At 41.8% G+C, this 1,153,433-nt stretch overlaps 7 protein-coding genes and 1 pseudogene across 66 annotated transcripts; 3 read left to right on the top strand and 5 right to left on the bottom strand.

Annotated features, from left to right (window-relative positions):
• Window positions 1-201,878: 201,878 nt before the first annotated feature.
• On the bottom strand, window positions 201,879-214,713 carry LOC134470369 (NADH-ubiquinone oxidoreductase chain 5-like; annotated as a pseudogene).
• Window positions 214,714-220,099: 5,386 nt separating this feature from the next.
• Ank2 (ankyrin 2) lies at window positions 220,100-725,159 on the bottom strand. Of its 50 annotated transcripts, XM_063260668.1 has the most exons (53): window positions 692,757-692,939; window positions 638,424-638,484; window positions 403,353-403,454; window positions 379,738-379,836; window positions 377,416-377,514; window positions 348,095-348,193; window positions 344,747-344,932; window positions 344,298-344,321; window positions 340,790-340,888; window positions 339,525-339,623; window positions 333,333-333,431; window positions 328,944-329,141; window positions 326,793-326,891; window positions 326,532-326,630; window positions 322,419-322,517; window positions 316,952-317,149; window positions 314,152-314,250; window positions 313,543-313,641; window positions 310,400-310,597; window positions 307,914-308,012; window positions 307,171-307,269; window positions 303,631-303,729; window positions 302,659-302,757; window positions 292,179-292,251; window positions 290,308-290,361; window positions 285,335-285,479; window positions 283,407-283,421; window positions 279,442-279,544; window positions 278,505-278,608; window positions 273,761-273,796; window positions 267,622-267,846; window positions 265,944-266,042; window positions 264,825-264,979; window positions 262,180-262,391; window positions 261,571-261,775; window positions 259,338-259,434; window positions 257,492-257,720; window positions 256,539-256,664; window positions 253,495-253,617; window positions 251,430-251,462; window positions 249,591-249,612; window positions 240,813-246,938; window positions 239,203-239,277; window positions 236,383-236,514; window positions 235,161-235,304; window positions 232,832-233,102; window positions 232,199-232,466; window positions 229,286-229,378; window positions 228,621-228,704; window positions 228,334-228,498; window positions 227,271-227,453; window positions 225,816-225,907; window positions 220,100-222,077 (listed from the first exon to the last, which is right to left on the bottom strand). In XM_063260668.1, the coding sequence occupies exons 2-53, from the start codon at window positions 638,442-638,444 to the stop codon at window positions 221,894-221,896; spliced, it is 12,285 nt and encodes a 4,094-aa protein (XP_063116738.1). In that variant the 5' UTR covers window positions 638,445-638,484; window positions 692,757-692,939; the 3' UTR covers window positions 220,100-221,893. The 50 variants fall into 50 exon arrangements, with proteins under 50 accessions (XP_063116738.1, XP_063116733.1, XP_063116711.1 ...); XM_063260663.1 differs by lacking the exons at window positions 638,424-638,484; window positions 692,757-692,939 and adding an exon at window positions 725,056-725,159; XM_063260641.1 differs by lacking the exons at window positions 638,424-638,484; window positions 692,757-692,939 and adding an exon at window positions 520,969-521,141.
• An 8,505-nt stretch (window positions 725,160-733,664) lies between these two features.
• On the bottom strand, window positions 733,665-751,989 carry Larp7 (La ribonucleoprotein 7, transcriptional regulator). The gene is made up of 13 exons (XM_003468003.5): window positions 751,811-751,989; window positions 744,840-745,031; window positions 744,398-744,498; window positions 744,230-744,313; window positions 743,914-744,078; window positions 743,752-743,845; window positions 743,324-743,671; window positions 743,096-743,237; window positions 741,345-741,496; window positions 740,368-740,486; window positions 736,785-736,944; window positions 736,503-736,594; window positions 733,665-733,796 (listed from the first exon to the last, which is right to left on the bottom strand). The coding sequence occupies exons 2-13, from the start codon at window positions 745,027-745,029 to the stop codon at window positions 733,716-733,718; spliced, it is 1,728 nt and encodes a 575-aa protein (XP_003468051.3). The 5' UTR covers window positions 745,030-745,031; window positions 751,811-751,989; the 3' UTR covers window positions 733,665-733,715.
• A 99-nt stretch (window positions 751,990-752,088) lies between these two features.
• Zgrf1 (zinc finger GRF-type containing 1) lies at window positions 752,089-824,696 on the top strand. 4 transcript variants are annotated; one of them, XM_063260638.1, is made up of 27 exons: window positions 752,092-752,309; window positions 756,527-756,606; window positions 758,048-758,128; window positions 768,896-768,955; window positions 771,094-771,273; window positions 771,794-773,927; window positions 777,604-777,662; window positions 778,462-778,512; window positions 781,766-781,951; window positions 787,498-787,621; window positions 789,730-790,199; window positions 790,538-790,676; window positions 791,159-791,343; window positions 801,674-801,870; window positions 803,195-803,334; window positions 805,545-805,688; window positions 807,390-807,504; window positions 808,865-809,112; window positions 811,084-811,243; window positions 813,179-813,256; window positions 813,642-813,789; window positions 814,353-814,480; window positions 815,485-815,608; window positions 821,080-821,256; window positions 821,390-821,524; window positions 822,206-822,467; window positions 822,630-824,696. In XM_063260638.1, exons 2-27 carry the CDS (start codon window positions 756,586-756,588, stop codon window positions 822,785-822,787), a joined length of 5,904 nt encoding a protein of 1,967 aa, XP_063116708.1. In that variant the 5' UTR covers window positions 752,092-752,309; window positions 756,527-756,585; the 3' UTR covers window positions 822,788-824,696. The 4 variants fall into 4 exon arrangements, with proteins under 4 accessions (XP_063116710.1, XP_063116708.1, XP_023420114.2 ...); XM_023564346.2 differs by having other exon boundaries at window positions 752,093-752,195; XM_063260639.1 differs by lacking the exon at window positions 752,092-752,309 and adding an exon at window positions 752,333-752,860.
• Window positions 824,697-846,943: 22,247 nt separating this feature from the next.
• Neurog2 (neurogenin 2) lies at window positions 846,944-848,964 on the top strand. Its single transcript, XM_063224410.1, has 2 exons — window positions 846,944-847,148; window positions 847,401-848,964. The coding sequence occupies exon 2, from the start codon at window positions 847,402-847,404 to the stop codon at window positions 848,164-848,166; it is 765 nt and encodes a 254-aa protein (XP_063080480.1). The 5' UTR covers window positions 846,944-847,148; window position 847,401; the 3' UTR covers window positions 848,167-848,964.
• Window positions 848,965-874,921: 25,957 nt separating this feature from the next.
• Window positions 874,922-1,006,753, bottom strand: Alpk1 (alpha kinase 1). Of its 4 annotated transcripts, none has more exons than XM_063260632.1 (17): window positions 1,006,615-1,006,753; window positions 1,005,386-1,005,442; window positions 997,959-998,384; window positions 990,617-990,743; window positions 928,105-928,336; window positions 924,674-924,828; window positions 900,771-900,969; window positions 899,570-899,629; window positions 894,452-894,538; window positions 893,336-893,412; window positions 892,339-892,434; window positions 890,322-890,426; window positions 887,798-889,643; window positions 883,139-883,292; window positions 879,341-879,503; window positions 877,993-878,179; window positions 874,922-875,541 (listed from the first exon to the last, which is right to left on the bottom strand). In XM_063260632.1, exons 5-17 carry the CDS (start codon window positions 928,223-928,225, stop codon window positions 875,342-875,344), a joined length of 3,450 nt encoding a protein of 1,149 aa, XP_063116702.1. In that variant the 5' UTR covers window positions 928,226-928,336; window positions 990,617-990,743; window positions 997,959-998,384; window positions 1,005,386-1,005,442; window positions 1,006,615-1,006,753; the 3' UTR covers window positions 874,922-875,341. The 4 variants fall into 4 exon arrangements, with proteins under 4 accessions (XP_063116702.1, XP_023420113.2, XP_063116703.1 ...); XM_023564345.2 differs by having other exon boundaries at window positions 928,105-928,284; XM_063260633.1 differs by having other exon boundaries at window positions 928,105-928,284; window positions 1,006,466-1,006,746.
• A 136-nt stretch (window positions 1,006,754-1,006,889) lies between these two features.
• Tifa (TRAF interacting protein with forkhead associated domain) lies at window positions 1,006,890-1,014,490 on the top strand. Of its 3 annotated transcripts, none has more exons than XM_013150618.3 (2): window positions 1,006,890-1,007,053; window positions 1,011,739-1,014,490. In XM_013150618.3, the coding sequence occupies exon 2, from the start codon at window positions 1,011,759-1,011,761 to the stop codon at window positions 1,012,314-1,012,316; it is 558 nt and encodes a 185-aa protein (XP_013006072.1). In that variant the 5' UTR covers window positions 1,006,890-1,007,053; window positions 1,011,739-1,011,758; the 3' UTR covers window positions 1,012,317-1,014,490. The 3 variants fall into 3 exon arrangements, with proteins under 3 accessions (XP_013006072.1, XP_013006070.1, XP_063116707.1); XM_013150616.3 differs by having other exon boundaries at window positions 1,011,643-1,014,490; XM_063260637.1 differs by lacking the exon at window positions 1,006,890-1,007,053 and adding an exon at window positions 1,007,106-1,010,679 and having other exon boundaries at window positions 1,011,643-1,014,490.
• Window positions 1,014,491-1,018,732: 4,242 nt separating this feature from the next.
• Window positions 1,018,733-1,051,628, bottom strand: Ap1ar (adaptor related protein complex 1 associated regulatory protein). Of its 3 annotated transcripts, none has more exons than XM_063260635.1 (10): window positions 1,051,301-1,051,628; window positions 1,031,518-1,031,566; window positions 1,030,134-1,030,160; window positions 1,028,206-1,028,231; window positions 1,026,912-1,027,008; window positions 1,025,719-1,025,817; window positions 1,023,964-1,024,106; window positions 1,023,083-1,023,156; window positions 1,022,235-1,022,363; window positions 1,018,733-1,020,507 (listed from the first exon to the last, which is right to left on the bottom strand). In XM_063260635.1, exons 1-10 carry the CDS (start codon window positions 1,051,378-1,051,380, stop codon window positions 1,020,242-1,020,244), a joined length of 990 nt encoding a protein of 329 aa, XP_063116705.1. In that variant the 5' UTR covers window positions 1,051,381-1,051,628; the 3' UTR covers window positions 1,018,733-1,020,241. The 3 variants fall into 3 exon arrangements, with proteins under 3 accessions (XP_063116705.1, XP_003468050.1, XP_005002959.1); XM_003468002.5 differs by having other exon boundaries at window positions 1,023,964-1,024,022; window positions 1,051,301-1,051,624; XM_005002902.4 differs by lacking the exon at window positions 1,025,719-1,025,817 and having other exon boundaries at window positions 1,023,964-1,024,022; window positions 1,051,301-1,051,624.
• Between the last annotated feature and the right edge of the window lie 101,805 nt (window positions 1,051,629-1,153,433).

The following is a 1,153,433-nucleotide window of genomic DNA, read 5'->3' as shown; positions in this document are numbered from 1 at the left end:
ACCTACAGGAAGAGAGCCCAAGACATGGAAGAGGAACGGGAGAGGATGCTTCATTTCTTCCAAAGGCAGATGACCTCCAGGCAGAGAGAAGGCTGTGAGAACCGGGCTGCAGCTGCCATCCCTGAAAGACACCTCCAGGATTTAAGGAGGGAAAATGCTCACACCAGACACATCCTGCATGCAGTGCAGCTGAAAGCTCCCCTGTTATGCCAAGATCCTGCCAATCTCAGTGTCAGGAAGAGCACAGGTGGCAGAGAGCATTCCCAGTGTGGTCCTTGCCCTCGGCTGGCCTGCCTCTAAAGGAGATCTGCTCACCCTCTTCCAGGCTGTGGGAGGAGCCTCTGGGATCCTCAGTTTCCTCTCCAGCAGGACCAGGAAGCACAGCCTGAGGTTCTCAGAAGGGCCTTGTTCAGCGCTGCCTGCCCCAAGCCAAGCCCGGGGACAGGGCTTGGTTCCTCCAGCCCTCCTTCCACCATTTCTAAACCCTCCAATGGGCCATGTTCTGAGAAGTCCCCTCCTCCTCTTCCACCTCCTCTAAGAGGGTCTTCACGTCATCGGCCACCAAGATGTCTCCCCAACCCACAGCTAGCATTCTCCGTAAGAAAAGTCTCTTTCCGTGGCCTATTCCTCAGGCTCTTTTCCCACAGCTGGGGTTTTCTGGATTGCCAAACGCTGAATGGAGGGCCCCCTTTGGGACACACTCCAGCTTCCAAAGAGCCTGCTACACCACACACAGCCCCACACCAACAGGCTGCCTCGCCCCAGCTCTGCTCTCCTTTGAGGAGTCACCTTCTGCTCTTTCTCAGGATTAGTGTTCAGTTAACAAAGGGAATTTCAATTAAAAAAAACTGCAGAGGCTTAGTTCCTAACTCTATATTAAATACAAGTTAACAAACAGGAATACAGCGTACATTTTACTGTGTATACACAGACAACCCCACGGGGAACTCCCCTCCTGCCCCACGTCAGGCAAGCAGAATTGCGTGAAGCACACACCTGATTTCAGTTTGCAGGTCTCCATTGGACATGCCCGTTATTGACTGGGCTTAGGGCAACAGGAAGTGGAATGAATGAATTCAAACAGCCCTCTGCCTTGGCACGCTGGGCTTTACTCCAGTCGGTTTTCTTGCCTCCACAAAACATCCAAGCTGAAGTTGCCGGGCTGACTGCAGTAAGACATGCAGGGCACTGGCTGAGGCTGCTGCTTCGCGGTCCTCGAGGACCAGGTGAATCAGAAAGAGAAAGTGGGCAAAGCAGATTGTAACAGACATGAGACGGAAGAATTACCATCAGTAGGTAAGGGCTATTTTTGCTTGTTTGGGTATATATATATATATATATATATATATATGAATGTCGACAGCTTTCCTCAAGAATGATGAAGAATACCTAACCTCAGAAAAAGAACCTATCCATTATTTAAAATGCATTTAGGGCCATTTTGGACACTGCAGTAATAAAAAGGATTGCTTTAAAATGTCAATATGACAAAATAGATACCATTTATTTACTTTATTCACACTGTCACTGTGTTTTTACTTGACACTCTCCAAAAGTAATAAATGATTCCTAAGGCTTACTAAGACACACTAAGAACTAGCACATTTTGAATATGTATCCCAATTTAAAACTTTGAGAAGGGTCTCCATTTACAAACAACAATTACAATAACATAGAACACATAGTAGACAACGTGGCAATTTGACAGTAGGTTAGTAAATAAAATGCACTTCGCCTTTAATAGCTATGTCTCTCTCCTCAGTAGCTAAGATAGAATATGACTGAAATTTGAAAATACTGATTTGGAAACAAGTATTTGAAAATTTACTACACTTGTGTAACTTTTTATAAAAGCAGGGAATCTGTAATCTTCAACTGTAAAATCTGGTAAATGACAAGAAGAAAGCACAAGGAAGTGAAAAGGTAAACACACAGCCAAGATAATATCTAAAATTGATTAGTTCAGGAAAGCAAAGGTTGTGCTTCAGGAACAGGCATTTCCAGGGACAGGAAGTGACATCAGGTGCTCTGAGCTACGAAGTCAGCTGGGAACTGCCAGAAACTCACAGGGAGAAGCAGTGTCTGGACCATATCAGCCAGGCCTCAAAGCTGGGAACATCTCTGACTTCCCAGTGTTCTCTTCCTTCATAGAGAAGGGAGGAAGTGGCAGCCAGGCCTGGGGGATGCACCCTGTCCCCCTGCACTCCAGGAGACTGGACAGCTCATATGAGCACCCACCCTACAGACACCAACCAGTAAAAACAGTAATATGGTAATAACATTAAAATGGTAATGCCGCCTAGAGAACACCATGACCTGGTCACTGGGGAGCAGCAATACTTCCACGGGGCTGCCTCTAGGGAGACGCCAGGGGAGAGGGAACTGGGCAGGAGACTTCCAAACCCTTCCAAAAGCAGATCTTTTTCTAAAAGCTACCCCGTGATACAAATCACTAATCATGAATTTTTGAAACCACATGATTTTACCAGCACAAGGGATGACTTTTTGATAATGATTCCCTGGCACCATTTGTAAATATTTAAATCATCACTACCTACAAGAAGTTTACACTAATAACTGCAGCTATAATTAAGGCCACGGTACTCTTGATTCATCAGTCCTGCTGGAGTAGGTGGCGCTACTGACAAAAAGCACTCCAGTGGCAAAAGTTTTCACTGTTAAAGGTGAAAGTCCCAACCACCATTCAGTACAAGGGTGATAACTGACCTCAGAAATGCAGTTCTTAGCCAGGTAGGGTGGCACAGACCTATGATCGCAGCATTCAAGACGCTGAGGCAGAAGAATCTCCACAATTTCAGTCCAGCCTGGACTGCAACATGATTTCAAAGCCAGAGTGAACTACATAGAAGGAATCTGTCTCAAAACAAAACAAAGCACCAAGATAAAATAAAATAAAGAGAAGTAATCCTATATATTGGGTGTTTCAGTTGGGTGAGAATACCATCTAATTCTCAAAAATCCAATTCTAGTTCTCTCTACACTCAAAACCCTAAGGTCAATGAAAGGGAAACAAAGTACTCTAAATCATATAACTGTATGTATGTTTAAGTGAGCAAGGTAGATAACCATACTATAAAGTTTTTGTTAATTTATCAAGCAGAATAGTTTGCACTGCCATTGTTTTGATTGTCCACTATTTATGCTTTGATTGTGTAATTTGAACAACTACTTCTAACATAACAATATGTAATTTAGCAGCTAGTGATTTCTTACTGTTATTTTTTTTTAATTCTATATTATTTCCACCCTTTTATCTACTTTGCTTTTTTCCCCTAAAAAAAACAAAAACAAAAATAAACAAACAAAAAAACCTAAGGCCACATTCCATGAGCAATGTTCGGCTCTAGGAGGGATTTGTCAAAGGCCACAGAGCTGGTGACCAAGTCAGACACCAGGCCTCCCCTGACCCGTCACAGCTTCCCACAGCCATGACAATGAAGCCCCTGCTTCCACTGGATTCCTCCTAACATGGAGTCACAGTACTGCATTCAGGGCTTTGGTAATCACTAGCATGGGCTCAGCAAATCAGTAACACGCGATGACTCCTGTGCCTCCCACATGATGGCATTCTCCTGTACTGGGTTCCAAAGCCAGGATGAAAGTGAAATTCCAGACCCACTGCCTCCTAGACAGGAGGGCACTGAGTGCTCTCTCCTGTGGTAGGAGAATAGTTGCCCAGGGCCACTTGAAGAGCAGACAGCAACGCAGCGGGGTTCTGGGTGAGAGGCTCTGGTGATCATTCTGGTTGTCCTGGTTGCAGAAGCACGGGGAACCTACAGAGCATGTGGTTGCAAGAAGACAGGGCACAGGGAGTGACAGGGAGGTTACAGCCAGGAGGCCCTGACAGTTCACCCGCTCATGAGGAAGTGACACAAAGTCACTTCCACCACAAGGTGACTTTGGGGCCGGGGTGGAAATAGCCACCCTCAATCTCTAAGGGAAGCACAGTTTTCAGGTCCCCCTGCAGCCCAGAAACACAATGACCAGGTGCTCATTTGTTCTTCCACGTTTCTTACTATCCTGAAATTAATGATATACAGTTTCAATAACAGACAACCTGACCAAGGTGGGTAAACTCTTAAACTGATGTCAGGTAAAGATTAAACAGATGACAGATCCTAAAGCATGCAGCCAGCTTGGTACACTGTACCGATTATCACAGGAAACAGTCAACTTCAGTCACCCACCACCACATGTGTTGCTGTCTAAGGGCAGAGGCAGGAGAGGAGGAGCTGCCCTCCCTTCCCTGGCCAGCCTGTCCCTCTATGTTCCCCTCTGCACTGCTGCCTGTCTTTGCCGTCCCCTCCTTACCTGACATACACACATGCCAGTCCCTCAGTCACTGCCTGCCCCTCCCCTCCTCCATCCTCTTTCTAGGACAGGTCCCCTGCTCCACGGCTTCCAATCTTCTCACTGAGCTGGCCCTCCCAATCTGTCCCTGTCTCGCTCCTGAACTCAGAACACTGTGGGGACTGACTTGACAGAAAGCAGCAATTGCAGTGTTGTATGAGGAATATAAACCCCCGAATCCCTTCTCCACTCCCCACAGCCTACTGGAAACTCCACGATTAGAGAATCACTGCTTTCGTTTAAATTACTTCTCATTATGTTCAATTCAATTCCATGACATTTATTCAGCATCAGGGTCCATAACAAAGACACTAAGAGGAAAGATCTGCCCTTCTATGCAATGCTGGTCTGCCTTATGAGTGACCCTGGCTCCTCATGGAGGAAAAGCAATCTAGCCAAGGGACCAGAGACAAACTCTCAAGACTTTTCCATATCAACATCATGTGGTGGCTCACACCTGTAATCCCAGCACTAGGAGGCTGAGGCTGGAGGCTCAGAGCTGGGCTGCACAGGGAGTTGCTACCTCAGAAAAACAAAAAAACAAAGGAAGAGTCTGTATCAGAGAAGTGAGCACCCATGTTTGATCAGAAACAACAGACAGCCATATGAATCCTGTTTTAAGAGATGGTCAGAAAATAAATTCCCCAGGGCCCAAATAACTTTCAGGAATATGGGAAAACACCTCAAAAAACCTCCTCCAGTTAGACACACTTACCTCTTGAAAGACACCTCTCCCTTGTTCTTTGGTTCCATGGCAATTGACCAACCAGAAAGTCTGTTGGAATTTACAGGAACGTCTTTCACACAGTCAGATTTCAGAACAGTTCTCTGCATAAGTAAAATACACAAATGTCAGAAACTGAGACAAAAAATAAATGTTCAACTAAAAACAGCACACGTCTGTCTGTGCATACATGGACATCACCAAGACCAGAACCACGAGGTCTCCTCCTTTTCTAAAGATTGAAGGTGACAACAGTCTCTCTTCCTTCTCTGTGCTCACGGGTGGACCAGGACCCACTACCCTCCCACAGGTCCACAGGGTAGAAAGGGGTCACTGGTCGCTGCACCTGCCTGAGCTGGCACTAGGCGCACTACCCTGGGAGTCCTGCCCACCTCCTTCTGTCACTCACTCTCCTGGACAGAGGGTCCTACTGGAACAAAGGCACCCAGACTTCTGGGGGATGATCTCAGCTTTGCCATGCCCTGGTCCCCCAGGACTCCCCTTTCCCACCCCAGATGACGGGCAGATTGAAATACCTAAGAATGACCCACACATTTCCTGGAAAGGGTCTCTCCTTCCAGCTTTCATAACATAAAAAACAATAGTGATGAAAGTCATTGGCACTACCATAGTGAGAACAATGCAACTTACACTGTTGCAGGAAAACCAGTATCAAACCAAATGGAAGACTCTTTGCACCAAGGAATCTACAAGGCAACTTGTTTGTTAGGCTAACGGGCTGGCAGGACCAACCCAATCACCAGGCCACAAGTCAGCTTTGCATTTAGTTTCAATATAGTTTGCAAGCAGGAAGTATGAGGCAGAGCACAGATTATTACATGATTAGTTACATGCATTGGATTGTCACACATTGTCAGACAAACTAGATCTAAATAGATTTACTTAATGTAGGAACATCTAGAGGATGAGGGGAGGGGGCTTTCGCGGAGCAAGCAAAGTAAGGGTGTCCTTGACGAGGCTACTTTGTCACAAAGACCATGAAGTAAGCTGGAAACGATGCATACTCTTAACTACAAGCTGAACACAGTCCAACGGATCCAGCACATTATCAGAAGCAGTTGGACTCAGTCTAGGCTGATTGAATTTAGCAGGGTGCTTACAAAACAAACAGCCAGGAGCATAGTAGAGGCCACTATTTGATTTTTAACTTGCTGTCACCTGTCTGTAAGTTTGTATTTTATAACTGCACCTTTACTATTTGTATAACTGTTCCCTTATAACACAAACTCCAAAAAAACTCATCTATGTAAGAGGAACTTGTGTCTCCAGAAAGCAGGCACTGTAGATGGAAGGATAGGCCTTGGGGGAGAGGAATAATTATTCAGTCAATGGTCCTGGGGTGATTCTAACCATCCTTAGTGGAAAACACTTCTACGTGGATTAAAAACCTCACTGAAAAGGGCAACACTAAAAATATTTTAGAAATCACAAGAGATGAAAATATTCTGTGAATGAGGGAATGACGAATCAAGGTAACATAAAATACGTGATAAATTTAACGAATCATAATTAATAACATCTATTGTACAGTAACAGATCTGAGGGGGAATTTCTTCCAATCCTTGAACAAGACACTAAGCCAGTTCATTTGTGCGTGCCAGAGCACAGAGCAGGGTTGTCAGGTCAGAACCCGGGTCCCTTCCTCCAAGTCCATGCTCCTGCCCTTGCCCTCACTTCCCACGTGGACCCGCACGTGCATGGTCTGTCAGGGGGAGGAAGTCATGCAAACACGGGCCTACACCCCCCACTGCTGCTGGCCGGCCTTACCTGCTGCTCACTGGGTCCACCACACCCTGGGTCCCTTGGCGGGGCCAGGCCAGGTTTCCTCGGGTCCCCAGATGAAGGCTTCTTCGTTGGGCTTGTCCATTCCCGCTCCTTTTCCTGCGTGGCCCTGGCTCCTTCCCTGGTCACTAGGCATCATGGAGGCTAGCGACCCCTCAGGAGGCCTCAGGTCTGGGGAGACCCCCACAGCCGGACCGGCCCCCAGAGCCGCTCAGGGCGCACCTCAACCCCGCTTGTGCGCCTACCTGGGTCGAGTGCCAGACCCCTTGCACCTCTAGGTAAACCAAAGTTGTTTTAGGTTGGAGCTGGCAGGAAATAACCGTCAGAAAAAATATGGAAAAAGTAAACGGAGTTCTAGAAAAACTAAAAAGCCACTGCTCCTCGGAAAAGCACCACAAAGAACCTGAACAGGCACAGCACAGAGAGCTGAAGACACAGAATGCCATCAACTCTTGGCAACTGGAACTTTGATTCTAAGTTTTGGTATCAAAAGAAGGTAAAATGGTGCAGTGACTTTGGAAAGTTTTGGCACAGTTAATAGTCACCAGGCTTGGACACTGCAGTCCCACACTGACATCACCCACCCAAGGTGTTTACCATGGGATGTTTTTCCAGTGCGAGGGAACAAACCCAGAAGAGCCTCGTGCATGCTGGGCCAGTGCTCCTCCACCGAGCTGCAACTCTACACCCGCACCCCAATCTTAGAATGCTGCCTTGAGATCTCAAAACCATGGGAGATGTCCCAGAACCTTAACCTTATGCCAGTCCGTATTTTTATACAGTTTTAAAGCATCTGTCGTTCGTGGCATTTCAAAATGGAATACACCAACTTGAAATGTGAAGGACTTTGCTTTAAAGTGTTTGTTTGAATGGAAAGACACTAGGACTAATGCATGACTGCTTATTACTCTGCTCTTACAAGAAATCAAGGGAAGATGGGTTATTCTTGCTTTTTGAAGAAAAATGACTGAGGTAGGTTCCTCAAATACTTCCAGGTTGAAACTCTTGCTGACCATTCAGCTGATTTCCACCATTCACTAATTCCCACAAAGCAAAGAAAAACATCAGTTATGGAAGAACTTCTGGCTGATTCTGTATTGAGAAGGTAGAGCCAAAGGATGTACACAAGTCATGTCTGAAACAGTATGATCCACTATGGTCCCCTTGGCATCTGCCACCACTTCTAGGCTACTTTGACATTCTGCTCTGTGTAACTAAGATTTTCGCTCACAGTTTACCAGGTAATTCTTTTTACTATTGTTTTACTTCTTTTAGAAACACATTCCAGACTCTATAATTAAAATGGATGGATGTCCAACAAATACAAATTACAAGGTCTACTTAGTTAAATTATATACAATAGACCTCACAAATTATGGTTCACTGTGGTCTCCCAGAGGCTCTCTGGAGCTTTGAGGAGTGATGGGGCTGGACCTTGGCTACAGTCCCTGCACTAACAGTCCTCAGCACAGCTGAGGATCAAGGGTGTGGCCCTGGATGGGCTCGGGGAACATATGGAAAGGAGGCACGTAGAGAGGAGGCTGGACTCTAAAGACTGGGCTACACAGCACCTTCCAATGCCTATGCCAGTGTGAGCCTGGATGCAGAGACACACGCTCTGGCTCCTGGGTCTGTGGAGCTTGACTGCCTGGCAAGCATCAAAGTGGCAGCAGGCTTTGTGCTAGGCAGGCACAGGTTATGGGTGAGCACTTGTCACTTACGTTTGTCCTGACTGGTGACTCTGACTACTCTTGTAGGCTCACCTTGCAGCAGGGCTGGGCTCACAGGGAGATCAGCTCTAATAACGCCTGTGTGGCCTGAAGACTGGGCACCCAAAGCCAGACAACATGGGAGAGTGCAGTTGGCCCCAGCATAGGCCAGGGTCACCTTTAAGTATTTCTAGGCTCCTAACATGTCCTGTTATGAAGAGAGGCTTGACTTGGCTTCTGCCTGGACCACTTACTGTGCAGCCACCTTGTGTAGTAACATCTTGCAGATCTTCCTAGCTTCAGGCTGCTAAAGATGAAGAGCGGGGAGCTCTTAGGATAGTAAAAATTACAGTACTGCCTCAGGTATCTTCCCAGAACACCTAGCAAGAGTAAGTTAGGAAGCACCACTGAGACAGGGGTCTGAGAGTCCCTGCCTGCTAGACATCCAAAATGTCAAGTTCACATTCTCTAAAGTTGAGGAATGAATTCTAGGAACAACTCATGTAAAGAGTAGGAAAAATGTATTGAAAGAAAGCAAGCTTCTCTCTGAGAGGTAAAGAAGGGTGATTGGAGAGCAGTTTGCCCACCAACCCTGCTTCTCAAGGCTGTTTTATTGAGTAAAGCCACTAGGTATGGCAGGTTCAAGGTGAGACAGAACTATAATCAACCAATGAAATTACAAGTATAGTTGCTTAAGTAGTATTGATCCAACAGAAATTATAAGATGGGTGAGAGGTGGAACAAAACTATGATCAACCAATAAGTATACAACAAGTACAGTTGCTGAAGCTCTTCCTTAAAAAAATCACTTGAAATTGTTCCCTCACACTCTCTTTCTAGACGACAGTCCTCCATAAAGTGGGTCTTCCACACCCAGAACCATGCTGACTTAATTCAGCTTGGCATTCCCCATTCAAGTAGACAATCAATTAGTTAACTCCCATGATCCAAATCATTAAAGTCTGTTAGTGTTACCATAGGGGACAAAAAACAATTTACAGATGTAATTATGTTAAAGACTTTGAGATGGAAAGATTTTCATGATTTACCAGGAAAACGTAATGTGCTCACAAGGATCATTAAAGGCAGGAGAGGAAGTGTGCTGTGATAACAAAGACATACTTGGCCTGCTGTTTCAGGCTTCAGAAATGTAGGAAAGAGGCCACAAGCCAACGACCTAGTGGCCTCTCAAAGAGCTGGAAAAAGACAAGCAGATTCGTGCAATGATTATACGTACTTACTACGTTTCTTATCCCATATGTGTTTAAAAGTGTATTTCACAAGATTTTATTAAATGAATGTGTGAATTAGCATCTAATATATAAATTAAAATGTTTCCTCTTATATAAACTGATTGTGGTTGTCATTTTTAGTACACAAAAGATAAAAATGATCAGGTCAATAATATGTTTTTACAAAACCCTTTATTACACAATTACTTTGTGCCAAACCTGTTGAGAAATAGGGTAGATCACACAGTGGTGTGATTGTGTGAATAAATAATTATAGCATGTCATGCACTGCTGACTCTTAGGCATTAAAAAAAAAGCAAAACTTGTGTGCACCTTCCATAGTGCTGCGTTCCTACCTCTTTCCATCAGCCTCTGCTTCTTTTTTTTTTTTTTGTCTTTTTCCTTTTTATCAGTACCGGGGATCAAACTCATGACTGCCTGCTTGCAAGGCAGGCGCTTATGCCGCTGAGCTAAATCTCCAGCCCCAGCCTCTGCTTCTTATCTAACTTCTGTCCTCTGACAGTGGCTTTGTTGAAGCCAGACGTGATGGCACAGGCCTATAATCCAAACATCCTGAGAAGCTTAGGCAGGTGGATCATCACAAATTTGAGCCCAGCCTTGACCATGTTTTAACACAAAACTGAAAAACAAAACAAAACTTCATTAAGAACCAAACTTCATTAAGTGCAAAAGTCTCTACTCTGCGGGTACTTTTCTTTCTACAGCTCTCATCTTCCTTACTGTATCCTGCTGCTTCTCCTGACCTATGTAACTAGCACCCAGATTCCTCTGCTGACTCCCTAATCCTTAGCTGTAGCCCAGAAAGTTTCATTCACCTTCTTGGCATGAGCAGAAGCTCTCCATCTGGCCTTGGGTCTGCTTATGTCCTGTTGTCATTTTAAGTAAATTCAGCTCATTCTCCTAACTCCCATGCTTAGGATCACTACTGTTTCCAAACCATGATACCTCAATCATTTTCTGTTTAAATTGAGTTATAATTTACCTATCAAAATGTTCATACCTTCAAAGCATACATTTCATTAGTATTAGCATATTCACAATGTTGTGCAATCTGATTCACCTTTATATAATTTGAGAGTATTCATGTCACTCTACAAAGAAACCCTCTCTCTGTTGATGATCTTTCTCCATTCTCTCCTTGCAGTAGCTGCTGTCTGTATATATATTTGATTATTTTGCATGGTTCATATTGATGGAATCATACATTATATGGCCTTTGTGTCTGACTTAGCATAATATTTTAAGATTAATTCTTATTTTAGCATGTATCAGCCTTCTATTTCTCTTTATAGCTAAATAATATTCAATTTTATAGATACAGTTTATCCATTCTCCAAATTCATGTTTGTCAGATTCTGCAAAAGCAGCACCAAGATTTTGATAAGGAGTGTGCTGAATCCGTACGTCAGGTCCAGGTATTTTACCATCTTAAAAACATCACCTTGTCACAGTCGTGATCACAGGGCATTTTTTACTCATTTGGATCTTGAGTAGCTTCTTTCAACAATATTGTATATTTTTCAGTGGACACGTATTTTTTAAAAACAAATATACTCCACAGTATTTTATTTGTTCCAATTGCTTTGATGCTATCTAGTGACATTATTTCCTTAATTTCATTTTCTGATGGCTTGGCTGGTTTTCATATATTGATCTTATGTCCTGTGACTTTGCTGAATTTGTTTATTTAGGTCTAATTGTTGCCTTCAGATTTTGTCAAATTGTCATCTGTAAATAGCTGCAGTTTACTTTTTCCTTTCCAATGTGCATGTCTTTCATTTCACATTCTTATATATTGTTCTGCTAAGAACTTCCAATTCCGTATTGGATAGAGGTAGCAAGAAAGGGTACTGCTGTTATAACGCTGATGTTCAGTATAGTGGTATTGCTGTGGATCATTTGTGTGGGCGTGCGTGTGTATGTGTGTTTATGATGCTGAGAATCTGAGGGCTTTACACATGCTAATGAAGCACTTTTTAATGAGCTGTTTCCCCACCCCAGAACCGTGGGATTTTTAAAAATAAGTTTTGAGTACTTTCAAAATTGTCTCTTAAAAGAGCCCCTCAAAATTTCTCAGAAACAATTTTTGTAAAAAAAAAAAAAAAATGAGTTCATTTGAGATTTACGTCCTGGAATTATAGTCCTATTTGGTCTGCCTGCTTTATTTTCTTCAGTGTCGGAGTCTTTGGAAACAATATTTTACTGTTACCACTCAAGTTTCATTGTCATTTTACATGTATTCAAACTTTGTTGACTTGGGGCCTGGAAGAAGCAACAATAGCAAGAAACCAATTTGCCCTTCTCACAATCTGACACAAGCCAGGCAAGTCCCAGGAGGAGAAGGACCAAATTGCCCTTCCCATCAGTGGATAGAAGCCATGCTGGGCCTAGGAGCAGTAACAAAAGAACAAGAAGCCAATTCGCCCTTCCTGTGAGCCAGCCAGTGAGTGGGCTGAGAGACAAGGACACTGCCCCAACCCACCCCACCCCCTCAAAGCAACTGGCTAATTTGGAGGACAGGCTGAGTTGATAGCATCTGAGGTACCAAAACCACTTAATGCTTCTATTGTTTGATTGACTTCGCAGACCTAATGCCAGTAGTCTGAGCATCCATTAAAAGGCTAACAACATGAAATATAATAAATAAGGGGGATTTTATTCTGACTTGTTTTTGAAATCCAACATTGTTCTGTTTTGTTTTGTTCTGTTTAATGTTTTGTTTTATTCAATGATCCATTCTGATTGGATTCATTCTGTTTTGTTTGATTGTATTATGTCTGATGGTATGGGCATCAATTTTGAAGATAAGAGGCATTATTGTACCCACTGTTGATTTCCTATTACTGTTTTGAAATCTTATATCACTTTCATTGTTTTGTTTTGATTAGATTTATTTGTTTTATTTTGTTTGGTTTTATTCTCTTTAAGATATGTTTTCATTCTTTGGTTTTAATTGGTTTTATTCTGTTTAGTTTTGTTTGATTTTATTATGTCTGATGATATGGACAACCATTTTTGCATAAAACAAGAGACATTATGGTAGTAATTGTTCATTTCCTATTATCTTGTTTTGAAGTCCTGCATCACTTTCTTTGTTCTGTTTATGATTAGTTTTATTCTGTTGTGTTTTGTTTGATTTTATTCTCTTTAAAATAAAAAATTTTTAACAAATTGTTGACTTGTCAGCAACTAGAAAATCTTATACCTTCATGTTTTATAAATTGTACATATTTACCATAAGCTTTTTTAAAAAAAGAGAATAAGATATACAGAATGCTAGTCCAATTAATGATAATACATATTTATGTGCATATATACACACATATACACATATCAACTTGGTTAATTTTATTTGTATATAAACATACATTAAATCAACCAATTTTGTAATTTTGCTGGTTTCAAAGCTGGTTTATTTTACAAATTTATAATGATGTTTTTTATAACATATAGTTAAATAGAATTATTTCACTCACTTATTTTTGGGTCCAGTTTTTCCCACTTGGCATTTTTTATTTTAACATAATACAAGGTGATTTTAATACAGAAAATACAAAAAGCACCCTTATTTCTATAAAAAATAAAACAAAAATTCTTAACACAATAATTAGAGAACAATAGTTAACACACCATGTATCATAATCTTAAAAAGAATGGCAAAATATCACTCAGACTACAAGTCATAGACAAGAAAGACTTTCTTACAAAGAAAAAAGCAGATAAAAACACAAAACTTTCTCTTCAGTGAACTAAGAGAAGCTAACAGTATAAATGTCTTTTGATTTATGAGTTGAGTTCATTTACACCGTAGTTATATTTGGTAGATAATGACTTATTATTCCAATCGTATTAGCTTCCTGTTAAGGGTATTTTGGTTTCTTTCTTTCTGCTTAATTGCTAGCACTACCTGATATATTCATTTCACTGGACTTCTTGGCATTGTAGCATTCACTGTCTCTTTCTAAGGTATCTTGGAGAATTTCTTGGTTTGTTGGTTTAGCGGTCATGAATTTCTCTAAATTTTCTTTATCATGGAAGTATCTTATTTCCCCATCAACTTGAAAGATAAATTTACTGAATATAACAGGTTGGGTTGGAAGTTATTTTCTTTAAGAGCTTGAAACACTTCATTCTGTATTCTCTTTGCCTTTATGGTTTTTTAATTAAGAAATCTATTCTAATTCTGGTAGGTTTTCCTTCCTAAGTGATTGTTTTGTTATGTTTTTTAGCGGCCTTAAAGATTTTTTTATGTTATATTTCTGGTATTTTAATTAATATGGCATGAAGTGTTGTTTTTTTTTTTTTTCTGATCTTGACTATTCAGCTTGTGTATGCTTCACTTATCTTTTGTGTCTGGAAAGTTTTTTGCTAATTGTTTATCGTTGTCTTCTGTAGATTTCAATTTCATTTTGATCATTACATGATTAGTTATATCTTTTTAAAAATTACTTCCATTGACGTATGTCTGGCCTATCTGCTTTGTAGATTATGAACTCCTTTTCTGCGGTATCTCTGTACTGCTTTTGTGGGAGTCATTTTTTTGCCTTGCCTTCTCATGTTTCATGATTTACAAGAAAGAAGAGTTGCTCAAAGAGAATAGTTGCTCAGAGTTCAACTTGCTCTAGCAATGTACCTTTTATTGTAATGATTATTTTTATTTGAGCATTCACCATATATTGTAATCATCTTATACATATTCTAACATATTAAGTCCAGTGATAGAGATAACCAAAATATGACAACACTGACAGGTACCTAGTTTAATTTAGGTTGGAACAGGGGGCTTGTAGAAAACTTCAGCTAGTTCTAAAAAGATGAATAGGAATAAGCTACGCGAAAGAAAGGTAAGGACAAGAGAAAGGTAGAGCATGCCAAACAGCATGATAACTAATGGTAGTACTGTTCAGTCTACAAGGAAATCAATAAACTAGAATCATCTTTGATGAAAAACTACCCATATGTGTTTATCTGTCTTGGTATCAATATGAAGTCATTTCCAGCTGATAAATGTAATACGTTTGGAGGAAGAGAGTAAACATATGAGATGTTATATGTGGCCTACACTTGCGGGTAATAAATATGGTTGATTTAGAAGATGGAAAGAATGATTTGATACAATTACTGTAATGATTCAATATTAAAAATGTGATTTTATATATTGTTACCCCTCAAATGCTATTTTTGATTAGGTAATAAGTATTTAGAGCTAACAGCAGTTATATTTTGAGCTTGTGTTTGAAAATCTATCCAAATTCAGAAAAATCTGCAAAATTCAGGAAAATATTCTATGGGATAAGATATTGATTATAGTGATGTTTATCATTTTGAAAAATGAAAGCAATTTCAAGTTTAAAAACATTTAATGTAATTTACATTGCATCTACTTGATCAGATATTAAATGAGTATTTAAAATCATAGTTATAAAAACTACATAACTGGGGCTGGGGATTTAGCTCAGTAGCATAAGCACCTTCCTTGCAAGTGTGCAGTTGTGAGTTCGATCCCTGATACCGATAAAAACGAAAAAGACAAAAAAAAAACTACATAACTATGGAAAAATTATGACCAGAATAGTAAATAAATTAAAGGTAAACTAAATTTTATATGAACTAGTTATAACAAGTTAAAAAGACATGGATTTAAAAAAATTAAAAGAAAATAAACTCATCAAATTCCAGTTGTAGGAGTTGGTTGCATTTTGTTCAGTCTGATAAACATCCTGTTCTATGATTGTCTTTTAGTGTTAAAAATCATATAGATGCATATGTTTATCTGAGTGTACTGTTTCTTAAATACTTAGATATGAATTTCTTAAATGATATAATGGGGCGTAAAATGGAGGTTTCATCTGATTTTTCCCCATAATTGCATTATGATCATAGGCTGTGACATTTATTAATGAGTCCTGCTTGAAATCTCACGGTTCTGTTACATATTAGTTGAGTTTGGTGCATGTATCAATGTATTACTGCTTAATTATTGAATGACTTTGGAAGTGTTGAGTTCCTTTTTTTCTTAGTTTCTTTATGATTTGTTTGAGACAAGATCTAACTATATAGTTCACATTGGTCTTAAACTCATTTTTATGCAGCCATGGCTGGCCTCAAACTCATAAATCTTCCTTTCTGAGCCTCCGAAGTGTTGGGATTACAGTGTGCACCATCACTTCCAGTCGTGTTGAGTACTTTCACACATTGACTCTTAATAACTTCTACATTTTTATCTGTTTATCTACTTAACGCTAATTAATATGTACTTAAAGTACCTAAGAGTGTTTTGTTTTACAGGTTCTACAAATAGAAGAATTAAAACACCAGATTTCTACATTACAATGTCAAAATGAACAGCTAGAGACAGCAGTCATACAGGAAGTACCTTAGCTTCTGCTGCACAAGAATTAGTACAATCTTCTGAAATCACAGCCAGATAGGTCTAGCTCATCATTAGCACTGTCAAGTCCAAGTCATGCTCTCCTGTGACAGGCCACACAGATTCTTGTTGTGGATTGATTATTCTTTCTCTAAGCTTAATCATTGTGACAAACATGTAAATAGGAGTTTAAAGCAGAGTCATTTGGTAATTAAGACTGATCTTTAAATTTGAAGTCCAAGTACCTTGCATCTGATCCACTGATTATTGTCTCAGACTGAGACCCCACTGGAGCTTCTGATTTATTTAGTGTAGGTTTGGTATAGATATCAGTAATTAGTATAAGTTTCTCTTTGATTCTAATATGTTGACAGTTGAGAATTATCTAATCTTTCAATTTCTTCATCTGCAAAATGGAGATAATACCACTCATATCATGAGAATTAAATGAATATATATTAAAAAATCTATTTCCATCCCTGGCAAATTATAAGAGATCACATGTTTGTAAATAGTATCATCATATAGTGTTACTGTTTGGAATACAAGTTACTTAAAAGTACAAAGTTTGCTGTATTTATATAAGGGTGACAAAAATTTTCAGAAAATATTCTGTTTGTCCGCCTTGATTTATGACAATAATTGTTCAGCATATATACAAAGTTATTCCTTTGTAAAAATAATTTTACTTACTCTTGAGATAATTGATGATTGGAATGGAAACTACTGTAATTCTTAATTGTAGAATATCAACTATCCAATTTAGTCAAGAGTATGCTGTTATTGCTTCCAGACATCCTGAAAATAGCATCAATGTGCTGTTTTTATCAATACACTTTTCTGTAAAGATGAAACATGATTGCAAAGTGCTGCCACACTAATTGAATCGGGGAAATTAAATATTTGAGATTTATATTTAGATTAATATTATATCTCAGTTTTCTATCTTAAAAATTAAAAACTTAAGTTTTATGCCAGCTTTTCAAATTTTATACTTGTTTGATAGGAAAAGACAATCAGCATCAAGGTTCTTGCAGTGAAGGGACTCAGATGAATGATATTCACACAGAAGGAGTTAGTAAGTTGCAAGAAGAGATGAAGAATTTAAAAAGTAAGTAGGAACTTTTACAAAGCCCACTGAATGAAAAGGACTCTTTGATTAAAAAGTTGATATGTAAATGCTAAGGAAATTTAAATAAAGATCACGAGTAATTCTCACTGCTTGGCTATTCTCTTATGTTTTTATTTTTGTGGTACTGCAGATTGAACCCAAATAAAAACAAAGGGAATGAATAGCTTTTAAAACTAAAATTATTGAATCAAAATTTTTGTTTTTTCTCCATAAAGCATTCTGCTTCTGACCATGAGCGCCTAATGCCCTTGTTATTCAATGTAAGTAGCAGAGTAAGATGGTAGTATGTATCTGAAACCAACCTGCTCTATTAGCTTACCTAGCTACATTCCTAAGTGACGAATGGTTTGTGTTTGACCTTGACATCTTTTTTCCCAGTCAGTAAAGTTAAGAGTTTCACCGGGAGGATCAGTGACATCACTCAGCTCCCACGTTCTGAGAGGCTCTGCTCTCATGGTGCTGTGGTCCTCTTACTCCTCACCACCGAAGAATCACTGTGCAGCTCTCAGTCCTGTCTTGAACCCACTCAGACACAGTGTGAAGATGCTTGGCAAGGTCTTCGGAGGGAAAGGAAACACTCTAGCAGCTGCAGACCTCTGTGGGGGACTCATTTTGAAGATGGGCTGCTTTCCCCAGGAGAACACTTTGAAAGCTGGTGATGCTCTCAGATGAAGTTTAAAAATGGGTGTCAAGGGCCACACACCAAAGGGGAACCTTCTGAAATTTGGAGGTCTCAGGAACATGTGGAGGGCCATCATGACCAAGTTGGTGGCAGAGAGGAGGAACAAGCTTTATGCTCTAAAATTCCAAAATTTAAATATCTGGCTTAGGGCAATTGAGACAGAAAAGGCAGAAATGGATAGGTTTTTGGCAAAGCTTTATAAGATAACTGGTTATTTTCCTGTTGAAAGATTCTGGTGGCACTGATGTCACCACAAGTAAATAGTTCGTCTAAAAACTTCAAGTCAGAAAACATCTACTACTCTCTTGTTATCAAGTATGCTATAGTTTTAGCAGCCTTTATGAGATGTCTTGAAAGCAAATGCTACCCATTTCTTAAAATGTCTGGCTTGCAATTAAAATGTCTGGCTTTATTACTTGTTTATATTCTGCAGACAAATAGACATGGATTCCAAATGAAATAGTGCTATTACTGTTGACACCAGACAAATTATACATATAACATTTATATACAGTTGCTTAGATTTCTGAATTGTAAAATGAGAATAATATTTACCCCAGAAAATTATGTCATATCTTTGTCTGCTGTTGGGAGCCGCGGCCGAGCCCGGTCGCCTTACTTGGCGGACGTGAGGCCTGTAGGAAAGAGCAAAGCCTGAGCTAGATTACCCCTCCCATCGAGTGTGCTAAGATGGCGCTTATTTCCTGCTTGGTAAACAACCCGCCCTGTAAGATCTCCTGCTTCCTGCTTGGTAAACAACCCGCCCTGTAAGATCTCCTGCTTCCTGCTTGGTAAACAACCCGTCCTGTAAGATCTCCTGCTTCCTGCTTGGTAAACAACCCGCCCTGTAAGATCTCCTGCTTCCTGCTTGGTAAACAACCCGCCCTGTAAGATCTCCTGCTTCACAACCCGCCCTGTAAGATAGTCTGCCTAGCAACAACTGATGTTAGCCAATCAGCCCGCATCGCGCGCTTTGAACTGATTGGCCACTGTAACCCTATAAAAGTGAGTGCCTCTCCTGCCACAAAAAGAAGAAGCAGAAGAAGCACGCAAGGAGCCGCGGAGAGCGGACCGGTAGAGGCTTCAGGACAGACTGTAGGGAGAAGCACGCAAGGAGCCGCGGAGAGCAGACCGGTAGAGGCTTCGGGACAGACCGTAGGGAGAAGCACGCAAGGAGCCGCGGAGAGCGGACCGGTAGAGGCTTCGGGACAGACCGTAGGGAGAAGCACGCAAAGAGCCGCGGAGAGCGGACCGGTAGAGGCTTCGGGACAGACCGTAGGGAGAAGCACGCAAGGAGCCGCGGAGAGCGGACCGGTAGAGGCTTCGGGACAGACTGTAGGGAGAAGCACGCAAGGAGCCGCGGGGAGCGGACCAACAGAGGCTTCGGCCGGGAGGATTCCCGGGGCAGGCTGTACGGAGAAGGAAAATAAAAGAAAAGGTTGTCCACTGCCAGACTTTGTTGTGTGTCCTTCCTGCCGGCCGGGAGTGACACCGACATCTGGTGGCCCGTACGGGGAGATGATCACCCCCGAGACGTGGCAGTGGACAACGCTCCAACGCAGAGCTGCAAGACAGGTGAGTAGAGGATAAACCTGGGCCCCGGGTGGCGCGCACCTACAGGGTTTGTAGACTCCTCTCAGGCTCACGCGTAAGTGGCGGATTCCTTGGGCCTCACGCGGTGAGTAACATATTAAAAAATGGGAAACATGCTAGGTAGCGGCACTAAGAGTGAGGGTGGTTGCGGGGAAAGCTCTCAAGAGCTTACAAAAGTACGCAGGGTATTTGAGCAGGCCCAGTCAGGGAGCTCCCGAGAGGGGTCCGTCAAGGGGAACAAAGATGCTAAGGAGGAGGACGGGGCTCAAGCCTCGGAGTCGTCTGACTCCGAGGACGAGGGAAGGTTGAATGGTGAGGAGGCCAAAGAGACCAGCTGTCAGGGGCCTAAGTCGCTTGATGGGGAGACGCAAGGCTCTTTCGCTGCATTGCGCCGCGAATTGCGCTCCGCTCAGCTAGGCTTACGAAAAAGCAGAGAGCTTCTGAGCGCCCCCTGGCAGGGGAGGGAGACAGAACCTTCTGCTCCGCCCTGGAACTCGTTCCCGGAAGCGGTCCCTCGCCGCGATGCCGCCGCATGGGAACTCCCCCCTCTTCCGTCAGTACAGGAAATAACGCACAGGCCGCCATTTTCTGTTCAGCCACGGCCGCCATCTTACGATGCTCCGCCACCGGCGGAACGTTATTTCCACAGACAGCTGTGGCATGGGGGTCGTGTGTCTAATGAAGACCACCCGTTCCCAGGGATAGATAGCGGCCCCTATGGGATATATCCTGTACAGATGGCCATGGGTCAGGAACGTAATGTGTGGGAACCCTTTGAAATAAAGCAGATTAGAGAACTTAAAAATGCAGTTACAACCTTTGGGCCGACTGCGCCTTACACCATTGCCATGCTGGAGAACCTGTCTTCTGGGCCCCTCACCCCCGCGGACTGGACTCAGCTGGCAAAGGCGTGTCTGCCCTCGGGTAGTTACCTGGATTGGCGAGCCTGGTACGCTGAGTTCGCTGCCGAACAGGCGGAAAGAAACGCTAACCGAGGGAACCGGGGGTGGAATAGAGACATGCTTATGGGGGAAGGCCAACACGCTGATAATCAGACTCAGTTCCCTGGTGCAGTTTATGAGCAGATCAATACCATTGGGCTTCGCGCCTGGAAGCAGGTGAGTGGTGCCGGAACGGCATCCTTGTGCCTTTCTAAAATAGTCCAGGGCACAACAGAGCCATTCGTTGATTTTGTGGCTCGGATGCAAGATGCCGCCGATAAGATCTTTTCCGATAGGGAAGTGGCTCAACCGAACAATGCACAAAGGAATGTAAGGCAGCAATAGCCCCACATAAGAATAAGGATCTTAACGCCTGGATCAGAATATGCAGAGAAATAGGGGGGCCGCTTTCTAATTCGGGAGTTGCAGCTCTTCTGGCTGCGGCAGTGCAACAAAGGGGACCTCGCGGGCCTAGAGAGGAATTTTTCCAAAGGTTACTGCCTCTGAGCCATTAGTTCCAGCAACTACAATATATACAGATGGCTCCAAGACGGGGATAGGCACCTATGTGATCCTAGGCAAGCCCCCGGTTACCATACAATTTGAACCAGATCAGCCTCAGGTGGTGGAACTGCAGATCGTTAAAATGATTCTTGAAAGGTTCTCAGGACCCATTAACATTGTCTCCGATTCTAGGTATGTGGTCAATGCTATGCAAGTGCTTGAGACTGCCAGTTTAATTAGATCCACTTCCACAGTGGCTGGGCTGTTCCTGTCTATCCAGACATTGCTTCAGAACAGACATCATAAGGTCTTCACCACCCACATAAGAGCACATACATCCCTGCCAGGGCCTATGGCACAGGGGAATGCGGCTGCTGACACTGCCACTCGCCCGTTATGGATTTTTACCTTACTAACACCAATCGAGCGAGCCCGTGCCTTCCATGATAAGTTTCATGTCAATGCCAGGACACTAGCAAATCATTTCCATGTTCCCAGAGCAGATGCATGAGATATCGTGCGACTATGTGACTCCTGTGCCACATACAAACCTGCCATACCGATGGGAGTAAACCCTCGAGGTTTGATCCCTGGTGATGTTTGGCAGATGGACATCACACATATACAGGAATTTGGGACTCTTAAATATGTTCATGTTTCCACAGACACCTGTTCTCACGTCATATTTGCAACAGCAGAAACAGGTGAAAAAGTGTCTAATGTGATCAATCATTGCCTGGCGGCTTGGGCCGCATGGGGCAAACCAAAAATATTAAAAACTGATAATGGACCAGCCTATATAGGCAAAGCCTTCAATGAGTTCTGCAAAATGATGGAGGTTCAATTAAAACATGGTATCCCATACAATCCCCAAGGTCAAGGAATCATTGAGAGGGCTCATAGAAGCCTCAAAGAAATTTTACAAAAACAAAAAGGGGGAGTAGGCCAAGGCCTGGCCCCAAAGGCACGATTATCCATGGCACTATTCACACACAATTTTTTAAATTTAAATAATGATAATTGCTCCCCAGCTATGGAGCACTGCAACCCTTCCCCCAACCATAAAGGGTGGGTTAAATGGAAAGATGTCCTAACAGGACAATGGATGGGCCCGGATCCGGTGGTTAGCTGGAACCGAGGCGCGGTTTGTGTTTTCCCACAGGAACCGGGACGAGAACCACTGTGGGTACTGGAGAGACTGACACGGGCAACAAAGCCCTCGACTGAAGATCAGACCTGCCCTACCAGAGATCCATCACAGACCAACCAACAAGATGAATAGAAATAGCGGTAGCCCAAAATGGACAAAAAGATCCTCAGGCATATGCATGGCTCGCTCGCCTAGCCTACGACCGAGTCTAGGGGCGGTGAGCTTCCCACATTCCTCCTCTAAAAAATTATGACATAGCTGGGTAGGAGAGTCAATGACGGGTAAGAGCGTACTCCCCCGGTGCGACTCAACCTAAGCCAGGCCCTACCCCATCCTGCACGTAAGCCGCTGGACTGTTAGATGCTGCCCAGGTCTAAATTTCTCTCCGAGGGGATTTCTTTACGGAGAGGAAATGAGTGCAAGCTTGTGTGCATCCAGGTTCCGTCCAGTTTGTGCCTGGCCCTAGAAAAAGGACGAGGGCCTCAGGGCCTTGGCAAACCATGGGACGGCCGACCAGGGTCTAAGCCAAGGACCTACGGTGGGCCTACGCATAGGGCATAAGCCTCTGCACCCAGTCCAGGAAGGGCTACGATGCGCACATTCATAAAAAATAAAAAAGGGGGAGATGTTGGGAGCCGCGGCCGAGCCCGGTCGCCTTACTTGGCGGACGTGAGGCCTGTAGGAAAGAGCAAAGCCTGAGCTAGATTACCCCTCCCATCGAGTGTGCTAAGATGGCGCTTATTTCCTGCTTGGTAAACAACCCGCCCTGTAAGATCTCCTGCTTCCTGCTTGGTAAACAACCCGCCCTGTAAGATCTCCTGCTTCCTGCTTGGTAAACAACCCGTCCTGTAAGATCTCCTGCTTCCTGCTTGGTAAACAACCCGCCCTGTAAGATCTCCTGCTTCCTGCTTGGTAAACAACCCGCCCTGTAAGATCTCCTGCTTCACAACCCGCCCTGTAAGATAGTCTGCCTAGCAACAACTGATGTTAGCCAATCAGCCCGCATCGCGCGCTTTGAACTGATTGGCCACTGTAACCCTATAAAAGTGAGTGCCTCTCCTGCCACAAAAAGAAGAAGCAGAAGAAGCACGCAAGGAGCCGCGGAGAGCGGACCGGTAGAGGCTTCGGGACAGACTGTAGGGAGAAGCACGCAAGGAGCCGCGGAGAGCGGACCGGTAGAGGCTTCGGGACAGACTGTAGGGAGAAGCACGCAAGGAGCCGCGGGGAGCGGACCAACAGAGGCTTCGGCCGGGAGGATTCCCGGGGCAGGCTGTACGGAGAAGGAAAATAAAAGAAAAGGTTGTCCACTGCCAGACTTTGTTGTGTGTCCTTCCTGCCGGCCGGGAGTGACACCGACAGTCTGCTGTTACATATAAATGTGTCTGCACAACATACAACACACCATAGACACTCATTATGTGCAGTCACTATGATTGTTCTTTCCGGGAATGGACAGCAATAAAACTTCTAGATTAACAAATAGCTTTGTGGGAAATCTCAATCATAAAAGGAATCATTACTTTTGGATCTGAGATATGATAATCTGATTCATGAGTTCTCAACTATCAGCAACAAAAATCTATCTTTCCAAAAGTGATTTAATAATTCAGATCAATATAGATGTACATAAACACAACTAGTGTATTAGTCACTTTGTCATTGTTGAGACAAAAAGTACCTACCAACTGAAACTTAAGGGAGAGGTTTATTTTGGCCCATGTCTCAGAGGATTCCACACAGAAGGTCACAGCAGAGGACAAGTGCTCAAACCATGTCAGCCAACAAGCAGGAAGAGAAAGAAGCCAGGGAACAGAAAATATCCTTCCAGGTCATGTCTAGTGACCTACTTCTGTTATGGCTTAGAAATAAATGTCCCCAAGTGTCTCACATTCAAGCTGGGGGACTGAAATAACTCTCTTTTGCATTTGAGAGTTGCAGCTATTGCATTTTGTGGGCAAGTACTTGCAAGGAGTTGGGGTTTGTCTGCTGCTGAATAAAATTCTAGTGGGGTTTCAGGCCAAATTCAAGGGCAGGGAATATTGTCCAGGGACAAACTGCACAAATCTTATGAAGACTTTTTGATTCTCTTTCAATCCTATTTAATCACCTTGCTAACTATATTCTGTGTTCCTGTGCAAGTAGATTTGTGTGTCTTAGAGTTGTTCCAAGTGGTGTGGACAGGAGAATATAATGAGCCAAAAAACCTCGTGATTTATCAGCCTTGCAGTCGACACCTGAGTCAGTTCAACTAGCTATGGACTTGGCTTACCACTGCCAATGTATTTTTGATATGTCAATAGTAAGTTGTTTTTGATGTTAATATTAAGCACATTCTACAACTGAAGGCTGGTGCAGCTGGTAGCAGAGACTGATACTCAAGTCTTGATTTTACACCATTAATCATGAGTGACATTCTATCCTTAGGACAATTGACACCACTCTGCATACTGGGCTGCCATCACTGCCAGCGATTTTGCCAGTACCTTTGCCCAAAGAACTTGTAGAATGCCTTGCTCATCAATATGTTCCACACCATCCAGCCTCAGAAGAAAACACATTTTACACTACAAAAGAGATATGACAATGAGCTCGTGGCTATGGAACCATCCCCAAATAGCTGGCCTAATACAATGGTAGAATGACCTGTTAAAAGCTCAACTAACTGGCTGGAAGCACATGCCTATAATCCCAGCTGCTTGGGAGGCTGAGGCCAGAGGACCAAAATCTTATTTCAAAATTTAAAAAAAAAATGGAGAGGTACCTGGGGGTATAACTCACTGATCCTTGGATTCAGTAGCCAGTGTCACACAATGAATGAGCAATAAATAGAAGCACAGATGTGCTGCTGGCTGGAACTACACTGATGTACAGACTCTATCTGTAATCTAGGACATGGCATGAGCTCTGGGCCAGTGACTCAAAATGCCATCTCTCCTCAGAATATATGGTGCTGACTTGTTTTAAACTTGTTATCATAAATCCATCAGAAAGATAAACTAACCCAAGAGCACTGTTGTAGGTGTAGCACAAGCAATGCCGTGTATTCTATCAGTTCATATTCTATTTTTCATTGTTGTTTATTTCAGAATTATATTTCTTAGTTTTCAAATGTATAGGAATTTGTTATACTCTTACTTGATTCTAGCTTACCTACATTAAGATAAAGATGTACCTCATATTATTTTGACCTTTTGAAGTTTGTGACTCCTATAATGGCCAGTATAGGTCACTGTATTGTCTTGTATAGCCAAGAAGAATATGTACTCCTTCGTATCTGTTCTGTATTGCATACCTGTTGGATATCTCTTACCATCTCTGGTTGCTGTTGGGGAAAACGATCTGACTGATCATCTTTGAGCTCTTTGAGGAGGAAGGGCAGGCACCCTCGAATCTTGGCCCTGTCCCTTGACATTTTCTTATAGGCTGCCTCCCAACGCTGCGCTTCCCTGGCCTCCTCTTTCAGGTGGGCCACCTTGAGAGCTGTCTCTAAGATTTCATTTTCTTTTTGAAGCTGGCTGACTTTGTCCAAGACCTGGCATTTTTCCTTAACGTGTCCTGCAAGCTGTTTGTCTCTCCTCACTGCAAACCGATTGCTATTAGAGTGAAGAAGTTCTCCACGAAAGTAAGAGAAGGGTCAAAAGGCCCACAGTGGCTGGCCACTCCACGGCACAAGGCTGTATGAGCAGTTGCCTGAGCCAAAGTATTGGCCTAGAATGTTCAGTGTTTGGTCCAGAACCTGGAAACAAGAGAGGCCCGCTGCTGAGCTGGTTAGGGGGTGAACTGAGGGTGACATGGGGGAACAGGATCTATCAGGCATCATGGGCTCAGTTTCTCTTTGCTGAGAGATCATCAGGGGCTCTTATTTTGCTGTCTGTCCTGGAACAGCCCAGTGCCACACATCCCCATGAGCCTGCAATGTGCCCACCCTTTCCACCCCATCCCTTCCCATTGGGTACATCTGGGTGGTATTGTTACATAGGTGGGGAAGGAAAACCAGTTTTCAGATAACTGTGCATGGTGTCTGTCAGTGTCTAAGAAGTGCATCTTTCAAAGACACGCAGCATAAAATACCTCCAGACCACATATCTCATAAGTAACTGAAATTATCTTGACAAGCGAGAAACGTCCTTTGTGACTTGGTTGTGATATGGTTGGTTTCTCCTGCCATCCTTAGATGTTTTAGTCTCCCATTTATCCACAGAAGCACACCTTGATTTCAGTGCTCTGTCTTGATTTTCCATGCCACATGTCCTTGTGTGCTCTAGACCTCTCTATTTATTCTCTTTCCTTCTTGGGTTGATTTTCCTTTGTCCATCCCTTCATTTTTTTCTTTGATGTCCTTATTTGAAATGTCATTCTCATTCTATAAACCCTGCCTGGCTGGTTTAATCAAATTGCACATTATTAAGCTGTCACTTCCTGTCTCTCACATCTGTACTGCCATCCCAGGTCATCCCTAAATTCCAGCCCCATATGTCTGGCTTTGTGCTAAATACCCTCTCTCAGGGCCTCAGACTCTGTATCCCAAATGGAATCCATCTTCCCCTCACCTCTACACTCTCTCTCTCTTTCTCTTCTTTTTTTTTTCCTTTTTCAGGTCTTTGCCATGACCCTTATGTTTTTGTTCTTATTTGAAATGTTCTTTCAATTCCATTTGTCCTCACCTGCACAACTTTTCTCACTCATTTAGGCATCTTTTTGGAGAAGCCTGTGTGACCTGCTTCTTCTCTAACCTCCTGAATACCCTGCTTGTTTCCCATCACCAAACAGCATGGTATTGTCCACGGCATTGTTTAATGTCTTGTCTTCCTGCCATTGGACAGTGCGTTCATGCAGAGCAAGGCTTCATGCAAGCAAATTCATCAGGCTATGCACAGGATATTGGAGCACAAGTGACAAAGACCTGATTGCCGTGCAAAGGGCAAAAGGCTAATTAAGTCTGTGTACAAGAAGCCTGGCAAGCAGCAGCAGCTTCACTCCTGCTTTTTACACACCCATCTGCTCCTTTTATGCACAAAAATCTCCATGTAAACCCTGGATTCAGGCACCTCTATGCCATCCTTACTTTTGAGCTCCCCTCCTAAACTGAGGGGCTTTCTTTGTTCTCTCCAATGAACCACACCTGTTCTGTTTTCCAACTGCTGTTCTGTTGACTTCATTCTTCTGTCACCCTTCGGACTAGCAGAGAAAACTGGTTGCATCTTTGGTGCCCACCAGGAAGCTTGAGTTCTTTGTGGTGACACAAGCATGGCAAAACAGCTGTCCTTTTTACATTCTAAGAAATGGGGCACTCTTTTGGGCAGTTGGAAGTTACCAGGTTACCCTGCAGAGGCCAGGCTCATCACACCCAGCCTGCAATCCACCATGAGGTGAACTTTCTTGGTGCTCTCCAGCTATCCCTTTCCCAGGGTGACTTAAGAACACTCTATCAGAGTCCTCTCAGAAGCCTCCATGGAGAGTTGAGCCACAGCCTTGGGCTTTTTTTCTCTGTTAATATGACAGATCTAACTCTTTTGTTCAAATGGGTCTTGACAGATTTATGGGCCCAGAAGCTGGTTAGGTTCCTAGCGCATATTCTGGGCTCCTCTGACCCCTAATGTGACTGTTGCCTGGGATCCTATCCTAACATTCATAGAGCCGATGTCTACCCAGAAATCTCCTTGGCTCTGCAAGAAAATTTTGTTAGGAAAAAGGTCAGAGTTAAAGGAGTGTTCCTCAGGCCATGTTATCATCCAACCTACTGGCAGCAGGCCTTGATCTTCTCTGGCATCTCTTCCAGTGCTCAAGGTTTAGGGGAGCTAACTCCCTAACTGATTGAAACTCTCTCAATCACTTCCTTCACACTTGGGTACAGATACTGCCACTTTTCCAAACAAAAGCCACTTTGCACCATAACTGTTACATTAAACTATTGCTTGGATCATGGGGCCTGCCAGCCAATTCAGCATGAGGAATCCAGAAGGCTGACTCCTCCTCCCTGCAATGATGGGACCAGACAACCAGGGGAACACCAGCCACACAGCAGGACCCCAGCTAGGGTCACATGATGGACAGGCAGATCTAGAGGGGTAGAAAAGTTCAAAACAATATTAATAAAAGGAGCCAACAGATGGTAAGTTAGATGAACCAGCATTCTGTCTGGGAACAGACACACAGAATAGAAACAGGCAGGTGGGGCCACCCGTTTTTTTATTATTTATTTTTATCTTTCTTTTTCTTTTCTTTTTGATTCTTTCTTTTCTTTATTCTTATCTTTTTTTTCTCTTTTCCAAATGGCTGGGAAGAACTCCAGCCATAGAAAACTAATCCCATCCTCCAAACTCAGAGACCAAATTCAGATAATCCCTTGCTTACTACTTCATTGTATCTCTTCTGCCCTCTTCCCTAAATCTCCAAACTTGCACATCATCCTTTGTTTTCCAGCCTTTTACTTCCTTTTCAGTTATCTTTGTTTTATCCACTATCCATAAATCTCCCCATGACAGGGTAAAATCCCACGCTACCAAGGGGAAACACTTTGCATACAAGCTCCTAACTTATGATCAGATTTTTTATGTAACTGTAGATTTTGATCTTATGATTTAAGGTACAAAATTAATAGTTATCACAGTTTGCCAGTTTCTAAACTGTTTAATACTATTGATATGGCTAATTTTACTACCTTAGCTAGGATGTCATATCTGTTGCAATCAGTTGTACTTCCTTGGGCAACAATACTGGGAATCTCTGGAGTAAAAACCTCACCACAGCCCAACAGGAAACCTTAAATGAACAATGTAGGAAAGAAATGAAAGCTGGAAAAACCACTTGAATGAAACATTCAGACATTCAGACCTTAAAGGCAGGATTGCAGCTAGTGATCATGAAAGGAAAGACCTCTTACAAATAACAAAAGATTTGGCTGGGGATTTAACTCAGTGGCATATGCATATGCCTGGCAAGCACAAAGTCATAAGTTTAATCCCTAGTACAAAAAACAAAAACAAAACAAAACAAAAACCAACAAATAACAAGGATCAGGAAATAGCAATTCACCCTTCCTATGGGTAACCAACATAGGCAGAGAGAACCAGGAGATCTGCCTCCGCCTGCCAGGTGCCACCCTGGAAGACCCCTTCCTGCAGGCAGCCATCAAGGGCAGGCAGAACTAGCAGATCTGCCTCTGCCTGCAGGGCTCTGCCACCAGAGAGCCCCTTTCTGTGGGCAGAGAGAAGCAGCAGGTGCCTCCACCTGCTGGATGCCTTCACCTGCCAGATACCACCACCAGAAGGCCCCCTCCTGCAGGCAGCCAGCATGGGTGGAGAGAACCAGCAGATTGCCTCCACTTGCTGGGTGCTGTCCCAGAAGGCCGCTTCCTGTGAGCAGCAGCATGGGCAGAGAGAACCAGCAGATCCACCTCTGCCTGCCAGGTGCCACCACCAAAAGGCTCCTTCCTATGGGAAGCCAGCAGGAGCAGGGACAGGCAGCCAGTTAAGCCCCATGTACCTGTAAGGAGGGCCTTTGTTCCTTTGGGCAGCCATCATCCACCAGAAGATGCAGAGAAACACACCCCTGCATGCCTACCACCATCATGGGAGTCCCAAGTCATCCCTATAGACACAGAGGCAGAGAGAAGCAGCCCCACCTCCATGCACCCCTTACCATCAGGGAAGCCCCACTGCAGCTGCACAGAGCTAGAGAAGCCCACCCCCATACCCTGCCGCCTCCTTGCAAATCTGGGGCCAGAAAAATGCAAGTGCTTGTCCCATTCCCTTACACCATGGAGGGGCAGGCAACATGGAAAGTGCCTGAGACCCCAAAATCAGCTTGTTGGGAGGAACATAAGAGAATGTCATGATAAAGGAACAAAAGGCAATCTCAGATCTCACACAGAACAAGTCTGGGAGATACAGCCATGGAAGAAAACGGAAGTCAGACACCTGAAACCTCTGAGAGGAAAGCAACTGAAGTGGAGAAACAACTTCATGAGGCTGTAAAAGCAATCAAATCAGAAAGAAGTTTAAGGTAAAAGAAGAAATCACAAACATAATGAAAGAATTGCTCAGCATACCTAAAGACATAGATTAGAAAGGCAAGCGTAGAAAAATGATGTAAACCTTGAATGAATATAGAAAGGAATTAAAACACATGAAACAGATTCAAAGAGAGATCTAGGAAATGAAAAACTCAATTCAAAGCTGGGAAAACTGCTTGAAAGAGACTGAAGATAGACATTCAAACCTTGAAGATAGGATTTTAGCTAGCAATTGTGAAAGGAAATAACTCTTAAAAATAAAAAGGAACCAGGAAATATTTCAATAGCTGCAAGATGATGCAAAGAAGCATAATTTAAGATGATAGGTGCCAGTGAAGAAGCAGAGGTCAACACAAATGAAATTAAAAGGCTATTTTCAGAATTAATAGCAGAAAACTTCCCAAACACAGGAAAAGGATCCAGCATACAGATAAGTGAGGCATATAGAACTCCAGCTAGTTATCCAGATGTATAATAATCAAGATCCCAGAAATTCAGCATAATAACAGAATATTAAAAGCTATTAGAGAAAGAAACAGATCACCTATAAAGGAAACCCAATCAATATCAGGGCAGATTTGTCAGCACAAACTATCAAGTCAAGAAGAGTTTGGAGGGAAGTGTTTCAAGCCCTGAAAGAAAATAACTTCCAACCCAGATTGATGTACCCTGAAAAAGTATCTTTCAAAATTGATGGAAAAGTAAGACAATTCCATGATAAAGAACAACTGAAGGAGTTCATGTCTACCAATCCAACCTTACAGAGAGATAAAGATGACCATTGTTCCAGGAACAGCAGCAGAAGAGGATCACCAAACAAGACAAGCAATTGAATGAAGGGGAAAAGCGGAGGGCCTACAACAGCAGGATAGCAGGGCAGAGACAAACCGATGTATCCTGGTTGTAAACATTAATGCAGATGGCCTCAATTCAGCAATTAAAAGAAACACAGTGGAGAATCAAGAAAAAGATCCATCATTATACTGTACATAAGAAACATTTAACTGGAAAGGAAATTCATATATTCAAAATCAACGGAGAGAGAAAATTGTTCCATGTGATAGGAGACCAGATAAAAAAGCAACAGTATCTTGCCCATCAACTACAGATTGGCTAAGAAAGATATGGTATCTTCATACAACGGAAAGTTACCCAGCTATAAAGTAGAATGATCTCAAGGCTCTTGAAGGTAAATGGATGCAACTGGAGATGATGTTCATGGGTGAAACAGTTTAAATACTTATGCATGAACCCTAGCATAAGAAACAGAAGATATTAATGGCATCCAAAAGCAAAGTAGTTATTGTAAGAGTATTAGGGAAGGAAACACCTGAGAGAGAAAGGTGGCAACTACTGCTAATTTCTTATTGTTTTGTCTTGAATTGTTTTGTCTTGAACTCTTGTATTTTTTTCACAATTTTTTTAGGTTTGGTTTTATTCTGTCTTGTTTTGTTAGATTTTGTTGTGTTTGATGGTATGAGCAGCTATTTTGAACATAATGGGATGTATTATGGTAATCAGAGTTGGTTTCCTATTATCTTGTTTTGGAGTCCTATAATGCTTTCATTTGTTTGTATAATTGGTTTTATTCTGTTTTGTTTTGTTTGATTTTATTATGTGTGATGGTATGAACAGCTATTTGGAAGAAAATGAGACTTTATGGTAGCCATTGCTGATTTCCTATCATCTTGTTTTGAAGTCCTATTATGCTTTTATTCTTTTGTTTTGGTCGGTCTTATCCTTTTTTATTTTATTTCATTCTATTATGTGTGACACTATGGACAACTGTTTCAAAGAAAACACATTATAGTAACCACTTTTCATTTCCTGTTAAATGGTTTTGAAGTCCTGTAATGCTCTTTTTCTTTTGATAGGTTTTATACTATTTTGTTACGTTTGATATCATTGTGCGTGAAAGTATGGACAACTGTTTTGACGAAAACAGGAGACACTGTTGATTTCCTGTTGTTTTGTTTTGAAGTCCTGTGTTGCTTGCATTGTTCTATTCTGATTTGCTTTGTTCTGTGTTATTCTCTTTAAAATAAAAAACTTCCTTTCTGAAGTTTATCCTCATTTATTGCTGAGTAGTATTCCTTTGTGTAAATACTACATATTTTTATCCTTTCCTCAGTCAGTGGGCACTTAGGTTGTTTCCTAGATCTAGCTACTATAGATTGTGCCACTATAAACATGGATGCACATGTATTGCTATAGAATGAGATTTTTAATTCTTCTCATAAGATATCCAGAAAGATAACAGCTGAGTTGAATGGAACCTCTAGCTTTTGGAGGAATATCCACACTGACTTCCGTAGGGGTTTCACCAGTCTATACTCTTACCAATAGTGCAGAAGGACCTTTCTCCTGACAGCCCCTTCTGCATTTATTATTGATTGATTTCTTGGTAGTAACCATTCTTTCTGAAGTGTGTGGAATCTCAGTATTTTTTTATTTAGAGAAAAAAATCAAAACAGAAAAAAGAGTAGAAATAATACAGAATTTCAAGAAAGTAAGAAATCATTAGTTGATAAACTACATATTGTTATCTTAGAGGTAGCTGCTCAAGTCACAAGATCAAAGCATAAAAAGTGGACAATCAAACAATAACAGTACAAACCATTCTGTTTGTTGAAGTAACAAAAACAGTAATATGGTTATCTATCTTGCACAGTTAAACATACATATAGTTGTATGCTTTAAAGCACTTTCCCTTTCATTATCAAAATATCTATTATGTATTTTGGATCTTATTCAGTTTTTTATTACTATTTTTATGCTAGAGAGACAATACAATATTTACAAATGTAAGTCTGATTTATTTTATTTATTAGGATAGTCTCAAGTTGCCTCTATTTACCTATAAAAGCCTCAAGATCATCCTTATCATAGCTGAGAAATATTCCATTGTATAAAACTATCACATCTTTTCATCCATTCTGTGTGTGATGGAAATTTGTGTTGTTTCCAAGATTTAGCTAATACAAGTAGTGCTGCTATAAACATCAGTGCTAATATATCACTGAGACATGACCTTTTCAATTTTTCTGGGAAATACCCATGAGGGGAATAGCTGGATTGAATAGAACTTCTAATCCTAGTTTTTTGAAGAATCTCCATACTGATTTCCACAGTGGCTGCATCAGTCAACACTCCCACCAACAGTGGAGCAGTGTTTTTCTTCACAGCCTTGCCAACATTTGTTACTGGTTGATTTCTTGATGGCAGTTATTCTTTTGGGAGGGAGATGAAATCTCAGTGCTGTTTTAATTTGCATTTCCTGAATGACCAGTGATGGTGAACACTTCTTCATGTATTTATTTGCCATTTATATATCTTCATCTGAAAAGCGTGTGTTCATCTCAGATGCCTGTTTTTGGAAAGGGTCTTTAAATTTGGGAGGCTTGATGTTTTTCATTTCTTTGTTTTGTCCTTTGTCCAAGGGTATTCTGGTTAAAATTCTTTCCCATTCTGTGGGATTTTGCTTTACTTGTTGATTTATTTTGAAGTGCAAAAACTTTTTAATGAGATCTCAGTTCTTGATTCTTTAAAGTATTTCTCATATGGTTTGTGTTTTGTTCATGAATTCTTTGCCTACCTCTATGTCTCCAATTTTTCTACCTATCTTGTCTTCCTGTAGATTTAGTGTTTATATTTTAATATTTATATCTTTGACCCATTTTGACTTTAGTTTAGTGCACGGTGATAGACATGGGTCTAGTTTCAGTCTTCAGCATATGGAAAGCCAGTTATTCCAACACCATTTATTAAAAAGAATATCCTTCTTCCAGTGGATATGTTTAGCCCCTTCATCAAATACAAGGTGGCTGAGTGTTTTTGTAGTTGTGTTTGCTTCCTCTAATCTATTCCACTGATCCTCAAGACTATCTCTCTGCCAGTACCATGCTGACTTTAACTCTGTACTTTGTAGTATAGTTTCAAGTCAGGAATTGAGATGCCTCTTACCTTGCCTTTGTTACCAGAATTGCCTTTGCAATTCTAGGTTTCTTCTGTTTTCCAATTAATTTTAGTAATATTTTCTCTATATCTGTAAGGTATGTTAAGTGTCTTTTTGATTGGGATTGCATCAAATCTGTATAGCAGTTTTGAGTATGGCCATTTTCACAATGTTAGTTCTTCTTAACCAAGAGCAAGAAATATCCTTCCATTTTCTAATATCCTCATCAATCTCCTTTTTAAGAGTAGTATAATTTTCAGCATATAGGTTTTTAAATTCTTGGTTAGGTTGATTCCTAAGTATTTCGTTTTTTTCGATGCTATTGTTAAAAGGACTCTTCGCATAATTTCTCTCTCAGTGAAGTATTTTGTTTGTGTACAGGAATGTTATTGATTTTTGAGTGTTGACTTTGTATCCAGCTACACTTACTAATTCTAGTAGTCTTTTGATGGAGTTTTTGGGGTCTTCTATGTAGGATATACATTTACTGCAAATAGTGATAATTTAACTTCTTTCTTTCTTATCCTTATTTCTTTTATTTCTCTCTCTTGTCTGATTGCTCTGGCTAATATTTCCAGAACTATATTGAATAGGAGTGGTGATAGTAGACATCCTCATCTTGTTCCGGATTTTAGAGTGAAATCTTTCAGTTTTTATCCGTTTAATATAATGTTGGATGTTCATTTGTCATATATGGCCTTTATCAGATTGAGGTATTTACCATCTGTTCCGAGTTTTTGTAGGGTTTTATCATAATTAAGTTTTGAACTTTTTCAAAAGCTTTTCCTGCATCTATTGAAATGATCATGTGATTTGTGTTTTTCACTCTGTTGATATGGTATTTTACATTTATTGATTTGCATATATTAAACCATCCTTGCATTCCTGAGTAAATCCCACTTGGTCTTGATGTATAATCTTCTTGATGACTTGCTTCATTCTACTTGCCAGTATTTTATTGAGAATCTTTGCATCAATGTTCATTAGTGAGATTGGCCTATAGATATCCTTTTCAGTTGGGTCTTTCTCTGGTTTTGGTATCAGAGTATTACTTGCCTCCAGGAATGAGTAAGGGAAGATTGCTTCCCTTTCAATTTCATTGAAGAGTTTAAGGAGTATTGGCATTAAATGTTCTCTAAATTTCTTGTAGAATTCACCCATGAATCCATCAAGACCTGGGCTTTGTTTTGTTGCTAAGTTTTTAATCACGTCTTCAATTTCAATAGCTGATATTGGGTTATTCAAAATTGTTATATTGGGGCTGGGGATTTAGCTCAGCGGCATAAGTACCCGCCTTGCAAGCAGGCAGTCGTGAGTTCGATCCCGGGTACCGATAAAAATGAAAAAGACAAAAAAAAATTATTATATCTTCCCAATTGAGCTTTGATAGTTCATACATTTCTAGAAATCTGTCCAATTCCTCTGTGTTTTCCATACTATGTGAGTAAAGATTTTCAAAGGAGGTATTCATGATCTTTTGAATTTCCATGGCTTCTATAGTAATTGCTCTCTTTTCAGTCCTTATTGTGTGAATTTCAGTATTTTCTTTTTCTTGATAAGACTCTTTAGAGTTTTATCAATTTGGTTTACGCTCTCAAAAAACCAGATCTTTGATTCATTAATTCTTTGTATTTTTTAGTTTAATCAATTGCATTAATTTCTGCTCTGATCTTTATAATTCCTTGTCTTCTACGAGTTTTGGGATTGACTCACTCTTCTTTTCTTGGAAGCTTGAGATGGAGTATTAGGTTTTTGATTTGTGCTCATACTGTTTTCTTGATATGACAATTTATTGCTATATATTTCCCTGTTGGGACCTCCTTCATTGTGTCTCATGGATTTTGATATGTTTTGTGTGCATTTTCATTGAATTGTAGATATTGCTTAATTTCTTCTTTAACTTCACCTGTATCCTATTGATTGATTGTTCAGGAGGTTGTTATTTAATTTCCATGTATTTATGCAGGTTTTGAAATTTCTTTTGCCATTAATTTCCAATTTCACTGCACTATGGTCTGATCATTTCAACCCCTTTACATTTACTTAAGAATGTTTTATGGGCTAATATATAATCTATTTTGGAGAATGTCCCATGCGCAGCTGAGAAGAACATATAGTCTGGTGTGGTTAGGTGTAACACTCTGTAAACATTTACTAAGTCCACTTGCTCACAGGTTTGATTCAGTTCTGTTATTTCTTTGCTGAATTTTTGTCTAGTTCATCTATCTCTTTGTGACAATGGGATATTAAAGTCCCATATTACAATTGTGTGGTTGCTTATTTGGTTTTTCATATTTATTAGTAATTGTCTTATATATTGGGTGCTCCTGTATTTGGTACATATAATTTTATGATTGTTAGCTCTTATTCTTGAATTATTCCTTTGACAAGTATGTGATGGCCTTCTTTATCTCTTTTGATAATTTTTGGCTTGAAGTTCACATTCTCTGCAAATAGAATAGCTACTCCTGCTTTTATCTGGGTTCCTGTCACATGGAATATTGTTTTCCAATTTTTGACTTTCAATTTCCTTTCAGTTAGATGTGTTTCTTGTATACAGCATATTGTTGGATCCTGTTTCTTCATCCATTCTGTCAGTGTATTTCTTTTAAATAGGTGAATGAGGTCATTTACATTGATGGGTATAACTGATATGTATTGGCTCAACTTTGTCATGTTATTTCCCTGCTGTTAAATTTCTGCTTTTTTCCCTTGTTTAATAACTTGCCCTGTCTGGTGGTTGTTGGTCTGGAAATTATGCTCATTTTCATCTCTATCTATGTCTTTCAATACTCTTTCTAGGGTTGGTTTGGTGGACATGAATGTCTTCAGTTGTTCTTTGTCATGGAAATATCTTATTTCTCTATTAATTTTCAAAAAAGTTTTGCAATGTATATCAATCTGGGTTGAAAGCTGTTTTCTTTCAGGGCTTGACTTGAGGGTTTGGCTGAGAAGTCTGCCATGATTCTAATAAGCTTTCCTTCATAGGTGAATTGTGTCTTTTCTCCAATGGCTTTTAGTGTTCTGTTTTATGATGGATTTCTGGAATCTTGATTATTATATGTCTGGGTGTAGTGTTTTTGGTTATGACTATTTGGCATTCTATATGCCTCACTTATCTATATATCTGATTCTTTTCCCATGTTTGGAAATTTTTCTGCTATTACTTCTGAGAATATTTTACTGATGTCATTTGTGTTGACTCCTGCAACTTCCTTGATGCCTATTAGTCTTATATTGTTTCACTTTGCATTTCCTTGATGCTGTTGAATTATCATTTCATGCTGTCTTGTTATTTGTAGAAGTTCTTTCTTTTCATGATCACTAACTGCAATTCTGTCCTCAAGGTCCAAAATTCTATTTTTAGGTTCTTTCATACATTTTCAATACATACATTTTCCTACATTTTTTATTTCCTGGATCTTTGAATTTGTTTCAGGCATTGCACTTCTTTTCTTTATAGTTCATTCAAGGTTTCCATCATTTTCCCATGCTCCCATACTTTTTAATCTATGTGTTCTCTAGCTATGCTGAGCAGTTCTCTTTAATGGTGTCATTTCTTTACATGAAAGATTATTTATAATATGATTTCCTCTATGGCCTCATGGATTTGTTACTTGCTATCTTTCCAGAAATTTCAGGTGTATGACTTCTAATGTCCTCTATTTTGATGTCTCCTGTACTTGTTCCTGATGGACTGGACATTTGAGATTGCATTTTGCTTTTTTGTTTTGTCATTTTCACCTCTTGGGTTAATGTTTTGTGTGTGTGTGTTTTTTTTTTCAATCCCATTAGTCTCAACTGTCTGTCTTGTGTATCCTATGGTCTTACTGTGTGGTTGATGTTTGCCCAATTGCTGGATCCCACAATGAAGGGAAGGAGCCAGTCACCTAAATTCCTCCTGCAAGGCCTGTTGGATGAGTCCTGTGTTCTTCCTAGGTGGACGAGCCTAGGAGTATTGATGTAAGTCAACCCTTAGTTCCCACTGTTACTATGGCTTCAGGCTGTTCCAGGCTGCCAGATCTACCTGGATATAGTGTGCACCTCAGCTGGAACCCGACCATGTCATTGGGTGTCTCATTCAGGTTGGGGGAAGCTTTATTGGCACTCTCCTTAACCCACTTGGTGTTCTCTGTATGGAAGAAGGACTCACCCGCACTCTCGCCAGACTCACCAAGATTCTACAGAGGGGCATTCACCACTGCTGCTGTTTACCTACCGAGGTCCTCTACTTGAGGGAGAAACTTACCATACTGTCACAAGCCTGCTGGTTTCCTCTGTGTTGGTGAGTGGTTGATGAGGCTCTCATTAACCCACCAAAGTTCTGCAGGTTTTGGAAGAGGTTGCTAATTGTCCGTAAGCTGCTGTGGTCTTTTGGGTAGGGAGGGAGGTGACTGAAGATCCTTCCAGTCTCTGAGGTCATGGGGCAAGGAGGAAGGGAGGGAAGTGATTCTACTGGCCTCTAGGTTAGTGGGGCAAGGAGATGAGACTGATAATCCCTAAGAGTTTTAAAATGTGTTGCAGTTGAACATGAAATATAAAGCAGAAGTGGATGGATAGACAGAGGGAGTGGATCCGGACTGGCTGATGTCTTCTTGTTCTTGTGTAATTTTATACCACTTTTCCCCAAAATTTCCTGTCATCTTTAGGATTCTATTCTGTACCCTTAATCCACCTCGGCATCTTTGCTTAAACTGTAGTTTAGGAAACTTAAAACTTCAGTTTAGGAAACTCTTCTCTTTAGATGATTTTGAAACCATTGTGTTATACAATGAAACTGCCTTTATAGTGACTTGCTATAATTTGCTTTGAGAATATTGTAGTTAAAAGGGAGACCTCACCTGAGCCACAAGAAGCTGAGCCTCCAAAGCTAGAGCCATACATAGTCTTGTGGATGTCCTGCTGCCTGGCTCAAGAGGAAGCTAGGAGTCCTGGAACAATCATTCCGTAGCACAGAGTTCTGTCTGCTCAATGTTCCATGCTGGGTAACGTGGGACTTCTTTGGACAAAAGAATTTGGCATGGTGAGAAGACTGGCTAAGTGTCATGATCTAGTTACATACATGTTTGTATCAGACTAAAAGACCAGATGAGGACGTAGTAGGATGGAGTATGTCTGCCATGACTTTGCAAAGGAAACTCTTTTGTTTTTCCTAGCTCACGGCTTCATCCTTCCTACTGGCTCCTTGGGCTGTCTTTAATAAGAGAACCAGTGAAGGGCTGCTACGTGTCCTATGTGACATGCTTGATGTGAAATTTCTTCCCTATTTAATAGGAAAATCTGCCTGACTGTTGAGGGCATCAGTATATGTCATCTTATAAACTACAGCTGATAATAAAACCTTGCAGAGGTGTTACCACACTCAGTGTCTACTTGAGCTCATTTATCTGCAGGTTTTTACCTGCCTGATTCCCACTGCCAGGGGTATGTGGTTACTTAGTCCTGGGTACATCTGTAGGTGACAGTGCTGAAGCTAACCTGATTTCACCCATAAGTCCAGTTCCAAGGCCACGTATCACTATACTGCAGAAAGAGGAACTGGAATCACTGTGCAAACACCTCTTCCACCCGTCAGCTGTTTCTGTACTTCCTCATGAGGTAGTTAACAGCTTGCACTTTGTCCTTTAAATAACCCAACTGTCTTACCATCTCTTTCTTTCCAGCTTGCTATGCAGCTCTTTGCATTTCTGCTCTGCAGTTATTCCCTATTCTCATGCAGGCGTCCAATCTGTTGAACACTTCCTACATTTGCTGTTTCCATTAGTTTGTTTTAAATGATTTTTTCCAGGGAGCAGCCTTGTAGCTGTTGTTGTGCCTCTTTGGTAAAACCCATCCTGCATGAATCCACCTATATTCTTCTGCACTGGAAGGTACAGCTTAGCTGAATTGAGGAATAGGTTAGACTTACACCTCTAAACTCTACTTCAGTATACTCCCCTGCCAAATAGTAGACTGGGGAAAGAAAAACTGGCATAAACACACAGGGTTCTTGGTACGTCTTTTAAATGTAGCTTTCTTATGTGGGTAATTTCTGTCTTTTCCTTGAAGTAAAGGTTTATTTTTATTTTCAGATTATCAGTCAGTCTAAACCATGTTTTAATAACTCAGTGTTTTTTTGTTTTGGTCTTGTATGTTCTTACCTGTCCCTCTATATTAACTCACCAAAAATAGCTGTTCTAAGATGAGGCCCACCCCTTGAACTTCTAAATAAGTCCTTCTGGTGCATCTGATGGTTTACAGTCCATAATCCAGGACTGTGTCCCTCACTGCAGGGATGGTGGAAGGATGCGTGGGGGCAACAAGACTTACAATGCCACTCTTTAAACTGGTTCAAGACATTAGGCCTCTTTAACTGTGATCATGCTCCCCAGCTGGAAAATTTGGCTATGAAACTAGAGTTTGGATAACTGTATTTTATTTCTAAACAGCTCAGCAGCCATCCCTGGCTCACTGCTCTTGAAGACCTTCTGACATTGAGAACAATTATCTCACCCTCTTGAGCTCTGACTGGTACAATTTTCAAGTAGCACTTCTGCTGTGGTGAAGCATCCACTCTTAAAAGTGAAACACGGCCACACTGGGCTCAAATTTTTCAAGCAAGTTTTGCATAAAATCACTGTTTGGCAATCAATCAAATTTTTTTCTGTTGTTACCAAGCACCTCATATTGGTATGTATTTAAAGTCCTATTTATGCCCTTTGAACAGAGGCCAAGGCTCCAGGAATGTGAGGCCTGAGGATTAGACAGCATCAGGTTGCCTCCTTGTGTACGCTTGGCCTTTATCTCCTTGCTTGAGCCTTTCCTAATCTCTTCTAGGGTCATACTTTTACTGCTGGCCTGATATTTTACCAATACCATCCCTCTGTTCCCTACTACCCCAGGCTAATTACTTGGTTCTCACTTGTTCAAAATATTTGCGAGAGAAGAGCTGAAAACAGCCTCAAGGAAAAAACTTCCCTCATGCTTCCCCACCCTGAGATGTAAGGTTTAGGACCCACCTCTAAACCTGGAATAAAAAGGGTAAAATGGGTGACTTTCCTTAATAAAAACTTCAGTGAGTTACAAGCCTGAAATTATTTCTCACATTCTAAACTGGTGAAGTACTAGCTTGCTTCTGATTTGTTGGTTCATTTTACAAAAGTATCAGGTTAAATTCCTTGACCTGAAACTTGTTTAATCAAAAAATATAAACTGTATTGATTCACTGAAAGTGGCAATTAATAGTTAAGTGAAATACAATTCCATGTTATAATTTTTAATGTGACAATTGAGTGTCTTACTGAAAATTGATAGTTAGGCTCTCACTGCAAATCCAAACAGACTAAATTAACAATTTACTAGTCCATGTCATATCTGAGACTCATTGACCAGACTTGGTGAGTGCTTTCATGTTATAACATTTGCCGTAGACTATTTAACTCATCCAAAGTGAGTTAAAAACATGGCATTGTTTATAAGTCTTACTTGCCTATCCAGTTGTGATGTTTTAGCCTGTAAAGCTATTCTTCCAGATGAATGGATCCCAAATATGTGAATCTCCTGTATGTGGGTCTTCTGATACGAAAAAAGATTTTTAATTTAAGAGATCTGGTGATATTTTTGAAGGAGCTACAATCTTAAAGTCTTGCCACATTGACAACTTGTCAAATCATGTAATATACCATTTTATTAGATTGCAAACTTTGTTTTGCTCTTTACCTGCAAGTGTGTATTAATGTCATATGGGAGTATTTGGAGTCTATTTTCATGACTGGGCTTTGAGTCCCACCCTTTGTGTGAAACCCACTAGGATCATGCTATTTTTTTAGTATGTTTGTGATGCATAATTACACTTCTGAGAATCAATACAAACATAAATTGCTCCTTGATCATGATTTTACCATATTCTTTCAAAATAATTGTCAGAAAAAAGTTGTAAGTGACCTAAAGTACTGAAAATGTTATAGATTTAGAGTTTTATGTTGCTGAGAAAGGAGATGGACTTAAAATTGTTAACGTTTCCAAGTTTTCACTAGGAAGCAATTCAAGGGACTGAATTCCAGAAATATAGCTATCTTCTAGAGTATTGTTACCTCAGGTGTCCTTAAGTGACTGTGCTGTACCGGGGTTTGAGTGTCAGCTGCCTCCTCTTCCTTCTATGATACCCCTGACTTGCTCCCTTCTTGTATAGTACACTTGGTTCATGCTCAGCTGTCATAGCTGGATATACAAATATGTTCTCAAGCCATGACTGCACTTTCCTAAAAACCAGGATGTTGCTCCCTAAACTACTCCTATGAAAGAATTCTGGAGTTAGATTGTTTTGAAGGAAATTAGTGAGTTTTGCAGCCAAGTTGCATCATCTAATTAGAATATGGGTTCAGCAGCCAGGCCTGAGCTGGGTTCCAGATCATTCATATTCTGTAGGGCCCACTGACAAATGTTACTCTCTTCAAGAGCTATCTTATCAGAAACAGATGCCAGGATTTTGGGGCTTAAAATATGTGGAGGATATTTTGTACAGAAGTAATAGTCAATTTTCTCAGAGACAGAGGTACTCATTGATTGGGCCATCACAGGATCTCTATTTTGCAACTATCTTTGTGTCTAACATGAATTTCTTTTAATAGAGAGGATAGACTTCAGAATGACTCAAATCCATAAGGAAATTGGTTGATACAAATGAAACTGAAATACTGAGCATTCCAAGTATCGGGATATTTTAGAACAGTGCTTTCTAACTTTGTCATGAACTGCATAGAAAACACCTGTATGATGCACAAGCTAGCATGGATCTAGAAAATTAGATTCAGTAGTTCATGGGTGGGGACCCTAGTCCCTTTGAAAGATAAGAGACCTATGTTCCTCAGGTAGAAAGCTCTGATGTGGATAACTGTTCTGCTTGTCTATAGTAGAAAACAGACTATGTTCTTGAATGTGGCAAGAATTTGCTAGAAGTGACTAGAAAATACTTCAATTTTTATACACTAGAGAAATTTGGAGGCCAAAGTGATTCTGCATGAACATGAATAATTGCTGGAGGGGTACCTGAGAGAAGATGACCTTGCTTGGCTTTCACTATCTAGTCTCACATCTTCATGGGTAAAGGCTCTAAACACTTACCCGGATAGAAGATCAGTTCCAATTCTTAATGGTAAAATCTGGGCTGTAACACACCAATAAAGATCACTTAGAATTGTGTAAGATCTGTTGTTGGCCCTATACTGATTTAAACTTTAATGAATAAGTCCTTGTTCTTCTGCCAGTGTTCAAAGCTCTTCTTCAGCGCCAATCCTTAGAAGTGGACTTCTCACTTAGATTTCTGGGTGCTATGAAGGAGTATCAGGCAGTCTATCTAGGATTTGTGCCTTGTCCCTGCAGCCTACCTTCCCTATGCAGTGGCCACATCCTCACCAACTCTTGATCAGTTTGTTTCGCCACCAAACTTAAAGTGAATCAGTTCTGACTTATGTTGGCTGTCTTTTCTGAGGTTCATTCCAATCATCTGTAGGAGGGGATATGAAGTGAGCAGATCCAAATTCTCAGCTAGTGTTTGAAATTTGGTTGAGCTTGGGGTATTTTTTGGTGTGGTTAATAGTAACGGAAAGAAGGTAAATTAAACAGATCATGTAGGAACTGTCTTGATCTGGTATTTCAGTATCTTAGTGTAGTTAGAAATTGCACATGAGTAATATTGCCTTTTCAATGGTCTGATTATTCAGTGGGTATGAGTTTTAACTGGGAACATATCTCTAGGGGCCTACCCTGTCTCTGTCTCAGTAAAACATCATGACTGGTCTCTTCCTAAATTGTTTAAATGGATGTTTTCAGCACAAATATGGTCAAGATCAGCAGATATTAGATTAAGTTAGCCAAAATTCTCTTGGTTCATGCCTCATGTCTAGCTCTTGTCTTGGACGTAAGCCATGAAACTGAAGTGCCCTCAAACACTTTTCCGAATCTAGCTGGTGCTCCAGGTTGGCTTCCAAAAAGCAAGAGGCTGAGGGATGCCTGAGTAAATTCTAATTTTGTGGGGAAAGGTCAGGGCTCCTAGCCTACCTGGAAAAAGTAACAGTGAAGCATACAGTGGCTGGGGATGGGAAGGAGGGAGGCCACCAGCACTGGATTCAATGGTGCCAGAACACCCAGCAGTGAGTAGTCAGTGTAATGGAGGGCAGAGTCACAGTTGGGTTAGTTATCACTTGCGGGTCTGGCTGACATCACATTTTTGGATGCCTTAAGTCCTAAGGTTTAAGTGTGTTGTAATGTATGAAGATCTCAGCACTGGTTTAGGCTTATACTCAGAGAAAGGAATTAGAACGGGGTCTATGATATGCTGATATTTGTTAACATTTGACTACCATACTAGTAATTGTTTACATGAAAGAGATATATAAGTCTTCTGTCTCCCACTGTTCAAGAGTCCTGCCAGCTGGGGATTTAGCTCAGCGGTATAAGCACCTCTATGGCAAGCACGAGGTTATGAGTTCAATCCCCATATAAAAAAAAAGTCCTGCCTTCTCTTTCCTGAAATGCAAAGCAAAACTCAACCAAATCAAACAGTTCATAATTCATTCAAAATAGAAAAGTGTATATAACACACTATGATTGTTATTATCCCTCCATTATCTGCCTCCCCTTCCCCAGCTTTGCCTTTGAGAGGCAGGTTCAATCTACAGAACATACCTTACACATCTCTATCCCCCAGCTATCTGCCTTTATATCCCACTCTTCCTTCTTTATTTCCTTCCACCTGTTGAATCTCCCTTCATCTTTTTTAGATCTCACAAATTAGTGAAAATACATGTTTGAATCTGGCTTATTTTGCCCCACATGACAGTCTACAGTTCTTCCATTTTTTCCCTGCAAATGATGAGATTTCGTTATCGCCGAATGATAATAATAATAAGCCATAATTTTTTTAACTGTTCATCTGTTGGGTACCTAAGATGGATCCATCTCTTGGCTATTATGAATTACACTACAAAGAGAGGAGTAGCTACGTCAAATGACAGCTCTGTAAGCTTCTGAAGATCTTCCATGCTGATTTCCATAGTGACCGTCTAACTTATATTTCAACAGTGAAGCAGACCAACTGCCCTGGCCTCACCAGAATTCTTCTTATTCAAGATACTCACTCTAACTGAGGTGAGAAGAATCTCAGTGCAGTTTTTATTTGCATTTTCCTAGTGGCTAAAATGTTAAACATTGTTTTCATATAGTTATTGGCCTTTTATACTTCTGAGAAGCATCTGTCCAATTTATTTGTCAATTTACGGATTTGTCTGTTTAATTTTTAAAGTGTTAGAGTTCTTTTTATTCTAGATGTTGATACTCTTTAAAAGTGGCTGGTAGAGATTTTTTTTTTCCTATTCTATAGGCTATCTTCACTGTTTCCCTTGCTGTGCAGAAACATTAACTTCATGTAGCCCATTTATAGGTTCTTGGTGTCCCCGTGGCACTGATTGGCAATCTCTTCAGAAAGCTTTTGCCTATGCCCTTGGCTTCAAGTCTCTCCCTTGTGGTTTTTTAAAAACACTTTTAGGCAGCCTTGGTTGTCCATACCTATAATCCCAGCACTTAAGAGACTGAAGTAGGATTGCCATGAATTTGAGCCCAGCCTGGGTTCCATAGTGAGTTTGAGAGCAGCCTGGATTATACAGCAAAATCCTGTCTCAAAAAGACTTTCAAAAGTTTCGGGTGGGCTGGGGATTTAACTCAGTGGCATAAGCACCTGCCTTGCAGGCAGGCAGTCGTGAGTTCGATCCCCGGTACCAATAAAAAGGAAAAAGACAAAAAAAAAAAAAAAAAGCTTCAGGTGCTAGATCCACATGGATTGGGGGGGAGGAGTACAGGGTGACATTGGGGTCCACAAGTGGACACCCAGTTTTCCCAGTACCATCTGTTTAAAGAGGCTGTTTTTTCAATGTATGTCTTTAGCTTTGTCTAGAATAGGATGTCTGTAGTTGCATCGGTTTATTTCCTCTACAGTTCCATTGGTCCATGTATCTATGTACCAGTACCATGCTGCCTTTGTTACTGTGATTTTGCAGAATAATCTGAAATCAGGTATTTTGATACCTCCAATCTTACTCTTTTGGTTAGGATCATTCTGGCTATTCTGTGTCTTTCTATTTATTTCTGAATTTTCAGATCATTTTTTTTCTGTTTATGTGAAGAATGTCACTGGTATTTTGATGGGAATTGCAGTGAACTGCATATCATTTTGGTAACTGGCCCATTCTGACAATATTTTAATTTGTGAACATGAGTTATTTTCACCTTCTAGTGTAGAGGTGTACACTTCTCATTGTAGAGGTCCTTTTCCTTTTTAGGTAGATCAATCCCTAGGTCTAGTATTTTACTTGAATCTCTTATATAAGGAATTGGTTTTCATGGTTTCTCCCCAGCTAGTCCATTATCATTGTGTAACAGAACTATTAATTTTTGACGCCTAGCACCAGGCTGAACCACTGGTGTTATGTGCATGATTTCCCCCATCAGGCGGCTTGAAGCACCCAAAGGGACTGTCACACTTGTACCACCAGAGGTGCCCATGATGAGAGGTACAAATGATAGCTCCACTGTGAGTGTGTTAATGTTTGTTCTTTTCTTTGCTTTTTAAACTTTCTTTTACAGGGCATATTTGTTACACACATTGATCACATTCATCATAGGGAATTTGTACCTCCCTTGCATATCTTAATTTTTTCCTCATTTCTTCCCCTCCATTTACGAGCTTTCTCTTTCCATTTTTCCTTTGATCTTTTCCTTTTCTTCTCTTCCTCTTATGTTCCCCTCTCCTTTATTCTCCTTCACACTTGAATGAGTTCTTCCTACTTTCCAGTTTCTATTCTTCACTATGCTATTCACACAAAAGAAGCAACTCAATAACCTTGCGTGTCTTATGATCTCAAGGTGCATCTGTTTTCCTAAAAAGTGATTCAAGTTTATCTTTATAGCAGGAAGGCATTCCATTGTATATAAACAGCACACTTTGTTTATCCTTTGCTTTTTTAGATAGTCTCGGTGTGCAGTTCTCCAAGCTGTCCTCAAACTCACAGTGATCCCCTGGCCTCAGCCTCCCAAGGGCTGGGATACACCACCATACTCAGCTATCTTTGCATCTTTTGATGGCTAATCTCGAAATTTAGCTATTATAAATTGTACTACTATAAGCAAGTTATATATATATATATATATATATATATATATATATATATATATATATCACAAGCTCGTGATACCCTGTGGTACGATGCTGTTAATGCTTTTGGGAAAATAGCAAGAAAAGGAACAGCTGGGTCAGATCAAACTCTAGTTATAGTTTTTTGAGGAATCCTCATACTGATTTCCACAGTGGTTGTACCAGTTTACAATCCCGTCAGCAATAGAGAAGTGCTTCTTTTCTCCATAGTCCTGCCAGCATTTGTTATTGGGTGTTTTATTGATGATAGTTATTCTTCCTGGAGTGAGGTGGAATGTCAGCATTTTAATTTGCATTTCTTAAATAACCAGTGATACTGACCATTTTTTCATGTATTTATTTGCTATTTGTATGTTATCTGAGAAATGGTTATTCCTTTCAGATGCCCATTTTTGGACTGGGTCTTTAAATTTGGGGAGAGGAGCTGGGTGTGGTTACATACACCTGTAATCCCAGCACTCTGGAGCCTGAGGTAGGAGGATCATTGCAAGTTCAAGACCAGCCAGGGCTACCGAGCGAGTTCGACATCAGTTTGAACTGCATAGCAAGACCTTGTCTCAAAAAAAAAAAAAAAATCAGACATCCCCCCAAATTTATTTATTTATTTTCTGAGCTCTTTATATACTCTAGATGTTGTTCCTTTTGTTGGAGTAGCTGGTGAAAATTTTTCCCCATTCTGTAGGTTCTTGTCCCTCTATTGATTTCTTTTGCTATGCAAAAGCTTCTTAATTTGATATCATCTGAGCTGTTGGTTGTCTGTAAGACTTCATTAGTGATCAGGATTTTGGTGAATATGTTATACTTATGATGCTGAATTCATTTATCAACTCTTTCTTTTTTTTTTTTCATTTTTTTCATTTATCAACTCTTAATTCTTTTGGTACAGTCTAGAGGACCTCCTAAGGGTCATATAGCAAATGGATAAATTCACTTCTTCCTTTCCTGTTTGTGTCCTTTTTTACCTCTTGCCTGATTGATCTAGCTAAAATTTGAAAAGCTATATTGAGAGCAAACATTCTTGCCTTGTTCCTGATGTCTACATATCTTAAAGTAAATAATAAAGTTAAATTATGGAAAGAGACTTGGAATGCACACTTTTTGAAGATTGTGGTGGCAATGGTTGGCTAGTTCAAATTTTCTACATCTTTGGACCAGATGATGTCAGTTTGGCTTCTCAGTACCCATGGAATGTGCACACTGAGTGCCTTACCACTCCAAGAGGTCCTTTTTAGGATTGTTTCTGATGGAGCTGGTGCAGGCTTCAGTTCTTCCCAGATCTCAGCTTTATGAAAAATATAATGCAAGTAGAACAGGAGCCCATAATATTATTTAAAAAAGAAACAGCCACATTAAATAACTAGTCTAGTATAAGTTTTGAAAAAGCCAATATTTTCTTCTTCCTAGAATGCTTGGGCCATTGCAACAGAATACCAGGATTGAACAAGAATAAATCTCAATAAAGTTGATAAGCCAGTAGCAGTCTCGCACTGTTTACACTGTGAAGAGAATTATGGGGAATTATGGGAATTCTGGGAATGATAGCCCTCAAGGACAGCCTTGATATCTATTGGGAGATGGCCATTATATTTTCCATTGATGTCCATCATGTCTCTCATTAAAGTCATTATTCTAAAACTTTTTAAGATATCTCTTTTGAAACAGAGTTTTGCTATCCGTTTCAGGCTGGCCTTGAATTTGCTCTGTAGCCAAGACTGGCCTTGTACTAGCAGTGATCTTCCTGCCTCAGCCTCCTGAGTGCTGGGATTACAAGTGTGCCTACCATGCCTGGCTAATAATGTTGTACACCTCTTTGGCTTTATGGATTGTTTCTTTGGTCACAACTTTACCTTTTAAGTAGAGTAATTAAGTATATACTGCCCCATTGGTTAAGTGATTGCTGGATTGAACAGGGAAGAAGAGGGTAATGGCCCAGGCAATGCTGTAGTCTGAGACTACAGTATTGTCCACCTGGGCAGAGTGCGGTCTGGGCAATGTGCCCCATTTGATCTTTCTTGGGCTCCTCCTTAACTGAAACCAATGTAAACGCACAGTTAATTCGTCGGGATGTTTAAGCTGCTATCCTGACTGAGCCTGACATTCTGGAACACTAAGGGGAAGGCACAGCCAACACTGTTCAGAACCAGCTTTCAATGAAATGCAATCGATATGCAAATGAAGGAGAGCTGGGCAGAAGCATGGCTGAAAACAACCCTGCGTCAGATTGGCGGGGCAGAGTTGCCTGGGTCTCGGTTGGTTTGAATCCCATTGATACAGGGGAATGAAACTGCAGGCAGGTGTGGCGTCCACCTTCGCATCCTCGGTCCAGGCGGGCACGCGCGCCCCCTCGTGGCATTGCAGGCTCGACGCCTGCTGTCCCCGTCAGCACCTGGGGAGCCCAACTCAGGTTCAACCCATAGAGGACCAGGGAGGCGACCCACTCTGCGACAAGCTGCTTTCCAGACCAGGACTAGGCAACACTGCCACACAGGGGACGCTGTGGAAGCGAGGACAGTTCAGACTGCGGGTGACCACGGGGTAGGAAACCAGGACTAGCATCGCCCAGCAGGTCACCTGTCACCTGTCACCTGTCACCACATCCAGGATCGCACCTGGGGCTTCTAGCACAAAACGGCAACTCTGCCCCAGGACCCAGAAGGGTTTGAGCAGGGGTCTGCTGCCCGAGGGTGGCCTCTCCGTCACTGCGTGCCCTGCCTGCCCCAGCCCTAGGCTGGCTGAGCTCCTGGGCTGTGGGCCCCTCCCCCTGCCTCCAGGTCGCCCTCAGGTCCTTCAGTGATGGCTTATAAGTATCTGTTCCCAAAGATGAGGGACCCCAAGACGGGCTCTGGGAGGTGATTGGTTGTGGGCGTGGTACTCTTGGGGGATTGGTCCACTGAAGAGTTCAACAACTGCCGTTAGGAGGTGGGAACTGGGAAGAAACCAATCACCAGGTGTAGGGCCGAGACTTCACCTCCCTTCTTTCCCTCCCTTGACCCTCTGCTTCCTGTGTGCCGGGCCTCTCTATCATGCTGCCCTGCCTTGGAGCCTCCCATTGTGAACTGGAATCTTTGTGAACTCTGAGCCCAGACTGCTCCTCTGTTAACTTGTGTGTGTTCAGTATTGTATCTCAGCGACTGTGTCCCCCTCCTCATGGCCTTGACCCTGACATCTGAACAGATGCCTTCTCTGCTCTTTTGAAAGCTCTGGAGAAACACCAGGGGTGGGCCTCAGCTGAGTCCTGGATAGGCCCAGGCAGCTGCCTAGGTGTGTGTTCAAAAATTAGGTGTGCAGGCATTTGAGTGGGGCTCCCTGTGTACAATATCCTCAACAAGGTCCCAGGAGCTTTCTTGCCAGAGCTGTGCCTCCTCAGCATAAGGGCGAGTGCCCACCTGAGCCACAGGGAGCTGCTGACTTGGGAAGACCCCGAGGCCCTGGGCCTTTCACAAGGTCTGGAGAGGCTTGATCAGCCTGGGACACGAAACCTTCTGCAGGTCGCGTGTGGGCCTCATCCAAACAGTGAATGAAAATCCTCACCAAAGATACTCCACAGGAAGGCTGGATTCCTCTGGGGCTCATGAATAACACAGCACTGAGTTCTGCTCTGTCCTGGTGGGGTTTTATCCATGGCTATCAGGTGGAACCCATGGTGATCTTGCTTGTTTGTGGGGTGTCTTAGTGTTCATGCTGCCATTCTGTCCTTCTGCACCAGCACCTGCATTGCTTTGCTGATCCCAAGCTGATAATGCTGCACATTGTCTGCTCAGGGCCTGGTCATCTCCACCAGCAAAAGGCTTTAGCTATCCCTACCTGTGTCCAGGTCTCTCCCTGCAGCTATAGGAACTTTCCTAGCAGAGCTTAGAAGCCCTTACTTAGTTTGCTTCTTTTCTTTCTTGTAAGCCTGAGGAAGGGATGCAAGGCACAATGGGTATTAGTCTCTCCCATGCAAACAGCACCATATGCACCTCTTTCCATTGCAATAAACTGTAAAGAGATTTTCACTGTGTCACCCAACCACGTGTTATGACTGAATAGGGGCCCACATCATTTAATAATATTTTAAATTAAAAATAATAAATAGGAGAACTTGAAGGAACAACAAGCTTGTTTATGTGTTCATTTCTGACGTCTGACTGCAGGAGCCAATTTGAACTCAGATTTTTAAAAATTCCTGAATTCACCACTTTATTCTCCTTCCTCAGACCTCACTCTACCTCTGGGTTCTTGGGCGTGGCCTTCTCTTAGCCATTCAAGCTCCACTTTGTCTGTAGCAGTTCTAAGATTGTCTTCCCAAGCTGAGAAGAAGCTAACTTCCATCATTTCAAATAAAATTCTTCACATTTGTTCTGAAGGAATTTTTTAAAAATGATTTATTCAGAGCAAACCTGTGTAACTGTGCAATGACTGTGCTTATTTTGTTTGAACCAAACAGAATCCACTCCTGAAAGGACAAATTTGAGATCTTGGGTTGAAAGTGGTCATATTCTCCCAAAATGTCCTGACACATTGCTACAAATATGTGTAAGAAAAAGAAGTGGCAGACAACGAAGTGTCTCTTACTGAGTTCCAACCTACATACCTTGCTTAGTGACATCCAGTTTGAGATCAGCTAATCTTTAATAGCCCTGATATCAATACTGTTTTACCCTAATATGATCAACACTGTTTTCGACTATCGTTAATTAGTACTTAAATGAAATTCATATCTACTGGTGATGAGATAGCTTTCTATTCTGTAATCAATGCAGGTAAAACTGACCAAGAAAGAATGGAGGAAAGAAGCAAAGTCCAAAAACTAATTTGCTTATTCCTTTTGTGCTCAGCAATGCTTCAAAGACCAAAGCAACACTGCCAGCACAACAGGGTACTGGAGCAGTACATTAAAACAAAGACTCCTAACAAGTGCTCCCAGTGTGTTTTTCTGTCCATCACAGAGTACATCCCTGAAAACTATTCTAAGTAAATTGTAAGGTTGTGCTCTAAATAGTTCATCAATTTCTTATGAAAATTCTAGATCTGTTTTCAAGAATTACATCTTTTTATGGCAACTGCAAGTTATGGAAAGGATTAGAATCTCCCCCAAATCTCTTGCACCCAGATGTGGGGCTTTGCAGAAGCTAATAGAATTAAGAGGATATAACCGCTGGCTTGGTGTTAGGATGTAGGGCCTGAAGTGGGTCAACGGGGCATGACCTGCAAGGGTGTATCTCAATCCCTGGTTCCACCCTTTTCCATCTGCTCCCTGGCCATCAGGAGGTCAGTAGTTTTCTATCAATATGCCCTTTTGTAATGCCATTCTGCCTGCCAACTCTCCACTGAAACATGAGCCCAATCCCTCCTTCCTGAATTTGCAGTAGTGAGTACTGTGTCTCAGGAACAAGAATGTGAGATTTTGGTTCCAGAAATCCAGTAATTGCTCTGGCTATACCTTACTGTGTGATTCAGAAGCCTTTGGAAATGGTTCACAGCAGTTTGAAAAGGTTGAGAGATGCTAGCTGGCCAAGCAGCCCTATAATGCTATCATGTACCATATATAAATATAAATATATATATTATATATATAATCTCCACCATATTATTACCATATTATCCCCCTAGTGTTAGAAACTGAAAAAATAAATAAGATACAAAATCTTCAATAAATATTGTGAAAGGGTAGGAAACTGCTTAAAAGAGAGAAAATAACTGAGCAAGAAAAGGAGAAAAGAAGAGAAAAAAATTATAAATTGGTACATACACAAGATAGCTAAGAAGATTGTGCTACTAAGTCTATTAGTTCTTGGGACAAAACAGTTAACATTTATAGGATTAGATAAATTTTTCCTATTTATATCTGGTAATCTGAGTAACTCCTTTGAAGATAACTATGCAAAATAACAACCTTAGTTGTGTTCCTACCACCTTGTTTGAAAACCTATATCGTCATTGTTTGGGACCCTTTGTTATTGTTATTTGTTCCTTTTTGTTTTTGTTTTTCTCATAATTTTTTTGTTTTGTTTTGCTTTTCCCTCTAATACAAAGGGATAGATATACATATATAGGCTTATACATGACTAGAACTTGTCCTACAGACTTTATAAGAATTTATTTTATTATGTGTGATGGTATGAACAGCTACTTTGAAGAAAATGAGACACTATGGTAGCCATTGCTCATTTCCTATCATCTTGTGAAGTCCAGCAATGCTTTTATTCCTTGTTTTGACTGGTTTCAGTTTGTTTTCTATCATTTAATTTCAATATATGTGAAGATATAGGCAGCTATTATGAAGAGAACAAACGACATTATGGTAACCATTGTTAATTTTCTTATTGTATGATTTTGAAGACCTGTAAAGCTTTCATTCTTTTGTTTTGAATGGTTTTATATTATTTTTGTCTTGTTTGAATACATGTGTGTGAAGATATGGACAACTATTTTAAAGAAAACAAGAGACATTATGGTAACCACTGTTGATTTTCTGCTGTCTTGTTTTGAAATCTTGTATTGCTTGCATTATTTTGTTCTGATCTGCTTTGTTCTATTTTATTTGATTCTCTTTAAAATAAGGAAGTTAAAAAATTAAATGCTGCTGGAAAACTAGCTTTCTAAAGGCAAAAGATTGCAATTAGAAGCCCATCTCACTGTGCAGTAAACCAAAATAAAAATGGACCAAAGATCTAAATATTAAAGCAGATACACTTATTCTACTGGAAAATAAGGTAGGTCAAATTCTTGAAGTCATTGATGTAAGCAAAAACTTTCTAAACAGAACCCCATCTACATAAGAAATAACATAATAACATTAATATTTGACAGATAGGATCATATAGAATTAAGAAGCACTACACAGGAAAGCAAACAACCAACAGAGTGCAGAAACAGCCTCCAAAATGGGAAAAAATTGCCACTTACACCTCAGAAAGAGGATGAATACCTAGAACACATATAGAACTCAAAAAATTTGACATCCTCAAAATAAAAATCCATTGAAAAAAATGGTCATCTGAAATGAATAGGTAATTTGCAGAAGAAGAAAAATAAATGGCTCATAAATACATGAAAATGTTCAATGTTAAGGCTATTTAAGGAATTTAAATTAAAAAAACCCACAGAGCCCATCTTACCCCAGAAGGAATAGCTATCAGTAAGAAATCAATAACAATTTGAGGCTGCAGTGAAAATGTTTACATTCTCACCACAGTGTAGGTATTCGTGGGAATGTAAGCTAACACAATCATTATGGAATTCAGTATAAAGATTCTTCAAGAAATTTAAAAATAGAAATGTTATTTCATGCAGCTGTTCCCCTTCTAAGTATCATGAGAGAGTTAAAGGCATCATATAGAGTGATACAGGCATAGCAGTGTTATACAAGCACAATTCATAATACCCAAATCTTGGAAGCAGAATATATGTCCATTAAGAGATGAGTGAATAAAAAAATGTGGTATTTATGTATAATTGAGTACTCTGTGTATAAAGGATGAATTTGAACCATTTAAAGTAAAATTGATACATCTTGAGAGCATAATGCTAAGTGAAATAAATCTGACATACTAGTTTAAATCCCACATGTACCTCTCATAAGAGGAAATCCAAAGTATAAAAAGCAAAATAAAGGAAATAAAAAATGGTACTTGTGTACAATGGAACATTAGACAAGTGTGATTGATCTGTAGGAAAATGAGCTCACCTTAAAACCAGAAACTTAAGTAAAATACATCATTATTTCTTTTACAGGACAAATCCAAAATATAAATTAAAGAATAAAATAAATGATAGGTCATGGGAAGCAGGAGGATAGAACTTTTACAAAATGAAAGAGGACCTAAGGATGGAGGGAGGGAGAGAAAGGAAGAAAGGGAGGAGAAAAGCAGAGAAGATGGAGAAAACCACTCAAAATGTTAGGTCTGCACACCATCTCCCCCACATGCATGTAGTCACTGTGTATTGCAAACATGTACTAATATAAAAAGGTTCACAAAAAAATGAAGTCAGCTTCCCTGCTTAAAAATGACAAATTTAGATTTCAAAGTCTGATTTGGGGAACTTTTAATGGTACATTTTATTCCATTTTAACAAAACTTTAAATTTAAAGATTTATGAAAACATGAAATTATGTGAGATGTCTGTTGTCTTGGTTACTTTTCTCTCGTTACTGAGACAAAATACCTGACATCCAACATGAATGAAGGAAGGGTTTATTTGTTACAGTTTTGGAGGTTTCAGGCCATATTCAGCTGGCTCCAAGGCCAGTCACAAATGCTAGATCCAGCTGCCTCCATGACTACATGAGTCTTGGGGGTGGCCACCTAGATACAGACCATAACATCTGTATCACTGATTTTATGTGGAAAATATAAAATTTAATTCTTTAAAAAATATATATAAGGCTGAGGGTGGTGACACGTGCTTGTAATCCCACCACTCAGGAGGTAGAAGCAGGAGAATTGCAGCAAATTTGAGGCCAGCCTGGGCTACAACATGAATTCAAGACCAGCCTGAACTTCATAGTGAAACCCTGTCTCAAAAAAAAAAACAAAAAGATAGACATGTGTAAATACAGTATTGTATGTGAATGTGAATTCAGTGAAAGGATAAGAATCTGCTCAAAAGGGGGAAAATAATATCTCAGGGAAAAGGAGGAAAAAGAAAAAGGAAAAGAAAAAAATCTAAAATTATGTAAACACCTTAGGAGAGCTAAGATGATTTGCTACAAATTCTATAAGTTCTTGGAACAAAACAGGTAACATTCATAGGATTGGAACAATTTTGCATGTTAGTGTCTGGTGATCTAAGGAACTGTTGAAGATCACTGTGTAAAGTAATAACCCTAGTTATGCTCCTACCACCTTGTTTTGAAGGCCTATATAGTAGTTGTTTGCTACTGTTACTTATTTGTCTTTTTTTGTTTCATTTTTTTTAGTAATTTGTTTTGTTTTGTTTTTCCCTCTAATACAGAAAGGATAGGTATACATATTGAGGCTTATACATGCATAGAACTTCCCCTAAACAGTTTATGAGAATCAATTATATTATGCGTAATGAAATGAACAGCTACTTTGAAGAAAAAGAAACATTATGGTATCCATTGCTGATACTGTATCATCATGCTGTGAAATCCAGTAATGCTGTTATTCTTTGTTCAGAGTCGTTTCAGTCTGTTTTGTATTGTTTAATTTCAACATACATGAAGCTATAGACAGCTAATTTGAATAAGAACAAGAGACATTCTGGCAGCCATTGTTGATTTTCCTATTGTCTGATTTTGAAGACCTATAATGCCTTCATCACTCTGTTCTGATCACCTTGATACTATTTTGCTTTGTATGAATTCACTGTGTGTAAAGATATGGACAATTATTTGGAAGAAAACATAAGACATTATGGTAGCCATGGTAGAGATCCTGTTATCTTGCTTGGAAATCTGTGTCACTTACATTTTTTTCTTCTGATCTACTTTGTTCTGCTTTGTTATGCTTAGTTTTATCTTCTTTAAAATAAAAAAAATTTAATTTTTTAAAAAGAAAGATAAAGGGATTCATTAAGCCAAAATTTAACATACCCAAAGAACTAGAATATGATCCCTCAAGGGTAAGAGGTGTGGTACGCTTAGGAGCTGAAAATATTTACATGTTTTTGGCAGTGGAAATCTGTGGATTATGTTAATATTAATGAAATTATTTTTAAAAAGAAATTATAGAATCTCAATGTCCAATGTAGATATTCATATAACTATGCACTCGTCCGCCTGCTGTAAAATCAGAATCAGTTATTTCAGTCTAATTTTTTAAGAGCAGAAAAGCTTCTGTCTCAAACAGATATGGTCCTGAGTTGGTTGCTGAGGACCCTGTCTTTTCTAGGGAATTTTATAGAGCAAAACCATGAGGCAAGGTGGGAAAAAAAAATGATAACTCACAAGGTAGGCATGAGGTGGGGCAAAACTATGATCAACCAATAAGATTTTCAACATAATTGCTCAGATAATATTCATCAAATTGGGATCCAATGGGGCAGCAAGCCATATAGCAAGTGGGCATTAAACAGAACATGGGCTCTTCCTGGCTTTCTTAAGGTGATAGAGCCCTATTTAGAATATCAATCCCTGTTGTTTATCCTTAGGAAGTATATGGGGGAATTCATTTCATCTTTTGTCTTGAAGTCTGGCCCTCAGTGGAGGTGCCTATCTCCCCCACAGTTGCAAGGTAGCTTGTCTTCTGCACTGGCTCCTTCAAGGGCCTAGCCCTTACTGACTGCCACACTATTTCTAATTTAACTGTCTGTAACATTCCTCCTTATGAAGAAGTATCTTGAACTGCCATGAGGGAGCAATGGTGATAGCTGAACTGGCTTCTTCACCTGAAAAAGGGTGTCATAGTTGTTGATTGGCAGTCTGAGATACTCTACAGAAGGTCTATCTAAAGGCCATCGATAGACACCAGGCATTCTCATCTTGGGTAGATATATAGCTTTAAGTCTGTGCATTCTGTTTTGGCTCTAGAGGGTAGAGAGGCCATGCACATGTGCAGAAAAATATCAAATGGCTCTTTGTCAACACATAAGGGGCGAACACTTTCCAGTGCTTATGAATGCATTTCAAAGCAGTAACAGATTTTGACCCTAAGACCTCCATATCTCCAAATGATACAGGGAAATTCCCAACTTGTCAGATATCCAGTGTGATTTCATATTCTCTAAAATCAAAAAATAAATTTTAGGAACAACAGAGGTTAAGAACAGAACATATTTATTAGAGAAAGGAAGCTTCTGTCTGAGGGAGACAAACAGAAGGGGTCCCATGTGAGTTGCAAAGTTTCTGTAACTAAAATGACAGAAGGATATATTGCTCTCTGATTCTTTCTAATAATTCACCAAAGACCTTACGCATTGTGATATTGATAAATACGCTACCTTCACTCTACATTGATTTTACCTTAGAGATTACCCCTTTCTGACTTACACGTCTTGTCAAACAAAATTAGGATCTGAAACTGTGGACTGAATTATTTCATGAAGGTTTTCCTATTATAAGAGGCTGATGATCAAGAAGATATTTACTAAAACAGAAAATCTGTTTATCATTGTATATACATGAACATTTAAGAATACAGAAAAAATACTTTCCTGCAAAAATAAGAGCACCTGACTTCCGGGAGAACATGGCAGACAAATAACAGCAGCCACGGAGGCTCTCTGAGATTACCAACTTAGAATCCAGGAGCGGTGCCGTGTGAGGAGTCCTAAGTGAGGGGTGAGGGGAGATATACCCTGCCAACCCAGGAATGAACTAAGCTGAGAGAAACCAACTGGAAATGCAATCCTGATGCTATAACAGTAACAGATAAAATCTCAGCTCGGAAGCTGGAGCCCACGCCACTGGAAGACGCGATTTGAATTTCCTGCTGCCGCTGCTGCCTCCCAATCGGCACAGCAGGGAGAGAGACGCGCAAAAGCTCTGAGAGTGGGAATCAGCGAACGAAATGGCATTGAGAACAGGACTAGCAGGGAAGTCTGCATCAACCTGCGGTGAGTGAGAGAAATGGGGACCCTTTCATAGACTAGGAGGCTTCAACAGAGGACATTCTGGGACTGGGCAGACTAGATGGAACAGGATGCTGCAGTGACTTTAGTCGCATATTCCCCTCTCAAGTGGGATTGGTGGAGAGCGCTTGGCCTGGTGATGCTGTGGACTAAGATCCAGTAGGCTAGTCCAAATCAGGTCCCTGCGCCTGGTGGTGCACCCTAGTAGTGAAGCCTTCACTAGGTTGATCTGGAGGGATGGGCCCAGCAGAGGCTGCCCAGGTCTGTGTCTCCCTAGTACACTGCAGTGGGCAGGAACACCTAGCCAGCAGATTCAAAGAAACTGTAACAGACAAAGAGAAAAAAAAAAAAAACTGGGCCTCCTACATACACTTGTATGGAAGGAACAAAAAGTATGGGAAAAGCGAGCAACAAGAAAGTGTCCTCAGTCCCCAATCCTGAGAACACTGATCCAGGAAAGGTAAATCCAAAGGAGAATGAAAACAGAAAACATGCAATATCAGACACAGCACCAATAGATATAAAGCAATATCTCCAGAGCCTCATAGACAAGTTCAGGAATGAAGTATTTAATGAAATAAAGCAAGAAATAAGTAGAATGGTTAGAGAAATGCTAAGCACCGCCAAGGAAAAAACAGATGGTGGAATGGAAGAACAGGAAAAAAAGGGGAGAATTGCTTGATGGAGAAAATAGAGAAAACATAAAATATGTGAAGCAGGTTCAAAGAGATTACCAGGAAACTAAAAAGTCTATTGAAAACTGGCATAACAGTTTGAAAGAAACTAAGGACAGATTATCTGAACTGGAGGACAGATTTGTAAGGTGGAAGCATGAAATGAAAAACTTCTTAAAAATAACAAGAAAACAAACAGCAACAATACAAAGGCTAGAAGATGATAAGAGGATCTATAACTTAAGAATTAAGAACATACAAGAAGTAGGGACACAAACACATGAACTACAAAAGCTATTCACAGAAATAATCCAGGAGAATTTTCCTAATTTAGCAAAAGGTAAAGATACTCAGATGTATGACACATACAGGACCCCAACCACCTACAACCCAAACAGAGCTACACCCAGGCATATAATAATCAAAATCCCAGAAATCCAATATAAGAACATAATATTAAAAGCCATCAGAGACAAGAAACAGATCACTTACAAGGGAACACCCATCAGAATTACAGCAGATTTCTCGGCACAAACCATCAAATCACGAAGAGCGTGGGGAGAAATAATTCAAGCTTTGAAAGATAATAACCTCCAGCCAAGATTGATATATCCTGCACAACTGTCCCTAGAAATTGATGGAAAAACAAGGTGCTTCCAGGATAAAGAGGAACTAGGGGAATTTGCAACCACCAATTCAACTCTACAGAGAATACTGCAGGATATTCTAAAAATAAAAAATACCAAGATTCCAGAAACAGTGCAGAGCAACCACAATGAATGGAGTGGAAAGCGAAATGAAGAGGACAAACTGACAACAAATGACAGAAAAAGAGCTCAACAGAAATGAGGCAGAGAAGGTTGGATGGTAGGAACAGCCATTTTGGAGAAAACAAGACATCATAATAGGTAGTGCTTATTTAATATCATCTTGTTTTGAAGTCCCATCAAGCTTTTGTTCTTCTGTCTCCATAGGTTTTAACCTGTTGTATCTTATTGGACTTTATTATATGTGATAATATAAACAAAAACTTTTATAGACAAGGAGATTATACAGAAACCATTGTTCACTTTCTGTTAGTTGATTCTAAATACTTTGTAATGCTGTCATTCTCTTGAACAGTTTTACATTGTCTTGATATGTTTGACGCTACAGTATACGAAATTATACCCAAAAATTTTAAGGAAAGAGACACTATGGTAACTACTCTTATGTCGAGATTATCTTGTGGTGAAACACTATTTTGTTTAAATGGCTGTTTTGACCTGTGCTGTTTTGTTGTTATGCCCTGTTTTTTATCTCAATCTCCTTTTTATTATCTACTTTTTCATTTTTATCCTTTTAATTAAGGGAAAAATAAATAAAAATAGCAGGATATATTATAGTAACCCATTTTGATTTCCTATTAATTTGATTTGAAACCCTGTATTGCTCTCACCATCTTGTTTTGACTGATTTTCCTCTATTCTGTTTTGCTTGATAGTACCAACTTCGAAAGTATAGGCAAGAACTGTGAAGGCAATAAGATTCATTATGACACTCATTCTGGTAGACTATTATCTTCTTTTGAAGTCCTCTACTGTCTCCAATGTTTTGGTTTTATTGGTCTTGTTCTTTACTGTTTTGTTCAATTTTATTATAACTGATGATATAGGCAATTCTTTTTAAGATAGCAAGAGGCATTAATGGTAGCCATTGTTGATCACCTTGTATTTTGTTTTTACACTATGTTATTATGTCCATCCTTTTGATCTGACTGACTCTGTCCTATTATGTCACATTTGGTTTTACTTTCTTCAAAAAAAGTAATAAGAACTGTGGGAGTAATAAAACCCAAAATGTGTAATTGTCATTGTACAAAAGAGAGGAAAAGAAAGTGCTCTAAAGGACACAACTGCATGTATATTTAAGTGTATAAGATAGATAACCATATTACTGAGTTTTATTGGATCATTGAACAGAACTCTTTGCAGTCTCACTGTTTGAATGTCCACTCTATATGCTTTAATTTTGTAACTTGAACAATTATTTCTAAGATGACAATATGTAGTCTATTAACTACTGATTTCCTACTGTTTATTTTTTCTGAAATTCTGTATAAATTGTACCCTTTTCTGTTTTTTTTTCTTTTTTTGCCTTAAATAAAATTTTAAAAAAATAAAAATAAAAAAATAAGAACACCTAAATCGAGTTCAAGACACTTTAGTGGGGCAGCCTCTCATCTCCAGCCCTCTAGCACCAACATTCTTTCACATCAGAACTGTAAGTTTTATGTACAGCAAGGTACACAAAACGTGCTTAGTGAATACTGAGATGTGTCAGCTTATTCATCTCTAAGGAGAACTCTAAGGAAAACTCATGAAAAGTAGACATACAGTCTATCCTAGACATTCATTCATTAAATTCTGAGCACTGTTTTAATCTCTATGTATATTATTCACTTTATTCTTATTAAATACCCAGTGAAGTAGAGATACAATGTTTCTCATTTTGCCAATAAAACACAGGAACACAGAAGTTTAGTAACTCACCTAATGCCACTTCATAAAAAGCAAGTCTGCCAATCTGTCAATTCAGTTAATAAACTTATCCTCAAAAAGTTAATGCTTTTCAATAATAATTATATTTATTCCATAATAATTTTATAATATATAACATGGTTTCATTGATATCTTTATTCACGTATATGTTTTCCAAAAGCAATCACTAATTTTCATAACAATCTGTGAAGTAGGTATCATCGTCTGTTTTACAAATAGAGAAACAGGTTAGTGCAATTAAGTAGCTCACAAGCAAAACACAGGGATTAGCAAAGATGAGACCAAACAACACAGACCCAGATGTCATGCTTTGTCTACCATGGGGACCTTGTTTATCCCCGAAGACTCCTCTTGAGCATGACAAGGTTATTCATCACAAGCCACCTTCTGCGTCTCTCTAGCTCCTCCACTGCATCTCTTCACACTAGCTCCAGCTCAGCCTCACAAATAAATTTGCTCTTCTCCTAGACCTTGTTGTCATTTGTGACGCCTTCTATTTATCTCCATAGTTAACTTCTCACTTTGTCAGCTTAAATGTCCACAGTGAAGTGTAATCTGACCATATTCCTGAGTTTTATGTATCTGTAGAAATGTCTAGCTGACATTTTCCCTTGTGGCTTCACACAGCTGGAAAACTTAAAGAGATGATCACCTTCAGGTTGAAAATGCCAGCTGAACTGACAGCCTGGCATGAGTTTCCTTTCCATATAACCCTTCCAGCTTCCAGGTTCGACCTGATGTGGCTTGGACATAGAACCTACACACCCAATCCCCAGGAAAGAAAGGGTTGGAGAAGTACCATCAGGGTGGAGTAGTGGCCAAGAATTTTCTGAGGTAGCTTCTGAATTCACTCCCTGCTGCAATATTAGACACTCGAGCCTAACTATGGCCCAAGATAAATGAAATTCTAAACATGCCAAGTGATTTGAAGATGCAAACGTGTAAGGAGAAGAGCACAGAAATGAGTTTGAGGGGCCTCAGTCTGAGTTTTTACCTCATGGTCTATACATTTTCAAACATAGAAAGTTAGTTAAAATGCAAGAACTTGTTATCATACGGACCAAATAAAGCATGAATATGGTTTAAACAGTTGAATACATAATAACTTACTGAGTCATAAATTCCTTGAAAATGGAGACTGTACCTTAATTTTCTGACTCTCTGTAAATGTCTTGCAGACCTTCCCCTAGCACATGACAGATGCAGCACCTCAGCATTTCTCTGTCAGTCAGAACACAGCACCACCTTCTCTGGGAGTCAGACCTTTCCTTATGGATATTGGGGTTGAAAACTGGTTTTCAGAATTGCTGCTGTCACCTTTTAACCAATTCTTTTTTAAGGCCAATATATCCCCCAATGCTACTGTACCCAATTAAGGCTTCCTAAGAGAGAGTTGAGATATCTTTGGGGGTTATATAACCAAAAGAGTAATCCAACTGCAAGTGATGAAATCCGTCAGAGTAGTCTGAGTTTCAAACAACTTATGATTCTCTAATTCATGTATTTCATAGCATATATGATAGTTGCCATTATAGTACCCAATAAACTGGTTTTCATTTCTTCCTTGTCCACCTCATGTTTCACTTAAAGAAAACAATATCCAAAATCTGCGCACTTTCTCACAGATAATTGTTGTGAGGAGAAAAAGCACATGGGACAATGTATGCAATTTTGCATTGAATAATCTTGTAGCGTCTGTATGCTATGCCACCCAGAAATGTTATATGAAACTAACTACCCCATGGAAAACATTAAGTGCTAACTTTGAAAATAATGTTAAAGTCATAACATAATAATTTAACATAATGATGTTAAATTCATCAGGCATGAGAAAAACACATAGAAGATATTTCCAGGGCTAGGGGTGTAGCTCAGTGTTAGGGCACTTGCCTAGTATGCACGTACATTTAGACCTGAGCTCCAGAACTGCAACAAGGATCACATTTGTTTACCATAAATTAGACTGAAGTGATTATAGGCCTTAGTCAATGTAATACAAAGCAGAGGTAGGGGGACAAGTACGTTCCACCTAAGTCTCATTTGCATCACTATGTAGAACAATGAAAGAAGCATGATGAGAATATCTGTTTCTAAAATCTAACAGAAAATTCAGAATTAGTCAATGCTCCAATAATCTGCTCTCACTATCCACAGACATTGCTATCTGTCCACTAAGATAATGATGAACATAAATCACTTCTGAGACAATGATGCAATCTGTTGTCATCAAATAAAAGAATAGAAGATTGCCAGGGATATGTAATTTAGCATATCAGAATACATTTTTCAAGCCTCTTTGGTACTAATAAACAGTTCAGAGGAGGAATATTTATGGCCCTTTGGTCATCCTCATTTGTCCAAAAAGAAATTGAATTTCAACCAAATCCATTTACAACAAAAGAGTATTCATTATAATAGTGACACAGTAAACGCATTAAATGAGTTGCAAATGTCTTTTGATGAATAGAAATATTTTATCCACAGGAGTGGCAATACCTCAGGAGAAGCTGGTTGCTTTTGGTCTCACTTGAAATTTTCTCAGCTGGTAAGGCAGGACAAGGTTACAAAACACTTACTTTAGAGCTGCACATGTTTAGTTACCCAAGGGACACAATTTCGTCTTTGATATTCTTGGGCTATGGATTAATACAAAAAGAAGAAAAGTTACATGATGCTTTAAAAACTCAATTTCCAATTCATGTATGCACAGTCCTAGCACCAGAATTAACAGAGAGAGAACACCAAAAGCCATATGCAACATGATATTTACCTGTAAGATTATCTATTTGGATACAAAGATCACCATGTGTAATGTATATCATTAGAACACAAATACACTGGGAGTTGAAAACACACTGCCAATTGGCCAAATTTAGATGAGCTTCCCAATGGTATGTTAGTGGGGTTTGTGAGAAAAATGCAAATTCAGTTTGTTTGGAGGAAAAACAGAAAAACTTTAAAATTAAGACTATATCTTTGGAAGTTCATAGTTATATCCTGGTTTCAGACATAAAAGAGTTAATGAATGGCTATGATAGATAAGTGGAACTCAGAATAAAAATTGGGAGAAAATGCAATGGGTTTATCTGAAAGTACTGAAGAGCACAGTCCAGTATAAATATGGGCTCCTCCACTGAGGACATAGTGACTGGCCTCACTCCCAGCTGGTACAGAGTCAGCATTAGCCCCAAGGTCTTAACTCTCTTCTCCCTTCTGGATTGCATCCACTAACAGTCCCTATGAATGTGCCAAACTCTAACCTTGCTTTTAAGGAAAGATGTGTTATATTTTATAATGCATAGAATTAATGTAGAAATTATTAAAATAGGTGATTGCTTTAGGAAAGGCTGCCTTAATATATACCTAATTTTTAAGTCAGTTGAAAATTGCTTCTCAGACTCATTTTTGTTACCTCGAATCAAACTTCTACAATGCACACCCTGAAAAGGATTAAAACTGGCTTTCTGTAGGTCAGGTAACATAAGCCTTAGTTCTACAACCTAGTAAAGCTGAAAAAGAAAGTCCGAAAGATTCAGTTTATTGTGCCTGTTCAACTGGGAACTGTCATGCTCTGCCCCTTGGGTCATCCATTCAAAATCTAGTTGCTGGTAGTAATATTTGTGCTGTTTGGGCCATGGACAACATTAAAAATGGGAAAACATAATATGTTAGCTGAGAAATGAAGAGAAAATACTATACATAAAGAGACAAGCAGTACACACAGAGGCATACATGATTGCAGCCTTCAGTGACATGATATAAGTCCCAACTAAGCTTGGATAAGTCAGAGAGAGATGCTTATATGTCAGGTAGCAGACGGCCTATGAGAGTACTGACACAATGACATGCTTCTTTTTCCTACAGTCTCTTGTTTCCCTTGATACTAGAAACCAAAACAATATTTCTTTGCTTATCCATGAACAAAAAGTAAAGTCTGTATGTATTTTGATGAGAATTCGAAAGAAATTTCCAGCTTTACCACAACAAGCATAAACAGTTGACAGACTAACCAACTAAAATGAGAAGGGGACAAAACTAAGCACCCTGAGAACCCCTTGACCATAAGAAATGAATAGACAAGAAGATGCCTGCAATAATATTCCACACAAAGATAAGAGAACTTAGAACGATAAACTGTTGGAAAATAATAAGCCTTTGGGGCACAAGTTTAACCATAACATAAAAGTGTCGTGTGACTAAACGATTATTCGTATATAATTAATGCAATGAAACTGTGGCTCGAGTGTGTGTAACAGAAAGTGTTGAGCTTGGAGGATTGAGTGTACAGAGCAAAACACAAAGACAAGATGAATCTCTCTGGGGTCAACAGAAAAAATGTTGTAAGAAAGAAAAGAAATAGTTCTATGTCTGAGGATCTCAGAAGAAATTGCTTTTCATTTAGGAATTTATGTGTAAAGTAAGGCAAGCAATACTCATGATAATGTAGATTTTGACAGCTAATAAGTAGGTTTTTAGCCCAGCAAATCTGGAAGATCGTCTGTAGCCATGAAAGTGAGAGCTAAAAGAAAACATTAACAAAAAACAAAGTGAGAGCTGTTGTTGCTTCTTTGGTAGAACTGAGACAAAATACTTGATCACAGTTAAGAATTTTAAGGTCAGATATAAGCTATGCTAGAATTAAAGATGGAACTTTATTCCTCTCTAAACGGAGAAATGAGGAAACAAAATGTTTAAATGGCTTAATGTGTCTTCTCGTGAGATATTTACAACTATACTGAGCAACACAATCCTGTGTCCTGGGAAAGAGGGTAAAGTCAATTAAACTTGGATAGTGAGTAATATCATGTAGAGTAGAATATCAGTCAGTAATATCATGTAGAGTAGAAAAATAAGGAGAAAGAAAAAGTCAGTTTCAAACAAGGATGATATTCAAAACATTCAAGGCCAGTAAGTCAGGAACGCCAGTCAATTAGAAGAAACAAGAATATGCATAAATCATAAATAATGCTTCTATCCATATCAGTGGGGACTAGCAGAATTTCCATTCTGCCTGTGAATTTGACTTGCTCCTCAAGGTCATCATACCTGGATCAGACTATCAAAAAGCTTCTAGAGAACTTTAAAGGGACTTTAGTTTCTGAACTTTCCAAATAAACTGCCACCGTATTATGTTCTCTGTCAGTTTCCTTTGTTTAACTCACATTGATAATATGATGCAACAGTAAAGTCCTTTCCAGCCCAATGACAACAAATCTGTATCCAAGTCTTGTCAAATATAGTTCTGATTTTAATTATCTTCATTTTCCATTTACATTGATTTTATAAATAGCATTACTTTCCTGAACTTTTCTGCCCATATTCAGATAGGTTTTCTAACCATATTTTGTATTTATTCCATCCATACTTCAAATTGCCACCAGAAAATGATGCTAAAATTATTAGTGACCTGCATAAAACTAAACACTTGTCCTCTATAAATAAGATACGCATGTAAGATATAAAATATTGATCCTAATTTCTTCTTCTGCATAGTTCATCGTTATTCTACTCTCTATTACTCCTTCCATTCCATCATGTTTCCTGATTTGAGAGCCAGATAAGTTTTAGCTCTCCATAGACTGCATTGTTTAGACATTCATTTGATCTTGATATGTCTTCCTGCCCTTCAGGATTGGGGAAGCTTGATTCTAATTTTCAATTCTTTGCTGCTCCATCTGGGGAGTGGCACCAAGCTTTTTTGTTCAATGAAAACATGAACAGAAATAACAATTCTTTGCATGAGTTTTAAGAATTCAAACACTATTCTTTTTCTTTTGGCATAAGAACAGCAAGCACCAGCCAAGGGCTTCTCTCTCACCTTAGACAACAGACTGAATCTGTGTGGTATACAACTGCAATAAGCACTCAGCAAAAAGCATCAGCTAAGCTATTTCTAAAGATTTCTTGCCAGAGCTGACTGATCTGAGATCTGGTTAAGTAAGTCCTAAAGTCCAGTTCCAGTGCTGTGTCAATACCAAGTCAGCCTCTAGTTATCACACTTTACCTCTTGTCTTCACTCTAATGAGTGACATCTATGTTTTATCCATAAGAAAATCTGGCTTAAAGCAGCTTTGGAGTTCTTTGTAAGAAATCTAATGGATGGTGGGTACTCAAACAATATTTATAGGTGAATAAATGAATGTAATTATTAATCAGTATCACAAAGATCATACAATTAAGAAGTAGAACCAGGATTTCAACTAACATCAAAGACCCAATTCCCATAGTCTCACTGCTTTTCTAACCATCCTGTATCCCATTCGTTTATACCACAAGGTGTGTAGTGGTTGGTTGACTGTGTCACCTTGAGACATTTAGGAGCTTAACTAAACAGATTTAGGAACTCTACACCTTAGGGTGTAGAAGACCCCCCTAGGGTGGCTCATCATCTGGAGGTATAAAAGGGAAGGAGCAAAAATGAATGCACTCCATGCTTTGGAGAAGCTCCAGTCTTCGCTTTTGGTTTGGAGATCATCTCCTGGGTTCCAGTGTAGACTCCAGTCTTCCAGCATAGAGTCTTCAGCCTTCTGTCACAGACTCATCAGCCTGCTGGTGTGGACTTGCATGAGACACTAAGGAGAACTCTAGATCATGGATTGAATCTTCGGCCTCCAGCATGTAGACACCCTCTGCAAGCTTCCTCATCTGACTCTGTGGCTGACCGTCATAAGCCAATCTAGTCACTTCTTATACATTTGTATATCTCATGCTATATCTGTTTTCTCTAGTAAAACCCTAATACAAGGTTTAAATAGAGACAGAGTGAATATGGACCAATAATCCTAAAAAGAGGGTTAAAGTCTTCAGCCATGAATTGGATTAAAAATACTTTTAAGTTTTTTTAAATCTGAAACTTTAACTATAAAGATAAGTGTACCATAAGACTTGATATAGTTATCTGCAAATTTAATATAGTAAATATATATATATTTATCCATATATATAAATACATATACATATATATGCAGAAAAATCTGCATGTTTCAAGGGACCATCTAGATTGATAAATCACAGTCATGAATTATTTCAACAAATGCTGTCTCCCTCACTCCAGATGAGAGACAAGTTGTTTCTGTCTGCTAAATGATTCATGCTTTTTAGTGTTTACAAGTTTACAAAAACAAAAGGAATTATATCTCCATAACCACACCAAGTGCTCCATTTTAAAAGCCTGAGATCGATTTTTTATACATGGTCTAGTAGATTATTCTGTAGTTGCAGATGTCACAGAGTGAAGAGAAACCTTAGTCTTCCTTATAAATAGACCCATGTAGAAGTTCTGGCTCAATGATCACTTGATTGTGTTATCTGGGCTATGGCAAGGCATACAGCTTTCACGGTTGAGGTCTCCAAAGCAGGATTAATAATAGATGCTATTGAGCATCAAGGAACAAATGAGAGAAGATGGTAGCCTCTGAACTATCTTTTTATGGAGTCTCTGGAGTGGAAAGAGGTCAAGAATGAGAAGCCATAGCTTCCTCCTCTATCTCAAATACAGAAGTTCAGCCTTTAAATCTGCAGACCACTCTCAGGATACAGCAGATGCCTCATGACACAAAGACAACTAATCTAAGATGAATTGGAATTACTGAAAAATCAGGATACAAGAACTATTACATGGAGAACTGTGTGCAGGCTAAGTATACCACAACCCCCGCCACCAAATTAACAGAAATGACTTCATCTTGGGAAAGAAACAAAGACCTAAGCTTAGCCACCTCCTGACTAAGCCATGGAAAAGCACATACTAACTAGAGATCTCCATTCTAGTAACAAAGTCCACTATAATCCATCTGCAAAGTGCAGCACAAGAAACAAACAGAAACATGACAACACAAGTCAACAAAATGCTTCTAAAACCTTTCAAGTTTCCCACAGCTGATCAATGAGACATCATTTTAAAAAATCCAAAGAGCTGAATTAAATGAAATGATAAAGAGGGAGAAAAAAAGAGATCAAAAAAGTGCTGAGATGTCTCAAAGATGAGATAACTAAACAAATGATGGACATGATCAAGAAAACGAGCTTTAAAAAGAAATACAAATCTATGTGAGATAAATACAATGATACAACATATGCAGGACCAGTTTAGCAAAGAAACATACTCAGAAATACCTTTTTAAAAAAAGTGGAAAAAGGATACAACAGTTGCTACATGACACAAAGACAACTAAGCTAAGATTAATTGGAATTAGTGAAAAATCAAAAGACACCATAAATGACATTAAGAAGCCTTTTTACAATACATAGGTCCCTGGACTGGGAGCAGACAGACCCACACCTCTCTCTATGAGTCAGTGCCATTTGTGGACTATGGGGAGAGAAAACAAGGCCACACCAGCAAACAACTCCAGTCTGGGAAACCAGTGCCATGCATGGGCTGCCACCCAATTGGGAACAGCCAGACCCCAACCCCTTCTGGTGTTCCAGCTGGCAAACAAGAAGTACCAATCATCCCCACTCCCCACTCCTCAGGTAAGTGACCAGCTTATCTGGAGAAACACAGGCTGCGAAGAGACTACTGAGGTGAAATGTGATTGGATGCCTGTAGTGCTTTGGTGTTACACTAACATTGCAGTCAAGGACCAGTGATCTGATCATAGGTTCAGAGGATAGCAGTCACAGTGTGGCATCCAAGGTGAATCTCCTTCTGAGGGTTATAGCCATTATTGATTCCTTATGGTCTTGTTTTGGAAGTCCTATGTTGTTTCCATTGTTTTGTTTGTTGGGTTTTATTCTCTTTTGTTTTCTTTATGTCAAATCTGACAGCAGGAGCAAAGATAGCAAGATATATTATTGTAGCAATTTTGGATTTATTATAGGCTTGTTTTGAAGACCTTTATTGCATTCATTGTTTTGTTTTTATTATTTCTATTTTATTCTGTTACATTTGATTTTCACTATACCTGAAGTTATCTGCAGCTATTTTGAAGACATCAAGAGGCATTATGATAACTATTGTTGATTTCATAATGTTTTGAAGTCCTGAAATTTTACACTGGTTTGTTTTGATTGGTTTTATTCTGTTTTATCCCTTTTAAAATAATTTTTAAAAGCCTTTTTACAAAAGTAATAGGAGAAAACTTTCCAAATATGAAGGAAATGCTTAATATACAGATGACTAAGGCATACAGGAAAATAAATAGACAACAGCAGAAAAGAATTTTTTGTTACACCTCACAGTCAAAATCCCAAATCTCCAACACATGGATGGAATCTTAAAAGATATAACAGATCCAACAACATAATGTTCCACCTAACAATCGATATAGATTTTTCTTACCAGTATGTGAAACTTTCTCCAAAATTGATCATGCACTAAGCCCTGGAATCTAAGTAATTAAATGTGAAATAATAAAGATAAATTCTCTAGTGAATGCTATCAGATCATAGCCTAATGAAATGCAAATTCAATTTCAAAAGAAACCACAGAAATTATGCAAACACCCAGAGATTAAGCATTCTATTTTTGGATAACAATGAGTCACCAAAAAAAAAAATCAAGAAATAAAGCATTTGGCATCCAGAATCAAATGATAGTGCCAGTAGAATGTACCTGACCCTATGGTTCACAATAAAAGCAGTCCTAAGACAGAAGTTCATGGCTGTGAAGGCCCACATAAAAAAACTCAGCAAACTCAAATAAATAGCCTAGTGGTATACCTCAAGATCCTAGAAAAATAAGAACAAACAAATCCAAAACTAATACAAGGAAGAAAATTATGAAGATTAGAATAGAAAATAATGAAATTGAGACTAACAGGAATTTAAAAATCATTGAAGTGAAGAACTGATTATTCAAAATAATAAACAAAATAGATGAGCTGTTAGCCAATATCACCAAAAAAGAAAGGAAAGCCTTATATCAATACAATTAGATAGAAAAAAGCCCTCAAAATTAGAGTGGACACTGTCAAAATACACAACATTATTGTGGTAACTATGTTAAAAATTTGTCCTCCAATAAACTGGAGGATCCAAAAAAATGCATACATTCCTAGATAGATGTGAATTAGCAAAAACAGAACTAAAAAGATAGAAAATCCATAAAAATCCAAAAACTGGCAATAAAATTGAAACAGTACTTAAAAATTTATCAATGAGGAGCTGCCCAAGACCCAGTGGATTTTGCCACTGAATTCTGAAAAAACTTTATGGGAAATCTAATGCTAATACTTCTCTAATTAATTAAGTAATATCACAGAGAATGAGCAAAGCAAAACTAATTCTGGAAACTAGCATCACTTATGTAATATCTATCTTTCTTCAAAGTAGCTGCTCATTTCATCATGCATAATACAATTGATTCTTGTAAACTGTTTAGAACAATTTCTAGGCATTTATAAGCCTCTACCTGTATAGCAATCATTTCTACATTAGAGAAAAAAGCAAAACAAAACAAAATACTACAAAAACAAGAAACAAAAAAGACAAGTAAATAACAATAGCAAAGAGCACAAAACATCATAGGCCTTCAAAACAAGGTGGTAGGAACATAACTAAGGTGGTTATTTTACATAGTGATCTTCAAAAGAGTTCTTCAAATCACCAGACGCAAACATAAAAAATTATTCCAATCCTATGAATGTTAACTGGTTTGTTCCAACAACTAAAAGAATTTGTAGCACAATCATCTTAGCAATCTTGTGTGTTTATACAAATTTAGATATTTTTTTCTTTTCCCTTCCCTTTTCTTTTTCCTCCTTTTCTCTAGATATTATTTTTCTCCCTTTGAGCATATACTTACCCTTTCACTGTATTTATTAAGGATTTTGTATCTTGTGTACTGTTACCATTTCCTACACTAGGAAGACAATATGGTATTTACGTTTGATTTATTTCACTTATGAGTATGGTCTCAAGTTGCATCTATTTGCTTATAAGTATCCCGATGTGATCATTCTTTATAGCTGAGTAGTACTCCATTATATACAAGTATCAAATTTTTTTATTCATTCCTCAGTTGATGGGCTAAACATTGTTTCCAAAATCTGGCTATACAAATTGTGCTGCTATAAACATGGGTGCACATATATCACTGTGGTAAGATGTTTTCAGTTATTCTGGGAATATGCCCAGAAGTGGGATAGCTGAGTCAAATGGGACTTCAAATCTCAGCTTTTTGAAGAATCTCCAGACTGACCTCCACAGTGGTTGCACCAGTCTATACTCCCACCAACAGTGCAAGACAGTTCCTTTTTCCCCACAACCTCTCCAGCATTTGTTGTTGGTATTTTTTTTATCCTGGCCATTCTTTCTGAAGTGAGATGGAATCTCAGTGTGGTCTTAATTTTCATTTTTCTAATGACCAATGATGCTGAATGCTTTTATAGATATTTATTTGCCATTTGTATTTTTCCATCTGAGAACTGTGTATTCATCTCAGATGCCCATTTTTGGATTGGGTCTTTGAATTTCAGGGACTTGATCTTTTAAAATTCTTTATATGTTCTAGACAGAAGTCCTTTGTCTGAGGGAGAGTTGACTAAGATTTTTTCAAAATTCAGGAGTTTCCTTTTTACTCTGTTGGAGATATCTTTTGATATGCAAAAAACTTCTTAATAAAATGCAATTCCAGTTGTTGATTCTGGGAAGTATTTCCTGTGTAGTTTGATTTTTTTTTTCATGAATTCTCTGCCTACACCTATGCCATAAAGATTTCTACCTACTTTGTCTTCCAGAAGATTTAGTGTTTCTGTTTTAACATTTAGATCTTTGATCCATTTTGACTTTAGTTTCGTACATGGTGATAGGCAAGGGTTGAGTTTTAGTTTTTGGGATATGGAGAGCCAGTTTTTTCCAGCACTAATTATTAAAGAAACTTTCTTCCAGTGAACATGTTTGGCCCCTTTATCAAAGATAAGGTGGCTGAATGTGTTTGTAGTAGTTGTTGTATCTTCTAATCTATTCCACTCATCTTCAGATCTGTTTTTATCCCATTACCATGCTGATTTTATAATAGTAGCCTTGTAATATAACTTCAAGGCAGGGATTGTGATGACTCCTGCCTTGCCTTTGTTGCTCAGAATTGCCTTTGCTATTCTAGTTCTCTTCTGATTCCACATGAATTGTAGGAATGATTTCTCTACATCTGTGAGATATGTTAACAGTATTTTGATTGGGATTGCATTGAATCTGTATAGCAATTTTGAGAGAAGGGCCATTTTCAAAATACTTATTCTTCCTATCCACGAACAAGGAATGTCTTTCCATTTTTTGAGATCCTTTTCAATTTCTTATTTCAGGGTATTATAATTTTCCCTGAATAGATCTTTTATTACTTTTATTAGATTGCTTTCTAAGTATGTCATTTCTTTGGATGAAGGGTGTGGCTTCTCTTATTTCTCTCAGTGATTTTGTTGTTAGTGTAGAGGAAAGCTATTGACTTTTGAGTTTTGACTTTGTATCCAGCTACATAACTGAATTTATTTATTATATACCTAGGAGAATTTCAATGGAATTTTGGGAGTCTTCTATATAGAGTACCATGTCATGCAAATAATGATAATTTAACTTCTTTTCCTATCATTATTTCTTTCATTTCTCTCTTGTCTAATTGCTCTGGCTAGTATTTTTAGCACTATATTGAATAGGAGTGGTGATAATGGACATCTTTGGCTTGTTCCTGATTTTAGAGTAAAAGTTTTAAGTTTTTGGCTGTTTAATATGATGCTGGCTGTTGGTTTCTCATAGGTAGCTTTTATCATATGGAGATAAAGACCATCTATTCCTATTTTCTGTAGGGTTCTTATCATGAATAGGTGTTGGACCTTATCAAAAGCTTTTCCTGCATCTATAGAAATAATAATGGGATTATTTTTGGCTCTATTGATACAGTGGATTACACTCATTGATTTGCATGGATTGAACCATCTCTGCATACCTGGGATGAGTCCCACTTGGTCATGGTGTATAATTTCTTGATGATTAGCTGAATTCTGCTTGCCAGTATTGTATTGTGTTGAGAATTTTTGTACCTATATTCATTAGGAAGATTGGCCTGTAATTCTCTTTTTTGGTTGGGTCTTTCTCTGGTTTTGGTATTAGAGTAATTCTTGCTTCCAGGAATGAGTTAAAGAGAATTGCTTTCCTTTCAATTTCTTTGAAGAGTTTGAGGCGTGTCAACATAAAGTCTTCTTTGAATTTCTTGTAGAATTCTTCAGTGAATCCATCTGGACCTGGACTTTTTTTATGTTGGAAAAGTTTTAATTATATTTTTAATTTCATTAATTGAAATTGGGTTATTCAGCAGTTTTACAACATCTTGATCCAGCTTTGGTAGTTCATATGTTTCTAGGAATCTGTGATTTCTTCTGTGTTATCAAACCTATGAGAGTAGAGGTTTTTGAAGTAGTTATTGATGATCTTCTGTATTTCCACAGGGTCTGTAGTGATTTTGCCTTTCTCATTCCTTATTGCATGAATTTGAGATTTGTGTTTCGTTTTTTAAATAAAGTTGGCTGGAGGCTTATCAATTTTATTTATTCTTACAAAGAGCCAGCTCTTTGATTCATTTATCCTTTGTATTGTTTTCTTAGCCTCTATTACATTGATTTCTGCTCTGATCTTTATAATTTCCTCCCTTCTTTTAGCGTTAGTATTGACTTACTCTCTTTTTTCTAGATGTTTGAGGTGTAGCATCAAGTTGTTTGTGTTCATTCTGTTTTTCTGATGGGGAATTCACTGTAATAAATATTCCTCTGAGGACTGCTTTCGTTGCATCCCACAGGTTCTGGTAAGTTATTTTTGTATTTTCATTTGCTTGTAGACATTGTTTATTCCCCTGTGACCCACTGATTGCTTGGGAGTGTATTATTTAATTTGCATGTGTTTGTGGAATTTTAGCAATTTCTTTTGTCATTAATTTCTAGTTTCATGGTGCTATGATCCAATAACATGCATGGGATAATTTCAATTCTTTTGTATTAACTTAAGCATGTTCTGTGGGCTAGTATGTGGTCTATTTTAGAGAATATCCCATATGCTGCTGAGAAGAATGTATATTCTGATGTTGTTGCCTGGAACACTCTGTACACATGCACTAAGTCCGTTTGTTCATAAGTGTGATTCAGTTCTGTTATTTCTTTGCTGATTTTTTTGCCTAGTTGATCTGTTTCTTTGGGTCAATTGGGTGTTAAAATCTCCTGTTATAATTCTGTTATTGCTTATTTGATTTTTCATTTCTGTTAATATTTGTTTTATATAACTGAGTGCTCTGGAATTTGGTGCATATATATATTTAAGAGTGTCATCTCCTCCTGTTGAAGTTTTCCACTAACTAGTAAGTAGTGACCTTCTTTGTCTCTTTTGTTCATTCTTGGCTTGAAGTTCACATTATCTGCAAACAGAATAGCTACTCCTGCTTTTTGTGGGGGCTGCGGGGTTACCTGTTGCATGAGTATTGTTTTCCATCCTTTGATTTTTCAGTCTATGAATTACCTTTAAGGTTAGATGTGTTTCTTGCATGCAGCATATGGTTGGATGTTGTTTCTTGATTCTTCTGCCAGTCTGTTTCTTTTAATTGGTGCATTGAGGCCATTTACATTAATGGTTATAATTGATAGATATTGGTTTATTTTTGACATGTTATCATTTTGCCTATCTTTAATTGCTTGCCTTGCTTAGCGGTTTTTTTTCCTGTGTCTATCTAGAATGTCTGTCAGCATTCTTTGCAGTGTTGGCTTGGTGGTCATGAAGTTCTTCAGCTGTTCTTTGTCATGGATGCATCTTATTTCTCCATCCATTTTGAAGGACTATTTTGCAGAGTGCATCAATCTGGGTTGGAAATTGTTTTCCTTTAGGGTTTGAAATACTTCACTCCATGATTTTCTTTTTTTTTTTTTTTTGATTCTTTCTATTTAAAGAAAAAAAAAACCAAAACAGTAAAAGGGTACAAGTAATATAGAAAAAAATAAACAGTAAGAAATCATTAGTTAATAGATTATATATTGTCATCTTAGAAATACTTGATCAAGTTACAAAATTAAGCATACAAAATGAACATTCAAACAGTGAGACTGCAAACAGTTGTGTTCAATGATCCAACAAAAACTTAGTAATATGGTCATCTATCTTACACACCTAAACACACTTGCAGTTGTGTCCTTTAGAGCACTTTATTTTCCTCTCTTTTTTACAATAACATTTACACATTTTGGGTTTTATTACTCCTACAGTTCTTATTACTTTACTCCATGCTTTTCTTAAGTTCACTGTTTGTATTGAGAAGTCTGCTGTAATTCTGATTAGCTTTCCTTTATAGGTGATCTGGCTCTTCTAACAGCTTTTAATATTCTGTTCTTTATGTTGAGTTTCTGGGGTGCTGATTATTATATGCCTGGGTATAGTTTTATTTTGGCCATGACTATTCGGAGTTCTGTGTGCTTCACTTATCTGTATCTCAGTTTCCATTCTCATATTTGGGAAATTTTCATCAATAACTTCTGTAAATAGCTTCTTGATATCATTCATGTTATCACCCTTTTTCACTTACATCTATCAATCTTATGATGTTTTCCATTGCATCATCTTGCAGCTGTTGAATTGTTATTTCCTGATTCCTCATTATTTTTAAAAGAGCTTTCCTTTCCTGTTCCCTAGCTGCAATCTTGTCTTCGAGGTCTGAAAACCTATTTTTACTTCAATTGAGGTGGTTTTGCCAACATTCAATGAAATTTTCCATTTCCTGGATATTTCATTGAATCTGTTTCATGCATTGTTTATTTCTTATATTGGACATTCAAGGTTTCCATCTTTTTGCGGTGCTCCTCTAATTTTTTAACTGTGTCTTCTTTAGATGTGTTCAGCATTTCTTTCATTACACTTATAATTTCTTATTTTACCTTATTTTCTGACCCGAGTTCTTTTATAGCTTCCTGGAGTTGTTTTGTTACTTCTGTCACTATCATTTCAGGAGTTTCGGTGTATGGCTTACATTTTCTTCTATGTCCATGTCTCCTGGGCTTCTTTGGGGTGGACTGGATGTTTGAGACTCAACTTGCTTCTTTGTTTTGTTATTTTCCTATATTCCTTTAGGGACGCTGAAGAAAAGGTCTCAGTTGTTTCTCAGGTTGAGAAACAACTACTGCATCCATACTGCAGGGAGTATCTCCAGTTGAGTGGGGGCCATTAAACGGGCATTAACAGGTGGCTCCCAGCCACTGAGGGGTCACTGGGTGAAGCCCAACTAGGCCCAGATGGACCATCCCGTAGGTCCTTTGGTGATGGGGTATTCTGGGTGGGGCCCTATTAGGCTCCAAGTGATATTCCAAGGCTTCCCCATAGCTTTTAGATTGCTGTGTGTACTTTAAGCTCACAAAGCAGAGTGCTAGCAGCTCTAGGCCACTTGGGAGTTACTGGGCAGGGCCCAAATAGGCACAGAGGGACTCTCTAGTGGGTCCTCCTGTGATGAGAGACATTGGGCAGGGTCCTACCAGGCTCTGACTGATGTGCTGAGGTTGCACCATGGGATGGAAATTGCTGTATGCTTTGTGACTATTTTGATTAATGGAATTTAGTAATGCAATGCCAGTTTCATGACTTTAAGAAAAATGCAGTCTTCTGCATTCTCCTGATAATACATTCAATTGGGGAAGCCGCTTGGAATATAAGAATTGTGACTATGCTTATAATACCATGTTGTGAGGGAACATGAAATAGCCATATGGAGAGAGAGAGTTGAGTCTTTCCAATATCCACTTGTTCTGGTCTTTATAGCTGAGATACTAGACATGTGTAAAGAAGCTGTCATGACTCCACCTTACTGCAACCCCTGGAGAAATCCAAGCAAGAATGACCCAGCTGATTCTACTCAGCCCACACTGCAGTTAGCAATAAAAAAAGTTTTTGCAATAAAGCACTAAGTGTTGGAATAACTTGTTATGCCGAATTGATAGTAAAAGCAATATACAAAACCACTGAATATATAAAATTATAAAAACAATACAAATATCACTGATTGCCTCTAGGAGGATGAGATATGTGGATGGAGTATTGATGAATTTTCAGGCAGTGAGACTTCTTTGTATGACTCTATCATGGTGGATATATGTCAGTAAACCCTTCTTAAAACTTGTAGAATACACAATACCAAGAAGGAATCCAAATGTAAACTCTGATCTTTGGGTGGCAGTGATATGTGGGTGGATGGTCATTAAGTGAGATTAGAGCAAACAAGGGAAGAATGAGCCTAAGTAGGAAAAACTGGAGAAGTACAACCAAGAGTACTGAGAAGAGGGCTGAGGATTAAGCTCAGCAGCATAAATTCCTGCCTGGCAAGCATGAGGTCATGAGTTCAATCCTTGGTACCAAAAAAAAGGTACTGAAAAGATGAATGTCCCACACTTGGTTACACACTGAGAAGGAATCACATATAACAGGACATTGGTGTGGCAGATTTGGTGGCATGCACATTTTTCAAAATGTTTAATCTCAACCATTTGAACCTCTTTTCAGAGTCTTCTATGACATGGTTTGACAGTGTTCTTAAATGAGTCCAGGTTAAAGAGTTGGCAATGAGGCATTTAGCCCTGGTCTCTCAAATCTTATTCCTTTTGCTGAAGAAGCAGCCTTTATTATTAATCAACAGATATATATGCATTGGTATTTTATTAAACCAGTATTAAATAAGAGAAAATGTATGCACTGTATTTTATTATGACAGTAGAACAGACTTAGTACTACTATATTTACTGTTAGTCTGTCAATGTTTCCTTGATAGGACATTTTAAATTTCTATTTATGCTTCTTTGGAACACAGAGGATACCAGTCAAGTTGAACAAAAGGAAGAGCTACTCTTTTATTCTTCAGAATTAGATATTTCTTGAGAATTTAAATGTTTTTTAAGTCAGCTGGTAATTATTTCCTCCATACATACTCACAAGACAGGAGAACAATGTGCACCAGGTCCCCAAGAATGGGAAAATCTGGCATTACCTGTATCCTTACCTACAAAAAGACTTGGGAGAAGCCATTAACCTCTATTCTTTAGCCTCTTTATCTGACAAAGAAAGAAATACAGCTTTCAGACATATTAATCAGAGTTCAAATGAAATGATTTGCTGAAGAGCACCACTACATTCAGGATTGTGTTTCCAAACACAGACTTAACAAGGCACACTGAAAAGGGATATCACAGCACATGCTTTCTAAGCATCTTACAACTTGTTTGCATCAGGTATTTTCATTTTGAAAACGAAAGAAACAACATTTGATGCTTATTAGTTTATTCATATAGAAACAGCTGATAAAAGATAATCTAGATAATCTTTAAATTTACTGCCTTGGTCAGACCTGCCCCTGCATGCCCCCTGCCATCAGGTCACTTATTCCCCTCAGGGAATCAGCACAGAAAGTGAGAAACAGCCAGATATACCCAGAAGAACATGACTCTGTGCATCTGTCACCATTGGGGGAGTTCCAATGTAGCCATGTAGGCTGAGAGAAGCAGCAGCCCACCACCACGCACCCATGGCCACTGGGGAAACCTCAGTGTAGAACACTGGCCCATGTTCCACTGCATCCCTGGGGAACTGAGTTAGAGAAACCCCAGGTGCCTGTCCCATTCCCCTGCACTGTGGAGGGGCAGACAATGTGAAAAGTCCCTGGGATCCCGCAAAAAGCTTGTCCAGAGGAACCCAGAAAAAGTCAAGATGAAGGGACAAAAGGCAACCTCAGACTTCCAGCCCACACATAACAAGCCTGAGAGATACAGACATGAAAGAAAATGGAAATCACACACCTGAAATCTCTAAAAGATAGCGACTGAATTAAAGAACCAACCTAATGTGACTGTAAAAGTAACCAGATCAGAAATGATATCTCAGGTAAAGGAAAAAATCACAAACATAATGGAAGAATTGCTGAGCATATCTAAAGATGACATAGATTTTTTTAAAAAGAGCATAGGAAAAGGAGGTAAACCTTGAATTAATGATACAGGAAGCAATTACAATGCATGAAATAGATACTAAGAGATATCTAGAAAACTTTAAACTCCATCAAAAGCTGGCAAAACCACTTGAAAGAGACTGAAGATGGACTGTCAGATTTTGAAAAGAAAGATCTCTTAAAAATAGAAAGGAACTAGGAAATAACAATTCAATGGCTGCAAGACAATACAAAGAAAAATAATTTAAGAAGTGTAAGTGTCAGCAAAAAGCAGAGGTCAACACAAATGACATAAAAAGACTATTTACAGAAGTAATAGTAGAAAACTTCCCAAATATGGGGAAAATATCTGGCATGCAGATGAGTGAAGCATATAGAATTACAACTACCCATAACCAAAATAAATCTACACCCAGACATATGATAATCAAGATTCAAGAAATTCAGCACAAGAAAATAAATATTAAAGATTGTTAGAGAAAAGAGACAAATCACCTTTACGAGAAAACCACCAAAATCAAGACAGACTTCTCCACACAAATCATCAAGTCAAGAAGAGCTTGGAGTGAAGTGTTTCAAATACTGAAAGAAAACAAATCCCAACCCAAATTGATGTACCCTGAAAAACTATCTTTCAAAATTGATGGAAAAATAAGATACTTTCATGATAAAAAAAACAACTTAAGGAATTCATGACCACAAAACAAATCCTGCAAAGAGCACTGAAGGATATTCTAGAGAGAGATAAAAATGATCATGGTTCCAGGAATAGCAGCAGAGGAGGATCCCTGAGCAGGACAGGCAATTAAATGGAGGAGAACAGTGGGGGACCAATGGCAAGAGGATTTCCAGGAGAGACAATCCAGTGCATGTAGATCATAACCATTAAAGCAGGCTTCAATTCACCAATGAAAAAAAATACAGTGAGAAAACAATGTTCCATGCAACAGAAAACCAGAAAAAAAGCAGGGGTATCTTGCTCATCAACTGCAGAATAGATAAGAAAAATATGATATTTTTATACAATAAAAAGCTACATAGCTACAAAGAAGGACAATACCAAGGCTCTTACAGGTAAATCAATGCAACTTGAGATTATGCTGATGAGTGAAATGGTTAAGGCTCATATGAGAGCACACAGTGTTATCTCCTTAGCATAAAAACCTGAAGGAGTCACTGGGATCCAAAATGCACCACAGGTGTTGGGAAAGTGATAAGGGAGGAAACATCTGAAAAGGGAAGGTGATAACCGCTGGTAAGTTCCTATTATCTTGTTTTGAATTCCTATAGCATTTCCATCACTTGGGATTTCATATTTCCATTCAGTTTGGATGCAATTAATTTAAAATTAATTGTACTAAATAACACTTTATTTTCTTCTGTTTTATTATGTCTGAAGTCTTTATACATATGTATACATATATATGTGTATATATATAAAATAAGAATTTTAATTTTTTATATTGTTGATATATGCTTGGTAAAATTTTGAATAGGATCTGAATCACAAATAATGGTTTCTACAACTGATAAATAATTTAAAACAAAATTTATTACATATAATACAACCTATAATGTTTCAATTACAGAAAATTATGGAAATAAAATTATGATTCTGCAAACAATGAAAATATTTATCCACCAAAGACTCTGTACAAAAATATACATGTTAGCTTTGTTAATCAGAGCTATTTTCTGGTGCACTTTTAAACAAACTGTGGTATATACACAAAATTGAAAACTATTTGAAAATAGAAAGCAACTGATGATTAATACATACAATGACATGGGTACATCTCCAAAACAATATGCTTAGTAAAATAATTAAGACACAGAAAGTAGGTAACAGTTCTGCTTACCCTCAGAAGATATATTGTAAGAGCTCCAGTGAATCCTAAAGTCTTATCTATGTATTTTTCCTTGTATTCAAACATCTTGATAAATTTTAATTTATATATTGGGCCTTGGAAGATATTAAAAGCCATTCACTAATAATATAGGACAATGTATTAAGTAAAACAAGAATTTACTTGAACGCAAGCCCTGTGAGTCCATAAGTCTATCCAGTGGCTAATGGATGGGTAGCATAAAAGTTATAAAGAAAAGGGTAACTCATATCCCAAGTTAACATGAATCCAGACGGCAGGAGATTTAATCATGATTTTATAGGCCACTTAAATTCATATGTACAGGTTCTTTTGCACATCACTAACCAAATCAAGGGAGGCCTTTTAGTTTGCTAAAAAGGAAAATAATTTTCCAAACCTAACTCCAAGGAGATAGAGAGGCTCATTTACCCTAAATCACCATCTCATTGTACACAGGGGTGCTAGTGATACAACACGCTGGATCTGACAGATCGATTCCAGGCTGTTGTGTACAGTGAGCCAAGAATTGCAGGTATGCATCCAGTGGTAAAAAAAAGAAGCAGTTACTTTCATTGAAGATCACAGGAAAATGTGCTCAGATGGCACAAACTAAAAAGTGGTTTTAGGGTCAGGAAAATAAAAAACACAGCACAGTGCACAGATAAATTGAACATCTTACTATGACAGGTCAAAAGCAAGAGTCAAAGTTTGAACTCTACCTGCAAACTCACTTGTTTTGAGAGTGCTATATCTTTTCCATTGTTTTGTTGAGTTGGGTTTTCTTCTGTTTGGTTATGTCAAATCAGATGGCAGGAGAGCTATTTCAAAGATAACAAGATGTATTATGGTTGGGCTGGAGATTTAGCTAAGTGGCATAAACACCTACCTGGCAAGCATGGGGTCGTGAGTTTGAGCCCTCATACAAAAAAATAAAAGATATATAATGGTAGCAATTTTAGATTTACTATTGGCTTGTTTTGAAGTTTATTACTGTGTTCATTGTTCTATTGTTTCTGTTCTATTCAGTTCTGTTTGATCTTTACTATGTCTGAAGTTATCTGCACCTATTTTGAAGACATCAAAAGGTATTATGGTAACTATTGTTGATTTTGTAATATTTTGAAGTCCTATGTCTCGTACACTGGTTTGTTTTGGTTGGTTTTATTCTGTTTTATCCTCTTTAAAATAAAATGAAAAAATAAGATAAATGAACTTAAAGAAGAATCTAAGGAAAAACTAGACATGAATTACCAGTTTTGTAGGTTCATGAAAAAAGAAAGCACGGCAATAGACGTGACCAATGTGAGAAAAGACTGTCAGAAGATAGGGTTGATACTTGTGACCATTTATCCAGAGATACTTTAAAAACAGCAAGAGATCATGGAAAAATAGGTTAACAGCTTTTAGATAATACAAAGTGACTCACCTATGATTAGTTAAGAATTAGTAAGAAATCAGATGACACAAATGACAGAAAAATGTTTACAAAAAATAGTAGAAGAAAACTTTCCACATATGGGGAAGAAATTTAACATACAGATGAGCTAGTGGAATTAATATATCATGTTAGACTGAGAAATTAGAAAGGGAAAATAAGCAAAAGGAAAATAATGCAGTGAGAGGAATATATCAGTACCTTCAATAATAACTCTCAATGTGAATGCTTTCCATCCACCAATCAAAAGACAGATTGGTAATTAGATCAAAATACAAATCCTAAACATGCTATATAGAAAGAACACACTCAGGGAGAGGGAGGAATAGAATGGCAGAGCAGAGTGCCAGCAGCTCAGCTTTTGCAGGACAAAGTGCCTTGAGTCTGAAAAACAGTGGCTTGGAGGGGAAACGAAGTGAGTGGAGGGGACACAGGCATCACGGGAAATGGACAGAGGGGAAGAAGAAGGATTAAGTGATTCCGAAAAAATAGCTCCCCACCACAGACCCAACACTGTGTGGTGCCTTGGACACTGGTGATGTAGCTGCTGGTTTGGAGGCAGTGAAAAACAACAGCCGCTTTGCTCACAGAGGAGCAGAGACCTGGCTGACCTGGGAGAATCTTACACAGTCAGCAACCTCAGTGAGAATGTGAGCCACTGTGAGTCTGAGCAGCCCCTAGAGTCAATGCTTGTGAATGACCGTGGAGCAACACCCAGATCACAGTCATGCAGGGCAGAAGCTGGAGGAGTCACCCCTAGAGGAGAGGCTGGGTGTTTGAATCTTGGTCACAGGACAGTCCCAATATCATTTCACTGCCAACCTCCCAGAATGTAACGAGGAATGGACAGTCATGGAAGAATGCTGGCAACTGGACAGCAGACTGGGGATGGAAGGACCCCCACTTAGAGGTAGGGGCTAGGTGACCTTGGACCTAGTACCAACAGCCAGAAAAGTCAGTTAACCTGAGCCACGGAGGACTGGAAGTTCACACTGCTGGTTATTCTCACTGGTAGCAGACCTGTACACCCTGTACTGTTCTGGGCACAGGCTGCCACCTCAGGCTTCCAGCATGGAAAAAGGTGTGCCCTGCCTACAGTCCTGTGGCTTAGCAGGAGCCCGAGGAAAGGAGTTGTGTGCCCAAAACAACTGAGAGTTTTCTTTCACTATTCTTTATTTGATTGTATTGTTTTCTCATTTTTATTCTTATTGTACTTTGCTATTTTCCTCCTTATGTACATTTTCCCAACATGTTTATGCCATTATTGCACATTATTCTCTTTTATGAGTGTCTGTGTGTCTGTGCTTTGCATATGTGTAGGGCACTGTTGAAGCTGGAGATTGATCACATGTGTGGGGTTAAAGCAAGGCCAGCCCTAAAAACACAGAGAGTCCAAAACAAGTCGCATAAACAAGCTGTTTCAGCTCCAAGAAGGCAAGGGGCCCAGGCCAGCCAGGCAAACAAGTTGCTAAGCAGCAGGGTTGAAACTGACATCATCCTCTTGAGTGTTTAAGTAAATGTGCTACATGATTGAGTGGTTCCTTCTCTCCCATCAGGAGAATAAGAGCTCCACCTGATCCTAGCTTTTGTCCCTTCTTAATTTTCTCATTTTCTAACAGTCCTTCACTCCAAGAACCTCGAGAGCCACATGGGTCATGACCACATGGAACAGGACCTCAATAGGAACAGGTTAAGACACTGAGGGCAGAAGGCCACTTCTCATTTAGACACAGCTTAAGGGGAGAAGTGCATTGACATAGATCAACAGTCATCACCAGAGTGCATAAATATCGGCTCCTCAGATGTAAATATTGGGGCATTGAAACAATCCCTTATTCTCTAGCACCATTTACAAATGGACTTGTGAGAAATCCTTTCCCCAGAAAAAAAAAAAGAAAGAAAAAAGGAAGTATATTGATTTAATTAGTGGTATAATTATGAGACAAACAAATTCTAAACAATTGCAAGTGGATATAAAACTGTTTGTTATATGCTTGATTCCAATATTTATATTCCTTTTTGTGGATGTTGATTAGACAAGGTCATAAAAATAGTAAGCTTCTTGAGACAACCACAGTGGAATTGGCTCAAGACACTATTTTAAAATCAAGTCCTAAGCAGAAAAAGATGGTGAAATGGCAGCCACCTAATCGTCTTAACTGAGCCACAAACAGCTATTTCCATCTTTTCAGCTCAGAGAAACTTTGCTGCATCACAGGTAATTTTCTCCTCCTCTCATAGTCCTTCACCCCAAGAACATCAAGTGCTGCATGGGTCATGTCACAGATGCTTATCCTTGTTTTTCTCCTCCCAATATAGTTTTTAGAAGGTAAGTGAATTCTACCCTGTTCATTTATCCTCCTCTGCACTTTTATCCATATCTCTTTGCCTGACCTCTTTCTTTTGTGTTCTTTTTTCTTTCTCAATTTTATTTTCCTCTCTTTTTCACCTTTTCAATCAACTCCCTTTAACTTTTTCTCTAACATTTACAGAATCATAGAATGCTTCCCCATCCCCATTTATCCTTATCAAGATTTTACAGATTTTCCTATTGACCCTTTCTAAATATATAACAACATACCCTTAACTTCAGTAGGAACCATTGTACCTGTCCTATTTCCTCCTTCCCATACCACAAAGGAGAGGACTTAGAGAGAAAAATGTCATTTCTTTTTTGTTTGCTTCTCTTCTCTTCTCCCTACTGGCATTGCCTCATTCCCCAACCTGCTGCATTTTAGGTAATTGATTCTATAAAATTACTGTTGGGTGCTGATTTTTACAAGTATGGGAGACACAGTCAATGCATTTAGTGCACATTAACTGTCAGTCAAGACTTGGGTTATTATAATGCTTACACTATAGTTGTGGATTTCTTCTCTAGACTAAAGGGAGACCCAAAACAAGGTCTTGCACGTATTATTTCTCAGTGAAACCCTCATAGATTCCACTGCAATGCATTAGTCCATTGCTGCTGTAGTTGAACTGATTCCATAGGAATAATCCTGACTCGGTGGACAACAGAGCGCCACTGCACTTGTCTGCCGAACCCACCATCACACACAGGGAGAGGGACAGCAAGAGTTCCTAACCCAAGAACTCAGATTCACTCACTGCAAGAATACCTGCAACCTAGCAGAAAGAGGTCCTCAGGCTGACTTAACTTTTGTATTGCAGTGGAGAGATCAGAGGGACACAGACAAAATCACTTAAAGAATATAAAAAGTGAATAGTAGCACTTGTCATACAAGCCTGAAAATTATTCACAGGGCAGAAATATCCTGTTAAAAATCTCAGTATAAACCACAAACTCTCTTCAAGTCTCTAGTCTTGCCCCTCAAAAACAAGAAAGAGAAAAAAAAACGATATAGATAGATAGAGATAGAGATAGAGATATATATATACAAAAGAAGATGAAAGATAGATAGATAATAGATGATGGATACATAGACAGTCAAACAAATAAAAACAGATACAAGTAGGAGAATGGGGAAACAAGAAAATAGAAGATCCCTGACCCTACCTTAACTCTCCCAAGACAGAGCAAGGTGCTGGAAAGAGAAAAGAAAACAAATACCAAGTAACAAAAAGTTAAGAAAAATTCTTAAGGGGAGGAAGAAAACAAATGAACGCAAAGAGGAAATGAACCAAAAGTTCACAGCAATTACACTTAATTATGCCCATGATGAATTTTGGGGAAATAGGTAAAAAATTAAGATGAGGTAACCAAAACAGTTCAAAATTTAAATGACAGATTCAACAAGGACATGGAATCTTTGATAAGATTAAAATACCTGAAATAAAAAAAAAACAGGGTAGAATTCATACTTTGCAAAGATGAACAATGTGAAGACAGAGTGCCTGATACTGAGGAATACTGAATTACAACAAAGAGCTCCAAGAAGCCACTAGAGGGAAAAAGAGAGAGGGATGGAGACAGACAGACAGACAGACAGAACAAGAGAAGACTATTCAACAGCTAGTAGGTGACAGCAAGAAAACTAATTGAATGCTAATCAGAGTTAGAGAAAAACTAGATCATAAATAGATTTACCCACATGCTTATAGAAATTATGAAAGAAAATTTCAGAAACATAATAAAAGAATTTAAAATATAAGTAAACAACATTAACGGAACACCAAACCCTTATGATGAAAGGAGAAGCTCACTAGGGCACAGCTCATTACAGGCACAGCTATTCAACAGAAGAAACAAAAACTCAGAATCTTAAAAGCAATCAGAGAGAAACCAAAAAAAAAAAAATCACATATAAAGTTGAACCAATTAGAATCACAGCAGGCTTCTCAGCACAAACCCTGAGGATCAAAAGAGCATGAAGTTAAGTACTTCAAGCCCTAAGAGCCAATAATGTCCACCCAGATTAACTTATCCAGCAGTTATTCTTCAAAATAGGTGGGGGAAATAAGGTATTTACATGAAAATAGTCACATTTAAATCAAAAAACAATTCATAGTCAAAATATCAAAGGATGGAAAACAATATTCCATGCAATGAAAACTGCAAAACAAGTGTCTACTGTATATTTTGAGAAAGCAGAAAATCCAAAGAAGGTCATTTCATTACATACTGATAAAGGCAACAACTTAAAAAGAAGAGATACCAGTTAAAACCATGTGTGTACAACACACACATCCAACTTCATAAAGCAACATTCGGAACATAAAAGGTGAGATAAACATCAACACAGTTACAGTGAGGGACCTCTGTACAATACTAATACAAATAGACCAAGTAGGGTTTTAAAAAATCAACAAAACATATCATAATTGAATCACACTTTCAAAGAAATAGATTTAATGAATGTCTATATAGGGTACCCTCCCAAAAAAACATTTTTCTCAGCAGCACATGAAGCTTTCTGCAAAACAAGTCATATATTCTCCCATAAAGTATGCTTAATTAAATACAAGACAGCCAAAATTATGCCATGCATATTATCAGATCACAGTATAAAGGAACTAGAAAACAGTGGAAAAAGAAATCACAGAAGTTATGCAAATCCAAGGAGATTAAACAGTATGGTCTTGAATGATCAATTGGTGACAGACGAAATCAAAGCAGAAATTAGAAAGTTAGGCTAATTAAATGATAATGCTTGAACAACATACCAGAACCTATGGACACAGTGAAAGCAGTTCTTTAGGGGAAATTTATACCTGTGAATGCTCACATTAGAAAAGCAGCATGAGCCCAAAATATAACCTAACATTCCACGTCAAGATCCTAAGAAAATGAGAAAAATCCACATCAAAGCTGTGATAAGGTAGGAAATTACAGACATCAGAGAAGAAATTAATAAAATTGAAACAAAAACCCACAATCAATGGATCAAAGTGATAATTATTCAAAAATATAAAAAAGATAAATCTTTAACTAATCTTGCCAAAAGACCCTTAGCTGTTCCACTAGAAATGAAACAGGCAAAATAACAAGGGACACCAGTGAAAATTCCAGTGGAAAGTCTAGCAAAATTCTGAGTAGCTACTTTAAAAACATAAACTCTAATAATGGGAGAATCTAGAAGAAATAGATTCATAGATGCATACAAATTACCAAAATTGAGCCAAGAAAACATAAAACCCTCAATAATCCTATAATAGGCAATGAAATTGAGGTAGTACTAAAAATCCCAAAAGAAGATCCCTAGAGCTCAAAATTTACCACAGAATTTTACAAGAAAGTCAGGGAAGATGTAATGACAACATGGCTCAAATTCTTTAATAAAATTGAAAGAGAAGTGCTGTCAAACTCATTCTTGAATAAAAACCATACAAGAACTCAAGTAAAAATGAAAAGTACAAGCCAATCTCACTAATAAACACAAACGCAAAAATCTTCAACAAGATACTGGTAATCATAATGCAACAAATCATTAGAAAGATCATATTTAAAGATCATACTTCAAATCTACCAAGTAGATTTCATTACAAGGATGTTAGAATGGTTCAGATACAAAAATGAATAAATATAATGTGTCAATAAATAGAACCAAGGACAAAAATTACAAGATGATCTCAATATACACCAAAAAAAAGCCTTTGATAAGATGCACAATCTGTTTACAATAAAACCTTGAAAAAATTGGTAAAGGACATTGTCTTAATCTGGTAAAATCCATTCATAACAAACTTCCTTCCAACAAGGTATTAAATGAAGAAAAGCTGAAATCTTTTCCTCTAAAATCATGAAAAAGACAAAGATGTCTACTATCATAACTCCTGTTTAATACAGTACTTGAAATACTATCCATAGCAATAATGCAAGGGAAATTTTAAAAAGAGAGATGTATAGGGAAGGAAAAATCAAACTATTCTTATTTGCAGATGCCATTGTTCTTAACAATGAATACTCACAAATTCTGTTCAAAGATGTAGATTTAACGATGAAATTTAGCAAGGTAATGGTATACAAAATCAACACAAAGACTCAACAGTGTTTTGGCACATGAACAATAAACCCACAGCAAAAGAAATTAAGAAAACAATAGCATCAAGAAAAATTAAATACAGTAGTACCCTCAGTTCATTAATGCTTTTGTTTGTGAACAATTTGGTTCACAAGCAGAAGTATTGGGCAAAAGATTTTTGTTTTCAAACTCTGCATCAGATGATGAACACAACTGCAACCATCTTTTCCATATGAACTCAAATGTGGGCATCATTTCCATAATTGTAGAATGAATTACTTTTATAAAATGAGGTACCATTGTACTTGAAAATTAACCATTTTAACAAAGGAAGTGAAAGACCTGTATAATGGGTCTATAGTACTCCAAAACAGAAGAGAACATCAAAAATGGAAAGATCTCCCTAATCCTGGGCAGGCAGAATGCATTGTCAAAATGTCCACACAACAAAAACTGATATATAAATTTAATGTAATCCCAATCAAAATACAACAGCCATTCCTTTCTCAACTATTAAAACATTCTAAAATATATATGGAATAAGAAGAGACCCGAATAGCAAAAATCAGTCCTGGGCAACAAAAACAAACCAAGAGGTATTAAAACCATGTGTTTCAAGTTGTATTGCAAAAATACAGTTAAAAAAAAAGAGTGTGGTGCTCTCAGAAAAATAGACACGGATCAATGGAACAGATGGAGAATACAGAAATAACCTCAGGCATGTTTAGCCATCTGTTCTTTGACAATGAAGCCCATGGTGGATTAACGATGGTCAATGGGTATCACCTAGCTGAACTGAGTCAATGTGATGCGGGTGTGGAAGCCCCACCTGAGGACTGCTTCCAGCAGCATAAATGGAGAACCAGAGAGGAGGATGAGGCACTCTTGATTCTCCTGGACAAGCTTAGCAGGCTGGTTTTCCTGATATGAACTCCGCTGTTCTCATTGTTGGAGGAGCTCTAGTTGTCACTGTCACTGTGGTTCTTCTCACGGGAGCCCTAGTCCATACCTTGTGCGTATCACTTCCTAGCTCCCGTGCAGGTCCCTCAGCCTGCTAGCACTGATCCTTCATTACACTGGCACAGACTTTCTGGCTTCTATCACTGATCTTTGGGACTGCCCACCTCAGACCCTTGATTTTTCCTTCCCTGTACATACCTCTTAGCACTGAGGAGAAGCAGCAGGTGGGCAGGGCCACTATTTTCATTCAAAGGGCTGAGGGCTCAAACTTCAGCAGTAAAAGAGTCCCGGGGTCACTTCCCTGCCAACATCCTGCACTACACGGAGGGAGGGGTCATCCAGTCCCAGGTGACCACTGGAAGTTGGGCAGCAGACTGGGAGTGGAATTCGGGTGAGACTTAGAACCTGGCACCACCCACACGTGGCTCTGGCTGCCAAAAGTCAGTCCTAGTCCTGGCTACAAAGTACTGGAAGTGTCCCCCTGCTCTGTGACCAGTGGCACAAGCACACAAGTGGCTTGGACAAAGGCAGGACAAGGGCACCACCATCCCCGTTCTGTAACCAGCACTGACACAGCCACTTATTATAAGAAAAATACAAGCAACAACACAGAAAGCAAATTAAAATTTAATAGAAAATGGCAAGATGCACAACCCCAGACCCTTAGCCTGTACAGGACAAATCCAGGGGACAACGAGATGGAAGAAATCAGAAGCCACCCAACTGAGTGTTCTGGAATGACAGAAGTGGAAGTAAAAAAAAGTGTAAGATGTTAGAGGAAATCAGATCGGAAATAATCTCAACAAAATAAAAATGTAAATAAAAACTTAACAACAAAGAAACTTCACAGTTCTGATGGATCCATGCCTGAATATTACAAGAAATTCAGAGAGCTAATGCCATTATTCCTCAAACTCTTTTGTGAAATTGAAAGCAGTATTACCAAAGTCATTCCTAAAAGCAAATATTACCCTGATGACAAAACTAGAAAAGGATTCAACTGACAAAGAATGAGACAGAGAGACAGAGAGACAGAGAGACAGAGAGAAGATAGATAGATAGATAGATAGAGAGAGAGAGAGAGAGAGAGAGAGGACTCAAGGCCAGTCTCCCTAATGAACATCAGATGCAAAAATCCCCAATAAAATATTGCAAAATAGAATGCAGCAAATCATCAACCAGATTATACACAAGATAAAGTAGGCTTATTCCAGGGCTGCAGTGATAGTTCAACATCCACAAATCAATAAATGTAATACACCATATTAACAGAGCTAAAGACAAAAATCACATGATCAACTCAATAAAGTGGAAAAAGCTTTTCATAAAATACAATAGTCCTTCATAGTAAATCCTTAGAGAAAATCAGAATAGATGGTCTGTACCTCAATCTGATAAGAGCCAGCTATTACAAAGCAACAGCCAACATTATACTAAACAAACAAAAAATAAAAAGCATTCACTCCAACTCACTGATCGCTCCTGCCTCCCTCCCCCAGACTCTCGCCCTGACCATCCTGACTGCCCTGACTGCCCTGACCGTCACCCTGACCCTGATCCATTGACCTTCCTACCAACCTTCTTGCCAGCTGACCTCGGATCCCTTCCAGATCCTCATTCCTGTCCTCCCTACTGGGCTTCCACCTCCCTCCTTGGAAATCCCATGATGTGTTGAGGCCTCTGGTTTGGGGATAGAGCTGGGTTTACTGTTAAGCTAAGGAGTTAGATTTTGAATGAATTTTATTTTCTCAGGTTAACAGCAGTATGAGGTTTTACATTTGGGTCCCTGGGTGAACCAACAATCTGACCTGCTCCAAACTTACCTCCGACCCCAAACCCAAGTCCTAACCTGACACCCTCACCCTAACTCCTGTCCCTAAATCCTGACTGTGCCCCTGTCCCTAACTCTGATTCTGTCTTTCCCCAACTCATACCCTTATTTTAACCCCTAATCCGTTTTGTAATAATGTCTACCACAGTGTCATGGTAACTTCTATCCTTCTCACTCATACCTTACACTACCCAAAACTTTGCACTAACCGGTAACCCCAGCAGTGCTTCAGTCCTACTCTAACCTTTATACTTACCTTAATCCTACTTTGCACTCTCACCTGGACTTTACCTCGTACTCTAATCCTGTCCTTAACTTCTACTCTCACCCTTGGTTTTCAGCAAGCTGTACCAAATCAGACACTTAACCCATATCCATACCAGACACACAAATCTATTTATAAGCCCACACAAAAATCCAGATGCCAACTCACATACATACCACCACCTCCAGGCAAAACCCTAAACTTGAACAGAAACTCAAGAACAGCACCATCCCTGAGCCCAAGCGTACCTCAACACAAACCACATTCCTCGACCCAACGTGAACACCAACACACACCAGAGCATGAACCACAGAGCTAACCTGAACACTAACACAAACACGGATCCAGACACACACCCAAGCAAATACCCGAACATGAACCTCTACACATGCCAGAACGCAAACCCTATTCCTCACAGAACCTGAGCACAAACTCAAACCCATACACAGGTGTGAATACAAATCCAGAACCAAACACAAATACAAACTGGAACAGGATCCAGATTTTGAAATCAAATGTGAATACAAAGAAGAATCTGAACAGTAACCCAAACATAAATGCCAAACCCAGTAGTAGGTAATTAACAAACTATCAATTATCTTGATATATCAGTCATACATGAATTTCATATATATTATGTCAGTGGTAGTTTTTGGTTGTTTTGTTTTGTTTTGTTCTGTTCTGTGAAACAGGGTTCTCCCTTTGCAGTTCAAGCTGGCATTGAATATAAAGACATCCTGTTGCCTCCCTAATTCTGGGATTACAGGCAGGTACCATCACACCCAGCAATGATGTATTTATTATACATCAGTTATACATATATATATATATATATATATATATATATATATATATATTAGATACTATAAATCACCAGTATTCCTCATTTAATGACCTAATTCTGTTCCTGCAACTAGGTCATGAAATGTATTGGTCAACAGATTGTTATATATAAAATAGGTACATTAAATATTCAGAATAAATAAATGTTCAAAGAAGACTTCAGTTGGATGACTTTTATTTCCACGACTCTTACGTGTAACAGAATGTAAAACTATAAGCCTGTACCCTACAGAACAATCAGTGAATATTACAATACTGCATAAACCAGACGAACTGCACAAAGGATAAAACAGGCCATAAATCTGAAGGGTGTACCTCAATTATAAGCCCAAATAGTCATTAATCAAGTAGGTTATTAAATGAGAAATATTTACATATATCAATTGCATATATATTCTTGATATCTATTATGTATTAATTACATTTCATTGATACATATATATGTGTAAATTGTTGTATGCCAATAACTTAAGTATATTAATTTATCAGTTACTTTGGTAACCTAATAAAAGCAACATTTACAGTCTGCGAATGTTTTTTGTTTTTTTGAGACAGGGCTGGCCTTGAACTCACTTTTTTTTTTTCTGAGTTCAGGGCTGGCCTTGAACTTGCTCAATCTTGGCAGTCCTCCTGCCTCAGCCTCCCAGGTTCTGGGATCACATCTTGTACCACTACATGTGGCTCATATGACCTGTTTTAACATCAATAAAACAAACCAAATACTGGATGTTTCATCTGACAACACATCTTGGAAAAAAATTATCAAAATATGAAAATAACTCTCAATGCAGTCAACTCATAATTCAACAAAAACCAGAAAACATCTAACCAGACTACAGAAAACAAAATCATGGCAAATAATTCAAGGAACAAAATCAATATAGCTTCTGTGCACAGGGCATGAACTCACTGGAAAAAGAAATCTGTGAACAATCCCATAAAGGACAGATTGAAAAATATCAAATGCCTGAGACAAACATAACAAAGTAAGTAAACATCCCCTACAACAAAAATCATGGTAGTCAAAATAAAAGGAGAGATTGAAGAAAACACCAGAAAATGGAAACAAAATCTGTTCCTGGATAGGCACAACCATCCGACAGTGTCAGATTGCCCATATTTCCACAAATGTTAAGTATGTTTAATGTGATTGTCATCCAACTACTTTCAGTGTTCCTTACAGAACTAGAAAGCACAATTCTACAATTCATAAGAAGTCAGAAAAGGCCCAGAGTAGCCAAAAAACCCTGAGCATAAGAACAAAGGGAGAATCATTATTCCAAATTTAAAGTTACACATCAAAACTACACTGATAAATACATGATGGTACCAGCAAAAACAAGATACATGTGAATCACAATAGAATTCAGAATGGAAAAAGAAAACAGAAATCTTTGGCCGCTTGCTTTTGGACAAAGGGACACAGAACACACACTGGAAAAAAACAGCCTCTCTGAAAATGGTGCTGGAAGCCCCAGTGATCTCAGGGCACGAGATAAAGTCTAGACCCATTTCTGACACACTCTCTTTAAAAACCAAGTCATAATGGAAAAAGAACCAGATATTAAACCAGAAAAACTGAATCTGCTGGAAGATAAAACAGAGAGAGCTCTTGAAAACACAGGCAGGAGCAAGAGCTTTCTGAATACTTCAACCACACAAAAAATAGTACCAAGAAGTAACAGATGGATTGTGAAGTTAAGATTTTTACAGCCAAAGAAATAAGAAGCAGCCTGGAGAAAGAATCTCCAAGGTGGGAAACCATTACCAACTGCTCCTTGAACAAAAGATTAGTATCTACAATATATTAAAAACTCTAAAACATGACATCCCAAAATAAAAGACCAAATTTTTAATTTAATTTAATTTTTAAAAATTTTTTTTCATACTGGAGATCAAACTCAAGACCTCGTGCTTGCCACTGAGCTAAATCCTCGGACAAGATCAAATGAATAGATACTTCTCAAAGAAAAAGTATTAATGGCCAAAAAATACAGAAAAACTATTTCCAACATCTTTGTCTATTACAGAAATACAAATCAAAATCCATTTAAATTTGAACTTATTTCAGTAAGAATGATGATGATCAAGAGCTCGAAAAGAAAATAAAAGAATTTGGGCAAAGGGGAGGCATCTGCAAAGCTAACTGGAATAAATCTAGTACAACCACGCAGGAAATTCCTCCAAAAACCTAAAACCAGAAATCTCATTTGACTCAGATATAACCCTTCTGGGTATCTTCAAAAAAGATGTAGGCACAGGTTTAAAAGATACATGTATCCATTCTCTGTTTATAGATGCACAATTCACAATACCTAAATTTTGGAAACAACCTACATATCCATCAAGAGATAAATAGATAAAGAAAACCCAGTGTGTATACAGGAGACAGAGTACCGCCCACCACAAAGAGATAAATTTCACTTAAGAGGCTGAGACAGGAAGATCCCCATGAGATGGAGGTCAGTCTGGTCTTCAAAGTCAGTTCAAGACAACCAGAGCGACGTCCTGTCTCAAAAAGCAGATAAATTTGATTCATTTGTGGGGAAATACAAGTATCCCAAGACCATGATGCTGAGTGAAATGGACCAGACAAAAAGGGTGAAGTACTGAATAGTTTCCTTTATAGGAAAAACTAAGCCTCTCTGTAATTTAAAGAGCAACATAAAACAGAGATTATGTAGAAAAGGGAAGGAGAGTCTGTGGTGATGGACGAGAAATGAGACCGTGCTGGAAACGGACAGTAAAGATGATTAAGGTCCAATCTGCACATGCACCAGCTGCCCAAGATAACTGCAGTCATCATGAATCAAAGTGTGTGACAATGAAAGCAACAACGAAGAAGAGTTTGGTCAAGATTATAATGCAGGGTTACCTCTGCCTGTCTCTCCTGGAAAAGGTTACGCACCTTCCTTATCTCTTCCATCTTTTCTGCCCCATCTTTCCAACAGTCTGGAGGGTGAGTTGGCCATGATCACACAGCAGTCCATGTGTCACAAAGGAGGAAACATCCCTTGGCCACGGGAAGGAGGATGGTAAATACAGACGTGAGTGAGCTTAAGGCCAAGAGAGAAGGCTCCGGTCTCCAGAGTGGGGGACAGTTGAGGAAAGAGTTTGAGGAGGCTGAGAATACCCCACCCACCGAAGCACTCTTGAATACTACTGAGGGACTGGGGCCAGGGCTTTGCCTGCCGGAAAAGGAAGACAGGAAACCGGAGCACAGAATTGGGGGCTTAGAGAAGGTCTCTGTGAAGCTCACGCCCCACATTGGACCATCATGGTCAGACATGCCCATATGGTCAGGTGTGAAGGCTGCGTAAGAGACGTCAGGAGCACAATGCTCATGCAAGCCTCACAGATCCTCCCTCAGTGCCCAGCTGCAGTCGGGTGGGCACTACCAGGAGGACTTTCGCCCGCCCCCCAGATCTGGCCACACTACCTAGCTCTGTCCTATGTCTTGACCAGTAGCGTTGGCTCAGACTTCATTCTGCAATCACACAGATTCCTGACCCAACTGGAGGACCTGGACACTGGTACAGCTCGGCCTGAGGGTGAGGAGGCCTGGGGTTTGTGCCTGAGCCCATGGGTGCAGTGGTCCTGGCTGGATTCTCATCCACTGAGAGAGAACAACCTCCTCACAAGGCAGCAGAGGTTCCACCTAAGGTGTACCCACAAAGATTGGATTGAAAAGAGGCCAAAACTCACCCCATTCTGCTCCTATCATCACGTCTCCTGCTGCTGCAGATCTCCAGCCACTGATTATCCCTCCACTGAGACACTGCCAGCATGGTACCAGACCCTGTTTCTGAACTCACCAGGAGCCATTTGATTCAGAAGTGCTAGAGCCTGATGTCTTTTCACCTCTGGTGGCACGTCTCCTGGGGTGACCTCCAGCCAGCTGAGTCTCCACCCACTGAGGCAGAACCGCCTCCCAGAGGGGCAGCAGTGCCATTCCATCAAAGGTAAAACAGGAGCTGACCGATGGAAGGGAGGGTAAGCCTGATCCCATCCACCTCCAGAGGCACAGCTTGCAGTGAAGCTGATGTCCAGCTACCAGATTTTCAGCCCCCCAAGCTAAATCCCCTTTCCCCTGTGGTTGCTTACCTTCTTTGCAAGGAAGAAGAGGGGCCAGATGGTACAATAAATGCCAAGTCACATGCCAGTCCACCTCTGGGACCACATCCTCTGACTGATGGGTCTCATTTCTACTCTCACAGTCAGAAGATCCAATCCGGTTACATATCTTCCATCATCCTCCACTCTCCTGCTTTCTCTCCTGGTCCCCCTTCCCCCTTCCCCCTCCTCTCCTCTTTCCTCCTCCCCCTCCTCTTCCCCCTCCTCCTCCTCCTCCTCTCTCCCTACCTCCAGGTATACAAGGATGGAGTACAGATGCCCCTGCCAGAAGAGCTCACTTCCCAGCTGAGCACCAGGGACAAACACTCTGACAGTTATAGCCAGTGAGGCAGGATTTGGAGCACATGAACACATGTCTCAGGTCACTTCCCCAAGGGACTCAGCAGCCTCCTAAGGTAGGGATGGGCAGGGTAAGTGGGTGAAGAAGATAACAGGCCATGACTGTGCTCTACAGGAAGGTGAGTGAGGAAGGGTGAGAATCCACGTGGCCAGAGACACTGAGGAATCGCCTGCCGAGACCCAAGGCAAGGGGGGCCTAGATGGGGAGCCATCAGATGCTTTTAACTGGAACGAACAAATCCAGAAATCAACCAGGAGCTGTGCAGGGCCATGGATCCCACAAGTACAGGATGCAGGCAGACATGGGATTGGGCCACATAAAGTAGCACACACTCACCTGAGTGGCCTTGGCTCAGAGGCTGCATGTCCAGGTCCAGGGAAAGATGAGGCAGTTGGAGGACAGTTCGAAATGGTGTCCAGGGCCTGCACTGCCCTTTGCTGCAGAACATGCTGAGCTTGCCTTGTGATGATAGAACTCTCAACAGATAGCTGGAAAAGATGAGATTTGTTGGCCCATAGTGGCCGCTCAGGACAAGGGACTATTAAAGTCTGTAAGGCATGAGTGATGAGGAGGAATGCTATAACCAGACCCAGCTGCCACAGACGGAAATGAGAGAGCTCTCGGGCTGGATGTGATGTTTGGTTTCTCATCTCAATGACGGTGGTCCTGTGAGCCATCATCTTGTTACTGGCCACTTAGGTTCACAAGCTCAGGTTCACTTGTTCACCAATGAACAGATCTAAAAAAAGAGGTCATTTATTTTGGTAAAAATAAATTACCCAAAGGTAACTTCAAGGAGTTAGGGTAGGGCATTTTCCTAAAATTCTTCTCTTTCCTGCAAATGTGTTGGATACTTTAATATCAGGAATCAGTAAGGACTGCAATACAATGGAATGATGGACAAATTCAGGCTTCTTGCAGCCTTCCCAGGAGCCAGCTGCTCCCTCCCTTGCCCAGGGGAATAAAACTGGGCTTGACCGTGGATGCCAAGATCTGCATATTCCATCCATCCATCAGGGCTGAGAAGGGGCAGGAGTAGGTGTTTTGCCCTAAAACGGAGAAAGTTTGTGGGAGACCTAATTTAAATTCCCTTTGCAGTGTCAGTTACTGTCTCACTGGATGTTGACACTGAGAACTTGCAGCTGAGATGCAATGCTGGAATGGGGCAAGCCTGCCTCACGCAAACTGAGAATGAGATGCTTAATATCTTGGCCACTCAGGAAATACAAACCACAAACACAGGGGTGTTTCCCTTCACTCCTCCTACAGCCCCTGTCATCAATATAATTTAAGGAAATGAGTACTGGTAAGGTTCAGAGAGACTGCAGTCAATACTGGTGGTACAGGCACTGTGTGAAATACTTTGGCACTTCTGCAAAGAATTGAATATAGAATTGTAATTGTCACTGAAATTTTTTTTTTCTTTTGAAGACAACTGGCTTTGAAGCCTGGGGTATAAACAGCTTCTTTCACTACCCCTCAGCCTAAGAAAAACGAGCAAATATACAAAAGACCTGACTCTGACCCTGACCCTGACCCTGACCCTGACCCTGACTCTAATCAATTCTATGGTAAGAAAAGCATTGCTTACACTCAAATGCATTCTTCAATTTAACCACAAGAGAGCAGACAAAGCACATAAAAACAGTGATAAGCAATCGTCCGTTTAAATTGAAATGCATTCTTCAATTTTGCCGCAAGATGGCAACAAATCAGTAACAAGGGAGAATAATTTTTAAAAAACTGATTATAACTTTAGATCTTTTTCTTATTATGTAGGCATAAATGTATATATTGCTATACCTATGTGTATATGTGTCTTTATATATTGTTGAGATAGTACCAGATTACTTTTTTTTTAAGATAGTGCTCAGTAATTAAAGAAACATACACCTAAATATCATTTTGGTCACATAACTTTTTAAAAATGCTTTAAATGATATAATGAAGATGTCCTCAACTGCTAAAATAGATTTTCTCTGCATTAGCCAATCAGACTTATATCGGAAATGTTTTGTTTTGTTTTGTTTTGTTACCGTCGCATCCCTGAGAGCTCTCTAAGTTCAGAACAAAGAGGATAAGAAAACAAAGACTGAGATAGAACTCAGAGGTCGGGCTGAGCCTTTCCTCCAGATGGGAAGATGAGACTGCTCCACCGCCACAGTGCATCTATGCACTCGTCACACCATGCCCCTTGCTTAACCAGCCTGCTTCTTAAGAACGCCCCAGTGTTCCCCTCCAGCACCCCGTCCCTCAGGGCATTCCTCCCTGCTATGTGCTTTTGGCTCCACAGGTGTCGACCATCACCAGCTCAGGAGCTCCCAAGGAGCAGGAATGATAATTCAACCCAACAGACTGAGAACTGAGATAGCAGACATTATTTGTTATCTTTAAGTAGAGTCATCCTTTTAGCCTGAAAATTTTGACTTTTTCTGTTAAATCTCCTTAGAACTTTCTCTCCAATTTTGCTAGACTGGGTTCCATGGAAAAGTGTGAGAACTATATTTTGTTGTATTATACACACTTTGGCTAGCTATATAGATGAAAAAATTTGCTAAATAAATGGCACTGAAGAAATTCTTGATCCAAATGGCAGAAAATCCTTTTGAGCTTAGTACAAATGTTTCTAATCAAAGACAATTATACAACAATATTTATAGGCTAACAAGAGATGGTTGATATGAAATTGTACATTTTACAGGCCAAATACATGGTTTAGGAGTATATAAAACAAGCTAGTGCATTATTAACTCTAAAAATATTGTGTACAAGTAAATTCCCCTTAAGTACTTCTTTCAGCATTTAGGGTGGAAGCATCTTTATATAGAAAAGCAATCAAAAGTAACTGGTCTATAAAGTGAGCTCAAGGCCAGCCTGAAATGCAGAGCGAAATGCTGTCTCAAAAGATAAATTTAGCCTCAGCCCAGCCCGCCTGCCACGTGCACATCATCAACACCCAGACCCAAGCTGCCAGCCCACCCATCAGGGAGCCCTCCACCTGCTGGACCTAGTTCTGCTGTTGATCTTCAGCTCCCACCCCTTTCCCCAGAACCATGAACTACAGCAGATTACCTGCTGGCTCCATGGGACACTCAGGAACTCCTCACCCAAACAGAAGACCTCAGCAGGCTCCAGTCAGTGTGGTGAGTTTGCCCCTAAAATAGAGGTCTACAGTGCATAAATAGCAGTAGTGAAGCTCCCTCCAACTGTAGACCTTGGTGAACCTCGCAAGAGGTGGGTGATCCCCTCCTCCACACACAGAACATCAGACAGGTTGAAGTGTGTGCCCATAAGTCCTCTCCCAACTTGGAGAAAATTAAAAGGGCTTATGAAACACCCAGTGACACAGCAGAACCTCAGCCAACACAAACACTGTACACAGGGAATCTGGTGACCTGCAATAACCAGAAGCAACAGCAGGAACTAAGAGGAATCCAGGTGACTGGCTCTACTTTTCATTGTGGCACCCAGCAATTGGACAAACATCAGCCACACAGCAGAATCCTAAGATTTACACTACCAACAGTTTAGCCTATTGGAACTGAAAGACCAAATAGTTGCCCAAAAGGTGAAAATGACAAAATCAAAAGGCATAGTACAGTCTCAATCTAATCCATTAGGAGCAAGTACAGGTGACATTTAAAACAGAAGACTTTAAAAGTCATACCCCAGAAATCTCCGGAGACATACCAAATGAAAGAAAGAAGTAAATTCATGAGGCTATAGAGGTAACAAATTGGAAGTATTGCCTACATAAAGACAGAAATAACAACCCTAGTAAAGGAATTACTCAACATAGCCAGAGAAGAAACAGATAAAAAAAATTCAGGAACATGGGAAATTGATTGAAACCTTTAATGAACAATATAGAAAACAAATAGAATCTATGAAACAAATTCAAAGAGATATCCAAGAAACAAAAAATTCTAGTAAAAGCTGGCAAAGCCATTTAAATGAAGCTGAGGATAGAATTTCGGACTTTGAGGACAGCATCACAGTTAGTGATAATCAAAGAGTAGAATTTTTAAAAACAACAAAACAGCATGAAATAACAATGTAGCAGCTTCAGGATGATGACAAGAGAAACAATATAAGACTGGTAGGCATCAGTGAAGATGCAGGAATCAACCCAAAAGATATGACTAAGCTATTCCTAGAAGTAATAGCAGAAAATTTCCTGAACATAGGGAAAAATCTGATATACAGATAAATAAAGCATATAGAATGCCAAACAGTCACAACCAGCATAAATCTACACCCAGATATATAATAATTAGAATCCCACACATACAATATAAAAACAGAATACTAAAAGCTGTTAGAGAAAAGACACAACTCACCTATCAATGAAAGCCCATCAGAACCACAGCAGACTTTTCAGCACAAACCCTCAAGTTAAGATGAGCTTGGAGTACAGTATTCTAAGCCCTGAAAGAAAACAACTTTCAACCCAGACTGATGTACCCAGAAAAACTATCTTTCAAATTTAATGGAGAAACAAGATACTTCCATGACAAAGAACAACTAAAGGAATTCATGTCCACCAAACCAACCCTAGAAACAGTATTGAAATACACATTAGGTAGAGACAAAAATGACCACAATCTCCAGAACAACAACAGAAAGACACCAGCAGGGTGGGCAAGAAATTAAATAAGGGGGAAAAGCAGAAAACAAACAACAGGAACATAATATGACAAAAGTGAGCAAATATGTATCATTGATATCCATAAATGTAAATGGCCTCAATTCACCTATCAAAAGAAATAGGTTGACAGAATGGATCGAGAAACAGGATCCCACAATATGCTGTCCACAAGAAAAACGTCTGACTCTAAAGGAAACACATAGATTAAGTCAAAGGATTCAAAACAAGATTCCATGCAATGGGAACCCAGAAAAAGCTGGGGTAGGTATTCTGCTTGCAGACAAGGTTAATAATGTCAAACCTAAAATGATTAAAAGAGATAAAGAAGGTCACTACATACTTGTTAGTGGAAAACTTCAAGAAGAAGAACAATTATAAATATATATGCACCAAATATAGGAGCATAAGACAAAAAATAATGGACATGAAAAACTAAACACACAAGAAAACAATTGTAACAGGAGACTTTAACACCCCACTGTCAGGAAGAGATAGATCAACCAGACAAAAAGTCAACAAAGAAATAATAAAACTGAATCATGCCTGTGAGCAACTGGACTGAGTAGATGTTAACAGGGTGTTCCACCCAACCCACATCAGAATATACGTTCTTCTCAGCTGCGCATGCATGGGACATTCTCCAAAATAGACCATATATTAACCCATAAAACATTCTTAAGTAAATGCAAAGGGATTGAAATTATCCCATGCATAATATCTGATCATAGTGCAGTGAAATTGGAAATTAATGGTAAAAAAAATTGCAAACCCTTCATATACATGGAAATTAAATAACAACCTTCTGAACAACCAAGGGGCTACAGGTAAAATTAAAGAAGAAATAAAGCAATACTTGCAATTCAATGAAAGTGTGGATATAACGTACCATAATCTGTGGAATGCAACAAAAGCGATCTTAAGAGGGAAATATATAGCAATAAACTGTCATATCAAGAAGACAGAACAAACACAAACAACTGATGCTACATCTCAAGCTTCTAGAAAAGGAAGAGCAAGTCAAACCTAAAGCTCACAGAAGAAAGGAAATTGTAAAGATCAGAGCAGAAATTAATGCAATTGAAACTAAAAAAAAAATACAAAGAATTAAAGAATCAAAGAATGGGTTTTTTGAGAGAGTAAACAAAATTGATAAACCTCAGGTCAATTTTATCAAGAAAAAGAAAGAAAGAAACTGAAATCCACACAATAAGGACTAAAAAGAGAGAAATCACTACAAGTCCCATGGAAATTCAAAAGATCATGAACACCTACTTTGAAAATCTCCACTCACATATGGTAGAAAACACAGAGGAAATGGACAGATTTCTGGAAACATATGAACTACCAAAGCTCAGCCAAGAAGATATAACAATTCAGACCCAATAGCAATTAAACCCAATATCAGCCACTGAAATTGAAAACGTGATTAAAGACTTACCAAAAAAAGGGGGCTGGGGATTTAGCTCAGTGGCTTAAGTGCCTGCCTGGCAAGCATGAGGTTTCAAGTTCAATCCCCAGTACCACAAAAAAAAAAAAAAAAAAAAAAAAAAAAATTACCAAAAAAGAAAAGAGCCCAGGTCTTGATGGATTCATGGCTGAATTCTGAAGATTTGATGACAATAGTCCTTAAACTCTTCAATGAAATTGAAAGAGAAGCAGTTTTCCCTAAATCATTCCTGGAGGGAGGTATCACTCTGATACCACAACCAGAGAAAGACCCCACCAAAAAGGAGAACCATAGACCAGTCTCTGATGCAAACATTCTCAATAAAATATTGGCAAATAGAAGATTATACCCCAAGTGGGATTTATTCTAGGAATGCAGGGATGGTTTAACATACGCAAATCAATAAATGTAAATACACCACATCAACAGATCCAAAACCAAAAATCATATGATCATTTCAATAGATGCAGAAAAAGCTTTTGATAAAGTCCAACACTTGTTCATGATAAAAACCATACAGACACTTTAAATAGGTTGTATGTACCTCAATTTCATAAAGGCCATCTATGACAAACCAACAGCCAACATTATACTAAATGGACAAAAACTGAAAGCCTTCACTCTAAAATCAGGAACAAGACAAGGATGTCCACTATCACCACTCCTATTCAAAATAGTTCTGGAAATATTAGCCAGAGCAATCAGACAAGAGACAGAAATAAAAGGAATAAAGATAGGAAAGTAAGAACTAAAATTATTATTATTTGCAAATGACATGATACATTATTTAGAAGACCAAAAAAAACTCCATTAAAAGACTAATAGAGGTAATAAACAAATTCAGCAGTGTAGCCAGATCCAAAGTCAACACTCAAAAATCAACAGCATTCCTGTACACAAACAAAAAACTCACTGAGAAGGAAATTATGGAAATATCGCCTTTCACAATAGCATCTTAAAAAATGAAATACCTAGGAATCAATCTATACAAGAAGGTAAAAGACCTATATGCTGAAAATTATACTACTCTAAAAAAAGGAGATTAAAGAGGATATTAGAAAGTGGAAGAATATTCCTTGCTCTTGGCTAGGAAAAACCAATATTGTGAAAATGGCCATGCTCCCAAAACTGTTATACAGGTTTAATGCAATCCCAATAAAAATACCATTAACATACATCACAGATCTAGAGAAAACATTCTTAAGATTCATTTGGAAATGGAAGAGACCTAGAATAGCAAAGGCAATTCTGGGCAACAAAGGCAAAGCAGGAAACATCTCAATTCCTGCCTTGAAATTATACTACAAAGCCACAGTGATAAAATCAGCATGTTACTGGAAATGAAATAGACCTGAGGATCAATGGAACAGATTAGAAGATAAAAACACAGCTACAAAGATACTCAGCCACCTTATATCTGACAAAGGGACTAAACATGTTCACTGAAAGAAAGATAGCCTCTTTAACAAATGGTTAAACTAGACCCATGCCTATCACCATGCACAAAACTAAAGTCAAAATGGATCAAAGATCCAAATATTACAACAGAAACACTAAATCTATTGGAAAACAAGATAGGTAGAAAACTGGGAGACAGGGGTAGGCAGAGAATTCATGAGCAAAACACAAACCGCATGGGAAACACTTCAAAGAATCAACAACTTGGATCACTTCTTATTGAAAAGTTTTTTACACTTCAAAAGAAATCACCAACAAAATAAAACCCACAGAATGGGAAAGAATTTTAGCCAATAATCCCTCAGACAAAGGACTTATATCCAGAGTACACAAAGAATTGAAAACCATGAAGCCCCCCCCCAAATTCAAAGACCCTTTTCAAAAATGGGCACCTGAGATGAACATGCAGTTCTCAGATGAAGATATACAAATGGCAAATAAATACATGAAGAAATGCTCACCATCACTGGTCATTCAGGAAATGCAAACTAAAACAGCACTGAGATTTCATCTCACTCTGGAAAGAATGGCTCCCATCAAGAAATCAACTGATAAAAAATGTTGGCAAGGCTGGGGAAAGAAGGAACGCTTCTCCACTGTTGGGGAAATGTAGACTGCTGAGCCATATGGAAATCGGAGATTCCTCAACAAACTAGGATTAGAAGTTCCATTCAACCCAGCTATTCCCCTCGTGGGTATTTTCCCAGAAAAACTGAAAAGGTCACATCACAGTGACATATGTGCACCCATGTTCATGGCAGCACAATTTGTAATAGCTAAATCTTGGAAACAACCAAAATTCCCATCAACCACAGAGTGGATGAAAAAGATGTGGTATTTTTTATACATGGAATACTACTCAGCTATAAAAAAGGATGATCTTGAGGCCTTTTTAGGTAAATGGAGGCAACTTGAGACTATCCTCATAAGTAAAATAAATCCCACATTTGTAAATATTACATTGTCTCTCTAGTGTAAAAAGTAATAAAAACGGAGGGGTAATAAGATCCAAAATACATAATAGATATTGTAAAAATGAAAGGGAAGGAAAGTACTCTAAAGGATATAACTATATGGATATTTAAGTGTGTAAGATAGATGCTCATATTACTAAGTTTCCATTAGATCATTGAACAGAATGCTTTGCACTGTCAGTGTTTGTCTGCTTTTTATACCTTTATTTTGTACTTGAGCAACTACTTCAAAGACAATATGTGACTTATCAACTAGTAATTTCTTAGTGTTAATGTTTTTCTTTGAAATTCTGTATTACATCTACTCTTTTTTCTGTCTTGTCTTTTCCTTTCTTTTTTCTTTAAATAAATGAAAAAAATTTTAAATGATACTGTGTCACTTGGTGTTGATTTGCCTAATTTTGGCAAAATTAAACTAAAAATAGGACATTTCATCACGTAAAAACTCAAGAAACCCCAACTGTATTCCTCATTAGCAACATACAAACCCCTGTAATCCCAACCTTCGGGAGGCTGAGGTAGGAGGACGGCAGGTTGGAGACCCCTACGCCTAGACCCAAAACAAAACAACGAAGCAAACAAACAAAAGCCAAAAGGCAAGATGCTACTGTGAGTGCAGAAAACAGAAAGTAACTGACCAGACCAGCTAAGGATGCCCACAGAAGCGGGCAGCAGCAGATGGAACTCCCAGCCTCTCTCCAACGTGCCCAGGAAAGCTGACAGCCTTACTACAGTGGTCAGGCAGAGAAGAAATGTGAACTCGGTGCTTAGGATCAGAAGACAGTCCGGACTCTTCCTAACTCTCTCACACCTGCCCTAACACCTCGGCTTTAATTTAGTTCACTCTAGAGGGCTGACTCTAAGTGGATCTTACAAAGGTAATGTTGTTAGACGGGGTCTGAAAAGACAATATCAGTAACATCTAACCACACAGTCACAAAATATGCCTTACAAATGTTAGCCTACCTTCGCGCGAGGAGTCTGCACAACCCCAGGGGCAATATCCTCACTGTGTCCCTATCCCCTTCCCCTCTCTTCCCTTCGTGTGAATCTTCTACCTGTGCAATCTGCAAGGCATGAAAAGTACTGACCACTGTCAGTTCCCCTTTGCAAGCCCTGCAAACGCGGACGCGTGAGTGCCGAGCCCATCACCTCATCTGTGAATCAGGAGAAGGTCACGACCCACTTCGGTTCTATGATGCTCAAGGTGAAGCGAGCTCTGTGACTTTGTACTGTCCCGACTGTACTTCGGTGCGATTCCTTACTCGGTGAGCTGCCGATGTGGAGTAAGAATCGCAGCCAAACACTTTCCGGTCCTCCCTCATGAGCCATAAGCACCTAAAAACACTTGTGTGCTGAATCTTTGCTAAACCCAGTCCTGCTACACCGTGCGGATGTAGAAGGCTGACTCCACCCACGTCGCAAATCCAGGAGGAGGAGCGCTTGGAGCGTGAAACCTACCATCTTAGCATTGGTAGGACGCTGCAGCCGCTAGGCCCGCCCTGCAAGCGCAGCGCAGACTCCGCCCCCGGCACCCATTGGCCCACCCAATCCACGCCCGTACCAATCAGTGGCGCCGATTCTAAAACCCAGAGCTTGAATTTTGTACATCACTTGCAAGGGTGATCATTTTATACCAATTTGATGATTCGGTGTACAAACATTGCATTAGGAGATTCCATTTTTCCATTTTCTCCAATTATGGCATATTTTTGCACATTAGACTAATGTTCATAAAATTACTGCTTGCAAAATGTCCTGCTTTTATCTTCATTGTAAATATCCTAGAAGTTGCCAAGACAGACAACTATTGCCTGCTAAATCCTAGAGAAATAGTTGTGAGGTTAATAGTACACAGGGGATCTTGAAGCATGGAAAGCTATCCTTCACGAGCTATTCCTCTAATGAAACATATTTGCAAGAGAAAAACGACCACCAGAGGGCTGTGGCTTTAATACTGACCTATAAGGTGAGCTAGCTTAGAACTATTACCATTTCTTGAAGAGACTGTCTTTCTTCCAGTGCATATGTTTGTTCCCTTTGTCAAAGTTAAGGTGGCTGAGTGTGTTTATAGTTGTGTCTGCATTTTTTATTCTGCTCCATTGATCTTTAGATCTATTTTTTGCCAGTACCATATTGATTTTATGACACTAGTTTTGTAGTATAATTTAAAGTCAGGGATTGTGGTGCCTCCTGCCTTGCCTTTGTTGCCTAGGACTGCCTTTGCTATTCTAGATCTCTTCTGGTTCCAGATGAATTTTAGGAATTTTTTTGTAGGTCTATGAGGTATGCAAATGGTATTTTGGTTGGGATTGTATTAAATCTGTATATATTGTTGTTATTTTAAATGTTGACACTGAGTCTCATTATTTTCCACAGGCTGACTTGAACTTGTGATCCTCTTGCCTTGGCCTCCCGGAGTAGTGTGATCACAGATGTGGATCACTAAGTCACGGTAAGGTGAGAGTTTTATATGCACTTCTATATCCCAAGATCACAAGTGCTTGGTTAAATTAAACATCACTGACTTTTTCATATCAAGAAATTTGCAAGTTTGTGTTAACTGAAAATGCATGAAGGCCAGTCTTAGACACCCTTGAATTCTCTGCTCTAGGTAAGTGTTTGTAAATTTGAGATTAATTGTATGTGTTGTATTTTTTTTGAGAAGTAGTCCTCCCTGCCACATTCTAAGTAGGGAATCTCAGGCTATCTTAATTTCCTGAGCAGGAGGAAAGTCTATTCCTTCCCATCATAAGCCACTCTAAGTAAGCTCATTCACTTTTACTAATAGGGTGGCTTGGTGTGCCACCTCTTGATAACATCAGGATGGTGACTCACAGTGAAACCTAAGAACACATAATGTGAACAGTGTACACTGCACTGCAGCGTACAGTGCAAGGACTAGACTCTGATACTATCGGCAGGATTGCGGTAACTGGGGGTTGTATTAAAAATTGAGCCCACAATTTTCTATTGGAGAAATGCTTCGTGTTCAGCAAACAACACACTTCAGAGTTTGAAAGAGAAATTGTAAAAAGCTGAAGGTCAGCTGTGTACTGGCTGGGCAGGTATAGATCTCTGCTCAGATCCGAGCCTGTAGGTAAGAGAGCAGTTTCACCCTGGGAAGCTGTGTGTGGTCAGGACCCAAACTGAAGTTCCCTGGCATCTCTTGTTGCCCTGCATCACCCCCGGCAGTGCAGTGCCTGGGGTGTCACAGGCAGCGTGAGTGGTTTGGCAGCTCTGCAGTGTGTTCAGCCAGCAGTGTGTGAGATCCCAGGTGAACTGTGGGGAAGCAGGCATCTTCCCTAACCTGCTCCCTTCTCTTTCTTTGCAGCAAGTTGCTTGTAAAAAACAGAACTTGCCTCACGAATTTTACAGCTCATTTTCATAATTTTAAAGTTGATTTTCATAATTTAAACATGAGATTGGAATTTTTTTGTTGAAAACTGAGTAAAGAACTGATTACTTCAGAAGAAATAAAGAAAAATTAGAAGTTTAAATGATTTATTTTTCATTTAGGATAAATGTGTGTAAGAGCCACAGAACTGTGTAGCAAGCAGGTAAACTAATCACTTGTGATTACTGCTCACACATCTCTGATTTCATTTAAATTCCCCCAAAGGGCCACAGAATACATTTGTTGGAAGCTCTTTGTACCTTGACAGTCTTCAAGCAGAGTGTTACATGACTTCAACTCTGGAATTTTGTGTCAGTTAATAACTGAGATTATTATAATTCAGCATATTTGGTTAGGCATTATGGGGCACAGCTATAATCCTGGCAATCAGGAGGGTGAGGCAGGAGGATTACCATGAGTTTGAGTCCAGCCTGGGCTACATAGTGATTTCCAGACCAGTTTGAACTACATAGCAAGACCCTATGTAAAAAGAATGTAGCAACGTTATATGCTGAAAAGATTATTTCTGGTTTCTTTGTCTCAATATACTGGTCATAGAATCATATGGAAGTTTATATGTCAGTCACTTCATTTCTGTGTCCCACTGCTTCTGCTTTAGGTTATTTCTATTTTTAAAAATTTTGATATGATAAAGATGTAAATGTTGCTGGGTGTGGTGGCACACTCCTGCAATCCCAGCACTCAAGAGGCTGAAGCAGGAGGATTGTTGCAAATTCGAGACCAGCCTGGGCTACAAAGTGAGCCCAAGGCCAGCCTGAACTGCATAATTAGACCTTATCTCAAAAGACAAACAAGCAAAAAAAGGTAAATGTTGCCTTTTGTGTGATAATAAATTAAAAATTTCAGAGAATCAGAAAAAAATGCTGTTGTGCAAATTATGAAAGAATTATAGAAAATTTTGATACACAAATTTTCCTCTGGTGTCTTACAGATATATGCTTCTATGTTATATAATTTGCGAATCTGTAGAATAATCTAATTTCCATACATTTGTCTAAGTTTAACCACTATGCATGCTTTTTTCTTGTGTTTATTATAGCTAGTGCAGAAACGCATATGTAGAGTTTGAACTTTTGTGAACTTTTTGTATCAGTGTGTTGCATTTTGTGTAATGTTTATAATTTGCAGTGCAGTGCTAATTGTTGATGCATAACTATATGAGAGATTTTTGTAAGTCACACTAGGGATATATACTTTGATACAATAGATAGTTAATTCCATTAGGTTTTTTCTGTTGGTACTTTAATGTTTTCCAACATATACAATGATCTTGTATGCAAGAAACTATTTTGATGTGTTCTCTCTTAATCTCAATGTGTTTTGCTTTTTTTTGTTTGTTTGTTTGTTTCACTGTGTTTTCTCTATATCCCTTAATATGATTTCAGGCTTTTTTCTGTATATTTTTAATGTAATGGGTGACAATTAATTATTCAATATGCTTTTACATAGTACTAATCATTTCTTCTTTGTTGTAGCCCATCATCTGAATGAAAATTGAGCAATGAAAAGAATTTGTGCAGTGATTTTTATTTCTATGTTGCTGTTATTTCTTTTTCTGAAGTCTATATCTTTTGCTCTTTTCTAATACATTTGTAGTTTTTAAATTCTTTTGAAGCACTCCCATTTCAAGGTTCCTAAAAATGATACTAAGATGTTCATCCCTTCTTTTGCATTACAAAATACTTATTACTTAATTGGGCCTTTTATTTGCTACAGATTTCATGTGAAACTTTGTGATTTAATCTCCAATTCTTAGGCATGCCCTAAGTATTTTGTGTTCTTGATTTCTAGCTTTGTTTCAATATTATGTGACATATCCTTTGGATACAGTAAATTCTTTATTATGAACATGTAGGGAAATATTCCATGAGATTATGAGAAGAGTATATATTCTATATGTGTTGGATAATTGTACAATATTCAGCGAATCCATTTGAGACATGATACTGAGTTTGAAAGTTTCATTACACAAGTTTCTGCCTTCACTTGAAGGAGATGTTTAAAAATCTTGAGAAATATTGTGGATCTATGATTTTCTCTAAAGTTTTTTTATGGTTTTATTTAAGTGTCTTTCTGCTTTTTTAGAGAATATTAGAGAGTGGTTTTTTTATGGTTTTATTTAAGTGTCTTTCTGCTTTTTTAGAGAATATTAGAGAGTGGTTTTTTTATGGTTTTTATTTAAGTGTCTTTCTGCTTTTTTAGAGAATAGTAAAGATTGTTATTTGTATAGAATTTTAGTTTGTATAGTTATTTGATAACTGTAATCCCTATTTACTTTGAGATCCAAAGTAAATAGTGTTAAATTAATGTTTTCTCAACAAGTTTTGTTGGGTCAGTGCTAGACTAGTGTATGTTTTATGTACTTTCACTTAAATTTAAATTTCATGTTTACCATCATATTTTTAAAAAATTTGTGTGCATTTTAGTTGACAAAAATTGAATACCTTTGTAATTTAATGCTTGATTTTTTTTTTTTTTTTTTTTGTCTTTTTTGAGACAGGTCTCGCTATGCAGTTCAGGCTGGCCTTGAGCTCACTTTGTAGCCCAGGCTGGTCTCGAACTGGCATCGATCCTCCCACCTCAGCCTCCCGAGTGCTGGGATTACAGGCATGAGCCACCACGTCTGGCTTAATGCTTGATTCTTTGAAACGTATGTATTTTCAGATGGCAAAGCTACACAAATGGACATATCCTTCACAAACTACAGTTTTTGGAAGTGGAAATACTTCATATTGAATCTTGTGATAAATTAATAGAATAAATGATAACATTTTAACCAACTTAATGCAGTGCATGAGAAAGATTAGAAAGGAGTTTTTAAAAGGGGGGTTGACTGATATTCAGGGTAATGAGACATCTGCCTCTATTTTATTCCTCAGTGCTGGGAACGCCATTCTGTCTTTGTAAATATTAGTTTCATATCCAGCAAAATAATGTCATGAAAGAAAACCTAATTCATAGATGTGCTCATCAATCACATTGGTGAGAAGAGGTAAATTTTACTTCCTTTTATCATTCAAATGTGTAATTTACCAACATTAAGGTTTACAACATCTGCCAAAATCCTAGTGAGTTAAGGTTTACAACATCTGCCAAAATTAAGATTTACAACATCTGCCAAAATCCTAGTGAGTTAAGGTCACTGGACCTTGAGGGCAGTACACTTGTCAGTGGACTCATCCGCGGATGACCTCTGTGGCTAAACATGCTGTGAGGAGGTGGGGTATACTCACAGCTAGATCTCTGTGTACATGACATGCAAGGACGCGTTCTTGTCCCCAGCTCCTCCTATTCTGCCCCTCTACGTCCTGGTTGCCACGAGGTGAGCAACTGTCTTCCACCAAGCCCTTTTGCTATGCTGTCTCTGCATTGAAGTAGCAGAGTGGTTTGTGTCAGTGACAGAAATGCTGAACACTGTGTTACTTTTAAAGATAAATGTATAGAATGTCATTTTTGTTGTAATCTGGAAGACCTTTCTCTGACTATTGAGATGGGTCTCTCACTGAGCAAGTGAGATTTGGGCTAGCAGTGAGAGTGAGGCCAGTTGTGGTTTTCTGACCCTGTTTTTGCATGTTTTACTGTTCAAACACTGAAACATTTTCCACAAGGCATTGGACATTGTTCTTCATAAGTACAAATGATGCTGAATTTTTCATTTTGGTTGCATTCCAATGAATTCATAGTGAAAACAAAAAAAAAAAGCAAGGAATAGTAAATATCCTTAATTTTGTGACCATTATGGTTTAGGTCCACCTCACTGAAATTATGCTCAGAACTCCTACATAACCACCACATATATGGCTACTAACATCATCAAAAGCAATGTCCATTTTATTATAAGATGTTGAATATCTCATGTAAGTCATAGAACATACTATAGTGCACAGAACAGCACAGCTTTTTATATCCTTGACAGTTTGGCTGACTCTAGCTCATTCCTGCTTCTTATCATCAATTTTCATAGTGCATTTTGTAATGCAGGCCAGAGATCACAAGTTGAAAATGACAGACATTTTCTCTGAACACACTGGCCTGTCCACAATGTTAATATCAAGGATTCTCCTGACATAATGATGCACATCTGCAATCTCAGCCACATGGAAGACAGGAAGCAATGTTACAATTTCGAGTTTAATTGGGAGGACTGAGTGAGACCCTATAGAAAAATACAATGAAAAAGGCTGGGATGTAGCTCATTCATAAAGCACACATTGGTTCAATCCCCAGGGCTAAAACTAAATTCAGACCTTCAGATTTCATCATGGTCCTCTTCTCATTTAAGATGTAAAAATTCAAACCTGGTGCATTTCCTTAATCCCTGCATGCGGGGGGGAGGTCTGAGGCAGGATTATCATGCCTCAGAGGTCTCCCCACAAACTGAGAATGGTATACAGGCAAGGTTCACAATAATTCTATTTATATACTTTTGATTTTTTACTGAAAAGAGAAGTATGATTGTATAAATCATCATAGTATAAACCTAGGCAGGGACACAGACAGCAAACATAGTCACACTTCTGTTGTTCAGAAAATATTTTTCTATGGAAAAAATTAAACAACACCGATATGAGTTCCTTATGGATTAGAAACATAAAAAATATGAATAATTGAGGAATTCTGTGTTCTGACCATTCCTGCAGGACGAAGTCTCCTTTTGTGGGGCACCATGAGCTACAAAGCACAACAAGCTCCCCTTATGGACTCTTCATCAGGTGTAGAACCACACCTGAGATAATGTCAGCGCAGTGCCCTTGACTGAGGAATGGTTTTCATTATGTGTGCTGTTTATGCATCATTCTCCTAAAAGCTGGGTCCTTCTCAGAAGAATCTGACCTTGAGAAATAAGCATATGTGGATGTACATATAGAACAGTTTATTTGTTGAAATAAAATATGCTGTGAAATTCAGTCCTCAACCCTGACTTTTGATAGAGTTCCTGGTGTTTACTAATACAGTGGAAAGTCCCTGAACCTATCTTCCAAGTTTTGGGAAGATAAAGAAACCTACAGCATAATTTCTGTCATGTTCATGCCACTAGTTACATTTCACTGAATATCTGCTTATTAAAATGATTTCTTTCTTGCGTGTTCTCATCACTACAGCTTTTGTTCTGATTTTCTTTTTTTTGCTTTCCCAGTGATCATTGTGATGATTTAAAATATGGTTTTCATTTATCAGTGATTGAACCTTTCTTCAAATATGGAATTCCTTCATTTCCTTTCTAAGTCCTGTTTTGTTGAACTTTACAGACCATTTTCTATTTTAGAATCTGTTCTGCTTAGGATATGCCAAAAGTCTCTTTTTAAACTTTCTTGTGTTTCTTTTGCTTTCCTGAAATGAATGAACATCCTCAGATAATGTTTTGAAGTCCTGATCACAACACATTATTTGGATCTGAGTCCTATAGGATATAAATATGTTCTGCATGTTCATAAAGGTATTAGTATCTCCCAGGAAGAGAAGACAGCTAAACATGTCTCCACCCAATGAAGACAGAGTGTGAAAGCATTCACTTGCAAGTCAAGATAGTCTTTGCCAGAAAGATAATTAGCTAATATGTATATTTGTACCCCTGAAGCCCCTAAAGGGGGGGAAAGATGCTTTCCTTAAGCCACGCAGTCCATGCTAGTATCCTCTATCATCCTGAGAGTTTGAAGTCACCTTTCCACAAATCCTATTTAGTATGATAGTTTCATGTGACCCCAATTGATATAATCCCCATGACTTTGCTTTTGCTCACCTCTACAGCTCTAGCTTAAATAATAAATATTCTTTCAGCTTCTGGGAGTTCTATGTAGGAATGAACAGTGCACTCAAACAATACTGAGAGATGGTGACAATGTTTTTGCAAAAATTACTCAGTATTATAGAAACTCATGTGTCACGTGAGACAGGACAAGGCTAGTAATAGCTAGCTGTTTAACGTATGTGCCTCTTGCCCTAGATTGAGAATTAAACAACTGACTCTTAATGTGACCCAGGCATTCGGAGGAGGAATGTGTTTCCTTTTTACTTTTTTTAAGATTTGTATAATACTTCATCTCAACCTTTTGGCTAAGATCAAGTGAAGATTTCTGTTACATAGAACTATCCTCAGTTTTTCAAAAGCAATTTAGAGGATTTTTTGGTGAAATTATCCATTAGTTCACTGGTATTGTAAATATTATATTGAAGATATAATTTTAAGAATTCATATTATGTTGCATCTTCACATACAACAAGGATAATTATTCTCTATGTATTTAGATTACTTTCATTAGCATTGTATTTGCCTGCATTATTTTACTTTGAGAATGTTTCAAATTTTTCTTCTATACCTGGATATTACAAAGTAGATACAGAGATGCCTGGTGGTGTGTGAGCACTTTTCCAGCTGTCAATGAATCCTTTCCTCTGCTGTGCTGTGTGAGGAGGTATTTTCTTGAGTAAAATAACATTATTTTCCGGCCGGGGATATAGCTCAGTGGCATGCCTGCCTGGCAAGCATAAGGTCATGAGTTTGATTCCCATAATGAAAAAAATAAAATAAAATAAAACATATAGACTGGAAGCTGGGAACTTCTCTTTCCCAACTTACAAGATGCAGGTGAAAAACCTGAGAAGTCAGATACTAAAGAAAAACAACCCAAAGCCCAGAAGATTGGTGCCACTGGCACTGGTAAAAAGGGCAACTCGAAGGTTAAAATACCCAAGAGGGAGTGGCCTACTGCAGCCTGTCCTGGTCAGAGGTCCCGCAGATGGCCCAGGAGGAAGTTGCGGGCCAGCGTTACTCCAGGACGGCATGGCCATCCCTACTGGCTTGGTCACCCTCACAGCCTTGCTCACCCCCCTGGTTTGGTCACCTCGTGGGCCTGGTCATCCTCAAGGGCTTGGTCACCTTCACAGGCTTGGTCACCCTTGCAGGCACCACAGAGGTGCAGGACGGGTTCCTAACCAGTGGCCCAGGCCTTGGTGCTCAGGCCGGGGCTTTTAACCTCAATCGTGCTCCTCTTCATAGAACACTTAAGAACTCTGGCATTGCCACCTCCACAGAGACTGAAATCGGCAACGTGAAGATGCCCAAGCATCTCGCTGGTGCCTGCTACAAGAGGAAGGAGCTGAGGAAGCCCAGATGCCAGGAGAGCCAGGTGCAACCGAGGGAGAGAAGGAGGAGAGGAGGGACAGAGGGACAGGGGGACAGGGGGACAGAGGGACAGGGGGACAGGGGGACAGAGGGGCGGGGCAGGACTCAGCGCCGCCCAGGGTCACCCAGAGAGCGAGGCTCCTGGAGGCATGGAAACCCCTCCATCCTCAGCCCCTGGGCTGCGTGACCCCGTGTGCTCTCTGACAATCTTAGTTTACCCTGCACGTTGCGTTCTCAGTTTCTTACCAAGAATCTAAGTAGATAGCTGATACGTTTGAAAAATCTACACAGACTGAATAAAAATAGTTTGGTCCATTTAACCATTCGTTAGGTGTATTTGCAAATATTAAAGGTCATATTTTCACTGAAAATACTTTCTAAATGTAGTTCTGTATTAAAATGTTGCAATAGTTACATCGTAAGTATTGTTTTACTAAGTCCGTTAGTGACTACACTTTTGTTTTTCATTTTTACTTCTAATATGGTAGGCGGCAGTGTTTAAATCAACTTAAAAGACATTTAGATTCCTTTTTAGGTATCTCGTGTAAGCTGATCCCGAGAGCAAAATGCAGGTGTGTTGTTTCATTATAATTTGTATTGTGATAGTGAATCATTTAGCTTTATTCAACCAATATGGTTTCAATGAGTATTAAAGGTATGAGAAACATTAGTTTTTCCAGATGATCTTCTCCTTGGCAACATTAGGTATATCATTGTTTCAGAATACTGTGTTTGGAGTTTTTTTAATCATTGAACAGTAATTGCTTGCGTCTCTTCCATTCCAATCCTCCTATTAATTGTCTCTCTTTCTCTCTTTCCTTCTGTCTTTTACCTTATAGCGCCACAGCATGAATTTTGGTTTCATGAAAAGAACAGGGACTGTGTGTCTCCTTGTTTTAGCAAACTGATGGACATTTCATGTATGTTTGCTGCATGATGTATGTGCTTTATCAAGGTATTATACTTTTGGAAACTATATTGATTGATAAGATTTAAATATCCAGAAGAGGCTTTCCATTGTTGATTTTTGAGTTGAGTTCTCTGATAAGTTTTTGATACTGAACCACTTCATCTTTGATGAAATATACCAATAACATAAATTTATGATATAATTGTTTTAGTTCTGTACTTTGAACTTTTGGGCTTTCACACTACAGGGAATCCTGCTGCTATGTAGCCAAATCTTCAGATTGAAAACAATTGCCTAGTACACCCTTGTTTTTTCCCTATGAGGTACTTTACCTTGGATTTTAAAATGTGTGGGCATATGTGCAGTGGGCCTTTAATTGCCTAATCTTGTAAACATGATATGTAACTTACATACAAAAGTTGCATTAACCTTGAAATGTGCATAACAGATATTTTTAAATTTATATTCCACTTTTTAAAAACACATTAGATACTAATTTTAAAACAGGGCTTAGTGAATGACATAAAATTATTCTAGTACTGAGTGAACTACATACCCTGAACTTTGCAATTTCATTTTTCATTGTTGTTGAAAAAAGATCTCTTGCATCTTCCCAGGCTGCACCCTTAACTTCCAAACTTTGTTCCTAAGCCTCCTACAGACATGTGAGACCGCCTCAGTAAACACTGCTTAAAGGTTTCAATAGTGCACATAATGGGAATGAATGCATTGAGGGACTTCTATGAATGAATGCCACTTTCCTTCTAATGAATTTAAAGTTTCGTACTTTTCGTTTCTTCTAAAATGTCCTTGATCATCCTGGTATAATGGTGTGCATCAGAAATCAGCCAGAAGCAGTTCCAATAGATATTCAGCTCATGGCCCGCTCAGGTAAAATATAAAGACCTTCAATCTAAAGATGAGTGGTCATAATCTTTAGTTACTGTATGTGTTTTATTTTGTGTTTTACCATCTTCCTTTTCTAGCTGTTGTAGCCATTTGTTTATCTTTTTCAAGAGTGTGATTCCTGTTATATTAATTATCGACTTTTTTCCTTGATGGATTTAATTAAAACCAAATATGTAACTCTATGTTTATATTTTAAAAATTGACACTGCTGATAGTGTCATTAATTGTATGCATTTGGACACTGATTTTGTGATGTGTTTTTCATACACGTTTCTTTAATAATATATTTGGCATGTAAATCCCATGGAGGAGGCCAGGGAATGTTCCTCACTGGTAGAGAGCATGCTTCATGGGAAAAAGCAGCTGGAATCCATCCCCTGCGTTGGCAATAGAAAAACATTACCACATTTGTTTAATTATCCCTTCTCAATGGTTTCCATATCTTCTCTACTATGCTCACGTAATATTTATATTTCACAATTGAAAGAAGGTCCCATGATGAAGTAGTTTATCTTATAAAAGTTATCTCTGTATTGTAGTAACCACGTAGTCTATTTTACAAGCATTCTAAGTATCTGAATACTAAGTACATGAGAGCAAATAATTTATAAGTTGTTTCTGATCCCCATGTTATTATTTGCAACTATACTCAATGACCTGTTCGTCACTTTTTCAGACTCACTCTCTCCTGCCTATATTCCTTGGCTTATTATACCTAGATGTGCTAGTAATGGCTTTCCAAGTGTTTTGAGTATTCTCACCGCTTAGCTATTGTCTTGCTGTCCATTTTAGCAGGGTATAACTCACTTATTAGTTATTTAGAACATACATAATCTCTTTACTCAATTTAGAACACTTTCTAAACACTTGTATTTTCTCCTAAAGAATTGTTTTCTTTAAAGTTCCACTTTTTTGAAGATTCAGCACCAATAACCTGTCCGTCATGCTAGAAACTGTTCACCACTATGTATGTTTCTGTTACTGCCATTTTGTATGTGACAAACAATTCAACCTTTGCCTTTGTGTCTGTCTTTTAAGTATATTCCAAAAATTCTTACTTTAATTAGAATATAATTCCTTTGATGGTTGAATCCTGTCCCACAATTACCTTACATAATCAACCATTCAGCAATTGATGGACTCTGTTGAGTCACCTTATATTTGTGGCTGTTCAGCCCTGATGGACATTTGTATGGATGCTACTTGTTTGCTTTGATGAACAATATATTTGATGAACAATATATTATAATATTCATGTGCAAAATTTGTATTGAATTATGTGTCCCTCTCATATAGATAGATAGATAGATAGATAGATAGATTGATTGATTGATGAGTACCATGTGAATTTTTATGGTTTGTACATGGAATGTACCATTTGAAGCACATGTTGAAATCTAGCCCCCAGGAAGATACTAAAGGGATGTAAACTATCTGTGCACAGTTGGAGCATTTGGGAGCCAAGTAGAAGTAGATATGTTACATTGGCATGCTTCCATGCTGCTGCATACTAAAAAATAAAAAGTAAGTCCACAATATGTACACACATGCACACACACATTCAGTCTGTTAATATGTTAATATGCCATGCATAATCTCAGAATTGTGTCTGCAAGAAAGCTATTACCATGTAAAATGTTCTTCCTTTCCATAAAAATGAGCCAAACTACTCATCTTTTCTTTATACATTATAGAATATGAAGTATTACATTTTGATTCAGGGATGTATTGACAGTAACTGTGTCTTTTATTGCAGAAACTGACAGACATTTCTGACATGACTTGCTTTTTATATTTGCAATAAGAGTTTGTAGGTGTTCTCCATATTCTCACCAAAACTTATTACTGATCTTGTGTTCTTGAATGTAGTCTTACAGATTTCTTATTCTTGCCTTATGCCTACTAATAGATGTGGCCTAAGAACTTCAAACACATGAGTTCTTCTCAAGGCTGTCAGAATTATTGGTTTTATTTGAAAGACGAGGAAAGAGCAAACAGACATGTGAAATGTATGCTGTCCTTCCTTCAAAGGGAAAGTATACATATTAATGTATAATTAATTTGGAGCTGAGGGGATTAGAACTTGTGTTTCTATCTCTGATAGGTTTGGGATACCAGGAAAGACTATTCCAGAAACAAGGAATATGTATCACATTTGAACCAACATCAGTACTATGAATTCAGAGCTAGAAATGCTCTATTTTTTGATCAAGAAGAAAAAAGACCAGTGAGAAAGAAATGAGGGTTTGCTTGCCATGATTCTAGGTCAGGCTTTGTAATCAGCATGAACATAAACAGTGTAGCATTTCAGTATTCAGGTTTTTTTACCTTAAAAAAATAGAGAACTAGCAGTGTAATTTAGCTGCACAAATCTTTCGCTACCTATGCAAGCCCTGGATTCAATGCCATAATCAGAAAAGGAAGAAAGACAGACAGACTGAAAGGAAGAAAGAAGAAAGACAGCCAGGTCTGTACACCTTTAAACCCAGCCCAAGGAGGCTGAAGAGGGAGGATCACTTGAGTTCAGGGACACCCCAGGCTATCTAGAGAGTTCTTGAAAGGCAAGACGACATTATACCTTAAAAGCCAAAACAAAACAAGAAAGACAAAAAGAGAATAAAAACAGAAAGGAAAAAGTGAAGAATGAATGAGTGTAAGAAAAAAAATTTTTTAAATGGCTGATCTGGAGAAACACAGGCTGTGATGAGGTGAAATGCAATTTGATGCCTTTGGTGTTTGGCGGTTCACTGACTGCAGGTCTATGGCTGGCGGTCTGATCATCTATTCAGAGGATAACGGTAAGCAGTGTGGCACCTATGAAGGCCTCCTTCTGAAGGCGGTGGCCATTTTTAATTCCCTATCATCTTGTTTTAAAGTCTGTATCATGTTCGTTGTTTTATTGGGTTAGGTTTCATTCTGTTTTGTTTTGCTTGATTTTATTATATCCAGTGACATGGGAAGCTATTTCAAAGATAGCAAGATATAGTATGATAGCCATTTTGGATTTACTTTTGTCTTTTTTTGAAGTCCTTTATTGAATTCATTGTTTTGTTTTCATTGGTTCTATTCTGTGATGTTTTGTTTGATTTTTACTATGCTTAAGGTATCTGCAGCTATTTAGAAGACAACAAGAGGCATTACGGTAGCCATTGTTGATTTCCTATTGTTTTGAAGCCCTGTGTCACTTACACTGCCTTGTTTTGATTGGCTTTATTCTGTTTTATTTTGGTTGGTTTTATTCTCTTTAAAAATAAAAAAGAAAATTAAAAAATATAACAAAAAAACTGAGCTGGATTAAAATTAAAATTACAGAATGGTGTGGCCAAGAAAAATCTGGTCACCACGACAACCCAGAAGCAGTAACTTAAGTGGTAGGTTAGGACTGGTACCTACTATATTAGAGTATGCCCCTCGTGACCTTCTTTCTCCTGCATATCCATGAATCATTAGACTGAGGATGTCAGAAAGTACATGGTAACATTAAATTCAGAACAATCAAGCAACTCACAACCAACCCTTTAATACATGGCCTTTACAAGACATTTTATATGCAAACTGATACAGGAGAAATATAAGTCCTGACCTGTTAGATGTCAAATGTGCCAACTTTGTGGACTTAAGGCATCAAGAAATGAAGTTACAAAGTAAGGGAAGAAGTTAGGAGAATTTTATTGAAAATAGAGAAGAATAGCTCCTAGCATTTCAGGATGAGTCCTAGGAGGACTGATCTAGGATGTGGCTACAGAAGCCCTTTTACAGGGGAAATTTAAACATAGGTACAATTTACATTAAGCTATAGTCTACCTATAGGATTGCAAGTACAGCTGCTTAGCTGATATTGCTCCAATGGGGAATGAATCTCGTAGCAAAGGTACGTGGAAAACCCTTGACATCTTGGGAAGAAGTGGATCCAGATGCACTGGTCACCCACTTAGGTGACCGATGCCTGCCTGGACTTACTGGCTTAGGTGGTGCTAATTACAGCGTAATTTTAAGTTACTGTTTGTCACTTGGGAGGCACATAAGCTTAACCAATGCATCTTCACCTTGAGGCCTGGGCTTTAGATGTGCCTCCAGGCACAATTCTGATGTCTTTAGTTTTCTTGTGTTGGTCTCTTTGAGGACACAGTAACTCTCAGAGTGCAAATTAATTTATATCTAACTTAACTGCTTATAATAAAATCAACAATATTTGAATGAATAAAGTGAAATCTATTCATTCAATCATATTATTTAGACTATAAATAGAGGAAATCCATCCATTTTTGAAAATAAAAACTAACTAGATCTTTAAAATATGTCAGAGATGAACTGCCCTTTGATCAGATTTATAGACTCTGAAGTTCTCAGTCTCACAAGAGTATGGATCACAGTGATGGCTGTTGCCATCACTAGGAACTTGAGAGATGGCAATTAAAATACTCAGTATTTCTTTTGTGCTCAGCAAAACACCTGCAGCCCTCCTGGTGACTACAGCGATTCATGTGGTGGCCCCTAGAGAGTTACTGTTTGCTATGAGAGTTGTTTTCAATTTTTTCTCTACATACTTTGAAAGGTAAATGTTTTTACTGATAAATAAATATAACTATCAGTGACCTGGCCTAGATCCCCAATCTCCCAAATACGTATATGGTGAAGGCTTAAATAAATGAAATAAGTGATACGATTTTAGGGCTCCAGGAGGATCAAAACTACATAGTTGGAGGACTCTAGTAGCTAAGACAGAGAATGCCTCTGAGAAGCCTGTATTTATTTTTTTTTCCCAACAACACAGGAAACTGAACAGACCGTAGGAGTGGTTCAAGGACTTCGCAAGTAACCAATTATGTTAACAAGGAGAAGTATTTTAGAAGATCTCCATGTTGCATTTCACTACAGGAGTGAAATGCCTGTGGCTACAGTCTTTATTTAGTTAACTGGAGTTGGAGCCAGGTGTCCTCAGCCATTATCTTGCCCCAGCTATGCAGCAGCCCAGCGCGTATGTTCAATTTCCAGTTTTAACTAAAGGTATTGTAATCATTTTACAATATAAGCATATATCAAACCATTCATCTTATACATTAAATGCATTTTATATTACAATTATGCTAAATGAAAATGAGTATGCTTTTTATGGGGTTTTTTGTTTGTTTTTGAGATAGGGTCTCACTGCGTGGTTCAGTCTGGCCTTGATTCACCAGGCCGGGCTTGAACTCGCAGTGATCCTCCTGCCTCAGTCTCCTGAGTGCTGGGGTTACCTGTGTGCATCACCATGCCTGGCATAAACGATTTTTAATTTGAGAAAATTATCATGATTATGGCTCTATGATGGTTCCTAAAGATTTTCACTTTTGCTGCATGTTTACTAGAATAATACAATTTACAGTGGTTGTATTTCTGAAAGTACGTAGTTTTTCTATCAAGTTTATACTTCAGTCATTAGATGTGTAAAAAAATTGGCTTGAGGGTATAATTTGGTGAAAAATAGAAATTAATGTGATGTATCATCAGGTGATAGAATAATTTCTACATTTTTGGGTTCTTAAATACCTTTTCCTTCCCCCCACTCTCCCTCCATCAAACTCACAACTTTGCGCTCAGACGCTTATGCCACTGAGCTAAATCCTCAGCCCCAGTGCTGCGTTTTTTTTTTTCTTGCTAAGTCCCAAAAATTTTTTAGTAGGAGCTTTACCGTATTCTGTGAAGATGCTTGCAGGTTTCTGGGCTTTAACTAACTGCACCTCTGCTGATGGAGTGAAGCAGCAGCCCAGCATGTCAGCTTCTGCCAGGTACTCGCAGCAGTGACTAAGGGAGACAGGAACATGCACACCGGTGTCAGGATGAGTGCGTCATTGAGATTGAACGAAGAAGTGAAAATATAATTATTTTGCTATCTGACTGCTACCATGAGTGGTAGTAAACTCTTTACCAAAAAAAATGTATAACCATTGCCTTAGTGCATTGTAGATTCCCTAACCAAAATTGGAGATTGGTTCATTGTATGAAGCAATTGTTTACATCACAGCTGTGAAAGCAAGGAAATCCATGATCAGTGTATTTGCTAATGAGATCTTTACTGAGACACGTTAAAGATGACGACTTCCAGCTGAGTTTTTCTGTGGGAAGAGGTGTGGACAAGTTGATTTTGGTCAATTTTATAAGTGACTATATATTACTATTGAGATTTCTCATTGCATGATCACAATATTTTATGAAGGCCTAACCTAACTTCATATCATCACATTGGAAAATATGTTCCATGAATTTTGTGGAAACTCAGACATTCATTATAGGAAACATTGTGTGAAACTATACCAAGTGTTAAGCCATGTAATGGGTTCCTACAACTATTTATATGTGATATATAATCCAAACCTAGTAGTTTTTGAAAGATAAAACTTCAGCAAAATGTTGCATTTATGTTTTAGAAAGATAATGAAGAAAAGACAGTTAAAATTAATATATATTTATTAATACATATTAATTTTTATATATTTATATATTATAATATATATAGTATATTTAATATAATATACATTATATATATATGGAAGGGTACTGGGGATTGAACTCACGACCTCATGCTTGCCAGGCAATGCTTGTGCTACTGAGCTAAATCCCACAAATTTAAATAGATTTGTAAAAGCAAATTTTAAAAAGTAAATGACATAGTAAACAATCTTTCTACATTCAGGAAATTATTTGTTATAATATCAGTTCTTACTGTCCCTTGAGAAGGTGTAGCCCAAAACCATAGACAAGAATTACCGTACAGGATAGACAAAGAATAAGTGTGAGACTGTTCAGGAGGTCACCAGAGGAAGTGTGTGGAGCCTACAGGTCGTGATGGCAAGTTTCAGCCTCACATAGCCCAGTGCAGTACGCTTCCAAACGCAATTCATTCTCCCTCCTCCCATTTCTTTCCCTAAAGAAATTACATCATGCCATGTCCCTTTGTTTAACTCTATTGCCTTCCATCGAGCAAGGCAGTTTGGGATTAAGTGTGATGAGGTAAGCCGGGCATCCTCTGGTTCTTGGCAATGTTCAAAGACCTTCTAAAATGGCAGTGTTTAAATGAGATCTGAAGCAGGTGCACTTGTGATTCTTGTAAAGTAATGACATAGAGAGTTTATTTCTAGATAGCTGAGACAGCACACAACTTTTGAGTACCTGCAGAGGGAAGTGTGTATTACCTTACATCAGTATATTCAGAGACATTAGGGTGTTTCCAGGAAAAAAACCTGTCACACAAATCTTCACATGATTGTGGATCTTCTTCATGGGTTCTTTTGAATCAACACCTACAGGGGAAATTGGTAGGTAATAAAAGAGGCCAACAGCAGCTTGCAGCAAACTGTGCAGCATGCGTGCAGGAGTCTGCGGCAGTGCGTTTGTTTGAAGTGTGAGCTGATGGCCAGATACCTGTTTGCACTGAGTGAGTTTTGCCTGCATAGAGCAGAATGGCTTGCACAGGAAATAATGTAATTTTGTTATGCAAAGAGGTGCTAGAGTCAGACTGAAATATGCACACATAAAGAAAATCTGTGAAGAGCAGTCAGACTCATATAATATTTTTGAAGAATGAACTGATGAATTCATGCATTTGGAAGTTCATTTAGAACAACTGAATGAAGTATATCTTTTTAGTGTGGATATAATACAGAATTTAAGAAAAAAACATATTTCGTCTTATGGCTTCAGAGATTACAGTCTGGGTTTGAACATTTCCAATGCTGAAAAATCATGATAAATAAAAATGATGAAAAAAAGTAACCACTTTATGAGAACCAGGAGTCCAGAAGGAAGCTCAGAGGAAGGAACCAGGGACCAGAGTTGGTCCATCAGGTCACACTCGTGTGACTCCACCAGACACGTGGAGAAGTGTGCTTTCCTAATATCCTATGCATCTCTAAAGCCAAATAAGTCATTAGTGAGAGTATCACATGAATCCAGGTAATAATTTCTTCCTGCGAGTATTACAGTGCTGAGGCAGGCAGAGCTCCATCTGTGTGGAGGGAACTACAGGGCACGGGGGCTTATAGCATGCAGTCCTTAGCTGTCCCCACCTCTTCACCGGGAAATGGTTCAGAGTAAGCTCCATCTGAACAATCATTCTGAAACTCATGTTTAGCAATATGCTTACTTTCATAATTCAAAGTGGTTTTTTATGATCCTGCATGAATAGGTAGCTTATCTGCAAGAGTTGAAATGCTTGATTTTTTTCATCTTTACTCTTCTGTAGAATATTGTTCTCATTTAACTCTGATATCTTCATTGCTAATAATTGTGTTCCTTTTCAGGGCCACATATTCAATGCCTTGTTGAAAGTGAGTAAATTGGAGAGACAATGAAGCATGGTGATTCATTCCAAGATGTTGGCATCTCAAACAGTCTGCCTTCCCTCTATTCCACTGTGACATGGATGGACCTAGACACAGTTCATTTTCTAACATTAGGGGACTGATTCTTCCCTTGGACGTTAACCATTAACCGTGGAACCTTCTGAACACATTTGTGACCCTTTTCGAGGAAGAGTCTGCTGAGTCCTTTAAGAAAACTGGGGCAGCTCTAAAAAGCCAGGAGTAAAGCCCTTAAATGAAAATATGTCTCAGGCAAGATGAGGTCACTCAGTGACAGAGAGCATGTTCCAAAGTCTCTAGATTACAATCTTTCATTTGGGTTTCATCTTGCAGGTAGGAATTTGTTTCTCTTGTCACTCTTGGCTCAGAGGTAGGGCAATGAGCTGGACCAACCAATGATCAATGGTATGAACTGTTCAATCAGGGGGAGGGCTAGGGGTTTAGCTCAGTGGAACAAGCGCCAGGTTGCCCAGTGTAAGGTCATGAGTTCGAACCCAGGTTAAAAAAGAAAATCAGGGGGATCAAGGTAGGAGATTTCTTCTGGTTCCATGGTGCAAGAGTTCATGTCTCAGCATATTGCTAAGAGACCCCCAGCTCAACAGGCCATATTTTGTGACTTCTATTGACTGTAGGCTGCATGAGAAAGACTCTGGGAGATGCTCAAGCTACACAAGGGTGATGAGAAGGGTGCTCTGAGGGGGTGGAATCAGGATAAGGTCTGGTTAGAAATAGAACAGGCTAAAATCTCACTGCTTTGCTCCAGACCCTGAGGTCCTCCTTTACTAACAATGAGTCATTCTCTGTCCTTTTTGCCACTTACAGGACCAAGGCCAGTTCTGGATCCCTAGAACCCTGTCCCCACAATGACACCACCAGCCTAGATGCCATCTTGGGAAATGCCCTGCTGCAGCTTCATCTCCTTCACTCTGGGGAGAGCAAGGGCCTTGAGGATCCCCTGACTCAGTTGTAGGTTGGAGCTCGGTGTGGCTGGGTTGAGCCAGGTCTCTGGTCTCAGTCCTGTTATTTGCTGATCTGGAGGATCTGAAGTTTATGAATGTCTGTGATGCAGGGTCTCATATCCACAACTTTTCCCTGCTGGCTTTTGTTTTCTTGTATTTTTAGTGACCTTCCAAATTTCCAACATGTCCTCACATTTCCAAACTCATAATAGATGTTGATAAAGGTTATGAGAATTCAAAAGAGTGTGGTGATGTGCCTCAGTGGTGGAACACTTTCCAAGCATGCAGTGGGTTCTACATAGAGCAGTGCAGAAAAAAGTTTTTAAAAAATCTTATTTAGGTGAGAACTCTATGTACAATGAGACTGTGTCGTGAGGCCTGACATAGAGTTTAGAAGGCAAAGAAAAATGGTAGGGGTATGTCTTTCCTACTTTTTCCTTGTTGTTAAGACAAAATACCTGATGCCCAAAATTAGGGTAGGGAAGGTTTGTTTCTTACACTTTTGGAGGTTTCAGTCCATGCTCAGCTGGCTCTAAGGCAGGGTGGCGTGATAGGGCCACCATTTATGGCCCCCACAAAACAGCAAGAGTAAACTGGGCAGAAAGAAAAAGGCACACCTTTTTCCTGCCCTTACCCTGTATGTTGGCTCTGCCCTTGGGCTTGTGTAGCACTCACACCACCAATCCCAGTGGTAGGTAATGACCCAGTCACAAACACTGGATTCAGCCATGTCCACGGTTGCATGAAGCTTGGGGGGCCATCCAAGCACAAACCATATCACAGTATTAAAGTACTGGCAAGGACAGGGAAAGGATGCCTGCTAATTATGCTGCCTATGAAATTCCCTCTTAGAAATGCCTAAAATTGCATATTTGCACAAATTTTTTTAAATTTATAAATGTTTAAATACTGAAATGCTGTTTGAGGCAGACTTTATATAAAAGAGAACTGGAGTATGGGAAAATCCGACGCTGGAGTAAAGGAAGTCCTAAGTGGAAATTGTGCAGGCAGAGCAATGGTTAGGCTAAAGGATTTTCTATTTAGAGTGGACCCAAGGGCACCTACAGGAAAGTAGGTGCAAAAGAAGGAGATGATGAGGGGCACCAGTAATAGTGCCAACAACAGATATTCTCTGAAGGTCAGATTGTCCTAGGGAGACCAGGAAGGGAGAACTGTGTGCTTCGTTGGTCTGTTAGTGGGACAAAGGCCACAGGCTGGAAGAGAGGGGCAAGTTAGTGATAGATTAATATGTTTTCTGTTGCCACTGATCAGTACACCTACTCGTTTTTGAGGCAAAATTGGAAGTTAAGAAACTGGCTTGCCATGACATGGGTTTAAAAATGGTGTGGACACCATCATTAAATTAGAATGGAGAAGAGTTTCCCTTGGATACAAAAGTACAGAGTACAGAGTAGCAAAAGTTGCAGAGCTATAATTAGGGCTGATTTTGGAAGCACTTCTAACTGCTTTAACCTTGGGCAAAATCTGCCTTTCTATAACAGAGTACCCGATCATGTAATCCACTTCCATTTCCATGACATTAATGGGCTGAAGGAAATGTGTATGCAGCACAGCTACTTCCAAGTGTTTCCTCTTCACAATGATTTATATCTCTCTGGGGGAAAGTCTCTATGAGCCTTTGTCAGACGTCCCATAAATTACAATTGACTACAATCCCTGAAATTCAAGTATTGCTTGAGTTGCCCACATCCTGAAGACAGTTTCCAAGCTGGTATCCTGGAGAAGACCATGCAAATGGCCTACAGGAAAGGCACGACTGAGCTAAAGCACAGAGCCCTGGTTCAAAGTATCTTTTATTCTGTCTATGTCTCTCTGTGGGTGTCATCATACACCACAAAGCAGTGGAATTTGTTCTCTTTTCACACTAATGATGCCTGAGATGTAGGGCAGGCTGTGAGGACAAGGAGTGTGTACAAGGCGAGAGTGCATTTGGGCGAGTCACTGAGATTGGGTCTGGGGTTCAGAGCTAGAGACCTGGCAGCTCTTTGCTCTTTGGCCATTCCAATGCCTTGTAATTCAAGAACTTTTGTGTCCACTGTACCTGCGCGTGTACTCTACAGCCGAGCCACACCCCAACACATGCACAGATATTTTCAGTGCCCACATGGAGTATGCTAGAGAGTTCGTGCTGTATTTTACTAAATTCATTCAATAGCATTTTTCAGAGTTATTTTTAACTGCTGTATGTATGTAGCTGTAATTCCTGACAGGGTCTCAGTGTTTGTATCTATAACATTTTACCTGCCTTTCCACAGTTACAGGACAGGAGAGCAGGTTCTGTCATGGATATAATACCGCCAGGAACATTTTCCTGCTTGTTACCTTGGGAGCAAATTGGAGAAAATGCATTCATGTTCAGAAGCTTTCTGCTGGTGCACGGAGAGTATGTCACTTAAAATTTTATTATACATCATTCACACTGCTTCCACCACAGTGGGCCATGCTTTCTGCTTCTCATAATTAATACTGGACGTTTTGACAAATTTCATGAATCCATAGAAAAATGTATTTGCTTCTCTTTATTTTTTGTCTTATATACCTCCATTTCTGGGCATTTTTTTCTTCCATTTCTTATGGGAGTCCTTCTGTAAATTATTTGCTTATATCATGTTCTCAAATTTCTGATAAGCATTGTAATTTTTTCATTTTAATCTCTTTGCAAATTTTTCTTTGCTGAACAGAAATCCTTTATTTTTTCTATCTTTTCAAAGTCACTTTAAAATTCGTAGCTTTATCATTTTATTTCTGAAGATTTGTTCATTCCTAGGTCAGAAAGTCACCTCCTCATACTTTCTCTCATATTTTAGGTTCATATTTCATATTTTTTCTTGGATCTGTAGAGAGTTTACCTCTGACAGTTTTGTGATAAAAATATAATAAACAGCATATGTAACATGCGATTTATCACCATAAAGAACTGATGGATTGAGTCACATTTTAATCTTAATTTGTATTGCCAGCCCTATTAAATCTCAATTTGTACTTCTTAATCTTTCTTTTAAATTTAATGTATATACCTGTTGCCTGATTTACAGGCATAAATGACTGCAACTGTATAGCATCTTCAAACAAAAATAATATCTCTATTTTTTAATTTGGAATTTAAACAATATATGTGTCCTTGTTTTTCAGTAGAAAGTCTCATACATATTTTTTAAGTTTATATTATTACAATGATATTATAGATATAGTTGTATTAAGCACATAATTTAAAGAATTCATTGCATTTTAAAATCTAAGACTATATTTTCTTCCCAATATTTATATCATCTTCTTTAATTTTATTTGTATTTGTTATCCAGAAAAACAGAGAGCCGGCAAGGTATGCCAAACTCAATCCACACAGAATAGGTCTAAAATGAGTCCCCTTCCCTCTTTTGATTTCCTGCAAACAGGGGACACTGCAGCCTGGCAAGAAATTTTACTGGCACACAGAAGTATGAGTGACTGCTCCCTTCCCAATGGGCCACCAGCTTTTTTCCTTATTCTTTTCTTGCTCTGTTGAACACCATGACCTCTAACTGGAACCTCTAGCAACAAGAAAGTTAAGGACCAGCCATGGTACCGAGGGTTGCTGGTGAAACAACATAACTCCTACTCTGCCACTCGCCCAAGAGAGGGACAAGGAGTGGGAAGTTAGCACTTTGCTGCCCTGCGACTAGCCACCAGCATCCAGGCACCTTCAAGCAGGGGAGTCGGCACTCCCTCTGACCTGCAAAGGCTAGCATGGGCCAAGGAGGCCAGAGTGTGAGGAGAGCCAGCAGGGTGGACTGAAGCAGGCTGTGCAAGGCCCAGGCGGGGCCAACTGTTCATGGGTCCAGAGAAGCCTTGGGGTGTCTTTGTCTGAGGGAGCCGCGGCAACCAGGAGAGCAATGCAGAGACAAACAGGACAAGGAGACGTGAGTGGTCATCCAGAAAGTCGCAAGCTAAAGACAGGCCACAGCTCCCACGTCTGGAGGCCAAGATCAACCCCATATTCAATCCAGCATTAATCCTGCTGCAGGACTAGTGGGGTGCTGATTTGGACACTACCCCGGAACAGTGGACACCCAAGGAATTTACTTAGTTTTTTCTTTGTGTGTATTGTTTCCCTTTTACAGTCCAGTTGATTTTTTTGGTTTGTTCTTCTTTATTTCTTTTTTAGGTTATACATATATTTTTGTTCTATTCTAGTTAACGTCTTTCTATATTTTATTTATCTCTTTTGATCTTATGATATCTTCATGTGAGTGAACATTTTGTCCCAAACCTTTCCAATTTGCTTCAATAATTTTTGATCTATCCTTCATTCTTTTTCGCTTCCCCTCTTCTCCAGTTTCCCAAAGCTTGCATGATCACCCCTTATCCTCCAGACTTGCTTTGACTATATTTCTCTTAATCTATCTCTGTTTTTCACCCTATATCTCTTAAACTTCCCCACCACAGAATAAAATCCCTCTGCTAGGGGGAAGCTCATGGCATGAAGTTCCTGATTTGTGTTGGGTGTCTCTATATAACTTTGGATCTTGCCTTTATGGTTAAAGGTACCAAGTCAAGATTTATCACAGTTTGTCAGTTTCTAGGCTGTGCTTGATGCTACTGTTACCCTTAATTGAAATACTTTAGCCAAGATATCATACTTGTAGTCAGTTATTCTGCCTTCTATAACAACACTGTCTGGAGTCATCACCATAGTCCAGTACCATAGTCATGGTCATAGTCATCACCATAGTCCAGTACCAAAGGACTGGCCTCTGAGCCAAAAAGACAGAAACCTTTTATCCTTAATAAATTTGGGAGGTAAGATCTTGGGACAGATACAAAAACCAAGAACTCTTACACATGGAAGACACACCTCTGGGGACTTCCAGGAAGATGGTGAGTGGTAATCATCAGAGAAAGAACCTCTCTGAGATTTACTGTCCAGTCAATGGGATACTGCAATGCAAGGAGGAGAAGGAAGGAAGTGGGTACCCTTACTCCAGGAACTGTCTGAAAGGATCATTCTCTCATGAGGAGAATGAAGAAACAAACTTGAGCAAAGAAGAAGAAGGAGGCAGGTGGTGCCTTCTCCTTGACTCGGGACTCACTGTATGGAGAGCATTGAAACCTGTGGACACACAGTGACTGAGCATCCAATAGGTCACAGATAAAGTTAAAGAAGAAATTACAGTTGCTACAGTGAAGCAATAATGCCAATATAATGTACCAGAATTTATGGACACAGTGAAAGCAGTCATACAAGGAAAATTTATAGCCATGAATACTAGTATCAGTAAAACAGAGAAAGTTCAAATTAGCAACTTAATGTTGAACCTCAAGCTTCTAGAAGAAGAGCAGGCCAAGTAAAAAGCATGTACAAAGGAGAAAATCATAAAATCAAGCAGATATTAATGCAATGAAGAGTAAGAAAACAATACAAAGAATCAATAAACTGAAATAGTTGTTTGGAACATTAAATAAAATCAACAAACCCTTAACCAACATCCAAAAAAAGGAAAGAAAAAGTTCAAATCCACATAATTTGGAATGAAAATGGTGAAATCACACTGGATCCTATAGAAATCCACATTATCTTTATCTGCTCAAGAACTCGTATTCTAATCAGATGGAAAATGCAAAGGAAATGGACATATTCCTGATACATATGAATTACCAAACCTGAATCAAGAAGATATAAAAATTCCAAATAGCCAATATCAATCAATGCAATTGGAAATTGCTACTTTGCAAACTCTTTAATGAAATTGAAGAGGAAGAAATTCTCCCTAACTCATTCCTGGAAACAAGCATTCCCTGATATGAAAACCAGAGAAAAATCTATCCAAGAAAGAAAACTATTCCCTGATGAATATAGATTCAAAAAACCTCAGTAAGATGCTGGCAAACAGACTGCAACAAATCATCAAGAAGACTATATACATGGTCAATAGGATCCATCCCGGATATGCAGCAATGGTTCAACTTATATAAATCAATAAATGTAATACAACATATAAGCAGAGTCAAGGACAAAAGCCATATGATCATCTCAATAGATAGATGCAAAAAAGCTTTTGATAAAATCCAAAACCTGTTTATGATAAAAATGCTACAGAAAACTGGAAGATATTATCTTTATCTCAATCTGATAAAAGCAATCTATGACAAACCAATATCCAACATCATACTCAATGGACAAAAACTAAAGATTTCACTCTAGAACCAGGAACAAGACAATGGTGTCCACTGTCACCACTCTTATTTAATATAGTTCTGAAAATTTAGAGCAATTACACAGAAAGAAATTTTTTTAAATGGTAGGAAAAAATAGTTAAATCATCATTATTCACAGATGATATGATACTCTGAATACCTTAAAAACTCCACCGAAAGACTTCTAGATTTAATGATCAAATTTAGTAGTAGCTGGGTACAAACTCAGCCCTCAAAAATCAATAGCCTTTCTGTATACAAGTAACAAACTCACTGAGAGAAAAATTGGCGGAACAGCACCTTTCACAGTACTATGCAAAGAAATGAAACACCTAGGAATCAATCTTAACGAAGATTAAAAAAAATCTCTATATTGAAAACTCCATATTCTTAAAAAGGAGATTGAAAAGATATCAGAAAATGGAAAAGTATCCCTGGCTCTTGGCTAGGAAGAAGCAATATATTGAAAATGGCAATTCTTCCAAAATTATTGTACAGATGTAATGCAATTCTGATCAAAATTCCAAAAGCATATCTCTCAGAATTAGAGAAAACAATCCTAAAATTCATTTGGAACCAAAAGAGACCTAGATTAGCAAAGGCAATCCTGGGCAACAAAGACAGGACAGGGAACATCACAATCCCTGGTTTGAGATTACACTATAAAGCTACTGTGACAAAAATAGTGTGGTACTGGGAAAAAAAAAAAAAAAAACTCCTGAAGATCAATGGAACAAATTAGAAGATGCAGAAACAACTCCAGACACACTAAGCCACCTTATTTTTGACAAAGGTATCAAACACATCCACTTGAAGAAAGACAGCTTCTTTAATAATGGTGGGAAAAGTGGCCTTTCACTTGCAAAAGAATAAAACTAAACCCATGTCTATCACCATGCCCTAAACTAAAGCTGAAGTGGGTCAGATGTCTGAAGATTAAAACAGAAACACTAAATGTTCTGTAAAATACATAGAATCCTGTAAGACGTAGATGTATGCAAAGACTTTATGAACAAAATTCCAATCACACCGAAATTATCACAAAGAATCAACAACTGAGATCTTTTGCACAGAAAAAGAAATCACCAACAGAGTGAAAAGACAACCCTCAGACTGGGAAAAAACTTATGTCAGCTGTTCTTAGACAAAGGACTAATATCTAGAACATATAAAGAACTGATAAAAACCAGACCCTTCAAATTCAAACCAGACCCAATTCAAAAATGGATGTATTAGATTAATAGACACTTCTCAGAAATGCAAATGACAGGTAAATAAACAAAAAAAATGTGCAAACTCACTGGTCATTTTAGAAATGCAAATGAAAACAATGCTGAGATTCTATCTCACCCCAGAAAGAATGGCTATTAGCAAGAAAACAAATAATAATGAATGCTAGCGGGACTGTGCGGAAAAAGGAACCCTTGTCCACTATTGGTGGTAGTGTAGGCTGGTGCCACCACTGTACGGATCAGGGTGGAAATGCCTCAAAGCTAGAGCTGAAGCTAGAGCTAGAGCTGAATACTCAGGTATTCCCCTTCTGAGTATCTTCCTAGAAGTATTAAAAGCATCATACTACAGCAATATATGTGCACTAAAGTTTAAAGCAGCACAGTTTGTAATAGTTAAATCTTGGAAGCAGCCAAATGCCTAACAACCAACAAATGGATAAGATGTGTTTTTTTAATATAATAGTGTATTAGCCATAAATAAAGATAAATTGAGGCTTTTATGCTAAGTTGACGGACCTTGAGACCATAATCAAAAGTGAAATAAATCAGACACGTGTAAATATCACATTATCACTCTAGTGTGGGAAACTGAATATGTAAATAAGAACAGAAATGTTTACTGTGAAATAGGAAGAAACTGTTCAAAAGGAACAAGGGAGAGTGGAAGGGGAATGGGAGAAAATGAGAAAACAGATAAAATGAAGGCTGAGCTTTGTGAATGGAGAGAGGAAGGAGATTTGAAAAGGGGGGATGAGAATGGGACAGAAAAAGAGGAATCAAAATATATCACATACAGATACAAATTCCCTGTAACGAATGTGGTCATCATGTGTAACTAAATTGTACCAATAAACTTAAACTCAAAAACAATAATAATTTCCAAAGTTGATTATATAAACATTCAGTAATATGTGAAATTGTTTCTAGGTATCAACAATACTCTGGCTTTACGCTGATATGGGAAAAGGCATTGTCTTCAACCAAAATACAGAGTGGCATGGGCCGCATGAGGAAGCAGAGTGCGACACCAAGTTGACTCCTTTCAAGGAAAGTTTAGAAATATTTGGAAAATTATAAAGTTCGATGTTCTAATTAAATATACGTGAAAATGTAGCTTCTTCACTACAGTGTTCATTATGTTCACATAAGATAGGGACATTCTTGCACAGTTGAGTGTTAATAATCTCATTTTTAAAATTTTCAGTGATAGGTAAAAATTGCTTCTAAACGAACACTTAAATTTTTCTGTAGTTTTTGTGTGTGCTGATTTTGAGATCAATATTCATTGAAAGCTACTTATAATTTATGTTCTGATTGGTATCATGTAGACATATACATATGTATAATGGGCCTATATTTGCCTTTTTTGTAAACATGTCTGGATTTAGGTAAAGATTGTGTTGATCTGATGATATAATTTGCAGAGATTTCTTACCTTTTTTTGACTGGAAGTGCTGTATTTCAGACCATACCTAGATGAGTACATAATTTTTATTTTAATATCTGTATTTGTACTGGGTACAAACATGTATATTCATCCTGGGGAATTGGCATATTGATTGATGACTGAAATGTTTCAGAGGATCACTTGAAACCCCACTGGGCAATGCAACTGTAAAAGAATGTTTTCTGATTGCTACTTGAGTTGTTTGCCAACTTACGTAATTCTCCATTATTTGCTTCCTCTATTGCTGTCTTTGTAATTTTACATATTCCTCAGAATTTGTCCACTAAAGTTCATTAAATGATAATTCTGTTAAAATTTTATTTCTCTTAAAATATTTTGTTTACCAAATATGATTACCAAAATGCTGTATGCATCTATAATCCTGGGATTCAAGCAGCTCATACAAAAGGATCAAATGTTGATGGCCAACATGTGTCATACAGTGAGACTCTTTCTCAAAGTTTATATGTCTATATCTTTATAATTTTCATTTTGCTTTCTTGTTAACTCTTTCTAGTTTTTATTCTATCTTATTTATCTTTTCTGATATATTGACTCATGTTTTATTAATTATTAATTGGAGTTTTTGATAAAATGTTTTGCTAAAGATATTTCTTAAAGGCTATATATTTAACTGCAAGTGGTTTTTCAAACCTCAGTACCATATCCTAAAATTATCACCTAATTCTATAAATTTTTAGATTCATTTCATGATTTACTATTGAAAGTATTTAATAAAGTATTTTGCAGCTAGCTGTATGGTGCACACCTGAAATCCTAGCACTTGGGACTCAGATGCAGGGGGATTAGTACAGGTTTGAGCCCATCCTAGGCTACATAATGAGCTCAAGGCCAGCCTGAACTTCAAAATAAGACCCTGTCTAATAAAAATGAAAAAATATGTTCTGCATCAGACCACATGAGGTAACTGAGAGTATATTTCCATGTTAGAGCATGCAATCAATGTGACTGAGACCTAGTATTCCAACTCTGCAGTGGGGGAAAAATACAGAAATTTATGTTGATTACTTTTCCCATTGTTGGGACAAAACACCCAACACTCAGAGTAAAAGGGAGAAAGGTTTATTTAGCTCACAGTTTGTAGAGGTTTCAGTCCATAATCGGCTGGCTCCAAGATAAGGTGGCTTGTGGCAGAGGAGCAACAGTTCACAGTGGCAGAGGACAGCAAAAGCAACCAGAGTGTGAGACAAGAGACAAGCCGCCTCCTGTCCTTCATATTCTGTGCAGGCAGCACTCACACCCTGAATCCCAGCTCCCACTTGCAATCAATCACACACTGTAGAGTCAGCCACCTCTGAAAAATCCTATAACCATAGAAGGCGTGGGGGGGGCATCTTGAGACAAAACATAACAGAATTGTAACGCTGTTACTTACAATGCTAGTTTATTAGAATCTGCATAAATCTGCATAGCATTTATTGCTTATTTTTGAAGACAGATTCCTTATGTCCAACAGAAGTTTTGTAAAGGTTGTCTATATTCTGGAAAAACATTTTTATTACTTATTTTATAAAGTATATATACGTAATACCTATTATCTATTTCTAATAGATACCATTTCTAAATGCATCAGAATTAACAATTTCAATCCAGTTCTGATATATGTTAAAATTTCCACAAAAAATCATTTATATATTTTTTTGATTGCGATAGGTCTATTTCTGAGTAGATGTGCTGTTTACTTCTTGAATTTCAGGGAAAATTTGAGATATTTGCAATTCCATGCTCATTGGACACTAATACAGACTGCTGCTAAATCGCCACTCTGACCTATAAATTGTGATTCCCTTGCTTTAGTCTTCCAAGAAGCTGGGCTTCCAAGTATGTTCCAATGTTCCTATATCCTATTTTTTATGCAATAGAAAATAAGATGTTCATATTGAGTGCTGATAATAGAGATTAGAAATAAATCTAAATAATAATTACAAGACACTTTTAGAGAATACATTTTATGAAACACCCGGCTCAAATATTTATTACATAAGATCTGCTCTCTATGTGAAATATTATACCTGATCATTCATGCATGCGTGCAGTGATCCAAATCCATGCCCTTTCTTGCCATTAGTGTCAATGAAACCCAGCTAGTTGCTAAACTCTGACTTAAGAACTTAATATGTAGGTCTCATTTATAACTTTCACTACAGTGAATGTTATGGCCATTACAATTGAATTGGGAAGAAATGCAGTGTAATGCCCAGTAAGTTGTTCAATGCCATAGATATTAAGTTACTTTTTGATTTGTCTTCATAACCTATGTTTTCACCATTGTATCTGCATTCTGTTTTGTATCTCAGCAAGTACAACATGTATGCATTTTAAGAAATGTCCAATCTTGTCTCAGTTTATCCTCTTTGACTTCTTGTCTTCTTCCTGGCAGCTGCAGCCAGCACCTTTCCTGCTGTGCTGATGGATGGGCTCACACTACTGGAGAATCTGCTCATCAGGATACTGTCTGGAGTGAATGCAGAATACTGACATACCTGAACTGCTATTTGTCAGCTTTTCCAATTCTTAAAATTGTAGTCAGTGTCATCATAAATTCTTGACACCCTGCTGTGCCTCTGCTTGTGTACCACTTGTGTGTCCTGGGCTCACCAAATATTGTTCAATTTTTGCTTCATGCAGTCGTTGCTCATAGTTATGAGCTATGACAATTGATTGCGTTATTTCCCAGAAAATGTGTTACATTATCCATGTTGGTCTCAAAATGGTGTCTATCTCATAGCTTTTCCCTACAATCAATCAATCGATCGATCGATCAGTCAATAATCCCCATACATTATATGATGGCAGTCGCTATGGAAGGCAAATTACGAATTTAAGATGAGAAAATTTAAGTATTTCTCCATAGGATAACTTCCAGAAATGGTTGTATGTTAAACCAACACAAACCTACTCTCTGAAGTAGAACATTGACACACATATTTTTGGATGTGAGGGGGAAAGATAAAATCACCATCTCCCATGTAATTGCTGCAGTTGTTAGACACTTTGTAGACTTGTTTTTAAAAATAAAATGAAGCCTGAAGCAGTAATACATATAAAAGCAGTACCAGAGTAGGAATGATGCCCAAAATAAAGGTGTGGGAGCCTGTAAGACATTAAGCAAAAAAAGGATTTTCCATGTAGGGAGGAGAAAATGGGAGTAGAATGCAGAAAAATTGGATAATGGAGAGCAGCAAAATTAGATATTTATAGAAAAAGCTTTCTCTTAATGTCAAAATGTAATAAGACAGTAAATTAAGGGTTATATTCAGGCTTGAGTCAAAACCACAAGCCTAAAGAAATGTTGAAACTGATTCTTGAGATAGGCATAAAGACCAAGAACCACCTACACCAAGAAGACATATTTGAGGAATAAACATTTCCTAGAGAAACAAATACTAGTAATAAAGCTGTCTATCATTTAAAAAATCTTTAAGCACAACACAGAAAATTTTAAAAAATGACAAGATGCAGAAGCAAAATTCAATCCCAAACCTCCAGCCCACCAAGGACAAGTTCAGAACCCAGTGAGATAAAAGAAATCAGAAGCCACACATTGGAACTTTCTGAAATGATAGCAACAGAATGAAAAATAAATGGATGAGGCTGTAGAAAAGATAATCAATCTCTCCAGTAAAAAAGAAATGATGATTCAAATGAAAACATGCCCAACAAATCTAGAGTAGACACAGATTTTAAAAACAGAGGGGCTTAGGAAAACAATGGAAACCACTGAATGCTCAACTTAGGAAAGAAATGGAAGCCATGAAAGAGATCCAAGCAGATATGCAGGAGATTAAAAATTCAACTGAAAATTTGTGCATTAGATTGAGTGAATGCAAAGATACAATATCAGATCTAGAAGATGGAACTTCAGTTAGGAAGGAACCATGAAAAGTCAGTTCAGCAACTGCAAGATGATCAACATAAGACTGATCAGAGCTGATGAGAAAGCCAGAGGTAGCCTAACAGCATAAAAATACCTCTTTAGGGAAGAAATAGAAAACTTTCCAAATGTGGATAAAGAAATTGACATACAGTTAAGTGAGGCATATAGAACTCTAATAGTCATCACCAAAATAAATATACAGTAAGGTATAAAATAACCAGGATTCCAGAAATTCAGCACAAGAACAATATTAAAAGCTGTTAAAGAAGCATCACTTATAAAGGAAAACCCATTGGAATCACAGCAGACTTCTCAACAGAAACTCATGTCAATGAAAGCTTGGAGGAAAGTATTTTCATCCCTAAAAGAAAGCAACCTCCAACCCAGATTCATGTACCCTGCAAAATTATTTTTCAAAATTGATGAAGAACTAAGGTACTTCCATGACAGAAAAAAATGAAGAAATTCATTACCACCAAACCAGCTCTCCAAAAATGTTCTGAAAAATATTTTAGAAAAAGACAATAAGAGCATAATTCCAAGAAGACCAGTAGAAAGAAGCCACCAGACAGAGTAAGCAATTAAACAAAAGAGAAAAACCAGATACCAATGACAGGACATAATATAAGAAGGATAACCCAGTACATATCAGTTATAGCCATGTATGTAAATGGTTTCAGTTCACCATTGAAAACAGCCTGGCTGAATAGATCAAAAAGCAGGTTCTAACAATGTGCCACATACAAGAAACACATTTAACTCAAAAAGAAACTCATGGATTGAAAGTCAAAGGATGGAAAACTATACTACATATGATAAAAACCTAGAAGAAATCAGGGGTAGGTATTGTTTTTGCAAAAACTGTAAACTTCATGCCAAGTCTGATGAAAAGAGATAAAGAATGTCACTATATAATACTTAAGGGGAGACTTCAAGAAGAAGAAATAACAATTATAAACATATATGTATCAAATACCAGTGCACACAACTACATGGAACAAATGTTAATGCACATGAAAAATCAAGTAAGCACCAAGACTATTGTAATGGGGGACCTTAATAGTCCACTATCCTAGAGAGAGATCAACTAGACAAAAAATCAACAGAAAAATATATGAACTAAACCAAACCTGTGAACAAATGGACTTAACAGATACCTACAGAGTGTTTAACCCCACACTATCCAAATACACACTCTTGTCAGCTGTTCATGGTTTGTAGAGTTTTCAATCAAGTCAGGGTAGCATGGCAGAGAAGGATCACAGAAGAGAAACACTTCATGGGAGGCAAAGGCAGCAAAACCTCCAAGTAGCTAACAGAAGGGGCAAGTATAGTAGCAGCTTTTTTTTTGTCTTTTATATTTTATCCAAGAGTCACACACTTAATCCAAGCTATCTTTGAAAAGCCCCTCTTATGACCCATGAGGCTTTGTGAGGACATATAAAAATAGTCATTTGAAGTGAGATGGGATCTCAGTGTTGTTTTAATTTACATTTCTCAAATATTGATGATTTTTCATGTGTTTACCAGTCACTTGTACTTCCTTATCTGAGACTGTGTGTTCATTTCAGATGCCCATTTTTTAATTGAGTCTTTCAACTTTGGTGATACAATTTTTTTGAGATCTTTGTATATCCCAGATTTTATCCCTCTGTGTGAGTAGTAGCTGGAAAATTTTTCCCCATTGTGTAGGCTATCTCCTCACTTTCCTGGTGATGTATCCAGGTGATGTATCCAGGTGATGTATCCATAGTAGTGTGCTACACTGCTATGTTGACACTTTCAGTGTTATTCTAGGGTAGCACTCCATAGTATTGTTGATTCTTTGAAACATTTCCTGTGCAATGAGGCTTTGTTCATAAAGTTTTTGCCTATACCCGAGTTCTACCTACTTTATCTTTCAGAAAATTTAGTATTTCTGTATTGACATTTAGATCTTTGATCTATTTTAATTTTAGTTTAGTGCATGGTGATAGACATGCATTTAATTTTGCTCTTGCACAAGTGAATAGCCCACTTTTCCCACCATTTACTAAAGAGACTGTCTTTCTTCCAATGATTGTGTTTAGCACCTTTGTCAAACTTGCTGAGTGTGCTTAGAGTTGTTTATGCAACTTTTATTCTGCGTTATTGATCCTTAAGTCTACTATTTGACCAATAAGTGTTTTTTGTATCATTAGCTTTACAGTATAATTTCAAATGCAGGATTATGATGTCCCTTGCCTGGTCCTTGTCATCCAGTATTTGCTCTCACGACTCTTAAGTCTCTTCTGTTTCTATTTGAATTTTAGAATTCTTTTCTCTAGGTCTGTGTGGAATATTATTTAATTGTAGTTGCATTACATGTGTATAAGAGTTTTGGAAGTAAGGCCATTTTCACTATATTGTTTCTGCCCATCCAAGAGCAGGTGAGGTCTTCCCATTTTCTAATTATCCTCTTTAATCTCCTTTGTAAGAATACTATAATTTTCAATGTAGAAGTCTTTTACTTCCTCAGGTAGGTTTCTTCCTAACCACTCATTGTTCTTGAAGCTAAAGATACTGCTTTTTAATGGCTGAGTTCTGTTCCGGTGTCTAAGTCATTAACAGAATTGATCATGAAATGAAGAATTGCATATAGTGCAATACAGAAGTCCAGAATCTTGGGAAAGTAGTCATTTCTGTCTCTGTTTTAATAGTCATGTACTGAGCATTGTGCATTGCTTTGAATATTGGAAAGAAAAGCAAAGATTCAGTATGTTCTTTTCTTTAAAGTGAAATTTTCTTTTGAATTTGAGCCTTTATTGTTTACCAACTTGAAGAAAATGATTGCCTTTGCAATCCTGCTGTGAGTACAGCGTCTACAATGCAGTACTGAGATACACCACAGTGGATTTCTACATTCCCGTGCCAGGCTCAGTGCCTTCAGTGTATATAATATCAAGCCATTTAAATGCTACCTCCACCAGACTCACCACAAATGGGCTTGGAAGCCAGGTGACTCAGTGTGTTACAAAGGTTGTGAACTTCTCTCCACCCTTTCCTCTATCATCTTCCGTGTCTTCCTAATGATAAGATTTGTACTGGAAATTATAGGATTCATTGAAGGCAGTCAATTTTAAAGCTTTCCTACATTTATACTCAGATGGAGAAATATGTAGCCCTCCTGATACAAGCCAAGTTTTATTGCTCTAACTATATCATCTATCTATTTATCCATCATCTACTTATCATTCTTCTAGTTATCATCTGTCTTAATAGTTGGCTGAACAAGTCTTTTCTCATCATATGTCTTGATTTTCACCAGACTATTCATGGGAATACTATTTCTGTAAGGCAATCGAATTTAAATGTTCCCATATTCATACTCTATAACCAAAGTTTTAATAACTGTCTGAAATATAACAATTCTTTCTTAGTATGTAAGTTAGTATTGGCCAGAATAACCCTTTCCTCTTCTTACATTTTTGATTTTCTGTTACCTTGTCAATTTTTTCCTTATAAATATTCTAAAAATTGAATTGAGAACACTTGCATTTTAAATGAAAGTTAGTTGCATTATTACTTTTTGATGTAATTTCTATTTCAATTCTGTTAATTTAGAATAGTGTTTACTCTTAAAATATAAACTTAAAACTATTATTTAATTTTTTCTGTAAAACAAGATATCACTATCATCTTGAGGTTTACATATATTCTGGTTCCTGCTGTGACATTTCACTTCTGTTCTTATAATTTGAAAACAACCATGGGCCAAAGGTATAATAAATGGTCATTTCTGCATTTAATTTAAAATTTATTGATAGAAATTGTGAGTAACTTTATTACTCTCCTTTATTAGGGATTGAATTCAGTGATTCACAGTGAATTACATTCCCACTTTTCTTATTTTTTGTTTTTATACCCATCCTTGCTAACTTGGTCAGGCTGGGCTCAAACTACAATTCTTTTGTCTCTGCCTCCCAGTAGCTAGAATTATGGGACTGCACCATCACGCCTATCTCTTATTTAGTGTTTTTTTTTAAATAATATACCAAAAGATATCAAACAGAATAAAGCCAATCAGAATAGAACAATGAAAGCATTACGGGACTTCAAAACAAGATAACAGGAGATCAATAATGGCTACCCTAATGTCTCTTGTTTTCTTCAAAATAACTGTCCATACCATCAAATATAATAAAGTCAAACTAAAAATAGAATAAATTAAATGATGAAAATGTTATAGGACTTCAAAACAAGGTAGCAGGAAATCAGCAATGGCTACCATAATACGTCTTGTTACCTTCAAAATAGCTGCCCATACCATCAGATGTAATAAAATCAAACAAAACAAGACAGAATAAAATCAAACCTCACAAAACAATGAAAATGGTACAGGAACTCAAAACAAGATAACAGGAGATTAGCAATGGTTATCACCTTTTCTTTTTAGACATTTCTTCCCCTATCACTTTCACAATACCTATTGTACATTTTTGGATCCCACTAACTCATTCAGTTTTTTATGCTAAGGAGATAATACGATATAACACATGAGTCCAAACTAGTTCACCCATGAGCATGATCTCAAGTTGCATCCATTTACCTACAAAAGCCTCGAAACTCTCCTTCTTTCTAGCCGAGTAGTTTTCTGTTGTACAAAAACACCATACCTTTCTTACTCATTCTGTGGTTGATGAGCAAGCAGCCCTTGCATTGTTCTGGTTTCCTGTCACATGAACATTGTTTTCTCTCATTTGACTTTCAATCTATGAATTTCCTTTAGAGTTAAATGGGTTTTTTTGCATACAGCATATTGATAGATCTTGTTTCTTGACCCACTCTCCGTGTGTTCTTTTTATTGATGAAGTGAGGCCATCTACAGTAATTGTTACAGCCAGCATGCACTAGCTCATCTCTGCCATGCTGTTCGCCTACTGTTGGCCCCCAGCCTTTCCCCTCCATTCAGCGCCTGTCTTGCTTGGTGATTCTCTTCTGCTGCTGTCCCTGGAATTGTGGTCATTTTTATCTCTCTGTAGAATGTCCTTCAGTATTCCTTGAGGTTTGGTTTGATGGTCATAAATTCCTTCAGTTATTCTTTATCATGGAAACATATTATTTTTGCAGAGTATATCAATCTGGGTTGGAAGTTGTTTTCTTTCAGGACTTGAAACACTTCACGCCAACCTCTTTTTGATTTGATGGTTTGTATTGAGAAGTCAGTCATAATTCCAATGGGTTTTCCTTTACAGATGATCTTTTCTCTAACAGCCTTTAATATTCTGTTCTTGTGCTGAATTTCTGGGATCTTGATTATTATATGTCTGGGTATAGATTTATTTTGATTATGGCTAGCTGGAGTTCTATATCTGTATCTCGCTTATCTATATGCCAGATCCTTTTCCCATGTCTGAAAGTTTTCTGCTATTACTTCTGTAAACAGTCTTTTTATGGCATTTGTGTTGACTCCTGCTTTTTTACTGACATCTATCATTATTAAGTTATTTTTCTTTGCATCATCTTGGAACCATTGAATTATTTCCTGGTTCCTTGCTATTTTTTTAAGAGATCTTTCCTTTCATAATTGCTATCTGCATTACTGTCTTCAAGGTCTGAAAGTCTATCTTCAGGTTCTTTCAAATGGTTTTGCCAGGTTTTAATGAAGTTTTTAATTTCTTGGATATCTCTTTGAATCTGTTTTATGCAGTGTAATTTCTTCCTATATTGTTCGTTCAAAATTTCCATCATTTTCCTATGCTCCTGTTTTTTTTATCTATGTCTTCTTTAGATATGTTCAGCAAATACTTGTTTATGTTTGTGATTTCTTCTTTTACCTGAGATCACTTTACAACCTCATGAAGTTGTTTCTTTACTTCAGTTGCTAATCTCCCAGAGATTCAGGTGTATGACTTCCATCTTCCTCCATGACTATATTTCCCAGACTTAATTTATGTGTGGGCTGGAGGTCTTACATTGCCTGTTGCTCCTTCATCTTGACATTTTCCTTGGTTCCTCCTGATAAGCCAGTTGTGAGGTCCCACGTGCTTCCCATGCTGGCTTTCCCTTTGTAGTGTAGAGGAATGGGCCAGGCACCTGGGGAGGCAGCAGGGAATAGGGTGGGCATCTCCAGAACTGTGTGGCTACGCCACGGCTTCCTAGATGGCTCTGGGTGCATAGTAGGGGGCTGCTTCTTTTCTTGTGTGGCTATACAGCTATTTCTCCCTGCCCATGCTGGCTGTGGACAGGAAGCAAATATCCTGATGGCAGCCTCTTGTTTAGTTTTTATATGTAACTCTGCTGCAAGCACACAAGATTACATAGTGGTTCACAGAGATTATCCTTTAGATTTCATCTGCTGAGATACTCAGAAAGTATTCTTGCCTTTTACCCATAGAGATACTGAGCACACACAATTAGATATACATCACATTAAAGGTCCCAAATACTGTATTCTTTTATTTCTTTTTCGTATTTCATGCACTTATTTTGGTGTCACAAAACTGTCAAAACAAAGGATATCATTTTATTAGTTTATTTTTTCATGAAGGAACGTAGTCTGCCAACTGAATGAAATGAAATAATTTTAAGCTTCTAAAATAATTGTAATTACATAGCAAGTCAAGTAGTAAAATTCTTGTAATGTTTATTCTTTAAATATTAAGAATTGGAATTATTTTGAAATTATTTCTCATATTTTTTTATTTTATAAAGTAGACCTTGTTTTAATATGTTATTCCAAAGGTTTATAGGTTGTTTCAGTTATTTTCAAGATACCAGATAATTTTCTCTCATTAGAATATTGTATCTTCATGTTTCAATTTAATTTTCACTTGTACTCTAATGTGTAAATTCACATAATTGATATTTTCACATAAACCCTGTATGCTTAATACTGTGCACAGGGTTTATGACATGGCAAAAAAATGTAAAGGAATATTTCCAAAGAATTTTTGTACTTTAACCATTCAAATGTGTACCAATTTCACAAAAATGAATGTTATTTTTATGTATTGAAAACACATACCAACAAAAAGCAACATTTTATGTATCTATAATTTGTTTTAAAAAGTATTGGTTTCAAGACTTTGAAGGATCTAGAAGAATCTTTGAAACTTATACATCTCTTGTTTCATGGGTAGCTTTACCCTGTTGCACTGTGAGGTTTCAGATTGACTCTGTCTCATTCAGCACTGGATGTTAAACAAAGATAACTACTGGAATCAGTTGAGCATAATAGAATTAGCACAAAACTATGTGTACATGGTAACTGTGATTATAAAATATATATATTGAAAGAAGGAATCAGTAGATGAACAGGAAACAGTGGTCTACTCTGAGCCTGTTGGCAATATCCTTGGCTTTCTTTAGCTGAGAATTTGTTAGATGGAACAGTTTTCATAGTATAGTTCTTTATTTTCCACCTGTCTGATTGTAAATCTGTCTCACTAGACAAAAAAATATAAGAAAATCACCACATGAGACTTACTTCCTGTGGATTTTTTCCAAATCCTGGCCCACAGTTTTGACTACACACTGAATGAGGCATCAAAGAGGGAAAGGAAAGCTCTGGTCATGATTTTGCACATTAGTAGCAGCTGAAATATGATTTTTTAAAATCTTTTTGAGACAGAGTCTCACTATGCAGTTCGGGATGGCCTGAAGCTAACTTTGTAGCCCAGGCTGGTCTCGAACTCACAACAAACCTCCTCCTGCCTCAGCCTGCTGAGTGCTGGGACTACAGTCACTCACCACCATACCCAGAAGTATGATTTAAATATTTCCCAATGTATAATAAAGATATTTGACTTTAATTAGAAAATCACTACTAATTTTCCCACCCCCACCATGTTGAGATTACCTACATATCTAATTCAGAATTACAATGGATTGCTTTCCATTGCTTTTAAAACTATTCAACAAATGTTACCATTGTCTGCAGTCATTTTATTATTACAGTGTCTGCTATTACTTTATTAGCAACATCTCCTTGCTGTTTGCTCTTCTTATTTATACACTTCTTCCATTATCTTTAAAGGCAAGTTCCTATGCAGTAATAGTTCAGAGACCTTGTGCTCTTGAGGTTATTTTTATCATGCCATCATCTTTGGTTGGGTATAGAACTTGTGTTCTAGATAACAGAAAGTAATAATATGATAATTTGCCCACATGGAAAGCAACTACTGAGAAAAATCAAATGCAATACCAACACAAAAATTATGAGAGTAAAAAGGGAATGATCACTTGAATTTATTGCATTTCTGGCTTCATAATCAACATGGACAGTACAATCTACAAATTAACAACATACATAAGGTACAAAGCATGATTATTATATAAATCTCTTGAAAATTTGCTCAGGGTAATCCCACTGTAAAAAGCTGATATGAAATATTGTCAATGCTTTTGAGTGCTAAGTATAATAAAGAGTGGAGACTGAAAGTTATAAAAAATAACAAAGGAAAATGTAGAAGTATGTAGAAAACATGAATATTATGTTGATTTATAATATACTTATAGTAAGTTAAACAATGAAAAGACCTCTCACTATGTATAATTAAAAGGTTTTAGAATACAAGGAAGGATATGTTTGATATTTATCTAACTATATTTTTATTGTTATCTTTCAACTGCTCCATGAATAAATATAACTGAGCTAAAACATAATGGCTTCTACAAATTTGATCTTTCTCCATACATTAACTCAGAAGATGTGGTACAAAGACAACATGTTAAAGGCAGTTTTGGTGCTGATCAGAAGGGATCACAGTCTGATTCCAGGACTATATTCAGATATCTCTGTACACATCCACTGTTGAAATGGAGTCAGACCTCTGTGAATCTGATAGGCCATTGTGTCCTCTCTTCATTGATGACCAAATCTTGATTATGTGCTCTTAAAGACAACGTCTCCTACCTTAACCAGCAGCCCAAGACCAACTGGAGGTTCGCTGTGCCCTGTGTGTCATTCTGCGACACTTAGTGTCTGTTTTCTTCTAAAGATGTGTGGACCCTTGCATGGTTTGTAAATTCACTTTTCTTCAGTGGGCATGAAGTTGGTGGAGAGGCATCAGGTTGGGAATGAGGATACAAATTAAAGGTGTATAAAGCATTCTGTTTTTCAACACCCTATCCTTAGGTGTCACGGTTCATATACCGTTGTATTTGAGTGGTTACCTCACCGTAGGCTTTCTTCCCATGCATTGGTGGAGGCATAATAGAAAACCAACTGAAACAATTCCAGGATACTGGCTCTCGAGTGGCAGTGTGCATGATCCCTTTTCCAATTCTGACCCATAATATCATTTTAGACTTATTAGATGCTAATCTTCATGCAATGATAAAAGTTAGACATGGATACATGCATTTAGTGCCTTGTAGTGATGTCAGCATGCAACAATTTTCTTTCCTTAGAACTATTTCAGGTACTAATATTTGTATTAGCTATTACTAGTGAAACAAATTTAATGCAAGATATTCAAATATATGAGCATTTACAAGATGGGCTTACAGTGGCCATACACAGAGTCAGACGTGGTAGGGTGCAGAAGAGGACTGTCTGTGTGCTGGAGACCTGAAGGGTCCAGTTGAACGTCTGAAGCTCGTGGTAGTGCCCTGTGTGAGTCCGTATCAGGATGCCAAGGGGACTGCTTTGGAAAAATGAAGGATCTATGCTGGAGCCTGAAGAGTCTGCACTGGGAGGATGATGACCATGTCCAAGATGAAGAAGGATGAAGCATCTCCAGAGAAACAGAAGCAAGCCTTCCTTCTTCATTTCCTTTTTTAATCTTTCTTTTCTTTTGAGACAGGGTCTCATTATACAGTTCAGGCTGCCATTGAACTCACTACCTAGTCCAGGCTGGTCTCGAACTTGCAGTGATCCTCCTTCCTCAGCCTCCTGAGTGCAGTATACCTTTCTTAAAACAATCTACCCTAGGCTGGGCTTCCCATACCCAGAGCAATGCTGAGCCAATTTAGTTTGGCATTTTTTACTCAAGTGGACTATCACTCAGTTAACTATCACCACATACTTCTAAGAATAATTTGTTTCCAGCCAGTCTCTTGTGTGATAATAAACCTAATTCATTTGGAGTTAAATAAGTTCTCGGATATAAACAAACTACTTAGAAGTGATGTTACCCTTGAGACCTCTCAGTATGTAGAAATGTCTCATATGGGTGCATATATTTTCTCAAGGAATAAATGTATACTTCTGAACCACAGGAAACCACTGACAATTATTTGTCTCTGTTATTTTTGTCTCTGTGATAGATAGCTAAGATATTTAGAAATATTGCATGCAGTCAGACAGGGTTGGGCCCTCGAAAGGTCAATGCAGAAGACAACTGTGGCTGGCAGTGCAGTCACTGAAGACCAGGCTTCACGACTAACAGGAACTGAGATGAACAGTGATGACTGATATTCTAAATAGACACCAATTACCTTGGGCAGAGGACCAAAGCCTCCTTAACCCACCCCTTCCAGAAAAGTCCTTGTCCATCCATGTGCACTCGCCGCATGACTTATTCCCCTATGTGATCCCCAGTTAGTAAATATTACTAAGCAACTATACTCATTGTGATGTTGGTTCACCATAGTTTTGCTCCACCTCCACTGGGTTAGCATCACCTAAGCGACTTTCCTTGTAATCTTATGAATTGATTTTAGTTCTTTCCCATTGCACACCTGTCCCACCTCATGATTTTGCTCTGTAAAACACCCTTGAGAAGCAGGTTTCCTGGCAACCCACTTTCCAGGCCCACTTCTGTCCCTCTTAGCAGCTTCCTTTCTATCAATAAATTCTTCCTACTCTTTATTTCAATTGTTCCTAAAATCCATTCTTTGATTTTACTGAACACAAGCTTGACATATCAGACATCTAACAGTTGGGAGTTATGCTTCCCACGTGTTATTTGGAGGCCCTATGTTATAAGCCCTGTGTCATTTGTCAGTCTTCCACTGAGACAATCTCCATCTGGAGGTTAGAATTTGCTTCAGTTTAATAGACTCTGGATTGTGACTTAATAAGAAAATAAAAATGTTATGCTTCAGATTTTATATTTTGTCTCTCTCAATTGTCTAGTTGTTTTAAAAATGATGCTAAATTTAAACAGAGAAGATGGAAAGACTACAAGATTATAATGCTTCTTTTTATTTTAAAGGCAAAATACAAAAAAGACAAAATATGATAAAATGATGCATAATATCAGAATAAGATAATATGAAATTAATAATGGTTAATACTTGTGTATTGTTAACTTCAAAGTAGTTGCTCAAATTATAAGCTATGGGCATGCATAATTGGTCTAACAACATAAACAGAAACCATTTTTAATGAACTAAAAGAAAATAGTAGTATAACTATCTTAACTTTTTCTTTTCTCTTCCTTCTTTTCTTCTTTCACCTAGTTCTTCCCTTTTGAGCAATTTCTTTCCCTTTCACAGTATGTATTATAGCTTTTGGATCTCATTTACTTTTTTAATTTCCTACATTAGGGAGACAATACAATGTTTGACTTATTTCACTTACAAATGTCATCTTTGGTTACATTCATTTACCTATAAAAGCCTCAAATGTATCCTTCTTTATAGCTGAGTAGTACTCCATTGTATAAAAATACCATATCTTTTTTTATCTATTCAGCAATTGACAGGTATTTGGGTTGTTTCCAAGATTTAGCTACTACAAATTGTGCTTCTATAAACATAGGTGCACATATATCACTGTGGTATGATGTTTACAATTTTTCCAGGAAAATTCACAGAAGGGGGGAATAGGACCTCCAGTCCTAGTTTGTTTTTTTGTTTTGAGGAAACTCCACACTGATTTGCACAATGGTTGTCCCAGTCTACACTCCTACCAACTGTGGAGAAGGGTATGTTTTACCCCTCAGCCCGTCCAACATTATTATTGGTTGATTCCTATCCTTACTTCTTTTATTTTCTCTCTCTTCCCTGATTGCTTTGGCTAATATTCCCAGAGCTATATTGAATAGGAATGGTGACTGTGACATTCTTGTCTTGTTCCCCATTTCAGATTGAAGGTTTTCAGTTTTTGTCATTTTAGTATGATGTTAGCTGTTAGTTTGTCATTAATAGCTTGAATGAGATTGAGACAAAGCCTATATGCCCAAATTTTCTGTTGGGTTTTTACCATGAATGAGTGTGGGACTTATCAAAGGCCCTTTCTGCATCTATTGGGTTGATCATGTGGTTTTTGGTCTTGACTCTTTTGATACAGTGTTTTATGTCTGTTGATTTGTATAACTTTAACCATCCCTGTATTCCTGGGGTGAATTTCACTTGGTCATGGTGTATGATTTTCTTGATGATTTGCTGCATTCTCATTACTAGAATTTTATCAAGGATTTTTGCACTTATGTTAATTAAGGACATTAGCCTATGGCTCTCTTTTTAGACTGGGTCTTCTCTGGTTTTGGTATCAGAGTAATACTTGCTTCCAGGAATGACTTAGGAAGAATTGTTTCCCTTTCTGTTTCATTAAAGGGGTCGAGGAGTAGTGGCATTAAATCTTCTTTAAATTTCTTGTAGAATGGGCATTCATTTATTGGTAAGTTTTTTTTATTATGTTTTCAATTTCATTAATATTGGGATATTTAGAATTTTTATATCTTCTTGATTTAGCTTTGGTAGTTCATACATTTACAGGAATCTATCCATTTCTTTGATGCTTGTTATTCTATGTGAGTAAAGATTTTCAAAGTAGATATTGATGGTCTTCTGAATTTCAGTGTTGGGAGCTCTTTCATTGAAAGAGTAAATACAGCAAAAAGTTCCACATACATTTGTGATTCTTTAGAATGTATTTGTGCCATGCCTACCAATGGGTAGGAATACATTTTTCCCTTTTGTGTCTTGTAAGCCAATTTTCCCTTTGAACTCTCTTAAACCTGTGTGTCTCTTTGGCGTCCCTCCCTCTCTGTCTCCCTTCCTAGTCACTTCTCTCCCATACTGCACACAAATGACAAGCGTCCCCTCACCCATTGTTTCTTCTTACCCTGGTCAGTGTCTGACTCAGAAGTTACTGACTGTGAGCTCTGTAAGGGGTCAAAACTGAAGGAATCAGATTCCAAGTCCCCATCTCAGGGGAAACGATTTTTTTCCACACTATGTGCCTTTTTCAGAGTTTTTCCAACTCATTCCCAGTTATCAATATCTATAGTGCCTATCTGAGGAAACTATGGATTATATTTGATTGCCTCTTTTAACATTTTTTCTAGGTCTTTCTTTGGCACATAAACCCTTGAGCATTTCAGCAAGCCTTGGAACAGCCGTAAGTATCTTTGCTCCTTGGCTGAAGTCCTTCGCCCCATTTTACTCCTGGATAAAATGGCTTGTGCACAGTGAGAAGACTCACCCTGTTCTTCCCTCTCCTCTCCCAGAATTCCTGGTGAGGTTTTTCATTCTGTGAAGACCTCCTTCATATGCAGACTTTTTGTATCCAGACTTTCCACTATAGGTGGACTTACTCATTTTGGCTAAAATTCCTAGTCCAAGGATTTCAGATCCCTGTTCCATGTGCCCTGAATACTATCAGGGTCCTGATGTAGATTTCCAATCTCCCAAACAAGTGTATGGTGAAGGCTTAAAATAAATGAGACAAGTGGCATAATTTTAGGGCTCCAGGAAGATCAAAACCTTCTGCAGAGTTTGGAGACTCTGGTGGCTAAGACGGGGATATCTCTGGATAGCCCATGTTTATTTAGGGGTTAGAGTGGAAAAATGCAGGAAATTAAACAGACTGTGGGAGTGGTTCAAGGACTTCTTAAGTAAAAAATTATGTTAACAAGGAGAAATATCTTAGAAGAAAATCTCCATGCTGTATTTTATTACAGGGGTGAAATGCCTGAGACTATAGTCTTTATTTAGTTCATTGGAATTAGAGCCGGGTGTCCACAGCTGTTATCTTACCTTGCCCTGGCCATGCAGCTTCTTTTGTGGATTTTGATTAAGAAGTGTCTTGATGATTGTGGGCTTGTTGGGATGGCCACAAGGGAAACTGGCCTCATATCAAGGAGCTGTGTAGTACACCCCATTGCTGAACTAGCTCGCTTCTTACACCCCGTGTTTTGGGGATTGGAACACTTGTTCACCTCCAGCATTCCATGTCCTCAGGGCATTTCTCAAGCATCCCATGCCACTTGGGTACTCTTCTATGGGCACTTGTGTTTTCAGGCCCATGCTTGTGAATAATCACTAGCTCATTTGACTCCCAACAACTGCTTACACACTGGAAAAACAGACAACAGATACACAGACTGACAAACATGTTACAAATCAGAGTGCACTCAAATATATTTTTAGCAAAATTGAAGTCAAACAATTTTTACAAATTTAGAATTTATAACTATAAATTGACTAGTCAGATTTGTCATAGGTCAATTAGCAGAGGTCTTGTATAAAAGGATTAAGTAAAGACAAAATCTTATCTATAATTAACATATTTTTTATATTTTATTTTAAGAATACTAATAACTTGTGTGTCTCTTTCTTTCATTAAACTTTTAGTTTGATTGTCTATATACTCATCATCTATTGTGACCTTTGGTTTTGCTTTTGGTTACCGTCTCCTGGGCATCCTGGGTCAATTAAAGTTGGTTTTAATTTCATCTTTTTCCAGCAGTTGTGTAGTTTCTGAATAGTTTCAGTTGTCGTAGGACTGAGTATCAGCTTCTGGAGAGATGGAACCAACTTCTCTGGGTTCAGGACCATGGTACAGCCAGACAGCATACTCTGGCACCCAGGTAGGCCATTCAGCATTCTCTGTGCAAACACAAGCATACTCTTTACCCCACATTAGCATGAGACTGGGTGCCTTTATTGTACAGTATGAAGGTCTTTCCAACAGACCATTTTTCGGTTTCATTTGCTTGCATTATCTTTCTGCTGTGGTAGTTTTATCTTTATTAGAATTTTAAAATGTTAAATGGTATATATTGCCAAATGAAATCTCTTATGAGGTGAACTCTCGGCTTTGTTTTTTGAAATTTAAATTGTGAGCACATTTAACTATTTTTAGATCTAAAAGTTATCAGGGACTTTTGTGGTAAGGTATAGAGAAAAAAACAAAACTGATTTTGTATTTAGGCCCTTGGGCCCTCTCTTGCTGTTGTAATACATAGGTTGTGCTCCTGCTCTGGCCTGGAGTCCCCACTGCTGTTGGGGATCCAAGCACCAGTGCAGTGTAAACTTTTGATGCCTAAAGCACATGCATAGGCAATGTGAAAAATCGGGGTGCCTCTGGCGGGCCAGAGCTGTGTCCTATCTTCCAGGCCCGGGCCCAGTGCTATAGTGCCTCCTGCGGCAGGCCAGCCTTTGAAAAGCTTGGCAGACCCTGGAGTTCATCCCTCACTATACGGGAAGCAGAACTGCAAACCTCAACTCCACAGCGAGGTCCCACCTCAACAGGCCAGGCCAGGCCAGGCCAGGCCCAAAGAAAGCTCTCTGTGCCTTACATCATTTATACGGACTGTGAAAGGCAAAATTCTGGAATGGTTTTAGATGCTGAAGGCTAGAAAGCAAATCTACCGATAGTCCTCTCACCAACTGAAGGAATTTTCTTCCACACCCTTGTGGCTACTATTTTAAATTGATTGTAATTTGGTTACCCAAAAGCAAGTCACTTGCATGTGGCAGCAAAGGCCCGCTTTGTATCCCTCCAGGTTAAATCAACTCAGCACTTCTACCAGGGTGAGAAACATTGCTCACACTGTAGAGCTGTCGTCACATCGAGAGGTCACGGCGTGGGCTGATGGCATTGGACAATAACTGAAGCACTTGTTCCTGTGACTAAAAGCCCTTTAAGTGCTTTTTCTTTAATCATCAATTTTATGTCGGGGTTGTCCTGCTTAATCTGTTAAACTCAGTAAGTATCAGAAGATCCAAAATCCTTAGTTACCCTTTCTTTATTTATAGATTTTCCAATTTTTGTCAAGGATGAATAACAAATTGAGCAATGCAAGAATCTGGGGGAGATTTGAACACGGTTTTGAGTAGACGGAATTGTAACCTTGATTTCCCCTTGCAGCTAAAACAAGCAACATTGTTTTTTACCTTCCTTGTCTGGGCCAACTTCTAGACTCAGAGGTGCTCTTTGGTGCCCTCCCCTGCTTGGGACTTGATTTTAAAATATTGCCCCAAGTCAGTTTCCTTGTGGCCATCCCAACAAGCCCACAATCATCAAGACACTTCTTAATCAAAAGCCACAAAAGAAGAGTAAATACTGGATCATGGCTTTCACTGTTTATTTATAGAAAATATAGAATAGTTCAAAGAACAAGAAACATACGTCAAGCACTAGAAAACACAACAGAAATTAGTACACATCTTTCAAAAATAACTCAATGTACATGGCTTTGACCTCTGAATCAAAATATAAAGAAAGAATATTATATATAAAAACCAAGATCTGTCTGTTAGACATCCCCAGCTTCTGAACGAATTCTATTCTGGGAAAGTATTCCTAAGTTGGACACCTTCCTATATCTGATTCCGGGACACACGTGCTGACATCCTGCGGTCTGACAGCACCCCCTTACTCCACAGTGCCCACAGCAGCACAGCTGTGATGAGGTCTGGCAGACGCATGAGCTACTTCGGCAATTTCTTGCCATTTACAAAAGTCCTTAACGTGATGTCTGTTCATATCTGTGAAAGTTCACAACCCAAATGTTGCTGGTTATTTAATAGCTTCTGTTACAATGATGGAAGACATCTATTCTTTTACTAGATATTTTAGTGCTAATTAAAAGAAAGATACTGTGTTTTTCTATATTACCTTTAACATTATTCTATTTGTTCCAATAGCTTTTCAATTGGGTTTTTGGTGTTCCCTACATTAATCATACTACTGAAAATAAATGCTGAAAGATTCTCTTCTTTGCCATTATTTCCACATCATTTCATTTCATTATTAATCTATATATCCCTTGTTAAATGGTAGGAAGAATAGTCTTTAAACTTTTATTAAAATTGTTTGATTCAAAATGACATTAGTGCATGGCTCCTAAAAATGCTATTTATGCTCCTTAAAATTGCTATAGTGAGAAAGAAATTATACCAGGTGGAAGGACAGCTTTTCTTTCTTTTTTTTTACTTAAGGTGAAAAAGAAAAAAACAGTAAAAGGGTACAAGTAATACAAAATTTTAAAAATAAACAGTAAGAAAACACTAGTTAATAGATTACATATTCTCATCTTAGAAACAGTTGTTCAGGTTACAAAATTGAAGCTTATAAAGTGGACTTTCAAACAGTAAGACTGCAAACAGTTTTGTTCAGTGATCCAAAAAAACTCAGTAATATGGTTATATATCTTATACACTTAAACATATATACAGTTATAACCTTTAGAGCACTTTCTTTTCTTTTCTTTGACACATTTTGGGTTTTATTACTCCCACAGTTCTTTTTTTGAAGAGAGTAAAACCAAATGCAATATATCAGAACAGAGTCAGTCAAAACAAAAGGATGGACATAATAGATAATGTAAAAACAAAATACAGGTGATCAACAATGGTTACCATACTGCCTCTTGCTATTTTAAGAAGCATTGCCAGTTATAATAAAATTGAACAAAACAGTAAAGAATAAAACCAAAGCATTGGAGACATTACAGGACTTCAAAAGAAGATAATAGTCAACCGGAATGGGCGTCATAATGAATCTTATTGTCTTCACAGTTTTGCCTATACTTTCAAACTTGGTACTATCAAGCAAAGCAGAACAGGGGAAAATCAGTCAAAACAAGATGGTGAGGGCAATACAGGATTTCAAATCAAGTTAATAGGAGATCAAAGTAGGTTACTATAATGTATCTTGCTATTTTTTATTTATTTTTCCCTTAATTAAAAAGATAAAAAGAAAAAAGTAAATAATTTTTTAAAAAGGGATTGAGATAAAAGAGGGCATAACAAAAGAACAGCGCAGGTCAAAACATAACCATTTAAGCAAAATAGTGTTTCACCACAAGATATCCTGACATAAAAATAGTTACCATAGTGTCTCTTTCCTTGAAATCTTTGAGTATAACTTCATATACTGTAGCACCAAACATATCAAGACACTATAAAATCATTCAAGAGAATGACATTATTACAGGGTATTTAGAACCAATTAACAGAAAATGAACAATGGTTTCTGTATAATCTCCTTGTCTATAAAAGTTTTCTCTTATATTATCATATATAATAAAATCCAATAAGATACAACCTTTTAAGACCGATGGAGACAGAAGAATACAAGTTTGATGGAACTTCAAAACAAGATGATATTAAATCAGCACTAGCTATTATGATGTCTTGTTTTCTCCAAAATAGCTGTTCCTACCATCCGATCCTCTCTGCCTAATTTCTGTTGAGCTCTTTTTCTGTCATTTGTTGTCAGTTTGTCTTCTTCATTTTGCTTTTTGCTCTATTCATTGTGGCCTCTTTGCCACTGTTTCTGGAATCTTGGTATTTTCCTCTTTTTTTAGAATATCCTGCAGTATTCTCTGTAGAGTTGAATTGGTGGTTGCAAATTCCCCTAGTTCCTATTTATCCTGGAAGCACCTTGTTTTTCCATCAATTTCTAGGGACAGTTGTGCAGGATATATCAATCTTGGTTGGAGGTTATTATCTTTCAAAGCTTGAATTATTTCCCCCCACGCTCTTCGTGATTTGATGGTTTGTGCCAAGAAGTCTGCTGTAATTCTGATGGGTGTTCCCTTGTAAGTGATCTGTTTTTTGTCTCTGATGGCTTTTAATATTCTGTTCTTATATTGGATTTCTGGAATTTTGATTATTAAATGCCTGGTGTAGCTCTGTTTGGGTTGTAGGTGGCTGGGGTCCTGTATGCCTCATACATTTGAGTATCTTTACCATTTGCTAAATTAGGGAAATTCTCTTGGATTAGCTTTTGTAGTCCATTTGTTTGTGTCCCTACTTCTTCTTTTATGTTCTTAATTCTTAAGTTATAAATCCTCTTATCATCTTCTAGCCTTTGTATTGTTGCTGGTTTTTTTGTTATTTTTAAGAAGTTTTTCATTTCATGCTCCCATATTACTAATCTGCCCTCCAGTTCAGATAATCTATCCTTAGTTTCTTTCAAGCTGTTATGCCAGTTTTCAATAGAGCTTTTAGTTTCCTGGTAATCTCTTTGAACCTGCTTCACATATTCCGTTTTCTCTATTTTCTCCATCAAACAATTCTCCCCTTCTTTTCTGTTCTTCCATTCCACTATCTGTTTTTTCTTGGGCGGTGCTTAGCATTTCTCTAACTATTCTACTTATATCTTGCTTCAGGTCATTAATAACTTCATTCCTGAACTCGTCTATGAGGCTCTGGAGATAGCGCTTTATGTCTATTGGTGCCATGTCTGATATTGCATGTTTTCTGTCCTCATTCTCCTTTGCATTTACCTTTCCTGGATCAGTGTTCTCAGGATTGGGGGCGGAGGACCCTTTCTTGTTGCTCCCTCTTCCCATATTTTTTGTTCCTTCCATACAAGCATATATAGGAGGCCTAGTTTCTTTCTTTGTTTGTTACAGTTTGTTTGAATTGCACCAGCTAGGTGTTCCCACCCACTGCAGTGTACTAGGGAAACACAGACCTGGGCAGCCTCTTCTGGGTCTGCCCCTTCAGGTCAGTCAACCTATCAAGGCTTCACTGCTAGGGTGCACCTCCAGGCACTGGGATCTGGTTTGGGCTAGCCTACTGGGTCTTAGTCAGTGGCATCATGCAGGCCAAGCACTCCCCACCAATCCCACTTGAGAGGGGAATATGTGACTGAAGTCACTGCAGCATCCTGTCCTGGCCAGCCCACCCGGTCCCAGTATGTCCTTTGCTGAAGCCTCCTACTCTATGGAAGGGTCCCCGATTTGCTCACCACAGGTCAATGCAGGGCTCCCGGCCAGTCCTGCCTCAACTCCATTCATTGCTTCCCACTCTCAGAGCTTTCGCGCCTCTCTCCTTGCTGTGCCGATTGGGATGCAGCAGTGGCTGCAGGAAACTCAAATTGCAGCTTCCAGTGGCTCGGGGTCCAGCTTCTGCGCTGAGACCTTATCTGTTCCTGTTATATCACTGGGATTGCATTTCCAGTTGGTTTCTCTTAGTTTAGTTGGTTCCTGGGTTGGCAAAGTATATCTCCCCTTGCTTAGGATTTCTCACCCAGCACCATTCCTGGATTTTAAGTGCAGTTTCTCAGAGAGCCTCCGAAGCTGCTGCTATCTATCCGCCATGTTCTCCTGGAAGTCCGATTGTAGTCAGGAAAGCTTTTCTAATTCTTCGGTTTTTATGAATGAGGTGGGTCCATGCTGGGAAGAAACTCAGTGAAAATAGTACAGATATGCCCAGTAAACCAGAAGATTTAACTAGCACAGCACAAACTTTTTTAGCCTACTTGTGCCACCATAAAGAGACACCTGATATTGTACAAAAGCAAACACTTATTCCTTACACTTCTGGAGATGAGAAGCCCAAGCTCAAGATGCTGATACTGGGTCCTGGCAGGCACTGCTCCCTGCTCCTGAGACAGCTCTTGTGCCTGTGTGATCTCACACAGGGAAGCACGGGGCACCACCGTCCACCCGCATCCTCTCTCCATTCTACTCCCGTTCTTGTGAGCTAGCCTACCTGGTTCACTCATCTCCAGACACCTCATTCATGCACTGGGGATGAAGTTTCGATGTGAGTTTTGGAGAGGGTCATGCAGGCCCTAGCCCCACAGCATCTGAACCCTGATGAAGCCGCCACAGTGTTGATTCATTTTTTTCTCTTGGGAAAGGGTGAGTACTCACCAGCAAATCCTGGGTCATATTGTTTCTGCAAAATTAAACTCTATCATAATGCCAAAGCTTTACATTTTAATGAGAAAACCTGTTAAACTTTATTATATTTTACTTTAATAATGCATTGAAATGTGCAGAATCTTTTGCATGTTTATACCATGTAATCTGAGCAAGTACTTTAAAGAAAACAACACAAAACATATCAACCACTGTTGATATATTAACCACTGTCAATTTCCTATTATCTTGTTCTGAAACACTGTATCATTGTTTTTACTATATTTTTCATCTTTAAAATAATTAAAAATTAAATTTGTAAATATGAAATATTACATTAACATATTTGAATATTGAACAAAGCTGTGACTTAAGATGCAGTTGGTCAGGGCAATAAACTGCAACTCCCAGGGTGTATGTATAAGGTTCTTACACCAAATGCAGTCAGGCTGTGCTCACCGGAGTGTCACCACATCAGCAGAACTGATTTTATTTCTTTTTTAAAAATGTGGGCTGGGGGTTTAGCTCAATGGCATAAGCACCTGCCTGGCAAGTGCAAATCATGAAGTTCAATCCCCAGTACAAAAACAAATTTATTTTCAATTCAAGATTATTAGTACAATTTAAGTACCCAGAATGACCACATTCATTATAGGGAGTTTGTATCTGTTCATAATATATCTTATTCTCTTTTTTCCCCAGTTCCCATCCCCTCTTTTCAAAGCCCCTTTCTCTCACTGTTCGCAAAGCTCAGTTTCATTCTATCTTTCTTTTCTCATTTTTTTCCTTTCTCTTACTTCCTTTGTCTTTCCCTCTGTTTCCCTTTTCCTTTTAAATGGTTTCTTTCTATTTCCAATATCTGTCATTTATGTTGTTGTTAACATTTTCAGTTCCTCACACCAGAGAGACAATGCAATATTAACATGCATTTATTTCAATTGTGATTATGGTCTTGAGGTCCATCCACTTAGTTATAAATGTCTTAATTGTATCTTTTTTTGTGGTTGAGTAATAATCTATTATACAAAAAAACAACATCCTTTTGACCCATTCATTGATTGATGGGTATTAGGATTGTTTCCAAGACTTAGCTATTACAAACTGTGCCACTACAAACATGGATGTGCATATATCACTGTGATATGGTGCTTTTAATTATTCTGTGAAGATGCTCAGGAGAGAATGGCTGGGTAAATGAGACCTGTAATCCTCATTTTTTGAGGAAATCTCCACACTGATTCCATAGTGTTTCCACAAGTCTACATTCCCATCAACAGTGGAGAAGAGTTCTTTTTCCCCCACAGCCCACCAGCAGTTATTATTGGTTGATGTGTTGATAACAGCCATTGTTTCTGGAGTGAGGTGGAATCTCAGTGCAGTTTTAGTTTGCATTTCTAGAGTTACCAATGATGTTGAACCATTTTGTCATTTATTTATTTGCCATTTGTACTTCTTCTGAGAAATGTCTATGAATTTCCAATGCCCATTTTTGGATTTCATGTTTGAATTGGGGGGGGGTCTGGTTATTTTCAGTCCTTTATATTTTGATATTAGTCCTTTGTCTAAAGAACACCTGGCATAAATTTTTTCCAACTCTGTGGGTTGTCTTTTCACTCTGTTTGGCTATTCAAGAGTTTTTTAATGGGATGAGATTTCAACTGTTGATTTTGTGATAGTTCTTGTGTGACTGGGTTTTGTTCATAATGTCTTTGTTTATACCGATGTCTTCCAGAGTTTTATCTATTCTATCTTCCACCAGATTTGCTGTTTCTGTTTTAATATTTAAATCTTTAGATCTTTGATCCATTTTGACTTTAGTACTTGGTGATAGACATGTGTCTAGTTTTAGTCTTTGGCTTGTAGAAAGCTGGTTTTCCAGCACCATTTATTTTAAAAGGCTATCTTTCCATTGCATGTGTTTGGTCATTAAAGATCAGTGGCTGAGTGATTTGATGTTGTTTCTGCATCTTTTAATCTGTCCCATTGATTGTTCAGTCTGTTTTTTCTCCAGCACCATGCTGCTTTTATCACAGAAGTCTGTAGCAAAATTTCAAGTCAGGGATTGTGATGCCTTGTGTCTTGTGTGTGTTACCCAGAATTACCTTTGCTATTCTAGGTCTCTTTTGACTCTAAATGAATTTTAGGATTTTTTGTCTAGTTCTGTGAGATATGTTACTGGTATTTTTATTGAATTGCATTAAAATCTGTATAACAGTTTTGGGAGCATGACCATTTTCATTATGTTGTTTCTTCCTACCCAAAAGCAACGGACATCTTTCCTTTTTCAAATATTCTTTGATCTCTTTTCTCAGAATCCTGTAGTTTTCAATGTACTTTTACTTTCTTTGTTAGGTTGTTTCCTAAGTATTTCAGTTTTTGGTGTTACTTTGAAGAATATTGTTTCCCTAATTTCTCTTTTAGGGAGTTTATTTGTGTAGAGAAATGCCATTAATTTTTGATTGCTAGCTTTTTATCCAGCTACTCTACTGAATTTGGTTATTAAATCTAGAATTCTTTGGTTGGAATTTTTGGGCTCTTCTGTAAAGAGTGTTGTAGCATCTCCAAATAATGATAATGTAACTTCTTCTTTTCCTATCATTATTTTTTTTATTTCTTTCTCTTGTGAAATTGTTCTGGATAATGTTTCTAGAACTATATTAAATAGGAGTGGCAGCAGTGGACATGATTGACTTGTTCCTGATTTTAGAGTTAAAGTTTTAGTGTTTGACTATTTAGTATCATGTTGAGTGTTGGTTTGTCATAGATGCCATTTACCAGATTGAGACAAAATAATCTATTCCAATTTTCTGTAGGGTTTTTTTTTAATTATGTATGAGTGTTGTACTTTGTCTTTTGTCATTTCTGTGTCTATTGAGATGATCATGTCATCTTTGTCCTTTGCTCCATTGATTTGGTTTATTACATTTATTGATTTGCATATGTTGAACCATCCCAGAATAGAAAGAATGAATCTTGCCTGGTCATTGTGTAAAAATTTCTGGAGTCAGGGCAAGCAGTTGAAGCTCCCAGTATCTGTGTATAAAGTACAAATGCTGAATATGATCAGTGTCTACCTATCTGAAACAGTGATTTTCCAAGAGCACCTTTCCTAGTCTTCTTTTGACATCCACTCATTTTCCTGGAATGCACTATGCAGTTCTGTTGCATAGAATGGGCCTGAAAACTCCCAAATGTTTCTCTAGGATTATGTCTTTGTTAGGCTCTAAACTGACTATCCCCCAGAATAGTTCTTCGGTCTTACCAGACTAAGATCTTATCCATCTTCATGCCCCATATAAGTGATGGTGGAGCACCATCTTCATGCCCCATAATGTTGTAATCTATTTGAGGTCAGGTAGTGTGATGTCTCCATCTTTGTTCCTTTGAAGATGGCTTTGGCTATTTTGGATCTTTTGTGGTTTCATACAAATATTAGGGGTATTTTAGAATTTCTGTGGCAATTGGTATTTTGAGAGATTATGCATTGAATTTATATATAATTTTAGGTAATATGTGACACGTGAAGTTTTTCAGTATAATAGTAAATAGTTTTCAAGGGATTTATAGTGCTATTTGCAATTATGAATTTAAAATTTTTGTTAAAAAAATAGTGCTAAATGTATTTTCAATTATGGAGCTCCATTGAAGTCATATTACCTTAAAAACTGTCCTGGTTGAATCACTTTAGAAAGAGAACATTCCTCTTCCATGTGTTAAAAGTGCAATTTATTTAAACCTTTGTACATCTCTGAAAAGACTTAATTTTAGCCAGCACAATAAAAGAAACAGAACTGTCCACTATATCTTCTCATTAGAGAAGTATTTAGGTATTTCTTAAAGAGAATGAATTTGTGGAAATCAAGTTAAGTAATAACCTTTTTGCCTCTCTGAATCAAAAACACTGTAAGTGAGTGTGAGCCGAATAGATTGGAGCTGATGCAGAAAGAGAACAGAAGAGAGACTGGACTGTGTGTCCCCAGGCGGGCAGTCCCCGCTGCTCAGCCCTCTCCCTGTCTGTTTCCGAGCTTCTGAGACTTTGCTGTTCTTTTCCCAGAATGGCGCTTTATGTCTATTGGTGCGGTGTCCGCTATTGCCTGTTTCTCAGGATTGGGGGCCAAAGGGCCTTTCTTGTTGCTCCCTCTTCCCATATTCTTTGTTCCTTATATATGCAAGTGTATATAGGAGGCTCAGCTTCCTTTCCTGTCAGCCACAGTCTGATTGAATTGCGCCGGCTAGGTGTTCCCGCCCACTGCAGCACAGCAGGAAGTTGCAGACCAGGCAGCCTGGGGCCCACCCCTCCAGACCACCCTCAGGCTCTGGGATCTGGGTTGTGCTAGCCTACTGGGTCTCCGCCAGCAGCGTCACATAGGCTAGGCACTTCTCACCAATCCCGCTTGAGAGGGGGATATGTGGCTGAAGTCGCCGCAGCGCCCCGCTCCCGCAAGTCTGCCCGCTCCCAGAATGTCCTCTGTTGGAGTCTCCCAAACTGTGGGAAGAGTGTCAGTTTCTCTCACTCACCTCACCACAAGTCAATACACAGCTCCCCGCCCGTCCTGTTTTCAACTCCGTTCGCCGATTCCCATTCTCAGAGCTTCCACGCATCTCTCTCCCTGCCGAGCTGATGTAGACGCAGCCGCCGCACGCTGGGAAACCCAAATCGCGGCTTCCAATGGCGCGGGCTCCAGCTTCCACACTGAGGCTTTTCTCTTCCTGTTATAGCACCAGGATTGCACTCCAAGTTGGTTTCTCTCAGCCCAGTTCGTTCTTGGGTCAGCAGGGCATATCTCCACTTGCTTATGGTTCCTTACTCCGCACCATTCTTGAATTCCAAGCTGGTTCTTTCAGAGAGCCTCCATAGCTGCTGCTATCTGTCCACCATGTTCTCCCGGAAGTCTGGAATCCTAATTATTATACACCTTGGTGTAGATTTTTTTATGGATATTCAGAGTTCTATATGCTTCATTTAATTATATGTCAAATTCTTCTTTTTTGGGATGTTTTCTGGCATTATTTCTATGAAGGGGTTTTTATGTCTTTTGCACTGTCCCCAGCTTTTTCATTGACTCCAGTCAATTTATGTTGTCCTTCTTTGCTTCATATAGCTGTGGGAGTGATTTTTTTCATGGTCTCTTGCTATTTTTAAGATATCTATTTTTCATGGTTGTTAGCTACAACCCTAAGAGATCTACATATTCCATCCTCACTTTTATTCAATCTGTTGAGTATATTTTAGTGGAATTTTTAATCTCCTGAGTTTCTGTTTGAATCCGTTTTATGAGTTGGATTTCTTTCCTATGTTAGGCATTCATAGTTTCTATTTTCCTGAGCACCTTAAAAAGAATCTTCACGTGCTTTGATGTCATTCATTTTGAATATCATTTCTTTTTGCACCTTAGAGATCATTTTTCTGTAGCCTCTTCTATTTGTTTTTCCACTTCTATTGCTATCATTTCAGAAAGTTCCAGTGGTCACCTTCTGATTTCCTCTAACTCATTAGCTCTGGACTTTTCCTGGGTGATCTAGGGGTCTTGGGTTGCAATTTTCCTCAGCAACTTGTCGTTTTTTGGTTTTCTATTTTTCATTTTATTTTGTTTTTTGTGTGTGGATGTTTGTAGCTTTGTTGCCATGGATAGCTTTATCTCTAATATCAAGGATTCCCTAGGAAACATCTGCCCCTCAGAGGTGTCTTCTAGATATAGGTAGATCTTGATCTTTGTGTCTCTCCCAAGAACCTACCTTCCCAATATATTGAGGATGAGAAGCTGCTATCTATTTGGCTTAGCACCCAGTCCTTTGGTACTGTACCTCAGTGATTGTAATGACCTTACACAATCACTGTGTTGTCATACAGAGCAGTAAAATTGATTATAACAGGGATGACATCCTGGCTAAAATAGTACAGTTAAAAAATAACAATAGTCTCAAGTACCGCCTGGCTACTGAAAAACTGTGGTAGCTATTAACTTAATGCCTTTAACCACAGGAGCAAATTCTACAAATATATGACAGAAGCCAGCACATACCATGAACTTGTATGCAATGATTTTTCCTTCAGTGGAGTGATTTTACCCTGTTGTGAAGGGGGATGGGATAAAGGAAATAGGGGGAAAGACAGAGAGATGAATGATATCCAATATAGTAAGCAGCCAGGCTGGAGGACAAAAGATAATCACCCAAATTATGAGAAACTCAAGGACACAAGAGGGAAAGAATAGAGGCAAAAGCCGAGGAGTATTAAAGTGAACCAGAAAGAGAACAGACAATGTTTACTCACATGAAAGTATCATAAAATTAAGTGAGATAATTGATGAAAGGGACTAAAAAGACAAGTTAAAGAAAGCAAAAATAAAGGTAATAAATCTAAATTATGAAAGAAAAAGAGGAAAGATGTAAAACAAAAATAGCCATAGAAAGCAAAATAAGACAAAACAAAACTAATCTAAACAAAAAAAGCCCACAACTGGACAAAAAGAGGAAAACCAATCTGTCAAACATAGAAAAATAAAAATAACAAAATTCTTATGATGTCCACAGTTCTGCAGTAAGTCCAAGACAGATCGGAAATGTCTTGTGTACGCCAGTCAAGTTTGCAGTGGGATCTGTGCGTGGTAGAGAGCTGACCTCAGCTCTGGATGTGGGGACTGGAATTGATGTTCTGTTGCTGGAATTCTCCCTGAGCCCTTTGTTAAAATAAATAAGTGAATAAACAATGGTGGCTTCTACTCTGCCAGTCTGCGTGCAGAAGCACCACCCTTTACATGTAGCTTACCAACGGATGCCTCTAGGCCACTGCAGGGGCCTTGGTAGGTCGCTGGGGGGCCCGCCTGGACTCGTCTGGCTGAGTGTGTGTTCCTGACACTGAGGCCTTGGTTTAATACCCTACTTTACAAAGACGTAGACCAGTAGTATGTAGCTGGAGGGTCTCTCCAGGTGCTTCCCCCCAACTCACGGCCAGAGAAATCCTAAAGTAAGGCAGTCTGGCCACAGCACTTGGCCATGACTTACATTTTAAGCCCAACATTTCTTATCACTTTTACTTATACATGATTTGATAAGGAATGAAAGAGTTTTGGGCTCTTTACAAATGAAATGTACATTTCACAAAGGATTTCAGGTAAAAAGAAGTCCTTGGTTTTTTTGGTTTTCTGTTTTTTTGTTTTTAACCATTAAAGCTGCCTTCCTGGTCCTTCCTTGATATTTCAAGTCTCAACCCCAGCACCTTACCTTACATACGTAATCTGCAACTTTTGGTAAAACTTTGTCCTTACTAATACTTATCATAATTTTTTAGTGTCTTGAAAAAAATGACCAAAGTAGTGTAAATCCCCATAAACCATTTAGCAGTTCATCATCACCTGCTGACTTTGTAGTTGGTCTGTTAGAGGCCAATCTTCAGAATCTCAGCAGTAATCCATAGCAGAAATAAAAGCTTCCTCAAGCCTATGCACACTGCAGCATATGTCAGGGGTGCTGTGCAGCTGATTTCTCTGATCTAAGCCTCCTCCTTTTAAATGTCTGCATCTAAACACCCAGCTTCTGAACTTAGAGGAGCAAATCAGTGTGCTTCTGCCACTGATGTGTCAGCCAATGGACATGGCAGCACCTTATGAACAGGGTGACAGGTTCTGACATCATTGCTTTAAGGTGTAATAATAATAGTAATCACCATCTGAGACCGGGACATTATCCTGTAGGACAGATATGCTCCAGATTAACACACAGAATCCATCAGTCTAGCCAGCTTTTCTGGGGATGCTGGTGCAAAGTAATACACTTAGACAACCAGAGTATTTCTTTGTTAAAAATCTGACTTTGAACAGAACCGTGGCTGGTGGGTTAAGCGTGTTTATGTCCTTCCATGTATGCCATTTCAAGGTTAAACCTATCCTGAAATTTATTTGGGTCCAAACTGTAGATGTTATGCTTTGAGACAAAGAACTCTATGCATCCAGGTTTTTTGTTTATTGAGGCAGGATCTCACTGTGTAGCTCATGTTGGTCTTGATCTCTCTCTGTAGCCAGCCCAGCCTCAAACTTGCAGTGATCCTCCTGCCTCAGATTCCCAAGTGCTGGGGTTACACTCATGGAACCCAATGGCACTTGGTTTTTTAATGGCACCACTTTAAGCAGTTTTATCTAAGATGTAACATTTTCCACTTGTAAAGTGCAATGCTGTTTCTTTCCTGTGCACATGTAAATATTCAAGTATTCAATGCCCAACAATTCAGCTTTAAAATTGCCACTGACCTTGTTGCAAAGCTGGGTCCTTCAGTCTTTTTTAAGCAGATCAAACACACTTAGAGGGAAAGGAGGCCTTGGTAATCTCTCCGCTGGAGCGGACCCACTTGTCGCCATAGCTAGGTGCAGTCTGCCCTGCGGCTCTCTGAGCAGGATGCACAAGCCCTGCGGCCTCTGCCGCCCAGATTGGAGCTCTCCTTCCTTCCACACCTGTGCACCTGTGCGCAGCCTCCATGGAGCACCTGGGGCACAAAGAGGCGGCCTCCTTCAGGGCTTTCAACCCTGCAGACAGCAGACCAGAGGCCGGGACCCTTTCTCCGAAGTGAGAACCCATAGGCCTCACTGACCTGCTTCCCGCCTCTTCATGGCTGCATGGGCAGCTGCTTGGTGTGGCCTCTGCTCCGCCCTGCTGGAGGTGATGATTGGCTTGTCCGGGTTGGTCCTCAAGGCCTCACACTGACACCCTGGCAGCTCCATATATGTGTGTGCTCAGGTGCCACATGCGTACAGAGGGTACGTTATCCAGTCTTCAGTATTTTGCAGGCATAAATGTATGTGATGTAAACTTAAATGCTGGGAAGGACTGTAAATCTGCGTGTGTGCGTGAAAAGATCCTTGTACTAGCTATGCAAGGTTTTGGATTACTACACAAAATATTCATTCTTTGAGGCTGCATCTTTGGCAAGTTGTGCACTGGAGCGTATTAAGCAATTATTAAATACCCTGCCCTTTTCAAGAGCAAGGGGAAGGGGAAACTGTCTCAGACAAACCCACTCCTAGACAGGGCCCAGTTTCCCACAGAGACTTTTATTGTCCTTAAACTCCAGTGCCAATCAAAGGCTACTGAACCAGTTTCTATCCCAAGGTGCTGTTCTAGTATTCCAGCCTCTGTTGTGTTGTACAATACATATAAAATGATTCAAAATGATATTAACACTGTGCCAGATACTGGCATTGTAATTTCTGTAATGTAACATGATGTGCGGCTTAAACCGTGTGCTGATCTGCATGGACCTAGATGAGCAGAATGGATCAGCTGCGTGAATTACCAAACAGGTACATTTTTGTTGGTTTGCTGTAAAGTGCATCCCAGAGCGCTAAAAGGAGTCCTGATTTTAGTGACTACAATTAGTACTCATGTCCCCCCCCCCATCCTTTGCAGCTGTGCTCTCACTACACATTTAGGGAAATAACTTGAGTCGCCCTGGCCTGGTGATAATTGGTGATGATTTCCGGGGGCTTCCTGACCGTGTCTGTCATACGCTAACTCAGGAAGAAGTGGCGAGCAGTATCCCCGTGGTAACTAGAGTAGTGCCTGCCAGCCGTGCTGGGACTCCAGGAAGGCTGTGGTCAGCTGGATAAGTAATTCTGCTCTGAGGGAGAAAAGAAAAAGCTAGATCTTGATGCTGAACTGTGTGTAGAGAGACTTCCTCAGCTGGGGAAGTTGACTTTTATTAATTTCAAATCCCAAACTACCTCTGTTCATTCCCGTTTTCCATAGTTGGAGATGGTCATATGTTTTGTTTATGTGTTTTTTGGTAGGTATAAAGAGTAGATATAGTTGTGTGAAAAATCTGTCCAATAACACTTGGAATCATTTAAAGCTGTAGTTTTGCAAACTGACTAGACTACTTGTTGCTTTATCTAGACAAATATACAGAATCTCCTCCTCTTTTCATTCCTTCTTATCAAGTCAGAAACCTGATCTTTTCTGATTGTAAAGCACTGGGAAGTCAGGTAAGACACGGAGATGGTGCTTTGTCATAGTGTGAACTCTCACAATCCAACATTCCACACTTAGGAACACTGAGACGTCTCCTTTGTATACAACAACGTCCAAAAAACATAGTCCTGGTCCTTTGGGGATGGGGAAGAGACTGCTGAACAATCAACTCATTGAACTTCAAACAGAGCAAGCATGTTGAATCTTTCCTTTTTAGAGTTTCCAAGTTAGACAGCATGTAAGACTCAAGACTATGGAACTTTGAGGGGAGCAATCTAGCTGTGAATGTCTTTCCTCTAAAGAACGAGGCAGCATGGGGTGAGAGCAGTTAGAGATGGAATTGGCAACTACACAGGACCCTCATCTAGCAGGACCTTGTGGGATATTATGTTAGATATTGCCATGTAATGAGTTTCCCACACTTAGTATTTTAAAGCAACAATGAACGTTCATTATCATCATCATACGGTCTGTCAATTAAGAATTCTGAGATATATTAGGATGTACAATTATGGTTCAGAGTCACTCTTAAAGTTGTAGCGAAGATGTTGACCTGAGATGAAGTCAACTGGAGGTTTTTCTGGAAGCAGTGAATCCCCTAGAGTTATTACCAGCAGTCTTTGCACATGGTTAGCAAGATCTTGCTAGTTAGTAGCGATCTGGGATCCTTTTCCTGTGAGTGTCTTCAGAAGTTGTTTGAAGGTAATCTTGTCTTGACAGCTTCTTTCTTCTGCAGAAGGTTGATCCAAAAGAGAGAGCAAGGCTGAACGGTAATGCTTTTAAGCCTCCTCCCCTTAGAAATCACACTGTCCATCGTACCATTGCAGTGCCTTAGACACAAACTACTAAGCTGTTCCGCTTTAAAAGCAGTGGATTAGACTGTACTTTTTTTTTTAGCCATCTAAATGTTTTTCTTTTTAAAAAAGATTAAGATAAAAGAGGACATAACAAAACAGGTCAGAACAGAACAATTTAAGCAACATAGTGTTTCACCACAAGACAATCTGACATAACAGAAGTTACCAGAGTGTCTCTTTCCTTGAAATATTTGAGTATACCTTCATATACTATAGTATTAAACATAAAAAGACAGTGTAAAACCATTCAAGAGAATGAAAGTATTACAGGGTATTCAGAACCAACTAACAGAAAACAAACAAAGGTTACTATATTATCTCCTTGTCTATAAAATTTTTTATACTATCACATATATTAAATCCAATAATATACAACATGATAAAATCAATGGAGACAGAAGAACAAAATCTTGGTGGGACTTCAGAACAAGATATTAAATCATCACTAGTTATTATAATATCTTTTTTATTCTAAATAGCTCTTCGTACCATCACAGACAATAAAATTAAACAACACAGAATAAAACTATTCCAATTAATGAATGAAAACATTATAAGGCTCTAAAGCAATATAATGGGGAATCATAATTACCACATACTTTTATGTAGTCTTGCCATTTCTTACACTAAGGAAACTATTTGGTATTTATGCATGTGAGTTTGATTTATTTTGCTTATGAGTATGATCTCAAGCTGCATCTATTTATTTATAAATATCTCAATGTGATCATTCTTTATAGCTGAATAGTACTCCATTGTATAAAAATACCACAACTTTTTTATCCATTCCTCAATTGATGGACACTTAGGTTGTTTCCAAATCTGGCTATTACAAATTGTGCTGCTATAAACATGGGTACACATATATCACCGTGGTATGATGATTTCAGTTCTTCTGGGAATATGCCTAAAGTGGAATAACTGGAATAAATGGGACTTCCAACCCCAGCTTTCTGAGGAATCTCCAAACTGATTTCCACAATGGTTGCAACACTCTACACTCCCACCAAGAGTACAGGGCAGTTCCTTTTTCCCTACAGCCTCTCCAACATTTGTTGTGGAAGTTTTCTTGATCCTGGCCATTCTTTCAGGAGTGAGATGGAATCTCAGTGTGGTTTTAATTTACATTTCTCTAATGAGTAATGATGATGAACATTTTTTATGTATTTATTTGCCATTTGTATTTCTTCATCTGAGAATTGTGTATTCATCTCAGATGCCCATTTTGGATTGGATCCTTGAATTTTGGGGGTCTGATTTTTAAAAATTCTTTGTATGTTTTAGACAGAAGTCCTTAGTCTGAGGGACAGTTCACTAAGATTGTTTCACAGTTTGTAGGTTTTCTTTTCACTGTGCTGGAGATTTCTTTTGACGTGCAGAGACTTTTTAATAAGAGGCAATCCCAGTTATTGATTCTGGGAGGTATTTCCCGTGCAGTTTGATTCCTGTTCATGAATTCTCTGCCTGCCCCTATATCTTCAAGGTTTTTACCCAATTTGTTTTCCAATAGATTTAGTGTTTCTGTTTTAATATTCAGATCTTTGATCCATTTAGATTTTAATTTAGTACATGGTGATAGGCATGGATCTAGTTTTGGTTTTCAGCATATGGAGAGCCAGTTTTTCCAGCGCCATTTATTATAGAGACTGTCGTTCTTCCAGTGAACATTTTTAGCCCCTTTATCAAAGATAAGGTAGTTGAGTGTGTTTGTAGTTGTGGCTGTATCTTCTAATCTATTCCATTGATCTTTGGCTCTGTTTTTATTACAGTACCATGTTGATTTGACTACAGTTGCTTTGTAGTATAACTTCAAATCAGAGATTGTGATGCCTCCTGCCTTGCCTTTGCTGCTTAGAAATGTCTTTGCTATTCTAGGACGCCTCTCGTTCAAGATGAATTTTAGGAGTGTTTTCTCTAGATCTATGAGGTATGTTGATGGTATTTTGATTGGGATTGCATTGAATCTGTATAATAGTTTTGGGAAAATGGCCATTTTCACAATATTTATTCTTCCTATCCATCAGCAACAGATGTCTTTCCATTTTCTGAGATCCTCTTCAATTTCTTTTTTCAGTGTATTATAATTTTCCCTATTTAGATATTTCACTTCTTTCATGAGAATAATTCCTAAATATTTCATTGTTTTGGTTGCTATTGTGAATGGTGTGGTTTCTCTTATTTCTCTCTCTGTGATCTTGTTGTTAGTATATAGAAATACTATTGATTTTTGAGTATTGATTTTGTATCCAGCTACATTGCTGAATTTATTATATCTAGGAGTCTTCCATGGAGTTTAGGGGGTCTTCTATGTATCATGTCATCTGCAAATAATCATAATTTAACTTCTTCTTTTCCTATCTTTTATTTCTCTCTCTTATCTAATTGCTCTGGCTAGCATATCCAGTACTGTATTAAATAGGAGTGGTGATAAGGGACATCCTTGTGTTGTGCTTGATTTCAAGGTAAAGGCCTTCAGTTTGGGGCCATTTAGTTTGACACTGGCTGTTGGTTTGTCATAGATGGACTTTATCAGATTGAGGTAAAGACCATCTATTCTAATTTTCTGTAAGGTTCTTATCATGAATGAATGTTAGACCTTATCAAAAGCCTTTTCTGCATCTATAGAAATGATCATGTGATTCTTACTTTTGGCTTTATCCATATGGTGGATTACATTTATTGATTTATGTATGTTGAACCATCCCTGCATGCTGCGTTGAACCCCACTTGGTTGTGGTGTATAACCTTCTTGATGATTTGCTGCATCCTGTTTGCCAATATTTTACTGAGAATTTTTGCATCTGTGTTTATTAGGGAGACTGGCCTGTGGTTCTCTTTTTTAGTTGGGTCTTTCTCAAGTTTTGGTACTATAGTAATATTTGCTTCCAGTAATGACTTAGGAAGGATTGCTTCCCTTTCAATCTCATTGAAGAGTTTGAGGAGTGTCGGCATTAAGTCTTTGTATTTTTGTGTAGAATTCCACAATGAATCCGTCAGGGCCTGGGCTCTTCTCTGTAGGTAGGGACTTAATTACATTTTCAATTTCATTAATAGAAATTGGGTTATTTAACAGTTTTACATTTCATATGTTTCTAGGAATCTGTGTATTTCTTCTTATCACACCTATGAGAGTAGAGGTTTTCAAAATAGTTGTTGATGATCTTCTGTATTTCTACAGATTCTAGAGATTTCACCTTTTTCATTCCTTATTGCATGAATTTGAGCTTTTTCTTCCATTTTTTAATAAGGTTGGCTAGGGGCTTATCAATTTTGTTTATTCTTTCAAAGAACCAACTCTTTGATTCATTGATTCTTTGGATTGTTTCCTTAGTCTCTATTGCATTAGTTTCTGCTCTGATTTTTATAATTCCCTCTCTTCTTTTGGCTTTGGGCTTGACTTGCTCTTCTTTTTCTACCTGTTTGAGGTGTAGCATCATGTTATTTATTTGTATTCATTCTGTTTTTCTGATGTGGGAATTCAGTGCAATAAATTTTCCTCTGAGGACAGCTTTCATTGCATCCCACAGATTCTGGTAAATTGTATTTGTATTTTCATTTGCTTGTAGGTATTGTTTAATTTCTTCTTTAATTTCCCCTGTGACCCACTGTTTATTCAAGAGTTTGTTATTCAGTTTCCATGTGTTCGTGGGAATTCTGCAGTACCTTTTTTCATTAATTTCTAGTTTCATGGCGCTATGATCTGATAACATGCATGGGATAATTTCAACTTTTTTGCACATATTTAAATATGTTCTGTGGGCTAGTATGTGGTCTATTTTACAAAATGTCCCACGTACTACTGAGAAGAATGTGTATTCTGATTTTATTGGATGGGAAACTCTGTATATGTCTATCAAGTCCATTTGTTCACAGGTGTGATTCAGTTCTGTTATTTCTTTGCTGATTTTTTGTCTGATTGATCTGTCCCTTGGTGTCAATGGTGTGTTAAAGTCTCCTGTCACAATTGTGTTATTGCTAATTTGGTTTTTTATGTGTATTAATACTTGCTTTATATAACTGGGTGCTCTGGAATTTGGTGCATACATATTTAAGGTTATTATCTCTTCCTCTTGAAGTTTTCCTCTAATCAGTATGTAATGACCTTCTTTATCTCTTCTGATCATTCTTGGTTTGAAGTTCACATTGCCTGCAAACAAAATAGCTACGCCCACTTTTTTGAGGGTTCCTGTTGCATAAAGTATTGTTTCCCATCCTTTGACTTTCAGTCTGTGAGTATCCTTTTAGTTAGATGGGTTTCCTGTAAATAGCATATGGTTGGATGTTGTTTCTTAATCCATTCTGCCAGTCTGTTTCTTTTAATTGGTGCATTGAAACCATTTACATTAATTTTTATTACTGTTATACATTGGTTTATTGTTGTCATGTTATCTTTCTGCTGTTGCATCTTTATCTTTCTGTTCTGTTTAATTGTCTGCTTTGCTTAGTGGTTTTTTCCTAAGTTATCTAAATTGTCTTTCAGTATTCTTTGCAGGGTTGGCGTGGTGATCATGAAGTTCTTCAGCTGTTCTTTGTCATAGAAGTATCTTATTTATCCATTGATTTTGAAGGACAGTTTTTCAGGGTACATCAGTCTAGGTTGGAAATCGTTTTCCTTTAGGATCTGAAATACTGAGTTTAGGGTGCAGGCAGGCAAGCCCAATTCCCCGGAGCTGGCCAAGCAGGGCAGGAAACCAGAAAGTTGGTGCAGGCAGGGCCAAGCCCTGCTGAGCTGGTTCAGTGTAGCAGGAAGCCATATAATTCCCTTGCTGGCGTGAGCTAAGATCTTAAACTCCTTCCTGGGGCTGGGATGGTATGGGAACATTCACCCCAGGCCACCCAGTCTCCAGAGTTCAGGGCGCAGGCCAACTGTACTTTTTTAATTTGAGAGAAAAAATGACACAGAAAAAAAAAAAGTAAAAGAGATGAACAAACAACAACAAAACCAATACAATAACAGTATAGGTTTACAAAACAAGATGATAGGAATTTGACAATGGTTGTATATAACATATTGTTACCTTCAACAGGTTGCTTAAATTAACAAATATAACATATAATCATATGAGTAGTAACTGTTTCTGTTAGTCAGGGTTTTACTAGAGAGAACATATATAACACAAGATATATAGATATAAAGGAAACAAGATTGGCTTACGATGGTCAGCCACAGATTTCTATGGGACACAATCAATCAAACACTACACTATTCTTTTCCAATAACTAATACAATTTAGTAGTATAATCATTTTAGCTATCATATATATACACAAATCTATGTCTTTTCCTTTTCCCCTTCCTTTTTTTCCTTTCCCTTATCCCAATTAATTTTTCTCTTTGAGCAGTTTCTTTTTCTTAACACAGTATTTATGGTAAACTTTGGATTGTATATACTTTTTCAGTTTCTTACGCTAGAGAGGCAATATGGTATTTACACCTGTGAGTTGGATTTATTTCACTGATGAGTATATAGACTGTACTTTTTGAAGGAAAATGTGCCAAAGCATGTACAGTCATATAGTGAAACCACTGAACCATAGAAGGAACTTAGATTCTGGTCTACTTTGCTCATTTATACTGATGAGATGAAGTGATGGGTATACAATGTTTACTATAGTCCAACACCTGTGAAAGAAAGGAAAGGAAGCAAAACCAATCATGGCAGAAGTTGAACAGCAATGAGAAGTGTTATGGTTTGGGTGTAAATGTCCCCCCAAAGCCTCATGGGGTCATGAGCAACAGGCCTTTCCAAGGCAGCTGAATCTAGCCTTTGTGACTGGTTTGTTGTGTAGTGCTAGGATTGGCAGCAGGTGCTGCAACCCCCTTGGGGTGGGAGCTGGCACACTATATAAGGGAGGGAAGGCAGGGTGTGATTTTTCTCTTTTTTTGACCTTTTGCTCTTGTTGCTTGCAGCCACCAGGAATAATTGCTCCAGTACCACACTGCCTTGGAACCAAAACCTTTAATCTAAATAAACCTTTCATTCCTCCATTTTGGGCATCAGGTATTTTGTCCCAGAAATGAGAGAAAAGTAACCAAGGCAAAGGGGTAACAAACTGTGGCCAATCCAACCAGAAGCTCTCCACAGAGCGTGGCCCATCACATATCAAATTGTGCTCCTCTGGTCAGTTGTCCATGTATGCTGTCCCAGGGAAGTGTTGACCTTGAGCAAGGTCAGTCTATACAGTGGAGGCAGGCTTTACAGAGTGACAGCTAGAGATTTTCTGAAGATCCCACCACCCCACAGGTTGAGCCTGTAGAAGGGATCTAGGCAGTGCCTCTTCACATTTATCAAAGGATCTTTAAAACTATTATTTGAAAAAATGTTTCTTGGTCATGTGTCCATGCAAAAACATTTGTGAATATTCAAAACATTATTCCTAATAGCTAATTAAATAGGAACAACTCAGATGTCCTCTGACTGATGACGGGATCAATAGAATATAGTGTCTCTACACACTGACATAATATTTGGTATTAAAAAGGAATGCAGTGTGGATGAATGCTACAGCATGGATGAATGTTGATGCTAAGGAAGTGGTCATGATGACCACATACTGTCTGATTCATTTATATAAATGTCAAGTCTCCAGAGACAGAAAACAAATTTCCTAGGACTGGGATTGAGGTGGAATGAAACATAACTGGCAGCGGGTATGGAGTTTCTTTGGGGGATACAAAAATACTCTATCTTTAGATAATGATATCTAATTATGTAAATATACTAACATCTATGAGTGGTTGGCTTTATAAAGTGGGTGAGTTTTGCAGTATGTGAAATAAATCTCATAAAAAGACTATATATTTTAAGTTAAAACTAAAATAGGTTCAGAAAATATACTCCCTGCCCTCCTCTGTGTCAGCTAATCATCATCATTGTCAACATCACTATCATCATCATTAACGTTTAAGCACACTTTTTAAGTGCCCTTTATCTATTATCTCGTGCTATACCTGTCAACCATTGTTATTGTCATTCTATATATGATAGAATTGGATTGTAGAGAAAACTCAATAATTCAGCTAAGACTGTGGAATTCGGGATATCAGAGTTATGATTCAATCTTCTGATTCCAAAATTGCTTAATGATCTTATCTGTATTTCAGAAATATATAAAAATACCTGTGTTGATTTCATGGAATGTCCATGAAAGTTACCTTGTGAGATTCTTTGATGATTTTCTATTTCCAATATCCTATCCTTGAGGTTTAAGAGAATTTAAATCACATGTCTTAATTATTTGTTTTGCTTTGATTTTGATGATAACATTTTAGTTTCTTGTTTCAACTCTGGGAGCAGATAAACAGTCCCCATTAGTAAAATCATTATTTACTGGTTTCTAGAGAAATCTGAGGGTGATCAGATAACCAGTGAAAAAAATAAAATTACAAAACAAAATAATAAGATCTTAACAATACATTGTCTATTATTATCTTTAAATTAGTTATTCAAAGTACTCGGAGTATAAGCACTTAATTGTCTAAACAATATTAGCACAAACATTTCTTTTCAATTAACTAAGAGAAATTAGTAGTCTTGCTATTTTAACTAACTTGCATGTGTGTATAAATAAATATATATATATTTGATTTTCCATCATTTTTTTCTCCTTTCCCCCATCCCAATTTCCTTTTCCTTTTTAACAGTTTCTCCCCATTTCACAATATCTATTTTAGATTTGGGATCTTATTTACTCTTTCAGCTACTAACACAGGGAGACAACATGATGTTTACACATCTGCGTCTGACTTATTTCACTTATGAGTATCATCTCAAATTGCATCCGTTTACCTATAAAAGTCTTCAGTTTATCCTTCTCTGTGGCTGAGTAGTACTCCATACTATAAAAAGAATCCCATTTTTTAAAGAATAAAACCAAACAAAATAAAACAGAATAAAACAAATCAAAACAAAACAATGAAAAGTTTTGTTTTACAGGTCTTCAAAACAAAATAATAGGAAATCAACATAATGCTGCCATAATCAGTTCAAGGCCAGCCTGGCTTACAAAGTGAATTCAAGATCATCCTGAACTGCATAGTGAAAACCTGTCTCAAAAATAAAAATAAAAATCAATAAACTTCCGAAAAAGAAAGAAAGCACCAGGCTGAGATACTTCACTGGTGAACTCTACTAAACATTCAAAGAAGAAATAATGAAATTTATTTATTCTTTCATCTAGAACAGACTAGTATATGCATTCTTACACAGGTTATAAAGCCAACACTACCCTCACGCCAAAACCAGATTAGGATTCTACAAAAGATACTGTATATAAATATCTGTCATGAACATAAATGTAAAATTCCTCAAAGAAAATTGGAAAATTAAACCCAACAAATATCTAAGAATTATATTCAATGACCAAACTGGATTTGCAAGGCTACTTCAACTCTTAAAACACAATTCATGACATCAGCATGCAAAAACCTTAAGAATTATATAATCATGTCATACAGGAAAAGCATATGATGAAATTTGATATGATAGTAACTCTGAGAAAAATAAGAATGGAGTGTCATTTCTCAACTTACTAAAAACAATCCACCAAATACTCACAGCCAAAGGGGAAGAGTGGAGCTTCTCCAAAGAGTAGAATGCATTCATTGGTCTTTGCCTCTTCCCTTTTATACTTCCAAGTGATGAGCCACCCTAGGGTGGGTCTTCTACACCCTTGGGCGTACAATTGCTGAACCCTTTTAGTTAAGCTTCTAAATGTCTCAAGTTGACACAATCAATCAACCACTACAATTACCAACTCAAAAATGAAGAGCTAAGTTGGAGGACTTAGGCTACAATTTTAAGTGGAACTTAATTATAAAGTTCCATTAACCAAGTAGTCAGTATCAGCACTGCGTTGGTGATGGCACAGGCACATGGATCACTGGAACAGATGAGAAAGCCAAGAAATAAAATCAAATGAATGTAGTCAACCAATCTTTGACAAAAGAGCAAAGGCAATTTAGTGGAAAATAAATGAGTATGATGTTGGCTGTGGTGAAACAATTGGATATCCATATGAAAAACAAGCCTAGACAAAGACCTTTCACAAAAATTAACTTGAAAAGTGTTACAAATTTATATGTTAAAAAATGGAAAGTAGAGCACTTTCAGAAAAAAACAGTAACTCTTGTAGGAGAAGAACAATCTGTATGTCCTTAGGTTTGTTTTGTTTTCGTCTATTTTACCTATTTGTGTGTATGTGTGTGTGTTGCTGGATACTGAGCCTAGGAATTGAAGCATACTGAGCAAAATATCTCTGAGCTACAACTCCAACCCTAAGGATGAAATTTTAGATACAATACCAAAAACAATCCAAAAACTCCAAAAACAAAAACAAAATGTTAAATTGAACTTTTTTTTGTAATTACCTTGTTAATGCAGTGGTAAGACAAATTAGATTGGGCAGAAATATTTCCAAAACACAATTTTGTGTTGCAAAACACAAATATTTGCTAAAGGACTTCTATCTAAAATATCCAAAGGATTCTTAAAAGTCAATAAAATTTAAAAAAGTTTTAATTGGCAAAAAAAATCTGGACAGACAACTCATCAAAGAATATGTGCAGGTAGTAAAAAAAGGTTATAAAAGATGCTTCATATTAGATGTCAGTAGGGAATCATAAATTAAAACAACAGTCTTGTCAGGCTTGGTGGTGCACATTGTCATCCCAGCACTCAGGAGCCACAGCACGGGAATCACTGCAAGTCTAAAATCAGCCTGGGCTGTGAGTGAGCTCAAGGCCAGTCTGAACTGCACAGAGAACATTTCAAAAATACAAGAGCAGCTTCCGGGAGAACATGGCAGACAGATAGCAGCAGCTATGGAGGCTCTCTGAGAGACCCAGCTTAGAATCCAGGAATGGTGCGGAGTGAGGAATCCTAAGCAAGAGGAGATATACCCTGCTGACCCAAGAATGAACTGGGCTGAGAGAAACCAACTGGGAATGCAATCCTGGTGATATAACAGGAACAGATAAAGCCTCAGTGTGGAAGCTGGAGCCTGCGCCATTGGAAGCCGCGATTTGGGTTTCCTGCTGCTGCTGCTGTGTCTGAATCGGCTTGGCAGGGAGAGAGACGCATGAAAGCTCTGAGAACGGGAATCAGTGAATGGAGTTGAGAGCGGGATGGGCCAGGAGCTGTGCATCAACGTGCGGTGAGTGAAGGAAACTGGGACTCTTCCACGGTCTAGGAGGCTCCAACAGAGGACATTCTGGGACCAGGCAGACTTGCCGGAACAGGGCGCTGTAGTGACTTCAGTCACATATCCCCCTATCAAGCGGAATTGGTGAGCAGTGCCTAGTCTATGTGACGCTGCTGGCTGAGATCCAGTAGGCTAGCACAACCCAGGTCCCAGCACCTGGAGGTGCACTCTAGCGGTGAAGCCTTCAGTAGGTTGACCTGGAAGGGTGGGCCCCGCATAGGCTGCTCCGTCCGTAACTCCCTGGTGCACTGTGGTGGGGGGGAACACCTAGCCAGCACAATTCAAACAGACTGTGGCTGACAGGGAAGGAAGCTGGGCCTTCTATATATGCTTGTATATAAAGAACAAAGAATATGGGAAGAGGGAGCAATAAGAAAGGCTCCTCGGCCCCCAATCTGAGAAACAGGCAATAGCAGACACGGCACCAATAGACATAAAGCACTATCTCCAGAGCCTCATAGACAAGTTCAGGAATGAAGTTATTAATGACTTGAAACAAGATATAAGCAGAATAGGTAGTGAAATGCTAAGCACCACCCAAGAAAAAGCAGATGGTGGAATGGAAGAACAGAAAAAAGGGGGAGAATTGTTTGATGGAGAAAATAGAGAAAACAGAATATGTGAAGCAGGTTCAAAGAGATTACCAGGAAACTAAAAACTCTATCGAAAACTGGCATAACAGCTTGAAAGAAACTAAGGATAGATTATCTGAAAACTGGAGGGCAGATTTGTAATATGGGAGCATGAAATGAAAAACTTCTTAAAAATAACAAAAGAACAAACAGAGGGGCTGGGGATTTAGCTCAGTGGCATAAGCACCTGCCTTGCAAGCAGGCGGTCCTGAGTTCGATCCCCAGTACCAATAAAAATGAAAAAGACAAAAAAAAATTTTAAAAAGAACAAACAACAATAATACAAAGACTAGAAGATGATAAGAGGATCCATAACTTAAGAATTAAGAACATAAAAGAAGAGGTAGGGACACAAACAAATGAACTACAAAAGCTATTCACAGAAATAATCCAGGAGAATTTTCCTAATTTAGCAAAAGGTAAAGATACTCAGATGTATGAAGCATATAGGACCCCAGCCACCTACAACCCAAACAGAGCTACACCCAGGCATATAATAATCAAAATACCAGAAATGCAATATAAGAACAGAATATTAAAAGCCGTCAGAGACAAAAAACAGATCACTTACAAGGGAACACCCATCAGAATTATAACAGACTTCTCGGCACAAACCATCAAATCACAAAGAGCATGGGGGGAAATAATTCAAGCTTTGAAAGACAATAACCTCCAGCCAAGACTGATACATCCTGCACAACTATCCCTGGAAATTGATGGAAAAACAAGGTGCTTCCAGGATAAAGAAGAACTAGGGAAATATGCAACCACCAATTCAATTCTACAGAGAATACTGCAGGATATTCTAAAAAAGAAAAATACGAAGATTCCAGAAATAGTGGCAGAGAGGCCACAATGAATGGAGCAGAAAACAAAATGAAGAAGACAAACTGACAACTAATGACAGAAAAAGAGCTCAACAGAAATGAGGCAGAGAAGATTGGATGATAGGAACAGCTATTTTGGAGAAAACGATGTCATAATAGGTAATGCTGATTTAATATCATCTTAAAGTATCATCAAGCTTTTGTTCTTCTGTCGCCATAGGTCTTAACATGTTGTGTCTTATTGGATTTTATTATATGTGATAGTATAAACAAAAACTTTTATAGACAAGGAGATTATACAGAAACTATTGTTCATTTTCTGTTAGTTGATTCTAAATACCCTGTAATGCTGTCATTCTCTTAAATGGTTTTACATTGTTTTGATATATTTGATGCTACAGTATACGAAGTTATACTCAAAGATTTCAAGGAAAGAGACAATATGGTAACTACTTTTATGTCGGGATTATCTTGTGGTGAAACACTACTCTGCTTAAATGGTTATGTTTTGATCTATGCTGTTTTGTTGTTATGCCCTCTTTTATCTCAATCTCCATTTTATTATTTACTTTTTTATTTTTATCCTTTTAATTAAGAGAAAAATAAAAAATAGCAGGATGTATTATAGTAACCCATTTGATTTTCTATTAACTTGATTTGAAGCCCTGTATTGCTCTCACCATCTTGTTTTTGACTCATTTTCCTCTATTCTGTTTTGCTTAATAGTACCAAGTTCGAAAGTTTAGGCAACAGTTGTGAAGATAGTGGGATTCATTATGATGCCCATTCTGGTTGACTATTATCTACTTTTGAAGACCTGTAATGTCTCCAATGTTTTGGTTTTGTTGGTTTTGTTATCTACTGTTTTGTTCAGTTTTATTATAACTGATGATATAGGCAATTCTATTTGAGATAGCAGGAGGCATTATGGTAACCATTGTTGATCACCTTGTATTATGTTTTTACATTATCTATTATGTCCACCCTTTTGATTTGACTGACTCTGTTCGGTTATGTCACATTTGGTTTTACTCTCTTCCAAAAAAGTAATAAGAACTGTGAGAGTAATAAAACGCAAAATGTGTAACATTCATTGTACAAAAGAGAGGGAAAGAAAGTGCTCTAAATGATATAACTGCATATATATTTAAGTGTATAAGATAGACAATGATATTACTGAGTTTTGTTGGATCATTGAACAGAACTGTTTGCATCTCACTGTTTGAATGTCCACTTTATATGCTTTAATTTTGTAACTTGAACAAATATTTCTAAGATGACAATATGTAATCCATTAACTAGTGATTGCCTACTGTTTATTTTTTTTTTCTGAAATTCTGTATAACTTGTATCGTTTTTCTGCTTTTTTTTTTCTTTTTCTCCTTAAATAAAATTTTAAAAAATACAAGAGCAGAGACTCTTCCTACAGAGGGTTGGGGTGATGAAATCTGGCTTCCTAGGGATAATAGAGACCTATTTAGAATATCAATTCCTCATGTTTATCCTTAGGAAGTACGTGGGTACATTTGATTTATCTTTTGTTTTGAGGTCTGACCCACAGCAGAGGGGCCTGTTTTCCTTACAACTGCAAGGCGCCTGGCCTCCTGCGCTGGCTCCTTCGAGGGCCCAGCCCTGTCTGACTGCCTATAATATTTCTAAACCAGCTGCCTGTTTCAGTCCATGTCCAGCTCCTTTCAAGGCACAGACATCGTGGTGAAAGGGTGTGGCAGAAGAAAGATGGTCAACTTAATGAGATCTGGGAAGCAGAGATGGGGCAGAGCGCAGATGTGGAGGTGGTCAGTGACCAGATAGATGTAGTCTCTGAAGCTGCACCTCCACGATCCACCCTGAGATGCCCAGAAGTGTGCTTTACTGACCTCCAAGACATCTCTCAGTCCAGTCAAGTTCATGGTCAGCATTAACCATTATAACTGTGATGTGGATGACAAAGTTCTGCTGTGCGTGAACCCCTGGAGTGGTGGGCATCCCCTAACACATCATCTTCACGGTATGCTTTCAGAAATGTCATTAGATTGTGGCTTTCCCACCTTTGTTTACTCTTCCCAGAAAGTCAAAGATATCTAGGTTATACATATTATAGATTCTTAGTAATTTGTCCTTAGACAGTTTTCTCAGAGATTTACTGAAAATATCATGGTGTAGATGCAGCAGGAAACAGATGAAGGATACAAGGAGGAATCTGTGAAAAGAGACTAGAATGACCAGGCCTGTGGAAGCTTCCGTGAAGCTGCTCCCACCCCCCTGTCAAGGTTGAGAAGACCACAGCCATCGTCTCTGTGTTTTAGATGTGGATTTACTGGCTTCTCCCTCCACCCACCTGGGGAAACAGTGCCCAGGGGATTTTGCTGCTCCTCAGGGGAGTTAAACAGCGTTTGCGATGGAACAGGCACCCACCAGGTGTCATCAAAACCATGTGCTGTCCTTTCCCTTCCAGGGCTCAGCAGATGTCCAGGGCCTGTGACAGGCTTCCCAGGAGGGAAGTTGGCATGTGCCTGGTCCTCGAATTCAAGGCCACTGTGTCTGGAGCATCCTGCCAGATGAAGCAACGCCTGATACTTTTTTTTTGAAGCTTTGACAAATTCAATTGTGTTGTTTATGCTGATGTTATGTGATTTCTTTCCCAGACCCAAACAGTTTTTTTAAAGTACTTTAATTTAGCACAGCAGTATTTGTTAAGTGTCTGGTGTATACTGGGCAATAAATATTCCTGAATGGATAGACACCACTCTTTTTCCCTTTAGGATAAAGAATTTGACCTCCCTGTTCACATCCAGATTGCGTGTATTCTAGCATCTGGCTTTGGAGGACTGATTCAGCCTTCATTACTGTAGGAGTACGGAGGAAGGAGAATGTGAGGCCCTGTGGAGTGGCAGAATAGAGGAGCCTTCCCATCCCGTCCTCCCATCACCGAAGGCCACTGACCTCACCACAGCTCTTGGCTATTCTCTCAGATTGGCTTCTAACACCAACCCTGGAATTGATACCAAATCTTAGTTCTCGGCACACTATCTTGGACCATTATTGAGGAACTGAGGCTGGGGACGAGGCCTGTGTCATCAGTTTCCATTTGTGCAGGGCTCAGGTCATTTCAAGGAGAGTCCAGGTACCAGGTCCTTCTCTGACAGAGAAGGGGGCAAATAGGAAGGCCAAGGAGTACTTCTGTGCTGTTTTCTCGAAGCCAAGCTCTCACTTTAAAAATCCTCAGGATCAGCTGTCTTCACGGCCATAAATTCCATCCATTCTGTGGAAAAGAAGAAAACCAGGCAGGATGGTTCCTCCTGAAAGAGGACAGTTTGTCACCATTGTGGTTAATTCTTGTCTATTTCCATGTATTGATACATTCAAAGCTGGCTAGGAAAATGCCCTCAACTGGCTTTAAGCAATGCAAACGGCTGAGGCGGTGATGCACAGCCTTTGAAGCAACACCTTGCCTATAGCTCCCTACTATAGTGTGAGCTAGACCAAGGGATGCATGGTCAAGTGGGACTGGGTCTTGAGAAAGAGGCTGGGATGTCCCAGGGCAGAAAAGCTGGACATCAGTGCCAAACCAACCAACCCAAAACCTGAGAGACTTCCTCACACTGTGGTTTGCAGCTTCCTCCAGACTTGGAAGCTACCCGATGCCAGAATCGGGGACTCTTTCTGCATGCCTCTCTCTGCATATTGCAGAGGTGCCAGGGTGCCTCCTACCTGGCCCAGCTACCAACACTCATGTACTTCACGCTACCCTCACGGTCACCCAAGCCCAAGCCACTTCACACTTGATCAATTAATACAATTCCAGGTCAGCCCTGGTTTGAGGCCTTTGTTCCAATTAGTTGCCTGGACTTAGAACCCCTTGGCTACCCACAACTGCAGATATGTCTTTGTCTCTTTATGCTCAATGAAGATTGCACTGCAAATGGCAGATTGAAATTTAATGATGAGATTTCCAATAACTTTTCCTGGGATTACAGATATAAACTTCCTGGACCGGGACAAGGTCTGGACAGGCTCCCTGTCATACTGATAATGAAAGGGTAGCTGTTGTGTGCTGAGAAAAGTGATCCACCCGACTGGGAGGAGAAAATGGCGGCTAACTAGAGGATCGGGCGGAGAGTCTCTCCGGAGAAATCATATTAAAAGCTAGAATATCACAACATGGAGAGGGCCAGACAAATGGATAATGATTCTTATTAACCAAGACAGTGCAGCTGGAGGATTTAAAGTCGTGCTGAGACTGTGAAGGCTGAAAACGGGAAGATGCAAATCCTGCGCCTTTAAATCAACAAGTTAACCCATGGACCCAACAGGAAAAGCTGTGTTGGCTTTTGACTGCCCCGCTACACCAGAGGAGATTGTGAAAGACTCTCGAGCTCCAAAGCCAAACACTGCTCCGCACTGTGCCGGGAGTGCACGCAGCGCGGATTTCTGACTGCTCCGCGCCGTGCCGCGAGTGCACGCCGCGCAGGTTTCCGACGGTTCCGCACTGAGCCGGGAGTGCACGCAGCGCGGATTCCTGACCATTCCACCCTGTATCGGGAATGCACGCAGCGCGGATTTCTGACCACTCCGCACTGTACCAGGCGCTGCGCAGATTTCTGACCGTTCTGTGCTGTACTGGGAGTGCACGCTGCGCGGATCTCTGACCGATCCGCGCTGTGCCAGGAACGTGGGAAAGGTGGGCGGCGTGGACCTTGGTGAGTACTGGAGACCCTGAGACTGCCGGGGTTGGCCAGAGAACATCTTGGAATGGGACAGTGCCCGCCACCATGGGGACATCAATAACACAGAGTCTGGTGGCAGCCATTTTACAGTTGGGCAGAACCTACAGCTCAGTGGCGTCACTGAGCCCCCTGTAGGGAGGGCTAGTGGAAGGCATCTTGGAATTGGGCAGAGCCTGAGTACGTGTTGGCTTCAGCCTCATACAGAGAACTGGTGGGAGACATCTTGAGTTTGGGCAGTTCTGCTATGCTGGTGCTCCTGACACAGAGAGGTCTGGAAGAGAACAGCTGGGATTTGGGCAGAACCCTGTGCCATAGTGACATTAGTCAGCTGCTTCTGGTACAAAGAGAACTGGCAGGAGATACTGGGGCTAACCCAAGCCTCTGCTTGGGGCCCAATGAGCGGATACAAAATAGTCACAACTCAGTGACAACCAGAAAGTACAGCCTAATTTAGTAACTAACTGGCACAGAGGCTAGAGACTAGCCTGTACCACCCCTGCATCCCAGTCTACCCCAGATAACAGTAAATTGGGGAGGACAGCCAAAACTCAAGCCAGCACGCTTCTGAAAGGCCCTAAGCAATTCGGAGAGGGCCAGAGAACTCCAGGACAGTCTGAAAGAAACCAGAAACATGACAAGAGATAAAAATAAAAAAAAATCTCCAGCTGCCCAACAGGAGAAAATAAGCCCAGGAGAACTAAACACTGAAGAGAACAAGCACAGTAACCATCCACTACTCGACACAGCATCAGCCGAAATTAAAAAGTACCTACATGATCTCATAGAGGAATTTAAAGCTGTACTCCTGATCCAAGTGAGGCAAGATATAAAGAGATTAATTAAAGAAATGACAAGCCCTGCCCAAGAGAACACATATGGAAGAACTGAGGAAATCAGAAAAGAAAGAGAAGCATCTGAAGAAGAATTTAAGCGTAACTTAGAATACATGAAACAGATCCAAAGAGAATATCAGGAAACTAAAAACTCCATTGAACATTGGCAAAATGCCTTGACAGAAACTAAAGACAGCCTTCTGAAACTTGAAGAGAGATTTAGGACATATGAACATGAAAGAAAAAGCCTCTTAAAAATAACAAGGAACCAGAAAGAAGCAATTCTAAAACTGGAAGATGACAAAAAGATACATAACCTAAGAATAAAGAATGTGAGTGAGGAAGCAGGAACATCCAAAAATGAAATACAAAAAATATTCACAGAGATATTAAAGCAAAATTTCCCATGTATAGCAAAAAGAAATGATATCCAGATAAAAGAAGCATACAGAACACCAGCTACCTACAACCAAAACAGATCTACGCCTAGACATATAATAATCGAGATCCCAGAAATCCACCAAAAAAACAGAATATTAAAAGCAGCCAGAGAAAAGATGCAGGTTACCTATAACGGGAAATCTATCAAAATAACAGCAGACTTATCAACACAAACTCTTAAGTCAAGAAGGGAGTGGGGAGAAATATTCCAAGTCCTGAAAGAAAAAAATATGCAACCAAAGTTCATATATCCATCAAAACTCTCTCTAAAAATTAATGAAGAAATAAGATACTTTCAAGACAAGGAGGAACTGTGGGAGTTCGTGGCCACCAATCCAACCCTACAGAGAGCGCTGAAGGACATTACAGAGAAAGAGAGGAAGAGATACCAGGATTCCAGCAACAGTGGCAGAGAGGCCTCAGTGAACGGGGCAGACAGTGGAATGAGGGAATAAGGTGGACAAATTATAGCAGAAAAGTGGAGTAGCAGACATGAGGCAGAGACGGTAAGCTAGTCTTTAGTAGAGACAGCTCTGAAACTATATTTTTAAAAAAAAAAGCAGAGGTCATTGCTAATGGTGTATAACGATTTAAAAGACACAGTAGCCCTAGTACCATATTTAGATTGAATTTAATTTGTTCTGGTCTGTCCGCTCATGTCAGATTTGAGGACACAGACATCTTGACCCAAAAATAGCAGGCTATACCATGGTAACTATCCTTACTTTCCTATTAACTTAAACTGAAATCCTATAATACTTACATTGTCTTACTATGACTGATCTTAATTGAATCTGACTCGTAAGACTATGGGTTGGCCATGGCTGATTTTATTTGAAATTGGTATGCTTGTCAGTATCAACCCTAAAAGTAGAGGCAACTACTCTGAGGATGACAAGTTGTAAAGAATATCCATACTGGTATTAATTAGTAACAGCTTCCAAACCCTACAATGCTGCCAAAGTTAAGTTTTTATAAAAATAGGTGATACTATATTTAACTATAATAAGCCAGTGTGGTGGTCAAATCTATTGAAAATAACAAGAGGAAACATAGTAACTATGGAAGATCATCTATATTGTGGTCTTACATGTTTTATCCATTGCATGTTTTTCTAGGAAATTGTTTTGCTGTCTTGCTATGACTTGGTATTCCCTATAACACAGAGAGGATAGATATATATGTAGAAATTCACACATGGGTTCTTTTTTTCTTTTTAATTATTTATGGGAACAGATTATATAATGTAAGATGTAATGAACAGATACTCTGAGGAAGAGACACTAAGAAACCCGAGGCTAATTTAGTAGCATTATGATAGAAATTCTAGCAATACTAATGTTTGCTGATTAGAATGACATTGGACTGGTTTCTTGAGTTCAATTTCAGCATATGTAGAGATGGGGACAGCTATCACAAAGAGAAGGAGAGATGAGTTGGTAGTTACTATTGTCTTCCCTAATTTGGTACTTGAGGACCTAAAAAGTCTTCAATGATTTGATTAGTTCTATAATATACACTAAGTATATAAGGTGGATGAAGATGGGGACAACTATTTGTAAAAAACTAGAGACAGTTAGATAGACAATCAAGATCTCCAGTGGGCTTCCTACGAAATCTGTATTTCTTTAAATTGTTTTTTTTAACTGCTATGTTCTGTTTTGATACGTTTAATCTTACCCTCTTTGAGAAGTAAAACAAATGTGTAGGACTGATAACCATGTTACTGAGCTCTTATTCGATCATAGAGCAGAAGGGTTTGTAGTGTCACTTTATGAATGTCATTCTAAATGCTTTAATTCCATAACATGAACAGCTACTTCTAAGATGACAATGTGTAACTTATCAACCAGCAATTTCTTACCGTTTGTTTTTCTGTAAGTTTGTATCATTTCTACCCTTTTTTAAAATCTCCATGTATTCTTTTGTTTCCTTTTCTTTAAATAAAAAATTAAAAAAAAAAAAAGAAAAGTGATCCACCCATCAGTTCCTTTCAGCTGTGCTGAACAGTAAACACCATGATATTTGTCACCTTGTTCTTCACTTTGCAAAAGAAGGAGCTCTTGGCTTGGGTGATAAATCAACAGTAAGAAATAACAAGGGAGGATGGCGTTGAGTATAAGCTCCAAATCTGTGCCTAAGCCCACCTGTGTCTTTATTTACCAAAATAAATCTGACATGTACTCCTAAGGCTTTGTCCCATTTATTTCAGTGTGAGAATCCCAGGACGCTTTCAGGTGTGGCTCCTGTTGTTGGGGACAGGAGAGCAGTGCCACTTCAGGGGTAAAGCTGAGCCAATCCAGAGCCTGAGCTCACCTGAGAAGGGAGCCCCTTTGATGTGTGAGTTGCATATTTTGTTGATCTGTGTAGGATTCAGGGATAATTTTGTGATTACCTAGAGGAAATGTACATTCATGCATTAATCAGATTTCTCAATAAATGTTGATGAGACAAATAAATCTCTAATGCAATATAATGCTCCAAACTGAGCATCAAGCAAATGCAAATCAGTGCTCTTTATGAGGCCTACCTTTAAAGACACATTTTAAATATATATAAATATTTTACTGATTTTAATATGTAAATTAGTAGTACTATGAGGCAAAGAGCAAAACTATAGAGTTAAATATAAATGAATCACATGGGCCACTTAGAAAATATTCTTTCTGAAGTTTTATTAAATTAGAGCATGAGATGTGCTACAAAAAAATATATCTTGCTTATGTTTTATTTCGATTATTGTATTTTCCTTGTAAAATTAGTACATTTTCGAGGGAGGAAACTTGTCAAACACAAAAATACAAAAGACAAAACTAAGAACAAATTCTTGTGTTCAGGAATGACTCCTAACCACTTAGTCCTTGCCTTGGGGATGCACATGTGTGAGTGTGTGGAAGTGTGCATGCCTGGGGCACAGTGACTGACACTTTTCCTGCTGACTCCGAGCTTGGAGTTTCTGCCGTACAGAAACTTATCTATCCTTCCATGCAGGACAGGTGAAGAGCTTGAGAAACCGCGGACAACCTTAGACCCTCATTGCTTTGGAAGAACATCAGGCAGGGAGGGCTGACCTGCTTTACAGAGACCGCTGCTCGAGAGGTCTTGTGAATTCCCCTCACTCGCACAGTTGAATACCACTTGAAAATCTAGGCCCCTGTCTTGTGGAAAGTGGAGCTTGGGGTCACAGTGGTGGGTGGAACAAAGACAGGAACTGGTTCTGCTTTGGCACAGCCTGAAGTGCCAGCCTCGATTGCCCAGAGGAGGACTGGATATGAGGACATGGCAGGGGCTGCAGGTGGCCCCGGGTAGAGCGATAGCCCTGGAGAGGGGTAAGGGGTAGGAGCAGCAAGCAGATAGGGATCCAGAGGGGCACTGGAGTCAGGAGGAGGAGAAACACACACGTGCACACACTCGCACACGCGCACGCGCACACGCATGTACACGTGCACACAAGGTGGAGAACAGGAGCCCCTGTTTCATTTTCCCGAAAGCATTAGAGACACGTCCCTCTTTTGCAAAATAACATTTCACCTGTCACCCTACAAACTCTCATTTAAAATTTTTGACAGTGTGACCCCACAGAGAAATACATTTTTAAATAAAACTAGTTGCAGTTTGTTTAGTAAACCCATGCTTCTGCCCTTGTTCCCTCCCTGCCTTCATAAATTGCTTTCTATTTTCCAATAATCTTATTCTCAAGAAGTTTGATCTGCATGGCACTGTCAGGCTTTGTGCATTTTCCTTTCAGTGTTCATTAGTGACTTATTCCTAGAGGACACCACAGCTTCTGTCGCTGGCTAGAGCCCTGCATCCAAAATTCTAATAATAATTTAGGGACAGGGTCAATATAAATGAGATTACCTGGTTTTTAGAATAGAAAGTGGTTCATTGGCCTGAGTATGTTATGGTTAGGATGACTGAGAATAATAGGATTATTGATGCTGCTGCTTGGGTTAGGAAGTATTTGGTTTTGGCTTCCGTGGATAGAGGGTTGGAACTGGTTATTATAATTGGAATTATAGCTAATATACTTATTTCTAGGCCGATTCATGTATGTAGCCAGTGTGAGCTGGGTAGAGTAATTAATGTTCCTAGGATAAGAGTGATGTAAATTACAGTGATTGTAATAAGGTTAATTAGTGCAGGAAGGATGTAAGCCTACATTTTCAGGGAAAAGAAGCTGATTATCACCATAAGTGTTAAGGAGAGGAGTTGAACCTCTGAATGTAAAGTTGTAAGTTTTATGGAATTTCCGGGCTCTGCCACCTTAACAAACCCTTTTCTTGGGTTGTGGTTGAAATAACTATAAGATTTATATGATATCATCTTTTAGTTATTGAGGTGTAATTGGCCAATTGACCTCATTTCTCTTGTCCTTTCGTACTGGGAGAAATTTTTAATGGATAGAAACTGACCTGATTGCTCCGGTCTGAGCTCAGATCACGTAGGACTTTAATTGTTGAGCAAACAAACCCTGAATAGTGGCTGCACCATCAGGATGTCCCGATCCAACATCAAGGTCATAAACCCTATTGTCGATATGATCTCTAAAATAGGATAGTGCTGTTACCCCTAGGCTAACTTGGTCTGTTGATCAAAAGGTTTTGGGTCAATTAATGATGATGAGCTTTGACTTGTTGTGTCTAGGTTAGTATCATTCAGAGGATTTGTTGTTCGCTGAGGTCACCTCAAGCATAATTATTATTAATTTAATTCTTTTATTTTATGTCCTTAAGATGATACACAGTAAATTAATAAATTAAAGCTCTGTAGAGTCTTCTCGTCTTATTAGTCTATCCCCACCTTTTCACGGAGAGGTCAATTTCATTGAATGAAAGCAAGAGACAGTTAAATCCTCATCTGGCCATTCATAGGAGTCATTTAAAGAACGAGTGATTGTGCTACCTTTGCACAGCCAGGATTCCGAGGCCATTAAACTGACCTGCCACTGAGCAGGCAGTGCCTCTAATACTTGGCATGCTAGAGGTGATGTTTTTGGTAAACAGGCGAGATTTATGTTTGCCCAGTTCCTTTTTTTTAGTCTTTCCTGAATAGCACTCTGGTGTGAGCTAACCATACTTTTAATAAGATAATTAATAGGGAGTCTTGTCTTAAGTTGTTAAGAATCAAATGTAAGTTTGATTTAAGCTTTGTAGGGAGAAATAGTTCTTGTTACTAATAGTAACATTATCTCTTCTATATAAGTATAGATTAATCCAGTTGTTAAACAGGGATTTATTTGGGTTTATTGAAATTAGGATTTAAAGGGGTTGAATGCTTTCTTCACTGGCAGTTGCTTTTAGGCAAACTATGATAAAATTGTTTGTTTTCCCACTGTTGAAGGTTGTTTCCTTGTTTTAAAGAGCTGTTCCTCTTTAAATTAAGTTTTAAGTTTTCATTTGAACTAAGATATTTTTGGAAAACTTAAAGCTGAACTAAAACTCTTGTTTGGACAACCAGCTATCACCAAGCTCGGTTGGCTTTTCACCTCTCTACTTCTAAATCTCAGTATTTTGCCATATAGACAAATTTGCTCTGGTAGCTGCTTAGAAGTAGCTCGTGTGGTTTTGGGGTGATTGACTTCAGTTTGCTTTGCCAAGTTAATTCATTACACAAAAGGTCGTAGGGATAATCTATGCATTTTTTTTACAGTTTATTAATATCTTTCATCTTTCCCTTGCGGTACTGTTTCTACAGTGCTGGAAAAAAATTTTCTGCCTCCAATACTTTTCCAGATAAATGTCCTATTCTGTGATTCTAAAGTAGTTGTGTTTGGTCGTTGGGGGCTAGAATGAGTTCACAGTGGTCACTGATGATTAAAACCTTCCAGGTGCAGGCTAGATGCTTTGATTTAAGCTGCTTTTTTTCCAATCACAATTCCCAGTATGCTTACTGGTTATGACTCATCTCCTCTCATATTGCATTGATTTTAGGCTTTAAAATTTTGAATATTTGAGGAGGGTTACGAGCAGTGTGTTCATGCTTCATAGCCTGGTTCAATTTAGCTCTGTATTCTTAATTTACTACCAAATCTTCCTTGGGTCTTTAACTTTCATAAAGACTTACATTGATTGTTCTTTTAATAAGAAAATGTAGTTCATTTCTTTCCACTTCATGGGCTACATCTTGACCTAACATTTTTATGTGACATACTTGTGCTTACTTTAATTCCATAATTGAGTTTGCTAAAGATGGTGGTATATAGGCTGAATTAGCAAGCAGTGGTGAGGTAGATTGGGGAATATTGATTATAGAAGTGGGTATAAAGCACTGTCCAGTTCTTTGAGTTTTAAGCTGTTGCCAGTAGTTCTGCAGTGAAAATTCTTGTTGTATGAATTTTCATGTTTATGGCTAAGCATGGCGGGGTATCCAATCCCAGTCTGGGTCTTAGCTTTTGTGTGCTCAGATGTATTAAGATTACTTTCATTTTTGATTCATGTTTTATCTGGAATTTTTTATAACTTAGATAAAATTTAATCTTAATTTTTTATTTTTCTAAAACACTTTTTATGCTGGGAATTTATTAATTCGGGTTAATTGTATGACGGCGGTGGCTGGCACGAAATTTACCAACCCTGTCTGTTGCATGATTATCAAACTTTCCTTTATTGTCAAATTTTTATTACTGCTGTTTCCCAGGGGGCTGGGCAAAGCAAGGTGTTATGAGCTACTTTGTAGTGTGCCTGATACCTACTCCTTTTAACCCTTTTGGTTTAGAGGACGTTCTCACCAGTGTGATGACTCTTGCATGTATACTTCTAACAGCTAATAAAAAGCCAAGACCAAGCCTATTGTTTATGGAGTTATAAAACTCCTCTAGGCATTTTCAGTGTCTTGCTTTACGTATAAGCTACATTAACTTTAGGTATATGGGAGGCTCGTAGGGTGGGCGTGATCTAAGAATGTAAGAGAATAGGAGAAGGTAGAATATTTTATACATCCTAGGAATGTGATAAGTTTTGTGTGATTGTGTTGATATACTATTTTGAGTATAAGCATAATTCTTGTTTTGGGGGTTTGGCAGGAATGGGGATATACATCATACAGGCACTTAGGTTTATATGGTAAATAATATTTTAATGAAAGGTGGGGGGTTGTAAATAGATACTTGCTGAAAATCACGTGTACACATGCATATGTATGCATGTGTACGTATGTGTTTGTGTATGTAAGGTTATGTCCTTTGAGCATTATAAAGAATTCCCCCTGAACTCTCTTTGCATGGAGTAAGGGTACTTCATTTTTAAGTCCATCTATAATTGACTAAGACCATGCCTTGACAGCAAAGGTGAGTCACAGTATCCCCAAAAATAAACAGATATCAAATGCATGAAACCTCAGTTATGTTGGGCATGGGCTGATTAGACATTAGTCCATGGAGATGTCTCATTTAAGGGGAATGAGTGGGTGATCTCAATTTTATGGCCCTAGTGATATCTGTCTTTTAAAGCCCACTGGTAGAAACCCACACATGTTACAAGCCCTGAGTCAGCAGAGGGATCCCTGTCTAGAGGGTTGATGGTTTCACAGAGGATGGTCGATTGACAGTTTGAGTGGGGGAGAAGGGACAGTCACATTGATGAGGATGTATTTGACTTAACAGGGTCCTAATGATGGAGTGAGTGTATTATGTAAGGTAGAATCGCGGGACTTGGGGGATGGATAGATGTGTTGTTACGGGTTAGAGTGGAGTGAGGAACTGATGGTTTATGTACGGTTTGGATTTATTACACTTGCTTGATATTCCTGGGACAGGAGTTTAATGTTGATTAAACATGTAATGATCTATGTCCTATGATACATATATATGTACTAGTACATTTATTAATGGGGGCATGCATTAATGTATGACGTACATAAGTTATAAATGTGGGGTTACACTGCATGAATGTGTATCAAGGAATAATGTAATGAGAATTTCAGTGTTGGGTACCGATGGTGTAGCTTTTTGTTTCTTCCTTGAGTTGGTAGGTCCTAGAGAAAATTATTTCCATTTTTGGTTTATAAGACCAGAGAAATTAGTTATACCATAAGACTCTTCACTTCAGGATTCTGTTTTCTGCTATGTTTACTGGTAGGAAGAGAAAAAGAACAATAGAGAAATAGATGATCAATGCCAATAGAAATGTAAAGTAAGGATGTTCAGCTGGTTGACCTCTGATTCATGTAAGGATGAATAGGTTTACTACCAACACTCATAGAAGACACTGGCTGAGGGGATGAAAGGACATGCTGCATTGTTTTGATAGGTGTAAGACTGGCTATAAGGCTAAAATTAAGATTGAGAACGCGAGGGCTAAGACTCCTCCAAGTTTGCAGGGGATGGAGCTGAGGATTGCATATGCGAAAAGAAATTATCATTCTGGCTTAGTATGTGGGGTATGTTTAGAGGTTTGGCTGGGGGGGAGTTGTCTGGTCAGGTGAGAAGGGAACTAAGATAGGAGGGCCAACACTGTGAATGTGAATCCTATGACATCGTCAGTCGTGTAGTAGGAAAGGAATGGAATTTTGTCGGATTCAGAGTTGAGTCTGATGGGTTGTCTGGCCCAGTTTCGTGGAGAAATAAAAGATGTCCTGTAACTAGGGTTGCAATGATAAAGGGTAGGAAAAAGTGGAAAGCACAGAATCGTGTTAGGGTGGCTTTGCCAACTGAGAAGCCACCTCAGATTCATTCAGCAAGAGTTGTGCCAATATAAGCGATTGCTGATAGAAGGTTTGTAATTACGGTAGCGCCTCAGAATGTTATTTCTCCTCAAGGCAGTATCTATCCTACGAAAGCAGTGGCTACAACTGTGAAAAGTAGTAGAATTCCAATGTTTCAAGTTTCTTAAAAGGTATATGATCCAAAGTAAATGCTGTAGGATATAATATAGTAACCCACTTTGACTTTCTATTATCTCGATTTGAAGCCCTGTATTACTCTCACCATCTTGTTTTTGACTGAGGTTCCTCTATTCTGTTTTGCTGGATAGTATCAGGTTCGAAAGTTTAGGCATCAGCTGAGAAGATAATGAGATTCATTATAACGCCCATTCTCGTTGACTTTTATCTACTTTTGAAGACCTACAATGTCTCCAATGTTTTGGTTTTGTCGGTTTCGTTCTTTACTGTTTTGTTCAATTGTATTACAACTAATGATATAGGCAATTCTATTAGAGATAGCGGGAGGCATTATGGTAACCATTGTTGATCACCTTGTATTATGTTTTTATATTATCTATTATGTCCACCCTTTTGACTTGACCGATTCTGTTCTGTTATGTCACATTTGGTTTTACTCTCTTCCAAAAAAGCAATAAGAACCGTGGGAGCAATGAAACCCAAAATGTGTAATAGTCATTGTACAAAAGAGAGGAAAAGAAAGTGCTCTAAACTATATAACTGCATGTATATTTAAGTGTATACGATAGAAAATGATATCACAGAGTTTTATTGGATCATTGAACAGAACTGTTTGCAGTATCATTGTTGGAATGTCCACTCTACAAGCTTTAATTTTGTGACTTGAACAATTATTTCTAAGATGGCAATATGTAATCCATTAACTAGTGATTTCCTACTGCGCATTTTTTTCTTCTGTAAATCTGTATAACTTGTACCCCTTCACTGTTTTTTTTTCTTTTCTCCTTAAATTTAAAAAAAAAAACCAACAAAGTAAATGCTGTGTCCAATGTGGAGGTAAAGGAAGATGAAAAATGTGGATGCTCCATTGGTGTGTAGCTGTCAAATTAGTCAACCATGGTTTGCGTCTTGGCAGATGTGGGTAACAGATGAGAATGCTGTGGCTGTGGCCGCGGCCGTGGCCGTGGCTATGGCCGTGGCTGTGGCTGTGGCTGTGGCTAGAGTACCATGTATTGACAGAAATAACCTTGTAATAATTTGTAATCCCAGGCAGATTCCTAGCAGGAAACTGAAATTTCACCATGCAGAGACACTGAATGGAGCTGGGAGGTGAATAAATGAGTGACTGATAATTGTAATTAGTGGGTGTGACTTTTGTATGTGAGTCATTAGTTTTTGTTCTGATAGTTGAATTACAACAGTGCTTTTTCATATCACTAGTCATGATTAAATTCCATGTAGGAAATATGATTTTAAATACTATACACATTCTTAGCATTTTGTTTGTTGTAGTCTTTATGTGCCTGTCAGCAAAACCTTCTACCATTTATGGTGGGCTAACATTAATTGTTAGTGGCAGAATTGAGTATATAATCATTTTAAGTCAGGATGGATCATCTTTAGGACTTACAGTATTTTTAATTTACTTAGGAGGAATAATAGTGGGGTTTGGTTACACAACTGCTTTACCTACAGAACAGTACCCTGAGACGTGAGTGTGCAGCATAATTATTAGAAGTTCTTTATTATTAGGATTAATTGCAGAGTTTTTGTTATTATAGTGATGAGCAAGTTATGAGCAAGTTGAAATTTTAATTGATTGTTATAAGGCAATGAATTATTTATGATGATGAAAATTGTTTTTTTTAGTGAGGATCCTGCAGGTGTTGCTGCTATTTATAGTTATAATTGCTGATTAATATTTGTAGCTGGTTGATGGATGGTTATAGGTATTTTTATTGCTGTTGAGATTACTCAAGGAAATTACATGACTAGAACAGTTGCTAGAATTATAGAGATGAGAAAAAAGAGAAAGAATTTAATTAAACTTCTCTGATTTGATGTATTAACAGATGCTGAAATTTGTAAATTAGAGATGCTCTTTGGAGCTGTTTTTTCAAGTCAAATTGTCAATTATTGATGATGATAAGTTTGGACTTACTAGTAAATTTTTATAAGGAGGTAGTCAATGAATGAGTGTTGGGAAATAGCCTAGTATGTTTTAGAAGTGAAACAACTTTGTCAGATAGCTTAATTTTAGACTATACGTTATTGAGTTGAGTTCTATTGCAATTGTAAAACCAATAATTGTTACCATAAGAGCTGGAAGTTTCAGGTAGTTTGATATCATTATTTGATAGACAGTAGTAGAAGGGATAGTATTTGAAATAAGAAATCCTGCAAAGATGCTTCTAATTGCTAAGCATTTGATAGAGTTAACTAGCATAGGTATATTCTCATTGATGAATGGTAAAAAAGTAAATTGTGGATTTCTTGCAGGACAAAGAGGAGGCTGTGGGTACTACAGATGGCTGTTAGAGATGCAGCAATGATGGTAAGGAGCGGGGCTCAGGTGCTGGTGTAGGATGTGGTGGCAGCTTCAGTGATCAGGTGTTTTGAATTAAAGCCTGTGAGAAATGGTATGCCTGTGAGAGCTAAGCTTCCAGTAATAAGGGAGGAAGAGGTAACGGGCAGAGTCTTGAATAGTCCTCCTATCTTTGGAATGTCTTGTTCATCATTTAAGTTACGGATGGTTGAGCCTGAGCATGTTAAGAGTATAGCCTTGAAAAAGGCATGGGCACAAACATGGAAGAAAGCTACATACACCTGATTAATTCCAATGGCCACCATCATTAGGCCTAGTTGGCTAGAGATGGGAAATGCCACAGTCTTTTTCATATCATTTGTGTGATGACACAGACAGACAGCAGTAAATAGCGTTCTGATAGCTCCTAAGCATCAGGAACTCATTTGAATGAGGTGATTATTTTGTAATAGTGGGGAGAATCAAATGACTAAGAAGATCCCTGCAACTACTGTTGTACAGGAGTGAAGTAATGCTGACGTTGGGTTGTCACCTTCTAATGCTGAGGGAGGTACAAATGAAGCCCATATTGGGCAGATTTTCCAGTTGCCACTAGTAATAGTCCTATTCATGATAGGAAAGAAGTTTTATCTTGTATCATGAGTAATTGCTGCAATTCTCATGAATTGAAATGTAGAATAAACCACGCCATGAATATTACAAATTCAGTATCTCCAATTTGATTATATAAAACTGTTTGGAGTGTTGTAGTGTTTGCATCTGTTTGACCGTACCATCATCTGATTAGTAAGAAAGATATAATTCCTGTTCTGTCTCAACCAATGAAAAGTTGGTGCAGATTTTTTTGCTGTGACCAAAATTATTATAGTAATCAGAAATAATAACAAATATTTAAAGAATTTGTCAGTGTGCAGATCCAAGTGTATGTACCATAGAGAGAACTCTATGACTGACCATGTTACAAACAGGGCTACTGATATGAACAATATGGTGAAGTAGTCTAATTTAAAGTTTCTATTTAAATGCAAAGTTTGAATTGTTAGTTTCAAGTTGATACCATTGCCTCATGATATGAATTCAGAAATTTGGGATTGGAATCAAACTCAACAGGAAAGATAATGAAGTGAGTGATTTGACATATATAGGATATGAGAGTTTGTTGTGTAATTAGTTATGAAGTTCATAATTGGCAGTGTAAGGGTAATTCGTATTATAATAAAGGAGTAGATAGATTAATTTTTTATTTGGAGTTGCACCAATTTTTGGTCCCTAACACCAAAATACTTCTATAAAAGTTAAGAAAGCCATAGTTTTAAGTATGGGATACAGATTAGCAGCTCCAATTTATTTTCTTTTTAGGTAAATAGGAAGGTTTTATCTTCTAATGTTAGACTCACAATCTAATATTTTTGTTAAACTGTAATTACAGTATAGGTTTCCTAAAATGATTTCAGGGTTTAAGCTGAGGAGGGCTAGGGGAAAGATGTGAAGGGCTATTAGGGAGTTTTCTCAGGGGAATGATGGGGTAATATTAGTAATGTGGTATGGTGGTTTTCCACGTTGTGTTGAAATTAATATGACCACTGTGATTAGTATGTTAAGTCTGATGGGGATGATTGTGAAGTTGGATCAGGAGAAAGTAGAAAGGATAATATACAGTTCCCCAATTAGGTTATTTGTTGGGGGAAGTTCGAGATTAGTTAGACTTGATAGGAGTCATCAGACTATTATTAGTGGATGAATGGTTTGTAAACCTCAAGCTAAGATTGTAGTTCGGCTGTGAATACATTCCTGATTGGAGTTTGAAGACAAAATAATAGAGAAGGTATAAGGCCGTGGGCAATTATTAGGGTCGTTGGATTAGGAAGCTATGATAACTAGTGCTGTGTGACTTATGGAGGAGTAAGCAATGAGGGATTTCAGGGTAAGAGAATAAAGGGGCATGCTATGGAATTTTTCAGGGAGTCTAGAAGTTCTAAGAGCCGAATTATTCCGTCACCTCCTGCTTTTAGTAAGATAGCTCCAGGAAGCTTTAAAGGAATTCAAACTAGAAATAAATTCCCAGGTAAAAGAAGAAATGATAACAGAGATGAAAGAGATGCTGAACGTATCTAAAGAAGACACAGTTTAAGAATTAGAGGAACAAAACAAAAAGATAGAATCCCTGGATAAACAATATAAGAAAAAAAAAACAGAATACATGAAGCAGATTCAAAGAGATATATAGGAAATCAAAAATTCCATTGAAAGTTGTCAAAAACACCTCAACAAAAGTGAAGACAGAATTTCAGACCTCAAAGACAAGATTGCAGCTCGTGAACAGGAAAGGAAAGATCTTTTAAAAATAACAAGGAATCAGAAAATAACAGTTCAACAGCTGCAAGATGATGCAAAGAAAAACAACATAAGATTGATAGAGATAAATGAAAAAGGGGACAACACAAATGCTATCAAGAGGATATTTAGAGAGGTAATAGCTGAAAATTTCCCGAACATGAGAATGGAAACTGACATCAGGATCAGTGAAGCATATAGAACTCCAAATAGCCATAACAAAAATAAAACTACACCCAGACATATAATAATCACCATCCCAGAAAAAAACATAAGAATAGAATATTAAAAGCTGTCAGAGAGAAAAGACAGATCACCTACAAAGGAAAACCTATCAGAATCACAGCAAACTTCTCAGCACCAACAATAAAATCAAGAAGAGCATGGAGTGAAGTATTTCAGATTTCCAACCTAGACTAATGTAACCTGAATAACTGTCCTTCAAAATGGATGGAGAAATAAGATACTTCCATGAGAAAGAAAAGCTGAAGAACTTTATAATCACCAAGCCAACTTTGCAAAGAATGCTGAAAACAGTTTAGATACACTTAGGAAAAACCCACTAAGCAAAGCAGACAATTAAACAGAACAGGAAGACAAAGATGCAACAGCAGAAAGATAACATGTCAACAATAAACCAATATATAACAGTTATAACTAATAATGTAAATGGTTTCAATTCAACAATTAAAAGAAACAGACTGGCAGAATGGATCAAGAAACAACATCCAACCATATTCTGTCTGCAAGAAATCCATCTAACCCAAAAGGATACGTACAGACTGAAGTCAAAGGATGGAAAACAATACTTCGTGCAAAAGGAACCCAAAAAAAGCTGGGGTAGCTATTCTGTTTGTAGACAATGTGAACTTCAGACCAAGAATGATCAGAAGAGATAAAGGTCATTACATACTGGCTAGGGGAAAATTTCAAGAGGAAGAGATGACAATCTTAAATATATATGCACCAAATTCCAGAGCACCCAGTTATACAAAGCAAGTATTAAATGAAAAATCAAATAAGCAATAACACAATTATGACAGGAAACCTTAACACACCATTGACAACAAGGTTCAGGTCAACCAGACAGAAAATCAGCAAAGAAATAACAGAACTGAATCACACCTGTGAACAAATGGACTTGATAGACATATACAGAACGTTCCATCCAACAATATCAGAATACACATTCTTCTCTGCAGTACATGGGACATTCTCTAAAATAGACCATATATTTGCCCACAGAACATGTTTAAATAAATGCTAAAGAGTTGAAAGTATCCCATGCATGTTATCAGATCATAGCGCCATGAAACTAGAAATTAATGAAAAAGAAACTTCAAAAATCGCACAAATACATGGAAATTGAATAACACACTCTTGAGCAATCAGTGAGTCACAGAGGAAATTAAAGAAGAAATTACCTACAAGCCAACAAAAATACAATTACAATTTACTGGAATCTGTAGGATGCAATGAAAGCTGTCCTCAGAGGAAAATTTATTGCACTGAGTTCTTACATCAGGAAAACAGAATGAATACAAATAAATAACCTGATGCTACACCTCAAACATGTAGAAAAAGAAGAGAGAAGTCAAGCCCAAAGCCAAAAGAAGAGAGGAAACTATAAAAATCAGCAGAAATTAATGCAATAGAGACTAAGTAAACAATCCAAGGAATCAATGAATCAATGAGTTGGTTCTTTGAAAGAATAAACAAAATTGACAAGCCCCTAGCCAACTATATTTTAAAAAGGGGAGAAACAGCTCAAATTCATGCAATAAGGAGTGAAAAAGGTGAAAACACTACAGACTGTAGAAATACAGAAGATCATCAACACCTATTTCGAAAACCTCTACTCTCATAGGTTTGATAACACAGAAGAAATAGACAGATTCCTAGGAACATATGAAGTACCAAAGCTAGATCAAGAAGATGTAAAACTGCTGAATAACCCAATTTCTATTAATAAAACTGACAATGTAATTAAGTCCTTACCTACAAAGAAGAGCCCAGGCTCAGATGGGCCCACTGTGGAATTCTAAAAGAAATACAAAGAAGACTTAATGTCAACACTCCTCAAACTCTTCAATGAAACTGAAAGGGAAGCAATCCTTCCTAAGTCATTCCTGGAAGCAAATATTACTCTAGTACCAAAACTTGAAAAAGACCCAAATAAAAAGAGAACTACAGGCCAATCTCCCTAATGAACACAGATGCAAAAATTCTCAATAAAATATTGGCAAACAGGATGCAGCAAATCATCAAGAAGAGTATACACCATAACCAAGGGATTTATTGCAGGCATGCAGGGATGGTTCAACATACATAAATCAATAAATGTAATCCACCATATCAATAAAACCAAAAGTAAGGATCACATGATCATTTCTATAGATGCAGAAAAAGCTTTTGATAAAGTCCAACGTTCATTCATGATAAGAACCTCACAGAAAATTGGAATAGATGGTCTTTACCACAATATGATAAAGGCCACCTATGACAAACCAACATCCAGTATCATGCTAAATGGCCAAAAACTGAAGGCCTTACCTTGAAATCAGGCTCAAGACAAGTATGTCCCTTATCACCACTCCTATTTAATACAGTACTGGAAATACTAGCCAGAGTAATTAGACAAGAGAGAGAAATAAAAGGGGTAAAGATAGGAAAAGAGGAAGTTAAATTATCATTATTTGCAGATGACATGATACTCTACATAAAAGACCCCCCAAAGCTCCATTGGAAGACTCCTATATATAATAAATTCAGCAATGTAGCTGGCTGGATACAAAATCAGTACTCAAAAATCTATAGCATACACTAACAACAAAATCACAGAGAGAGAGAAATAAGAGAAGCCACAACCTTCACACTAGCAACCAAAAAAATGAAATATTTAGGAATTATTCTCATGAAAGAAGTGAAAGATCTATACAGTGAAAATTATAATACACTGAAAAAAGAAATTGAAGAGGATCTCAGAAAATGCTCATGGATAGGAAGAATAAATATTGTGAAAATGGTCATTCTTCCAAAACTGTTATACAGATTCAATGCAATTCCAATCAAAATACCATCAACATACCTCATAGGTCTAGAGAAATCACTCCTAAAATTAATCTGGAACCAGAAGAGACCTAGAATAGCAAAGACAGTTCTAAGTAGCAAAGGCAAGGCAGGAGACATCACAATCTCTGACTTGAAATTATACTGCAAAGCAACTATAGTAAAATCAACGTGATACTGGAATAAAAACAGAGCCAAAGATCAATGGAACAGATTAGAAGATACAGCCACAACTACAAACACACTCAACTACCTTATCTCTGATAAAGGGGCCAAACATGTTAACTAGAAGAATGACAGTCTCTTTAATAAATGGTGTTGGAAAAATTGGCTCCCCATATGCTAAAAACTAACACTAGACCCATGCCTATCATCATGTACTAAATTAAAATCTAAATGGTCAAAGATCTGAATATTAAAACAGAAACACTAAATCTATTGGAAAACAAATTGGGTAAAAACCTTGAAGACATAGGAGTAGGTAAAGAATTCATGAACAGGACTCAAACTGCACGGGAAATACTTCCCAGAGTCAGTAACTGGGATCACCTCTTATTAAAAAGTTTCTGCACGTCAAAAGAAATCTCCAGCATAGTGAAAAGAAAACCCACAAACTGGTAAAAAATCTTAGTGAACTGCCCCTCAGACAAAGGACTTCTGTCTAAAACATATAAAGAATTTTAAAAAATCAGACCCTCAAAATTCAAAGATCCAATCCAAAAATGGGCATCTGAGATGAATACACAGTTCTCAGATGAAGAAATACAAATGGCAAATAAATACATGAAAAAATGTTCATCAGCATGACTCATTAAAGGAATGCAAATTAAAACCACACTGAGATTCCATCTCACCCCTGAAAGAATGGCCAGGATCACGAAAACTACCAACAACAAATGCTGGAGAGGCTGTGGGGGAAAAAGGAACTCTCCTGCACTATTGGTGGGAGTATAGACTGGTGCAACCATTGTGGAGGTCAGTCTGGATATTTCTCAAAAAGCTGGCATTGGAAATCCCATTTGTTTCAGCTAAACATATTTGTTCCACTTCTCAGAATATTTCCAGAACTAAAAACATCATATCACAGTGATATATGTGATATATGTTTATAGCAGCACAATTTGTAATAGCCAGATTTGGAAACAACCTAAGTGTCCATCAACTGATGAATGGATAAAAAAGATGTGGTATTTTTATACAATGGAGTACTACTCAGTATAAAGAATGATCACATTGAGATATTTATAAATAAATGGGCGCAGCTTGAGACCGTATTCATAAGCAAAATAAATCAAACTCACATGTATAAATACCGAATAGTTTCCCTAATGTAAGAAATGGTAAGAATACATAAAAGTATGTGGTAATCATGATTCCCCATTATATTGCTTTGAAGCCTTATAATGTTTTCATTTATTAAGTGGAATGGTTTTATTCTGGGTTTTTAAATTTTATTGTCTGTGATGGCATGAACAGCTATTTTGAAGAAAACAAGACATTATAATAGCTAGTGCTGATTTAATATCATCTTATTTTGAAGTCCCACCAAGTTTTTGTTCTTCTGTCTCCATCAGTTTTATCATGTTGTATCTTATTAGATTTTATTATATATGATAGTATAAAACATTTTTATGGACATGGAGATAATATAGTAACCATTGCTCATTTTCTGTTAGTTGGTTCTGTATACCCTATAATACTTTCCTTCTCTTGAATGATTTTACATTGTCTTGTTATGTTTGATACTACAGTGTATGAAGGTATACTCGAATATTTCAAGGAAAGAGACGCTCTGGTGGCTACTGTTATGTCGGGATGTCTTGTGGTTAAACAATATGTTTCTTAAATTGTTCTGTTCTCACCTGTTTTGTTATGTCCTCTTTTATCTTAATCTTTTTTAAAATAATAAAATAAAATAAAATATTATTTCTGTGGCTGAAAATGTTATGATTAGAAAGGTTTGGAGAATTATAAGAAGTGTAATGTGATTTTTTTTTCATATTTGTGTCTCATTGTTTAAGTGGTGTTGCTAGTGATAATTATTAAAGGAAGAAGGCATGTTGTTAAGATTATTAGGGGGAAGAGAGTAAGTCAGAGAAGTTTAATGAGTCATTTTGTCCAATGATATCGTGTTTGTTTATGATTGTTAGGCTGATTAATGGATGTAGGCTGTGCAGTGTGGTGTTGATACATACTATTGAGTTATTAGATAACCAATAGTTGGGATGAGTATAACTGTAGGGATAATAATGTTTAGCATTGTAGTAAGTTCAAGTTTTGTACATAATCTATCCCATAAGCATTTGAGAGCGTAACTAGAAGTACTAGCCCTACAGCTGCTTCAGAGGCGGTAACATGAGCACAATAATGAGGACAACAAAAGATATAAGATAGTGTGAGTTGAGTATAATTAGGGCACCAAAGATGATGTTGACAGTATTATACCTTCCAGACCTAGGAGGGAGAATATTATGTGGGATCAATACATGATTGTACCTAGAAATGGTATGGCATAGGCTATAGTTAGGTTAAAGTGAATTAAGGACATTTTGGTAATTATGGATTGAAACATAATCTAATGAGTGGAAATCATTCATTTTGGTTATTAAATTAATTACCATATTCTATTCATTCTACTCCTTTTTGGACTCACTCATATGCCAGGCCTAAAATTAGGATTAGAATTAGTGTTAGTGAGATTAGTAACATCAGTTCTAGGTTATTAATTTGGGATGCTCCTGGTAGTGGAAGAGCAACTTCTAGGTCAAACAAAAGGAAAGTTGAGCACGATTAGGAAGAATTGTATGGAAAATGGTAGTCATGCAGATTCTGTTGGGTCAAATCCCCGTTCATAGGGACTAGTTTTTTCTGCATAGGCATTTGTTTGAGGAAGTCAAAATGCAATTGTAATTAGTAAAAAGGTCAGGAGTTAGTTGGTTAGGAGTCAGATTATAATGTTTGCTACTTTCTCCCTGTTATGTTCTGAGGCCTATGGATTAGAAGTCAGTAGCACTGGATTATATTAAGAAAATGTCAGCTCATCAGTAGATAAAGACATAAAGAAACAATCAGACTACATCTACAAAGTGTCAGTATCAAGCAGCTGCTTCAAAGCCAAAGTGGTGTTTTGATGTACAATGATAGAATAGTTGACGAAAGAGGCAAACACCTAGAAATGTGGATCCAGTAATGACATGTGAGCCAGGAAATCCTGTGGCTGCAAAAAGGTACACCCATCTGAAATGGAGGACCATGTTTCGAAGTATTCTGAGTCTTGAAGTAGGGTGAAATAAATGCCTAAAATAATTGTAATGACTAGGGCTTGAATTACCTATTTTCAGTTTCCTTCTATCAGGCTATGGTGTGATCGAGTGACTCATACACCTCAAGCTAGGAGGGTTGAGGTGTTGAGAAGTGGGACTTCGGGGTTAAGGAGTTTGATCCCTGCACATGGTCAGAATCCACCTAGTTCTGGAGTTGGACCTAGGCTAGAATGATAAAGGGCTCCAAAGAATCCTGAGGGGGAAAAAATACTTTGGAGACAATAAATAAGATTATCCCATATCGTAGGCCTTTTTGTATGATCGTTATGTGGTGCCCCTGGTATGTCCTTTCTCCTACAAGGTCTTGTCATCATAGATATATGCTATGCTAGTTAAAAGGCTTAATATTAGGGGTGTTTGAGAGTTGAAGTGGAATCACATAACTAAGCCTGATGTAAGTAAAACAGCGGATCATGCCCCCGTCAGTAGTCAGGGGCTTGGGTTTACTATATGGTAGGCATGTGTTTGGTGGGTCATTAGGTATTGTTATGTAAATACAGGCTTACTAACAAGATGAATACATAGGCTTGAATTATTGCTGCAGCAAATTCTAGGATTGTTAGTAAGATTAAAATAATGAATGTGATTGGAGCTGTTGAGCTGATGGAAGTTAATACCAGTGTGGCTCCTCTGATTAGGTATATAAGTAGGTGTCCGGTGGTAATGTTAGAGGTTATGGGTTGGATGAAGAGGCTAATTGTTTTAAGAATTAAAAGTACTGGAATAAGTGGGATTGGTGTTCCTTGTGGGAGGAAAGGTGGTAAGGATGACTTTGTTTTATGTCAGAACCCTAAGATGACTGTCTATGCTCATAGTGGAATAGCCATGCCTAAGTTTATTGATAGTTGTGTTGTTGGGGTAAAGGAGCGGGGTAGGAGACCTAGAAGATTGGTGGATTTCCTCATCATCCATTCAACATCCATGCTTCACAGCTTGACTTCCAACAATGCCTGCATTTTAATTTAAAAAATCTTTTTGCATTTATTTCTCATCATTGTTAACCTCCTCCATCAGGGATATTAGTCAGTTTCAATTTCCTGGACACAAGCTTTGTGTGGTGATCTAGAAGTCAGTTAAAGATTCTGGTGTGTGAGAGGGAGAGAGGGAGAGAATGGAGATGGAGATGATGGAGATGGGATGGGGATGGAGTGGAAGGTGGTGTCACAGGTGCACATAGAGATGAGGATGATGGAGACCAGATGAGTGGAAATGGGGCTGATGGAGATGGAGAAGGGGGAAGACGTTGGGAGTCGTTGAAACTGCAAATCAACCACACATGCAAGGTTGTGCAAGGTTGCAAGGAACATGACCATCTCAAGAACAAAGAGTGCTCAGAGGAAGCCACATGAAGAAGCTGCTTCAGCCCACAGAACATCCATCCCCAAGACAATCCAAACAGTTTGTTACTAGTACAACAGGGTATCATGTGACATTAAGTTGCTAAAAAGTGTTGTACTCTAAGAAAATACCTTCATTATTTTGTGTATTATAGCAAACCTGCCATGTGGCTTACTAAATGTGCTTTTTTATCCTTTTTCCCTAACTGATATGTTAAGTGACCTAATTGGTATGTTGAGCAATACTCTCCTCTGTAAAGAATTGCAAGAATCTCACCTAATTGATATGTTAACCATTGTTGCCCTCTACAAACTACAGAAGTTGTGCTAAAACAAGCTAACAAGGGTTGTTAATCACTGTTAGGCACCTCTGTTCTCTGCTAAAGAGCTAAAGAAAACTAGGATGGCCCACTAATTTACACTTGTTTGAAGTAACTTGTTTATGTGCAGGGAGATTTGCGTATGAATTTAACCTTTGTACCTAACCTTGATTCCCTTTCCAGCAAGATAGATACCCGCCGTTTTCCTGTTCTGTAGCGCGCCTTATTGCTTCCCTCTCCCCTCACCTATCTATCTAGGCCATAATGAATTTGGGTTTCTGGTGACCTCTTCCCGACCTGGGGATGATCTGTCATAAAATGAGCCTGCCCCAATTTTAAGAACTGTTTAGCTTCAAAGAAATTACTGGGAAATACTATGGCCCAAACCCCAATCGGTGCTTTCCTTTTGTTCTGTATGCATCAAATGAGTTAGATATCAGATCTTTGTAAAACTTAAGTTTCAGCTTCTTGTAACTCTTGACCCCCTCGCACCCACTAGTGAAAACGAGCTGTCCTGGGATAATTAACTCTCCACTTTCTTCTCCAAATATTGCTGCAGATGTGCCACTCTGAGATAATGTCAGTCTGTAGGATGGGAGTAATTTGAGAAACACCAGAAACTCCCGAGATTGTCAGAGCTAAATGGACAGCAATACAGTTTCCAGACTCAGGTCAACAAGTTTGATGGCTCTGCAGGTTTCTTTGTTTCTCCCCCCCCTCCCCCGCTTTTCCTCCAGCCTCTTTTTAAAGTCCTCCCTTCAGTCTCTGGGGGACAGTCTCCAAATTGGCTCCCGGAGACTGGTTGCCAGGCCTGGAAATAAAGCCTTTGCCACCTAAATTTTCGGTCTCTTGCTTCCTTGGATTTTATACCGGGGCCTGAGTTATAACAAAAAGTATATATAAATGCCCCTGCATTGAGGAGCCTTGCCTCCCATCAGGAAAGTAAGAGCTCCACGTGACCCAGCTTTGTGTCTATTTTCTCATTCTCTTGTGGTCCTACACCCCAAGAACTTCAAGAGCCACATAGGTCACATCATACAGTGCCAGAACATATATGGGCTAAGAGATTGAGGGCAAGGGATACTTCTCATTTGTCTGCAATTAGGGGGAGAAGTGCATTGGTATATGTCAATAGTCAATTTATACTGGAATATATTTATAGTGGCTTCATCAGGTGAAAATTGTGGGCATTGAAGCAATCCCTTATTCTCTAGGGCCAGTTATAAACGGGCCTATAAGAAGCACCTTCTCCTGAAAAAGAAGAAAAAATAATATATTGATTTCATTAGTGGTATAATTATGGAACAAATAACTTTTTAAAAATCACAAATGTATATGAAAATTTTTGTTGTATGCTTGATTCCGGTCTTTTCTTTTGTGGATTTTGATTAGGAAATGTCTTGATGACTGGGGGCTTGTTGGGATGGCCATAAAGAAACTGGCTCAAAGTAATATTGTAAAATCTAGGCCAGAGCAGGGAAAACATGGCCATGGTGGCATGACCATCACCCCGATAACCTTAACTGAGCCACAAGTGGCAACTCGGGCCTTTTCAGCTCAGATTTTGCTGCATCACAGGTTGGAATTTCTGCCTCTCAGGGAATAGAGCCATTTTCTCTTTCTTCCTTGCAATTAGCACTAAAGGAAGCCAGATGGCTAGGGGAGTACACGGAGGGTTTTCAACATACCTACCCAGTTGCAGAACTTTGAGTCCCCAATAATCCAGAACAAGTTATATGCCATCATGAAGCCATACCCTTTAAGTCATTAAAAGAATTAAAAATTGTTACTACCACCTATGGCCCTACAATGCCATTTACCTTGGGTTTCATAGAGCTCCGAGGTCAGCAAGTTACGGCCCCCAAATGATTGGGAAGGCATAGCTAAAATATGTTTAAGCCTGGGGAATTATTTGTTGTGGAAAGAAAAAAAATTTTTTTGAATTGTATATAGATCAGGCCATGTGCAGTGCTGCTCAGAACATAACTATTACAAAAGGTATGTTGATTGGAGATGGTGTCTTGGGTGATACAGGCAGTCAGCTTGCCTTTGATGTGCAAGTGTATGACCAAGTTGGAATAGCAGGCATGAGAGCCTGGAGGGAGCTCCCTTCAAGGGGTGAGACCTCCCCGGATTTGACTTCTATTCATCAGAGTCCCCACGAACCACTTCAGGATTTTGCAGCATGTTTATTGCAAGCTAGTGAGAAAGTTATAAATGACAAAGAAGTAAGTAAATTAATAGTTCAATAACTGGCTTTTGAAAATGCAAATAAAAGGTATAAAGAAGTTTTGAGAGCCCACAAAAAGCTAGCGGCACTGTCAAATGATTCAGGTTTGTGCAGATATTGGCCCCTCACAGGTTTAGGGAGCTACCTTGGTAGCAACTTTCACTCAGATCATAAACCCACAGCTTACAGGAAAGGGAAAAAACAAGGCTACTTATTTTCATTGTTGGGGGAAGAACATCATGCTTGAAATGTTTCTGTTGCTGCACCTCTGGAGGCAGCACAGCTGCTGTCTGTCTTCCACAAAACCTCCTCGTATCTGTGCAAAGTGTCGATGAGCATATCATTGGGAAAGTGATTGTAGATCAAACATAGATGCAGAAGGTTGGTTCATTTTTGGGAAACTTCCAAACAACAGGGGCACTTTCCTCAATTACTCCCCAGCCTCACTCCCTGCTGCCAAGCATCTTTCGTCCTCTGATGAGCAACAAAAGACAGCGAAGGCCTGGACCTCAGTTCCTCCTCCGGATTCATAGCTCCTGAAATAGGACCTCAAGTTATTCCTACTGGAGTCTACGGGCCTCTGCCTCCAGGAACAGTGGGTCTACTACTAGGTCAGAGCAGTCTCATGTTAAAAGGTCTCCAGGTTTTGTCAGTTGTCATTGAGACTACGTAGGAGGAAATCAAGGTTATGGCTCAATCTACTCTAAACACAGTTCAAATCACTCCAGATTCTTGTATTGCTTGATTGGTTATTCTTCCCTTGACACAAATTGGAAAATCTATAAACAAGGAAAGAGGGTCCAAGGGCTTTGGGTCTTCCAATACTTAGATTCAACAGATTAAGCAGGATTATCCTGGGATGGAATTGATCATTGAAGGAAACACATTTAAAGGGCTTTTAGACACAGGAGCAGATGTTTCTGTTATTGCCCAACAGCATTAGCTGAGGCTAAAGTTGCCTTGGACAAAGTTAATCTGGCTCTCTCTACTGTCCAGCTTTCTACAGTTGACCCAGCTTTGGTCATATTTTTAATTATCCTCCCTACTCAATGCATGCCTACTGGAGCCCTTTGGCAATCTTCTATATCGCATTCTTCACACAAAACCATTATTCCCTCTTATGAGGCTGTGGCAGAACTGAGCACATGTGGGCAGAGATGTGCTGTTAAGCTTTTTGGTCATGAGGTGCAAACTGTCAATGTTCCCTTTTCTTCTGTCCAACAACAGAGGCTATGGCAATTTTCATCCCCGTGGCAATCTGCACTGGCTAACTTCCCTGGTATTGTTGACTGCCATTATCCTCCAGATAAATTAATTCAGTTTGGTTCCCTCACGCCCTTTGTCTTTCCTTTGAAAATAAATTCGGTCCCCATAATTGAGGCTCTGTTTTCAGACAGGTCATCATCAGGCAAAGGAGATTATGAAATGCCCACCTCTTCCTGAATACAGGATACAGGTTTCTCTTCTGCACAAAAGACTGAATTATAAATTGTCATGTGGGCCTTGCAAGATCATCTATTCACTCCAATTAACCTCTTTTCAGAATTCCCTGTTTGTGGTGTGATGCGCCCCACTGAAATTGCTACAATACACACTAGTCAAGGTCTCTTTCACTTGTTCACACGCTCCAGCTCACCACATGATCACATGTTCCCTGTTCCCTGTTTTACCAACCATTCAAGTTCCCCTTTCCAATTACCCGGTCTCTCACTGAGGGAAGCAATGCATTAGACAGATGGCTACTGTCACTGTTGCTCCTCAGATGCCATTCAACAGGCTTCTGCCTCCCATGCCACATTCCATCAAAATGCTTCTGCCTTGCACAAAAAGTTTCATTTAAGCCTAGAACAGGCCCGGCAGATTGTTAAACAATGTTGTCATGTGTGGTACATTGTCCCTGTCTCTTCACAGGGGCTAATTGTTGAGGTTTACATGTTAATCATCTCAATGGATGGATGTCACTCACATTCCTGAGTTTGGCTCTCTGTGCTGAGTCCATGTTTCAGAGGACACTTTGTCAGGATTTATTTTTGCTTCTGCTCACACTGGTGAAGCAGCCAAACATGTCGTGGCTCACTGCCATGGCCCGTGCTGGGCACCTAAGACTAATAATGGCCCAGCTGCCTTCCCAATGTTTTGTAAAACCTTTCATGTTTCCCTTACCACAAGAATTCTTTACAACCCTCAAGGTCAAGAAATTGTTGAGTGCCCTTATGCTCAAGATTTAATTACAAAAACAGACAATTGACACTTCATAATTTATACGTGGAGATGGGGGGAAGATGGAGATGAGACTGGTGGAGATGGATGATGGTGATGGATATAGAGATGCTGGATTATCCCAAACAAGCCCTACACCACCAGAGCTCAGGGCCTGATATTTTGGGAGTGATCCTGACCATCACCCATCAATATAAATAAATGTTCCTCCAAATCCTGTGTGTCATTTTGTTTTTGTTTGCTGTTATAATAGGTTGAAAAAACACCTTAGTATTTTATGTTTATTTAATTATAGGTGAGAATGGGATGTTTTCCTGTGGCTCAGAGTGGGCTGGACTCACTTGCAGCAGTCCTCCTGCCTCAGCCTCCCGAGAGCTGGCATTACAGATGTGCATCATCATGCCGGGCCTCTTGTGATCTTTTTAGGTGGCCTGTAAATTCATCTTTTTCTAAAGAGTATGTGTAAAAAAATGTACACATACTTCAGCAGTGTACTGTATTAATAAATGTCTGGAAGTTAATGACTACCATTTTGAGCACCTCAAGTAATTGTAGAGGCCAAAGGTAATGGTATTAATTCCATAATCTCAATAAACTTAGTATTAACATATTAGGCAAGTTTTTCTTCACTTGAAATATGTATTTTTGTGCAGACTCTGTATTTACCTTTTAATCTGGCTTATAGTACTTTTCAGTATCCTTAGAGGCCTTGCACATGCCTTGATAAATTTCTAAGTAGGCATTTAGTCTCTGTTGTAAAGTGTATTGTTTCTTCCATTTGTATTTTTAATTTGGAGGTTGGTACGTGTTCATGTGTTAGACTTATACATTTTCTAGGTTGACAGTGACCACACTGTCAACAGCATAGGTTTTCAGATGATTCCTCTGGTTTTTCTGGTTCATAAATGTATTGTTTACACATTAATTATGTTTGTTCTTTTTCTCACATATATGCTTTCTTTGTTTTTTCCAACTCTTCCTCATCAGTCCTAGATAAGTATGGAAATAATCATCTTTCTTAGAGTTTTAAATCAGGGATGTCCCCATGTTTGTCATTAAGCAAGATGAATTTTGGCAGGAGGGGCAGTATCTATCTTAAGTCACTGAAAAAAATCTAGGTTATAAGAGTCATTATAAAACACAAGTTTTGGTTAAAACAAAAATCATTTGTGAACTGTATCCTAAAAGTAAATTGTTTCTTATTGTATATGTGTGACAAACAGATGGATCCTCTATTTGTTGCATATACACTGGTCTGGTTATGCTTTCTAAATCAAGACAAAACACTTATCTAATGAGTACACTGTTTGACTCTTCTTGTGTGTGTGATTCTGGATAGAACCCAGGACTTTCCGACTGAGCTGCCTATCTCCAGCCCTTTTAAACCTATTTTAAATTTTGAGACAGAGTCTTGCTAAATTGCCTATTTGCTCAGACTGAACTAAAACTTGTGATTCTCTTGCTTCAGACTCCCAGGCTGCTGTCAGGGCCTCTATGCCTGGTTTAACTTTAACCCTTTTCTGAGACAGGATTCCTAAGATTTCATAGTTGATATTCTCTTTCAAAATTGCTAACCAACAACTTAAGCCACAAACATGGAAGTCCTGGTCTCTCTGGTGATGCCCAGGACTAGTTTGGGGCAGGGAGGGCAGAAGCAGTTGTGGGAGGGTGAGGCAAAAGATAAAGTTTTCTCTACTGTTGAAGATTAATGCAAAGGCTATGCTAACATGAAATTGACTACGAGCTCTTAAATTTATTTGAAAATTTGTTAAAGAGCAGCAGTTCTTACAAACACACAAGCATATGTAACTTGACATCTCCTATTAAAAGGATGTAAAAATCAATGTATCTTGTTAAATGCCTCCTGACCATCTATGGAAAGAGTGCATTTTTTTTCTATTAACTTTCCAATGTCAAAAATTTTAATTATAAACCTCTTTTATCTTGAAGTAATAACTGCGATGTAATCACAGTTTATTATTTCTTGAAATATGTTGTTTTTGCAGAATTTTTTTGCAAAGAGATTGCTTAATAAAATTGATCTTTGTTATTGTTATTTTGAAGACCTTTATTTGTGCATTGTATCTAGCTTTGGTACTAATGAGGTATTAAAAGCCACCCAGGGCTCTGTGGTGGTTTTGGTATTATTAGACTTCTCTGTGTATTCAGACAGTCATAGAATTCATCTGTGACAGTACCAAGAGCTTGTAATTTGTTGTGACTTTCAATCTTGTGTTACTTTCTCAATTTCCTCTGGGATTATTGGATTTCACTATTCTGACAAAGTTTACTAATTCCCAGTTTAAAAAGTCTTCTCCTTTATTTCAGTTTTTACATCTATTTACCTAAAATTAGGTCATATTTTCTTAGTTATTTCCTCTCCCCTGCTTTGTTTTTATCCTTGAATATTTCTACTTTCACTTTTACTCATGACAGTTAGTAGGGACTATGTTATTATTTCTAAAGACAGGCTTTTACAATTTGCAATTTTGTTTTTCTTAAGTAATGAATTAATTCATGAAGGACTATTACACAACATGTGCCCCTAAATCCTGAAATTCCATTTTTCATTTATTAGTAATCGTAAGACTTAAAATACATCCTTGATTTCCTCCACTGCATAATCATAATGACAAAAGAGGGCAGGGGCAGACCTTATAATCTCCTTAATACAGTGCTGGGATATTTAGTTACTAAGTGAAAACAAAAAGAAAGGGAACGAGTGTCCTGCTGGCTCCAGATATCTCACTTTTTTAATAATCCCTTGTTCCCCCGAGAGCACAAATTTGTGATAAAGAAAAAACCACTCTTGCCACATTTAACACTTGTACATTTTATTGAATTAATCAGCCATTGTACAACATTGCAGCTATGTATTGTTAGTGTTGTATTTTTTCCATTAACTAATACATGCCCTCATAGATATATTCAATTAGTGTTATCACCATGGGAACAAGATGCTGATTCATCAACTGAAAATTCACTTCTTCTCACAGTATTCAAGTTTTTGATAACACAGCAAAAATCAAAAATCAAAGGAAGGTGAATAACCATTATGTTGTTACACAGACATCATCTGCACTGCAAATTACACAACAGAAATGCTTGTCTCCGGCTCCAAGTGGAGGGTGTGACAGAGGACCTCGGTGTGCATCACAAAGGTCCATATGGGTCTCTCTCCTTGTGGCTGCCAACGAACATTCTATTTCCTACCCAACCGCCGAAAAGTGCTAGCATTTGAGGGTCAGGAGGCTTGGCTTATGTGAAACCCGCTCCTGGAACATTGTTTTTTCTTGGCAATGTTATTTTAAATTGTTTGTCGCATTGGTTTTCGACACTGAGCAAGGAGTCATTTTCCGCACAACAGGAAAATACCAGATAGAATTGGGAAAAGTCCGATCCCCAGAGGACAGACTCTTTTTTTCTTTTAAATTTCATCCTCACTGAATATACTTTTCTTTAACAAATAACTGGTTCAAAATGTATACTGTTTATATGAATATATTTGTGAATATATATAATATATGTTAAAATGCTACACAGCTTCAACCACTAGAGGAGTAAGAAACAGGACACGGAAATCACTCGGATTGTAGTCCCTCCCCTGAAACAAACCCACAGGAAAGTGCACAAATGCACTCAAGAGTTTCCAAGGGGGTCGGATTTCAAATAAATAAACCAAACATTTTAACCAAAACCAAACTTCCAAAGGGCTTCCCAACCTTGTCTGCACGCTGAAGCACAGACCCGCGGTCTTCACTCAGGGCGGAAAGGTCGGCACCGCTGCTGTGCTGGGCCGGTGGGCTGTGGTTTCCCGCTTTAAACGCCACATGCAGGTACTGGAGAAGAGAGCTGAGGAGGGAAGAGAAAGAAACCACGCTGACAGGGCGCGGGAATGTAACCTTTTTTCCTTTTCCGTGTTTGGAGTGGGTAAACCTTGGGTCCAGTGACGTTATCTACAGTGCAGTGGCCGCAGGGACCACCAGTAAGACAGCGTGGTTTGCTAGAGCAGCCAGGGAGCTGGGGAGCTACAGTAGTTAGGACTTGGAAATACCCTGCCAACACGCCCAACGTGGAAGGGCTGCGGGTGCCCAAGGCCGCGGGGCAGCGTCCCGCGTGGGCACAGCGCGCGGTCTCCGACACGGCCTCCCACTCCCGGGTGGGGCGAGCGCTCCGCGGGCCTCCTCCGCAGCGGAACTGTGTCGTGCAATGGTTCGATTGCCTTAGCAATGTCCCTGTCACCCTCCGTTGGGCAGTCTCTAGAGACTTCATCTGTGGCGCGCAGGGCGGGCAGTGGCTCTGACTTCCACGCGCTGCGCCTCTGCAGACGCACTGCGGATGGGGCCTGGGGGTCCTGGGGTCACCGGCACGGTCTGCGGGGCAAGCGCTGCCCATCACGCCTTCCCAGGAGCTCCGCAGGAGCAGAGGCGCCAGGTGGCAGGACCCCAGGGACGACCAAGGTGCAGCTACAGCACCCGCAGTGCGCGGTGCTATCTTTGGTCACAAATCGGCTTGACGTTAGAGAGAAGGGGAAGAACGGAAACAAAACGCTGTGTATTCGCAATGGTGGAAACGTCAGGTCCCATCCATCGGCCGGCGGCGGGCGGCCCCTCACGTGGCCTCTCTCTGCAAGTCCTCTGGGTAGAAATGGCGAAGGAGCTGCTGGAGGTCGCGCTGGAGGTCGTCCTGGCCCAGGGCTTCCGGCACATCCTCCAGGTGCCCCAGCTCCACGCGCTTCCCGTGCCGGTCCTTCACCACAGTCCTCCGCTGGGTCCTGGCTTTACTCATTGTTGTCCTGGAGGAGAGGCGACAGAGGACGGTTAATTAATGGTTTTCTGACTGCTATCGGGCAGCCTCGCAGGGCCCTTCTGGTCCTGCTTTTCGAGACAGCTCCACACCAGCTAACAGGGGGCCACTCTGGGAGTGTGGCAGCACCTGCTTGTATTGCCCGCACTTTAGGAGGCTGAGGCAGGAGGATTGCAAGTGTCACAGTCTGCACAATTTAGTGAATGAGGACGGTCTCAAAATTTGAAAAGCCCGAGGGTGCAGCTTAGTGCAAAGGTCCCTGGTTCAATCTCTAATACTCCCCCAAAAATACATGTTGGAACAAGGAATATTTTTTGAAAACCTTTAAGAAATGTTTCAAATAAATGAAGCCACATGTTAATATAATTCTCTCACAAAGAACCTGTATAACAACTATTCATGTTTTGGTTAAGCTGTACTCATCTCAAAGACTCCGATTCATGCTGGAAGCGTGAGTGCAGACCCCTTTTCAACGGCAAAGAGAAACAGTGTTCAATTTACTTTCCCCAAAGTCATCCTAACTGCCCACTCAACACCTAGTTCTCTCCTGAGCCAACCTGCCCAGCAACTTTCCCAGGGACACCTTCTCCAGCAAGTTAAACTCTATCCTACCACACACAAGAAGGCCAGGATGCCCAAAGGCCCCGAAAGCTTCATCTGGAGGGCGAGGAGGAAGAGGAATCAGAAGAAAGCCCTGAGAGACAGGCACACCCTTTGGATTCTAGGTGATCCTCACAGCCCATCCAGGGCATCTTGCTGCCTTTTAAAGCCGGCTGTCTGCTTGCCTCTCTAATCTAACTGCTGGTGCCTTGAGAAAAGATGCTACAACTTTATTTACTGATTTTTTTTATTTTGTTTTTTTGAGACAGTTCAGGTCACACTTGAACTCACTATGTGATCCAGGCTGGCCTTGAACTCACAGTGATCCTCCTGCCTCAGCCTCTTAAGTGCTGGGATTACAGATGTGCACTCCCATCCCTGGCAAGATGCTCTCATTCACTACTATATTTCACACTATTAATTTCCTGTATCCCTACTTAACAATGGTCATATCCTAGTTTGTTTACTCGTAGTTCTTGTATCTACTTGTAAATACAATTATTCGTTCCACAAACATCTGATGAATGTGTTGTAATTGCCAGACATGATTATTATAACAAATAAGGAAACTCAATCTTATGAGAATTTAAGCAATACAACCCACATAAAAACAGCCATTAGCATGCTGTGGTGCCAAGACTCTGAGAGGCCACAAGTACAGTGCCCTACATTTTCCCCAGATCTGGGGGGGGGGGGAGGCAGGACCGGTGTCCAGAGCATGGACCAGCATTTTCCTTACAGATTCCTAATGTCCAGAAGCCAAAAGTCCTGCCCGCCTTCCAACACCTCATGGCATTCTGTGACATCACCCCCAGGTTTTAAAAAAGGCCTCACTTCAGTGAATACTCTCAGATTTCTTTCTTTCCCCTTTTCTCCTACTGTTTTTTGATATAACATGTGTAACTTTGCATTTGAAGGCAAATTAAATTTGTTCCTCTCAATGAAATGGTCAGATGTGATCGGGCTGCATTTTTCTACCTATGTAGCACCCATCACTTTTCCTCCTTATGGCACTGGTGTCAGGATTGGCCCCATCATAAGGCATTTCTTGTACTTTCTGCAGTGGATAAAAAGTGACTGGAAAACACAATGCACATTTAAATCTTAAAAACGTATCTCACACACCGCTCCCTGCTGTATCTCACACCCTCCCCGCAGCGGCTCGGGGCCCTCCTGTGTGAGTGCAGTCTGGGCTGCCTTGATGTCCTGAATGGGCACTGAACATTTTTCTCTGCTGGGCGTTTGGCTTCAGAGCACAGCTAGTGAATACGGTGAGTGCATGCACAGCGCCACACTTTCTCAAGCCAGAGTCCCTACTGGACGGCGTCAGCAGCCACATTCACAGGGTTTCTGACCACACCTCAGAGAAACACTCCTGAAAGGGAACTTCCAGAGAGGCTTGTAAAGGTGGTATGAACAATGGAGTAAGTACCTCTGAAGTGAGAAGGAGTATATGGAGGGGAAATGATGGTGACGTGTCTTTAAAATTTGAAAATCCATCATATGTTTTGATCAGCCCTTGGGTGCAGACGAATGCCTGTGAATGTGAAGGTGTGCAGGATAAAATGCCTCTGGCAGTGTACAGACCTCACAGCGGCACATCACAGAGTTCCAAGACAGACAAGCTGTGGGAACTCGGAGTGTCTCTGTTCCCAACTTCAAACTCAACAGCTGGAACAGAGAGCTTCGCATTAATTGTTCCCTAAATCCACTCCACTCCAGACTGGCCTTGTGACGGTCAGGTGCACAGGGGCTGTGTAGTTTCATCCCAATAATTACAAACAAGACTTAAGAGTTTAGAATATAAAAAGCACTTTATGCTCAGTTTGTGCCATGTGTTTAAAGTTCTAAGACAGCAACTGTACTCTTTTAAATCCCTAGCGGCTGCTTTTCATGTTTGACTGGAGGGCGAAATGCAACAGAACCTTTAATTTTGCTGTTCTAATTATTATGTCCCAGAGGCTTACCATAGCCTGGAGAATACTATAAATGATAATCTTTCTCTTCTTTTCAATGAGGAGAAAAGCACAGTAGTAACCTGGATTCCCACTCTCTTTTCACTGCAGAGCTAAGAACATTTTCATAGTGCGGGTTCACACAGGACTGCTTGAGGACCAGAGGGAAGCAGATCTTGGGAAGGTCAAGGCAGAACAGAGGCAGAGCCAGCTCAGAGCACCTCACTGCCTGCTCCCTTCTCTACGGAGAGAGAGAGCTGCCTGCGGCTCTACCTGCTTTCTCACTTCACCAAAGCCCGGCTTCCAAGTCCCTAGGTACGTTCAGGTTGCTGGGTATCTTGGTTACTTTTTTCTCGGTGTTTAGACAAAATGTCTGATGCCCAAAATTAGGGAAGGAAAGGTTTATTTCTCACAGTTTTGGAGGTTTCAGTCCATACTCTGCTGTTCCAAGGCAGGGTGGCATGATGGGGCCACCATTCGTGGCCCCCACAAAACAAGAGCAAACCAAGCAAAAAAGCAAAGATACACCTTCTTCCTGCCCTTACGCTGTATGTCAGCTCTGCCCCTGGGCAGGTACAGCACTCACACTGCCAACCCCAGTGCTAGACGACGAGCTAATCATGAACACTGGATTCAGCTGTGTCCAAGATTGCATGAGGCTTGAGGGGGCCATCCGAACACAAACTGTAACACTGGACATCAAAACCACGCTCATGCCACTCGCCACTTGCATGCAGAGTCATGAAAGAGTTTGTGAAACACAAAAAGCATATGCCACAAAGGGGTGATATTTAAGGGGGAGCTGAACATAGCTGGTCACAAAATTAAGTCATGAACAATAGAGTAGATTCCCCTCCCTGCTCTTCTCACCTTCCAACACAGTGGGTCCCAGCTGGTGAACTTCCCTACAAGGGTGAATGTGGGGCCCAGGGATTGTGATAGTGTGAGCTGTCACTTCACTGCTGCTGTGCCTCAGCATTCATCTTACAGCCCCACAGAACACCGCAGTGTGACATGCCAACAGGGCCACCGTGGGATGAAGGCCTTATCACACAAGAAAGCCAGCAGTTTTTGAGAAATGTACCCATGTCAGGGCTCTGTGCGTCCCTTCTTAGAACAGGAAGTCTTTTATGGTGTTAGTTGGCAACACATCACCCCATGCTACCTCAAACCTTTTAATGATGGAGCCATCCTCTTTCACGATTTCCTTCTCTACTAAACTTGGGGGGTGGACTTTCATGTGGCTACCTGTGTAACTTAAAGCCTAAGGTAAGAAAAATAGAAAACAACAGTCATGATCCACAGACTGCAAAGCAATCCACCACTCTGCTAATTCACAGCCAATCTGAAAAAGTATTTGAAGAAAGGACAAATAAAAAGAACTCCCAGGAGCGGACGTGAGGATTGAGTTTTATTAAGTCCTTTGAGATTTCTCATTTGCAAGGGAGCTCTGTTATATTACTTTACAAAGCTGCTAACTGACATCCACACCAACTGACTTTTAATTTCCTCGACTGCAGTGCAGGCTTTCTACACTGAATTTTCTCATGGTAAATACACTGACTGGGAATGAGAACACTGAACAGTGTACAGTGTACAGTGTACAGTGTCGAGTCCAGTGTACAACTCTGAGACTTCACCTTTGAAACGTCCAAGGCTGCTGGCTGTCAAGAGTGAAGGACTGAAAGCATTCAAGTAAGATTTGCTGCTAATATCCAAGTATAGTCAAACGCAATCTCCATATATGTTGTGAGTCTAGCAGAGGATTCACCTAAAGCATTTGACTTGGAAATGTTTCACCGGCAAAAACTGTTTTGCAGAGGGTCACATGTGTCTGTTCCCAAACTCTGGGGACCAGATGTGGTTCAGAATTTAGATATTACGATATTCGTAATATAGGCTTGCTATCCTAACATCCCAGAGAAGGTGGAAAGCACATCTTATCATCAAACTCAATTCAGATCAGATAGAAAAACATATGTAATTTCACTCTAAGTAAGCCAAGAAGACCTCATATCAGTTCATATAAAATTTTGTCAAGTTCCATGCCAGTTTATATTACGTCAAATTACCTTAGAAAATTTGTTTTGGTTTTTTGAATTTTAGGATTTTGGAGCCATGGAAAGGGTCTATAAATCTGCTATTACAAATACATTTCTGAATTACTGGGAACTAGAACTTAATAACTACAGATCACTTTAAAAGATACAAACATAGAAAACCTGGAAATTTTTAAATTGTGTATCACAGCAATATTCATAGAATCAGCTAGGCAAGATAATTTGTACCATCTTTACTTTTTTTCATAATAATTGGGAGTACAGAATACTTCTGGGACTTTTAAATAAGATGTAGGATCATGTCCTGATTGATGCTGATCTCACCAGAAGTGAATCCGGATTGCATGGATATTTAAAGGCATTTAGGGTGACACAAACAAACACCATAGGTTGAGGAAACATTATTTCACTATGTACCTGATTCAAACAAGAAATCTGTTCTATTCAATTATTAAACACACCTCTACGGGTCTGCATATGAAATGACACAATGATGACTTTTAAACTCAAAAAGCAAACATAAAATACAAATCAAAAAGCAGAAAAGACAAAATGATGCTTCTCTACCTCTTCAAAGTCATCTTTGGCTGAAGGAAGGTCCGTGGCTAAGTCAGAGTCCCCCAGGTGTTTCTCCATCCGCTCTCCCCGGACCACAGTGGTTTTAACCACCTTGCTGACTCTACGGCCTTCCACTGGTTCAGCCTGAAACTGGGAGGTGCTGGACAGAATGCTGGGTTCGGACAAAGTTACCTGACAGATGAAGGACATACAATGTAGTTTCTGATGGCCAAAGTGTAACAAATGCTGAATCATTACAGTACTACCCAGGAGACTTCTAAAAAGTAGTATTTTGGTGCGGTGAAGCAGAGTTACAACAAAACCCCTTTCACCAGTTAGTGGAGTCACCTAGGGACTGTCAGACACAGAGATGAAATCTGTCAGTCGATTGGTAAGGACTCCAATCCTGTGAGGTGGAGGCAGTGAAATCTGTGGCTACACTTGTTATCCACGTGTGACTGGTTTCACTTGCAGTGTAAAGGTAAAGTTAACTCCAAGGGAAGGACTCAAGAAGCTATGAGAAATTTGCATTTCTGGAGGATCTCATGTCTTTAAAAATGAGATTTTGAGGCGATAAGTGAATACAACATGATGAGAATTTCACAAATTATATTTTTTTAAAAAGCAAGCATGTTTCTGTGGGAACTGGGAAATAAAGCAGAAAGAAATACAAAGTATGAACTGAAGCATTCCTTGGTGCTGATTTGGGTACCCCAAGGCTGTGGGCTGGGTATCCAGGGCTGCTCCCCTGACTTCAGGGGTCTCCCTGACCAGGCCTCTACCTCATGCATGCCCATCTTGCAATGGGGTTTTATTCTTTAGAAATTTGCCTTTTGGATGTTTGCTGTGGTTAACCATGAATTAAACAAAAAACGGTAATGAGAATGAACAAACAAGGAGAATAACTGGTGGCTGTGATGCTTCCTAGTGCTTCTTTTCAAATTACACAAAATTATGAAAATACAGACACATGGGTAACCATGAGCAGACACAAGGCCTGGTGAGCAGACTCCCCTCCCACTGCCAGGCTCTCTCCTGCTCTCTGTGAAGTAAGACTCGGGTCGGGCCTCACCTCCGACTGGCTGCTGTCACTCTCCAACACCACGCGCTTCAGCACCCTGGAGTAGCCATCGCCCTGCTCAATGCTCACAGGCTCTGGTGGTGCCCCTTGCATGGTAACCTCTTCCTTCTCTGTGCCGTCGGAGGACATGTAGCGTCTGATGATTTTCCTGGTAACCTGAAACGCATGTCATTTATGGATGTGTACATTTACTACGTTATGGAGTCACAGTGGGATGACACTGATTCATCGGAAACAGGAAGTTTGAAAGCAGCACAAAAGGAGACACCAGATAGTACCTTCCTCGTCACGGTGTGCCCATGCTCATCCACGTATTCTTCCTCAGTGACACTTTCTGGGGGTATCTCAGGCATGTCGTCTCCCTAAACAGTTGGGAGCAAAGGGTCACATAGGACTCGGCACCAGTTCTAGGAACCATATCCAAGTGCTTATCACGTGTGGAGTGTTAGAAAAACCAAAGGTGACGTGGAGAAGCACTGTGGAGATGCAAAATCCTGTCAAGTGGGTACAAGTGGGTGTGAGCATGCTTAGAAGAAGGTGGCCAAAGTTAGGTAAAATTGACAAACTAACAAACAAGGAAAACAGATAAGCAAAGGTGAGTTAGGAGCCGGGGATGTAGCTCAGCAGAACAGCGCCTGCCTGGCAAGCACAAGGTCGTGAGTTTGATTCCTGGTATCAGAATATAAGAAAAACAAAACAAACAAACAAAAAAATAAAACAGAAAGTCAGGTGGAATTGATTAAGGCAGTGGTGTCAGCTGCAGGCTGTAACTGCCATCCCACCACGTCTCTCCACAAACAAAAGAGGAAAGAAAGAGCAGAGGCCTGCTTTCCAGTGGCCATGCGCTGCTCGGGAGCATGCCATGCCCTTACTGCCCAGGTCAGTCACTCTACATGGGGAGGGCAGGGCTGGCCCCGGCGTGCAGCAGTTCAGCAGCTGGTACCTGGATGATCACACGCCGGCGGACAACCCTGGTGGTAACCATCGCCTCCTCATCGGAGCTGACCTCCAGCTCCCCTAATTCGTCTCTCAGCTCCTGGGAAGTGTGGAAGCACGGTTCTGTTTAACATGCTAAGGAAGAACTTTGCTACTGTTTCTGGCTCTCGCCAGAAGGCTAGAGGATACACTGTGTCCTCAAAGTGCTATTCATGGGGGTTTCAGTGGAAAAACCGATGGGGCTGAAAATAAGGGTGTGGTGGTCTCAAGCTTCAACAAGAATTCCATTGTTTGGTTTAATGAATTAAAAAATGTGTAATTCCAAAAGATAGCAGAGAACCTGTCAAACTTCACCTAAAGAAATGCCTTGAAATCCTGGTACTCAAACGCCTAATAAATAGATCCACAGCAAAAGGTGCAGCTGCGAGCTGTTAACATTAGCGTTTAGGCTTGGAGTTTCAGCACATTTGCGTAGGAACATCTCACTGTGCCACAGAACTGTATACAGGAAATCCAGTTTCCTGTAGATATTGCATGGTCAGTGGTACATCTCTCTACCATCAAAAAGGGCAGGCTATGATTCGTATTAGCCTCATTTTGCAGGAAAATTGAGATGTGAAAACAATGAGACTTAATAGGTCTGGCCCAACTCCAGAGAAGAGGTTAAGAACAGTTTTGGATTAAAATGTGTCTCAGAAGTCATACATATAGAATCACTTTCTCCTTATGGAGTGGTATTTTTTAAAAAGAAAAAGGACAAGTCAATTTGCCTAACATTTTAAAATACCCAATTTATACGTCATTCTATATTTTTCTGTTGAAAAATATCTAAATTTAAATGAAATTACATTTTAAATCAGCAACTTACTGCCTAGAAATAGGGTCAGAAAAAAGAGTAACTGAAATTGGACACCTCAGTCAGAGTCATGAGAGCTAAGAGTTGAAACGTGGAGCTAAGCTCAGATAACTGAAGTCCATCGAGAATACGTGGAACAGGCCCGTGGTAAATACACAGGATGGAGAGGACTTACCAAAACTTATTTATAGGGAAAGAACAGATTAAATATATAAATTACCCAGATAATAACTTTAGACTACACTTTACTTAGCCTGTGGAGTCTTGGGCTACATTTGGCAACTGTTAAGCCTAGATAGCAAGTATGAATCATCTTTACTAGTACTCATTTAAGCCAAAAACTTGAGTAATTCTATGGAATAAGAATTCATCCATGGGATGAATTCACTTTTTATGGTAACTGCCCAAATCCTGGACACGGTTCTCATTTGCCTGAATCTTTCTCAATTTGGTTGTGATTTTAGATAAATCCTGGTAACAGCTGTTACCCACATAGTAAATACAAACAAATGCATAGCGTAACCCTCAAGATATGCTGTATTACTTCTGTCACCCAAAAAATTCTTATTCTTTCACATAACAAATCTATTATTACTAAGCCCTGGATTAATCTTTTTATAAACACCTTTAAATATAAAATGCTTTTGAACCCTATTACTTTTTTAAAAAGGAAAACAATATCTACTTTAATTTACAGCAAGTCTAATTCAAACAAATTTTTACCCATCTTTGCAGATGAGAATAATCTGGGGAGGTGTAAAGCACTGAGTCTTCTTGTACCTTCCCTACTCTTTGGGGTTCCCCCTGACTTTGGAGCTCTGCAGAAGGATCGAGCTCCCCAATTCATCATCTGACTCTGTGAACTCCACAGACCAAGTGTCAGTTTACATGCATCTTTTAGGATGGCCCAGCCTCTCTTCCACGGCCACAGTGCTCTTCACAATGGGCTCTCACACAGTCTCTGTCTCCGTCAGGCATATGGCCATGGCAGAAGAGCAGTCAGTTTAGGCATACTCTTCCCGTTACAATTCATTGCTAAAATATATATGAAGAAAAATAATTTGGAAATAAGTCTTCCTTTAGGAGGGAAGTCTATAGGGGGGCAAACCCATCAGAGAGCCAGGGCATGAGCTCCTCAGCAGACAGCTCAGAGAGCTGAGGTGGGACTCAAAAATGCAATGAGAGTTTAAATTTAAAGACTTTTTTTTATAACAAAAGACATGTCATCTTCGATCCAATTAAAGTCCTCCCCGTCACTCTGAACACACTTAGCCCATTCTTGCCACTGTCTGCGAGTCCTGGCAGTCCCTTTCCATGAGTATCTTTAGTCGCACTGTCGCGGCTGCCTTGATGTCCTGAAGTGACTCAGAATGGTGACCTTGCATGGTCATCCAAACGTTGGGGGGAGTCACAGTCACAGTGCTGCATCCAATGAATAGAGTCGATGAAGATACACGGTAATTTGTTTTTAACAAGCCTGCCTTTCCACTGAATGGCACTCAGCAAAGGCATTCTCCATAGCTTTGATCATGTATAGACACACGAAACAGCACTTCTGGGACTGCTTCAGGAAGTGACAAGAACAGCTAAGCGGCAAAGTCATGGGGAATATTTTTGAGGCGACTAATACAATGTGTCCTCTGTTGCAATAAATGTTTCAAAATTCAAAAATTCACTATATATTTTTATCACACCATATACTGAGACCCATGCAGCAGCAGACCCACCTGAGCCTGCTCATCCATATCATTAGCCTTCAAGCTCCAGGTTAGCAGTTTACAAAGATTATTGTTTGACCACCAAGTGTACATTTTTCTTAACAGAAAGAATCTCAGTGGTAAAAGCAGGGCTTCTGGTTTAATAGTTAGGATAGGGATTGTAGGGTATTCCTTCTAGATTCGTTAGCTCTCTGATTTCGAAAGAACTGAACGTTTCTTATTGATCAGGTTCATGAATCTGGCAACTTTTTGTTTTAAAAGAAAAAAAAAAATTAGAAAAATGGAAACTAAAGGTTTGTAGCTTTGCTGCATGTGGGTAGGAGCAAGAGAAACAGGGAAATCTCACCTTTTCCAAAGCCGTGTCCCCGTCAGGTCCCAGAAAGGTGTGTGGCTGGGCCTCACCAGACTCCACAATCACAAGGCTGGTTTTCCAGGGGGAGCTCTCTTCCCTCATTTCAGGGGGCTCTTCGGGTTCCTGCACAATGGGGGAGCCTCCCCGCTCGCTGGACAATGGGGTCCTAAGGTCTAGCCTATCCTCCTCGGAAGGGGTCCCGATCTCCTCGGGGGTCCTGCTGGGAGAGCCCGGGGTCCTTTCTGTACCCGGGCTCGTCACACTGGAAAAGAAAAGCCAAAGGACACCTTATGGCCATTTGCTCACTTGATGGCAGAGAAGACGCTGAAGCATGATCTTGTTCCCACTGTTCTCAGATTTCAGAGTCGGGGACACCTTCACCTTTCTCGTGGTCTGCTTTTCCTCTGGACAATCAGTGTGACTGAAGCGACTCTTTCTCCTTTGCTTCTAGAGAGCTCAGAGCTTAAATTCTCAGCTAAACTGCACCTGCAGCTTCTTCTAGTCAGAAGCTCCTTAGAAAGTGTCTCTTCACTCCCCGTCTAACCCCACCCACTCCGTATTAATGCCTCTTTATTCTGCAGGTATAATTTTGCAGGGTTTATATTTGGACCCACATTTAGGACTCACAAGTATGCCTGCTGCTCATCAGACGCGTCCTGCGTTTTCCCTGAGAAATCTTGTTGAATTTGCTCCTGGTGCATCTGGGGAGAAAGTGCTGCTGCGGAGTTGTCCCCCTCAGTTTTGGGGACACAGTCTTGGAAGGTGGAGTAGCCCACAGAAACGTCTTCCTCTGAGACAATGGGGGGGTGATCGCCAGCCTCGCCCTCGCTGGAAGCTGCCTGCTCCTCCTGAAGCTTGTGTTGTGTGGTGCAGAGCTCCTCCTGGAGCACCGAGAAGCCTGCAGGGGAAGCACGCTGAGTGAGATCTTAAGGGAAGGTCTCCTATGCTGCAAGCATGTTTAGTAAGCAAGTGTCGCAAGCCACGTCCTGAGAGGGGCCCATGAGTTTGAAAGGTGAAGACAGCACACCGTCTTCAGGATGCTGGTCCCTAGGCAGGAGCTAGCTGTCAGTTCAATGGCAAGGTGATGGGGCCACAGGCACCTGGTAGCGAACATGGGATACCATCCTCATCAGGAGAGCATTTGGAAGGAACTGCAGAGGGGCACCTCCTGTGATGGCCACGGTATTGCATACAAGGGAAGTCTATAAAAACAGTAAATACGTAACAAATCCTGAATAGTTACGGTGTGCCTTGTGGGTACTAGTTTGTTCAATCCTCACCACGAAACCTTGTGGTCAGTGATCTTTCTATGTAGAGTTCCTTCTGCCAGGCTAAGAAATCTCACTGCCTCCAGGGCAACTGAAAGATCTCAGCAGAGGGGTGAGCAACATTCATTTTTTTACTTATTTCCTCAACAGATGCGGTAGGTGCTGTTTAGATGCTGGATACACAGCAATGAACAAGGCAGAAAACCTTTTCTTTTCATCGATCTTCTATTTCCACAGACATATGTTTATGGTCGTTGCTGGGAGAAAAGACAACCAGGCTAGTGCTTCAGACAGAGCAGCCAGAAAGGCTTCCCTTGACAGGTTCTATCTGAGTAGTGAGTGACACATAGAAATTGGGAGAAAAATGTGGATGGATCTAAGGGAAGAACCCTCCAGAGCAGAAGGAACAGAGGCGCTGGGGCCTTGAGGCCATGATGTGCAGGGAAGGGCAAGGAGCTGGCTTCTGCGCCTGGAGGGAGGTAGGCACACAGGGGAGATGGGAGTGAGCATCCCTGCTTCTGCTGTGCACAGGCCACCCGGGCCTGGGAGAAGGAAGAGGCCACTGGAAAGGGACTGAAGAACACAGAGAAGCAGAAGGAAAAGAAGTGAGAGCACGTCTGGGAGTGAAGAAAGAAACTAAGAAGGGGTTATTCCTTCAAGTGTTTTGAGAAATCTGAACGTTTAAAATCGCCCTTTGAATCTGTTAAGAAGGAAGCGGTTGGTGAACTGTCCAGCACAGACTGGAGTGACTCAGCGCCAGCTCTGGCATGGACAGGAAGGCAGCAAGCACCGACAGGAAACCCAAGCTACTCTGCTGAAGAGGCTTCCTGTAAAATGGATGGCGCGGCAGAGCAGAAACCCGGGGATCAGAGGACCCAAGGAGCTATTCTGCCATACTGTGTCTCCAAGTTGGAACCCACTGAAGCACTCCTGGGCGGCTCCAGTTTTAAGATATTTGAGTAGATACTTGCAGGATTGGGTAAAAGAGTATGAAATCCAAGACAAAAGAAATGATGGTTCTGGGAAAGCAAAGATATTTAATCCACTGTAACCGGAGGGAAGGCAGAGTTAGGCCCTGAGACGCACTCACCTCAGTAGGTTTTATGGCAGAAAAAGATGAGCATCTACTTAGAATGGCGAAATTCTACAAAACGGAAGTATGGCTGTAAGCTGGGATGAGTATCAAAGAAGAAATGCTGCAAGCTGGAAGGAAGGAGCAAAGGTGTAAAATGGAGATGACAGAGTGAGCCTGTGATGGGAATCTATGAAAAGAACTTTAACACTGAGAAAGGACAAGCACGCTACTCCGATTAGTGAGCTGCTGGGAAGCAGTGCGATGATACAGTCTTGGTTGTGAGTGCCAAAGTCAGCGACTGACACAGAATACACATTCTAAGTGTCATAGGCACCATCAAGGAATCGAGTAACAAGAACTGGATGGGTCCCTCACTCACTGGATGGTGACATAACAGAGAAGAACAGTAGGGACGTCTACAGAGCAGGCGGGAAAGTCGGCAGCAAGCAAACAAATGATGACCACACCAAAGGCCACCATGTACCTTCTGAAAACAGATGACTGGGCCAGTGCCTGAATGAACTTCAAGCTTAGCTGCGCACGCACACACGTGTGTGCGCACACACACTCACACCACACACACACACACACACACACACACACAGGGTTCGACCTTCACTATGGTCCAGCGTGATGGTTTGCTCGATTTCTGCGTAGCTGTGGCTGATGAGCCCCTGGAGCGGCTCTGCGCTGGTCCCCATGAGGTGGACAATGTCCATTCGGTTGATCTTGGTGAGACATTCAATGAGGCTGGCATCTGAGGCACGAGAGACAGAGCACTGGCTGGCTAAGCAATGCCATTTTGCAAAACCTTTCACTCAGCTACTGAACTACATTTGTGACAACTGTGTAGGAAGCGGCCAAAGCCTTACTAAGAGTGTTTATTAAAAAAAAAAGTCAAAACTACAGAGAGAAGCATAAAAGGATGGTACCAAGTGGCACAAAACCTAAAAGCAGAGGTGTCAGATGACATTCAGGGCATTCAGTCAAATCTCAGTTTCAGACCAAAAAACCAATATTTTCTATAAGTATATCCCAAATATTGCATGGGACATATGTATGCTAACAAAGTATAGGTGGATTATCTGGAATTTAAATTTAACTATGTGCCCATCTGCTTTTATTTGCTAAATGTGACTCTGTTACTAAATACAACATAGAGACAAGGAGTGATAAATATGAGGTCTCAAAGCGGCTCTTTGAGGTGGGGAATTTAGACCTGCTGAGGTCAAGCCACAGCTGTGGTCATCTCGATTCCTGTTATATTCCATACGGCCAGAATATCACACACATTGAAAATCTACTTGGTGTTTTCCTGCCACTTAAGGTAGGACTAAATAAAACAGGAACCAAGGGTAAGATACAACCAATGAAACAATGATAGAACCGGCCATGTAGTACATGCTTGAAATCCCAGTTGGCTGGGGCAGGAGGATCACAAATTTGAGCCCAGCCTAACAAGTTAGCAAAATCCTGCTTCAAAATAAAAAGGGCTGGGATTCAGCTCAGTATTCACCTCCTGATAATGCAAAAGAGAGGAAAAAACATAAGGTACTTCTGCCCAGGAATCAATATGTAAATCACTTCCAGACTTGCATAACATTTGTGCCCATAACCAGTGCTGGCTCCCCGGGGTCACCACTGCCCACAGGCAGACAGTACAGGACCTCACACACAGTCTTATTCTAGAAACCACAGCAGCTTGTTCCCGCTCCACAGTGGGGTGCTTCCAAGTGATGGCATCTTTCAGTTTACTGTCTCACCGAGTTTGCAAGAATGGGGTGGACAACACTTTCTCCCTTTAGCTTGACACCTGCCCAGAGCCCCACACCTACCTGTAGCGTGTTGCCCATCCCTCTCCAGCCAGTACTTCAGCAGCGCGTGACTCTGGTCCTGAAGGGAGTTGGGGTTCTCAATTCGAATCTGATGAATTTGCTCCTCAGTGAAGTCCAGTTCTCTAGCTAACTCTGAAAGAGAAAATACTGCTATGTAGACACTTTGCCTCCAAAGATTTGCATCCTCACACCTTGTCTGTGATTTCACAAGTGAAGTGTCCTTGCACTGCTGTGTTTATGGAGGTCTTTTATTTACACACAGCAGAAGTCACTCACAGACGCCTTTATTCTTCTAGTGCTGAGCATGGATCTTTCACCTATATTAGGTCTAGGATTGATTACTGCCATGGTAGAAATAGCCAATATAAAGCTGTGTTGGTAAAATAGGTATAATTTAGGTCCACCTGATTCCAAAATACTGTAAGTACTTGCTTAAACTCTTATCAAGACAGTGGAAAATAAATGACAACACATATACTACCTCCCTTTTTTGATCACCATGGGTGATATTTTAAATACTATAAACTCGGTTTCTGGGTACTTGGATAAATACTGATTGTAGGTATTCTGGAGGCAGGAAAAACTCATTTCTTCAATTTGATGTCACATGAATAAGACATGTGGGAACCATTAGTTGACCCAGGGAAGAAGTCACATTTTCTTTTAAATTCTACCATTAACATTCTATGTGGATACTTGTACATTACTCTGTGTGTGTGTGTGTGTGTGTGTGTGTGTGTGCATATGTGTATAAAAGAGTTAACTTGTACTGTCAATTTGACAATACCTTTTTGTTTGTTTTTTAAGATAGGGTCTCACTTTGTAGTGCAGACTGGCCTTGAACTCACTGTGTAGCTGTTACGATTTGTGTCTAGATGTCACCCAAAGCCTTATGTAGTCACGGGTGGAAGAAGGACTTTTCAGAGGCAGCTGAATCTAAAGAGGGTGATGCTGGGACTAAAGGTGCAATCAGTTCACTGACTGGTTTGGCACCACCCTAACTCCCAGCAATCTGGGGTATAAACAGGGCAGAAAGATGCTGCTAAGGTTCGATTGTTGATTTTGCTGTCTTCTGCCACCATGAACTGTTTCTCCTCTGTGATGCCCCTCTGCCAAGCCACTCTGCTGGGAGCTAGCCAATTATGGACTAAAACCTCTATAAACTGAGAGCTAAACCTTCCCCCTTTAACTCTGGGTGCCAGGTGTTTTGTCTCAGCAGTGAGAGAAAAGTAACTAAGACACTAGCTCCCAATGGCATCAAACTGAGGCAGTCTTCCTGCCTCAACCTCTGAGTGCTGGGATTACAGTATGTGCCACCATATCTGGGTTGACAATATCTTTTAAAATTAAAAATATTTGGGCCTAACAGTTCTGCTTCTAAGAATATATCCTATAGGTGTATTCATAAATGTATAACAAAGCACAAAGATATTTCATTGCCATTAACAGAAAATAGTCTAAAATCTGCTTATGAAGACTTCTGTAAAATTTAGGAACTTTCAAAGTAGAATTAAATAACTATTTAAAAGAATACAATTGATATGTCTGTGCTGATAGGACACTTATAAGGAATATTAGTAAGCACATTTTGCTTACTTTTAAATAGTAGGCATGTATATGTGGGCATTGTATATTTTTCCAAATAATTGAGAAAATAGCTTTGAAGCATGAGACTAGAAAACCAGAAATAGATGAGAGATTCTTTTTACTTTATATTATTCTGTATTGTTACAGAGTTTGAACAATATAACAAGGTATATTTTAATAACATATCTTCCTGTTAATCCTCAAAATAAATCTGACCACCATTTCAAAATTGCTTTAGAATTATTATGCAGAAAAATGATTCTGCTTCTCTTTCCAGGCATATTTTTAACATATCAGTTATCTTTAAAGGTAACATGTATTACTGTTCAAATTTTTAAGAAATTGTAAGAATATTAACTTTATACTGTCTCAATATAGTAGTCACAAGTGATATAAAAAGAAACCAGGTTCCAGACTTATAATGAAGAAAAGAAAGAAATAAGAAGAACAAAATAAAGCAGGCTATACTTCATTCTTGCTGTAATATGGTAATTACAAGCAGATGAAAAGATATAGGTTTTTAAATCTACAAGTCATAATTTGTAAATAAACCATATTGATTTTATAATTTACTTTCTCTTTGTAAATTATTTAACATATACTTTCTGTCCTTAAAAGTCTCAATTTTCAAAAAGTTAGTGAAACATCTTTGATATTCAATAGTCACCCAAAATAAATTTTATGAAGAAATCTGATTTAAAGAATTTTTAAAAAGCAGCCCTGGAGAAACCTCAATTTACACATTATGAAAATCATGTCTAACGATGGTTGTAACACAATAATGTCCCCCACGCTTAGATATCAACAGCTGCCAAAGAGGCATGATGAAGAGTGGTATATTCTTTTTTTTTTTTTTTGTCTTTTTCGTTTTTTTATCGGTACCGGGGGGTCGAGCTCACGACTGCCTGCCTGCAAGGCAGGCGCTTATTCCGCTGAGCTAAATCCCCAGCCCCGGGTGGTATATTCTTAACCACTTCTAATTTAAGTCACCCTAAACTTCGGAGATGATGACAGTTTCTCTCTCTTATACTCTGAGTTTCCCTGGGCTCCATCAGTAAAGCAGAGCCTGTGCTTTCTAGTTTATAATTTGTCATTCTTTTACTATTCCATGTAGTCTTCCTCAAACAGAAGGAGCAGGAAAACCTTTTTCATTGCTAACGACCCACGGCTGATGCATCTGTATCATTTAAGCCAAGTAGATCCTGTTGAACAACTGGTTTGCACTCATCTCACCTGTCCAGCTGAAGCCCAGGTGATCAGCGGCATAAGCCAGCCTCTCCTCGATCCGCTCCTGCTCATCCTGTGGATCTACAGAAGGTCAAAAACAGAATGGCCAAAGGTTGTCTCTGATGGGAGGAACCACAGTACTGATCATTCAAAGATCTGAGTCACTAGTCCAAATATTTGATAGGAGCACATATTAGCTATTATAGATTAGATAATATTAAATTGTGTGTTTGCCTGAGTTCTGGGATAGAATGAATAATAATCTAGTATGACTCGTGAAAACCATCTCCTTCCATATCTCTCTAATCAAGACTACTTAGTGATCACAATTATATAAATCACAGACTTCTAGTCATCTTAGGATTTAAAATGATCTGAGAGGATACCGCCCACCAGAAGAAACTCATCTTGCTCATTAAATACTACAGTAACCATAAATGGTACGAAGAAGTGGAGTAATTGGCTAGTAATTGTCCTATTCCTGCCTGTGCAGGTACAGATCATTTCTAGGTCATGCCAGAAAAAAAATCTTATCAGAAATTCACAAGAGATCTTGATCACTGGTGAAGAGACCATCCTAAATTTATTCTAATGTGTCCAGAAATAGTATATGCCTTGCTCCTGATGACCTTGGAAGAAGAAACAGAGCACACGTTTGTACATGTATGTTGTTATGGGTATGCATATACTGTATGTCTCTTGGGCAAAGAGTCTCCTATTTATTATTAAATGGTGTAGTTCTCTCACAAAACTATAATTTTTCCATTCATTTTTAAGTCATGGATTGATGAGCATTTTAGAGCATGGAATCATAAAGTTATTTGTAACCCAAATTTAAGACTAATAGTCTTCATTGCAGAGATATTGGAAGCCTGGAGGCTATGTCTCACAGCCATCTATGGTTTTCTTCTTTACAATGTAAAGAGCCATCATTCCCTCATGGTCAACTTAAGTTGTGCAAAGTTTGAGTTTTTGTTGTCTGCTGTGTCTAATCACAGCACATTCATAATGCAGCTACCATGTAAACAAAAAGCGTATTTTTACCTTATGTTTGTTTGCTTAAAGTGTTTACCAATGGAATCTGAAATCCAAACTTTCTGAATGAAAAACAGAGCCACAACAATTGGAATTTCAGGATATGAGAAATCTTGAGCAAATGGCTTCCTAATAATTACAAAATTGTTAAGTACAATTATTTCCAAGTGTGCAAAGATAAGAAAAAGCAACGAGTTCTCATAATAGGAAACAAAATCCCATAACAATAAAGCCAAAGGCTTAATTTGAGACTCAGCCTAGGACTTCAAAACAACAAAACTCAAAGCTTGCAGGGCCTTACGTGCAGCAGCTAGAGAAAGGCAAGGTCATCATTGCCTGGGTATGTTATGTTTCCATAAGCATTCTCATTACTCAATCTTGAGATTGTTTTCATAGACAGAGTATACACAGAAAGCACAAAACACAAAGGGCTTACACAAACACATTAACCACTACAGAAAGCTTAAAGGAAATGAGACACAAATCACCAAAAAAACCAAAACAAAGAAGGACGTACAAAAAAAAACTGTATCAAATTTATGACATGCGGAGCACAGGGAGCCCCAGTGGCTGGCAAATACCTTCAGCACGGTCATGGCCATTTTCATCAGGGATGCGTTCAATCAGAGTCTCAATGGACTCATCCCAAATGGGCCTTGTGTCAAAGATGTCCTCAGGAACTGAGTGCTCAGTCTCAACAGGTGGCAGGTTTTCAATAACTGAAACTTCCAGGGCACTACTGCTTTCATCATCTGAAGCTAATTCCTGCTCCCTCTCCGACTGTGTCAGTCTATCCACTAGCTTAGAGGCCTCATCACTAATTTCCTCAAAGAATTCAATGGAGTTTCTGTAAAGGTCAAAGAAATGCTCCTTCCTGTCTTTTGTGGGGCTTGTGACCCCCTTGGCAGAAGATGTGGTGCTTCTGCTCTTAACTGGCAGTCGGGATGCAAACATCTTTGGCCTTGTGGCCCCTTCCTCTGATTCTGACTCAGACTCCTCTGCCCTCTCTCTGCTCTCTGCCTCTGTCTCAATGTAACTTCTGGCTTTCCCTGGGCATTTGGCCTTGGAGTCCGAAGGACTAGCATCAGATTCGGATTTGCTTCTATGGTCTGCAGCTCTGCCTGTCACATCCTGTCCCTGAGGTGCCTCTGCCTTATGGAGAGATGAGTCTAGAAATGAGGGCTGCTCTTCGACTCTTTGGGTGGGTGCTTTGATGGGGATTTTTGACTTTGGTTTTGCATCCTCTTCCTTACTTTCTTCATCCAGACTGGATGGAAAATCTTCAGAAAATGCACACTCATCCTCTACGGATGGATGGGCTACAGATGAAGTGGGGATAGTCCTTACAAGGATTTTGGATTCACTGTCGATAGAAGGCACATTCTCCATGGGTGCAGTGGGGATTTCAATCACTGACTTCTCTTCCTCGGGAGAAGAATCAGGAGACTCCTCATCCCGCTCTGAATATACAGACCTGGTGACTGTGGAAAAGTCTAACTGAACTGGGACAACTGGTTCAGGGGCATCAGGGCAAGATACCTGCTTCCTCCTGGATGGAGGTATACAAGCCATTTGCATAGGGAGGTCCTCAACCCCTGGAGCAGCAGCCTCCTGTGCGGACATTTCAGGGGCAGCCGAAATCTCCATTTGGGCATCAAGGTGAGCGTCTGAAGTGAGCATTTCCTCTGCGTCCTCACTTAGGTCATCTGGAAGTAACTCTGCTTCATCACCTACCATTTCTTTTGATTCTGAAAGTGTGAGTGACTCAGCCGTTGTCTCCAGCTGTGGCTCTGCCCCTGTGGTCCCTTCTTTCATGTCCTCAGAGAAAGTCTCTTCCCTAGATTCTTGACCAACTTGGAAAAAGTGGAAGCTTTCATCTGCATAGGACCTTTTGGTCATATCAATCGCACCACTTCGCGTCATCTCGAACAGTTTTCCTTCCTGGAAGAGAAATGGATTTTGCTCACTAGTTGGGGTGCCCTCTTCTGTTGGGGTCCTAGCAGGAGTGGTGTCCGGGGTAGTGCCTTGTGATTGTCTGTCTACCATCAAGCCAAATATCTTCTGTTCTTCCTCTTTCACTCGAGCCTCAAAGGCTTCATCATCTTCACGAATTTCACTCCAGGAATCTGAATCCACATCTGTTTTTGTGATGATGACTTTGTTTATTTGTTCCCCAATGACGGCTGGTGTGTTTGCTATAGTAGGCTGGGGAGAGGAGGAGGAGCTCTCTGATTGCATTTCCCACACTGCACTTTCTGGTTTGGATTCTGTTTGAAGGTGCTCACTCTCAGAATTGGATTCTTTGCTTGAAACAGTTCTACTACAGGAGCTTGTCACTACCGCCTCTGCTACGGAGGATGTAATGGTAACAGAATGCACTTCAGAAGACTGGAAACTTGAGACATGACTGGCATCTATTTGGGTTTTGCTTTCTTCACTAGAGAAAAATGGTTGAGAAGGAACGTTTTCATAAGGGCTTGTGATATGAGGCTCAGAGATTTCATCAGTTTCCACTAGGTCTGATTCTGGAATGTCCATGGACAACCTATCTGTTTGAGTTGGAATATATGAGTCTTGAGTGGCACAGTCCTTCCGTAAGCTCTCCAAAGTTGGATCACTGTTGGTTTCCTCCATTTCTGTAGTGGGAGATACAGAAGACATTCTGTCATCTAATTCCTTTTCTTCAAATACTGGACAATGTGGGAAAGAGGACAAAGAAGGGCTTCCACTGAGGCAATCTACTTGTGGGGATTCCACTCCAGAAACACCCTGCTCTTCTCCTTCTGTGTCACTTTCACGCACATCTTGCAAAGCTGATGATTCCTTATAGCTGATGAGCTGCTCATCGACATCATCACCAGCAGACTTCTGAAGACCTGAAGTGGTAGGAGTGGCCAGGCTGCTAGGACCCATAGCCTCACACCCATGGCCATCACAGAATTTCTGTTGAGTAGTGTCTTTGTTCAGATCATGGTAAGACCTATCTGCTTCTGCAGGGGAAAGAGGGTGACCGTCTTCCACAGAATAGGACTCCCGGGCTTCTCCTTCTGCTGAATTACCTGGCTCTTCCTGAGTATCTTCACTCATCTTGAAAGTATACTGTTTAGAAACGATGGGCTGAAAGAGTGCTTCTTCGGGGCTAGAACTGGAGTCTATGCTGGATGGAAGTGGGGAAGGAGGCTGCACTCGGATAACTGGTTCTGGTAAAAGGCCCGAGTCAGCACCTTTCTTTAGCTGAGTCAATTCGGGTTCACTTTCTGAGGAGGAAGAAGCCTTTCGGCTCTCAGAAGTCACCACCACAGGGACATCGCTTTCACCCTCCACACTCTCCACCTGCTCCGGTTCACCCACACCCACTGTGTAGTCAGCGTCTGGCTCAGAGGATGAAGAAGACTCCTCCTGCTTGGGCTCTTTCTTATAGTCCCTTTTCTGCTTTGCTTCTTGTTCAAGTTCATCAAACGTTTTAATTTTAGTTACCATTTTGAACATTTCCTCTTCTGGTGTGAACCTCTTTTTCTCCCCATTTTCAGAGTCATCCTCCTCGGAGCATTCATGAATCACAGCTGGTTTGGGGGTACATGCATCTGTAGCTTTGGGTGTGACCTCATAGCTGACTTCTTCAGAACTGGGGGTATCGGGGGACAGGGGGCTCTTCCCTGAACTCTCCATCAATGACGTCTGCTCCAGGCTATCATCCTCAGCGCTGCCATCGGGATCTCGGAGGAGCCGGGACCGCATGGAGGCCACTTCCGTAATGAGTTCTGTTTTGGTGACAGCAGTAGGAAGAGGGAAGTGACTTGGGAGAATCCCTGCCTTCATCTTTGGTTCAACAGGGCTGCTTTCGAGAGAGTCCCGGCAAGGAGACTCTTTCAGGGGACTTGGCTCCAGGGAGTCGGGAGTTTTGTGTGAGGAGTTATCCTCCAGCACAGGGCTGGCTTCCAGAGAGTCTTTGTGGCTCACTGCTAATGACTCATCAGCCATGGGGCTGAGGACTTCACTATCTCGGCTAGGGAGTGCAAGCTCTAACCCTTGGGGACTTCTAACGGTTCCTGGGGGCCTGGATTCAGTGTCGGGGTCTGGCTTTACAGAAGCAGCAGATGGGCCTGGGGACTTTGCCTCATCTGAGGTGGCCGTGGATTCCTGAGTTTTACTGTCAGCCTGTGTCCTGTGAGCTGAACCTCTGTCAGAGGACACTTCCTCAGCCTGTGTCCTAGGGGGTTCTTCTGCTAGTGGCACACTGGGGCTGACAGAGATGTCCTCTATTTGCTTGGGGCATATGTCTCTGGGAGGGTCTGGGGTGGCCTCAACAGAGGGCTCTGAGCCCTCAGGGACTGTAGCACCTTGAGCGTCAGAACCATTGATGGTGTCTTTGGTTGTGGGATATTCTTTTTCTGAATGAATTTCTGGTGGTGTTTCTAACTTGGTGGTTTCCTTTACTTCCCCAATTTGGTCCTCACTTTTCTTTGGTGAGAAAGAAAGGCTTTCCTGGCTGGTCTCAGGGGTCTCTGCCAGACCCTCATGCTTGTAGCTTTCTTCTGAGCTGATCTGTGGGGTCCCCTCCATCAGGCTTCCACATGGCGAACCTGCCATCCCCTCCTGTTTCAGGCTCTCAGAACTGCCGGCCAGAGCATCGCTCTGTAGAGGAAGTGTGGGGAGGAACTCATCCTTCATGTAATCCAGAGGGAAGGCTGTGTTGAAAGGGCTGGTGAGGACTTGGTCTAGGTGAACTTGTGCCTTCTCAGTTTCTTCGCTCAGGCAGAACTGCTGGTATTTGTCATTGTCTTCCAACTCTTGCTTAATGACATCAGAAAAGTCCGTGGAGGTTTTCCTGTCCGGGCTGATCTGCAGGTCCAAGTCTCCCTGTTCGTCAGTCACCTTTTCCTTGGGGATCTCACTCTCTCCATGGCTTTCTTCCTCATGTACTGGCCGAGCAGGCTCTGGGGTTTTGTGACTGGGGGTCTTCTCCTTTTCTCCAACTGTCTCTTCTCTCCGAAGTCCTATGGAGGAGGCTCGGACACTTCTTCTGGATTCTGAAAGCCCTGTCACTATGAATCTCTGGCCTCGTTTGATGGTCTGACTCTCCGTTCTCTGCACTTCTCTCTGGCTCGCTATCTGCCCCTTTTCTTTTTCTACCCGAGCTTTACCTTTTTCTTGTGTCTGCTTTTGTTTTACTGCTTTGTGCTCAAAGAGTCCAGTTTTATGTTTTGATGGGTCCTGACCTGATTGGAAAGCTTTCATCAACTCCCGGACAGACATAGTTTCCTCAATTCTCTCTGTTTTGGAAGTAGGGGACACAGGTGGTTGCTTCTCTGTTCTCCCAGAGGGTGACACAGGCAGGTGCTTGTCATTTTTTCCAGAGGGTGGATGCTTCTCTGTTCTTCCAGACGGTGAAACAGGTGAGCGCTTTTCTGTCCTCCCAGGTGACACTAGAGGATGTTTCTCAGTTTTCCCAGAGGGTGACACAGGTGGCCGTTTGTCAGTTTTGCCCGAAGGCGAGACAGGCAGGTGTCTTTCTGACTTCGTAGAGGACACAGGGGAGTGTCTTTCAGCTTTGGTTGAGGGTGACAGGGGTGAATGTCGCTCAGGTTTACCTGCTGCCAACACAGGTGAATGTCTTTCGGCTTTCGCTGAGGGGGACACAGGTGAGTGTCTCTCTTTACTTGACGGTGACACTGGAGCATGCCTTTCTGGCTTTGCAGAGGACAGGGATGAGTGTCTCTCTGTTTTGGGGGATGGTGACACTGCGGTGTGCCTGTCCGACTTCAGGGAAGGTGACACCACTGGATGCGTCCTGGGAGTGGCCTTTTTGGGCACCTCCTCTTTGCCTTTGACCCTGATGGGCAGCTTGCTTCGGCCTTTCTGCTCATCTTCCACTCGCTTCTGAAGGGCCTTCACTTTGTCCTTTATGGAGCCAATGGGCGTCTCTTCTATGAGAGGAGACGTGGCCTTTGCAGTGGGGAGGGGAGCAGGGGCCAGACCCGGGTCTTCTTCCAGGGACTCTTCAGAACTACCTTGTTTAAGTTCTGCTTTGGCCTCACTCCCTGGTAAGCCGTCCTCTTTCTGTTTCTGCTTTTCTTTTAGCTTTCTCCTCACTGGCTTCTTTATCCCCAGCCCTGGCCTGTGCTGCTTCTGGGCACCAAGCTTCCCCTCCTCGCCCGCAGCCTCACTGGCCTTCTCCTCATGAGGAGACACGCAGGCACCGAGGTCCTCAGCCAGGAAGTTCACAAGTCCAGTGGGGTCCTTCTCTGCTTTGACCCTGCTCCCTTTCTCTAATCTAACTTCCACACAGGGGTACTCAGAGACTTCTAAAGGTGCTTTCCGCTTTGCTTCCTCTATTTCCTCCTCACTCACAAGCACCCACTCCTCCTCTTCCATCTCCCTCTCCTCCTGAGGGCGCAGCGGGCCACCTTCCTCCCTGGAGCACGTTCCACTTCTCAGGATCTCGTTCACTTTCTCTAACTCCTCTTTAACTCTCTCCACGATCTCAAAGGGCTCGCCCGGCTCCTCCTCTGCAGCCTTCGCCAGCTCCTTCGCTTTCAGAGAGGCTGCCTGCTCAGACACAGCCGTGGTCAAGATGGCAGTCACCTTGATCAGGTCTTGTTTCATCTCAGAAACTTCAGAGAGCAAGTCCGGACTTGCCAGGACAGGAACTTCATTAACCAGGTGACTTTTCAGGACAGATGTTTCTGTAGATTCTGTCTCATCATCTTTGATATGAATGAAAAACATTGAAAGTAAAATGGAAATCAAAAAAGATATTGGCAAATGTAATCAGGACTGCAAGGACACAGCGTCTTTTCCTGCCGTGGTGGGAGGGGCAACAGAATGGGCTGGGGATGGTGGATCCACAAGGCCTCGGGGCACAAGAGCAAAGCAAGGCGAACAAAAAAACTGAAAAGGAAAATGAGCAGGAAATAACTTGCTTAATTTTTCTCACTTGTAGCACATCCACACATACAACAAAGCTATCACAAATAATCAAGACACACATGAAAAACCATCACAAATCACAACAGAGAAGTACGCAGTGAAATTACATACAATATCTCAAGATTGTTCAGATGTTACAGATCGATGGTGGAAAAAAACCAAAAAACTATGGGGAAAAAATAAGGAAAAAGCACTAGAGATCGCAGAAAGTTGATTTCCTCTGGGAGAAAGCCAGTAATAGCAAACTCAGAATAATGTTGAACAATGTACACGCATTTTTAAACACATAAATCTGGAATTGAGCACGTTTTGTTCTGCTGACATGCAATGATGCTGGAAAACGTATCTAAATCAACTGCAAACTGGCATTTCATCCAAGGGAAATCACACCTAACGATGGGACATACAATCTTGTGCTATGGACAGGCAAGGTCCTTTCCCTGGAGCAACCTCCTTGTTTGGACATGGAACAGATGGATCAAGGAGGGAAAGAGAGGAAAGGAAAGGAACACAACAGAAACAAAACTCGTGATCAAACACGTATGTGAACCTAGAGTTAAATGTGAGGCATGGCAATCCAAGTCTGAGACAGTCACACGGACACACGCACAGTTTATGTAAGCCAAGTTATTTCCATGCAAAGCAAAGGTGGAGTAAAACTGTTGGGAGAGGTAGCCTTGCGGAAAAGCGTGGGCAGGAGGGCGGTGAGAAATTAGAACGAATATGCAAAACATTACTGTGGTGAAGCGTGTTTACTTCCCTGTGCATCTCTGCAGTGTATTGGAGGCACAGGTTGTAGGAACCTGCAACCATATTTGGTCAGAGGAAAACTCAGCCAGACCTTTAAGATTTACTCAAAAAATGTGTAGGAAAGAATGCCTTTACAGAGGCTTCTTTGGAGATTATTTATTATAAACATAAACATTAATGATCCTCTTGAAAATAAAGCCAAACATGAGTCTGGATTTGAAATGTATAAAATATTCACAACGTCTAGGAGCGATTCGGGAAAGCCCCTGGCATTGTAGCAACATTTTTTGCTTTTTTTTTTTCAAAAACTGAGTCAGGAATACAAATAAATTTTTATTTCCTATTAGCCCACATGATAGGAACAAGCAAGGGGCCACTTAAGAAGCCAGTCCTAAAGATGAAGAAAAAAAGATAAAATCATTTTTAAAAAGAGGAACCAAGAAAGGCTATGATACGTCATTAAAAGAGCTTTCTCTCAACAAAACTTGAATTTGCTTATTATAATACTATGCATTTATGAAATATATTAAAATAATTTAGAATTAATATTAATATAGATTTGTTCAGGTATATAAGCCAGTGAACATTTGCTCAGCCTCTCATAGACCTTAGTTCTGAATAATGATTTCCCATGAGGGTAAGCTTCAGTTAAAATCATTCCAATAATGTAGCAGATGATCACACTGTATTGAGATTTTTTTTTAAAGCCTACAGATCATTATACAGGGCCAAACAGCCATATTAAACATGGCCCTGAATTTTCTTCTTTTGGGAATATCAGCCCAAAATACTGTACATCCCATAACACTAAAAATTAAAATTTCTTCTTCTAAACCCCTTGGGGCATAAGAGGCAGAAAGTTTTTAAAGTTCAACCTGAGTTTCTGTACAAGAATCCAGAGACAATAGAAATAGGCCAATGAACGTTAATCAAATATTACAAACCTGAAAATAATTCTAAGATAGGTCTTTCAAGATAGGTCTGTAAAAACCAATTCTCTCTGTTTTTCATCAGGTTTGAGATTTTTGCCTCATTATTTAAAATCAGTAACTTCATCCAGGAGGATTTAAATTTTGCATTTCTTGGCTCCTAGGTTTTTTTCTCTTTTCAGAACGTTCTCACAGAAGGCTATTAGATTTCAGCCCAAAGACTTTGGTTATGCTTCACCGCAGTAAGAAAGAAGTGCAAGGGACAGGTGAGGGGAGTCAGCTTTGGCTAAGAACTGTCAAAGACAGTATCACTTTTGCAGGCAAATCCTTCAAAAAGAAAAAGAAAAAAAAGAGATCTCTACAGATGTCACTATTGCTTTATATAAAAAGTGATACTGTCAAGTAAGTGCTTAAAAAATAATGAGATGACAATGTTATGCTAACAGTTGGACAAAACGGTAGGGCGGCTTTCTAAACAAGCGCAACGGCAATACCAGGGTTAACAGGGATGTCAAAAGAAAGTGAATGCTTAGATGAATAATCATTGCGTTTTACAGCTAATTAGCTCACAAATTAAGTATACTTGTAATTTAACTGGCCAAGCTGCTTTTATAAATATATATTAATGATTAATAAGGACAATATAAAAATATTATGATGGTTAATAGTGGCAACTAGCTTGCATCTTAAGTCATGCTTCTTTTCTTATAGCCAGCTTTCAAACAAACTCAATTTCATTTAAAATCTTACTTTTTTCTGATGTCATATCGATCTGAAAGAAAACATACATAAATCCAATGGTTACAAATAGTGTCTAAGCTCATGGACCCAGCTGTGCACAACAAGTTCCTATTCATAATAACACACACGGGGCGGTACCGCTCACTAGAGAAAGGTCACAGTAATTAGCTACAGTTCTTCCCCACCCTGGGAGTCTCAGCGATTCTCATCCTGACTTTGGGGGGAAAAAAATCTCTTTTCTAGATATCACAAGTGGAAAATTCTTTTTAATATGTTATTGCTGGGGGATAGGATACAGTTTGTATTTGACCTGAGAAACACATAATTATTAGGGAAAAAGTCAGAAAAAGGGTGAAGTCAGTATTAATGAGTGTCAATGTATCAGAGAAGAGAATAACAAACAACATGCAGGGGAATGCATTCTACAAAATTAATTTCATTACCATTAATAACAAACCAGCACCCCGAATCCTAAAGAGGATATTGGTTAGCATCTATTGCCCTGAACAGTTCTGCTATTCAGCAGTGAAGCGCTGAAGAGAAAACTCATTTGTGAATGTATTACAAGCCTTTCCAGAAGGTGGCAGAGGCCTCATTGTTGAACAGCTGTGCTGAGGGGCAGCACAGCACAGGAGGGGACTGTGCACGTGTAACTGCCGCGCCAGGAGAGGCGACACCAGCCTCAATATCAGCAGTGCAGTGTGCAACTACACACAGCCGCACAGGGTGCCTCTCATCACCCCTCCTCCTGTTCCACGGCTGCACGGCAGACAGAAATGAGAGCGTTTTACAGAGGGGTCTCCCAACTCGGGCCTTTTAAATTGTGGGTACGAGATCTTATTATCATTTTGTTTTTAAATATGTCAAAATAATATTATAGAAACCAGTAAGTTCAAAATATATACATGTGTTTCAAATTCTCAGTAGTTTTTGAAATAAAAGGAAACAGATGCATAAGCAAATATGGTATGTTTCCTACTGGGTCATTTCATTTCTGTTGTAATATTTAGACACTTGTAGAACTTTTTAAGGAAGAAGATCACATTTCTGTTTCAAATACTGAAACAATTCAGATGGCTACTGACTCAAGGAAACCTCTCTAAAACCTGTGTTCTCGACTGTGGGAAGCCACATGCACCTGTATGGTGGGTGACAGATCTGTGCTGATGCAGCCCGTGGGCCTCTTCCTAGGACCACAGCTTACAGGAAATGCTCAGGATGGCTGCAGTGTCCCATTATCATTATCCTAATCTATGGGATGCACAGTATGCTCCTAAAAACCTTTTGTCTCGGTGATTCTCAAACTGTTTGAGCTTAGCACCACTTTATTTACCTAAAACTTACTGGAAAGCCCAAGGAATATTTGTTTATGTGTGATATGGGTAAAGTGTGTATCCATATTACAAATTAAAGCTGAGCAATGCTAGCACTCAAGGCTTCATAAGCACACACTGCACTGATGATCAGCAATGTCGGCACAGATTACAAACCCTCTAGCAAAGTCCTCTGGAGCTTGACAGAATAGGAGAGCAAAAAAGGCAATGTCTAAGTATTATAAAACTTCAGGTGTCCTTAGCCTGACCTTTGAAAACAGCTAGTTTAGCCTTTAACAAGTGGCAGAAGATGTGTATTGTGACATAAAGGGCTAAAATTTGTGGAGAAACTTTCCTATTCTCTGAGATGATTTTACAAGATGAGAAAACAGAGCCTCAAAGCACTAAGTACAGTTCCACTCCTTGAAGTACTCAGAACAACAGTCTGCCCCCTAAGAACAGACTTACTATGTTCTCTTATGAGTAGTTACACCAACAACACAGCCACAAACAAGTGACACTGTCACAGAATTACCTCTTCTTCTTGCTCTTGATCTGACTCTGATTCCTGGATGCCCCAAGATGCCATGCAAGATGGGGAAAAAAAGAGAGATGGAAGAATAGAGAGTATTTAGAAGAAAAGAGCAAAAATACCCCGTGACAAACATTAGCTGTCACACAATCAGCATGTTCTTATTTTTTTTCTTACTAACAGTTTACAGAAGGCAGGCAGAAAGATTAAAGAACACTGAGTAAAGTCTACAGATTCAAGGGACAGAAAGAAGCAACATTATAAATATATTAATTTCATATACTATGTCACCAGCAGCCTCAAAGTTTGACATTGAATGGATCCAGTTGCATTTGTCTACAGAAATATTGATGTGATATCCCAGTCATTATGGACATTAGTTGACAAGATTGAAAGCTACAAGGAAACATGTGGAAAAAACATTTTCAATATATTGGCAATATGTAAGGGTTTCATTATAATAAAGAGCTACTAAATTCTAAAGTATCTTAAATTGGCATGTTTGACATTTTCTTCTTTTGGTTTTAATGACTAAATAGAAAGCTGTCCTGACCATCACAGCACTGTGTCTGGTATGTCTGGATTTAGAAAGCAAATGTAAAATAAAGTAAATGCTTTCGTTTATAGCCAACTGCCGCCAGTCAAAACACATTCATCTTTGCATCAGATACAATGATCTACAGATACTGTTCTTCTGTCTGCTGCTCTGCCTGGGGAATCACCAGAAATCAGTCTACAGAGCTCAGGGCGCATTTGCTAGTGCTGGAGTCCAGTTCGACCATGCCCATTTGGACTGATTTAGCTATTGCTGTATTGAATTTCTGAAATAGCATATGTGGACATTTCATTTCCCTTTTAACCATTTAATAGGTACTGGCAGTGTCTTACACGATGCTATGCACTGTATTCTATATAGGAATAATTAAGCACAATACAAAATTTGACAAGCATGGTGGGGTACAAATGGTCTATAAAATTCTTTGTTTTGTGGAATGATTTATCATCCTACTTCTTATTATGCATCTTTTTTTTCCCCTTTATTTATCCTCTGGGTTTCCCATATAACCTACTTCTCCAGATACTGGCAAACACACTCATCTCCTTTCCCATTATGCAGGATACACACCAGTAACCTCTGGAGCCACCAACCGAGTGCTCTCTGTGGCTTCCAGTAAAAAAAGACATCGGTCAGAGGAAAAAATATTAAAATAATAAGAAGGAAGTTAATAATTCAGTGGTCTTCTTTGATGTTATCAGTATACATGAGGAACTATGTAAGTGGAGAAAAGTTTGAAAAGAAGTAATGTTTATAGATAGGTCAGGAATTAATACATTTTTTTCTTTCAACAATGTTTCAAATCCATTATTTATAAAAATGAGAATTTTAGCTGAGCATGGTAGCACATGCCTGTAATCCCAGCACTTGGGAGGCCGAGGCAGGAGAATCACTGCAAGTTTGAGACCAGCTTGGGCTACAAAGTGAGCTCAAGACCAGCCTGACCTGCATAGTGAGACCCTGACTCAAAAAGATAAAAATACTGATTATGTTTTATAAAATTGAAAAATTAATTTAATATTCCTAAAACAGGGTAGCTTATAAGGTAAACAAAAATTAGCAAAAAAATAAAATATCATGAGTTTGCTCTATATTTAATAGGACATGATCCTCCAGTGGACTGGTGGTGACCTGAAGCTAGTGGACCCTAAAATCTTGGGAGGGCCAAAAGCACTAGAATGGTCTCAGGATAGCGTGTCAAAATATTAATGAAAACAAAGCCAATTATTGTACTTTTAAAATTAATCCAAAGTATTCAAATCTAAACTGATTTTTCTCTATGTCCTGAATGTATATTAACAGAGTTTTTTTTCATTAAGTACCTTTAATGCACAATAAAGTGGAATTACTTTTCTCTTGACTTGATTGGAAAACTGTAAATTTAACAAGGTACCAAAAATTCTTGTTATACACGCCTGCATTCAGTGTGTCTTTGTTTACACTTACTTCAAATGCTTTAAAAATGTTTCTATATTGCCTACTTTCACAATTCCACAGCAGATTCTACAATACCTTTGTGTAAATTGGCAGGGTGATGTTTAAATTGCAAATAGCCTGATGCACCAGGCCTCTTGTGGATTTTGGCTCCTTCATAAACGACAGCCGACCGCAAGGTTCCTGAGTTGTATCGCGGACCTTGAACAAGAGAGACATTCACGCTTCACTCATGTTTGACATGCACTAGTTAGTTGATCAGATGATCTTTAAAGTGGGAAAATGAAATTTATCTGTCAATACTTAGTAACATTCAAAGGCCTTTCTTTTTCTCTTTTCCTATTATAATTTAGGATGACTTTTTAAAAAATCATTCTGCTATTGAACTATGACTGATGAAATGGTATCGATTTAGGCACATGATGTGAAATGATCACTACAGTCAAGCTAATTAACACACTCACCACCTCACATAACTGCATGCCCACTTTTCTAAGACATCTTTTAGTAAATTTCAAATATACATTATTTTTATCTATAGTATCTGTATCGCACATTACATTTCTAGAACTGATTCCACTTTTAAAAAACTATAAAATGTATATATAACACAAAATCTATCATTTTAAATATTTTAAGTGTATAATTTAGTAGTAGGAAGCACATTCATAAAATTGTGCAGTCATCACCATTACTCAGCACTGTTAATCGTCCCAAACTGAAACTGTCCCCCTTCACCGGTAACTCCGTGTCTCAGCCTCTGATAACTCCTGCTCTTTCTTTCCTCTCTGCATGCCTCTCTACATTCTACTATCTCACTTATGTGGAGTCACATATTTACTGTTTTATTTTATGTAGTATAATGTTTGCAGGTTTCATTCATATTACAAGTATCAGAATTTCATTTTGCTTTCTTATTTAGTAAAACATTAACATACAGTATCACTTTAACCATCTTTAGACACACAATTCAGTGGCGTTAAGTACATTCGCCATGATCCATCTTTATTCCAAAATTGTTCATCTTCTCATACTGAACTCCCTATGCAGTAAGTAATAACTCCTTGCCCTCTTTCTTCTGTCCCTGGAAGCCACTCTTCTATTTTCTCTTTGTGAATTTCACTGTCCTAGGTGTATCCTATAAATGAACCATACAGTATTTGTCCTTTTATGTTTGGCTTATTTCATTTAGTATACATTAGGGTTCATATCTAGATGTCCCCCCCAGCCTCCTCCTAGGCAGGTTTTTGGGAGGTGACCAGTCCATGGGGCTGTGACTGGTAATCAGAGGATTACCCACTCATAAGTCTGCAGCTACTTACTGTAGCTGGTGTGATGCTGGGAGGTAAAGCCGGGTAGGAGGAGGTGGTCACTGGGGCGTGGCCTGGAAGGGTCCACTGCTCTCCTTCCTTAATGTCTTTCCCTCTCCCTCCTTTCCCCATCCCCTTTCCAGCTGCTATGCACAAGCTATTCTCTACACTGCTGCTCTGCCATGATACCCTGCTTTGGAGCCAGCCGACTATGAACTGAACCCTCTGCACACTGTGAATCAAAATAAAGCTCTTCTTCTGGTAAGCTGTGAGTGCCAGAGATAAGACAGTAACAATGACACTGTATGTCTGTAAGAGTCATCTACATTATAGCACCTGTGAGAGTTTCATTCTTTTAAAAGGTCAGATAATATTTCACTGTAAATTTAAGTCACAACTTGCTTATCCATTCATCTGCTAGACATGTGGGTTGTTTCAACTCATTGGCTGTTGTGGACAAGCTAGAAGAACATGAAGTATCTGTTGCCAAGTCTCTGCTTTCAGTTCTTCAGAGTGTATACCTACAAGTAAGTTGCTGGGTTATACGCTAAGCCTGCATTTAGTGTTTTGAGGAAATATTATACGGTTTTCCACAGTGGCTGAATTCCTTTATATTTTTATCAGCCTTGCAAAAGTGTCCCAATTTATTTATTTTAATAATAGCTATTCTAATAGTTATGAAGTCATTTGTCAGTGTGGGCTTTACTTGCATTTTCCTAAGCAAGTACAGTCATTGGGTATTTGTATATCTTCTTTGGAGAAATGTCTATTTAAACCCTTTGTCCACTGTTGTACTGGGTTGTTTGTATGATGATTTTTGCATAAAAACAATGTCAAATACTAGCTTCATTTTGCAGCTGTCTGTGTTAAATGGATCCAGTAGCCCTCAGCAATTACCGCTTAATGTGGTGATTTATAGAAGTCTTTATCAATAATTAGGCAAAAAATGAGCCACAAGTATAGCACAATCAAGTATTTTTTAGAGCTCTCAAGAAAACAGGGGTTTACAGACCTGTGGTTGAAAAAAATCACGAGGGCTTAAAATAATAAAGGAATCACTGCTGATGAACAGTTGGGAATTCACAGCTTGAAGTAGGTCTGGGGAAAAAATGATGGATACTGGCCTTAACTTGTGAGGGCTGAATGTCTGGTCCTCTGAATTAGTGAAATAAATTGTGAAACACAGGATAGAAAGCAAGTAGCTAGAAAATAGCTGCATTAACACTCTTGTGGTCCTTTTTTGAATATGAATCTTAAAATAAAACTTGTATATGTAACTGCCATGTCCTTAACTTAGGTTAATACTACCAAACAGAGGCTCCAAATTCATGGTGCATTGATGCATATGTCTCCCATAATCTTTGATGAGTTTAGGAAAGTACATAATGTCTATAGATTTAACTGGGGGAAATCCTTACTCAAAGTGCTATTCTCATTTGAGAGATTTTATTACAAAAAATTGTGAGAAGTTTTGGGCCCCATACTTGTGCAATTCACATATTTTTAAAAATATAAACATAAATATTTAAAGTAATAATAGAATAATGCACTTCCTTTCCAATTAGTGGCCAGAGTTTCCAATGAATGAATTGAGCATAATCTGACCTTGTTTCCTCCTTGCTCACAGCCTATTACTAAAAATTAAGACTGACTCTAAACTTCAAAAATAAACATTTTTGAAATACAATTTTATAGATGTGGTTTAAATATCCTTAGAAATAACTGAAAAGCAAATATTCTCTACTACAAGAGGAAGTCAAATTCTTCCTGGATTGTCAATAAAAGCAGGACTAAGTTATAAGCATACATTACCTTAACAAAGAGAGGAAGTCTGTTTTCTTTAAAAGCAAAAAAACTGAAGATATGATGTTGGCCACTCTTAGTTAAGGGAACCAGATTGCCGAAACAATCAACATAGATGGGTTTTCCTTCTAATACCTGAATAAAACCAGAGAAAAACACTACAATAAAATAGCTGCAAACATAACATTACTTATGCAAACAGGAACTAGTAATACTAGTTGGAACGTTCCATTCTTAAAACATATGCACAATTATCTTTATGCTGCCAACTGCCGTTCTATTTTATCCATGGCAAAGCATGTACCCCCCCTTCTAAGTAATGCGGATCCTCGAATTCATGGTAGTATTTAATGCTCTCATTTCTAACCTTTAATCAGGTTACTCACAATGACAAATATATATTTAATTCCTAAATGTAAAATTTTGATATCACAGTAGGTCAGATTACTGGACTTCCGTATCTAAAAACCTATGCTGTTGGGAAATTCTAAAAGAAGAAAAAGTAAAATAATAACAATGAGGAGGGGGAGGAGGAAGAAGAGGAAGACGAGAAGGAGGAAAGGAAAATAAGAAAAAGTAATGTAGGAAAGTAATAGAGCTCTTCAGCATTTCTGTAAAAGTACATTCTAGAATGTTTTCCTTATAATTAAAAAATAAGAAGAACTAGAAAACCTAAAAAACTCTTCAACTGCTGTAGTCACAAATTTTAAGTGTACTAATAGCTCTGGGTTTTTTCCCCAAATAATCTTTCAAGAAATCCTATTACCTCCTCATATATAATAAGATTATCCCTACAGGACAAGTCCAAATTGGCTGAAAAAAGGCTAATTTTGGTTCTTGATTTATCAAATGATCACGATGTGCATGGGTCTTTTTTATGGCTCTTTTGTGACCTTCTAGTCGAAGTACACTCTAATGGTCATGGCGCAGTGACACAGCACATGCACACCCTCGGACAGTACCTCCACGTCCCTGCTCCTGGCCACCTCGGCGAAGTTCTCTTGCTGCTCCAGGGTTTTGTCCACCTTGTCGTCAGTCATGCAGAAACACCTCAGCCTGGCTTCGATGGGGTCGTGAGACTTGGCAAACACTACAAATTTGGCCATGTAAGGTACACAGATAATTTCTCTATACACTTGTGATGCAAAGGTGACAGATTCCTGAATCTGCCGGCAATCTATCAGCCAGAACCTATAAAAAAAACAAAGCCAGTTATCTAAAGGTTAAGGGATACCACTTGAAGGAAACCAGTTCTATCATTTGTAAGTAAAAATCAACATAACCATCAAGTTCTTCCTGGAAAGGAGAGGGATAATAAGAGGAAGAGGAAAGGAAAGATGAGGAAAGAGGGATGGGGAGAAGGGAGCCAGGGACGGCCACCGAGCACCATCTTTGTGCCTTTCCTCCTCAGACTGCGTGCTGGATTCACATGCACTGTCAGACCCCTCAGCACTTTCCGCCGTCAGTACTGGACCTTAGGACAGGACCTTGCTGAAGGACACCTGGTTTTCCTTGATTCTCCTCCCTTATTTTATTTCCTGAAGCTTTTTAACAAAATGTATTCTCCTCTTCTTCCTTCTTTTCCAAGGAACTCTCCAGTTACCAAGATTGGCCCCATCACCTCAACCATTTACAAACCCTGCAGAGTTTGCGCCTTCAGTGCCAGCACTTTGGGAGGCAGAATCACCAGTCTAGCCTAGCATGGGCAAAATAAAAAATACAAAGACCTGGGGCTGTAGCTCAGTGTGGCGGCCTCTGGTTCTTACCACATTCTTGTGAAGCAAACCACGCTGAGGCAGTGCTGAATAGGCACTGGCCTCTGGATTAACTTATGCGTCTTCCCCTGGCCTACTCGACTGCCTGATGAGCCAGAGGTTGGCTTGCAAACAGAGCTCTGCTACACCCCTCACACCCCTGCCACACTCGGCCTTGGCACCCCGCTCACATTCCTCTCTGTCCCATCCAATCTGCCTATCTGGCTCCCCATGTATCACAAGAGTTCCTGCTTCCCAGACACCCTAACTATACAACACCCTGCCTGAGGCACTTCCAGCGCTCTGGTCTGTCCTCTTCTCAGGACGCAGCTCCTGCTGGCATCAGATGCAGGCGGCCCTGAGCCACAGAAATACAGTCAAGCCTGAGTGAGGAACTCCAGAGGGGGCCACTGCGGGGAGCCCTATCTTCCCATTCCTGTGCTTCTGCCTTTTCTCCTACCTCCGCAGGAACTTAGGGTTTACCTAATCTTAGTGTCAGTTTGTCAGTGTAAAATGCACCCAATGACTCTTCTCTACTTCAGTCACCAGCCATGTAATAGCCAATTAAAGAAGATGACGATGCTCAGATGAAGATGCGATCTTAAAGACCTGCAAAGGGGAACTAACATTAAAACACTGAGCTAATGTGTCCATTAAAAAAAGTAGATATTGTCAGCTTTTTAAGAGATGTGTGGTAAATGATTGGGTAATATTTGTAAATGTGTTAGGGTGTATAAACGCCCCTGAAATCACTAAGTCATTTAAGCGAATCCCGGTTTTACCAGCAATGGGAATTTCTCCTCCTCACTGAGAACATCAACACTGGCTGCTAAACCCGAGTCCGGATCGGGTTTAGCAGATCAAGCAGTCAGATGTCCTTAGATTTTCACAACTGGAAGGATTTGGTGCACTGCTAGCATTTGCTGACAGGTCCAGACCTTACTTAAAATGGAACAAAACAAGATCATTTTAAAGAATTAAGAGTCAGAATAACTGAAGAATGAAGCCACGGTTGGGGCAGGGAAGTGGGGTGGGCTGCCCTGCTTCTGCATACCTGGCAGACACGTTGGTTGTGAAGGAAACACACTCATTGACGAAGGTGAGTGGTGTGGTTCCTGTGATGTCTTCCCACTGCGCGGGGGTGGTGCCACCTGGAATAACAGAGTGCGAGAGTGGGCAGAGCTCCCCAGCTGACCCTGCTCCAGTCCCCAAAGTGAGGCACGCAGAACAGAATGGAAAGTCTACCTGTGAGGAATGACACACTGAAAACAAACATCACCTTTCAAGAGACTAACTTAAGGGAAGTTATTTGAATAATTCTACTCAGAATGTCTCTGTCTGACATTCCGAAGCACCTGGTGTGACTGCTAGGCTTTGAAGATAATTTTGAATTGTATCTAGTTGATGATTTCAGAAGATTCCTTGACCAACTAAGAAGCTGAGTACTCCATTAAAATGAGGAGCCATTAAAACATTCTCAGGTTTCTGGACTTCATATTTTGTGCAACTATTTTCAAAACATGAAATTTCTTCTCAATTTACAATGAAGATTGCACAAGTGAAGTGTTTGAAAAGTACTAAAAGTTCAGGGTGAATGAACAAATAAATGATTAGTAAAGAATTCCTTTGTACATAGAAAAATCGCCATAAAGGCTGAGGGCGACATTTCTACTTTCAAAGAATTTTCAAGAATCACTTTTAAAGAATTAAGAGTCAAAATAACAGAAGAACAAAATGACAGTTTTGTCATTTTGACAAAGGTACAGACAAAATAATGAAGTGCTGTGAGAGAAATGTATGCCAAGATGAGGGCAAGTCTTGACTCGAAAGTGTCTTGAAGAAGGGAATGGCTTAGCAAAGGAAGCTTACAGAAGGCATTCAAGTTTAAAATGTGTATTACAGTAGACCTGTCTACAGCAAAATACAAAAACTTAAGCCCTTGGCTATTAAAATTAACACATAAATATATTTAATTTTTTAAAAGTAATTTTAATTAATTTTTAAATAAGGAATTGTGAGGGAAAAGCCCATGTGAGACGCAACCCTGGAGGAAAGGGACTGAAAGGCAGCCGGGCACGCACAGCATCCTGAGTGGGCCTGGCATGGACGGGCGTCACGTCCGACTCATCCTGGGAGCCTCCGCCACACACCATGGAGCAAAGCCACGGGAAAGCCCCAGAACGTCAGCCAGAAAGATGACGACAGCGACGGAGGCAGGAGGGAAGCGGCGAGGCCCCCACATTCATCACAGAACGGGTATCCCACAATTTTGCTACATTACTAAACTTATGGGATAATTTTGATGGCTTTCTATCATAAATATGAAAAGCACATTAATAAGAAGGAAGGATTAAAGAAAAAGAATAAGGGTGAACATTTCTGCCAATCTGAACTGAAAAAAAGGTCAAGTAATATTACAATTAAGCAGGAATGGTTACTGTTCCTATTATTGATAGAGTTAATGTTTACTGAATGTCAGTACCACACAATCATTGTTAAAATGGGGAAATTATCAAACTAGCAGCCCTAAATGAGGTTATTGGTATGAATGTTTTTACCTTTGCCAGTTTGTAGTGGCATTGTTATGACGAGACAGTCAATGTTTTGGGAATGTATTTTGAGAGGTTAGCAGTTGTCTGAAAGCTACTACAAAGATCAATTGAAATGACCAAAATCAGTTAGAGTGTGTGTGTGTGTGTGTGTGTGTGTGTGTGTGTGTGTGTGTGTACCAGGGATCAAACTCAGGACCTTGCACTTGGCAGACAATCATTAAAATTTTTTGCTTTCTGTTTCCAGTACATCAGTGAGCCTAGATGGAACAGTTTGATTAAACTATTGAGTAGAATAATTCGAGGTGATATAATGTGAGGTTTTCAATGAAAATTTTAAGGCCTAGTCTTTGACATTGTTGAGTGTCATTTTGAAATACTAGTTCAACCAAATATTTTTAGTGTAACTCAGGCAAATTATAGAAATTCTCTCAAGCTTAGTTTCCTTTTTACCACTAGTGCTGAAGTTTCCTCGTAAGAGTTTCTATGAAGATTTAAATGACGTTATGCATGTGTGACTATATATAGAGAGAGAGGAAAAGAAAGAATTTTGATATCCATAGTTTATTTCTGAAATAGTTCTCTTTATCTTTCATCTCCCTAGTAAGTTAAAAATACTTTTCCTAAATAAATTTATAGAATTCAGCAAGCATCTTATAAACAAGAGAATTTAATTTTTGCAGTTGTCTACATTTCTTCTTCCAAAAGTCTCCACTAACATAGTCACACACAACTCACCTGTTATGCTGCACAGCAGTCTTAAGGTCGGTGCATCGCCCCCAAAGCCATTCAACATGACATCACTTGATGCTTTGGGGACAGGAATGGTCATAGTAATTGGCTTGTGGAATTTTCTTCTTCTAGGTTCCAAAGTGACTATAGGACTGAAGGTAGCTTTGTTGCCTAAGATCTTCTTAACCAGCTCACTGTGCATAGGTTGAGCCTTGACAAACAAGAGAAAAACGTTAAACTCTATTCTTATATTTAGGGCTAGGGATTTAGCTCAGCGGTATAAGCACCTGCCTGGCAAGCAAGTCGTGAGTTCAATCCCTGGTACCAAAACAAAAAACAAAAACATTGATATTCTTATATTTAATGTCAAATGTCTTACCCAGAGATTTACATTTTGTCTCACACATCATTCTGGAGGGGGTCAAATATGACAATCACAAGTTTAGTACCATTAGACCTGTGCTCACCAATGCAATGGTAACTTTTGCTTACCAGGAAAATCATTAACACTTTGGTTTTCAGTCTCTTTAACACTTTGGTTTTCAATTACAAAACTAATTTTTCACCTCAAGAATGCAAACCATGTAGGGGTTTGGGCAGCTAACATGGGCATACCTGCAGGCCTACACGGATCCGCTTGGTCAGCGCACCCTCTGGGAAGACGGCTTGCACCTGGGGGACCACAGTGCTGCTCAGCACACCTCCCTCTGGGCCAATCAGGTTGCTGTCCTGTTTGATGCGTGACACTACTGCAAAGTACTGTGGGAAGTCACGGGTGATGATACGGCAGATTCGTTTCTTTTCCAAATCTTCTGGGCTGTCCAGCACTAAAAAAAGAAAGGCCCATCTATATATACCAAGGACTTCCTTCAGGAAAGAGGAAGGAGCCTAGCCAACTCTTTGGTACAGTTCATGGTGAAGAGATGCAGCTCCTTTATTTTTTTTTTTTTAAGCAATGGGAAAATATAAAAAGTAAGGCTACATAATACCAGACAAATCTAAACCCTGCAATCTTTCAAGAACCACCAATATCCAGCTTACACTTTCTTTCTTTGTGAAAACTAGGACTTTCTTGGGCATTGCAAAAGAAAGGCGTCTCCTGCCAGATGTGAGGTTTTAGGGCAGCCTGGTTAATCAGGGCGTATGAGCACAAATGCGCAAGAGAAATGGGCCTGTTATACTCTTGGTTATGGAGGAAGTTGGAAATGAAATAGGCGTTTTTGGTTTTTTTTTTTTTTTTTTTTTTTTTTTTTTTTTTTTCAAATTTCAAAGTTAGCATAAGACCAGTGGTTGTGGTTTTGAGAAATACAATGGCCTTCTGTGTTCTCTGGAGAGTGGTGAAGAGTGAAGTCTGTCTTCAAAGGGTAAGTAAGGTTTGTGTTTATTCCAGTGAGATAGTGGGCTCTGTGATAATCACTGTGGATATAACAAAGATTGGTGACTATGGTTTCCAGGCCCCAACATTCCCGAAATGCCAGGGACTCACTAAGTCCACCACCTACTATCAGGAGGGCAGGCTTATACCTTGTGCTGGTGCAGCTACTTAGTACAATACAAAAAAAAAAACAACAACAAAAAAAAACTCATATTGTTTTACAATGTGGAAAATGTGAACTAAGTCATTCATTGAATTTTAAGGGATCATGGAAAGTTTTTCATTTTTAGAAATCATTTACTAATCATCACAGACGTAGAAATGCTAACTCTATTCTTATTGACTACTGAGTATAACAGTATAGTAGAAGGCAGAAGCCCCGAGATTTGAATGTACACAATTAAAGACTAATACACTGATCCTTCTAACGTATACCCTCTTTCCCCCAAAATAAGGCCTAAATGGCAAATACTGTAATCAGCCTTGAAAACAAGAGATAAAAATGCCAGCCCAGGCAACCTGTGCTTGCCTGTCACTAATTTCTTGTCACTAATTTCTTGCTTGTCACTAATTTCTTGCTCAGTAGCTCCTCTGTAAGGAAGGGAAGGGAAGGAAGTTTTCAAGGCTGGTTATTTTCCAACTAAGTCTTATTTTGGAGGAAACACAGTACTTATAAAAAGTACATTTCCCACTGCACAAACATAAACGAACCTGATGTTTTGGCTTCAGAGTGAACTTCTCACATATAAAACTTAAAAGAGTGTGTCCCCACCCAAAGGCAGGAGGTGGTCCTTGCATCATGTGGAGGGCAGGCCACACCTCTGAGGGAAATACCCTACCCTACCCTGAATGCTTTCAGAGCAACATGCTGCAAGGAACAAGCTTTGTCCCTGATGTAAGACTTCTGGTATTCCTGTCTTGCTTGAGAGATACTGACCCTCGTGTTCAGAGGGTATAACTTTTTCCTCTTCTACCTTGGACCTAGATACAGCCTGTCCTTTCTCTATTCTTAGAATAGTAAGAGATATTAAAGAAGCTGTGGACAATTTATTCTCCACTATCCTTGAGCCATCCCTGAAATTAAGCTATCTCGACTTTAGGGAGATGAATAAATTTGCTAAGGAGCTATACTTATCACCAGGTGCCCAGCTTCTCACAAAATGAGGAATCCTGGCGCTTAGACGAACAACTTTCCCTAGGTGCCGTGGCTCCTGGAAGTGGGATGTGCCCTGCAGTGGGATGAAGACTTCCCCTGTGCACCCTCTGGGGATCCAAGAACATCCCGCTTCCCTTGTCAGGGATCTTCCCATCTGTGGTTTCCTGGCCCAAGATATGCTGGGGATTTATCCACATTAAGGTTCTAATAAAAAACTTGGCTTGTACCTATGTGTATGTACACAACTCAGTGCTGGCTAACTCCCTGTCTGAATTACCAATGGAAGACTGAATGAAGAATATTTCTACCTCCGTAATAACAGATAAAATATCCTTGCATCAAGTTAGACTTTTCTAAAATCTCAGTTTGCTTTTCAGTATCAGTTTATCTTGTCACACAGCAACAATATCAATTCCACCACTGGTTTTAGATTTAAAAAGTTTAAACAGTGAATGGAAGCATGTTCTGCCTTCTTATTACAATGGGATGCTGACTGTCTTAAAGGATTTTATTTCCCTGAATGAACAGGAGCAAGATCAAGTAAATGTATTGTGCATTCCAACTCATTGCTGCTGAGACATAGCTGGTGACCTGGTGTGGCCTAATACCACAAGGGACACACACACACACATGCATGCATGCACACATTCTATGTTATAAGAAAGAAATGCAGTTTTCATTTTTCATGCTTACACCCTAGGCTTCTCCTAAAACTCTTAATCAGATTACCTTCGTCCATGCCATTCAGGATTTCATTCAGCTCATCTTCCGTGTATTCACAGAAATGCTCCTTCCAGCTGTCCCCGTTCTCGCTGCGCAGGACCACCAGTTCCCTCTCCTTCCCTCGGAGGGCCGCGAAGTGAGGGATCTCCACGATCACAGGCCTGACACAGCAACACAGAACACTTAGTGTGCGAGGGCTAAGCGACAGCAAGACAAGCACCTCCACCCTGTCTGTTGCAAAGTGACCTGGAATTCCACTCTTTCTGGGATGGGGACTTAACGGGACATCCTCTAGGGCCCACAGGCTAGCAGATGGTTGCATAGTAGCACCCCGCCTCAGGGGCACTGGTCCTCTGGGACATGCTGCTACCTTAAGCCAAATGATGCTTCCCTGTGAGTGCATGTGGCATTCTGGAACATCTCCTTTGATAAACTTAACACAAAAGAAATGTGCATGCACATCTGGAGTATGCCAGTCTCCTACAGACATCTTCTACAAGGTGCAGAATGACAAATGGCTTGGGAGGGAGAATGGCTCACAGGTGGCAGGTGGCAGTGTGTCGTGAATGAGGAGATGGGAGGAAGGGAGACCACTCGTGCTCATGAGCCATGCACTCGTGGGTTTTGCTTGTATTTTCTCCATCCAAGGAAACAATAGGCATGTAGACACAGTGTGGCCCTTCACGAGCCCTCTGGTGGACAGACCAGCTGTGCCCAATGCCTGTTAACACTCAGCACCCAGAACATGCACCTTTCTACAACGTTTAGGTCACATTCACCCTCAGAATATAGAGAGGCTTTTGATTTTTTGAGTCCAGGTTGCTTTGATACAGACTCCAAACATCATAACAACATTGTAACTAGCACATAGTACAACTAGGCAGATCTCATGCTTTAAACAAAAATGAAGGTCACAGCACTTTAAGGGAAAAGATATAAGAACATCACTCCAAAATAAAAGTCACATACCACAGGGTCAGAAACGGTCCACTAAAGATAGGTCATACAGAGTTTAAATCATAGAGAGGGACATGTCATGGCAACAATGACAGAGAGAAATCATATTGCAGAAGGAGGAGGAGAATGGGGGCCAGCAGCCATCAATTTGTTTTAAGTCACTCCTACCCAAGGAATTTGGTTCCAGGAGGCCCCAGCTGCAGGATGCGGCTGACCAAACTTTCTCCCTCATTAAGTGGGGGAGGAGCCGTTGGCAGGTGAAGTTTACTGAGTATATCCAAAGCAGCAGTGAAAGAAAGAACATAAGTAAGCTTCAGGTGTTGTTCGCCACAGAACCCCAGCATCACCAGCTGATCCACGGGGTGAACTCTGGGTTCACACTGCGTGTGGTTCTGTCCCCTCCATTGGTCACAAAGAGTAAGGAGCTGACACCAGAGTGGACAATGGAGGCGCCTGTGCAAGGAGGGCCGGTGGAGGGGGTGGCCCTAGTTAGGTTCACTGCCAGGGCATGAGCCAAAAAGATGAAAGGAAACGCTCCACAGGAAAGACAGGCTGTCGGGAATATGATAAAAACCCTGCTCTGTCCAGAGGCCAGTGGTTTTCATGGATATTCCCGACGGATCGGAAGATCATTACAAGCCTAGAACTACCTCAGCTGGAGGGCAAAGGGCCTGGCATGGGGCAGGACAGGACTGATCCAACCATAACGGCATCTTCTGAGGAACCCAGAGCTTCACAGGCTCCTCCTGAAGCTCTGCTCTGCCTGAGGAAGGACGCTACAAGGTGGTTTCTATAATTGGGAAATACCAGCGCACCCCTTCATGGGTGTGAGAGTAATTTGGAGCAACCTGTTCATGTTTGCTCTAAATTACAGGCTTCAGAACGTTTCTTGAGTTCTAAAGCAAGAAATCATCTCCCCAGTATGATGTGGACAACACAGAGGAGTTCACAAGTAATAAGGTTTTCTCCCAGATTTTCAAGCACTGGAACTTCTTATGACAAGACTTAAATACAATTGATTTGTTTCAAAATGTTTTGAAACTGGTCCCCCTCCAAAGCTTCAACCTTTTGTCAGCTTTAGTGGCAGCTACTCACTTCCTGACAGTGAGATGCTACTTCATAGAACAGCAGCCCCTTAAACAAAAGGAAGAAGAATGCTAACTGCTGCTCAAAATTGCCAAAATGAGCCCAGGAGGAGTCAGTCTTGATGTTTTTGTCTTTAAAATGAATTGTGACTAAATGGCCAGCCATGTAATTTTAAGGCTCAAGGTAGCAATTTTGATAACAGAAAAAACAAATCACACAGACTAAAAAAAAAGGTTTTTTTGGGTACCGGGGATCAAACTCATGACCTCGCACTTGCCAGGCAGGCACTTGTGCTGCTGAGCCAAACTCCCAGCCCAGACTAAATTTTTAAATACCCTAGAAGGCAACACTGCCTCCAGAACAAAGAGAATGATTCTGCTTCCTAGTTACATGAGACTTAAAACTTATGTTCTGAATAGAGCAGGAATATTTTTCTTTGTAGTTTGCCACTTAACTCTCAGAAGAGAAAAAAAAAAAATACCTACCATGACCTCATACTTGGTAATTCACACTGGAAATCTTGTAGCTAATACCACATTCAAGGGAAATAATAATAACCTGAATGTTTAACTCCTTCATGCCTTAATGCAAGAGGCATGAAAGTGGGCCAAGCATTGAGGTGCTACTTGCAAATTTTAAATATTTCATAGGCACCATAGGTAAGCGTTTCACTTACCTTTTTCTACTCCGCTCTAGAGATTTCGTGTAGAGGACACAAGCTCATCGGTAACTAAGTGTGAGGCTTATCAGAAACCCTTACCCAAGGAACTGAGCACCAGAAGGTCCGACTTCGATCAGGCGGCTGGCCAAGCCTTCTCCTTCCACCATGGGGGGCATGGTCGCCAGGCGATGGCGTTTGACCAGGCGGCAGGTGACTCGCGTGGGCGCCGTGCATTTCCGAGGTGGGATAATGATCCGAAGTCCATTGTGTCTGCATCCTCGCATCGCACCCCCTCGGGCATCCACCATGAAACTAACCAGGAAACTAAAAATGAAGAGAAGCTTAGACACCTGTCAAAATATTCCAGCACACAAACATGCTCTGCAAGTTAATGTTTCCTGAGTGTTTTGTTCTCACAATATCTCCTTTCTGTTTAAGCATGGTGGTAAGACATTTGTTTTCAAAAGTTACTTTATGACAATGTCATTATTTCTGCTTGTTATGTTGTTTTAATTTTTGCACAATTTTCATCTGTTACTAAAGACATAATTTTTCTTGACAATGTTGATTTTAAATATGAACTGTAAATGTACTGAACCAGACTTTGAAAGAAATTGGAAAATTACTTAAAAATATGGATGTCTCCTTTTGTTATAAATACAAAAACATTCTTGTATATGTGTCTTGAGTAATTCACAAGTTGAAAGAAAGCAAGGATATATTAGAAAGACCAAATTATGGTTTTTCTAAATTAATTCAAAAAATTGCAAAGACTGCTCCCAAAGTCAAATTCATGCCAAAGCATCCTAATCTTATCTGGCATGCAAATTTATGAACTGATTCCATTTTAAAAGAAAAGCAAAACAACTTAATTTTTGGAGGTAGCATAAATTTGGTTGTTAAAATTCATGTTTTCATCTTTTAAATAGAAATCTCTCTGCCATCTTCTCACTGATTCAAAGAGGGGAGGTTCCGGAATTAGAAACAACCAGAGCACCCTCGACCTCTTCCTGAAGTGTGATTTCCGGGGTTGGGAACCTTGGGCTCCTGCTAGCGACAAATTTCTGCTCAGTGTGAGTTTTTCTCAAATTGTAACACACAGATTATGGAGAATCATAATTTAGAAATGCAGAAATCATCTCCATTACTTTTGCTCCTTGTCTGCTAATAGTTCATGCCAGAGAGAACTACAATCTAAAGTGCCTCAGTTTAGCTAAGTGTAGCAAGAGAAAGTGCTTGTCTCAACTCACTCTGCGAGCGTCACGTGTCCTGAGCCAACCGAATGTGAATGACTATCACTGTGTTACTTCTAACACTCATAGAATTCCTCAGACACTTTCTCAAGGAACAAAAATTAAACAACACGACAGTCTCCGTGTCGTGCACACACACAAGGATACACACAGTGTGCAGACTTACAGGTGACGCCCCTGCCCCGTTTTTACTGCATTTGCAAGATCGTTACACCAAAACATAAAAAGGAAAGCAACATATAGGTGTTTCCTGGGGTTCACTTAGAGCTTTGAAACACCTAGATATTGCCTCCAAAAAGACACAGAAAACATTTGAAAGACGTTTCATCAATGTAAGTTATGGGATAGGAACACAACACATTTATGTTATTTTTAGACGAGTGAAGAAAAATATCTTAGTATCCTCTCCACGGCAGAACACAGATCTCATTAAGCATGCTATTAAACAGAAACCCTGTGGCTAGTGACACACGCAGGCGCGAAGGAGCCCAGGACGCCCGGCCGAAGCACGTCATGCAGCAGGAGGCCATGGAGGAGCCCCCGCACCCGCATGCAGGAGCCAGGCAGGCCTGCCGCTCAGCCCCTGCCCAGGGGCATGGAGTGTTCAGGAGGCCGAGAACCAGGAGTGCAATCAACAGTTCAGGACCGAAGTGTTGATGCTTCTGGTCGTTACCAAAACACCATGAGGAAATGCTGGCTCTTTTCTTATGACTGGTTTTCAATTTGAATTCTTTTAAAAAATTATTTTTTATTTGACTTTTAAATGGATGGCTGCTCAAAAGAATAAAACAATTCTGGCAACAATTCTAGATGAATATAGAAGTTTCCTTTTCATTTTATTATTCTTGAGTATGGTATTTATATTTATTTTCATTAAAAGTAAAAAGTTTCAACTAATTATTTCCCAATTCCTCACACTATTTTTGATACATTGATAATTAAGGTTAATAATTCCTTTGTTTTTAAAAAACTTTTGATTACTATCACCATGGGAAAATAGAAAAGGGACTGAAATAAGTGAGGAATTACTACAATTATCTGTTTAAACCTGAATTGCTAGCATCTGTACGTGTTGGAGGCATTTAAGAAATTTCCTCCCTGGTGTGCGATCACACTTCCACTATGTTGTCACTAGGTGAGTGACAGCTCATAGCCTGCAGAATATCAGTTTTCTACCTAGAAGCAGACATAAGGTAAGATCTAGTGGTCTAGTTTCTAAAGAGTGAGCTGAGTGTCCATGCTCTTGACAGTAGCAATGTTTAAGTAACTCCATGTTAGATCTTTCCCTCTGATTTTGGAACCCTCTTTCTATTCTATCTCACTGGAGATTTCTATTTCTACGTTCCTTTTCGTGTGACTTTTGCTGCTCTCCTACTCTGGCTATACCCCACTGGTACCTGAGGACACAGAGAGTAAAATAGCGGCTGCTGCCAGAAAGTTCACGGTCTCATCACTTCCTGTCCACGAGACGTCATCTGTAAGGGCCACTCGGAGCCCCACTGGCAGTGACTTAGCTCTCGCATTTCTTCCCGTGTACTCTAGTGCCTAGCGCAGTGTGCACAGAGGATGTAGAAGACAGTCAACAAATAATTTTGAATAAATGAGTGAATGGAAGAGCAAAAAGGCAAGTCATGAGAAACTGCACATACTTGTGCACAACACAGAAGGCTAATGTGGGAGGCAACTGAATTCCTGGGTCTCTGGGCGATTATATCACTGAGAACACTTTCAAATTGTGAATCTCGGGGCTGGGGATTTAGCTCAGCGGCATAAGCTCCTGCCTTGCAAGCAGGTAGTCGTGAGTTCGATCCCCAGTACCGATAAAAAGGAAAAAGACCAAAAAAAAAAAAAAAAAAAAAAGAAAAGAAAATGTGACTCTCAGAAGCAGCCAAGCAGGTGGAAATCACGATCTTTCATTTAAATTGCCTGCTCCAAAATGAGAGACCTTATATTTCTCTTGGTAGAGGATTAATAGAAAATGGGAGTAACTAAACACCAAGAGCTCAAATCTGATAAAACAAATAATTTAATTAGGAGTATAAATTGTATGAAGAAAGACCAAAGATGGGGAAATCAAAGTAAAAGAACTCATAGATGGAAGCTGCTAGTAGATAATTTATCTGTAAGTATTTCCTTGTCACTATGGGCCAAGAAAATAATATTTCAGTATTGTGCCAGTTTCCAATATGTAACTCATATTAGAAAAATCAAGTGTCAATATGCACAATTCAGGGCAAAATTAAATTTCTAAAAAAATAAGCATTCATGTTATTATTGAGTAACTAACATGATGCAGACTAACAGAAAACAAGTTCTAGTGAGAAAATTTTCTTTAGAAAAAGAAAAAAGAGAAATAGAAAGAAGTTATAAAAAAAAAACTGGCAGTATCAGAAGCCATGAAAGAACTAAGTATTGATAGTCAAAGTAAATGAAAATGTTATAAGCAGGAAAATATCCTAAACAAATCAGACTAAAATAATATAGCTGCCACCAAAAAAAAGCGCTAAACTTATGAAACTGCATGCTAAAAAATCTTTTCTTTAACTAAGAAGAGACAGGAAAAACAATGACACGCTTATATCAAGGGGCTAATCTTAAAAAAGTCTGCTGGTAAAAGTCAATATGCTAATCAATCTCAACAGCGCATAGAAAACTGGGTAAACATTTGAGAACTTTCATAAAAACAGTCACTGCTTGGATAGGTAGTAGTTTTAGGTGACAGTGGTTCTGGAATGCATAAAACCACTAGGAAAAGCAAACGGAAAGAGGTGATTGACCTCTATGCATCATAGGAAAAAGAGGAAGGTTAGAAGGCATGACTCACAAGACAGGTCAGTTCCCATATTGGAACTGACCAAACAAAAATGATTTTCTCATGTTTTGGAGAGATTAAAATTGAGACATGATAGCACCTGCATACATTTAAAAAGGAAAAGAATGAAAGTAAAGATGTGTAATGAAATCCTGTACAGGGGATGTTTCAGCCCTGTAGGATGTGAGGTTTACCCAGAGCCTCTGCCTGGCAGTGAGGGGCAGTCCTGGACCACCCGGCAGAGGTGAGAATGAAGCCACACGTGAATGAAGCATGCACAATTCAATCACTTCTTGTTTCCATTGTCTTTCTGCCCCTTGGCCACAAGGTTCTGTATATTTTGGATTTCTTAAAACTTATAATCTAAAACTAGGAAAACTAATAGTTTTTTAAGAACCTACAATAAACCTGGATCTGGATTAGGCAGTCTTAATGGTGTGATAGTTTTTAAAAGTTTAGGAAATACGCTATTATGTAAGATATGAAAATACTGCTATCACAGAGCATAGGATAAGGTACCATACTCTTTCCTGGTATAGTTTTATCCTGACATACATTATTTCTGTAGTCACAGGCAAGTCATTTGACATTTTTAAGATTCAGTTTTCTCATCTATAAAATAAAAGACTTTGTTGAAAGTTACCTCCCAAAGTTCAAGTGCTATGTGCAGTTTACTGTCAACTAGGTTAAAAAGCCTGCTGAGATACTCCATTTCAAATATTTTGAAAGTATTCCTGACTGGAGATAAACCATTGTTACTCCCAGATACCTATGTTATTTTTGCTCTAAGATTGTAACACCTGTTTTGCTGAAAATGTGTAGCATACTGTACTATATGTTGATTTAGGATAGTCACAGGTCACTTGCAACTTTATTGCATTACCTTACTCTCCAAATGAAATTCAGCAGTCATGCAAAGTAGAAACTCTTATTGAAGGTTTCTAAATTGTGAGATATAACATTATCACAATTTAAAAAGAACTGATGCAAAAGCAACCATTATTATGCAGATCACTTGCCTATGAATACACAATTTGATTAGCTAAATAGGTACATGCTTCAGAAGAGCAGCAAAAATCAATGATTTTGGTTTTTTGAGGACTACATCCTCCACCCCAAAGTTACTGGCACTTAATTTACTTTAAATGCACCCAGCACTGTGGGATGAGGACAGGGAAGAGACTGCAGCATTCAGTTAGTTACTGGGTGAGAGAACAGGGGATAAAGTCTTCAGGGTGCTTCAGTGGTCTGCATATACATAGCAAGAGGGCCTCCGATTCAATCTCCTTTCTAAGGAAATGTAGAAAACCATACTAGGAGCTCTCTGTCCTTCAGAAGTCCCTTGGTCTTTCCCTAATTCTCCAACTGCCATATACTGAAAAGCTGATGAAAAATGGCCTTGTAAAAAGGTGGTTCAAATTTGTAAAAATCACCTCAAAATTATTTATTAATCTCTATATCAATCCATAAAAACATAATGTTTAGGGGACATTTGAGAAAAACCAAAGAAATAAATAAAATTATTTTATTTGTAGACTGATGTATCATTGACTACAGAATTAAAGCACTTTAATCAGCAGTCTGAAAATTCTCTAGAAATACGATTAAGTAACATAGAATAACCACTATTTTCAGAATGCTGATTAAAGTCATTCTATAGCATGGTTATCAAAATATCAAAAGGTTGCACATGGAGGTGTGCTAGTGAGGAAAGAGATTATTAATAACTTCAGCCTTTCACTCGCCTAGAATACGGAATGATAAAACAAAACAAAGGAAAAAATTCCCTACTAAATGCCACTTAAAATCATAACCCTTAACAAAACTTTAAAACAGCTCAACCAATTTGCCTAATTGTTGTGAATGTTTTTTAGTTCTGTGCAGCACTTTTGTTCACAAAAGAAGCTGTGACGTGGAGACCTGTGCCCAAGACAGGCAATCCAGTCACGCTGTCATAGCCCCACCTAATCTCCACCAGCCTTAACCACACCCGCTGCTTCCCAGTGAGGGAGACTGAGTGATGCCCACGGTTTGGAGACTGTAACCCTCGGTATCTCTTTAGCTAGGTATCTTCCACACTAAAGCATCCTGAGGCGGGCGCATCCCGAAGGAGGTGGCACAGGGGAGGGAGGAATAGGCGACATGTTCAGGGAAGGAAAATGCGGAAGTTCACCTGCTGTTGTCACGATCAAGACATGGAGAGGAGCGGCTGCAACAGAATAGATACTTTAGCACAGAGAAGGAATGGGTAAAGTGAAATATAAAGAATGAAACCAGAGTGACTTTCAACTGAAATATGTAATTCATACACCCATATAATATTCACTGGAAAAGAGGCTGGGGATACAAACGGAACACAGCTCTTTGCAAATGCTGAGAGAAGAACAAAATATGGGGCTTTGTAGGTTTCCCAGCTTGGGAAATGGGATGTTAGCAAACCCCTGGGTTTGTAGCATGTGGAGATATTTTTAAAAGTATCCAAAAACCTGTAGATATCAAGCGGTGTAATAACCAAAAACACGAAGTTTTTTAGGTGATGGACATCGTTTTGACTCAAAAGCTTTTCATTTATATTTCCACTACTTTTTAAATGATGAGATGTGACCACTTAAAGGGTACTTCAATGACAAACAGTAGCAAAAGCTGTAAGGCGGAGTAAGTAACATTAATTACGCACTAGTGGGTAACAGAAAGCTATGAAAATGCAGTCACAGCATTTTCCTTCCAGACCTCGTTTCTTGCTTTGCGGACTGTGGTCTCGCTCGCTGGACCTACTGCTCATGCCCTCCGCAGTGCTGCCCAGCACCTCCCCTTCCTGGGACTGCTCTTCCTTAAAGCCCTCGGACACTCTCCTGTACTCCCTGCGTCTCCAGCACTGGATGACATAGGAAGCACATGTTTAATAGATTGGAAATCCAATCTTGCAAAATAGTTGTTTTGCTACTTATAAAATCATTTTCTTCATCCAAACAACTTGACCTACTTAACCTCACGTACTTAACCGTACTTAACCTCACGATGTTAGGAAATACATGAAGATTAAATGCTGAAAGACTTAAACACTACTGCTGTCAAGTGAGCGACAGACTTGACCTCTTTGCTACTCAAACAGTCCACTGTTTGAAGAAACATGTTCAATACATTTTAACAGAATTTATTTTTAGAGTAGTGGAGGGCTCACAGCAAAATTGTCTTCAACATATTTTTTTTTTAAAGCAGAAGTTCTTTACATATTATCTTGTTAGGGACCTGGGTTACCGCAGGATCTTATAGTGCAGTATCATGAGTTAACGTTCAGTGATAGAACTTGGCTATCAAAACTTCAAAAATAAAGACTTTTGGAACAACAATATTAAATTCAGTTATAAAGCTAGCTCTTGGGAGGAATTTGCTTTATACCTGCTACATCATAAAATTAAGGAGAATCATAAAATTAAAATTCTTGTTCTAGCTTATGTTGATTTGTTCATGATTGAAGGTGCTAGAAATAACTGTTGGTTAGATTCATTGGGAACCAGTAAAGGACCTCTTTAAAGAATAAAGGAACAAACAGTCTTTCCTCTGCCAGCAGTGAAGTTTTCAATATTTAGACCCATTCTCCTTTACTTACGAGCATTAGTGCTTGAAAACACAGGAGTGGTGGTGAAATAATCCATGAACACTGATTACTGGTAAAGACCACACCTTTTGTTAATCTAAAATAACTTTACTAAGTTTAGTTCAACAAAATGCACACATACTAGAGGCATATGCATAAAAGATAACTTTACTATTCCCTTTAACAAAAAGTCATTTTTCCTTACATTTTGAACAGATTGTGAAGTTACTTAAGAATCATCCAATTAATTAAAAACAAAAATTAGCTTCTTGAAAAAGCTACTACTCAGGAACCTGATATACAGTGAATAAAGTACATGAAATTATCATTATATGATATAATATGATATCACAAAAGTTATTCAAACACATTAGCATCAGAGCATCTTTCAAATATCACAATACTTCGAATCATCAAGTTTTCATGGAAAATTAACCATCACTTTGAGCCAACTGTGGCACTGTATTTGTCCAAATATTATTGTAAAGATATTAAAAGATAGTAAATTGCCTGATAAAAATAACAAGTCAAATAGTAGGAGGCCACATTAGTGTTATCATTTAGAGGATTCAAAATACACTGTGCTGAACTCGTTTGCCAATTTGTAAAAAAAAAATGGAAGATGTATATTAAATACTAATGTCTATAATCTAATGACTAGTTATATTTTTTGAGGCCAGTGCTAATTATTTTAAAAGCATCAAATATTTAGAATTCTCCTACAGAATCAGTGACATGTCTCTCATCACACTGAAACTCAAGAGATTCTACATAACTCGTCCCTCACTGTTACACAGTGAGAGTCAGAGTTGGGAGCTGGACTTGGGGTCTCCTGGTACCAAGCACACTCTTAACCACCACACTTCTCTCTAGTCCACAGGTCACCTTCCAATGTCAAGAACAAGGTGACAGGACATTTCTTTCAGGTAGGAGCTGCTATCCCTTAGCTACTTTCTTTAGAGCTAGCTTAACATCTGGAACTGTACACAAATATGTCCACAAATGTGTGAGGAATAACCAGGCAAGGGAACGAAGAGACAAAGAATATGTCAGAGAATTCAGTATACATTAATTATTGTCTCTGCATTAATTAAGGCTTTATTGAATCAAGCTTTTCTTTTTTAATAATTTATATAAGTAGGATGTACAAAATACTAATGCCAGGGACCTGACAACTAAGGTCCAGGTGTAACTGGTCTGGGATGAAGCACAGGCATCAGAATACTTTATAGCTCCCAGGCAATTCTAGCATACAACCAGCGCTGAGAATTCCTCAGTCAGTGATAAGTGACTGAAACTGATAGAAAAATGAGTTTATTGGAGATTATGGTTTTTATAATTCCTTATCTTAAAAGTGATTAGTCTTTAACCACTGGATGCTCTTGGTTCATTACAAGCAATCCACCATTATTATATAATTATGTACAGATGGCACACAGTTTGTACAATAACTATGGATATTGATGTACTTAAACTGAGTAGTTATTATCCTTAATGATGGAAGAAGTTCTTTTAGAATTCGCTTTAGTTAATTATATTAAAGTTTTAGTTAATTATATTAAATCTAAAGTAATTTCTTCAATAGGGTGTATAGAGACTTTAAATATTTCCTTATAACTACTAGATTCTCATCTATTTCCCTCCAATCTTCTAGGCCCAGGACTCTTTTCCTTCCTATTTCTCACTGTTGAAAAACTGAGTAGCAGACTGCAATGTTTTGGTTCTGAATGATATATAACTGTGAGATTTAATTATCTCATTTTATACTTAAAATATGTAAGTACATTCGGATAAGGCTTCTAAATTTTAATTTCCCTGAAAAATTCTTGAATCAGAACCTAACTTTATTTAATAAGGGAAATATTATGGCTATTTTCAATGTCTATATAACTAAGTTATAAATTCTATGGCAGTGGTGGCAAACCTATGGCACACACATTATTTAATTTTCTTTTAAGACAAAAGATGTTAATGTATACGTTGTTTTTTCTAAATTAAAACTTCAGTATTAAAGAAAGATCTGTGCTGGTGTTGTTCAGACCACTGAATGCAGATGTCCTGTGCTCTGAGTGAGTGATTTGGGGATGATAATGTGCAGTGTAGATATCATTGCTGCCCCGATTGATGCGTTTTGAAATTTAGTTTTAGTTTTAGTTTCTTCTTTTTCTCTTTGAAATAAAATGGATTTGCACAAAAAATTAATAAAACCGCAGCATTCAGGTTTAACTACAGTGGTGGCACTTTGTAATAGATAAAGTTAAGTTTTTGACTCCAGTTTGGGTACACGTGTCAAAAAGTTCACCATCACTGTTCTGTGTGGTATTTATTTAGTAGAAGATTAGACTAAGCAATCCAAAATGTTTAACTAAATTATCTAGAAAACTTTCACAAAAGGAGACTATTTTATAAAAACAAAGGTAAGAAAGAGTCAACTACTCAAAATATTTCCCGGGTTATAAATAAAAAGTTTGTAATAATAATTTAAACCTAAGTATTTTATTTTGTTGGATAAATTGTGGTAGAGCTTTAAAAAAGTAATTAAATGAAAAACATGGGGACTTTATATATAATTAGAGTGTTACTATATTGTTGAAACTGCTAAAATGTAAGGAAAAAACTAATCGGAGTAATGTTCCAATTTAAAACTCCTTAAGGAATTTATATTATATGCCATCGAAACGCACACATTAAGGAAGACTTTGTGTCTGGAGATGCGGTCCAGGCCCTGCAGTCTCGTAAGGCAATAACCAGGCAGTGCTGATCACACAGTGTGGTCCGTGCTCTCTGGACGGCCCAGGGAGGCAGGGACAGCAGAGGAGGGCTCGCCACATGCATTTCACCTCCCCATAGTTACATCCCTACGTCAAAAAGGCTGTGAACTCCTCTGCACAACTGTTTCACTCCAACTTCTGCAAAAATTACTTTTCATGCATTAAAATGTGAATAAACCTGTTAATCTCAACAAATAGAAATTTTCTAGAAAGCAGCTGATTCAGTCCCTTTTTTTAAGACGTCTTAAGGACAGCATCTAGATAGTTAAGGAGGTCACCAGGAGATTCTAGTTAGTTAGCAAGCTCTTCGATGCAATTCTGACAATTATTTAAACATAACAGTCAAATTTCTGTGCTGAATTCACCCCTTTTGGCTCTTTTACTTTGGTAGATAGCGCCTGTCAGACAGAACAGTGTTATTCACCAGTTTGATCCAAGGTCACCTCCACTCTAAGCTAGCCGCCAGCTGAAGCTCCTGGACAAAGCTGTTACTTTTACTCCCTTCACTGTGCGTGCTAGATCTGGATACATGACACGGACTCACTCACCCTGAATGAATAGGGCTAGAAGAAAGAGCCACGTTGTCCAAGTTCTCAGTGCCCCAGCTGAGACGATAAGAATTCCTTTCTGCCTCCTTGGCTAGAGTTGACACCTAAACACAAAGAATACTGGATGTAAGTTTAAAAACAAACTTTGCTTCAAATAAAGTAAACTATAATGAAATCTATAAAGTACCATCCCAAGAAAGTGGTATTTCCTGGAAAGACTTTTGCTTAAAAAGTGTAAGACCAAAGCATTTCAAACTAATTTTTTATAAGTAATTCCTTTTATAATTCCTGTACTGGGGATTGAATCTGAGACTTTCACTCAAAGCTACATCTCCAGCCCTTTTGAACTTTTTATTTTGAGGCAGGGTCTCATTGGTTACTAAGTGGCCCAGGCTGTACCTGAACTTGCCAGGATGCCCGGAGTGCTGGGATTAGAGACACACACCGGTAACCAGCTTGCATTCCCTCTGAAATTACATCCCTACTGTAAGGTCATATTAGCCAAACTGCCTTTAAAGAGAGTAGGTGTCCACCTAGTTCCCTATATCCAATCCATCAAGTCATATGAAAAATCAGACCTAAAATAAAAACATTCCAGAGTATCTTCCAAGCTTTTGTTAATAACAATTTTAAATATTGAAGGTTACATGTTAAGTTGTACCACTTATTTTATATATAAATACAACCTTTTTTTCTTTTAGAAATTTACTTTAAAATATAAGTACTTATATAAAATCTCCACAGAAGAATTTAGTACCACTGAATAAAAAGTATACTACAGAAAAAGTTCTCCCTGAAAAATCTTGTGAACATTTTTCATATTTCAAAACCCTCAAATCATATCTTAACTTGTCCAGTGGATCAGGAAGGATTCATTTTTAGATTAAAAGCTTCCTCAGGACATTCCCCTCATTGGGAAATGCAAGCGGCTCGGTACCTGGTGACTGGGGATGACCACGGCGTCGTCCATCATGGCGCTGTCCCTCAGGTAGGATGCGTGGCTCAGGGTGTGAGACCTGTCGGAACTGAAGGACCGGAGGCTGCAGGGTGGCGGGAGGCCAGGGCCGTACGCCGACCACAGGAGGAGGGAGGAAGGTGAGTGAAGCAGGCAGGGGGTGAGAAAAGCGTGCGGTTAGCGAACCGTGCAGCTCCCGGGCACCACGTCTCCTGCTGCCCTCCTTTCTGTCCAGCAGCTAAGCTCACACCTCTTTCGCCTGGTTCTTACTACTCAATGGCCAGGGCACAAAGGAATTCAGAAGTTCAAATTTGATACTCCTAATCTGATTCCTTCTCTTCCCATAAAAGTCTGCAAGCAGCAAGTGCCGTTTACTTACTCCAGGACAAGTTCACATGAGAAACAATTCCAGGACTGGTGGCTTAAGTCTGGGTTCTGTGTTAATCTCTGTGTTTCTAAGAAAAAATATCAGTGGGAAAGTCGGCAGCTCTCAGAGAGAAGGACAAAATGAAAGTGCAGGTTTCCTCTTTGCTCATTATTTCCCGTCCTCTCTCTTGCCTCTTTCCCTTCCTCTCTGGATGGCAAAAGGCCAAGTCGGGGAGCTCCCCCAAAAGGTGCAGCCTGAGATGGATGTGGGCCAGAGGCGTGCTTCCTGCGGAAGGGAAGTTCCTCTTGTTTTTCTCTGATGACTGTGACAATGCTATTATTTCACAGGAGGACACTGTCCCCTTTGCATGTCCTGTGTGTGCTGAGTGAAGCATCAGAAAGTGCTGGTTGCCGTGGGGATGAGATACGACAGCACAAGAAATGGTTTCTAAGCAGCAGCCTGCACACAGCCATGCTCGCCAGCACAAAGCCAACCTCCCCGGACACTGACCACCGTGGAGGTCTGTCTTCCAGACGGCACCCAGGCCTCCTAACCAGCATTGTACATGTTTCAGAAATCTAAATTTCCAAAGTTCTGAGTTGCATACTCTTGCACAGCAGATAAAACTTGATCTGCATAATGCAATTTCATTCCTTCTCATTTTGTACAAATGACAAACAGATTGATAATACATATTTTATAAATATTTATCCAAGATTTAAAGATCTGCATTTGTATTACAGGGAAAAAGGAAGTATGCATCTTCCATAATATTGCTGGAAGCAAACTTTCATTTGCTTTTAGCTAGTAGATATTTGGCCAGTGAAGCACTACAGAATTATGGACTAAATAGCAAGTTTATTAGGAAGTACTATTTTAATGTTGCACTATAGGTAATTTTGGAAGCCTTATATTATAACCCCTATGAGGCATCACACTCAATTTCAACTGTCCTGAGGAAATTAGTTCGGTGATTATTCCTGGTAACCCAAGGCCTTCTCTCTCCTATTTTGCAGGTAGATCTAGGAACCTTGATCTTAGAGAGTATAAGACATGAATCAAGGGAACTGATTATATGACCTATGTACTCGCACCTTCACAGGTCTGTGCTTACAATAAAAAGAAACCTGAATGTAATTTGGGAGTTAGGTCCTAAGATAGCCTGGGCAGAGTGGACATTCTAGTGCAGTTGTAGTAAACCTAGAACATGTGTGTTATTGTGTTTTTCTTTTAACACGAAATGTCAAGGTATGAGGTGTTTTTTCTAAACTAAAACCTCAGTATTCAGGTTTCTTTTGAAACTTTGAAGTATATGAGTGGATTATGAGCTGCACTTTGGTGCTCGGTCTCCATGAGCCTTGCCATCACCACCTCCGTGAGTTCCCCAACACAGGCAAAAGCCCCAGCCACCACGGGCAGCCTGTGTGACAGCTGGTTTTAGAGTCGTGCACCTGACTTTAACAATGTCCTTCTTCAACAGGCTAGAGCCTACAGCGATCAATCTTGACTTGATCTTGAACTGGAGGCTCTGGACAGAGGTTCAGTTACTGGGAAAAGGTTATTTAATCTCAGCAAAAACTTGTCTCAATTGGTAGAATGTATCTTTTTCCTTCTTTAGATAGCAAAATTTCGCTTGGATGTGTTTTCCACCAGGCAGCACAAAGATCAAAAGCTCCTATGCTTTTTATTCCTTTCTTTTGTTTTGAATTTGGCCAAGGAAGGGAAAATAGTCAAGGGGTCAACCTCATGCAGTGGTGTGGCTCGTCTGCAGGCTCAGCCATCTTCCCCGATCCAGTGGTGACTGTGGAGTTTGGGATTTTAATTATATATTCCCTATCCACCGCTTTAGGATTCAAAGATGCAGATTATGGCTTTCCATATTTAAAGGTATGTGATGTATATGAATTAACCATCTCCAAAAAGCAAGAAGCTGTTACTCGATAAAATTGACTCTTATATGCAGCACTACATTAGCAGAAACACTGGTCTCAAAGAATAAATGAAAACTTAGCTTGAAAGGGAACAAACCGAACAGTAAATAAAAATACTCCAACAAACCTACTGATGAGGCTGCTAGCACTCTGTCAAAACCTTGAGAGAAGGCACTAGGTCTTACCTGCCACTCTCGAGGAGTGACAGTGACCAGGTGGACAGGTCCATCAGTCCAGGGGAATGTGGCAGGAAGGAGCCCAAGGGGCTGTGCGTGTACAGCTGCACCCCACAGCTGGTGTCAGCAGCACAGCACGGTTTTTGAGGTCTGTCTACCTGATATAGCACCTGCATCTATCTCTCAGTTGGTTTAGAACTAGGAGGGGTAGAGAGATGTTGGTGTGACATTTTTATCTTCCTAAAACCCCAACAGGAAGAAATACAGAGGGAGGACGAAGTCAAAAAAGACAAAATAATGTACAACCACAGAAAGGTGACTGGGGTGGAAAAAGAAAAACAATAAGATAGCTAGACAGACAGTAATAGAAACTGGACAGAGAGGGAGGGAAAATGAGTCCGTGTACTGTTCTGAAACGCTATCTCAACATTCAAAATGTTTAATATAGTTTAAATAAGGGAGGCCAGTTTCTGACCCAGGGACTTGAATTATTCCAGGCCTTTGTACTGGTGATTATTTTCTCAGGAAAAATAATGTCTCTGTTGTCAGTTTATTTTAATCATATTATTTCATTCAAGTAGATTTTGTAGCACCATAGAAAAAAGAGCAGTTAGAAAATATAAACCACTTGTGCCAGCACGGCTGTTTCCCAGTAAGCCGGGGCCAGGTGTCCATTCAGAACACTTGTAACATCACGAAGCATCAAGGTTCACTTCTTCAGCTAGGGGGCTCTGTGCTCTGCGTGCCAACTGCTTTGTTACGGACTCAATTTATACTTGCTGTGTTATGGAACGATTGCTTTATGGACAATATTGCATGGTATGAAAGTGTATGTTCATTGAAAAGCCTGATAATTATCACTTTAGTCACCTGTAGCATTTATATATATGGAGTTACAAACTCTCTTGGACAAATGAATTTCCAAAAATTTCAATGTGTTAGTGTCAATATACATAGATGATTCTCTAATATATGATTTGTTATTTGATGTTTTATATTGAATTTCGATAGCACTTTTAATTTGTAAGTAACAACAAAATGGACATAAAATCCAACTGCTCAGAAGCTGGTTGTGCTTTTGCGAAGCAGACATTAAATCGTATGATTCTTACTCTTCTGCGTCTGCATGCATCTTAGGTACCAGAACCTCCCTCCTGTCTTCTATGGCTCCACGGCTGATCTGGGTGCGGGAAGCCAGGCTCCTGTTTGCCAACCATAAGGTTGCAAATTGGGCCTGCGCACGTGTTGATTTCATCCAGTAACTGATTCATCTCTCTCCTCTCAAACGGTTATTCAGCTCAGTGCAAAGAAGCTCTAATTTGAGAATAAGTCTAGGATTCTAGCCTAGCCACAGCCCCGCGTGCGTGCAAACACACACACACACACACACACACACACACACACACACACGCTGAGCAGTGAGCAGGGGAGGGCACCCGGGCGGGCCGCATTTCTATGCCTTGAGTTACCTACCTGGGCATGGTGCTACTGAGAGCATACGGCACAGAGAAACAATGAAAAGAAAGCTGTTACCAAAAGGGCAGGCCCCAAATCGTCTGTGCCAAACTACACACAAAACCAAACAAAGAAAACCTAAAGAACAAGAAGCAGCCCGAGGCCTGCAGCTTCCCTGTTCTAGGAATGCAGGCATAGGCAGAGGACTAGCTGCCTTGCCTTTACCTGCTGGTGGGGTGCAGTTTAATTAGAGGTACATCAAACATCTAGCCTGCTTTACAGAAAGCACACTGTAAGTCTCTCAATCGAGTTACTTTGAAAAAAGCCAAAAGGATTGAATCAGGTATTTTTTTCCTCAGTAAGAGATCACACCAAAAGGGGTTTTGACCTGCAGTAAGATGCCTATTTACAGATTATTGGGAATGCATGGAAAGCTATAAACCTTTCCTTTTACGGAAACTTGAGGTCTTCAGGTTACAGGTCCACGTCCTTGGTGAATCGGTACTCTACCCTGGCCTGCCATGTCTGCGCAGGCTCCTCCGCCTTCTGTGTTCTGATCCCAGGGACACCTTTATACATCACTGAGACCAAGGAGCCCACTTAACTGTCTTCCTCTTCAAACACCCATAACATCCATCTCCACGTCTGGTTCATCTCCTACACAAGCCTTAAGGTTTTCACTGTGGAATTTCTCCCCAGGACAGCTACCACCGAGGCTCTGGTTCCAGCCCGACAGCATCGCAGCTGAGAGCACTGCAGGAGCTTTCAGTGGTCAGCGGCCTCGGTCAGCACTCCTCTGAGACTCACCCTTGGCTCACAGGCAGCGGGAGCTGTCCCCCTCTTGTGTAGACGCCAGAGTGCCACCTCCCCTGTTTCTCACAGCTACCACCAGCCTCTGCTCACGTCCTCCCACCTTTCCCCGCTTTCCCCGGCTCCTTCCTCATCTTTCAGGCTGGGTCTGGCCTCCTCTCCTCCTGGAAGCTCAAGTCCCAGGGTCCAGTGGCCCCTCCACGGTCACCTTGCTGGACCGTGAAGTCAGCAAGTAAATCTGTGTCCTGTTGGTGGATCTTACACTGCCTGCAAAGCCTGCACGACATGCAGTTACACATCCACACTGGATGTTCAAAATGAGAACACAATTGGTGCTCAAGGGAAAAGCCCGAGAAAAGCTTGTTTTTAAACTCAATTATCCATTGAAAATTTGATGACTAAAGGTATTTAGTTCTTAAGTCTATAAATTTGCAGGATATTCACATAGTAGTTTACAATAGAGCCAACTTTAAAACTATAAATATGAGAGTCCTGCACAGCAATAGACATTTCACTACCTGGACAGGCACACACTTTACCTTAAATTGATCCTTTGGAACAGTATATAAACCACTCCAGATTTACTGTAAAACAGAGCTCATCCAGATTTTCCACATTACTTCTTGTATCAAAGTTTTTTGGTCTTTTATTTTTAATGACAAGCCAATTCCAAGTACAGTTTTCTTTTAAATTTGTTTGATTTTGATTACTCTTCATAACACAACTTCATACTTAGAAATTATGTCACTAATGAAAAAAAGATTAAGTGTCATAGATACCACGTGGTAAGAGCATGACAAGGCAAAACAGCCCTATGAATTCGTTTAGAGAAAAAAGGGGCAGATAATCATACACATCATATTCAGAGGCAGAGAGTTCTTATTTATCACCCATCTATTTCTGAGAGGTTGTCTGATTTTACTAAGCTGTTTAACCTCTCCAGGCATCAGCTTCCTGTTCTAGAAAGTGAGCATTTCTGAAAGTTATTGGACAACTAAATAAGAGAACATGCTAACTGCCAAGAATGGTGAGGTGTTCATTAAGTGCCCAATAATTGTACCTACTTTTTTTAACAATCATAAAACTGTATACCATATATTTCTGGCAGACATTGAGTATAAGCTCTCTGTGAGTACCTGTCAGATCGTCCTCCCTCCAAGCTATACCGCAGGTAATTCATTCCATCCAGGAACTGACTGCTAGGTAGTGAGTCATCACCCAGCTCTTTGAGATCCTCAGGTCTAAGGTATTCTCCCCCGTCGCCTGTCATTGTGTCATCCCCTTGAAACAATCAGAAGACAGAACAAGTTACTTGTTGAATGTAGCATCAATTATAGAGTCTGTTTAAACTATGAAATGCATTAGCAAACAGCCTTGTTGCCAACAGACACGGCACACCAGAAGACGCAGGACACACACAGATGTTTGCAAGTGCTGGAACTTGGACCAAACTAATCCATCTTCTACACACATAAAGAAAAAATAACTACCTGTTTTTAAGAATTGTTAATTTGCTTTATTCATTGTATTTTTATTCTGAAGGTTGGTTAACAGTTTATACTGTTTAATTTACTAATTAGTCCAACATGTAGGCTACTTGACTTTTTTGTTGACTACTTGTTTCAACAGTTTTATATATTAATAATCTTCATGCAAGTGGCAATATGCTAAAAAATCTACTTCTATGAGATATTTTAAATGAAATACAATGTTTTGTAAGATTAGCCAAATGTACACATTAGGAAAGTAGCATTAGGATGAAGTGAAAAAAATTCTAAGATGAGTTCCAAGAGTAGCTATACCAACACGCAGGTGTATCCTGGCTTGGGAATGATCCTGTATTATTTTCAGAGAGTTTTAGCATTATTTGGGAAGAGCAAGCTTATGCCTACTTGTAAAAAAGTAATGGGAATGGTTGAATACAGAATTTTTCACTTAACACAGGTTCTATGTTGTGGATCTCCTGATTAAGAAGCTAAAAAGATTATTTAAAAACCAAAAGAAGCACCCTATTCTGCTTATCCTTTTTCTTCTTTCCCAGAGCTACTACCCCAATCCAGAAATCCGACAGTTCAGTTTTGATTTCAGACACCAATTTCCATCGCTGCCCGGGTGAGAGTGTCCAGCCCTCCCTCCGTGTCAGTTTGCTTCCACATCTCGACCGCCTGCACTTCCTCCGCAGTGCTTACGGAATCTCTCCGTGAGCTTTCCTTTCTCAGTTCTTCAAAACCCCTCAATACAACAGGGCTGCGTCTCCAGTTCTCTTACTCCATCCGTCTTTCCCTTTGGTCATCTCTTCTTGGTGGGAAGCGTGTTGTGTAAGCGTTGAAAAAAGAAAAGGAAGAGAACAGAACAAAGCCTACGAGAAGGGCTCCAGTCTGGGACAGAGTACCCTGTAGCTGTGTCTTGCAGAGTATGTGAGCAAACCACCTGGTCCTGGACTTCTGTCTTATGTATATAGAATCTTGATAGAATACAGGAAGGAAGTCATTTGCAAGATATATTTTTAACCAACTAGATCAATTTTTGCCATTCTGGCAATAAGTCAAGGCATGATTTAAAAATCTCTGGTTATACTGAGTTCACAAGACAGTGGATGACCTTAGCATCCGCTCTCATTCCTTGTATCTTGATGGTTTTGTTAGGATGCTTTGTAACAGAGTCATAACATTCAGTATTATTAGAAATAAGGCTGCAGAGTTTAGAGACAATTATAATATCTTTAGGTGTATACATCATGATAGCTTTATTAAGTCTCAGAGAGAAATGGTTCCCCCAAAATAAAACCCCTAGTGCTGCTTATCAGCATCCAAATCTAATCTAATATTATCATGAGCTGCAGAGGAATCTGCCTCATGTCTGATGTTGCTGGTGTTCTATGAAATTTCTCTCCTATATGTTTATGTATAAGGCATATTATTCAATATTAAAAATCAGCAATGAGAAATGGAGAATAGAATACAGAAATGAGTACAAAAAAATTGTTTGGGAAGACATTTACCCAAGTTGGTCTACAACTAGGAAATTCTTCATACAACTCAAAGCTTTACAAGTTTTTAATGTGTCCTCCAAATGAGATATTCTTGATTTTTTTTTTTGAGACAAGCTCTTAGTATATAGTTCAGCTGGCCTTGAACTCACAGTGGTCCTCAGCCTCCTGAGTGCTGGGATTACAGGGGTGCGCCACCGCACCTGGCCAACATTCTCCATCTTACCTCCTTCAGAAGGTAAAGAAATTCCGCCAGTCCATCCCTGCCACTAGACCCTCCGTCTTCATCTTCTCTCAGATACGTGTGTGCCCGGCCTTAGTCTGCACCCTCTCCTCTCCTCTCAAAGTTTCTGTGGACTCTTCCCCTTTCCACAGATAAAAGAGGTCACCCTCACTGCTGTCTTTGAAAGACAGTCATTTCTTCCCCAAATGATTAGACCTTATACTGATGCCTCTTTCATAGTTGAGTCTATTAAAGATGATTGCTAATTTTAATAATTAATTGGGGGCCAAAAGGTGCTATTTCTTCTAAAAACAAATCTCCTTAATTCCTCCGACATAACCAAGCTCTCTGTGCTTTCCTTCTCAGCCTCCACTCCCTTGAGCGCTGGTATTCCATCAAGCTTCTCCCACTGTCCACATTATCACGCACACCTAAGACTTTGGGTCTCCCAGACACTATGTATACATAATCTGCAGCCAGGCAGACCTGACTCCAAACTCCACATCTATATCTGCACCCGAACTTGCCTTTCCTCACTTGAAAACCAATGGTGGGGGGGGGTCCACAGCAGGTGTCACAGGGACACTTTGGGCATTAAAGGAGGCCATGCACCTGGCATTGCAGACATGCAGTCCACGCTCTCTTCCCTTAGATACCTGCTTCCTTCCACTGTCTTCCCCATATAGTCCTTCTGTATACCACTGCTGCATTACTCTTTGTAAAAGCAGAGTTAAGTGTTTCCATCGTTAATCGTAATCTTTAAGGTACCTAAATTTCCCCAGATTTCAGCTAAGAATTCAAATACTGCTGACTGCCATGTGGTTTTACGCATCAAACCAAACAACTGGACTATTTTGCCACTGTGTCTCTCTCATATTTTCTTGTCTTGGGACTTTACTCTGTTCCTTCTCCGCTTCCTAAAACCTGGGCCACCCTCTTCCTAGGGTCTCATCTCTCAGCAAGTCCATGAGACACCACTAGGTTCTTATCTCCTGATCTCACCAAGTAATTGCAAAGATGCCATGATGCCCAAGAATAAATATTTTATACAGTATCACCCCATCTATGTTTCTCAAAGGCATCCTTCATATTTATGTGTGATTCCCCCACAGCATCAGTTACAGAGCTTTCTACATAATGTCTCACCAATGAATTCTTGATGGCTTCACGGCAGGGCAATACTGACTGCTTTAATGTTCACCTGAGAAGACCTCTGTATTTGACTGGAATACTCCTGCGTTTCAATACATTAGCACCACTGTTAACACAGTAGGAGGCACAGTGAAAGAGACACTGGGTCAGGCCTTCCAAACCCATGGCCACCTGGGATCCACACATGACAGTGGAGCCAGGGAAACACTTTAACTAGGCCAAACATTAATGGGCTGGCAACATGCTAACTCTTTGCATGAAAAAGTTACTTTGTGTTATAAGCTCAAAATCCCAAAATATGCTGTTCTTATTGTAACTTGTTTTCTTCCTCTAAAACTGGTGTAATTGCCAGTTAAGTTGCAACCTTGTAACAGGCCCACCAGTAACCCCTTCCCTGCCTTCCTGGTTCCTGTAACTGCTTGTTCCGCTCCCTGGTTCCCTTTATGGGGACAAACTGATCCTAAAACCCTGACACCTCCTTTTGTGGCTTGCTACTTTATAACTCCCTGCAGCCCCTGGCTCTGGCACACACTCTGGCACACACTTCCCTGGCTGCTTTACTGGGACAGTGCTGCTGCTGAGCTCAGCTAATAAAGCATATTTTTAAAAATTTTTTGGAGTCTGTCATTTTTCTGCCTGTATCACTTTGCACAACTCAAAATATCCTTTACATAAAAACTACTCAACTTCAGTTGACTGCTAGGAATAAAATGTTAAGTTTTGGCTATTTCTAGAAATGTCAATTTTCTCTTACCAGAAGAGACATTCTTGATCATTAGCCAGTATTCCTCCTGAATCAACTGTCTCATCACTAGTATTTTTTGAACATGTAACAATTTTAATTTAAAAGATTACATAATGTTTTAATCAGATCTCATTTTATGCCATAGGAAGGTCTTAAAGGATATTTATATGAATGGAATTTCTATAAATCCAGTAATAAATGCTCTAAATGCTATAACTCATTAAATTATTGGTAAACAAAGAGCAACTTTTAAGTCACATAATCACTAATTTATCTGATTTATAAATTTAGATTTTAATGTAATATATTTACATTAAAGTGGTACCATATGTACTTTGAAAGCTTCTGCTATATAGAAATCTTTATAATACTTTCACCTAAATGTCAAATTTACTCTAATTTTAAAGGTTAATTTATGTTCTTCCAACTATCTTTAAAAATCACATTATAATATATATGTTATATATCTATCTATCATATAAGAGACAAGACCTACAAAGACATGTGTCATCATGCCTGATTCTAATTTAATATATATTTATACCATTTAAGCTGTGTCTTCACACAGAAGGACGATATGAATTGAAGCAGTCTTAGTTGGTAGCTTAGTAACTAACAACTTAGTTATTAACATGCCCATGCTAGTTCAATATTAACTTAAAAAGAATTATTTTTTCTCTAAATTTGTATTCAACAGAAAGATACTAGTTTAGGGAAAATCTTAATATAATGTTCATCAGATAAATTAATTATGTTAGTGTCTTAATTACAGTTGCAAAATCATTAACATAAACAAGTTATGGTTTTAATGTTCCAGATTAATACATTCACAAATTCAAATGTATACATATACAATCCCACTCATATTACACATGCTATTTCAAAGGACACATTAGTATCAGGCATACAGATTTAAATATTAAGCAAGCTGTTCCTATGCAGGCAAAAAAATTTAAAAGCAAAGAAAAGCTTTCACTCCAACAAGTTCCTCTAATGGTACCTGAATCGCTAAGTACTTCCCCATCAATAAAGTGGTCACCAAAATGTTTAAAAGCTGTTCAATATACAAGTGAAGGTGAGAAAGGTGATCCCATAAAATAAAATACGGTGTGCATCAAAGCATGCTGAACATTAATTACTTGGCAAGAATTAGGACAGAACTCGAAATTATAACACATACTGGGAACTGCTGGCTTGAGCAATACTTTTTCATTTACTCATGATAATACATGGTTTCAATATTTTCACTCATATCATAAACTCTTACACAAGCTAAATAACCGACTCCTGTTACCAGTAGATGAGATAACAATTGGTTCCATATAAGAACATATCAGTGTAAAATTTTATCTTAGGATTCTATGGTAAAGAACCTAAAATGACTACTTTTACTATTTCTCCATAAAAAAACAATTAGTATTAGGGCTAGTGCCATCCTCTATGGCAACAATTTTTCAAACATATATTTTCCATATGTATGACAATAAATTTTAATTGTGTATGCTTAAATAATAGCTACACAGTAGAAATTTAAACACGGCTTTCATGGTTTTTTAGTAACAATTTTTTTTACCCAAATGGAATATTAAATGGAAATTTAAAATATAAAAAGAAAGAAAAGTCAACTACTTCAGTTGAAATCGAGGCCTGATCTCCAGCTCCTGCATGATGCTTCATGCCTGGGCCCAGGCAGCTCAGTTTGAAAAGCAGTGTTCTCTAAACTTTGAAAAGCACTGCATTGGATAATTTTTTTATCCACTCTTAAACTACAGGCTGCATCTTTCTAACTTAAATAATTGCTTATCTATAAGGGCAAATCAAAATACGTGGTGAATATTTAAGTTGTAAAAATTGTTACAGGAAAGGACACGCTCCTCCATGCTGAACACAATTACCGCGTCATTCTCTCCACTTTCCGAAGCAGTCCTGGAAGTCCTCTTTCCTGAGTGTCTTTATGTAAAATGCTATCAAAAGCTCAGACAGAGGCTGCTGCCGTCACGTGTCATGCAAGGGAAACACAAGTACATAAAATGTGCTCTGGTTCCACCTGTTTGCCAAGTCTGGCACCATGCAACTCTGGCTCCTCCTAAATCAAAATGGACATGAAAGTAAACAATCTGAGCCTACTCAGGATACTGAGACACCACAACAGTGCAACTAAAGACAGTCGCCAGAGGACCCTGGAACTGCTGCCCACAGTGGCTAGAAGACGCAATGAGTGTACTCAACATGGCGAGGAATACTTGGAGAGGGAATCATGGCAACATGTGTTCTGCTGTAACAAGTTTTAAAAATTAAACATTCTCTCTATTTTTCAATCACATCACATCCATTGAATTCGTACCATTTACTACTCTGTGGTTTTTAAAACTTTCCCTAAGGCTCCTTTCCGCTGAATTTAATACATATTCTATACATTAGAACAAATCAGGAAACAGAGATTTCTCACTACATCACTTATGAAGAAAAGTTTAAGGTCTTTAAGGCATCTGAATAAAAAATATTTTGAGAGCTAGAGATGTAGCTCTGGGATAAAGCATTTGTTCAATGTGTTCTGAACTTTGGTTTTGACCCCAGCACGCAAACCAAACTTTGCGGGACATAATCAAACCACAGATTAGAACATAATTTTATTACCAAGCCAATCTTTTAGCATATGACCAGTTTCTGGTTTCTTTCCTTTCTTAGTCCTGTTACTTCAGAAGATAACAGGAGAAAGCAGACTGATCAGATGCTACCCCAAACAATGGCAAAAGTACATGTATTGAAACAGGGTGACAGGGACTTTAAATGTTGAGGTGCTGTCATGCACATAAGCAGCTTGGTCCTGAGCATGAGGGGAGTTTGCTCTCGCGCAAGGTCTGACCTTACCCTCTTCATCAGAAACGTCGAGAACTTCTGTCATAGTCTCAGGAACATTGAGCTTGTGTTTTTCCGTGATAGTCTGCAAAGAAGAATCCATTAACACTCAATTAAAACCAAAATCAAACAAAAGTTTAAAAGGATCACAGTCGTGGTCAGACCCTGGCTAGCCCATCTTACTCTCCTGTATATTTTGGAAACTTTCCCTCTGATGAAAACTCATTTGTTCTTCCTGGAGATAAATGAACCTTGACTCAAGTGAAGCCATACAGAAGAGGATCATTAACTTAACTGAGTTCCCATTTGAAAAATATTTTCTTTAGTAATGGCATTGATCATTAGTCACATTGAGCAAGTAGATTAATGTTTTCAAGCCCTCCCTAAGATGAAATAAGTGATTTTTCTTTTTTAAAAAGAAGCAATGAACATATGCAATTTATTAAAAGCAAAGCCATTGGAAAAGAAGTTGTTATCAGCATGAGCCACATGAATTACATGGACAGAAAACGGAATATCTCTGCTAGTATTAGAGGATCAACAGGAGGAAATCGATTGCCTTTATAGATCGCACTGGGCTAACACTCTGGTGTGTTGTTTATTTGCCTTCCACAGTAGCAACCCAGAGTACCCCAGGCCACCGCCTTCATCCCTGATGTGCAGTAGAAGGTTACAAGCCCAGGTCTGCAGTGTCTGCTCGGGTGCCTGGTTCAGATTCTAGCTTCACTGCATATCAGCTCTGAGGAGTTACCAAGCTCCCAGCACTGTTTGTCTCAATTTCCTTACTTATAAAAGAAGGGTAAGAAATACTTCACAGTTGGGCATGTTGCTGCATACCCGACTCCCAGAACCCTGGGAGGCTGAGGCAGAAAGCTTGCAAATTCAAACCCAGCCTGGGCAACTTAGAAAGATCCTATCTCAAAAAAAAAAAAAAAAAAATTTAAAAGGAGGACAGGGATGTAGCTCAGTCCCCAGTATCATAGGAAATAAAGCATAATATGTCATAAAACAGTGTTGAAGATCAATGAAACAGTACACTTGAGAGCTTTAATAGTAGTGCTGGCGATGTTAGTGCTCACTAAGCATAAACAGGCACCGCTCATTTTACTGTAATCCAGAGTTAAATTCATTGTCAACACGAAGGCCCTGCACTTTCATTCACTTGCTCACTCATGAAACACTCGAGGGCCCACTTCATGCCAGTCATGCTGAGTTCCGATGCAACAGCGAGCTTTTAAAAAGAAGAAATCAGGCACAGGAAGACAAACACACAGGATGTCACTGATATACAGAAGCCAAAGAGGAGGTGGACCCCAGGGCCAAGTGGGCCAGTGCACTGGGAAGCTGTGTTCAGAGGCTATGGATGTTGGCCTTGGCAGGAGGATTCAGTGCGAGACACTCACCAACCAAATGGTGATCCCAACGATAATAACAAGGTACTGAGCACTTGAAAGCTGTGCAAAGTAGACTTCGGTGGATACACACACGAGTGCATACACACAGGAGCATGTGAGGGGCAGACACCCACAGTGAACCTGCGTATCAGAGCGCTATGCAGTCCATAATGCACGTGGACTCTTTCTGCCAATTTCAATTAAAAAAAAATGTTCAAAATAAAGGAACAAGACATGGATGTCCACTGTCACCCCTCAATACAGTTTTGGAAACATTAGCCAGAGCAATTAGACAAGAAAGAGAAATGAAAGGAATCAGGATAGGAAAAGAAGTTAAACTATCATTATTCACAAAAGACATGATAGTCTACATAGAAACCCCAAGAAAGACTCCTATAGTTAATAACCAATTTCAGTAGCATAGCTGAATACAAAGTCAACTTCAAAAATCAATAGCATTCTGTACATAATCAACAAACTCACAGAGAGAAATTAGGGAAACCACACCCTTCACCATGGCCTTCAAAAAACTAGAATAGTTGGGAATCAATCTAAAAAAGGAAGTAAAGATTTTATATGCTGCAAATTATAATACTTTGAAAAAGAAGATCAAAGAGGGTAGCAGAAAATAGAAAGATATTCCTTGCTCCTGGATAGGAAAAACCAACATAATGAAAATGGCCATACTTCCAAAACTGACTTAATGCAATCCCAATGAAAATACCATAACACACCTCACAGAACTAGAGAAAACATTCTTAAAATTCATCTGGAAACAGAAGAGAACTAGAGTATCAAGCAATCCTGGGCAACAAAGGAGGCAGGGTAGGAGGCACTATAATCCCTGACCTGAAATTGTACTACAAGGCCACAGTATAAAATCAGCATGGCACTGGCAAAAACAACAACAAAAACACCTGAGGACCAGTGGAACAGATTAAAAGATGCAGATACAAGTACAAACACACTCAGCCATCTTATCTTTGACAAAGGAGCCAAACATGTTCACTGGAAGAAAGAGAGACTCTTCAATAAATGGTGCTGGAAAAACTGGCTCTCTATATGCTGCAGAGTAAAACTACACCCATGTCTCTATGCACTAAACTAATGTCAAAGTGGATCAAAGATATAAATGTTAAAAGAGAAACACTAAATCTACTGGAAGACAAAGTAGGTAAAAATCTTAACGATACTGGGATAGGCAGAAACTTCATGAACAAAACCCAAACAGCACAGGAAACTCGTCAAAGATTCAACAACTGGGATCTCATTTAATTAAAAAGCTTTGCATAACAAAAGAAATCACCAACAGAGTGAAAATAAAACCCACAGGTTGAAAAAATTTTAGCCAACTGTCTCTATCAGACAAAGGACTGCTATCTATAACATATAAAGAATTGAAGAAACATCAGACTCTCTCCAAATTCAAAGACCCAATCCCAAAATGGGCAGCTGATATGAATACTCACTATTCAGATGAAGAAATATGAATGGCAAATAAAAATTTAAAAAATGTTCCACATCAATGGTCATTCAAGAGATGCAAATTAAAGTAACAACCCAGTAAGAATGGCCATCATCCAGAAGTTAACCAATAACAAATGCTGGGGTGGGGGACCGGTTGGTGGGAATGTAGACTGGTACAACTACTGTGGAAATCAGTGTGGAGATTTCCCAAAAACCAGGATTAGAGGTCCAATTCACCAGCTATTCCCTTTCTGGGTATCTTCCCAGAAGAAATAGAAACATCACACCACGGCAATATTTATATACCCATGTTTATAGCAGCACAATTTCTCATAGCTAAGTCTTGGAAACAACCCAAATGCCCATTAACTGAGAAACAGATGAAAAAGATGTATTTTTATACACTAGAGTACTACTCAGCTATAAAGAAGGATAAATTTGAGACATTTATAGGGAAAAGGATGCAACTTGAGACCGTACTCATAACTGAAATAAATCAGACTCACATCATATTATCTCCGTAGTAAATAGGATCCAGAATGTACAACAGATAATGTGAAATGGAAGGAAGCTGATCAATAGGAAAGAGAAACTGGGAAGGGGGAAAGGAGAAAAGAAGAAAGGGAAAAGGGGAAGAAACACATATATGTGCACACGAAACAGACAGACAGCTACACTACTAACTGATAAAGAAAGGCATGTGGCTGTACTGTTTGACCAATTTTTCATGCCTATAGCTTGTCCTAGGAGCAACTACTTTGACAATAATAATACACAATGTATTAACCATTGTGACTGTTCTACAACCTTATTTTGAAATTTTATATCATCGTTTTTTCTTTAAAATAAAAAGGGTAAACATGAAAATCTTGAGTTTAGATATGTATCACTGAAAGAGTAGAGTCTCAAACTCGTGTTTCTATGGTTTCTACATTGAAAATGTATTAGACACATCGTTTGGCAGTTACAGGAACTTTAAAAGACTAATTCCTTGCCGTAAGATTAAAATTCTCGACTGAAGAGCCGAAGTGCAATAAAGAAGTTACAAGCATTCACACGTGTAACACGCGAGTGCTGAGAAGTAGGTGGTAATGGGATGTTGCATGTGTCTTTCGTGGCTTTCCATTCTCTTCAGCACAAAAGAAGTAAAGGGGACATCTGTGCCACAGCGCAGAGGGACAGGCAGGGGTCCCCTCTCGTTCCCGACCACGCCCATGCTGCTCACACTCTGAAATGCTTCTGTGTCTGTCTTCACATATTATTTCTCTAACTTCCTTTCCCGTCTCATCTCTATTAGCTGCGTGGCCCCTGGAGAACACCGACCACTCCCTCCACCATGAGCCCCCACGGCCGCTGTGTGCACCCCTGCAGCACACAGGCCCCAGCGCACCCTGCCTGTCTGTCTGCCTCGCACAGACGCAAGAGCCACTTGAGACAGAGAACTGAAGCTCAATACATGCCCCTCAAACACAGATTGAAACACTGGCAATATAAAATTAAGCAAAAAATGCGTTGAAATCCACAAAATGACTAAACAGATTTCCTTTGGATGGAGTCTTAGTTAAAAAAAAATCACGAGGAAGTAAAGACAGTCTTTTGGTATCCATCTAAAGTTAAAATGAAAGCCCAGGGTAACACATTTAGCTCGCCTTCATGTTTCTTGTGAGGGTTGATTTCAGAGTGTTGTGTTCACAGAAAGCAAATTAAATGCTGGACAATCTGGAGAAAACCAAGTGATAGATATTTACTGAATGTCAAATTTAAAAAGACCATTATAAACTTGGTGTGATGGCCAATATCTGTAATCCCAGGATGCCAGGAGGCTGAAGCAGGAGGACTGCCAGTTCAAGCCAAGCTGGTAATTTAGTGACTTAGTGAGAACTTGTCTCAAAATAAAAAATGAAAAAGAGGGAATGGGCCGGAAATGTAGTTAACTGTAAAGGTCTGGTTCAATTCCCAGTACTAAAAAAAAATTATTGTATTTTAATATTATAAACTCACAGATCAATTATAATTTATGTTCTATATTAATGGCACTCCACTCTAATTGCATACTAAAATTATGAAAGGAATTTAAAAAATACTGTTGGGGTCCTATCACAGACCAGCTGAATCATGAGCTCCAGTGACACAGTCCAGCTGTGGATATTTTTGTTTCTTACATCAGGGTCTCACTATGTAGCCCAGACTAGCCTCAAACTCATGGCAATCCTCTTGCCTCAGCCTCCAAGTGCTGGGATTACAGGTATGTATCATCAACTTGGCATGAATTTTACTTTTAAATTTCTCAGGGGGCTCTCTTATACAACTCAAGTTGAAACTCATTTTCCTGTACAAGTGATAGAAAATGGTTTTAACTTAAAATATAAGATGGAGACAGTCCTACTAAGACATCTTGTTAAAACTTTTTGGAAACTTTATAAATGATTATCTAAAGACACATAAAATAACTCAGAAATGTGCACACATGTCTAGGATTACACAAGGAAGTCCACTTTCCTGCATAAATTTTCCAGTGTTTGCCCTTCGCAGTAAATATCTCCCCATGGGGAAGCCGCCGCGCTAAAACATCACTGTGGAGACCCTTCCTAGGCAGCGCTGCAGCCTCGGTGCTCCTCCCCAGAGGCTGCCAATGGGAGACTGTGCACACACACACAGAGCCTTGAATTTGCAAGACAGGAAATAACTAGTTTACTTTATTGTGGTCATTGAAGGCTATCAACATTATTATATGCAAGATGAAAAGTGGCTCAGAGAGGCCACTTGGTCATGGGTATGCTAATACTTGGTACCTTAGATAGCAGCCCAGCAGCCAACGGGCATTTGCACAAATATTGTAGTTGACCTTCAGATGCCATCAGTAAATTATTTGTTTAATGGGTGACAAATAAATCTTCCAACTCATGCATCATATAATGAGACAAATATACATATTTTCTTTTTAAACGAAGTATCCTTGGAAAATTTGATTACTGAAACATAAACATGGTTCTATGCATTTGCATGTGAACAACACATGGAAAACACAGCTATAATTAAACAATCACCTGCATCTCCTCCTGCTATGGCATCTGAGATGTTATGGTCAAGATCAGAAACGACCTTCAGAGTTTAAATGAATATTATACTACGCACAAGTTTTACAGGATTCAGCTAAATCACATAATGAGCTTTTGCAATTTATCACAATAGAGGGGAAATGTAAAAACTAAACCATGAGTCCACAACATAATATTTATAAACAGTATCTGGGATGAAAAAGTGTGCTTAATCAACCTGTACTTAAGAGCCCCTCTAAAGGGGGCTGGGGATTTAGCTCAGCGGCATAAGTGCCTGCCTTGCAAGCAGACAGTCGTGAGTTCGATCCCCGGTACCAGTAAAAACGAAAAAGACAAAAAAAAAAAAAAAAAAGAGCCCCTCTAAAGCACCACTTCCTTCCTGTCATGTGTCTGCCACACAACACATCGGTCGATGGCCTTGGCCCAGGTGTCATCCATTCCAAATGCCCACACTGTGGGCTCCTGTCTCAGGGGTTACAGTATGAGCTGGTGTGTGTTTGCAAACATATTCACACCAATCGGACATGTTAATGTAAGTTTCGTAATTAAGTTAAATACTATGTGAATAATATGTTTTTCTATAAAAACTGAAGTATGTACTTTACAAAGTCTGTCTGCAGAAGAGTCACCAAAACTAACTGCTACCCCACATTAGGTACGACTGAGACAAGTGTGACAGGTTGGACAAAGATACATCAAAAGTTTAGCAAGGTTCTGAACTCAGGATAATGTCTCTTTAAGGAAGCACACAGGCTGTATAAATACTATATAGATTTGGATATGATCCACATACATGCACACTGTAGTACTGTATGTAGTCTTCATGGGGTGTGTGTAAGAATAACAATATAGCTGGCTCATTGGGAACTATACTATATCTACAGAAATGATGGTTCAATAAGTGTCAGATGACATTCATTTATTGCATTGCCATTTTTATGATTCCCTTTGTAACAGACACACTATCAGGAAAGATTTAGTACTTCCTTAATTTATACTTTCTTAATTGCTTGTAATAAATTTCCCCATTTTAGAGCCAGGCATGGTGGTGCATTTCTGTAATCCCAGCACTCAGGAGGCTGAGGTAGGAGGATTGTTGAGAGTTCAAGACCAGCCTGGGCTATAAAGTGAGCCCAAAGCCAGCCTGAACTGCATAGTGAGACCTTTTCTCAAAAAGACTTTTGAATAAATAAATAAATAAAAATAAAAACAAATTTCCTGATGTTTAAACAGTATCATTATATCTAATGATTTTATTTTAGTAATTTATTAGGGTCATTTATGTTGCACTTACTGATTATATGCAACATAAAACATAATAACTATATACAAATAATGAAAATAATAGACAAGGGCTAATCCCTAAGTGGAGGACATCACTGCTGGTAGCTTTGCATACTGCCTGAGCAGACTGGCCAGAATGTGTTGCTATCATCCAATGTCCGTCCTGGCAAACACAGCATGCGTGGTCCTCAGCAGAAAGGCAAACTGTCTCACCCTCCCTGCTGCACCCCTTGGAGCACAGGTACAAAGCACAGAACAAACCCCATTCTACGGAGTCTCAGAGACACCTGAGCAATGATGGTTCCCTCACAAGCTGCTGCCTGGCTCTCTGCTGGCTGCACAGTGGCTGATTCGTGCTTTGGGGTAAAGAACTCTGGAAAGGAGAAAAGCAAAGGGAACTTTCTTTGATCTGCGCTCACAGGGCTGCCCCAAGAGGACACCACATAAACCCCATGGATGTAAAAAATGCACATCACACGTGCGGGTCTAACTCAACCACTCCACTTCATCATAATAACATCAGCTTTAACTTCACTCATTTTAAACAATTTCAAGTTGTCTCATGCTATTTGCAATCATGAGTCAATAGTTCTGAACTATTTTTAGTGAATGTGTAGATTTCAGAAATTGTATTGAATATTATGCTCCCCCAAGAGCCAATAAAAAGCACTGGAGATTTTTGTTGAAAACTAAGTGAAAACAGTTCCTTCACAGAACTCCTATGAAGATACTTTTCAACACAACCAAGATCAGCTGTGTAACAACAGTTAGGAATCTGTGCTTTGGAACCCAGCAACCTAAATTTCAATCTTACATCAGCCCTCCAAGGCTAGAATATTCTTAATACTAAATGGTATTATTTTCATATCATTGACAACACATTATGTATGAAAGAATTTATGTGGGGAAAATTATGGAAAATTTCTTCCCAAAGAAAGTATGATACAAAAAGATCCCCATAACAGACAAAACCAAATTCTTATTTCCAGTCCTTATCTTCAATTTTCATTTCAGAAAACAATTAAGCTTACACTTCTATGCCAATCTAACTCAGAAACACTAAAGGTAAAACGAAAAAACAAAACAATCCCATCAAACCACTAAATGTACCCACCTGGATAAAGGAGAGACTGGTCCAAAAATGACTCCTTATTTATATTTATATTTGTTTGCTTACCTTTAAACTTAATGGATGTATAGAGAATAACAGTTACCAAGAAAATAAAATAAATCTCACAGAGTGCAAAAAGTCACTGTGATGCCTCCCTAGAGCTAACTGTGGTGGAGATGACCCCTTTACACGTATCTGAGAGCTTGCTTAGAGACAGTAATCAGAATATTTAGAAACAAGCTCCAGAATGCTAATTGCACCTCTTAAAGTACAGATCTTTATGCTTAAAGCTTTTTGCTCCAAGTAATAGTTGTAAACCTGGGCTCTCTTTGAATATGTTAGTTCTATAGTATTGATGCAAAGGAAGAATTATATTCTTGCAAAGTATAAATTTCACTCTCCTCTCTGGCTACATTGCAAGTCATGTTTTAACCTCTGATAACCTTTTAGCACATAGCATAGAGCCCAGCACATGTTTTATATCCAATTAATAAAGAAGGAATAAATAAAAAACAGCAAAGCAAGTCTAAGACAGCAAAAGAGACACATGCTTGCCATCTAGTGGTACACTGTCAAAAATATACATACATGATTCCCAGAGTGTGACAAAAGTAATAAAGATGACAAAAACATTCTAACAACAGATATCTTGTCACAGATTTCATTTATCTGTGAGGAACACACTGTCCTAAAGGTGCCAAATAAAGTGATGTATGTGCATAGAGCCTGAAAACGAGCATCTTCCTCCTGTAATAAATCATACTGCAAGATAGCAATGAAGACTCAATCATACAGGAAGCATCTGGATGCCTTCACCACATACAAATACTAGATGTTTGAGTGGCAAGACATATGTACCCTGCACTGAACACCGCACAGTGGATATGGGTATCAAAACATCACAAGGTGCCCTAATAAATATGGACAACTTTATGTGTCAATTTACAAAATTAAATAAAATAGAACTTTAACATAAAAGATTTAGCTATATATAACGACCCACAAATGTGGTGCTAGGCAGTGAATGACTTTTTCTTCAGTATAACTTATTAAAGCTATGCTTTCAATCATTAAAAATATGCTGGTGTACTGGCTACAAACATTAAGGTACCGCTTGAGAAAGCAAACAGTGCTCTTCTCTCCCATCTCAATTCTGCCTGTATCTTGAGTTCATTAATAAATCATAGTCCACTCTAAAGCTGGTGTCACACCAACTCTATTCCATCTACCTCGGTGAATGTCAACGGGAACTTGCGGTCAGCAGAGAGATCACAGTTCTCTTCTCCCATTCCATCCATCAAAAGAACCAAATGTTCCCAAACTCTGTGTGCACCATCTGTGGCCTGGGGCATTTACTAGAAGCCTCTTCAGAACTCTTATTTATGTTTTTCTTGTCTCTAAAGAATCCTTGTTTTCCTGAGTCCTAGTTTTTCCATTTCACAGAGAGTCGCCCTTAAGAGTCCTTGTTTAAAGAGTGAATACACAAACAAATGCAAATGCCACAGCATATTCAGCTTCCACTAGGAGCCTCCACGAGGCTTTGTTCTGGCCACATGGGGAAGAGCATCAGAGCCCACAGCTCCTATAGCTCTTAGTTCCTCTGGCAAAGGCCAATGGGCACCATGTTCTATCCTGAGGACTCAGTCATTGTATTTAGACAGTGAAAACAAACAGGGAAATTTAAACATACAGTTTCTTATGATGCAGGCAGTTTACTGAGTAAGCAGGGGCAACTTTCTTTGTAAATAAAAAATAATCAGAACAAAAAAGGCAGTGAGGCTGGATGAGTTAATCTCTCTGGCACTGGCTGGACCCAGAATCTGCGGGATGGGCCAGCAGCTGCAGGTCGCTGCAGAGAGCTTTGGTGTGGGATGGAAGGGCACTTCCATCAGCCAGGGTGTCCTATACTAGAGGGAGAGGGCAGAAGAGCCAAGAAACAGGCACAGAAAAAGGTGCTGAGTCTTGTAATACTGTATTCACACATTTTATAAAAACACATCGACTGAAAGAAGCCCCGGCTCAGTTTTCCGTGGGTAAAGCGCTTAGCTCTGCATACTTCTGTATACATTCTGCAACGCATTTAGCAAAAGAAGTGCCACGCAAAGTGCTCTAAACACTGAGTGTGACCAAGTTTGTGGCTGGAAAACCACAGAAGCTGATGTGTCCCTTGTACTCACCGTGGTGGTGGTGGTGACCTCTTCGGTCACGACTTTCAGCGTGTCGACCACGGAGATGTAGCCCAGCCGCTTCGCGATGGCCAAGGCAGTGTTACCATTCTGAAGGGAGAGTGAAAGAGAGGAGAGTGAGGGGGGAGAGGGAGGACGGCAATGTGGGCCAATGAGATCACCCACAGCTCTGCATGAGCCAGCATTTCCTTCCAAAACAGGATCAGCTTAGGAAAATCACTAGTTTTTACCATTACATCTAAATCTGTCTTTGTAACTTCTTTAGACTATAGCCCAGGTCACCATGGTAACACAACAAGCTGGAGTCTGCTTGCTCTTTTTAATAAGAAGCACTTGACGCTTTAACCCTAAGGTTGTCAAACATCTAAGAAGCCCTGAGATTAGGAAAGCATGTGCTGAATTGAAGATGATGCCTCCGAAGACTCTCGGGAGCATCAGGTACACTTAGCCCTACCCGAGGTCGGGCATCTGCCGCGGGTTACCCCTGGGAACATAGGGACATATGTAGCTCCAGCTGTGTGGGAGCACAGGCTGCAGCAAATTAACACAAGCCGGAGATTCAGGCCGCCTGCCTGGGATCCCAGTTTGTTTAACTGCTCCGCTTAGTTTACATTTCAATTGCTCCACATCCCCAGGAGCCTCTGAGCCAGCAGCTCTGAAAAGCTGCTCCCTCCAGAAAGCAGGGAGGGAGGGCTCTACCCCTGCTCACATCTGAGCGCCAGCTGCAGGCAGAGGAGTTTCAGCAGTCTGAGCGCAGGGCTCTGCTCTCCAGAGAACCAACAGGCGCATGGCCAACTGGTGTCCCTCCCTAGGGCGGGCACTCTCGGGAAGTCACACTGACTTCTGGGAAGGTTTTTCTAGAAGTCAGGGGCTTTCCAGAGTGTGGAAGCTCATTTAAGTTGCACATGGGAGCTCAGACATGAGACCACTTGGGCCAGAGAGGAGGAAGTTCAGAGTGCTTACCGCGGTGGTGGCGTTGGGCTTGGCTCCATGTTGCAGCAGGACATTGATGATGTGTGTGTGGCCCTGCTGGGCAGCCTGGTGCAGAGGTGTGTAGCCATTCTGGGGTTGGAGGTGGCAGCAATTTGCAGGGGGACAGGAAAGTGAGATTAGCCTTCATTTTCACTTCCTAGTCTTATTTACAACAAAACCATTGAGGATGCTTTTGTTTATTTGGAGCCCAGTTTTCCCAGCAACCCATTTCTCAGCAGCAAACCCTCCCTCACACCTTCTGCTGCTAAACAAAGAGACCAGCTTATGAAACAAGGAGATAAAAAGCCTCTCTGAAAAAACTATTCATATCTGGTGAGCAAATTAGCAGTAAAAAATGGGTATGCACAGAAGAGATTTAAAATGGGAAAGGACATTATCGCTGGTTTCCCCCCTACTTCGGAGGTAAGGAAGATTAAACTTATTTTTGAAAGAAGGCTGCAGAGGGTCACAAAAACTCTTTTATGCTTGTCCTGCCTTTCCTAGAAGTTAACCTTTGGGTTTGCTTTACAGTTTCTGAATCAATGAAAATAAATCTAAACCTATACTCATTTCCAGGAACAGCTTTGGGTATAGAACATATCCATACACTTGGAGAATAAAAGATGTTATCAGACTTAAGTGGCCCATCCTCAGTAACAACAGAAACGGTCTTAAAAAACTAGTTTTTAACATTCTGGTCTGAATGTTCACAGGATTGAAAGCCCTGTAGTCTATGATTTCTGAGGAGTCATTGGCAAGGTTAGTGAGGCCAGTCCTGGCTGAGAACTGCAGTGGGCAGTGAGGTGTGATACAGGATTTGTGTACTAACATTAATTTAAAAGTCAGGCCCGAATGCTTGGAGGTACAACCAGTAACAAAAGCCATCACGGTGCCAAGTGCTGGACCCTGAAGTATTTTTTCCTTACTCTTTAAAGCACCTTGAAATGAGGATGTTTGGTGCATCCAAGGTATTTCATAAAGAATGGCTGGTGAAAGGAGTAATGAGAAATAATTTGATAAATGGTTGTATTTCTCCCGATTTGCAGAGATGATGAAATTGAACACAGCAACTAAGCAACTTCTCCACAGTCAGTCTTAGGTTCAGGTGCTGTGTACACTATGACAACACAGTGGTTTTGTGACTCAGAACTACTTTCCTAATCTACTTGCCCCACTTCTGACAAGTTACGGTTTTCAGACACAGCTGCGGTAAACTTTAAGGTCTGAGTGGCCCATTTGCATCCCACGTGAATCTACACCCAGACCTACACGTGTATACTGCCTTCTACCCAGTGTCCTTGTGGCCCATGATCGTGTGGATATTGCTCGTCCTACAGGAACCCACTGTCTACCTGCAGGACAAGCACATCGTTTGCTTCTTCTGTGTGTACCCATGGCCTCTGTCCCCTTGCACAAGGGTCATTCTGTCCAAGAGACCCTGAGTCTGGTGTACCCGCCACTAACCACGGAAGAAGCCTAATGCCTGCCATACCTCCCTACAACCAAGTGAGCCCAGGGAAGTTGGAAACATGGCGCATGGACCATGGAGCTCTGAGAAGCCTTCAGTTATTTCACTGATGCACAGACACTTGAGCAACATAAAGTGATACTTTTCCCCCAAACTTCTTCCTTTCCATTGTGATACCAACCAACTTTTGTTCATGTCTTCAGTATCATCCAAGTTGATTCATTTAAGAAGTGTTTACTAACCATATGCTATGTGCTAAACAACTTAGCACATAAGTTAGTAACATGACGTATGATAAACTAATCCATATAAGTATAAATAACTATTGGTCACCTACACGTGCCATAAATTGTAACAATGGCATGTGACAAACTACCAGGAGATGATGCTGAGGAGAAAATCAGATTGTGTTCCTCTACCTACAGGCAGGCTGACATCAGAGTGATATCAGCAAACATCTAAAAGGGGGCAGGGTACAGATTTGAAGTTTGGGGGCACGGCTTGAAAGAAGCTTAAAGAACTGGATGAAACGTTTGAGTTCAAAGCTGTACGGGCAATCAGTGAGGCTGGTACTCAGAGCTGGCATCAGGGGACTGCAGGTCAACCTCAGCCTCCCATTAACCTGTTTACTGCCCTGGCTTCCTGTTCCCAGGGATAAGATGCGCCAGGCATGGAGAGCCCATTGTTGGTACCGGACAGCTTGAAGTCTTTTAGGTCACTCTCAGGCAGGTCCTGACCCAGATAATCTAGATATAAATTAACAGCCTCACTCCCAGGACATCACGGTCCAGGGGGCCCCAGTGGACTCCGAGGTCAGGAGACTGTCCTTGTGTTCTGCCAGGGAAGCTGGAACAACTAGAAAACCTTTACAGGAGCATTTGACTGAGGTGCAATCTACTTTTGCAGGTCCTACTGGACAGGAGTTCTAGACCCCACTTGTCCACAACAGTCAGCAGATCCCAAAGCCCCTGGTCCCTTATTTTCACAGTTGTAAAATCACCAGGATATCAAGTCTGACCAAGGATCAAACAAATTGTCCATGAAAATAGTTTTTAACTTTTAAAATTATATAAAAATGTCACCAAACATTGGCTTTTCCTCTCATTAAAGAGCTCCACAATCTGTGCAGTATATTTTATGAAGAAAATTTCCTTTCATACGCAGTAGTTCAATCTTCCTCAGAAGGTAATTCACAAAGTCTGTTTTACCTTAAGCCACTGGGACACAGTTTCATTTTCATTTTAAGCAATTAATAATTCCATACATTTCCAAATCTTTTATATCAAGTTGTGAGTCATTCTGGAGTAAAAGCAGTATGCCCATCTGTATTTGCTTTTTTTTTTATTGTGATACTGGGTTTTGAGCTAAAGGCCTTCAAAACTGACTTCCATTCCCAGCTCTTTTCTATATTTTACTTTGAGACAAGATCTAAATGGTGAATATGTTGCATTTTCAAAGCAATGACACAATCCTTTAGTAACTACTACACATGAAATGTCAGGAACAAAATGTAACTCCTTCCCCAGAGATATCATGCTATATGAAAAAGTTCTGAAGGGTTTATTAAATGTTCTCCCTGGCAGTCTGATCTATCAACTACCCTAAGTATAAATTTCCAAATACCACAGTTCACCACAAAACAAACAGTGACAGGTTTGTCACAAATGAAAGGTATGCAGGTCAGGCTGTCTGTCTGTACTTCCTCAAGGGGGACAGGGCCATGGATAGGAGTGGAGTCAAGGGCTCAGGGAGAGGTAAAGGAAATCTGCCAACACAGCCATTGTTCTAGCAGGTGTCTATTTTAGCCTGCAGCTCCTTACTAAACTAATCTCATTACCTTTTGGTAAAAGCCATTCTGAAGCTAACTTACATGGCTATCACAGGTCATTAGAATAAAAAGTCTCAAAAAATTACAAAATTTTGTAATTTTGTTCTAAATCATGATTTGTTCTAAATCACTTTAAAAGAACTTAAAAATAATTATAGCTGTGGTAGCTGGCAAAGTGTTCAAATGGCTGAACCTATCTGCTTACAGAAAAGACAGATAAATCCAAGTATTTTACCTTGGTTTTTGCATTGACATTCGCCCCCTGCTTCAGCAGAAAGTTGACCATTTTCACATTTCCATAGTGACAGGCCACAATTAAAGGAGTGTAACCGAGCTGTAAATAACAAATAAATCAGAAACTCATAAAGAAGAAGCATTATTATTTTAATGGGCAATAACCAAAGGGAGAGAGGAATTAGGTGGAATTTCAGTTATTATAGGGTAGATGGAAAATCAGTTTAGTTTACTTACATAATATTTAGTGGATTATATAACGTATCTTGTGAATACAAAGATGGACCCCTGGCCATGTAAGAGTTTACATCAGCACCAGGGATCAGAAATGTATGTGATTTAACTAAGAAAGAGTTACACATACAACATAATTTGAGACAGAGAAAGTGACAGACTCAGAAGAGGATGAAGAAATACAGGAAAGTTTAGCTAATTGGGGACTTAAAGCCTAATCAAAATTTAGTGACCTAGAAAGGGAAAAAAGCCATGGTGAAACCAAAAAAGCATGGAGCTGAGCAAGCCCAGAAGGACACCAGCAGATCACTGGCACAAAAAAAAGCAAGCAGGAAACAGTGGTCCCAGCATGGGAAACCGGAGTCTTCCTGCGGAGGACCTTGACAGCACACTGTCCATTTGGAGCCTCTGGAGGTCTTTTGGGGAGGGGACCTGACATGGGTTGACCTGAATGAGCCCCGACTGGGATTTCCCCAGAGCTCTCATGACCCGGTCAATGACTGGCCTTACTTTCGTATGTGCATCCTGGTCAGCCCCGCGCTTGGTCAGAATCTCAGCAACGTTGACTTTATCCTCTTGGGCCGCAAGGTGTAAGGATGTGAGTCCACTCTGGAGAGGGAAAGATACACAAGAGTTTGCTTGAGGAGGAAACACACTGCACTGGGCAGCACCCAACACCAAGTCTCGGAAACTGCTGGAAAACTCAGAGCCTCTCTCCCCAGGAACCGCGCCTACAATATCCGAGAAAAACTTTCAAAGTTAATGCAACTTTTCATCAAGACTTACTCTCTAAGTCTTGGCAAACTGCATTTTCTATGTTGGGTATTTTTGATATGAGACTTAAACAACCCAGCTAATAAGCTTCCAGATGACATTCACTTCCAAGCCAGCTAGCTGAGCCTTCTGTGGCATTTATTTACTTGCCTAAATAAATGATCAACCACATACTATTGTTACTTCATAATCACAGCAATAATCTATATCTTATCAATAAAACTTGGTATCAATGTCAAAAATGCACAGAATTATAAGAAATTAGTTCAGAATAATTTCTTCCAGCATCCAAACAGCGGATTCTCTTGTTTTTTATTTTAATTGCTCCTCTAGATACTTAATTATAAAAAGTAACCCTATCATTTATAAAGCACCATAAAGTACTCGGGCGTTTTGTTGTTGTTTTTGGTTTGTTTATGCAAAAACTTTGGCATATACACATAGGTAATTATTTTGTTCATTAGACTATGCAAATAAAATACAGTTGTGAATAATTAAAAGTGAAGGGATGAAGGCAGATTGTGCCCCAGACACAAAGTAGATTTCACTGTAAAGACTCTGTCCTGGTTTCTTCTTTTTAAAATGCAAATATTTTGAGGAAACGAACTCTTAAATAGTTCTTATCATATGCTATGATTTGAATATGTCCCTAAATTTTCATGGGTTAGAAATTAAACCTTAATTTCATCTGTTGATGATATTCAAGGATGGGGTGGGGAGGTAACTGGCATTCCATGAGGTCATGAAGGTAGTGCCCGACCCCACCAGGGTGGCACTGTGGCCTATAACATGGATGGCGAACCTTTTAGAGCTTTCAGTGATAACACGCAGCTGGCTGCGGCCCACGTGCCCACAGGTTCACCACAGCTGCCCTGTGAGAAGAGGAAGCGGACCTGAGCTCAGGGCTCACACAGCCCAACCTTGGGCAGCCCTGCGCTCACCCACAGGGCCCTGGCAAGGGTCAAACAGGTGCCGATGCCATGGGCTTGGGCTTCCCGGCCTCCAGCCAAATTCATTTCTATTGCTTACAGATTTCTTTCTATCTGTTGCAAGTATTTTGTTACAGGAACAGAAAGTGGTACTTTTTAAAAGGATCTGAGGAGTTGTGACACAGCCCTTGTGGGAAGGCAAACAGTGCACAGTGATGAAGACCCAGCCCACAACCAAGCCCTTGGCACCATCCACCCGTGCTCTTCCCGGGAAGGACACAGCACACACTCTGCTCTTAGGATCTATTTTCACTCAGTGCTTCAAACCTGCAACTTGCTAGGGACAGAGCTCTGGCCTGGCACAGCACCAGCCTGGCAAGCCTAAGGTCTTGAGCTTGATTCCCCATACAAAAAACAAAACAAAGCAAAGCAGAACAAGACAGTTTACTCAACAGATGTAAAAAATAAAAAGTATTTTGCATGCTTTTAGAAAACTCTAGGAAGCTTAATTTTTCACTTAACCCAAACCATGTATTACAAAACACATCAAAAGATTCAAACAAAGAATTAACTTCTAAACCCAGACTCTTAAGTATTAGTTTTTCAGCATCTACCTCCAGAGGAATAGCAGCTAGATGGACTCAAACGTATATATGTAAGTAGAAAATGGACTACAGATAGATGAACAGACAGCTATGCACTTGCAAAAATTCTAAATATTTTTAGATTTGAATAAATTCTCCCTTAAAACCTTGATGATCTTCTGCTGGGTGACCCCATCACCGATCATGACTCTGTCATTCAGCTGGGCTGGAGGATGATTCGGTGGATCTGCCTGCTTCTTCTTTGAACAAAATCCCAGAACGAACCATCATCTCTCACCTTCCCTCCCATACTACCATCTCTCAAATTTGGAATGAGGGACACCAGAAACTAGGGACGTCTGGGCCGGGCATTTGAACTACAGTGACTGTTAACTCTTAGGAGTCACTGGGTAGCTCTTTGGAGGTTTGCACCAAGACCTTGAGTATCTGCAGAAAGAGGTCAGTGAAACTGACTAATGGAGAAACCATGTAAAAACACGGCTGTCAATTTAAGAGAACCTGTGAGAGTGACTCTCCTGCTTCTTGTGGCTTCCCGGCTATTCTCTAGGCTTGCTCCCCTGCCTGTCTTGTGCTCTATGCTACACCTCTGTTTCTCTGTTTTCATCTGTACTCCAAATTATCATAGATTGGTTTCTGTTTGCATTCATCCAAAAGTTTCTGGTGGGAGCAAGGAGGAAGATGGGAATACCTTGGTCGACATGTGGATATTGGCTCCCTTGTCCAGCAGCAAGGTGACCATGTCCGTGTGGCCCTCCTGCGAGGCCAGGTGGAGTGGTGTTACGCCTTGCTTTGTCACAATGTTGGTCTCGGCTCCATAGCTGAGGAGCGTGGAAGCGATCTGCATCTGGTTCTTCTTGGCAGCAATGTGTAAAGGAGTGTAACCATTCTAAAACAAAGCAGAGACTCGTGTATAAGCAAAAAGAAGTTTAACAAGTTCCTAAATGTTTCTCTACAGGAAATAACACTGTGCAATTAAGAAAAGTAGAAGCGAGTTGACAACTGATCCGTACTCTTACCCATCCCGAGCCTGCATCTGACCACACCTAATCCTTCCAGCCTGACCTCCTGCTCTACTATAAGGACTCTCAGGCACAAAATCTCCGTGTACTATTGGATTTTTCCTAAGATAACAGGCAGGTTCCCTGTTTACATAACTAACTTTACGTACTGGAGGCAGGTTTCATCTCTCTCTCTTTAGTTTTCTCTTTTGCAAGCTACACTCCCATTCCTTGCACTATTCCCTTTAGAAGCAGTATCTCAGACCCTTTTCTACCAGGGGTGACCTGGTCTGACTGGACTAGAGTTTGTCAATATTGCTCTTGAATTACCCAGAACTGAATCCTAAACTTCAGAAGTGGTTTTAGACACACACAGAGTAAAATGCTATTACTTCTACAATCTCTTTGAATCAGACTGTACTTTTCCTTCAGTGAGCAAATGTTACTGCCAGGCAGTGGATCAGGTGAACAAAAACAAAAGTGAGCTTAATCCAGCCTTTAAAGGGCTGGATACATGAAAAAGATATTACAGGACAAAACAGCTTTATATGAACCCTGCAGTCAGTTTAAATCTGGACTCTCCCCTCAGCAAAAGTGGAAAAGCGTGGCTTCTAGCTTTACGTGGGAGTCTGTCCAGTGGACCAAAATATCTCATCCTTGGCAAACTGTAAATCTCATATTGTGAAAAACAACCAAACAGGGCTGAGGATTTAACTCAGCAGCTACAGCGCTTGCCTAGTAAGCATGAGGTCATGAGCTCAATCCCTGGTATCCAAAAAAAATGAACACACACACACATTGGGACAAGTATCAGGCTTGAATACACATTGTCTTCTTCTCGTTTATCAAACCTGGTAGAATACTGCATGAAAAAAACTGTATGAAAGAAATTAAAAATGGTGGGTTTACCATTGACATGACACATAGAAAGCAGAGGCGAGAGAATGATCGAGGGTGAGTGTGAGTGTGAGCCTGTGTGCGTGTGAGTGTGAGCCTGTGTGTGTGTGTGACTGAGATAAGAGGTATTTTGAGGACATATTTCCCTAAGTCTAACTAAAAAGCATGCCAGAATTAAAAAAAAAAAAAAAAAACAATTTTAAGAATTTAAATGTGTTTCTATGCTATCATCAAACTGTGATCTTCAAACAGCCTTCCCTCCGGTGCCCACCCTACTTCCGTTTCTCTCAGCCAAAATGACCAGCTCTCATCTTTCCCGGCTAACATCTCCCTTTAAGCTGATGAGGCGCACCCAGCAGCTTCCCAGGAAGCCTGTTCAGAGGCTAACGCAGGTCCCAGGCGCCCCAGCTGTAATTCCACACTCAGACTCCTGGGCTCTTAAATAGGGCACAGATTTTGTGGATTTTCTAATTTTGGGCCTCTTTAGTTCCAATGCGGTTCTTTAGCCCCAAGTTCCCCATTCTCCAATGCAGGATGTACCAAGGCAGATAGAGGGCCAGGCATTTGTGAAGGAGGTTTCTGTGGAGAATGATGTCGATGTTTTACCAATCCAAGAGACCATCGAAGAGGGGTTGATTTTGGCAGCGGAAGAGGTTTGGGCGGGGTAATCAACCTGCAAGATCCGAAGAGCCCTGTACTCCAAACCATAAACAGTTTTGGAACTAAATAAAGTCCCCATACACACCCAAGCAAGACCAAGAAAAGGCTCTAGACTTCGGCAGAAAGAAGAAAAGAGTCAAAGGACTGCTTGTTAGGAGATAAGGAAATTGTAACGACAGGAAAGGGTTATATGTGGAGGTATACATGTATCTATGTGGGCAAAGTTTGACACATTTATAATGTTTTGTTATATGGAACATGTTTCTATATTAAAATAAGTGTTTTTCAGAATTTGCTTTTACATAGTACCTCACTTGATTACTGTGATAATATGTATAATTTATATAAGTGAGATTATATGTTTCTGTAATAGAAGTAGGATAAATCTACTGGTTAAGAGTGTTGGCTCTCACGTCACTTTGCTGGAGATTGAATTCTAGCTCTAATAATGGGTATACCTGTAACTTTGAGCAAGCTGCCTCATTTAAATCTCACTTCCTTATCTGAAAAACAGAGACCATCATAATACAAATATCACAGAATTATTATAAGATTCGATGGGCACCTACATGGAAAAGGCTAGGTACCAGGTGTGACACATAAATGCTAGTTGTGTTATTTCACCTTATGCAGCATAAATAGTTTTCCATGGCAAAAAAAATTAAGTATATTATCAAAATATGTTTACAAAATGAAGAGACAAGATGTAATGATGACATTATGCATTAGATGAATTTGGGTACTTTTCCAAACAAAGGGGCAAATCCAAATGACAGGAAATGTCTGGCCCATAAACATGAGACTTTAGCTGGAGCCAGTTCAGAGTTGGTGCTCGGTAAATCCCAAAATCGCGTGCTAGTGCAGAGAGGTAAAAGGATCCCTGCTATAACAAATGCAGGGACACAGGTTAAAAGACAAAGAAACAGAGTCTTTCACTTAGAGCTAGATGGAGTGGGCGTGGCAAGGTGCGTCGCGTCCTCGTCCCTGACGCATGGGAAGGAAGACCCCGCAGCACCACTGTCCCAGTCCTTTCTCCACACACCAAGTGGGCATCTAGGGGCTACTGGCCTCGCGTTCCTCTCCAGGACACAGGGGCACCTCCCCGCAATGTCTGCCAGCTCTAGAATTGTAAGTGGTGTGCAAGATGTTAACACCAAAACCACTACGGCAAAGGGCCGCCGGGCCCAGCTACCCTACCGCGTGCTGGAGGCCCCATCCCGCGGCCAGCTGACCGCGCTACACTGCGCCTGCGCCTGCGCACCCTCCTAGGCCTCACCTTGGCGATGGCGTGCGGGGACGCGCCCTTCTCCAGTAACAGCAGCGCCACCTTCTGGTTGTCATAGTGAGCAGCAACGTGGAGCGGGGTAAGGCCGTTCTGTAAAGGGTGTGTTTCAGTTTCAGCGTTAATAAATTAGCTTTAGCTGCTCTGAAGCTACCAGGATGCAAGGAAACTGTGCCGATTTAGTTTGTGTTAATTAATTAATGTAGTCAATAGAAAAGAAAGAGTCAAAACAAATGCACAATAGTTTTCATGATAGGAACGTAACTAAAATCAAAAATGATTGAGTTTACAATAGGCAAAGTGCATCTCGATGGTCACAACAAAGAAAGGCATAGGGTGCTAGTGTACATGGACATCACAGAGATTCTTTATGCAAAGAAGCTGTGGTCCCTGCCATGACAAGAACATACATTTGGGGCGCAGCTCAACATTCTTTCTGAATGCACTCATATGTGGAAAACCATAAAGTTATTGCCACCATGTCTATTTGGCACCATTTCATCGATTTCACTCATATGAGAAAAATATTCCTACAGATCTCTAGAACTAACTATTCCACTAGCAACATAACTAAAACGAAAACATGACACTGAAAACTTTTACCTTCCCAGCAGAGTCTGCAGCAGCACGGCGTTGCAAGAGAAGTTTTGCCACATCCAGGCTTCCATACTTGGCTGCTACATGAAGAGGGGTAAAACCCTTCTGAAAAAGCAAATAAAGGAAATATTTAGTATTTTGCTAACTCCTAACAAATTCTTTGTTGATTTTCTATTTTGGAAATGTACTGGTAACGTGAAATGTTTTAGCCATAAACAAAACAAGGATAAACAATGAAACTTAACATTCAAAAGTTTGGCTTGATAGACTGGACAATAGAAATTTTATTTTAAGATCTTAGAGACTGAAATTTGGAATTTACAATAACTACTAGTGTCAGAAGACTGGCTCTGATTTGAGTAAGATTTTTAAAAAGTCTGCCTTTTTTTCCTCATCTCAAAAATTAATAAGATTGAGACAACAGCTGCTTTTTATTTCTTATGCTTTTTATAACACCTTAGTTCCCAATTTATTTAAATTTTATGATATTTTGGGAGTCACAGTAAAAAAAAGAGTGACCCAGTTTACATATTTTTTTTGCAGATACAGCAAGATAAATGGTCTACAAAACAAAAATATTCACAATTTTAAAAGCTCTTTGCATCCTGACTTCTGATCCCTTTCTTGAAGAGCAACACTGTTTTAAAAACCAACTCCTCTTGTGAAATACAGTATACTTCTGGCATGGTGTTGAGCTGATTAACAACAGACTTTTAAACATGCTAAAGCTCTAAAGCTCTTTTACAGCTCAGCTGTCCTCTGCATGCTCAGAGACCATGCAGTCAGCAGTGTGCTGTGAAATCCTGGGTGAGATCCTGGTGTAGTCAGGCTCCCACACTAGGATCTAAAGGGTCCTCACAGCCAGACAGTTTAGCCACATGCTCTTCTGGCACTAGGGTGGGACAGCAAGGACTGTGGGCTGAGCAGGATCTATAAAACAGCAAATGTGCCTGTGTTGAGTTCTCCAAGGCGCAGCTTCTCCTTGCCCCCTTCTCAACCACTGAACATCCCCAAGAACCAATGGAGCCCTTCCATCGTGTTGTCAGACCACCAGATCAATTATTGTGAATTAAGATGACACTTTTCTGCTTTTTTCTTTTAAACATTCTGTACTAATTAATTTTTGGAAGAGAGTGAATCTCTTGGCATTTGCCTCATGTGGGCCAAACACAGGAAGGATTTCTTCCTCTGGCTTGGGTCCACATAATCCTCAGCTGCTGTTAAAACTCTGCTCCCCACCCTCAGTGCACAGCATGATTGGATGACGCTAACTTGAGTTGGAGCAGGGTTCACACGGGAGGAAGGAGAGATCATCTCCTGATGAACTGATCGACCTCTTTATCAGTCTGGAATCTCTTATCAGGCAAAGCTACACACTGGAGAATCCCAGAGGCAGGGTTATAAAGAGTGTTTTACATCACACGGCTTTTCCCCATGTTAATCACCTAAGGATGTCATCTCCCTCTGATATTTATAAATAGCTTTTAGTTAAGTGATTCACCTATCGTTCAGCCCTGGTTGGTTATACTGTTAAAACTGTTTCATAGTGTCTTCTATTTCACTGCCCTAATTTACTATATTTTTAAACCAAAAGCTATTTGAAAGACAGCAACTAACTACTCCCTATGTCCATATCTTTATATCTTAACTTTGTCTGTTTACACTTTCATCTGTTAGGTTCTTACTACTATTGTTATATCTTCATTGCTTAGTTATTGGATTTGTTTTTTCTTTTAAAGAATTATAGAAAATTCTTTCAACTTTTCAGATGTCAGAATTTGAATAATTATCAACTTCTTATATCAATAGGAAGATGTTTTTCAGCCATGGGCAACCAATTGAGCCCTAAGAGCAGTGAGAGGGTGGCTTCTGCTTGCAGATTTATACTTGTGAACTTTCCCCGGTTTGGATGCAATTCTTATACCCATGTATTATGGACAAATTTAAAGGGTCTTTTTAATTAATTAATCTGGATCACCATTGATTTTGTGGAATTATTTTGCTCAGTGACAGAGTTCCGCATTCCAGAATTTCATTCGCCTCCTTTTCCTGTTCGTCTGCCTAGTTCTATTTGTTTTGCTCCAGTGAGCTGAGTGTGGTCACATTTTTATCCTAAGTCACTTCCAAATACTCAGTTTTGAATAGAATTTGTCAAGAGGATGAAGCATTGACCTGGCCTGCAACAAAACTGAACGTAAGTAAAATTCAGGTTGCAATATACTCCTTGTTCCCCATCAGTAACAACTCTGAGTCCAGCTTGATGTAGGCAAGCACACTTGGAAAGACTGGAGGTCAGAAAGGGAGCAGGATACCGAGTCGGAGATGGCTGAAACCAGGACTGGAAAACAGAAGGTTAAGTTAAGCGAGTTCCTGCGTAGTACTACAACCCAACGTGGCTCTGCCAATGTAAGGTGGTATTTTCTTCCTCATTAGTGATACCAGTTCATTGTACTTGAGAATCTTTTTTTTCTCTTGAGAACGAATGCATTATAGATTTTATGGCAGAAATGGGAGAACATGGAGAACTTGCTTATGAGAATCATATTAGTTAAAATCTTAGGTACTGGCACTAAAACAAAACAAAACACCCCACACTGTCATTTACTAGAAGAATGGAATCCAGAATCTTTTTTTAATGATATTACATAAAATTTCAGTCCCCTTCTGATCATTTAGGAAATGATTCTAAAATATTTATAGAGAAAAGTAAACCAAAGTTTGCCCCTCTTCATACTCTGTGTGGCAGAGCAGAGGCCCTGCTGGGGGATCCTCCTGGTCCACACCATCGCGAGGTCACTCTCCTCACCTTGGTAGCTAAGGAGTGTGCTGCTCCGGCTTCCAGGAGCACTGACGCCACATCCACCTGGCCTTCCCGGGCTGAGATGTGCAGTGGCGTGTACCCGTTGGTAGTGGCCGCATCTGGATGAGCCATGTGCTGCAGAAGCAGCTGGACGATTTCTGTCTTACCCAGGCGGGAGGCAATATGCAAAGGTGTCTGTTCCTCCTACAACTCAAGTCAAGTCAAGAGTTAGCGCCAGACAGACCAAACTTCACCAACAGTACAAGCTCCTGTGATTGACCACCATCTTCTCGGCTGCCTTCCTTGGAATCTAAGACTCTCCACTCAAAAGAAAATTACTGTTCTTTCACTATGGCTTAATCTATGGTTTCCTATATAGGTGACTTATTTAAACACAAGATTTCCCTAACATTTTTAAATAGTAGTACTTTCATGAACTTGATCATCATCTTCCTGGAAACCCAAAGCACAGCTCAACTTATTAACACCTCAGCTTTCACTTGTGTTTAAATATAAACTAACTCATGACTTTCAGGAAGAAAGAAATTGAGTCCAGAAACCTAAAACATAAATTATCCCTCAAAAGCCTTCACTGAAATGCAAGCTTTATTCTGGGAACTGTGTCAAGAGAAAAAGACCCAGGAAAGCTGGAAAATTTTGTTCTTAACTCTGCTGGGCCAGCCAAGGATACAAACGCTGATCATATTCTTTGAGGAGAAACCATGGATAAAGGAGAATATCATAAAGTAGTTTTAAAAACTGCTGTTCCAGGAAGTGTCGCAAATGAGCCTGGGACTGGCATCCTAGACTTCAAAGATGAGAAGAAATTCTGGCAAGAAGCAAATGGAGTGAACTGTTTGCCAAGAGTTCTGAGTTTAAAAACAGAATATAGCTGGGTAGAAGGGACAGGAAGGACACATTCAAGGAGGCTCAAGGAATCACTTGATTCTAATACGCTGTCAGGAATAGTGCTTTCAGGGTTAAGAGAACCAGGCCAACCACTGCCTCTGGTAAAAAGTAACCCGAGTATAATCCTAGTGATGAAAGCAGGTGTAAGTTACGATCTGCCAATGGGTATGGCATAATAACAGCGAGGAAGGAAAAGCAGGGCTAAGAATGAATGGGGGGGGAGATAAAATGGATCAGTCTAAATAAATGTACTGCCTTAAAGTTATCAGAAAAGAAAAAGCAGCTACAGAAAGAGAAAAATAGCACTTGATGAAATTCAAGGTAGTGAAAAGTAATAGTAATATAATTATTTTCGTAACAGAATTAGTTTTATAAAAAGTTGCAATTTACAAATTTCCTTCATTTCTGACATATATGTGATCCTCAGTAGATCTGAAAGGAGTCATGAAATGTATGATTATTTTTCAAATAAAGCGATCAAGAGTAATTTACTAAGTTTTCAAGAATTTTCCAAGGCCATTCAGCATCAAAACAGGGCTTGAATTTGAAGACTGGGTTCCAAAGACAGTGTTTCTTTGCCTATATAGTCTACAGAAGTAACGTGGTAAGACAGCTATGAGGCCAGTTAACAGGGCAGATGACTCTCGACAAGGATGGAGGGAATGAACAAGTGTACAAGTGGCTAGCAAAAAGTCATGTGCATCAAAAATCAGGGAATTTGACAGAAGCTGCAGTGAACATCAGACTTCAGTCCTGGAGAACTTGATACAGGTGGATGCAAATACAACAAGCCTCACACTGTGTTTTGCAGTGGATCCTGGGGCAGGCGATGATGGTGCTGTCACAGATAGATGAGAAGAGACAGTCCTCGATCGGTGGGAGCTACTGGAGCTGGTTAAAGATGGACCAGGCATTCTTTGGTTCTCAGACTCCACAGCATTACTTTCCTCCTCTAAGTTAAGAAATAAGCTATCTAACCTCCTTTTTACAACTTTTGATATAGTCTTACCTAAAAGTACAAAAGAACATACAGATTTTGTTAAGAAAATCTTTAATCCATAACCAGAGATATAAGAACTTTTCATATTTGGGCTTTTCTTTCTCTACTGAATTGCAAACACTGAATTTGCTACTCTGAGCTAAAATTAACAGGACACAAGTCACAGTGCAGAAGACTCATGGGGAGAGGGAAAGCCAGGACATGTGCGTGGGTGAGTCTGATTCCCCAGACCCCCTCCAAACATGAGAGGCAAAAATTCCTTCCCCGTTGAAAAGTGTTGCTGACCGGAAGTAGGTGAGCTCTGCTTTACCCTCGCCCCCCAGTCTGCCGTGTCCCTCTACTGCAAGGTGACCAAAGTCAGACGACAGGCTGAGCCCCAAGACCTTTCGCAAACGGACAGAAGTAACAGTGGCTGGCGAAGGCTCAAATTTCTGTGGAACTTCTGCTAGTAGGTACCAGTGTTCAGGGTTCTAAAGAACAAAGCCTTAACAAGTTCAGTTTGAAGGAGCTTAAGTGCAGGGACAGGGTGGCTAGGTTCCTGCTGCGCAGCGCAGGCTCCCTCAACTGTGCACCCGCGGGACCTCGGGAACAAGGGGGACACCGTCGGGGAGGCCCTGGCAGCCCCACCGGTTACACCCACTGGGGACGTGGCCAAGGAGGCCCTTCCTCCGCCCACGGCCTGCTCAGCCAGGAACTTGCGCTATTGCAGCTCTGGCTCTCCAGGCTGTGCGCCTGGGAAAGCAAACCCCACACCCTTGGCTGAGCAGAGCCGTGTGCTTTTAAAATTAGAAATAATATTGTGTCTATCAGGTTGATTTTTACTGTATATTAGAAGTAGGCAAAATGTATGATACAGCCCTTGGTTAGAATAATCATGGTATATTATTTCAAAATTCATTTGAGAAGAACTGAAGCGTACTGAGATCTTGGCCATGAGCTCAATGTAGTAACGGGACATGAATTTCCAACAGTTCCACTTCAAAGGGGAGAATTCTAGGCCATGATACCAGGTTTAAAAAGGAAGTTTTCAGAAGTGCATGGATGTGTGTAGTGCATTGGGGAACCAAGACATGAGACAGAGTGGTATGTGTTCATTTTTCTGCTCATGTCATCTGAAACCCACTTCTTGTGAGAACAACTGTCCCTCCTTGGCAGCAGTGGACCCGGCGGGCCAGTCAGTCATCCCACTTACCTCACAAATGGACCACACCAAGGGCACCGCGCTCAGCCTGGTCCCAGTCCCAGTCAGTCAGCTGTTCAGGGATGGACTACGACTGATTAGAAACCAGCCAACTGCATGGCTGAGAGGCAAAGGGCTCTCTTTACATGTGAAATGGTCTTGAAAAGTGGATCAAAGCTCTTCTGCTGCCTTGTCCAGTGCTGCTTTAGCATGAAAGAGCACCATTTCTGAGCAGAGAGTGCTGAGAAGGATATGGGACTGTGAGAGAAACCTTTCTTATTTTAACTCTCTGACCACAATCAGGTCAGTGCAGTCTTGAATATGGGGACTTAAACACACCGCACTGCCACACTGCATTGCTCTGGGTATCAGATACAGCAGTCTATGCTAGATGTTCTGTAACTATAGCTATAGCTCTGCACAGTGCCAAAGTCAGAGGCTCCAAGGGGACATTCACAGATGAAATGAAAGTCAACAGCTCTGGCTCAGGTGCACCTTAGATGGAACATGGGAAAGAAAAGCCTTGCCCTGGCTGCTCGGTCTCAGCCAGAACAGGGACACGAGTGCCACCTGCAATGCTGCCAGAGACGCAGAGCTGAGCTCCAAGAGCTGGATGCCTGGGGGGTCACACACTGAATCTGGGGGCTCCATTCTGTAAGGTGTCATGTTCTTCCTGTTTGGAACAGGATGCTATACAGAAGGGGTCTCTTTGGTTAGGTGGTAGAACTAAAATATTTATAGGACAATATATAACACTTAATATTTAAATGGGAAAGAATTAAGAGAATTATGTTTGTACATGTAGACTATAAGACTAAATGGAGTTGTCAAAGAGAAGTCAGAAAATAGACTTGAAGGAACACAAACATTGAATAAACACATGAATGATTGACTGTTACAGCATCTTAAAGGAGAGAGTCTAGATAGTGTTTTTAAGGAAAGTTTTGGATGTATCTACAAAGAACAACAGCCAACATGGGTTAAATCAGTGTAGAAAAACTGGCATAAATACATGTAAATGAGTAAATTTTTACTGAAAGAAAAATTTTCAAATTACATTTGAAAATTGGAAAAATATTAAGAATAAAAGAAGAGAAATGGTACTTCTTTTACTATTAAATATAGCTTACAAAAAATTACCAGAAACATTACTGCAATTTCTAGTAAAAATAACACTGTTCATGATGCTCAGAGTGTGTTGGTTGATCATAAAAGTATTTTTTAAATGGCAGAATGCCAAGTAACCTTAAAAGAAAGTAAGAAAAATGCCATGTCAGGGGAAAATGTAGCTAAATAACAAAAGATCTAAATATATATAAAAGTATAATGCATCTATGATGACCACCAAAGAATACAAATGATACTACAAGACACAGTGGGAAGCCAGGTGAGATCTAAAACCACCAAAGTCCTGGCAAGACTGCAGCGTGATGATCCATGGGATTCACTAGGATAAAAGTCCTAGCAAATCACGGAGTGAGAAAACACAAACGCTTTTGAGAAAGGAATTTTGAGGTGTCTATATCCAACTCCAGATTTCCATGATGAAGTCACAGAAACGCAATGACGACTCCAGATAGACTCCAGATAACCCTGATCCTCTAGTGAGGCCGCAATGGAGTGGCAAGCTGAAGACAGTCCCCAAGTGTTGGAGGAGAAGGAACATGTAAATAACCCACGAGGGTCCCAGCAGTTGTAGTACAAATAGAACAGGACAGGAAACAAAAGATACAGGACCTCAAGAGAAATCACTGCTATATTCAGCATGTAGCAAGAGAGAGAGAAGAGAATGAGAAATGAAATTCAGAAAAAATAAGCAAGAAAAAAGAAGTGATTATAAAAAACAGAAGTGATTATAAAAGAAGACAAATGTGATCAAGTAATCTACAATGCCAAAATTCTATTGTAGAATAGTAGCAAGACAAGATATCTGCTATGTAAAACTGACAATAAAAAGAAAAGTTGGCTTCTTACAGAAAAAAGTAAAACTGATAAAGTGAAAACACTCAAACTTTGGAGGTAATTTATTGTTAAGTAACTTGTAAGGAACAACTGTGGAAATGTAGCTAAGAAATGTATTTCAATACGTACAGCATTTTACAATGCAGATAAGTTTACAATAGATATGTGGAAGTGTTTTTGAGGTTGAAAATTATTAAAATCTAAGTCAATGCTATATTCTTAGCTGCTAAAATGCACATATTTTTGATGCTTCTGGAATTGGGGCATCACTGTCATTGTATAACTCACATAGTTTCTTTTTTGTCGGAACAACTGTCATCAAATTGGTGTCTTTGCTTATGCCCCAAACACCCTGAAGAATAATCCTGCTCAGAGTGGGGACTACGCACCATACAGTACAGAAGACAGCACACACCACCTACCCTGGCTCTGGCATCAACGAGGGCGCCGTTTCTCAAGAGGCACCGGACCACTTCGACCTGGCCGGCCCGGGCTGCCATGTGCAGGGCCGTCTCCCCACGCTGCGGGAAAGAGATCGCCCAGTCATCAACAAACCCAGTGCTCTGGATGGTACAGAATCAAGGTGTCCTTTTGTGAAATTCAGTAATATAGCCAAGGATTTAACAAATCTACAGGAAGGCATAATTATTTAGTTTGGGGAAAAAATAGTTTTTGTATCTTCTGTATCTTTATAAAAATAAAAGTAATTTTTAAAATTTGTCTCAGTCCATAACAAACCTAGTATACTTAACCAGGCATCAAGATACCCTCTGGTTCAACTTCTCTAGCAAAACTGACACCGGCTTTGAGGATAACGCTAGCTTTTATCCTACAAACTCTTACCTATCATTGATCCCATTCAATGAGAAATTTCAGTTGCTGAAGATCAAGTCAACACATTGCAAAAAATCATTATCACCTAAACCATACATCAATGATTTTTTTTTCCAAAACTTATATTTCAAAAATAAAATACTCTTTTGTATATGACTTGCCTTTGTGTTGTAGAACTAGATAATATATGTTCACATAAGAAGTCTGATTTGCCTAGGAAGTACCCTATGAACGCCAGTGAGCGTCTGTGATTACAGCTAGGGATCTGGGAGCATTACCGAGACAGTGAGGGAGGTGTTAGCAGCGGCAGCTGTTGAGGGCAGCAGCCCTGAGCCACACCCGAGTCCTTCAGCATCTCACATGGTACATACTCATCAGGAGCAGGCAGAATGAGGCTCCGACATACGGACCCTGCTCTCAGGAAGCTGGTTATGATGGCCACAGGCAGGATTCCATTTATTCAATAATTTTACTGTTAAACCAACACGTGGCAATAGAAGTCATTACAGATTGACTTGATGCAACTAATCTAGAACCTAAGCCTTATGTAGGCCACTGCAAATCAATAAATGTCATTTTAAACTTGGTTGTAGGCACTGACTGTCCTGGACAAACCCCTGTGAGAAGTGAGTAGCCATGCAGAGACTCGGCCTGGGATGAGGGACATCCTGCCAAGTGATCAGACCATGGAAGCATTAAATGCAGTATTGGGCCGTGTTTCCTCTTTCTTGTTGATGACTCCTCCTCTAGCACCTTTATTGGCAATGTGTGATCTTTGTGGAGTAAAAGTATCTGGACTACACTGTTGTATAAAATGATACAGCATTGGAGTAGGCACATTGTCTTCAGATTTTAGATATATGCCGAGATTTTTCTTTGGATCATGGCTACTAACTTGTTTTCTATGTCACTTAAAACTTATCTCTAGTGGATAAGCCTAACATTGTTGAACTATTTTAAGGAAAAATAATTCAAACATTCCTTTCTGGGTCTGATGAAATGTAACAGTCTTACTAATTCTGGTAGAAATAAAGGTAGGAATAAATTCGCCTATGAGAACAGGTCCCAGGAGTTCCCACTGAATGGTCAATTCACTCATTCAGTAGCCCCATTTTATCAAATAGGGAATTTTCAAAATCTAAAGTTTCAAAAATCTTTACATTAAAGTAAGTTATTTATGATTTTTACACATTTGAAATTAATGAATTATATATAAATATCTAAAATATTAAACTTTATATTCAAAGAAAAGTTGCATATGCGTGCATATAGTCTCTCCACTACTAAAATGCTCTGAGTTAATTCTTATTTAATGACTATGGGATAATGACATTTATTGTAAATAAATGTCTTTTTCCATATTTATATTACCATTGTTTATACCTGAGTGTCATAAGACAATGAAAGGCAGAGAACATTATCTTTCTGACTATTTCCATTTCTTGACAGCCTTGTTTTCTTCATCTTAGGCTAATTAAATGTTGGGGGAGGTTTTTTAACATAATGTAGTGTGAGCTTGATCGGGAATCCACGGACTGTGAGCGCACTAACAGGAAAATGCACAGCATTTCCATCCCATGCTGGCCTTCCCACAGTACTGCAGGCACTTGCTTCCCTACACCAGTGCTTCTCAGTGAATCCTCTGGACTGGGTGGACTGTAAGCTGTAGTCAGCTCTCTGAATTTCTGTGTACTTTTTGAAAAGGGAACATGATTGAGTGACTGGTCCACTTCACGTGTGGAGTAACTTTTCAGACAAAAGCAAGACTGGCCAGAGAACAGGTATGCTCATGTCCAAAGCAGGGACTCAGTGTCATGCTCCGGCTTTCCAGGGTGAAAACTGACTCTGCAGACAGCTGCACAGACTTCCACATGGCCGCATCAAGTTGGAAAGCATCAAAGCACAACAGACAGCATCGCATTCAAAAATGCAACATGAGTTCAGGCAACACACAAAGGCTCCAAGGGTAGGGTGACATGGGGTCAGGAAATGATCAACTCTGCCACAGCAAGCAGTCAGGAGGGTTCACACAGCTTCCTGATCACCTCCCAAGATGTGGGTCCAGAGGCTACATCCTCCTGTTTTAAGAATGCACACGCTCACAAGGCTGCCCCTCCCAGAAAAAGCTCAATTCCCTTCCATGTACAACTAGCAGATTAGCAAGTAATTATTACCTTAGGGCTAATAAGCTACAGCCAGGAACATGTAAACACAGACTTTAAGTTCTTTAATAAGCTGATGTCCCACTGCTGAACAAGAGTATTAAATAATATTTAGAATCAAATAAATTTAGTTCTATAATGAATTTTGGGTTATTAGAATTTCTGGGTTATCAGAAATTCAGCAGTGTATAAAATGCAGAGAAATGAGAGCATGAGGGGAAATACAAATAAAAAGTGAACTAGTACAATTTAAATAGAATGAGATACCAGAAATTAGCAACAATGTTTAATCCACTGCCTCTGTAACTGGGATTCAATTCATAATATGCACTAACATTTATTTAGAGTTATTTCTGTTTCCTGTTTTTAAACATATCAGTTTCGCAGTGGACCCTGATCTAATTCCTGCCCGCATGTGTATAAGGAAGTGCTCTTGACCAGGAGAAAACTGGCACTAGCCGGTTTGCCGCGATACAATGACCGAATAAAATGAAGGCAGTATGAATGAGAAGTTAAAAAAAAATCCCAATATATATTAAATAGAACTCTGGGATATCCAGCATGTAGTGGCAGCAGGAAAATGTCCAGAATCCAGTGTTCACTGTGGGATGCATGGCATGACTATTTCAGCCAACACACCTCCACAGCAGCCAACAAAACCAAACCAAAACTAAAAATCAAAGTGAGAGTAGATGTGGAAAATGTATGTAAAAGAGAGGAAGAACTTACAGCAAGTAAAAATCCTAATACTGACCTATCTCTGGTTCATCACTATTTTTTCTTTCCTTTGAACTTCTGAGGCAGGGTCTCAACTCACCTTTGTGGTCCTGGGTATTGAACTCAAGACCATTACACTGAACTCTATCCCCCATTTTTATATTTTATTTTGAACCAAGGTCTTCTTAAATCACTAAGTGGCCCAGGCTGGGCTAGAATTTGTGACCCTCCACCCTCAGTATCCCAGAGTGCAAGGATTACAGGCATGCGCCACCACACCTGGTTCAAGTTGCTTTAAACTTGCTATGTAGCCTGGGCTGCCCTCAAACTCACGATCCTCCTGCCTCAGCCTCCCACTGCTGGAATTATGGGTGTGCTCCACTAGACCCTGCTTCCGTTTTATCTTTGGTAAGATAGGTCATGGAACTGATTCGATATTTTAATGAAATTTACCTGGAGCCCTGAAGAGGTTCTTTTACAGTCATCCATGCATGTTCAGAGGAATCTTTAAAAATGTATTCATTTCAGTAAGTGCATTAGAGATGCATGTGTAAACCATCTATACCAGGAGGATTAAGCTGTGTCACTGTGCAGCTCCCATTCTTATCCTAACACATTTCTTGTCCTACTGAGCTCTTCTGGGTAACGTTCTAGCCAGTACTTCATAGTATATTATCATGAGGGTCCTTCTCAAAGCCGGGAAGCTGGCTTTGGTGACACACACACACACACACACACACACACACACCGACACACTGCACACCCACTCTCAGCTCCACAGCACTCTCTCCCTGCGGTTATTCTGACCCCAGCCATACTCACAATGTTAGTGACATCTGGAGAGGCTCCGTTCTGCAGCAGAAGGAGGACAATGTTCAAATGGCCCATGAAGGCAGCCACATGTATTGGTGTGAGGCCAGACTGCGAAACAAAGCGACAGCAGTTTTACTCCTCTGCACCCGCGAAGCTTTGGGGCTTCTTGAGATAAACAGAACTTGCGTGAAGAGGACAGAAGGTAGGTGAGAGGAAGGAAGGAAGGAGTAAGAGAGGGAACGCTTTGTGATGAGCTGAACAGTGTTCTACCTCTGTGATAGCTTGGATTGAGGCCCCATATTTCACCAGCAGTTCCATGACTTTGATGCGGTTTTTCTTGCAGGCAATGTGCAGTGGAGTAAAACCATTCTGTGCAAAAGACAATCGAGTTAGTTGAAAACATGCAGAAACGATTCTCACACAACTCCATGCTGGCACATTGCAGGCAATCACGTTACATTGTCACATTGTGTCACCACTTCTTCAAACTCTACTGCTGGTGCTGTTGGGACTTGGAAGGAAATGTAACTGATGTGTTCTAGGGGAACTGACGTTTGCTTCTGTGTGTAATTCTGTGTGCTTAGAGAGGAAGAGAATACCAGGATGACTCTTTAGAGAATAAAAGCAGAGAAACAACTGGATTCCAGAAGCTCTGAGACACTGGAAGGTCTACTGATTGGTCAGATGATCCAAAGATGCACTGACAAGATGCTTGTGGCTGTAAGATGAAGGCCACATCCAGAGCAAGGAAGTGGTCAGCTACCTCCAAAATCTAAGAATGTGGCCACCCCATACCAAAGATTTCAGCTTTGCTACCGTTTTCTTTAGGCAAAAGTGTTTCGAATTAGGAGAAATCATCATTTATAATGATTATGTTTATATCACAAAAGTGTAATTTTATATGCAAAATTTTTATAACATATTTTTATAAAGAAGTAAAATAATTTTCTCAAGTATTTTTGAGAAATACATGGAGAATTTCTGGGATAACACCAAAGGATGGTGGAGAAGTCTATAAGGTACTTTATAACTTTTTGACTGAGACTAACGTCCAGGAATTGTGGAAATTACATCAACGTTGAGCTCCATGCCTGACTGTTATGTATTATATTTATTACATTTTTGTTTAAATAATGATCCTTTACTGAGCTGTATCTGTTCTGCCAGTTAACAATTTTGCAAGTCTCAAAGGGGACTGATAATTAGGAAATATTTTTATATGTTAACAGTTCTAAGAAAAGCATAGTCTTGCATAAACTAATGACTATTTCTCCGAGTGAAATGATATCACAGTTTGCTCCACTTACAGTATTTATAAGCCATATAATAAGACAGAGATAAATAGGCACATGGGCAAACAGCATTTAAAATATCTGTAATTATTAAATTGTGCTTTTTAAAGCTTATTATTAACCACTATCCAATTAAGATTAATATATTCAACTCCCCATGAAAAAGTGAATATCATCACATATTTGTCTATAACCCTGAAAGTATACTCACATCTAAGATAATTATTTAAATGAATTATAGTGGAAAATTTCACATAAAAATATTTGATGATTTTAGTGATATTTTTGCACATACTGATTGAAGAAGAATTTTAACTGACATAAAGCATATAAACATACAAGAAAGGAGACTGGCTTTTAGTCTGAGAATTAGGAAACATGTGGCGTAAGTTAGTATTAAGCCCATACTTCTAATGATTACTGTTAGAATATAAGTGAAATAAGAAAGATTGATTTGCTATTGGACCTCAGGAGACTCAAAAGCTGCTCTGGGACTGAGCCTGGCAGTTTTCTTTTGAGCAATTCCTGCAATAATTTCTAGAAAATGCTTCCCAAAACAATAATATAGCAGGGGTCACTTTTCTATTAGCCATGACTGGGAACTCAGGTCAGTTAGGAGAGTCTCCAAGTGAACTCTTCACAAGTTTCTACTTCACACTAACCTCCCTACTCAAATGGAGTCATCATCTTAAAGTCTCCTTTTTCCTCAAAGATAATACAACCTTCTTATATTTACATTCTCACTGTATCTTGTATCTACAGGCATACTGAAGTGATTTTATAGCTTCCTGTTTTTCAGGTTTTACTTTCTATATAAATTGCTCATCTGTCCACAGTTTTATATCGGCCTGTCCACAGCTCTCTGATTTGATGCTCCCCTGCATGCCCTGGCTCACCGTCATTTAGTAGGTGATAGTGTTACCTATTCCAAAGCTATATAACAATGGAGGTGTGAGGTAGGCAGGCGCCTGCCCCGGGAAGTGCATGGGAAGCATGGGAGTGACACACAGGGCCCGACGAACCACATGTCTGTCACTGTGACCGCTGCCGTGGGAGCCAGCAGCAGCCAGTCCCTGCGGGTGTGCTCGTGTGGGGCTGCACTCAGTTACACGGGCTGGGCCAGGTTTACCAATGCTCTGGCGTTCGGATTGGCTCTCTTGTCCAGAAGGAGTTTGGTGACGCGGTAGTGGCCGCAGTGTGCAGCGACGTGCAGGGCTGTCAGGTAGTCCAGGGTGACGTCGTCGACAGGCGCCTTGTGCTGCAGCAGGTGTTTCACACACTCCACGTGGTCCCCCTGAGCGGCCATGTGGAGCGGGGACAGCCCATTCTGCAAAAACACAACATCGCTTTTTATCATTCCTTCCACAGCAAAGTCACAGCAAAGCCAGTCAGTGCTTCGTCTCTAACACAGTGAGCAGCAGGGAAAAATATGTTTCATCTAATGTCTGGATTCAAAGCAGACTGAGGCAAAAGGAAGCAAAGAGAAAACTTATATTTATAATTATGTATCTCTTAGGTAAACCATTAGTTAATGTTTTTCATAATAATATGCATGGCAAGTCAGGCTGATCTCATGATTATTAGGGCAATATTAGATAGAAAGACATAAGTGATAGCTCAATTGTCTCCGATTCCACACACAGCAGTCTACAGTCACTTAGTCTCTCTACTGACATTTCTTTGCTTAGGAAAAGAGGAAAGTTGAGTGGAGGAGGAGCAAATAGGTAGCTCAAAGTGGAGAGCACTATTGGTCACCTCTGATCAATGAACTAATGCTATGGACTTAGAGAGAGGGACCGAAGAGCTGGAAGAGAGTGAAGCTACAGTGCACCACTGGTCAGCAACCTGGCCTGTGCCCGTGAGGGTGACCTACACTGGTCATCACCGATGCTGCCCCAGTCAGCCTCGGCCTTCATTCTAGAAGGCACTCAACAGCAGAAATGCTGCTGAGTGTCTTCTAGAATGAAATATATGTAAGAAAGAAATATATGTAAAATTAGGAAGTCAACTGAGTTAGAAAAATATCTGTTCAAGAGATTGAATTATTGATTTTTTCTTAATAACCAGTCCAAGTATAGTCTCTATAAAAATGATTACTAACAAACAGTTTGGTAATTATTACATTCAAAGAAATAGAAATTACACTGAATAAAATGCCAGAAAAAAGCCCTCAGCTCAACATCCTCAAAAGGGAAGGTGTGTTCAATGGTAAGAAACAACTAAAAATAAATACATTGAAACACTTTATTAGTGCATGTTCACAGCACAGAAAGCTTCCCTCCCGTGTGCACTGTGGTGTGTGGGCAGCACACACCTTCACTTCTCACCCCCTTTCCTATCGCCCTTTCTCTCCCCCGCCTCTATCCCTGCTCCCCTTCACCGCTGAGAAAGATCCATCTCCCCACTTCCTATTATCTGTCTTTTATTTTGCTCTTTGGGGTTCGTGTATTTTGGGGTTCGTGTGTAAGAGAAATCATGTAACATTTAGTCTGTGTGTCTGATTTATCTCACTTAACATTATGGTCAAAGGGACATCCTTTTCCCACAGATGACTCAAATTTCTCTTTCTGTGGCAGTTTGTGGGTAAGCTTCAATGACTTAAGTAATACTTTTAGTTATTTCTGAAATAATTTTCATTCACAATTATTGCATTCATGCTTAGAAATCCATAAAATAAACCTTGAAGAGAGAAGCAGGCTGTACCTATGCACTGGGCGGGGTGGGGTGGGGTGTAACTTTATGGCGGGACAGGAACAGGTCTTGAGACCATAATGCTAAGTGAAATAGATCAGACACAGCGAGCTAAGTAGCATGTGGTTTCTCTTACCTAAAAAGAACAAAAGAAAATTAGACAGAGATGGTAGGAGACAAGGAAGCAAACTTTTAAAGGTGGGGAAGGGATCTAAAATTATTAAGATATGTTTTATAATGCACCAGTTCCCTAAAATGAATGGAAACAGTGTACACTCCACTGATTGTGCTTTCACACAGAACAAGTTCAGGGCTTGACGACATCTGGACTGAGAATTACAACACATATTCTCATAGGAAGTCACCAACGCGGAGGAGAAGGTGAAAGCCCTTGTCTCCAGGGTCGTGCTGAGAAGGTGGGCACCCACACGAAGGAAGGTCATGCAGGGGGGGGGGGGACAGGAGGAGCACCATGCAGGGCTGTGATACGCGCAGCAACAGAGACACCACAGGCTGGACGATGAGGAGCAGGGCGCAGCAGAGGAAGTGGGACTCAGAATCAGAGCCGGGCTCAGAATGTTCTCAGGGAGAGAGGAGGTGGTGGCCAAGAGGCCAAGACAGCCAGATTACCCTGCTGCTGTGTTACATCACACTCGGCTGGGGGGCCAAGGAGGCAGGCCGCAGAGACTGCAGTAGGGGCTGGGAGCTTGCTGGGAAGCTGCTGATTTCCTGACGCATTTTGGAGGAAGAGGCAGCAGGGTTTGGTGACAGGATATGGAGGGTGACAATGGGATATGAAGTATCTGCTCTGGGAAACCAGGCAACTGATGTAAGAAAGACTACGGGCAAATTAGGTTTTGGAAAGGGGCTGCCAGACACTTAATTTTGGACTTAGGGGATTTAAGGCACCCATTAGATCTCCAAACTGTAGGAATGAGTTGACACCAACCCACAGAAAGCTGGAAATACGCCCTGTGTGCCACCACCAGGATGTGTGTGTATTTAAAAATGAAATTGCACAAGGGTTTCATAGAGTATAAAGGGCAGGGAGAGACAAAGACACAGACTGAGCTTGAAAGTTCTCTCATTCAGAGATCTTGAGGATTAGGAGGAACTCATGAAGCAGATGGAAAAGTGGGAGCAGAAATACAGAAGGAACACCAGAAGAATGCAGTACCTCGAAATCCTATAAGGAGAGTGCTGGGGGGGGGGGGACAAGAATCTGCACCAGATGAAGGAGCAGGACAGCTTAGCCCCTGGGCACAGGAAAGCGGGCATCTGCGCCAGATGACAGAGCAGGACAGCCTAGCTCCTGGGCACAGGAAAGCGGGCATCTGTGCAGACTCCTTTCTGGCTGCTTTGGTTTTCCCAGTATGTGGAAAGTGAAGAAAAGAAAGAAGGCTACAAAGTTTAAAGGTAAAGTTCAGGCAGCCGAGGAGCAAGAGCAAACAGACTTAGAAATCGCAAACTGACTGGCAGGTGGCCTTGCGCAGCTGACTTGAAGTTAGTGATCATGAATTTAAAGTGAGCAGTGTCTGTCACCGTAGCCGCATTCAGGCACACGCATGTAAACCGGGTTCGCCAAAGTGAAACGTAGCGGGTGAGTATGAATACGCGAAAACGGCAGTGAGGGTGAAGAGTTTATGCTAGGCAGAGGTGAGGGCACGAGGTGAGTGACAGACACGATCCTGTGACTCAAAGTCCCAGCACACAGAAGAATTTCCGGGACTGGGGCTCTGGAGGGGGTGAGCTGAAATACAGAAACAGAAGTCACAGAGGGTTCGAGGCCAGCAGGCACAGCCAGCTGTTCACGCCTCCAGATCAGCCAGGTCACTGGGATGTCCCGGGGCAGTGGTGAAGACTCAGTTTGCCGAGAGCTGAACTTCCAAGGAATGAGTGAGAGTTGCTCCCAGGAGAAAATAACAGGTGATTCAGGAGTTTTTATGGAAGAAGAGTGCGAACTGTCAGGTATTAAGCGCCGCCTCCACCGCCTGGCTGGCAGACTTATCTCACTCCATCCCGAAAAGTTCACCTTCCGGCCGCAGCTCCACGCCTGCTCACCACCTGCGGTGTGTGATACGTAAGGATCCACGAGTTGTTGCCTATCCTATTAAGTAGCTCTAGGTGGTCAATGCCAACTTATGTTTCATGATATTTTCTGATAACACAAACACTACAGAACTACTCTTGATAAATGATAACTTCCCACAAGCCAGCAGACCATGTGGGTGGTTACCTGTATGGAAAAGGGTTTTCCTTATGCTTGAGCACATTAACTAAAGGAAGTAAAATGCTAGCTATATTAGACCAGGAAGAACACTATGCTTGTTTAATGGTACATGCAGGTGGTCAATCTTAATTTATGCCTTCCATATCAACTCTAGTAATACCGAACATAATTAACCAACACCACTGTCAAGTCATTAACCAACACTAGGGTTAAGTATTTTGACAAGTATTGCTGAAGACACAGACTGAACAAACTAAAAGATTCCTATTTTATCATGCTACTTTAAAAGAAAATTTTACATTCATACTTACAAAAATCTCGACTCACAGACTCTAAGAAATATTCATATGCATGTACTATTTTTTTTCAAGTTTTCATCTGCAGTGAAAATAGCAGGAAAAAAATACTGGAAGAACCTGTAGGTTTACATTCAACACATCTTAATTCATATAATTATTCATTTTAATAATTTTTAAAATAGTTTGATGTCTATTTCTTATTCCTAGCACATAGATACTGAAAGGTAGAAAGTGCTCGACTGGCGTCCCCGTGAGCACCGGAAGTGGCCCCAGGAGTCCCTGGCTCCGCGGTACCCACCTTCGTCCTCGCCAGCAGCGGAGCTCCCCGCTCCAGCAGAAGCTCCACGGCCTGGTCGTGCCCACTCCGTGCTGCGCAGTGCAGCGGCGTCAGCCCGTCCTGCCGAGAGAATGACAGCGCTGGCCTTCAGTGCGTGTTGAATTTTGTTTTAAAACCAAGACTGCAAATATTGGGACTGTAAAGAGGGGGTTTGGGGACAGCAGAAGGCAGGAGAGGAAGGAGAAGTCAAAACGGTTAAGACGTAACGTGTTTGTGCACCTGTTCCTTAAGGTGAACCTATCATATATCGAAAACATACGCCACTTTTTTTTAAAAAACAGTGAATTTCCTAAGTTTCACTCTGATGACCCTATTGATCAGAAACAGACTTGCAACCACATAAGTGACAAGTGAACGTGAAAACAAACAGAAAGAGACCCCTGACAGAGAAAAACTGAAAGCAAGCTGGCAGCAGAAGAGATTGGGGGTGGGTGGGGGGGTCTATCAGCTGAAACTGGCTTTTGCTAGTTTGCATTGCCAAAAAGATGAAAAAGCGCGAGTGTTGCATTTGTTGAAAGTTAAAGCCCTACTCACTTGGAACCCAGCCAAGAATTATGTTACATTCTACTGCTTACAGGCTGGTTGCCCTAATACAACCTTCACCTCAAATTCTTTGTACTCTAACTTATTCACATATATTCTCTCTTGAACTCTCACTACTTTAATAAATTCTCCCAAAATGCACAAAGATGGTTATAAAACAGAATAGTTGTTTTTCAGATTCTGTAAGGATTTCCAATATATGTTTCCTTCTTTGTTGTTTTGGAGTTTTTTGAGATGGGCTCTTCTTGCTATGTAGTTCAGGCTGGCCTTGAACTCACTGTGTAGCCCAGGCTAGAGTAATTCCAGCCTACGTTTCAATGTTAGAAGTCATGGAATTATTTTCCAAAAATGAAGTTTATCAGTGATCCATAAATTCAAACACTGTTCAGCAGTCCTCCTATGTTACGTTATCCAGGGACGGTCCGACATCAGCGTGACCCCCAGATGCTCTCCATCTCCCCTACTTTAGTTCCTTTTAGGTCGGCACAGCTGAAAAGCAGAGTGGGGGGAAATATGAAGCAAAATTACAGTAACAAACAATGAGCACGAACAAAGAAATGGGGGCCTGCAAATGTAAGTGAAGCTAGTGATTGCAGTCAAGCCCACGTCACTGAGAGAGGTGGAGAGCACAGGTAGCAATCAGAGAAAAAGAACTACAGTGAGCAGCGAAGATTTTGGAATCTCCTGACTTACAGAACTCAAGCCTATCTTTTGTGTCTCTACTTCCAAGATGATCTTTCCAGATTACACGCTTCACCTGTCAAAAAGTGCTCTGGGATGCACCCTCTTTCTGGTACAACATTCAGGGCTCTCCGTGCTAGATGTCCTGCAGACGCTCCAGATCCCAGCACCAGGCTCCTCCCCTAAGCTCTGTGTCCTAACAGGTCGTATCACTGGGCTTCCCTGCTCTGGCTTCTGGTTTGGTTTGGCCAGCAGGAAAAGCAGCTCAGAAGGGAGCCTCGGAGGGCTCTCCCAACCTGCGGCGCCAAAGCAGCCTTCGTATGTGATTCTGCTGCTTCTCTCCCTCCCTGCCTAGGGGCGGTACCGAGCCCTGCAGTTACTGGCCCCACAATGTTATAATTTAACAAATCCTAATCAAATTATCAAATTTGAGTGTGTCATCTGTTTTTGCCTAGGACTTTGTCTGATAATGGTTCCTTACTTCGTTAAATCTATTTAGCAAATGTGAAATTATTGAATAATTTAAATAGATGTTGTAGTTTAAGGTATCTGAGAATTAATGTTAAGATTGGATTTCTAGTAAAAAGTATTTAGCTACTATGGTTGAGATGCTACAGTAAGTTTTAAAAGTTTACTAAGAAATCTTTTTTTTTTTTCTTTTTCTTTTTCGTTTTTACAGGTACCAGGGATCGAACTCACAACTGCCTGCTTGCAAGGCAGGCACTTATGCTGCTGAGCTAAATCCCCAGCCCCCAAGAAATCTTAAAAGGAAAGTGTGTTGGAAAAATGGTTAAAATAATTCTGCTTTCATATCTTTGATAATAGCACCCAGGGGGTCGGACAGAGCAGTTGTTGCTGTGTAAGTTATAGAATAACTCAATATAGTTTTGTTTCTCAAATACTCTTAATGGGGCTTTGTCGAGATTAAGAGTTGGGGAAACCCCAGGGAGGAAAGGGCAGTGTTCCAGACAGTGGTTCACAGTGTGGCCTCCAGAGTCACAGGGCTCTGGGGACATTTAAGATCAGGACGAAGGGCCAATCTCTTCGAGGCCCAGCTCCATGGAGATCAAGCTGGGGGTGAGTTTTCTTGCTCTGGTTAATTTACAGCCTTCTATGAAAGGTAAGGGAGGGGACGCTGCCCTAGGTCAGTTTCAGAAAAGGTAGGCCATGGTTTCTGTGGATTACACGAAACCTCTACTGTGTGATCACACTGAAACCTTCAGAGTACTTTTCTGGAGAATATTTACTATACATAAAGGAATTATAAGAATTAGATTAATTCTAAATCTTATATTTAATGATGTGATTGAACCTGCTCTTTTGAAAGATGTGAATGATGATATCAAAAACTCAAGTGGCTCAATCTGACAGAATTGGAATCTTTTCTACTCAGTACAGTATCAAGTTAATGCTAAGAGAAATTTCCTGCTCAGGGTTGGACTGCAGGAGCCTTTAAAATTCGCAAGCCTGTGTCTGAAGATTCTGCCTTCCTCCCTCCACAGTCCATTCCTTCAGTTGTCTTTTCTTTATTTCTAGAATCAGTTCAGTCACACTGATGTGCCAACACGATATTCTGAGTAATTCTAAAAAGGTGCAGTCAAGCGACTAGAGGAACATCATTTATCCAGCTGGTAACCTATGACTACTTCTTTCCTTATGCTTTCCTTTCCTTTTTCTCTGTTCGGGCATTATCCTAAGAAATGTGTCCTGAAATTCTGTTATCAGCATAAAATGCTAATAACTAGGCTGTGTGTCCAAGGTCACGTTATATGACTATGGGGAATTCATCTTTCCCTTTTGGTAGTCTCAGCTCTCAAATTAAGACATACATATTTCTCAATGAGAAAATAACACATACTTTATCGTCATTAAGAAGATTAAGTGATATACTTGTAGAATACTCAGCAGTGTGCACAGAACAGCATATGCATTTGTCAACTGGCCACTGTTTATTGTTATTACTTTAATTATTACATGTAATACCAAGTAGCAAGGATGATGTCTCTTTCTGGAATATTGTTTTTGTTCATCATCCTTTAATGTTTTTGTGCATTTTTATTGTTCATATTGAATACGCATTTCAGTATTTTAAGCATAATCCTCCTATGGGATGTCTGCACATTTAAATAATAAGTTTAAAAGCAATAAAAAATAATGCCCTTAATAAAGCCCGAGTTAATAATTTCATTTTAACTAGCTATACAATTTTTGCTTTAACATTAAAATGAGGTTTATGATAACAGCAAAGGGTTCTGGGTAAAAACCTCAAGAATTTTAGGTTAGAATCTCATCAGTGAGGAGAATGCCAGGGAGAGACACACTGCCTCAGTGATGATCAGAAAAGAGATGAGAGCTAGGGAGAAGCCCTGGGTCAGGTTTGTTTTTTAATTACCCTAAAGCCTCTACAGACCACATCTTTCTCTAGGTAATATTCTTATACAGGAGAAAAATAATGAGAGCTCAAGTCAAAATTCTTGATCAGATATTTTAAACTCAGAGCACTCTATTTGTGGTTCACGTGACTGCTAGAGGAAACTGAAAAATCTGCGGCAAAATGAAGGAATAGTAACACTTATTTTTAAAATTCTATTATAGGTCTACCATATTATCCAAAAAACACATTAAACATCTTCCTGTTTTTAAATATATTTTCAAGAGACAAGAGAAAAAGTGAATTATATCTCGTTATTTTAGTAATCACTTACTTTTATCCCAGAATTAGTGTCCTAGTGCCAACTGTGGTTGATTTCACTATTTACCTCTGACTTGATTTTGTCTTGGGTATTAGCTACCTCCAGAATGGAACGAATACGACAACTCTTTTAAAATCCTATTGCTCCGAGACAAAGAATCCTTTCACTGGGGCGGGGGGAATGCTCAGCACCATTCAATACTGTACCTTGCCCTGGTATGTGCTGTACGGTTTGCTCATAGAGACTACTGAGAGCTGGTTTCATGCCTCTCTTCCCAAGCCTGCATTGAATGACACTCTGATGGTAGCTCTAAACTAACCATTCTGGGGAAAAAATATCCATAGTGGAAATATTTATACCATGGAAACTGACAAAAGGCTGTAAGTCATGGCATTTGGTTTTGTCCTGTTTTTTAGAAAATCCATTAAGAAACTTTTACCAGCATACTGACCACCTAATCTCTTGCACACTAGTGATTTAAATTTCTGTGAAAGCAGAAGCTACCCTGCCTTGTTAACTACTGGATGCTGGGGTTCATGTTCCAAATAGGGACTGACTAACTACCTGCTAAAACAGCAAAAGAACAGAATGTTCCCACAATGTGCACAACTAGAAAATGTATTTTTTCTTTTTAAATCCTTGAGTGAAATTCCGTTTATTTGCTGTATATGGGCTTCACTGGAGGTGGTACCCTTTCAACCCTCTTAAAATGTTATTCTGAGTTTTAGATACTCCCAGTAAATAACATGATAGGCAGTAGAGTACAGCTGTTAAAAGTGACCATTATAAAGGCAAAGCTGCCTGATTTCAAATCCTACTTCTATCATTTTCTAAGCTACATAGTATTGGCTGAACTTAAGCTAGTACAGTTCTATGAAAATTAACACTTAGCTATATTACTTGCCTTTAAAAATGGGGCAGGTGAGTTATGGTCCAAATACTCACTTTCCAGTGCTTATAGCTCCTTGCTAACTGCATAAGGACAATTTAGTAATGGTAGAACTAGCATAAGAATCTAATTCTTTTCATTTCTTAGGACTCTTTTGGTAAAAACACACTGCCTATTTAGATTTTTTAATTGAATATGCAATGCATATAAACTAGGGCATCATCTAAAGAACCAATGAAATAGTGTGATGATCAGTAACAACATGCTTGTTTTTTCCAAAAAACAAGTAATGAATGAATACTCCAGATAAACATAACACAAAACATAATATGAATTCATAAGACACTGGTGAAGATAAAAATAAAAACCTTTGGATGTCTTTCCACTGGCAATTTCAATTAGTAGAGACTCTTCATAAAAACCAAAGATCTGGTTAAAGGACTGTGTTAGTAATATAAGATTATATTATAAGAATGCTTAAAATCTTGCTGGAGTCTGTGATTAATAAATCTTCTCCAGAGACCTGATATTAGAATACTAGCTATATGTTAAAGAAAGTAATTGCTTATAATGTCAGAAGTATTCAAAATCTATGAGTAGCAAAATAACTCACCTGCCCCATTTTTAAAGGCAAGTAATGTAGCTAAGTGTTAATTTTCATAGAACTGTACTAGCTTAAATTCAGTCAATACTATGTAGCTTAGAAAATGATAGAAGTAGGATTTGAAATCAGGCAGCTTTGCCTTTATAATCGTCACTTTTAACAACTGTACTCTACTGCCTATCATGTTATTTACTGGGAGTATCTAAAACTCAGAATAACATTTTATTTAAGAGGGTTGAAAGGGTACCACCTCCACCAAGATGACACAAGTGAAGGGAAGCTTTCTTCTATAAGCATAACAGCAAATCTCAGGTCAGTACAAATATAACCTGTATGAAAAATAAATTAGGAATCAAATAAAAGGGAAATATTTGCCAGATATTTTAAATAAAATTCACATTTTAACATAACTAACATAAACTGATAAACTTGGCTTTTTGGTATTTACATCAAACCAAAAGACAGATGTTTAAGTCCAATCTTTTCTTTTTGTCCCTGGAAAACCAATAAGCTAAAATTTGAAAGACTGTCATGGTGCAGGGCCTACGTTATGTTTCTCTGGATGTTTATGAGCAATCACTAATTTTATTTTATGATATGAAACTTTTATGTGTTGTACAGGATTTAATCAAAGATGAGAAAGCTACATCCTTAAAAACATAGTGGCCTGTGCGTACTGACGAGGGTTTGTTTCACAGTGCTTGCTAAGAGGATACAAGCGATCATGGGGTAGAGACACTCACCCGGGTCTTGGCGTCGATCTGACCACCCCGGTCCAGCAAGAGCTTCACCATGTTTGTGTTGCCCCTTTTTGAAGCCACATGCAGAGGAGTGATTCCATTCTACACAGGAGGAAAAACCAAAAAGAGCAAGCTCAGTGCAACAGTGCAGGGCAACAAGACTTTGGTTTAAATGGCACAAAAGTGGCTGCGACCCACATTGTAATCTGACCCACAATTTCCAAGTTTTTGATTTTTAAGAGTCAAAGAAGCACAGAAACTATAATGCACTACTGTTACAGAATAAAAGATGGAATGATACTTCCTAAGTGAGTCAGTGTCTACTGTGCGTGTACTGGATGTACACTTGCAGTCAGACAAAGGGAGGACCCTGTAACAGAAAACGAAGCCCACGTTCTGCTGCCACAGACCCCCAGCACAGCCTTTCTTTTTATAATACTCATGCACTTAAAGACCTTGGGGTTCAATGTTTTCCATGCGTAAAAACATATTATAAATAGACATATCAATACCAAGTGGAACAATGGTTCTTAAAAATCTGCAGAATAATTCAGTAAGGAAAACAACTTGAAAATAGACCAACAACATAGTTTCAGGGTAGAAGACATTCGAGGACAAAAACACTATACATAGGAAAGAAATTTATCTATTTTATTGGCTGTCCTGTGTTGTTATTACAACAAGGACATGATCTGAATTTTTGTGTTATAATTTCTGAATATTCACATACTGCATTAACTGACTCAAATGCTGTTAGGCATATGAATTTTATAACCACTATGAAACGAATTCTTTCCAATGAAAGTAAATCACTAATATATCACTCCATGTGATATGTTTCTATGTATCATTCTTTAAATGAATGAATTCTCAAGTCATTAAAAAACATTTCCTGCCAAATTATGTGCCCTCTTACCACTGCAAATTACAATACCTATCTATTTGGTGCTCAATGTTTTAACATGGTTTTCGTTGTTTACTGACTTGAAACTGATCTCATGATTTATGGCACTTAACTGCTCGAACTGATGCCAAAATTAACGGCCTCTGAACCTATTGCAAAAGATAGGTGTGCCTGGGAACTTAGGACATTCTTACTTTTTTATACTTGCGTCATGAAAACTTCCTACAATCTGCAGAAAAATACACAGAAAAATCTAACATCTTTAGGAAGATCCAAGAAGCGGGGAAAATAGAACCTTTAAGGAAGCTGTTGGCTTTTATCTACACCTCCCTAAAGCCCCGTTGCCATCACGTCGTGGGCGTACCCTGGCCGTGAAGTCCACCGCGGCGCCACGGTTGAGGAGCAGAGTGGCCACGTTGACATTCCCATAGTGTGCGGCGATGTGCAGCGGGGTGAAGCCGCTCTGCGGAGCAAGGAGACACGGTTACAGAGGTGCTGCACCGTGCAGCCACTGAGTTGATGAGGGCAGTCACATGGGCCCTGTCTATCTGCTGTGACAACAACGCAACTCCCATCAACCCTAAATACTGCTTCTCAGTGTTATAAGGAGGTAAGTAGTTACACCAAGCCATGAGAAAAAATTATATATTGGCAACATTGCCTTTACATCTTCATCTATTTGGGACTTATTTGAACAGAATCATGTTTCTTGAGTTGGTTTAATGTACTGGAGAAAAAGAAAATATAACTGAAGAACATAAAGCTTCAGCTACAGTATTAACATAATTATGAATAAAGATTTTTTCAGAGAAAAATTCAAAACTAGTGCTCATGATTTCTTTTAAAGAGCACTGGTTGATATTTTATCTTAGGTCCTGAAAATGCTGTGAAAAAGTCACAAAGGATGCAAAGTTAATTTCACATCCTACACTGTTGAGATGTTCCTATTCCCTTCCACAGCTGGTTAATCAGACTGCTTTATAATAAAAAAGAATTAAAAATCAAAATTAATGCATTTGGTGTCAATATGAAAATACAATAAAAAGTTAAGATTAATTCTGAGTGATACTTAAAAGTTTTTTCAATGAAATTAAATGTGATTAAATCAAGCCATTTAAATCTATAATATGGGCATTAAAGAAATGGTTACTCTCAAAATTTAAAAAAGAAGCCTAAAAATCTTTAACGAAGAAAAATGTCTTTTTTTTCTCTTAAAGCCAAAGAAATTTTTGGTATTTTCACAATAGCTGTGACATGCCCATTAATCTTTATTTTATTAAAATGTACAAAGAGTGACAATTTTCCTCTATAATTTACAGTGTTTAATAAGAGTATGGAAAAAGTAGAGGGGCTTAACTGGCTATCAAGTCCTGCAGTTTCCAAATTATTTTCTAGAGCATCAATGTGTAGCATATTGTTTTAAAGAAATATTTTCTAAACTATAATCACTGTTCTTCTGTTAGGTGGATACACAGCTAAATAAACATTCAGAGAACTTAGGTGATGTAAATTTTTTTTCTGTGCTATTGGCAATATTAGCTGTAAATAATTTCTGACTGCAGGAAAGCAAGACACAAATTAAGAATAGTAACTATCAACCAAATCACACAACTATGGTCAAGATATTTTTAATTTGCATCTAAAAGATGTCAAATATTCATATTAGACAAATCAGTCTACAGCCCGCTGTTATCTTACAAAATGTCAAATGTGTATACTTTAGGACACAATGGACTGAAGTTTTTTATTTTTCTGTTTTCTGTCATCCAGATATATCCTGAATGTATATCTGTTACACAGCTACAGCTTAATTTCAGAAAAAAAAAATTTGACTGTTGGTGGATCATCTCCAAATTATTTAAATATAATAATGCAATTGTTTTTCTCATTTTCAAAAATAAACTAACTGGTTAGCTGACCTGTCCTAATTGACGTTGCACTGTCGTGCATCAGGCTATGTACTGGGTCAACACTGGCTGGCATAAGTCTACTCTGAGGACACTTCTGTTTTTCTTTGCAAAAATATAATAATGTATCACTGACACACCTTCACGGACCACCCATGGTCATGCCTGAGGCCGACTCTAAGGTCAGCAGTAGGCTGATCAAACGCTGTCTGAGGACTTGCCTGATTAAGGCAAAGCACACCTTTCCCCGGATTTTAGATGAGGGCTTCCCACTGATACTCCACTGAACTTAGACAGACACTTGTACCTCCATCTGAATCCATCCAAATCATAGCCTTCAGCACAAACCCTATAGCCAATACTGCTTTCAAAAATGTACCATAAACAGTAATCCAAGAGCACCCCAGAAACTAAAGGTATTAAAACCTGTAACAAAGATCACTCTGTATGATCCCAGGGTTCCCTGGATAATTTTACCAAATCATTAGGCTTCAACTTTCTAGGTTACAAGCATGGGTATGAAATTAGTGATACTGATATTTCTAATATATTGTAGACATGTTCAAGACATAATAATTGCAGAAATACATCCTTCTCAGTGAATACCAAGTGAACATGCCATAGCCTTCACAAGTCCACATGGCAGTGATCAAGTAGGAAACCTCTTCGTGCCCAGGGTGGTAATGCACTCCTGGAATCCCAGCACCCTGGGAGGCTGAGGCAGGAGGACAGCAAGCTCCAGCCCAACCTGAGCATCTTAGGGACTTACAGTGACCCTCTCTCAAAATGAATACAATAAAATGGCTGGGATATAGGTTAGTGTAAAGGCTCTTGATTCAGTTCACACAGTACAGGGCTGGGAGTTTAGCTCTCTTAGTTCAATTCACAGTACAAGGCTGGGAGTTTAGCTCAGCGGTGTAAGTGCCTGCTTGGCAAACACGAAGTCATGAGTTTGATCCCAGCAGCCCTCCAAAAAAAAAAGCTTCACTGAAGCAAGAGTCACTTTCCTTGGCACACAGATTAATTTTTGTAACACACTTCTGATACCATTTGTATGGTGGTGTGGTGCAGTAGCAGCCAAGGAGAGACCACACATACAAGGAGGCGACCTCATTCAGTGTGAGAAGAAAGAGTTAATGTAAGTATTTCAAGACTACAAGAAAAACCAACTGCTGTGTGTACCATATGCTCTATGTTATTACAACAGTGTGGTAAAGCCAAAAGCACACAGGAAAAAAAAAGGAGCAACTATATTAGATAAAGAGATAAAACACAGTAGCAGAGAAACCTCCTAATTTTCATTTCCCTAATCTCGTTAGCTCTAAATTTTTTTATTTTGGGGTTTTTTGAGACAAGGTTTTGCTTCACAGTGTAGGCTGGCTTTGATCTCACTATGTAGCCCAGGTAAGCCTCCTGCCTCAGCCTCCTTAATGCTGGGATTACAGGTGTGCCCCACCATGCTTGGCCATCTCCCTAATCTCCAACCTGAGAATTCTCACTAGGAAAATAGGACTATATCCATGCTTTTCAAAAGTTAAGAATACAGGCCACCTCTTTAGTGTATATGTTAAGGGGCCGAAGATTTAACTCAATGCGCAGTGCCTGTCAGTCCAGGGTGAGATCATGAGTTCAATTCCCGGTACAAAACAACAACAACAAAAAAAAAAAAAAAAAAAAAAAAAACAGAACAGAACAAAACAAAGCATGTTAAGGAAGTGTTTTATTTCATGCTCTATTTTTTTTACAAACTAAAAAGTTGCAGGAATTTAATAAGACTTCAAATATAGATTGCATTGAAATATATATGAATTACCAGTTTCTTTAATTATGAGAAATGTTTTCAAGTAATTCCCAATTAATGAAACTTTTAATCATTAGTATGAATTAGTGCATGTTTATTCTAACTGGGAAAAAACTAAAATAAATAAAAACAAGGTAAATGTTGGTATAGTCACAATACTGTACCTCGGTCGTCCTATTCACCATCATCTGAAGCAGTGTTGGTGGGAAGAAGAGGAAGACATTACACAGCGAAAACCGAAAGAGCCATCCATCTATCGCTGCCACTGGGCGCCCTACCCAGCCTGCCAAACACAGTGACTGAGAAGGGAGCCTGCAACGCCGGCAGGAGCAAGCCTGTGTGTCTAGCCCTTTTACTATCTTATATGAACACAAGCAGTAAAGAGGCAGACCATTCAATAGCTGAGTCTCACCCATTCAAGAAATCATCCTGTATTTAACTGTTTTGTTACTGCACCCAATAGCCAGTCCCCTTCTTTCTGAAATACCTTGGAAGGAATGGATCTCTTTCTGTGCATGGACGTGATTCTGCATCATCACCGTGGCCCACTTCCTGGTCTCCCTGAGGAGCCCTGCAGCCGGGAGCTCCTCCCCTAAATGCATTCAGCTCTCACCTTGGATTGGACGTCAGCGTTGTGATCATTCTGGAGCAGGAGTGCGGCTGACTTGGTGTCATCTTTCCGAGCTGCAATGTGCAGAGCTGGCAGCCTTACTTTGCCTTTGGTGTCGTTCTCCAGGAGGATGGCCACCGCCTGGTTGTGCCCTTGCTGGAGCGCCACAGCGAGAGGCGTGAAGCCATCCTGGTGGGTGGAAGGCAGAAGACTTCCATTTCACTCATGCATGCTTGGGATTCAACTCCACGTAACGTGGCCTCTACAGTTTCTACTTGTGACTCTTTTTTTATTTTTAGTATATGCTAATTTTCAGTAGATGGTGAATTAGTACGATGCAGATTGGCTCTTGAGCCTTTTTGCTTCCTCTTTCCCTCTCCGATGTTCACCTCTTGCCTCAGCCTCAGATCCCCTTCCCATCTCTGTAATGTAATCCCTGTTCCCTATCACTGCCCTGTCATTTTCCCCTTCACACACTTTTAGTTTCTCTTATAAGAGAAATCACACAGTACTGAACCTTCTAACCTTATTATTATTTATTTCACTTGGCATTATGGTCTCCAGATCCAACCATTTTCCTAAAAAGGTTCAAATCACAAATTTATCCTTCTTTATGACTGTGTAATATGGATCATATTCCTTTATCCATTCATCTGTTTGAGACAGTGCCTCTAAATTTTAAAGCAGCGATCAAGACTGATAGGCAAGAGGAACAAATGTAACTGTGAAATCAGAAGCAATTATAATCAATCATTTGTCGATCTATAGGCCAGTTTAATGGGGTTGCTTTACTGATTTCTACTCTACACATTTAAAATTTTTATTCTATACATTCAATACATCATAAAAAAGCACTACATTACTTAACAGAATAAAAGAGTAAAGCATGTGTTCAGAAGAAAAATGGAAACTTACATTTAGAATCTTGCTTGCTACAAACTAAATCCTCTCTGAATGAGGAAAACATGCATTATCCTTTACATATATAATTCTATCCCTAAAACACTGCAGTACTTTATATTAAAAGTATGAAATTTATTTTTTTCTCACAGAAATGTTCACTCACAGAATAGGATCTCATGAAAAAGACTTTAGCCCTCAATTTTGCTAAAATTCAGGAAGAAGAAAGAGAGTAGAGATCCATAAAAATAGTACCAGGGAACAGAGCATCCTTTTGAGAGGCTTGAACCTAGGTCTCCACTACACATTTCATTTGAAACTATTTTATGGGAGAAAGCAAAATATTTGGAATTTCTTCAAGTCCTTCAACTAAGCCTAGGAAAAGGAAATCCATGTTAAAGGTCAATGCATAATTATTTGCTTTTTTAATTGGCTATGGTGTCTTGATAAGTCATTTTTTTCACATTAGAGCTATTTAGACATACAGCATATAATACGAATTCCAACCAACCACATACCTTTATAATAAAAGTATGTATATTTTGTAGAATGATACACTTAAAAATGTGCAAAGGTTCATGCATATGTGTGGGTCTTGATAACAATCAGGATCAATGGTGTGGCTTTAATGAATTAAAATTTATATACATCCAAGCATGAAAAATCAATTTTAGTTACTTAAGCAATTATTTAAATGAAACAAGGTATACACACATGTAGAAGCTAGAATTTAAAACTTCAGATAATTTATCAGCAAAAGCAGGATTTGGGTGTAGAAATCAAAGAGGGCTTTAAGCTTCTGCATATCTCAGTGTAACTTGGCCTCTATCTGTGCCACGCAAATACAGGGTTATTTTGGGAACCACACCAAATGCTACAAAGGTCTAGGCCAAAGGAGCCATGCGCCAGCTGAGAATGTCAGGGAGCCGAGTTTACTCCAGCCACACACTAGAGACATTAAGTCAACTTGCTGAAGGAAGAACTCAGGTGTAAAAGTCTCTGAATAGGATCTCATGAAAACGACTTTAGCCCTCAAATTTGGTAAAATTCAGGAAGAAGAAAGAGAAATTAAACAGCAATGATTTTGCTTTCAAGGAAAGAGAATATCATAGATTTTCTCATTCTGGTTCATGTCTAGGAGATGCGGTCTCTTTGTTGCCCGAGCACTACTGGATGTATTTATATGCTACTCGTGGGCAGCATCAGAGACTCCAGAAAAGGAAAAAGGTCCCAAATCATAAAAATCACATTGCGCTCATGTGGCAAGACTGTAAAATCTATGTATACTGAATAGGTAAGATGAAATCATTTCATACCAGGCAAATGTGTTTTACACGTAGCAGGAAATGTGTTCTCATGAGCTCTTCACTAATGAGAATTAGTTGTCAGAAACGGATTGCTACTAGTTCAACCAAGAGTTTTCTCACCAAAAGCCTGGAAATAGAATTTAAAAACCCTCCCTTCAATGCAGTGTAGAAGCCTGTTCACGTTCATTTTGTTAACCACGTCATTGTCTGGGAAGAAAGCCATATTCACCATTAAACATCAAGATGCTTTTTAGGTTACGACCATCTATTGGCCGTGTTTCACTCCTGCCTGGAGTTCTAAAATTTTATCAACGGGAACACAATATGGAGTAGAAAAAAAGCAATCAATGTGTGCACGCTCTGTTGCCAGAGTTGAGAAACTCCACAGAGCTCCTCTCTCTTTTCTGCCCGCTCACTCATTCCCTGCCTTCAGGTGGACCCAAAAGCTTTCTCCAAGCCTAAGTGGCTTCTGGAATATCACTTGCAAATCGCTGCCCCAGACAATCTTTGGATTTGCTCTTGAATCTGCTTACGCAAAAATGAGACAGAAAACACAAAGCAAGTTCCGCTTATGAGGTGGACACGTGTAGCAAAGGAAAGTGGTGTTGTGAGAGTCGCTGCCATCTCCAACCCTTATGTCTAGACATCTCGATGACTATGAAACCGGACCAAAGTTCAACGTTTCATTCACTTGTCGTAATTACAGTTATACACAAGGGCATTTTTAGTGACCTGTAACACAGGGCATGGTGTCAATACAAATACAAATGCATTATTTCTAATGGCTAGAAATTGTTCCTTCCAAGGAATTTTATTGGATTATAGCAATATAAAATATTGAAGAAAAGAGGTAGACAGGAATTATTGTCATCTAATTTTAGGATAGTATAAAAACACCAAGAGGTATAGAGTGTGCCAAATTGACAGAAGCACAATTTCCTATAAGAATACACAGTGAAGGCATAAGCTCCTCCTGACAGCGTATACACAGCCTGGGTTATGCATTCATGGGCACTACTGTAGACTGTAACAGTGATGTAAACATTGCTAACATATCTGAGACACAATAATAGTGATCCTTAGCAACTGGTATAAAACACATGGGCATTAAGATCAAATTAGTCAAGACCAAGGACAGTCTTACCTCAGTAGCAGTGCTCTGATTAGCGCCGTTTTCCAACAGGTATTTTACAACATCAATGTGGTTCTCTTGGGCAGCCATGTACAAAGGAGTGAAGCCATTCTGAAGAGAAACAATACAAAAGATGATATTGCCATCATCTGTGAAGCTTAAACCAGGGAAGCACACCAAACAAGGAAGGAAAAGTATGCGAAGTGAACCTGTGAAACAGTGAAGCTGTGCAACATACTCCTGCATACGTACAGTTACATTCTAACTCACACACGGCTCCTAAGGGAACAAGGAGACAAGGATAGCACAGGAACACCTCCATGAGATGGTGTTTCTACTGCAGTACCAGAGCCACACTCCCCATCGCTTAACACCATTAAACTAAGATACGTAGTATCTTAATATCTGTACAGAGTCCTAACTATATATATATATATATATATATATATATATATATATACACATATATATATGTATGTATGTATGTATGTATGTATATATAACCCATATAAAATGATATGCATGTAACATCTTCTGTACTTATAAATGCATAAATTAAACAGAACAATTATCTCAGTATACCCAACTTAGCACTGTTCATGGTATAAATTACCACTGTACTAAAACAGACTAGGAGAGATTGCAAATTGGATTGAAAATGAAAAAAATCTGCATTTCAGTGCTCTGACTGTAGTATCACAGTACTGGACATTTTTATATTCTTTTCAAAGCCATTGTGAAATTTGATAATTCATTCTCACATTCACTCAATTATTTACTAAAATTCAGCCACCCACAGCTGTGGTCTCACCAGGCTATAATGACAACACAAACACACATATCGTCATAGACTACATACTACAGCAATCCTTACAAACATATAAACTCGGGGCTGGGGATTTAGCTCAGCGGCATAAGCACCTGCCTTGCAAGCAGGCAGTCGTTAGTTCGATTCCTGGTACCAATAAAAAAAAATCACAAATATATAAACTCCATAAGAAAAACACCACAAAAATGTATCTTTAATGTGTAATAATTCAAACTCTCAAGAGACTAACAATTTTCTCAAAACTATGCCAGTCTTAAATATAGATAATTCCCTTAAACTTCCCATACATTAATGAGAAAAAGTAAAAAGCTAGGAAAATGTTCAGAGATTTTCAAAAACTTAAAAGAGGAGGAAAAAATCATTTTTGAAATACTTCATTGAAATAAATAACCTGATGAATAAGTATGGAAAAATTATACAAAATTTCAAAGATTCAGCAAGATATAAACAAGATACACAAGTCAATTAAAGAAAACAATTTGAAATTTGATTATAAAAGAAAACCTGCAGGCGTCAAATGGTGGAAGAAATTTGAAACCTGAAAAGAAATGTTATTTTAAGAGCAGGATATTAAGAATGTTGTAGGATTCAGGAATCACGTGCTAGCTGGATAGCATATTTTTAAAAAACACAGCAAGCAGGTGAAATCTTGTGTATTTTAGGAACACTGAAGAGGTGGCGGAAGGAGGGAATTAGAGATTCAAAGCAAAGGGAAGCCAGGGGACAGTGGTTAACAACAACGAGTGGGCGTGCCATGGGGATCTCTCGTGACAAGTAAAAAGGGACACAATAAAGGAAAAAGAACTTGTGCTGGAGTACCACAGTTTGCTACTGTGCTTCCTCTGGGAGATGCTGGAGACAGATCAGGAAGAGAGGAAATAGGGCGTGGCTGCCGGATTGGCAGAGGAAAGAGTTCAGTCCTCAAGGCTCTGTCTACAAATGCCCCATCCCTGAGTTTTCAGCTGCAAAGGGCGGTCCCCTGATTGACAGGAAGGAGACACACCGGCCATGGCTCCACAGCTCCCTGACTTCCAGACCGCACCCCAGGCATCAGGCTGTCCAGCACCCCTGTTCTATGTGAGGTCCCAGGGTTTACTTAGATGTCTGCCTATCAACTCCCCAAATGTCTTTTGGTCAAGTGAATAATGGCTCTCATCCATGTCTTAATCTCTGGGACCTATAAATTCAACCTTATATGACCAAAGGGACTTTGCAGATGTGATGTAGTTAAAAAGTCCTCAGACGGGAGATTATCCTGGGCTGTCTGAGGGGGCTCAATGCAATCACAAGAGTCACTGGATGAAGAAGCCAGGGAGAAGAGGAGATGGTCCTGCTGTGAGATGGCATGGAGGTTCCAGGCTCTTGTCTCATTCTAAGAACTTTTCAGCACAATTGATGGACTTGAAAGTTTGACATTTATTTAAAGGTGCAAAAAGAAGGTACAAGAAGAAACAAGAGTGAAGAGACACCCAGAGAATAGCCACTTAGGAACAACAGGGCAGTGGCAGCAAAGTCAGCACCATTCTCTTTCACGTCTTCTGTTCACATCACATGCAGGCCATCCCATGCAGGGCTTCACAGCCGCCCTGTGCATGCATCCTGGCCATGATCTGTGAGCTCTGCATGGCTGACCAGTCACACTGCTGTCCAGCTGGTTGGCCATGCTCTGATCTCCTGCCTCACTGCCTCACCAATGGCCTTAAAGATGGAGGAAGGGGCCGTGGTCTGAGAAAATGCAGCTCCACAAGCTCTTCCAGCAAGGAAATGGGTTCTCACCTAAGCCCACAAAGGTAAAAGTAGTGGCAGCAACTTCATCTTAAAACTAAAAGAAACTTCCAAAACTATGAGAGAATAATCTGCTTATTCTGTAAATTCGGCCCTGAATCTGTAGCGTTTATTACAGCAGCACCTGGAATCTCACACACAGGCTACGAGGAGCTTCCCAGGAAGGCTGGAGGTGGAGGTGAAGAGAGCTTGGACAGGTGTGGGCCACATGTCCTCATCGCCACAGCCAACACTCGTGAGGAAGAGAAGATAGGCCGGCCGTGGGCTGGGGTCCCCAGGTGCAGCTCCTCCCACGCCACTGGCCAGGCTGGGGCCGCAGGGACCTAGATGTCCAAACATGGACCTGTCGTGTTGCTGCAAAGACACACTCATCAGTGTAGGACAGGCTTATCTAGCAGTCTGCCAGCTGCATCTGTAGCTTCCAGTTTTAAGAACAGGTCTGCCCTCTTCTCCTGGGACTTGCAAGTGTCTGAGGTGATTAAAAGTGGCATACAGAAGGAAGATAAGTGCTGGAGAAAATTTTCAAGATTTACAACACACATGTCAGAAGAGGACAGGACAGTGAGAGCAGACACTCAGGATCCTGGCCACAGTGCGTCATAAGCATCATTTGTGTGCCCTGGGGCACAGCCTCCTGTGCCAGCACTGCCAGCAGAGAACAGAGCAAACATGAGGAATAATAAAAACAGAAGTATTGAGCCAGGCGTGGTGGCTCACGCCTGTAATCCCAGCACTCAGGAGCCTGAGGCAGGAGGACCATGGCATATTGGAGACCAGCCTGGGCTACAAAGTGAGCTCAAGGCCGGCCTGAACTGCACAGCGAGACCCTGTCTCAAAAAAAATAAATAAATAAATAAAAATAAAAAACCAGAAGTACTCTGAGTGCACTGCTCAAATGAAAGTAACTGCAAGCCTGGCTTGCATAGGATGGCCCGCGCTTACACACACCATCCCAGCATCGCCATCAGCAGCCTCTGGCCCCTCTAGTCCTCCCTCTCATGCCTAGAACAGCACAGCCACACTGGTGTCATCAGTCCCCCTCTAATGAGGCAGCAGAGGCTCCAGTATTGAGGTGATTTCACCCCAGTCCTGCAGCGAGTAAGTTAACTGGAGGTGGCACACAGGTGCCAGTTCATGAATAACACCTTGGGATGGAAGTGAGACTTTCTCCTATGGCTGAGAGGACCTCAGCCTGGCTGGAAGGTAGAAACTCTCTCAGAAAGTATTAGTAATGACAGAGCCCCTCCTTACCCTGCCCACAGTAAACCACAGTCACCATGACCCATGCACATTTTAGAAAAGTTCATGCAGGTAAAAATGCCTTGGGCTGGGGTGGTAGGAGACAAGAATGGAAGCAAGTTTCAACTTCTGCAGCATGTTTAACAGAGTACATAGAAGAAAAAAACACAAAGGAAATAAGCCAAGGAAACATTTTGATTAAGAGATGGAGAAGCTATTTACTACTGTAAACATGAGAAATAGTCCTCAGTATGTTCCTAAAAGAGTACAGTAAGACTACTACAGAACAGCAGCACACCCACGCTCCCCTCAGCTCAGGTCACAACCACTAAGCCCCAGGAACAGTGCAGACGCCTGTCAACCAGTAAATGGATAAAGAAAATGTGGTACACAACCATGATGGAAAATTATTCAGCCATAAAGAAGATCAAAATCACGTCAGTAGCAGCAAAATGTGGAACTATGTAACATCGTGTTAAATGAAATAAAGCAGTGCAGCGTCAAGATCTAACTTTTTCTTTTTCTCCTCAGAGCAGAATTACTTATCCGGCTGACCACAGCCTTCCTGGAGTCCCAGCATGGCTGGCAGGCACTACTCGAGTTACCATGGGGATACTGCTCGCCACTTCTTCCTGAGTTAGCGTTATGACAGACACGGTCAGGAAGCCCCCGGAAATCGTCACCAATTCTCACCAGGCCAGGGCGACTCAAATTATTTCCCTAAATGTGTAGTGAGAGCACAGCTGCAAAGGATGGGGAAAAAACCATGAGTACTAATTGTAGTCACTAAAATCAGGACTCCTTTTAGCGTTTTGGAGCGCACTTATTGCAAACCAACAGAATCTTACTTGTTTGGTAATTCACGAAGCTGACCCGTACTGCTCATGTAGGTCCGTGCAGATCAGTACATAGTTTAAGGCACACATCATGCTACATTGTCTTGGACACAGTGACAGGCCCAAGTCTGCATGAGGAATTAAGCAGCTCCAATTAATTAAATTCAGGATTCTCCTTTGGAAAGCTGAACAGATATGCTCTCTTCCTTGGACTGGGAACAAGAAAAAGCATGGTTCCAATCTCAGGTCCACAATGGAGCCAGACTAAGAAAAATCTCATGCAGCGGAAAGGGAAAGGAGTGTGAGTCCTGACTATGAACGGGCCTGGGAGGAAGTCTGTCCCCACGCTCACCCCACCTGACTTTCGGTTCATCAAAGCCAAAGATCATGTTTGTATTTTCCCAAGTATGAGGGGAGCTTTCTCTTCTCTGCAACTAACTTTATCCTAGTTAATATAACAAATATAATCAAAAATAGTTTACACTACCATTTACAATAAAATGCTTTCTTGAAAATGTAAAGAATATCTATCACAAAAGGGATAGAAATGACATAAAGAGCATAATTTATTATTACTATTAACATCATCATTATCATTACTACCTTGGTTAACAGGTATTATTTAGCAATCCTAAGAAAATCTAAAGAGAAAATCTAAAATAGAATTTCAAGAATGAGATTAACCTACAAAAAACTATTATAGATCATTTCAGTAAGGAAGTACACTTGCCTTTGCAAGTTAAAAACTTTAAAATATTTTTTCTGAATAAGTGAAAACTATACAGTGGTAGTTTTTCTTCCACTATTATTTTTGCATATGGAAAATTGACTTTTTATTACAATTGTCAATAAAAATGCCAAGTTTATCTTGGAATCAATGTTTCTCATCTCACATAAAACATTGTAATACCATACAGAAATCTCTTTGCAATCTACATGTACTATACATTATCTAAGTTGTTAATGATAAAAACTAAAAGTTTGTATGTTATACCTTGACATGCTTATAAAAATAATGAATATGTTTGAATATTAAAGAGGAAACTTTATTACAAAGTTAACAAATATTTAAGTACTGAAATGAAATGTAAATTAATTCTATGATATATTTTCTAGAAATTGCTGAACATAGACTACAAAGTTCAGATCTTCAGTAAGTAGTATGATTTGCTTAACAAACAGCAAGTACTTTACAAATGTATGTATGCGAGCAATTTCATATGTGACTTAGGAACTTAGAAGCACCACCAAAAGCAAAAACATTAATCAATCTGTACAGTTCTGTGACACTGAGGAAATGAAGACAATAATCCTTATGGGGTGCTTTTATTTTCCCCTAACAGAGCAAAATCCATAAATGTAATATAACTTTCTTGAATTAAGTCACAGATCTAATTTAATTGGTTAATATTTTATTATTTTGAAGTTGATTAAATACAGTATGGATCAAAGAATTCTGATTCCCACATTAAAATGTGCAGAAGAAACTTTTATTTCTTTCATACATTACACTGAAAAATATTTTTAATGTACAATTACCAAATAAGCTTCTTATTTCTATCCAACTGTCTTAGAGAAAATGAATTGCTGCTCTAAGTCTCACAAAACACATCTAATATCAAAATCTCTATAATTCACTTAAAGAGCCACGTTTTTAATGCTGTGAACCACACCCACTAACCTTGGCTTTGTAACTAAACACAGGCTATAGTCAATCGTCCAGTGCTTTGTATTACCTAAGGCATTCACTCAGAAACTCTAAGTGAAATGAAATTTTTGCTTCCTTTAGCAATGTCTATCATTTTTGTCATTTAATGATGAATCTGAAGTTGACAGAGTACTTTGCACATCGAATTAAAAATTAAGGCATATATTCTGATAGCTTGTCGATACACAAACTCACTGACATATTTCATGGGGATGCAAAAATTTTTTTGAAGTTTCCAAAGTAAAAGTTTCATTTTTGAAACTTTGATTCCACATTCATTTTCAGATTTCTTTTTGTTTCCAGTTCTTGGATTCCATAACAAAATTTTCTCAGTTGCTCAACTGTGGGTAGAAATTACAATGCTACACATAGCCCTTTTCTGATATGGTACTGGTATCATTTTGAATCATTTTATATGTATTGTACAACAGGGGCTGGAATGTTAGAACAGGACCTTGGGATAGAAACTGGTTCAGGAGCTTTGAGTGGCACTGGAGTTTAAGGACAATAAAAGTCTCTGTGGGAAACTGGGCCCTGTCTGGGAGTGGGTTTGTCTGAGACAGCTTCCCCTTCCCCTTGCTCTTTAAAAGGGCAGGGTATTTAACAGCTGCTTAACATGCTCTAGTTCACAACTTGCCGAAGATGCAGCCTCAAAGAATGACTATTTCCATGTAATAATCCAAAACCTTGCGTAGCTAGCACAAGGATCTCTTTACTCTCACACACAGATTTACTGTCCTTCCCAGCATTTAAATTTGCATCACATACATGTATGCCCACAAAATACTGAAGACTGGATAACGCACTCTCTGTACGCATGTGGCACCTGAGCACACACATATGTGGAGCTGCCAGGGTGTCAGTGTTAGGCCTTAAGGACCAACCCGGACAAGCCAATCATCACCTCTCGTGGGGCCGAGCAGAGGCCACACTAAGCAGCTGCTCACGCAGCCAAGGAGAGGCGGGAAGCAGGTCAGTGAGGTGCATGAGTTCTCACTTCGGAGAAAGGATCCCGGCCTCTGCTCTGCTGTCTACAGGGTTGAAAGCCTGGAGAACACCCAGAAAGGGGCTGCCTTGTTGTGCCCTGGGCACTCCATGAAGGCTGCGCTCGTTCAGGTGCACAGGTGTGGAGGGAAGATGAGCTCAGATCCCAGGCTGAGGGCGGTTGGCCAGCATGGAGGCCGAAGGGCTCATGCACATTGCTCAGAGAGCTACAGGGCAGGCCGCACCTCGCTACTGGGATGCCTAGGGCTCTCCAGCCGAGAGTAACTATAGCCACCTTTCCCTCTAAGTGTGTTTGATCTGCCTAAAATATATCAAAGCACCCAGCTTTGCAGCAAGGTCAGTGGCAATTTTAAAGTTGAATTGTTGGGCACTGAATACTTACATATTTACATGTGCACAGGAAAGAAACAGTATTGCACTTTACAAGTGGAAAATGTTACAGCCTAGATAGAACTATTTAAAGTGGTGCCATTAAAAAAACCAAGTGCCATTGGGGTCCATGAGTGTAACCCCAGCACTTGGGAATCTGAGGCATGAGGATCACTGCAAGTTTGAGGCTGGCCTGGGCTACAGAGAGAGATCAAGGCCAACCTGAGCTAAACAGTGAGATCCTGGCGCAATAAACAAAACAAAAAAAATCTGGATGCATAGAGTTCTTCATCTCAAAGCATAACATCTACAGTTTGGACCGCAATAAATTTCAGCGAAGATTTAACCTTAAAATGGCACACAGGGAAGGACATAAGCACACTTTACCCACCAGCCATGGTTCTGTTCAAAGTCAGATTTTTAACAAAGAAATACTCTGGTTGCCTAAGTGTATTAGTTTGCATCAGCATCCCCAGAAAATCTGACTAGACTGATAGATTCTGTGTATTAATCTGGAACATATCTGTCCTATAGGATAATAACATCCTGGTCTCAGATGGTTATTATTATTATTATTATTATTACTTAAAGCAATGATGTCAGAACCTGCCATCCTGTTCATTAGGCGCTGCCATGGCCATCAGCTGACACATCAGTGACAGGTACACCCTGATTCACTCCTCTAAGTTCAGAAGCTGGGTGTTTAGATGCAGACATTTAAAAGGAGGAGGCTTAGATCAGAGGTATCAGCTGCGAGGCTCCCCTGACATGCACTGCGGTGTGCAAGGACTTGAGGAAGCTTTTGTTTTCTGCCACGGATCACTGCTGAGATTCGGAAGATTGGCCTCTAACAGACCAACTACAATGTCAGCAGGTGATGATGAACTGCTAAATGGTTTATGCGGATTTACACTGCTTTGGTCATTTTCTCAGGAAGTTAAAAGATTATGGTAAATATTAGTAAAAAAAAAGCTTTACCAAAAGTTGCTGATTACTTATGTAAGATAAGGTGCTGGGGTTGAGACTTGAAATAGAAAGGACCAGGCAGGCAGCTTTAATGGTTGAAAGAAAAAACCAAGGCGTTTGCTACAGGAGAGCCTCACTTTCAGGCTTCAAATATGCATTTCATTTGTAAAGCAATAAAGAACACTTTTATTCTTTTTTAATCATGTACAAGTAAATGTGTTAAGTAAATAACGGGCTTAAAATGTAAGTTGTCACACAACGATAGAAATAGAAAATCATTAGATTAAAAATGACATGCAAAAAGTGATGCTTTTTAGATGCTTGTTTTAATTATGAAAAATTAATAAGGCAGAGACTGCTTGTGGCAGTCTCAGTGCTAAAAGAGTGTTTTCTGGTGTCCATTCAATGAATGCACTCATTTGGCTTTGCTTCTCTGCTGGTATATCAAGTGCTCTCTAACCATCCAACTTCATGCCTTGCATTCCAAACCCTAAAGTTTTATGTTATTGATTACAAAAAATAAAACTTTTGCATAGTTTTTTTTCTACCTCACCCCTAAGCAATAATGGTCTCTCAATGCCAAGGAACAATTAGCCAAAGTAACACACAAGACTGTCCTCAGCTTCAAACCACATATTACCTCTTCTTCAATAGTTTAAATAGATACAAGTATATCTAATAACTAGAAGAGTAGTTAACATTTATATTGTGTTCATTACATGTACTTTTCTAAGAACTTCACATCTAGTACCTCATACTCTATGTAGTAAATATTACTATCCTACTAAATACTACAGGTAGGAAATAGTGTCACTTAGAGGTTAAGTGATAAGCTGAAGGTCACATAAATGGTGGCAGAGTAGCTCTTAACAACTGTACCCTAACGTCGCACATGAAGTCCATGTCGCTGTACGTAGTATTCCCAGATCAAACATCATTTCATTGTCTTTTCTCTCTTACTGAGAAGCAGAGTGGACTTTGCCTGTTCCTGTGTTCACATCTGCTTTGGATTGTCTTTCTTTTGCCCTGTACTGAACAGATACACCTTTCTCATTTTGCATGTCAGTGCCAAGCTTTTATTATATCACCTGTGCTTCCTACAATTTACTTCTTCTATTTCGTAAGTTATTTAATCTGCAAAGCTTTACAACGCAAATATTGTGCCACCTTATAGCCAGACTGCATGGGGACTGTCCTGTCTATTTAGATGGCTCATGGATGCAAAATTTGACTGTTAACATTTTAGAGGATCATTCATTCCTGTCTTTATACTAAAGAGAATCTTAGCCATCATGAGTAGACAGCTCTGTGACATGTGGTACACATGATTCAGGCAACAGGCTCTACTAAATTAATGAACCTAAAAATACTGCAATAATTAATTTCTCGAGTTTTGTGATTGTGTATATATAAATAATTATATCTTCCATGTATAATAATATTTTTGTCTTTTTCTTCTGCATTCACATTTCTATTTCTCTTTTTATTGCACTGACTGGGACTTCAATGCAGTGCTAAGCAGTGTCACAAGAATTCTCTCCTTAATTTTGGCTCTAATGAGAATTCTCATGTTTGCAGTACATTTTGATATATTTCCTGTGTTAGTAGTATAACACCCTATTTGTATAATTTTAAAAATATTATTAAAATTTCCATATATTAAATATGTAATTTAATATACTAAATTATTAGATAAAATTTTGCATTATGATGGACAGCTACTATAAACCATAAAAGGACCACCAATTAATTCTTCTCAGGTCTTAGTTTTAAGACAGTTGGCTATATATGAAGCATCTATCCAAACAGTGGTATTATACAGAACTTTAAAGAAAACTAATTCATACAGATTAAATATACAAGGCATTTCGAAAATAGCAATTTTGGACTTCCGGGAGAACATGGCGGACAGATAACAGCAACTACCGGAGGCTCTCTGAAAAACTAGGCTCAGAAGCCAGGTATGGTGCGGACTAAAGAGACATAAGCAGGTGGAGTTATGCTCTGCTGACTCAGGAACGAACTCGGCTGAGATAAACCAACTTGGAATGCAGTCCTGGTGCTAAAACAGGAACAGAAAAGTCTCGCTGCTGAGGCTGGACCCTGCGCCATTGGAAGCCGCGATTTGGGTTTCCCGCCGTGTGGTGGCTGGCTGCCTCTACATCAGCTTGGCAAGGAGAGAGACGCGCGGAAGCTCTGAGAACCTGAGTCTGCGAACGGAGTCGAAAACAGGATGGGCAGGGAGGCATGTTCTGACTTGTGGCGAGGTGAGTGAGAGAAACTAACACTCCACCACAGTTTGACTCCAGCGGACTTTCTGGGCCCGAGCAGTCCTGCGGGAGCAGGGCGTGCTGGCGACTCCAGCCACACATTCCCCTCTCGGGCGGGATTGGTGAAAAGTGCCTGGCCTGCGTGACGCTGCCGGCGGACCCCGTAGGCTGGCCCAACCCAGATCGTAGAGCCTGACGGAGGCCGGGAGGGGCGGGCCCCCGTGTAGGCTGCCTGGTGCACAGCGGTGATTGGGAACACCTAACCGGCGCAATTCCATCAGGCTGTGGCTGACAGGGAGAGAAGCTGGGCCTCTCATATAAGCTTGCATATATAAGGAACAGAGAATATGGGAAGAGGCAGCAACAAGAAAGGCTCCTCGGCCCCCAATTCTGAGAAACAGGCAATAGCGGACACCACACCAATACACATAAAGCACCATATAGGGAGCCTCATAGACCAATTCAGGAACGAAGTTATCAATGACCTGAAGCTAGAAGTATGCAAAATTGTTAGAGAAATGCTAAGACCCACCCAAGAAAAAACAGATGGTGGAATGGAAGAACAGAAAAAGAGGGGAGAATTGTTTGATGGAGAAAACAGGGAAAGCATAGAATACGTGAAGCAGGTTCAAAGGGACTACCAAGAAACTAAGAAGTCTATCGAAGACTGGCATAACAGCTTGAAAGAAACTAAGGACAGACTATCTGAACTGGAGGGCAGAATTGTAATATGGGAGAATGAAATGAAAAACTTCTTAAAAATAACAAAGAAACAAACAGCAATAATACAAAGACAAGAAGATGATAAGAGGATCCATAACTTAAGGATTAAGAACATAAAAGAAGAAGTAGGGACACAAACAAATGAACTACAAAAGCTACTCACAGAAATAATCCAGGAGAATTTTCCTAATTTAGCAAAAGGTAAAGATACTCAGATGTATGAGGCATACAGGACCCCAGCTACCTACAACCCAAACAGAGCAACACCCAGGCATATAATAATAAAAATTCCAGAAATTCAATACAAGAACAGAATATTAAAAGCTGTCAGAGACAAGAAACAGACCACTTACAAGGGAGCACGCATCAGAATTACAGCAGATTTCTCTGCACAAACCATCAAATCACGAAGAGCGTGGGGGGAAATAATTCAAGCTTTGAAAGATAATAATCTCCAGCCAAGATTGAGATATCCTGCACAACTGTCCCTGGAAATTGATGGGAAAACAAGGTGCTTCCAGGATAAAGAGGAACTGGGGGAATTTGCAACCACCAATTCAACTCTACAGAGAGTATTGCAGGATATTCTAAAAAAAGAAAAATACAAAGAATCCAGAAATAGTGGAGGCCACGACTAATGGAGCAGAGAACAAAGTGAAGAAGACAAACTGACAGCTACTGACAGAATAAGAGCTCAACAGAAATGAGGCAGAGAAGATTGGATGATAGGAACAGCTATTTTGGAGAAAATGACATCTTAATAGGTAATACTGATTTAGTATCATCTTGTTTTGAAGTTTCATCTAGCTTTTGTCCTTCTGTCTCCAATGGTCTAAATAGGTTGTATCTTACTGGATTTTATTATGTACAATAGTATAAGCAAAAAATTTTAAAGACTAGGAGATTATACAGAAACCATTATTCATTTTCTGTTAGTCGATTCTAAAAACTCAGTAATACTGTCATTCTCTTAAATGGTTTTACATTGTTTTGATATACTTAATGCTACAGTATACGATGTTGTACTCAAGGATTTCAAGGAAAGAGACAATATGGTAACTACTTTTAGGTCAGGATTATCTGGTGGTGAAACACTATTCTGCTTAAATGGTTATGTTTTGATCTCTGCTGTTTCGTTGTTATGCCCTCTTTTATCTCAATCTCCACTCCATTATTTACTTTTTTAATACTTTTTTTAAAATTTTTATCCTTTTAATTAAAGGAAAAAAATAGCAGGATATATTATAGTAACCCACTTTGAATGTCCATTACCTCGATTTAAAGCCCTGTATTACTCTCACCATCTGGTTTTTAACTGATGTTCCCCTATTCTGTTTTGCTGGATAGTATCAGGTTCGAAAATTTAGGCATCAGCTGTGAAGATAATGAGATTCATTATAACGCCCATTCTCGTTGACTTTTATCTACTTTTGAAGACCTACAATGTCTCCAATGGTTTGGCTTTGTCGGTTTTGTTCTTTACTGTTTTGTTCAATTGTATTATAACTAATGGTATAGGCAATTCTATTAGAGATAGCAGGAGGCATTATGGTAACCATTGTTGATCACCTTGTATTATGTTTTCACATTATCTATTATGTCCACCCTTTTGACTTGACCGATTCTGTTCTGTTATGTCACATTTGGTTTTACTCTCTTCCAAAAAAGTAATAAGAACCGTGAGAGCAATGAAACCCAAAATGTGTAATAGTCATTGTACAAAAGAGAGGAAAAGAAAGTGCTCTAAACTATATAACTGAATGTATATTTAAGTGTATAAGATAGAATATGATATCACTGAGTGTTATTGGATCATTGAACAGAACTGTTTGCAGTATCATTCATGGAATGTCCACTTTACAAGCTTTAATTTTGTGACTTGAACAATTATTTCTAAGATGACAGTATGTGATCCATTAACTAGTGATTTCCTACTGTTCATTTTTTTCTGCAAATCTGTATAACTTGTACCCTTTCTCTGCTTTTTTCTTTCTTTTCTCCTTAAATAAAATTTAAAAAAAAAAAAAAAAAAGAAAATAGCAATTTTAATTTATTTCTTCGCACCTTCAAATTGTGGCTTTAGTATCACCAAGCCACAATGTATACTAGCTAAAATATACAAGTAACTACATACTAGAGACTCTTCAAAACATTATTTTATTATCAGATCATAGCAAACATAAACTCAATATACTTTAGGTTTTAGATGCTCTGTTTAGAATTTTCCCATTTGAAATTATCCTCTGAGAGTGATTTTCAAAAATAATAGTCGGTTAAACAATTTTTGTAAGTTACTTCTTTTTTCAGTGCCAAAATGAAAACCCTCATCTGTCCATTAGATGAAGATGTTAGTATCACTATATTCTAGATTTGCCAGCTGTTAAATTGAAGGAGATGCTATTATCATAGCCCCTCACAGATGAAGCCATAAGGCACAATTACATGAGTGTCAAATACAGGAATTCAGATTTGAACTCTGGATTTTGACAGCCTGGCTTCAGATCCTGTGTTCTCATCCATTTCACTATTCTGTTTACAACATCAAAAGTGAACACGATCTATTATTTCCACAATTTTCTATTAAAACACAAAGCACAAGCAAATTTCAAACCTCAGAAAATAGAAAAAACATTAAAATATCCATCTCAGATCATAGAGCACATGGAAACTTGCTCCAAAACCAAGACATTTAATTATTAAACAATGGATGACGTATCAGTAGAAAGGAAAGCAAGGCTACTCCTTTGATTCAACTACCAAATATTACTATGTTAAGAAGAAAAGCAATGAACAAATCCACAATTGCTGGAATGTTTATTACTAGGTTCATACATCACATGTGCACTGATGCACACATGCTTTTCTGGTTAGCCAATTAAAACTGTCCTTATGGAAAAGTTGCAAATCTGTGTTCAGAAGGTCTTGATACAGTTGGTAAGTTTTGGTTTCTCCTTCACCTCTGCTTATTTATGATACTCTCTGTTTGCAAATGCACACTTACATGTTCTCTTCCACTCATTCCTAAGAGTCAACAGGTCTAATAAGAAGAGAGGAATTCAGAAACTAAGCAAACGCTAGCAAGTAACCCAGTGCCTCCCACAAAGATAGTAGAATACTCGAGTTAGACAATTAAAAATAAAGTAGCAAGAGGCACTCACAGTACTGGTAGGTGCTAAAGACGTGGTAAGGACAGCACTCTTTCAATCTTTACAATTATAAGGATTGAGACAATTATATTACTATTTTTTTCATTCCTCAGAACTCTAATCTTAACTCTAAATTAAGGAAACTGTAATTACTCCTTTCCTGCTTTACAGACAAGTAAGCACAGGGACAGAAATGATGAGTCACTCGCCCAAGGCCACAGGCTGGCAGGTGGCTCAGGATTCAGACACAGGCTGTCCACAGGATCCTCACTCCCAACCACAGCAAAACTGAGGCCAGGCAAGGTGTAAATCAAATATTACCTCACAGGACTTGAATAGCTCTTGTGTTAATTTTTCCAATCCTGCTCCTTTTTATTTATCAGCTATTAAGCATCCAGGGTCCTCTGGACAATCATTGTGATTGTTCTCCAGTGTGACCCTCTGCCACCTCTCACTGGCCTCACAGGTCACTGCTCTGATGAACATTGACCCTAGAGGGCCTACAAATATCTTGACTTGCTTCCTTTAAATATGCGGTCTTGACAGACGGAAGAGCCCTTGGCATGCAGTTGCCAGTGTCTGTTCTCTTTCCTAAACCTCAGAACCAAGCCTGCGAGGAGGCAGGGGGGAACCCATCTCCGCACTCCTTGTCCCTGTCCCTGTCCCCCCTCCCTGTGCCACCACCTTGCTTGCAACAGCTCCTGGGCCTCGCCCGCAGCTCCTTCCCTTCTCCACCCTCCAAATCACTGCTTTCACTCCCTGCACAGACCTTCATGCAGCCCTACAGAATCCGCTTCCACCACCATGCAGCTCCGGAGCTGTGCCACGAGGCCCCTGTTGGTACACAGATCTTAGCTGAGTGAGGAGTGTGAGTTTCCAGTTGTGTGTTATCGAACGTTTCATTTTGCTTTGCACCTCTACACTTTTGTCTGTTTGTGGTCTTTGCCCAGGGCCTCATCGCACTCAGGGAAGTCAGGCGCCTCTAGCTGTTCAACCACTCATTGATCTTCTGGTCAAATGCAAGTCCTTGCTTTCATCAGGACCTTAAGGCATTTATACTACAATAGTAATGCACCTACTTAAAAACATCTGGGCCACACTGAGAAAGAACTATCTGTGTAAGTCTGTATTTTAGAGAAAAATACTTGATGATAAAACCTTTTTCTGGAATCTGTAACAATGGATCCATTTCACAGTGTGTGAAAAGGAGACAAAGACATAAAACAGAATGTTTCGTTACCAGTTTATGCTTCAAGAATCAAGGACGCCACATCTTAGGTTTTCTCGCTGCTGAGACAAAATACACTGACACCCAAATTAAAAGGGGAAAAAGGTTTATTTAGCTCACAGTCTGTAGAGGTTTCAGTCTAGAGTCGGCTGGCTCCAGGGGCAGTGTAGCACTGCAGAGGAGCACTACAGAGGAGAAACAGTCCATAGCAAGCAGGCAGGTGAGAGCATATTAGCTCCCTTTCTGTCCCTTATATTTTATGCAGGCTACCAGCCCTAGAGTGAGAGAAGCACTCATACCCTTAATCTTACGCAGAACTATGCCAAGCCAGTCAGTTCACTGATTTAGTAACTACACACCCTTGATCCAAGACCTACACACTCTAGATCCCACCACCTTGGGAAAGCCTCCCCTATGACCACATGAGGCTCTGAGGGGGCATGTAGACATAAGCCACAACACCACACCATCATCGGGAAACACTGAGGGTCGTAAGTCTGCTGGCCAATCAGCTCAGGCTTTCTGCTCCTTCACAGTCCACTTCAAATTGTTACGATGGATTAGGAGTAATGAAGATAAAAACATTGAAAGGTACAGTTGAAAAGAAAGAAGACATTTACCACTGCATATGGTGGGTACCTCCCCCCAAAATTCTGAGAGTATAACCAATGGAGACAGAATTGTGCAGCTGGGATTAGGGTCATGGTCTAGAAAATCTGAAGCTAACAGAACAGTAATTGTGTTTGAGTTCCAAGTGGAAAAGCCTTTCAACATCAAGCCTCTAGCACTAAAATAAAAAGTGCTGACCATAAACAGGTAAATAAAAGCAAGAAAAACAAATACATTTTCACTCAATTAGGATCTCAAGAATACCAAATGAGAACGTCTTATTTGAACTCACTTTCCATTAAGATAAAAGAGAAAAAAAGCTCAAAGTCCTTATGAAGTTCCAAGAAGCAGAAAAATGTAGCAGTAAAAGAGAAAATAAATTGAAAGAGGAAATAAAAATGCATCTCAGAAGCTGTATGCTAAGTCTTACACACATGTTAAAAATTGTTTGGCTAAAGAAGAGTGAAAGGCACAGATCTGTGAAAAGCACAGATCACGTATTAAACGTCACACGGCTACTTTGCTAGTTGCCAAGCTTTTATGGGACGCTTTCAAGATCCCAGTATCTGCGCCTTATAATAACAGATAATTTATAGTGTCCACCGTGGGAAGCTGGTTCTTGTGGAAAGCAAGTGGGGTTTGGGAATTTCCTTGTGGAAGCAGAAGGTATAAGAAAGTTTAATGAGAAAGTGAACTATGCTGAGGTTATTTGGGACAAAAGTGTCCATACCAAATAATCAAGGCTCCACCGTGACATGACTGATTTTCTTGCTCATGCTTTAAATGTGTCTTAATTACTTTCCACTTGTTGTTGAGACAAAATACCTGACACCCAAAGTTAGGGAAGGAAAGGTTTATTTCTCACAGTTCTTGGAGGTTTTAGTCCATACTTAGTTGGATCCAAGGCAGGGTGGTGTGGCAGGGCAGCCATTCATGGCTGCTTCCGAACAGCAAAAGCGAAAGGAAAGACCTGCCTTCTTCCCTGCCATTACAATGGTTCCACCCCTGGGTGCGTGAAACACTCACACCACCAATCCCAGTGCGAGGCAATGAACCAATCACAAATGCTGGATTCAGTAGCCTCCATAACTGAATGAGGCTTTTGGGGGGACATTTAAATAAATCACAACAAATGTCTGTATCGCCGAAGATCCACGCCATGCTGGGACTTGGGCGCCGGAAACAAAGCAACCCACTCGCCTCCCTGGTAAGCAGCAGTGAGCCTTCCAGCACAAGACTGCGGATCAAACATCCCACCCCTCCCCCAATTAGCAAATGCGAGCCAGAGGTCTGAGCATCTCTTGGGAGGTTGCCATGTGCAATACAGCAAATATGGGGGATTTCCTTCCATCACTTTGAAGGCAAATATTGTTATCACTGTTTTGCTTTGATTCAGTTAATTGTATTGCTCTATTCAATATTGTTTTTATAAGTTCTATTATGTTCTGTATTTGGTTTGATTTTGCTATAACTGATTGAAAGGACAACTATTGTGAAGATAATGAGATATACTATGGTACCTTATTACTGTTATCCGGGTACCCTGCTGTGATGTTCTGTACTAATTTCACTGCATTGTCTCAATTGGCTTTGTTCTGTCTTGTTCTGTTGTATTTTACTATCTTCAAAGTAATTTAAAACAAGTCTCTGTATCTAAGCTGAGAATAATTATCACTGGTCCATGTATTGTACAGATAGAATAAGATTGAATAACAAATAAAAATACGTTGAAAGAGAAACAGTATCATCATTGGCAGCAGCAGCGGGCTGTTTTACAGCACTTAGAGCTGCCCCAACACGAGTTCTCTGGAAACGGCCTTCCTAAGAAGACTTGTGGGCGGTTTCCCTTCTTCCCAGAGGATGACATTTCTTCAAATGACAGGAAGCTACCCTGGCCTCCTTGAGTCCTGCTGTCTGAAGATAGGGCACACATAACTTTTGAAAGTTATTCACTCATTTATTTATTAGTGGTGCTGGAAATGGAGCAGTCGTGTGCACACTAGACAATCACTCTACCACTGACCTACACTTCTAGCCCTATATCTTACTTTTTAATCATAGAAAAATGTAAGTAACATACACCAACTTCCTATGAAAAAACAAAAGTATAAATAGATGTGTTCAGGGCAACTCTCAAATAGATCGATGATCATGATTTCGTTGATGCCTATTTAGAGCCTATAATATAGAACCAACGGAAAAAACACTCTCATATGAGAACTAAAAATCACATTTTCGGTAGAGAAAACTAAAAAGGGAAAATGCTAAAGCCAGATTTGTGTAACAGCTGCAAAATCTCTTGTGTTTGAGCCTTTTGCAGAGCTATAGCATTCACAGTTCCTAAAAAATACTACATGAAAATTTTCTACCTTAAACTTTCGTGCAACTTCTACTTCAGGACATTTGGCTTTTTTGGATCTGAATCAGGTTTGGGTCAGAAGAAAAGAGAAGCTTTAAGTTGCTCTTTTGAGGGAAGACGGACTAGTCTTAGGAAACAGGAGAAGGAATGTTGTCTGGGAGGAAGGGCCAGGGAAAGGAAAAGAACTGTCTGGTTTATCATTGTAGGGACAGTAACAAGGCACAGGAGAGATGGCACACGCTGGCACCTGGCTGGCCAAGATGTTGCTTGTATTAATCACTACACTAATGCCCAAGGTCAGGAGCGCTGGGATATGCAGTGAAGCCAACCCCTACACAGGAGCATCCACATCCACATGGTCAGCTTCTAATCTTATATATCTGCAAGATAGTGTGCAAAATTCTGATACTATAAAGAAGTGTAAGAAAAGAAAAATCTGCTCCCAAGAAGTTTGTCATCTTGGAGCAATTGTAGATATATATTTTTAAAACAATAAGCCAGAGATAGGCAAATAGCAACAGGCAAATTTCAAAAAAAAATTGCCTTAAGTATTTAAAGGAACTCATGACTGAGAATATTTTAAAATTTTTTTCAGAATAGAATTTCTTTGATAACAATACAGAATAAGGAAATTTTTAATGGTACTGGAGATTAAACAAAAGGCATTTACACTGAGCTGCATCCTCACTCCATCTTTAACTTTTTTTTATTTTAAGAATGGGTCTTGCTACATTGCTAGACTGGCCTAGAATCATCCTGCCTCAGCCTCCCGCAATACGGTATCACAGGCATGCATCACCATGCCCAGTTTTTTAAATCATATCTCCAAGTCTAACAGTTTTACAGTTATATAATAACCAAAGAAATGTCCTTTGGAGACAGGAAGTATTCCAGTTTCACTTATGTGGGCCTGTATAAAGGATGTTGTCTAGCAAAAGTTTTCTGAAAGCACCTGTATTGTTAAGAAGCAAGCAACCATTTTCAAAGAAAATAAAAAATAATCCCTCGATGCACTTCCCTTTGTCTCTCAGTCCTGACAGAAACAGATTGATTTCTTTGAGGTCTTAATTGAAACATCCATAGTCTGTGACTCCAAGAGACCAAAGAACCAAGCCAGAGAGCTACACAGTCACTAATTCTTGAAATCACACAACTAGCTCACTAGTTGCTAGTTGCTAAACACTGCTAACACTGCAGAACACAGAAACTTAAAGCAAACATAATTTCAATATGTAAATCAATTCTGACAGTGACACTGGCACTGGGTCACATGACAAAGGATTCCAATTCTCTTCCTGGCCAAACTTTAGTCAAGGTTCTGCACCCACTGGTACACTTCCTAATAAACCTAGTTTTAGGAGAAGCCTCCTCAGTGTCTGAGCAGGTCCTGTTGCATCACCCTGGTCTGTCTTCAGTGCCAGAAGTTAGTTTTAGCAGAATCTGCTTAGCCCTCTTAGTGATTTTCTTCCCACCAAACCTGCACTGCTCTGGGCCACAAATTCTCACTTATTCAGTCTCCATTCGGAGTCAAGTCCAGCCTCTTTCTCTCCCAATGCAGGGCCCTGCTGCAGCAACCCCCCTGCCTACCACAGTACTTCCCCATTAGCCTTCCTCACTGTGTTTAAACAACTTGCACTGAATAATACCTTCCTTTAACACATATGGAGGTCTCTCCTAATCTGTGCAGAGAATGCAGAGACATCCATAAATACGTGTTTTCCATAACTCAGGAACTCCAAGACGTTTCTTGAATATCTGCTCCTTTGAACTTCTCAGTGTCATTTGCTTTCTTACTACAAAACTAACTTTAGCTATTCATTTACCAGAAACTCAGATGTTTGTTCAAGGCAAAGTATTATGCAGCCACCGAGGTTACTATACATTTCGGTGCCTAAATTTTGTTCTTAGAAAGATGCAAAGGAAGGAATAAGTTGAATACAAAATTCAGAATTTATGTGGTACATCTGAGATTGTCACATTCTTTCTGTCCTCAAAAGACAGTGACTGTCTACCCTCCCATCTCCTGGGTGATTGTTCATCACACAAAGAAATCCATACCTAAATAAGACAGGATCAAGGGGAATTAAATGTGTGGAAAGATCTGTATGGCCATAAAAGCACACATACTGTGATTAACTCACACACAAAAGCAAAGTAATACAACCCACTTATATAACTATTTCAATTGTAATTGCTGAATTTTAGAACATTTCATATAATAACAAATTTTTGTCAATATGATAATTACCTAAATATAGTAGTACTTATAGGCCTTTTTAAATGACCTGGGCATTTACAAAAATATTTAAAAATCTGATTAGTTTTTGTTGCTCAAAAACTTTCTCACAATATAAAAATCAACCTGAAGCAATTTGCCTACAACATATATCTTAAATTGAGCTAACAGTAGCACACCTAAGGATTAGTTTAATCTCAGTGATGGTCTAAACCTTCTAACATCTGTTGTAATCTGGCATGATTATGACCATGAAGAAAAGGCCCATTGACTCCAAGAGCAAATTACAGACAAGGTGGTTTTAACTTATTCTCTTTCAACAATCTCCAAAGCTGATACATTTTCAATAACCGCTGTGTAATAACTGATATCATAGCTTTCAACAAGTATTTCCTTTGCAGCTTTTGCCACCTGTCCATTTTTATGACATCACTATTACCATGAAGTGAGAACTGCGACCTTGCTTTTTACAGGTATTAATGGCACCAATGTGCACATGACTTTCCTGTCAAAGGAGAGGAACCACCCATGAACAACTGAGCTGAACAACCTTCTGGAAGTGCACCTCTGATTCAGCAACACCACAGTTCCCTCTCACCTTCACTACGGCAGTCATTCTCCAAGTATGGTCTCCCATTTGCAGGCTCAGTGTTATCTGAGACCCTGTGCAAAATGAAATCCTCAGGTTCCACCTCAGAAGCTCAGGGGTGAGGCCTGCAAAAGTGCTTTGTGCAGCCCTGCAGGTGACTATAATGCCAGCGACAGTTTGTGAATCTGCACTAACACAAAAAGGTGGGCCTTGCTCCCTCAGAACCCCAGACTTCCAGCAGCATGCAGGGTGGGCTGGACCACTTCTGCTTCCATGCCCCACCATCCCACCACCCTCAGAAACCTCCCCATCTCCTGGACATAGTATTGCTGTTGATTTTCACCGCCCACTCCTCCTTGCAGAACCTTGGGCTGCAGTGGATTAACCATGCTGAGTTGATGGGAGATTCAGTAACCCCTCATCCAAACCGAAGAACTCGGCAGGGTTCCATCAGTATGGTGAGTTTTCCCCCTAAAACAGAGGTCTGCAGTGGGTAAACAGGAGCAGTAGCAAAGATCCCTCCTACTGTAGGACCTTGGCGAGCTTGGAAAGCTCCACACAGAGAATATCAGGTAGGTTTAGGGGGGTGCCAATAAGACCCCTTAACCTGGAATAAATGAAAAGACCTTATGAGACACCCAGTGACACAGTATGGTCCCAGATGAGACAAACACTATAAACAGGGAGATGTGGTGATCTAGAACAACCTGAAAACACAGTAACAGCAGGAACTAAGGGCTGACTTGTATCAATACTCCTAGGCTACTCAGCCTAGTAAGAATACAGGACTCACCCAACAGGCCCTGCAGGATTCAGATGACTGGCCCACCTCTTTATTGTGGCACCCAGCAATTGGACAAACATCAACCACACAGTAGGATCCTAAGATACACTACCAACAGTTGAGACTAGTGGGACTGAAAGACCAAATATTAGCCCAAAAGGTGAAAATGACAAAACAAAAATGCAATCTCAAACATCCAGTTCATGAGGATCAAGTACAGGAGAAACTGAAATAGAGGACTTTAGTAGCCATACACCTAAAAATCTCTGAAAAGATAGCAAGTGAAATAAAGAAACAAATCCATGAAGTTATAGAGAAAATCAAATTAGAAATAGTTTCTCACATAAAGACAGAAATAACAACCTTAGCAAAGGAGTTGCTCAGCTTAGCTAGAGAAGACATAGATTAAAAAAAAAAGTACAGGAGCATGGGAAACTGATTGAAATCTTGAATGAACAATATATAAAACAAGCAGAATCCTTGAAACAAATTCAAGAGATATCCAAGATATAAAAAATTCTATTGAAAGCTGGCAAAACCATTTAAATGAAGCTGAGGATAGAATTTCAGATTCTGAGAACAGGATCACAATTAACAATCATGAAAGGATAGAACTTTTTAAAATAACAAAGCAGCATATTAAGACAGTTCAGCAGCTTCAAAGAAAGCTGATGTAAAGAAAAACAACATAGACTAATAGGCATCAGTGAAGATGCAGAACTCAATGCGAATGACATCAGTAAACCATTCACAGAACAGCAGAAAATTTCACAAACATATGGAAAAAATGTGATACACAGATAAGTGAGGCATACAAAAGGCCAAATAGTCACAATCAACATAAATCTACACCCACACATATAATAATTAAAATCCCGACATACAGCATAAAAGCAGAATACTAAAACCTGTTAGAGAAAGGACACAACTCACCTATCAAGGAAAGCCCATTAGAATCTCAGCAGAATTTTCAGAACAAACTCTCAAGTTAAGACAAGCTTGGAGTGAAGTGTTTCAAGCTCTGAAAGTAAACAACTTTCAACCGAGACTGATGTACCCAGAAAAACTTTCTTTCAAATTCAATGGAAAAACAAGATACTTTCATGAAAAAGAACTGAAGAAATTCATGTCCATCAAACCAATCCTAGAAAGAATACTGAAAGACATACTAGATAGAGATAAAAAAAAAAAATGGTCACAATTTCCAGAAGAACGACAGAAAGAACCCACCAGGCAGGGCAAGAAACTGAACAAGGGGACAGAACAGAAAACCAACAACAGAAACATAACATGACAAAGCTGAGCCAGTACATATCAGTAGGCCTCCATTCACCTATTAAAAGAAACAGATTGACAGAATGGATCAAGAAACAGGATCCCACAATTTGCTGTATACAAGAAACACATCTGACTCAAAAGGAAATTTGTAGATTAAAAGTCAAAGGATGGAAAACGGTATTCCATGCAACAGGAACCCAGAAAAAAAGCAGGGGTAACTACTCTGTCTGCAGACAATGTGAACTTCAAACCTAAAATGATCATTACATACTTACTAGTGGAAAAATTCAAGAGGAAGAACTAACAATTATAAATATATATGCACCAAATATAGGAGCACCCAACTATATGAGACGAATACTAATGGACATAAAAACCAAATATACAAGAACACAATTATAATAGGGGACCTTAATACCTCATTGTCACAAAAAGATATAACAACTAGACAAAAAGTCAACAAAGAGATAACAGAACTGAATCATACTTGTGAGCAAATGGGCTTAGCAGACGTTTATAGAGTATGGTACCCAACAACATCAGAACACACATACCTCTCAGCTATGCAAGCGACAGTCTCCAAAATAGACCATATATTAACCCATAAAACATTCCTAAGTAAATGAAAAGGGATTTAAATTATCCCATGCATATTATCTGACCATAGTGCACTGAAACTGGATTAATGGCAAAAGAAATTGCAAAACCTGCATTAATACATGGAAATTAAATAACAACCTTCTGAACAACCAGAGGGTTACAGATGAAATTAAAGAAGAAACAAAGCAATACCTACAATTCAATGAAAATGCAGATACAACATACCATAATCTGTTGGATGCAATGAAAGCAGTCTTAAGAGAGAAATATATATAGCAATAAATTGTCATATCAAGAAAACAGAACATGCACAAAAAATAACCTAATTCTCATCTCAAGCATCTAGAAAAAGAAAAGTAAGTAAAACCCAGAGCTCATAGAAGAGAGGAAATTGTAAAGATTAGAGCAGAAATTAAGACAATTGAAACTAAAATAAATACAAAGAATTAATGCATAAAAGAGATGATTTTCTGAGAAAATAAACAAAATTGATAAACCTCTAGTCACTTTATCAAGAAAAAGAAAGAAAAAATTCAAATTCACACAACAAGGACTGAAAGGAGAGAAATTATTACAGATTCCATAGAAATTCAAAAGATCATTAATACCTATTTTGAAAATCTCTACTCACATAGAGTGGAAAACACAGAGGAAATGGACAGATTTCTAGAAATACATGAACTACCAAAGCTTAATCCTGAAGATATAACAATTCTGAAAAGCCCAGTATCAGCTACTGAAATTGAAAATGTGATTTTAAAAACTTACCAACAAAGAAAAGCTCAGATCCTGATGGATTCCTGGCTGAATTCTACAAGAAATTTAGAGAGGACTTGATGCCAATACTCCTTAAACTCTTCAATGAAATTGAAAGAGAAACAATCTTCCCTAACTCATTACTGGAGCTAAGTATTACTCTGATACCAAAACCAGAGAAAGACACAACTGAAATGGAGAACTATAGGCCAATCTCACTAATGAACATTCATGCAAAGATTCTCAATAAAATATTGGCAAATAGAATGCAGCAAATCATCAAGAAGATTTATTCATGACCAAGTGGGATTTATTCCAGGAATGTAGTGATGGTTTAACATATACAAATCAATAACATAATACACCACCATCAACAGAGCCAAAAACAAAAATCACCTGGTCATCTCAATAGATGCAGAAAAAGCTTTTGATCAAGTCCAACACATGTTCATGGTAAAAAGCCATACAGAATCTGGGAATAGATGGTATCTATCTCAATCTTACAAAAGCCATCTATGACAAGCCAATAGTCAACACTATACCAAATGAACAAAAACTGAAAGCCTTCACTCTAAAATCAGGAACAAGAGAAGGATGTCCACTATCACCATTCCTATTCAAATTAGTTCTGGAAATATTAGCCAGAGCAATCAGACAAGAGAGAGAAATAAAAGGAATAAAGATAGGAAAGGAAGAAGTTAAATTATCACTATTTGCAGATGACATGACACTCTATATAGAAGACCCCAAAAACTCCATTAAACGACTACTAGAATTAATAAACAAATTCAGCAATGTAGCTGGATACCAAGTTTACACTCAAAAATCAATAGCATCCCTGTACACAAGCAAAAAACTTACTAGGAGAAATTATGGAAATATCGCCTTTCACAGTAGCATCTAAAAAAAATGAGATACTTATGAATCAACCTAACCAAGAATATAAAAGACCTATATGCTGAAAATTATACTAATCTTAAAAAGGAGGTTGAAGAAGATAATAGAAATTGGAAGAATATTCCTTGCTATTGATTAGTAAGAACCAACATTGTGAAAATGGCCATACTCCCAAAACTATTATACAGATTTAATGCAATCCCAATCAAAATACTATTAACATACCTTACAGATCTAGATAAAATACTCCTAAAATTCATCTGCAAACAGAAGAAACCTAGAATGGCAAAGGCAACTCTGGGCAACAAAGGCAAGGCAGGAGGCATCTCAATTCCTGACTTGAAACTATACTACAAAGCTACAGTGATAAAATCAACAAAGTACTGGCAAAGAAATAGACCTGAGGATCAGTGGAATTGGTTAGAAGATGCAAACACAACTACAAAGACACTCAACCACCTTATATTTGACACTGGAAGACTGATAGCCCCTTTAATAAGTGGTGTTAGAAAAATTGGTTTTCCACATGCTGAAGACTAAACCTAGACCCATGCCTATCACCATGCACTAAACTAAAGTCTAAATAGATCGAAGATCTAAATATTGAAACAGAAACACTAAATCTACTGGAAGATAAGGTAGGTAGAAATCTTAGAGCCATAGGGGTAGGCAGAGAATTCATGAACAAAATGCAAATCACTCAAGAACTGCTTCAAAGAATCAACAACTAGGATCTCATATTATTAAAAAGTTTTTTCACTTCAAAAGAAATCACCAACAAAGTGAAAAGAAAACCCACAAAATGGGAAATAATTTTAGCCAGCTGTCCTTTGAACAAAGGATTTATATCCAGAACATTTAAAGAATTGAAAAACATCAAGACCCTCAAATTCAAAGACCCTCTCCAAAAATGGGCATCAGAGATAAACACACATTTCTCAGATGAAGATATAAAAATGGCAAATAAATACATAAATAAATGTTCCATACCACTGGTCATTCGAGAAATACAAATTAAAACAGCATTAAGATTCCATCTCACTCCAGAAAGAATGGCTGTCATCAAGAAATCAACTCATAACAAATGTTGGCAAGGCTTTGGGGAAAAAGGAACACTTCTCCACTGTTGGTGGGAGTGTAGACTGCTGCAGCCACTATGGAAATCACCAGGGAGATTTGTCAAAAAACTAGGATTGGAAGTTCCATTCAATCCAGCTACTCCAATCCTGTGTATTTTCCCAGAAAAAATGAAAATGTCATGTCACAAAGATATATGTGCACCAATGTTTACAGCAGCACAATTTGTAATAGCTAAATCTTAGAAACAACCAAGATGCCCATCAACTGCAGAATGGATGAAAAAGATGTGGTATTTTTATACAATGGAATATTACTCAGCTATAAAAAGGATAATCTTAAGGCTTTTATAGGTAAATGGAGGCAACGTGAGAGTATCCTAAGTGAAATAAATCAGTCTCATATTTGTAATTATCACATTGATACACTCCCTGATGTAAAAAGTAATAAAAACTGAAGGAATAATAAGATCCAAACTGTATAATAGACACTGTAAAACTGAAAGTGCTCTAAAGGATATAATTGTATGTATGGTTAAGTGTGTAAGATAGATAACCATGCTACCAAGTTTTTGTTAAATCATTGAACAGAATGGTTTGCACTGTCACTGTCTGACTGTCCACGTTTTATGCTTTGACTTTATAACTTGAACAACTATTTCTAAGATGATAATATGTAATCTATCAATTAGTGATTTCTTGTTATTATTTTTTTAATTCTGTATTGTCTCTACTCTTTTTTCTGTTTTTCTTTTTTTCTCTAAATAAAAAGAGAAGAAAAGGTGAACCTTGTTCTAAAGTTTCTGTTCCTTACTTTGGAGCAATAAATTTTGTGGAGTCCTTTATCACCAAATATAGTAAAGAACATACAAGTGTTCTTTACAGACTGTACAACTTTTAAAATTTTAGTTAATAAAGGTTTTAGACTAAAGCATATTTGCAATTCATATTACCATAATCCTGTGTATTTCACTGAAGGTTTGGGTAGCAAAGAAAAGGAAAGCAGCACAGTGAAAACAGGTAACGTCTTACTCCTCACAGCTTCATTAGATTTTACCCCACAACCAATGAAAGGAATCAGGGTGACTCCGCCGCAGCCTTCAGTAATTCTGGGTCTGGAACTTTTGGCCGCTGCACCACCATGGCCACAATCATGTGTGCGGTGAAGGCATGAAAGGACAGTGACGGATCTTTCACCACACCCAGGTGAACAGATCAGATCCTGAATCACGCACGGGAGGAGACGCGGGTGGGTTCGGCCAGCATCCGCCCGTGACAGCCTGTGCCACAAACAAGGCTGCAGAGAGCCCCCAGGAATCGGAGGTTGTTTCGGTGCTGGAAATTGAAACCAGGTCTCACACATCTAAAAGAACAGATTTTACTAGAAACATGTGGACTCTAATTCTTATATACATCATTGACATTAAGAGAAAATATTTAAGCAAAATATTTTTTTCTCTAGTAGGGAAAAAACGACAGTCAAGTTGATAGTATAATTTTCATTAAATAACTGCTTTTTAAATTTTTTCTTACTTTCATTAAGACTATGTCTTTCCATTTCCTGTTTATTATTATGTGTGTCACAGGGGAAGGGGGGCAAGCTGCCTGTTTGCTTTGGTGTTTTAGTAAAGCCCACATTTGGGATGCAAAATGATGTGATTACTGCTTTACAACAGCCTTCCTCCATCTGTAAAGTTAATTTGGGGGAATTTTTCAAATTTAAGAAGAAAAATACTTTCATAGAGCAATAGGGAACTTGCATGAATAATTCATATTTCACAGATGTCACTGATATTAGAAAAAAAATCACTTGATCTTTTTTTAAATACTTACATTTGGGAAGTGCTCAAGTATATTAAAAAGAAGATTATGGTTTATCAAAAAATAAGAAATTTAATTGCATGAGTTAATAAAATAATTTTGTCAAAATAAGTAAGAAAATCATTTGTATTAAGTTTATCTTCTAAGCAGCTCACTACACCCACAAAGTCAATTTCAGGAAACCATTCTGATTTAAATGCATGGAGAAAATCTGAATTTCCTACCTGAGACTGTGCGTTAATATTGGCTCCCTCCTTAACAAGGACTTTGACGACTTCTGCTTGTCCAGCCAAAGATGCAATGTGAAGGGCAGTATTTCCCTTCTGCTTTGGAGAAACGAAACAGAAAGTGTTAGAGGTTTTCAAATTTTGTACAAATCAAACTATGCAGGCATTTTTAAACTTTGCTGATATCTCAACTTATTCAATTACATCATTTTATGAAGGTAGCAATCAACCACATGAGAGATTTTTTTTAAACTATCAACAAAATGGTCACCTCATTTAATGTCTTTCTTTGTATTATCTTTGAGTGTCTTTCATAATTCTGGCCTAGTGTTAAAAACATAGGAAGACTGAGTTTTGAATCAAAAAATCTGGGATATGTATGCATGGATGTGTGTAAGTGACAACATCTCATGGAATTCATAGGAACCAAAAGGCCTACTGCAAAAGAATACTAACTTTACAAAAGTTTACTGGAACATCAAGTTTAATTCAACTTTCAAATAAACCTAGAAAGACATAACCTAGGAAAAAATAAACCAGTGACAGAGAAGCTGTCTTTGCTCAGAGTTGTCTTCCATCTACAAAGCCACGTAGTTGTTGTTCAAAGTATTTTGGGAATAAAGAAATAAATTTTGTATCAGTAATAATCTTGCCAATGATTTTTACCATTTGCAACATCAAATTTACCATTCACAACCAACTACCAACGAAAAATGACTTAAACCTTTTGTGGAAATAAAATGTAGGCCAACATTAAAAACTATTCATGATGTGATTAAAATAATATGTAAATTCTGTGGCATAATCCTCATATTCTAGTTCTAGAGTTTAAAGGAAATGAAAAACACAAGAATAATAATAAACATTTAAGTGACCAGAAAGTGATTGACTTAATGAATATATTAATGCTAATGGGGCAACTCAGAGGAAACAAAAATTTGATCTATATACCAATCATAATTTTATAAATACTCGTTCAACATTTAGTGGATGTGCCCAAGAGAAACATTACTTAAAACATTTCTTCTCTCTTTGTGAAATCCAGGTTAATAGGCCATATTTCTAATGCATTCACAAACTCTTTTTGGCCACCCTAGATGAGACTAACTCCCCAACCACAGGCTTGAGTATCTAACTTCCCTGTGCTTCTCCTACGTACTCTGCCACTCCAGCCCTGATCAAACATGTGTTACTGGCTGGCCCCTTTATGACAGCCAATGTACTGTGATTTTTCTAGAAAGTCTGGTGTTTATTAAATGAATCTCAAATAATTTAAAATATATCAAAAGCAACATCAACAAGGGAGCAATATTTTATAGTTACAGCAAGCATGTTGTATATTCCTTTACAAATGAGCCTTAGAGAGGAAAAGAAAGTGCTCTAAAGGATATAACCGCATGTATATGTAAGTGTGTAAGATAGATAACCATATGACTAAGTTTTTGTTGGATCATTGAACGGAACTGTTTGCAGTCTCACTGTTTGAATGTCCACTTTGAATGCTTTAATTTTGTAACTCGAACAACTATTTCTAAGATGACAATATGTAATCTATTAACTAGTGATTTCTTACTGTTTATTTTTTGAAATTCTGTATTACTTGTACCCTTTTTCTGTTTTGTCTTTTTTTCTTTTTAAATAAAATTTTTTTAAAAAATGAGCCTAAGTTCCTTACATACAACAATATTAGCGTTTAATCTTAGCATTATAATTCAATTACCAAAAAGCTCTTTTCCATTACAGTATAAAATATTCCAAATTCTCACACAAGTAGAATGAATACATTAAAAGATTCATCAGTTTAACTGAAGCATGAAAATTACTTATTCATTTCCATTGAAAAGTTACCATATCAATTTGTTAATTAGGAAATTAGCTGCTACTATCTACAAGGGAATATGTTAATCCTGTCCTCTTTGTCAATCAGAAGAAGGAAGACAATATTAAAAACTAGGTTTACAGATTTCTTCCAACTCATGTCTGATGAGTTCTTAAAACTCCCTGAAGTAGGGGCTGGGGATTTAGCTCAGCGGCATAAGTGCCTGCCTTATAAGCAGGCAGTCATGAGTTCATTCCCCAGTACTGATAAAAAGGAAAAAGACAGAAAAAAATACTGATAAAAAGGAAAAAGACAGGAAAAAAAAAAAAAAAGAAAAGAAAAGAAACTCCACGAAGTTTAGTGGAGGAGTTCAAGTTTTGGCCCTCTGTGGTTAAAAATTTTGGTGTGCAACAGCACCTCAGAATACCCGACTGAAAAAAAGAAGCTTTCAGTCAGTTCCTCTTTTCCATGGAAAAGCACCTGGGGCAGGAGAACATTACCTTGGTGGCGGAATCCACGGCGGAGCCTCTTCCCAGCAGCTCCTGCACCAGGCCCACGTGGCCTTCCTTGGCAGCCAGGTGCAAGGCATTGAGTCCATTCTGGGAAAAGAACAGCAAGGTCTCAGAAGCTCGGAAACGGACAGGGAGAGGGCTGAGCAGCGGGGACTGCCCGCCCGGGACACACACTCCAGTCTCTCTTCTGTTCTCTTTCTTTCTGCATCAGCTCCAATCTATCCGGCTCACACTCAGTTACAGTGTTTTTGATTCAGAGAGGCAAAAAGGTTAAGTGTTTACTAGAAACATTAATTTGACAACTTCATTTCCACAAATTCTTTCTCTAATACCCTAAATACTTTTCTAATGATAACAATTGTGTATCTTTTATCATGTTGGCTAAAAGTAAAATTCTGTCCCGCTTCTGAAATGTACAGAGCTTTAAACAAATTACACTTTTAACAAATGGAAAAGGAATATCCGTCTAAAGTAATTCAAACAGGACAACTTTTAAGGTAATGTACTCTTCAATGACAATACCATAATTAAACATACATTTAATGCTATGTCCCTGAGTGATCTATTTAAACAAAAATTTTTAATTTTTAATCTCAGACGATACTATAATTCCCTTGAAAACTAGTCCCCACAGTCCTGAAAAGCCTTATTTAGCACACATTACCTAAAAAGATCTACAAATTAAATGTAGATCTTATTAAAATACAAACTTTCTCTACAGACATACAAAAACATTCCTAAAATTCATATGAAACCACAAAAAATCCAAAATAGCCAAAGCAATCTGAGAAAAACACAGCTGAAGATACCACACTACCTGACTTCAAATAGATTACAAAGTTATAGTAACCAAAAGAATTTAAAAACAGACACACAGAGATATGAAACACACTAAGGAGACCAGAAATAATGACACGTATAGCTAATTGATTGTAAACAAAAGTGACAAGAATACACAATAGGAAAGGGCAGCCTTTTTAATAAGCAGGACCAAGAGAACGAGATAGGTACACGCAGAAAAATGAAACTAGACTCCTATCTTTCATTGCTTGCAAAATTCAACTAAAATAAAAACAAAAAGTATAAAACCATTAAAAGAAAACATAGAAAAATGCTTCATGACAATGGTCTGGGCACAAATATTTTAGATAAGTCCTCAAAAACATAGACATCAAAAGCAAAAGTAGACAGACATGGTAAAACCATATTAAAAAGTTTCTGCATAGCAAAGGAAACAATCAACAGAGTGAAATGACAACCTGTGGAATGGGAGAAAACATTTCCAAACTATACATCTGACAGGAAGTTAACACACAAAATACAAAAAGAACTAAATACAGAAAAACACAAAATAGTGAATAGACATTTCTCCAAAAAAAGCACACAAGTGAATAGTAGATATATGGAAAATACTCAATATCATTCTTAGGGAAATAGAAATCAAAATCACAACAAAATATAGCCTCACTCTAAGTCAAATGACTATTATCAAGAGAACAAAAAATTAACAAGTTTTGATGAAGATGTAGGGAAAAGGAAACCTTTACGCACTGTTGGTGGGGATGGAAGTTAGTACGACCAGTACAGAAAACAGTACAGAGTGTCCTCAAAAACCATAAACTAGAACAGCCATAAACGCTCCTAACCCACATAGAGTGTGTATCTAAAGGAAATAAGATCAGTATGTGGAAGAGATACCTGCATTTATTATGGCAGCACCCACAATGGCTAAGAAACAGAAACAACCTCAGGGCTCATCAGTGGATGAATATACACACTATTCTCCCATAAAAAGGGATGAAATCGTGCCATTCATTTGTGCTATCAGTGGTGAATCTGCAGGACACTATGTTAAGGGAAGTAAGATAGGCACAGAAATACGAGTATCACATGTTCTCACTCATATGTGGAATCTAAAAAAGCTGACTAGATATAGGCAAGTAGCAGAAAACTGATTACCAGAGTTTTGGAAGGGTAAGCAAGGGAGGCGGAGAGGCAGGTTATCTGGTGAGATGTCACAGGAGACATGAGCTCCAACCGCTCTTTTACATGGGATGGGGGATCACATTAAACAACACGCACTGTATATTATAAAGTTACAAGACAAGATTTTGAGTATTCTCACAATGAAGAAACAATAAATACAAGCTGAAGCTATGAATATGGTAGTTATCCCAGTTAAACATTACATAATTGTACACATGTATTAAAACACATCCCATCCCATAAATATATGCACATAAATAAATGCACATCCCATAAATATCATAAATATATGCTCCAGGACAATGTAATGGTTGATTCACTGTATTAGCTCCAGAAGTTTAGAAGTATGTGACTCAGCAGGGAGCCAGGGTTGTCACTTGGTAAACAGCCTGAGGCTGAGCAAGAGGAGGACAGGGAGAGAGTGCACATTAGACCTCCCCGAGGGCGGTAGCCTGTATACAATGAAAGGGACGAAAAGAGGCTCGCTTCCCCTTTGTGCTCTTGTTGCCTTTGCTCTTTTGTGCCCCCTTGAACTGCTGCTCCTCTGCCATGCAACCCTGCTTTGGAGCCAGCTGGTCATGGCTTGAAACCTCTACAAACTGTGAGCTAAATAAACCTTTCCTTCTTTAATTTTGGGCATTGGGTACTTCATCTCAGCAACAATGCAAAAGTAACCAAGACAGTATTAATACTTGAGCTTTTTACTTCCCTAAAATCTTTATTCTACATAATCTCCTGAATAGTGTCTCACTGATTTGCCTATGTGTTTAAAGGAGAAGTCTTAGTATTTGTATGTATAATATACTATGTAAATGTTGTGGAATATAGATTAGCTATTTCAGTAAGAATCAAATGTCCTAGTCATTGGAAATTGTCTAGATGATCTAGCAAATTAGTATTTAAATAGTTTTACATTTCAAGACATCTGTGATCAGAAGTTCCTTCTTTCCTTCTGCTCAACTCTGACCTCTGTCTCCATCTAAGATTCCAGCATGTGAGAGTTTGAAAGGACTTTCAAAATTAAATAGTCTAGTAATTTACCTCACACTTACCCTAAGATCTGCAATAAAGGATCTATTTGACAAATACTGTTGGAAGACTTAGTGAATCTAAGAAGAGATTAAAGGGAATATTTCGGTAAAGATTGTCATTTTGAGACAGGTCTGCTATGCAGTTCAGGCTGGCCTTGAGCTTACCTTGTAGCCCAGGCTGGTTTCGAATTCATAATGATGCTCTGCCTCAGCCTCCTGGGTGCTGGGATTACAGTACTTAGCATGTTTGAAATGTAAAGATAGTAGTCTCTAGAGGATATGAGCTTTTGTAATCATGGTTTTAGCCCGAATGGGATTGGAGATACTTAGAGGTATTTTTTCAGATGTTTGAGGCCTCTCGGAACTACCAGGCTCCCTTTCTCAGCGCTAAGACCATAGAAACCAGTAAGCCTCCAGCTTGGGAGGCCAACAGTTGACACGTTCAAGTGACCAGAATCTCTTTGTCTCTGACTTTCAGGGTTGATCCACTTTACAAACTTTTTTCTACAGTTAGGGGTGTAAGTGATCATTTTTATTTTATTTGCTGTTCTGAAATTCTCCAGTTCAATGGCAAGGCCTTGTTGGTGGTCACATGTACCTTACTATAAGAGTTTTCCAATGAGGTCACTTTAACATTTTAAAAATAGTATTAGCAGATGCCAATGTTTCTTAAGTATTAAAAAAAAAAAGAGTTGACCATGTCCATTGACATCACTAGCCAGGCAAAGATGGAGAAGCACCCCACAGTGTGTTCCCCTAAGCCCTTTGACCACACAAACAGATTCAGCTTTCGAATGCCTTTGGTCTCTGTGCTATCACCAGTCAGAGGAAGAAGAGGAAACCTTTCCTCAATATTTGCTAGTAATTTCTTCCCAGTTCCTTAATTTTAATATTTACCAATATCATGTGTTTCTATCTTGTCACAGCGAAAATGTTTTGCTATGAAAATCAGCAATAATTAGAGCAGAGCTTTACTGCCTAGAGGCAGTATTAAACACCTACCTGCAACATCACTGTTTGAACCCAAGGTTTGAGAAGGTGTGACAACAGTTGTTTTTAAAAACTGCAACCTGGAAAAACAATGGCTCCTCAGTCAGCAACTTCTCTAGGGTAAAGTAGTGTCTGATTTTCACTTAGCTTTAAAATTCTATGCGGCATAAGCCCATGGGGAATCTTGTTCAGAGCTGAGCTGAGTTGACTTGAGTGTGCAGTACTAATGATTGAACCCACGATCTTCATACTCAGTTAGATTCCTAGCTTTTTATTTTTATTTATTTATAACCTTTGAGACAGGGTATCATTGTTACTAAATTGGCTTGGCTGATGTCTAACTTGCGATCCTCCTGCCTCAGCCTTCTAAGTAGCTAAGATTACAGGTATGTACCACCACAACCAACTTGTTTCCATTTTTAATAAAGAGCCAAGCATTAATAATTCACCATCAGTTTTTATTGCTTAAAATAATTGTTGGGGACTTGAGAATGGTCTCCTCCACAGTGCTACGCTGAATGCCGCTTTCCACAGACTCAGAATATAAAGATGTAGGGAATAAAATGTCTAAAAGGTTTCAAAATATCTCTTTGATTCCATGAATGACCACCTCTCTGTGATTTAGAGAATTTACAACACATCTCAATTTCCTTGTACTGAAACTTTAGCTCACCTGAAAAGTTTGTTAACTCACTGCACCCCAGGATATCAGACTACCACATTCCCTAGTTTCATGTTTCAATAAATGTATACACAATTCTTTTTAAATTAACATAACAAAGAAGACTGTAACTTCAAATAGAGCTGAGCAGATACAATCGTTAGACTTATGAAGTCCAAATATATTATAAATTAATCAGGTTTGGATGTTATTCTCAGGTGGATCCCACTAGTAAATTACTCAGCTAACTCTACAGATTTCTCTTCATGAATTTAAAATGTAGCCTTTGTCATTTTAATAAAAGGAAACCCTTCCCATTAGTAGGAGGCAATCAAGTACTTTCCCCAATGTTTTTCTAGCTTTCCAATAATCAAGGCTGGGCCTTTAAATTAAAAAAGAAATTTTTAAGAAAAAAAAGAAGCATTCTTTCTGGATATAAAACAGCCCACTATAAAGCACTCTAATATAGTCGTATTTGATAAAAAAAATCATAAACAAAATAAAATTTTCTGTATGAGAGAATGATCCAAAATCCAAACTATGTAAACTGAATCTAGGAGATACAAGTCTTGGAGACTTCTGTAATGTTCCTGAACTGCAGAAGCTAGAGCAATTCTGAAGACACAGATGGGTGAAATTCTGGTTGTAATTGCTATAAATTTTCATGCTGACTTCCTTTAAAATGTACACAAAAAGGAACTGTTATCCCTATTTCTAAATACATGTTCTTTTAGCTGTAAGAAATAGAAGACCAACAGTTTTCCCCAGACTGCTGTCTTGCTTTTGAACTGTTTTCTTTTTTTCAAAAAATAGTGCTGCTGAAACTGGGGCCTCAGGCATGCGAGGTGCTGCCAAAAAGTCCCTTCCCAGCCTTGGTTTTGTTTTTGTTTTATCAGTACTGGGATCGAACTCTCATGACCGCCTGCTCGCAAGGCAGGTGCTTATGCCACTGAGCTAAATCCTCAGCCCCCCCAGCCTTGGTTTTATAGTTTCTTCAACCACGAACAGATTTAATTAGAAATGGCGTTTGTTGGGTAATTGTTATGAGACAGAGCAACTCAGTATTATCCAGATTTGAACAGTTTTTGCTTATGAACCTGAGTAAATTATGAAAACGGATGGTGAAAGGGCCAGGGGCTGTATCTCAGTGGTAGACTTCTATCCTTGCTTAACTGTGCAAGGCCTGGGTTCTGTCCTGAGCACTGCCCAAAAGAAAAAGACTAAAGAGGAGGAGGAGGAAGAGGCAGACAGAGAGAGAAAAGACAAAATTTTAAAGCCCATTTAACAGTATAATACAACCAATTTCTTGAAAATACATTTTTATTAATTCATCCTAATGAATTCCAAGGGTCACATTTCTAAAAACCAAACTTCCCACAGGAGGCACACTAACTCTCTTTAGTCTAACTTAATCACTTGATAAGTCCAATCCACATTTAGAGAGATATTTTGTTACTGCTGTCAGATTTTTTTCCTTTAGTGATGGAGTGAGAAGACAGACATGCAGAAGTGGAGATGTGGAAATCAGGAGAGCTCCCGATACTTTCATAGCAATGCCTTCTGCAATGAGGTTTTGAGGGGCAGAGCCTTTTCCACATCAAAACATAAAATACTATGATTCTACATTCATTAGAGCATTCGACACAAGCTTACTTAGTTCTGGACAGTCTTCTGAGACAATCTATATTTAACAAACAGTAACTATTCCCTAAATTATGTTCAGGAGAGATCCAGTTAGATCACCAGACAGCAATGTATCTGGAACAAGTTATCTTGATTCCCTACAGAAATTACTTTCCTGAATTATGAAGTACTACTACACATTTGGTTTTTATATTAGGTTGATATGAGATGTGCATTTCAGAAGTATTTATGGCTCTGTGTCTATGTTACATTGGTTCTCTGCAATAACTATTACTGAATGCAGTAAGAGGAAAAAGTTTAGTAATAAGAAAAGACTATGTTTCTTTTTTCTAAACTTTAATTTAGAAAACTACATAACTCATTGTGTTTATCTTTTTTTGTTGGTTTCCAAGAAACAAAGAATGAATTCAATTTCCATCTGAATTAAGCAACTCTTTTATTTCTATGTTATCACTTAATTTTGCTTCTATCTCAGTATCATTTTTAATAATGTCAGAATCATAATATATCTAAAGACGTATAATATCTGTGCCACCAATGACTTATGGTAAAAACCTTTCAATCCTTTTGTATCGCACTTAGTTTGGCTCAGTCTCCTATCTCCTAGGATTTATAGACACTAATCACTCTTTGATTACTATTATATTTTATTTTAATCAGCTACTCAATGACTCAAAATATCAATCAACAATTTGGAATGTGCTTAGATGAATATTTAATTTCATTAAAAATGAGAAACTAATTTTTAAGAGAAAATATCTAATCATTAATTAAACCTAAGAAATAGCCAAGCAATAAATTAATATTATTTTATATGCTGGAAAAACAATTTTTGTGTTTTAACTCTGTAAGTTATAACTCCATAAGTTATTTAATTTCATTAAAAAATGAGAAACCATTTTAAGAGAAAAAAATCTAAGCATTAATTAAACCTGACAAACAGCTAAGCAATGAATTAGTATATTTTATACGCTGGAAAAACAAGTTATAACACAAAAGCAAGTGTGAAAGCAAATAGGCGAATATGCAGTAAAAAAATTTTCCAAAAAACACGGAATGCACATGTTTTCATAGAGTTTATTAGACAGGATTAGAAATCTTTCCTGTAGGATGTTAAAAGTGTAATTTACTGCAATAGATGTGCTTTTTTTGGCCTTTCTTTCTTTCCTTCTGTTTTTAAGAAAGCATGCAGGAATAGTAATGTAGTGTTGAGAACGAAAAGAAATGTGATCACTCTCAGCTCTGCTGCTGAGCAGCAGTGTGGCTCTGGACAAAGGATAGAGACTCTCCACCCTGAACAAGAGCGCCTACCATCAACAATGGTAACAACGACAATGGGAAATTATGCAAATAGAAGGAAAATAATAAAAATTTATAAGCACCGGTTATGTGCTAAACATGGCTTTAACTGCTTTATATCTGTGAATCACATCTGTATGAGATTTCAGAACCAGAAGGTATCTGAGATGTCTGGTACTCTAACACATATGAAAACCAGAGGTCAAAGAGATTAGTAAGTGATTACAGTCAGCATGGAGACTATCGCCTGCTTTCATAATTATCCTTACCCTAAAAATGTAAGATGATTCATAAGTCCCAAAACTGAAATAAAATGCACTCAAGACAATATTACTAGGAGGCAGAATGATGAAATGGAAAGAATATAGTTTTAGAAGCATTAGAATTCCATATTAATCTAAACCATGCTTCACCTCACACTGTACTAAAGTTTAGACAAAGCAGACAAAAGCAAGATCACAGTTCAGCAGGTGGCACATGGCGCCAGTTATTAGCCTCCATATCCCATTAGACTCACGGACAGTATTCCAGCAGTGACAGTGGAAAGTGAACCATTTTCTACATGGAAATTCAAATGCTCCTTTGTGCATATCATATAAAAACAAGTCACTTTGTAAAATGTTAGTCATAATTATTTTTGAAATTAAAATAAAATATAGAAGTGACTTGCACAATATCATTGCTGACGTTGAAGTATTTATTTTACATACCTTACTACAGAAAACTACTTATCCAGAAAAGAGTTAAATTCCAACAGCAAAAAAAAAAGTTATACTAAATACTAAGATTTAGAAATATTCTTTTCTTACACTGCATATGAAATCCATCAATGAGTCAGAAAACCAGAATTCTTGATAAGACCTCCAAGTTTACAGGTAAAAGACAGGACATCGATGTGTACTATGATCAGATTTGTGGTGTCTAGCAAAGATACCTAACCAATTCCTACTGAAATGTAAACTAATGAGAGGAGAAAATATGATGACTTGGCAAAGCTGAGTCAGGCTGCAGATTCCCTTCCAGCAACGATCTACATACTTCTCAGTATCACTACATCAAGATATAGACTCATTGCTAGCAACAGTTTAATACCTATCAATTTCACATCTTCATTCCAAACAAGAGCCATTCTGAACAAGGACAAATCTTTGATACTGATTTATGACGTTAATATTGATAAAATAATGTGAACTTGAGGATAAAGAAACAACTAAATATTCACTGAACTCTTACTGTAAGATATTGGGCTTTGTAGATCTTTCAGTTCCTGGCAAGGTTTCAATTTTGATACTACAATATTACAATAACACTATCATATCATAAAATAACTCCATACATCATTACAATGGCTAAATTTATGAGGCAGTTCAAAAATAAACTCATAACGCTGCTTTGAAATAACTACTGTGATACTAATCAATCCTTTTTTAAAAAAAGTAATCTCTTTTGTTTAGTACAAAGCACTATTGTAGGTTTGTTTACTATCATACATCATAGTAACTATTTCCCTTTGCTGATTTTAGAAGATATTTTGCCTACTGACTGCCTCTCTGTCAGCAGGTGAACCCCAGGCAGAATAGTCGATAAAACTGTTTATAAAGTCATCTGAGCATTAGTGACACTTCTAAAATATACAGAAGACCATGGAGTAGCTCGTTTTGAAGAACAGGTTCAAAAAGATACAACTAACCTTACACAGAGATTAAACACTTGTACCATAATCCATGAAACTCATTTGCACCTTAGTACAAATTCAGAATCAATGCAAGTTATTAGTTAATCAGTAAATACCTGCCAAGGGTTCATCTCTGGGTGCTAGCTCTATGGGAGAGACAATAGACACATGGCATAATTTTTATTCCTGAATAGACTATGAAGATTTATTATTCAACAATTTAAAATCAACTAGATATTAGCACGTACTTGTTAGTGGCTTTATTCTCACTTTGGAACCTTGCTTTGCAAATTCTGTATGTTGAATTAAGAGTTTCCTAGTCAAAGTCTTAGACAATAACAGGAAAGTTCAATAGCACATAACCTTTTACATGGTACCAATGTAAATATTTGCAAGCAAGCAGTTAAAACATATGAGTTCTTGAGAATATAAAAGAAAGAGATAGAGGCCTGGGGACTTAGCTCCTGCCTGGCAAGTGCAAGGTTGTGAGTTCTATCCCTGGTATCAAAAAATATACAAATAAAATAAAAGATAGAAAAGGAGGGAAAATGAGCACACTAAAAGGTGGTGATAGAGAAACTTGTTATCCCAACTTCCATGACTGTCGGAAACGAGGTTATTACGTCAGAAAGTCCTCTAAACTAGGAGCTCCTCTCAATAGAAACTACATATCCATATATAAAAATAATTATGAAATATTACATCTATCCCCACTTCTCCACCAGAATAAATGATATTGGCAAGAGGAATCATCTATATAATGGAGAAACAAAATAAAATTAATGAGAAAAATCGTCCATTTACACATTTTCCTCACTCCTTATACCCCTCCACAAGTTCCGTGAATCATTCCTACTCTTTCATGGTGGCTTTTTTTAAAAAGTCTAAGAGGATTTACATCTCACGAGAGAATTAAGGATGTATTCAATTTTTATGAAGATCAAGAAGAGTAAAGCAAATAATGTGCCACCTTTTAAAAACAGTTTAACTGACGTAATTGTCATTGATTGATCTCCAGAGGCATCTGAAATAATAAAGGAAATCAAACTGTGATTCGAGAGAAAACTTGTTTTATTATTCTTAAATTTTCAAAGCTTTCTTTTTAATTCTCAAATGTCAAATTTTTCGCAAAATATTTGCTAAGTTTGCAACTGAAAGAATATTTGCTACAAGATTTGAAATTTGGTATGAGAAAGGCACAGAGTACGAATGCCTTGAAAACACCACTTTGTATATTCCACTTCTAGATCAGTTCATCTGCCACGGAGTCTCACTAGTGCCTGTGGCTAAGGGCTCCCTTTTTGTTACTGATCTTGTTCCCTGTCCAGTCCTGTTAGGGTTAACACAGTGCGTCAACTTCAGGAGTTTAGAAGTTTAACTAAGAGACTCAGCACAGAGCCAGGATCCTTACCATGTAAACATCCTGAGCCTGTGAAAGAGGAGGGCACCGAGATTTTGTGAGTGCTACACCCACCCTGAGGTGTGGGTGGCCTATGCACAACATAAGAGAGGAAAAGAGGCTTATTTCCCTCTTTTGTTCTGGCCGCTGCCTTGAAGTGTTGCCCCAGTGCCATGCCACCCTGCCTTGCAGCCAGCTGAAAAGAACTAAACTCTCCAAAAACTGTAAGCTAAATAAACCTTTCCTTCCTTCATTTTGGGCATCAGGTATTTTGTCTCAGCAATGTGAAAAAAGTAACCAAGACAAGCCTCATAAAACATTTCTATCATATAATCTTCACAATATAGAAAATGATGTTAAATATGATGGTGAAACAACCTGGCAGAAGAAACTAATCTTCAAAACCTTACTAAGATTCAGAGCTTATAAGGTGCTGAAAAATAAATATTGATGAATGGAAACTAAGAAATTTAATCCTATGAATATCATTATAGTATTTTATGTTTTCCATACGTCTAAGACATATAGTGATTTACATTTTATGCATATCTAGGTGTTGTATTTACATCAAATTTTCTTTTACTTATTTTTGTGCATATACATAACACACTTTAATCATTTCCTCATTCTCCTCTCCATCCCACCTCCCCCCTAGTTTATAGATGATGACACTAAAATCCTCAGAAATGAAGTTATTTGCCTCAAAAATGCCTACCAGGAATAGGAAGAAGAGCAAAAATGCATATTCAGGTATATCTGATTCCAAACTCTGTGCTTTTTAAGCTAAAATGAATTTTCAGCCAGTTTTTAACTACAGATCATTATACCTAAGTGGATCAGAAAATCACCTTTGCCAAGTGGTGTCTTTCAAATCATGGAAGAGTGACAGCAAAGCTGAAGGTGCAGCGGAGACCCCAGGAAGCTGGAGATGCAGGGAACACAGAGTGTCTCTGAGGAAGTGAGTAGGGCCATCCCAAGTGGGGCCGTGGGGTGGCACCCACAGTGCCTACGCACTTGGGCGCTCACCCCTCACCATGACCTGGCCCTGTGCTGGACATGGAGCCTTGGGATTGGGAGCCTGGTCTTGGTCCTGCTTTCCTTTCTATGCTCACTCACTTCTCTTTTTAGGAGTGGCAGTGTTTATTGTGCCATCGTGTCCTGTAATTAACTTTCTTTTTGATTTTTACAGAGGCTTCCAGCTAAGGTCTCAAAGGAGACTTTGGACATGGGTTTTTCAACAATGCTGGAACTTTTAAGAATTTGGCAAGTCTTAGAGATATCCCAAGCACATTTTTCCTACTGACATGGACAACAGCACTCTGAGAGCCAGGGGTGGACTGTTAAGGTGTGGATCTAAGTGTCCCCCCCCCCCAGGGCCAGGGATATAGTTCAGTGGCACAGTACCTGAACTGGCAAGCACAAGGTCTTGAATTTAATTCCTGGTACCAAAATAAATAAAATAAAATGCTCCCACAGAAGGCCAGGGATATAGCTCAGTGATTCAGCACCTGCCTGGCAAGTGTGAGGTCCTGAGTTCAATTCCCAGTATCCCCCTCCACCAAAAAAAAAAGCCAGTTTCCACTGAGGAAACTTAGGGTATCCTCCAGAGGGTAGCCCTGGCCATGGCCCCTCAGTTGTTATCAGTTTCCACTGGCCCACACAACCAGAGATCAGTCTGCTGAAAGGAATACAGCTGTCTGGTCAACATTTTATTGGCCATTGGCTTCAATGGGGATTCACCAAAGAGATGCAGGGGAAACCTGTCCTCTGCTTTATGGCAGCTGATCTAAAATGTCCCCCCAAAGTCTCATGTTCTGAAAAAAACATGTCTGGTTGAAAAAAAAACAGGTCTCTGAGGCCATGTGCTAAAAGGTGCACTCTTGTCACTGGCTCTTCCTTTCTCTCTCTGCTTCCAGCCGCCATGGGCTGAGCGCTTTCCACTGCTGTGCTCTTCCACACCATGAAGACTCTGCTCTGCACCTGCCAGCCACAGGGCCGAGCCACTGGAAAGGTGAGCCAAATCACCACCCTCCTTTAATTGTGTGTGCTGAGTTCTGTGTATCAGCAATGAGAAAGTGACTGATACAATCCTGTAAAAGGATTCTGTGGCTCTAAGATCAGATGAAAACCAAGGAGTGTATAATACTCTCCGTAAAGATGTTGTCCACAAGACAAGTGCTTGGCTCTTACTAAAGGTTTCAAACTAACCACTTTCAAAGAGGGCATGAACAACTCAGATTTCCCAGCTCTAACACAGTTTATCAAGGTTGGCAATCAGGGGAAGGGGTGCATATTAGAATGACCAGTAACTTTTAAAAAAGTAATCCCTTCCAGGGCCGGCCTGATGGGCCTGAGGGAGGAGCCCCAGGAATCCCAAGTGGGGGAAGCAAGAGAGCCAACAAGACTTGACGGAGCCCCAAGGCTCTCTCCCACTTGTGCCCTAGAAACTGTTTTGGACAAGATATTAAGCTTAAAGTAAGGCATGCTACAAAGCTGTCAAATGAATATAGGAGGATATCTTAAATCAAATCAATAACAACTGAGGATTAAGAGTGTACATTAAAATACTTATTGCGTATTTATTGTATGGTAAATATTGTATTAGGACCCAAGTCTGTATTTCAAGCTATCTACACAAATATCGGATAACATCATTAGAGAATTACAACAACTTCTAATCTCCTTCATGCATTTTACAATGTGAATTAAAAACAAGCCAAATTTGGCATGCAGAATTCTAAAAGGAAATGGGAAGAGAAGAGGGATCCACTATACAATGAAATCTAACTTTTGATGGTCATCCACATCGTATCATAACACTTTTCCATCATTTAAAGTGATTCCTGTAAGTTATATTGAGAATCAGTTTCAAGTTTGCCTGAGATATACAAGCTGGCAAAAAAAAAAAAAAAAAAAAAAAAAAAAAAAATCACGGAATTTTGCCAACTTACTGTATTTGTAGTTTCCTGCTTATCTTCCCAACGAGGCTTCCCTTAGACAGGCAATAAATCATATTTATGTTGGTAGCTCCTGTACTTTACATAGCACTTGACACAAGAGAGGGACCTTCAGGAATGTCTGTATCATGGATGAGCAAAGCAATAGCATAAACAGTGTGCAGGTAACCAGGAAGTGGCCTTTCTTTCTTTTTTTTTTTCTACTGGGAATTAAACTCATGAGCTCACGCTTGCCAGGCAGGCCCTGTGCTGCTGAGTTATATCCCCGGGCCCCATGGCTTAATTCCTCTAGTTACTCATTATCTTGTCAAGTGAATATAGCCAGCACATGGACAGACACTGACTTGTCCATCCCTAGCCTTAGGAAACACAACCAGAAGTTTGTTCTCTGTGGTCATTAACATAGATGGCAGGAAATTAAACAGAAAGAAGCACTGGTCTTTGTTAGCCTGAGGTCCTTGGACATGTACTTAATGATCTCAGAGTTCCATGTGAATCATTTAATTTTTATATTTTCACTTCAGTACCAATCTAAAAAAAATTAATAGAAGTATATTCTGGATTATCTGAGTAACCACATCCAATTAGATAACAGATAGTAATTTCTTGTTCTTAGTCATATTTAGATTGTCCTGATTTCAAGGAGTCTCCCAAAAACCACATTCAGATTTTAACACAGATTTCTCAAGCTGAGGCACAGTGATGTATTCTCAGAGTCCAAAACAAGTATCTCTAAGTAAAAACAACTCTGCCATAAGAGATGGCCTGAAAAAAGAAACTGAAAAAATACTAGTCTTTCTACTAGGAAAAAGAGTGGATGCTTATGGAGGTATGACTTGAATTTCTATGTATGAGAGGCTTACTGTGTCCCACAGGGTTACAAATTTTCTGAAAGAAACAGTGATTACCTTGATGAACAAATTTTTATGAACAATAAAAACCAACCAACTTGTTATATTTGTCTACTATTTGTCCATCCAGTTCCTCTGGCCTGTGCAAAATCATCATTTGCAGCTAGCCTAACATTTTGTCAATGATATCCTATCTAGCTACAAGCACTAGAACTGTACTGGGTCTCCTATGTAGGAAGGTCTACTGTACAGCAGTGGAGGCTGCTGTGTGGATCATGTGAAACTCCCGAACTCGGCCTTCCTTTAAGGTTGAGAAGTATGTTATAAAGATTTTTTCATTATGTGTGTGTTGTGTAGCACAGTGGTATTTATTAGGTTTGCAATAAAGGTAATTTTTACTTGCTATCACAGGTATTATTATTTACCTCATAAATATATAATGAAACTCAGAATTATGTAAGTGATTGGCCCAGTATTCACTCAATCATTCATTTACAAACTATTAATTGAGTACCTGCAATGTGTCAGTTATGGGTCTTATCCCTGCCAATAGTGCGCTTTTTCTACTGTACAAACCATCCTGTGACTTGGTTCTCATTAATCAGTGCCAGCCTCTCTCCTGTGATGTTTAAATTGAACTGCGCGCATGCTGGTACATTCTGAAATCTTTTGAAGCCCGTATCTTCCTGCGCTGCTACCGATCCAAGTTCCCAGTGTGTGGAACTTACATTCCTTTCTGCATATTGCTAAATTTTTAGCTGTGAATGCAATTTGTTGCTAAGAATGTGCCTTCTTCACAAACTCAGAAACCTCACTAAAAGTAGTGTTGCTAAAAAGGGCTGTCGTAGCCACCCTTGGTTTGGTATCCAAACTAGTAACTCTGAGAGAACATGAAAACCAAATTCTTTTTCTCTCGGTCTCTCTCATTCGCTCTCTCTCTTTACCAGGAATCAAACTCGGGGCTTTGTGCTTGCCAGGCAGGAGCTGGAAAAAATAAATCTCTTGAAAAATGTCTGGGCTGTTGCACGGGATGACTCCCTGATAATCTGCTTCTTTCTCTTTCTGTCTCTGATGGGCACTGCTTCTGGCCTTTCCTTATTCTTTAAAGGAAACAGCATAGGCACATTGCCCAGCAAACTGCTTCCCAAGGTAGGAGTGCCCTCTGCACACCGCAGCAGTGATTTTGCACATCCACTAAGATGCGGGGGTTCATTCCAAACTCTGCACTGCAAGAAACAGCTTCCTTATTTGAGTGATGACAGCCACGTGCACATGACAAGCTCTCTGCAACACACTGACTTCTTTAATTTCTAGGAATGGGATCCTTCAGTGTGAGAAGTTACCACTGGAAACAAGACTGCTCTTTTCTTTTCTGTTCCTAACTCCAGGTCTTGAAAGACCAGAGATCACAGAATTTTGGTTTTCCTTTATAATCATCGAAATACATACACATAAACACACAGAACATAAGTGAGAGCGAATGAGCAAGAGAGAAAGAGACGGAGAGAGGGATCTAGGGATACTCAGGAGGTATAGACAGTGAAAGCTATTAAACACCTACAGAGGGAAGAAAGAGACTATGTAGAATAACTTGTCAGCAAAAGAAACAGTGTTAAAATATGAGAGGGCAAAATCTCAACTATTGCAAATGGGCTGAGTGATTTCTATTCACACAAGGAAAATAACCAAGGACAGGACTATAAGCAGGAAAGACAGCCACCTGTGTTTGGTTGGAGTCAGCCCCAAAGTGCTGTACCAAGATCCCTCTGCTGCTGGCCCCCAACAGAAATCAAGGTGGGAATCCAGAGCTCTGCAGCTCCTGGCAAGACCCCCACCCACTGCCTCCAGACAATGCCTACGACTGCTCCATCGCTATCCACTTGGGACCATCTGAACTAGATTTTTTTGAGCCCTTTATCCCTACTGAAGCCAACCCCCAGGTCAACTCCTGCACTTCCTCCTGTATGTCTCTATGTACCCCTCCTCCAACTGTCTCTTCTGGCTTCCCGTTTCCTGACACTCGCTGAGGCCCTCAGAACACGAGTATAGTCACATCTCTTCTCTCAACTTTCCTCCTGCCTCTTGCTGCAACAGAAAGGAAGGATGCTGCTTTCCGAAAGGCTCTGCAGGTGATGGCTACTCACCCTCCCACATGCCCACTGTTCACTGAGCTGCCCAAAGCTGTGTTTATGTGCTTTTCTCCTCACTGCCCTTTCCAGCTGCTCCTCTGCCTCCAGGTGTCCTTAAGCTGCGTTCTCTCACTCTGTCCCTTACCTCTTGAAGATCTTTAGCTTCTAGCTCACTGGAAACCCCAGTATTTCATGAGTTTTCTGTGAGTGCTTCATGAGTTTGCCTTTTTTACCTCATCCACTCATTTCTACACTCATAGTCTACACTTCACCCTTTCCGATCATTTTAACCTTCCTCCAAGACCTGTCTCAGACCTACAACCCTCTGACCACCACCTACTCTACTACCAACTTACTCATCAGTGCCAACGTTCCTCCCACCTCCAAACCTACAGTCCACTCACTTATTCAGTGTCTACCTGTCTCCACTCTTAGAAGTCTGAGAAAGCTATTTATAATATGTCATACATTTCCTTGCATGTATTCCTGGGTCATTTTGCTAACTTTGCTCCCACACCTCATCCACACTACGTGCTATTTCTCTGATCGCATGACACTCCCCCTGAACTACCGTGCTCCTGCAATGGCCAAGCCCCCTCAACACCTGCTCAATACCACCATCCAGGAAATCTCTCTTCTCTCATAAATCATTGATTTTTTTCCTTCCTTGTTGATTTTTTTTCCATCAGTGAAGTAAACATGTTATCATTTCTTTCATATAAAAAAAGCCTCTATTAATCCCACTTTCTTATCCTGCTACCTCCTTCATTCTCTGCCTTCTATATAGTAAGAGTCCTTGAAGGAGTAGTCAGTCTGGCCACTGTTGAATGAGCTCTCATTCAGTGGGTTTCACTGTGCTGAATTTGCTTTGATCAAATCATTAGTTACCAGCACATGCTAAAGTTATTCTTCAGCTCCTCAGTTTGTCTGATCAACACCATCTTACAGAGTTGATTGCTTTATTCTCTGAAAATAATTTTTTTTCATTTGCCTTCCAAGACAAGACACACTTTTTCCCCAATATCTATGGACACATCCCAATTTTCCTTAAAGCATCTTCCTCGTCTTCCTGATTTTTAAAAGTTAGAGTACCATATAGGTCAGTTTTTGGACCTCTTCTGTGCTTCATAGACACTCATTCTCCTGGTAACCTCACCCACTTTCAGGTTTTGAGTATTATGTGTGTACTGAATGCCCTGAAATGTCTATCTTCAGCCCTCTGTTCTGGACATCAAACTCAAACAACCAACTGTCTGCTCTTGCCTGGGATACCACATAGACAAGTCAAACCTAACATGCTTAAACTCACCCCCCGGTTACTTCTTAGAACCGGCTCAGTGCAGTCTTCCCCATCACAGCTCATAAACACTCATTTCTCCCACACAACTCCAACCTTCGTCCCCACATCCCCTCTTCTGCTGTCACCCAACACTGCGTTATCTGTAGACATGATCACTTTTCATCCCCTTACCCTCCTCTCTGACCCCCTCCCCATCTCCAAAAACTCTGCCTCTCGGTTTCTCCCTTTATTTCCCTGTAATTTACACACTGGCACTGTTTAACATGCGTGCAGGACTCAAGCACTCCTCACCACTGCTCCTCTCATGTGCCGGTGTGAACACCTCACCTCTCCCCTAAAGGGTCACAGAGTGTCCCCTCCTCGCTGCCCTTGCTCCTTTTCCAGCCAAGAGTTACTATTAAAACTTAGGTCAGCTTATGTCACTTCTCTGCTAAAACTCTCTAATGACTTCCCATTCAGATTTAGTGCCAAAGCTCTTAAAACAGCCCACAGGACTTACAAATGCTCCTGCTTCTCTCCCTCATTTTCCTGCTGTCCTTGGGCAGCCACCGCTCTCCTGCGAAGGAGCCTTCACTGTCACTGTGCAGTCTTGGCGAGCACCTGCCCCCCATAGGGCACGGCGACTGCTCAGCTCTGTGGGTCTCTGAACACCAACCCTCAGTGATACACAGCTTTCTCCTCTCTCCCCATCCGCTGCATTTTGCCCGTATCACGCATGGCCTTTCATCTCCATGTTGGTCATTCCCCCACCCCAAGTGTATTTCTCCTCTTAGACCACGCTCTATAAGCTACACAAGAGAAGGGATTTTTGCCTGCCTTTGCACAACTCCATCCCCTGCACCTAAGACACTACTTTGAACCCAGGAAGCACCTAAGACATGTTTGATTAAGTAAATGACAGATGTGACACCTGAGATCAGAGGGAGGGAAAGAAAGCTGTTGGACAACAGCAGAAATGAGCTGGGAGAGATGAGAGGCTGCCTCACAGGGAGGCGGAGCAATCTGTGACTTTAGATCACAGGAAGAGAGTACTCAAGGTAAGTCCCGGAATACAAAGTGTTCTGTTCCGACCCAAACCACTGTGACAGAGGACAGGAGACAGCCACAGGAATCATTTGTAGGAAGCTAGCCCTGGCATTCTCACAAGGAAGGAAATCACCTTTCAAACAGCTGCAGAAAACTTCAGATACAACCAAAGCTTTTTAGAGCTCTGTACAATGGAAAGTCTCTTCTGAAATTACTTTGCATTGCATAAATATTAATGTTGAAGCTCAAAATTCTTAGTACTTAGAATCTGAGGTATAACTGAAAAGTATGATCAATGTTCAAAACTATGTTTTAATTTATTACAGTAAAAGACGTATCACCTTTAATCCCTCTCAAAAGTCTCCCCCTCACTTCAACCCCCCTTCTGCTTCTGATCCCCTCATTCTTGCTGCTTTCTGAAGTGGCTCTGGAAGTCTTCTCTCTTGAATGTCTTTAGTTATGCTGTCCTGGCTGCCTTGATGTCCTAAATCAAATGTTTGTGTTTCACAGTCATTTTAATTCTGGAGAAGAGGCAGATGTCACGTAGTACCGTATCTGGTGAATGAGAACGTACCGGAATGTTTTTGTGAGCCCGTCTTTCCTTTGTATGAAACTTGCCAGTCATGGTCACCAAGTTTTCACACCTTCTAAAGATAATTTTTGTTTCTTGTAAATGAGGGACCAATAATAATATATAGCAGTATTATTTATGCATTATTTGTGCCTAATTTAACTCTCTAGAAAGCTATATATAGTTAATTCCGTGCTCCAGTAAATCCATGTTCCAGTAATTTCATGAGTTAATTATTTTATTCATTTTTGTTGCCTTTATAAAATCCAAGCCTAATAAAATTGTTTTTGTAATTTTTTAAGAAGAGGTTCGAACCAGATGGATCCAAATGCCCTTTGTGAAAAAAGATTTTAGTTTCAGAGAAACATTTTAGCTTAATGCAACATAGATAAATAGTAACTGTTACCCCAATTACTATTAAACCCAATCTTTTCTATTTGATAACACAGGCTATGGTAATACTATTTTATATTTTGTCCTGCCTATGAGGATCAGTACTAGTTTTGTTAAAGCTTAGGTCAAAAATCAATAGCATTAGATTCATTATTACAATATGGACTGCCATTCACTAATTTCACTGAATGCTTATTCTACTAGGTGTTTTGCAAATATTTCATTTAATCATCATAATACAACACCCTATGACTTCAGTGTGCTTAGGATCAGTGCTGTGAAGAAGCTGTTCGTCCCAAGCCTCTAAGCTGCTGGGTGGAGAAACAGAGTTTGACTGCAGTACCCACTGCTGAACATGACTCCCAACGCCACTTGAAGGTCTGAGCACACACTAAAGTCACTATGGAGGGTACCTGCTTGTCACTAATATCCTGGCATTTTAGGGACATAGAGACTGTTTTATAAGTGGTGCTTTGACTTCACCTTCTCTTTCTGAGAAAGGAAGCACAGGGTTAGACTGATAATTCTGTGTATTTACAACTTAGCAGGACATTTCAAGACCTATTAATCACTGGTGTCATATCTAGGATTACATCCAATAAACTCTCAGCAATAGCTCTGCATGTTGAGGTTGTCACACTGAGACCAGTGAAGTTTATACATAGTAGAAATATCTGAACTTTCTGGGGCTCTGACTTTTAAACTGGCTGTAAGTTTTTATGAAAATGTTACACAGTATTTTGAATGTCCAGATGCTCACTCTGTGTGTAGTAATCAGGCATAATTACTATATAGAAATGATAGCATTTATGAGCTTCAGAAACAGTCAATGATAAGATGTATTTTGTTTTCTGAACAAAGAAGAACTAATAAAGAGGTGACTGGTCTAATCTTTTAAAGAAAATAAAAGTTAACAAAAGTTATGATCTTTGACAAAAGAAAAATGAAAAGTTAAATAATTTTTTTAGGATATGGTCTTGTGCCAGATTTATGAATTTTTCCCACATCCATTAAATTATTACAGGCCAAATGGAATTTTTGGATTAAATTTCAAAATTTTCATGGTAGCTGTATGACCAGTTTTATAAAGGAAATCTGATTAAAATTTCAGCTTAAGGAATCTTAGCACACCAACACATGGTATTTTTGGAACATGGCGCAGTCCAGATTGTCTTTCATTGAGGAATACAACAGGGTACAGAAAGTCCTGGTTTCCACGCTGTGTGTCACAATGCTCCTTAGAAACTGGGCTTAGAGGCAAAATAAAATAGAGGATATGTTCTCTTCTGTCGTTTAATGTGCCATATTAACTTCAAATATCATGTATTTAGAAATAACAATCCTTCTGGAGAATGGCTGCCTCTTTGGCTTTCTGGGGCACCTGGAAATTATTTTCTGCTATATTTTATTTGAGGCTTAGCAGAAATTTGATGCTGACTTAGAAGTTATTTTACCTATTATGTTACTGTAGGGATGAATAATGATATATTAACTATAATAACAATAATACATTATCAATGAGGTTTGAGCTTCAAGATAAAGGACACCACCATTGTGCATTTTGAAGGATACCTCCAAACATCTACTTAAGAAGGTGCCCTGCAGTGCCAGGCATGGTGGCGCATGCATGTAAGCTCAACATTCAGGAGGCCAAGGCAGGACAGTCTGAAGCCAGCCTGCACTACATAATGAGTTCAAGGCCAGACTGAACTACATAGCAAGACCCTATCTCAAAAAACAAGAAGCAAATTACAAACAATGAAAAAGGTGCTCTGATAAAACCATGGTAAAACTATGGTATCTACTATGATCTTGGTAAAATAGGACACAGGCCTTGATGACCCTGGGAATATGTGTAACCAACTGTGGGCTCATTTTCTGCACTCATGTCCCTACTTTCTAACACCTTATCTCAGCTAAGTGATAAAATATCTGATATCAGGCCTCAGCACAAAGCCTAATACACCATAACTAACTCATTACTATCGGTCAACATATTTCCCCAATCTCTAATTATTAGGTGATTGAGGAAATGTACTGTCATAGTTTGTGTAGAGTTCAATTTTAATTTTTCTGATTCTTGATGAATTAGATACGCCACTGCGGTCAGAACGCACACACTGTAAAAAGTCCTTTCATATTCCCTAACTTAACTCACACTGCAACTCAAGCATATGGTTATTAGCCTGTCTTGGAGATTAGAAAAACACTACTTTCTAAATTGAAAAAACTTGCCATAAATGATAGAATTTGAACTTGAGCACATGAGCTCTAAATTTTGCAGAACTTTCATGACGTTGCCTTTTTAGAAAAACAAAGAAACTTCTCTTTATAATGATATGTTCATGTTAAGCTACTAAAATCTTCTTGAACTAATACAAGATGTTACATTAGTCTATAAATCTCATAAGGATGGAGAATGCATGGTTTCTAGACTGTTCTTTCTTAAAATATCCCTAAGATCTTTCATCTAATTATAACATTTGTTATAATTTAAGGTGAAGAGAACTTGATCTGAAATGATGCTAGTTTTATTTTTCTTAGGTTCTCTCTTTTATTGTTTTGGTATTTTTAGCAGAATGTTTGCCTAAAAGTAATGCTTTCATTGCTTATTTGCTACAATATTGCAATTTTAGAAAGCGAATGGACTGAACGAAGAGTGAGGACAGGCTGGGTTGGAACTGACATACTGGAGGAAACGAAAGGGCAGGATTTGGGAGGAAGGTAAGTTTGGGGATGAGAAGACACTTGGGTCAGTTTCTGAAAAGTTACATTTGAGAGATTTATTAATTTAGGTGCTGTACAAATTTTTAAGATAAATGGCCTGAATGTACGGCAGGTTGTAGTAAAAGCATTCAAGCATTCTACAGATCATGTGGAGTCAAATAATGATTGCTGCTAACACAAAATTAGCCAGGATTATTTATCCCAGACAGGTCTCTATTGCACACACACACACACCACACCACCACTAACACCACCACCATCACCAACAACAACAACATTTAACAAACTAGCAAATATGGAGGTTCTCTAACATTTTAACTCATGGTATAAAATCTTAGTAAAAGAATCATGAAATATCAATATTCTAGAAAGCAAATGCATAGCATTCAAAATATTCAAAAACTCATAATATTCAATTTAAATATTCAGAATTCTCAAAATATTTTAAAGTGCATTCTGTTCTTTTGAAGTCCTTATTGAATGGATATAATGAATGAATAAACCAAACTTTATTTAAACTAATATAGTAGTTTCAAATCCTTCTCATCATAAACTACACTTTAAACTAATTAGAAGAAAAATGGAAGATACATTTAATTTTTTCTTATTTGTCTATCTCAAATTTTAATAGTCAGTTGTCCCTCAGTAAAATGCACATAGCAGAAAAAGAAAAAACAAGGTCTAGATTCAATAGCTGATGATAAATGAGAAGTAAAACATTCTTGGCCAATATTTAACCTAATGGTAGTCTATATCATTCCACAGACAAAACATGCTCAATTGTTAAATTCTTATCTACCTACTTTGCTTCATATTAGCCCGAAACACAAACATCCGATGCTTGAAAGGTGAGTAAGCAGCCAAATGAAGCTGCCCAGGCCAGGTCACTTCTATCTTTCTAAATCCAGCATAAGTGGAAAGTAACCTTGGGCTCTGGGACTGCATCTTCGCTCTCACATCTTACCTGGTTGCAGGTATTGATGTCGATGCCCCCTTTCAGGTATTCCACGACTTTGTCCAGGTTGCCTGCCCTGGCAGCTCGCAGAAAGCTTGCATTGCTATCAGACTGTGAGAAAAAGAAAAGACCACGGGTGGATTACTGATCAAATAAAAACATGTCTAATACAAAAGACAAGAATGTTTACAGTGCATAGAAGAAAAGCTTCAGTTGGAAAATTCCACATATTGACTTTAAAACATTGAATATTAGTCATAGAATAAAGGCAGCAACCTCACAATATGCCTAGAGTTAAGGAAAGCCAATGGGAAATGTGTTTCCCTACATGAAAAGGTGTAAAATAATCATCAAAGTTAAAAAAATCATTATTACATTATTTCAATTCTTCAGCCACACTAAAAGATGAGTTTAGATGATGCCAATAGCACTGTTACTTGTTTTATTAGCATCCAGATTTTAGTGACTTTATACTGAGCCTCACGTCAAGTCAAAAGGAGCAAGAAGGCTAAAGGAAATGAAAGGTACTGGGTTTCTTCTTTATTTACTGTTGGTTTGCAGATGGACCTATGGGAGAGTGCCAAGCACGGTCACAGAACAGCCATGTGACCTCACTGTCAGAGAGTGAAGATGTTTTGAAGAAAAAGGACAGCGCTGGTCGGCAGGGATGCTGGGGCTGAAGCAAATCTTGTTACGGCAGTGATTTTGCAAAAACACAGATAGATGTGAACCAGGCGACAGGACACCATACTAAAACCTCTTGATGGACAATCACTGCCAAGAGACACTGGTTGGGGGAGTTTGTTTGTTTACTTCTCATCTCCTGTACTCTCCAAAGAAACACCTGATCACGGGAGCACAGCTGAAATACCCTTATGCAAAGTCCTGAGCACAGCTTTCCAGAGATTCAGCTAGAATCAGTCTGTCCCTCTGCTTGGTTAAAAAAATGTCTGAGTTTTCAACCTTCACATAATAGGGATGAAAAATTTTTGTCAGTGTCCAAGATACTTGCATAATAGTTGTAATTTTTCTGGTGGATTAATATCTGACTCAAGAGGCAGCAGTAACATGCAGAGGGCCATCACAAGGTCAGGTTTGATAACTCCTACACAATTCCTCAGACCTCGGGTCCTTCTCCAAGGGCAGCACCTGACAGGGCCTCTGGGCATGACCTGTCCATCTGTGATGATTTAAGGCAAGGTACAGACAGGGAAATGGAAGCATTTTCATTGGGAGTTTCAGATATATGATTGAGTACACATGGTTAAAACGGCTTCCACAGGGGCAGACTGAACACCCCAGGACTCAATTTACCCCCTACTAAATCCAAGCACCATATTAGCTGATAGGTGTACAAATCAGATAGATAATGTATTAAGAAGTGAAAGGTGACTGAAAGGCCTACACCCAGACTGTGCGATCTGAGTCTTCACCCATGCATCATGCTATGACTAATCTGGAATTGTTCATTCCCTCCCCTTCCTCCACGACACCTCACGCCTCATCCTTCCTGAAATCTGCACCCTGGCACGATGCCCCAGGAAGATCTGCAGTGCCACAGTGACTTCATGGTGAATCACTTTAACAGGCCTGCTCTGTAAAATTATTTTGCTGTTCAAAGCAAATGCTAAATTCCAGAAGGATTTTCCAAATTTGCTGCAGCACTTATAAGTCAACTGTCATACTCTGAATTGTTATGCTGACATCTTATTCTTATAATACATTAAAAATGAAATATTTTAGGCCACAGGTATAAAATATGAAAATGTTATTTCTTCATAAACAGGATTTTCCAAAATAGATTGAGGTGCCCTAAATTATATTTTAGGTTATCCTAGAAAGCACTTCCAATTTGTACATGAAGCAAATAATTGCAGGTAATGTTTATTGAGTGTTTACTGTGAACAAAGAATAGAGATAGAGGACTCACATGCATTATATCAGTAATACAACAATATCATACTGGAGGACCTATTGCAGCACCCATTTAATAACTAACGCAAGAGGCTCAGGAAGTTTCCAAGGCCACATTATTTCCTTAATGAGCAAGTCAGGTTTAATTCATGCCTATCAGGCTCAGAGCTGGAAGTCTTTCCTATGATTCTCTCCAACTCTCCTGAAGCATCGCGGCAGATTTACCATGGACACTAACTCAGGAGCTATTGGTCCATCGTGCTTGGAAGAACCACCCCGGTCTCCGTACTGGCTCTGGAAATCACAGCATTTGGCATAGCTCGACTGGACAGGGAATTTTTAGCTGCCTTCTCCACCTTCCCATTCATTACCCATGTAGCTGCAACTAGACCATTAGCTGACGGACACAAACTATCCAGAAACACACACATTCCGGAACAAGGACAGCAATGGGTAAGGAACACCTAATATTAAGAAGCCAACTGACTGTCTCTCTATAAACTCGGCAAAAGACAGAGGTCTTCCTCACTGCTATTTAAAACACCAGTACACAAGTAGAGTCCTACGGAGAGTCCCAACCCCACAGAGATGAAAGACACCATTGCGGAGGTCTACAGGGCACGGGACGGTCTGCAGGGGCTGGGGGCATCACTGAGGAGCAGCCACACCCACTAGAATGTTTTCTGGTACAGGGGACTGAAACAGGGGCCTTTGCACTGAGCCATATTCCCTCCTCACCCCATCCCTTTCTGTTTTGAGACAGGGTCTTACCAATTCACTAAGTGCCTAGCCTTCGAACTTGTGATCCTCCTGCCTCAGCCTTCCAGAGTGCTGAGGCTTGCATAACCAAAAACTTTGAATCTTGTTTAGAGATTAGACCAGACTTGCAGATTGCTTTTGCTATTCAACAGCACCAAGAAATTTTCATAACTAGTTTTCTCTTTTTTAAACCAAACTTTAAAGAAGAGGATACAAATCCAAGAGTTACAGCTAATCACTGGAGTTTTAGTAATGTTCTCAAGAAAAATGTATTATCTCAGTCATCCTGCCAGCGAACTCTTAGGCATTTGACTCAAAGCAGAGTCATGGTGTATCCCCATAAGGGATTTTGTTTTCCCAAAATGAGAAAATGTATTAAATGGAAGTGATACTGTAAAATGCTTACACAATGTGGATTCCGTGGTCAGAATTAAAAAGAGGTTCTCAAATTGTATCCAGATAAAATTGATACTAGTAAGGATGGTATGCTTGTTCATTCCTGCATGGAAATCTGTTTTCTTCTCCCCCTTGCACATAAACACACGAACAGACTGCCCTACAATGAGGTCAATCTCTGATTAAAGCCCTCTACAGAAGAGCTTTGGATAAACAGCAGTTAGTCTGGTTAACTTTAATCAATAAAGAGATGAAAGAGGGTTCAGACTCCTGCAGAGTAACGCATCACTTTTATCACTGTTTCCCTCTGACTAATGCAAGAGTTTTCAAACCAAGTATGACTGAGGCAAGAGTATGCTTTCAAAATAGACTGTTCACTCAATGAGATTTCACACACACTGGTGTGATAAAGAAGAAATGAAGCAAAGGCAACACCTTTGGGAGAAAGTCTCAGACCGACAAGACTCATCTCTCCCTCCGCTCGGCTGCTTTGCAGCCAACAGTTCATCTGCCTGGAAAGTCTGACTCTGGACGAGGAATTGAAAGCCAAGTCCCACCTATTTCAATCCACAGCAGATGAATTTCATTAAAACTTGCCCCCTTTCCAACCCGAATGTGGCATCTCAAGCTGAGGAAGAAATGTTCCTCTCCAAATTGTTTTGACACTGCTCTGGACCCTTTCCTTCACACACAAATGTTAGAAAAGCAGAACAACTGTCTTAGCACCCCGCAGTGTGGATGTGAAAGGCAAAGAGAAACACACAACTGGGGAGCCACTCCATCTCCTGAAGGCTTCGGGGACAGAGGCAGGGGAATCCGCTCCTCGCTGTGACATGCACGGACGCATTCATCTTTCTTATTAGGGTCTTACTGAAACGTATTAAGATGTTCTTACACTTGGGTAACAAAAGCATCCTCCAGGTCATCCACACGGCCACCCTCAAACTGAGTGCAACCAGGCCATTTGGTATGTGCCTTCGTATTTCTAACAAAGTGCCCGGCAAGTGATGCCCAGGTGACATTTGCATTCGTGACACACACAGTGCTTTGCTGTGGCACAGAGGAAAAAGGATGCCCAGCCAGTCTGGTTACCATGCACGGCAGGATGGAATACACACAGTGAGCCCAAGGAGTAGGGCAACAATCAGGAGCTGACGGCAGCACAGCAGGGCTGCGAGTCACCGATGTGGGGCCACTATGCGTGGGGCACATGTTGCACAATCACACAGTCTGCAGCAAACCCCGCATTTGAGACAGGGTTTTGCTAACTTGTTAAATTTCCCAGGCTGGGTTGGAACTTGGGATCCTCTCCCATGAGCCTCTGAGTGCTAGGACCTCAGGTGTGTGGCCCACATGCTGCTCCGGGCTTTCTGCACCTTGGAGACCAGCTCAACATTCAGGCCAACGGGGCACAGGCTAAAGCAAACATTGCTGCGAGTTTAGCTCCGTGGGTCAAGTGCTTGCCTGGTAAGTGTGAGGCTGTGAGTTCAATCCTCAGTAATATAAATAAAATAAAAGTGCTCATTGTGACTCTGTGAGCCAGATAAGGGAATTCTTCTCCCCTCTCAGATGCCTGGTGGACCTGCTGCCAGCACTTCTTGAGTGTGTGAACTTTAAGTAAAATCCATGTTCTCTGTGGACTCTGAGGAAAATGCTTTTTTTCTTAGGAAGCAGTTATTCCTTGGAAAGAAGCAAGCCTTTTACCTGCCCACTCTAACGTCTACATTTTTATAACCATACCAAATAAGTAAAACAGTAAAATAACTTGAGAAGAAAACCCAGAAAGATAAGGAATATTTTTACAGCTGGTTCTCTTCCCATAGGACTCGGAGTGTCTTCTTAGGAATGTTAGATAAGTCCAAGTCCACATCCTACAAATCATGAGTCATATGATCACGAGTCTTTATACATCTCCATTTTCTCATCAAAAAATAAATAAGCTTTTTAGAATTGGTTATTGAATGGTGCTTAGCCTGACTGTGAGCCCAGAGGACATTTACTGAGTTTGTGTGGGCTTCCGTGGAAGGGATAAACACAAGACTACACAGTGACCCAAATCATAGATGCACACATGAGCTCTTCTTTCAGTGCAAGCCTCGCTGGCAGCATGAGGCTGCCAGCACTCTTGACCCGAACTGCAGACCTGACGGTGCCAAGTTACACATTGCAGAGGGACAAAAGGGGCACAGGTGGGCTGGGTTTTCTCCTCTGATGAGGACTCCACAGCACCCTCTTTCCAAGATCTGAATGCATATGCTGAAATAATCCAACTTTTCATAGGGAATACTGCACTGCCCAATTAACTCCACTCTTTCAGTAGCTTAAAAGGCTACGCTTATTTTGTCAAAACCATAAATTTCAGAGGGATCAAGAAATGTTCAGGGGATTTAGCAGATTTTTTAAAGAACAAATTCTACAAATTGCTTTCCTTCAGTGATGAGCAACAGACTATTTCACATCACAAAATTCACTGGACTATTTCTATTCCGCTGCTATGAATAAAAATTCTATCAGCCAAAAATGTATGTACTTCAGCACAAGCACACAGATCAATCTGTATTTCTAGTATCCTTCAACAGGTCTGTGGATTGCAATCAATGCAAATTACTGACAGGTGCCCTAAGATTCACAGAGAACTGATGAAAATTTCCCCCAAAGTGTTCTTAATCTGTGACATATGTGCTAAAAAGTGAACCTTATCTTTAAAAAAAAAAAAAAAGGTTTATGGTGCATGTCTGTCTATAATCCTAGCACTCAGCAGACTGAGACATCACCACAAGTTCAAGGCCAGCCTGGGCTGCACAGTAAGTTCGGAGCAGGCCTGAACTGCACAGCAAGACCTGTCTCCAAAAAAAAAACAAAACAAAACAAAACAAAACAAAGAAAGAAAAAAGAGGAAAGAAAGAGAGAGGGCTGGGGATTAGCTTAGCCATTCAAGCAATTGCTTGGAAAACTCAAGGTCATGAGTTCTATACCTGGTACCAAAAGAGAGACAGACAGAGAATAAATAAATTTAGGTGTTTATATTTTTACTTTTAAAATGCTAGTTAAGATAGATATGAAGACAGAAAATTGAGTACTGGAATCAGAACAACACCTAAATTTAACTAGATAGATTGTGCCTGAATAGTTTAAATAAATACCCTTTTGTCATATGAGATCAATATGGATTGAAATTCCATTTTTATATAACGACCGGTTTTTCCTTTAACTTAGAGTCACATGTTAGCATGATCTCTAGCACACTAGATAAGGGACTCTACCCACCCCAAGATACCAGCTGTGACATAATCATCTACTGCACACTGATTCCATCCCTTCCAAAACATTAGGAATATTTTCCAATGTTATGTTTAAGTTCACTTGCAAGTCTCTTCTGTACTTCTTTATATTTTAAAAGACAGCAAAACCAGGCTATTACACAGCAGTGGAAAGAGGAATAAATTAAGCATATCTACATACAGATATATGGAACAGTCTCACGAATACAAAAGAAGTCAGGCAAAAAAAAAAAAGGACTTTTTTGGCATAAAAAGTCTTTTTATCTTTTTATTTTGAGACAAAGTTGCCCAGTGGCCCATACTAGGCTCCGGACTTAAAAATCCTCCTGCCTTGGCCTCCCAGAGTGTTGAACCTACAGGCGTGTACTACTGCATCCAGCTACATCATATTCCTTTCATTAAAGCTGGAAAAATAGCAAAACTAATCTATACAGCTAGAAATCACAATATTAATTTCTAGAAAGAGGCGGAAAAGTCTTCCGGTCACTACTCTTCCTTTTGAGCTGTGACGCATTCAACAGCTGTGCACTGTGAGTCAAGGTGAAGATCACAAGGAACATTGAGATTGAAAGCCACAACCTGCCCGTTTCCTGGAATGTACCGGCAGGTAAATGAAAAAGTTCTTTAAAAACCTAGTGACTTTGAAAAGTAAGATATCCCTAATTTATACAATGACAAAAGCACCAATGAATAAGTAGATTTTAAAAATCAGTATTTAAATCCAGTACCTTTTTCTCACACTGGAAGAAATTTTCTAATGTGCCCTACCTATAGTGTGCAAGACTTTTACTGAAAAGTGTATTTGCATGTAGTAAAGGTACCACACAGTTTAAGAATCCATGTAAGTTGCTAAGTACACAATTTGATTCTTTACTCAAAAGAATGTTTACTAAGGCAAATTCTGGGGCATTTTTAGGTAGTTTCTCTGACACCCACTGAGGATTTGTAATTATAAAAAATACACAATTCCAGGACAAGGTTATAGCTCAGTGGCATGGCACCTGCCTGGCAAGCATGTGGTTGTGAGTACCAAAAAAAAACCCACAATAATAATAATAAAATAAACACAGTTCTATTTGATTATACATGAATTGTATTCTTTGCTTAGCACTAGTAAAGATTATTTCATACACATATTATACAAACAGAACTTTCCTGATCTTCAAAACAGTTACTACAAATTCAAGAAGACCAGATCTGGTTCCAAGGTCAACATTATCAAATCTTCTTAATACACATAAACAGAGTTGTCAAAGACAATTACGTACCTTAACAATTTTCTGGACACTTATTCCTCTGTAAATTGAATAAAGATATGAATAATACAACAATGTCCTTCCTCAGTGAATTAGAATTACTGCCACAAGAACACATACAAAAGGGAAAAACAGCTCCGATGTACATCTGATAATTTTAAACTTCATATACTCTCCACGATTTTAAAATTTTAGAAAGTGTTTGTATATGGAAACATACAAGCATATTTTAAATAATTATTAAACAGAAGGAATATGAATTCTCCAGTTGACATTCACAGAACAGCAGAATTTTGACTTGACACATGAATTGGTTTCACTGACATTAGTTTCATAAAGCGTATCTATAATCAGGCTTTGTACTAAAATGTGTGTTACAGGAGACATAGCCAAGCTTTTGCCAAAATGGGCACTTTTACAAAGATAAATGAGTATGTTCATTGGTGCTTATAATTCTATGCACTTCCTACTGAACTTTATAGGTGAGTTTAAAATTTAAGCAACTTCTCATAAGGTAGATCCGCAGATTTTAATTTTTTTGTTCTAGGAATTACAACACTAAAATACCTTCAAAACTCAAAATTCCATCACTAACTCCATGTCAATATTTTCCAAATTTAAATGGGAAAATATGGGTGTAAATACATGTCATTCGTTTCACAATTTCTAAGACAATCAGAGAAACAAATGGAACAGTTTTCTGTAGCTATAGGTCAGACATCTGAGTAGATAAAAACTTGGAAGTTCATCTTTAAACTTAAAGAACTCAGCAATTAACATTTCAGACTTTGTCAAGAAATACGATTTCTTTGAAAGTCCCCATTACATGACTGATTATTAGGAAACTATCTTAATACTTGTATTACTATTTAGTAAGAGTTAATGCTCCTTCCCAAAGAGCATGTAATTCCAGAGAATGACATCTTATTTAGGAGAACATTATTTCTCCACCCTTGCTACTGGTTTCAGGTGCTACAAGGTATATGGTAGCATTGGTAAAGTTTCATATGCAACCCCTAATGGCACTGCTTGAACCGACACATCTTTAAAGTTCTACTTCCGTTTATGCTCGAAGTACAGACTACGTAATGGCAAGTAAAATAGTATACAAGCCCTATGCTACCTATTATGGTTTACCCATGATATTCCCTAATGTTTTCAGTAGCCAAAGTAACATGGAAATCTGCAACTTATATAACAAGTATAAAAATAATGAAACTCGCAGCTCCACAATGGAAGTTTAATAATATACATCACATCCATGTTCAAGGAAATTCTAAACTGTTCTCAATTATTGCTTCAGGGTATCCAACTGGCATGGATTATGAGACAAAGATTATTTAAATTCAATATGTGTCTCGGATCTAATCTCACTTCTAATTTCCAACTAACCAGACATCTTGGAAGACTGTTCCACCCACATCTTAACTCTGCACACCCCAAATGAAATACAGGTCAAATGGAACAGCTTATCAGCTGGCCACACAGCACACACTAATTTCCAAAGAAACCTCGTTCTAAATCATTACTAATCATAAAAGAGTTGCTTTGGGAAATTAACAATAATAAACTGTAACATCATTTGGGTCATAAGGAAAAGGAAAAAGAGCTCTTGAAGTCACTGAGTAAAAGTTACTCATTTCGTTATTTCTTTAAAATCAATGTAAAATTATTTTCATTCATGAGGTACTTATATTCTACAAAACACTTAAGGAAAATGATATACTAAAGTTCACCCTTTGCACATCTAAGAGTTGGGATGAAATGAACTAAATTCAGGAATTCAGGTTCCCCTTAAGGCTTTTCGAACTATCAGGGGAAGAAAAACTAAACCCAGCCAAGTGCACACATCTTTCATCATTTCTCTTCTCCCAAGGCATCCTATAGCCTTAGTTCACTATTGCCCCCTTGAGGCAGAAAAGCAGCGCTTTTATTCCCATGGCCTGAATGTCCTTGGGTCTCAGGGACCATCTGCTCAGAAACAGACAGCACTGCATGACTCAGCTTCGTGACACGGCAGAGATGAGGTGGTGCCCGGAGCCTGCAGGCTACATACGCTGAAAGGGAGCTCGCTTCTTTACACTGAGTTATTCAGGATTGAACCAGGAAACCAATTCTTGACATGAAAGCTTCCCTGTGGCTTATCCAATAATAATACCATCCTTAAAACAAACGAGGCACATAATTTCTATTGTGATACATTCCTTAACTGCTGATTTTATGTGACCCCTTAAAATGCATGTAGAAATAAGGACCTTTTGTTTATAACAGTCTAGTTCATACCTATAACCATTCAGATTGATTTTTCTAGGAGTTCTAGGGGTACCATTTCATTATACCTTAATAACAACACTTCGAAACAACCTGACTTTATTTGTGTAAATATACTTCTGAATTTATCCTGCTTTTTAAAAAAGCTAAGTAAAGGTATTAGTCAACTCAAATTTTTATTTCTTCTCTTGAATATGTACATTCTGCAATATTTATAAGTACTCCACAATAACAAATGAATTAAAATTCATTATTTTCTACCATTCGTTGGCTCAAAGCAATATTCTAATTTCCTGGTGACAACGACTTTAAGAACTCTATTTATGTCCCACTTAGGGTTTCTACTTTTTTGAAGAAGGGCTTCCTACTTATTGGGTACCAGGAACTTCAGCATAATTATAGGTATTAGAAATCATTAATGTGTCTCTAAAATCTCTCATTAAACTGTTAAGTTCACTGTCACCTGAAAAGTGCTGTGATCTCCAGTGTGCAAGTCATCTTTGGAATGCATTTATTCTATGCTCTGAAGTATGTAGGTATCAAAGGGCCATGCACAATTCTCAGATACCTTGCACATTTGTGACAATCTATAAAGACACTGGTAAACTTTAGAAGGTGGATTCCAATTCTAGTAAGTATGCACTGTGCTAAAGTTATTCATGTATGAAATTATATTGCATCTACTTCCTGGGCCCCTTCATGCCAGCCAAGTGGTACACAGTAGGGTCAACCAATATAATGCTTGTTTAAAATAAAAAAGAATATGTATTATGTATACTATACGAGAAGAAAATTACTTCACAATTTGGCACTCTGAGTAACTTGATTAAATTCCTGAAAGGATCAGAAATTATATCTATATCATACATACATTTTGGAAAGATCATAACTTTCAATATGGCACAAGAGGAAATAAGTTAGTAAAACAAGATATTTTGATAACAAATAGTTCAAATAATTTAACTAGTCCTTAATATAAGTTGCTTTTTAGACTCAATCAATTGTTTTTGAAGCACCTACTGTGTATCAAATGTGTTAGATGCTAGGGAGTGTAGAAAAAAATAAGATGATCTATTCATTCTACATTTTATTTTACTTTTACTTTTACCTATAGAACAGAGATAGTAGTATAGTGTTTGCTGAAGATCTGATCATGGTAGGGACCGGCAGGTACAATGTCCTATGATTGAAAGAGCATAACTGAAAAACTCTAAGTACTTTAGGATGTGAGTTATATAGATCATCTTGCAATCAGAAAAGAAAGAAAATCCCAAAAGTCAAATAGGACCCAGACTATAAATGTTCTGCATACTATAATAACGTTGATACCCTGTAGATGAGGGGATAGGAAAAGACAAGATAAGCATGTTATTTTAAAAATCATCATTCTAGTAAAATTTGGAGTTGGAGGGGGAAATGGAGTTTTAAGTCATTTTGAAACCACTTCAGTAGTCTTAAGAAGCAGTCAGAAGGAGTAACATGAAAAACAAAGAGATTGTGCCATATGACATAAGAAAAGAAGGCTGTAAGACTGAGAAATCTGTAACTTACAATGTGTGACACGTTAATCAAGATCAGAAACATTGAGGAATAGACTATACCAACACTGGAAAGCAAAACACAATAGTTTGATTTTAGAACTTAAACTTGTGGCTAGAGATTTAGCTCAGTGGCATAAGCGCCTGCCTTGCAAGCAGGCAGAAGTGAGTTCAATCCCTGGTACCAATAAAAAGAAAAAAGACAAAAAAAAAAACACTTAAACTTAAGAGAGCTATCACTCAGAGTATGGGGTTGAGTATGTAAGACTCACAGACTAAAGCTACAGATGATCACAGATGACATCGGGGAGTGACCCAGATCTTATTTAATTTTGTTTGTTAGATACTGGATTTTGCTTTGGTCCGTACCATTTCTTTGTCCATGAAAAGCCGAGCAGCAAGGAGGGCCTTCTGTAACACCTCTGGAAGGAAATGCTGTCAGTCTAGCAACAGCTCTCAGGAACTGCAGGAACTTCTGATAAAATGAAAACTGCTCTGATCTGAGTGCTTGTGTGTGTGTGCATGGGTAAATGTGTGAGTGCATGGGTGTGTGTGTGCGTGTGTGAGTGCAGGGGTGTGTGTGTGCATGTGCCAATGAATAGGCGCTCAGAACACTGATAAAGTGCAGCTGTCATTTCCCAGTACAATCAGAGCACCGCTGAAACGCTGCTTTATTCTCATGGATGTGACTTGCTACACTGTCTATATTACTCTGTTCTATGAACCCAAGGGTCCCTAACAGTTTCAGTAATTTAGTTTAGCTCTGTGCAAGGTATAGGGTTTTGTGCAATTTTACACTGAAATGTAAAAGGCAGGATAGAAATCTGGCTTAAGAAAAGAATGTGTTGAATTATAGTACACAGCACACGGCAATGGAAAAAAGATTAGCAAATCATGTACGTGTCAGTTGCACTGCATCTTCTCCCTGTTCCATTCCTCCAAACTACAAAACCCTGCGGTGATTACTAAATGTCAACGAACATCTGAACTTCTGAGGCAGCTTTCAGGCAAATGCTTGATTTGTTGGGATAAAAGAGCAGGGAGAGACTTCAGGACACACACCCCCCCCAAACTGCCCTCAAGTTTGACCAAGTTCCTGTTCTCAGGGTCCACCAACGCCAGGCACATTCCACCGTTCATAAAGACCTGTGAAGTTCTGGTCATGGTTCCAGGAGTCCCCAGCCCATCTGCATGTGTCCATTCTGCACCTGGCCTGGCTGTGAAGGCACAAACAGCCCACCTGTAATGTGCTGGTCAGCTTGCAGGTTCCACTGCCACGCACAGGGCATTATCATATAAATCACCCAAGCAGGACCAGGCAGGAACTTTTAGTGCAAAATACAGCATCATGTTTCAGTAGTTACAATAAGCTGAACTAATCTTCCAAATAAGAGAAACCACAGATATGTTTAAGTTATTCTAAGATACAGAAGAAGGAGGCTTCTTTCTTTCAGACTTACTATGTATGTAGTAAAATATACCTTGTTTTAGTCATAGGGATCTCATAAATTGAATTATATTTCTACATTTATATACATATCAATGTGTGATATGACTGCGTATGCTGTGAGAGAGACTATATATCCCACTTTCAAAACAAAATTTTAACTAACTTTGAAGTAGAAATCATGTTTCATAATCCTCAGAATTGTCAAAAAGCCTAACTCAGTGCCTAAAATATATCATTCAGTCAAGACAAATAAAACGATAACCAAACCTTGGGAAGAAGCTTACCATCTACTTTACTGTTAGGTAAATCTGACAACTAATAATATAATTACAAGTGACAACAGCTTTAATTACTCTAAAATTAAACTTAGAAAACTGCTAAAGCAAGAGTTTGACTACTTTTATACATAGAAAAAAGATAACATGATAATTTTTTGCAAGACTGTGGATCAGAAGCGAGAATATCTCTTTTTAATTTTCTTTTAGTAATTTGTATAAATTTTATTTTACTTTTTTATTTTAAAAATATTAAGATAAAAGAGGACATAACAAAACAGATCAGAACAATTTAAGCAAGATAGTGTTTCACCACAAGACAACCTGACATAACAGTAGCTACCATAGTGTCTCTTTCCTTGAAATATCTGAGTATACCTTCATATTCTAGAGTATCAAACATAACAAGATAGTATAAAACCATTCAAGAGAATGAAAGTATTACAGGGTATTCAAAACCAACTAATAGAAAATAAACATTGGTTACTATATTATCTCTTTGTCCATAAAAAATTTTGTTTATATTATCACATATAATAAAACCAATAAGATACAATATGATAAAACTGATGGAGACAGAAGAACAAAAGCTTGGTAGGACTTCAAAACAAGATGGTATTAAATCAGCACTAGCTATTATAATGTCTTGTTTTCTTCAAAATAGCTGTTCATACCATCACAGATAATAAAATCAAACAACCCAGAATAAAACCATTCCAACTAATGCATGAAAACATTATAAGGTTTCAAAGCAATACAATGAGGAATCATGATTATCACATACGTTTATATATTCTTACCATTTCTTATATTAGGGAGACTATATGGTATTTATACATGTGAGTTTGATTTATTTTGCTTATGAGTATGGTCTCAAGCTGTGTCCATTTATTTATAAAAATATCAATGTGATCATTTTTTAAAGCTGAGTAAAAATACCACAACTTTTTTATCCATTCCTCAGCTGATGGACACTTAGGTTGTTTCCAAGATCTGGCTATTACAAATTGTGCTGCTATAAACATGGGTGCACATATATCACTGTGGTATGTTTTCAGTTCTTCTGGGAATATGCCTAGAAGTGGAATAGCTGGGACAAATGGGACTTCCAATCCCAGCTCTTTGAGGAATCTACAGACGAAACTCCACAATGCTTGGACCAGTTTACAGTCCCACCAACAGTGCATGAAAGTTCCTTTTTCCCCATAGCCTCTCCAGCATTTGTTGTTGGTAGTTTTCTTGATCCTGGCCATTTTTTGAGGAGTGAGATGGAATCTCAATGTGGTTTTAATTTGCATTTCTCTAATGACTAATGACTATGAACATTTTTTCATGTATTTATTTGCCATTTGAATTTATTCATCTGAGAACTGTGTATTCATCTCAGATGCCCATTTTTGGATAAGCCAGAATATCTTATTCATGAATCAAATTTAACTTATTTGAGGTATCAAAATTTGTCTTTGATACTGAACCCAGAGATGCTTCTTTATTGTTCCTGAAGAACAACATGTCAAGTTCTTTTGTCCCAGTAGTAATTAAAGGCAACATTTATGTGAGATGTTGAGAATTCCACAGGAACCATATTTAGATCATGCGGTTGTGGGGAAGCAATGTGAGGCATGGAAACCCAGCAGGTAATGCGTGGCGCAGGGGGACACAGGTGCACATTACGCCCTGTGGCGCCTCAGCAGCTGTGTCCTCTGCATTGCAGAGCTCCCACCTTTATTTGGCTTATTTGCCCCACTTATGAAAATCACAGGGTTGTTAGTAAACTGAGTTTCTCTACTGATAGTATACTTCATAGATATAACTATTTAATTTAGCACTAATTTTGTAAAGTGGTCACTACAAAGATTTAGCTTGACCAAAACCTTCTTTGGTGGTTATTTCAAGAAACAGCATGAAATACGGCATTTTTATTAGGTTTATTATATCTCCCCACTTTTGATTGTTTTAATATAATATGTCAGAACACATATTGAGCAAGTGTGTGCATTCATTGTCCTTACATGACTCACTGACGTAGCTTTAGTGCTTCCATATTAAAAGTGTTACATATTTTCTTACAGCAAGTGGACTGGCGTTTGGATTCTGCAGCCATCTAGACTCTCTTTGAAGTCGTCTACTCATCAAACTCCAGACGCTGTTTGCCTTTGTGTGAGTACGTGGGGCTCTCCAGCCAGACTCTGGGCGCCTTGTGGGAAAGGATTCTTTTACTCCTGGTATTTCTTTCTCCTTCCTTTTACTACAATGTGAAGTTCTCTATGTCAAATACTTCACAATCTAAGCCTCCTAAATGAGGAAACCTCTCAGTGAGGTGCAGTCACTTATCCATGCCTTCTGTGATGATAAACAGCAGAGCAGAGGCTGCTATCCAGGCCTAAGTGGAGAGACTACCATTCATCACCCCCTTCCTCCCCAATCGCCCCAAAAGCTCAAAAAACTACCTCACTGCTAACTAACCTGGGAGTGTGGCTGCCGCTTCCGGCCCCAGGGTAAAGGTCCCGAGTGGCATGCCTGGCTCAAGCTTCATGTTCCACTCACCCTGTCTACAGAACTCCCTTTCCTGTGCTAGGGGCAGGGACAGAAGTCTGAGCCCTGTGCCACCCACACCAAAACAGTGCAGGGACTTCTTGTCTGTAATGCTGTTATCACAAGAGTTGGGACTCTGAAAGACACAGCTATATAATTTCAAAACACTACTCCATGTGGTATACAATAGTGAAACAATCCCAATTAACATGCAAAGAAAAGATATTTTCAAGCTTCACAGCAGTGGCAGGCTTCAAAGACAACATTTGTCCCCCTGTTTCTACAATAGCACACAGACGCTTCCTCATGCATGCCGGCAGATTTCCCCAAGTGGGGGTAAACCTGGAAAGCTGCCATGGCGCACCCCGAGCCTCGCTCAGCTGTTCCTAGTTAATCACCACACCTGCTGTCTGAATGCTGAAATAAGAATAGTAAATCTGCTTTTCTCTGTAAAATTAAGTAGTAAAAATGTACCCAGAATGTTTTCCAAGTTGATTTAAAAATTTAAATACACATGACATATTAAATGAAATCAATTGTTATGAAACTAAAAATTATAGAAACACATTCCCTAATAGTTGTCTAAACTGCATAAATTTATATGTCCGCTCACTCATTTTTTGATCATACAAGCTCCCTTCTATTATAAAGGATAAAAGCATCATTATAAATGTGTGTTTGTCAGTCCATGACTTGAAGTTATACTATAAATCTACTGTGATAAAACCAGCATGGTACTGGAAAAAAAAAATAGACCCAAAGACCAATGAAATATGTTAGAAGATGCAAAAACAACTCCAAATACACGCAGCCACCATTTCTTCAATGAAGGGACCAAACATGATCACTAGAAGAAAGACAGCCTCTTTAACAAATGTTGGAAAAACTGGCTTTCCACATGCTGGACTAAAACCAGATCCATGTCTCTCACCCTATACTAAACTAAAATCAAAGCAGATCAAAGATCTAATTATTAAAACAGAAACACTGTATCTTCTGGAAGAGACAACAGGTAGAATTCTTGAAGACATGGGCACAAGCAAAGATTTTATGAACAAACTCAATCACACGCGAAATACTATAAAGAATCAGCAAATGGGATCTCATTAAAAAGCTTTTGTACAGCAAAAGAAATCACCAACAGAGTGAAGAGAAACCCCACAGTGTGGGAAAAATATTTTGTCAGCTGTTCCTTACACAGAAGACTAATATCTAGAATATATATAAAGAACTAAAAAAAAAAAAAAATCAGGTCCTCCCCACATTTAAAGACCCAATCCAAAAATGGGCATCTGAGATAAAGATGAAGAAGTATATTTCTCAGATGAAGAAGTACAAAAACAGCAAATAAGTATATGAAAAAAATATTCAACATCACTGATCATTCAAGAAATGTAAATTAAAACAACACTGACATTGCATCTCACCATCTAGAGAATGGCTATCATCAAAAAATAAACCAATAACAAATACTGGTGGGGCTGTAGGGAAAAAGGAATCTTTCTCCACTATTGATGGGAGTGTAGACTGGTTCAACCACTGTGGAAATCAGTGTGCAGATCCCTCAAAAAACTAAAGGTTCTATTTGACCCAGCAATTCCACTTTTCAGTATCTTCCTGAAAGAACTGAAAGAATCATACCACAGTGACATATGCACACTCATGTTTATAGCAGCATGGCTTGTAACAGCTAAATCCTGGAAATAGCCCAAATGCCCATCAACCAATGAATGGATAAAGAAGGTGTAGCTTTTCACATATATACATATATATATGAAAATATGTATTTCATATATATATATATATATATATATATACTACTCTCCATAAAGAAGGATGAACAAGGCATTTCTACATCAATAGATGAACCTTGAGACCATACTCTTAAGTGAAATAAATTGGAAACATGTAAATGTCACATTGTTTCTCTGGTCTGAAAAATCTACAGTGTAAATAAGGACCAAGATGCAGATATTGTCAAATAGGAATGTTCAAATGCCAAGGGGAACGAGGAAGGAGGGAGGGAGGAGGGGCAAAGGAAGGAAGGGAAAAGAGAAAAAACAGGAAAAGAAGGATAAAATGGAAACAGCTTTTGTAAATAAAGAGGTTGAAGGGAGAGGAAAACAACGGGAAAAAAAGAATTCAAGATGTATCATGCACAGGTACAGATTCCTTATGATGAATGTGATTATTATGGATATCTAAAATGTATCAACAAACTTACTTTAAAAAATAAAATACTGACAATAAATAAATTGTGTCTATGAAATGGATATATATGAGTGCCTGCATATATATATAAACACATACACTCACACACACATCCATAGTCTTATAATAGAACATTTGAAAAATGAACTAACTTTGTACCTGGTAACTCCATTACCCAAATTCAACACTGCATATTTTCACGTTTTCTTCTAAATATTCTGCACACACATTATTATATAGACAATGCTTTTAAAAAGTCAGGATAATAAATATTGTCTCTTACTTTTAAAAAATAACATTACAAAACTATTGCCTTCACCATTAAAATTTTTGAAAGGCATTCAAAATGCCATGTGGTCTATGTATGTTTATCATTGTTTTTGGTTCGCCCCAAACATTTTCATTACTTTAAACAATGCTATGGCTTTGCCTCTGTCTTGATGATGTCCACTGTCTAAATCCCTACAGGCAGAGTACGTTTCCCTGGACACTGTACCCTTCTAAATGGCCCTTAATCTCACTGCGGAAGGGCCTGTTTCAACACTTTGCTCATTTGGTTAATGAATTTTCATGGCTTTGATTTGCCTCCTTCAGTTTTTGACTCTTAAAACTTAAGCTGTATGTTTATTGTTCACAACATTTCTTTCCTCCTGTGACTTGTCTGTTTACATTTTTCTTGACTTTAAGAGTTTCAAATGTGTTTAGTTTTAAAACCCTTGTATAAACAGGATAGTATTTTGTCATATTTTTTGCAAATTTTCCAAATGTATTCTATAAAGAAAAAGTTTAAATTTCTACTTTTAGATTTTTATTCTCATAACACTACTGCCAGGAATAAATGAAATTTATATTCTGCAGTCAAATGCTCTACCCCTGAGCTATACTCCCTATATTCTGAAAATATTATATGGAGCACATTATAGAAACCAGCAGGCAGCAGGGGCTCAGTGTGATGGCTATAATTAAAATGAGTAATTTCATATAATGCATTCCTCCTTTTCATTTATTTATCCATTTGCTTACTTGTGATTCCCATTTTCCACCTCGAAGTCACCTGGCAATCTGAAGTAAAACAGTGGGGTGCCACTCAGTACTAGACCACGTGGTCCAGGCCAGGGTGGGCTTGCAAGCAGCCCCACATCAATAAGGGGCTGACAATGCCTGCAGTGGGGCCCTGGCGTGACTGTGCAGTCACATGTCACACAAGAGAGGCAGCTGGCATGTCCACCGGGATCACTGTCTGTTTCATTGAAGACTTAACTATTGGGTGTGAACAAATCATATTGGTTCTTTAATCTGTGTATCCAATAAATATATATATTATTCAACAAGAAAAGAGAGAGAAAGGGAGGGGGAGGAAGGAAAGAAAAAAGGAAGAGGACACGTGGGCTGTATACAGTAATTTACTTTCATGAAAGATATTGATTTAATACTTTGTAGATATTTTTGTGTAATTTTAAAATAGAGTACTAAATATGTGATATTTTACATTAATTGTATTAGGTAATTAGTTTGGCTTGATGCTGTCTCAGGTACTTTGTACTTCAAACTGCAATTTAATTTACTATCTATATAACCTACAATTTAACTTGAGTATGTTCTTATGAGCAGTTGGTAGGCCAATCACAGTATTGCAACTGTGCTTCAGCCAACCACAAGCTGCCAGACTTTGGATATGCAAATGCGTCACCACACTCTGCTAGGATTCCTGCTTGCTCATGTTGCTGAGGGGGTGCAAGTGCTGAGTGCTGCTGGATTCATGAACTGTTCTTTGCTTAAGTAATTTCTGATTAATTTAATTAACCTCGAGGTCTTATTTTAACAGTTGACGTACTAAGAACTTTTAATATGACCAGAAGAATTTTGCTAATCATCTTTCATGTGCCACATGTCAGCCAGGATGCTGTACTGGACTCCAATTCCAAAAAAGTAATAGATCACTCTGAACAGTCCTGCTGTTCAAGCTGGCTGATGAACAGTGGAGTGAAATTCTAATTTTTAAAATCTGAGGACATGTTTTCATATCAACCTCCTATAGTACCTCAGTGCCCAGATCTGACAGAAGTTGATAAGGTCAAGCAATGAAAAAACAAATTCTATATAACGTATACAGTTATTGTTAGGTTTTCAATGTGGAATTTAAGTTTATTCTAAGTGTTGCATTTAAAACTTCACCGTGATAGAGCCCTGATACTTTGTGACTCACAGTGATGGTAAGAACTGCAGGACAGCCTATTGCTGGAGGAACACCCCCTGCTCCCACATCTCTGGAGTGGTCCTGGTTTCTTTCATTGCTGCCAAAGCAAGGGTTGGCAATGAGTAGAACCAATCTGGTCAGAAAACCCTTAATAAAATGTGAGGAATTGTTCTTTACTTCTGTGCCTTCATACGCTGAGTTACACATCCAGCCCTGTTCCTTCAGTAATGTCAACCTCTATAGAATAAAGCAGTGGTTCCCACACTTTAGTATACTAGGGGACCCACAGACACCATGCTTCAATATTGCTAAATACTCTCATCTCCCACTCTAAGATTCTGCCTCAGAAGTCTGTGGTAGGGTCCTGAAAGCCACATGATCTAACACATCCCTCGTGATTCTTCCAATGCGGTGATTAACAGAACATTCTTGGGCGGATGCCAACACCAAAAATTAACTGGACCCTTCATCCCATGTATTATCCCATCCCAAATATATCAGCAACCACATAGTTCATCAAAGTGTATGATTAATAATGCAAAGGAATTTGACTATCATCAACCATTTTTAAAATAATAATTATGTATTATAGATCTGTTGGCAAATCTGTGGACTGTACATCTTCTAAGCAGAAAATCATTTAGTATCTTTTATTCCTAGAAAATGTTCTTCTCCTTTGGTAACTAGGAGAAAAATCCATACACAACAATTGGAATTTTAAAAAAGGTTTCACAAATTTTGCTATGTACCTGCTACCTTGCTAGCTGTCTCAGTAGATGTGTTTCAATTTCCTTCAGAAAGAATCCAGAAAGAGTAAAATAACAAATTTAGACTTAAAATAAACTACATGTCAGCAATATGAACAACTTACCAAAAATAATTTCAATATATAACATCTATTATTAAACACCAGATTTTCACACAGCTCTTAGACACACTTGACTAGCTCAAATGAGTACACTTCAGATAATGACTACAAGATTTTTATCTTTTTTAAACTGTTATGCTTTGGAACTAAAATGTCCTCCAAGGCCACCCAATGGGTTATTGTGAAATGATTAGATCACGAGGACTCTTGAATTCATCAGTGGAATCGATCCACTGATGAGACCCTAATTTGATGGTATTACTGGGAGATAGTGCTTAATTAAAGGCAATGGATCATGAGGCTGGGACCTTAGGGACTATCTCTGGTCCCTGCCTCTTTCCTTTTTGGCTCTTTTTCTCACTCTCTGCCTCATCACCAGGAGCTGACTGCTGTCCTCTGGCACCCTCCCAGCCATGATGTGCCTATTTCACCCCAGAGTTAAAAGTCATAGAGCCAGCCAGCCATGGGCTGAACCCCCTGAAACCATGAACCAAAATAAACCTTTTTTTCCTTAGGTACTTTTGTCATGATGATAAAAAGCAGACTAACAAGCAAATATTAAAGAAGGACATTGGAACCTTTTACTACAGTCACATAAGGCCAAATATAATATTAATATAGGACTTGAAAAAGCAAACAACTAGAATATATAGACAATCAAACGTGATTTAATATGGTCAGAATTTAAAAGACAAACCCTTAAATGAAAATGAAAGAATCAGAAAACAAGTGGATATTTCATATGGCACAATAAATTAAAGACACATTAAATCCAAAACAGCAACTGAAAATGAGTAAGTAACAGCAGATGTCTGTGTGGGAAGCAAGCAAAATATGGGTGAAGAGAGAGAGCTCTCTCTACAGTGAATTCTCAGCTGCATCGCCATCCACGTGACCGTGAGGAAGACACTGTGTACACAGGGACCAGTCTCATCCAATGCAGCAGAAGTATTATTTTAAAATCATTACACAGGTCAAACAAATATGGTTTGTAAGAAAAATATAATAGAAATATTTTATATATCAATTGTTTATAGTTATCCTTCTTACTATAACCCTTCACAAATTTTTTAAAATGCAACTATTTCACTCTTCAACAACTTGATAGTGAATCACAACTCAAAAGGATTATTGTCTACAAAAAATATGATCTATACCACGAATATTTTCTAACATCAGTGTGTGCAATTGCACTAAGAGCCCATCCCTTTCTGAGCAGAAGGCTGTAACAAACACTTCTGAGTTGTAAAGTTCTTTAAACGACTTTACAGATTGTTTTTGTACTTCCCACAGCTTTTCACTTTTTACACCTCGACACATCTGGAGACATCCACAGCTGGAAAATGGCCATGATTATATTTGTTTCCTTGAGTTTCCCTAGGCATGAATTAATTCATGCTTTTGATAAACATTTACCAAGTATCTATTAGGTATGAGGCATGTCATAAAAATGGATCTTATAATATGAAAAACCACAATCTAATGGAGTCTCCTGACCTAGCCTTTGATCAACAGTCTTTCACTAGAATAGAGTACCAGTTCTAAATCATGGACTATGAAGTTTTTGATAATTTAATTCCATGCTTTTCACCCAAATTTCATGGGTTAAAGTCCCATCCAACAGAACCTTGGTATTATAGACATGGGAGTTCAGAGAATGCCCCTTGGTCATTCCAAGGTCACTACTGGCTCCACCCCTGAGAGTGATCTGCCCACAATACACCAAGACTCTCTCTCTCTCTAATTTTTTTAGACTGAGCTGTCATGCTCACTTGCTCCACACACCTTGTGTTTTGCCACATAACTGCAACATGACATTAGTGTTCCTGCTTAGCCCATCTTTAGGGTATGCTCCTGCAAAACAAGGTTGTATGTCTTACGCCCCTTTGTTATGCCCAGGTCCTGGCTTGTTTTTACTGAGTGCATGAGTGTGCTTTCTTCTAAATGGGAACTCAGGTTGTAGTCTGTTTCCCAGATCTACACCCAGAAGTTCTACCTCCACAGTTAGCAGCTAGGATATTGAAAATATTTAACATCTAGCTCAGCTCTGGCACCATCAGTTCTGAGGGGTGCTGGCTGTAGCACTGGGGGATGAGGTTGGTGCTGGAAGTGGGTGCATTATATTACTGTTTGCTTATCTGAGGGATAAGGGCTGGCAGGGGGAGCCTGGGGAGAGGGTCTGGATGGCATCAGTAGAAGGGATAGCTTGATGAACTCCCTGCAGGAACTATCTTCTCAGTTAACCTGCATGGGAACACTGCAAACTGCAAGCAGTACAGTTTTTCACATATCGGCTGAACAGCTCTGTCCAAGAGTTATTTTCAGAACACTGACGCCTACACTGGTCGTCCCTGTCTTGGGCATCCTACAGGGACCCATTTCATCCTTCCTGCTACTGCTTGGCTCCACTACGGTGCATTCATCACTCGCAGATAAGCCTTGCTTCTAAAACTAGGCTGTAAGCTCCCAGGAAACAGAAAGCTTATCTCAACTTCTTTCCATCTTTACCTTTAAATAAATCATGCAAAAGTTACATAACCATGTTTTGTATCATTTCATAGTCTTTAAAATGCTTTAGAAAATGATTTACATTCCAGTCTTAGTTTTTATTAGAGTTTAATATCAAAAGTGACTATATGGAGACATTTTCTCCTATGTAGCTGCTTCACAAGATAATGCTTATTATGTCATTTGAAGACATATTTCTATACATTAGCATTCAAAACTGAAGAAAAGTCTAACTCTTGACATGTTGCTATGCTTGGTAGAGAAGGAATCTTTCACACACATATATATCTCTCCATTTTTGCAAATAGTACTATGCATTTTCCTGTTTTTACCCAGTTGTACAAGCCAAAACCTTCATTATTTTCTTTCATAACCCCTGCAATTTCCTTCAATAGAAATAAAAATAGATTCTGGACCTGATCACCTCATATTTCATTGTTCACACCAATCCAAGCCTCTATCATTCCTCACCTCAGGAATTTCTACAACTAGTTAATTGATCTGTTTTCCTTTTTTCTCCAGTCATAATCCATCCTCCACCGAGAAGACAGAGCAGGGGAAACAGACAGTGAGAGTGAAAGAGAAAGGTTTTTTTAGTCTGGGCAGGGACCTTAGAAACCTAAGTAAGTTCACTGTATTTTGAGTTCTTTCACAAGATAAATGGCATTTAGAAAATAAATCCAGTCTTCTATAAAGTTGGTGCATGGCTGCCAGTCATACCTGGCTGTCATACTTCTCTCCTCAAACACGCTGACATCTGTCTGCCTCTACCACAGCTTTGCCTCACTGTCACTTATGGCCAGCACTAGAACAATACCCAGCTAAATAATTAGTTGCTGACTGACTTACCAACTGCTAAGTCAGCCTAGCAGAAAAGCATAACAACACCAGGATTCACTGTTCATAGTCTAAAGTACTAAAGTTTAGTCCAAAGGTTTAAAGATCAAAAAGCTGATGTAAAGAACAGGAAATTCTCTAGTACAAATGAGAAAAGTTACTAGAATAAGCAAAGCAAGAAAATAAAAATTTCTGTGAGTAAACTGATAAGAAGTAAATTAGCAAAACTCAGCCAGAATAACTAATGTAAATAAATGTTTGCGATGAGGCCTCTCATTTATGGTTTACTTTGACACAAAGCAGATTAGTTTAACACGATGAAGAAAGAGTGATGCCTGTCATCACTCTGGAAGGCTGACAAGTTGAAGCTCAGCCTGGGCAATGTAGCAACTTTGGAGACCCTGGCTCAAAAAAAGAGCTCAGGGTAAAGGCCCCAAGTTCGGCTGTCATTAGGCACACACATGCGCTCATACAATTAAAGATAATGACCACAATACAGGAAAGTGACAGAGTGTGCTTATTTTAAAACAATACCAGAACCCCCAAAAAGAAAATGAAATAAAATCCCTTTCCAATGCTGCTCTAGATTGTACCCTAGCACAGGGTGGTCCCTCTTTCTGGACCTTATGAGCAAAATATACAGTGCTCATCTCTCAAAATTCATTATAATAAAAGACATATTGCTATCAATTTCCCTTGCTCTGAACACACATCACAAGGTCCCTGATACCTTCTGGATCAGGGCTAGAAGTCCACATTCACTTCTTTACCAGGCAGGATCAAAAACCCAGAGTGCTGGAGAGGAAGTTCCACTCCAGAGCCAAAACCCCAGAGATAAAATGACCCTGAAGGGAAAGTGTGGAATCGTACCCAAGGACACTCAGGCAGCCAGGACTGCACAGCCAAAGCCATTCAGGAAAGAGGACTCCAGAACTGCCCCGAAAATGGCAAGAACCATGGGATGAGTACTGAAGAGGGAGCCACGGAAATGCAATTTTACTTTAATAAAATTTTTTATTGAAACATTTTCGACCACACTGCATACTTGGAGCCCACAAGGCCACATGGACACACATACCACACAGAACTCCCCTAGAAGGAGCCACACCGTAATCCCAGCACTGCAGAGGTTGAGGAGGGAGGACTGTTGCAAGTTAGAGGCCAGCCTGGGCTACAAAATAAGCTTAAGGCCAGCCTGAACTACATAGCAAGACCTAACACAAAAAAAGGAAAAAGAACTAGAAAAAGAAAAAAGAATTAACTCCCCTAGAGACCAGGCCACAACTTCTTTCACAAGTAGAATTACAATCCACACAGCAGTCAGCTGCACATATGAGAATGGAAATGGGTCTTGGATATGCTACTGTTTCCCTGTGATTAACACAAAATTAGAAGCATTACCAGGATATACAATAAATAAAAAATTAAAACAGCAAAATTTTACTCTTGATTCTCCCACCCTGAATATTTCTTCGTTCTTGAGCTGCCACACCAGCCGCGGTGAGAGGCAGGTCTTTGAAAGCTTCAAGGATTAATGCGAAGGGGTGACCACGTGGGAGAGGCAGCCCCTTCCACTTAGGAGACACTTCTAGGTGGGCTTGGAGCGTGACTTCTGGGCCAAGAGCCCTCGTGCGGCCAGCCGGCCCTTTGGAGTCAGGGCTGGGGAGGCTGCCCAGGACACTCACCATTCTCGCCCTTTGCTTTTCTCTAGGCAAACACCTCCCTGGTAGTCTTCGCTGCACTAACAACATGAAAAACAGAGAGTATATTTCCAAGTTGTTTTCCAAATAATTAGAACAATTTACAGCTGACCATAAATGTTTATCAGTCTCAGATGCCAGAATAAAACATCTTGGAGTGGTCAGATCAGAGGGAGATGGATCCTCTCAACCCAGGAAGAAACTAAAGTGAAAAGAGCTGGTCAGACACGCAGTCCTGGGGCTACCATTGGAGCAGCTAGGATTAGCCATGGCACTCTCCTCAGAGGGGCCAGAACACACACTGCCTCGACTCACCAGAGCCGCCTGAACTAGCATTGCCGTGCCTCACCGGAGCCACGGTCCCGCTGAAGTCAGAGGTCCAAAACAGGTGTATAGTGGAGGTCCCAACCCCTTTCCTTGTTGCTTATGGTTCTTCTGAAGTGTGCTGGCTAGGGATTTCTGCCCTCTCCAGTTTGCTGTTGGTCACCGAGGTGCAAGCAGGGGTGGTGTATGATGGACCCTCCTCTCTGGGCCAGTCAACCTGTGGGGCTTCACTGCTTTAGTGTGTGCTGCCCATTTGGAATCAGTTTGGGATGACTTATTGGGTCCCAGCCAGGGGCTTGACCCAGGCCAAGCAGATCCCACCAATCTGCTCTGAGAAGGGAGTAACTGACTGAAGTAACTACCATTCCTAGTTCAGGCCTGTTCTGCCCGGCTCCAACATGTCATCCAGTTGGTTGCTCTTTCCCGTGGGAGGGCCTTGTTTCCAGCACTCACTGCAGGTTAATGCAGGCCTCTCACTGGCTCGTTCTCCGTTGGGCTCTTGGACCTCCCAAGCATAGGAAAAGGAAATGATATTCAGATGTATGAGGCATACAGAACTCCAGCCACCTACAACCAAAACAGAGCTACACCCAGACATATAATAATCAAGATTTCAGAAATTCAATATAAGAACAGAAAATTAAAAGCCATCAGAAAAAAGAAACAGATAACCTATAAAGGAGAAAACCCATCAAAATCACAGCAGACTTCTCAACACAGAACATCAAATCAAGAAGAGCTTGGAACAAAGAATTTCAAGTCCTGAAAGAAAATAACCTCCACCCCCAGATTGTTGTATCCTGAAAAACTGTCTCTAGAAATTAATAGAGAAACAAGATGCTTCCATAATAAGACCCGGGGGAATTTGTGACCACCAATCCAATCCTAAAGAGAATACTGAAGGACATTCTAGAGAGAGAAAAAAAAATACCAGGATTTCAGGAACAGTAGCAGAGAAGCCTCAATAAACGGGGCAGGCAGTGGAATGAAGGAGAAAAGCAGACAATCAATGGCAGAAAAATAGCATAGCAGAAATGAGGCAGAGAAGGTTGGCTATAATCACTAACATAGATGGCCTTGATATACTATAAAAAGAAATACAGGCAGAGTAGATCAGGAGGTAAGGTCTATTGAGATGCTCTGAATAGGAAACATAATCAACCTGAAAGAGGGTTAATGAACCAAAAGTCAAAGATGAGAAAACAATGCTCTATGTGACAGAGAACCACAGAGAAATAGGGACAGCTCATCCAGCAGCTGCAGATAGGTTGGAAAGTCATGACACTTTTGTGCAGTGAAGAACTACCCAGCTATAATGAAAGAAAACCTTGAGGCTTTTGTAGATAAAGGAATACAACTTGAGATCAAGTCCAGGAGTGAGAAGGTTCAGAACCACTTAGGTAAATAGCAGGTTGCCCCCCGCAATCTAAAAACTGAAGGAGTTGGTGGGACCCAACTTCTGTGGAAGTGAAAGGGGAGGCAGAGTCTTAAAAAAGAAAGCACAGGATATTGTTAATAGTGTATCACGATTTAAAACCCACATTGCTCACACCACTGTTTAGATGGATTAAATTCTGTTCCAGATGGTCTAGTATACTAGATTTGAGGGCACGGACTGCTATCCCAAAAATAGCAGGATATTGTATGGTAATCATCCTTAATTTCCTGTTAACTTAATCTGAAGCCCTGTATAACTTACACTGTTTTATCATGACTGATATTAGGTGAATCTGGTTTGTTAGATTGCTATTTTGTATTGACAGATTTTATTCAAATCTGTTATGAATGATAGTATCAAGTCTGAGAGTATAGGCAACTGTACTGAAGATGACAAGATTCACTAGGATGCCTACTCTGGTTTGATTATTACCTGCTTTTGAAGTTTTTCACTGTCTACAATGTTTTGTTTTTATTAATACTGTTATGTACTGTTATATTCCATTATACTATGCCTGATGATATGGACAATTCTATTGAAGATACCAAGAGACAACACAGTAACCAGATCACCTTGTACTGTGGTTTTATATAACTTTTTCATTTCATGTTTTTATAGGAATTTGTTTTGTTTTGTCTTGCTATGCTTTGTTTTTCCCTCTAATACAGAAAGGATAGAAAGACATGTAGAGACTAATGCATGCATAGAACCTATAAACAGTTTATGAGAACTGATTATATAACACATGATGAAATGAACTGCTTTGAAGAAAAAGAGACACTACACTACTCAGTGCTGATTCTGTAGCATTGTGATATGAAATCCAGCAATATTATTATTCTTTGTTCAGAATGATTTTAGTCTGTTTTGTTTTGTATAATTTCAACATACATGAAGATATGGACAGCTATTTTGAAGAGAATGAGAGAGACACTATGACAGCCACTGTTGACTTCCCCATTGTCTGATCTTGAAGACCTAACACACCTTCCTCATTCTGTTCAGGTAAGTTCTATACTATGTTGTTTCGTGTGAATTCTCTGTACGTGAATATATGGGCAACTATTCGGAAGAAAACAAGAGACAATACACTAGATAGTGAAGATCTCTGATTGTCTCGCTTTGAAATTTGTGTGTCTTACATTGGTTTCTTATATTCTGTTTTGTTGTGTTTAATTTTACCCTCTTTAAAATAAAAAGTTAAAAAAAGAAAATGTTTATCAGTCTCAACACTTTATCATCTAAGATTGAATGTTTTATCTTTATTAAATTAATAGACACAATGGTAACTATTTTCATTTCCTTCTTTACAAACTAGAAAAGAGTAACTGAAATCATTTATTAGCTTAAATAATTGAAAAATTTAGCAACTGAAAATTCAGTAATAGAAAGATTTAGTAATTACAGACATAATGCCAGACCCATTTGTTTGCATATTGTTTACAGCTATTTTGTTCACTACAACACATCTTCTGGAACATTCTTTCTCTGTCCCTTTACTAATACGCTTGATAAACACTACTCTGGATTTAAACATGTCTGTGTAAAATACATACCTGAAAAATATAGCATACTATTTTTCCAGTCACAGAATTTTAAAGTGTTTGTTCCTTTTCTTATTTATCTTTATCATTAGAAATTTAAGAAAATAAATCCTTTGAAATTTAAAATTTACCATTCTGTCAAACTTATAGCCAGTTTCATTTCTGTAATTATTTTTGCATAATTCCTGAGTTTGTTATAATACATATGCAAATTATTCTGGTCTGATTTGGTTTAACTTTCTTAAAGTCCACATGTAACATCTGATAGAGGCAATTCAGTAACATTGTTTAAGGAGAAATTATATTTATTTAGTTATTTCTAACACAATTTATGATATATCTATCACTGCTATAATCTGTACAATTAAAGTCAGAATATTCAAAACTCTAAAACTTACAGAAAGGAAGTACCGATTTGTATAAAATACCATAGCTTTAGCATGTTAAATTTATATTTTTATTAGTTTATTGAATGAAATTTTATTTACTTGAAACTTTTGGTCCGACAATATAACAAGCTCTATAAACCAATTCTACATTTATTACCAGAAGGAAAATGGAGTGTCTGTTTGTTTTTTCTCTCTAAAAAATAATTAAAAGCTATGGAGTTCTTGACAATTATTTATTATTAACTGTGACTACTATGAATGCTTAAAAGTATCTGAGTGACTCCACATCTGACAGTGCTGATGTAAAGGTAAAGAAAAATGATCGATATTCTTAAGTTTGGGAAATGCAAGCTATACAAAAACACTCGTTTTGCTTAAGTCATCTTCAATACTAAGTTACATGTTAACCTCCGCACCACATCCAAAATGGAGCAACTCAGCACAACATCGCCTTTTGCAAGGTGCAAACAGGTCTGTTCCCGCACCTGCCAGGCATGAGCCACACAATCACTCCACCTGCCAGTCTGTAGAATCTGTTAACGACAGTCTGTATATTTGTTAACGAACTCAGAGAAGTCAGATTATATATTTTTAAAAATCAACTCCTTTCTTTTATGGCAAGTTTCTAAATTACTATAGATAGAAAAATTTAACAAAGCAGTGGCGTTGCCATTGGACATTCAAGTTCTTAGTTATCCAAACTTGAAACTTGAATGAATTTCTTGTACTATCCCTTGAGCCTTAAGATCGTATGTCACGGGCTCCTCTTAAAGGAACCAGGTAACTCAGAGATCTCACCACTTCCATTCGCTACTTGTAAAGACAGACTTTAAACTTCCTTTTAAGCAAGGAAATCAGCTGTTAGAGAATATATTTATGCACTGCAACAGGTGGGAATCCATACACTGTAACAAGACTGTATGAGTACCCTACTCTTTCCACTCATCGCCCTCTCAGTTCAGGGGCATCAGAGAAATTCTCCAATGAGAAATTCTCTGAGGACCTCCTGATAGGTGAGGGTAACTTAAACTATGATCCAGAAAGAGACACACACAGTCCCTAAGGCAGGATGCTTCTCTTCCCAGAGAACACTTCCCTTCCACCTTTCTGCTTCCCCTTTTGGTCCCAGAAGTCCCGGCCCCTTGTTCACTCCCAGGCCTTCTCCTCCCCTCTGCCATGTGCACAGTCCTCTGCATGGAGTCCGTACCGCCTGAGTGGGTTTCAGTCTCACTATGATCTGACAATTTTAGGGTTGAAATTCACCCCAATCAAAGCCCAAGAGAGCAGCAGGCCACCTTCCAAGTTTCACAAAGTCCTGTCACCCCTGGAAACCCCAGGCAAGCACGGAGCAGGTGCTTACCCCTTGGCTTTTTTTTCTCTGGAATCCCACCTGTCCTAGCACCACTGTCTCAATCCGACATAAATAACTTGCAACAAGGTCAAGTTCCTGGATCTGCGCAATGAAAGATAAACTTTATCCTTCAGCAAGTACGACAATTAAGCTCTATCTGAATGACAGTTCTGGTCAGAATGTTTTTAAAAATATAATAAGCCTTTGCAATCATTTTAAGGAACACAGCATGCCCATGAATTATTAAAATCTGAAAGTCAACTTAAATACTTGATTGCTCAACTTTTAAGGCTTTTCACAAACTGCTATTATCATAATCAGAGTGGTATTTAAAAGCCTCAGTGCAGTCAGGCAGATATTAGGGTGAAATGAAATGCCTCTGCAAAGAGCAGGAACTGGGACTTGAAGGTGCTCAGTGGTCTGATGTAAAGCAGATTCTCCATGAATACAATAATAAGCAGAGAACTTCACAACCTTGATGTAAACCTACTAACACTACAGAAAGTTACTCTATAAAATGACGATATGTATGCTCAGCTTTGGACAAAACATCCAATTAAAGAGCCAGTGGCATGACTCATCTCAAAGGTCACTCCACAGCTAGACGAGTGAGCTGCTGCCGGCACATGGTAGCACACGAGCTGCAGGTAGGCACAGCCTGGGCCAGGACAGTCAGGTGGCCCTGGTCTTTTGGTTCTGTCTGTGATCTGACCAATGAGCTCCACACCAACTCTCAGGCCAACACCCTCCCTTCCTCCATGTGTGGCCTGCAACTCACCAGGGGCCCAGGTCCTCTGGCATCCTCGCTGTCCTCGCCACAGCAGTCTGGAGTTTTGTCCAGCTCCTGCATGTGTTCCCGGGCTCTGACACTCTTATCTGCGTGGCAGGAGGTGCACAGAGCTGTGTTTCCCATCACAGCTCGCCGGTCTCTGCAGCCTGTGGGCCCAGCCTTGCCCTCGGTGCTCTGTACAGGGGTCCTGGAGGGGGACGCTAATGTGGACAACTCATCCAGATGCACCTGAGCTCCGGGGCTCTACTCCCCTCACACACCCCCCAGGCCTCCCCATCTGCTGGCTGGCGGGTGTCAGAGAGAGCCCAAAACCCCAGCAACTGCAGGCCGCATTCGCATTCAGTGACCATTTCCAGCTCAGGCCCTGCCAGGCTATTTTTACACCTACCAGGCCAGCTATGCATGTCAATGGGGGGGCCTAGGGGAGGGGCGGCTGTTTGGTTTTTCACTATGCAAACAGCCCACTCACACACAGGCTCCAGTGCCTGCTGGGCACAATGTCTGCACATATGAGAGCTGTGCGTTATTCAATGCATTCCTTGCAATCCTTTGATTCCCCCTCTACACACAGAGAATACCAAGTCTTTAATAACTTTACTTGATTAGCACACCAGCTAAAAGTTATCACACAATTGAGGAAACCAACCAGAAACCACTTGGCTTGCATATCTATCTTTTTCATTATCATTTATAAAAAACGCCATCCTCCTACCATTTCACGTGGCAGAAACACACCAATCAGAGTGGCTCACTTGAACCGGGTGTGCAGGTTTCACTCTTTATAAGGTAAGTATGATTTGCCGTGGCTTGTGAAGCATGCCATACGCAAGCAAACATTTCAATTCATTTATAATTTTTTCAAATTTTTAACACTTGCAAATATTCTTCAACTCTACAAAAAATAATTCAGATGGTTTCCAGTATCATAGGATACTTGAAATTGTATAACTTTTGTTCCGATGAAAGGAATACTAGAAACATACAGTAGGCTGAGGGAGCAAATCACACTAAAAATCAAGGCTTCGTTGTGGACTACTTTGAACTACACTTTACCTCCCCACGAGGGTACCTTATAAATGTTTATATGTGTAGATGATTATTTGAATACTAGTCTATCATTTTTATTTGTTTTGGGTTTATATCTTCTCTTCCAAATAGTTTTTAAGCCATTCAATAGAGTCCATACTTGGACTTTTGTATTGTCCATTTCATGTAATATATTAGAAATTAATCACTATATTTTCAATAAACTAACATTCACCTTTCCTATTTGATAGTAGTAGCAGCAGCAGTAATAGTAGTAATATTTTTTGGTGCTGTAATCCATGCCAGAAAGGTGCTCTGTCACCAGATCATGCCCCTAGAACTGTCATTATTTTTTAAAAAAACTAAAACCTCTTTGTCCCTTTTTAAGATAATAGCATTCCCACAATGGCATTCTCAGATTTGAGTTCATATAGCATACCAACTTCAGACTAAGAATGGCATTTTCAGATTTTTTTCCCCAAAGGGCAGTAAGCTGATTTTTTACCAATTTGGTTTTGAATCACTCCTCGGTACAAAATTGATGCATGTAAGCATGTCACTTACTACACAAGTCCTATACTACACTCAGTTTCCAAGAGGGATCACAGCACTCAGTGAAATTATTTTTACTTGTCAGCTTTTTTTTTTTTTTTTTTTTTTTTTGGTCTTTTTTCATTTTTTATCGGTACCAGGGATCGAACTCACGACCGCCTGCTTGCAAGGCAGGTGCTTATGCCGCTGAGCTAAACCCCCAGCCCCTACTTGTCAGCTTTGAGCAACATGTTTAAAAAACATTTTGTTTTATGAACTGAGGTTCCATTTTACTTCAAGGGAAAAAAAGGCTATTTTTAAGAAATCAAATAATAACAAATCCTGGAGAGGCTGCAGGAAAAAAGGAACTCCTCTTCATTGTGGTTAGAGTGTGAACTGGTACAACCACTATGGAAATTACTATGGAGATTTGTCAAAAAACTAAAACTGGGGCTGGTGATTTAGCTCAGCAGCATAAGCACCTGCCTTGCAAGCAGGCAGTCGTGAGTTCGATCCCTGGTACCGATAAAAACGAAAAAGACAAAAAACAAAACAAAACAAAGCAAAAACTAAAACTAACTATTCCCCCCCTTTTAGGTGTTAAAGACATCATGTTATAGTCACACACACACATACACACACACACATTTATAGCAGCACAACTCATCACAGCTAAATCCTCGAAGTAGCCTACATGTCCATCAACGGATGAATGGATAAAGAAAATGTGGTATTTACACACATGAAGCACTACTCTGATATAAAGAACAAATCTGAGTTATTTTCAGGAAAATGTCTGCACCTTTAGACCATAATGTTAAGAGAAGTGAATCAGACACACTAGCTTAAAAATATCATATGCTGTATATGAAACATACATACATACAAAGTACAAATTAAAAGACAGACGATAGGAAAAAAAGAAAAAACAGTTAAAGTAATCAAGCACAGCGAAAAGTGTAACCTGATTTAATGTAATTGTCTTATGAGTTTCATACATTTTTGGTCTGTTAATTGGGCTGCTAATCTGTATTCCTTGATAATTAACTTGATAACGACTTTAAAAATAAATGAATCTAACATTGGTAAACTTTTTAATTTAAAAATGTGTTTTAAATTACTGAAGGTATCTTTAAAACCCCTGTGTTTTAAATTACAGGCAACAATATGATAACAGTGGAGGGACACATTCTCCAATCACATTACACACTCTGCATTCTTATGAAACAGGAACGGGGCTAAGCATCTTACACAGCAAAGCCTTAAGAAAAGGATGAGCAAAGACAACACTTCCTTCTCAGTAACAAGATTAGGCTGTTGACTAAGATGTATTTAACAAAGTCTTTTATGTTGCATGGTAATTTCATCCTGATAAAACAGGCAATTCATCACATGCTGATATCTCTTGGAGAGCACCACAAACCTGAACCAACCGTGTTCTACAAAATGAGGTATGCTCTGATGTTTAACGATGTGCTTACAGTTCTTTCAGAAGGATGTGCCTCTATCTTTCCTGTCTTATCCATGGCTCTTGGAGCCCAGAGAAGGTCGTGGTCCATAATGTCTTGCACGATAGGTGCTTCTTGTTACCATACATTAACTATTTCACTCAGAATATAAATCAGTATTTTTCCAGCTGCTGAAAGTTACCCTCACAACCCCCCTTTTAGAATCAGTTTAATCAGTTTACTGTTTTTATAACAAAAATTCAACATTTGACAGAATCTTTAATATGGAGTTATGCAACTTCAAGCACTAGAAGCGGATGCTAAAAATTCTCTAGCCTCACTTCTCCATTCTAGAGATCTGAAACTCTGCTCTTATACACAGAAAAGGGCTATTTAAGCATGCTACACTGGAGAAATGTCCCGAGGTGCTAGATGAGTGGTTTTGCTGCGCATTAACAGCATGAATTATTTGCTGGCATCTCTATCTCGTTAATACATTACCCACTCCGCAGCCATGACTTGGATTTTCTTGACCTTTCATCCAACCATACATCACCCTCTGCTATCTGTCCATGTCCATGTGGCCCCCTTCCAAGCTTACCTTAAATTTCGTTTTCCCCTGAAAGTGTCACACCTGTATCAGCCCATTCCTCTGTTCTAGTAACTTCCTGATTAAGGTGGGGACCAGTGTCAGCTCCTCCTTGTTGGGAGCCGTTGAAGCTGGAAATTGAACCCATGCTCAAGGCTGCAGCATGGTCAAGGGATGGCCAACCCAAGAACAAAGAGACACCTCAAAGGGCTAGTTAAGGCCACTGCTGAGGACACCTGGCTCCAACTCCAATTAACAAGAGAGAAACTATAGCTGTAGGCATTTTACTCTTATAGTGAAAGTCAACCTGAAGACTTTCTCCTAAAATACTTCTAAATTGATATAATCTGTTATTTGGAAAAGTCCTTAAACCACGCCCAAGGTTCTGCTCAGTTTCTTTCGTTTCCCACTCCAACCCCTTCTCTGTTTGAAAAACTAAATAAATACGAGATGCCCAGAGACGTTCCTTGTCTCAGCCCCCAGAGTCTCAAACTCTGCTAGAGGGTTTTGATCCTCCTGGAGCCCTAAAATCATATCACTTGTCTCATTTATTTAGGCCTTCGCCATACTCTCACTTTGGAGATTGGGGATCTTGGCCAGGTCCCCAATACCTCCTCCTCTCATGTTATGACTGGTCTCCCTCATTGGCCTTGTCCTCATAGACCTCCCTATGCACAGCAGCAGTAAATGTCTGAAATACATGAAGAAAATGCAGTACCAGGTAGGCATACAATTCATACCAATATTCACTGGATTACACTGACCTAAACTTCTCCTTTTTGACACATCAGAAATAAAAGATTTTTAAAAATGAAACAGCTCTGAGCATGACAAGTTTTTAATTTCATTCACTGATATGCAATAAACACCCATTTTAGAGTTTGAAAAAATATTAATGTTTTGGATGTGTTATGATTGATACATTGTGTCAATTTGAGCAGTTTAGAAGTCTGAGAGACTCAGTCAGGACACACGGATCTTAATATCCTCATCCTGTGCAAAGGAGGACAAGGAGATTTTGTGAGGGCTACATCTGCCTTGGGGGTGGGAGGGGGTGGCCTGCATACAACACAAGGGAGAAGAGGCTTATTTTCCCCTTTTTGCTCTGGCTGCAGCCTTGAAGTGTTGCCCCAGTGCCATCCCACCCTACCTTGGAGCCAGCTGATTATGGACTGAAACCTCCAAAAACTGTAAGGTAAATAAACCTTCCCTTCCCTAATTTGGGGCATCAGGTATTTTGTCTCAGCAATTAAAGAAAAGTAACCAAGACAGGATGAGTTTTCCTGGAAAAGAAACCGAAGAAATGAGGTGGGGAGAAGATGAAAGAAACGAAGGAAAGGGAAACACAAAAGGAACTGGAAAGGGAAAGCAAAAGTGAAATGGAAGGAAAATAAAGGAGAAAGTACTCATCATGCACCAAAAAAGTAATCTGCTGAGAACTGTCAGAAGATACCTTTTACAAATAGTTAGCCATTCATCTGCTTATCTGCTTTTTGGAGAACTTCCCATTCTTTCTGCTATACAGAAGCAGCCTGTTTGTTAAATACAGTATCTACACACCTATTATCAGGGCTCCCTAAATACAGTCCATGGTGGTCCCCAAACCTCACTGCTGAAGCTCTCTGCTGAACAAGAATAAGCAAGGGAGAGACAAATATAAACCCATCCTCCTTGGATGCTAAAATTTCCCTTTTCCTTTTTTTAGGGGTGGGGTCGGGGGAGTACCAGGAATCAGACGCAGGACCTCACGTTTGCCAGGCAGGTGCTGTAACACTAAGCTACATCCCTAGTCCCTCTCCCATTTGCTGACTGAACAAATTTAAATGCTCAAGACAAAAGTTATCAATAGCTATGGAAACAATTGCCAGTGAAAGGCTTCCTATTTGTGATCTCTCCAAACACTGCCAAAGATCCAGGGCTTTCCAGTCAAAACCAGAAGCATGAGTGGTCAGCAAAAGGAGGCCTTATTTCAGAAGTTAACACAGCTTTAGTACACAGGTGAATCACAAACGCTTGGGTGCCCTGATAAACCACATCCATCACAGGCCATCAACCTGAAGCCATGATTAGCAAATTGTATGCAGTACTCATGTCTTAAAAATATGCCCACAGACAGCGGGATCTCAGTGGACACTGACAAGGGATTTGCTTTCTGCCAGCCCAAAACAATACCACCACTGTTACTCAAAAATGCCTCAAAGTCATTAGGGCAAATGACTCAGAAAGCAAATATTTGCATGTTTGACTACACTTACAGCAAGACACGTGAATGTGGTAAATCACTTACAAAGTCAAATCAAAGCGTCCACAAGGTGACATATTTGCAATGTCGGCTTAAATTTCCAGGCATTTAACTATTATGATATCACCCCGATTGCTGTTTCCAATCCATCACAAGAGAAGGTGACAAAGGACTGGGAACAGAAGCCAGCTTCTCAGCTGTAATCTCCAAAAGTCACGTCTCAGGCCCCTACAACAGTGAATCTGAAAACCACCCACTACTGTTTTAAATTTCACTTTCTGAGTAAGAAACAGTGGTTACAAAATCAGTCAGAGGAGAAATAACAGTTTGGGTATAGAATGTAACCTCAAGAGTTAGACTACAGTTCTTGAAGTGAAATTTTGAAATGATCTCTTGGCAAGGTGACTGTCCTCCTAGGATTTGGTTCTGCCATTAATTTGGCTGTGTGGATTTGTGTAACCTTTTATCAAATCTGAAGCCCAATTTTCCATTTTTTAAAATTCAAGGATTCTAAAAGATGATTGCTGGATCCCTTCCTGCTCTAGAGGTTTTGTGTCTGGGACACTGAACTTGTTAACACTGGAACATACACTTCAAACGAGATGGCAGTTGAAAATGACCATCATGCAAATCTTTGAATAGGAAAAAAAATATAAATTACTTAACATATGGCATCATGCTCTCTGACTGGGTCTTTCTTTGGTCTTGTGTCTCTAGGAATCTCATGGAGAATGTGAAAGGACCACTGTAAAATATGGCAGGCTCTCTGCTGGTATCCAGGAGCGCTGGTCCAAGGTAAGGGCCCTTTTGCTTTTGACCTTTCCCAGACATTAGCCTCAGACAAACCACACCTTGCCACTGTGTTCTCTACCCACACTGTAGGAGAACTTTCTCCTGGAATAATCTTACCCTCCACACCTGACGGCAGGACAGATTTATAGGATTTGGTAAGACACATCTGTTAAGGCTTGTGTCTAGATGTCCCCCCAAAACTTCACGCGGTCACAGGTAGTGCTTTTTCAGAGCTAGCCGGATCTAGGGGTGTGCTACTGGGATCAAGGTGTGTGATTACAGAATCAGTCCACTGCTTGGTTTGGCGCACTTCTGAGTAGGATAAAGGTGCCACTCTCAGTGTGAACACTGTCCACCCAAGGTCAGGCAGCCGAGATACAACATAAAGGGATGAAACGACTCTGTCACTGGCCACCTTGTCTCTTGCTTGCTGCTTGCTGTCTTCTGCTGCCTGTGCTGTGATGCCTCCCACGCCACCCTCCCTTGGAGCAAACTAAGAACTGAAACCCCCACCAACTCTGAACTACAATAAACCTTTCCTCCTTTAACTTTAGATGGCAGGTGTTTTGTTTCAGCAATGAGAAAAATGACTAAGACAATGCCTTTGCAAATCTACCACATAAGGCTAGTAAGGGGTCTTGTTCTCCCTAGATTTTAATATGTTTGTGAAGGGCACGTACAATCATATTAAAAATCCTAAAAACAGTATTTTGCCCCAAGTCTTTGAAATAGCAAATTAGAAAGACAGTTTCATTCAGAATCATGGTTTTTAATTCTCTCTCCTCCAGGTTGCAAGAGTTATTCAAAAGAATATCTATCATGCAAATGAAGAAAGCAGTGTAGCATTTCTCCATCTAAATTATGTGCAAAATAACTGGCATAGCTTGATATTTAGATAACACTTTGCATTTCATAGGTCCTAGTTAATATGGAAGTTCCATGTTAGCTTTGTTGAATTTAAAAAAAGTCCTTGGATTGAAATCTGCCCCATTACCACTTTTTTTACCATGACAGTCGTAATTCAAGACTGGTTCACTCACATTCATCTGACTGAACTGTTTGGTTATCCTGCTGTGCACAGAATTCTCCATGCCAACACAATCACATGAAAGCAAGGACACGTTGTAACTTTGGGAATCACTGACCTATGGAAATAAAATGGAACATTCTAGGCAAAATCCAGGCAGCTTGCTATGTTTTCCACTTTTGGGCAAGTTCAATAAAATGTATTTGGCTAAAAGTTAAACTTGAAATGATTTTTCCCAATTGCATCTGTTATATAATTGATCGATCAGGAAAGCTGTGTAATTTATGGACCTACAATGGATTGCCTATTTTAACACGACACATGACTTTTCTAATTGAGGTCAGCACAAATGACTTTTACTGTTTATGCTTCATACAAATTAACCAAAATGAATACTGCTAAGTTATTCACGGGCCCCCTAACATCAATTAAGCAAACTTAATTTTACATTACTTCCAGCAATTATTTTCATTTCTGAATGCTGCCTCTTGACTCTTGGCACATCAAGGACAACATTCTCTAACACACAGGGCCTACAACTCGTGATGTTTCCCAAAGGCTGCTCCCCACAAGGCCTGGCACGAAGCGGGCACCCCGTAAATGTCACTGATTTCAGCAGAGGATAAAGTGGTAGTGCAGGGAACCCAAAACCAAAAAGGCCATTTGACCAATTCTACAGACTGTCACATGGGGCGGGAGTTTAAAACAATTTAGCCATTGTACACTCCCACACGTTCTGAGGGAAAATGTGTAGCACAATCCCCAGAGAGATGGTAAGCTATGACAGCAAGACTCCCAACGAGTTTTATTTGAAGAGGGGCAAGTGATTAACACTAAAAGTTAAGACTTTCAAAGTTATCTTCTGAGCCTTAGCCAGTATTGTAGGATGTCTTCTAAGTTTTACCTCAGAGCTAAGGGAGGCCGCTCACAGGGATAATCTGAAAAGTACTCAGTTAATTTTAAATTACTTGGAATTTAAAATGCACAGTGACTGGAACAACTGTTGGCCAGTCAGTAAGGGAAGTCTGGCCTCCAACGGGAGCAACCCTCATGGATGAAGCTTCTGCTGGGAGGAGGTGGAAGAAAGCCCATCTCCCCCGAAGTGCCGCTCGCTGCCCTGGCCGAAGAGCACCACACTTCCATACAGTACGCTGCCGTCAGGAAGGACACCTCTGTGTCCTGCAGGAAAAGGATGCACCTGGAGACCACAATTTTAAGTGAAGTCAGGCACATTAGCTTAAAAGTTGCATAACTTCTCGCATGTGAAAAACCCAAAGTGTAAATAATTTCAAAAGCTAAAGAAGAGACTAGAGGAAAGAGAGAGATTGATTTTTGGTAAATTGAAAGGTAATCTTGTGATGGAGGGGTGGGATGGCAAATGAGGGAAAGAGAACAAAAGCAACTGAGATGTGTTATACAAACGTATCCACTCCTCACAATGAATGAGCTCGGTACATCCCACACACACGTATGCAACATATACTACAAAATGTACAAATAAAAATATTTTAAACTTCAAACTGTAAACAAAAGGCAAAATAAAAGATAGATGATAGGAAACAGAGAGAACGTCTGCAAAAGGGAAGGTGACTAAGAGATTGGAGGAGGGGTGAGAAAACACTAAGATATTATGTACATGCATCAACTCCCCACAATGAATGTATCATTATGTGCTGAAAACATGTATAGTACTAATAAAAATATTCCTAAAACATACAGTACTTGAGTATCTAGTTAAGATAAATGAGAAGACTGTTCCAGAATATACAATCAACCTCCCCAGTTAATATCTCACAATGAGGGGTATCTAATGAGCTCAAATGAATTATCCATTAGTAAGAGCAGCAGATATAAAATTTATTATTTCTATGTTTTTCATTTCTCAATGCATTTAGTACTTGGCCAATATTTTCCTTTAAAAGTTCATAAGCTCAGTTTGTGTGTTTACCCTAGAGGTTTAGAGAGAATTTTTCATAAACATTTAGGCCTATGACTCAAAGTATGGGGGTGGGGTTAATGCTTTCACATATTTGTCACTACCAAAAGGATTTTTAACTGTAAAACAAATCTCAGTTCCTTGTAAACATGCACTCAATATATTTTAATATATGATACTTTAATCACTCTTAAAGTATCTTAAAATACTAATTTACCAGTGAAATATATACAGACATTTAAAATTCCATTACCATGCAGCAGCAAGGCATTGATCTGTCAAAAACAAATTCAAACTACATATCTAATGGTTCAAACTGGAGAAAATAGGACTAGTTGCCTTAAAAATGCCCATTATACCTGATTTACTAGGAAAGTAGCAACACATTTCTTTGTACTAGGTTAAAATAGTAAATTAAGTTAGGCTTATTGAGTGCCTGCCCTTACTTGAGTGTAAAATATGATTTTTCTAATGGCATGCTGAGTGTGCACTTAATGAAGAACAGTTGCACTGACATTACAGAATGACAGACAGACGAAATTCAATTTACTTCACAGACTGCAAAAACTTAAGAGTGCCAAAAAGGATCTGTCAACTGATAATTCATTTGGACCCTATTTTAAGATCTCCTTGGAGCAAATTTACATCTTGAAGTATAAAGAATGGTTTATAATACTTCATTTATTATTCATAATGGAATGAATGTCCTGGTTATATATCATTTGTACTCCCTGGACAATAGAAGAATTATTTTTAACCTTCAATTATGCCCTACTTTTCTTTTGGAAACAGAATTACTTTAAAGGCAATCAAAAACTCTGGGAATATAATAATAAAAACACTATAAAATCAGTATTATTAATTCATTTTTCTAAAAATATTAGTATGGTCTGATGTTCTCACAGATAAAATGCCATTGGCTGTCCATTCTAATTGACTCCATTTTGAACTTTAGAATTTCCATCTGCACAATAACAAAATACAGCAGAGTCTCATATGCTAATGTTTGCATGTGTCTGATCTTTCAAGTCAAAAGTTTATAAAGCCCGTTGAGATGTCCGCATATAATTTATCTTCTCTGGGGATCAGAGAAAGGAAGAAGGGAAGGGGAGGAGGGAAGAAGGAAAGGAGGAAAGGTAATGTGATCAGAAGCTGCAGATCTCCCAAACTGAAAGGATTTCTCTTCTAAAAACATGAAAGAATATTTTCCAGAAAAATATTTCTCCTTTCTACTAGTCCCTTAGAGTTACTTGGAACCTGCTTGATGCTTTCATGTCAATAAAGAATGTCCCCTCTAAGCAGTGACTCTTCACCCCTGTTCCTGGCCCAGTCTTTTCTGATGTGGAGACCAGCAGCCTCAACTGCCTGGCTGCCTAATCTGGCCATCTCACCAGGTTACCCTACTGTTTCTTTTGCCACTGGGGATTGAGCCCAGGGTGCTCCCACTGAACTACATCCCCTGTTATTTTTAGACAGTCATGCTAAGTTGTTAAATTGCCCAGGTTGAACTTGAACTTGAGATTCTCCTGCCTCAGCCTCCTGTAAGGCTGAAAGTCTAGATGTGTGCCACCATGTCCAGCCTTTTGTAGTTTTTAATGTTCTCCTTCCCAGATATCCAGTCCCACAGAGTTTTTGATTTCCATTCCTCTGCCATTGTTTTAGGTCAGTAATTTATCGATGGAATTACTCTGTCACCTCAATAGTTTCCTGTTTCTATCCTTGCTCCACTCCCTCTCCACACCACTGCCAGAGAGACCTTTCCATAGCTCAGAAACACAGAAAGCCCTCTCTAAAATTTTGATCATAAAAGCCAAGTTCTGTAATGTGCTATAGAGCTGAGCCCCCCTCATTCTAGTCTCTAGAATCTCATCTATGCCTTTCGTCTTGCAATTTCTTCTAGATTTTGATTAATAACAAATCCTCTCCCAATATTTACGTTACTGTCCCGAGCCCCACCGACAGTGTTAAGGGATGCTATGGGCCCAAGACCACCACCACTCAGTTCTTACCCCACCACTGAAGTTGTCTTTTTAGTTTGGCTTCCCTCACCACATTATGGGCTCTCCATGGACACACATTATATTTCATCTGCTTGTCCCTCACACTCCTGACAGTGCCTCTATATAGTAGGCACTCATAATTACTGAATAAATGAACAATAAACACCTTCCTTCACACATATAAAATGTTATTGGTGTCTATAAACATTTATTTCATTTATCCCATAAATATTTACTCAGCACTACATGCCAGCCCCAAACACATCATCTAAATAAAAACGTGTAATATTATAGAGTACACACAGGAATGGTCCAGTGCATCTCCACAAATGGCAATCTGCAGTAATTTATCAATTACCATTAAATGTTGCTTTGTTTTGCTCTCAATATTCCACTGGTTCTTGTATGGTTATTTTTTCACATGCTTGGTTTTGTTATGAAATGGTCCAGGCTATTGGTAATGACCTGATGGTGAGGATGAATGAAAAGAACAGACACAAATGGCCATAGGAGTAATAGTAGTCACAAACCAGAAGATGGTTTAATAGGCAAGGATAAGACCATGTCCACACTACGGATATTCCAAGAGATCCACGGATATGGACACAGACAAATGGAGAAGAATCACTGCTAATGGCACAAATGCATAGTAGTTGCTCTATGGAGTACAAATGGATTAGTCTTACAGTGAAGGTGTACATGTGCGTACATGCGTACACACACACACACACACACACACACACTGCTCTGTGGCTCGGCCGTCTTGGCTCCCTAGGCTATTATGTGATGCAGTGGAAACTTACTGTCATTCCATGTTGTCCATTGACAAGAGCTGGTCTCTTCCATCATTGGCTGTCTTGCTCCCACTGCTAGGTCATCCGTAGATCTCGGCCCTGACAGTACATCTAGTCTCCTCCCAGCCATTCCCTCTGGATAGCCACCACGTCCACACGAATAACCTCTAACTATGCCACTCATTTCCTTATTCTGTCCACAGTTTTTTTATTTTTCTGTAGGTACCTTTACTCCTACCTTGTCTGCCTTTTAATGCAAACATATACTTTTATAGACCATAGACATCAAAAATACAGCAAATGTATAAATGCAAAAATACCTCACAGTTATAACCTGCAGTTAGTACTCAAAGAAGTTTTTATCCCATGGTCAACAACCTAGTAAAATACTCAGTAGAATGCTTTCCTTGTCACTTAGACAACAATAATTTATATATATATATATATATATATATATATATATATATATATAAAACTCTGCATTAACTGTATATCTTGAAGCAATAAAAACCTGAATAATCCAGTCTTGCCTTTTTATATAATGCTTCCAATGCTTCAAATTAGAATTTCTAAGTTCCTATTCCTGTAACACATTTCTGACTTTATATTCTGATAGCTCAGACTATATAGCAAAATTCTAATCAGTTTTGTCGAATTTTACTAGACACATAGGTCATATTCTATCTAGTGGGCCAGAAAGGATATCGTAAGAATTTAATTTTATCTTAAATTCTTCCTTAAAAAGAATCATCAATAAGAGTGTGTATGGCCTCCATCGACCACTGACATTTTAAAATGTCAATCGCACTGAAAGATGTTCTATTTTAATAGCATTCAATTTTAGTTGATCAGGGAATCAAATGTTAAAAGCCATCCTTGATAAGGTGTTTCTTTCTCCTTGAACAGGAAGCCAATATAGTTCAGCTTGTTTATCATACAATATAATAACATCAATCTTTCTACGATATGAAGGTGTTACATAGATCCTTGACTTCACTAGGCAGAGTATCTGTTGTGGCACTTTTTTGTCTTTTTCCTTTTTTGGTTAACTAATGACCTCATGCTTGCCAGGCAGGTGCCAATGCCACTGTGCTAAATCCCCAGCCCATGAAAGACCTCTATATGTTGTCCAATTTTTAGAATTTGGATTCAATAACATCTCAGTAGCTTTCCTTTTCCAGTTCAGTTTGTCCTTAGGTTCTCTCTGTGGTTGCAGAAAAAAATATCCTCAACTTTTAGGAAATTTAATTTTAGACACCATCCATCTGCAGTTTGATAAACTGTTCCTAGAGTAACCAACCATTTGGGGGACCTACCTTACCTCTCCTCGAATGAGATCACAAGAGATTACTTCTGAAGACACCTCAGACTGAGACAGCTGTTAGGCGCTGCTTTAGTGATCTGAGGTGCTAGTAGTGTAGATCTTTCTGCCCATTCTATGTGCCTGCTCCCATGATCATGTCACTGGAGACCGTGCTGTATTATAACCACATCATAACGTGTAAGAGTAACTCCTGTATTCTGCTTGCTCTGATCCTTAAAATGATAAAAACATTTAGTGTACATATTCTCTATCACAGCTGCTTTCCTTTACAGCACTTCGAGGTCAGCTGGAGACACACAGATGTTTAGTATCAGAGCTTTCCTTCTTCCTAATTCTCACTCATTCCCCTGGACGAAAAGAGTTCTTGCTGTTGCCGCACTGTGCTGTCGCTAAGTTACCTCTACCATGCCTGGTACAGCACTGCTCTGGAAGTTAGCTATGAGTACTTATACTTGACTTTACTCTTCCTTTTCCTTTGAATCAGATGACTCCAAATTTTACTATTTGTTCAAAAGTTCATTTAAACACACTACAAATCAGATATGGGGTCAGCAGACAGAAGGCTGCAACTCAGAGAAAAGGCGTAAGTTTTTTGCAATGTAACATCTGGGGCCTGATTGTCACTTAATGCATTTATTTGCTGTAAGATTTGGGGGGAAATGAATCATTCTAACGCTCATTTTTCTCCCTAATAAAAAATGAGGTTATAAATATCTGCCCCATTGGGAGAATTACGTGACATAATAAACAACTGCAAAAAGCCAAGTATAAAGTGTGCGTGTTCTTATTTCTCAGTTCCTGCTGCCTGGGTCCTGATGCAATCCATCTGCCACCTCCATTCCCCCAGTGTCAGGAGAGGGCCCTGCTCTCTGCCTTGGCTTCCACCAAGTATGACTCGCAGTGAGGTCATCTTCCGGAAATGCTTCTGCCAGCTGCCCCGTCTCAAGAGCCACTTAAGACAAGCCTCGCGCCCTCACCCTGAGCTGCAGACACCCAGTAATCAGGCTGCTCCAAGCAACAGTTTTCCTTTCCCTCTGCCACTGAGTGGGCTGATCTTACTCCAAGTGCCCACACTCCAGTCCCCTGGCTGTTGGGGGAGGCCAGGAAGCAGCTGGGGGTGCAGCCGCTCCAGAGATGCTTCTCTTCTCCAGGCCTGAAGCCCGGCCCCACGGCCCATATCAGCAGCCAATGCTAAGCCCCTCCTTGCTGGGCTCCCCAGACACTAAGGACTGCTGGAAACTCCCACTGCTGTATGTCTGGTGCCAAAACGGAGCTCCAATGCCAACTCTTTCCTACAGGGAGGAAGAGGCAATGATGTGACAGTCATGTCACGGTGATGTCCACTCTCTGCTCTGGATCCTTTCTTCACCCCATTCATAGACCCAGCGCATCCCAAATGTCCTCATGTACCTAATGCTAATATTCCAGACAGGAAGTCCCAGCTATCTGTGAAGGCACAAATTCTTTGAACAATCCCCTAATTTACATTTTAATACTTTTTAACTTACAAAGTTTTCTTTCAATTTCAGGTAGTTATCAAAAGGATCTGTGCCATAGCTAAATCTCACTAAAATGCTCATTCCCACCAGGCATGGTGGCACATGTCTGTAATCCTAGCCCTGGGGAAGCTGAGGCAGGATGTTGCAAATTCAAGGCCAGACTAAACTACATTGGGAGACCCTGTCTCAAAAAACAAGAATATTTCCATTAGTGCACTCTGTATTAAAACTGCAATACTGTAATTTAAATACTGCAATATTGTAATTTTAAATGGTATATTGAAAATTTAGGGAAAAATAACAGGAGAGACATTATTATAATACATAAAAAATGAAGTGAACTTTTGGAAAAAACAGAACATAAATATGTATTTACATATACATCAAACCATAAGAAAAGAACTCCAAGCATAGGTTTTTCTTAAAGGAAAAACCTGCTCCAAAATGAGCCAATTAAAAATAAATACATAGGCAAACCTCTAATGATGTTAGAGGGGCTCATAGTCTGATAGCTGTGACATCAGGAGCTAACATTCTTATTTTTCCTGTTATATGAAAAAGAAATGTTTGAGTCCATTTTATTGCTCTGGTCAAATTCCTGACCTCCACTCTATGGCAATAACTGAGTCAAGAGGAAAGGACAGAGAAAGGCCCTCACACCCTTAAGCCTTTTGTTTATACATTTTACTCTCGTATCTTGCCAGATGTGGTTCTGGCTCTGAATTTTCTATGAAAATGCATGCACTCTCATGTGGAGGAAAACTGCTTCCTAGGATGTGTAAAGTCACAAAGATCCCATTTAAAGCCCTGTGCTTTAGCGTGCGGAAATGTCAGAGCTGAATTTGGTCACAGTGTGCTGCCTGTTGGCACAGAAGTGTGCCTGGGTCTGTTCGGCAAACTGTCCTCACATAGGAGTGAAGCGCACACAGCCAAGCCACAGTCACCGACGGCCACCTGAGCCTCACACTCCAGTCCTGCCCCTCCTGCCTCCCAACATGGGCATGCTTTAAGCAGTCTTCAAATGAGGAAAACCACTGCAAGACCGGTGTGTGTGCTAAGGAAGAAGGAGCAATTTCTGTAGCTGGACTTACACCCAGACAGCACACACACCGAGTCACAGCCAGACATGCTGTGTGACACTCATCACAGCAGGTCAGAAGCAAACGGAGGGAAGCTGCAGCGTGTCCATGCTTTAGGGCGCTGAAACACCGCATGAACAGTGGAGTAAGAATGAGGTTAACAGTAAAAGGAAAGGCAAGGCAAGTAGGAGTTATGAGACAGGGCCGTCGGACTAACGAAACAGACTCAATGGAGCCCAGAAGAATGCTTCATGTCGTGCCAACTAAGGAATGTGTACAGGATACAGAAGAATTAATAGTTTAAAAAATCATTAATTGAAAATGTTTATAGTGTTCAAGCACTTGTGTAAATTTAAGATTCAAATAGGATACGTTACCATTTAAATATTAATGGCACAAAGGAACACAAAAAGTATTTTGTTCCATCCTTTATAGCATTTTCAATGTACTTGTTGAATTTATAAAATTGAGACTAGCTGTATAAAGCTCTGGTCCTGTTTATGTTTGCTACAATCTATGGGCTGCCTCAGAAAACTTCACTTTCTGAATCCAATTAAGAAGACGAAGCTATGATAAATCTGGAACACAAAACAGCAACTGGATGTTCAGAATCAGTAAGGCAGGCATCGTCTCTTAGGTGATGTAGAAAAGAAATCTGTGGTCAGCAGGTGCATGACTAGCCGGGGAAATCTTATGATTTCAGGGCACTGGGCCTTCCAAGCAGGACGTAGTTTGCAAACATCTTGCACATTAAAACTTAGAAGTACACAAGCTATGGGAACATATGTGAAACCTCTAAGAGGAATCCATTCAGCTACCTTCATACCACTGAGCTATTTATGTAGAGAACACAAAGACAACTTCAATATAGGCACTGCCATGGTTCTGGGTGGGTGTTAGGGTGTAAGTTGTTAGAAAGAGAGGATCCTTAAACATTTAATTATGACTGAGCATTTAAATATTACAAATCTAAATATTTTATGAAGAAAAACTGAGGTAGGTAAGTAAAATATTAAAGACAAAGGCAAGAGAAAGAAAAATTGTACTGTTTAGCCATGCTGTAGCAAAGTTAATTAAAAAGAGAAATGGAGTACAAATTTTGGTAGTGATTCGTTAGCAGTGAGGTTCATGTAGAACATATGTAATGTGTGGAAAACACTCTGCTCCAGGGATGATTACAGGAGTGAGCAGGGCAAATCAAAGAGAAAGCTGATTTTAATGGTCCAAGTTCAAAGCAGCCAAAGGAGATCCTTGCTACACAGAAACAGCCTCTACTCAGATGCTAGGCAGAGTCAGGGCTTGCGTTAAAAATACAAAAGATGCGGAGGATGTAACCACACATCTCTATGCAGTCCGCTTCACTTACCTACGTTTATCCATCAACAAGGAGTTTACACTGATATTTTCACAGGCGTTGCTAATCCTTCATGCAATAAAAAGATTTCCCCTTCTCTTTTTCTTACATGAAAAGGGGGAAACTTGTTGATATAACTAATATTACAGTATACATTGAGCTTTCAAAACCAGTGCTGCATGTTAGCCTTCATACTTTTTCATGTATATTTTATTGATATGTATATATATCCATTCATATATTTTTACTCATATATGTGAATAAATATCATTATTAACTCAGGTATACAGAAAGCTGAGGCCAAGGATTAGACATTCAGTCTTTGGTGGAGCTGAGACCCAAGTTACAGACTTACAAGTTTCACATTCTTTCTACTCTACCAGAACAGAAAGATAGGATGTTTTGCCTTGTTGTCTTTCATATAAAGGTCTTTGAGTCTGATTCATTTCACTTATGAGTGTGGTCTCAAGTTTGCACCCACTGCAATATACAGACTACTGCTATTCTATTATTTTGTTTTGAATTTTTTGTTTCACTTTTTTTCCCATAAAATAAAGTCTTTGAATTCATAAGATAAACATCAGCCTGCACTGTTTCAAACCTCTGTATATAGAGCAACGTATTTTTCTTTTTCCCCTGCCAAGCACATGCAGTCTGCGGTGACTACACCTTAACACCACTGGAGCGTACACCTTTGAAGCCACTCCCAGCCGCCCACCTCGGTCTGTTCTTAGCTGAGTGCCCAGCTCCGTTCAGCTTCGTCGGATTGCTGTATCTCCCACTGACTTTCCTGGCTTTCTTCACCCCAAAATCTTCCATAGTTGTCTGTTTATTGACCTAAATTACACCTTCCTTGCTTTGACAGCCCTTCAACTTTATTCTCAACCCCCATGTCCCCCCTTCCACCAACTTTGATGCCAAATTGAGATATTCTCTACAGCAAAGCTAACAAACAACCCTCCACAAGCCTACCTCTATTTAAACATAAAAAGCTACCATAGTATGCCTAATCCAATACTGACCCCTAATTTTTCCAACTGCTTTTAATCTTTGTTTTATATTAAACTTAATATGTATCTAAAAGAGAAACTTTTTGAGAAAAAATAATTTTAACTCAATTATCTTTACCACACTCAGTTTAAAATTTCAGGGACCAGAGATTTGGCTCAGTGGCATAAGCACCTGTCGGGCAAGTGCTAGATCATGAGTTCAATGCCTGGCACCAAAAAAAAAAAAAAAAAAAAAAAAAAGAAAGAAACACAAAACAAAACGAAAAAACTAATGTATTAAAACTTTTTACATGGTGGTTTATTCATCCAATATTGGCAGTTATTAACCCAATATTGAATCGATAAATATCAACTGAATAACCACCATGTAAGAAATTTATATGTAATAGTCTTACATTTATATGTAATAGTCTGTGTTACAAGCAATATACATGTATATATTTATATATATATATATATATGAAGATATTTTATCCAACATAAGAAAAATAAAACAATTACAATTTTAAAAGCCTCTGCGTAAGTAAAAAATATGAGTAAAGTTAAAAAGCTAATTATTTGAGCTCCGATTGAAACTCCAGTTCTGCTGAGAGATCAGTGGAATGACTAAATTGTTCATAAGCTCTTATGCAACCTAGTCTAGAAACAACCTCCCAGAAGGTTGTACAAAGTCCAATCATGTTCACAAAAAAGGCCCACATCTCAATTATTAACTTCTTTCAGTGGCAAACAATTCTTTTCTTGCCTGGCTACAAAACCTCTTCTATCACTAGCGCTGCTTTCCTGTATAAATGTTGAAAGTTCTGAAACACTGCACATGGTAGATGACCGGGGATGGACGTGTTCTTCACTTGACACAGGAAGCCCCTCCTGGGAGTCAATGAAGCTCTGCAGTCAGGGACGGCGTCTGCTCCCTGGGCCTCTGTCATTAGCCTACTGCCCCTTCATGGTGACTGTTTCCACAGAAGGCTTCCTTCTGTCCAGCCACACCCAGGCTTGGATTCCTGCCCCCCAGAGCCCACCAGTGACACCTCCCCACTTCCCTAAAGCCATCTTTTCCCAAAGGTTTCGCTGCCTCCAGGTACCTGGTCCACTTGCACTTCATTACTGTCAGTCATTTCAGGGGTGACTCGGTTTCATGATGCATTTTGGCCCAGTTTGAGCAGAAGCTGTGAGGAAGGAAGGAGCTGATACTCCTAGAACTCCAGAGCTTTTAATTTCCACCAAGCTGGAAGGTTGAATTGGGAATTGTTAAGTTTTCTTCAAGTGTTTACTGAGGTGCTTGACATTGCAGCACCCTGAATGTCAAAGTCAGCGGCTATTACTGCCACTGGATTTCTGTGAAACGATGAATACCACTCTGGTGATATTTCTTTGTGGGTTTCTAAGCCCTAATATTAATACCTAGGAGGAAATAAGGGAACCACAAGAACCTTCCGGCTTCAAGTAACTTAAATCATTGTGTGAAATACAAAACAACCACACAGCTTCATATAATTACTTCATCTTCTATATATACACTGCCTTACTAACTTCCAGAAAATTTCAAGTACCACAACAGGAACTATTTCCTTCCATTATTTATCTGCCAGGCAAGCCCTATTAAAGCACATTTATATCATATATACAAAAAGAGACAATCTTGGGTCAAACTTAATGGAGCAAATGATATTCTATTCTTGTTATGTGAAAGTTCCTATCACTTCATGGGATCTAAGAGTTTCTTAACGGAGGGCACTGTGTCTCAGACAATAGCTAAAATAATTCATGTTGAAATAAGAAAAACTTGGAAATTTCACCAAACTATCTCATACATAGTTAAAAGAAGCAAAGATACACCTAAAAATAACATAGCATCTTATAGCAACAGATATAATTCAAACAAATCTCAACTCCTCTCCCCCCTTTTTTGAGACAGTGTCTCAATGTGTAGTCCACACTGGTCTTGAACTCACTTCTGAGGCTAGCCCCGAACTCCAAGTGATCCTCCCGCCTGAGCTCTCAAGTGCTGGGATTATAGTTAGGCATCACCACAGTCATAAGTCCTCACCGTTTTATAGCTCTGAAGCCTGCAGTCATGTCAATTTTTACCCAAGGTCACAGAAGGAATCTTAAGCACAGATCTCTTGGATTTGTTTTTATAGAGATTTGGTGACTTCTGCGGGATTTATGTGTAATTACTATTTACAACATTAGTAAACAGTTTTCCATTATGTTGTCTCTTCTTTATCATTTACACCCACCTCAACTCCTTGCCAATATCTTGAAAGTGTTAGAAGTTAAGCTTGGATTAAAATGCAGTAGGAACAGGTGATCTTTATATTAATAAGAAAAATAGCTTCTTAGAATTCATGTTGCAGTATTCATATAATTTACTTCTGAAAAAATCAGAATAGAGACTAAATAGTGCCCCTGAAAAAATCTGGGAAACCCATGATTAATCACATGTGAATAGATAAAGAAAATTTACTTTAATTTTAATTTTTAATCAACAAATTATAAACAAGTGAATTAAAACTGGCAATTAACAGAACTCTGTGTAAAATAAAAATGAATTTAAAATCTGTGTAATATAATGCCGTTACGACCAAATAAATTGATTAGATCAATATCTTTGTAATAACTGTCTTACCCTGGGACTGGTTAGCACTGCTAGCACAAAATATACAACACACACTATTTAAAGGTGGAAGGTTTTATGCTGGCTCACAGTTTCAGAGGTTTCAGTCCATGGTAGGCTGGCTTCAGGCAAAGGCATCATTGTGAAAGGGCTTGGTGGAGAAAAACTGCTAACCTTGTGGCAGACAGGAAGCAAAGTAAAGGGGAAGAGGCAGACAGAAGGGGTCAGGAACCATATACAGTCCCCAAGGTCATGTGTCCATGAACTACCCACCCACTCAGAATTGTTCGTATTAATCTCCTAGGTGTCTCCAAGTCAATCAACTGACAACCAAGGTTAACTGCTACACCATGGCATCTCTTTTCTTTATTTCTGCGGCAGTTGTCTTCTACTGAGATGATCCCTGTGGTATGAGCGAGATAGTGATGATGTACAGTAGAAAGACACATTTAGAATAAAAGTTAGGTCAGATACACATGAAGCCTTAAGAGGTAAGGTAGAAGACTTGTATCCTCTCTAACAGACCTGCTGTTTGAAAGCATGAGTCTAATTTAGCTGAACGCCAAAAAGACCATTCCAGAATTCTGTACAAATAAAGACTCTCATTCTGGCTACCATAGATGCTGTAGTTAGCCAGAAAAAGCATGACAGAGGAGTTGGCAAAAATATTCATGAAAAAAAATAGGCTATAGGAATACCTCGGACCAGTAACCAACTCAGGTCCAGGAGGCAGTGGCCAGCCCTTCCCCGACACACTAACACCAGCACCATCAGGGACACCTCCCGCCACCAGCAGCAAGCACAGGCTGGGAAAAGCAGCAGCCAGCCCTGCACCAGCATAGCCAATGGCCACCATCAGGTGCCTGCCACCAGCACCGGTCAGGAGACCAAACAGTCACACTTTAGAGAAAGTGTAGCCAGCATGGAAGTGCCTGGGAACTCACTAACCGCTTGTCTGGAAGAACTCAGGAAAATATCCAGATGAAAAAGCAAAAGGCAATCGCTGGCCTCCAAACCATGCAGAGCAATCACAGGAAATGTAAACACGGTGGTGAGTGGGAGTCGCACACCTGCAGCTTCTGAAGTGATGGCAACTGAAGTAAAGAAACAATTTCATGAAGCTATAAAATAAATTAGAACAGTAATATTATCTCAGGTTAAAAAAAATGAAAAGTGTAATAAAAGAATTGCTAAGCATCTCTAAAGAAGACATTAAAAAATAGAGGAGGAAAGGAAAATGAGGAAAACCTTTAATGAACAATGTAAGAAGAATTTAGAATGCAAGAAATAGACTCAAAGAGACATCCACACAATTAAAAACTCCACTGAAAGCTGGCAAAACCAGTTCTAAGAAACTGAAGATATATTTTTAGACCTTGAAGACAGATTTGCAGTTAGCGATCATGAAAGGAAAGATCTCTTAAAAACAACAAGGAATCGAGAAATAACAATTCAATGGCTACAAGATGACTCAAAAATAATTTAAGAATAATAGGTGTTAGTGAAAAAGCAAGGGTCAACACAAATGACATAAAAAGTCTATTTACAGAAGTGAGAGCAGAAAACTTCCCACACACGGGAAAAGGACACAATATACAGATTAAGTGAGGCATAAAGGACTCCAGCTAGCCATAACCAAAACAAATCTACACCCAGACATATAATCAAGATTCCAGAAATTCAGCACAAGAACAGAATATTAAAAGCTGTTAGAGAAAAGAAACAGATCACCTATAAAGGAAAACCCATCAGAATCATTACAGACTTCTCAACATAAACCATCGAGTCAAGAAGAGGTTGTTGAAGTATTTCAACTCCTGAAAGAAAACAATTTCCAATCAGTTTGATGTATGATGTAAAACTATCTTTCAAAATTAATGGAGAAACATACTTCCAAGACAAACAACAACCAAAGGAATTCATGACCACCAAACCAACCTTATAAACAATACTGAAAGATATTCTAGAGAGAGATAAAAATGACCATAGTTCCAGGAACAGTGGCAGAGGGGGATCTCCAAGCAGGGCAGACAACCGAATGGAGGGGAAAAGTAGGCAGCCAATGGCAGAGACAAGCCAGTGCATGTTGGCTATAATCACTAATATAGATGGCCTCAATTCGTCAATAAAAAAGAAACACAGAGTGGATCTGGAGACAATATCCATCAATATACTTTATAAAAGAAACACATATAACTCAAAAGAAAATCCACAAACTGAAAGTCAAAGGAGAGAACAATGCTGTATGTGATGGGGAACCAGAAAAAAATAGGGGTAGCTTGCCCATCAACTGCAGAATGGAGAAAAATTAATTTTCATACTACGGAAAGCTACTCAGCTATAAAGAAGGATAATCATGAGGACTGATAAATGGATACAACTTGAGATCATGCTTATGGGTAAATTGGTTCAGAGTCACATGGGTGAACATTGTGTTGTCTTCCCAGTATAAAAAAACTAAAGGAGTTAATGGCATCCCAAGTGCACAACAGATATTGTGAACCTGAAAGGGAAGGAAATGTCAAAATAGGGAAGGCAGTGGCCATTGTTAATCTATTACTGCGTTTTCAAATGCTGTTATTATTTTTATTGTTCTGTTTAGTTTGGTTTTATTCTGTTTTCTTTTGTTTGATTGTATTATATTTGATGGCATGGACAACTATTTCAAAGATAACAGATTATGGTAGCCATTGTTAATTTCCTATTATCTTGTTTCAAAATCCTGTATTGCTTTCATTGTTGTTTTAATTTCATTCTGTTTTGTTTTGTTTGACTTTATTATGTCTGATGATTTGGGCAGCTACTGTGACAATAACAAGAGGCATTATGGTAGCTTTGTTGTTTTCTTATTATCTTGGTTTGAAGTCCTATTACTTTCATTGTTTTGTTTTGATTGATTTGTTATATTTTGTTTGATTTTATTATGTCTGATGGTATGGGCAATTATTCTGAAGTCAACAAGAGCATTACAGTAGTCATTATTGATGTCCTTTTATCTTGAAGTCCAGTATCTCATTCATTGCTTTGTTTTGATTGGCTCTATTCTGTTTTATTTCACTTGGTTTTATACTCTTCAAAATAAAAAAATAACAAAACAATCAACTCAACAAAAGACTCTGACACTATAAAAAGTTGATGTAAAAATTTCACAAGGGAATATTTGAAGGTATTTTATAAGTAGCTCATTCCTTCCTCGTTGCTATACTCAAGTCATTTCACATAGTTTTGAAAAGATTGACCAAAGTCAGGTACAAGAAGCAAAAGGTGTTTGTTGGCTCTTGTTAGGAGAGGTGCTGACATCTCTAAAGATTTGTGCCCTCCAAGGCTTCGGAGTTACCAATTAAATCCCTAGGATACTTGGTTGAGTTTGTTCAAAACAGTAGAACCAACGGAAGACAACTTTACACTGTAATTTAGTGCTTTCCTTCAAAAACCCAGTCCAGGTAACTGCCAAACTCTTTCAGTTTAGTTATATAAAATTCAGGAGCACACAAATGTTCCTCCTTAAGGTTGTCTCATTGTGATAGTCAATCCACAGTTCATGAAGTCTTGCAACTTATGTCTCAAATGCTAGCTTTCTCTCTCCATGTTCAGAATGAACTGGCTAGGATTATACTATAGACTATAGGCTAATTAGTCTTATTAAAATTTCAGAACATTGACAGAGTGTCTCCTACCTACTCATGAAACATTTTTCTCACTGGTAATTTAGAGTCATACTAGTTACTAGAAATAAAAGTTTCACTGTCCAAGACTTAGTAGAATACAGATTGGTGGAAGAATGGAAATATTTATTCTAGTTGTTTCTAGTCTTGGCTGAAGTCACAAGGGAACATTAAAAATACATAGATTTTTGTCCGCTTTCTGTCCCCATCTATCCCAGGATTTTGCTTACTACAAATAAGAGAGAGAGCCAGATGATTTGGAAGAGAGTTTCATGACAAGCACTTGAAATAATAACGCACCTCCAGAGCAAAAGTATCACACTCAAGTAGGTGATGATTCCCAAAACAGAGCCGAAGACCAATGGAATAGATTAGAAGACACGACCACAACTACAAACACACTCAACAAGCTTTTGTTCTTTTGTCCCATCAAGCTTTTGTTCTTCTGTCTCCATCGGTTTATCATGTTGTATCTTAGTGGATATTATTATATGTGATAGTATAAACAAAAATTTTTATAGACAAGGAGATAATACAGAAACCATTATTCGTTTTCTGTTAGTTGGTTCTAAATACCCTGTAATACTTTCATTCTCTTGAATGGTTTTACACTGTTTTGTTATGTTTCACACTATAGTATACGAAGATATACTCAAATATTTCAAGGAAAGAGACACTATGGTAACTACCGTTATATCGGGTTATCCTGTGGTGAAACACTATGTTGCTTAAATTGTTCTATTCTGACATGTGTTGTTATGTCCTCTTTCATCTTAATCTCCCCCTTTTTATATATATTTTTAAAGAAAAAAAGTAGGTGATAATTCCACTAGCAATTTATGCAGATCTCCAAAATATAGAGGCACCTCCCCTGTACTACTCTTAATTTTTCAATACTATTGGCCTGTCACTGAGATTAAAACTAATCATAATTTGTGGGAAAATAATTTTATAAATTCAGATTTTTAAAAGAATGGCATAATAGAAAATTAAAAATATGATCTGTAATGTATGACAGAATTCTTAACACTGTGTTTTCACAGACTTCTGCAATATTTCTCAAAATCATAAGGGTTCTTTCTGGTGTCAAGATATGCTGTACATATTATTAATCTCACCCAATTGATGAATAAGATGTCTAATAAAATTGAAAGTTTGATAATAAAGGTCACAAGTAAATTAATTCTGATTTTTAAAGAACTAAAACATTTAGATGAACTCAGACCAGTAGAACAGGAGAAAAAACATTTTAATTGGGTTGTGAATCAAACTTTAGATTATAAAATAAACTCATAATCTTAATTTTATAAATTAAGATTCTCCTTTTCTTTCAAAGACTTCTTTAAAACTTATCTCAACCCATATATTTGGGACTATTTTTACCATAATCACACATATTTGACAGCTATAACCCTAAACTAGTAGTTAGTCTCCCACTCAGTGACTGAAAGAGGTGCTTTATAATTAAAAACTAATAATAAAAACTCAGATTTACTGTGCTTGAAAAGAGTGCCATTAATAGTGTAAGTCAAGAAAAGGATTGTGAACTGAGCTATGAAAAGGGGTTAGGAGGACTGTTAAAAAGGAAAGAAACAGTTTTTAAACGCGATGGTGGCTTTTTAAAAAGGTAAGCCTAAACATTATTAGGACTCAAATGCAAAAAGCAAATCAACAGAACGTTTAAATTTTTCACTGACAGTTGGCAATGGAACAGGAAAAATGAACGTGTCCAGATAAATGTCAAGAATTCACCAGTCTACCTTGTGCTACTGTGGTTGCTGGAAATACCAACATGGATAAAGAGAGCCCCAAAAGTTACATAGTCTGATGTAGATCCTAAAAAAAGAGGATGAGGATTTTGCATGTTTGTAGAATTCTGGAATGTACTACATTATCCCATGTCATGTTACCCTGCTGTAATTTGTATTTTTAATCACACTGACTTGGATTGCTGCCCAGAAATCTCAGTGTGGCTCTTGACTAAGTGTGGCTGGTTTGTGTGTTTGGCTGCTCGAGACGGCTGAAGAACAGGAGTGATGGAGAGCCTACTCCACTCCCAAACACGCAGGATTTACACAGACATAGACACAGACACAGACCGCAGAAGTAAAAGTTATGTGAAGATGATCTTTCAAAATGTCTTGGTGCATTTTTACCTTTGCAAAGGAAGCATGGCATATCTGAACTGTTATCATCACTACGCTTGCATTTTGGGGCCATTAATAAATAGGCACTGGGATTAAGGGTGGGGGTGTTGCTCACCCCAAGTAACCTGGTTAAGATATCAGAGATAGAACTGTGGTCAGCCCTTGTTGCTTCACTATCTTGTGCTAGCCATGAACCGTTTATCCTCCACGATGCCCACCCTGCCTTGGAGCCAGCCAATTATGGGTAAAAGCCTCTACAAACTGACAGCTAAATAAACCTTTCTTCCTTTAACTTTTTGTGTCAGGTATTTTGTCTCAGTAACAAGAAAAATAACTAAGACACTCAGATACAATGGACAGTAAGTGTGCAATATATTTAAACATTACATACCCAGATTATAGCCTAAAAAAGGCTAACCATATTATTTTAAGATAAATACTGGTTATAATGAGGTTGAAATTAGATCCCCTAATACATAACGTTGTTTTTTAAAACCACACCACTGACAATACCGCATAAAGAATTACAGTCAAGCACAAAACACTATCGTAGTTTACAAGTCATTAAAATTCATTTTACATATTTTATGGAGTATAAAATAACACAAATGCTTTAATAGGTTTATAAAAGAATAATAAAAAGTACAAGTATAAACCTGCCTAGTTCAATCATTTTAATAATCAGTGTCTGTAGTCTGACACAAAAAAAAAACCTTTCAAAATCAGCATATGTATTTTTTCATCCTTCCTTAGCTTTTATCTTCATTGGAGTGGGTCTCGTCTCAATGATTTAAGTAAACAGGTTCACTGACATAAAGCTTTACAGATAGATGGGAAAACGATGCACCATGGTGCACTCTATCATCCTCACAAGTGATGCTGTCCCTTCTGGTTATAAAATAGCACCAATGGAAAGAAAAAGATGGTAAAATTTTAAATTATGTTTTGTGTTGGAGAGCGTTGAAGCTGAGTACACGTGCATACAGTGTTGCCTGTTTATTGTTAATAGACGCTTAAACTGGGATATTTTGGAGACCGCTAAGACTGAACACACGTGCAGGGCTGTGGCGTGGCCTGGGCATGATTGAACTGAGAACAAGGAGACACCTCAGGGGGGCAAGATTGAGCCACAGCCACAGCTGAGGCCACCTAGAGACTTTCTGGATAGTTTTCCTTAATGACCACTGTCTGTTGCCCTGAGGGATCCTTGCCCTTCCAAGACCCTGTTCAGGTTTCCTTCCCTGACCACTCAACTCCTTGCTTGTTCTGATTAAATATGGGCTGCCTAGCATTAGTCGGCTGGCCAGCTAACAGTTACAAGCTCTGCCGAGAGGATTTCGGTCCTTCTGCAGCCCTAAAGATCATGCCGTGTGTCTCATTTCTTTGAGTCTTCGCCATGTACCCATTTGAGAGATTGGGGGTCTAGGCACAGATCCCAAGTTTTGGAGATAGTGTTGCAGAATGCCATCAATAAGCAATAGTCCCTTTAGAGTTCTTCATGAACTATCATTCTATGCACTTTAAGGAATAATAATGATAGAGCTTTTTCTTCTCCCAAGTTAAATTTGGAAATGGGTCAGTTGGGTATATGTATGTGGGAGATGATGGGATGGTTGTCTATCTGTAAAATAAATTTGCTACAGCTCAAAAACACAACCACTCTTCAAGCATTTGCCCCGCTGTGCAAATGTCTATGTACCACCACCTGCAGTCACAATAAGGGAGGAGGAGAAACGGGTGTGTGTAAAAGAAGAAGCACCCCAAGGACAAATACTAGCTATGCCTTCAGTCCCACAGTTTCTGCTGGTTCTAGCTTTATGGCACCTAGCTCCGAAGCCAGGATGTTCCTGTCCTAAGCCTGCAGGACTGACAGATGATCTTGCCTATGCTGCAGCTAAAACAATGTAGCAGCAACAATTTAACAACTTCTGTCACTTTTCCATTTCAATGATATAATTTTTCGCTTTTAACAAAAAATAGAAAAGGATTATCTTCAGATGAAACACAGAAACATACCAGAGTAAGACCACATTTTTCAAATGCACACAGAGGACTCCAGCTAAGCAGAGTTGCTAGGTCACAACTGGGTGCTGAACTCTTGGCTAAGAAATATCATACTGTGTTTTGAAGAGCAAAAGATAAAAAAGATACAAATGCTAGAAATTGCTTTATGCAGTAATCCCCACTTAGGGGATTAGAAACAGAACTGCCGAAGTGTTAAAGAAGCTGACACTCATAAAAATGGTCAATAAGACTTCTGATATTATAAAGGAGAATTAGTGTACCCCTGAAACCAGGCATTTCAGAGGTCAAACAACATTCAAGTTTTTCCCAGGAAGGATATTCTGATTTTATTTGCATAGTAACAATCATTTTTTCTCACAAGTAGTGAATTAAACAGTGAAACTGAAATCCCTATGCAGTAGCAGCTGAACTCAGGGTGAGTCTGAGCATCTTTCCAAAACCCAGGCAAAGACAGTACCTCCAAAGCCAAAGGTAAACACATCTATTCTGGAGAGAGGGAGACAGAGACAGCGAGACAGAGACAGACAGAGAAGCAGAGACTATTTTGAGCAGATGAATTACTAAGCATATGGATCCCCAGTGCTTTCCTAATCCCAGAGCTATGTTTAACAACTTGTGTACAAACCACTATTTTTATGTTCTGCTAGTATAATATGCCATTTATCATCTTCTGAAATTATTCAGTGACCTACTTTCTTAATTAAACCATTTATGGAGAACTTTTCCTTTAAAGATCCAGACCACTGGCTTAATGAGCGTCTCTGGGCTATCAGCACACAAAATTATTTATATTTGAAAGGAGAATGTTTTTAAGGGGGAGAAAGAGATGACAATTTTATAGTTTAATGGAAAGGCAAACATTTTCTTTCTTGGTTTAACGTGTTCTGATTTAACTGCCATATTCAGAAATGTACAGGGTTGATGTTAGAAAATAAAAATGACAGAATTTTACAAACACAGAAACGGAACTCAATGCACCAATATTCTTACTGCTTTTTCACATACAACAATGTCATCTTCAGGAAGGAAGAGAATCCAGAAAACCCGTGGGTTTACTCTCAACCAGACGTCTCTATCAAATACAGTCAGCCAGGAGGCCACTGATGTAGTAGTCCAGAGAGAGGGAAAACACCCTGACCTCTCGCCTTTAACCAAGCCCTTCCCGCTTCCTAGAAGTCTCAGAGCGGCCCGAGGGGACAGGGCACCTGCTTCCCAGACGAGGAGGGCAAAGGAAGAGAAACGCGGGGAGAGGGCATCTGGGGCTTGGTCCGCCCAGGGACTCCCCGCGCTTGGGCATGTCCTCCCAATGCAGCAAACGTGGGCGCACTCCGGGCTGCAGCTGCGCCGGGCCCCGCTGCAGGAGGATGCGCGGAGGAGGCCAACTCGCCAGCTCCGAGCCCCAGAGACCGGGACGGAGAAGGGGAAGCCGCGCGGCCCTACCTTTCTCTTCCTCTCCATGCGGTCTCTGGGGATTTTCCGTTGTTTTTTTCTCTCCCTCTCCAGATTTTTTTCCTTTTCATCCAGGTCAGCCTCTCGAACTTTTTTAATAGAAGCAGCGGCGTGAGCCATTTTGCAGAAGAAATCAGCGAGGAAGAGGCAGCGGGCCGGACGGTGTCCGCCGGCCAGCAGTGCAGGTGGCTCGGGAGCTCGTCCTCACCGGAGCAGGCAGGCAGCCAGAGCCTCGCAGGGCGATCCAGCGCGCCCCCGAGCCGGGCGGGACCGCGGCGCAGCCTCCGCAACGCGCAGACTCCCGCGGGCGGGCGCCGCTCTCCGCCCGCACACCTGCACGGGGCGCCGGCCAGCGGGCACCGGGCCGCGGGCGTGGACGGGCGTCCTGCTGGTGCGCGCGAAAGAGCCTGCCACAGACACACGCCTCCGGGGAGCTCCGGACTCGGGGACTCCTCCAGACGGCCCGTCTGCCCACGAAGCCAGAAGAAGGCCACCTCCGGGAACTTGCGGGGAGGTGGGCGGTTGCTCCAGTTCGAGACCACACCTCTCCGCAGGGCGCGGGTAAAATGCTGCAGTCCTGCCGCGGCCCTGCCGCCGCCACGCGCGGCTCCGCTGTCGCGCAGGATGCGCGTGCCTGCCCTTGCCACGCGCAGCCCTCTCCTCCCCAGAGGGGCATCTGGAGAACAGAATCAGAGCTGCTGATTTCAGGGAGACCAGCAAGGTTCGGAGTGATCTGCGAAGCAGGGGCTAGCGCCTGCACGACCCCACACGACGCTGCGTGGGCGGCGGGGGCGGAGGGTGTCGGGGCGCACGGCGGCGGCTGTACCTCGGACCGGGAGGCGGGGCGCACAGCAGGCCCAGCCCACAGCCCGGGCGCGCGGGGCTGGCGCGCAGGTACGCGGTACGTTCAGCAGAAGCAAAGTGGTGAAGTCAAACCGGACCACTTTTTCTGGCTGTTCCTGTTTACTACCGGGAGGGAGGAGATGGAGGATGCGACTGGTTAACCCGACAAAATGAAACGCTGTGTGCTCCTGTGCACGCGCTGCTGCTCCTGCGGAACTGGGCCTCACTTTTAGCCAGGAGGCCAAGAACTGCGTGCCCTTCTCAACGCTGGACACGGAGGATGGTGACCTGATACCCCTCCTCACCCACATACACACAGTCTTCATATTTTAGGAGAAAAATTTTTACTATTATCATTGAATGTAAAATAATCAGATTTTATGTATATCCTATTGGATTAAAAAATTACGAATACAGAAAGTGTCCTCTTAGAAAGTACAGTCCTATAGATGGGTGAAGAACATAGTCTCATTTCAACATCATATGCAGATAACAAGACAGTAGCTGTTCTCACGGGGAAAATACTGCATCTGTAGTACAGGTGGAACCTCCATGTCTATCTCATGCAACATCATTAGCACTGTAAACTAAAACTGCACGAAAAGCAGTGGATGAATATCTCACGATAAGGTAACGCACACCGTGCGGTGACAGAGAACCCAGCAGTCACCGGATTCGAAGCTTGGCTACAGGCGGGCCCACGCTGCGCCGCTGGCTGAGAAAGTAGGGAAAACAGTTTTACCGGCTGGGCCCCAAACACTGAGAATTCTGCCTCCAAAAAGACAACAATATCCAATCGGCTTCATTACCACCGAAAGCCTCCTAACTCTCTCCCTTACAGTCTTCCTTTCTGCGGAAACACCCAAGCCCTCCGCGCAGGCTTTTGGGCGCGCACTGCGCGCTTCTGGTAGCTCCTCGCCCGCTGCTTCCTGCTCTGACTCTGCCCCAAGGTTCGTCCCCGCAGCCAAACCCTTGCAAGCAGGCAGTCGTGACCTTGCAAGCAGGCAGTCGTGAGTTCGATTCCTGGTACCGATAAAAATGAAAAAGACAAAAAAAAAAAAAAAGAAAAGAAAATCGAAGCCGTCCCCAGCCAAAGTGGTTCCCAGGAGGCAGCAAGACTGCGGCGCAGGTGCGCCTGGTCTCATCTCCTTTCCCTCCCCTGAATGCCTTGGAGCGGAACTTGTAACCGCAGGTCCCTGGATTAGTGGACGTCCTGCAGGCCCAGCCTTCTCCGGGGGTTCTCTGGTTGGTGTGGGTGGTTGTGGGTTCTTCCAGGGTGCACCCTGCCCTCTGCTCCGGTAGACTCGGTTTCTGAGCCAGCACACTTCTCAGTGGGGAAGACAAAGTCCCAGGTACAGCCGGGGACCAGAGTGAGCAGCTCTTGTCAAAAAACACTCTCGGTTCATTAGCCCTTAGGTAGCCCCATGTAGACCCATTTACAAAATGGGATAGTATATCAACTTTGTTATTTTGTTCTCTAATGCCAGCAAATTTTTATATTTTTAAACTTCAACTGAATAAGTAAAGAAAATTCCTCAGATATGGGTCTTAGTTCCAGGACTCTGTCCACTTTTGTACAAACAAGACTGCTCATCTCATGAAGACAGGTAATGAATTAGATGTTAGAAGTGGGCTTGACAGACATAAGTACTGCACAAAGCAATGAGTTTGCCAAATCTTTAAGAACAATAATGGTACTGTTTTTGTTTCTATTTCTTGGTAAGATCTTTAGATGAGACACAAAAATGCAAACACACTGTGCTTTAATAGCCAAGAGCACTAGACAGCAAACGAGCTGCTCCAGATAGCGTTCCTGGGGACAGATAAACGGACTGAGGCTCAGGACTCTGAAATCACCCACCCTGGGAAAATGCAGAGACACTTCCCCCACCAGGCCTCTACTATTCAAACCACGGAACAGGAAGTCTTAGACAACTAGTATGGATATTTTTAAATCAACTGATCACAAGTCCTTTCTAGTGTGCTATTTTCATTTATCATTTCCCCAACCAGGGAACACACTGCTCCCAGAGAAGATGGTTAGCAGCACATCATCACCCTTTTATGAAACTGGGAAGATTAGACATTCCAACAGTGAAAATTTTGTCTCTCCACAACGAACTGATTCAATACTGAACTACTGATACATGGATCTTTAAAGACCTTCTTTCACATACGCCTGTGTTGCTCCAACTTTCCTGTGATTTCTGTCTGAATTTAAAAGCAATCAGTTTCCATTTTCCCAGGACAGAACAGTGCGGACTCACCAGTTGACCTCTGCACAGACAGGGCACGAGGTTCCAGTCCCAGGAGCTCAGAGCCATCTAAGCAACACACACACTGCAGTACAGGGTCTTCCCATCAGGCCTGCAGCAGGGCTTTCATCTCCCACAGGCTGAGAGCTGAATCCGGAACAGACACAGGTTCCTCTCGCATCTTACCATCAGCAGGAAAGCGTGTGTCTGCTGTCAAAGGTAGGAGCTCATCATGGCTCACACTAAAAGTTGACAGAGACTGCCTTTTGACGAGAGCAGGCCTCACTTTAAAGCCAGAAAAAAGATGACCATTTGCTGTCCTCACTGTCCAGCACCCCATTGATCACAATCCAACCCTCGGCAGAAGCTAGCATCAGGCCAGGGCAGCGGTCGATCCCAACTGAGCAAGCCATGTGCAACCTAATCCCGCATCTGGCCCCTCCCAGGAGACGCAAGGTGCAAGTGCCAGCACAATCAGAGTGCAGGCAGCAAGCCGGAGAAGATGCAGGTACACTAAAGAAGCAGTGACAACATCACCTAATCGTAACAAGGAAAAATATGTATGTTCATTTGAGCTGTAGCCAAAGGTTCATTTACTCTAATCAGGGTCTCAGTGTTAAGCCATATTTGAGATTTTGTGAGTTTTTTGAGACCAAGACTGATGGTTAGAGCAAGAAAAAACAAGTGCAATCCCCGAGTCCAGCAGTAAACCACCCTCAACCTACATCACTTGAAACCAAACACCAAACCCACGCTGATGCTGCAAAAACACTAAGGTATAGCTTGCTAATAATATAAAAGGTCCACTTCCTTTTGATAATAGTGTTTCTGTGAAGAGATGATTTAAAATCACAATGCCCAAAGGATGTCATCCTTTCGCTTTTTTAATTTTATCGGTACACTTCGGATACACATAACGATCACGTTCATCATAGAGTTGTCTCTCCTTCTACTTCTGCCTGAGGAAAGAAAGCAGGGATGCTCCAACTCCACAAGCAGACAAGCTCCTTCCAGAGTGAGGGCGCAGGAGCAGGAGCAGGGTCCAGGCCCTGCCCTTCCCACCTCAGAATCGGGCTCAGAAGGTGCCTAAAGTCTCAGAGAATCTCTACTAGTGACAGTGGGAAGCTGGCAAGGACCGAAAAGCTCCTGCAGGAGGCCTCACAAAGTGTAGGCCATAAATAGTTCCTGTTCTGTCCCACGGACCTCCTGGTGTTGTGACACAGAGGAGGGGCTGCCCTGGGCTGCGAGGAGGGGACACCACAGAGAAAGGAAAGCTGGAAAAGTCACAGCTCAAAAGGTGAAGAGAGGAGGGAAATATGCCCAGCTGTGTCTCCTGCCTCCCCCCCAGCCCCAGTCTCACTCCCTCACTTCAAAGCGTGAGCCGGGAGGGACAGAGATGAGGGAGGGACAGACTGGCTGTGCGAACCGGCTCTGCCCATGGAGATGGCTGGGCCTGACACTGGCAAACTCTTCTCACAGAGAATCCTGTCACCACAGTTGTGTTCCTCCTCTTCCTCTTCTATTTCTCTCTTCCTCCTCCTCATTTTCTTCTCCTTTTCCTACTTATCTTGCATTGCTGGGGATTTAATCCAGGGGCCTCTGCCACTGAACTGCATCCTCAGCCCTTCATGTATTTTATTTTGGGACAGAGTCTTGCTGAGTTGCTGTGCTAATCTCGAACTTGTGATCCTCCAGCCTCAGCCTCCCTGATGACTGGAATTACATGTGTGTGCCACTGTGGCCAACTACAGCTTCTAAATTAAATTAACTTTCTACACTGACATCAACAGGAATTAAAGAAATAAATTCATTCAAGAATGAGGACGGTCCCCACAAGGCTAAAATCGCTTTCTTTTTAAATTTCAGGTTGCAAATTTAAGGAGTAGTCTTCAGTTTTGCCTTTTGAAACATCCTTTGCTTAAAAATTTCCTCACCATCCTCATCCCATCGCTGTACAGCTTGGCTTCTACCTCTGGTGCTATGGTTTAATCAAATACAGAAAGGCCTGAGATGAACCAGTTTTTAAAATGTAGAGTTGCAATAGTAAAATCACCCAAGCCCTTGCCCCCATGAGAAGAAAATCTAACCCTAAGTGATTATTTTCAGAATTTCTTTGACATCTCAGCTACTTTGTCCAATCCACAGTAACTGTAGCTACCAATATTCAAGTCGTGAATGCAAAACTACTTTGAGATCTTCAAATGGTTAGTCTTAAGTTTCAAATCACTTATATATGTCTTCAAAGATCTTGAGATTTCTCTTTCCATAAATTATGTTTAATTCTGTGGTTCACAGACACTGTATTCCAAAACAATTACTGATTTCAATAAGAAAGTCACATAGGCTATTAAAATATTGCAACACTGAAGTTGACCTCACTGTTGAAGATTTACTCATGTTTTAAAACACATATGATACTTTCTTTTGGTTTTCTTTTCCTAATGGCTCTGGATATATATATTGTAGCTTTTTAACTTAGGATCAAATAAAAAGCCCTGAATTTGTAGTAAAATGTAGTCAACCTCAAGCCTGTTATTCCTGAAGGTTGCTAAGGGTGTTTTTGTCACATCAATTAGAAGTGTTATTTGGATAAATAGTTTGAGAAAGCATGTTTTAGTTAGACTATTTATGAAAGTAAAAAATAGCCTTTTGCTTTATTGGGTGAAACTCTCTTGGTGTTAGGTTTTTTACTGAGTACAACTGACAAATAAAATTATATGTATTTAGGGTGCACAATATCACACCTTGAAATATGTTGTGAAATTACTACAACTAAGCAATTAACATAGCTATTATCTGGCATACTCATAATAATTTCTAATTCTTCTATTTCCATGGAATAAATTTAAAACATTTATAAATTTATAACATTTTATAATAGCACAAGTCAAAACATACTCTTACACAAAAAGATGTATTCAGCATCTCACTCTCACCAAGAGATTATAATAGTTAAGTGCCATTCTACATAATTTCTTGATTTTTCTGTGTATTAATACATTTTATGAAAATAAAAAATTGACACTATATACTAGGAAAACCTACTTTAATCATTATTTTTATGTGACTCTAAGATAAACAACTTAAATTTTCTTGAAACACTCTGTCCTTGCACATAAATTAGCAATGCTTAAAACCTAGTAAATCTATATTAGCATGACTAGACAATTATTCAATATTTTTACATCATATGAATTATAGCCCTCTAATGGAATATTCTTGACCAGTAAATAACTAATGAAAACATTTCATTATTTTTCAAAATCAAAATAGGAAGAAAATAAAATGTAATCTTGGAGTAAAATGTGATGCAAAACTGCCAGAGATCAAACATCAAATGCATGATAACTGTGTAAGGTCTCTAGTTATCTAACCCAAAGTTCTTATCATTGAAACATGGACATAAACACTTTGGGAAGTTCCAATAATCATTTCTATATCCAGTATAATTTCTGGGAGGTGGATGCCTCAACAAACACAAAATACTTATGAAACAGGTTGTTTCAATCACAGAATAATTCAAAAACAATCACCTCCTGGCTGTATGGCTCCTAGGAGGGAAACTAAAGTTTTACAATTTGGTCATTTTTCACTTGGTGCAAAAGCCTGTGTGTCCATGGGGACCTGGTAACTTTTATGAAGATGTAAACATCTGGATTGTTACTTCTGCATGATAGCACATTAAACAGTCCTTCCCCACCCCCCAGATACAGACAGAGCTTCCATGATCTGTTTTCATTTCTTTGCCACATTCATTAACCTACAAATAACGTCTGCTGTTAGCTGTTCCTTTTTTCATTTTAGGCAGAAGCAACATTTTTATTCCTATTCTTGCCACTTCATAGTCGATAAATATAGAAACCAACATATAAACTTTTAAAAGCCTTCTTTGGAAACTATATTTTTAGAGAAAGGAATATTTGAATCTTTTCTGTGACATGGTCTTTGTATTGCTACTAAATCAGATCAATAATCAAAACACTAAGTACATATATGCACAATGAATGTTTATAGCTATTTGAAGCCATGACATCACTGGCTAATGAAAAAAATAAACATACTGGGTAAAATGCAAATAACTTATTAAAAGCCACAAGTAGCTAATATCACAATAATGAATTACTAAGAAAAATGGAAGGAGATGGAACCGCTACAAAGTAAGTGAAAAAACTACTTGTCTCCGTGTATTTTCCAAGCAAATTTGAACTCTCGAAAACTTCCTGGATAAGAAGCCAGAAATTAAAGACCAATGTTCATTCAAGGTACACAATTCAATGGCAAGACCTCTCCACAAACTCCTGAGACCTCGGAAAGAAATATTCATGACTGTCTCTTCAACAGATGAACAGCCTGGGTGTTCGTGCTCAGATGTCAGACAAAACTCCAGCCTTGAACTTGGTTTAGGATAATTCCCAAGTCACCTGTGACCATGCAGTCGGTGCGGCTGACATCGATATGTCTATCTGAAGGAATCACTTCCATCTGTGGTCTGAAATTATCTGCTTAAATAATTTTTCAAGGACGAGGATCAGCTCGCAAAGTCTCCCAGGCATACAGAAGCAACACAGCAGAGAACTAGAGCTATAAAGATTTCAGATCCTGGAACTATGAACAGGGACAGAGCAGAACACATAATTCTGGTTCCCCAGAGGTGGCATCGTACGGCCAGGTTAAGCAACCTGAACTCTTCCAACTCAGACTCTCAAGACCCAAGCCACACCACTTTGCATAAGGACAGAGGAGTAGAAATGATAACAAGCAACACAACCATCAAACAGTAGCACATCTATGCTCAATCATATACATACATCCCCCCAGCACAGAGCATTAAAGCCAGGCCCTTCACACTGAGCCACGCCCCCAGCCCTTTTATTTTCATTTTGAGACAGAGTCTCACATTCCGTCACTAAGTGGCCCCAGCAGAATGCAAGTAACCTCAGCCTCCCTCAGTGCTGGGATAACAGGCAAGTGCCACCCTCCCAGGCTAAGACAGCGTATAATACTGAACCTTAATTTTAGGCTTTACACTATGATAGTTAGCACCAAATTCCCAGGCTGGTGGGCAGCTTCCTTTCACGTAGTGATTCAGGAATTCAGATTCCTTCTGCTTGGTCCCATTGCAGAAGTGCTCAGAGGTGGGCTTTGGAGGTAATGACCATGACAGCCCGAGCTCATAAAGGAATTTATCCACGAATGTGTTCACAGTTCTCTAGAATCTTGCATCATGTACCTCCAGTCAGCATCAGACAGCACAGAAAAGCCATCTACTCTTCTCTCAAAATCAGACAGAAAGTTATTTCCCTCTCGTAGGACAGTCAGGCTTTGGTATAATGATTTCTGGAGGGTGAACACCTGAATAGGGTCTTTGCCGCGCCAACAGGAGTCACTTCTTGATCAGGGAACATGAACAATTAACTAGCTGTCTCTTGTTTTTGTTTATCTATCTCCCTATGAGTTGATCTATCCATCATCTAACTGCCTCACTATATTTTAAAGCAAATTGTAAGGTAGCTCCCCAACCGTGTTATGGAGTTCAGGATTTATCCAAAAAAATATGAAATCACTAGAAACAGGGACTTGAGCTTCAGTCTAGAAATATGAATTTGAATTTTTTAAAATTTTTAACATTTTCAATCAACACATAATAATTGTTCACATACATAGTCTACAAACATACATGCTTCAAAACATGTATATGATGTAACATCTTAAGAGAGAACTACAACATTAAACTTTCAAGAATTAAAAAAGCCACCAAAATCTAATAAATAGGTAAGTATAATGGAAAAATATTTAAAAATTTTTCATAAATTGTAAATCTTATATGAAAAATTAACTTGATGGCTTTAGCAGAGAGCTGGGGTTATATTTAACCCAATTATCCTTTGCAAGTAAAATATGATCTTTTTGTTTTATCAGTGATCTTCATTAGATTTGGTTATTAGGAAGCAGAACCTCTTGGCACAGTGGAGGTTGTTCAGCCCAAGTTTTGAATCCCACCTTGGACCCTATGTTGTGTGTGTGACAGTCTTTCCAGGGTCGAATCTCCTTTTACATTAATAGGGGTGATGTTTGTCTCTCTAGTAGAACCAAGTAAATAACACATGCAAACATCTTATAGGAACTTAATAAGCGGCAAGTCCTATGATTATTTTGAAAATAAAATAAAAGGAAAAACAACAGACGTGCAAGAAGCACAAGGGAAAGACACAATAAGACAGAATTGCTCCCCTCACCCCAAAGAAGACAGTGCACTGGAAGCGGCTGCGGGTTGCCTTGGGCAGTCAGCACCATTAATAAGCTCACACCTCTTCAAATCCTCTGTAACAATAAAATCTAAGCCAAACTTATAACCCTGTGGAATGAAAATTAGTGAACATGAAATTCACTGGAAATTGGTGAACATGGGTACACGAGAAAGTGAACTGATTAGTCCCAATAACAGTATAGCTCGAAAATGGCTTCAGTATCAAAGGTTAGGATTGGCCTCAAGCAAAATAAAGGATCATACCACAAAGCCTTTGTTTTAAATAGAAAAGCAAAACAAAGAACAATCACTATTTGATTACCAGACTACATTCCAAATAGGAGATCTGCAACAAGTTCTTTTAGAAATAGATTTATTACCAAGGCAAAGAAATAAGTGGACAGGAGATGGAACACCTTTTCATTTCTATAACTGATCCCTAAAATCTGGTTTAGTAAAAGAAGAAACTGGCCCAGTTACAGAAATAAATATAGACATTCAGTCCACTAGCCTGTTAGTTTGGCATGCCTAAGATATATTGTGGAGAAAATTGGTCCAAAAAAATGTTTTTCACTCATATGTTAGAAATAAAACATCACTTTTCCCCCACCAAAACAAAATCAAACACCACTTACAATCCTACGACGGTCAGAACTATGAATACAGTGAAGACGGTAACAGGAGCATCTGTATCTCAAGCATCCTTCTGCTTAGATATTTTCTCTGCAGTGTCAGCATCAGAACTTTTACAGATGGAAAAATATTTATGGCTCTACTGAAGAAGAGCTGACTGTAAATTTGGAAGAGTGCTCTTGGACAAATCAGGGCAGAGAACTTGATTATCCTCCAAACCTCAGGAACTTCTGGATAAGGGGCCCATTTCCATCCAGAACTTCATGCTAGAAAAGTATCTGCTGCAACAAAAATTCCACAAGCCACTGAAATAAGCAGCATAAATGTATTGTGATGTGTGTTCATAGAAGATAGTGGAGAGCGGTAGCCCTCTGCTGGACGAGATCCTGATGTCAGCAGCTCTGAATCTCTGAGGAACTTGGTGTTTCTATCAGTTCAGAGAGACTACTTTAAAGCTTGCTGCACGAATTTCTTAGTTGAGAGACTACTTTTCTGCTTTGCAGAACAGAGATAGCAAGTGTGTTCTCTATCAAGCCATACTATAGTGCACTGAGCTATAAGAATCTAACACAAATTATAAATCAAAGGACTAGGGTTTTTCCTGACTAAAAATAGAAATTGAAACAAAGCAAACCCTATCTGCGCATAAGCAAGATATTTATAGGTTCTCAGTCGCAAATCCCTACCTTGCATTCTCTTCACCTTATCGTAGGTTAGATTAAAATACTTCTAGCCCATTTAAAAAGACATTTGTTTATACAGTCCCAGGCAGTGCATTAATATGCACCAAGTTAGGAGTAAGATAAACTATAATGTACAGTGCACTATGACCAGGATAGTTTGTTTATGAGTACTGCACAAATTTCTAACCATGATGGAGAGTTACCCTGGCATATGTATCTCCTAATTTATACATACAAACACAGCTTTCTGAAGCATGTGAGATCCTAGAATTACATGCTATGCAGAAATGATTCTTCGTGCTTGTTGTAAACATAATGAAAAATTATTTGGTGTGTGTGTGTGAAAACAACAATAAGGCTTAACCGGAATTTCTTGAAATAGTTTCTTGTGATCTGGGATCAATTTCTGGTTAATCTTATTCCACATAGCTAATGTTTTCAAAATTCAAAATCTTCCTAAATGGTGGTACTTGGAAATCTCTTGCATTAAACTTTCTCTTCTCTTTACTGTGTCTGTCACAGCTGCTTCCTAAATCAATGGATAAGACTTGCCTGGTTCAGTCTCTCCAACTTTTCCATTCTCACTTGATAGTCACCTTTCAGTTCAGCTAAAGGACTAAGGAACTCGTTTCCAACTCTCCAAAATTCAAGAATGCCTAGGCAAGACGCTTATTCCTGTAATCCCAGCACTTTGGAAGCTGAGGCAGGAGGATCTCCCTGAGTTCAAGGCCAACCTGGGCTACACAGTGAGTTCAAGGCCAGCCTGAGCTGCATAACAAAACCCTGTCTCAACAAACAAACAAACAAACAAACAAACAAAAACAACAAAAATGCAGTAGAGCATGCTTTTGTATCTCAGTTCAGAAACTGGGCTTCTGCTTTGATATCAAAATTTCATTCCACCTGGGCTGATAACGTCCCTAGGACTTCAGCAGCACGACCCACAGGCAAGATCTTCCAGAGAACAGAACTGCCAAGAACTCCACTGAACACCAGCCCCGCTCCTGAATGTCCTTCTCCACACTGTGCCCCTGCGTTGCGACACCCAAGAGTGCTTCAGAGCCACTGGTTCCGGGGGTAACGGCCACTGCTGGAGCCCTTTCCACCCCACTTCCGCATGTACGAGCTGCAGTCCTTGCTGCTGCCCTGGTCTGTAACTAGGTACTGCCAGGAGGAGCCCCGAGATAGCCCACATGGTAGCAACATTGTTCTTTGTTCTTCTCCTATTATTTTTTATTCCACTAATTTTAAATCACATTTCCCTTGCTTTTCTTTTTATGGTCCCACATTTTCCTTCAGTTCTTTTTCCCTAATCCATGTGTCTCCACAATTCTTTTTTCTTCATCAGAATTGAGAGCATCAGATCTCTTTGTGATAATGAGGTTTTTAAAAACTTGTGTAAGCCAGGACTTCCGGGAAAACATGGCGGACAGATAACAGCAACTACCGGAGGCTCTCTGAAAGACTCGGCTCAGAAGCCAGGAATGGTGCGGACTAAGGAGACATAAGCAGGTGGAGATATGCTCCGCTGACTCAGGAACGAACTGGGCTGAGAGAAACCAACTTGGCATGCATTCCTGGTGCTAAAACAGGAACAGAAAAGCCTCGGTGTGGAGGCTGGACCCCGCGCCATTGTAAGCCACGATTTGGGTTTCCCGCCGCACGGCGGCTGGCTGCCTCTACAGTGGCTCGGCAAGGAGAGAGACGCGCAGAAGCTCTGAGAACAGAAATCTGCGAACGGCAGGGAGGCGTGCACTGACTTGTGGTGAGGTGAGTGAGAGAAGCTGACACTCTACCACAGTTTGACTCCAGCGGAGGACTTTCTGGGTCCGAGCAGTCCTGCGGGAGCGGGGCGCGGTGGCGACTCCAGCCACACATCCCCCTCTCGGGCGGGATTGGTGAAAAGTGCCTGGCCTGCGTGACGCTGCCGGCGGACCTGGTAGGCTGTCCCAACCCAGATCCCAGAGCCTGACGGTGGCCGGGAGGGGAGACGCGTAGGCTGCCTGGTCCGTAACTCCCTGGTGCGCAGCGGTGAGCGGGAACACCTAACTGGCACAATTCGATCAGGCTGTGGCTGACTGGGAGAGAAGCTGGGCTTCTTATATAAGCTTGCATATATAAGGAACAGAGAAGAAGAGGCAGCATGGGAAGAGGCAGCAACAAGAAAGGCTCCTCGGCCCCCAATTCTGAGAAACAGGCAATAGCAGACACCGCACCAATATACATAAGGCACCATATAGAGAGCCTCATAGACCAATTCAGGAATGAAGTTATCAACGACCTGAAGCTAGAAGTATGCAGAATAGTTAGAGAAATGCTAAGTACCACCCAAGAAAAAACAGGCGGTGGAATGGAAGAACAGAAAAAAAGGGGAGAATTGTTTGATGGAGAAAACAGAGAAAGCATAGAATTCGTGAAGCAGGTTCAAAGGGACTACCAAGATACTAAGAAGTCTATAGAAGACTGGCATAACAGCTTGAAAGAAACTAAGGACAGACTATCTGAACTGGAGGGCAGACTTGTAATATGGGAGAATGAAATGAAAAACTTCTTAAAAATAACAAAAAAACAAACAGCAATAATACAAAGACAAGAAGATGATAAGAGGATCCATAACTTAAGGATTAAGAACATAAAAGAAGAAGTAGGGACACAAACGAGTGAACTACAAAAGCTACTCACAGAAATAATCCAGAAGAATTTTCCTAATTTAGCAAAAGGTAAAGATACTCAGATGTATGAGGCATACAGGACCCCAGCTACCTACAACCCAAACAGAGCAACACCCAGACATATAATAATAAAAATTCCAGAAATTCAATACAAGAACAGAATATTAAAAGCTGTAAGAGACAAGAAACAGACCACTTACAAGGGAACACCCATCAGAATTACAGCAGATTTCTCGGCACAAACCATCAAATCACGAAGAGCGTGGGGGGAAATAATTCAAGCTTTGAAAGATAATAATCTCCAGCCAAGATTGAGATATCCTGCACAACTGTCCCTGGAAATTGATGGAAAAACAAGGTGCTTCCAGGATAAAGAGGAACTGGGGGAATTTGCAACCACCAATTCAACTCTACAGAGAGTATTGCAGGATATTCTAAGAAAAGAAAAATACAAAGAATCCAGAAATAATGGCAGAGAGGCCACAACGAATGGAGCAGAGAACAAAATGAAGAAGACAAACTGACAGCTACTGACAGAAAAAGAGCTCAACAGAAATGAGGCAGAGAAGATTGGATGATAGGAACAGCTATTTTGGAGAAAATGACATCTTAATAGGTAATACTGATTTAGTATCATCTTGTTTTGAAGTCTCATCTAGCTTTTGTCCTTCTGTCTCTAATGGTCTAAATAGGTTGTATCTTACTGGATTTTATTATGTACGATAGTATAAGCAAAAACCTTGTAAAGACAAGGAGATTATACAGAAACCATTATTCATTTTCTGTTAGTCGATTCTAAATACTCTGTAATGCTGTCATTCTCTTGAATGGTTTTACATTGTTTTGATATACTTAATGCTACAGTATATGAAGTTGTACTCAAGGATTTCAAAGAAAGAGACAATATGGTAACTACTTTTAGGTTAGGATTATCTGATGGTGAAACACTATTCTGCTTAAATGGTTATGTTTTGATCTGCACTGTTTCGTTGTTATGCCCTCTTTTATCTCAATCTCCACTCCATTATTTACTTTTTTATCTTTATCCTTTTAATTAAAGGAAAAAAATAGCAGGATATATTATAGTAACCCACTTTGACTTTTCATTACCTTGATTTAAAGCCCTGTATTACTCTCACCATCTGGTTTTTAACTGATGTTCCCCTATTCTGTTTTGCTGGATAGTATCAGGTTCGAAAGTTTAGGCATCAGCTGTGAAGATAATGAGATTCATTATGACGCCCATTCTTGTTGACTTTTATCTACTTTTGAAGACCTACAATGTCTCCAATGTTTTGGTTTTGTCGGTTTTATTCTTTACTGTTTTGTTCAATTGTATTATAACTAACGATATAGGCAATTCTATTAGAGATAGCGGGAGGCATTATAGTAACCATAGTTGATCACCTTGTATTATGTTTTTACATTATCTATTATGTCCACCCTTTTGACTTGACCAATTCTGTTCTGTTATGTCACATTTGGTTTTACTCTCTTCCAAAAAAGTAATAAGAACAGTGGGAGCAATGAAACCCAAAATGTGTAATAGTCATGGTACAAAAGAGAGGAAAAGAAAGTGCTCCAAACTATATAACTGCATGTATATTTAAGTGTATAAGATAGAAAATGATATCACAGAGTTTTATTGGATCAATGAACAGAACTGTTTGCAGTATCATTGATGGAATGTCCACTTTACAAGCTTTAATTTTGTGACTTGAACAATTATTTCTAAGATGACAATATGTAATCCATTAACTAGTGATTTCCTACTGTTCATTTTTTTTTCTGTAAATCTGTATAACTTGTACCCTTTCCCTGCTTTTTTTTTCTTTTCTCCTTAAATAAAAAAAAAAAAAAGAAAAACAACCAGCAACGTTCTTAATGCTATTCCAAAAAAAAAAAAAAAAAAAAAAACTTGTGTAAGCCAAATAACTGCTTTTCTTTGTCTCCATATTTTCCAGCCCAGAATTCCCATCATGACTATGTCAAAATCAAAAACAAACCTCCAGCTGAGTGTGGTGGTATGTCCCCGTAACCACAATACTCTGGGAGGCTGAGGCAGGGGGGTCCCAAGTTTGAGGACTAAAAGGTAGATGTAGTTCAGCACGAAGGCCCTGAGTTCTGGCTCCAGCACTGCAATCAATCAGCTGATCAATCAATGTTTTAAAAGACTGCAGCATTTTACCCATGGAACAGAATCCTTAAATAAGAGTTATACTCCGCTGTAGCCTGGTGCTGTTGAGAAGCAGCCTGGCAGGAAGGATGCCCTCAGAGCAGAAACTGGGACTCTACCCCCTGTGACTCTGGGTTTTTTTACGTCCAGCCACAAGGTGAGCAGGTTTCCTTTGCCATGTCCCCCACCACTATGTGGCTTCCCCACCACAAGCCCAAAGCAACAAGACCAACCAATCATGGCCTGAAGCCTCCTGGGCCATGAGCCCAAATAAACCTTTCCTCTTCATACACTGATTCTCTCGGGCATTTTGTTACTGTGACAGAAAGCTGTTTAACACATATTCTCAGCTCGCATGTGAAAAAAGGTACAGACTAGAGAAGGATAATGTAGAAAAAGGAGGTCTAGCATCCAACCTGTTTCCAGTGTTGCCTAATACCTGTTAAATCCTAGGTTCCCAATGCCTTCTGAATTCAAAAACACTGCCTAATGTGGGATTTTCTTCTGAGGGAGAGAAGCAGAGGCACGAGGGAGGAAGTCAAAAACTGTAATACTTTCAAGCCAAATATCATACTTTTATTATTAATATAGGCTCACACATCTCACTTCTATTTTATATTTAAATAAACACTTAGATGTGCACTGACATTTCATTTCCTGAAAAATGACTGATGGACACATCTAATGTGTATATGGTATCAATTTTATATAGCTGCCTTTTAAAATACTGACAATGAAAGCTTGGTACTCCTAAATTTTGATGAATCATTAAAGGCACGAGTATTTCAGTAAAGCTCTGCAAAAGTACTACAGTAATATTTCAAGTGGGTTTTGCTTAGTGCTAAGCAGGATTCTAAATTATTTCAGTCATTTAAAGTAAATGCGTACTGACAGACGCCAGAGTGACTTTTGAGTACTTTCAAAATTGCTATTAAAACATCACTAACATTCTTTTCCTTTACTTCAGAATATAGTTTCCACTTAAAAGAAGTTTTAAGTTTTGGAAAATATTATTTTTAAAACAGTGGATGTTTTTGTACCATGAACTTTATCAAACTCTCTCAATTCCTGACAACCTAAGCATTTATTTCTTAGCATTTAATATCATCTTTTCTTAAAGGAAAATGTTTTAAGAGAATAAGTGAAAGAGGATGAAAAGCTTTCAGTCATCTTGATATAAGCCATATCACAATATTTGCATTCCACAGTGAGGCCTATTTCATTTTACACTGTGCTTTATACCAAATTAAGTTGTAAAAATTCTATTTGTGCTTAATCATATCAGGATTAGACCAAAACTGGATGGCATTTATGTGGGTTTGATGAAACCCACATAAATTTATTAAATTTATTTTATTAAAATTAAATTTATTTTATTAAAAAGTATAACGGTTTTTCTGAGTAGGGGAAGGTAAGCACATCAGTTAAGTACAAAGAGGAAAACCCATTCTGTAAAGAAGCTACCAAACTAAATACCGTGATGCACTGGCTTCCTCTTTTGTCCTGCTTCCTCTCACTGTCTGTGCTTCCCACCTCGTTTTTTTTTTTTTTTTTTTTACTAGAGGGGAAAAGTTCCACAGATAGAAAAAAAACAATAACTTGGAAGAGCAGAGAAAAACAGAAATGAACTCAGTCCCAGTAACAATACAAAGGTGCAACGCATAAAGAGAACATGCCCTAGAAAGTGAGTTCAGTCTATTTATGTGTGAAGAACTCCAGGAAATAATCCTGTCAAGGTACGAGTGACCTCCGGGCTGCCAAATCAGATAGGAAGCTTGTTGGTCCCCTCATCAGCTGGCCTTTTAACACCACACAGGTAAGCATCAGTCCTCTTTTGGAACTCTACTAAGTTCCAGCACTCAGGACGCTCTTCTCTTCCTCTATCTTTTTAGCTGTACCTCCATTGTCTTCTTACTGAAAATCAAATATCCAGAACTCTCCTGGGACCTCCTCGCCTCACTCCATACCACACACACACACACACACACACACACACATGCACACGCACGCGCACGCGCACACACACACACACACACACAGGTCTTCGTATGTCTCTCCCCACCACAGCATCTGTTTCCATAGGTTTAAATATCATATCTGTTCCAAATGTAAAGTTTCTATCACCTATTTGTATAATCATAAGATTTTTCCTCTTCAGTTTATTGCTGCAATGGATTACATTAATAGAGTTTCAAATACTGAGACAAAGAAATAATTCTAAGTCCAGACTAAATCTCAGCGATAATACATAAATATTAATTTATTTGCTAATTATTTGCTGAAGAGGTTTATATTTATTTTCATGAAAACATTGGCCTATAGTTTTCTTTTCTTGTTATTTTTATCTGGACAGGGTATTAAGGAAACAGTGACGTACAGAACTAACTAGAGAGCGATCTCTCTTTTTCTGTCTTTTCTTTGTGGTGAGATTGTACAGAAATGGTGTTGCTTCTTCCTGAAAGGTTTATTATAATTTGTCAGGGAAATTATTCAGGCCCTGACTTTATTAGAAGGTACTCAGTGATCCGGGTTTTTTTCATAACGGTCTTGACAAATTGTATTTTTCTTGCTCTGTTTCACCTAAATTGTGATATGCTTATTTATTGTCCTTTTTTGCCCATGAGATCAGTAATAATGGTGGTTCTTTAATTTGTGTCTTCTTGTCTTGGTATTCCAATAGAGATGTATCAACTTTATTGATCTTTTCAAACAACCAGCTTTTGTTTTCATTCATTGTTTTCATTTACATTGGTTATCTCTTCTAATTGCATTTATTATTTTTTTCTACTTGCTTTAGATTTATATTGATCTTTTTTCTCTAGTTTCCTAAAGTATAAACTTAGATATTTGGATTTTGCATCTTTCTTCTTTTCTATGTAGTCAACGCTATAAATTTCCCTCTGTAAGGAAACAAGAACTCTGAAACATGGTTTCATGGTTTGCCCAATATTATATAAATAATTTTTTGCTTGTTTTATTGGGGTTTTTTGTTTGGTTGGTTGAAGTTTTTTGTTTGCTTGTTTGTTTTTGAGACAGGATCTCACTACGTAGTTCAGGCTGGGCTTGAACTCACTATGGCTACCTTAGGTTGCCTTGAATTTTTAGTGATTCTTTTGCCTCAGCCCCGTGAGCACTGGGATTACAGGTGAGTGTCACTACACCCAGTATGAATAGCATTTATTGACTACTAAGATTCTTTAAAATTTACTCACCATTTTATTTTACCCAAACTGCACATGTGTATGTAAAAGACAAAACATCTATAGCTATTTCTTTCCTCTGAGCGAATAACTAACGCAAACTTTGAAGTTAGCTTTGGAAAACCAAAAATAATTGATAGTGCTCCCATGTCTGCAGGGTTCTGACCCTCAAAACATGTTTCTACACTTCCTCTAGTTAAAGCTCGAGTTAATCCCCTTTGAAACATGGTCATCCTCGGGCAAAGTTTGGAAAGATTTTCATCCACACAGTGCTTCCTGAAATAAATATGTACCAAAACAGGTAATCTGAAGACAATCTAACATTAATTCTGATTTACTTTCCCTTTTACTTAGAAAACGAGTAAACTTTAATTATGCAACACATTTTTAGGCTGTAGTAGTTGGACATTATTTACATACTAAAATCAGTTACTCTTGCTAAAATAACTACGAAGCAGTCAGAGCTACCACACACAGCCTAAGCCAGGTCCCTCTCAGTAAACAGACATCATCAATCTGCGCGGATTCTGTGAACTCTAGCAATGAGATCCATCAGAAAGCAATGCACATGCACACTTTTCCACGGGCTGACTTTGGGGGAGTAAATACTCATCATCAAAACACACTATGTGGCCACCATGAATGGAGGGTCACCATGTGGACTGGCAGAGGCCTGCACACAGAGTCTGAGTGCTCACTTGAAGACAATCCAGTGAGACAGCAAGAAAGGGTGGCATTGGACAACTCCACAAATGACAAACAATCTTAGCCAGGCGACGGAATTGAAGGAGTGACATTTTTGCATAGAAAGGGCCAAACGAAAGAGCTCTTGATAACCCTGGAGAGAGCTGGCATTGATCTCGCCCAAGGAAAATGTGACTGTGCAAAGAAGTTCAATTTACTGAGATGCTACAAGGAGATCCGAGGTTGATTTTCACCCTAGCTTTACTCTAGTTCAGTGAACCAGAACAGTGTAGTAAAGTGGGCCTGTTAGTCTTGAATCGGTGGTGTCCTTTCTTGCTTTGGAAAAAAGTAATAATACAATAATAGGGACGGGTATGGCTGCATTTTGGTCGCCAAAGGCTTCTTTACCTAACCTCACTGGAAGATAAATGTGGGCGTGCAATGATGTGATGGTCAGCAGAATCTTTTTTAGAAAGACTACTTATAAATCTTGTAAGTGTTCTTACAGAGCATGAATTCCCCTCCCATCCTCTGTACATTTTGCTGGACATGAGACAGCTTGAGTCTCCAGCTCAGGCTGCGAGGTGGAAGCCTCGTGGTGATAATCTAGAGCATTGAGGCAGGAGGACCCTGGGCTCCTGACCCCACGCGGGGCCTGGCCAGCCCCAGGTTGCCTCTGCCTGGGTTTACACATTTCATGCATGAGAGAGGGACCCTAGGTCTCACTTAAACACTGGTACTTTCAGGTTTCATTGGTTCCAGTGATCAGTCAAGTATTTACTTAATCAGCTATCCTAACTGATAAAGACACCTGGATCCTTTTTTGTAAAGAACTTGTTCAAATAGGTGAAGAAGCATGTCATAAGGAGATCTATACAGTGACAAGGCCTTCATGAAACAGAAAACGCTGGCTTCCATCACAGGCATTGAACGCCTGGTCAGCTCCTAAGAGCTCCTGCTTAAATTTTATAGGAATCGGGGTGAACATGGCAAGACAATGGGACACGAGGTATATTGCCTTGGCTGATTGATTTTATGCACCTTTTGAAATATTTGCCAATGCAGCACCCTAGAGAGGAGGATTTCTAATTAGATAACATAGATCTTTGTGCTCCCCCCGCCCCAACACACACAGTCTCATGCTAGAACAGTGGGTGTGGCGGGAACAGAAAGGTGCTCAGACACCAGCAGGCAGCCCATGAGATGGCCCCACCCCTGCTCATGGACACTTAGGAGACCTGCCTGGTGATCCCTCAGAACACAAGGAAGCTGCGTGTGGATGGGAAACCGGCAGGGGAGGAAGCTGACTTTACATTCACTTGCATGGAAGGCCCGAGAAAACTTGAACTTCTGTTGCTGTGAACCCAATATGAACTGTTCCCACCAAAGCTCGAGTTGAAATGTAGCACTGCTGCTTCTACAAGGTGCTTAGGGCAAGAGAAAGACCCCTTTCTCCTGCGAAGGGTTCCAGCTCTCAAGGAACTGCACCAGTTCCTCCAGCACAGGTTGTTATGAAGGGGCTGGGCTTCAGAGGCTGCTCTCTTGCTCCTTCCCTTACCATGTGACCCCTTCCCATGCCCCCGCTTCCCTGCCCACCTCTGTGCTATGTGTGAAGGAGCACAGGGCCCTCACCAAAAGCAAGCAGATTGCAGTGCCTTATTTTCCGGCCTCCAGAAGTGTGAGCTGGGGAAACCTCTTTTCTCTGAATAGTATCCATCCTCAGATATTTTGTTGTAGCAACAGAAAATATACTAAGACACATGTGGTCACCAGCCCTGCCTGAGTCACAATAAGCTACTATTAGTCTACACGCATAAAAACTATCATTAAAGATAAATATGAGCATGCATGGACAGAGAGATATATAGAATAAACATTCAGACAAGACACTAAGTCAAGGAAAAAGATTTCAAAGTTTATGGCACTGGTTGTAAAGCAAAAGATAAAACAAATGGACAGAAAAATCTGAGAAATAATTTAGTAATGCAGATTTTTTTTTTTTTGGTCTTTTTTCCTTTTTATCGGTACCAGGGATCGAACTTACGACTTCCTGCTTGCAAGGCAGGCGCTTATGCCGCTGAGCTAAATCCCCAGCCCCAGTAATGCAGATTTTCATGTCTAACTCCAAACTATTCTTGATCAATCCAAGTGTTTGAGGTTTTCCTTTTCATATAGTAAAAAATTTGATTTTCTATAATAGAGAGAGTTATTAATAGAAACAGAAATACATGATATTTGCTTCATTCATTCTAACTTAAGACTCTTTCCTTGGTTATCTTCACTCTACTGAAGACAATAGAATAATAGGAAGAAATAACATAAGGGTATCCCCAAACAAGAGTTCAAGATCTGGGCATCTTCTGTCTTTGTGCCTGAAGCCAATCACAGACAAACCTCTTCTCTTGGTCCTGCAAAATCCTTATAAAAATGACTTCAAATAGAAAGTGCCATTTCATGTACATCCTTAATTTTCACATACAAGTATAAATTTAGAGTTCTAGGAATATATACTCCAAAAGCTAGATGAAAAAAGCACAAAAGGAGAAAAAGCAATACAATAAAAAAAAAAAAAAAGTTCTGATTATCAGCACAGTCACAGAGAAGCCAGTGTCTTCTAGAAGATAAAATCCAGCAGTGAAGAGTCACACTACCTGCTCCGCACTGGGAACCCCGCCTCCCATTACAGAGCCCGCGCTACGTGCTCCAGTCCTGGCCAATGAGAGTGTGGCCGCTGACTTGGGCTGCTCACTGTTCTGATTCCCCACCGCCATTGGAATCTCATGGTGATGCTATTCTTTCCAAACACCACTGGAGGCCAGTCATGCTCCAGCCTGCCTTCCAGCCACACCCAAAACCCGAAACTCGGCCAAACAAAACCAAACTAGGGTTACAAAAACGGTACTCTCTCACACAACACAAAGAAATGAACACAAATGTAATTGTACTTTCAAAACTTCAACATAAGAGTAAACTTTTGCTAGAAAAGAAATGGAATCTGGTTGACATTAAACACCTTCATCAACCCCAAGGTAACCAATACATTTCTTATCTTGATGGTTGTGACAGCTTTCTGGTTTTCACAGATATCAAAACTTAGCAAATTGTACACTACCTTAAATACCTATTGTCAGTTACATTTGCTAAAAGCTGCAAATAAAACAAAAATAGCTAAATCCACTGTTAATAAAACACAAATTATTGCATCCACTGTGAATACACACACACACACACATACATATATATATATACATTCCTCTTTACTGCAGTAAATGTAAATTTCATCTGAGCCTCTTAGTGCTAGCAGTAACAGTTTAGAATCCATAACCAAAGATTTCCCTTTAAACCTTTGTTATATAAACGTGTTTCCTTTGAGACTGCTTTTTCTAATGAAGTCTTTGTCTCAGATAAGACTGATAAAAAAAAGGTCTTTATTTATTTATGAATCTAGGCTTTAGCAAAACAGCACAGGCCCGTTTTTTAAAAGTGATTTCCTCCTTGCTTGCTGTCTTCCTCTTTTCCTCCTCCTGCTCCTTTTACTCTATCACAAACCTCCTTTAAGGGGTTGTGTTTGCAGCCATGCTAAAATGAATAGAAAAAAAAGGCCTACTGAAATTTACATGTGCTTCAACATCCAACTTGATTTAAATGTTTATTCAACGTGCTGGCTGCACATTCGCTGGGAAAATGGATCATCACCAACTGAGAAAGAGAAACAAAGGCAGCAGCTTAGAAAGGTGCATGAAGATTTATTCATTTCTAAGTGACTCATAGGGCACCTTCATCCATGAAAACACCAGCCAAGTTCATCACAACTTTGGGGCAGGTTTTCAAGCAAAGGGGAATTACAATGAGCACCAAACATCAAGTTCTTGGTTAACACAGACTCGATACTTTGCTTTAAACTCTACTTCTGAAAAACAGAGAAAACCAACCTCAGTGAACTTTTAAGGGATGGTGGTTGTTGTCTCTAGTGATGCCTACAGTGGTCCTGGCAGCGTGCCCAACTAACCCCAGACCGAAAGGTGACTTCAGGCAGAGGACAGCAGACTCATCTGATGATTTGCTAAACATGCTGGCACTAGAGCACAATAAACAGATTTTCAAACAGGAAACTGCTTCTCATAGAAAAGATGACTTTGGGATTAGAAATGGGCAACTAGGGCCTATGCTTGTAGTTAAAACAGTAATTGAATGATCTGAAAGATTTTCCAAAGCTCCTAAAATACCCAATGTAGAGCCACAAAACAGCAAGCCACCTGAACACCCTGTCATAAATTCTGATAGATTAAGATAATATGTGCATAATCATTGGTCATTGCCAGCTCTCCAAATCTGCATAACAATACTATGAGCCATTTAAAGCATCTCATATTCTCATGTAATAGTCATGAATCCAAAGAAGTGAAATGACAGGCTCAAAGCCAAAAGAACTGAAACTAACGTATAGTTTTCCCAGTCTCCACTCCAACACTTTTTCTACGGGGTTCTTTAACTCTTAGAAATTTTATCTTTTTTTAAAATTTTATTTAAAGAAAGACTAAACAAAACAGAAAATGGGTAGAAATAATACATTCAGAGAAAAACAGTAAGAAATCACTAGTTAACGTTTACATACTATGCTTTTGTTCAAAATACAAAAGTGGAACATATAAAGTGGACATTCAAACAGCAAGACTGCAAACAGTTCTGTTCAACTATCCAACAAAATCTTAGTAATATGGTTGTCAATCCTATACAAAAATCTTGTATTCTTTTTAATTATTTAATTTTTAGAAGCATGTTTGTCTATATAAAAAATGTGGAAGAAATTTTTATGCCACTTGTTGTGTAATTAAATAACATAGTACATGCAAGAAATAATAACTAAAATAATCAGTGCAAACATTTACTAACCATACAAAAGATACAGTATGACAATACTCTATATACTTTGTTTGCGTTGCTTACTTAATCCTTACAATAATATGTAGTGGCAACTAAATGAAGATTACAGAATTCAGTCGCCCAGAATCAACACGAAGTAGATGGCAAGGACTAAGGGAAATCAAACCACAGAGCACAGCAAGAAACTTATTCCGGGGTACACAGCCAACTTCTGGCTGAACACAGTCTCTCACCCAGCTCCTCTCAACCTCCAGAGTGCCTGTGAATTAGCTGTCCCTGTAAATATGCTTTCTACAGCCCCTGGGATTCTGTGCCTCATATAGGCCTTCAGCATCCCCGGACGTTTCCTTTAGCTGGCCTCCTCCTGCCACTCCTGCCTGGCATCTGTAAGGTTACTGCTTTCTACTCCACTGGGCTTAACTTTACTGTATTTTACCCTTGAAGTCAGGGCTCCACCACAATGAGGGGGGCACTGTCATGTCCCTTTGCTATTTTCTATGGAGTATGGGTTGCAATTTATGGGCCAGACATCATTCTAAATAAACCAAATATTCTCACCCTAATTTTTACCTTTGCACATTATCACATTTTAAAAATTATTTTGACAGCATACATTGGCTTGATTCAAGCAATCTAACAAGAGGAACAATATACAGAGTGGATCCACATGATTTTGTCTTATAAGGAAAATTCCCAGTATCCACCAAGTTCCATTCTGATTTTAGTTTTCCTGTCACTGTAATGTCTATGATTACAAATCCTTAACTTGCATACTGAATGTCCCAAAAGCACCCTAAACCGTAACCCCGTACATGCATGGAGAGTCTGACTTGGACCTTGGTGAACTCACTCTCAGCAGGGCCATGCATCCGGGTGGAGGGGATGCCAGGGAATGGAGAGCAGAGTGGGACACACAGCCCCCAGCACTCAGACCCCACTCTGCGGCCAGACCACGTCCACCTGCTCCCTGTACCTTAATGCCCTCATATGAATGCTGGGACATCAACCATCAGGTTGACACAGAATAAGGACACAGTAAGACTAGCCATCATTGCTGAGACCTGAGTTTGATCATTTCTGCACTGTTGCTTCAATTTTCTGTTTAAAAAGCACAGACACAGTCATTTGAGTAGTTTTGCTTTTTAATCAACACTCAAATGCTAATTAGAATGAGAATAATAACTATACTTGGTCAAATGTATTGGGGACAAACAAAATTCACAATTTTAACCAAAAAATGCAGAACAAAAAATCACATCTCAAAAAGGTTGTGCCAACTTGAAATGTGATCAAAAGACTTCCTATTTAGCTTGCCTAAAATTCTGAATTCAGAATTCAAGGTAAGCTGGGATTGATATTGTTTTTCTCCTTTTTTTGTCACACTAAATAGAGTCAAAATCTTGAGCTGTTCGGATGCAAGGTCAGCACAACACTCACAGCGGCCGAGAAGCAGCACGTGAAAAGCAGCAGGCACGGCTTGTGCAGCAGTTTTCTGGAACTCGGATATCATCATCCCTTTCTGTGCCATCCTCCAAGTCTCGTCCTACTCTGACACTGATGGACTACAGACGGCCAACACATGCCAGGGGGTGGGCGTACACCTTCAGCCACCATCCTGCCTTGGCCGGAATTCACGTCTGACACAGCCTAGCAGTTAACGAAAGCACAGGACATGTGGGTGACGGTGACCCGAGTCCCCGCCCAAAGAGGCCAACATCTATTCTGCTTCAAGCAGCTATGGTCAAGTGGAAATGCTAGATGGCCTGCATCACGTCTAGAGAGAAGCCGGAATTTCAGGCTTTTCTGCAACCCTTCTGATAAGTTGGCAGCTAACTCAATTTTTAAAACATAACATGAGCAAAGTAGACCAGACTGGGGCCCCAGCAGTGGGGCAGGATGAGGCAGGAAGATCTCCACTTCAGGGCTCACTTGGGCAATGTACAAGACCCTGTCTGAAAATTTTACCAATACAAAATAAACAGGACAAAGGGTGTAATTCGAAGCTAAAGCACTCCTGAGTTTGAATTTCAGAAATCCAGCAATTTTTTCTTTTTTTTTCTTTCTTTTTTTTTTTTTTTAAGACAGGGTCTCACTATCAAGAATATCTTCTTAAGCATCAAGATGAGACTCTAGAGATGTTATAGTATCTATTCTATTTCTAAGGCAATACTTCTAGATTTATTCAGTGATAGATTTAATAGTGTTTGGTTTTCATTTTTAAAAATAAACATATTCATAATACCACAACTCTAAGGATAATTTCCTTCTTGCTGGAATACACCAATCACAAGCACTCTCTTACTACAGCAGGGCAAGAGAGCTGCCCCCCAGAACTTCCTTCATAGAGCAGCATTTTTGGGAAATGAACATCCCATGGGCAACTTCATTCCTGAGCAGTTTGCATTTGGCCTGACAATACAAAAGGTCACAAAAACAAGGAGATGAAATGCACACCCCTTTCAGGTTGATCTGTAAAAATCACCTGCATTAGCAGAGTGTGTGGCATAACCCTATAATCCCAGAGCTGCTCTGGGAGCCTGAGGCAGGGAGGCTGCCAGTTCAAGCCCAACCTGAGCAATTTAGTGAGATCCTATCTCGGAACTGAATAACAATAATGAAAAAGACTGGAGATATAGCTCAGAGTGAAGGCCTGGAGTTCGATCCCCAGTACAGAAAAAAGGGGGGAGACAGAGGGAAGAAAGGAAGAAAGGTGGAGAGGAGGAGGAAAGGGAAGAGGAAAAGGAGAAGAGCAGGAGGAGGGCAGGGGAGGGAGGGAGGCAGGAGTCTCCTGGGTACTGTTGTCGCCATTCTTCTTCCCCAGTTGGTCAGCTGGATCACCACTACTAGTCCAGCAAGACCTCTAAAGCCACGCATTAGAGAAAGCAGTCTCAAATCTATGTAAGCAGGGTCCCAGGAGGAATGGTGCATTGCAGACAGACAGACGAGCTCCAACCTCACCCTGCCATCACCAGAGTGAAATTAACCAGGCAAAATTAACACTTTCCCTGCCAAGCCATGCATAACACGTCCAATTTCCTTGCAACTGCTGCTCCCAGGAGTAGTTACAGCATCTACACTCCACAAACAAACTCAATGCGCGCTAGCAGCATTCTCAGAAAAAAATAAGCCCAGGTGAACTGATTCCAAATACCAAACATCAAATAAAAATATTGTAAATACCTGCAGTTGGCTAACTGCTCTAATAGGAAGTTGACATTTTTTAATTTGGCATAAGCAGCAATGGCACTATGAATCAACCCACTGACGCCAAGTTTTGGGTTTTGTTCTTGTCTGTCTGCTTTTGACACAGGAGCCTGTGTGTTACTTAAATGCCTATCCTCCTGCAGAGCTGGCTGTGTTAGGAGATTTTGAACTTTGGCACCCACATGAGTTTGATCTGCCCGAGGGCTGCTGAGACAAATATGTAGTGACCCTCCTCTCCTACACCTTGCGCCCCTCAATGGAAGGTCTGATGTTTGTACCTAAAAGAGCATGTCATTAAAAGCCAGAAGCAAAGCCTAAGAAGGAATTAAGAATCAGACACAATGCGCTCCAGAAAGGGCCAGATGGACTGTGGGGGCCCAAGCTACCAGGTACATCCCACGCTTACAAATGACTTACAGACAGATGAGCTAACAGGACCACTTTCATCAAGATGGGAGGATTTTTAGGTCAAAATTTACACATTATTTTCTTTAGGGAAACATAATAGTGAACATAAATATACACAGTATAAGAGGAAAGTAAAAATAAATTATAAAGGCATTCTGCTCTGTAATATCCAAAAGATGCAAAGTATCTGGCCAGGATATTTGAAGCATGCTTTCTCTTCTCATTTACATAATATTCTCAACAGACAATTATTCACAATAGAGGCATATTTTCATGTGTGGTTTGAATACTGAAGCTGAATTGATTTTTCCAAAAGCCAATGGATAAAATGGAAGGGAAAGTTGTGCATTAAAACAAAATATGCTTCAAATGGGGCCTGGTGGTGCACACTTGTAATTCTAGTACTTGGGAGGTTGAGGTAGGATAATCACTTTGAGTTCAAGGCCAGCCTAGACTACATAGCGAGTTCAAGGCCATTCTGAATGACATAGCAAAACTATGTTACAAAAAGAAAGAAAGAAAGAAAGAAAGAAAGAAAGAAAGAAAGAAAGAAAGAAAGATTAAATGAATTTCATTACTTTTTAACTATTATGAATTTTATGATTAGCTACATAAAACTATTCATTAAATAAATAATACATTAAACACAAAATCTGAAAATAAATACAATTCTAAAGAAGCAAAGCATTTTTTTTTACCAAATGAAACCAAGTTATTGTATACACTTACTGCAAAATATATAGATCATGCAAACCCAGGTTCAAGATAATATGAAATTTAAAAATTTTGTATGTCACATGTTTTTGTGTATTATGTGTTTAGTAAATATTTATTTGAGCAGTTAGGATGCACTGCCTCTATGCTAATTATTGGACATATAAGCAGTCAAGTAAAACTAAGTAAAACACAGGTATTTATTTTCCAAGGAGCAAGACAAGAAAAAGTATAGAATACAATCATTGAACTTTGATAATTATAAGTTGAAAAATTTCCCTAAAGAAGTAACATCTAAGCTGAATCTTGACATAAGTGGTTAGTTTTGCACTTTACTGATAAGTGCAGTTTTACCACCCTAAATAAAGCACATGTCAGGTCCAGTGACATAGCTCAGCAGCACAGTGACTATCTGGCAAGTGCAAAGCCCTAAGTTCAATTCCCAGTACCAAAAAAAAAAAAAAAAAAAAAAAAAAAAAAAGCATACGTCACTTACCATGTAAAATTCTTTGAAGCTAAATCGCCAACTCTGATGTATCTGCCTTGTATAACAGAAGCAATCTCTTGGCAGGAAGGTGGTTCCTATCTGACATGGTTTGAATGTGCTCACCCTAAGCTCATCTCTTATAAACTCAGTCCTCAGTGCAGGGTAGGGGCCGGCCTGGTCAGAAGAGGTTAGGTCGCTGTTCCCCTTCCTGCGCAGATTACCGTCCTTCCTGCGGGAGTGGAGGGTGGTCGCCACAGCAGGCTCGCTGTGATGTGAGCTGGACACACCACCTGGTTTGCCCTCTTGCCCTTTCCCCTCCACCAAAAGACTAGGGAGCAAGAAGACCCTCGCCCCCCTGGACTCCCGGCCTCCAGAGCCACAAGAAATCAACTTCGTCCTTTTTACCAGCCTGTGGAGTTCTGGTATATAGCAAGGGGAAACAAGGCAAGGCACAATCTATAATCACATCATCTAAATATCTTGATTCCAAAGCAAGAGAACAGCACAAACAAAAATTTCCCCAGGGATTGTCTTTGATAATAAATTTCTCTCATTAAAAAACAAATTTTTCTTTTTATTGAATATGCAGCTTTCATGACTTTAGATCGAGATAGTTGAATTAGTGATTAGTTCATCTAAACAGAGCCAATTTTATTAACTGGAAGGAAACGCCCAGTCATTCTAGCTGGCATGGAGACCACACCGCTGGATGGCGGCGCTATCGGCATGAACTAACAACCAAGCAGAGGGGAGACCTTTCAGGCTGGAGGCCGAGAATGTGAACTGGAGTGCCCTTCCGCAGTTAGAAAGATGCAGTAAGCTCCCATTAGTGGGACTAATGAAAAGTGAGATAGTTGGGCATGGTGACACACACCTGTGATCCCAGCACTCTGAGAGACTGAGACAGGAAAATTGCAAGTTTAAGTCTTGCCTGAGCAACTTAGCCAGACCTTGTCTCAAAAATAGGTGATACAGATACATAGATAGATCAGGGGAGAGAGAGGGAGGGAGGAGGAGAGGGAGAGGATAATCTGAGTTGATGAAACAATTATAATTTTTTAAAAGAAGTACAAATTCTGTAAAATAGATTTTTAAAAGATAAGACTTCCAAAGGCTAACAGTAATACATTCTGGAAGCAAAGCCTATCGGGAGCGTGGACTGCTGGCTCGCTGCAGGCCAAATGCCCTCGCAGCTGCCATCACCTCCCTGAGGCCTCCCCTGTCTGAGTCTTCTCCTTCGCCCGGCCTCATCCTCCCACTCTGCCTGCCTTCTCCAGAACATTCACGGTTTCTCTTCTTTCCAACTCCCTTTGCCTTTCCTCCCTGGGAAGCCTGTCTCCAAAAGCATTTCCACAGACACAGAGGAAAGGATGGAGGAGAAAACAAACTCAGGTTTCGTATCAACCAACTGCAGGTAACAAAGCGGGTTTGGAAGACGGGTGAGAAGGCGAGCCCCACAACCAGGACAACCCTTCAAAGCAGAGGGTCCCTGAGCTTCCCTGGTAGGGCTAGGGTGGCCTGCAGGATGCCCGGGTGTAGGCATTCCATGACATGGGAAGTGTGGAGCTGTGACACTGATTTGCCTATATAACTTGGTCACTCATGATTCACAGTAGTGTAAAACCAGACACAGCTCCCGTTAGAACAGGCCTCTGCGCTGTGACACAAAGCCTGACCTCTTGCAGAGAGAAGCCTGGGCCCCTATACTCATGCACATTCTTGAAACTATGGACAGGAGGCCTCCCAGACTGCATGGGACAAACCCCAGCCCATCTATAAGATTCCAGGGCTGTGCTATTCATTCCTGCATTCCCGGTTTCTTCTAGTGACACCACACTGACATGACCCTGCCTGTGAAAGGACAAACCACTCTCAGAAACAAAGCCAATTCCAGATCTCCTCCTCCTGAGGACAGTACAGACTAATCTGCCACAAAGCCCAAGCAGCCAGGGGCCCTGATTCCCGAGCTTCCTCAGAGGGTCCTGATCTGGTCAGTCAGCGCGGCGCCCACAGGCACGGCATTAACAGTGTCATAGCGGCAGCTGGCTCTCCTCCTCTAAGTTAATGAGCTGCAGTATGTTTTCCTCATTTACTAAATTTGATTATTTTTCCTCTGTTTGGATTGCAGTATTTGTGACATACAAAGGGCAAAGAATGGCCCTAGGAAAAGCCAGGTCCAAGGTGAGCGTTTATATGCTCTGAGCAGCTGGCTTTCAGTAAGCATGCAAGGAGCCAGATACATGAGAGGTCAGCACAAATGCTGGATGTCTAAAAGAAGAAATAATCACCTTGACCTTCACTAGTGTAAAAATCACTGACTTAAATGGAACCAGTCCTCTGCTGAACAGAAACAAATCTGAGACACATAAGTTAACATTCCCGTCTTCAAGTAACTTAAAATCTAGAAAAGAAAACTAAGCTTTAGAAAACAGTGAATTACAGTGGTGCATGCCTGTAATCCCAGCCTGCTGAGGTAGATGGATCCCAAGTTCAAGCCCAACCAAAGTGATTTACTGATTTAACAAGACCCTATCTGAAAATAAAAAATAGAAAAGTGTCGGGGATATGGCTCAGTGCGAAGGCCCTGGGTTCAAAGAACAATGGGGAAGCAATTTTGAGAGTGGCTCCAGGGAGGGACACACAGAAATGGGGAGGCACCAAAGGACACCCACAGCCATGTAGAGCCTGAGTGTGTCAGAGGCAGCGGGCGGCACCAGCCATCCCGTATCCAGGAAACGGCGCGGGGCCTCTCCAGTGGGAGCACACGGGGCTTGGTAATTCCTGTGAGATCAGCCGTGAGCTGTGCTCCTCCTCCTGAGGACGGCCCTGGACCAACAGTGTTTTTCAGTGTCTTCACAAAGGCTTGGGAACAAGGCAACTTCTTTACGGTTCCATTAGCCATGCCCTAATTTCGTTCTTTAAAGTTAAATAGATTGTATGACAGAACCTGCAACTTTCCATCTTCGAAACAAAACTGCAAAGTCCTCATTTAAAAATTAAAAACCTTCTTTGTGTATAAAGTATGAATTTAAAAAGAGAAGATCTCAGCTCGCCTGTATTATTCCTATGCTTCAGGCCCTCACCCTAAGTCACTGGGAGCTCACAGCTGCTTCTCCTGACCCTATGTCCTCAGGCCCCACTAGGAGGGAGCCTGCAGCACCCCTTCTGCTGAGAGTACTGTGTCACCCAGAGTCCTCGGCAACCTTGCCTTTTGGAAGCACTACTCCTGCCAATGACATCAAGCTCGTTAGCTCAATATGCCCCTGGCACACAAGGTCCCTTTCAGTGGTGATAATAAACAGCAGCCGCCAGCTAGTGACAGCCCATTTTGAGGTCATTTTACACAGTCACACAAAGCCCAAGGCACACTGTGGCAGGGGAGAACTCCTGGTGTTCCCCTGTCTCCCTAACTTCACTATGCCCTTGAAAAGAATAAGGCACTGCAGGACACATGTGGCTATCATCCCCCAACAGCTAATATTTTACAGTCGCCCTTTCCCACTCTTGTTCCTCCAGCCTTTACCGGAGCTCATCTGAAAAAGCCATTGTGATTCCCACTCCACAGACAAATACCTCTACAGATTGAAAACTCACCTGGCATCCAGGTGAGCGCACCAAGGGCACCCAGGGCGGGGTGGCCTCCATAATGGTCTTTCTACTTTGTGTACTTGTCACGTCCAGAAACAGGAGCGGCTAGAACTGCACAGGGCTGCTCCCGAGAAGGTCAGGCTCGGGCGACTGTCCCGGGGAACAGCTGGACAGTCAGCTGCTGGCTGTGATTCAGTAGCCAGCTGTAGAAGTGAACAACATTTTCACACAAGCAGAGTAGAGCACGGCCATCCTTGGGGACAGCTTGATCTCAGGAAACAGCTCCATTAGTTGGCGGTAGCAGCTGTGCACCGAGACACAGCTTATTCAGGCCCCATTTCCCTCCGCCCTCCGGATCGGGTTAGTGGTTACTGGTTACTCTGGCCAGGCAGCTGGTCCTCAGAACAGACAGGACGCAAAAGGCTCATTTGGTCCATCTACTTGTTCATAAGCAAAATGAACCTTTAAATTAGCTCAGATATTTAAAGTTACACTCTTTGAATGCTTTTATCTAATTATAAAAACACAAGCTTACTGAAAATATCTTGGGCTATACAGAAAATTAGGAAAAAATTAGAATCACCTACAATTTGACTTTTCAGACATGAGCACTGTTAATTTTGATGATTTCAACTAATGTTCAAATTGGTTTATGTGCAAATTTTCACCACTATCCAAATTGACTCTATAGTATTCTATTTTTTGTGTTAACAGGATATGGTGAAAATATCTTTATGCTAAATATTTTTTCAAAATACTAATCTAGCAGGCTGAATTTTCCTGCATAAGGATTCACTAAAATATATTTACTTGCGTCCTTCAGCTTAAGAGTTAGGTTTGTTTTACCAGTGATAAATAAGGAGATAATAAGTTTTTTACATAAATCGTTGTTCACATTTCTAATTACTTCTATAAGACAAATGGCTACACCGGGAATTAGTGGGCAAGAGTATATTACAATTATATGACTTTTACTACAGTCAGTACTAAATGTTTCCAAGAAAGCCTCAGTAAAGTGTGAGATGAACCATTTTTATTCTTAGAATTTTAAATATTATGTTGTATATTTAAATTTTAGTTATTTAAAAATATCTAAATCTTTCTGAGTTATATGTAACTTTAAAAAACAAGGAATGAGATTGAATTATCATTAATCCTTAAAAAAAAACTCTGCATGATTGATTATATAAGATTGACTTGGAATACAACAAAAGCTAAAATGTTACAAAACATTTGTTGTTTGATGAAAAATTAGGGAAAAAGATAAAGTGATACAAACATAAAGGTTATTCAATTACCTTTTGATCATATAATAAATCCTCAAATAGAAAATTAACAAATCATGTATTTTCTCCTTTATTTGTCAAAAGGTATTTCAAATTTGTCAAACTGAATATTAAATTTTATACATAAATATAATTCTCCATTTTATATGAGAATGTAATGAAGCCCCTAATGAGTCTACTTGCAAAATTTCATTAAATTGAACATTATAAAAACTCTGAACTAAGATAAAATAGTTCCTAATACCGCTGTAGAAGCTTTATAACAGGACAATTTTTATGCAATACTCCCCAGCCAAGTAATCACCTCATAGTACTTAGACTGTCACTAAGTTTTGCCCTTTTTCTCCGCTCCCTCCTTCCCTCCCATTTTTCCCTTTCCATCTCCCTCATCTTTCCTCTCCCTAACAGTAAGTAGCTACAAAAAAAGTTTTGAGTTGGGCTTGATGTCACAGGTGTGTCATCCTGGCACCCAGGAGACGAGGCAGCAGGATCAGGAGCCTGAGGCCAGCCTGGGCCACATGGCAAGACACTGTCTCAAACAAAGCGTAAATGAGCCCCAGGAGTGGGGGCACGTGCCTATAACACTAGCACTCTGGGAGGCTGAAGCAGGAGGATGACAACCTGGGCAACTCAGCAACTCAGCAAGACTGGATCTCCAAACCATAAAAGGGCTGGGGATGGAGCTCAGTGTGAGGACCTGGATTCAATTGCCAGTACCAGGAAAAGAAAAGGAAGAAAAATAGAGGAAGGAAGAAAAAAATGGAACAGAATGGAAGACTTCCAACGCCAGTAGTCAAATAATAAATTACAGTTTTCTTATAAAAACTGTACGATTAGTACTGCACACCTTACAAACACGGAACATGATCAATAATCAAATCTAACGGGTATCACATGTTAATATTTAAACTATGAATCTGCAGGGCACACAAGATATTTCTAACATCGTCTCCTTTAGACGGTTTCTTTCTTTCTTTTTTTTTTTTTCTTTCTTTCTTTCTTTTTCTTTCTTTCTTTCTTAATGGTACCAGGGATCAAACTCACCACTGTGCACTTGCAAGGCAGGCGCTAATACCGCTGAGCTAAATCCCCGGCTGTTAAGATGGTTTAAGTTTAGATAGTAAATAGATTATTGGGTTTTAGGTAATGTTGACATGAGAAGAAAATTATAAAAGCATAATGCCAAAGAGCAATGTTATTTTTCCAAAGTAAAATATTCTTAACACCACCAACACAATACTCTGGGATAGTTTCGTGAGTCAGGGTTTGGGGCGCCTCTGGGGCGGGGTCTGGGGTGTCTGCGCTGATTGGCAGCCGCAGGGATTCTAAGTACCACGAAGACGGATGAGTTTTATCGAAACCATTTTACCTTTTGTTGCTAAGGATCAGCCTAAGGTGTTTAACCGTGGGCTAACCTAGTACCTTTTAGGACCAGGAGTGTTCTGAGTTACTCCTGGACACCGTGTGTCCGCGGCAGGAGGCACTGCCAGCGCTGGGGGGCATGCAGCGCGCTGCCCGTGAGCCCGACTGTGTCCTCGCCGCCACTCGCTCCATCCGCACGCCGAGGTGGACACCGCTTAAGAGCTGAGTCCTGCCCGCCGCCTGGGCCCCTGGGGTACCTCTGACAGCTGCACCCCGGTCCTGCGCCTCCCCCCACCCACCGCAAGCCTCCCTGCTCCGGGTGGAAGGGCAGGTGCACAGGGCACGGACGCAGGGCTTTCAGGGTGTGGGGAGGCACCCATTTAAAAGGCACCGGAAACACTGCCAGGATCGATGTGAAAGGCTGTCACGGATTTAGAACTGGACAGGAGATGGAGCAAAGCCACATGAATTCAAATGTACCCATCATGCTTCAGTGCATTATTATACAAGGGTCTATCAAGTGACAGGAATAAGTGTTTGATTCAAAGACTATTGCCTAGCGACGCTATTCAAAATTCACAATCACAGACAAGTAGAGATTTAATTTATTGCAAAGGTACGACTATCTGCTTCCCTCGACTGAAATAAATAACACTACCTTAGTCCAGATGCTAAAGTAATGCCTCTCAGACGTCAGTGTGCACACGGAGACCTTGTTAAAATGCAGATCCTGATTCCTGGGCCTGGGCTGGGACACAGAGGCTGCACCCATGGCCTCTCCAATGACCACCGACATCACCAGTGCTTCGGATCTGGGAATCATCGCAAGCCACGGCTAGCAAAGTACTAAGCTTTACGGTTCAACCTATGTCAACTCTATCATGTTGTCTTGGCAGTAGTGATAAGGGGGAAACTGCTGAACTATACCACCCTTCACTGTGGCATCGTGGCATCATGGCATCATGGCATCATGGCAGAGCGGGCTGAGACTACCAATCCTGACAATGCTCCAACAGTGGCATCAGCCCCACGCAAGCTTCTTTCGTCCCCAAGGTGCAGCAGCTGGCCTGGGGGTCCATGCCCGTTCCATCCGGCCTATCCTTTCGTGCTCCTCCCGCAGGCCCACTCCCACCAGTCAAGAGATGCACAGTTAATGTCTACTGAAACAGTACTTCTTTCATTAAGTTTTTCTTTCAGCCTTAGTAAAATGTTCGCTCCTTTTAAGTCCTCATACTTTCCAAAGAGACACATAATTTTAAAGCACTGTTCCGTGCATATTTGCTAGGAATTGACCCCTATTACTATCATTTCACTCCCTTTTATATCAATTCCTCATTCTCAAATCTAGTTGGCACTGCACATATGAGAGCACACATATCAAATATTGAGATCATGGGTCTAACCTCAGACCAATTAGTTCAGAATTCTGGGGCTCACAGGGAGGGCCAGAGGTTGCTTAAAGTCCCCCTGAGTATTTTAACAGCTGGGAACCACCCAGAACTTGCACTGATCCAGTTCAGAAGTATTCATAATGGTGCACTCGATGCAATTCAATAAATATTTACTGAGGGATGAAACACAGTACCTTCTTACTACTCACACACATTAAACTTCCAAGCCTCCCATATGTGTACTCTGGGAAGAAAAGGAAAGCACATCAAATGTTTTATTCTTTACCGCACATTCTCTAGTGCCACACTGTCACCACAGACTAAATCCTATTTGTACAAAAATTTTGAATTTGCTGATAATTTCCTCAAAGCTCTGCCATCAAATATTCTCCCTGTAGATTGGGATTTTCCATAAGACTGGGTCCAATTTACTTGTGCTTTTTCAGTGAAGCACTTTTCCCCTCTCAAATTGAAGAGATATTACCCATCATTAATGGATTTTTCAGCAGCAAGAAAACTGGAAGCAACCACCTGGCATCCAAGGTAGAGCATCCTTTTTGCTGCTGTCAAACAGCATTAATCAGCAGCTTCCAGCATGCTGCGCCCAGGCGGCCTGGGCACCATGGGAAGAGGGGTTTCGTGGCATGGCAACAGTTGGTGAGCAGCAGGAAAGCCAAGCTATTTGCAGAAAACACAGCTAAAGCTTGCTTCATTCTCTTCTTTTCTTCTTTCTGTGCAATTGCTAAGGGAGAAACTCCTGGCAATGCACTCAGGAGACTTTCTTATCACAGAAACAAGAAAGTAAAGTGTTTAAAACCTGACTGTAGGAAACAACATCATTCTTCTTGCTTTGTAGACCTCTGGGCTGTAACCTTCAGCTGAGAAGTCAGGCAATCATTCATACAATTCGGGTTGAAATCCAAGTCTCACCTGAACTCCACAGATGGCTCCAGGTATTCCAGATTCCCCTGGCTGCACTATGCAGAAATATCTACTCTTTTTCTTCAGCATTATTTAGTAGAACTCTAAAGTATGTAGGTATTCAATGGATAAGAAGAGTTCCTTTATTCATTAATTTAAAAATAAGTCAACTAAGTTACTGATATGGCAAGCATTTTGCAAGATGCCAGTTTGAGAATATTTACAATAACAGCAACAATAACCAGTCTAAACATGGACTCTGCGTGGTGGAAAAGAAGACAGCAATGAAAGTTGAAGTAGCTACTTTAAGGAAAATAGAGAAGAGACGGGGGACTCAGAGTGATCACTGTCCTACACTGATCTTGGGCTGAGCACGGTGCAGGCCTCGTCCTTGCTAATAACTCCACAGCCTCCCTCGACAGCTGAGTTGAGGGGCTCTGACATCCTGGTCCCCATCCTTTCTTATAAGAAAATGCTCTCAGATACCTTCTACCTCTGAGAATATCTCATATTCACCTTCCCTGGCTATCACAAAAACTATCCTAGCCGGAAAACAATGGATTGGGGCCTGAACTCTGGTGCAACATGCAAAAAATAATTTTCCCTGAGAATCCCGCTGTAGATGCTGCTTGAGTTTGTTGTCTCTGCGGCTCCTTATGTTCAAATCGCTCATTCATCACCCCATACTGGAGATGCCCTGGAAAGGGGATCTGGCTTGTACACCCCAAGACTGCTACAAAAGCCACATTCTGTCTGTCCCGCTTCCCACTGCAGCTCGCCTTTGAGTTCTCCACAGGCTTGAGAGTTACAGGGTGACGGCATAGGTGCAGGTGTGCTCAGTTCCTGAACAGGTGCTCAGGGGCCCTGCCCTTCTTGCCAGCCCCACAGTGTGACCTCACTAGAATTGGGAGGGAAGAGGTGCCTATCTACACTTGGGCGAGATTAAAGTTGCTTCGATGACCACTCAAAGATGGCAAGGAACCCCTCCAGGATGGAGGGAGCAGGGAAAGGGAACATGCCAGTTGATCAAGGAAAGAGGAAAGCTGGCTTCAGATTGAGCTGGATCTGGGGGGAGAAATGGGAGCTCTCTAGTTAGCCTGAGCAGGTTAGTCACACTGTGCGATCTGCACCAAGGAGGGGACCCGCGTGCATTTCTGTATCATCCCCTAACAAGAGGCACGGCCTTCATCTCAGTGGGTCCCAATCACTGTTTACCATGTGACCTCCTCTGCCTTTGGCTGCCGGGGGTTGGAAACCGCCCCATTCTGGCTGAAAGGCATAGCCTTACACTTCTCTCAGCACCGCTGCACTGAGACTCCACCTCTGCATCCATGTGAGGTGATTAAGCCACAACCAGAATACACTAAAATAGTCATTATTTCAGGACTGTAAGACAAGATGGCTCTCATTTCAACTAAAAATGAACCCAGTCTTATTTGTAGGACTCTATGCTGCCTGTTACTCCATTCTAAATAAATCTAACTTGACATTCTTAGCTCAGAACTTCTCTGGGGTATGACAGTCTCCTGGTTCCTCACCATTACTGTGATTAAATGTGATGTTATCACGCCAACTAAGGATTCACTAAGCAACTAAACATAAGCATTTCAAATGTCTCAGAGGCTAATTGTCTTGGGCAGAAAGGACCGAGATAGAAAGGGATGTCAATGACATAAACCATAAAATTAATGTTAAAGAGTTTTCAAAAGACTCAGTGCATTCAGTGGCAGCATCGAGCAAAGTCAAGGAAGCCACACAAGAAACAGGGTTGCTGAGCCCTAGCAGGGGCAGATGTGCCACAGTCTGTCCGGCAGACATGGTGCTGTGTGTTGCTTGATTTCAGAATTGCACTGATAAAACTCACAGGATAAACCAATGGTCTATGGTTCAGTTACTGCTACCCTCATGGAAACAAGACAGGAAATTAAAGTATACGTTTATATGGAGTGAAACCCCAATCCACATCTTCCATCAGAGTTAGAAACATTCAGATACTGCAGAGCATCTCTACTGAATGAATAACCTCAGAGTAAACGATGCCAAGGGGGAGAGATGCTAAGTTGTGCAGGGTATCCCGCAGTTCTTGGGGTGGGATGGGGAACTGTTCTCACCAAATGTTGACACAGGAAATGAAGTCAATTTGCAGCAAGACATAAAGCTATGTTTGGAAAGAAGATGCAAGAAAAGAGGAGGCAATAGAGACAAAGAAGGGAGAACTCCACAGTAGGCAACAGGCTGCACAGCCACTCAGCCCCAGGGAAGCCAGGAAGCGGGAGGGCTGTGGATCTGGAGTAAGGTGCAAGTGGTGTCTTAGAAATATCACTGGATACTCAAAGTCAGAAAAAGTAATGAGTCACATGTGCTACCAAGGTTGAAGAGAAACATGGCCCTTTCACAGGAAAGCTTAGCGTAAGGGATGGAGCAGCAAAGACACGAGCAGCTCTTTTCTATCCTACCCAAATTCTCTTGGCAGCAAAATATTCAGGTGGTGATGACACATACCTAAGCCAAAGACCAAGGCCAAATGCCTTCTTTTACTCATTCGTATGTGTGTGCACGTGCATGTATGTGCCCACACATGCATTCCCAGGGATCAAACCCAGGTCTTGCTCACACTAGGCAAGCCTCTACCCCTGATGACCTCTCCAGCCCTGAATGCACTCCTTGCCTTTTCCCAGGATGGTGCACCACATGATGCTCTTGGTACCTGCACTGGTCCCTCTGAAGATGTGACCCATCTGTCCTGGAGCACACGTCCTCCTTGCCCAGCCTGCACACACAAGGCTGATCCACTGCCGCCTGCCCCGGAGACCTGGAACACAGCTTGCACTAATTTGGCTAACTGGGTGGCTCATGTCAACAAATTTTTAAATTCTGCTCTCCAGGCGGCAGGGCTATGCTATAACAAACTGCTGGCTAATTAGGGCTTAAATGTCTTTTCTTCACCTCTCCTGACCTTGCTGGCACTGTCCTCAGGCTTCCCTCCACAGCTTCCTCTCTCACTCCTTGCTGCACAGCATGTTCTGCGATCCACTCACACCACGTGGGCTGCCAGAACTTTCTTCCTGGTTCTTCTCTTGCCTGCTCATTGAGATACCTCCCACCTGGCCTGTACCTCTCCCGTTTCCTTAACCCTAAGGTGATAGCTTCTTATCTTTACTGTAACCGACTATTTACTCTTAGCCATGGCTTGATTCTCACTGTAACACAAATCTACATTTGTATGAGTGATTTCTCTTCACTTTTTTTATCCTTACAAACTCTGTATCTGAAATCTAGAAAATACACTGAAGTGTTCCACAACGCAGTTAGCTAATCAGCTACTAAAATGGTGTTACATATTTTTATTTGTTTTTCATCATATAAGGTTGGAGTGTTCTAAAATGTTTTCGGGACATGAATTTATGTGACATTCACTGCATTTTGAATAGTAGAAGAGAACCAGGCTAACATATACTTAAAGGTTCTCCAGGGGCCTTTGGTATGCAGACTGTTTAAAAATAACAAGCCAATTTTTTCATCATAATTTTTATGACCAATAATAAACAACACACCCAGTTAAGATATAACTCATGACTTCAGTTTCTGTGTATCTTTATAGTTCTTCCATCCTGCAGAAGCTCATACACAGGAGCACAGAGTTTAGGCTGGCATCTGGTAGCCACAACAAGAAGGATCTGTCCCAGGGGCACACTATCAGCCTCACATCTTCCAACACATGGGGAAAGACTCAAAGAGAAAGAACTAAAATGCTCAGGAGCGAGGATGTGTTTTAGGTTGCTCAGGGACATGACAGATGTCTCTGGTGTGCTTGGGAAGGACATGACAGATGTCTCTGGTGTGCTTGGGAAGGACATGATGCTGCATAGTGAGTGTGAGGCCACGTAGACTGGACAGCAAGCGTGGGGCTCAGAGCCCAAGAGGAGCACGCGGCAGTCAGCTCCTCTGGGCTCTGCAACGGGGCGCTGTCCTGGGAGCCTGGGTCCTCTGGGCACTTGCCTGCCACAGCCGGTCCCCAGAACTCACATGTGAAGAAACCAACCTGGGGAGCTCCCTGTCCCCAGGGCCTTTGTACTGAGCTGCATCCTCAGTACCTGCCACCCAACACCTTGTTTTTTTGGAAACAAAATCTCAATAAGTTGCCCCAGTGAGACTTGAATTTGTGATCTTCCTGCATCAGCCTCTCCGAGTGCTGGGGTAACAAGTTTACTCCCTTCACCTGGCTTCTCTCTATCTTACATACTCTTGGCTTAGATTCCCCTATAACTCTAGGGTCATTCCGATATTTTGTCCCCCACATGTGTCACCATGGCAAACAATCCTAGAATGCGACCTGCCCTGAGCTTGGTTCCGAGGTCACCTGAACCTGTCCGGACCCCCGGCCTCCATGTCATCTTCCCTGTGCACCTCCCTTCTTCCATTCTCATCAGCCATCACCCCTGGGGCTGGACACGCTTGGCCCTGGCCCTGGCCCTGCAACTCCATGGCCCACGGCATCTACTCAGCACCCTCAGACAAGGCTCCTCACCACTCCTCCCGCATCTGCACTCACCCCCATGGCATCCCCCAACCAACCCTGCATCTGACTACAGACTGCATTCTCTGCAGTCCCGGAAGACAGAAAACGGAAGTCTGGCCCTGTGGCTTCACTTCTTAAAGCTTTTCCAAGCACTCTCTTCAGCTATAGCCACAAGTGCTTAATCAGAGACACAGCAGGCCGGCTCCACCTGCCTCTGCAGCCCTTTTCCTCCTCACCCTGCTGACTCCTCACCTCCTCGCCCTAGCTCACCACTGCCAGAACCTCCCGGGAACATTCTCCACACATCGCGGTTCACTGATTTCACAGCAACCCAACAGGGCAGATCCTCCAATGCACTGGACCTTCCGTCAGAAATGGCCCTGCCACACATACCCTTCAAAGCACAGGTCATTCGGGTATCATGGCTCGAGGAACTCCTGCCCTGCCTCTGCCGCTGCTCTGGGGCCTCCTCTGTGCCATTAAGTGGAGCGTTGCTGGCATCACTGTGGCTTCTGTCTGTACAGTGACTATTTAGGGACATGTGTGTCTTCCTCCGGGAACTGGGAATATGTTTCTCCCGTTTCTATATTTTGTACTGCACAGTATCCAGACATTCAGTAAAGGTACTGTAGGTGTAGAGCTAAGGGATATGTGGGTGAATAAGGGGACCCTCCCTAGGATTAGCAACAGTCACTAAACTTGAAACTCACAGGCCACAGGCCGAGCACAGCAGCCCTGCAGTCAGGCTACAAAACCTGCAGGAAGCCTAGGGGAGCGGGGTGCATGTGTGTGCAATCTAAATCAAGCTAGGAAGGGACTGAGAACACAGCCACACACACACTGCTAAATAAAACCAAGCAGCTCTGTGAGATTTACGGATGTTAACAGCTCAACTGAGCCATAGGAGACCTCACAATATTTCTCTTTCAAAAGCTGTTGCAATTTGCTTTCCAGTTCTGATGAAAGAACACCCTAAGGTGTCACAAACACACACCAGAGCCCAGGTAACACCGCTTAATTACCTGGGGACACCAGTAGGGTGACAAATCCCAGCCCAGCAGGAGCCCTGGCTCGGGAGCCCTCCTCAGTTTGAGGAGGTGCTGAGCAGTAAACACTGGTTGTAGGCGTTGCTCCAAGGCGGCCAGTGTGAGAAGCGGGCAGTCCTCACTGTTGCTGTCCCCAGTGACCTCTCTTGGAATCCGCACTCAGGTCCTCCCGCTCACGGGCAGGCTTCCACTCTGCTTTACCAGGATCCCCACACTCTGGGAGCCCAGGGACATGAGCGCCACCAATGCTCCCCGGATTTGGGCAGTGTTTGACTTCCTGGAGCCCTCGGATAAAATAAATCTGTTGGACCCCCAAATTTCAAGCCATGTTCAACCCTAAAAGTTTGTACTCTCAGAGAAAACCAGTAGGAGTCACATGTTACAGTCATGTGCATACGCAATGTGTTCACATACGCAACCATACGCAATGTGTTCACATACGCATTTATCAATTTGCAAAACAAAGCATCGTTACCTTTACTCGGGGATACTGATGTGTTTCCTCCAAACTCTGAAGGCCCTCAACTTGTTTAAATTTCAACTCCACAAATTTTTATTTGTTAGTTAAAGGCTCTACCAACGCACAAGAAAACTATCATCCTATGACTGAGGCCTTCAATTTGAAATTAAAATTTATGTCTTACAGAGCCACACTATGGGGGCTGGGGATTTAGCTCAGTGGCATAAGCGCCTGCCTTGCAAGCAGGCAGTCGTGAGTTCGATCCCTGGTACCGATAAAAAGGAAAAAGACAAAAAAAAAAAAAAAAAAAAAAAAGAGCCACACTATGCCTCAATGCACAAGATCATCTGGGTCTTCTCAAATGCGGGGAGAGGGTGCTCCCTGGCAGCAACTGAGCCCCATCATGACCAGTGTAGGGGCTACGCGGGGCTGGCGGGTGGGGAAAGCAAGGGATTCGCGTCGCTAGAGAACAAAGCTGGCGCGGCCCTGGGGTGCGCAGAGCCCTTCGCCTTCGCATGTGCACCCCGCCCGGCACGCAGTCTCGCGTGCTCGAAGTGCATGTGACAGACCCACTCCAGGCCACATGAGCCCCAGCGCCCTGGCACAGTCACCTGTATGCACGGGGAGCCGGATCTATGCAGGGAGAGGACAAGGAGACCGTGGTGAAGTGTTCTTGCACTATGGAGGAGTCTAAAAAGGCTTCCAATTCCTGAAGAAGGAGAAGCACAGTGAGGCAAAACATCTCTAAAATAAGCGGTACAGGCCTTTAACCTACAGGCAATTGAGCAACTAAACTGGACCGCATCGCTGCGGCGTGCAACAGTGGCTGCTAGCAGCAGGAAAGCTGGTGTGCACACCTGCTAGAAAAACTCAGTTAGGGAACAATTTTAAAAGTCAGGCCCCAGATAAGAAGACATCACTGTAAAATCCACTGAGTGGTGAATTTTCCACATGCCTGGTGGCCTTTGAGCCATGAGATGGACTAAATAGCCAAAGAAGGATTTTCCCATCGCAATCTAAACAAATCCAAAGGTGTTTAACTAAAAATTTGCAAGAATTTAGTACAAAATCTACTAAAAACACCTTTCTGTTTTGATTTTAGAATTTTAGATTATATTTGTATGACACAAAGTTTCAATGTCCATAATTAAAATACTTTAGCTCATTGAATTCTATATTACTTACTTTCAAGTATTTCAGAAATTAGATATAAAAACATACCTACAACTCCCAGCATATGAAATAATCTGTTACATTTATCATGAAAATATATTTATATTACTTTTTACAAGTTTATTTGGCCCTTTGTCTTCTGCTACCTGAGAAAACAGCCACATGAAATATACTAAATGTTTCTTGATTAAGACAAAAAGCAGTTCTTTAAAATGGAAAGGCACACGCTCAGAAAGTACCACATGCTTTGTGAGAAAGCACTGCTGAAATCCACCCTTCTGAGAATTTAATGCTATTATCAAACAGTATTTCAACTGCCACATGGGCTGCAAATAGAATCCGAGAGTCTTCACTAAATGATGTCTGAAGTATATCATTTAGGGCACATGACAAATTTTGTGGTATCTTTCGTTGTTGTTTGTCAATAGAGTATTCAAACACAAAGTATGAAATTTTAGATTCTAAGTGGATAGTTCCCTCTAGAACTAGAATTATTGGTCAGACACTTTCATCTATCACCCAAATGGGTATTGGTACCTCTCTTTTCCTCAAGGTCATTTAAGGGTCAGTACACATAATTGCTTGTTAGTACAGTAGGCCTAGGGAAAATTATCAAATTAATACTCTAAAGAGAAAAGGCAAAATATTAATCCCATTGTTAAATGTCAGAGCCATAAAGCCATATAATTGGTGGACAAATAGTAACTGAATGTTTATTAGTCAGTTACCATCAAACAGATATGCACTATCATGCTTACATTCAATAAACATCCAATATCATCAAAGATGCTAGCCAATCTAAGTATTAATCACACTCATAATTACTTGTATCAAAAAGATTCTAATTATCTAGGACACAGTTCCCTGGGATCAATCTCTGGTATAGCCAAGTAAAAGAAAAAGGAAGAAAAAAAGAAAAAACATTCTTTTTTTTAGATGACCCATGTTGGGCCACATATTCTAATTTTTTTAATTATTTAAAACTGTTTTCACTTGTGCAATTCATAAAAGCTACAATAACTTCTACCTAAAATATGGTTCTTCTGAATGTTACAGAAAATATAAAAATATTATGAAAGAGTAAGAAGTGACCTTATAATATACAAAGAGCTGTATAGTTAGAAAATATAAAGAATATAATGAGATCCAAATCTTATTGGTCCTTGTAATCACCTTGTAATCAATTTTAAATACTGCTTCACATAGTAAGAATTCTAAAATGCACACTAGGATACCTTTGTCCTAAAGTATTAAACTGAAATGTGTATTATGGGTATCTGAAGTATATATTAGACCATATTGTGGGACTCTCCTTATAATCCAGATGCAGGCTTGAAGTAATGAGACCACTTTCATAGACCCTGATATACACCAATGGAAACTGTTAAATTTTCCTAGGAAGAAAAGAAGCTTGTTTGAATACTTGAAAATTCCATTTCTGGTTTCCAAATTAATGATCCTGCTTTAGACAAAAATCTAAAAGCTATATAAGACATAGCACTATTCTCAGAATGAGGATAATTAATTATGTAAACTTTCTGTGTGACCAACATAGAATATGATTAAAGCAATTTAGTTTTTAAAACATTCAAATATTTATAAACCACTGCCAATAGTATTATATCTGAAACTCAGACTAATATGTGTATGTGTACATGTATGTGTGTGTAATTTTTCCCAAATTCTTGTCTTTTTTTCTATAGACAGCCTACCCAAAGTATCTTTTAGTAGTGTTTTTGAAGAGAAGAAATTAATTAATCTGCAGGAGAAACAATACTTTCTTTCAGCTGATTATCTTCACAGGTGGACAAGTTATTTTAAAAAAGCTTTGAATTATGACTAGAAAAAAGCAGTAAAGGGAAGGAAATTCACTTCTCCACTGATGACAGCCAGTGACTCAGAAAATTATTCCAACAGTAAATCTTTATCTCACCAAGGGATTCTGTCAAAATACATGGACACCTGTTGCTGGGGACCAAGGACTTACCTTTGCAGATTAAGCATAGAAGCCTTGAAGGTTATACATGCCTTCAATCCACTCTAAAACAGCTTCAGGTGCAGCCCCCTACATAGTCAGTAGACAAATACCTGGCTGCCACATGTGAGGGGCCTGGTTGCCCCAACTGACTTTTTAATAACTGGAAAGAGGGTCCTGTTGTGTCATATGATTAGACAGCAATGCTAGATTAGTGACCTTTTGAATTAGGATGATATTGGGAGGAAACCACACCATGAGGGTGCAGTCATCCCCAGAAGGATTAATGGTCATTAGGCCCTTATAAAAGAGGCCCCAGAGAGTTGCCCCCCACCTCCACCAGGTAAGAACACAGCAAGAAGCTGGCATCTGTGAGCCTGGAAATGGGCCTTCACCAGGTCTGTCCCACCACAAAGCTCTGATAAGTGTTGCAGGAGAGAGATACATTTACCTGAGCTGAACACTGCAATGTGTATACAGGTACTTAACTATGATGTGGTACACAAATATGGACAATTTTTATATATCATTTTAAAATATATTTAATTAAAAAATAAAATCTAGAACATCGCCATCTAACTTGGTTCAACTTGCCACACAGAAATATTGTTTAAAATGTGGGTGAACATTAGCTTTACAATAAATTATTACACTACTGCATGAAAATGCTTATTTTAAAAAGTCTGCTTATGAACGCTTAGAAAAGCATTCTAGGACAGTCCACAACTAACTTAGCATTTCTTCACAGTCTCAGGACCAACACAGACCCTAACGCTTAGCTCTGGTTCTACAGTCCCCTCCCACAATGCCTCTTCTTTCTGCTTAAGCCTGAATGCGCTCTGAGGAGGCGAGGCTAGCTTCTCCTTAAATCCTGGGTAAAAATAAAGGCAGCCAGGGGTAAACTGAATAGCCCCAGCAGCTGCCTTCCTGTGAACAGCTACAAACAGCACTACACAAACCTGCGGCCAGACAAGGAGGAGAAAGAAGGGAGAATGAGCACTTACCCCGCTCATTTAGGAATTTGAAAATCTAAGAAGAAACCCAGATTAAATTCCTTAAAGCGCTAATTTAACAATGTCTAAATAATATAATCTTACGATAGCACATATGATAACCAAAAAACCTGCTTATTCAGCTAATACTCAAAATCTTATGTCCTCTTGTATATATGTTGTAGATTATTTCCATCCTGTATTACTCATACCAGCATTGCATAAGGTAAAAGAAGCATCCTGATTACTTAGAAGATAGTAATAATGATAAAGTCCCTACTATTTTGTAGGTTTATTCACTACAATTTACAATTAACTTACAATTAATTATTTTAGAAATAATTTACAAGCATAAGATTATATGAGACAGAGCTTCATCGATAAGCTAAGGATTAAGAAGACACGTGCTGTGGGAGGTCACAGACATCCCTAAACAAGTTGGGATCAAATAAGCCTGGCACTGACCCAGGTCAGAGAGAGCAAGGGCTCACAGCATTCACACTGTCCTGACTGCTCCGTAGCTGTTTGCGAACCTCAAATGTGACCTAGAGTTCCATGGCCAGGACTGCTCTATTAAAATTACCTTCTTTCTTCAAGCTCAAGGAGTGGCCATAATTCAGGGCTCAGCGCTGCTGCTCACTATTAATGGAGTTTCCATTTTAACAAAGTCACACTGAGCACTTAGCCTGCTGCAGACTACTGGAGAATTTATTTTTGCAAAACACAGTGCTTATATTATTTCGTATAATATTTACCAGTATTGTACAGCACTTACACTATTTTTCTGAAGCTTATTAATTTTTCTTGGATAGAAATGTCTATTCAGATTATAAATTCCATTATCAAATACTGCCTTTCAGCCCAGTGATGCCCTAGAATCTAACTCAACATAACACACCCATGAAACCAACACCAAATTGAGGGAACTTCCCATGTGTTAGGAGGAGCCAGTTAATTTAAACTCAACAAACCAGAGGCCCTTGATTCTTAGAAACTCAAGTTCACTGAGTAAATGTTAGAAGTCAAAGTCTTTGTTTTAAGGAGTACAAACACAAATCAGGTCATGCAAGATGATAGCTGTCTATAGGCTAACAGAAAAACATCTATAAAAACCAAGTCCAATGATTTAAGATCTTGCTCTCTAAATTTAGTTATATTATTAGCTAAATCATATTTTGCCATCTCTTTTAAGTTTTTGAAAATTGGCTGTCTTTCTCAAAGGTTGGGAAGTTTTAATGATTTCAAAGAAAAAGAAATACTCTGTAATATTTATTTGTCTCAAGTATATTAAAAAGTTAAAATTTTTCCAGTCAAAAGACTGTCTTACTTGGTAGCAATCCAAGTTCCTCCCTATCAAGTAAAAGGAAATTGAAATAGAAATTTTATTTGATGTAGTAAGTCCTGCCAATGTCCAATGAGATGAAAATAAGCAGTGGTTTTGTTTCTGCTATTAACAGGAGTTAGAACAGAATATGAGCAGTAAAGAAATAAAGCTGTAAGCATATTTATAATTTAGCATGCTCTGAATCATGGCAAGACAGAAACAAATATGGAAGAAAATGTTAAACCTATTTCAATATATAATCGCATGTCTCTTTAGAAAATTTATCAAGAAGGAAAAACAAACTTCCACACTCAGAAAAAAAAGCTGATGAAAAAGAACTATTGATAGAACAATTACTGGAAGTATCCCCAGTTTTCAAAAAAAGTTTCTCAAGAGACTAGAGATAAAACTGTGACAGTAGGATCAATTTCTTATGCTGATTTAACTGAGTTTACTTAAACCATACAAAGGTGCCTGTTTGGTTTTGTTGTTGTTGTTTGTTGTTGTTCCTTCTTTTTTGTGGATTTTCAAAGTCAAATACATTGTCTATAAAGACTAATAGGAACATCTACAGCAACATGTCACAAACTATGGTAGCAAAAAGAGGCAAACCAGGATTGCTTCCTGGGAAAATATTGTAGATAAACAAGAGAGAACCTGCCTTCACATATTATTCCCACAGACAGAGGTAGCATTTTGGAGAATCTCAACAAATAGTAGAAGATGGGACACAGCACTGAGAAGAAGAATAGGACAACAGTTTAAAAGATAACCTTGCACCCACCTGCTCTCTTTAAAATTGGTTGAACAATAGCAGAGGCATCACTATCCCTCTCTCGCACTATCCCTACAGAGTCTTGTGGTCTCCAGTTCCTCCTCTATGAAACTGGGACAATACCCAGTGAGAGTTATTTTTGAAGATAAAATGAGAAAGAATATGCAATGCAATTCCAGCGTTCTAACCTAAGAATAACAGGAAAAAATGCTTTTCTTAGATTGCCACCTTCTGGACTTAAACAGACATCAACTATGGGAGCCAAGGAATAATGTAACACATCTAATCACAATGAGATTCATCTTTCCAGGAGACCTCAGCTTCATGCCCGCTGACTACATTCTCAGGCAGTGGCTCCAGACTTGAGTGTGCATGGGAAAGACTTGAGCCTGTTAAAAACCCCCAGTGTTCTGAACCAGCGGGTCCAAGGTAGATCCAAAGAACTGAATTCCTTTACCCAGGAGTCTAGGTAATTCTAGTACTTTTAACCACCAGAACACTGCTCTGATCAGGAAATAGCAGGATTAACTAGCTATTACTAATATACAAAGCTATGAAAGGGAAAATCCACATAATAATGATGAGTCAATAGAAACAGAAAGACATTGAAAGAAAATCACAGAATATAGGTTAGAGATTTTTCCACCCAATAAAATGACAGATGGTGATTTTAAATACCTTTAGCAGTGGTGTATTGCTCTCTTCAGGCAAAATATACTATTTTGGGTAACAGATGGATTCTTTTTAAAAGGATAAATTGTAAGTTATTTGGAAGACTGGAGAAATGGGGACGGACATTATTCAAACTGAGTTATTCATATAGACCTTTCTGGACTTGATTGAACTACACAAGATATCAATTCAAATTCAAAACTGATTTGATTACAAGACTATTCAGACATCCAAATTTTGGACTTGTTACTTGATTTCATGAAAAAGGCCACACTGTCGGAAGCTGATGAAAAAAATCAAACTTTTCATATGTTTCTTATACACATTCCTATGGTACAACATTTCAGTCACACATCTGGTAATGTCTCTCATCTGTCTACTTAGGAAGTGGAAAGTTACACAGCAATAAAATATATATAAAACTAAAAACTAAAATATTTTGCAGTAGTCACAAATATTTTAATGGTCCAGATGCAAGTATCTTGAACACAAGATATGCTATAAAGCCATTTTATTTACTATTCTGTTAAAAATAATAGTGCTTCCATTTTGGCTTTATCTTTATGGAGTTATTTTACCAAATGAAAAAAACAGTTATTAAGCTATACTATTTGTCTCTGTGTTTTAGAAGCACATACAAACCTACAGGTTTCAGCTGACTGTCCTGTGTGATTAACGCTCAGCCTTTTCCATTTTCATGTATGTAAATTACCAGAGACTCCTACAGCCTTGTCTACTGGTGCAGCATTGGTGCAAAATTGGAAAATGTGTAAAGCTACACAACAGTGTGGTCCTGGGAGCTGGACATGGTGGCCCACAGTTGTAATCGCAGCACTCTGGGATGCTGAGGCAGAAGGATCCCAAGCTTGAGCTCAGCCTGGGCAACTTAGGGACTTAAGTAAGGCCCTGTCTCAAAAGCAAAATTAAAACTAAACAGTTTTGGGAATGCAGCTCAGTGGGAAGGCCCTAGATTCAAACCACAGTACCACTTATATACAAATATAAATAAGTACATATGTATATATATTCTTTAATCTAATCTGCCAAAATATTGTGTGGAGTAAGAATCATTTACAAAGCTGTCTAGAATTTAGAACAAGCTCAAAACTCTCTTACACTGTTACATTTCCATAGTGGCCAAGCTTCCTGTTAGTTAAGACCCTAGCTGGCATGTGGAGAAACCCCCCTCCCCTGATCACTACACCATCAATGCCAACCTGCATCATGGGGAATACTTGCTTGTATGAAATAACTGAGTTTTAAAGCCACTGATTCTTGAAATATTAGCAACTTTGCCACCCACAATTTCATTTCCTTGGACACTATAAGAGTGTTTGATGCTAGTCTGCGAGAGTATCCTTGCTTCAAGCTGGAGAAAGAAGACAGCAGAACGCTCTGGTGGGACCAGCGGAGCACTGGGGTGTCCTCCTACTAAATACGAATCCCTCAGAGAGCAGCAGTGTCACAGGAGACCCTCTGTGACCCTCGCGGGGCAGGGCAGGAACAGCATCACACCCTCCATCCCAAGCACAGACACAGATCAAGCCATGAGACCCCAGTGTCCTCCTGCTAAACGAGAGCGTGCCACTTCTTCCAAAGCCACAGCTCCGTGCTGCCCCACCCACCCTTGCTGTGAGGATTCACAGACACAGCCAGAGCACTTGAGCCAACAGTGCCCCTCCAGCACTGGCCTCCTTTCTTGGTCATCTCAGATCCCTGAATAGAAGCCCACAGTCAGTTGGTTATTGTGGCACCTCTCACTGAGATGTCCCTCGCTCCCGCGATAACGCCTTGTCCAAAGAGCCTGAGTTCCCCGCATGTGGCTCCCTGGCAATCTCAACAGAGGGCTCAGTGGAGCCCACAAAGACTTCCCAAGAAATCCAGGAGGAACGTCTATCCCAGGTGCTTACCCTAGCCTCCGTAACAAGCTGCTCATCTGTTCATCTGCCCATGGTGGTTCACATGGCGGAGGACCCTCAGTTCTGTCCCTACAAGCAGCCGTCTGGTGAGGTATAGAACAAGACAGCCACTGCAGCCCACCTGCCATGCACTTACTAGAGGCAGGAGTGGGTTTCTGGGACTATGACTGAACATGGCCGCAGTAAGCCTGCTGGCCCCTAAACATGGGTGACCCAGAAACCCAGAGACTCACCTGAAACATCCAGAGTACACACAGACACCTGAGTGGAGGCGCAGCCTGGCTGCACTCCAGTGCTGGCTTTTCTCAGGCCTGCGGCTTATTAGGGCGGCTTAGCTCCTGGTTATTATTTCCTCATCACAGAACACTGATTGGCCTACTTTTTAAATGCAAAATTTTAAATTGTCTGCTGTGTAAAATGATATAGAACCATAATCTAAAGTCCTAAGATATATGTATGTAAATCTCAAAAATCTTTGTGCAATAAAAAGTTTCTGATTATAGCATATGACTTCTGATATTCTGAAAAATAACTACTAGCTTTTAAGTATGAACACTGTATTCTGCCATTTCTGCTTCCCTCAAAGGTATAAACATTTTCTTACTAAATGCCTTAATACAATAAACAACATCCACTTAAGAAAACAGTAATAACATCAAAAAGTGATTGCCATCAACTACTTATTAAACAATGTATAAGAACTCTTATACCAGTTACTTTTAATCCTCACAAAGTACCAAAACGTATCTATGATTATCCCCTTCATACAGAAGAGTCCCTGAACAGGACACTCTCCAAACACACACTGTGAAAAAGCAGAACTGAGAACCGACCCACTTAGGTCTGACTTACCAAGCCCAGATGTTGTATTTGTGTCTTATTATGCAACTCGTTCCTTTTGAAAAGCAACTCCTCTAGGTGAAATAGCTTCTAACGCTCAGTATCTCACAGTGCTCTGACTGCTCATCCAGGATGACTCCGAATGTGTGCACAGGAACAGGGGCACACACCCAAGCCCTGCTATCAACCGTTTTCACTTTGGCTGTGTATTTAACAAAGGAATACTCCTAAAACACCATCGTCTCAGCAAGCAAAGCTTAAAAATACTGTAGCTATTACCTTGGCTAATTTGGTAGTCTCTATGCTAATACTTTGAGATGGCTTTGGTCATATGAGTTCAACATCACCAGTCAAAGCTCCAAATCTCCTGGAGACACATTCTCACCTCCTTTAGCATCCCTGAGTAGGTTGCTTCTAAGGTAGCACAGGGACCTCAGAGAAACTGAGAGGACACTGAAATGATAATGTGGGTTAAAGCACAATTCCTTTTTTTCCACCTTTCCCTCTTTTTTTCTTTTTCTTTCTTTCTTTCTTTCTTTCTTTCTTTCTTTCTTTCTTTCTTTTTAAATGCTGTACAATTAAGTAATACTCAAGGAAAATATATTCCAGTACTGGGCAATCCAGAATGCTTAGGCATGTACAAAAGAGCATTCCACCAACAGGCCCTGTCCACTCGACTATCCATTTTATCAAACGGCATCACTATCTTCATGTAAGTATTAAAAAAACTGTCATCCATGAGCATGCTTCCCCCCAATTACACAGCACCATAAAAACACACTACTGTCCTGTTTACAGACACAGGGATCTTTTAAATATCAGAGATTTCAAATCATTTAGATTATTTTTAAGTTTGGAGACATTCTGCACACCAGCAATCTATAATTTTGAAACACAATGCAAACTCGACATGAGCAAAATGAAAACCAGTTATTTGTCAGTGAATATTTTTTTTGCAATCAGCTCATTCAATATTTAAACCATTGAAGTAGGAAGCATTTACATTACAATCACATCTAACACCCTGCCCATGTACCATGTCGGGGTCCAAATGGATTTTAGGAGAATTCTTTACAAAGCATCTCCTTCAAAGGTGGGGCTCAGGCAGGAAAGGCAACAACAGTTCAGGAGTCAGGCCGTGAAGAAAGGAAAGTGGCGCTGGGTGGGGCCGATAGTTTGCATGTGTGCCTGCCGTTCCTCCTCGGTGTCATTTCCATGAAAATCAAGGGTGTGGGAACGTGTGCCTGAGTAAAAGATCCCATAGAATGCTTTGTGTGCCGGCCCTGCCCACCGTATAATCCTTAGCCGTTTATCTTAATTACTGCAAGCCATCCCCCTGACATCTGGGAGAACTGCAAAGGATCTAAGCGAACCACAGAACTATCACGCTGGGGATCGTATTTCTCCTGTCACAACAGTCTTTTCTCCTTAGGAAGAACGCACGTAGCGTGGAACCAAGCAGCGCTGCGCAGCCACCTCAGGACCATCACTCAGCACAAGCATCTGGCCAAAAATCCATGTTTGGCCTCACCATCCACCTCGCCCACGCTCTTGCTTTCAAACTCACTGTCCAAACGAAATGACTCTGTACCCAGGCACTGCCAGGAGCATCCGTCAGCAGCCACGAGGCGCGGTAATGTGCCGCTGAACACACCTTATCTTTCCACGCACCAGACACTGGCTCCATCGAGAACCAGGGCGTCCTGCAGGGTCTCAGAGCTGCGGCTTGCACCTGTTTCACAGAGCAAGACTTGGCGCCGCAGGCTCTCCTTACTCCCAATGCTTGGTGTTTCCATAGCTTTGCCGGTCACACACGCGCGCGCGCACACACACACACACACACACACACACACACACATACGCGCGCGCACGCACGCAGACATTCCCAGGTCCTGCAATGTACCTTCCTGGGCCTTTTTCGTCTCTGGCTGCTGCCGTTGAACTTCTCGCCACTGTCGCTTTTCTGAGCTGCATCCTCACTCATCATTGTGCAGTTTGGGAAGGAGAGGGCTTGAGCCATCCGCCCCGCCGCCTGGCCAGAGCCCTGGTGACTCTGCGAGCGCTGGAGGAAAACGCGGGAGGAGGAGGGATGGGGAAGGGGCGCGCGCCAGGAGGGGGAGGACGGTGCTGTTGCCATGGCAGCAGCTGCCACAACTGTTTATCTGACTGCATTGTTAAATCTGATTCAACCAATTACCAGCAGGGACCGCTACAGTGAAGAATGCCTTTAAAAAAAGAATGCCAGAGACCAGGAATGATACGGGGCTCTTCTAGGCTGCTGTCGGACACGCCCTTGATGCCATCAGCTCTCGACCCACGCACAAAGCTGCACTGGGTTCCCTTCCCACAGGTGATCCACAGAGCAGCACAGTGGTTAAGGAGGGGGAGGGGACTCCAAGCACTGGGCTCTGGTCCTGTTTGCCCATCTGAATGCCCTCGGGTGAATATGAGAAAGTGACCTTTTTAAGAGGATAGTCCTTTGATTAAAACTCATTCCCAGATGACTTCAGCCTGAAGCCAGGAGCACAGCTTCCTCAGCAGGAAGCTACCCAACCTACCCCTCCTCCTCACCGCCTCTACGTGGGCTGCTCACACAGCACCTGATCGCAGCACCACGCCACAGACACAGCCAGCATGTGCGTGCACAAATGCGTGCGTGTGCGCGAATGCATAGGTGTGCATTTGGGCAGGGGGAGATCCCCAGGAAATTTCCCAGAACCAAGCACAATGCATGGTTCATGAGCAGCAATTAATCAAGGTTTGTTAAAAACACAAATAAGGAAGTCATGGAGTTGAAACATTTTATAATTTTCTACCTAAATCTCTCTATGAACTGTTGAAAAAAATACAGTCTCAATTCTCACGGGTATTGTAACCTAAAGTTCCGGAAGTATTCCTGATAAGAAAAGAAATATTTGCCTATGTAACAGGAAGTCCAATTTCATCTACTGGATCAACGTGGCCATATTTGTGGACGCATCCGAAGTTCTACATGTCTTGCAGAAATACACATATGCACAGGCCAAGTACTCACCCCTGTTCCTGGGAAACAAGTGCATAAGTGTGATACACAGAATACCCAGACATACAAATTCAATAAGGATTAAAGGAGGTAATGCATATCAATTCCTTTTTTGAATTGAAGATGCCTCAGTCAACGTGCTACTGCTAATCCTATCATTGTTATTGCAAACATACAGTTTTAAATGAGAAAGTCTATGTTTACATCATTTCTTACATGAAAATGACTAGCAAACTTGAGAACTCACCTTTCCATCAGATAAGACAAGGAAAAGTCACCTTCTTTCCTAACTGCTCTTTCTTTCTGCCTGCTTGATCCTCAGACCCTGCCACATCCCCGCTGGAAGTCACCCTGCCTTGCCGCCCTCCTTGGTTCTGGCCTCTGTCTCAGCAAACCTCACCAGGTCCTCTTATGGTCACCCCAGGCCAAAGGGGCAGTGAGTGTCTTTGTTTCAAAACAAAACTCTTAGGGAAGCCTAACTCCAACCAGGTCTCCATCCTGTCACAAAACTCTCAGGGAAGCCTAACTCCAACCAGGTCTCCACCCAGCGCCCTGTCACAGCAGTGTTCTTCCTCTGGCCTCTCGCCATCCCTTTCCTGCCTCCTCCTTTCTTTCCCGTGAGCTCCCTTTACCTAACCTTGCTTGGAGCAGCTTAGCCCAGAAATGGGCTTCTTTACTAAGTATTTATCTAGTGCAAATCCACCATGGCCAGGGGACCTGTGCCAGTAGGTATTCACCGCCCCTGGGCCCCAAGGACATAGTGCTGAACACAAGAGAGAACATTTTGGTAAGCATGGTGCTTATACTCTAACACAAACTGGATGATAAACAAAATTATTTTGTTTGCTATGGGGGAAAGTCAGATAAGGAATAATAGGAGACAGATGCTATTTTATACAAGGTGCCAGGAAATGCTCTCTGCAAATCTGAATGAGCTGATGGCCCAAGCCAAGGAATTATCTGAAGAAATAATATTTGAGACAAGGAGAGTAGTCATTCAAACTAATTGGCAAGACACTGAGGTAACTACATGATCATCAAAAGGAAAAAAGAAACAGAGAGAGAGAGAGGAAAGAAAGAAAGAAAGAAAGAAAGAAAGAAAGAAAGAAAGAAAGAAAGAAAGAAAGCTTATTGTAGTCACTGGATGATCTACAGGGGTCTGAATCAGTAACTTCTAATCATGATCACACAGCTTCTGTGCCTTCATTGTCGACATCCAACTATACAGTACATGGCTTTAAATACTTGGACTCCAGCGTGTGATGCTGGCGATCTGCTTCTCTCTCCTGGACGCTTAAGGTCTGCCCCAGTCCATTTTTTTTTTTTTATCGGTACCAGGGATCCAACTCACGACCACCTGCTTGCAAGGCAGGTGCTTATGCCGCTGAGCTAAATCCCAGCCCCCCCAGTCCATTTCTGCAGCTAAACAAAATATCTGAAACTGAGTGACTTACAAGTGATAGAAATATACTTCTTGGGGGCTGGGGGTTTAGCTCAGCGGCATAAGTGCCTGCCTTGCAAGCAGGCAGTCGTGAGTTCGATCCCCGGTACCGATAAAAAGGAAAAAGACAAAGAAATATACTTCTCACAATTTTAGAGATGAGCACATTCAAGATAAGGTCTCTGTGGTGGCCCAGGCTCTGCTTCCAAAGCAGCACCTCAAACACTGTGTCTCCATGTGGTAGGGGCCTTGATAGTTCCTTTTATAAGGTCACTGATCAGCTCTCCAACCCCACCCCCGCACTTCCCACTGGGTTTAGGTTTCAGTGGGAATTCTGGAGGACATAGAGGGGCTGCTGCAGAATACCAACTTTCATGTACACCTTTGCTTTACGGAATGAAGGTACCACACAAACCCAACACCAGCACACCAAGGAAGGGGAACACTCAGCATTCAACAGCAAATACAAAACATCCCAACTCAGAGATAAATTATGAAACAGATGTTACGATTTCAGGCCAATCAGGACGTCAGAAAATCAGTGCTCTACAGCTTAGGAAGGGTGAGGGGATGCTCCCAGAGCCTGACAGTCTCTTTCTTCTTCTGATTCAGTCGATCTCTCTGTGCCTCTTCACTTTCCACATTAACAACACAGCACTTCGTCCCTGACACAATGCTAAGTTCCTGGCAGGTAGCATCAATATCTATCCTGAATCCCCGGAGTGCCCAGTATCTAACAGGGGCCTGGGAGGTATCTTTAAATGCAATAAACAAATATTTTCAATATCTATCATGAGTTTAAATTTATGGTTAAATTTCTACAGAATAATTTTTTTTCAGATCTTAGATTTTTCTTTCATTTGTGTGTCTCCTGATACTTAGGAGCTATGTGTTATTTTAATTAAGATTTTTAAAACATATTTGAGAAATTGGAGTCTCTAGGTATAAGATAGCAATGGTGATAATACCTGAAACCAGTATAACGCTCCATACTTTCACAGTCCCATTTTGGCTCCCAAGGACAGAGGTCTCTCTTGCCCCTGACACCCCCAGCACTATGGGCAGGCAGCAGACACTGGATAATTAGGAAGCGACCCCATGGAATTCTCACAGCTGCAAAGGAGAAGGCTAAAGCTCATCATAGTACAGGTTGGGAAAATAGGAGAAACAGTTGGGCAGTCCTCCCCAGATAACACAGTGATCAAGATCTGACTCAAAGCACAGTGATCTGTTATTAAACCGTAGTTGATTCCATGAAAAGCAGCCACTTAGTAAAGCGTGGTAAGATGAGCAAAGACCGAAACAGAAAATGCCAAGATGACAGGGATCCATGAGAACAGGAAGAAGTCTTTCCTGGATTTATGTCATGCATATTTCATAGGCGGAGCAATTTATAGGTGATTATGCCAATTTTAATATGCCTATTCTATTTTATTAAACCATAGGCATTAATAGTGTTACAAAGTTTAACAAATACTGCTGTTTTAAATCATGGTATTTGAGTGGGGTAAAGTTCCTTAAAGTAGAAGTAATTAGACTGTAGAGCTATGTTGTCTTCCAAAGTTCATGTGTGAATCCGAGCTGTCTGGAGCTACAAATGCACTTTTTTGCAGAATGTTATGAAGGCTTGATTCTGTGAAGCCCTCAAAATGCTGGCAGAAAATCTTAACCTAGCAGTTTGGAGAGGGGTTCACCAAACCATTTCTGTTTTCCTTTTGGACATACAGGTAGATCATTGCAGTGGGTTAAATGTGTCCTTAAAAGATATCTTCACATTGCAGGCTGGGTGTGATGGAATACACCTGTAATCCCAATACTCTGAGAGGCTGTGGCAGGAAGACTGCAAGTCTGATGCCTTGATAAAACACTGTCTCAAAACAAAAACATAAAAAAGAATTGGAAATGTAGTTCAGTGCAAAGGCCTTGAGTTCAATTCCCAGTACCTTAAAAAAAAAAAGTCTTCATATCCTAATCCCCAGTACTTGTAAATGTAGTCTGGCCAAAACTAAGTCATAATGAATTGGAGTGGGCTCTAACCCAATGACTGGTCTCCTGAAAGAAAAGACAGAAATGCACATCAAGACCCACAAGGCAAGGATGGCTGGGACAGGATAGAGGAGGACACTGGAGTGGCGCCAGGCAGGGAGAGACTGCCAGGGTAGCCACCCACACCCACACTTATAAAAAGCCAGGAGGGGTCCTTCTCCACAGTGCAGCAGGAACAGGGCCCTGACAACATCTTGATTCAGACTTCCAGCCTTCTTCATAACTGCCAGAGAATAAAGATCTGCTTTCCTAAGCCACCCAGTTTGAGATACTTTGACAAGGAAACCACAGGGAACAAGTACGATGGCATTTCCCATCCTCCCATGCTGAAGCTGGCAGGCACAGACCCCATCCACCCCTGAGAGCATGGGCAGAAGTGGATGCTACTCTCGGGCCAACCAAAAAAAAAAAATGCCCCTGTAACTTTCTTCCCAATCTTCCCATAGTCTAGTCTTATTTCTGTCTTCACTAACCTCACAGCATGCAGGTAACTTTTTCTCCCAAGTGTTTAATCACTAAGATCATGGTTAGCCAGTGATAAAGCACCACAGCTGCTGTGGTCTTAGGAAGCACAGGATCCCACTCCCACTTTAGGAGCCTGTTACATGAGTGACAGTCTCAATGCATCCAAGTTCCTACCCTTCAGAAACAGGTCATGTATCTACAACTAAGGGCGCTAGTCTGGTAAGGGAACTGCAAGAAATCAGAGGGGGATTTAGAGAGGTAAGGAAAGCCAGGAGGAAGCAATGCCTGATGAGTCTGGGGTCACAGTCCCAGGGCTGCCCGCCTCCTCTGGCCCTCCTGCGCCTCCCTGTTCCCAAGCGAATCTTCCTTTCTGCAGCCCAAAGCCACGGCTCAATCACGTGGTCTCCCTTCTTGGCCACTAGAAAGGGTAACACGGAATCCCTGCCTGCCTTATAGCAAACATGAAGCATTCTAACGTTCTCTAAGGATTCTTTTTTTGGCTTTTTCTTTATAGTTGAGTCATTTCTTTATATTTGGAGAAGGATTAAAACATAAATATAGCAAACAAAAGAAAAACATAGCTTCTAAAATGTCAAGGAAACGTCTATGATACTTGGGGAGGGGAAAGATCTGGACTTGGACCTCAGGGCTGCCCTCTCTGGCATCTCCCAGAAGGACTCCAGAAATGGCCACGCCTCCCCAGGAGCTAAAGTTAGGCTCAGGGCAGTCAGAGGACAATGATCAGTCTCCTCCCAGGCCTTCCTAGTCTCACCACCCACCTCAGCAGGAAGTGGCTCCACTGCCCCTCTGTGGTCCTTTCCCTGCTCTAACCTCTGCCCACTTCAAGATCTCTCCCTCCTTCCTTGTCCCAGCAGGTACTGGCCGAGGGACTGCCTCCACACTGATGCCAGGCTCCTTGCTGGGTGTTGGGGCTGTGGTGTAAGCCACATCATTGCTGCCTTTAAAAGCTCACAGTTTGCAGTGGGGTGGCCACAGGACTGGAAGTGGGATAATCCTCCAGGAGGGAACACGGAGGCTGCATGGAGAAATAAAACCAGGACAGCCAACTCAGTCCAAAGGGACAGGGTGAGGTTTTCAGAGGAAGTGACTTGCAAACCAGGATGATTTATGACTCATCTCAGTGAAAAGGAAGGTGGAAGGCAAACACAGGGAACAGTGCCCCCCCCCCCATAGGGGAGCAGCCAGGAAGAGTGGCCTCTAGGGGAAGAGTCCCCTCGATGGCAGAACCAAGACAAAGCGCCTGTGGGTGAGCGGCAGCCAGTCCGGCAGTGGGGATTCCATCTCAGGCCTCAACATGTCACAGGTAGCCTGTGTATAGACTGCTGCTGTCCCTGGAGGTTTCCTTATGGATAAATGTTCGTGTCCCCTGGCCCACGTCCACAAGTCCAAGTCCTAACCCCAACGGGAAAGTATCAGGAGGCAGGCCCAGGCTGGAATAGCAGTCAGGGCCCCCAGAGAGATACCAAAGGGAGACAGAAACAGGTCAGAGGAGATACGTCACAGGAATTGGCTTACACAGTAATGGAGGCCAGAAACAGTTACAAACTGGAGAACAGGAAAACTGGTGTTGCTCTTCAGTCTAAGGACAAGGGCCTGAGACTCTGAAGTTGTGATGTCTTACTTACTTTTTATCACTGCTGAGACAAAATACCTGACTCCAAAAATTAAGGGAGGAAAGTGTTACTTAGCTCATGGCCCATACAGGTGCCGGTCCATCATCAATTGGCTCCAAGGCAGAGTGGTGTGCGGACAGGCATCACAGAGGAGAAACACTTCATAGCAGGTAGAAGGTAGCAAAACAAGCAGCCACCAGCTACAAGAAGCTAGCACCAAGCCTCTTTGTGTCCCGTATATTGTATCCACACTACCTGTCAGCAGGACAGATAGCACTCAAACCCTCAATCTTAGCACAGTACCATGAATCAGGCACACACTCTAGCTCCAGCCACCACTGAGAAAGCCCCACTGATGACTGCATGAGGATTTGGGTGCCATCTCGACACAAGCCATAGCATGTGCCCCAGCTTGGGAGACAATTCATCCTGTAGCCACCATTTTGTCCTATCTAGAACCTCAATGCATTAGATCCTGCTTGTCTTCATTGATGAGGAAGAATTTTCCACATTCAGTCAACTGACTCAAATGCTAATCTCTTCTGGATATATTTTCTCAGACACTCCTAGAAATAGTTTACCAGATAACCAGCTATTCCTTATCTCAGTTAACATACCAACAGTTAACCACAGGAAGTCACCGGGTCACAAGGTTGGAAGCCTTGAGAATGGGCCTAGCAGCCCTAGAAGAAGAAACAGGAAAAGGAGCTTTGTCTCAGCCAGGTATGTATGAGGAGGAGATCACAGATTCATGTGTCAAAAAACAAACCAGGAAGTGGCCCTGACGAGATCCCGGATCTGCTGGGCCTCTCAGCCTCCAGAACTAAGAGAGATGAGTTGTTGACACCATCCAGTCTATGTCCAGCCCAAACTGTGACAGTCCACGTGTGAGAACCCATCACTGTTATACAATGTGTGAGCCATGTAGCAGGGGGACCCTGCTAACTTACCAAGACCATTTCCTCAAAACTGCAATGCTAGATCCAGGTGAGATGGCTAGAAAAAGGTCGCTTTTGCAGCTATGTGACATACTTACTTTGGATTTGGGAGAGCAGATTGGGGGAAAGAATAAACTATTCCTAATCCTGCACAAGAAATCTATGACCACAGACCAAGCAGGTCTCAAGGGAAGAACTAGGGAGCCTTAAGAGGCAGCATCCAGCAACGTGCCTCAGCCTGGTGTCACAGCCATCTTTCAGGAAAGGTGTATCCCTGTGCTTACTACAGTGACCTGCAACAGAAACACAAGGTGATCCAGGAGAACAGGGCAAGGGTGCAGGTACGGGACTAAAGAGTACAGCTCTGGGGACTGGACTGAGGGCTTGGAATGTGAACCCAAAAGTCGCATGGACTCTGTTTAATGGCTTAGTTTTCAAGGGCTGTATTTTGTTTGTGTGTTTGGTGGTGGTGGGGTGGTGATGGTGGTGGCAGTGGGGATCAAACAGGGCCTCAAAGTGCTAGCAAGAGTTCTGCCATGAGCCATATCCACTGGCCATGTGATGGCTTAGGAAGGAAATACAAGGGTAACATTTGTACATGTGGGCTTTTTGTAAAGGGTATTCTTTATAGAACTATGAACTGAACAGATGGGAGTGGGATGGGAACTTCAGGGTGGGAACTGAACACAATGTGGATGTGAAGAGATGTGTCCAAGAGTCCACACCTCCTGGGAGAGACAGTGGCACTGGAGTGGACAGATGCGTGAGTCCATTGCCATGAAAGCAACACTCACAGCTCTGAGCGGAAGCAAGTAAGAAAATGACCAGGGAGGAGACAAAAGAGAGAGAGCAAGAGAGAGAGGAAAGAGACCTCATCATCACTGAAGTCTCCAAAGAACACTGAAATTGGGTCCACTTGCCAGAGGAGAGTAAAGGCCCCAGAAAGTGGCTCTCCCAAGGACCCATGACAGCAGCGCAGGGACGACCAGATGCAGGTCTCATGCCCAGAACAGCTCTTGGAGGCACAAATGTGAAAAGCCTGTGTGCAATCTGCCTGGATACGTGAAGTCTAGGAACCTCTAGTTCTTGCTTAAGGGAGATCAGAGAAAAACGAGTCCACTAGCCACTCCTCTTGAAAATAGCTCTTATAACCTGTAGAGGCAAATGAATGGCACACGGGCCAGTTTGTGTCTTTGCAGATGTATTTTTACAGTGCAATTTAACTTCATTGTTGTGAACATTTTTAGCCTTAAGCCATCTTAAAAATGTTACAACAAACATTTTTTCTTTAACCAGTAAAGAAGTCTGTGCCCACTGATTAAAAGTTCAATGTAGAAATAACTCATATCCCTCAATTTACATCTTATATAAATATAAATCATGTTTTAGAAGATAGGCGCCCATTAAACACAAACAATGTGAGGACCATCACATGAAGCCCTTCACTTTCAACCTGTGGGAAAACCATGCTCACTGTGCGACTCTGCTCAAGGTCGGCATGCTCAGTGGCACTGGGAACGAAGTTGTGAGTTTTCTCCCAACACAGTGACTCCAGTGGGTAACTTTCTAGTAAAATAACATCAGGACCTGCCCTCCTCACAAACACACAGGCTCAGCAATGTTCAGAGTGAAACACTTCGTGAACCATTAGCTGTCAGGGAGAAACGTCTCTGGCATGAGAGGCAGATGGGAACGAGCCGTGCAGAACAGCTGATCTTTCCCCGCAAAGCGCTGCGAATACTACCCAGAGTGCAGACTGGGGATTACTGGGACGCATAGTGGAGAAGCAAAGAGGAGGAGGACTGCAGAGATGAACCTGTGCTTTCAGTCACCCTTTGCCAGAGAATCTCAAGCATGATGGAAACGTGATGCTAATCTAAATATTAAAGCTGTAAACAGATAGCATAAAAAAGATAATAGTTGGTAAAGAAGTCGGTTTGCTGTCTTATTGCTTCTGTAAATGAATTATTAAGCACTGACCACTACTATTCCTTCCCCCAATCTAGGGAAAAAAAAAAGGGTCAAAATGAAGAGTTAATTATCTGTTAGTACTTCCTAACATTCATTTATCGATTTAGCTCTGCTAGTATTTGAACCTAGTACCTTTCCACTGAGCACCATACCCTGACCTTTTTATTTTTGAGACAGTCTCACTAAATTGCCCAGGCTGGGCTGGAATCTGCAATTTTCCTGCCCCAGCTTCCCAAAGACATGGGATTATGGGAGTGGGCCACCATGCCCCACTTTCTAACTTCTATTACCCAACCCAGACTTACATGTGCCCATTATCTATTGCTGTTATGATCCTCCTCATCAACTTCCTGGCTTAAAACAGTAATTTTATTTTGCTCACACACCTGCGGGTCATCAGTTCAGTAAGGGACCAGTGGGCTGCTTCATTTTGACTTCCGTGGTGGCAGTGGGCAGCTCAGGCTAGAGAGCCACACCACAGTGCACCTTCCCTACCAAGCAAAGGCGTGCACCGTCAGTAGATCTGCCATCAGCCAAAGAGGCCAAGGGCCCGCCAGAGCCAACGGGTGAAGCAGCAGCTGCCACCTCCAAGCCGGGACAGTAGAAAGGTCTGCAGAGCCACACTGGGCAGAAGTGACAAGAATACACCCATACGGCCATGGAGCAAGAGCCTTCCCTCGAGAAAGTGAAGGCAAAAGGGCTGACGTGAGCACCATGCACCCCAAAAGCAGGGCCTTTCCCCAGGTAAGCAGGCCACTGGCCAGGACTCCAGCGTTCTGCAGACTCTTTTCAAATACAAAAGAGTGACAACAGTAATGATACCAGGTAGTCAATATTATTTTTTTGAATTATTAATCACATGTTACTGGTTTAAACTATCTCCTCTCAAAGCAAATTCTTCATCGACCTTTGAAGATGAGTTTCTTGCATCAAAGTTTATTAGAGCCACTGCTTCAAATATAGTCACAGGAATACGCTTCTATTTGAAGGGCACCTTGAGCATTTCTTTAGTGTAATCTCTGTATTGTCTTCAGTTTCTCCCTCTTTAATACCGTATCTATATGACTTTCTAACATCCTGAGATTCTGCTACACACAAAAGAAGAAAACAATGAAGAAAGCTTAAAGGAAGCAAAAGTATAGCACAGCTTAGAACTAATGAGCAATATCTAAAAGGATGCACATGTAATATGAGCATGTACTCATTATTAGCTTCAAACTCTATACCAGAAAGTGGACTGTAACACTTTATATCTAGATGTCCCCTGACAGCCTCATGGCTCATAAGTGGGGCTTTTGGGAGGCAACTGGTTCATGGAGGCGTGAAACTCACGATGGATTGGTGCCTTGATGTGCTTTAGCTAAATGTGACACCTGTAGGGAGGTGAAGCTCATTTGGGAAGGTGATCACTGGGACAAGGCCTGAAGGGTCATTCTCCCTCCTCCTCCTTGACCTCTCTCTACTTCTGCTGCCCTTCCAGGAGCAACTGTCCTCTGCCAGGCCCTTCTTCTTGCCTTGGAGCCAACTATGGACTGAAGCCTCTACAAACTATGAGCCAAAATAAACCTTTCTTCTTTACAGTTGTGGGTGATGGGTATTGTGTCCCAGCAACAAGAAAATAACCAAGACATAGATCAAACATAATAGAGTTGAAGGCAAGCTTAATTATAATCTATTAGCAGGTCTGCTGCTACAGTCCAGAACTTAGTCTTTAGTGCTCATTTATATAAATATAGGATATTATTTGTTCTGGGATTTAATAAACCCCATATACAGATGAATTTGCTTTGACATTCAGTCTTGATGGTGTTCTTTGCTGTTTAGGCCCCATTCGTTTTTCCAGCTTAGAAGTAAAACTAGAGTAGACTATCTATTTTGATTATTTAATCTGCTTAATTATCAAGAACAAATTGTTCCTTAGATCTTGATAATGTAATAATAATCAAATTTAGAAAGGGAATATTTAAGTAGGAAAAATGCTTCTCAAGGAAGTTCATTAAATTATGCATGTAAAATTTAGAAATCAAAGTATGGTCCATCTACCCACTTTGGTCACACTGACTAAGCAAATTACTACATATTATCTTCTTGCCAGTTTATCCTGCACAAAAAATAACCCTGTCGGCCTGTCAGTTTATAAAACATTTAACAACAATAATACATTTGGTGCTATACCAATTGGAATTGTACTATTTTACAAATTTAGTTAGCTGTGACATCAATGCCACACTTGGATCTCAAGTTGCTTTATCCGACACCTTAGGAGTAACCTTTGTTATTACATTTCAGTTTTCATTTAGGCCTAAACAATTGTCAGATTCTTTCCAGGGCCATTTTCCTACCTAGAGCTGTGAAGAATCTAGAATCTTATCCTATTTTTTATTAGCTCTGTGATGCAATCAGAAAATACCTGAAGCAATAATTTATAAAGAGAGAAGGTTTATTTAATCCATCATTCTAGAGCCTCCACTGCTTTGGACCTTTGGTGAAAGGACTGGGTGGCATGACAAGGGAACACCGGTAGGGCAAGCTACTTACCTGGAGTCAGGAAAGAGAAGAGACCAGGGTCACACGGTCTCCTTCATGCTCCCCGTGCCCTAAGGGGGACCTCAGTCTCCCTCTCTCTTCTTTTCCCTTCCCTTCCTCTCTCTTGCTCTGTCTCTGTCTTAGTTACTTTTTACTCATTGCTGAGACAAAATACCTGAAGCCCAAAGTTGGGAAAGGAAAGGTTTATTTCTTACAGCTTTTGGAGGTTTTAGTCCACACTCAGTTGGCTCCAAGACAGGCGGGCATGGCTGGACCCCCCGTTCGTGGCAGCTGCAAACGGCAAGCTCGAACCAGCAAAGAGAAAGGCACACCTTCTTCCTGCCATTACATCACATCCTGGCTCCACCCCTATGTGGGTGGAGCACTGACACAATCAACCCAAGCACTAGACAATGAACGAATAACAAATGCACAATTCAAACTCTTGAGGGCTGGGGGGACACAGACATAAACCATGACAGTCTCTGTCTCCGTCTCTGTCTCCCTCTGTCTCTGTCTCTCTCATTTCTCTCATTTCCATGTGGAGTTCAAAACCAAGGCTTCGTGCATGCCAGGCAAACATCTTACCACTGAGCTATCACCCCACCCCACTGTTTCTCTTTGAGTCTATGATCAGATCACTCTTGTTCTTCTCCCATATAACGTTATAGTGCTTTTTTAAACTGCTAAAAGTCCTCAAATCTATCAGCTTACATTTTAAAGTGGGAAACAATGACTCAAAGAGGGTATACGAGGCTGATTAGATGACTCATGATTTAGTATCAGTCACAATCTCACATAGCTGTCATCATTTTCAATTTCTTTTGCATTTTCCACTGGAAAACAGAGACCTTGGTGACATATGAGACTACAGAGCCTCATTTTTTTTCTCAAGGTCAACAAATAAAGTTGGAAATAATGAAGTAGTAATGCTGACAGTAATGATATCAATTGTTTAGGCCTGGGAAACAATTTTGACAGTTACACACATACTATGGAGTGTTACCTATCAATTTGGATAGAAATTAAAAGGTTTGAACACTTACCTGCTTTTCCATCTTCTCTTTCTTGCCTCTGGCATCCAATAAATACAGCCTTTCATGTCTATTTTGGAAATACCTCTGATGTATTTACTCCATTCTCAGCTGCTCCACCTCCTTTCCTCTCATCTCTGAAATATTTTAATCAACAGGAACTTTGATTTCCTTGTCTTCAAGTTTTCTGCTCCAATCTGACCTCTAGACAATTGTACTTTTATTCTTCATAAAACATTTTTTGAGTGTTCTTTTCTTATACTCAGAACAAAGTTCAAATATTTGCAGCTATTGCTCAAATTCATCTATACATCTATATTTCCAAGTGTTTTATCAAGGTGATCTATACATATAAAATATAGTGTGATCAGATTGTTGTTAGGTAAAAATTACCAGAGCTTTCAGGAAAAGAATGCTAGCATTTCTATTGCTAGATGTCATACCCGAAACCTTCAGTTTAAGGAGGGGAGCTTTATTTTGGCTCACGGTCTCAGAGGATCAGTGCATGATTACCTGGTTCCAAGGCCAAGACATCAAGGTGTCAGGGTGTGGTGGAACAAAGCTGCTTAGTTCCAGCTGCTGAGAAACAGTAGGCGAATAGTGCCAGAGAGGAAAGGGCAAGGGGCCAGATACAGACCCCAAAGCCACGCTTCCCCAGACCCCAAAGCCATGCCTCCATGACATGCCCAGACACACCTTGGAAGTGTGCTCCACCAGAGTCTGAGGTCTAACCCTAACACCAATCAGGTTCATGCTCTGCCCTATCCACCACAGCATCAAATCTAAGGGACCAGTGAAACATTATTAAAAATATGTGATCTCATTTCTTCCTTCTCCCTAGAATTTACCTCCCTCCAGTCTCAAACTGACCATGAAATTTTTTCTAACAATGACAAACTACATTCTACCCTTTGCTTCTGTCTAGGTCACTATGTCTCTACTAATCACTCAAGCAAGTTAACTGCTTGCAACCTCCTTTTCTCGCAGAATAAACCCAGAACACTGCTCTCCCCCTGGCAAGCTCCAAAAGGAGATATCCTTTAATAAGAACCTTTTTTCCAGTGTGGGGATCAAACCCCACACCCAGGCAAATGTTCATGCATCTTAGGCAAATGCTACAGCGCTGAACCCCATCCCCACAAAGCAATTTTCTGTTCTGAGTAAAATTCACTGTGGTTATTTCTTCCACAGACTCATAGCAAGTAGAATAATAAAACAGTATAAAAATAAGTAAAGGGTAGATGTCAATCCAACATAGAGAAAAGACTGAGTTCTCCAAATTTGCTACCATATGGTCCTAGAAATGGTAATATACATGGCAAAGCCTCCATACCTCCCAAACCATATTTGCTCATATCTAAACTGCTGTTGTAAACATTTCTCCCATAGGAAAATGAATTTCATATTCCAGGGACTATGCCAAAATACATGGTAACCTAAGCTGGAAGCAGAGGAAAAAGGAGAAGGATATCACTAGACTGAAAGAAATCAAATAATTTATTCATTTTCTACATTTTCTCAGAAAAACTGTCAATATTCCTTCAACAAACTGTATTGTGCTCTTCCCTTGCTAAGAGCCAGGTTTTGCTCTGCATTGTAAAGGCAGTGATAATAAGACAAGACCCCTGCCCTCAGGACATGCATGAAAAGATACTCTCTTCTCATCAAAAACTCTCTGTTCCCACTTTTGCTTCACCCCAGCAAGGTCAGTACCACCCACAGAGGTTCCCTTCTGTTGGCTGCAGTATTTTGCCATCAATGTTTTCTTTCCAGTAATGCCAGTCACACTAAATGGTGTGTATTTCTTGATCAATTGAATAGATTGCAAACAAACCAAAATCCTTAGTTATTATTAGTTTAACTGAAAAACTCCACCTGATTATAAACTAAACAAAACATAAACAGTAAAATATCTCAACATTTTAAAGTGCTGATTACATGCTGAAATTGTATTTCTGATATATTGGATGATATAAAATGTATTATTAAGAACAAATAAAGAAACAGTAGATTCCTTCTCTTGGTCAATGGAAGGAATTACTTGTGACACAGCACAAATTTATCTTGATTTCCCATTTGGCCACAGCCTCCACCCTCATTTCTCCCTACCTTCAAGGTTTTCCTGCTCCTATATTTGGCCCAGATCTCCCTGTGGAACCTTTCTCCATGCTTACCTTTTCACACAATTCCTGGCAAGTCACTTGTTCCATTCGGTTAGCTGGGCTGGCGTCCCAGGCAACTCACACAAGAATGAAGACACAGGAAAAAAGAGGGGTGTTCAGCCCCAGGACGACCTGCTTGATCCACAGACTGGCTGGCAGCAGGGACTCGGAAGGAAGCCCTGCTCCAGTGTTCAAGGTGGTTAAGAACGGTCCACCCCCACTTCACACCACCAAGCTTCCAAGCCAGCTAGACAAGAGAATTCAACCAGGTGACTGCTGGAGTCGTCCAAACAGTGGTCAAAGCTCTAAGTACTCCACGCTTTTATTAGTCTCAAAGTCAACCTGCCTAGAACAAATGGAAAATGCCCATTTCATTTGCTTTTTATCATTAAGAGTTATGCCTCTGGGAGAGATTCTTGATAATGTTTGATGAGGGCAGGAATAAAGGTCACCTGACCAAACTTAAAATTGAGCCATAAACTTGTTTCTTAAGTTGTCAGTAATTTTTATAACAGAAAGAAATCTCTCTTCAGGTGGAGGATTTAGCTCAGCAGCATAAGCGCCTGCCTGGAAAGTGTGAGGTCATGAGTTCAATCCCCAGTACCCCCCCCCCCAAAAAAAAATCTCTCTTCTCCAGAAACAACTCTAAGGGTCAGGGATTTGGCTCAGCAGCATAAACGTCTGCCTGCCAGACGTTTGGTTTGAGGTCACAAGTTTAATCCCCGGTACCAAAAAAAAAAAAAAAAACAAAAAAACCCTCTAAGTCAGCATTTGATGTGTGGGCATGGTATTTGATGTGTGGGCGTGGCATTTTGTCTTATTAAATGCTTCTCTGGTTTTTTCCGTTAATTCCCTCCGAGCACTGTATCTGTATAACCTGGAGTCTGGGGCATGCTCTGTGGGGTGAGTGGTATGGACCTGGATCCGTCATTCACTGGGTAAGTTACCACAGGCAAGACATGCTACCTAAATCTGCATCTTCATTTCTCAAACAGGAAGGTCAAACTACAGTCATGATTTCTAAGGTTGAAAGACCCTCGCACACATCCAGTCATGTCTGGCATACACTTATCCCATGTGATACAAGACTGGGACGATAGCCCATACTATTCTGGTGGCTACGCTGTGCTCCTTATACCCCTGTATGTCCAATTTTTTAAATGAGATAATAAGTAGTGTTCTAAGTACAGAAAAGGGACTTCAGTTTTTATTAAATGTAACCTAATTTTCAATGGCACAGTTGGGCTAAAATAGAACCAGTACTGTGATTCCACAAGAGTGCAATGGTTTTCCTGATATTGGATGCTGTTTTATGGCATAGTAAGTATCAACTGGAACCCTCCTCTGAAACTCACTGACTCCAAAATTGTATTCCACTGTATGCCTTCCTGCATAGAAAAAAATGTTTCAACTGAAAGATGATAGCAGATATTTTCAGGAAGATGGACAAGTACCTGAGTATTCCAACTCAGCTCCCAGTATGGTGAATCCACAGCACCATCATTGGCTATTGACACACGTTATCAGAAAACAGACACCACAGGCTGGCTGGCTGGATAATAACAGAACAAAGACAAAAAAGCACTTCCCTTTTTTCCAAGTTTTCACTGGTATCACTGTCCTTGGAAAACAAGAAGGAGCCACTTGGGGGCCTCCTGTAGCTATGTTGGAGCTGTATTTATTGCTAAGTGAGAGATGGGAGGCCATAGGCCATACAAATGTCCCCAAAGACTACCAACAGTACTAGACTGGGATGTTGAAGAGTCTCTATCGACAGAGTGGAATCCTTTACAACAACAATCAGAAGGATGAGAATGAAGATCAGTGGGCACTAGAGAAAGGACCTGAGACAGAGAGCTGGTGTTTCAATACCCTGGAATCCACCTGAGCTCCACTGAGAAAGAGGAGTTCCTTTCCCCAGTGAGAAGCAGGATGTACTAGACTGCTGGACATTTGCAAGCTGTCTTACCTAAATTTGCACCTTGTTCACATCATAGCCCTTTGTGAGAAGCTGACCTTGGTTCTTCCATTTTGCATGAGAAGCCTAACTGTTCACGAAGTGAAGGCCTAACCAAGCCTTAGTGGCCAACACTGCTGAGTGGCCAACAGGAGGCTGCAGCCAGATCTCCAGCTTCTGTATCCATCACCTCACGTTTCCTTAGCTTTTTGTTTTTAATTAAAGAAAGACAAAACAGCAGAAATAGTACATGCTCTCAAAGAAAATAAACAGTAATAAATCACTAGTTGACATATACATATTATCCCCCCACAAATAGTTGTTCAAGATGGAATAGTTGTTCAAAAGTAGAACATATAAATGGGAATTCAACCAGGGAGACTGCAAACAGTTCTGTTCAACTATCCAACAAAAAATACTTAGGTATTATGGCTATCAATCCTATACACTTAGGCATGTAGGCGTTTATCCATATCTTCATTTATGTTGAGACCTAACACAGCTTATTAGATTAAAATCCTTCTGAACAAAGATTAATAATATTGCTGGGTTTCACATCATAACACTCCGGAAGCAGCACTGGGTACTGCAGTCTTTCCTTCACTTTTAACTCCACCCTTTGACTCTATGTGGTTTGCACCCTAGGTCCGGGGCACATTTCTCTTATGACAGTTTAACTCAAAATATAGGGGAGGAATCTTGTTTTGACTGATTTTACTCTATTCTGTTTTGTTTGATAGTATCAAGTTTGAGGGTATAGGCAACCACTTTGAAGGCAATAAGATTTACTATGATACCCATTATGGTTTGACTATTATCTTCTTTTGAAGTCCTGTAAGGTCTCCAATGTTTAGGTTTATTGGTTTTGTTCTGTACTGTTTTGTTCAATTCTATTATACCTGATGATATAGGCAACTCTTTAAGATAGCAAGAGGCATAATGGTAACCATTGTTGATCACCTGGTATTCTGTTTTTGCATCATATACTATGTCCATCCTTCTTTTCTAACTGACTCTGTTCTGCTTTGTCACATTTGGGTTTTTTCTCTTCAAAGAAAAAAAAGTAATAAGAACTGTGGGAGTAATAAAACCCAAAATGTGCAATTGTTATTGTAAAAAAGAGAGGAATAGAAAGTGATCTAAAGGATATAACTACATGTATATTTAAGTGTGTAAGATAGAAAATCATTTTACTAAGTTTTTGTTGGATCATTGAACAGAACTGTTTGCAATCTCACTGTTTGAATGTTACTTTGTATGCTTTAATTTTGTAATTTGAACAACTATTTCTAAGATGACAATATATAATCTATTAACTAGTGATTTCTTACTGTATAGTTTTTTTCTTGAAATTCTGTATTACTTATACCCTTTCACTGTTTTGTTTTGTTGTTTTCTCTTTAAATAAAAAAAAATAGGGGGCAATTAATTGAAAACTTTCTATGTTTTCCTCCCTCTAAAAACTCAGCCTTATTATTTAAATTGCATATATTTTTCAAATAGTGCATGTAGCCAGAATAGTATAATAAAAGAGGACCGTCAATCAGAGTCAGAGCAATGCTGAGACTCACTTGTAACAGTATTAGCATTCCTGCCACAGACTTTAGAGATGCCTTGGTTTGAGAAGCCCTTTACTTCTAAAGAATTTTATTGAGCTCACAGAGGATTTAAACTACAACTCCGCCAAGCAGTAATTGCGTCTAATTGTGTTTACCTCAAAGCACACCAGGCTTAACTCAAGTAAATACAAATGTTTTGTCTTAGAGAAGAAAAAGAAGGAAAAAGAGAAGAGAAGCACACAGTAGATAAATCACGGTTTGCATACCCTGGCATTCAGTATTAACAATTTTGCTGTTTTACTTATCATGTGTTCTCCATTTGCCTCATAATGGGAAGAAGGAGAGTTCAGATGGGATTTCCCAATTCTTCTTTTTTTTTTTTTTTTTTTCCCAATTCTTCTTTAATGAGAGCTTCTAGCTGCCTCCTGCTGAAGCCTAAGGTTACATCTGCCCAATTCTGATAACAAAAGAACAAAAGGAACAAACTACTGGTCACTTAAGGTTTTGCTAGTGGTAATACGAAATAGCGAAATCTAGCAAGAACACCAAAAAATAGAAATAGTGTGGGAAGTGGAGGGAATGAAACGGTGTCTTTGTTTTAATTATATTTTCATGATTGAGTAAGCCTCATTTCTAAGTGGCTGCTCTGCCTGATGAAGTTTAAAGTCAAATCATTCCAATTAACTAATAAGCAAAAAGTCTGCCCATCTGTCCATTTATTCTGTAACAGTCCCCTGGGTATCCCTCTCCCCTTAAAAATAAATACATCCAAAGCAAGACGAATGGATGATGCAAACAAAAATAAAGACCTTCAAGAAAGAAAGAGAGAAAATCTGAGCAAATTAACAAATTAATTACATTAATTTTATCTAATAGATCTCTATAAGAATCTCCTTTGCATTTATTTTAAATTTAAATTTACAATCTATTTCAAAGACTTTTGGTAAACTTCAAATTACAGTCACAGAGCAGGCAGGCAGTTCGTCGACTGCTAAGTATTTTTCAAGTGAGCGCATGTCTTAAATCTTAAGGAAAAACAATCATTTGTTACCCCAGTGAAACCTTCCCCAGAAGCCTTTGTGTCTCTGTCTCTTCTAATATTCAGCTTCCTGATAGCTCACCGACACGTCTCTTTGCTTTCACTGCACCCATTTCTCCTCAGTCTCAATGTAAAAAGGAAACGATCAGCATTCTTACAGCTAAAAATCCCTTCCTTGTCCTAAAGCTAGCTACACCCTTCACTTTTCAGCCCATCTCTCTTTTTCAGCTTGAACCTCCTAATTTCTTAAACATGTATGACCTCCTTTCCTTCTTTTCTATTATTTGGGTTATGTTTTCACACTCTTCAGTTTTACAATAAAGTTCTTCAAGTGCCGTGGCCATTCATAAGCATAAGAATAACACAGAGCACAGACAATATGGTACAGACATTTTCTTGAACAATCACAGTGAATGGCTGGCTCATATTTTCCTTGTAACAGCCTTTTTTTCTGTTCTTTCCCTCCTATGGTTGGGTAGAGTCCAATTTTATATTTACATTACAAAAGGCATCATATTTCTCTGTACAGAATTTTTATTCTGTGTTTGTAAAACCATTTTAAGTTTATTTCTAGATTTTGGAATCTTGCCTAATTGGGACACCAAGTACAAATCTGACAGACATATTCTAGATTCCTTTTTCCCATAAAGATACTAAATCAAGTGTCCTAAATCCAGTCCCAGTGCTGGGTATCCCATAAGCAGGGAACTGAAGTGCAGAAGCAATGTAGGTTTGTGCTGTTCCAAACCCAGCCTTCTTCAGCCATTCAGTCTGGCTGGCGACGACCACTTTGTTTAGGAAGATTTAAGGGAGCCAAATAAAAGACTCCCCATTCTCTAGATGGTTCAGCCTCTTTCGTTCTTTGTCCAATTTTGTGTTTTACTAATATATAAAAGATTTGCTCCTTTTTTTAATTAAGGGAAAAAATTTAAAAATAGCAGGATATATTATAGTAACCATTTTGATTTCCTATTAACTTGATTTGAAGCCCTGTATTGCTCTCTCCATCTTGTTTTGACTGATTTTACTCTATTCTGTTTTCTTTGATAGTATCAATTTTGAGGGTATAGGCAACTACTTTGAAGACAATAAGATTCACTATGATGCCCATTCTGCTTTTCTTTTAAAGTCTTGTAATGTCTCCAGTGTTTCAGTTTTATTGGTTTTGTTCTGTATTTATTTTGTTCAATTTTATTATACCTGATGATTTCGGCAATTCTTTTTAAGGTAGCAAGAGGCATTATGGTAACCATTGTTGATCACCTTGTATTCTGCTTTTACATCATGTACTATGTCCATCCTCATTTTGACTGACTCTGTTTTGTTTTGTCACATTTGGCTTTATTCTCTTCAAAAAAAAGTAATAAGAAATGTGGGAGTAATAAAACCCAAAATGTGTAATTGTTATTGTAAAAAAGAGAGGAAAACAAAGTGCTCTAAAGGATATAACTGCACGTATATTTAAGTGTGTAAGATAGATAACCATATTACTAAGTTTTTGTTGGATCATAGAACAGAATTGTTTGTAGTCTCACTGTTTGAATATCTACTTTGTATGCTTTAATTTTGTAATCTGAACAACTATTTCTAAAATGATAATATGTAATCTATTAACTAGTGATTTCTTACTGTTTATTTTTTTGGAAATTTTGTATTAATTGTACCCTTTTTCTATTTTGTTTTTTTCTCTTTAAATAAAATTTTTTAAAAAGATTTACTTTTTGATTTAATTTTATTTTTGTTCCATAGATAAAATACATACTTCATTTTCAATATTATCTTTTTATATACACTCATTCTGCTGTATTTTGATAATATTTATAATTCACATAGTACTCTAGATTTTTTTTGATTTGCATTCTTATTCTAGATGATAAATACATTTATTAACTTTTTATGTGAAAAATTGTACCTTAACAGCAAGTAAATAAAAAATAAAATGAAATTACACATTTCAGTTTCAAATAAAACAAAGAAAAAACCATATGAAATTATGTGGCTGTAAATCAGGTAACACATATACATGTTTTACTGTTTCTTTGATTTACAACTTAAAAACAAGTTGACAGACAACTCCTCATTCCTTCCTCTGCCAGTACATTTTGGAGAATGGTTGGGCTAGGCTGGTTCAGTTTAGTTCGGCTGGGTTTTGGCAGTCAAGATAAATAAGTCCTTCTGAGGCACGTGAGCACAGAAAAAATTATAGGTAAGAACAAGGTGTGATGTAGTGGTGGGAGCAGCTCCCTCAGACACAGAGCTCTCCGTGGGTCTCTGGTCTCCAGGCCACGTGTTCCAGCACAACAAAGTGCTGACATGTTCATTTGCAAATATCTTCTAAAGTTACCCAAGTCGAAACCGGGTGTGGTGGTGCATGCCTGTGATCCCAGCACTCGGGAGGCTGAGGGACAAAGAGAGGGAGGGAAAGGGGTAAGAAAAGAAGGAAGATGTATTCTGTGCGTGTGCCAACTCCCCCCAGGATTGTGATCATTGTGCAATGCAAACACAGACTAATAAAAGAGAAAAACTAAGAAGTACATAGGTAATCTCGTTTTTTAAATGCTATCTTTGGGGATGAATGACAAGTAATTTATAATGCACTTCTATTTATATGCTGAAAGCCCAGACTGTGTCCAACCCTCTGAGCTGTGGAGTGGCTCTGCTCGTTTACCCCATGTGGCCAAGTCCACACAACACGAGCCGCCAAGCTGTCCTGAGAGAGGGATCTGCACCCTGTAAACTAGGGAATCATTTACTGTCGCCTGGAACAAAGGCATCGCCACAAAAGAAGTGGGCAGATGCTGCTGGTGTCACCCTCTGTGCTCTCTCCAGCTCCATCATCCCCAAGCCACTTTATAGCACCCATCTACTTCAGCACACAATGCAAATCCTGAATTAAGCCCTTAAGCCAACACCAAAGAACCTCCTTATACATTCAGTGTCACAAAATCAATCTCCAACTCTGTTCAACCTCTGACACTGCTCATTATCCCCTCTCTTGTTCTCAGCATCCTTTGAACACCTCTATTTCAGTACTCACACACCCACCTGTAATTATTTCCTATGCACCTTCCTGACTGGCAAACATCATCAAACAGTACCCGCTGTACTTCAAAGCTCCTAGTGCCTCATAGGTGCCACTCGGCAAATGAGTGCTTAATACAGATGTTCGCTGGGTGAATGAAAGCTAACAAATCTTCTCCATTTGTTCCCTCTCCCCCTCCCACCCACTGGGCATTAAACTCAGATACTTCACACCGATCTACAACCCTAGGCCATTTTTCATTTTTTATGCTGAGACAGAGTCTCACTAATCACCAAGTTTCCAGGGCTGGGCTCAGACTGATCCTCCTGCCTGAGTGTCCTCGAGTGCTGGAAATCACAGGTGTCACCACCACCATTTGACCTCGGGAGGGTCTCACCTACTTCCCTCTGCACAGCCCTGCTCCTACACTCCCTCAGGCCTCTTCCCAAAAGTCACTTGCTGTGACAACCCTGTCCCCTTACATGGCAGCTTGCCCACTGTTTTCACAGGACTTTTCCTCTTATCAGGCCATTTATTTCACTGTGGAACTGGCCATGAACCTTGGTGGCTTGCAATGAATGTGTGTGTAAACTGTTTCCTGTAGACATTGAGGCAAAATCCACAGGGAGTATTACACAGATGTATATCGGGTGGATGACCATTCAGCTCCTGTTTTAATAGCTTGACTGGAATAGAATAATATTTGAAATAAATAAATAAATAAATGGACAAGTTGGGGGAATACACATTATACTATATATTTCTATTATTTTAACAACAACAAAATTTCAACACCATATTACATAACAACACTATATTATAAACAAAGAAATCAGCCATTTCATCCCAAATTACCATTTTCAAATAAATTCACTGATCTCTTCCCCTATATGAGCTGTATTTCTGTGGTTTTTAGGAAATCTGAGTAAAAAAATTTCAGTTTTTAGTTTTTACATAGTATGTGATTGAAAAACATAGTGACTGTATACATTTTTAAAAATTTATTACAATAAAATCCACCTCCACCTGCCAGGCACCACCACCAGAAGGCTCCTTCCTGTGAGTAGCCGTCAGGAGCAGGAACAGACAGCCAGGTAATCCCTGTGCATCTGTAGGTCACCATTGGAGGACCTTGGTTCCTTCAGGCAGTCATCATCCACCAAGAAAATCAGGCAAACACACCCCTGTGTGCCTGCCACCATCACAGGAGTCCCAGTGTAGACACGCAGGCTGAGAAAAGCAGCCCCACCTCCATGTACACCTGGTCATTGGGGAAGCCCCAGTGTAGCTTCACAGGTCTGGAGAAGCCCACCCCATAACCTGCTACCTCCATGTAATCTGGAGTCAGAAGACCCCAGATGCCTGTCCTATCCCCCTACACCACAGAGGGGCAGCCAAAGTAGGAAAATGTCTGGAGGTCCACAATCAGCTTGTTGGGAGGAACCCAGGAGAATGTCAAGACAAAGGAAGAAAAGGCAATCTCAGATTCCAGCCCACACAGAACAAGTCTGGAGGCACAGTCATGAGATACAATGGAAGTCGCACACCTGAAATCTCTTGAGAGGATTTCTTTTAGTAACGAAACAACTTCATGAGATTGTAAAAGCAATCAAATCAGAAATAATGTCTCAGGTAAAAGAAGAAATCACAAACAATGAAAGAACTTGCTCAGCATATCTAAAGAAGATATAGATTTTTAAAAAGAGGGGTATAGGAAAATGATGGAAACCTTGAATAAACAGCTATTTTGAAGAAAACAAGACATTACAGTAGCCATTGCTGATTTACTATCCTCTTGTTTTGAAGTTCTATCATGCTTTTATTCTTCTGTTTGGATTAGTTCTATTCTTTTGTGTTTCATTTGATTTTATTATGTATGACAGTATGGACAACTTTTTTAAGAAAATGAGATATTATAGTAACCATTGTTCATTTCCTGTTATCTGGTTTTAAAGTCCTGTGATGCTTTTCCTATTCTAGTGATGGGTTTTACAATATTTTGTTATGTTTGATATTACTGTGTGTGAAGGTATGGTCAACTATTTCAAAGAAAACAAGAGACATTGTGGTAGCCACTGCTGATATCCTGTTGTTTTGTTGTGAAGTGCTGTATTGCTTGCATTGCTCTGATTTGCTTTGTTCTGTTTTATTTTAAAATAAAAAATTTTAATTATTACAGTAAAAGACATATGGCCCTGAATCTCTCTTGAACTTCCCCTTGATTTGAACACACTTTTCTGCTTCTTTCAGAAGCAGATCTGAGAGTCCCTCTTCATATCTTTCATTGTGCTCTTCTGGATGCAATAATGTTCTGAATCAATCAAAGAAGTTCACTTTTCATGGTCATTTTGGCTTTGGAGCAGAGCCGGAAGTCTCCTGGTGAATGTGAAGATGAAGTGGATGAGGACACGCTGATGTTTCCACAAGCTGGCCTGTCCATTAGACAGCACCTGGCAGCAGCACTCACTATATTTTTAATCACATCTCATGAAGACACTCGTGAAAGAGCCCCCAGAACTGAGGCATAAATTGGCAAGAGCAATGGGATAATGTGTTTGAAGTGAGGAGGAGGAGGATTTGGAAGGGGACTGCCGGCAGTATGTCTTTTACCATAATAAAATTTTTAAACATTCACAGTACATGTTGATTATCCCTGTATACTTCCTAACAGCGAATTACTTTGATTTCCCACAAACAATATGCTAAGAAGAACTTTCCAATTCTCCAAAGTGGAAATGTGCCACACCACTTAATAGAGACGAGAGGGAAAGGCTGTGAGCCATGCACTGGCTCTTCCGTAGCTTTTGGTGACTGAATACCACGCTGGAGTCCCAGAGCCACACACACCAGTGGCAGAGGACCGCCTGGAAACCAGTAGAAATCAGCTGGTACCCAGTCGGTGAACAACCAGAGTCCTGTGGCTCATTCTGGACTATGTCTGGCCCAGCTTCACCATCAGTTGTGTGGGTTTACAGACAACCAGCTAGAGTGAGGCAAATCCGAGGAGAGCCACCGCGCACTTCCTGTAACTTGCAAAGGCCTGAGCTTCTGAGCAGAGGCGAATAATCATTCTAAGTGTCTTAACCACACTGCCCACGGCTACCGTGAAAGTGCAGTTCAGCCACTCGCACCACAAGGGAAGTCCCTGCAATGCCTGGTGGCCATGGCTAAAGAAAAGAGTCCTCACTTTCCAAAGGACCAGCCACATGTGGCACAGCGCATCAGTTGCTGGCACAGCGCATCAGTTGCCAGCCCACCACACAGGCTCACAGGTGCTCCTCATGTCCAATGTCCTGTTGCCAGGAAACAGAAGTGTCCCCAGCTCTCCCCTAGGGCCTCAGCTCTTTTCGTCTGAGCTCTCGGAAAAGAGCTCAGAGAACTGCATGGAAACCATTCCTCTGGAATTCAGTTTGTCACCTCTGACTCCTTTCCTCTTCTCCAGCCTGGCTTCCACCCTCACCACTGCAGAGGCCAGCTTCCCACTTCCAGATAACCAGCCTCAACCAGGTCAGATGGCTGCTCTCCCCGCGCTCATGGCTGGATCCCTTCCCTCCAAAACCAGTTACAATTGTTCTCCACCTTGTAACAACTCCTCCTCGTTTTCTTCTCCCCTTCCTCTTCCTGATGATGCTCCTGGGTTCCTGTTCCTCCTCCCCTCCCCCTCCCCCCCCCTCTCAGTTCCTCCTCTTCCAGACACCACCAGGCTCCCTCAAGGATCTCCAACAACTTAATCTGCATGGTGTTAAATCTTTTCTGACCAGATTAGAGTACTTGTTTCTTATAAACAGCAGCCCTCAGAATCTCTGATGTTCTCGATCCACGAAAACTATCCCTGTAGGTTGAACTTCTGGACAAACCTTCCATGAAGGTTTGGATGTGATAAAAATGTCTGTATCTGTTATTGCTGCACTGGGACGGTGCTTTGTTGGCACAGTTAGAGAAGAAAGAGAAGGCCCAGCCCCTGCGATCAAGGAAGTAAACTGCTCCCGGTGCAGGAATGGACCTCGGCGGTGGTGGCGGCCTGCTCTCTGCACCCTTCAAGCCTCTCCTTGGCAGCAGCTGGGATGGCTGAGCCTCATTTGATGGTGCCACTGTGTTTAGTTTGGGCTTGGTTGGAACTCACATGAAAAGGCCATATTTTCTATCACATTTTGGATTTCTTTTTTCAGAGCTGAGCTCTGACCAGTATGCTTCTGCTGCTAACAGCAACAGCAGGGGCACTGAGTCACAAAGCTGCCTTCCAGACAGGACAGGTCTCCCTGTCTGTCAGTCCCCAGTGACCATGTCGATTTATCCTGGCATTGTGCTTCAGTGAAGAGGAAAAAGAAGCTTGCATTTTACCCTGGGTCTATCAAGTGTGGCCATTCAGAATGACCATGAAACTAAGCAGTTCTAAGACTCAGCTAGCTTCATGAATTTACCCAACCTGCCCGTTCCTGTTTGAAGTTTGTAAATCAGAAGACTGGTGTATGTTCGTGTGTGAAACAACCTGCACCAGCCCAGCTCTCTGCCCTTTCTCCCTACAACTCCAGCTGCTGGGAACACTACCCCCGCTCCCCCAGCAGCCCCACCACCCACACTGCCACATCTGTCTGCAGTTCCTGGTCGTGGAGTGAGAGCTCTTCTCCCCGAGCCTGGGTCTCCTGAGCAATTTATATTTCTAAATTTCTCAGAAAAAAAGAAGTACAGGTGAGCTATTCACCAGAAGCCGAGAAGCACGCTGTACCACAGTGAGGAGAAAGGTGAATCCCTTCCCAAGACCTGCGGCACAATAGAAGGGCGCTCCAGCAAGTGTCGCGGAGATTAATTTTCAGCAGGGCACTGAATAGAAGAAACGTTCCCTGCCAGGACTTGGAGTGATCCACAAGCACAAAGAAAAGAGAAACCACTCCTTCCAACAAAATGAACAATGCAGGCTCGTGTAGAGCTGTGGGGAGAGGACAGCATGTGCACCGGGCGGGGGTGGGGAAGTGGTTGCCCAGCATCCCCAGGGCAGTGTGCACAGTCCACTTCCCCTTCAGCAGGATTCCAATCCCTTGGGGCCCCAGCTGCTTCTGGAGGTGGCTACTCGGCCACGAATTGTTGAAACAAAACAAACATTACAGTGGCAGCAGAGGAGTGGTTTTTGCTATCATATTCAAGGTAAACCGAGGCAAGGAGGCAGAAAGTTTAGTATGGCCAGGTGGAGAACTAGGGGGCGTTTTGTACAAGGGTTATAAATGTAAGAATCAGGAAAAAAGCAGCAATTTCTAAGCTAAGAAAATTACAGCAGAAAACCCCCAGAGTAATAAATCAATTGTATTCTACAAAAAAGGAGAAAATGAAATACAGTTAAAAATTGACACAAATTGATCATTACAAGATGTACAAGTAGACATCTTTCAGTTCAAACCCTAAAAGAAAATACTGACAAAAAAACAAATTGCTAACATTCTTTGTGCTTTTTCAGTGCTTATCCAGAGCTTGAAATTTTGCGATTAACAACTATTCAGAACAAACCACTCCAGCTACACGGTGGCCTGGCCTTGGACCGAGGCATCCGCGGGGCAGATACTGCCGGATTCGGGGCTGGCAGGCAGGTCTCCGAGTGTGCATCAGCCGGCCCGAGGATGGCGGGAGGAAGAGCCAAGTGGTCGCACAGCAGCCAGGCAGTGCCGCCCACACGGGCTTGCAGCCCTACTGCCCACATGGGCCACGCCCCATGGCACGTGGGCTCGGTTCCCAGACTCCTGGTGGGAAGCTCCTGTCCGGGAGGGCGCTCTTGGGTGGTTTCACTTTTTATTCCCTTTAGTATTTCATTTATTTTTAGAAATCAAGGAATTTTTACATCCTTTTACCAGCTTTTTCTCTATGAAGCAAGTAGACTACATAAATGAGAGAGAAAGTTTTAATGAGGGAGAAGTGATTTTCTCCAGAGCTATCTCTCTTGTATATATGGGCCTGGTATATTAGTAATTTTTAAGTGTAAAACATTAATATATAAGATCAGTTATATATGAATTTCCTCCTCTCCAATGAAAGAAAATGGTCTTTGACTATATCATCTCACACTGTTAACAAATTAAATAATTCTATGTATGATGGCACAAGCCTAAAATCCAAGCACTTAGAAGGCTGAGGCAGTCGGACTGCCAGGAGTTCAAGGCCAGCCAGACCTCTACCGCAAGACTTTGTCTCAATTAGAAAAAGAAAAAAAACTAAAACAAAGTATCATATTTGATTGGTTTCTCATCTCATTTCCTTTGTCTAATATGACTGATACAATGATATGCTATTACTGAACTTACGGGGGTCACATTACTATGAACGGTTTACACTGAGGTTGACCCTTCCCACAGAACAAACATTCTAAGTCTCATGAAGGAAGAACTTTTCTGCTTTCTTCGCTATTGCCTTTCCAAATTTCCTCTCATGAGGTAGACTGATTTTCTCCCCATTTCTTGGGAAGCATCCCTAAGTGCTTGGATGTAAGCCACTGCTGGAGACAGAGTGATAAACAAACCAAGACCCCACTCAGATGGAGAGAAGGTGGCCGTGCAGGCCCACAGTGCAGAAATGGCAGCCATGCAGATGGAGATGAAGATGACAGAAGAGAAGGAGACAGAGCAACAGTGGAAGCCACGCTATCTCAGACACGGCCTTCAGACATGTTGCTGAGAAACCGTGTTTGTCCAAAAGGAGTTGGAAAGTCAGCCAGGAGCATGTTCTTGGGGCTCAAACCCAAGACCTTCACACTGAGCTGCATCTCTGTTCTTTTTTAACTTTTAATTTTGGGACAAAAGTGGGCTGCCATCTTCCTGCCCCAGGCTCCCAGGGTTTCCAGGCATGTGGCACCAGCAGCAGGTTCTGTGCCCAGGCCTTAGGTGGCAGATATGCACTGGGGAAGGGCCTGAGGACCATTGAGGCCCAGGGGGGAGAGGGCAGCAGGGTCAGAGGTGGATGTGGCTGACGTCAAGACTACTCAAAGCCAGGACCCTGTGGGTCAGGTGGTCTCGTGGGCTAGGACATGCAATCCCTGAGTCCCAGCCGAGGAAACGCGGTGGGGGACCCAGTGCGGTGGTGCTGCGCCTGATCCAAGTCTACCGCCCTGAACTGGCCCGATCACCTCTGTCTTTCCCAGCTGCACTCCGACTCAGTCTTTAATGTTACACATCCCCAAGGCCAAGGTGCAGATGTAAAGAATCAATCCTTTCACTTACTGCTTTCATAAAAATGCAGGTAACAGGAAGAGAAATTATCCTTTTGCTGCAGCTGTATCACATCGATTTTTAGACCTCTTGATATTCAGTAACATGACTTCAATCCCAGCAGAAAAATACAAAGAGGAATTTGGAGGATTTTTCAGAGTTCATCATTGCATCATCCAAGCAATGGAAAGTGAAACGAAGTCTGCCAAAAATAGATCCTGAAACTCATTTCCCAAACTGCACTCTTCAATCCCATAGGTTAAGTGAATTAGCACATCGGCCAGGTTGGCAGAAGACCCACAGCAATTATCTTTTAGTTTTTTAACCTCTCTATTGTGCTTTACTTGAGATGAGTGAAATATACCCTCAGTCTCCACACTCAGCAGGCAGGAGCCAGTGATGGTCAGGCTCCTACGGGACATGTCCGAGATCCCAGCCCCACCAAAATGAGGCACCAGACAAATCCCTGAGCCACTTGAGTCAGGCATCCTGACTGTGAAAAGGGAAGGGTTTGGAAAATGTGGTTATCTTGGAACTGAATTCTACACACTATCAGAAATGTCCAAAATAAGAAACGAAAGTGGGACACAGTAGTGGCCCAACATCTTCGCCACTTTGGAGGCTGAGGCAGGAGGACTGCAAGTTCAAGGCTGGCTTGGGTAATGTAAGACAGTCTCAAAGCAAAAAACAAAAGTTAAAGAGCTAGGGATCTGACTCAGGGGAGGACCACTTGGCTAGTGTGTGACACTGTCAGTTCAATGCCCAACACCTCAGGGGGTTGGGGAGAGGGGGAGGAGAACTGTAATAGATACCATGTATTTTCTCTTAGTTTGCAATCTGGTAAAACATAGAACCTGCACTTCAGAAATGATAGGACCTGGGTTGCTGAATTTAGAAAAGTACTGCTCTATTAGTTATTTGTATTATCAAATATACAAGATCAGCAACATTACAGTGAGAGATCTATAATTTACCATTTTCCCTTCCCTGTTAGGAAAATACACACACACACACACAGAAGTCCCTTACTGGATTATCTGGCCATCAAAGAATACCAAAGTCTTTACGTAAAAGGTTATCTATTAATATAAAATTACCTAAATGGGGAAAATCTTTAGAAGCTTGGAAAGTTTAAAAAAAGTAGGAAATAGGATAAACAAAGGCAGCTACCTAAAGACTGTCAGCATCAAAGTGGGAAGCTTAACGGTATGCTGTTAAACCATTAATTACTTTTTTGTGGTTAGTACTGTTTTTAAAATCCTTAAAACATTTTATCTAAAGAACTTTTCTTTCCCCTTTAGACTCTGAGCTCCTCAAAAGCCCTGGTCTCAAATGACAGTGCCTAACATATATTTATAAATAGCACATAATGAAGCACAGAGGTTTCCATAAATACACAGTAAGCATCTCCTTCAATGGATTACAAATGCTTACATGTATTTCAGGAACCTTGGCCTTTACAGAGATGGTATCAGGGCTTAAAATGTGATTCCCCAAAAGCATCATGCCTTGAAAGGCTACCGCCTGAGCTAAAGTAGTCGGTGGAGCCTCAGATGAAAGATCTTCTCACGCTCTTCTCTCCCACCTGTCCTCCTGCTGGCAAATGGAGACCACGTTGCTTTATCTCCAAAAGAACTCCCCACCCATGAAGCAACCTACAAAGCCTAGCAAGGTCCCTTTCTCCCTTGAAGACTCTCTGTCCTCATGGCCCATGCCAGGGAGGAGGACAGCCATGCAGAGGGGCCAAGGAGAATCTGACAGACTTCCCCTTTTGGTCTGTAATCTCTACCTTACACCCTTTTTTCCCCAGTCACATTTCAACATGGCTGCCTATTACTCATGAAAACTAAGTAACAGAACAGACAGCTTTCCCTGGACCCCTGGATTTCTATACTTGAAGGTTTCCCTGCCATGTAAAACTTCAATTAAATAAATTTGTTATGGTTTTTTCTGCGGCTGTCTTTTGTTATAGCAGTGCCACCTGGACAAGTATGGAGAGCTCGCATCACTACCTAAATAGCAAAGTTATTTTCTACGATAAATTCTTAACACTTTTTTAAAAAATCACACAAAATACAAAATGGGGGACCCAGTCCCATAGAGGTTAAAATGATCAAAGAATTCTGCTCTTCAGGAATGTACAATCTGGATTTCTTCTCTCTGTTTACCACAAGTGAGTTTTCACAACTCAAGACCTCCACCAGAGGTTTGGGTTTCTGAATAATTTCCCCCAAACAAGTGAGACAATGATTTATTTCACAGTTGATGTGAAATTACTAATTTAAATGTTATTTTTCAAAAATGATTCTTTTAAACAAAAAAACCAATGATTCAAAATTTTAAATCAAATACAAGATTAACAATGGTTAATATAGTGCATATTGTTATCTTCAAAGTAGTTGCTCAGATTACAAAATGGAGGCATAAAAATGATCAAACAATGAAAGCACAAATTGACTTCCGGGAGAACATGGCGGACAGATAGCAGCAGCTACAGAGGCTCTCTGAGAGATCCAGCTTAGAATCCAGGAATGGTGCGGAGTGAGGAATCCTAACCAAGAGGAGATATACCCTGCTGACCCAAGAACAAACTGGGCCGAGAGAAACCAACTGGGAATGCAATCCTGGTGCTATAACAGGAACAGATAAAGCCTCAGTGTGGAAACTGGAGCCTACACCATTGGAAGCTGCAATTGGGTTTCCTGCCGCCGCAGCTGTGTCTCAATAGGCTCGGCAGGGAGAGAGACGCGCGAAAACTCTGAAAACGGGAATTGGTGAATGGAATTGAGAGCGGGATGGGTGGGGAACTGTGCATTGACCTGCGGTGAGTGAGGGAAACTGGGACTCTTCCACAGTCTAGGAGGCACCAAGAGAGGACATTCTGGGCCTGGGCAGACTTGCCAGAACAGGGTGCTGTAGTGACTTCAGTCACATATCCTGCTCTCAAGCAGGATTGGTGAGCAGTGCCTAACCTACGTGATGCTGCTGGTTGAGACCCAGTAGGCTACCACAACCCAGGTCCCAGCGCCTGGAGGTGCACCCTAGTGGTGAAGCCAGGAGGGGCGGGCCCCGCATAGGCTGCCCGGTCCTGGCACGCTGCAATGGGCGGGAACACCTAGCTGACGCAATTCAATCAGACTGTGGCCAACAGGGAAGGAAGCTGGGCCTCTTATATACACTTGGCATATATAAGGAACAAAGAATATGGGAAGAGGGAGCAACAAGAAAGGCTCCTCGGCCCCCAATCCTGAGAAACAGGCAATAGCAGACATGGCACCAATAGACATAAAGTGCTATCTCCAGAGCCTCATAGACAAGTTCAGGAATGAAGTTATTAATGACCTGAAGCAAGACATAGGCAGAATAGTTAGAGAAATGCTATGCACCACCCAAGAAAAAGCAGATGGTGGAATGGAAGAACAGAAAAAGAGGGGAGAATTGTTTAATGGAGAAACTAGAGAAAACATAGAATACATGAAGCAGGTTCAAAGAGAATACCAGGAAACTAAAAACTCAATCGAAAACTGGCATAACAGCTTGAAAGAAACTAAGGATAGATTATCTGAACTGGAGGGCAGATTTGTAATATGGGAGCATGAAATGAAAAACTTCTTAAAAATAACAAAGAAACAAACAGCAATAATACAAAGACTAGAAGATGATAAGAGGGTCTATAACTTAAGAATTAAGACATAAAAGAAGAGGTAGGGACACAAACAAATGAACTACAAAAGCTACTTGCAGAAATAATCCAGGAGAATTTTCCTAATTTAGCAAAAGGTAAAGATACTCAGATGTATGAGGCATACAGGACCCCAGCCACCTACAACCCAAACAGAGCTACACCCAGGCATATAATAATCAAAATACCAGAAATCCAATATAAGAACAGAATATTAAAAGCTGTCAGAGACAAGAAACAGATCACTTACAAGGGAACACCCATCAGAATTACAGCAGACTTCTTGGCACAAACCATCAAATCACGAAGAACGTGGGGGGAAATAATTCAAGCTTTGAAAGATAATAACCTCCAGCCAAGATTGAGATATCCTAAACAACTATCCCTGGAAATTGATGGAAAAACAAGGTGCTTTCAGGATAAAGAAGAACTAGGGGAATATGCAACCACCAATTCAACTCTACAGAGAATACTGCAGGATATTCTAAAAAAGAAAATTATGAAGAATCCAGAAGTAGTGGCAGAGAGGCCACAATGAATGGAGCAGAAAACAAAATGAAGAAGACAAACTGACAACTAATGACAGAAAAGGAGCTCAAGAGAAATGAGGTAGAGAAGACTGGATGATAGGAACAGCTATTTTGGAGAAAACGATGTCATAATAGGTAGTGCTGATTCAGTATCATCTTGTTTTGAAGTCCCATCAAGCTTTTGTTCTTCTATCTCCATTGTTCTTAACATGTTGTATCTTATTGGATTTTATTATATGTGATAGTATAAACAAAAACTTTTATAGACAAGGAGATTATACAGAAACCATTGTTCATTTTCTGTTAGTTGATTCTAAATACTGTAATACTGTCATTCTCTTGAATGGTTTTACATTGTTTTGATATATTTGATGCTACAGTATATGAAGTTATACTCAAAGATTTCAAGGAAAGAGACAATATGGTAACTACTTTTATTTTGGGATTATCTTGTGAAACACTATTTTGCTTAAATAGTTATGTTTTGATCTGCACTGTTTTGTTGTTATGCCCTCTTTTATCTCAATCTCCATTTTATTATTTACTTTTTTATTTTTATCCTTTTAAGGGAAAAATAAATTTTAAAAAGCAGGATATATTATAGTAACCCACTTTGATTTTCTATTAACTTGATTTGAAGCCCTGTATTGCTCTCACCATCTTGTTTTGACTGATGTTTCTCTATTCTGTTTTGCTTGATAGTATCAGGTTCGAAAGTTTAGGCAATAGCTGTGAAGATAGTGAGATTCATTATGACGCCCATACTGGTTGACTATTATGTACTTTTGAAGACCTGTAATGTCTCCAGTGTTTTGGTTTTGTTGGTTTCATTCTTTACTGTTTTTTTCAATTTTATTATAACTGATGATATAGGCAATTCTATTTGAGATAGTGGGAGGTATTATGGTAACCATTGTTGATCACCTTGTATTATGTTTTTACATTATCTATTATGTCCACCCTTTTGATTTAACCGACTCTGTTCTATTAAGTCACGTTTGGTTTTACTCTCTTCCAAAAAAAGTAATAAGAACTGTGGGAGTAATAAAACCCAAAATGTGTAATAGTCATTGTACAAAAGAGAGGAATAGAAAGTGCTCTAAATGGTATAACTGCATGTATATTTAAGTGTGTATAAGATAGACAATGATATTACTGAGTTTTGTTGGATTATTGAACAGAACTATTTGCAGTCTCACTGTTTGAATGTCCACTTTATATGCTTTAATTTTGTAACTTGAACAAATATTTCTAAGATGACAATATGTAATCCATTAACTAGTGATTTCCTTTTTTCTGAAATTCTGTATAACTTGTACCCGTTTTCTGCTTTTTTTCCCTTTTTCTCCTTAAATAAAAATTTTTTAAAAGCACAAATTATTTTTAATGAAAAAATTGGTAGTTTGTCTATCATATGTATACATGTGTATATATTTATACATATGTACATATATATATACATATGTATGTATATAGAGTTTTCCCTTCTTTCTTCTCTGCTTTCCCCCACCCCAGTTGCTCTTCCCTTTTGAGCAGTTTCTTCACTTTTCACTTTCACAATATCTATTGTATGCTTGGGGTATTATTTACTCTCAGTTATTTACACTAGGGAGACAATATGACGTTTACTTAATGAGTCTGATTTATTTCACTTATGAATATGGTCTCAAGTTGCATCAGTTTTATAAGACTCAAGTTCATCCTTCTTTATACCTGAATAGTACCCCATTATAAAAACACTACAGCTTTTTTAATCCACTTCTCAGTTTTAATCCATTTTAATCCATTTCTAGGTTGTTTCCAAGATCTGGCTATTACAACGTGTGCTGCTATAACTTGGGTATGCCTGGGTCACTGTGATGTGACGTTTTTGACTCTTCAGGAAGACACCCAGGAGGAGAATGGAGGCCTCCTCTCACTGCTGTCGGGACTGATGCGACCTGCTGGCTGAGACTCGCAGCAGTGAGCCCTTCATTTTGCAGAGAGAACTCGACTTCAGCAAATACGCCAGAAAAATTCTTTCTCAAGCCACCTTGTTTTGAAACAGAAGTGAAAGGTGGGGTAACAGAGCTACTCAGAGTAAGTGGCCAGTCACCTGGTCACCTTGATCTCGGCTTGGGGGTTAACGAAACGCGAAGCCGGCCCACTGATTTGCAAGGTTTTCAGTGCTAGTTTGGGTCCGGCTTAATAGCTGATGGGCTGTTAAAAAGAAATAGCTAACTTTAAATAACTGTATCATCTGACGTCAGGATGAGCAAGATTCGGAAATGTCTGACATCCATACAGTCCCTCCTGAGAATCCAGAGCAGCCCACGGGGCCGCCTCCAGCGAGCCAGCACCGCCCCATCTCCCGGCGCCGCCCCAGCTCCGCAGCGCTCCCGTCAGGCGACGGCACGGATGTTTTCTCCGGAGGGAGAAGACTCGCAGCAGCACTTGTTGAAACTACAGCTTTAGGGAACCAAAGGTCAGGAAAGCAGCAGGGGTCAAACCCTAATGAGCCTCCTAGTACTACACACTGGGGTGGCACGTCCTTCCTCTTCGTCCGCCCAGCGCCTCACGGCTCACAGGCGCCGCCGTCCGGCACACTCAAAGCCGCCTTCTGCACACGCTCGGCACTCGCGTTCCCCAACGAGGCATAAAACGGCTGCCGTTCCCGCTGCCCGCCAGGCCGCCTCCTCACGCCGCGCTCCCCGGCGCCCGCCCGCCCTCCGCCGCCAAGGCCCCCGCGCACCGCGCCGGGCTCCGCTCCGCGGGGCTAAAGTCGGGCGCGCGCCGACGGCCCCGCCGGAAGCAGCGCCGGGCCAGGCCCAGAGCGAGGCTGCGCCGGGCTCGCGCACATCCGGGCTCCCGAGGCCGCGCCGCGTCCGCTCCCGGCCCGCGCTGCCGCCCTCCGGGGCCGCCGCCTGCCCGCAGGCGCTGGCGAGCGGGTTCACGAGAGCGCTGCGCTGGGCACAGGGCCTTGCCGCGCCTGGAAGCCCGGCAGCGACCGCCAGCGCCCAATCGAACGGCGGGGAGGCGGTGCCACGCTCGGGAACGCGGCCCCCTGCGGACTCCTGCTCCCGCACCACGGCCTTGTGGGTTGAGCGAGAGGCGCCCCCACGCCGGGCCTTCGCTCACACTGGGGGAATCAGCGGGAACAGGGGTCGGGGAGCGCCAGTACTGGGGCGGCCCCAGTGACCAGGGAAAAATCGGTCATTGTCACTAACTCAAAGCAACGCCCCAGTCCTATATCCTTGCCCTCTAAATAGACTGTTACATTATTCCCTCTATTTTCCAAATCTTTCCTCCTATCACAAAGTTTTGTCATGAAAAATAACCCCATTAGCAAACATATAGGAACTCCTTTGGCTAGGGAATCAAAAAAATATAAAGCAAAAAATCTAAAAACACAAGACAGTAAAAATAGGAAATCCCTTCACATACACTTTATAAGTCATAAACATTTACAATAATGTCTTCACAGCTGGTATCAATCTAGCTATGAAAGTCTAACCCAGGCTTCTAAATCACAAGACCCAGCTCTCTTTCTTGCATAACTTCATAAATGAACCCTAAGTTCTTGTTAGGAGTTTGTGTTTTCTGATGGTCTTGTGGTCTTGTGGTTTCTGATGCTTGAGTTATCATCTCAGCCTGTGTTGCACTTGGTGGGGGGGAGGGGGAACGGGGGGGGGGGGCTGCTTCTTGAAGCTGACAGAACCCTCATCCTTTTGCAATTTTTTAACCCTGTTATGTTTTCAAAGCTCAAAAATTCCGAATTCTAAAATATATGTTATCACAAGGGTTTAAATAAAGGACTGTGACATTTATGTTTAGCAGGGAAAAGGTAGCTTTAAAACTATGTATTTTCTACCTAAGATCCTCTCCTCTGGTGTTATGGCTTTTCCTGTGTGTGTGTGTGTGTGTGTGTGTGTGTGTGTGTGTGTGTGTATGTGTGTGTGTGTGTGTATGTGCGCGCATGCATGTGTATACACGTACATATGTGTGCACTCTTGTTCAACAGTGACCATCAGAAAACACAAACTCCTAACAAGAACTTAGGGTTCATTTATGAAGTTATGATGAAAACTGGATACACAGACCTACTTCCTAAAACTTCCAAAAGCTAAAACATTTTAAACACACAACTAAGCATTTGCAAAATTGATGTCTCACACACTGAGTCACTGTGGATTACTTCATAAAAAATGCACACAGTCCAGTGCCAAAAACTCCAGGTACATTCCCCAGCTACTTGACCTGCCCCCAAGCATAACCTTGTATATAGCGAGGACACAGCCTGCACCCTCTGTTCCTAGAACTACAGAGCGTACAAGACTTCCACAGAAGTGTGCTTTTAAAAGACAAGGTCATCACATTTATTCAAGATGTTCACAACCCATATATTCCCCTGCAACATCCAGACATATTCTCAGTGGGCAGCACGGCCTTTCCTGGGGCACAGCCATGCATGTTCTGACGTGCATTTATTGCGCTTTCTTTAGACTGACAGACTCATTGCTATGAGTTCAGAATTGCAACTCAAATGTATCTGGAGAATAAGGAAACACATGATGAACATAAAAAACTTTAAATCTATTTAAATCCATCTTCAAACACTAATGTGTTTTCCTAGCATTAAAACATTGTGCAGGCCCTTGGTTCAACTCCCCTGCTAAAACCCAATAAAAACCTAGTTTTCTGCTCCTTTGTGCACTACATTTCCAAAATAGACCTGAACCGAAGAACAGCATGGATTTGCCATGATTCTGAAGAAGCTAGTTGACATCACATCTCCCACCCTAATTCCCGGAGCATCTTCAAAACAATCAGCTCAAAAAGACAAAATTAAACAAAGCAAAGGAACAGTGCACTCCTTTATCTGCTTATTTCTAATGGAACTCTTTGCATGGGGACAGTGGAAGGACAAGTTCCAGACAAGCACAGGAGGCTTCTGTGGCAGGGGTGCGGCAGTCATCAAAACCCGCCTTGTGGGAGGACCTGGACTCTCTCCAGCCCCTTCAGGTGAGCAGCTGAAGGTCTCTGCTTTCCCTGCAAAGTGCTTCTCAATACAGGTCATCAAGCGCTTTCCATGGACCAGCCTGTCCCTGCCACCACCAAGACAGGGACAGGACCACAGGGCCTGTGTTTGCTCTCATCCTTTGTATTAAACAATAAAGTAACCCATTGTGTGTACAAAATTGAAAATGATAATTTTCCCTGTTTTCTCCAAACATGATTTCTCTGTTATTCACAGGAAAACACCCAATACCAAAGGCTTCAGTCGGGATCAACCTGACAACAACTCAATTTCAACTCCCAGGTTGCTTTCCTATTTTAATGTTGAATAAGGAAATTTCAAACTTGCAGTCTGTAAGTGGCTTAAAGCAGAGGTCAAAAATACTCTTTCTAGTATGAGAATTAAATTTCCTGTCTTCCAAACTCCAGGCCAGACTATAGCTACGCCAGCATTTCCACCAGAGGAGCAGAGACAAATTCTAGGCCAATGCCCCATACACCTTAACAGCCAAGCAGAGCCAAGGGAGGCTGGGTGCAGCGTGACAGTCCCATGCCGCTGGGAATCCTGACCATACCACATCAGGTGACTGCCATCAATCGTGCAGTTCAAGAGGAAAGACTAGAAAATTCCACGGAGGGTGGGCAGGAGACAGAAAGCCTGGCAGCATATGCTATAGATACTTATCTCTTCAAGTTGGCAGTCCACCAGGAGCCTGGTTTTGATTTTCCTTGTGCTTGTGTTTGTGTATTTTATTTACTCTGCCTTCAAATCCTAATGCTGAGCCAGGCGTGGTAGCATACACCTGTAATCCCAGCACTCAGGAGGCTGAGGCAGGAGGGTCACTGTGAGTTCAAGGCCAGCCTGGACAACACAGTGATACCCTGTCTCAAAAAATAAAAAACATCCTAATGCTGTACTTGAAGGTACCTGCCTCCTCACCAGCATAAACTCTTCTGTGTATCTTCTCTGCTTCATAACCCAAGCATAATCAAGCAGGCTGTAATTCTAGGTAACACTTCCTCCTGTCAAAGCCTCTTACTTTTCTTTGAATAGGATTTTCTTCTGTAGGGGGCGGTAATAACACACTTCAGAAAATACACAGCGCAAACGTGCTCCCCGGTGATTCGAGAGAGCCGCTGAGCGGGCAGGGTTTCTGGGCACAGGTGTCCGGCAAGGGCAGACTTGGGGCCCTCTGCGACCAGGGCTGGGGGGCCACCTGCAGCCCCGGGACCCAGGCTGTGGCTGTGAGAGAATCGCAGGGGCCTCCCAGGCCCAGGGCACAAGTGGCACAGCGAGGGTCTCACAGCAACGCCGCACAGGTGGTTACCGCTGCGGCGCCGCGGACTTGTTGCAGAGGGACCTGGTTCTGGTCCTCACAAGCTGAAACAAGCCAGCCTGCTCCATCGTATGCCAAAGGCATAGCTGGTTTAAGAAAAACCAACTATGTTTTGGAAAGCAATGGATAGCATGTTGATGATTTTTGAGACTATTTATCAAGCTAAATAAAGTTGGCATTTTAGTTTCAAAATGGGAGTGGCCGTTTTCCAAAACCAAAGTTCGCTTAATTTCTATTTTATATTCTAAACCAGGAAACGCATGAACACAAACCCCAAATACATCTGAATTAAATCGGTAAGTGTAAAATCACTGTATCAGGGGTTACTTTGTCAATTTGATATTCCAAAGTTGTTCTATATAAAAGCTGTGTCCACTTATATTCCCACCAATAATTTATGAGAAAAGATTGTTTCTCCTGTTTTCTAACAAACATTGTTACCAGAGCTTTTTATACTTGTTAATCTCAATGTTTGAACTTTCCTACTCTTAAGAATGAAATCAGGGCTCTTTTCTCACTTCTGTTGACTATTTCCTCCTGCCTTTTACTCATTTTCATTGGTTCATTGGCATTTTTCTTACTGAATGTGAAAGCTCTTTACATATTAGTTAAATTAGCCCCGTTAGTGGTACAAACTGCAAATACTTCTCAATCATTTGTGCCTCTTTTGTTTTTGTTTTTGTTTTTGGTAGCATGTTTTTGTTTTTGTTTTGTTTTGTTTTTGTCTTGTTGAGGCAGGGTCTCACTCTGCAGTTCAGGCTGGCCTTGGGCTCACTGTGTTACCAAAACAGCTTATAAAAGGCCTAAAACCTTAAAAGTACACACAGACTTTAGACACTTGTCCCTCCCCCTTCCTCTGCCAGGTGACAGAACTGCAAGTCATGACAGCAAGGCTGTGTGACCTTCACAAGTGACCTTAACCTCTCTGATCTTCCTGTCTTCCCTGTAAAGAAGCCAGATTTGGGGGCTTTCCTACCCTGGAGGGTGAGCATGACACTCAAATTAAATAATAAATCTGATTTCTTGGCAGGTAAGCTGATGAGTGTAAGGTACTATATTACAGTTATGTTACTCTAACTTTTGCTTATCTTTATTGTATTTTTTTAAAATTTTAGTAAATGTTCCCATCCCCAGAGAAATGATCTGCTAGCCTCCATCTGGCCTGCAGGAGATGGAAGAGGAATAATGCATAGCCAGCAATATTTTTAATACTTTCAAAATGCATGAAGTGGGGCCCGGGATTTTAGTTCAACGGCATAAGCGCCTGCCTGGCAAGGGCAAGGTCATGAGTTCGATCCCTGGTACAAAAAAAAAAAAAAAGTGAAGTACATATAAATAGCATTTTGTGGAATTTAGATGTTGCAGTACTTGTATCTTTAGATAGACGACCCATTTGCAAGATTGACACTCCTTTCCTGATTTTTTCCCATTGCGATTTGCAGTGAAAACATTTACCATTTCTCCAAATGCATTTAGAAGGGTTTTCATATGCGCGCTGAAGCTCCGGGACTTCACGTTCGTCGCCCAGGCGCGAGGACCACGCGCGGAGACAGCACGGGCACTGAGCGCACCGCAGTACGCGCCTCCTGCACCCCAAGTGTGCGTGTGAATCCAGTGAGCACCTCACACTGCATGACCTGGGACAGGCCGGCCACCGCACACCTTCCGCGCTCACCCATCACCTTGTCCACTTGTTTCCCGGGAACCCAGGGCTCTCTGGCGGGAGGCGCCCAGGCCTGCGGGGCTGCAGACCGCTTCTAGGAACCCGGAACTGCCGGAGTGGGCACTGCAGAGCAGACAACTGCTTCCCCAGGAAGGCTCGGCGTCCTGGGCAACACAGTCCGATGTGCTCCAGTGGCAACTGCTTCTCAGCCGTAGGAAAATCAGACTCAGCTTAAGGGCTTTTTTTTTTTTTTTGGACCCAGAATTGAACTCAGGGTCATGTATTTGCCAGGCAGGTACTGCACCTCTAAGCTACATCTCTGGCCTCTAGAGGACTTTTTGTAACGTCAGTGGCTTTTGAGAGCAAAATGTTAGGAATTAGTATTTCTTTCTTGAGGAGGCAGTGGCACACACTTATAATCCCAGTGCTTAGGAAGCTGAGACAGGAGGATCACAAAGTTCAGCCCAGTTTGGGCAACTTAGTGATTTAGCACGATCATGTCTCAAAATAATAAAATAAGTGGATGCAGATCGATCAGTGTGAAAGTCCTGGGTTCAGTCGCCAATATCCCTCACCCCCAAAAAGGTTTCTGTTTCTCACATTATGAAAAAAAAAATTACAAGAAAATCAGTTGGATGATGTACAGCAATTGTTCTTTATCAACTTAAAACATTAAAATTTTATAAGAAAAAAAAAGCCGAGCATGGTGGTGCCCAACTATAGTCCTTGCACTCAGGAGACAGAGGCAAGTGGATCACTGTGAGTTCAAGGCGTATCTGGGCTACATAGCAAAATGCTGTCTCAAAAAACAAAAATGAGTCGGATGTGGTGGCACATGTTTGTAATCCCAGCACCGGGGAGATTGAGGCAGGAGGATCGCTGTGAGTCCCAGATCCACCTGGGCTAAGTTCAAGGTCGGCCTGAACTACACAGCAAGACTTTGTCTCAAAAAAAAAAAAAACCCTCAAAACAAAAACAAACACACACACAATGAAAGAAAGAAAAGAAAGAAAGAAGAGAGACAGAAAGAAAGGAAGGAAGGAAGATCAGCTGGATTAATGCACTCAACGTGCTCTTTAGGTCCGCACAGAGACTCGGTCTTCCACGAGGAAACAGGCTGGTGACAGCGCAGCCGCCCCGGAGCCCAGGGTGCGCGCTCTGTTCCCTGCACACCCGCCACACTGAGCCACACTGAGAGCAGCGCGGCGTGGAGAAGACGCACGCTGACTCTGAGTGGGAATCACAAAGGACAACAGGAAAAGGGCCAAGGACTGACCGGTCTGAGTCCACGCATTCGCGTGGAGCTGGCAGTGGCCAGTTCGGTGGTTTTGGACCCCGCGGCGCGAAGAGCAAGCGCAGGCGCTCTGCAGCTCCTCTGCGTGGGCCCTCCCACTGCGGTGCTGGTGGCTCCGGTGGTGCGGACACTAAGGCCACGCGCGAGGGCGGTGCGCCCGGTGGGAGCAGCGCTTCTACGGAAGCGACGCCAAAGAGCCAGCTTCCCCCTGTCTGTGCGGTGCGGGTGGGGGTCCCCAAGACAAGCGGACAACCCAACCGAACCCAATCATTTGGTCCTCCCGTGAGAAGGTAGTGGGTTTGTATCAGTCCACGTCTGCCGCGCCTAATGACTCCATTTATTGTGTGGGCTTGCCGCGTGCAGGAAAACGCATCCTCCTTCTCGTCCCCTCCCCTTTTTGCTTTTGAGACAGGGTCTCACAATGTAGCCCAGGCTGGCCTCAAACTCATAGGGTTCCTTCTGCCCCAGCCTCTAGAATATTGGGATCACAGGCATGCACCAACACTACTGTCTAGTTTATACTTCTGTAAGGCAGAGTAGTACTCCATTGTGCACAAATACCACATTTTCTTTATCCATTTATTTGGTGATGGCCATATAGGCTGTTTCCAAAATGATGACTTTAACTCTTTTGGGAAGACACCTAGAAGGGGAACAGCTGGGTCGAATGGAATTTCTAGTTTTTGTTTTTTGAGTAACTCCATATCCATAATGGTTGTACTAGTTTACATTCCTGCAACATAAAAGGGTTCCTTTTTTCCCAAAGCTTTGCCAGCATCTGTTATTCCAGAAAGAATGGCTATCATCAAGAAATCAAATAAATTCCTGCTTTCCAAGGCACCAAGTCCATGGTATTGTCTATGGTGGCCCTAGATGATACTACACATCTTGGCCAGGCAGAAATACGTAAAAATTCAGAAGTAGCTTTGGAACTGGGTAATGAATAGAAGCTGAAAAAGTTTTCAGCACATGCAAATATATGAACTCTACAGATGATCTCAGTAAGGGTTCAGAAAGAAAAGGAGATAGGGTGAGAAAGCGTCCTTCCTTAGGAATACATGAATCCTTATGAAGACAGTGTTGGCCAAAACACAGGAAGGCCATTCAGGTGAGGCCGTGACAGAAGTGAGGGACACGTTAGTCGAGAGCAGAGAAAGGGGTTCGGGTGAAAAGGAAGTCTGACTTTGCCATGGGGCACGACTGTCAGGTAGGCACGCCAGGATAAATGGGTCTCCTCTCCCAGAAGGCATGAGGCGGGCCAGATTTGTTAGCAGTCCCTTTTCGTGAACACACATCTTAAAAATGGGTCTGAAACGCCCATTTTTGACAGCGAAACTAAGTGATAGCATCGAGCTTGAAAGGTACCTACAAGTACTAAGATTTTCACACAATCCAGGAGAAAAAAGCTCTTAGGAGGAAATCTGTGTTGGTCAGGGGTTGTCCAGAGGAGCAGAACAAATGTAGCTATGATTTTGAGCGGATTTATGAGCCTGGCTTCCCAAATTGGTGTGGGGACAGTCCCACAGCGGCTCTGCATGATGGAAAGTGGGCTCTATCCGGCCCAAAAAGCTGCAGCCTCCGAACAAAGAGACCGAGGACGCTGCTCCTGCTCGGGGCTGGACGCCTGAAGTCCCCCGGAGGTCACTAGCCAAGTCCACATTCAAAGATGGCAGCAAAACAGGCACCCCCTCAGGGGGAGAGTAGAGTGCTGTTGTTGCTTCCTCTTTCTTCCGGGTTTTGTTCCATTGGACAGTGTGTACCCATTTAGGGCGGGTCTCCTTCACTCAATTGGCTGACCCACATGTCAATCGCCTCTGTACACGCCCTCCCGAGACACAACCAGAAGGACTTGGGACTAACTTCCTGATCTTAAGCTTGACAGCCACCATTAATTATTACAAAAAACATGGTAAGAATGTGTGCATCAGTAACAATAAAAGTAAACCTACCTTTAAAGTTTGCATTGTTGTGTTTTTTTAGTCATAATCTTTAACACAGACAGCCTCAAATATCATTAAAAGATATTGCTCTTACAATATAGGGAAATATCTTAAAGATGCATTAAATAAAATGATGCTAATTATTTCACCATTTGCTACTAGAGATATATTGGGTTTTCTTAAAGGGGTCCATGCCTTGTTCTTAATTCTGTCCCCAAAACCTAGTGTAGCACTTGGCCCTGACTGACCCACATTTGAGAAATGTTTGAAGAATAAAAGGAATAAATTACTGAAGGGAGGGTGAACAACAGATGTATTCCCTTCTGTCTTGGTGTCTTTTGTCATTGCTGAGACAAAATACCCAACTCTTAAAGCTAAAGCAGGAGACATTTTGGCTCACAGTTTGCAGAGATTTCAGCCCCTAGTGAGCTGTGAGCTGGTTCCAAGGTAGGGTGGCACAGTGAGGGGCATCACAGAGAAGAGAGTTCACGGTGTGTCAGGGCAGGCAGAAGACAGCAGAGGTACTGAAGCAGCAGCTGGCTCCCTCTCATCCCTTCCAGGCTCCCCACATGTAGGGTGGTGCCACCCACACCCAGGACTATGTGAAACCAAGGAGTGGACTAACAGTCACACACCCTCAATCCCAGCATCACACACCCAAGCCCCAGCCACCTGTGAACAGCTCCCCCCATCACACAAGGCTGAGGGGGACATATACACAAAGCCTGAACACAGGGGTGAGCAATACATGCATTCTCTGCAAATTTTGCACAACATTATGAGTCAGGTGAAAGTAGTATATGAAAGAAGTCACAAGTGCAGCTCAAACCTGATTGCAAAATAAGATGTGTAAGACAGTCATAACCTAGAAGCAGAAAGAGTGCCCCATCCAAAGGTTCTGAGGGCAGGTGAGAGCCACCTGTGCCTCGTCCCCAAATGCCACAGCAGCCAGGTTCCTTTCTCCAGACTCCAGCCAGTGCTGTCCCACTTGCCTCTCAGCCAGCCCTTCCCCTGGAGAAAGGGATGAAAGGCCAGCTAGGACTCAGGAACATCCATTCAAGGGAATCCTCTGGGGCCAGAGTGTGTCCACGACTAGGCAACCGATGAACAAGAATGAGGCCAACATCAAAGGTTACCAAATTTTCATTCAGACATGGTTTGTCACTCAATAGCAATTTAAAGCATGAATGAAGACGTACAACATGACATTTTCACAGGTCTACTGTGCTCAAAGGAGAACAGTGTATAATGTGCAAGGATGGTGGAGGAGGACTGAACCTAGGACTCCACCTGAGCTTCATTCCCAGCCCTCCTTATCTTGAGACAAGTCAGTCTAAGATGCCCCACTGGCCCCAAGCCTGCCATCCTCCTGCCTTAGTTTTTCACATACCTGGGTGTGCCAACTGCCCAGCGACATGAGGAGTTTTTTTAACTTAATATTATATTTAACAAATTGTATATTAGCCTTTGAGAACCAAGGAAACAAGGTCATATTAAATACGTTTAAGTATGCATGGCCATGTTACCGAGTATGTGTAGCTTAAAAAACACACAGCTACAAAAACAAGATCGTTTTCACATTAGTTTACACATCCTAGTCAAGAAAAGTGGGTTTTTTGCTTTGTTTTGTTTTTCAGGATTTGTTGTTGTTGCTGTTGTTTTTTGTTTAGTTTTGTTTTAGATTTTTTTGGATGCTGGAAAGTAAAACTCAGCATCTTCACACAGAGCTGCAGCCTTGGCCCTTTTTCATTTTTTATTATTTATTTTATTTTGACAACCAAATTGCCTAGGATGGGCTCAAACTTGCAATCCTCCTACAGAAGCCACTGGAACAGGAACAGGAATTTTTTTAAATTAGTAACAGAAATTGAACAGTTAAGCCTAAATTTCTTGAATCTTCACCCCTCTAATTCAATTCTGTTACTCTGGACAGAGGACATTTCTTCAGTCAGAGTTTAATGCCTCTGAGACTTGGACCCCACATCCTGCTACCCAGGGGAGGGCCAGGTAAATCACCAGAATGTCTAGGTCTCAACTTCAGGTAGAGACTAAAGGAACATGCCTACATTTCCACATTAAAACACAGAACTTACCTTTTGAAGCCATTAACTTCAAGGAAATAACATTACCCTAGCCAGGTCCTTGTAAAACAACTAATGCTCTCCCAATTCTTCTGATGAGAGCTACTCTAAAAAAAACACAGAGGGAAAAAACTGTGCTCAAATAAAGATGAGAAAAATTCTGGTTTTGAAGAAACCATGAACGAGAAGCAGAGAGGAAAAAAAGCCCACAGCCCTTGTGCCCGTAGCCCTTGCCGCCTGTCATTCTAAGATGACTTAAGATGGGGACGATGGGCTAGGGGTGTGTCCGTCTTGGCTCCCACCTGTCCCAAGTAGGGCCAGCGCGTTTGCCAATGCAGCCCACTGTGCAGCACCCAGAAATTCTGTCTGTACCTCCCAGCAGTTTCCACGCGGAACACACTTTTATAGTGAGGATTTTAGGGAAACCCCCAATCTAACTTAGTAGGCAGCTTAGAAATACAAATCATTCTTCACTGTCTGAGCAGATACAAGGGCACCGTGTAATTCCAAATGACACTACCATTAATATTTAATTGTAGAATCCAAGTAGTGAATACATAAATGTTCACAATATGATTATTTCACCTTTTCTGTGTTTTCACTTGTGGATAGTAAAATGCAGAGCAGTGTGGAGGAGACATGAACTGTGCAGAAAGATTCCTTTCTGAGCTCAGGTTACAGTGGGCAGCACAGCTACAGTGTACAACCAGGGACGCGATTGTGCGGGGAGAGCCACAGGTTGGGGTGATGGTTTCCCTCATAGCAAGATGCACAAGTTCCTCCTGCCACAGGGAGAAATGGATTTGGTGAGGAGTTCACGAAGTATTAGGCCACTCCACACAGCTGGACAGAAGCCACAGGTGTCCGTGTTCCCAGAGCAGAAGGAGCTCACTGTGACCTATCACACTATGACCTGGGCTGCAAATCCGAGCTAGCTCAGATCTTGAGTCCACAGCTAAGACACTGCTCAAACCTCCCCACATGTAAGAATAACCAAGCTCCTTAAACTGGTTCCACAGTTCACATAAACATTAAATAAGCAGATGTCTGTGACTCCAAGTGCATATGAACACAGTGGAGAACTCTCTTAGAATTCCATGAGGACTCAGCTTCTGTCCTAGTGAAAGATTGCCTAGAATGGTTAAAACTGCTTTTCAGCAACTGGGCACCAAGTTTTCATCGCTATCACTTAGTCAAGAATGTTGAAAACACAGATAAATGATGTCAGCCATACTCCGTCTTTACTAACTGCCAGGCATGTGCAGTTCAGCACTGAGCTGCCCAGTGACAGCGCCCAAATACCCAAAGCTTTTGACGTACCAACCGACCTAACTGTGCAAGCACCAGTGATAGTGACTAATTTGTCAACCTGAGAAGCTCAGGAGCTTAACTACATCAGGAAGGGCTCAGCACTTCCGCACGCTGGGTGTGGCCCTGCCTCAGGGATGCTCGTGGCCTAGAGAGGAAAAAAGGGAAATGAGGAAGGATGGACTGGCTTCTGTTCTTCAGGCAGTTCTAGTCCTCACCTGCAGCCTGGGTGCTGTCTCCTGGCTTCCAGTGCAGACTTGGGCTTCCACCCATCCTCTCGTGTGGACTCACAAGACACTGAAGTGAGCACCAGGCCTGAGCCTGGACCCTTCAGCCTGTGTGCAGACACTACTGTCTCTGCACGCTTCCTCATCTGACTCGAGCTGACTCTGTGATTTCTTATGCATGTGAATATGGAGTGTTAGGTCTGTCTCTCAGTGAACACTGACTGATACAGCACAGGAAGAGGGAGCGGCAGCTGCCGTCCTCTGTCTCTCCATCTCAACTATGCCAGTAACTAGGTTACCGTCAAGACTCAGACTGAGAAGAAACAGCTGCAGGGAAGGCTTCACTTCTTTCTTTTTTCTTTTTTTTTCTTTTTTTAGTGTACCTTTGGCCCAAAGATGTTAGAATTCTGTGCATTCCACATAATTAGCATTACTGCATCCAGATGCTAATGAAACAATCATTTGCATCACTATATGAATACCAACTTTAGGACTTCTGGGAAGACAGCAGAATAGTGAGCAGCACAGTGAAAGAGCTTCTCTGGGAGAACAGTCCAGATGCTTCCCCAGCATCATGGGGAAGACAAGAAGGGTTCCCTGGACCCAGGAAGAATCTAAGTAAGAACTGAAGCCCACAGAGAGAGTAAAAAAGAAAAAGTTAAATGAAGAAGAAGGCGGTAGCTGGCAGTGCCTTCACCCAGAGCCGGACCCGCTGTGTGAGAGGAGCTGTTGGAACCTGGGGACACATGGTCACAGTGACAGTGGTGGCTGGCAGGCCTGGAAGCTCCTGAAAGAGAACAGTGGTGGAGGAGAGTGGCAGATGCAGAGGACTGTCATGTCTGGTGGTGAGTGCAGAGGGTTCATTTCTCCCACAGGAGGGAGAGATTGGGCAGGAGCCATTTTGGAGTCCGGCAGGATAAGTCCAGAACCTCCAGCCAGCTACCTCCAGCAACTCCTCGCTGGGAGTAGACTGATGGAAACTGCTAGGACTGAGACCCACCCCGTGCATATTCCAATAGCTATTGCTGTTGGGGAAGTTTCCCACACTGGTAACCAGCTTGGCCTGGAGGAGGTGGCCAGCCCGCTGCCACACATACTCTAACAGCCATAGTGGGGGCTCTCTGCCATTAACCAGCATGGCAGGGAGGCAGCAGCTGACACCACTCCCACCCCTGCACACTTTGGCAGCCATCATGGTAGATCCTCACAGGTAACCAGCCAGGAGGCAGTGGGCCAGCTCTGCCCCTGTGTGCACTCTAGCAGCCACCAGCAAGTCAAAGCAGGCTGGAAAAAGCAGCAAACAGTCCTGCACCAGCACACCCAGTGGTCACCATCAGATGCTGGTGGCCAGCACTGACTGAAAGAATCAAACAGTCTTGCTTCAGAGAAATTGTAGCCACGAGGGGAAGTGCCTGGGCCCCACCATCCCCCTGTCCAGGAGAACCCAGGAACAGTCAGGATGAAGAACCAAAAGGCAGTCTCTGGCCTCCAACCCAAGCAGAGCTGGTCCAGGAGATGTAAACACAGAAGAGATTGGGTCGCACACCTGCAGTTTCTTAAGTGATGGCAACTGACGTAAAGAAACAACTTCATGAGGCTATAAAAGAAATTAGAACAGAAATACTATCTCAGGTACAAGAAGAAATGAAAAACATAATAAAAGAATTGCTAAGCACCTCTAAAGAAGACATAGATGGAAGAATAGAGGAGCACAGGAAAATGAAGGAAACCCTGAATGAGGATAAAAAAGACTTAGAATACATGAAACAGATTCAGAGATTTCCAGGAAATTAAAAACTGCATTATTGAAAGCTGGCAAAACTGCCTGAAAGAAACTACAGATAGACTTTGAAACCTTGAAAACAGGGTTTCAGCTTATGATCCCAAAACAAAAGATCTCCTAAAAATAACAAGGAACCAGAAAGTAACAATTCAACAGCTGCCAGACAACCAAAAGAAACATAATTTAAGAACAATAAATGTGAATAAAAAAGCAGGGGTCAACAGAAACATTAAAAGTCTACTTACAAAAATAATTTCAGAAAACTTCCGAAGCATAGGAAAAAGAAATGGTATTCAGATAAGTGGGGCACATAAAACTCCTAGCCATAACCAAAACAAATCTACACCCAGACGTATAATAACCAAGATCCCAGAAATTCAACACAAGAGCAGAATATTAAAAGCTGTTAAAGAAAAGAAACAGATCACCTATAAAGGAAAAACCATCAGAATCATGACAGACTTCTCAACACAAACCATCAAATCAAGAATAACTTAGAGTGAAGTATTTCAAGTCCTGAAGAAAAACAACTTTCAACCCAGATTGATGGGTTGGAAAACTATCATGCAAAACTATCTTTCAAAATTAATGGAGAAACAAGATACTTAGATGACAAAGAACAACTGAAGGAATCCATGACCACAAAACCAATCCTACAAAAAATACTAAAGGACATTCTAGAGAGAGTTAACTAGACCATGGTTCCAGGAACAGTGGCAGAGGGGGTTCACTGAGGGGGCAGACAGTGGCAGGAAAATAGCACGGCAGAGATGAGGCAGAGCATGTTGGCCAAAATCACCAACATAGATGGCCTCAATTCACCAGTAAAAAGAAACACAGGCAGAGTGGATCAGGAGACAGGGTCCATCAATATACTTTATACAAGAAACATATTTGATTCCCTTGTATTTTGTTTTAAAGTCATCTACCATGTTCATTCTTTGTTTTGATTGCCTATTCATATACAACAGTATCAGAAAATACACTCATTGTATCCAGATATGCAATTTTTTGGTACCAGGGATTAAAGTCTTCACACTGAGCTCCAACCTCAGCAACCCTGTATTTTTATTTTGAGAAAGGGTCTTGCTAAATTGCCTTGGCTGGGCAGTAAACTTCAATATTCCTGCCTCACCCTTCCAGACTGCCAGGATTCTAGACATGTTCCACCATGCCTGGCAATGCACATCATTTTAAAATTCTGCAGGATAGTTTTTCTTCAGGACAACAAAAGAATCTTAGTTTTAAATGATGGCTAAAAATACCACTCAGAGTTAATGAGAGAAATGAAAGTGGTTACTGTATTCATCCTGTTGTCAGGGTTGACACTTTATAGTCTTGCATTATTCAAACAGAGCGGGAAGCAGTTCTGCAGTCCACAGCAAGGGTTGAAAGGATGAACTGTACTGTAAAGGCTGCAAAATAGCTTTTTCATCTTTGCTCTTTCCTTAACCCACAAGGAGGAGCCACAAAATGTGAAGTAGATTATGGAAATTTTCTGGAACTATTCAGCAGAAACACGTAAACCGTGCGTTCTTGGTGGATTAGAATCCAATTTGACCAGTTTTTATTTCATTTTTTCCTCACCTACTGGGGTTAGCTTTCAACAGGGATTGAACAAGCATTTGAGGCTCAGAGGTCACCTGCTTCTGGATCCTTCTAGTTTTATCTTTACTCTTTACACTGCTGAGACCTGGTATAAGAAAATGGTGAGGGGCTGGGGATTTAACTCAGTGGCACAAGTGCCTGCCTTGCAAGCAGGCAGTCGTGAGTTCGATCCCTGGTACTGATAAAAACGAAAAAGACAAAAAAAAAAAAAAAAAAGAAAAAGAAAAAGAAAAAGAAAATGGTGAGCACAGGTCCCTACAGGCTCGGTAACTTGGCACATCTTGGTGTACAATTCAATTCTTAACTCTGTAAACTCTGGAATAACCTCTCTCATCCTTAGTACTATCTATACTATACATAATCTTTTTCAGAAGTATTAAGTGACACAAAAAGTTTCTGGTACATATTCCTCACTGCCATATTCACTGAATTCTGTGAATATTTCCTGTATTCCAAAAGAATCTCTCCAGGTTAAAAATTTTATAATTAAAAATTCTAATTATAATCTCCTTTAATGGCATGAATTGTATTCCAACTTCTTGGGCTAATTCCTACCACCACTGCCACCCCAATCCTCAGCACCCCAAAGAGGAAGAACTGCGCCAGCTATTAGCAACTGTGAGACCACATTACAGGGCACCTGGCCTGCAGCCCCAGCACGAATATTTTAAGTGAATATAAGTGGTCTGGCTGGGAAAAGTAAGCATGCCTTCTTCATTACCACTCCCAGCAAGCTACTGTTATGCTATTACCTATCACCTTGGTTGCAAGAAATACAGGAACTTAATCCCTGTTACTGTTTAGATCTAGAAGGTTCACCCCAAAATTTCATGAGTTCAGAGGTCAGATTTGGGGACCAGGGGTTTAGTTCAGCAGCATAAGTGCCTGCTTGGCAAACTCGAGGTCGCGTTCAATCCCCAGTACCAAAAAAAAAAAAAAAAAAACAAGGTCAGGTTTGGGGAAGAAGATGAACCCTGGGGCACTGTGGTCTTCAGGAGATAATCTTCAGGGGATGAGTTCAGAGCTGCACGTGCTCTTAGGAGGAGGGCCTGGTCAGAAGCAAGGTGGCATGGGAGTGTGAGCAGGAGGATAAATCTTCCTCCGTTCCGCTCCCTGCCCTCTCCGCTTCCTGGGTGCTGTGGGTTGATTTCCTCCAACATGCCCCTCAGCCATCTGAATGCTACCTGGGAGCCAGACAACCATGGACAGAAATAGTGAGCTAACATAAACCTCTCTTTCTTCAAAGTGTGTTGGGAATTGTGTCTCCATGAAGGACAGTGGGTAAGTCCCTAAGAGGCTAGATAGCCTGCTCCAGGCGCATGAGGAGTACCTGCAAAATCAAAATCAGGGGCTGAGCCCCGTGGCTGGCTCCCGTGTGTGTGTGTGTGTGTGTGTGTGTGTGTGTGTGTGTGTGTGTCAGGTCACACACTGTCTAGAGTAAAGAGACCAAACAACTAAAGGAAAGCTACACCTGGTAAAGCCTTTTCAAATTGTTACAATTCCACTCTTAAAACAATAAAACAAATAAATAAAATTCCACTCACAGAAGCCTTAAATCACTGGGAAGTTTTTATCCACACAGAAGCAACATGACCATCCACAGGCAGATGAGGGTGTAAAGAAAGCACGTACACAAGTACACTAAGGTGTCATTCAGCCTTTCAAAGAGAGGAAATTCTTGTGTAATTGCACTTATGGAAGATACCTAGTATAGTCAAATTCCCAGAAACGGAAAGGCTGGTTGTCAGGAGTTGCAAAAGCAAGGAGCTGTTTAATGGGTACAAAGTTTCAGTTTGGAATGATGAAAAAAATTCCAGAAATTGATAGGTGCTGCTGGTTACATAGCAATGTGAACATATTTAATTTACTCACCCATGAATTTAGACAAGATCAGGCACATGCAGGGTGTTATATATGGCTACAGACTCACCCGTGAACTTAAAACTGGCTAAAAGTGTAAATTGTATGTTCGGTAGGTCCACTATGAATTTTTAAATTTTTAAAAATTTTAAAGTTAAAAACATTTTAAAATTACATTGGCATTCAGAGTAAGGAAAATATTTAAATGGAAACAATTCAAAAAATGACATTACACTCAAATATTCAAAGTCACTTTTGCTGTCCTTCCTTTCCACTGTTCTTTTCTTTCTTTCGGCCCAGGGCCTCAGGCACGCGAGGCAGATACTCTACCACCGAGCTACATCCCAGCCCCGAAGCTTACTTTTCAAATTCTTCGTATTTTAACATTAATACAGCCAGGTATGGTGCTATACATCTGTAATTCCAGAATTTAGGAGACTGAGGCAGGAGAACTGCGACAAGTTTAAGGCTGCAGAGTGAGTTCAAAGACATTTAAACTGTATAGGGAGACCTTGTCTCAAAAACACAAACAGAAAAATTAAGACAAAACATTTCTCAAACTGGGGGCTGGGAATTTAGCTCAGCAGCATAAGCGCCTGCCTTGCAAGCAGGCAGTCGTGAGTTTGATCCCCGGTACCGATAAAAACAAAAAAGACAAAAGCAACATTTCTCAAACTGAATTTTCCAAAGTACTTTCTAACAAGTTTATACCTTTTTGAAAAGAAAAACATGCACTTTGCTATTGTTAATTTCAACACTATTCCGTAAGGAAGAAAGGAAAATGTTCACAACAAATAATTGAAAAGTAGTGTTTTTCATAATGAAAAGCATCAAATAATTTGACATTAATGTCTTGATTCTTTAAAATTATAATAGAGATGAAGAAAGACACATGGACACCATTTAATTCTACTATTTTCTCCTTTCACAAAAACCAGGCAACATTTGCCCCAGCTGTTCTTTCAGAAGGTCAAACCTCTCCACTCTGCTTAGGAAAGAATCCAAGTGAAAGAACAGGACACAGAAGCCCCCCTGCTAGTCTTCTGGACCAAGTTTAATTCCTCAGGGACTCATGAGAGCCTCCAAGTGATAAACAGCGGTCCTCACTCGAATTTGGTGACAAAGATTCCTCTTCCCTGTTTTCAAGGAATGGAGTCCAGAGAGACAGAAGCGCATCCCTAGCTGTGCTCCCATTTTGGGGACAGAGCCACTGAGACAGATTTGAGAGAGCAGTAGCATCAAGGTATAGCAGAGTCACGGTGAAGAAGTCAGCACGAAGTTGTGGCTCCTGGAACTCGGCCATAGGAAAGAGAATCGCAGCTCTCTCTGGTTTGCAATGCGAGATAAAAAGCCAGCACTAGCGTTAATATCACCTTACACTGCGGATCTCAAGTCACATTTCATTTTAAGGCGCATTCAGCAATTTCTCCTCGACTGCTGAACGTGGAACCTGTAGGAGTCTAACTATCCCACACTGCAGACGAGGAAGGCAGCTCTCTGAGAAAGGGCGCTGACAGCTGCAGTCGGCACAGCCCAGGGCTGTTGGTGTAAATTCTCCCTCCCGCTAACCTGCTTCTCACCAGCACTCTCACAAGAAGAGGCACAGAGAGGAAGGAGAGGTGCATAAAAGACTATGAAATGCAGAAACGTCCTAAACGGGGATTGGCGCATCCAACTGTCAAACTGAGAAACAGCAATTAAACATCAGATGGGGATCAATACTTGGGCAGATGAGGCTTTCCAAATAACAAAACTCTGAGGACTGACTCAAGCCAGGTACAGATTAGTTACATCCCAATGGACCCATGCATGGTACCATCAACTGTTTTTGGAGAATTCCTAAAAAGTACAATTGGCGTTGTAATAATCCAAGAATCTTGTTTCTTAAGGAAATACCTGATAATCAAGATACAGAAAGCCTGCTCTGACCATGCACCCTGATTACTGACCACATTAAAAGAAGGCTTTGTATAAAAAAGAAGGCAAACTGTGAACAAGAGTCCACTTGCTTCTGGTCTTGGAATATATTATTTATAGAAGGAAAAAATTAGAGTGGTTGATAGTAATTATGTGCAATTCATAGATCACCTGGGATAAAACCACCAGCCTCTCTTATGACTTTATTTCCTGCTGTTTAATTAAACTCACAGTTTTGCAATAGTGTATATGGCAAATAACTAGAAATTATTTCAAATTATGTATTTTTCAAACTTCTTTTAGAATCCAGAAGGGTTATTTCCCATCCAGATATATTTACCTCAACTATACATGACAATCTGAACATGAGGAATAGACTGTTTTATTTGAAAGAGCAATGGCCTCTTCAAATTTACTCTAGCCATAAAACAGATAAAGAAGTAAATTAATTACACAAGAATAATCAGCATGAACTCAGAGAAACGACGAGTCGCACGCGTGGACACAAACACCAGCAGAATATACTCAGAGCTTACAGGAGGCTAAACAGAAGTTCCTAAGCACATACAGATTCCTTTATGAAAACAGGATTTGGGTCACATACGTGCCTCACGCCATATAAACAGATTTCCCTCAGTGGGGAACAAAGGGCACTTCTGAGACGAGATGAAGATGTCATAAGGAGGCTGTGGGGCTAGGGATGGGTAGTATTACTCCCACCCCACTGGACTTCGAATTGCATGTTTGACATTACTATCTTGGAACCATAGCTCACCTAGGAAACAATGAAACCCCCGAGCACAGGCCCTGAGCAATGCCTGCTGCCCTCTCCTGCCTCCCCGTCACAGCTCCCACGCCACTCTTCACGTCCTCTCTGCAAGGCAGGAACGGGAGCTAAACTGGACCCAGGAGAGGGGGGAAAGAGAGTTCCAGGAGATGAAATCCTTCTCTGAAGAAGAGTAGCTAGAGAAAGGGGCCAATGCGTTAATTCCATCAACTTCCTGCCCTCATCAAGTGGAGAATATCAGGATTACCTCGAGGACTGAGGGACGCCCTGGGAGTCACGGCCACCACAGCTTTCCAGGGGTGACTGTGTGGGGCCTCAGTACACTCTGCAGCCCCTGTGCCCTCTCTTCCTTCCTTTTATCCCATTCTCTCTCTTCACAGGCATTTTCCAACCGCAGCTCACACTGTGCCACATCCCCGGGTGACACCAGCTGGAATATTAACTTAGCCATAAAGGGCAACGGGCCCTGTAGGCTGCGCTGGATGTCGCTGTTGATTAGATCCTTCTCGGTTTTTAAATTGGACACAAGAAATTAGCAGGGCCCCCTTTTAATAGAAAATGTTGTCTTGCTAAATCTGTGCCGCTTCCCACAAATGACACAATTTACCGGTGCCTGAATGGATTCTCTCAAGATGAGAAGCTTCATAGGCAATCAGAAGAGAGCAAGTCACCTTTCCCACACTGCCCACTGCACCGTTTAGAAAGACAAACCCCTCAGCAGATGGGGCCCCTGGCCACTCTCCAATACGTGACTGGAATTGTTTTGCAAAGATACCGCCAATCAAAAGCAGGCTATTTTTATGTCTCATGGGATCAAATGACAAGGTCAGGGTGAGACATGGCTTTAATTATTGTGGCTTTTAATGACTTGATTGTTAGAGGGTGATAGCTAATGATGCGGGTAGTTTGGGAGATTCCTAGGATTGCAATAAAATCACTTCTGGCTTTCAGTTGTCTATCTGGTCAGATAGATAGGGACTGACCCCCAACAATAGTGCAGTGACCTGGAAGAAGTAAGTTTCTGGTTTTAATCCAGCTCTTTCATGGAAAACCACCTACATTGCACAGCCCATCATCCGAAGAGTGACCATGGCCAGAGGTGGCCCTGAGTCTACATTATCTCTACCTAATATTTCAGTCAGCACCCCAACTGGCAGCCCAAGGGACACACTAGCTTTGGAGAAGCCACTCATTGGCCTGCTGTGACCATATCCAATGCTCTCTTTTACCAAAAGCAACTCATTATGACTCGGTGAGAAGAGGACAGACAGACGCCACACAGGAGGAAAGGCACTGAGCTCAGCAGAAGCCCCAAGTCCTAGCTCGCCTCCGCTTTTTACCACTCTAAGAACATCACTTTGCTTTGTATCTTGGTACAGCTTAGTTTTCCAACTACAAAAGAAATAAAAATGCCCCCATACCTATTGGCTAGAGTTTTATGACAACCAAACTATACCCTTTGCTTCCTTTTTAAAATAAGAACATCAACAGCATACATTCCAGAGGAAATCATCTTAGCTCTCTGAAGTTGAGGTCCTCTGTCTGGAAAAAGTCTTATTGAGGGAATTAACACTTGGGTTTTTTTGTTTGTTTGTTTTTGCTATTGTTTTCTGAGACACAGTCTCACTGTATAGTTCAGGCTGCCCCTGAACTCACTATGCAGCCCAGGCTGGCCTCAAACTCGTGGCAATCCTCCTGCCTCTGCCTCCCAAGTGCTGGGACTATAGGCATGCACCACCACACCCAGCTTAACACTTGTGAACACTTCGATGGTCACTGTTGTAGGGCTCTCCTGTCACAGCCACTGCAACTCATTAATCTGCTTCCTAGCTTAAAACAACACTGCACATTCACAGCTCCCAAACACCTGTCACCAGGCCCCTTCTCACTGAAATTCTGTCTCCTTTTACAAAAATCTCCGAATGCCCACACTTTGTCATGTCTTTTTGTTAAACGCTGCACTGAGTCATTGATAGAAACACATACACACACAACTATTTTAGAAAGTATAATATAAATATGCTACTCTTATATGTCTACAGTTTAGCAGCATTGTTTTAAATAAAATGACATGAAATGGACTTACAGGAAACACAGGCTTAGAATTAGATACTAGCCTTTTCTACTCATCAGTGAGACTGTACTGAAGTACCACATGAGGGCTAGGCTATAAGGAAGTGTAAAAACTTATCAAATATAAAAGGGGGTTGCAGGTTCAGGCATGTAGCTCAGTAGTAGAGCACTGGCCTTGTTGCAAAAGGCCTTGAGTTCAATCCCCAGAACTGCAAAAAAAAAAAAAAAAAAAAGTGGGGAGGGGGCTGAAAATAACAACTATCCTGCTGTCCACATCTACCGACGACAAACAAGAGGACACTGGCTTACTCTAAAGGCAAAAGCTGGGTCACATGTGAGAACAAATATTCCGTAACAGCATGTGTGGTAAGACAGTCTAAAAAACTGGCTGCACAAGGTTCGCCTGAGTTTCTCTCTTGCACGCTGTTCTGTGGATCCTCTGCCACTCCCAGTACCGGCCTTCACTCGGGAGTCTCTTCTTCCTCTCCCTCTGTGAAATCTCCCCGTGAGGCCTTGAGCTTCTTGTAGAATCAGGACAAGGTGTTGACATGAACGTACAGCCCAAACCAACAGCAGAGGAACCCAGAAAAAAGGATGAAAGGATAAGAACTGAAGAGAGATTTGGAGGTGAAGGGAAACCCGAGCCCAGGCCTACCCACACGAATGCATACACAGGGCCCTCCAGAATGAGACCCTGTGACCAGGCCAGAGTGTGTCTGTGGAATTTCCCAAGAATGATTGGGCTGTGAAGCACAGTGCAACTGAAGGAGTTCTCACCGCTCTGTGTGGATTGAGGAAAGAAGTCCAGTTTCTGGAGTCTGACGATTTAATTCCACCACTCATCCACTGCAGGCCTTGGGCAAATACCTAGGCCATTAGTCCCCTTGTGGGCAGGAGTGGGTGATCATGCCTTCTTGTAAGATTACGGCGAGGACTAGACGGCACACAGAAGGCCTTCGGCATGGTTCCTGGCTATACAAAGCACTGGCAAAGTAATTCTGATCTGTAATGACCATAAAGGAAGAGGGCCATTCAGAACTTGGACCAGTCCTGAGTCTAGAACACCCAAAGGCTGTGTTTCTCCAGGGAACTATAACCAGCCTAAAATGGCACCCACAATCAAGATGAGCATTAGTGGAGAAATGGGCAGCTAAGGGACAAACAAAAGTATGGAACTAGAGAGATTATTGAATGCTTTAATACTACCAAAATAATTAAACAATGAAGGACTGTGTTCCTGTATGGAAAATACATATAATTTCTACTTTGGAATTCCCTGACATTATTGTAGTAAAAATTTCTGTGAATGTTCAAATGATGGTTGCCATAGGCAACAGCAGTCACATGTGGAAAGAGAAAGAGAATAAACAAAAAGCAATGACTCTATAGGGAATTTGTCATTGCAAAAATGTCTATATTCCCACTCTTCTGTTCTCAAATTAGGGCAGGATAAATGCGCCAATAATAAGGGGTAGGAAAAATCATGCCTAAGGTTTCACAAACAGTTCTTCAACCATTCTTTAGGGTGGTGGTCACTGTCAGCTAGATATGGTCTAGGAGAGATGACAAAGAAAGAGCCCTGACCCTGGTAAGGTGCCAGAAGCCCCAGCCAGGTCACCCCAACATCTGAAAAATAAAATATGAGGCCAAAAGCATCCACGCATCCAAACATAACTACCCCTTTGAACCCAGTGAATTTCACTCATCTGAATAATAAATGATTCATAAGGAAGTTCTTTATATGAATAATCAATTGAAAGACAATGCATTGCTTTTGAAACTTCCTCAAATCTCCCTGAAATAAAAATGGTGACGATTTTTAATTATAAAAAGCACCTAAGCATACCTACAAAAAGTCTTCAACTGTCCACCCCAAGAGAAAGCTGCCTGCATGATATATGAAATGAGTTTGTTAGAGAATTTTCTTTGTGAGACATAATGGATTCCTTGATTTGCCCTGATGTACCCCTAGCCTGTCTATTCACCTCCAGCTGAGGAGAAGTGATTAAATATTAAAATAAGCAACTGCTGTCTCGGTTTCTGCCTCCCACACCAAGGAGTTCGCATTTAAGATGTCTGAGTGTGATTAAAGAGCTAAAAATGAGGACTCTAAAATAAAATCGATGTTAAAAATTTTAACATCAGAAATACATAGATTGACAGATTTTTTTTTTTTAAAAAGGAGACATTCAAGCATCTGACATCTGTGACTTACTACACATTTTTGTTACAGGTTGATAATTGTTATTTTTCACACATTTGGAAATGTACACATCAATCAGTCCAGCAGACTTTTTCACAAGTAGCAAGCCACCAAGCTCAAATAAAACAAGCAACCTCTGTAACCTAAACTAGCACTTCCCCAAAGGGAAGGGACTAGGAATCTCAGGGGTGTCATCGCACCAGTCCCCCAGGCTCCTCAGCATAGGACCCTGGGATGCAGGGGGTGGTTTCTCACTGCAGGCACCACTTTGCTTACTCACTTGAAAAGGGGAAGCTGTGGATTAGTCTAATCTTGATTTTTGGCTTCCGGCCTCAGGAAGCCCACAGAATTATTCTAGTCTTTGTAGGCTGCGGGGAGCTAGGGCTCAGGCAGGAGCTGGCAAATCTACATCCATGAACAGGTAGACACGTACCATGCACCTCCTTATGGGAAAGCCAGGACCATGTCGCCAGCTTTCACTTTTTTTTTTTTTTTTTGTCTTTTTCGTTTTTACCGGTACCAGGGATCGAACTCACGACTGCCTGCTTGCAAGGCAGGTGCTTATGCCACTGAGCTAAATCCCCAGCCCCCCAGCTTTCACCTTTAAGGTTTAGGAGCGCGTATTTCACCAGGGGCTCATTCGAGAAAATCTCTAAATTCCCTCTAGAGAATAAACTTCTTTCCTGCCACTCGGAACAGCTTCATGAATCTCCAAAGCACCCCCGCATGGCTCTTGCAGCTGCTCCGGCCCCAGCACGGGTGAGCTGGCCAGCTGAGCCCGGGACAGCCACTGACAACGGCCGGCAGCGACGCTTCTGCACTTACTAAAGGGCTGCAGCACCGACGCCCTGTCGGCCTAACGCCCCGATAGAGATCATTAAAAGGTTTACAGACACCTGCGCGCGGTGGGCACGGCGTGGCAGTGTGACAATCCTGCAGACCACCCGGTCACGGCAGGAGTGATACTGGGCTAGGGCTTCACGTCTCTAAAATTCCTTTCCAGTAACCTCGATGTTCACTGCAACCTCACTTAAGATTAAAAAAATAAAAACTATCAAGGAAATTATTTTGAGAATAATTAAAAACATGAAGAAATGATTATGTAAGTTAAAACATTAATGTTCCATACAATCATAAACTTTCTTTTTAAAAGCTTATATATACGTGTGTGTTTATACACATTTTAGAGGACTAAAAATAAAAACAAAACATTAACTCTACTATAACTAATGTGAATAATTGTTTAAATTTTCTCAGAATTACTTCTACAATGAGTACATATTAAAATGTTATGTTCAAATTTGCAAAATCAAATTCTGTTAGTTTTTTTTTTAGTACATGCTTGCAGTGCACACCGTTTACACTCCTTATGTTAGTAGATCTTATTTTTTCACCAACCACAAAATCTTTTGTTTGTTTTTGTTTTCGGTACCAGGAATCAAACTCCGGGTCTTGCACTTGCCAGGCTGGTGCTGCACCACTGAGCTACACCCCTAGCTTAACTATATAATCTTTTAGGAAAAAACAAAATTATCTTTTGTGCATGTGTGTGTTATGCATGTGTGTGTGCATGTAGACACATGTGCATGTGTGCATGTGAACATGTGTTCATGCATGTGTGTGTGTGTCTGTGTGTGGGGTGGTACTGAGGTTTGAACCCAGGGCCTTCTCACTGAGCTACCTTCTCAGTCTTTGTTTTTCATTTGGAGACAGGGACTTGCCAAATTGCCCAGGCTGGAATTCAATTTGTGATTCTCCTGTCTCAGCCTCCCAGAATGCTGTGAGCACCACCATGTCCACCCTGAAGATACCATTTTAATCAACCACGGATGCTGTGTTATGGATCCGCCCTGTTCATCTTCACAGAGGTGGAAACGCATCATCAGAGCTTCTTCCTCATTAATGTAACACCACCTGATGCAAGTAACTGAATTTTTCTAATTGAGGATGTTTACAGATTGAGATGTTTTAGTTTTATACTGTGAAAGGTATAACCTACTGAAATATATTAAATTTGAGTGTTTTTAAATTTGAAAGTGTTAAAATCTTCCCCATAGTTTTGTAAACTCAGTAAGTATTTTTATGAAATTCCTACAATGTATTTGTATAACATTACATTGTTTTCTATGACAAAAATATTCTAATCAGCTAGAATGTGATCTGAAATATCTAGACAAAATGACAATAAAAATTGAAAACATCATGCTTTATTGTAAAAAGCACAAGAATAGGGTTGAATAATAAAATAACGTAGCCATTGCCCAGATGCATCTATAGTCATGGGAGTGGTAACATCAGAAGTGTAAATAGTCCGCAACCATAAATAAGAGGAAACTGTAAAGAGTCACCAAATGAAACTGTATTACTACAATAGCATCATTTGTTAAATTTCCACTTTAAATATCAAATTAATGTCAGATGTTTTGAATTTTAACTTGATGCTTGAAAATTTCAGAGAAACAATTCAGCTTTCACATTTACAAAGATTTTTTTTAAGCTATATTTTTCCTTGAAAGAAACCTAAAATATACATGCTTTCTGAAGGATGTCATGGAGAGAAATACAACTGAATTTGGGAAAGAAATTCAACTTGCCATTTCCCTGGGCACCCATCACACCCAAGAGCTACTCTGGGTGGGCCACGGATTATTCTCAATCAATAAGCTATATCTGTAATATCAAGAATGGTAAAAATCTAAAACTTACCCAAATCCACTCAAACTAAATCTTTAATTACTTTTGGTGCTATGATGTTTTAATCATAGAAGGCTGGCGAGCAATAATAAATGCATGAAATAAATTAAATTCCTGAAAAAGAATGTCATTTTCTTGTCTAATATAGTCTAGAAAGGTGGATATGGCTTTAATTTCATTGAGACCATTAAAAATTTAAAGTCTCCACCCAGAAACATCAGCATATTTTTGGAAACACCCATGGCTTTGAAAGAGAACAATTCAGTCAGAAACCTTCTCATGTTGCTTTCAGAGCAAGGGCCAGACTAAGATCCCTCAGAAAGGTTACTCACTAAGCAGGACACCAAAGACAGGCCTGAAGCTGCAGGAACCTTCCAGCTCTTACGTAAACATTTGTTTTATGTAACTATTAAGCAGTATTAAGTTGTACTTTTAAAAAATTAAATAATGAAAAAAGTAGATCATAAAAAAAGGATTATTAGTTGGAAACAAAAACCCAGGATATAAGAAGAAGACTATCACCAAAAAAGATAAGCAGTAAGTGCAAAAGAGAGTCCTGGTGTAAGCCATTTCCTTTTCTGTCTGTGTACCTTCATACTAAAGTTTAATTGGAATTAATTAAGATTGATGAGATCATGTCACCCTCCTGTTGCTATGAATCAGTGATTCATCAAGGTGTTTCAAAATATCACTGCCAGAGTCTTCCCCTCATAGATTCCGCCGACCCGGTATGTGTTTATTTAATAAAAAATTTCTACTCTGCAGAGAACCGAGGCTTGAAAATCACAGACGCAATAGGGGTTTTTTAAGCTGGCTGCACTTTGCAAACACCTTAGAAGCTTTAGAAAAATAGCTAGGCCTAGGCCCCACGTAGACGGACTAACAGACACAAACACCCTTCGAGGTGAAAGGCCTCGGAGTCCGACTGCGGTCGGTGGGCTGAGAACCCTGTGACTGTCTGCACTTCTCAGACTCTTCCATCCACGCTCACCCTCACAGTCCCCTCACGGTTCTTACCTGAGGATAATCTGTACCAGATCATACAGAGCTAGACGGCTGCAAACCTGGCACTGACACAGACAGACACAGGGCCTGCTGCCTGCGTGGGTCAGGGCCCACGCTTCAGTGACTTCCATCTAACCCTGTTACAGGAGTCAGGAACCCTGAAACATAACTTCCTCTCCCTGTCCTGAGTATTGAGAATCACTATGTCTGTAGCTCTGTTTTGGAAATTTTTCATGTAAAGGAATGTTCTGTTGGGTAGCATTTTTGAAAGAAGTCCTCAATAGTTTTGCTGTTATTGCTAGGATGATCTTCAGACTCCAGAAAAATGCACTTGTTTTTCTCCAACACACCAGACAAATCATTTCCCCCTGGCTGTCAGCCTGGGCGAGGAAAGCGCTTTGGAACAGAACTCTCCACTGGAGTGATACCCTCGATACGGGATTTTATCTGTCTCAAATAGGCACAGGATGGAAAACGACAGTAGTTATTCTGCTAATTTACATGAAATAATGTTTGATGTGCCCTAAAAGTTACTAATGCTACTAAAGACTGACATCCAAGTTGAGTCCAACAAATGCCTTATGCATGTGCTGATCTGCATAAACACTGTGTGGCAGTGTGGTCAACTGAGAAGAATCTGGAAGCCATTTACTAATGGGGGAAATCCTAAACCTGGTCTTACCTGTAAAATGGAGTCAGGACACTTCCTGTCCTCCTGGGGATGTGGCAGAAGTTGGAAGGGGAAACTTGGCAAGGCAATACATAGTAACAGTAAGTCTTGCCTTAAGAAAAAATCAGTGGTTGATGAAAACAATGCTGGAGTGGGATTTTTAATGTAAAAAAGTTACTACTGATTCATCATTTTCAAGAATACATTTAAGGGCACAGTCAATTGCTTTTTTTTGGAACAGAGGAGCAAGGGGAGACTGTGTCACTAACAAATTAAGATATCACATACTGCAGTTATTGATCCCCCAAAAGATCTATTTCACTGCAGGCCAGGTTAAGGTTCTACCCTGTATTTGAATTTCCACTTATTCCTTTAGTGAGATAACCATTAACGTGGTGTAGGGCAAACATTTGGCTTCATGTAAGTATTAGCAATAATGCACTATAATATGTTACTTAGAAGTGTCAGCTCAACAAGAACATCATATACAGTAAACACTAAATCTTTAAGACAAAGGCAACACTGAACGAGGACTATGATTTACCAAGCCTCTTTAAAAATGCATCTTCATACATACATAATAGTGGAGGCAGTACCCATCTTCAGAGCCTCAACAGTTCTATTTAATTAATACTCAGGGTACTTGACGTCTCTATCCACCACCTTCTCTTTGTCCAATTACAGTTCCTGCAATAGGACTCCAGAGGGGCATGACTTAGAGTTCATCCCAGTAAGTAGCTTCAGGAAGCCAAAGATTATAAAATAAGATGGCTTTTGAGGAGGTAAAAGAAAAGGAAATATTTTAATAGTTTTTAATCCATATTGCATTATTTCCCTGCACTAAGTACAGTAATTGGCACATCATAGACAATAGATAAGCACCTATTAAATAAATCAATATCCATACTTTCTATTAGAAAAAATTATTTTAAATAGAAGATGCAATCTATATATACTTTCCCAAATAAAGGTCAGCTATCCTTTATCTCCTTCCCTAAATCCTACAAATTATAAAAGATAAATACATAAATATCTATAACTATATATTTAATGCCTAAATATATGTGGCATATTAACATTTAACCAGAATTTCACTTATTCAATCTTAATGCATATCCTGGAGTAGATTAATAATTCCTTACATATTCAACTGCACAGTAAGTTCATTTTTTTTCTTGCAATACTGGGAATAGAACTGAGGGCTTCACGCATACCAGGTATGTTTCTACACTGAGCTACATCCCCAATTCCGGTAAGCCCACTTCTGTTAAAAATATTTTTTCTACAATATAAAATGTTTTGTTTTCAAAATTTGGAACTGAGAATTAGAAGACTAGGTCCCTAGTCTTCCTTACAAAAAATGCTCACATAGCTACACACCAAGTGGAAACATAGAATATATGATCTCAAAGATCTGGAAGTGTTCATTTGCTTGACTATAGTAATGTATCAAAATATCATTCTGACTACTTCAAATATATACAGTTTTTAAAGGTGACAGGAAGCATAACGTGGTTCAGTGGTAGAATCTTGACTAACATGTGCAAGGTCCTGGGTTCAGATCTCAGCACCTCAAAAGAAAAAAAAGGAAAAAGAATAAGTATGGTAGATTTCGGCCATGAAATCTGACAAGACCTCACTGTGATGGGTTAAGTGTGGGATGAGAAGAGTCTCAGGTAAGGTCTGGGGGAGCAAGTGGGCAGAAGGCGTTAGAGGAAGTGTCAAAGAAATGAGGAAAATGTCAAGGGACCACATGAGAAAACCCAAGACAGTACCTGTGTTTTAGAAGCAGTATAAATAATGTTACTCAGCATTATTTCTGCCACAAAATAATGAATAAAAATGTAACAGCACTCATCAAAGCTCCTTTGCAGCCGGGCGTGGTGGCTCATGTCTGTAATCCCAGCATTCGGGAGACAGGCAGGAGGATCGTTGCAAGTTCGAGACCAGCGGGGGTTACAAAGTGAGCTCAAGGCCAGCCTGAACTGCATAGCGAGACCCTGTCTCGAAAAGACAGAAAAAAGCTTCTTTGCTTGTTTAAATAAAGTCATTAAAAACCCCCAGTAGCTCTTAAAATAGAAATTTCAATAAGTAAAAAGAAAGCACAGAGGCTGGAAATTTAGCTCAGCAGCAAAAGTGCCTGCCAAGCATGCAGTCGTGAGTTCAATCTCTGGTACCAAAAAGAAAAAAGAAAGAAAAGAAAACACAGTATCTTGTTTAAGAAAGGAAAAAGGTACTGTTTAATGATATTTTCCTGGGAGCATTTTTGCAACACTCCATCTAAATTATGCTTTCCTAGGAAATGGATGAACCGTGATGCTGGGTTTCCAGCTCTCCTTCTGGGGATACAGAGTAGAGAGGTAGAGAGAGCACAAACCAGAACAAGGAGCAGAGGCGGAGGCCAGAGTGCCTCTGGGAGCTGGGCTTCAAGGCCAGATGCCTGGCCAGCAGCCACAGGCGCCCCCTTGTGTGGTGTGACCTTGGCCAAACTGTTTTGCCTCTATGGTTCAGTTTATTCCCTTGAAAGTGAAGATTTACAGGCTTGTTGATAGGATTAAATGAGGATACCTGCAATGCATGTTCATAATGCTTGGTGTTTCCCAGATATTCAGCCAACACTCAGCCGCCACTGTACCACGATGACTATGAGTCACCCATCCGTGTTGCCCTTGACCAAGTCATTTTACCTTTCAGTGGGCTATCTCCTGACATGCAAAATGAGGATGACAGTATCTGCCTCACAGGTCTGTTAGGAGGTCAACTCAGACAACGTGAGGACACAGTTAGAAAGCATAGGACTAAATTACAAAGGATTTAGAAAGTTTAGAGACTTTAGTTCAAACAATTGTATGGTAATATTTTTTCTATAATTTACAACTTTATATATACAAAGCATGACTGAAAAATACGGTAACTTTTAAAATGTAGTACATTAAAAGATATATTATCATGAATCCCTCTCAAAGTCCTCTCCCCTCACTTCAACACATTTATTTCTACCATTCTTACTTGCTACTTTCCGGTGCAGTTCTGGGAGCCCTTGATGAGTCTTTAGTTAACACTGTCGTGTCTCCTTTGATATCTATAATCAATTCAAAAGTTTTCCCTTTCAAGTCATTCTGACTTTGGGGAAGAGCCGTAAGTCACACAGTGCCAGATCCAGTGAGTGTGGTGGATGAGGACACACTGTCATGTTTCCACGAGCTGCCTGTCCACCTGGATGGCGCTTGGCAGCAGCATTCAGCCTACGTTTTTATCACATCTCATAAAGGCACCCATCAAAGGAGACTTCCAAAGTACTTCAGAATGTTCAAAGCAAGGGAAGTGCCTTTACGAGGATCAATGGCAATGCATCGTTTACTGTAATTTTTAAATTTAAACACTGATTGTATATTCCAGTCACACCTCGAATCATTTACACTTTCTTCTTTTTTCTTAAACAAGGTGTGCGAAGGCTTAAAACACGTGTTAAGGAAGAAAAAGATCTCTTCCTTAATACTCACTCATAGATAACAATAAATCTTGCCATAATATGCTGCTCAGATACAAATTAGAAACTCAAGAGATTGGTTCTTTCATGGCTCTGCATTTTCCCAGAACAATAAAGAAGACTCTGAACTAAGGACAAGCACCGTATTTAGTGGTGTATGGTACCCGCTCACTGTGCCATCTTTACTTAAGTACATTTGTTACACTGTCCCGTGGCTTTTGTAGTTGAGGTCATGATGGGATCTCTGGGGTGAAGAGACACCCTCTGTCTGCAACCTGCCTTCGGTTTTCACATCAGTAGATCAAAGCCAACTGCAGTGGGAACCCTCACAGAGCAAGGGCTGTGCAGCCGGCTCAGTGTGGTGCTGCATCTGAAAGAGCGTGGGGTTGAACAGCTCTAATTTGTACAAGACTAAAAATAGCCAAACGGCAGCACTCGTAAGGTTTAATGGCCATGGAGAAAGGGCAGCACTCCACTGTGAAATCATGAACCGCAGCTTGGCTACAGACACAAGAGTTCAGTAAAAAATCACCAAACAGTGTTTTGTCATAATCAATTAACTGTATAATTTTTAAAAGAACATTTCCTATTTTATTAGTTGTATATTGTATTCATCCTGTAAGTAAAATGTATTATAGACTTATGAATGTATCCTTATGTACACATTGCTTTTAGGGAACCAATGTTAAACATTTACTAGTATTTCACTGGTGATTTTTGTAAACTCTCTAGAAAGAGTTGTCTTTAGAGGAAAGTCTCAAGTAGTAAAAAAGTAAATGAATCCTCACCCACTAGGTGGCAGCAAGTAGAAATAAGAAAAAAAGAAAAAGGAATTTACAAAGAAATTACTTCATCTTTCTTTTAATTAGACTCATTAAATAATAATTATAAAAAATTATGACCTTTTTAAAAGCTGTTTTTACTAGCTTTTTATCAAAATAATCTATGCTTAGAATATAAACATGCACGTATAAATCAAAATGACCCAAAGATCAAGTTACGGTGGGTGATATTTTGCTAAATATTCTTATAGATGTTTTGCAGAAACAGAATTAGATTAAAACCTTTTTTATAATTTCATTTTTCCTTCTGTGTCACAAATGTCTTTCTATATCACTAAATGCAAATTTATAGCATCATTTTTACTAAGTAGTATCATTGTATGAATGTTATAAAATATCCATTTCCTATTTATTAATGTGAATTTCATTTGTGTAAATTTTCTCTATCATAAACAATGCATTTAACTAAGTGTATCTTTGTATACTTGTCCAATTATTTTATTTGGGAGTAAACTTCTAAACATAGAATTTCTTGATCAAAAAAGTGCATATCTTATAAAGTTTGATTCCGATTGTCAAAGTTCCCTGCAGAAATATTGTGCTAAGAGAGAAAATGTGTTATTTTACTCATGTCACATTCTGTTCATTAATTTATTTATCCACCTATTCAAAAAGCATTTGAGACTCCACCATGATCAAGCACCAGACATGCATTGGGGTTAAAAAAAAAAAAATTAGGTCCCTGAAGTCAGAGAACTTCTATACAAATAGAGGAGACAGAAGTGATACAGAGTGACCAGGATGAGGGGCCTTCAAATGAAGACCTGAGAGAAGAGGAATCAGAGTGGTACAAATTTGAGAGGAAAGAAACATATTTCATGTGCACTAAATAGCAAAGCATTTGTTACGTTGAACGTTTAATCATGAGCATTTATTGATTGATCAGTTTCATCTTTTTTGAGTTACCCTTTGTTCATTTTTCTGTCATATTTATACTTCCTTAATGATAAATCCCATATTGAGAACATTAACCTTTCCTTACAAATTACTTTCCTGATTGCATTTTCTCCCCTGCACCCCCCACGTGTTGCCAGGCTGAGTTGGAATCCAGGGCCCCTGGACACACTCTTCCACAGAACTACACCCTACCCTACTCTGTCCTTGATTGTGTTCCAGGCGCATGGCATTGCCCAGCTGAGCATCCCTTTCCTTTGTGGTTTTTTAGCTTTGACATCAAATTTAGAAAGGCCTATTCTGGACCAAGAAGACAGTACACTTTTTCCTAGTATTTTTATCAACTTTGTTTTACATTTGGACATTTAATCCACTTTAAATTTATTTTGGTATCTGGCACTGAAATAGAGATCAGCTACTTTTGTTCCAAATACTTAGCAAGATATCTCAAGGTCTTTCTTCAAAAGAGTGATTATTGCATGGAGGGGAAGAGAAAAAGTAGAATAAAACTCTGAGAATTAAAGCTACAGCGCCAAATTGAGACAACAGGTCAGCAACATCCACATATATAAAAGTAATAGATTCATTATCTCCAGAGGGAGTGAAAGATCACAAAAGCTGGTCAGTGAACATACAACAAAAACCTATCCCATAAAGGGATACAAAATGAAACTTATCGGCACGTTAAGAAAACTACTTTATGTTGTTTTGCTTTATTTTGTTTGTTATTTGAGACAGAGTCTTACTATGTTCCAGGCTAGTGTTGTACTCAAGATCATCCTGCAGCAGCCTCCCCAGTGCTGGGGTTTAAGTGTAGATCAACTGCCACACCTAGCCCTTTTGGAAAGAAGCCCTAGTGTTTTTTCATAAACACTTCAGAGATGTCTGCAAGTTTTACCCAGCAGGGAATAACCAATGTCTTCTTTCGAGACAAAACCAGGAGAGTGGACTGGAGCAGTTATCTGGGCTTCTGCCATCCTGCCTGCCTGTCATCACCCAGGAAAGCTGCCACCTGCTGGATCTAACAGATTCCAACAGGAAATGGCTGGGGTTGTACCTCCCTGGGCACAAGCCAGGAGAAGTAGCTCTGTAAGTTAAGGGATCTCACGAGGACTCCAATGGCCTTACGAGGGGAAGAGTTTGGATGTGGAAATGAAGGGGACACTGGTAACCAGGCAAGTACCATAAGCAATCATGGAGTGAAATGTCTTTGCCTCCATTTCTCCACTCACCATCCTCGCTCAACTCTAGAAGGTCAAAGTGTAAGGAGAATAGAAGAGCCCTGTACCTCCTCACCCCAGGTCACCAGTGGTAAGCACAGGTTGGATCTGAGCTGGAAGGGGAGAGACCTTTGGATGGAATACAGTGATTAAGCTGTGTAGACATGGCCTAGGCTGTTTAAACGTGTGTAAATCATTCTGTTTCATCACTTGAAAGTGACCACAAAGCAACAGGATGACTTGAGATGATGTCCATGGATAGAAAGAGCATTGCTGGAATGAATGAAATGCTTGGAGCAAAAGTTGTTTCCTGGGCTGGGGATTTAGCTCAGCGGCATAAGCGCCTGCCTTGAAAGCAGGCAGTCGTGAGTTCCATCCCTGGTACCGATAAAAAGGAAAAAGACAAAAAAAAAAAAAAAGTTGTTTCCTGTGTGCAACCTCTGCTGAATCAAGTCAATTCTTCATTATCCTTTAATTTGATTTCGTCCAGATCTTACTCTGGTTTATTGATCTGTCTGTCTCTTCTTTATCAGGGCCTACAAGCTTTAATTACAATTCTGGGCTAATTTCCATGTACACACAGACACACACACACACACACACACACACACACACACACACACACGCATGCACGCACGCACGCATGCACTCAGCTTTAATCCAAACAAAATTTTATGTCAGTTCTCACAAATGAATCATAGCTAAAAAGTAGAAATATTTGGGGGCTGGGGATTTAGCTCAGCGGCATAAGCACCTGCCTTGCAAGCACATGGTTGTGAGTTCGATCCCTGTTACCAATAAAAAAAAAAGTAGAAATATTTAAGATTTACAGGTTTTTTACATATCAAACATACATAATATATACATGTTATTTATAACATACATTTATTGTGTGTAATATAAGTACATATACTGCTATATATTATATAACAATTATAATATATTACATAGAACTATATATTATATAGAAATAAATATATTACATATGACTTCCCCAAGATGCTGATTTTTAGTAAACAGGCAAGAGCAGCTACCAGCCCACTGGGTGGCTTCTCGACCACACAGACTGGATCCCCTGGGCATTCCTGCAGTCACTTCCCCACTACTCCAGCCTATAAGCACTCTTCATCTTCATCCTCCATCTTTTGCTGTGCCAATCTCTGATATGGACAGGAAAAAAACATGAAGAAAAGTGACTAATGTGGTCTGCATGTATACACTAGAAAGCACATGGAATAAATGACATGGTCGATGAGGGAGGAGTGACTCAGGGCTTAGTGGGCCCAGGTTCTTTAAGTTTTGTCTTTGGCTGAGTGAGTTGCAACAGTTTTCCTGTTTGCTCACATGTGTTTCTGGGGACACAGACAAGACAGTACTCGCACTAGATTCACGGGCAAGAAATCGGCCTGAGCACAGGCCTCAGTGGTGGGAACTCCGCGATAACCACCATGGTTTCCCGCACATCTGCCTGGTCCAGGCACTTTACATGGATTTCGTCCTCAGAAGTCCCTCCACGCTGGGAAGACCAACTCCACACACCGAGTGCTTCTGAGTCAGTGTCAAAGCGAGTGTGTAAGATAACATGGCCTTGAGTGAGAACCTGCATGTGTCCCAAGACCAGCTCACCAGCTCAGCCCTTGGGCTCCTGTCACTCCCACAAGCTCTCTGGCCAGTGACTACACACTGCACCCCCATCTCAGCTTCTATATGAATATTCGAGGCCTCATCAGTACCCATCTGTGTTCAGCATTACGGTCCAAGTGTCTGGAAACAATCAATTATATCTGCTGCTTCTCTTGTCTATATTTTAAAGTTCTGAAAATAGGCTCAAGTAATTCTCATCACTATGGCATAAGTTGCATCAAATTGCGAGCTTCCTAGGTGACTGCAGGCTGGCAAAGCAAAGGCCTTCCTTAGAATGGGGGCATGTCATTTCTTAAAGTTAGATGAACTTCCATAAGATAGGCACATGTCATAAAATCCACCCTTAACTGAAGGTTAACCTGTTAAGAATAATGGAGCTAAGCAACTGTTTCATTGTGGTACTGCTCCAAGGAGCATAAAATATTATGTGAAGATAATGCAGACTTAACAAGCATGCTGGGCCCGATCCCAGCAGAGAATAACACAAGGGAAAATAACTGCTTTGCTGACTCTGCACAGGCTCCTGCCCACACTCACTGAAGGTCACCTAGAAACGTGGGCTGTGTGCGGACAGAGGAAAGTGGCTGTTCTTGAACTTGAAAAGAGCCATTCAACTGCACATGGTCACGGAGCAAGTGTGTTTCAAAGGAAAGCACATGTCTGAGGCTGAGTGCCACCTCCGACCTTATCGCTTAGGGAAAATGACATCGCATCTTTAAGTTCCATCTGCGTAGCTGTAAATGGAAGGGTGATTCCTGAAGATCCAGGGAGAGTCTGAGCAAGCAGCACGCAGCATAGCACTTGATATGGGTTAGCACTCACTTTCAAGGCAATTTAGACTTTTACAGTTACAGCTTCCAAAATTAGCTGGCCTGCTAGTGTGCCTTTTTTTTGAGACAGACCTCATTTATTTCTGACTTAGAAAAACCAGCTGCATCTCACTGAAGGAGAATGTCACCCTGTTTCCTTCTGTTCCCCAAGAGCTATCACCCTGATGTGATAATCTGATTATAGGTTCAGTACCCGGCTGTGCCTTAATTAGATCAGAGCACTCTTCAGATCCCAAGAGTCCTCCGGCCCTGCCACTCCCTTTGGCAGCCCAGGCAGCTCCAGGCCCAGAAAGCCTGACCACCCTGGCCCCAGAGTACCCAGGAATGGGAAGTGCCTCTGCCTGGGAGGGGTCTCTTTCCCAGCAGGGCTCTGGCAGTGTCTTCTGGGATGTGACTGCTGGCTCCCAGCCTCAGACAAAGCCCCTCTCTGTGTCCAGAAGAAACAAAGACAGGCCTGCTGCAGCCAGAGCCTAGAAAATCACTAATTGGAAAACACTTCTTGTTCTGCTAAGATTAAAGCATGGTTTCTGCACAACAAAAGGTCAGTGACCCTCTCTGGAGCCCAGCTGAGCCACTGCAGTGACTCTGTTCCCCATCCCTGCCTCCTGAATCACCATGTGTTTGGGGTCTTCCTGGTGTCTTGCTGCAGGGTAGCTCAGGATATAGACGATGGGTGACCAAAGGTGCCTGAGGATCAGGTAGATATGGTTTACAAGGGTCTGTCACTTTGTACCTGTGCACCTTGGAAAAGCTCCTCATCTGTAAAATGGGTACTCTGATACAACCATCACATACAGTAAGGATTGTATTTCTCAAACTGGAGTCAAGCCGAATTCTTGAGAGGAGGTCTCCTACATCTATTAATATGCTCTTATTGAATTATTTTTGCCCACTGTACCAGTTGCTTGAATTAAGACACTCTTGGAGATCACAGGGACGCTATATAGATAAGTGGATTAATCTACTGATGTCCATAGCTGATGTCCATACCTGTCCAGATAGAGATGGTGGTTCACTGCTCATGTGTCTTTGGAAGTTATATCCCTCCCTGGTGCTCTCCCCAGCCCTCTACTTCCTGGCCATCATGCAGTGACAGCTTTGCTCGGCTTTGCCTTTTCACCATGATGTTTCTGCCTTGGGGTCAGTGACCATGGACAAGACTACCCGCAACTGTGAGCCAAGTCATTTCTTGCTTTGTGTTGCAGGTGCCAGTTATTTTGTCTCAGCAACAGAATAGTAACTAAGACATTCACATACAAAGAAAATGTATTTTTCCCTTGCAATGATAATAGAAACTTTCAGAAAATAAAATTTCAGCTAAAAGTTAGGACATCTTTTCTGTAACACTCATTAATGTTTTTATCATTAGTTTCTTATTATCCTTATCTCAAAGAAGTAAAATGTTTGCCTTTTTTAAAACTCCTCCTGAATGAACTGATTTACCCACATTAAGAAACAAACTATGACGGACAGGTCTGTTGACTACAAAACTCATTCCTCGGTTTATTAACCAGAAATGGAAATACTGCCACAGTCCTGTATGGGTTAGATCACAGTGCAGGAATAAACAGAGTAGTGCAAAGCAGCTACACAATACATCATTTCCAATAAATAGAAGAGAGTAATAATATAGAAATACACGTCAGGCCTTCCTCAAAGTGCACAGCTTGTCGGGGGAGAGCATGAACGGCTACTGCTGCACAGGTCACCGGGACACACATGTTCTCTTGTTCTCCCTAGATATAAATATTAGTTCAGGCTGCTCTAACCAAAGGCCACCAAAACTATCCCCACTTCCTATAAATGGCCCCAAATCATCTAAATTGTATCCGACACACAAATTAGGTTTGAATTCATCTAGCTTGTTACTGAATACCAATTCTGAATTCCTAATTAAACATTGCTACCTGAGGGTGCCAGGAGGCAAATTAAGTTATTGTCCCTCACAGTAATACACTCTCTTCACCCCTACCCTTTCCTCCATGTGTTTACGGCAAAATGAAGTAGAAGGGAAGGGAGGAAAAATGCAATTTGATTTTCGTGCTATGATTCTTATGAAATTTCACCAATCCTGACGATGTTATCAGGTACACACACACACTCACACACATCTGTTGGACATAATAAAATTAGAAGATTTTAGAGCTAGAGTGTCCTTAGATGCCTGAAATCATTGTTTTGAAGATGAAGAAACATAATCCTACAGAAATCAAATCCAGAGCTGGAATCCAGATCATCTGACTTGCAGTAAAGGTTTCTCCCAGTGCTTCGCAAGGATCCAATGAAAACAAACAGAAAGGAGAATAATAGGAATCCTGACATCTCTTTTTCACAGCAATTATTTAGTCAGTACAGTAAATTACCGAGGCTATTCGTATTTCCAAGTAAGAGGAAGGAGGGAAAGAGGGAAGGGAGGGAGGGAAGGAAAGAAGGAAGGAAAAAAAAGGAAAGAAGAGAAGAAGAAAGGAAGTGAGAGGGAGGAAGAAGGCAGAGAATGAAGGGGAGAAAAGGGAGGGAGGTGAGAGGGAGAAGGGAAGAAACGGATTTCAGGCTGTTGCAAGAGTTCCTCCAGAGTCTGGATGTCACATGTGCGCTCCAGGAGAAGGAGAAGCAGCCATCTGCCGGGCCTCATCTCACTGCTAAATGCTCCTCCAGAGACAGAAGCTCATCCTGAGACACACGCTCTTCCCTCTCCTGTCCACAACAGTCCAGGGGAAGGAGAAAGATTCCAGGCGGCACGGATGGCTGAGGGGGAAGTCAGAGCTGGTTAGCCACACGCTTACTGAGTTTAGCCGTTTATACATCAGGCAAATAAAACTGTGCTAACTTAATTCTCTGTGTTGTTGATAATAGTCTAGATTATACCTAGTTTAACATCTCACGTCCCCAGAACTGATAGTATGTAAGTCACAAATGGAAAAAAGTCTTAACTTTATGAAGGGAGAATACAAAGAGATAGGCAAATTTAAGATTAAAATCAATATACTGTATATGAAGTTATTTGTTGGGAAAACTGTAAGGCATACTCTTTGTATACATACAACCCCAATAAATATTTCCGAAAACTCCCATGTCATTGGTATACCTCCTCAGATAGGATTACTTTGAGGAAATTTTTCTCATTTTTTCTATGGTAGGCTCAGGTCAATAAAATTACCTGTGTCCAAAGCCTGACCACACAACTTTCCTCCTGTATGTTCATCCAGCTTGCTACCCTACAAAAGATGAAATGAACACATTCAACTCCACCGCAGTGACTGTTCATTGCTCTGAATGCTTACTTAACTGTCTTTCATTCAAACAATATTTTCTGATCAGGGGCTTAGAACAGGAAAGACGTTAAGCACAAATCACAAAGCCCAACACAGCCTCACCAGCTGGAGCTGACAGCTCACTGGAGAAGATACCCCAAAGAGAGAGAGGTGACAACACCAAATACGCCTCAAAGGGGAAGGGAGGATCTTATGCACCCCTCCAAAGTCTGGGCGCCAGGGTATGAGAACTGAAGAACTAGTGGCACTTGGGCTCCTGAACTTCATTCATCCCATGATTCTGGGAAGACTGGCTACATTCCTGTTCATGTCGGGGAGATGGCCCCAGTCACGTTCATCACCAGATGTGAGTTCATGAATGAAAGCAAAATTTTGCCAAATGTTTCTGTTGCCAACCAAATTGCTGCAGACAGAAATGTTTCTGAACCGAGGTATTACTCTAATACATTCTTTGAAGAATTCAATCAAAAATTAAGGTTAATTCTAAAAGGTCAGGAAAATAAAGGAAGTAGGAAAATAATTCATCCATAAAACAATTTTATGAATAGCAATAAAAAACAATACAGTGTCAGGCACTGTTCTGGGCATTTTATATTTTGTTTATTCTGTATCATACCCTCAGGAAGTAGATCCCCTCACTGTCCTCATTTTTTACAGCTGAAGGAGCCGAGACACTGAGAAATGGTCTGCCACCATGTCGAGCTATAGCCTGCTTTCCAGGACATACACATCATAGTTTTCTTTTAACCAGTTAGGCTCATACAGTCATAACAAGAGTATTTCCCCATACTGTTAATAACTACCCTTCTGCTATATCATTTTAGTGGAATATAAAGGAAGAATATAAATGGTGGAAAGATGCATCTACTAACTTTGCTGCCAAAACGGCCAGTCTCTTCTGCCATGATGTTTTCCCAACCTTCAAAAAATGCCAAATCTTACCCACTGCACCACAAGGCTCTGAGAAGTATGCATCCCTCTCCACTGACCCCAAGTGCTAATGGAAATGTGTGAATGGCTGCACTTCACAGGTCAACAGATACTATGTGGCATGAGCTTAACCAAAACAGAACCAGCACCCCAGGGGGCTGTCTCAACCAATGATGCTGTTTCTTCACCATACAAAAAAAAAGTTTCAATATTTGCAATGAATTGCTCTGCTTGGTATTCTTTTATTTGAAGTGTAAACACTAAGTCACACTGTAGTTTTGGGCCAGAGGTCATCATGCCAAATAAAGTCCTGCAGTAGCCACCCCACCAGACAGTGCTGGACAGTCCTAGGGTTCTGCTTGGTCCCAGTACCCCGGTATTAAAGACACTAACATGGACCCCTCCCCTTAGAACTTCAGAAAGAAACCGCCCATCGTCGTTTTCTTAAGTAATTCAATGTTCCCTGTGTCTCTTTAGATAGACCCAAATTTTAAATGTCACCAACTGCTTTTATTTGCATGACCCTGGGGAAGAATCTCTCACAACGTCCTCAGTACCTACGGATTTCTACAATCTGTGGCAGAGTTTTAGGTTCATGATGAGTATTTTAGAATGATTAACAAATTAGTATGACTTAGTCCTCTTTACCATTTAAAATTTTTAAATTAGGTAAAAACTGACTTGAGTAATAGATAAATAAGCATTAGAAAAAAACAGATAAAAGAATACACAACACTTATTACACATGTCAGGCACAGGAGCACTCAATTCCCAAAGAAACATCTGATGAGAAAGTAAAATGTCCACAATTGCTTCTCTTGTCTGGCGCTATTCCTGCAGCAAACGATTAAGGCACTGCACAGAGGTCACCTGGTTAGAGGTTCACAACTTGGTGAAACTGTCAGTCTGGAAAATTCACGTGAATAATTTACATGCAGATATAAAATTATTGTAAACTAACCCGAGAAATTAACGGAACTCTAAGAACTGCCATTTAAAAATAATCAAGGGAGCTGGGTGTGGTGGCTCACACCTGAAATCCCAACACGCAGGAGGCTGAGACTGGAGGATCGTTGGGAGTTCAAACTAGCCTGCATTACAAAACGAGCTCAAGACCAGCCTGAACTGCCTAGTGAGACTCTGTTTCAAAAAGACAACCTCATCATCATCATCATAATCAAGGGAAGCCCAAAAGGAATTGTTTGTTTGGAAACATGCCATCTGGTTAGTCATTAAAAGCACATTATGGTAGCTGAGCTAATTCTTTTTCTTTTTCTTCTTTGGTGGTCAGGGGTTGACCTCATGGCCTTGCACACACTGAGTAACTACTCTACCACTGTGCCACATCCAGAGCCCCGTCAGAGATTCTGCTTCCCACCACATCGTGTTCTTCACATCAATAGGCATAAGTTGCAAACTTTTCCTTTCTGCAAACACCATGAATTCACAGAAAGGCAAGCGTTAGGAAGTGGGGCAGAGCTCCAGGGAAGTAGTGTTGCTGGCTCCCGGGAAGGGGGACAGGTCACGGATGGAAAGTTTTCACCATGAGCCTTTTGGGATTTTTGAAGTATGAGTATTTTCATGAATATCCAATTGAAAAATAAAATTTCAATTTTAAAGACTAGATTGTTCCTCGTGGTCTTTGAAATTTGAATCTGTTCCAAATCTGACTTCATTACTAGGCCTCCTAGCTTTCCTATTCTATGAGTAAAGCAAATTTTTTAAAAGACCATAAACCACTATAGGTTTGTGATGTTTAGATTCTCTGCAAATTAGTGGCCCACTGCCCTCACCATAGGCACCAGGGCACAAAAATATAAACAGCTGTGAACCCCTAAACCTGACAACGGGTCTTCACGTCTGAACTCTGTAACACTGCGCAACAAAAGCAAGATGCGCGTGTTTTTCACTGTAAAAATTTAGTCAAGGTGAGAGCTGACGTGCAGGAGCAATGCAAGACTCCCACGCATGAACCCAGCCCTGCCGGGCGGAGCTCAGATCTGAGCTCAGAGGCTGCAGCAGGGAAGCAGCGCGCGCGACCTTCGAGGGACGGGCAGACGGACGCACAAGACCAGAGCGGCGCTCCATGGGTGAAAAACATGGGTCAGACACAGGGCAGCGCGGGGGCCCCCTCGTGTGACAAAACAGATTATAAACAGCACAGGAGAAGACGACGAGAAGCAGGGAGACAGCTCTTTGCGACCTGGGGAGGAGACGGGAGACGGCAGGGAGCGGGCAGGAAATGGAACTGGTGTGTTCTGGCCCGCAGCGCAGCGCCGCCGCACTGGGAAGGCAAACACGCGCTGGCAGAGTGTGCCTAGCGCCCGCGGGCACACAAACCTGCTCCCAGGTTCAGCGTTCCCACCTCTTCTTCCTGCGGCAGGATTTTTCTCTCGTCCCTGCTGTCTACGAGAGCTCCACTAGGTGGCAGTGTCAGCGCCCGGAACACAGTGTTTCCCTTTTCCGTGGGAGTGTGTTTGCTTTGGCTTTGCTTTTAGTTTGATTTGTAAGTGACCAAAATGCAGCTTGAAATACATAGCCTGGCAATACAAAAACATACACAGCGGGATAAAGTTTAAAAGGGCCTGAATTTTCTGGGAAACACCACTTTAAGTAATAGGAGTTAGGGGAAAAAAAGTACTCTAAAGGATACAACTGCAAGTGTGTTTAAGTGTGTTAAGATAGATGTCCATATTACTAAGTCTTTGTTGGATCATTGAACACAACTGTTTTCAGTCTCACTGTTTGAATGTCCACTTTTTATGCTTTAATCCTGTAACTTGAACAACTATTTCTAAGATGACAATATGTAATCTATTAACTAGTGATTTTATACCTTTTTTTAAAATTCTGTATTACTTGTACCCTTAAACTGGTTTTTTTTTTTTTTTTCCTTTAAATAAAAAAAAAAGTATAGGAGTTGGGGCGTGACCTCAACCCATCCTGGTACCCCCGGGCTGCAGACAGTTTCCTTTCTCGGAGTAGAAATCCTGAAAAGTATTAAGACAGTGGAAAAAGCAGGCGGCGGAAGGAATCTATAGCCCAGTGTTGAAGTCCTTAGCTTCTGTTCATCTTCAGCTCACCTTCAGGTGAGGAGCTAGAAGCAGCCTGCCCGCGTACCATGGGCCTTCCGGCCATAAATAAACTTTCGTGGCATAGTGGCCGGGAATGTGGTCTCTGTGGGTTACGCTACTTGGGTTTGAGTTCTGTCTCTGCTGACCACTTAAAACGTCATGAGACTCCCTTATCTGTAAAACAAGGATAATAATAGCACCTCGTAGGTTTGCCAGGATAAAATGAGTTAACACAGACAATGCTTAGACTAGTCTACTGCAGTCAGTGCACAGCGTTACGACTTCTGTTGTGATTCTCAAATCAAACTTTCTTTTTATGTCAGATCTGCTATGTAGCCAGGTATAGTGGCACATGCTTGGGACGCTGGGGCTGAGGCACGAGGATCTTTGAGGCCAACCTGGGCAACTTGGTGATTTAGTGAGATCCTGTCTCGCAATTTTAAAGGGAGTTACAAGTGCAGCTTGGGGAGAAGGCCTTGAGTTCAGTCCTTATTACCACAAGAAAGTACAGACTAGGGTGTAGCTCAGTAGGAGGCCACCCTGGGTTGGTTTGCAGTACAGAAACATGGTCCACCACTTAGTGCGTGTAATACCAGCACTCTTCATGCATAAACCTGGAATTGCATGATGGCTTTAACATAATCATTTGAATCTTACTTTAGGAAGTCACCTTCTGCACTTCTCAGAGGGCTTTCAGGTGAAATAGGCAATTTGATTCTCAAAATAAGTGTCTTGTTTTGGATATTCCTGGTGTTTTAAGTTGGAAAAATTGACCATTGGAGAGTTAGATGATATATTCAAAGCTACAGAGTATGGGTTAAAGAATACCTTTTTGTAATTTGGCTTCTGTTTTTTATTTTGAAAAATGTTATATATAGAAAACATTTATAAAGTGAATATCATATTTCCATTCCCTAGATTGAAATATTAATAGCTGTGGCAACATCTAATTTTATTCTCCTTTGCTAACAAATTTTGAAACAAATTCCAGTTACCATAACAGTTCATTACAAATTCATGCATGAAATACAATTGCTTCCTTAACTGCAAAGTAATGTGACATCTAACAAAATCAACACTTTCATAATATCATGTAATTTCTGCTTCATAGTCGAAAGTCCCTACTTAAACCCAAACACTTTCTTTCAGTTCATCTGTTGATGAATCAGGTCTCCTAACTCCTGATTCCCTCTTGAATCCAGAGCAGGGAAATTATATCCAAGTAGATCACAGTATTCGAAGGGAGGCAAAGGTAAAGGGAAAGACTGATTGCTGGCTGATCAATTAAGTTTTTCAATTTCCCAAATCTAAAGAAATAGGGAAGTTTCAAATTAAAGACAATTATGTTAGCAATTTTATCGAAGTTTTATTAACATTTTCCCCTAGCTTTATGTTAGTGAGACTTTAACCTATAAGCTATTAAGCAATTTTGAAAACTAATTTAAGAATATTTGAAGAGTAAAATGATAGTAGTAATCTGGGAAACAGTTTCAAAATCAAAGTTTTCATTCCATTAAATCTGATTACAAACTAAAACTCTGAACTAACACTAAAACCTTAAATCCTTTGCAGAAAAAAGGCTATCGCTGCAGACAAGGACTGAGACCAGCTTGTTTCAGAGTGTCCCGTATCCCAGCCAAAAATGTCTTTTTTTAAATTTAAGCTTATTGGTACAGTTTAGATATACAATAATCACATTCATTACAGGGAATTTGTACCTGTATATAACATACCTTGATTTGTCTTTTGTTTTTCAAAAATGCCGTTTTCATCCCAGGAAAGCTGGCTAGCAGCTTTTTCTTATACTTACTAAATAACAAATTAACACTCATTGATAAATAAGTACTTCTGCAGAGGAATACTCATATCTTGTGTTGTCTTACACACATATAAGACACTCCTCCACCTAGCTATATCCCAGCCTTTAAATACGAATTAAATTTGAATCTTCAGCACCTATGTTAAACATCAATTCCATTTTTGCCCCTAATACAGGGAATTGAGCTAAGGCTTTCACACTGAGCTGTATTCCATGGCCTTTCCTGTTCATAGTATTTTTAAATTTCAGGACAGGGGTCTCCCCAAGTCATTAAATTGCCCAAACTGAGCTTGAACTTGGAATCCTCCTGCCTCAGCATCCCAGCACACTTGGATTATATAGGCTTATGCCATCTTGCCCAGAAAATTTTGACTACTGTAAAGATGAATTTCATGACAACTCCCAAATATAAGTGAAAATCACTTTGCACTTCATATTAAGGTAATGCACAGCTGGGAGAGGGAATTTCTCAGTTAGAGAAATCATCCCAGGAAGACCAGCCTCAGGGGGCTAGCGAGTCTGGGGGAGCCCAAAGGCAGGGCAGCTCTGAGTCACCCTGGAAAGCAATAGCTTCTTCTCTTTTTGGTGTGGGGAGGGTTACCACTCTTCAAGTTTCTGTTGAACTCCACAACCAGGGCGGCTAGGGCCCCTTAGCCTTTAGGGCTGGGCGCAGAGCGTGAAGTACCAGCTTCCACCATCCAGCTATCAGCCTCTCGGTCCCAGCCACAGGCCACCATCCCAGCCTTGCTCCTTGCCAGTGAATGCTGACCAAATTCTGGTTTCTCTTTAATTGTTGGTTTAGTTTCCCTCCTAGGATATTTTACATTTCTCAGTGTCTTTGTGCTTTTGTTAACTGGCAGCCTTTCTTTCTTTTTTCCTTCCTTTATTTTTGCGGTACTGGCTTGGATTCTAGGGGTGCTCTATCACTGAGCTACATCCCTACCCCTCTGTACCTTTTAGGACAGGTGCTTGCTAAGTACTCGGCAGGACTCCAATCTGAGATGCTCCTGCCTCAGCCTCCTTCGTGCGGGTTTCCAGGTGTGCACTGGCTAGGAAGCCTTGTTCTAGCCGCGCTCTCCCTCCACACACCTGATACAGTCCGCTCCAGCCTTCCCTGCCCGCCGGTATGTTCCCACGGCCCTTCCTGGGAGACCCAGGTCGCAGACCCCTTCGGTGAGCCACAGTGACTGCCCAGTGAGCCCGCACCCCTCTTCTATGTCCTGCCCCATGACAGCTCCATCTGGGAACTCGTGGTGACACCGCGAAGCAGTAATCACGCTCCCGCGATCCCCTCTGGCCCCATCTCCCGCCCTGGGCAGCAGGGCGAGGAGGCCACCGTGCAGTCCTGGTGGCGGCAGGGGACAGGGGGTCCAGAGGTGGGGCCCGCTCCTCTCCAGGGCCGAGGCGGAGGCAGCAGATGTCCTGGAGGATGCGAGGCCACCGCCGGAGCCGCAGGGTCCGCAGCGCAAGCAAACGCAGAAGGTGGGCACAGTGCTGTCCCGGAGGCCCCTCTGCGAGCTCTGCGCTGCCTGAGGAGAGCAATCACTGTGCCTGGAGTGCTGGGGGTCCAGAAAGGAGCCCACCGTGTTCACAGACTGAACCAGCAGTGTTCCTCACAAAACTGGAAACAACAATCCTAAAATTCAGCTGGAACCAGAAGAGCCCAGCAGAGCAGCAGTGATCCTGGGCCACACAGGCAGGCAGGAGGCCTCACAGTCCGGCTCTGAAGTCATGCTGTGAAGCTACAGTGACAAAAACAGCACGACACTGACAGACCTGAGGCTCAGCAGAACAGAATTCAGGATGCAGAAATCACCCCAGCACATCAACTATCTGATCTTCCACAAAGAAGCCAACACACACCCTGGAGCAAAGACAGCCTCTTTATTCAAAGGTGCGTGGGCCCAGGCATGGTGGCGCATGCCTGTAATCTTGGCACCTGGGAGGCTGAAGCAGGCAGATTGCTGTCAGTTTGAGGTCAGCCTGGGCTACCCAATGAGTTTAAAGCCAGCCTGAACTACATAGTAAGACCTTGTCTCAAAATAAACAAAAAAAACAAATAAATGTTGTTAGAAAAACTGGCTATCCACATGTACAAAACTAAATCTAGACTTGTATCTCTAAGCATGTACCAAACTAAAATCAAAATGGATCAGATAATTAAATGTTGAAACTGAAATTCTTAATCTGCTGAAAGAATCTGCTGTAAAACACTTGAGGACATAAGTGTAGGCAAGGACTTTCTGACCGGAACCCCAACTGCTCAAGAAATAACACCAAGAACCAGCAAATAGGATCAGACCAAGTTAAAAACCTTCTGCACAGTGGAAAGAAACAACCAACAAAGTGAAGAGACAACCTGCAAAATGGGAGAAATTTTTGCTAAGCTATTTCTGGAACAGAGGACTAATATCTAGAATATATAAAAAACTCAAAAAAGCTAGACTTCCCCCAACCAAAAAACCCAATCAAAACATGGGCAACTAAAATGACACTTTTCAGAAGAAACACAAACGGCCAATAAGTATATGAAAAAAATGTTCAACGTTTCTAGCCATTAGAGAAGTGCAAATTAAAACAGCACTAAGATTCCATCTTACCCAGAAAGAATGGCTATAATCAAGCAATTTTTTAAAAATGCTGGTGAGGCTGCAGGGAAAGGTACCCTTCTACACTGCTGGTGGGAAGGTAAACTAGTACAAGACCTACGGAAACTGCATGGAGATTTCTCAAAAACTAGAACTAGAACTAGAACTTTCCATTTGAACCAACTACCTTCCAAAGAGTTAAAAGCATCACATTACACAAATCCATGCACACCCATGTTCACACCAGTAGCAGCACAACTAACCACAGCTAAACCTAAGAAGCAGGCTCAACACCCACCCACAGAGGAGTGGATAAGGGAAATGTGGCAGTTACACACATGGACTATCACTCTGCCACAGAGAAGGAGAAACTGGAGTCATCCGTGTGAGGCTCCAACCAGACATGGCTCTCCCAGCCCACGGGTGCCGGCCAGCAGAAACACTACCACCTGCAGGGAGCTTAGCGCTCAGCAGGGATGCAGCTCAGTACCAAACTGTCATCCACAAGAAAAGAGATAAGCTAAGACAAGGAGGTCTGCAGGTCCTGGGAGCAGGTGGAGACATCCAGAAATTTACATCAAGCACTTCAAGGACTGTGCCCACTGAGACGCAGGACTGCCTGAGAACCTGGACCACAGATGTTCCTGGGCTCTTCCTGTCCGATGTCCCTGCCTTCTCTCCAGCCCTGTGAAAGAGATGCACTTCTCTTTGTTTGGGCAGAGGGTCTTACTGCACACCCTGCCCACCTGCACCCAGGTACGATAAATCCCAGGCCATGCTGCCCTTACCCAAGCCTGGCGGTCTCAGCTGGAGTTTCCCCTTCCCCTGTGTGTCAGAATTTGTAGGAAAATGGATTCACTCTGCAACCAGAATGCTAAGTGAAGTAGGTCAGACACATGAGCTTAACTATCACATGGTTTCTCTTACACAAGAAGCCCAAGTGATAAGTGAAGAGAAAATAAAAGATGGATAAAGGAAACAGCTAGATCTTCTGCCAACAGGAAGAGGACCACGAGATGGAGGGGAACAGAAGGAAGAGAGAATAGAAGGCACCGTGGACCAATGAAGAGTAAAATCTGGAAAAGAAAAAGAAACTGCAAACAATATTTTAAAAAGCAATAGACAAACTTCACAAATCACTGTGCTCTTTGGCAAACAGTTCCTTTTCTGATATCTCCCAAAGGGGTGCCTGTCAATTTCTTTCTTTTTTTTACCAAATGAGTCTTAGAAAGTCAAAACAAGACTTATAAATGCTATAGGTTAAAGCTCGGCGGGGCCTTCTTCCTGCAGTATGCAGCACAGCTGGGGACTGCTTCGTCTTGCTCTGTTACCTGGGATGAGAACATTTATAGGTCTAAAAAAGTAAAGAGGATCCCTTTGAACTTCTTCAAGAACACAGTAATGCCTCCATCTAACAAATGAAAAACTAAGTGCAAATTACAACTAAGTGCAAACTTTGACATGTTTGCCTGTTGCCATGGTAGCAAGGCACAACTCTAGAATGTGTTTCAGTTTAGCACAAGACACGAGAATGATTATGATATAATCAATAGATGCAAAATACTTGGTTTTTGTCAACTAAGCTACCTGGATTTTTCAAAAGCCATAGGAGAGCTGCAGACAGAGCTCAGCAGAAGAGTGCTTGCCTTGTGTGGGAGAGACCCTGTATTTGATCCCCAGTACCACAGAAGAAGACAGGAGAAAGCAAAAGCAAGGTATGACAGATGACTGCCGAGTTTCTACACTGTGTGGGGTGGTGTCAGGCAGAAACATGTCACTGTGTCACGTCTACTTCTGAAAGGAGCAGGGACGGGAAAGAGGATGATAGGCAGCCCCTGGCTCTGTGATGTCTGGATTTACCACACTCCCACTCTGTAATGGTGTAAAAGAATCTAGTATTCAATCAGTTACAGAGCCAGTCAACACTGTACTATGAAACAGGATTGGTGTTAAAGAACTTTGCTCTACTCTAGGCTAATATAAATGTTCTGAGCATGTTTAAAGTGGAATGGATAGGCCATATTTAGAAGGCATGGTGTATTAAATGTATTTATTAATTCGTTTATTAATTTACTTTGGATTTTTGAGACAGGGGCTCACTGTGTAGTTCAGCTGGCCTTGAATTCACTATGCAGCCCAGGCTGGCCTTAAACTCAGTGAGATCCTCCTGCTTCACCCTCTCAAGCTGTAAAATTACAGGTGTGCACCACCATACCTGTTTTTTTTTTTTTTTGTCTTTTTCATTTTTACCGGTACCCGGGATCGAACTCATGACTGCCTGCTTGCAAGGCAGGCACTTATGCCGCTGAGCTAAATCCCCAGCCCCCATACCTGGTTTAAAAGTGTGTGTGTTTGTGTATTTTCTGAGACAGGATTTCACTAGGTTGTGCAGGCTGGACTTGAATTCACTCTGTAGCCCAAGCTGGCCCCTAATTTGATAATGATCCTCCCACCTCGAACCTCCTAAATGCTGGCAGTACAGACATGCACCACCATGCTAGGCTAAATTCACTTTTGGCTTATGGTATTTTCAATGTATGGTGGATTTTTTGGGAGGCAACCCCATCCTAAGTGGAAGGGCCTCTGTCTATACCTCCAGGTCCAGTGGAACCTAGTGCTAAATGAAAGACTAGGAAAGTGGGCGATGGATGTAGCTCAGTGGCACAAGCACCTGCGTGGCCAGTGCAAGGTTCTGGGTTCAATTCCTAGTACAGAAAGAAAAAAAAAGAAACTAGGAAAGTAGCCTCCGTTTGAAAGATCTACGAACATGGAAATATCCCAGATGGAAACCACATTCTTTTTTTTTTTTTTTTTTTGGTCTTTTTATCGGTACCAAGGATTGAACTCAAGACTGCCTGCTTGCAAGGCAGGCACTTATGCCGCTGAGCTAAATCCCCAGCCCCTGAAAACCACGTTCTAAAGAAAATCAACATCATGCAAGAGTTTGCAATTGCAAAGCACCATTTTCAAAATGATAAAAGTCATAACTATCGTGATAATATAAGATGGCATGAATTAAAAGATACAATGCAGCCAGCATGGTGGCATATATCTGTACTCCCAATACTCATGAGGCTGAGGTAGGAGGATCATTGTGAGTTCCAGACCAGCCTGGCTACAAAGTGAGCTCAAGGCCAAGCTGAACTGCATAGCGAGACCCTGTCTCAAAAAAAGGGAAAAAAAGATACAATGCAACCAATAAATTAATTCATAAGCATAAGGTGAAGAGTGCTGGGCGGGTCAAAAAGTGGGGCTGAAACTCAGGGCCGAGCCCCTGTCCAGAACATGTGAGGCCTTGGCAGATCCCAGCACCACAAGAGAAAAACGAAAGATTGGAACTCGTCTGAAGGAGAACATGAGGGAGGAGGGGAATCTTGTTCCACAGGGAGCCCACAGCTAGCATGCAGAAGTCCTAAATTGAATCCCCAGCAAGCACACACACACACACACAGAATATAAAGAAGAGACTTACACATGGACAACCATAATGCTACATGATGAAATGATTTTGCTAATATAAGTGAAGCTGGTAAGTATCCTACATGGCAAAAAGACAATATTTGAGATTTTCTTTTCCACAGGTAGAAGTCAATTGTCTTCCTGCTAGACAAAATGTATTAGTGTTTCTATGGCCTGCAATGAACAGGGGGCCAGTAATGGTTGCCTTTTTAGGTCTCTGGAAGTACCTAGACATAATGAAATCCATCAGTCACCTCTTTGTCACTTGTTCGAGCTCAGACAACAGACATAAAAATATCAACTTCCAGCCGGGCGTGGTGGCTCACGCCTGTAATCCCAGCACTTGGGAGGCTGAGGTGGAAGGATCATTGCGAGTTCGGGATCAGCTTGGGCTACAAAAAAGTGAGCTCAAGGCCAGCCAGAACTGCATAGTGAGACCCCATCTCAAAAAAGACCAAAAAAAAAAAAAAAAACCTATCAACTTCTGGAGGAAGCTTCCAGAAGAAAGGAATGGGTGTATTCTCTTAGGAAAACAAGGACTTGACTCTCTTGAGAAGCAGATTCCAGCTCAGTCTCACCAACAGCGGCTCCAGACCAAGGCCACCAGCTACCAGTCCTCGTCTGCAGCGCTCTCGGTTTGGGCAGTGTGCAGGCAGTGGCAGCAGAGGCTCTTTTGTGTCACCCCCAACATGACAGAGGACCTTCTTGAGTCAGGCTCTCCAGGAGCAGAATCCCCGTCCCTGAGCTCTGAAAACAATTCTGATTCACCGCCTAGGGCAGGCAAGACCAAGCAGGTGGCTTCTGAAATCTGGGCCCCTAAGCCCGAATGCCTGGCCAGCATCACTCTGCCTTCCTTGGATGTCACCTCCTTCCTCCCTCAGTGGACATGAGCTGGTCATCTCTGGAAGGATGGTTTCTGAGGAGGCCCAGGTCATGCTCTACAACTTCACTAAACTTTCTACTATATTCTGCCTGGCTAAAGCTTTGGTCTACAGCACTCCAGCAGTCCACAGATGTTTACAGTGTTACTTACACCTGCTGATATCACTGCCATGGCTGTCTGGGGGACCAGCAGGCCTATGCCCACCTTTCCAGTGGCAGGCCAGATTCAAGTTATTTCTTTCAACTATAAGAATTTTTTCCCACTGTCAATGGAATCTGTATTAGCCAGATACATCTTTTGTATTAGTGATAAAAGAAAAACAGGTATTTTTCTAAAACTGTCTCATTATTTATCATAGCATATGGAAAGAAATAGATGTCCTTCTTCCATGATGATCGCTGCCACGCTCAAAGATAAACTGAACCCTGGACCTGTTTCAAAGTGAAGTAGGTACTTTTGCATTCTTGGTTCTTTTCTTCCTCACACATTTCAGAAAAACCTACTTTAACACTACTGGTCATTTTAAAGATGCAAATTAAAACAACACTGAGATTCCATCTCACCCCAGAAACAATGACTTTTATCAAGAAATCAATCAATAACACATGCTGGAGGAGCTGTTGGTGGGAGTGCAGACGAGTACAACCTCTGTGGAAATCAGTGTGGAGATTCCTCAAAAAACTAGAACTACAGATTCTATTCAACCCAGGTATTTCCCTTCTTGGTATCTTCCCAAAAGAATTAAAAGCATCATACCATAGTGATATATGTGCACCCATGTTTATAGCACCACAATTTGTAATGGGCACAGTTTGGAAACAACCTAAATACCCATCAACTGAGGAATGGACAAAGAAGATGTGATTTTTTTCATACAATGCAGTACTACTCTGCTATAAAGAAGGACAAACTTGAAGTATTTCTAGCTAAATGGATGTACCTTGAGACCATATTCTTAAGTGAAATAAATCAGACACACACGTGTAAATACCAGGTTTTCTGGTATAAGAAACTGAAAGTATAAACAAGGAACAAAATATACAAAAGATATTGGGAAGTAGGAAGAAAATGTTCAAATGGGAAAAGGAACAAGGGAGGAGAGAGATGGAAAAGGAAGTGAAAATTTAAGAAAGAATAAAAGGGAAAAATGGAAACCTTTTGTAAATAAGGAGAAGAGGAGTTAAATGGAGGAGAGGAGACTGGGAGAAAAAAAGAATCAAGATACACTCTGTACAGGTACAAACTCCCTATGATGAATGTAATTACTATATATATTTAAAATATACCGATAAAATTAACAATGAAAAACAAAACACATGAATGGATAAAGAAAAACCGAAAAACCTGGTTTTTATCATATACTAATAAATAATGATTATTTTCACCATTGTGAATTACAGTAACTTTTGCTATCAATAAACTTTCAAAAATGTAGTTTGGCCAGGCATGATGGTACACGCCTATAATCCCAGCATTTGGGAGCCTGAGGCAGAAGGATCACTGTGAGTTCAAGGTTAGCCGGGACTTTAGGGTGAGACCCTGTCTCAAAAAAATAATAATAATAATGTAGCTTGCCTATGTACATAGATAATATACTTGAGACTACATTGCATACATTATTTTGCACTCTAATTTTAATTTACTAAGTACTCAGCATTAAAATTTCTCTTAAAACTACTTTTGTTTCCTTGCAGTGCTAGAGTTTGAACTCTGGGCCTCCTGCATGCTAGACAAATGATCAACCATCAAACTAGCCCAGCCCTAAAAACCACTTTTCAATACTACATAGTATACCATTTAGCCAATAATTTCCTTATTATTTAATATTCTAGTTGTTTTCAATTAGAGCAATTGTAAGAAGTCATCTTGTAAACAGCCAGATGGTGTGCTAGCTAAAATGAAATGTTATCTGAAAGGATTTTGGCCCAGACAGGACACTGTAGCCAGGAAAACCTCAACCAGAAGCAGGAAGCCCCTATCTCCCTCGCCCCTAGGAATTTACCTGTGATGCCATCTTCCCCGCCCCTGGGAATATAACTATGGTGCGAAACCTAGGACCAATGGGCTACCCGTGCATCCCTGATGCCCCCTTAGGTTCCACCCCAAACCGAGGCTACTTACATACCCCCCATACGACGTGTCTGTGTCCGCCAGAGAGATGGCCGGATTCCAGCGGTGGGGGGTGCCGGTCATCTCTCTCTGTGTTCTCACAATAAAGGCCTCTTTTTGTTTTATACTTCTCATCTTTTGGAAATACTTTTCATCTTTTGGAAATAATCCTATCATTATCCACTAATGCACACTCAAATTTTCTAGAAAAGTTTCAAGAAATCTAAATAGCACTTTATTTTAAAATGTTACAGGGAGCTGAGCTAGTTAGAAATACAGGCAGTCAGACAGGGCTGGGCCCTCAAAGAAGCCAGCACAGAGACCAGATGTCTGATGACCTTGGAGGAGACACACACCTCTTGCTGTGAGCCAGATCTCAGGACAGAAACCAAAACAAATGTAACCACACCCTTAAGTATAACCCTTAGATGCCTGGCAAGTGCAAGATTTTGAGTTGATCCCCATACCAAAAAGAAAGTATAATCCTTAGGGATTAAATCTGGATCACTTTGAGAAAGAAATCAGGAGTCACCATCCCAACCCCTAGGGAGGAGTCACTGCTCTCTAAGAATGCCCACTTTCCATGTGACTTGCTTCCCCATTTGTTTGTAATCTAATCAATTTTACCTGAACTATTCATCTTATTGGCTAAACATAGCAATTTTAGACCCACTTTACCTCATGATTTTACTCTATAAAATCCCAAGAAAATACAGAATCTCTGGCAACCCGCACGGGATGCCTCTCTCTCTCCCTCTGTCTCTCTCCCTGTCTCTCTCTCTGACAGAAGCTTTCTTTCTCTCAATAAATATTCCTCTCTTAACCTGAATTGTTCCTAAATTTCATTCTTTGATCTTAGAGAACACGAACTCGTACTGAACATATAGTAGGTCAGGAGCTTCATTCCCCTATATCATTATAAATATATATTTATCTTCTAATTAATTTAAAGACATTTTTACATATTACTCCTTTATTTTTAACACCAAGACTTACAGAATGATCTTTGTATCATAAAAACTGAAGTATGACTAACATGCTTCCCAACTAGAATAATCATTATTTTTAAATCTGTGCTGAATTTCAGAGATCATTTCATTTTGGTCTGAATCAAATTCCAAGAATCTGGGTGTTTTATTATATTTCTTTCCAAATTCTTCTTTCCTCTCCAACCCAATGTCTAAAGTTTAACTAAACAGCGAAAGTAACCAACGCTTTCTTTCACAACTTTACCACAGAGACTGCTTCATGTTGATATTTTGGTTCCTTTTTTTGTTCCTTTCCTTATTCAGAGTTCATCACTTGGCCCTTCAGAGTATTTAAAGTGAACATTCTAATTTTAGAGCACACATGAATTTTTCTGCCTAGGATCTAATTCACGTGTGCAAAAGATGTTCCTTTTTTTTCTTTCCAAAAATATCTCTTACTTCTCCCCAACTTCTTGTATTACTCAAGCTTGCTTTCTGTTGCTAGCTCATTAGACAGCTGTTCATTTAAAACAAGACAGCCACAGTTAGCCTTATAATCAGTCTCATTTCAAAAATAATTCCATCCTAGTTAGCAGGTTGAGTACCACAACACAGACACCCACCCTACCAGGGCAACTGTTTCAGGTTGTTTTTGAAAAGGCAACCCTGTGACAACACTGAGACTTTGTTTCATTGCTGGAGGGAACTCTGGGTGGTACACAGCTAGGCAAGCACCTTACCCAGAAGACACATTCCCAGACCCTTAAAGAAAGTATCTGCTATGTGGTTCAGGCTGGCCTCAGACTTGCAAGGATCCTTCTGCCTCTGCCTCCTAAGTGCTGGGATTACAGGTATACACCACCACTCTCAGCTATTTTACACCCATTTGTTAAAGTACTAGAATATAAATGTATTTAACTTCACCAATCTCTAGCTAAAAGTTATGAATAGAACTTGGCTTTGAATGTATTGCTATGCACTGTCAAAGTACAAAAATGCTCAACACAGAATAATGTGTTGCTTAATGTTGCTACAGTAAGCATGCCAGTGTCTCTAAATCACATCCTAACCCTAATCCTAGAGTCTTTACATCGATGGGTCAGGAACCCTCTGCTGGTGAATGTCCCTGTCAGTCATCTCATGCTAGGCAAGGTCCATCGGACACCACACAACCCAGGCACAGACTGACAGTGGGATCATGAGCTCAGCTAGGACCTCAGGCTACAGGAAAAAGAGGATCAGCCAGCAGTCCAGAGAGCCACAGAGGGCTGGAGGATAACTCAGGTGCAGCTCAGCACAGAGCTGCCTCAAGATTGCTTTCTCTCTTCAAAATTCCCCCAAAGGGAAGAACCAGTTTCCCTCTCTAAATCTCCAGGTAAGGGAAGCAAGGTTTTACCCAGGATCAAGCAGAGTAGGGCTACTCTATCATCACTCATTCTCATACTAATTTTAGATTTTAATTGAGACAGACTTTAGAATCATCTAGTTCTACTTTTCATTTCCAATCTCAGGAAACAGGCTCAGAGATGACAGTGAGCTTTCAAGGCCACAGTACGTAGCAGCCCTGGCACTGAAGCCCATGGCAGTCTCTTGCTGTCCCATCAGAGTTCCGTCGCCTCTGCCTTGTCGCAGGTCCAGCCCTCCAGGGCAGTCAAGCACAGATGAGCCGCAGCCACACCTCGGAGAGCCCAAGCACTGCACACACAGCAGCCTGCTACTTGACATTGGGCAATGAACAAGCAATGCATTTTTCTTGCTGCCATGGTAACAAACAGTTATCAGAGAAGCAAATACAGGAAGTTGTAAGAGAGTAGAATTACATTTAAAATCCTTGTGTTAACATTTTATAAAAACTAGAGATCATTATTTCACAAATTTCAAAGTACTTTCCTCTTGATTTTGCATCATGTTATATAAAGCTGTAAAATAAACTGAAGAAACCTGATCCCAAACATTTTCTCTTAAGAAAAATAATACACAGAATTGTTTATTTGGAGGAATTACCATCAAAAACACTTCAATAACATGAGATATTTAAGTAACTATGATTCACTGAACATTTATGAAGCACAAATTCCTCAGCAATACAACTCAAAGCTTTTCATGTTTGTTTTGTTTTGTCTCAGTTTGGTGTTTTGGAGGGTCTCACTAAGTAGTTCAGGCTGGCCGTCAACTCAGAGCGAACCTTCGGCCTCAGCTTCTGAATGCTAGGTGCCACTGATCCCAGCTCAAAGTTTTATGTTGAAATTAGGCTTTAAATATAAAATTTAACTTTTATACATGGAGTCTGAAAGAATATTAAACAGAAATCAGGAGCTGGGGGAAAGAGGACTTTGGTCCTCAATGGTGGGTATATACAATGAGATATAGCAGGACTCACAGCAAGTCTATGTCAGGAATATCACACTAAGCAAAGGAAGAGGGTTCCCGCGTCAACCTGCACACTATTTGTAACTGACACGGTAGACCCTCTGCAAGTCCAAGAGAATTTAAAATACTATGGTTCAGATTATGTTACTTACAGTTGAAAATAATACTATAAAATCATTAAACATTTGCTGCACCTTGTTCAGAATTTTATTTTTTCTGGTGCTGGGAATTGAACTCAGGGCATGCAGTCTTCCACTGAGCTACATTCCCAGCCCCAAAAGCATGGCTCCTAGAAAACACAGAACAGGTCTTGCTGCCTCAGCGTCTCGGCCCACATTCTTGGCATGAGTATATGATATTTCAGAAACACTGATCATTTCTTAATTAAATGCGTTTCACCCAGGAACGTGTTTTGCTTGGCTTGAGGAAGATGGGTGTACATATTCACATTTCCCATGCAGATGTGTGACAGCACATCCCCGGTCGGTACTATCTTGGTAGCTGTGGCCAACACACAACACTGCACATTAGAAATACAGACTGACTTTGTGCCTATAAAAAGGTTACTGAATTTTATATGCCACATAAATCATAGGCATTACACGCATGTGCCAACTCCCCATGATGAGTATAGTTAGTTTTATACTGCAAACAGGTAGCAATAAAAATAAAAATATTAAAAGAAAAAATCAAAATGCCATCTGATCTTAGAGACAAAAGGCCTAACTTTGCTACCAACAAGAGATGGGGACAACTGTGCTCTCTCTGCCACTTAAAATAATGTCACTGGACCCAATAACCTATAAAGGTCTCTTCTAGGAAAACCAAAATACTATCATCATATTTTTATATTCAAAGACATAATACTTTTTGTTAATAGCTGCAAGAGGGAAAACTACAGAAAAACTAACAAATTCATTAATCGAAATGATTTTTTGCCCAGACAAAATAAACAATTCTTCATTATGATGTTTTATCTCCACTAACAGCAGGCATATGAAGGTTACCATGTGTCACTCACCTAGGACATCAGTTTGTCCATGTTACACTACATTCCCAGCACTGGCAAAACAGGACAATTAAAGCACACAAATGAGCATTCTATTAGACTAGTAGCTGCAAAATACAGGTTTATGAATTTTCTATTTGTATTTTTGCTAGAGGAATTAAACGGGGATGAATTGTATCATTTGTTTTAGCAAAAATAAAGAGACTACTAAAAGCTTTATACATCTCACACTCTTAGGATTTAGGTGCACTGACAATAATTAAATATATATTAAAATCACTATATATATTAATTATCCTCTACTGGTATTCATAAGATGAACTAATTATTGGTAGGAATGGTTGCATTTCAGTCAATATCAATGGCTAGCAATGAATGAGCTTGTGTTGTTTTTATTTTAAAAATAGTTTGTTTTCTATATAAATCTAAAACACAGTTAACACAATTAAAAATATTCAAAAATCACATAAAACTCAACTAAAATCCAGGTGTGGTGACACGCACCTGTAATCCTAGCACTCAGGAGACTGAGGCATGAGGATTCTTGTGAGTTCAAAGCCAGTTTGAACAGCACAACAAAACCCTGTTTCAGAAAGAAAAAACAAAGCCTCACTAAAATTTTAAAAGAATGAATTAGTAATGCTACCTTCTGCTCCAGGTTGCTGAGACAAGTCTTCAGCAGCACCCATAAACTCCTCTCTCAAAAGACATCACTGCCAATTTTCAGTGTGGGGCTAAGGCTGAGGGATATAAATATGCCAAGACATTTCTTCTAACTTATGAGTTTCACGTTAGTCAGGCTTATAAGGGTATCTGCAGGTAGAAAATGATAAATATTTATTATATAAAAAGTGGAAGAAAATAGAACTTAATATAAAATAAAAATAAATGGATCAATTAAAGCACAATATATTTCCACCCCTGAGTGGCAGTATATAAACTCAAATAATTGTGTAGAAGTAATAATATGCAAACACTAATCCTAATTTCCAGATGTAGCTAAATAAACAGCAACCAAAAAAACAAATAGATGGGAATACAGAAAACAGTCATGAAAAAAACTCAAGAAGTCTTCAAAAACAGAAAATTAAAGCACATAAAAAAATTTATGATTCAAAATAATTAGTTCTGCTGAAATAACAAAAACATCCAAAACATTGAATGAAAAAAATTCAAAACCCTTAAGCTGACACAAAATGTCATTAGTGTTACTGTAGAACATACACACACACACACACACACACACACACAAAGAGGAAAGAAAGTGTCCCCACCCCATTAGTGAGCCATGCTCCCAACTCATGCCACACTCAAGGTCACCCAACCGTGCCCACAGCAAAGCTGATGAAAATGGGTATGGGCATTAAATAGAACCTTGTATCCAATTGATTCCACTTGCTGATGAAATAAAGCTACAAACAAAACAATAAATCTTTCTAGGTGGATGTGAAAGTGCAACCTGCACTAAAAGCACTTAGTTGCGTGGTCTGAATAATTCTGGATGCGCTCAGGGTAAAGTCACAAGCAGCGGGTTTCACTCACTAGGTCTTTCCTGCCCTCGCCTTTCCGTTAGTCACTGCTAACTCATTAGGCAGCTCTCACCTTGTAACTATGGTAGGGTCTCGGTTAGACCAGGCCAGGATTTCTGAAGCCATTGCTCTCTATCTTCAGACAGGAAAAATAATATCCACTAGAGAGTACGTGCAGCCACCATGGCACAGGTGACAGAGGGAAAGTGATCCCTGCCATGTCCCTGGCCACCTTCACACCCACAATTCACAGCAATGTGAATAGAACAAATCTGGGCAGGGGGGTGGTCATCTTTTCTTCTTCTTAGTGAAAATTTGATGATGTCATTTCCTACTTGTGCTCTTTCAGGTGCTCCACGAAATCTGAATTATTCATGTAGGGCTGACAAAAGCATTACACTACTTCATGTGTCCTCCCTGAGCCAGAAGGCACACAACCTTGCAGATGTTACACAGACCTAGGCAGAGATGGCCCAAAAATGAACATATTTACCTTTAGAATTCAAGACTGGTTAGAAGAGTGCTGTCCCTGGAAACACAGGAAAAGGCCTTACAGGTACAGAAGAACCAAAAGGCAAACACAGTCAAACTGACAGCACCTATCAGAGCCGGGGAGGTTGATACACAGCCGCTAGTCTCCAGGATGCTGTTACAGTACAGATCTAGAATGTCCCCGAAAGGCCTCAGATGTTCAAAGTTGGTGATGGCACCACAAGGGCACTGTACTCACCAGCAGCACAGCTGAATATGCTGGTGTGCATTGCGGCCTGGTAGAAGAGGCAGTCACTGGGGTGTCTGGGTTGCTCCTCTCTTGTTGCTGTGACAAAATACTCATCACCCAAAATGAAGGAAGGAAAGGTTTTTTTAGCTCACAGTGTGCAGAGGTTTCAATCAATAATCAGCTGGCTCCAGGCAGGGTCACGTGGCACTGGGGCAACACTTCAAGGCAGCAGTCAGCAAAAGCCAGCAGGAGCAAAACGGGGTGGGGGGTGGGGGGGGCAAGCCTCTTCTCCCTTAAGAACAGACCACTTCTCCTCCTCTGGGCAGGTGCAGCACTCACACCACCTCTGTACCCTCCTCTTGCAGTCTCCTAAGGATCCCAGCTCCCTGCTGAGTCTCTTAGTTAAATTTTTGAGCTTCTCAAGTTGACACAATGTATCAACCATAACATTGGGGTCACCACCAGGAAGCATTTATCTCCCTCCCTCCTCCTTCCCTGCCTCCTCTTCTCATGATGCCAGCAGCTCCCCTTCATCAGCCCTTCCATCCCCCTGCATCTGCCCTGGAGCAGAAAACATGGCTGAAACTTCGAGCCAAAACAAATCTCTCCCCCTTTTAAAGGTGGGCTTTAGGTGTTTTGTCTCCTCCAAGACAGTGACTAAGACATGTTCCAGTTCTGGTGGCCAGAAAATCCTATTGATGCAGGTGATGTTTGGGGATATTAGGTTAACATCATTGTCGATTAAATTACATAATTATCTCCCCCTTGCTCTGGTTTCATGTTAATATTTAGTTCTCATAGAATTTCACTGAGCCACAGAGTCAGAACACTCACTCATGTTGGCACTACTGCTCAAATTTTATGAAACAGTACATGGGAATTTGGTTTTATACATCTCTTTCTGTGAAGTCACTTTCTGGGAGTTTGCTTCATTTTTGACATGTTTGCAAACCTAGTTCCTGAGACCACCCAGTAAACATACAATGTGGAACCCTGACAAATCTCCCAAGGTACGTGTCATCTAACAGTATGTCTTCCTATGTTCATGTGAAGAGCTGAACACTGCACGCCTATATCTGGTAATCTGAGCAACCATTTTAAAGACAACAATATGCAATATAATAACCATTCTTCATTTCCTATCATCTTGTTTTGAAATTTTTATCATTTTTATTGGTTTTATTACTGTTGTTCTCTTTAAAATAAAACTTATCATATATAAAGGAAATTAGCTTGAGCCTGATATTCCTTTAAGTCTTTTGCTCTTGATGGTGATTTCTTTAGATTAAGTGGATTTTCTAATTGATCATTTACATGTTTATTCCAGTGCATTCACTGTAGTCCTGTCCTGAGCTTTAAGGAACTGAAGATTTTGAGGTTAGGAAAACAAAGTCCTTGTTCTAAAAAAAAATACACAGGAAAGAATAGTAATAACCAGCAGAGAACTCAAAATCTAATTTCTTATAATGTAGTTCAGTTATAGAGTTGTAGAAGTTAGAGAGTTACGACTTATATACAAGCAGAAAATACAGACCCTAAATTTAGCCACAGCCTTGCGTCCAGATGTATTTTCCAGTAATTACCAAGAAGAGAGCACCAGATAGAGGCCTATGCCCTGGAGCAGTCCTCACTTGCCATTCCTGTCGCCTGCTTTCAGATTTCCAAAGACAGACCCATGTCTTCAGATTGCCATGTCCTGCGTGGAGGGCCAGCAGATCCCAGAGAGACAAGAAAAAGCATGTTCTCACCTCTAAGGATCACAATCTCACCACTGTGATCCACAGATCTGAATCTCAAACAGCAGAGCTAGGACCAACTTCCAGCTCTGGAGCTTAGGAGACAGCAGGGGCTGCTCCTTCCCCACATGACAATCCTGTGGTGGGACCTCTTCCTCAGAATGCAGCCGGTGAAGGAAGCAGGGGAGGGCACTGTGGTCGGATCGTAGTCCATCGTGGACACTACAGAGTCACACCAAATCTCACCCCACATCAGTGTTTTACATTATGGGGTGTGGTAAAAGGCAACACACAGGGGTACACCATTTCAGCATCACCTGTACATAAATAATTAGCTGTATATTTAGGTGCATGAGTTAGAGTTCAACGTCACGTTTAAAAGCATGAGTTTTAGTGTAGACAGACATGGATATGAAGTCTCGCTGGACCACCATCTGTGAGACCCAAACAAGATGAAGAACCACGCTAAGCTTCATTTCACATGTGGAAAATGGTGATAATAAATATCACATGCACACACACACACACACACACACACACACACACACACACACATCTAATTCACAGTGTGGTGTGCCTGAGGTTCTTCTGTGGATGCTCATTATGACTGCTTGAAGACTTCTCAGTGAAAAGAAGAGGACAAATACCTGCAAGGATGTCACTCATATAAGAAAACACAAATAGAGAAAACTACCTCAAAGTTTTCATTCTATCTAAACCATGAATTGAACAGATTTATAATACTTCGATCTCTTTTCAAACTCAATGCCCCACATTACAACTTCTCTATCATTTCCAGATGGCACCTCCAAGCTCCTGAACAGAGTATGCCCACTGTTTGTCATGATGTGTGTCAAAGACTTACAGATGGAGGGGCACAGAGGAGACTAAGAGGTCCTTAGAAGATTCAGAGAGAGAACTGAACTCAAATTGATCCCGATCAAAAACACACTATTAAGAAAATTTAGGATACACATGTAAAAGGGACAATGTAAAATCTATTTCCCAATGTTTAAATATACTATACAAAAAGGACCAATATTTACTTGCAAAAGTGTTCATAAAATATCCTGGCAAGTCAAACAGTCTCATTTTTTCCCTTCTCTTCTTTTGTTTTGGTTTCTTTTGCTCTCAAAACTGATAGAGATTTTATTATTAAAAGCTTTCATTAATGATGCATTAAATAAATCTCTTGTCTTCTTAGTGACCTAATTACCTTGCTTAGGAAGTCAAAATGATAGTATTCTCTATCCCACTCCATTGGAAGAGAATTATATAAGGACTATCAAGAACTTCTTGATAAACTTCATTTTTATAGTACAGAAACATATTGAAGTGCAATTGTTGGTCTTTTATATAAATGTTTAATATTCAAGTAAGATACTATTCTAAAATTATAAAAATTTGGATAGCTAAAATGGGATTGACTCTATCAAGAAAAAATATAAACCTTGTAAAGTATTTGCAACACCCAAATACTAGTTCCTATACCGTTATATTGGCATCCTGGACAGAGACAAAGTATTTTATTCCAGTTAACATATCACACCAGAAAATTACAAGTTTTGAGGAAATCTTAGAGGACTTTATTAGATTTTTTTAAGGTAGTGGGTTTTTTCTTTTCTTTTTTCTACAATATCATTTTCCCTAGATGTGGTCATTTCTGGAACCTGCAAATATTGAATTTACAAACACGTATTTGTTTTCCTTCACTTTTGGTCATATGGCTGACTTGCTCTTGATAACATTAAAATAAACTAGACCACTCAAAAACTGAGTCTTTTAGAAACCACCAACCAGGTTTCTTAATTGTGAGATTTTCCCTGTTACTTTTACTTTATTTTTGTGGTACCAGAGATTGAACCTGGGACTTCCTGAATGCTGAGCATATACCCTGACTACCCCTGAGTTATTACCTTAGTCTTCCAAGGTACTTTTCTAGAAATATACCTTTTATCTTTAGGATTTCCCATTTTTAAAATAAGCACCTATGAAAATAGGAGGGATAGGAAACAAAATGACAGTATGTCCCTTCTCCTTCCCAAAACTGGCAACAAGATAGTTTTTCTTACATTCAGTATTATACTAGTAGAATTTTGCTCCAAAACTCTGAAGTGAAAATTATAGGGCACTATATTTTACCAGAATACCAGATATTTTGTTCATCTGCTCACAAAAAGTAAACATGTTTAGGACAATAGGGTCCCAGCAGCAGGTTTCTCCTTTTTTTTTTCCAAATTTATGTCACTTTAAAATACTAATCAAAAAGGAGGATATTTTGGGAACCACAGTATCGTTTGCACACAGTCCGTAAGGTGCCATGCCCACGTTTTCTGATCTAGCAGACATAGCTACGAGCACAAGAATCAATTACACAAGTATTCTTTTAGTTAACTGACTCCAGAAAGAAATTATTTTTATTAGGCTGAGGATATAGCTCAGTGGCACTGTGCCTGTCTGGCAAGCGCAAGGTTCTGAGTTCAATTCCCAGTACCAAAAACAAACAGTTTTCCTAGCTAACTCAAAAACAATTATCTGAATATTTGATATATATTTTTTCTTTTTATCTGAATGACTTGACAAAACAAATTATACACAGCACCTCTGGTTTCTCTTCAGTGTCACTGACAATATAATAAGGAAAAATACAGTGTTATATTTTGTTTTAAAACATACTGATAATGTTGTATGTTTTTACTGCACTAAAAAAATATGTTAAATTGCTTCTCAAGAGTCACACGTTAGGGGCTGGAGATTTAGCTCAGCGGCATAAGTGCCTTCCACTTTCCTTGCAAGCATGCAGTCGTGAGTTCAATCCCCAGTACCAAAAAAGAGTCACATGGTAAAGATACACAATAAAAACAATGATTCTTCTGGGTGGATGCTGAGACCCAGCCTCTATGGGAAGAGTATTTTTTAAAGTGTTTTATCTAACACAGATTTACAGTTGGAAGGAGATGGATCATTTTTGGGTCATGGACAAAATACCAAACATTTGTAAGAACTTTGACAGTAAATACAAGATCATTACCATGTTAACAGGATTCATCAATCACTCAGTTGTGCTGGCCTTAATTACATACAAGGGCTAGCCAAGAACATACTTCCAAACAATGATGCAAAAATCTGTTGAGAAAAGAGTATGGATAAAGAACCACACAAAATTTAATACGTCCACAAGCCAGCAATAGTTTAACCCATTAATCTCTACATTTTTAAATTGTAGATGATCTAACAGTCGTGTGCTGGATTAATTAATAGGCGACTTGAATGGGGACACACAGCAATGGGGCCAGCGTGGTTCTGGACGTGGAAGGCCCACCTGAAGATTACTGCCAGAATGGCATAAAAGGAGACCAGGAGGGGAAGGTTGCAGGCTGCTGATTTTCTTGATAGAGTGGTTTTTCTTCAAAGGCATTTTGGCTGCTGTCTTCCTGCAGGAGAGCTTTAATCCTTATGGAAGACCACCTGGATGACTCTCCTTGAAAGAAGAGCAGTTATCTCCACATTGGCTAAACCTGGCCCTATGTCCATGTACTGATGTGTACAGAGCTGGCTGGGCCATTTCTTAATCCCTTCAGTTGTCTCTAAGCAATGTAAATAGGGTGACTGAGGTGCTGATGCTTAATCTTTGAAGCTAGGTGACAGTCACTGTTTCCTCATCTCTGGACTCCCAATAACCTAGTGTTTAGCTGAGCAAGATAAAGAGCCACCACTCCACGCTGTCAACCGGGATGAACCTTGAGATAAGAGGCTATGACTTCCCGGGGCAGAAAAGCTGCACATCAGAGCTGAAGCCCCACCCCCAAAACATGAAATGCCACCTCAGTTGTGTTATGCAGACTGGTCTTTCTGCATAGCCTTCTCTGCATGTTGCAGAGGTGCTCTGAGGCCTCCTACCCAGCCCAGCTCACAGTACTCACTGTCACTCGTCCTCAAGCCACTCTCTTCTTCACGAATTAATAAAATCTGAGTTCAAGCATGGGTTGAGACCTTTGTTTAAATGAACCTTCATCCTGGCCGGACTTAGGACCCCTTGGCTCTCCATAACTGTAAATAAGTCTTAGTGTCTTCTTCTCGCTGTGGGTTGCATTGGAAGTGGCAGATTAGAATTAACTTATTGGAATTCCAAAAACCTTTCCATGGTCACAAATATAAACTTCTCTGACCAAGACAAAAGTCACAGAAGAGCTCTCTATAATCATCTTCATCTTGAACGTCATCTGCTGGCTCCATGCAGACCCCTCAGCTTTCCAACTCCGAGTCTTTAGCCTTTTGGCACCAACACTACAGTTTCGGCACAGATCCTTCAGTCTGCCATCCCAGATCCCTCAGCCTCCTGATGTGGCCTTGCATGGGACACTGCTGTTGGCTCCAAGCCCTCAGCTAGACCCTTTGAGTCTCCAGAATGCAGACAGATGTCTGCACTCTTCTACAGCTGACTCTAGGAAGCACTTACTAATACAAGTCCATTCATTTAAAATGAGAATCCCTACCCCCACTCCTTATTTTGCCCACATATCTATATCTATATCATTAGTTTCCATAAAATAAATAAATTTTTAAATTTTGATTGTATTGGTGCTTCTTTAACATTTTGTTTGCTAGTGTTCTGTCATTTCTTATTCGCCCTTTTAATCTCTTGCTAATCAAGTTTTTTGAATTTTTCACCCAGTTGAAAGCCTACAACTTTGCTAGTTTGCCTCCTACAGATTTCGTTAAGCAGGAAATAATGCAAGAAAAAGTGCAGTGTCACTGGAGATCATCATGTTAAGCAAAATAAGCCAGACTCAGAAAGACACATATGTAATTGCTGTCTTTCCCTAATATGTGGAATCTAAAAAAGATAAAAGTAGGTAGAATGGAGACAATTATTAGACAAAAGGAAGAGAATGACAAGGAGAGGAGAGAGCATAAAGGAGGATAAGAGGAAGAATGGAAAAAGAGTTAAGAATTATCATGTCCAAAGTCCATGACATCAAAGAATTTATTGAGGTGAAAAATACCTACAGCACTGTTACATGGAACAGATGCTTACAAAGCATCACAGATGACGTTGCCAATTCTTTAGTTACCAAAGTGTGTTGCTGTATAGAAACTGCTATAATCTGCCTGGCACTGAGATGCTGAACATTTTTTTTTTTTTTTGCAAGTATATATTTTTTGAATTGTAGTACTATAAACTTTCTAAGCAGAGAAAATTAACAATTGTAAATATGTGAGATGATAGATTTATTAATTAGCTTGATTGCAGTCATTTCTCATACATTTGTATATCAAAACATGAGGCTATATACTTTTAATACATATGATTTTATCAACTGTACTCAAGAAAAAATTAAAGTATAAGTAAACATAAAAACCAAATGCAAGCCAAAGAGCAGCAAAGTTGAAATCATTCTTCACGGTCATAGAAAATTATACAAGCCAAAAATACTTGTCAGAGAGCTAGTAACTGGTGTACAGATCGTGCACCTCTGATCCAAAACTCTAAAATATGAAATGCTCCACAATCAGAAAGATTTTGAGTGCTGATCTGATGACACAGATGGAAAATTCCACATCACAAAACTGTTCCATGCACAAAATTATTGAAAGTACTGTATAAAATTACCTTCAGAACATGTGCACAAGGATATGCGAAACCTAAGTAAACAGAGAGCTAGAGCTTTGCAAGTGGAAGCGGACCAGGAGATGCAGGGGAAAAAGAGGATGGAGCAGTATTAGGATGCACTATGATGCACACCAACTCCCCACGCTGACAGCAATTGGTACGGACTACAAACACGCACCAATATAAATTTTAAGTGAATAAGGCGGCTTGCTCACACCAGAAACTGAATGTTGTATTTAGACTTGGCCCCAACCCTGAAGATAGATATTCAAAAATCCTAAAGAATCCAAAATGTGAAACACTCCTACTCTTAAGCATTCCCCACACACGTTTTATATATTCCAAAAGCATAAGGATGAGAACTATTCACACCTGCCACTATGAAAATTAAAATTAGCCATGTTCCTGAAGATACAGACAACCTAGAATTGCAAGGTAGTCTTATAGTATGTAGTGCAACCAGCCTAGAACTCTGCAATACGTCATGAGAAAAAAAGAAATCTAAATTGCTAATTTTTTCATTAGTCACTAACAATGACTAATGATGTACTTTGTACTCCATAATATACAATCTTCTCCACAATGTGGGTGTTTTTTGACTCCCTAATTTCAGTGCTTTTGAATTAATATTTGCAAACAGAAGCACTGATTTAGGGCTGCTCTCCAACCCCTCAGATCTGAGAAGTCAACCAGCACTACAGAAAGGGCTGGGCACAATTTTCTCAATGACACAGCTACATTTTCTATTCACACGTGTTTTTTTTAAAGTTAATCTCTTTCTTTTCCATAATTAGAAATTATTTTCACAATACTGGTGTAAACTGATCAATTTATTCATCAGATATCCTACAGCTAGCCAATAGCAAAGTCAGAACTATTCTTTCTATACTATCATTCCCTTAAAAAGTTGAAAGGGATTATAATATGTGTTCATTAAACACATATTATACATAAGGGCCAGTGATTTAGTTCAATGGTTCCTGCCTGGCAAGCGTAAGGTCCTGAGTTCAATTCCTAGTGACCCCCTCCAAAAAAAAGTCAAAAATATACCCAGAATTACAGAATCTTGTTTACCAAAACAAGCTGCCATTTACAGTCCAATATCCTGCCAACATATTCTGTGGCTATAGACAGATATTGATGACAGGAACACACATAAATGTAGTGTTCCAGGTTTTTTTGTTTGTTTGTTTGTTTTTTGAGACAGGATCTCACTATGCAGTTCAGGCTGGCCTTGAACTCACTATGTAGCCCAACTGACCTCAATCACAGCGACCCTCCTGCTCAGGCTCTCAGTGCTGCCATTCCAGGCCTACGCCACCACACCAGCCCTTCTGTTCCTTGTAAATAGCCACATGACCTCAGGATCCATCAGTGCATTCATTCTGCTCAACAGCTCTCTTTCCACCGTCCACTATCAGGCGGGAATATTCTCCTACTCTAAAGCCCATCGGCTTTTGTAGTATCCCAAATGTAAAAAAGATTTTTACACACATTTCACGTAAGTAAATTCTCTCTCCTGTTTTGTATTTTAAAATATAAAATACTTAAAGTGTGTATATGAATGTAAAATACATTGGTTAAACTGTTTGAAGTTGCTGCAGTGATTCTTTCTGAAAGACTAATATCACCCTATGCACGTAGATTTGTATAAATACACAAGACACATATCATACATTAGTACTGGGGTGTACAGCATGCTTTTGCATATGCTGCTGTTTTTCAGAAAATATTTTTAGAGATAAACTCATACTCCTGCATAGCTTGTTTTTTTGTAATGTAAATAGTAATCTGACTACAAATACAGTCAGCCACTTTATCTTTGACAAAGGGGCCAAATATGTTCACTGAAAGAAAGCCTCTTTAATAAATGGTGTTGGAAAAACTGGCTCTCCATATGTGGAAAACTAAAACTAGACTCATGCCTATCACCATGCCCTACACTAAAGTCAAAATGGGTCAAAGATCTAAATATTAAAACAGAAACAGTAAATATGCTGGAAGACAAAGTAGGTAGAAATGTTGAAGACATAGGAGTCAGCAGAGAATTCATGAACAAAAATCAAATTGCATGGGAAATACTTCCCAGAATCAACAACTGGGATCTCATTTTATTAAAAAGTTTTTGCATGTCAAAAGAAATCTCCAATAGAGAAAAAAAAAAACCCAAATTGGGAAAAAATCTAGTAAACTGTCCCTCAGACAAAGGACTTCTATCTAGAATATACAAAGAATTTTTTTAAAAATCAGGCCTAATCCAAAATTCAAAGACCCAATCCAAAAATGAGCATCTGTAAATGAATACACACTTCTCAGATGAAGAAATACAAATGGTAAATAAATACATGAAGAAGGCCGGGATTTAGCTCATTGGCTTAAGCGCCTATCTGGGAAGCATGAGGTCATGAGTTCGATCTCTGGTGCCAAAATAAATAATACATGGAAAAATGTTCAACATCATTGGCCATTCAAGAAATGCAAATTAAAACAACACTGAGATTCCATCTCACCCCAGAAAGAATAGCCAAGATCAAGAAAACCACCAATAACAAATGCTGGAGAGGCTGTAGGGAAAAAGGAACTCTCCTGCACTGTTGGTGGGAGTGTATACTGGTACAATCACTTTGGAAATCAATCTGGAGGTTCCTCAAAAAGCTGGGATAGGAGGTCCATTTGACCCAGCTGTTGCACTTTTTGGGCATATTCCCAGAAGAAATGAAAACATATCACAGTGATATATGTTCATCCATGTTTATAGCAGCACAATTTGTAATAGCTAAATCTTGAAAGCAACTCAAATGCCCATCAATAGAGGAATGGATAAAAATGATGTAGTATTTTTATACAATGGAATACTACTCAGCTATAAAGAAGGACCACACTGAAGCTTCTATAGGTAAATGGATGTGACTTAAGACGATACTTGTAAGTGAAGTAAATCAAACTCATATGTGTAAATACCATATTGCCTCCCTAGTATAAGAAAACAAAACAGTAAATAAGATACAAAATCTTCAATAAATATTATGAAAGAGTAAGAAATTGCTCAAAGAGGAAAAAATAACATAGAAAAAGGAGAAAAGAGAGAAAAAATATAAATTTTAATATATTCATTTAAGATTATTAAGATTATTGCACTACTAATTCTATTAGTTCTTGAGACAAAACAGTAAACATCTTAAGGATTAGATCAATTTTGTATGACTATATCTGGTAACTCGAATAAGACTTCCGAAGAGACTATGTAAAACAACAAAATTAGTTATGTTCCTACCACCTTGTTTTGAAAATTTACATTATTATTGTTTTGGGCCTTTTGTTATAGTTATTTATTTGACTCTTGCTTATTTTTCTTACGTTTTGTTTTGTTTTGTTTTGTTTTTCCATCTAATGCAGAAATGACAGGTGTGCATGTATAGGCCTATATATGCTTAGAATTTCACCTAACAAGTTTACAAAAATTGATTTTATTATGTGTGAGGGTATGAACAGCTACATTGAAGAAAACAAGACATCATGGTAACCATTGCTGATTTCCTATCATTTTGTTTTGAAGTCTAATAATGCTTTTTATTCTTGGTTTTAATCTGTTTTCAATTATTTGATTTCAATATATGTGAAGATATGGACAGCTATTTTGAAGAAAACAAGAGACAATATGGTAACCATAATTGATTTTCTAATGTCTGGTTTTGAAGATCCATAAGGCTCTCACTCTTTTGTTTTGGTTGCTTTTACTAGTTTGTTTTTCATTGACTCATTGTGTATGAAGGTATGGACAACAATTTCAAAGAAAATAAAAGACACTATGGTAGGCCCCTGTTGTCTTGAAGTCCTGTGTTTTACTCTGATCTGTTTCGTTCTGCTTTGGTTTGCTTTGCTTTGTTTTGTTTTATTCTTTTTAAAATAAAAAAAGAAACCAAAAAAAAAAAAAAATACAGTAATCTGACCAGTAAACAGGGTTTCTTTCACTCCGATACATATTTTAAAAACCGGCTGCACAGATTAATAATGTATGTCAGTAAGTCACAAGAAAAACCAAAGGTACAGAAATCAAATTTCTAAATTTAAAAAACAAAGAGCAAATTTTAAAAAGTCTTCGAATTATGAACCATTTAGCCTATCTGCCAATTATGCTAAACTATTTCAAGAACACAAAAGGGTTAGGAAAAACTCTGGAAAAGAAGGCTAAATAAAGGTTTTTGTTCCAACATTTTGCAAACATTGCTGCTTCAATGTCTTGGCCGCTATCTTCGGAATCCCACCTTCTTCTGGGGTGAAGAAGACAAAAGGTAACGAGCTCCGCGGAAAGCCTCTCGGTCTGACCGCACCGAGCAGGCATCAGCACCTCAGCGCAGCTCAGGGCGCGGATCCGGGCCACCGCAGCGCGCGGGCTCCTCGGCTCTCTCCTGCGCGCGGAGCCCACTCTCCCTCGGCCGCCCCCTGGAGTCTGGTGACGCCGGCGGCGCCGGGCACGCGCGTCTGCCCCCGGGCGCTGGGGCGGCGAGCACCTCGGTAGCCCTCCTCGGACGCATTTCCCTGCGGCGCTGACTGGCGCTCTCCTGCCTGAGCTCCTTCCGGTAAGTTGTGCAGCTCAACCCTCATTCAAAGAGCGCAGAACATTTCTAAAATCCCTAAGCATTCCACAAGTGTTGCTTTGTACCTCCGAGCAACCCAGCTAAGAGCAAAACCAAGAAGCCGCCTGCTTGCTGGCAAAGGCGCGGTCTTTTCCACGAGATCAGGATGTGAGCACTGATGGGGAACAGCTCTGTCCTCACTGGCTTCCCCTCCAAGGGCACTCTTATGGGGGCAGCTGTGGTTCATTGAGGTGAGGAAAATTATCTTTCCAATTTGCTCAAAAAGAACATGCTTATATTAGCCAAGTGCAGTGGTGCACTGCCTGTAATCCCAGCACTTTGGGAGGCTGAGGCAGGAGAATCACAGTTCAAGCCTAGTCTGGGCAACTTGGCAATTTAGAGAGAGCCTGTCTCAACATAAAAAATAAAAAAGAGCTGGGACTGTAACTCAGAGCAAAGGTCTTGGGTTCAGTCTCCAGTATGAACACACACACACACACACATGCACGTTTATTTAATCATGTTTACAAAATCTTCCAACACTGAAGAATTGATTGACAACAATTCACATACCTCTACTGTGACAACCCTAGTTCATTATGTGACCATTATAGTAACTTGCAATTAATACTTACTAGTATTACAGACAGCTAAGTGAAGCTGTCATGATATGGGCATCAGATCTGGCTGAGCTCTCAAGAGTGAGTGCAGTAGGAAAATTCATCAGGACTGCCTCCAGAGGTGCATCTGTGGGAGGCCAGGCCTCACAATAAAGATGGAATGGCCAGGCCTGAGATAAGTGAGGACACCTGTTCTGATAAAGTCCAGAGAGACCTCAGTCACCTCAGGTTGAGAGTTTTAACATTTCCCTTATATCATCTGGAGGTCCTGTATCATTTCTTACATCACTAGCACTTCTAGAATTAAATTGAATTAAATTATGTGCAATAAATGGAGGAACTGCAAGAGAAACAATTTTTGTTTTGAAAGAAGTAATCAATCAGTTCATTAGATCTTTGTCTGCTTTCTCAGTACTAACAATTTCTACAAAGTCTCTGCCATACAAAGATGGACCACACGATGATACTGGTTCCAGGTGTATACAGTAAAGAAAAACTCATGGCAGAATGAACACATATCCCCCGAATTCTGTTCTTTCTTCCCCTTTTATAAGAAAAGCCAGTAATACTTTGATTAATTGAGTTATTTTCTTTTTTCCCATTGAGGCTACAAAAAGTGTTTTAATGCAGATTGCAAATGCCATTAACCCAAAACAGAACAGAAGGTAAGCAGTATTCCTTTCTCTAGTCCCCAAAACTGTTTGCAAACCCAGCAATGTAAGGATAACAAGATTGTGAAATAAACTGAGCCTCTGAGAAGCTAGAAGGCTCCCTCTTGATTTGATGATCCCAATTTAAGTGAATCAAGGTAAACAAATGTTTTATATGTTATATATGTTTTTAGGGAAGAATATTCTGGAAAATTGTTGGTAAGCTTAAGTTATCTAATTTGAGCAAACTGCAATTACTTGTAAGAATTAAGCACTGCTTCAGGAAATCACTCAAAGATTACATCTGACTTATACACAAGATAAATTGACATCACTGGAGCTGGGATTTAGCTCAGTGGCAATAGCGCCTTCCTGGCAAGCACAAAGTCATGAGTTTGATCACTAGTACCAAAAAAAAAAAGAAAGAAAGAAAGAAAGAAATTGATATCACTATATTATCAGCCCATGCAAACAAAAATACCCATATTTTCTTTTTTGTTTGTTTTTGTTGTTGTTGTTGTTGTTGTTTTTTCAAATCCATTTTAATTCAAGGAAATAGAAGAAAGAAAAAAACCTAAAAATTTCAAAACATATCAATTAGGGGGCAACAATGGTACATACATTGCACACTGTCATTCCCAAATCTGCATTCAGTGGTCCAAACAATATCACCATATTTTCAATATTCACGTCAGTGCAGGATACTCTGTTTCCTAATATCTGAAAAGTTTACTCTATATTTTCTCCCAGTAGTCTTATATATTTAACAAAGTGTCAGACAAAAATCTTCCAAAAACTTAAAACTCTGATTTTTTATCTGGCCCATGAGTTCATATTTACCCCTCTCAGTTATTCTCATTTCCTTTTGCTACCTGCTTCCGTTCCAACAGCACAAGATTTTACATTCCAGTAGACAGAGAGCGGCTGTGTGGACAGGGATATGTGCCTGGATGGCTGTCAGGGCCTCCAACCAGAACTGAGATCCTGTCTGCAGGAAACAGCCTGAATGAAAGGCAAAGCCCACCCCATCAATGGGCCGGCTTCCAAAGTTGGGGACAACACAGGGGGTCCTTAGGCAGCCAGAGACCTTCCCATTTGACCCCGTATTCAAACCTTTTGGCAACCATGAATCCCAAAGGCCTGCAAAGATGACAAGCACCGAGCTCTGAGCAGGCACTGTGGAGCAATTAGCCTGGCAATGAGCAGGTTCTGCGGAGCATCCCTCATCAGCCTCCAGAGCCATCCCTCCTCCTCACCAGAGGTACTTAACTTTTGGGTAGCACTCTGGCCAAGGGGACTAGCACTTTTTTTGCTGTGTCATGGTTTTGAACACTGCCATTCCAGTCACAACCACTTCTATCCTAGTTGGCTGTTGGGTATAAATTCACTTCAAATCAAATGACATGATCTGAATTTTGACACTGTCACATAAGCTAGCCATTTACTGTGTGGACAGCTGTTACTCCACATCTACAGGCCTCAGTTTCATCAAATATAAAACCGAGTCATACCTACTGCGTGGCAGTAGTGATTAAAATAAAGCAAGTAAGGGAGCTGGTGTTGTATGTGGCACATGCATTCGATAGTGCTGTCCTGTAATGCTTCATCTTCACAACTTCCTTAGCAAAGTCTCCCTGCCCCAGGTTAGCCATTCCTCTTTCTGCCTATCCCTGTTCTAGTTTCCAACAGAAAGCTGTTCTTTTCTTGAAAACATTCAACGATAGCTCTATGGCTATCGTCAGCCCTAAACAAAGTCACACCTTCATGGAAGAGAAGAAGCGAGGTAACACGTTCTTGCCCAAGACTGAAGGAGTTCATCTTTCCTGCCTCCAACACATGTAATTGTTCTGAGGAAATGCACTGCAGTTCAGCTTATAAGCATAGAAAAGGGTTCCCTGTTTACCAACTTTGGTAATCCTGACCAGCACAATTAAATAGAGTAACTGGCTTTTCAAACCCAGTTTTGCAACATATAGTACTTTAACAATACTTGTTATTGTGCCTTTTTTGGTTAAAGTAGGTAGTAACTTGCCTATTCTTTTACAGGGAAAATTATTGTCAAACCCACAGTTAGTTGATCTTAAGAACTTTGTATGTTGATGAAATGCAATATAATTATGATCATTCAAACTGTGCTTTTTAAACAATATTCTATGGGGCCAACAGGTTCAGTGGACCATCCCAAAAGCTGGATGAAGACAACAGAAAGGGGCGAACCAGGCCCAGTGGAACCATTTACTTTTCAAAATGATTCTGAAGCTTAACAAATGTATGGAAAATTACTAAACTTGGGAGATTTATTTGGTCTTGTAAAAAGCTCTATGCTCCAAGTAAACATTCTTACAATCAAATGGAAGGATGAGCCCCAGGTTTCTAGCCAGTGTGGCAGAGGAGTGAGCCTGTCTAACCTGTCCCCCACTCTGCTATCTACTCAAGAGTGCAAGAGTGCCCAGCTGAGGGCACCTAGCTGACCGCTCTGCTCAGGACAAAGACAGGTGGGATGGGAGCTTTGATTTCAAATGTAATCTTTTTTCCAGGTCAAAGTAGTCTTATGTGGGAAACTTCCCACAAAACTGCTGCATCAAAGACAGTACCAAAACTGAGGACTTTAGGAAAAAAAATAGTCAAATGTCTTTTACTCCTCCCCTTAAGCAAAGTATCTGTGATTTCTGATTTTTTAAAAGCAACATTCATGTACCTAATACACTTAAAAATTCAAGGAGTTTGCCAACATTGCAAATCCCTGGTCATCAGTACCTGCCTGGTCTAATACTGTCCTCAATCCAACTTTCTTCTATTTCCACAAACACTATTTCAAGCCCTTCCTCAAATCCTAACTACTCCGTCTGCATCTCTATATAGAATATAAAATCTGACTGAGGTCTTCTCAGCCTCTCCGAGCTTGGTCATCGCACGCAAGCGGATGTGACTGCCTTAGTTATGCTGAAATAAGTGTCCGACCCGGCCGTGGTGATCCCTCTGCTCAGACAGCCACTCCATCTCCCCCTCCTGTCTCAGAAACACAGCCCTGTGTCTCTGCTCTTCCTTTGCACTGTTTTTCTTAACACGAAAGTGTTAAGTTCAGACTGCCTGATCATTACTGGATTCCCTGTTTATATTCACAGGCAAAACGTTCAAGAACTGTCTTTCCTGCTAACCTAACTCCCTTACTTCTTATTTATTCCTCGGCCCACTCTAGTCTGGTTTCTGACCTCACCACTTCACCAGTCACAAGGACACTGATGTGGAATACTCCAGTGGGTATTTGGAAGCCCACATCTCCTTGGACCTAGCGTATCAGTTGACAATCCTTGACAAATTGGTATTCTGTATTTCTTTTCCCAAGAGTTGGAATTGTTTCTCTGCACTTCCTCATACTATTCTCTCTACTGAAGGGGTCCAATCTATTCCCAGAGTCTTAGTTACACACTGTGAGACACAGGCTCGCACAGCCATCGTGGATCTCACCACTAACTTTAGAATTCAGCCACAGAGTAACCAGCTTAGCTTTCACTCTTAGAAGTCCGACCAGCACCTCAAGTGAGCCAAGGAGCATTATCACACATTAATGTAATATTTTCCTTCTTAAAAATGGCCTGAACTCATTAGTGCTCCATCACTGTCAGGATTAATAAAATTATCTACAGACCAGGGATATAGCTCAGAGGCATAAGTGCCTGCCTGGCAGATGCAAGGTCATGAGTTTGATTCCTGGTACCCCCCCCCCAAAAAAAAAAAAACCGTTAAATAAAATAAAATAAAATTGTCTAATAGTCACTTAATAAAGGCATGTCCACAAGGCCTTGCACATATATGATACCGAAATGCTCATTATTCAAAAAGTATAAATATTTTGTGTGAAGTTATTTCCCCAACTTCAAAAAAAAAAATTCTTCAAATTAACCCTCTTGGATGGTACGTGCCCTAAATTCTGTAAGAAAAAAATTTCTAAGGAAAATTAGCAATTCTTTAAGAATTGTGGTGCCATAAGAAGGCTGAATTGATTTCTCCTCTTTCAGTATTCCTGTAAGTTTTCTGTTCCTTAGGTTGAGTTATCAATTTACTATAAAGGGACAATATATGACTCATTATATCAAAAATATCACTGGTCTTTCGGTGGGTGCCAATGCTGTTGGTTTCACAGAACCAGTCCAATAGTACATAGACTTGTTATTTCCTCTGTAACCAGAAGAGGCGATGTCCATTGTATTTTAAAGTTTACTTATAGAGAATTAGAGATTCTCCTCAATAAGACTGTGACTTAAAGAAAACACAGATTTCTACAAATCACATAGCAATATATAACAAACTAAGAATTTTTATATTCTATTCTTTTCTTAAAATGTAATATCGCCCTTTTACTCCTTCACCTCTACATAAAATTCTGGAGAATTATTCTCCTGGTTGTGATCTATTTGAATTACACAGAATCAAATCATCTTATTGAAAACCTTGGAGCAGTAAATTTTACAGTAATTCTGAAGATAATACCTTGATCACAGAAAAGAAACCATAACTCTTAGAGAAGCACATGCCTCAGTGGACAAATCTCAATATGTTTATTTCATTGCATTCAAATTTTTCCTCCCACTTCTCTTTTTCCACTAATGAGCATCTCGAGGGGGGGAAAGACCAATTTATTTATCTTTCCATTCCCACGTAAAGCTGATAATAATTTCTCAGATTAGAGAAAAACATTATCATATATTATATTCATCATTTAAAACTTGTTAATACTATCATGTCCTTAAATGTTTCCACAAAAAAATGTTTTTTACCAAAATAGCACTTAGTTACATTCCAACATCAGTGTCTTTTGATAAGATTCCTTCAGAGTAACACTACAATACCTTTTGCAACATGGCTGTCATTTGAAATACCGACTCTTCATGTTCTTGTTCAGTTACTTACCTAAAAGAAAAAACACAAGAGAAGAAATATTAGAAGCTACTAAGCTGGGGCTGGGGACTTAGCAGGGGCTGGGGATTTAGCTCAGCAGCATAATCGCCTGCCTTGCAAGCAGGCAGTCGTGAGTTCAATCCCTGGTACCGATAAAAACGAAAAAGACAAAAAAAAAAAAAAAGAAGCTACTAAGCTAAGAACAGCTTTTAAATTTCAACTAAAAATAAGTGTGTACGTGTGCTGATAGAATTCTTTTTTTAAATGTAACTATTAAAAATGGAAAAGAAAAAACCCACAAAAATATTTAAATAGTTCAACAGCTATGTGTGAAGATGAAAAATAGCAAATTAATATGCATGAGGACTAGACTTTTAAAAATATGGGAATTTCTCTTGAGCCTTAGGAATATATGAAGCAACAGTGCTTCAAACATTTCAAACAGTCAAGAATTATGAACAAGAAGAAAATTCTTGCGTCCACACATAATTACCATTTTATTTTTTGTTTGTTTTCTTTTGAGTTTGCTTTTGCTTTTGCTTTTGCTTTTGCTTTTTGAGATGTAGTTCAAGCTGACTATGAATTCACTATACAGCCCCAGCTAGCCTTGAAGTTGTGGCAATCCACCATGCTAGCTAAGGATCATTTTTATTGATTCAGTTTTATTATGCCAAGCAACATGTAGCCAGTACACTTGAGTGGCACCTTATATTCTATACCAATGATGGCGAACCTTTTAGAGACTGAGTGCCCAATCTGTAACTGTAAATCCGCTTATTTATCACAAAATAGCAACACTGCAATTAAAGCTGACTATCCAACGCTTGGCTGCTGCGGCGAGTTGGCTCGGGTACCAACAGAGAGGGCTCTGCTTCCTGCAGTGGCACACATGCTGTAGGGTCAGCTGCACTGTTTGATATTTTCACATGTATGTTCACTTAGCCTATATTAAAATTGTAAGTGTTCATCTATTCTGAAAGCAGTAAAAGAATTTTAGAAAGAACAGAAAAATCTTTTATTCCACTAAATGAATTCAACAGTGTTCTTACACACTCATGCTTTTTCTCTTTTAAGTCTGAGCCGTGCATCTGCACTCACTTAACCCTAGGAGTACAGATTCAGCATCAACATGAAGATCCGCTTGCACTCTGTGCCTGACACGTTGCACACACCAGGCGGTGCTCCAGGCTACAGTTTAGAGTTCATGCTGCCTTTTACATCTGTAACTGTGTACCCTGGGCTCCTATTCCTCATTTACTTAGCCATTGTCTTAGTAATAGTAATTCAGGTTATTTTCAAATTTCTACCAGTACATTTCAAATCCAAGTCCTTTTTTTCTTTTTCTCAGTTCCATTCATCCATGGTTCTAATCTTAGCTGGCTTACATATGTTATAGGACCTGTGGGACAGACTGTTTAGCATCTTTGCTTTTCCACAGCACACTTGCATTTCCCCATGTAGGTGGAGCTGAGTGCAGTGAATGCATTCAGGGCATCAGTGAATACAGTCACATTCAGACCACAGTGAGCTTGATAGGAGCGCCAGCCCAACAGTTGCTGTCTCATCCCTTTCAGATTCAAATCTTCCCTTTATTGCCTCTCCCAAAAAAATACATTCCAATTTTCTCTGTTCAGAGCATACACATCCTGCATAATATTAATGGTGTCTTCTTGCAACTGTCAACAAAATCATGTGATACTCCCTCTCTGATGTACATTAATACTATTCATCTCTGCAGTTTTAGTTTGATTTTTTAAAGTTGATAGACTTTGATTTTTTTTATTTCCCTGAGTAATAATGATTTTTACAACTCTAAGGAAACGCAGGTTCACACAGTTAAGCAGACGGCACAGGCAGAGCCTTCCGCAGTGCAGGGGGCATGGATAAGTTGATTAAGCGGATCCCTGAGCCACACAGCAGCAGTGGCCCCTGACCAAAGCATGTGCGCTGACTGGAAATTATGCTTTTCTGCACATGATATTCAAACGCTTCATACTTGCGTGTCAGAGCCCCCACTGCTCATCTGTAATACTTTCCCCAAACAGATTTTCAAAGAAAACTTACCACACTATTCTCTCCTCTGAGTCTATTTTAAGTGTCTTTACCATGGAGAGAAAAGAAAAAGAATGTGCACTGTGCTTTAACAGAAGAGGCTGGCTCTGGGGTCCAAGTGGCCTGCCACTGCCACTTGCTAATTACAGGCCTTGTAAAACTGTGAATTCTGAGCTTCATTTGTATCCATAAAATGAAGTCACTTGGAGGACAAAAGGTAGTGAGTAAGATGTGGCCAGCATAAATCCAGCTCTCAAAACTTGGTAACTATTGCCAGGCTTGATGGCACACAACTGGAATCCCAGCACTCAGGAGGCTGAGGCAGGAGAATCATCCCAAGTTCATGGCCAGCCTGAACTACATACAAGACCCTGTCTTGAAAAAAAAAAAAAAAAAAAAAAGGTACATATTATTTATTAACAACAGACTTTGTCCATCTAAATTCTGAGCATTTCACATGGATGAACTCATTTACTACCACACTAGCCATGAGACATCACACACAGCTAGTCCCTGAGGAACAAGTCCAGAGTCCCCATCACACCAGGTCATGACACCAATGAACGGTCCCCGGGATGTGCGCCATTGCATCTCTAACATGCAGTCAGAGCCTGTTCCTCGCAGCATCTGGTCTTCCATCACCCTCCTTTAGGGGAATCTCTCCACTTTGATAATAGATCTGTTTTTCATTTGGAATGACTGGGAAACAATCTCTTTAAATTGACTCAAATCTAATATACATTATGATAATCTTGAAGCTCTTACTGAAAATCATTTGTCAACTAAAAATCATCTCTAACCCATAAGACCTTTTCCAGTATAGATGACCTCCACTTCCCTCAGTTGTGCCTCCCTGTGTATACGCAGACACCAGAGCCCACAGTCCTGTCTCCTTGTCTCAACAGCATTCATTTTTGGAAGTTTTTAATAAAAGAAATAACCGCATTGCCAGTTATTGTCTGCCATCCTCACCCAAGATATCCCTTCCTGTCTGCATCTTTTCCTTCTCTGTCCTGCTTTCCTTGAGGCTGGCACCCAGGTCACTCTCCCTACTGCCCCACACCCTGTTTGGATGGTCCCAGCAGCAGCCGTACCTGTGTTTCCACGGCATCTGTCTGATGGATGCCCCCATTTTAACCTAGTAACACAGTTCTGTGGGTCCTGGTCCAGCCCAAGGATGACAACAGTCACTCCATGGCACTCACTACCCCTGTGGGCTCCCTTAATTCCACTCACTTCTCCTTAAATTGTATCTTCACTAAAGTTTCTTTAAGAATTATATCTGAGCCAAGGATATAGCTCAGTGGCACAACTGACTGCCTGGCAAGTGCAAAGTCGTGAGTTCGGTCCCAATACTAAGAATTGTATCTGAGTATCTCATCATGCCTTCTCATTAAAGATTAAAAAGGAAGTGTGTAAAGAGATAATGCACAAGTATAACCAAGCCACATGAGGCATTCCAGAATCACCTCACACACATATAAATTATATAAAATTATTTTGGAACTTGTGTTTATTGTATTTTTTTAAAGTGCAATGGTTTGGGTTTTTTATTTTTATTTTTTTATTTTCTTTCTTTCTTTCTTTCTTTATTTATTTATTGGTACCAGGGATCCAACTCATGACCTTCACTTGCCAAGCAGGCACTTATGCTGCTGAGCTTAAACTCCAGGCTGGATTTTTTTTTGTTTGTTTGTTTGTTTTTTTGTCTTTTTCATTTTTATCGGTACCGGGGATCAAACTCACGACCGCCTGCTTGCAAGGCAGGTGCTTATGCCGCTGAGCTAAATCCCTAGCCCCTCCAGGCTGGATTTTTGGTGACTTTTTTTTTTTTTTTTGGTACCTGGGATTGAACTCATGACCACATGCTTGCCAGGCAGGCACTTGTGCCACTGAGCTAAATCCCTCGTCCCTTACCCCCAGCTGTTTTTATTGTCTTAATGTCTTTATGGATTTTGACCATTATCATATTTACAAATGCTACCTTTTAAAAAATATTTCCTTTAGCATTCCAGAAATTAGGCATATACTGTAATTACCACAACAATAAACAAAGATAGTTTTAATATGTCTTCATTTTCATTTGTACTGCTTCAAGGTTATATTCATGACCCTTCTAAGAGAGAATTCTAAGAATGATGTTTACTTTCATAGCCAGTCCAAGCCTGCAGAAGCATTGGCTGCAATCCTAAACGAAGACTATAATGCCGAAACAGCCCCTTCATCTAACGTTGGCTAAGAAATGGAGAGGTATGTGGTCTGTCTTTGCGCCTTCCTTTGTAACTACCATTCAACCACATCCCCAGTATGCAGAAGCTGTCCCGGCCACCTCATGCACAACACAGATGGGTTCGTCATAACATCTTGTAAGACAGGAATTGTCAAGTCTCTGTTACAGATACAAAAATTGTTCAAAGGTTAAGTAACTTCCCTGGGGAGTCTATGTGCAACAGACCAGATTATCCATTTCTTAGATCTTTTTATTGTTACCATTGCTGTGTCCTTTCAAAAGAATTTGTTTTATTTACATATTACTTGATACTAGGGGACTGGATAAAATCCTAATGCCAAAGTCTAGATACATCAGATTTTATTGACTCCTTGTCATTTCACATCACAATATATTTTCATGATTAACTTCAGATATCATCAATCCATTAAAATATTATAACATCTCCACTGTATTTTCTGCAACTCTTGAAAGAATATTGGAAATTTGCCAGTTACTCACTTACAGTGAAGCCCATGAATGGTTACAGAAGCCTGCAGGACTCAAACTCCAAAACAGCTCCAAGTCCCCAGCCAAGCATGGTCCGTGGTCGTGACAACTGAATCACTAAGGATGCTTATTTTAATGAGTCTCGAGTTCCACCCGGTGTCATTTAAAAACTTTGCACTCCTCACAAACTCTCTTAGCTGCCTTACATCAGTTGGTTCCTTCATGTCTAGGTTAAAAGATTACAGTTGTGCATGAGCAGATAAATGGATACAGAAAATGGGGCATTTACACCCAACGGGCCACTTCTGTACGGTGACAAAGAACACACTGGAGTCATCTGTAGGAAAATGGATGCGCCTTAAGACCATAATGTTCAGTGAAATAAAAGCAACACAGGCTTGAATAATGCATGGTTTCTCTTACATGAGAGACCCAAAGGGTAAATCAGGAGCAGAATAAAGGATAACAGGAAGCAGGAAGAGAGGGCTTTCTCAGATGGAAAGGGGATCAAGAGACGGAGGGAGAGGAGAGAAAGGGGAGTATAACCAGCACTTGCAGCAGACACGGGCTGATGTTAGAGGAAAGACTGTAGTTGCAACAGCTGTGTGCTCCCAGGTCACATACCCTTCCCGGGAGCCACCCCAGTTATAAACAGCTACTCAGACACAGATCACTGCTGCTGATTTAAACCCCCTGGAACAGGGTAGGTGCCCTGTTCGGGTACGTGGATCACACAGTGGTCAAATACGTTTTTGCAAAACATCCTTGCCATGGTTCATTCGCTCTGCCATCTCTGGGCCTTGGGACCAACCCAAAAGGGCAGCAGCTAAACCTCCTCAAGAAGTGCAGTGAAGGAACAAACCTAGGAAAAGAAGGGGCCGTGCAATCCAGCACATTGACAAAAACTTTGCCAGGTTTGTAGAGGCACAGAGGCAGCACTTCTGAAGCACCGTCGCTGTGCCAGGCCCAGTGGGTGTGCTCCCAGGGAAAGGGAAAGCAGCGAGGACAGGCCACGCAAAGCTCCCGTGCTCTGTTAGGACACTGCTGAGCGCCTTCATCTCAGCCCAGTTTCCAGAGAAGCTAGGGGCCACAGGCAAGCTCTGCAACAGAAAACACTCCTGCGCTTCTGCTGTGTGCTTATGCTTCCTGGAGCAAGTCATCTCTGTTTCTGTCTGTGTGTCTCGTGGCACCATCCATCCATACATCCATCTATGTATCTGTGTCTGTGCAGTCTGTCTGTCTTTCCCTCTCTCTCGAACATGTGGGGTCTTGCATACACCTGTTTAAAATGCTCTTCCTTGGGTTTCTGATTCACTCTTGGACATGATTCTCCTGGTCTCTGACCATGAGGAGCTTTCCATGGTCAAATATTTCCCGACTCTTGATTTTTCTTTTTTCATTACAGAGATTTTAAGTTTGGTGAAGAAACAACACTAAAAACCATTTGCAGCAAATAAAGCATTAATCAGGCAATACTTTCAACAACAATTTCCCAAATGCTCTTTTCTCAATGAATGCAAAACTCCAGGAAAACCAAGACCTACCAATTTCAATCTAGTTTTTCTCCCTATTTTAACAACTAAACAGGAATAAAAGGTACTTTCATTTCTCCTGCTGTCTTACTCATTTTCTGGAATATCTCACTCCTACGCTACAGTTATCCAGGTGTAACTACTAAAAACATATGAGGAGGGGTGGCTGAGGATTCAGACAACTGCATTAGGACTCCGAGGATTAAGAGTGATGGTTCTAAAGCCCCTCATCAAAAAGCCCCTCCACCAAAAAGGTCTGAGGTTTCAACGATGGCATTATTATATTATAAGGCATTATTTAACTGTCTTCCAATCTAGTAGGAAAGCACATAATTAAAGGGAAATATGGGTATTAAACACAGTACTTGCTATTAAATTATATAAAAGAGAGAATAATGACATGATGGGTATGTTTCTTTAAATGGCCTTACCAATTAGAGGCATAGTGAAATATTATGAAATGGTATGGTATCTGGTATCTACTTTAAAATATGTCAGCAAAGCGAAACAAAAAGTGCAGTGTAGGAGATAGGTGAAACAGCAACTAAATGAAACAGGTGCAGCGCAGCACAATGACAGTCCCAGCCGCTTGGGACCCTGAGACAGGAGGATCACTTGGGCCCAGGAGTCTGAGGCCACCCTCAGGAGCATACTGAGCCCGTGTTTCCATACATAAATAAAGTCAGACATCATATGCAGTCCCACATATCCAGGATTACAGTGGCACAATTCATAATAGCTAAATCGAAAAAGCAATCTGTATGTTCATTAGCAGATAAATGGATAAAGAGAATGTGGTATTTACACACCACGGAGCATTACTCTGCCATAAAGAAGAATAAACTTGAGTCACTGGAGGAAAATGGATGCATCGAGACCATAAAGTTAAGGGATGCAAGTCGGACACACAAATTTAAGTGTCACAATTTCTGTTATTTGAGAAATCTAAAGTATTACTAAAATAAAAGATGGAATATGGGAAACAGGAAAGTAGATCTTTTGCAAAAACTAAGAAGATCAACAGATAAAGTAGAAGAGGAAAGGGCGTAAAAAGAACTCAGTGTTATGTGCATGTAGCAACTCCCCACAAGTAATACAATTATTATGTATTGTAAACACGTACTAATACAAAATAAAAACAAAATCATTAGTGAAACGATGTTGACTTTTTTTTTTTTTCTTTTTTGTCTTTTTCCTTTTTATCGAACTCACGACTGCCTGCTTTCAAGGCAGGCGCTTATGACGCTGAGCTAAACCCCCAGCCCCAACGATGTTGACTTTTAAAGCAGGATGTAGGAGGACTCTTCGCGCTAGCATCTGAGTCCGTCTTGGGAACTTTCCACTAAAGGTAGAGTCTGTGGCCACGCAGACCCAGGGCCTCACGCGGATCTTATCAGGGCAAAGCCGGTACCCACGGGGCCGTGGGGCCCCGGCCCACACACTCCTGGGGGGGTGGAGAATGCTGGGACCCCAGCCTGAGCTCACAGGCCGCAATCACAGGCCAGAGAAACGGAGACCCATGGAAAGCGCCCAGAGCCACAGCGCTCCACAGATGCCGCACCGAGCAGGCTGCAGCACGACAGCTTTAGTACCGGACCTCGCAGAGGGAGCAGCGCAGACCGTGTGCGCATGCGCAACAGGTGCAGCAAGCACCGCGCTCCCTGCTGGCGTGCCGACCAGCTAAGGCCCGCAAGGCTACTTCCTTCCCTACTCAAGGAAGACTTGTCTTTCTCCCGTTGTCTGTGCCAATGGCAAAGAAAACGGTTGTTTTGAAGTTAGAGGGGGAAAAAGACATAAATTGGTTATTTGTGCACATCTTTGTCATAATACAAATATTCACTAAGGGGGCGTGGTGAACACCTGCAATCCCAGTCATCCAGAGGCTGAGGCAGGAGGATCGCCTGGAGTTTGAAGTCAGCATGGGCTCTATACTGAGCTCTAGGCCAGTCTAGACTATGTAGTGAGATCCTATTTCCAAAAAAAGGGGGATTGGGCTGGGGATTTAGCTCAGGGCTGGGGATTTAGCTCAGCGGCATAAGCGCTTGCCTTGCAAGCAGGCAGTCGTGAGTTCGATCCCTGGTACCGATAAAAATGAAAAAGACAAAAAAAAAAGTTATTAAAAAGGGGGATTATAAGGAAATATTTAAATAATTTTAAAATTAATTTGGATATCACTATGAAAATATATGAACACATTAATGCATGTAAAGGATTCAGTTTAAAAGGATTTTTTTCTAAGTTTCAGTATGTGGTATTTGGGGCCCAAATTCTACCATATGTCATTACTAAGGTTGTATCTGTATTATGCTAAAGATGTTACTTTACTTACTTGCATTAATATTAAAATGAGGCAGGAAAATATATTCCCTTCACTGACTTTTGTTTTTGTCTTTAGACAGTATCTCCCTATATAATCCTTGAAAAGGCTATATAGTCAGGGCTGGTCTCAAACTCACAGTGATTCTCCTGCCTCTGCCTCTTGGATGTGGGGGTTACAGATGTGCAGCAAAGGCCTGGCTCTCAGGGAACTGGTGGAACAAGGCTAGAAAGCAGCCCCATGGTTAGAAAAACGCCTCTTCCTCCCCAGCGAGGACAGGATGAAGGAGGGATCTGAGGTACCCTGCATGTCCATGTCCCAGCTATGGGTCCCAACCCAGAGCTGAGGGTCCTGGGGCGGAGGAGGGGGCGAGAGGGTCACAGTGTGGGGAAACAGCCAGCTTCTGCCCTGCCCACCTCCTGCAGAGTCCTGCTCTGAGAGGATGCAGTGACCCAGGGCCTCACGCTGCCATTCTCTCAACAGGATGCAAGAAAACAGATAGTTCCACTGGTTTCTGTTTTCCTCAAGACCGTTTCTGTTAATTTCCAAATCAGTTTTTTTAAACTTCTATTGGAAATAACATTGGACAGTGATTCCTACCATCCCTCACTCCAGTAGAGGCACCTCAGGCTCTGTTCCCACCAAGTCAGGTGAATCCAGGTGCAGTGGACACAGGGTCAGGCCGCCATTGTCCCCCTCGAGGCCATGGATGAAAGTGGGCTCTGTTCTGTGCTCATCCTCCCAACAACCTACAGCCCGGTCAAACTGCAGAGCTCATTGGGTGAATTACAGTCCCAGAGCTCCCTGCAACAAAACCAACCAGTGGTCCTCAAAACTGTCCAGGCCAGCAAAAGCAAGGAGAAGCTAAGAAGCTGTCAAAGCCAAGAGGAGACTAAGAATGCAGCACTGTGTGTAATAAGGTCTCCAAGAAGAGAAGGAGCCCTTACAGCCAGGCACGGCAGCAAAGCTAATAACCTCAGCCATCTAAGAGGCTGAGGCAGGACAATTGCAAGGTCAAGCCCAACAGAAGCAACTGAGCAACTTAGACTGTCTAAAAACAAAAAAATTTTTAAAAGACTTGTGATGTACTCGGTACAAAGGCTCTGGATTCAATCCCCCACTTGGAAAAAGAGGCTTGAAAGTAAGTAGCTATCAATAAACTGGGTCTCGATAATTATCACAGAATAAATTTAATTAATAATAATTTGTCTTTAATTATAACAAGTTATAACAATGTAAGATGTTGATAAAAGAAAAAGTGAGCAAAGAGGTAACCAAGAAACTGCCCTTTAAAAAAGTGTATTTTAAAAAGAAAAATGGTCAAGCAAGCACCTCCCCTCCCTGGTAAGCAGTGGTGGTGTGGCAGACTGCAGCCCTTCTAGGGGGAGAACCAGAAGTAGCTCCTAAGATCTGCACCATGTTGGAACTTAGGATGCTGAGAAACCAAATAACCAGCCTGCCTCCCTGCTAAGCAACAGTGAACCTACTGATGCACGGCCTAGAGTCAAACATCCCACTTCCCCTACCCCTATTCTCCTGTCTCTCCCTTCCCCCCTCCATTAGCAAATGGGAACCAGAAATCTGAACATCTCCTGGGAGGTTGACCATAGCAAATAAAGGGGACTTACTTCTACCATCGCTTTGAAGGCAAATATTTTTATTGCTGTTTTGCTCTATTCTGATTAATGGTACTGCTCTATTCAATATTGTTTTGATAAGTTCTATAATGTTCTGTATTTCATCTCATTTTGATATACGTGTTTGAAAGAACAACTATTATAAAGATAACGAAATATACTGTGATACCTAGTACTGTTATCCCGGTAACCTGCTGTTGAAGTTCTGTACCAATTCCACTGTACAATCTTAGTTGGCTTTATTCTGTCTTGTTCTGTTGTATTTTACCACTTTCAAAATGCAATTTTAAAAAAACTTGAAAAAAAAAAAGAAAAATGGTTAGGTTCTCCCTTAAAAAAGTCAGTTGTAATATTTTTTCATCTATGTTTTATAAATAAATGATTAGATATTAAATCTCTTTAATATACTTGAGATAAATGTACAGAGTCTCTCGATTGCCCCAACATAGATTTCTCCATCTAGAAAAGAAAATATGAGGGACTGCAGCTCTTGTGCAGACCTCAGGAAAGGCGATGAGTCGGGCCTCTCTCCCCAGAGACACTGGGCCACAGGAGCTCAGCGCTCAGCCCAGGCCCCAACAGCTGCTTGAGCTCCTGGCCTAGGAGGATGCAGATGGCATGGTTATCTGGCCTCCCACTACAGAAAAGAGGCTAGCAGTGCAGGGTAAACCATCGGAGCTGGAAAGTCCATATGTGATCATGTATCCAAACACCTTCATTTTCACACACGCACAAATTCTAATGACTATTGCATTTCTGATCAGCAATTCTCTTTTTACTCTTAAGAAATGGGAAAAGGCCCAAGATGTCAAAAACTCAGCCTCTTTTCTGAAAAATCATGCAAAAGGATTGTTCTGAATAATCATGCAAAAGGGTTTTTGCCTCATACAGGTATTATCACTCCCATATGAACTCCTATTATGGAGAAGCAGAATATAAATCAAGTTACATGATAAAGACTCGAGCAAGAGGCCAGAATTTAGCTCACCGGCGTAAGTACCTGCTGGGCAAACATGAGGTTGTAAGCTCAATCCCTGGCACCAAAAAAAAAAAAAAGACTCAAGCAAGAGACACTACAGACACAGAGGGCCTGGCAGGCAGGCAGGCAGGGAGCCTGTAGGGAGACAAGGCAAGGGGAGGGGACTGTTGTTAGCACAGGACTGAAGCTACAGACACACAAAGCCTTGGAGACAGGCACAATTTGAGTTTTGCCTGCATGAGAATTTACAGAATCGGCTGTTTCCTCAGTGACTGATTCTCATAGAAGGCAGAGAGCAGGCATCTCCCACTGAGAGAAGCAAGACTTGTCAGATCCATAGCAGGAAAGAGACAGGAAGGAGTTCCCAGGACCAGGGAAAGGGAGAACAGAATGTCATGTGGAGGTGGCTTAGCCCAGGAGGCCATGAGCCAGGGTAGCACATCACGCTGGAGCCAGTGCCTTGGTCCCAGCACTCTAGGTGGACGCCTCGCTGGGAGGAGCCCTGCTTGGGGCAGGTCAGTGGCTGTCACTGAGACTCCAAGGAACTTTAAAGTCTCAGGCTAGCGACAACACAAATGACAGCTGAAAAAGTAGGCACTCCCAGTTGCTATCAAAAACAGCCAGAGAAACAGCTGGCAAGACCACATTGCAACTCCCTCCCCTGCAGCTGGAAAACTCTAGAGAGCTGCCCAAACAACCGAGGACATAAACTAGCTGGAGCTTCTCTCCCAACCCAGCTCCCCACTGGCCCTTCCATGGGCTCAAAGGGAGCTGCTTTCCCTCTGCCAGACGCAGACTGGGAGGGCTGGACAGGAAGCAGAGGGTGACTGTGATCAGAGAATAGGAACAAATGCATCCTTTGTGAAACATGCGAGGTCAAGCCTGGGCTCCCAGCTACACTCCCCATCCACTCAAGGCAGCACAGAGGCCACGGAACCACTCGGCTTGCACATACACGCTCGCGGCCGGATGGTGCTCTCAAATTCTTGTCAACCAAGAAAAATAATTTTCTAAGCTGCTTTGTTCATGTTTTGATTTGAGCAATTGTAAATATTCTGGAAAATAGGCAAACTGGGGGCAGACTTTATGGGGCATTAGGCAGAATTTCAAATTAGCCAAGCTGTGAACTGGAGTTGCCTGTGCATTCAAATGCTCCTCTGGGCTCCTGTGGCAATTGTGTCACTTGTCTGAAAAAAAAACAAGCGGGAGCGAGTATCTGGCAGGTCTGGGGACTTCTGAGCATCGCAGTAAAACTGTGACTGTGGTGGGGCACTGAAAGCAATCCAGCTCCCCACAGAACAGATGAAGGCCATGTCTGCCACGCCCAGAGAAACCCACAGATTCTGCACAAAAACATGGTAAAACGCTTGGATGGTAATCCTGATTGTCACTAATGAGTGGAAATTCCTTTGGGGAATCCTGCTTTGAAGGATTGTTTTTTTTCTCAAACTGAAAATAGGCTCGCCCATCTGAGTCTCTGAAAGGGCCAATTAAAAGACTCTCTGGCAAGGGTATCGAGTTCCCCCAAGCACTGCATTGACGTTGCCCATGCCAGTATTAGTGTAATGTTCTTCTCTCTGGTGCCATTTATACTATTACTTAGGCAGATGGAATATGAGGGCAACAATGCTAAGAGGCTCAGTGCTTATCCCAGTCACAATTTCCACTAGGAAAATATGCTTAAAACCATTAAGAATAACAAAATTCTCCCGAGGCCGCTGGCCAGCCCATTCATCTTCATTTCGAAGCATCTCTTTTGGGAGAGGCACTGCACAGCTACTCTGTGGACTACACAAGCACCCCGGTGTCTCTGGGGGTGTCTTGCCCATTCACCCAGCCAGCAGTTAGACCACCACTAGAAATCTGATCATTTGTGAGCCACAGGCAAAGGTGGGGGTAAAAGACCACAAACCCTCCAGTGTGGCTTTCAGTTCTTGTGGCTCCATCACATCTCTGAGGTCTGCTGTTCTATAGCATGCTTCAAGCTGGGTGTGGTAGCGAAGGCTTGTAATCCTAGCACTCAGGAGGCAAAGGCAGAGGGCTGTCATGATTTTAAGGTCAGCCTGGGCTACACAGTAAGTTCAAGATCCTGCCTTGAAAAAAAGGAAGGAAGGAGGAAAAAAAGAAAGAAAGAATAAAAGGAAGAAAGAAAGAAAGAACAAACTACATTCTCACCTGTTTCTACTGCTGGGAAATCAAGCTGGTGTAGCCAAGCATACTGGGAAAATTCAGGCAGTAAATTCTAGGGCTGACAATCCAAGGGAACAGCATGCCTCCAAGGAAGGACATGGATCTTTGAGTATTTGCCTTTTACTGTGTTTTCTATAGACAACTCTTGGGAAATTGTGGCACATTCCATAGTACACCTTGAAAAATGTTCAGTTCTTCACAATAATATCGTTACCAAATCTACAGCTTTCCAAATACAACCAATTCTTGGGGAGGGGCCACACTTTAGATGGTCTCAATATGTATTCCAGGCTGGCTTTGAGCTCACTATGTAAGCACCAGGATATAGTTCAGCGGCACAGTGCCTGCCTGGCAAGCACAGTGTCTGGAGTTTGTATCCCGCCCCCAAAAAATTACAATTGAACTCACTATGTAGCCCATGCTACTATATACACCAAGGCCAGGTGTCATTGCTATGGTTGCGAATATGGCCTGTATCTCCTATAGTGGCCTATCTCACAGTGATCTCTTGCCCAAGTCCCTCAAGTGCTGGGATGACAGGTGTGTTCCACTGCACCTAGCTTATTATAGTCAATTCTTAAACGGTACAAGGACATACTCCACACATTTTCAAAGCACTTTCATGTCTCTATATACTTTTTCATATCTTTATACTTTGCACATTTTGTAGACATATATAAAATTTTAGGTGGGTCGTTAATTTCCATCTCCTTACAAAGAAAAGTCTAAGAGACAAAGAGCTTCTACCAAGATGAATGCTGGGACCTTCTTTCCTCCTCAGGCTGAAGTGCTCAGACAGAGCTGCTGTGGTTTTCCCTGCTGTATTGCTGGAGCCTATTGTGTGTCTGACACAGAGTAAGGGCCCAAGAAATCAAAGAATTAGATTAAAAAAAAAGAAACCAAACAAGATGAACGGTGTTGCTATGTAGTCACTATGTTGCTATGTAGTGCATCTTCAGCAGCACAGTGGAAACTGCAAGGTTACAGTCGCATCCTGATTTTGCCATTTCTGGTCTTTAGGACCCGGCTTAAGTCATTCAACTCTCTGGTGGTTTCTGTCCTCTGTAAACTAGAGACGAGAAACTTGCAAGAACCTGCACGAACAGAGAATGTGACAAGAGGTCTTTATGACGATAGTGTTTCCTGAGGTTAAGACGTAAGGTCATCCATATTCGCAACCACAGCAATGACACCTGGCCTTGGTGCATATAGTGCTTTACCGTGTTAATCCAGTTAATCACTATATGATACAGCTTTCGGTGATCTCTGCCTTATGCCTGGGATCTCTTCCTCAGAAAAGGAAAGTTAACATTCCTGAGACAGTTCCTAAGATTACAGTTAGGTAACAGAATGGGCTCTTAAAGAAATAGTTTTTAAATTACTATTTTAAATTACCTAAAATAGAGTTGAAACAACCATTTACTGCCTTTATTATCTGCTTTAATAAAGTCCTTATACCAGGCGTAGTGGCACACGACTATTATTCCAGCATTCAGGAAACTGAGGTAGCCAGAGGACAGCAAGTTAGAGGCCAACTGGACTACAGACAAGACCTTGTCTGAAAAGCAAACAACCTTAACAAAAGTGCCAAACACATTCACTGGAAGAAAGATAGCCTCTTAAAAAATGGTGCTGGAAAAATTGGCTCTACACATGCTGAAGATTAAAACTGGACCCATGATCCTTCCAGGGGAACATGGTGGACAGATAGCAGCAGCTACGGAGGCTCTCTGAAGGACTCATCTTAGAATTCAGGAATGGTGCTGAGTAAGGAATCATAAACAAGTGGAGATATGCCCTGCTGACCTAAGAACGAACTGGGCTGAGAGAAACCAACTGGGAATGCAATCCTGGTGCTATAACAGGAACAGAAAAGCCTCAGTGTGGAAGCTGGAGCCCGCGCCATTGGAAGCCGCGATTTGGGTTTCCCACCGTGCAGCGGCTGCATCTACATCTGCTCGGCAGGGAGAGAGACACTCGGAAGCTCTGAGAACGGGAATCGGCGAACGGAGTTGAAAACAGGACGGGCGGGGAGCAGTGCATTGCCTTGTGGTGAGGCGAGTGAGAGAAACTGACACTCTTCCACAATTTAGGGGACTCCAGCGGAGGACATTCTGGGACTGAGCAGACTTGCGGGAGCGGGGCGTTGCAGCGACTTCAGCCACGTATCCTCCTCTCAAGCAGGATTGGTGAGAAGTGCCTAGCTTACGTGACGCTGCTGGCTGAGACCCAGTAGGCTAGCACAACCCAGATCCCAGAGCCTGAGGGTGACCTGGAGGGGCGGGCCCCGCTTGTAGGCTGCCTGGTCTGCAACTTCCTGGTGTGCTACAGTGGGCGGGGACACTTAGCGGGCGCAATTCAATCAGGCTGTGGCTGACAGGGAGGGAAGCTGGGCCTCCTATATATGCTTGCATATATATGGAACAAAGAATATGGGAAGAGGGAGCAACAAGAAAGGCCCTTCGGCCCCCAATCCTGAGAAACAGGCAATAGTGGACACTGCACCAATAGACATAAAGCGCCATCTAGAGAGCCTCATAGATGAGTTCAGGAATGAAGTTATTAATGACCTGAAGCTAGAAATAAGCAGAATAGTTAGAGAAATGCTAAGCACCACCCAAGAAAAAACAGATGGTGAAATGGAAGAACAGAAAAAGAGGGGAGAATTGTTTGATGGAGAAAATAGAGAAAGCATAGAATACGTGAAGCAGGTTCAAAGAGACTACCAGGAAACTAAAAACTCTATCGAAAACTGGCATAACAGCTTGAAAGAAACTAAGGACAAACTATCTGAACTGGAGGGCAGATTTGTAATATGGGAGAATGAAATGAAAAACTTCTTAAAAGTAACAAAGTAACAACAGCAATAATACAAAGACTAGAAGATGATAAGAGGATCCATAACTTAAAGAATTAAGAACATAAAAGAAGAAGTAGGGACACAAACAAATGAACTACAAAAGCTACTCACAGAAATAATCCAGGAGAATTTTCCTAATTTAGCAAAAGGTAAAGATACTCAGTTGTATGAAGCATACAGGACCCCAGCCACCTACAACCCAAACAGAGCAACACCCAGGCATATAATAATAAAAATTCCAGAAATTCAATACAAGAACAGAATACTAAAAGCTGTCAGAGACAAGAAACAGACCACTTACAAGGGAACACCCATCAGAATTACAGCAGATTTCTCTGCACAAACCATCAAATCAGGAAGAGCGTGGGGGGAAATAATTCAAGCTTTGAAAGATAACAATCTCCAGCCAAGATTGATATATCCTGCACAACTATCCCTGGAAATTGATGGAAAAACAAGGTACTTCCAGGATAAAGAGGAACTAGGGGAATATACAACCACCAATTCAACTCTACAGAGAATACTGCAGGATATTCTAAAAAAGAAAAATACAAAGAATCCAGAAATAGTGGCAGAGAGGCCACAATGAATGGAGCAGAAAACAAAATGAAGAAGACAAACTGACAACTAATGACAGAAAAAGAGCTCAACAGAAATGAGGCAGAGAAGATTGGATGATAGGAACAGCTATTTTGGAGAAAATGATGTCTTAATAGGTAATACTGATTTAGTATCATCTTGTTTTGAAGTCTCATCAAGCTTTTGTTCTTCTGTCTCCATTGGTCTAAACAGGTTGTATCTTATTGGATTTTATTATGAATGATAGTATAAGCAAAAACTTTTAAAGACAAGGAGATTATACAGAAACCATTGTTCATTTTCTGTTAGTTGATTCTAAATACTCTGTAATGCTGTCATTCTCTTAAATGGCTTTACATTGTTTTGATATATTTGATGCTACAGTATACGAAGTTATACTCAAAGATTTCAAGGAAAGAGACAATATGGTAACTACTTTTATGTCAGGATTATCTTGTGGTGAAACACTATTCTGCTTAATTATGGTTATGTTTTGATCTGTGCTGTTTTGCTGTTATGCCCTCTTTTATCTCAATCTCCACTTAATTATTTACTTTTTTATTTTTATCCTTTTAATTAAGGGAAAAATAAATAAAAAATAGCAGGATATATTATAGTAACCCACTTTGACTTTCCATTATCTTGATTTAAAGCCCTGTATTACTCTCACCATCTTGTTTTTGACTGATGTCCCCCTATTCTGTTTTGCTTGATAGGACCAGGTTCGAAAGTTTAGGCAACAGCTGTGAAGATAGTGAGATTCATTATGACGCCCATTCTCATTGACTATTACCTACTTTTGAAGACCTATAATGCCTCCAATGTTTTGGTTTTGTCGGTTTTGTTCTTTACTGTTTTGTTCAATTTTATTATAACTGATGATATAGGCAATTCTATTGAGATAGCGGGAGGCATTATGGTAACCATTGTTGATCACCTTGTATTATGCTTTTACATTATCTATTATGTCCACCCGTTTGATTTGATTGACTCTGTTCTATTATGTCACATTTGGTTCTACTCCCTTCCAAAAAAGTAATAAGAACTGTGGGAGCAACAAAACCCAAAATGTGTAATTGTCACTGTACAAAAGAGAGGAAAAGAAAGTGCTCTAAACGATATAACTGCATGTATATTTACGTGTATAAGATAGATAGTGATATCAGTGAGTTTTGTTGGATCATTGAACGGAACTGTTTGCAGTCTCACTGTTGGAATGTCCACTTTACAAGCTTTAATTTTGTGACTTGAACAATTATTTCTAAGATGACAATATATAATCCATTAACTAGTGATTTCCTACTGTTTATTTTTTTCTGTAAATCTGTATAACTTGTAAAAAAACATATTTGAAATACTTGTAGTTTATAATAAATTTTGTGTAATGTACAGAAGAAAAAAAAATAAAACTGGACCCATATGTGGTTGGGGGGGGTTGTTTCTTTTGGAGTTTTTTTTTTTTTTTTTTTTGTGGAGGGGTCTTTTGGAAACAGGGTCTCGCTATGTAGTTCAGGCTGGCCTTGAGCTCATTTTGTAGCCCAGGATGATCTCAAACTTGGAACAATCCTCTTGCCTCAGCCTCCCAAATGCTGGCATTATAGGCATGTGCCACCACACCCAGCTTGGACGTGTATCTTTCACCATGCACTAAGCTAAAATCAGAATGGATCAAAAATCTTTTTTTTTAAATCTTAATATTAAAACAGAAACATTAAGTCTACCAGCAGACAGAGTAGGTAAAACTCTTAAAAACACTAGTAAAGGCAAAAAAGATTTTATAAACAAAACCCTCATTGCACAAGAACTATCAGAAAGATCAACAGCTGGGATCTCACCCTTTTGAAAAGCTTTTGTACAGCGAGAGAAACCACCAAAAAGAGTGAAGAGACAATCCACAATGTGGGAGAAAATGTTGACCAGCTGTATCTCAAAGGATTACTATCGAGAACATATGAAGAACTCAAAAAATTCAGTCTTTCCAGATTTAAAGACCCAATCCAAAAAGGGGCATCTGAGATGAATATGCATTTCTCAGATCAAGAAATACAAACAACAAATAAATATGTGACGCCAAGCATGGTGGCACTTGGCAGGCTGAGGCAAGAGGATTGTTCCAAGTTTGAGACCAGCCTGGGCTACAAAGTGAGCCTGAACTGAATAATAAGATCCTGTCTCAAAAAGAGAAAGAAGTGAAAAAATGTTCAACATCACTGGTCATTCAAGAGATGCAAATTAAACACTGAGAGGAAACCTCACCCCAGAAAGAATGTCTTCTATCAAGAAGTCAAGCAATAACAAATGCTGGTGGGACTGTAGGGTGAAAGGAACTCTTCTCCACTGTTGGGAATGCAAACTGATGCAACTTCTGCGGAAATCAGTGTGGAGATTCCTCAAAAAACTAGGACTCGAGGTCCCATTCGACCCAGTTATTCCCCTTCTGGGTATCTTCCCAAAAGAATTAAAAACATCAAACCACAGCAATATATGTGCACCCATATATTCTCAAAAATCTAAATTGTGCACCCAGCACAATTTGTAATAGCTACATCTTGGAAACAACCTAAATGCCCACTGACTGAGAAATGGATAAAAAAGATGTGATATTTTTATACAATGCAGTACTACTGAGCCATAAAGGATAAACTAGAGACTTTTAAGGGTAAATGAATGAAACTTGAGACCACAGTCATATGTGAAATAAGTAAAACACACACGTGTAAACGTCACAATGTCTCACTAGTGCGAGAAGCTATAACAACATACGCTAGTCAAGATAGTTATACTACTGATTTCTCTGAGTTCACTGAAGAGAAAGATTTATGCTAGTACTGTTCGGACAATCGAATTCAGATGTCCTGTGCTCTAGGTGAATTTGGGGATAACAATGCACAACGTATGTATGTACCGTTGTTGCCCCCTGATTAAAGTATTTTGAAATTTGTTTTAGCTTTTTTTCTTTCTCTTTGAAATAAAATGGATTTGAAAAAAATACATAAGTGAAAAGCAAACAAAATTAAAAACTCAATTAAAACATGTTATTTTTAAATAGGTAACTCATGAAAAGTTAGCCTTTCTTCATCCTATAAAAAACACCTAAGCACCAACTAAAGTAGCAGAAAATGTGAAGCCAAAGTAGTTCTGTCCAAACCACTATTACTCATAAAACTACAAAACCCCATGCTTTCTACACCTAAGGACTCAAAGAGATGAACTCATACAAGAAACAGAACAGTTGTGTTCTAAAGTTTAACCTCAGCGCCTCCTAGTGCACACACCAGTCCCAGCGTATGACCAAGAACACCACTCTGTCCTAAGAACAGCACACGCCAGGCCTAGGCTCACAGCAGGTCCGTGCCAATGTTCAGAGCAAGTCCAGGTCTTTGTCAACTGCTTTGCATTCACAAAGGGCTCTCAATCTCTCAGCTTCAAACTCCTGAGTGGGGTACTTGCTGTGATCCTTAATAATGATGAAAAGCCATTGTTCTTTGAGTTTCTACTATGAGCAAGCATCACGTGTCCGTCATTCCAGTTCTTGTGATAGCCCCATGGAGTAAATATTATCATTTCTAGGGAAGCACCAAGGCCAGTCTCCTGCTGTGCAGAGCCACTTTCTCTCTGCAGCACACAGTGCTGGGAAACTGCAGTCAGCACCTCCCCGGGGCCCCTGCCATCCCATCACTTCTTTCCACCTTTTTAAAACCTAGAAAACCTACAGTGGCCCAAGCTGTCTAGGACCACCACACCCCACCAAACTGGGCTACTCATTGCTTCCACCCAAATTCCTGCTCCCCACAAAGCGTACCTCACCAGCCTCTCCTGGAACTGCACATTCTCCTCAGAACAAGGGTTGCACCTCCATCTCATTCCTCTGGGACAGCTTATTTAATAGCTTATTTAATAGCTCATTCACTTAACGAATATTTATTAAGAATTTAATATGTTATATTCTCAGAAAACTAAGTCTTTAGTTTTAAGGACCAGTGGGAGAAATGAAACTGTATTTACCTTCCATTGAGACTTTGGGTGTCCTCAAAACACAGCTACAGAAATCGTTTTATTGATGTGTGATATAAATAACATTCATCAAGCATGTAGTCTTCTAACGCTATATATGTAGTTCCTTGCTTAAAAATACAATTAACCCAGTAAAGTAAGTACTAACACTGTTTCTACTTTTTCTGGCTAGTCAGCTTTCTGTCACCGTAACCAAATGCCACAGAAAACAATGTAAAGAAAGGGAATGATCGTCTACAGCCATACCCCCCTGAATGCACACAATCTCATCTCATGAGAAAAGAATGATTTCTTTTTGCTCAACATTTCTAAGGGTTTAGTCCACGGTCAGCTGGTTCCATTGCTTTTAGGGCTGGGAGGAGACAGAAACATCACGGCAGAAACACCGTAATGGTGGGGCTAACTGCCTAGTTCACAGCAGCTGAAAGAGCAGAGAGCAGGAAAGCACTGACAGGAAGGGGACGGGGACCAGATAGAATTCCCAAGGCCATCCCCTACTGATCCACTCCCTCCACTTTCTATTTTCATTAACTCCCAGTGCTACCAAGTTATGATCTCATCAGTGAAATTAACCCACTGATAAAAGCTTTGTGATCCAATTACTTCCCAATCCTTCAGCACAATGAGCCTTTTCAGGGTCATACTGGGTCCCAACCAAGACACTGGTTTATAAGTGAAGAAACTTGAGGCACAATATTTTTCACAAGTTATATAACTAGAAAATAGCAGAATCAGCATTTCAACTTTGAGATGTCTACCGTCACTGCTCCTAACTACTGAACTATAGTATGTGTAGCCTTTTAAAATAATAAGGGCATATTTACATCTTAATTTTCCTGGAATAATTCTAGTATAAACTTGTTTATTCTAGCATAATTTATGACATACCCTTTCACTCTCAATAATATTCTGTTTTGAAGAATAAATGATGTTGCCACCCAGTTTTCAATAGAAGTGTAATTGTTGACATGGCTGAAATACAGAATGGCACCAAGATTATTAATTTCATAGATTCACTACAATCCAGCAAACTAATCCTGTAACATATTCTCTGGGACCCAAAGGGAGTATGGAAGATTAGGAAAAACAAAAGACCAGGAGTCAACAGACTTCGATTTAGACCGTGATCTGCTACGGCTACGCAACATGAAGCAAATCACATAACTAGTGACTACATTAACTTCACATATTACATTACATAGGAAAAATACCTAGAGTGGTAATTTTATACCTTGAATGTAACTTCTCAAAAAGACAGATGTTCATTTATTTTTTAAAACACAATGTTTCTTGGATTGTGTGTCATCTTCCTATCATTAACAAAAATGAGTTCTGAGGATTTAAGTGGCCTTTATATAGGCATCTAATAAGATACAGCCAGTGGAAATACATCATCCGTTCCCACTGTGATCTTTACCCTACAGAGCTGCAGCACTAAGAATTGGGCATAATCACAAATTCATTCTGTGAAGCCTTTTCAGAAAGCCATGCGGTATTTCATAGCCCACAGATCCAGTCACTGTAGGTGGCTGCACATGGCAGCACAAGTGTCAAAGTGATCTTGGACATTATTTTTATTCTAGACTCTAATTCCTCAAAGACCAGGAACTACAGAGCCAAGTTTCAAGGCTCACCTTGAAGGAACAGGAAAGGAAATTCAGAGCCCTTGCTCACTCTCACTGTGAAGGAACAAAATTGTTTGGCAAGTTTTTCTCAGTCTGTTCCTGCCTGTGCTGCCTTTGGAGGAAGACAGAGAAGTGAGAGGGTGCAGCGCCTGGTTGTCCTCCAAGCTCACCCTTGCTACTTTCCCATCTCCTAAACCTGTTCAAGAGTTCTTCTCTTTTTTTGTGTGTAAGGAGCCCTTCCTCACGGCCTGTCTTTGCTGGACAGTAAAGAGATGAGATAGGGGCTGGGGATTTAGCTCAGCGGCATAAGCTCCTGCCTTGCAAGCAGGCAGTCGTGAGTTCGGTCCCTGGTACCGATTAAAAAGGAAAAAGACAAAAAAAAAAAAAAAAAAAAAAAAAAAAAAGAGGTGAGATAAAGAGCCAAAGCTACGAAGATGAAAAAGCAGTTTATAACTGTACTCAACTAAGAGCTCACCCCAGATCCCCAGGGCCCAAACCCTGGCTCCTGGAAGAGCGAACTCGGCTGGCACTGGCTGACATCACAGGGTAACCCCACTTCCTTGGACTGAACAGCACCTGCTGGTTACATCCCTCAGCAGCTCCCTGCAGACTCAGCGGTTCCCAAGCAGCTGGGGCATGAAATCAGGCTGTAAACTCAGCTCTTTTCAAGGATAAAATCAAAACATAAATCCACTGGACTGCAACGTGATTTGTTCACAAAGTAGTATGTGTTTGCTTTCATTTCTCACATTAACTTTGTAAAGTAGATATAATTAGTTGCTTTTTTATTTTAAGGAAAAAAGAAACAAATCAAGAAGTGGGGGAGGCAGGGGGAAAAAAACAACAAAAAAATTGTAAAACCATATAATAGTGAAAGTAAAGAAAGCCCAAATTACAGAATCTAAAGTGGTGCTGAAGGCCAGGGGATGTAGCTGAGCGGCACAAGCACCTGCCTGGCAAGCACGAGGTTGTAAGTCTGATCCCCAGTACCCCTGCCAAAAAAAACCTGCTGAGGTACATGTTTATGGTGATCTGCACTTACATATCTACAGTTCCTGGGCTCGGCTGTATTCAGTGGGGTCTAGGCAGCGGTATGGACACACATGGAAGTAAATTTCAAGCCTATTTTACTGAATGAACAATTTCAACACAGCCACATAGACTTCAAGAACCGCTAAAGTGGAATAGTATCTACCAAACAAGCTTTTAAAAGTGGGAGGAAGCTTTTTTTTTAAGGAAACTTTCCAAAATTGAGATTTTGAAGAAAAAGAAAAACATGCTGGGATTGTAACTCGCCAAGTCCTGACCCCAGTTGATACTGGGTGATAAATGCATACAAAGGAAGCCAACAGAATGTAGGGGTCACGCTCTGAGTTCTCTCCATCACCAAGAGCCAGCCCGACAGAAAAGCCACCGCGGTTCCTGAGGCTGAGCATCTCGATCCATCCTGTCTTTGTTCAGCTGTCCTGACATGATCCATGTCGGTACCACGATAGCTGACCACAGCTTTTCCTGTTTGAAAAGACTTTGTTATCTAACTTGGACCAAAATTGTGTCCCGTTGTAGGCAATGGATTAACTATAATCAGACTAAGCACAGTGATGCTGGTGCCAGCCTGAAAGAATCAGGTAGAACAAAGGCTGGATTTCTCTCTTTCAGAGCTGCTAGGCTGTTTCTTTGGGGCTAAAGGGGAAAGTGGGGAAGGTTAGAAAATAGATTTCCCTCTTCCTAAAGTTCAGAGAAAATATCAAAATTAAAATAATGTAGGACTGTTTTAAGCTATCTAACTTGCCCTCCCCAAAAGAGCTGTTTTGATTGACTGACTAGTGACATTTTTTTAATTAGTTACATTTTGTAAATGCAAGCTCTTGGCTTTGTAATGAAAAAAAAACCCAAAAAACAAAAATCTAACAAAGATCCTTATTCGTATATTTTACAAAATATTACATATTCTGCGAACAATTCCCTTTAACATTCAACATCTTGTAGAGTGATGATCTCTAGGTTTCCTTGTAGTTATGGGTATGCTAGCATTAAATGCTCTACTCATATAGGTAGACAAGCTTTTGTGATCTGTGAGTTGTTACCAGAAGATGTGTATAAATGCTGTCACTGTAGCATACATAAATAGCAATACAAAACTACCACTAAGACCATCTTAAAGAAAGTAACAAGTGCTGGGGATTTAGTTCAGTGGCACAAGCACCTGCCTGGCAAGTGCGAGGTCAAGAGTTCAATCCTAGGTACAAAAAAAAAGCTGACAAGTAGAAAAGAAGTTATCTTACTATCTTAATTTTTGTTAAAATATAGGCATTAGTTAATATGCATATATAAATTGAGAAAAATTATTTGAAGATACTTGTCTCTTTCAAAATATCTCAAGCAGTACCTCACTGTTATCTCTGGTCAAGCACCCCAAGACCCCTGTGGGTAAGCACCCCAGGGCCTCTGCTCTGTCCAAGTCAAGTTGGTCCCCACCATCACCATTCCCACCCTCCCAGGCTTCCTCTCTAAGCCTCTAGTGACCACCGCTCCTGGAGAGTGCTCTTTTCCAGAATCACACATGAATGATATCACGCAGTGCTCATCTGTCCATGCTTGACTTTTCCCACTTAAAATGATTTCCAGAGTTTCACCCCTGTTGTGACAAATGAGGAGATCTCATTTGCTTTATGGCTGAAGAGTACCCCATTAGGTCACAGTTCCTTTATCCATTGGTAGTTGGGAGATGTCGTTTCTACCTCCTGGCTGTCCTAAGCAGTGCTGCCATGGCATGGGAGAGTGAGCGTCTCTCCAGCACATGACCGCCTTTCCCATGGGTAGAAGCTCGTGGGGGCACTGCCACATCGATATGTGGGAGTTCTGGTCTTAATTTTCGAGGGTCCTCCCTATGATTTTCCATACTGGTTGTACATATTCCCAGCCACCATGCGCATGGGTCCCCTCTCCTCTAGCTCCTTGCTAGCTGTCTTCTGCATGACAACCACTCCTTTCTCCCCGAGGTTTTGATTTACATTTCTCTAATGATTAGTGTTTTGTGTGTGTTCTTCATCCTTTATTTATTTTTTGATTAGTAATGCTAAACACTTTTTCATGACATGTATCTGTTGGCCATTTGCATGTCTTCTTGTGAGAAATGTCTATTTGGAGATATTTTACATTTTTAACTCAGGTTTTTGGTTTTTACCATTGAGTTTTTGACATTCCTTTTACACTCTAGATACCAATGCTTTGTCTAATGTACAAATTAAAAATATCTTCTCTCATTTTTTAAATTGTCTCTTAACTGTTATTTCCTTTGCTGAGCAGAAGCTACTTTGATATAATCCTTTAGTTTGTTTTTTGTTGTTGTTGTTGTTTATTTTTACTTTTTTTTTTCTTTTTTTCTTTTGGGTGTTTTCCAGCAACAACAAAATTCCCAGCCAGTTCCAATGTCCTGAAGCATTTTCTCTATGTTTTCTTCTTCTAATGTTTCATAGTTTGAGGTACTGCATTTAAGTCCTCATTTGTTTTGAGTTGATTTTTGTAACTGATTAGAAATGAGACTCTAGGTTCATGTGAAGTGTTTTCTAGAAATCCTCAAAATGACTTAAAATAAACTATCAATAAAATGATAAAATATGAATCACATTTATCAAAGCTTGCCCAAATTCCAGTTAATGTCAGACATTTAATAAATACTTATTAAACATTTACTATATGGTAGGGTACAAAACAAATTATCTGCATGAAACTCACATTCTAGTAAAAAAAAAGACATACATAAATAAATTTATAACAATATTCTGTGATAAAATACTTTTTTCATCATCTCTTTCTCATTGTATAATAAATGAAATGAGATCAGTCTATTAATTTGTGGAAACTGCTATGAAAACTTATGATTCTAACATTAAAAAAGAGTTTCCAGTCATGTCTGCATGTGACTAATACAAATATTTCAGAATATAAACAGTTTTAAAAGTTTAGGAAGCCACAGAACATAAATCTTTTACTCACATATTGAAAAATAATTATGAAGTCATTACTATATGACTGGTGGCTAAATAGCTAAGAAAATACAAACCCCAGGGAAATAAGCATAACATTATTAGACATGATAAAAGAGCCATAAGCCAGTAAAAAGTGAAAATAAAATTTATTTCAGGTTAGAGAAATTCAGAAAAGCCCCTTTTAAAAAAAAATCTACTATTAAAAGAGGACACTGGGCCGTAGATTTAGCTCAGTAGTGTAAGTGCCTGCCTGGCAGATGCAAAGTCATGAGTTCAGTCCCTGCTACCAAAAAGAAAGAGGATGCTGAAATATGTATTAAATATTAACATTAAAATGTTAAAAAAGACCCCAAGGGCTTTCTGAGGGATGGCAACACATAGGTCATCTCAGGTTTGTTTCTGTTGACAGCTTTTTTCTGGAATATGGAGCTCATCATTCTGATTCTTCACTTGATTATTATAATAACACCTTTTCTACTTTATAATGAACCTTGTTTGTAATACATTGCAGGAATTCTAGACTATATCATCTTCCTCTATCATGTGCTACATTTTTCTTGTGGGACTCATTTAACTACTAGCTGGATATTTTATATCTGCATGTCTTCCCAAAGCCTTGTGCTCTAGGTATGGCTTTTAGGAACAGGTCAGGAGACACTACAGCTAAATATGATGTCTGAAGGTGAGACCTGGTCAGAAAAGGAGGCCCCCAGGGCCACACCTGGAGTGTGCGCCTCCCTCCCTGCTTCACAATTTGCTGCTCCTGCTTCCTGGCCACCTGGGCATGATTAGTTCTCATGCACAGCACACCTTTCTACCATGTCATTCTGCCTTGATGCTGGAGGACTCCAGACTGTAATTGTGAGCTAGAATAACCCCCTCCTCCTTTAAACTGTGGCTGTCAAGTATCATGTCTTAATAATGAGAAAACTAAGACAATGGCTGATCTTGGTTTCATCACAATCAGTTCTATACTTTCTAGTTTAGAAAGGTCTATTTGTGTTGAATTTGGATTTAGGGCAGTGCTCTTACCTGGCATGTAGCTTTAGGGTGATCTCAAGGGAAGACTTAAGGAACCAATATGTGCTTTTTAGTCTCTGGTCCGGAACTGAACATCTCTCAGCAAGCACCATCTCTATCATCATGCATTTCTTAGCTCCTGAGCCAAGATGTTTGGCCTCAAGGAGTCTTGCTATATTCATGTGCAGGTCACCTTTCAGCCAAGGACACACAAATAGACTTCTGTGTGCATCATTTCTCTTCTCCAGGCCCCCGTCTTGCCAATCCTGCTGCAGCAGCAATGCTCAGGCTCTAAGTCCTGCTTCCACGGCACAGCAAGACCAAGGCCCTCTAAATCCACTCCTACCAGCATTCCCACGGCTGGAAAGTGTCTCCTGCACAAGCTGTGCTCACCTCATGTTTGTTTCCCGATATTTGGGAAATACTATCTCAAAGGAAAATTGCATATGAGCCAGTCAAGTATCAGTGTCAATGGAAGGTTTTGTTGTTAGTCATGCTTCATAAAGAGGAGATTTGAACATGGACACAAAGAGGGAAGATTAAGCAATGAAACAGAAAAAAGGGTCTAAAGACTCAAATAAAAATGTTTTGAAGCTTAATGAAACAATAATAATAGGTTGTTTTGCCAGGGAACAGGCCAATCTTGTATTTATTTTTCTGAGTACCCACTACTATGCTGAGAGGAATGGGAGGGGACATAAAACATGGTTTCTATTCCCACAAGTTATAAGCAAAAGAACCAAAGCACAGCCATCTGAAATAATAAAGAACAAGGTCACCCTAGCCATGGGGAGGAGACTGAAAGGACTTCAAAGACTGGAGACACAGCTTCTAGTGAAGCTGCGCATGTTATGATGGCAGGCAGAAAGACTAAGCTGAGTTTGGATTAGTAGGGTACATAGACACTATCCTCAGCAAGAAGAAATGTTAGCAAAAAATGTGTAAGAAAATGGAAACACAGTGCACTGCTGTGATACTAAAAGCAACCTGACCCTAGAGTAATGCAGTGGTGGGTACTTAGAATGGGATCCAGGTCAGTAGCAGGCAAACAAGTTCTATGGACCAAATCCCCATGTTTAGATACAGCCTGGAGCTCAGGATGCAATTGATAGGTTTTTTAAATTGCTAACGAACAAAACAAACAAACACTATTTCAGGAGGCTTTGGGAAGATGGTGAAATGGTAAGCAGCAGAGAAAGAGCCTCTCTTAAGATCTGGTGTCCAGACACTGGAATACAGCAACGAAGGAAGTGGGTCTCTGAAACTGGGAAGGATCTGAAGCAAAAACTGAAGTCCATAGGGAGAGGCAAAGAAAGACTTCAATGAAGAAGGAGGTGGCAGGGGGTGCTTTCTCCCTGAGCCCAGACTCACTACATGGGAGGGATGGCTCCAATCTGCAGATTCAGGGTGACTACTGGTGACCTCAGAGGCCTCCACAAAAAAAATGCACCAATGGAACCGAGCAGTGGATGCAGCACACTGCAGTGGCTTGTGAGCTGTTCAGGTCCTCTCCCCTAAGAGCCATCTTGGAGAGAGGCCAACTGAGCTCAAACTCCAGCAGCTTCCAGTGTCAGGGTAAGACAAGCTCAAGTTACCAAAAGGTCCAGGAGCTGAGTTCAAGCTGGCAGGAGTCACATGGAGTCTTACAGGCTGAACAAATTGGTTTCCAGACATGTAGCCAAAAACCAGCCTAACTTTAGTATTACTAATGGTACAGGCTTGCTGCAATTTTCCATGCAATTAAAGCAGAGCTATAAGGGACATTTACAGTGGCAAACTGCCATATCAGAAAAACAGAACAAGCTTAAATAAACAACCTAATGTTGAACCTCAAGCTTCTAGAAAAAGAACAAGTCAAGCGATCATACAAAAAAGGAGGTCAGAACAGAGATTAATGCAAGAAAACAATACCAAAAAAAAAAAAAATCAGTGAATCAAAGAGTTAGTTTTTTGAAAGACTAAAAAAAATTGACAAATCTTTAGTCAACCTTATCAAAAAAAAAGGGGGGGGGGGACTCAGATCCGCATAATTAGGAATGAAAAGGCTGAAATCCCAACAGATCCTGAAGAAATCCAGGATCATCTCTACCTACTTAAAGAATTTGTATTCTAATACGATGGAAAATATAAAAGAAATTGATAGATTCTTAGATACGTATGAATTACCAAAGCTGAATAAAGGCATAAAAATTCTAAATATACCAATATCACTCAATGAAATTAAAGAATTAAAAACCTATCAACAAAGGAAAGCCCAAGCCCTGACAGATTCACTGCTAAATTCTACAAGAAATTTAGAGAAGACCTAATGCCACTACTTCTTAAGCTCTTAAATGAAATTAAAAGGGAAGCAAGACTCCCAAATTCATTCCATTCTAAGCAAGCATTACCCTAACACAAAAACCAGAGAAGAATCCAACCAAAAAAGAGAATTATAGGCCAATCCCCTTAATGAATATAGATGCAAAAATCTTCAATAAAATAAAATGCAGGAAATCATCAAGATTATAAAACATGACCAAGTATAGTATTCATCCCAGGGATGCAGGAATGGTTCAACATACTCAAATCAATAAATGTATATTAGATATTACATTAACAGAGCCAAGGACAAGAATCACATGATCATCTCAATAGATGCAGAAAAAGCATTTGACAAAGTCCAACACTCATTCGTAATACAAACCCTACAAAAAATTGGAATAGAAGGTCTTTATTAAATCTGATAAAAGCCATCTATGACAAACCAACAGCCAACTTCATATTAAATGGACAAAAGCTGAAAGCTTTCACTCTAAAATCAGAAGTACACACAGATGATGTCCACTGTCAGTACTCTCATTCAATATTATTCTGGAAAAATTAACCAGAGCAATTAGACAAGAGGCAGAAATAAATAAAAAGAATAAGGACAGGAAAGGAAAAAGTTAAACTATCATTATTCACAGATGATATGACACTCTAAATAGAAGATGACATGATACTTCAAATAGAAGATAACATGTACTCCAAAACTTCACCAAAAGACTTTTAGATTTAATGACTAAATGATTAAATTCAATTTGATAGCTAGATACAAAATCAACACTCAAAAACAATACCATTCCTGTACACAAATAACAAACTCATGGATAGAGAAACTAGGGAAACAACACCTTTCATAATAGCATCCAAAAAAAAATGAAATACTTAGGAATCAACCTAACAAAGGAAATAAAAGAACTCTACAATGAAAACAGTTCTCTGGAAAAGGAGACTGAAGAGGATATCAGAAAATGGAAAGATATCTGTTGTCTTTGTGTAGGAAAATCCAACACAGTGAATGTGGCCGTACTTCCAAAATTGTTATACAGATTTAATGCAATCCTGATTAAAATTCCAACAGCACATCTCATAGATTTAGAGAAAACAATCCTAAAATTTATTTGCTAGCAGAAGAAACTTAGAATTGGGGCTGGGGATAGCGGCATAAGCGCCTTCCTTGCAAGCAGTCGTGGGTTCGATCCCTGGTACCGATAAAAAGGAAAAAGACAAAAAAAAAAAAAAAAAAAAAAAGAAGAAGAAACTTAGAATAGCAAAAGCTATTCCAGTAAACAAGGCAAGGCAATGTGCATCACAATCCCTGACCTGAAATTATACTACAAAGCTACTGTAGGGAAAAGGAAAGAAGAACAAGAAAAAAAATAGAAGGAAAAAATGGAAACAACGCTTTAGTAAATGAAGAGGGTAACCGGGATTAGAAGGGGTGGGAGAATGGGCAAAAAAGAAGCAAGATATACCATATACAGGTTCAAACTCCCTATTGATTGGAACATGGCTGTGTTGATTTATTTTTGTATTGTCTGGGGCTGCTTTAGCTACAATACCATTATAGCTACAATACCATTATAGCTACAATACCATCAAGAGCACAGCTGAGTAGTAACCATATGTGCTGGTTAATCTTGATGTCAGCTTGATTTGAGGAGTCTCCTGGAGAGGTGGCTGGATTGTGACATCACTAAGCTCATCACTGAGTCAACCCATTCATGAGTTTTTGGCTGAATTAGCCGTTAAGAGGTGGCACCTCACTGAAGGACATGAATCATGGTGGCATGACATTGGGGACTGTATCTGACCCCTGCCCACACATTCTCTGGCTTCCTTCCATGTTCTCTGCTTCCTGGGTGCCAGAGCATTTTTCTCTGCCATACTTTTCTGCCATGGTGCCAGCCAACGATGGACTGAAACCTTGGAAATCAAGAACCAAAATAACTTTAAAATTGGCTTTAAAATTTGGGTGTCAGGTATTTTATACCAATGCCAGGAAAGCTGATCAATAGACTGCATAATCTGCAAGTCAAGAACATTTACTGTTGGCTGAGGATTTAGTTCAGTGATGTAAGCACCTGCCTGGAAAGTGTGAGGTCGCGAATTTGATCCCCAGTACCAAAAAAAAAAAAAGAACATTTACTGTCAACCCTTTACCAAAAAAACCCCACAACATTGCCAAACCCTGGTCTAAATAATCTCCTAATTTACTGCCCATAAGTAAAAGAATTTAATAATTTAAATCAAAGTAGACTAGTGTGGTAGATTTATAACCTGTAATACCAGCTGAACTGAATCAGCACAATTCTGGATACAGATGGCCCACCTAAGGATTGTTGCCAACATAAAAACCAGACCTGGAGAAGAAGAAGCAGTGTTTTATTTCTCCTGGTGTTGTTGGTTCTTCTGTTGCTGTGGGTCCTCCTGGAGGAGCTTGCTGGGCTTCTTTCCTGATATGAACTTGGCTATTATTGTTGGAGGACCTTAGGATCTCATTGGGGATGGCTGTGATACTTTTCCGAGGAGCTCTGGTCCTTACTTTTGAGTGGTTCCAGTGCAGATCCCTCAGCCTGCTGGCACAAATCCTTCATCCCACTGGCAGACTTTCTAGCTTCTACAAATGATCACTGGGCCTTTCCAGCGAAGATCCGTGAAACAGACTTGCGTGAGACATTGTTGTAGATTCTAGGTCTTCTACTGGACTCACGTGGGACACTGCCACGGGATCCAGGCCCTCAATTGGATTCTTTGGGGACTTTAGTGTATGAAAAAATTTCCTGTACTTTTCATGTTTGACTGTTTGACTATTATAAAATAATTCTGTAGACATCCAGGATTTAGTTCAGCAGCGTAACTGGCAAGTGTGATGTTGCAAGTTCAATCCTCCGTATCAAAAAAAAAAAAAAATTCTGTAGATGAGTAGTGAAGAAATATGAGGTGACAGGAACAGAAAGTTCTTTTATATTTGTTCAAGTTCCCCCTAATCTTTTACAGTTTTCTGGCTCACCCTGATTCACTCTGTCATCTACACAGAATCTACCTGCAAGTCAGTATTCTGGTTTAATTCTGAACTGAACAATTCATTTTGCCTACATCCATTTTCCCAAGGTTGCAGTGAGACACAATCTCTAGTGCTGGACCTACACCTACATTCTCCTGGCTTCCAGCCATGGTACAGCTGCTGAACCTTCCCACCAAACTTGCTTCCTGCCATCCCATATGGGCCAGGCTGTTCAAATCTAGATGTATAGAAAGCTCTAGGAAATCCTGATTCATTTGAAACCCAAGATATGAAATACATTACAACTGCTGATAAATATTTCCACACTGGGACAAGTATGATGGTGCACACTTGTATCTCAGCACTCAGGAGGCTGAAGCTGGAGGATCGCTGTGAGTTTGAGGTCAGCCTGGACTACATAGCAAGACCTTGTTTTTAAAAAAAATCCACACTTAAAGTTTGATTTTTCCTCTTTTGTTTACTGATAATCCTACCTGTTACTGCTGGGCATTATTTTTTATATTTTTTTCTAAATATACTTTCTTAAATTTAAGGGTCAAATTCTTGAGGATAAAAATCTCTTTATTCACTGCAGCTGACATAGTTAAATATTTGTAAGATGACAGTAAACAGTTCCATCCAGTACCTATTTAAAATTGTGCTATACAATACCTGCTAACATAGTATATTCATAAGTAACATAAAAAGTTCCTATGTAAAATAAGACAAAATACATGGCATATTTTCATTTTTATGCAGAAGAATGAGATTCTCTTGTTACTAAAATATTGACTTGTGTAATTAATCATAGTCATGATTTTCAATTTTATATTTTAGCTCTTCTGCACAATTTTTTGTTTTGTTTTGTCTCCTGGTGATAACTGAGGATTGAATACAGGATCTCTGCACTGAACTACACTCCTCAGCCCTTTTTAAATTTTTATTCTGAGATATTTAGAAGCTTAGTTGCTAAACTGCCTAAGCTGGGCTCCCACTTCTGATCCTCCTATGCTACCATGCGCTACCATGCCTGGTTTGTACAAGGAATTTTTACAATAAACTTCTGTGACAAGAAACAATTAGATGTTTTTTTTTTTTTTTTCTTTTTTCTTTTTATCGGTACCAGGGATCGAACTCACGACTGCCTGCTTGCAAGGCAGGCGCTTATGCCGCTGAGCTAAATCCCCAGCCCCTAGATGTATTTTTTTTAGGAAAAGTCTATATTATCCATTTCTCACTGACATCTAGGAATCCAAATGAAGGTAAACAAGACTGAGTAAGACCTACCCCAATTCCATTAATCTCTGTGGATTGGTAGGGAAATGACTGATCCCTGGTCTAAACAGTAAGAGAAGAAAAAGAAAAGGAAACATGAGGGGATACAGAAGAGGGTACTCTCATCAAATCTGACGGGCTAATTAAGTGAAAGGTTTAAACTTTTAAAAAACATTTCCCTTCTTCAACGACTACCCATCTCTTACCCTATGAAGCTGACTTTTCTGCCTTCCCTCAGAGTTGGTTTCCTAGGGACAGAGGAAGATTTGCTATTTGTTATTTCACTTCCCATTCATGCTATGAATTTGACAGCACTCGGCTACTCAAAAGAGAGATCTTTAAAACTCACAAGCTTTCTCCTCCACAAGCAGTCATGAATAGACAGAGTTGTTTTCATGTACTACCAGGTTCCAGTACTCGCTGACTTGGTAAACAACTGCTATATTAACTCCAGCAGAACACATGGGGCATTCTTCCTGAAGAGAATTACACAAGCACTGTCCACAGAACCTTTGGTCACCATGGAATGTTATAGAATCTGTTTAGAGACGTCATTCAGCAGGTGGGAGAGATTACAAAAGGGCTCAGAGGGAAATATGAACCATAAAAGATATGCTCATTATCTTGAGGACAGTAACAGTTTCAATTTTTATTTCAAAGCACATGCTTTAAACAGTTTATTTTACATTAATTATAACTACAGAAAACTGTGCGTGAGGGCTGGGGATTTAGCTCAGTGGCATAAGCACATGCCATGCAAGCAGGCAGTCATGAGTTCGATCCCTGGTAACAATAAAAAGAAAAAAAAAATCAGTAAAAAGAAAACTGTGTGTGTGTTCCATTGTGCCAGAAATATGTAGGAGATATTGTGTTTTTGTTAAACAGCTGCTTTTGGATACTCAACTGGCATTTTACTTAAATAATCCTTGTTCTAGAATTCACAGAAGTCAGATTTGTAGATAGAAGTTGAAAGGAACCAGCAATAAGTGTGTCCTGGTGGAGATGCAGAAGAGTGAGGCAGGGACACATACACTGGGCAGATTAAGTACAGGAATTTCTTACTTGAGTTTAAATAAAAATATAATGGGAGGGGATGGGGATTTAGCTGAGCGGCATAAGCGCCTGCCTTGGAAGTAGGCAGTCGTGAGTTCGATCCCCGGTACCAATAAAAAGACAAAAAAAAAAAAAAAAAAAAAAATACATATATATATATATATATATATATATATATATATATATATAAAATGGGAAACCATGGAAGAATTTAAGCAAAGATTTCCTTCTCCCAGTTCCCTTTGTGGTGTTTATTTACATAGAAAATACATTCCAATTACTCAGTAGCTCAAAACACATAAAAATGCATTCAATGAAAAACCCCTGCATTAGTCATCTCTTGCTGTGTAACAAATTTCCCCAAAATTTAATGACTTGGCACAACAAACTACTATTATTTTTCAGCTTCTGTGGGCCAGAGATTTGAAAGTGGCTGAGCTGAGTGGTTCTCAGGAAGTCACAGTCAGGTCACAAGGCAGGAGTCCAAGGACCTGAGTACCCGAGGACTTGCCTGAGCTAGAAGATTTGCAGCCAACTGGGCCACCCACATGGCCTGTCATCTGGCAGAGCATCTCCTCCACTCCTTGACCTCGCCATAAACATGAGGGTCCCACACTACAGGAGCTGACCACAGAACTAGTGACCCAAGAGAACAAAATGAAAGCTGGGCGTGGTGGCGCACTCCCAGAATCCCAGCACTCAGGAGGCTGAGGCAGGCAGATCGTTGCAAGTTCAAGAGCAGCCTGTACTACAAAGTGAGCCCAAGGCCAGCCTGGAACCACATAGTGAGACCCTGTCTCAAAAAGACCAAAAACAAAAACCACCAAACAAAAAAAAAAAAACCCACATGCAAGACAGAACAGAATGGAAGCCGAGGCATTGCTCATAAAGGAAGCTTGGCAGACAGAATGCATCGTGTCAGCAATGTCTCGGAGGACACGAGCTGAGCCCACTTGTTGGGGTGGAGACTGGGGACTGTACAAGAAGGTAACTAGCAGGCGACAGGAAACACTGAAGACCACTTGGAAGCCAGAGGACCCCACCCATCCAGAAAACGCCACAGTACTTTCTCTTTCATGCAACTTCTCATTTTTATCTTTCCAAATGTATTCATGTTGATGTTCTATTTCAGACTTGCCTTTCTTCCTGAACTCTTACACTGGTCAGAAAATATAATCTCTCCCTCGCTAAGTCCTCAACAGCATTTTGTGCCCCAAAGCATCTTTAAAAATAAGAACAAGAGAACAAGTTTGTATTGGAAACAGTAATAGGTTGATTTTGAACACATTGAATTCAGGGTATCATTCTGACAACAGGTAAGTACAGTTAAAGGGAGCAACTTGATAGACAGAGGGCTAAACAAAAGCCTAAAATTAGAAATAGAGCTAGACAAATAGATTTTGAGGTCACTGGTTTATATATATAGGTTTTGAAGTCGCAAGCTTCCCATATGAATGAGTAGGAGTATGAGGTAAAGGGATAAGATAGTCAGGACCCTGAGAACCCGGTAAGCAGGAAGACAAGAATAGTCGTTCATTCACTCATCAAATAATTTTTCAGCAAGTATAATGTATGAAAGAGAGATAGAAATATATAGGAATATTCGACTGATGAAAATGATCCAAATAAAATACCCAAGGAAAATATCAAATGACACTTGCAGATGATTTTCATTAATTTTTACAGAAAATATCTAATGCTAGGTGCAGATCATTCTCAACATTGTAAAGATTGCCAGGCTAGGGGTGTATCTTAGCGGAAGAGGGCTTGCCTAGCACACATGAGGTTCAGGGTTCTGTCCCTAGTAATGAAAAAACCATTAAAAATTTTTAAAAAAACAAAAAAAAAAACAGGTAGATCACAGAGGACTGTGAGATGAACAAGAGTTTGTTAAGTGAAAATGAGGGGGTAGACCCAAAGTTGGTCTTGAGAGGTAGCGAAAAGGGAGCACAATTCCCACAGTTAGACCAGTACTCAGAAGCTGCCATCCTAACATGTTGAGTAATTTTTAAACAAGCAGCCATGTGTTTTCAATTTGCACTGAGCTCTGCAAATTCTGCAGCCTGTCAGTTCTGGACCAATCCTACAGAAGTTAAACCATGCCAGGGACACAAGGTGAGGTGCTAGCGCGTGGCTCTACTGAATTATAGCAGTGGGCATTCTGGCTGATGCTGGTATTTTTATTTTAGGATGAGAAAGATGTGTGGGCTGAGGAAAACAAGGCAGTGAGGCAAAGAAGTTGAAAACACAATTAAAGAAAAGACAGATGATAAAAAGCCCTGGTAAAGAAGGGATGGGAACAGAGTCCAAGTTGACTCTCCCACCCATGAGACCAGGGGAAGAGTGGAGTTCTGTGCCAAGGGCTCTGTTTCATTTCAGGGAACAGGGATGCTTCTACTGCCTGAGTGCAGAGGAGAGTGTGGGGCAGACGGGAGAGGACAGAAAATGCTGAGCTTCGGCAGGAAGGGAGAGGACGGACGTTCACCAAAAGCCCATGAAACAGTTGAGTGCTGAACAGAGAGCACTTACCATCTTAGATAAGCATTTACCATCTTATCTAGAAAAGCCTCAAAATAATCCTGTGGAGTACAAAAGTCAAATGAAGGGCTGAGGATTTAGCTCAGCGGCATAAGCGCCTGCCTTGCAAGCACGAGGTCCTGAGTTTGACCCTGGAACCAAAAGAAAAAAAAAGTTAAATGAAAACAGAAGCTGCAATTCTATTTATGTGACAGAGGACACAGCCAGCCCTGGCTGCTGTTCAGGGGTGGGAGGGCCCATGGGCCACTGTGACCGTCACCACAGCTCCAAGGCCAGGGCCTGGGCAAGGGTCATCACTCCTGCACGAGAAATGGAAAGTTCCCGACCAGTGAAGCTGTTGGAAATCATGGGCTGAGCATGCTGACCTGGGTCAGTCTTCAGTGCAAATCCATTGCATTTGTCATCCATCAGGGTACTACGTTATCCTAGAAATCATTTTTACAGAAGAAATACAGCATGCTTAGGAAGGAAAAAGATAATTTCCTATTGCTTCATTCTAGAAAAAAACATACACATAGAGAAGAATAAATTATGAGGTAACAAAGAATTTAATAGATTCTATAGATGATTTCATCAAGGGTACACATTATAATATTTTATGTACAGAATCTGTAATTTGGGAAAATCCATACACCAGAGTTCTCTGAATCCTCTGGAGTAGCTTTCATTCAACTTTTTTATTTATAGGGAAACATTTAATCTAATGCTTTAAAACTATTTTCTAAATCAAATACATGAATTACAAAGAAAAAAACTTACCTAACAATACAACTACAAGCTATAAAATTTGCATAATGTGAATATCTAATTCACTAACTTTATTCCCATCTAATTTCAAGAGAAGTAATTCTCAAAGGATTTAGACTCACACCAAAGTCTAGAAACATTTTTCCCACTCATCTTTTGTGTGCTCCCTCCCCTTTTTTTTATAAACCTCATAAATACAACTAGGATTCAGGATTACAGCTGCCCTTGTCAGCATTTCAGAATTAACAACGGTGAACTGTGTTGGCCAGGGACCCTCCAGAAATAATGCAGCCTGGCTCTTACGAGATTAAAGTGTTTAAAAGTGTGCAACCAAAGTACCACCAAAAAAGAAAAAAGTAGCTTAGAATGGTTCTTTCTGAACCTCTAAGTACCTTAGAGGAAAAAAATTGTCCCTTAAATCTGTCAAACACTAAAAGTTTTTGATCCTATTCTTAACAATTGAACACTCAGAAACATAACCACAGAGGAGAGAGAAAAGATCACTGATTTATTTTCACCAGGCACTGAGCACACTCCTGCTATCCCTTGACTTCTTTCATTTTCTTCATCTTCATCCCTGCTGTCTCGTGCTCTTCTCTGCACCATTTTTAGAGGAGGAAACTGGGGTCGAGTTTAACAGCTCGGTCCCACATCCAGTTAGTTCATAAGTGGCACAGTCTAGATAAGAATCCCTGAGCGTGACTTGAACTAAGCACAGATTCTTTAGCAAAAATAAAGGAAAAACTACGTCGTTTTTCCATGCAACTGTGACTCCCACTCTAATCCCCCATCTCACTGTTTTACCAAAGAACTAACTCAGTTCAGTGGCGTTTAGATAAAACATTGCCAAAATGAAAGGGCCTCATTTTATTTTTTTACTTTAATTAAGTTATTGGTACATTTTAGATATACATAATGATCACATTCATCACCAGGAATTTGTACATGTTATGATACAACCTGATTCTTTTTTTTTTTCCTCCCATTACCCTTCCCTTCAACCCTCCTTCCCCTCCTTATTTACAAAAGCTGTTTCCAGTTTTTCCTTTTCTTCTTTCCCCCCTTTTCCCTTCCTTCCTGTTCCCCTCCACCTTCCTATTTGAACATTTTCTTCCTATCTCACAATATCAATTATACATTTTGATCCTTGTTTACACTTACAGTTTCTTACACCCGAGAAACAATGCAGGATTTACACGTGTCCGATTTATTTCATTTAAGAGTATAGTCTCAAGAATAGCCCCATTTTGAAGCATCACATGTTAGCTCAGAAGCAGCTTTAAATTTTGTGAGACGGTCACGATGACAATAAAGTTAAATTATCCTTCTCAGTATCCCCATGCAGATCCCATTTTACATACAAGCTCAAGTACTTTGCCTCAAAGCAATTATCCGTTTAGTTGCTGGCTGGGCTTCCACACATCAGAGTTGAAGCATTACCCACTCAGTCTGTTTTAGAGCAAGCTGAGCCATCCTCTCACTAATAACTGTGGCATGGACAGGATATCTAGACTATCCTCCACAAATCAGAGCCAGCCCATGCTCAGTGTGGCTTGCAATCTAAATCCCAGTGAGTCAGATCACTCTTTCAGAGAGTATTCTGTATTCCTCAGAAATGGGTGTAGACAGTCCAAATTCCTCTGAACCCTGCAGTTTCAACCTCTCTTTCCCTAACAAGACAGAAGCCTAAGAGCTTGAGTGCAGCTCAGCTAATTAGGTCTCTGACAAACAATGGCCCTTTTCTTTAAATTTGTGGCTTCTCACCCAGCTGATAAAAGAAATTTGAGTTCAAGACTTCGGCTTAATTGCTTTGCACCCCAACAGGGACCCTGTTCCTCCTCCAGCCCCACAGCAGAACCTTGATTCTCTGTCTCCCACTAAGCAAAGTTCTTCTAAGATTTAGGTACAGTTTTCTCATACCTTTCCCCTGAAAGCACAGCTCTGAAAACTTGTGCATGACAGAGGAAGCTTGTTCACCCTTAGAAATGTCCAGGAAAGTAGCAGTGAAGCAGTTCTTTTGTGCCCTTTTGCAGCCCCAAAACACAATAGCCCCAGTCACCCAACCTTGAAAAGCAAGATTTCACAAACTCCAAAGGAGTAATGTGGAATTCTCTTTAAAATGTTAATGTTGGGGCCAGGAATTTAACTCAGTAGCCTAAGCACCTGCCCAGGGAGCCCATGGTTGTAAGTTCCATCCCAGGTACCAAAAAAATATAAGTAAAATAAAATGCTAATGTTTGCCAGGGATTTAGCTCAGCGACATAAGCACCTGCCTGGCAAGCTCAAGGTTGTAAGTTTGATCCCTGGTACCATAAATAAATAAAATGCTAACATTTAATCATGCTGCTGGTGCTCTAACAACTCACCTAATGAAGCAAATCCGATTTAGCCAAGACTGCTTTGTAAAATACACAGAGACACAATTTTAGATCAAGATATTAATAACCATTTTCTCCAACTGCTTCATTTTGCCCAGTACTTAATCTAAAGCCCAGAGGGTTGAAGTGTCTTTTCCAGTTAGGAGCAGGGTGGGTGCAGCTAAATAATCTTCTCTGTTCTTTTCCAGTGTCCAAATAAAAACTGTTTTAAAAGGATAAAAAAAGAAAGCGCCTACACTGAACACTTGGGTTTCATTAAAAGGCAGATGTGGCTCCAAGAATCTGTAGGGGTGAGGAGGCGAACAGAAGAGGAAGTGAGTAGACAGTGGTTCATCAAATGACAGCTCGACGACACTCCAAGTGGCAGCACTGCAGAAATGCCTTGCTGCCAGGAGCCTTCCCTTTGCCGGGTGCTGCCCCCCAGGAAGGAGCAGACTTGCTGGCTGGAACCTCTGCCAGCAACAGAGCGACGCCCTGTTCTCAACAGAGCAGAGTAACCAAGAGCCAGGGGTAAATAACCGCCATGGAAACCAAGAAAAATGGAACAGGCAACTAAAACTGGACCTCTTTATTTTTAGTTTCCAGGGAATGAAGGTCATCGATTCAGGAAGCAAAGCTTTATGTACTAGCACTCCTCACAATCTTCAAGGTGTGATCAAAATAGATGGTGAAGGAGTAAACGTAGACATGTTCTACAGTGAAACACACAGGTCCATGAATGCCTGGGTACTTTGCTTCAGATACGCTCATCCCCCTGTCCCTGCCACTTTCAGAAGCAGCTCTAGAGTCCTCTTTCCTGAGTGTCTTTATAAGGCATGATCAAAAATACAGTAAATGCTGCTGCTGCTGCCATCCAACAGAAAAGCAAGTTTGCAAAAGCATCGTCCCATCCTCCACCTTATTCATGGATCTGCACTGTGTGACTTCTGCCTCCACCCATAGTCAAAATGACCATGGAAGAGTAAGGTTGCAAATCCACTCTGGACAACGAAGTAGCTAGGGCAGCACAACTGAAGACACTTAGGAAAGGACTCCAGAGCCGCTGTAGAGACCAGCAAGGACAACAGGATAAGTGTCTGAAGCAAAGAGAGCATTCTGATGGAGATCCATGGCAGTGTGTCTTTGGTAAATGTTTTAAACTTTTAAGCATTCACATCGTGCACCGTAAAATCAGCCCCAGGAGTGGGAGCCTGGGAAAGCTGCTACTCGCTGACAGGAAGTGATGCAGCTGCAGCTCACTCCTAAACGACTTTTCTGGAGACAGCAGGATGCAATTCTGTGGTTCTGTCCAGGTCAGCTGGGAACAAGAAAAAGACTTTAGCTGAGACCAGTACCCTCTGTGGGGACATGCGGAGTCTGGGTTATCAGAACAAACAGTACAGGCTCCAAGTGTGCCCGACTGCAGAAGCAGGCTTTGCAACAAATAAGGACCAGGAATTTAAAGGATTCAGTGCTTTAAACTAGGTAGGATGAGGCTGGGGATTTAGCTCAGTGGCATAAGTCAAGCATGAGGTCGTGAGCTCAAGCCCTGATACAAAAAAAAAAAAAAAAAAAAAAAAAATTGCAAAGAACCAGGGGTTTAGCTCATTGGCATACGCACCTGCTTGGCAAGCACAAGGTCCTGAGTTCAAGCCCCAGCACAAAAAAAAAAAAAACTGGGCAGGGTGGTGCATGCTCATAATCCCAGGACTCAAGAGTCTGAGGCAGACAGATACCCAACCTGGACTACATAGTGAGTTCAAGGACAACCTGAACTACATAATAAAACCCTGTCTCAATAAATAAATATATAAATAAGGCATGGTGTTTTGGTATAAATATTGAAATCACCAACCATCTCATATAAAACTATAATTCTTTGCGAGTGCAACTAAGGAAAAAAAACTAAATTCATTCTTCTGCTTTTCTAGAATCTACTCAAGTGACTTTAAACCTTGGCTACAGGGCTTTGCTGGTCACTGACTTCACAGGGCTTGGCATCAGCTGTGGGGACCTGAGGTTGCACACTGATTCAATTCGTACTTGTGGCCAGGCAACTCCTCTCTCAGCATGAGGTTTCCTTGGATCTGATTCAGAGGATGGTTTCCATGGGAAGTTCTAGTAAGAGTGCAGAGACTGTGAAAAGCCCCCAACCAAATTGTCTAATGCTCCTGCACTGCCTGCTAATAAATATGTGTAGGTAGCCAAGTGTGGTTGTGCATACTTGTGATCCCAGCCCACAGGAGGTTGAGGCAGGAGGATGGCTGTGAGTTCAAGGCCAGCCTAGGCTACATAGTGAGTTCAACACCAGCTTCAACTACATATGGAGACCCTGTCTCAATCCTCCACCCCCACAAAAAAAAAAAAAAAAGAAAAAACTAAGCAAAGTCAACACTTGCATTGTATCCTTGGGAGGTTAACATTTGGAGACATTAAACTAGAGAGAACAGACAGAACAATCTGTCTATAGGTCCTTATGCTAACTCTCCAGCACTCAATCAGAAACGAAGTGCTATAAAACTACAAATAATCAAAGTAAAAGCCCCGCCCCTGCCTATTCTATGCCAGTCCATGCTGTTCCTCACACCCTGAGACCCAGGTCTGGGGCAGGGTCTTCCTGGTCCCTTTCCTTGTCTGGCTCATTTGTTTTGGTGTTGTACTTTGTTTTGTTTTGTTTTGTTTTGTTTCGCTTTGCTTTGCTTTGCTTAGCTTTGTCAGAGACACAGTCTCACTATACAGTTCAGGCTGAACTCACTATGTAGCCCCCGCTGGCCTCAAAATTTGTGGCGATCCCTGCCGCAGCCTCCTGAGTACTGGGATCACTGGTGCATACCACTAATTGGCCAGGCTGATACCGAACCTCAGTCTTCCCACACTGCGGCTCCAACAGCCTGCCTCTCCTCGACCCCTCACCATGGACAGGGCCAGAGCTCTTTCCACAGGCAGCCTGAAGACACCTCACCCAGTTCTGTCCTCAATGCAGTACCTGGTACAAACCATTCTTGGTGACCCCTATATCCATGAGATAGGTATTTCCTCACCAAAAGCACTCATTCCCTGCTTTTCATCCCCATAGATCCAGCTTTCCTTCATCCCCATAGATCCAACTTATTTAAGCACCATCATCTTTCTTGTGTCCAACAGCTCTCTGGTTCATGGCTGGGAATCACCAAGTGACTGTTTGCCGAATGAATGAATAAATGAATGGCCCTTCCATGTGTTTCGGGTTTATTTATATCTACACTATTTTTGGTCACACCTAGAAATTGCACATCCTCCAGGACCCTTGAACTCCATGAATTGAGAAACAGTTCTAGGACAGCCAGATGCCAGCCTTTTCCCGTAAGTTAGCACCATTCACAGACTGTGAGGGATCGGAACAAAAAGTCACCAAAGAAGCAAGCCCTCCTTGTGAATCAGTGCCTTGATGAGGCCGCTGAGGAGAGAGATGCCAGCCCCTTTCAGCCATATGGGGTGGAAAACAAGAGCAAACCCTTACCCTCCAGCTGTAAGCAACCGGCTGATCCAGAGAAACACAGGTTGCGATGATAGCTATTGTGGTACAACACAATTTAATGCTTGTAGTGTTTAGTGCTCACTGACTTTACAGGTCTAAAGCCATTAATCTGATAATTTATTCAGAGGATAACATAGCATCTATGGGGATCGCCTTCTGAAAGTGGTGGCCACTGTTAATTCCCTATCATCTTGTTTTGAAATCCTGTATCATTTTCTTTGTTTTGGTGGGTTTTATTGTTTTGTTTGGTTTGATTTTATTACATCTGATGGCATGGACAGCTATTTCAAAGACAATATTATGGTAGCCATTTTGAATTACTCTTTTTTTTTTTTCTGGTACTAGGGATCAAACTCACAACCACAAGCTTGCAAGGCAGGCACTTATGCCGCTGAGCTACAACCCTGACTTGGATTAACTCTTACCTTGTTTTGAAGTCCTTTATTGCATTCATGGTTTGGTTTTACTGGTTCTATTCTGTTCTGTTTTGTTTGATTTTTACTATGTCTGAAGGTATCTGCAGTTATTTTGAAGACAAGAGGCATTATGATAACCATTGTTGATTTCATATTGTTTTGAAGTCCTATATCACACTGGTTTGTTTTAATTAGCTTTGTTCTGTTTTATTTTGCTTGGTTTTATTCTTTTTTTAAAAATCTCCAGTACCAAAATAAATAAATGAATAAATAAACAGTTTTCATTTCTCCTAGATGTCTTCCCATTCCAAGTTGTCCAACGTGCTCCTAAAAACAGAAGACTCAATTCAGTATCCAACATTTACACGCTAACCTTTAGTACTAAAATTTAAGAACAACAAAAGCTTAGGAAATTAAATTGCTCTATACTTTTTAAATAATTGGAATAGACAGAAGACAAATGCTTCTTCTTTTGAGAGCTCCTTTTAGAAAATTAAATTCTAGTAGCTATTTCTAGAGTGCCCACTGAACTTTTCGTCATATATTTTATGATCCTGTGCAAAGTCAATTCTAAGTTCCCTTTACAAATATCAAAAATAAATGGGATTAGGTATAAAAAAGAAATATTCTCCAAGCAGAAAATCCACAAAATGGCTTTAAAAATTGTAATTTTTTTTAAAATCAAGGAACCCAGACAACAATCCATCTCTTCTCCAAATCCCTGCCTAATTTCTTCCGATGCTTTCTTGATTAAGGCCATGTGTTATCCTGAGTAGTTTTGCTTTCCTTTCCGTCAACATTCTGTTGTAATTCACACTGGGGATTCACCAAAGAAAAAGGTTTTCTTGGCCACAACAACAACAAAAACATGAATCCAAAGATTTTAAATAAAGTACATGTAAACATCTATTCATTCACAAAAACTCTGAAACTAGGAAATAGTAGACTATTTTTTTGTTGAGTTTTTGCTTTTCTCTTCATTTTTTTTCATTTTGTTTTGTTTTCAATCTTTTTGAGACAGGGCTTCACTAAGCAGTTCAGGCCAGCTTCGGAGCAAAGCTGCAGTCTCAGCCTCTGGAATGCTGGGGTTCCATGCTGAACCCTTGTTATTTTTCTTTTATGTTTTGTTTTTTTTTAGTTGTTTGTTTGTTTGTTTACCAAGGATCAAACTCACAACCTCATGCTTGCCACGCAGGCACTTATGCCACTGAGCTAAATCCCTGGCTATTTTTCTTAAATTACAGCCTCGCCTAGAAATTTAACTTCAAAATACTAAGTAACTTGTGCCATCATAATGCTCTTTATCAATCAAATCACATACTTAGTGGTTATTTACTGTCAGTTTAGTCTTGAAGGTGACAAGTAGGGAAAGGGTGAATGACATAAAGTTTCCCACAGCCCCACAGGCTAACTGGGGACTTGGGGCCAAAACCAGATGTGGACCGCAAGGCTTCCCCTCTTCTTTATGCCTGGGTGGCACCTGCTCCTGCTTATGTGTTAAAGTGGTCCATGCAGGTGCAGACTCAGCACTGGGAGGGTCGTTTTCCACAGCTAGAGCCATGCTTTCCAGTTTGGGCTCTCTGTAAGTAATGATATAGTACGCTCTTCCTCCTGCTGTCCCTTAACTGGTTCAGATCCCAGACATGGGGAACAATGCTGCTCAGCATGGACACAGAAGTCAGCGCTGAAGCCAGCATGCCTGACACTGAGTAGAGAGAAATAGAGCAGACCCTGGCAGCAGAGCAAACAGCAGAAGAAAGTCACAAAAGTGTCTCCCGCATCCCAACATAAGGACCATACAAGGTGGCAGGAACTTCAGTCTCCACAGAGAAAAACAACTAAGCCCTCATGAATGGAGCTTCCCAGGATATGCAGCCAGCAGGTCAGAGAAATGGACAGATAAGAGGGCAGTGAAAATTAAGGGGAATGCTTAAATTTAAAAAAAAAAAAAAATGTATTACAGAAAAGACATGCAATTAATTTTCCTCACTCTGAACACTCATCCCGCTGTTCTTACGAGTCTCTGAAGCAGTTCCAGAGCCCTCTGATTCCTGAGTGTCCTTAGCCATGCTGCTCTGGCTGTCTCACTGTCCTGAATGCATTCAAAATGTTTTCCTTTTGTGGGTGCTTAGACTTTGGAGCAGTGCCAGAGCTACACAGTGCCAGAGCCAGAGAATACCGTGGGTGAGGGCACATTGGCAAGTTTTTGCGAGTCGGCCTTTCCCTGGATGGCACTCAGAGGCAGCACTCGTTTTTTGGTTTTTGGTTTTGTGGTACTGAAAATCGAACTCACAACCTCGTGCTTGCCAGGTATATGTTTGATCACACCCCATAACAGGACTTCTAGAACTGCTTCAAAAAGTGACCAGGGCAACGGGGTAAGCATGTTGAGGGGTATTTTAGGGCAAATGATGGCTTTTAGTATAACTAATATTTTTTTACTTTGACCCCTGGCCATCTATTTTGATCACACTTCGTAAGAGATTTATGAGGGAGCAGCTTGCATGACTGTGGAGACCAGAAAGTCCCATGATTCTGTCACATGCAAACTGCAGACTTCATCCAAGCACAGACCGGAGGACCACAGTGCCCAATGCATGGCAGCCGGGTGCTGCTGAGGTCTGTGAACAGGGTGGGAGGGAGCCCTGCTTTTACTCTTGGGCTCCAAAAGTTTGAAAATTGGGCTCTCTAATGTCCCAGGCCAAAAGAAATGGAGGGTCTAGTTCTGGTCAGCCGTCCTCTTCCACCCTCTTGGGCATGGGCTGACACAGACCCATATTAGGTGATTCACAGCTCACTGCCTCCATAAACTCCTCCCAACAGGCCAGAAGCAATCTCACCAGCCTTAGCCCACCTGGGCGGAGGCAGGAGAGCATCCGCATAACCTTGGGGACCAGCACTGCGGTGCTCCGCAATGGGCAGCAGGGAGCGCAGGGAGGAAGGGAGCCAGCAGCTGTGCGCCTTTGGGAAGTTGCACATTTCCAGGGGCCATAGAAACAGATTCAGCACTGGACCTACATGACCCTTTAAGATGCATAAACTATCATGGCTTGTTACCCAGCCTAGAATGGGTATGGACCTCAATTGTGGAAGAGAAGGGGAAATCTGCAAAAGAGTGATAAACAGGTGTTAAACTAGCTGTGTCCAGTCAGACGGACAGACATACTGACTAAGAAGATGTAAGAATTTAGAATGGAGATTTAAGTGAGCTTACACCACTATTAATTATAGGGGTCAAGATAAAAGACAATATGAAGACTTCAAACATGAATAAGACAAAGGCTGCCAATGTCACTAAAAGAAACAGAGAAGTAAAAGTCAGATGTGAGGGTGCACACTGTAATTCTAGCACTTTGGGAGGCTGAGGCAGTAGGATCACAAATTCAAATTCAACTTGGGTAATTAAGCAATTTAGTCAGATCCTGTCCCAAAACAAAAAGTAAAGACCCAGATATGCAGATCAATATAAAGGCCCTAGGTTCAAAATCCAGGAAAAAAACCAAATATCTAAAAAGGAACTTGTCGGGGGCAGAAGGGAGCTGGCATTGAGCTTGGTTTTGTTATACATATTCCCATTCTACACCTAGAACCAAAATGTCCTCTATTTAAAATAAATAAATATATAAATAAGCCAATTATGTCGTCAACTTCGAATGCCTGAATGCATCAATTTGTCTTCCCTGTCACTTTTTTGGGACAGTGCCCCACTCTATTGCTGGCTTCCCCACAGATGTCCCTGAAAATCCTTCTCACAGTCCAACACACAGGGACTACAAAGCAACATTCTACCTGCCGGGGGAAGGCACAACACCCTGAGAAACGCTTCCCCTGCATCTCCTCACCCAGCACCTCACCCTTCCCTTGCTTCCAGTGTCACGGCCCAGGACGAGGCTGACCTCTCTCCCCTCCTCTATTCTCAACCCATTTGGCAATGCAATTCAACTCCACAGAAATGTGTCCAATGTCTGTTTCTGTGAGGCACTGACGACCAGAGGAAAAAAATCTACTGGGAATACAGCATATGTGCATAAATATGACAAAACCTACGGACCAGAAGCAAAAGAAAATGCTGCAAAATAATTAAGAACTTAAATTTTTAAAAAATATAAAAATAAAACACATACTGGAGAAGACAACCTGGTGGTACACACCTATAATTCCAGCACTCTGGGAGCCGAGGCAGAAAGACTGCAGGCTTGATCCCAATGTGGGCTATTCAGCAAATTAATTGAGACTGCATCTCAGAGCAAAAATTAAAAAGAACTAGGGGGCCAGGGATTTAGCTCAGTGGCATAAGTGCCTGCCTGGCAAGTGCAAGGTCATGAGTTCGATTCCCAGTACTGCAAAAAAAAAAAAAAAAAAAAACTAGGGATGTAGTTCAGTACAAAGGCCCTGGGTTTCATCACTGCTCCCACAAAAAAAGGGGGGAAAAAAATCAAACTGCGGAAAACCACTTATTCCCATGATGCTCACAAAAAGAAAATTAAAGAAAGGTTGTTTGACAAGGAAGGGACCAGTGGGCACTGGGCTGCAACTCTTGAACTGCAGACTCTTACTTGATCCACTTTCTGATGAGGAAGTGCAGCCTCCAGCAAACTCTAACAGACTGCCCCACCCAGGCCCCAGCCCTCGCCCACGTGTATCCACAAGCTGTCACAACCCGTCCTCTCTACTCCCCTCGAGTCGCAGCTGAGCACTGACAGACTCAGGCACTGGCCTTGCTGCTGTCTAAAGGGGACTTTACCTTTTTTCCCAACTCAAACTTCAAATAATCAAAACAAATGTGCACCTGGACAGACAGATGCCTGCTGTAGGGAGCTGTCTTGATCTAGTAAAAATTCTGATCTCCTGGACTGGCATCTCTGAGCTTAGGCAGCCGCAATGTCTTTGCTTCGAAATTCTAATTTTTCAATTTCTTCTTTGCAGTCTCAAATGGTAAATGAAGAGTGCGTGATAAGCAGGAGCAAGAGGCATGTTGTTCTGTGTGGAATTTCACAGCGACAATTATTCTTAATAACATCTGGGACAAATATTCTGAGGACTTGGTTTATGCTGAAATTCAATATCGTACATACCAGGATGGGGCCTTTAAATTCTGCAGGACTATTCTATAAGCAACCCTCAAAGTAGAATTCATCTGCTTTTATACATAGCCACTAAATTGTAGCTTGTGCTACATGGAGAAACAAGTCGTATCTGGGCAAAATAAAATATTTTTGTGGCCACAGAACGATGCAAAATCAGGGGCTGGGGATTTAGCTCAGCGGTATAAGCGCCTGCCTTGCAAGCAGGCAGTCATGAGTTCAATCCTTGGTACCAATAAAAAGGAAAAAGACAAAAAAAAAAAAAGATGCAAAATCTACTTTCAACTCAGTTCCATTCTCCAGTACTCATGGTTTAATGTTTCCTTTATGATAAAACCCAGTAAGATTAAGCCCCAAGGGAAAACTATGAATTAGAGTGTCAGTATTGCAACACTGAGATTATTTTTTCATTAGCATTTGAATACCACAGCTAAAGGCATGGTTTTTGATTTTCGTTTTGGTTTTTTGAGACAGGGTTCCACTATAGCCCAGCTGGCCTTGAACTCTTGGTGATCCTCCTGCCTCAGTATTCTGAGTGCTGAGATGACAGGCATGCACCACCACACCCAGGAAAGGAATACTTTTTAAAGTCCCAAACAAGACCCTAAAAAAGTGTTCTAAACGGCTGGCGCGAAAAGACACAGGAAAATTTGCTTAAAAAAAAAAAAGATGCAGTGAAGTCTGCAGTCTGTTTTTCCTGTGTTGTTCTCCACAATGGACACTCCTGAAATACGTTTTACAATCCCATTCTGAGACCAGGCTTTGCAAGAGCAAGGCCTCTTTGTGGACTCCATCTTGGGGACAAGACACCTCCTGAGAGAGCACTGTACCCATCCTAGAGGACAAAGGTCACACATAGCCTTCTCCCTGAGGGCTCTGCAGAAGCCTACAGTAACAGGGCAGTGAGCAGCTCACTTGGGTTAGTGGACCAGAGGTGACCCACAAAGGGCTGGCTGGGGGAGGGGTACACAGCAGACAGCTCTGGAGTCTATCCCAGTATAAGGCCAAAGGAAAAAATTACAACAATGGGATACTGTGCTTTCTCAGACCTTTTGACATTTATTTGACATTGCTGCTTCTTTAAGCTGATGGTTTCTAAGAAGTCCTTAATCAATGCACTGAGTTAAACTGACATAAAATCTTTACAGGCTGGGTATGCTCTCTGAGCTTAGCATTCATGAGGCTGAAGCAAGAGGATCGAAGTGAATTTAAGGACAGCCTGGGCTACACAGTTACTTCAAGGACAGCCTGAACTATATAACGAGACCTTGTCTCAAAAAATCAAAAATAAAATAGTGATCTTTCTTTGGTAGTTTCTATCTGTTCATATTAAGAACTTTTGAGGGGGTGGTCTTTTTTGAGACAGGGTCTCACTAGGCACTTCAGGCTGGCCTTGAGCTCACTTTGTAGCCCAGCATATTAAGAACTTTAACACCTTAGTTCCTTTTCTGGATTTTTCTCCCTCCATATTCTAAGGCTTAATAAAACTGAGTGTCTGGAGGGTCTCCTGAAGAAACCACCCTTTAGAAATGTCAGTGTGGGGGCTGGGGATTTAGCTCAGCGGCATAAGGGCCTGCCTTGCAAGCAGGCAGCAGGCGATTGTGAGTTCGATCCCTGGTACCGATAAAAAGGAAAAAGACAAAAAAAAAAAAAAAAAAAAAAAAAAATGTCAGTGTGTAGCCACTTGTTTCTGAGCTTGAGTGCAGGCTGTTTTAGCACAGGGTTCCAATTATTCTTGCAACCCTCGAAGCTACTGGAACTAACCTCTTCATCCATCACTTGAGTTCCCTGTCTAGAAGGAAGAGCTGTCCTTGCTGGAACAGTAAACAGATCACTCCATATCAAAGATCTCATCAAGTGCCCCAGTTGTACTCACGGTTCCCCAAAAATATAATTAAACATCACTCAGCTTAATTTTGTTTTTACCACTTTTAGAAACATCAATACAGATCAATTACATGTGACACTTATTCATGTCTGTAATGATTCCAAGCAAGTATGTGACTTTTATCCTGATCAAAATGAAATTGAATAATTACCAGATGGGCTTCCTAATAACATTATAAAGCAGTCTCACACTGGATTCCCCTTAAATCCCATGAAGGGGTAAGAGTGTGGCTCAGTGGTATGGCAACTGCTTAGAATGTCCTAGATTCATTCCTAGCATCAAAAACACCCCCAAAAGTAGGCACTGCAGTATTTTAGATAGTGAATCACTCAGGTATTTTTTAACTCTCTCATGGGTACAGTGTTAAAGAGAAAAAATTAACCTGAAACTTTAAATTTTTTGTTGTTGTTTTGTGTTTTTGAAACAATCTCTCTGTGTAGACTACAATGGCTTTGAACTCACGAGTCTTCTGCCTCAGCCTCCTGAGTCATGGGGTTACAGATGTATATCACCCACGCCCAGTATGTTTTTTTTATTGTCTTAAAGATCAACTAAATGGTTTTAAGTACGCCACCATGAATATACCCACATAAAGAAAAAACACTATGCTCAGGAAGCCATTAAATGGAATGTTTATCTGTAGTTTTATGGTATGCAGCTCACGGGCTAATCGATGATCCCTTGTTAATTATATTTACAGTGGCCCTCATTCCTACTAGTCCAAGACTAGAAAGTTCTAAGCTCGGGTATTTGTAGTCTCCTTACAAAACCACCAAAAAAATGTATTCGTGCTGTATTTTCTTTTGTTTTCTTTTGTTTTTTCAAGACAAGGTCTCATTATGCAATTCAGGTTGGCCTCAAACTCTCAGCAATCCTTCTGTCCCATGTGCTGTGATAACAGGTGTACACCATACCCACCTTTAATTTTTTTTTCCAAAATCTTTCTCATCTATTCCATGACATTCTTTGGGGGGACATGAATCTAGTAATAGCACAGAACTGGAAAAAATGCAAAATAACTTGACATTAAAAAAAATGTCTGGTTTATAAGAGAACACTATTCCTTTAGGCAGAAGGAGCACTGAGCTGGGAATCAGGAGATCTGGGCGCTGGTCCTGATGCACTCTCCTCTATATGCAACTGGGGATGACCTGTTCCCCACCATCTGCTGCTGCCTGGGGTCCCCAGCTGTAATCCCCTGGGAGGCAGAAATGCTTCACTTAACATGGAAGACAGAGATGTTTGCAAGGCTGTGCCGAACAGCCACTGCTGCTCCAATGCTTCAGACAGCCATACATTAATTTTTGAAGAAAAAATCCCCAACCTCTGTACCAGAGCCTCTGCTTGGGAAGCAGATGTCTACTAATGAGGGCTCCCCAGATTTACCACCAAACAATCAGCGGCCAAGTCCTCCTCACCCACCAGGCTCCCCTCCAGGGCCACCGTCTTTGGCAAGTGGCCAAAAAAGGGGGTGTGGCTTCGGGGCTGGGCGCCGAAATGCAAGGCCTCCGGGGTGACAAGCAGGGCTGAGGAGCCCTTCCTTGGAGAAAGCCCGCTTCTCACAGCAGTATGAAGGGTAGGAGAAAGAGGGTGGGGCCCTCAGCGTCTACCGCATCCTGCCTGCGACCCCAGGACAGATTGCAGCACTGTCCGCACACGGCGCAGGCGGGCAACGAGGACCCCGCGGGTGGGGCCGCCCTGCCTGGCGCGGTCTGGGTGGAAACGGCCCTCTGCGGACCAGCGCAGACCTCCTCCGACCCCCTGCTCGCATCCCCACGTCTCCCGACCAGGGAGCTGTTCCGGCGCCAAAATATTTCAGCGACCAGTCTCTGGCCCGGAAGCCTCTAGTCTGTGCAGTGACTCAAGGAGAAGGGGTTTATCCCTTGAAAATAGAAAACAGAAGAAATCTCGCCGCCTGAAGACAGGGCCTCGCGGCTCCGCATTGTCTTCTCGGGGTCCGCCCCACACCGCGGCGCGAAGGGCTTGGCACGGCACGCCGGCAAGCTCCGCGCTCGCGCGTCCGGAGGGCCCCGCGCAAGCTGGCACGCGTCTTCTGTCGCCGTCCTCGGCCACACCTAAGACATGTCGGGGGGCGCCGTCCCTGGCGCACGACTACCGGGACTGCCACCGTCCTTAGCTAACACACTCAGAGCACAGAAATCCCATCCCTCCCGTTTCTCCCACTCGCAGATAGGACTTCGGAAGCCAGAGGTCGGAACCGGAGAGGCAGGGACGCGCCCGCACCTGTCTTGCGGCCGCCGCCCGCAGACTGTGCCCCGAGAGGGCTGCCGGGGAGCGGCGACCCCGCACTCTCCACGGTCCTCCGCCTTCTCCCAGCACCCCAGGGCGGAGCCCCCGATCTGAAGCGTCCCCGGCCCGTTCTCTCCGCACCACCGCGCCAAGTCTGGCCGGCCCGAGTAAACAAACCCGCACCCTGCGGACCACTGCAGCGGCGGACGAGGACGCAGAGCCCAGGGGCTGGGGTGGGGGCCTCCCGCGGTGTCACAAAGGCCCGCGTGGCGTCCCCACGCCAGCACGCCCTCCCGCTCCCGAGCTTCTTAACAAAGACGTCCGACACTCACAGCCGAGCCTCCCTCCCGCGACGCCCGGATCGGTCGGATCGCCTGGGCAGCGGCCGGAGGCGGAGCAGCGGCGCGGTCCCTGCAGCGGAACGGTCCCTGCAGCCGGGCTCTGGCGCAGCCCCGCTTCCCATCACAGCCTCCAGGCCCGGCCCGGCCACCCCCCGCGCCACATGATCGCTGTGACATCAGACCGCAGACGCCCAGCCTGGTGACATCATGGGCCCCGCCGGCCGGCAGATCGGCAGGTGGCACGGCGAGGGGCTGCTTTTCCCACAAAACACATGCATATGTTTAGTCTGGGTCCCTTTAGTCCATCAGAAGGAAAAAACGTTGGAATGGAAAGCACGTGAATGTGACCCAGCCCGATGGATTGGATGAATGGAAAGTGACTGGACATAACAGCGGAGCTCAAACCCTGAGTCTTTTTTGGAGGGGGCGGGGGGGGGGTGTGTGAGGGAGATAGGGTCTCAGTATGTAATCCAGGCTGGCCTCAAACTCACAGCGATCCCCTGCCTCAGCCTCCTGAGGACTGGGATTAGATGTGTGTCATCACACATGCCCAGCCAAACCCAAGATCTTGTGCCTGGTAGAGAAACACTACCACTGAACTAACATCCTCAGCCCTTTTAAGAAAAAAATCTTTTTTTTTTCTTTTGAGACAGAGTCTCATGTAGTCCAGACTGGCCTTGAACTTGCAACAATCCTCCTGGCTTAGCTTCCTTAGTACTGGGATAACAGGGATGCACCACCACTGCTGGCTTAATTTTATTTTGAGACAGTGTGTCACTAAGTTGCCCAGGCTGATGGAACCCATGATCCTCCTGCATCAACCTCCCGAGTAACCAGGATTACAGGTATGGACTACTGTGACCACATATGTATATTTTGTAAAGCAATAACATACATTGTTGCTGCTTTCTTGTGTGTGTGTTAAGCCAGTCATCACTGAGTCTGGCAGTAGTACAGTATAATTCCATTGTGGAGAACTCATGTAGAAGTCCACCATGAACACAATGACAGACTCAGCCAGGTGGCTAAGGAAGGAGGTGGAGACCATTAACGCTGGAAACCAGGGGGAAGTGACCACTGACTGATCACCTACTACACTCCCAATCAAGAGAAAGACAGAGCCAGGTGTAGTGGCATATGCCTGTGATGCCAGCACTCAGGAGGCTGAGGCAGGGGATTGCTGTGCATTCATGGTCACCATAGACTATACAGCAAGAGGTTGTCTCAAAAGAGAGAGAGAACAGCAGAAGGGAGCAGGTGGAGTAGTTGTCACAAGGCTTCTAACTATCATGGTAAAAAAGCAATGGGACAGGGTGTAGCTCAGAGGTAGAATGCTGGCCGAGGGTACCCAGGTCCAGGTTCAGTTTCCACTGGGAGGGTGGGGAGTATCAAAGGCTCTTTGATTTTGAGACAAAGACTCACTATGTAGTCTAGGCTGGCCTTAAATTCACTGTTTAGCCCAGGCTGGCCCCAAACTTGCAGCAATCCTCCTGTCTCAGCCTTCTGAGCTCAGGGATTGAGTCATGGCTCAAGGATCTACTGTATGAAATGTTCTCTGTCGGATGCTGGAATGTGAAGGCTGCTGACATGACTGTGTTCTGCCTTAACCCACTGTGATAAACGCTGACACATGTAAATTTTAAAGTAAAATAACAAAAAGTATTAAGCCTTTATGAAGCAAAATCATAGCAAGTGAGACAGCAGTGACCAAAGATTCTTCCCTAGCAGAAAGAATTGACTTTTTCTCTTTCAACTGTTTTGCTATTTTTGGATTTGATTTATTGACTGTATTTCAGGTATTTGTGTAGAAGCAGGGTATATTCAACCAGTTTATAAATTCAAAGAAAACCACACACATGATACCAGGTTTTTTTGTTTGTTTGTTGTTTTGTCTTTTTCCTTTTTATCGGTACCGGGGATTGAACTCACAACTGCCTGCTTGCAAGGCAGGCGCTTATGCCGCTGAGCTAAATCCCCAGCCCCATGATACCAGGTTTAATCACTTAAAATACTAAGTATTTAATAAATGGTGAAGAAAAATTAATGATGTAAGGACTGTGCGCCTGTCACCCCAGTAATGGGGGAGGCTGAGGCAGGAGGATCACTGAGGCTTGAGCTTGAGTGTAGCTTGCGCCCTTTCTCTGGCACTGGGGACCCAATGTGCAGGGCAGAATAGCAAGACTCATCTCAAAAAGAACATAAATTCAAAAATAAAAAGCCTATATTTGGTCTTCCATGGTCTCTAGCCCACAGTGCCTACAATTCTGTCATTTCCTGAATGACAAATACCCTATACCTGGCGACTTATTTGTGTCCTTCCTAATATTCTTGACAATAAGCCTGTGTGACAGCAGGGTCAGAACTGTCCCCAGAGGGAGCCACAGGTGGCTCTGGGCATGGCCCTGTGGATGGACTCGTCCTTGCATGAGTCCGGGTACTAGCACTGTGCGGAGCATCATGGGACCTAGAAGGGTGCCCTTGTCCCAGCCCTGTCCTCACCGGGGTGCTCCCTCCACTGGTGCCACCCGTTCCCAGCCCACCTTCCATGCCTGACTAGAGAGTTGCTTAGTTTGAAAAACCACACCTTTAATATCAGAAGGACTCTGTGGGTATAAACAGCACAGAATAGGAGGCTCAAGTAGTGCTATCCTCACAATGACTCATCTCCTGTGGAAATTAGGTGCTCTGGAAATCTCATGTTAAATCCTCCATCAAAAGTATCCTGGTTGTCTTTCCTCAGGAAAACATCACACATTTAGTATAAAACAAATAGACGACTTAAGCATTACATGTGAAATGATAAATGTTAGACATGACAGTACATGCCTGTTATCCCAGCGCTAGGAAGACTGGAACAGGAGGAGCTCCATGAGTTCAAGGCCAGCCTGGGATACCATAGCAAAAGCCTGTCTCAAAAAAACAAAACAAAACTGCTACAGTTTGTGTTCAGATGGTCCCCCTGAAGCCTCATGCACTCAGGAACCCACTGAACCCAGCATTCCTGATTGGTTCATTGTCTAGAACTGGGATTGGTGGTATAAGTGCTACACCCACTCAGGGGTGGAGCTGACAAACAGTGTAAGGGCAGGAAGGAGTGTCTTTTCTTTTGCAAGGTTCACGCTTGCTGTTTTGCAGGGGCCACGAATAGAGGCCTTGCCATGCCACCCTACCTTGGAGATAGCTCTGAGTTTGGGCTGAAACCTCCAAAATTGTAAGAAATAAACATTCCCTTCCCTAATTTTGGGCATCAGGTATTTTGTCTCAACAATGAGAGAAAAGTAACTAAGACAAAACCAAAAAAATATAGATATGCATATACATACACATGTCAAATAAACCTCAGTTCATAAATACATGGATACTTGAATGTGATTCTCTATGTAGTTTCATATTCAAAATGTTTTGCAGTAAAATATAATAAAATAGAACATTTATCTACAAATTAAGGATTTCTGAAGTCATTTCTAGCTTTTCTAATTATTGTACTTTAATTTTTTAGAACAATTTAATACTTAATTTAAATTACCTAGAAGGCTTTCTTTAGACTTTTTTTTTTACTTTAGACATTTTTTCTTTGCTCCTTTACTGAGTCAATTGTCCTAGAAAATGTAGGACGCATTCCATTTCTCCTCTGCTGTTATTTCTCTTTGGTCTCTTATTAATAATATATCAGAGTCCATTGACTTGTCTGTGCCAATGGAAGTTTTGCTTAATCACTGTAGCTTTATTGATATTATATTCACATAAATATATACATATATAATCTTTTCCCCTCCAGCCTCAGCCTCCCAAGAGCTAGGATTCCAGGCACACCCCACAACCCAGGGCACAATCTTCTCTTCTCAATTTTCTAACACTTACTGGCTATTTATTTTTCCAGGTAAATTCTAGAATTTGCCCAAACCCCACAAAACTCCGTTTTCCTTGCTTTTAGTTTCTGTTGAGTTTTGACCAAAACTAAAATGGGAAGCACAATTGTTTCTGGCAATTAACCCCCAGCATACCCTAAGAACACCAGTTTTGTTTCCTCTGCCCCTTGAACAGCAACTGGCCTTCCCAAGGCTCCTTCACTGCCCAGCTTCTCTCTGCTATCTGGGGCAACATCAGGCGCATCCTGTCGCCCAGGATGGGGATTTCCATCCTGAGCTGCAGCCCACTGGCCATCACTGTGTGCCTCAATTTCCCCTCTCCTGTTGCCATGCAGCCAAGCACTGTATCAGCGAGGCAGGCTTGCCCTGTGCAGCTCAGGAGCAGACCTCAGCTCTCTTGGACAGAAGCCCCGGCATGGAGCCCACAGCACAAATACCAGGAAGGCATCCTTGTGACCCGGGCTGCCAGCAGCGGAATTGACCTGGTCAGTCTGCCCAGGGCTGGCAAATCTGCACACCACAGAGCACGTGTGCCCATGAACACTGTGCACGGCCAGCAGCCTGGCATCTGGTGGAGCTGTGAGGCTCACAGAGGACTTCAATACTTGGGAAATTCAATATTAACAGTAATTCTATTGCCAACAGCTCTGGTCATAGAGAAATGCAAGTTAAAATTGAGCTTCCCTAGCCAGGCGTGGTGGCTCACAACTGTAATTCAACACTCAGGAGGCTGAGGCAGGAGGATCCTTGCTAGTTTGAGAGGAGCCTAGGCTACAAAGTGAGCCCAAGGCTAGCCTGAACTGCATAGCGAGATCTGTCTCAAAAAGACAAGACAAAAAAAATCTGGGCTTCCCCTTCCTCCAGAAAGAAGGGCCATCACCAGACACCAAGTGCCCACCCAGCAGCAAACTGCAGAGAGAGCCTAGCCCTTGCACACCAGCCATGAGAGCATAAACCACACCACCACTGACGATGGCTGAGGCCAGAGGAGCCCTGCAAGTCGGAAGCCAGGCTGGACTACACAGTGAGATTCTGCCTCAAATCCACTCCACCAAAAAGAAACCAAAACAAAAATCCCCTAAAATTAAGAGGTTCCATTTCACCAGTTCTTCCCCTTCCCAAAAGACATCACATTGCAGTGACCCATGCACACGTGTTTTCACAGCAGCACAAGTCATCACAGCTAAAGCCTGGAAGTGGCCTGTGTGTCCACCCACAGAGGAGTGGATAAAGGAAACATGGTGCTCACACACATGGAGTACAACTCTGCCACGAAGGAGGACACAACTGGAGCCATCTATAGCAAAATGGATGCACCTCGAGACCATAACATTAAGTGAGGTAAATCAGACACACAAGCTTAGCTGTCACATTGTTTCTCTTACCCAAGAAACCCAAAGTCTAAACAAATTAAAGAGCAAAATAAACTAATAATAAGAAGTAGCGAGACAGATCTTTTGCAAAAGGAAAAAGGACCAAGAGATGGAGGGAGAAGGAGGGAAAGGAAACATAAAAAGGATCAGGATATGTTACGTGCATAGCATATACCAACTCCCATGGAGCAGGCCACAAACACGGACTAACAGGAAATCCTAAATACTTCCCCACTACACGTGAGAACATCAGGTCGTTCACTTACTCACCCACACCCATCTCCTAAGATGAAGACTTGCTCTCCGGTCAGGCTGCCAAACACATGAGGCAGTCCTGCCCTGTGGGTTAGGCTTCAGGTGAACCACAAAGGCCATGCTCTTGGCAACACTGGGGACACTCCTGTCTCGGCTCCAGACCAGTCTGGAGTCAGCCTCCCAGGCTGCCTCCCTCATGGCCCCACAGGAACAGCATGCTCCCCAGCTACACAGCCGCCATCTCCAGCACCAGCAGCGTGGCTGCCTGTCTGCTGGCACACACAGCCTTCCCAGGCCTCGTGGAGTCACCTACTGCAGCCTCGTAGGTGCATGCTGGTCATCTCTCCGAAAGCAGTCCCGCCTCTAAGTCCAGTAGTTCAAGAGGCTGAGGCAGGAGGGCTGCAAATCCATGTCCCCCCTGGGCAACTTAGCATGGTCCTGTCTCAAAATAGACAATAAAAGACTCAGAACATAGCTCTATGGCACAGTGCGCCTGGGTTTGATCCCCAGTAGCAGCAAAAAATAAAAAAGAGCTCTCAGCCTGCCTGGTAATCTGGTCTAACCACCCTATCTCCAGATGGCGGACATATGCTCGAGGGCCCTTCCCAACATGACACGAAGGTGGTGAGGAGCCAGGTGCAGGCTCTCCGGAGGCCATGGACACCATGACAGCACCCACGGGGACAGAAGCAAAGGGAAATGGCTCATTTGACAGACACAGGAGGAGGCTCCAAATGACGGGGCCTCACCATCTGGGGAGGACTTTCTTTCTTTCTGTGTAGACCATTCTGCCCTGGGCACAGTGACACACACAAATAATCCCAGCACTGGGAGGCTGAGCCAGGAAGGTTGCCACCAGACCTTCTGGGGCTGGGGCTCCATAGCAAGGTCCTATCTCTGAAAAACCTTGGCCTAACGTTTCAATTACTTTTTAAAATCATTTTGTCGGGGTTGGGGATTTAGCTCAGCGGCATAAGCACCTGCCCTGCAAGCAGGTGGTCGTGAGTTCGATCCCCGGTATGGAAAAAAAAAAATCATTTTGTTAATGCATATTTGCAGTACATAGTGAGTACATTCATCATGAGGAGTTGGGATATGGACATCAATTGGGGTTTTGAGGGGAAGAGGTTGGTACTAGAGATCAAATTCAGAATCCCAGTATTCAGGAGGCTGAGGCAGAAAGATCACTGTGAGTTCGAGGCAGCCTGGGCTATACAGTAAGTGTAACAAAAACCACCATGTACCCAGATCCCAGCCAAGAGCCACCACCACAGGCCACATGCTAGACTACATAGCAAGACTTTGTCTCAAAAGGGATGGGGGAGGGAAGGAAGGAAGCAAGAAGAAATGGAGGGAGGAAAGAGAGAGAGAAAAAAAAAACAGGAATATAGCTTAGTGGCACAGCATCTGTTTGGCAAGTGCAAGGTCATGAGTTTGATTCCTGGTACCAAAAAAAAAAAAAAAAAAAAGAAAGGTAAAGAGAAAAGGGGGAGATGGGCTCTTAACATGCCAAGAATCAACTCAGACTCACCTTCTGGTTTTATTCTGGACTCAGTCCCACAGGAAACAGCCCTAAGCCATGAATTATTCACCCCACAATGGCGCCCAAAAGGATGATCTCAATGAAAGTAATAATCGAACCTGGCAGCCTCCTCTGCTGCTTTCTGACTTCCCACACCACAGGCTGCCCACTGGCCTGCTCCTCCTTCTGTGCATGTGAGGGTTACAATCTGACGAGGTAAATAATGAATCTGATGCTGAAAAAATAAAAGGGGTAGAGAGGGAGGGAAACTGAAGTGTGTTAAGTACAAGTCCCCACCCCCCAAGTGACAGTAATTGTTGCACACTGCAAATGCCCTCCTAAAACCTTGACTCCACACTGCAAGAATCAGCTCCCCATGCTCCCGTTCACTGACTGAATGGAAGACTGTGGGTTATTATTTCCTGTTAGTGGTTAAACCTCCTCATAGGTGGAACCAACGTTTTCTTCCACATTTACTAACCAACAAAAGCCACCATGTACTGATCCAGGAGCCAGGAGCCAGCACAGGCCTTGTGCTAGACACCACAGGCCCTCTTGTTGAAGATTCACCTACCACCTGGCCCACATAGGAGCCACCAGCAAAAAGAAGCCATGGCTGGGTGTGGTAGCACATGCTTGTCATTCCAGCACTTGAGAGGCTGAGGCAGGAGGAACTCTATGAATTCCAGGCCAACCAGGGCTACACACTGAGACTTTATCTCAAAGGAAAAAAAGAAGATACCACCCATAGGACACAGCCACTTGCAATCCTGGCACTCTAGGAGGCTGAGGTGGGAGGGTCACAATTCCAGCCCCACCTGGGCAATGAGTGTTTACCAAGACCCAGTCTCAAAACATAAAAGGAGCTGGGGGTGCAGCTCAGTGCAAAGGCCCTGGGTACAATCCCCAGTTCCAAGAAAAACGCATCAAAAGTGGGTGTTACGGGGCTGGGGATTTAGCTCAGCGGCATAAGTGCCTGCCTTGCAAGTAGGCAGTTGTGAGTTCGATTCCTGGTACCAATAAAAAAAAGAAAAAGAAAAAAAAAAGTGGGTGTTACAACAGCTATCTGAGGGCCAGGGATGTAGCTCAGTGGCATAAGCACCTGCCTGGCAAGCACAAGGTCATGAGTTTGATTCCCGGTACCAGAAAAAAATTTAATTTAATTAAAAAAAAAAGAACAGCTATCTGAGCATTTTTGTTCCCAGCAGCATCAGGTGTCACTGCTGAGCAACTGACAGGGCTCATGTCACTGGAAGGAGAAACAGACCAGATACTGTAATATTATTCAGCCTGAAAAAAAATAAGATTCTATAGCTGAAGCTGCTCAGCACCTAGCAGCACCCTTGGGGCATGCAGAGCATGGGCATCCCTGTCCCTCTCAATCTGGAAAGCGCTTCGGGCACAGATCAGGTAGCATCAGGGCAGCTGCTCTGTGGTCAGGACCCAACAGCAAGTGTCCAAGGAAGGCACTGGGTTTGGCAGGGGCAGAAGAAAAGTAAGAGTCACAGAGCCTCAGCTGCTGCCCATATTCCAGGGAGCCACACACTGGTGCAGCTCGTAACAGCAGAATCTCACAAGCAGCTACGTGTCCATGAACAGGCACGGGCAGAGAAAGCAGTGCTCACACACATAGTGGAGCACTACTCTTTCGTGAAGAAGGTCAGCCGGCGTCACATCTGCACCAGAGACCACAGTGCTAAGTGTGACACCCAGACACACAGCTTACACACTGCACGGTTTCTCCCATACCTAAAGCACAAATAAAGAGCAAAGTACTATAGAAGACAGGTCACGGTAAAGAGGAAGATGGATCTTTTGCAAATGGGAAGGGATCAAGAGACGGAGAGAAGACCCCCTTCCCCTCAAAAGAATGAGGACCGGCTCTGCACATGCACCAGCTCCCAGGTATCAATGGATGAAAATAAAAACAGCCAGCCGGGCATGGTGGCTCATGCCTGTAATCCCAGCACTCGGGAGGCTGAGGTGGGAGGATTGTTGCCAGTTCGAGACCAGCCTGGGGTACAAAGTGAGCTCAAGGCCAGCCTAAACTGCACAGCGAGACCCTGTCTCAAAAAAACAATAAAAAATAAAAATAAAATAAAAACAGCCAAAAAAGACACTACTGGAGGTCTCTACTGACCACCAATCAATCCGGAGGCTAATCACCAGAGGGCACTCGTTACCCTCGAAGTCTGGGGGTGTGAAGGAGGCAGGAAAGCCCTCAGCTCAAGTGGGTGGGTGCGTGCCCGCAAGCTCCGCACTCAGGGCCTGCTAGCCCCATCTTGGCCCCATTCCGGCCTCCTGGCAGCTCAAGTGCCCCCAGAGCCCTCAGCCCTCCACAGTGCTCTGAGGCTCCACGGTTCCACGTCTGTCTCAGGGCTCTGTGAGCATGCAGGAGTCCATGGAGCAGTGGGCAATAAGGTAACTGTGTGCCCTGTGCGTGAGTCACGTAGGCCAGAAGGCAACTTCCAGAAAGGTTTCTCCACAAAACTACTGCGCTTCGCAGGGCACATTCTCACGCAGGGATCCCTAACGCCCATGTCCTAGCTGCATAATATAACCCTTAGAGAGCCCCAAATGCCTGCGATCCCAACACTTGGGAGGCTGAGGCAGGAAGATCCTCAATACATAGTGAGCCTTCGATACATAGTGAGTCTCTCAAAAAATCCTACCAAATGAATAAATAAATAAATATTTGACAAGGAGGACAAAGGCTGCCAGTTCCACGATGGAGGAAATTACTTCATTATGGGGGCTGGAGGTTTAGCTCAGCGGCATAAGCGCCTGCCTTACAAGCAGGCAGTTGTGAGTTCGATCCCTGGTACCGATAAAAACGAAAAAGACAAAAAAAAAAAAAAAAAATTACTTCATTTTCTGAGTTTCATGTTCTCACCTACAAACTATAATTACACAAAATCATCACCAAGCACACTTCAGTCTCTGAGTTTCCATCATCTGCTTATTCAGCAATATGATAAACCAAACTATAAAATAATTTTTCATGCTTAAGATTTAATGGCATAGGGGCTGGGGATTTAGCTCAGCAGCATAGCGCCTGTCTTTTTTTTTTTTTTTTTTTTTTTTTTTTTGTCTTTTTCCTTTTTATCGGTACCAGAGATCGAACTCAGGACTGCCTGCTTGTAAGGCAGGCGCTTATGCCGCTGAGCTAAACCTCCAGCCCCCATAAGCACCTGTCTTGCAAGCAGGCAGTCATGAGTTAGATCTCCGGTACCGATAAAAAAAAAAAAAAAGATTTAATGGCATAAAGAGAAATTCTTAGCCAGGGGTTTTCAGCGTACATAAAAATGACAAAAACTGGGGCGAGGGTTTAGCTCAGTGGCACAAGCACCTGCCTGGCAACTGTGACATCATGAGTTCAATCCCTGGTACCAAAAAAAGACAAAAATCCCAACTGCTTGTATAAATTACTACTTCATGGCCAACAAGCCATTAGAATGATTAAATTCTTTGAACAAAGTATAAATATTGTTCTATCTTTTCATATCACTAATTTTTTTTCATATCACTAATTTTAATCTCATGCACTCACTTTGGCAGCCCTTAAAACTTTGATTTTTAGCTACTTATGACTAATCTTACTATCTGTGAAAATCAGTGTGGAGAGGCCTCAAAAAACTAAAATTATGGCCAGGCATGGAGACACAGGCCTGGGATCCCAACACTTGGGAAGCTGAGGCCACGGAGAATTTGAGATCAACCTAAACTAACAGCAAGTCTCTGACTCAAAAACACAGAACAAGAGATTCCACTTGAGCCAGCTGTCCCCCTCCTACAATATCTTCCCAAAAGAGTCAAAGACATCATATTGCAGCGACCCATGCACATGTGTGTTCATAGCAGCACAACTCATCATAGGTAAAGCCTGGAAGTGGCCTATGTGTCCACCCACAGAGGAGTGGATAAAGGAAACATGGTGTTCACATACGGAGCACTACTCTGCCGTGAAGATGGGTACACTGGAGTCATGTGTAGCACAATGGATACACCTTGAGATCATAATGTTCAGGAAAATCAGATACACAAGCTTAAATGTCATATGGTTTCTCTTAAATGAAAAATCCAATTTGTAAATAAAGATTAAAATAAAAGGCAGATGACAGGAAGTAGGGAGACAGATCTTTCTCAGATAGGGAAGGATCAGGAGATGGAAAAAGGGAGAGGAAGGGAAAAACCACCCCAGTCACATCCTGCACCTTTGTCGACTATGCTGGGGACCAAGGCAAACTCAGCTGTACTTATCTTTTCCCAAGGCAACACTTCGTAATCATCTAAAATTCGCTGATGAAAGAAACTGCACCAGGGAGGCTGAGGCAGGAAGCCTGCCTTGAGCTCAAGGTTAGCCTGCGCTACACAGCAAGATCCTGCCTCAAAAAAGTTAAGGAAACTGGGCGTGGTGGCACACCTGTAATTCCAGCACTGGGGAGGCTAAGACAAGAGGGTCGCCCGTAAGTTCAAGGCTGGCATGAAAGACCTGGCCAGACCCTGTTACAAATACCACGAGGTAGATAAATACAGGACATCTAAAACGATACCCACCCTCCGCTAGTAGTCACTTAAGGGCCGACCCCACTGTGTGGTCAGGTCAAAGAGCCCAACCACTCCAGGCCCCTCCAACCTCCCCAGAATGCGTCAGCCCACCGCTAAGCCCTAGCGCCCTCCCAAGTCCTGCGGCACACCTGTCCTGAGTCCGTCCGTCTATCAGTGCTCCTTCCCGACAGACACCCTTGCTGAAGATCAGGCCGCGCAGAACTGACTGGAAAGTGGGCGTGGCCTTGCAAATCTCCCCACACATGCGCAGAACGGTCCTAAAAAACCGCGCGGAGATCCCACCAATCCAGAGGGTTCCTGAGGAGCGTGGCCGCGCGGGGCCAGACGTGGAAGTTCCCGCAAGACCTGAACGTTCTGTAAGACCCAGCGCTTCAAGAATACCTGCTAGGGAGGCATTCCTCGCGCAGCTTTCTCCAGGGTGTTCATTTATCTTGCTTTTTTCGCTTTTAGTTGCCCAAGCTCGCTCTGCAAAGCCCGTTTCTCCCTATTTTTTTAAATGAGTTTGTCCATTGCTTCGTGCTCTTTTTGTTCAGTTTTTCGTGCAAGACAAAAAGAGCCCGGACTTCAACTCCAGAAAGACGAGCACCCGCCAAGATTTAACTGGCAGCCGCGGTTCCCCAGCGCAGCTGCGCGGGGATCAGGATGTCCCTGGGTAGGATCGTGGGGGGTGCCCCCCATCGCCGCTGCTTGTGTGTAGTGGGGGACCGATCGCGCTCCCAGCTAACGCTCCGCAGTGCTCTCGACGTCCAGAGATGACAGGGCCCTCGTGCTCTCCAGCGCTCCGCACCCGCTCTGCTCACGGGCGCCTCGGCCCCGCAGGGCACCTGTGGACCCCAGAGAGCTGCTCGGCAAGGGCGACCTCGAGCACCCGCGGCTCCGCCACGAGAGGGCGCCAGGCGCGCCCACTGTTGCGGGTCCGCGGGATGGACTGCGGGGTGGGGGCGTTCAACGGGCCGGCGCTCAGAGGACCATCCTGATGCTGAATTTGATTTTCCGCTAAATGTTTTTAAATTGATTTTGAAACGGGAACAAATGCTTTAAACTCTTACAAAAGTATGCAGCAAAATGCGTCTGTCTGTCCTATGGCTTAACATGAAGAAAGCATTAAAAAGGGGGTGCTTGGGGCTGGGGATTTGGCTCAGCGGCATAAGCGCCTCCCTTGCAAACAGGTAGTTGTGAGTTCGATCCCCGGTACCGATTAAAAAAAAAAAAATGGGGCGTTTACTGTGTGTGAGAACCTAGACTCAATTCCCAGTTAAGAAGAAAGGAAAGAAGAAAAGAAAAAAAAGGGTAAGAAAGGAGGAAGTTGGTTTTTTTGTTGGTTTTCTGTTGGTAGTTATTCCTGTCTGCTCTGGGATGAAGAAATAGTCAGGATTGGCCTTGTACTCATGTCAATTCTCCTGCCTCAGCATCCTGGGTGCTAGACCACAAGTGTGGGCCATCAAGCCAGATGGAAATTTCTTACTGAGCAGTGAAATCAGTTCCAAGAAACTCTGGCCCTTAGAGATCTGTCTTCTGGGGCTGGGGATTTAGCTCAGCGGCATAAGCGCCTGCCTTGCAAGCAGGCAGTCATGAGTTCAATCCCTGGTACCGATAAAAAGGAAAAAGACCAAAAAAAAAAAAAGAGATCTGTCTTCTATCTTGCCATGCACTGCTGTGCTAGGAATCTCAGACAAAGTCATTTAAAAGACATAAACTAAACGTTGGTCCACTTTCTCCAACACCACAGCAGCGGACACATGCATCGCCCTTTCCCGTGCTTTTCTGCACAGCCTGGTGCAAGTAAATGAAGGAAATTTTTTTGTAATTCTTACTTTTACCAATATTAGTTTGCCGCATGCGATGCTCACGGCGCTGAGGTGATGCCCGCACACAACACAGCTCCATTCTTTTCTCATCCTGTCTTTCTTCCTCTAGGCTCTTTCCCATGTGAGAAAGCTTACCCTATTTCCTGCTGACTCTCTTTTGTTTTGTGCTTTATCTGTACTTTGAGTTTCTCACTTGAAAGAAACCCACTGCTCAACACCCCCATCTACACAGTGTTACTAGACTGCCCCGGTGAGGGTCTAATTGGGAACTTGCTGACTCAGCCTCCCAGTGCTGACATTACAGGAATTTACCACCATATCTGGTTAGGAAATATTTCTTAAGACCCTCTTGTGTGCTTAGGTGCCAAGCAGGTCTCAGTTCTCACTCTCGAGGGGTCTAGGACACAAGAGTGACATAAAGTGTAGTTACTATACATCAGGCATAGAGGAAGAACATGGGAAAGGGGTTGGGGACGCACTGAGTGTTTACTCCTGACACAGGCTTCAGGCGCTCAGAGATCTTGGAGACAACCTGTGCTTCCCTGCGGGACACCATCTCAGAAGACTGAGGCGCCAAGGAAATGTGAACAGGAGGAAGAAGCGACAGTGCCTAACTGCAGACAGGTCTAGCCTGCTGGTCACGTAAGACACATGCTCCATACTCAGGACCTTGCAAAAGCAGCTTGCAGCGACATGGGAGTAACAAGCCTGCAATCCCATACTCTGGGAGGCTGAGGCAGAAGGATCACCAAGCGTCCAGGCCAGCCTGCGCTACACAGTGAGACCTGATCTCAAAAAACCTTTCAGTGTTTCTCCAACCTACTGCAAAGATCTCTTATCTGAGTGTGCATAATGGCAAAGCTCTCAGTGGTCCTCAGAGTTAGACACAGGTCCCTCCCTGTGCAGAATGACTCTCCCCAAACAACACTGGGTTGATTTGGCCCAAGGATTCTGATGCCACATAAATGTTATTATTCTACACACTGGAAGACAGTTGCCCCCAGAAATGAACAAACTGCCCTTTGCTTTACAGATTTTTTTCTATTTTTTCAGTACTGGGAATTAAACCTAGGGCCTTCACACTGAGCTACATCCACAGCCCGTTTATTCTTTGAGTCAGGGTCTTAGTAAATGACTAAGTTGGCCAGGCTGGACTCAAAATTGCAGTCCTCCTGCCTCAGCTTCCCACAGTGCTGTGATTCTAAGCAGTAAATCAATTTCTTGGGAATTTTAAGTAATCCACTTTCCCCAAAGCTGAAAATTCTGTATTTATTGATGACCAAACCATTTCCGAGCTAACAATGCTGCCCAGGGCAGGGAGATGTGGGGTCCTAGATGGCTCCTGAGACCCTAAGCAGTTGGTCCTTACTCTATCCAGGAGAATAAGGGAAGCATCTTCCAAGTGACCCCACAAAGACAGTTTCGGCCAGCTTCACACACTGGTGCCTGCATAAAAGCTCCTGTGCATTAAAATCTCAGTGCAGTCTATTTCATTACAATTGTTAAACACAGGAGAAAGAGTAATTCTGATTCTCCCGTGTGTGTGTTTTGAGATGGGGTCTCAGCTCAGGCTGGCCTTGAACTCACTATGCAGCTCAGGCTACATAGTGCTAGGGGCCTCTAGCTCCTGACAGTCCTGCCTCAGCCTTCCAAGTGCTGGGCTGAGGTGCAACACGCACCCAGCTGGGAAAGTAGTTGCATCTGAGCCCCTCTATTAGCAGAAGCCTGGCCCATATAGAGAAGCAGGCTCCCCTAGGCCCAGCGTGGACCCCTTCCTGCCTTCTGACCCCTGCTCCAAGGACAGCAGCCAAGCACAGCAGGAGAATGCAGGAGTCAGCAACAGCTCTCCAAAGAAAGACACCCGGACCAGCTCGGTCTTCTTGTAGCCCTGGGGATTGAACTTCGGACCTTTTCACCAAGTCACGGCCTCAACTACTTCTCTGTTTAGTTTGTTGTGTTTTGAGACTGGATCTCTCCATGTCACTAGGTTGCCCAGGCTGGGCTCTAACTTGCTACCCTCTTGCCTTGACGTCCCAGAGCGGTGGCACGTGTTACCTACTGTAGGAGCTATGTTCCCTCCCTGCCCTCCCTGTACTGCCCACTGGGCCTGGAGGACATGGGCTGGGGTCGTCCCACATGCAGGTGGGAGCTAGGTGGGCAGTGCCACACACCTCACCTCAAAGGTTGCAGAGGGAGCATGCACCATCATGCTGAGGAGACCTGGGCCCTGGGGTGGGTAGTGCTGGCAAGAAGCCTCAGGGTCCTAAGCCACCCAGACTGGAGATTGACAGCCAATAGTCGTGGTGAGTGCTTACAAGCAGTGTACAAAGGGTCATCAGGAGCCACACAAACCCTACAACTTCACATCCACCACAGCGAGAGTCAGCACCAGAAGTGCCCCAGCCTCTCCTGCCACCCAGCTTGCTCGGCTCCCAGTCACCTCCTGCAGTGCTCTGCAGCCCTGTCCTTCAGCTGTAATCAGAAATGATGCGGGCAGAGTGCGGCTACAGTCCCAGAGCCTGGAGGCTTGGGGGGGGAGGGGGCAAGGCAGGCTTGCAAAAGCATCCCACCATCCTCCACCTTATTCATGGATCTGCACCATGTGACTTCCAGCTCTGCCCACAGTCCAAATGACCATGGAAGGGAAAGGCTGTGAATCCATTCTGGACACTGAGGTAGCCAGGGCAGCACAGCTGAAGACACTCGGAAAAGGACTGCAGAGTCCTGTCCTTGCTGCAGAGAGCGGTAAGGACAACAGGATGAGGGGTGGAAGCCAGGGGCTCAGGCAGGGACAGGGCAACTCGTCCTTCACTGTATTGCACTCTAAACTCATGCACAGAGGTCCTCCAGCTCACGGGTGTGTCACACAGCAAGCAACTCAGGGCGAGCAGCAGCCAGGCGGGGGCGCTTCCTGCTCAGAACTCTAGTCCCAGGTTTTCCAGCTCCTTTGTCTCCTGATGTCCCCAATCCCACACACAATGCAGGCAGCGGGGTGCCACGCAGCTGCTCTTCCATTTACCTGGGCTTTGTCCCCAGAGTGTGGGGCTGTCACAGCAGGGAAATCCCCCACCGACCAGCCACATTACAGCCCAGCCCGGCAGGGTCTAGCACCAGCCAGCACCTGCCCATGGTGAAATTGGCCTGGGACCTCCCTGAACTTCCAAGTCAGCAGATACAGACGCAGGAAAAAACTGTGTCAGGAGCCATTGGTTGTCAGAGAATCACAAAATCAAGCCTTTGCCCCCTTTCTTGTGCAGGGACCAAACCCAAGGCCCTCTGAGGGCTGGCCCTGCCCCACTGCCTCTTTTTAAGGGCATCTCCATGTGCAGCTCTTAACTACACTGCTTACCTGCAACCCCCATAAGAACTTGCAGTGTTTATAGTGTGTTTTAAAACGTCCTTGACAACAAAGGTCTTCACGGTCTCACTTTGGGGACCACAAAAGAGATGAGTTGATGCACAATACAGTGAATGTTTCATTTTCTAATATTACAGGACAAGATGAGTTGGCAAATCCACGCCTGTCATCACTACACTCCAGAGGTTAGAGGCCAGTCTAGGCTGATGTTTCCTGGAAAGCAAAACAAAATAAAAATCCCCAATCCTCCCCCTCAGATCAAGCATACTCCTCCCATTGTTCTTGCCACTTTCTGAAGCAGTTTCACTTAGTGTGAGTTGGAAGGGGAGGCTCTGAGGAGGGTTAATGCCAATGTATCTTTTACTGTAATAATTTTAAACTTTTTCACCATTTATTTTGATCATATCACATATACGAGAATCTTGAATTCTTCCATTCTTCAAAACATATCCAGGACAGTTATGCTGTGAGAAATCACAAGCCCAATATTTCCAGAGAAGGAAAATTCGGTCAAACAGAAATATGTTATCTGTAGTTAGGTATGATCCCAGCACTCTGGGAGGCTGAGGCAGGAAGATCTCTCAAGTTTGAGCCTCACCGGACAACTTTGAGATTCACTGAAACCTTGTCTCAAAAGAAAAAATTTTAAAAAGGGGATAGGATGCAGCTCAGTGCAAAATCCTGGGTTCATTCCTTAGGAATGCGGGGGGGCGGGGGGGGACCTTTGAGAAGAGCCATTGAGCCTAACAAGTGAGAGCTCAGTGGCACAGGGTCACCATGGTTTCCTGATAACACTGCAGACACTGAATCACTCTGAGGATGCTTTACAAAAATATGAAAAGTCTGAAAACGGCTATTACCAGATGCTAGCCAGAGCTAGACTCTTACTTGCAGGATGACAGCCAGGTCTCAAGCAACTTAAAGACTCATAAACAGGGGCTGGGGATTTAGCTCAGCGGCATAAGCGCCTGCCTTGCAAGCAGGCAGTTGTGAGTTCGATCCCCGGTACCGATAAAAAGGAAAAAGACAAAAAAAATAAAAAAGACTCATAAACATTCGCACAGCGACACTTCAGGAACTCTCAAAAACACTGAATTACTGAGCCATGGTTCTAGGAATACCGACAGCACCACAGGCGCCTTCTATTTCACAATGTACCCTCCACCCCAGGCTGCTGACTGGGTGAAGTCTGACTGCGGGGGTGGGCTGGGAAAGAAGCCGAGACCCCACGCCTGTGCCAAGCTCCTCGTGTGACCTGTGAGCATTGCCTCCTGCAAACTCGAATGAGTGAAAGCCACGAACGAACCCAAGCCTGGGTCTAAACCCTCTACCTCTTCTGCCCTTTTGGCCCCCAACTGTGAGAAGGCTCCTGGACTCCAACAAGCAGAACCAGAACTCGGAACCACCCTAAAATAAATCACTTCACACCAAGAGCAATTTGCTTAATTGTCAGCACTTAACACTTAACTTTCTACTTGAAAATCAACCTGAGGCATCCTCTTCAGTGCAGCACTGTCACCTAAAACTCGGCTTGTCCCTCCAGGTTCCTGGGAAAGCCAGGGATGTCCCCAACAAAAGGCGCTCAGAAGCTGCTGGTTTTCACATGCAAACGCCTGGCCCTTATCTCTGCCACAGCCCAATGGACTTTGACATCGGAAGCCTGAGGGAACCAGCCGTGGGTGCAGGATTAAGACTGGGTTTCTAATTATCATTTCCTTTGGGCCCTAATGAGTTTGTTCCTCAGTTGGGCTGATCTGGGGCAGGACCCAAGCCAGGTTAAAAGAAATTCCTTTTGTTTGCCTGGTTTTAAAGATACAAAAGAATTTCTCACTTTTGCAAATCCCAGCCACTTTGGAGGAAGAATGTATCACCTTTCAGCTGCAAAACCCTTCCTTCCCACTCTGGCGCCTGGGACTCCCCACCCTCAAAGGGAGAATGGGCTGCTGGTCCCTCTCCAGACCCATTGTTTGAGGAGCCTCCACTCCCAAAATAGCAGAATACAAGCCAAAGTCGGTTCTAGGAGTTTTGTAAACTTCACAGCCTTCATGACTGCTTCAAATTTGGGGTATCTGCAGAAAAATAACACAAAGCATGTCACTTTGGGGTAAAAGAATAACTTTAATCTGTTGGGCATTTGCAATTATGATTAAAATTCAAATTAATGCACCATTCACCTCTTTTTTGAAGTTATGAAGTGAGCTGATTCCTGTAGATCAATGTTTTACAACTCTTTAGATGAAACTGCGCATCACCCCCCATGAAAGGTCCGTCACCCACAGCGCCCCAACACTGGAAGGACAGGCACGCTTGCCAGCTGATGTCGTTAGCTACAAACATTCGGATGTTAGAAGGAGGCCAGAGATCCAAATGGCATTTCCTACCTCAGATTAATTCATCTCAATAACCCAAATTCGCTTGATTTAGGATCGTGTTCTTTGCAACACATGCAAGAGCACACTGGTCGGTCATAACCTAAGTTAAACAGTGTTCTCTTGACATCTTTATTTTTCTTTCTGTACATTCTGGCACCCTGTGAGTTCCAGGCCAGCGCTTCATCTCAGAGCTGCCTCCCTTCCCCTTCCCGCACTCCAGGTTTGTAGAAACTGGCATGCTCAGTTCCCCAATAGGAGGTAAGCTTAGGCCATGACCACTGAGGGTAACTGAGGCTACAGTTAGGTGGGGCAATCTCTTATTCTCCACTAGGATTCTTTTTTTTTTGCAACAGGGTCTCAAAGTTCAGGCTGCCCTTGAACTCCTGGTGATCCTCCTGCCTCAGCTTCCCAAGTACAGCTGTGACCACATCTGGTTTCTCCTAAGATTTTAGGCTAAAGAACTACTGGGATAGCATGAAGAACAGGGACAATGAAACTGACACAGAAAACAGAATGAGGTGGTACATGCTGCAGCCACCTCAGCAACACATCTGTGGGAGTCCACACAACACCAGCACAGAGGGCCACAGTGGGATTCAGCAGTTCCCCAGGTGTGATCTGCAGACACTGTGACAATGAGATCAACTTCATTTCTCTTTCTCCTTTCTCTCTTTCTTCCCGTTAGTACTGGGAATCGAACTCATAACTTCGTGCTCACCAGGCAGGTGATACACTGCTCAGCTACACCCCCTGGCTTCCTTTCTCTCCTCAAGCAAAAGTCAGAATCAACACTGGGGCTCGGTCTCAGGAGATGGGAAAAGCACAATGGCATTCCACAGTCTGTTGCTGTATCAACAGAATTTTGAATGCTTTGGGGGGAAACTTTGTATCAGTTTTAGTTTTATATTTTATTTATTTTGTTTGTCAGTGGTTTTGCGTTTTTTTCCCAGTACTGGAGATTGAACCCACTGTACTATATCCTTAGCCTGTTTCCATAGTTTATATTTCAAGACAGGATCTTTTTTTTTGTTTTTTTTCCTTTTTATCGGTACCAGGGATCAAACTCACGACTGCCTGCTTGCAAGACAGGCGCTTATGCCGCTGAACTAAACCCCCACCCCCACAAGACAGGATCTTACTAAGTCCATAAATTACCCAGGCTGAGCTCACATTTGAGATCCTCCTGTCTCAGCCTCCCAGTGTGCAGGGATTATGTGTGTACCACCACATCCTGCTAGTTTCACATTGCTTTCCAAGTAAACAGCACAGATCTGATCATGTTACTTCTCTAGCTGCAAACCTACTGAGTCACCACTGTCCAGGGACACTGCCCAAACTCATCTTCCTCAGGACAAATGAGGGTCAGCGTGTGGCCAGCCCAGCCATCAACTGTCCAGGGTCTGCAGCCCCCACCCAGTCCCTGACCTGAATGACTTGGTGGAGTTTGAGGAGGACCCTGTGGGCACAGGAAGCAGCTGGTCCCATGGAAGCCTCACCCAGCCAGCAGCGAGCAGGGCTGGTTTATCTAAAGTGCTGTGTCTGAACTGCAACACCTGGGCAAAGTGGCCCAAGGTCAGTATCTGACAAGGGCTCAACTTTTACTTTTTCTGGTACCTGCATCTGAACCTGGGGTGTCCACACTAGGCTCAATCCTCAGTCACTGATTATTTTTGAGACAGGGCCTTGTAAAGTCACCTGCCCGGGTTGGGCTTGAATGAGAGCTGAGATGACAGATACCATGCTGGCTGGAACTAAACAGCTGTGTAAAAATAGTTGGTATCTGAGAATCAAGAAAATGCTGTCTTTGAGCAATGTTTTTATCCAATAACAATTTTAAACATTTACAAACCAGCCACTTCAAAGGAAATAAATGAAACCCAAGCAGAATACAGACTAAAGAAGATATAGTTATAAAATTGGGAAACAGAAACTGACCACAAACACTTCCAACGAATGTCTCTGGATTGCTGTGCAGGTCCCCAAAGGCTGACTGCTGGGCCACACGGGGGCCCGGGTGCAGTGCTGGGTGGAGTCTGTGAGAAGTGGGCCTGGTGGTGTAAGCCTGCAATCACAACACCCAGGAGGCTGAGGCAAGAAAATCTTGGTGTTCAAGGCCAGCCTGGGGTACACAGAGAGGCCATCTGCAAACACCAAAAAAAAAAAAAAAAAAAAAAATTAAGGAAACAGACCTAATGGGTTAGAGACAGTGATGTGAGCAGCAAGCTCTGGAAACACAGCAGGGCTGGTTTCTGTCCCAGACGGCTCTGGGTCCAGCAGCTTGCAATCCTGGCTAGTGGGGAAGGACAGGGCTGTCACTTGCACCGACCCAAAGAGACTCGAGGCATCCTCATTAGAGTGGTTTGTGCCTCTGTCACACATCTCCTCTCCAGCAGAGCCAGCGTCACAGGGGCCAGGTGAGGAACAGGCCCTCCTCCGGGGAGTGACAGAGGACTCCTTCACGCCTTCCCAGCCCATTGGGCCAGCTCTGTGCTAGCACTGGGGATGAGATGAACACAGAGAGCTGGACGCAGGGTGCACACCTGCTTTCAGACAGGGTCTCTCTTTGTAGCCCTGAACTCACTATGCAGCCAGGCTGCCCTCAGACTCTCTGTGACCCTCCTGCCTCAGCCTCCCCAGTGCTGGGATCACAGGCCTGCCCAAGGTGTCCGTGTGAGGACTTGAGTTCTGAGGGTGGAGAGTCAGCCAGGGCCTCAGCTTAGCTGGGAAGAGCCCAGACCACTCCCACCCCAGGCAGCCTAGATGCAGGAGCCATCCATGCCATGGTGAGTCCTGATCTGGCTCAGGAGAGTTCGGCCCCACACACCTCCCTCACACAAGCCAGACCAAGGACAGTGGGACAAGCGGTGGCCGAGCTTAACTGGGGACAGGAAAATGGAAAGCCTTGTTGTTCTCTCTGTTACTTTTATTACTGTTTTACAAATAACCATGAATGCCTTTTAATCATGGGAAAACAGCCAATGAAATAAACTGCTAGTCTTCCAAGCAAATTTGGCAACGGAGGGGGTATTTCTGGAAATCTTTTTTGGAGACAAGGTCTTGGTGTGTGGCCCAGCTGGACTCGAACTTGCAGTGATCCTCCTGCCCTGTCACAGGTCTGTGCCACCAGGCCTGGCTGAGATCTTAAGACAAGTGACTGGGACCGAGTCCATGTGGCCCGGGAGCAGATGTAACTGCGACCTGCAGCAAGACCTTGCTGGCATCCGTCTGCCCCACCTGGCTGCGGTCTTCCAGTTGAGTCCGAGGCCAGCGGGGTCTACACAGGGAGCCAGCCTCACAAAAGCAAAACAAAAAAATAAGAAATAAAGAAGGAGCAAGAACAGGGCTTGGTAAGAAGTCTTCAATTCCATCCTCAGCTCCTCTAGAACATACATCGACTTCACAGAGCAAGGCTGTCTTGGGCACATCAGCTCGGAGGGTCAGTCCAGGGTTGCAGGCCCTGTGAGTGGCCAGGGCCCTGTGCCTTCCATGCCCTGGCCCTGGGCCCCACCCTGCCCCACCAGCAGTGCCGGGGACTGAGCCTCTGCCACATGGCCCAGAGGTACGTGTGGAAGCTGGCACTCAGGCAGACACCTCTTTCTTCCTATGTCCCCCACCCTTCCGCTACCTCCCAGGTCCCTTCCTTTCTGTGAAAGATCTATTTCCTACCACCCATGTTTTATTTTGCCCTTTATTTATTCTTCAGATTTCTCATATAAGAAAGACCCTGTGACAGCTAAGCTTGTGTGTCTGATTTACCTCCCTTAATGCTATGGTCTCGAGGTGCATCAATTTTGCTACAGATAACTCCAGTGGCGTCCTCCTTCATGGCAGAGTAGTACTCCATGAGTGTGAGCACCATGTTTCCTTTATCCACTGCTCTGTGGGTGGACACAGAGGCTGCTTCCAGGATTTAGTTATGATGAATGCCATACTGCTGTGAACAGTATGCTGTGCTCACTCATACTGCTGTGAACACATGTGTGCATGGGTCACTGCAATATGATGTCTTTGACTCTTTTAGGAAGACATGTAGAAGGGGAACCACTGGGCCAAATGGAACTTCTAGTTTTAATTTCTTTTCTTTTCTTTTTTTTTTTTTTTTTTTTTTTTTTTTTTTTTTTGAGACAGGATTTCGCTGTGCAGTTCAGGCTGGCCTTGAACTCACTTTGTAGCCCAGGCTGGCCTCCAACTCAGCAATCCTCCTGCCTCAGCTGAGTGCTCAGTGCTGAGATGACCGGCATGCACCACCACACTCAGCCCAGTTTAGTTTTTGAGGAACCTCCATGCTGAATTCCCCAGTGGTTGTATAAATTCACATTCCCACCACCAGCGGAGAAGGCTGCTTTCCCCCGCGGCCTCGTCAGCACAAGTTATGGTCTGACTTCTCACTGAGGCCCGATTTCTGGGGTGAGGCTGAGTCTCAGGGTTGTTTTCACCTGCACTTCTCTAATACACAGTAGGGCTGAGCACGGCCTGAGCGTCTCCTGCCACCCGTGCTTCCGAGGTGTCCATTCATCCCACTTGTCCACTTTTTGGTGAGGTCTTTTACTTTGATGTATTCACAAAACTTTTTACACTAAGTGACAAATATTAGTTATCCAAAAATATTGTCGAATTGACCGCTAACACCACATCCTCAGGACTTCTTCCCAGGGGCCACTCCACCAAGCCCACTGGTGACAGCTGAGGAACCGCTATCCCCAGCGCCATCACAGTCACCTTGTCCTCGCTGCCAGTTCTAAAGAGGCCCGCTGGCTCCTCTACTTCTGTTCATCACAGAAAACACAGGAGCACCACACCAGGCTAAGCAGGAACAGAACTGGGAACTGCTTCCATCCGCTGAGCATCAGACGCTGTTGGAGGAAAAGCCAGTGAATTCATCCCAGCTCTGCAAGCAGAGGTGTACATCAGCAGAGTGGGGGTTGTTGACTGACTTCCTAATCTCCTCCAGTTTCCCCCAACTGCAATCCAGTTTGGCAAGGCAGTAAAGAGCCAAGTTTCCCTGCTGGCATCCTGCTCTGTGTGGCCCAGTGTGACAGAAGAGGACAGCAGGTATCTGCAGCTGGCTTTGGGAAACACTGACCTCCCTGATAAGAAAGAGAAAACTTTCTATGGGTGAGGATCCAGGGGCCTCTCACAGCCTTCCCCACCTTGCTTTCTGCCTTGGAACCTTTTCATGACGATATGAGGCTTGGAGCCATGGCAGCCATCTTGTAACCAAAAGGCACTAGAAGGGGAGGGACCAGAAGAGCTTAAATCAGTGATTTTGTTTTGGTATTTGAGGCAGCATCTCGAAATCTGTGGCCCAAAATGAAATTAAAGAAGAAATTAGACAGTTTGTATAGTTGAATGATAACAACAAAATATACCAGAAATGAAAGCAGTCTTAAGAAAGAAATTTATAGCAGTAAATACCTATAACAGAGCAAGCACATATAAACAACTTAATGTTGAACCTTAAACTTCTAGAAAAAGAAGAGCAGGCTAAGCCAAAAGCTTGTAAGAAAGAGGAAATTATGTGAAGATCAGAATAGAAATTAACACATTGGAGACTAAGAAAACAAAACAAAGAATCAAAGAGTTGGTTCTTTGAAAGACTAAATAAAATTGACAAATCCTTAGCCAACTGTATCAAAGGAAGAAAAGACTCAAATCCACACAATTAGGAATAAAAAGAGCAAAATCACAACAGACCCTACAGAAATCTAGAAAATCATCTCTATCTACTTTGAAAACTTGTAGTCTAATAACATAGAAAATACAGAAGAAATAGACAAATTCCTAGATACATATGAATTACTAAAGCTGAATCAAGAAGATATAAAAATCCTTAGGGGCTGGGAATTTAGCTCAGTGGCATAAGTGCCTGCCTTGCAAGTGTGTGGTCGTGAGTTCGATCCCTGGTACCGATAAAAAAGAAAAAGACAAAAAAAAAAAAAAAAACCCTAAATAACCCAATATCAATAAATAAAATCAAAGATGTAATTAAAAACCTATCAACAAAGAAAAGCTCAGGCCCTAATGAATTCATTGCTGAATTCTACCAAAAATTTAGTGAAGACCTAACACCACTACTTCTCAGACTCTTTAATGAAATTGAAAGGGAAGCAACACTCCAAATTTATTCCTAGAAGCAAGCATTACTCTGATTCCAAAACCAGAGAAGGACTCAACTAAGAAAGAGAATTACAAGCTAATCTCCCTATGAACATTCATGCAAAATTTTCAATAAGATTCTAGCAAACAGAATGCAGCAAATCAAGAAGATTATACAGCGTAACCAAGAGGGATTCATCCCAAGGGTGCAGAAATTGTTTAACATAGGCAAACCAATAAATGTAATACACCATATTAACACAGCCAAGGACAAAATTCATATGATCATCTCATAGAAGCAGACAAAGCTTTTGACAACACGCAGCACCCATTCATGATAAAAAAAAAAAAAAAAAAAAAAAACTACAGAAAATTGGAATAGATGGTCTTTATCTCAATCTGATAAAAAGCCATCTATGACAACCCAACATCCAACGTCATACTAAATGGACAAAAACTGAAAGCTTTCACTTTAAAATCAGGAACAAGATAAGAATGCCCACTGTCTCCACTCTTATTCAATATAGTCCTGAAAACTTTAGCTTGTGGGGCTGGGGATTTAGCTCAGCGGCATAAGCATCTGCCTTGCAAGCAGGCGGTTGTGAGTTCGATCCCTGGTACCGATAAAAATGAAAAGACAAAAAAAAAAAAAAAAAACTTTAGCTTGAGCAATTAGAAAACAGAAAAGAATAAAGATTGAAAAGGAAGAAGTTAAACTATTGTTAGTTGCAAATGATATGACACTTCATATAGAAGACCCCCAAAAACTGCACTAAGAAACTAGTAAATTTATAATCAAATTCAGTAGTATAGCTGAATACAAAGCCAACACTCAAAAGTCAACAGCCTTCTAGTACACAAATAACAAACTCAGTAAGGAAGAAATCAGGGAAACAATACCATCCAAAAAAATGAAATACCTAGGAATCAATCTAACAAAAGATGTAAAAGACCTCTACATTGAAAATTACCGAGCTTGAAACTTCGAAAAAGGAGATTGAAGAGGATATTAGAATATGGAGAGATATCCCACACCCTTTGTTAGGAAGAACCAATACAGCGAAAATGGCCACACTTCCAAAACTGTTACACAGATTCAATGCAATCCCAATCAAAATTCCAGTAGCATGTCTCACAGAACTAGAGAAAAGAATCCTAAAATTCATCTGGAATTAGAAGAGATCTAGAATAGTAATGACAAACCTGGGCAACAAAGACAAGGCAGGGGGCACCACAATGCCTGACCTGAAATTATACATAAAAATACTGTGATAGGGGCTGGGGATTTAGCTCAGCGGCATAAGCGCCTGCCTTGCAAGCAGGAGGTCGTGAGTTCGATCCCCGGTACCGATAAAAAAGAAAAAGACAAAAGAAAAAAAATGGTGCTGGAAAAACTGGCTTTACACATGCTGAAGATTAAAACTGGACTCACATCTTTCAGCAAAGATCTTAATAGTAAAACAGAAACACTAAATCTGCTGGAAGATAGAATAGGTAAAACTCTTTAAGTTTTACCTATGGTGAAGGCTCTCCATTGGTGTAGGCAAAGACTTTATGAACAAAACCCTGACTGCACAGGAACTATCACAAAGAACCATCAACTGGGATTTCATCTCTCTGAAATCTGTGGCCCAGGCTGTCCTCAAACATCCAGTGACCTGCCTGCCTGCGCCTCCCTACACTAGCATGGCAAGTGTGCACACACGCCTGGCCACTGGTAGTGTTACTGAGCCAGTAATCCTGAGACTAACAACTTAATGCCTTCCTCTTCAGAAAACTGGAACGTCCTAGGGTTTGGGCACAGTAGTGAAAACACCTTCAGGACGTGTGTGCAGGTGTGCAAGTGGGCCTTTGTGCATGGGGCTGTGGGTAGCTCTGACACACACGCTCCTGCTAGCCAGAGTGATGGTTACTGAAAAAATGAAGCCAGGCAAGGACACGCATGCCTGTAATACAGGCCTTGGGGGGCTAAATCAGGAGAATCACAGGTCTGAGACTGGCTTAGACGATATATCTATGTCTCAAAGACAGAACATATCACAAAGATTTAAAGAAAGAAAAGAGAACTAAAAACACAAACACAAGGTACACTACAATGATATTAAAATGTTTGCTGGAGTCAACCTTTGCCAGTCTTAGACATTTTTTTTTTTGTCTTTTTTCATTTTTATGAAAGGGTTCAGTGTTCTGTTTCCAGTATCAAAGACACACAAACAAAAAAATACCCGTTTCAGACCTGCTCTGGGCTCAGAATATTTGTTCTAACTGAATGAAACAAGAATCTTTGTCTCATTTCATTAAAAAGAAAAAGAAACTCTGGAGTAGAAAATGACAGTAATTTAGATTTTTTGTTGCGTGTGTGTGTGTGTGTGTGTGTGTGTATGTGTTTTGGTTGTCCGAGACAGGATCTCACCGTGATTTAGAATGGCCTCAAACTCCTGCCTCAGCCTCCCAAGAGCCAAGATACCCATCTCGCAGCTCCTGCCCACCCACTCTGATTTCCTCAGGCTGTGCCTCTGTTTCCGGGGAGCAGGGCCAGTCTCTTGCTTTTGGGGCCACTCTTCTCTCTCCATCCCTCACACTTGACCCCGTCCCCAAATGACAGCTTCAGGCACATGTGACACAGGGGCAGCTGCACAATGGACTTTGCCAACTCGGAACGACTCATGGTCGGTCGCATCCCTCGGCCAGGCCAGGAGCCCTGAGCTCACCCAGTGCAGGCACGGAGTTACTGTCAGGCTCGTAGCTGTCAAGTAGCAGGAGCATGAGAAAGCAACTGAGGCCACATGAAGAAGACAAAGGACACGTGTGGTCACCGTGAGCCCGGTCAGCCGACTCCTCTGCTGAAGGACATGATGATGCTCATCTCTGGGAACCGCCGTAATCATCAACTGACTTAATGAGTACACATGAGAAGTGTGACCACACACTGATCTGCACCCGGCACCCCAAGCCTGTCCTGTCCAGCCCACAGATGTTTCCCAGCGCTGGGTTTCTCTTGAGAGGTGATGTAGCTGCAAATCTGACCTCAAGACTGCCCCCTCCCGTCCCCACCTGTGTCCTCCTCACTGTCCCTGCTAAACCCAAAATACGTCCCCCATCTCTCCCCATCAGACTAGGCTCGTTCTCCCACTCAGATCTCAGCCACTTCACTGACCTGGTGTGACTTCCTCCAGTCAAAAACCACTTTCACTTTGCTTTTTTTTTTTTTTTTTTTTGGTCTTTTTCCTTTTTATCGGTACCGGGGATCGAACTCACGACTGCCTGCTTGCAAGGCAGGCGCTTATGCCGCTGAGCTAAAGCCCCAGCCCACTTTGCTTTGTTTTTTGAGACAGGGTCTGTCGGTAACTCGAGTTCAGACCAGCCTCAAACTCCTGGCGATCCTCTTGCCTCTCCCTCCTGAGCGCTGGGAAGACAGGCATGAAGCAGTGTCCCCAGCGAGACAGTGTGACTGTGATTCCCATGTTACAGAAAATAAACCAAAGCCACAAGATGCTGAGAGCTCCACGAGTCTGAGTGCCTGGTCCCGCCCAGGATGTCTCTCCCCTTAGCCGTGTTCTGGACCAAAAGGGGACTTAGTGAGGCTCTGTGGCACAGAGGTGTGGCGCCCAGCGCACCTCGGACTCTGATGCGCACGGCATGTGGAGACTTAGACTCCAGTGGTCGAAGCCACCAAGCTGGAGGTCGCTCCAGGTCCGGGTGCCCAGGGTGGAGATGAAAAGGCAGCGACTATGTCCAGGGTAAAGTCGCTCGATGTTGTCTCAGCACCGCGGAGGCTGAGGCAGGAGGATCACTGAGAGTTCAGGCTCAGCCTGGAATGTACAGCGAGACCACATCTCAAAGAAAGAAGCGAAAGCCAGTGGAAACGCAAGGTGCACTGTGGGAGCTGGGGCCTCTCCTCCAGCCCAGGGCAGCCTGCGGTAGACAAGCCAGATCACACGGCCAGTCTGAAGCCGGGACAAACTGACAGGAGGACAGGATACAAGGATGCTCCCAGAAACGCTGCCTTGCAGCTGGGATGCCGACCTCGCCATGGCTGATGAACGCTCTACCACGGATTAGAGCCAGCGCCCTCCCCACCCCACCTCACCCCCAGGTGCTCTCTGTGCTCCCCTAACTGCTGTCAACTCCAGAACAGAGTCTGATGTCACGCCCGCTCACAGAGGACAGAGGACGGGGTCACGATGCCGCCTCTGCCCCAGGTTGCGTTTGCCTCGCCTCACACCTTTCTTCCTTTACTCTGAATTTGTCTTGGTGACACAGCCTCTTGTGCAGCCCAGGCTGGCCTTGACCGGAGAGTACTCCCTGCTTCAGCCACTCATCATGTGACGCTAACCCCGCCCCTCCATGGAGTCTTTCTCTATGATCTGCCTGAGACACTATGGCAACAGCGACCTGCTGTGATTCCTGGCCAGGCATGAGGGTACAAGGCCCCACTTCTCCACAGAGCCCCATCTCTGGTGTCCCTGCAAGCCAGAGGGCTCCCGGGCCAGCCTGGCAGCCATCACGGCCACGACAGCCACCACGGCCTCCACAGCAGGCTTCCAGGGTCCGCAAACCCCTTGTAGGCCACAGATGCATGAGCAAAGCCTCTAGAATAAAAGCTGAAGTCACAGGAGGCCACAGGAGCCATGGCCACAGAGCAGAAAGACATCGTTACTCGCACAGTAACTTTTCATAACGGCCTGGCCTGCCGGCCTTCCCAGTACTGCGTGAAGCCTAAAGGCCCTCATTTCACTGTCCCACTGCGAAGATCCCGTGTAGCTGCCGCAGAGCAACTGCTGTCCTGTGGCATTTTATTAAACTACACAGGGGCTCAGTGTGTGACGCAGCAACCCAAGCTGAGCCGCACACCCAGGAGAAACAAGAACCAGCCCACAGCCCTGCCCTCACAGGGTCACTGGGCACTGCCCTGGCTCATGAACAAGCCCAATGTCTTTCTCCAGGGACAGCCAGGGGACACCAACAGCAGTGGGTGGGCGGGCATGACCCAAGTGGCTGTGTTGGGGACCTGCTGATGACCTGCTGGGGAGGCAAGAAATGGCCTCGGCAAACAAGTAATCTGCTGCGTGGCGGCCTGGGGCACCACAGCGGGACCAGCACTGGCACCCTGGCTCCCTGAGAGAACTCAGCATACCCCTCCCAGGCCACCAAAGAGCCAAGCCCCAAGGCCTGGTTGCCCAGGCGTGACAGGAATGCCGCAGCTCTAGGTCTCCACATTGCATGTATCAATCGGATTAAGACTTTTCTTTCGGTTCTTTGTTTCTTTCTTTTTCTTTTTCTTTAATAGACAGCAGACAGTGTCTCACTGCATAGTCCAGGCTGGCCTTTAACTCTTGGTGATGCTCCCACCTCAGTCTCCTGGGATCACAGGTGTGCACCACCACCCCTGCCAAGGAGACAGACTGTTTAAAAACTGAGCCGCATCGGCACGCCTGTCATCCCAGCCGAAGCAGGAAGAACACTGCGAGTTCCCAGCCTGCTGCACAGTGCAATCTTGTCTCAAAAACAAAACAACTCAGATGCAAAACTATCATGTCTTAGTCCTTTCACAAAATCAGAAAAGAAATAAAGAATAAACAACAGTCAGCTTCTAGGAAATCTACCTAGCTTTGTAACTAATTTGGCTTTCAGGTAACTGTGACTTCTCAGTACCTTAGTAATCCTGAATATAAGATAAAGATACCACTTTTCTTACAAGGGGAGAGAAGCTGAAGTATCTAACACTACAGGAAGAAACACCTAAGAGGTGGCCTGTGCCTCACCATCTTCCACTCTGCAGAATGAAGCTGAAGGTCATCCTTCTTGGACCTGCTCTCAGGAAACAGATTGTAAGTACACTACACAGAGGCATGGCACTACCTCAGCTACTTCATATTACACCGCCATTCTACCACAGGTTCACAAGACCCCTTAGTCCAAGAGAGCAAGTTGTAAAAATAACAGTTTGAAATATAATTCCAATAATATATTAAATGACTGAAAGAGAAATGGAATCCAGCAAATGAGTTTGAACCTAGATCTGTCTGCACCAAATACTTTTTAAAAATACTTTTATTTCTAAATCTTCATAATACATAGTATGACCTGTGACTTTATTGCTGAAAATCTAATCATGTCCTTAAAGTCTTTACCTTCTTTAGAATTATGTGCTTATATGTTTCTTCCCCTAAGGGCTCAGAAAGCAGAAAACAATTGATTTCTGTTTAGTGTAGAACTAACCTGAAAAATATTAAAGAGCATGGTAAGAATTTCCTCAGGAAGCCGGGACACCACGGGGACATGGGGACACAAGCACGACCCAGGAACCCACCTCTCAGGTCAACGAGGCCACATTCCCAAATGCCACTGTCCCCCACCTGGCCTGATTGGCCAAATCTCCAAAGCTCCAGCCCCGGGTTTGCAGATCACTGCAGTGGCCACTCCAGGAAGGCGGCCCGGTGAGGCCACTTGGAGGAGAGGCCACGGTCACCAGGGTCAACAGCCGCCGGCTCTGGGTGCTCATTCGAAAGCGACTCTCAGGTTGGAAGGGCTGACGCTCCCGCCGCAGATCCGCAGGGTCCCCACACGGGGTCTCCACACAGGCAGGTTCGCGTGGAGAGCCTGGAGGCGTGGACCGCGTTCCGCGTAACCCAGCTTTCACCTGCTGGGTGGTGACATCTGAGTGTGTACTCGCACACACGCGTGGCCACACACACACATACACACACGGACGTGGAGGGGCTCTCTGGGCTGTGGGTCCCAACTCCTGAGCCCGGCTCTGGGGAAGCAACTCCAAGGAGCGTGGCGGGAACCCGACCGGCGCCGGCAGGGTAGCGGCCCTAGAGCGCGCACGCACCGACTCGGTCGCCTCCGCCTGAGCCCGCAGCCCGGGGACGCCGCCCACGCGCGAACCCCCGGCTGCGACAGTCCGCGGGCACGGGGCCGGGGCCGTGCAGGTCACAGCCCTGCGGGGCGCCCCCTCCCGCGGGGACCTGGCGCCCGAGCCCCGCCTCTGCCACACCGCCCGGTCCGCGCCGGGCTCCCCCTGGAGCGCAGATCCGGGCGCTCACGGCGGTCTGCACCCACCTGGCGGCCCCGCGCGCTCGGGCTCGGGCTGCGGCTGCGGCTTCGGGCGGCGCCCTCCTCCGCGGCCATCTTCCCGCGCCTCCCGCGCCCCGTCCCGCCCCGCCTCGCCCGGCCCACGCACACGCGCGCCCGCGCCACGTGCTTTCCACCTGGCCTCTCACGCGCACACGTGGGACCTTACACGCTCGCGCCCCGGCCCCCCGCGCACACCCTTTGTTCCCGGAGACCGTGGCCAGGGCCCATGCGGGCGCGTGTTTGCACGTGTCACGCTGCAGAGCCTGCTCCTCCCGCCAAAACGGACCCCTGCCGAGTTCCGGCCCCACGGAGGTGGAGCCACTGGTTATGGGTGACCTTGGCAACATCCACTGACCCCTTGTCAGCTTCCCCTCCTGGGGCCTGGATGTAAACAGTGTTGTCTGGCGGGTGGCAGTTTGTCGTCCCCGCAACTGGGGAGGCTGAGGCAGAAAGATCTGCAGAGCATATGAGTCTGTGGCCAGCTATAGCGAGACCTGCGTCCAAAGGAAAGAAAGGGCCAAGGAGAGTTTGCCTCATGTGTGCAACACACACATACACACATACACAAGATCACATGCTAGATAAGTTCAAGTCTCACTAGGTACTTAACTTTCCCAAGGCTGTGCTTAATCTTGCAGTTCTGCCTCAGCCTTCCAGAATGCTGAAATTTTAGGAATATGCCACCATTCCTGGCACCTGCTTCTCTTAACTTTTATTTGTTGTTAAGATCATTTTTCTATGCAGTGCAGGCTGGCCTTGATTTGTTTATGTAGCCCAGGCTGTCCTGGAACTCGAAGCAATCCGCCTGACTCAGCCTCCAGAATGCCAGGATACCAGGCATCACCACCACATTCAGCATCTTTTTCTTTTACCTGGCTAGGAGCAAACCAGATTTCTTATGTCGTACATTCTGCTTCTGTGGAGTGGAGCTGGTTTGTCCAAGTTGCTGAAAGTCACCGAGCCAGTGTTGGCAGCAGGGCTGGAAGTGAGTACATCAGAATGTCTGTTTGTCCATCTATTTATTTATCATACTGGGGTTGAATCCAGGGTGTGCACACTAAGATACATCCGCAGCTCTTTTTCTTTTTGACAGGGTTTTACTAAGTTAACTAGCCTCAAATTCATGATCCTCCTGCCTCAGCCTCCCCAAGTGTAGGGATCATAGGCAAAGGCTGCCATGCCCAGCTAGTAAAATGTTTAATAATGTAATCAATCAAATATAATCAATCAAAATATTTGTAACTTGCCATGCAAAGCACATCTAGACACCTTGCATAGCAGATGTCCAGTAATTCTGGTGCAGCAAGAATTGGTCCTCTATGAAACTTGGAAATCTTGTACATCTTGTAGCTTTCAGAGCTGAATTTAAAAGGAAATGAATGTAGAGAGTCCTTATAAATATTTGAGGTGACTCAGAGAGGAGAATATTACCATCAAGCTTTCAGCAGCACTGTACTTGTGTCCTAATTTTCAGCTGGGCCTGATGGTACACACTTCTGGACCCTGTGCTTAGGAGGCTGGGGCAAGAAGATCGCTGTGAATTTGAGGTCAGGGTGGGCTACATAGTGATTTAGTGGCCAACCTGGGTTAAATAATGAGACCCTATCTCAAAAAAACGAAAGTATTTGAATTTGAAGTGCGGGTTGTTGTGGTGCACACCTATAGTCTTGGCACTTGGGAGGTTGAGGTAGGAGAAGCATTCCAAATTTGAGACTAGCATGGGCTACAAACAGAGCTCAAATCCAGCCTGAACTGCATAGAGACCCTGTCTCCAAAAAAAAAAAAAAAAAAGTATTTGAATTTTTTTGTCTTTTTCCTTTTTATCAGTACCGTACCGGGGATCAAACTCACGACCACCTGCTTGCAAGGCAGGTGCTTATGCTGCTGAGCTAAATCCCCAGCCCCAAGTATTTGAATTTTAAAAAATTAATTTTGCATACAGTAATGAAGCATAGGCAAGAAAAGCAGTGCCATCAGGGTGAGAGGAGAAAGATGATAAGAGGGAAATCTAAATTAAGCCAGGTTACATTTTCCCATAAGGAGAAAGCAGGCAAGCTAGGAATGACAAGGCCAGGAGGACAGCCTATTTTAGGAGCAGGCCCGGGAGGCCTGGCAGACATGCTAGCATTGGGCTGAAGGTTATTTATTTATTTATTCATTTGTCTCTTTGAGACAGGGTCTTGCTAAGCAGTTCAGGCTGGCCTTGAGCTCACTTTGTAGCCCCTTTGAGGTGGCCTCAAATTTGCAATGATCCTCCTGCCTCAGCCTCCCTGAGTGCAGGGATTGCAGGCATGTATTACCATACCCCGTGCTGCGGGTTATTTGGGGATGTGTGCTAGTTGGGAGGGTGGCAGGTGCCAGGCCCTAGGGCGGCGCAGATGCTGTGGCTGCAGAGCAACCAACTGGCTTCCAGTGCACACTGGGAGTCACTGAAGGGTGTGAGGCAGGCCAGGCTCTGCACGCCGGTCAACCCAGGACTCAGGACTGAGGCAGGAGGACTCTGAGTTGGAGCCCAGCCTGGACAATCAGTGGGAGCCAGTCTCAAAATAAAAATTAAAGGGGGCTGGGGATTTAGCTCAGTGGCATAAGCACCTACCTGCCTTGCAAGCAGGCAGTCGTGAGTTCGATCCCTGGTACCGATAAAAAGTTAAAAAAAAAAAAAAAAAATTAAAGAACTGGCTGGGGCTGTAGCTCAGGGTGAAGGCCTGGGTTTCGCTCCAGAGCTGCAAAGTGAGGAGCCCTGGAGGTCTGGCGACAGTGGATAATCCTGAGTCCCACTGCCTGTGTGTCGAGGACCGGAAACCGAACACAGGTGGCTGCCCAGGAAGGAGCCTTGGGCTGGTGTGTGGCTCCCAGGTTCCTCAGTGAGGCAGGGGCTGGAAGGAACCCCTCCCCACATATCGTTCTTGGGGTTGAGGTAACCAGAAATCTTGTTTCGTTTTGTTGACAGCTGCCCTTTTGGAACTCTGTGCTTAAATGACCCTCCTGCCTCAGCCTCCCAAGCACCCAGGCTGGCAGCTTGCAGGGCCACGTGACTTAGCCAAGCGTCACCCCTGGGTATTTATGGCAAGCACTGTGTGTTCCAGACGAAAATACTCTGTTCCAGCAGCTGAGCCTACCTCGCCAGCTGCGCAAGAGCATCTGTTGTCTGTGGTGACGGTGAGCCCCATGCCTGGCCTGACCTGTTGTCACCTTGGTGTGCTGGCCTCAGCAGCGGCCTTGTCTTCCTGAGGCCCTCTCTAAAACCCTCTGCAAGCATACAGGGAGAGACGGCTTCAGTCCTCCCCACAACGGGCCCTGGCTGCTAGGGGAACAGAACAGCCTGTTCCATGCTCCACTGTTCCTCAGAGGTCTCCCTGTGTAGCCCAGGTCTACCTTGAACTCACCGTGATCCTTCTGCCTTAGCCTCCCAAGTGCTTGGACTACAAATAGGTACCACTACATCCAGTTTCACTTCTTTCTTTTCTTTCTTTTTTTTTTTTTTTTTTTCCTGTCCTGGCAATGAAACCAAGGTCCTGCAGTGCTGGGCCGGCCAACCTCCTCCCCCTCTCCCCCTTTGCCAGCCTGCAGGTCAATATTTCCACTTCCGGAAAGGGTGAGAAGGATCATGGGTGAACACGTCTGTGGGCTGTGCCCAAGGCGGTCGGCGCAGATTCCAAGTGGCCCCATTCTCCAGGCACCGGTGACTTGATGGAGTCTCAGTTGCGCAGAGACCACGGCCTGTCAGGGTGCCAGGAGAGGCCTGGAAAACAAACCACTCTGCCAAGGCCCTGTCCATTCTGCATACTCAGCGACGCTGATCCTGAATCACTGCTCTCTAGGGAGGCTAGCTGTGCCTAGAGCCTCCGAGCACAGATAGTAGGATCCGTAAATTTGTGCCTAAGGACATCTCACTTCTGACTTTTTATAGGTACTGGGGGTTGAACCCAGGTCTTCTCACAGCTACATCCCAGGCCACTTTTTATTTTTTTATTTTTATTTTTTTGGTACTGGGATTCAAACTCAGGGTCTTGTGCTTTCCAGGCAGGCACTTGTGCCATGAGCCACATCCCTGGCTGTTAATTCTTTTTTTTTTTTTTCTATCTTTTTCCTTTTTATCAGTACCGGAGATCAAACTCAGGACTGCCTGCTTGCAAGGCAGGCACTTATGCTGCTGAGCTAAATCCCCAGCCCCCTGGCTGTTAATTCTTAATTTTAACTTTTAAAAAAGTTTTTGAGACAGCAGCTCACTCTATAGCCCAGGATGCTCTCAAACTCACAGTGATCTTTCTGCCTCAGCCTCCCAAGTGCTAGAATGACAGGCATGAACCATCACACCCAAATTTTATTTTTGAGAAAATTATTTTTGATAGCAGGGATTAAACTCAACACTTCATGCTTGCCAGGCAGGTGCTTAGGCTGCTGAGCTAAATCCCCAGCCCCATGCCCAGAATTTTTAAAATTTTTGAGACAAGTCTCCCTGAATTACCAGGCTGGGCTTGACCTTGTGACCCTCCTACCTTAGCCTCTGATTGCTAGGATTGGACCAGGGATGTAGCTCAGGGACACAGTGCCTGCCTGGCACACACACACACACACACACACACACACACACACAGACTACTGGGATTAGAGTGTGCGCACCAGTGTGCCTAGGTCCTGGCACCTAGGCACCTGGAGAATGCCTTCAAAAAGTAAAAATGATTACTTAGAGCTGGGCATGGTGTAATCCTAGCACTTGGGGGCTGAGGCAGGAGGATCGTTTCATGTTTGAGACCAGCCTGAGATACAAAGTGAGTTCAAGGCAAGGGATTTAGCTCAGCGGCATAAACACCTGTCTTGCAAGCACAGGATCATGAGTTCAATCCCTGACACACACATGCACGCACGCACACACACACACACACACACACACACACACACACACACACAAAGGTGAGCTCAAGGCTAGCCTGAACTGTATAGTGAGACCCTATCTCAACAAGACAAAAAAACAACAAAACTGGGGCTGGGGATTTAGCTCATCGGCATAAGCACCTGCCTTGAAAGCAGGCAGTTGTGAGTTTGATCCCTGGTACTAATAAAAAAGAAAAAGACAAAAAAAAAAAAAAAAAAAAAAAAAAGCAAAGAAAAAGAAAATATATTGTTGCACCGGGTGTGGTAGCACATTTTTGTAATCCCAGCACTCAGGAGGCTGAAGCAGGAGGATCATTTCAGAACCAGACTGAGCTACAAAGTGAGCTCAAGGCCACCCTGAACTGCATAGCAAAACCGTGTCTCAAAAGACAAAAATAAATAAATGTTTCATTTTCAATAGAAATATACTATAAAAATAATTCATTGGGATTGAGCTATACCCCCAATCCCAATTTCTTTGTTAAGTAGAATTTTCTTTGGAAGAAAAGGGATTATGTTTAAACTTTGTAACTTACGAAAATTTCTGCATTTTATTTCATGTTCAGTAAAATCAGTTCAGTGGTAGAGTTCTTTGCCTTGCATGCACAAGGCCTTGGGCTCAGTGCCCAGCACCACGAGAAAAAGAAAATGAAAATTCATGAATCAGCCGGGCATGGTGGTACACACTTGTAGTCCCAGCGCTAGGGAGGCTGTGACAGGTGCATTGCTTTGCATGCAGGCCAGCACAAAGTGCCTGTGAGGCTGTGTCTCAAAAGCCAGTTACAAGGTGCACAGTGCCTGCTTGTAACATCAGCTGGCATGTGAGGCACCTGTGAGGTTTCTCATATTAACAGGAAGATGTAGAAAACACCCAGGGAAAATTCACATCACCCTTAGCCTGCTCTGCAGACATAACTACTGTTTTTGTTGTTGTTTTGCGTTTTGGAGACAGTCTCTCTATGCCGCACGGGCTGACATGGAACTCATGATTCTCCTGCCTGCCTTGGCCTCCCGAGTGCTGGGGTTACAGGTGTGGGTCACCACACCTGGCAGAAGGGCAGGGTTTTCACCACACACATAGCCAGCAGCAGCAGCAGTAGCAGCAGGGCTTCGAGCGCCTGGAGTCTGGCAGGCATGTAGGAGCTCTCGGGTGCCAGCGAGACTGGCTTGCAGTGAGACGCGGGAACTGCAGCGGCCTGGGCTTGGCCCCGGATGCGTGCAAAGCCAAATCAAAGCAAGCCCCGGGTTGGGGGGAGCCTTTTTGACTTGGTTTTGTTTTTGTATTTTGTGTCTTCTGGGGGGTAGGGAGGAAACCTACAGAAGATCTTTTTGGAAGATCTTTGGGTATACTTGCTGTTCAGTAAACAGGAAGTTATGAAACCAGCATAACATGCATGTTAAAGTTTTGGTGACTTTGTTTCTGTTCCACAATGGAATTATTATTTATGCAACTGAAATATAATAAGGGAGATATTTTTTCTTAAAAATGTGATTTGATTTTCATACTTGTATTAGTACTGGAGATAATTTTGTTTTCTTCATCCCTTCAGCCTATTTTTCAAATTTCGTGGCTTTTTAAAAATCTAGAGACAGGGTCAACAGGCTTGGTTGCCCCAGTAATTGCAGCTAACACTCTCAAACATTCTTGTTTTTTCCATTCCTTTTTAAAAGCTGGGTTTCCTGAGTAATAGATCCGAATATTAATCATCGTCCCTCCTGGACACTGACCGCCGCGGCCAACACCAACAGAACCTGAGGTCTCCAGGATCAGCTCGCTTATTACACACTCAACACTTGTGCTGCACAGGAGGTGTTCATCTTGCTAGGCATCCTTTAAAACCTCACTGGATACAAACAACGTGTGTTTACCACAGCACACAAACAGGGTATAATGACTACACACAGAGGAGGAAGTCCTGATCTTAGTTTTTCGCCAGTGGGAAAGAACCTCCTCCTGTGCACAGTACTAAAATGTGTCGCTGTGCATATATACTTTATCAAGGGAGTGGTACTGTTTTGTTGTTTTTTTGAAACAGGGTCTTGCTCTGTAGCCCAGGCTGGCCTCAAACTCATAGTAATGCTCCTGCCTTGGCTTCCTAGAAAGCTGGGGTAATGCAGCTTCCTTTTCTTCTGGGTTCTGGAAGAATCAAAAGCAGGGCCTGGCAGGCAGGGGGTCACACTCACTCTCCACTGAGCCCTGGGGGCCTGGCCCTGCCCATGCTGTGCTCCACTGTGGAGGCTTCCAGAAAGAGCCATTTGCACAGGACGGACCCAGGCCCCACACTGAGCTCCAGCTTGCTTTTTGTGAGACAGGGTCCAGGCTGCACGGCCCGTCTCGCTTGAATGCTTGGTTACAGTCCTATGGCCCCACACCTGGTTTAGGGTGTTTTCCTTTTAGAAAGTGACCCAAAAGAACCTGCAAACACACAACCTCTGTGCCACAGAGGATACATTCCACGAAGAGGCAGGTCAGGAGGAGGCAGCCCAGTTCCTTCAGGCACACGAGGGATCTGGGAGGGGCCTCCACCTGCAGAGTTCAAAGTTCACCAATCTTTCTTCAACTTCTATGCAGTTTTAGGTATCTTCTATTTCAGCGAGAAATTAAAAAATTAATGCATTTTTTTTGTCTGTTTGAGATTCGGTTTCATTAGCCTAGCCTCAAACCCCATCTATCTGCCTGCTTCAGCCTCCAGAGTGCTGGAGTTACAGGTATGCAGCACTACGCCTGGCCTGTGCAGTGTTCTGTTCTTCAACATTTAAAAACCGTTTAGTATGCAGCATGCATTGCGTATGTTGCGGAAGCTGGCACATGCACACACTGCACCTTGATTCTTTTTGTTTTCTCTTCCTCTTCAAAGCACTTCATGCCCTGTAAGGGTCAGATCACTTCCACTGAGTGTCAGTGCCTGCTCTGCAGTTAAGAGACAGAGACTGAGCCGCACTCAGACCTGAGCGGCCCAGCCTTCACACCGTGGTTATGGCCAGCTCGGGCGGCCTGGAGGAGAAAGGGCTCAGGCCAGCGGAAAGCAGCAAAGTGTGAAGACGCAGATCTCAGCAGACCCAGTGCCTTCTTTCCACCCCTTCTGAGCTTGATCCTGGCTGCTGGGTCAGGGTGAGGCCACATCAGTCAGTAGACCGATGCGGTGTCAACTCGCCCTAGATCTGGCATCCCAAAAACCCCCGCCTATGACCACACAAGGCTTTGGGGGACATCTGGACATACACCTTAACACACTCTCACCTAGAAAACTGTCCCCCAGATATTGCTATAGCTGGGAAGGGGGGTTCATGCCTGGAATTCCAGCACCCTGGAGGCTGAGGCAGGAGGGTCACAAACTGGTACCCAGCCCCTGACGCTTAGAACGCTTGTTTCCAAATAAACAGTAAGCTGGGTGTGGAGAGGCCCACCTGGAACCCCAGCACTCAGGAGGTTGAAGGAGTTGAATTGCTGTGAGTTCGAAGACACAGCAAGGTGCTGTCTCAAATCCCCCAAATCCAAAACAACACAACACAACAGAAAAAAGTCTGGGGACGAAGTTCAGCACAGAGCTCTCAGTTCAAGGCTCAGTACTAGACAGGCAGAGGCTGGGTCTCACAGCCTTCTGACCGCGCCCCAGCTTCTGGGGAGGTGGTGCTATGTGGACGCCTGACCTCCAGCCCAAGCCTGAGCCCAACCCCGAGTCCAACCCTGGGACCAGCACAACACATAGCCACACAGCTGTGAGCATAGACAGCCTTTAATGCACATGGCCCAGGCCCAGCCGGGAGCCTCAGTCATACTCTGAGAATCGGATGTGCTGGCTGGCTTGCTGAGTCTTCTCCAGTCTGATCTTCTCGGCCTTGGTAATTAGCTGCAGAGACAGAGAAAAATGAGGAGGCATAGGACAACCTAAAGCTGTTCAGCTATCAGGTGGAAAGAAACCCTGGCCCATGCTCCATCAGTCAGTTAGTCAACACTCATTCAGTGCTCACTCAGTCGATCAGCACTCAAGTCAGTCAGTCGCACTCCCCTCCACCAATCTCTGTTCAATTCCAAAGGAGCAAATAAAATGACAGGAAATGAAGAAAACCAATGAAAATGTCTCAAGTACCCCAAAACCTCCTTGGGAAGAAAGGTTAGAATATTATCTAGAGTAAATACAAATCTTTTTCCCATAGATATAGATTCTAATGAGCACTCATTTATACAGTTTTGATAAAAACCAGAAAAATCCCAATGTCCTAAGAGGTGAAGCTGAGTAGGAGGCTCTGGCTCTGGCTCTGGCAGGGAGCCGGGTCCCCCAAACCTCTCTCCTCTCCTTTCTCCTCCCCTTCAGGGATGCTCCCCTCTAACAGCTCTCCCTGAGATAACTTAAGGCTGGGCAAGTCAAGGTGGCCTTTGTCCTGGACTCCCCACCCCACTGGCTCATCTGTCGCACCCTGGCTCCTCCCTTTGCCTGCGGCCTCCCAGATTCAGATTCCTATCAGCAAACCAGGGAGCCAGCAGCACCGCCAGCTCCGAGCACAGGGTCTGCCTAGAAGGCAGCTCACACCTGAAAATCCAGCTATCCACAAGGCTGAGGCAGGAGGATCATGACTTAGAAACCCATGTGAGTAATTCAGTGAGGCCCTATCTGTAACACACAAAAAAAGGGGCTGGAATGCAGCTCAGTGAGAAGTCCGTGGGTTCAATCCCCAGAGCCCAGAAAACAAAACAAATAAAAACTATGAGGCCAGGGAAGTAGCTCAAGGATAGAGTACGTGCCTAGCATGTAAGGATCTGGGTCTAATTCTCAGCATAGTGATGGTGGTAGGGGAACACTAAAACATTTTCCAAAAATTAAAAGAATTAGCAAGCAAAGAGGTTAATCATGGCCTGCTCTCTTGAAGAGCTCTTTGCAGTGCTCCCCCGGGTGAGTTCTTGGCTGTTCACAATGAGGGCTGCCTAGTTGCTCCCTGAGTTCAATCTGTTTCTGCTTAACCAGCTGGGGTGATGCACTCCTGATAGCGCACAGGGAAGGGAAGGAAGCAGGGTAACTTGCCCACAGTAACAGAGCCGCTCAGATTATCAAGTTCCCAGGTAATGTTTATTTCCTTCACTCAAACTGCACTGTCAAAGGATGTGTCTTTCTAATAGATGAATGATTAATTCTCAGTTTTAAAAAAATGGGTACAGGGGGCTGGGGATTTAGCTCAGAGGCATAAGCGCCTGCCTTGCAAGCAGGCAGTCGTGATTTCAATCCCTGGTACCAATTTAAAAAAAAAAAAAAGGTAGAGACTGGGGATTTAGCTCAGCAGTGTTAAGTGCCTGCCTTGCATGCCCACAGTCGTAAATTCAATCCCCACTACCCCCCCCCCAAAAAAAGGGTAAAATTTAAAAGGAAACTTCATACCACAGGATAAGATTTTTGTTTTCATAAACAGCTTTCAATTATCATTCTTGATTAATGATTTTAACATCTCAATAATCTCAAACAGGGTTTGAAATTAACACCTCTGAGACCTGAGGCAGCTCTTAGGCCGGAAGGAGGACTCCCTGTCTGGGCAACCTCAGTCCCTATGCAAGGGAGCAAAGTTAACAAAGACCAGTAGGAGACTTCCCACGTCTTCTCACATTCCTGCAAAACACAGGCCACGGGAGGCCCAGGAAAATCACTCCATTTTAAAAAAAAGTATTCCAACAATGAGTCCAGAATATGTGACACATGACTTTCAAACATAAAATGATGTGCATAATTCTTTTTCTCAGAACTTTAAAGTACATACAATTCTAAACTTTGATGATGGGAATTACGGTTACTGTGTACCCTATATTTTTTTTTTTTTTTTTTTTTGGTGGCCCGTACGGGGAACGAAGTGTACCCTATATTGTTGTAAGCACTGTACACTACACTAACCTTTATAAGAATACTAATTTATTTCAAAAAGATAAGCTAATAATGAATTTCAGGGCCATAATATTAAAATTACTGAAAGAGAAGCTTGCTTTAAATTATTGCAAAATGGCTTAAATTACTTGATGACTATCCTAGAGAAAAAGGAACAAAGGCTATCACTGCTACAGGAACCTTATGCATGAAAGCTTCTGTGAAAACTCCGGTCTTTAAAAACTGCATTTTAACTACTCTGTGGTTTTTATCATTAAAGAAATCATTCTACAATCTTTTATCTCCATACTACAAAAACAGCAGCCCAAAATAGGGACTGAAAATTTAAGATGTTACTGCTGAAAAAGAAAGGAAAAACAGGAAAAATTTAAATTATAATTATGCAGCTTTGTGGGAAAATGAATTTAATTTCATGCTTTTTGGGGGGAGGGTGAAACAAACTCATGACCGTGTGCTTGCAAGGCAGGCACTTATGCCACTGAGCTAAATCTTTGTCAATTTCATGTATTTATAAATCTTGGGCCATTTCATATATTTTTAAACCAAGCAGAATGGGTTATCTCCTCCCTAAAGCACAGTACTCTGTAACAGCAAAACCAATTTTATTTTATGGCCATCTATTATTGATTACAAAAGATACTCAACCTCCTAAAAAATTTAGGGCACAAAAGCTACAGCCAAACTAATTACCTTTTCGGTGCCTCTCTTCTTTTCCCGAGGCTGATTGAGCTTGGCCTGTCTATCTACCAGGATCTTCTGCCAGTATCTCTGCTCATGATCACCTTCAAAACAAACAAAGTGCTAATCACTGAATATAAGGGTGCATATGCAAAAGATTCAGATCTCAAAAATGTAGCTAAAATAGTCAAAGAAAAAAATTCGAGGTTCCGTTAGTTACAGTCAGAAAATATAAAACAATTACCCACAACAATGATTGTTAGAAAGGAAAAAGAAATTTCTGTGGGGTTTTACCGGAAAGGACTTCGAGTTTCCAGCTGTACTTCTTTTTAATCTCGGTGTGGCCATTCATGACTGCCTGGGCCGCCTCTGGGGTTTTAAACCTAACGTGACATTCTGTGTCTCCTTCTAGCAGATCAACATACACAACTTCTGAGATTGCTGCCAGCATATCCTGCATTGAGGGGAAGTATTAAGACTGAAAACCAGTGTTCCATAAAAATCTACACTTATGGTCCTGTGACAACGCTTTATATCAGTAAGAGACTATGTAAAGTGCCTATCATGTTAACTATCTCTTCTTTTTTTTAAACTAACTTCTTAAAATACACAAAATGTTCTAGGAAGTAGATTCAGATGGAAAGAGAACTAATTTAACATTAGCTGTCCCACAATTTTCTTTCTTTGATTTCCTTCAACTGTATCCTTGGAATATGAACAAGAACGGGAGTATTCTACTGAGGAAGGCAGACACAGCCCTCCCCCTTCCACCTGGCTGTGGTTAGCGCTGGAGGAAGTTAAAAAAAAAAACAGGATTTTTGGAGTGTGTTTTCCCTCACCTACAGGACATTACTTACCATTTAAAATGTGTAACAATCATTCAACTTTTTATATCAACTCATGAAAAACGGGTTTCACTGAATCTACAAAGACCCTAGGGATTTTGAGTAGGTCCCACTGGGACACAGCTCAAGAGCTCTTAGTTTTAGATACCAAAGTAAGCTCTTCTAAACCAGTGGTGGTCACCCAGCAAGGGAAGAACTTTACCTAGGAGGCCTGCTGTGAGGGCAAATGAACTAGATTCTTGCATTCTTAATGATTTCTCACAGCAGGTTCCACACAATGCATTTATGCAGGAATGTTACACTAACTCTTAGCTCATTAACTTGCATCTGGATTGCTGAAGGAATGCAGTTCATGGAGATTTCCGATTGGGAAAAGGGGGGCTTATCTTCTGTCCCTTTAGTTTTAACACAGCTTCTTTTTTTTAAAACCCAACTTTTAAAAGACACAACTAAATATTGTTTCTAAATTTTTGAGTTGTACAAAGAACTGAGCAGTATCTGGAAACATTTCATCCTAGAGTAAAACCATTTATTAGAAACTACTAACTAAATGTGGGTAACTACTAACTTGAGGAATGCAGTTGTTTTGTAATTAGGATAATGATAATAATTTGTAATTAATTACCACATAAATAACAAAAGATGATACTGTAAAAATCTGTGAGTCTACAGAGGCCAAAACTGACTTTACTTATGTCTGCACTTACCACACTGTCTACCACAAAACAACGCAACAGGTAAAGGTTTGCTGACTCAGTTGAAAAAGAGAGGGAAGACATCTGTCAATTATTGTTGCCTCATTTTTTATTAGTACTCAATTTAGATAGAGAACAAGAAAAGTAATCTGCACTAAGTTGATGAAATTTCAATGCTCATTCCTAACGAAAGTTTTATAATTGATTTTTCAGACTAAGTAGAGTACTACAATTCAAAAGATACTAAATATCCATTATAATGTCAAGCTAATCTCCTGATTTAAACCCTTATAATTTAAAACCCTTATAATGACAAATTAGTCTGGTAATCACATGGGCAAGTCACAGACACTACTAACTAGCATCATAGCTCAGTTTTTGTTCCAGCAAAATGTAACTACTAACTTGATGAATGCAGTTGTTTTGTGAATAAACAATCTGCAACTGATATGATTACTACTTAAATATTGTCATCTTTTTGGTACTGGGGACTATACTCACACCTTTGCAATTGCTAAGGACTTTTTCATAGCCTTCACATTTTTTTAGCTTACTATGTCAAATTCTGTATTGCTGTCATATCCTAAAATGCAGGCAAGTAAGAGAATTTGGGATTGGCCAAATTCCTCATTAATAGGGAACAAGAAGAAATTGATGTCTTACTGACAGCTACAGGATTTTTTTTTTTGTCTTTTTCCTTTTTATTGGTACTGGGAATTGAACTCATGACTGCCTGCTTTCAAGGCAGGCGCTTATGCTGCTGAGCTAAATCCCCAGCCCCTAGCTACAGGATTTTTATAAGTTTGCAGATAACACTTAGCGATCAATGTTGTGTGAAAAACTATCTGAATTTTTTTTAAGTTACGAGTCTTACTGAATTTCACTATAAATATATTTTTTAATGTTTGGGTGTTGGGGCTGGGGATTTAGCTCAGCAGCATAAGTACCTGCCTTGTAAGCAGGCGGTTGTGAGTTTGATCCCCGGTACCGGAAAAAAAAAAGAAAAAAAAAAAAGTTTGGGTGTTATGGAACATTTTGTATAGTTTAAGAATAAAGAATCTCACCTAAATGAGTAATGGGGTAAGTAAAAGTATTGTCAACACAGGAATGCATTTTCATCAGTAAGAGAGACGTATAATTCTATGTTGCTATAAAAGGGTATAAAGATAAACTTTATAGTGAAAAAGATAGTAAAGATTAATATGGGACACTCCTGTAATCCCAGCAATCAGGCTGCAACAACCTAGGGCAAAGTGAGCCCAAGGCCAGCCTGAACTGCACAGTGAGACCCTGTCTCAAAGAAAAAAAAATTTTAGGTTTCTATAGAACTATGATTTATTTGCACATGCATATAAAATTTTTGTTTTTAAAAAATGTAGTCTAACACTTTTCAAAGTTGTTTGATACTTTTAAACAATTAGCATGGATGAAACAAACTTCATTGAAAATTTAAAAAAAAAATTAAGACTACTTCCTACAAAAATTCCTGTATTTCTTTCAGGAAACAGTTCAATTCTCACTCATCAACAGAAAAATTAAGTGAAAAACAAGCATACTCTTTAAAATTTCTTAATAGCAGTTTTCACTATTTATTTTAAGGCAATAATCATTTAGAAATCTATTGAAAGCTAACAACAGTACGAGGCAGGAAGATCACATGAGTTTGTGACCATCCTGGGTTCCATACTGGGTTCAAGGCCAGCATGAACTACATAGTGAGACCCTGTTAAAAAAAACAAAAACAAGAAAGAAAGCCAAGATTATTAATACAAGTCAATAAATGATCTGGTTTGCTTCAAATCCAGAAAATACTTGATTACAATTTTAAAAGAATTTCAGATCAACTGTTAATGTTGATCAATGGTGCCAAGTATTTTTCTGAACACTATTTTCCTTGAAAACTAAAGAAAAAGCCTTCCATAAACTGTTGGGCAAGCACTTTTGTATTATCTGTACTTATAATTAGAAGGTCTGCTGAGTATTTCCCCATCTAAATGCACCGCAGTTAATCTCAAATGATACAAGCGGACTAAGCACAAGAATCTATGTCCTGGAAAACAAGCATTTAAACTGTGCTCACTGCTGTTAGGCTCTGTGAAGATTTTCTCTTTAGGTTTTGCTTCAACTTAAAGTACACATTTTAACTTGATTTTCTTTTTTTAAAATTTGTTTTCTTATATTCAAAATATTTTCATGAAGGCAAAATAAAAGGAGAGAGACTAATTAAACACACAGGGAGCTCAGCAGGCAGCTACTGCCTAATGTCACATGCCTGGGTTCCAGCCCCCCTCACCCCCAGCAATGCCAGAAAAAAAATGACGAGGAAAAAAGTGTTACCCGAACTTGCTTCCTGCCAGGCAGCGGCTCTGGGCTACTGATTTTCAGGATGACTCCACTCACGAACTGTGGCCCTGGCGGGCTTACCTTCTCTTGAGAATGGCGCTCTGGACCACTGGCTGTGGATTAGAAAGGGAAGGGCAGAAGTGAATCTCCTCACCCAACTGTTCAGCGCACCTCGGAGCCCTGCTTGGCAGCAGCAAGAGGCTTGCACTCTGATGCGAGTCATTTACCTGAAGTGTAATTCTAAAACTAATAATGAAGAAGGCTGTCACAGCCCACTGCTTATTTTACTGACCATGGAATAAAATGCAAAAGTTTTCGTAAGTTCTAATGTTTAAACATGCTCTATTTTCTCCCAAAGAAAATTCTACTTAATAATAAAGAAATAGCGGCTGGGATGTGGCTGAGTGATAAAATGCTTGCCTTGCCTGTGCGAGGTCCCAGGTTTGATCCCCAGCACCACAAAAAACAAAACAAAACAGAACAAAACAACCACCCGAACAAACAAAAACCACACAAGTATTAAGAATATTATAAATGTTACTTGTTCAAGTGTGAAGACTGTTTTACATAAAACTTTAAGATGCAAAAAAAAATTTAAGATGCATCTAATTATGAAGAATTCATAAAAATCTTGTTCTAATTTGTTGCTACTTGTGATTCATGTTATGGAATGAAATTATAGGTGACCAACGGCAGTCTTTATTTCTACTAAACAGAAACTCAGAATTAAATCTAATAATGAAAACAGTAGGGGAACACGCATGTTTCTCAAAAAGCTGGTGCTTAGAAGGAGCTCTTCAGGGCTGGGGATGCAGCTCTGCAGCACGCCTGCCTCGCTATCACAAGGCCCTGAGTTCAATTCCATGTACCGCAAACCAAAAACCCTTTATAAAAGATAGAACACTTCAGCAGAGCCGCCAGACACTGCACCCTCCCCTGCAGAGTTCCAGGTTCCCTCGCAGGGTCTTCACCTTTGTCACTGTTCACTGCAGCCCAAGAAGGCATGCCACCATCTGTTTTCATCTCCGATTCTGATTTTATTTGGGATATTGTCTTTTTTAAAGAAGCCATGCTGGCTTTCTGTAGTGCCAAATACTCTTTTTTCAAATCCATCCATTCGTTCCTGTAAGGCAAAAAATAACCTACTGAAACACTGACACAGACGATGAGCTAAAAATAGGCAAATTATATATATACATTCCCCAAGCCGCCCAGAGCTTCTGCCAACTTTCTTCTTTCCTACTACTCCACGCCCCAATTACTGGAGTCATAATCCCATCCAGGGACAGGTGAGGAGAGTTCCTCTGGCCTCTGGTACAGGTTAATGCTTCACAGTTCCCACTGATTTCCTGAGTGTGCTTTCAATATTTTAATTAATAAAAGTGAAATGCTAGACTTAATTCCTTAATTAACTAGCAACACTTACTAAATGGTCATGAGAGATTAAGATTCAAGATTATTTGTTAAACTGCTTCCAATTGGAGAGACAGCATTCCTTAGTATTTACATGAAAAGGAATTTCAATGAAGAAAAAAACACCCCATGGAAGCAATTTCTCTATTTACATACATTTAACATCGAGCTGTTTCTTCAAACAGCTCAGCCTCTCCAGATACAAACACAATGAAGCTCTGGCCCGGTGGGGGCTCGCATTGTCACCCTAATCTGTGCCATCAAACAAGCAGAGAGGGGACTTTTTTTTTTTCAGAGAGGATATCTTGTGGTAATGGTTTTAGCTGTTAACATTGACATCTGTATACTTCAAAAAAAAAAAAAAAAGTATCCAAACCCACCCAGGATCCAACTTTCCCTGAGAGCTAACACATTAAAATAACAAAAGGCCCTTGTAATGATTCTAAGAGATAAAAAGGCAAAAGGAATTCGGGAGTTAAGAATAGTATAAATAGAAGTGCCTGAGGTCCTTGCTCGGATCCTGGAGGCTGCGCGGACTCTGCTTGACCTGCCTGACAGTCGGGGAAGGAGAAAGGAGTAAGGGCCACCTCTGCGCTGCGGCAGAAGGGACTGACCGGCGCCTTTGTAAGCTGGGAGTCAGGGCCACCTGGGGAAGGACTAAAGGGCCACTGCCAGGCTGGGCAGCAGAGGGACCTGACCTGAGGATCACGGCAGCCCGAGCAGTGAGCTCCCTTCCACTCTAACGTGGAGGCACTTTCTGGCCTTGCGACAACAGTAAGTGCTTCCATGTTTTAGTAGAAGTGGGTTCAGCTTCCGGGGCCAGCGGACTGCCACCTCTAGCTCGGCCGAGGGGCCCCCTTTGCTTTAACATGGGGGTACCTGCTGTGCAAAGGAAAGTAAGTGCTTCCATGTTTGAGTGGAGGTGTCTCCCGAGCAGCACGACCTCCGCACCACTCGCGCTCCCCGCGCCCGGGCTTCCCACCACTTAAACGTGGACGTACTTGCTTTGGAAGCGAGAAAGTAAGTGCTTCCATGTTTCGGTGATGGTAAGTCTCCCTCCCGCGAGCGCCGCGGGCGGCCGGGGCGCACTTCCGGGCCCCCCCACTCCGACATGGGGCACTTGCTGCGGCGTGACTCAAATAAGTGCTTCCATGTTTGAGCGCGGTGGCCCCGGCGGCTTCGGAGGGGACCACCGCGCACGGCCCGGGCCGCCACTGTTGCTAGTGTGCAACTCTGCTGCGTGCACCCTGGAATTGCACTTTAGCAATGGTGACGGCCCGCGGCCGCCTCGCCGTCCCGCTCTACTCACTTGGACAGGACCCGCAGCGGTATGACTTCCTCCCCCATCCTGTGCCTCTCCTTGTGTTTCTTCTTGTGCTTCCTCTTGGATTTGAGCAGGGAACCTTCCTTCGTGTCTCCAGCGTTTTCCTCTTCTGTAGAGAACCCTAAATCTGGAGAAGGCCGAGACCCAGTTACGTTTGGGGACCGGGGTAAATGGCGAGCGTGGCCCAGTCCCGACTCTGGGCTCGGTTAGTACCTCTGTTCTCTTTGGGGACCTCGGGAGCCTCTTTCTTCACATCTTTCGGGGCCGTTTTCTTGACCTTTGTCTTGGGTGCCAGGCGCTCCGCGTCCGCCGAGCCGGTCCTCCTCTTCTTGGCAGGCCTGCCCTCGGGGAAGCTGGACACCTCCGCGCGGTCCCGCTTCTTCTTTTTTTTGGTCTGCTTTTGGGGTTCGGCACCTTCTGGCTCAGACCCCTCTGAGCCCGTCCTGGACCTTTTCACTTTACAGACCCCAACGCCGCTTGTGTCCATGTTCTCCTCCTTCTCCGGCACACTGTCTTCCTTTTTCACTCGCCCTTTCTTCTTTTTTTTCTTTTTCTTCTCCTCTGTAGCAACAGAAATGTCAGCTAGTTTTTGTACTTTCATCTCTGCAAGTTAACAGCTCTTCCAGTGCCGGGGTACTCACCAACCACTCTTAAGCTGGGAATGGGCTTGTTTTTTACTGTCTTGGGAAATATGCCAGGTTTTCTTGGTGCTTCTTCTGGTGGGTTGTTAAGAAACTGCAACAATAGGAAATTGTATGTATACTAATTTTTGCCTTTTCCCCCCACTAGGTTCAAGGACCTACCTCAATAGCTTTTGCAGCTTGTTCTTTTGTTTCAAATTCCACGAAGGCGAATCCCTTTGGATCTCCCGTAGACTTGTAATGTGGTATGCTTATATAGACAACATTGCCACATTTCCCAAATACCCTTTCTATCCAGCTGTGATTCACATTTTTAGGAAGTAATTCCTGTAGCAAATAAAAAGCAATCTTAGAACTACGGCTTTCACTATATGCCTATGGTTTACCCCCAAAATGACAATAAATATTTATTTACCTTTACTATTTGGTGTGTCAGTTTAATTTGGGGCTTGGGCTCTGGGGGTAAGGTGTCACTTACCACATACACAGTGCGCTCGTCCTCATCTTTTGGTCTTTCACCCAGAGGCTTTTTTCTTCTGATTCTGGTGCCCTCTAAGTCCAACTTTATTTAGATAATGTATAAGTTAGTGAGAATGTAGACAAGAATTTGGGGTTTTGTTAAATACTAATTAAACAGTAAAGTTACCTCAACAACAGCTGAGCTTTTCAATGCTCTGGCTATTAACTTTCCATCAGTAGTCAGCTTTTTCATTTTGTTAAAGGACACCAGAAGGGAGATATCAACATCTAAAAATGAAAAAGTTAACAAGTTGGGCAAATTCAAATAGGTGGGTTCTAATCTTCTAAAACCCCAGCACTTGCTAGTGCACCCCCCCCCATTATCTGTAAAACATATAGAACAGGAGGTTGGGGACAGATGAAAGTTCATTGGTTGACATGGCTACTTTGTGTTCCTCATGACAGGCACAGGCTAGCTAATCCTACAAGATGTATATTATGAAATTAACTTCAACATGAATCTTGGGGGGGGAGTGCATTGCACACATGAAAAGAGTGACAGACACTACTTCAGTACAAAGTGTAAGCTTCAAGGTAAACATCCAGAAGTGCATTTTTTACAGACTTACATCCATCCCTAGATTTCTCTATTTGTTCTCGAAGAAATCTGTCCTTGTGAAGATTTGCATCCCCAAACCAGAAGTCTACTTGCTTGGCAATATCTGCGAGCACCTGCTTAACTCTGGAGCGTTTTTTCTTTTCCACTTCCTTCTTCTCAGTGCTTTCTTCCATGGTTGGATTTCCACCGTCAGCTTCCATTCCTGAGGTAGACAAAATGTGGACAGGCCACCGACAGTCACAGATACCTGATGCTGGCTGCACAGACAGGGACCCTGTCCAAGGCGAATGCCTCCTGTGGCCCTTGAGTGTTTTCTGCCTTTTAAACTCCACAACCAGATTGTCACAGGGTAGATAACTCAGGACTCGGTAAAATGGAATTGTATAAGATGCAGACTTTCTCTCAGACTCACATGGTATTAATGTTAACAGTTTTTAGGCTCCCAAATAAAGTGATCTTGGGATTTTCACTTTAAAAAGTTCTATCCCTTTTTAGAAGGGATAGAACTGGCTGTTTTTCCTTTTTTCTCTTGGTACTGGGAATCAATCTCACGACCTCATATACTTCTCAGGCAAGCACTTACACCACTGAGCTAGCCCCCAGCCCTGGCTGTTTTTATTTCCAAGTGGATAGCTCAGGCTTCCTCAAGTTGCTGACTGTCACTACCATGAGGGATCGATCCTTCCACAATCAAGATTTATAAATGTATATTTCTACTGGAACCTTAGCATGCATGTCTTCTGTCTTATTTTCTCCCTAGCATGTATCACCTTCTAATGTCTCTATGCAATTTGGTTCATTCTTTTCTCTAGATTCAAGCTCAGCGGAATCAGCAGGATGTAGTGATGCAACCTGTCACCCCAGCATGTGGGGCCTCTTGGGAGGCTGCCACTGTGTAAGTGCTGAAGCCCACTCTGGGCAACTCAGTGTCTTGAAAGAAGAAAACAAGCCCCGTGCCAGGGAGAGGCCTCCCTGCAAGGGCCTGGCAGCCTGAGCTCTCACCTAGGGCCATACAGGGCTGCTGCGGGCGGGGTGAGGGAGCCAGGCAGCACCAGCCAATGCTCACATGACAGGAAACCACAGGTACACCCTGTGCTCATACTGGAAGATGTCAGTTGTCACGTAGCAGGGCACAGTGACGCTGCCGCAGCACCACTGCCCACTGGCCTCTCAGCAGCACGGGGGTCACAGGCTTCCCATTGGGAGTGCGTATGTGTGCACACCAGCTGTGAAACACAACCGTGTACAATATACTCATAACCACGAGTTTGGGCTCCAATCTTAAGCCAGCCAGAGTGACATGACAGCCCAAGGCTACACCCCTCATACTCTCCAGAATGAGACACACTGCATTCCTGGTGGCCATGCAGCCTGCCATACCCACCGGCACTGGCAGAGGAAATACCCTTTCAGGACCCTCCTGCCTTGGGCTGAGTTCTGATTTAAAGGAAGAACTTATCTTTCTCAGACTTTCTTTCCTGAGCTCCTCACACATTTACAGCCCCAAGGAAACACAGGCCAACAGAAGCAGACAGGCAGATATTTTGCAGCTTGTAGATAAGCATCACAACCCCAGTTCTCTGGGCCCTGGAATGGGCTACCAAATGGCACTCAGGGTGTGTGCCTGTGTGTGCCTCCCTCCAAGCCCTCGGTGAGCCTAGGCTTCCATTGGGGCACAGAGAACCGAGGGACTGGGGCATGTGAGTGTCAGCACTGCCTGCCAAGGCTTGGCACTGTGCCTCTCCAGGTACCTGGCTCTAGCTTGGCAGCTTCCCAGGACACAACCTCATCTGCTCTTAGCCTATGCCTTCCAGGACTCAAAGCTCTACCTGACCTCACCACTTGCCAGTCAGAGGACATCTCAGCCTTAACAAGAGAAAAGCAGACCAACCATCCTTCAGTCTCCTCACCCCAGAAACAACTACGTAATTGCTGAGGGCAGAAGCTGAAGGTCACCTGAATGCCTCTTTTCCTCTCGCTCCACTCAACTGTCAGGATTTCTATTGGTTCTACTTTGTAAATCCTCTGGACCAGTCCTCATCACCACACCACAGCCACCCGGTCCAAGCGCAATGGAGCCCATCTCACCTGACGAGCTACACCTTCTTCCTTACCTTGGTTTTTTGAGACAGGGTCTTGGTATGTATTTCAGGCTGGCCTCGTACTATATAGCTGAGGCTGGCCTTGAACTTGTGGCCACCCTCCTACCTCAGCCTCCCCAAAAGATTACAGGCATGATCCACTATACCCAGCTCAGTTGGAATATTGAAATGTAAATCAGCCCAACAGGATCCTTTGCACAAACCCCTCCAAAGATTTCTCATTACATTCAGAATAAAGCTCCAAGACCTTACAGTGGCTTATGAGGCACTCCAGGAGCTGGCACGGGACTGCCCCTCCAGCTGCATCCCCCACAGTCCTTTGCAGCAAGCTCACACCAACCTTAACACATCCTTGCTAGGCTCCCCAGGGCACCGAGCCATTTGCACTCCCAGGCCAGGTCCTCCTCCTGTGACTGCCCCACCTCTGTACAGATTATACCCTGTGTACCACCTGCGAACATCACTTTCTCAAAGAGGCTTCTTCTTTCATCAAATCTACAAAAGCTCCCTGTCTGACAGTCTGAACCCTCCTGCCCCTCAGCCTCTGTTGTTTTAACGTCTTATATTGCCTTACTACTGCCTGGAATTGTAATTTTATCATCTACCTACTTCATTAGAATGTGAGCTCTGTAAGGGCAGAGACTTTTTAACTTGATAACTACTAGTATCTGTTGAATAATCAAAGAATTATATTTAAAACTCCTGTACCTTAGCACACACAAGAGGAGGAAAAAAGGGCCTGTAAAGTGTTAACCATCTCAAATCTCTTGCAAGATGAGTAAGATACAGACACAGGCTGTGATTATCGCCAGGCCAGGCTCCAAGGCTGGCTGTAAATGATAAAGGGCAGGCTACCTGCTCTGCAACTCCTTCCTTGTCAAAGCTCAGCATCTATGGAGACGGAGCCAGGGAGGGAACCTCATAAAGCCCTAATTCTGCCAGAACCCAGACCTTTCGTGGCATTCTTGTCTCAGCCCAGAGATTTATTTCCCTCAAGAATTATTTTTGTGGCTTGGAGTATTTCGGTTCAGAATGATGTAACCTGGATAGAAAAATATGGATTAAACAGAAAGCAGCAGAGGTATGGAACAATTTAGCTTCCGGACACAATGGCTACATAAAAGTAAGAGGCAACAGGAAATACTTCTGTTAGTCTCCATCCTCAGCATTTGCAGTTTCTCAAGATCCTGTGATAACAGGTATTCTATTGTCATTCCACACATTCCAATTCCAGTTTACTATCTTTCCTACCCAGGCCTGTGCTTGCTACTAAGCTCACAATGTTTAAGGTCGCTGAATTCTAGCAAGCTACCGGCACCAGCTATTCATTAGCTGTGTGGATTTTGAGCAAGTCACCCTCTCTCTCTATGGTCCATAAAGTGTGCATTAAAAATCATACGTATAAATAGGGTTGTTGTGAGGATTAATCAAAGAAATGGGCAAGCACTTACAGTTGGTGCCATACAGAACTCCATAAGTTACTATATTATTACTTAGCAACCCGTCACTAACTATGAAATGGTTGTCATCTTGTCAGTGTTTCCCAAACTACTGTCACTGGAATATGGTAACAGTTTATAAACCATCCTAGAAGCTATCCACCTTTATAGATGTCTAAGTGTAACAAGTTTAGACCAATCCGCAGGTATATGCAAGTGGAATATTTTATTTCTTACAACTGCCTGTGAATCTAAAATTGTTTCCTCCTCCCTCCAGAATATCCTAGCACACTGAAGGCTGAGGCAGGATTACCATGAGGTTGAAGCCAGCCTGGGCTACCTAGTGAATTTAAGGCCAGCCTGAACTACACAATGAGGCACTCTCAAAAAACAAAACAAAAACAATAAACAGTGGCAAAGTTTTCTTGAAAAAGTAAAAGTGAAGAGCAAGAGAGAAACTTGCTCTGCAGAACAAGCTTGGGGCAAGTAAAAGAGAAAAAAGCAAGATAAAAAAAAGAACACTAGCCTAGGGCTGGGGGTTTAGCTCAGTAGCGTAAGTGCCTGCTTGCCAAACGCAGAGTCAATCCCCCGTACCAAAACACAAACAAAACAAAACAAAACCCACAAAAACAAAAAACAAAAAATAAAACACCCTGGAGAAAGCAAGGTGAGTTATCACAAGGAAGACCACAATAGTCTAAAATTATCAAATTAAAAACATATTTAAAAACAAAAACGTCAGGTTTTGTGATGATAATGTCAAAACATGCAACATGAGAAATTCCTCACACTTTTGGTTACATAATATGTATTGAGAAACCATACTGTTAAACAAACTAGTACTATCTAACTAGTTTTTAAACAGTTTGCACAGAGAATAAAAGTTACTGTGTAACACTGTCAGTTACTTTACATATACTGTTTTAAATCCTTACAATCCTACTATTTAGTTTCTTCTATCTTAACAAAAGCTCAAAGGTTAAACCAGGGGCAATAACTAGCCAGGTAAGCCAGCCTCTACCGTCCCACCTCATACTGCACCTCTAGGGGCCTCCAGTGATTTGTTACCATGCCGGCTGCAGTGTTGTTTCCTTTAGGTAGCACTGGAGATTGAATTCTAGGCCTTCACATTGGGCTCCATCTGCACCCTATTCTTACTTTTAATATTGAAATGGTCAAAGTTGCTCAGCTATCTCCTGCCTCAGCCTCCCAGAATCCAGGGATTACAGATATGCACCAAGGTCAGTTCTGACCCAAAATTCTTAAGTGGAAGTCCATGACTTCAAATTGAACTGCTTATGAGTTCCATGAAACTTAAAAGATATATTTTAATGAAGTAGCAGAGTTGTGTGTGGTGTGACACATGCCTGAAATCCTAACTACTTGGTAGGCTGAGGTAGTAGGATGGCAAATTTAAGGTCAGCCTTGATAATTTAGGAAAACTCAGTCTTAAAATATAAAAAAGGGTTGGAGTTGTAGCTCACTAGTATAGGGCTCAACTAACATGTGCAAGGCCCTGGATTTAATCTCCAATACTGCAATCAATCAACTCATAAGAAAAGATGAAATCATAATGCCTGTTTGAATATAAAATGAATACATAGTAAAGATTTTATTACATAATTAATGAGGAAAACTGTTAAGTGCTACAAACCAATTCAAAGAATTTAAAAGGCACACACATAAAATGTTAAAAAATTGTATGCACATTTCAAAAAGAGTAGGGTGTTTTTTCAACAGAAGGTGTCACCTTTGTATGCCGAACTCTTAAGGATCGCAGAAAACCCACTATACTGCTGGCCCTTGGAGAAGAAACTAAAGATGCATGTGCAGCAATCTCAGGGACCAAGGTTACCGCAGCAACAGTTCACTGCACTAATAAATTTCTGGAAGCTCATGGCCACCACTCTGAGCGCCTCTTGTAATTGTAGAGGCCAAAGATAACTTGCATTAATCTCGTGATGTCTCAATAACTTTATTATTAAAATATTTAAACAAGTTTTACTTTTCCTAAGTACTTTTTTTGGCATTCTGTGTGTAAACACACACACACACACACACACACACACACACATATACACAAACAGGTAATGATAAAATTTGAAATGGATGTTAATAGATAGTGATGAAGGTAATAATTACATCTGCCATGGGCAAACCTAATTCCCACTTTCATGGTTTTCTACGAATTACAGTTGTGCCAGGCATGGTGGCATACACCTGTAATCCCTGTATTCAGGAAGCTGAGGCATGAGGATCACTTTGTGTTCGAGGCTAGCCTGGGCTCCATAAGTTTGAGGCTGGCCTACACTACCTACACAGTTGTAAAATTGCTACACAATGAAAGATACAGGTAACCCAGAAGAGTAAGCCACATAGGACATTAATTTTTTTTTTTTTCCTTTTCTTTTTGGTCTTTTTGAGACAGGGTCTCTCTATGCAGTTCAGGGTGGCCTTGAGCTCACTTTGTAGCCCAGGCTGGTCTGGAACTTGCAACGATCCTCCTGCCTCAACCTCCCAAGTGCTGGGATTACAGTTGTACGGCCTGGCTAAGACATTAATTTTTTTAAAGTCACAAGTGTTCCTTACAAAATTATATGCAGGATGTTTTATTAGATGCACATTTTGTAAGATGCACATTTTCCTAGGACGTTCAGCTGCAAAATTTTTTTTAGGCTTTCACAAAAAAAAAAAAAAAAAAAACCCCAACCAAAAACAAAAGGTTGAGAACCACAGCAAACCGTTCCTGACAAGGAACACTCAGTAGCCAGTGTCCGCGGGAATGACTCTGGAGGGCACGCTGCCGGATTAACCCTACTCAGTTTTCAAGGCCCAGAATCTTCTCTAATTCATTGCCTCCCCATGTTTTCCTACCTCTATCAAAGAACGCACTAAGCTTTTAACTTATTAGCTCTCTTCTGCAACACAATCTCCTTTTAGTCTCATTAAGTTTCTAAATGGCCAAGTCTGCGCTCCAAGTCTCGAGCCTTCTGCCTCAGCCTTCCGAGTGCTGGGTTCACAGGTGTGAGCCACCACGCCCAGAACTGAGGACAGGATTCCCAGACCTCTGCAGACGAGGACCAAAACAAAACGTCTTGATTTCAGAACACAAATCCTTCCCACCGCTACCAAAGCTCAACCCGGAGGCGCGAAACAGGCACATTGCCAGTGGTCCAAGGTTCCTCCGTACTTCCGCCTCGACCACGCCCACCGCCGGGCGCGCCGCGAACCAGGCTAACAGGAAGGGGCGCCTCCACAGTCCGACGGCCGGACTACAAGGGCGATCAGAGGGCTAGTGCGCGTGTGCAGAGCAAACGGGCCAAGCGATCAGACAGGGGAGGGGACAGGATAAGACGACCACAGATACTGGAACACTCTACAAGAAGTAGGATTGAGAGAATGGCAGGCTTCACCCAAACTCTGCGCCTCTTGTCACTTACTCCGATCACTTCCCAAAATACAGGGTCAGAGGCTTGCGTCCATCAGCGCTTTCCGTCTCCCGATCCTAGAGTCGTGGTTATTTCACGTCATACGCCAAAGCGACACCGTTCGTTGTCGCCTTCGGGAGGAAGCGCCCACTGGTCAGGCGTACATCAATGACGTCATAAACCAGTGCCGCTTCCGGGGGTGGGGCATGGGAGAACTGCTGGTTGAGGAGGCTCGCCACCAACGAAGAATTTGATTGGTGGGTGGAAAGGGCGGTTTCGGCCGAGATGGAGTGAGGCTGGTTAAATAGTGGGTCTTCCTCTGGTGCGGTCTCGGGTTGATGACGTCACGCTCGTTGGCGGGAGAAGTTCGAAAGTGGATGTGGTGCAGTGATATGAGGTGAAATGAGGTTTTTCTCCGTTTTTAGCGGAGGAAGGGTGGAGAGGCAGGGGGACTTGAGCGACTTGTAGCAGAGTGACATAGGAGTCTGCTCTCCAAGAAGCCGGCTGCGGAGTGAGTTACTTGGACCCGAGAATGAGGCGGTGGTGACGGCCTCTGCCTGGCAATTCGCTTTGTAGTTTCTTTTGGTTATCTAGGTTGATTTCTGGACAGAATGTTGCCATACTGATTCCGAAGCATTTATATATGAGTCACTTAGGGACTGAGGGTTTGGTTCGAAAATCCTGCTTGTTGAAAAACAAAAAACCGGGCCGGAGATTTGGCCCAGCAGCATGAGCGCCTGCCTGGCAAGTGCGAAGTTGCGAGTTCGATTCACGGTTTAAAAAAAAAAAAAAAAAAAAAGGACCCAAAATATGTAGTTATAATTGTCATTTTACTAAAGTCACGGGCGTAATATATTTACATTATAGACAGCTAATTTAGGAAATACTGTGGGCAGTCAGACAGGGCTAGGCCTTCGGGGGAGTCCATGCAAAAGATGAGAGCACATTCCAATTGTGGCTGCAGGCGCATCTGTTGGAGACCGGGCCTCAAGATAAAGGGGAAATGACCAGGCCTGCAGGCCTCCTCAAGGGATAAGCAACACATTAACATCAGGCGTCCTGGTGGGTGGCCGGAACTTCCTGGTTCCTCTCTTCCTAAAAACTTTTTTTTCCTAAAAGTTTCTTGTTCTTTCCATATACTCTTGCCCCCCATTGGGTCAACCGTACTTAAGCGGCTAAACTTGTAATCTTACCGGTTGATCGTGATTTTTTCCCCGTATTGTACCTCGCGATTTTGCTCTATAAAAGTTACTCTGTAAAGTAGGATCCGCGGCAACCCATTTTTTGGGTCCTTTCCTATAAGGAGCTAGCGTGATCTATCTCAATAAATATTTCCTACTCTTTCTCTCTTTTTTTCTTTTGGTACCAGGAATTAGATTGCTAGGAGGGTGCAGTGCCGCTGAGCTATGTTCGCAGCCCTATTACCTCCTGCTCCTAACCTCTATTGTTACTTAGAATTTATTCTTCAGTTTTGGGGAATGTAAACTTGCTGTATCTGAGATCCAGCAGTTTGGGAATTACATTTTTTTTCTCCTATATCATTTATAGCAGCACAGTAATCTATATGCATAGGTGTACGTGCATGTAATCTGTACCTACGCAATTACTGCAGAACATCTGGTCTACACCACCTTACTGTAATTTTATTTTTTTATACTACTGGGATTGAACTAGGGCCTTCACACTGACCTACATCCTCGGCCTATTTTATTTTATTTGGTTACAGGATTAAGACAGAGTTTCTCTAATTACTAAATTGCCCAGGCTGGACTCCCAACTTGTGACCTTTTTGTCTCAGCCACCCAGTGCTGGGATTACATGCCCAGCTCTCTACAACACTTTAAAACTTCTTTGTATATTAATCATTCACCTACCAGAGATAGGTAAACACTTTGGTTGTCAGAGGGCTGTGGACAGGTGAACACTTCCAGAAAATTTTATATCCTGTGCCTCTTACAGTGCTGTTCTCTAAAACCATTTTTCTTGTTTAATGGTAAGACAGGGAAAGACAGAGGGGCTGAGAATTTAGCCCAGTGGTAGAGTTTTTACCTAAAGTATTCAAAGCTCTACAATTATGTATCTGAGTGTCTTATGTGGATATAAAAGTAATATCTATATTGTAATATTGTAAGCATTTTAATAGTTCTGGCATATAGTTGTACTGAATAAAGTATCTGATGGTAAAGAACCTAATATTAATAACTGTCACATGCCAAACATTATGTCCACATTATACACGTTTGTATTCACAAAATACCCGGCCCATTCTAGGGCAGGAAGCAAATTGCTCCAGAAACGCCAAGGGTACATTTCTTTGAACTCTCATTCTCTTCTTAGGATTCTTAGGCATCTTGCAGTTCCCATTGGCTGAAGGAGAGAGGTGTAGACAGAGTTATGTTTCTCTGTGTGCCTGGATCTTGTCTTGTGACCTGTGTCCTATGTCCTGGAGTAAGCATACATATCTCATTTGGCTCTTTTTTTTTTTTGTACCAGAACTTGAACATAGGACCTCATGCTTGCCAAGTAGGTGCTGTGATGCTGAGCTACATTCCTGGCCCCACATACCTCATTTGCCTAGCTCTTATCCCATGTTGTCTACATTGAGCAGCCAGTGTGATGTTTGTAAAATCTAGGTCAGGTCATGTCTCACTATGTAATCCTGGCTGGCCTCAAACTCAAAGTGGTCCTCCTGCCTCAGCCTCCTGAGTGCTAGGACTACAGGCAGGCACCACCACACCTGGCTGTTGTATTCTTAAAATCTTTCCACAGCTTTTTATTATCTTCATGGAAAGTCCAGACGCCTGAGCAGAGCAAATCCAAATACTGCTGAATTTAGCCTCACACTGTTAACACTTTCCTTGTGCCTGGACTATTTATGATTCCTAAGTGGCCTCTGCTTCCTGTTTGGGAAGATCAGCTTTCCTTACAGCTTCTGTGTTCTTCCCCTGAGGAAGTTAGGTTCCATGTCCTAGCTAGACAAGGTTGGGTCTCCAGCTGGTGCTTATTCCCAGCTTCTTAGTGTAGTTAATGTTCATTGCTCTGCTCTGCTGAAAACTCCTAGAGATCAGGGATAGCATTTCATTCACTTAATATCTCAGCCTAGCACAATGTCACATTTAGTAAGAACTGAACAAACACCTCTAATTTCTAAATAGTATGTAGGTGATGTGTCTTATAATGAGGAAGTGATAGTTTTATTGAATCCCTCTAAGTGGTTAGGGCTGTGTTCTCAAACTTGCCTCTGTGTCGTCATCACTCAGAGGGCTTGTTAAAGCACAGACTACTGAGCCCCAGTTCTAAGCTTTATGATTGCTGAAGAGTAGAACCTAAAAATGTTCATTTCTTTCCGGTTTCTACGTAACATTGTTGATTCAGGTGTCATATCTTTTGGACCGCTTCAGGGGGAAAAAAAAAGACTATAAATATAGCTGGGTATAGAGGCATATGTTTATAAATTCCAGTATTCTGGGAGGCTGAGGCAGGAGGATCTCAAATTTGAACTCAGCCCAGGCAATTTAATGATTTAGTGAGTTATTGTGTCAAAATAAGTAATGGGATGTTTATTATTATTATTATTATTATTATTATTATTATTTTTGTGGTACCTTGTGCCTGCAAGCCACGATCAAACCCAGGACCTTGTGCATGCAAGCCAAGAGTTGTACCACTGAGCCACATCGCTAGCACTCAAAATAAGAAATAAAGAAGGCTTGAAGATGAAATTCAGTGTAAAGGTCTTAGGTTCAATCTCCAATACAAAAGAAAAAGATGCATAGTCTACCTCTGTCTTTGTGTTCTGCGTCTATAGAGCCCAGAATATTTAGAATTTTTCTTGTCACCATTCCCTGAGCAAGCCAGGATAGTAACTGAAAGGACTTTGCCATACATAGGACACTACAGCAGTGAGAGACGGGACCAAGGGACATTTACCTTGAGGTCATTTTCCCCACCCCTAGGCAATTTACCTGTGGCACGAAATGAATTCCAATGGGCTGCTTGGGTGTCAGCCATGCCCCTGTAGGCACCACCCCAGACCAAAGCTATATGTGTGCCCCCCACACCACGTGTCTGGCAGAGAAAGCCAGACGCCGGCGATCATGGAGTTTCTTTCCACATCCTTAAAATAAAGGCCACTTTCTATTCTGTCTTCTAACCGTGTGGAAAATCCTGTGAGTAACTATTTGCATATTGCTTCTTTGTAATAGATGTTTTAGTGGTCTAGACTTGATTTAAAGTATACAGGAGGGTGAGTGTACATTATATGCAAAACACACTTTTATATGAGGAACTTCAGTGCCTACAGATTTTGGTCCTGTGTGGGTGTGGATGTGGGTCCTGAAAGCAGTGCCTCAAGTGAATGGACATTGGAAACACAAGGGGGCCATCTTGTGGCCACTGTAGAATCCTGAAAACTTAAAAAAACTATTTGGGTTGTAAGGAGTCAAACTTGGAAACAAATCCGCACAGCTAGGAACATACCACAGTGACTGCAAGAACATGTGCAGACCATTAATTAGTTTGTGCAAGCTTGTAATCTCAGCACTCGGGAGGCTGAGGCAGGAGGACTGCTGTGAGTTTGAGGCCAGGCTGGGCTACAAAGTGAATTCAAGGCCACCCTGAACTGCACAGTCAAACTCTTATCTCAAAAAGGAAAAAGAAAGGGACAATTTCTAACTGACGTAATTCTTTTTATTAGGGCTGAGCATTCTATGTCATCTTTCATTTTAGGTAGTATAAATACTTGATGATTTTGTGGATCTGACTGGTTTATAACTTCGGAAGAAACAATGGAAAGCCAAGAATTTATTGTAAGTCTTACTAATTTTCACTCTTCTCCCCCATTTTTGTTTTTGGTGTACTAGAGATTGAACCCAGTGCTTTTGCCCCGAGCTGAGCCCTGGCCCCTCTATATTTTGTGTTTTGTTCCAGGTCTCCTGACTGCTGTGCTCTTCGCCTCAGCCATGCCTACTCCATCTGGCTGCTCCTCCCTTTTTCTTACTTTCTGATGTTTTCCCCAACATAGCAGGTGCTAGATTCAGTTTGAATTCCATAATTAATAATTTTCCTGAAGAAATATGTCCCAAATAGTTCACTATATTTATCTGGCAAGTCTATCTTTTACCTATGATTCATATTTATTGTACAATAAATCATTTGTAACTGGGGACCAGGAAACACCTTTTTGTTTCAAAGATCAGTTTGCTTCTATTCTGAGAGTGGTTCTCACATTTCTTTGGTCTTAATACCCTTTCATATTCTTCAATACTTAGGACCCCAAAGTAGTTTTGTCTGTGGAGCTTAACTGATGTTATGTTTAAAATTAAAACAGCCTGAGTGTGGTGGTGCATACTTGTAATACTTATAATCTCAGAGCAGCGGTACATACTTATTAATCTCAGAGCTCTGGGAGGTTGAAGCAGAACAGTCACAAATTTGTGCCCAGATTAGTGAGACCCTGTATTAAAATAAAAAAGTAATTTGAAAAAATAAGAGAAATGTAATGCAGGCTGGCCTTGAATCTATGTGGACGTCCTGCCTCAGCCTCCTGAGTGCTGGGCTTATTGATGTGTCACCATGTCTGGCTCCCTTCCAGTTTATGACTTGGAAGCTTAAAATTATTTTTGGTACTCAGTTCTATTTTCAATTTCTTCTTTAGTATTTTTTTTTAAAGAAGGGCAGAGTGCATACTAGGTAAGTGCGCTGCTACTAACTGCACCTGGCCTCTTCTTTAGACTTTACCTGCCTTTTCTGGCTTATCCATGTCTTTTATTACCCAGCTAAGAGGCCTTCTTCATTTGTTTTTATGGAGTTAGGGACTGAATCTAGGGATGCTGAGCCATATTCCCAGCCATTGTTTTTGAAGATGCAGTCTCACTAAGTTGCCTAGACTGGGCTTGAACTTGTGATCCTCCTGCCTCAGCCTCCCTGAGTCCTGAAATCACAGGTGTGCACTACCCACCCAAGTTGAACATTCTTTCCTGTTGCTAAGCATTGAACTCAGAGTTTCACATGTGCCCAGCACACAATCACTCAGCTACACATCAGTATCCTCTGTCCATTTGTCTGTTCTTTCCTTCCTTCCTTCCATTTTCATTCATTCATTCATGTTATTGTTGTCATAATACCTGTGCTTTACTTTTCATGAGAGATGTTTTAAATATTTCTTATATGTAGGAAAGTTATACAAAGTATATAACCTTGAATATTATCAACTAAACTATTATTTACTTTTGTGCTTTGGGAAATCAGGTCCTGTATACTCATCAAAAGATGAAGAAGGCCAAAGTGTGGCAAGATGGAACCCTGAAGCTTGGTCCTGCAGGAAGCAAGGTACAGCACAGTGGGCTGCAACCTGAGGGCCATTGTCCCTCACGCTGGTGTATGTAGCTGATCTGGTGTCTGCTGTGTCTCTGTGCTTGGCGGCACGCACAGATTTCCATGAGTTTCTGTCCCAGTGGTTACCTTGTGCATTATAAAAGCCCCACATTTTATTTCTTTTCCTTTTTTTTTTGTACCAGGAATCGAACTCACAACCATGCTTGCCAGGACATTTTATTTCTTTTTTTTTTTTTTAACTTTTTATCGGTACCAGAGATAGAACTCATGACCGCCTGCTTGCAAGGCAGGTGCTTATGCCGCTGAGCTAAATCCCCAGCTCCTATTTCTTTTGACTAGAAAACTTACATAGCCAGGTGCAGGCTCCATGGCAGGCAGGCCTTGAGTGTAGTTCCTGTGTAGTGTCTGTGGCTCTTCTGCGAGTGAGAAATGGATTTTGTTTTCCCAAGAAGGAAACAGATGCACAGAGAGGAAAAGCAGCTCACTCAGGATCTCAGAGCTAGGACGTGCAGGGTCAGAGACAAACTGAGCTCTTTTGTCTCGAGAGCCCGTGTCTTAACTATGTCTCTCTGTTTTTGAGATGAGGTCTTGCTGAGTAGCCCAGGCTGGCTCATGGTGATAGATGACCTCCTGCTTCAGCCTTCCAAGCAGTGGAATCACACCATTTCTCTCTTAATTTTACTAATTTAGAAAAAGGGCTATCACAGAGGGGCTTCTATGACGTCACAGGGCACACACCAGTGGCATCCATATTCCTCCTCGAGCCACGAGAGTTCCCCGAGTCTGCTTCTCTGTCCAACTGCAGCTGTGGTTACCACGGAGGGGAGCTTTTCAGGACAGGAGGCTTTTGTGACTATTACGTGTTTATTAAAACAGTAAAAACCTGACAAACTAGTTTTATCTTAAGCCTTCAAGTTCTTTTTTTTTTTTTTTTTTTTTTTTTTTGTCTTTTTTGAGACAGGATCTCGCTATGCAGTTCAGACTGGACTTGAGCTCACTTTGTAGCCCCGGCTGGTCTTAAACTCTCAAGGATCCTCCCACCTCAGGGCTGGGATTACAGGCGTGAGCCACCACGCCTGGCTAGCCTTCATGTTCAATTTCTGTAAGCCTGTTAAATTTATTTATTTAATTAATTTTCATTTTAATTTTTTGGTTTTTTTGGGAAAGGGTCTTGCTGTGAGGTTCCAGCTGACCTTGAACTCATTGTGTATCCCAGACTAGCCTCAAACTTGCAGTGATCGTTCTGCCTCAGCTTTCCAAGAGCTGGGATTACAAGATTACACCACTATATTTGGTGCTCACTGCTTTTAAATAATCTGTCTATTAATAGGTATAATTTACCTTAAACATTGTAAGTTAGATTTCTAAATTTAATACATTTGATTCTCTTTTTTTTAGCATTTTAGTTGCTCCTACAAAAATTCCCTAGGTACCTGAACCAATCTGGTAGCTCTGATAAATTGAAGTTCTGAGCTGGGCATGATGGTACACGCCTGTAATTCTAGTACTCATGAGGCTGAGGCAAGAGGATCCTTGCAAGTTTGAAACCAGTTTGGGCTACAAAGTGAGCTCAAGGCCAGCCTGAACTGCATAGTGAGACCCTGTCTCAAAAAGACAAATAGAGGCTGGGGATTTAGTTCAGTGGCATAAGCGCCTGCCTTGCAAGCAGGCAGCCGTGAGTTCGATCCCCGGTACCGATAAAAAAGAAAAAGACAAAAATAAACAAACAAAACAATATATGTAATCACTACATACATATCACAAATCTCTTTCAAAATGCAAAAATTCACTTTTATAGTTAAAAATAATACACAATATGATTGCCAAATTATAAAACCTATTCATGATTCTAATTCAGAAGTATTGATATTTTTGGTTTGAATTACTTGATTATGGCCATGTGCAGTTTATTATGTCCCAGGAATTTAAAAGTACTTTCCCATCGAATAAAGGAAATGTTCCTACTCTAGGTGAATTGGAGCCGTCACATCAGCTAACCCTGCGGCTCTGACATTTAGGCTGGGCCTGTACCTCAGCTGTGGGTGATCAGGGTGGCTCTAGTGGCCATCCTCAAGGGCGTGCTGAGCTGCCTTCCTATGTAGCACCAGCGGGAGCACCCAGTCTGCCACTGTCTGTCTCAGAGAGGAGAGCCTTGAGGATGTTCGCCTCACTATCCAAGACCTGTCACCTGGGCGTGGTGGTCCACTCAGGAGGCTGAGGCAGGAGGATGGAGTGTTTGAGGGCAGTTTGGGCTAATGATAGTAAGACTCTTTCAAAAAAAAAAAAAAAAAAATATGGCGGGGCTGGGGATTTAGCTCAGCGGCATAAGCACCTGCCTTGCAAGTGTGCGGTTGTGAGTTCGATTCCTGGTACCGAAAAAGACCAAAAAAAAAAAAGGCATGTCATTCTTTAATTTTCCTCTTTGAATAGGTGAATAGAGGAATGTCTAATCCTGTGCACATCTCTATTTTTAAAATCATGTTTCACATTAATCAGTTATTCTGATTATTCATGTTCTGATTATTAGTATCACTGATGCTAGTTATTTAATTAATTTTTTAATTTATAGTCTTCTTTGGAGACAAAGCCTTTACCATCTGAGCGATATTTAGAAGACATCTGATTGGATGTTGTATGTCTTTTGGGTTTTCCTCTGGTTCTGAATCAGAACGTTCTCATATTACCATTATTATACAACTCCAGTATACCTCTGTCCAGTGGCATTATGTGCCTGGTAGTAGTTCAAAGCAGTCTTTAAAATTTGCTGTGATGCAGGAGAGCTTAGCCTCTCACTGTTCCTTAAATAACATTCTGATTCCTGCATCTGAGCTGTTGCCAAAGTAACTCCCTTGCTAGTAGCATCTTTTCTTTGTTTACCCAAGTCTTGTCAGGTATTTGTTTTTCGTTAATCAAAACAAATATTGCCATAGACCATGGAAATGTCTAGGAAGACACCTGGGAGACTGGAGCTGACTGGTTGATGCTAAGTGTCCATCAGGCCTTAGAGTCCACTCTGGTCGCTGCTTAGCTAATTGTCTTCCCATGGCATGGCTGGCACGTGCAGCAGGCTGGGTTGGACAGACCATGGACTTTCTGGGCACAGCACGGAAGAGACTCGAGGGGCGACACTGTCTTTTCCTTCTAGGAGCCATGTGTAGCTGGAGTAATGTGCGCTAAAGCCCCTCAGTCTCTGATTTGTACAGATGATGTTGCTCGTGGAGAGAGTGGAGAATGAGGAGACCAGGATAGAGCTGCAGGAAATACCAGCTTAAGAATCATTTTATTGAGATGCAGTCCACTCCCTTTTACTTTACCCATTCAGTGATTTTTAGTGTGTGCTCAGTTTTGCACATCATAGATGCAACCAAAATGTAGCATGCTTCTGTCACTGCAGAAGAAATCCTGTACCCATTAGCCATCACTGTTCAGTACTCAGTCCTTAGCCTCTACCCTGAGCAAGGATGAATCTACTGAAGTTCTCTATGGATTCAGCTATTCTGGATATTTCACATAAATGGGATTATATGTAGTCTTTGTGAGAAGGTTTTAGTAAACATATTTTCCTGGTTTATGTTGAAGCACATATGGATACTTCATTCTTTTTTATTGCTGAATAATATTTCTTTATGCAGATTTACTGTATCTTGTTTGTTTGTTTGTTTATTTATTTGTTACTGGAAAGTGAACTCATGACCTCTGCTTGCCAGGCAGGTGCTTGTGCCACTGAGCTAAATCTTCATCCCCTACTTAAACCCCTAAAGTGGTTTAACCTACCCACTTTGTTGACATATGTTTAGATTAGCCCATTTTGGGGTTATTATAAATAATGCTGCTATGACCATTTTTGTGCAAGTTTTTGTGTAGATATTTTTTCTATTGTGTTTGAAAGAGTTTTCAGCGTGATAAAAGAGAGAATATAAAGTAAAAATAGGCTTTTTCCAAGGACGTGGAGAGAAGTCCATGATCACTGGTGGCCTGGCTTTTTCTGGCAGAACATGGGTCATGGGATATACATAAAATCTCTGACCAGGCTGGCACTTAGGGCAGGCATTGATGAGGCATGAAGAGCTGAATGGAATTTTCTCTGTGCGCAAACAGGAAGGGGAGTTCCAATAAGACTGAGGAAGAAGCAGGAAGTGGTAGGTGTTCCCACTTTGGCCTTCTGCCAGATTAGACCACCGCCATAATTTCTAGTAAGGCAAGAACTTTTCATTCCTGTCTTTGTATTGTTAGGAAAAGGGCAAAGTCTCTGTCTTACTATTTCCTGCTGAAAGGGGGTGCTGTATTGGGGTTTAGGAGGGTTGATGGGATGACAGTTGATGCCCATGTAGAAGCTGGTACCAGGTGTTTTAGCCAGGACAGCTTTATCATCGGTGAATGCCCAACTGTTAGACTGGAAAATGTTAGAGACAAGGTGCTATGAGGAAGCAGGCCACTATCATGTTTAAGGACCCAGGTGAGGTAGAAGGAAAGGTGTCTTTAAGTAAGCCATTCCATCAGGACCACCCATGAGGTAGAATTCTGAAAAGTAAGTGTGGGGTTAGGAGGAGTGAAGTTATAAGAAGTAATTATTTTTTTTTATCTGAAAGGGTAAAAGTTAAAAGTGTAGGTAGGTAGGGCTTGTCTCTGGTCTTGGAGTTGAGCTGGAAAGAATAAGAGGCATGAGAAGTATAAGGCCTGCTTGAATCTTACTTGGGAAGTTACAGAGTAGAGGAGGGGAGGGCCATGGCTGTGTCACTATAAGGGAGATAAGAGCCTAGGCCCACAGGGATCTCATGTTTGACCAAATAGCTGAGGGTAGAGAGAACTAAGACAGTTGTCATGTAGAGCAACAGGACGATTTTATGCATGATGCGGGAGTCTTTAGGAAAGACTGTCAAGAGTCTCCTGCTGTAAAAAATAATTAATAAAATATAGGGAATTAGGAACCAAATTGGATAACAAAGCATGACTTAGCCTGAGAGTTGTGGCTGTGAAGCCTTGGTGAGATGGAGATGGGTGGGCATAGAAGATGAGATGAATACTCAGGATAGTTAGATTTAGGGCTAGAAGGGCACTGCTTAGCTTGAGTGATGTGGAACCAGGATGGCAGTCCTGCAACTTTGACCACTGTTGGGGTTGCCAGGAAAACCAGGTAGGGGCTGCTTCATCTTGGTTGTAGTCCTTGGGATGATTTCCTGTAACAGTACTTTAGTAAGTATATCGGCAGTCTCCCTGGTTGTGGGAAAGGCTTTTATCTATTCTGATAAAGTATAAACAAAGATGAGAAGATATTTGAGAGTTTTGTGGTAGAGCATGTGTGTAAAATCTAACTGCCAGTCCTGACCAGAGTTGTGTCCAAAAAATTGATGAATAGAAAAGGAAAGGGGTGTGTCCCTGAGCAGAAGTTTTACTACAGAGATGACAGGTATAAGTTGTTGAGACCTCAAAGTATCTGTTTCAGTCTGCATAAACACAAAGGAATAAAAAAGGCATTTTTAAGATCTACGACTGTAAAAGTGAGTGGTGGAGGGAAGGATATGAGAGAGCATGATATAATAAGGGTTTGGAACCATTGGGTGGATTGGGGTGATGGCATTATTGATTACCCCAAGGTCCTGCAGTAGACCCATCAGGCTTGACTATCAGGGGAATGGGAGTATTACAGGGTAAATGGGTAGGTTTAAGAAAACCATTGTCTAGAAAGCACTTAATAATAGGTTTAAGTCCCTGTAAATGTTTGGGAGCTATGGGATATTGGAGAACACAAGGAAAAATTGAAGGATTCCTGAGATGAATTAAAATAGGCGTGGCATGGATAGCCCCAGTGGGATTGGAGGTATCTCAAACTATGGGATCAACCAGAAAAGAAGAGAGTCTGGAACCTGCATGGAATAGGCCCTGTCTGTAAAGGCTGCATAGTTTGGCCATCAACACTCACTATAGAAATTGAAGACTGAATATAGTGGCCTGAAAACTCTGGAGGAACACTATACATGGCTTCTATGTCCACAAATACAGAGAATGTCTTACCTGAGACCTCCAGTGGGACTTGGGGCTCTGAGAAGGACACCTTAATGGAGGGCTGTTAGTCTTCAGCAGCAAGTTTGAGTAGGTCAGTCAGTGATGAATCTGGTGATCACAACATCTCCCATGAGGGCAAGGAGTTAACGGATGGCCTACCTGCTCTCTGGTGGCTAGGACAGTCACTCTTCCAGTGGCCCTTGAGATTGTAATAGGGGCAAGGCCCCAGAGAAATGCCAGGGTTGAGTCACTGTCTTGCCCAATGTGCTTTTTTGTTGCACTTGAAGCATGGTCTAGGAGGGGCTCGGGAGGCTCCACCTTGTCTCTGGTTTACCTGTCTCAGAACTCTAAGTGTCACTGTTATTTTTCCTTTTGATTTTTATCTCTGTTAAAAACATGAAAAGCCATATTAAGAGGGTCTCCCCATGGGGTTTGAGAGCCAATTTAAGCCTTTTGTCTTGCGATCTGGCCCATGGTGGAAGGTATCTGTCTCCTCCACAGTCACAAGACAATTGGATTTTATCTTGGGTAGGTGTACAGCTTTAAGTCTTAAGGAGAGAAGGCAAAGAATCAATTAAGTATGCAGGAGTCAAATAATACAATCAACAGGGTATTTATGATTATAACTTTAGTAATGGCTTTCCATAAGGAGGATAAGGATAAAGTCCAGGGAATATTAGAAACTGACATGTCATTCATTTGTCATTACACACATTTAGGTTTTATAACTGTATAAGTATCTCTTATGCTGTTAGAATGTCTAATGCCATATGATTTTTGGAGGATGGCCTGTTTTATTAATTTTACTTTTTATTTAGGAGAGAGATCAGCTGCGGTGTCATTTAATGCCAGTTGAGTATTGTTAATTATGGCCCCAGTATACATCATAACCTTTTTTCTGGAAAAGATCTTGTGGATCCCAGCAAAAGGAATCCAAAAGAAATTTATAATTATCTCTTAATTTTAGTTGTTGAACATCCAGAAGATTGTAACAGTACAGTGCAGTAGAGGCAGTAAGCTTAACATAGAACATTAAATGGAACTACTATTTTTTATTAACCATGTGTGTTTTAATATTTGAGCACTGAAGAAATTTGTGACATTGTTTGGACTGCTCACTATTTAAGCATCTCTCAGTATAACATATAGATTACATAAATTTTTGTTTAAAAAATTATCATTTGAGTGGTGACCTTGTGTTGGTCTCACCTGAATCTCCTAGCTGGAGCACAAGAAAAAGGCAGACATCTGGATCTGAAAGAAAACACTTGTCATCATAAACAATCCCAATTATATATTTGAAGGCATGAATATGTCATCAGGTCAGCAACAATGAATTGTCTTAGTCATATGAACTTTAGTTGAGGTGTCTCACATAAGGCTATGGAGATTATTGGGGCCTCCAATTAACAAGCAAGAGCTGGTTAAAGTTACCAGGTGGTCACTTTCTTGTTTATCAGTTGAAGTCCTGTCCAATATTTCCTCTCCCCAAGGGATTTTGTTTAACCAATCTTAGCATCATTTTGACCAGCTGGCAACCTAGGTGGACGCATATTTTTAAATCTATAACCCAAATAAACCTTGATTAAATGATCTAAAAAGGTAAAAAAGGAGGAAAAATTGTTGAGTTCAAATAAAAAGAAACAGCTGTTTACAGAGCAGGCAAATAGACAACAGATATAGACTGACAATCATAAAATCATTGAACTCAAAATATATTTGGCCAATTTGAACTATAATAAATAGACTAGTGTGAACCTGTTTATAGATCAATTAATAGAGATCTCTTGAAATAAGAATACCAGAAAAGGAACCTAATTTATGGCTAATCTGAGATAGCTCAGAAAGGAAAAAAGGAATATGAATATTAGCTAATCCTTTGGGGCCAGCCTGTTTACAGAGCGGGAATAGAGATCGAGGCTGAGAAGGCTGTGGAGTAGATAGCCACCGAGCAGCCAACCATCCGACAGGCTTGTGTGGACAGTTACCCAATGATTGGCTATAACACTTGTCACCATGTGACAAGGTAACGCAGGCTGTTAGCAGGTCACCATGTGACCCACAGCAGCCTAGCTGCTGCCAGTAATACAGTGAGGGGGGCACAAGATGGCGGCTGGTCACCACTGTGACCCGCAGCTAGATAGCTGCTGCTGATCCCATGAGAAGCCACAAGGGGGCGACCATTGGCACTGAGACCCTGCCCAGGATGGGAGCGCCTTGCCAAGTGGCAGAGGGCCACAAGATGGCCGCTGTCCTCTATGCGAGCTGCAGCAAGATGGCTGCAGACAACCATGTGGCCTGCCAAGAAGGCTGGAATGCATGAGACCAGCGGAGAAAATGGCGATGCAGGGGAAGGGGACAAAGAACCCTCAGACAGAACAGATGGCTCTGGTGGGGGGGATTGAAAAGTTGGAGACTTCGGAGAGACGCTAAGCGAAGGATTAGAGGCCGCTGTGGCTGAAGAAGGGGGAGAGCATGGCGCCGGGGGCAAAGAAACCTCTGGCCGAGAAGGCTGTGGGTTTGGTATGTGAGATATAGGGGAGAAGCTGTACAGACGGGACGCATCATCTAGAGAGATCTGGTGGGGCAGAGCGAGCCAGAAGTATTTGGGCCATCATACAAGACAGAGAGAAAGACACATCCTTCAAGTGAAGAGGCCTAAAGATGACGGCTTTCTGCCAACTTGCCGCCATTGTGACAAAAGCATAAATAAAAATCAGCTTTTTGGTTTTTATAGCCTTTTAGAGGCCAAGAGCACCAAGATTATGAGCCAGGCACCCCCAAGGTGTGTTTTTTTGGGGACAGGAAGTGATCCCCATGACCGAATTATAAGTGAGCTGAGAGAACAACTTCGCTTCGGGACATAAGAGCTTTAGCTCTGTCCTAAGGAACATGGGAGCTGTGTCACACTTAACAAAGGAGGTCATCCATCACCTATTTTGAAAGTGTGACAGGGAAAGTCCAGACACCCATTCTCCTAGGCCTCGTGCAGTCAGTAAGGCCTAAGGAACGTGAAAACTGCTATCCCTGTTCTGGGCGGCAGGATGGCTTTGCTGTCACAACCTTGCTAAGGAACAGAAACAGAAAACCCCTGACAGTCAGCAGCTCACCCGTGTGGAGTGAAGACGGTCGTCGCTGCTGCATTCGGATTGGCAGCAGCAAGTACAGTCCTGGAGGAAGAAAAAGATGGTTCTTAGGCAGGGGGCTCAAACTGGGAGGGGCCCCAGCAGCCACTCACTCTGCTATCTGATTCACAACACTATCATGAAAGAGTTTTCTGCACAATAAAAGAGAGAATATAAAGTAAAAATAGCCTTTATTCCAAGAACATGGAGAGAAGTCCATGACCACTGGCGGCCTGGCTTTCTCTGGCCGGAATGTGGGGCATGGGATACATAACCTCCGACAAGGGGTGGCACCTAGGGCGGGCATGGATGAGGCACGGGGAACTGATTGGAATTTTCCTTGTGCACAAACAGGAAGGGGAGTTCCTGTCAAGGCCGAGGAAGAAGCAGGAAGTGGTAGGCATTCCCACTTTAGCCTTCCGCCACGTTAGACCACTGCCATAATTTACTAAGGGCAAGATCCTTTCAGTATCTAAAACTGGGAATGAAGTTGCTGGATGGGGTGGAAATTGTGTGCTTGACCTTGTCAGGAGCTGTCAGGCTATGGTCCAAAGAGATGGGAGCATCATTACTAAACAAAACTACTGTGGAAGTAGCTGGAGACATAGAGAGGTGAGAATGATAATCACCTTGGTGTCTTTTGCCTCCCAGAGTCCTCCCATTTGCCCAACTTATTCATTATACCTCATGGACAATTCTTCAAAGTGCACAGTAATAGGAAATCAACTTAGGGCCTTTGCATCCCTGATCCTTTTTACAGTTTTTTTATTTGGCAGACAAGATCTCTGTAAGGTGCCCAGGTAACTTGAACTTCCAATCCTGTTAGTCCTCCTGCTTCAGCCTCCGAGACTATTGTAGGGTTATAGGAGAGCAGCAGCACACCTGCTTCAGTACTGCAGTTTTTGTCTGTGCAGTGCTGTGGACTGAACCCTTAGCCCCGTGCATGCCACATGGTGCTATCCCCTGAGCCACAGCCACAGCCTTCCTAATGCTGCCTCTCCCCCGTGTTAGTACAGTGATGCCTGGTGGGTCTTGCTTTCTCTTTGCTCCCTGTGATGAACCAAGGTTTGGGTTTTTTCCTAATGTTGGTGGCACTGGGGATGGAGCCTAGGGCTGCGTGTGAGCTAGGAAGTATTGTGTCCCTGAGCCAGATGCCAGCCCCGCCCGAGTTCCCCAACTCTTGGGGTGCATAGCCTGGCCTCCCTGTCAGTGCAGAAAGAGGCATGATCAGCATTTGAAATGGCCATCTCAACAAGGCTGGGGACTCTTTTTGTTAGGTGATTTACTTGCAAAACAGTTTGTTCTTTGCTGTTGAAGATGTTCAAGAAAAGGAGAGGGCTGGGATTATAGCTCAGTTGCATAGTGCCTGCCTGGCAAACACAAAGTCCTGAATTCCATTCCTGTTACAATAAATAAATAGATAGATAGACAGATGATAGGAAAAGAGAATTGGTCAATTGCTCCTGTAATCCCAGCACTCGAGGCATCACTGGGAGTTCGAGGCCAGCCTGGGCTACAAAGTGAGTTTAAGGCCAGCCTAAACTGCATAGTGAGACCCTGCCTCAAAAAGAAAATAAAAAGAAAAGTTATATTCTTTTCCTTTTTCAAAAACTTTTTTTTTATTTTGACACAGGCAATTTTATATGATGACAAAGGAGCTTGCTTGGAAAGTCTATTTCTGAAATGTCTTGAGGTATGTCAATGTGTTCATCTTGTTTTTATGTTATTATTTAAAAGTCTCTAAATATATTTCCTTAATGTTGTTAAGAGTGTTGTCTTGGTACTGATACTAATAATTATAACTTTCTTTTTTTGAGATACTGGGGATTAAAACTGAACATAGGTCCTCCACACTGAAAGCTACATCCCCAGATCTTTTTTATTTTTTTGTTTTTGAGACAGGGTTTTGCTATGTAGCTTAGGCTGCCCTTGAATTCACAGTGATCCTCCTGTCTCAACTTCCTGGGTACTAGGATCACAAGTATATGCTATCATGCCTGACAACAGGGTCTTGCTGAATACTAAGTTGCCCAGGCTAGGCTTGAACTTTCAGTTCTCCTGCGTCAGATTCCCAGAGTGCTGGGATTATTGGTATGTACCACCACTCCTCACATAACTGGGATTCGGTGGGCTTCTTTTTTTTTTTTTTGGTAGTTTGGGGATCGAACTAATGACAACTTGCAAAGCAGGCTCTTACGTTGCTGAGCTAAATCTCCAGCCCCTCCATGGGCTCTTATTGTAACAGGATTGCAGCACATAAAGGTTTGGTAAATTGCCTCCATTCGTGTGGTTGTGCTGGGAGCTCTGGGATTTTCCCCCCAGAAATGACTTACTTGAGGTACCAGGGATTGAACCTAGAGCCTTGCATTAAGCTGTAGCCCCAGCCCATTTTTATTTTTCATTTTGAGACAAGGTCTCACTGAGTTGCTAAGTTGCCCGGACTAAGTTACAGTTTGTCACCTTTGTGCCTTAGCCACTCATTCTGTGGCATGAGTTTTTTGGTTTTGCCTTTTTGTTTGTTTTATTTTTTTAACAAGAGTGAATCCTACACTGGCCTTGAACTCCAGGGCTCAAGTGGTCCTTTCCAAGCCCCCTGAGTGGCCTTGAGACTCCAGCTGCAGACCAGCATGCCTAGCTCATGACTCTATAGGCAGAGATCCATGTTGGAAAACACTTTCTGGAATTACTTTTGTTCAAATCGTTTCTTAGATATTTACTATTTCCCCCCTTGTTGCAAAAAAGAAAGGGAAGGAGAGAAGTAAGGCCTGTAAGTAGTGAAATGAAGAAGGGTGTTAAAGTTGGCTATTTTGGGTTCATCCCAGTACCTTCTAGCTAGCTTATCTTCTCCGCATCTAACTTCTCAACTGTAAAATATAGGTCTAGACAGACTTTATGAGGTTGATCTGAAGATTGCAAATAACTTTTTTTTTCCCTTAACTTAACTTCAGAATTGCAAATAACGTAATGTGAAGTACCTGGAAGTACTGCATATTATATTAAATTTGTTCTAAATACATTGTACACGTTCTCATCTTCACTGTGTTGTATTTAGCCATGGTATTTAGTTCATCTTGAAACTTCGTATGACGTGGATACTGGTTATACTTCTCTATGAGGAGGTCTAAATCAGGCTATATTCTAGTAGATGCTTAATTGGTGCTAGCTACTATTATTATTTCATCTTAAGTCATTTCATTGTGTAAGATTTTATGCTTACAGAGATTTTTATATTTTCAAACTAGGTTGATAATATTTTTCTGCCTCAGTAAACAATGGTGGTGTCAAGTGCTGTACTTGTCCATTTAAGTGATTAAAAATGGTTTCTTTGAATGTGGTTATTTAACCTACTATAATTTCTAATACCTTAAATGTATGATGAATGTAAATATGTAGTTCATATTCATTTATAAATATATATTTGATAACCATTAGCTCTGATTTGAAAAATGCCATCTCAACCTCTGGCTCCCAAGTGAATTTCCTGAGCAGAGCATGGTTTGCTCTTGTCCTGTATCCCTGGCATGTAGCAAGCTAACTTTTAAAATTCTATGATCCTTTTCTGTACTTGTTGATAGTTAACTAGTGTAGCCTAATAAATTATTGAACAATGTAGTTACTGATTCATTAACATTTATGTATTAATATCTGTCTCACTCAACATTATTGGGCTTCGTGCACATACAGAGAATAAAGAAGTTGGGTCTGTATGACATTAGTGTGTATGTATGCATATGTGTGTGTGTGTGTGTGTGTATGTGTATTCTGCAGCGCTGGGATCAAACCCATGTTCTTGCACATACTAGCCCATTAACATTTATTTTTAAAATTTAGGTGAAACCTGGAGATGACTTAGAAAGTGATCGATACTTAATCACTGTTGAGGAGGTAAAGGTTGCTGGAAGCCTAGCTGCTAAGCAGGAAGTCGTTAGAGAAGCGCCACCTTGGAGTTCTAGGAGTTTTGCTGGCCGTTTCCGGGGGTGTCAGCCCCCTGGCTTAAAGCGGAAATATACTGTGAGTCATAAAAGTAGTAATAAAGTTTGCAATTACCGTATCCTAATTCAAATGATTTTTTACTCACACAGAAAGAAAATAAATCTGTTAAAAAAAATCTTTCTAACAAATGAATGTTTGTAGGGTTTTTTTGTTTTGTTTTGTTTTTGATACAGGGTCTCTCTATGCAGTTCAGGCTGGCCTTGAGCTCACTTTGTATCCCAGGCTGGTCTCCAACTCACAACAGTCCTCCTGCCTCAGCCTCCCAAATGCTGGGATTACAGGTGTGAGCCATTCCACCTGGTTTGTTTTTGTTTTTGTTTGAGACAAGGTCTCACTAGAGTTCAGGCTGGTTTTGAACTCACTGTGTAGCCCAGGCTGGCTTCCCTCAGCCTCCTGAGTGCTGGGATTACAGCCATGTGCCATCACAACCTGCAGAAAGTAGTTTAATTTAGCAAATATGTTGCTACTTTTTGGCCATCTTATTCCATGGATGCTTTATAGACAGTAGTGTAGCTAACAATTGTTTTAATATTTTTAGGGTTTTCAAGGACCACGTCAAGTGCCAAAGAAAATGGTTGTTACGGAAAATGGAGACTGGCCTGCGTCCTTTGAGGCTGGCGCTACTTTGTTTTCTCCATCCTGCAGCAGCCTGCCTCTGTTTCCTACTGTGGGCAGGAAGGAAATGAGTAACATGCAGACAGTCCCCCACAGCGCCATCGCTGCCCAGGCTGGAGCGAGCCAGGGCCCCTGCCCTTCCACTTCCTTGGAACCGAGCCCCAGAGTGCCATGGGAAGCAGGCACCTCTCTGGGCTCTGGACGGCGGTGTGAAGACGCTGTGCTGGCCACAGAGCCCAGCAGACGACACAGCCCAGCGTCGCACTGCCCTGGAGCCCCACAGCAGCATGTCCGAAGCCAAGCACAGATCTTAGCTCTCCTGAAGTCCACACCAACAACCATACCTGAGCTTCGGGATGCTGAGCCGGTGGGACACCCAGGGCAGCTATGGACTCCAGCTGTGTGCGGAGCTGGCCTGGAAGGGCACACTGAGGCACTGGGCGCAGAGCGGCCCCACAGCCCGAGGCAGCTGGAGACTGCTGCAGCCAGCCGGAGCCGCTGGGCAGTGTATTTATCCCCGCAAGACTCCGAGGCAGCTTCTGCCAGTGGTGCCGGTGGTGGGGAGAGGCAGGCGGCAGAGCAGGAAAATGACGCATGTTTGAATCTCGAAGACCTTTTGGAACAGAAAAGAATGCAGGCCTTTGGAACACATGCTGAAATTGGCAAGAAGCATCGTGAAGACGAGCTGGGGGACAGGAGCGCGAGCTGGCATCAGGCTCCCAAAAAAGAACCTTTGTTAGGCGGCAGTGCACTGGTATGCTGCAGCAGTGCAGGGCAGGGTGGGCTGCTTGCAGAAACCACTGTTGGTGGAAATGACAAAGTACCTTTCAGTGGACAGGACCAGGGGTGCATGGGTGGCCCCCCAGGACAGGACCTTCACTGCGCAGCACAGTCTCCTACAGCCTCGGGATGTCAGGTGTCTTCTCTGAGTCAGGATTCTAACACCCTGGACGACGATGTGGAACCAGTTTCTGAAAATGGCACTGCCAATGAGAGACAGGGTGGTGTCCTGGGATCCGGAGGGAATGGGACACAGCCGTTTTTGGAGGTAACCTTTAACCTGAGCAATTTTGAGACAAGTGACTCGGAGGAGGAATCACAGGAAAGCAGTGGCCTTTCCCAGGGTGCAGGGACCTGGGCAAAGGGCAGTTCCTATGTTCAAAAGCCACATGAGGGTTTAGGCTGTCAAGAAATTAGCAGTGAACGTTTGCCATGCTTACCCTCTGTGGGTCACGGGTGGACAGAGAAATGTTCTGTTAAAGAGACGCTGTCGCAGTTTTGTGATAAAACTTGTATAGGTATTGACCCAGGACCTTGTGAAGATGGGAACGCTGGAGAAGAGGACGATAGCGACCTGGCCAGCAGTTCCAGCCCTTCGGTGGCAGGGTGTGCTGGTGAATCTGTGGAGGACGTGGAGGACACTGACAGGTCTTGCCAGACCATCACACGTCCCTCTGATTTTGCCTCACTCTCAAATAAATCTAAAGGAACAGGTGCAGATTTACATACTCCTGACCTTTTAGACATAGCTACTAACCAGGCTTCTAAAAACAATGACTTACTTTCCCATCAACAACCTTGGCCTTTCGTTTTGGGAAGTGTCTTAGATAACGATGCCAAGCAGGTTTCCTCGCCCATTTCTGGCCATGACAGCAGTGTCCGGACGTTTGATGGTCTTCGGGGTCAGTCAAAACATGCTGCACTTGGTGAGTCCCATTCCCAGGCTTGCAGCTCTTTGCTTGCCCTTTGGGAAGCAAAGCAGCCTCTTTACCAAGACACTGAAGTGTGTATTCCTGAATGCGACGACTCGAGGAGTTCTCGTGTACCCCGTGACTGTGGCCATATTGAAGTGGAACCTGCCAGAAACAGCAGCTCGTCCTGGAGTAATCCTGGCGACTCGTTGGAGCTCTCTGGAGTAGTCAGTCACATTTCCCCTTTGAAGTCTCTGTCTGCACACAGCACTGCTTTAGAAATCGTGGAAATGCTGCCAAGGCAGGATGCGGCCTTCACACCGCCAGGAACACTGCAGGCAGAAGAGCCAGAGAGCCAAGCTGAAGGTCAGGGTGACGCAGCTTCGGGATTTTCTCTTCAAAGCTCGAGGCCGGGAAGAGAATTACATGGCTACCAATTTAAAGGCTCCAGGGTTTAACAGTAAGGCGTGGCGGTGCATTCGTGCATGGGGTCCCTGCACAGTTGAGGCAAAAGCTGTTTCTAGAGTCCGCTGTGGAAGGAGGTGGCCCTAGACAGCAGCACATGTTTTTCCTCAGCCCTATGGTGTCTACTGGCCACCTTTCCGTTGTCACAGCAATATCACTGCTAGGGAAAAGCTCCTTCCAGATCCGGGATTCCCGTGTCCCTGGCTAAAAGCCTTGCTGTTCTATAAGTAACACTGAGGATCTTCACCTAGCCATGCATCATGTTTTCTTTTCCTGTCTGCTACTCCTTGGTCCAGGTTCTGTTTCTTTTTTGGAGGTACTGGGGATCGAACTCATGACCTCACACTTGCCAGGCAGGTGCTTAAGCCACTGAGTTAAATCCCCAGCCCCAGGTTCTGTTTCATTTTTGTTTTTACCATACAGGTCATGGGTCCCTGGGCCTTTTCACTAAGCCATGTCTCCAGCCCTTTTTGTTACTATTTTTTCTTTTTAGAGACAGAGCATTGCTAAATTACCAAGTTACTCAGACAGACTCAAGCTTGTGATCCTCCTGCCTCAGCCTCCCCAAGTGATAGGATTATGGACATGTGCTATGGGCTTGTACCACCACATCTAAACCTGTTGGGCTTTTTAATGGGTGTTCATATTTTTACTTTTGATTTGTTAGTTTATCTATCACAGTTATTAACCCCCTATATTTGTTGCATATACTTTCAGTACATCATTAGCTTTTTGATTTTGCTTATGCTATATGGCTAACAGCGTTATCTTTTGAAAAATGTAATAGTAAATACTTGTACATCTGAATACTATATGATAATCTCAAAAAAAAGCTAAAAGCCTAATTTGAGTATCTCAAATGATTCCTGAATATAAATAAATCCTATACTTACTAAAGTGATTCTTTGAAATGTTAAGTTTGATAATGTTAATAATTTAAGTTTTTTTTTTTTTTTTTTTTGATACTGCGGCTCAAACTGATTATCTCATGCTTGCCAGGCAGGCGCTTATGCCGCTGAGCTAAACCTCCAGCCCCCTAGTAAAAATCTTTAATGAAAACTAAATATGGATAGATCTGTAGTACTATCTGAGTTTCTAAAATTTTAATGTGACAATTTAGAAATTATAGAATTTAGTTCTGGGGAATCTACTGTGTTAGCAGATTGGAAGACAATGCAGTTAACTCATTTTTTGCTATCACCGTGTGAAGTCACAAGGAACGGCAAGCTCTACTAGTTACGCAGTGTGTCTCCTGTGGGGAGTGTGGGGTGGGTTCCCTCTGGCCTCTGCTCAGAACGTTTTGTTGCCTCATCAGTACATAACCTTATTGTACGTGTTTCTGTTGAAGAATGCCTTCCTTAAACCCGGTGTGGTGGTGCACCTGTAATCCTAGCACTTGGGGGCTGAGGAGGGAGAATCCCTGAATATATATATATATATATATATATATATATATATAATTTTTTTTTTTTTTTTTTTGAGATGGTCTTGCTCTGTAATTTAGGCTGCCCTTGAGCTTACTATGCAGCCCAGCCTGGCCTTGAACTTGTGGCAATTCACCTGCCTCAGCCTCCAGAGTGTCGGAATAACAGGTGTACGAAACCATGCCTGGCTAGACAGCACTACTCTTGGAGAGTTTTTTGTTGTTGTTGGTACTGGGGATTGAACTCACGACATCACATTTGATAGGCAGGCACTTACACCACTGAGCTAAATCCCTGGCCCCTGGAGAACATTTTTTAAGTGACAAGTTGGTTAGCTTTACTTATAAATAACAAAATAACATGAAAAGCACAAAACTGTAAAGAACGGCACAAAGAAGACACAAAAGCCAAGGGTTGGTGGTGGAAGCCAGGCTAGCCGAGCATTGCCGTATTGGGGCTGGGCCCTGGGAGCTTGGTCTCCACAGACACCGACCTCGACAGCTGCACTGGGGTGCGGTGTGATCCTGGTGGTGTGGGAGAACCGCAAGGGCAAACCCGGCCCGCGTGATTTAGGGAGACCACGCGTTCCAGCAGAAGATGTGAGAACTGCGAATAGCTCCGTGTCAGGGCCTTGGCTTCCCTCGTGGGTACGCGCCTTGTCAGGCGCATGCGCACTCTCCCAGTAGTGACTTAAGGGTCACAAGTAAACTGCCGGGGCGTGGGAGAACTCCTGCGTGATCAGATGGGCTGTTTGCTGATCTATTTCTCCATAAAGGATTAAGTTGCTTGTCTTGAGTCAACTGGAGACAGTTGACTCTCCTGGAATATAATAAATAATTTCATAGAATTTAATACAAAGTCAGAGAAGAATCACCACTTTGGAATGTAGGAAGGTATCTTAAAAACTAGCTTTTGAAAGTTTTTCTGACATGATTGAATATTGCTTATAAATGTCAACTTAGAATTTTATTTTGGAGTGAAGACAGTAAAGGAAAAAAATCAACTTGCATCAAGTACTTTTTCAAAATTCTAGAAATAGCATCGTTTCAATTTTATTTGTTATTGTTACTGTTTTTTTGAGTCAGGGTCTCCCTATGCAATTCAGGCTGGCCTTGGGCTCTCTTTGTAGCCCAGGCTGGTCTCGAACTCGCAATGATCCTGCTGCCTCAGCCTCCTGAGGGATTACAGGAATGTGCCACCACGCCCAGCTTCCATTTATTATCTATTCCAAAATATAACAGGAAAATAGTGCCTCCAAAACAGGTGTCTAAAATTGAATTTCACACCAGATAGACGTGAGTTTTAAAATAATCATCACTTTAAAGTTAGCCTGTGACTCTAGCAGAAATACAGAGTATTGAACATATACTGTTAAGAATTGCTTTTCAGTGCTGGTCATTGAACCCAGTGACTGCTGCGCACTGGGCAAGCGTGTGCTGCAGTGGCTGCAGACAGTTCTGGTATGGAATGGGTGTCCCCTAGGGTAGCCAGGCCTGCAGCTGCCAGCCTGTGTGCCCCGCCCACAGCTACTCTTGCCTGAACACTTTCAGCCTTCTTAGTTCTATCTCTGCCTCCATTTCCATTTCTCTTCCTCCTGAGCGAGCTTGCTTTCTTTCTTTTCTTTCTTTCTGTCTGTCTGTCTGTCTGTCTCTCTCTCTCTGTCTCTCTCTCTCTCTGCCTGGACAGGGTCTCCTTGTGTTGTTCAAGCTGGCATTGACCTTGCTGTGTACCTCAGGCTGGCCTTCTGTGAGCTGAGATTATGGTGTTGGCCACCATGGTTTAAGGAAGGTATCTTTGAACAGAAGTACACTTGAAATAAGGTCATGTACTGATGGAGAGGTTGGAGGCTGGCTGTTACTTGCCGTGAGACCTTTCCTATAGGACTCCTTTCAAGTGTGCAACCATTCTGTGTGATGTGATGTCCTCCTACCTCAGCCTCCCGAGTGCTAGAGTTTAGAGTTCCATCATGCCCATGTCTTAGTATTTTTGAATCCTTAAATATCCACCACCGAAATCAAACAATTTTCAAGACTTTGTTTTATTTTAAAACTTAAGTTATAGTTCTGGTATCACCATTCTTAGAAATAAGTTTAAAACATTGTTATAGCACTGTACATATGATGAATAAGATTGTTTCATTTTCTCCATTACAGCTAGGAAACCGTGTATTAGGATACCATTTATTCCTCACCTGAAGCAGGGTTCTCAACAGGTACTTATGCACTTTCTATGATAGCTTATCTTGATATGAACACACTGTAATTTGTAATAGTATTGTAATGTGGAAGGTCCCAAGCTGTCTTGGTGTGTGACTTCCTCTTAGTAATTTTTCCACCCTCTTCCTTATCCAGCAATACACCTGACAGTTCTATTTAGCCGGTAGTGAGTGGCACTAAACAGTGTCTGGTCACTAGTAATAGTTTCTGTTGACTAATTGACAGAAAGGCCCCACCGTTTAGCCCAGGTCGGCCTTGAGTTCACAGTATTGCTTTGGCCTCCCAAGTGCTAAGATTGCAGCATTTTGATTTTAAATAAACCCCAGAACCAGTGTGGTGTGTGTCAGTGCTGTGCATGCACAGTGTCTCAGACCCTGCAGACAGTGAGACGGTTTTGTCTTGTCTCCTGTCCCACGCCACTGTTCTCAGACTTGCTCTCTGTCACAGCAATTTCTGAAAGCCCATTGTTCAGGCGTAATGTAGTGGAAAGGATGCTGGAGAGCGGGTGCTGGCCTTCAGCCGCCTTGGGGTAGCTCCTTGTGTGTCCAGCAGGTGGCCAAAGATGCCGTCTGGGGAGCCCCGCTTTAGAAATTGGTTCCATTGAGGTATAGTGATGGGGTTAAGTCCTTTCCTCTTAGTGTCACTTTGTGTCATCTTATATTTCTAAGACTTCTTCCTGAACATGCCTTATGAATGTTACTACGCCATCTCATGGATAGCCTATGAACAGAAAGTTATGTATTTATAAATGATTATTGTCTTTAGTTTACTTTATATTAATATTCTGTTTCTAAGATACTAGAAGACAATGAAGTTGAACCAAGTAACCCTCTTCAGACTCCACAGGTGAGTTACTCTATTTGTATAGCAGAGATGAGGTATATTTTAAGTTTGTGTTATGTATTGTGTTTTCAAGTTCATTTGCAGTGATTACTCTTTATTCATTTAGATGCACCTGGTGTCTTTGGTGTAAATGTTTTGCATGATCAATAGGATTTGATGAACATATCCTGTATTATGAAGTTAGTTTTGCAAATTTGCAAGCATGATTAAATCTACAAATTGTCATTGATAATTGCACATGCAGCTCTATAACCTAAAACAGTCCATCAAGGCAAATGTGTTTATGTTCTGGTGACTTGGCAGTTTCCAGCCGTATGTCACCAGGTTGGATGGATACAGTCTTCAACAGCTACCAGCTGAATAATTTAGCTTACATTCTTATAGTTCTTTCTTTTTTTTCCTTTTCACCTGAAAAAATAGGATTTTGACTAAATCAAGAGGAATGCAAATTTGAATCCAGGATGGGTGACTTAGTGAAATACTGCAAGCTTGTCTTAAAAAAGAAAAATAAAAGTGTGGATATGAAGCTCTGTGACCCTGCGTTTAGTCTCCTCAGTACCACAAAAAAAAAGGAATTTTGACTTTTTTTTTGTCTTTTTTTCATTTTTATCGGTACCAGGGATCGAACTCACGACTGCCTGCTTGCAAGGCAGGCGCTTATGCCACTGAGCTAAATCCTCAGCCCCTGGAATTTTGACTTTTGAAGGATATTATAAAATATGAACTGCAAGTGAACACTTTTTTCTACAAAATAAGTTGCCATTTAAAATAAATGTACCACATTTCCAAAAATCACAACAATAAAAAATGTTCTTCCACAGTAAAAGTTATTGAAATCTGTTTTGCTTTTTGTTTCTTTTTTTTTTTTTTTTTTTTTTTTGCCTTTTTGAGACAAGGTCTTGCTATGTAGTTCAGGCCATCCTTTAGTTCACTTTGTAGCCCAGGCTGTCCTTGAACCCACAATGATCCTTCTGCCTCAGCCTCCCAAGTCCTGGGGTTATAGGCATGCACCACCATACTAGTTTATAGTTTATAGTTTTTCCTCATTTAATATCTCATTAGTTTAATTTTTTTGTTTGTTTTTGAGGTGTCGTCTCACTGTGTAACCCAGGCTACCTCAAACTCAAAGCACAGCAATCCTGCTTCTTCAGCTTCCTGAGTGCTGGGATCACAGGCATGTGCTACCACATCCAGCAAAATTATTTACAACTAATGTGTAAAAGCATAAAAAGTATACATATTAATGGAATCAAACCAATTTTTAAATAAAATTATTTACATTGATTGTACTAAGATTTGGTGGGTGATTTATTTTATATTCAATAATTTTTTTTCTAGTGCTAAAAGATTCAATTAAAAATTTAGCATTTAAGCCAGGCAAAGTGGTACATACCTATAATCCTCCCATTTTGGGTGGCTGAGTCAGGAGGATTACCAATTTGAGCCTTGCCTGGGAAATTTAGTGACTTAGCCCGACTGTTTCAAAATTAAATGAAAACATTTTAAAGGCCTGGGAGCACCAGAGCAAAATCCTTGAGATCAGTCCCCACTACTAGAAAATGGTTTTTAGCTTCTGAATTTTCTAAATGGTGAGATTTAAAATTAACTCTCTTGGTATTTTCTCTGCTGCACCACTTTTTTTTTGGCCAGGGACAGCTTATATCTGTATGTGTAGAATGAAGCCAGAGAGGATGGGCATTGGTATTTTCAAAGAACAGACTTACCACCAACTTATGCAAATATTTCCCCTATTAAAATCATGAGTTACCTGCAGGACTCTTGTAGTAAGCTCACTAGATAACCAGGTAACTGACTGATACTTTAGTTATTTTCCTTGGGAAGGAAAGGAGAGACTTCTTTTAAAGCTATTATTCCCAAAAAACAAATAAAAACTTGTGATTCTAAGGTAAAATTTGTGAAGAATATTGACTTCTCTGTCTCTCTCTCTCTGTCTCTGTGTCTGTCTCTGTCTCCATGTGTTTATTTCATACAGGTATTAGAGTTTTCCTGGTTAGGTTAGGGAGTGTAATAGGTTAACCTGTTTTATGAGTAAGAGAAACACATCGTTTCTAGACTCCTTTTTTGATCTTTAGGTCTCTGTACTCACAGTAATCTTGTACTGCAGCATGCATAGGACGCCTCCATACATAAATTACGTTAGGTGTTAGACACAAAGTTGTATGAATACCAGGGATGTTCTGTGGCAAGCCAACCTTTTTGTTTGTTTCCAACGCTGAGGATTGAACTCAAGACCTTCACACTGAGGTGTATCTTCAGCCCTTTTTAAATGTTTTCTTTTATACAGTGGGTACTAAGTTGCCCAGCCTGGGTCCTCCTGCTTCAGACTCCCAGAGTGCTGGGAAAACAGGTGTGACAGAACCTCAGAGCCTTTTGTGCATAGTCTACTCCGTCACTGGTACTTCAGCCTGGATATGTGGAATTCTGCATTGCCTGACCTCTAGGCAGTCCAGCCAAGTGGCAAAGCCCACAGCATAGAAATGGTTACAGTCTCAATGGTGTCTCTGGCCCTGAGCCCAGCACCCCTGGTCCATGCAGCACCTGGAGACAGGCATCTGATACTCCCCATTGAGCAGAGCAGACAGGTACAGCTCTTTAATAGCTAAGACTTGCATTCATTGACACATGCTTTTAAATTCAGAAGAATATTTTCAACAGAATTCCTATGTGTAAAGGACATTAGATTTTTCAAATGTGACTCAGAATCACCATTCTTGAATAAGATAAAGCCAGGGATGGTGGTGCACACTTGTAATCCCAGTAAACAGAGGCCGAGACAGGAAGATTGCCATGAGTTCGAGGTTACCCTGGTCTATGTAGTAAGTTCAAGGCCAGTCTGGATTAATAGCAAAATCCTGTCTGAAAAAAACAACAGGCCGAGGATTTAGCTCAGCGGCATAAGTGGCTGCCTTGGAAGCGAGAGGTCTTGAGTTTGATCCCCAGTACCAAAAAAAAAAAAAGAAATTGTTCACCAAAGTTTTAAAAGGCTGGGGATTTAGTTCAGTGGCATAAGTGCCTGCCTGGCAAGCACTAGGTTGTGAGTTCAATTCCCACTACCAAAAAAAAAAAAAAGATTACTTATTTCCAGCGTCAGTTCTGTGTCAGTGACTGACACTGTTACACAAATGTACTGTATGTTATACAAAGCTGAATTATGTATTGTTTTCTGTCCACACAGTGGAAATGTGTATGTCAGTGTATACTTACACAGTTCTTATTTTTCATAATTTGCCTTCAGCCTGTTGAGTTTCAAGGCCATCAAGTGACAGGCTCAGCTCGCAGCAGCCTGATACTCAGAGGCCCCAGCTCACAGCCACAGTGGGGTCGGTTTCTGAGCAGCACTAGCAAAGGAGCTCCCTTGGCTGACGTGCGTGTGCTGCTGCCAGAGCTTGGAGGCATGCGGGTGCAGACCAAGCCCTCACAGGTAAAGTAGTTTTCAGAGTTGCATTTTGTGAACTCACTTCCTCTGTATCAGCAGTAAATTCTATAGAACCTACAGTTACAATTTCATGCAAAAGGAATGCAGTAGTAAATTGATAAGAAGCATAGTATCTCAACTCAGATCATATTAAAACAAGAATATTGTATTGGCATTTTGAGTTTGTTGGCATGTGGATGATCAGAACAGTCCTTGCAGCCTGCCTTCAGAACGTTACATAAGCTTAGGGCTTCCAGATTCTCAGCTTTTTATGATTTTTGGGCTACGGCAGTTGGCCTCATAGAGGCTTCCCTGTAGTGGGTCCTCAGTTTGATCTCCTCCATGGTGCTAAATATGGATCATTTCTCCAATCTGTTATTGCTACACTATAATTCATGGTTATTGTTTCTTAGTTTCTTTCTGTTTTAAAAATTTATTAAAAAATTTTTTTGAGAGAGGGTCTTGCTATGCAGTTCAGGCTGGCCTTGAACTCACCAAGTAGCCCAGGCTGGCCCCCAAACTATAGCAGTCCTCTTACCTCAGCCTCCTAAATGCTGGGATTATGGTATGCACCTATTGTTTCTTAGTTTCATCACAAATGGAGTTTCTGTTTCTTATTTCCTGTGTTTCCTTAGAGGACAGTACATTAGACTATTCTGCATTGCAGAGGAATGTCCATTTGCTGTATTTCTCATTTTTCACATCGGTTAATTGTGACCCCAGTTGGATGTCTAGTCGGTTTTCATCCTGTAGGTCATCCTGGGCCTCCAGCGTAGGTGAGGTTGCGTGATGCCGGGTGTCCTCCTGCAGATGATAGGTGCCACTTTGACAGGGGACCATGCCTGCATTCCCACACTGGGCAGACGGAGGGGTGAGGATCGCCAGTTTCCAAGCCAGCCTGGGTGACCCCATTTCAAAAACTTGAACCAAAAAACGAAGCAAAACATTTAGCTGAAAGTGTGTTCCGCTGTGTACCCATCGCCTGTCCCAGACACCTAGGCCGCCCCTATGGGCATCGTGATAGCACTGCGGTGATCCGAGTGCACCATGGCAGCTTCGGTCCTGCTGTCTGTACTCCCAGGCGTGGCCAGCGGGGCCATACGATAGACTGTTTGTTTTTGTCTTGGTACTGGGGTTGAACCTGGAGCCTTTTTCTGTGCCTTCTTGCTGTCACTAAGTTGCCCAGGCTGGAAGCAAATTGCCCAGCATACTGGAGAGCAGGTGTGCACCTCCGCATTCAGCTTAGTGTCTTTCCAGCCCTGTGTTCCAATGTGTTTGCCACTTCCCTCCTGTAGTTTTTTAGTTTCCAGTTTTTGCCCTCCTATGTGTGGATATCCAGTGTATTCACACTACTCCTGAAAGAGGCTTTTCTGAGACCAGAGGAGTGGGTGTGGTGGACAAGGGGGGCAGGGCTGCGGGTTCTGGGATAGAGTGAGGGGAGGGCAAGCGGCAGGTCTGCCCAGGTCCCTGGAGTGGCTGCTGAGCAGGGAGCACCATGCGTGCGCTCAGCTCCCTCCCTAGAGCAGGGGGAGTAAGGCAGCCCTGTGCAGGCCCCACCAGGGCTGAGCAGTAAACAAGCGGAGCCTGGAGTCCGGATGGAGGAGGAAGGAAGCCTTTGTGTCCCCAGATTAGGTTTCTGGAGGAGGCAAAGATGGATCTAGTTGCGCGCGTTTGTCTGTTTAGATTACCTAGCGAAATACCTCCACTTGGGTGGCTGCAACAGCAGAAAAGTGTCTACTTCCAAAAGCGTCAGCCTTCCCACCAGGCTTTGGTTGTGGGGTCGGGGGAGGGCACCCTTTCGTTCCTGTGTCAAGACAGGCAGTGAGGTCCAGGCCCATGTTCAGCCTGCAGTGCGGCCCAGGCCCGCCGCAACTTAGTTCTCACTCACATGAAGACAGAAACACATCCCATTTCGAGTGGCCACAAGGAGGGCAGTAGTGACTTTGGCAAGAGCAGTTCGAGTGAACAGTAAGGGTAGAAACCAGGTTAGTGAGAAAGTGAGGCTGTAAGAAAACAGTGCACCCTGAGACCATAAAGTGAAGTGAAGTCATCAGACACGTGGTCTTCCATATCACATGGCTTCTCTTATGAGAAACCCGAAGTATAAATGAAAAGTAAAATAAAGGATGGATAATAGGAAGCAAGAGACAGGTCATCTGTGAAACGGCAGGGACCAAGAGATGGAGAGAAGGGAAAGGGGAGGAAAAGAGGATGGTGAAAGAACGAGCATGCCTTATGTACCCATCCTCCTCCTGAATGGGACCGTCATAGCCTGCAAACCTGGACTGATAAAAGGAAGTATTAGCTGGGCGGGGGATGAACCAAACAGACTCCAGGAAAGAGGAGTGTATTTGGACCGGCAGTCAGGCATTCTTCCAACAGGAGTTCTTAAGCAGTTACTTAGTGTAGCACTATCAAGGCAGGCTTCTTAACTGAGCATGGTAATCTCAGGAGGCTGAGGCAAGAGAGCCTCCATGAGTTCAAGGCCACCCTGAGCTACATAGTGAGACCCTACTTCAACACCCCCCCTCCCGGAAAAGGATTGTTAAGTTCAAGCCCACCTGGGCAACTTAGTAGCTTAGCAAGTCCCTGTCTCAGCAAACAAAAAATAAGTAACAGGGCAGAGGACAGAGCTCAGTTCGGAGAGCCTGGGTTCAATTACAAATACTGCAAAAGAAAAGCCTTTTTGCTCTCGTCGAGCTTAAATTATAACAAAGGAGACAAGCAATATGCAAATAATTGCAGTGTGGAGCACTAGGCAGCTGTGCAGCAAGGCGGTCGGAAAGGAGCAGGGGCCTGCCGAGGTCTGGGAAGGTGCTGCCGTCCAGGAGAAGCACTGCAAAGTGGAGGCAGGGGAAGGCAGGCCAGGCTGGGAGGGCGGGCAAGGAACTCGGAGGGAGGAGGAGGCCCAGGAGGGCGGGGCTGGCCGTGCAGGGCCACATTAATGTTTTAAAGAGGAGAAAACCAAGCAAAATAAAACAGTAAAGCCAATTAAAACAAACCAGTAAAAGAGACATAGGACTTCAAAACAATAGGAAATCAACAATGGCTACCATAATGCCTCTTGTTCTCTTCAAAATAGCTACAGACACCTACTTCAGGCATAGTAAAAATCAAGCAAAACAGCTCAGAATAGAAGCAATAAAAACAACACAATGAATGTAATAAAGCACTTCAAAGCAAGATAAGAGTACATCCATACTGGCTACATAATATATCTTGTTATTTTGAAATAGCTGTCCATGCCACTGGATATAATAAAAACAAACCAAATAAAACAATGAAAATGATACAGGACTTCAAAACAAGATAACAGGGAATTAACAATGGCTACACCTTCAGAAAGAGATCCCCCATAGATGCTATGTTGCATATTGTTATCCTTTGGTTAGATGGTCAGACTACTGGCTTTAGACCTGTAAAGTCAGTGAAACACTAAACACTATAAGCATTAAATTGTATTGTACCTTGTTAGGCATCATCGAAACCTGTGTTTCTCCAGATCAGCCAGTGGCTTATGGGTTGGGGTGGGGTGGAAACATTGGCTCTTGTTTCCTAGCCTGTGAGCTGGAAGAGGCTGACATCTGTCTCTCCCCTCAGCGGCCTCCACATGGTTCCACTGATTCTCAGGGAGGGCTCGCTTCTTGTTGACTTCTCCTCCCTTGCGGTCTGCTGCGTTTTGTGTTTATGTGTAGTTTGCTTGTTTGAGACAGGATCTCAGTATGTAGTACAGGTTGACCTTGAACTCACTAGGTAACCCAGGTTGGCCTCAAAGTCACGGCAATCTTCTGTTTCAGCCTCCAGAGTGCTAGGGTTATAGCCGTGTGCTACCACGCCTATCTCCAGTGAATTTAAATTTTAGAAAGAACTCTGGAAAGTGTGAGAGAATAATAGGGAACAGTGTGGGAGGGAAATATCATCTAGCTGCCTAGCTTTGAATCCCCAACTCTGTGGCTTAAAAGCTGGTTGCACTGAGGATGCTTAACCATTCTTTTTTTCAGTTCTTCCAGATGAGGAAAATAAGAGTACAGCACCTGTCTAAACTGGGCACCGTAGCACATGCCTGTAATCCCTGCACTGGGGAGGCTGAGACCCTGTCTCAAAAGAGAGAGACCCTATCTCTAAATAAAAATCAGAACGGGCTGGAGGTGTAGTTCATTGGCAGAGCGCCTCTGGCTTTAATTCCTAGTACTGCAAATGACCACCTCCCACCTCATACAATCATAGAAGGGACCATGGCAAGCAGTGTAGCAAGATAACAACACGCAGTGCCGAGAGCTCGGTGACGGAGTGAGCCGCACAGGGGCCGGGAAGGCTCACCTTCAGTTCTTAGCGCAACGCCTGGAACTCACTAGCCAGTCATAGAAATGTTTAAAAATTTGTACAAATTTGTAAAAAAAAAATTTTTTTTGGCCCCACTGGGCTTTGAACCCAGATCTTCTAGCGTGCTGGGCAAGTATTCTACTGATGAGCTAGATCCCCAGCCCTAAGTGTATACAGGTTTACTCTTTATTGTCATTTACTCACAAAAGTGAAGCATGCTTGAAGGACGTGAAGTGACAAGTGTGAAAGAGCCCTTCCTCTTTGATCTCACTGTTTTCAAAAGCTATGCTTCTCTGGGTGTGATGATGCACGTGTATAAGCCCAGCACTCAGAAGGCTGAGACAGGAGGATCACTGCAAGTTCAAGGCCAGCCTGAACTACAAAGTGAGACTCTGACTTGAAACACCCCCACCATAAAAAAAACCACTTAGTTTGGTGAGTAGTCTTCCAAATGTCATTCCTTAGTGGATGCATGTACAAACATATATGTTAGTGTGATCATGATGTTATAGTTTGAGATGATTAAACTCTGGAAATACAGCAGCAAATGTAAATGCTCTTCTGATGAGGATAGCGGTAACTTGTGTGGCCGTCCAGGTCTGGGGTGTATTTAAAAAGTCACTCCTTTGAGAGCAGCATCTTGAGTTTAGATTGACCATAAAGGAACCCAGACCCAAGGCTGGGGGTGGGGGTAGAGGAGACTATTGAGTTCTTGGGTGTGCAGGGCCTGAGGCTGCTGCAGCTCCAGACATGAACACTGGGGTGGCCTGGCCCAGGGTGGGATCCCATCTTGGGACCAGAAAAGGTTTGAACCGGTTTCATACAGATTCAAATGCCTTATATTCTGTGTGTTTCCTTATTGTTAATTTTACTGAGATTATCCTACTCTGTCCTTTCTGAAAGGAATTTTATAGTTCTTTGATGTTACCATAGTGCTACATAACGTGTCTGAAATAATTGAGGGGTGAAGTCTAAGGAGGAGTTCTTTACCAGGAGCTGCGTCCCCAGCCTTTTCTTTTTTGAAAAGAAATCTTACCAAACTGGCTCAGCGCCTTTGAATTTTTGATCTCCCTGCCTCAGCCTTCTGAGTAACTGAGGTTATTGGGATGTGCACTGCATCTGGCTTGAGATAATTTTTTTTTAAATAGTGATTACTGGAATTCATTTAAGCTGTAAGGGAAGGACGTAAGAAGAGGTCAGTTTGTAATGTGTTTCTTCTTCCTGGATAGATGGCCTCCCCAGAACAGAGGATCTCTACGTGGAGTCCCCCGTCTACTTTTTCTTTGGACTCAAGGCACAAAGACTTGATGGTGGAATTCTCTGAAGAGTCGCTGAGAGCGAGAACGTTACCTGGTAACCGCTTTCTGGGATTGGGATGGTGGTGACAGTGCCACTCACATCTGTCTGTCCAGACAGTATGCCTGTTTTATTTGAGAGATAAACTGCACCAAGATCATCTGACAACCAGATTCTGGGTCCCCTCTCATAAAGGCGCCCCATGCCTTGTGTCCTTCTGACATTTGCAGATTAGCTGTTCAAGGTCTGAGATGTCCTACTAGCTCCCAGCTCTATCTTCCTTCTCCTAACTTCTTCTTTGCATTCCTCTGAAAGTGTCTTGTATCAGTGCTGCTCCCAGCTGCCACCCCTGAGCCAGACCCTGAGCCCTATGGCATCTTCTTGTCCCAAGGCCTGGCTTTTTGCCAACATCTCTGCCATGCCCACCAGGGCCCTGCGCCTGTGCTGAGGTCATGACTGCACTTGGGCCTAGGTGTTCTCAGACGGTGCCTGGGGATCTTGACTGACCAAGCTTCCACTGGGAGGAACTGGATGTCGAGGCCGGCTCTGCCCGCTGAGGAGCTCAGAGGGGCGGCCTGCGTGGAGGATGTGGTCGTAGTGCTCATTCTGTAGGATTCTGACTTGTCTGTTCTCTTTTCTTATAATCACATCAATGTTCTTCCCTTCGATTCTGAAGTTACATTGGGTGGGGGCTGAGGTTGTAGGTAGCGTGTTGTGGCTGTGGGTGGGTAATATAAAAATGAAGAGAATGTTAATGGAAATAGGTCAGTTGGTTAGAGGTGATGTAAATGAATGTAAGGAGTTGGTAGGGGAGGAGGAGGTGCCCGAGAATCAGTGAAACGGCCAGGCCATAGCGTAACAGGGATTTTCACAGCTGTGCTGTGAATCTTTCATCTCTTTACTGGAGCTTTAACTCTTCTGTCTTATTGCTTGATCAATTTATTAGAATTACAGTGTAGCAATTTATAGAAAATATTTATTGGCTCACTTACCTACCATTCTTTTACTTTTTAAAAGGTTTCCCATGTACCCCAAAAAATAGAAATGTTGTCAGAAAGGTAGATTATTATAGAATAGGAATCTGGAGCTTTTTTGGATAAAAATTTTAAGCTTATGTAGTTCCCTTGTAGTTCAGTTATTTATTCAACAAGATATTTGTTGCTTCTTACATTTAAAGGGTCTCTATGCCAAAGTTGCAAATAGAAAATGAATTAGAAAACTCATTAGACAGTATCTTCCATGAACTTATCAGAAGTATACTCTTCCTACATGTATAAAGAGCAAAAAAAGCTAAAATCTTTGTGCTAAGGATAGCAGAATAGTTCATGAGTGTGATAAATATGTAAAGGAAATTACAGTCACATGGTCATCATCAGACCATGAATTTCAGTTTCAGGAGAAGAAATAGAAAATTGCTGTCAAGAACTAGATCTGGAGCCAGGCGTGGTGGCTCATGCCTGTAATCCCAGCACTCAGGAAGCTGAGGCAGGAGGATTATTGCTAGTTCGAGACCAGCCTGGGCTACAAAGTGAGCTCAAGGCCTGCCAAAAGTGTATAGAGAGACCCTGTCTCAAAAAGACCAAAAAAAGAAGAACTAGATCTGGGTCCTTGGCCTGCCTCTGCCTCTCGCAAGAGATGTAACTTTTGTGTTAGTGTCATTTCACCTCTAAATGAGAGTGCATCTAAATGCATCTTTGCTTGGCCTGAAAATGCTTTGAAATCTAAGGTGCTGTGTAAATATAATGTAGCAATTTGGTTAAAAAAAAAAATCTCTTGGCTAAAATAGTAAAAGAAAAAAGATTTCAAGTTTATCAGAATTTTAAAATTTTGAAAATCTATAAACAAGCCTTGAAATCCTTATTTATTTTGTTTTTCTGAGACAGGGTCTATGTAGTCCAAGCTGGCCTTCAACTCACTGTGTGGCTCATGCTGGCCTCAAACTCCTGGCAGTCCTTCTGCCTCAGCCTCCTGAGTGCTGGGATTGCAGGCTTATACCACCACACCAGACAGAAATTCTTGTTTTTGAGATTTAAAACTATTAATATTTTAAAAGGAAAGAAAATGCAGTATTTGGTTTTGCTGTTGTGTGGAGCCCCATTGTTTTCTAGAGCAGGGCCATGACTGGTGGTTCATTTTTATTTAGTCTGAATTCTGCTTTCTTTCAGGAATGCAAAGATTTAGTTCTTTGGAGAACTTGCATTGGCCACCACTGGGGAGTAGAGCGCAGGCCCCGCTCACCACCTCGCCTATAGCCGAGCCAATGCAGGACCATGCTCCCTCCTGGGTCAGGATCAGCCAGGCACCTCAGGAGTCCCCCTTCCCCCCTGTGGATGGAGACCCCAGGGCTCCTCCTCCGCGAGCCACCCCCTTCCCAGCAGAGTCCGCGGGCCTCTCCCTGCTATTCCCCCCGAGCAAGTGGCTGAAGTACCAGAGCCCGGCTCCGCGAACCCTGCCCACTGGGGATCAGGGAGCCCTGGAGGTGACCGCGGATGGGACCAGGCTCCAGGGCGCATCAGACTCCACGTGCGTGCAGATGCTCAGGGCTGCGTTGCATAGGGGCCCAAGGATCACACCGAGGATACAGGAGGCGCGAGGAGCAGCGGGGAGCCCCGGCCACGGGAGGCAGGGCTGCCAGGTAAGTGCCCTTTCCAGCTTCCGTGGAGGAACTTGCACACTTGAAGAGGAGCAAGGGGTTTGAAGCCGAACTCTAGCTACAGGCCCGCAGGTGCCCATGCCGTGCCAACTGTGCATGTGCACTGAATGAGATTAGCGCTCCGCCATTCCGGTGCAAACTGAGTGCTGCCGTCCTCGGTGCCCGGCGCTGCGAGTGCTGCTTTGCACGCTTGGCTGGAAGTCAGTTTTGTTGGTGGGATCATTGTTAGGATCACTGACAGAGACAGATGTCTGGAAGCAACACTCGGTCACAAACGGTGATTTCCGAGTCCTGCCGTGACCTAAGCTCTCCTGATGTAGGAGATGAGCAGCTCCGAGCTGTGCTTCCCGAGTGGGCAGAGGCTGGAATCGGCTCCTCTGCCGCGGCGGCAGACCTGTGTGCCCGCGGTGTTCCGGTCCCCTGCGCACTACCGGCAGACCTTCACAGCGTGTATCACAGGTACCACTGGGCCAATTGATCATTGCTGCAATGTAACGCCGTGGGACCACGCGGAAAGGGAATATATTGCATGTTTTTATACTACAGTCTCCACTTGAGGTTGATTTTCCAAGTTTGTTCTAGTTTTCTATGCTGACGATTCTAATTTAAGGTGCTGGGCTCCGACTTGCAGTCAGCCTGCTTAGCTCTGAGTGCTGGGATTACAGACCAGTACCAGTGTGTGTGGCTTTGTTTTCATTTTTTGTTTAAAATGGAAGCATTCCAAATGACGTTGTTAAATGGAGGGGAAAATTATAAGTATGATATATAACTAGATCTAAATATTTTGAGATACAAGGACAAAACTCACCTTTTAAAAAAGGGTGTTCGCGGAGGTTCTAGAAGACTGTTAAAAGACTGTTCTCAAACATGGCCAGTCAGAGCACACATACGATCAGGTGGGTTGTTTCACATTTCACTGCAGCTCCCCCTCTCTCTTGCAGAACATCTGAATATACTGCTGTTCGGCTTGGCCCAGCGGCTGCGCAGAGCCCTTTCGAAGGTTGACTTTGCGTTTTACATGTCAGTTAAAGAGGAAAAAGTGAAGAACATGGAAGGCAGCTTGCCTTGCTGTCACCACAGGGAGCCTGCGACCCTGGTCATGGCTAGGAAAGAGGGGCCAAATAAGGTACTGTGGCCTTCCCATCCTCCCGGGGCTCCTATGGACGTGGCCAGTGTGCCACTGCTTCATGGTGGGCTGGGCAGGGAGGCTGGGCCAGCAGCTTTTCATGAGGCTCTAGGCCACAGAAACATGAGTACAGACCAGCCTTGGGTTGTTTCCAGGTGTAGCTCCTGGCCTAGCACTCATGGGCCCTGCAGGGCTCAAAACCCTGGGATCACAATAAAACAAAAATTATTATTATTTTTTAAATTTTATTTAAGGAGAAAAAGAAAAAAAAAAAACAGAAAAAAGGTACAAGTTATACAGAATTTCAAAAAAAAATAAACAGTGGGAAATCACTAGTTAATAGATTACATATTGTCATATTAGAAATAGTTGTTCAAGTTACAAAATTAAAGCATATAAAGTGGACATTCAAACACTGAGACTGCAAACAGTTCTGTTCAGTGATCCAACAAAACTCAGTAATCTGGTTATCTATCTTATGCACTTAAATATACATGCAGTTGTATCCTTCAGAGCACTTTCTTTTCCTCTCTTTTGTACAATGACAATTACACATTTTGGGTTTTATTACTCCCACAGTTCTTATTACTTGTTTTGAAGAGAATAAAGCCAAATGTGACATAATAAAACAGAGTCAGTCAAATCAAAAGGATGGACATAATACATAATGTAAAAACAAAATACAAGGTGATCAACAGTGGTTACCATAATGCCTCTTTGCTACCTTAAAAAGAATTGCCTATATCATCAGGTATAATAAAATTGAACAAAACAGTAAAGAACAAAACCAATAAAACCAAAACATTGGAGACGTTACAGGACTTCAAAAAGAAGATAATAGTCAAACCAGAATGGGCGTCAAAATGAATCTTATTGTCTTCATAGTTGTTGCTTATACTCTCAAACTTGGTACTATCAAGCAAAACAGAATAGAGGAAAATCAGTCAAAACAAGATGGTGAGAGCAATACAGGGTTTCAAATCAAGTTAATAGGAAATCAAAGTGGGTTACTATAATATATCCTGTTATTTTTTTCCCTTAATTAAAAAGATAAAAATAAAAAAGTAAATAATAAAAAAAAGAGATGAGAAAAAAAGAGGACATAACAACAAAATAGCACAGGTCAAAACATAACAATTTAAGCAAAATAGTGTTTCACCACAAGATATCCTGACATAAAAGTAGTTATCCTGACATAAAGTAGTATTCTGACATAAAACTAGTGTCTCTTTCCTTGAAACCTTTGAGTATAACTTCATATATTGTAGCATCAAACATATCAAGACAATGTAAAACCATTCAAGAGAATGACAGTATTGCAGGGTATTTAGAATCAACTAACAGAAAATGAACAATGGTTTCTGTATAATCTCCTTGTCTATAAAAGTTTTTGTTTATATTATCACATATAAAACCCAATAAGATACAACATGTTAAGACCGATGGAGACAGGACAAAAGCTTGATGGGACTTCAAAACAAGATAATATTAAATCAGCACTAGCTATTATGATGTCTTGTTTTCTCCAAAATAGCTGTTCCTACCATACAATCTTCTCTGCCTCATTTCTGGTGAGCTCTTTTTCTGTCATTTGTTGTCAGTTTGTCTTCTTCATTTCTCTTTCTGCTCCATTCATTGTGGCCTCTCTGCCACTGTTTCTGGAATCCTGGTACTTTTCTCTTTTAGAATGTCCTGCAGTATTCTCTGTAGAGTTGAATTGGTGGTTGCAAATTCCCCTAGTTCCTCTTTATCCTGGGAGCACCTTGTTTTTCCATCAATTTCTAGGGACAGTTGTGCAGGATATATCAATCTTGGCTGGAGGTTATTAACTTTCAAAGCTTGAATTATTTCCCCCCACGCTCTTTGTGATTTGATGATTTGTGCTGAGAAGTCTGCTGTAATTCTGATGGGTGTTCCCTTGTAAGTGATCTGTTTCTTGTCTCTGACGGCTTTTGATATTCTGATCTTATATTGGATTTCTGGAATTTTGATTATTATATGCCTGGGTGTAGTTCTGTTTGGGTTGTAGATGGCTGGGATCCTGTATGCCTCATACATCTGAGTATCTTTACCTTTTGCTAAATTAGGGAAATTCTCTTGGATTATTTCTGTAAATAGCCTTTGCAGTTAATTTGTTTATGTCCCTACTTCTTCTTTTACGTTCTTAATTCTTAAGTTATAGACCCTCTTATCATCTTCTAGCCTTTGTATTATTGCTGTTTGTTTCCTTGTTATTTTTAAGAAGTTTTTCGTTTCATGCTCCCACATTACAAATCTGTCCTCCAGTTCAGATAATCTATCCTTAGTTTCTTTCAAGCTGTTATGCCAGCTTTCAATAGAGTTTTTAGTTTCCTGGTAATCTCTTTGAATCTGCTTCACATATTCTATGTTTTCTCTATTTTCTCCATCAAACAATTCTCCCCTTTTTTGCTGTTCTTCCATTCCACCATCTGTGTTTTCTTGGGTGGTGCTTAGCATTTCTCTAACTATTCTACTTATATCTTGCTTTACTTCATTAAATACTTCACTTATGAACTCGTCTATGAGGCTCCGGAGATATCGCTTTATGTCTATTGGTGCTGTGTCTGATATTGCATGTTTTCTGTACTCATTCTCCTTTGCATTTACCGTTCCTGGATCAGTGTTCTCAGTATTGGGGGCCGAGGACCCTTTCTTGTTGCCTCCCCTTCAGTGTACTAGGGAGACACAGACTTGGGCAGCCTCTGCTGGGCCCATCCCTCCAGATCAACCTATTGAAGGCTTCACGGCTAGCGTGCACCGCCAGGTGCTGGGACCTGTTTGGGCTAGCCTACTGTGTCTTAGTCCACGGCGTCACCCAGGCTAAGCGCTCCCCACCAATCCCGCTTGAGAGGGGAATATGTGACTAAAGTCACTGCAGCATCCTATTCCGGCTAGTCTGCACAGTCCCAGAATGTCCTCTGTTGGAGCCTCCTAGTCTATGGAAGGGTCCTCGTTCCTCTCACTCACCACAGGTCAATGCAGGGCTCCCCCCCAATCCCACTCTCAACTCCGTTCGCGATTCCCGCTCCGAGAGCTTTTGCGTCTCTGTCCCTGCCATGCCGATTCAGATGCAGCGGCGGCGGCAGGAAATTCAAGCCGCGGTTTCCAGAGGCATGGGTTCCAGCTTCCACACTGAGATTTTATCTGTTCCGGTTATAGCACCGGAATGGCATTTCCAGTTGGTTTTTCTCAGCTTAGTTCGTTCCTGGGTTGGCAGGGTATATCTCCCCTTGCTTAGGACTCCTCACACCGCACCATTCCTGGATTCTAAGCTGGCTATCTCAGAGAGCTTCCATAGCTGCTGTTATCTATCCACCGTGTTCTCTCAGAAGTCAACAAAAACTTATTCAAATGAAAAGAAAAGAAAAAACATGAAGACAGCTGTGCATGGTGGCACATGCCTGTCACTTAGCATTCAGGAGGCTAAGGCAGGAGGATAGCTGCAAGTTCAAGGACCGCCTCAGCTACAGAATGACTTCAGTGCCAGTCTGGACTACACAGTGAGACCCCAAAACCCCCCTCCAGTACTAAAACAGTTTATTGCATGGTAGTGGACAGAGCAAGGTGCAGAAAAGAGATTGGTAAAGCATGAGGGCTGGGCTGGCGGCGGCATGCCCATGAGGGACAGAGGGAGCTGGAATGAGTCTGGAGAGGGGGCTGAGCTGGGCGAGCACCCCCGCTCCACAAGCCTGAGTGACTGGTGTGGACTAAGGCACCACATGGACAGTCTCTGCAACCCAAGACCCAGAGGTGCAGGCTGCAGCTGTTCTGCATACAGCCTCCCTGTGAGCCAGTGACATCAGTGACACAGGAGCCACACCTTCCTCCTGCCCGCACTTTCCATCCAGAATAACACTGTGCCATTTTCTGCCATGGGACACACATCCCCTTCCTCATGTTGATCTGTACATTTGGCTTCAAATTTGGTTGTCAGCCAGGCATGGTGGTGCACCCCTGTAATCCCAGCACTCAGGCGGCTGAGGCAGAATTATCACAAGATCAAGACCAGCCTGGGCCACAGCCTGTCTCAAAAAACTGGAAACAAAGCAAAACAAAAGTTTCCTTTCCTCATTTGCCACCAAGGTGCTTAGTCTTTCCAAGGGAGCTAAGGCCGAAATGGGGTGAGGCTCTCCCTCATCCAGTGACTGCCGGCAGCCCACATGACCTCCACCCTTATCCTGCACCACGGTGAAGTGGAAGATAGGATCAGTGGCCCTCATTAAAGCTGCTGTGTCAGTGTGAACCTTTTTGTCCTAGATTGTTTGCAGAGGCCCTGGCCAGTGTCAGCATTGTGAGTCTCACCTGCAGTGCACGGGCTGGTGGCGCTGCCCAGCTGAAAGAAGTCAGAAACAAAGGAGAAAGAATCCGAGGTGTCTGATGATGACACAGCTGTGGTCTTTTTGACTAAACCTCATTTTGTAACATGTTCATTAAAAACAACAGAAGGAAGAAGAAGAGAGATAGGAGGGGAGGAAAAAAAGAGGAAGAAGAAAAAAATGAAGAAAAGGAGAGGGAGAAGAAGATAAAGAGGAAGAGGGGAAGAAGATGAAACTGAAGATGACTTAGTTGTCAAATCAAATATTCATGAGAGCCAGACATAAGATCGTCAGTTCGATTTCTAGTACCCAAAAAAAGCATTCATAAGGAATGGCATAGCCAGATAATAACTCCTTCTGCCCAACTTTGTGCTATTTTCTTTCTTTCTTTCTTTTTTTTTTTTTTTTTTTTTGTCTTTTTCTTTTTTATCGGTACCAGGGATCAAACTCATGACCACACACTTGCAAGGCAGGCGCTTATGCCACTGAACTAAATCCCCAGCCCCTTTGTGCTATTTTCAAGATTACTTGATGAGATGGCTGCATGTGCATAATGATGCTGTTGGTCTAAGGTTAGGTTACAGAACAGAAAATGGATTATTAATCGACTTTCATTTTAAAAAGTCAAACTCTATGTCTGTATGCACACTTGCATGCTGTGAGGAACAAGGATGGAAAGGAATAACGTCCAGGTATTTTTTGGAGTCGTCAGGCTACATTTCCAGCTGTCCAGTACACAGTCTTTCTCCAGTGAATCAGAGAAACAATGCATTTTATTCCTATGCAGGAAGGCTGTTCTTTTTTTTTTTTTTTCTTTTTATCGGTACCGGGGATCGAACTCATGACTGCCTGCTTGCAAGGCAGGTGTTTATGCTGCTGAGTTAAATCCCCAGCCCCGGCTGTTCATTTTTGAATGTTCACTGTGTATTCATCTACAGTATTACTGAATGTGGTTATTAAGTCTAGAAATCTTTTGGTAGTGGTTTTGGGGTTTTCTATGTAAAGTAGCATGTCATCCAAAATAATAATAGTTTAACTTCTTCCTTTCCTATTGTTACTCCTTTTATTTTTCTCTCTTGTCTAAATGCTCTGGCTAAAGTTTCCAGAACTATATTGAATACGAGTGATGATAGTGGTAATCCTTGTCTTGGTCCTGATTTTAGAGTGAAAGCTGTCAGTTTTTGTCAATTTTGTGTGATGTTTCTCATAGATGGCTTTTATCAGATTGAGATAAAGACCATCTATTCCAGTTTTCTGTATTTTATCATGAATGAGTGTTGCACTTTATCCAAACCTTTATCTGCATGTATTGAGATGATCTTAAGATTTTTGTCCTTGACTCTGTTAATATGTTGTATTACATTTATTGATTTCTGTATGTTGAACCATGCCTACATCTCTGGGATGAATCCCACTTAGTCATGGTGTATAATCTTCTTAACGATTTGCTGCATGGTTAGTCAGTGTCTTATTGAGGATGTTTCCATCTGTGTTCATTAGGGAGATGGGCCTGTAGTTCTCTTTCTTAGTTGGATTCTTCTCTGGTTTTGGTATCAGGGTAATATTTGCTTCCAGGAATGAGTTTGGGAGTATTTCTTCCTTTTCATTTCCACTCAAGAAAGTAGTGGCATTAGGTCTCCTCTAAATTTCTTGTAGAACTCAGCAGTGAATCTATCATGGCCTGGGCTTTTCTCTGCTGATAGACTTTTGATTACATCTTTGATTTCATTTGGTGATATTGGTTTATTTAGTCTTTCTGTATCTGGATTCATCTGTTAATTCGTATGTATCTAGAAATCTGTCCATTTCTTCTGTATTTTCCATCTTATTAGAATATAAGTTTTCAAAGTAGGTATTGATGATCTTCTGGATTTCTGCAGGATCTGTTGTGATTTCATCCTTTTCATTCCTAGTTGTATAGATTTAAGTCTTTCTTTCCTTTTTTTGATAAGGTTGGCCTAAGGTTTGTTGATTTTATTTAATTTTTCAAAGAACCAACTCTGAGTCATCCATTCTCTATATTGTTTTTGTAGTCTCCATTGCATTAATTTCTGCTCTAATTTTTATAATTTCCTCTTGTAGGAGCTTTGGGTTTGACTTCTTTTCTAGTTGAGGTTCAAAATTAAGTTGTTTATTTGAGCTAACTGTTTTCCTGATATATTTAACTGCTATAAATTTTCCTCTTAAGACTGCTTTCATTGTGTCTCACAGGTTCCAGTATGTTGTACTGTTGTTATCATTCAACTGTAAATACTTTAATTTTTTCTTTAATTTCATCTGTGACCCACTGGTTGTTCAGTAGGGTGCTATTTAATTTCCATGTGTTTATGAAGTTCTTGTGGTTTCCTTTGGCATGAATTTCCAACTTCATTGCACTGTGGTCTGATAGTTTGAATAGGATAATTTCAATTCCTTTGCATTTGCTTTAGCATGTTCTGTGACCCAGTATGTGGTCTATTTTGGAGAATGTCCTGCCTATGTGCAGCTGAGAAGAATGTGTATTCTGAGGTTGTGAGGTAAAAAACTCTGACATCTACTAAGTCCATTTGTTCAAAAGTTTGATTTAGTTCTACTATTTCATTATTGAATTTTTGTCTAATCTGTCTTTTTGTGACAGTGGGGTATTGAAGTCTCCCAAAACAGTTGTATTAGAGCTTATTTAATTTTTCATGTCTGTTAATAATTATTTTATATACTTGATTGCACTGGTATTTGTTGCATATATATTCATAGTTGTTATCTCTTCCTCTTGGATTGTTCCTTTTAAGGATATAATGATTTTCTTTCTTGGCTTGAAATTCACTTTGCCTGCAAATAGAATGGCTACCCCTGCTTTTTTCTGGGTTTCTGTCACATGGAGTATTGTTTTCTATCCTTTGTCTTTCGGTCTATGAATTTCTTTTTGAATTAAATGTGTTTCTTGTATACATAGTGTTGGATCTTGGTTTTTGATCCATTCTGCCAGTCTGTGTCTTTTGATTGGTAAATTGAGACCATTAACATTGATGGTTATAACTGATATGAAGTGATTTATCCTTGTCACATTATTTTCCTGCTTTTGGCTCCCCCTTTTTTCCCATTCTCTAGTTATTTACCTTCCCTGATTGATTCCTTCTGTTGGGGTTCATGGAGCTATAGTCCTTATTATCTCTTTCTAGACTGTCGTTCAGAACATTTTGGAGTGTTGGATTGGCGGTCAGAAATTTCCTCAGATGTTCTTTGTCATGGAAATATCTTATTTCTCCCTCAATTTTGAAAGATAGTTTTGTAGGGTATGTCAGTCTGGGTTGCAAGTTGTTTTCCTTTAAAACCTGGGAGTTCTTCTTGACCTGAAACTCTCCTTAACTTGAAAGTTTGTGCTAAGAAGTCAGCTGTGGGGCTGGGGATTTAGCTCAGCGGCATAAGCGCTTTCCTTTCAAGCAGGCAGTCGTGAGTTCGATCTCTGGTACTGATAAAAAGGAAAAAGACAAAAAAAAAAAAAAAAAAAAAAAAGCAGTCAGCTGTGATTCTGATGGGCTTTTCTTCATAGGTGATTTGTTTCTTTTCCCTAACAGCTTTTAGGATTCTATTCTTGTATTGAATTTCTGGAGTCTTGACTATGATAGATTTTTGTTTTGGTGTAGAATTGCTAATTAGAATTCTGTATGCCTCATTTATCTGCATCTAAAATTCTTTTTTCTCTCCAGGAAGATTTTCTGTCATAATATCTGTGAACTTTTTAAAATGTCATTTATGATATCTCCTGCTCTTTCATTGATTCAAATTAATCTTAAGTTATTCTTCTTTGTCTCCTCTAAGCAGTTGCTAGATTGATTTCTCATGGTCTCTTGCTTTTGTTGAGAAATTTTTCTTTTCCTGGTAGTTAACTGCAAGCCTGTCTTCAATATCTGAGATTCTGTCTTCCCATTGGCCTATTCTGCTTCAAATACTTTCATGGAGTTTTTATTCTCCTGGATATCTACTTGAATCCACTTTATGGATTCCATTTCTTTCCTGTGCTGAGCTTCCGTGATTTTCTTAAGCTTGTCTATGTTTTTGTCTGTGACTGCTCTAATGTCACAAAGCATGATATATATTTTGGTAATCTCTGTAGTTTATCTGAGAGATTATTTCTGATTCCACTTTTTCCAGAGCCTCATTCAGTTGCTTTGTTATTACTACTTCAGAGAGGCCTGATTGGGGGGCTCTTGGATTGTCGCACCTCATTGACCCCTGGATATCCCCCCCTCCCAGATATGTATTTTACGTATCAGTTCACCCCTTCGGTGAACCGGTTGTCTAGAGTTACATTTTGCTTAGGTGTCTGCTCATTTTCTCTTTTTAGTTGAATTCCTGGGGTGATGCTTGTAAGTTGCCTCTTGGTGGGTTGCTTTATTGCTATTATTTAGGGCCCTTTAGTGATGAGTGTTTCTCTGAGGTATCTTCCAGGTATAGCTAGCTTTTGGGTTTTGTGCCTGTTGGAAGATATTACATCTTCAGTTTGTTGGAGAAGAGAAGTTGTTGCTTGTTTGGCCCAGTCCCTGGTTCTTTGGCACTATACCCTGATATTTTCTGTGACCCTTAATCTCAAATCATGGAATAACAGGACCAACAGCTGTTTAGAACAATTATGTCAATTTTGGCAATAGTAATCCAAATAGAATCAAACACAACCCAGAAAACAACAAACTGCACTAACCCTCAATTTGCAACTTTAAGTTTTTGAACTAGATTTGTGATTATATAACAAAATTAAAGCAAATCAGAGAGTTATATGCAATATGTAAGTCCTTGATGTATCAATTTCCCCTAAGGGTTAACATTTAAAGTGGATTAATGAGGAAATAGGGAAGTGGGAGAAGAGAAAGAGATTAGAAGTAAGGTTGGAGGACGAAGGAGGATCATGCCAACTTCGGGAAACTGCTACAGAAGACTGAAGAAAAAGAAGGATGGAAGAACAGAATAGAAGTACACCCACAAAAAGGTTAGGGACCACTTTCATACATATAAAAATATTAAAGGAAAAAGAAAAGAAAACAGTCTACTTCCAGATTGTGGTTTCACTAGTAGACAACCTATGGAGACACAGTCCTGAATTGTGCTATCTCAGCAAGCCAGTAGTTGCTTTGTGGTGGAGTAGTAGACAACCTCAGCAGGCCTGCCCTAAGACCAGACTCACTGTGCTCACCACAGTCCAAGCAGTTTCCCCAGGTCTGCTCCCCGCTAGGAGCTACTAGAGAGAGCCGCAGCAGTTCTGGGCTCCGAGCTCAGCAGGTGGGTCTCCAGAATGGTTCCTGGCCAATTGCTCTCTCCCCATGGGAGGACTCAGTCCTCTGCACTCACCACCAGCCAGTGCAGTCCTCCGCATCAGTTACTCCCTTCCAATGTTGTATCTCTCTGCAGAGGCTTCTGGGGTCACCACTGTCACCATGACTGTGGCCGTATCACCTTCTTCTTCCTTAAAGTTTTTCTTTTCACTCTCTCTGTGGGCTTCAGTTCACACTTCAGATTCTCTCTGGGCCCAGGGGACCCACTTTCCTTCTTGTCTTCCTCACAATGATGCTATATTCTAGTGTCTGGATGGTGACTCTCAGGCTGTTTTCTCTGCTCTTACCACTCCACCATCTTCTTAGAAGTCTCTTTGTGAAGGTTTTGTGGTTTCTTTTGCCATTGTCTTCCAGTTCCTTTGCACTGTGTTCTGATAATATGCATGGGATAATTTCAATTCCTTTGCAGTTCCTTAAGCACATTCTATGAACTAGTATGTGGTCTATTTGGAGAACCTCCCAGTGCAGCTGAGAAGAATGTGTTCTGATGTTGTGGGGCGGAGCAATGTAGATATCCACTAAGTCTGTTCGTTCAAAAGTTTGTTCAAAAGTACCTTGTGCTTGCCAGGCTGGTGCTGGGCTGCTGAACTATATCCCTGGCTCCAGGAAATCTTTTGATAAAGTGAAAATAAATGGCTTTCCATGAGCTACATCCAGCCCTAAATTTTAATGTCTATTCCCCCTTAGGGTCGTCTCTTTTATGCATGTGACAGACCCAAAGCCGAGCAGTGTAAGTTTTTCAAGTGGCTGGAGGAGGTGACACCAGGCCAGGCAGCCCCAGCAGCGTTTCCACCCAAGGTGGCTCTGAGTGACATGAAGAGCCTTGGCTTGTACCTGCAAGGTCAGCACATCCCGCTCTACGAGGAGTGCCGGCTTCTGGTCAGGTGTGTTTCTCCAGGGGACAGTGGCCCTCCCTGTGCAGTGATGACAGGTTGAAGGAGATGAACACAGGACACATGCATCCTGGAGAGAGTGCCCAGTTGCTGTGACCAACCTGAGAATGCATCTTGGCCCCTGTAAGCATTGGGACAGCTGCTGGAGGCCGTTTTCCTACCTGGCCTGGCTCTGCCATGTGGTCAGGGGTCTTCCCAGACCCAAGGGAAACCACCAAGCAATCTGTAGGGTCACCTCTAGCGACTAGTAGCTGAGAGGTCATCCGGGCTGAGCTGCAGGCCTGTGGGAGGGTGGGATTACTTCCGGCATTATGGTAAGCATCCATGTGGTGCAGGAAGAGTGGCTTAGTGGGAGCCTTGGGACACCAGGTCCTCTCCTGCACGCATCACGTTATTTCCTGTCATCGACACAGTGGTGAGTAAGCTAGGGATATAACAGCATGGATCATTCTTCTCACTTCACAGCTGGAGAAACTAGATGCTTTGTCCTTCAGGGACTTTTTCTTTTCCTTTGGCATTAGGAATGGAATTCAGGGCCCCCACATTGAGCTATATCCCTGTCCCTCCTAATTTTTTATTTTGAGACAGGACTTTGGGTTGGGCTTGAGCTTTCGACCTTCCTGCCCCAGCTTCCCAGAGTGCTGGGATTACAGGACCAGGCAAAACTAAGTCAGTTCTGTGAGGGTTCTTATTTTATTCCTTGGGTGGAATACATTTTTACTTTGTGCATATGTATGAAAATATAAACATATGTAACTTTTCTTCCTTTTTCTTTTTCATGCTATATTTTAAAGGTTTTTAAAGCCCTTGGCTGGGAGTGTTAGCACAGAGCTGTAATCCCACACACATACCTGTAATTCCAGTTGCTAGGGAGGAGGAATAGAAGGGTAAGGAGGATTACATCTTCAAGGCCAGCCTGGCAATTTGGTGAGACCTTGTCTCAGGAAACAGTGAGAAGGGGCGCTGTCACTCTGCCATCTTGTGCTTGCCTAACCTGTGAGAGACCCATGAGTGAAGCCCCGGTACCTCCCCACCCACCCTCCCCCCACCAACTCACACACGTGCACAGGCATGGGATGTACCTTAACTTGTAAATTATTTCTTTGAGGATTGACTTGGGACTTGGGACTGGGACTTGGCACTGAGCTACATTCCTACCTCTTTTGAGGCAAACTGTCATTACGTTGTCGAGGATGAGCTCGAACTTGCCTTCCTCCATCTCAGCCTTCCATAGTGCTGGGATCATAGGTGTGTATCACCACACCTGGTTCAAATTCATGTTTATTTTTATTTTTATTTTTTATTCTGTTTTCAGAAAAGGATTCGATTTTCAGAGAAAACAGTATGGCAAGCTAAAGAAGTTTACTAATATAAATCCTGAATGTTGCAATGAACCCAAAAGCAAGCTTTATCTTAAGCTGAGTCGTAAGGAAAGTTCTTCGATCTACAGCAAAGGTTAGTTGGTAGCTCAATTACATATATCTGAATAACTGTTATTCAGTTATTTATAGCTTTGTAAATTCTGTATAAGAGAATTTTAAATACGTGGCTTCTATTATATATATTACAGCCATACATTTAAAATATAACATATGTATAAAAGATAGCTAAGATAGTTATACTACTGATTTCTGTGAGCTCATTGAAGAGAAAGATGCTAGCATTGTTTAGACAATTTGAATGCATATGTCTTGTTCTCTGAGCATCTGATTGGAAGGTAACAATATGCATTGTATATACCATTGTTAACTCCCTTATTATCATACTTTGAAAATTCTTTTTTCTTTTTAAAATAAAAAGTATGGTTTAATAGTACTAAATATAGTAAACTACAGTGTAATAAATTGGCTCATTTCTGAAAAGCGTATCTTAATTTTTTGAGCTCTTAGAAAACTATTATAAGAATATGAAGACGTTTTTGTTAAAAAGTTTCAGAAAATTCTTGATGTCAATGTAAATAAGTGTATTGACTCAACCATACTCTGACCTGTTGTAGAAAATAAGCTGGAAAATGTGGTAAGTTTGTTTTTCTTCGTCTGCTCAATTTCATAGCCACACACAGACAGATAGACAGATACACACACACACACACACACAACACACACACACACCAAGGGATTTCATCAGACAAAGCTGATGTACAAGAAAGGACACAACTAGGAAGGGTTAGCCCGTGGGTTGGAAGACCATGTGTTTGGTAAGCAGCCAGTGCCCAACCAGGAACCTGGCAGTTCTGTAAGCAGCAGATCTCTGGCTGAAGGACAGGGAGAGTCCAGGGGTATACTGAATGGCCTTTGTCTTTGCCAGAGCTGAACCTCTGCACAAGGTTCCTCTCACTGCCATCTGGAGTAGGGTGCTGGCACAGAGGGAAGACTGCTCAGGTGGGTGCAGAACCACTGTTAAAGTTGCTTGGTGGCCCACAGTTTGCCCCCAGGTATGTCCGGGAAAAAAAAGATGCAGTTGTGTGTCCCGTGCTACTGCAGCATCAGTCACAGTAGCCCAGATGTGGCGACTGCCTGAGGGGTCCTGCAGTAAAGATTAAAGAAATAATCATATGTATGATATTATTCAGTGTGGATGATATTATCAGTATGTCTTAGTTATCTTCCTCATTGCCAAGACAAAAATTCCTGAAACTCACAATTAGAGGAGGAAAGGTTTGTTGAGTCTAGTTTCAGTGTGTAGTCAGCTGGCTCCAAGGTGCAACAGCATCACAGAAAAGTGGTCCATTGCAGGCTGAAGACAGCAAAAGCAAGTGCCAAGAGACAAGCCTCCTCCTGTCTTTTATATTATATCTAGGCTACTCAGGATGGGTAGCACTTACACCTTTATCCCTAGTGCCTAGAAAGCCCCATCTGTGACTGTGCAAGGCTTTGGGGGAGTCATCTAGACACAACTGTGACACAGCCTAACTGACTTTCAGTGGAGAATAAAGAAAGAACTCAGAGCTGCATTATTCAGCCTTAAGAAGGAAAGAAATCTGACCTGTGGGACATGTGCAGGCTAAGTAAAACAAATTAGATCTGTACCGTGTCACGCGTGAATCCAGAGGAACTGAGTGCAGATACAGTGGAAGGTGGTGGTGGCGCTCAGGGTGGGGGGATTGGACAGTACAGACCGTGCGGTCGCAGCTCTCACAGTGTCCCTAGGAGCAAGGTGACTGTGGTTACTGGTGATTATTCATACCAGCCATGTAGACCCATACCTGTATTCTTAGCTGCTTGGAAGCTAAGCCAAGAGATCGAAAGTTCAAGGCCAGCCTGGCGACTTAACAAGATCCTGTCCCAAAATAGCTACAAAAGGACCTGGGGTATAATTTAGTGGCAGAATACTTGTATCGCCTGCACCAGGCCCTGGTTCTGTCCCCAGGACCCACCAAAGGTTATGTACTAAAATCTGTGAAGGGAAGAGATCTCAACAGTTCTCACCATCTGAATGCAGAAAGGAGACTGTCGGGTGGGGCTGCATGGATTCACCTGCATGTAGGAATTGGGACAGGGTGGTCATTGGTATGGAACTGTGGGGGGCTGGGGTGGGGCCTGCGAGCCCTTGATGTAGTCAAGGCCCTGGCTGCACACCTCCAATACCACACTGTCCATGAACGATACTGTAGTTTGCTTGTCACTCAATTTCAGCAAAGCTGGGGAAAATGTTTGTCCTTTCAGATGATCTCTGGGTGATTTCAAAAACCTTGGATTTTGAACTGGACACATTCATCGCATGCAGTGCTTTCTTTGGCCCATCCTCTGCCAATGAGGTGGAGCTGCTGCCTCTGAAAGGCTACTTCCCATCCCGCTGGCCTGCTGATGGTGAGTGTCTGTGACTGCTGTTTCAGGAGGGCGCCTGGCACGGTCTGTGTCTGGAGCCAGGATGCCCTGTGGGACATGGGACGTCACCAATGAGCGTGATCTTCAGGCCGGTCCTGTGTGCAGTGCTCCGGAAACACAAGACGGTTACTATGGAAGTTTCTGCAGCTTGTGTTCTACAGAGCTGACGCTTTTCTGAAATCTGGACCCATCATGGAAGTATTTTGTTAAAATTCAATTTTGCACACTGTGTCCTTGGTTTTTAGAAATATAAGTATTAAACTATGTGTGGTGGTACACACCTGTAATCTTAGCATTCTGGGAGGCTGAGGCAGGAAGATTACAATTTCAAGACTAACATGGGCAATTGATTTAGAGGACACTATTGCAAAAGAAGAATAAAAAAAATAGTGTGAAGGGACAGGTGTAATCTAGCCCTGCCCCCCCCCCCCGCAAGGTTAAACTCTATAAATTAGATTTTTCAAATGATTTGTGTGTGTGTGTGTGTGTGTGTGTGTCTTTTTGAGACAGGGTTTCACTGTGCAGTTCAGGCTGGCCTTGGGCTCACTTTGTAGCCCAGGCTAGTCTCAAACTCATAGCAATCCTCCTGCCTCAGACTCCTGAGTACTGGGATTACAGGTGTGCAGAAGTTCAAATTCTCTTGGTTTATTTGAGGGTATATTTATTAACTCACTTTTTTCACTGAGAGGTCTCAGAAATTTTTAGTTTTAAATGTATCTTTTTATTGGTTTGTGTTTTTGAAGCAGGGTTTCAACATGTATTCCAGGCTGGCCTTGAACTCATATTGTAGCCCAGGTTGGTCTTGAACACATGGCAGTCCTCCTGCCTCTTCCTCCGATGTTCTGGGATTATAGGCATGAGCCATCATGCCTAGCTTTTTTTTTTTTTTTTTTTTTTGAGACAAGATCTTACTATATAGCCCAGGCTGGCCTCAGAATTGAAGCAATCCCTTTGCCTCAGCCTCCTGGGGGCTGGATTCCAGGTATGCACCACTGTGCCCTGTGAGAAATTTTTCATTAGACAAGCTACTCACTTTATTTTTCTTTTAATAAAGCAAGCTTTATTATTAAGCTGCATCCCTATCTAGTTCTGTGAATCTGTGGGCTTCTCTATATATTTTGATTTCTCTACTTATTTCTAATGGTTGAGTTTGGTCCATAATTAATGACATAGCATTTACTGCCACTTTTCTAATATTTCATATGTTCTAATCTTTTAGATTTTTAAATAAGCGTAGTCAACCAATTTGAGTATAAGGAAAGCCTACGTAAACTTTTATGACTTTCATATGCATATTTTCCTATTTTTTGAGGTTCTTTCCTTATTGATATCAGCTTTCTAATTTTGTTTTCTATTTTCATAAATTAAAAGAAATGCATAAATATTTTCACATTATGCAGACACTGCTGTAGCATAGGTGGCCTGCTGAGTTTGTGCAGCTGAGCAAACAGTGGTGCATAAACTCAGCAGAGTGTCCCGTCCAGTGAGCAGTGTGTATAAGTCCAGGTCAGCTCGTGTGTCACAGTTTGTAGTGCTCACATGGTGGGTGACAGACAAGTTGCATGATTCAGTCCTGAAAGTGCTAGCACTTGGCAGGCCCTTGGAGGTTTCCTTGGGTCATGCGATTCAGAAGCCGAGCTCTGAGTTACAAGGACGTTACTCTCCCTTCCGCATCCCCTCTAGTTGTGGTCCATGCGCTGTTGGTTTGTAACGCGAGCAACGAGCTGACGGCATTGAGGAACATCCAGGACCACTTTCACCCAGGAACGCTGCCCCTGACGCCGCACCTCTTAGCCATGTAAGCCGCCCTTTCCGGGGGTCGTTGCCATCACAGTGGTGGTGGTAGGGTGAATGTGAAAAGGGGTGAAGTCCACTCACTCGAGCTTTGCCAGTGGCCTCCTCCTCACAGGCCAGCAGGCTGCCCCCGCCGGCATCTCATCATACAGAGGTCGAGGAGAGGTGGGCAGAGCTCTGGGCACGCTGCTCTGGAGGGTTCCGGTCCCGCAGGGGCAAAGGTCTGCAGAAAGTTCTGCAGATAAAAGGATAAAAGCATTATTTTCATTTATTTATTTATTGTGGTTTTGGCTAATAAGTTGCAATATTTTTCTCTTTATTAAAGGACAGTTTTTAATGCAAATGTTCATTTTTTATTCTGCATTTTTATGCTATATATTATTTAATATTCAAAAAAATCATTTCACAGCTTTTTCAGTGTGTATGTCAGTAATGTATTAATAAAAATCCATTTACCCATGCTTCACCTGTAATTTCTCCACACCAAGGCCCTTGTTAAAAAAAATAGTGACTATATTAAATTGATTAAACTCATAAAGAAGGTCTATTTTCCAATTTGGGTTTTATTATCTATCTTGTAGTGTCCTACTTCTTTCCACCACAGTGAAATTCTTCTCCGAGAGGGAGTTTGAGGCAAGGCCTCCCTGTGGAGCCCCGGCTGTCTTGAACACTCAGTGACCCTCCCACCCCAGCCTCCCCAGTGCTGGCCCTCTGGGATGTGCCACCACAACGGCTTACCACAGTGACATTCAAAAAAAAAAAAAAAAAACAAATGACCTCAGGATTCTCTTCTGTTTTTTATTCAATTGGAACTGAATGAAAGACTTCATAGAAGTAGAATAAAAGCAATTTCCTTGATCGATAACCATATTACTAAGTTTTTTATGGATATTTGAACAGAACTGTTTGCAATCTCACTGTTTGAATCCCCACTTTGTTGTTTAACTTTTGTATCTTGAACAACTGTAAGAGCACAATATGTAATCATCAACTAGTGATTTCTTACTGTTTATTTTTTCTTTGAAAGTATGTATTATTTCTACCCGTTTTCTGTTTTGTGTAGTCTTTCTTTAAATAAAATTTAAAACAAAAACAAACAAACAAAAATAAAAAGCAATTTCCTTGTGGTAGTATTACCAGACAGAGGCTCTGCTAGTCCTCGCAGTCAGTCTGCCCCTGGGCACCCTTGTGGTTCGGGAGTGTCTGACGGTTCCATGCCTCACTGAGAGGGCCGCCACCGCCCAGCGGGCGTGAGTGGACACTTCCTCGGCAGGCAGCACGGGGGGCCCTGGGAGTGCTCAGCTGGGAGCATCCACTCGCTGCCTCCTCCGGTGACGGTCTGTCCTTTGTCTTCCTTTCCCTAGGTCTGCAACCCCTGCGGCTGGCCAGGGGAGAGTGGATGTGAGGAAGTTCACCCCGCCAGCCTTCATTGGCAGGTGTGCCGAGCGGGAGCAGCCCAGTCGGGATGCGGCGCTGCAGCTGGTGGGCGAGCTGGTCCGGACGCACGGGCTGAATGAGGACCAGGAGGCGGCCCTGAGCCAGGTGGCCCTCATGCTGACGGCCCCTGCTAGTTCGGACAGCGCCCCCACCCTCCCCTTCACCCTCATCCACGGTGAGCACCCTGCCTGGGATAGAGTCAGGCCTGTCTGTGCTCTGATGTTTCCATAGCCACTGGGCTGGCTACAGCCACTGGACTGCCTTGAGCTGTTCTGGTAACTGAGAGCGGAGCAGGGTAGCCATGGGCAGGTGGCCGTGGAGTGGCGCTGTCCAGTGCTGAGGGGCACGGCCAGGTCAGATCTGGGTCTCCAGTTGCTGTGTGAGGGTGGGCTCAGCTCTGCCCGGAAGGGCCTGTCATTATTCCTCAGAGTGCTCTGCCACCCTTCACAGCAGCCCTTGAAGCCCTCTTGTTCTCATGGCCTCATTCTGCCAATCTTCTGAGCACACCTGTAATCCCAGCACTCAGGAGGCTGAGGCAGGAGGATCGATGTGAATTCAGGGCCAGCCTGAAGTACATAGTAAGATGCTGTCTCAAACAAACAAAAAAAATAGTAACAGAAACTTCTGTTAAGGTCCTGTACACCTTTTCCAAGATACAGTTTTAGACCATTCTTAGTTCTTCACCCCTGGTTAGGGTAGTGTGCAATTCCCCAGTCCCATGTCCTCCCTAGTTCACCTCCAACAGCCCTGTACCCCCTGGCTGACTCTTGTCTGTTCTGTGGGGTACAGCACATCCGCCTGTGGGCTTGGTGGACACCTAGCAATCACTGCAGGTTACCGTCTCCCCTTGTTCTCGCTCTCTTCCCGTGTCACCACGTTGGGTCAGTCACAGGTGGCCCCGTCTTTCCCGGTAGTCAGCCCTTCCCAGCTCCTGTGTGTCCCTCCATGCAGGCCCCTCCGCAGCACTACCATCCTTCCTGTGTCTCAGCTCCATCACTGGTCAGAGCATGGTCCTGGCCAGGTTACTTAGTTCTTTGCTTTCATTTGCTACGCTGTGAAATCACAGCAGTAAGAGCGTCTCCCCAGGGATCGGAGATGGGACAACTCATGGGCGAGAGCATGGGATGGTGCCTCTGGCTGGCGCCCCTCTCGAAGCCGCACTTAGCATCACCAGGGTTTTTATGATTATCCCACATAGCAGTTGAGCTACCTCTAGTCATATCTTTCTGCATATTGTGACCCAAGTAGTTTTTCTAAAACACAACCTGCTGACTTAATCCTAGTGCTTAAAATTAAGGATGACTTCTCTAACCTGTGAAGGTTGGTTTGTTTTGAGGCAGGGTCTCGCTATGTAGGTCCGGCTGACATTGAACTCTGCGTAGCCCAGGCTGCCTTGGAACTTATTCAGGCTCGTGTCTGGATGTCCCCCAGAGCTACTTGTGGTCACCAGTGGGGTCTTTCAGAGGTAACTGGGAATGTGTTTGTGGGATCACTAACTTAGCCCATGATAGGTCAGTGTAGTTCTGGGTGTGGATATGGGAAAGGTCTCCATGGAGGGTGGCTGTTCCCTGCCCCAAGGACGGGTAGGCTTTTTTTGCTGCTTGCAGCCTTTTGCCTGCACACCATGCCATCCCACTTGGAGCTGGCCAACTACGGATCAAAACCTGTACAAACTGTGAACTTAAATAAACCTTTCCTCTTCTGAGTGTCAGCAACGAGAAAAGTAACTGAGACAGCCCACGGTGATCTGCCTGCCTCAGCCTCCCAGAGTGCTGGGATTACAAGCACGTATCAACATGCCTGACCCTGGATGTCGTATTCTAGAAGACTTGGTTCTGCTCCCTCTTTACTTTTAGGAACCATTTCCATCACCCCCAAAGCAGAGACTGTCCTGTCGGAGGTCTCATAGTGGTGTTGCCTCCATAGGTTTTCATCCTGTCCCTCTGCCTGTTCTGCCTGGTCAAATGACTGTGGTCTCACTTGGGGGGAGAAGTGTGTGTTTGCCCCACACAGTGGGCCCTCAAGGTTTTAAATGAGTTCATTAACTAAATGAAGGTGAGCCCAGATAGATGGAAATGCTTCTAGTACTCTCAGGAATGTCTTAAGGTATGGTATTGACTCTGTCTCCTTCCTTTTAAATAATCAGGTGTTTTTGGCGCGGGCAAGAGCTATTTGCTGGCGGTGGTGGTTTTGCTGTTCGTGCGCCTGTTTGAGCAGAGCGACACTGCTGTGGTGGGGAACGCACGGCCATGGAAACTTCTCATTTCTTCCTCCACCAATGTTGCCGTGGACAGAGTGCTTCTGGGGTAGGTGCAACAGGCGACTGCCTGGCTGCTTGCTTATTGGGGGTGGATTCCGTACCCCATGGTTTGGCGCCCATGTTGGGTGCTCAAGTGAAAACTGCAGTCCAGCCCAGAATGCAGGGCTTAGACCTGGAGAGGCTCCCACACGAGTGCAGGGCCTTCTTGGCCACCTCTGTGGCACACGGTGCTGGCTGCTGGAGAGCTCTGCCTCTGGCTCAGTGTTAAAACCAGTGGCTCAGAGCCAGCATGGTGGCACACGCCTGTCATCCCAGCACTTACAAGTGCTAGCCCAGCCTGGGCACCTTAGCTCTGATCCAGGAGTTTGGGGTCTATTGTTTTAGAATCTTTTTTTTTTTTTGGTACCCGGAATCAAACTCAGGGCCTTGCACTGGCCAGGCACAGGCACTGTGCCACTGAGCTACATCCCCAGCCCAGGAGAATCTAAAATTAAATCCCAGAGCTGACATTTGGAGGCCAAAGTCTTGGCCATCTGCCTGTGTGAATTTACTATATGAGCAGAGCAGAGAAGTCTGTGTATGTCATGTTTCTAGTTTCAGTAAGAGGTGTCCAGAGAAGGCAGGAAATCATAATTTCTCATTATATAAGATTTTATGAAAAATACAAAGAAAATATTTGTAATTTTACCAGTATTTCAACATTTATTTGAATTTCAACATAGATGACACCAAGTTGTCTTTCTTTTCTGTTTTTGTTTGTGGTGTTGGGTATCAAACCCAGGGCCTTTGCACTGAGCTGCATATTCTGCCCATTTTTATTTATTTTATTTTATTTTTTGAGATAGGACTTGGTCAATTACTGAGTTTTATGGGCTGGGCTCAAACTTACTATCCTCCTGCCCCAGCCTCCCAGAGTTCTGGGGTCCTGGTGTATATCACTATGCCTGACAGCATTTTATTTTTTCTGAGAGTGTTTTATGAGGAGAAATATTCTATAATTTAAAAGTGTAGGCTTTTTAAAAATTAACTTTCATATATAAATTAATATATATGTAGAATACATGTAGATTTTACATTTTGCTTTCTAAATTTGGAATTCGGTAATATACAGTATTTTGTGCCTTGCTTGTTTTTTTAACTTAAAAATGATTGCTCTCTGGTGTTAAATCTTAGAAAACATAATTTTTATCCAGGAATGATGGTGCAAGCCAATAATCCCAGCACTTGGTAAGTTGAGGCAGGAGGGTTACCACAAATTCAAGGGCAGTCTGCACCTCAGAGCAAGGCCCTGTGTCAAATCCCACCCCCAAAGAAACAAAAACAAACACAAATCTGGAAGTTAGAATGCAGGCAGTAGTTGAGTCCTAAAAAGGAAAAGGGGATTGGAAACATTTTTGAAAGATTCCTTCAGGCTTACATCTCTGGAAAGGACTTTTGTCAGACTGTGGTTGGCAGAGATGTCTGCAGTGTGTAGAGGCTGGGCACAGGCCTTCCTGCCCACTAAAGTAGATTTCCTGCGTCCCAGCGGCAGCACGCAGGATGGGACACATTTCTTGAGGACTGGAAGTGCACGGGCATTTGTTTGGCTTGGTTTGGTTTTTGCACATCCACCCCAGGGCCTCACGTGTGTTAAGGGAGTGCTGTTTTCCTCAGCTTCATTCCCAGATAAACCAAGGATAACTGTACGCACATTTGATCAAAAATCATCAGAAATCTCTACAAAATGTGTTATATAAAACATTTTATAACCACAGTGCATTTGAGTATAAAATGCTCACATTGAGTTATGTAAACTAAAACGCACTATTACATAACATTAATGTTGTTAACAATAGCACAAATAACCAGGTTCTACTTTATCTGGGTTTTTTGTTTTGTTTTGTTTTGTTGTACCGCACATCGAACTCATGACCTCGTGCTTGCCAGGCAGGCGCTTGTGCCGCTGAGCTGTGTCCCTGGCCCTATCTTGATTTCTTTAAAGGCTTCTCAGCCTCGGGTTTGAGAAGTTCGTCCGGGTGGGCAGCGTCAGGAAGATCGCCAAGCCGATTTTGCCGTACAGGTAAGAGTGGGACTTCTGCGGTCGGGGACCGCGGCGGTCAGCGCCGCTTCCCTGGCCCGGCTGCCCACTGACAAGCCTCTTTCTGGTTAACCCGGACACGGGAATCAGGGCTGCCCCGCATCCCCAAGTGCTTCCCTCGTTTGCTACCTGCTTTCCCTCTTTCCTTAGCCCCGCTCGCCCCTCATTCTCTCCCCAACGCTTCACTTTGACTTTTTCAAATAAACCTTGCTGCCCTGGCCAGTTTAGCTCAGTGGCGTAAGCTCCTGTCTGGCAAGCGTGAGGTCGTGAGTTCGATTCCTGTACCAAAACAAAAGAAAAGAGACAAGAAAAAAGACGAAATGTGCTTTTTGCTCTTGGCTTGTGGAGTCACTCGCCCTCCTTGCAGCCTGCACGCCGGCCCAGGCAGTGACAGCGAGCCGCTGCGGGAGCTGCAGGCGCTGCTGAAGGAGTCGCTGACCCGCACCGAGAGGGCGTGTGTGCGGAGGAGCCTGGAGCAGCACCGGCTGGGCAGCACCCGGGCGCTGCTGAGGCAGGTGAGGCGCCTGGGTCCTCGGGGTGGGCGAGCATTGCCCAGGCGAAGCAGGCAGCCGGGCAGGGCGGTGCCCTTCTGCCCTGCCAGCTCCCCTGCGCACCAGGCCCGGCTTCGCCCCCAGCACCATAAGAAGCAGAAAAACCTCAGATTGTTTTCCTATTTATATTTAGTTTTGGAGATTGCAGTAAAGTGATCCCTTTACGGGCTTTTTTGTTTTGAGAATAATGGCATTCTACCACAACATTTAAAACTTAGAAGATTCAAATGCATTACCAGCGCCAGGGTGTTTTGGTGGTCGCTGTTTGGTCTTAGCCCCTTTTCAGCCCTGAGCAGACCTCGGGGCTCCGAGGCACAGCCCGCCTGCCTGGCCCGGCTGCTGTCTCCTGCGCCCCATGGGGATTCCCTTAGGTGCGGCTCTCGGAGTGCATCACGCCCTGGAGTCCGGGGTTGGGTGGAGGAGCAGGTGCTCTCTGGGCCCGTTGGTCTGCGGGCCGGGATGGGCTCCTGCAGTGCCCTGCTCCAGTCAGCAGCCTCTCTGGCCTCTCTGTTCCCCCGCGTCCGCAGGTCCCCGTGGTGGGTGTGACCTGCGCAGCCTGCCCGTTCCCCTGCATGAGCGACCTGAGCTTCCCGGTGGTGGTGCTGGATGAGTGCAGCCAGATGACTGAGCCCACCTCGCTGCTCCCCATCGCACGGTACGGTACCCCGGTACCCCGCGTGCTCGCGACCCTGACTGACTGAGAGGCGGAGACCGACGAGGGGCAGCCAGTTGAAGGAAGGGTGCGAGCGTCAGTGCGGGCAGCTCCGGCGACTGGGCCAGGCAGACCAGCTGCGGAGCGCCCTGGAGCCGGCCTCTGTGGGCTGGGGACACCCCCTCCCCAGCTGGCTCCCCGCCACCTCCCGAGTCACAGCGGGCCTGCGCTCTCCCTGTGATGCAACCCGCCTGTTCAGCATCCGAGCATTTGTTCTGGGTTATGAAAGAATGTAAGATAGATACACTAAGTAGCTGTTGAAGATTTGTCTCCTAAACTTTGAAAAACTGTGGGATGCCCAAAGCCGTCCAGCAGACAGAAGCCTGGCGCCTGCAGCAACCCGAGCGGGCCGGCCTCGCTCAGGGGAATGGAGTGCCTCCCGCGGGGTCTCCAGGGCCAAGTGCGGAGAGGGGCCACTGTTGGGACTGCCGGGCCTGGGGCGCTCGCTCGGCTGAGGGGCAGCCCCTCCTCTGCTCCGCATAGCAGCGTGTCCGTGGCTGCAGTCTCTGCTGGGAGCATGCCTGGCGGGACAGCTGCCACCGGTGGCGGAGTTGGGATTGGGACGTGAGCTGTCTACCTTTGGCCTTGGCCCCCCTGTGTCTTGCTTCTGTTTGGAGGCAGTTAGTCTCTGAGAACCTAACTGATCCCACCTATAAAATAAAGCCAAATGTATTTAGAAAGCTTCTCCTAAAGACTTTCTGAATCTTAAAAATAAATGTTTCCCGCATGTGTTCTGTGAAATCCTAATTACATGCAGAGGCAGGAATAGACTGGCTTTCACACAGGAAACAGCTCAGGGAAGTTTTTCATCAGCACCATGCAGCTCCAGGAGTTTTCAGGACACTCCATAGGATTTAGTCATGGAGTCCATTTTGAACAAAGCAATACATGGTATTGATGTGGCCCTTTTTTGTTCCTGAGATTAATTTTTGAAATCCTGCCTTTAGGTTTCAGTGTGAGAAGCTGATTCTTGTGGGAGACCCCAAACAGCTGCCTCCTACGATTCAGGGTTCTGAAGCGGCTCATGAAAATGGACTGGAACAGACTCTCTTCAGTCGGCTTTGCTTAATGGTAGGCACTGCGGAGCTCCCGCAGGGCTGGAGTTTGTGTGGGTGGTAGGGAGACAGCATCAGAAAACTTTGTGATTGTTCTTAAACATTTAACAATTGGAGTTGTCGAGACAGTACTCATCTTAAAGGTAACTAGAATTCTCAGTTTTAGCAGGGCTTTATGAAGTGAATTTTTTCCTACTGCTTCAGGAGTGGGCAGGAAGTATATAGCTTTTGTTTTAAAACCTTGGATATTTATGATGCTTCTGATAACAATACAGAGCTCTACTTCACACTTTTAGACATTTAAATTATTACTATACTTGGAGTAATTCAGATGATACACATTTATCTAAAGCAAACGGCCTGGTTTAATACAGTCACAGCGCTCTGCAGCCTCTGCTGTGGCCTGGTTTCCCGAAAGCGGGTGCCCTGGGCCCACTGCATCATCCCCACCCGTGACCCCACGGTCCAGTCGGCTTCCCCACTAGTGGGTGTGCATATAAGCACAGTCACGCAGTGTGTGCCCTTTGTGATGTCTGGATTCTTGCACTAGCATGTTTTCCTGATTCACTGTTGGTGATCCATGCTCTGAGTTTTTCCTAAAGGACATCTGCAAGGCTGGACAAGTGTTACCCACTTATTTCCACAGCTTCCAGTCATTCTCATCAGAAGCTTGGTGCTAATTAAAGTCGTTCCCACACCTGCCTCCTGCTGAAACCGCGGGTCTACTTTCTGACTATGAATTTGCCTGTTAGGTGCTTCCTGTAAATGTAGCTAACAGAATGTGTCATTTTGTGTCTGGTTCATTTATATGTTCAGAGTTTGTCAGTGCTGCAGTGTATGTTGGAATTTCACTCCTTTTTAAGGCTAACTAATATTCATATATATATATTGCATTTCTGTTGGTGGGTATTTGGATTGTTTTTACCTTTTCGCTACTATAATAGCTAATGCTATTATAAACACTGTAGACAAATACCTGTACAACTACAAATACTAATACACAGGAGTTCTGTTTAACCTTTCCCCATAGTAATGCGCTAAGGTTCTGTTCTCAAAGCCTCACCACGCTTGTTATTTTCTGCTTTGTTTCTATTTTCGCAGTGGCAACCCCACTGTGTGTGTTATCTTGTGCCTCCCTAGCAAATGATGTTGAACATCGTGTGCATACTATTTGTGTGTGTTCTTGGAGGAAATACTGCTCAAACCTTTGCCTATTTCTAGCTTCCTTTTTGTTCTATGATCTGGATATTAATTCTTTGTCAGATACATAATTTGGAAAATGTTATCCTTAGTCTGGGTTGTCTTTTCACATTTGTTTTGCTCTCGAAGTGCTGGAGTTCAACCCAGCATCCTGTGCACGTAAAATAAGTGCTGTGCCCTTCCACTCCTGGCTTGTTTCCTGGGACTGTCCCTGGAGGGACCGCAGTCTTAGTGCTGACCAAGTCCTTTCTATCTGTGCTTTTTGGTGTGCGTTGCTTATACTTTTGGTGTCATATCTACCAAACTGTTGACAAATCCAGTATTACTAACATTTTCCCCAATGTTTCTTCTAAGAGTTTTGTAATTTTAATTCTTAAATTTAGGTACTTGATCTGTTTTGAGATCAAGTAGCTAAATTTTGTATATGCTGTAGGATAAGGGCACAGCTTTATTCTTTTGCAGGTAGATATCTAGTTTTCTTAGTATGACGTATAGAGAAGACTGCCCTTCCCCCATTGAATTGTATTGGCGCTGTTGTAAAAAATCAGCTGACTATATTATCTGAAGATTTATTTCTGGGCTTTTTATTCCTCATGCCTGTATGACTTCCTCACTTTTTATAACTGAATAATGTTCCATGATGTGCATCCCACATTTGTTTCCTATTCCCTGTTAATATTATTTTATATAGTAATCTAAATGAAACTTTTTACAAAAATTAAAAGATTCTGACCAGAACATCATTAAAAAATGACTTTTGCCAAGAGAAAAAATTGTATTTTGCTGGTTTAAATTGTATCTAAAAAGTTCTCTTAATGTTTGAATCTAATCTGTACTTTGTTATTTTTTTTTTCCTTTTTTCGAGACAGGGTCTCGTTAGGCAGTTCAGGCTGCCCTTGAGTTCAGTTTGTAGCCCAGGCTGGTCTGGAACTTGCAGCGACCCTCCTGCCTCAGCCTCCTAAGTGCCAGTATTACAGGTGTGCACCACCACAACTGGCTCTGTACTTTCTTAACAGAGCAAGGAAAAGTATATGAAGTGAATTGTTAAATCACAAATAAATATTTCTTCTTCTGGAAGAGACACTATTTCCTAGTGAATCTCTAAGAAGATTTAGACCAACTAGGTTGATTTCTCTACTTCTAGGGGTAGTTAAGGCTTCACTGTTCTTTCCCACATGTCTCCTCCTTTCAGTGTTCTTACTGCATTAGTTACATTATTGTATTTGTATTCTTTTTATCTTTTTGAGAAAGGGTCTCGTTGTGCAGTTCAGGCTGGCCTTGGCTCACTTCATAGCCCAGGCTGATCTTGAACTTGCAGCAATCCTCCTGCCTTAGCCTCCCATGCCACTATGCCCGGCTTATGTTTGTATTGAGTGTTATAACATTTACCTTTTTTCTGTAGTAGTAATTTGTATCCTGAGGACCAGCCGTGCACTTCAGTGGACTTAAGTGTTTAGCTTCCCCTTTTACTGAAGAGTGGTGGATTTTTTTTGCCTGTCTCCTTAATGTCTGAAAGCTCCTGCTGCCCTCACCTGTATGTGGCTCCTAGACTTGGTGTGCCCACTCTGGGCACAGCCATTCTCCAGCGCACACTGCGGGGAAGTTGAGGCCCAGCCTCGTTATTTCCCCCTTGTAATGTGTTTTGTCTTTTTCCTGCCTGGATGCAAACCTTAGCTGCTGAAGAGCGCAGTGAGTTCATCCAGCTTTCTGCCTGGGTTTCTGGTGCCCGGGTTGCAGCTGTGCCTTGGGGATTGGCTGTGGGGCGCTGTCATCCTGGGGTCTGTGGAATACCTTCTCTACATTCTACAGGCATGGCCCAAGCCAGTGTCCCTCCCGGTGGGGTGTCTGCTTCAGCTGCACTCAGAGCTGCCGGGGTCCTGCCTTAGCTGCTGGGAGCTTTGCAGCCCTGCTGTGCGGGGATCACCCCCGCCTTGGCCCAGAATCTTGCTCCCCAAACTCCACACTTTCTAAAGTCATGGTGCTGGTCGGCTGCAAACCTTTCTTTGTTGCATAATGGCTGGAGTTTTTCTTTGCTGGTACCTTTAGTATTTTTGTTGTTGCTCCTTTGGACACTATAGAGAGAACTGTACGGTGCCGCTATATTCTGCTTTCCTAATTCACAGTTTCCCATCTGCTGCGCTGAGTTGTAGCCAGCTTTGCGGAGAACCAGTCTTTACATGGTTTTGGCTTTTCAGTGGAGCTGAACTGATCTGAAAAACTCATCCCTCCTATGCTGAGTTAGTGTCCCACCCCTTGTGAATCCGACTGTTTCAGATGCTTTTAAAACCTTAATTAAAAATTCAAATCCTAAAACATTTTTGGCAGTGTAGTCGTGGTTCAGAATGCAAGAGAACTGAGCAGTGTAGAGACTGTGAAGGGGCCGATTCTCCCTGTGCGGTTCTTCTCCCCAAGAGCATCTTCCCATGATACTGGAAATGGCATTTTATGCCCATGTAGACAAACATGTAAAATACTTTCCCCTTGTTTGAACACATGGTAATGTACAATACTTGCTGCTCTGTCCTTTGCTTTATCACCTATTTTTGATACCTTTTTAAAATGTGGTATTTATTTATTTATGTTTGTTTAGATAGAATCTGGCTGTACAATCCAGGTAGGCCTTGAACTCACTTTGTAGCCCAAATTTAAAATCTTCCTGCCTCAGCTTCCTAAGTGCTGGGATTAAGGGCATGTGCCACCACACCTGTTTAATTGTATTTTTAACTGTAGAAATTTTTAAAGTGAAGTATAATTTTAAATGTAGAAATTTAAAAAGGGAAAATAAAGGCTAGAATAATGCAAAGTATGTCAGATGAATTAGCTTTATCTGTATAAATAGTTCTCAAAACTAAAAGTGCTATTGAAAGAAACAAGATGGAATGGTATACTGCAGTAAAATGTCATTTACATGAATTCCAGAAGCACACAGGGCAATATGTATTTGTGTTTTGTACATATTAATGTACAAAAACGCACAGAGATGGTACTTTCTTAAAAAGAGGTCTGAAGCAAGTGTGACTAATTACTAACATCACGTATGAGTGATGTACGTAGAGATCATTATTTTCTTTGATTTTCTGTACATTTGAATTAGTTCAGAACTAAATAAGAGTAATGTCTACTATTTATTATAGAAAGCATAGATCAACAAAAAAATAAAAGATAAAAATAATACATCTATAATAGCATTATTACCTTATCACCCAAGAGAAGCCTCTGTGTAGTGTTTTAATATTTTTCCTTCCATGTTTTATCCTAGGGTTATAGATATATATCAAATATATCACCATATAAGTTGAAACCATCCTGTAATTTCTATTCTATTTAAAAACTTTATTCTAGTGAATCATTTCCCCTTATTATAAACTTCGTAACCTCTGTCATAAACACGTCGTGAGGACAGAACATAATTTAGTCATCTCTGACACTGAACATGTAGTTCTTTCCACTGTGAATAAAGATCATCTGAGTACTTTTTTCGGTTTACTTTTATTTTTTTTTCTGAGTATTTTTGTATCTAGTGCTTTTTGTCACGTTTCACTTGTCTGTTGATTATACAATCTGATGCCCCCAAAGAATAGTGAGGTTGATTTCTTTTCTTACATGTTTTCCCATTCAAGATACTTCCTCCATGTGATCATTCATTTTACATCTGATTATGTATGTGTTCCTATTAGAATCTTTTATAGTTATTCACAGTGTCCTAACAGCACTACAGAACTTTTCCTGAATAAAGCACATACTCCGGAAGATTGCTAAAGAGGATGAGAATTGGATATTAGGATGCGTGAATGAAACGGGAAACCTCTGAAGATTCAGAACAAAAAAATGTCTTTATACAGGGAGGAAATACTGATAACAAATAAGTTATCGGTAATAATTCTGATTTTTTAAAAAAGATCTTTTAAGTTTTAGTATTAGGTCAATTCCAGATAGATTATAAAAGCATAATATTAGGGGTCAAGATTATTAATCAGTCGATTTGCTGTGTTGTATTTTGCAGTTTTACAATGTACTAGCTTACCATGAACACATTTTTTTAGTAATTTCTTTACAAATGACTTTGTTATCTACTTTTATCTTGGTTGTAATTGATCTCCATGATATAGTAATAATTTAAAATTTTTAAATATTTTTTTTTTTCTGAAAGAACAAAGCAATTTTTAAATTTTGTGTCAGGAATAAACTCAGGGCCTTGCACTTGCCAGGCAGGTGCTGTGCCGCTGAGGTATATCCCCAGCCCTGCTATGTTTTAATTGCTCATTTTTCTGCATGTAACTGTCTCAGGGTCACAAGCCAATCCCACTGAGAACCCAGTACCGTTGCCACCCCGCCATCAGTGCTGTGGCTAATGACCTGTTCTACGGTGGAAACCTGAGGGACGGTGTGTCGGAAGTGGAGAGGGGCCCCTTACTGCACTGGCTGCCAACCCTATGTTTCTATAATGTCACAGGCCAAGAACAGGTAACGACATTGGTATTACGGGTACCAGCACAGCTTAGCAACCTGTTTAATTTTATTCTTGTTTGAATGAATTTACTTGGCCCTTCCAAAGGGTCTGGGAAATACAATTTTTTAGCATCTGTTTTTGTTTCAGATCGAAAGAGATAATAGCTTTTATAACATGGCTGAAGCTTCCTTTACACTCAAGCTGATTCAATCGCTGATTGCAAGTGGCATTGTGGGCTCTATGATTGGGGTGATAACATTATATAAATCCCAGATGTACAAGGTTTGTGTCTCAGAATAAGACATTTTCATATATTAAGTACCATAATTATAGATTATAGTATTTGATATTACATTTGTAGTAGTTTGGTGCTTGAAAAAACTTTGGGGATTATGCATACTAAAAAAGAAAAAAAAGTTTTTCTCATCTGGCTTTTTTTCTGCATAATTAAATGTAAACCTAACAAGGCTTAATTAAATTTGGTTTACAGTAGTTATAGGAAAAATGCAAATAAACAAATTAGAGGGAAAAAATATAGTGTATGCTTTGTGTTTGGGACAGATGGAATTGAGTCTGTTTTCTAAAATGTTCTTTCATTTTTATTACATTTTATCAGTAAATCAAAGATGAATACAGATACTAATGTAAACCCGAGCCAGTCACTTCTAAACAGTTTTCTTTGTTCTCTTACTAATTTTCTTTTTCATTTTTAGCTTATCAGCTATAAATTCACATAACCAAGAGTTCCCCAGAAATTCCTAAACCATCACTTTTGATTTCATTTCATGATAAAATTGTCACTGCTGTTTATCATTTAGGAGCTACCTAGCCAAGTCTGTAGAGTCATGAGACAACAATGACAGTGGCCCTCTGTTAGGTAATGACACTGATGGTCACGAGGAGGTCACAGGCTGTTTCTTCGAAGTGCATGCAAAGCATGACCCCTCTCCTCTTTTTCCACAGCTCTGTCACTCCCTGAGTACTGGGGACTTTGGCCACCATGATTTGAAAACTGTGCAAGTGTCCACAGTGGATGCTTTCCAAGGGGCAGAAAAGGAGATTGTTATTCTGTCCTGCGTCAGGACAAGACACGTAGGGTTCATTGACTCAGAAACACGAGTGAACGTTGCACTGACCCGAGCCCGGAGGCATCTGCTGATTGTGGGAAATTTAGCCTGTCTGAGGAGAAACAGGCTGTGGAGATGCGTGATCCAGCACTGCGAAGGTGAACGCAACATGGGCATATGCCAAGCATCTGAATTAAAACTGAGTTTTGTGGGTAGCTTGAACAGGAGCTGGTCTGGATTTGTCACTTAGGAAGCAACTGGCATACATGGGGACCCCTGTAAAATGAAGGACAGTTGTCTCATGTTTTGTGTTGTTTCAGGAAGAGAAGATGGATTACAGCAGGCCAGCCAGTGTGAGCCACACCTGAACTGTCTCCTCAAAGATTATTTTGAAAAACAAGCAGAAGAAAAACAGAAGAGAAAGAATGAAAAGGAGAAATCTAAAGAGAAGTCTCATTTACAAAATGACATGGACTAGGAATTGTACTTATGTAAATTCAGATTTACTTTATGTTATATATTTTTTATTATCACAAAATACTTGGCATAGAAAAAAACCCCTGTATTCTTTGATATTTAAATAATGTACTAAATAAGTGCATTTTAAAAAGTTGGCTTTTTGAATAAGTATGCATTATTTATATTAAGATAGGGGGATGGGCTGTTTATTTATTTATTTATTTATTTATTTATTTATTTTGGCACTGGGTATCAAACTCACAACCTTTTGCTTGCCAGGCAGGCACTTATGCCACTGAGCTAAACCCCGGCCTATTTATGTATTTTGGATTTTTGAGACAGGATCTTGCCATGTAATCCAGGCTGACATTGAACTCAACTGTAGTTTTCGTGCCTCAACCCTCCTGAGTGCAAGGATTTACAGGTTTGTGTCATACCTCCCAGTTTAACAATGTACTTTAAAAATATGTGGTTATCACAAAACCTCATTTCTGAGAACAGGTATACAACTCCTTTCCCAACTATAATTGTATCAGAATTTTTTAGAAATAAATACACTCCCTCACTATCTAAAGTAAAAGCATTCACAATGAAACTTCTGAAAAGTATGAAAGGGAAGAAAGAAAATACTAAAAGTTCACTGAAGATAGCAGCACTCCATACCTGAGCTGCATGGTGTCTTAAATCTGAGGTTTAAACTGGATTCTTTGGTTTTACTCCCCAAGTCCCTCCATCCTCATTCTTAATTTTTAGTCTTCTTGGCCACCAGAGGTAAGTTTCAAGTCATTTTGTTTCTTCAAGCAGAGTATGAGATGGTAAGTCCTCTTTTGCATTTGTGATTTGTGAGCACTTGCTTGCGTTTCATATGTACTAGTGATGCCTCTTTTGAACCTTCACCCTCTCAGGCTGCATTCCTGTCACATACACTGAGAGTGCTAGTGGGCTTCGCTTGTGGGCATCTGGAGTAGAGTGCTTGCCTTTTGTGCTCAGTCCCCAGCACTGCTAAAAACTGTGTTTGTGTATCTATACTCCAAGTATGATTTTGGGCATAAAATTACGGACATTTGCTACTAAAAGTGATGTTTAGAAGTTTTTTGTCTTTGTAATTGTTTTTAATCTTAGTTTTTCTTTTTAGTGCTAAGAACCAAACCTACCACCTTGTTCATGCTAAGCAAGACTATGCCACTGAGCTACAATCCCCACTTCAAGAACTGATTATTAACAAAAGTATTTTAATAGCTGGTGTTTGTTTTGTTTTTTTGAGACAGTCTCATTCTGTGGTTCAGATTGGGTTTAAACTCACTATGTAGCCCAGGTTGATCTTAAACTCTTGGTGATCCTCCTGCCTCAGCCTCCCAAGTGCTAAAATGACAGGTGTATGCCACCATGTTCTGCTGTGATTCTCAACATTCTTGTAAGTATCCAAAGTAGGTTAAAAATAATATATTTGTTTTGTGCTCTGCATTCTTCTGTAGCCAATGCCTGTCCTTAGCAGCATACGCTTCTCACTTGTATAACTTGAAAAAAACTACAAGTTAAAATCAAAGGTTACGAAGCTCAGCTTAATACTTAATAAAACCTAACTCACTGCTCCTTTACATTTGACCAAATGATTGATTTAGAGATAACAGAGCAAACCCAAAATGCTGCATGCTCTTGACTGTGTTTTAATTTAAAGACAGATATGAAATGGCTATATACTAATTCAATTTTTTACATTAAATAAGAATGAACTGGAAATTGGTGATTTCCTTGACAGATACTGGACCCTGAAATGAAATAATTCTTCTAAAAACATTAGATTAACGCTGATTTGAAATGCCTGCTTTGTAATTACTCATGAGTGAAATGCATGTTTAGTTCAAGTTGTACTTTTGGTTCACATTAGCACAATTGGATTATAAAGTAAAGGAAAATTGTAGACCAAATTCTCTGGAAGACCCTGAGTTCCTTTTGTCCTGAAAGGTTTGTTAGGTTGATATTTCAAAAAACTTACCAGTTAGTTTCTACTTCATTCTTTTTTTACTATTGTTCTTTCTAATCAAGCAAATCTGAATGAGGGTATTATGAATTTGCAAAAAGTCAGGAAACAGTCAACCTGAAGGCTAGAGAACCAGGAGACACTTCCTAAGAAAGCTAAGAGTTTCTGTGGTACCCAGCTTCCATTAAGACAGGACAGGTACATTTCATTGACTGCATTGTGGTGGCTTTGTGGTTTGTTGGGGCAGAACCACTTTGTGTGAACAAGTCAGCGCATTCCCTGCGCACAGAGCATCTGGTTCATCCTATCAAGTGCGTGCATCTTGTGCTATGGGGCAGCCCAGGAGTGGGGCAACTCTAGTTCTGCATCTCCTGAGGACCATGCAGAGCAAGGCAGAACTTACTTAAGGGGAAATCCTTGAGGACATGTGGAGTACCAAAAGTGGACTCTGAGCCCACTCCTGGATGTGCAACCTCTGAATAAACTGAGAACTAACATGGTCGACACCATTAGGGGCTTTGTCTTCCATCTTTAAGGTTCTTTAACTCAAACTATAAGGCATAGAGAAGCAGCTTATTGCTGACACAGAACTTGGCTCACAGTTTTCAGAAGGTGAGTCCATGGTTGGCTGGTGCCAAGGCAGAAGTGGCATGGTGGAAGCATGACTGCTACTTACTTCATGCCTACTAGGAAGCAGAGCCAGAGGAAGGGAGGGGACTGGGACAGGAACAAGCCCTTCCAGGTCACAGAGTCCATCTCGAACCAGATGCCACTTCCTAACAGTACATTCAGCTCTGCATTCATTAGTGGGTAAATGCACACATACATGACTCTTGGGGGACAATTTGGATGTGAACCAGAACAAGGCCGAAATTCTGAAGACTGAGGCTGTAGGGACTGAGATGCATGGGTGTTCAACAGCAGACCCAACCTGTACTCCTCCAGATGGCCAAGAGCATCAATAGCCTGAGAGACCATCCCTACCAAGGGGAGCTCCCTTGACCACTTATGTAAAACTTCTGGTGAGCTTCCACCAAATGTGGGAGGCATAAAAAGTGGCCAAAGCAATATATGTGCACCCATGTTATAGCAGCACAGTTTGTACTAGATCTTGGAAATAACCTAAATGTCCATAGGTAGGAATGGATTTTTTAAAAAAATGGCTGGCACAGAAAGCCACTGTCATGCATGAGTTTGTAAGCAGGGTGGTCTTCTCCACAGTGTTTCTCAGATGCCACAGGTACTTTTATTTTTGCTTTTACCCATTCTTGTTCAGCCCACGTTTGCTCTACGTAGCTGGTTGCTCCCATGCTCATTCCCCGCACACCATTTTGGTACCCTTACTGGCTTGTGTCATTCAATTTTTGTTCAAGGCAAGAATAACCTGGAATACTTTTGATTGGCCAGCTGTTATGGTTGATACATTGTGTCAATTTGAGAAGTTTAGAAGTTTAAGTGGCTCAGCAGGGGGCCTCATTTTGTAAACATCCTGAGCCTGTAGAGAGGAGAGGAGGGCCGGGAAATGGTATAAGTGCTATCTCTACCCTGGTGTGTGGATAGCCTGCATACAATATAGGAGAGGAAAAGGGGCTTGGCTCCCCCTTTTTGCTCTCTTTGGTTTTATGTATTCTGTTGTCATGAACTGTTGCCTCTCTGCCACCTCACCCTGCTGTCGAGCCAGCTGATTGCAGACTAAAACATCCACAAACTGAGCTGAATAAACCTTTACTATTTTAACTTGGGGTGTCAGATATTTTGTCCCAGCAATAAGAAAACCAAGACACAAGCCATTTCTAAAGAAACTATACTAAATCTTTTGGCACAGCAGTTCTGTCTGTATCATTTGTAATCAACAGGTCCCATAAGACTCTGCTCCAAATTGCTCCTTTCTGCATCAAAACAGGCAAACCATATATTTTTCTGAAGTAAAACAAGCAACTCTATATCAGACATTACAGACATTATAGAAATAATACATAGTTTGAAGACATCTTTTCACAAATGCCATGTTTAGTTGTACAAAATGCTTAGTGAATGTGTCTAAAGAACAAGCTACAGGCATTCCTTGTTTAACTACAAAATTCCAACTAGGCTGTTATATGAACTGGTCGCTAAATGAGGAATTACATACAGTCTGTACATTATGATATTCAGAACAAAGAAATGGTCAACTTGATGACTTTGCTTTTATTTCCATAACTGTGACATGCAGTACTGTAATGTATAGCAGAGCATAAAGCTACAGTACTGTAGTGTATAGAACAATCAATAAATTGTAATACTGTAAAGCAAGATGTACTATACAAAAAAAGACATTGAGACTCTATAAACAAGATGTACATAATAGGTGCCCCTCCCAAGACTTGCCAGTCATCATGGTGACAGTCTAGTGCTGAGTCATAATGTTACAGGCAGCTGAATTAGTTAGAAATATTATAGACAGTCAGACAGGGCTGGGTCCTCGATGGAATCAGTACAGATACCTGGCAACTGTACTTCGGGGAGTCACCATCCCATCCCCCTAGGGAAGACTCATAGCTCTGAGAATGCCGCTTCCTAAGTGACTTGCTTTCCCATTGGTCCCCAATTTAATCAATTTTACCTGAACTATTAATCTTATTGGCTAGCCATAGTTCTGTCCCACCTTAAGCCCATCTGCCTTGTGAGTTCCCAGTCCCATCCCCCACCCCCACCTTGAACCCATGGTTTTACTCTTTAAAAGCCCCTAGAAAAGACAGTCCTTGACAACCTGGTCGGGACCCCATCTGTCTGTCTCTCAGACAGAAGCTTTCTGTCTCTCAATAAATATATTCTACTCTTAACCTCTGTTGTTCCTAAAATTCATTCTTCCATTTGTGGACATAGTAGGTCAGAAGTTTCATTCCCCTGTATCAGTGGTGCCTAGTTCCTTCTTCCTGCAAACCCCCTGTGGTTTCTTCTTTCCAGCTGCCTTTGCCAAAGCCTGTGTGCACCAAAAATGACCCTATTCACTTTAGCCTCTTCGTACTGGGCAACCTCAGGCAGCTGCCCAATACCCTCCCCCGTCAGAGTATATGTAAGCTGAAATCACAGCGTTTGTCCTTAGAGAGCCAGCACAGCCTTGTTGTGGGTGACTTTGTCTGTGCCTGCATTAAACTCTTTATCTAGTTGCCTCTTCTCTTTTAATATTCTGTGCCACTCTAGATTGAGTACCTAACCACAACTCAATAAGTACAGAACTGTACAAATGAAAAAAAAAAAATCATAAGTCTGAATAGCAATTTGTGAGACCAAAAAGTCATTAAACAGCTAGATTGTTAAATGTTAAATAGCTAGATCCGGGGAAATGGGTTGCCAGCGGTGAGTTCCTGCACATTTGTGGCGGAGGCCTGGGGAGAGTTTAGATCATTGCTCCCAATGGCTAAGAACCTGCCCAACTTCTAGCCACACTAGACTGGGCTCTGCAGGTTTTGGGCCTGCCTGGGCCACACCCTGGGAACTTCTTTAAATCCGGGGAACTGGGCTGCCAGAGTCCCAGGAGCCAAGAGCATAGGAGACAATTTCCAGCAGGCCCAAGGGAAGCTTGGGAACATCACTTGAAATACAGAAATACAGGAAAATGACAAAACAAAAGACCAAAATGCAATCTCAAACCTCCAGCCCATCTCAAGAAAGCCTAGGAGCCATGTATGTAGAAGAAAATATATGCCATACACCTGAAATACCTGAAATAATAGCAACTGAAATAAAGAAGCAACTCTGGGAAGCTTTAAAGGAATTGAAGTTAGAAATAATCTCTCAGGTAAAAGAAGAAATGATAAAAGTAATGAAAGAGATGCTGAACACATCCAAAGATGGCACAGTTTAAAAATTAGAGGAACAAAACAAAAAGATAGAATCCCGGGATGAACAATATAAGAAACAAACAGAATACATAGAGCAGATGCAGAGATATACAGGAAATCAAAAATTCCATTGAAAGTTGTCAAAACCACCTCAACGAAAGTGAAGATAAAATTGCAGGCCTCAAAGACAAGATTGCAGCTAGTGAACAGGAAAGGAAAGATCTTTTAAAAATAACAAGGAATCAGGAAATTACAATTCAACAGCTGCAAGATGATGCAAAGAAAAACAACATAATATTGATAGGGATAAATGAAAAAGAAGGGGACAATACAAATGATATCAAGAGGCTATATATAGAAGTAATAGCTGAAAATTTCCCAAACATGAGAATGGAAACTGACATCAGGATTAGTGAAGCATATAGAACTCTAAATAGCCATAACCAACTGAGACATATAATAATCACTATCCCAGAAATCCAACATACAAATAGAATATTAAAAGCTGTTGGAGACAAAAGACAGATCATCTATAAAGGAAAACCTATCAGAATAACAGCAGACTTCTCAACACAAACAATGAAGTCAAGAAGAGCATGGAGTGAAGTATTTCAGATCCCAAAGGAAAATGATTTCCAGCCTAGACTGATGTACCCTGAAAAACTGTCCTTCAAGATGGATGGAGAAATAAGATACTTCCATGACAAAGAACAGCTGAAGAACTTCATGGTCACCAAACCAACCCTGAAAAGAATACTGAAAGATAGCCTAGATACACAGGAAAAAGCCACTAAGCAGGACAAACAAACGGAATGGAAAGATAAAGATGCAACAGTAGAAAGATAACATGTCAACAATAAACCAATATATAACAGTTATAGCAATTAATGTAAATGGCCGCAATTCACCAATTAAAAGAAACAGACTGGCAGAATGGATCAAGAAAAAACATCCAACCATATGCTGTCTGCAAGAAACCCATCTAACCCAAAAGGAAACTCACAGTCTGAAAGTCAAAGGATGGAAATCAATACTTCATGCAACAGGAACCCCCAAAAAAGTGGGGTTAGCTATTCTGTTTGCAGACAATGTGAACTTCAAACCAAGAATGATCCTAAGAGTTAAAGAAGGTCACTACATACTAGTTAGGGGAAAAGTTCAAGAGGAAGAGAAACAATCTTAAATATATATGCACCAAATTCCAGAGCACCCAGCTATACAAAGCAAGTATTAACAGAAATGAAAAATCAAATAAGCAATAACACTATTGTAACAGGAGACCTTAACACACCATTGACACAAGGGACAGATCAGTCAGAAAGAAAATCAGCAAAGAAATAACAACTGAATCACACCTGTGAACAAATGACCTTGATAAACTTATACAGAATGTGCCATCCAACAAGATCAGAATATACATTCTTCTCAGCAGTACATGGAACATTCTCTAAAACATATATAGATATACTAGCCCACAGAACATATTTAGGTAAATGCAAAAAAACTGAAATTATCCCATGCATTTTATCAGATCATGGCACCATGAAATTAGAAATTAATGATAAAAGAACTTCAAAAACCCCACAAACACATGGAAATTGAATAATATACTCTTGAGAAATCAGTGGGTCACAGGGGAAATTAAAGAAGAAATTAAACAATACCTACTAGCAAACAAAAATACAACTAAACAGAATCTGTAGGATGCAATGAAAGCAGTCCTCAGAGGAAAATTTATTGCACTGAGTTCCCACATCAGGAAAACAGAATGAATACAAATAAACAACATGATGCTACACCTCAAACATCTAGAAAAAGAAGAGCAAGTCAAACCCAAAGCCAAAAAAAGAGAGGAAATTATAAAAATCAGAGCAGAAATTAATGCAATAGAAACTAAGAAAACAATCCAAAGAATCAACGAATCAAAGAGTTGGCTCTTTGAAAGAATAAATAAAATTGATAAGCTCCTGGCAAACCTTATTTTAAAAAGGGAAGAAAAAGCTCAAATTCATGCAATAAGGAATGAAAAAGTCAAAATCACTACAGACTCTGTGGAAATATGGAAGATCATCAACACCTATTTCAAAAAACTACTCTCATAGGTTCGATAACACAGAAGAAATGGACAGGTTCCTAGAAACATATGAAGTACCAAAACTGGGTCAAGAAGATATAAAACTGCTGAATAACCCAATTTCTATTAATGCAATTAAAAATGTAATTAAGTCCTTGCCTACAAAGAAGAGCCCAGGCCCAGAGGGATTCACTGCAGAATTTTATAAGAAATACTAAGAACACTTAATGCTGATCCTCCTCAACTCTTCAATGAAATTGAAAGGGAAGCAATTCTTCCTAAGTCATTTCTGGAAGCAAATATTACTCTAGTACCAAAATGTGAGAAAGATCCAACTAAAAAAGAGAACTACAGGTCAATCTCCGTAATGAACACAGATGCAAAAATCCTCAATAAAATATTGGCAAACAGGATGCAGCAAATCATCAAGAAGATTATACAGCACAACCAAGTGGGATTCATCCGAGGCATGCAGGGATGGTTCAACATACGTAAATCAATAAATGTAATTCACCATATTAATAAAGCCAAAAGTAAGAATCACATGATCATTTCTATAGATGCAGAAAAAGCTTTTGATAAGGTCCAATAGTCATTCATGATAAAAACCTTTCAGAAAGTTAGAATAGATGGACTTTACCTCAATATGATAAAGGCCATCTATGACAAACCAACAGCCAGCATCATAATAAACAGCCAAAAACTGAAGGCCTTTACGTTAAAATCAGGCACAAGACAAGGATGTCCCTTATCACCACTCCTATTTAATGTAGTACTGGAAATACTACCCAGAGCAATTAGACAAGAGAGAGAATAAAAGGGGTAAAGGACAGGAAAAGAGGAAGTTAAATTATCATTATTTGCAGATGACATGATACTCTACATAGAAAACCCCCAAAATTCCATTAAAGACTTAGATATAATAAAGAAATTCAGCAGTGTAGCTGGATACAAAATCAATACTCAAAAATCAATAGCATTCCTATACACTAACAACAAAATTACTGAGAGAGAAATAAGCAGCCACACACTTCACACTGGCATCCGAAAAAATGAAACATTTAGGAATTAATCTCACAAAAGAAGTAAAAGATCTATACAGGGAAAATTATAATACCCTGAAAAAAATCAAAGAGGATCTCAGAAAATGGAAAGACATCCCTTGTTCATGGATAAGAAGAATAAATATTGTGAAAATGGCCATTTTCCCAAACCTATTATACAGATTCAATGCAATCCTAATGAAAATACCATCAACATACCTCATAAATCTAGAGAAATCACTCCTAAAACTCATCTGGAACCAGAAAAGACCTAGAATATCAAAGGCAATTCTAAGCAGCAAAGCCAAGGCAGGAGGCATCATAATCCCTGCCTTTTAATTATACTACAAACCAACTGTAGAAAAATCAACATGGTACTGGAATAAAAACAGAGCCAAACTTCAATGGAATAGATTAGAAGATACAACCACAACAACAAACACACTCAACCACCTTATCTTTGATAAAGGAGCCAAACATGTTCACTGGAAGGACAGTCTCTTTAATAAATGGTGCTGGAAAAACTGGCTCTCCATATACTGAAAACTAAAGCTAGACCCATGCCTATCACCATGTACTAAACTAAAATCTAAATGGATCAAAGATTTGAATATTAAAACAGAAACACTAAGTCTGTTAGAAGACAAATTAGTTAAAAATCTTGAAAACATAGGAGTTGATAGAGAATTCATGAACAAGAATCAAACTGCACGGGAAATACTTCCCATAATCAATAGCTGGGATCACATCTTATTAAAAGTTTTGCATGTCAAAAGAAATCTCCAGCATAGTGAAAAGAAAACCTACAAACTGGGAAAAAAAATCTTAGTGAACTATCTCTCAGACAAAGGACTTCTGTCTAGAACATATAAAGAATTAAAAAAAAAATCAGACCCCCGAAATTCAAAGACCCAATCCAAAAATCAGCTTCTGGGATGAATACACAATTTGCAAATGAAGAAATACAAATGGCAAATAAATACATGAAAAAATGTTCATCATCATTAGTCATTAGAGAAATGCAATTTAAAATAACACTGAGATTCCATCTCATTCCTGAAAGAATGGCCAGGATCAAGAAAACTACCAACAACAAATGCTGGAGAGCCTGTGGGGAAAAAGGAACTCTCCTGCACTGTTGGTGGGAGTGGTATAACTATTGTGGAGGTCAGTCTGGAGATTTCTCAGAAAGCTGGGCTTGGAAGTCTCATTTGATCTAGCTATTCCACTTCTAGGCATATTCCCAGAACTGAAAAACATCATACCACAGTGGCATTTATAAATGCACCCATGTTTATAGCAGCACAATTTGTAATAGATCTTGGAAACAACCTAAGTGTCCATCAACTGAGGAATGTAAAAAAATATTGTGGTATTTTTATACAATTGAGTACTACTCAGCTATAAAGAATGATTACATTGAGATATTTATAAATAATTGGATGCAACTTGAGACTGTACTCATAAGCAAAATAAATCAAACTCACGTGTATAAATATTGTAGGGTAAGAAATGGTAAGAGTACATAGGAGTTTATGGTAATCATGATTCCACATTACATTGCTTTGAAGCCTTATAATGTTTTCATTCATTAGTTGGAATGGTTTTATCCTGGTTTGTTTGATTTTATTATCTGTGATGATATAAACAGTTATTCTGAAGAAAATAAGACATTATAATAGCCACTGCTGATTTTATATCATCTAGCTCTGAAGTCCTATGATGCTTCTGTTCTTCTGTTTCCATTGTTTCTATCATGTTGTATCTTATTGGATTTTATTATGTGTGATAACATAAAGAAAATTTCTATGGAAAATGAGAAAATATAGTAGTCATTGTTCGCTTTCTGTTATTTGGTTCTGAATACCCTGTAATACTTTCATTCTCTTGAATGGTTTTATACTATTTTGTTATGTTTGATACTACTATATATGAAGTTATGCTCAACTATTTCAAAGAAAGAGACATTATGGTAGTCGCTGTTAATTACAGATTGTCTTGTGGTGAAATACTGTGTTGCTTACATTGTTCTGTTCTGATCTGCTTTGTTATGTCCTCTTTTGTCTTAATCTCTTTAAAATAAAAAAATTAAAAATTTGGTAAATTTACAATTGTAGTTCATAATGAATGACACTGTAATTGAAATGTATTAATATAAAAATTTAATACAAAAAAGTGAGAAATAGCAATATAGCAAGATCCGTGTTTTTACATTGTTTTAATACTTTTCTCTCATTGCTGAGACAAAATACCCAACACCACAGTTAAAAGGGAAAAGTTTATTTAGCTCACAATTTGTGGAGGTCTCAGTCCATAATCTGCTAGCTCTAAGGCAGGGTGACACATGACAGAGGTATAACAGTTCGTGACAGTGATAGACAGTAAAAGCAACAAGACAGCAGTAGAGAAAAGCCTCTTTATGTGCTTATATTGTATGCAGGCTAGCAATCCTAAGGCAAGTATAGCAATCAGACCCTCAATTCCAGCACTGGAGCATGATTCAGTTATGAACTTTATTCAACCACCTCTGAAAAGCCCATCCCCTTTCCTGTCTGAGGCTCTGGAGGGATACCTAGACACAAACTGTAACATTCCACCCTCGGCCCCCAAAGACTCATGTACATTCCTTTCCGCAAAAGGCATATAGTCTATATCTCTAAAGGTTGCCAGTGTCTTAACCGTTTTAGCATTACTAAAGAGTCCAAGTCAAAAATCTCCTGTGAGATTGAAGGGAAACTCTTGTTAGTGACCATGAATTGTAAACTGACATAGTATGTCCTAGTCTCTCCTTACCCTGCCTGCCTTGTGGGCTGGCTTTGGAGTACAGAAATTACCTTTCTCTAGGTCAATGAAATTAGCACCCAGGTGACAGGATAGATGTTGGATTGTTCCCTTTGTGATGTTAAACCTGCCCATTCTATCACTGCTTCTATGCTGTTCCTGGAAATGCATGCTACCTCCTTCCCTACCACTGGCTAATCTACAGTGGGAAGCTCAGAAGCCTTTGTCTCTGCCCCTCCTCAGGCATTGACTTCCCAGGCCCCCACCATGCATTACTAAATTTTTCTGTTTCTTATTTCAACCTTTGACTGTACCCCTCATACAGGCAGTTGGGGATCTTGGCCAGTTCCCTGATAAACTCTTAGCTTTGAGCCCCTGTACAAATGAAAAGAAAGTTAAACACTACCAACATTCAATGGCACAAAATAGACATTTCCATTCCAAAAGTTACAAACAGGAGAATACAAAGGGATCAAAGTAATTCCAAAATACAGCAGGGCAAACATTAGGTCCTATAGTTCCATATGCGGCATCTGTAGCAATCTGTAGCAAGATATGAACTTCAAAGGGCTTGGGTTGCTCTGCTCCTATGGCACTTCTGGTGGTTGTAGCTCCCACAGCTTTTTCTTGCACTGACTCTGCTCCCTCCTTGCAGTTTTCCTCAAATGACCTGTGTTCCTGGTTTCTGCAAACTTCTGGGTCCTCCACTGCACCTCTGGCTTCACACTCACAGCTTTGCACAAGGGCACATTGCCTGGCCTCCCGGGCCTTCATCTGAAATCAGTGTAAGCCATCCTGACCCCACAACTCTGTCATTCCGCATGTGCCTAAAACCAGCACCACATAGATGATGCAAGGTCTGCTGCCAGCTGTAGTAGCAGCCAGGCTTCCCACTCTCTTGGCTGTAGAGATTTATTGCCTGGATCCCTGACCAGTCTAAATTCAGTTGTGAGAAAGAATGCTCTTGGCTGCCACCATTCTGGAACACGGGGCACTGAAGCTTTCTTCTCAAAGCAGTCTTTCATTTTAGCAATTTTGAGGCTGCAAAGGGTAGAGTGTGCTGCTTCTTGGGATGCCTGCAGGCCATCTTTTCTATTCTCTCTGTTTCTTCTCAGCAATGGAGATCTCTGTTCTGTCTCTCCAGTCCACAGCTTTACTGGCCACAGCTTCCTTTCTGGCCAAACATTTTAAGCCATTCTGTTGTGGAAAACAGACCAGACACAGGAAGAAATGCCACTGAGGAAGTTTAAAGGCATCTCATTACACTGGTGGGCTTCTAACTAGGATTTCTCCCAACGGTTGGTGGGGTTTGGGGGCTTGTAAAGTAAAAGGATGCAGGGAAGTACAAAGGCAGATGTGGCCCACATGATTGGAGGGCTGGGTGACATGAGTTGTTAGGGAATCTGAACGTCTCCAGTCACATTGTAAGGCTATTAGTTACACAATGGCAGTAAAGAACATCCTGTGTTACATGGCAAGGTCATTGGCTACACAACAGCTGTAAAAACAGGGGTTACAAAAAAGAAAGGAACGTTCTGTTATCAGGCTTACTCAGACATGACTGCTGGGTTTGGCAGACATTCTTGGTGGACTCTCTTAGTAGGCCTTTTTCTAAAATTTTAAATTCTCTTTTAATTCTTCTGGGCTCTTTACTCTTGATTCTTAACATAAATCTGGCTAAAAGCCCCCAACAGTAGTCATGTGATGGCTTCAATATTAGACTGCCCTGAAATTTCTTCTGCCACATTATATTTCTGTCCCTTATATTGTGTGCAGGCTCCTTGCCTTAGAGTGGATGTCGCACTCACCCTGAATCTCAGCACAGGACCATGAATCAACCTTTAGATTCAGCCACCTTTGAAAAGCCCTCTCCCATGACTGCATGAGGCTTTGGGGGGGATATCTAGACACAAACCATAACAGACATCTTTATAACAACAATGAGAATAGACAGTGATGAAACCAAAAAGAATCTTTTGCTTTTCAGAAAAGGCGAGAGAGAGCATTAGAGGAGACAACACAAGTTTGGAAGGGTCAGGCTAGGTATCAACAAGACCCTGCCCTCCCAGGATGAGTGATCTTGGGCAATAGTTTCCTTTTCATGAAAATGCAAATGACAATAATGGTCTCACTGAGATTTGTGTGAAGACAAAGTGAAACATCCTTAAAGTTCCTACCTGGGAATTTGCCTTTCCCACGAGCTGGTGGAAGCCATGTGAGCTCAGGAGAAAAAGAAGTTAATTCACCCTTCCTGTGAGCAACTTAGCACATGGGCTGGGAGAAAACAGCCCTCTTCCTCCTCCCCCGTTGCTGGTTGTTAGCAACTGAGGTACAAAAACAGCTTAATGCTCATATCCTTTGATTGACTTTGCAGGCCTGGAGCCCATAGGCTGAGCATCTTTGAGAGGATGACAGATATGCAGGACAGCAAATACAGGGGATTTCTTCCTATCTTGTTTCTGAAACATTGTTCTATTTTGTTTTGCTCCATTTTATTGTTTTGTTTTATTCAATGTTCTGCTCTGATTGGTTTTATTCTGTTCTGTTTTGTTTGATTTTATTATGTCTGATGGTATGGGTAGCAATTTTAAACAAGAAGCATTATGGTAGCCATTGTGGATTTCCTATCATCCTGTTTTGAGGTCCTGTATCACTTTTACTGTTTTGTTTTGATGGGCTTTATTCTGTTTGATTTTATTCTCTTTAAAATAAAATAAAAATTAACAACAATAACAATAATAATAATAATTCCTACCTGGCCCAGGATCTTGTTGTGATAGGCTTGCTTCTCGGTAGAAATACAGAAGTTCCTTCCTCCAAGTTTCCTCCAGCAGGGATTTGGCAGGAATAAGTCTTTAAGAAAACACTCCAGAAAAAGCACTGCTTCCTTTGGGCCCTTGGGCAGCCTGAGTCACAGGGAAGAGGAACAGAACTGCAGAGGGCATCGTCCCTTAGAGGACAATGTATCAGCAGCACCGGCACTGGTGTCACACGGCTGTGGCACAGCCACAAACCATACACTGCTCAGTCCGTGCCAGTGGAAGAGACAAGGGGAGGGAGAGGCGCTGGTGCCATCTCTACAAAGCCACACTGACCAAGATTTCAGCTTAGCACTCACGAACTGGTGATGAAAGAGGAGTCGATGAGCTCTGCAGCCATGGATGCATTCTTCTTCCTCTTCCTCTCTCCCTTCTTCTTCGTCCTCCTCTCCCTCACCGCTTATCCCCTGTCCCCTTTTCCTCTCCCCGCTTCCTCTTTCTCCTTTTCCTTCTCCTTCCCCTTCTCCTCCTTCTGGACAGACTCTCAATATGTAGCTCAGGTTGGCCTTGAGCTCAAGGCAGTCTTCCTGCCTCAGCCCCCTGAGTACTGAGATCACAAGTGTGAGCCACCGTGCCTGGTTTTGTTTCTTCTTACATAGTCTGCGTTCTTTTTTCTATTAAAGAGAAATTCTAATTTCCAGAGAACTGCAGTTGAAATCACTGTTTTTCCCTGGAACTGTGAACTCTACCACTGATTTCTACCAGACGGCACGCATGCTTTTCTTTACCATTATTTTAAAATTCCACAGGGGAAGAAAAGCACAGTCCTTCTGGGTCAGCAGCAGAGAAAAGCCTGCCACCCAATGGGGCACTGTTCCTTAATTAGCCTGTAGTGAGCCACTGAGCAAGTGCTGACCAAACTCCAGGATGGGCCAAGGAAGCCATGCCGTGAGCATTTCATGAGACTGTGAAGCTGCAGCAAGACTCAAAGACTTATGTAAACAAGAATGCTATTTTTCTCCAGTTTTTAGTGGCATTTTTAGATTCTCCTCAGAAGCAAAATCAAAAACATAGAGTGGGGACAGTCATGTATGACACTATGTAGGACACTAACATCATTTGGGTTGACTCAATACTGACACTGAGTTTTATTTTTTGTTGTAGTCCATTTTATTTTTTCCAAGTTTATTGGTAGACTTCTACCCTGAAGTCCCTTAGGAAACATCTCTTGCATTTTCTGCACACTATTGCATTCTGAGGTTAGTCTTTTTATTCCTTGAAGAGAAAACAAACCCTCAAGTTCTCAAAAATAAAAACCCTGGAGAAAAAGAGAATTTGCTGAGAATGCTATTATCTTCTTGCAAATCCTTTCTTTTTTTGCAGTTCTTAGTCTGGCCCTACCACAGCCCAGTCCTCCAGGGAAAGCCAAAGGCTAAAGCCTAAGAAAGTGAAGCACACAATTGCACATTTTCTGGTCCTGATTATTTATTTATTTATTTTTTATCGGTACCAGGGATCGAACTCACGACTGCCTGCTTGCAAGGCAGGTGCTTATGCCGCTGAGCTAAATCCCCAGCACCTATTTTTAAAATAGTAGCTACATACGCCTTATCTTCAAGCAATAGCCGGAAGAGGAGGAACGCTTTTAATCACGACTGCGGCCGTTCAGGAAGAAGCACATGTAAGATGCATTGGAAATATAGGGCTTCCTGTTGGCAAGAGCTGTTAAGAGAGGGAAGGTGTTTCTTTGAGACATGTGCAACCATTTTTCTTTAGAAATGCACCAAACCCCTAGGATGTGTACTCACCACACTGAAAATTAGATGTGATTCAGTCAGAATACGGAAAATACTAGCATCCAGAAAGCTCCCTGGGAAAATCAATTTAAGACATATACTGAAATTAGTGTATGTTTCTACTCTTATGTTTTGTTTCTTGTAAACAGTATTTACAGTAACAGCTCAAGTTTTAAAGGGTTTACTTATTTACTTATTTATTTTTGAGACAGGTCTCACTACGTGGTTCAGGGTAACCTTGAAGTCACTATGTAGTCCAGGCTGGCCTCCAGTTTATCCTGCCTCAGCCTCCCTAGTGTTGGCCAAATGACTTTTAAAATGACAGCAACCTCTGAAGTTCCTCACAATGAATGCAATCATGCACTCAAGACATGCACTAATAAAAATCTAAAAAGAAAGGAAAGAAGAGGAATACATGTTTCTCAGGATCCCACTTTTGATGTTTCTGGTCTGAAATTTCCTTCCAAGCTTGATGAAGATTCCAAAAGCAAAACCACTTTCCAGAAGTCTAACAGTTTTAAGATTAATGAATGAATTTAGAGAGGTCTCACTATGTAGCCCACTGGCCTTGAATGCTTGGAGATCTTCCTGCCTCAGCCTCCCAAGTGCTGGGATTACAAGTGTGTGCCACTATGCCTGGCTAAGTCTAGTATTTTTAAAAAGTTACATTTTTTGATTAATGATATATTATTAGCAAGCATGAGGAAGGAAATTTAAATTACTACTCACCAGTGACAAAAGAATATAACAGTAGGGAACATTTCCTGTCTGGGCTGAGTGTGATTCCCTGTCCATGCAGTCACCCTGCATATTGCTCTGGGTCTGTGTAAATACTGAGATTCTTTAAAAACTAAACACCTGCCAGCTTATGATCTTAAGAGTCTTCCTGACATTGTTGTGGCAGCACTCATGCTAAAGCTTACTTACCACAATAATTATGTAAAATACGCATCGTTACATGTTTGTTCTTTGTCTCTAGATTTGACAGTTGCGACTCATTCTAACTCGCAGATCAAATGCTGAAATAAGCCTTCTGGCATCGCATACTCTTGGGGTTTGTCCGACCCAGCAGACTGGTAAGCTCATTTTGCAAAGTGACAGGACACAGCGGGAAACACAACTTTGGGGGCCTGGCCCCAGGATGTGAAGCCCAAGGCAGGGCCAGGCCGGAGTCCCTGTCACTAGCACTGCTGACACACGATCTCCAGATAGAAATGAAGGGCACGGGAACTTCGGAAGGGGAACAGAGGCGCGAGGCGAGCGACTGGAACCGAGTGTGCCAGGCAGGACACAGGACACGGCGTCGCCCACAGAGGCGCTGGAGACCTGGGATCGGAGGCCCAAGGCTGAGTCAGGAAGGTACCTGAAGTCTCGGGGCCCAGCAGGCTTGTCCCTAAACGCGGTTCTAATCAGACAGCCACACGCACTAGAGGAAGGTGTGCGTGCGCGTGTGCGCGCGCCACCTGGGCTTCCGGGCGTGGCTGCAGCTCCGGAGCTCACGGTGGTTCGCGCCCAGCCGCGCTGTCCGAGGCCCGCCAGGGGGCGCTGGCGCGGCGGCCAGAGGCTGCGAGCGGGGCGCGGGCTGCAGGGGGCGCTCGCCCGGCTCCGCTCGGGTTCGTTTCGTTAGGACAGCGCGAGAGCGGCGCTGGGCCCGCAGCGCCTCCTTCCTTCCCCGCCGACGCGCGGCCCGGGCTCCTAAACTCAGTCCGCAGCCCGGGCTCCGTCGGGCTCAGAGGACAGAGCGACCTCGCTCCCAGGTGCTGCGCGCAGCCCGGCTCCGCTCGGCGGCAGGGTGCACCGTGTGACCCTGCACGTCCCGCCGCCGCATAAAGCCTTCAGATTTGGGATCATTGCCTCCGCACAACAGCTTCATCAGCCGGAAAGTTGGTTTTTTTCTCTTTTCCTTCAACTCTCAATCCCTCCTTTGTCTCCAGGCGAATACAGCCGACTCGAGCCACCCAGGCCATATGGTTCGCTCTGTATTTTCTTAGTTGAATTCGGAATTGTTTCTGTGACTTGCGCGGGATTTGGAAGAGCTGGATAAAGACGTAGCCCAACTGCTGGTGCAGTGCTCAGGCCGGCGCACCGCCCACCGTGGCCGCCCCTCCTGGTCCGGAGCCGGCCTGCGGCCCAAGGGCGACCAGACTCGCGGCACTGTCCCACCACCCCGGCCTACAGCCGGCCGTGGGTGCCTTGGAGTTGTCCCCCGTGCGCCTTGCAGGGCGCTTAGCACCAGCATCAGGGCGCTCGAGGAGGCGGGGTGGGGGTGGGATGGGGAATGAATGCATCCCCTAGAAAGATTGACCGTGAATGATGGGGTTCTTGACGCACGTGGTGACGCACGTCCAAAGTTCAACCAATCGGAGGCTGAAGCAGGACGATACCGTCGAGTTCGAGGCCAGCCTGGGTTGAACAGCAAGACCCTATCTCAAAAGAAAAATCCCATTGATTTCCTGAAAATAAACATCCTCGCCCCCAACCCCTGTAACACATTATTCTACTGCCTATACAACACTCAGTCGCCATGTACATGGTTTTTGAGACAGGGTCTCCCTACGTAGTCCTGGCTGACCTTGAAGTCACTATGTAGCCCCGGCGGGCCTTAAACTCAGGTTGATCCTCCCGCCTCAGCCTCCCAAATGCTGGGGTTACAGGCATGGGCCACTACTCTCCGTTCAAATCTTTTGTGCTTGCGTTTTCAAGCGTCCTGCTTGGATGCACTACAGCTGGAGACGCCTCTGTGTTGTGCGTTAGTGTTTTTTCGGAGCTGGTCAGAGCTTAGGTTAAGTGCATTTTGGATGTAGACTCAGTGAATAAATTTAAGTCGAAGGCTGATATCTTGGCCCAAAAGGTGTGAATTAAGAAAGCTCTGCTCAAGGTCTGAACTTCTGGGCCCACCCGCATTCTTGTAATGCATCTCAGCAACAAACCACAGCACACTTGCACGTCTTCAGAAGTGAACTGAGGTGGCTTCTCGGTTTGTTTTTGTGTCCCTTCTCAGTGAGAGGGGAGGAGAAGGAAGGGGAGGAGAGGGGGAAGCGGCTTTGAAAGTCTTTATCCATTTCTCTGAATAAGTTTGTGTCCCCAGGTTGGGGACAGAGCTACAAGCAGGAGAGCAGGCTGCCAAGTTTCCTTTCTGTCGGTCCTCCTCCTTACACAAACCCCAACGGGCCTTTCACCAGATCACTAAGTCCTACGGAGGTGGTCGAGCTCGCCCTGCTTTTCAAGAGACACAGGAAGAAAAGGGTCCTTGAAGTTCAGAAGACGCCCAGGGAAAACTCCTTGAATGCCATCAAAAGGACGCGCTCGGTGGCTGTGGCGCACGAGGGCAGCGTCCCCGCGCGGGCCCGGGGCGCGCGGCCGCCGCTCTGTCTGCGGACAATTGGGTCGCAGAAATAGGGAATTAATTACCATAGGCGAAGGGCAGCTTTTCAGCCCGGGCTGGGTTTTATTAAACGCCAATATAAATAACAAAACAACTCTTGTGGCCGCGCTATTCCTACACGCCAAAGGAAGGATTATGCTGCGGATTAACATCTTCAAGTCTATGGGACTTTCTGACTCAGGGCTCCGAGCTGGTAATCGTGTTTGTCTCCTGGTTCAGCGATTAGTGCTCTCTTCCCGGGACGGCCAGTGTCCCTTTTTGCAGGCGCGGGGGTTTAGGGAGGAGGTGCCCTGCCTAGTGGGGCCCCAGCTCCCCAATCTTTTCCCGCATCAGAGCGAAAGCAGGCAGCAGGCTCCCCAGCAAGGGCGAGAATCCTGCAGTGATTTTCTTCCTTGGGAAAGGAAGAGGGGCGCAGGAGCAGCCGGTGGCTCAAGGGTGGGGAGACGCGGCCGGGACTCGGCGTCCCCAGGGCGCACGGCGGGAAAGAGGCGACCGCGAAGGCGGACCGGCGCGTGCAGCCTCGGCCCCGGGCTCGGCCGGGGCGGGGATCCCACGGTGTGCCTCGGGCCGGGGGGGGGGGGAGGGCTGGCGGGGGGCCAGGAAGGAGGCAGAGAGTGAGATCCCACGATTTCTCTCCGAGCCTTCATTCCTGGGACAGGACCGGCCCTCAGGCCGAACTTTGAGGCGCTCGTTCCCCGCAGCCCCGAGCCCTGGAGGCGTCCTTTCCGCCCGGGAAGGGAACCGTCCCCAGCCCGGCCGCGAGCTCTCAGCGGCGTGCAGGGGAAAGACGCTTGGGCTTGCAGACTTCTCACTACCTCTACACTTGCAACCGAGGAGCAGGGTTTAGGCTTCCAAGGGCAGCCCCGTGGGCGCAGACGGGACCCCCGCCCCCGGCCCAGCGCCCCCTCTGGGCTCGGCGGCTCCGCAGCCACCCGGACTCCTATGCGGTAGCCGGAGCCCGGCGCTGGGGCCGTCTGTTCCCTCCGCCACTTGTGAGGTCGAAGCGTGGACGGGATGTAGCCCGTGGCCCACAGCAACACCTACCCTAAACTTTAGGGCTCTGGGTCGTCTCAGAGTTCAAGCTTCTTAGAAGCAACAAAGGCTTTCTGCAGCGCTGCTCCCCGCCCCGCCCGCCGCTGCGCCCCCCTCGCTACGGTGACCCGGCCCCTTTCTTTCCAAGCCTTGGGACGGGTTTAAATCATTGTGTTCCCATTTCGTGATAACCGCCCGCTTTGAGCTTTTGTTCTCGTAAAGTAGGATTGCACTCTGAAAGAGGGGCTGAAGATGAACAGTTTGACCCCTCAGGACAGTTCACGCCTGGGACCCCGCCGGCCGCCGTCCCCGCCGTCTATTCAGCCAGCCCCTCCCCCGCCCCGGACATTTCAGCCTCGTTTCATCCGGACAATCTTTGAGACCACACAAGTGCCTCTTGAATTTGTTTAAAAGAGTGCTAGAAGCGTCCAGCTAAGGGTATTTGGCGTTGGTCACGTCTTGGCAAATCGAAATTCCTTTTTTTGTCTCCTTAGCAAAACTGAGCAAAATGCTGAACAAATAGAATTTTGCTGTCCAGGCGGCTGAGCATGAACGCTTGGCTTCTGGGTGGCAGGAGCATTTGTCAGCTCATCTTTGGGCCGCTGCTGCTTTTTTTTTTTTTTTTTTTTCTTAAATGGCACTGTTCATAGACATAGTTCCAGAAGTATTAAGCAGCAGCACAGACACCTGAAACTCTTCGAGTTCCAACCTAACACAGCAGTTTTAAACAATACTTTGCATAACATTCTAATGCCTACCTATATGCCCCAAGAAGTCCTTATTTTCAAAATAAAATTCTATGAGCCACAGACATCTTGGTATTTCAGTGCATCATTGACCGTTTCTATCAAATGTGTGCAACTCCAAGTTTCACAACAGTGTTGGATACTTTTTCCTTTCAAAAGAGACTTCAAGAATAGGGAATGTGTAGTTTAATGCTACCCTGTTACCGTTTCCTGAGATCTGCACGGGATATATTTACATGTGCATTATTAACTTTTTACAGAACATGGAGAAAGTATTGCTTCCATCAAATGCCCTTTTGGTGAATCATAAAATCCTAGAAGAATATAAAAACTGAGGAGTCAAACACCCAAAAACCATTACAATCACTTAAAGCAATCAATGAGCATTTCCCTAGCACTATGCATTGACCTAGTTTGATCCCTTTGTTATTTAGAGCAACACTGGGCTGGTTGATTTCCCAGTAACCCTCTGCTTGGTTGGGATTCCAACTGTGCTCTCCCAAGCTAGCCAAGCCAAGAACTTCAGGTGGTCTGTCTAAAGAGAGATGTTTTGACTGATAGTAAAATAACCTGTTCTTTCTTTTCTGTTACATCAAGCTGCTGGCCTGTCTCTTGGTGGGTGTATGTGGGCCCACCATGGCTCCTCCCCATTATTTTTTTCAGCAACCTTTTAACTTTTCCTCAGAATCTAGCTTTCTCAACCTTTATTCCATTCAAATTTACAAAAACCTTACATTCACTCCCTTAGTCCCTGTCCAGCCAGCCTAGCTGCACCACTGGCAGATTTCCATTTAGGGGGACTGTGAGAAGAATATTTGCTTTAATCTGAGTGATCACTGGCTGTATAACAATGCTAGCTGTATCACAAATATGCACAATTTCAATTGCAGAATTAGTAGTGCTTGTGTAGGCATGCAGCGAAACTAGTCTCAGGCATCTTGCGTTGCCGGCCTATCTTTTGCTTCTTAAACTCCCTCATGAAGTTGTATTCCTGCACAGAGACCCCAAGGAGACAGGAAGGGGGCAGACGCTGTGTGCGGAGGAGCCTGAATGTGTATTTCTTTTCTTTTTTTTCTTTATGGCGCTTGTAACAAATGAAATCACGCTGTTTTGAAAAAGGAGGGTGACATAATGCTTTTTAACTCAGGGAATTTGTTTTACAAAGTGAAAAGATGGAAACAAAGTCAAGTGGAAAATGACAGTTTTCAAATAATTTCAAGACAGGGAAGTGTGGAAGCTGTAGAGCTCTTTTTCACCTTCTTCCCTCGGCGCCTTCCGGTCTTGCTGCAGGCCCCCCTGCATGGGGGGAAATTACAATCTTGCCCGAACACCAGCCGCCTGCTTCCAGCACGATTCTCTGAAATGCAACTTATTTTTAATGCCTACGACCGAGGAAAACAGTGACCCAGAAGGCAGAGTGTGCTTTCTCTCGCCCCTCTGGGCTCCTAGCACTCCAACCACGCCTCGTTTGCACTAGATTTGCAGAAGGGATGGAGGTCGCCTCTCCGTCTCTGTCCCCGTTCCTTCCCGCCACTCGGCGCGGGCTCGGCAAGCTCCCGGAGCGCGCGGACTCAGGAGCTGAAAAGGCTCCGCGCACAAAGGTGGCGTGAGCGTGGGGAGCGGGAGAGCCGGCAGCGTCGGAGCAGGGCCTCGGAGTGCAGTGGCCTCGTGCTCCCGCTCCCCACGGAGCAGCAGCCGAGTCACCAGGACGGGCGCACAGGTCACGGAACGTTGGCACAGCCCCGCGGGTCGGTGTTGCCCACGCACGGAAGCCTCTCAGCTGTCCCGTCACTCTCTAATCCGGGTTGGCACAGCCCCGCCAAGCCTGCGTGGCGCGGGGTGCCTGTCTGCGTCGGGTGAAAGCTGCAGGCGCCCTGCTGTCACCTCCGCTCAGAGCGCCCCCCATCGTCCTTGTGGAGGTGGCGCCTCGGAGAACCCCAGAGCCTTTCGCCACCTCCCCAGACCCAGGCGCGCTTGCCACCCACGTCTTTCGCCTTCCCTAACCAAATGGTTGCCTCTTCCGGATTGTCCTGGTTCGTCGTAGCCCCCGAATGGCTGTGCCAGGAGACACCCGCCAGCCCCACCCGCTCGCCGCTGTCCCGGGATGCCGACCCCATTAACTAATTCCAAGCCCCAGCGCGGCCCCGGAGCCAGCATCTAGGCCAGGGCGGTGGGTGCGCGCGGCGGGGAGGGGCGGGGGCTGCAGCCCGGGTCCCCGCGCCCGCGCCCGCGCCCCCCGCCCCCACGCCGGGCCCCTAATGAGCGGCTGAAAGGCGGCGGCTCGGCCGCGCGTGGCTCACCGGCCTCCCGGAGCCCGCGTGCGCTGATTGGCCAGCTGCGCCTCGCAACCCCATTCATTAATAAATTAGCGGCACGCTCCAGCCGAGCGCGAGCCGCCAATCACAAAAGACCGCGCGGCCACCGCACAGCAGCTCGACCCGTGCGCCCCGGCAGCTCGGTGGCTCGGTGCAGCCTAGAGCCTCGAGCAGAGCTTTGGAACCGTTTTATGCTGATGAGATAAAGGGGAGGGGACGGGTGGCGAGGAGGAGGCCGGAGGATGGATGGATGGCAGGGGCCCGGGGAGGGGGAAGGGGCAAAGAAAGAGAAAGAATTGAATGATGATAATACAATGAAAAGGATCAGTGAGGGGGGAGGCGGGGGCGCGGGGCCCGGGTCGGGGTGGGGGGAGAGGGTGGGAGCCCGGGGGCAGAGCCGATTGTTTTCTGGGGGGTATATAAGGGGTTTTAAGGAGAGTCGTGTGCCAGACACGCAACCACTGAGCCACAAGCAGCTTCGCGTTAACTGGAGAGCCGAGGAGTCGCGTGCCAGGAGCCGAGGGCTGAGTGACAGGCGTGCACCGCCACCAGTCCACAAGACCCCGGGCACTCCAAACTCTGGGGTCCCAGGCTCCCCGTGGAGCCACGGCTGCAGCGCCCGGCCGCGGGGACGAGTGCGCCAGGTGGGTGTCCCCGCTGCAGGCCGGCCTCTCCCAGCGCTGTCCCGCGCCAGATCAGCCTCAGAGTCTGGCGCGGAGCGTGGCGCCGGCTCCCCGGTGGCGCGTCCCGGAGCGGGGCGCTGCGCCCCCGAGCGGCAGGGCCGGTCCTCCTCCCCGCCGCGCCCCCGCCGGCTCTCAGCGCAGCCTCGACCCCGTGGCGACCCCACCCATGCCTGACTCACGCGTGTCCCCGCCCGTCCCCGCTCTCCTCCGCAGGATGTTCGTCAAATCCGAGACCCTGCAGTTAAAGGAGGAGGAGGACGTGCTGGTGCTGCTGGGCGCGGCCTCCCCGGCTTCGGCCGCGCTGACCCCGCTGTCGTCCAGCGCAGACGAGGACGAAGACGAGGAGCGGGGCGCGCAGAGTGGGGCACGCGCGGCCAGGCTGGGGGCGGCGGGCACTGGGGGCTGCGGGCCGGAACGGACACCCGGGCCCGGGCTCGAGGGCAAGCGGCGTCCCCCGCGAGCCAGGGCGGCCTCGCGTGGCGCCAAGACGGCTGAGACGGCGCAGCGCATCAAGAGGACGCGCAGGCTGAAGGCCAACAACCGCGAGCGCAACCGCATGCACAACCTCAACGCGGCGCTGGACGCGCTGCGCGAGGTGCTGCCCACCTTCCCCGAGGACGCCAAGCTCACCAAGATCGAGACGCTGCGCTTCGCGCACAACTACATCTGGGCGCTCACCGAGACGCTGCGGCTGGCCGAGCAGTGCGGGGCCGGCCTGCCGGGGGCGCTTTTCTCCGAGGTGGCGGGCGCCGCGCCCCGCAGCAGCGGGGACAGCCCGTCGCCCGCGCCCACGTGGAGCTGCACCGCCAGCCCCGCGCCGTCTTCTGCGGCGTCCTCCAGCGCCACCTCCCCCCACAGCTGCACTTTGTCGCCCGGAAGCCCGGCCGGGTCCGACCTGGACTACTGGCCGCCGCCGCCCGCCGACAAGCACCGCTACGCGCCGCACCTGGCCCTGGCCCGGGACTGCGGCGGGCCTTAGGGGGCCGCGGTCCTCCCGCACCCACTGAGCGGTGCCCACCTGTGGCCCGGCCGTGGGCGCTCACCGGGCCCCCGCGGCGAGCGCATCGCCCAGAAGCCCTGCAACTGATCGCGCTCCGGTCCCCTCCGCGCCTGCACGAGATATAATGTCGCCAGGAAGCCGTGCGTCCCGGCAGCTGAGGGTTCCCGCAGGAGTGCTGTTCGCAGCCCCGCAGCGCGCGGCACCTGCTGCTTCCCATTGCAGCCCGGCCTGCGGGCGGTGGGAACTTCACCTGTCAGACCAAACTTTCCCTCTTTGACGCGCACTTTGTCCCTTTCCCCAGATTCGTCGCAATGCCTATTGTCCCGTCCTCTCCTTTTTCTTCCCCACTGGGCCATCTGCCTCTTATGATTTATAAGGGGAGGAAAAACTTGCTTTGTGAGAGGGCCAGGTTAGAAGTCATTGTATAATTTGTAGGCTTTGTGGCGACTGAATGCAAGCGTGGAAATTTAGGCTGAACTCGCTATCAAAAGGAAAAATGTGGAGGAAAAGGGAAAAACCAGGAGGGAGGATTGCTTCATGCATTATTCATCTCGACCTTTTAAGGGAGGGGAACTCCCCCATTCTTTCAAGAGATTAAAAATAAATCAACAGCCTGAAAACCCGAGCAGACACGGAGAATTACCCGGATCAACCACACACGTGTTCCCTTCTATTTATTATAAAGAAAATTTTCATGGGAAAATTATGTATTTTTTGTATATTCTACAGAGTTTATTCTAGTATGTATTTACATCTTGAAGAGCAAGAAAGTCATTCATGTGATGAAGCTATAAATAAAGTATCTAATTTTCATAAGTTTTGTGTGTCATATTTAACCTCCTCTCACCGATGAGGTTCTTAGGGGCAGAGCAAAGCTCCTAGATGATCTTCATCCTCTGCCAGACGGCTTGTGTTTGGGGCAGTGTTTGATGAAGTGTTTTGCTAAGAAATGAGAAAAACGCTGAATCTCATTTGAGACTTCAGCCCTAAAATAACAGTGAAATGCTTTATACAGGCACAGTTTCTAAGAAATCAATTAGTGAACAAGTGAGCAAGAGAGAGAACATTTAAATGACAACCCAATCACAGAATGCTCCAAAGTTCAGAGAAACTTCATTTCAAAAAACTGTAAATTTGGAATTTCTTGGGGGCATGTGTAGAAACTTGGTTCTTACCCTTGACTCCTTTAGACTGCAGACCTCATCTGTCACCCAAAGGGCCTGGACCATGACCCCTAATGGTTCTCTCCAGCGCACACATCTGTGAGGTGCAAGCACTTATCTGTTCATTACTGGAGGCTGATTTTGTATTCAGCATTTTAACAAGCTAGTTGGCTTGAAAAGCAAACTCCTGCTGAAAAAAAAGAAAATATTCAGAGTGAGTTTGAATAGACAATATATGTGAATAGCTGTGCCTTCTAATCTTTGTTAATTACCTAGTCAGAACTTCTTCAAAAGGAATAAAAATTGTGCGAGTCTCACTTTCATCTCCAACGCAGAAATGAGTGACCTCTGGTTGACCTTGGCTTAAAACTGACTACATTCTGTGTGAAAACCCTTGGGGGAGGGTGTCTGTGAGAACACGTTTAAGAAAATCATGTGTTTTTTTTTTTTTTTAAATGATGGTTGTTCAAGGCATCCCCCCTGTGAACGCTGTATCTGTGCCTGCTTTGGCTGAAGCAAGATACTTTCCCCTGAAATATGTCAGAACCCCCCTACCTGTGTAGCAAATACTCATGTAATATTTTAGTAACTGTTTTAATCTAACTCAAGGTTTTTGTTTAGTTTTCATGCTTTTCACATAAGGGGTGCCTGCTGGAACTTGCCTTCTGGTTCAAAGATTGTGTTGTTATTCCTAAGAATAAATGAGTCCCTGGCACTGGGCAGAAGGCCCCACACCTCTAACCCATACAAATGCTTTCAGCACTTGAGAGGATGGCCGTGAGGGTCTGGAGACATCAGCTTTGATGACACTGTTGGGGACACTTGTGATGAGCCCTGTGGCCTCCTACAGGGACAGCTCTGGGCCCGCTCTGGGCACACCATAGGACATTCTTCCGATACTGGGAAACCTCCCCAGCTGGCGAGGGGAGCTGATCCCATAGCCACATGGTCCAAGTAGGAGATGCAGGGATGGGTGAATGGCCCAGCAACCTTAGTTTTAATTAGTTTTAATTATTATTTGTTTTTTTGAGACAAGGTCTCTGCGTAGCATAGGTTGGCAGGCATTTGCCATCCTCCCGCCTCAGCTTCCTGAGCACAGAGATTATAGCCACTGTGTCTGGCTCAAGCAAGAGCAGCCTGTGGGTCCACACCCAGGCCTGGCTATCTCCGGTGCTCCCCCAGGCCCAGACTTGGGGCTGTGGTTGGGGCAGAGCAGGACCCCATATATACCAGCCGTGGATCACAGGAGCCCAGGCTCTCCGCCACCCCAGATACCCAGCTTTGCACCAACTGCATACAGTGACTTTTCAGGGGCTCCTGTCACCTGAGCAGTTAGAAACGCCTGTTGCCTCACCTCGCACCTGAGGAAGACTGCTCTGATCCCACTCTGATCCCACCAGCCGTGAGGGGGCTCTGCTGCACTGTGGTCTCCTGGGCCTGCAGTGTCCCAGCCTGGTGGCTTTGGTGCGGGTTCTGACAGCCCAGTGGGGACTTCTCCCTGTGACGGCTGTGGATCTTTCCTACCGCGGGGGTCCAAGGTGGAGAGGTGGAGAGGGGGATGTAGGTCAGCCCGTCCTCCCGGGGCGCCCCCTCAACCTAGCTGGGTTCCAGCACTGGTTCTATTTGTGTTCTAAGGTGCTGAGGCCTTGTTAGGACTCACTTTCCCTTTACCAGATGTGTGTGGCGGATGCTGGGGATTGAACCCAAGGCCTTTGCATATTATCCTCGAACCCATGCTCCATTTTAATTTTGAGACAGGGTCTTGCTAACTTGCTAAGTTGCCCAGGTTGGACTTCAACTTGAGATCCTCCTGACTCAGCCTCCAACAGCATCGGGATTAAGGCGTGCACCATGGGCTGCCTATGAGGGGCTGAGTACCCCTAGGTAAGAGTCAGGTGGGGAGTGAGGGAGTTACCAGTGCACCCTCCCCAGAGCCCAGCCTGATGATCCCACAGCTGCACACCTGACTTGGACAAGTGGGGTGCGCTTCTCCGGAGTCTCACTGTGTGGGTCAGGTTGTCTTTGAAATTACTGCGTAGCCCCGCTAGCCTCTAACCTACTGAGAGTCTCCTGCCTCAGCCTTGGGATTCTTCTGCCTCAGGCTTGGACTCCCGACTGGTGAATTCCATAAACTTTTAGCCTTCTCACTAGGACAACCCATACGCACCCCAGCTTTGAAGTCCTGAGTGCCGCCAGGGAAGAAGCAGAGAACTCTCTGGACCACCTACCGCCCTGGCAGGTGTTTGGTGTGTTATAAATGATCCCCCATTGTCTTTATCCTTAAGAGCGGCGGGGGTGGGGGGTAGGGGGAGTGGGGGCGTGGGGAGGTAGTGGGGTGTGGGGGTGGGAGGGTTTGCAGAATCTGGCTGCCCTGGGGACACCGTGGCAGGGCTCTTCCCAGACTGAGCCTAGGCCCTGGGCCCAGCCCCTGGACTCCTCCTCCCTCCCTGACCAGCCCCCCCACTCCTCCCTCCCCATCCGCGTGCTCCCCTCCCTCCCCCTCCTCCCTCCGCATCTCCCGCTCCCCACCTCCTCCTCATTTCCCCCACACCCCACCTTCGCTGTTCTTCTGGCTGCTCCAGGGCCGTCCAGTGCTGGAGGAGACTCAGCCGGCCAGATAGCAGGGAAGGGCCCGAGCCTCTACCTATTGTTTGCTGCGGAAAGAAATGGAAGCGCTGAAGGCCACGGAAAATCGGAAAGAGGAGCCTTCCGCTGCAGCCCGTGGCAGAGCCGCGCACGGCTGATTGCGTGGCCACAGCTGTCGTCTGCCTTTCATGCGCTTTTACTGCGGCCTTCTGGCTCCGCCAGACTCCTGGGCTGCTGCGGGGCCTAAAGGAGTTCGTGACCCCCTCAGTGGCAGAAGAGCCACTGAGGCCGGCCTGGCCCGGGCACACAGGGCCCAGGGAACCAGGGACACCTGGGCCACGATCCGGGCTTGGAGTTTTCCACGCTCCCGCATCTGCTGAAACAGCCCCGCACAGAAGCACGCGTGGGTCCCGCAGTCTGGGCAGCCCCTCCCCTGGCAGCTTCGGAAACGGCCTCGGGGACCTGACCAGAGAAACAGTGAGCCGTGGGCCCTCTGTCCTGTTTCCTTGGCATGGGCCTGGGTCATAATCAAGCTGGTTTTCCAGTGACTCTCTTGAATTAGTAGCAAGGGTCATTCACTTATTTACAGCAAGGGGGACTGAACCCAGGAGCTTTAGGCTAAACTGTGAACCCCATCCCCAGCCTTTAGAAGATATTTTTCCTGGGCCGGGTCATGTGTGCCTGCAGTCCCAGCACTTGGGTGGCTGAGGTAGGAAGACCATCATGCATTTAAGGACAACACGGGCTACATAGTGAATTCAAGGCCAGCCTCCAATTATTTTTGTTTGTTTTAAAACTTGAGACAGGATCTAATTTGCTCAGGTGGAGTTCAAACTTGGTGATCCTCCTGCCTCAACCTGCTAGAAGGCTGGCCCCTGTAATTTTTTTCTTTTTGAGATAGGGCTTAATTATGCATTTCAGGGTGACGTCGAACTCACTTTGTAGCTCAGGCTGGTCTCAAACTTGCAGAACATTCTCCTGCCTCAGCCTCCCACGTGCTAGGATTACAGGTTGTGCCACAATGCCTTGCTTTTCTTTGTTTTCTTTCCTAAAACCTGCATATATTTCAGTATTTACTAAACATTACATACTTATAGATCCCATAGGACAGTGTTTCCGAGACCCCACAGTAATAAATTTAAACAACATGCCAGAGTTGACATTTTGTAAGGCTGCCACATTTTGAATTCTACAATACAGAGATATCGCTATTATTAACCAGCGCATCCATACAGCTCTCCCCGCAGACGTCTTTACTCAGTTTGGCTCTTCCCAGATAGAAAGCAGCCAGAATTATATTCAAGTCTCAGGGTTAACACCAGAAACAGGTTATAAGGAGCTGAAGTTGTGTTGACCAAAAAGAGAGACAATTTCTCATTCACCTTTGTTTAGATGGGCCTCAAAATTCTGTGACAGATTTTGGATTCAAGTTGTTTCCATTAAAAAGTGTTGATTTTAAAAACTAATAGTTTAAAAACTGCCACACACACACACAAAATGGTCCACAAAACATTCTCCTTTCCTTTGGAAGGTTTTATGATGCATTTATCATTAACCAGTCTCTCACTGTTAAACTTTAAAGGCCGACTGGGAGAAACAGCTCTGGGACTGTCTTCCGCTGCTGATTAAGACTGGGGTGGTGGGCATTAGGGTGATATTCACGTAGCTTTCTGAGTTTCCCAGCTCTAGTGATTTTCAGTGGATCTAGAGTCTCCATCTTACAGCTTTAGTCTGAAAAGTATCAAGAAGGATATGGTGAAAATGAGGCTTATTTTTTTAAAATTTTATTATTTATTTATTTTTTATTGGTACCAGGGATCGAACTCACCACTACGCGCTTGAGCTAAATCCCCAGCCCCCAAATTTTATTTTAAAGACAAAACCCAATAAAACAAAACAATAAGTCCAATCAAAACAAGCAGGGAAATTGGTAGAGAACTTCAAAGCAGAACAATAGGAAAACAACAACGGCTACCACAGTATATCCTGTTATCTTCACAATAGTTGTCCGTTCCATCAGATAGCAAAATCAGATCATAACAAAACTGAATAAAACCAATCAGAACAGAACTTTGAATAAAGTAAGACAATCAGAACAAAATAAAACGGTGAGAACAATATTGGACCTCAAAAACAGGACAAAAGGAAACCTCCACATTTGCTATACGGCACTCCATTATCCTCCCTATAGATGCTCAGGCCCCGGCCCCAGGCCTGCGAGGTCCACCAAACAACCCAAGCGCTCGGCTGCCGCTGTGCCTCAGCTGTGGCCAGCTCTGCCCGTGCTCCCAACCAGCCGGTGCCCCCTTCCCGCCCCCAGCTGCTCTCTGACTTTTCCCATGTCCAGCATGGCCTGCGAGGCTTATTCTTTCTGTGCAAATAATACAAAAAGTAGAGCTGTTCTGGGATTTTAGAATTTTCTGCTGACATCCAGAGTGTTGCAAAACTAGCGTTCCCGCAGGAGGAGGCCAGCGGCAGCCTTGCTTGGGTCTGAAGCTTGCGGAGCCCATGCGAGGCCGCCCGCTGTGCAGACCCAGGGCCAGCGCCTCCGGTTCTGGTCCTCACCCAGCCGGCGGGGTGGGCCTGGCCCGGAGACTGCACACCGCCAGAGCTTCGGAAGGCACGAGGCGTGTCCCCACGGTGTCTGCTGGGCTGCCGTGCAGCGACCACACTTCTCACGGGGAATCCACGCCTGTGCTGACACCTGTTTCATCTCCCGCACTCCTCTCCCCTCCCTCCGCCCCTCCTCCTGCCCATTTATGAAAGCTTTTTTTTCCTCCTTTTCTTGTTTTTTAAGCTTTTCCCTTTTCCCTGCCCCCTGCTCTGCTTGTTCCCCTCCCCATTCCATTGTTTTCCCCCTATTTCACAGGGCCTAGTATACATTTTGGTCCTTGTTTACACGTTTAGTTTCTTACACCAGAGAAACAAGGAAGGATTGGATTTACACATGTGTGCCCTATTTGCTTCACTTAACAAATAGTCTCAAGGTGGATGCATTTTTAAATTCTAGAATTTTCTGTTTTACAAGTTTGAAAAGATTAGTGATCTTGAAATATTAGCACAACTCCTAATAGCTAGATCTTGGAAGTGATATATTTAATTTAAAAAAATGTGGCCTGGCACCGATGGAGTACTACTCTGCCACAAAAAAGATGCACTGGAGTCATTTGTAGGAAGACGGATGCACCTTGAGACATACCAGTGAGACAGTGAGGCCAGTGAGGCAGTTGGACGCTCAGGCCTCAGTACCACATGGCTTCTCTTCCACGGGAAATACAGAATGCAAAGCAAGAGCAAACTAAACGAGAAATGAAAGGCAGTAAGGGTGATGGAGCTTTCTGCCAAGAGCAGGGTGTCAATTGGATGGAGTCACACCCCAGTGACTGTGGAGTGTGACCACCGTGTTCATGAAGCAGGTGCCCGGGTGCACCCTCAGCTGCGTCCCGGAGCTCAGAGCCTCACACAGCACAGGTGGGCTCTTTTGCACCTGGGCTATGTGAGTTGTTCAGCGGGGCTCAAATTCGTGCCATCCCCTCCGACCTCCCCCAAAGCTCCTGCGGACCGGCCGCCTGGCTCTGTCCGGGGCACTGGCCTAGTTCCGGGCTTCTGGTGGGTGCCTCTGGGTTAGCCCTGCCTCGATGCCCCGGCCTTCTTGCTGCTTTATGGAGTGCGCTGGGGTCCCTGGCATGAGCGCCTTCACCAGACATCATCAGAAATGCGGTGAAGGCCCTGCCGTGCCATCTGGCAGAGAGACCCCCCAAGGCCACAGTGACCGGGACAGGTCAGCACCTGCGATCGCCAGGCACCAAGACACCTGCGGAACTGGGGTGGAAAGCAGCCAGAGTGAGGGGGAAAAAGTGCCCAGAGCAAGGCGCCTTCTAGGGGGCCGTGACAGTGTGGCTTCCACTGTAATAAAACTTTACAACTGTGAACACGGAAAGTCTTTCCATCACACCTCACACAAGCACATAACTCATGTGTGAGAGAAGGACAGGGAGAGAGGCACACGGGAGGGGTTTCCCACAGACCAAAACCAGGTGGCCTGTGGCCAGAGAGTGCATATTCTGCTTTGAAAGCTTGTTTTATTTATTTTAATTTTGGGCCGTGCAAGAAGCCTGTAATTCCCTACAATCTATGGCTCTCTTAAAAGTGATTTTAAAAACTGTTGTAACTATTTGTGAGTGTGCAGCACAATGTAGTGCAAAGGATCTTTACATAATTGTGCAACAGAGCCAAAGCTGAGATTCTGCACCAGGGAAAAACACTGGCTTGGGTTTCCTCCCTCAGGCCAGGGACTGCTGCTCTGTGTTCTGTTGCTGTGAATTTAATTCCTCCAGACAGCTTTTGTGATAAAAGCCACTTAGAAGCTGGCAGCATGTAGGGCCTTCATCCCTACTTACTCCTACATCGTAATAAAATTCTGCGATCTTGACACAGAGGGAAGCAGGAAAAAGTCCCAGCCCTCACCACACTTAGCGTCTACTCCACATGGGAAACAATGACCAGTGCGTTGCTTCTGGGCATCAAGAGCCTGACGCCCCACCCTGAGCGATTTCCCAGAGGGCCTCGAGTCTTGGGGTCCCCATCCCTCCTGGCAAAGCTACCCACGGGATCTGGCCTGGCTGTAATTCCACAATCACCCTATTCTCTGTGGAGCAGGCAGCCCCAGAGCTCTGAAGGCCCTTGAAGTCTATTGGTTCCTGGGACAGCATGAGTGGAATCCACCAGGACACTCACCTGGGACCCTGCTGGTCACAAGCCCATGAGGGACAGCTTGGGTGAACTACACAGCCAGCCAGAGTACTGTTGGCAGCTTAGAATACAGAGAGGTTTCTCCTTTTCTTAGAATTTAAATTTTGGGGAAGCCAGAGAACTGGGTAGATTCAGGAAGCTGAGTTCATATTAGAAATCTCTCTAGTTACTGAGTGGTTCAGGCTGACCAACAAAAAGTCTCCTAGGCTGGCAGGCCCAGGGTTAAACCAATATTCATCAGCTTGTGGCCGGACTAGGTCCTTCTGCAGATTCCTCCAGCTCTGATTTTTAGTGTCTATTATTTCTCCTAGCAACAACTTTGGACAAGACCTACAGGTTTGTTTTTATTTATTTTCTTAGACAGGGTCTTGCTATGTGGTTCAGCTGAACTTGAACTCACTGCATAGTCCAGGCTGGCCTCAAATTCACAGTGACCCTCCCACCTCAGCCTCTTTAGTGCTGGAATCACAAGCTGGGGCAGGCGAACCTTCCAGAGGGTTTCCCTAATCAGCAGAGCCGCTGATTTCCTCTATTCAAACCCTTGGGGCTCTTGTGCCCCTTCCTCCCTCCCTGATTTTTGAAGGTGTCTCTCCATTTGGGCATCACAGAGCTGCAAACATCACACAGTAATTTAAAATAGTTCGGGGGGGGGGTGGAAACAGATTAACTGTCAGCTCCCCATGAATAGCTCTGCTCTTTTTAATAAAGAAGAGTTAGACTGGACGAGGGCCGATGGCATATTTACCTTCATGAGCTGCTAAAAAAAAGTTAATTACTGCTCGGAGCGAGTTAGCCTGCCGTCCTGAGCTGTCTTTTATTAGGGTCCCTTCATTAATTTCCCTCCCTGGGCCGGCTGCTAATAGCTGCGGACCCTCAGCTGAAAGCTGCATCTGCGCCCCGAGCAGGAGTCGGAGCTTGGCCAAAGGCTGGGGACTGAGGGGGGGGCGGGCGGCGGGGAGGGGGTGTTGGTCTGGGGACCTCGGCCTGGGCGTGCTCCTGGCTGCAGAGTCTTCTTTGGGTCTTTAACCACTCAATAAAGACCCAAAGCAGAGTTTAGTTGGTGCTAAAGGTGGGCCTTTAGCACCAACTTGGAATTTCACTGGATTTTCAAAGACAGATGAGATCTGTTACTCATCGCTGAATTTTATGAACCGTTACCAAAGTACCCAGGTTTTAACAAGGAAGTTTGATTTTCTCTTAACGCTGCAGAGATGGTGAGAGATCCAAGTCACTTAGCTTTTGTCCTTTTTCTGCTTGTGAGCTTTTAGAAGATGCGTTCATCTATGATGAACTAAGTGCATGTACAATATTTTGTTGTGATGTGCATTACTCTGTACGCATGTACAATTGATGTGTGATGTGCACAGTGATGATGTGCTTTACTCTGATGATGCGCAGTCCTCTTTGCGCTTCTCACGCTCACGACCAAGCACACTGTCATTCCACCATGAGTTCTAGTAGAGGCGTGAGGCGTGGAAACGCGCATGCGTACTTGTGCGCACGCGCACTTTATTCATGCTGCTCGCCCGAGCCTCTGTGGCACCCCTCCCCCATGGGAGGAGCTCAGTGAATCCTTGTTAGTAGTGATGAATGAAAAAATAATCTACAGATAAAGAGCAACTCATTTTAGACTCATGTCAGTGTTCCTGTCTTTCTCTAAGAACAAACCAGTGGTCTGAAGTGTTAACTGGTCCCTTAACGCCTATCACAAGTAAACATCATTGAAAACCAATCATCTGTCTTCCTTATACACTAGTTCGTCTTTCCAAGATGCGCTGAGAATCTTTTAGGGCTCAGAAAAGCCTGCATGCAACAATACAGTAGGAATACTTTAAAAAAATATATACCTGCATGCAACAATACAGTAGGAATACTTTAAAAAATATATATATATATATATATATTTTTTTTTTTTGAGACAGGCTTTCTTTATGTAGGCCAGGCTGGCCTTGAACTCACATTGAACCTCCTGCCTCAGCCTCCCCAGTGCTGGGATTACAGGTGTGCACCACCATGCTGGCTCAGAATATATTCTATGTCAGCACAACTATTGAACAGGCTACAAGGCAATATACCAACTCATTACATCTTATTGCGCGAGTCCCCAACACACTCACTTTCTCTGTCCAACAAAATAGAAAGGTCGGATTTGACTACTTTGAATGTTCCCTGCCCACTTAGGCTCGGTTATTTATTAGCTGTGCTGCCCTTGGCTTCTTATCCAGAGCTAGGGATAAATGAACAAATGCATGTAAAATCCTTGGCACATAACAATGTTAATAAATGGTAGTTAATGTTTTATTATTTTGTGAAAGAGGTAAATACAATATAACACAGAGTATTTTAAGTACAAAAATTACATAGGCTTTAGATTTTTAATTATTAAAAAAAATTCCATTGAAGTAAACTAGAAAACAATGTGAAACTTTCAGCCAGCAACTCCTCAGAGACTAGTATCTGGGAAATATACAGACCTCAAAAAATTAGATCCCCCAAATAAAAGACTAAATAAAAAGATGTGAAACTGAAATTAACATCTACTTCTCACACAAACAAGTACAAATGATCAATAAATACCTAAAAATATGCTGAACAGTAGGGAAACACAAACTAAGCAACACTGAGACTCCAGCCTGCCCCAGAAAGAGCATCACACAGTGAGCAGCGAATCGGGTAACACGGTCACCAGTGAGGACGCAGGAAACACAAAGCCTTCCTCCCTGTTGGTGGGAACATAAGCCAGTACGACCACTGTGGAAATCAGAATGGAGATTACTCAAAAAATCAAAACAAGAAACCCCATTCAACTCAGCTCTTCTGCTCCTAAGTATCTGCCTTAAAGAGTTAAAGTCACCAACATTACAGTGACCCATGCACACCCATGTTTATGGAGCACCATCTGCAACAGGTAAATCTTCCAAGTGACCTCAATGTCCATCAGCAGATGAACGTATGAAAGCTGGGGCATTTACACACAATAGAACACCTCTGCTGTAAAGAAGGATAAACTTGTGCCATCGATAGGGACAGGGATGCACTTTGAGGTCATAGTATTAAATGAAATAAATCGGATACACAGGTTTGAATGTTGCACAGTTTCCCTTACATGAGAAGCAAAACATGTAAGTAAGGAGCAAAATAAAAGAGAGGAATCGGGGGAAAAGAGATGGGGAAATAGGACGGACAGTAGGGACAAAAATGCAGCCAGGAGGGAAGCACGGGGATGGGGACGTGTGGAGAGTTAAATGGGCTGTGTACACTACCAGCTCCTCCTGAAGAATGCACTCATTATGTTCCGCAAACATATACTAAAAAAAATTTTAAAAATAATAAAATGAAATGTTCTTTCCTTGGATGAGGCATTAGATTAAGTACTTTAACAGCACTGGTCACTTAACTCTTGGAAAAGCTATCCAAGGGTGTATTTGTGTTATTTCCATTCCACACAAGAAGAAACTGAGGTTAATGCAAGTGAAGTAACTTGTCACACAATGAGGTACGGATGGGAGGTGACTGTACCGCGGCCTCAATTGCGTTGGAGCCTTAGACATAATCAGTATGTTAAGGATCAGTGTGACTGCCGGGAGAGATGCTGCACTAAAACCTTAGCGGCTGGGATTTCGTGGGATGAGGCTGTGAGGGGCTTTTTTCCTATAACAAGACTTCTGCTAGATGGTTGAAAGGAAAGAGGAAGTCAGTTCTGTACACAAATCTCTCCATTCTTCTCTTCTTTTAGGCACACAATAGTGTTTATTTCTTCTTTAAAATTATTTTGGCTGTGCAGCTTATTTTGATCATAAATTAAGTGTGGAAGTGACATTTCTCACTTTCAGGGAGAAGCTTTTATAAGCTTTGTGCATGAATATTTTGCTTTTGGCCATGACGGGATAATACAAGCACACAGATAGCCACATACGATCCACGAAGTACTACTTAGTAGCCTTCAGACGGTGGGCAGTGCAAGGCAGACATCAGTGAGGGGAAAGAGCAGAGACAAGTGAGAGGTGCCTATGACCACCCGAGCTTGTTACTAGAGATGACCCAGCCAAAAGGGGCACTGGGAACAGGGTCTGGCAGTCCAGCTGAGATGAAGGGAAGGAATCTGGAGGTGGCAGGATGTGTAAGACCAACTGCTGGGGAGGAGAAAGCAAAGCTCTGAAGGGCTGCAGAGGATCCCTGAAGTCCTGAACTGAAGACTGATGTGGACATGCACAAGAGGGAGCTACCAAGGTTGTGTGTGCTTTCGTGCATGTGTGCATGCATATGTATGTGTGAAGATCATAAGACATGAGTGGGCGTAACTCCTACTCCCAGAGTTATGGGGGAGTGTGTGCCCACACATGCCACAGCAGGAAAACACACTAAAACTAGGACATCGAACAGAGCGCCTTGAAAACAATTTAAAACCTTGAAAACACTGAACAGAATCCAAGAAACTGTAAGGTTACAAGATTACAAGAGGTCACCTCCTGGAACAAAGTCCCAAACTATTTAAAGAAATCTTTAACGACAAAATGCATAGCATCTAATAAAAAATTACCAGGTATCAAAGAAACAGGAAAATATGGCTCACAAAGAAAAGAAAAAAAATCAAACAGTACAAACAGGCTTAGAAATGATATTTGATTGTAAAATTTGTGACATGGCTATGAAACAGCTGTTATACAAATTCAGAAAGGGGGCTAGGGGTACAGCTCACTGGGAGAACACTTACTTGCCTATTAAACGTGAGCCTCTGGATTCAATCCCCAGCACTGGGGAAAAAATTTTAAAAAGTAGATTAAAGTATAAATACCAAGTGAAGAAGAACAGGCATTGTAAAATTTCAAATAAAACTTTCAAGTGATGAAAAATGCATTATCTAGAAGGACAAAAATACCTGGGGAAGACTGAGTTGATCAGAAAAAGCTGATCAGGCTGCAGAAGAAAGATTAGTGAACTTGAAAAAACTAAGACATACAGACAAAAATGAAATAGTAGTGAGCTGTAAAATAATTATTAAGAAGAGTAACATACATGTAATTTCTTCATAAAAATATGGGAACAGGGCTGAGGATTTAGCTCAGCAGCATCAGTGCCTGCCTTGCAGGTATGTGGTTGTGAGTTCAATTCCTGTTACCAAAAATAAAAAGGGGACAGAAAAATATTAAAGAATTAGGGACTCTTAATTATCCAAATTTGGTGAAAACTATAAAATCACAGATTCTAATAGATCAAAAAATTTGAATAGAAAAAAATGAAAAAGTTACATGGCGATACATCATTATTGATTTCCTGAAAATCAAGGAAGAAAGATAAAGACTCAAAGTACAAACAGATAAAAAAGACAGCCGACTTCTCACTGGAAGCAGTGTTACAGAAGACAATGGAATGGCACGTTAAACACATACTGATATATTTTTAAAGAAATTCCCAAGTGGAATTCTACACCCAGCAAAAATATATTTTGGAAGTGAAATTCAAGTAAAGAATAACAAACTTTTAAAAACTAAAGAGAATGTATTGGCAGCAAATGAGTATTAATGAAATGTTGACGGATTCCTCCAGGTTGGAGGAAAATGATGCCAGATAGAAAGCTGCATTTATGAAAAGAAATGGGGAGTACCAGAGATGATGAAATATAGCATATTTTTATTTTAAAAATCTCTTTAAAACAGAATTGACTATCTGAGGCAAAACTAGTAACTATGTATTTCGAGTGACACATGTAACAATAATATAAAGGGCAAGAACTGGGTGTTTTTCACTTTTCAGTACAATATATGAAATCATATACTATTTGAAAGTAGACTAAAATGTAGAATGCAAACCTTAAAGCAACTGCTTAAAAAATAAAAAATAACTAATAAGTTAAAAAAGAAGATAAAATAGAATCAATAAAAACACAAATAATTCAAAAGAAGCTTAGGGAACAGAGGAAAAAGAACAAAGAATAATGAGACAAAACATGTAAAAATGTGATAGGTTTAAACACAACCTTACTGAGAATCCCACTAGATGTAAATGATCTGACAGTCCCGTTAAAAGGCTGAAGTTGTCAGAGGAGATCAAATAAAGCCAGTATCTGTTGCCTGCTTTGAATGTAAAGCTAAAGATCAGTGAACAGTAAAAGGCAGAAGAAACACATTGATAGCAAGCTAGACTGGCTGTGCTGTATTAACCTGGTTCCGCCCTTTCCCAAATGGAGGTTTTTATCATGGTTCTGGTGAAGTGAGGCCAATGAAGTAGGAGACATTGCCAGTGAAAAGATCATTTGTCACTCAGGGTTCCCGAGAGGAGGCCCCTGCCACACCCCGAGTCGGGAGGCAGAGTGGAAGACACAGTGAAAGCCCCTCCTGGGGGCAGGTGGGGAAGGCAAGGAAGGCAGGCTGGAAACTTGAGCAATTTCCACCGACTTGGATATCCGAGAGGCCCCCAGTGAACAGTACCTTGACTTAGGTGATTGTGTCAGTTCAACAGCGGCTGGGATGAGGAGGCTGATAAAGGCAGTGGCAGAGGGTAAGGGCCACATTTGAAATGCACACTTCGGATGAGCGTTTGTCACCTCCTGTTTTCAGGGATAGCAAAGTCTATACACCAAGGCATCTGAAATGCAGAAGAAAGTGCTGGAGTTGTGTGTGGATCAACCAGTAACTGACCAGGCATGAATTCTAAAGGTACACTTCACCAAGCTTCAAAGCAATAATGAACAGCACTGACCGGAGTAGATCCACAGTTTGTCAGAGATTTCAACACGTATATTCATTTACATTAATGCAACAATTACACATATACAATTCTTTTTACATTTATTATTGCACCAATTATTTAAATATTTAAGGGTGACCAAGGTTCAAATTAAAACACAATACTTTGATTAACCTGGTTACAAATATAAAAACATTGAAATCAAATTAAAAGATTACAATCACAGTCCCTTCTTCCCATTAACTTTTAACACGGCATGCCAAGACTAAAAAACAAGGATATCCTGCAATTCAAATATACTCTTACCTTCAGGTGAAAGACTTCAGCTCATCTTTCCATTGTCCTATTCTTCTAAACAACTATGTTCTCCTCTGTTTCATCTTTGCAACCCACAGCTCCACGGAGCCTTCTTTCTGACCAAATATTTTAAATTACTCTACTGGCTCTTTGCTCTAAATTTCCAATGTAGATCTGGTCAAAAGCTCTCAGAAGTAACTGTGCTACCATCCCAGTAATAGACTACACTGAAGTTTTCCTGCCACAAAGGTAATATCTCTAAACACAAGCAAAATGCAGAACAACTTTCAGCCAAAGCACAACATACTACCTGGCCTCCAGTAAGCTATGCAGTTCTCTCCACAGAAGCCTCGTGAGTTCCATCCTAACCAGCAGCCTTTCCATCAGTACTCCGATTTTCCAGGCTCTGACCAGTCTCAAATATACTTTACAGCATACAGGGGCTGTCTTTTTGGCCAGTGTCTCAAAAACTTTCCAAATTAATTTCCAAGGCCCTTAAGCCAAAAGGCCAGGCAACATAACAGCAATGACCCCACTCCTTGGTACCAATTTCTTAGGTTTTTCTCGTTGTTGAGACAAAATACCTAATGCCCCAAGTTACGATAGGGAAGGTTTATTTCTTACAGTTTTTGAGATTTCAAGCTATACTCAGCTGGCTCTAAGCAGCAGGATGGCATGGCAGGTCCCCCGCGAGCAGCGAGCATAAACAGTAAAGAGAGATTCTTCTTCCCGTTACACCGCAAGCTTGCTCCGCCCCTGGGCGGGCGCAGCACTCACACCGCCAATCCCAGCGCTAGACAATGAACCAATCACAAATGCTAGATTGAGCCGAGTCCGTGATTACGTGAGGCTTGTGGGGGGCACTGATATAAATTATGACGCTGCATTATCCGTGTCAGATGCTTTTGGAAAACCATGTTTGCATGGTCAGATTGGAGAACTCATGATGTTGAACAGATCTGCTGCAGAGATCGGATCATGGAAAAAATGGAAGAAACACCACAAAACAAAACTTGAGGATGCAGAAAATAGAGCTCATCAGGAAACAAAAAAGTGAGCAGTTTCCATTCATCCAGGAGCTGAGCTTAACTCAGGAGGAAAACATAAATAAGCTTGCTAACTGCAGCTCTGCTTTGAGTGAGGAGGATGGAAATACGGCGAACAAATAAGTACAATAATGACCACAACAACCACAACCACCACAGCAACCACCACTGCCGCTGTTTTGTGCCAGGTACTATTAGTAACTTTGAATGTGCTTTTCCTAATTTTTGCAAAACATTTGATGTTGGTGCTGTTGATCTGTTCTAACCCTTGGCTGATGGTCATGGAGGATGCTATGATGATCTGATCCTTGGATTAATGGAGAAAGAAACCAGAAGCAAGAACACCTTTTGTCTAAAGAAGTAAAACATTTGGCTTGCTTTTATAATGTGCTGGTTGATTATTAGACCTTTGGGATGGAACCCAGGGCCTGTGTCCGCTGAGCTGTCTACCTCCCATCTATGTCCCCAGCCCCACAAAAGGTCCTGTCCTGCATCTCAGCCCCCAGCTGCCTGGGTAACAGAGGAGCTGCACTCTTTTAGTCCTGAAACTTGAACAATTCTGTTCTTAGTGCACCTAATACACCTGGTGTCCGAACCAAAACTAACACATTCTCTCTTCTTTATCACTTGTTTTAAAAACCAATTCAGGCTTTATCTGAAAGTAGGAATAGGGTTAGCCATGTTTCCCAACCATCTTTGAAATGGGATTTTAGTGCATTTTAACCAAACTGTCATAGAATGAGTCTAAGAACAGAGGGAAATCAGTTTTCCTGGGTTATCTGGCTTGTGGATGGGTGAAGAATGATAAAATCAACAGTAACATAATAGTGGTAGCTATTTTTCCCAGTTTGAATTTGTGTACCACAAATGTTTTAATTTTAATCAAATAAGCCCTAAACTACAAATCACTAATAATGAGCAGGATGAGTCTCCTTCAGCAATGAAGCACTTGAGAATTTTTGCTTTTTTTATCTAGAAAAAACAAAAACAAATAACAAATACGCAAAACCAGAAAAAAAGATGGGGGAAAAAAAAAACCTGTCCACCCAGGCACTAATCCATTTTCCACACTCATTATCATTCAGATGACTCTTTTGTAAGACAAAGAGGTCGGCAGGGCCTTTTTTGGGCTCTGAGAATGCCTTTCTTATTTGGATTGGACAAATAAAGAGGACCCTCTGGATCTAATTAAGAGATTTTTCACCTGCCATCGTTCATTCATTCAGCTCACAAACGTTTAGAGCACGTGCGACGTCCAGGCACAGTGTCACACACTGTGGTGCAGCACGAGCTATGCCACAGTGGACCAATCACAAACCACACTCTTAATTAATCTTGCAATTTTGAATGATTTAATTCTTTCATTCAACAAGGCCTGATTAACACTGAAACGCCAGGCTGGGCCCTGGGCTGCCAGGATGAACTCACAGTTCTCTGTTTTCTATGCTCATAATCCAAAGGGGACGCAGAGACCAGGATAAGTCATCGCATTGCTGTGTGCAGCGTGCAACAAGGCGCGTGTTTGTGTGCGCACATGGGCACGTGTGTGTGCTGGTGGGGCTGGGAGTGGGGCAGTTAGAGGAGCTCTCCTTGAAGGATGACTCAGAGCTTCCCAGGGCAGGAGGGCAGCAAAGTGGGGTGGTGGTGGTGGGAAGAGCCCAGGGACTGTTAAGGGGGAATGACCTGTGAGGTCCCAGTCCCTTGTGGCCAGGAGGACCTCCAAGTGCCTGGAGATGCATTGCTGGGGTCTGGGGCATGAGACACATGTCTTGGGTGCAAGCGGACCCAGAGGATGAAGAATGTCCTAACACGGACAATAACACAATAGTGGTAGCTATTATTCCCAATTTGAATCTGTGTACCACACATGTTTTAATTTTAATCAAATAAGCCTGGCACAGAGTCCAAGTGGGCCTGCAGCCTGGGCAGCCCTGGCTGTCACAGGGAGTGGGGACATGGCCATCCCTCTGGAGGGCAGCTGGGCTGAGCCCCTATGTGATATCATCTCAAGGAGACCCCTTGCTCTCCAGCACCAAGGCGATGCAGAGCCCCAGGAGCCCCATAGGGCTGGCTTGGAGTATTACTTCATTTGGTGTCACACATAAGCGTGCTGACCAGGGCTGCCTCTGGCCAGCAGTGCAAATAGTGTGCTCCTGCCAGTGACACCCACCGAGCCATTGCAAGTGTCAGCAGATGTCTTGGAAAATGGGTTCACTTTCCTAGAGAGATCACACTCTGGGTTTAGACCCAGTGCCTGGGGCTCTCCAAGTCTGTGCTCTCCTCAGAAATGTAATTTTGTTAGAGTATGAAAGAAAAATACCTGTAAGATTATTTTGCAGAGGAAGAAAGGAAGCAATTCGTAACAGAATTGAAAATATAATTGACTTTTCCAAAAGAAAACACTGGCGTAAATAAGCAGCTGTGTAGCCTCATGTATTATGTACCTTTTAGCAATCTCATGACTTACTTGTATCAAACTATAAAAATACTTCCTGGAAATAATATTTTCTTGATAAATGGGATGAGTGTTAAAATTTTTTAGAGATTAACTTTCCTCACATATGTTTTAAAGTCATTTTTAAAGCATTTGAAACACATACTGGTTGGCAGCATAACATTTCAGCATGTTTGAAAAGAATTCCAGGTGAGAGGTGCACCCAATTCACCCAGCTGTGCTCCACTCTAACGTGTAACTGGCCTTTGACATGGAGGGTGATTTGGAGCTGTCTGTCTCCTGGTCATTTGCTCTGCACAGCCCATGAACAACAACAAACTGCTGGCCTAGAGTGTGAGCTGGGTCTTCCTTTGATCACCTGCTTCTCCCATGCCTCTCCGGCACCCCCGAATCAGTGGCATAAATCCGATCTTCAGCAGCGCAATGCTCCCCAGCTGCCAGCGGCTCCGCTTTGTCTGAACTTGCTTGGTTGGACACGAGTGGGAGCTGCCTGGCGTTGGAGGAGGACAGGTGGAAAGGCGCTCACTCTGGTCTGCTTCTCCACAGGCTGCCAAGGTCCCTCAGGCGCACTCTCGAGTCTCAGGCCTTTTCAGTCGCCTGTCAGAGCCATGTGCCGGTGAGATCTTTGCACATGGAGGCTTTCAGAGTCTTCCGGACACACTGCTCTGCCCTTCTCCGTCCCCCTGCAGGATCCTGCCAGCCGGGTGTCAACCCACGCCTGTATGCTGGCCTGGCCTGGGGGCTAGGGACGGATGTAGCTGGCCAGAGGTGCCCGCCTTCTCTGATGCAGGTGGTCCGGTGACTGCCATCCAGCCCAAGGGGACATGGCTCAAGACCCAGGTGCTTGGTCCCAAGAGAATTCTCCATTCAAATTGTGTTGGGAACGCAGCCCCGCAAAGCCAGTCGCTGTGGGTCCTTCTGTTATTCAGAAAAGACCATGTCAAATGTCTAACAAAAGTGTCGCTCGCAATGGTCCCTCTCTCTTTTAGTGATTTGTGTAGGAAAGGGAGGTTAAATCTGGGGCCTGTCCCTAACAGAGGATGCTTACAAGTTCTGCTTTCCCCCAATTCTTATAGTGCATTTAACCAGCGGACAGATAATGATTGAAAATTTTGGTAAAAGTTATGAAAGAGGGCTTTCTTCAATCTGAAACCCTTGTAGCTAAAAAAATTATATCTGTACTTTAAAAAGAATTTGGTACAGTGATATATGGGTAAAATGTAAATCACAAGGAAATTTCCTCATAATGTTGCCTAAAATGCACGGGAATCTAGAAGAAACACAATAGTTCTTTCCTTTAAACCTGTGTCATTTCCTGATGATGCTAACATGCAAAAGATAGATCAACAAACTAAAATTCTTTTTTAAAAGAGAGAGAGCAATGGATTTTTCTCATGTTGATTTTAGTGCACTTATTTTAGTCTAAAAGGAGGCACCTCAACACCTATTTTTGTCTTCTTTTAAAATCATCTTTAAATACAAATGCAACATAGTTACAGACCTGACTGTATAACAATAATATTTCCTGTAATATGATAATGGTGGCCACAGCTTTGTGAACTCAAGGCTGTGTTGTGAGCTCATTTGTATATGAGACTCATTTAGGGTTTTATTACTGTGTGGATCCCACAATGGAGTAACAGTGTTAATAACTCGATGCTGTAGCTACAGGCTCTGCTGCCCCAGGGCTGAGCATTTATGTCACCATATTTAAATCAATTGCCCAAGCAGTCAGACAATAAATCGTGGGACCATCTCTGGTAATACAGTTGGCATCTCGGGCCGCAGAGACTTGCACAGGTCTCTGGGGTGGATGCTTCTTTGTACCACCTCACACTAGGAGAAGTGGTGCTTTGGTGTAAAATAATTCCCTTTTTTGTTCCCTCATTAAATTCTGTCTTACCCATGTGGTTGAGCCCAATGTTTTGAGCTTCTGCAAAACTCCCACTTAACTGCTGGAGGGGAATTCTTTTGTCTGCAGCGGAACAAGATAACCGACTTAATCTTCCTAGGAACACGTGAGCCTCTGTGTATCATTTTAATCTGCAAAGCACCGAGGCTGAGTCGTCACATGCTGATTCGACTTTTCTATGAAAAAGTGACGCCGGGCCACATGATGGATTGCTGTTCTCTTTAAATAACAGTCACCACAGCGAGTGCCCCAGGGTGATAGACAGGGTGTGCAGTGGGCCCAGGACAGAGCCGACAACCGGTTCAAGTTCACCTGACAAAGCTAGAGCCGCCGCCAGCGCTGCCCAGACAGGATTAGCCACACTTGCATTACAGCCTGAATGGGCTTCTCCCGTGCAGCTGCAGGCTCCCGCGCACACCACAATAAAGAGATTTAGTGTTTCTCCCACTGCCTCCCGCTGCGTGCACACGACACCTAGTTTCCACGGAACCGTGGGCCAGGGACATCTGTAGACCCAAACTGCTTCGGACAAACCTTAGCTTCAGAACAATAGTGCTGCTAAAGACAGTCACAAAAGCTTGGCAGTTCTGCTCTCCAAAGGGACGAAGATTAAGGCTCCTCAAGTTGAACTCAGCTCCTGAAACTTGGCCTTTTGAATGTTGTCACTTCACTGTGCCATACACCCCATGAGCAAAAGACTGATCAAACACAAATGCTTTTGTTCCAAGTGGCAGGGAACCATGAACTTTTTCTGCGTGAAATGTGTCAGTATCCATCTTGCTATGAGAAATACATATCAAAGAACAGAGAAGACTGGAAAAGTTTAAACCAAGGGCGTAAAGTGAGCTCTTAAGTCAGGGCCGGGGCCTAGGAGGTTCTATACCCAGTGCCACCCGCATACCTCTCCTAGCCTCAGGGCACCAACTTTCTACCCTTCCCACTGCCATCCCCGTCCTGCACAGGAGTCATGGTACCTTCACTGGTCACTCAGTCTCAGCTCTATGTCTTCTGATTTCAACAAAAATGAACTAAGGATTCACTGTGATGCAGACGCTAGAGAAGAATGAGCTGGGGACAGGGCAGCGACCTGGGCGTCTGCAGGCTGCTGGGCCACACAGAGACACCTCCCAGTGGCCTCAGCAGTCCCTTGGCTCTCCCCAACTCTGTCTCAAGTTCAGTCTGCATGAATCAGAGAACTCGAACTCGAACTGGAACATGAGCTGTTACTGTGTAGGTGAGGTTATAAACATTCCCTGGCTTCAGTGTCTCTCTTCTTTGGAGTTATTTTGTTCTTTTTTTTTTGAGACAGGGTCTTGCTAGGTAGGTCAGGCTGGCCTTGAATTCACAGCTTCAGCCTCCTGTGTGCTGGGATTACAGACATGCACCATCGTGCCCAGCTTCTTTGGAGTTTTGACATGAGTTGAAACCAGTCAGCATGCTGCCCTCTGGACAGGCCCTGTGAGGAGCAGCTGTGGCCTCTGACCCCAGGTGCCAAGGGACAGGCCTCTCTGCTAGTGCCACATGAGAGAGGCAGAGGCTGGCACCCCAGTTGTAGGCAAGGTTTCAAAGGACAGCCTCCTGTAACCTCAGCAGACATTGAGTGGCCCAGCCCAGTCACCCCCATTTCAGACCTGCTTGGAATAAATGTTATTTTGAGCCTCTATATTTTGGAAGTAGTTTCTCATGCAGCAAAATGTAACTAACACAAAAGGTCACTGTGGCTCAGCTGTGCACTAGCTCATGGGCGCTACTGGGTGTCAGCCTCTGAGTCCGGGTGCGGTGATAGCTGCACTGTTCCTTGAGGGGATCAGAGAGGGGAGCCCAACTAGGTTGGGCTGGGAGGAAGGAGAATCAAGGCCCAGGGAGAGTTCCTAAGGAAGGCACGGGCTAGCGGTGTCCTTGAGGATGAGGCACCATCAGTAGGACCGTCCTGGTGGGTGCAATGTCACTGCTCAGTGACAGTGCGGTCACAGTGAGGCCGGAGGGGTGGATGGGGCGGGGCAGACAGTGGGTGAACAGAAAGTGGATGGGGTGGACACATTCCCACATGCAGAACAGCTCACAGTCAGCAGAGGACACAGTTGAGAGGGTCAGGGACAAGTCCTGGACAGCACCTTACGAATGGCCTTCCTATGGGAAGTGATTCATATCTGACTTTCTTATGAATGTTATAGAGAATTTAGAAAGTGCGAATGACAAAGAAGAAAATAAAATGGGCTTCTGCAGGTGCAGTGGAGACATTACCAATCCTTTCCCCAGTGTTTCTCCACGCAGATGCATCCTGGGACAGCCTGCGGGTCTGGCTGCTGGGTCCCCTGCCATCCAGCTCCAGGAGGACCAAGGAGGAGGAGCTGAGCTGAGCTGGGTCCAGCAGCTGCCTCCCGCGGCTCTGCTGCAGCTGCCTCAGTGTCTGCATTCAAAACACTGACCTTAGGGCTGGCGATCTAGCTCAGTGGTGTAAGCGCCTGCCTGGCAAGCACAAGGTCATGAGTTTGAAAACACTGACCTTTCAAGGTCATTTTGATTCTGGGGAAGAATCAGAAGTCATCCAGTGCCAAATGCTGTGAATAAGGTAGATGAAGACACAATGGGATGTTTTTATTTTTAAAAAAATTGCTGTAAATGTTTTGAATCAGTTTAGGATTTTGTGGCAGCCATGGAAAGACACCCTTGAAAGAGGACTTGCAGAGCTCCTTTAGAAAGCAGCAAAACAGCCGGGGAGAGGGGTAAGGGGTGGCACACACCTGTAATTTGGGCATTCAGAAGGCTGAGGCAGGAGGATTACCACGAGGTCAAGGCCAGTGTGGGGGAACACGGTGAGTTACGGCCAGCCTGAACTGCATAGTGAAACTCTGTCTCACCAAACCAAACCAAACCAAACCAAACCAAACCAAACCAAACAAAACCAAACAAAACAAAACAGAAAGGAAAGCGGTAAGACAATGCAGTGAGGATGTTCAAAGCTAAGGGAAGATTTTAGGGGGACTCATGGCAAGTATTTTTGCTGTCATGATTTTTAATTTAAACATTTTTGCTCACATCGCATCTATTCCTTAGGAAATGTAAAATCTTGAGCTTTTTTCCAGATTTTATCTTCAACAGGGGTTGACACACACAGACCCAAATAAACATTTTCTATTTTGTGACATAACGTCTACTTCACAATTACCTAACTGTGCTGTTAAAACACAAAAGCAGTCACAGGTAATATATAACCGAGTGACTGCCTTCCGAACAAACTTTACTTATAAGAACAAATGGCTTCACAACAGGTGTGGCCTGTGGACTGTAGTTTGTTAATTTCTGTTCTACAACACCTAAAAGGGTACTCTGTCAATTAATGACTTTTTTCTCATGTTTGACTGTCTTCAATCTCTCATTAAAATTTTTTTCTCGATTATTTTCTGTAGGATTATAGTTTGTTAATTTCTTATGTTGTTTCATGCTTAGTTTTGTTTGGCCTGAATCTTGACTTGACTCTCATCATTTCTAGCTATTCATTTTTCAGACACCACTTAAGTGTTCTTTCTTTTCTACTTCTGTATATTTAAGAAAAGTTGTTATGGAGATTTAAAAATGTGTATAAAATGTAAAAGGCTGATTAAATAAATCCTCATATACCCATCTCCCTGGCTCAATACCATCACAAAAGAGCCGAGCTTCTTTGAATTCTCTCTCTAGTTTTCATTTTTCTTTATTTGAATATTTTATTTTAAATTTTTATTTGCTTTTAGTTTTTTGGGATGGGTTTCACTGTGTAGTTCAGGCTGGCCTTGAACTCACTATGTGGCCCATGCTGGCTTTGAACTCATGGCAGTCCTCCTAAATGCTTGGATTACAGGCATGCACCACCATGCCTGGCAGGCAGCAATATTTTAAAGATATTAGTTCACGAAGCTGGCTGGTGGTGCATACTTATAATTGCAGCAACTGATGCAGGAGGATTGCCAGTGATTGAGGCTAGCCTGGGCCTTCTAGTGAGACCTCAGCTCAGAAAAACTAAACAAATGGAAAGAAAGGTTACTTCCCCAATTTTATTAGTACCTCACCCATGTTAAAAATCCCTAACTGCTGCAAAATATACCTTATCAATGATTTATTGTCCCACTTATATACAGTGGAACACTGCTTGCCCACACAGAAGGGTGGAATCCTGTCATCCTGCAAAATGGACAGAACCAGAAAGCAGACACTGCAGGAAATAAGCCTGACACAGGAGGGCAAGTGCTGCCCATTCTTCCTGTGGCAAAGTTGATCACAAAGGAGAGGACAACAGTGGCTAAGGACGCGTGGCTGGGTAGGAGCGTGGGAAAGGCCGATGGACTGATCAGTGCCGTGTGAACTTATGCGGAATCCCATAGCTATGTAGAAGGGATGTTTATCAATAACATAAAATAAGTACAAAGATGAGTCCAAATAAAGATGCTGTCTTTCTTTAAAAAGAATTGATTGAGATATAGGCATCATCAACTTGATTCCTCCATAAAGTTCTGTTCAAGTTTTCTCCTAATGTTTTATTAGCTATTTATAATTTTGCTCAACTCATTTATTTCACTAGGGATCTGAAATTGCGATTTTCTAGTTCTAATGTTTTGTCTATGTTTACCAGCTAGAATGTTGAATAGATTTTGGTTAGTGGGTAAGTTTATCTTGTTCCATTTCTAGATGGAAATCTTTCATTGCTTCACTATAAATTATAATATTGCTGTTTAAAGTTGAAAAGCCCTTTATCAGGTTCAGAAAGTTTTCCTCTATGTCTAGTTTTCAGAGCTTTTTTAAACCATGAATTGATTTTGACTTGTGTTACATTATTTTTCTGCATCTGCTGACATTGTTTTTCCCATTATTTTGCTAATAGCTTATATACATTTAAATACTACATATTGTTCATTAAAAATAAAATTGTAGTAGCTTGGGTTCTTCAAGCAATGGACAACAGGAAAAGATTAAACAGGGAATATATTTGCTGAGGGAACTGACTACAGAATGAACAGAGGAGAGTGAGGTGGGCAGGGAGCCTCGACACACCTGAGACATCTACGAAAGGAGAGAGCAGAGGGGAGGAACCCCAGACCTCCGTGCAGCACAGCAACATTTTGACCTGCCCAGTGGGAAGGTTTGTGCTAGTCGTCTGCCAGAAGACTCTGAGACCGGCTCCTCCCAGTGTATCATCATAGGCTGAGAACGGGTGGGTGCTTGGCTTCACTCTGAGCCCAGGAGAGGAGCTGGCAATGTCAGTCTCTAGGTTCCTCACAGCAAGACCTCTGCATGAGTCTCCTTGCCCCAGCTACGTCTGTGGTGAGACAGGGCAGCAACCCCAGACTGAGGAGGAAATGAGGTGCTTGGACCCTTCCCCTGTGTTCTTGAGTTCCACCACCCACTGTGCCATCCAGAATGCCTGAGGGCATCATCAAGGCTGCAGGAGATTTAGAATGAACTTAGCACCAGTGCTGGCCCCGGAGAGTAATTGCAAAGACAGGGTCACCTCATCTTACCCATGTTCCTTTTGCACATTAATTTCTGCAAGATTTCAGAAGAACTGCTGCCTAGAGCTGTGTGAAGAAGCAATCTGTGACGTACCAAGGGGTGGACTGTGGTGGCCCTGAACATATACTTGTCTTCTCTCACACTGTTCAAGGTATGAACTCACTGCAAGAAAACGTGGGAGACTTAGAGAGAAAGAGACCAAGTAAAGGAAAGATCTAAGTACCACAAATAGCCACGAAACTGGTTGTATAAGAAAAGACTGATGAATTCAACTACATAAAACATTCTACATTGACAAAAGCTTTATGTAAAGCTAAATGTCAAAAGACAAACAAAAAATTGGAATTCATATCACAAACTCCAAAACTCTTTAATATATGAAGACTTAACTCAATAGAAAAAAAATCAGCAATAGTATCAGTCCTGACAGATGATAACCAAAAGTTCCAATCTCTCGATGGCTTAAACAGAAGTTTATTTTTCAGCTGCGCTGTGAAGCCACTGTGGGTCAGACGGGCTGTGTTCCAGTTTGCCTTCGCTGTAGGACTTATGCTCATTAGTGCTGCTTCCAGAATCATTCTTGGTCCCCATGTCAGAGGGCAAAAGAAGCCACTTGATCTTGTATTAGTAGTTAAACGCAGCCCTGAAAGTGGCCCTCGAGCCCTCTCATTGGCCTGCCCCGACCCTGCAGGCCCAGGCTGGGCCGAGTCTTTCAAGGTGAGCTTCGACCCTGGTGAGCAGGGAGATGGCCGTGCCAGCAGCCTGCAGCCTACGGCTCGTTCAGGTTTCCTTCTGAAGGTCGGGTCAGACAAAGACGATGGCAGATGTCATTACATGTCACATGCTGGTTATTAAAGAAGTAAAAGATTCCTCTCTTTCCAAAATTGGTAGTGACGTCTTTCTGATCAACAGAGTGGATCTGGGGATCTGTGAGGTAAATTAACCCTTTGCCATTACCAGTCACCCAGCCTAAAACAGAAACAGCAACATCTGAGAACTAGTCCCCTACCAATGACAGGCAAAGATTTCTAGAAAAGAAAACACAGTGCATGCACACATGCGTACATTATTAAAGATGTACTTTAGGAACTCGATCATCCACTGATTCACATTTAGTAAATTAAGAAATTTGGGTTCAGTTATGTATTTTAGTTATTGATTTGGAAAGAAGTGAATATTAGGTAATTACATTTGCCAAATATGATACATCCAGGTTACTGATTTTCAAGAAACGAGAAAGCAATAATGAGCATGGAGAATAACCCCTGAAACCACAGTGCTTTTTGTTGACCTTAATTTCACAGCAAATACGTAATAAATGTCTTTTTTCACTCAAGTGGGTTTGCGTGCCGTAGCTTTCTTACTATTGCATGCTTCCCAGGACAGAATCTTCTTTGCGTGTTCTCATTTCCCCAGCCCGTTACCGTTATTAGCAGTGTGGTGCATTTCTTTCATGATTTAGAAGCTTCTTTAGAGCCTTATGCATTAATGTGTATGTTCCTCTGCCCATTCAACAGACACTGTTTGCGTGGGGACACAGTACCACACATTGCTGTGGGCGCTGGGCCATGGCAGGGATCTTGGTGAACTAGCATTCTTATGACAGGGACAGATCCCTAGACTGCAGATAAGGAAAGTGGATAATGTGACAGGGGTGAAAAAGGAGACAGGCCCCGAAGGCGGCATGGAACTGTTAATACAGTTTGTCATTTACATGAGATGTAGAGTCTTTGCTCATAAGAATTCTGATTAAATACCAAACTGAAACAAAATTAAAATATTAATAGAGAATTTTTAAAAAGACTCAAGTAGACACAGCTTTCCATTTCACAGTGATTCCAATTTTGAATCTTAGCATCATGCTTAGTTTTTGTTTGCTCGCTTGCTTGTTTGTTTTTGAGACAAGGTCTGGCTCTGTGGTTGAGGCTGGCCTCAGACTCATTATGTAGCCCAGGCTGGCCCTGAACTTGTGGCAACCTCCTGCCTCAGTCTGTGGAGTGCGAAGATCACAGGCGTGTGCCACTACACCTGGCCACACTGTTAATTATGGCAAAGGGCTGGGGAAAGAAAACATGCAAAGAAGATTCTGTCCTGGAAAGCATGCAATAACAAGAAAGCTGTATCCCTCAAACCCACTTGAGTGAAGAAGATATTTACTATGTATTTGCTCTGGAATTAAGGCCAAAAAAATAGCAGGCAGAGTTTATATCTGACACATTACACACTTATTGAAGTTTTAGACATTGTTTTCTCTCAGGAATGATTTGTTACAAAGAGATGTGTCACAAAAATATTAAGAAAACTTAATAAATAAAAGTTCATTACAGTAAAAGACACTTTTTTTTTTGTCTTTTGAGACAGGGTCTCGCTATGCAGCTCAGGCTGGCCTTAAGCTCACTTTGTAGCCCAGGCTGGTCTTGAACTCAGGCAACGATCCTCCCACCTCAGCCTCCCGAGTGCTGGGATTACAGGGGTGAGCCAGCACACCTGGCTCCACGTCGTTATAATCTTCATGAACATACTCCCCTTCCTTTCACATACTCACCCCATCACTTTGGCACTTTCTGAAGTAGCTCTGGAAGTCTTGTTTTGTAAGGGTCGTTAGCACTGCCATGCTGCCTTAGTGTCCTGAATTGATTCAGAATGTTTGGCTATTGTGGTTGTTTTGACTTTGGGGAAGAGCCAGAAGTCACATGGAACCAGATTTTAGTCAATAAGGTGGATGAGGAAACAGTGTCATATTTTGTTGTGTTTTTTATCTTTTGAGACAGGGCCTCACTATGCAGTGTAGGCTGGCCTTAAACTCACTTTGTAGCCCAGGCTGGACTTGAATTTGCAGCAATCCTCCTGCCTCAGCCTCCTGAGTGCGGGGTTACAGGTGTGCCCACACACCCCGCAATGTCATGTTTTTATGAATCTCCCTTTCTGTTGGATGGCACTTGGCGGCAGCACTCATACTGGTTTTTTTTTTTTTTTTTTTTTTTTTTTTTGCTTTTTCCTTTTTATCGGTACCGGGGATCGAACTCACGACTGCCTGCTTGGCAGGTGCTTATGCCGCTGAGCTAAATCCCCAGCCCCAGCACTCACACTGTTGATTACACCTTCTAAACACCCTAATGACGACTTCTAGAATTGCTTCAGAAAGGCTCCAGCATGTGGCCAGTGGGATGAGTGCGCTCAAAGAAGAAAGCGTTTTGTGTGAGAGTCATGGCAATACGTCTTTCACTGTAATGAATTTTAAAAAGTTTAAATATTCACTATATAGTTTGCTTACCCCTTGTATAGTAAAACCAATTAATTCCAAATAGTGGCCTACACATTGAAACATCTATTAAATAATGATAATGAAGCCTGTTATGAGAATTTATCTTTACGTATAAGTAATATTCAAAACAAAAAATATTTCTCCTTTTTACATACCTTGTAAGTCAACCACAACATCTCTATGATTAGAAAACTCATAAGAAAAATGGCCATAAGCCAAGCCGTATTCTGTGGCTTTGTACTCTGTTTTCACCACTTTTGTGTTGTTTGATAATTTTACAAACTCTCCTGGTATGTAAGGCTCCACACTGATACATCCCGTTATTGTGTTGCCTTCTAAAATCTGAAAAATAGAACGGGAGGCAAGACACACAGTGGTTAGGGCAGCCTGCGGCTGCGTGGATCTGAGGCGGGGCCCAGGCTCTGCATGGAACTTCGTTCCTCTTCTCTGGACTCCAACTTCCTGGCCTCTCACATGAACAGAATGTCCGGGACAACTACATTTAGGTTGGTTAGAAGGGTTACAGGAGAAAGTGCAGGGCAGCGCTCAGTGCGGTATGCGGCAGAAACCAGAGGTTACTGTTCATCTGTAAACCACATCCTGGAAGCTCGGACCCTGAAGTGACCGCCCTAGTGCCCTGCCAGAGCCTGTGGGCAGAGTGTGCCTGAGGACGCCAGGTTGGAATGCCAGCCTGGGCACCTCCATGTGGCATCATACACTTGGTGGAGCTGTTTCAAAAGTGAGAGTTACTGCCTGTAAACTGCTTCACAATACACGACATAAAGTACAAACTGAATGGCAGTTGTTATGAATGACAAAAATGGGTCAAAAACACCTCTGACCAATGGGGGGAAAATGCAATATGAACTGAGGCTCTAATATATTTGAAGCCATAGGATTTTCTTGATCCAAGGAGGGGGAAACTCAGGAAAAGGATATTTAGTGAAGAGAGATGGGTCAGAGGTCCGGAAGGCGGAGCTGTGATACATGGGTAGGAGAACGGCAAGACAGATTTGGGTCAAAGCTAAGAACTTCCCAACAATTAGAATTCCTGGAAGGCAGGGGGTGATAATTAATTGTTCTTAGTGCCGGTCTTAGCTCAGCATCACTCAGTCTCGAGGAGTAGGGCCAATGGATGTAAAGCAGAATTTATGTGTCCTATGGGACAATTACTTGCACTAGGTATATCCAGGATCCTTGCTCTCTCTGCAAGGGCAGAGGCAACAGAAAAAGAAAGTCTGCTAAAACGCTAACAACCACACAGGACCAGATATGTCAACCACCGCTCCGTGTGAGCGGAAGAGCTGAAGGGTGTGCTGTGGGGCAGGAGGCTGTGCTTCTTGACATCTAAGATGACGAAGCAGGCAAAATGGATGGGGAGCCGGGAACCGAAGTTGCTGGATTTACCAGGACAATGGCAGGGGTAGAGAGGCTGGTGGTAGAAAGCCACCCTAACAGACATGTCTAGGCTGTTTAGACCTTGCATGCTTTTCAAGACCTTACCAGCAGCACTGTGGACGGGATGTAGAATATCTGTGTTGGGATATTTTGCTCATAGAGTTTCTTGTTGAACTCTGTCACGTAGTGCTGTGCGGTCATCTGCCTCTCCACATCAGCGAAGTGATGCCAGAGCCCCTTCTGTTCTTTGTATTCCTTCCCAACGTACCTAAGATGGAGAAGACCACGCGGCAGGCGTAAGAGCCCTCTCCTTCAGTGCAGCATGGGAGGGCGGGGTCACGGTTTGGATCTAAGACCCCACACTGAGCCTCATGTGTCTGTGAGGGCACCAGGCCATGGGTGTGTCCCCCTCATCAGCAGATTCATCCATGGGGGAGTCCACTGCCGAGTGCTGCTGCCGAGGCCTGGCTGCAGTGGGGCACGGGCTGTGACCTGGAAGGGGGTGTTCTTGCCTCGAGTGCCTCCTTTGGAGTCTGCTTCCTGGCTTCCACGGGTTGAGCAGCTTTCCTCCACCAGGTCCCTTCTCCCTGGGAGCCAGTCAGCTCTGGACTAAACCTACTGGGACCATAAACCACATAAACCTCGCCCCTTTAAGATGCAGGGGTCGGGTATTTTGTCTCAGCAACAGGAAAGCAGCTAATACCAGAGAAGATAAAAAGAGATACGCAAACATACTTGAAATATATTGCTTCCTCTATGTTATATCACCAGTGTTAACTGTCTTGACTTAGGTCATCATTCAAATAAGTTTGTAAGAGCTACCTAAAAATGACACATGCCTGATTTTAGCCAACCCAGAATGACGTTGATAAGGAGAAAGTGTCCACTTCATGGGGCAGCTTTCTGCACCCAGCCGGTAGGCCAAGGAGAGGATGAGCCTGGAATCTTGTGCAGTACTTCAGGCCAGCTCTTTCATATCTGTGGCAGGGCCTTATTCCTGTGGCCGGCTTATTCTGAAGCCCCCCTCACCCTTTCCTTGTGATGATTACCTTGTTTCCACAGATGCACATTTCCTATCAGCACCTGGTATCTGCACAACAATGTGCTAGTCCTGCCCGTGTCAAAGGAAGTATGACACGTGATTTATGTATTTCACGGGCTCATAGTACACTCGAAGGGAGAAGATACAAATCAGTAAAAGATTAGGGAAGACGTTAAGTACCGTGCTTTACTGTAGTTTATACTCGCTATAAGCTGGTGTGAAGTTATGGGTAATTTCACACGTGCTAGAAGGAAAGGCGAATTGTCAGAGTCACAGGCCTCAATGAAAGTAAACTGTTTCCAGCCCGTAATGGAATCCAGGGAGCTCATTTAGCCAGACTCTGTGGAATCAGAAAGGAACTCTGACAGTGGAGATTGCAGAGGAGGAGTCCACAGGGCATCAGGATGTAGCCCACAGAGGAGCCCCTACCCTAAGAGCAGTACTCCAGTGCTCCGGCACTTCTGTCATGGAGATAGCCTGAGGCCTGCAAAAGTTTGAGTCAATGTACAATTTTGCTTCCACTGACCAAGGCGAGAAATGTGTACTAAAGGAAAAACCTTGTGTGGCTGTAGTGAAGTTTCCCTGAGGATTCTTTCGGAGGAACTCCTGCCCTAGCATGGCTCATCAGCGTGGGAACAAACAGCAGTTCTTTCTTTCAGTTAGTGCCACTTTCCTGGGACCATTTTTTGTTAGTAAGGGTTTATGAGTGGTAAGCTCTCACTGCCATTTTCCTGTTAATCTGTAACGGTCTTTATTTGTCCTCCATGAAAGGGAAGCGCAAGCTTTGTTTCTGACTTCTATTGCTGTAAGTCTTATGGACTTTCTTTGGACTTTCTTATGGACTTTCTTTGTAGGTAATCATTTTTTAAAACTACTGTTCAGGCTTTCTTTGTCCGTGTTAGTGTGAAGTGTGACTCTGTGCTGGAGAGGCTTGATGATTTATTTCCTCCCTTTTTTCCAGCTTGTTTGTTGGCATTTTTACCCTCCTTGGGATTCATTATGGACTTTTCTTTTAAACCGGGGATCAAACTCACGACCCTGTGCTTGCTAGGCTGGCTCGTGCCACTGAGCTATAATCCTTGGGCCCTCATTATGTTTCTTACATTTGAAAAATTAATGCCTTTAGACAATTCTGGAAAATTATCAGAAATGCTGTATTAAATTATTGCTTTATTTTCTCCTCCTCCTGTTCTTTTCTCCTTCTTTTTGTTGAGACAGGGTTTTACTCTGTAATTCAGATTGGCCTTAAACTCACTGTGTAGCCCAGGCTGGCCCTGAACTCTTGGAAATTTCCTGCTTCAGCTTCCTGCGTGCTGGGATTGTAAATATAAATCAGCACGCTAGCTGCTGTCTTCCTGTGATCAGGTGTGTGTTAACTTCACATCCTTTCTGTGTGTCACTTAGTCTCAGTTTATTTCCCATCTTAGCTCTTTCTATGACACACCTTAGTGTACTAGTTTCCTAAGGATTATGTCACAAAGTACACGGTTGGGATGGCTTCAGTAGTGGAACCTGACCTCACAGTCCTGGAGGAATCCCAGATCAAAATGCCACAGGGCCAAGTTCTCTGAGGAAGCCTCCAAGATGGGCCAGTTGAAGCCTTCTTCCCTAGTTCCTGGAAGTTCTGCATCCTGTGGCAACATAAGGAAAATGTGCACAAGGCATTCTCACTGACGCACAGCTATCTCCACTTCCTTCTTCTTATAGGGATCCTAGTTATACTGGATTAGGAGAGGTTCATCCCACTTCACAGTGACCTCATCTTAACTACGTTTGAAATGACTGTTCCTAATGTAATCATTGGGAACTTTAACACATAAAATTTGGGGGGGGCACAATCTGAATCATAATGCCTCACTCTACCATCTACATTTGTGACTTTGGACAAGTTTCTGAACATCTCTGTGCCTCACTTTCCAGATCTGGGAAATGGGAATAATAATAGCACCTAAATCATAGGTTTTGTGAAGACTAATCTGGTAGTATATTGACCACTTTGAACAAGGTGTAGCACCTTGTAAGTACATGTACATGCTTACTATTGTTAAAACAATCAACTTTTTAGGAAATACATTTTTATTACTTAAAAAATCTCCTATCTCTTGTCTTTCTTTTTTATTTCTTTGTATTATTTGGATTTGGGTAAAGTATAGGATCAACTTTAAAAGTTTTGGCTCATATGACTTTTAAATTTAAAAATGGTACAAAATTGGGAATCACTAATTTTTCTGGTGAAGTTTTATTTAAAGTTTTCATCAAACATTAAGGTCAAACAGAAAGTCTTCCAGGAACTGGTCTCATGGTACGGGGTTCTTAAGATCACCTTTTTGGAGAGGACACTGTGCCCATCAGAGTGCCCTGTGAACTCTGCCGTCAGGTGCAGCTTTTGTCTCTAGCTGCTGCCTCACCACATCTGCCCACACTGCCACAGAGCATGCCTAAGAGTGCAGTGAGCACAAGTCCTGAGGCGCCTCGACGATTTCCCTGCCACGGCTGCGGGCCGGCCAGCTTACTTAACAGAGCCCCTTTCAGAGTGCAGCTTGCCTTTTTGCCAGCATTTTCAGCAAGAATGCTTAAAATTCCTTGGCCTACCAGATGGCCAAGAACTCCCATTTTTCCTTATCTGTAAAATGGGGTTAAGAATGTCTCCCTGATGGATTTGAGACGGTGTGTCTACAGCATCCAGTGAGGGGGCTGCTAGAACGGAGTCTTCAGTAAGTGGTAGCTGTCATTAGTGAACTAGCGATGAAGAGGAAGCGGAGGAGCAGCCTGAAACACACCTTTGGCCATCTCTCCAGCCCCGGGCGTCCTAGGGGGTCGGGGGCGCCCGCCCGAGCCCCCCATGCTGATTCCCGGCATACCTCCCCAGGGTTTCTTCTTGGTGAAGATGGTGAACCCAGAAGGCGTTCCTCTGTTTGCCTTTCTTCTTCACATCCAGGTAGTCCCCCAGATACACCGCCGTTTCCTGGGCTGTCCACAGTTCAGACTTTTTGGAATATTTTAACAGAAGACCATCTGGAAAAGAATGTCACTTTCAGAAAGAGGTTGCAAATCATGAATAAAGTTGAAGTGTGAAACTTCTTGCTCTAATATACATTACTGTACAGTTATGACGGTGGTCTACCTTGACAGAAGGCCAAAGTGGGAGCGCCTACCACTTCCTGCTTCTTCCTAAGCCCTAAATGCAATTCCCTTTCTTGTTTGCACACACAGAGAATTCTGATGGGTTTCTCACACGTCATCAATATCTGCCCCATGCGCCACTTCAGTCAGACGTCATTAACCCTCTGCCTGCCTCTCTGTATCCTGTCGAAGGCAACAGCCCGGCCGCCATGGGTTGTTTGCTCCTTTCCACGTCCTCAATAAACCTGTTTATTCTGTACTTTTGCTTCTCTATTACGCCAGAATACTCTAACGAAATGAATCAAGTCCTCAAACGGCTCACTTGAAACCTCCATCTTTTTAATCCATTCCTTTCAAATCTCGGCCTCCTCCAGGACCACTGCTATAAAGGTAATAAAGCACAAGGCTGAGGTAACCTTTGCATGTCATGGTGAAGCCTGGTGTGTGGCTCTGGCCTGACTCAATGGCCACCACCCTGAACTGCCTCAATGGCCGTTGACTCACTGGTCAGTTTTCCTTGACGTTCCCAGCATAGGATGAACTAGTACAACCTTTTGTGTGGCCGGTGGAGCTCTGTGACTGGAGCCCGATGCTGTCTGCCATTTTTGGTAGTAGCCTGAGATAAAGCGGATGCACTTTGGCCTGGAGGAAGTCCCAGCACCCTGTACGAATGACCTCATGAGCATGTACACTTCTCTCCCATTTTCTGGGGACCTAGTGGCCTGGCTGCCACCCAGAACCACAAGGTGCTACAAGGTGCCCTTTGGCTGCACTCTGTTAATCTTGAGCCTGTCTGCCTCTGGTCTCCCGGGTCCTTGGGGCAGGTTCTCATATGCCAGAAAAAGAGTGTTTTAGAACAAATGGTCTTTAATTCACAATTTTTGTTTGCTTGTTTTGGAAAACAGGGCATTAAAGAAGATTAGATCTCAACGTGGTAGCGCATGGCTATTATGTGTGCATGCTGGGCAGGATTGTGAGGTGGGAGGATTGAAAGTTTAAAATCAGCCTGGACAATTTAGCAAGATTCTGCCTCAAACTAAAAAATAAAAAGGCTGCAGATGTAGCTTAGTGGGAAGGCCCTGCATTTTCAATGCAAAACAGAGACAAACACAATAAGACAAAAACAGTGTTAAGGAAGAAACCACTTCTAAGGGAAAGACCAACAGGAACTCAAAGAAAGAAAGAGCAGTTTGGTACCCAAGCTAAAATTCAGTGAGCAAACCCGCATTTGTGTAGGCGTAACAAGAATCAGTAAGACAGGACTGGGGTCTACTAGGTAGTAAGGACAGCGGTCCCCTAATGGAGCTGGAAGCCCAGAACGGAGCTGCTGTCAGGACTCTCCAGGGATCTTATAAAAACATGTCGGGGCCTCTCAGATGTCTGGGACCTGCCCAGAGCATGACCAGACAGGCCGTGGGCTCAAGGACAAACGGCCCTGAGTGGACACTGCGTGAACACTGCACAGATTGGGCCCTCAAATCTACGTATTCGCTTATAAAGCAGAGGTGACATTGCTGAAGCAGCGGCCCAAGCTCCCTTCTCCACGCTGTCACGGCCCAAGCTGCCCACTAAGGTGTCCCACGCGAACCCCTCCTGGCCAGCAGGAGCTTCGCTTCCTCGCTCTGCTCCTTTGCTTGCTTGTCTTTATGTCTGGTAGAGAACTCGCTTACACCCACCTCCTTTCTCCTCAGTTCCATTCGCTGTCACTGTGGGAGAGGACTCTGGGATTCTGGTAACACGGACTGTGACATGAGGGGATGAACAGACATTTGGGAACAAGAGTACGCAGGATAAACCCGAGGGCCTGGTGAGAGGTGACAGGAGGGGGGTGACAACCAGGCCAGGTATGTGTAAGAAGCTGGGATGGAACTGGAGCAGCTCGCCCACGCCAGGGAGGGCTGTGGACTGAGGGCAGACAGAAGTGAGGGTACGGCTTGTTTTGTTCCTGCAGTTTTTGGCCTCAGTTCATCTACTGAGGTTTTTCACCCATGAACTATAAAGCAGTCACCTAATTCCAAGTGGTAGGATTCCGATATTGCAGCATCTCTGAGAAGCAGTGAGCTAGGACAGAAGACATAGAGACAGCTAGAAAGTAGACAAAGAAAATGTTTTAAAACTGTACTTCTGCAGGGAAAGGTGGAACACAGCTGTAATCCTAGAGCTGGGGAGGCTGAGGCAGAAAGTTCACGTCCAGTCTGGCCACACAGTGAGTTCCAGACCAGTCTGGGTTATATAGTGAGACCCTGTCTCAAAAGAACAGCTACAACATAATTCTACTTTTAAGAGATCTGAAATCTCAGGAGCACAAAGTGACCCAGGTTGCCTGTGTCTATACTTTATGTCTTCACCCCTGGGCTCACTTCTGTTGGTTATACTCCTTGGACCTGTTTTTCTTAAAGCTCATCACATCCATAATCCCTTAAAAATACTCTGAGTCCAAAATCTAACTTGGCTGATAAGGGCAGTGACTTGGGCTCAAGATGAAGAAACAGAGTCAGAGAATAACTTTGGCCAAACATCTTAGCCTGTTGACCTCAAAGGACCCCGCAAGCACCACACATGGCCTGGCTCCAGCCCCACTGTACCCTCTGCTCGGAGCCCACCTGCTCATGCTCATTCACTGCCTGCCTGCGCCCCTCCAAGGCAGAGGGTCCTCATCTCTTGTCCTGCGCCCTGCCCTGCCCAGCCTTGCCTGGAAAAGGGCTGAGTCTCTGGAGAACCTGGTGATGTGGTGACAATGTAGCCTGCACTGTCTTCAAAGTGGCAGACCAAGCAGGAGGCCTCTGATGCAGGAGTTCTGGGCCCTGGCTTGGGAGTGGCTGGTAGCACTCGAGAAGCTTACTGCCAAACTCTGGTACTGGGAAGTTCTGCCAAGCTTCCTGGCAGCTCGAGGGGTGCAGGAGCAAACACTAGCACTGGCCAGACATTCCTGTGGGTTGCAAGGGAACAGGGATGCCATTCTCTGCCCCGATTTGTCCAGTTTCTCTACATGTGGATACTTTCTGGGGCAGGACTGGGTGTTGCACCTGCAGCTCCACCATCTCCTGCCTCAGTCTCCCGAGTGGCTGGAGTCAGAGTCATGGCCACATCTGGCTGCCTCCATCACCCTCAAACTGCCCTCCCTGTCCTGATGCTAGGTGGCCCTACCCAGCTTCCTGCTATAGGAAGTGACCACAAGGGTCCCCCAGTGAAGCGCCACTGACCACAGCCGAGGGCACTGTGCTCCACCAACTCCCGCGGAGACGGTGGTGCCAGACGCAGAGCTGCAGGGAGCAGCCAGGTCGTGAGGATGCGAGCTGAAAACTACGGAGAAGTGACATCAATCAGACTCCATCAAACTGGCTCCCTTCTGCGAGAAGCAAATGAGTAAACAAGGTCTAAATGCACAACAGGTATTGTGACATGGAGAGAGACTGTTCCAAAGGAGAAAGGAAGTAGAACGGCTGAAAGGGAAAGCACGGTAGGGGAAAAGGAAGCCGCCAAGTCAGTTACACCATCAGTGTCTCGGTTCATTAAGAAGGAAGCTGAGTGCTAATGTCAGGTGGAGAAATTTTTATGGCCATACCTTGTACCCCAAGCAACTACTTTAAAGATAATATGTGAATAACCATTATTATTCTCCTACTATTTGCTATGAGATTTTATCTTTTTTCCATTAAAAAAAAATAACAAAGTGAGAGTCTCTGCTCCTTTGCCGAGTGAGCACCTGGAAAGGCACTGTCCATGGACAGAAGGAGCAGCTGGACTGAGTCTGCCAGCGCTGAGACCTTGGACTTCACCTGGGGCTGGAGAAAGCTGGCCCTGCCATGTGCACGCTGCCCAGCTCCAGGGCAGAAGCTGCAGCATCGCTGGCTGACCGAACTGGGGAGGTCCTGACTGGTCCTGCAGCTGCCCAGGGGGACAGGTATGAGACCTGCTTCCCCAGATCCAGAACGAAGGGAACAGAGAACTCGGCTAGCTCAGACCGAGAAGGGGGAGGAGGCAGGTGCTGGGTGCAGGCTCTGTCCTGACTTGTCTTACCTTGAGCCCCACCTCAGGAGGCCCAGGTCCTCCGGCCTCCCTGTTGGTTTCTTCCTCCCCTCTTCTGTCTTCCCTCTCCCTCCCTACCTTTTTAACTGGGGGCTGGAACTCAGGGCTTGTACTGAGCTACGTCTCTAGTCCTTAAAAATTTTTGTAAAAACAGGCTCTCACTGACTCATTACGCTGTCCACGCTGGGCTCGCACTTGCCATCCCCCTGCCTCAGCCTCCTAGCGCTTGGCCGGCTCGTGTGTTCTGACAGCAGATGTGGTCTCTCCCCCAGCAGCTGTCAAGGCCTCGGTGAAGGGAGGACATTCCACCGCGTGCTCCAGAGCTCCGCGAGGCCCACACGCCGCCCCCCTGCAGTGCAAGTGCTCACCGTGCGCCCCGCGCGGCCGGCCGGGCTTGAACACGCCGGTGCCCTCCAGCCTCCGCCGCAGCCAGCCATGGCCCACGCCGGCCAGCAGCTCCCGCAGGTCCGCGGGCCGCAGCGTGCGCGCCTCTAGCGCCTCCTGCTCCGGCCCTGGCCGGGCTGCCGCGGAGCCGCCGCAGGAGTCCAGCAGGGACCAGGGGCTGGAGCAGCCCGGGGAGCCGCTGGAGAAGGCGCCCAGGCCCGGCTCCTCTGTGGAGGAACAGCTCTCGCTGGGGACAGGGAAGGTGCTACCGCCACCCGAAGGGAGCCCGGGGGGTCCAGCCGCAGAGGGGGCGCCCTCGACCTCCGTGGGGCCCTCGGGGTCGACTCCTGGCTCCTCCGCGGAGCCCCTGGTCTCAGGGCAGGTGGGGCGACAGGGAGGGAGAGAGCTGTTCCCCGGCCTGGCACTGGCGCCCCGCGAACCACCTGGCTCTGCCTGGGTGCCTTCTGCAGTCTCTGCATCGGGGTCCACCCACGTGCGGCCTGGGTCTGGATCATGGGCTTCTGTTTTCCTGGCTACCCCACGCCCGCCTGGGACATAACAGCTGGTGTCTGCGAAATCAAGAATTTCAAAGTTGTTGTTCTGCACGGAATGCCACGCGGCCGTGTCCCTGTGCCCGACGAAACCAGGAGCCGGAGAAGCGCGGGGGAGTCCCGAGAGAGTCCCTCTGACTTCGCAGGTGTCCCCTGGAGCCCCCGCCAGCTCGGCCACAGGGACTGCCTGGGTGTCGTCAGAGCTGTGGGGTGCGAGGTTTGGTGAGGACGGGGCTCCGTGTAGAGGACTTGGGGAGGTCTCTGTAAAGTCATCCTTGGGCACCCGGAGAGACAGACCCCGCAGATCCCAAGGCACCAAGTGCCCGGCTCTGCCCTCGACGTCTGGCTCAAGCTCCTCACATGAGGCAGTGTGGCACCGGCTGTCCACGAGGTGCTCTGTGCCCCCAGCTGAGCTGGGCACCCCCGCAGCGCTCACCTCCTCCCAGCTCACAGAACAACTGGTCCCCGACAGCCTGCTCCAGCTCCCAGAACCCCAGCTGCCCCCCGGGGACCTCTCCTGGAGCTTGCTGCTGTGGTGCCCGGGTGGCTCTGCCCCAGGTTCCGTGTCCCGATGTGGGGCCCAGGCCTCAATGCCTGCCCTCTCGATTTGGTCTGTCCAGTAGCACAGTGTCCCCCTTCCTGCAGGAGAGCGTGGCCGGTCCACAAGGGTGTGTGTGTCTGGAGATTTGGTTTCTGTTTCTAAGGCCGTGATGCAGAGGTCTGTTTTTGCGTGTTTCTCGTGGATCTTGCTGTGTCCACATGTGCTTTCAAAAACCTCACATACTGAGCTGTGGTGCCGCGAGTAGCCGGTGAGGATCTCCTGGAAACCCACGCTCCCCCGCAGAAGAGGCTCATCCAAGCCACCCTGGAAACTCTCCGGAATGCAAGCTCTGGCGTCTGGGTTTACAAAGCTCTGGACACCGAGGCACCGCCTCACTTGGCTGATTGCAGACAGGATCTCTCCTGACACTGCCTCTGGGTCCTGGCTTGCAGAGCAGGAGCCCAGCCTGGCCAGTGTCCCCAGGGCCTCCACACACAGCCAGCGGGCCACACGCACCGCGGCCGTGTTCCCGAGGAGTCGGCGGTGCACAGTGGCCAGGCCGAAGGCTGCCTTGATGAGGCTGTGGAGCTCCTGCTTCCCGGCGGCCGGCGTGTTGTCAGTCTTGGTCAGCAGGCCGATCTCGAAGGCCTCTTTAGCCGCACACAGGTAGGAGCTGGTCTGGTTGACAGGGCAGGCACTGGAACTGCTGTAGGACAGCAAGCACATGCCGCGGATGTTCTGGGGAAACAGCAAGAGGAGCATTAGGTGCAGAACTGGTTTGGGAAGCAAGTCACAGTGTATTTCCGATTGAAGTGAAAATCAGAACAATTAGGGAGAATCACTTAAAATGGTGGAGGCAAACAAACATGCTATGGCTATTCTAAAGAAAGCACACTACTGTATGAAGGATGTGTGATGCTGATCACTGGATGAGCTGGGATATAAGCAGCTGGCTGATACAAACAGTAAGAAATGAGCTTCTGCCAGGTGTGGTGGTGCACACCTGTAACCCCAGCACAAGAGGACTGCAGAGTTTCCGACCAGCCTGGGCTACGTGTGAGTTCAAGGCCAGCCTGACTTCAAAAAGGAGACACGAGCTGTAACTCCCACCCCAGGTAGCGCTGCTGCTTTCTGATGGGGACGACGGGTCTCTGAGCACTGTCGTGGTCAGTTTCAGCAAAGGCTGCATGGGAAGTCGCTCTGTGAAGTGAGGCTGCTGATTACAAACCCCGCATTCACTCACTAAGAGCGGGAACATAGCAGTGGCTCTCGAGCCCACTGTGGAACTAGTCCCCTGGGGACATGGCCCTTCACTGCCCCAGGAGTGGCTTCCTAGACTACCCAACCCTGCCTGGCATCCTGGGTCCCTCACACATGCAGGGGGACTTTGCATCACCCTCCCAGCGCCCCACTCACCATGGCTGTGAGCACAAACAGGGGTGTGTAGGCACTGAAGGCAGCTGCCAGCTTGCAGGCTTCTGCTGCTGCCAGTAGCCGGTGTTCATACTCCTGGAGCAGGGCCTGGGGAGCCGGAGACAGGGGTGGTGACTGGGCTTCATCATCTGCAGGTGCAGGCAGGGCCCCCTCTTTCCTCCCAGCTTCCCCTCAGGAGCAGCACCTTGGGGAGAAAGGTGGCCAGTGCCCCTTGCTGCCCTCTGCACCCCAGCAGGCTGGATGGGCTTCTTGGAGACCTTGACTGCTGTGTGACCTGACTAGCTGACCTCTCACTGTCATGGGCAGGGGCCCTTTCTTCTTTTCTATTTTATGAAAAAAAAATTATAACCAAATAATAAGAGAGTAACAGTAATTATCACACTGTGCATCATCTTCAGAATACACAGTATATGACATAAAATCAGGAATTCTTACAAAAAAGAGCAGATAATTAGACAAACTTCTCTTTTAGCCAACTAATATAAAATTCTAATGTCAATGAAATAAATCCACGTATATATGGAATATTTTTAAGACAACGGGATATGTGTCTTGGGGGAAGGGCTTGGACGTCCCCTGCTCCCTCTCCCATCCTGCCACACCACTCACACAGAGAGGCCTCAGACATGGCGCTGTGCCCATCAACGTGGGCCCAGCTGAGGATCCCCACATGCCCCAGGAGCAGCTCCGAGCTCCACCAACCCCAGCTCCTCAGCCTCAGGCTGTTAGAGTCCAAAGTGGTCACAGAACTGTACTTGATTAGTGCGACTAGGGGTAAGGGTTTGCTGCCTGCGATATGAATCTCAGGAAGATGTTTTTTTCTTTCACATCAAAACAGAAAAAACGCTGGGGCATGGGGGAAGGACTGGTCAGCAGGAGCTGGAGCAAAGCGCACACCATTCCAGATGGTGGCCAGAGCCCTGAGAAGACATAAAGTGGAGTAAAGATGAGGGTGGTTCAGAGTGGACAGGTGGTTTGGAATCTTATTTTTGTTTTGTTTGTCTTGAGATGGCATGTTACTGTGTAGTTCAGACTGGCCTTGAACTTGTTGTGAGCCTCCTGCCTCAGCCTCCTGAGTGCTGTGTAATCAGTCATCAGGGATAATTTCAGTAGATGTGGGCATAATTCCCCCTTTTTTTTTGGAGACAGGGTCTCACCTTGTAGCCCAGGCTGGCCTTGAACTTGTAACAATCCTTCTACCTCTGCCTACCGAGTACTGGGATGACAGGCATGCACCACCACACCCAGCGGCATAACCTTTTTTTATTTTGATGTGATAGAAAAAGCCTCTTACCAAGATTTATATGGCAGGCAGCAAACCTGGATTACCTTACCCTAAGTTGCACTAACTGAGTGTGTTACTCTGGCCACTTTGGGTATCTAAGGAACTGGCTGCAGAGATGATAGTGCTAAGCATCTCCAAGTCAGTGCAGCTGGAGAAACAACTTCAGCGTCAGTGCTCCAAGCCCCGGAGACCGAGCTCTGTCCCTGGTTCTCTCATGCTGGCTGTGTGAGCTGCAGCATTACTTAGCCTCTCTGGGCCTTGGAGTGCTTTTCTCTAAAATGGAAATGAGATAGTCGGCTTTACCTATGTCTTAGGGTTTCCGGATATATATATTTTTTTGAGTTGTCAGGCGATATATAAATACTAGTCATTATTAAGGATAAGAGCCTGGAACAAATGACTAATGTACTGATTTGAAAAGACCATGATGGATTTTAAAGTTATTGCCCTTTTATTATCGATGCGTTTTGTGAGGACTTGAAAGGACATAAATGGCCCCAAATCGCTTTGCTACTATTCAAGTTTTCATTGGCTCACTAGAGTTTTCCGGAGCATCCACCTGGGGCCTGGTTCCGCTGGCTGCGGTGGCAAAGCCACCCAAGAGTGGCCCGGCCCACACCGATGCAGTCGGTGGACCCGCCCTGCCCAGATCTCCTGGCACACAGCTGACTGTGGGGGCAGTGTCTCACCATGCGTCAGACAAGCGACAATTACCAAGTTAACCTGGGGGTTGTTCTTAAATCTCTCATAGTCGTTCTCACTCATGGAAACAAAGATGTCTGCCAGAATCCCAAGTGACGCAGAGAGGCCCTGAAAGGAAGACACAGTGAGTCGGAGGGGAGTGTGGGGCTGAGGGTGGCCTGTCTGTGCACCATCTGCCTAGCGTTAGTGTTAGATTACCGGGGTGGCACTGAGGAGAAGGCTCATGGCACCCGGACCAGCCACAGACCCCCTGCGAACACACTGGGTTATCAGACTGAACCTGCCCACCACTCTGGGCCTCAATCACCGGCCCAAGAAGGAGCACTCACATGACATTCTGTGCTGTGAAAGGGTGGCAGCAGACACAGCTCCAGGAAATGGAACAGATAAACTGGAGCTTCAGGTATGGGGGGTAGTCCTACAAACTACAAAGAATGAAAATGCCAACTAGGACAACAAAGGATGCGTCTTGATTTCTTTTTCTTTTTGCTCTCTCTTTTTTGAGACAGAGTTTTACTGGGTAGTTTTGGCTGGCCTTGAACTCACTATACAACCAGGCTGGTCTCAGACTTGCCTTGATTCTCCTTCCTCAGCCTCCTGAGTGCTGAGGTTATAGGTGTGTACTACTATGCCCGGCTCTCAATTTCTTAGAGCTGCTACATAAATGATTAATTGAAGTCCACTCTTGTTCAAGAAAACTGATTATATATATAAGCAATGTGTCCCTGTCAATTCTGCTAGGGAATCAGATAGACGCTAAATCTGTAGTACCACAAAAGACTGGACCAGGGAGAGAAATACATAAATAGTCACAGATGATTACAGACACACTGTCTGTAACCATCCAGCAGTCTAATGAGCAAGGGCCGGAGCTGGAGACAGAAGGAGGTCGCTGCAGTTCCTCGCCATCACGCAGAGCACAGAGGGAACAGAGGTGACTGAGAGTCAGCTGAGCTGTGCCAGACAGACAAGTCACCGGAAGAGGAAAAAGAAGTGCAGGACCAGCAACCTTTTTATCCGGCAGAGGGAGCGTCAAATATCCAACGATGGAGGCACTTGTTAACTCGGCGGCTTCATACCACATGCCTGGAATGGGAGAGAAGCGGAGCTGGGCCTGTGCTCCTGGCCAGAGATGCCCCAAAGCAGCCAGGAGGGGAAACTCAGGACCTCATCAGACTCACCTGCCTTTGTTCTTCCAGCTGGCTTGACAATGTATTTTATTCAGCTGGAGAACAGTAAGAACTATTGTCTATTTTGTATGTAATATCTACTCTACAGTTGCCCCGTGGTTTATGAAGGTAATACCACCTTCTGTTAGTATTTTTCCAACCCTATGGCTGGGGGTACAGCTCAAGCATGCATGCAGCCCTGAATTCAACAGCAGCAGTTTGTACTTTTAACATAATTAAGATCTGATAACTTTGCTTGAAAAGTTCATGATTGCTCCAAAAACAATAACAACAACAACAACACCACACATACACACATGAGGTGTTTTGGTGGATTCAGAACAGGGTTTTACCACACCCCACATTGTGCTCAACTGAGTCAGAAGCTAGGAATAATACAGAGAATATTGTGCTTAATAGCCACAATATACAATTGTAAATTCCTCTAACAAAATTCCATAGAAAAAATTTTTGCATTGTTAACATTCATAATATGACTATCATTCTTTTGGCTTTTTTTTTTTTTTTTTTGAGATAAGGTGTCACTATGCAGTTCAGGCTGGCCTTGAACTTACTTTGTAGCCCAGGGTAGCCTTGAACTTGCAGCTGTCTTCCTTTCTCAGCCCTCTAAGTGCTGGGATGCTAACATTCTTGCTTTTAAATAAACAAAAAACAAAAAACACCACCCCCCCCAAAAAAAAACAACGTCTCCCAATGCTGCCTAGGCTGGCCCTGAGCTCCTGGGCTCCAGCATTCCCCCTGCCTCCGCCTCCTGAGTAGCCAGCACCGCAGTCAGGCAGCACCACACCCTTTTTAACTCCTGGGATCTTAAATTTCATTTGGGAGGACATTAAGAAGGACATTAAAGGAAGTGAGGGTCAAAAGTTTGGTCAGAAACAATAAGAACATTGCACAGAAAACACTGTAGCCTGCAGAGATAGGCGCAGTATCAGTACCAAGCTTTTGCAGAATTTGCCCTCGGATCTGTACACAGACTGACTGCACCAGGACCTTGTCGCTTTCATTTCTGTAGAGCCAGGTACCTAAATGAATGAGAAAAATAGTATCATTTTGAGTTACTAAGGGAACAGGCTGGTAAAGTGCTCTATCTTCATAGACATCTTCAGTAGCATGTGGATTGGGATTTGAGAGGCAACCGCATCTGTACATTTAGGATCAGAGCCCTCCCAAAGTCCTGTGCCCTCCTGTGGGCACCCTGCTGGGCAGTGCCTGTGCCTGTGCCCACTGGAACTCTTCCTTTGCCTTCCCCTGCCCTGTGAGCTGTAGCTGCAGCCTCTGCCCCGCCCCCAGGACTCCCTGTGACTGTCCCTGTGCACCATCCCCACTGGTTTGGATTCCAAACTGGTAAAGAACTGGCAAGTGAGGATGCCGTTTGTGGACCAGCAAGCTTGAAAGAGAAATCAACCTGCCCAGATCAGGGCAAGGGAAGGCCGGGGCCTGGAAGGCAGCTCTGCCACAGCCCTGCATTCTCTTCGGCTGCATCGCTTTGTTTCCTTCCTGCTCTTCAACTGTGTTTGTATGTGTGTGTGCGTGTGTACAAGAGTTGGAAGATGGCTAGTGTGCATATAAGGCGTAACCAAAATACCACGAGTATTTAAAATTTATTTATTTATTATTTAAGGAGAAAAAGAAAAAAACAGAAAAAGGGTACAAGTAATACAAAATTTAAAAAATAGGGGCTGGGGATTTAGCTCAGTGGCAGTGCCTGCCTTGCAAGCAGGCAGTCGTGAGTTTGATCCCCGGTACGAGTAAAAAGGAAAAAGAAAAAAAAAAGTAAGAAATCACTAGTTAATAGATTACATATTCTCATCTTAAAAATAGTTGTTCAAGTTACAAAATTGAAGCATATAAAGTGGACTTTCAAATAGTGAGAGTGCAAACAGTTTTGTTCAATGATCCAAAAAAACTCAGTAATATGGCTATCTTATACACTTAAAGATATATGCAGTTATAACCTTTAGAGCACTTTCTTTTCTTTTCTTTTGTACAATGACAATTACACATTTTGGGTTTTATTTCTCCCTCCGTTCTTATTATTTTTTTTGAAGAGAGTAAAACCAAATGTGACGTATCAGAACAGAGTCAGTCAAATCAAAAGGATGGACATAATAGATAATATAAAACAAAATACTAGGTGATCAACAATGGTTACCATACTGCCTCTTGTTATTTTAAGAAGAATTGGCAGTTATAATAAAATTGAACAAAACAGTAAAGAGTAAAACCAAAGCATTGGAGACATTACAGGACTTTAAAAGAAGATAATAGTCAACCAGAATGGGCGTCATAATGAATCTTATTGTCTTCAGTTTTTCCTATACTTTCGAACTTGATACTATCAAGCAAAGCAGAACAGTGGAAAATCAGTCAAAACAAGATGGTGCGGGCAATACAGGATTTCAAATCAAGTTAATAGGAAATCAAAGTAAGTTACTATAATGTATCCTGTTATTTTTTATTTATTTTTCCCTTAATTAAAAAGATAAAAAGAAAAAAGTAAATAATTTTAAAAAAGGGGGATTGAGATAAAAGAGGGCATAACAACAGAACAGCACAGGTCAAAACATAACTATTTAGGCAAAATAGTGTTTCCCCACAAGATATCCTGACATAAAAGTAGTTACCATAGTGTCTCTTTCCTTGAAATCTTTGAGTATAACTTCATATACTGTAGCACCAAACATATCAAGACACTATAAAACCATTCAAGAGAATGACATTATTACAGGGTATTTAGAACCAATTAACAGAAAATGAACAATGGTTTTTGTATAATCTCCTTGTCTATAAAAGTTTTTACTTATATTATCATATATAATAAAATCCAATAAAATACAACCTTTTAAGACCGATGGAGACAGAAGAATACAAGTTTGATGGGACTTCAAAATAAGATGAGACTAAATCAGCACTAGCTATTATGATGTCTTGTTTTCTCCAAAATAGCTGTTCCTACCATCCGATCTTCTCTGCCTCATTTCTGTTGAGCTCTTTTTCTGTTGTTTGTTGTCAGTTTGTCTTCTTCTTCGCTTTCTGCTCCATTCATTGTGGTCTCTCTGCCACTATTTCTGGAATCTTGGTATTTTCCTTTTTTAGAATATCCTGCAGTATTCTCTGTAGAGTTGAATTGGTGGTTGCAAATTCCCCTAGTTCCTCTTTATCCTGGAAGCACCTTGTTTTTCCATCAATTTCTAGGGACAGTTGTGCAGGATATATCAATCTTGGCTGGAGGTTATTATCTTTCAAAGCTTGAATTATTTCCCCCCATGCTCTTCGTGATTTGATGGTTTGTGCCAAGAAGTCTGTTGTAATTCTGATGGGTGTTCCCTTGTAAATGATCTGTTTCTTGTCTCTGACGGCTTTTAATATTCTGTTCTTATATTGGATTTCTGGAATTTTGATTATTATATGCCTGGGTGTAACTCTGGGTTGTAGGTGGCTGGGGTCTTATATGCCTCATACATCTGAGTATCTTTACCTTTTGCTAAACTAGGGAAATTATCTTGGATTATTTCTGTGAATAGCTTTCGTAGTCCATTTGTTTGTGTCCCTACTTCTTCTTTTATGTTCTTAATTCTTAAGTTATAGATCCTCTTATCATCTTCTAGCCTTTGTATTGTTGCTGTTTGTTTTTTTTTTATTTTTAAGAAGTTTTTCATTTCATGCTCCCATATTACAAATCTGCCCTCCAGTTCAGATAATCTATCCTTAGTTTCTTTCAAGCGGTTATGCCAGTTTTCAATAGAGTTTTTAGTTTCCTGGTAATCTCTTTGAACCTGCTTCACGTATTCTATGTTTTCTCTATTTTCTCCATTGAACAATTCTCCCCTTTTTTTCTGTTCTTCCATTCCACCATCTGTTTTTTCTTGGGCAGTGTTTAGCATTTCTCTAACTATTCTACTTATATCTTGCTTCAGGTTGTTAATAATTTCATTCCTGAACTCATTTATGAGGCTCTGTGCCTCATATTGGTGCCGTGTCTGATATTGCATGTTTCTCAGGATTGGGAGCCGAGGACCCTTTCTTGTTGCTCCCTCTTCCCATATTTTTTGTTCCTTTTATACAAGTGAATATGGGAGGCCCAGTTTCTTTCTTTGTAGGTTACAGTTTTTCTTGAATTGCGCCGGCTAGGTGTTCCCACCCACTGCAGTGTACTAGGGAGACACAGACCTGGGCAGCCTATGCTGGGCACCCCCTCCAGGTCAACCTACCAAAGGCCTCACTGCTAAGGTGCACCTCCAGGCGCTGAGACCTGGTTTGGGCTAGCCTACTGGGTCTTAGTCAGAGGCGTCATGCAGGCCAGACACTCTCCACCAATCCCACTTGATAGGGGAATATGTGACTGAAGTCACTGCAACAACCTGTTCCAGCTAGTCTGCCCGGTCCCAGTATGTCCTTTGCTGAAGCCTCCTATGGAAGGGTCCCCGATCCGCTCACTCACCGCAGGTCGATGCAGGGCTCCTGGCCAGTCCCACTCTCAACTCCATTCACCGCTTCCCATTCTCAGAGCTTTCATGCCTCTCTCTTTGCTGTGCTGATTGGGATTCAGCAGCGGCTGCAGGAAATTCAAATCGCAGCTTCCATTGGCACGGGGTCCAGCTACTGTGCTGAGACCTTATCTGTTCCTGTTATATCACTGGGATTGCATTTCCAGTTGTTTTTCTTAGTTTAGTTTGCTCCTGGGTCAGCAAAGTATATCTCCCCTTGCTTAGGATTTCTCGCCTGGCACCATTCCTGGATTTTACCTGCAGTTTCTCAGAGAGCCTCCAAAGCTGCCGCTATCTATCTGCCATGTTCTCCCGGAAGTCCGAATATTTAAAATTTTAAACATTTTATTACAGTGAAAGACATGTTGCCATGAGCCTTGTCTTTAGCTGAGCTGCTGTAGCGCCTCGAGCTCCTGAGTCCATTCAAATGTGTCCCTTTCACAGTCATTCTGACTTTGGGGAAGAGTCAGAAGTTGCATGCTGCCAGGTCACAATTTCCACATGGCTGAGAGAACTTGAAAGTAAGCGAGTATGGTAGATGAGGGCAAGGCATGGTTTTACAGCCTCCTTTCCACTGGGTGACACTGACCGCAGCACTCACTGTATTTTTGACCAGATGTCTTAAACACGCCACTAGGGAAGGCTCCCAGAGCTGCTTGTGGAAACGGCAGAGTGATGAGACAAGTGTGTTGCAGCTGGCAGGATAGTCAGGGGTGTTTGTGGCGATGTGCTTTCACTGTAATAACTTTTAAACATTTAATCCTTCACTGCAGTTTTGACCACCTCTTGGGTGGGAGCCTAGCAACAGTGGCCGTGTATGAGAGTGTGTAGCTGATGTCTTTCCCTTCTGCAAGTGCCTACAAGCTTCAAGGGCTTGGACCCTGGCACCTTAGCACCCTGAGCTCAAAGTCCCCTGGAAATTGTGTTCCACACTTGGAAAACGTGTTGATTTAAAACCCAGAAATTCCAACAAGGTATCTGAAGCAATCTACCTCATACCTCTTTGGAACTTCTTCCTTTCTTGTATGATTGAGTATTGAAAGAAAATCTATTTCAAAATAACTTTATATTTCTTACATAATGAAATAAATTTTCCAGACCATTTAAAAAATATAGCCGTAAGCATGCTTCTCGGAGTTTGAGGCTTTTATTACTATCCTAGTTTTTGTTTTTGTGTTTTTAAAGACAGGATTTTGCTATGTAGTCCAGACTGGCCTTAACTTGCATCAATCTTCCTCCTGCCTCAGCCTCTTGAGTGCTGGGGTTACAGGCACTATAGGTCACCACCCCTGGTAAATCCCAACTCTTCAGGCTGCTTCTGAGCCTTTTCTGAGGCTCAGCAAGCTACCTGCAGTCCCCGTTAGGCATCTGTTAGGCCCTGCATGCTGCATGGCCCATCGTGAAGTGGAGAAGCACTGAGTGCCTTGCTTTCATTGTTTTTGGAGTCAGAAAACAGAAACACAAAGTAAGATGGTTGACCCAAACCACTCATCCACCCGCCAGAGCCGGTCTCTGTCCTTGCTGGGATGCCGACTGCACACTGAGCAGTGCATGTGGGGTGCTGACCTGTGGCTCCGTGGTTGCTGATGAGGCTGCTGAGGATGTACTCTGCTTTCAGGAGCTTCCCTGCAAAGACAGTGGGTGTGCGGTGAGCTTGGCAACCTCTGGGAAACGTTTCTATTTTAAAAACCAGGAAAGCACACTTCTGGTGTCCTGTGAGGTGGTTCTGGAAACCAGAACCTGTGTCCCACTCAGCCCTCAAGGACTTGGGCACACGATGGCCAGGACACAGGGCTCTGGACTGTGCTAAGTGTTAGGTTTTCCTCATGTCCCAAGCTTAAATGCCATCCAGGACACTTGAGAGAAGACATTTCCTTCAGTCCAGCTCTGTCCCTGCAATCACCCTAGCAGAGCCCACGAAAACACAGGGACACAATTTCCACATGGCTGAGAGAACTTGAAAGTAAGCGAACCTGGGCTTTGAAGAGGTGACCTCCTGGGCCCACGTCTTCGTGTCCTTTTATCTCTGTCTTTTCTGCTTTTGCCAATTGACCCACTTACTATAGCATGACAGTTCCTTTTCAAAGGATTGAAGTAAAGAAATTTTAACCTCTTCCAGACCACAGTTATGACAGCTTAGTGAGAGCTAACGTCAACCAGAGTGTTCTGTTTCCAGGAGAGACAAGGGGCTCACTCCTAGGCTGTAGCCTGCCACCTCTGGTCTCCACACTGGGCGGCACGCCCTGCATCCCTCCAAAGCCGGCCTCCTTTCTTGCTCCATTCAAAGTGACACGGGAGAAAGGCACTCCCATGTCCAGTCTGGGGCTGCACGGGAGTCCTAAGGGATGGAGAGACCTCAAGGCGTGGCACAGGGCTGTCAGCACCATTGTCCACCCTGTCAAGTGGCCCTGCAGAAAGGGGCTGGGGCGGCAGGCAGAAACAGTCAAATTCTAATCTGCTTTTAGAGGCTCTTGGTCAGTAGTACAGCAATTCAGATACCCCTGTTTGGAAGCAGCGGGGCAGATTTGTTAGAAGACAAAGGCTCCAATTAGTATTTTCCACACCCTTTCACAATTTTCTCTCTGCTTTTGGCTCTGAAACCCTTTACAGAGGGCTTTTGTGTCGGTGGTGAGGCGGGTGGATGGGCAAGGGGTGGGTATGGAAGGGTGGCATGTGGGGCCCAGTGCCCGAGGCTTGGGGTCAAGTGCTCTGGCAAGGGGGAGTGGGGATGGAAGGGAATAGGAGAAAGGCCCCAGGCAGCACCCACCTGCGTTAACCGAGACACGCGCCTGTCGGATAAGCAGCTGTGGTGCGATGGGTGTGCTGGGCTGCAGGCGGTGCAGGCGCCGTGCCACCCGCAGGAGGCTGCCTGTGCCGTCCAGCCTGTAGAGCACACGGTCCAGCAGGAAGATAACGGCTGTGGCCACTGTGCAGTCCTGGGCCCGGATGGAGGCACGCAGGGCCACCTGTGGATGAAGGACAGCAGGAGAGGAGGTCTCAGCCACGTTTAGGAACAGATGGGCTCTGCAGCTCCTTGAGGGGCAGAAGTGCAGGGGGCCAGGCCCCATCACTAAGTGAGGGACACTGCAGAGCTTCCACACTGGACTGCACAGTGATGCTGTCCCTGGCACAGAGCAGCCCGAGGTTTGCACAACTCTGTCAGCATTTTAACGACATTTATGCCATAGCCAGGATGCCCCCAGAGACTGGAGTGTTAATGGTCTGATCCCCACCATGACCTTACAAGGGTTTGAAGGACTCCAGCCTCTGCTCACTGGCTGCCAGGTGGGCATCTTTGCTCCATCAGGACCTCCTGCCATTGCACCCACCTCACCCACCATAGAGAGCAGAGGCCTACTGCCTTTTGGACTGGTACCCCCAAAGCTGTGCCCCAAGCTAACCTGTCCCCTCCGCAAGGGAATCACCTCAGGTGTCTTGCTGCACTGAGGGGTGGTTAAAGCACAGTGCGTGCCTCTGAGTCACATTGGCCATACTGTTACATTTGGACCAGCCCAGGAGGCCATCTGTGGTGTTGCTGCACCTGATTTGAGTGTTGGGGTGTGTGTGTCTGTATGCACTTGTGTGCACATCTGTTGGAACAGACGTGTCTAATGACCTGCAGCACCGCACGTGGGGTGTGACATTCTGAGTTATGGGTGTTTACTGGGGAATGATACTCTTTTTTTCAAAATAAGGATTTTTAAAAATGTGTTTAGACTTTTAAACCATCAATGTGTTTATTAAGTATCTCAGTCACTTTCTCCTCACTGGGACACAATCTCTGACACCCACAGCTTAAAGGAAGACAGGTTTATTTTGCACTTAATCTGAGCCAAAAGGCCAAGAAAGGCTGGAGACGCTTTTTTGGCTTATAACGCAATCCCGCTTGGTGGACCCGAGGCAAACTGCATGGTGCAGAGGCCAGGGTGGCTGCTCACACCACACAGCCAGGAAGCAGAGAAGGTAGGGGGTGCTTTGTGATTGTGTCCCAGTGGGCCCCACTCCTTGGCCCCCATCTGGTGAGCATGGTACCCTCAAATCGAGTCTGCTTCCAGACACAGGACTCCAAGCGGGCATCGAAGAGGCCCGCTATCACATTTCCTCTCGGTTGAGTCTGTTCTGTTCCAATCCAGTCACTGCCCTTTTTATGACAGAGATGCCAGTTGCTGGGGGGCAATCTCTCTTCTCTCCTCTCACTGCTGCCTTCTAGGTCGACGTCTGAGCTGCTTCAGGCTGTCTACCCTGTGCTGGCTCTGAGCTTGGGTGGGAGCCGACCTGATGGGTCAGTTGGAACATGCGCATCTCCCTTTGTTTCTCTTGAGAGCAAGCTGCAGAAAGGACATAGCGATTCTTTCTGCTCTTTCTGTCTTATCTAATAAGCCTCCCCTGTGAGGTTCTGGTGATCCCACCGTGACGGTGTGTACAAGCTGCCATAATCTTGGAAGTCACATTGCAGACCTCCTAGTCTTAGCTTGAACTTTTACATACATTTTTTCATACAGTTTACTCTGTTAGGGTTAAGCATTTAATGTCTTGTGTGTCTAACTCTTCTGTTTTACTTCTCGTCCAGAAAAGAAAGGGGCAATATTTATTGCATCCTTCAAAAACCCAGACAGGAAACCTCGTCTTTCCACAGTACACTGTAACCTACAACTCACTCAAAAATCTAAATAAGTAAAGGAAGCAGGCTGAGAGGGTGAAGCGACTTTCCAAAGTTACAAAATCAAGACAGTCAAAGCCAGGCAGGCATTGAGGTCTTTCTCCTATTTTCTCTCTGTATACACATAAAATCGTATTTAAAAAACATGAGAGGCCAGGTATGGTGGCACACACCTGTAACCTTAGCACTCCAGAGGCTGAGGCTGGAGGATCACTGTGTGTTTGAGGCTAGCTTGAGCTAGAAAGTGAGTTCAAGGTCAGCCTGAAGTGCACAGTAAGACTCTGTCTCAGACAAAACAAATAAAAACACACACGATAAACTTTACCATTAGTCCTTTAAAGTGTACATTTCAGTTGTGTTGAGTATATTCACACTGCCATGAAGCAGATCTCCAGAATGCTTTCATCTTGCAGATTTGAAATTCCTTGCCCATTAAGCAACCCCTCGCTCAGCCTCAGATCCTGACATCCTACCCTGCTTTCCTTTCTGTGAGTTCATTTACTTTCGATGGCTCATATAAGGGGAGTCATACTGCATTCATCTTTTGTGACTGTCCTGCTTTGTTCAGTGCAATGCCTCTGAAGCCCTTCATACTGCAGCAGGCGACAGAATTTCCTGTCTTCTAAAGGCTAAATAATAAGGTGTTGCCGCCCTCCTCCAGGGGACACCTGGGCTACTTCCGCTTCCATCACAAACACAGGTGTGGAAACATCTCTTTGAAACCCCACTTTCTATTCCTTTGGATATTTACCAGAGGCAGGGCTGCTGGGTCACTGGAGGATTTAATTTTTAAATTTTTGGGTTGCTTCCACGGAGCTTGCACTCCTTTACTGCCCTGCCTGCAGGGCCCTCTCTCCACTGTGGGGATACACATCTCTCCCAGTGTCTGGTCACAGTAACCTGGAGCCTAGGAAGGCTTTGCAGAGAGGGAGCGGAGCTTACTACTAAGTCTAGACAGTGAGGTTACGGGGTCCTATTTGTCATTGCTGTGAGGAAATTGTAAGAAAATAAAGAAGTAAAACGAATGTCAGTGAAGAGTGATCTGGCCTTAACAGGGCACTGAAATTCTACAGTAAAAGCTCGCACCAGGAAGGTGAGTGCTCAGCGCTGGGCTGCATGGCTTCAGCTGGGTCCTGGGGAAGGGTTCCAGGTCCAGAGGATGGGCTCTGAGGAGGTCCCCTGAACCAAGAGAATCATAGGACAGCAAGATTGACCTGCAGGGGCCAAGGTAGAGCTCCGAGGGCAGAGCAGTGGAAGGACAGAGTGGCATAATGTGAGAAGTTTGGGGCTCTGCAGAGTGCTCCTTTGGGTCTTCAGCAAATCCGCAGCAGCTCATCATGGAGAGAAGCCATGCAGGTGAAAGAACCACCTGAAAGGAGCAAAGAAAGTGGTGCTGGACCACCGGCAGCAAGGGGGCTCTGTGGCTATAGTGAGAATCCTGATTCACAGGCCTCAGACCTGGTGTTGACTGGGTGCTACTGCTGTAGCAGGATGATATAAGCCTGCAGTATAACTGCTCTGTTCTGCCTCCTCAAGTTTACAAGCAGCCTTTGAAAGGACTATACTGTTTCCTAACTTACCTGATTCTCAGAGCAAGGCTCAGTATGGTTTGCAGGCACACAAATGTCCATCCTCCAATAAAATGAGATTTTTACAATCCTGGCATGGAATACAAAATTTCTAGTTGTGAAAGAAGCTCATATTGGCCAGGAAAATACAGAAAGTAATCCCTAAATACAAATTACTATAACTTTATTTTATGTGTTCTAGTAGATATTGTAAGAATTAGTTATATAAAGTAGAGACATGAAAGATATAAAAAATAATCAAAATGAAAACTTCTGGACATAAGAAAGTAATGCCTGGGATGAAACCATACATCTTCTTTGTTTTCTGAGCATCATTACTTATTCATAGTCACCAAGTTCCTTACCCTCCTTTGTCCTGACAACCTCATCTGTGAAATGTGGGCAACAGCTGTCTGCAGCGTTATTTCAGGATTTGAGGAAATGTAGGTGAAATGCTCAGCACCGAGGTGAGTGGGTTATGGGTGCTTCATGACAAGGATGCCACAAGGAAAAACAGGAAAGAAGCAGCCAGCCACTCACGGCACTCTTGGCTGGCAAACTGTCAGCAACAGCCAAAGATGGATTCCCCAAATCCCTCTCAGTCAGGTTTTCAATAGAGTAAAACAGAAGTGACGGCCGTCTAGGGGGTGCATCTCAGAAAAGAGACAGAAGCTCTCATTCTTTTCCATCTCTTCTCATCTCCACCAACTCTGCGGGCTGAGGCTCCTGGAAGCTGTGAGGGAAAATGAAAAGGAACCGGCACTGTGGTGCCTGTGATGGGAGCTGGGCTCCACACGTGTGTCGCCTTGGCTGTCGCCGATGCAGGAATCTCGTAGCACCTGTAAGCAGAGGCTGCCAGCGTGCCTTTCTGCACCCCATGCGAACGCGCCACACATTCGAGCACAGAACATTGCCTGATCTATTTTCCCTCCTTCTACTCTTAATAGATTGGAGCACAAAAGCCTGAGAGAGGGTGACCTGCCAGACAAAAGCGCCTTTGAGCTCCTTGGAAGAGTAGACTTGGAGGAGGATGGAAGGGATCCAAGTGCCCCTATTATTTCCACTTGCACTAATTAGACATTTTTCTGTCAGCTATTGAGCACTGCTGAGAGGCCAAACTCACTGAATTCATTTCTAAAGTGTTTACAGAAGTTTGCATCTGTTTGTGTCTCTTCAGGAGGAAAATAAGCACTTCAATAGCATTGTGGAGAATCTAAACGAATCATCCTATTCGGGAAGACCTGATATCCTGCAGCTGCATAATGTAACTCCGTGCGGGGCTCCAGCCTCGCATCTCGATCCAAAACCTAACGATGCTAAATGCGGAGAAGTCAGTTCAGGAGAATCTTTTCTTCCCTTTCATTTTCTTTGCGCTCCCTCTTTTGAAACAGCCACACGCTGTGAGGTACACACAGATTTGGGTGCAGATCTGGTGTGGCCCCTCTCGTGTCTCCAGCAGCACTCTGAGAAATTAATACCCACTTTCATTTGCTGCCAAGTGAGCGGATAGCAAATTCCTCAGCAGCAGAGCAGAAGCTCTCTCCCTTTTGGGAATCTCCCTGAGACGCAGGCCAGGGTCACACTCTGACATTAGAGGAGAGAAATGAAAGGGGCCAGAGCGTGTGGTAGGGGATGTGCACTGAAGAAAGAGTCTCCCTACACAGGAAAATGTGCCTGGGTTTTGCACAATTAGATTAACATGAAAGGGAGCCCCTCAGCCTCCCCATCCCCCCAAAAAGAAAGAAAAAGAAAACAACACAAAAACCCTAACCCACTGACTACACGGGCACTGCCTTTGAAATGCATATGGGTTTACCCAGAATTGGATTCAGGATCCTTTTTGTTTGGATTTTTAGGCCCAGGACTGACCTGCCATTGTAGACAATTCACAAATATGATCTTTTCAGGTTGTGCCACAGTAACAGAACTCGCATGTTGCTGGGATGAGCCCAGCCTATCTTGCCATCAGAAACGGACAAGAATTCCGCTCCTTGTCCCCCGAGGCTGACCAAAGGGGAAGATTATCTCAGCGGCTCCCAAACCATGCTTTTCTTGTTGCACAATCATGTGTGAATGAGAACATTTGGATGCACATAGAGAATGTACTGGATTTCTATAAAGACAGGTTCATAAGTGTGTGCATGGGTACACACACACACACACACACACACACACACACACGCACACACTGTAGTTTTCACATCTGTTTCCTGGATGGTAAATATGGGGTTCTAATTGAGTTTCAGGCACAAATGGAACTTCATGGCTTGGAAGCTAAGTCAGGTGGTAAAGGAATTAAGTTCCACAATGAGATTTCAATATACAGATGATTGAAAAAATGCTAAAGAGCCTTTCCTAAGAGCTTCTGCTGCAGAGCTGCGAGGAAGCTCGTGTGCTGTCTTCATGGTTCCTTGCCTTAGTGCTGGTCCTCCTGACACTGGGCATCAAGTTTGGGTCCCAGCTATGGGTTCAAGGCCATGGTGCGTCCACAGCAGTGACAATGGAAGCTCTTCTTAGGGATGCTGTTGAGGGGACTCAGAACTGAAGCCAGCTGGCACCGAGGTTGCAACAGACAGGAGCAGTGCCATTGGGAAAAGGAAGGAAAGACAGGGTGGAGGGGCATGTCCCGAGGCGGGTGGCTGCTGCCGGGCTAGTTAGGTGCCACAGCGGCAGAGGGGAAGGGCTGCACACTGGCTCTGTGGGCCGCGGGAAGACATAGCCTGGCGGACTCTGGGCTTCCACCCACTAAATGTGATGAGGAGAGAAAAGAAAATATGAAACTTTTCTGAGGCCAGCACTTGGGACCTTGTACTATTTTACTGGTCTCTCCTTTGCTTTACCAATGGAAAAGCAGATTCATGCGCTTGTGGAAAAGAGCTGTAACATTTTCTTCACCTCAGAATCTGCAGACCACACTTGGGTCATCCCGCCCTGCTATTTCCCTTCCTCTCTCAGATCTACAGTAGACGGAGTGGGCTGTCTGTTGCAGGGAGAAGTGGTCTCAGAACAGTCCGCCTGGCCAGGACTCCGGATTTTGGTGTAAGGTTTAGAGCTGGGTGTCCCATCCAGCCTCACGAGCTCCTAGGCAGGAGATTCGGAAGGTGACTGGGCTCTGGGGTACACGGCCTGCTGGAAAGGGATGGCTGCTGTGGGCCTGGTACAGAAGCTGGTACCTCCCTTTCTGACGCCTCCCTACCACGATGTGAGCAGCTCCTCTCTGTTCTGCCTCTCGGCCATGCCCAAGGAGACCTCTTCTCCAGTAAGCTGTGGGTACTGTCTCAAGATGAAAAAGAGCTATGGATGTAGTTCAGGGTAAATGTCCTGTGTTCAGTCCCCAGTATCATGTGCACACACATGTGCAAACGCACACTTAAGATGAGTGCTATTTATTGGCAGGTTGTTTTTGTTTGCCTGTTTCTTTTGTTTTTGAGACAGAGTCTTGTTCTGTAGTCCAGGATGACCTCGAAGTCACTTTGTAGTCCTAGTTGGTCTCAAATTCAAGGTGACCCTCCTGTTTCAGCTTCCCAAGTGCTAGGATTATAGGCATGCGCCACCATCCCTGGGCTAGTTATTGGCACTTACAAATCTAAAATTATCCAGAATTCTCTGCTAATCCAAGCTTCTATCTTATTAATTGAATTTGACTGGAGGACACACAACCCCCTTTCAGTTGATAATCCTAACCTGGAACTGGCCCTCAGCACTGGCTGTCACATCAGCCTCCTTCCCACCTCTCTCTCAAGCTGTCCAACAGCAATCACCTCCTCCTAATGCTCAGCAGATGATCTGGTTCCTCCTTTCCCTATGAGAGGCAACCAGAAAATAGGCCTTATTTTTTTACTCCAAGCTACCAACTCTTCTGCACTAGAACCCATGTATTCTTCTGTCCCTACTGTCTACCAAGGGCAACCTCTCACTTCCATACCCACTCAGTTCAGACCCTTCATTGCATGGCGGCCGCAAACATCTCCTTTCTCTCCAGCATGATGGATTTCCCCATCTCTCCTGGGTGGTTCTTATCAACATACATGTGTGCTGTATTATTTATTCTCTATCTTAGAAATTTCTTGGCCACACATCTTTCAACTCCTGTCCTTTTTTTCTACCCTTTATAGCTAAGTGCAAAAGAGTTGTCTAAATCCAATGCCTTCTTTTTCTCACTTACACTGTTAATTCTGTAACCATATTCTCCACAGAACTAGTTTTTCTAGGTTGCAAACATTTACAAAGTCAGCGACCCTATAGGAATCCTCATCTCACCCAAACTCGTTGTTTAAGCCAATCAGTTTCTCCTTTATTTTTCACGTGGCTTCCCACATGGCACATGTGCCTGGCTTTGTCTCTATTTCACTGGAGACTTTTCTTACTGTGCTTTGCTGGCTCACTCTCTGCTCCCTGCCCCAGAATGCTGAAGGCCCTGGGTCTGAGGCCTCTCCTCCTCTCTCGTTACACTAAACAAACTGCCCCACAGCCCATAAATACCAAATTTAAATGCACCTGAGTCTCCTTTGGGACACATGGCTTTGGGTGGGGAATGGGCCACACAGCCCAGTGTGGGTGTGATGTGGGCTCTCGGGGTGTGAGCAGCAAGCAGCCTCCTAACTGAAAGCTTTGCTCTTGCTATCTGCGTCCCCTTGCCTAGTTTCTTCCTCACACAGTGACACAGCGACCTTTGGAACACGTGAGGGGAATAACATCAAGTCCCTGCTCTTGAGTGGAGACTGACTTTCCAGCACCTTCACAGCAGAGCTTGCGTCTGTTACCATGGCCCACGGGTCTCCGTGCTCCTTCTTTGGCCTGTTTTCTCCTCATCTTGGTGCACTCTTCCTCAGTCTTCCAGGAGCCTTCCACAACTTAAGGCTCAGCTTTAACCTTGGCCCCTGCATTGGCCTCACCTGCAGAGCTGCTCCCTTGGCCACCTGTGCATCTCCTCCCCAAAGATCTGCTTGCAGGCACCCTGGAGAAGAGGCCTCACACTAGCTGGCCACGCCTCCCGGACACGCCAGCCTTCACTTGCTGACCATGCCTCCGGGACATGCGGGCCCTCATTTGAGGGGCTGTGACTCTGCTTTGTCTGTCTTCATAGTCCTGTTTAACCCCAAATTAATTAGACATATAAATACATATCATCAACATCATATGAAATATATTTTTAAGATCAGATCGCTATCTGATAACATCATAAACAAAACATGGGACATATATATATATGTATAATGATAGCTATGCCTATCTCTTTCTCTCTATGATTCTTATTTGTTTCCTGCCTTCCCCCAGGAAGTTTTTCATTTAACTTGAAGTTCAACGTCCAGGTATTTGATTTTACTAACTACTTCATCCTCAGTGTCTGTCTTGGTTAATTTCTCTCATGGTTGAGACAGAATACCTGAAGCCCAAAAGGAAGGAAGGAAAGGTTTATTAGCTCACAGCTTTTGGAGGTTTCAGTCCATACTCAGCTGGCTCCAAGACAGAGTGGCGACCTGAGGGGCAGCCATTCATGGCGGCTGCACACAGCAAGAGCCAAAAGGACGGGGGCTGGAGATTTAGCTCAGTGGCATAAGCGCCTGCCTTGTAAGCAGGCAGTTGTGGGTTCGATCCCCGGTACCGATAAAAACGAAAAAGACAAAAAAAAAAAAAAAAAAAAAAAAAAAAAAAAAAAAAGAGCAAAAAGGACAAAAAGGGAAAAGCACACCTACTTCCTTCCCTTATATAGTATGCCGGCCTCTCACCGCACCCCCCCCCCCAAGGATGCAGCATTCATACCACCAATCCCAGCGCTACAGGATGAACCAATCACAAATGCTAGATTTAGCACCTCTGTGACTGCATGAGGCTGGCGGGGGGTGGGGGGGCACTTAAACAAGCCATAACAATGTCTTAAAAATAAACTAAGAAGAAGTTGTGGAAAAAAATGAACTAGTTTTTGGCTCACTGGTTATTTTACTTATATAGAGCTGTCCCAATAATCTTTCAGTTTTAAGATAATAGTTTCTTATCATATATGCATAATTACAGAAGATCAAAGAGGCAACATGGGAGATGGAAAGAGTTTTGTTTTCTAAAATAGCTCACTGTAAAGCATATTGTTTGAGCATTAGACAAAGAGTCCCAAAATGCTTATTCATTATTTCAACATCATGATCATTTGTATTGTACAAAGAAATTTTACAGAAGCCTGTGAAATTAGGGTTCTCATCTCTTCTTTTTTACCTATAAATCTATAGAAAAGCTTTACTTTCATAGAGGGCCTCTCCATTAAAAACAACCGTAAAATACAAACAAAACCAAAGTCCTTATCAGTTGATATAATGCTTTGCTGACAGCAGGACTAACTGCTCTGGGGCTGTGAGCTTTAATCTCAAAACCAGAGGAGAACTCTTAGGAATGCTCCACCAATAAGGGAAACTTTGCACCTAAGCTTTGTCCTGCAGCTAATGCTATTTGGCAAATGATTAAATGGGAAGTCATTTCATTCATTCATTCATTCATCCATCCATCCATTCATCCATCCATCCATCCATCCATCCATCCATTCAGACTTTCCTGGGCATCTCCTAGTGCATCAGATAAACTCTGGAGATATATTAATAATCAAGATAGTGTGGTACTGGGGATTGAACTCACAACCTAGTGCTTGCCAGGCCTGCACTTATGCTCCTGAGCTAAATCCCTGGCAAGATAGTGTTATTAAACTATAAACATTTTGAGGGTAAAAACTCCTGCTTAAATGGCCTACGTGAAGTAGAAAATATAAAATAGACTAGCATCAGAGCTGGAAATAAAAATTGAATATTCAGTCCACAAGTTTAGGATTCTAACCTGTCAGCCCATTGGCTCTAAGTCCAAGAAGCTGTCTCTGCAGAGGAAGAAATTTCTTCCATGGCCCAGCCACCTGCCCCAGCTCAAAGGAGATGTCCCTACAAAGGAGGAGGAAGCCAGATCAAAAGGCAGCAATCTTTGTTACCTAAGGTGGAGTCAGAAGAACTCGTAACTGATGGCAGGATGATGTACTTCCCGGGAATGAAGTCAGCACACACGGATAGTGTTCTCACAACCAGAGGTCCAGGCTGAGAAGTCTCAGCCTTCACCCCACAGGCAGTCCAGGAAGCATTCACAGGACACTGACTCATAAATGCACAGCTTGGAATGTTCAGCGGTTTACACCCTTTGATGCATTAATCCACACTTTTGAGAATATATCATAGTCATTGTTTGATGACCTCATACCAAGATTCCAGTAGAGGCTCAATTAGTCTACTGGATCTTAACTATCTGTCCTGTCTCATGCCTGGAACAACTCCATCTGGCCCTAAACCATGTCCTTTTGTCAACCTGCAGTACTGACTGTCATCACTCTCTGAGTGCCAGGCACTGTGCTGACTCCTCCTTGTCGTCCATGACTTTTATCTTCCACATGATCTATAAAGCAGATGCTGTTGTCACTAGCATCACAGGCGTAGAAAACCCGAAGGTTAGTCAGTACTGGTAACTCTGGAATTCCGACTCTGGCCGTCTGTCCCCAAACCTGATTTCCATAAACCCCTACCACACCTCCTCTCATAATCCAGATCGTCACCGTTTCTTCTACCAAGAGTAGAAGATTAATTGTACAAAGAGAACTGTGTGCCATGTGATCCATAGGACCCTTCATTTGTTCCTAAGGTAATTATCAATGAGAGGATCAGGAGAAAATTGTGCTTGCATTTTAACAGCTGGTTGGCCTGAGAGAAATATATGGAACTGTCTTGTCACATAACAGTCTTATAAATCAAGCATCACATTCACATAAGCCCACAGAAATCAGTGTTCAGTCCGTGTGGCATGGCTTCGCTTTAATAAAACCTCATTGAAAAGAAGTCTTGACTACTAAACTAGGAAGTGTCAACTTCTGGAAAGGTTGTTTGTTTCACAAAGTAGTCTTCATTTGGGTAGAAAGAGCCAATGTAAGATTCATAACTTTCAAAGCAAATTACAAGAGGGAAAAAAAAGATTCATAACTAGTTTCCAAAATTTACTGAAGATATAGTTCAATTATGAATATATTATTAGTGACATACATGGTAGTGAAGTCTTTTTTTTTCCAGTGTCAGAGATTGAACCCAGAGCCTTGCACATGCTAGCAAGTGCTCTTCCACTGAGCCATACCCTGGCAATGACAAACAGGTATTAAAGTGAAGGTGAAAGGGGCTGGGCATTTAGCTCAGTGGCATAAGTGCCTGCCTGGCAAGCATGAGGTCGTGAGTTTGATGCCTGGTACAAAAAAAAAAAGGTGAAGAGCAATGCTTCTTCAGACAGGTTGCATATTAGGGTTGGTTGACAGTGATATTTGGTTCTTAATTAGGATCCAGGACTTGGCAATCTGTATTTTTAGGGAGTTGCCTCCCCCAACTCTCAAACGCTCGTGCACACACACACACACACACACCCCAGGTCATTCTGAGTCAATCAGCCCACTGACCAGTATTTGGAATAAGTCATTTAACACATAAAGGCATCTAGCTATCCAGGTTTTAAGCATATTAGTTAAAGGGATGGCCTTATGCAATGAATGAAGAAAAGTCGGCATAATCCTCTGGTCAAAGGACTCAAATGGGGAAGCTACTCAGAGGAAAGAAGAGTCTGACCTCAGACTCTTTCACTGTTCTGCTGGACAGTGGCCCCAGACGGAGCAGAGGGCTCAACCCCGCACATGAGCCTGGGGGAAGGGTTATTCCTCATATGGTAGGAAGAATTCAATCAGCATCAGAGAAGCATATTTTGGCCCAGTTGTCTCATGGTGCATAAATACAAGCAGTTCCAGAGCTGAGTGGATAAGCCTTTCAAATGTGGCTGCTTACTCATATACATTGAAAAGAAGCCAACGTTGGCGCTGATCAGATCAGTTGCACACAGGGACATTGTGGGAAAGTGTGGAGAACAGGGCTTGGCTGCAGGGGGCCACTATGTAATTCTGAGTGAGTTGTTTAATTTTCAGATTCCAGTGTGTCCATCTGGTAACTAAGATAATAACACCTGCACTGATTAGTGAGAAGATTAAAGGACAGTACAGTGGCAGGTCTGGCATATCGATGCTGGGCAGGCGATTGTACTCATTTGGAGAAACCTTTGAAAGGCTGCTTCCATGCTAGCAACCTCTGAAATTTCAAACTAGAAAGAAGATTCAAAGAACTTTAGCTGAAATTTGCCAACAAGAATGGAATCACACTCTCCTAATACTTTAGAATGGCTTGACCGGCTGCTCCTGGGGCCAAGCACTTCGGCCTATGGGTAAGTCCACCCATACTGGGCAAGTGAGTCCACAGGTTGTATCATCTCCAGTGATAGAGCCTGTGGGGTCATTTGTAAGGATGGAAGGAAAGAGTGCAAAAGCCCCAAGGTGAAGTTTCTGATAGTGAGCAAATGCAGAGGGTTTAGACATTTTTCTTTTATAAAAAGACAAGTGTTACAATCTGCCAGGCTTCTCTGCAATGACAGATGATTGATAGCAGTGCACTGTCAAATAGGCATTCTGAAAATACCTTTCGCGTAATGAGGACTGAGTGTTTGCCTCACTGTGATTTTGGGACTAAAAATAATGTCAATAAACAAAAGACTCAAATGGGTAAAAATTTAACCTACCTACCAATCTTAAAAATGAAGAGTTTGAATGAGATTTGACACTTTTTGTTAAAATGATAAAATCTTCTGATGAACTTGCAGAAATATGCAATTGTTACTAGAGAAGGTGAAAATTTGTAGGCTGCCTTTCAATGAATGATTTCTATTGAAATATGAGTAGACAGATTAGGAATCACATCTGACCATTTCTATTGGGCCACATTTATTTGATATGTCATTTTTCAATGGTGACAGCCATTAACACCAAGCAGGTACTGAAATTTGTGCTAGCTACATTTTCAGTGTCGTGCTACGGCAAGAATTTTAAAACTAGTTAAACCTATTCAGCCAGAGTGCCAACCTGAACAATAAGGTTCTTATGCCAATAGCACATACTTAAAAGATATTTAAAAACATTAACTTAATCTTTATCTCATTCTTAAATTTGCATCCTACAGAGATCTATATAGTATAATGCACAGCCCATACCTATAATTGTATATGTAAATATATACTTATATCTAAGTAAGTACGTGTATATAAGTAAATAAGTATGTATACGTATATTTAAATACATATGTGTAAATAAGCACAGATGTATTCATTTAACCTTTATTTCATTATTCTTAAATTTTTATTTCATAGATTACAAGCAGTAATGGATATAATTAGGTAAATATGTGTACATGTAGTGTGTGCATGTTGTATTATACTATGCATGTAGATATATTAAACCCACATATAGAAGGCATGTAATTAAGTACAGAAGCACGTACACACATACATATGTGTGTGTGTGTGTGTGTGTGTGTGTGTGTGTGTGTAATGTGTCATTCGGCTTGCTGAAAATTTTTCACTGATGGAGCTGTGTGTGGTGCCTGCCTGTGAGCCCATAGCCCGGCAGCAGGAGTGGGAGGATCACTTGAGCTCAAGGGATGGAGACCACCTTGGGCAGCATAATGCAACTCCATCTCAAACAAATAAAAACAAGAAACAAAGAAAGTCACATGTGCAAAAGTTTTTATCAATGTGGTAAATTAAAAAATACAAGTAAGTACTTCATTCTGAGTCTGTCAGGGGAAAATGACAAATCTTTGAGCTGCAGAAACATATCCTAGAAAAGGCTAATTAATTCTGAGAATTAATTCTGAGAATCTGTGACTTTGTTGAGCTTAAAAATGCTATTCTGGTTTGTTTTGTGAGGCAAGTGGTGACGACTGAGGATGAAACAGTGGCCTGGGAAGGGTCATTGAGGAAGTGGGCATCAGGACCCAGCCACGCTAGGCTGTGGCGTGGGGCATGGCCCATGGTGTGGCTTGGGGCATGGCCATCCCCCAAACTGCAGAGGATCACATCTACAAAGTGAGCAAAATCAATTCTGCCTGTGTTGGGAAAAATATGCCCTGTTAAATCATTAGAAATTGCTGGGATCAGATGTTTGGTGCCACACAAAGCTATGACAGTCAGCTTTTCATTGTTGTGACCAAAAGAACAACATTTCTCAGTGTAATGGTTGGGACACTGTGTCAAGTTGAGAAGTCTAGAAGCTTAGCTAAGTAACTAAGCAGCTGTACATCCTGGGGTGTAGAGGACACACCCTTAGTGCTCCAGGATGCTGTTTATTGGGTTAGTCTGAGAAGTTTAACTGACTCAGCAGGGGGCTCAGATCCCCCCTCCCCCACTTTGTAAACATCCTGAGTCCCTGCAAGAGGAAGACACTGGTGCCGTGTGACTGCTACACCCATCCTAAGGCTGACAGCCTGCTTACAATATAAGGGAGGAAAAGAGGCTTGTTCCCCACTTCTGCTGCCCCACTTCTGTCACTTGGAAGTGCTGCCTCTCTGCCATGCCACCCTGCTTTGGAGCCAGCTGATTATGGGCTGAAACCTCCACACACTGCGAGCTGAATAAATTTCTCCCTCTTTCACTTTGGTGTCAGGTACTTTGTCTCAGCAAAGTAACCGAGACATTGGTTAGGCTCACAGCTTCCAAGGTCTCTGTCTAGGGCTGGCTGGTCCCAGTGCTGTGTGGCCTATGGAAGGGTGGGTGGTGGAAGAAGGAGGCAGACGCAGACGATGCACCTCCAGCATGGATGGGATTCAATCCCAATCTTTAGCCAGGCTCCACCTCCTAAGTTTCTGTCACCTCCCAATAACGCCATCAAGTCATGAAGTCGTGAATGGGTTTAACCCATGATGAAGTTAGAGCTGATCCTCCCTTGAGACTTTCAGGGGACACTGTGGATCTAAACTGTAACATTCTACTCCCCTGAACAGATGAGCCTTCTCAGGGACATGTTTTGACCCAAACCATATCAAAAGGTGACATTTTCACATGGTTCAAACCGATACAAACAATGCCAGACACATGCAGGCCATGTTCTTGTTTCTGTGCCTTCCTCAATAAAACCAGGAAACTTGGGCAGTGACATTACTCTTGTTTGTCGAGGTGGCTCCTGATGCAGCCTGGCCACAGCTCTCATCATGGGGAAAACAAGGACACAGATCCCACACCACAGCATCTTCATCAAAGGGACATGTGCCCATACCTGAGCCTGGGCAGAGTCCTGAGGAGCAGCCACCATTCTGGTTGGAAGGGGAGTTGAACACAATCTATGGATGTGATGTTGGGTCTCAAGCTGTAGAAGTATAGTCAGACTGGGGAAAGAAAGATGCTTCTGAGAGGTGTTTAGGAGGGCGATTAGTAGGGCTTGGTGACTGATGAGATATGAGGGGTTGGTGAGAGAGCCAAAAGATGATTTATAGGTCTCAATTTGGGTAACTGAGGCATTACCTGTAACACCTGAACCACACAGTAAGACTGCAGCAATCCAGAACTGTACTGTCTTGCAGGGCAGAGTTTTAGCTGTGTCCACATTTCATATGGGCTGAATTTGGCTATAATGACACCCTGTCCCCGTGTCTTGTCCTTTCCAGGACATGGGCAGAGGAAGTGACCCCATCTTGCTCATGAGATGAAAGAAAACTTCTGGGGACAGAACATGTCCCTTCTGATCACACTGCATCAGCTGAGGTGATCACGAGGACCAGCCTTGCAGCACATCGGAAGAATCCTTCCTTTCTGGGCAGTGTGCAAGTCTATGACTATGTGGGAGCAGGAGAACCACCAGCCTCGTCCCGCCCATGTCCGCATATAGCCTGTGCAACATCTTCCCCATCTACTCCCTCTTTCCACTTCTTTCAAGCCTAATCTTCACACTGGCCTTCTTGTGACTGCTTTTCTTTCAGTAGTTTAGTGTGCTCCCTAAGTGTCAACATATAAAACTATCTTCTTCAGTTATGGTCTCATTTCTTTATCTGGTAGAATTGAAGGCATTTCCTGAAATAGCTTCCATTCCTTAGGAACACATGATCATAACCTCTGTGGTGTTGAAGCTTACTTGTCAGCTTGATTGGCTTGGGAGCCATACAGATGATGTATAAAGACACTTCTGGGTGTGCCTGGTGGGGTCATGACTCTAGGGTCTGTATCTGGCCTGTGGCCACTTTTTTGCTTGAGCTGATTTCCTGCTCTGCTTCCTGGTCACCATGAACTGAGCCCCATCATACTCTTCTGCCATGATGTTTTTACCTAGGAGCCTGCCGACCATGAACTGAGTCTTCTGAAACCACAACCCAAGTGCCCACTGCACACCCAATGGGTCACCCCGTGCTGCTTGCTCGGCCCCTAACAAGGACCTCACCTTTCTGCCATACTTCTGTGTATTTTGCAATGTATTTTATTTTGCTCACAGTGGTGGAGATTGAACCCAGGGCCTCGCACATTCTAGGCAAGCTTTGCAGAATGCAGACTCTCCATCTTACTCTGAATTTTCCAGTTCTCTTGGTGTTCTGACCTCGGTAGAGAATCTACTGAAACTATTTCACAAGTTTTGCAACTTTAGATTCTAGTCACTTGATTGGAGTAGAAATTTTTTCTGTTCTCATAGTTCAGTTTTCAGTTCTGGGAAATGGTGGGAGGTCTGGGAATGTGTGAGGGCAAGAGTCAGGGCCTGCTGGGGTCCAATGACTGTGGGTACCTAGCACAACCCTAAAGACTGCCCTGTGTACAAGGGACAGAGACTACTGGAGAGAGAGAGACAGAGAGAGAGAGAGAGAGAGAGAGAGAGCAGACAGACAGACAGAGACAGAGAGAGACAGAGAGAGAGACAGAGAGACAGAGAGAGAGACAGAGAGACAGAGAGAGAGAGAGGGAGAGAGAGAGAGAGGGAGAGAGAGAGAGAGCTCAGTTATGAACTTTAACAAATTATTTACTTTCTCAGAGCATTACTTTTTAAAATTATAACAAGAAAAATAACATCTTAAGAGTTATAAAAATTGCTGGATAGGCAGAAGCAATATAGTCAATTATGCTTCCAAAGTTGATATACAGATTTAACTTAGTTCCACTGAAAACAGTCCTAAAATTCATACAGAGCCAGAAGAGACCCAAAGCCTCAAAAGCAATCCTGAGCTGCAAAGCAGCGCAGGAGCCACCGCAATCCTGAAGTTATGTTACACAGCTAGTACATAAAAACTGCACGGTACTGATACAAAACTAGACATGAGGACAATGGACAGAACAGAGGACTCAGAAAGAACTCGAGTACATTCAACTATTTGACCTTTGACAAAGGGGCCAAAACACACACTGGAGGAAGGATGGCCTGTTTTATAAATGATGCTGGGAAAACTGGCTGTTCACATGCAAAAGACTGAGTCTAGGCCCACATCTCTCACTGTGTTCTAAAATGGATCAAAGAACTAAGTGTTAAACCAGAAACATAACCTGCTGGAAGACAAGATAGGTAAAATTGTTGAAGTCCTAATTGTAGGCAAGGATACATTCCAGAATAGAGCCCTGGGTGCATAGGAAATGGTTCCAAGAATCAACAAACTGTATCACAGGAAATTAAAAAACTTCTACACAGCGAAAGAGACAACCACAGTGTGAAACAATAATGTACAAAATTTTTCCAGTGATTTCTCACAGGACTAATATCTAGAATATATAAAGAACCAAAAAACAGACTCCCCAAATCAAAGATGCAATTGAAAGTGGGAAAGCCAAATAAATAGATGCTTCCCAGATGAAGTGTAAATGGCTCTTAAATACTAAAGAAGTGCTTGACACTGCTGGTCACCTGAGGAATACAAATTAAAACAGTGCCCTAGAGAAATGGCTGTCAGCAAGGAATCAAATAGTAAGAAACGCTGGAAGGGCTACAGGGAAAAAAAAGAACCCTTCTCCATTGTTGGTGGGAATGTAAACTAGTACAGCCACTATGAATTTAGTATTGAGACTCTTCAAAAAAACTAAAACTGCCAATTCCATAGGACTCACCTAGTCTTCTTCTAGGTGTCTTTTCAAAAGATTTAAAGATATAATATTACAGTGCTCCAGACATTCCCTTGTCTATTGTAACACAGTTCATAATAGCTAAATCTTGGAAGCAGCCTATATGTCTATCAACGAACAGATGAATTGAAAAGAAAATGTGGTATTTGCACACTATGGAATACTACTCTGTCATAAAGAAGGATAAGCTTGAGTCATTCTTAGGAAAATGGAGACACTTGGAGACCATAATGTGAGATAAACCAGACACACAAGCTTAAACATCACATGAGAAACTCAGAATAAAAATAGAGAAATAAAAGATAAGTTTATGAAGTAGGGAGACATCTTTCTCAAAGGAGTGAAGGGATAGAGGGAAGGCAGTGAGAAAAGGATATAAGATGTGATGTTTATATACACAATTCCACAAGAAATATACACAGTGTGTACTGCAAACTTGGGATAATTTAAACAGAAGAGCTGTGAAGACTGGAAGAACACAACTCAGCCCTGTCCCACATCAGGCAGTAGCTGGAAGGAACGATTTGAAGAGCAGGTTTCTGGCAAGGTCTGCCTCTCTTCCTCCCTACAGAACACTTTCCAGGGCGGCACAAGTGTTTGGCATGTGAGGACCTGCAGGGAGATTGTGCTGAATGGGTGAATGAATACTTAGTTTACTTTCTTTTTAGTTTTTTATACTGATGAAACAGCTTCAGTTACAAAAGTCCCAAAGGAATGTTTTTCTGTTTGATGAAATCAGCTGTGGAGAGCATCCTAACCTGGGGACCCTGGCTCACAGCATGTTCTTTCTCTGAGAAGCGAGCGTCTCCTGGCCAGCAGCGTCCACGAGGGAGACCCTGCCCCTCCGTCCCACCGCAGGCTCAGCCTCTGCCCCAGTCCCTGCCGCGTAGCTGTCTTTTTCTGACTTGACCTTTCCTTTTCTAATAAATTCATAGAGTGATTTCTTTTGCTGGAGACTTTTCTATACCTTCTCAGCTCCCAAGTCAATGAAACTAGACATTTAAAAAAGCATTTTCTGGGCTATAGGTTTAGCTCAGTGGCACAAGCACCTGCCTGGGCAGCATGAAGTTGTGAGCTCGATCCCTGATATCATAAACAAATAAGCAAGCATTTTTTGCAAATCTTGCAATGACACTGCTGTATTTATGTTCTGATTCTTGCCTTTTTAATAGTCGTGTCTGCATGTGTATGTGTGCATGTGTGTTACTGGAGACTGTGGAACCCAGGGCCTTCACTCTGAAAGAGTCTCATGGAATTGCCCAGATGGGGCTTGAACTTGCCGTCTTCCTGCCTCAGCCTTCCAAAGTGCTGGGATTACAAGTGTATTTCAGCAAGCTTAGGCCCCTTTAGTGTACTTAGTTCAAAAATAAAAATACAAAGTTAAAAGAATTAAGGGCATCTGAAGAGACAGTTTACCAAAAATGCTGTTTGGAAGCTAAACGTAAACTTGATTTAGCCACAGAGTTATTTTTTCATACAAGCTAGCAGAGGAAACTAAATATTTAATTGCTTGAAATCTCTCTCCATATGGCTCCTAGAGAACACAGGAATATTTGTCCCATAAAGGTGACTGGATTTTCCATCATCAAGAGTGGAAAAGAAAATTAAAAACACATCCTCATCTGGAGCCTCTTCTGTTCCTTCAGACTGCGCTCCAGAGCCAAATCATAAAGGTTGGCCTGCACCTCCCAGAGAGATGACAAAGCCAGGGCCACATGGGCCGGGCCTATTCTGGGCAGGGGTTGGGGGGCCAGCATTGGCCAGTTCAAGGACCCCGGCCCTGTGCAGGGCACCTCGGAGTGAGCACCCACCCTGCTGCCACACACACAAGGCAGGCACAGCTTCCCTCTCATTTTCCTTTCCTTTTGACTGTGTAGCAACTGCTCCTTTTAGCAGAATGAAAGTTACTGAAAAGAAGAAAAAAATCCCAAATCTGGCATTAGGGTACCCCAGAGCCCTGGAGCCTGGCGCCCAGGCCTGAGGCAGCTTGCAGGTTTGCGCTGTCTGCTGTGTCCCTCGCCTGGAGTCTGCGGCCAGTGGCGCTAACCGCCTGCAACACTCTTCAGAAATCCATCAAAGGTCCTGCTGAAGGATATTTCTAAGGGCCTCACTGTTCTCTTTCACCGACTGAAATACCCTTCCCCAGCACTTGAAAAAAGTTGCTCTGCCTTTTCATCTCTCTGAGTGTAAACATTGTTTTGCGTGAAAAGAGCTGAAAAAGCTCTTGCTTTCCCTTGAAATTTTATTTTTAAATAAGAGAGGGAGAAAATCCTTTTGGGGACTAATACTAATAATACAGGTCAAAGTGTCAGGCGATATACAATTAAATGGAAAACAAAAAAGGACCCCCTCTTTTTCCCACAGCACAATGGCACTGGAATATAAATTACCAATGAAGATGAAATAATACTTCAAAGCCTGCGGACCGGGCAGTGCGGTGTTTACAAAGTATTTTCCATGGCACGATGAGACATTAAAGATGATGGTAGCCCAGGGACCCCAGGGGGTTGCTGAATAGACCTGAACTAGCATGCGGTAGGATTTTAGGTCCCTATCGCCTGTGACCCCGTGATATGCTTTGTTTCACAAGGGCAGCTGCAGTTATCAACAGATGTTTCAGCAATAAATAATTGGTATCATCGTGGAAAAGACCCGTCTACCTGGGGTGAGGGCATAATACCCAAAACACTGCCCAGCTATTACAGCCACATTAATCTCCCATCTCCCCGGCTCCCTCAGGGAGCAGCCTGCAGGTGTTTTTTCTGGGAGACCGAGGACAAACCCTCTTAAGTCAGCCAGCTTTGTGTGGAGTGTAAAGGAGGTTGGCCCCTGCCATAAATTTCTGTCTGTGGCCACACAGCAAAGGAGAAAGGACTGGGGACGAGGCTGGGGGAGGAGGGTGGGAGAGGGCAGGAGAGGGGAGGGAGTGGCACAGGCAAAGTGGAAACTGGAACAGTTTTCGAGATTAAGTTCAGCCCGGAGAGTAAGTTCCAAATGCCCCTCACGTCACGGCTCAGGGACTGAGGCAAAGACTCGATTTTTCTTAAGTGGTTTTGGCTTTGGTGTGCTACTTGTGGAATTAACTGAACAATGACGTGTGCAAACTCCGTGGTGCTCATTTTAAACATGGACAGGAAACTTTTATGGGAAAGATTCACTCCAAGGTTAAAAAAAAGCACAGAAATAATGAACTGCAAGCAAATGTAAGAACTGAAAAGACAAACTCAGGGGTCTTTAGCTACCTTTTTATGGAAGAATGGACTCTCACATTTCATCCCTTATTAGAACGCGACCATCCAGTTTCAGTGAACCTGCAGACTGAAACTAAATTATACTGGGACAAAAAAAGAAAAAGTCCAGAATTTACTCAGGCTGTGTTTAACAAGTGGGGCTGTTAAAAGCAGGCAGAGCTGGGGAGAAGCACCCGCTGATAGTTCTCTGTATTTACGAAACAGCGTGGGCCACCATTGTGTGCTTGGGGTGGGCACCACGGGAAGGCTCCCAACAGTCCTCAGGGGTACGGCTGCTTAATTTAGAGCTTTCTAGGGCGACTCGGAGTTCAAAAAGCTCTGAGAGTAAACACCCTGCGCACTAGCATAGGCCCAGAGGCCTGATTCTAAGGATGGCTACCAAGTGACCCTGTGGGCAGCCACAGGCTTCTTTCACGGCCTGAGCCCACTGCCCCATGGCTCTGTTGCGGGGTGCACGGGTGGGGAGGGCTCAGTGGCTGTCCACGAGCATTGGCCTCCTGACTCATGCCCACTCACAGATGCCCCAGGCTCCGTTTCCCACTGCGGGTCTCCGAGTCCTCTGCCATGGTTTCTGACTCTCCCCTTGCCCTCGGTCCAGCCTCTGCTCCTGCCTTGCCCTCCGGGAGCAGCTGACAGGCCCTAAGAATCTGAACTTCCACCAAGACCGCAAGTGTTGCCGCTGCTGACACTGTTGCAGGAAAGTCTCAACGCAGGGGCCGGTGCTTCAGAGAGGCCCTGCTCCATACAGGGTGAAACCCTGGTCAGAGACAGCTCTTCACTTCAAATGAACCAAAATCAAGAAAACTGCACGCTCAGTGTTTCTGTCATGTGCGCCACGTTTCCAGGACTCCCAGTGGCACAGGAGCTCTGCTGACGGCAGATGGAGAGGCCGAGTCAGCACTGCTGTCTCTGTGCCTGTTCCCAGGGCAAAGGTGTCCTCTGCACTCTAATCTCCTCGTGTGTAAAAGGAGGGTGACAATGGCAATCATCACACAGGGCTGCTGGATACTCAAACGACATAATGCAAATGCACACATTTTGTAAACTCAATATGCAAAATATAATTATTTCATTCTGTTTCTCCTGTTCTGTTTTTCTTTGGGTTTTTACTGTCAGTTTTTTGTTTTATTTTTTTCTTTAGACAGGATCAGATTGAGACCGTGAGCCCACAATCCCCTTGCCTCAGCCTCTAAGTGCTGGATTATAAGCGTGCACCATTACACTCTATTCCTCAACTAATACCCACCACTCTAAGACCTCTGCTACACACTGCATTCTTTCCAAGTACTCACTTTTGCCTTTTGCTGTAATCCCCAGGCGGTCTTATGTTCATTTTTGGGGGGATAAGAGAGATGGAGGTTTCACTACTGCTATCAAGTGCCTAAGATACTACTGTGTGCCTAGAGGCTAAGGAGTCTTTCCTAGATTTTTGCTTCAACAAAGATAGTGCCTATACAGTTATTTTGGGATGACTCCCAAACACAAGTGCATGTAAACCAATAAAGCAAACATTTAGGTCATTGTTTTCATGCCTCAGCTTCTGACAAACCCATTTTTATGTAAGAAAAATTCACGTAAGCCAGGAGGCTCCCTTGGCATGCTGAGAGAATGTGGGCAGGCAGCATTGTCATCAAAAGGGAAAGGCTCTCCTTGCGACACCCCAGAACCTGAGCCCCCGCCCACCTGGTTCTTCTGCTGGCTGTTCTGGGCTCTCTCCTATGGGGGTGAGCTGTCAGTTAGATTACCCTTTGCTGAGTGAGGAATCAGCCAGCCAAGGGCTTGAACTTGAGGCCTCCTAAACAGCCTGTGAGCTGTTGGGGCAGGAACAGGACCTGGGAAGGGACAGACCAACCCAGGGGTTTAGAGGAGAAGTTGTGTTGGTAAAATGGTGGTGAATTGATTCTTTTAAGACACCCAACTTTTAGAAAATGGAATTTCAAAATGCAAATGTTACCAGGCATGGTGGGGTCAACATGACTTCTGTGGCTCACCAAGGGTATGTTTGTGTTTATGTTGGGTTTATGTTGCACCCACTGAGCACCTCTCTTCACTTTCCTCAGACTTGGGTTTCCAACACCAGATCATATGGGACAGCGATTTCCCATCAGTCTGCGTGGCAATGCTGCCCATGACAGTAGGGGCTGTCTTGTGCTTCAGGGAAATTTAATCTGAGACCATTTAGAGGCTAAGCCCCTCCCCAGGGGTGTCAGGGGACAGGCGGGGTGGCTCTTCCTACCAGCAACTGGTGCAGCGCAGCGCCAATCACATCCTGCAGGTTGGTTTTGTCCTCTGGGCTCAGGGCTTGTTTGTACTGCCACTTTTCAGGCACGAAGGGCCACTTCATTTCCTTTGCCTCCTGGATCAGGGTTCTTAACTCTCTGGAGAGTGAAGCTGCAAAGGTCAGGGTTCAGGTAAGGAAATCTCTGTGGAAGAAAAGGCAGCCGAGCCCCTTGCATTATGATGAACGGCCTCACAGCAAACAGGGCAGCTCCACCTTGGCCTGCTGCCCTAAGCCGCTGGCTGTGACCCAAAGAACAATAGCACGGGGCTATCTGTCAGGGGTGGCCTTGGTCTGCTCTACCCTCCAGGTAAATTGGGGTAGTCAGGCATTGAGAAAGGTTTTTAGCAGGAAGGAAGGTACTTCAGTGACTATCCCTGCATGAAGAATCAGAGGCAGGAATGAAGGAAATATTAGTTTCCCTGTAAAACGAGAAAGGGACGGGAAAGGAATGGCATGTTGGGCTGGTGGCAGCTGGCTCATGTCAACAGTCAATTTGTTCAACCCAGTTTTACTTCTCTAGAGGACTCACCCCATCCTTTCACTGTGGATGGCACTTAGACACAGACAACAAACGCAAAGAAACACAAGTGAGCCGTGCAGGGCACGACTCACCTTACATGGCCTGTTGGAACCGCGGCATCGCTCAGTGAGCACCACACCTACTTAGACCTGGCCGAGGTCTTCCATCCAAACTTCAGAAACCTCCAAGCTTTGGAGACAGGATGGTTTTTCCTATATTTGATACCCAAACCAGATTTGAATTGACAAGGGCTATTAGAGTTCTGATGATGCAACTTAGTGAAATTATCGCAAACGTTTGTAAAAAAATTTTAAGGTTCCCTTTAGACGTTGCCCTATGAAAGCAACACACAGTACACACACCAAGACACCCTCCCCACAAGAGAAGTCTGAATGCTGAGAGTGTTCTGAGCATAGGTGTCGGAATAAGGGGCTACAGCCACGGGTACACAATCACCAGCTCTGGATTTCTGAACATGTCTGTGACTACATTCATCTTTTCTAAGTCTGCTTATATATTTTGATGAATGGAAATAAAATTCACTGCACTGTCTAGGTCTGCAATGCCAGAGCCAGCCTAGATATTTTTTTCCCTCTCTCTTGAATGTATCTGGTTGTCAAATCCTAGGGTTCCTAAGATTCTGTTTCTGGTATGTTTTGCCTGAGTTCTGCTTCCAAACTCACTCCATCTGCTCCATCTTCCATACTGTTGATCTTTTTCCCCTAGAAACAAGGTGGACCTGGCTATTGCCTTGCATCAGACTCTTCTGTGCTTTAGTTCTGCACATCCTGTTCTGAATGATTGTCCTGCACCTGCCCAAAGTCTTGGTGCACCCAGACGCGCCACAGCAGCATCGGGCCCAAATACTGCCACTCCTCTCCATGGCCTCAGGTGCACACTCCTCCCAGCCTGCATCCTACTCTTACATAGTTACATGTTCGGCTCACTGGGCTGGAAATGTCCTGAAGACGAGTACCATGTCTCACGTCTCACTCCTTTTCACCCCCGGTGAAAATCAGTCTTGGTGTCTATATGAGACATGCTAAATAGAGCAAAACAGATATGACAGGGAGAACCAAAACTGAAAGAAGAGAAGGAAGAAGAATCTAACTGTGTCTTGGTCCTCCGCAGCTTTCCGTGGACTAGGCATTGAGGGAAGGCTGTTGCTCCTTGGCACTGAGGGAATAGTTTACGGGCCATGTCAGCTGGTTACTGTGGATGATTTACAGCAGCACACCCCACAGGGAGTTGATCTTGGGAGTCAGGGACGGATGTGGTCATTTTCTGCCAGAGCCACTCAGCTGTCTTCCTGCCACTGACACAATGTCACCTTCCAGTGATGTATCCAGGATACAGAGAAAATTCCTTCCAGGGCATTTCTAAACAGTTCAGGGCAGGATGCCCGCTTGCTTGGGGCATCCTATGTGACCTGGTGCTCTCATCCATGGTGCCCTGTTTCCGCCTCCGAAGCGTCCTGCTTTGGTGAATTATCTGGAGACTGACTCTGCATAAACATGAGCAACCACTGGACAACAGAAAAGTGATTTCTGGATTCAGAGAACTGCATCATGCTTTGGATGGAGCAGTTTACTCTTCTCAAGTTTCTTCATGGTAGCAGAGAAGCTTATTCTTCACAACTCACTTTTGCCTCTTTTGCACCACCTACAAGGTCCTGCTAGATCATGACCAGCAGAGTGACATACATGTGAGTCTGGCAAGCCACTCCTGCACTGGGGCATCCAGCTGGTGCAGAAAAGAAGCTTGCAGATGCGGGTGGGGAATGGACTGAATGCGGTGGGGAATGTGTGATTTCATTTCCAAAGGACTGAAAATGAAAAGGTTACAGATAATCATGACTCCCGCCAACATCTGCAAGTGTCTGTAAAAATGTGTGTTCTAGGTACTGAGGATTTAGCTCAGCAGCATAAGTGCTTGGCTAGCAAGCGCAAGGTCATGAGTTCGATCCTTGGTACAAAAAAAGAAGAATGCTTGAAAAATGCGTGTGCCTATAGCTAAGGAGAGACAAAGCCCTTCACAGAGCCTCTCCCTGTGCATAATGAACAGAGGACAAGAAGTCAGTAATCCACAGATGGATCTTATTTTTGTATCAAATGGCAGAATGTTACAAACATGAAGAGAAATATTTAAAACACATAAAAGAGATAGACTAATAGAGCAACAATATTTCAGTGATGCATATATATAGTGTTTCTCTCTCAAAACCAGTTAGAGGAGAAATAAAAGTTATTTTTAACTTTTCAGACTTTGCAACTGAAACATCCTCATCCATGACTGGCTGACACTGTGCATGTCCAGACTCTGAAAGGAGCAGAGCCAGACTCCTCAGTGCTGGTCTCCATGATGCCAGGCTTGTTGGATGAGGAACTTATTTCAGAAAATAGCACGAGGGTGCATGGGTGATGCAGAGGAGAGCCACTGCACCAGGGAGATGACATAGCTACGGCAAGTGTCGAAGTCTATGGAAATTGATGAGGCACAAAATCCCTACTTGGGAAAAAAAGTATGTGCCACCATTGAGAAGTTGCCTCCATTTTTTAATAATTGAAATTTTCAGGCACCGGCCAACTCAGACTCTTTGTTCCTGTTGAACTAAACTGTTTCTTGTAGCCTCATGTTTACTGAAGCCTGAAATTAGAACTGACAGCAATTCACTGCAACAAAGTGAGCTTCCACCCCTGTCTGTCCGCCTGCAACCCAGTCGCATTCATGCCCTAGAAATCTCCCCATCTCTCGGTGGTCATCTGCCAGGAGAAGAAAAATAGGACAGAGATGAGATCGTGTCACCCAGGCAGGGGACAGAGGAGCGGCCTGCCAGCTGACTCCACTGCAAGTCTCCCATCCTCACCTCGGCATCGCTGGTCCTCCCTCTTGTCCTCCTCGGACACATCTGGTGGCGCCACCAAGAGCTGGTCCAGTGCTTGCTCGCACTCTTGCAGGAGCTCAGCAACAGCTTTATGATTATTCATGATGACTGCCCTCCCTTGATGATGAACCAAGGGTCCCTGGGTCCGTGGTGATCAATTACCTAGGAGAAGACATCGATCCTTAATAAAGGAACCTCTTGAAGGCCAAGCTACCTGGTGAACAAAAGAGGGAGAAAGATGATTAACTGAAGCATCATCAATTATCTGTAAGACTCAAGCAGGGAGGGATAATAGGAGGAACACATGAAAATACATCACAGCCTGAGGACGTTATTAGGGGAGGGTGTGAAATGAGTCCAGGGCCTGGTTTCGACAGGCAGGACCTCGTAGGCATCACGTGTAGAAGGGATGGGCTCTGGTGCAGACCCTGTCACCCACAGTGAGGTCGAGAGCCAAATGAAATGAATCCGCCCTGTGATTTATGTACTTTCTGTGTCCTCCTTAGCGCCTCCAGATCCCAACAGCTTTGCACCTTCCACCTTTATGGATGTGCATGGGCAGCATCTGGCTAATAGCACTAACATTCACAGACAGGCTCGTGTGAATGAGAAGTGTACCAACCACTCCCCTAAGCCCCTGGCGGCTCCCCATGCAGAATGCTTCATGACAGTTTGCATGATAGAATTTAGACCCAGAAAGGCTATGACAGATGCCAAATTTAGCCCTTCACTGGTAGGCACATTGCCAAGTAAAACAGAGAAATGATATAACAGAAAGCCTAATTTCCTAGGTCTATCATATGAGTGGACCTACCATACAGATGTATGGGTCGGCTTAGGTTGCTATTTAACATGCAAACTGTTGACATATTGTCTCTCTGCCTCTGTTTCTGCCTGTCTCTGGTATTGGGTAATGAACCCAGGGCCTCAACATTGAGCTACGTCCCCAGACCTTTTAAAATTTTTCTTTTAAGACAGATTCTGGTAAGTTTCCCAGTCTGGGCTTCAGCTTGCAACCCTTTTGCCTCTGCCTTCCAGAGTGCTGGGCTTACAGGTGTGTGCCTCTATGTCTATCTGAGAGGTCTCCTATGTAACTATGAATTCTGGGCAAATTGGGTTGTTGGGCTAAATGGTTTCCAGTGTCCTTTTGTGCTTAAGTCTGTATAAGAAGTGTTTTGTGTTCAAGTTGGTCAATAGCCTGGCTAGCTAGGAAAAGAACTAAGTGCTGTTCAGAATTTTACTTTCCTGTTGCTGCAGCCGGGACTATACGAGAACGTGTTCATCCCTTGCACATGCCGTGAGCAAAGAAGATGGACAAGCAGCACACTAAGGTGCACAAGAGGCCACTGAACAGTGGTAACACATTCTCACCATTCCTTGAGAGAGGGAGAGATTGGTTAAAGAGATTAATACGGAGGTCAAGGAATACAGTTGATGTTGAGAAGGTAAAAATCAACATTGCTTGATGCAAGCTACCTGCAAGTTGGGTGCTCATTTTTCTTCAAGTCCTAAATCAAAGCAAAAAGAACTTCCTGATTGCCTTTTCAAAAGACTTCAAATAGAAAGACGGTACAACATGGACATAACGAAGAGCTAGCATCATCATTTTGTTTTAATAGCACATCCTCCTTTTGTCTGCAGGCCTATAGTAATGTTTTACTGGTGCTACGTTAAGGTAGAAAGTAGTTTTTGTCAAATTTATAGAAGCAAAGAGCAGAAGGGCAAGGACCTAAGGCTCAGAATGTGAGGTGACAGAGATGCTGATCAAAGGATGCCAGTCTTAGATAGGGTGAGTTTAAGAGATCTGATCACAGCATGGTGATGACAGCTAATGACAACAATTTAGTATTCACAGATGAAAATAAGTACCTGAGGTAATATTTTTGCCAATTAATTTGATTTAGCCATTTGGCAACATGTGCTTATATCGGAACATCACCTTGCGCACCATAAATATATGATTGTAATTTGAGAGTAAAAAATAAAATCAGACAAAAAGTAATCTTCCTTATGTGATGTTAAATTTTAACTGCTCTGTTTCTGTAAAGGATTTAAAAAGCCACAGTACATGGTAACAAAAGGACTTAGAAATAGGACGTGAATGCATGTAACAGAGTACAACAGCAACTTCCGCTCTTCAGATGACTACTGGTGAGCGCCCTGAGAGTCAGTTCTGAGGTTCACTCCTCTCTCCTGTGTTTCTTGGCTGGGAAAGAGTATTTACAACAACTGCATAGATGCTTCTGTTTCTTAAATTGTATATTTAGTCTCAGTCTAGATAAAGCAGGTCGTGTTTGCTGAAGAATTTCTAACATTTGTTAAAAATTCCTAGCTCCTCTGAGACCCCTAAGTATAACATCTGTATGTATATTTTTCTTTGTTTTAGAAATACTGGCTTGGATTTTAAGAAGAGCCAGAAGCATTTGTCCTGGGCCTAAAGTGAATGGAACTATGGGCAGCAGAAAGAGCGTGGCAGATTCACACTGGAAATGCCCTCTGCTGTGATGGGATGCAGAGGGGACTGCAACCTGACCTGTTAGGTGCTGACTGCAGTGACTGACGTGGGAGCTGGACCAGAGTGATGGCATCAGTGATGCAGAAGGCTGGACAGCCCCGAGAGCTGTGGAGGAAGCCAAGCCTGGTGCCTCCAGCACGGCTGGTGCTGGGCACATGGAAGATGTGTTAGGAGTGAGTGTCTGATTCTGCTTCAGTAAAGCTCGAGCTGAGACTTAGAGACAGTGCACTGCCGAGTCTTCTAGGGAAAGACACAAATACACCACCTACCTCCTATTTTCTTTTCTAGCTACAGAGATAGTAAGAAAGATAAGTTATATTATCTGCAGAAAGCAGTCACACTTTAACCAAGAAAACATGTCTAAAAAGAGAAGACCAGATTTCCAAGAGAATTCATGTTTAGTGCTCATGATTCCTCAAAACGTGGTGAAAACCCTTTTGATGCTTGTGGAAGTTATAGCATTTTCATTCTTTGCTGTAAAATTCAAGGGAGACAATAAGAAGAAAATGCTGTAACACAAGAAACATTTCAGAATCCAGCCCTGTGTGCAGTCTTGCCCACGTCACTGTCAGGCTGGACACGCTGGAGCCAGGAAACTTCTCTCCCAGGGCAGTCCTGCCAGAAATTGTGATAAACTTCACTTATACAGGAATCATTTTCAGCTTCAGTGCCTGCTCCTCTGGACTGAGGTATGCTGTGAGCAGGTCATTGTTTCTAACCCTGAATAAGTAAAGTCAGATAAAAAAAGTAACTGACAAATTATACTGACAAATTAAATTTTACTTGCTTTGCTTCTGTAAAAAATTTAAGAAGCAACAGTACATGGTAACAAAAAAACCTATCCCCCCCCCACCGCCCGTTATAATCTAATGCAGGTAACAGTGTGCAACAGCTACTTCTTGACCAATTCCACTTCCTATTCTTTAGTTAACTATTTGTGAGTGTCTTGAGATTCACGCTTCTTATTTGTGTTCCTCAGGTAGGGAGGAGTAATTGCAAAATATATAGATGTTTCTCTTTTAAGTGCTTTTGTAACCTATGCTTTATTTTTTTTTCTCTTAGAAATCCAATCTAATTTCCTTAGAAAGGGATTAGGGAACATAGCTGCTGGACGTGGTGGCACATGGTTATAACCCCAGTCCTTTGGAAGGCTGAGGGAGGAGAGGAGGATTACAGGGTTGAACGCAACCTGGGCAACTTAGCAAGATCACATTTCAAAATAAAATATAGGAAAAGGGCTTAGGATGTAGCTCAACAGCACCAAAAAATGCAGATAACTCTAAAATAACATCAGATACCCCCAGATTAGACTCATGCTCTCCAAGGCACACATGTAGGTGGACAGCTGCATGGCTGTGTGTTCACATATTCTGTGCTTGATTTTGACATATTTATTATTCAGTTCTATGGATGAGCTAGAATTTAGCAAAGTAGCTGAGTTATAGTTGACAAATCAGCCAGCATTCAAAAGACATGAATCAGTGAACTTTTCAAACCCCCCATTTCTTTGGACGTTTGTTTTCAGTCTTTTTCACTGGAAAGTAAGTATATCTGTTTGTCAGTATATCAGGGAAAATAAAAGACCCAAAAGGGATTTCCTGGGCTACTGGCTGCTACCTCTACAATAACCTACTAGACAGCTAGTGAGATTCCTGAGGTAGAAGATACAGGAAAGCATAAAGAAGTACATGACACATTCTGGTCAAGGACTTTATAATTTGAGGGTATGTTGTTTCACCATCACTATAACAAAATACCTGACATAATTAACTTATAAGCTCTTGGGACCTGGCCAAGATCCCCAACTGCCTGTATCAGGGGTATGGTGAAAGGATGAAATAAGAAACAGAGACAAATTAAGTAATGCATGATGAGGGTCTGGGAGGTCAAGGCCTCAGGATGGCCAAAGACCCAGATACTCTAACCCAGTCACTATTTATTGGGTGAGTACAGTACAGTGGGTGTATACCATGACAGAGGGGCTTGTGGAAGATCCCAGGTCAGCAGTGGCTGATGAAACTGCAGGCAATGGAATAACTGGGATGGCTCAAGAGGCTGGAGGCCAGGGCTGGGGATTTAGCTCAACACCCTAAGTGCCTACCTGGCAAGCATGGGGTTGTGAGTTCTATTCCCGGTACAAAACAAAACAAGAGGTTGAAGATGATCTTACACTAAGAAGGATCTTGCTCTGGAGTGTTCTTTTTCACCTTAGTAGTCTTAGTTTTGTCTTTGTGGATGGGAGAGCATGGCCCCTCCTGAGAGTCATGGGAAGTCTCAAAAGGGTGATACCATTATCCCAAGCCTCCATTTATTCCTGAGGGAAGTATGCAGAATCAGCCATTGTGATTTGTGGTCTCCAATAATACTCTTTATTAACTTACAAAAAGTTTTCTTTTGGCACTCAGTTTCAGAGGTTTCAGTACATGGTCAACTGGTTCCATCGCTTTGGGCTGTGATAAGGCTACCTGGCATGGAAGGGTGTGGCAGAGCAAAACAGGGCCCCTTGTCAGGAAACAAACAGGACACTGAGGAAGTAGCTGGGGGTTGGATGCTCCCTTTTGAGAGCACACCCTCAAACAACCTAAAGACCCCACTAACTCCATATTCCACACTAGGACACAGAAGGTTTTGGGGGACATTCAATATCCATGGTAAAGCAGAGGGTTAGAGTTAGGGTCAGAATTTACACACTGGATATTATTCATGATTCTTTCCAAAAGCTCAGTGATCTGTGTTAATTAATGGTTGGTTAGATCCACAAACCACATATAGAGCCAATTTCATTCATATGTACACGAACAATGATTTTAAAACTATTTTTTCATCTACATTCAAAATCTATTTTTAAGCTGTCCCTTGAGAAAATGTACTCCGATCTCTAGTGTACAGCAACAAAGACAGAATATCTTTCGTGGGGCACCAGCAACAACAGTCCCGACTTCCCTTCACTTGTGCCCTCTCCTGAATCCCGGACATGCATGCATGCACACTCGCAAACACACACGTGCACACACACACTCACCAAGCTGCCTCTGACACTGATTGGTGGAGAAGTGAGGAAATAGGAGAAGAAAAATCTAATGGGACTGAAAGGCAAGTGTGGTGTTCAGATACTTTTAAGTTAAAGTCATTTTTACAAAATTACTTTAAAACTGCATAAAAAAGAACTCTGGAGGCTGAGGTACAAGGATACTGAGTTTGGAGCCAGTCTGTGTTACATAACAAGACTCTGTCTTGAAAAAAATGGGAGAAAAAAGTTCTGAGTTATAAACCTCTTAAAAATATCAAGGGAATGGCAAGACTGAAGGACAACTCCAAGGACAAAAGCCCCAAGGGAGCCATCCACAGTTTAACTGCAGCGCAGGAGCCCGCCTGTGCCTTGGGTGTGTTTTCCAGACTCCACGAGCTTAAACATCGGTTTGCACCATCACAGAGAGTGGAGAGTAGGGTGCGACACCAAAGGCCCAAGGAAGTCCGTGAGGAGGGAACCCTCATCCCCGCCCCTGACCTCTGCTGTAAACCCCGCTCCCAGAGGGCTGCTCCTCAGGGGGAGCAGAAACAAGCACACACCTGCCCCTGAGCCCACCAGGAGGTGACCTGTGGCCAAGCCCGCTGCTTGGTGGAAGGATGTGGAACCTTAAAGTCCATAAAAGCCTTGATAACCATTAACTTAAAATAAATTATCTAAAAAGTCACCCTGGAACAGTAGTGTTCTCAGGCTACTGATAGAATTAAGCATTATCCTTTCTGAAGGAATCAGACTTCAACTCAAACGTCAAAGATTTCCAATAAAACACCAGGAAATATGAATGTTTGGTTAAATCTTACAAACTATTTACCAAACAAGAAAATGATGGAGCTGGGCGTGGTGGCTCACATCTGTAATTCCAGCACTTAGGAGGCTGAGGCAGGAGGATCGTTGTGAGTTTGAGACCAGCCTGGGCTACAAAGTGAGCTCAAGGCCAGCCTGAACTGCATAGAGATACCCTGTCTCAAAAAAGACCAAAAGAAAAAAAAAAGATGAATAAGCAGAAAACAGATAATAGAATTAGACCCATAAAGACTTCAGATCGTGGAATTACCAGATACAGGTTACAACACAGATAGGGTTCATGTGTTTAGAGACTAAGTAAGTGTTGAAAAGATGAGTGAAGAATGACAAACTATACAGAAATAATAGCAACTGGTTAACTGGAGGAGAGATATTTATTTAAATTATGATAATATTTTTATGATAATACTTTAAAATTGACATTAAAATATGTAACTTTGACTAGTAGGTGGAAAAACTACAAGAAAAAAAAAGATTTCCAAAGAGTGCAATGAAAAAATGAAAAAATAAACAAGGAAGGATGTGAAGGACAGAACAATTAGTAGAAATAACTTTGAAGGTAGCAGTATTTTCAATAAATGTAAGTGGACTGCTGGTAAATGCCACAAGTAAAAGATGGAGGTGTACTACATTTAAAAAAATAGCTACATAGATTTTACCAAAGCATAAGAATATAGAAAAGATAATGTCTGTGAAAAAAAGAATACAAAAAAAATATAGAAAGATAGGAAAAGAGACATTCAAAAATAACAGAAAGAAAGGCAGGGCGGCATACATCAGCGACCCAGCTTCGAGGGGCTAAGATAGCAGGATTCCAAGGTCACGGCTCATGTGGACAGCTTTGGGGGCTCCCGTGAAAAAAATAAGGAAGGAAAAAGGGCTGGAGATGTAGCTCAGTGCTTTCTGGGTTCAAAACCTGAATGAGGAGAAGTATCCAAGGAAGGAAAGGGGGAAGAGACCCACAGTGTAGCTGTGCTGGGGTCAGACGTGTAGGCTTTAAGGCAGCCGGTACTGCCAGAGAAGATCACTTCACCATGGTACATGCAGTCACTAGGAAGGCACAGCCACCTCCCCCGCCCCCCTCCTGCCAGGTGCAGACCTGAAGCCAAACTGAGGACTATGGTTCTTATCTAGCACACACTAAACAGAAAAAACAAAAACCCCAAACAGACTGAAAAGGACCAGCAATTAGAACTAGAAGCCCCTGCAGGCTGAGCTAGGAGAGCTGATGAGTCCACAGTCTTGAGCTGGTGGGGGGCGCAGCCTGGGCGACACAGAGCAGCAAAGCCAGAAAGAAGAGGTGCACTACATAGTTACAGTTCCAGGGAAAACAATGACATGTTCCTAGAGATTAAGATTCAAAGCAGACAAAAAGTTCAGTAATGCCTTGACTGATTGACAAAGTAGCAAACTTGATCCAATGCAGATTTAGAAAACACCACTCTCTCAACAACTGAAGAATATACATGCTTTTCAAGTGTACCTGAAATATTGACATTTTAATACCTTCTGTGCTAGAAAGAAAAATGTCAACACATTTTAGAGGGTTAGTGTCTTATAGAGGAGACCATACGACTAAAAGCAATGAAGTTGGTAACAAATAAGCAAAAGGGACTGCAATAAAACCGAGTGTGTGTGCGAGGTTAGAAAACACTCTTTTCACTAATGCAGGGTCCAAAGAAATAATTATTAGTCAGGAAGTCCTACAATGGAGTGACAAACACCGCCTACTCAAATGTTTGGAATTCAGTCACATAGAAGTAAAGGGTGACGGGATGTTAGCTCCCATAACAAGAGTAAGAAAATGAATAGAAAAATAAACTACAAGAAAATAAAAGAAAAAGAATAAAGAGCAAAAACTAATAAATAAAAAAAACAAACAACAGGAAGATCAATGTAATAAAACACTGACTTTATTTATTATACTTTTTTTGGTACTGGGGATCAAACTCACAGCCTCACACTTGCCAGGCAGGTGCTTGTGCCACTGAGCTAAACCCCCAGCCCCAACACCCACTTTTTTTTAGTCTTTTTTTTTTTTTTGAGATGGGGTCTCACTCTGTAGTTCAGGCTGGCCTTGAGCTCACTTTGTAGCCCAGGCTGGTCTCCAACCGGCAACAATCCTCCCACCTCAGCCTCCCGAGTGCTGGGATTACAGGCTTCTAACACCCACTTTTAAAAGAGCAAAATGAGTAACAAGAGGGCTGAGGATGTGGCTCAGCAGCACAGCGCCTGCCTGGCAAATTCAAGCTTGTGAGTTCGATTCCTCCTAACAAAAAGCAAATAAAAAACCAAAAAAACTAATAACAAACTCCTGGGAAACTTGACTGAGAGACAGAGGAAAATAAAAATTGATATAAAAATTTGATGAGAGGACTTCCAATAAAGTATTGGAAGCACTGTATATCAATAAATTTGAAAACTTAGAGAGACAGTAATTCCTACAAAATACGACTTAAAAGGGATAAGGCAAAACAGAAAATTGTACTGCTCTATAATCTTAAAGAAATTTAAACAATAGCTTAAAATTTTTCTTATAAAGAAAACAGTAGAAACCTAATTTTTGCAACACATTTTTAGTAATCATTCAACAAATTAAAAATGGAATTTTTGGCAAATGTTAAGGAATCAAAACACTGGAGGAAAAATGTCAAGGGAGAAAAGGAGAGTCCTATGCTGAGTCGAGTTAATATAAAATTTTATTAAATTATGCAAAAGCTATTGGTGCTGAAATAAATCTGCCCATAAATAAGATAAGGAGCCCAACAAGAGACCTAGACATGGACAGTTGATATATCATGGAGCTCTGAACATAGTATTGAGATGACTGGTTTGTTTTTAAAAATCAACAATAAAATTTACATGCAAAAGATGAAATTGTGCAGCCTCTATGACCTACTAAGAGAACGTTCGGTAGCTTCTCAGCTGTTTAAGAGCAAACGTAAAAGAGAAAGCTCTTGTAAACTTTAGAGAAAAATTTAAACAACTCAAAAAACAGAAGGCTACTCATAAAGGAAAAAACTGTATATTTAATTAATTGAAAAAAGTACTTCTGATCTGTAAAATATCATAAAGTAACTGAAAAGATACATTTTAAAGTGGAAGAAAGTATTTGTAACTTTGGTAGCTGACAACCTTCCATCTATGACATATACAGAATTCCTATAAATCAATGAGAAAATACAGTAGGAAAAGAATACGCAAAAGAGGCACCCAAGAGGACACAGGAGCTGCTAGCAAACATGAAAGTGTCCACACGTGAGTAATCTGGAACTACAGCTATATCACGATGAAAAGCTATTCACCACTTCTTGATTAGAGAGCCATTTTAAATTGGGAAATCATACAGAGAACACTCAGTGTTGTTGTATATTCCAACCTGTTTAGTGGAAGCCAGAGCCCAGAGCTGCGGAGTCTCACCCAGGACACACGCCATGAGCACGTCTGTTCTGACGTGTGTGCTCGGGTAAGAGGGGCCATGTATGTGACAGCAGCAGGGGCCATGCTCTGTAACAGCGAGCCAACAAAAGCAAACAATCTGCAAGTTCCTAAGAGGTAGAGTGGATCAGAAAATTCATACACTGGAACAGAATAAGCAAACAAATGAATAAAGTACATTTACATGTAACAACATGGGAGAATCTTAGAAATATAAAGGAAGCCCCAGATGAATACATGCATGACCATTCACAAACACTGATGACTAAACAGCATACTGGGCATACCTATATGGCATAGTTACAGAAATCAGGAGAGGAGGCCTCATACTGTGTTGTGCCTAAATATCGCACTGTATGGACCCCATAAATTTGTACAACCAAAGTAATAAAATAAATTTTAAAAGCAAGAAGGGGAATGATAAGCAACAATTCCACAGCTGTGGATTTCTGGAAAAGTAAGAAAACAAATAGGACGGGTGCATGGGAGACTTTGAAGGAAGAAATTCCTTAATTTAAATGGATCAATTGATGGGCCTTCACTGTATTTCACATTTTTATACCTGTCTTATAATTTCTTGATATCTATTCAACATTGAATTAAAAAATGAAAAAAAATAATACTAGAACCCAAGCCTCACAGTGTTTAATGAATAATAGATACCAGTTATAGGTCTTAGGGCTGGGATCAGGGACTTTCCTGAGTGTAAGAGATGCAGCTTTTTGTTTTGTTTTGTTTTCTGTAGCAGGGATTGAACCCAGGGCCTTTGCAATGAGCTATAACCTCAGCTTTTAAAAAATGTATTCTAAATTTTGTGACAGTGTCTTGCTAAGCAGCTATGTTGCTTCTGCTGACCTTGAACATGTGATCCTCCTGCCTCAGCCTCCTGGAGTGCTGTGATAATAGGCATTTGTCAACAGCTGGCTAGAGACACAGCATTCGCAGCATTTGCAGCGTTTGAGAGCAGGGTGGCCTTACTCAGTGAGCTCCAGAGGGGAGGATGTGGAGCACTGGGAAGGGGAAGCCAGGAAGCTGCTCTCAGCTAAAGGAAGACTCCGCTGAGATGGTGAGAAGGAGACTGTCATCTTGTGTGGGGGATTTAGGAGGAAACGGGTACAGAATGGCTGATAAGATAAGTGGTTCAAGTCATTCCTTAATTCTAATTTCTAAGAAAGTCATCTTTTCATCCCACTTACACAGAAGATAAAGGAATATGTTTAAATTTTCTAAAAATCTAAAAAGGAAAATTAAATTTTTGCAAGTTGTGTAAGTGAAACTAAATTCTTCACAGTTTCTGGCATCCAAAGATGTGCGCCCTGAGGACCACCCCTCATTAACGAACCGGAACCGGAGGTTTCTGCAGCCCTGCGCCCGTCTCCCTCTCCGGTGCCTCCAGCTCTGTGTTTACCAAACCTGGCTCTGCCCGAAGCGCTGAGAGCGTTCCGGGTCACTGCTGGGCGACCTGCGGCCTCAGGAAGAGAGAAGGGAGGGAAAGGCTACGGGTGCAGCGGGACCTCCACCACTCCGCGGCTACGGTTACCACTCCATCAGCCGGTGGACGGGGGAAGGCGGTTCCCCCAGTGACCCGCAGGTCAAGGCGACTCAAATCTGCCATCTGGTCTTGGCCCCGGGCTCTGGCTCTCCCAGGCGCACTCTGCACAGTGCACCCCGAGGGAAGGGTACACGTACTGGCGCCACACTGCGCCCAGGTCCTGAGCCGCCAAGACCCTGTGGGCAGCATAGGAAGTGAGCTTCATGGTCCGGGAGGCAGGTCTGGGCACCACAGGCTGGGAACCAGAGCCGTAAGGTATAGAGGGGAGAGGAGGTCAGTTTCTGCAAGGCACCCAGCCAGAGGACTAGGGAGAGTCAAGCACAGGAATTCTGAAGAGAACTTGCTTGGTCAGAAGGGAAATGGAGCCGTGGCTATTTGTTTCCTCTCAGCACCCACAGGATCGGAGCAGCGAAAGCCCTGCAAGTCTGCAGCACAGCACTGGGAGCGGGAGGAGGGCTGGCACACAGGCCAGGTGCACACTGCCAGGGCTGTGAAGCGCTGCTAATGTTTGGCGAGGCCGGCACCTGTGGGGACCAAGATTCACACTGCAACAAAGCATTTCTGGGCTCTAGCTCTAGTCCCACAGTCAGGATAGTTAATTTTACATCAATTCGGGTAGATTTTGCAGTGAGAGGGTGCCCAGTGCGGAGCAGACCAACAGGAAGAGGTGAAAAGGGCTCGAAAGTTGCAGAAGCAGAAAAGCAATGATGCAGAAATGAAGAGTGAGTTTTGCTGTCTAAGACAACACTAGGCATGAGCTGCACGCTGTGATCCTGGCACTCAGGAGGCTGAGGCAGGAGGACTGCAGCTTGAGTTCAAGGCCAGCCTGGGCTGCCTTGAGGCCCCATCTTAGAAAAAGAAAAACAACAAAAACCCAAAAACAATCAAGTAAGTCAGGCACTTACTTTGCAGTAAGGATTCTAGGCCTAAGTTTTACCTCTGCTGTTTGCTAGAGAAGGAACATGAGGCAGCTCACGTCTTGGTTCCTCCCTGCCTTTCCCTTGGTTAGATTTGGACTTGGTTAGATAAGATTCCTTATGGACTTCATCGCTATTTATATTTTAGAGAAAGGAAACTGCTTGGCTCTGTAGAATCTTCCCTTGGGTGTTGAAATTTTTTTCTTCATAAAAAGCTAGGTAAAGTGGGAATGGTGGTGCATGCTTGTAATTCTAGCACTCAGGAGGCTGAGATAGAAGGATCACTATGAGTTTGAGACAGTCTCAACTACACAGTGAGACTCTGACTCAACAAGACCAAAAAAAATCGCTATATAATAAATATGCCCTGCATAATCCTCCAGATCCACATTCAAGTCATAAATAGAAATTCTGCTACAGAGGTGAAACACTAGGACCAGTTAGACATTTCCAGGGAGAAAAATACGAGTTTCATTTGCTTTAAAAGAAAAAAGAAAAAAAATCACAGAAGCAGGCAGTTGCTCAGTGCCGCCCACAGGAGCGTGGCTCCATCACGGCGTAGAAGACGCTAGGGCCACGGCTTACCCGGGCCCCAGCCCTCGCCTTCCCCTGCTGTGATTCCACACAAAACTCCTTGTTTATTTTACACTTGAAATGTTGCAGCGCCGGGCCCTCCGCACTCCGGCCCACACACTGCACTGCCGGTGGCTGCGGGACAGGGATCGGGGCGCTGTGCGGGGACAGTGCGTGCTGCGCTCCGCATGGCTGAAGGCTCTGGGGCCTCCGGCTCCGAGGCCCGGCAGGTGTGGTTCCGTGGACTTCATTCGCACACCTGTCCGCCCGCATTTCAGCAGTGTGACCAGTAAGTATGGCCCAGCAACCGGACCGGGCCTCTACACCAGAGATGACAGCAGGATTTCACTGCTCCCCAGAATCTTAGGGCAAACAAGCCATGAGACCGCATCCAAGTTTCCTTTCTGAGCTCTTATCCTGATAGTTTATGGAGTCTATGACCGCAGCGTATATTCCCATCTGTTTAAACTAATGGGGCCGAGGGTATAGTTCAGTGGCCCAAGCACTGGCCTGGCAAGTGCATGGTCCTGAGTTCGATTCCCAGTACCCAGGAAAATTTCCTAATTTTGACCTTTATTTGAGTTGCAGTATGACTGCAGAGGGACCAGTGAAGGGGGAGAAAAGCTGAGTGGGTCTAAGAGGTGACTGCTTTTATAGTCTGATTCTGATGGAAGTCAAATGTCTCTTCTCCCAGGAGACTTGATACCGGCAGCTCAGAAGTGGGGCCTTTATTTGCGAGCTCAGTGGATTTTTTTCCCATTGCAACGACCACTTTACTAACTTTAAATAAAGTTTCCTTTTTATGAGTAGGCCGCTCAGCAATAAGGGCTGCGCTATGGTTCCCATCCACTTGGCCAGCACACAGTCCTCCCCATCTCCACCACGCAGAGCACAGCCACTGCCTCGCCTCGCCGTCATAACGTCATTTCACACACTGTGGCTGCGAGCCTGCGTGCAGAGGAAAGAGTGGGTGGCCCAGAGCGGCCCCTGTGTGTTACGTGGTGGTCGTTCTGGAAAACTTGATCTGCAGCCAGCTCTCTGGAAAACACTTACCAGATGAATCCAAGCAGGCGGGGAAGGCATATAATAATGATAATGATAATAGTAATAATAATAATAATGCTTTCTCAGTAAGAGGATAAATTCTCATTCCAGAAATATATACCATAAAGCATGCCAACCACAGGCAACTCATTACTAAAGATGCTGTATAAAACTGATGCCATGAAAACAAAATAATTTGTAACGAGCACCTAAAAATAGATTTCTTTTTAAAACTTTAGCAAACCTCTCCTATTTTCTGATAACATTAAACCACAATAAACGATATTAAGAAATTGTATTCATTTTTAAGTTGGGGAAATAGTATTGGGGCTACATTAAATAAATATTTAAAATATCCTAAAGGGCTACATTCTGAAATATTTACAAATTATATGAAGTCTGAGAAAATGGAAACTTTAAAATAACTGTAGAGCACAGAGGTGGGGCGGAAGTGAGAGTGTAAATTAGCCAGGATTGGCCAAAGCTGATGAAATGTTGGAGCCAAATAAAAGTATGTGAGGATTCTTATACAGCTGCTACTTTTGTGCACATTCAACATTTTTGTTTTTGATACCTGGAATCAAACTCAGGACCTTACGCTTGCCAGATCAGTACTGTGCTACTGAGTTACACGCCAGGTCCATATTCAACATTTTTAATAATTAAAAAGTTCTGAGAGGCTGTGAGGACTGTGAGTGGGAAGGAGCGGATTTGATCACTCTGACGAGCAAGGAGAGAGAACTCACACAGCCCTGACCGTGGACCACAGCAGAAGCCAGCATCGGCGTCCCTGGCATGCCCATGTCCTGGGCTTTCGTCCAGTGTCGCCAGTAATCAGGCCTGTCCCACCTGGAGCCATCTTGTACATATTAACACCTGCCAGGCACCGTATCACGCAGTATGTTCGCTTGGGTTTAAAAACCACAACTGAATCTTAATATCACCTTATGCAAAACAGAAACGAAAAGCTAAATGTGGCGCAGACAGGAAAACGGGCAGTGTATGCATCCCAAGCGGACAGCAGGCACACCACCTGTTTCCACTGGCTGGGAGGCGAGCGGAGACCGTGCCAGGCCCGTAGTGCCCGACAGGACCAGGATGTGCTCTTCTGCTGTCCCGCTTGCCCAGCACCGGAAAGCTGCAGGACAGGAAGCACAAGTGCTGAAGCACGGGAAAGAGAATCTCTAACTTTGTCTCACTTTAAAAAATAGTAAAAACATGCAGAGTTTGGTGACTTCCTGTGAACAATTTCTGAACAAAGCTAATGAGTACTTTTTGGGTACAGTTTGCTGTCTCAGGTATGACCCAGTGACAGGGGAAAAGGGACAACTGCACTGGTAAACATCTCTCTGTGACGGGTGCAGAAACTTCTAGAAACCTGCGCTTGTGGAGATGCAATCACCTGTCCAAGGCACACTAAATGGCTGTACTCAGAATCTCAACTAGATGTGAACTTTGGGTTTTTCAAAACTTACTGACAGCAACCTGGATATTTCAAGTGTACCAATACAGGGAGAGGATCAATAGAAGTCCTTTCAAATGCATTCATCCTTTCAAAAAAATAATACATACGTGTGCCATTTCTTTCTGCTGACCAGCCCGTTCCTACCTAGCCTGGTGGTGACAAGTGATCTGATTCTGTAATTCCCTCTAACTACTAGAAAGAGGCAGCTGCCAAGTCAGGAGACTAATTCCACTGGCGCACTCTCAGCTTCATGGACTGAAAGAGAATTGCGGACGGCTGAATTCTCCTTGGACTCCGACCAGCCGTCATCCAGACTGAAGGTGCTTTCTTGTCACACCCTAACTTCTCCAAGTGCTGGGGAGCTCTGTCTCATAACAGATAATTAAAGACATGGCAGGGCCATTGCTAGGATTTCTTTTTCTTTTGCCTCTTATAAAAGAAGAAACTTTAGTTTAAAGATTAGATTTTTTTCTTTTTTCTACAGCTGGGTATACCAACTGGCATGGGCTGTATTAAAATCAGGAGAAAGCTCAATCAGAAAGCCTCTCTCGGAGGCAGGCTTTCTTGTTAATATGCACTCACATGAAAGGCTTTCTTTTCATCCTATACAACTACAGTGTGTGTAAATTGCAGGGGGCTCATTGGCATAAATCTGGGCTGCGACCTCTGAGGTAAACTGGATTTACATTACTTTCTGACAAGAATTAAATGAAGGCCTTGTGGGTCTAGGAACAGCCTTCGAGCTGCAACAGATGGGCGTGAATGTGCTCCCTAGGAAAACTATCAGTGACATCTGTGTCCTCCAAATTCTGGTGGTCTCAGCCAATTAATGGGGAGGGGGGGCAGGGGGGCTGGGAGGCCAGAGCACAGCCCCCAGCCAAAACCAAGCCGAGTGTTTGTGTTTGGAGATGGATCAGGCTGGCCTGCAGCCTTGAGGTTAGCTTTCCATTGTGGTCATTCAAATGGGGAATGTGGCTTACAAGCTATTTGTATACCACCGCGAGGATAATATGATTTTTCTCATTTGACTGGAGGAGCTGGCTGCTCTCCCAGCTGATATCATATTTCAGCGCCACCTCTTGGAGCCCAGTGTCTCCTCAGGGCAGGCTGATGGTGTGGCTATCTTGTGGCCCTGAGTGCATTCAGATGTCACAAAGCAGGTGACTGCCAAGACACAACAGAGATCTCCCCCAAAACACACCTCCCCAGATCCACTGCATTTCCCCACCTAAATGGCATCTTCGGGTTTCACAAGGAAATCACAAATCGAGGTTTCATGGTTAAAACAAACCTGAAAGAAATGACATTCAATATCTTTCAACAGAGTGGTGGACAGAGCAGTCCCTCAAACGCCCGGCTACGGGGAATCGCCAGCTGCACTGCTTGCACATACTAGGTCATGGCGTAGAATCCCGTGTCCCTCTTCTGGCAGAAAGGAAACCAGAGAAATCAGCAACTCCTCTCTGCTCCTCTCAGGGAATCTGCCTGGCTAGTGTGGGGCGAGGAACTAGGACTGGGGATCGGGAATGGCAGGGGACACGGGAACTGACATGGCTGGCTCAGCACCAGCAGGAATCAGGGCCTAATTCCGCAGCCTTAGTCCCATATTAAGAATAGGGCTTCAGATCCAAAATACCCAAGTCTGAATCGCGCTCTGCTCCCCTGAATCTGAGACATCCCAAGTTGGTATAGTTCTTTGTGGGTAACTTTCCTCATCTGCAAAACTATGCTGACAACAGGAACTATGTCTCAGAAAGAAGGAGCGGGTATAAGGCATGGAAGCTATGTGGGGCCTCACTGTGAGAGCATCTGCCTCCTGCGTGTGTGAGGAGGAGAATCCCAGGCCATGGAGGAGGCCCCAAAGCTCTCAACACATTTTTCACAACGCAAGGCATTAGGCTAGATTGCATTAGTTTTTGGAAGTTTAGTAAACTGATTTTTCCAAAAGAAGCGACTTTCGTGGCATTCACACACCTAAGGTGATGATTTCAAAACTGCGTATTTTTAAAACAAAGGACACATTCCTGGGCTGGAGGGCAGCTCAGGGGCAGTGTGCTTATTTGGCATGCTTGAGACCCTGGATTTGATCCTTGGTACCACAATGAACAAAAAACCTTTCTGCAATGTGTAAATTTTGAAATTATGATTTGTTGGAATGAATTTATTAAGTATTGCAACTATGTAGACATTTCTAAATTGTGAAATAGACTGGAGAGATGCAAGCAAAGCAATACATTCAAACCAAGAACAGAGAAAGAGCTGTTTGCTTTAATCCTCTCTGCTTAGCTGTGGGGACAGAAGGGGGAGCTTGTACTCTGAAGCTGATTATTATATTGAAGGCAATGGCCGATGCTATAGTTTGAAGGTAAACTATCTGCCCTTTTGTCCTAGGTGTCATTTATTCAGCAATTCCCTGTAGCCTTTGCCTCCAAGACAGCCACCACCACTCCCCCCTCCTACCCTCCCCCCCCCCCCGGCCGAGGACAGAGAGGACCAGCCATCTCTTAGGCAGGAGACTCTGCTGTCCACGCTTGTGAATTCATCTCACTGTGTCCGAATAGGGACGCTTCATGCACAGGTCTTTGGACCCTTGTTGCCACTCCGTTTAACCTGCTAACTACCCAATAATATGAACCTAAGCAAAGCCTTAGCATAAGTTATGCTGCTTCTAGCAGAAGCCAAACTGTTGGTTCAGAAAGCTGTGCATTTCTGCACGGTGATCCTGTGTCACTTGAGGAACCCATGGTCCCAGTAAGCAAGGCCAAAATGGCTCTGAGCACAATTTTTGCACAAACTGATTTTTTTGCTTTATTGAGTAGCACATAAAATATGATTTTGTCTCACTCGGTGGGCACCAGTGTCAGCAAGTTGAGCCACAGACAGCAGAGAAGGCTTTGTCACAGACTCAGAAGAGCGCCTAGGCTACACAAAAGCACCTGTTGTTCAGTCTCGTAGTGACCTTAGAAGTGACCAGGCGGCTGCATTGGGCTGGCCCCACCCTCCCTAGGCCCTGCCATCCCACAGTGGAACAGTGGATGTAAAAGGAGAATAATTGAGGAGAAGATCAATAAATTTAAAAGCTCTTTAAGGGAAGACATAATGAATTTGGTACAGCACATATTTTTAGATCAAAGATGCCTTTGAAGTGACAAACCCTAATCCGTAAACTGCCGAAGCACTTCCTTTCTCTCCCAAATTGCTTGTTGTCAAATAAAATGGAAGTTAAGGAAATTATCTTTATCTGAAAATGGCCAAAAGAAGCCATCACCAAATGACAGCCTTGTCACAAATGACAATTGGGGAAATTGTCAGGAAGACAGGGCCTAACGAGCATGGGAGAGGCTTGCTGTTTGCACTAATCTGGCTGGGCCGCCCCACACAACCCAGCAGTGCAGCCGAACAGCCAGGCTTTGTGAGCACCAGGCTCGAGGGCTGGAGAGAGGCCTTTCATGAATATGCATCACCATCCCTCCTGTCTGCAGAGACAAACCCTTCAGCACTGCGATGGAAAACACACATGCCACCGACCAACAAAAACCCAGAGCCCAAGCTACTCAACTAGTGTAGTGAAATGCGGGTAACTAATGAAAGATCACGCGCTGGAAATCAGGCCAGAGCCTCTGGGTTCCATGTGTTTGCTGAGATTTTTATTTCCCAGCAATTGAGACGAAATCTTCAGGGGGCTTTCAGTCTTTGGGAACCATGTGCATGGATTCAAAGATGCTACACATGGTTTCACAGATTGCAAATCACACACCTTCCAGGATTTGCCTGTCCAATGCCAAAGACACTCTGAAACCCTGACAGGCAAGTGGAAATCACTTTAACTTTAACCTCAACCAGATGCACATGCAGCTTTAAACCTGGTCAAAGCTCCTCTTGGCTTCCGGGAAGCAATGGACACTGTGTGATAGGATTCAAGCATCTTCTACCACTGAACAGAGGGACACCTTGCGAACAAAAAGCAAAAAACTACAAATGGGAAATTTTAAGATGAAATCGGAGCAAAACTCTGCTCTACTAACTATCTATAACCCTAAGAATGTTTAAAAATCCAACTTAGACATGCATATATCATTTTACACAAAGACAAGTTACTTCATATGCAGCCCTGGGCACAGATCTAGTAAGATCACATATCTAAACTTTGATTTCTGTACTGCCATTGAAGTGTAATTGATTTTAAATATGTGCATACACCAGTATATATACACACACACAAACACACATATATATTTAATTCACTTTTTACCAATGCAGATACATAAGATCAAAAGTGTGAAGTCGATTCTTTTTCTCTTGTTCTTCTGATATGATAGTTTGGGTCCCCGCTGTGCAGAACACAAAGCTGGGCTGGGGGGGTTTGGGTTTACGATATGTTTGCGGTAGACATTACCATTTCATTAGCATAGCGGGCTGCGAGTGCTCCGCCAGGGCTAATCCTCTTTAAAGAGCTACCGCGCTCTGTTAGTGCGGAGCCGCTGCAGTAGCCAGCCCGACCGGCGCCGCACCACTTTGAAGGCCAGGAGCCCAGTTTGCTTGTGCGGCTGGCGGTACCAGGCCTCTTACACCACTGCCTTCCTAGCCGCCAGATCCTTCTGTTTGCATGGAGAAGAATTAGGCTGAGCTCCCAGCGCTGGGCTGCACTTGGAGGAGAGCCGTGATGCCGATTTAGCTTGGCCTGAGGGGCTATCGCCCTTTTCAACCGAGATTAGAGCGAACTGGATCCCAGGCACTGGGGCCCTTTAATCAGGATCAAGTGCTCCCCGAGTCTTGTGTCAGGGACACCCATCCTGGATTATCCAAAGAAGCAGGCTGTGATGTCACAGCTCTTTTTCCCCGTGTTCCTCATTTTTCCAGAGTGGCCTTAAACATTTAGATGCAGTATCTCATCAGACGCTTACTTTACTACAGACAAAGACAGTTCCCACTAACACAGGCCCCCCTGATCACCACAGTGCAGCAAACTAGCTCATTGCAGACATATATTGTTCACTGAGTCAAAAACGAAGGGAAACATGAGTTTATTCTACTGAGGATGCGCCCTAATGATTCTCAGATCATTTAAAGAAGAGCAAGTGCTATTTTTAAATAGGACTAAATTTGTCTTGTTTCTGATAACTAATTCATGTATAAATAATTTGTTTATAAATTATTTGCAATTTTTGGAAAATACTGTATAAAAATTGCTACTGAAAGAGCCCATTTTACTGTTTACATTATTTTACTTAAAACTCCACATAGTAAATTCTGTCACGATTTCAAAGCAAGAGATGCTTTGAATTTTCATGACAAATGGATATTTTGTTCCATTGTGGACACCTAAACCTTCTTTTGTAGCCGCTGCCTTGCTCTCCCCTCTGGGAGCCCAGGCCCAGCTCAGGCTCAGTTCTCAGGCTGTCCTTAGTCTGGTTGTCCGAGTCTTTCAGACCCTGCACTGGTTGGTCCACACTTCTTTCCCCGAGGTCTGGCTGTTTGGAAATACCGTGTTTCTATCTCACTGCGGGTGATTCCAATTATCTGCGAAGGCACTTGCAGACATTTCACAACGATGCTCTTTATTTAACTTCCCCATTTTCTTCACAAATGTTCTGAAGAGGTTACAGTCTAGTGGAAGGCACTCAAGGTTTGGCGTTTTTTACCTGCTCTCCAGGTGATGATCAGCTGGTGCTCAGTTATAGCTGCACTGCTGCACCTCCAGCTACTCTGGTGTTTGGGAAAATGAAAGCTGAACTTTGCTGGGCGTTGCATGCTGCCCCCCTCAGTGCGAGGCTGCAGTCTCATTTCTCCTGAGTGTGGTTCTCTGCGTATCCCAGCATCCCGTCCTCTGGTCCTCTGCTGAGTGAGCATCCTCCGGGGCATCACAGAGGCACCCAGACTCCTACAAACTCTTCCCAGGGGTGCAGCCTTACTCCAGAGTTTGGCGGCTCTGCAGTGCCCACAATGCCCAGGTGGGACCCCTTCCTCCACACCTTGCACTCACAGAGGGAAGGAAATAGGAGGGGTATATTCACAATGATCACTGTCTCCCTACAAGGGCCAGGAGTTTGGTTCAGTGGCACAAGCACTTGCTTAGCAAGCGCAAGGTCCTGAGTTTGATCCTCCCCCCAAAAAATCAAAAACAAAAACCCAAAAATGGTCTTCCTATAAAAAAGAGTACACACTTCCTAAAAATCAAACCTGACATTAAGAAGTTTATTAATCAAAATGACTTGACAAATGGACATCCTTCAGTTCTCATCCAAAATAAGTACACATTGCCATGTACATTACTGTTTAATATTTCTGAAAATTAGTAAGATAGCAAGCCCCCCCAACTGACTACAACTAGCAAATCCCCAAAAGGAAAAAATTTGATCACACTGTATAAAATCATTATGAGTTATTAATAAAAATGTAAATTTTATAATCAAGTCACTTCAGAATTTCAACAGCACTCAGGAATTACCCTGTCATTTCCCAGGACTTAAAGGTGCAACTAAAAGTATATTCAGATGAAAAGTCACAGCTTTATAATCTTTAATAACAGAAATGAAGAAGTCCGAACTGTGCTTAGTGCAAGTCAAGAGAGAGCAACAACCTAACCCTTAGAGTGTCAAGGGAATGAATAAACAAAATTCTTTAGAAACAATTTATAGCTGGGCATGGAGGTGCACACCTGTAATCCCAGCACTCTGGAGGCTGAGGCAGGAGGATTGCTGTGAATTTGAAACCAGCCTGACGACATAAATGAGTCAAGACCAGCCTGTACTACATAACAAGTCCCTGTCTCAAAAAGAAACAATAAAAAAGATTCATAACATAGGTGAGAAGTCAAAAATCTAATTGTTTGAAACAACCTGTAAAATGGTTTTCTAAAAATCCAGTGGAAAAAAGGACAGAGCAATGCTTTCAAAATGGGGAAAGGGATATTACATTATGACAGTTAATAATTTAGAAGTATAGCAGACTACACAAATCCAATCTAAAAACAGTAATGGTTTACACAAAGTATGTATTTTCTGAGACAACTTTGATATACAGTTAAAACTGCACGAAAAAAATAAGATCTAATTAAGAAATGGAAAAATTTGCTTTTTATTTCCAAGAAAGATGCCTGGTTCTGATGATGTGACAGTTAATTTTCACCAAATGCTCTAGAAATGTGTTTAGATTCTTACACAAAACTGAAAAATAAGGTCTCAGCTTTTCATGAGCCCACGCAGCTTTGCTCACAGTGCCTCAAATGGCAGTGAACGAATTTGGCAACTATCGCCATTACCCTGAGCCTCCGAAACAGGCTGAGTGGAAACTCAGTAGGAGTGGACACGTGGAGGGGACGGGCAGAGGACAATTGAGGTCCAGAGCAGTCTCGCTGCCCTGGTGCTCCGGACTGCACATCTTTGCATCTTAAATATGTCATTCTCTTCCATGAGTCTTAGCGAACTTCATAAATATCACAGATATCTTTAATACACTTAATAAAAATATCCACAGGTTAAGCAGAGCTGACAGATGGTTAGCAACAAGTTCTCCAGGGAAAGTAAACCCACTGGTTAGTAGCATTTGCTAGTTTCTATGGTGCAAATGTCCCCAGCCTAGAGCAGATTTTAAGCTATCAGAATGAGATCAATGCAGCAGAGCTGGAAAGAGACCAGCTGGAACTCACATTATGTAAACAACTCTATCCCTGGAACCTACTATTGAGAAAGGAAAATGTGTGCACTAAAGACAGACTTGATCAAGAATTTTCATAGCAACAGAATACATAATAGCAAACAAGGAGAAACAATCCAAACGTCTATCAGTTGATGAACGACTAACCAAAATATGGTACAACTGCACAATGGGACATTACTCAGCAATGAAAAGGAGATGGCTACAAAGTGAATAAACCTCAAGACAGTTCTACAGAGACCAGAAACCCTGTGTTTGCATTGTTAATAAAACAGAAGAAAAGGCATATCAATGGAAATAGAAAGCAAATTAATAAAATGGAAAAGACAGCCAGGGATAAGAATCTGAACTAAATGTAAATGGGCACGAGGGATCTTCTATATTTTTGCTTTGTTTTTTGGTACTGGGAATCAAACTCAGGGCCCCGTGCTTGCCAGGCAAGCGTTTATGCCACTGAGAGCTATATCCCCAACACCTAAGGGATCCTTACTGAGAAGAATTCAACTGTACACTTAAAGGGGTACATTTTTATGGCACATAATTATATTTCAATAACGATGTCTAAAATTATATTCAGCTAAATTTCACTCATTGATTTTGGTCATCTCTAGTTGCAAAGAGGCAAATGAGACTCAAGAAGACTGAGGACCTTGCTTAGAGTTAACACTTAAACTGAAAATGGTACACATCTGTAATCCCAGCATCCAGGAGGCTGAAGCTGGAGGATCACTAGGAGTCGAAGGTGAGCCTACACTATGTGTTGAGACAAAAAAACATTGTAAAAAATGCTTTAGAATCCAAGGCTCCCCAAGCAGGCCCTGCCTACCCCCTAAGTCACACAGAATGACACCCACTTGCATCTTGTTTTGCTTATTCTGCAAGGGAGCCCTTTGCAGGATAGTCTCCCTGTACTGTGCACAGCTGCTCATTTGGTGGTGTTACTGCCGGCATCACGGAGCCTGAAAAGAACACGGAAAAACCTGGACTTCTGATCATTCATCCATGTGCTTGCTCTTCCAGTCACTCAGACATCCAAGTGTGTACTGAGTACCTCCTGTGTGTCAGATGCTTTTCTACGCACGAACGATACAGCAGTAAACAGAACAGATTTAGTCGTTCTGAGAGGTAGACTCATGAGAAAGGCATGGCTTTGCTTTTTGCTATGCAGCCGGAGCTGGTCTTGAATTCATGGTGATACTCTTGCCTTGACCTCCTGAGTACTGAGTTTCCAGGCGTGTCTTGTTTTGTATTTATTTACTGATTTTTTTTAAAAAAACATAGTGTCTTCTGACAGACTGTCGGCAGACAAGTCTTGCTTCTTGCTGTGAACAGTAACCTCTTCCCTTTCCAGTGTGTATTCAATCAAGCCCTCAAGAGTTCACAGGTGAAAGAACTGCGCTGGAGCTGAGTCTGGGGAATTCCGGTCCTTGCGGAACCCAGCGGCGCACAGGCTCAGTAGGGAGACCCCGTGTCTCTGCCTTAGCGAGGCCGCAGTGGCCTTATTCAAGGGAGGGCGCCCGCAACGCCCTGCAGAGCAGGGGGCTGCAGTTCTGCCCTCTGATGACCGTGTCTGCGCGCGGTCTCTTAGCGGGGGCATCAGGGCCCATGCACACTGAGGTTCGGATCAGGGTCTGCGGAGTTCGCCCATCTCCACCCCAGTGGGGTCTGGTGTGCCCTTCCGCTGGTGCACCGGAGGACTGCAGGACCCAGAGCCCAGCCGCGCCCCAAGGACGCCATCATGACCTGGGGCAGAGTGAAGACTCTTCATCATTTGGACATCTTTTCCTTCAGACGAGGTTATAGCTTAAGGGTTGAACATAGAATAAATTCCCCCAAAGCAAACGACCACATTCCTCTAACTTAACAGAATCTCCGAGTTTGGCACACGTCTGGAATCCAGCACTCCAGGAGGCGGAAGCAGGAGGACTGCAAGTTCAAGTCTTGCCCGGGTCACTTAAGACTAATCTCTAAATTGAAACGAAAAAAATTTTTTTCTTAAAGAAAAGGATGGGGATACAGCTCAGTATGAAGGCCCTGGATTCAATTCCCTGTACTGCCCCCAAATATAAACCATCAAACAAACAATCAATAACTAGTTAGAGAAAAGGGTGTCAGGCACTAGCACGCTACCCCGGCCGGAGGGGCTGGGAACTCGCAGAGGCCCGAGTCTCAGAAAGGAGGGTGTCACAGTGGCAGCGAATCATCCCCGGAGAGCTTTCCCAGCAGTGCTGGCAAACGGACTGCAAGCAAAGCTTCGGCACAAAGACTGGGTCTAACTTCAGAGGAGTCTCGGAATGACCAGCTCTCCTTCCTCGACCTCTCCTTGTGCGTCACACATCCCATAGGGCTGAGTCTCTAGAATACAAGGAGCCTGGTACCCTGGGAAAGCATCACAAGGCTTTCTGCTAGTGTTCCTCAAGGTGGTCTATATTTTCTGGGGTCAGTGTAAAGTGTAGAAGGTAAAGTATATAGATCTGCTAGAGAATTCTGGTATATCACACCACTACAATCCAACAATCAGAATAAAGATTTAAGAGAGTTGATCAGTAAATGGAGTTTGGGCCCAAATCCATCTTAAAGTGATCATTTTGGGTGTATATTTTCCAAATTCCTGCATGTAGAATTAGAGAAGACCTATCCTGGCCACTTGCAGGCTTCCTGCCAGGGTTCCCTGACAGTTCCATGTCACCACTCAGCATTCAGGGACCTCACCATTTAGTCACAGCCACATCACTGAGGACAATAGGTCAACTGATACACCTGGAAAAAGCACACAAGATGCTTATTCCGTGACAGCTCAGAGACCTATGAATCCTGGGTGTCAATGGGATAGAGGTCTGGGATAGACTCGGATGTCCCTTTCAAGCAAAAGACAATTTGTTGCACTTGTGTCTAGTTCTAGGAAGAGAGAGGCACACACATTAGGTGGGCTTTGGTAAAACAAACAAAAAATATATATATACACACACAAAAAAGGAATATTACACAGGAATTGCTTTTTGCTGCTTATGGCATAAACCATAAGGCTTCTATTTATGGAAGGCCCTAAGAATACTGTATTTATTATTTAGTTTTTTTTTGAGACAGGGGTTTGCTATGCAATTCATGCTGGGCTTGAACTCACTTTGTAGCCCAGCCTGATCTCAAACTCACAGTGATTCTCTTGCCTCAGCGTCCTGAGTGCTGGGATTATACCACCACACCCAGCTGAAAAGAGTATTCCTTAACCAGTTCAGTTTTTAAAGAAGAACTTGCTCTTGCTACTTAAACCTTGTGACCAAGGAACTCTATTGTGAACACAGGATTGTGGCAGACCAGGCTATGACACTGAGTTGGTGGAATCTGCAAATAACCCCCAAACTGTGCCCCTAGAATTGAGAGCAAAGCTACATCTCTTTAGCAAATAATTATTTCCTTGAGAAATATCTTCAGTACATTTGTTATTGGGTCCTGGTAGAGTCTTAATATCTGGTCATAAAAAATGAAAATATTATATCTGAGCTGCCCATGGCAACGAGATGCTATTGACTGGCCCACTTCTAAATGCAGATGTGCACAGTAACTGTCCGCTATCCAGCTGAAAGAGTACAAGGCAACTACTGTGCTGCAGTGCCGCCTCTCCCCAGACCCACACATAAACCCAGGAGAAAAAAGGCTTGAGACTGGTTATGCTTAGCATCCTCCATAAGTAAACCGAGGCAGTCGGACAGACCTCCTTACTGTTGACCATGAAACACAGGTGGGAAGGTGTTTCCTCAGTGAGTTGACTTTACACAGTATGTCTATAGGTTACAATTTCGCGGACAAGGAAAGAGGCCCACAGTTCTCAGTCAGATGCAGAGACTGCAGGTTTCTGAGATGATGAGGAAGGCTGAAGAGGGAGTTTGTGGTGGTGATGCGAGTCCAGCCCTCCCAAATAAATCCCTGGCATCGCACGCCAAGCTCCCTCAAGGGTTTACGCAGAGAACGCCCTCAGTAGTCAGTGGGGTGAAAAGGCAGTCCTGCAAGTGCACTCTGCCTCACCCTTGGTCTCACTAGTGTTCCTCTGTGGATTCAAGAATAAAGTGTTCAGGGTGACAAAGACACGGATTACACATGGGCTCAACTCTCAAGCTGTCCTTACCAAAGCAGATTTGGTTCCCACCACTAGCAAAGGCTCAAGGGTCCAGCCGCAGCGGTCCATACAGCGCAGGGATGAGGCAGCATGACCTGCCCTCTGTCGACTGACTATATTAAATCCAGAGTTGGTAGCAATTTTTCTTCCTAGAGTGGATGTTTGTTCTGGATACAGATTTGACTTCCTTGCTTGGCCTCTATTAGCACTATGCTGTGTAGACATCCTGAAAGTTTAAATCCTCCCCAGTGATCCCATTACATTGCCCTGGCCACAGATACGATGGGCTGTTTTCCCGGGATCCTCTGGTCCTACGCCTGCCCAGCAGCAGGTGGGCTCACAGAGTGGTTCGATGGTTTCTTGGAGACTCAGTTTTGGAGCAGCTGGAGGACATTTGATGAGGGAGCATATCGAGCTTCAGAATGCTGTATACTCTGGTCAATATCCACACAAAGCACTGTTTCATCAAAGCACCGATCACACATGTTCAGGAATCGGGGGAAGAAGTAGGAGTGGAACCTTCTGCTCCTTACCAAGAGCACCAGATCGAGCAGATCATAAATCCAGCCTCATGGTCGGATGCAAACCCAGGGACTGTTGCCAACGCTTTTGTCTTCTTGCTTGTGCAGCGGCGTGTGTGCCTACACATTAACGTGCTTCTTTTGTCCCCTCTCCTTGTTGCCTATTACTTTATCAAGGTTATATTGGAGGTGATTGCCTTTGTAGATCAGCCCATGGCCAAAACATAAACTCTTTTTTAAAAAAATTTTTTTGTCTTTTTTTCATTTTTATCGGTACCGGGGATTGAACTCATGACTGCCTGCTTGCAAGGCAGGTACTTATACTGCTGAGCTAAATTCCCAGCCCCCATAAACTCTTTTTAATAAAAGTTCTTTCTCTTATTTAGGCATCCATGCAGTAATTCTTTCTAGAATTAAGTTCTGCATTTATGGAAGCATCAGCACTTTTCCCAGGTGCTAAGAATGGTGAGCTCTCAACATGCTTCTCTTTTGCCTCAGTAGGCAAAGGGCTCCCTACTCATTCACCCATGAGACATTGCTTTCTCCTGAACAGTTATAAACAGTTTTTCATTTTAACTTTTCCTACACTGGTTTAAATACCTTTTGCTAATGGCATATAACTTGGAGACATTTTTATCAGGACACAAATGAGTAAGTGAACAGATGGTGCCTTCTATGAGATGGGCTGTGACTTTGCTTAGCGGCTGGACCACACAGGAGCCTCTGATCCTGCACCCCAGCTCTGTGCACACCCCCGTCCTCATATCACCTCTGCTTCAAATCAGATGCCCCGCTATCAATTCCATGCAGCACTCTGGGGGAATACAGCGCTTGGAGTCCTTCAGGATCTACTTCTAATCACTCCCATACTCTAGGGTCTGCCCTGCCCTGCCCTGCCCTGCCCTGCCCTCCTCCTTCCTTCCTTCCTTCCTTCCTTCCTTCCTTCCTTCCTTCCTTCCTTCCTTCCTCCTGCCTTCTTTCCTCACAGTACTGGGGATTGAACCTAGAACACTCAGACTAAGCTACAACCCTGCCTTTTTTATTTCACTTGGGTCAAAGCTGTGAGCCTCCTACCCACTGTCCCAGATAGCCTGGATGACAAGTGTGCATCTCCATGCCTGGTGTGGGGTCTTACATTCAAATTTACCCTGAAGATCTGAATTTAGAATGTTACAATTCCAAATTTGCTGAAACTTCTGTATTTCCTGTATCTTAGGGTAACTGCAACCTCAGAACTTTTAGAAGTTATCTGAACACCAAATGGCTCATCCTGAGAACTTTTTCCTTGTCTGAAATGAAGACGCGAGATGTGTGGATTCGGCCCAGCCCCATGCTGTGCGTGACACAAAGGTCATCCTTTCCTGGAAGATGTGTTCTACACAGGAATGGTGAGCAAGCATCATCAGTTGGGAGTCTGACTGGTAAAAGTAGAAGGGTAACTGGGAAGGAAAGTGAATGTTTAAAGTTTTGAGGCGAACTTAGGAGAAGATGCACTGCCCAGGATGACGGGTGAGTGTGTTCTAAGTGAGGGAGTATTCATTTGAAAATTTTGAATGATTAATGGCAAAATTTTAATACTATGATATGATTGATCAAATGTTCACAGCAGTTTCTGTCAATGAAAACATCATGGTGTGTCTCCTCAACTTCTTTTGTATTTACTTTTCCTGGATCAATATTCTCAGGGCTGGGGGCTGGGGACTTTTTCTTGTTGCTTCATCTTCTCATGTTTTTGGTTTCTTCCACACAGGGGTATAGAGGAGGTCCCAGTCCCTTTCCTTGTTGGTTATGGTTCTCCTGAAGCATGCTGGCTAGGTAAGCCTGCCCATTCCAGTGTGTTATTGAGGTACAAACAAGGATGGCATATGCTAGTTCCTCCCCTCCAGGTCAATCAAACTGCTGAGGCCTTCATTGTGTTAGTGTGTGCCATGTGTAGAGAACTGGTTTGGGACAATTTATTGGGTCTCAGCCAGAGGCATGACCCAGGCCAAGCATACCCACTAATCTCTTCTGGGAAGGGAATAATTGACTGAAGTCACTGCTGTTCCTTGTTTTTGCCAGTCCTGCCCGATTCCAAAATGTTGTCCCGTGGGTGCCCCTTTCCCGTGGAAGGGTTTTATTTCTGGCATTCACCACAGGTCAATTCAGGTCCCTTGCCCACTCCGTTCTCTGCTGGGCTCTCCAACCTCCAACTTTAGTGCAACTGTGGTTCCAGCGAATTGAAGCAGTGGGAATTCAGGTATGTGAGAGCACGGAATCTTAGCTGCCTCAATAGTAGCCCCAGGACTGCATGTCTGACTGGTTCTTTTTGCTTTAGTTTCTTCCTGGGTCGAGAGGGTCCATCTCCCTCTGTCCAGGACTCCCCACGATGTGTTATTTTGGCATCTGAGTTTTCTGTCTCAGGGAGCCTCTGTATTCTGCTCTTATCTATCCACCATCTGTACCGGAAGCTCCGTGATGAACACTCCTTTAGAAGAGGACCAAAAGGTCAAGACAGTGTTGAAGTTCAGCGTGGGCTACACAGTGAGTCATGGCCAGCCTAACTACACAACAAAATCCATATCTAGACTAACAGGAAGTTCCCGCTTCTCTGGTAAAGGGTGATGCATAAAGGAAATGTAGCCCTCAGCGTGAGGACCAAGCAGAGACCCAAGACACAGCCCATGAACGAACATCGGCTCTTCTGGGCCTCAACCATCCTTCACAGGCTGAGCCGGCGGACCCTTAGAAAGCACTGCACGTGTGTGTTAGAGGAGGGTAACACCCTGTGCCTGTGAAGAGACTTCCACAGTGGGTTCCCTACTTGATCCTTCTTTCTCTTCTGGGGCAAGCAGCCAGAAGGAACTCTTAGCCTGAACATTTCAACCAGGAGCAAGTACAGTCTGGCGACTCCCAGCAGCATGCAGGGCTCAGGGTGACAGAGAAGGGATCCCAGGCATTTCCAATGAATCCACCTGGCGCATATCATGAACAGCCTTCACTATGGGGTCAGTTCTTCTCTGCCTTGTCCTTGACATAATGAAACTCACAGCTTTCTCCTCCACATGGTCACCACTGCTTCGTATACCCATCCAAGCTTGCCACATACAGGCCACACTGCTTGCAGACCATTGGCAAGGCCCTCAGAGGGCCACATGGGACAGTCCATGTGGGCATCCTTGTCGGGGACATTATGTCATCCTTGATCCAGCCACAATCAATGGCTATTTGCTGTATAACTAATGTCTGGTTAGTCGCTAGGTTGTTTTACATTTCTCACCACTTGGAGATTTATATTAAAAGGTAATCATAAAGAGCTACTAAAATCCATGGTTTAGCACCATTTCGCTTTAAACAAATTCTCTTTCCTTCTGACTGACACAGCATATCACATTTTTATGACTGTGTATTACAGAGGCAACGACAACCCTATAGACACGGCACTTACTGGACACGTCACTGGGTCTTCTTGGCCTCAGAGCTCACAGACACCATCCAATTGATCTGGGACTTGCAGTAAATTGATGAAGTATTAGTATCATTTCACAGATGAGAAATCCAGAGGCTCCAGCAGTTAGGCAGCTTCCAGGGCCCCAGAGTTAGGGAGTTGTAGAGTTGGGGTTGGCACCCACACCTGTCTCTCACTTGATAGTATGCTCAGGCCAAACTCACCCCACTGTCTTCAAATATTGCATTTTTTTATCTTTGAAACCTAGAATGATTGCTTGTGGCTTTTCCCCAGTTATTTTTTATTAGCACATGTCTTAGTGAAAAGGATCCATTCCTCGTGGGGGGTGGTACAGGTACATGCTACATCTTCATTTGTTTTCATCTCCTCCTCTCTCTCCCAATCTCCATCTCGTGGCCTACTTCGCATCTGCAAAAGCTCTATCTCCCTGTTTCCAATGATCTGTCTTGTATTTTGCTCTTTCATTTATTGGTATTTTGGTTTCTCATATAAGAGAAACCACGTGGTATTTAAGCTTGTGCATGTGTTGGATTTATTTCACTTTTTTTTTTTTATTTAAGAGGAAAAAGAGAAAAACATAAAACAAAACAAAGCAGTGTAAGGTTACATATAATACAGAACTACAAAAAAAAGCATAACAGTAAGAAATCACCTGTTAATAGATTACATATTATCATCTTGGAAATAGTTGCTCAAATCACAGTATCAAAGAATACAAAGTAGACATTCAAACAGAGAGACTACAAACAGCTGTGTTCAATGATCCAAAAACATTAATATAGTCAGCTATTCAACATCCCTATACACACTTGCTGTTATATCCGTTAGAGCTCTTTTTTCCCCTTCCTCTCTTTTTACAACAAAATTTACACATTTTAGATTTTATTACTCCTTAGTTCTTATTACTTTTTTGGGGGGGGGAGAATAAAGTCAAATATGGCAGAACAAAGCTGTCAGTGAAAACCAAGGATAGACTTAGCACATGATGTAGAACAGAGTATACGGTTATTAACAATAGTTATCAACGTTGTCTCTTGTTTCCTTAAAAAGATTTGTCTATCTCATTAGATATTATAAAGTTGGACAAAACAGTAGAGAACAAGACCAATAAAACTTAGACATTGTAAACATTACAGGACTTCCAAAGGAGACAATAGTCAAACCAGAATGGGCATCTTAGTGAATCTTACTGCCTTCAAAGTAGTTGCCTATACCCTCGGACCTGATACTATCCCACAGAATGGAACAGAGTCTAATCAGTCAAAACAAGATCGTGGGAGCATTACAGGACTTCAAAACAAGTTAATAGGAAATCGAAAAGAGTTACTATTATATATCCTAATTTTTTAAATTTTTCCCTTAATTAAAATAAACATAAGAAATAACTAAATAATTTTTTTAAAGAATAATAGTTACCATAGTGTCTGTCTTTTTCCTTGAGATATTTGGATAAAACTTCATATACTATAGCTTCAAATATTTCCATATCAAGAAGCCCGGAATAAAGCCTTTCTAATTAATAAGTGAAAATTTTATAAGGCTTCAAGGCCACATAATGGGGAATCATGATTGCCACATATTTTCATATATTTGAATCATTACTTACATTAGGGAAACTATTCGGTATTCATACATGCGAGATTGATTTATTTCACTTATGAGTATGGTCTCAAGCTGCGCCCATTTATTGATAAATATCTCAATGTGATCCTTCTTTATAGCTGAATAATATTCCATTGTATAGAAATACCACAACTTTTTTATCCATTCCTCAGTTGATGGACACTTGGGTTGTTTCCAAGATCTGGCAATTACAAATTGTGCTGCTATAAACATAGGTGCACATAAATCACTGTGGTATGATGCTTTCAGTTCTTCTGGGAATATGCCTAGAAGTGGAATAGCTGGAATAAATGGGATTTCCAATCCCAACTTTTTGAGAAACCTCCAGACAGACCTCCACAAAGGCTGTACCAGTCTACACTCCCACCAACAGTGCAGGAGAGTTCCTTTTTCCCCACATCCTCTCCAGCATTTGTTGTTGTTGGTTTTCTTGATCCTGGCCATTCTTTCAGGAGTGAGATGGAATCTCAGTGTGGTTTTAATTTGCATTTCTCTGATGACCAATGATGATGAGCATGTTTTCATATATTTATTTGCCATTTGCATTTCTTCATCTGAGAATTGCGTATTCATCTCAGATGCCCATTTTTGGATTGGATCTTTGAATTTTGGAGGTCTGAGTTTTTTTAATTCTTTATATGTTTTAGACAAGAGTCCCTTGTCTGAGAGAGAGTTCACTAAAATCTTTTCCCAGTTTGTGGGTTTTCTTTTCACTATGCTGGAGATTTCTTTTGACATGCAGAAACTTTTTAATAAGATGTGGTCCCAGTTATTGATTCTGGGAAGTGTTTCCCGTGCGGTTTGAGTCCTGTTCATGAATTCTCTACCTACTCCTATGTCTCCAAGGTTTCTACCCACTTTGTCTTCCAATAGATTTAGTGTTTCTGTTTTAATATTCAGATCTTTGACCCATTTAGATTTTAATTTAGTACATGGTGATAGACATGGGTCTAGCTTTAGTTTTCGGCAAATGGAGAGCCAGTTTTTCCAGCACCATTTATTAAAGAGACTATCGTTCTTCCAGTGAACCTGCTTGGCTCCTTTATCAAAGATAAGGTGGTTGAGTGTGTTTGTAGTTGTGGTTGTATCTTCTAATCTATTCCATTGATCTTTGCCTCTGTTTTGATTCCAATACCATGTTGATTTTACTACTGTTGCTTTGTAGTATAATTTCAAGTCAGGGATTGTGATGCCTCCTGCTTTGCCTTTGCTGCTTAGAATTGCCTTTGCGATTCTAGGTCTCTTCTGGTTCCAGATGAAATTTAGGAGTGATTTCTCTAGATCTATAAGGTATGTTGATGGTATTTCTATTGGGATTGCATTGAATCTGTATAAGAGTTTTGGGAGAATGGCCATCTTCACAATGTTTGTTCTTCCTATCCATGAGCAAGGGATGTCTTTCCATTTTCTGAGATCATCTTCAATTTCCTTTTTCAGTGTATTATAGTTTTCACTGTATAAGTCTTTCACTTCTTTCGTAAGAGTAATTCCTAAATATTTCATTTTTTTGCTTGCTAATGTGAATAGTCCAGTTTCTCTTATTTCCCTCTCTGTAATTTTGTTGTTCGTGTATAGGAATGCTATTGATTTCTGAGTATTGATTTTGTATCCAGCCACATTACTGAATTTATTTATTGTATCTAAGAGTATTTCAATGGAGTTTAGGGGGTCTTCTATGTAGAGTATCATGTCATCTGCAAACAATGATAACTTAACTTCTTCTTTTCCTATCTTTACCCCTTTTATTTCTCTTTCTTGCCTAATTGCTCTGGCTAGTACTTCCAGTACTATATTAAATAGGAGTGGTGATAAAGGACATCCTTGTCTTGTGCCTGATTTTAAAGTAAAGGCTTTCAATTTTTGGCCATTTAGAATGATGCTGGCTGTTGGTTTGTCATAAATGGCCTTTATTATATTGAGGTAAAGACCATCTATTCCAATTTTCTGTAGAGTTTTTATCATGAATAAATGTTGGACCTTATCGAAGGCTTTTTCTGCATCTATAGAAATGATCATGTGATTCTTATTTTTGGCTTTATTGATATGGTGGATTACATTTATTGATTTGCGTATGTTGAACCATCCTTGCATTCCTGGGATGAATCCCACTTGGTCATGGTGTATAATCTTCTTGATGATTTGCTGGATCCTATTTGCCAATATTTTATTGAGGATTTTTGCATCTGTGTTCATTAGGGAGATCGGTCTATAGTTCTCTTTTTTAGTTGGGTCTTTCTCAGGTTTTGGTACTAGAGTAATATTTGCTTCCAGGAACGACTTAGGAAGGATTGCTTCCCTTTCAATTTCATTGAACAGTTTGAGGAGTGTTGGCATTAGGTCTTCTTTGTATTTCTTGTAGAATTCTGCAGTGAATCCATCTGGGCCTGGGCTCTTCTTGGTGGGTAAGGACTTAATTACATTTTCAATTTCAGTAACAGAGATTGGGTTATTCAACAGTTTTACATCCTCTTGATCTAGCTTTGGCACTTCATATGCTTCTAAGAATCTGTCTATTTCTTCTGTGTTATCAAACTTTTGAGAGTAGAGGTTTTCGAAGTAGGTGTTGATGATCTTCTGTATTTCTATTGGGTCTGTAGTGATTTCTCCTTTTTCATTTCTTATTGCATGAATTTGAGCTTTTTCTTCCCTTTTTTTAATAAGGTTGGCTAGGGGCTTATCGATTTTATTTATTCTTTCAAAGAACCAACTCTTTGATTTGTTGATTCTTTGGATTGTTTTCTTAGTCTCTATTGCATTGATTTCTGCTCTGATTTTTATAATTTCCTCTCTTCTTTTGGCTTTGGGCTTGACTTGCTCTTCTTTTTCTAGCTGTTTGAGGTGTAGCATCAAGTTATTTATTTGTATTCGTTCTGTTTTCCTGATGTGGGAACTCAGTGCAATAAATTTTCCTCTCAGGACGGCTTTCATTGCATCCCACAGGTTCCGGTAAGTTGTATCTGTATTTTCATTTTCTTTTAGGTATTGTTTGATTTCTTCTTTAATTTCCTCTGTGACCCACTGATTACTCAAGAGTGTGTTATTCAGTTTCCATGTGTTTGTGGGATTTTTGCAGTATCTTTTATCATTAATTTCTAATTTCAGAGCGCTATGATCCGATAACATGCAAGGGATGATTTCAGCTCTTTTGCACTTGTTTAAATATGTTCTGTGAGCTAATATATGGTCTATTTTAGAAAATGATCCATGTACTGCTGAGAAGAATGTGTATTCTGATGTTGTTGGGTGGAACATCCTGTATATGTCTATCAAACCCATTTGTTCACAGGTATGATTCAGTTCTGTTATTTCTTTGCTCATTTTCTGTCTGGTTGATCTGTCCCTTGGTGTCAATGGCGTATTAAGGTCTCCTGTTACAATTGTGTTACTGATAATTTGAGTTTTCATTTCTGTTAATAATTGTTTTATATAACTTGGTGCTCTGGAGTTTGGTGCGTATATATTTAAGATAGTTATCTCTTCCTCTTGGAGTTTTCCCCTTACAAGTATGTAGTGACCTTCCTTGTCCTTTATGGTCATTGTTGGTTTAAAGTTCACGTTGTCTGCAAACAGAATGGCTACTCCTGCCTTTTTCTGGATTCCTGCTGCATGAAGAATTGTTTTCCATCCTTTGACTTTCAGTCTGTGAGTATCCTTCTGGGTTAGATGGGTTTCCTGTAAACAGCATATGGTTGGATTTTGTTTCTTGATCCATTCTGCTAGTCTGTTTCTTTTGATTGGTGCATTGAGACCATTTACATTAATGGTTATTACTGTTAAATGCTGGTTAATTGTAGGAATGTTATCTCTCTGCTGTTGCATCTTTATCTTTCTGTTCTGTTTAATTATTTGCTTTGCTTAGTGGTTTTTTCCTTTGTGTATCTAAACTGTCTTTCAATATTTTTTGCAGGGTCGGTTTGGTGTTCATGAAGTTCTTCAGCTGTTCTTTGTCATGGAAGTATCGTATTGCACCATCTATTTTGAATGATAGTTTTGCAGGATATATCAGTCTTGGTTGGAAATCATTTTGCTTTAGGATCTGGAATATTTCACTCCATGCTCTTCTTGACTTTATCGTTTGTGCTGAGAAGTCTGCTGTGATTCTGATAGGTTTTCCTTTATAAGTGATCTGTCTTTTCTCTCTGACAGCTTTTAGTAATCTATTCTTGTGTTGGATTTCTGGGATGGTGATTATTATATGTCTGGGTGTAGTTTTATTTTGGTTATGAGTGTTTGGAGTTCTATATGCTTCACTGATCTTGATGTCAGTTTCTGATCTCATGCTTGGGAAATTTTCAGCTATTACTTCTCTAAATATCCGCTTGACATCCTTTATGTTGTCTCCCTCTCTTTCATTAATCCCTATCATTCTTATGTTATTCTTCTTTGCATCGTCTTGCAGTTGTTGAATTGTTGTTTCCTGATTCCTTGTTATTTTCAAAAGATCTTTCCTTTCCTGTTCACTAGCTGCAATCATGTCTTCAAGGTCTGAAATTCTATCTTCACTTTCATTAAGGCGGTTTTTACAACTTTCAGTGGAGTTTTTTATTTCCTGTATATCTCTGTGCATCTGCATTATATATTCTGTTTGTTTCTTATATTGCTCGTCTAGGGATTCTATCTTTTTGTTTAGTTCCTCCAATTTTTTATCTGTGTTTTCTTTAGATATATTTAGAATCTCTTTCATTTCTTTTATCATTTCTTCTTTTATCTGGGAGATTATTTCGAGTTTGAATTTCTTTAAAGCTTCCTGGAGTTGTTTGTCAACTTCAGTAGCTATTATGTCCGATATATGAGGTGGATGGGATATATTTTCTTCTATATACATTGCTCCTAGGGTTTCCTGAGATGGGCTGGAGGTTTGAGGTTGTAATTTGGTCTTTCGTTTTGTCATTTTGTATATTTCTGTGTTTCAAGTGTTATTTGAAAGCTTCCTCAGGATCTGTTGAAAATCCCCTTCTATGCTTGGAGCTACTGAGCCTCTGACACCGCACTACCCCAAGCCATTGGGCCTGCAGAACCAGTGTCCCTCCTCTGCCTGCTCAGAACTAGGCAGTTCCAGACAAGCTGGGCCTCAGGGACACTGTGCGCCCACCTGCCCCTTGGAAGATCCACAGCTCTTCAATTGCAGCCGGGTTAGGGTGCTCTCCACAGGCCACAGTGCCTCAGGAGCCTGTGATCCCTCCCTGCTTGCAGAGATATCCACAGTCCTCTAGGCAAAGGAAGGGACTTCTGCAGGCACTCCAGATCCGCCCAGCTCCTCCTCTGCAGGCAGATGGCTAGGCGCGGCTGGGCTCGGGGGTTAGTGTAGGCCCACCCATCCGTCAGGAGCTCAGCAGACTTCCAAGTGTAGCCGGGGGGGGGGGGGGAGGCAGCTGTAGTGGCCTCTAACCCACTGCTCCACTTCACTGCACCCAGAAGCCTGGGGGGTCCGGAACCGTCTGAGATTTGGGCAGACTGTGCTGGGCACTCACCACAGGCTGAGGTGCCTCAGGAAGCTGCGATGCCTCTCTGCTTGCAGAAGTATTCAGTCCTTCAGACAAAGGAACGGGCTTCTGCAGGGACTCCGGATCCACCCAGCTCCTCCTCTGCAGGAGATGGCTAGGTGCAGCTGGGCTCGGGGGTTAGTGTAGGCCCGCCCATCCGTCAGGAGCTCAGCAGACTTCCAAGTGTAGCCGGGGGGGGGGATGGGGAGGCAGCTGTAGTGGCCTCTAACCCACTGTTCCACTTCTCTGCACCCAGAAGCCTGGGGGGTCCGGAACAGTCTGAGATTTGGGCAGACTGTGCTGGGCACTCACCACAGGCTGAGGTGCCTCAGGAAGCTGCGATGCCTCTCTGCTTGCAGAAGTATTCAGTCCTTCAGACAAAGGAACGGGCTTCTCGGATTTATTTCACTTTGCATTATGGTCACAAGGTGCCCCCCTTTTCCTACAAGCAACTCAATGCCAGGGCTCTTCCCACCATCCATGCCATCACCAGGAGGTGTGAGTGTGCCCTCCCAGGTGGGGTATCTTCCTCCTCCGACCTCAGTGAGCAGGACAGAAGGCCGGTGTGGGGTCTGGTGCCAAGATTGCAGGGAGGTCCATCCCTGCAGAAGCAGCACCCTTTTCTCCTCTCCCTGGAGCCCATACCACCCGGACCCCTGTGGACATGAAATGAAACCTTGTTCAGTCCCCATTCCTGAGCTCACATCTGCAGCAGACCCACCCTGTGAAGAAGCCTCACATCAGGGTTTTGGTCTTACTTTCCTTCAGGGATTGTCTTCTAAGAATGCCAGAAGTTTTCCTTTTCAAGATGACTTCTTTTGTTTGCAGTGGAATTTGAGTTTCTCCTTTTGCCCTGACTCCAGGGATTGAGGTTCACTTAGCTGAGTTGGAGCTGTGACCATCTCCAGGATTCTGCAGCTTCAGACACTCACAAGGATTTCTGGTTTGCATGAGGCCCCAACCTCCCAGGGGACAAGGAGACTTTAAGGGCAAGTGATGGACACCCCTAGTCCTAGAAATTCTTGGGTTGAATTTGGCTAAGAAGAGTAGTACATGGCCAGATCAGCTTTAGCAGGGAAAGTATCTTTATTGGATGGACAAAGGGTTATTACATGGGCAAGGACAGGAAGTGCAGTTTTGGTCAGGATTAGCACAAGTAAATAGAAATCTCTCTCTCCCTATCTCCCTGCAACAGTTGAGCTCTGCTTCATTCTTTTCTGTAACTTTATCTAATCCACTTTTCATGGGTTTGCACTCAGCAAAAATGAATGCAGCTGCAGCATTGTTAGTTCAAAGATAAAAATCAGTTGGATGAATAAAGAAAATATTTACACATAATAGAGTACTATTCTGCCACAAAGAAGGATCAATTTAAGCCATTTTTAGGGAAAGGGATGCACCTTGAGACCATAATGTTAAGTGAGATACACGGACTTAAATATCACACGGTTTCTCTTACATGAGAAACCAAAATATAAATAAAGAAAAAGATAAAAGACAGTCAACAGGAAGTAGGGACACAGACCTTTCTGAAATGGGAAGGAGGATCAAGAGTTAGGAGGGGGGGGGGTGAGAAAAGACATTAAGCTGTCTTATTACATTTATCAACTCCACACAAGGAATGTCAACATTATGTGCTACAAACAGAAAATGGAAACAAAAGCTTAGCCAATCACACAGCTTGCTACTTCTGTCATCAGAAAGGTTTATTTTGGTTCATAGTCCAGCCCATGGCTTCTTTGATCTATATAGTTCCCGGGCAATGTGAAGCAGATTATCACAACAGAGCGAGATGGGGAAAGAGGAGAGAGGAGAAGGGGGAAGGCCAAGGACAGAACAGTCCCTTCAAAGTTACACCGTTAGTGCCCTACTTCTTCCAACCAGTTCTACCTCCCGAAGTGTCCAAGCCTTCCAATAACACCAGCTGGGAATCAAGCCTCCATGAACTGGAAGACAGAAGCAGAGAGAGCCTCAGGAAGGCAAAGGACTTGCCCTGAGGTAACAAAGGTGTCCTGGTCACTTTCCAGTGTCTGGGACTAGTGTGTGGCACTGGAAACTTAAATGAGGAGTATAAGGAGAGGTTTATTTTGGCTCATAGTTTTAGAGGGTTCAATCCATGGTTGGCTGCCTTGAAGACAGAAGCAGTATGGTGGATGGGTGTGACAGAGAGCCTTTTACCTCACAGCAGCCAGGAAGGAGAGAGCAAAAGAAAGGGCTGGAGACAAGAATGCACCCTTCCAGTACCCTCAGTGACCCACCTCTAACCAGGCCCCATTGGACTATGAACTGATCAATGGATGAATCCAGTGACTGGTATAGCACCCCCATGAGTCAATCACTTCCTGAAAACTCTCTCTGAATACATGGAACTCTGGAGGATGTCTTGGATCTAAACCATAAGACAATTGCTCTCAAATATGTGGCCCATCAGGGGACACTACTCTGAGCCTGAGCAGAGGTGATGAGCAGGGTACTACTCACTCACATGTCCCTCACCTGGCCATGGGGAGCCTGAGTGGAGAACTCCTAGGAAGGGCATGGTGTGAGGGCAACTGTAGATCTTGAAAACATGGCCTTCTTTAGAGACCCTAGAAATCTTGCAGACACTTAAAAGCTCAGCTTATCCAAGGTCCTGAAACACGTGAGTCTTCAACTGTGACAGCAGCAGAGGGACACTGTTGGCATTGAGCAGTCATGAAGAAAAGGAGGGTGGTGCCTGAGGCTGAGATGCACAGTAACAAAACCCTGTGCTGCTTTACCTCAAGCTTATTTATTTTTGCAAGGCAGGCGCTTATGCCGCTGAGCTAAATCCCCAGCCCATTGGCTTATTTATTTTTGGTGCTTGGGATCCAACTCAGGGCCTTGCACGTGCTGGCCAAGTTCTCTACCACTGAGCTATGTTTCTAAACCCATAGCCCAAGTTTTATTGTCCCCTGGACTAATACATAATATAGTCTAAGGAAGCAGGAATTATCATCACAACACAAAAGTAAACTCTACTGAGAGGTCTGGATTTCCAACCTGAATGTCCTAGATGTCTCTCAAGTTTCTCACTTCTAGTACTCTGCCTGACAAGGTACTCTGAGTTGATTCCTTGTCTTCCAGGGAATGTTGAAAGGATATGATATTTTAGTTAACTATAAATTTCTAAGAGCTTAACGCTGGGCAGATTAATAGCTGTTTCTCCTTTGCAGTGGAGTTTACCATTTTGGGAGAAAAATGATGGCTGGTGAAAGTTCCCAAATGGGCTCAGTGTCTTTCCGAGAGATTTCGCATGTGGTGAAAGGCCGCGCATACCAACAGCTGCAGCTGCCATGGGACTGTTTCCTGGGGTGCAGCCTTGCAGCTGCCATGGGACCGTTTCCTGGGGTGCAGCCTTGCAGCTGCCGTGGGACCGTTTCCTGGGGTGCAGCCTTGCAGCTGCCGTGGGACTGTTTCCTGGGGTGCAGCCTTGCAGCTGCCATGGGACCGTTTCCTGGGGTGCAGCCTTGCAGCTGCCGTGGGACCGTTTCCTGGGGTGCAGCCTTGCAGCTGCCGTGGGACCGTTTCCTGGGGTGCAGCCTTGCAGCTGCCGTGGGACTGTTTCCTGGGGTGCAGCCTTGCAGCTGCCATGGGACTCTTTACTGGGGTGCAGCCTTGCAGCTGCCATGGGACTCTTTACTGGGGTGCAGCCTTGCAGCTGCCGTGGGACTGTTTACTGGGGTGCAGCCTTGCAGCTGCCGTGGGACTCTTTACTGGGGTGCAGCCTTGCAGCTGCCGTGGGACCGTTTCCTGGGATGCAGCCTTGCAGCTGCCGTGGGACTCTTTACTGGGGTGCAGCCTTGCAGCTGCCGTGGGACTCTTTACTGGGGTGCAGCCTTGCAGCTGCCGTGGGACTCTTTACTGGGGTGCAGCCTTGCAGCTGCCGTGGGACTGTTTCCTGGGGTGCAGGCTTGCAGCTGCCGTGGGACTCTTTACTGGGGTGCAGCCTTGCAGCTGCCGTGGGACTGTTTCCTGGGGTGCAGCCTTGCAGCTGCCATGGGACTCTTTACTGGGGTGCAGCCTTGCAGCTGCCGTGGGACTCTTTACTGGGGTGCAGTCTTGCAGCTGCCGTGGGACTCTTTACTGGGGTGCAGCCTTGCAGCTGCCGTGGGACTCTTTACTGGGGTGCAGCCTTGCAGCTGCCGTGGGACTGTTTACTGGGGTGCAGCCTTGCAGCTGCCGTGGGACTCTTTACTGGGGTGCAGCCTTGCAGCTGCCGTGGGACTGTTTACTGGGGTACAGCCTTGCAGCTGCCGTGGGACTCTTTACTGGGGTGCAGCCTTGCAGCTGCCGTGGGACTGTTTCCTGGGATGCAGCCTTGCAGCTGCCGTGGGACTCTTTACTGGGGTGCAGCCTTGCAGCTGCCGTGGGACTCTTTACTGGGGTGCAGCCTTGCAGCTGCCGTGGGACTGTTTCCTGGGGTGCAGCCTTGCAGCTGCCGTGGGACTCTTTACTGGGGTGCAGCCTTGCAGCTGCCGTGGGACCGTTTCCTGGGATGCAGCCTTGCAGCTGCCGTGGGACTCTTTACTGGGGTGCAGCCTTGCAGCTGCCGTGGGACTCTTTACTGGGGTGCAGCCTTGCAGCTGCCGTGGGACTCTTTACTGGGGTGCAGCCTTGCAGCTGCCGTGGGACTGTTTCCTGGGGTGCAGGCTTGCAGCTGCCGTGGGACTCTTTACTGGGGTGCAGCCTTGCAGCTGCCGTGGGACTGTTTCCTGGGGTGCAGCCTTGCAGCTGCCATGGGACTCTTTACTGGGGTGCAGCCTTGCAGCTGCCGTGGGACTCTTTACTGGGGTGCAGTCTTGCAGCTGCCGTGGGACTCTTTACTGGGGTGCAGCCTTGCAGCTGCCGTGGGACTCTTTACTGGGGTGCAGCCTTGCAGCTGCCGTGGGACTGTTTACTGGGGTGCAGCCTTGCAGCTGCCGTGGGACTCTTTACTGGGGTGCAGCCTTGCAGCTGCCGTGGGACTGTTTACTGGGGTACAGCCTTGCAGCTGCCGTGGGACTCTTTACTGGGGTGCAGCCTTGCAGCTGCCGTGGGACTGTTTCCTGGGATGCAGCCTTGCAGCTGCCGTGGGACTCTTTACTGGGGTGCAGCCTTGCAGCTGCCGTGGGACTCTTTACTGGGGTGCAGCCTTGCAGCTGCCGTGGGACTGTTTCCTGGGGTGCAGGCTTGCAGCTGCCGTGGGACTCTTTACTGGGGTGCAGTCTTGCAGCTGCCGTGGGACTGTTTCCTGGGGTGCAGCCTTGCAGCTGCCGTGGGACCGTTTCCTGGGGTGCAGCCTTGCAGCTGCCGTGGGACCGTTTCCTGGGGTGCAGCCTTGCAGCTGCCGTGGGACCGTTTCCTGGGGTGCAGCCTTGCAGCTGCCGTGGGACCGTTTCCTGGGATGCAGCCTTGCAGCTGCCGTGGAACTGTTTACTGGGGTGCAGCCTTGCAGCTGCCGTGGGACTCTTTACTGGGGTGCAGCCTTGCAGCTGCTGTGGGACTGTTTCTTGGGACGCAGCCTTGCAGCTGCCGTGGGACTGTTTCCTGGGATGCAGCCTTGCAGCTGCTGTGGGACCGTTTACTGGGGTGCAGCCTTGCAGCTGCCGTGGGACTGTTTACTGGGATGCAGCCTTGCCTTCAGCTGTTCGGACTCAATGGCTGCCTGTGCTGCGAGTCTTACACTCACCTTCCATGAGGTGAGGTGCTTAGCTGCTCTGTCTATGATAAAGTCAGGTAAAGCACAGTGTCTTAGAGCTTATTGCCCTGAGTTTTCCTCCAATTCTGGTCTGAAATCTGGATCATGTTCTGAAGGGATTCCCTCTGTTGGCCTTTATTTCTTTTTTGGTTCTTCAGTGGTTCCTCCTTTTCTTGTTAATTGATTATTTTGACAGAACAAATATATATATAGGTGTACTAGGGACTGTACCCAGCACTTTTACACTGAACTACATTCCTATTCCTTCTTTAAAAAATTTTTTTTTGTTTTTTTTTGCTCGACACAGTGTCTTCCTGAGTTGCCCAGGCTGTGCTCCCAAGGCTCGTTATGCAGATGTGTGCTACTATGTCCGCCTTGTTATAACAAACATATCTTAAGCCCCTCTGATGTAGTGGGAAACTACTGCCCATACTTCACAGAATGTTTCTGGCTGGGGGAGCACACCATCAACTCTGGGCATCTCTCTAAGTTATGGAGAGCTGCGTCAAGAGTACCAGACCCACCTTCTCATCTGTGTCATTTATTACAAGGGCATCTGAAATAACCTTCTGGGACACAGGGTAACCTTGTTATTCAGCAGTAGACTCCTCAAGCTGAATGTGTCTTGGCTGAAACACAACTCACTGCACACACAGTACACACTGGACGTCTCATGACCACTCATTCCTCTGGAGCAGGGGGACATGAGAAGCAACATTAATAAGGCACCTGAGGTTTCCGCCCATGCTGTGAGGAGCAGAGCCCCTGCCTCTGATCCAGAAGGTTTGAGTCCTCTGCCAGCACCGACAAAATAGGAGTTAGCTTGTAAGGAGTACAGTAAAATCTCACATCCTGATAAACTTACTGTTGGGTTTTTTTGAGACACGGTCTTGCTATATAGTTCAGGCTGGCCCTGAACTCAGGATATAGCCTAAGCTAGCCTTGAACTCTTGGCCATCCTCCTGCCTCAGCTTCCTGAATGCTGGGATCACTGGGGTGTGCCGCCATACTGGGCCTCAAATTTACCCTTCATTGCCAAAAATTCTATCACTCCTGAATGAGCACCATACAGAGTAAAACTTTATGGAATTCTTTAAAAATCCATTATACCCAAAATAGGACAAGGACAAAATATCGACTTTACTGACAATTTTTTTTTTTTTTACTTTCTAAGTTTTCCTAAGTTTGTATAAATTCTGTGCTCCTGAAAAATACAAATTCCCTGGAATTAAGGATTGTAGCACTTTTCTTCTAATAAGGTAAAGCAGTCAAAATTTTCTGGGTACTTGCTGTATGCTATATAGGCTGTCAAGGGGGGGAAGGCAGTCCCAGAATTTTTAGGCTCAGCTCTAACAGAAGTGACAGACACAAGGGTGCATCTCAAACCAAGGCTGTGTTTAGATAAACGGGACTTCTGAGCCAGGACAGGGTGAAAAACGACTAACTGCTTGAGGAAGAGGAGGTAGAGCTAAGTTAGGCTCTGTGCGGAAGACAGGAGGATGGGAGGCCCATGAGTGGCCAAGGGCGAGGTAGGACCTGAGGCAGGGGTGTGGCAAGGACGTGGTGGGGTGAGGATGCAGCAAAAGCGGTGGTCTGTGGGTCATACAGCAGTCAGCAGGTCCCCACAGCACCCTCCGAGGCAATGAGTGCAAAGCTGTCCGCTGGGTGTCCCCATGGGACCCTCTGGCTCCAGGCTGGATGCAAGAGCCAGGAAACCTCAAGCTCAGGAGAGGCAGAGCTGGAGATGACTTCAGGACCTGTCCGCACAGGGCCATAGCTAAGAGCACAGAAGGAAAGCTGAACTTTGAGAAGGGGCGCGATTCCAGAGATGCCAGCCAGAGGCCAGGTTGGGACAGAAGCCCCCCAGGAAGCAGCTTGACCATGAGAAGCTGCAAGGCAGGGAAAAGAATGCATCACAGCCAGCTCCGAGGAGCTCAGTGAAACGCTGGGACAGATTCAGACTAGGATGTCAAGAGGCTCTTGAATCATCATGAACCGAAAGACCTGGATGGGTGAGTGTTAAACAACTATGCAAAAGGGCTAAATCCACCCACTCATTCCTAACTGCTGTTAAGAAAAGAAAAAAAAAAAAAGATGGAATAACAGATTCAATGGAATGAAGTTTTCATTAAGAATTCCTAGATTTAGGGCTGGGGATTTAGCTCAGTGGCATAAACGCCTGCCTGGCAAGCACGAGGTCATGAGTTCGATCCCCAGTACCACCAAAAAAAAAAAAAAGAAAAATCCTAGATTTGAGCATGCTTGTGGCCAAGATGTCAGAAGGCTAAAACAAATAAAAGAGAAAGAATGTAAACAATGCAGAAAATCTCAAAAGCAGAAAAAGGGAAGGCTTAGAAAACAGAAAGTGGGAAGCACCTCCCCTCCCTGGTAAGCGGAGGCAGGGTGGCAGACTGCAGCCCTTCCAAGGAGAGAACCAGCAGTGTCTCCTGAGATCCACGCCATGTTGGAACTGAGGACACTGTGAAAACAAACGACCATCCTGCCTCCCTGCTTAGCAATAGTGAACCTACTGCTACATAGCCTAGAGTGAAATATCCCACTTCCCTGATCATCCTTCTCCCAACCCCCCCCCACCCCCTCGACCATTAGCAAATGGGAACCAGAAATCTGGGCATCTCCTGGGAGGTTGACCATAGTAAATAAGGGGGACTTCCTTCTACCATTTCTTTGAAGGCAAATATTTTTATTACTGTTTTGCTCTTTTCTGATTAATGATACTGCTCTATTCAATATTCTGCTTTGATAAGTTCTATAGTGTTCTATATTTCATCTCATTTTGATATACGTGATTGAAAGAACAACTATTATAAAGATAACAAAATATACTGTGATACCTATAAAAAAATTGAAATTTCACACCTGTAACTTCAGTACTCCAGACTCAGACAGGAGGATGGCCAAGAATTCTAGGCCAGTCTGGGATACCTAGTGAAACCCTGTCTCAAAAAATAAAACAAAAATCTCAATTTTCTCAAAAAAAAAACCCAAAAAAACAAAAAAACAAAAAACAGAAAGCGGTTTGGATATAAGGCCCAGAATATTGTTTCCATGAGGCATTAGAGGAGAAAAACATGCCAATGTTTTACGGAAAAATGAGAGTTCCCCGTACATGAGCCAGTATCTTAAATAGATGGAAATCCACAAATTAGGGTGGCGGCAACGGGGCTTGGAAGGGAGGCTCTTGCACAGCATCTGGTGCTATGCAGGGCTGGAAAGACAACCAGTCATATAGGAGCCAAAGAACTGAGGCACAGCACAGAGCCCAGCCCAGCCCACCCATAATGCACCTGACCAGAGCCAGCCTGAGTCTCCACCAGTGCCAGCCCAGCCCAGGCCTCATTAGTGTTATGTGGCAGGAGTCAAGGAGATAAAAGAAAACCTGTGATACTTGTAAAAATTATCAGCATCTCCGTCACTTTTCTTGCTGGGACCCAATACGTGACACCTGCAATGAAAATTGCAGGTGAAATTTACTTTGGCTCATGACTCAGTCCTGGCTGGCTGACTCCAAGGCCAGATGGGATGGCACAGTGACCTGACCGCCCGGAGGAGAGCCGCTCACTGCAGGGAGGGCCGGAAGTAGAGAGTAAAGGGAGGAACCCGGGCTCTGGATGTGATGTCAGGGCCACGCCCCATGCCCGCCCCTTCTGTCCAGACTCCACCCCTAACAGCAAGTCAGCTTTGGCTGGGGATTCCGGTCACCTCCTCCTGGTTCACAAGCAGCAGCCCACGCACGAGGAATGTGGACTCAGGAGCCTGGTGAATTCGTCCGGGAGGCTGCTACGAGGTGAGGAAGGCTGAGCAGGGGCATGCGGGGTGGAGGGTATTATCACCCTGGCATGTCTCAGGTTGGGGGGGGGGTCACAGAGGACCAGCTGTGTGTGGTGGCCTCTGGTCCCCCAGCCCTCGAGGGGGCTCTCGTGGCCCCGAGACCCGGGCCCTGGCAATGCGAAGAGTTGGTGACGCCTCGTGCTGTGCTACAGTAGCTTTCCAGGTATTGCTGGCATTGTTGGCTTTGCAGGTCTATGCCTTCTAAACCCTACCCATGTTCTTTATTATTAGAAGAAATTAACACTATAAATGACCTTTAAGAACTGAATCTTAGTTTCAGTTTCATTTAATTTCCAACTTGGGGGGTGAGCCCAAACTCACTAATTCAGAGTACAATGGTTAACTAGTTTTTCATTATTTGTTTTTCTTAATTGTATTTAATACATTAATTCTGAAGTTTATTTAATGTGTGTTTGCCACTGTAATACAAATCTAAGAGGACAAGGAATGACCTGTCTTGTTCTCTTCTGTAGTTTCAGTACTTGGAATAATTTCTAGCATATTGCAGAACCCAAAATATTTATTATTATTAAATGTTTATAAAAGTTTACATAGGATAAATTTGGGAGACCTCTCGTAGATCTATGCATTGCTTACTGTTGATAAATTAGAGACATTTGTTTTCAGGGAAATCTATAATGTTCACAGATGAATTTTTGGTCTCTGTAAACTGTTAAATTCTTCGTCTTTACTTGTGAAGTGTAGAAACAACATGGTTAATCTGAATACACCCTCTAATCGTTTCTTTTCAAATGTAAAATTTTCAAATTTTAAGATTTTTTAAGATTTTTTTAAGATTGTCTCAGCAATCTTAAAGATTTCCGCAAATGTTATCCGATTGCATTATAAATATGTCATTTTGTTACTGAAAATTATGTGACAATGTTCACGGCATAGTTTCTGGCCCTGAAGTCACTACGGACGTTAATTAGGACGTCAGTACCAACGACTGTTCCATTTTAAGGCATTTCTGCGATTAGAGAAATTCTTCTCCCTCGCGCCTCACTGCTGCCCTCTTCTGGTAGCGCACATCAGCACAACATAAACTGTACCTCTTTGGACTAGGTTATAGTTTTACTTACTAATGAAAACGGGGCGCTCTACAGAATAAAAATGCTCTAAATAATTTACAAATGTTGGTAAGGACCTAGGGAAAGAGAAATTTCATAAGGCATTAAAATAGCAATGCAAATTATTCACTTGACCCATAACCTTTTTTGAACTTCATTTTAGTAAAAATGCATTAATCTTGAGTTTCTTAAGAAAAATTCACTAATCCCCACTGTCTCAAGGTCCATGTTGTGATGCAGCAATGATAAAAGTTATGGCTGTGCTTTCTTTGGAGGAAGAGACTGCTATAACCAAACAGTGCAAACAGCAAGGTGGGGCATGTTTAACTGTTTGGTGGGGGGGGGGATCTATTAAATTACTACAGAACTTCAGAATGAGTACGTAGCTAATAGAAATGCTGATACATCAAAAGAACTTTATATACTTATTAAATGCTTCAGGGGTCTTTCATGTGCACAAAGGAACTCAGGGTCTCTGTTCTCTGACCCCATGCCTTTGTGCTCAGCCTATAGCCTGCAGCTGATGAAGCTGCCAACCTCTCCCGGCAAAGGTGGCTTTGCTCTCTCAGCCCCTCTTCCTGCTGCTGGGCCCTCTCTTCCTCCAGTATGGACGATTCTCTTCCAGCCTGGACTTCTGCCATCCGCTCCTCCCCAGTTTCCACACTCTATCCTATGTCCCCTGCCAGGCTGTGTCTTTGTGAGGCAGGACTGACTGTGTTGCTTTCACACTTACAGCCTCCTGCTAGCTCGTGGCACAGAGGATGAAATCCACCTCCTGAACCTGGCCACGCTTAGCACCACCTGCCTTCATGTTGCGCCTGCCACTGCAGGCTTGTCTTGAGCACCCTGGGATGGCGTCCAGCATCCCGTATTCAGCTCTGGCAGGAGGTGACATGGGTCTGTCCAGAGTTATCCAAGTGTCTCCCAGCAGAGCGTGATGTCTGCTGGTGACCAGTGTCTCACTCCTCCTTTTGTATCTGAGCATCTCGTGTATGCTACTCAAGCCAGGTTTGCGAATGAATAGATACATGAATGAGTGAATGAATGAATGAACAAATGATTGCGTTACCCCATTTTATCCTCAGTTTTCTAGTCCTAGGCGATGAAGCTTTTTCTCCAAAGCATCGCCAGGTTCTCATAGGTCAGAACTAATTGCTCTTACAGTATTCTGCACACGTTAGGGACAGTTGTGTACGTTTTTGTCTCCCATGCAAAGCTTTAAGCACCAAAAGCAATGTGGGGAAGGAAGAGGGCAGGAGTGCTAGAGGTGACAGCCCTGGGCTTGGACCCTTGCCTTGCCCAGCACTGTCCTGTCACCATCAACCTGCAGTCCAGCTCTTCTGAAACTAGCTTCAGACTTCTCATCTCTAAGTGGCCCACACCACCTCCTTGGAGGACTGATATAAAGGTCAAAACAGGGGGCTGGGGATTTAGCTCAGCAGCATAAGCACCTGCCTTGCAAGCAGGCATTTGTGAGTTCGATCCTCGGTACCGATAAAAAAAGAAAAATACAAAAAAAAAAAAAAAAAAGGTCAAAACAGGAGAAACCTCATGGCACGTCTGCACTTCTGGTACATTTTAATATTCATTCCTTACCCCCCGCAGGTGAAGACCCTATTTAATAAGGATTTGTTGAGTCAGTAAATGAATTCCAGAGCTGTTACTCAAAAGTATATGCATATATACTTCAATGAAGTCTTTTAAACAAATATAATTGCTACTTTTTCCTTCCTACTCAGTAGAAATATTGCATTCTAGCACACTGAGGTGTTCTGAATAAAATTCTTTTCATGTTTATATAATATTTAAAGAATACACGTCATGTGGTTTGAGGTATAAGGTTTCTATTATATTTCCATTTCCCTTTAGGTAGCCATTGCAAAGTATGTTCATGAAATGCTTTAATAAAAAAGTAATTGTTTTTAATAGTATAATATATAATAATGTTAAGGAAAGGCAGAATATAAAACTTCATATACTGTGATAGCAGCCTTGTAAAAACATTATTGAAAAGCACTGAATTGCTTTGCTGAAATAGAAATTTTATCCTAAGATTCTTACAGTATTTCAAGGGCTCCTCAATACCTAAAAAAAAATCTTCAAAAAGATGAACAAAGTTTGAGGACTAATGCTTCCTAATTTTAAAACTCATCACAAAACTATGGTAATCAAAATAGTCATAAAGACAAATGTATAAACCAATGGAATAAAATAGAGCCTAGAAATAAAATAGAGCCTAAAATAAACCACATAAAGATGGTTGAATGGTTTTTAAGAAGAGTACCAAGATGATTCAATGAGGAAAGGACAGTCTTTTCAACAGTGTTAGGGAAACTGAATAGCTACATATAAAACAATGAAGTTGGACCCTTACTTTATTCAATATACAAAAATAACTCACAACAGATGAAAGACCTGAATATAAAACCCGAAACTATGAAATCCTTAGAAAAATACAGTGAGGTTCATGATAATGGATTTGGCAATGATTTTGTGAATGATATCAAAGCATCAAAAAGTAGATAAATTAGACTGTATCAAAATTAAAACCTAAAGTACATCAAAAGACACTATCAGCAGAGTGAAAATAAAACTAATGGAAAGAAAAAATATTTGAAAATCACATGTCTGATATGGGATTAGTATCCAGAATAAATAAAGAACACCTACTATTTAACAACAGAAAAACATTTTTTTATACAGGCAAAGGTATTTTGAACAGGTATTTCCCTTAAGAAGATATACAAATGGCCAAAGAAAACATCCTTAATGTCACTAATCGTCATAGAAACACAAATCAAAACCATAGGGAAAGGCTTCCTTACACCACTCTGTATGGCCATTATCAACAGAAAATGACAAGTGTTGGGAAGGATGTGGAGATACTAGAATCTTTTTGTGCTATCAATGAAAAATGTGAAATGCTGCAGCTATTAGGAAAAATAGTATGGTAGTTTCTCAAAAAAATCAGAGGTAGTATCATCATATCAATCCAGCAATTTTAATACTGAATGTACATTCCCAAGAATTTAAATCAAGAACTCAAAAGATATTTCTGCAACATTTATAGCAGCATTAGTTGCAATAACCAGAAGGTGGCAAGCCATACTATATAAGTCCATTGGTGGTTGAAGAAATAAAGAGAAACTGGTGCATACATATGATGGGAAGTTAGCCTTGGAACAGAAGGCACACGTGCTACAACACAGATGAACATACATGCCATTAAGCTAAATGAAAGAAGCCTGCTCTAAAAACGGTCCTTCTCATATGAGGTAGCTCAAGTAATCGAATTCATAGACACAGAAAGTGGATGGGTGATTTCTGGGGGCTCAGGGTCAAGGAAAAATGGGAAGTTACTGTTTAATGTCTACAGAGCTTCAGTTTTGCAAGATTGGATGTTTTATGAATGAGCAGCAGTGACAGCAGATCAATGATGTAAATTGCTCCTAGTATCACTGAGCCATGCATTAAAAATGGTTAAGATAGTATATTTTATGTTATGTGTATTTTACTGCAATTTTAAAAATCACTCAAGAATAATCAAAAGGAAAATACAACAAAATGTTGATGTTGGCTTGTAAGTGGTATTTTAAAATATTTTGTCTTTATTTACTGTAATGACTATGAATTACTATGGGAAAAACTTAATTTAAAATTTTATATGAAATATTGACAAAATTTGTGTTGTGTTTCAATTCATTCTAGTTAAGAAAAAGACATTAAACACAGAGTGCTCTGTTTTAGCATGAGACTGGACAGGACAAGTAACAGTCCTTACTCTAGTTCTCATGCAGTGTCATGAGCCTGGTGTTTAAAACCTCAGATAAAGGAACAGGAAACTCCTATTCACGAGCCCAAGATCGTCATCGCTCTTCATTTTAGCCACACGGGAGGAGGAATGTCTCATCATGGGACTTCGTAGTTCTTCACAGCCTTTGGTCTCCTTGCTGCCTTGAAGAGAGAGGGGGCCTAAGCTGTCTCCATAGACTTCTGAAGAGTTCAGCCCTCCAGGAGAGAAATCTCACTATCAGAAGTCTACACCCTCAGCAGTAGTGGTGATATTTGAGCGTTTTGTTATGTAGAAAGTAAAGAGATTTTGCTGAAAAAAATTTGTTATCAACTTTTACTCTGAAATTCGCATTTGCAGACTAAAAAATTTTATTACTTATGGGGCCGTATACAAAGAAGGAATTCTCTCAAAACACTTACTTAAGCTAAACCATTTTACTTTGTTATATATTAAAGTGACAGCACGTGACTTTCACAGGCTCTAGTGCTGGGCAAGCACCTCCTGCTCTGCACGCCCTCCTGGGGTGCATGCCCCTCTCTGAAGCTCATGTCATCAGATGACAACCCCCAATGCACTCCCAGGCCTTTTAGCTCTCGGGTCAATGCTTCTCTCTCCAAATCACCCCTGTTCTTGAAGATCCCAGTAATCACGAGGAATCCAGGATGTTCAGCTCCCAGAGCCTTTCTTCCTTCACAGCCACTCATCCGCTCCCACGGGCATCCTCACCAGCTGCTTCTTGCACTGTTCCCCATCCCAGAGTCCATTCTCTGTCCACTGCCGTCCACCTTGTCCTCCTTTAGCCCCCTAAGACCAGCAGTCCTGGAATCCCCTGGGTCTGTAATCCTTTGATCTTCCCCACTACTCACTGACCCTCACCCCGAGGTGCCTTCACCTCTTGAATTTACCCAGCTTTACTGCCATGGTCAATCGTGGTATCAAAAGTGTGTCCACCTTGATACCGCTGTCCTCTTCCACTCATGACACCTCCTTGGCAGAACTACCGCTCTGGTTAAACCTGGCTCTTGCACAGGTCAAAATACTGGGGGAAATCACCAGCCTACACAGATTTCACCTTAACTTCCTGAATGGCGTCATGCATGCTGGTAGCACTCATGCCGTCTCAGGCCTCTCCACGCTCACTTCTGCGGGTGACTTTTACACATTCTCTCTCGGCCCGTGCCACCGTCATTCTCAGCCATCACACTCTCCTCACCTCCCTAACCCGCAGCAGCTGCACCCCGCACTGCCTTCCCATCTGCTCTCGGACCTGAAGGCTGATTGCTCCCCAACACCAAGCACGCCCTCATGCGGTAACTGTCATCACTGCTGTCCGCTCGAGGATGCTGTGAGTTAGAACTACAGCGTCCTAAAGGACTTCCATGATGCAGGTGGGTGTTAGGACATGGCTGGGTCATGGATCATGGCGGTGCCATACTCACCAGTAGAAGAGGCCAACACTTGGGCTAAGGCCTGTAGTGTGCATCTCCCTCCCTGACTCCTTCCTCCGCTTCCCAGCTGCCATGACCTTCCTGGCCAGCATGTCCTTCCTGGTGGCCAAGCCGTGAGCAGCTCTGCCCTGAAGGCTCTATCGCCGTGCTGCCCTGCCTCTGAGCCCGCAGACCATGGACTGAATTTTCTGCACACTCTGAGCCTAAACAAGCCTTTCCTCCTCCACCTTTGTGGATGTGAGTGTCGTGTTTCAGTGATGTGGAAAAAGTGATCAAGATAGATGACAATACCACGGTGTCTCTCACCTCTCTGTCTCTTACTTCATGAAGTTTTTGCTCTCCCTTAGCTCATTCTTATCTGTTTACAAACCACCTTGCTTTTTTCATGCTGAGAAGTCTCTTGACTTCATTTCCACCAGCAGGAGGTGACCTTTCAACAAAGTTCCTTGAAAGCATTGTTTTTGCTTGAGCTTCCAACCTTCTCTTCTCCCTCTCCTGCCAGGCCACCCTACCCGATGCCCAGCCGGGCCACATGGTAGTTCTATGTTTTGTTTTTGAGGAACCTTCATGCTGATTTCCACGGGGACCGTACTGTGTTCAGAGGAGCAGTGCAGGAAATTCCCTCTCAGTGTCCTCTGACATTCATGGTGATGCCGCCCTGCCCCGACTGTGGTGGATCTCAGTGTTTCCTTCTCCCTGTGTCTCCTCTCTGAAACAGCCTCACTTAAGTCACCGAGGGACACTACCTGCCAAGCCCAGTGGTTAGTGCTCACTCTGGGTTGGCCAGTGCCAACAGCATGCGGCCTGGCTCCTCTCTCTGTTGTATCCAGGACCCACGCTCGCTTGGGTTCCCCCACATCACCATCACTCAGCTGCCAACCGAAGGGTGATGACATCTGTACTTGGGTCACCAGCAAGCATCACAGTCTCAACGCCCTCATCAAATTGCCCTCAGTTAGCAGCACAGGGAGCGGAAGGCTGACCTTGGGTGAGCTTCCTGCCTGCGGAGAGGCGAAGGTGGGACAGCCAGAGGGGCTGCCTCGGGAGAAGCGCCCGAGCACCCTGGAGTTCCCTTCTCTCTGCTCCGCCATGCGGCGTGTACCCAGTTTCAGGGGCATGCCAACTAAGGGAACAGCTCTGCCGAGAAACTGTGGAATTCTCCAGCCCCTCTGTTGCACAATAGATATTTTTTTCTTCAAGATGACTTCCCTTTTTATGCCCTGTGACTACAGTCTGCAAGAGACAGGCATTTCCAGCCAACTGAATACACCCCAATTTCTGAGTTGGGCTAAATTAGTAATTAAATTATAAAAGTCTTGAAGATGCTTTGCATCACAGTTATCTCTAATGTATTTTTTAAGACTCTCAAGCCTTAAAGTATTATCATGAGAGCAAAAATTACTATTGTAGAAAATTTGATGAAAAACATAAAAAGAATAAGAATCGTCTATTGTCCCACTAAGTTGGCCTAAGCACCATAAATGCTTATGCCATTGTTTTTCTGAATAGCTATAATATTTATAATGAAGTTTTATAAAGTATAAATTTAAAACAATATTTTAGAGATAGAGTCTCACCATGTATTTCCGGTTGGTCTTGAACTTACTCTGTATGGTAGACTGGTCTTGAACTTGCTGTGATCCTCCTGCTTCAGCCTCCCAAGTACTAGGATTACAGGCATATGCCACCACTCCTGGCAGTTCTTAAAATTTAATGCAATGTTCTTTGTCAATAGTTCAGCCATCAATGCGTCTGTACACTGACATGGCTAAGTGTACCCTGCAGTGCTTTAGCAAGATATTGTGACCATGATACATGCTTGCACTCGCAGCCTGCGCTAGTGCAGGGATGACTTCTGCCTGCACTAACTTCTTTCTTTCAGTCTTCCTGGACACCCTGAGAAGCTGAAAGTGTAAGTAAGGACCAAAATGAGATATTGTGAAATAGGAAGACAATGCTCAAATGGGAAGAGGAACTGGGGAATGGGGAGAAAAGGAAAAAAAAGAGAAAAGCAGGAAAAAATGGACACAAAGCTTTCATAAATAGGGAGGGGAAGAGGAGTGCTGGGGAGGAGAAGGGAATGAGTTAAAAAAGGAATCAAGATACATCATGTACAGGTACAAATTCCCTGTGATGAGTTTGTTATGAACACAGCGCAGGAGAGTTATTTTAAGAGACCATGTTCAGATGATATTACAGTGCATTCCTACAATTGCTCTCTTTTCTCATTATGGTTACTCTCTAACTGTGCCTAATCTCATAATTTAATCACAGGAGTATAAGCACAGGGGAAAATACTCAACACAGGGTTTGGTACTGTCCTGTTGGTCCTGCAGGCCAGAGGTGACCACAGTATTAACTGCCATCCCCAAGCTGGGCGGACAGATGCAGAGCATCACCCTATCTTTCAGATCCTCCCACAGATCCTCTTGCTTGGGACCCCTCCACCCTGGGGTCCCAGGGCCAGGCCTGCTCCATTTGCCAGATGTCAGGAGACCTAGGTTCCAATTGCTAGCTCGTCACAAGCCACCACATGAGCTTGTTCAGGAACCTTTCCCTGATAAACTCGTGAAGTTCCTTTTCAACTCAGCCCTTGGAAAGGTGATTTCCTTTGTGAGCTAGGGAGTTTTAACATTTGAAAGTCTCCTTTAAAGAAAAGAGACAGGGCAGAAGAGTGGAAGTTGGTGAAATTTTAGGTATTTAGCAAATCTGTATCTATCACCTACAATGTGTTATGTACTAGGAATTCAGATAATAGAGACAGTGGTCTGCGGCAAGAAACAACTGTCTACAGAGACATTCCTTCCATTAAGTTCTGGGACAGTCAGGCATGGAGGTGCACAACTATAATTCCAGGGCTCAAGAGGCTGAGGCAGGAGGATCATCATGAGTTCAAGGCCAGTCTGGACTGCATAGGGAGATTCTGTCTCACAAACAAAAATAAAAGTTCTGGTGCAGGAATGCCAGGTGGTCTAGGAAGCACACACCCGGCAGGACTAAGTAAGTGGACGTTCACTTTGATCAGAGCAGGGTTGTAAATCAAGCAGGTTTCCCTGAGGGAAGTGATGCCTATGCCGTGTCTGGAAAATCAGAAAGTAGTCTGCAGACGCAGAGAACTGCGGATGACGAAGAATCAGAGCTGCGGAGAAAGAGTGAGGCCAGAGGAGGAAGGTGGGCCGCCCCAACCCTCACCCCTAACCCCAGCCCTGGTAGTTGAGAGGGATGCATGAGGTCCCTGGAGCAGGTGCTGCTGGAGGCTGCCTAGGGCTCGGGGCAGCACAGCACAGACATGGGCCAGGGCAGCGGCCGGGCGGAGGGTGGCAACTGGGAGCACCAGTGAAGGGGGCCCGGCAGGTGTGTGCAGACACATTCAGGCGGCTTCAAAGTGCACAGCAGTGTTGGCAGACAAGGAGTGTGTGTGCGGGGGCTGCACTGCATGCCCACCAAGCCGTGGAAGCCGCGAGGAACACTGTACCTTCGGTCAGCAAGAGGGTCTGACGCGGAACCCGACCTACGCGAGGTGCCTGCAGGGTGCAGGACACAGATGCCTGCGGACATCTGGAGGCGGCTTTGGGCTCTGGGCAGGTGCAGCTCCTGGCGCCCCGACTCACGGTGAACAGAAGGCAAGGGGCCCGGAGGGCCAGGACAGATGCCATGTGTGTGGAGCACGCTGCGAGAGGGAAGAGACGCAAACCACTTGGTGTGGTCGCGCATGCCCAGCACCCGAGCTACTCGAGGCTGAGGCAGGAGGACTGCCAAGCTGGAGGCCGGCCTGGGCAATTCATTGAGACCCCGCCACCTGCCGTGCTGGGCAGGAGGAGCGGACATGTAGGGTGCGGCGCCGGCGCTGCAGGGTTCCTGTGGGTAGAGAGCGAGCCCAGCCTTCCAGGGCATGGCAGGCAGGAGGAAAGGTAGTCTGCGCAGGGGCGGAGCGGGAGCGGGGCGGCTCCGGGAAAGAGCTCGCCGGAACAAACGATGGGTCGAGGCCAGGACGTGACGACGCCCATGAGACCTGGAGCGCAAGCGGGACGCAGGCGCGAGGGCCAGGGCAGCTCCCGGGATCGCAGCCCTCGAGTGTGTCCACGAGGGGCAGGCAGCGTGTGCTTCTGAGGCAGGAAATCCACACGGCGACCCGGGCCGCGAGGGGTCTGGACCGCACACAGGCGCGCGTGCATCCCCACGCAGGGACGCCTAGGGACCTCCCGCATAGCTCAGGGAAGGAACCCTCTGCATAGAGGCCCAGCACTCAAGGAAAGCAACGCCGTGGGGGCCGTGCCTGTCGGGTCGCCCCACTGGGAGGAAGGCGCTCTGAGCCAAGAGGGAGCCAACAGAAGGGACCACCAGGAGCGGATGAGGCTTTTCTGGGCCGCTTTGTAGATGTGGGGTGCGCATGCTGGTGGAGAATGCCGGTGTAACCAGCTGAATGCAAAGCGGCGCCGGAGCAGCATTGAGAGCAAAGGCAAAGACGCTGCAGATGAAACGCAGGGATGGGCGGTGCTGACGTAAACGAGTGAGTCTGTCTGAGTCGGGGAGGCCAAAAGGAACCAGTTGGGACGCAACCCACACATCAGCTAAGGTTTTCATTCCCTGCTCCCTTCCCCTCGCTTTCAAACTAAAAGGGTAAGTGGACTGCGGTCGAAGCTATGGAAGCAGTTGACACAAGAAAAATCACTGCCCTGCGTGTGGTGGTGCACACCTGTAATCCCAGCACTCAGGAGGCTGAGGCAGGAGGATCATTGCAAGTTCAAGACCAGCCTGGGCTAGAAAGTGAGCTCAAGGCCAGCCTGAACTGCATAGTGAAATCTTGTCTCAAAAAAGGCAAATAAATAAATAAATAAAATTTAAAAATCACTGCATCTCAGGCATCCCTAATCTGAAAATCCCAAATCCAGAATGTTCCAATGTCTGAAACTTTTTGAGCACCGACATAGTGCCTCAAGTAGGAAGTTCTGCACCTGACTTTGCATAGTGGGTCACAGATGGATTGCAAGGATCCCAGAAACACTGCAGGAAATTCCCTCTAGCTGTGTATACAAGGGGTAAATGAAATATTAAAAATTTGGGGGGGTTAGACTTAGGCCACATCCCCCAAGATATCTGCCTATGTACCAAATATTCCAAAATCCAAAACACTTCTGGTCCCAGGTGTTTCAAGCAAGAGAGGCTGACTATGTACACACAGTCTGTGTCTTGGATACCTGTGCTGGTGCCACTGAGCCTGTCCCCTCCTTGTACCCCCTAGAGAACTGTATGTCAGATAAAGGGACAAATGGTAATGATGACCTCCAAAATCTGGATAGTTGTAGTTCTTTACAGCAACATAGTTTTATTTAAGGCATTTATACACTTTCAAAAAATTAGTATATAATTATGTTTTATAAACACCTAATTAAGAATATCATACTACCGAGAGACAAGTATGTGGGGGATGGGGCCGTGTAAGGGTTAAATGCTGATCACAGTGCCTCTGGATTCACAGCCTCTGAAGGCAAGATAACACTGCTGCTGGGAGCTGAACCTCACTCAAAGGATTCCAGAGCGGTAACTGTCAACCTTAGAGGAAAGACAGTTTTCTTAATTGGCAGAATTTATTGCTGGAAAAGTCTTTATTCTAACTTCTTAAGGTCCTGTTCAGTTTCCCACTTTTATCTCAACTTTTCCTTTCATTTTCCTTCACGCACCCCAAATGTGTCTGAAACCCAATAAATACTGGCAATCCAGAGAAATCCTAGCTCCAAGAGTGTTCTGACCTTTCTGGATCCCACAAACCATATTACTTGTCTCTTATTTAAGCTTTTACTGTACACTCCTTTTAGGAGATCAGAGGCCTGCCCAACCTCTGGATATAAATAGGGAAAGGAAGAGAGAAAAACTTACCCCTATGACATAACCACTCTCAGAACACTGGGAATTTATATTGATAGCATTTTATGTATGTAGTAACAAGTTTTTGTTTTGTTGTACTCGGGGTTGACCCAGGGCCTTTGCACTAAGCCATATCCCTTTTTAAAAGTTTTTTTTTTTTTTTGAGTCAGAGTTTTCTAAGTCACTGTTTTCCTAGCTAGTCTCAAATCTGCCGTTCTCCTGCCTCAGCTCCCCAGAATGCTGGGATTAGAGGTGAGTGCCACCATGCCTGATGAACAAATTTTAAGTACAGTAATTGATACTAAATTATTTTTCACTTAGCTTTTTCTATACTACTGGTACTGCTATTCTTCCATTCAACCTGTTTTATTGTACTTTAAACCTTTACTGTTAAAATGCTTGTGATTACAATAAATACCTTTGTGATGAACATCTATGTGAATTTTTCTCCCATTTAGATTTATTTTCTCCCTATGATGGATTCCTAGAATTGAATCACCAAATATGACCATTTTGAAATGACCACTGGCGAGTACCATGACACACAATGACGCTTGAAGGTGTTCTGGGCCTCTGCCACCTAATTCAGGACATCTGTGTCAGCAGAATGGACATATAGGGCTTACCCTGGGATGATTCACTCTCTCTGTGATTACATTTTTAAAATACTGGCCCAACATGTGTCCCTTTAGTTCTATGCAATTCATGAGGAAATGTGCATCACTGTAGGCCTGGTAAAAGCTTGATGAAGCACTTTTTTGCCATCTAACACAGCACACATCTGCAGATGGTATTACCATTGGAACCCCAGAGCAGTGAGGCCCAAAGACATTGCTCCAGTGGGTTAGACAGCACCCGCTTCCCCAGGCGTCAGTGCAGCAGGACTGAAACTCTAGCCGTTTACATGCCACTTCTACACTGTTTCCATTTCTGAGTATTACCTATCACAATATTTTCCCCTTAAAATTAGTGTTAAATTAGTGAGATTTCTTTTTAGCATCTTCCTAAGCAACAGTATTCATAAAATCCAAGGTTTTATGAGGTAACTGTATTTTTAGTTCATATTAAACATGGAAGTCAAACACAGGTAAAAGTTTAATATGCCACCTAAAATCCATAGACTGTGTCCTGATGGAAATTTGAGGAAATTTGTACTATCTGTTCTTCAGACATAAAAGAATGATAACACCAAACAATATTCTCATTTTTAGGTCTGTTCATCCCACGGATTGCTTAAACAAAGCAAATCACATCTTGCAAAAAATAGATGGCACTATTAATATCAAGAGACAAAGACTTCTTCATAAACTATATGCAATTACAGTGACAAAAATAAGGAATGTGTTTATACCAGAGGCTTGAGTGCAAGTTTCTGTAAGAATTATTCAACCTATAGGTACGTACATTTCAAGAAAGAAAATAATTTACAATGAATTGTTTATGCCAAAAACCATCATTTGCTGATGTCAATTAAGGGACATGAAAAGCAAAACATGTTTAGGAGAAAGTGATCAGTGAAATTCTTTGGAATGGAAGCAATAATAGAATTTCAGAAATAATGTGCGATGCACATATTTATTCTTAAGGGAAGTTCCGTTTCTAAACCCAAATTATACTACATAGCACTTAATAGGGGTTATTGTTACAGCTTAACAGGTCTGTGATGGGCATCACACAGTATTATTTTATATGTGATTATATACATCATCATTTACACATGTATTAACATTTTAAAATATACTTTTTAAACGTTTAATTTTTGGCTTCCTCGTGCACATGGGGATGCTATGCTCTTGGGATTTTATTGGGGAAAGAATATAAGGATTCATCCCAGACTTTTAATCTTTGAAGTAGTGAAGAAGTTATTTTTAGAATAATGTTAAGTGTTTTTGTTTCTCTTCAGGCTAGAGTTTACAGGGGTTGAGAAGAAGGCCAGAGCCCTAGTTTTAAATGCTAAAACTTCTTACTGGAAGGCCTCTTCTAGCAAGATATACAAGGAACTCAACTTTTCTAGATGCTTCTTCTCTACACAATGCTGTCCACACCCAGGACGCTTGGCTCTTCCTGTGTGTGAAACATCATTTTCATCTGTCTGTTTCCTGCCCAAATTACCAATACCATCATAAAAGCTTTAATTTTTAGGAGCACTGCCTATGTACTCTGGGCCAAAGTCTCAAGGTCAGTTTTTCAAATAAGTAATCCCAAAACTCCTTTAATTCTATAATTGGGCATCTAGATTCAGTGCCAGATGAGGTCAGGTGTTCATTAGCAGGTTTAACAAGCTCTGTGATGCAAGGACCTTGTTTTAAAAATCTTACAAAAAGATTCATTTTCTTATTTTTATAATAACTCTTACGGGCAGTCCTGCACTCTTGTCTGTCCCTTCCCATCCCATCTGCTCCTCCCAGTGGCAGATGTGTCTAGAAACGCAAATGCTCTTAAAGCTCCAAAGTTATTCAATGTAGGAGAGACGGAGGTGGAAACAGGGTGACAGGAGCAATCTGTACGTTGAGAAAATATCACCTATGCACGAGATCTCCTTTCTACCCTCATCCATGGCAAATTTTAGTTGAGGGTTGATACTCACTTTTATCTTGAAGAAGATGAGAAACTCTCGGGGCAGCAAACTTGACTGTGAAAATAGTTGATTCTGTGAAAACCTTCTTGAAAAGTACAGTTTCTCATAAGCAGCCTCGGTTTCAGGGAGTGGGAATCTGAAAGAAGACAACTCCCGTCACTGAGTCAGACGTGGCTGTGCAGTTCGCGTCCTGACTTGCACTTGCAGCAGCTCTAGCACAGGGCACACCCCTCGGGAGGTGCCCTGCAAGGGACCCTGGGAGTTGTATTATTCCAGAAAAGGCCGGCTCAGAGTGAAAGGGCAAGGAGATGGCTCCTTCGGACTAAGCTAGAGTGCAGAGTCCCTCGAAGGCCAAGAAAAGGGATTGTCGGGGGAGCAGGGAACGTGGCACTGTTCTGACCTGATGTAAGAGGCACACTGAAGCTGAGGCTCTGTTTCCATGCTGTGTCCTGGAATTTAGTGCAGGTTCATTCACGCTGGGCCATGAAGTCTGGAGAATCTGGCAGGAAGCCCGGTGAGGCTGCCCAGTGTGATGCTGAGAACCACCTAAGTGGACCACATGGCAGGCATTGTCTGTCCTGAAGGAAGAACCTAACTGCAGCTCTAGGCTTTGACAAAAAAAGTACCAAAAGCACATGGGAAGACCTTTAAATGTACATCAATCTACATTTTACTGAAAACATTTTTACACGTCTTACTTATTTCACTAATGAATATGGACTCAAGTTGTATCCATTTACCCATAAAAGTCTCCAGTTTATCCTTCTTAATGGCTTAGTACTCCATTGTATAAAAAAAAAAAATCACATCATTTTATGCATTCTTCAGTCAATGGGCATTTAGATTATTTAGATTTCCAAGATCTGATTATTATAAACTGTTTTGCTATAAACATGGATGCACATATATCACTGTGGTTTGATGTTTTTAAATCTTTTGACAACTCATAAAGGGACTAGCTGGGTGGAACGGGACCTCCAATCTTAGTTTGTTGAGAAATCTCCACACTGATTTCCATAGTGGCTGCACCAGTCTGCATTCCCACCAAGAGTGGAGAAGAGTTCCTTTTTCCTCACAGGCCCTCTAGCATTTGTTATTGCTTCATTTCTTGATAATAACCATTCTTTCTGGGGTGAGGTGGACTATCAGTATTGTTTTAATTTTCATCTCTCAAATGACCAGTTATGTTGAACATTTTTTTCTCACATTTATTTGCTGTTTTTATATCTTCATCTGAAAGTATGTATTCATATCAGGTGCTCTTTTTGGATTGGGTCTTTAAATCTGGCAGAATTGGTTTTCTAATATGTTCTCCATCATAATCTTTTGTCTGAGGAACAGTTGGCAAACATTTTCTCCCACACTGTGGGGCGTCTCTTCACTCTGTTGGTGGTTTCTCTTGCCGTGCAAAAGTTTTTCAGTAGGGTGAGATCCCAGTTGTTGTGTAATTGGGATTTTGTTCATAAAGTCTTTGCCTACACTAATGTCTTCAAGAGTTTTACCTACCCTAAATCTTCCAGCAGATTTAGTACATGGTAAAATATATAGATCCACTTTTAATCTTCAGCATGTGTGGAGCCAGTTTTCCTAGCACCATTTACTAAAGAGGTTTTCTTTCAGTGAATGTGTTTGGCACCTTTGTCAAAGATAAGGTGGCTTAGTGTATAGCGAGTTGTTCTTGCATCTTCTAATCCATTCCATTGATACTCAGGTCTGTTTTTTTTTGTTTTTTTTTTTTTGTTTTTTTTTTTTGCCAGTACCGCACTGTTTTTACCACAGTAGCTTTATAGCATAAGGGTTTGTGGTGCCCCCTGTTTTGTCTTTGTTGCCCAGGATTGCCTTTGCTATTTTAGGTCTCTTCTAGTTCCAGGTGAAAATTTTAGGATTGTTTTCTCTAATTCTGTGAGAATTAGAGAATTTCTGTAATTCCAATGCTATTGGAATTCTGATTGGGACTGCACTGAATCTGTATCACAGTTTTGGAAATATGGTCATTTTCCTTATCCAAGAGAATGGGATATCTCTGCATTTTATAATATCCTCATGAATCTCCTTTTTCAGAGTACCATAGTTTTTAGTGTAGAGGTTGTTACAACTTTTGTTCAATTGATTCCTAGGTATTTCATTTTTGGGGGATACTACTGTAAAAGGTATTGTTTCCCTGATTTCTCTCAGTAAGTTTGTTATTCATGTGCAAAACAGCTATTGATTTTTGAGTGTTGATTTTTTAACCAGATACATTACTGAATTTGCTTTTAAATCTAAGTCTTTTGGTGCAGTCTTTGGGGTCTTTTAAGTAGAGTATCTTGTCATCTTCAAATAACAATAGTTTAACTTCTTTCTTTCCTATCTTTATTCCTTTTATTTCTTTCTCTTGTTTAACTGCTCCAGCTAAAGTTTCCAGGACTATGCTGAGTGGAGACAGTAGACATCCTTGTCTTGTTCCTGATTTTAGAGTGAAAACTTTCAGCTTTTGCCCATTTAGTATGATGTTGGCTGTTCATTTGTCATAGATGGCCTTTATCAGATTGAGGTAAAGATCATATATTCCAATTTTTGTAGGGTTTTTACCATGAATAAGTGCTGGACTTTGTCAAAAGCTTTTTCTGCATCTATTGAGATGATCATATGATTTTTTGTTCTTGGTAATATGGTATATTACATTTATGGATTTACATTATGTTGAACCATCACTGCATCCCTGGGATGAATCCCACTTGATCATGGTGTACAATCTTTTTGATGATTTACTACAATCTGTATCTTTGCTAGTATCTTATTGAGGATTTTTGCATCAATGTTTATTGGAGATTGGCCTACAATTCTCTTTCTTAGTTGGGTCCTTCTCTAGTTTTGGTATCAGGGTAATGCTTGATTCCAGGAATGAATTTGGAAGTATTGCTTCTTGTTCAATTTTGTTAATAAGTTTGAGAAGTAGTGATGTTAGGTCTTCTCCAAATTTCTTATAGAATTCAGCAGTGAATCCATCAGGGCCTGGGTTTTTCTTTGTTGATAGGTTTTCAATTACATCTCAGATTTCATTTATTGATATTGGGTTGTTTAGGGTTTTTATATCTTGATTCAGTTTTGGTAATTCATATGTATCTAAGAATCTGTCCATTTCTTCTGCATTTTTCATCTTAGTAGAAAACAAGTTTTCAAAGTAGGTATAGATGACTTTCTGGATTTCTGCAGGGTCTGTTGTGATTTCACCCTTTTCATTACTAATTGTGTAGATCTGAGTCTTTTCTTTCCTTTTTTTGGATAAGATTGGCTAAGGGTTTCTCAATTTTATTTACTCTTTCAAAGAACCAACTCTTAGATTTGTTGATTCTTTGTATTGTTTTTTAGTCTCCAGTGTGTGAATTTCTGTCCGGATTTTTATAATTTCTTCCCTTGCACAAGCTTTTCATTTAGCTGCTCTTATTTTTCTAGCAGTTTGAGGTTCAATATTAAGTTGTTTAAATGCACTTACTCTGCTTTCCTAAGATAGGTATTTATTGCTACAAATTTCCCTCTTAGAACTGCTTTCATTGTGTTCCACATGTTCTGGTATGTTATATTGTCATTATCATTCAACTGTAAAAACTGTCTAATTTCTTCTGTAATTTCATCCATGACCTATGGTTGTTCAGTATGGTGCTATTTAATTTCCATGTGTTTATGAAATTCTTGTGCTTTCCTTTGGCATGGATTTCCAGTTTCATTTCACTGTGCTCTGACAGTATGCATTGGATAATTTCAATTCCTTTGCATTTTCTTAAGTATGTTCTGTGAGCCAGTATAACATTTAATTTGGAGAATGTCCCATGTATAGCTGAGAAAAATGTATACTCTGATGTTGTGAGGTGGAACACTCTATAGACATTTACTAAATCCATTTGCCTAAAAGTTTGATTTAGTTTTAATATTTATTGATTTTTTTGTCTAGTTGATCCATGTTTTTGTGACATTGGGTATTGAGGTCTCTCAATACAATTGTATTAGGGCTTGATTTTTTATATTTGTTAGTAATTGTTTTATACAGTTGGGTACACTAGTAATTGTTGCATGTATATTTAGGATTATTATCTCTTTCTCTTGGATTGTTCTCTTTACAAAGATACAATGATCTTTAAGATTTTTTTTTTTTGTCTTTTTCATTTTTTATCGGTACCGGGGATCGAACTCATGACCGCCTGCTTGCAAGGCAGGTGCTTATGTCGCTGAGCTAAACCCCCTGCCCCACATACAATGATCTTTATCTCAATCAGTCTTGGCTTGAAATTCATTTTGTCTGCAAATAGAGTAGCTCTCTCTGCCTTTTTTCTGGGTTCTTATCACATGGGATATTGTTTTTCATCCTCTCACTTTCAGTTTATGAATTTCTTTTTAAATTAAATGTGTTTCTTGTATGTAGCATGTTGTTGGATCTTGCTTCTTGATCCATTCTGCCAGTTCATATCTCTTGACTGGTGAATTGAGACCATTAACATTGATGGTTATAACTGGTATGTATTGACTTATTCTTGTCATGTTATTTGCCTGTTATTGGCTCCCCCACTTTTTCCCCTTCCCTCTAATTGTTTGCCTTCCATGGTGGATTCTTTGTGTTGGGGTTCATGGAGCTTATTATGTCTTTCTAGAATGTCCTTAGGACACTTTGGAGTGCTGGTTTGGTGGTCATAAATTTCCCCAGATGTTCTTTGTCATGGAAGTATCTTATTTTCCATCAATTTTGAAAGCTAGTTTGCAGGATACATCAATCCGGGTTGAAAGTTTTTTTCCTTTAGAACTTGGAATACTTCACTCCAAGCTCTCCTTGACTTGATTATTTGTGCTGAGAAGTCCACTTGATTCTGAAGGGCTTTCCTTTATAGGTGATTTATTTGTTTTCCATAACAGCTTTTAAGATTCTATTCTTCTGTTGAATTTCTGGAATCTTGACTATGATATGCCTGGATGTAGATTTTGTTTAGTTATTGATAATTGGAGTTCTGTATGCTTCATTTATGTTTGTCAAATTCTTCTTCTCTACCAGAAAAATTTTCTGTCACAATGTCTGTGAACATGTTTTTAATGTCATTTGTGGTTTCTCCTGCTTATTCAGTGACTCCAATTAATCTTAAGTTATCCTTCTTTGTCTCATCTAGCAGTTACTGGATTGATTTCTCATGGCCCCTTGCTATTTTTGAAAAACTTTTCATTTCCTGTCACTAACTGCAAGCCTATCTTCAATATCTGATACTCTGTCCTCACATTGACCTAATCTGCTTCGAATACTTTCAATAAAGTTTTTATTCTCAGTATCTGCTTGAATCTGTTTTATGGACTGCATTTGTTTCCTGTGTTGTGCTTCCATACTTTGCTTAAGCTCATTTATTTTTTGCCTATGTCTGCTCTAACATCTCTAAGTATGGTGTGTATTTTGGTAATCTCTGTAGTTATTTGAGAAATTATTTATGATTTTAATTTTTTCCAGAGCCTCATTCAATTGCCTTGTTGTTACCACTTCAGAGAGGCTTGGTGGTGGGGTTGGCTTGTCCCACCTCATTGCACACTGGTGAACTGGAAGTCTGGGGTTGCATATTATTTAACTGTCTCCTCATTTCTTTTCTTTTTTTAGTTTAATTGCTGGGTGATGCTTATAAGTAGGCCCTTAAGTGATGTTATGGATTAAAAACTGATGGTCAGCTTAACGACAGCTGAATTAAATCACCATGATGCTGACCATAGATGTTCCACCTGGGGAAAGTTGCCAGCATAAATAGACTTGGAGAAGGGGAAAGGAGGCATTAAGGCACTGAGGCACCGAAGGGGTCTCCTATGTGAGGCTGTTTGAGCTGCTGGTTCTCCTGGAGAACCTTCGGTCCTTATATCAAGCCTTGCTTCCTGGCTCTGGAGGGGAAGACATGTGCTACTTAATCTCCAGGACGAACTCGTCATGCTAGCTTCCTGGCAGGTACTTGACTGTGCTTATTGTCAGAGAGTTCAGGACCTCCGTGTTGCTGAGGATGGCTGTGGTGCTTTTCACGACAGCCCTGGTTTTTGTTTTGAGCATGACTTCTTGGCTCCAACATAGAACCCTCAACCTATCAGCACAGCTCCTTCACCCTGCTGGCACAGACTTTCTAGCTTCCACCACTGACTTTTGGGCTTTCCCAGCATGGATCAGTAAAAGAGACTGGTGTGAGTCCTTCCTGTGGGCTATAGACTACCAGTTAGACTCATGGGAGGCATTGTCATGAACTCTGAGTCTTCATCTGGACTCATGTGGGACACTGCTGTGGGATTCAGGTCTTTGACTAAATATTCTATGTCTTTAATGTTGGGGATGGATTTCTGCATTTTCTTGTGTTAACCCTGGGTGACCATCTTAAAATAATATTATAAATTCCATGTCCTGATTTTCATTGTTCTCCTAACAACTCCTGACTGCAACAAGTGATGACTACTTCTGCGAGGTATCTTCCAGGTGTAGCTGGTTTTTGGGTTTTGAGTCTATTGGAAGATCTCACCTTTTCAGCTTGTTGGAGATAAGAAGTTGTTGCTTGTCTGACCTAGTCCTTCCTTGGTTCTTTGGCACTGTGCCATGGTATTTTCTGTGATCCTTAGTTAATCTCAGTCATGGATCATCAGGACCAATAGCTGCTTAGAAGAATTATGTCAATTTTGGTTATAATAGTTCCAATAGCTAACTCTTAATTTGCAACTTTTAACCATATGAACTAGATTTGTGATTATGTAACAAAAATGTACAACAAACCAGATAATTATATGCAATATATGAGTCTGTAATGTATCAATTTTTCCCTTGGGGGTTAATGGATTTAGGAGAAAATACAGAAGTGGAAGAAGAGAAAGAGATTAGAAGGTAGGACAAAGGTGAATCATGCCAACTTGGGGAAACTGGTGCAGAAGACTGAAGGAAAAGAGGTAGAACAGATAAAAGGAAGAACAAAATAGAACCACACCCACAAAGACATTAGGAACCACTTTCACACTCATAAAAAAATGAAGGCGAAAGAGAAAAAAAATACAAAAACATAAAAAAGAAAAATAGTCTACTTCCAGGATTCTCTCTGGTTTCAGTAGTAGACAGCTTGTGGAGACAGAGTCCCAAATCATGCTACCTATCCCAACAAGCCAGCAGGTGCTTTATGGTAGAGTAGTGTACAAGCTCAGCAGGCCTGCCCTGAGACCAGGCTCATTGGGCTCACCACAGTCAAGGCAATTTCCAAGGTCTACGTCCAGCTAGGAACTGCTGGAGGAAGCTGGCAGCAGTTCTGGTTTTGGGCTTACTGGCCCAACTCCAAAATGACTCCCAACTAACTGCTCTCTCATGCAAGAGGACTAAATCCTCTATACTCACCGCCAGTCAGTACAGTCCTCCAGGTCCACTGTTCTCCCTCACTGCCACATCTCTCTGCAGAGACCTCTGGGGTCACCAGCCATCACTGCCTCCATGACCATGCATCCCCAGATTCCAACAGCTCCTCTCGTGCAGTGAGTTGGGCTCAGGGAGAAGGCACCACCCGCTACCACCTTCTTTTTCATTGAAATTGTTCTTTTTACTCTCTATGTGAGCTTCAATTTGCACTTCAGATTTTTCCTGTATCCTTCATGTCTTCCTTACAATGTTATATTCCAGTGTCTGGACAGTGACTCTTAGGCAGTTTTTTTCTGCTGCTTACTATTCTGCCATCTTCCCAGAAGTCTCCCTCCTGCAAACGTTTTTGAAGACAACAATATTTCATCTTTCTCAGTCCCTTCTGAAGTTGCTGTGCTGATGTTTAATCTGGGGAAACAGATTTCATTGTCAGAAATTTGGTAAGTTTTGGTAAAGCTTTTCACACGCTCTCTGAAAACAGAATGAATGACTCTAGTAACTGAACAACAAAGTCTTTGCCAAGTTGGATAGTTTCCAACTCTGCTTCTCAGTAAAACAGAAGTAAAGAATCAAGTGGAAACAGCTAAATCACATCAAAAGGTTTTTGACAGATCACTGTGCAATTCTTAACACAGGACCTTAGAATAAGCTCAGTAACTATATGGCATTGCTATAGCAAAACTCTTTCTAGCTCTATTTATATCTAAGAAAGCCCAATTTTTCTCTTCTATGTATGCATTTGGTAGAATACTGTTTTTCCTAAATATAAGTAACATTCATCCACAAACTAATTTTTTTAATTATTTTTTTTTTTGTCTTTTTCCTTTTTATCGGTACCGGGGATCGAACTCACAACTGCCTGCTTGCAAGGCAGGCACTTATGCCGCTGAGCTAAATCTCCAGCCCCCCACAAACTAATTTTTTAAAACATAAATCTCATTGAGAAATGGATCTATAATAAGTATTCTTTTTCATATTCATCACATGTGTTTTTCTTTAAAATTAGCCATGAATGAATGCTTGCATGATTTGTTTTGTCTTTTGTGAGACAGTGTCTCACTGTGTGGTTGAGACTGGCCTTGGACTCACTTTGTAGCCATGGTGGCTACAACTTGCAAGGATCCACGTGCCTCAACTTCCCAAGTGCTGAGATTACAGGAGTGCACTACCACATCCAGCATACTTGGTTTTTAATACTTAATGCTTATCATCATAAGAGGTAAAAATAATTTCAATATATACATATGTTAATTATTTAAAAGTATGATAAAGACTGTGAAGCATACAAATGATTTTAAATTAGGAGGATATCCCATTCAGGAATTGGAATGTGAATAAATGTTTATGGAGATAAAGGAATAATATAAAATCTCTAATGGTTGGAAAAAACCTCATACCTGTGTTTTTATTATATATTTATCAAATTTTTATCAGTACATGTTTGCAGTGCACAGCAGCTACATTCATGGTGAGTTGTACCTATATTTTAAAATTCTTTTTGGGGGTAGGTGAGTAAAAATGTGAAAAATTAAGTGTTTGTGGGGAGAAGGCTGAACATTCTAGTACCCCAGTGAGTGCACTGAATCTTGGGAAAAGAGGAAAAGCAAAACAAGGGGGCTGAAAGTCAGCTGCCTCGCCTCCCTGTCTGGACAGCAGTGTCTGTCTCTGAGGAAGGTCCTGGCAGGGTCCTTGGAGCCCCCGAAACACAAAGATGCTCTGCCTCACTGGTAACACAATGCTAAGTGTCAGGAAGTTCTCCAAGCTAGGAGTTCCTTGGGGTGGAAAGTGAGTAACGGCATCGGCTTGTGTGAGTGCTGGAGGTACCCTCCCGTGAAGGAAGCACATCGGATGTGCTCAGAGCTGCTCTGCTATCACACTAGGTGTTATAATCTTGATTGTAAAACACTGAAGCAAGCAGACATCACTCATCCATGAAACAGCATTCTGAAAGTATGCATCTGGGGCCAGTCTCTCCAGTGCTGTGGATTCAGACGGTACACACAGGCAACACACTCCACAATCACAGCTAGAACTGGCTCTTTGGAGATGTGGCTAGAAACCAGCTGGGAAGCAGGCAGCTTTCATCATCAAAGAGCTTTGTACTTCATTCCAGGGAGTATGAAGAATGGTCTTGAAAGCACCAGGGGTCCACAGGAAATCATACGGTTTTAGGCAGAACATGCAATGCACTAGGGAGGCTGGATCACCAGGGAAGGGTTACACAGGTAGGCAGGTGGATGAACAGGCGAGCAGGAGTCAGGGAAATGAGTTACAGGACCACTGCAGTAATCTAGACAGACATGATGACTAGGTTTCTTTAGTAACCGAGCAGACATAGGAAAAAGAAGAAGTCCTTAAGAGCTGATGCACAGGCCAGGTGAGAGACAAAGGAAGATAGGTAAATGACTAAAGGTGCTGAAAAAACCATAGCTAGTCACAAGATTAGGGAGAACAGATAAGATTTTTAAAAAGATCAGAGTGAAAAATTTGGCAACATTAGCATTTATGCAGGAAAAGCGGGGCCCTCAAAAGAGCTGGGGAGACATTGGCTGGAATGGTGATCAAAACTCAAAATAATGCTCCCAAAACAGAACCAGAAGCATAGTCTGTTCAAAAATGATGGAGAGTTTCTACAAGTCAGCAGTAGAGTCAGGTGGGAACACTGATGGGTCACACTCAGTGCCACAGCTCCACGAGAAGCCCCCAGAGAGGTGACAGAGTGGCTGGGCCACCAATTTGGTGAGATGGACATGGTCAGCAGCATTAAGCAACATGGGAAGAGGGGTGGCTGGGGACAGACACACGTCTACTGGTGTGGCAAGAAGGCCCAGCCAGCACTGACTAGAACAAGTCAAAGAAGTGGACAAAGAAAACAGGTAATAGAATAATTCTAGGAAGCTAAAGAAGTAGAGGAAGTAGAAAAAGAATGTTCCAGTGAGAGTCTAGGTAGACAACATATTCAGAGGGAACATGTCAGCTCCTCCGAAAGGGCCTCCCATATTGTAGGATGATGATTTCAAGGCTGTTTTATAGTAAAATTAAGTGTGTCATAAGTTTGACTACATCACAAAGAGCAAGGAGTGGTTCTATTTCTGTGAGTAGTGACAGAAGGCCATTCTGGACCCTTCTCTCACAGTGCAGAGATAGCAAACACACAGAAGCAGAGCTCCTGAAGGGAAGATGCAGGATGAGGTGTGTGCCGGGCATTTCCCTGAGCTAGTGTTTCCTATTATATTTTTAGGAGAGAACAAAATGGTGGTTACAAATAAGTGATGTACATTTTATGATTCCTTCAATAATATTGCAACATTTTATTATATTAGAATGCTACTGATTCGTAGATTGTAAAAATTCATGGAGAAATGCTAACAAACAAAATTAAATACTTCATTATAATATTTAAGAAAAGTTTTTTTTAAATTAAAAATTATGTTGACAAAGAATACTATTTGAGTGTATTTAGATTCAGTGAAGAAGACTGTTACTTGGCTTGAGGGACAGAAATAACGTACTCTCTCAAAATCTCTTTTTTTTTTTTTTATAAGGCTTCTGGCTTTTGCAGTGTGCAACTAGGGGCTCCAGGGCCAGAATCCACTGGGGGCCCTACTGTGGCCCTTCTAACAAAAGCAGCTATGCTGGCTTTCTATTATTGTGTAACAAATTATCACAAATATTATAGCTTAAAAAGTACCCGTTAAATTATATATATCCACAAGGATGCACCACCCTCATCCCAGGACTCTTGGAGGCTGAGGCAAGAAGACTGCAAACTCGAGCCCAGCCTGGGCAGCTTGGTGATGTAGTGAGATCCTGTCTCAAAATAAAAAGGGCTGGATAGGTAGTTCATGGTGAAGGACCTGGGCTCAATCCTGGTACACACAGGGTGTATCTTAAATAGATGTTGGAATAACTGGAGTACATGTGTAAGATTTTAAGAATTTTGAGCAACAACACATGTTCTAGTTTATGAAAACAAAACATAGCACCACAGTCATTTCAAGGTTGTTGTGGTCAGTCTGGGCCACTAGAGCTGAGCATTGTGCATTTCTCTGCTGAGGCTGAGGGGATGTAGTCAGGCTGGAGACATAACAAAGTAGCCATGTTAGGTTCCCATGCTCCTGTCAGCTGCTGGCTGGGCCATTCTCAGTTCGTGGATGGCACCCAGGCTCCCTAGCCAAGGCCTCTGTGGGCAGCTCAGGCACAGACGTTTGCTGGCTTTCAGCCCAGTGTGTGAAGGTGACTTCACTAAGGTCCATCCTTGTAAGAAGTCACCTAGTAAAGTCTAGCCCAGCCCAGCCATCCTTTCTTTGGGTAAACTCAAGACCACTGATTAAATCTCTAACCCCAGAGGAGGCCTCTCAAAACACTCACAGGCTCCACTCCCTTGAGAGAAGAGACACACAGTGTGTGTCTCAGGGAGGGGCCATGGGGCCTTCTTGGAATAAACCTCTTAGCCTTTCCCCACCATCTCTAGGGAAGTGACACACGGCCAGAACCTCTCCACCCTAAGCCCTCCAGGCGCCTGTCTCTAGGAGACCCACATTTCTCCTAATCAAGTAGCTGTTCTCTCAGGACCTGATTTTGTTGTAGTCTGCTGTCATATGAAAAATACTGAGACAGAAATTGAAACATGAAGTGACACCTGTCTCCTAAAGGATTTCCTTTATTCGGCTCTTCTTTCAAAAGTCTCTGCTTTCTCAGAAGTATAAATCGCCAATAAATGAGTCTGAAAAATGTTTAACATTGCAGGCCACTAGAGAAATGCAATTAAACAGTGCTGAGATTCCCTCTTACACCAAAAGAATGGCCATCACCAACAAATCAAATAATAATAAATGCTCACAAGGCCATGGGGGAAAAGCAACCTATCACATTGCTGGTAGGAGTGTAAACTAGGACAACCATTAGGGAAATCAGCATGGAGAGCCCTCAAAAAATTAAAACTAGTAATTTCATTCAATAAATCAGCTATTTCTCTTCTAAGTGTCTTATTGAAAGAATCGATGTCATCATATTACAGTGATACACACATACTCAAGTTTATAGTATACAACTCACAACAGCAAAATCCTGGAAGCAGTCCATATGTCTTAAATCATCTTTTTTTTTTTTATCGGTACCGGGGATTGAACTCATGCCCACCTGCTTACAAGGCAGGTGCTTATGCTGCTGAGCTAAATCCCCAGCTTAGTCCATATGTCTATCAACAGATGAATGAGGAAAAATGTTAACACAGTAGAGTACTCCTTGGCCATAAAGAAGTATAAATTTGAGTCATTTTTAGGGAAAATGAATATACCTTGAGGCCATGTGAAGTGAAATAAATCAGACACAAAAGCCTACATATTGCATGGTTTCTCTTAAATAAGAAACCAAATGTATGAATAGATTAAACAATAAAACAAAGGACAGTTAATAGGAAAAGGGAAAAAGATCATTTACAAATGGAAAAGAAACCAAGAGATGGAGGGAAACCAAGTGCAGTGGTACACGCCTGTAACCCCAGCACTTGGAGGCTGGCGCAGGACCATCACTGCAAGTTTGAGGCTAGCCTAAGCTACAAAGTGAGTTCAAGACCAGCCTGATCCATTTAGTGAAACCTGCTTCAAAAAAGACCAAAAACAAAAACAAAAGATGAAGGGAGAGACATAAAAGAATTAAGATTTGTACATGTACCAAGTTGGAACATGTACAAAGTTGGTACATGTACAAATCTTAATTCTTTTATGTCCCCATAATCATTATATACTATATTATATACTTAATTCTTTTATGCCTTCCCATAATCATTATATACTACAAAGGCTAGGAGACCTGAGACAACATTTTATTTCTAAACATTAGTACAATTTGGAAATTTCAGGTTATTCAATGGTAAACAGAAGAGTTTTGGAATATGGGCATTTTCTTTTTCATTATTATATGCCTGTGATACATAAAAATTACTTTTTTCTTGGGAAATATACATGTCACATCTTAATTATTTTAACTTTCCATCTCTAGCCTCTCATCTCCCCCCATCCCTTCCTACCCCTTCTCATCACCACAAAGTCTACCACCTATTCTATGTTACTTTCAGTTTAAAGCATTAATCACTCACAGTTCAAACAGAATATCGCTCCTTTTTGTGTCAAGAAGGTCATGCCTACTGTTTTCTTCTGTATTGAAACAATCCAAGCCTAACTTTTGGGCTCCCCATTTCCCTAGAGTTCCTCTAGCTGAAAGGTTCAGCGTCCTCACTTGACACGTGACTGTGGCTCTGGCATGGCTCAGAGCTGTGCCAGAAGTCAGTCACTGGAAGGAGGCAAGCTGCTGAACTGGCAGGGGGGTGCTGCAGGCTGAGAACGGCTCCCAGCACAGCGTGCTTCACTCTGTGTGGCTCCTTCAGGGCCACACGATGAGCTCATGAAAACAACACAACCAAAATGTGTTTTTGTTCCTTTCAAAAAGAAAACTGAGAATAAGAGGGCTGTAGAGATGGTGCCGGTTGGCATGAGTGCATCCGCTGGGCTGCAGTGGCCATGCGCGTCCCTCTGCCGTAACTCTGTCCAGGGCCTCCTGACTGCGGCCGTGGATGAGAACCTCTTATCGCACTGTGATCCTCTTCAGCAAAGATGTTTTCACCATCAAAGAATTTGGTCCATGGTTTTCTATAAAAGCTAGCACTACTCTATTGTTTAAACTTTGGCTTGGCTAAAAATAAATCCGTAAAAATTATGATTTTCAGAGGTTCCACACAAACAAGAATGGCAATAAAGCACAGGTTACCAACTAGTCACTCTGCCTAGTTTAGATGTTAGTAATCTAACATCTTTTTTATGAAATGCACCGTGGGGAACTGGAAATTCAATAAACAAATGACAGAAGGAAATAGGCACATTTCACTTTGGTACTAGCCCTATTCAAATTTTTGACATTCTCTGTGCTTTCTGTCAGTTTTCCTGCCATTATCTGAAGGGAAGTAACCTTGGCAGGGACAGCTGCCCAGGGCTGGTGAGGAATAGAAACTGCTAAGGAATAGACTCACACTCCCACTGTTTCTCAATTCCCAAAGTCATTTTCAGTTTTGAGATTCTTATCTTTAAGCAGTTATCAGTAACTTACTGAGATTAGATTGTAACAAAGAAATAAAAGCTTAAACCTCCTTTTGAGTCACTTAGTAAACCAAGTAAGCTGACCATTTTAGGGGAAATGGAGAAAAAACAATTTCTAGCAACTTGTACTTTAGCAATTGTATTTTCTGTGCTAAAGTTATTAATAACTTTAACAACACCTACTTTTATGGTCCTTTGCAGTTTATAAAGTATTTTATTTGATTTAGTTTTCAAGGCCGAAGAGTGGAAACTCCACTTCTGAGATCGTTATTTTATTGTGTGGGTTTATTGTGGTAACTCAGTTGAATGTCTTACCTCTCATCTGCTCTTCTGTGCCCCAACGGGAAGGTGATACCCTGGCTGTCTCCGTGCCTGATACGAAATAATAAATGTTGATGATTAACGAACACAACTGCATCCCTTCTGGCAATCTGCCTCAACATAGCTGCACCCCTCCTTGTCCATACTTATAATCCTGACAACTCTGGTCTCTGGAGACTTAACTTCTCCCACGAGATGTCTATCACGTGGGGAAGCAGCAAGTGTCTCATTTTACTGTCACGGAAGTGACCCACAAACGAGCCTGCTGCAGTTGAGGTTAGAATCCAGACGAATAAGGGGCCTCTGTCCCACAGCTATGAGGGTCAGCATGTGTCCCCAAGCCCTGAAGGGGTGATCAAAAAGCACAGTGAAAGTTTAAACACTTATTACAGTAAAAGGAACATTGTCAGAAACGGTGGATGTGTGTTCAAGGTAAGGAGGGGTATTTTGAGAGGGATAAAAAATGTGTCTTTTTGCATAACAAACTGTAAAATGTAAACATTCACTATGTAATTTGATCAACCATTATCGATGAACCATTTACTGTAACTTCTGTTGAATACAGTGTATCCTCATCCATCTTATTCACTGGATCTGGCCTTACAAGACTTCTGACTCTTCCCAAAAGCAGAATGACCACAAAAGGGAAAGCTTTTGAATTCATCAAAATTCTGCGGCAGCCAGGACAGTTTCAATAAAGGCAGTCAGGAAAGGATTCCAGAACTGCTGCACAAAGTGGGGAAAACGATGGGAAGAGTATACTCTAGGCGAGACAAAGTGTTTGAGGAGGATTCGGGACCACGTGTCTTTTACTGAGATGAATCTGTAAAATCTGAACATTTGCATCTGTTGTGCTCACAACCCAGGGACACCCCAGACCACAGCAAGCTCTCCTTGGCACAGCCCTTGCCCCAGGGTGAGGCCTAGGCCATCAGACCCTCCTGCCTCCCAGCGGTCTAGGGCGCCCCGGCCCGGCCCGGCCTCGGCTTTCCATGAAGACACCTTTCACAGTGCGGGTGGGACTCGCCTGAACTCAGCAACAGGTCGGGGCACCGGTTCAAATCCTGCCCCTACCTTTATAAAACCTAGGGACAGTGGCAGGCGCGTGCCGACTCGACGGCTGCCTCACTGGGCCTCCGCAGCCCGGGCGCACGCGGCCTCGCCCCTCTGTGGGGGGCCCTGCTGTCCCCCGGGGCTCTCGAGAGCGCGCTCGCAGGCCGTACCCGGGTCCCGAAGGTTCACCCGCGCTCCCCGCGCGCGCCCTCTGTCGCACGGCCGCCTCCAGTCAGACACCGCGCGCCCCTCGGCGCCAGGCTCCAGGTCCGCGCCCTCGGCACCGCCCCTGCCCGCAGGTGCGGCTGCGCGGGGCCTGGGCCGAGTGGGCGGGGCGAGAGCAAGGGGGCGGGGCCGAGTGGGGGAGTGAGACGAAGGGGCCTTGTGAGTGGGCGTGGCTGAGTCAAGGGGGCCGGGAGTGGCGGGAAGGACAAGTAGAGGGGCGGGGCAGCACGGCGGCGGCTGCTAGCGTGTCCGGCTCGGTGTCGAAAGTCCGGACGTATTCTGAGCGTCCAGCGCGGAGCGTCCGGGTCTCCTCCGCCCGGAGTCGGCGCAGTCCCAGCCACTAGCTGTGCGAGGCGCCCGGAGAGGTGACCCGACGTCCCCGAGGTGAGGGCGCCCCACCCGCGCCCCGTCCGGAGCCGGTCCCCCGCAGAGGGCGCCGGTCCGGGCGGGGATCCTGGGAGATCCTTTTACGGGGATCTCGCGTCCCGGGAGCCGAGTCCGTGCCAAACCTGGGAGAGGGAGTCGCGCATCCGGGTGCGGGCCGGGATGGAGACCGCGTGGGACCGGGTGGGCACCGGGCCGGGTCCCCGAACCCCCCGGGAGTCCGTCCCAGCAGCATGAGCCGGGAGAGCCACGCAGCCCTGCAGAACGTGGCCGCCGCGCTCCAGGCCCGGGACCCAGCGGGCAGGGGGGGCGCGGGGCGGGCGAGATTCCGGGAAAGTCCCTTCCCGGACCCAACATCCGTAAGAAATCACGGCTCCGAGAAACAGAAAGCACGGTGACCGAAGGCCAGAGGGCCTGCGCAGGGGGCTGGGTACCGCGCTGGGGCCGCAGGATGCATGGGGCTTTACGCACCACGTCCCACGCGCGTCGGCTCTGCTTTCCCTCCGAAAGAGTTAGACGCCGCTTGGATAGTCGAAACTGAAGTCGCAGCTCTTCTGAACTCTTAAGACCGGGGTCAGTGAACTTCCTGATGTCCAGCGCAGGAAAAATTACAATTCTGACATTGGAGAGGGCTTTGCGCAGAAGTCGCTTTTATCAATACTTAAATTTCTGTGTAGTTCCGTTAATATATGTATTACTATTTGTCAGACATCGTTGGTGTTTTATAGCCTTGAGATGTCAGTTATCAGTTTGCCATCTAATGATACTTCCTAAATCTCCAATGCCATTGAACTCCATAAAAATCTAGTGATGTGTGCGTTCTGTAAAGAAAAAAAATCTATTAAATGTTTTGAGTAGGTCTTAATGCACATGGTATACAATTCCAAAGGAATAGAATGTTAAGTAAAAATAAACCTGCCTGCCTGCCCCCAGGTTCTCTCTACAGAGGTCACCACTTTCACTTCTGTGTGCTTTCCAGTAATGGCTTTCAGAAGGCCTTTTGCACATTTTTTTTTTCTTTGTACCAGAGATCGAAATCGCGACCTCACGTTTGCCAGGCAGGTGCTTATGCCGCTGAGCTAAATCTCCAGCCCCCACAGAAGGCCTTTTGAATCCCTGAACACAAGTAGCTCTTGTTTTCAAAACCCACCAATTTCACATTTATTGTTTTAGTGATTTGTTGATTTCTGTTTTTCTACTAACTAGGCAAAAATGCCAGGGAGTCAGGCCAGTTTTTGGAGGGACTTTGTGGAATTTGGGGATTTTGTGGAACAAATAGACTTAGTTTCCGAAGTTCCTTGGGGTCAGGGATCATTGTTTGTTGAACTGTTCATATGTTCACAGTTACCAGGGGGTAGCAGGCATGGCTGGAATTGCCATCAGATTTAAGGATGGTAATATTCATGGAAACTGGGGGCTTAGAAGTGTGTTTGTAGTCGTAACAGAAGGGATGTTAGAGTTTGGACTCCAGTTTTAACACTGAGTTTTTGTGATGGAAGTAGTCATTTGAGATTTGGCTCTTTACCTGTGCAGTGGTGGTTTGTATGCTGTTTTGAAGATTTTAAAAATTCCTTTGATCCAAGCATTAGCACTGTGCCTGGTGGATAACAGGTGTATTGTAAACAGTGGCAGTGTCTGTTGTCAATCCATACCTGCATGTGACAGGTGGGTGCACTTATTAGCTCCAGCTACTTTAGGGTGCAGTAATGGACGACCCTGGAGATCTCAGGGAAGAAGGTTTGATTTTCTCTTTCATGTCATAAGTCCTTGGTGGGTCTGTCTTCAGCACTTCCCCCTGGGAGCCAGGCTGAGCTGCTGCTTTGCGGAACTGCAGATGTGCCATCATGTCCACTTTGTCCTCATTCATGGCGGCATGAACGTTTAACTTCAGTGTTGGTTGAAAGGAGTCACAATTGTGAACTAAAATCAAACCCTGGCTCATCAGATCCTGAGCATTAACACACATTGGGATGCTTGTATTCCTTGATTTATAAACCACAATGCTATGCTTTCTCCAGTACTGCAGGTAATAGATCTTCCCTGGGTGCCCGCATCTATATCAAGATGAACTTTTCTTGTTGATAGGTTTGCTTAAAAGACTGAATTATAGCTACAAAACCAAAATGTAGCTGTTGCATATCCGTAATGCACCCTGCTTTTTCATCTGGTTCCCTTTTGTACCTGAGGAATGAGCTAGAATGATGGTAGCACATCTCACAGCTCCGGCCAGCAATCACTGACAAACTCCTTGGTCTTCTTTTTTAGGTTCTTTACTTGTTGACAATGTTTTTATTTTAGATTTTTTTTCTTGTAAATGTAATACATGTTTCCTATGGAAAATTTTAGAATAGGAAAGCATGGGAGAAAAGTGGAGGTTACCAAATTCTTTTCTCATTGATTGCTAGTTGCATCATCCCATGATTTATGATTATTCTCTTTTATGCTGTCTGCTTCTTGAGTAGTGTGACTTTATTATCACAATTAAAGTGTCTTCAGATCACAGTGTTGGATAGATGACCCATTGTGCCTTGATTCTTGCTGTTTTGTTTCATAGTTATTGTTGCTATGTCTGTTGCAAGATTTACACAGCTTCCATTCACTTCTCTTGTAACTATGTTATAGTGATGTGTCTTTTACTTAGGTAGGGAGTGCAATATGATGTAATACTGTCTGAGAAATACATAATGAGGGGCTGGGGATTTAGCTCAGTGGCATAAGCACCTGCCTTGCAAGCCTGTGGTCATGAATTCGATCCCTGGTACTGGTAAAAATACAAAAAAAAAAAAAAAACAAACCATAAAAAATACACACACACACACAAAAGAAATACATAGTGAATGTAAATTGAAAAATTAGAAGTATATTTCCAAATTAAGGCAGAAGCAATGTTGCTTAGTTCTGCCAGTCATTGAATAGTGGAATAAACTGAGTTTGATTTTTAGCAGCAAAGCTTGCAAAAGGAAAGTTTGTATTTCAAAAATGAGTAACAGCAAGCATATAAAGGGAATGGAAGTATGAAAAGTATTTTTTTGTTTTGTCTGAACCATTGTTGTTTTATACCAACACCTAATATGGATGGCAAACAAACAAAAAAAGACTGCAGATCAACCTCACATGAGACTGTGGATCTGACTCTGTGAGTATAAACACATGTAATCCAATTACACTGGTTAATCATTCAAGGAAAGCCAGGACATATATTTGCATCCCTCATTCTGGTTTTGTCACCGAACTGGATCAAAGCAGTTCTATGCATGCACTAGGGAATGAGGTCCACTTACATGTGTAGATATGGAAGAAACACTGCATGCATTATTAATTGTACAGTATAAACACTATATCATGTTTCTATTTATGTAAGAAAATTTTTCTGTCTGGAGAAATGTGTGTTTGTGTAAAAAACTTTTTGTAAGGGTAAAAACAACACTTATAGTAGGAGAGGAAAAGATGAGGCTAGGAGAAGAGACTGGTTTTAATATGCTTTTTTCTGTTTGTTTTAATCAGATGCTTGCAATTTTGGAACTAAATTCATTTTTTCAGTGGGCAGCTCTGTGCCAAAATAACTTCATGGAAATCTTAGGAGCAAATTCTCCTCTTCTGAGGGTGCTATGCTTATTCCACTAGAGGTCAGTGTCACCAAGTGCAGCTGGGGACGTCTTGGGGCCAGACCTTAGGGATGTAGTCTTGCAGTTGGATGGCCCTGCTGTTGTTCACGACCGTTCGGCCACCTGGTTACTAGAAACTGTTGACAGAAATAAGTATCTGCAGTACCAGATGTGCAGATTATGATACTTAAAAGTTTTAAGATATGTTTTCAAAAAACATATGTCTAGAACTATAGAATGTGATAACCATTTACAAGCACTGACTTGTGACTACTTTAAATCATTCACAGACTAGAAATCCAAGGATACAAGGATCAGTTTACAATTACTTGTTTATAACTTTTAAATTCCTTAATAACCAGGTTTTTCAAATTCTAATAATCTCATTATAATATGGCTACTAAGTTGCAGGGGGTTTTGGTGTGTAGTTGAGTCAAACAGGTTCTTTATTTCCTGCTTTTCTTCTGAAAACATAACTGTCTTATTTTCTCTGGACCCAGGTTAGTCTGTGGTCTCTATATGCTTCCTTTCCATCACTATTGTCAGTAGGCCTTCCTTGTTATTATCCAAATTGCATCTGTGGTTTTATGCTCAGAGTAGAAAAGAGATTAAAGAGAAGCTGGGAATGATGGCACACACCTGTAACTCCAGCCCTCTGGGAGGCTGAGGTAGGAAGATAGCAAGTGCTGTCTGCCTGGATAACTTAGTTACTTAGCAAGACCCTATCTCAAAATAAAAAATTTTAAAAATGCTTGAACTGTAGCTCAGTGCAAAGGCCTTTAGTTCAATCCCCAGTACTGAAAAATAAATAAGTACAGAAAAGAGTTAGGGGGCTGGGAATTTAGCTCAGTGGCATAAGCACCTGCCTTGCAAGCGCACAGTCGTGAATTCGATCCCTATACCAATTAAAAAAAAAAGGTATAAAATTTCACACATTTACTATTTAATTGAAAGTATTCTATGTATTGTTTTCTTATGTTAAAGTCTCAACAAATCAGCTGTTGAAGGGTTTCCTCAGCGTATGTGCAACGAAGCTCTTGGCCTGCCAGCGGTGAGCCAACCTGTGGTTCCTCATTGCAGGCTGCTCTCCCTGATGCATCATGTCCAGTTTTGAAGACGCCGACACGCAAGAGACGGTCACTTGCCTTCAGATGACTGTTTACCACCCTGGGCATGTACAGAGAGGTATATTTCGATCCATCAATTTTTCCAAGAGAGAGAAACTCCCTTCCAGTGAAGTGGTGAAATTCGGCCGCAATTCCAGCAGCTGTCATTACATTTTTCAGGACAAGCAGGCATCCAGAGTCCAGTTTTCTCTGCATCCGTTTAAACCATTTAATAGCTCCGTTCTTTCCTTTGAAATTAAGAACCTGAGTAAGAAGACCAGCCTGATTGTGGACAGCCGGGAGCTGCGCTACCTCAACAAGATGGACCTACCCTACAGGTGCATGGTCCGGTTTGGGGAATACCAGTTCTTGCTGGAGAGAGAGGACGGAGAGTCCTTGGAGTCTTTCGAGACTCAGTTTGTTTTTTCTCCCAGACCACTCTTGCAAGAAAACAGCTGGCCAACACAGAGCCCCATCCCCGAGGATGGCAGCTTCTCGTCGGGCTACACTCGGAGCTCCTTCCCCATGGAGATGGATGAAAACGAATGGTGATGCTGCATCCCAGTGGCAGAGGCGTCAGACGTGCACTTTGCTGCCAGTGTGCTGTCCAGTGGGAGCCGTCTGCGCTGCCACGCCTTGCATTCACAGGTCTCCAGAAAAAGTGCACGTCCAATGGATCAGTGTATGAAAATGCCCCTTGTGAGCAGATTATGCTCAGGTTCTTCCCTTTTGCGACCCAATGTGGTTCCAGGCCTGGGTTTCTGCTCACGCATTGCGTCTTTGCAGAGCAGCCGGGATTCCCGTATTCTGGGCTTCAAGCCTCAGGCGACAAGACTTGTGACCTGTGGGGACTGGTGCTGCTGAGCGCCACTGTGCAAGAAGTGACACCTCTGTAATTGCAAGAAGTGCAATTACAGAGTATCTTCCTGAAAAGGCAGGATCTAAAACCAATATTTAAACATTGTAAAGAACCACTTCGACTGGGTTTATTTTCTTACCAAGTTTTAAATTCATCTTTTGTGTTTTACATAACTAAAATTTCATGAGTTCAAAATTTTAACATCCAGGGTGCTCTATAAGTAAACATGTGAATATTTATAATAAATGCTTAAATATTTCTAAAACTTTAGCTTCTAAAACAGTTGTCTTGAAAGGACCCCACCCAACTAGTTTTTGCAAGGTTTAAATAAACGTTACTAATTGCTATATAAATAAGAATGATTATCATTCAGTTATGTTGGATATGGAGCACTAGCAGTGACACTCCCTGTAGAATTTTCCAAGTAAATAAAATTTTTGCTTACTGTAAAAAGTTCATCTTTTTTGGAAAAAATTACTAAAATTTGGTAACAAATCCTACTAAACCATATGCATATATATGTATATGAATATTAACCCTACTAAAAATATATATATATATATATATCTGTATTTGTTGTTTTGTTTTAGTTTGGCTTGATTGTGTTTTGGAGATGGGATCTTGCTGTGTAGCCCAGGCTGGTCTAAAACTTGTGATCCTCCCACCTCAGTTTCCCTGCCCAGCTGGGATTTCAAGCATGCACAGCCACACCTGGCAACCTTTTCCCTGTTCAGATCATCAGTTGCTCCTGACCTGTACAATGTGACATCCTGCCTCTCAGCCTCCCTCCCCAGTCCTGTTACTATGGAGAACTGCCTGTCTCTGCTCGAAGTCTTTCATCTGGTTTCCGTGCTTCTTCCTGTGGTTGGCACAGTTTGACGTCAGACTGCCCCACCTGGTGTCCCTGTGCCAGCCTCCACCATCTGGGAGTGTGTATCACAGTTAAAGAATTAAGGCTGCAATGCAAGCAATGTTGCTCATCAGTTGACCTTGAACAGAGCAAATACTCTGGATTATGCTGGACCCAGATAATTACATGGTCCTGAAAAGTGGGAGGGGCCGAAGAAGGCATCAGCGTGAAGCACGACAAGGGTGTGGGAGGCTGGAGCCAAGGAGTGCGGGCAGCTCCGGAGGCTGGACCCTGAGGCGACTGAGCCCTGGACAGTGGAACTGAGTCCCACCTTGAATTGGGTCACAGACACCTGGGTTCTGTGTCTTGCCTGTGGAATCTAAGATGATATTGTGTGTGTGTTGTTTGGTGCTCTGACTTGCAGCAGTCTCCCTCCGGCCTGAGGTTACCTGCTGTCTGTCATTTCTTGCCACTGCCAACCAATTGCCTGCCTTGTACTCTCTTCCTAGCAGTGTAGCTTCATGGATGAGGATTTACAAACCAGGCTGTTCAGCTGTCAGGACTGCTTACTGTGGAGCTTCTTGGTAAAGGCTGCCCGTGAGCAAAGAATAACTATTATTTTTAAAGAGGAAAAAAAAAATAACAATTTCAAAACATAATTAGAGGGTAACAATGGTTAATACATTGCATATTGTTACCTTTTAGTACAAGATAATCTGTATTTAATTGTCCAAACAATGTTAGCATAAACCTCTTTTCAATGAACTAAGAGAAATTAGTAGTATAACTATCAACTACCATATAAATATATACACACGTTATTTTAGCTTCTCACACTAGGGAGACAAGGAGACAATATGATGTTTATTCATGAGAGTCTGATTTATTTCACTTCTGTGTATGGTCTAAAATATGTATTTTATTGTTTAAATGATGTCACATTTTGGAAGAATTTTCACTTCTGTTTGTTGTCTTTGATCCTGGATAACTGATTAAATTGCAAAGTTTTAATGTTAAGGAATCTCTGTATCACTGTCGCTGAACCCACACAATGTGAGAGGTGATACCATGTTCACCTGAAGTAGTGATTTCTCTACTGTTTATCCTGGAAAGGGTTTCGAACTTAAGAACTAAGGAGAAGGTTGCTGAATAGTAACTTCAGTTTTTCCACAGAACAGAATCACCAGCCTGATTCTTAGCCAACGCTCATGGGTAATGACGGAGAAGCAATAGGATGTTAAGGTTAGGACCAATCGCTCACCAGACTTCTGGCAGAGGTGCCCCAGTGCAGAAGGCTGCAGCTAGCAGGTAGCAGGGGTGTCTCAGAGCATGGGGACAGGGCAGATTGCAGGTATAGTTACGCGCCTCCAGCTCTGTCCCGATCCTGTTCAGCATGCAGAGTTCCATGTTGCCCATTGCTGGAGGGCGGGGGGAGCAGCTCCAGGGAAGGCTCAGCCTGGGAACCTCAGCCACTCCTTGGGCATTGTGGTCACGTCTTACAAGAGCTGCTGCAGTCAGTGACTGGTGGACAGGAAAAGGATTTTCTCAGTATCCACAGAGGCAGCAAACAGAAATCCTGGTATTCATCAGCTAAAGCTAAGCTGCAAATATCTCATGGTACCCTCAATGGACTCTTTAGTCCCTCCCTGGTGTTAGTTTTCCTGTGGTATATGTTTAAACAGGTGGAATGGGGCATCTGTTTGTTAAAGCTTTACTTTTAAAATAATGTATTTAATATACACATGTGCACAGTAGTAGTTATGTCTTGTAGGAAAATTCACCATAATCTCAGGAGGTGTGAGTACGTTGGCACTGTGGGTAAGTGGTAGCTGCTTCCGTGTTACCTCATGACCCCTTTCCTATTTCAGTTCCACGCTTGTTTTTACCCTTGTATTAACTGTCATCTGTTAAAATAGCAGGTGTGGCCACTATTTCATTGTGTGGGTCATGACTGAAACTAGCAGTTTCCATTCTAGGTGGTGACTAAGAATGAGAGCAGTGAAGCTTGGCTGGAGTTTACTGGGCTTCTATCCAGCTGAGTTATCCCGAGTCCAGTCACTCACCCTACAGGTCCATCTCCAGGAAAACATTTATTCGTGTTGCACCCTCCAGACAGTGGACTCAGGGCCAGGCACTCTGGTGAAGAAAATGGGAAAGTGGTGCCGGCTCTGTCACTGGTTTCTTCATAGTGCTGCTGTCCAGGGACCAGAGAGAGACCAGCTCTGCTACTAGAGGCAGTGAAGTCGCTGCTCAAAAGCCCAAGTCATTAGAAAACAGAAAGCGACTCTGCTCAGACAGTCACAGTGCAGCGCAGCCGTGGAACTTCGCCTTAGGCCTTTTGGTGATAAGATCCCTTTGGGGGTCTCAAAACAAGTTTTCTATCCTTAGATAAGCAAAACCCCAAACAAAACAAAACAAAACCCTCAACACACACACACACACACACACACACACATACCGTCCCCACTTAGGAAAAATCCACAAACCAAAACATCTCCCTCAAAATGAAACCACTCAAAAACAATATTGACCCAAGTTCTACATAAGTTTAGTACTGAGTGGGTTTTGAATCACACAGGGGTTTACCTTCCATTTCTGTGTGAGCTGACAGGAACTCCAGTTCCTTTTCTGAAAAACAAGGGTTATACTAGTGGGTGCCCCCCACCCCGTGGTGATCAGCCAGGGGGGATGATCCCCCAATCTTCACAGGGCATGGATATTACCAGCGCCCTGAGCAGTTGGAGACTCAGATTTAATGGTCAGACATAAAAAAGTTTCTGAACTATTGTCTACAAAGGACATTATCTGTGTTAGAAAAAAAAAATCTCTTAATTTTTAATAGTAAAAATATTCCTACGGTTTTAATCATTTTTCTAATTTCATTTTCATTTAACATTTCCTATGGATACATGCATCAGATGCAGGAATTTTGTATTTCTCAAATATTCCTTTGTGCTTTCTACCGTCATATTTTTTTTTGTCTTTTTTGAGATGGGGTCTCGCTATGCAGTTCAGGCTGGCCTTGAGCTCATTTTGTAGCCCAGGCTGGTCTCGAACTCGCAACGACCCTCCCACCTCAGCCTCCCAAGTGCTAGGATTACAGGCGTGAGCCACCATGCCCAGCTCTTAGATAATTAACAGGAGGAGCCAAGTAAATTAAGATAGGAAAACAGTAGATTCAACATAAGTTATTTTTTCAGATACCTGTTGAGAAATTATAATTAGGATACCATTCTATAAGGTTAAGATAAATATTGTCTTCTACTAGAATAATGTTTATCCAATTCCTGAAAAAGGCAGGCATAATTCCAAATGCCATGGAGAAATATCTAAAGCTTTCTAGTTTCTTGAGAAAAAAAATCCTCACATAATTTCACATCCACATCAGCTACCACATTTCAGTGTTTTCTGGAAGTGAAATTTCCATTAAAATGTCTGCACTGCTTATTCTTTTATCTCCTAACTCCCGGGGTTGTATCTCTTCTGCTTGGGTTTGGATCTAGATGTCCCCCTCTAAACTTCCATGCTCCGGGGTGAGCTTTTGGAGAGACTGGGTCACGGGAGCTACACTACACTCCTGAGAGTCCCTGAGGTCAGAAGCTGAGCATGCTGCTGGGGGTGGGCCTGGTGAGACGGCCACTGCAGGTGTGGCCTGAAGTGTATTCCCCCCTTCTCTGCATCCTGGCCACCGTGGGGTGAGCAGCTTTCTCTCCACCAGGCCCCTCTGCTCGCACCTTCCACCTTGGAGCCATCCGTGGACTGTACCCAGGAGCCAAAATGAACTTCTTTTAAGTTGTGGGTGTTAGGTGCTGTGTCTCAGTGATGAGAAAATGACAGACACCTTCACTTGACAGACACCATGCATTTGCCGTCATTTCCTAATGCAGCTAACCCTCCTCAAAGCACTGGCACCCCTTTCTTTCCTGGCACTTGTAACCCCACATGCTCTGGGTCCTCATATTCTGTTCTCCAGATTGTCTCTACTCCCAGTCTCCAAAGGTTAGCATGGCAGAAATATTTTGTCTGCCTGTCTACATCCGTGGGGAAGTGTAATAACCTAACCTAACCTCAGCTAGTGTAATAACCTAAAATACCACTTCCCTACTGCTGACTCCCTCGCTTGTACCCAGGCCTTGCCTTGGAGCTCCAGACACACATCCCAGCAGTGTCAGTGCTCATAGTGAGTATCTTCATTCAAATGCTTCCAGCGACTCACCTTTGGCTTTTCCCGTGGGACTCATCACAGTGCTCCCAGAACATCTATTTGGTCAGTACAGAAGGAAACTTGCAGGGCGCACGTGAAGCAGCTGCCTTGGCTGTCACAATCCCATGACTGACAGGCGGGTGACGAGAGCCACCCATTTAGACTGCTTACCACCTGCACAGACGGTGGCGCCCAGCAGCAGCATGGCCACTGGCTCCTCTTCATGGCCCAGGTCGCTGCACTGCAGGGGAGGCCACTGGCTCTTCTGTCCGAGTGGCGATATGGAATCAGCTGCCTGCTCAGCCAACTTGTTGGAAGACCCTGCTGTGCCTCCCTGTCATCTGCTCTGCATCCGTGCAGCTCACACAGCCCGGAGCCACTTGGTCTCACTGTGAGCACTGACACCCACTTGCCCTCTGCAGACCCACTGGCTATAGAGCAGCCAGGCACCTCAGGATACAGACGTGCTGAGACTATGAAATGCCCTAATTTACAAAAAAATGTCAGGTGCTTTCACCAGGGACCAGGGTTTTCACTCCATCTGGCCACTAACTGCCCTCTACTGTCACCGAGGCTGCAAGACATGCTCTGGATGCGCAGCCTTGGGCCCTTTTCCTGTCCCCATAACCATGACCAGCTCTACCCACCTCATAGCCCGAGCTTGCCAGGCCCTCGTACCTGGCTGGGTTCACGCTTCAGCATTCTGGGGGAGGCTGCCCTGTCCTGTCAGGAGCAGCCCCCGGCCCTGTGAGCCCCAGCTGCCGCCTCGTGTGCTTTCTGACTGACTGTAATCCATCACTGCATGTTCTCTCACCAGGGGCATGTGTGGTATTTTTACTGCTGTTTCCAACATCCAGCTCCAGGGTCTGCTCGAGAAATATTTCTAGTGTTTTTTATAAAGCAAAAATTTAATTGTATATCTTAGTAATTACAACATTTCAAGTTTAGTTCCACCTTCTTTTCCTAATTTACTTTTGGTTTTCATATCAGGTCTATAAAATAAGTTTGGAGTTATATCTGCATTTTTAGAGTAAAACCAGTAATTAAAAATCAACTTATTTTTAAATGTAAAAATGTGTTTATTCACAATCCTTGAGAAGTTACCAGTCCATCAGAAAATTCTTTATGAACAACAACAAAAAAATTACAATAGTAGCTTATGCCAACCAAAAATATACATCTGATGTGTATAAACCGTAGAAAGCGTTAACCCAAGCAATGTGAAGAAAGTACCTTTAAATATTTCCAGGGACACAGCTATAACTTAAGACATATAAATAACAGCATTACTGTATTTACATATTAAAGTGTCATATTTATTTCTACCAGATTTTTAAAAAGGACAAAATAAAAATACAGTTGTCATTGCCTAGAACTTCAAATATTGAAAGGGCCATGTGAATTTTTTAAAACAGCAGGAACTTTAAATTACTATTTATTTCTGGATCTTCCTGTATTTTTGAGAACATGCACTATAACTGTTGCAAAAGAAGGAACAGAAAAACCGTACTAAGGAAAAAAACCTTGCTTATTGAAATCCTCAGCAAAATCAAGGAAAGCAGTTAGGGGTGTTTTAACATCCCCAGCTTTTATACTGATGCTTAACTTAGAGCAGAGAGTTGAACTGTCTACCACAAAATGCAGTTATACATAGTGATACGTTTACTTCCACTGCAGCAAAGCACCTTGTACTACAAGGCACAGGGAAGCATAATAAATCGGTAGGACCTTTCATACCAGAAAGGATTTTATTTAGTTTAAATACCCGTATTACCTTTTTATGTTTTCCTTTCTTAAATCATTTGGAGAATAATGTTCTGTGTAAAATCTAAGATCACTCATTGGAAATACAGAAGTAAAAAAATAATGACACCTAAAAACTTAATACAGCAATTTAAAAGCAGTATAGGTGAGCGTAAGTATAGATTTTTTATTAACAACCTAAAACATCCAAACCGAATGCTTGTTTTTGTATTTTGTTCTGACTGAATCAACACCATTGTACTAGGACATACAAATGTAGAAAGAAACTGATCCTTCAGCATTTCTTAGGTCATCGACTCAAATCAATTGTGCTTCTAACTGGATAATGGAATTCTGAGCAGTCCTAGAATCAGCACTGCTAGAAAAGGGAACCATCCCAAATGTGACCCTGACTACCCCACCCCGAGATGCCCCCTCACATCTGCTGAGAATTCATCAAAAATACTGTAACATTTTCACCACAGATAAAGAGATAGGTGGGGAAAAGCACTCCAAGTAAAATTAATAAAGATTTTAAAATGTGAAAACCTACAAGAGTGAACAGGAATGCTATAAGAGTTATTAGAAATTTAACTGATAACATGACAGAATTATTAAATTGGTCTTAAAATGCAGAAGGCAGATGATAAAATTGCACTTAATTCTGAAGCAGTTCAGATCTGTCTGACCATTTTTACACCTTCCTAATCAAATAAACATTTCCAGGGCAGCGCCTCACTGCCCTTACAGACCACAGGTCCATTCCGGTTGGGTTTTAACATTTGGTCAAAACTGAAGAACGGGGGTCAAACAATTTTGCACTATCGAATCTGCTGATCGGTATCTGAGTGTTTGATGCCAGAATCAGACAGTTCCAATACGGGATTTACAAATCCAGAATACTCAGAATTGCCGTTATCATCCACCTCGGCGCTAACGAAGTCGTTCTCCCACTCCAGCCCATTGGAGTCGTCCGAGGCAGAGGTGGGGTTACTCCCGGCCTTCCTGCCTCCGCACTTCAGCGCTGCCCGCAGGATGTCCTCCTCCGTCTTGGAGCGCTCTCTCACTGGAAGCATCCTGTTCATCCCTGCGGTTTGAATGGAGTGCAAAATGTCTCAGTAAAGACAAAACATATTAAAAGCCTCCGATTATTGTACAGTTGTTGCTATTGTTTTTACTGTCAGTCTCGATTTGCCCTGTAGCCCTGAAGAGCCCCTCTTGGGGCAAGCTTCTGGGGTCCAATCTTGAGCTATAAGAGGTAAGCATTCACCAAGGGATAGCTCTGAGGCAACACTGACCACATAACACAAAGGTGCTAAGGAGCCATGAATCAAACAGAATGGACGGAGGTTTTCAAATGCTAGTAAGTCTTCCATGGCCAAATCAGTCTGTCTGCCAAAAGTCCTTCCCTACCCAGATGATGATTGCAGTTTCCGGAGAATGACACTCACCCTCGAGATGCTAACAACATACGCCTTCCCAGCACTTACTGGGTTCCTATTAATATTGCATGCACTTCAAGTTTATTAGTGATTTAATCCTCAGCGGCTCTCTAGTCCCATTAACCCCATTACAGACCTGAGGAATGGGGGCAGAGAGGTCAGTGATTTGTGCAAGGTCACACAGTTATAAAGCAGTAGGGTAAGAATTTCTCTTCTCTTCCTTTTTGGTAGTGCTGGGTATTTAATCCAAGGCCTTGTGTATGCTTAGGAAGTGCTCTATCACTGACCTACATTCCAGCCCTGGGAAAGAGTTTTAATTCATTTAGTCTTGTTCCAAAGCCTAACTATATCCTAACAGTACCGTAAGAATACAGATGTTGTTGATAAATTATGAACATAAATCAATAGGAGGTAAAAATTTATCAGAATAAATGTAAGTCTGATGACTGAAATCCAAATATGTAATAAAGTAAGTATAGGACTGAAGAAATGGTGTTCAACTGAGAAGAATGAACAAGTTAATTTCTCTGATAAGGATATCCAAGTTTCCTGAATGTGTTTCTTTCCAGATAAACAAATGAGCATGACCACAGGCTATCCAAGGCCTATTCTATCTCAAGGTCTATGAAACAGTTGATGCTAATTATTTTTCTCAAAGTTTTATCTTATATAATTGAGCCATTCTTGTTCTATTTCCTGTTTCCTATCATGAAAATGAGAAGCTGAGCCCCATTCTATCAAATCTCCTTGAAAATACAAAGCAAAACAAAAGAGCTACAGTTTCAAGTGCTGGATTGTGCCACACTCTGCACTGGCTTGCCTTATCCTCACAATATTCATTCATTTACTTAGTCATCTCTTTTTTAATTGGCTGTTATATGCCAAGCAAGTTAGATATCAAATACACATAGTAGTGGAAAATTATCTTTTCAGGTTAGATTTATTCTTTCCTTTTTTAATGAACTGTAGTTTAGAGAAGTTAAGTAGTCTAGAAGTAGGAAGACATGCCAGCTAAGATTGAAACTCATATCTGAATAAGGGCATTTGTTCTACTAAAATAACTAATCATAAAATTGCTAATTTATGATGACTCCAAAGTGAAACTGACTTTGGCTTTAAACTGCCCACAAGGGGGCAGTAATCCCTCATACTGAGTCATATGTGAAGGATTATAAAAAACCTTACCGTTTTATTTTCACTCTCAAGAAATAGTAAAAGTCAAACCATTTACCAACAAATGATAATTACTAATGCAATTAACAATGTAGAAATATGTTTACATTTAGTTTTCATTAATTTCAGTTTAAACAACAGATATTTACACAAATCCATACAGATTAAACTCTCCAGGTAAAAGCGAATTATAAAATACCTTCTTCATCTTCCCACTCCAGGTCTAAGGACGTGTTGTCATCATTTCCACTGGTGGATTTTGTTTTAGTTAGTAAGTCACAGCTGCTTTCTGTATTTGGTGTCAACACGGTGGCATCTGAAGAGAGTCCTGGAACACCCCAAACACAATTACATGTTGTCACTGCTGTTTCACCACAAAGCTATCTTCTTTTATAGTAATTATCTCTCCAAATATTACTATGCTTTCTGATTTCAAAAGAAACAATTACTGAAGTCATTACATTGGTACGTCTCTGGAAGGAGTAGTATAAAGGCCTTTTTTTTTCCTATCTAAGAATAGACATGCAAATTTGAGTGAATTAAGCTTTTCAAATATGATGAATCCAAGTAATGCTTCTAATAGCCAATTAAACAGAGAGACAAAAAAAAACCCTAAAAACATGAAACACCTGAAAGGTAGCCAGCATTTTTAAAATGAACTGTGCCTATGTTTTTGCTTCCCAGCAGCACAGGACGTAGGAGTTGTGACTTCAAAACTTGAGGAAATACTTCAGTCTTGTAAATGACTCTGTCGTAAATAAAGTAAGTAGGCTTCTGTCCTCTTTCCTCCTACCTCCTTTGCTGTGATCCGCATAGTACCTGACTCCCTGCCCTGGATCTGCACAGCAGCCTGAGGCAATCCCTGCTCCAACTCCTTTTCCAGAAGGAAAGATGATCACTGTGTAATTCACAGCTACTTCCCTGACTTCTCTGGGCAATACAAACCGAAGGGCAAGAAGCTCTACAGGAAAAGAGGCACGATCCCCAGTCCTCTCTTTAATGTGGCATAAAGTAAACTGAAAACAGAGAATATTTTAAAACACTTACTGCTACTTCGAAAAACTTCATACTGTGACTTTATATTTCTCATACAAGATTCAAAGTCATCTTCTGGTGCTGAACTGTAATAAAAATGAATTATAAGATTATAATCCTAGTAAGGAAAACATAATGAATGCTCAAGTGTGACCTGGTCTGAAGGCCTATCTCTCAAATTCACAAGGATGACACAATCAGGATAATCCAACAAGAACAGCTCTCAATGTTCTCACTGTCAGCATGAAACTGAAAGTACTCAGATTTTGATTAATTCTGAAGTCAAAACTCTAAAGCTTAGCTTGGTTCTTCAAGTTGGCTCCCTGTAGAAATGTGATGCTGGCATGTCTCTCCCAATAAACAATCGCTCATTAACTTGGTCATAAGAAAACAGCTGAGAACACCAATAGCTGTGATTACACATGCTTTACGCAAAGCAACTGGCTACTGTGTCCCTTTATGTGACTGCTTTTCGAGGTTTCACTGTGCAGTTCAGGCTGGCCTTGAACTCATTTTGTAGTCCAGGCTGGCCTCCAGCTTACATCAGCTTCCCAAGTTCTGGGATTATAAACATGTACACCATACCCAGCCTTCAGCGACCACTTTTCAAGACTCACTGAGGTCATTTAAATAAGTGATCACCTCTCAATTTAGAGAAAAATTCTGTCTGTATTTCCTGAGACAGTACCTTAGAAAAGCAAGTTAATTTTTGTTTTATTTTGTGCTGGAGATTGAGCCTGGGGCTCCGCTTGGAGCCACATCTCACGCCTTGTGACTTTTAGGGACCACATAAACATGAATAGAGTTTCAAACACCCTGAGGTGCAAGGTGTTCCCTTTGCAGATAACAGTTTTTACCACACAGGGAAGAGGAACTGCTCATTCATTATTTACCTTTGATGGTCACCACTGCTTGACGGATGATACTGCTGCACAACTCTCTGTCTTTCTTGCTTTGGAGATATAATAATATAAAAGTCACTCTGTTGCAAAATTGTATTTTCTGAATGGCTCATGCATGTTTTTTTTCCTAGTTTCTAGAAACAAAGTTATCTTGTTGAAGCTCTTCAACTGGTCACTATTCACTTTGACATCCTCTTACTTATGGATAGAATTGTACTTAATTTATCAGTGTCTATGTCCAAAGTGCTTAGGCTATTCACAGGTTTTGAAGTTAGCTTTTGAACAGATAAGAACTGGTGTCCTCAGCATTCTTAGTGTACCTATGCACTTCCAGTGCTGAAAGGGTGAAGGGTAAGAAAGGAACAGGTAAAACAGTAACTCGGGCTAGTCAGTGTGAAGTAGGGGCAATCAACGGAAGCACCGATCATGGGAACAGAACTGGTCTAAGGCGGCCCGCTTAGCCCCGACATCACAAACCCTACTTCCCAGGCACGCATCACCTCTGTCGCCTCTCCCAGAACTCACAGGTGGCTGCAAAGTCAGGTTTTGGATGGAAAAACCAGCGAACTGGGATGGTGCAAGTGTGAGTGTGAGTGCATGCTGTGCAGATTGCATGTTCTGAGGGCAAATGTGTAGTCAGGAAGTGAGAACTCAGGACTCAGGAAACTGTTCAAATGGATGCTGAATAGAAATACTTCAGTTTCTAAAAGGCAGCAGTAGAGAATTTATTGTAGTAGAAATAGTGCCTCTGTTATAACTAAAAACCCCTTGCAAAACCATTGTTACTTTGTAGAAGGCAGAACTTCTTTACAATCTTTAAACTTTCTATTTAGAATATACATACGAAAATAAATGTCTCTGTATAATTTATATGCTGCATACCCTGCTACCACACACGTGTGCAAATGCACATACACAACTAGGGGAGTGAAAAGAAAAAGCACACACAGTTTACATGGAGGAGGTCACATAACAGCATGACAGAGGGGGGTCTCCCGCTCCTGTGTCTCAGCAGCAGGGTCTCAGGGCTGCCACCTATCTGTCCCTGAGGCCCCGCCTCTGTAAAACGAACATAAAAACCACGCTTTCTCCTGAGACTGCTGTGAGGGTTGAGTGCAAATAAACTTCTTAGAGCAGCCCCTGCGCTCAGGCAGGGCTCTGCAAGGTTTGTTATATACAGCTGCCGGGCTGTGCCAATGCCATCTTCCCACACAGCATGGAAAGACAGGGTAAACTGCTTCCTTCCTTGAACACCCAAACTCTCGACCTCCCAAGACACAACAGCATAAAGATGAGGAGTGCGAATAGCCCTGCAGGGCAGACGTGTACAGCTCATTTTATTCTAAGTACACCATAAGAAATTGCACCAAGTAAAGGAACTGATTTCAGAAACTCTCAAAAATACAGTACAATACTTTGGGACGTATATTTGTTTTGAAACCTTTTTCCTCTGAAAGTGTATTTTTCCAAAAGAATACTGAATTTTACAGTACTAAACTTTACTGTTAGGATAAACAGGTATTAGCTTCTGTTTTAAAGCTAAGCAGCATTCTGTAACAAGCATGTGATTTTGATGTTATTTCCAGGGGTTAAAGATTGATTAATTTGCCTTAAAATGCCAAAGAATAGATGCATAGATACGGTCAGTGTTAAGCAAGCAGCCCTTGACCCTGGGAAAAGTCCCCAATGGGATCTGTCCAAGAAGGTAAGGAGAAAAGCAGCCGTGTGCTGGGGTCTCCTCCTCACCTCCTCGAGCTTTCGCTGCTTGGCTGCCCTGGCTGCTTCACGCTGTGCAGCGTATAAAGCTTCTTCTTCTAGTCTTAACTTCTCCTCTTGTAAGGCTAACTGTGCATGAACAAAACAATAAGGATTAACAGAAACCAGAACCTGTCTAGCTGCTCTCCACAGAAAATGTCTGCATTATTAAAATAAAAAACAAATCATTAAAAAATAACTGATGGCTACAAAACATATCAAAATCGGTGTTTCTGTGTTTGCCTCAATTGTTCCTTTTCTAAAAAGGACCCAGATGATACGACAGTAAGGGAATTGAGTTCTGAAAAACAGCAGCATCTAATTTATAAAAACACATTCTGTTTCTTTCTCTGGAATTTGCAATGATGTTCACTTTGAATAACCATTCTAGGACCTACATCGCGAGTCAGGTTAATGGTGCTGGCCTCCTCGGTAAAAATCTTTACAACTAAGGCCGACTGCATCACCATCCACCCACGAGAGCCAAGTGCTCACGAAGTCCACGTCTCTCCTGACTGGCACTATGCTCATGTCTCCTTTACTCTGTTACTATGAGACTGCTAAGCAGTTATGTTCCAATTTAAATTCTTGCTATTCATAACATGGTGCTTTAGTGACAGTTACTGCATGTCAAATTTAACTTAAAAATCAAATTTTGACATTTTAGAATAATTTTAGTATCTACCGTGTGCCTTAAAGTTCATACATCTAAAATTACCAACTGGTACTAAAACAGTTTTTAAATGTATGGTGCACTCAACTAATTCCAATTAGTTTAGTGATAGAAAAAACTATAGTTTCAGGCTATTTCCATAAATATGTTAAATAAATATAACATTTATGATTATTAGAAATATTTGATCCACTAAGAACAAATAAACCCAAGACAAACAAAAGGTTAAATACCATTTACTGTGAAACACTATTTTAAAAGTTGTTTTAAACACAAAGGCAGATATTCTTGTTAGTATCTCACAATTATGAACTAACAAATTATTCTTAGATGAATTTACTTTGTTAATCCTTATTTTTTTTGCATGTAAAAATCTTTGATAAATTAAGCCAAACTAAAAAATTATGATGGCCTGGGATAATTTATGCAATATACTATTTAGTTACAACTCACCCTTATAAAAAACAAGCTTTATGATAACACAATATAAGCTACATAAACGACTACTTACCTCTTTTTGGATTTTCTTATCAAGATCTTTCTGCTTTTCAGCAATAGAATCATAATGCCTCTCTCGTAGGTCAATAATTTCTTCCTCAGTAAGAGGCCTATAGATTAAAATAAAAAAAAGGAGGCAGGGAAAAGAAAGAAGAAAGAAACTATAGCCAGTGAAATTCTGAAAGTTTACTATCAAAACTGTGTTAATGTGATTTGCTACTATAATTACAGGATACATTGTAATACAACTTTCCAGTTAAAAACATAGTCCTGGGCCAGAGGTTTCTGGCTATTTGGCTCTACTGCCCTGTGTTCAGAAATGCAATTCGGCTTCCATTCCACAGCTGCACTCCAGCCACCTGACCTCCGTCTCTCAGCCGAGTCCCCATCTGAGAGCAGCTCCGGGACACTGTTAATCACAGCGCCTCGCGGCCAGAGCCTGCAGCTCCTGTTTACCCCTCCTGGCCTCACAGAACCCACACTTGCCACAGGCACACACCTGTCCAGCTGCGGCCAGTGGCCTCCTTCACTGCGACACTCACACAGCGCCTGGGCCACTCCCATGATGACCTGCTGCAGATGCAAGAGAACACCTAGCAGTGTGGCCCTCAGCCCTGCGCATATTCTGTGCTGACCACTACAGTGGCACCCTCATGCCCTTCAGCACCCCACAGCTTCTGCAAGCCCCCACCCACTCATTCTTCATGCTCTGTGTGCACTGTCTCTGTTGTAGAGCTCAGCTCAGCCAGCCTGCTGATCAGTACAGGCAGCATTCGCTGAGAAGTACCCCCTTGCCATCCTCTCTGCATACTTCCTGGGCAAGGGGCCTCTCTTCCCAGGTTTCCCAGAGGGTCCTATAAATGCTTTTTAATTAACTTGACCACCTCACACTGAAACAGCACCTCTGGGGCTCTATTTCCAGGACATCTTCTAATGTAGACACATTTACATGTCTGATGTTTAAATCCCAGGGCCTGGCACGATGCCTGGCACATGGCTGCTTAAGAAGCATGTGCTAAGCTGACACCCTAAGGGACTTAATTCAGACATGAAACAGTGCATGGAAATAGTCTCTGGAATTAAGACTGATGTGTCTTCTACAAGTAGTATGTGCAATTTTAACTGTATGTTAGAGGGCTACTTATAGTATCAAGGTTTTAGGTGACAAAAAAGCATGAATAATAGAACAAGTTTTTAGAAGGCTATAAGGAAGGGAGGATAAAGTTGAAAAACTTAGGAAAGCAAATGATAAAATCTAAATTCTCAGAATACTCAAAGTTCACATACAAGTTTTTCTTAAGCCTTACCTGTGACTGCTTCCTGGGCTCTCCCCCTGCACAAAAATTAATGAAAATGATTAAAGAAATTTCACTAGCTGAATTTATCAGGCAAAACAATAAAATTTCTATTTAAACCAAAAATTTTGTACTAACCTATCTTTATCATTATTAAAAGTGTTTGAAATTGAAAAAAATTTTTAATTGTACTATTTTTTAGTGTCAAAGTTCAGTTGGATTCTCCGTGTTTTTCCTGACAGATGCCAGCTTCCCATAGGAGGGCCCTGGGCTGCGGGAGTAGGGGTGCAAGGCCTCCCCACTGGCGGTCTCTTATGCACAGTGAACCCCAAAGCACCCCATCCTATACCCACTGGCTGCCCTGCGCGGCGCACCCCACAGGAGGGTGGCCTCCGCCCTGTCTCCCAGCGCCACTCGGCTGTGTCCAGCAGCTAGGCAGCTCCCTGCGCTCTTGTCCACGGCCCTGGGCACGCACTTGACCACGGTCTGCAGCCTCGGTGCACACAGGCAGGCCGACCTCCGCCTCATCGTGGTCCTGAGCTATGTGCTGCGGAGGAGTTAGGTGTCGTCCAGGCAGCGTTCACAGTGACTGAGTCAACCACGAATGCCACGGAAGAGGCGTTAGACAGGGACACACATAAAACATGGTGAGCATGTGTGGCCGTCAATGCACACGTGGCTGTGCGAAGCGCAGGAATGAAACGCTAACCCAGGAAAGCGTGCCAGGGTGTAGAATGACAGTCACTAACTCAGGAGCAAAGTGCGAAATGAAGAAGAAAAGACTGCTTAGGAAAAACAAGTACAAAGAAAAAGAAAACTTAACCAACGAAATAAAAAATAGCTTAGAAAAAACAAGCAACTGCAAGTCTTCCATGCTGAGAGGAAGTAGTCTGGAGGCTGAAAGCGCCCTTCCCCGAAGGGTTAACAATGTCATGTCCTGTGTTTGCTTACTTAAAGAGCAAGACACAGAGACCAAAGTGATCTCTGAGAAGAGGCGGAAGCTCCGCTTCATAAAGCATTGGGTGTTATTTTACAGGGAAACAAAAGGCTGAGATAGTTTCCCAAACATGCCTATTAAATAATAAATATGCATGCTTTTAAAAGGGATTTACACCCAAATGGCTTTGGGAAATGGTGAGTTGAACAAGTTAGATCATTTTGTTTAACAGTAGTTCTCAGAAATTGTATCATGCTATATATTCTGAGACTAATACCCATACCTGTTCTGAGAAATACCTGACTACAAAATAATTTAATGTTTAAAGTCTTCATGCATTTTCCTCTTCCCTTAGAAAATTAAAAGCGTCAAAGCCACAGTTCTGTTAGCTTAAGAACTGTGCGAGGCGGAGAGTGGGCCCAGCGGGGTTAGCGATTGGCACACGGGCTGATGATCAGCTTGGTGAAGCTGGAAATTGCACATCAACTAATGCTGTTCTCCTAACTATGGCATGCCTAAGATGCGGCACGTTTCACTGGTTCTAAAGTTATCTTTTTTCATCTTGGAACACTTCTCGTCCTTAGTATGCATCTTAAAACTGAGTTTTAGAGGAAATAAGATGCAGAAAATCACCATACTGCATGCTGGCATATGCATACAGCCAGAAGGGACTGCAGAATGAACAGGCATCGACCACACTGCAGAAACCCCTAAGAACTGTGCTTGCAGAAAGCATCCCCTCTAGTTGAGTATTTTATCTATCTAAGGGAGAGATGGTAGAAGCACCCCTTTTGGAAGTTTCCTGAGTTCTATAAAAGAATTAAAACTTCTATGTAGTGTAATGTTAAAAATTCTGAATCCTTGCAAATATAAATTAGTAAAAATTAAGAAATGATAAATTAGGAAATGACATGGGAGGACAAAAAAATTTTTAAATTCTAAAATAAAATTTAAAACATAATTGTTAGAATAATGAGTTTCATATCACAACGCAAATACTTACTTCATCACTTTCTACTAGATTCTCAAACTGTGAAAGAACAAGAAAATAAGTCTTAGGAGGGACACTTATCTAGCAAGATACTGTTACTTTATTCACCTTAAAAGTAATAATTTTATTTTATAAGATAGCGTATTTAAGTGCCTTTTGTACATCCACTAGTTTGATATATTCAGCAGTCCTATAAAATAGCCAAGGCAAGTATATACTATTTGTATTTATGGCAATATTCAACAGAAAGCAGAAACTATATTACAAACTGAAGCTTTCACCTGAATTGACTATTTCATAGAGGCATTTTAACCTATAGAACCAGAATTTTTCACTTCCTTTGAGTTCAGAACAAATGAATATCATAGAGAGGAAAATTAACAAATAAGAACTAAAAAGATACCCAAATAAAATTTTTCTAAATGTTTATCATTATCTATTCATGCATATAATTATTTACTCAGTCTACTAGTATTTACTATGCCCAAACACAATGTCTTCCTAGGAACAGGAATGTGAAAATGTAATTAGAATGTGACAAATGCTATTTTGTCAAATGACCTAATAAGAAATCATAACTATTAAATTATATTATTAAAATATCTCTATTTTAAATACAAATAACCACCTGAAAGAAAAACGAGTTTTATTGTTAATATTATTTAAATGAATTCAAAGGTTTAGAAAACTCAAGAATCTAAGGGATAACAAAGTTGTGCAAAATTATTAAACTCAGTTCATTTTTTTTTTATTGCTTTGTGATTGCTTACAAACCGAGTTCCTAGTTTACATGCTTATTTAATACAGAAGGCACTGAAGTACAGTGGTCAAGCTTGGCAGCAGATAGTTTTGGATTGAAAATTATTTTGTGCTGCTCACGGGTTGTAAAACATGGCCCAATATCTCTATTTTTGTAAGCTCCGATTTCTCATCCAGAAAACGAGGTGACTACTGTCTGCTTGGAAAGAGATGCAGCAAGAAGTGAATCAGCATTCTTCAAGAGCAGGGCGGAGGGGTCGGTTGAGGTAGGAGCTACTACAGGTGTTTCGCAGAACCGCAGGGCTGCCTCTCGCCACACCGCTGCTCATGCTCATGCTGCACTGAACCCTCCTACAGGGAGGCCAGCCTGGTCTGCAGCCTTGCGGCCTTGGGAGCCACTGGTACAGCCGGGCCCACCCACACCCCTCTGCTGAGGCCAAACCAGACCTCTCACAAGACCAGGGCCTCAATCTGCAAGCTTCTCCCTGCCTCCCCTTCTCTTGCTCTTTACCGGAATCAATGTGACTGAAACATAAACAATCCATAGGAAACATGGTCTAAACTTTTTCCACTTAGTTAGAATACAAGGAATCCCTTTTGCCTTCTAAGAGGGCATCCAAGTCATGACTCTACTTACCTCTATAGTCAAGTGCTCACCCCTGGAACATGTTCTAAAGTATTTGGATCTGGGGATAAAAACAGAGAAGCACTTTAAAAGTCACTACCGGCTCTAATGTGATGGCATAAAAGTATTTCTTCGAGGGCAACTTTACACTCTCTAATATACAGTACCTTACATTTATAAAAAGGAACCACCACATCTACCTCTGAAAACAGTCCAGATTTTTAAATGTCATTATGCATTTGATATTTATACTTATTAAACCTGCAGTATATTAATTTACATAATACTTATAATAGAACAGAATTGTTTTAAAATTTATTTCATTTTCACTGTATCCAGAAAATTATCTCATTAAAAAGGGTTAAATATTAGGTAAGGGTATGCCCTCGATTTTGTCAAACATATGTAAAACATTTGAAAAATCTAAAGAGATACACAGTATGTGAAGACTAATTGCCTCCAATAGGGCCATATATATCCCAGGAAGCCTTTTATTTTCTTCCCATACCCACACATAGAAGAGAAGAAACACAGAGCATACACACATTAGCCAAGTCCATTAATTTTTCAGCCAGGACTGAATACTGCCTTTGCTGCTACTCAGCCTCTTCTGCTCTCACCACAGAACCCCCCCCCCCCCGCAGCCCGATGCCTCTTCTACTGTGCCTGCCTGTCCTCAGCGTGCAGGGCTCAGGACGGGCTGAACACATGGGTACTGAGGCAGGAGGGCCCCAGCGGCCCACTGAGGACTCCTGTTCTCAGCACATAACGCACCCCTTTAAGAAGCAGGGGGATGCCTGGGCTAGGGCAGGGCAGAATGCATCAGGATACAGGTAGATGTGCATGAGGAGCCGACAGGTTGGCAGATAGAACACCAGGCTGTCCTGTGCAAAGAATAAACACCGCCATCGCACTGCAGAGGGCTACTTTTCCTGCTATAGTCCTCATCTGTCTCTCAGCAGAAATGTATGTTTTTATTAATTATTAAACTTCGGTTTGTGTTATTTCATAAAGAAATTTCACATTGTTATTTGTACACTGGTAACGCTAGAAAAACAAATGGTTGCTTATTAATTCCTGCCTGCAGCCTGGCAGTCTCACTGCTCATACTCACATAGGCTCTGCACACAGCCTAGGGCGATTCTACACTCAGTGCTCCAGCCAAGGTAAAGGCAGCCCAAGGGCCAAAGCCTCGGCTCCCCGGCCGGGAGCTGTAACCCTCACTTGGGGGAACACTGGACTGGGGCTCCTGCTCCTGACATTCTGTGCTTTTCTTCCTGCAACCAGCACCCTTTCCTGAATGAAAAGGCTGCCTCTGATGACTGTGCCCCTCTCCCCACCTTCCTGATGGTGTGGGTGAATAATGAAATTAGTTCAGCGACACTGAGTGGCCAGATGTAGGCCATGGGCAGGAACAAGGCCTGACACCCAGTGCGAGGCTGTAGCAGGGAGCGATCTGCAGCACTGTGGGTACCGCCGGCAGCAAGGCGGACTCTGCTGAAGCTTAATGTGGGTGTGCACACGTGACTCCAGGGGAAGCCAGAAGAGTTGTGCTGTGGAAGCTTCCCTACTTGTCCATTCTCTCCACGCCCACTGCGTTCCTGACCATTTCCCGACAACCTGACAATCCACAGCAGCCAAAGAAGAGCGACCAAACGTGGCCACACTGTGTCTCCAAGGACCACTGTGTCCCTGCCCTGTTAGGAAACTGCTACCACCGAGAAACTGAGCAACCACGCGGGATCTATCTCCCACTTACAGCAGGTCCTGACTGATACACAAGCAGGTGGCTAAGCAATAATGATGAATAAAATGGAACAAACACAGGGTAAGTGCAGAAAGCAATTCGAACTTGCCCTTTATTATCAATTAGACCGAGCCCTTACAAAGGGCCCATACTGACTGCTACTACCACAAATGCTAGGGTTCCACTGAGAAGTTAAATATTCAGTTTGGCAAATTCAGGGGCAAGGTTTCAGCAAAAAACCTTTAACCTGGACTTACCTGAAAATAAGTGAATAGATAATATAATATTTTATATATATATATATATGAATTATAGATGTTTATTTCTACTCAGGTAAATACTGCTAGTGCCTGGACAAGTGCACTAAATATTAAATTTGGTCACGGATACTTTGCCAATTTTCAGCCATATAAAAACCCTAGCTTTCCACATATTTTTCTGAATCTTCTATGCAATACACACTTTAAGTGATCAACAGCCCACTGTTTGAAAGGTTCATTTCAGATCTCAGAGATGAAGCAACAGTGCCAGGCATTCCCCCTGCTGGCTGTTTAAAGCTCTGAGTGTTTGCTGTGGGCTCTCCTGACTGCTCCTCTGGTCCCTGGCTGCTCCTTCTAGGGAAGGGAAAGAAGTGGGGCAGTCAGGAGAATAAAACGGATCCGCATGAATCCCAGCCTCAGACTCCATAAGTGGCAGAGGCTTTGGGCTCGAGGGTTCTTGAGCACAAAGGAGGCGTGCCTGGGGTAATGGCACAGCACACACACACATACAAAAAAAACCTCCAGTCAGCCAGCAGGCCTTGGTGTGGGGGGGATGCAGTCCTCTGGTGGCAGGCCTTTCTGACCAGGACAGCCAGAGCTGGGTGTGCAGGTGCAACTGTAAACTCAGCATTCCAAGGCTGAGGCAGAAGGACTGTGAGTTCAAGGCCAGTCTGGACTACAATGTGAAACCCTGTCTCATAAATTTAAAAAAAAAAAAAAAAAAGACAGTATAATAGGAGCTAAGATTCCAAGGAAATTTGCCAGATACCTGGAGGAAAAGAACTGTAAATCAAGGAAAAGCAAATGCAGATATCCCTGCAGTGAAACGATGCATGGCTCCTTGGGGTCAGGAGGTGAAAGCATCAGGACAGCTGGGAGAGAGAGGTGAACAGACCCAGTTGGCCAGGCCCTGCAGCCACACAGCAGCTCCGGCCGTACTGTCTGAGAACTCACAGAAGAGTCTGGTTTTTTACATTAACTTTAAAAAAAAATTCCCAACGTGAAACTTTCAAGTATGCACAAAGGCAGAGAGAAGAGTATCACTGACTGCATTGCACACCTCGCCCTGCTTAGAAAGTCACCATTTTCCAGGTTTCGTTTACACCACTCTCGTGGAGCTGCTAGGGCGGGGGCAGGCATGCTCTCTTACACTTATCTCAGTTTGCATCTCTGATCACTAAGAACCTTAAAAGCCTACTTGGCATGTTACTACATTTAGCACAATTAAAAAGAATTCCTTAAAAGTCTTCTGATGTCTCACTCATACTGCCATTTCCCAGTTCTCCTTCTGTAGGGTCGGCCTGACTCGGGAGCTTGACAGCGGGTGCTGCGTTCACCGACTTTTTAGACCTGTGTGCATCACACCGTCCCCCTGTATCCCTGCCTGTTTCCATGCTATTGGATGTCACAGAAATTATGTTGCTTGTCCTGAAGAATTTCTCATTTTCTGGGTTTGGCTGTTACTTTTCCTCTTGGTGCTGTATCTTCTTCCTCTATCTCCTGTACTCCATGTAAAATCAGGATTTGATTTAAAACCTTGTCTAAACTGAAGTTAATTTCTGAAGGCAGGAGTCCTTCTTACACAGTCTTCTGCTGAATCAACCATGAGGCGTTTTTCCTTACATTTTGGATGTCGACATTCAGGTACTGTCAGTCTGATCCATGCGACAAAAGTTCTACTCAACCTTGTTCCCAACAGTTTTGACAGCACTGATATTCCCATCTGCTCCTCCCTAGGACAGCACACAAACCACGCTCTCATTCTTCAAGGACGTATCAGCAACACTAAGAACTTCACAGTAGGATCATGAACTGACAAGCTGGTCTGTTTCAAAGGGCCAACAGGAAAGCTACTGTAATGGAACAGCAGAGAAGCGTTGCTGGTGTGGGTAAGGGAACAGAAGGGGCGGTAATGAAAAGTGGCTGCAAACACTGAGAGTTCACTAATGTATGCGAAGTGGCAGTTCCTGTCAAGGATGTCGCCCAAGTTTCAGGCCTACATAGTTAGCGAATGGAGTTGTCATTTCTGGAAATGAGAAAGACAAGAGGTTTATATTTTTAGATGCCTAGAGCTTGGGATTTACCAAAGCTAAGCATTTGGGTGAGAGTCCTTGATTCCGATTCCAAATCTACAACAGTAATAGAAACATCAACTAAAAAGTTCCTGAAGGGCGCTTCCTATAATTAGCCCCAAGGCTGCTTCCAGTGCCAGATAGGAAAAGCACTTCCCTTCCTCGCTTTGAACTCAGGAAATTTCTGACTTTCTCTTCCTGTCCCAAGGTGCGCTGGCTAGAGACAAAGATGGCAACTTCAGCAATCCAACCTCCCAGACGTGGGCATATGTTATTATTAATACAACCAGATGCTGACTGCTTTAAAGAATTTTCTTCTAATCATTCTGAAAGAATGGAACAAGTCTACTCTTGGGGTACAGAGGAAGGCTTAGTCCAGTAAGTCCCAAACAGAAGGGGAATATTAAAACTAGTGGACCCTTGAATTATGATGAGCCTAACACATGAACAACTTGGGTTACGACTGGAACTTTAGGTTTAACCAATGATGGAAGTCTTGAGTTACCCCCAAATGCCAGCTGCTTGTGCAGTTGTAAACAAAGACTCTCAATGCCAGAAAAGCAGATGTGAGTGTACGCAGGTATCCATCTGAGCTCACATGTTCTCTGAGCCCACGAGTTCATGTGTGTGGATGTGATTTCCATCAGGGCTTTATATAAGTGCTGCAATTACTGCCATCAAGATGGTCCCCAAGAAATCTAGAAAAGAAGCTATGGAAGGAGGGAAGGTTGAGAAAATAATCACAATCAAAAGAAGGAAACTGTTGAGAAATATGAGAGTGGTATTCGTGTGACCCACCTCACTAATAATGTATAGCATGTCCAAACTCACCATCTCGACAATCTCACAGAGAAAAGGTCTGATAAGAAAAGGTCTAAAACTGTTGCTCAAATTATTAAGTCACAATCAACAATGTTAGGACAGGTAAAAAGCTATTGTCAGTGCAGATAAACAAAGGGAGGCGGCAGGTTACAGCCTGAGTCTGTAATTGGTGAAAAAGCCTGAGCTATAGACGCAGATTTTGTAAAGGATATTCCAGTCCATCAATGTGTGATAATGGTGAAACATTTTGTGCCAGTAAGGGGTGGTTTCACAATTTTAAAGCGAGAACTGGGGTTCATACTATAACCAGGCAGGGTAAAGCAGCCAGTGCTCATAAAGGGGTGCTGAAAATTACATACGCCACTTTTAAATGATGACACAGAAAAATGGCTTTTGCTCTCATCAAATTTGCAACTGTGATAAAACTGGTCTTTTCTGGAAGAAAATACCCAGGAGAACATGCATTACCCAGGAAGAGAAGAAAATGCCAGGCCACAAGCCCATGAAGGACAGGATAAGCTTATTGTTATGTGCCAATATGAGTGGTGACCTCAAGATAGATAAAGCCTCTCTTGGTTTATCACTGAGCCCCTAGAGTGTTCAGAAAACATAAAGTCATGAAGATTAGGCAAGAGGTTGTGTGGAGATCTAACACAAAAGCCTGAGTAATGGGTACCTTTTCTTGAGTGGATCAGGAAGGAAGAAATATCTAGAGGATAAGGGCGTAAGGCTCTCTTCATCATGGACCTGCTCCCTCAAGGATCTGATAGAGGAACTGGCTGAAGAATTCCTGTGGCTCTCACCTAATTCAACTCCTCTACTGCAGCCTATGGACCAGCAAGTGACAGCTAACTTTAAGAAGCCATACACCAAGAAACTGTTCCTGAAGGGCTTCCAGAAGGCCTCAGATACAGATTTAATCCTTAAAGAGTTCTGGAAGGAACACTGTAACATGATTCCTGGGTGAGGCTGAGAAATCATGGGCCAGGATCTCTCTAAGGACACTGAGATCAGCCTGGAAAAAAGTGTGGCCTCAAGTATTCAGGAGACTTTGAAGGCTGCACAGAGGAGCCTGAGCCTTCAGTTGACCCCGTGGGTGATGACACTGTCACTACAGCAGAGTCCACAGGCCTGCAGGTAGATGGTGGGGATGCAGAGGAACTGGTGGAGGAACACTCAGAGGAACAGTCTACAGAGGAGCTTAAGCAACTTCTGGCTGAGCCACAGAGAAAGGCCGCTCAGGAGCTTTTGGAAGAGGGGGAGTATCAACAATCAGTGCAGTACAGTTCCTCAGGAATAAAGAAAATCAGGAAAAAAAGGGGCAGAGCTGCAAACATTCACAGAGAAGACCCACCCAGTCAGAGAAAAACCCAGTGACTGCATTCACATGCTTAATGGCAATCTTCTCATACCATACTATACAACACTGTTAAAGACAGAAACAGGCAACCTTAGACCTACTTTTAAGCTGTGAAAACATTGAGAGCCAGTGAGCCAGAAGCTGCTCCTCATGGAATATAGACTCTCCAAGGAGACAAAGGACATCAGAGCACCAGATTCTGGAGATTTTTACCTAATGGGAGTCTTTCCAAACAATGAGCACCCTCCATTTCATTTCCTTCCCTGCAAGCCAAAAATGTCAACCTAAACAGCAAGTACAGTATGAAATTGGTGTTTCTAGTAAGGCACGTTTTACACCTTTTTGTGAATACACCAAGAGAATTATTAGTATTTCTGGTTAATTATGCACATTATATGACCTTCTTTTATTATGAAAAGTTAGTAGTTAAGGCATGGTTTGGGAGGTTCAGAACACAGTATTTCTAACATAATGGAAAATGTTACTGACTTACAACCAACTTGAGTTACAACCGCCCCTGCAAAAGAACTGAGTTTGTAAGTCAAGGGTTCACTGTGCAAATAATACTAATGGATGACATGCTAAGTTATCTTAAAGAAAAGAACGGTTACTAGGTTTTAAGATTCTCAAGAAATTGAAGAAAGTTAATCACATCAGGAGAACTCTGTTAAGTAGGGGAAGCAGAAGAATATTAAAAACGGAAACAAAGTGTGGGTGGAATTCGTACAAAGCTGGTCTGTAGAAGCACCCCTGCCTCAAGGTCTGGCCTTATGGGTGCAGAGTACTCCAAAGGGATAAATATATAATTTAATAATTACTTCCTGTAACTATAATTTGCTGTTCTGACTCACAGTAAAAGATTGTCTTTAAATATATAAGTACTATGTAATTCCCTGATAGCTGTGTTTCTCATTTTAAATCACTGAACTTACTGATTTTTTATGTCTGATCTAGTAAGGCTAAAAACCCTGAAACATAGAGAAATCATCAATATAGTTGCCTAACCAAAATTATGCTTAAATGTGACAGCAAAACTAGTTATTGTAGAAAAATCACAGTGCTTGTTTTAGTCAAGTCTTCTAAATTCTGTGAAGTACTATTTCATTATAGAACATACGTACTGGTTGAGGATTTTTGCAAGGATAAAATGGGTAGCAATATTTTTTAAAAAGCAAAAGAATAAAGGAAAAGAAAAAAGCTGGATCAGTGTCCAAAAAAAGAAATTTGGTTTCAATAATTAAAGTATATTTCTAACAACTTTCAATGAAAGTCTTGATTATTGCTATTTTAGAAAAATAACAGGAACATTGCTTTCTTCAATTCAAGAAAAGTCAATATTTTATTGACTTGAAATTTCCAGTTACTTATAATAATATAGAACCCAAAGGATAACAAGCTATTAACATAATGGAGAGCAAAGACAGACTTACACTTGCTGAGTAGCCACAATGGACCAGGAACCCAGTTGTATTTTTACAAGCCTTTTATGTAAGTTTCCTTTGAATAATATGTCTAAACACCTCAGTCAGGTTTGCAAGGCCTGATGTGTTTGTTACTAGCCATGTGGGCTGATCAAGCACTTAAAAGATGTAAAATATCCAACTCAGTAACAGCTCTTTTCAACATATATCCTTGGTCAAATACAGGTAAGTAATGATTAGCTTTTCCTCAATTCCTCCTAACTGACCAGAACGCCTGAAGAGCCTGTTGTCCCACACGAAGTGTGGCAGCCTGAGTCTGCAGATGTGAAGCTTACATGTAGCAGTGCTCTGACTGCATTCTCAGAAGACAAGGTCGTTCTGTGCTATCCAAGAAACATTTATGATTTTTATTATTTGTATAATGATGGTGTTGTTCATAGTTTTTTATTAAATGGTTGGAGCAACTAACTGTTGGCATGTAAAAGAAAATCTAGTTTAGTGCTTTCAATTGTATTTGTAATTGCTTAAGAATCTAAAACCAAACATTAGCCATCCTACTATTGTTAGCATATCTGTACATGGAACAACCTGTACAAACTTCCCTAAATTAAAAAAAAAAACTATAGAGTAATCAACATGGAACTTAACATTTTTCTATTATGCAAATTGCTTAAACATAAAAAACAGAATGATAAAAACCACTATTCTCTCCTTTCTAGTGTTGGTCAAATGTATTCGTGACATTTGACTAACGCTATTTTGTAATGACAACACAACAACTCTTAGAAAACTTCCAAGTTCACACAGACCAGAGACTCCTGGAGGTGTAAAAGTTGTAAGTACCAATGGAAACAACAGGAAAAAATAGCAACAGAGATCTAGGGGAAATTATACCCCCCAATGTGGAGTAAAACTCAATACAACACTAACGCATTATTCGTAGAAGACGGCAGTACACCTTTGATAGTAGTAGTAGACACCATACACAAAGCCACCTCCAAAAACCAGCTTTTTGTCCTGACAGTTGTTTTAGTAAAGCAGTGACTGTCCTACTTTGACATGAAATGATCACCTTGTCAAAAATGACTGAGTTTCCTCCTCAGAGACTGCCTGCCACATCCCACTCTGCTTACCCACTGTCTATTTCTGTGGCAATATGACAGTGCTCTGGTTATTAGAAATTGTTATCTCACAGAACAAATTGCCGTCTGTTATGGTTTATATTTAGTTGTCCCATGCACTTACAGGTGGAGCTTTCTGGAAGTGGTTGCTTCTAGGTGTGTAAATATGGAATTAAGGGTGTGCGATATCTGTCAGATTACTTCCCTAGTTAGATTAGCACAGTTCTGTAAGTGACTGAATAGATTTGCTGAAAAGGGAAGCCTTATACTGAGTGTGGGCTCATCAATTTATCAGGTTTGAAGCCTGGATGGAATACAAAGGGACAGAATGAAGGCAGGCTGACTGCTGCCTCTTGCCTGCCCTGTCACGGACTGTTTCTCCCCTGCCATGTCACCCTGCGTTGGAACCATCCTATGGACTGAAATCTCTACAATCTGTGCCTTTAACTTTGGTGTCAGGTGTTATGTCACACCAACAAGATAAGACACATTCCAAACCTGTGTCAAGTTCCAGGAAACCCCAGTTAGGATTTTAATTGAATTACGCTTAATGAATTTCTAGTCAACAGCAACAGGACATCTTAAACATCCTCTTTCCTCCCATGAACATGGTACTGCCCTCCACTTATTTAGTAGAGTTTAAGCAGTTCCAGTCTTACACACCTATTATTATTATTATTATTTTTTTGGCGGTACCAGGGATCGAACTTATGGCCGCATACTTGCAAGGCAGGTGCTTATGCCGCTGAGCTAAATCCCTAGCCTCTCCACAGCTATTATTGACTATTCCTCTAGTTTCTTGTATTTTTCATTGTTATCATAGAAGTAACTTAGTGTTAGAATTATCTTCTATGGAAACACCAGAAATTCACTGTTAGTGAAAATATAATTTGAAAAAGTCTGACATTTAGTGCATCTGAAGAAGCATATAAGCCATGATCCTGTGATCCTGCTCCTAGGTATATGTATCTAAGCAGACAGGAACTTTGATCAGTGTTAGCTGAAATACAACAGGAAAAGGCAGGTATGCCAATCAACAGAACAGACAAACTGGGCATATTAATTAAGGCCTATTCATAAAACACTACACAAAATGAGTGAATGAACTGGATGGAGCTACCTGCATGAAAATGGCAATTTATAATCACTCCAGTTAACAAGAATCCCATTATCTTAGATCCACAATGAACCTATAGAATACGACAATCACTAAAAAGGACTACAAATACTGTTCATTCTTTCAGAAGGACCAGCGCAGTGTAAGGAGCTATGCGCTCAGGTACCAAGAACCACAAGAATCCTAGAGGGGTGAGTGGGGTTAAATGCATGGGCTGAATGTATGAATAAGTATGCAAGCAAATCTGAGTTAGGGAAGAAACACCTGGCTGGATTAGGATGGTGTCAATGAGGACAAAGGGAGGATTAAAGACATAATTCAAAAGACAAAAAAAAAAAATCACCTGGGTTTGGGGACAGACCGGAAAATGGGAGTTGATGGGGAGGAGTGTCAGAATCCCAAATGGAATGTATTATGAGAAAAGCAGCAGTCAAGAGTGGCAGCACAAGAGAAAAATAAGTGTAGGAAACCCAGGACAAGGTGTCCTGAGAAGCTAGAAATGGAGCAGCATCACAATAAGGAAAAATGCTACACCATATGTGCATTTATCTCAAGCATTCAGTCCCATGCCTCGGAGGGAAAGGTCAGAGTATTGTAGGGGGGCAATTGCCGTTCTCCTCACGGGCGCTGGTATCATTCGGTTGTTGATGAGGGAGAAGGAAAGCTGAACAGCTGAGACAGGCCCCACTAACAAGGACTGAAAGCAAAGAGCAGAGCACATTCCTCCTCCATTACATTTAGAGCTCCCCAAAGTCACACAAACCTCACTCATGGATAATCTTACGGCACTAAGAGCTGCTGCCTCTAATGAGCAAAGTTGGTGCCTCCACAGGCACTGTACAGGGCTGACAATGCCACAGTGAACGTGCATGTGCAAAGCATATTAGAGCACCAGAAAAAGACAAGGGTGGTTTCTGATGTGTAATACTCTTAATGATGGTGCAAAATAGTGGGACCTGGGACAGTCTGAAATTTACCACAGTAATGAAGTGAAGATTCGTGCACATGTATATATTTATTCATCAATGTTATGGTTAAGTATCAAGATAACCTTTTATTAAGGACAAATTCAGTCTTGTTGAGGGTAGACTGAAAATGCAGACATTATGCTTTTTGTGTTATTTTGCATAGCAGATAAATATTTTTGTTAAAGTTGCTCAGAAACTCCACATTGGTGATTGTTCTTTTCTGCTGTATCATACATATCTTTTAAAATACAGTAAGAAAATCTTTCTCTGTATCTTCTGGTTGACACTATAAATAAATGATGAACCAAGGTAAATCATTCCAAAGTCTATTAAAAATTAAAGCTTCCCAAGACTCCCATTTTTTCTCTGAACAAAGGGTAGAAATGTTATTAATCAGATTCATGGCAAAAACTATTACAAGGATGGTGACGGATACACTGCTTTTCAGTTAATATTAAATATCCAAATGCAAGTTTAATCAGTCAAATCCAAAGGGAAAAAAAATCAATAGATTTTCAAGAGAGAGTGTCTACAAAGGCAATACCACAGTTAATCTCAGATGTCAACTTAACTGGGCCACCAGATATACTCAGATATTTGGTTAAAAATTATTTTTGAGCTAGGTATGGTAGCTTGCACTTGTAATCCCAGCACTTGGGAAGCTGAGGCAGGATGATGATTACAAGTTTGAGACCAGCCTGGGCTACAAAGTGAGCTCAAGGCCAGCCTCAACTGTATAGTGAGACCCTGTCTCAAAGAAAGACAAAAAAAAAAAAAATTATTTCTGGGTTCCTGTGTCAGGGTTTTCTGGAACAGATTTGCATTAGAACTGGTGGACTGAGTGGAAGAGATTGTGGGTGTATGTAATCTAATCCATGAGGGCCTGAACAAAAAGGTGCAGACAGAGCGATTCCTTTCTACCTGGCTGCTGCTGCTGAGACCCTGCTCTTCACCTGCCCATGGGCTGGGTCTCCAGCTTGCAGATGGCACAGTGAGACTACGCTTCAATTGCATGTGCCAATCCTTACCATCTCACTCTGTGTAGGGCTACAGCTGCCTCCTAATCTGGAAACAGATTAATATTAGCGCGAAGAAAAGCAACAATAGTTATTGTTTGGTAAGTTCTGTATAAACACAAACTTTAAAAAAATGGATATGCTGAAAATTAATTTTATGCCTTGGAAGAGAGACACATCTTCCCTTTGAACATGTTTTCAAAAGGAGAGCCTGGTTTGGAGGAAAACTAATACAAGGTCTTTTCTCAGTTATCCTGTAATCTGTATGCAGCACCTGAAGTCACTGACCACTTTCCTCTTTGGGAAACTGTCATCATTTATACATCAGGACAATGAATCTTCTATGTCTCTCTTCTCTCTAGGTTACTGAATGACAGGCACAGTCGTGTCTCAGAATTACAAAAGTGAACAGAAGTTGAACCATACACCCAAGGGCTACGTCACACAGTAGACACACAGATAACAACTATGCTTTGCAAGCTATACGTTTAGAGGAAGGCATTAAAAATAACCCTGAAGAAGAGCAATTTCCCAGGCCTCCGAGAGGACAGAGCGAGTCAAGAAGCTAAAGAGGGTAAAAGGACAGAATGTCACATATTCAAGAAACTGTCTTCATTAACTCAGTCAACAAATGTTTATCCAACACATACTACATCCCAGGACCCTAAAAGGAAGCTGTGTATTTAATGGTAAGCAAAAACCAGTAAGAATTCCTTCCTTTAGGGGAGAACAGTCATTAGCCAAATTATCACAGTACTTCAGGTTTAACTGTAACTTAAGAACATGCTCAAAGAAAAGAAGATTGCTCCATAATGGTAAGAGTTTCTATCCTCCAGAGCACTGAAGGTGGTTTGGGAGGACTCTGCAGCAAGTAATTTTTAAACTGGCATCTAAAAGATGAGTGAGTGGGAGTTAGATCTAAGTGCAAGTGGAAGAATGGATTTGAGGCAGTGACACAAATGAGATTTTTTAAAAAGATAAGAAATAGGTAACACAGAACCCTGAAAGTCAAATTAAAGATTCTAAAGGTTTTCAGTCTTCATCCAAAAAGTAAGCCTTTAAAATGAGGAATTTTATGGCATGTTGATGGTATGGATTTAAATTTAAAACCACCTCTACTCCAAAATGCAAGGTACACTAGCCAAGGCCAGGAGTCGTCCATCTGTTTAATTTACAGTTTCCTACCAAGCACTATCTTGTGGCAAGTACTGCTGGAATACTATGGGTAGAGGAAAGAAGTCTCTGACCTCAGGTAGTTTAGATGTATGAAGGTGAGGTGGAGCAGACACCAGCCAGATCATCATATGGAACAGTCAACACAATGACAGGAAATAAAGAGATTAAAACATGGGGAAGGGGAAGAGAGCCATGGCAACATGGGACACTGGAAACCGAGCTAACAGTGATGACAGCCTGGGCGAAGTGGCAGCAAAGGTGGGTGGGTAAAGCCATCTAGGAGGCAGAGACATCTGGTCTTGAGGATGCACTGGGACGTGGGATGCAAGGGCAGCTCCTGTGCCAGCATCCATATGCAGAGCATATAAGCACAGTAAGCTGCAAAGGACTCAAACATGTAGAGACTGAGGAAAGAATGCACACCCAGAGGGCAAGGGGACGAGCAGTGAACGTTAGCTTCCCCGAAAGTGAGAAGGAAGGAAATGGAGACTTCACAAGTAGACAGAACTCTAGCTGTTAAACAGGAAAGACAAGAGATAGAATAAAAGCTGGAAGGAGACGTGGGAGTCTAAGAAAGAGGTGTGGTTCTTTCCTTAGTCTTCAGATTAGAGCGGTACAGACATAATGGTACTACCAGGAAAGTGGAGCACAATGCAGAAAATGGAGCGGCTGGACGAGGGCAGGAGCAGACGCTGGAAAGGCGGAGGAACATTCACACTGCACACTCCGCAGAACTTAACTGGGCTTCGGAAGATGAGTGACCGGGAGGACTGTCAAGCACAAAGCTTAGGTGACTATGGTCTTTCCACCGCTCAGGAGCCAGTAAACAAAGCAGTACGAATGGGTGGGTCTTAAAAGAGAGGGATTTTTGCATCCATGTTCATTTGGCAAATTGGCCTGTAGTTCTCTTTCTTAGTTGGGTCCTCCTCTGGTTTTGGCATCAGGGTAATGTTTGCTTTCACAAATGAATTTGGGGGTATGGCTTCCTTTTCCATTTCATTAAAAGCTTTTGAATGGTATTAGGTCAGATGAAGAAATAGAAATGGCAAATAAATACATGAAGAAATTGTTCAACATCATAGGTCATTCGGGAAATACAAATGAAAACAATGCTGAGATTTCATCTCACCCCATAAAGAACGGTTACTACCAAGAAATCAACCATAATAAATGCCGGCAGGGCTATGGGGGAAAAGGAACACTTCTCCAGTTTGTAGGACTGTAGACTGGTGCAACCACTGTGGAAATAAGTGTGTAGATTCCTCAAAAACCTAAGATTTGAGGTTTCATTCAACTCAACTATTCCCTTTCTTGCTATCTTCCCAGAAGAATTAAAAGCATCACACCACAGAGACATATGTACACCAATGCTTATAGTGGCACAGTTTGTGGTACATATTGTGAAAAAGGAAAAAAAAATGATCAAATGGGGAGGTGGAAAAAAGTAGCAGACAAGGGGAAAGGAAAAAAGGGAAAAGCTAAAAAAATGAGAAAAGAGGGAAAAAAGGAAACAATGCTTTGTAAATGGGGAAGAGAGGAAGGATTGAAGGGAAATCAGAGTAAAACCAACCTATAGCATGTACAGGTACAAATCCTCTATGATGAATGTCATCATTATACACATCTAAAGTGTACCAATAAATGCTGACTGAAAACTGTAAGAAGGAAAACAAAAGGGGAGAAGGGGATGAGAAACAGCCTGTGAGAAGGAAACAAAGATGAATACAGCTCTGCAAAGTGATTTAAGGTTAATCAGATACTAGAAAGACTTGAGTAGGCAACCATATATTTCAGAGCACTGTATGAGGTGACTGAGCTCATCAGTCACAGGTAGCAGGTAAAGCCATGCATTTTCAAACTATTATGCAAAAAGTATATGATGAAGAAAACTGCATGAAGGAAACTAAAGAGTAAGGTTCAGAACACAGCCCTATGGAAGTTTTAAGATATAATACAGAAGGTACAACATTCAGTACTCATCTTATTTAAATCTTCCTATCTCTGAAATGGCAAATGTCTTACACATTTCACTTTTCAAAGATGAAAAACATGCACAAAGCATGCATCAGTCTCTTACTAGATTACTGTCTGCTGTATTTTAGAAACATGCATTACGAAAAACTACTTTAAACATTTTCTTTTGGACTGTAGAGTCTCTTAAAAGGAGTAAGCCAACATAATATATTGGCAGAACATATGTTGAAGTACATGAATGAATACATGATGTGTTTGCAAAAGTTTTTTTTTTTTTTTTTTTTTTTTTTGCGTGGTACTGGGGATCGAACTCACGACCTCATGCTTGCCAGGAAGGTGCTTATGCCGTTGAGCTAAATCCCCAGCCCGTGTTTGCAAAAGTTAAGGAATTGAGATCTAAAACAAAGACAGGAAAAAACACTGCTTCGCAGAGCCTAAAAGTTCATAAATAGTATCTTCAGGCTATTCATTCAACAAACATGAGATACTGAGAATGAACAGAGATAAAGACAGAGCACTCAAGGAGCTTTCAGCACTCACTGTGCTACAGACGTGATCCATACCCAAACCCGGCCCAGTGTGTCAGTACACTGAGCGGAGTTCTACTGTGCTGTGCATGGCTGCTCACAGTGAAACAGCCATGTCAAGAAGTAGCAACGAGGACCACACAGACTATTCATGCTAAGTCAGCCAATCTCTGATGCAGAATAGCTAAGCCTGTGGGAAATAGAACTCCGTAGGGAAAGAGCACTGTCTTAGGTGACTGGTTTAACATGGAAGGTGGTGACTTAAGAATAAATATCACTCATAAAAGCACGGGGTAGGTACACTATTTGAAGACAACATGAAAAAATATAGCTCTTCTCATGTATAGGATATTGAAGGCGTGATAAGTGAGAGAATGGCAGAGAATAAGACTGATAAAATACGGCAAAGTTACCTCCTCAGGTTAATACTCAATACTACTATTAATTGAAGGGTAACATCAAAAAAGGTTAAAATACTAAGATTTATGAATGAGCTAAGATTTTTTGAAGTTAGAATAGCTAGAGTTGGGGATTTAGCTTAGTGATACAAGCACCTACCTGGCAAGAGCAAGTTTATGAAACCAGAACCAAAAAAGAAAAAGAAATGAAAATATGAAATAAAATAGCTTCCATATTTTAAAAAAAGTGATGTGTATTGACATTTTTCAGAGAAAAGAGTGAAATTGCAGATATGCAAATGCAGAACTGCACAGAATCCTGAGCATTCGAGTGGATATCTGAATGCCATGCAAATTATTATGCTACTAGGAGGAAAGATTGAGAAATGCAGCTGCAGGAAATACAAAGCAGATGAAAGTCACTGAACAAGGAAATGGGACAATCCAACATGGGTTTTAGAAAGCCTAACTCCAGCGACCTGAGAGTAAGGCCAGAGGTACCCTACACAGAGAAGTCTGGAAACTGCCACCCAGCCCACAGGAAAAGCGACATGCAAGCCAGAAGCACAGGAGGAGGAAGCAGATTGTGTGCCAAGTGACTGAACAGGAATTCAGGAGCACCTGGGCTGCAGTCCCGGCTCGGCTACCTTGGGCAAAATAAACTTTCTAAACTTTGTAGTTTTCAAGCTACACCTTATGTACAGGTAGAACATACCTACTCCAAAAACCCAAAATCTGAACTGTTCTGACATCAGACACTTTTCCCCACCAACCAGACACCAAAAGTGGCAAACTGCACATATGAATTCATGTAATAGGTTGCAAGCAAAAGATAAGTCTGTTAACTCTCAGTATGCATGATATACATAAGACAGAAATGAATTCTGGGTTTTAACTCGCTTCCCACCTTTATTCTATCATTATGCGTATGTAAATACTCCAACTTTGACACCTGCCAAAAACAAAAACTCTGAAGCACTTCTCATCTCAAGCATTTTGGATAAAAGATACTGAATCTGTCAAAGTATTCAATGCTTCACAGCAGTGTGATGAGAAATAAATGAGATAATATAAAGTACTTGCAAAAGTGCTGGCACACTTCATGATGTAACTGAATGATGGCAGATTTATTTAAAATCATGTGTACCAGGAAAGGAAAAGTGAATCATTGTGAATAATTCCCAGAACTTTGCTGTTGGAGCCAAAAGGACTGCTAAACATCGAAAAAGACACAAAATACGAGCATTATCTTTATTGAGTATAGTACATTTAAGAGGAATCTCTGTGTGAGATTATACAGCAATATAAAGATGAGAAACACAATGTAACAAAACAAAATATAACTACGTCTTCAGCCTAAGAAAAAATAAAACACCTGTACAAGAGATTTCTAGTACTGCCCAGAGAAACAGGACTGATCAGCAGATGGAGCCCTCCAGAATGTACTGGTAGACTACACTTCATAGTGGCGGACAATTTATTAGGATATCTAAATTTTACTTCTTAAAGACATTTAAAACACTGTTTTACTCATGAAATAACTTTATTAGTTATAAAGCGTCCAACATACTTCAACACCGAACTGGTATTTTGACTAATCTATAGAGACATTCTAGAACATAAAGTACCAGAATCCTTTAGTATTTTTGATAATTCTGGTTTTGAAACTGGATAGTATAAAGCCAGCAATCTGATTTTGAGGTACTATTGGGAAATCTGCAAGGGCATAAAGCCAGATCTTGGGTCATGAAGCACGCCTGTAAGGCACAGCTCACGTTCACCTAGGACAGCCCTGGACGCCCTATTTTCCTACTGGTGTAGTCACCATGGTGAAATCAGTCAAGCTTTTGTGATTAGCAATTTTTCATCTTCAGAAGATTGATTAGTTATAAAAGCAAAAACCAAGTCATAAAAAGATGGCAAGAGAAGAGGCGAAGTTTAATAACATTGTTGTATAAATAACAATATCTAACTGTCTCTACACACAAGTCTGCTAAAAATGTCATGCTTAATAGTCAAGAGTAAGGTAATCACAGGATTTAAGTAAGGAAACTGTCAAAACCCATTTATGGATTAAAGGATCGCTATCACCATTCTAAGGTTTTAGAAGACAGCAGCAGCCACAAACAACTGATTGTTCTTGTCACTACAGGATTTGTTCCAGGAACTTTGCCAAACCTGATGTGGTGGTACATCCTATAATTTCAGAACTCTGAAAGGTGCAGGCAGAAGGATGGTAAATTCAAGCTCCGTTTGGGCAATTCAGTGACTTAGTGTGACCTTGCCTCAAAAAAAGGGGGGGGGGGTTGCAAATGTAGCTCAGTGCCAAGGCTCTGCTCAAACCCCTGGATCACACACTTAAACACACAGTTTTGCTAAAAACCAGTACAACTATTAATACTTTAATGGCATGCCTACATGTAACACTCAACAACGATCAACTGACTTCTCGTGCCACTTCCTATCTTTCTGACCTTTGGGCTCATTCTTCCTTCCCTATGCTGCCAAGCTCAGGCTGTCGATTGGAAAATTTTAACACTATACTCTAAGGAACACATAATTAGTTTGTACATCACTGTGAAAAAAACCTCCAAAGATACCACATAATGTATCCAAAATCATTAACTTTTTGCTTACTCATTTAAACTTGCTTTTCATAGTTAGAATTTAATACCCAATAGTGCAACAACGTATAATAAAGCCAAGAACTGCACTGTATTAGTCCTCAGCAAGCCTTCTTAGGCAGCATAACCACAGGGGTGCACACACAAACACCAAGGGCCAATGAGACAATTACATGATAACAAAATAAAACAGTTTTCATACTCTTAGTAATAGGACACAGGCTAGGGAAACCCAAGGAGACACAAAATCTCTAAAGTCCTTACATTTCCATTCAGACTATGTTTAGTGAGGTGACACAATGACTGATGAAAAAGTGACTCTTGTTACATAAGACCACCTTCACCAACAGATTAAAATTATAAATCATTTGGTTTCAGTTAGCTCATGGTGAAGTGGGACAGGTGCTGAAATGTTTCAGAAAGTGCCAAGTAGTCTTATGCTTTACACAAAATGGCTTAGTTCAGATTTTCAATTCCAGGTCTCAATTCCTGGGAGATAATAACAACAAAGCCAACTCCAAAGGGATCTAACCCAGTTTTTCAATACTCCATGAAACAAAAAACAGATAAAATTTTACTACTGAGTTGATAAAAACTCTAGTACACAGCAATTTTATTCAAGAGAAGTGAGGTTAATTTTATCTAATGTTCTAGAACCTGGGGTAGCAATCTTGTTATGGAAGTTCCCCTCGGAATTGCAAAAAATGTACATGAAAGAACTACATATTGCCCTTATATAGTTATCTGAACCAAAACTCTGAATGCCTAGTGGAAATTCATTAATTTGGTATCTATGTCCACATATCAAAGTTTGGCATCTGGAATCTTATTTTACTTCAGCAATTTGATGACCTCTGCTTAAAATTCACCTAAAACATCAACTTTGGGGCATTCTCACCTGCTCTGTCAAGGCTAAAGAAGACAAAATGCACAAATGCAAGCTTAAGCATTATGACCAAACACGGTGTGTTTGCTTGTGGCAGAACTCATCCTACTGCCCCGAGCCTCCTGAGATGACGCCTCTGTGACACCTTCCCGCGTGACCGGTGCTCGACCCACAGCACCCTCCCCTAGGTCGCTCCCGAAAGGGCCTCCACGCGCCCCTCTAGCCGCCGGGACGCCCAGGCACTTGGATCCCCACCCAGCGCCGCGGGACCTCTGGGGACCCGGGCGGCGTCCCGGCCCGGCTTACCCTCCGCCGCCCGCACGCTGCAGCCGCCCCGCTTCCCTGCGGAGCAGCCCGCAGCACTGCGTCCAGCAGCAGTTCCCCATCGCATGCCGCCCGCCGCCGCCGCTCGGAGCCCACGCGGAGGCCCCGCAGCCGCATGGACCGCGGGCGCCGGCCGAGCGCGGCGGGAGCCCTAGAACCGCAGGGACGCGCGCTCCGAACAAAGGCCGCGCTACTCCAGCGGCCGCCGGGCTGCCGCTGCGCGAGGAAAGTGCGCTAGGCTGCGGGGCTGAAGCTCAGTAGCCGTCCGCATGGCCTTCCCGTGTCAGACCCCGGACCGGCGCAAGCGACCGCCTCCAGCCGCTGCGCCAGGCTCAGCCCCGCGAGCCCTCGCCCAGGCCCCGCCTTCCCACGCGCAGCACCTCCCAGCCCGAGCCTCTCCCAGGCCCCGATTGGTCGCCCTTCCTATACGGCCCGCCTCTTCCTGGGAACGATCCAACGTCACTTCCGCCAGTTTCGGGTATTTGGAACCTCGGCCTCTTGTCCTCAGTGTGTTGGGTGTGGGTGTGGTGGTTGGACCTTGGTCTGATAGAAATGTTGCTTATTTCCTCGCAGTTTCTGGCCTTTTGGTTCTGAGGGAACTGGATGTGCTGTGATCACCGCTCAGTCTTTGGACTTTATACCGAAACTCGTGAGCAGAGTACCTGGGGACTCAGGCGAGACGCGAAGCAACGGCGCCGTCCCCGTGGCATGGCTGTCAGCGTGGGCAGCGGGAACAGCCGGGGCCGCCGGCGTCAGAAGGAGCACGCCGGGCGCTTCCACGTTTCCGGTCTCCGCGCTGGCGCGTGGCCTCCCAGTGCCGACTTGAGGGCGAAACTTAATGGTGTTATACTCCCAAGTTTTGTTCAGATTAAGATAGAATCTTAGAATAATTTAGGAGGGCGGGAGGCTAGTGGGATCAAAGGAAATCGGCAAGAGGGCTGGGAGTTTCCAGATCCTGTCTTGCCCTTCAGCTGCGGAAGAAGGAAGGAAAAGCGTCCTGGTTTGCGCCACCTTCCCCAAGTGGCCCTGTGAAATCAAACTGGGCAGGTGATCTTAAAATCGGGTGTAAGGCAGAGTTTAGTAAATGCCTACCCCAGTCGAGAAGATGCTACAGCGACTAATCAAACTACAAAGAAAACAACAAAAAAACCAGTTTTCATTCTGGTAAAATTACATTTTCAAAATTGTTACTAATATTCCTCAAACTACTCGTTTCCTTGGTTCTTGAAATCTACACTGACTTGTGCTTTAGCATTAGCTTTGCTGCTTACCTAACTCATTTGAGCCTGATTTGTGTGTTGAAGTCAGGATAGGCAAGGGGATAGATTTGATACAAGACACATAATTTATAGATTATATAATATTCATCCAAAAAGTCAAGTGCAGAAGAGTGCAAAAGATCTCTCCACATACCAGAGACCCAAAGACCAGAATCCAGCTGAGGGCCTTAATCCCATAACGACGTCCTGCACAAATCCAAAGGAAGACCTCGAACCCACAGTAGTGTCCTAGTTCAACTGGAAGTCTAGAGCCCACGGTGATGACTCACGCAAGTCTTTTCTTCAAAATTTTATCTCTGAGTTTTGCCCTTAGTCAAAGAGCACACTGTGTGAAGGCAGGCTAAGACAGTGTGGCCTCATACAGAAAAATACACTCTCAGACTTTGTCCAGTCTTTGCAGGATGACTGAGTTAAGGGGAGACCTTGCCACCTACTAGTCACTTACCAATCAGCAGTGTCCTGTCCTGGGAAGTCTAGTAAAACAGTGTTCTCTTAAGAATCTCTGTCATTCCTCAAGTCTTACTTAGTCTTCAGTAACACCATGAGCAAGACCAATATGCAGTCTAGGTTCAAGCTGATCCAACATTGCCTAATAATGTACTTTTTAGTACATAACTTCCTTATACCATGAAGTAGACCGTATCTGCGCTATATCCAGTTTCAGTTCCTTGGCACCCAACAACAGCTTGAACAAAAAGCTGCTTCCTCAAGAGTAAATGATACTATGTGGGCACCTCACAGCTTAAATGCATACTTAAGAAACACTTCTCAAAAAAAAAAAAAATCTCCAAAAGAATCAACTTGGCCTATAATAAATATAACTTTTTACATTATCACACAATGGTTTTTTTTTTTTTTTTTTGTCTTTTTTATCGTACCAGGGATTGAACTCATGACCGCCTGCTTGCAAGGCAGGTGCTTATGCCACTGAGCTAAATCCCCAGCCCCTATCACACAATGTTTTAGCTCCTTAAAATTTCTGCTCTTAAATCTCTTATTTCTTAAGAGTGTTTTATTGCACATTTATATAACTAAATAGTGAAACAGTCCATATGAGTGATCTTTTCAAGAAATCAGCCACACAAATACATGAAAAAATGTTCATTATTACTCATTTGAGAAATGCAAATTAAAACCACACTCAGATTCCATCTCACTCCAGAAAGAATGGCCAGGATCAAGATAACTACCAACAAATGCTGCAGAGGCTGTAGGGAAAAAGGAACTCTCCTGCACTATTGGTAGGAGTGTAGACTGGTGCAACCATCGTGGAGGTCAGTTTGGAGATTTCTCAGAAAGCTGGGATTGGAGGTCCCATTTGTTCCAGCTATTCCACTTACAGGCATATTCCCAGAAGAACTGAAGACTTCATACCACAGTGATATATATGCACCCATGTTTATAGCAGCATAATTTGTAATAGCCAGATCTTGGAAACAACCTAAGTGTCCATCAACTGAGGAATGGATAAAAAAGATGCAGTATTTTAATACACTGGAGTACTACTCAGCTATAAAGAATGATCACATTGAGATATTTATAAATAAATGGATGCAGCTTGAGACCATACTCATAAGCGAAATAAATCAAACTCACATGTATAAATACTGAATAGTTTCCCTAGTATAAGAATGGTAAGAATACATAGAAGTATGTGATAATCATGATTCCCCATTATATTGCTTTGAAGCCTTATAATGTTTCCATTCATTAATTGGAATGGTTTTATTCTGTGTTGTTTGATTTTATTGTCTGTGATGGTATGAACAGCTATTTTGAAGAAAACAAGACATTACAATAACTAGTGATGATTTAACATCATCTTGTTTTGTAGTCCCACCAAGCTTTTGTTCTTCTGTTGGTTTTATCATGTTGTACCTTATTGGATTTTATTATATGTGATAGTATAAATAAAATATTTTATACACAAGGAGATAATATAATAACCTTTGTTTGTTTTCTGTTAGTTGGTTCTGAATACCCTGTAATACTTTCATTCTCTTGAATGGTTTTACACTGTCTTGTTATGTTTGATACTATAGTATATGAAGGTATACTCAAATATTTCAAGGAAAGAGATGCTATGGTAGCTACTGTTATGTTGGATTGTCTTGTGGTGAAACACTATGTTACTTAAATTGTTCTGTTCTGACCTGTTTTGTTATGTCCTCTTTTATCTTAATCTTATTTTTTAAATAAATAAAAAAAGAAAACAGCCACAAATGATAATGATAAAACGTGGAGATGACTTAATGCTTGGCTCATTTCCCATGGATTTGGGATGTGTGATGGGCTTCTTGTTGGTGTCACCCTGCAAGCTGCATGCTGTATACTAGCAAAAAGAGCTTCATTATGTTTGTGTTATGCCTAAGTTATATGACCAAAGTACCTGTAATATGATAATACTGTTCTGTATGCATCATTTTTTTCTAGATGACCTAACTAATATGTTAATCAATGCTCCCCTCTGTAAAGAACTGTAAATCTCTGGGAATCTGACCTAATTGATATGTTAACCATTGCTGCCCTCTGCAAACAACAGATGTTATCTAAAATTGAGTGCTAAAATAAGTTGACAAAGGATTGATAATTCCTGTGAGACATCTCTGTCCTCTGCAAAGGGAAACAAAGGTCTTCCTCATTCCTTAGCAGATCAAGGATCTTTTATTTCCTGATCCACACCCATAACCCCTTACTTTGTAAACCATGCTTTCTACAAAAAGTCTGGAAAGTTTTGAGGGAGACACACAGCTTTTGCAAACTCCAACTGCACTGTGTTGCTGGGCCCAGGATAAAATAAATCAGTGCTGCTTTTTTAAAAAACACGTCTTGCCCTAGTTTTGGACCCGAGATTGGGGGACTGGGGGCTCGTTTTTGGGCTATAAGACTGCACACTAAGTGATCATCTTCCTGGAAATCTAATGCTGCATTCGTAAAGACAGGGTTACCAAGGGCAGCTAAAGGATTGTTAGAGTGCACCCATGGGTGAGCTTTGTTCCAAATCTCCAGTACCAAGTGGAAACCACATCAGCAGTTCCAACAGGGAAAGTTTAACAGAAGGAATCAGTAAGTAGATCAGGGGTGGTTAAGGTCAGAAGGAAAAGCTAAGGTCAAACAGATGTGGCTACTTAAGGGTACAAGGACAACTCAGAAATACAGGAGAAAGCCTACAAGGTAGGCAAGGTAGAAACTTGCTGTCCATGTTGGCAAGGTACCTAGTTTGAACCCCATCCCATAAGCTGGAGGGTGCTTGCCACTGAACCAAGAGCCTTTGGCCACCATGGTGAGCACCCCAGGATTCCTTGCCCACCCATATGGTATCAATAAACAGAAGAGAGGAAGAATGCCGTTCTCCTACCATTAAAATATCCCTGCAGCACCTCTATTGGAAGATCCTATGCCTGGAACATATTGTTACAGACAGCTGAGTTAGTTAGAAATAGTACAGGTGGTCAGACAGGGCTGAGCCCTCAAAGGAGCCAGAGCAGAAGTTCAGATACCTTGCAGCCTTGGAAGACACAAATGCATCCTGCTGTGGGCCAGATCTCAAGGCAAAAGGCAAAGCAAATACACCCACATCCTAAGGATTGATAGTCCAAATAGTTCTCCATCACCCTGAGGAAGTCAGATGTGAGCATGCCACCCCCTCCAGGAAGAGTCAATGATGTTAAGGCTTACTACATGACTCACTCCCTCATTTGTTTGTGATTTAATCAATTTTACCTGAGCAATTAATCTTACTGGTTGACCACAGTTCTGCCCCACATTATGCTCACCTTGTGAGTTCCCATTTTTCCCCACCTTCGACCCATCTCACCTCATGATTTTACTCTATAAAAGTCTCCAAAAAAATAGTCTTTGGCAACTTGCTTGAGACCCCTTCTGCCTCTCAGACAGAAGCTTTCTTCTCTCAAAAAATATACTCTGCTCTTAACCGCCATTGTTCCTAAGATTTGTATTTCGATTTTAGAGAACACAAACTCTTATTGGACATATAGTAGGTTGGGAATTTTGTTCTCCTATATCACCATAATACATTACAGGATGCAGCTGGTTAAAGAAAGGCAATCTTTAGGGCCTAGTCCTGATGCTCAACACCAGGGCAAAGAAGCACAGGTAAGAGCTAGTACAGGTTTTAACATCCTTCCAGGACAAGAGACGAGCCGGGGACTCATATAGGGGAGGAGTCAAGACAGGACACTGCAAAGCCAGAACATTCAACTATAGGGAAATGGTTATAAAAAGAAAGAAAGAAAGAAAGAAAGAAAGAAAGAAAGAAAGAAAGAAGCCACCCACTGCACTGACAGGCAATAAAGGAAGTTTGTTAATATAAATACGCTCTGGGTGAGAAAAAAGTTCTATTTTCTTTCCATCTCAGAAGCTAGAATTTATATTAACTTCAGAGTCTTGAAAACTAGGCAAAGAAAATAACATAAAAAATGGTTTGGAGGCAGTGATGTTATCTCTGAGATTTCTTGGTGAAAGAATTTTGTCCTAGAATAAGTTACATGATATTAAAGTGGTGGGAGGCAGGACCAAGGGATGTTTACCTTGAGGTCACTCCTCCTTGCCATATTACAACTTCCTTTTTTCTTTCTCAGTGCGTGCCAAAAAAGTTCCAATCAGCTCCTGGTGCGTCATCAATGCCCGCCCTAAGCACCACCCCAGGTCAGAGGTTATATGTATATCCCAGGTTCAGGTCAGAGGAAGCTAGGTCATCCGTAGTCAGACTCCTTTCTATGTCCTTGGAATAAAGGCTACTTTTGTACTTTGCATTTTTCTCTTTTATTGTGCCAAAAACTCTCAACACTTGGAAAACAAAATGAGTGCTTTCTGGGATGAGGAGAGGAGCTAACTTCTATCTAATTACACAGGATCACAGCAGATATTAAACTGCTCTAAGAATGAGCCTGCAATGACAGATTTCAAACAAAATGCTATGACTTTTGACAGACAGTATGGAATAATTATGAAAAAAATGTACAATTTTTTGTACAGTAAATATAGTAAAGAAATCACAGTTACAACAATGTCATAAAAGAGCAATTATGTGGTAATTGGTAATTAAAATAGATAATGGAAATGAAAAGCAAAAACATAGCAATTAAACAATTAACAGAGAAATTTCTGCTTTGAGTTATTCTGTAGAGCATGAGACAGCCCCACAAAATTAAGATCATATTTTTCTACAAAGTCAGGAATGACGAACGACAAAAGCCCAGATGTATTGACTTTCAGAGAGGAATGGGGTATTCACAGTTGAACAGAAGGTCCCTGCCCATCTGGTTTAGTAGCAGGTGCCTGGTCTTAACAGGGACCCTGGAGAGCTGGCTGCCAAGGACTGAGATGAGAAGAAACTAACCAAGATTTAGGCCACAGGATGGGTTTGTGGGATGCACTGAAATCCAGACCAAGCCTGTAGGAGATTGTTCCAAAAGCGCCCTCAACAATGTCTCCTATCCTGTGCTTGCTTTCCTACAATGTGACATTAACATTCTGTCCATTGGGTGAAGTTCATGACTAAGGTGAGAATAAAGACAGGATAATTCTTAGCTAGGTCATGAAAGGCAATAAAGCTTCTGCTCCACCCTCCCAGGATACCTAACGTTACAGAGTTGGTTGGCGCACAGATGGTGTGCAGGTGTTCAGCCCTTGGGGACTCTCAGTATCAGCCAGTGATCTTTCTGTCACAGCTGCTACTAAGTAATTCCTGCTTCTTGCTGTTGAGTTGCCTTCAGGCTAATCCATGCGCTCCCTGAGCGTACTCCAAGGCTTGTTTTTAGCCCTGGCTGGACTTGAACTTAATGTGTGGTCCAAACTGGCTTCTAAGTCAAGATCCTGCTGCCTCAGGCTCTTGAGCATTGAGATTACAAGCATGGGCCCCTATGCCTGGCTTTGAATAACATTGTTTTATTTTATTTACAGTGGTCAAACTACTAAATCTGGGGTTAATGTGTGACAGAGCTGTAGATGGCCAGAATAAGTACCCCCCCCCAAAGTACAGTGATGGCGGTCACAGTGGGAAGCAGGTAACATGCGTACTTTCCACGGCCCTACAGTGCTTGAATTCAATCCAGAGGAAGCTGAATCTTCCCTTTTTGACAGCCTACCTCAAAAACCAAAAAAACAACAAAAAAAAAAAAGTCAAAAAATATCTGAAATCGTAATATAACCCCCTCCTCTGAAATACAAGAAACAAAAATAAAACAAAAATAATTACAATAATAATCACAGTAATCATGATAGCACTCAAAAAGATAAAGAGAATCCATTCATAATTTTTCAGAATCACTTTCCTGACAAAGATGAAAGAATCTAGACTAAACAGCATTGATTTGTACAAAATAAAATGAATATGTTAATGAAAAAAGAAAATTGAAATAAAAAATTACCTGGGAAAATATTGCAAACTATATCACAAACATTAATGTTTTTAATATAAAAACTTTCTAAAATAATGTGGAAAAATACAGGTAATCTTACAAAAGAATGATAAAAAATTAATCAATAAAATAATGAAATGCTAACTTCTCCTTATATATAAAATGCACCATTTCATGGATAAGAGAAATGCAATCTAAAGTCACACAGACAACAAATTTTCTGGAACAACAGAATCGCCCTAATCTGAGCATTTGGCAATATATTCTTTTGGGGGGTGGGAATGCAGAAAGTTCTAAGCCCTACAAAAAGAATTTGGAAGTAGCTAACAAAGTTATGTTTGTGTTTTTCTGTAGCCCAGAAAACCCTGTTCTAGAAATTCTCTCAAATATGTATGCACTGTAAAATACAAAAGGGTCTGTACACAAAGCCTTTCTTTGTGGAACCATCTTCTATAGAAAAAGACTGAAAAATGGCATGTATGTATGAATGAGCAGTCGGGTAACCTACAACAACACATCCACATGGTGAAATACTGTGTAATCCTTCTGTAAAAGGATTAGAGTATGTCTGTACCCTGCTTTGAAGGGCTTATAGTGGGTAGGTTAGTAAGTAAAGAAAATCAAGAAGACTGTACTTTATTCTTACTTTTTATCTAAGGAAGTAACTTTCTTTTTTTGGCTTGCATCAGAAAAATGAAAGGCTAACCGAAAATAAAAGAAAAAGAGTTACCAATAAAGCAATGTTTCTCAGTAGATCTCCCTCCCCTTGACATCTTGGCCCGGATAATTCTTTGTTATGTGTCCATCTTGTGCATTGTAGGATGGTTAGCAGCAACTCTGGCCTCTCTGAATGCTTGCAGTTGCCCACACTGTGACAATCAGGCTTTGCAAAGTGCCCTGTAGAGGGCACAATTGTCCTCATTTGAAAATGACAGAGCTTGGTGAAGGTAGAGTGGAACTGTAGCAATGGGTGTTGGACTTCTTGACAAAATAGCAGTCCTTAAAATTGCAAGCAAGATGGAACTAATTTAATTCATGGGTTAACCACATAGATATTTCAAATGACTTTGATGATAATGATTTGACTGTATATCTTGAGTGATACCTGAAAGGAGAAAAGTATCCCAGACAAGTAACAATGTTTGCTCAGCCATCAGCACTGTTAGTGATAATACTGATATAGTTGCTCAGGAACTAAGTAATTATCTTAATACTGTTAAGAACTAATAATGTAAGAGAAAATACATGTATAAAACTAAAACAAAAATTAGGTGAAAACAACTCATTCTAAATTTGGATTGGAACTGTCAAAATGATTTCACGATATAGTTCTCTTTTAAAAAAAAAGTATTTCCTAGCTGTTTATGTTGAAAAATACATAGACAACTCCCTGTATTATCTAAACTTGGTCTCTAAAATGTTTTTCTCATGAAAATAAAATAGAGTTTATTATAGAAATGAGTGTTTCCAGGTCGGGGGACAAGAGAAACCTGAATGATCTTCTCCTGCCAGGAAATAAGAGAGTCACAAATGCTTTTGAGGGTTACGATGCACAGGACACAGATGCTGAACTGTTAGGGTCCTCCAGAGAAATAGGACCGCTAGAGAAAAGTATAGTAACTGTGCAAAGGGCTGCTAGAGAGCCTGACAGGATCAGAGTGAGAGTCTGCAGTGGAGCTCTGCACATGGAGAGCTGCAGGACCCAGGTGCTGCTCAGTCAGGAAGCTGGCAGCCGCAGAACAAGAGAGGCCCAGGACACAGGCCCAGTCAAGACTGAAGGCCAGGAGCTCCCTGGAGAGTCTCATTTCAAGGCTGAAGGAGCTGGAGCCTGATATCCACAGGCCAGGGCAGCAGCAAAAGATGCACCTGCTCAAGTATGCAGCATTTCCAATCCAAGTCAACCTCCTCTTGTTCCCCTTTCAGCCCACCCAGAACGCAAGACTCTTAGATGGTGCCACCCACATCAGGTGGGGTCTCCCTGCAGTGCACTGACCCACGCGTTGTTCATCTGTGGAAACGCTGCACAGACACACCTAGGACCTCATTAATTCGCTAGGGCTTCTTAATTTAGTCAAGTTGACGGTTGCCATGAACCACCACAGGGGACAAATCAGTGAGCTTTCCCCAGGCAAAGGGAAACAACTGCACAAGTGTAAAATGCACCGAAAACGCTACATTTCATGACTTCATACGCGTCTCGATCACTTTGTGGTTCCAGGGACAAACACCAGATACCCACAACTTAAAGAACAACAGCCTTATTTTGGCTCACGTTTTCAGTCCATTGGCTCCAAGGCGGCAGCGTGGCTGAGGGACCTGGTGGAGGGGAGCTGCTCTCAGCAGGGCAGCCAAGAAAGAGAGGAGAAGGGAGGGCGTGACCCTTCCCGGCCATGCCCCCAGCCACGCCCCCAGCCACCGCCTCTTCCTGCCGGGCCGCCTCCTAGCAGCGCCTTTAGGTCTAAACTCATCAGCTGACTAATTCATTGATGAGTATGACATCTCCACATCCAGCCTCCCCCCAAAAGCTCCACCTCTCAGCACACGGGGCTTTGGGGGTACTCTGTGGTAGATATAAGCCTTAACGATAATGGCATTTAGGTGAAAAAGCTCATTGCTACCTTTGGAGCATTTTACAGAATCAACACATTGGTGCTGGGGATTTAGCTCAGCGGCATAAGCTCCAGCCTTGCAAGCAAGCAGTCGTGAGTTTGATCCCCGGTACCGATAAAAAGGAAAAAGAAAAAAAAAGGAAAAAAAAAAAAAAAGCTGAATCAACACATTGTTCTGAATCTTAGTAAATAAAGAGAAACTATCAAGAATGTATTCTGTCTTTCCTATCATAAGACCCCTAGGGTAAACATATACTCACAGGAGATAAGGAAATAATTTTCTTTTTTGGAGCATTCAAACTAATAAAAAATAGAGAATTAAAATGTTATATAATAAAAAATAGATCTGTCTGGTAAAAACATCATAATTGAAGGGTCGGGCCAACAACATCTGAAGTCAGATTGAGAAACACCTGGATGCTATTTATTTCCTGGTGGGAGTACACAAAGCAAGCTGTGAATTATTTTTGGCAAAGAAAGTTCGACCTGACTGATCAAACTTCCAAACCTAACTACCATTTACAGGAAATACAGACGAAAGAATAATTAGTTGCAATCACAGAGACATCATCAGCAAAATCCAGAATATATGGGAAACTGCATGAGAATAACAATCTTATTTCTTCAATTAAAAAACTGCAAGGAAAAAGATGGAGAGGGAAGGCCTAAAGTAACAGAGACTCAAAAAGATTGTGAGGTTAATGCCATGTGTACGCCTAACTTGGTTCCTGATTCAGGAAAATCAACTCCAAAAAAAATCCATCAGTCAGTTGGAGACATTTGATTATGTTAAAATTGTACTTAATTTTTAAAGTCTCTTTTAATAAGAAGAGTGCTTTATTTATAGGCAAATATCCTCAGGTACTGAGGAGTGAGATGGAGCGTCTGGCAGAGCGTTCTCTACAATTGGTTGGCGTCGATAGCAGGCATCAGATGTAATGTCACAAAGATTGTGCTTCTTGAAAACATGAAAACAAGTTGCTTAATGGGTCATTCTGCCTTTCCTTTGTCATCCATTAACATTTCATTACCTACCTCCAGCAAGAAATGATATTCTTTGTTTTTTTTTATTTATTTAAAGAAAGACAAAACAAAATAGAAAATGGGCAGAAATAGTACATATTAAAAAAAAAAAGAAATAAACAGTAATAAATCTCTAGTTGATATATACATATTGTCCCCCTACAAATAGTTGTTCAAGATACACAAGTGGAACATATAAATGGGAATTCAACCAGGGAGACAGCAAACACTTCTGTTCAACTATCCAACAAAAACTAAGTAATATGGTTATCAATCCTATACACCTAGACATGTACGCATTTATCCATATCTTCATTTATGTTAAGACCTAACAAAACTTATTAGATTAAAATCCTTCTGAACAAAGATTAATAATATTGCTGGATTTCACATCTTCACACTCCGGAAGCAGCACTGGGTACTGCAGTGCCCCTGTCTTTCCTTCACAGTATCTGTTCCTTTCATCATGTGTCATCAGATCAGTTCTCATAAACTGTCTATAGGTTTTGCGCAAGCATGAGTCTTAACATGTATTTCTATCCTTTCTATATTAGAGGGAGAAACAGAACAAAGCAGGACAGAACTAAACTTTTTCCTGAGCCTCTAAAAGTACGTAAAAACTTTCCACTTGGTTTTAAATTTTCCACAGTTTTGCACATTCTGGGTTTGAGCCTTTCTAGAACTGTGTTAAGGCTTCATGCCATTTCTGTTTAAAATTTCAGTTCATCATATTTTTCTCTTCTTTTTCAGTGCAGGTGAAAGTTTGTGGTTTGTGTAGATTTAACTATGTCTGGCATTTCCTCTGCTATGATTTATCCAAAGTGAAATCATTTACTACCCAAGTTCTTATCACTTTTTCATTACAATTGAGTCCAAAGTATCATGTTAAAATATTTCTTCAATTTTGTTCAAGACTATATTATCAGAGAGGGAATGCACACACACACACACACACACACACACACACACACACACACACATGCACAGAGGCCATGATTTATCTAAAGCAGAGTTGTCTTTTTAAAGCAGGATTTGATTTTTAAAAGATTCTTGGGTAACTGATTACTGCTATCTCTCCCCTTTGTGGTGAGTTTGTCACCTGTGTCAGGGAAGTGTCGCTCTTCTTTTGTGTATGGAACTTTCTCTGACATCATCATGCCCACTTTCCCTGTTTTTAAAAAGATCTGCAGTAGGTTAGGTTGGCACAGCAAGGCTTTTGAAACTGTCAGTCCCATGCTTGGTGAATCCATGCAGTCACTGTTGAATTTTCATTTCCAAAAACTTGATTTTCAACAGAAGCAAAAGGAGAAGCAAAACAGTGACCCATGGTCCCCCATTTTATAAGCAGGGTTTTGGGCTACCTCGGTTAGATTCCGTCAGGTCTGACTGGTGGTCCTCACAGCAAGCCAGCAGAAAGCAGCTTGCGTTCAGCATGGCATTGCCTGCCTCACGTCAGGGATATTTCATTTCTATCCGAATTTCAAAAATAATTTATTCCTACCCTGGATCTTATTCTGTAACAGTTCAATGGTCTAATTATAGGAGCCATTTGGTTGCTTGGGTCAAAACTTTGAGCTGATTTTAAAAGATTCTGATGGTGCTGGCTCCGTACTCTGCCATGGAGAGGCAGCATATTTTAGTAGAATGAACGTCACTATGTGATAAAAATAAATGCAACATTGTGGCTCTAGAATTTACCAGCAGCGTGACTGCCTAGGATGCCATTACTGTCTCAAATCTAAAAGGCAGAAATGATTATACTTGGACTTTCTGTTAATATCTCATGAAATGACACATGCAGAGGTGCTTGGCAAACATTTCACATACACATTCAACTCTGTTAGTGAGATTGCTGTACCATCTCTTGAGCCTATGGCTTAAAATTATTCTTTTCTTCTTGGGTGCATCTGTGTGGCATTAGGCACTATTTTTACTAGGAGTTTCCATTTTTAGTCATATTTCCACCTGAGAGGCAGGATGCTGGGACACTCGAGAAGGCTTGACTTTCATTTTGGTGTGTAATTTACTGATTGGTTTCTCATTTGTAGAGTTAGGACAATAACATTGATTTCATGAAGTTTTCCAGAGGATGGAAAAGAAGGTGATAAACCAATCTGGAGCACTTGTTTTAGAATCTCTTGAACCCATGTATCTAGCTGTAGTAGAAAGCCCTTTGATTTTTATTATTTCTTGTAACTCATGTTTTAAGAAAGTCATTTTCTTATGCATATGCCTGGTCATGTTGTCAGTCTTTATTAAATAAAGCTATGATATGCTAACCAACCCCAGCCATAACTCATCTCTTTTAAAAAAATTTTTTAAACTCATCTCTTTTAATTTATAAAATTTTAAGTATCACTCAGTTATCTTTATAAAATCTTAAAGCTGTGACTGTTGATTCCCATAGTATCACCCCGTTAGTTAGACTCTTGCCCTTTTTACCTGGTTATTGCAACCACCTTGGTATCATCCCTCAGAAAAACGAGGGCATTTGGACCATGACCTGAAAACACCAACTTTGTGTTTCCAAGACTCCTGCCAAGTGAAGGGGACACAGTAGGTGGGCAAGGACTACAACATCTGTGCAAGCATCACCTGGGAGGCAGGGAACCCAGGCAGCTGGTGCTGTCTGCAGAGCTGACTCCCTGCCCCGTGCTAGGTCAGCTGTTCCCTGGGAGGCTGGGAATGCAGCGGAGCAATGCAAGCTCACGATGTCACTGCTATGCAGTTTATAAACCTCCCTGCAGGTCCTGCTTCTAGGACAGGACACCGTGGAGGCTGAAGTCCAGCAGGGTGTTCCTGGATACTTCCAGTTCTTTTGGGTCATTTCCCCCTGACTCCTGTCACCAGGGCTCTGGTGATGTCCATCTCTGGATGCTACCACAGGACCCTGTCCAACCTGCTACCAGGGCACTTTCTGCCTATTGACACATCCATCTGCTAAACCTCTGGGCCACTGGGCACTCCCAGCACATCCTGGTGACTTTCCTATCCAGACTTCTACACTGGATTCTGGTTTCTGATGGTCTCACTTAATGCTGTCCTTTCCTGCTGACACTGTAATAAACTGTAGCTCTCAGAGCCATCTCTGGTATTTTCTTGTTTCTCAGTAGCCTCCTGCATCGTCTCACACCTGGGCTTGAATCCATGTCTCCATCCTTCCAAGTTTCCTTTTGAACTGAATACTGATTCTCTGTCCTGAATCCAATCCTTTCTATTCATTAGTGTTGTTTGGTGCTATTCGGAATCTATATCTATTCATCTAAATCCCCTGAAGTGTTAAATAATGACAAACAAATGACCTTACTACTGATGTGCAAAAGTCCACCTAATGTCCCCCCATCCGCAAGAGCGAGGTCATATTCTTGAAGCATCCAGTGAGTCCTATTTTGTAAAACTTTTTTCTTAAAAATCCTGCATTTCAGCTAAGTTTTGTTAAATGCCTTTTATGTTCCTGTGGAGATAACTATGCTTTTTTCGCTCCTTTGAGCCATTAATAGATTTTGAAATATTGAGCAAATTTTGCATTCCCATAATAAAATCCACTTAGTCCGCTTGTATTTTCCCTTACACGTGTTCCTAGGTGTTCTTTGTTAGTACATTAAGAATGCTTACATTGACAATCATATATGAGATTAATTTGCAGTTTTTTCTATGTAAACTTCACAAATTAAGTAGTACTATTTTCCCTGAATCTTTAAGTTGAATTTGGATGTTTCTTTTTATTTATGCTCAGAAACAGTTTAAATAGCATTAGTATTTCAGGATCTAAAAATATCTAGTAGAAATCTCCTTTCAGTGTGGGAGGGGTAGGTTATACCTGCAAAGGCATGGTGACTACTAGTGACCCAGAGGCCTCCACAGAGAAAGGTAACAGTGGAATGGAGCAGTAGATTCTGTAGACTGCAGTGGCTGGTGAGTTATTAGGGTTCAGATGCCCCTCATGAGGGGCATATGGGTGTAATGGGCTGGTAGTTATTTTGGAAAGGATCCAACAGAAGTCAGAACTCAGTGCACTGGGTTGGATCCATGTAGCAGCTCCTCATGTCAAGGTGAGGCACAGCTGAGTTCAAGCCAGCAGGAGACAGGGAGCTGAGTTCAGGTCACTTGGAGTACAGAGACAGGAGTCTGTAGGTGAGAAAATAATATAGGGGCTTCCCTAGATCTTCTAGCTAATCCTAACTAGAAGGAATTAAAAACAGACTTTACTAGAGAGATTCTCCTGGGAAGCAAGTGAAGAATGGGGTGTGGTGGAGAGAGAGAGAGAGAGAGAGAGAGAGAGAGAGAGAGACAGACAGACAGACAGACAGACAGACAGAGAGACAGAGAGAGATCAAATGGCCTTACTTGAGCCAAGAGAGAGAAAAAGAACTGACAGGCAGGACACAGAGAGAAAACCAGGTACACAAACAGTAAGTCACCCCCACCTCTAATAAAATACAGGGAAAGAAGGGGGGGCTACTAACTTTAAGGCCGCAAGTACTCATGCCTGTGCATTAACATATACACATATATACACGTGTATTCATTCTAGAGTTGCTGTATTAGTCACTCTAGCACCATTATGGAGTACAGCAGAAGTCCACATGCCTCCCTCCTAATTCTAAGCTAACCATGAACAATGGCCCTCATTGGCAACTAGTTCTTCCACCCCAAAGATAAGATCTTAAAAGGTATTCAAAGACAAGTGAACAAACAGACAAAAAGAAGTCCGCATAGACCAGCAGAACAAATAACATAAGGCAGAGGTGTCTGGAAGTCAATCCAGTTATGACAGTTTCCAGGTGGAGGACAGTCACTTACCATTCCCAGAAAAACAGCTGAGAACTAAGGGCCCAGGAGTCCTCCATCTTTCTGCATCCTCCACCCTGAATCTTCCTTATCAGGGCAGCTCTTTATCATCTTCTTTTACTTTCTTTTTCCTTTAACAAGTAAAATATCTTCCTTTTGCTGAACTTTGTCCCTCTAACTTACTCCTGGGGTGCAGCCATGATCCTTGTGGGCTGCTTGGACAACAGAGCAGTGGTGCTCACTCCTCAGAGGCATCAAGAGTGTTGTGGGCTGAAACACTCGGGTCCAAGCCTCACAACCAGGAACCCGGAGCATTTGAACTCCAGCAAAACTGGGGTCCAGAATAATGGAAACCATGAATGCCCAACATAGGAAAGAAACAGAATCCATGAAACAGAAGATATCCAGAGATTGTGCAGCAGAATGAGCCAGTGTGAGGACAGAATATCAGGTATAAAAGACAAGGCCGAGACTAAGAACACAATACAAAGAATCAGTGAATTGACTTGGATCTTTCAATGACTAATCAAAGTGAGAAGCCCTTAGCCAACCTCATCAAAAAAAAAAAAAAGACTCAAATCCACACAATTAGGAATGAAGAGGGTGAAACAACCAATCCTGCAGAAATCTGGAAGATCATTAATATACAATTCAACAAACTGTATTCTAACATGATGGAAAACACAGAAGAAACGGACAGGTTCCTAGATACAAATGAATCACCAAAGGTGAATCAAGAAGATATAGAAATGCTAAATAACCCAATATCAGTCAATAAAATTGAAGATGCAATTAAAAACCTACCAACAAAGAAAAGTCCATGTGCTTGCAGATTCACTACTGAATTCTACAAGAAATTTAGAGAAGATCGAATGCTGTTACTCTTCAGACTCTTCAGTAAAATGAAACGAAAGCAATACTCCCCACCTCATTCTTGGAAGCAAATATTAACCTGATACCAAAGCCAGAGAAGGATCTAACCACAAAAGAGAGCTACAGGCTAGTCTCCCTAATGAATATACTACAAAATCCTCAATAAAACACTGGCAAACAGAATGCAGTAAATCATCAAGAAGATTAAACACTGTGACCAAGTAAGATTCATCTCGGAGATGCAAGGATGGTTCAACATATGCAAATCAATAAATATCATACACCATGTTAACAGAGGGGTAGGGATAAAATCACATGATCATCTCAATAGAGTCAGAAAAAGCATTTGATAAAGCACAACACCTATTCACGATAAAAAAAATTTCTACAGAAATTTGGAAGAGATGGCCTTTATCTAATCTAATAAAAGCTGCCTATGACAAACAAACAGCCAACATAATAATAAATGTTCAAAGTATGAAAGCTTTCACTCTAAAATCAGGAACAAGACAAGGATGTTCACTATCACAACTCTTCTTCAATATAGTTCTGGAAACACTAGGAAGAACAATTAGACAAGAGAGAAATAAAAAGAATAAGGATAGGAAAGGAAGATATTAAATTATTGTAATTTGTGGATGACACAATACTCTACATAGAAGACCACAAAAACTCTAGCAAAAGACTTGTAGATTTAATAACCAGATTCAATAGTGTAACTGGATTCAAAATCAGCACTCAAAAGTCAATAACAAATCTTGTACACAAATAACAAACTCACAGAGAGAGAGAATTAGAGAAGCCACACCATTCATAATAGCATCCAGAAAGTGAAATATGTAGGAATCAACCTAACGAAGGAAACTGAAGACCATTAGATTGAAAACTATAGTGCTTTGAAAAAGGAAATCAAACAGGATAGAGAAACTGGAAAGATTTCCCTTTTCCTTGGCTAGGAAGAACTAATATAATGAAAATGGCCGTACTTCTAAAACTGTGATATAAATTTAATGCAATTCTGTTCCAGATATCAATAACATACATCACAGAATTAGAGGAAATAATCTCAGAATTCATTTGGAAGCAGAAGAGCCCTAGGATAGCAAAAGCAATTCTGGAGAAGAAGGCAAGGCTGGGCTCATCACAACCCCTGACTTGAAATTGTACTACAGAGTTACTGTCACGTACAGAGTTACACAAGTTACTGGCAACACCCCCAAACAACAACAACAACGATGACAACAACAGCAAAATGGGTTTCTGGATCAATGGGATGGATTAGAAGATGCAGAAACAACTCCAAACACACTTATCCACCTTATCTTTGACAAAGGTGCCAAACATCTTCACTGGAAGAAAGACAGCCTCTATAATAAATGATACTGGAAAAACTGGCTTTCCACATGCCAAGGACTAAAACTAGACCCATATGTCTCGCCATGCACTAAACCAGAACTAAAATGAATTGAACACCTAAGTATTAAAACAGAAGCACTAAATATGCTGAAAGACAGACTAGGCAGAACACTTGAAGACACAGATGTAGGCACAGACTTTATGAACAAAATTCCAGTTGCACAGGAATCATCACAAAGAATCAGTAACTGGGATTGTCTTATCAGAGAACTTTTTCACAGCAAAAGAAACCACACAACAGTGTTAAAAGACAACATGTAGAGTAGGGAAAAAGTTTTCCAGCTGTTCCTCTGACAAGGGACTCAGATCCAGAGATACAGAACTAAAAAAAATCAGGCCCTCGAAATTTAAAGACTCAATTAAAAAATGGGCATCTGAGATGAACAAACAATTCTCAGATGAAAAAATAGAAATGGAAAATAAATATATGAAAAAAGATTCAACGTTAGTAGTCACCTGAGAGATACAAATTAAAACAACACTGAGGTTCCATCTTACTCCAGAAAGAAACCAATCAATAACAAATACTGGAGGAACCCTGAGAATACAGGAACGTTTCTACACTTTTGGTGGAAGAGTAGACTGGTGCAACCACCATGAAAATCAGTGTGGAGATTCCTCAAAAAACTAGGAACAGCTACTCCTGTTCTTGGTAACTTCCTGAAAGAATTAAAAACATCATATTTCAGTGATATACACACACCCATGTTTATAGAAACATAATTTTTAATAGCTAAATTTTAGAAACAGCCCCAAAGCCCATCAACTGATGAATGGATAAAGATTTTTTGTATAATGGAATATTACTCAGCCTTAAAGAAAGATAAACTTGAGACATTTTTAGGTGAATGGATGCACCTTGAGACCATAAATCTTAAGTGAAACAAATCGGACACATATGTTCAAATACTGTATGATTTCTCTGGTGTGAGAAACTAGAAGTGTAAATAAGAAGCACAATATACAATGGATAGTGGAAAATAGGGAGAAAATGTTCAAATGGGAAGGGGAACAAGGGAGGAGGGAGAGAAAGGAAGGAAGGGAAAAGAAAAAAAAAGAACAAAAAGAAATCTCCTTAAAGGTATTTGAGTTTATGTTCTTTATACAGTAGTTCTTTTATCTTTATTCCATTTCTTTGATAGAAATTAGTGTGTATAGTTTTCCATTTGTTCTCTTTTTCGCCAGTTGTGTAAAGCTGTAATTCACTACAAAAATTTCATTTTGCCCAAGTTTTAAAACTGCCTCACAATTGCGCAAAGTACATTTTTTTACTTTTTAAAATTTATTTTGAAGATAGTAAAATACAACAAAACAAGACAGAACAAAGCCAATCGAAACAGTGCAGTGAAATTGGTACAGGACTTTCGAACAGGATATCGGGGTAACAGTAATAGGTACCATGGTATCTCTCGTTATCTTCACAATAGTTGTCCATTCAATCAGGTATATCAAAATCAAACCAAAAACAGAACATTATAAAACCTATCAAAACAGAATATTGAATAGAGCAAAACAATCAGAACAAACAAAACAGTGAAAACAATATTTGCCTTCAAAGAGAAGATAGAAGGAAGTCCCCATATTTGCTATATTGCATACGATCATCCTTCAAAAGATGCTCAGACCGCTGGCTCAGGTCAGCATAATCAGCCCAACAATACAAGCATTTAGTTGCTTTATGTACCTTAGTTGCTATCAACTCCAGCTGTCCTCGACACCATCCAGTTGCTAACGGGGGTGACGGGGAGGGGATGGGACATTTGATTCTCAGCCTGGTAGGCTCATGGGAGACGCTGACTTGTTCTCTCCCTGGCGTGCACACTGCTCGTTTATGCCACTGATTACTTAACAGGAGGGAGAGCGTGTTGCTTTCTTTTTTTATTTAAAAAAGAGAAAAGTCAGAAAAGAAGAACAAAAAGCAAAAGGCATCAACAACAGCAAACTCAAAACAATAACAATATAGGTTTTCAAAACAGAACTAAAGAAATGTAACAATGGTTGTTACATTGCACACTGTTCCCTTTTTAAAAAGAAAATTAAAGAAAATTGAAAAACAGAAAAGAAGCTTAGAACAATACTGAATTCAACAAAAATTTATCATTATAGAATCGCTAGTTGATACATTACTCACTGTCATCTTAAAAAATAGTTGCCAAAGTCACAAAATCAAAGCATAAATAGTGGCTAGACACTCAAACACTGACACTGCAAATCTTTCTGTTCAGTGTTCCAACAGAAGTTCAGTAATATGGTCATCTATCTTATACACTATACATACCATTATACTCTTTAGAGTAAGTACTTAGCTTTCCTTTCATTTTCACAATATCTATTATACTTTTTGGATCCCATTACTCTGTCAGTTTTTATTATTCTTTACATTAGAGACAATGTGATACTCATGTGAGTCTTGTTTATTTCACTAATGAGAATATTCTCAAATTGCCTCCATTTACCTATAAAGGCCTCAAGATAATCCTTTTTTATAGCTGAGTAGTATTCTTTTGTATAAAAATACCACATTTTTTTCATCCGCTCTGCAGTTGATGGGCATTTTGGTTATTTCTAATATTTAACTTCCACAAATTGTGCTGCTATGAACATGGGTTCACATACATCTCTGTGACATGATGTTTTCAATTTTTCTGGGAAAATAACCAGGAGGGGAATAGTTGGATTGAATGGAATTTCCAATCCTAATTTTTTGAGGAATCTCTATACTGATTTCCACCATGGCTGCACCAGTCTACACTCCCACTAACAGTGGAGCAGTGTTCCTTTTTCCCCACATCCTCGCCAACATTTGTTGTCAGTTTTTTTCTTGATGATAGCCATTCTTTCCGGGGTGAGATGAAATCTCAATGCTGTTTTAATTTGCATTTCTCGAATGACCAGTGATGGTGAACATTTCTTCATGTACTTATTTGCCATTTGTATATCTTCATCTGAGAACTGTGTGTTCATCTCTGATGCCCATTTTTGGAGAGGGTCTTTGAATTTGGGGGGCTTGATGTTTTTCAGTTCTTTATATGTTCTGGATATAAGTCCTTTTTCTGAGGAATTGTTGGCTAAAATTCTTTTCCATTCTGTAGGTTTGCTTTTCACTTTGTTGGTGATTTCTTTTGAAGTGCAAAAACTTTTTAGTACTATGAGATCCCAGTTGTTGATTCTTTGAAGTATTTCCCATTTTATTCGTGAATTCTCTCCATACACCTATGTCTCCAAGGTTTTTACCTACTTCGTCTTCCAGTAGATTTAGTGTTTTGTTTTAATATTTAGATCCTTGATCCATTCTGACATTAGTTTAGTGTATGGTGATAAGCATGGGTCTATTTTCAGTCTTCAGCATGTGGAAAGCCAGTTTTTCCAACACCATTTCTTAAAGAGGCTATCTTCTTTCCAGTGAACATGTTTAGCCCCTTTGTCAAATGTAAGGTGACTGAGTGCCTTTGTAGTAGTGTTTGCATCTTCTAATCTGTTCCATTGATCCTCAGGTCTATTTCTTTGCCAGTACCATGCTGATTTTATTACTGTGGCTTTGTAGTATAGTTTCAAGTCAGGAATTGAGATACCTCCTGTTTTGCCTTTATTGCCCAGAATCGTTTTTGCTATTCTAGGTTTCTTTTGTTTCCAGATGAATTTTAAGAATATTTTTTCTAGATCTGTAAGGTATGTTGATGGTATTTGGTTGGGATTGCATTGAATCTGTATAATAGTTTTGGGAGTATGGCCATTTTCACAATGTTGGTTTTTCCTAGCCAAGAGCAAGGAATATCCTTCCAATTTCTAATATCCTCTTCAATGTCCTTTTTTAGAGTAGCATAATGTTCATCATATATGTCTTTTACATTCTTGGTTAGGTTGATTCCTAAGGATCTGATTTTTTAGGTGCTATTGTGAAAAGTGGTATTTCCATAATTTCTGTCTCAGTGAGTTTTTTTGTTTGTGTACAGGAATGCTATTGATTTTTGAGTGTTGACTTTGTATCCAGCTACACTGCTGAATTTGTTTATTACCTTTAGTAGTCTTTTGATGGAATTTTTGGAGTATTATATGTAGAGTATCTTGTCATCTGCAAATAATGATAATTTAACTTCTTCTTTTACTACTTTTATTCCTTTTATTTATTTCTCTTGTCTGATTGCTCTGGCTAATATTTCTAGAACTATATTGTTATGGGTGGTGATAGTGGATATCCTTGTCTTGTTCCTGATTTTAAAGTGAAGGCTTTCAGTTTTTGTCCATTTAGTATAATGTGGCTGTTGGTTTGTCATAAATGGCCTTTATGAGATTGAGGTACATACTGTCTATTCTGACTTTCTATAGGGTTTTATCATGAACAGGTGTTGGACTTTATCAAAAGCTTTTTCTGTGTCTATTGAGATGATCATGTGGTTTTTTTTTCTTGGCTCTGTTGATGTGGTGTATTACATTTATTAATTTGTGTATGTTGAACCATCCTTGCATTCCTGGAATAAACCCCATTTGGTCATGGTGTATAATTGTCTTGATGATCCTGCCATTATTTTATTGAGAATCTTTGCATCAATGTTCATTAGTGAGATTGGTCTATAGTTTGCCTTTTTGGTTGGGTCTTTCTCTGGTTTTGGTGTAAGGGTAATACTTGCCTCCAAGAATGATTTAGGGAGGACTGATTTTCTTTTAATTTCATTGGAGAGTTCAAGGAGTGTTGGCATTAAGCCTTCTCTAAATTTCTTATAGAATTCAGCCATGAATCCATTAGGACCTGGGCTTTTCTTTGTTGGTCAGTTTTTAATCACGTTTTTGATTTCAGTAGCTGATACTGAGTTATTCAAAATTGTTATATCTTCTTGATTGAGCTTTGGTGGTTTGTATGTTTCTAGAAATCTGTCCATTTCCTCTGTATTTTCCACCCTATGTGAGTAGAGATTTTCAAAGTAGGTATTCTTGATCTTTTGAATTTCCATGGGATCTGTAGTAATTTACCTCTTTTCAGTCCTTATTGCATGGACTTGAGTTTTTTCTTTCTTTTTCTTGATATTGGCTAGAGATTTATCAATTTTGTTTATCCACTCAAAAAACAAGTTCTTTGATTTGTTAATTCTTTGTATTATTTTTTGATTTCAATTGCATTAATTTCTGTTCTAATCTTTACAATTTCCTCTCTTCTAATAGCTATGGATTTAACTTGCTCTTCCTTTTCTAGGAGCTTGAGATGTACATTAGGTTATTTATTTGTGCTTGTTCCATTTTTTTATTTAAAGAGAGACAAAACAAAACAGAAAACAGGTAGAAATAGTACATTCATTCAAAGAAAAAATAAACAGTAATAAATCACTAGTTGATGTTTACATATTGTCCTCTTACAAATAATTGTTTAAGATACAAAAGTGGAACATATAAATGGGAATTCAAATAGGGAGACTACAAATAGTTCTGTTCAACTATCTAATAAAAACTTAGTAATATGGTTGTCAAGTTTATACACTTAAACATACATGCATTTATCCATATCTTCATTTATGTTGAGATTAAATGAACCACAGCAGACTAACATCACTCTGAACAAAGAATAATAGTATTGCTGAATTTCACATCATAATACTCTGGAATCAGCATTGGGTACTATAGTGCCTTTTTTCCTTCAAAGCATTTGTCATTTCATCATGTGTCAAAAGATCAGTTCTCATAAACTGTTCATAGGTTTTACACAAGCATGAGTCTTAACATGTATTTCTATCCTTTCTATATTAGAGGGAGAAACAGAACAAAGCAGGACAGAACAAAACATATTCCTATAGACACTTAAAACTAAAAAGACATATAAAACTGCTGTACAAGGAGTTCTACCATGCTTACTGTATTGTCTCTTGTTATCATCAATAGAATTGGCTATATCATCAGATAAAGTATAGTTGAATATATCAGTACATAATAGTATTAATAGAAATACAACTTTGTAGATAGTGTAGAACTACAAAAACAGGTAGTAATCAAACCAGAATGGGTATTGTAGTGAATCATTGTCATTTTCAGTATAGTTGTCTATACTCTCTGACTTGATACTATCAACCTTAACAGTTTTGAATAAAGTCTGTCAATAACAAACAGCAACCAAAAAAGTCAGATTTAACTAAGATAAGTCATGATATAACAGTATAAGTTATACAAGGATACAGATTAAGTTAACAGGAAATTAAAGATGATTACTGTGCTATATCCTGGTATTTTTGGGATAGCTGTCTGTGCCCTGAGATCTAATGCTTGTATATAAACCTGGACGGAATAAGTTCTATCTAAGCAGAATAGTGTGAGTGATATGTGTTTTAATTCCTGACACACTATTAGCAATATCTTCTGCTGTCTCCTTTAAGACTATTCCTCCCCTTTCACTCCCCCCAGGGTGTACTGTGTATTTTTGGGTCTCCCCAACATCCTCAGTTTTATATTATAGGGGCAACCTGCTATTTACCTAAGTGTTTCTGAACTTTCTCACTCCTGGGCTTGATCTCTAGTTGTATTTCTTTACCTATTAAAGCCTATCTTTCCAACCCATCCATAAATACTGGTCCAGCTGCCCCTATTACTCTCTGATTCACTATCACATAGAGTACTGTTTTCTCATATTTGATTTTTGGTCCATATACCCTTCTTCAGGTTAATTATATTTCCTATAAAGAGCATCTCAGTGGACCCTACCTCTTGATTCACTCTGCCTGCAATTCTCTCTCTTTTTCCCTTAATTTAGTGTATCTAGGCCATCTATATTAAAAATTATAGCTGACCTTCTCTGCCTCATTTCTGTTGTGCTCTTTTCCCATCATTAGTTTCTGTTTGTTTTCTTCATTTCACTTTTTGCTCCATTCATTGGGGCGTCTCTGCCACTGTTCCTGAAATCCTGGTGCTTTTCTCTCTTTAGAATGTCCTGCAGTATTCTCTGTAGAGCTGGATTGGTGGTTGCAAATTCCACCAGTTCTTCTTTATCTTGGAAGCATTTTGTTTCTCCATTAATTTCTAGGGACAATTTTTCAGGGTACATCAATCTGTGCTGGAGGTTATTTTCTTTCAAGTGTTGGAATACTTTGCTCCACACTCTTCTTGATTTGATGGTTTGTGCTAAGAAGTCTGCCGTAATTCTGATGGGCTTTCCCTCGTAAGTAATCTGTTTCTTGTCTCTGATAGCTTTTAATATTCTGTTCTTATATTGGATTTCTGGGATCTTGATTATTATATGTCTGGGTGTAGTTCTGTTTTGGTTGTAGGTGGCTGGAGTTCTCTATGCCTCATATATCAGAATATCATTTCCTTTTCCTATGTTTGGGAAGTTTTTCTTAATTATTTCTGTGAATAGCCTTTGTAGTTCCTTTGTTTGTACCCTGCTTCTCTCTCCACATTCTTTATTCTTAAGTTATAGGTCCTCTTGTCATCTTCTAGCCTTTGTATTGTTACTGCTTGTTTCCTTGTTATTTTTAAGAAATTTTTCCTTTCATGATCCCACATTACAAACATGTCCTCTAGTTTGGAAAATCTGTCCTTAGTTTCTTTCAAGCAGTTTTGCCATCTTTCCATAGTTTTTAATTTCCTGGCAATCTCTTTGAACCTGCTTCATGTATATGTTTTCTCTATTTTCTTCATCAAACAATTCTCCCCTTTTTTTGTGTGTTTCTTCATTCTTCCATCTGTTTTTTCTTGAGAGGTGCTTAGCATTTCTTTTATAATTCTGTTTATATTTTGCTTTAATTGGTTAAATACTTCACTTTTGAACTCATCTATGAAGTCCTGAAGATATCGCTTTATGTCCACTGGTACTGTGTCTGATATTGCATGTTTGCTGTCCTCAATCTCGTTTGCATTTACCTTTCCTAGATCAGTGTTCTCAGGGATGGGGGCTAGGGATCCTTTCTTGTTACTTCCTCTTCTTATATTTTTTGTTCTTTCCATACAGGTGTATAAAGGAGGCCCCAGTTTTTTTCTTTGTTGGTTACAGTTCATCTGAAGTGTGCTGATTAGGTGCTCCTGCCCACTGCAGTGTACTATGGAGGTACAGACCAGGGCAGTCTATGCTGGGCCCTCCCCTCCAGGCCAGTCAACCTGCTGAGGGCTTCACTGTATTAGGGTGGGTAGCCAGGTGTAGGGACTTGGTTTGGGCTAGCCTATTGGAACTCAGCCCAGGCCATGATCCAAGTCAAGCACTCCCCTCCAATCCCACTTGAGAAGGGAGCAGTTGACTGAAGTCACTATAGCTCCTTGTTCTCGCCAGTCTACCCAGTCCCAGAATGTCATCTGTTGGAGCCCCTTTTTCTATGGAAGGGTTTTATTCCCATCACTCACTGCAGGTCAATGCAGTTTCCCCACCAGCTCAGCTCTCCATTCGGTTCGCTGCCTCCAGTCCTCAGTGTGAGTGCGTCTCCAGTGAGTTGAAGCAGCGGGTTTTCGGGTAGCTCAGTAAGTCTCGGCGGCACGAATTCAAGCACTGCAGCAGGAGCACCGAGACGTTAGCTGTTCCAATAGTAGCACCAGGACTGTATATTTAATTGGATTCTCTCAGCTTAGTTTGTTCCTGGGTCAGGAGGATGTATCTCCCTCTGTTTGGGACTCCCCATACTGTATTATTTTTGTAATCTAAATTGACTGTCTCCTTGTTCCATTTTCTTGATGTGACTATTATTGCTAAGTATTTTCCCAATTCAGTAGTGGTGGTGGTGGGGGGGCAAAGTAGTCTTTTTAATACTGTCTTCTCATTTTCTATTTTTAGTTGATTCCTGAGCTCATGTAGCTACTTAGCCCTTGTCATCTTACTTTCTGTTTATTTCTTATTGTTATTTAATATTTAAAATTTTGTCCATTATTTTATTTATATATTATTTCTACTATTTTCTGTTCCTACCTTGTCAATTTGAATTGATACTTTTTATTAATATATTTTTGCAAAAGTCATAGTTACATTAGTTTGGGAGATTGGCGTATTGACGTAGTATATTTTGATCATTTTCAATCCTGTTTACTCTTATTTTTCTTCTGACCTCCTCTTTTCTCCCTTCCTTGGCCTCCTTATCGATCTCTCACAGGTCTGCCTTTTTGCTTACTATCATCTTCTCTATGTATGTGTTTATATGTATATTCTAGGTGCCTCATATAAAGAAATCATATATTTAACTTTCTATGTCTAGCTCAGTTCACCAAACATTATGTTCTCAAGTTCCATTTATTTTCCTACAATTGGCATGATTTCCTTCCCCTTCAGTATGGGCAGTACTCCATTGTGTGCATACATCACATTTTCTTTTTTAATTTGCCTATTATTGGACATATTGGCTGTTTCCAGGCTTATCTATTGAATGTGAGTATGAACTGTCATCACAGTATGACATCTTTGACTTTTTTGGAAACATACCTAGGATAGTATGGCTAAGTCAAACAGAATGTCTATTTTTAGGGTTTTTTTTTTTTGTGTTGTTGTTGTTGAGAAATCTACACACTTTCATAGTAGTTACTATGAATTTTTACTAAAGAGCACATGGTAGGTCATTTTAGATACACAGACATGACTGTAATATTTTGACAAAACACATTAAATATATGCATTCAACAAGCAGTTATCCTGTGAATCTTTTCTTATTTATTTTGGAGAATTTTGGAATGTTTACTTAGAAAGAACACCTGGATTCTCTAGTATTTTATCAATCCTGCTATTGCTGTTACATGGTTAACCTACCTCTGTCATTTTCATCCAAATATGTTTGAAAGCTCTTTTTATGGATTAAGATTACTGAATTGGAGAGAATGAAGACAAAAAGTATAAAAAGTATTTATCTGCTTTGGATTTTGGATTACTTGCAGGAAAGAAACTAATACTAAAAGAAGTTTGCAAAATGATTGAAAAGTACAAGTCCTTCAAGATGATGTGAGAAAAGCTGATAACTTCATTGGCTCCTCACAGCTATTTGTAGTCCTCGGTTGTAAGGCAGAGAGTGTCTCTGTAAAGCAATGGATAATGCAGTGTTCAGTGTGGAACATGAGCCTCTCATCTCAGGAGCAATTCTAGGGAGCTGAGGTTGCGATGAGAGTGCTGAGAGGTAACTGGGTCTCCTGGGGGTGTACAGAGAGTCCCTTCAGTGGGGAGAGACACAGGGGTGAGGAGGAGAGCCGGGCACGAGACCTGACTGTGCATGGCTGTCTCTGTGAATGAGTGCCAGTTACTTGAATTTGGTATCAATGGATTATCGCACTTCATCCTTAGTATTGTTTTGTGTATCATGATTTTAGGTTTAAAATAATTTACCCAAACAATGAAAATATTGAGATTGTGGTCATTCATGTAGCTAAGTAGCCAGCATGATTGGCATCTAGAAAATTGTAATAGATTTTGTGGAAAGGGAGAGAGAGAGAGAGAGAGAGAGAGAGAGAGAGAGAGAGAGAGAGAGAGAGAGAAGAGAGAGAGAGAAGAATTTATAAGAAGAAAACTTGAAAAAGATAACTATTCATGTAAAATGCAAAATGAAGTTAAAATTATGCAGTTGTCTGGCTTGTATTTTGTGTCTTATGAATTACCTTGCTTGTTTTGTTAAGATTGGAAAATAACCAGATCGAATCTAAAATAAGATAAGCATCTCCAAAAACTCTATTAGGTTCATTTTTATCGGGTTAAACACAGCTTCAGTGGAATGAGATGGGAGGATGAGGGTAGTGGAAAATTATGAGAGGGAACCTGGTGCTGGAGAATTTAGGGGCACCGTATCCCCTTGGCAGGCCAGCTCTGTACTGCAGTATCCGGTATGATGCTTGCCCAGCCATAATGAATGCTCAACCTGTAGGGTTGAATCGTGATGGTAAATGTAAGCAAAACCAACTGGAGAACAAGTTTTCCATCATTTTAATATCAAGTGGACACTGTGATATAAATTTCTATGTCTATAATACGAAGTTTGTATTTTAGCTTTATAGTAATTACTGTGGTAGTTTTTCTTAAGTAGATTTATCATGTGTTTGTGGATGCTATTTTGATTTTATTCATTAGTAGTTTAAATACAATTAAAGGTTTTGCTATTTACTTACATTATAAAAGTAGGTAACAAAATTCAATAGTAAGCAAAATATTTCTTTTGGCATTTTTAATAGAACAAGCACCAACTTTCACAGCACCCACACTCCCCTCCAATGTTTATTCCCGTCTATTTACCCCAACCTACACGTCACCGGAAGACGTTCCCCATTAGCAGTGTGTTCAACTTCTTCACTCGCTGTCAGGAGCTGTTCTCGGCTGTCTTTGTGCTCCGAAGCCTGTGGCACCAGCTCAGGGACAGTGACTTAGTGCCTTCTCCTGATTCAGTATCTGCTGAGGGCTGCTCTTTGCTTCAGACATGGCACTTGTCAGGGCTTCTGCACTTAGCAGGGAGTGCCACACATGGAAGCGAGGGGGCTCACTGGGTCCCTCATTCACAGATTCATCACTCCACAAGCTCATTCACTCCTGAGAACTGTCACATTGAGTAGCAGATTTGTGAATTGGGCCACCCATGTTCAGACCATGTATCTCCTCCAATGGCGGGGATAAAGTGTGGAAGCGTTGCTTATTCTTCTTGTTGCTGTCCCATCACTCAAATACTACGATGCAAAACTGAGAGTACTGTCACGTGTCACAGGAGTATACTCTGTAAAGGTGTCACTGGGGGACTTCCTTATTGTGCTGCCCTCACAGCTGACTTACACAAACCTAAATGCAACATGTACCTTAATAAGACCTCTCTGTCTCTCTATTTCTCTGTCTCTCTATGACTCTCTGACTCTCTGTCTTGTCTCTCTCTCTCCACCTAGGGACTGACTCCAGAGCTGGGATTGTAGATTATAGGCTCCAACTCAGAGCCTCGTTCATGCTGGGCCAGTGCTCTTCCACTGGGCTACCTTGCTGAATGTAGGTACTTGATGCCATGAAGGGATGTGGTAGACACGAGATGCAGGAGACTCTGCTGCCATAACACAGCACAGCCTTGCAATCAACTACTTCTATTACAAGTGCAGTAGAAGGAGTGCGCTCTAAAATGACAGTTAAAGGTATAGTATAGCAACTACACAGATGAGTAACAGGGTCATTTGTTGTCATGGTCAGGTATTCAGTACCATGGGCAGGTGAGCTGTATGCTATTGTATATGCTACATTTTTATACAAGTGGCAGAAGAGTTGGATTGTTTGTTACAGCAGGACCACTTCAAATTTCTGCTTTTTGACATTACAGTGGCTACAAATTCTCCAAGCAGTGGGTGTTTTTCAGCTTCATTAAAGTGGAGGCTGCTGTCACTAAGAAAAAAGATTTCTTCCATTGGAAAAGATGGTTGAACAGGATTTAGGGACTTCTGGTCCTCATCTTTGTCAGGGTCTGTCTTAGTTATTTTTACTGGTCTCTGAGACAAAATACCTGAAGCCCCAAGTTGGGAAAAGAAAGGTTTATTTCTTATAGTTTTTGGAGGTTTCAGTCCATACTCAGTTGGCTCCAAGGCAGGCTGACATGGCGGGGCCACAGTTCATGGTGGCTGCATACAGCAAGGCAGAAACTGGCAAGAGAGCGAGACATACCTTCTTCCTGCCGTTACATCACATCCTGGCTCCACCCTTATGTGGGTGTAGCACTGACACCATCAATCCAAGCACTAGACAATGAACCATCACAAATGCACAATGCAAACTTATGAGGCCTGGGGGCCACAGACATAAACCATGACAGGGTCCCCACACATGTCTCCATGCCATGTTATAGGACTCATTTTTCACAAGCAACATGTTTGTGCTAGCAGTGCTCACTGTGCAGGGTCTCCCCGGAGCTGTCACCCAAACATCTGTGGAATGAGACCTGCCCTGCTTTCAACTAGCTCAACCCCATAGCTTCAGGACCCAAGGAAGACAGAAAGATTTCAGGTGATTCACAGAGCGCTTACGATGAGATCTGAATTCCTTTTCTTTCACTGCTTTGTCCAGCAGCAGTAGGAGTAACCAGCTTACCTTGTTTCTGTATTAAGGTTCTCTCAGAAAACAGAATATATATGTAGTTATGAAAGGGGATTTATTAGATTGGCTTACACAATCAGAGATAGGATTGTCCCCCGATGGCCTTCTTCTGGCTGGAGAGCTGGGGAAGTGGTAGTTATTCAGCCCAAGAAGCTGGAAGCCTCAGAAAGAAGAACTGAGGATGTAACCCCAGCTCTAGGCCAACTGCCTGCAAGGCTCTAGAATTGCTGGTGTGAGCTCACCTTCAAAGGATGAAGAAGTGGACTCTTGATTCCTTCTGGAGATAATGGCAGCAAAAGCTCATACCTGCTCAAGATCCGAGACTGTGTGTGCCAGGGAGCTTTTGTTCCAGGCTGACCATGGCCGGTAGGCCAGTGCTGTCCACATTCAGTTGGGCCTTTCCCTCAGCTTGCTGACTCACACCCAGTGGCCCTTGGGACTCCCCACATCCACAGCAGATGTGTGCTCTCGTGACTTTGCAAGCGGCTCTCCATCCCATTGATAGCCACGGTTGACATCACACTAAGGAACCGTTCAAAAGGGCCACCTGCACAACCACCCACTCTGCTTCTCACAAGCTGTGTTAGGAGCTCATGGTGCAGGGTCTGGGGTGGAGCATTGCAGAGCATTTGCCTGCAAACACCTGGCCCTGGATTTGATCCCAGCATGACAAAAATGAACACAAAAGAGTATCCAAGGCAGGCGTTTTGTATGTCTCTATAGTCAGTTCATGCCATGTTCTATCAATGCTCTTTTCATTACTAGAAACAGAGTCATTAGGGTCTCTAATTTAATTGAATTAGAAAGCTAATTTCCCAAAGTGCAAAAAGCTTACATTTAAAATTATGCTACATACTAGAATCATTCCAGTACCAAAGTCTGTGTTAATCAGGGTTCTATAGAAAAACAGAAGCAAATCATGAAGAGTGTACAATTTATAGATGCAGGCTAATACAAATATGTATCACATCACATATATGTACTTACATCTATACAGAAGGAAATTTATTGTAAGTTACTGGTTCTTGTGATTGTGGAGGCCAAGAAAATTCATGCTCACCCTTCTGTAAGCTGGTGACCCTGGACGGCCAGTGGCACAGTCTGAAAGCCTCTGGTGATTTCTTGTGCATCCCTTGCACAGCAGGAGGTGATGAGCACCAATACATCCCTTTCCTTCAATCTCTTGGTGTGATGGGTGGTACCCCTTCACTTTGGGGACCTTTACTCAGTCCTTTCTTTCAGATACTCATATCTTCTGGGAACCTGCATGGGCCCATCCAGAAATAATGCTTGATCATCTCACCATGGCCTCTCTTGATCCAGTCAAATTGGCATCAGATTACTTCTAACACTGGGAATAAATTCAGCATTCTAAAAATGACAGAATTTCAAATGAAAATCACCCAAGTCCTCGATGACTTAAATGAGCCCACTGAAATTATCAGTGCCAGAGCTGCCAATGTTTCCATTCTTGCTGTGCAAGACAATAGTTATCTTTTGGTTTTAATCATTTGGGTTTTTGTGTTCTTTCTATCTAATAGACTTAGATGAATGCTGGTTTCTCCTTATCTCTTACATCTTCTTAAAATGAGGCTTTGTGGTGCTTTGGGGACCATGTGCCACAAGAACACATTCTCTGGGACCACGGGGACAGTTCTACAGAGAAGGGTACCAGGATATTGTGGAAAAGGGCTGTGCAATCATTCTTGCTTTTGAAAAAAAGGAGAGACCACCTGATTCTTAAGAATGAGATCTTGGGACTGAAACAGGAAGGATGGTTCTAAGTATTTCGGGGAGAGACACCTGAGCTATTTCTGCATGGCACACCCAAAGCAGGGACCCCTGGAAAGATGGCTGCTTTGGGGATGGAAGGGGCCAGGCACTTCGATGTGCACAGCCTAGGGAAGCAGTGCAGGTGGATGGGAATGAATGGCGTCGATGTAAACTGAGTTGTAAAACAAGAAATTCAGCCTACTTTGCACTCTGAAGAAGTTACAGAGCTTGTCTCAATAAGAATACTATAGTCTACATCACGAATAAAATGTGATATTTACACACAATGGGACCCTACTCTGCCATGAAGAAAGATAAACTTGGATCATTTGTAGGAAAATGGATCAACCAAGAAACCATAATGTTAAGTGAATAAATCAGGCACACAAGCTAAAATATCACATGATTTCTCTATGTAAGAAATCCAAATTATAAACAAAGAACCAAATAAAAACAGATGATAGGAAGTAGAAGACAGATCTTTCCAAAGTGGGGAGGAGATCAAGAGATGGAGGGAGGGAGAAGGAGAGGAGGGGAAGGGGATGAGAGAGGAACTGAGATTTGTCCTCTGCGTGAACCAACTCCACATGAGGAGTATAAGCATTATTACTGCGTACGTGTACTAATAAAAATGGAAAACAAAAGATTTCCTGTGGGGAGTGTTTGAGGGAACATTGGAGAATGCAGGAGTATAATTTCAACCAAAGGATGACATTCTTGAACACAGACACAAAGGACACTATTTCGTCAGGCCCTCTGGAAATGACAGAGAGCTCAGCCCAAGCCTGACAAGGAATGAGAAGACCGGGGGAAATCTCTAACCTTTCTTAATTACCTACCATCATGTTCATCATCTATAAGGTCCGTAATGTCCTTAGCAGAAGTTGCTCAAAAGAAGGACAAATAAATGAGCAAAGACTCCATAGATTGGGTTTAGAGATGGGGCTGAAGCCTGAGAAGGATACAGAGAGGAACTTCATTTGTTAAGACCTGCCAAGTTCACTGAGTGGTGAGGAAGCCTGGATGGGATACATACCAACCATATATAAAAATGTCCCTAATTAATTTCTTCACAGAATTGAAGATACAAAGTATCCACTTGAGCTAAGAATACACAGAATTATATGACAAGATAAAGTAACTGGGCTGCCAAGGAGAGGTCTTCTTTTTTATTTCTTATTAGACATTGGCTGTGAATTTCTTCTAGAAATCTACACTCAAATAAGCTGACAGATATTATCCTATCTCTTTTGTTCCTGTTGTTGTGTAATAAAATTTTTTAAAATTTCTGTTTTTATCTCACATGTATGTAAGTAGGTATGCGTCTATTTTTCTTGAGTTTGTTTTTCAATAGATACAGATCACAGGAATAAAGACATGTACAGGAAAGGAAATACAAAAACAAAGAAGTTACATCTGGCTGTATGTGGGGGTTGGTTTGCTCCTGGCAGAAATCAAGCCTGATTGTGCCAGCATGATTAGCTTGGGATCTACCTAGCCGATAGAGAGGACACACTTCTGGGTGTGGCTGGATGTCGTGGGGGAGTGACCTTGGGGTCTCCATCAGCTCCCCGAACCCTTCCTCATCAGCACTTTCCCTCTGCCTTGCTTCCCAGACATCACGGACTGAGCAGTTTTGCTTTCCCATGCCCTTCTCTCATGATGCTCCTGCCTTGGAGCCAGCTGATCACAGACTGAATCTCCTGAAACCGTGAGCCAGATGAACCCTCTCCTCCTTAAGCTGTGGGTGTCAGAAATTGTGTCTCAGCAATAGAAAAGCTGACTAACACACTTGCTTCATGTCTGGAAAGGATACTGATTTCCTGCCAAGCATTACCATCACTTTGTATACCAGCAGTTTCTTGGTGCCTATAATAAGACTCAATGCTTATATAGTTTTTCCTTACTGTGAGGAAAAAACCCTCAAACCTCTAGCCAGGTATTTCCTGTCTGTTATCCATCTTCAAAGCATAAAAGATTATTTCTTTCTTTCGCTTTATTCAGTAGTCTCAATTGGTTTTACAATGTTCTATTTTGGTTTGATTTTGCTATATCTAATTGACTGGACAACTATTGTGAAGTTAAAGAGATAAACCATAGTACATATTACTATTATTCAGTATCCTACTGTGAAATCCTGTACCAATTTCACTGCATTGTCTTGATTGGCTTTGTTCTGTCCTGTGCTGTTGCATTTATACTACTTTCAAAATTAAAAAAAAAGAGAGAGAGAATGTTTTCCTGGCACCACCAGAATAGTCAAGGGAGCTCTTCCCAAAGTGAACCCTCCATCACCCACCAACAAACAACAGAGAACTTGCTGGAGTGTATTCAGCGAAGGTGGACCTGAGACTGTGCAATCTCACACTGGAAACCCGACCGCCTCCTTCCATTCCGCAGACATCTGCAAGCTGACACTGCTTATTTACCACAACATCCTACCCTCAGATGGTCTCTTTAAGGGTCTTTAAAAACTGTACATGTTCTTATTTTTTCTGAAAGCCAAACCCAACATCTCAAGAGCAGGGAGAGCTATGGGAATTATCATGGTGGTATGTGCTGTGGACACAGACGTTCTGGGGAGGACTTTAGGCTTTCCACTGAATTCGTTCAGCAACCCTTAACTGCTCTGCCTGTACAGTAGGTTTCTAAGATGCGCACTGCAAGGGTTACTGTGCAGGAGGAATGAAACAGGGAAGCAAATTGCTTGGTGCATCTCTGGGCCAATAAATGTTAACTCATTTCCACAGGGTGGTTAGTCCCCTGGCGATATCTTTCTTTTTCCAGAAAATAATAAAGGAGAATCAATTTATGCAGTGTTTCATTGGCATTCATAGGTGATATTTTCATTTCTAAATAGATTTTAAACAAAAATAACCATGTTTTTCATGTAGGAATTTATCTGGTGATTAGGTCTTGAAATTTTTGGTTTAAAAATATTCAAAATACTATAGATGGGTGTAGTGGCACAAGCCTGTAATCCCAGCACTTGGGAGGCTGAAGCAGGAGGATCTGTGAGCCTGGGCTACCTAGTGAGCTCAAGGTCAACCTGAACTGCATAATGAGATCCTGTCTCAAAAAACCAAAAAAAAAAAAAAAACCCAAAATATTATAGTAAACTAAGATTTTTTATGGTGAAAATGTTCATTCATTAAGGGGATTGAAAGGGTTTTGGCCCAGATAGGACACTGTAGCCAGTAAAGTCTCAACCGGAAGCAGGAAGCCCCATCTCCCCTGCCCCTAGGAAGTTACCTGTGACGCCATCTTCCCGCCCCTGAAAATTTACATATGGCGCCAAACCTAGGACCAATGGGCTACCTGTGCATCCCTAATGCCCGCCTTAGGTTCCACCCCAAACCGAGGCTATTTACAGGCCCCCACGCCATGTGTCCACCGGAGAGATCGCTGGACGCCAGCAGTGGGGGTGCCGGTCATCTCTCTCCGTGTTCTCAGAATAAAGGCCGCTTTTTATTTTATATTTCTCATCTTTTGTTAATATTTTTCATCTTTTGGAAATAACCCTAGCAGGGATAGCTTCCATTTTTTAGTGGTTTGGTGTGCGTACATGTTAAAATATGCTGGAATGAGCCTCTTTTCCAATGAAGCTTAAAACTAAAAATCGGCAATTAGTGCTCCTCGTAGATAGAAAGAAACACGAAGCCATGGGTGCCAGAGCCCTGCAGAACCAGAGCTCTGCGGGGGTGGAGATCCCTGCCCAACAGATGGAGGGCGAAGGCCGAAGCTAGGGATAGGATGAGGGCCGGATTTCGGTTTTCCATCTCTGCCAGCAAAGCCATAAATTCACTTCCTGATCGTGCACTTTGTCATCCTCCCGAGGCCCCAACTTCAGTGATCACGCTGCCCTGTCACCTGCTCATGTCAGCTACATAAGGGAGCAGGGCGCCCAGGGACCTGGGAGTCAGAAGGTCGCAGAACAGAAGAGCTGCTCTTCATGAATTCCAGCAGTTTGTCCTCTGACCACCCCGCAATCCGAGCTCTGGAGGTGACAGTGTGTGCACCATTCCCCTTCCCGGGTGCAGCGGCACAGACCTGGCTGCCCATACAGCTTGCTCATTATCTGCCCCTGCTGAGTGCTTTCAGCATGGCAGGGTCCTGCTACCCAGCTTCATTCTGCTGCAACTATTTTCCTAGCACAGATCATGTACTGTCTTAATGTACGTACTTATTTATATTATTTAAAGAGAAAGAAACAAAAAAAATGGAGAAAAGAATAGAAATAATACAGAATTACAGAAAAATAAACAAGAAATCACTAGTTGATAAATTACATATTGTCATCTTAGAAATAATTGTTCAGGTTACAAAATTAAAGCATATAAAGTGACATTCAAATAGTGACACTGCCAACAGTTCTGCTCAATGATCCAATAAAAACTTAGTAATATGGTTAGCAGTCCTACACACTTTTTTTTTATCTTAATGAGGGTAAGATTAAACATATCAAAATAGTTCATAAAGAAACAATTTAAAGAAATACAGATTTCAAAGCAAGTCCACTGGAGATCTTCACTGTCTATCTTATTGTCTCTAGTTTTCTTCCAAATAGTTGTCCCCATCTTCGCACACATTGAATACATACTGCATATTATAGAACTCATCAAATCATTACAGGATGATGAAGGCTTTTTAGGTCTTCAAAATCTGACATTGGGGAAGACAATAGTGTCCCTCATTCTCTTCGTAGTAGCTGTCCTTATCTTACATATGCTGAAATTGAATTTAATAGATTAGACTAATATCACTCTGAACAGTGAATAATAGTATTGCTAGATTTTATATGATAATGTTACAGAATTAGCGTTGGGTTTCTTAGTGTCTCTTCTTCAGAGTATCTGTTCATTACATTGTGCATTATATAATCTGTTCCCATAAATAGTTTAAAAAATTCTTCCCATGTGTGAATTTCTACATGCATATCTATCCTCTCTGTATTATAGGGAAAAACAGATCATAACAAGACAACAAAACAAATTTCTAGAAAAACATGCAATGAAAAAGACACATAAGACCACAATATTAGGTGATCTACTGTAGTTACTATGCTTTCTCTTGTTATTTTCAATAGACTTGTCCACCTCATCGGGCTTAATATAGTTAGGCATAGTATTACATAGCTATTTTTATAAAAGTGCAACTTTGAAAACATTGTAGGACTTGAGAGCTGTTAATAATCAAAACCGGTATGGATATCTTTTACATCTTGTCATCTTCAGAGTAGTTGCCTCTACTTTTAGACTTGATATTATCAAGCATACCAAATTCAAATAAAATTAGCCAAGGCAAAACCCCAGTCTAACAAACCAGCTTCAAATAAGATCAGTCATAGTAAGACAATGTAAGTAATACAGGGTTTCAGTTTAAGTTAATAGGAAATTAAGCATACTTACCATGGTATAACCTGCAATTTTTGGGTTAGATACCTGTGCCCTCAAATCTGATATGGGCGGACAGACCAGAACAAATTAAATTCAATCTAAACAGAGCAATAAGACTACTGTGACTTTTAAATCCTGATACACAATTAACAATGACATTTGCCTTCCTTTTTTAGGCTATTTTTCACCTTTTCCCTTTTCAGGATGCTTTGTATGTTTTGGGTCTCACTAGCCCCTTTAGTTTTTAGATTATGGGGCCAGCCCGTTGTCTATCTGAGTATTGCTGAATCTTTCTACCCCTGAGCTTGATCTTGAGCTGCACTCCTTTACTCACTAAAGTCATAGGATTTTCTTTCTTTCCAGCTGTGTATTTTATGTCTCGGCCTGCGGGTAAGTCCATGGAGACCCTAGGGGGGAGTGGGGATGAAAAGGAAACAAGAGACACAAAGGATGGAGACAAGATGAAGTCCTCCCGTTCAAGTCTCGTTTATTCAAGGAAGGAGTATCAAATATATAGGGTATTGAGGAGGAGGGAGTTGGGTTCTGAGACATACCTAAGCAGGTAACTTAGCAACAGTGGCAAGACCGAGGGTTATAGGTCAATTCAAATTTCCCACACACGGCTCAAAAGGTGGGCTGATTAGCATAATCCCTGAATAGGCCAAACAAGCTGGGTAGGCAAGGTGCTGCTTAACTACCAAACTTAACTACCAAACTCCTAGAGGGAGTTAAGGTGGAGCAGCCTGCGATACAAGGTGGCAGCCAATTACAAGGCTTCCCACAGTTCTAGACTGTCCAAAAGTGTCATAGCTTTCCAATCTATCTGCGGCTGCCTGATGAGTTGTCCCTATTTCTCTCTGGTTTCCTGTCACATGTAGCTTTGCTTTCTCATCTTTGACTTTCAGTTTACTAACTCTCCTTCAGGTTGAGTGTATTTCCCATTCAGAGCATCTCGATGGAGCCTGCCTCCTAATCTACTCTGCCTGTTTTTTTTATTTTAGTGTATCAAGGCTATCTATATTAAAGATTATAGCTTACCATCTCTGCCTCATGTCTGCTACTCCACTTTACTGCTATAATTTTTCCACCTTACTCCCTCATTCCACTGTCTGCTCTGTTCACTGAGGCCTCTCTGCCACTGTTGCTGGAATCCTAGTATCCCTTCCTCTCTCTCTCTGGAATGTCCTTCAGCATTCTTTGTAGGGTTGGGTTGGTGGCCATGAACTCCCACAGTTCCTCCTTGTCTTGGAAACATCTTATTTCAACATTAATCTTGAGAGAGAGTTTTTCTGGGTATATCAGTCTTGGTTGCAAATTATTTTCTTTCAGGGCTTGAAATATTTCCCCCCAGGCTCTTCTCAATTTGAGAGTTTGTGTTGCTAAGTCTGTTGTTATTTTGATAATTTTTCCATTGTAGGTAATCTGCTTCTTTTCTCTGGCTGCTTTTATTATTCTGTTCTTTTGGTGGATTTCTGGAATCTTGATTATTATATGTCTGGGTGTAGATCTGTTTTGGTTGTAGGTGGTTGGAGTTCTGTATGCCTCATTTATCTGGATATCATTTCTTTTTCCTATGCTTGGGAAGTTTTCCTTTAATATATCTGTGAATATTCTTTGTAGTTCATTTTTGGTTACTCCTGCTTCCTCATTCACGTGCTTTATTCTTAAGTTATGTATCCTTTGTCATCTTGTAGTCTTTGAATTGTTTCTTCCTGGCTCCTTGTTGTTTTTAAGAGGTCTTTTTTTCATGATCATATATCATAAATCTCATTTCAAGTTTCAAAAGGCTAATTTTAGTTTCTGTCAAGGCATTTTGCCAGTTTTCAATGGAGTTTTCAGTTTCCTGGCAATCTCTTTGATCTGTTTCATGTATTCTAGGTAATGTTTAAATTCATCAGAGGTTTCTCTTTCTTTTCTGATTTCCTCCATTCTTCCATCTGTGTTCTCTTGGGAGGGGCTTATCATTTCTTTAATTAATCTCTTTATATCTTGCCTCACTTGGATCAGAAGTACAGTTTTAATTAACCTATGAGGTCATGAAGGTATTTCTTTATGTCCGCTGATGCTGTGTCTAGTATTGGATGGTTACTACACTGGTTCTCTTCTGTATTTACTTCTCCTGGGATTATTTGCCCAGGTTCAGCAGCTGGAGATTTTTTTTTATTTCTATCTCTTGTCATATTTCTGGTTTCTTTCAGACTGGTGTGTCCTGGGGGTCTCTGGCCCTTTCCGTATTGTTTAGGGTTTTTCCAAAACGCGATGACTGGCGTTTTTGCTGCCCTCCGTAATTTGCAGTTATCTGAGGTACACACAGGGATGCAGGGATGGTGCAGGCTAGCCTCGAGCCTCTGTGCCAGTCAATCCGTGAGTTAGGCCATACCTTGTGGACGTCACAGAGTCACGACAATTTTGTATCTGCTTATTGGGTCCCAACCAGAGAGATAGCTCAGTTCCAGCAGATTCCGCCAGTTCTCTCTGCATCAGGGGCAGCTGACTGATGTCATCATGGCACCAGGCTCTGCCCAACTCCAAGATGTCCTCCACCAGTCCTCTCTGTGTCACTGACTCCACCATGACACCAGGCTCTGCCCAATTTCAAGATGTCTTCCAGCCAGTGACAGCAGTCATGGGACCCAGTCCCTAGCACTCACCAGGAATCAATGCAAATCTTCCTCTTGAGTCCACTGCACACTGCGCCACGTGTCTTCACTGCATTCCCAGTACGGTGCAGATCAGTCAGAAAACTGTGTGGTGTCCGGCTTCGGAGCCCAGGAGCTTCTCAAAGTCTTCTCCATTGCAGTCAGGTGGCTCTGGCTTCTTCACAGTGCCCCAGGTCCCAATTTCCAGCAGTTGCTGAGAGCCAATATAGCTCTTCCCCTTGAATCCACTGCTCACTGTGCCACATCCTCCTATTAAGGGTTCAGGATTCGCCAACTCCTGTTATCAGCAGCCACAGTCTCAGTGCAACCTTGGATGTCTGGGCACACATAGTATAGCGTGGAACCGGGCTCAGTGAGCACATTGGGCTTCAGCTCTCCACTTGCGCTTTTCCTTCCTTTTCCTACTTTTATTTTTCCCTTCGGTTACCACCTTGGTTAATAAGAATTGTTATCCATTCGTCCGGCCCTCTCTGTGTTGTCATATTCTAGTATCTGATCTGATTTCTCTGCAGAGATTCTGCATCCAGTTCCCTAGCAAAGCTGCCATTTTTTTCTCCTACTGTCTTAATTTAAAATGTATTTTATCTGTACTCATTTAATTCTGAATCCTAATCGTTTTCATCATTGCTTTCCAGAGTGTTACACTGTAAAAATACCTAAGTATAGCGAGCTTTCTTATTAGGAAATAAGCTCACTTATGTCTCTGTGGATTCCAGTTTCCCTTCAGATCCTTCCTGGGTCCAGGGATCCACTTCCCTCCTTCGTCCCCCACCTCGAGTTGTTATATTTCAATGTCTGGATTTGGCATCTCAGAGAGGATGATTTGTTACTGTTTAATTCATCTTCCTGGAAGCTTCTCCTCAAATTATTGTATTGTAATTTGGAGTCAAAGTGTATTCAGGTTTTATTGCCATAGTTGACCTCTCTCACTGTCTTGTGACATCCTGTAATGCTGCATAATTAAGTTACTTCAAAAACACAGCTGTGCAGCCCAACCAACCATGGCTCAAAAAATGTACCTGTACTGAACACATACAGACTTTTCTCTTGTCACTATTCTCAAAACAACAGATCATAACATTCATATTTTATTGGTATCCATGGATACAGAGGACAGCTGTAGTGCAACGGCAAGCAGAAACAATGAAACAACATTCAGGATTGGGAATCAGATTTATTTGCATCAACAGGCACCAATTGGGCTCATTCCCAAAATATCAGGTCCTGATCCCTGGCGGTCTAGATCTTATATAAGATAGGCAAACAGGAAGACAGAGACAGTGTGGCTTGTCAATTGGGGACTGGTTTATACAATGCACGTCATAGTGACCAGCTATGTATCTGGGTTACAGGCTGTTTCTACGAGATAAAAGTAACAGGAACTGTAACCAGAACTATTACCTGGGCAATAACAGACTGAAGTATACTGGCTTGGTGGGGCCATTTTCTATCACAATGTATTATCTCCTATTAGACTGCAAACACAAGGAGAGTCCATGTCACACCAGTCACCCAAGTCTGAATAAACCACTCATGCATTTTTGAGTGCTAGCTTAGCAACTTTTCATGCTTACCCTTTGGGAGTGTTTGATAGAAAAAGTTCATGAATCTCTGGAGACTGCATGCAAACATTTGCCTCTCCCTCTCAGAAGATCGTAGGAAAAGAGACTCTAGAGATCGTCATTAGATTCAAGAGAGTTCTATGAATCCTTCTGCTGTTTCCTATAAGATTGTAGAAGTATGTGTTGGACTGGACAGGCTGCTGTAACAAATGTCAAAATGGAGCAGTTTAAACATCAAAGCTTATGTCTCACAGTTTCAGAGGCTGCAGAGAGTCAGATGGTAAAGGTTTGGGTTCTTTTCCTCTGCCCATGGATGGCCCCCTGCTCCTTGTCCTCACCTGGCCCTCCCTCTGTGGCAGGCCATGCTCCAACATTCTTCTTAGAAGGATACCAGTCATATCAGGGTGGCCAGCACTAATGTGTTAAAATGAGTCTCCTTATTTTAACTAGCTAACTACTCCTTTAAAGATTCTGCTTCCATTCTCAGTCTCCTTCTCGGGGGCTTTGACGTACCATATAAACTTCAAGGGACTGAACTTGGCCCATATCAGATCACTGGATTAAAGATTAAACATCAAAACCCGAAACTATTTTCATTTCATTCTACAAGTTTACCTGAGTTCCAATTCTTACTAGCAGACAATCTAATGCATTTTTTCCGCTTTCAAACTGTTGCGTCGTGCCTGAGCTCTCAGGATCACTGAGGCCAGAATGGATGAGCCCTTAAGATTTATCAAGTACCCACTGCATGCGGGGCACTGCAGCAGGAACTGCAGGTCTGCATATTGACTGTGTTGTCAGCCAGCAGCAGGCTGTCTTGAGAAACAGCCGCTGCACTTGCCTCGTGCTGTAAAGCAGCAGAATGTGGAGGTCTGAGTCAGGGTCAAGGCTTTGAAATGTCAGGGTCCCGCTGCAGGAGAGATGGCTTCGTAGTGCATGTGCCTGGTGACCAGGAAGAAGCCTTCTGGACAGCTCTGAGACAAAGAGAGCTCGCTGACTTTCTGTACCAAAGGAATGAATGCAGGGAGAATCGGAGGGGAGTGTTAAGAAAGGAGAAATCAGGAGAGGAAAGGGGTGTAGTAACCTAGCAGTTTAATAGACAGGAAACATAACCATTGGGAATGCTGAGCTTCAGTCTTTTTCTTTTTTTTTGGCATTTTAAAACTTTATGTTTATCAGCACACGTTTGCAGTACAAAATGATTACCTTCCCTGTGGAGTGTTGGTGCGTGCACATAACATGCCTGAATTCTTTTTATGTCTCCTCCCCCTTCCCTCCTTCCATCTCTGGGTCCCTTTCCCTTTTGCAAAAGAGCACTCTCCCTGCCTTGTCCCTGTCCGTGGATCTCCGGCCAAGCAGTAGCTGCCTTCTCCACACTCTAACCCCAGTGGTGCCTCCTGTGGCCTCAGCTTGGAGTCCAGTTGCCAAGAAACAAAGTGAGGGAGTCCAGATGCAGTGAGAAAGGGAGCACGATGCCATTAGAATATAAAGCGAAGACTCCACTTTCCCTGAGGACCCGTGTTACCAGGGATGTCGAGGCTGCCTTGCCACATTTTATAAAGCATGCCAGAGACTGCCTCAAATTTCAAAGCTTACTTGAACTAATTAGAATCTCTGAAGGCCTAAGACTGGCTTGAGCCTTGGAGGCTTCTTCTGGGACAGTCGCAGCAGTGCAGCAACACTGAGGCCTGGGAGGGTGAAGCTTCTGATTTCTCTGTGCCCAGGCTGACAATGGAATCCTCATGGATAGCCTGGTGCAGCGCTGCAAAGTCAGCCTAAAGTAAGGGCTACTGTCTGCATGAGGGGTGCTTTACGCATCCTCCTCCCAACCCTGAATGCACAGATCACACTCACTAACTACAATGTGGGACAAGGCAAGCCCTGTGTACCTTCTGCAGTGCTACTTCTGGGCATCACCTAAACTCTTCGCTCATCTGAGACCTTGCATAGTCAGCTTGGGGCTGGAGGCCTCGGTCTCCTGTGAAGAGTTGTATTTTAGGCTTGTTAAGACTCCAGCTACCACCTGCAGGAGGCACTGCAGGGCCAGGGTCTTGTTGGGAAAGAGACAATGGCACATTCCTACCACACAGTCATGCAGAGCCTGATAGAGGGGTGCTTGTGAAGGTGTGGACCATGCAGAGCCCCCAAGGGCTGGCTTTAGTAGAAGCATTTGCCTTCTCAGGTTCAGAAGGGAAGGTGAGAGCAGTGCACAGAAGATCCCAGACAGGGTTGGATTGGGGGCAAGGAAAGGGACAAACTGGGGTGACCTGGAGGACTGAGGTGAGCAGAGCATGCTGAGCTCATTTCTACTGCGTCTTCTGTCCGTCCTGCCAAAGCCTCTTGTCATGGTACCCCATGGACCAGAGGAGCCTGCTGAAGTTCGCTCTGCCCATCTTCCAGGAAAGCACAGAGTGGAAAGGTTAGAGGAGGACCAGGAGGGTGAGCGGAAGAGATCAAGGTGCTGCCATGTATTTTTCTGAATGTGAAAGAATTCAAGCATTGTCCAAATAGTACTCTGCCTTACGTGTAGGGAGAGCCCAGGTTTCCAGTTCAGTGCTGCTGAGCACCTCCTGCTCCAAAGCCCAGACAGCAGGCACCAGCTGCCTTCTGAGTGGTCATGGCCCTGCATTATCTCCCCTTGGGGTATGCAGATGTTGCCTTGAACTCCATGAGCACAAAACCCCCTGTGTTAAATATGTAGTTATTAAGCCCAAGTTTTTGTCTAGTTTATCTAGGTATATTTTAAATACCTACCATGACACTTTGGACGCAAGCTGTTCTATTATATTTTTGTTGCCCTTTATAGTGGCCAAAACCAGAGGAGGAGGGGGAAAACTTCGGTCTTCTCGAGTAGAACAGGGCCTGTGAAGATGGCCAGTTTCTGTCTGGTGACAAGGACAGCCTCGGAAGTGTGACTCACCGGGCTCTCTGGCAGGTGCAGTCTAAGATGTGGACCAGCTGGCGCACTGGAAATCCTGCAGATGCAGGCCTTTTCCTGAGGCCTCTTGCCGTCACCCACCCTCTGGTCTTCACGGTCACTCTGTCCATTGCCCTCTGTTCTTCCTGCCAGTCTCACTGTCCGTCCTTACCTTGGGCGTCTCACTCTATTTAAGTAAAGCTGTTCGCAGGCTCTCACAGGAAGAGTCTAATTTGCTTTCAGCTGGCAGTAGGCATCTTGCTGCAATGTTCAGCGTTTCTTTCTTTTTCTCATTCCGGATCCTTAGGGAGCGCGTGTTGTTCTGAAGTTGTGGAAAGATCTTAGCAGAACTGGGAAGTAATGCTTAGGGCACATTTCCCAATTATGCACGTACACTTGAATTTTGGGATCAGTAGATAATATTTAAGATTTTTCTTGAAATTTTTAAACTTTTTAAATGTATTAGCATACATTGTGGCCTATTTTGGATCTTGACTATGCTTTGAAGCATATCAACTATTTATCCAAGTTTTGTTCATCGGGAGGCTTCTTCTGGGACAGTCGCCCAAAAAGTCTTTCCACCCAAAAGAGAGCACAAGTATGGATAACCTGTTATGATGGAATCTGATGGGTTGACCAACACTTTTGTTCTTGTTTTTTACCTATGTATTAATTCACTCAGTTATAAATATGGCAGATCACATTTCTTCATCTAATATGTAGGCACATCACTAAAACATTCAAAGGCTTTGCTGTAGCTGGAGTATCATCTTTTATGCCAACCTTGCTATCAGAAAATGATAGAAAGTTAATTTTTATGACTGACTCTTTACAGGGCCAGGCTGGCTACTGGTGGTTAATACTTATAAATGTTCATATGCCCCATTAATACTTTGTTCAAATTTTTTTTCCAGAGGCTAAGATAGGTCTTACATTACTGTGTAATTTCAGGGATGTATGTTTAGATAACAGAACATTTGCCTGGTAATCTTCAGTCTTCTGCAATGTCCTCTATTCACTATGATATCTTCAACACTGATATTTGTCCCCCATTTCACTTGCAGAATCTTTTAAAATGGAGGTAAAATTCCTCCTGGTTAGGGTCAATTAAGATTCAAAAAAACACACATAAAAATGAACTAACATGATAGAATCTCTTCAATTCTCGTGACACCATGTTTGGATTTGGAGTTTTATGCTTAACAAGGTTACTTCATTCTTTTGGTTAGCAGAACATTGTAGTGCGGTAGATACTTGCAAGTAAATGGGCTTCTTGCTTCTTTGTTTTGTTCTAATTAAACCGTTTATTCTCTCTCTCCCTTCAGCAAACAGACACAAACACTACACCAAGCCAAACTCAAAATTAAGAAGCAAAACCAAGCTGAAGCCACCTCCGCTAACTGGTGTTAACTTGTGCTGGGGGTGAAGGAGCAGGCCTTCTTCTGTCCTGGCTTTGGGGGCTCCCACCACATCCAGCTACTCTCGCAGTGTTTATTCTGTTCCTTTTGTGTGTATGTAGCTTTTAAAGGTTTTGCATGGCTTTGAAGCGTAGTGGTAGCATTTGCTTTTCCTGAATTAGGAATAAAACAGTCCATGAACCCGGACCTACAGCAATAAAATCAGGCGTTAGCAGAGAGGTGTTCTCCTGAGTGTGTTTACCCAATACAAGTTTGACCTGAAAATTTCACCTTAGTTTCTCTTCCTTGTCAGAAAGTTAGCCATTTAAAAACTCTTCTCATTTGACTGTGGTGTTTTCCTCTTAGTTGAACATAATAAAACTCTAACACTTATTTGTGAGGAGTTTTAACTATATCATCTAAGATAGTAGCATGAAGAAAGTACTCAGGTTACATGACACTCTTCCTCTGTGTGGTTGTTTTCTGTGTGTGCATGCATGGGGGTTCTAAGTTTGCATCTTATAGCTGATTATTTGCCTTTTCAGCACAAGTTTATTATGACAAACCAGAAGGGCTGTGCCTTCATTAAAGACGCTAAAATGCAGTTTCTTAACACAGTACTTGGCACTAGTGAATGAGTTGGTAATATACACAGTTTTTGGAAACTATTTTTTTCTCATCAAATTGAAGACTGAGGAGGAATTTAATAACATTTGAACCATAAGAAAATCTCTTAAAGGGTAGTATGCACTGATTATCCTTTTTTTTTTGATAAAGGAAGACAAAAATAATTGATATTAAACTTCACAGGAGTTGAAATAAATTTTGAGGAAAACGTCTCACCAGTGAGAGTTGGACCTTGGAAGGCCCTTCTGCCTGCCTTACGCACTGAGGCAGGGAGAGGGAAGGTCAAGACGTGTTCACTGAGAAGTGGTATCTGGAGTAGGAAACCATATCCTCTAATTATTGGAGGGGTTTTCACAATAATGATGGGAAGCAATTTAGATGAGACACCCTGGGAATTCAAGGAGGATATTGGAGGGTAATTACATAGGGAAAAGTATTTAAAAATCTTAGTTAATATTATAATTTTATAATTAAGACTTTTAACATTTCATATATAAGTTTTAAACAAAAAGTACATTTTCTGTAATTGAACCAAAGTAATGTACCCTGTGTATTGAATGTAGTCATGCAGAAGACTTGTTTTGGTTGGACGCCATTTATATGAGGCAGAACACGGGTGTCGGTGCTTAGGGACAGGACTGCTTACTCTGGGCACTCAGGTGGGTTTCCATGGATTGAGGAGCTTGTTCTACCCACCTTCTTGTTTTATGGAAATGTGATTTATCATCCAGGAAAAGCTTTCAGTTTTTCACCGTGAGCACAATGTCAGCAGCAGGGGGCTTTCCATAATGGGAGGTAATTTCCCCACTTTCTAGGGCCCTGGGTTCTTTTGTCATGAGAGGGTGTGGAGTTTATCAGACACATGCCTGCCATTTGAAATGATAATTTAGTTTCTCTCCTTTGATCTGGGCATAGGGCACATTATACTTGTTTCTGAACTTTGGAACCCACCCACATCCCCAGCACGGTACTGAAATCTTTGCTATCCCGTGACTCTCCGTCTTGCCCTTTAAGTCTGTTCTTCAGATATTTGGGCATTCTGCCATTGGGTGCATCTGTGCTTACAGTTGCTATATCTTCTTGGAAAATGATCCTTTATCCTTGTTTAATATCCTTGTGATGCTTGTCACATGTTTGATTTAAAGATTGATTTGCCTGATAGAAATTCATATGGCTATCTGTACTGTCTATGAGATACTGTTTGTGTGGAATACTGTTTTCTCTCTTTTTACTTTCCATGTTTGTGTGTCCTTAAATATAAAGGGAGACTCTAATAGACAGTATATAGATGGATCTTTTGTTTTTTGAACATAGCCCTTATGTCTTTTCTTTTAGGAGTTCAATACACTTACCTTTAATGTAATTACTGATAAGGAAAGAAATTTTTGGGGGGGTCTTTTTAATACCAGATCTTGCTGAGCAGTTCAAGCTAGGATTGAGCTCACTTTGTAGCCCAAGCTGGTCTCAGACTTTGCAATGATCCTCCTGCCTCAGCCTCCTGAATGCTGGGATTACAGGTGTGCATCACCATGTCCAGCAATCATTGCCTTTTTTTTTCCTGTGCATATTTTATAACTTTTTGGTAGCTTTTTCCTCTCTTGTGCCTTCCTTTGTGTTTTCACTGGTCTTTAAAAGTTGCATATGTTGAGTCTGTTCTCATTTTTAAAATGTGTCTTCCATAGAGATCTTATTTTGTGGTTATCAGGGAGTTATCCACAATTCCTTAAAACAGTTTATTATAAACTGATAAGATCTTAATTTCAGTCGCATATAAAACTTTTTATCCCCTCTACCTGCTTATTTGTGTTATCAGCATCACATTATATATTGTAATTTTTAAAGTTCATTAATATTGTATCCTAGTATGTTTCAGTTGCCATAATAGTAATTAGATCGAGGCTCTTTTTGTAAACAAGAGAAATTCATTTATTCCCCAGTTGTGAAGGCTGAAGGCCTTCAGCATGGGTGTTGCTCCAGCGTGGCAGAGGTGGGGAGCCCTCTGAGGTCCCTTGGAGCCTGGGCTGAATTAAATTAGCAGCCTTCCCGGGGCTTCCGCTTGTAGACAGTGGCTGAGAGTCCGCTTTTCTCTGCTGCTTTAGTGTTTTCTGTGTCACTGTCTGGATGGTTTATCAGAATCCATCTTGGTGCTGGCCTCTTTGGGTTCATTATGGTTGGAATGCTCTGGGTTTCTTGAATTTGATATCACGTTCCTTTCTCAGATTTCAGCCATTATTGCTTCCAATTAGCGTCTGTTTCTGTTCTTCGACTGCAGTGGTGGACACACTGACTCACCCGCTCAGTGACGTCCCTCTCTTCCTTAGGTTTTCTTCACCTTCCTTAATCTTTTTCTGTTGACTTCTTTTCTTTTTTTGACTTGATGGATTTAAACTCTTTGTCTTCCAGTCCATTGATTCTTTCTTCTGCTTGCTCTGGTCTTTTATTGATCTCTAGTCACCAGGCAGCTCCTAGAAATTGACGTCATTCGTTTGGGCCGTGTTTTCCTGTACTGCCTGTGAGACAGTTTTTGTTCTTTGTTGTTGGAATTTGTTCATTTGAGAAACCAGCTACCTCTACAGGTCTTTGTGAGTTGATCTGTAGAGATAAAGGCCTCTCTTAGTCAGCCAGGGTAGAGGTCTTTGGGATCTTTCAAATCTTGTTTTGGCTGAGTCTTCTTTGAGCTGGTACACACCATTTCAGGGTTTCCAACATTCTTTTCCAGGAATTTATAATCTTTTACTCCCTTTAATGTTTATCTGCAGTGCTGCAACAACTCTCCTAGCTCTGTGTGTGTGTGTGTCTGTCTGTCTGTCTGTGTGTGTGTGTCTGTGTGTGTGTATGTGTGTATTAGTAGTACCAAAGTCTTCCAATATATGGTGGCTCCCTGTTAGTGCCTCAAGCCAGGCAAGACAGAATGTGGTCTCAAATGTAACCCCAGATGGGCTGAAACCTTGGATCTATATTCCTCTCTCTATTTTCCTCTTTATGGAAAGCCCTAGAGCTGGGTTCCATCTCTTTTGCTGGCTTGGGTGAAGCACTGTGATGGGCAAACTGCAAGACTCCTCCTTACACCGATGCGTCTGCTCTTGGCCTTTGTACTTGCCTGCTACACTCTCGCCCTTTTCCTGGTTCTCAGTGTTCCTAAGAAGGTGTTTTGGTTGTACACTGTTCTTAATCCAGTGTCATTTATGGGTGAAGGTCTGTGGCTTTCTATTCTGCTACCAGCTGTATGTGGCTTCCCATCTGCTCTCCCTGTTAGGATCATGTGCAGTCTTGTCATACGACTTCTAAATGTGTCTGACTGTCCAGAATAGGGCACCAGTGCCTAGCTGCAAAGGGGGCTGCCTAATGTGTCTTTTCTGAACCTGGGGTTACTAGAAATGAGGAAAGAGTGAATGCACATCGAGCACTTTAGATTCCTTTGGGCACTCAGTATTGATGTGCAAGCACCCTTCCTGCAGTGGTATATGGAGTACTGACTCTTTTTAAAAAGAAAACAACTCCTTCATCTCCTCTGACTGCTCCATTCAGTTCAAAGCCCAGGTTCAAAAGTAAAATCCTCTCTTCTGGGTTCTGAAGTGGCTTCTCCAGGTCAACATCCTGTAAATGTAAGACAAGGTATCTGTCTCCAGCAAGCATCTTCCTGGATTGCTGGAGAAAAAAATCAAGACAGTTATAAGAAACAAGCTATACATACATGAATGTATGGATAGCTGTTTTGAAGACAGACATTATAGCATCCATTTTTTATTTTCCTATTGTCTGGTTTTGAAGGCCTATAATGCCTTCATCATTCTGTCCTGGTCAGTTCAATACTATTTTGTTTTGTGTGAATTCATTGTGTGTGAAGATATGGACAACTATTTAGAGGAAATGACAGATAATATGATAGACAGTGAAGATCTCCTGTAGTCTTGCTTTGAAATCTGTGTCTTTTACATTGTTTTCTTTGGATCTGTTTTGTTCTGTTTAATTTTACCCTCTTTAAAATAAATAAATAAAATAAACAAATTATAAAAGGGGAGATTAGCAATACAACAAAGTCATTGCTCACAATAATGTAAATGGAAATGTTGGGTAGTAATGTTCAGGACTTACTGATTTAGCTAAAGGAGATCCTTGATTAGCCATCTGGTGGGCTCTGATTTTGCTGTCTGGGACAAATTCTCAAGGTTGGTGTCCTCCTTTACCCTCTAGTAGATCTTAAACCTTTTACTGAGTTACATAATTATAAAAAATGCAAAGAACATACATGTGTTCTAGTTCAAATACATACACATATATGCATGTGTAAGTATGGGTATAAATATGTACTTGACTACATAAAGAATATATTATTAAAGTGAGTTTTCTAAAAGTGAACTGTATTAAAGTTTTTTTTTTTAAATATATAAACTGTGCTCTAATGTGGTTTACATGTAGTGTTAGATTCTTTTGTCTGGTTTGGCAGACTCTGATTTTTTTTCATTTAGAACAAAAAGCCAATAAAAACAATGATACAAAATTTCAAAACAAAAGTGCAGGAGAGCAACAATGGCTAGTACACTGTGTATTGTTATCTTCAAAGTAGTTGCTCATATTACAAGATACAGGCATGAAAAATGGATCAAATAATATAGGCAAAAATCTTTCTTTTCAATGAACTACTAGCAATTAGTAGTATAACTACCTTAACTATTGTTTTATATGTGTGTATTTTTTTATTTTTTCCTTCCTCGTCTTCTTTCCCCCATCCTAGTTTCTCTTTCCTTTTGAACAGTTTCTTCCTATTTTACATTTTGGATCTTACTTTTTCAACTTCTTCTATTAGGGAGACACTATGATATTTACATATATGGGGGCTCTGATTTAACCTAAAGAGTTTTGTGGTCCTTGTACCTCACAGCTGAAATGCACAGTATTTGTTGCTGGATAAATAGTGAGTGAGTGACATCATTGAGTTTTAAAAATTTGAACTTTATTTTTCACAATTAAATTTAAAGTTTTTGCATATGTGTATGCAATAACTGTTGATTTATTATGACTTAATTGATTAATTATTAGTCGACTCTTAGACTGACTTAATTGGCTGCCACCAATTGGTCTAGCTTTGGGGCTTGATGCTAATGATGCAGGAGTCATAGCAATAGAACGGGAGCTTATTTGGCTTGTTCTTGGCCCTGCACAGCATTTGACAAGAAAATCTGCATAGGTTTCTTCTGTAGAACATAGAATTTCTATGTTCACTATTGGTTGTTTTAAACTAGAGTTTGTCTTCTCTGAAACTCAGTATGGGCTAGAAATACGGATTTTCCCGGTTTTCTCCTACCCTCCTATTCCTAAAATAAACTTTGTGATGTTTTTCAAGTAACTTCTTTTGCGTGGGAGATTAGTTCTGTTTTTGTGTCAACAGCCATTGGGAAATTTAAAAATAGGGAAAAACTTTGCCCTGCATTCTTGCTGTCTTTAATTACTGGACACTGGGCTTGGGAGTAATAGCGGATCTAAAAAGGCCAGGACTTTTTGTTGTATACTAATAAAAAGAGTAAAAGTAAAATATGGTGGGGCCAGGGATTTAGCTCAGTGGCATAAGCGCCTGCCTAACAAGTGCAAGGTTGTGAGTTCGATCTCCGGTACCGAAAATAAAATAAAACAAAATTTGGCATAAGTCAAGCAAAATACACCTGTGGGCCTTCTTTGGTTTTCAGCTTATAGGTTTATATCTTCTGTGTGGAGGTCTGTATGCTTGAGTTCATGTCTCTTGCCTTTTGACTTTCTTTATCCTAAATAGCACACAGACACCACTACTACCCTACAACAACAGCGTATCAGGGAGGCTTTTGCCCAGGATTGAGAAAAGCAGTAAGACTGCTGGGCAGGGCATCAGGTAAGAGCTCACTAAGGGTTAGAGTTTATTGCAAGAGAAAGGTAGCATATAGTTTGACAATTTTGAGTAAATTTATTTAGAGTTGTGCAGTCACTGCCATAATATAATCACACAGCTTTTGCCTTGCTCCCTAGACATCCCCGACCTCATCTGAGTCCACCCTGGGTCAAGCCCTTTCGCTCCCAGATGGTGAGCTGGTTTCTGTCTCTTCACATGTGTCTCTTCTGGTGTATCATGTCACAGAATCATGCCACGTGTCTACTTTTGTGCCTGGTTTCTTTCTCTTAGCAGACTGCTTTTGAGATCCAGTGGTTTTCATAAGTACACACTCTTCCCTTTATTAGATGCCCTTGTTTAATTTCCAAGAGCTGAGATGTTGTTTTTGACAATTTTTTGGTTTATAGCTGTTTTTCTGGGCCCAGAGTTGCTGACCTCTTCAACATCTACGTTCAGGAAGTGAATCTTCCCTTCGGCAAACCTTTTGATTTTGTTGATTGACATTTTCCACCCAAAGAAATGAAAGTTTAACTTGAGAATCCCTTTGCTAGCTCTCGCTGCTGGTTCTCACTGTTTGTGGCTGGATCTTCAGGCCTGTTTCTCCTCCATGCCAATTCCAGACAGGCCTCAGACACATAGGCAGATTTTCTCAGCTCCGGGCTGCAAGGAGCATGGCGGTCCCTCTCACGGCACTGTGATGTGGTCCGGGTGCACATTCCTAACCACTGCTCTCTGGCCCGGGTGTGTCACTGCCAGGATGCTCTGCAAATTTTGCCCTTTCCTTGTGTCCCAAGAAAGATAACACATGGATTGTTCACCTTTCAAAATTTTAGTTCTGTTGAGGAGTTTGCTATTACTCTCTCCAAATCTCAAATCATCCAGAAGTGAGATGTGGGCACAGAGCCTTTTCAAAGGAAAGACTGCCTTGCAAACAAGACATTGTTTCTGCCCTTCCAGGATCAGGAGATATCTTTTCATTTTCTGATGTCCTTGTTGATTTTCAGAGTACTATAGTTTTTGTTATAGAGATCTTTCATTCAGCCTTAGTTAGGCTAATTCCTAAGTGTTTAAATTTTCTTAATGCTATCTTGAATGATACTTTCTCAGTGGGTTCACTATTGATGTACAGGAATGCTACTAATTTTTGTGCATTGATTGTCTATCCTGCTAGGTTGCTGGATTTGCTTATTAATTCATGTCACCTGCAAATAGTGGTGCTTTGACTTCTCCCTTTCCTCTACATAGTCCTTCTCTCTCTCTCTCTCTCTCTCTCTCTCTCTCTCTCTCTCTCATTCTCTCTCTCTCTCTCTTTCTCTCTGTCTCTCTCTTTCTCCTTTTGCCTTATTGAGCTTGCTCGTTTTAAAGACTATGTTGGAAAAAGCAGTAGGTGATCATAAATGGTGTTTATCAAATTTAGGTAAAGTCCTTTTATACCTATTTTCTTCATTTTTTTGGTCAGGAATGAAGACTGTATTTTGTCAGAGGCTTGCGTGCCTGTGTTTATAGCAGCACAATTCATAATAGTGAAATCTTAAAAGCAGTCCATATATCCATCAATAGCTAAGTGGGTAAAAAAAGAATGTGGTATTTACGCACAGTGGAGTATATCACTCCATAAAGTAGGACAAGCTTGAGTCATTCGTGGGAAAGCGGATGCAGTGTGAGGCCATAATGTTAAGTAAAGTAAGTCAGATGCACAAGTGTAAGTATCGCATAGTTTCTCCTGTAGGGGGAAGCCAGAGTATAAATAAAAAGCATTTAAAGGGACAGATAATAAGAAATAAGGGCATAAAACTTTTGTAAAACAAAAAGGGACCAGGAGATGGAGGCAGTGTGAAGGGAAGGGAGGGAAAGGGAAGGATAAAAGAATTAAGCTGTGTTAGGTGCAAGTCCCAGCTCCCCACAGTGAGTGATCACTGTGTACAGCAAACAACGACTAATGAGAAAAAAAAGTCACTTTGTAGGCAGTTTCTGACTTCTATATTCCTCTACCCAGAGACTTTGTCTCTTTTAACATTGAGGTGTTTTAACTACCTTTGTTTTTTTCTTAGTGTAGTATTATGGATCATGACTGCTATGCCTTGAATCCATCCAGTGTCAGATTCTTTTTTTCAGTGTCAGATTTTTAAAAATTTTATTTAAAGAAAGACCAAACAAAACAGAAAATAGGTATAAATAATACATGCATTCAGAGAAACACATAAACAGTAAGAAATCACTAGTTGATGTTTACATATTGTCCTTTTACAAATAGTTGTTCAAGATACAAAAATGGAACATGTAAAGTGGGAATTCAAACAGAGAGACCACAAACAGTTCTGTTCAACTGTTCAACAAAAACTTAGTAACATGGTTGTCAATCTTATACACTTAAACATACATGCAGTTATCCATAGCTTCATTTATGTTTAGGTTAAACAAACTAAAGCAGGCTAAAATCATTCTGAATAAGTATTGCTGGATTTCACATCATGACATACCACAATCAGCACTGGGTACCTTAGTGTCTTTTTTTTAAAATTAGATTTAAAGAAAGACTAAACAAAACAGAAAATGGGTAGAAATAATATGTAATTTCAAAGAAAAAAATAAACAATAAGAAATCACTAGTTGATGATTACAGATTGCCTTCTTACAAATAGTTATTCAAGATACTAAAGTGGAGCTTATAAAGTGGGGATTCAAACAGTGAGATTGCAACCAGTTCTGTTCAACTATCCAACAAAACCTTAGAAATATTGTTATCAATCCTATATACTTAAACATACATGCAGTTATCCATATCGTCAATTATGTTGAGATTGAATAAACCCAAGCAGGCTAATATCACTCCGAACAAAGAATAATACTACTGTTGGGTTTCACATTATGAGACTCTAGGATCAACACTGGGTATTTTAGCGTCTCTTTTTCTTCAAAGTATCTGTTCATTTCATCATGTGTCATAAGATCAGTTCTCATAAACTGTTTATAGATTCTACGCATGCATGAGTCTTAATATGTATTTCTATCCTTTCTGTCTTAGAGGGACAAACAAAACAAACCAAGGCAAGACAAAACATATTCCTATAAACACATGAAACAAAATAAACATAAGACCGTTGTACAACGAGTTCTATCATGGTTCCTGTGTTGTCTCTTGTTATCTCCAATAGAATTGGCTATATCATCAGACACAGTATAATTGAATATATCAGTACATAACAGTATTAATAAAAACACAACTTTGTATATAGTATAGAACTTCAAAAACTGGCAGTTATCAAACCAGAATGTGTATTGTAGAGTCTTGTCTTCTTCAGTGTAGTTGCCTGTACTCTCAGACTTGATACTATCAATCATATCAGTTTTGAATAAAATCTCTGCCTCATTTCTGTTATGTTCTTTTTTTGCCATCAGTTGTCTGCTTATCTTCTTCATTCTGTTTTCTGATCCATTATTGAGGCCTCTCTGCCACTGTTCCTGGAATCCTAGGACTTTTCTCTCTCTCTAGAATGCCCTGCAGTATTCTCTGTAGAGTTGGATTGGTGGTTGCAAATTTCCCAAGTTCCTCTTTGTCTTGGAAGCATCTTGTTTCTCCATTAATTTCTAGAGATAGTTTAGCAGGGTACATCAATCTAGGATGGAGGTTATTTTCTTTCAGGGCTTGGAATACTTTGCTCCAGGCTCTTCTTGACTTGATGGATTGTGTCGAGAAGTCTGCTGTTATTCTGATGGGCCTTCCTCTATAGGTTATCTGTTTCTTGCTTCTGACAGCTTTTAATATTCTGTTCTTATATTGAATTTCTGGGATCTTGATTATTATGTGCCTGGGTGTAGCTCTGTTTTTGTTGTAGGTGGCTGGAGTTCTCTATGCCTCTTATATCAAAATATCATTTCCTTTTCCTATGTTTAGGACGTTTTCCTTAATTATTTCTGTGAATAACCTTTTTAGTTGCATTGTTTGCACCCCAGCTTCTTCATTCACATTCTTTAGTCTCAAGTTATAGATCCTTTTGTGGTCTTCTAGCCTTTGTATTGTTACTGCTTGTTTCCTTCTTATTTTAAAAAAGTTTTCCCTTTCATACTCCCACATTGCAAAATTGTCCTCCAGTTTAGATAATCTATCGTTAGTTTCTTTCAAGCTGATTTGCCATCTTTCCATAGAGTTTTTAATTTCCTGGTGATCTCTTTGAATCTGCTTCACATATTCTATATTTTTCCTATATTCTTCAGCAAATGGTTCTCTCCTTTGTTTGAGTTCCTCCCTTCTTCCATCTGTGTCTGCTTGAGGGGTACTTAGTATCTCTTTTATTAATCTTATATCTTGCTTTACTTGGCTAAATATTTCACTTTTGAACTCATCTATGAGGTCCTGAATATATCTCTTTATGTCCACTGGCACTGTGTCTGATATTGCATGTTTGCTGTTCTCATTCTCCTTTGTATTTACCTGTCCTGGGTCCATGTTTTCAGGGTTGGGACCTGGGGACTTTCTGTTGTTGCTTCCTCTTCCCATCTTTTTTGCTTCTTCTGGGAGGCCCCAGTTTCTTTCTTTGTTGGTTACAATTCTTCTGAAGTGTGCTGGCTAGATGACCCTTCCCACTGCAGTGTGCTAGTGAGTTGCAGACAGGGACAGCGTATGCTGGCTCCTCCCCTCCAGATCAGTCAAGCTGCTGAGGCCTGAACTGTATTACTTTGCACTGCCTACCCTCTGGACCAGCCAAATCTCCGAGGCTCTACTGGGCCAATGTGGATAGTGTGTGCCACCACTGTAGGGACTTGACCTCGGATAACCTATTGGGTCTCAGCCAGGTCACTTGACCCAGGCCTGGCTCACTCCACCAATCCCATTTGGGAAGGGAACAGTTGACTGGAGTCACTGCTGCCCCTTGTACTTGCCAGTCCTGCCTGGTCCCAGAATATTGTCCGCCTGGGAGACCCCCTATTTATGGAATGGCTCACTCTCATCACTCACCAAGGTCGATGTAGGCACTCTGCCAACTCAGCCCTCTGTTCAGCTTGCTGACCCCTGGGACTCAACTTAACTGTGCTTCCAGTAAGTTGAAGCGGCAGGACCTCGGACAGCTCAGCAAGTTGCTGGGGGACCTCAGATTTCGGCAAGTCACCTTAATTTCTTCTTGGGATAAGAGAATTCATCTCCCTCTGTTTGGGGCTCCCCACTCTGTATTATATTGAGTTCTAAGTTGGCTTTCTCAGGGAGCCTCTGTAGCCAGTTGTTATCTATCTGCCATCTTTGCTCCTCCTCCTAGAGGTGCTGTTTTTTGTCATGAGTCCATGCCCAACCTCATAGGATTTTGCTCCCTCTTTCTCCACCTCCTCTTCCCCCTTTTCTTCTTCTTCCTCTTCTCCTTTTCTCCTTCTTCTTCTCCTTCTATCCCTCTCCTTTTTCTTTAAAAGATAGTTTATGTTGGTTCCTGGTTTGAGGCCACAGTCGCCTGGCTCTGTAGTTTGGGCTGATGGGGATACTGTACACAGTGGTGGGAGCAGCCCAGTTTCAGATTTTGACATTGGGGAGTTTCAACTTTTGAAACTTTATTTCTAAAGTGTTTTCAAAAGGCATAAACTTGTTCCCTTTTTATTACTTTCGGTGATGTAATCTCTCCCTTGGAGTAACAGGAATTCTATTTAAAGTAGAGGAGCTTGGGGTAACATGAACATGTCCCAAGCAATACAGGAAAAGCCCATCTCACCACATCTATGTTTCAAGCCTACAAAGAAGTCACAACTGAACAACCAGAGGATTTTCTATTCTAGGAGAGGGGATGTGAGATAATGATAAAACTTTTTGGAGAAGTTCACTTCTAATTGTATCCTTTATTTCTTTTTTCTGGGTTTTTATTTCCAAGGTGGTTTTATTTCCAAGTATCAGTCGTGGGGTTGATGGAGAATGAGAAGGAGGCAGCAGAACCCAGCAGCCAGTATGGTGTAATCAGGGACCCCTAGTGACCCCTCCATGCACTCTCGGCCACCACCTGGCTACTGTGCTGGGTCAAGCCTCTTGCATTGTTTTGCCTTGAATAAGCTTGTTCTAAGATAGTCCCTCACAGTTATTTTTGCCTTCACAAACTTCATTTAAAAACCTCATAGAACCCTCTTTCACATTCTCTCCCTTAAATTACTCCATCAGTGGGAGGGATTGAAAATTTCAATACAAAGTCACCATTCACATTCCCAGGAGTAAAGCCTTTTTTTTCTAGTGCGTAATTCCTTTGTGAAAGTAGAATGAATGTTGTGGGAAGATTGCTCATGTGGTAGCACAAAAAGGAAAATAAAACCTCTACCAGCAGTTAAGAATGACCAATTTTAGAAAATATATACATTTTATGCCACAAAGAGATATACACATAGACTATGTTCTTCAATATATTGTGTCAGCTGAAGCTGAAATTTTAGATTCATCAAATGCATTCATTGTTAGGAATTTATGGAGTATACATACATGAAGCATATATTTATATAATGATGTATATTTATAAAATATAAGGAATATTATTTTTTTATTTATATAAATGAAGGAATCCAATATGTAGTGTAAAAAGAGTCCAACTTCTTTAGAATTTTTGCCTCATATAATACTTGAAATTAACATTTTCATTTTTCATTGCAAAATATTTTTCAAAAATCACATAATTTATATTCTCAATACTGGGTAAAATATAATGGTAACAGTGAGTATGCAAGTTCCTTCCCTTTATTGTTTTGGTAAAGTCCCTCTGTTTCTTTTAGGACCAATTGTGCAACCATTCGGACAATTTAGATCTTTTCAAAGTTCATTTCTGAAATGTTAGTTGATTAATATAATCAGCTTATTTGTACAATATCTTTAGTTTTATTGCATATGATGTTTTCATCTGACTCCAGTAGATATTCAATGAACGTTTCTTTAGTTGATGAGTGAATCCTTGTTCTTGCCAAATGATAAGTAATTAAGAGTGTTGTAATTTCCAGGGAATGAAATGTGACCTCAGATTCTGTGGCTCAGTGCTTGCCCTGGTGAGATCAGAGTAACATTTATAATGACAAGATTTGGAAGCTCTTGGTGGGGGCTCGGCTGTGGTCTAGAGATGTATCTCTAGCTTGTTGCTTTTCCAGCCTTAACACAGTACAGTTTAGTGATTAGATTTCATAAGATTAGAAATCTTATGAAAATGCAAATCAGTCATTTGTTAACAAATTGTAGACCTAGTGCCGTTTCTGACTTCTCACCTGCTTTATGTTCTGTCTTAATACAAGATGAGAGTCTGCTGAAGCTTGTTATTTCAATTTTTTCTCAAGATATAAATAATCAATAAAACATAAATAGCTACATCTATCCTGCCCCATGCATGGTTCAATACTTGATTATGCAGCTTCACATTGTCTGATTTGAATGCTGTGGGAATAACTGAAGCCACTGATGATTAGTAAGCCTGGATTGGGTGCTGTCTTTTACAGAGCTTTTTGGATGGGCTTGTAGACTACTCTAAATCCCCTGTATGATTTATTAATGAAAATAAATTGCTTCTTTCCGTGGTTCAAGGAATTGGTACCTTGTGGATGTCTTTGTCTCAGTACTAATCATTTTTCCATACTCTGAGCTGACTGCTGAATCCATTGTTATTTCTTTTGACTTTTAAACTTTAGAGGCTCCTAAATTGGATATTTTCCCAAAACAAAAATGGAAATTAAACATAAACCTCAGTGCACTTGGACAGAACACATGCTCCTGTTACAGATGGAGGGAATAAATAAGTACCAAAAAATCTCTGGGCACAGTCTATGGAAGATCCTTGCTTTATTTGATTTCTGTGTGTATTCTTGTTCTGCCAAACAAGATTCTTTAAAATTGTAGTTCCTACCACCACAGGTATTTTTGCTAAATAAGTATTTTGTGGTGGAAAAATGATCACTTGCCTAAAGCGTTTACTAACTGGCCAGGTACTTGGCTAGCTGACAATTGTCCATAAGCAAATGATGGACTGCAATGTAGGAAGCTCACTTACAAAGGGGAGAACTTAGAATTGGCCTCGATGGTGAGAATTCAACTCATGCATTTGGAGACATCTTTTAGGTCTCTGTTACATTTCTTCTTCTAAAAAGGACATCATGTGAATTTATTATCTGAATTTCTAAGTAGAATTAAAATGAGGCTGTTGCAGTCATATGTTGAAGTCATGGAATGTTTTTGGGAAAAATGTACACATATAAATGCATTCAACTTAAAAATATAATTTTAGAGAATATATAATATTCTAAAATAAGATGAAGAATAGATGGGATCTGGAACTCAAAGGGATATAAAAAGGTTAGAGAAGAAAAGAAATAGTATCCTTGGTGAGATAAACAGAAAATAACAAAATAATAAATTAGCTTAACATGTACCATTGCTTTTAGATTATTAGGCTGTAGCTATGGCTGCTGTAAGTCAGGTAATTGCTCTGGAAATTCTAAGAAATAGCACCTTAAAGATCGGTGTCAAATATGGAAACAAGGGGAAATTTAGTAACACACTAACACAATATAAAATGCAGCTATTATACTTAAAAATTTTATCTTGGGGCTGGGATTTAGTTCAGGGCATAAGGCCTGCCTTACAAGCATGTGGTTGTGAGTTGGATCCCTGTACCAATTAAAAAATTTTTATCCTAAAAAAAGGAAAATATGTACACACATAAATGTTAGTTTCAGTAGCCCAAATATAGATATCCTGAGTTCAATAATAGGATGTAGATCAGTAAGTTTGGAATGTCTTTTGTGTTTGCCTGTGTGATCATGGAAAACACTGTGTACCAATGCTAAATTTTAATGTACATGTGAATCAGTGATTCAGTGTGATCAGTGAGGTTCGGAACAATTTTGATCTATAGTGCTTGATAATTCCATGGTGTAAATATCCCACCATTTGGCTGCTGATGCAGTTGGGAAGAGATGTGCACATCTATCTGTCATAGTAAGCCAATGCGGGCACACCACTGAATTATGGGTCACTTGTGATCATGTTTAACTGCAGGTTCTAGTTCACTGATTCTGGGAAGAAGCCTGAGAATTTTTATATCTAAGAAGCTGTTGGGTCACAGCTCTGGTGCTGCTCCGCTGGGTATGATTGGAGCAGCAAGTTGGCAGAACAGTATCTATTGACAAGGGAACATGTTCTCAGTATATTTCCGTATGAAGAAAGAAATCAGGCTACAAAGTGAAAACTATTCCTCCAAGACATGTAGTAAAGCATTATATGTTCATATATGTAGAACATATACATGTAAGTAGAGTAATTTGACATAAGTATAATGTAGAATAGTATCAATGAAATTTTATTTTTGTCTTCTACTGATCCTTTAAATTAACCTAATGAGGAAATTTTCTCCCCTTGAATGTAAACCTAAGAATGAACTGTTTAAGTTACAAAACACAGTCTTGATTTAGAAAATTGGATGTGAAGTTTTAATAATAAGAACTCTCAGTTTTACTTAAAATTAAGTCTCTCTTCTTTCAGCTTGGACAGTATTCAGGAAGACAACCTGCTCTGGTGTAGGAGTGTCGATGCTCCCCCTTCTCTTCCTCCATCTTCCTGTCCTCCTCCTCTTCCTCCTTCTTGTTCTTGTCTCCAGTTTACCAGCCCCTCTGTGACTGGTGCATGTTGAAGAAGAAGAGAGACATCATAAGGAAGTCCTCTCTTGAACATCCCTGAGTAGCGTAAGCAAGGTTTGGCTCTCTGATTCCTCAGAGCTTCACTTCATTCTATGTGTCACACCTGCCACACATACCTATTATTCTTCATGTGGTCTGCGAGGACTTTCTGACACTCTTGTAGGACTTGTGAATCCAATTTAGGCTGGCATTCCTTTTCCCTCCTGGAGATCCAGGCAATTTCCAACCCCATAGCTCTCTCAAATGGAAAACTTTCACTGATCTTTAGTCCTGAGCACTGGGCAAAGTTGAGACCAAGCCCCACCCCGTTCAGTGAGCCCCAGGGCTGCCCTTGGAGCAGTGAGCCCATCACACTTTCTGGATTCCCAACAGTTTCACACTGTAGCCTGCCACTCTCATACGGTAAGCTCTGTCTGGAGCTCTGCTGAGGCTGGAGGCCCTGCTCACAGAGTCCTTGATGTGTGGGTGCCACAGTACGCAGTGCCCCGCCTGTGGTGTCAGTGGACAAGCAGCGTTTCTCCAGCGCTGTCCCCAGACTTGCTCCTTCCTGACATCTTCCTCCTAGCTCAGGCTTCGTTTTGTTTGCCGCTGTGGTCAGGAATTCTAAGAGCGCTGGAAGATATCATTGATCCTCCTTCTCTACTTTTTAAAAAACAATGTACGGTTTGACTCTGGTTTCTGCCTCTAGTATTTAAGGTCAATCAGATTTTGGTCTTAATTGAAATTCAGCTTTAGCAAACATCATACAAAATTGGAAAGAAAATGTTTCAAAATACTAATATTGTGCTGAGATGCTGAGATGGTTGGGTGTTTCTTTTTCCTTTTTTGTGTGTGAATATATCACTTTTATAATAAAAAATCTCATTAAAAGGAAACCAATTTTTACATTTTGATTTTTAAAATCTGTCAATGGATTAGATGTTTTTACAACTTCCTAGGTTTTTAATATCTGTTTAACCTCTGACTGCCACCCCAAGTTTGTACTACTGTTAAAGAGATAATATATGAATATTATATTTTAAAAGAGCCAGTTTATTATCTGAAAGACAGACAATGTCTACTTAGAAATTTATATTACTGACACATAATAAAGGCTTTTCTAGTGAGAAGCAAATATTCCTCAGATCACTAAAAATTATACAAAAATGTAATCATTGGTTTGTTTCTTTTTAGGATTTCTTTTTGAAGTCTACCTTCCCTAATGTAAAAAATACAAAACAAATACTATTTTTGCCTCCCACAGACAGCATCAGTCAGCTGCCCCTATGCTTGGGGAGATGATAGGGATGGCCCAGCCGTGGGTCCCAGCTGTGCACAGAAGGAATGAAAGAAAACAGGCCCCGAGCTGGCAGGTGGAGTCCAGCTGGGAAAACCTGAAGCAAGTGACATTAACACACAGGCAAGAAGGCATCAGGAAGCTGTTCCATACCATACCTCTGTCCCTGGGATGCCGGTCAGGTTCAGAGCTCTTGTCGGTGAATAAGGGCTTGGTTCTGGACGTATTGGTAGGTATTTTACACAATCCACCCTGTGATCCACTAACAGATTCATTCAGGTTGGGAGCAGAGTGTGTCTGTTCAGTATCTGTTTCCCACGAAAGCCTGCTGTGACGGAGTTGCTGTACCACAGAGGGGCACAGGAGTGCGCTAATCACCTGACTCCCATTGCAAGACCAGGCTGGCCAGAGGTGAAGGCGATGGGTACTGAGTCCCCATACTGGGTTGCTGTTCCCCTCATTTCACCTACTGGAGGTTGAAGTAGGCTTTAGACTTTTACCTTGCTTGAGGTGAGAGGTTTGAGGAGGCAGGAAGCAAGTGTTGCAGAGTCCAGAGCAGCCAATGGGGAAAAAGGATTGTCTCCAGGAATTTAGATGCATACAGACCCAACCAAACTCACATCCAAAGTGCTAGGCCTTAGAATGAAGGAGAGGTTCTATTTTACACACTTGGATGAGGGGGTTGGTCTTTAGAAACTAGGGGTGGGTGAGACGCAGAAGCAAGACAAAACAATTAATAACAGCCTTGAAAGAAGAGCCTTATGAATCCTGTGAGAACAAGATGAAATAATCTCTGTTTACAAAACATAGTTGTGAATCATATCTGTACCAGAACAGGAAGTTATAGCTACAGGGGAAAGGCAGAGGAGTTTGAGAGGGTTTGTTCTTTAAGTCTTCCTTCATTCCCTCTTTGAAATTTTATGTTTTAATAGAGAGCATCACTATCCTTAACTTTTACCTTGTTATGTGGAGTTGATTCCCTATTGGGCAGAGAGAGAATTAGAAAGGAATAGAAACTTGTGTTGTGATATCTCTATGTTGAGTCTCAAGCTTCAGCTTTGTGTAGACTGGTCAGCTTCTGGAGTTACCAGAGCAGGGCTATTATTTCCTCAAGCTTCGGTCTTGCAGAGACTAGCCAACTTCTAGAGTGACCAGAGCAGGGCTGTTGTCTCTGGGAGTGGCCCAATCTCATTGCAAGATCAGCTGGTTCTGGTGGTCTGGATCCTGCTGGCTGGTCCACCTGTCTTGGGCTGCTGGCTTCTGTTGAATGTGGTGGATCTAAGGCACAGATTCTGTAACTCTAACAGCAGTGGGGAGTGGACAAGATTACAGTATGCGGCCCATCCAATGTGAGATCCAGATCTGTATTTTATTATTATTTTTTTAACCAAAACAAAGTTCCCAGGTTTGAGTGGGTATATTTGGATCTTTCAGGCTTAAGAAAATTTTTATTCCTGTATACAGTTATGGAGGTCTTACATGGCTATTTTTAAAGCCTATATGTATCTCTTTAAGGTTAATTTTTTTAATTTACAAAGCCCAACCTTAATTTTAGCTATGATTTGGGTAGCTGGCTAAACAAGATTTTGTAATACCTGGTTTGTTTGGAGAGGATGCACCAGACTTGGAGGAGGACCATAGACAGGACATGATCTCATCTCAAGTAGGTTTTTTGACACTACTTTTTAGCAGTTGTTTGAATGTCCAGTTTATGTGTTTAAACTCCTCCTTCTCCTTCTTCTTCTCATCCTTCTTCTCCTCTTCTTCCTTCAACACTGTGGCTGATAAACTGTAAAGTTTCAATTTATTTTGTTTACATCTGTGTGAGCTCCTGGACTATCTTGGTTATGAATGTGGGTCCATTGTCTGACCCTAAGGTCGGGGTTAGTCCAGATCTTGGGATGATGTGCCTTAACAGCACCTTGGTCACTTCTCATATCTTTTTTGTTCATGTGGGAAAAACTTCAACCCATCTCAGAAGGTGCACACAAGACTAACATATATTGATAACCACCAGCTTGAGGCAGTTTAGTAAAATCAATAAGCAAGTTTTCATATGTTGTAGCCTTTGTTTTCTGAATATCCAGGAACCTGTGTTCTGGATATGCAGAGCCCTTGGCTTGAGTTGTTTTGTGTAGAGGTCAAGCATTGTTTAGAAACAGCCTGAGTGATTGTAGTGAGTCATGGTACATAGAAATGGCAACCCAGTGATGTTTCCAATACTGTTGTTCCTATGTGCAAGCCCTGTCAGAATTGTTTTATGAGTCTGGGACCCAGCTCTGTAGGTATAGCCAGTTTTCCTCAGAGAATCACCATCATCCTCCCTTGACATAAGCCCCAGACTCCCAGGTTAGCCATGTCTTTTTAACTCAGATACAGTTTGAGTCATGTCCCCTGCCCCCCAGCCAACCATATACTATCACAGGAGGGAAAATCTATTTTTATAGAATTCCTAACCTCTGTGCAGAGGGTGGGGGCCAACTTTATTTTACAGTTTTTTGTTTAGCCTCTTTGAAAGTTAGCCACCATACATTTTAATGGGGTGAGTTTTAATGCTTTCCCTCCAATATCTACTCTGTTATGATGCATATCACTTTCCTAAACATTTTTATTTCAGGTGAATTTGATCATTTCCCTTAAGGAGGTTTTTAGAATGAACAACCTCAGCTCCAAAAAATTGACAAGCAATCATATATATATATATATATACATCGTTCTTCCTTTTTAAAAAATTTACTTAAGAGAAAAAAGATACAGGAAAGGAAAACTACAAGCAAAAAAGAAAAACAAACAATGATAACCAACCCAAAACTATAACAGTGTAGGTTTACAAAATAAGATGATAGGAAGTTGACAATTGTTGTAATATTGCATATTGTTATGTTCAAAGAGGTTACTTAGATTAATAGATATAAATATGTAAAATTGATCTAATCACATGAGTATTAACTGGTCTTTTCCAATAACTAATACAATTAGTAGTATAGTCATTTTAGCTATGTTATGTATATATATATATATATATATATATACACACACACACACACACATACACACACAAATTTATGTCTTTTTCCTTTTCTCTTTCTTTTTTCCTCCTTTCCTCTATCCCAACTACTTTTCGTCTTTGAGCAGTTTCTTACCCTCACACAGTATTTATTGTAGACTTTAGATAATATGTACTTTTTCAGTTTCTTATAATAGGGAGGCAATAAGATATTTGTACATGTGAGTTTGATGTATTTCACTTTTGAGTATGGTCTTGTCAGGTCCATTTACTTATAAAAGTCTCAATGCAATCTTTCTTTATAGCTGAGTAGTACTCTATTGTATAAAGATGCACATCTTTTTATCCATTTCTTGGTTGATGGGCACTTGTATTGTTTCCAAGCTTTGGCTATTACAAATTGTGCGTCTATAAACGTGGGCACACATATATCACTGTGGTATGATGTTTTCTGTTCTTCTGGGAAAATGCCAAGAAGCGGGGTAGCTGGGTCAAATGGGTCAAATAGCATTTTGAAGAATCTCCACACTAATTTCCACAGTGGTTGCACCAGCCTACACACCCACCAGCAGTGGAGTTCCTTTTTCCCTACAGCCTCTCCTGCATTTATTATTGGTTGATTTTTTTTATCTTGGCCATTCTTTCTGGGGTGAGATGAAATCTCAGTGTTATTTTAATTTGCATTTCCCAAATGACCATTGATGTTGAACATTTTTTCATGTATTTATCTGCCTTTTGTATTGTATGTCTTCATCTCGGTTGTCCATTTTTGGATTAGGTCCTTGAATTTTAGGGGCTTGATTTTTTAAAAATCCTTAATATGTTCTAGATAGAAGTCCTTTGTCTGACGGACAGTTGACTAAGATACATTCCCAACCCATAGGTTTTCTTTTCACTTTGTTGGATATTTCTTTTGACATGTAAAAACTTTTTAATAAAATGAAATACCAGTTGTTTATTCTGGGAAGTATTTCCTGTGCAGTTTGATTTTTGTTCATGAACTCTACCTACTCCTGTGTCATCAATATTTCTACCTACTTTGTCTTCCAGCAGATTTAGTGTTTTTGTTTTAATATTTAGATCTTTAATCCATTTTGACTTTAGTTTGGTGCATGGTGATGGACATGGATTTAGTTTTAGCTTTTGGCATATGGAAAACCGGTTTTTCCAGTGCCATTTATTAAGGAGTCTTTCTTCCAGTGAACCTGTTTGGCCCCTTTGTCAAAGATAAAGTGGCTGAGTTTGTTTGTAATTGTGGTTATATCTTTTAATCTATTTCATTGATCTTCAGATCTGTTTTTATTCTAGTGCCATGCTGATTTTATCACAGTAGCTTTGTAATATAATTTCAAGTTAGAGATTATGATGCTTCCTGCTTTACCTTTGTTGCTTAGAATTGCCTTTGCTATTCTAGATCTATTCTGGTTCCAGATGAATTTTAGGATTGATTTCTCTAGATCTGTGAGACATGCTAATGGTATTTTGATGGGAATTGCATTAAATCTGCATAACATTCTTTTGGAAGAATGGCCATTTTCACAATGTTTGTCTTTTCTTATCCATGAAAAGGGAATGTCTATTTTATGAGATCCTCTTTGATTTCCTTTTTCAGGGTAATGTAATTTTCACCATATGGATCTTTTACTTCCTTTGTTAGATTGATTCCTAAGTATTCCAATTTTGTTGAATCCTGTAGTGAGGGGTATGGTTTCTCTCATTTCTCTGTCAGTGAGATTGTTGTTTTTGTACAAGACTGCTATTGAATTTTAACTGTTGAACTTCTATCCAGCTACATTGCTGAATTTGGTTATTACATCTAGAAGTCTTTCAATGGAGTTTCAGGGGTTTTCTATGTAGAGTATCATATCATATGCAAATAATGATAATTTAACTTCTTCCTTTTCTATCCTTATTCCTTTTATTTCTCTCTCTTGTCTGATTGCTCTGGTTAATGTTTCCAGAAGTATTTTGAAAAGGACTGGTGATAATGGACATCCTTGGCTTGTTCCTGATTTTAGGTTGCAAGTTTTCAACCTTTATCCATTTAGTAAGATATTGGCTGTTGATTTATCATATATGGTTTTTATCAGGTTGAGGTAGAGACCATCTATTCCAATTTTCCTTAGGTTTTTATTTATCATGAATGAGTGTTGGATTTTGTTGAAAGCTTTTTCTGCATCTATTGAGATATTCACATGATTCTTGTCCTTGGCTCTGTTGACATGGTGTATTATGTTTATTGACTTGTGTATGTCGAACCACCCATGCATTCCTGGAATGAATCCCACTTGATCATGGTGTATAATCTTGGTGACTTGTTGCATTCTATTTGCCAGTATTTTATTGAGGACTTTTGCATCTATGTTCATTAGAGAGGTTGGCCTGTAAATTTTTTTTGGTTGGGTCTTTCTCTGATTTTGGTGTTAGAGTAATACCTGCTTCCATAAATGAGTTGGTGAGACCTGCTTCCCTTTAAACTTCTTCGAATGTTCTCCTGATGTACTGCGCTGGGTTGCTCTGGAACACTGGGCTGGGCAGAGCTCCATGCAGCTAGTAGTGATGCACTTCCAGAGTGTGTCACTGGGCCCTAGAACCTGGATGGGTGGAGTTCAGAACCTGTAAGAACCAGGCAGCTAGCAAGGACACACCCCTAAGTGTGGCACTGGGCCTTGGGTCTGGCTGGGAGAAACTCAGAGGTTCCTGGGCCTTACTCCTGGCTGGGTGGAGTTCAGAACATCTGGGATCCACTGGGTGACCTACTGGGCTGCACTCTTGAACTATAGAGCTGGGGCCTTGTGCTCTGATGGTCAGAGCTTGAATACTCCAAGATCCATTGGCTAGACTGGTTGCTTCCTGATGGGTGGCTCTGGGGTGCTGGGCTGCACTGGGCTCAGTGCCTCTGTGACCTGTGTGGTTCCAGGGTGGCTGGGTGGAGTTCAGAAACTCCAGGACCCAGGCACCTAGGAACTGTGTGCTCCGAGAGTGTGGTACTGCTGGGGTCTTGTATCTGCCTGGGAGGAGTTTAGAGCCTTTGGAGCTTGCAGCTAGCTGGAGCACACTCCAGGCATCCATTTTTCTTTTAATAAGTATTTCCAAAAAATTTCCATAATGTATGTAAGTTTTCTAGTCTCATTATTATCTCTCTTTTTATCTTTTTAGAAGGACAGAAACTTCATTATAAAAAATTCTTTCATATCAAAAGTATCTCATATTTATAGCTTTCTTAATATTTTTATTCTCTCACTTATTATAAACCTTTTACAATAAACTTGACTGTATCTGCTTGAACTTTAAAAGTGTTCCTTTTCTTCTCTCAGATTATTACTTTGTAAATTTGACTGATGACCAACAGACCTCTGAATAACCTTGAATCAGAGTTCTTATCTTAAACCAACAGAGAGTAAAGAAAAGTTAATCTTATAATTGCTATTTAAGAATTTGCAAGGTACAAGAAATGTTTTATGCACACCAGCTCAAACTGGAAACCAGACTGGAGCTATTTCAGCTTTCAGACACCTGCAGGCAGTGCCCAAGTGTTTCAAACATGGAGGAAGAGCTGGCCTTGGGGCTCCTGAAGCCAGGAGGAGACCCTGGGTTCTGTCTTACTCCTAGCTTGATTTGACATGAAAAGACAACCCCACCCCCGGTTTATCCCTCCAATCTTGGCAGGTGTAACTGGGCCTGTTGCTTGGCCTGTGTCTTCATCCCAATCAGCTGTTCAGACATTATTATTTGTTTGTTTTTCTTTTTCTCCATCCAGACTGGTCACTGTCATCACCTTGTTTCCGAATGGGTTTTTTTCCTTCTCTCTATTAGCCTGCTGTGGTGCCTTGCCTGCATATCCCAGCACATTAAGGCTAAGTAGTTTTTTCATGACTTTGTCCATTATGGCACAAATCGTTTTCTCAATTATATTTGTTTTCAGACTGATTAGAACACTTTCCTTCCCTAGTCATCAGCTGAGCTCAGGTGACCATGTTGGATTTACACACACACACACACACACACACACACACACACACACACAATTTATAAACCTTTCTTTTCCCAGTGTTCTCATTCCTGCTATCAGAGTTTTGCAGCCCCTCCAATTGTGGGCCATTCTTCCAATTCCTAGGCCACTGCCACATGTGACTTGGCACTCCAGGTGCTGGGCTATCCCCCCGTTGTTTGAGAGTTCACTATAAACTGCTCTTGGTATGGACCTGTCTCTCAAGTTGTTCATTTTCACCATAGGCCTCCCCTACAATACACTTGTGGTTTTAGGTTTCTTCTGACCCAATTCATGCCAAATTATTAGACATACCCCTCCTCCCATGAGATTATCAATCTCCCCTTTCATCCTAAAAGGATAAATTTTCCCCTTGAGTCCCAAAACCTCATCTCTGTCCTACAGCATGCTATTGTTTCAGAACCATCCTAAATCCCCTCAGGTTCCATTTGCACTGATGGAGGAGAAGTCTCCAGCTGTGGGAGGGCCAATATCCTCTGCCAAACTGAAATTTCACCTGGTGGGCCCAGGGTTCTCAAGACTCCCACAGCTCTAGCTCACTTGGGCCTGGAGGCAAATCTGTCAAATCTGGTTCCTTTGAGGTCCTCAGAAATGTTGCCCGCCCAAGAAATCAGAGAGACCAGTGGGGAAAAAGGAGGATTTATTTCCAGAATATTAGTGGCGCATTGACCCTGCTCAACTCATGTTCTAAGTGCTGAGGCTTAGAACAAAGAAAAGGTTCTAGTTTTATAATTTGACTGAGTGGGTTGATCTTTAGACACTGGGCATGGGTGGGGCACAGAAGCAAGACAAAGCAATTAATAATTTAGCCTTGAAAGAAAACAGAGCCTTTTGAATCCTGCAAGAACAAGATGACATTAGCTCTGTTAACAGGACATAGTTGCCAATCTAACATGTACCAGAACCAGAAGTTGAAGTTATGGAAGGAGAGAGTGTGTTTCAACAGGGATTGTTCTTTAAGCTTGGAGAAAGTAGAAGATAGTTGTGGTCTAAAATTGAATTAGATTCACATTTTCCATGTAGTCCTAAAATCACCTGCTTTAAGTCACTCTGAGGGCTTATTAACATTGCTGATGCCCAGGCTCTGAGTTTAGTGTCCGTATTACAGAATCCTCCTGGCTGCGAAGCGTCCCCGGTGTGATTCCTAGGCATGGCGCGGCTAGAGAAGCACCAAGGCAGAGAGCCTTATGGTGAGCCCTGGCTGGGAGCAGCTTTATTCTGCTCTGCTGATTCTCCTGTCTCTATTCCTCTACCACTCTGGCCAGGCTCTCCTCGGACTTCCCACCTGCAGTGACTCATGCAATCTCCATGCTTCCATGGCTCTTTCCTCCATGATTCATTACAGCATGGTTATTTGTGTATGTGGGTTGACGGGCATTTTGTATTGGGAGGGGGCAGCAAATCATAGTTGGAAAAGAGTTAGCTTGATTTTAAGATTCTGACCAGTTAAATAATGTTAATCTATTTCTTTCAGTTTTTAATGCTTTAGTTATCTTGTCTATATAAACAAAAGTAGCTGTGAGAATGGAATGACTTAATGTAAGTAAGGCACGTGACACTGTGTGTCAAATTCTGGATGCAAGAGAAAAATTTCCCATTATTTTCTTCTCAGACAATAGTTCTATCAAGCACCCAGTGCATAAGTAAGCTCTAAAGAAAATAGGTTAAATTAAATTGCATTCATTTTGCAAGGCAAATACAAAATCAGACAAGATAACGTCCATGTCGAGAAGTCACACTTGACTCTTTGAAGAAACATATGAAAACATAATGTGGTATTTGTGGTTTTATAATGCATAATGTGAAGGAGAAGATGTTTAACTAAAGAAATCATAAAGACAAGTCAGTATAAGCAAATTTCCAGGGTTTACAACACAAACTCTGGAGCACCACTAATCTATGAGTCTGTGGACTACACCTGCTGTTTAGTGAAGGGTCAAGGCCTTTGGCTGATTTTTCAAATACAAAATGTTGTTTCAGAAGAGCACACTGTGGTAAATTCAGAGCATCAGGCAATGCCCCATGGCCCATTTACCTTAAAGTTCCTGAATGTGAGATCTCAATTTTCCAGTAACAGAAACAAAACTGTTACAACACAGCATTCTGTTAGGGAAAGGAAACAATGAGATGAGCCTTTGAGTGCCAGCTCACAGGCTAAAGAGAATCCACAGGCTGCAGAGCAGGAAAGCAAAATCTCTTTAGAACCCAGAGAGCCCCTGAATTTGGAAAACAGAATCGAGAAACTGCAGGATGTCAAGGCAGCTGAAATCCACCTGGTAGGGTTTCAGTAAGAGATCATTATGCAGAGACACAGGTCTAGACCTCTGCCGAGGATTCTCCTGCGTGTTCAGTGGATGTCCAAACAGTGCTAATGTGTGAGGAGATGATCCAATCCTGGGAGAGAACTCTGAGTGGAGCTAATATAACAACCTGTAGTAAAAACAGAGAGTTTGGAATAGATTGTGTCTTAAACCCTGAAAGGAGCTAAGGTAACAACCTGTGCTGGGGACAGATCATTGAGAATACATTATTTTTTCCCAGAGTAGACAAACACAGGGCTATCAGAGAATCCAGGTGGGTAATATGTAAGCATAGGGGCAAAATTAGCTCTGTATCAGTGTATCTACTGTTCTTGCCTAAGGAAATCTAAAGGAAGCCACAGAAGGGTAAATGTTTTCAGCTAATTTAGAATACAAGAAAGTCCAGTACCCAACAAAGTACAAAGCACAATGTCTGGCTGGCAAAGAGACAGAAAAATATGATCCATCATAAAGAGAGAAACCAATCAATTGAAACTACCAATTGGGGCTGGGGATATAGCTCAGCAGCCCAGTGCTTGCCTGTCAGACAACTGCAGGTAGATTTATTTACATGGATGGGCACTGATCAGTACACATTTTATGTAAGTTATGCATTTTATATAAGTTAATTGCAATATATTTATGTCATTTTATCATGTTTCTCCTTGGATAGGAGTAAGTAGCTACTCTGCATAATTTCCAAGGCCTAATTCCTGTCTTTATTTTGAAGATATCTATTTGTAGTTATCACAGGCATAGTGTGTCCTTCCTTTTAATCATGGTTAAAGAGGATTTATGTGGCATCATGAAAACTTCTCTGACTTGGGGCAGTCTAAATCCAACATTTCTTAGGTACCAGGTCAGAAAATCATTTATCTCTGTGAGTAACCTTTTTTTTTTTTCCATGCACAATATGAAGGAGTTGGATGAGGGGATTTCTGAGATCCTTTCCAACTTCAAGACATCTATGAAGTCTTCATTTAAATAAAGGATAAAAATTTAGGGAGGGGTGGTGGCCGTTGACTGTAATCCCAGCACTCTGGGAGGCTGAAGCAGGAGGTTCAGAAGTTTGAGTCCAGCTTTGGCAACTTAGTGACTCAGCGAGACCCTGCTTGAAAATAAAAAATTACAACTGGGTTGAAGATGAAGCTCAGTGCAAAGGCTCTGAGTGCAATCATTAGTACCATAAAAAGGAAGGAAGGAGAAATAAAAGGAAGGAAGAAAATAAAAAAGGAATAGAGAAAGGAAGGAAGGTAGGAAAAGAAGGAAGTTTGAAAAAAAAAGAGCAAGTTATTATGGAGGAGCAGGGTTCATTTTCCACTACTACAAAACAAAAGATTAAAAAACAATTCTCCAATTGCCAAGAAAAGAGATGTTAAACATTTTGGCCCCCAGTCCGTGAGGTAACACATAGGCTGACTAGCCTGAGTGAGCCTGTCTGCAATGGAATACGGTTGCCTCCTAAAGCCACCTTCCTCTCCGCTTCCCAGCTCGTGTGATGAATGAATGTTCTCTTTCTAGCGGGATGAAGCCAGAAAGCCACTAATCCTGGGGTTCTTTGATTTGAGGGTTCTTCACTGAACCCTGCTCTGGTCTCTGTGAGAAATGTGAGAGAAGAGTTTTTTTTTCTTTCTGTACCAGGAATCAAACTCAGGATCTCATGCTTGCCAGACAGCCTGAGCTGTATCTCCAAGAAGAATCTATTTTGCACCCTCAAATATTCTTGACGCCCTTTGCTTGGTAACTGAGGAAATAGCACAATAAGTTGAGAATGTGTCCAGCTGTACTGAGTGGTCCTTCTTACCCATATTTGAACCTTTATGAGGCTTTGTTGTTTGACTTAGTCTGGTCAATCCAGGGGATAAAATTGGCCACACTGACTTGTGGTGTATGATGTGAGCCGGCGAAGGTGGGTACAAGGATGAAATCTGCCCTCTGCGAATCCTGGGTGTAACTTGCTATGAGCCCTTGGGCTGTGCAAGCTCAGAGCTCCAGTTTCTAATCAGCAGGATTTATCTGGTTTGCCAGACAACTACACGGATATCTCCAGATGGAATCATGCAAAAGGGAAACAGAACTTTGGCTGCTCCCTGGGCAATGGAGGAGGTGGTCAAAGCCGTGGACAATTCGTGGAGCTCATAACCCTTGTTAGCGCAGCTGCCTGGAGGTGGACTGTGGCAGCTTTTCCAACTTGATGGTGATGGATGACATGCTTCCCATCTGTCCCACAATTGGAGTGTTCAAAACTGTGTTTGTGTTTTCATTTCTTTCAGAATCACTTGAATTCACTAATACACAAACATTGGGAAAGATTATGAACTAATGATCACTTTATGCAGTTATGATCAGTCTTCTGTCTTCCATTGTTTCTGTGAAGCAGGAGTTGGTCAGTTGTATTGATGAGGTCAGGATACATGATCCTCATTGCATGACTGTTAGAAAGTATCTGTGTCAGGAACTAAGTGCAGGGGATGCATATTTGAACAGAACAGGTAAAAATATTTTGCTGTAAATTTGCATTTTTATTTCACTCAATTTAACAATAGCTTGAAACAAGACATTTGAAAGTTCACCTATATTTCCATTCTATGTGACCTTATGTTCTTTGTTCGCTCTCTCTCTCTCTCTCTCTCTCTCTCTCTCACACACACACACACACACACACACACACACACACACATACACATACACAATCTATCTCTTTCTCTAAGTGAGAAATCTCTCAAAATTTGGGATATCTAATGGTAAATATTGAAATACAATTGTAATTTTATATTGACTGCTTTCTACAATTCATGAGCTTTGGTAGACTATGGAGTATATATTTTTTAAGTCTGAAACTGTTATATTTACTTATTTTTTTCTCCCTAGAATGTTATGATCTAGAAGATTTTTTCCTTTGGAGATGTTTTTAGTTACAAAGCAGCAAAATTTAAATATGCAGAAGTTCTTACATCTTTGATTCAAGTTTTGCTTTTGAAGCTTTATTTATATTTTTTTAAGTGGCAGTTAAGTTAATAAAGTTGGGCTTTGTTATAATAATGAATATTTCTTATTTATATTTAATAAATATATGATGAAGAATCTTGGGATTATAAAGTTGCACTCTTGGGCATTTTTTTAACCTCATTATACTCCTTGCGTCCAAGGTTATTACTAACAGTAGGTAAAATATAGGAGATAAAATTAAAATAATGTAAGAAGTTCTATTCACTAGAAATGTTGTAACAGTAAAAGTGATGAAATTCAAGGGTGTGCTAAGAATTTAGCTCCTAGGAGAAAAATAAATGGGGACAAAGAAAACCCAAATCCAAAACAAAAACAACAAACAAAGCAAGGCAAAACAAAACATATTCCTATAAACACATGAAACAAAATAAACATATAAAACCATTGTACAAAGAGTTCTACCATGGTTCCTGTGTTGTCTCCTGTTATCTCCAATATAACTGGCTATATCATCAGAGATAGTATAATTGAATATGTCAGTACATAACAGTATTAATAAAAACTCAACTTTGCATATAGTATAGAACTTCAAAAACCAGCAGTTATCAAACCAGAATGTGCATTGTAGAGTCTTGTCATCTTCAGTGTAGTTGCCTATAATCTCTCAGACTTGATACTATCAATCATATCAGTTTTGAATAAAATCTTCTCTGCCTCATTTCTGTTATGCTCTTTTTTTTTTTGCCATCATTTGTCTGCTTGCCTTCTTCATTCTGTTTTGTGCTCCATTCACTGAGGCCTCTCTGCCACTGTTCCTGGAATTCTAGTACTTTTCTCTCTCTCTAGAATGCCCTGCAGTATTCTCTGTAGAGTTGGATTGGTGGTTGCAAATTTCCCAAGTTCCTCTTTGTTTTGGAAGCATCTTGTTTCTCTATTAATTTCTAGAGACAGTTTAGCAGGGTATATCAATCTGGGATGGAGCTTATTTTCTTTCAGGGCCTGGAATACTTTGCTCCAGGCTCTTCTTGACTTGGTGGATTGTGTCGAGAAGTCTGCCGTTATTCTGATGGGCCTTCCTCTATAGGTTATCCGTTTCTTGTCTCTAACAGCTTTTAATATTCTGTTCTTATATTGAATTTCTGGGATCTTGATTATTATATGCCTGGGTGTAACTCTGTTTTGGTTGTAGGTGGCTGGAGTTCTGCATGCCTCATATATCAGAATATCATTTCCCTTTCCTATGTTTGGGACATTTTCCTTAATTATTTCTGTGAATAACCTTTGTAGTTCCTTTGTTTATACCCCTGCTTCTTCCTTCACATTCTTTATTCTCAAATTATAGATCCTCTTGTCATCTTCTAGCCTTTGTATTGTTACTGCTTGTTTCCTTGTTATTTTAAAAAAGTTTTCTATTTCATACTCCCACATTCCAAATTGTCCCCCAGTTTGGATAATCTATCCTTAGTTTCTTTCAAGCTGATTTGCCATCTTTCCATAGAGTTTTTAATTTCCTGATGATCTCTTTGAATGTGCTTCATGTATTCTATATTTTTTATATTCTTCATCAAATGGTTCTCTCCTTTGTTTGAGTTCCTCCCTTCTTCCATCTGTATCTGCTTGAGGGGTGCTTAGTATCTCTTTTGTTAATTTCCTTATATCTTGCTTTATTTGGCTAAATAGTTCACTTTTGAACTCATCTATGAACTCCCAAATATATCTCTTTATTACCACTGGCACCGAGTTTGATATTGCATGTTTATTCTTATTCTTATTCTTATTCTGTTCTTATTCTCCTTTGTATTTACTTGTCCTGAGTCAATGTTCTCAGGGTTGGGGTCTGGGAACTTTTTATTGTGCCTCCTCTTCCCATCTTTTTTGCTTCCTCCAGGAGGCCCCAGTTTCTTTCTTTGTTGGATATAGTTCTTCTGAAGCGTGCTGGCTAGATGACCCTTCCCACTGCAGTGTGCTAGTGAGTTGCAGACAGGGACAACAGCTGCTGGCCCCTCACCTCAGGATCAGTCAAGCTGCTGTGGCCTGCACTGTATTTCTTTGTGCCGCCTCCCCTCGAGACCAGCCAAGCCTCTGAGGCCCCACTGGGCCAGTGTGTTTAGTGTGCACCACTGCTGCAGGGGCTTGACTTTGGATAACCTATTGGGTCTCAGCCAGGTCACGTGACCCAGGCCTAGCTCACTCCACCAATCTCGTTTGGGAAGGGAACAACTGACTGAAGTCACTGCTGCCCCTGGTACTTGCCAGTCCTGCCCAATCCCAGAATATTGTCTGCCAGAGCCCCCCTATTTATGGAATCACTCACCACAGGTTGATGTAGGCACCCTGCCATCTCAGCTCTTTATTTGGCTCACTGACCCCTGAACTCATTATAACTGCGCCTCCAGTGAGTCAAAGTGGCGGCACCTCGGACGGCTGGGCAGGTCATGGTGGGACCTCGGCAAGTCGCAGCGGGACCTCGGCAAGTTGCTGGGGGACTTCAGATTTCGGCAAGTCACCTCAATTTCTTCTTGGGATGAGAGAATTTATCTCCCTCTGTTGGGGCTCCCCATTCTGTATTATATTGAATTCTAAGTTGATTATCTCAGGGAGCGTTTGTAGTCAGTTGTCATCTATCTGCCATCTTTGCTCCTTGATCTGATTTAATCCTTTATATGTTTTAGACAGAAGTCCTTTGTCTGAGGGATAGTTCACTAAGGTTTTTTCCCAGTTTGTGAGTTTTCTTTTCACTATGCTGGAGATTTCTATTGACTTGCAGAAACTTTTTAATAAGACGTGATCCTAGTTATTGATTCTGAGGAATATTTCCCGTGTGGTTTGATTCCTCTTCATGAATTCTCTACCTACCCCTATGTCTTCTAGGATTTTACCCATCTTGTCTTCCAATAGATTTAGTGTTTCTGTTTTAATATTCAGATCTATGATCCATTTAGATTTTATTTTAGTACATGGTGATAGACATGGGATTAGTTTTTGGCATATGGAAAGCCAGTTTTTCCAACACCATTTATTAAAGAGACTGTCATTCTTGGGAGCTGGGGATTTAGCTCGCGGCATAAGCACCTGCCTTGCAAGCAGGTGGTCGTGAGTTTGATCCCTGGTACCGATAAAAAGAAAAAAAAAAAAAAAAGAGAGACTGTCGTTCTTCCAGTGAACGTGTTTGACCCCTTTATCAAAGATAAGGTGGTTGAGTGTGTTTGCAGTTGTGGTTGTATCTCTGATCTATTCGACTGATCTTTGGCTCTGTTTTTATTCCAGTACCATGTTGATTTTACTACAGTTGCTTTGTAGTATAACTTTAAGTCAGGGATTGTGATGCCTCCTGCCTTGCCTTTGCTGCTTAGAACTGTTGTCATGGTTTATGTTTGTGTCCCCCAGGCCTCATGAGTTTGCATTGTTCATTTGTGATGGTTCATTGTATAGTGCTTGGATTGATGGTGTCAGTGCTCCACCCATATAAGGGTGGAGCCAGGATGTGATGTAATGGCAGGAAGAAGGTGTGTCTTTCTCTCTTTGCTGGTTTGAGTTTGTTGCTGGCGGCCGCCATGAACTGTAGCCCAGCCGTGCCTGCCTGTCTTGGAGACAACTGAGTGTGGACTGAAACCTCCAAAAACTGCAAGAAATAAACCTTTCCTTTCCCAACTTGGGCTTCAGGTATTTTGTCTCAGCGATGAGCATAAAGTAACTAAGACAACTGTCTTTGCTATTCTAGGTCTCTTCTGGTTCCAGATGAATTTTAGGAGTGATTTCTCTAGATCTATGAGGTATGTTGATGGTATTTTTATTGGGATTGCATTGAATCTGTATACCAGTTTTGGGAGAATGGCCATTTTTACAATATTTATTCTTCCTATCCATGAGCAAGGGATGTCTTTCCATTTTCTGAGATCATCTTCAATTTCTTTTTAAAGTATATTATAATTTTCCATATATATATCTTTTCACTTCTTTCATGAGAATAATTCCTAAATATTTCATTTTTTTGGTTGCTAGTATGAAGGGTGTGGCTTCTTTTATTTCTCTCTCTGTGATCTTGTTGTTAGTGTATAGGAATGCTATTGATTTTTGAGTATTGATTTTATATCCAACTACATTGCTGAATTTATTTATTATATCTAGGAGTCTTTCAATGGAGTTTTGGGGGTCTTCTATGTAGAGTATCATGTCATCCGCAAATAATGATAATTTAACTCCCTCTTTTCCTATCTTTACCTCTTTTATTTCTTTCTCTTGTCTAATTGCTCTGGCTAGTATTTCTAGTACTATATTAAATAGGAGCAGTGATAAGGGACATCCTTGTCTTTTGCCTGATTTTAGGTAAAGGCCTTCAGTTTTTGGCCATTTAGTATGATACTGGCTGTTGGTTTGTCATAGATGGCCTTTATTATATTGAGGTAAAGACCATCTATACCAATTTTCTGTAAGGTTCTTATCATGAATAAATGTTGAACCTTATCAAAAGCTTTTTCTGCATCTGTAGAAATGATCATGTGATTCTTACTTTTGGCTTTAGTGTTATGGTGGATTACATTTATTGACTTACGTATGTTGAACCATCCCTGCATGCCTCGGTTGAATCCCACTTGGTCATTGTGTATAATCTTCTTGATGATTTGCTGCATCCTGTTTGCCAATATTTTGTTGAGGATTTTTGCATCTGTGTTCATTAGGGAGATTGGCTTGTAGTTCTCTTTTTTAGTTGGATCTTTCTCAGGTTTTGGTACTAGATTAATATTTGCTTACAGGAATGACTTAGGAAGAATTGCTTCCCTATCAATTTCATTGAAGAGTTTGAGGAGTGTTGGCATTAATTCTTCTTTGTATTTCTTGTAGAATTCCAGTGAATCCATCTGGGCCTGGGCTTTTCTTTGTAGGTAAGGACTTAATTACATTGTCAATTTCATTAATAGAAATTGGGTTATTCAGCAGTTTTACATCTTCTTGACCTAGCTTTGGTACTTCATATGTCCTAGGAATCTGTCTCTTTTGTGTTATCAAACCTATGAGAATAGAGGTTTTCGAAATAGGTGTTGATGATCTCCTGTATTTCTACAGAGTCTGTAGTGATTTCACCTTTTTCATTACTTATTGCATGAAGTTGAGCTTTTTCTTCCCTTTTTAAAATAGATTGGCTAGGGGCTTATCAATTTTATTTATTCTTTCAAAGAACCAATTCTTTGATTCATTGATTCTTTGAATTGTTTTCTTAGTCTCTATTGCATTAATTTCTGCTCTGATTTTTATAATTTCCTCCCTTCTTTTGGCTTTGGGCTTGACTTGCTCTTCTGTTTCTAGATGTTTGAGGTGTAGCATCAGGTTATTTATTTGTATTCATTCTATTTTCTTGATGTGGGAACTCAGTGCAATTAAATTTTCCTCTGAGGACGGCTCTCATTGCATCCCACAGATTCTGGTAACTTGTATTTGTATTTTCATTTGCTTGTAGGTATTGTTTAATTTCTTCTTTAATTTCCCCTATGACCCACTGATTGCTCAAGAGTGTGTTATTCAGTTTCCATGTGTTTGTGGGATTTGGGCAGTTTCTTTTATCATTAATTTCTAATTTCATGGTGCTATGATCCGGTAACATGCATGGGATAATTTCAACTCCTTTGCATTCATTTAATATGTTCTGTGGGCTAGTATATGGTCTATTTTATAGAATGTCCCATGTACTGCTGAGAAGAATGTGCATCTAAATTGTAGACATAAAGTGTGTGGGAGTTCAGGCTTTTCTAATCCCTGGGGAAGCAGGATAAGTAATGTTAAAATGGAAAGATTTTTTTAGTTGGCTAGTATAATTCAGCCTTGTGTGATCAACAAAGCATTGGATAGGATGGCTGAGACATAAATCACATTAAGTTTTTTCTTAGGAAGAATAAGAAAGTACTCGTGTTACAGATGTTGTCTTTGGATTTCCCCATGTTCCCTGCATTCGCTGTGCTCCTGAGATGCACCCAGTGTATAAGCAGGGCTTTGTTTCCTTTTCTTTTCTGTAACTGGAGATTGAACTCAGGACCTCGAACTTGCCAGACAGGTGCTTGTGCTTCTGAGCTAAAGCCTCATCAGTGCTTTAGAGCCAGCCTCCTGTCTGCCCACCTGCTCCCCATACCAGGGAATTTTTAAAATTCTCATTAAATATGAAGGGAAGAAATTAAAGAAAATAAAGGAGAAAACTTATGGACAAAATTGTTCATCAAAGAACTTTCTAGCTTAACCTTTGAGCCACAAAATTGGGAGTGTGCTATAAACCATAATTTTTAGATTGTAAAGAACTTTGCAATATAAGGAGTGAAGTACAGACTGCTGTCTTGCCCATGTATATACAGAAATGTATAAACTATTGACATAAATTGCAGTTAATGTCAGTACAGCAAATGGGTCTCCTAAAATGCACTGGCAATGCACTGAAGCCTGTGGCTCAAATCAGACGGTCACATATTTTTACATGGCCTAGAAACTGAGAATAATATTTATATACCTAAATGGTTTAAATAAAATAATATTGTAAAATTTTATGTAAAAAAGTTACACAAAATCCAAGTGTTGTTTTTTGTGAATAATATTTTATTGACACACTATGATATGCATGCTCCCATGCACTGTGATTGTTTTGGCACTAGATAGCTGGTGAGTGCCTGAGGAAGGTGAGTAGGTGCAGCAGAGACTGAGTGTTCCTGAAAGACTCAGTTATTTACTGTAATAGTTGATAACACTGTATCAACTTGAGAAGTTTAGAAGTTTAATGAAGTAACTCAGTTTCACAACCTAGGGTAGAGAGCACATGCCCTAGGGAGGCTGCTTACAGCCTAGGATGCTGTAATGGTTGATACATAATGTGAACTTAAGAATTTTAGTTTAACTAAATGACTCAGCAAGGGGCTGGGATCCTCACTGTGTACACATCCTCAACCTCTGCAAGAAGAGGCCACAGGAATGGTGAGAATGCTACACCTGCCTTAGGACAAGTACCCTGCTTACACTGTAAGGCAGGGAAAGAAACTTGTTATTCCCCTTTTCGCTCTTGTTTTTGCTGTCTTCTACCACCATGAACTGTGGCCCCTCTGCCATCCCACCCTGCCTTGGAGCCAGCAGATTATGGACTGAAACTACACAAACTGAGCTAAGAAAACCTTTTCTTCCTTAATTTTGGGCATCAGGCATGATAAAGATGTGATGCATGGGTGCTGATTTCCCAAGCTGAATGTTACTAAACATGCTAATAAAAAATTTAAAGCAGTACCAGGAAAAGCCAAATCTCTGAATCTGCATCCCATTGCTACTCCAGTGATGAACAACTCAAACTTCTTACTGTAATTTATTCAACTGTAAAATAGTGGTGAAATTTTTTTGCCCATCTGTTTAAAAATAAGCTACATAACAAAGGCTAATGTACGTGATACAGCACAGGTGTGCCGCTCCAGGAACATTAACAGTGTAAGCAAACATATAGTTTGTGTCCGATGTCCACCCCAAGCCTCATGAGGTCCAAGGGTTTTTTCTTTGAAGATGGTTGAATCTAGACCAGGAGATTAATTCATAGCACAATGCAAAATTACAGCAAAATATTTTTATTTGTTTTGTTCAAATATGTATCCCCAGAACTTAGTTCCTGGAATGAAGAGATAGTTTCTGACAGTAATGGAATCAAGATCATGTAGTTCACATAATATATCCTGACCTCATCAGTACAATTGACCAAGCTCCTGCTTGATAGGGACAATAGAAAAGAGAGGACTGATCATAAATGCATAAATTGATCATTAGTTCATAATCTTTCCCAGTGTTTGTGTATCAGTAAATTCAAGTGATCCTGAAGGAAATGAAAACACAAACACAGTTTTGAACACTCTGACAGTGGGACAGATGAGAAGCATGTCATCCATCGCCATCAAGTTGGAAAAGCTGCCACAGTCCACCTCCAGGCAGCTCCTCTAACAAGGGTTATGAACTCCACGAATTGTCCTTGGTTGACGCCTCCTCCATTGCCCAGGGAGCAGCCAAAGTTCTGTTTCCCTCTTATCTAATTCCACCTGGAGATATCCCTTAGGTTGTCTGGCAAACCAGATGGATCCTGCTGATGAGTACCTAGAGCTCTGAGCTTGCACAGCCCAAGGGCTCATAGCAAGTTACACCCAGGATTTGCAGAGATCATTCTACGAATTTCATCCTTGTGCCTACCTTCACCGGCTCAAATCACAAGTCACTGTGGCCAACTTTGTCCCCTGGATTGACCAGACTAAGTCAAACAAAAAAGCCTCATACAGGTTCAAATATGGGTAAGAAGGACCACTCAGCACACCTGGACACATCTTCCACTTATTGTACTATTTCCTCAGTCACCAAGCAAAAGGGGTCAGGAATGTCTGAGGGCACAAAATAGGTTCCTCTGTCACATTTCTCATAGAGGCCAGAGCGCGGTTCAGTGAATAATCCACACATCAAACAGCCCCGGGAATAGAGGCTTCCTGGTTTTATCACAGTAGAGAAAGAACACTCATCAACAAAGAGTAGAGAGAGAGCATCACGAGGCTCCTGCACTTTTCCTCTTCTGGGTGTCTCTCCCCAATGGCTCCTTTAGTACGTAAACCCACACACACTGTGCACTTGCTCATGGCTCCTTCTGCCTCCCCCTCCAGTTCCCCACATTTCACTCTCCACTGCAGTCCCTTGTCGATGTCCGCTCCCGGCCGGCAGGAAGGACACACGACAAAGTCTGGTAGTGGACAACCTTTTCTTTTTATTTTCCTTCTCCGTACAGCCTGCCCTGGGATCGCTCCCAGCCGAAGCCTCCTCTGGTCCGCTCCCCGCGGCTCCTTCCGGGCTTCTACTTCCGGGCTTCTTCTTCCGCCCAGGGGTGGCACCGGTATATATACGGGTACAGTGTCCAATCATGTTAAAGTAAGCAAGGCAAGCTGATTGGCTAACATCATCAGTTGCCAGGCAGACTATATTGTTGAGCGGGTTGTTTACGCGGTAAGCAGGAAACTAACATATTCGATGGGAGGGGTAATCTACCTCAGGCTTTGCTCTTTACCACAGGCCGCACGTCCGCCGCGCAAGGCGAGCTATCACAGACGCGGCTCCCAACATCTCCCCCTATTTTATTTTTTATGAATGTGCGCATCGTAGCCCTTCCTGGACTGGGTGCAGAGGCTTATGCCCTATGTGTAGGTCCACCGTAGGTCCTTGGCTTAGACCCTGGTTGGCCATGCCATGGTCTGCCAAGGCCCTGAGGCCCTCGTCCTTTTTCTAGGGCCAGGCACAAACTGGACGGAACCTGGATGCACACAAGCTTGCACTCATTTCCTCTCCGTAAAGAAATCCCCTCGGAGAGAAATTTAGACCTGGGCAGCATCTAACAGTCCAGCGGCTTACGTGCAGGATGGGGTAGGGCCTGGCTTAGGTCGAGTCGTGCTGGGGAGGCACGCTCTTACCCGTCATTGACTCACCTACCCTGCTGTGTATTGTCACCTTATGGAGGAGAATGAGGGATGCCCGCCATATCTAGACTCGGTCGTGGGCCGATTGAGCAAGCCATGCATATGCCTGAGGATCTTCTTGTCCATTTCGGGCTACCGCTATTTCTATTCATCTTATTGGTTGGTCTGTGATGGATCTCCAGTAGGGCAGGTCTGATCTTCAGTCGAGGGCTTTGTTGCCCGTGTCAGTCTCTCCGGTATCCACAGTGGTTCTCGTCCCGGTTCCTGTGGGAAAACACAAACCGCGCCTCGGTTCCAGCTGACCACTGGATCCGGGCCCATCCATTGTCCTGTCAGGACATCTTTCCACTTCACCCACCCTTTATGGTTGGGGGAAGGGTTGCAGTGCTCCACAGCTGGGGAGCGATTATCATTATTTAAATTTAAAAAATTGTGTGTGAATAGTGCCATGGATAATCGTGCCTTTGGGGCCAGGCCTTGGCCTACTCCCCCTTTTTGTTTTTGTAAAATTTCTTTGAGGCTTCTATGAGCCCTCTCAATGATTCCTTGACCTTGGGGATTGTATGGGATACCATGTTTTAATTGAACCTCCATCATTTTGCAGAACTCATTGAAGGCTTTGCCTATATAGGCTGGTCCATTATCAGTTTTTAATATTTTTGGTTTGCCCCATGCGGCCCAAGCTGCCAGGCAATGATTGATCACATTAGACACTTTTTCACCTGTTTCTGCTGTTGCGAATATGACGTGAGAACAGGTGTCTGTGGAAACATGAACATATTTAAGAGTCCCAAACTCCTGTATATGTGTGATGTCCATCTGCCAAACATCACCAGGGATCAAACCTCGAGGGTTTACTCTCATCGGTATGGCAGGTTTGTATGTGGCACAGGAGTCACATAGTCGCACGATATCTCGTGCATCTGCTCTAGAAACATGGAAATGGTTTGCTAGTGTCCTGGCATTAACATGAAACTTATCATGGAAGGCACGGGCTCGCTCGATTGGTGTTAGTAAGGTAAAAATCCATAACGGGCGAGTGGCAGTGTCAGCAGCCGCATTCCCCTGTGCCATAGGCCCCGGCAGGGATGTATGTGCTCTTATGTGGGTGGTGAAGACCTTATGGTGTCTGTTCTGAAGCAATGTCTGGATAGACAGGAACAGTCCAGCCACTGTGGAAGTGGGTCTAATTAAACTGGCAGTCTCAAGCACTTGCATAGCATTGACCACATACCTAGAATCGGAGACAATGTTAATGGCTTCTGAGAACCGTTCAAGAATCATTTTAACGATCTGCAGTTCCACCACCTGAGGCTGATCTGGTTTAAATTGTATGGTAACCGGGGGCTTGCCTAGGATCACATAGGCGCCTATCCCCGTCTTGGAGCCATCTGTGTATATTGTGGTTGCTAGGACTAATGGCTCAGAGGCAGTAACCTTTGGAAAAATTATAGGGTGCTGAGTGACAAATGACAAGATAGGGTCTTTAGGGTATTGATTGTTTATATCCCCATGGAAAACACATCTCAGAATGGCCCAGGTATCTATGCAGGCAGCCAGGGTCTTGATCTGGCTGGCGGTATAGGGTACTCGGATGGCTTGTGGTCCTGAGCCAAAATGTTGGACAGCTCTATCATGCGCTTCAAGGGCCAATGAAGCGACTGCCTCCGGGTAATGCTCTATGACTTTTGCAGGTGAGACCTTAGGGTGTATCCACAGTAGTGGTCCTTTCTGCCAAATCACCGCTGTAGGCTGTAGACTAGTCTGTAGCAAACAGACATCAAAGGGTCGCCCTGGTTCAATTCTGTGTAAGGTAGCCCCACCTAAGGCTTTTTCCACTCTCTGTAAGGCAGCTCTTGCCTCAGGAGTGAGCCTCCTGTGGGAGGCTATATCTGGGTCTCCCTTCAGAAGGTCGAACAGGGGTTTGAGATCTGAATTTGGTATATGTAAATATGGCCTAATCCAATTAATGTCTCCCAATAGCTTTTGCATGTCATTTAGGGTCCTAACGCCATCCGTCCTAATGGTGACCTTCTGTATAAGTCTGGAGGCGACACTGAGGTCCACACCTGCTGACCCAGGGGTGGCCCTTGTTGAAGGCTGCCACCCTGAGCTGTCCTGTCTCTGGGGCGGGGGCCCGCCTGTGAAGGGGGCCCCCTCTGGCCGTTTTTTGGCCCTCTAGCATCTCGTCCACAAATACGGTTGCCCTGAGCATCAAAGACCGACCTACACTCCTCAGCTTTGTGTGATCCCTTTTTGCATCGCCCACAAACATATGGTTCTTCATTCCTAGGGCGAGGCCTAGCATCTGCATTGTTTGGGCAATGACGTTTAATGTGTCCTGGCTCCCCGCAGGCAAAACACCCTTTAGCCTTACATTCCCCTCCTGACCCGCGAGGTCCCCTCTGCTGTACAGCCGCGGCCAGGAGAGCAGCCACTCCCGAGTTGGAGAGCGGCCCCCCTATCTCTCTGCATATCCTAATCCAGGCGTTGAGGTCCTTGTTCTTATGAGGAGCTATCGCTGCCTTGCACTCCTTTGTACATTGCTCAAAAATCAGCTGTCTTACCAGCGGTTGAGCCACTCCCGGATCAGGAAATATCTTATCGGCAGCATCTTGCATTCGGGCCACAAAGTCAACAAATGGCTCTGTGGTACCCTGAATTATTTTTGAAAGACACAAGGAGGCTGTTCCGGCACCACTTACCTGTTTCCAGGCGCGGAGCCCTATGGCATTGATTTGTTCATAGACAGCGCCGGGGAACTGGGTCTGGTCATCAGCGTGCCGACCTTCTCCCATAAGCATTTCCTTGTTCCACCCCCGGTTTCCCCGATTGGCGTTTCTCTCAGCCTGCTCTGCAGAGAACTCTGCGTACCAGGCTCGCCAATCCAGGTAACTGCCCGAGGGCAGACACGCCTTTGCCAGCTGAATCCAGTCCGCGGGGGTGAGGGGCCCAGAAGACAGATTCTCCAGCATGGCAATGGTGTAAGGCGCAGTCGGCCCAAAGGTTGTAACTGCATTTTTAAGTTCTCTAATCTGCTTTATCTCAAAAGGCTCCCATACATTGCGTCCCTGGCCCATAGCTACTTGTACAGGAAATATCCCGTAGGGGCCACTATCTATCCCAGGTGGATGTACCTCATGAGACAAGCGTCCCCCCTGCCAAAGCCGCCTGTAAAAATACCGACCCGCCGGCGGCGGAGCATAAGACAGCGGCCGTGATTGGGCGGAAAATGGGGCCCGTGCATCACTTCCTGTTCTGGCGAAAGGGGAGAGAGCTCCCAGGCGGCCGCCTCGTGGCGAGGAATCGCCTCCGGAAACGGCCCCCAAGGTGGGGCGGAAGGCTTCGCCTCCCTCTCGCGCCGGGGAGCGCTCAGGAGCTCTCTACTCCTCCGCAGACCAGGTTGAGCAGAGCGCAATTCGCGGGGCAACGCTGGAAAAGAACCCTGCGACTCCTTATTGAGCGATTTAGGCTCCTGACAGCTGGTCTCTTTGGCCTCCTTGCCATTCAACTTTCCCTCGTCCTCGGAGTCAGACGACTCCGAGGCTAGAGCCCCGTCCTCCTCCTTAGCATCCTTGTTCCCCTTGACGGACCCCTCTCGGGAGCTCCCTGACTGGGCCTGCTCAGATACCCTGCGTACTTTTGTAAGCTCTTGAGAGCTTTCTCCACAACCACCCTCGCTCTTAGTGTTGCTACCTAACATGTTTCCCATCTTTTAATATGTTACTCACCGCGTGAGGCCCAAGGAATCCGCCACTTACGCGTGAGCCTGAGGGGAGTCTAAAAGCCCTGTAGGTGCGCGCCACCCAGAGCCCAGGCTTATCCCCAACTCACCTGTCTCGCAGCTCTGTACTGGAGCGTTGTCCACTTCCACGTCTCGGGGGTGATCAGTCCCCGTACGGGCCACCAAATGTCGATGTCCGCTCCCGGCCGGCAGGAAGGACACACGACAAAGTCTGGTAGTGGACAACCTTTTCTTTTTATTTTCCTTCTCCGTACAGCCTGCCCTGGGATCGCTCCCAGCCGAAGCCTCCTCTGGTCCGCTCCCCGCGGCTCCTTCCGGGCTTCGCTCCGAAGCCTCTACCGGTCCGCTCTCCGCGGCTCCTTCTGGGCTTCTACTTCCGGGCTTCTTCTTCCGCCCAGGGGTGGCACCGGTATATATACGGGTACAGTGTCCAATCATGTTAAAGTAAGCAAGGCAAGCTGATTGGCTAACATCATCAGTTGCCAGGCAGACTATATTGTTGAGCGGGTTGTTTACGTGGTAAGCAGGAAACTAACATATTCGATGGGAGGGGTAATCTACCTCAGGCTTTGCTCTTTACCACAGGCCGCACGTCCGCCGCGCAAGGCGAGCTATCACAGACGCGGCTCCCAACAGTCCCTCAGTCCAGGAGTGGCTTTGGGGGAAGCTCCAGGTAAACAAGGCCCACCCAATTCCCTTCTGTAGCTCTGTATCTAACCCACAGGAAAAAACACTCATGCACAGTTTGGGGCTGATAATCTCTTTTGCAAGTGAAGCTTTGCTTTTATTGAAATACTGTGCACATAAAGCACATAAATCAAGTTGTGTAAAAAGCTAGGTGAAAACAGCCACTGCTTAGCTTGCAACTCCAACGCCGTCTCTACAAGCTGCTCCTGTGCTTGGAGCCAGCTACTTCCACACCTCGTAACTCACTGTTGTGGACATTGCAGTGTATGTTTTCAAATAATGGATTCACAGATTCTTAGAGCATTGAGTTATTACTGGGTCTTTGGTGGCATGATAAAGAAACAAGTTCTGTTTTGCAGGTTCCTTGGGATTTGCTTTCACTTTCAGGTACACCAGTAGTTTCCTCATAAAATGACAGATTAGCTCAGACCCAGAAAAATCAAATTACTAATCTTCTTAGAATTTTAAAATGACAAAAATGGACAGTTCACCCCAGGAAAGAACTCCATGTTTTGCTGTAGTAAGCTATACTATTAAGGTCTCAACTAAAGTCACATTATTATTATTCTATGAACCAAGTACATTTATGATGATCTCACACATACATTTGCTAACATATTCAGAAAATAGCTTTTCAAACCAAAGCAAACACTTGTGCTTAAAATACTTAAATATTGTAAGCCCAAATATCGAGTTCACTCATCCAAGTCTTATAATCCTCTCTCTAGTCTTCCTCACAATCCAAGAAGATACATTTATAATCCTGTTGAGACGTTATTAGAATCCCAGCAGGTTAATTCCAGTCTACCATCACCAATGCAACCCACGGCAAGGGTAAAGACATGAAGGCATATTCCAAATTAAGGGCAGCCAAGGGGTCCTAAATCTAATCCTTGTGAGGACATGTGGACAAAGGCCTGGATCCTAGGCCTCTCCCAGCATTTATTATCTTGTGAAAAGTGGGGGGTGGCTCAGGGATGAGTGATAGTGAGGATGTTGGGAATGAGGAGAGTAACTTGAGCTGGCTGGCCAGGTGCAACAATGGCATCTTGTAAACTGCAGAGATAGAGACATGCAGAAGGGTCAATTTACATAATCCAGATAAGGTAGCAGTGGAATTGTTTGGGGGGATTATTGCTTGGTTTCTCATGTGCAAACTCTTGTGCCCTGGGGAGTCATAGCATCTTATCTTGAGGCTGTACCCAGTTGACATTCCTGGAACTATTTGCTCTAACATCTCCTGTGATTATCTTTCTCTCTCTATAGAATATCCTTTAGCACTCTTTGCAGAGTTGGTTTATTAGTCAGGAATTCTCTCAGTTTTTCTGTGTCATGGAAGTATCTTATTTGTCCATTAATTCTGAAAGACACTTTCACAAGTTGCAGTAATCCAGGTTGCAAGTTGCTTTCTTTCAGGATTTGCAACACTTTACTCCAACCTCTTCTTGACTTGATGGTTTATGTCTTTCGCGATTCTTGTTATAGCCTAAATTTAGCCATTGTGCCTCATTGTCTGTTCTGTATGCATCATTCGCTCTCCCCTTCCCCATTTCCCCTTTCTATCCAGCTAGGTTAAGTTTCAATTCCTAAAAGGCTGTAAAAGCCTTAGGTATCAGTTTCTTGTAATCCCCTCCCCTACCCCTCATCCGGCTATCTGTAATAAAATTTGCTGTTCTTTAAGAAATGCTCTCCTCTGTAAAAGATTGTAAGATCTTACCTAGTTGATATGTTAACCATTGTTTCCCTCTGCAAATAACAGATGCCGTGCTAAAATAAGGTAACAAGGGTTGTTAATTACTGCTAGGTTTCTCTATTCTCTGCTAAGGGAAAAAAGATGTTTGCCCAGTCTAAACTTGCTTAAATGCAGGGAGACTTGCTTGTTAGCCCAACCCTTATCTGAACTTTGGTCTTCCCAATGTAATTGCCCCCCTTCCTTGCATTGTGAGACCAGTAGCTGGTTGTGGTTTTTACAAGATAAAAGCCCTGACTTCTAGCTGTGCAGATTGGCTCCTGGAGACTGTGACTCCAGGCCTGGCCTAAAATAAAGCCTTTGCTCCCCAAATTTTAATTTCTTGCTTCCTTGGATTTTATTCCGGGGTCCGAGCTATCACAGTTCTGACAGGTTTTCCTTTATAGGTGATCTGTTTGTTTTCGCTAACAGCCTTTAATATTCAGAAAAACCAGCCATCCATGGCCCTACATGCCTGTCACCACTGCCTCCTTGGGAACCTAGGTTAGGAGACAGCCAGGTGCCTGGCCCATACCCCTACATGGCAGATGGGCAGCCAATGTGGGAAGCACCTGGGACCCCACAACCAGATTATCTGTAGGGACTCAGGGAAATGTCAAGATGAAAGGGCAAAAGGCAATCTTAGGTCTCTAGCCCACACAATGAGTCTAGGAGACATAGACACGGAATAAATTGGAAGTTGCACAACTGAAATTTCTAAAAGAATAGCAACTGAAGTAAAGAAACAACTTCATGAGGCTGTAAAAGTAATTCAATCAGTAATAAAATCTCAGGTAAAAGAATAAATCACAAACACAATGCTGAGCATATCTAAAAAAAGACATAGATTTTTTAAAAGTACCATAGGAAAATGATGGAAACCTTGAATGAACAATATAGCAAATAATTACAACATATTAAACAGATTCAAAGTCATCCAGGAAATTAAAACTCTACAAAAAGCTAGAAAAACCACTTGAAAGAAACTGAAGATACACTTTCAGACCTTGAAGACAAGATTGCATCTAGTGATCACAAAAGAAAGATTGCTTAAAAGTAACAAGGAACCAAGAAATAAAAATTCAATGGCTGCACAGTGATGCAAAGAAAAATAATTTAAAAGTGATAGGTGTAAGTGAAAAAGCAGGGCTCAACACAAATGACATAAAAAGAGAAGAAATAGCAGAAAATTTCCCAAGCATGGGAAAAGACCAGACTTACAGATAAGTGAGTCTTACAGAACTCCAACTAGCCATAACCAAAATAAACCTACATCCAGACATATAATAATCAAGATCCCAGAAATTCAGCACAAGCACTGAATATTAAAGGCGGTTAGCGAAAACAAACGGATCACCTATAAAAGAAAACCTGTCAAAATCAGGAAAGACTACTCAATATAAACCATCAGGTCAAAGGAGTTTGGAGTAAAGTGTTGCAAATCCTGAAAGAAAGCAACTTGCAACCTAGATTACTGCAACTTATGAAAGTGTCTTTCAGAATTAATGGACAAATAAGATACTTCCATGACACAGAAAAACTGAGAGACTTCCTGACTAATAAACCAACTCTGCAAACAGTGCTGAAGGATATTCTATAGAGGGAGAAAGATAACCACAGTTCAGGAACAGCAGCAGAGAGGGATCACTGGGCAGGGCAGACAACTGAATGGAGGGTAAAAAGTGGGGGGCCAAAGGCAGGAAGATAGCATGGCAGAGATGAGCCAGAGCATGTTGACCATAACCAATAATATAGATGGCCTCAACTCGCCAATAAAAAGAAACACAGGAACAGTAGATCATGAGACAGGATCCATCAAGATGCTGTATACAAGAATCACATGTGACTCAAAAAGAAATTCATGATCTGAAGGTCAGAGGGGAGAAGACAATGCTCCATGCAACAGGGATACAGAAAAAAGCAGGAATAAGTTGCCCATCAATTGCAGAATGGATAACAAAGGTATGGTGTTTTCATATGATGGAAAGCTACTCTGTTATATAAGAGGACAATCTTGAGACCCTTGTAGATAAATGGATGCAACTTGAGATCATACTGACAGGTGAAATGGTTCAGACTTACATGGGTAAACACCACATTGTCTCCCTAGTATAAAAACCTGTGGCAGTTGTGTGGGATCCAAAATTTACAGTAGGTATTATGAAAGTAAATGGAGAAAGATCTCAAAAGGGAAGGTGGTAGCCATTGTTAATTTCCTATTATCCTGCTTTTAAGTCCTGCATCATTTTCATTGTTTTGTTTGGTTTGGTTCTATTCTTTTTTGTTTGATTTTATGTCAGAAGGGATGGGAAGCTATTTTGAAGATAACAAGATATATTATGGTAGTCATGGCTGATTTCCTATTACCTTTTTTTGAAGTCCTGTTGTCATTTCATTGTTTGCTTTTGATTGGTTCTATTTTGTTCTGTTTTGTTTGATTTTATTATGTGTGATGGTGTGCAGATTGTGAAGGTTGTGAAGATAACAAGAAGCATTATGGTGGTCTTCCTATGATCTTGCTTTGAATTCCTGTATTAAGCTTGTTGTTTTCTTTGATTGGCTTTATTTTGTTTCATTTGGTTTGATTTTATTCTCCTTAAAATAAAAAAAAGAAAAAAGAAAGCAAAAATAGTCTTTTATTTGCAAGTAACCCATTTGGTATTCTGTTGTATTGCTTGTTATATCATCAAAAAGTTAAAGGCAGGAAAATGATCAAATGATGACTCAAAATAGTGTATATGAAACATTTTGACAATATAACAAACTAGAATACAAAGAAGATGAGAGTCCTACTGTCAGAGAACTCAGTGAGTAATAAGGAAGATACATGATACTCAGGGTAACTCTAACACACACAGTGCTACAGGAAAGCAGGGCAGAAAGAGTCAGAGGTTTCTTAGAAGATGATGTTGAAATGATTCTGAAAGAAACAGGGGTTAGTCATAAAAGAAGAAGAAGCTGAAATATATCTGTGGTATAAATGAAGAACAAAAAAGCAAGGGTTAAAGAACCTTTAGAAGGAGCTGGGGATGAGTCTCACGGGATACTACTTGTGTGGCATACATGCGGCCCTGGGTTCAATCCCCAGTGGTGTGAGACAGAAAAAAAGGAAGAAAAATCCAAACATTGTACTGTTGATTATTAACTGTGACTGAATTTAAAAGTGCTCCCTATTTTTTCTCTTAGGTATCTGTATTGTTCTTGAATAGCAACCAGAAATTGCAAGGTAGGGCAACGAACTGATTTAACTAAAATATGAAGCTAGCTTTCAGCTTTTTGAAGTACCTGGAATGCTCCTCATTGCTTTGGGAGTTGTCAGCCTGACATGGTAACTACAGTGATGAACAGGACAAAGATAGAGAGAGCAGAAGTTTTTAAATGAAGCTCTTAAGAACCACACATCTGGGGCTGGGGATTTAGCTCAGTGGCGTAAGTGCCTTCCTTGCAAATGTGCAGTTGTCAGTTGGATCCCTGGTGTCCATAAAAATGAAAAAGACAAAAAAAAAAAAAAGAACCACACATCCAAAAGTAAAACTTAGACAAGGCCTGCAATGGAGGGCAGAGACAGGAGGCCAGAAAGCCAGCTGCACACCAGGGAAGAGAGTAAATGAGCGTGTAAGCGAGCCAGCTGAGAACCCCACTCAGTATCTGCCAGCACCGCATGGTCATGAAGGGGGTAGTAGTGACGGGTGACTTAGTAAAACTGAGACAAAGAAATGGTAAGTTTTGTAATCTAAAAGCCAAGACTGCAGAAATGATAAAACAATTCTTCATCTTGGTTCTGGTAAAATGAAATGATTCCTTTCATCAAGCCTCATGAGAACTGAACCGAAATGTCTGAATCCTGCTGTGGAATCTGCTGGATGTGGTTGGTCCTCTGACTCTGTGCAGCGTTATGCAGGGTAATCAGTAGGCTTTGTTCACTGGCTCAGTTCACTGGGTTAGGTTGCTAGGCCCAATTCAAGTGTCAGACAATGTGGTGCTGCTCCATGTGTTCCCTTCCTCGGGCTAGCTGGGGCCCATTAGCTAGCAGTACATGGCAGAAATGACTCTGTGCCAGCTGTGGCCCTAAACGTGAAGAAGCCTCTTAGTTTCACTTCCTGATCTAGGAAGTCAGCTATCACAAGCATGGCTCACTTTTGTCTTAGTGCTGAGATAGAATACCTGATGCCCAAAATTAAGGAAGAAAATTCTTATTTTTCTCTCACTTTGTAGAGGTTTCTTTCAATAAACAGCTAACTTTAAAGTATGGTGGCATGCAAAGGGGCAAAGATCATGGTTTCAAAAGAGAGCAAACGCAGTAAGCAAAAACAGGCTCGAGCGAGCCCCTTTTCCTCCCTGCTGTGGTGAGCAGCCCACCAGCCAAGCGTGGGTGTAGCACTCACACATCTCCTGGCCTCCTCTTGCACAGGCTCACCAGGTTTACAAAGTCAGGAGCTGGCCCCTGGGTTGCTCTGTTAAACTCCACAGCTTTTCAAATGGGCTCAATGAATCAACCATTACAACATCCCAGCGTGTCAGCAGCCTCCCCGGGGCATGTCCTCTATGCTCTAGGTTGTAGAACTGCTTCCAAACTGCTCAGATTGACACAGTGCGCCAGCCATCACAGCAGGCCTGTCTTCAGCCTGCTGGAGGTGTGTAGGCCTTCCCACAGGGCACCTTCATCCTGTGTTCTGTGTTCCCAAAGCAGCTGCCTTTGGAGACAATCCAGCACTCAAACCCAGTAACAAATGCAAAAAAGCAATTTGAAATGTCCATTTGTTTACTTATTGTAAACATCAGAGGAGAGATTTTATTAACCTGGAGAGATATTGAGGCAAATTATGAATATCTGACGTTGATTGGGGAATGACAAAGTAAAGACAGTGACTACAGTTCACTGTTGATAAAGAAGGAAATAGGAGGCTTCTAGACAGTGGGAGGTAACAGGGAGCAACCAAAAGCTCACAGATCGTGGGAGGGACCTGCGGGACTCACACCTTACAGGAGAGAAAGCTGCTGAAGGGAGGGTTTAAACATCTGTAGGGAAAAGCTGCATTTGCTAATGTAATAAATAGAAACACAAAAGTGAACAAAATGGAATCTAACATTTTAGAAGCTCCAGGAGAAAAAAGTCTTCCTAAATGGGTGAAGGTAAAGAGGAGACAACAAACTGTATGTGTGGGTGATTTAAAAGATGAATGACTGACTAGAAGTGATGCATGCTGGGTAAGTAACCCATCGTACGCGAATCCCACCACGCACGTGAGGAAATAAGCGAAGGGGCAAAGGGCTGTTTCAGTCTAAACGGATGATTCAAAAAGTAAAATCTAAATATGAGTCAAATCGAAAATGGCTGCTAAGTTCCATTAATCCTTAGGGATTCAAATTAAAGTGATCATTAAATGTTCTTTTCCCTATAAAATTGAAACAATAGAATCACTGCATTGATAATATCCAACAGTAAGACGAGGATGTGGACACTCACCTATTCTTGGTTGTGACATAATTGGACAAAGTGGGGGGTCATTGTGAAAGAACACCTGAATAAAGTACAGACAGACCGGACTGTTTTGTCGGGAACAAAGAAAGACAGATCTATATATTTATTTCTTAGTATAAAAGGCAAATTTTAGGTCAATAAATATTAAATGAGTCCCTTCCTGATAAAATTATGCAGTAATCTGTCCATAGAGATTTCTTAAATACACTAAGGAGTGGAAAAGAATTTTAATGACTATCAGGCACTTTAGGGAAGATGAAATTTGATAAAAAGATGGGACAGGAAACATTCACGCTGGACAACCTTACATAGTTTTTTATAGTAGTGGAATTATAAATTATGTCATTGTGGAGTGGCTTAGTCAATCCAATTAGCATAATAGTACATCACATAATTTTTGTAGCAAAAACAGTTAACATGGGTTTTCCTGGCAATTCAAGAATTTTAGGGGCTGGGTATTTAGCTCAGTAGCAAAAGCATCTGCCTAGCAGGTACAGGGTCCTGAGTTCGATCCCCAGTGCCAAAACAAAAAAAGTTTTTTGCTTCCAGTTTTTTTGTTTTGTTTTGTTTTGGTTTTGCGGTAGCAAAAAATGAAAAAAATTCACAGTTACTTTTTTCTTTTCCCTCTCTTCCTTTTTTCTTTTCCTACCTTTCCTTCCTTCCTTTTTTCCTTCCTTCCCGTCTCTCTTCCATTCTCTCCTTCTTTCCTTTCTTCTCTCCTTTCTTCCATTTTGTCATACTATTGATCGCACCCAGGGCCTTTGTACTGAGCTACATCTTCAACCCATTTTTAATTCCTTATTTTCAAGCAGGGTCTCGCTGACTCACTAAGTTGCCAAAGCTGGGCTCGAACTGAAACCACCCGCTTCAGCCTCCCAGAGTGCTGGGATTACAGTCAAAGGCCACCACGTCTGCCTAAATTTTTATCCTTTTTAAAAATGAAGACCTTAGACTTTTTGAAGTGCTAAAAGATCCCAGAAATCCCCTCATCCAACTCCTTCATTTTGTGCATGAAAAAAAAAGGGGGGTTACTCACAGAGATAAATGATTTTCTGACCTGGTACCTAAGAAATGTTGGATTTGGACTGACCCAAATCAGAACAGTTTTCATGATGCCACATAAATCCTCTTTAGCCATGATTAAAAGGAAGAACACATTATGCTTTTGATAACTACAAATAGATGTCTTCCAAACAAGGACAGGAATTGTAGAGTAGCTATTAAACAAAATGTACTCCCACCAAGGGGAAATATGACTAAGATGACATAAATATATTGCTGTTATATATTATATAGCATGCATAAAGTAAGTGAAGACAGATAACTTGAATTGATGTATGTTTTTAATACATTTAATAATAATGAGCTTCTGCAAATCCTAAAATTTGCACCATGCTGAAGTTCAAAACACCATGAGAAGCCACCCCATGCTTTCTGATAGGATTACAGTGCCCCCTTCAGTTTGCTGTAAACAATACATTTTGGGGGGAAAGTAATTAAAATATCAACTGGCATGCTTTAGAAATCCACTTCCCCTTCTTGAACTGCCTGAGGAGGATCAGACTTTAAGCAGAGCACACAGTAGCATCCACAGCAGACACCTAGTTGTGTAAAAAGATGTGCACTATGGAGCAGGATGCAAACGAGCACATCCCTGGGTTATACTGATGGGAGCAGCTTGGCAAACGGGACAGCTGCTTACAGGCAGCTACTGGGATCAACTGTGGGAAGATTTCTCACTGCAAATCGTCCTGTGCTCCTTGAATTTGCTGACCATATGCACACATGAATATTTCAGGTAAGGAAAAGTTAATAAATGCTTTAATTACCTATTAATGCACAGTATGTGTCCAAATTTTAAGCCACTCTGTCCAGAAATTTCATACCTCTGGAGAAATCACTGAATCTTCATTCTTTCCCTGCCTACTTCGGTTAAGTCGCAGCCTACCTCCTGTTACCTTATTCTACACAGCGCCAGTGTGCCCGTGACCCGGAAGCAGTGCATGCAAGGTCACAGCTGGAAAGCTAAAACTCACCATTGGGCCATAAACTGCACTCCGCTTAATAATCTGGAGAGAAACTAGTATGCACACAGTTGGACTGTCAGTAATTACAAATACTCAATGTATGTATAATGATCTTTGTTCCAACTCAGTCCGCCCTCTCCAAATAAGTGTCTGAAAAGAAGAGAAGCAAAGAAAGGGAAGGAGCAGACAGGATGGCTGCTGTACACGGGCAGCGTGAGCTGAGCAGGGCCATCTGTGCAGAGCCCGGGATCCCAGGGATGGAGGAGCTGGGTGGAGCCCACTCCCTGGCAGGCGCAGCAGGGAGAAGGGGCCAGGCTGCGACTCAGGAAGCTGCACAGGGCCAGTGTGCCTGGGTAGACAGCAATGGGGAGTCAGGCCACAGGGACAAGAAGCCAAGGCAGGCTGAGGGTGTGGCTCAGTGGGGAAGCTGCTGGGAAGCACTAAGAAGCCCTGATTTCAGTTCCAGAGAAAACAAAGGGAAAGGAAAGGAAAGAGAACAAAAGGAAAGAGACAGGTCCTGAGAGAAATCAGGCTGGCGACAGTGACAGGGTGACAGCAGCGTCTGGACAGAGGTGACCGGCCCAGAGCTGACCACTCCCTGCTGTGTTGAGGACACAGAGGCCACCAGGCGGTGAGAGGGACACTGATGAGTTCCACAAGAAATGACCGAGTTTGGGAGCAGAAGGTGAGGTGACAGGCGTGTTCCAAGGAGTCTCGAGGCGGCCCCAGAGTAATTTAGAGACACTGACCACTGACTTGGAGAGAGCAGGAGCTGGGAAGATGGCATTGAGCCTGTAGCCTGGGTACGAGACAGAAGCCTCACCCGAGACCGCAAGCTGCTGCGGTCCGCACAGCTGGGGAGCAGGACTTGGTCGCTAGGGGCCTTGGGTTTGCAGTACCCCAGACATCATGGTGGGTGAGGAAAGTGAGGCGTCTGCTGGCTGCTGAGCCTGGCCAATAACAATGATGGGGGCACAGGAGGCAGGGGGGCCTCCAGGGAGAGTTACAGGCTGCAGGCAGCCTGCAGGCACAGGGCAGGCAGGAGGGTGGGCAGGGGGACAGGAATCTTGACTTCACAGTCAGATAGCAGAAAGGACTTACCTGAAGGAATTCATGGATCCCTTCTGATTCCCTTGTTTTGTATCCTGGGAATCCTTCACGAGCCTCCCCTTCCCCACGATTGGAGATGCCTCAGGACAGCCTCCAGGACCCGGCCCACTGCCTCAGGAGCAGGACCACTGCATGAGCCTGGGGGTCTGTGCCTCAGCTGTCCCGCTGTGTGCTCAGCTCTGCCCTTTATCCCCCAAGCTGGCTTCCTCCGAGCTGTAGATCTCACCCAAAGGAGCACCACCCCAGGCCATTCTCCAGCATTCCACAAAAAATGGCCCTGTCATCATGGGTTATTTTACCTACATGTTTATTCTGTCATGTCTGCTGCCTCCCAGAGAAGGTTGTTTGTAAGAAACCAGCACTCCGACCCCACCATATCTACCTCCTGCATCCCACTCTCCTCTCCTCTCCTCTCCTAACCCGGCTTTATGTTTCTTCTCAGTATTCATCTCTACATGGGGTATCTGTGTGTGTGTGTGGAGACTGAGACAGAAACAGAGCAACAGAATCCAATAATCAAAGATACCCATGTGTTAGCTATCTGAAGAGCTCAATGGCTCTGACAGCAGGTCCTTTGTCTGTTCCACACACTGCGCTGGACATAACTATCTTAAATAAGCTTTCCTGGGGACTGGTTTTCAGGGTTTTTCTATCACTTGGAGCTAAGGGATTCTCAGCATGCAAAGAGGTCAGGAATTAAAGAGAGGTGGGAATACCTGGGCAAGCCCACGTCTCCCCACTAAGGGAGCTAGCTCTTCGCCCATCTCCAGACCTCTGTGGATTCCCATCTGAGGGTGGGAGGAGGGAATTCCCCTTAGCAGACTTCGCAGAACACCTGCTCAACACTTGTGGGTGAGGATGGTGCTGACCACAGTGTCAGAGACATTGTTACTCTTGGTGTTGAGGGTTGGCTTCTCCATGTTTAACCCTCACTTACGTTTCTGCACGTGCCCAGCTCTTTCCTTACTGAAGTCTCTTGTGCACTGTGGCTTCAGCATCTGGGCTCAGGTCCTGTGTTTGCATCTGACCTTGTGTGATGCCAGCCCATTTTGCTGCTGCTGTGAGTGGGCCCAGGAGCACGGGAGCTCTGCTCCCTGGGGCAGGTGAGTTGATGGACCCTGGGGCGCCTGGGGTGTCGGAAGAAGGGGGTGTTGGGAACC

The sequence above is a fragment of the Cavia porcellus genome, unplaced genomic scaffold, assembly GCF_034190915.1.
Source record: "Cavia porcellus strain 051 isolate PalLab524CR breed Dunkin Hartley unplaced genomic scaffold, mCavPor4.1 scaffold_14, whole genome shotgun sequence".
NCBI lineage: Eukaryota > Metazoa > Chordata > Mammalia > Rodentia > Caviidae > Cavia > Cavia porcellus.
The sequence above is the reverse complement of the archived record's forward strand: the minus strand, read 5'-3'. Positions and strand labels throughout refer to the sequence as shown.

Coding starts and splice junctions, on each gene's coding strand:
- Alpk1 (XM_063260632.1), bottom strand. CDS start 928,225: ATGAATAATCATAAAGCTGTTGCTGAGCTCCTGCAAGAGTGCGAGCAA. Junction 899,630..900,770: donor GCGTGTCTCGGTTAACGCAG/GTGGGTGCTGCC, acceptor CTGTCTTTGCAG/GGAAGCTCCTGAAAGCAGAG. Junction 878,180..879,340: donor TCCCGTCCACAGTGCTGCTG/GTAAGGTCTTGA, acceptor TCTATTTTTCAG/ATTTTAGAAGGCAACACAAT.
- Zgrf1 (XM_063260638.1), top strand. CDS start 756,586: ATGGAAAGCCAAGAATTTATT. Junction 821,257..821,389: donor ATGTCACAGGCCAAGAACAG/GTAACGACATTG, acceptor TTTTTGTTTCAG/ATCGAAAGAGATAATAGCTT. Junction 821,525..822,205: donor ATAAATCCCAGATGTACAAG/GTTTGTGTCTCA, acceptor CTTTTTCCACAG/CTCTGTCACTCCCTGAGTAC.
- Tifa (XM_013150618.3), top strand. CDS start 1,011,759: ATGTCCAGTTTTGAAGACGCCGACACGCAAGAGACGGTCACTTGCCTT.
- Ap1ar (XM_063260635.1), bottom strand. CDS start 1,051,380: ATGGGGAACTGCTGCTGGACGCAGTGCTGCGGGCTGCTCCGCAGGGAA. Junction 1,027,009..1,028,205: donor AGCCCAGGAAGCAGTCACAG/GTAAGGCTTAAG, acceptor TTTAATCTATAG/GCCTCTTACTGAGGAAGAAA. Junction 1,025,818..1,026,911: donor ATAAGAAAATCCAAAAAGAG/GTAAGTAGTCGT, acceptor GTTCATGCACAG/TTAGCCTTACAAGAGGAGAA.
- Neurog2 (XM_063224410.1), top strand. CDS start 847,402: ATGTTCGTCAAATCCGAGACCCTGCAGTTAAAGGAGGAGGAGGACGTG.
- Ank2 (XM_063260654.1), bottom strand. CDS start 435,298: ATGGGAAACACAGCTCTGTGCACCTCCTGCCACGCAGATAAGAGTGTC. Junction 326,892..328,943: donor ATCCGAACGCCAGAGCATTG/GTAAACCTGGCC, acceptor TCTTTTGCACAG/AATGGTTTTACTCCACTGCA. Junction 303,730..307,170: donor ATGTCAATGCAAAAACCAAG/GTAAAATACTTG, acceptor CTCCAACCCCAG/AATGGCTACACACCTCTGCA.
- Larp7 (XM_003468003.5), bottom strand. CDS start 745,029: ATGGAAGCTGACGGTGGAAATCCAACCATGGAAGAAAGCACTGAGAAG. Junction 744,314..744,397: donor AAAGCTCAGCTGTTGTTGAG/GTAACTTTACTG, acceptor ATCTAAATAAAG/TTGGACTTAGAGGGCACCAG. Junction 736,595..736,784: donor GAAACTCGAAGTCCTTTCCG/GTAAAACCCCAC, acceptor TTTGTTTTGAAG/GTGATCATGAGCAGAGATAC.